This window comes from Gorilla gorilla, chromosome 16, assembly GCF_029281585.2.
Source record: "Gorilla gorilla gorilla isolate KB3781 chromosome 16, NHGRI_mGorGor1-v2.1_pri, whole genome shotgun sequence".
Classification (NCBI taxonomy): domain Eukaryota; kingdom Metazoa; phylum Chordata; class Mammalia; order Primates; family Hominidae; genus Gorilla; species Gorilla gorilla.
Genome location: NC_073240.2, coordinates 47779109 through 48927918, shown reverse-complemented (window position 1 = coordinate 48927918; position 1148810 = coordinate 47779109). Strand labels below are relative to the sequence as shown.

General features: G+C 38.7%; 1 protein-coding gene and 1 pseudogene across 17 annotated transcripts; one reads left to right on the top strand and one right to left on the bottom strand.

Moving 5' to 3' along the window:
* Positions 1–333388: 333388 nt before the first annotated feature.
* On the bottom strand, positions 333389–923658 carry SEMA6D (semaphorin 6D). 17 transcript variants are annotated; one of them, XM_055362500.2, is made up of 22 exons: positions 923328–923652; positions 695794–695873; positions 637651–637722; positions 506699–506730; positions 347715–347877; positions 347202–347313; positions 346580–346640; positions 346397–346459; positions 346186–346287; positions 345866–345956; positions 345298–345417; positions 344511–344599; positions 343549–343766; positions 343311–343442; positions 342812–342967; positions 342554–342727; positions 341602–341742; positions 341429–341506; positions 340928–341028; positions 340512–340568; positions 338853–339020; positions 333389–337098 (listed from the first exon to the last, which is right to left on the bottom strand). In XM_055362500.2, the coding sequence occupies exons 5-22, from the start codon at positions 347821–347823 to the stop codon at positions 335810–335812; spliced, it is 3261 nt and encodes a 1086-aa protein (XP_055218475.2). In that variant the 5' UTR covers positions 347824–347877; positions 506699–506730; positions 637651–637722; positions 695794–695873; positions 923328–923652; the 3' UTR covers positions 333389–335809. The 17 variants fall into 17 exon arrangements, with proteins under 17 accessions (XP_055218475.2, XP_055218480.2, XP_055218476.2 ...); XM_055362505.2 differs by lacking the exon at positions 338853–339020; XM_055362501.2 differs by lacking the exon at positions 695794–695873 and having other exon boundaries at positions 923328–923650.
* On the top strand, positions 376678–377510 carry LOC101149364 (large ribosomal subunit protein eL8-like; annotated as a pseudogene).
* Positions 923659–1148810: the final 225152 nt, after the last annotated feature.

Genomic DNA, 1148810 nt, shown 5'->3' with positions numbered 1-1148810 from the left:
TATGTGAAGGCTGCCATCCCTGTGTGGGGAGATTAATGCCTCCTTTACTATAAATAATCGGGATGAAGGAATTCATCAGGGATGCTTCAAAATTTGCTGGGCTTAGAAGTTCTCCTACAGGTTTGGAACTCAAAAGCCAAAGAACTGAACATACAAGACTCTGGTCCTGAAGAGAAAAAGCCAACGAATGCTTTATTATAATTCTCTCTGTCCTGGGATAAGAAATGCAAATTACTCAATGTGCTTTGAAGTCGTTCCTTAGCAATCAGAGAGGGAGGCTGTCATATCTCTGTTGTTGTTGCAGTTGTTGTTGCAGAGGAGGCTGGTGTGGGGCTAGAGAACAAGAAGCAGAATTGACCATAAAGACTGACCATTGCAATCTGAGCAGCTTAGTACATCATGCCCATGCAGTCCAAGACTGTTCCTGGGACTGGAACTATGGCCATTCCTAGTAAGTCTGTCTGCTGAGTGCATGACCTGCAGAAGTCTTTGTGAAAAGGGTCCTTGTGTTCTGGCCTGCTGGGCTGCTGTTTTAGATATGTCCAAGGAATTAGAACTATATTACTTTTTTCTAGAACATGAGGACACACAAATCTCCCCTTTTGCCTTTCTCTCCCTCGTTTTCCAGTTCTTTCTGAAACTATTAGATCACTGTGGTCTACATGGACATGGGCCTCCCAGATCCCCCTTAAGGAAGGAATGTCACCCCAGCTGCTATGAGTGCCAGCTCACAGCCCCTTCATGCACTCCTCAGCAGCAGGGAGCCACCTCACCTGAGGGCAAGAGGTTCACAGGGCAGCCCATGTCCAGGTAAGGCAGGGACATAAAAGCCCAGCCATTTCAGCCCGACACACAGCTCTAGTGGCTAATATTCATTTCGGAGCTGCCCTCTGGTTTAGCTGAGGCTTTGTTGGACTTAACTTTGAAGTTTGACTTCTCCCACTTCCCGATCCTGCTCCCTCTCACAGTTCCTGAGCCCAATAAATATCTTGTACTCCCAACTTCATCTCAGTGACAGCCTCTGAAGAACTCTACCTTCAGTGACTTCATCTCCCTGATAGACTCAGCCTGCCCGGTAGCCTGGTAGAGTTCTATGCTCAGACTTCCAAACTTTACTCTTGATATGTAAACAGTGAGTTTTAGATTTTAGAAAATGCTTTTTTTTTTCCTTCAACAAATCTTGGCTTTCAAAACTGTTGCCCTCTGTGGATAGAAGGAAAAAAATTGCATTTGACACTTGAAGTTGGGGAATGACTCCTTTGTTCCAGGCTGTGTTTGGCCTTTACTTGAAGCAATGAATGCCATTGATTCAATGCGTGGGTAGCCATAAGGCAAAAGGAAATGAAAAAAAAAAAAGTTGGAAGGCATTTTGAAAACATTATCTCCATTATATCTATATGAAAGAGTTTTGTAAACCCCAGAGCACCAGGCAAATGCTGGTTGTTACTGATGGCAGAGCACTGCGGCAGTGCACTGAGCCCTGGGCTGGCCGCCTCTTAGTCTCCCTCAGCAGACCCTGTTATTCCGCCAAGTTTGGGGGTCTGGAAAGTGTGGAAGGGATGAGGCAGCAGCTATGATGGTGGGATTGGCTGTTTTCTAGCCGTAATCTTTTTATCTCAGCGCCCCCCCGCCTCGTGTCCTGGGCTTTCTGCCCTCCTTTTGACGCATGTGCTTATTTTTGTGGCTCTGGAGGATCTTTCTAATGAGATTTTCCTCCTGGATACAAAGGGAAAAAGAGGTTTCATTTCAAGGGCAGGCTGTCCTTCTGCGCCTTCTGTGCTTACCTTTTGAGCATGACTGCACAGCCGTTAAATTGTCCTGCATGTGGACTCACACTCATATCATTGGTGTGGCCACTGGAGAACCTCAAATGAGCAGCCATCTTAGGTTTCCTTCTTAAGGGATGTGGTTTAACTGCAACATTGAGTGTCTGCACGGCACCACCCCGTTAGCAGACTTGGCTTCCCCTGCAGAGGATAGGTCAGCAAGAGAAACATGAACGGGGGCTGCCATGATGGTAGCATCTCACAGACACTGAGCTTCATAGAGACCAGGTCTTTACGCCTAGGAGACTGAAGCAGAGCTCAGAAGTTTCAGCAAAGTCCAGGTCTTACTCTCCTGAAGATCCACAGTTTTCCGTTAAAAAAAAATCATGAAAGTCATTTGGCCCTTCTACATGGCAGAGTAGAAGTTTCCTAAAATATATTATTATTAATTATATATATTATTAATCAAAATAGCTCTTTTGAGCATGCACTGCTCTAAGCATTTACATTTATTATGATATTTAATTCCCACAATAACTTTAGGAGAAATTTGTCACTAATATTCTCATCTTATATATGAGGAAGGAGAGGCACAGAGAAGTTAAGAAGCACCCATTCTTCTGCAGTCCCTAACTGTTCATAAGGGTTTGCTAACTAGGTTTTCAGTTACTGAGTAACTATTCATAGAGCACCTGCTGTATACCAGGTGCAGTGCTAGCACTGGAGACAGAGTGCTGAGCAAATAAACATGGTCCATGTAACGTTGGAAGACAAGGATGGTCAGAGTGTGTGGATCTCGATGGACAGTATCTACATATCAGTTTTTTTGTTTTGTTTTGTTTGCAGGGGAATAAAACCTCTTAAAAGCTCAGTTGGGAGAAACCAGGTTTCTGGAACATTTCTAAAGGATGTATTATATGTGGCCCATCTTTCTTCCCCATTTCCAATCTCAGTGAATGATGCCGCCCAGGTTGTCATCCTTGACTCCTACTTCTCCCTTCCCTCACAGCATCCATCAATCACTGAGTCCTGATAACTCTGCTTCCTAAACTTCTCTTGAGTTAACTCACTCCTCTCCATATCCATCACCACCATCATCTGTTGCCCAGAGTTCTGCAATAGCCTCCTGACTTGTCCCTTGTCATCTCTCTTGCCACCCTACAGCCCACTGTCCTTCCAACACCTGTGTGTCAAGTGGGCAGTTGAATATAGGGGTCTAGAGATCAGAGGTGCAGCCAGGCAGGCAAGGAGAAGCTGGCAAATGAATTTCAGAAACAGGGTCACTGAGGTAGTAGGAAAACCAGAGGAATGTGGTATTTCCAGAGTAGAAGGCGGGTGGCTTTAAAGGAGGGAGCAGTTACGGGTTAAGATGAAATATGAAACATCCCCTAACATTTGCCAGCACGGAGAACATGGGTGTCTTTCAGAGACGTTTCACTGGAGTCCTTTGGGTAGATGTAAAATTGGAGTAAACTCTTAGAAGTGGAAATTAATTTTTTTTAACTGTATGTGAAAGAAAAAATTGAATAGCAGCTGGAGGGGGGATATTGAGTGAGGGAGTTGGTTTTTTGTTTGTTTGTGTTTGTTTTTACCATGCTAAAACATGTTTATGCATTGATGTGAATGACCCATAACTAGAAAGAGATTGAAAATGCAGCAAAGAGAGAGGAAATCTTTGAGGTGCTGGGGCTCAGGGTTCCAGAGGCTCAAGGGGAAATGGCATTTGTTGGATGAACTCTGCTTTTCCCACTGAAACGGGGAGGAAGAGAGATATAGATAAAGGAGACTTAAGGATTTGGTGGGGAGGAAGATGCATACATTCTTATCTGATGGTTTCTATTTTTCTAATCATAAAAACATTTAAAAATGTTTAATTTACATTTGAAGGAGGTTTGAGGAGAGAGACTACAGAAGATATAAGGGAATCATTTTGAAGCTGGAGAGGCTAATTAACTAGGGAAACGTAAAGGGAGTGTTGAGTGTTTTGTTCAGGTTTTCACTGTGGGTTTAAAGTGCATCTGGTCAGCAGGATTATGTTTGTGTTTTCCCCCAGTAATATTCAGTTTTGCAAATGAAGGTTTGGATAAACTGGACTCAGCCAGGCTTGGTTTTATTCCGGGAAATTGTGACAGAAGAGAGAGGAGTCAAGGAGGAGAGGACATTTTCAAGGAGGTGATTGGGATGATAAGCCCTGTGATCTAAATGAGTAAGAAGGAAAATAAAAACAGGAGCTGTCGGCTAGATAATGAGCAAGTGGTTGATGGTTTGGGGATACTGATGAGGCTGACGACTATGTCAGGGAGCTGGAGCTAGGAGAGAAGGTATGGGTCAGAGATGGGGTTTTCTGAAACGGATTACAGAGGTGGTGCTGATTGCAGTAGCAACAAGGTAGTTTGTGATAACAAGAACAGATTGGCTACAATGAAGTGAAGGGAAAAGCAACTGGGCATGAGACATTCAAGGAGCTGCAAGCCTGGGGTTTAGAGGTCCTCTCATTGTGCACACATCTCAATATTTTGTGGTTGTTGGCTCATCTTTCCAACAAGTCTGTAATTCTCTGCAGGAAGAAACTACATTTATCTTGTCACTGCTCCCTCCCTAATGCCCAGCACAGTACCTGACCCACACAAATACTCAATAAATATTTACTGAATGAACAAGGAACTCCATTCTTTTTAAAATTTTACAAGTTACTCCTGAATTGAGAGCTGCACTCTGGGACTCCATTGTCTTGACTCCGTATGGACCACTTTTTGTGAGCTGCCTTGTGGGTAATGACATTTACTGCTGCTGTGGATGCTGTAAGAAGCATCCTGTTTAAGTCTCCTTGGTATTTAATATAGGAGGTTGCTGAGGAAGTAGTTCACTCCCTTACACAATATTCCCTTCATTAGGACCCACAAAGGAAAATTTTCTAGGGTTTCATTGCTAGGGAGACCTGTGACTTTCCTAAGTGAACTGATACTTTTTTGTAACTCTCATAAGTAAATATGTTTTCCTCTTTGCTTTGCCTGGAAGAGCCAGATTTATGGCCCCAGCTCAACCTCAGCAAATATGTAGAAAAATAGGATATCTGTTTCTTAGGAATAATTCTACCCTTTGCTTTATCTGATTGTCCTGGCTTCCTCATCTTGGTAATTTCTTCTCATGTTTCCTTTTTCATTCTAGGATCTTTCCCCAGAATTTAATGCTAAAGTATGTTTCTCTGAAGTTCAGCTGGGTGAGATTTTCTCTTGATCACATCAGCTGGTGCAAGCCTCTAGTGCAAGCTTCTGGTGATCATGTGAAATGAAAGCTTATTGTTTTATAAATCATAACAGTAAAATTCATATTAAGATCATTTATAAGTAGTACATGTTTCTGAGGATTTATTAAGCTAATCTTTTTCAGCTAAGTTTAGAATTTCTATAACATATAATATTAAACATGTCATATATTTTAGACTAAATATGAGACACAAAATTGCTTACAAGAAGTAAGCTATTTCTGAGCATTTATCAGTTAAAGGCAACCTATCTGAGCCTTTATTAATTTAATCAAGAGACTTCATGAATTTTTTTGAACACGTATTTGCTTAGCCAAATAGTTTCAGAAATGTAAAAATAACTAAATTATGAGTTAAAGACTTAGGAAACTTTCTAAAAATGCAAATGCAGTAACAAAGCAGGGATCAAGATGCAAATATGGACAGAAGCCACTGCAGACAGAGACTAATTAATGGAAATGGGAAGACAAGTGAAATTCCACAGGACTAACCACACAGGAATACTGGACACAAAATCTACATGGTGGAAAGGAAATAAAAGGAAAAAACAGAAGAAACATATTACAGCTGTGAGCTCTACCATCCATGATATTTGAGAGTCATTAAATACATTGAATAAGCCCATTAAATACATTGAATAAGCCCATTAAATACTGCATGATAGGAACAGTTATTCCAGAACCCTGGTTGAGAGCACCTACTATATTTTACAAGAGTTGTTTTCAGCAAATACAAATGCAAAGCCTGCAAGGACAGAGAAAGATACATGGGTACAGCTCAGCAATGGCCCTCCCACCAGTAGAGTGGAGACCGCATAGTTGCTAGTAATTTGGTCAGGGACAATGGCACACTTCTTTCTCCAAGCTTTGATCACTAAACTCATTTAGTATTGTATATGAGGAGAAAAAGATTGTTAATTGTGTTTGCCATGAGATGTATAAATAAGTAAACAAAATGCATTAAAATTTTATCAACGATCATGAAAATCTTCTAGAATGGTTTAAGTTATGTTGGTACAGGTCACTTTATGTATTTTCAGAAGCTGCCTCAAATTCCTTCTTGTGAGAAGCCGGGTTATTTATTAAAGACTATACAAAATAAGACCACATCAAGTCATATTTTCACTATTAGAATTTTACAAAATAACTCTGGTAATGGATGAAGTCATATTTTCACAATTAGATTTTTTAAAAATAATTCTGGTAATGGAATATTTATAAGTATTATTAGAACTACTAGCTATCTGATATTGTGGGCTTCTAATATGCTAAGAAAAGTGCTAAACATTTTTCGTGCATTATTTATTCAATCCTCATAGTAATCAAATAATAGATGCAATAACTATTCCCATTCACTCATTCAAGAAATATTGAATTTCTATTATGTGTTGGCCACTCTTCTAGAATGGGTGAGACAAATTGCTTGCTTTCTTGATGCTTTCCTACCAATGGAGGACAATAAACAAACAAACAATCTTACAGAATATTGGTAGTAATAAATATCCAGAGGAATGTTAAGCAAGACAGGAGATGATGGATAGTGACGGGAAGCACCGTTTTAGACAGGGTGGTCTGGAAGTGCCTCTCTGAGGAGGTGACATTTGAGAAGAGACTTGTACACAGTAAGAGAGAGTGAGACATCTTATAAAAGAGGTAACATGAACTCAAAAAAGGCTAAGTAACTTGCCAAGAGTTACACAAACAGAAAATGGTGAAGCTATAATTCAAGCCTACGGATGACAAACTTTGGAACTTTCACTTTCAGCTACTGTACTTCACAGCCTCAGTGTTCTGGGCTAATTCCACCACAAGCCTAGAGGGCAGATCTGAATGCATTACCCCAACTCCTGGAATTTCAACTACCAAGGTCAGGGCTTGCTGCCCACGAATGTTCAGTGGTGTTCTTGCTATGGCCGCTGCAGTGTGGCTGGGTTGTGATTTCACAGCAAATAGATAAACACGTCTTTGCTTAGATCAAATGTGAAAAACAGCTGAGGCTCTGTTTTGCTGGGTAAAAATAGTGGGAGGGGAGTGTCTTTTGGAACTGTGTGGTGCAATGTTAAGAACTTCTAAATACTCACATTGTTTAAGGGTAATTCACATTGTGCCCTCAGCCTGAGTCCTACATGATAAGGTTAACAGAAGTGGAAACACACTTCTCCCTTTAATCTCCTCTCTTTCCATGTGTAGTTGCTCCTAGAAAGGAGTGCAAAGACTCTGTCTCCTTTACATTTTCCAGCCCACCTTTGTTTGACTAGAATTTCTGTAACCTTCCCCTCTCTTCATGGATATCCAAAATATGGATGGTAGATAGTACCAGGTTCCATGGCACTGTGTGTATGAACTAGGTTTAATCACCTTCTTCCCCAGTCCAGGGATGAGAACTGGTAGTAGGTGTTTGTTCATAAAAAGGAAAGAAGAGCATTCTATTGAGAGGAGCCTGGATCTGGGATAAGACCCAGAAGAAACCCTGGCCCTTAAATGTACAAAATGACAGTCTTCAAGTTGATGTAGGTTTGAGTAAATCTCTTAACTTTTGAAGACATCACAGATGGAGTCACCTGTTCATTCACTTGCTCATTTGCACATTTATCAAGTACTTATGAAGCATCTTTAATATGCATCACGTAATTCTTAACCCAGGAGATACAGAGAACACATGGTCTCATGGGAGACACGGAAATGAACAAGATGATTGCATTCAGTGTTATAAGCATTTCAAAAGAAACATAAATGGGGTGAGGTGGAAGAAACAGAGTGAATGCTGGGGAATCTACAAAGGTGTCCCAGAGAAGGTGCTATTGGGGTGGACCTTCAAAGATAAGCAGAAATTGATAGGGGAGGAAGGAAATAAAGTTAATGGTTTAAGATTGTGGGGATAGTGTGTCCAAAGACTCAGAATTCAGGAATGGCCTAACTAATTCAGAAAACAGCACAGCAGCATGAAGATGTCCTAAAGGGAAATGGAGAAGGGATGACTGGAGAAGAGGCTGGCCCAGATGAGGTCTGTGAAATGAAACCATAGATTTTTCTAAAAGAAGGGACCTTAGAGAACATCTAGCCAACAAAAAACCTAAGACTCAGACGCTGATTTGGTTAAACTAGATTTTAAAAAACAATGTGGTTTTGGGGTTTTTGCCAAATGAGAATCTCCTGAGGATTTTTGTTTTGGTTGAACAAGTATATATTGCTTATCAACGTAAACATTTTGTTTCAAAGATGTGCTTGTGTGCAGAATGATAGAAATGCAGGGGCCTCAGATTCTTACAGTCATAAACAGTTGGGTCTGCCAGTGAGAGTTCGTGGCACAGTATAAAGAGGAATGCCATGGATGCTCACACCGCACAGGTGGGAGTCCAAGTTGGAACAGCTCTTCTGAAGGGCGATTTGGAAATTCACATCAAAACAACCTATGAAATCTGAACAGCTTTGACCTCAAATTCCTTTTGAAAGAATTTGTCCTGAGAGAATGGCCAGAAATACTTCTAGAGTATATTCATTCATTGTAGCATTGTTAATAACATAAAAACTAGAGATGGCCTACATTTTCTAATAAAATAATTGTGGCACAGTGGAGTGCTCTGTAGATATAAAAATGATTAAATAGAAGTTTATTTGTTTATATAGAAATATTTTTCTAAGTTAAAAAGTAGGCTAGAAAATACTATGTACAATGACCCTGTTCTTATAAAAATTAGGTATATATATGTTATTTAGGTGTCTGCATGAAAAAAGTCTGGACAAATATATACCAAGATATTAATAGTGGTTATTAACAGGTGATAGTGGGCAATTCTTAATTTCTACTATTGGCTTATCTAGATAATTTTTAGCATTTTTTTGGTTTAATAATAAACATGTTTTACTAGATTACTTGTGCAAAATAAAGCTAGGTACCATTTCTCCACGTGTGTACAGACTGGCTGGCTGCCTCTCACCACACCTATTTACAATTCTTCTATTGTTCCATTCAAGGCCAACAACTAGGGGGGAAGAAAATATAAAGTTTTGGGCCCATATTTTATGGTTGGGAAACTTCTTCCTTGTGTAGGCCATTTCTGTGATGGGAAAGATAAGCTCGGCTTATCTCTATTACTTTTTGGAAACCACACATCTTTAGATTAAACATGATTGGCCAACTTCCAGAATTTCCATTTCCTTAGTAACTGAGTGGTATAATAAATTGGATAAAAGCCTCTGCTACTTTTTAAATCATCTATGCTGTGCAAAAGTTTCACCCGGACACCTGGATTCCCTTTCAAAAGCTGTGCGATTTTCACATTCTGCACACACAGATGGAAATAATCTGAGGGTAAGCCAGTCCTCTCCGCAGGAGTTGCTTTTCTGGTCGTGCCTGCTATTTTGACTCTAATGTTCAAGTGGATGTCACCCAAACCTTGTGTCTGTTTCTAACACATTTAGGAAGGGTTCTGTAACTTGGTTTTTTGAAGATCGTAACTGTTTCATGGAGAAGGAATGGAAACTTCATTCACTGTTCTGATGTATAAACTTCAAGTTGGAAAGGAAAGATACGTGGCAGATCCAGCCTTTTTCTCTTTTTGCCTCCTCACTAAGAACTTCGGGATCACCTTTTATCGAACTAGCTCTGGTCCATACTGGTTTCTTGACTCCGTGTCTCACATTGCTTTTTATCTGAAGAGGTCTGATCTGCCCTGGGATATCTATATCCTGCTGTATTTTTATTACAGAGTCTGTTTATGGAAGAAAAAAGGATTGAGATATTTATTGGTGTATGTATGTCTCTGTTTTCCCTCTTTCTTCCTTGTTGCAGATGGGAAACAAATTTGTTTATATTTCTTTTTTCTGGAAATTTTTGTAGGGCGGAGAGGAGAGGTTGCCTGAGGGCCAAAGTCCACCAGTGCTTTATAAAGTATTGAGCTAACAGAGAGGTGGTGTTGGGCGGAAAGAGTGGTAAAGGGTACACCCTGGAAAACAGGGGACGCTCGGTAGGGTCTGAAGGCCAACCCATGCCCTGCTCCCCAGCAGTGCCCTGGGAGGGCACCTCTGGGGGCAAAGACTGATGGGCAACTGGGCAAGTGGGGTTAGGCTTTCTGCTTTGGGGTAGTCTGACTTCAAGGAATCACATTAAACCTTGAGATGCTAAGCCTTAAAGACGCCAGAAAAAGCCATTATAGAAATGAGGATCTGTTCCTATTCTCCAGGTTCTTTATAAAACTTCTGGGTATTAGAGGAGAAAGAGGGTGGAGTAAAGTCTGAGAGACCATGTGTCCCCAGGCCGGAATAACATGAGAGGTTAGACAGATTTAAGCTGTTAAAAAGAAAACAATGTTTCTGGCTCTGATGTCAATGGCCCTGAGTCCATCAGTCGCATTCTTTAGAAGACCTGGTTTCCCTTCAGTATCCCTCCATCATGCTGCCTATGGTCATGTAGATCGCTGAGTTTTGTGGCTCTAAGAAGAGAGTGATTGGAGAGCTGCCTTTCCTCTGTGAGGATTAGTAATTTGAGGGCCAGAAGCTGATATTTTAAGGGCTCTGATTATTGATGGAGTTTATTACCCCTTTATGTGGGAAAAGTCAGATGCAGGTTGAAGCTAAGAATAGATAATCAATTTCTGTAGCATCATGAGATTTCCTATATCACATCATTAAACATCATCCCTCCCCTCTGCAGCAGCTCCAGCTATAACTGTTTCCCTATACTTAGCAGCAGACAATCCATTTCTAGTTGCACTATTAAAAACTATGGCATTGATTATTCCTTGGTTTATGTCGTGGTTTCTGAGGTTGTGATATAATGTCACTGTGTCTCAGTCACTACAAGTATGGGTCTCTAATGGTTGTTGCTCATGCAGCAAAGGGGGCTATTAATGCAGGCTGGAGCCACAAGGATGACACAACATGAAAATGAACATGGATTCCAAATTAAGCATGGGAAATAAAGGCAGGAGACCTGACCTCAGGTTTCTGCTGGCCCAGTGCAAAAGTTGCAACATAGTCAACAACAACTATAACACGTGAATAAACTTAAAATAAGGCAGGAATTAACAGGGGCTAGACTCAAGTTACAAGGCATTATGGGCACTTAAAGAAGGAGGAGTTTATTCCCAGATAGAATATTTGTAGAATAGTTTTAAATAATGGGTAGGCAGAAGGAGAAGGGGTTATCCAGATGTCTATTTTTGATGAAGTATTGAAATGAAAGCCTCTGAAGTTGATTCTTAAGATATCCCACAGGCAACACAATCTGCCATATTTTTCCATCACATCTTAAGCGCGAGTTTGAGGTAGTTCAGAACAAGGTAAAATTGTGTTCCATTTCTTTTTTGGAGAGTTTTAATTTCATTTCCTTTCTCCTTTTCATTCCTTTAAACTGAAGATTTAACTGAGCCAACGATGTAAGTCTAGGCATTTCGCAGGTATCAGGAATGACTGGGGACAAGGGGAGGTTTGAGACCTCCTTTATCCCTTGAAATCAAGCTGCACTGGTCTACACTATTCTGCCTGTGCTTAAAAGCAGTATCAGTGAGCAGGGCAGAAAAGGGTGGAGAAAAAGAGGTAATGTCTCCATGCTATTCTGCTATTGCTAGATACCTGCTATGGTTTGAATGTTTGTGTCCCTCTAAAATCCATACGTTGGAACCTAAAACCCAATGTGATAATAAGAGGAGGGGTCTTCAGGAGGGGTTAAGTCTTAAAGGCCCCACACCCTCCATGAGATTAATGCCTTGTAAAAGGGCTTCCGGGAACTAGCTAGGGCCACCTTCGGCCATGTGAGGAAGCGCAAGAAGATACCGCCTTGGGAGCAAAGGTTGGTCAATTCTGTTGGTGCCTTGATTTTGGACTTCCCAGCTTCCAGACCATAAGAAATAAATTTCTGTTTTAAAAACTATTCAGTCTCAGGTATTTTGTTTTAGCAGCACAGACAGACAAAGACAACACTAGACATGGGGAAACTACAAGGCAGAATGAGGCAGTGAAATGTGGGGGACATGGTGATCAATAGAAACTTGCCTTCCATGAACTGATCATCCGTGAGGCAATGGTGAAATAGAGAAGGTCCCAGATAGATTAGCAATGAGTCAGGCTACTGTATTACTATCTAAACACAATAGTTGATATTTATTGAGTGCTCATTTGCGGCCAAGATCTTTACAATGCATTATCTTGTTTATTCCACATAACTACCCTATGAGAGAGATACAACCATTAGCCCTATTTTACAGATGTGGAAACAGGCAGAAAAGTTAAGAAAATTGACCAAGGTTATTATCTAGCAGTTAGTGTAGCATTGAAGTCAGATTCCAGAGCCCCCAAAGCTAAATTCTTATGCCAGACTGACTGATTTCAGGAGAAAAGAGCAGAAATAAATGTATAGGGAATTTGTGTATAGGGAATTTCTGTTAGCTTCTTGGTGTTCTGGTGGGTAATGGAGATTTTGCTTAGTTTACTTGCATCAGAAGATAATTTAATAAATCAGATTAAAATGAAAGCAGTGGCTGTGCTTACAGAATTCATGTCTTGCATTTCCCCAGATATTTTCTCTTTTATTCTTTGCCATCAATAAGGTGTTGGCTAGATAGTGGCATTAAAAAAAATCAATAATAAATTAAAATTGCTTTCTTATGGAAAAACTATTGATAGCTTAAAAAACAGTAATGTTCTTATAACTTGCCTGGAGTTGACTGAAGAGAGTAAATGAAACAAATTTGCAGCATGTTGTATTTTGCTGGTTTATTTTCTGAAAAATAAATAAGCCAAGAAACTCCACTATTACAAGATTGTTGGCTGTGTGTTGAGTTATAGGACTGCAACATTTATTCACCAATCAGAAAACATAAGCTTGCATTCCTAAATATGCCTTTGCTTCTCAGACATGTATTTTGATAACTTCAGGAGTGATATTGAACCTATATCGGTTATTTACAAGTTTACAGCCAATTCTAGACTCCATCTCCAGTACTTAGAAGGAGAGAACACTTTTAAGGTAGCCTTCAAATTTAAATCTCTAAAAAACTGTGGTCCAAATACACTGGAATTAATGAGGATTTTAATCTTGCACCCTCTTGGGGTAGGTGTGCACTATTCTCTGGGACCCCAGTGCAATGGTTCTGCTAAGGGCATACATGACCTTAAAGAAAACTCATTTATGTTTTGGTTAAAAGATAATTATGACACAATACACAATGCAAAAGGTATTAATCAGATATACAAAAACTAATAGTCTCTCTGACCTCTATCCCCTAACCACAGCAATTACTTTCCTTTTCTTGTGTCACGTGATGTCTTGATTCTAGCGAAACCAAAAAACAAACTGTTAAACTTTCACCTTAAAAAAGTTACCATATAATTCCCATGAACAGTGCAACACTGTACTCCTCCTCCTCCCAAGTACCAGTTCTTTCTTTACCAACACTTTGATCCTTACCCCATTAAGGATAAGATAAAGAGGAAGGTGGAAATAGGGATGCTGAGAGGCTCAGGGAGGGGCAAGGATGTTGGGGAGTCGAAGATGGATGAGGATGAGAGAAGAGATAAGAATCAGGGTTGTGTGTTGTGCCGAGCTGATTAATTTTTAAAATCCAATTTTTAAAACTCAAATTGGCTGCTTCATAAAGTTCTGTTTTATGTTAGCAAAGTTTTGGTGACAGGCCTCAGATGAGCTTGGAATCCGATTGGGACATTTGGTTGCCTATAGTAATATATCAGGAGTTCGTGACTAAGCCCTGATGATGAGTAATCACTGAAGGCATCATGTGTGGTTCAGCCTCCGTCACCAGTGGGATAGAGCTGCAACCTTGCTTTTAGCAGCATGAAGAAGGGGAAGAGAGGAGGCTGTTGTAGGATGAGCTCCCAGACTTCATTGAAGCTTTTCCATGCCCACAGGCTATGAATATTTTTGAAACATTTTTCTCATGGCTTGTTTCTATCTGCCTCCCCCAAAGTCTACAATAGCTTTTAGTTCTGATTCATTGCAATGTGATGTATTCATTGCAATGTGAATATATATATATGTACTCACTACATTTTCCAGTGGAACAAGAGAAGATGGCAGTATAGGAAGAGGAATAGCATGAGTGAAGGACTGGAAGAGGGACAGATCCCTGCATGTTTGCACAATGGACAGTGTAAGGGTATGGTGAAAGTGCAGGTGAGCAGCATTGAGTGACTCATTTCTCTAGAAGAAACCTGGGCCTTGCATGAAAGGGGCCTTGTATGAAACGTGGCAGGGCTGTGAAGAGGAGAATAATGTGTGGTATGCAAACCAGGAGGCCAAAGAAGTGGGGCAAGGAGGGCCATTGGTGTGGACCGCATCTCACATCATTTGAATCAGTAAAGGGATGTGGTCAGAGTTGAGAATGACATCCATGCTCACCATGTGGAGCACGGTTTGAAGACAGAAGTCAGGGTTGTCTCTTTCTACTACGCTTACTGGTTAGGAGCCCTAAATATTGCTGCACCAAGAATCCAGGAATATAATTAAGATAAATTCTTTATCATCTGTCATCAAAGACATAAAGAATTTTAATGTCAGTTGTCTTCCTATATGTTGGACTTGAGAAATATATGTAGACATTCTGCTAATGCTACCTGGGAGCATGACCATCTGTTTGGGGATTGGAATTCAGGCACTTTGGGATTCTCTGCTATGTCTTAGCTGTTTCTGTGTGTTTAGATCCTTGAGTTAAGAATTTAGTTGATCTCTGTGATTAGGCAGGTGAAGATTGTCATTTACAGGTAGATTTTCCTAAGTAGGCTGGAAACGTGTTTGTACAATAATGTAGGCACAAGGGCAATGTCATGGGCCAAGATGAGATGTTCCATGTTGGAGCTCTGCAGGGTAGCTGACTTGCCCCTTCTGACCTGTACTGGTGTGACTCAGCCCCACCCAGCAGGGCATGTGACGAAGGTGGCAATGGCAAGGTGTTTGGCTCCTTCCTGGTGAGTGCAGGTGGGGATACAGCTGTATGAGAAGAAATGTTCAGAGAAGGTGCTCCAGAAAATTTTAGGAAGTGCACGCAACACAAATTTTTAAAAGATGAGTGAGAAGCTCAGAGCAGACATCAAGCTGGCATGCAGCAACCAGAGCTTGTGTGGCCCTTTCAATTGACCACAAACCTTTACTGATCACCTACTGCATGCCTAGCACACGACAGAGAGGTGGGGGCAGATCAAACACGAGTTCTGCCCTCAAGCAACTTCCTGTCTTAGGGGAAACAGACACAAAACCGAGCAATTGTAAGATGATATAAAATAAAGTAAGTGCTAAATAAGTATTAAAAAAAGACGTTGACTTGAGGATAAAAAGAAATTAAAATTGTTGGAAGAAATAGGAATACATTAAAACGGTGGTAAAATTGAGCTAAGCATGAAATGAATAAATGAATAACTGTAGGAGGAAGAAGAAACTTCTATGCAAAGTGAAGAGAATGAACAAAAGCCTAGTGTCCTAACACACACTCTGTGATTTGGAATGGTGGGTATTGCAGCTTGCAGGGTGTGTAAAGGGCAGATGTGTAAAGGTTCTTACTATGGCAGAAGAGTTTGGAAAGGTAGTCTGTGGAGACTAGATAGGCCAGAAACTTCATTGCCAAACTGAGCAGGCTAGATCTTATTCTGGAGGCGATGAGTGGCCGTGGCAGGGTTGTGAAGAGGAGAGGAATATGTGATATGCAAACCAGGAGGCCAAAGAAGTGGGTCAAGGAGGGCCATTGGTGTGGACCACATCTCACCTATTTTCTGGATAATAGCTACCTTTAGCTAGAGTTTATTGTCAGGCACCATTCTATGACTTTTTGCTGCTTAATATTTATAACCATCTTTTATGGTAGGGAGAGTTCAAATAACAAGTCCAAGGTCACACAACTAAATAGACTAGAACCAGAACTCATACCTAGACCACCTGGGCCCAGAAACCACACTCATGTCCTCAGGAATTCAGTGCTCAATCCATTAAATGTTTGATGAATTATTAAACGCTTGAATAAATGGAACCATCCTGGGTTTAGGCAGCGTAGTCAGGGAGGGTCTAACTCAAAGGTAACAATTATTCCTGAGACTCAAATGTTCAACCTGAAATGGTTGAAAAAGGAGGACCAGGCTGGTGCTGGAAGTCTGAGAAGTGAGCAGCCTCTACTGCTTGAGGCCATGACAGCTCCAGGATCAGTAAGAAGAGGGAAATAGGGCTAGGATGCACTAAGATTCTGGGACTGTGTCTACAATTCAGTAACTCCAAGCAATGTAGATTGTACGGGTTGAATAGAGCCCCATCACCTCATTCATGTCCGTCCAGAAGCTCAGAATATGACCTTATTCGGAAATGGGTCTTTGCAGATGTAATTAGTTAAGATAAGGTCATACTAGATTGGTATCCACCCCAAATCTGATGACTGGTGTCTTTATAAGAAGAAGTGTGGGTACACAGAGATTATACCAGTCAGGGTTCTCCAGAGAAACAGAGCTAACAGGAAGTATGTATAAATAAAGATATATTTTAAGAAATTGGCTTGTGCAATTATGGAGGCTGGCAAGTCTGCAATATGCAGGATGGGCCAGCCGGCAGGACACCTACAGAAGAGAAGAGCAAATGTTGCTGTTCAAGTGGAAAGACCACTTGCTGGAAGAATTTCTTCTTTGAGGGAGGTCAGTCTTTTGTTCCATTAAGGCCTCCATCTGATTGGATGAGACCCACTCACCCTCATGGAGGGCAATCTGCTTTACTCAAGGTCTGCTACTAAAAATGCTACTCTTATCCGAAAACACCCTTACAGGAACATCCAGATCATGTCTGACCAAATATCTGAGCAATGCGGACTAACCAAGTTGGCAAACAAAATTAATCATCACACAGATGAAGGTACGCAGAGATGAAGGTGTTGTGAAGATGGAGGCAGAGATTGGAGAGATGCGTCTATAGCCTAGGAAGGGCAGTAATTGCTGGGAACCACCAGAAGCTAGGAGAGAGGCATGGGACAGTTTCTTTCTTAGAGCCTCCAGAAGAAGGCAACTGGGTTGTCTCTCAATGTCTCAGTTTTGAACTTCTGGCCTCCTGAACTTGAATAATTACACTTCTGTTGTTTTAAGCCATGCAGTTATGGCAATTTGTTAAAGTGGCCCCAGGAAAGAAGATAGAGATAAACCCAGCAGTGGCACAGTCACATTTACCAGCAGACATCAGGGTCTGATGTGCTGCTGAGATTTGAGATGTTCATGATGCCAGGTACAAAACAGACCTTTGTATGGGCACTGAGGAAGATGAGGGAAGAGGGAGGAAGGCCTGGATGTAGGGTTTCCTGAAAATAATTACAACATATAGGACAGGAAAAAGAGAAGTTAACTTTCTTATGTATGAAAAGCTACAATTTTAAAGTCAGTAAGAAAAGGATAAAAAGCCTATTGGAAAAGTGAACAAAGAAACAATCAATATACAAAGGAAGAATGACAAATGGCCACTAAATAGCCACCTTGTTGATCTGGGCTCATTGTGCAGGCTGTGTCCATTCCATTTGTACTCAGGGTTTGCTCTTTCAAGTGCATCACGAGGATGCCTGTTTTGGAGAAGAGCTCTGTAGGGCCAGATGCAGTAAAAGTGGGTGCTGAACAGCCTACTCCAGCAGTGGGAGAGATGCTGCTGCCCAGGAACAGGCTCCCCAGACCCAGAACAAAGGCTGATGTGAAATATGAAAGCATGATCAATGCATTCATCAAGAAACAGGTGTTGGTTGAAGACCTCCTTTATTTTCAGCACTGTACCACACACTGGGGAGCACAAGAACCCCAGGAAAGACAAAGGCTGAGGGATATGAAATTACAGGACAACAATCCAAGTTGGAATGAACTATTTCACCTACATTAATATTAGTGACTTCCAGTTCTGGCTGTACATTAGCATCCCTGGAGAGCTTTTTAAAAATATGGATGCCTACTAGAGTGTTCATACTAGTGGCACTATTTGTAAGAGTCCCAAACTGGAAACTCTCCAAATGCACATCAACAGTAGAAAGGATAAATAATTATGGATTATTCACATAATAGAGCACCATTCAGCAATGATGATGAAAGATTGACAACTACACACAATAATGTAGATAAATTAGATAAATAAGCATAGATAAATCTCTTAAGTATAATGTTGAGTTAAAGAAACTAGATAGAAACAGGTCAGTCTTTAATGTACCATAGTAATGTAAGATGTTAACAATAGGGGAATGTGGGACAGGGTATGCTGTACTCCCTATACTCTCTGCACTTCTGTAATTCTAAAACTATTCTAAAATTTTAAAACTTGCTTAAGTATAAAAAAGTCATGCTGTATGATTCCATTCATATCAAATACAAAGACAGACAAAATTTATGTATGCTATTAGAAGTCAGGATATTTCCCCTGGGAGGAACGTTGCCTGGAAGGGTACATGAGGGAGACTCTGGGGTGGTGGTGGCCTTCTGTGTCTCAATCTATGTGCCAGTTACATGGACGTGTATCATTTTGAAAGTGTATTGAACACTTATGTGCCCTTTTTTTGTACATATATTTTATTTCATTAAAAAATTAAAGGCAGCCGGGTGTGGTGGCTCACACCTGTAATCTCAGCACTTTGGGAGGCTGAGGAGGGTGGATTACCTGAGGTCAGGAGTTTGAGACCAGCCTGGCCAACATGATGAAACCCCGTCTCTACTAAGAATACAAAAATTACCAGATATGGTGGTGTGTGCCTGTAATCCCAGCTACTCGGAAGGCTGAGGCAGGAGAATTACTTGAACCTGGGAAAGAGAGGTTGCAGTGAGCTGAGATTGTGCCATTGCACTCCAGCCAGGGCAACAGAATGAGACTCAGTCTCAAAAAAAAAAAAAAAAAATGAAAGCTATTCTGACATCCAGTTCTACCCAGACTAAGCAAGTAAGAATTTTGGGTGGAGTCCCTGGGTTTTTTGTTAAAGCACCCTAGATTATTCCAGTGTGCATCAGTGACTGAGAGCCACCGCTATTTGTTCTGCAGGCAATGAGAAGAGCCAGAAATCAGTACAGGCTGGAGCTGTGAGTTCACGCTTCCTTCTTACAGGAGGCAAGGCGTGTACGGATCCTCAAAGGCTGGGAGGGATTGATGAGACCAGCAGGACTCCACAATAAATGAGCATTTTCAGCCCAGGAAGCATTGAATTTCCGGTTCTCATTTTTCTGTTTTTTTTTGGCGCTGGCTGCATTTTGCTGGGAAATACTCTTGTCATATGTTGGCCCCTTAGGGTCAAGAGCTGTGAAGAGAGTCTCACCAGGCTTCATGCAAATAGAGAAAATTAAAAAGCAATTAGTCTTATGTACCCTGAGCACTGTATTTTATCTAATTTGTACACTTTCTTGTGTTTCTACTCGAGCCTCAATAAGCCTTTACGAAAGCATGAGTGAAATAAATGACTGGAAAAACAAGCTGCAGCGTCCAGATTTTGACCACAGAAGCACCCTCTGTAGCATTAGTGATCAACTCCTAACACACAATACATTTAGGGTGTGAAGCTGGGGACGGGAGACCCTTAGGGGCAAGGATTGGTGGATTCCAGGTGTATAGAGGGGACATATTCTGTGCTGAGTGTGTGTTGCTGTTTACAATTCATTACTAGTCCAGACAGTTTGGTTGACTCACTGATACGTTTCTTATTATAAGGGAGAGGGGACCTATAGACTATGCACTAAGAGCATTTACAAATTTATAGTTGGCATTTGCATTCTGAGAGCCATTACTTTCGTGGGCTCATTATAGTTTACAATAATACAACAACAACAATAACAACAGCTGACCTTTATGAGTGGTCAGATCATTCCAGGCACTTTGCCAAGCCCTTTCCATGAATTACCTCATTTAATCCTCACTTCAATCTTATGACTCCCCACTTGACAGGTGAGAAGACTGGTGCCCGAGATTAATAAGTTATCTAAGATCTCACCACCTGTTAGAAGCAGAGCTAGTTTTAACAAAGCAGTTGATTCCCCAGACGGGGTTTTTAACTGTGATGTGATACTGGTTAAAGATGGGATGACATGGCCTTGTAACAAATTGTCCTTAAAGTCCTCCCTCCTTCCCATCCTAGATTCATCCACCCTACCCTAAGTCACCCTGCCCCTTCTTCTCTCCCTCTGCCTTTCTTTTCCTATCTTTTGATATTTGTGTTTACTCTGAAGAGCTATTTCTCCTTCTTTCTCCACTTCTCATCTCTAGAAGAGCAAATGATGAATTAAATCATACTAAGATGTTTGGGATTTGCTGTGTAATTTCTCTCAAGAGTGACTGCACTTGAAGAGAAACTGCACAAGGACAATGCTTACCACCCATGAGTGCTTATGAAGGCAATGTAAGCTAACCCAGGGGTCAGCAGACTATGGCTTGCTGGCCAAATCCTGTTTTGGTAAATAAAGTTTTATGAGGACACAGCCACGCCCACTGGTGTATTTATTAGCTAGGGCTTCTTTGGCGCTAGCAGGGCAGAGTGGAGCAATTAGGACACAGTTGCTAGAGACCACAAAGCATAAAACATTTGCTGCCTGGGTCTTGCAGAAAAACTGCTGATTTCTCAGTTAATCCAGAGAGAGCTTCTAGTGCAGAACTTGGTGTATAGGCGCTCAATTAATGCCAATTTCTTTTTCTGCAGGTTTCAGGTGCCTTCCTGTGGGTGGACTCTGGGCAGGAGGCACATTCTGAAATCACATCACATGGGTCATTACTGGCCCTGTCCGTTCACAGTGGCCAGCGGGGGTGACAATCCTCACTGAATATTCATTTACACTTTGGCAAGTGAAAGAGTGACAAGTATCCTCACAGAAACAAAGTGATGTATTATTCATTTTGCAGAGAGTGCTTCCTGATGTGAAAGCAGTGGGGCAGCCCCAGCTGGGGTGGAGGTGTCATTTCTCTGCCGGCAGAAGTGAGCAGTCAGGCAGGGACCATGCCTCCATGCCACAGGCACGGGACAATTAATGTTTCCTGAGAATTGTTTCTTTCACCAGATATGGATTTTGCATCAAAGAAGGCACTTAAAGTCCCCTTCAAAATATGTTCAAAATAATAAAAACTGAAATTGGTCTAGCAACACTTGAAGTTAACTGCAATATTGTCTTCTTTATTATATTTTTGCGAAAGACCACTGACCATCATGCAATTTTTGTTCTTCCCTGGTTAGGGCAGGGGTGATGTGGGATTATTATGGACAAGATCAAATGTCTAGGCTGAGAGATGCTGCCTTCAGCACCATTCCAGGAAGCCACTCAATACAAACCCTGGGCTCCTCCTTGAGTTTTACTTTCTCTGATTTGGGGGAAGCAGGGGTCTTGCATTTGTGGACCCTTCTCTCTAGGAGCTGTATTTCCCTTAAGGGTACCCAAGTTCTGGGATCTCTTATTATCTCCTGGATGACTTAGGATATCTTATTATTATTATTATTATTTTTTGAGACGGAGTCTCACTCTGTCACCCAGGCTGGAGTGCCGTGGTGCGATCTCGACTTACTGCAAGCTCCGCCTTCTGGGTTCATGCCATTCTCCTGCCTCAGCCTCCCGAGTAGCTGGGACTACAGGCATCCGCCACTACACCCGGCTAATTTTTTGTATTTTTAATAGAGACAGGGTTTCACCGTGTTAGCCAGGATGGTCTCGATCTCCTGACCTTGTGATCCACCTGCCTTGGCCTCCCAAAGTGCTGGGATTACAGGTGTGAGCCACTGCGCCTGGCCGAGATCTTATCTTCTTAAAGGTGCCTATATGACTTGGTAGTTCACATTGTGCCTCTCACCACCCTAAGAAGATCCAGTTTCTATGAAGTTGGTAGAGTGATGGAAATTTGGGATTACAGTAGTTCCCCCTTAGCTGCAGGGGATATGTTCCAAGACCCCCAGTGGATGCCTGAAACTGAGGAGAGTACTGAACCATGTATATACAATGTTTTTTCACCTGAAAACTGAGATGGCTACTAAGTGACTAACGGATGGAAGCCTATGCCGCACGGATACCTGGACAAAGGGATGATTCATATCCCAGGTGGGACAGAGCAGGATGGTGGGAGATTTCATCATAATACTAGAATGATGCACAATTCAAAACTTATGAATTGTTTAGTTCTGGAAATTTTCATTTAATATTTTTGGTCCACGGTTGCTGGTAGGTAACTGAAACCATGGGAAGTGAAACCGTGGGTAAGAGCGGAGTACTGTAATAAGAAATTAACTATAAGAAATTAACTATGTTGTCTTAGCCAGCAAAGCTGGAGGCCATGGCTTATTGGTACAACTAATTCCAGGGAGCAGGCATGAGGACTGAGGGGAATGAGAAATGGAGGAAGAGAGGAGAGATTAAGATGGGTTGGAGAGCTAGCCTTCTCTAAGTAAGATGGATTGTGTCATCTCATGAGATCATTCTCCATGAAGATGTTTAAACTGGTCCCCAGGACAGTCCACCCTAAGGACAGAAAGGGAGAATTTATCCACCAGCTCCTGTTTTTTTCCCACCAGCCTCTGAAAGTTCTGAGCCACAAGTTCTTACTTCCCTTGGGTTTCCTAGCTGCATACACAGACCCTGAGTGGGCTTCTTCAAAGTCCCAGGACTCATTGGCACAGGTGCAGCCACTTTGTGCTCTTTTCGGGTCCTCAGCACTCCCTATTTCTGCACATGCCTTGGCTCTCTAGGGCAGCACCTGCAGCTCTCTGCTTGAGGCTTTCCCTGGTTGCAGGTTCATGACAGGCCCACATGCCATGGAGTTAACTGTCCTGGGAGTTGAGAGTGGGTGCGTAAATATGCCAATGCCTTTGTCCCTTGGGTGAGCCAACCTTGAAGCATGTGCTGTGTAGTCTCACAGAGATGTCAAAAGGGATCGAGTCCCAGTTATTCACTGCAACAACTGGCTCATAAACACACCCTTTGTTGTCTTTCTTCTCACCCTTGTCTCCCTTCCCTAGACCCTTATCAATGTTCCTAGGATTACCTCCAAATTCTTATCTTGCCATCTGCTCCTGGGAGAACTCAACCAAAGGCAATAGAGAGGCCTTTGCAGAGGTGAGAGGCACACAGCACAGGCATGCAGTGAGTGCTGCCATATTGCACCTGTGTAAAGCTGCTCAGAGACCATGAAGAGCTGGTCACTGCAGTGACCACTGGGGCAGAAGTCAGGCGAGGCTGAGAGGATCTGAAGTGGCACATACAGATGTCATGTGGGTGTTTGATTCACCTGAGAAAAAACGGTAAAGGTCATAGATTTTGTGGAGGCCCTGAGGAAGTACTCACATCATGCAGTGACTGTGCTCAGTACTACCTGTAAGTCGATGCATCTAAGCCTTGACATTTGTGAAATGGGTACTGTGATCATTATCTACATTTTACAAATGAGAAAACTGAAGCCCAGATGGATTAAGTAACTTGCCTAAGGTAATACAGTAAGAAAAAGGCAGGGGCAGGACTTGAACCCAAGGCAATTTACTTCCAGAAGCTGCACCTTTAAGTTCATGGTTAAGGATGATGTGCCTCGACCATTACTATGATAATAGCAGGGTTACCATGGCCAACAGAGACATTTAGGCATCCTGTCCCATTGACCTCCAACATGACTCAGTTCCTTAGCTGAGTGGGTGTGTGTGAGTGTGAGTGTGAGTTTGTGTGCTTATGTATTGAGTGATGGGAGCAAGGGGAAAAGGTTAAAATGTAGAGACCACATTCCCTGAAGTGTTATCCAAGGAAATAACCTCCCACTCTTTGCAATCAAAGCAGAAGCTGGGTCTGAGTCTCGGGTCTTGGTTTGGGTCTTTTTCCAGGACCTGAGGCTGTTTCTGAATTAGACTTTAACTTACTGACCATCAAATAAGCACAAAGCAAAACAACTTTTTGATGAGTTAAGTGTAAATGAGTCAGAGGCAGACAGATTAAATTTTCCCTCAAATGCACATGGGTTAAAAAAATTATAGTCTCCAGAGAGGCTGGCTCCTTGAGGACTGAGTTTTTGCCAAGTCAGCACATTGGAGGAAGAGTCTGTGACTCTCTGCCAAACCCCAAGCGCCACTGGCCTCCTCGCCTTGGCTTCTTGCTGAACCCAGGAGGAATCCATCTTCCTAAATCCTTGCTGTCTGTCAGAACTGAGGGCCCATTTCTGCGCAAATGATTCATTGTTATAATTTGTGCCACTCCTCACAGACTTATGGACTTTTTATTTTTTACACCAACTCCTATGTAGTATTTCAAAAGTCTCCTTTCTGTCCCTGTATCCGTCCTGCCCTTCTGCCATCTCTTTGCCAACAAATTCAAAACAGGAGTCAGCGACAGGCGTTCTTTGAGTCTAGCCCAGAATCTCACTCTGCCTCTGGCAGTATATTTCTGACAGGTGCAGAACAGGCAGGAGAAATGACAGCATCATGCAGAATGCAAGCAAATATGGCACTGTGAATCATCATTTCTCCTGTTCGGATCTGTCTGGGTTATAGTGAAATCATCTTTTGGGACAGTTTTTGTTCTTTTACCCGAACAAAGAAATCACTTGTGGATATTATTCATCCTCCAATTCCTTTTTAAGAACACAACAATTAGAAAAGGATTAGAATAATTTTGAGTAGCTGGATACTTCTCATTCCAAGTTTTTGTGGTAAAAATGTGTTCTCCATTGCAGTGTGGCTATAAAAACAAAACTGCAGCAAGACCATTGATGTGTCTCTGAATATTGGCTGCAGAGGGCAGTGGGATGACATTTACAGGGAGCATACAGGCTGACTGACGGTTGAAAACTGAGTGCAAACTGGACTACCTAGCCTTGATTTGTTAAATTGCAGGCAATTCTAGTTCCAAGGTGGGTGAAATGAACAATCTAGAGCCAGGAAAATAAACCTCTTCCCTTTGCAAAATGGATACAGTTTCTAAAACGGAGCCTCTTGCACCTGCCAATTCCTTTGCATTTGGCTTGGATTTTAATGAGTGCCCGGGGTGTAGTTGTCTCTCACAAGCTTTTTGCTGAGCATCCGGCTAATGCCTCAGAACTCCACTTGTAGAACTTCTGGCATCCCCACCTGCAATATTCCAGAGGCCTTGTCCTTTCAGGCACTTTTTGTTCTATGGATCCTGGAAGGCGCTTCGATCTGAGAGTGGAACAGATTTCAGAGAACATGCGCATCAACCCGTCGAACATTCTGCACGGTTGGTGACATACAATGGCTTAGAATAGTGCCCATTTAATGGCTTGCATACAGCTCATGAGAGGATTCTGAAGTGCAGCCTCCTTTGATACTGAGCTGTATGTGTGGAAGCCACAGTGAAGTTGAACAGCAGATGGAAAACTCCACCAAACCTTTTATTGGCCATATGTCACTTTTGAGTGTTGGCCAACAAACTAAATTTGCAGCTAATATATAATGATTTAAACAGCAAAAAAGAGCAGCTGCACTTCGATTTCTGATGTCTTTTCTCCAGGCTCCCCTAGCTTGCTGGAGTTTCTTGAGCTTTTTTACTTTAACCCTGTGCTGTCTCCCTGAATCTTCACCAGGTGGCACCATCTTCAGCACTACAGTGTAAGCTGCCTCCAACTTTGCTGGCTTAGCTCCCTGTTGCTTCTTTCTCATGGGCCAAGACTTCTAACTTTTTGCTATTATTATCATTATTATTCAATTTGATAAGAAATACCACAAAGCACAAGACTTTGGTATTTTTGTACTTTCACCAATTTGGCTATCTTCTTTTTCTCAAATCCCTCATAGGCACAGGGCCCCCTGTAGTCTCTTTTGGGGTGTCTGGACTGGCCTTCTGTTCAGCCTATAGGGTTTGTCCTTGGGGTGGACTGTGGAAGGGGAGCTCATTCTGCTTTATGAGGATATGACCTGGGATGGAGCTCCCCTGGGAAACTCAACTCTCTTACTGTCAGAATCATCTAGAAGGAAATGATTGATGTCAGAAATAAGGAGAACAGGCCACCTCCTGACTCTTAATTTTTTCTATCTCTTCCACGCAATGCAATTGAAGTGGCAAGTCTTCACTCCTAGTGGCCGTGAACATACTGGCTGGCCTAGTGCTTTCAGTCTCCTGGAAGAAGAGGCTCCTTGTTACAAAGTGAGGGTTATCCAGTTGCTTTTGGGGTCAGAGTGCTGGAAACAGCCAGGAAAGGAGTGGGGAACCATATGAATCTAAGCTTGCATGTCTGCCAACCACTAACTCAATAATTCAATTTCAAAATATATGATTGCTGAGGTCGTGTGATCATAAAATGGCCCTAAAGTTGTCATTGTAACCGTCTCCAACTCAGGTTTCTGTGTATTAATTTTCCTGAAAAACTCAGCCACCTCCCTGAGGTTGTTCAAAAGACTTTGAATAGCATTGTGAATAAAAATTGTAACAGAGTACATCAAACTCAATGATTTCTATAACATCTGGAGCAAAGCACATTAAATGAAGAGTATAATCCACATTCATCATGGGTGTTTGGGTTTGTTTTCTGTTTTTATAAAGAGACGAAGTAAGAAATATCTTTCCTGTAGGGATTTTTAGTTATCTGTTCCTATGCTACACTGGACACCTCACAGAAGAATTATAGCCTTGGTTTTTGTATTTGTAGGAGTTGGTTCTCTTTTTAGGTTGGATAGGTTGGATTAAGATTTTGTCCTGCAGCAACTTCACCTTGGGGAATTTATCCTACAGACAGAACTGCTGCATGAAATAACATGTGTACGTAGTTAATCATTTCATCCTTATTTATAAAAGCAGGAGATTGGAAACAACCCAAATGTTTATCAATAGAGGACAAACTTACAATGCAACCATACATTGGAAAGAGCTCCAAGACATTTGCTAGTGCAAGTCAGGTGCAGAACAGATCGGATAGTGTACTATCTTTTAAATCTGTGTAATATTTGTTTGTATACACAAAGAAACTTTGGAAGGATACATACAGAAGTAAGCTGAGGGGACAGCAAGGACAGAGTCTGTAGGAAAGAATAAGCCACTTGATTCTCAGCCTCTCGGAATCTGGCTTTTGTGTCCATTGTTCCAAAGAAAAAATTCCCTACTGGCTCACCTTTCATGTCCTAACTGCCAATCGTGAGCTTCCTTGATACTCCTGACCATTGCTGACCACTTGCTCCTTCACAGCGAGGCAACTCCAGTGTAGAATAATCAGAAATGCTGCCATTTGAAATTCTGCTGCTCTGCTGGTGAGCGAGCTGGTATTTCTGAGCACGCACTGTCTTTGCAGAGGTTATCTCTTTTAATCATTACAACGGCCCTTTGAGAGAGGTACTATGGTTATCTCCATTTTCCAGATGAAGAAACTAAGGCTCAGAGAGCTTAATTAACATGTCCTGAGTTGCATTAACGCCTGGATGATGGGGTCAAGATTGAGCCCCAGATGGCTAGTCTCCAATGCAAGTGTCTGAGCATTTTGTGAATGGGCAATGCAGCAACGCTCCATTTACTGCTTCTGTCTTCTCTTCTGACTCTGCTCTGGCCTATTTCTTCTTTTTCTCTTCTCTTCTTCTTCTTTTTTTTTTTTTTGAGACAGAATTTCACTGTTGTTGCCCAGGCTGGAGTGCAATGGCGCAATCTCAGATCGCTGAAACCTCTGCCTCCCAGGTTCAAGCAATTCTCCTGGCTCAGCCTCCCGAGTAGCTGGCACAGGCATGTGCCACAACACCTGGCTAATTTTGTATTTTTAGTAGATATGGGGTTTCTCCATGTTGGTCAGGCTGGTCTCGAACTCCCAACCTCAGGTGATCCACCTGCCTTGGCCTCCCAAAGTGCTGGGATTACAGGCGTGAGCCACCATGCTGGTCCTGCTATGGCCTATTTCTTCCACTACTCTTGTTGTTCATGTACTAACTCCTTTACCAACTCTTCTTTTTTCTTCTTCTCAAACAAATGTGTCTCCAAGGTCCCACCTTTGTTCTCCTCTCTGTAGCTACCCTCTCACTACCTTTGAAAATTTTTGACTCTCACCCAATAGGTTTGCCTTCTGAGTCCATGTCTGTATTTTCAGACACTCATTTCCACCTGCTTGATGGACATTGCCACTTGGACCTGCTGTAACTGGAGGGCCAATATTTCCCAAACCCAATACCTCATCTTCCTGCTCACAATTTGGTTCTTCTCCTTGTTTCCCTTTCCTGATAATACTACCCCCGAAACTTCCCATCCCTTAAGCTCAAAACCTTAGAGAAGGTTTTGATTCCTTTTTTCTCCCTTGCTTCCAATTTCCAATAATTGAAATATTATGCTGTTTTGGGTTCTGCTGCCTTCACGTGGCTCTGTTGCTCATGACATCTTGCCTCTCCTAACTAACCATCCCCCCTGTATGGGATGTTCTTCTCCTGTTATCTAACCAATAATCCTGATATAGTATGCCACCTGTGAGATCAGCGTGAGGGAAACCTTCAGATGTGGAACACACAAAGAGACTTTGTGAATGGAAAGGCCAGGAGCATGAGTTATTATAAAGCTGCCAATCCTCCTTATATTATAATTTTAGTGAGTCCCCAATAAAAATAGCAGCAGGTTTTAAAAACTATTTTTCTGTAACCAGACAAGCTGATTTGAGAGTTCTGATGGAAAAATAAGTATACTAGAATATCCAGGAAATTTCTGAAAAAGAGGACTAAAAAGAGAGAACTAGCCCAAATAGATATTAAAATTATTATAAAATGTTGTCCATTAATATAGCTTAATAGCTGTACATGAATAAACAAGTAGAATAGACATAATAGAATCAAACTGACCCCAATGCTTACAAGAATTTAGTATTTCTTAGATTTTGTGAATCTTTATCAGTGGGGACAATTTTTGCAATTCAATAAATAGTGCTGGAACAATTGGGGAGCCATCTGGAAAACAATAAAGTTGTATATCTCCTAACCCTCTATACCAAAGTGAGTGCCAGATGGACTGTCAACATGAAAATTAAGCTATCAAAGTTCTAGGAAAATAATTGAAAATTTAAAAATGATCATGGCGTAGAGAAGGCCTTTCTAAGCATGATTAAAACCAAACATATCTGCGTAATAGAAAACACTATAAATAAAGTCAAATTCTGAACAGGGAAAAATATTTGTAACAAACATGTCAGACAGAGGGCTTAATTTGTTAAAATATAAAGAACTTCTACAAATCAATAGAAAAAAGATCAAAACTCTAATAGAAAAATTGGCAAAGTACATGAGCCAATAGCTCACAAAAGGAAATACAAGTGGTATTTAGATATTTGAAAGCATGCCTAGGCTCCACACAATAAGCAATTGTAAATTAAAACTGTATTTTTCACCTTGCAGCCAAAGATGATTAAAATGTATTTTCAGTCACCTATTTTCGACAAGATTATGAGGAAATAGGCATACATACTTTTTTTTTTTGAGACAGGATCTCACTCTGTCATGCAGGCTGGAGTACAGTGGCACGATTTCAGCTCTCTTCAACCTCCACCTTCCGGGTTCAAGTGATTCTCCCACCTCAGCTTCCTGAGTAGCTGGGATTATACGCATGCACCACCATGCCCAGATAATTTTTGTATTTTTTGGTAGAGTCTGGGTTTCACCGCGTTGGCCAGGCTGGTCTTGAGCTTCTGACCTCAGGTGATCCACCCACCTCGGCCTTCCAAAGTGCTGGGATTACAGGTGTGAGTCACCGTGCCTGGCCCATACTTATATTTTAGTTATGTAAACAGAACAACCTCTAAAGAGGGAAATTTTTGAATATCATCAAAATTTGTAATGTGCATACCCTTTGATGTATCAATTGCATGTTTGAGAATTTCTCCTACATTTTTATTTATACTTATGTCTGAAGAAATCTAAAGATATTTGTTACAGCACTAAGTGTAATAGTATGTTTCATCAACTCAAAAAAGAAATGAAAACAATCACAAGCGTGGAGCCTGCCATGCTTACCCTCTGCTTAAAGCCTCCCCGTTGATTTCTGCCAGCGATGAAAGTTTTTGTAATCCGGCCCCAGCCCTCCCTTTTTCTCTCGTGTCTTGCTTCCCTCTGTACTCCCTACACTCAGGCCAAATGACCACGCTGTTTGCCCTGCACCTTCCCACCTCCATATCTCTCTTTGTGCTGATTCTGCTGCCTGGCTGGTCCTCTCTCCAGCCTTTCCCCTCTTATTCGTCTATGTGAATACTAACCTGCCTTACAGGCCACCTCTTTCTGAAGACATCTTTGAACTCCACGCAATTCCCCATCCCCAGTTGAAAATAGCCACCTCCTCTAACTTGACATGATCCTTTTTGCCAAACAATTAACTTATATTTTCTACCAAGAATGAAAATATATTCATGTATTTTCTGATATTAAAGTATGTAATATGCACATACTTTAAAAAGTGGAAAATCTCAGGGCTCATCCCCATACATGTACATGTGTGTGATGTGCAGGTGTGGGTGCATAGAAGAATAAAGAAAAAATAAATTTCCTGAAGTAGATTTCTGGGTCAAAGAATATGCATATTTAAAATGTTGGTATATGTTGCCAAACTGATCTCTGGGAAGATTCAGAATTCACTAAACAATATTTATTGAGAACATAACATGTGCCAGGAACTATATGCTAGATATTTAGGCTGCAATGGAGAGCAACACCAGATGTGCTCTCTGCCCCTGTGCCAAATCAAATAAAAGGGATTTGATCTAGTTGTGAATTCAAGGATGACTTCCTGGAGGAAGTGACATCTCAGGTAAAGCCCAAAGGTTAAATAGGAGATAACTAGACTAATGGGAGTTAAAAGGTCTTCATTCAATGCCTGTATAAATGTGGCGGGACAGGGAGTTGAAGAAGGTTGGGATGGCTGGAGTAGAAATGAGGCGGAGCGTGGTGCAAGATGAGGCTAGAGATATGTGTAGGGAGCATACCATAGACAGATTTGTAGGTCTTATTAAAGAGGTTACTGTTTTTCTAACAGTAAGGAGAGGTATAAGCAAGGTTGAGGGATCATATTTGTATTTTGAAAGGATAAATTCGGCTGAGTAGAGAGAACCGATGAACAGAGGCAAGAATGAAGACAGGTTGACAAGGTAGGAGGGTATTGCAAAGTCCAAGTGACAGATGATAATAGCTTAAACTAGTCTGAATTGCAGACCGTGATACATAGCTTGGACCAGGATAGTCAAAGCAGACATACAGAAGAGCAGATCATTTTATGATTTTACCAATTTATACCACTATCAGAAATGGATATCATTGGTTAATTTTGCCATTGCCAATCCAAGGTGATTGTATATGTGTGTGTTTAATATATATTATGTTGTACATAGTATATATAATTTAAAGTATGTATTATATATATAAATTTTTTCCTTTCTTTGATAATTGCTAAGGTTGAATATCTTTTCATATTTCATTGACCACTTTCATTTGTATTTATCTCTCCTTTTGAATTATCTCTACATATCCTTTGTCTATTTTCTTATTGGGACTTATGTTTTTTTTTCTGTTTGGGATGCAGTCCAGGATCTCACATTGCATTTAATGATCATGTCTTTGCTCTTGCCACTGATTGATGATAGTTTCTCAGGAGTGTATCTTTTTATTAATGATTTGAATAAAGTATTGTTATATTGATGCAGGGTAGCGCTTGGTAAGAATCCAAGTATAAAATCAAGGCAATCTTAAAGCAATTTTTAAAAATGATGATCTGTGACATATGTTGCAAATTTTTTTCCAGTTTGTCTTTCTGTTTGTTTGTGTAAGTCGTTTTGAGTGTGGGTTTGTGTGTGTATGTGTGATATCGTTGTCAAATGAATTGATCTTTTCCTTTAGTATTTCTAGCTTTGGTATAATGCTTAAAAGTCCTCCCCATCCCAAGGTTATGGTGAGTTATCCTCTACTGCTTTTACAACCATACATTTTCCAGGTTATATCCAATACGATGCAAAACAGACATCTTTACCCTATTCCTCTATTCTTCCCCCCTCCCACCCCACGCCTCCAACTTTACCAGATGGGGCAATAAAATGTGGTGCTGAGGTGGCACTTATGGTATAAATTCAGCAATGTCGGATTCTTGCTCTATAGCTCTCCTCTGAACTGCTTTGACTGCAAAAGACCTACCTTGGGTCCTGACAAAGGTCTTTCTTGCACCAGTGCTACTTTTCAATTGCTTAACCAATTCTACCTAATCGTAAGTTCCCTGAAGTCAGGAACCAGATCTATTTTATTTTGTGCAATACTCATGTGGCTGGGCCTTAATTTAATTTTAATTTAATTTAATTTAATTTAATTTAATTTAATTTAATTTAATTTAATTTAATTTAATGTTGATGGAGTTTTGCTCTTGTTGCGCAGGCTGGAGTGCAGTGGCACAACCTTGGCTCACTGCAACCTCCTCCTCCTGAGTTCAAGTGATTCTCCTGACCCAGCCTCCTGAGTAGCTGGGATTACAGGCGTGCATCACCATGCCCGGCTAATTTTTTATTTTTATTAGAGACAGGGTTTCTCCATGTTGGCCAGGCTTGTCTCGAACTCCCAACCTCAGATGATCTGCTCACCTTAGCCTCCCAAAGTGCTGGGATTACAGGCGTGAGCCACCGTGCCTGGCCGGCTGGGCCCTTTTTAACAGCCTCTGCCAACGTAACATTTCAATGCATTATTCCCATGAGAAAAACACAAACCCTTACCACATTGATAAAAACATAGATATTGTCAAAGTTTTGTGAGGTAGTCATTGGAAGTGAAGGTCTGTCATAAATTATATAGCAAGACAGTCAAATTTCTACATGGGGAAGTATTTTTGCCCACTTTCTCCTCTCCTCTCCTCTCCTCTCCTCTCCTCTCCTCTCCTCTCCTATCTCTCTCCAGCAAGAGTAAAAAGCCTACTCAGCAAAATTAACACCCCCAGAAAATCCTAGTAAGGATGAGATATTTTTCTTCAAACTTCCCCTAAGGGTGTCAGTTCATCATGACTGTAATCTCCTGATGTTTTTATTAGAAAACTTTGTGCATGCCAGAGAGTCAATAAATACTCCTGGGATCAGTGAATTGGTTGGTAATCCTGTCCTGATACTTGACTTATGTAGTGTCTTTGTTGGAATCTAGGAGATAAACAAGACTATTTCCTTTTCTATCTGCTTCTTGTTTTCCTTTTACAGAAAGAATTAGGGCTCTGTTGAAATCTTACCACCATTTTATGGGCTATCAGGTCAAGTTAATTATAATAAATATCCATCTTAAATTCTCATCAAAGGGCTTCGTTACTGAAGCAGCATTTTCTTAAGTGATCCCTTAGCACAGACCCAGAGGACAATATTACTGCAAAGTGAGTGGATGGTCTGGGTGAGCTAAAAATAAGGAGTTCACCTTTCTGTCCTGGGTGGCCAGACAGATCTAAATCTATTTGGAATAAAGCCTCAGGCTAAAAGCTAAAAGCCAACAGTTCCCAAATGAGAAATGATCTCTTCCCTGAAGAGCGGGAAGGAGAAACGAGCTGAAATGCTAGTGCAACACTGGACACAGCAGATGTGAACAATTTTGGTTCTAAGGAGCAAGCCTTGTGCACAGCGGCAGCTGTTTCACTTCAGTTGACCTGATGCCACACCAGAGTTTGATTTCAAAAAGAGCCACAGGACATTTGAATCTCAACTGGGCACCAGGGAACAAAATGGAAGTCAAGTTCAAGTTATAAAAAGACTGATGTCTCAGCACCTAATTCTAACCTAATGGTGAGTGGGATCATTTTCCCTCTTTTCCTCTTTTCTTTCATTTCCTAATGACCCACCCTGTTTTCTAGGTCCTTTTAAGCCTTAATTCACCTCTAACAAGTTCACCTTAGGTGAAGCTATCTCTTGTTGGTGATGTGACTGGAGGCAAATCACTTTTTCTCTCTTAGCCTCATCTTAAGACAATAAGGAAAATAATGAGCAATAATGTGGGTAGAGCAGCCAGCATGGTACTGGGTACCCAGCAGGTGCTCGTGTGATTTGTTTTAAGAGAATCCTGTTTTCCAGCTGTCAAGATACCTCAGCCTTCCTCTTTTTCTTGGGCCATTGGAAGGGAGATTCCTCTAGCAACACGGACAAGAGGCATACTCCTTTTTGATTCCTGGCCACGGCAAAGTTTTCGGCATTTAAATTTCTTGCCCATTCTGAAAGCCTGGATGATGGCTCCCTAGTATCTCTTCAGATGCCACAGCCCATGAGTTATGGCTTCCGCTGACCTCTCTGCAGGGTAGGACGATGAGCTGGCAACAGCTGTGGGAGCTGCAGTAAAGAGCCCGCAGAATCAAAGCTGCAGCTGGGTTAATGACACTGTGGCATTGGGGTGGCTGTCTTGAGGACTATAAAAAAAGAAAGGAAAAAGAAAAACAAGAAAAAAAATCCCAAATCTCAAAACAAAGACAGATGTTTTGACTTAGGAAAAGAACATAAAGAGATATCAGTTTAGATATTTGTTTTCCTAACAGCAAATTGAGACCTAATTGGGTTAAAATAAATGGGAGGTTGTTTTGTATTTATAACAAAATTAACTCAAAAAGGAAATGAAAATTCATTCCTCTCTATTCTTCCATTTCCCCCTTTCTTTCTTCATTTTCCTCTGTCTTCCTCCAATACAAAAACAAAACAAAATGAAAACTCCCCTCCTCAGAATTATTCCATGGGGATTAGGTGGGCTGGCCCAGAGATGTGGTGGATATAATCTATATATGGGCATCTTGGAAATTCCACCCTTCAACTTTTTCTGCTAAGTATACTTGAATCTGACAGTGGCAGAGACCTCAGTTAATTAATTTATTTTATTTTTTGAGACAAGGTCTGGCTCTGTTGCCCAGGCTGGAGTGCAATGGCATGATCTCGGCTCACTACAAGCTCCGCCTCCCAGGCTCAAGCAATTCTCATGCCTCAGCTTCCTGAGTAGCTGGGATTACATGCATGCACCACCATGCCCAGCTAATTTTTGTATTTTTAGTAGAGATGGGGTTTCACCGCGTTGCCCAGGCTGGTCTTGAACTCCTGAGCTCAAGTGATCCACCCACCTCGGCCTCCGAAAGTGCTAGGATTACAGGTGTGAGCCACCACACCCAGCCAACCTCAGTTAATTTAAATGCTAGTTTAGCATGCTAAATGATGGCCAGCAATGTAGGGAGAGAAGGATTATCACCTGTGTTTGCAGAGACTCAAGCCCTAGAGTGGGATTCATGAGACTTAGGTTTTAGTTCTGTGTCGACCCCTTAACTGACATATTACTTTGGGAAAATAACTCAACTTCTTGAGGACTCCACTTTCTACTGTCTCTTCCTCATCTAAAATTCAAAGTTTATGTCTTAGGCAGGGCTTCTGTGTGTAGTTACGTAGATTAGATGCCTATACTTGGGGAAGGTATGGCTTGAAATCCAGCCTTTGTTCCTCTTGCCAAGACTCTGCCTTCCCAGAGGGGCCACTTTTTGAAATAGGCTCAAAGTGCCTATGTGCCAGCTCTGACCTCGATTCTGGGCCTGAGAAAAAGTCCTCCCTAAAGTGCGGCAAAGATGAAGAATAGGAGAGGCATTTTTGAGAGGCTGGGAGCTGAAAGCCAGTTGATGTAACTATGCCTGCGGGATGATCAAGAGTGATCACAAGACAAGGGATGTCTGCAGGAGACAAGATGAAGTTTGGAGGGTGGAGAGGAGGCTGAACATCTGGAGTCTGGAGGAACCCAGAAAGGAATCTGAAGAGAACAAGGTAAGTATCTCTCCTCCCAATAGCAGGGTGACTTAGAGTGCAGGATAGCCTCAATTCAATAAGACACAGAGAAACCAGACGGGGAGGACTGCACACCCCACTGACATACAGAGTTATGACTGATGCTATGCTGTGGCTGAGGATAGAGAGGTGGTTATAGGGGAATGGAGTGGGGGACAGGCTGGGAGAAGGTGGAAATAAGAGTAGAACATGAAGATGAAACAGACTCAAAGCCGATGCTTTCAGGTAATGAAGAGCTGTGATTTATGTACTGTCACGTACATAGAGTTTGTCCCCTCTAGAATCTGCTCCCTGAAGTAAAGTGGTTTGCATTGTGCTTGACTACATCTGATTGACAGGCCTCCCATTGTGTCTCAAGGCATCCTAAGATGAAAAGATGCTGAAGATAAGTGATGGGGAAGTGAAAGGTCCAAGGTGGTGTTATAAATAAAAAAGGCTTTAAAATCAGGTGTTAAAAATATGAGATTCTACCCGGAATTCCCTTGACCTGGTTTGTTTGAGATGGTGAGATAATTATAATCTGGAAGACAAGAGCAGGAAATGTGAATAAGTTAAAAAAAAAAAAGACTGTAGAGAATGGGGCTGGGAAGAGGTGAGTAAATCCTCGACCTACTCAGATTTCTTCAGGAGGAGGAAAAAAAAAAAAAAAAAAGGTTCCTGATGTCCAAAGAGAAGGTTGGGGGCAAACTGAAAAAAAAAGAAATAAAATAAAGAAACCTCTTTCCAAAATATATTCAGACTTGTCACAACTGGGAAAAATGGAAGAGATTCTATTTGAAGAATTCCCAGGGGTGAATTGGTGGCTGGGGGTGAAGGCACTGTGGAAAGGGTACTTTGGCTTGGGGCTGGGATGGGGAGGAGCATCCCAGAACCAGCAGCAGGGCCCTGGCGTAGTTAGGTGGGGGCTAAGAAGCAGCCAGCAGCAGTAGGTTGAACTCAAACTGACTTTCATGCCAAGCGGGGCCAAGTGCAATGTGAGGGCTGGTGAAAATCCCTGTTACAGCTGTCTGTATAGACCGTGCTCCCTGGATTTTCCCAAAATGTGCTGAGAAGTTTCCGTGGGAGTTGTGTAAGCTGACAGCCCACATGAGGTGCTTAAAACATCAGAGGCAAATGTAGACCTGGGAGGCAGTTCTGCCTTCTCACCTGGTTCGGAGGCTGAGGAAGAGAAGGGAGCAGGCACACAGAGTGGAAACAGCTCTGGGTCACATGGGCACAATGTCAGGTTCCAGCCCTTCTGCAGACAGTTGACCTTACTTACCTAGTGGGCTTTGATGTAGTTTGAATGTTTCTTCCCTCCAAATCTCATGTGGAAATATGATCCCCAGTGTTGGAGGCGGGGTGTGGTGGAAGTTGTTTGGGCCATGGGGGCAGATCCCTTGTGAATGGCTTGGTGCTCTCCCTGCAGTAATAAGTTCACGTGAGGTCTGATGGTCTCATAAAAAAGACTCTGAGACCTCCTCAACCTTCTTTCTCCCTCTCTTGCCATGTGCTACACCTGCTCTCCCTTCACCTTCTGCTTTGATTGTAAGTTTCCTGAGACCTCACCAGAAGCTGATCAAATACTGGTGCCATGCTTGTATAGCCTGCAGAACCGTGAGCCAAATAAACCTGTTTTCTTTAGAAATTATCTAGTTTCAGGTATTCCTTTATAGCAACACAAAACAGACTAATACAAGCCTCTTGGTCTTTAAGATTCTTATGAGTTCTCTGAAACTGAGATAAACCTCATGGTCCTCTACATAACATCCTCGCCTCAGTCTTCATGAAATGCCGGAGGCCTGTTCACATTAGGATGACCACAGCTGGGGGTACCAATAACCCCACGAAGAAAGCCTTTCCATGGACATCAGGGCCTGGTACACCATCCATGCAGCTTGTTCCTACATGCCACACAGTTCCCTGCTGTGAGAGCCACTGCTAACAAGACATCCAGTGCTTGCATACAATACTGAGAATCCTATCCTGAAACATCCCTGTTAGGCTGTGATATGGATTGGCTATGTCCCCATCCAAATCTCATCTTGAATTTCAGCGTGTTGTGACAGGGACCCAGTGGGAGGTAATTGAATCACGGGGGCAAATCTTTCCCGAGCTGTTCTGATGATAGTGAATTAAGTCTCACGAGATTGATGGTTTTAAAAAGAGGAGTTCCCCTACACAAGCTCTCTCTCTTTGTCTGCTGCCATCCATGTAAGACGTGACTTGCTCTTCCTTGCCTTCTGCCATGATTGTGAGGCTTCCCCAGCCACATGGAACTGTAAGTCAAATTAAACCTCTTTATTTTGTAAATAGCCCAGTCTCAGGTATGTCTTTATTATCAGCATGAAAATGGACTAATACAGGCTGGCATTATTTTCTTACTAAGCAAATGAGAAATACATTCAGCAGAGGTATATGACCTACCCAAGGTCACAAAGCTGGGAGTCAAACCAAACTGTGTTTTTCCTACTATGCCTTAATCCTCCTCATGTCATCCATGTCCATACTCACTCCTGGAACTGCCCTCATTTTCTCAAACTCCCAACTTACTATTTCAGAACAGAATTCTGTTCTTCATAGCTATCTCTCATAACTTCAAGGAAATACAAGTTATTGGAACAGATATACTCAAAGAAGCTCACCTTTGGCAAACACTGTCAAGTTAAGATTTGTAAGCTACAAAAGAAAATCAAGTAAAATGATATTATTTTGTTTCTTTAAATCCATAAAACCAAAAATCTCCAGTGAACTAGAAAATCTGTCTACAAAAATCATTAAGTTAAAAATAAACTTTAAAAATTGACTGGCAATCAACAAGAAAAATAGAAATTTTAAGACCTTCAGACTAGAGCAGTAACTATATTATTGATCCAAAGGATTAAGGCAAAAGGAGGAACTTGGGGATAGAGTATGACTAATGATTGCTGCCATTTCCCTGGGAACTTTGAGGTATGATGGGTGATTAAGTTTTGGAACCCCAGGAGGAAGCCACTCTCTCTCTACCTCCAATCCCATCTTAAAGAACTTTGTTCAACAGACTATACCCCAAAGCAGTTTTGCTAGCAACTTTGAATGTGGCCATATGATAGAATAAAGTACTTTGTAAGCTGTGATGGGCTTTACAAAAACAAGGGCTGTCTTCGTCCTGGAGGTTAGAACTTAGGTTTTTATCATGTTTGTATCCTTAGAATACTTGGACTCAGTAAGTATTCACTGAATGAATAAATCAAATATCCTACCAACAACCTCCTTCTGATATTACTCCTAAATGAAAGGATTTGGTGGGGCAGGGAGGGAGTAGGGGAGGCAGTCATTTACTATGTATTTGCAGCCTTAACACTGCCTGGAGGACTTTGTTGCATCCTATTCTGCTGTGAGGAATCCTATAGAAACAGAGTCTTGCTATTGAGAGACAGTGTGGAGGAGATGACCTTGACATTCCCTTCTAGATCCTAGATTCTTGGATTGTGGATGCATAAGGGTTCCCCTGGTGACCCCATGTGGCTTTCCCTTTACTTGCTCACTGCCACCCTTGGCTGGTGGCCCAGCTGGGCTGTCTCAGGTTGTTCATTTCAGCTCCTAGAAACTCAGGCCTTACTTGATTTCTATCATCTGGCCCTTGGAATTTCCCTTCCAAAATCATAAATGAATCCACAGAAGGTACACTGGAGTAGTTATTTTTTTAGGTTACTCTTGATAGTAGATTCCAGTCACTCATTTACTCAGCAGATTTAGTGCTCACTTATTAGGTGCCAGAAAGCCTACTATTATTCAAGGTCTAGTTCTGAACAACACAGACAAGTCCCTCTTGTCATGGAAGCCGTATGCTAGTGCCTGGGAGAAGGACCCCCGGAGAGTGAGCTCCTCTGTGACTGGCCTCCACCTCCCTACCCTGCCACTAGACAGACTTTGCAATAGAAAATAACACAATAGTATGTCTGAAAGGTCCAGGGAGGCAACAGAGGTGGCATCAAGAACCTCACTCTCAACAATTTTAAGTTATTAACTTTGGTTTATATGGTTTTTACATTCTGACTAGCCAGGGGACTGGGCTACTTGTGAAGATGGTCAAGCTGAGTAGCAGAAACTGCTCCCAGCCATGTCTGTCTCCCAGCCTATTACTGAATTACCTTTGAACCTTCTCTCTGCTTCTCAGTAGAAAGTGTGCAGCATAAACAAATTGACTCTGATACTCACTGAAACTATTAGGATTGGAACTTAGGGAAAAAATTCTGCTACTTTGACTTCAAAGTGTGCCCTGGTGTGAACCTGTCTGCCAGGGCATTTTCTTCTCTCTGTAGAACTGTATAGTATGGCTAGCTAGAAGCATCAGATCTCGGTTGTGTACTTGGGGCTCCTATGGACTCCTTTGAGGGCTGGGGATTGAGCAAGGCTTTTCTCTGCTCCAGGAGCACAGTGAGGATGTTCTGCCTCCTGAAGCAGAGAGCTCTTGCCCCCTCTGCCCTGGCTTTTCACAAATAGCTTTCAGGGAGGGCACAGCTTCCACTAAAACTCTTGCCTTTGTGGGCTTGCAGGAATGTGCTTAGTGAGAGACTACCCAACCCTCCAAAGAGTTCTGGTGAAAAGAACTGACAAATATATCTGTATTAGTCTGTTCTCATGCTGCTAATAAAGATATACCCGAAACTGGGTAATTTATAAAGGAAAGAGATTCCATTGACTCACTGTTCCACATGGCTGGGGAGGCCTCACAATCATGGTGGAAGGTGAATGAGGAGCAAAGTCACGTCTAACATGGTGGCAGGCAAGAGAGCGTGTGCAGGGGAACTGCCCTTTATAAAACCATCAGATCTTGCAAGACTCATTCACTATCACAAGAACGGCACAGGAAGACCTGCCCCCATGATTCAGTTACCTCCCACTGGGTCCCTCCCACGACATGTGGGAATTATGGGAGCTACAGTTCAAGATGAGATTTGGGTGGGGACACAGCCAAACCATATCAACATGATTAGGTTTCCCTTAAAGATTCTGGGTGATGGAGTATTGTATCTGAACGCTGGGACAACTCCAGCCAAATTGCAAGTTTTGTTTTTAGGAGCTCTTGAACAAGTCTGACCTGGGTTACCAAAACTGATTTGAGAAGAGACTTCACAGCCTACCCAGCTCCCAAGGAGCTTGAGGCATTTGGCCGAAGATTTGGGAACTTCGAAAGATCGTTTCATCAACTACCAAAATAAACTAATCAAAATAACTCTTTGAAGCTACCTAAAGTTCATTCTGGAACAAGACAAGTTTATAAATACGGAAAATAATTAAGAAAAGGAATTGTTTTTTAGTAGTGGGGGGGCCATGGGGAGAATAAAAATTTTCTACAAGATTCACCTTTGCCATAACAAGAATTTATCTTGTAGGGCTTTGTCCATTTCATTCTGTCCTGTTGGCTGATTATGTCTACATTGTCTTCTCAATAGGGAGAATTCTGACTGCCTTTTTCCCTTTTCCTTTTCCTCCTTTGAAGCGGGGAGGCAAACAACCAAGACATGAAGGAACAAAGCCAAACACTAATAGAATATTCACTCCAAATGAGATTTTTAAAGAGGCACTTTAAATGCAGCAAAGACCTAAGCACCAATATCAATGTTCCTGTAAGCAGAAAATAAAATCTACAAATAAAGTTTCAGTGGAAGGTGTATCATTTTATTTCATTAATATTCATATTCTGAACTCATATGTGCAATTGCAGAGAACTTCATGAGACAATTTTGCTCTTAGGAAGCAAAAAACAGCCCTAGACCAGCCTAATAAACCTTCAAAAACATCACCCATACTGGGCACAGGTGTTTTCCAATTGTCGCCTGTGCTGATGTTTAGTGGGCTGGAGCTCCAAGCACTGTCATAATTTGTGCTCTGGCTTTGCATCCCACAGGCCATAGGAATGAAATGGGACAATTTGTCCTATCTCTGTGTTGGAGGGGATAGGGTTAAGATTCTCCTAGCAATATATGTCTTCTAGTTTATCATATTTGTGGTCAGAATGATACTCCTCCCAGCCTCCCCTAACTATTCAAGGACAGGTTAACTATGAGAAAGGTGCTTGAAAGTCTCCTCCTGGTCTACTCCACTGTTTGAGCTGGTTTCTGACCCTCAGCCTGAGCACCTAGTGAGACCCTTTAACTTAGACTCCAGTGACCTTCTCTTGGTGGGTGGTCAGACAACATATATATCCCACCCAGAAGCAGGAGCGTTTTATTTTTTGATAAACTAGCCTGGCCCTGTAGAGGATCACTGGACTATAGGAAATGATAGCTTGTGTTTGCATGGTGCTTTACTACTTATAGAGAATGTATATAACTCATCGTTTTATTCAACCCTTATGTTGGCATTTCCATTTTGCCTGAGGCATTGAGATAAGACTTTTTCACTTTACAGGCTCCCAACACCGGCCTTTTGGTCCCACGTCCTGGGTTGCTCCCTTCATTCCATAGCTGCTCTGAAGATAACCTGAGGATCATTTTGAATTTCCGAGGGAATTACCTCTCCGTTTAAAATTCCTTATAGTTATGTGGGGGTGAGGCCAGCAGATGAGAACATCCAGCTTAGAGAGAAGGTGAAAGAACCCAAGGGAAAACCAAGGATTTCAGCAGAACATATTTGAATGGGAAGAAATCCTCAAGAAGCCCTAGAGGGGGAAACCATACAAATGATAGCTGAGAAACTGGAGAAGTGTCTGACCTAGATAAGTAAGGTTTGGTTTAATCTCTTAATTCTGGTTGCTTAATTCTGGGACTGTTCGCTGTCAGGCCTGCACAATCAATTGGTCTAAGGAAATAAGGGACCTGTTTAGATTAACATCAGAAAGAAAAAATAGTACATTCTCCGGCAGAAGCGTTAGCTTTCCTCAGCGAATAGACAGGGAAGGTAGAGCAGAGGGGAGGAAGCTGTCCGGCTCTGCCACCTCCCACCTATGTGACTGGACCAACCACTGAGCCTGGATCTCCTCATCTCCCCTGCCATGCTGGGTGGGAGAGGATGAAGTGAGCTGATGTGGAGAGCACTGCAAGGGGAGGACATAAGCCTGGCTTCATCATGCCAGAGGCCTCCAGCCCCAAGGAGCAGAATAACTCCCAGAACAGAAAGGAGTTCAAAGCATGGGCTTTGGTGACAGATTTGCTAGGTCACATCTGATGCTGCTAGTCTTCCTTGGGCAAGGGCCTTACCCACTCTGTGCCTCCATTTTCTCCTCTGTAAAATGGGAATGATAGGGCTAATGCGTGGATGAAATGCATAACACTAACCTGTTTACAACGGTGCTTGCCACATAGTCTGCATTCAGTAGACGGTGTTAGTAGTTATTATTGTTAGGAATGCCACTACTAGTGCTGTATTTTCTGTGATGGCTTTCTGACCTGGCCTCATATATCCAGACTCTTTCCTATCAAAACTTCTAGGTGTTTATAGGTCGTAGACCCAACCCCAGATCTATTGAATCAAGATCTCTGTGGTAGGAGCCTGGGAGTCTGTATTTTACTAAATGCCCTGAGCAGGTCTGAAACCTGGTCTATGGAGCAAGTTCCTCAGGCACCCAATTTAGGATGAATCTTCCATCACTTAGGCCCACTGTGCCTCTTCTCAGCTACTCTACCCACTGCCCACATCTTACTCTGCCACGAGAAAGGCCTCTATTTTCTCACCTTTGTGTGAGGAATTGCTGTTTCCTCCGAGTACACATGGAGTTCCCTGTGTCCTGGCTGTGCCCAACTATCCTCGCTGCCCGAAAACTGTCTTCCCCTCCCATGGGTGAGCCCTCCCTAGACTGGCCATATACTAATGTTACACATTTTATCTTCTGCCAAGCCTCCTCCACCTGTGCCCCCTCACCCAGCAGCTTTTCTCATGTGGCAGAGCTAGTGATGGGGACTTCTCCATAGGCCTGTCTCCTAGCCAACCTGAAATCCCTTTTCAGCTGGAAATTGGATTCCAGTTGTGAGAAACTAGGGAATTTCGATTCATGTGACCGGCTGGTGCTTCCTCATCTAGGGATGACTGGGCTGTGAGTGAGGAGATGATCTTATTCCCTTGGTCGTCAGATACTGTGCTTACCCTCACAACCTCTGATACCTACTGGGCCTGCATCACGTGGCAGACCCTTCTCCCCCCACATCTTGTTCAAGCTCTTTCCCTGTGTTTGGCCCAGCTCCCCCGAATGGCTCTGTTGCCACTTTGCTCTCTCCACCATCACTGCCCACACAGGATGTGGGTCCCCTCCCCGCTGCCTTTGTTCAGGGATTGAAACAGTCCCACATAACCACCCTCTTTAGTCTGGCTGTCCCAACCAGGCCTCCTGGCCACAGGCCTCCACTTGAGGCACCGCTGCCCTCACCACTGGTGGGAGAGAGTTCTGTGAGTCTGGACTCACAGATGCCCTGTGGTGACACAGAGATCAGAGACAAAGCTTGGGGCCAGAGCCTAGCCCCAAATGGCAGACCTCCCTGGAGACAGAGGAACTGGCCAAGTGGCAGACATTCCTGGTGTTTCTCATTGCTGTGTTTGCCACCCCCTGGGGATCACCACATGCACTGTTAGCAGATCCTGTCTTCCTCCCTGACGCCCTTACCTTGCTCTGTCCTCTGTTACAACAAAGGGTGAGGGTGAAAGGCTGGCAGTGGTTGCAGGGGAGGATGCATTGTGACTTTTGGAGTGTGATATTCAGCACCCTGTCGTGGTGCAGGGAAGCCCCCAAGGCCTGAAGTCATGACTGGGGAAGGTCCACTGGACTCCCGCATGGTCCTTTCTGCCAGGGCAGGAAGAGGGCAGGGGGAAGGCACAGGTGATGGTGCTATCCTTTAGGACTAGTCATTAACTTTTTGATATAGAGTCTATTCCTTCTCTGCTCATCAAAGCTGTTTTGTGCAGGAACAGATGTATGACTTACACTTTATTCTTTCATTCAGTAAGTATTCACTGAGAACATACCTTGCCTGGGGCCTTAGAGTGGAAGTGTTGGAAACAAGGTCAAGTGAAGTGGAGGAGACAGGCCATGGCTTACGCAGTGCCTGGGCTTGGGCGGGCCTCAGAGAATGGCTCTTAAATAGGATCAGTCAACCCTCATATAAGAAAATTAAAGGCTGTGTAGATGCTATCCATAAAGTATGAAAGGATCAGAAAATCTTCCTTGGCTGAAGCATCTGGGGAGGTCTCAAGGTAGAGACAGCGCTGTGGTTGACCTTGAAGGACACGTGGGCCCTGTGACCAGACAGGGGAGGTAAGGACTGAGCAGTGAGACAGTCAGAGCAGAGGTAGGGAGATGGGAAGCTTCTGGCATGTTCAGGAAGTGAACAATGTTCTGTTTGGCTAAAGCCTGGGGTTTCTGAAAGGGAACAGTGAGTAAAAAGTCTGGAAAAATTGGCCAAGGCAAGTCTATGGAAGGCCTTAGCCACCAGGCAAGGGGCTTTGAGTTGACTTGGTCAGGTAGGAACCACTGGAGTCTAGCTTTAGTAGACAGATGAGTAAATGTGACAACAAATTATGCTTTAGGAAGCTGAATCACACCTTCTAGACCAGGAAAACCATCAACATAACAGCTTGGGAGGAAAAGGATGGTGGCAGCGTGAATAGAAATGAAAAGATGAGAGATCAAGCATGTCCTGAGGGAGACTGCAGGATTTGACAACTTGGCGGGGACTTTTTTGGGGGGAGTGGATATCAAAGACAGCTGAGAGGTATCAAAAAGTCATTTTGTGCTTCTACATAGGGATTCCTGTGGCCTCGGAAGGTTAGTTCAGTATTCCCACACGTTTATTAGTGCTTACTGTGTATCTCATGTAAGAATAAGAAATAGAGGAACAAGGGTGAACAAAACACAATGCTTGCTCCAAATGGAAAAGGGCTTTAGAGGAGACCCCAGGCTGGCCCACACTATTCTCTTTGCAAAGAAAATCAGAGATGGTCAAATATTTTATTCAATATCCCCCCTGAAGTGTGGATGAGGGAAAAGGGGTCCAGGTTCACGTGCTCCCTGTGTGGATAGCTTGGTGGCTTTGTTTGTCTTTGATTTACTCCACAGCTATTTCCCTTGCCCCTAACATGGGGTGTGAGTAAGAGACTGCCCCTGCTCCATTCTCCAGCCTTAAGCCCCTAAGGAATCCCCGTGTTTGAGGATGATCAGAGGAGCCAAAAAGAACCACAGGGGCCAAATAAGGAAGGGGACATTAAACAAGAGCTAAGGGATGGAAACGAGGTCTCAGCGGGGAAAGGAGCTGAGGGGCAGATGTAGGGGAAGTAGGGGGAGCGTTCCTGATGACAGAAACTGGGAGAGTAAAGGTGAGGAGGCCAAGAACATGGGGCATGCTTGGGGAATGTTACATAGTCTTGTCCAAAGAGTGTAGGCTGAGCAGAGCCTTGTTTATAGCTAATGTTTTGTTTTGTTTTGTTAATGAAGTCAAGAATAACAGTTGGAAATCTAATTAGGTGGTTTAGAAGTTGTGGTTTAGTTGCTTTCAGTTATATAGTGCTCTGGGTTTCTTTCTGGGCCTAGAAGCCACCCCAGCTTATTAGTCAATTGTCAAGAGGTCATTGATGAGGCAATTTCTCCATTCCAGCCCAGAAACATGACTGCTGGGCTTTGATTTTTGGCAATAACATATCCTTGAGAAGAGGACTTTATTTACTCTGTGTCCAAGAGATGGAAATCTCACTTCTTTCCTTACGAAGTCTGTTTAGAAACAATGAAATGTGTGGGTGACAAGACATATGTGGAAATATACAGAAATCACCAAGTTTCAAAAATATATTCATGGAAACTCAAATAGTTAAGGCCAGGACCAGGCCAAAGTTAGTCTTTTGTTCTCTTTCATTTCATCATTCTGGATCTTCCTTCTCTTTCAAGGAGCAACTGGAAATATTATGACAACTGGATCTTTTTCATTCTAAATAAGAAGACAAGAAGGACCACCCAAGAGAAAGAGGAACAATTAATCAATTTAATTATCAGCAGTAAATTACCAGTAATTCTCTTGGTAACATTATGTGTTAGTATGATTAAAGTAAATATAAGAATAGATTTTTTTTTCCTTTTTGGCAGGGCATGGTAGGGTGATGATGGTTGGAGTCGGAGAGTTGATTTTCAAAACAAAAAAGATTTCAATAAACCCAGGAGAGTCAAATCTCAGACATGCCTCCAAGCATGAGGTGTTGAACTTGGTACCTGATGGCTTTCGTTCCCTAGAGCTGCTGTAACAAATCTGTGGCTTAAAAACAACAGAAATTTCTTTTCTCACAGTTTTGGAGACCAAAGTGTGAACTCAAGGTGTTTCTGCACCACATTCTTCTCCCTGAAGTCCTTCAAGGGAGAATCCTTCCTTGTCTCTTTCAGTTCCCAGTAGTTCCAGACATTCCTTGGCTGAAGGCTGCATAATCCTAATCTCTGCCTCCATGTCTACATGGCTGTCTGACCTGTGTGTCTCAGTGTCTGAACTCTCCCTCTGCCTTTTTCTTATAAGGACACCTGCCACTGGATTTAGAGCCCACGTTAAGTCCAGGATGATTTCTGAGCTCCTTAGCTTAATTCAATCTCCTTAGCTTAATTCAATTTGGGCCTTATTTGTCCAAATAAGGTCACAGTCACAGGTTCAAGGGATTAAGACACAGGAGTATCATTTGAGGGGCCACTATTCAACCCACAACGCTGAAGACGCATTCTTTGCTGGCATGAGAATGTGCCCCTGGATGTTCAATAAATCTTTGTTGATGGACTAGCGGCCTTTTAAACAGTAGAGGAGGGTTTGACTGGATTCAGTACGAGGAGACTGGAGGGTGTAGCAAGTCTCTGTAAGTAAACTGCACTTGGAACAAAAGAGGTTATGTAATTTACTGGATGGATAGATTAAATTCATTTTACTAAGCACAGTATATTCTGAAACCCTGTCAAAAGCTTTCCTGATAGACTCTGAGGCTGGGAATCCAAGATCCCTGTGAAAGTCATCCATGTGATATTTTGTTGTTCATAACAAGCTTTGTTGTTTCTTCTTGTCGTCGTTGTTGTTTTTTCCCTTAAAAATAGAAAACTTCGAATTGATCCCATTGGACATTTGAGACGCTGAGAGCTCCAAAACACTGAAGTGCTGTGGAATAAAAAAGTACATTTTAAAGCAAGTGTCCCTAAAATAAATGGAAGACAGCCTAGTAAATAATACACATCTAAGAATTTTTAAAGAATACTTAAAGGCACCCACAGGGTCAGAGTTCTTTTTTTTTTTTTTAAAGGGAGATATTAAGACATAGGGTAGCCAGGGCCATAAATGTGAAGTCAGCTCCCTAAACAATAACTGCAGAGAGTCCCTTTTCTCTTTCTGTCACTGAGAAACACAGCCGCCCATGTATTCCTGCCACTCTCCCCCCATGCTTGCGATGGTGGTAGGCTGCCTGGAGAGCAGTGACTCACCGGAAATGTTCTCCTTTCTAGAGTAAACAGCTAGAATGAAATCATGTCAGCACCATTTACCAATTTTATTTTTAATTGCCTAATATGCCTTTGATCACTGAAGGGGAAATAAGTGAATGAGGCCCGGCTCAGGCTTAAGGACCTGCATTATTATCTTGTACATTCGTTTAGATCATTTTCCACCATCCACCCAAAATGCAGTTATTTATTAGCATAATACAGTTACAAATCTATCTCCAGGGCTTAAAGATGGAAATTGAAACTCTGCGATGATTTAGCTGAAAGTTACTGGAGCATTCACAAAGCTGTCAGAATTACAAGAGAAAACACATTAAGAAAACGCCAGCACTAGTTGCTATTAAATGGATATTCAAACATCGTCAGCACTGTTATCCACAGCAGGCTGGTCTAATTTATAAGCTCCTGTACGAGAGGATAATGGTAGCTGCAGGTTCAAAGGAAAGTGGATCATAGGCATGACATTAGGGAGAGTGATCACATGTTTTCAAAAGTAAATCAGGAAATTGGAAAAAAATATTTTCCCCCTGATTTGTTAATTTACTTACATCTTTAAAAAGTACTCTCAATAAATCACATTTATAGAAAACAATAAAATAAACTGGAAAAGCACAAACTTGACTTTAATTCATTCACCAAATTCTTATTGAGTACCATTGTTATGCCAGGCATGGTTTTAGTGGTGGATACAATACAAATTAAACAGACAAAATACCAGCCCATAGATGGAATTCAATGACTCTGCCAACAAATGTTGATGGAGTAGCTACTGTATCACTAGGCGTGTGCTATGGTTGATATTCTGATAGTTCACAATCATATACATTGGTGATCATATATACTTGGGAAACGAAGTGTTACTGAGACTCTGACCCTGAGTATTCCTGGGAATGTTTACGTGTCTCCCATGAGTTTGCTGATGAACTTTGGTCATTGCCTGTTGCTCTGCCCGCCAAGCTAGAGCTCTGTAGACTTGGGCCTCAATGTGGAGAGTAGCTGTTATGAGCTGAAATTTTGCTCCCATTTCCCTGTCTGTCTGCATGTCAAAAGCATCAATGCTGGTGAGGCTGAAAATCTGTCAGGATGTGATCTTGGTGCCCCTGGAATGGTACCATGTTCCCTGGGGCTACTGATCTGTATCATTCCTGTGAATGTGCTCCTTTTCCAGCACAGAGGGTACAGGCTGCTTGAGCACCAAGTATCACAATGTATAGATAGTCAGTTCTTACAATTCTCCTTCTCAAGCTCCATTGCCTCTCCCTGCAATCACGTCTTTACCTGACCTGTCTGTATCTGGTCTTCTCACCCCATATAAGTTTAAGGACATCAGTTCATGTAAGGAGAGTGGCGGCACCTCCCTCCGCTCATGGTGGACCCCTAAGACCTGGAACTCCCAGGCTAAAATATCCAATTACACACACACATGCATCTTTGAAAACAAGATTATCTGAGAACATCTGCACAAGTGGCCTTAAGAATACAACCACTAGGTCAAACCTGAATGACACTAAGTTAAAGTAGAGCAGCAAGTATTCCCTGCAAATAAACAGGAAGACGAACCAGGAGCCAATTACAAACACAAGAAACAAATGTTGGTATAAGCCGTATACCAAAAATGAGGTGGAAGTTAGGGTGCAATAATTAGAAACATGGGAATTAAAAAAAAAAAACTAAATTGGCAAAGAACTAAGTGATCTACACCTAGGTCTTCCCAAAGGAGAATTATAACTTACTTTATTCTGCTATTTAAGACATGAATATTGAGCTCCTGCTCTGACACAGACACTACATTTGGCACTGAAGATGCCAGGATGAATAAGACCCTTTTCCAGCCTGTCAACAGCTTAGAGTCTAAGGCAAGGGTCAGCAGGCAGCAGGGTATGGCCCATGGGACGAGCCCCATATCCCTCCTGTTTTTGTATAGCTATGAGCTAAGAAGGGCTTTTACATTTTTAAATGGTTGAGCAAAAACACAAAAGAATAATATTTCCTAACATGTGAAAATTACATGAAATTCGAATTTCAATGTTTATAAATAAAGTATTACAGGAACGCAGTCAAGCTCATTCTTTTATGTATTGTCTGTGGCTGCTTTTGAGTCACAACAGCTGAGTTGAATACTTGGGGCAGAGATGACATGAACCACAAAGCCCAAAATATTTACCCACCCCTGACCTAAGAGGGGGACTGACACAAGAGACAAGCAGGTGACATATGAAATTACAGAGGTAAAGATGCACTCCAGCATATTCTTGGAGCATTGAGGAGAGGATGATAAAAGAAGCACAATTTCCACCTTCCTTAAGGTCATAGAACAAATGTATAACCAACATAAGAGAATTTAAAAACATTTCTTTCTGCCATCACCTAAACAAGAAGCCAAAAGATAAAAAAAAAAAAAAGAAATATGTTATTACATTTCCAGGTTAACTATTCTGTGTTTTACTTATTTTATTAGTAGTAGTAATAATATTTCAGCTTTTCTTAGTATCAGGTATAAATTTTGCTTTATGATCAATTCTCTTATATGTATTATTATAGCATTATTTATTCAAGATATCTTGCATGGGATGGAGTTTAAAAAGTAAAGATTGTTTAATTCTTAAGTATTGCAATCTGAAAGCCATTGGTCTGAAGAGCTTGGCAAGCCTGGGTCTCTGGACAGAGTTCAAATGGCAGGTCTCCCAGCGAGGCCTGAGAAAAGGGTGCACTCTAAGAGATTTCTTTTCACTGGAGTCCCAGGACGGGGAGGGGCGGACTTTAGATGCCAGTGGGACAGGGGTGTCCTGTGGCAGCCAGCCATGCATGGCTGACCTCAGAGGCATTTTTAAAATGGGACTTCACACGTATCTCACTCAGAATTGCTGAGCAGAAAAAACAGATCCACGGCTTTTGCCTCCCGTTTTACCCTTTCACTTTTGGCTTTCTCTGGTGAAAATGTAAGCTCACACTCTGATGTGCAGGTGATCAGGGACGACACAGGCCAGTGGTCCACACTGACGCGCCGAGAGGCAACATAGCATCAGTTGTGGGGTTAGAAAGCATGTATTTGAATCCTAGTGTTGCCGTTTAGCAGCTCCGTGATTTCGAGAAATTTTCTTAGCCTTTATGCTTCAGTGATTTTTAAATGAGGAAAATAATTGCAGCTATCTCATAGGGTTATTGTGAGGATTAAATAAATTAATTCATGAAACCCATTTAGAACAATGCCTAGAACATACATGAATATTTAACATTTGCAGTGATGATGATCACGGTGGTGGCGGTGATGATGATGATGGTGATGATAAAACTATTACTTTTTTCTCAACCCTAAACACTATTTTAAGGATCTTGATGTTTTTCCTTGCACTACATCTTCATAGGAAAAATCTTTCTGTCTCTACTTTTTTCTGAGGTCTTCTGAATTCTGGCTTCCCCCATTGTCTATCCTCTTTTTGTCCTACTTCTATCTTTTTAATCCTGACTATAATAATAAAGTATATGTGCCCAGGTGATAACTTTTATTATCAATGTGAGGGGCAGTTCAGTGGAGTGATTAAATGCTCTTTAGCAATACCACTCATGCTCCAATTTCTGTCTTAGAGCATCAGGCACTTCCTCTGCAGCAGAAACGGTGACCACTAAATATCTGTTGGATTGAATTGAATTCCGTTTTCACCCTGACAGTGATGAAGATCCCATTCTCAAAAATTTATTGCTGTTTTCAATTAGCCTAGAGCTTGAGAACTGGAGAGGTATCTGTTTATTTACATTTAACTTACCTGCTACCTTCTACCTGACTCTTTAGCTCTGGAAAACAGTTTGGAATCTCTGGCTCCTAATTTATAACAAGGTTTGTGTTATGATTCTTCAGACAGATTGATCCTTATCCACGATTTCCTGAAAGTCTTGCTTTAAGTGTATCCTTGCTAACCTCCTTACCTGTTCCCAGCTAATTTGTTATTGACTCAGCTTCCTCTTTTTCCTTGCACTTAGTTGCTCTCCTTAGTCTCAGAGTTGCTTGCAAAGGGCTGAGTTTAGATTGCAATAGAGAGTGAGTGTTTTAATTATGTATTTGTGTAACAAATGACCCCAAATGTAGCAGCCTGAAACAACAAACATTTATTATCTTGCAGTTTCAATGAGCCAGGAAACAGGAAGTGGGTTGTTTGGGTTATCATGACTTAGGAACTCATATTGCTGCAATTAAGATGACATCCAGGGATGCAGTCACCTGAGACTCGATTGGGTTGGAGGGTCTACTTCCAAAATCATGAACATGGCTGTTGGTGGAGGCTTTAGCTCCTTGTCATGCTAGCCTCTCCAGTGGCTGCTCACATGGAACAGCACTGGCTTCCTCCAGAGTGAGCAAAAGAGTGCCCAAGATAGAAGTTATATCTTCTATCTTGGAGGTAGCATACTGTATATATCAACACTGGTACAATATGAAGAGGACTACAGAAGAGTATGAATAACAAAATGTGGGTTCCTTGGGGTCATGATGGATGTGGACTATATAGTCTTGTCTCTGGCCTCTAATGATTCACATCATTCCCACTAGCAAAATACATTCATTCCTGATCACGACTCCTCCAAAGTTTCATCCCATTAAAGTGTGACCTTGAAATTCAGAACCTTGTTATCTAATCAGATATAGGAGAAAATGAGGCTTCTCAGCTGTCATTCCTTAAATACAGCCCCTCAACGACAGTCTTCTTCACCTATGAAACTACGGAAACAAATTACTGCTTGCTCTCCACACCAAACATACAATGGCAGGACAAACATAGGATAACTGCTATAGTCATTCTTATTCAAAAGGAGGGAAAATGGGAGACATAAAGAAGTTACTGGTATTTCAGAAATAGCAATTCTGAAATCCAGCTGGGCAAATGTCAACTATTCCTTGAGTAAGGATTGAGATCTGGGAATAATTCCATGGCTCTCAGCTGTAGGCTGTTGGTTCGTTTCTCTGACTCACACTTTTATTTTTAAATAAACTTTTTATTTTAGAACAGTTTCAGATGTACAGAATCTTGAGCAAGCTGCTCAGCTTCTCCAAGCCTCAGTTTCCTTATCTTTCATTTTTATTTGGAACACCTTCTAATACGTTTCACTTGCTTGCTTCTCCAAACTAGAAAACTACTACTCAATTTTCCAGTCACTTTCTCTAGGGTGCACTCTCTGCCCAAACCATGCTCAAGGTAGAGTTAGGTTCTCCTGCCACATATTTTTACAGCTTCTTGCCATGCAGACAAACACAGTTTATTGGGATTATTTATTTTTTTGTCTCTTGTCTGTTGTTTTTCAGCACTTCGAGGGCTGGAATCCAAATTAATGTCTCAAAGAGAGAAGGTACTTAAGTATTTCTTGAATAAATTGAATACATTAAAAATTAATTTTATTTTTTTTAACTATACACACAGTAAATATATAGATCATGTAATGACCATCACAATCAGGACACAGAGCAGTTTCATCACCCCATAAAGCTTCCACTTTCAATCACTTCCTCCATCTCTAGACATTGGCAACCACCACAGTATTCTCCATCGCTACAGTTTTGCCTTTTCCTGAATGTCACAGAAATGGAACAATAGAGTATATAACCTTTTGAGACTGGTTTCTTTTACTCAGCATACTGCCTTTGAGAGTCATCTAAGTTAGCTCATGCCTTTTTACTGCTGAGTAGATTTACCACAGTTTGTTTATCCATTCACCCATTGAAAGGAAGTTGGGTTGATTCCACAAATGGAGCTGCTATAAACATTCGTGTGAACAGGTTTTTGTGTGAACATAACTTTCCATTTCTCTAGGCTAAATACTTTGGAGCGTTATTTCCAAGTCATGTGAGAAATACGTTCAACTTTGTAAGAAACAGCAAACTGTTTTCCAGAGTAGGTATATCATTTCGCATTTCCACTATTAATGTATCAGAGTTCCATTCCAGTTGCTGTGAATCTTTTCCAGCACTTGGCATTGTTAGGAATTTTGGAATCATTTTAATAGATGTATTATAGTAGTATAATAGTATTTCATATGGTTTAAATATACAATTCCTTAATGATGTTGAACATATTTTCATGTGCTTATTTGTCATCCATGTATTTCTTTTGTTGAAGTGTCTATTTAGTTCTTTTGCCTATATTTAAATTTTGTTGTTTATATTCTTTTTATTTTTGTTGTTGAGACAGGTCTTGCATTATTGCCCAGGCTGGAGTGCAGTGGTGCCATTATGGCTCACTGCAGCCTCAACCTCCCCTTCCTGGGGTCAAGTGATCTTCCTACCTCAGCCTCCCGTGTAGGTGGAAGTACAGGTGTGTGTCACCATGCCTGGCTAATTTTTTTAATTATACTTTAAGTTCTGGGGTACATGTGCAAAATGTGCAATTTTCTTACATAGGTATACACGTGCCATGGTGGTTTGCCGCACCCATCAACCTGTCATCTACATTAGGTATTTCTCCTAATGCTATCCCTCCCCTAGCTCCCCACCCCCTGACAGGCTCCAGGGTGTGATGTTCCCCTCCCTGTGTCCATGTGTCTGCATTGTTCACCTCCCACTTATGACTGAGAATGTGTGGTGTTTGGTTTTCTGTTCTTGTGTTAGTTTTCTGAGAATGATGATTTCCAGCTTCATGCATGTCCCTGCAAAGGACATGAACTCATCCTTTTTAATGGCTGCATAGTATTCCATGGTGTATATGTGCCACATTTTCTTTATCCAGTCTATCATTGATGGGCATTTGGGTTGGTTCCAGGTCTTTGCTATTGTGAACAGTGCCATAATAAACATACATGTGCATGTGTCTTTATAGTAGAATGATTTATAATCCTGTAGGTATATACCCAGTAATTGGATTGCTGGGTCAAATGGTATTTCCAGTTCTAGATCCTTGAGAAATCACCACATTGTCTTCTACAATGGTTGAACTAATTTACCCTCCAACCAACAGTGTAAAAGCATTCCTATTTCTCCACATTGTCTCCAGCATCTGTTGTTTCCTGACTTTTTAATGATCACCATTCTAACTGGCATGAGATGGTATCTCTCCGTGGTTTTGATTTGCATTTCTCTAATGACCAGTGATGATGAGTCTTTTTTCGTATGTTTGTTGGCTGCATAAATGTCTTCTTTTGAGAAGTGTCTGTTCATATCCTTCTTCCACTTTGTGATGGGGTTGTTTGTTTTTTTCTTGTAACTTTGTTTAAGTTCTTTGTAGATTCTGGGTATTAGCCCTTTGTGAGATGGATAGATTGCAAACATTTTCTCCCATTCTGTAGGTTGCCTGTTCACTCTGATGGTAGTTTCTTTTGCTGTGCAGAAGCTCTTTAGTTTAATTAGATCCCATTGGTCAATTTTGGCTTTTGTTGCCATTGCTTTTGGTGTTTTAGTCATGAAGTCTTTGCTCATGCCTATGTCCTGAATGGTATTGCTTAGGTTTTCTTCTAAGGTTCTTATGATTTTAGGTCTTACATTTAAGTCTTTAATCCATCTTGAGTTAATTTTTGTATAAGGTATGAGGAAGGGATCCAGTTTCAGCTTTCTGCATATGGCTAGCCAGTTTTCCCAACACCATTTATTAAATAGGGAATCCTTTCCCCATTGCTTGTTTTTGTCAGGTTTGTCAAAGATCAGATGGTTGTAGATGTGTGGTGTTATTTCTGAGGTCTCTGTTCTCTTCCATTGGTCTATATATCTGTTTTGGTACCAGTATCATGCTGTTTTAGTTACTGTAGCCTTGTAGTATAGTTTGAAGTCAGATAGCATGATGCCTCCAGCTTTGTTCTTTTTGCTTAGGATTGTCTCAACTATGTGAGCTCTTTTTCAGTTCCATATGAAATTTAAAGTAGTTTTCTCCAATTCTGTGAAGAAAGTCAATGATATCTTGATGGGGATAGCAATGAATCTATAAATTACTTTGGGCAGTATGGCCATTTTCACGATATTGATTCTTCCTAACCATATGCATGGAATGTTTTTCCATTTGTTTGTGTCCTCTCTTATTTCCTTGAGCAGTGGTTTGTAGTTCTCCTTGAAGACGTCTTTCACATCCCTTGTAAGTTGTATTCCTAGGTATTTTATTCTCTTTGTAGCAATTGTGAATGAGTTCACTCATGATTTGGCTCTCTGTTTGTCTGTTATTGGTGTATAGGAATGCTTGTGATTTTTGCACGTTGATTTTGTATACTGAGACTACAGACAGAGTCTCTCTATGTTGCCCAAGCTGGTCTCAAACTCCTAGACTCAAGAGATCCTCCTGCCTTTGCCTCCCAAAGTGCTTGAATTACAGGTGTGAGCTGCTGAGCCCATTCTGCTGTTTGTACTCTTAACTGTTGAGTTTTGAGGGTCCTGTATACATTCTGGATACAAGTCCTTTGTAGCTTATGTATTTTAAAACACTTTCTCCTGTCTGTAGCTTGTGTTCTTCATTATCTTAGTGTCTTTTGCAGAACAAATTTCTAAAAATTTGATGAAGTCTAATTTATCTATTTTTGTAATGAATCATGCCTCATGCCTTTTGGAGTCATATCCATGAACTTTTTGCCTACAGATTTTCTCCTATGTCTTTTTTTCTATATGCCTCATGGTTTTACATTTATATCTGTATCAATTTTGAGTAATTTTTGTATATGGTGTGAGGGATAGGTCAAAGGTTTTTTTGCATATGAATGTCCAATTGTTTCAGTACAATTGTTGGAAAGACCAACTTTTAACCATTGAATTACCTTTGCACGTGTCTCAAAAATCAGTTAGCCACATTTCTGAATTCTCTACCTGTTCAGTTTATTTGTATGTTTATTTCTCCATCATTGCAAATTGTCCTGATGACTGTAGATTTAAGTAAATCTTATAATTGGGTAGGATGATTTATCCAGATCTTCCCTTTTCTTCAAAATTATTTTGAAGAAATAGCTCCTTTGTCTTTCCATATTCCAGTTCCTTTGCCTTTCCATATAAATTTTAGAATCAGTTTGTCTGTAACAAAAATCTTACTGGGATTTTATTGCAATTGCATTAAATCAGTAGGACAACTTGAATCTTCTAATTTATATACATGAAATATCTCCCCATTCTTTTTAAATTTATTTCATTAGCATTTTATAGATTTTAACTTACATAGCCTGCATGTTTTATGATATTTATACCTAAGCATTTTGTTTTAAAAGAAATTATTGCAAATGGTATTGTTAAATTTCAGTTTTCAATGATTGTTCATTGCCTATATAGAGAAATAAAACAAATTTTGCATGTGACCTTGTATACTGAGACTTTATTCGTTTATTAGTTACAGGAGGTTTTTGTTTTTAAAAAATCACTACTATGGGACTTTCTGTATAGCAATCATGTTATCTGTTAATAGAAACAGTTTGTTTCTTTTTTTTCCATCTGCATTCCTTTTGTTTTTTCTTGTCTTATTGTACTGGCTACAACTTCCAGCACACTGTTGGATAGGGGTGGTGAGAATGGCCATCCTTGGCTTGTTCCCAGTCTCCTGGGGTGTGATGATTAATTTTATGTGTCCACTTGATTGAGTCATGGGATGCCCGGAGAGCTGATTAAACATAATTTCTGGGTGTGTCTGTGTGGGTGTTTCTGTAAGAGATTAGCATTTGAATTGGTGGACTGAGTATAACAGGTGGCCTTCCAGAGTATGTGTGGGCTTCATCTGACCTATTGAGGACCTAAAGAACAAAAAAGCAGAGGAAAATTGGATTTTCTTAGCCTCTGCCTAACTTGAGCAGCTTGAGCTGGGACATTGATCTTCTGCCCTCTGTGCTCCTGGTTCTCAGGCCTTCATAAGTCTACTGGAATCTGCACAATTAACCCTTTACCCCTCAGGTTTCTGACTACACCACTGGCTTTCCTGGATCTCCAGCATGGATTTATAAACATTCCATTGTTTTTTTGTTTCTCCAGAGAACCCTGACTAACACAGGGAAAAGCATCAAATCTTTCTCAGTTCATTATTTCTCCAAAATTCAATATATGTTGATGATAAAATCTCTCAGCAAACTAGGAATAAAATTGAACTCCCTTAACCTAACATACCTTTCATTAGGTTAAAGAAGTTCCATTTTATTCCTAGTTTGCTGAGATATTTTATCATCAACGTATATTGAATTTTTTCCAAAGTTTTTCTGCATCAAATTAATGTGATTATGAGGTTTTACTTCTTTGTCTGTTAATATGGTGAATTACATTGACTAACTTTCAAATACTGAACCAGCCTTATATTCCTAGAATAAATTCAATGTGGTCATTATTATTACATCTTCATGTATGGCTGGGTTTATATTTAATTAGTTTTTTTGAGAATTTTTACATCTATATTTTTGAGGGAGATTGGTCTATAATTTTCTTTTGCTATCTTCAGTATTTGGTATCTTTGGCTTTGGTTTTGGCTGGAGCCATAAAATGGATTGGAAATAGTTTTCTCCTTTTCTATTAGAGATTGTGAAGAATTTGCATTATTTCTTCTTTAAATGTTTGGTAGAGTTCCTCAGTAAAATTATCTGGACCTGGAGATTTCCTTTTCTGAGGATTTTAAACATTAATTTCATTTTAAAAATAGTTATGGAGTGTTTGGGGTTATCTTCTTCATCTTTGGTACATTTTGGTAGTTGGTGTCTTTTTAGGAATTGGTCCATTTAACGTAAGTTGTCAAATTTGTGTGCTTAGAGTTGTTTGTAGTACTTTCTTATTATTCTTTTGATAGCTTTGTGAATATGATGAATATAATCATTCATTCTTGTATTGGTAATTAGTACCCTCTTGCTTTTTTCTTTGTCTGTCTGGAGATTTATCAGTTTTATTTGTTTAGCTTCTTTGATTTTCCTTTCTATTTTCTCTTTTGAATTTTATTTTTTCTCATATATTTATTATTTTCTTCTTTCTGCCTGCTTTGCATTTATTTTGCTTTTCTATTTTTACTTTTTGAAAGCAGAAGTTTAGATCTTTCATTTGAAATTGTTTTTCTTTTCTAACATAAGCATTTAATGCTATGAGTGTCTCTCTAAGCACTGCATTAACTATCTCCCACACATTTTTATATGTTGTATTTTAATTTTTGTTCAGTTCAAAATATTTTCTAATTTTTCATTAGACTTCTTATTTGACCCATGGATTAATTAGAAGTATACTTTTTAATATCCAAGTATTTGGAGTTTATGGGTCTGTGGAGACACAGGGTAGCCATATTTGTCAGTGAACTGCACTGACCACTGTACCTGGGGGTGGCCTTATGTGCCTGCCAGTGTGCTTCCCACATTGCCTAGATGCCCACATGACTAGGAGGCACTATGTTCCCAGTTTTTGTGAGTGTGGCGGGCCCCTTGGTAGCTCTACCCCTTAGCTTTGACTATCCCTTGAGTAGGTGTCATTACTGTAGAAATGCACAGGGCACACAGCTTAGGCCCTGAATTACACCCAAGTCACCCTCCTCCTGTTAACCAATTAGGCTGATCAAACTAGAAAGGTGGTGCTGCAAAACCGGATGGACTTAGATATAGTAACGGCTGCCCAAGGTGGCACCTGAGCCCTTATAGGGACACAGCGTTGTACATTTATTCCTGACAATCAACAAAACATAACAGCAGCCTTGCAAGGGATGTCACAGGAGATTAAAGCAGTTGAGAACCTTACTGATGGACCCACTACAGAGATGGTGGGCATCCCTGGGCTCTGGTCTACATTGGGCCCTGATAATCACGGGCAGCATAGCAGGAATATTAGTAGTAGGTTGCTGTTCCCTGTATTGTTGCTGTGGGCATGTTTCCCCACTAAGAAGACCCCCTCGGCCTAGGGGGTGGAATGTAAGGAAGATGGCTGCATGGCAGTCAAGAGCAGGCCAAGGTAGACATCCAGTGCAACATGACACAGCAGGATTGGAGTGCAGGTGCACAGTCCTGTGCATTATATAATCAGTTATGTAATCATGTCATGGGTGGGCTCATCACCTGGTTCTGAGCCACTATTGTCTGTGAGGTGCATAAATGTATCACTGACACTGTGAGAGGAGGTGCATAAAAAAGCCATGTCCCACTTGCCTATGGCCTCCCGAGTGTTCTTTCAACTACCCGCCACCAATCCACATTCTCTCCTCAGACCCTAGCTTGGGTTGGAACCTCACACAAATGCTGTCATATTTAAGCAGTCAAAAACACTATGGTTATCACCAGTTCCACCAAGTTAATAGAGGAGATAATTGGGGCTTGAAAATGACATGTTTATTGCTTAAGGTCATACAATGACAAAATAATAGAATCAAAATTCAAAGCTTAGTCTGACTCTAAAGTTCATGTCTTAACCACCGGATTATTTAGGTTACTTTGCTTCCAAGCAATGAGTTGGCAACATTTTACAGGACATATGGCATCTCTCACAACTATTCCACTCTGCCTGTAACACAAAAGCAGCTGTAGATAACATGTAAATGAATGAGTGTAACTGTGTTCCAATAAAACTTTATTTAAAAAACAGGTGGTGAAATGGATTGGGTCTTTGGGCTGCCATCTGCCAATTCCTGCTTTAAATTATGAGTATATTCTTCAGTTCCTGTTTTCTGTAGACTATATTTCTCTGGTTTTTGTTTTATGAGTTCACTCCAGGTCCTCATAGCTAGTGATGAAGCTTAATTCACATTTCAAGTAGTCACAGATTTCTTGAATCAATCCTACTTCTCTACTTAGATATGTTTCTGTGATAAGATAACTCTTAAACATATTCTTCTTGCTTTAGCAAGACCTCAGATAAAGACATGATTCAGAGCCAGAAGAACAGGAAGGGTGGTTTGTAAGGCTCTGTCCAGTAGAACAGAGAGGGAGAAATGTGGATGATGTAAAGTCAGCCTTCCTCAAGCAGCCTGGTTGCTGAATCTTGGATTCAGATTATCTAGTCCAAGTATACACATGAGTCTAGTCTATCACATCTCTGAAATAATTATTTGGTTCCTTCTTCTGTGCTTCCATGGTCATGGGACTCTCAATCCCTGAAGGTAGTCTTTTTCATGTCTTCCTCGGAGATGGAGTAAGTGGACCACCCTAGTTCTTGGAAATGTTGTGCAAATAGTTAACTAAAAGATGTCTTTGTGTAATTTGTTTCCATCATCCCACTTCTGGACTTTGAAGCCACACAAAATAATGTAATTTCTTCTACAAGATAGTCTTGGATTGTAAATTTATTTTGCACCATAGGGAGGAAAAAGTACTAGATCTCACTAATAATATCAATGGCAAATGAAAAATACTTGGGAATAGACTTAAAAAGAAACTCCAGATCCTATGTGAAGAATACTTCAAACTGTTTTTGAGATTATAAGAAAAAATGAAACAGATAGAAAAATATACAGTGGGAAGACAATATATTATAGTAAAAATGTTGATTCCTGCCAAATTAATAATCAGATGTGATGGATCTCATCCAAAACCCAACAATTTTACTTTTTTATAAGTAAATGTTGCAGGTTGGGCTTTCCAGAAAGCTAACTGGACTGAGGTTAGTTGGTAGATCATTTATTTGGGAGAGCTCCTGGACCATGGAGGGGTTGGGGGAGAAGCAGAGCTGGGCAGATGGGGAATGTGATCTGCAAACTAGTCCCAAAGAAGCCTTCCCCTGTCCCCATGGGGAGCACTGCACTAGCTTTAATCTTGAGAGTCGTATCAAATACGGACTGAGAACTGGCCTTTATAGTGTTCCCCTCAGCCCAATCAGTTTGTCATCAAAGGCAGGCTACTTCTGGAAGGAGGCCTGATCAAGGTGAGACAACTGTCTTCAGCTGAGGGCTCACAGCTGAGAGCCATCCTCCAGTAGCACTCTTAGCAGCTGGAGGAATAAGTCTTCCTTCCTGAAGGAGGATCTCGGTGGCTCATCACAGCATCTGCCACATGGAAGAAATTGGACAGAATTTCCAACTGTAGAGTTTATCTGAAATAATAAATTGATAGAATGATTATACAATTTTAACCAAGAAGAGTAATATAAGAAGTCTTGCCTCATTAGATATTGTAATATACTGTGAAGCTATCTACAATCATTAAAAGAGTAAATTATTGGCCTAGGAATAGACAGGCTGATCAATGATCAGAAATGCAAACCCAGAACTGAACACTTGCATGTGTAAGAGCTTGATTCATAATGCATGTTGTCTCTCGATCTAGTAGGGAATGAATGGTTATTCAGTATATGATATTGTGACAACAATGAAGTTATTATAGGTTCCCTAACTCAAAACTTACACCACAGGTGATTTCAGATGGATTAAAAATTTATATGTAAAGAAGAAAATTTAATAATAGAAAAAAGTGTAATAATGGGGGTGGAAAAGGACTTTCTAAGCATGACCTCAAAGGTCAGAATTCATAAAAGAAAAAAAAAACTTTAAATGAAGTTAACATGTCAGAGTGGCAACAAACCTACTAAAATTCATAAACCTAGTATTGACTGAAGCTTATTATGTACCAGAGACTGTTATCAGGACATGATATGACTTGATATCTAACCCGATGATCAAGGTACTATTATGATTTCTATTTTATAGATGAGGAAACTGAGGACTAGAAAGACCAAATAATCTACCTAAGGTTACAAAACAAGGACATAGAAAAGATTCAAGTCCATCTGTTCAAAACTGCTATGCTATAAACAAATGTAAAAACAGTGACAACCCAGGAAAAGTACCTGTATTATCAATGGCAAAGGGTTACTAGCCCTAGTCTTAAAAGGTTTGTTACAAATCAATATTGAATATGTGAATACCCCAGTAGAAAATTCAGGAACCCAAGGTAAAGAAGAATAATAATGACCAAGAAATACGTAAGAAGAGTTTCAACTTTACAATCCTACCGGTGAGGGGAAAAAAAAAGAGAATTTGAATAATGAGAAACATTTTTCTTCTGGCCTTTAGGCAGAGCAAGAAAGGATTCTATCCTGGAATGGCAAAAGTGAGGAAAAGGCTACTTCCACAAAGCTAGCAAGAGTGCTGAGTAGTACATATTTTCCAAAGAGTTATTTGACAATATTTGTCAAAAGATTGGACCCTGTAATGCTACTGATAGAAATCTATCCTAAGAAAATGTGTGTGTGTGTGGTGTGTGTGTTTCCTCTGGTATTGTAAAAAAAAAAAATTTTTTTTTTTTAACTAACCCTTCTCTTATTTTTCTACCATAAACATGCACGACTCATATAATAAAATGCAAATTGTGATACTTGATATCAAAGTTTTGAGTAGATTTTTTAATTCTGAAGGCTTTTTAGAAGCCATTCTGGCCTTGGCATTTTAAATGTCTGTAAAATATGTTTGAGTTTGCTTCATTTTTTGGTTTCAACCTGGTTTATTTTTGTGCATGGCTCCTCTGTGTATGTTTGTTCCCTCTACCTAGAGAACTTGCTGTGTCATTTAGTAAGTAAAGCAGCCAGAGAACAAAGCCACCAATGTAATTTGAGTAGGTGTGGATCAGAATGAATTAGGCTGCAGGAAATGGTTTGGGACTGTTTTTCAAGATCTTTACTTTTTTTCAGTCTTTTGTATTCAGGAAAGATTGAGAGCCCAAGTGGGAGAGGAGGCCTTTCAGGTTTTTAGGTTTTTAAAATGCAGGTCTCGAAGGCCTTAGACTGAGATTCCTTGGCATGACAGGAACAGAATTTGGTGCAAAAAGGAAGCAAATCGCCTTGGCTGAGATATTATCCCAATGGTCCCGTCCATCTCCCCAGGTGTCCGGCTGTCCTTCCTCCTTTGTCAAATATCCCTTGCCTTTTCTCTATTCCTTCCTTCCTCTACGCTCCCTGAAGTGACAGTGTCCTTGAATTTGAGTATCTTTCCCCCCAAAGTAGAATCATCTAGGTAAGTAAGGAGAGAAAATGAGAGTTTATTTTCTAGTTTCCAGGGGCTGATTTTAGTGAGGCAAATAGTTCAAAGACTTTGCCAAGTTTTCGTTTGTGTGGTGTTGCTTTCTTTTGTTTATTTTTGCGTACCTGCATTGTCCTAATGCTGTATCTCTTTACAGCTCTCACCTATCGCCTTCCTAACACTGTGTCCATATTCTTCTCACCTTCACAGAAATCCTTATTGGGTAGCAACAAGAGGAAGAAAGAATGAGGCACACGTGATAGCGCTGTCTTGGACACCATGGGTGCAAAAGTGGGTGAGAGATTATCTGAAACAGAACAGGCTATGGGACAAATATCCCTGTTCTTTCCCAATTTATTCATTTACTTATTTATCCATTCCTTAGGCATGAATTTTGTTCTCGTATATGCCAGACACTGTAACAGGCCAAGAAATAGATGGGTAAACCTACTTCTAGCCCTCAAATAATTCATAGTTAAGAGCCCAAATTATCAAATATGCATGCTCGTTTGAATTGCTTGCAGGCTTTTGTAAGAATACAGATTTCTGGGCCTCATTTGGGACCTACTGTGTCCAGATTACCAAAGGGAGGGTTCAGAAATCTGTATTTTAGTTAAATTTCTCAGATAATTCTTGGCAGTCAGCATTGGTCTGAGGATCGATGTTAGAAAACTACTGGTAATGGCTTCATGGTGCATTAAAGAAAAAATACAACTAAGAACCCATTTGCAGTGTGGTTCAAGGCCAGGCAGCCTTTTCTCCTTCCTTTCTTCCCCAGCATTCCTCCTGTGAGCATTCAAGTCAAGAATGTATTTCAGTTTTCTATTGCTGAGTAGCCAGCTTTCCGAAAACTTTGTGCTTTACAACAGTGATTTGTTATTTTTCATAATTCTGTGGATTGACTAGGATTAGCTGTATGGTTCTTCTGTTCCACATAGTGTAGCTGAGGTCACCCAGGTGCTGCATTCAGCTGGGAGGTCAGCTGAGGCTGGAACATCCAAGATGGTCTCTCATACTCTCTGCATGGTGTCTCATGATTTGGGAATTTAGCCTGAGCCTTTTTTTTTTTGAGACAGAGTCTTGCTCTGTCACCCAGGCTGGAGTACAGTGGTGTGGTCTTGGCTCACTGCAACCTCTGGCTCCTGGGTTCAAGTGATTCTTGTGCTTCAGCCTCCCGAATAGATGGGATTACAGGCGTGCACAGTCACACCAGACTAATTTTTGTAGTTTTAGCAAAGACAGGGTTTCGCCATGCTGGCCGTGCTGGTCTTGAACTCCTGGCCTCAAATGATCCACTTGCCTTGGTCTCCCAAAGTGCTGGAATTACAGGCATGAGCCACCACACCCAACATAGCCTGAGCCTCTTTACCACTTGGCAGTTGACTTTCAAGGAAGAAAAAGCTGATGCTAACAGTTCCTTTGAGACCTGAACTCAGAAGTCCCAGATCATCAGTTCTAAGCATTCTATTGGTCAAAGCAAGGCACAGGGACAACCCAGATTCAAGAGAAGGAGAAACAGATCCACCTTGTGTTGAGAGGAGCAGTAAAAAAAATTGTTACTATCTTTTAGTCCACTATAGATTAAAAAAAAAAAAAAAACAACCCACAGGAACTTTGTGCTGATTTATAAGGTCTCTACACTCATTAACTTCACAGATGACTTCAGGCTAGGGGTCTCAGAGAGGGTTCTAGAAGTCGGTCAGTTTAGACCAAGACCTTGGCTGTTTGTATAAGTGTCCATAAATGAACAATAAAATTTAATAGGAACAAGCTGTAAATACAAGATGGGTCATTCTATCAAGACTGCATAAAGAAGGGCTGAAAATAAATAATGGACAAACAGTCATGAGAATGTAATCTAGCCTGTGTGCCAAAGAAGCAAGCATGATATTGGATATATCTAGAAATTCTGTAGAACAGTAAAACCATGACTAGAATATTATATTCAGTTTTGGCTGTTGTAATTTAGAGTCAGGATTGTTCAAGATAGAAATGGAAATGCAATTGCATTGGATCTTCTTTGCATATATTTGTCTCTCTTCCCCCACTAGCATCTTAGCTCCATGAGAGTATTAGGTTGGTGTAAAAGTAATTGTGGTTTTTGCCATTGAAAGTAATGGCAAAAACACAATTACTTTTGCACCAACCTGATAGCAGAACTTTTTTGTTTTCTGTTGTATTTTTAATGCCCCTAGCAGTGCCAGGTACCTTGTAGGTACTCAGTAAAAGTTTCTTAAATAAATGCATGAGTCTCCTTATAAGCTTTAGAGAACTGAACACAAGACTTGGATCACAGTAGCCTTTCCACAAGTGCTTACTAAATTGACTTGTTAACCAGTGTGTTGTATAGTACATGGGTGAAGAGACCTGGGTTTAAGATCCTGCTCTACCTCTAACTTCTTTTATTTATTTATTTATTTATTTATTTATTTATATTTTACTTTAAGTTCTGGGATACATGTGCAGAACATGCAGGTTTGTTAGATAGGTATACATATGCTATGGTGGTTTGCTGCACTTATCAACCCATTATCTAGGTTTTAAGCCCTGCATGAATTAGGTATTTGTCCTAATGCTCTCCCTCCTCTTCCCCCTGACCCCTACACAGGCCCGGGTGTGTGTTGTTCCCCTCGCTGTGTCCATGTATTCTCATTGTTCAACTCCCACTTATGAGTGAGAACACGCGGTGTTTGGTTTTCTGTTCATGTGTTAATTTGCTGAGAATGGTGGCTTCCAGCTACATCCTTGTCCCTGCAAAGGACATGATCTCATTCTTTTTTATGGCTGCATAGTATTCCATGGTGCATATGTATCACATTTTCTTTATCCAGTCTATCATTGATGGGCATTTGAGTTGGTTCCATGCCTTTGCTATAGTAAATAGTGCTGCAGTAAACATACATGTGCACATGTCTTTATAGGAGAATGATTTATATTCCTTTGGGTATATAGCCAGTAATGGGATGGCTGGGTTGAATGGTATTTCTGGTTCTGGATCCTTGCGGAATCGCCGCACTGTCTTCCACAATGGTTGAACTAATTTACGTTCCCACCAACAGTGTAAAAGCATTTGTATTTCTCCACAGCCTCGCCAGCATCTATTGCTTCTTGACTTTTTAATAACTGACATTCTGACTGGTGTGTGATGGTATCTCATTTTGGTTTTGATTTGCATTTCTCTAGTGATCAGTGATGATGAGCTTTTTTCCATATGTTTGTTTCTGCCTCTAACTTCTTTGTGATGTTAGGCAAGTATTTAGTTTTTTCACGTGTCATCAGGCACCTCCTCTATAAAACTCAAAATTTAAAGGAATCATAGATAAGAAAGTGGTTTGGAAAGAAAATTACCAATGGCCTCTGTATTATTCTTTGAGGGTCCTCCCTTCCGCTCAAGGCAAGGTTGTTGTAGACCATACTCCCAGTTCATTTCTTGGTGTCCTGTGGGTGGGGAGGGACATGGATCAACCTATACCATAATTAATGCATAAGGAAGTAAGGATAACGCTGGAATTCTCAGAGGTGAAGGGGAACAAGGAGGATAGAGACAGCAATGTCTCCCACATTGGGAGATGTGGGTTTTATTACTGTCCAAGTGGATTAGAATATCAGCTATACTTAATATGGACTTATTAGGGTTTTGAATCCCTCTTTTGGTAGAAATTGTGGTTGTTTTCTAAAATGTTAGTGAATATAGAAGGAGCAGGGGCTTAGGTGTCAAATTACCTAAGTTTGAATTCAGTTTCACCACATTAGCTGGGAGACCACAGGCAAATTACTTAACTTTTCTAAATTCCACTTTCATCTTCTGTAAAATGGGGATTTTTGGAAACTACCTACCTTGCTGAGCTATTATGAAAATTGGATGAAATATTCCATACGAAATGGCTGGAACACATACATGTTTTTTATCATTATCATCATGATTACTATTTTTAGGAGGAGGAGTGGTGGAGTAATAGTGGTCCCAGGCCTACCTGGGTTTAGTAACTTAAATCCTCTGAATCTCATTTTCCATGTGATTAAATGGGACAATGATCTACATTACAAAGCTGTTATCCCAACCTTGCTTTGGAAGCTGCATGTGGTATATGTCAAAAAACTTTGCAAATTAAGAATTATCCAGATGTTCGTTGTTATCAAATGTTAAAATTCAGCTATGGTTGCCTGCTCTAGGGAGCCCGGTCTATCTCACCCCACCAAAATACAATGTCCCCTTAGCCCTGGTTTGGTCCCCACAATCTTCACTCCCTCTGGATGCAGAGTCAGACCATCTTCCAGACCCAAGAGGACCAAAACCTCAGTCCCAGATGCAGGATAAACACAGAGTGTGCCCTTGTCAAGCTTCCACAAGAGACCGTAAGGGCCATGGCATAGGGACATACTTTAAGAGCTACTGCTGCAGACCCTTCTGAGGGTTGTCAAAACTGTCAACAAAGAAGGTTGTGAAGTTTCTCTCCCCAAGGTCTTTAAAAATGAGGGTCTTGCCTGAAGATGGAGTCTGAATTACATGACATCTCAAGATCCATCTCATTAAGATTCCATGTCACTTCCTGAGTTTGTCTAGTCTCTCTCTTGGAAAGTAAGGCCCTTCAGTAATTAAACATCTGAAGGAACTGGGCATTCATTATCCTGAGCATTAATTCTGAAGGCAGATCAGGAGATTCTGCAATTTCAAATCATTTTGGTAAATGGCCATTTGATTATTAGCCAGCTGATGGAATTAGAGAGAGATCTTTGAACTCCATCTTTGTTCACATCCCTGTTCTTAGGGTTTCTAATCATATAAGTCTTTGATTACCTTGCTGTATGAATGCTCTGCTGAATTTTCTTTGTAGACATATCTGTCCTCTTTGCGATAGGGGCAGTTCCTTGGGGACTGGGCAACTAACTTGTCTTGTGTGCCACTCACTTTCTGTCATTACATAGGGTTTAAAGAGTACACAGTAAGTGCTGTTGGTTTTCTTTAAACAAATGAATAAATTTTCTGAGGAATTAGTCAGTTGATTGTGGCCAAATATGGGATTGCTACTAAAAGATGTCAGCATACATTTTGGATTTGATTTGTGGTTGTCTGCCATCTGGAAGTAAAATAATTGACAAACATTTTCAAGTAGACTTTTCTGGTAATTTAGGACTAATTTTAATGTAATTAAGAACGTTTCTGGAGTTTGCAGAAGTCATTTCATCAAGTGAGGTTTATTCACAGAGGACAGAATAAGATTCTTTTCCAAGACCAGTCAGTAAATGGAACAGTAAAAGACCTCTAATCCCATTAGCAATGAAAGCAGGGCCAAAATTTATGTTCCAGTCCTGTGTCCTGTGCTTTGTCATTCAGTGAAGACATAAACATCCAGTAAAAATGGACTGGATTAATATAGTTCCATTTTTCCGGGCCAAGAATTTCTTGAAAGAGGGTGGTAGACTGTAGTCATGCGATTTTTGAATACTGATTCTGACTTTAGTTAGCACTGTGTACCTCAGTTTCATTGTCGATATAATGGGGGTGACACAGAGATGGGGAGCTCTAATATCCTATGATTTAATGCCAGGTGTCTGGCAAGCCATCCACCAGAGAGTGGAAGTAGCAAGCAACTTTATGGCTCTCATGAAATTCCTTGGGACCAGAATTTCTCATATCGCTAAATACACCAGAGTGCCAATGAATTGTTTATTGCCTTATATGGGTGTCATCGTGGTTCTGGGCACCAGCTCTGAGGACAGGCTAAGCAGGATCTTTCTTGAAATTTCCGTTCAGTTTTACCATTTTATGTAGGTTAGCCTTCCTAAGTCTCGTTGTAAAATGATCATATTAACATTTCATTGAAAGTGGAAATGGAAATAGTGCCCACAGCATTTTAGTCCTTGTTGAAAGGACTAAAATGATGAGGGATGTATGATGATGTAAGGAGCACCTGATATAGTAAGTGTTAAAAAAATAATAATTGCTAATGCAGTGGTGAAGGATGGAGATAAGGATAGCCGTGACGAGTCACTGAAAGAGACAAGGTCGTCAGTTTTCTTGTCCATCTCTCAGGTTGCCATGAAGATTAAATGATTTCATTTTTGTAGAGTTTAGCAGAGTACCTGGCACATAGTAAGCACTATTAAAAAGTGTTCATTTTCAAACTAATAATATTTGAATAAGTTTCCCACACTCTGCAATATAGATCAGGCCTCTGTTGCATGAGGGCAACAGAAAAGGAAGGTGTTTGCTCCCACGGACACACTTTCTAGACAGTCATTTAGTTTTATGATCAAGAAAGAACAATGCATTTCCTCCTGGATATGCTGTTGTCTCTAAAGACAACAGGTGCTCTGTCACAGTGCTGACTACCAAATAATTTGTCCTTTTCACCTTTCCTCATGCTCACGCTTCTTTTGTACTCTTTTCTGTATATGTTCTTTTTTTGGTATTCAAACTACTTTCCCTCTGCTGTGATCTTCCCCTCACATCTGCTCTTATCCCTTGCTTTGCCGCTAAGCCGCATGAGTCATGAGGGCTGTTCTGACAGAGGTGCAACTGTTCTTTGGCAATCAAAGAGCTGCTCATGCCCTGCTCGAAGTCATACGGTAATGCTGCAAATGCCAGCTCAAATGCCAGCAAAAACCAGACCCCCTTTCATCTCTCTCTTTTGAAGAAATTCTTTGTAGAGGGCTCCTTATGAATACTATCTTGAGATAGAGTGCATTTTTATCCATTTGTCTTGCTTTTCTCTCCCATTTTCCACTTACAGAGGGAATAGAAAGTTGGGATCCATGAGAAAACTCAGCAGAGGGAGCCTCCCAAGAATCCCTACCACTGACTTAGGTACAGAAATGCGATTTCCATCACACCTAGTGGATTTTTCAGGAGGCCTCATCTGCTCAGATTTCATTTGTACCTTTCTGTCATGGAGTTACCCCCAAAAATCATGGACTTGTCTTTACAATCTTTTTTTTTTTTTTTGAGATTTGTGACTCTAAGTTAGGTTTATCACACCAGATTTTTGTGTTTTAAATGTTTTAATCTGGTATGCTGTGAGCCACTATGCTATCCCAGGCTCAAAACTTACTTGGAGAGCATACTAGCTTTAGGGAATAACCCAACCAGCCTGTTTTGCTGTCAGGGCTTTTTATAAAGCACTTTTCTACACACTTAAGTAAACACCCAAAAATGAGATCAAAATTCCTTCTAAATCCTAGTGTTTAACTCATTATTTTTAGTTACTTATTGTTTACATCCAACCTAAACGGCCTAAAAAAGATGCACTAATGTAGGAGAAACTAACTGAACTGATGCCTCCCTAAGACAGGGTCCTGGTGAGAAGTCCCAAAGGGAGTTAGGAAGGGCCTGCAGGATGAGTGCTTTGGCCTTTAACTTTATTCTTGTTCAAACAATTGTGTTTCTTGTCCAGGTACAGGTGTGTCACTGAGAAATTCAGCAACCATTGCAAGAGCAATAGGTGATTTCTGCTTACCCAGGCCTGACCCCCAATCTGGGCTGAGACTTTCTATTGAGCACCTACTCTGTGCAAGGGTGCTCTGTGCATGACATACATTATCTCTAACCTTTGTACAAACGCCATAAAGTTTTATTATCCTAGTTCTTCAGGCAAAGAAACTGAGGCTTAGAAGCCTCAGTAATTCAACCAAGTATGGCAGATGGTAGCTTCAAAATATGACCACAGCAGTGTTCCCAGCAGCATAGGCACATCCTGAACTTGGATACTCTCCCGCCCAGAGGTGAAGTACATTTTTTTCTCTCCTTGAAAGTTGGTTGGTCTTTATGATTGTCTCAATAAGTAGAATGTTGTGGAAGTGATGGTGCATGACTTCTCAGGTTATATCAATAAAAGGTAACATTTTGTCTAGCCCTTTCTCTCTCTTTAGGAATATTCACTATTAAGACCCAGCTGCCATGTTGTGAGGAAGCTCATGCCACATGGAGAGGCCACGTGTGGATCTGGGCAACAGCTGTGGCTGAGGTCCCAGCTAACTAACACCCAGTACTGATGGCCAAACCTTCCAAAGATGCAGCTTCCAGTCTCATGCCTAGGGGGGCACAGATAAGTTGACCCTGCCAATTCTGGCCCCAGTTGCAGAGCCATGAGCAAAATCAATGTTGTTGTACTAAGATACTAAGTTTTAGGGTGGTGTGTTATGTAGCAATATAAGCAAAATACCAAGTTTATACAGTTGGTTAGTAAATGATTCAGGATTTGAACTTAAGATCTGTATAACTGTCCACTTCTCTTGGCTGGTTCCAAGAGAACCTTATTCCAAGAGAATCCTTATTCTCCCAAGCCTTACTCCTTTCCTTCAGCCTGGAATTCAGAGACATTCTGCCTCTCCTTGCTGTAGGTGTGCTTATTGCTATTCAGCCCCTAATTCACATATGTAGTCATTAATATACAGAAACCTTGACATGAGCATACACACTCCTAATAGAGATCTGCCTTATGCACTTACGGGAAGCTTTCCAGCTTTCCACATTAGGTTTGTAGCTCTTGTCAGTGTTTCCTAAGGGTGTAATAAGTCTCCACAATAGCCAGTATACTGTCATGAGTGTACACGTTCTAAAACCTGCATGTCTAGGTTCCAGTCCCACCTCCTCCACTTACTACCTGTCTACTAGTGTGTTTAACTTCTCTGTGTTCTAATTTTTCCATCTATAAAGTAGAATAGCAACAGTCCCTTCCTCATTCATTATTCCTTGCTACAATGAATTGAGGAAGCAGGTCCTTAGAACAGTGCTTGGCATATTAGCTGTCAGTAAATATGACTTATTTATGGGTCACCTATAAATTAGAACCATATTTCACCACACATCTTTTTCTACTCAGGTCATTGGACAAGAAAAATGTTTACTTATTCTACTGGCTGTTTTTTCTGCAGTTTTGTGTAGCCCACTTATTCTTTATGTGGAAGGTGAGGCAAATTCTGCTGGGCATGCATCTTCCAGTAGGGAGGATGCCCTTCTGGGCTGGCCAGAGACTTTGGCATTTTCACGGTTCGGCTCGACCCTTATCTTAGCCACATCAGCTGTTCTACTAAACAAGAGCTTTTGGTTTCACTGTTAATTGTTTGTAGTGTGTGTAACTAGAAGTATGAACTGAAATGTATTTTAGAAGACACTTGAAAACATTGGGTATCTCACCATAGGGTCTCAGGGGATCCAATGGAGAAGCAGCATAAGAGATCAGAGAGCTCCTTCTGCTTTAATACAGACAATAGAGAAACACAAACAATTGGGTGGGACAAGATGCTGGCTCACAGGGTATTAATTACCACACGGGACACAATCACAGAGAATCTTTAGTTCAACCTCCTTATTTACAGGGTGAGAGCCCAGAGGTGAAGCAACTGCCCTGAGATGGTACAACTCGTCTGGACTTTACAAACCTGTGGCTTGATCATCTTGTCTTCCCGATCTTATTGGACTTTTGGAGGCGGGGGGCAGGGGGAGTCAATTAATTTAGATTGTTCTGATACAATGACTTGGATTTTTCATCTTTGCAATTAACTTTTTGTTCAATTTCTTTTGCTTGATGAAAAACTGATGTAGAGAGGTAGCTGCAACAAAGAGATGTATATTTAGAAGTGCCATTTGCTGAAACTAGTCAAGTGTCAGAAATTATAGGAAACATGTAATTATCCAGTCTGTCTCATGGCTGGGGAGTCCTATTGGTGTGATGGCTAAATTAGTTTTATGATATTATTTCTGGCTTCAGTTCAGGTGAATCTAGAGATGCCAGGAAGCATACAAACTCTCTGACATCTCTGTATTTCAGGACCTATCTTTGCTAGGCAGGAAGAAATGTGATATCAACACAAAAAATATAAATTGAAAAGCTTCCTTTGGCTCTTCATGTACTGCCTGGCTTTTTCATATCAGTTACTTGACTTTTATCCCTTGTCTGCCATGCTCTTGGAGTCTTTGCTGTCTCAGTGTGTGGTTTAGATGCTTAATGCCTCCTCCCTTGAAGCCCGTTCCCTCTGAACATATGTTAATAAGGTCCCAAGAAGTGGTGCTACATTTTGCAGCACAATTTCAGTTGCCCAGAGAGATGGATGGCTTGAAACAGGCAAAGGGACCCCCTCAAGTAGGCTTGGAGAACAGGACCACCAGGAGCTCTGAATGGAATTCAATCAGATGGTACTACTGAAAAGGGGGATAGAAGGAGTGATCCCTTTGACAGGAAAACAAATTGAAAGGGAAAGAAAATCGGAAAGCAAATGCCAGTTTTCAAGATGGGGACTGGGAGCAGAGGGGCGCTGCATTTGATCAAATCGAGGCTTCACACTGCAATAGTTTCCTAATATTCTGATATTTCTATCTGACATCAGACAGTGTCTTGATTAAAGTGTCTCCTGAGGAAAGAAACTTTCCTTTGTAGGTTTTGGGTACCAGGATTAATCTCAGCTTAGATGATGGCCCCATTTGGCTGGTAAAAAAAAAAAAAAAGCATAGATAGCAGGTGATGATGCCTTCTTCCCTCTCCTGTCAGCTTGCATTTAACGGAAGCTCCTTGCAGATAAAAAGTTGGGAGTAGTATTTCACTGTGTATGCATACACATACACACACCCATTGAAATCTGACCACTGAAGGAAGTTATAGATGAAAGTGGCCTTGCTATTTTCTTAAAAGTAAAAATTGCACTGTCTAAAAGTACATAGCACATCTGAGGTCTCTTTGAAGCAGTCTCTGCCTCAATGTTCTATGCATTTCTAAGCAGGGAGAGTTTAGGCAACTTCAGGGAAAAGAAAAACCTACCAGATGCTTTTAGGTTTTAACCAGTGAAATGAAGTTCTTCTCATTCATGGACAGTTTTAAAGTGAGTGACTTCCCATTTGACTGACGTATAGCATCGTGACTAGGAGAGTTAGTCAACCTGGGTATAAATCCTGGATGCTCCATTTACTTAGTGTGAGACCTTAGGAATTTTCATTAACATTTTGGAGATGTAGTTTCCTTAACTGTAAAATAGGGATACTTAACATTGTTGTGATGATGGGATGATGTTGTGAGATAGCACTTAACAACTGTGTAGCATAGTGCATAGTACTTGTCAAGTAACAAATGCTATGTAATTATTTATAGTTTATACAACAACAACAACAACAATAACAGCCTGAGGTATTAGCTATGGTGGCATGTATGAGAAAGACATTTTGGAGATAAAACCTGCAATTATGCACTATTAGCAGGAAATAAGTTATGAAAGAATGAGTGTCACCAAAGGCAACCCGATTTGAAATGGAGGGCTTCGTTCTTCATCTCCTGGGTGGGTTTCCATTAACATGTTTACTTTTGCAATACAAGATATGGTCAATGTATTAGATAATTTACCTTTTCAAAATGGCTATCAAGGAAGAAGGGCAGCAGGTGGGTGGAGTGATGGGCATTACTATTTCCATATCAGAAACGAGAAAGCGAGAAAGCCGGCACATCCTGCACATCCTCTGACCTGAAGTGGAAGCATGTATGCTGCGGGGTTTATGGCCGCCACCCACAGTAGAAGATGAGGCTGGAGCTTTTGTCAGTAGGGAGCAGGGAGTTGTTGAGCTCTAAGATAATGATGTCCAGCCCTTGGAGTCTATTGATTCTGCAAATTGGGTTGTTCTTGCTATATGGACATGACACACTATAGATGAAAAGTGTATTTCACCAAGATATTGCTCTTTGATACTTCATCAATTCATCCATTGAGCAACTATATATGTAAAGACTGGCATCTTTCATCTTCTTGCAAAGTCCACACCCTTCTGCCCCCATGCTCAATATTTTAGTTAACAATACAGCCATGTGGTTAGCCACCTGAGCCAGACATTTTGGTGCATTCTCGACTCCTTGTTTTCCCTTACTTTCCATTCCCCAAGAAAACATCTTATTGATTCTCACTTTCTCCATATTTCTCAACTCACTCCTCTCCTCTCAACCAGCAGTGCTGCCCCATCCTTGTCTGGCCTTCTGAGATGGCCTCCTTACAGGCCTTCCTCTAGTGGCTTTCCTATTCAGGATTTCTTTCCTCCAACCACCAGCACAACCATCCAGAAAGCACCATTTTCATTTTCTGCTAAAATCCTCCAAAGGCTTCTTGCAGAGTGATGGCCAAATCCCTTAGTGTGGCCTAAAAGATCTTTCCAAATCTAGCCTCTTGCTCCCCAGCCTTATCCCTGCCATGCCTCCTTTGCACCTGCCTCAGGAGCACCGCATGTCTTGTCTTGCAACACTGCAGTACCTTCCTGCTTTTGAATCTTTGCTGTCTCCTCAGCTGGATTGTCATTTCTTTCTAGATTTCTCTGAAATGCCCCATCCTCTGGAAAGTCTTTCTTTTCTTTCTCATTGCTTTGCAATTCAGATTATGTTCTTTATAATCATCCTTCTCTGAATAGTCCTCCAATGTTGAACTAAGCACATTGGACTTTAATTATTTGAGGACAAGTTTATATTCCATGTCAGAAAGACAACTCTCCTGTCCCCAAGGTCAGCAACCATGTCCTCAGTACCTCGATAAGAGTTTATGGAATTAATTGGGGGAAAGATTTGAAGACAAGCACACTGTAGGTATTCTTTTTGAAAATTGCTATTTTTTTAAGAATGCAGTCTGATGATTTGTGAGTATGTAAAAAGTGTTTCTTGGATATAAGTAGTGAGGATGATAGCTTCACTATTATTCCACCCTTTCAGGAGGTGCTTGCTTTAGAGTCAGAAAAAAGACCAAGACTCTTACTTATAGTGTGGTCAAAAGGTTCAGAGTCCAGAAACCAGATCCTGAAGGGCAGCCAACTAGAAAGGTTGTGGGGATTTGGAACCCAGATGTGTCCCTGCAGCATGAGACAAGTACAAATAGGAAGATGAAGTAAAGGGAGGACAAGAAAGAACAGAAAGTGAGAGCAAAAGAAAAGGAGAGATGGTGACATGGAAACTAGAGCCAACCAAAGAAGAGACAAGGGGTTAGTGCCATGAGGACTTCATTGCAGCATCGCGAGAGCAGTAAGTTGAGCTTTTAAATCTGATTGGTACATCTTCTACTTCCTTTCCCATCTTCCTTTCTCCCTCCCATAGGAAAGAACTTCATCATATTGCCACTCCATCTTATCTTTGTTTTTCTTTTATATGCCCTTTATTTTTTAGAGCTGTTTTAGGTTCACAGCAAAATTGAGTGAAAGATATAGAGACTGTCCATATACTCCCCACCCCTACACATGCACAGCCTCCCCCATTGTCAACATCTCCCACCAAAGTGGTCCATTTGTTACAACTAATGAACCTACACTGACTCAATATTATCACCCAGAGTCTGTAGTTTCCATTAGGGTTCACTCTTGGTGTTGTACATTCTATGTGTTTGGACAAATGTATAATAACATGTGTCTACCATTATAGTATCATAGAGAGTAGTTTCATTGCCCTACAACTCCTCTGTGCTCCGTCTATTTTTCCTTCCTTACCCCAGCCTGTAGCAACTACTGATCATTTTACTGTCTCCATAGTTTTGCCCTTTCCAGAAGGTCATAAAGTTGGAATCATAGAGTATGCAGCCATTTCAGACTGACTTCTTTCACTTAGTAATATGCATTTAAGTTTCCTCATAGCTTAATAGCTCATTTCTCTTTTAGAGATGAACAATATTCCATTGTATGCATGTACCAGAGTTTATTTATCCACTCATCTACTGATGGACATTTTGGTTGCTTCCAAGTTTGGGCAATTGTGAATAAAGCTGCTATATACATCCCTGTGTGGGTTTTGTTTAGACATGTTTCAATTTACTTGGGTAAATGCCAAGGAAGGCCATTGCTAGATCATACAGTAAGGGTAGGTTTAGTTTTGCAAGAAATTGCCAAACTGTCTTCCAAAGTGGCTGTACCATTTTGTAGTCTCACCAGCAATTAATGAGCGTTTTTGTTATTCCACATCCTTGCCAGCATGGTGTTGTCAGTGTTCTAGACTTTGGCCATTCTAGTAGTTATGTAGTGGTATCTCATTTAATCTGCATTTTCCTAATAACATGATGTGGAACATCTTTTCATGTGCTTATTTGCTATCTTATACCTTCGTTGGTGAAATATCTATTTTTAATAGAGTTGTTTGTTTTCTTTTTGTTGAGTTTTAAGAGTTCTTTGTATATTTTGATTGACAATCCTTTATCATACGTGTCTTTTGCAAACATTTTCTCCCAGGTTATGGCTTGTCTTCTCATTCTCTTGACAGTATCTTTTGTAGAGAAGAAGTTTTTAGTTTTAATGAAGTTCAGCCTTTCAGTTATTTCTTCCATGGATTGTGTCTTTGGTGTTGTATCTAAAGAGTTATCACTGAACAGAGGTCATCTATTATATTCTCTCCTACATTATTTTCTAGGAGTTTATCATTTTGTGTTTTACACTTAGGTCTACGGTCCATTCATAGATAATTTTTATGAAAGGTGTAAGGTCTGTTACTAGATCATTTTGGTTTTTGCCTGTGAATCCCCACATCTGTCTTTTGGTATGAATATTTTATCATTGAAAATAATAAATTTAGAGGTCTATAAAGGCTCTTTATTGTTTTATTTTACAATGCGGACTGTTACTGCTTATCAGGTCCAACTGATAACCACAGTACTTTCAAACAAGGTTGACTATAAAAATCTGAGTGGGGATAGAGTTTCTCTGCTTTTTCTCCCCACCTACCACTTTTGACATACTAGATTAAATTTCAGCCCTAGGCCAATCTGTCAAAGAAACAGGAAATGTCTCTTGCTATGACATATTTGCCAGCAGCTGAGGTTTGAAACCAGGTGGGTATTAGTTCTTACACAGAAGCAATTTCTCCCAATCAGAGAAGCTGATCAGCTCAGCCAAAACCTTTACTGTATGGATGTGTCTTGATATGAAAAACATATTCTGATAAATGTTTAACAATTTGCACAATTTTCGAGAAACTTAAAGAAATAAGAAAGATGAGAGTTTGGGGAGGGTGAGGACTAGGGAAGAAAAATCAAATCTAAATATAGTTGTGCTTTCATCAATATTCAAACTGTACGTGGATGATTTTAATATGGTTATCAACACCCTAAAAAGGCTGTATGTGACTGGAGACAGAGTGATAAGGAAGGGGGTTAGCGTATTTCTCACAGTCATAGCACACTGTGCTTCTAACAGCTGTCTGACTACTGGAGAGTCCTGGCTCAATTTCTCATCTCCTGTAGAAGATAAGGAGTTGCTTACAGGTGCTCTGAGACATCACCCTGAGCCAGCGATGGGGGAAGGGAACCCACCTCTCTCTCCCTCCTTCATGCTCTCTTGCCTTTGCTATTCCACTGAAAGAAAAATCAATATCTAACCCAGAGAACAAATCAAACAGCTCCAGATAGGCAGCATTTCCCTGGTGCCCATCTAAAGAAGATATCTTCTGCAGGCCCTGGCAAAGAACTGTAATGACTGCAGCCAGCCTGTGGATTTCTATGCAGAAGGGAATATTTTTGCAATAGGGTCTACACTATGTAGCTCCCCCTCCCACTTCCCCTCACTCCTTCTTTCTTGAACCAGAATCCCTTCCCTGTGCATCCCCTTAGAACTCATTGCAAATGAGCCTGGAGATCTGGTCCAGAGCAGAGGAGGTGTCCATGTTTTTTAAAGCGAACTTTCCTTCCTTCCTCTTTACCATGTTCCTTCGTGGATGAATGGTGAATCTGGCCACAGGTACCTGGGATGGGCTGCTCAGGTTCATCGGGAGGTGATGTATTTTGCCTTGAGGCTTAAAGCACTCACTTATTTCTAACAGAAGCTAAAAAGCTGTCTGAGCGAGAAAGTAGTGTGGAATTTAGCAGGAACTACCGCTTGCAATACCACCAAGAAGGCTGCCAGATGCCCAGGACAAGTGTTGTTCTCTTTTCTGCATTAATCAATGATTTCCTTTCCATTTTCCAAGTATTTGAAGAAATTACTTTGTGTTCTATATATTGATTTATATCTATTCCCACATGTATACATACAATTCAAACTTAACTGGGAAAAGAAGCTTCATGGCTTTTCCCAGCAGTCAATGAAATAATCACCTTACAAGATTTGGAATGAACGTTTAAGCACTTTTCCCCTTAGGACTAATACTCGTAATCATAATCATAGTAGTTATAGTAATAATCACCACCACTACATGTTAAATGTGTTCTATATCTAGGCACAGTGCTCAGTGTTCTATATCCTTTTTCTTCTTTCATTCTTACATAAATTCTTATTAGGAGATCATATTCCTGCTGGTATCAGAAACTACAAACAAAACACAAAGTATTTAAATTCACTATTTGCCTTTTTTTGAGTTTTGTCTTATTTTTTAGGCTTTTGCTTTTATAGAACATGTTATTTGAGACCTTTGGAACATGATGTAAGGTCTATAATAATGAAATCCAACTGAAGATTAGTTGCCTATTTTAAAAGGGCACATGTATGTTATATTGTAAAGGTTAATATTAACAAGAAGAAGAAAAAGAAAAGGCACTTAACATTCACATGGCACTGGACACTGTTTCAACCATATGGCATTTGTTACCTCAACTCAACCCTTTTGATGGGTATTACTATGTCCCTTTGTAGATGAGGAAACTGAGGTTCAGAGAGAGTAGATAACTTGCCTAAGACCCTCAGCTGGTAAGTGGTGGAACTGAAGTCAGAACAGACTGGCCTAACCCTAAAGCGTGGAGCAGGTGTAAACCCATTATGGAATAGCTGCGCTCAGGCATAGGGAAGGGCTATTAGAATTAGGGAGGGAGGGAGGGTGAGAATGCATCAGGAGCAACATTGACTGGACTTTTTGGGGCTGAGGGCTCTTCTGTCCTTAGGTAGTAATTACCTCCATGATATTGCATTTATAATGCAGGGGACGCTCTCTGCTGCAGTCAGGAAGAGTTGAAACACTAAGCCTGGTTGGAGGCCAACATTTGAGGATCTGTTGTACACATTTATAGAGTTGCTTGCTTAGTTTCTGCTTTTTCTGGAAATTGTCTCTCCACTGTGGTGACTCCCATGGCAACTGTATTATATGATGTGGCCTTGATCCACTGACCACAGCTGATTATTCCTGGGCTAGCCCCCAAGCCAAGCTGGGCCAGTCTGGTTTTCTTTCCAGAAAATTTGGAATTGAAATTCAGCAGGAACTCTGGGTGGCCTGAGAAGCTGAGAAAGCTGATCTGCAGCAGGAGACAGCAGTGCTGAAAGCATAGAGATGAAAGACTCAGAGGAACAAGTTCTGGTCTATGCCAGAGGCCCCACTGCATCCCTGCCCTGGGGTGCTGTGATACCATATATTAAAAATTACATGTAAGCCAGGCATGGTGACTCACGCCTGTAATCCCAGCACTTTGGGAGGTCAAGGCGGGTGGATCATCTGAGGTCGGGAGTTCGAGACCAGCATGACCGATATGGAGAAACCCCTTCTCTACTAAAAATACAAAATTAGCTGGGCGTGGTGGCACATGCCTGTAATCCCAGCTACTAGGGAGACTGAGGCAGGAGAATCGGTTGAACTCGGGAGGTGGAGGTTGTGGTTGGCTGAGATCATGCCATTGCACTCCAGTCTGGGCAACAAAAGCGAAATTCCGTCTCAAAAAAAAAAAATTACATGTAATATGGTAAACTTCAATTTTTGTTTAAATTGATTCAATGGGTTTTTGTTATTGGCAGACAAAGGGGCCCCTAATTCTAGAGTATGTACAGCCCAGTCCTAGGTTAGAGGACAGCCCTGAAGAGGTTGGCGATGACAGCATGGTGTCATATTGATGGCTGTGGTAAAGAGGAGACCAAAGAGAACTGCTGCATTCCCAGAGTCTCCTAAAATCCTGAAAATCTGAGGATGCAGTGCAGAGTTATTTACAGTCTAGTGATGGGATCCCCAGTGGATGAGGGAAGAAAGCTCACCCATTGCTCCTTCCCCAGTGACAGCTGGAGCAGAATGGAAAGGGGTGCCAATGGGCAGGAGGCCAAGAAGAGCAGGGCGGCAGCTGATCCTCCCAGGAGCCCACAGTGGAAGCAGCCGGGGAGATTTTGGGCACCAGGAGCGGGAAAGCATGGCTACTGTGGCCTTGTGCAAATCTTGGGAAACCTGCAGGAGGGCATTTGGTGGGATTTGAGGTTCTGTGATTCATGGGAGAGTATGTGGGGGTGTACTGTGTTGTCACTATTGTTAGGATGCTACAGACACCCCAGGGCTGATGTGGCATGAAGCAATGCACCTTACACAAGCTGAGAAGGGCAGAAAATGAATCTGGATTCAAATGGAGGATAATTAGTAAAGCCCATTTATCAAACTCAAATTGAAAAAGACTGTGTTTGAATGTAAAACATCTTCTTTCTGCTCGTAGCTTTTCTCTACCTAGGACCGAGACAGGAGACCACAGAAACAGACACACCCCTGTCTTCTCCAAATGTCCCTCCACACTTTTTCCAGGCCTGCTCACCCTGGACAGTCTGTGACTCAGGCCGTGGCTACCTGCTTCCTCATTGGAGCTGACACAAAGCCTGCTGGTTTGCCTTATTGAAAATTCTCTCTGCTCTTTCACTTTTTCTGGCAAATAATAGGAGGTCATCTGGTTCGTGACCATCATCTCTTCCCAGCTTCATGAATGCTTCTTGATACTTTGAAACCAACAAAGATTCAGAGTGACTGTGTCTCTATGGATGATAAGGCACCATAGTTAAAGTATGAATTCTAACTCTATAACGCAAATAAAGGAAAAATCCAGGAACTGAATCAGACGGAACTCTTCTTATCAGATCTCACTGCATTTTACTATGTTAGCTTTTCTTTCCTTTTAAAAAGTATTATCTTTGCAAGAAGTGACTGAGGAATGTTATGCTACACTGAAAGGGAAAAATCTAGAGTCTTAGATATTTTTCTAAATAAATATTTACGTCCCTTCTTATTCTTTTTCCTTGGAAGCTCCTTGGTCTTTCTCATGAAAAGTACCATGATGCATGGGCAGAGTATCTTCTACTTCTGTGGTTTGAGTTCATCTTGGTGATGATATGCTTTTGGTTGTGTTCATGAGAAATTTGTTTATAAGTCATTGCACATGTTTTATACCTGAATAAAAAAGAAATATGCATAGATGTCATTGTGCTTGATTGAATCCTTATGCATGACGATCTGAGAATGCTTATGCAGGGCGTTATGAACAATTAATGATTTACTCATCTCTGAGTTCGAGCAATGTGGCATATATTAGCTGAGGCTGATGAAAGGCATCACATAAGTGCAAAACGTTATTAGTTTTTAGGGAAGGGATGATAAGATTTGAAGCATAACCCAGCCCTGGTGAAATACTCAATTCTCTAGTAAGCTGCTTGCAGTTCGAATTGAGGTAGCAAAGAGGTTTTGGTCTCCATTCACGTTAATCTTTTAAGCAGAAATGAAGCCTAAAAACTCATAGATCTCTGATTGGAGGGGTGCCTGAGACATATAACTTAGACATCATAAGAATCACACTGGGGACCAAATCTGAGATGTGTCTGCCAGCCTCTCGGGTGACCTTCCACTCAGGGGCTGAGGCAAGGCTGTGGAAGCTGGGCTGTGTTTGGCTCCCGGAAGCACCTCATCAGGAAGAGACGAGACAGGCATCTCTGAATGATGGGCTGTTAGAGGTTTAAAATATTTGCCTTGGGTGACCTTCGGGAAAAACACCATCCTCTCTGGCTTAATGTGAATTAAATTTTTCAATTACTCCAGAGGAAGGCAGGCAGTGGCTCCAAGCATGCTTATTTGTGGAAAGTAAAATGAAATTAAACACTTCAGCAGAAGAAATCTTAGCAGCTCACTGATTCCAGGGCATCGCCCCTTGCTGCTCAACGGCAGTGAAAATTTGATTTGAGGGTAACGGATATTTTAAATGGAGTGTCCTGAATCCATCTAAACATGTTTTTATTCTGAGAGAATAACTATACTAATTTGTATATCCTGTGAAAGAAATGAAGCATTTTAATATTTTCTTCCCCTTAAAGAAGAGTGCTGCAGATCTCTTGAGTAATGGAAGGAGAATTCATTGTAGGAATGTGAGGTGCTCCTGTTGGGTGTCACATACTCGTATGTAGAGGATCCCGTCTGTTCATGGGATGCTCAGATTAAAAATGGGGATCCTGGGAATGGAAGAAACGCTCATTAGTTTCATAACCTGCGTGGTCCTGTTCTTCTTTTTGCAAGAAGACAAGAGAAAAAGTGTGTGTGTATGTTTCATCGGGTTGTAGATATTGATCATGTATCAGAAAGACCATGATACTATGGTGTATTTAAAGTCTGGAACCAAGGGTTGTAGAATGATCATATCATCTTCCTTGGGGATATCTAGGAATATGCCAAATCTCTATGAGCTTGGGGTGGTTTGGACTTCATTGTTCCTGGTTGGAATGGAGGAATGTTCAGTGTGTGTGGAGAAGGCATGGCTTTGGTACTTCTGAGTATTCCTCTTTGTAGCCTTTGTTTAGAGGTTTAATGAAGAAGCAGAATAAAAAAGGATGCGAGAAGGCAGGCAAAAAGAAAAGATATTCTATGATACTTTGATTTTTAAAGTGTTCTGTGATTGAGACTATAAACAACAGTTTCCATTTCTGATATATTCAGGTGTGTAAGCTTGATCCGTTACCACATAAGATCGCAAATGGGAACAGTCTCACCGGCTGCTTGAGGACATGCAAGAGTGGAAGTGGGAAGAGAAAGGAAAGTCCTCCATGTCAGGAAGTCTTGGAAACAGTCCTTTATGCCACTTAGGTTGTTGAATAACTTTGTGAAATTCCTTATCTTAAAATTGTTTTTGAACTAGAAATCAGAATGAAGGAAGTTTTCTTTGTATTATAATAGTAAATGCATGTTTTAGGCTGGAGCAGTAATGCTAATGAAATTTACCATTTCTTGATTCCCTGCTATGGCCCAAACACTCACCTGAGATTTTGATTCTCACAATAATCCTCTGAGATGGGTTTCTAAGTATTTCTATCTTACAATTAAAAAATTTAAGCTCAGAGAAGTAAAGTGCTTAATTTTTTAGAGTTATGCACACATCTTGGTCAGCTGTCAGCCTAGCTCTTTATTAGTCCACTAATAAAGGGTATAGTTATTCCAAAATAATAAGACTTAGAATGTAATCATGTTACTTCTGATGTGTTTTAAGATTAGAACTAGGTTACAAGGAAGCAGAAAGGATGAAGGAAAGAAAAGGAGGAGGAGGAGAAGGAAAGGAAGGAGAGAAAAGGACAAAAAATGAGGGGAAGAAGTAAAAATGGCAATAATGTCATATTTGCGGCATACTTAACAAATTGTTTATTGTTCATTTGAAGTTCAAATTTAACTGGGTGTCCTATATTTTATCTGGCAATCCCAAGTATATTCCAGGCAAAAGGCTAAACATTTTCCATATATAATCTTATGTAAGATTTACAAAATAGCAAGCAGCAACTATTGTCCCGTGTTTTTTAGATGAGGATACTGAGACTCAAAGTGGTGAAGAGACTTATCCAAGGTCATAAGCTGGGAGCTAGGGTATGACCCAAGCAGAACCTGTACACTGGAGCCCAGGATCACTGACAAAGAACACACCTTCTCTAGCCCCTCCTGGTGGAGTAAGTTAAAAATTTTGTATATATAAATATTCTGAATATAGAAATGAAACCTTTGTGGTAAGTCTCATAAAAATTGGTCCTGAAGATAAAAAATTGCATTCAAACCTCAGTCATCTCCATCTCCATCTCCAAGAAAAAGTGTGAAAAGGGAAAAGCATGACTCGAACTGTGACATATTGCTAGGTGTTGCATGTTAAGGGAGACACTAAATAAAACAGAATGTATCTGGAGTTGTCTGATCAGGCTACTGGTAGTGGTGGGAAGAGGGTAAACTGGAAGTGTTTAACTTGGAAATAGACAACTGAGAAGAAGAAACACAATAGCTACCTGAATTATGGGAAGAGCTATCAGTTCTAATTTCTAGCGGCTAGCCGTCTATTACTCCAAAAAATAAAACTAGACCAATAAGTGAAAGTTTGGTAGAGGTACATTTCTACTTAACAACACAAAGGACCATTTTCTAGAAACCAAAATCGTCTAATGGTAGAACCCTGGAAATAATTGGACCTTATACTACAGGCCTTCAAGTTGAACCTGGATGACAGACCATCTGAGATGCTGTAGGGAAGATTTCTGAATTGAGTGAACAGCTCAGCCAGACAGCTGTATGGGTGTGCACACACACATACACAACTGTATATGTATTTAACCCTTTCCCATTTAGAAAAAAAGAGTGCAGCTTGCTGCCAGTGCTCATGTAATTTTACACAAACTTGCTCTTTGAGGCTGAAGCAAATCTGATTTTCAATGCGAAAATAACATGTAAAAACTGTTCTTGGAGTTATTTCTAAACAAAACTAGCACCAGAATTGTCTGAATCATCAGAATCATCTATTTTGGAAAAATCAGACTCATCAAATGAATCTTTGGCCAATAACTGTTCGAGAACGATATTAACATGCTTAGGAATGGTACGTTTTCTAGGATTTGACATTTTCAGCACTCGAGAATTACTATATTTTGTAAATGGAAGTACCACTACTAAAACCAGAATGCTATAAAAGGAATGATGTCATTTGTTTCCAAAGTCAATGAACGATGTGAAAATGACATTAAAAGTGAGATATTTCATGGCAAAATTATCTCAGGGTAAACGCTGCAGCCGCAAGCGCCAGCGAGTATTCTTGGGGCAAACGGGAGAAGGGTTAAGACCTTATATTTGACAACAAATGAAACTTGGAAAGCTAAAGTGTCTCTCAACTTTAGTCATTTGGAGTCCATCCTTGGTGCCATTTTATGTCTTGGCGTCCTGTCCTCTCTTTCCTGGATTATTATCTAAACCTTCTAATGAATCTTCCTGTTTCCAAACTCCCTTCTCCGTAATCATTTGTTCAGAGAACCTCCAGCATATTATTTTCTAAATTCAAGCATATTAATTGTATTCTCTTTCTAAAACGCCCTCAGAGCTTCAATTATCTCTGAGAAATGCATTTCAAGTGCCTGAGCATGGCCGACCACGCCTGCCTCCAGCTATGGCTCCTGCTATCGCCCTCTCGACTCCCCGTGTGTCTGCGGCTTCAGTTCCCCGAGGAGTCTTGCTGCTCTCTCTCTCTTCCCTCACCCACGTTGTCTCTCCTTGTGAACTCCTTTCTATCCCTCAAAACCTAGTTCACATTTCGTCTTCTTTGAAACACCTTTTCTGATGTTCCTGGATAGAATTCACCCCTCCTTTTTGTAGGTGTCTACATTGCATACACTCTTCTTACTGTATAGTTACTTCTATTAACTTTGCTGTGTAGTTACTTCTATGTCACCTGACAGGCTCTAGGCCTCAAAAAGGCAGGAACTGGGTTTTAGGCATCTGTTCATCCACATCAAGAGCACAGTGCCTTACGCAAAGGAGGCACTCATAAATACAGAAGCTATTACCAAAGAGAAACCTCTGGGGGACTACAAAAATCCATGTCCATCCTAACATTTATGAGGCCTGGGACTAGAGTACAAATGGAGGCTCATATAACATATGCCTACATATTTAAAAATTATAAATCAAGCTAACAAATTGCTTTATAAAATAGGTTCTATCTTCCTACCAGACCAAACATATCCTCATTGTGGCAATACCAAATATATGTAAAGCTTTGTGGGTTTTAAAACTTCTTTTTAAGGTCTGAAAGTCTGCGAAATACCAAAGATGACTGAATTTAATTATTAATGTCCATGTCTGAGGATTATTTTGGTGAATTGGTGACATATGCATGAGAATAAAATGAAGACATACATAATACATAAATTACCATATATTTATTCCATAAAATTTATTCTCAACTTTAGCAAAAATCATTAATTATGTGATTTTCACATAATTTGGGTCCTATTTATAGTGATCATCTAAAGGATTAATAATCTAATTGCATTCCAAATAGACAAAATCTGAATGTATTTTCATATAAAGGATAAATAAACATCAAGGTGAAAATTGTAAATGAGAATTCTTTTCATGTAAGTGTTATTGTAAGAGTCAAAAAGTTGTAAAAAAATTAAAAGTTGACAAATTCATAATAGCAAAGACTTGGAACCAACACAAATGCCCATCAGTGTTAGACTGGATAAAGAAAATGTGGCACATATGCACCATGGAATACTATGCAGCCATAAAAAAGAATGAGTTCATGTCTTGCAGAGACATGGGTGAAGCTGGAAACCATCATTCTCAGCAAACTAGCACAGGAACAGAAAACCAAACACTGCATGTTCTCACTCATAAGTGGGAGTTGAACAATGAGAACATATGGGCACAGAGAGGGGAACATCACACACCAGGGCCTGTCAGGGGGTGGGAGGCTAGGGGAGGGATAGCATTAGGAGAAATACCTAATGTAGATGACGGGTTGATGGGTGCAGCAAACCACCATGGCATATGTATACCTATGTAACAAACCTGCACGTTCTGCACATGTATCAGAGAACTTAAGGTATAATAATAAAAAAAAGAATAGATGAAGAATAAAGAGATAGTAAGTCATTTGCAGGAAAAAAAAGTTACAGTAAATTAAGGTTAACTTATCGTTGAAGAAAGAAAAGGTTTTTAAAAAACAACTTTAGTGTAGCCTATGTGTACAGTATTTGTAGAGTCTACAGTGGTGCACGGTAATGTCCTAGGACTTCACATTCACTCACCACTAGAGCAACTGCTAGTTCTGCAAACTGTGTTCATCATAAGTGCCTATTCAGGCATACCACTTTTATATTTTATACCATATTGTTACTGTACCATTTCCATGTTTAGCCATGTTTAGATACACAAATACCATTGTGTTAAAATTGCCTACAGTATTCAATACAGTAACATTCAGTTCAGGTTTGTAGCCTAGGAGCAATAGGCTTTACCATATATCCTAGGTGTATAGTAGGCTATACCATCTAGGTTTGTGTAAGTACACTCTACAATGTTTGTACAATGACCGAATTGCCTAAGGATGCTTTTCTCAGAACATATTCCTGTCATTAAGTGATGCATGACTGCATGTGCTTAGTATTTTCTTTATTGACCTCATTCTTTTGCTTATGAGGATATCATTTGAATCACTATCACGGTTATTTTTAACAGTGACTAAATTTTATTCATGAGTTTGATGAACCAATCAATTTAATAAGACATCTCAAAGTAAAATTTAATAAGAATATGTCTTTTGTCAAAAAATTTTATCACCTACATTTTATGGTTTGCTCCATTAAAGGCTCCTGAAGCGCTGCAGAGATGAGGCCTGGGTTTGCACCTGGCCAGTGTGAATACACAGCATTTACTCTGAGCAGGCACTTTGGTATGCTGGAACAATCATGTGCCTTGTGATGGATGATACATCCTCACTCCACTCTGCTGCCTTGCTGTGAAAGCTCTGTTTCTGCAGCCCTAGGAAATGTCATTATTCCACAGATCCAGGTTCTCAAATTATGGGGCAGTACCTACTTATAGTCATCTGCCAGATATACTGTGGGCTTTAAATTGGGTTTAATATTTGATCAAATGAAGACACCAACTTAAAATAAATTATTATAGAACTCTTGAGTCTTCTGATGATATCATCCACAGATCCCAAACTGAGAATTGAGAGTTCTAGAGGCAGCTTTAAAAGGATTTGTTGTAAAACATTATTTATCCCTAAAACTCAATATATGCTAACAATTTTATTGAGATATAATTTATATACCATACAATTCACCTACTTAAAGTATGCAATTCAATTGTGGTTGTTATATTAACAGAATTGTGCAACTATCTCTATAATCTAATTTTGGAACATTTTTATCGCCCCAAGAAGAAACACTGTACCCATTAGCTGTCATTCCCTATTTCCCTGCCCTTGCAGCCCGTTTAGTCCAAAAAACCCATCTACTTTCTGTCTTTATAGATTTGCCTATTTTGGATATTTCATATAATAGAATCATATAATATATGAACTTTTGTGTCTGACTTCTTTCACTTACATAATATTTTCAAGATTCATCCACATAGTAGCATATGTCTACTTCTCTTTATGACTGAATAATATCCAATTGTATGGATATCCCACATTTTGTTTATCCATTTACTTGTTGATGAATGTTTAAGTTGTTTCCACTTTGGGCTATTATGAATAATACTGCTATGAACATTCATGTACATTTTTTTTGTAGATGTATGTTTTCATTTCTCCTGGGTACTGTATTAGTCCATTTTCAAGCTGCTATAAAGATACTACCCGAGACTGGGCAATTTATAAACAAAAGAGGTTTAATTGACTCACAGTTCCGCATGGCTGGGGAGGCCTCAGGAAACTTACAATCATGGCAGAAGGCAAAGAGGAAGCAAGCACCTTCTTCACAAGGCAGCGGGAGTGAGAGAAAGAGCGCAGGGGAAATCGCCACTTATCAAACAACCAGATCTCATGAGAACTCCCTCACCATCACTAGAAGAGCATGGGGGAAATGGCTTCCATGATCTGATCACCTCCCACCAGGTCCCTCCCTTGACATATGGGGATTACAATTTGAGAGGAGATCAGTGTGGGAACAGAAAGCCAAACTATATCATGTACATACGTTGGTGTGGAACTGCTTGGTCATATGGAAACCTTGTTTAACATTTTGAGGGATTGACAAGCTATTTTCTACAGCAGCTGCATCATTTTATTTTCCCAGCAGAAATGTATGAGGGTTTCAGTTTTTCCACATCCTAATCAACACTTCTTATGGTGTGCTTTTTTTTTCCCCCTAGAGACAGGACCTTACTATGTTGCCCAGGCTAGGCTGGAGTGCAGTGGTGCAATTGTAGCTCACTGCAGCCTCAAATTCCTGGGCTCAAGCAATCTTCCTGCCTCAGCCTTCTGAGTAGCTGGAACTACAGGTGCATGCCACAGCACCTGGCTAATTTTTAACTTTTATGTAGACATGAGGTCTCCCTTTGTTGCCCAGGCTTGTCTTGAAACCCTGGCTTCAAGTAATCCTCCTGCCTCAACCTCCCAAAGTGTTGGTATTATAGGCATGAGCTACTACGCCCAGCCAGGTATGTTTTTCTTGACTACAGCCATCCTAGTGGGTATAAAGTAATATCTCATTGTGGTTTTGATTTGCATTTCCCTAATGACTAATGATATTAAGCATCTTTTTATCTGCTTATTGGCGATTTATATATATTGTCTTTGGAGAAGTGTTTATTCAGATCCTTTGTCCATTTTAAAATTTGGTTGTTAATCCTCAATGTATTTTTAAATGGGCATTCTATGAACATGAGAAAATGAGACAGCAATGTGCTGTGGTTTCTAAGAGCTCATGTTCTGTGATCTACTAGCTATGCATAGATAATGTATTAACATGTCTGAATTTTAGCTTCCTCAGCTACGAAGTGCTATTATCATCTCCTAGAGCTGTGGTGAGAATTAACTAAAATAACATGGATGAAGCTCTTGTGCGGCACTTGGCACATGGTAAGCACTCCACACACAGTAATTGTCATGACCTCTACAGCTCTTTCTGGCCGTGAATCCCAAATGACTTTGTCCTTTTTATTAGTTTATTGTCTCCACAAATAGACTGTACATATTCTAAGGGTAGGGATGATACTCTTATACTCTTCTTAAAATTCCCATATTACTTTTGACAGTCTGAGCAGGGAGTGAATTGGGGAAAGTTTCATGGAGCCAGTTGCAGGAGAACAGGGTAGTAAAGATCAGGAAGATGAGAAGACCATTTGGGGTAGAGAGTAAAGACACAGAAATAGAAAGCAGTGAGTTCAACTCCAGAGAAACATGAAAGGAAATGGAGTAGATAAGGCTAGAAAAGGTGGAACTGGGGGTGGTCAGCCTTTGCTAGAATCACACTCCTGCACTGGAGTCATAACCTCAGTCCAGTGCACAAGGTCAAAGATATGGTGGTGCTCTCGACTCAGGTATATGGGCTGGGATGCCAGGCAGTAAGGAAGGAAGGTGGGCATGTTGCAGTCTGTAGCCCTACAGAGCCTATTCCGCTTCTTGATGAGCCTGCTGCCTAATTGAATGCCAGAACCAAGCATTGGCGGGAGATTGGTGAAAGGTCTTCACGGACTGTCCTGTATGAGTTACAAGCAGGAAAAGTACAAGTTGAAAGAAGATGTTTGGGACTGATCTCCCACAGTCCTCAAAGAAGTCCGGGGATGCAGCTTCCTCTTCGTGGTCTCCAGACACAGTCGTCACTCATTCAGGTTTCGTAGACCCATGAAAAAGAACAAAGACAAATTTCCGTTGTTGTTGTCTTTGTTGCTTTAAGTATCAGAGTATTGTTGCTTTTCTGCCTGTTTAGTTAGGCCACAGCTTCCATGCCCCATGACTAGGTGAGTTTACTTGCATGGCTTCATTTTCTCTTTGTCAGAGGATGCTGTGACCATTGTCCTTCCAAGCCAAAATTCGGAGCAGTTGCCTTGCCCATCGAGGTTATTCAGAAAGTCAGCGGGGACACTGGGAACAGATTCATATGTTCTGTAAGCCTGTGCTTTTTTCAAAAGACAAACTGACCTCTCTTATATTATCAAGAATTAGTAGGCACTAATTTATAGTCACTTTACTTCCTATCAAATGACTATTGGAAGTAATAAAAGGCCTGGACAAAGGCCATCCAGAAACTCCTACATTGGAAATATCTGTGGCCTATTGTCTTTGGACTTTTAAATCCCACTTAGCAGCTGATGACTGCTCCCTTGCCTGGTGTCGGATGTAACCAAATCTTTCTATGCTTCCTGAGCATTGAGGGAAAATGTGGTTTTCTAAAAGGTAACTGAGACTGTTGCTGTGTTCAGTAAGCTGCCAGGGCTTGTATGAACATGCCAGGCCAAGCTGGGAGAGATTTTCTGAGCCTTCCAACCTCTACTCTTTCCCCTTCCCATGGAGGTTCATTTCTCAGGGCACAGTGTGTCCTCTGAAAAGTTTACATAGCTGATGGCAGCAAGCGGTGTTCTCCCAGCAGTAAGGGCTCCTCCCTCACTCCTACAGGCTGGCTCACCTTGCTCAGAGAGTCCTTGGGCCTTGGGGACAAGGGCAAGAAAGCATGTATGAGGAAGAACATGCTGGAGGAAAATTATAATCAGCCTAGAGGCAATGACTTCAGCTGATGCCATCGCTAGCAACACCTTAGGTACAACTCTCAAAACACACAAAGGGCTTGAGAAAGATTGATAACATATGCACCTTTTACTCACTATTTCTGTTTTCACATGTTTCCCATGCTTTCAGGTGCTCATGTTCAGGCAAACATCTTGCTTCTTTTGAATCAGAGAGGCCGATCAGGAGAAGGAGTTAGGGTTTGGAAAATTTTCTTAAGGAGGTGAGGAGGGATGTATGAAGCGCATACAAGGTGCAAGTAGCTTAGATTGAGGACCAGTGGAATTGAAAGAAAATTAAAGAAAAGCAGTGTGCACAGTGAAAAAAGGAAATGAAAGAGAGTGGTTCAAGAGATGTAAGATCAATCTAATCAGTGACAGCTGGAAAGTGAGGGGTGTTCAACTCATGGACAACTTCAGTGCTTACTTCTCAGGGTCTGATAACTGCTTTGAAAAATTTCCTTGTGTAAACATGGGCATATCACCTAGTGTCCTCAAACCTCAATCACCTCAAGTATACACATTCGCCAACAGTAACATCCCACCATAATATTGTTGCGGGATCAGATGAGATAGTGTATATGAAAGCATTTTGTGAACTGCAAGCATTGTCTAATGTGAGATATTATTGCATGCCAGGAGACTCATTATTTACATTAACCAGGCCAGAAGCCAGTCAGAAGTCACACAGTGTCTCTCAAAGGAGTGCACTTTTATTACTTCCTAGCTCATAATAACTTGGACTGTCAACAAGTTAGTTAGTTTAGGAGAAGACCTTGGAGTCTTCTGTTGTGGTGTGGTACCAAATGAGGAGGGCTTAGTTAAAAAAGTGCAAATCTTCATGCTTTACAATTTCTTATGATGCCTTCTATGCTGTCCTGTGGTGTGCACTTGGTAGAGACATGAATATTCCAGCAACAGTTCAGAAAGAAGTTCCATTCTACTTCTCCACCAATTTACTCTATCTGGAAAATAGTTTCACTTGTAGTCATCCTACTTAGAGGTTGGAGTCATCTGGGCGGAAATGCACTTCTGTATTCTGTGTTTTCTGAGAGCATAAATGAGATAGTGCAACATGAAGGGTTTGTGAATTATAATTTGCTAAGGCAAGTGGTACAGGTACTTGCTATTGTGGGTCACAGAGGCAACTTGTACTGGAAACGTAATCTCAAGTAAGAAGAGTTGAGTTCAAGTCCTGATTCCATCACCTGACCTCAGGTGTGCTAAGCCAGCACTCTTGTTAGAATGTAAAGCATGTGAGACATGTATTTTCTCTTTCTATTATCTATACTCTGTCCCTTGGTGGAAGTATGAATGGTCTTTCTGCACAAGGTCTGCACTTGCATGTGTCTGAACCCCACCCAGTTCTGGTTTGCTGATTCCATAGTCATAACTTTTAAAATTCACAATGGCTGTTTAGACCAAGTGGCTGTGAAGAGACAAAATGTGTAATATCCAGGATGGAGTCCAGGGTCTGTGCTGTACTTCTAATGAAAGTGATCTCTGGTAATCTTTGGTTTTGAATACCTCCATTGTACACTTTCCATCATTTTTATGATAAGAAATATGTCATCTATGTAGCATCTGCAGAGTCCTGGTTGAGAAGTGAGTTGGTTTAAAGCATTTCATTTCAAATTACCCATAAAGATTTCGGTGGCATTGTTCCTTCATTCTACCTGGTAGTCAATTCTCTTTAAGACCACAGTTGCATGACTGCCATCTTCTGAACCTAACTACTGCAGTTTAAAAGTCCCTCAAACCCAAACAAAAACATTTGTTTTCTTTAATGTGTGAGCTTCTCTATGGCCTGGTCTAAAATTCCTTTTACGTCTGTTTTGAAATGGAGTGTATGTGAGCCATAAGCTTCCCTCCCTCTGCTTCTTCCTGAGGACCCTGAAGTGGTCCATCAGTTCAAGTACAGAGGCAGTTGCAGGCTTAATTTGACTGACACCTTGTAGGAACTTCTGGCCCAGCATTTTAAGTGAGATGAAGTTGGCATTTAGTATGATGTCTCACTATCTGGAGAAAATTCATCCTTGTATGGCCAGAATTTTTCACTCACCTGAGGAAAGCTGACAGCTTTCAATACTTATGATGCATTACCGACACGTTTTCTCCTCTTTTTGGCTAGTGCCAACGGGCAAGCATTTTTCAACTGATAGGACATGACTTTTTTTTTTTCTTTGCAGGAGAGCAGCTACTACCTTTGAGATAACCGGATATTTCCTTAGTACTAAAATTTTGGGGTGTTTATTTCAAAGCTGTATGTATGAGGACTTAATTTAATAATATTAATGAGATGAGTGTGATTTTCTCCTGCTGGGAAGCAGAGCATCCTGGAAAGAGTCCTAGTTCTGAAATCAGAAGATCTGGGCTTGAATTCTGGCTATTCTACTAATTAGGTAGGCTTAAATTCTGGCTTGAATTCTGGTCTTGAATTCTGGCTATTCTACTAATCTTGAGCAATACATTTAATCTTTGTAAGTCTTAATTTCTTACTTTGTGAAGTGAGGGATAATAATGATTCTGCTGGGATTTCAAATGAGCTCATGAATATGATTGTGGAGTGATATGTAAGTGAAAATTGTTATCATGGAATCATTATCCTTATAGCTACTGGAGTTGGAAGGTACATTTTTAATTTCTTTGGTTTGGTCAACAGTTTTCACGATTCTTGCTCTTGTAATTTCAGAGGATAGTGCAAATTCTCAGTGCTTCACACCAACCTGTCTAAGGGTGTCATTGTTGGAGGAGGATGAGGAGGAGGATTCCTTGAGGAAAAAAAATGTACACTAAGTTGAATGATGCCTTTCTAAAATCCCTCCAATTCCAAAATCCTGTTGTGATTATTGCTATAGTCTTAATGTTTGTGTCCCCTCAAAATTCATATATTGACATTGTAACCCCTAAGGTGATGATATTAGGAGGTAGGGTTCTTGGAGAGGTGATTAGGTCATGAGGTAGAGGCCCAGGGCCCAAGTGGGATTATTACTCTTGTACAATAGGCCCAAGAAACTCTTCCTCCATTATACCATGTGAGGACACAGCTAAAGGGCACCATCTATGAACTGGAAAGCGGGCCCTCACCAGATACCAAATCTGCTGGTGACTTAATCTTGGACTTTGCAGCCTCCAGAATGGTCAGTAATAAATTTTTGTCATTTATAAGCCACCCAGTTTATGGTATTTTGTTACAGCAGGAAGAACAGACTAAGACAATAATATTCTAGCACTAACAATTGCAATAAAGAACTCATGGAGCTTAGATATTGTCTCATTCATTCACATCAGAGAGAGAGAAAGATTGAGAGAGAACAGTAGTTAGGGAACAGGTGACACCATGTGCCCAGGGCTTGACAAATAACAGTTATTTGGTTGCTTTGGTTGATGGGATATCATTCTAGCATCTCCATAGGTCTTTTGTGTCAGTTTAGTTTGACCGATACTAAGATAAGTAGGTAGGATCCTAAGTGCCATGCAGTGTATAGAATTCATCCATTTCTGTCCTCAGGAGTTTACAAGCTTGTAAATCCCCTCTTCTTTGGTGCCTCATCTTTGTTATCCATAGCCATATCTATATATGCTCTGCATCTTTATCTCTCTCTCTCTCTCTCTATATATATATATACATATATATATATACACATATATATATATACATACATATATATATACACATATATATATATATATACATACATATATATATATATATATATATATATATCTTGTTTAAACTTACACTGGAAGGGGATTTTGTTTGTGAGCTCCATAAAGAAAATGTCTCACTGCTTCTAGCATCTGCATTCACCAGGAAGCAGGACTGGCTGCCCAAAGGCTGGACCTGGAGTGGTTCAAGATCTGCAGTTAGTATATCCAGGACAAACAATCAAGTTTGAGAGGTACATTTGGCCAAGGTATGGATTGGTGGAAAGCAGGACAGTGTTTGGGATCAGGAGCCACTCTTGTGTGATTATGTGAGTGCACTGACAAACAAGATGATGCAGTCTGCAGAGTCATCCAGCTCCAGCCTCAGCAGATGCTGACAGGGGCCACCTCTCCTTGTTCATCACGTGGCCCCTGACACTACCTCATAAGGAGAGGTCAGATTCAGCTCTGATGAGACTATGGAAACAGCTGCTATTGCCATGGCTCCATGGATGCTTCCAGGTTACTCATTTAAACATCCACGCTTTCATTTGTTCATTCAACAAATGTTTATTGAATGTCTATTGTGGGCCACAGATTGTTCAAAATATTGATGACAAAATGGTGAGCAGGAACACATAATTGTTGCTTTCATGGAGTTTACAATTCACTGTGAAAGAAATACATGAATGGAAATTATCCCAGCAATGGACATATACACCAGCAACAAGCGCTATGAAGGAGAGAACCAGGTCAGGGAAGATCTGAAGCAGAAGTGGAGGATATAACATGCAAAAGGGGGCAGGGAGAGCTTTCCAGGCAGAGGAAATACTGCATGCCAAGGCCCCCCTACTCTGGTGATCTGAAAGAAGATAGTATCTAGAGTACCGAGAGTCAGGAGAAACAAGATCAGATGAGATTGGAGACGAAGGGAAGAACCTTTGTAGATTAGAGTAAGGGTTTTAGACTTTACCCCTATTCAAAAATGACAGGATGAAGGGGTTTTAAGCAAAGGCCTGAAGTTTGTCTCTTGAAACTTACTCTGGTTACGGATTGGGGAAGAATCAGAGGGGGAACCTGATCTCTTTCAGGGACTCCAGAAAGGCTATTGTCTGCAGCTCAGAGAGAGAAGATGGCAGTCTTGGACTAGAATGACAGCTGTGGAGGGAGGGAGGTTGGACATACTGAGCAACACTGAAGAGGCAAGCCTTGGAGGTTTGCTTATGAGGGTAGAGAGATAGAAGGGAAGTAGTGAGGGACCCTCAGGAGGCCAGGAAGGACAGAAATGAAGCAGAAGCTGGGATTGGGGGAGGCAGAGTTGGCAGGTAACAGGGAGAGAATGGCAGGAAGGCTGCAGTTCATTTTTTACTCCATCTACCTATGAATACTGTGCTAAGCCTGATTTGGCCAATTTGTTTTCAACTTTTAGCAATTTTGTTTTGGAGGTTAACTGTGTGAAGCATTTTAACTCCTGGGTTCAGTTTTCTATTTGATTTGGGGGTCTGCATGTATATGAGCATGAGTGAGGGCGGCTGAGGGGGCATGGATATTTGGCCCTTCAGCTCTGGGTTTCCACTCCCTCTTCTGGTATGTGGATTGCTGGCCATAGGCAGCATTTCCCCATCCCCCTTTATCTCTTTTTCCTCACTAACTTTCACCAATGACCGAGCAAGTGTAGTTAGCCTGAGGTTACGTAGAACCTTTCTGTTAGTTGTTTTCCATTCACTGACCATTCTGCCCTCAGGCAGTTGGTTAGGCTTATTCCTGACAGAATAGTCTCACCTGCCCACAGAGGTGTCTTCAGGAAGTTTGAGGGCGGGGAGGGTCTGCAGGCAGTTTTCACTTTTTTTTTTTAAATGACACTAGACAATTAATTAAACTTTTACTGAAGCTTCAACAGAAATACATTTCAAGACCAGTGAAGGGAGATATTATGGCACCAGAACTTCCCCTCCTCTATCATACTAGGATACATTTCGATTACTATTCAACCTACAGTTTTCCTTCTTTTAGATTTTGTTTCACACAAATCTGTGCAGGTTTTCAACTAGGGCTAAACAGTGACTTAGCCCAGCCCAGCCCATTAAAGTTTCAAGATGTTGGTGCCAATTGCCCTGCGATGACAGTACATGTAACTTTCATTATATTAAATGGAGGATGCAATTTGAGGGATGAAGAGATCTTGACACTTTGGTGAAATTTGACATAAAGGAATGATTTTTCCCCCCAAATGAACACTGATGCTCCTAAGTTGTTCATCTATTTGTCTCACCCAATTAATCAATAAGTACAAATTTATTGAGCATTTACGATGTGCCAGGCATAGTGCTGATCATGAGGAATGGGGAACATCAGTGATGAATAAGTCTTGGCTCAGCAATGCTGCTCCCATGTTTCTGTGAAGTGCCCTGCCCATCAAAGAGATTGAAGGGGAATGGGAAACAGAGGTTTTGCTTGGGATGCTGCTGCTGGTGGTGACGGTGGCCATATAATTTGAATTGTCTTGCCATAACCTCCCTTGATATTTGTTCAAGGGCTTTTGTTTTAGTTAAAATTTCGTGTGCATTTTGCACTTGGCTTTATAATATATTCGTGTTTGTTTAAATATTTAAAATATCCACCAATCTTAGGAGAAAACTATTGCTGCAGTTAAATATGTCATGCATATCCTGTGACTTTGTGAGCCCCAGGCCTACATTTGAGAAACCCATGCCACCCACATGCTCCTATGTACATACCATCAGAAAGAGGAGGAAGAGAGTACAAAGTCTGGTGTGAGAGACAGTCATACAAACAAATGACAACAATACAATAGAGAAGAGATTTGGTTTACTTTGAGGCAATCATGGAAGCAGATGTTAAAACCAAGTCTTGAAGGAAAGATTAAGAATTTTGAGGGAATGGGAGAAGCATTCGAGGAAATGCATACATAAATGTATGAAAGTGTGAAATACAGTGACTTGCTTAGGGAATGGTAAGTAATCCCAAGTTACAGAAGCATAGAGTTTGTTGGAAAGAAAGGAGCTAGGAGAGTAGGTTGCAGCCAAATTTGAAGAAGGCATTGGATGTCATCCTGAGTCTGAACCAAATCCAGAGCCATTGATTCCACAGGCGAGGAGAAATATTTTAAGTTTTTCTTAGTGAAGAACCGTGAGTAGGTGTATGTCCTAGAAATATCACTGGGTAGGACTCAGTCATACATGATTAGTGTGGGGAAGCAGTGCAGAGGATGTGGATTCCAGGATTCCCTTTGCTCTTGGACCATCAGGAACATAGTGGTAAAGGCGGGGAAACCCACCCACTTCTGATTCCCATGAAGTTGGGGAGGGGGCCTGGCAATCTGCATGCTCAAATATTTCATTTAAAATCTGAATGCAATTTGCCAGGTTTGGAATTTGCTGATCTTTGGCAATCCTCTCATAGAGCACATGAGGAAAGGTGAAGCCATTTCCCAATGTCACCAGCTAATTATTGGCAGAAGCAGAACTCACGTACAGTTCTTTTGCTTCCAGTCACGAGTTTCCCCCACCAATGTAGGCCAAGAGTGTTAACCCAAGTCAGAATGTCTGGGTTCACATTCTCCATTGCATACTTCTCTATACCTGAAGGCGCGTGGGAGGACAGAGTTGTTTTGCAGGGCACTGGAAGTTTTGTGTCCCAGCCAAGGTCAGTTCAGCATTCTTATTAACATACTGTAGATAATGGATGTCTAAAAGTCTGAAGGCATAAATATTTTAATGTAGCCATACTGTGTCACTGTTTCAGACCTGCACTTCAATTTTTATTTACTTTTATATGTTGCTGGCATAGGGCCACAAGGTTTTCCATCGACAGAAATGGCTGCTGATTGAAGCAATTTGCTTTTTGCCTTCCTCTGCCAGCGCTGAAGAGAACCTCGTTGTCCAAAACAGGCATTTTTAGATCAAGATGGGCCGTTGGATGACACAGTGGGGAATACACTTAGTAGAGCAATGTCATAAATTGGGCTGGTGTCGGCTTCCTGATTTAATGCTTTTCTCTATTTGGTCATGAATTATATATTCTCTTTCAGATTGATCATTTCTCCCACTGATAAAGCGACAGTGTTCTACCAAGTGGATTTGGCCCCTGACCTAAGAAATACACTGATGCAACAAAATTTCTTGAGCTGACAATTTGGATGAACTCTGGAGACTGTAAATCCACAAAGCCAGAGAGGAACCAGGCAGGCCTTGCATGATAGAACTCTCCCCTCACTTAGTATGCATTGGCTACCATGATGGCTGAGCAATTCTTTGGCTGCTTTTTACCCAACGTAATTTGCAAATTGATTGTTCTTCCTTGGAAGTCTTTCTTAATTAAATAGTAACTGCAGTTATTACCCACAGACAAAGGAGATATTTTAGTGCACTGGCAGAGGATAGCCTTAGCTCAGTGGATTTTCATTTGCTAGAGTCCCACCACAGACTCTTGTGTGCAGAACTCGATCAGATGTTTCCTTCTAAAGGGATGCACTAGCACTCCTTGCCCATAAGGGGTTAGAATCAGGTGAGTCAATGATAACGTCTTGTAACAAAATATGCATAGAATGCTTCTGCATTTCAGTACACTTTTTCAAATATTATCCCATTCCATTTTCACACTAGGTGTGACAAACAACTGCATCTCTGTCCTTTACCCACTTTACCCGCTAGAAGCCTCATCTATTAGATGAGGAAACTGAGGCACAGAGAGTTTAGAGGTTTAAGCTCATACAGAAAAGTGAGGATCAGAACTAGAATACAGGTGACCTGCCTCCTTGTTTGTTCCTCATGTTGAGTTAGGCCCAAAGGTGCTCTTTTGACACCATTTGCTAAATACCAACTATGACTGGGCCCTGAGGGGAGAGACTGAACAGGTGTCTTCTATGGCCTTCCAACCAGGGCAGTTGTTCTGAATCATTGACAGGAATCAGAAACACTTGGAAAGTTCATTCAAAAGTGCAGTTACCCGGGCTACAGCCTGGGGTTTTAGTAAGTCTCAGATGTGTCTCAGCATATCCATTCTTTAAAATTCTTTAGGTAAATGGGATGGCCAGTCAAGGTAAAGAGTGCAGAACTAGGCTTTCATCTCACCTGGAATTGCACAAGGAAAGCTGAAGCGGAACCAGGGCACCTGACATGTGAACCCAGTCAGCCTGGATATTTGTGGAGAAATAAATGTCTGTACCAGGAGCACCTCAGAACCCATAGAGAGGTAGAGCACAGTTTCTGCCCCAAGAAGACATGCCAGTGCCTCTGGAGCCATGTGGCTCTTGCCTTGACAAAATTCTCCTGGCTTACGCCCTGTCAACCTAATGGCTGGAACAAGAAAACCTGCCTCCTTCATCCACACTGGATCTTTCTCTTCTACTTTCCTTCCTTTCCTTGCTTCCTCCCTTCCTCATACATGCTTAAAATTCCCTTCCTCCATCAAAATCCGTACTCATCCTCCAAGGCCCAGCTCACACGCTACCTTTTTCATGGTATCTTTCTTGATTTTCTTTCTCAGAATTCCTCTCCTTCCTCTGCGTTCTCAGGCACTTCGTACCTCTATGTATTTTTACTTAACCATCATACATGAGAATAGATGTCAGCTTTTGGGATAAATTTCTTTTTCGTCTTTTTTCCCTCCCAGTAGCTAATACAGAGTCTTATGCAGGGGAAGTGACTGGTACTTGTGGGTTGAGTTAAATTTATATTGACTTACTGAACTATTTCTGAGTGACCTCCTCAAAAGACTCTCTTCTGATTAAAAACAGTAATTATTGAATGTATCAGTTCAAACTACAATACATATCTCCACCAATACCTTCTATCCTTTGACACTTAAAAATAAACACATTTAACTCATAATAGAAGAGGGAATAATGGCTTGTCTCGAGGCTAAGTCCACATTGGCCATTGGTAAATTGGCTGTTTGTAGTAGATCAGAGATGTAATTAAATGTTAGACCTATCTGCATGAACAAAGATTGTCTCGCCCAGCCATCCTATGACTGCTAGGTCCTGAGAACTTTTCCCAGCCATCCCTACATATTACTCTCCCTGTACCCTGGGGTTGACGCTGGCCCAGCCTTCCCCACATAAGGAGAAGAAACTCATTCCTGATCCATCTACTCCTCTACTTTGCTCCCTTTCCCTCTCTACAGCCCAACCTGACTGCTGTGTTCTGCCCTGAGTCTGCAGAGGCTGTCCCTGGCCAGGAAAGTGGTTGGAAAAGCATTTTTGCAGAGGGGCAGCCTGAAGGTGGTGGCTCTATGTAAGTGTGCACCCTTGGTTGGAAAGGCTGAAGGTCAGGAATGGTATTAGGAGAAAGTTCCCCCTTTCTCCTTTGTCCCTCCTTCCTGCCCCTGGACACAGTCTTGAGGATCTGCATCTGGCTGGCTCACCCTTCCTGCACAACTTTTCTATTCAAGTTTTTCAGGGCAGGGCTTTAAGAAACACTTCAGGTTAATTATAGCCAGGGGTCATTTTCTATACAAGAGGGACAAACTTGATGTGACTACAGGGCTGTCTCCAGGGCTGATTCATTCGACCTAGAAAACTGCCCCTAGGGAAACAGCCTCAGAATCTTGCCTGCAGCTCTGGAAGTGGTAATGGGCCCACCTGTCTCCCTGCCCATCATCTCACATCTGGGGGAATGTCTTGGCTAGCAGCATGGCCCTGAGGTTTAGGTAAACAAGGTGTGACTGGGATTGGAAGAGTCACAAACCTGTTTGTTAGAGCAATGCTGAAGAGTTTCAGGAAAAGAATTTCATCAAGGCTGGCACATCTGTCCTCAGACACTTGAAGGATTCCCTGGAGGAAGGAGGACTGAACTTGCCCTACAAGATCCTGGTTGGTAGAACTGGGCCAAATCATACATCCAATTCCAAAATTGCCTTTCTTCTCTGGAGGCCTGCTGAATGGCCTCCGGTTCCAGATGCATGTAGTTCCCTTTGCTAAGACCCTTTTTCCTTCCCTTCCTGCTACCTGGATAATCTTGACTCATCCTTTGGGCAACAGTTGAAACTTCAGGCCGTCCTTGAAACTTGTAAACTAGGGTTTTTCTACAGTGGTACTACTGACCTTTGGGGCCAGATAATTCTTTCTGGTAGAGGGGGTTGTCCTGTGTATTGTAGGATGTTTAGCAGCATCTCTGTCCTTTACCCACTAGATGCCACGAGCATCTCTTCAGTTGTGACAATAAAAAATGTCTCCAGATACTGCTAAGTGCCCTTTGGTGGCTAAATTTGTCTCCCTCCTCACCCCCTTTCCCACCAGTTGAGAACCATTACTTTAGACTAATGCTCCCCTAACACTCTGCATTTTCCTTTCTGTAACACTATCATATTCTTCATACTTCTAGACTTCTTAATGTGTTTAATGTCCATTTCCTTCCCTTACTGTCAGGTCCCCGATGGCTGAGATGGATTCTAATATTCTTTGCTGCTCCTAACTTTTCATTTAAAAGTCAGTGAAAGAATGAACTGATTTAAATAAGAACTTTGTGGCTTTTAGAGCTGTCCACAGACAGCATAGACTTTTCCAAAATTTCTTCTCACTGGGGGGCTCAAATAAGGCAAACAGCTACTTGTTGAGAATGTTGTAGAGGAGAGTTAAGCACTGAATGGTTGATCTTGAATGTTCCTTCCAGTTATGAGATTGTGTGGAATTTGGGCTCTCAGCCAACCACCCCATGGGGAACTAATTAAATCAGAAAGAAGAGGCCAGCCGCTCCCTCTATAGTCAGGTGCTAAGTGTTCCCAAGAAGCGGCTGATGTAACTCAGGGAGTGACCTTTAAGTAGGTCAAGAGTCACATGAATATGGAATGCCTTTCCCTTCCCTTTCTCCCATCCCAAGAGGTCATTTGACCCATATCCTAAGGGGTAGGATCATGCTTGAAAGCTTAGAAAACATCGTTTCTCAGTTCCCACCCTTCACTCTCGCACAGCCTTCTGTGGGCAATGGGGGTGAACAGGGAGGCCTAGCACACTTTCCCGGGTGGTGCGGGAGTTGCCTGGGGCAGCATTCTTCAGACTCTGAAGGTTACAGCCTGTGTGATTTATTGTTTTATTTTTCTTTCTTTCTAACTCCTTTTCCAGCGGGGCAAAGAACTGTAAGCAGAGACAAAATGAAAGCCCTCTAGGCCCACAATTGATTCTAACGGCTGTGAGGGAATGAGCTTCAACTACTGTTGATGGGAGGGACTGTGTGCCAGGCACTGTGCTAGGGACTCTCATGCATGATCTCATTCATCTTCTGCATAACCCAATGAGGTAGGTGCAATTACATCTATTTTCCAAAGACACAACTGGAGAGGCCAGCAACTTGCCCATCATCACACAGCCAGGAAGGAGCCTGGGTCTGGGGAACAATGCATCCATAGCCTCTGTGCCCCTTTCATGCCCTGCCACAAGCAGAACGGGAAATGCTTCCAACCAAACTTCTGTTTCAAAGAGTCCCTGTGAACGGGCATAGTCATGATGAAAACTGCCATTCGCACTCAAATTACTGCTGCTTTTGTGACTGCTTCTTATGACCTTGCCATGACTTGACTTGATTATGCTTTTGCAAATCTCTCTTTACATATCTGCAGCTGAGCCTTCTTAAATCATTATACTTCTGAATTAAGATGGTGAATTGAAGTCCATGTTCTCTAGAAACAAAATAAAGCAGAAGAGTAGAGAATTATAAATCTACAAGGACAAAAAAAAGAGGAGTGAGGATCTCAACTAAAATATGGATGATGGAAACTGGATGGACCATGATCAGGCATACCAGAGAAACATGAAGCCCAGTGTCTGGGGGTGGGGAGGTGTGGGTGTAGATGCTGGTGAAGCAATGGCAGTGGGAGGTCAACAAAATACAGGACAGTTTTCATTGCAAAACCTCAGAAAGAAGAATGGCTTCAGCCTTTTCCATCTTCCAGTTCAGCTACAGGACCCCTTTGTGGACCTCAGCAGGCCACCTGAGTTAAGTGTACTGTGCAGAATGTGGATCAGAAAGTTTCTGGATTGAGATATGCTAGATACAGCCAAAGCCTGGGGAGACACAATGATAGAAATAAGGGCTTGAATTAAAGTTTGCACGCTGAACAGTAGGATTCCATCATTTTTTTTTTCTAATTGGTTCCTAGATTTCTGGAACCCAGGTTTCTACCCAGTACCCCAGGTAGGAGATTGGAAGATTCCTCTCAAGGGAAACTTACCTAAAAGAAAAGACCTAAAGATCTGGACATCTGAGGTATCCTCCAACGGAAGATGAAATCTTCATTATCCTATAGCATCATCCAAGTGTCTTCAAATGAAAGATTAGATCTTCATCATCTTAGGCCCTGCTTATCTTCATAGGCCCTGCTCATGCACACAGGACATTCATTCTGTGGTTAAGTGCTTCACTCTAGAAAGCCTTAAACTATACTACTGCTGAAACTGGATCTTTCTTTGTCACCAAACAAGCAACTTGATTGCTATTGGGACATCTTTGCAAGCTTAACATTTGAATTTGATGACATTCTAATTGCAAAAGCCTTAGTCCTTATTCCTTTAGGCCAAAACTTGGCCTCCTCCCTTATAAAGCTGGCCCTCTTCTGCATTTATTCTCCAGCACATCCAGCACCTAGTCTCCCAACCAGGTTTATGTGTTTCTTTTTATTCTGACATAAATGAAAACTTGGATTCACTTTATTGTGGCTGACAGACCTAATTCTCACTGTATGTTGCTTGACTCTAGCTATTTCATTAGTATTTTTATTGTGTTGGTGTTTTTTATGTTTGGGTTTTATGCCATTTTCCCCCACCTTACTCTTTGAATGCTCTGAGCATGATCCTGGTTTCCTAGGAATACATAACAAGTGTTTTAAAGCTTTTTGTACTCTCGCCAGATACCATTATCTAGAAATATGTTGGCATTTTATATAAACATATGTTTAGATTTCTATAACTAAATGCATCTTTATGTATGACTTATTATTACAACTGAATACATCTATAAATATATAACTTTAATTACAAGTATGATCTACTATCAAGTGTCTACATTTGTATTGGATTGGTACGTGTGCCCAACAAAGAAAGTGTCATTTTTCCTTGGGAATGAAATCACATCATTTGTGAAGACTTAGTAGAGGCTAAATGAGTACAAGCAGCTTTTACCTTATTAAACAGATATTTTCAACATTTAAAACAGTCTGACCATCAATGATGATGTTCGAAAACATCTCAAGATGTTTTAGAGCTAAAGCAAATGAGAAAATATAGTAAAGGGCTGATTCCTGTGGATATTCTGCAAAGGAAAGTAACATGGTGGAGTGGAAGTGGGATAAGGTTTGAAGCCAAAAGACCTGGTGGGCTTAAGGTCTCCATTTATTGGTTGTGTGACCTTGGATAAGCCACTTCACCTCCTGGTGAGACTTGGGCAAAATGGAGATCATATTAATCACCTCACAGTTTGTTACGCATTGAGTAAATGCACATGTAAGCATTATTGACTGTAAATGATTATGCATATTTTAATTATGGTATATCCAAGCCTGATTTTTCATCCAGTGCTTACAGTGCCCTGGGCATAATACTCATTCAATAAACATTTGTTTGATGATAGAGTAATAAATGAATATGTGATGCAGAAGTTTTAAAAATATTTTTGCAGCTGTCTGACTCATTTATAGACATTTATAAAATTGAGGATTTGTAAGTTGTCCCCGGACAATCAGATCTCTTGATTCAAAGGTGAAAGATAATCGTTCAGGTTTTCAAGTTTTTCCTGATATGAGACATTAACTGGCAGGGCTGATTATGAGAAATTGTCATTATCCTGCTCAAATATAAGATCATAGATTTGGGAAACCTTAGAAATAATTACCTTCTTTTCAAATATGAGGAAACTGAAGCCCAGAGGCTCTAAGAAATCAGGGACTTTATATAATTTTTTCATTTCTATAGCTCTAGGGTAATTGTAGATAGATATACAACAAATATGTTTTTAAAAATATATTTTTCAAGAATTATGCTAAGCACTGGGGAAATAAACATTAACAAGACAAAACCCTCCCCTTTGAGGAACTGATAATCTAGACAGACATGAAAAACAGGAAGTGTGTTATCAGTTATATTAATGTACAGAGTTCTAGTGGCAAGAGGGAACTGCTAAGGGAAATCTGAGAGGAGGTGTTTACCCTGCGTAAACACCTTGCTGTTTAGCTTGGCCTCCCTAGAAGCAGATCCTGAGGACAGTGGGCAAATGGATTATTAAGGAAGTGCTCCTGAGAGAAACCAGAAAGGGGGTGTAGGGAGCAAGGGAGGATAAGGAGAAGACTCCAGTAAGGATGAGATTACTTAAGTCCCATGGAAGACAGGTTAGCCTGATCCTGCAGGGGAGCCCTGGAGGGTAAGTTATACCTCACAGTCTGCCCCTGGTTTCCAAGCAAAGCAACTGGCTTCTTCTTGTCTTACACTCGTTGACCTTTGACTGAGGGTCTTAGTGGGCAGGGTTGGGAAGCTATGTTGACCCAGACACTTCTGATCTTTGAAATGATATACAAACTGGTTCCGGTTGCCAGAAGGTGGGCTTCTGAAGAGAGTTGCCATGTGGTCCACTGGAAGCAAAAGCACCCAGAAGCCAGACACCAGGTGTACAGAAATAATTATAGAGCTCCGAGAGAATCTGGAAGAAGCACCAGCAGTGCCCACTCCATCTGCAATCTGTAAGGGGAATTTGAGATGGGTGGGAAGGGAATTGCAGGCATCAGTTATATAATAGTGTGAGAACACATCCTGAAGCATGACTATTGAGGGTATGTTTAGGGATGGGAGACTGGATGGTGTGGCTACACTGCCTTATGTCTGGTAGAAAGTACAAACCTGAGAGAGGAGCTTGCAAAGGCAGGCTGAAGCATCAGATTGTGTGCTTTTATTTTGTTGTTTGTTTTGTAATTTGGTTCTTTTGATTGCAAGGAAACGAGATGCACTAGAAGGATCTCAAATAACAGATGGCTTATTTTAAAAATATATGTGCTTGGGAACCTAAGAAAGGCCTGGTCCCAGGAAGAGCAGGAAAAATAAGAAATAACAGATCTTGAGGAACTGGAACTTCACAACAAGCAGGACTTATAGATCTTCACCCTAGTGAAGCCACTGCTATGGCTTCCTGTGTCTGCTCTAATCTGCTCTAACTCCACCTGGAGGGGTTTACTGTTTCCCCTTCTCCTCTGTGTGCTTTTGTCTATCTTGCTTTCTGCTGACTCATGCTTCTGCCTCCTTGTAACTCTTATTGCTGAAGCCCTCTTGGCCTCTTCTATAACCCAAGCCTTTTACTATCTTTAGTTTCACCTTCAGTTCCCCTTTCTACCCACCTCCTTCTTTCTGCATGTCTGACTTCAGATTTCCAGGATGAGGTGATTGGATCAGAAAGCATTTTCTGATGGGCCACACACTCTGAGGTATAACTTACCCTCCAGGGTTACCCTGCAGGATGAGGCTAATCTGTACCCCCTGGAACTTGAATAGCGTAAGTTGCTGTCCAATGTATGAATCAAATTGTATTCAGATACACAATGGTGGCCCAATTGGCTGTGCCTGGCAGAAGAAGCAGAGTCCTATAATATAACAGTCAACAGTCGCTAAGATTTGTTTAGCATTGTTCTAGGCATTTCACATATATTATTTCATGTAATTATTACCTCCATTTAGTCAACATTCATTTCTTCACCTCCATATTTATTTAATCATCCCATAAGGTTGTTCTATGAATACCTTCACTTAACAGATGAGGAAACTAAGTCTTAGCGGTTCACAAAACTAGTATGTGGTGAATTTCCTTCTACCAAGGGGTGTGAGTTGGTCAGCTTGGAAGGAGCTGTGGATGTGGCTGTACCCAGTATTGGCATGTCCAGTCAACAGCCTTGCTTCCACATGAAGAAGTTTGGAATATATCCTCATTAAGCCATATGTCTATAAAGGTGGAATGAAATTTAAGGTTTGATCTGGTATCAGGCTTTGGGTAAAGAGTTGATTAAAAACTGTAGTGCTAAAAAAATACCCAACAATATATTTCTCCCCTTTCCTGCATAGTTTCTTCTACCAGCATCAGTTTTAACGTTGTTTTGGATGAGAATCAAGGGTCTTCAACAGCTGATGAAAAAACTCAGGAAGTCCACAAGCAGTGGCAATGGTCTTCATGAACAAAGGCTCTGTTTTTAGAGAAGTCTCTCTGTGTTTCCAGGCTGATGTGCAGGTCTGCCCTGGCCATGGAGGGGAGGTCAGGCTGGATGGATGAAGCTGAAGGAACTGTCGGCTACTCTTTAGGTGAAACAAAAGGTTTAAGGGACTCTGCAGGAAGAGTGAGCCTGATTTATCTTGACAACCTGGAAACAAGGAACTGGATGGTTATATTTATTTAGGCTTTTTTTTTTTTTGGAATAAGATTCAGTACTATTACTTCCTGCTAAGAGGAAGAACCACAGGGAGAGGAGACTGTTTTGGCTTAATCTTCCTCATATACAAAGGCTTAAGTTGGCCAATGTAGCCTGAAGAAGTGCGCAGGAAGCCTGCTGGGGAGGAGGAGAGAAGGTAAACATGGACCCTACACCTGGCCTCTTATTGTGCTTCCCTGTCAGTGACTCAATGCACCATTTTCTTGCCAGAAACAATAGAGATTCCGTGAGCACCTAGAGTCTAGGACCTGAGCGTGAGATGTGACAAATGTAGTTACATACCATTAGCCTTATTTATTGCTGCATCACAGAGAAAAGGATAAGATACTCTCACTAAAGCGAAGAAGACTTAGACAAACCCATCCCGAGAATAAGAGGAAGAGATTTCCACAGTTCCACACTGGGCTGCAGTCCTCCTGAGATTGTGTGGCAGTGGGCTGTTAGAAAAGTGTCCTGGGCTGAAAGACCCAGTTTCTTTCCATCTAGTCTCAGCCTCTCACCACATCTCTGTGCCTGTTTCCTGTATGTAAAATGAGGCTTCTAGACTCAGTCCCTAAGCTCTCTTTCAGTACTCTGTGGAAGTACAGACAGACTTATCTGAAATGGAGGGTCTGGGTAACCCAAACCCCCAGAAGAAAAATTAGAGATGTATTAGGGGAGGAGGAGAGCACTGTTAAGTCCTAGCTTCAGTTTTATTTCAATTTAGATTTTGGATGGCTATTGCAGAAAGCTTTTAAAATGTGTGTGTATGTATGTGTGTGCGATTGTGTGTATGCATATTGTGTGTGTGTGTGTATATATATACACATATATATACATATATACATATATACATATATATACATATATACATATATATACATATATACACATATATATACATATATATACACATATATATATACATATATATGTATATAATATTCAGCTTATAATTTCCTACTGGAGCTGCCAATGAGCCTGTCTCAGCATTACACTGAGGCTCCCTTTACAGACCACACTGGTTCCTGGCATTCTTATAGTGCATTCTAGTACATACATACATAGTACATCTAAGTCTGGCTGAAGCACGTGAAGCCACCTCCAAGCTGAGGAGAATTAAAATGACAAACTTATAGAACTTGCAAAGGTCCTTTCAAGGTTCTCATCGTCCCTGTTCTAGAGTCTCTGGCTTCCTCTGGAGATGTAATTGGAAACACAGTAGGCCTCCGTCTTCTGTTCACTGACCTTCTCCATCCAGCCTCCACTGAACCAATGGGCATGTGGTCCCTTCCTCCAGGAGAGAGAAGACAATTCGGACATAAACATAACTTCTTATGTGACCTCCACTTTACTGGGCCCTTTCCTAAGGAATGAATTTTCTTTCCCTTCCTCTCCTCATTATTATGTTGAGCAGAAACATAGCCAGCAAACAAAAGAGCTTATGTGCTGTCTTCAGGCAGGTGAGAGAAAAGAAACTGCATAGATTTGCCTGTTCCGTGGTAAAACAAGGAGTAAGAAACTCAGGGGAAATAAGGAGAAAGAGCAAAGGAAATAAATAGGTAGTTGAAAACCTGAGACCTACCGGAGAAATATACTTAAGTCCTCTGCAGGGACTGGAAGTGGTTCCAGTTAAGTGTGCAGCATCATGAGGCTTCCTTTGGATTTTCATAGAAATATTAGCATCCTTATTGTCAACATTACATGAAATTTCTACATCTAGTTAGTTTTCTTGGTATAGAAACACAAAGAAAGGAAAATAGTGAGGAATATGACTACTGCCTTTTGCTCTGCTCTCCTCTCTGGAGGTCTGCAGTGCTCTTGGAAGATGCAAATATTGATTTACACACCCTTCTCCTCTGCTGCTGTAAGATTTCACTCAACTAGAGAGCAAACTTAAGGTTTCTTGGAAGGGTGAAGTATGCTCATGGAGACTCAAACGCAGCTTACCTAACATACACTTTACTGATGATCACTAGTATTTCTCAATTTCTTTTTTCTTAAGACTAGGAACATAGAATATGTTGCACAGCACCCTCTGTAGACAAGTACCCTTCTTCTGACACAGTGAACATTCAAGCCTCAGGTTGGAATGCAGGGCACAGGATCAGGACAGCCTGGATTGCTGAGTCACCACATGGAGGACACCTCCCTGGGAGTTACTGATATCCACAGAAGACTTGGTGTGAGTGAGATATTGATGTTTCATGCATGAAGTCACTGAGGAGATGTTGGTATTGCTTGTTACTGCAGCATACCTAGCCCATCCTGACTGATTTGAGGACTCAATCTAAGACAGTTTCTCAAATTTATAAGCACATCAAGATCACCTTAGGTGTATTTTAAAACCTCATTTACAAAGCTCCTGGTCAGGTAGATCTGGGGTGAGGCTTGGGAATCTGCATTTTGATTGTACATTAAATGACTCACAGAAACTCTGGTCTACCATATCTGTGAATCTACTATTTTCTGAGGACCGCGCATGGGGGAAGCACTCTTCAAGTGTTGAAAGTTGAAGAGGTTAACCTAGATGGCTTGCTGTTGAAGTTAAGTTGCATTCTTCCTTCACTTGAAAGGCCTCAGTTACTTTCTTGATCACCTGAAGTGTAACAATATAGGACATGGGTTTACCAATGAAAGAATGCTCATGTTAACCAAGATCACAAGGACAATGAGTGAGACCTACCCCATAAGTCTGTTCTGAGGATTCAGGGAAACAATTCCACAGAATATATACATCATTTATCCCACTGTCTGGAACAAGAAAGGTAGTTTCTTTAAAAAGAAAAAAGAAAAGCTAAGTTTCATGTTTCATTTTAGTAAAAACAAACAGTTATGGATTACCTTCTCAGTGCCAGGCACAGTTAGAGACAGGAGAGCCTACACCTGTCTCAGCTGTCACAGAGTGGAGTCCAGCAGGGAGCTGAGCTGTGCATGTGCAGAAATAACCACAGTACAAAGCTCTGCATGATAAGGACTGTGAGAATTGTAAACCCAAAGTACTATGGGAGTTCAGAGAAGGGAGAGATTTCAATTTTCTTTGAATATTGACGTGCTACTGCATAGTAACTATAATATCTTCTAAGAATGACAGTCAGGCGTTTCTCACAGGGCTAATGAATCACTCCATTTAGCTGTGACAACAGCAAGGCAAAGAAATATCTTCAAGGGCCCAGACGTTATTTTTCCAGCCTTGTCCTGGGGATATAATGTGCTTAGAAGTTATGACAAATTAGCTGCTTGTGGCAAATCTACATGAGCCCTTTTATAAAAATGGAAGTTTGGGCCTGAGTTAATGGGTTTTTATTGACAAGGGAAATAAAGCTGGATAGGGAGGGTCGAGCCTGGCTAGGAGGACTTTGAAAACCAGCAGAAGAGTTTAGATTTGACTACGGAAGCCCAGGGATCAGCAACTGTTCAAAAGGCATGGGCCAAACCTTGTTTAGTCACATGCCATTGCTAAACTTCAGTGTCTAACCATGATTTTATGTGCAAAGGCAGAGGGCAAAGTCACTAAAGTATTGCACAGAACAAAGAGAAGGAAGTAAAACTGAACTAATTTTAAAACACAGTGAAACAATAGATGTGAGACGCAATGCTATGCTATTTTTTAACAGTGCTAATTGTTATCTCCCCAGTATTGTTTTCTTAGAAGGGAGCATCCCTTAATCTGCCATGCTTATGCTTCTCCATATGCGAGTCACATTTGGAATGGCTGGCCTATGGGTTCTTTCTGTGCCTTTGGGAGGAAGAAGCCATCCCTAAATTCTGGGTGCTTGGGAAGCAGAGCCCTATTTTGGCAGATGCATGTGTCCATATGTCCAGATATTCTCTTCTGGTCAAAAAAACATGGCTGCCCTCAAATGATCTCAAATCCTGGGCGTTCTGTGGTCAGGATGCCTGTGCCCAGAGACCTAAGGAAACCAAATGACTGGAAGAGAAGTGGCAGGACTTTGGGTCTTCCAGACCCAGAGTGACTATTGTCCTTGTAGTTCCTGGGTCTTTACGCTTATCTCCCCCATTAATGAGACTCAGCCACCTTCCCAGCACCGGCTTTCTTCTCGCTCTACAAGGAGTCTCCCTCACATTTCATCTGCCTTTCCTCTACTCTTTCAGGTTTACTGCCTCTTCATAACTTGGCTTTTCATGGTCCACAATGGCCCCTCACGTCTTGTCTTTTTTTTTTTTTTTTTTGAGATGGAGTCTCACTCTGTTGCCCAGGCTGGAGTGCAGTGGTGCGATCTCGGCTCACTGCAACCTCCACCTCTCAGGTTCAAGCGATTCTCCTGCCTCAGCCTCCTGAGTAGCTGGGACAACAGGCACATGCCACCACACTTGGCTAATTTTTTATATTTTTTAGTAGAGACAGGGTTTCACCATATTGGCCAGGCTGGTCTTGAACTCCTGACCTCATGATCTGTCCACCTCAGCCTCCCAAAGTGCTGGGATTACAAGGGTGAGCTGCTGCGCCCAGCCACGTCTTGTCTTATAGCATGGCTTTTTCTGCCAGCTTATATCTGTTTTATTTATTTGTATTTATTTTCAATTTCAGTGCCCCAAAGAGAAAATCTGATTGAACCAGCCTGTTGCATTTTGTGCCAAGTCATTTTTTCTTGGTAGCTGTGGGTCACTGGGGAGTTCATGGATTGACTCCCATGGGTCATGTGCCACAGATGCCAGCTGTGGGCCCTGTGAGAGGGGAGACTAGGCTCAGTCCCATGTGGTTACCACAAGGTGTGCTCCAGCAGGGCTGTGGGCAGGGCAGACACCTGCCCCCAAAATGTGAGTGCACTGAAGATGAGAGGCACATTTTGAGGGGTTCTCTCACTAATATGTTGCCCCAGCCTCTCTTCCAGGCAGTAGGGTTGAGATCAAGGCTCCAAGTCCTAGGGGTGGTGGCTCCAGGAGGCTCTGGCCTGTTTTCTGCCCATCCTGTAGGTCAGTAGTCACAGCAGATGCTTGTGCCAGATTTGCAACGACCCCTCCTTACTGGAGCAGGGCACGGTGGGTCAATTTAAATAAATTTGTCATGAAAATGACATAACAAAAGAGAAGAGAGGTCAAGGGTTTTCTCTCACAGGGGTCCCTCTGTTGCTCCACCTCTAAGGTGCAAGTGCTGTAGGTGACGGTTGGGCCGAAGTGGCTGCTCCTCATGCTTGACGAGGCAAGGACTTTGTAGCAGGCAGCGTACTTGGCAGCAAGGCCCTAACCCCAATTCTGAGTGATTTAATTTTGGCTGTTTGAAAAGATATGATCAAACACTAGCAGGAAGCACTGAGACTTTCTGGGAAGCTTCAGAAGCTGTGTCTCCAGTTGTAATCGAATTGGTCAGAGAAGACTCTTCTCTCACTGCAAGCGGGCATCAGGGCATGGCTTGCTCCAGGGCACCACAGTCCTCAACTCTGATGCTAAAACTGCAGCATAGACATAGCTGTTGCCACTCTTCATTAAAACCGCCTTGCCAAGGCCCAGGCTTTTTCCAATTTAAAATTTAGGGTGGTATTGTCAGATGGTGGGTCCTAGATTACATGCCCAGGCTGTGGTTGCAAGCAAGACTAGCAATTCAGCCCTCTGGCACTTTCAGCAATGGACTCTGCTTCTTAAGATGGAGGATTCCTCAACTTTGGAAATGGGGTTCAGATACTGGACAGTAAAGTATACGAGAAGGGTTATCTCCTGAAACCTGTTTGTTCTTGAAGCTGGGGAGCAATGTGAGGAAAGCAATGTTTCAGGCAAGGTGATTTGGCCAGAGTTTGCGGATTAATTTTTTAAGAGAGACTCAAACGAGAGGGGCTGCCTAAGGATGGTAGGAATGTTTTTCTGAGCTTACCAACTTACAGTAGGAGATCTGATTACCTTATTGTTATGTCTCACTAAAAGAAGAAAACTGTAGGTCTGACACAGATAAAATTTCTAAGTAGTTTCCTTTTTTTTTCTTTTTTGGAGTAAGCAGAGATAGACCAATAAGCACATGGACAGATTCACACCCAGACAGATGCATCTAAAGTGCAGGAGGTGGTTTTGTTCAGTAGTGAAAGAGAACTTTGGCTCTGGAGCTTGAGTTTGAAACCCGTTGTACTATATTACATGCTAATTACGAAAACTTAGGTAAGTGAATTAACCTCTAAGCCTCAAATTTGTTACCTATAAAATGGGAGTCATAACACCTATTGCATAGCATTACAGTGGGCGTTAAATGCATAAAAAACTCTTAGGTAGAGTGGCTGGTCCAAAGCAGATTGCCAGTATATGCCAGGTATTAATAGCAATGCTCTATATGAGATCGTAAGGCTGGACTATTTGGTGGCCAACGAAGTGAGGGAGGGAGAGTGAACGTGAGAGCCGTGGGAAAGACAGAACAGCAAGGACTCTGTGACAGATGGGGCAAAGGAGACAGGGGAGAATGAAGGGTCAAAGAAAGCCCCATGATTTATTGATAAACCACCTTTTTCATTTGGTTCTTGGCATTAGGTTACTTTTATTTGAGCTGGGCATTTTTTAGATAAAAGGAAGAGAATAACTGAGATTTTTGATCTGATGCAATGAAATTTCTGAGAAGTAAAAGAATGACTGGGTGTATCCACATAGGGAAGCTGGAGAAAAGAGCAGCTCGTCCTCCTCCTCCTCCTCCTCTTCCCCGTCTTCCTCCTTCTCCTTCTTTTTCTCCCTGCCATCTTCCTCCCTGTTCTCTTCTTTATAAAAAGACATAGTTGCAAACATAAAGGAAAATTTTACACTGGACTTTACTAGTTAGATAGCCTGATCCTAAATCAGATCTCACTGCTTTAAACCCATTTTAGAAGGAGATAGGATATAAATTGCCAATTAATAAATAATTGAGTCAATTCATCCTGCCTTAGGGATTGCTTCCTTCACCAGCAAAAGGAGATCAATAAGAACTGGCCCTAACTCTAAAATTTTACCTGAGTGGCCAGTCCCTGGATTGAAAGTCTCTACTGTGTCATTCTCAAGGAGCTTCAGAATCCTACACATTTTAGCATACTATTGCCAGGAGAGGCAATGGTTGCTAAACTCACATACTAACAGCAGTAGATATGATTTGCCATTAGCATTTGGTCACACCTAGCAGAAGGGTAGCCAGAGAATAAAAGATAGAATTTATAGATAATCTTAAGAAGCCTCAAATTATGTAATGCCTTGCTACTCACAGTGTAGTACAGGAACCAGAAGTATCGGCAAGCCCTGGGAACTTGATAGAAATGCAGAGGCTCAGGCCCCACTACATCAGACCTATTAAATCAGAATCTGCATTTCAGCAAGATCCCCCAGCAATTTGGGGTATCATTACATTTGAGAAGCATTGGCTAAAGGCAGGCGACGAAGAGCGAGATGAGTTTTATGGAAGCAGGGAGATAAGACCCTGAGAAGGTAGAAGAATAACAAATAATAATTTTCCTTAGAGCTGGTTTGGGAATGGTGTTTAGAATACTCATGACAAACTCCCTTGCAGAGTAAAGGCAGTAATAATCTTCACAAAGTTCTCTGAAGCCCGTAAGCATCATGCCAGCTCAGTTCCAGGTGCAGAGCCGCCTGTGGATGACAGGCTTACTGAGCTGAGCGTTGCGGAGCACTCGCCCTCTTTAAATTGGAAACAGATTGCACTGCTGTAGGCACTGTCATTCAGAAGGTGGTAACTGCCTGCTTCATCCCCAAAGTCATCCAGGGTCAAACTGGACTCTAACAACCTCAGTCACTCTGGCTGGGATTTCAGGTCCTGATGTGGAGTAACCTTCTAACCAAGACCCTTTCTCCATTAAAAAAAAAAAATCTCCATGTCAGTGACTCTCAAAACATGATCCCCAGACCAGTGGCCTAGAGATCACCTGGGAACTTGTCAGAACTATAAAAATCTCAGGTCCTACCCCAGACCTATTGAATCAGAAATTCTGAGGCCAAGCCCAGCAATCTGTATTTAAGCAAGCCTTCCAGGAGGTTCTGATACCAGCTAAAATTTCAGAATCAGCATGTCTTATATTCATTTAAAAAAATGTAAATGGAAATGAAACAAATAGTTTTTGGCTTACCTTTCTAGGTAACAGTAATGTAGAGTTTTCTTCTTTGACAGCCATTGTATTTCTGTCCTATCACTAATAAGGAAAAAACAGTCAGTTCTCTATATTTTACATTTATTTATTTATTTATTTATTTATTTATTTATTTATTTATTTACCAGAGATGGGGTCATCCAGGCTGGGGTGCAGTGGCACCTCAGCTCACTGCAACCTCTGCCTCCTGGGCTTAAGCGATTCTCTCACCTCAACCTTCCAAGTAGCTGGGACTACAGGTGCACACCACCGTGCCCGTCTGATTTTTGTATTTATTTGTAAAGATGGGGTTTCGCCATGTTGCCCAGGCTGGTCTTGAACTCCTGGACTCAAATCATCCACCCGCCTTGACCTCTCAAAGTGCTGGGATTACAGGCATGAGCCACTGCACCTGGCCATTTCTCTATTTTAGAGCAATTTTGCACGTAGCGTTCTCTTTTCCTATGGCACATACAACTGCCTTTGTGAAGAACACAGAGCAGGCGCTCAATCCCTAGTCTCCATCATGGCGGTCAAGGAAACTGTCCCCATCCACTCAGCTGTTGGATCCAAAAGAGTCAGGGCGATGGGGGTTTTGCATTTTTCAGGTTATATCCAATGCAGAAATTCTGTAAGATCACACCAAAAAGGCCCATTTCCCCAACAAGGGAACTATTTTCTGTCGTGCCCTCTAAAGTACTGGAGTACTATTGGAGGCCTGTTGGAGTGACTGGAGATGTGGGAGATCTTGGCCTACTTTGTGCTTATTTGTAAAGTTCCTTTTTATTATGGCTCAGTGGAGCTAGAGTGTCTCCAGCCCCTTCCAAAGAAGAGACTGAGTACCTGAGCCTGCCTTCTGGTTTGCCTTTGCTTCACATTTGAGAGGCTCCACAAGGCCCTTGGGGTTGGGGTTGGAGCCTGGGCTCTACTTTAAGAGGCAGTACTGTCGATCCTTTGAAGACATTAGTGTGCCTTTGCTGCTGCCATTATAGTCACCTTAATGTCCTGCCTTATCACCAGTCCCCCCCAAAACTTGCTGTCGAGAGTCTACTGTCATAAGTGCATATTTGACCTGGTGTGGAAAGCAGGAAGGAGTCAAGTGGGTAGGAAGCAGGGCAGGTTGGTAAGCAGCCCTCCCCATGCTGTGGGGCCGTGTGGCTTTTCATTCTAGCACATGCCTGAAAGGCAGTCTTGGAGCAGCTGCCTCATGTTGGAGGAAAAACACTGAAGTGGGATGAGAAGATGTGAGTTCCGGTCCCAGATCTGATTTGTTTGGCACATAAGTTTGGGTGAGTCACTGAAGCTCTTGAATCTCATTTTTCTCCTCGACTAAATGGAAATACTAATCCCTGCCCTCCCTGTTTCACAGAGGTGTTGCAGGCCTTCTGTGAGGTCTGCTGCTGAAAGTAACCAGCATCTGGGAAGGGCTGGAAGTGGTGAGGGGCATCATGCTTCCTCCATTTGTGTGGTCCCCACCCTCTACCCCTAGGAGAGAACTCGGCACCCCCTCTTGGGTGGGAACACAGAAAATATTTCTTGTTTCAGGGGGACCTCACAAGATTCTTGCAACAGGGCAGTGATTCTTTAGCAATGTCTTTTTATGCCTGGACTCAGAGCCACCCAGAGGAGCCACAGGAGGGTCCCTCACCCTCTGCGCCCACGAGACTCTGCTACCAGTGCCCTCTTCCACCCAAAGCACTAAGTCAATGAAGACAGTCTCTGTTCTCAGGCACATATCTGCCCTCCATGAGGCTGAATAGAGCCCATTCTCCCTCTTCCATACCTTTCATCTCAAAGGATTCCTGAGCACACAATCCACTTTATAGCCTGGTCCTCTGCCATTAGATAATAAAGGGTCTTTCACTGATCTGCGCTGTTGAAATGCCACCACCTCCACTATGCAGCTGCCAGACAGCTGCTCTGGGCTGTACAGAAAGCATCTCTCAATCCTAGGTCATTTAGAATGTCATAGCCTGAGGAGAATTCAGAAGGACATCGAGGTCTACAAGTTATAGAAAAAGTGTGGACTTTTGCAAAATGCACACACAAACCAAAACCAACTTTCCAACCAATCCTCAGAAAACCAGACTGAATCCATTAAAATGATGTTGGTTTGTTTCGCAACGAAGAACCAGCTTTGACCCTGTCCATTTTTTGTCCTACTCAAAGTGGTCTCTTTACCATAAACAAATAGGCCTCTTAAAGTGACAGTTGTATAAATAAAACTTGAGAGTGGTAGGATAAACTTTACGTGGTCCTGTTGCCAAATAACTATGGATATTAGTATGTTTTGCCTAATTCAGATCAATGAAGGCCTCGCTATGTGCGAGCTGGCTAGCAGCTGGGAGGCAAACATGAGTTGTAGTTTCTGACCTCAGTGTCTGGTGGCACTACTGGGAGTGGAGACGCTGTACAAACACATTTGTATGTTCACATTTCCTATGTAAAAGAAAAGGGCTTGGGGTAGTGTCAGACCCCTGACTCTTCTTCTTCATGACGGACAAGGCTCTCTACAGAGCACCCTTCTAGAGCAGCTTTAGCAACCAAGGGACAGACACCTCAGTCTGTTTTAAGTTTTCTCCTTCCTATTGAAAGGAAGTCCAGAACAAATTCAGGGAGGTTTTCAATAATTACTCATCAACAATCTCATAGTCACAACACTAAAAATGACTGCTGACATTTAGGTTTATTTTCTAGTACTAGCTACATCTGCACATAACTTTTATTTAGTTTTCTCTAAAAGGATGATTCAAATTTTTGGTCGGTGTGGTTTAGATTTTATTTTTTTTAACTGCTCAAATACATGACCCATAACAGAGGAAATTTGAAGAGTGACTGTTCCACTGATCTACCTAGGTGGGTCTAATATTCTTAGAATTCCTCACCACTTCACCTTTTTCAAGTTCGCTGTTTTTTTGTGGGTTTTAGCCCTTTTTAAGTCAATATGACTGTTTTACAGAATCCCTTAGGATCATAATGGGGAAAAGAGGAGAAAAATTGTAGTGGCTTAAAATGTATTCACATTTGTAGTTTCAGATAACTATATAAAAGTCAATCATCAATAATTTGTTAAACACCAATTTGTGCCGGAGTCGCTCTGGAAACTTGCCAGAAACATGGGGGTGAGTATATGAGCCACATAAGCAAAAATCCTCAGTGAGCTCTGGTGAGTGAGATGAGATAATCGTGGGAACAATTTGAAAATACTCCAATATGATATGTCATTAAGTACTCAATTTTCTGCTATGGACGTTGGGGAGAAGGGGATTCAGATAGAAAGAGAAAAATATGGGCCAGGCATAGTGGCTCATGCCTGTAATCCCAGCACTTTGGGAGGGTGAGGCGGGAGGATTGCTTGAGCTCAGGAGTTTGAGACAAGCCTGGGCAACATGGTGAAACCTCGTATCTGCAAAACAAAACAAAACAAAACAAAACAAAAAACCAATAAATTAGCCAGGCATGGTGGTGTATCCCTGTAGTCCTAACTACTTAGGTGGCTGAGGTGGGAAGATTGCTTGAGCCTGGGTGGTGGCGACTGCAGTGAGCCGAGATTGTGTCACTGCACACCAGCCTGGGCAACAGAGCTAGACCCTGTCTCAGGAAAAAAGAAAAGAAAGAAAGAAAGGAAGGAAGGAAGAAAGAGAGAGAGAAAGAAAAAAAGAAAGAAAGAGAAAGGAAGGAAGGAAGGAAAAATATGGACTCATTGCCATTCACAAAAGTCTTTGTGGAAGAAGAGGGGAAACCTAAGCCTTGTTATTTGGTAGTTGGGGTGCAGCCAGGGGAAATGCATTCGTTCAGACAGTGGATGGCAAAGCAGAGTGAGAGTCCATTGCTCTTATATGTTGGTGAAATAGGGGGAGAAATCTCTTGGACCAACGGTCTTCAGACATTCAGTTGACCATCAGGACGGTCCATCAGAGGCTGAATTTTCATTCAGTAGACTGGTGAACCTCGGCTTCTCAGCTCTAACTTTTCCTCAGTTGCTCTCCCCTGCACCACCACCCCCAGGTCAATCTTCCTGGGCAGACAGCTCCTCCACAGACAGATGGTTAAACTGCAGGTAACACCTGCAGTGGTGTGGAATTGCACTTGGGATATTTCTAAATCTTCTAACACAGGTATTCTCACACTTTTATGTATAGCACAGTCACCTGGAGAACTTGTGACATCACATTGCTGGGGCCCACCTACAGAGTTTCCAATTCAATAGGTCTGGGGCCCAGGGCAAGGCCAGGTAAATCATCAGCAGGACCAGTCCTAGATGCTGCTGCTGATGTTGGTCTAGGGACCACACTTTGAGAACCACAGATCTAGGCCATTACGTCAGTTTACAAAAGAGTAACTGAGGCCCAGAGAGATCTCAGAGTTTAAAGACTGCATTAGAAGGCAATTGCCCACCACCCCTTCACCGCTTACCTTGTGCAAAGCCTAGCTTAATCCTCAATTCCTGCAGGGCAAGTCTGACTTTGGTTAGATTTTAATTGTCTGAGAGGTGAACTTCTCTCATCTCAACGAAAGTTCTTGCATATTTAGAAACAGGTCTGCCCAAAGGTAGGAGGATAGACCAACTATCTTTGAGGCTTTTAAGGCTATGACAACATTACATTAGTAAAATAATTTCTTTTACAAATTAAATGTGAATGTGTTAGGTCCATAATCTTACAACCTGTAGGTGGCAGTGCCTTCCTTCTCTATACACAGCTATGTGCCTGGTTTCATTTCCTGAGTAGCTGAGAAGGCTGCAATGCATACAGTGTTAGATGCTGGGCCATCTACTCCTTGCCCAAGAAAGCCCCTCCAGGGACAGCTGAATCAGATAACCGGAGTTTGCATTCTGAGAACTATTGTTCTGAATTAACATGTGAGGTTTTAAAATTTTTTCTTATTTTCTTGTTTAACTTATTACATTTTTATCCTCTGCATGGGGTTTTAGACTTAACATCTCTGGAAAGCCAGAAATCAGAGATACAGAGAAGTATTGAAATGCTGAAATGCTATGAATTTACTATAAGAGAACATTCTTCACTGAAGAGATCTCTAGCTGCCAAAACACCCTTTCATGGGTGAAATACCGGGGCAAGGAGGAAGGAAAAGAGAAGAGTATGACTCTAGGAACCATGTTGCAGAAATGCCAAAGGGTGGGACAAACAAGTAAGTGATTGTTCATCAGCTACTGTCAATTATTAAACATGAATTCCTCATTTCCATATGACCCACGACTTGCAGACGACCTGCTGGTACATGAGTTCCATTTTGTCAGTAGTAATTGACATAAAGATACAAAATTAACTCCATTTTTAATCCTAAAATGAAATCATATTGTATGAGTATGAGACATGCACTTGCAAACATCCAGCACTGTCTCCCCTATTCCTAAAGACCCCAGGGCCAGTTCCTTTCCCTAACTTCACTTTTCCTTTAATTGCCACCCCTCCTTTTCAGCTGCTGCCTTAGCAGAGAACACTCTGATCTAATGACTTTTGACCTCCTTTCTGTCTCCACAGAGGCAACCATGATTTCCTGATGTTGTATTCTCTCTTTTAAGCCATGCAAAGATCAATTAATTGCATCTCAGTTAATCTTCCTTCATTGTTCTAACATTCAAATTGAATTGGTTGTCTCCGAGTTTCCAATAGAATTGAGTTTAAACTCTCCTTGGGCATTAAAGTCTGCAGGATGCATTTTCCTCTTATTTATTCAGCCTCATCTGCCATGTCTTACCCTCCTTCCCTGAATTTACTCTGAACCTCACATCATTTCCAAAATGATTGTATGCTTATGCCTTTGTACATTTTGTTCCTTCTGAAAAATTTCTATTCATTTTTGAGAATTAAATGTCATTTTAGGGGAGCATTTCCAGATTTCCACAAACAGCACCTTCCTCATCCTTTAAGACAGCTTTCAGCACATTATAGTGTAATTTGCAGGTGTGCTTGTCTGTTCTGACTCCCAGCCCCTGCCTCACTTTGTTTCACCACCTACTGCAATAGGTCGGTGTTATGATGGTAGCAACTGTTCGATTCTTCTTTATATCCGTAAGACCCAGCATAGAACTGGACAGATAGTGCATGCTTAACATGGATTTTAAATCAATTAATGCTATGCAACGTACTTTGTTTTGCTTACTTAGGAAAGCCCCTCTTTTCTCAATTTCAACCTTCCCCTTCTCTCTATTATTTCATTTTGTGAGCCCAACACATGGCTTGAGTTCTACAAGTGATGGGTTTGTACCAAGGAAAAGAAAGACAGAAATGTTGAAGCAAAACTGTGAATAGTGATGATTCTTCTTCTACTACTGCTTCTAAAATGTCATTCTCATCAGCTTCTAGAAATCCTTGAAAGTTACCTCAACTTCCCTTTAAGGTATTCACAAATTTTCATCTACATTTTTGTCTCTCCTAGACGAACTTACCTTTCCTCAAGCATCAGAATACAAGAAAATTAAAAATAGTTTATTTTCTTACTTTTCTTATTTCTTTCTTACTGTTGTGTGTCATATTTTATTACCAGTATTGTAACAAAGCAGAGTAAAAAATGTTGTGTTCCATGTATTTTCACTGCAATCATATGCTATTTCTGATACCTTGTGGGTTAGATGGGGTATTGGGGTCAAGCCTGTGGTCAGCGTCAGCATTACAAACACTGTTTTTAGAGAAAAATGAGTTTCAAATATCATCAATTGACCTAAAAATGAACTTTTTGAACATGTCTGATTTTTTAATGTGAGAAATTTGTTTCTGCATATATTTGGTGTCAATTAGTAAGAGTGGTCAACTCTTTCATTATGTCATATGTACAGGGCAGACAATGGGACTGAAGACATGTATATCTTGGAATGTGCTGGAAAATCTCTTATGATCCCCGGGAACATATATCCTTGATAATCCCCAGTAACATGTCTTTGTGTTTCCTGTGATACGAGGGGTGAAGCGAGAGAAAACCGGGGTTGACAGGATGTGGTCTTTTAGAGAAGGGCTGTTCAGCTCCATGCCAAAGGTGTTGGAAAGGTTTCATAATGTGGGTAAGGCTTGATCATCCAACTTAGGGAATTACTAACAATGACTGACAGAGCCTGATAAGCCCTCTCACTGTGGTCAATGCATTTATAGGTGTGAAAAGAATTGATGTAATAGTATTGAAAAAAATATTTAAAAGAAAAGCCCATTGCTGCCTTATTTTGCATGCAAGCAGAGATGTTGATGATATGCCTGATTGCTTGGGAACCAAGGAGATTAATTTTCCCTAAAAATTCCAGGTAGAGACTATAAGGAAGCAGTGAACAGCATGAGGCAGCCCACAGAACTTGGTAGATAGGCATTCAGACTAGACAGAGACGGAGAGCAGATCCCAACAGTAACTCAGGGAGAGACCCAAGACCCGTGGACATGACTCCACCTAGTTAGATCCTAGTTAATTTGAGGTGGGAATTAAATTAAACAGCACAAACCCCTTGAGAATGCAGGTGGACAGGTTTTATCCACAGCTGCTGCAGCCAGGTGCTATGCTTGATAGTATGACCCAAGAAATCAGCATAAAGAACTTCAGAATGTGCAGGAAGAGCTTTCCAGATAGCACTCATATTAGAAATTTTTTTTTATCTAAAAGCTAAGATAATTTATATCAGCTTCCCAACATAGCAATGCAGAAGAGAAGGCATTTTATGGCAATTATTTTACAGAGATATTTTTATGTTGGAATAAAACAAACTTGGAGAATTTCAGCTTTCCATGATTTATAAAGTAACAAATAGTTACCAAAATACCTAGAGCAAGAGAAACACTTAAAAATATGGAATTGGCCCAAATGACCATCAATCAATGAGAGGATAAAGAAAATGTGGTATATACATATATGCCATGGAATACTACTCAGCCATAAAAAGGAACAGAATAATGGCATTCACAGCAACCTGGATGGAACTGGAGACTATTATTCTAAGTGAAGTAACTAAGGAATGAAAAATCAAGCATCGTATGTTCTCATTCATATGTGGGAGAACATGTATGAGAACTCATATAAAGATGCAAAGGCATAAGAATGATACATTGGACTTTGGGGACTCAGGGGAAAAGATGGGGGATGGCGAGGGATAAAAGATACACATTGGATACAATGTATACTGCTCGGGTGATGGGTGTACCAAAATCTCAGAAATCACCACTGAAGAACTTTTTCATATAGCCAAACACTACTTGTTCCCCAAAAACCTATTGAAATAAAAAAAAAAAAACAAATAAAACACACACACACACACACACACACACACACACACACAAACCCCACATTCTTTGTAGGCTGATCTCTAAGCATTGGTAACTATATTGGTAACAAATATTTGTGATTTGTATATATAATCAGTATATATATAATTATATGTATGATATATATACACATCATTATATATAAATATGTAATATTAATAAAAGCATATCCATATTTATATATTTTACTATAACGCATATAAAATAGAATATATATATAATTTATATGAACAGTTTAAAGAACAACACTGAAATAAACAGCAGTGTAGCCACCAACAAGCTTAAGAAATACGCCTGATGCCCCTGTGTGCTCGTACTGCTCTAATCTCTCTCCCTGTTCCGTAGAGCTAACCACTGTCTTGAATTTTGTGTTTATTATTATTCTCTGGCTTTTCTTTACATTTATATCCCAAATAGTTTAGCTTTGTGCTTTTAACAAATGGAATTTGTTATGAATTATGTTATGTATGTTATGTTATGTATATGTATATGTATATGTATATGTATATGTATATTGTTAAAGCAAACTAAAGGACTCCATACTTCTATATTTGAGTCCTTGTGGATGAACTGTAACCTAGCTTAACAGTCAGGCAAAATTGAAAACCTAATTTAGGAGCATTTGCCGGTAACAATAACTGAGTCTTAGCTAATCCCAGCGGCCATACTTCAACCACTCATAGACTGCTAACTGTTCGAACTGTGTTCAAAGAAGGCAAACGCCAACCTGTAACCAATCCAGCTGTTTCTGTACCTCGCTGCCGATTTCTGTACATCATTTTCCTTTTTTTGTATATAAATCTTCCACCACGTGGCTGCGCTGGAACCTCTGTGAATCTGCTGTGATTCTGGGGGCTGCCCAACTGGCGAATTCTTAATTGCTCAATTAAACTCCTTTAAATATAATTTGGTTGAAGTTTTTCTTTTATCAATATACATATATACCTATAACAATATACATATTCATATATATGTTGTTTATCTGTGTATATATATAATTACATATGATATATATACATTTATGCTATATATATACATATTCATATATATATGTGTGTGTTCCTGGAACATTCCCTTTTCATCTTTGTGCTTTGAGAACTCTTTTTTACAGCTACATGGTATTTCATTATAACAATATACCACAATTTATTTATACAGACTCTTGTCGATGGACATTTAGCCTCTTCCCCCATACAACCATTCCAGAAATGCTGGTATGAACATTCAGGTCCATGTTTCTTGGAGCATACGAGCAAGTGTCTCCCAAGATCAGAATGGTCATGTAGTAGGAAATGGACATCTTCAGTTTGACTAGATAATGACAAAGTGTTTCCCAGAGTGGTTGTACCAATTTACACTTCCACCAGAGTGTGTAGGATTTCTGATTGCTTCACACTATCTTCAACACTGGCTGTTGTCAGACTTCTACATTTTTGCCAATCGAGTGGAAGCAAGATAGTTGTGGTTTTAATTTGTACTCTCCCTTTTGATGAGGTTAAACATATTTTCATACATTTCTTGGCCCTAAGTATTTCTTCTTCCATAAAATGCCTGTTCATATGCCCAAGTTTTATGGGATATCTTATTAATTTTAGAGATTATTTAAATATCTTCTATATTAATGCTTTGTCAATTATAATATGTAGCAAATGTCTTCTACTAGTTGTGAGTTAAATTTTAATTTTTAATAGAATTTAAAATCACATGCATATACAGAGATAGCTTTGCCTGCATAGAAAAAGTAAATTCCCATGGCCGCACGACAAAGCTATTTGTCGTGTCTGGCTAGTGCTATGCTAGTGTCTGGCTTGTAGTAACAGTGTTTATTTCAGTTGGTCACAACAGAATCTGAACTAAGACTTTTTCCTCATCATGTTCATCCCACATAAAGGAAATACTTGATTGGTACTGTGTGGTTATTCAGGAAGAGGAGAAAATTGAGGCAAGCCATGACCATTCTTATTTTGCTAAATAGTAGTTATATCTCAACTCTCAAATCGTTTTTTGTTTGTTTCCACTTCAAACATCCTTACAACAAACAAACAAACAAACGAAGTAGAAGATAAAGACCTAATAGTTACAAGGTTGATACTAACTGGAATGATTAGTATGTTCATATTTACTCACGCCACACTTGCTTAACAGCTGTGTAACTCTTCCTGGTATCACTTACCTAGGTACATCACTTACCATTGCACCAATGTATAAATTGTCTGTTTAATGTCGTTTCCCCAATTCCACTCCTGACTATACATCTCCACAAGAGCAGGGGCTTGCCTTTCGTTTGTCTCAGTGTCGTCAGCATCTAGCACAATACCTGGCACCAGTGGTTCTCAAAAAACACTAGTTGCATAAATGAAATAGCACTTCCGTTTTACTTGTCCTGTTTCTTTCTGTTCTCTGGTTATCTCATTCTGCCATTTGAAAGATATTTCTCTACCATTATTATCTCAGATGGTCATCTCTACTTTTTCAATTTAAAGAAAGACATATTGTCTTAATGGTTGAGATACATTGGTTGAGATACATATGGTTGAGATACTTTGATTTTTCTGTCCTGTTCAACTTTTTTTTTAATTAATGGTTTGGACAATGACATTGATAATGTCCTATTCCAATACGTGTATGCATGAAGCCGGGAGGTATAAGAATATGATAGGCTGAATCTGTCAATATCAGATCTAATACACACAGATGTAACACTCTTTGGTTGGGTACAATAAAAACCCCACTGTTCAAATTGTAGAGAAAAATTTGTGCTTCGGTGGTAACCTGCATTGTTTAGAGCACCCACTTCTGGATTAACTGATTCTGATTCTATGGGCATTCTGCACCTTTCATTACCTTTGAGCTATTTTTCAATTATGTAAATTATAGATAACCCACAGCAGTCCAAAATAATTCTCATATATAGACTTGCAAATAAATTCTGTCCTGTGTAAGTTCAAGTGACACTGTGGATCAGCCAGTTTTGTATCCATTTGCAATTTTATTTTAACACTCCTTCTAATCTAAAATGTATCTGTTCTTTGGATTCACCTTAGAACAGGTAGCAGCATCTGCTTGGTTCTGTTATAAAATAACGAGTTAAATACAATCTTTGATGCATGTTCACTTTTTATTTATATGAGAGTCAAGATTTTACCTCATTTTGAAAGTTATTCCTTAACAAAATAGAGAATAGGAAAGACTTGGGTAAATAATAATATGAAAACGATTTGAGTTCGCAGTTGACAGTAAATTTAATGTAAATCACCAGTGTAATGTGACTGTTGCTTTAGTTATTTAGATATTAAGTATTTAATTTATAAACACTAATTTAAAATACTGGTCAACTTCTCTTATTTTTAATCCAATAACTGATTGTTTTGATAATTGTTGCTATAAATCATGTTTTAAAATCACGTATGCCAAGCCATTATAATTATCTTTTTAAAAGGAATGCTTCAATATTCCTGATAGGTTATTCTCCTAGATGAATTACTCTGTGAGTTTGTCTGAGTCTATAATGTATTCATTTGAGATCTTGGTTTTGCATAAAATCTATAAATATTTGCTTAGGAATTATTGTCATTACTAGGGTATTTGGTCTTTCCAATAAGAAACAATGTATATCTTTCCAATTATTCCTCTCATCTTTTATTTCTCCCATTAGGAGTTTTAAATTTTATTTGAATAATTAAATCATTTATGTTGTGAATTAAATAGATATGCATTTAATGGTTTCGATTGTAATAGAATCTTTTTAATTTTGGCTCTAGCTATTTGTCATGGGTGTAAAAGAAAGAAATTGATCATTATATTTATTTTTTCCTAAAAATTATTATCAACTTTTGGGAAAATTTATTGTATTTTTCTCAAATAAATACCATCAGTATTTCTATCTAGTGCTATGCTTTTTTCAAAAGTAGGTAAAAATGTACTAGGCATCCTCGTTTTGAAAATAGTCTCCATTCATCCTGGAGAAAACCAAGATGAGAAAAATTATAGATCCTCCTTTCCTTCCTAAAAGATAGCTTAAGTAAAGGATGTTTTGCTTTTTAGGCAAGGTTGTTTTGGGACAAGGCAGTTAGAAACACAACACAGATGATAAATCTTTCTATTCCATATTTGACCAAAGATAATTTAGGATATTCTGTGGGTTCAATCAGGCTTTGTATATGTGCTCCAGGGCCCAGGAGTATATCTATTCAAACGAAATTCCACACAGTCTCTTCATCATTCTTTTGGGTATGTGCAGCATGCAAAGGAGATCAGAAGTTTGAAATTAAGGCTGGGCGCAGTCGCTCATGCCTGTAATCCCAATAAATTGGAAGGCTGAGGTGGGCGGATCACTTGTGGTCGGGAATTGGAGACCAACCTGGCCAACATGGCAAAGACCCACTCTACAAAGGATACAAAAATTAGCTGGGCATGGCGGCGCATGCCTGTAATCCCAGCTACTTGGGAGGCTGAGGCAGGAGAATCTCTTGAACCTGGGAGATGGAGGTTGCAGTGAGCTGAGATCGTGCCATTGCACTCTAGGCTGAGTGACAGAATGAAACTCTGCCTCAAATAAAAAAAAAAAGTTTGAAATAAAGATTGTAAGATAAACCAGAGTAAATTTTTTCTTAAATGTAAATATGCTTTCTAATCATTTATAGATTTTCCTTTCTTTCCCTTTGGTAGTCATTTGTCTGTAATAATCATTTAAAAAATATTTTGATACATAATAGTTGTACATATTTTGGGGGCATGTGTGACATTTTGATACATGCATACAATGTATAATGATCAAATCATGGTAACTATGACATCCATCATCTCAAACATTTATCTTTGTTTTGGGAACATTACAATTCTTCTAGTTATATTGAAATATACAATAAGTTATTGTAAACTATAATTTTCTTACTGTACTATCAAGTACTAGCACTTATTCCTTCTATCTGACTGTATTTTCGTACCCCTAAACCAACTCCTCTTCAACCCCCCTTCCTATTTTTCTTTCCAGACTCTGGTAACCACCACTACTCTCCACTTCCATGAGATCCACTTTTCTAGCTCCCACTTATGAATGAGAATGTGTGATATTTGTCTTTCTGTGCCTTGGCTTATTCCACTTAACACAATGACCTCCAGTTCCATCCATGTTGTTGCAAAAAACAAGATCTCATTCTTTTTCACGGATGAATAATATTCCGTTGTATTATACACCACATTTTCCTTATCCATCAATATCCCTTGATAGACACAGGTTAATTCCACATCTTGGCTATTATGAATAGTGAGCCAATAAACATGGAAGTGTAGATATGTCTTTGATATACTGATTTTCTTCCTTTTGGGTGTATACCAGCAGTGGCATTGCTGGATCATATAGTAGTTCTATTTTTAGTTGGCTGAAGAACCTCCATACTGTTTTCCATAATGGCTGTACTACATTACATTCTGACCAACAGTGTATGAGCATTCCCATTTCTCCTCATCCTTGTTAGTATTGGTTATTTTTTGTGTGTTTTTTGACAATAGTCATTCTAACTGGGGTGATATGATATCTCATTGTGGTTTTGATGTGCATTTCTCTGATGATTAGTGATGTTGAGCATTTTTACATATACCTATTGGCCATTTGTACGTCTTCTTTTGAGAAATGTCTATTTAGGTGTTTTGCTTATTTTAAATTGGATTATTTGTTTTTTCGTTATTGAGTTGTTGGAGTTTCTTATAATTTCTGGCAATTAATCTCTTGTTGGATGGATAGTTTGCAAATACTTTCTCCTATTCTGTAGGTTGTTTCTTCACTTTGTTGATTATTTCCTTTGCTGTGCAGAAGCTTTTTAGCTTGATGTAATTCCATTTGTCTATTTTTGCTCTTCTTGACTATGCTTTTAATATCTTACCCCCTCAAAATCTGCCCAGACCAATGTCTGTAGTGATTCCCCAATGTTTTCTTCTAGTAGTTTCATTGTAGCTCTTACATTTAAGTCTTTAGTCCATTTTGAATTAATTTTTGTATGTGGTGAGAGGTGGGGTCTGGTTTCATTCTTCTCTATATGGATATCCAGTTTTCACAGAAGCGTTTACTAAAGAGACAGTTCTTTACCCAGTGTATGTTCTTGACAACTTTGCCAAAAAGGGGTTGGCTGTGTTCAATTGGTCTATGTATCTGTTTTATGCCAGTACCATGCTGTTTGGGTTACTATAGCTTAGTAATATCATTTGAAATCAGGTAGTCTGATGCCCTCAGTTTCAGGGTCTTTTGTGCTTCCATATTAATTCTAGGATTTTTTTTTCTATTTCAGGGAAGAATGTCATTGGTATTTGATATGGATAAAATTCAACATCCCTTCATAATCAAAAGTCCTCAACACAATAAAGAACATATATGATAAGCCCACAGCTAATATACTGAACAGGGAAAAGTTGAAAGTGTTTGCACTAAGATCTGGAACAAGACAAGGATGCCCACTTTCATGACTTTTATTCATCCTAGTGCTGGAGGTCCTAAGCATAGCAATTAAGCAAGAGGAAGAAATAAAGGGCATCCAAATTGGATAGGAAGAAGTCAAATTGTCCTTGTTTGCAGACAGCATGATCTTATATTTAGAAAAACCCAAAGACTGCCAAAAAACTCTTAGAACTGACAAATTTAGTAAAGTTGTGACATACAAAATCAACATACAAAAATCAGTAGCATTTCTATACACTAATATGATCAGTCTGCAAGAGAAATCAAGAAAGTAATTCCATTTGTAATAGTTACAAAAATAAAATATCTAGGAATAAATTTAACCAAAAAGTGGAAGATCTCTGCAAGGAAAACTGTAAAACACTGATGACAGAAATTAAAGAGGACAACAACAACAAAAAAAATGAAAAAAAAGAAAAGATATTTCATGCTCATGGGTTGAAAAAATTAATATTGTTAAGTTCCAGTTGTTTGACCTTGGGAAACTATTAAACCCTTCTGAGTTTCCATTTTTTTACTTGTAAAATGGGGATAAAACAGTGTGTTTTGCCTGTCTCCCTGGGTGGTTGTTTGAATCAGATAAAATGATGACAACATTATCTCTTTGTTAGAGTGGTTGGCCATTGAGGATTGTTTTAATTGAATTCACTAAGAATGGGTTCGATTTACTTCATGGCTGCCATGGTTCCATGAGATTACAGAGGGATGTGAATATGGGTAAAATGCAAAATGCGCTCTCTGTCTCCTAGAGAAATGTCTCTCAAACACTAAATATGCACACAGATCTCTCAGGATCTTGTTAAATTGCAGATGCTATTCAGTTAGTCTAGGGTAGAGCCTGAAATTCTGCATTTCTAACTTCTCAAGTGATACCCATACTGTGGGTATCCTCACTGTCAAGAGATCCCATACTCTTGATAGGGCAACAAGTCATATATATTAAATCAGAAAAACTAAGTACCATTATATATCTAATCTATGGAAAATTGGAAAGATTGGTGTTGGCAGGAGCATGAAAAAAGGTTTCATGACCATGAAAGATGGGACAGAATTTCACTTGAAATACTGGGCTCTCAAGATTCAACTTGAGATTCCCTCCACTGTTGGTAAGGAGACAAAGCAGGCTTGGGCATACCACAGAATCTTGCTGGAGAAAAAGTGATTTGTCTTTTGTGAGATTCTGGGGTCAAGATGTTGAAATTGCTTCTGAAACAATATATGAGGATATTTAACCAAGAAACAATAATAAGTTGATGTTTGGAGCTCAATAGCATGTTTGCACATACATATTGAAGTTCTGATAGCTCCTGCATTCTTGTGAACACATATGTGCACATACCTTTTTACACGTGATTTCTCCAAACAGGATACTTTCTACAGTTTTCTGTAGACAAATCACATGCTTTGTATTTATAAAATTATTAAAGGCAGCATTTAGCCTTCATTATGCATGAGTTAGGTTCCCAAGACAGTCAGAAGCAATTCCTTTCTATATGCTGATGAGCTTGCTCTGGAATGAATGTGTTACTGGCTTCTCATCCCCAGGAATGGTCTACAGCAAAGCTACAAAATTGAATAAATTTATCTTCATGACTTACTGATTTCTTTGGTGCTCTCATCCCTTGGAGACCTGGAGCTCCTCCCTGATGGTCTTGATGATCCTCATTCTAAATCCCAGGCTCACACCCCATCCTGCTATCAAATATGCCCAATTTCATGTTGATTCCCACAGTTTGGAGCTACTGTAATAAACTCATCTCCCTCATAGGTCCCACCTGAAGCCCCTACTTCAGTCAGAGTGTTTACCCTTTCTTCTTGGGCACACATTCTGCTCTCTGCCCTATGCTTTCACTTCTTCCTGGACTGCCCCTCCTCTTCCACTCTTCTGAGCCAGGGAGACAGATCCTACCCATCCTGCACCCAGCTCAAATGCTGCCCACTTTGTAAAGCCTTCCAAGACTCCCCAGTATGAATCCTTCAATAAAATAGTTTATATTATTCATTGACAATTAACCATTTGCTGCACTGTTACTATTTTTCTATTGCTATCTTCCATTGTCATTCAGTGCTTATATTCAGCTCTTTAAGACTTTAATACCTTGGTTTCCTTGCTATAAAAGCCTCCTGAAGTTACAGTTTGGATCTTATGTATTTTTGTATGTTATACAGAGAGTGTCACACATGTAAATGCTTGTAAAAAGCTATTTTGATTTGATGAACTAATTCTTAAAGGTTTTCAGGATAATCTTGATGAATATGAAAGGCCATTAGGTAAAATGCTAGCTGGGGCTTCCACTGACTATAACTGGAGAGAAACATAACTTTAGAAATCTGTATAAGATCAGTGCAAGTGTTTCTGATTCACCTCTAAACATATCCCAAAGCTGACCCCTCCCTGGAGCCTACCCTTTCTATGGGGCCAGCCCTGTCACCATGGTTACTGTGCCCTCAGCTGCAGTGCAGCCTTCAAGCTGCCAAATGCAAAAGAATGGAGGGGAGATCACTTCTTAGGACTCCTTGCCTGGCCTTGTTCTACTCCTATTATTCTCTCAAGTAGGAGTGGGGTACTTCATAGAGATATCAAGCTCAAGCTGAGAAATAAAGGGCACAGGCACAAGCCCAAACCCTGAGTGGATGCTGGAAAATGTGCCCCTCCTTTGGGAATCTGATGCCTGATGAATTCACTATGCACACCTGCCCCCATCCACAGAGCCCTTTGGCCTGCTGAGGAACATGGTGTCTGGCCCTGCCTCTCAAACTTCTTTAGGGACCCAGGAGTGCAGGTCTCGAGGGCAACTCTGGGCAGCCCTACCTGGTTTCCTGTTCTGTCTGAAAAAGTAAGTCCCTATCACTCTGTGTGGGTGAAGTAGGGCAGGGCACGCCCCCAGCCAAGGGAAGTAGCCGAGCCTCCACACATCAGAACTCCTTCCTAAGCAGCAATTAAGGTGCTTGCTTCACAGGTCCAGCACTGGCTTCAGACCAGTCCTTTTCCCTTGCATCCACCCCCAAACCCTCCTATCATGCCCCAAACCTAGTTACATCAATAAGAAAAGCAGGACTTTAAATAGCTACCTCTGATCATTGATGTCTAGCATACTTCAGCTCTGAGCAATCCTCACTGTCACCCAGGAAAGTGACTGGGGAGAAGCCAGCTCTCTCCGCTTTGCTCTCTGCTGGCAGCCACAGACTAGCAACAGCCATCTTGCCCTGATGAGCTCAGAGCTGGGCTCACGTCCTAGCAGTCCTACCTGGCTACTTGACCATAGGCTTGGCCATTCTTTCCTCTGCCTGTTCCCTTTTCTGAGCTTCAGAGGCTATTCCTGGAAAGATAAATGCTCACAAATGCACCTCCTTCTTCCAGATGGAGGGAGAGCATGGAGGAGGAGAATTAAGGGAACAAAAAATAAAGCATATGAGGTTGAGACAGGGTGGGTCTGGAGCCAGGGAGCAGTTTTCAGGATTGGTCACCAGTACCCTGAACTCTCAATAAGTCAGGAGGGCAAGTTTGGGGGTTACAGAGGACTATGTAAGAGGAGCTGGAGGGTGGAAATACGAGAGGAGTATTGGTCTTTGTGGAGCTTACTCTCCTGCAGACACAGCCCATCCTATTTTGAGGATGCATGTATGCTTTCCTGAACCAAATGGACGTCATGTTAGACTTGAGTCCCTGTTGAGGCTCTACTTTCAGATATTGCAACTCACATGTCTCACTCTCCTTTATATTTGATCTTAAATGCAAGAACAGTGGTGAAGTGAGTGTCAACCCTCAGGAAACTGATGTAAAGCTTGCTTGGGATCATCTGAGAGATGTTGAAAAATCCCTTCCCACCTCCTCCTACACCCTTTCAAAAGATGAAATCTAACTCACCACTAATCACAGAACCTGAAATTGCATGTTAGTTTCTTTTGAGGGGGAGATATCTTGTCTCCTGACGTCTTTAGTTAAGAAGCAGTGCCTTTCATAGACAGGGCAAAAAAAATTGTTCAAAATTATGTGAATATTTGGAAAATAATAAAAACACAATCCTCCCTTCATAGCTTCATAAACCAAAATAACTTCCAGGCTTGTGCAATACTTAAAAGGTAAAAGGAAAAATGTTAAACCCTTAACATACAAGAAGACATATAGGTAAATGTTTACTTGATTTCGAGACAGAAAAATCTCTGTAAATCAATAGAAGAAAATATGGAAGAAAAAGGTAGATTTAACCACATATTAGGTTAAGAATTCAGTGTGTCAAGATAGATTATAAACACCGTTAAAAGGTAAATGTCAAACTGGGGGAACTTGCATTAAATATGCCAAGGGACTGATATCATAAAGGAATAAAAAGCTTTTCCAAATCAATATGAAAACTCTAAGACTTTCATTGGAAAATCAGTAAAAAAAATAGGTAGTTCACATATGAATAAATGTTCAATGTCGCAAGCAATCAAAGAAATGCAAAATAAAATGATGTAAGAAATTGGCATTTAAAAACCAGTCAAATGGAACTCAGGTGATAGTAAGATAAAATATACACTCCCAAACTCTGGATGGGTGTACAACTTGATACTTTTTAGAAACTCATTTTAGAATTGAGAATAAAAAATTAAAAATGTCCCCATGAGCTGTTCTGGTAATTTCACATCTGGAAATCAGTTCTAAGAAAATAAGAAGCATTGTGGACTGAAACAGCACATATGAGGATGCTCATTATAAAAGCAAAAAATTAGAAGCAGCCTAAACAAACAACGATGGGAATGGTGAAATAAATCACAATAAACCTGTGTGATGGACTGCTATAAAGCAATGTAAAAACACAAAACACACGAAATGAGAAAACAGTTCTCATATAATTTGATGTCAAAAATAGCAAGAAAAAAATTTATAAAGTATACTTCAAAACAAATATATTAGTTTTCTGCTGCTGCTGTGACAAATTACCACAAATATAATGGCTTAAAACAACACAATTTACTATTTTACAGTTCGGACACAGGTCTCACCAGGCTAAAGTCAAAGTATCAGCAGAGCTGTGTTTCATTCTGGAGGCTCTAGGGGTGAATCCATTTCCTTGCTCGTTTAGGTTGTTGGCAGAATTCAGTTCCCTGTGGATGCAGGATTGAGATCCTAGTTTTCTTGCTGTCAACTGACAGCAGTTCCCGGCTCTAGAGGCCACCCACATTCTTTGGTTCATGGCCTCTTCCTACATCTCCAAAGTCAGCAAAGTCTGGTCAAGTTCCTTAAATACCGTGAATTTTTTCTTCTTTTTTATCCTATCTCTCTGACTCAGCAGGGAAATGTACCCCTTTTGTAAGGACACATAGGATTAAATTGGCCCCACCTGGATAATCCAGCATGAAGTCTTCCCATATCAATGCCCATAACCTTAGTCATATCTACAAAAGTCCCTTTTGCCATGTAAGGGTAACATTTTCACAAGTGCTGGGGATTGAAATGTGGACATTTTAAGGAAACTATTATTCTGCTTACCATACTATGTAAAAATATGTTGCAAATATGTATGTTGGGATCTAGCAGGAGGACTGAAATAAGTATGTCACCAAAATGTTGCTGTAGTTATTTCAGAATTATAAAAATGAGAGTGATTTTTATTTTTATTTAAACATTTTTCCTCGATATATTTTGCATTTTCCTAAAATGAGGAAAAAGGTTAATCCAGCGACTCAGGTGGGTTAATAGCCTAATATATGGTGAACCATTAACACATTGGTATGAATTAGTCCATGAACTTCCTTTTCAAATGGGACTCCTAATGGAGAAGAAAACCCTGGGAAAATGATAAGAATCCCTTGAATCTGAATGGGTTTTTGTACTTTTTGATGGATTCTCACATGCATTATTCCTTTATCTTTCTGGTTACCTTTGATCTTTTCTGGGAGGTACTGGTTCAGGTGTTGTCTGGAGGACACAATAGTCAGTCAACAAATATTTAGTGGGGATTTATTGAGTTTTGGAGATGTGTGATGAGTGAGGTCAGAGGCTAGGGATCTTTGAGACAAGAGACAGAGGAGGAAGAAGGGTAAATTTTGCTGAGGGAAATGCATTAAACAATCTTAGGGAAATTAAGATTCCCTGCTCGACTTTGTGAAATACTGTTTAGTAGCGAACATGTTGTCTATTTTCTGCTCCTTTGTCTCCAGTCCACATCTGTCTCACTGAGTGAGTCACCTTGTTCTTTCCTCCTCTAGTTCACTGTTTGTTAATATAATCTGCCCCAGATCACAAGAGGTGTCTTTTTTTTCCACTTAGATCCCAATGACACCGGTGCCTACTCTGCCTAGCCCCTCCTCCCATCCTTCATGCTAGCCATCATGTTGCTGGCTTGTCTACCAATACTGACTCACTGTTCCCTGCCCTGCCCTACTTCGGTGACCTGGCAAGATCTTGCACTTCATGTCCCCTCTCTCCCAACAGAGCCTTCCTGACTAGGTTTTTCTCTACTGTATCAGGGATGGAACTTGTCCCTCAGCATCAGCAGTTCTTCCATTCCTCTGAATAATGGTCTTGTCTTGCTTTGAGGCTTTGTCTGTGTATCCAGTGTGAGGATGAGAAGGAGAGACAAAGCATGGATGGGAAGGAAGTCTAGAATAATTATACCATCTATCTCCAGAGCCACCCCTTTGCTCAGAAGAATATCTCACACCTATTCCTCGCCAAATAACTTTTTGGTTCTCACTGCCAACTTTAATAGACACTTCCAGTAGAGACTGCCTATACTACATCATAAAATCCATTAACTTTATCCTTAATAAATGGATAAGAATCACTCCATGGGCCCATAATCAGTCCATTAGTCCACACTTAGCTTCATTTGACTCCTTGCCTGGCTGGAACTTCACATTTGCTATTTAATGTCCTCATCACTACTCTAGAATCCTGTCTTCTAATTTTGCATTCTGTCTACACTGCTTTGTCCCAATCCCCCCAGGAAGAAATTCCTACTTTTTCTGCTCTCTGCCTCTGTTCCCTGCTTGCTGAAGATAAACACAGGATCACACTGGCCATGTCCACTGTATATTCATGTGTTTTCCAGTAACGATTTCCTATTGATTTCCCAGGGCACTTTTCATAATGGCTAGTCCAATCATGTCCTAATATCTGTAAGGCTCCTTTGATAATAACAACAACAATAGCAAATACTACTATAGTACTTAATGTATTCCAGGCTATTCCATGTGTGCTCAACAATTATTAAGTCATTAAATCATCCCAGTGACCCTAAAAGATAAATAGTATTATGATCTTTCCCATTTACAGATGAGGAAACGAAGTCATGAGGTGTTAAAGGAACTTTCCTGGGGCCACCCAGCGGGTCAGTGATGGTGCTGGGATTCGACACTGGGGGGTAGGGTATGTGTTCTTGACCAGTCTACTGGATCACTTCTTTATATTCCCATCCCCACTAGCTCAGAAGACAATTTTGCTTCCTATGTCACTAAGAAGATCAAGTCCATCTAACACATGAGCTTTCTTACCCACCTTCTCCTTCTATGTTATGTATTTTTGGCCTCTAAAGCCATTCTTTCTTCCACACTTTAGTCTGAGAAAGTGGTGCTTTCCTGTCCCACTGGTCAGGCTTCCCACTGTGTCCTCAACCCTGACTGTCTCTGAGGACTCAGGCTGCACTCTCATCCTTTCACGGCTCATCACCAGGATCTTCAGATCCCCCTCCCCAGTGGATCTTTTCTTCCAAAGCCTTCAACTATGCATCGGCCTCCCTCATCCTGAAACAGCTCTGGGCCTTCATGTATAATGAGCTTAGAATGCTTTACCTGATTCTTTCTACTAAATTATGTCCTCAATTCTGTCCTTTCTACAGGTGCTCATTTGGACCTCCACCAGGTGCCTTCTTTGAGCTCCATGGCCTGTCTTGCATTTCATGGCTCTGAACTCTTGTTGACCTTCAGAGTCCATTGTCCCAGTGTGTTTATTACCTTATTCTTGCCTTGTTTCCTAGAGATTATGCCCCCTTAGAAACATAACCCATTCATCTCTCCGTCAATTAAATTAGCTAATTAATGGTTATATTGAAGCTGTTTATTGAGTGCCTACTGTGTGTCAAACACTATGCTAAGAATTAAGAATATAAACAAATATGGCAGTACTTCAAATTGAGACTTGCACAAAGAGTGGAAAACCACTAATTACGATGTAATAACCAAAGATTTGGTTGAATGTTCATATGTAATAGACACAGTGCAAAACCTATTCTTACATCACTTAAACTTCACGTGAAGGGGGAATTATTCACAATTTAAAGATGAGGCAGTTAATGTATAGAAAAAGGTTAGGCGACTCACCTGATATTATACAGCCAAGTGTGAGAGCAGGAGCCCAACCTCATTTACTTTTTAAATTCTACTATGCTTTCTACCATAGATATATTTATAACATAAATGAGAACCAAGAAGACAAACAAACCAACTCTCTGGGGAACAGAAGCCACTCTACAAAGTCTTCACAATGGAGCTAATATTTGATTTGCATTTTGGAGGAGAAATAGAAATTTGCTCAATGGACTGAAGTGTGGGCAGGAGAAAAAGGGAATCCTTGGCAGAAACACCATAACATGGAATGGTGAAAAACAAAACAAAATACAATGAGATTAAGGAACTGCAGAAATACTTCTAAACCTGGAACATAGGGTATAAAAAAGGAAGACTCAAGATATGGTTCCAAGTTCCTTAGACCGTGGCTATATCATGAAGAGCCTTAGATGGCAAAGTAAAAAGTTTGAATTTTGTATTTTATGATCCTTAAAGTGCCTAGGAAAATATTAACACATATGAGTTATCCATATAATCGTTCTTGAACTGAAATTACAAGTATATGGAGTATGTGTCAGGAGGCTCTGAACTGGTGCCTGTAACTTTATGATGAGCTTACTGTTTTAGCTGCCGGAACATTTTAGCACCTTTCTTGACCTATTATTACATAGTTTTTGTTGCCTTTCAACTTTTCGGAGAACAATTCTGCCATTTCTTTTTGAGTTTGAGCATTTTCCTACCTGCACAAAGGGAAGATGAGGTAATCCACATAACTGTTTTTTCTGTTTGAACGTAATGCCAGAGACACCAACATCTGACATAACTCTTTTTCCTGATTTCTGGTGCATCCAAACAGGTATGGGCTGTAATGACTTTGGAAGATCCAAATAGCTATCATCTTGGCTGGAGAGAGGGTGGCTTCCAAGCAAGGGCCTGTGCTCTGGCCTCACTCTCTGCGGCTCTGCAACATGAGCCTCAGCATCCCCTGTGCTACTCACTAGAAAGTGGACCTGACAGCTTTGGCAGGTAGAGCCTTGGGCTACAAAACCCTTCAGGCTGAGGTTGAAAATAAGGGCTCCTTGTTTCAGGGGTTATTGCTTGTTGCCCCCTCGGAAGTGGTGACTCACACAATCTGCATCTCTGTTTTCAATACACACCACAGAAAACTTCTTTCCTTTCTTCACCTTGAGTTGGTCATCAGCATGAAAATCAGACAGATCTTTCTAATGTGTGTTCCTTATAACATCAGTTCCAAGGGATGTTAATCCAATCAAGTTCCTGCAGTCAAATAGGGCAGGACCAAGTTTAGACTTCTCAGAGTCCTTAACATTATAAGATACTTTCTAAATCTCCAAGAAGAATGGTGTTTTAAAAATTGCTTTGATTACAGAAGACTTTTCTTCCTGAGTCAAACTTGAGAGTACTGAGTGTTCCATGCAACACATTTGGAACTTGATGCTCAGTGCTCTTATAGGCATAGAGTAACATGCATATGTTTTCTGGATAACTGAACACAAACTCTGTTGAATACTAGACTGTGCATTAGTGTTACGTATGTGGTGGGATAACATTTTGATAACATTTGAAATAACTCCTTTTTTGATTTTTTGTGCATCCATTTTTCCTTTCCCAATGTTTTTTCTTCGCTGCATTTCTCTTTCTTCCTTTCCCCATTCCAAGCAGGGTCAGCCTTCTTTGGTTCATTGTCTCAGAGTAAGAAGGTGTCAGGGTGGAAGGCCGAAGTAGCCTATACGTCTGTCTGGCTTTTGTGTTCCTCAAACCGAGGCCTTTAGAACAACACAGAGAACTCACAGAGTAGGCAAACAAAAGAGGATTTGGGGATACAGAGCCATGAAAAAAGAAGGGTAATCCCCCAGATTACAAATAGTGGCACTGCTGGGCAGAGAGAGGAGATAGGAGGGAGTGAAGAGGAGGTAGGGAGCGAAAGCAGGGGAGCCGAGGACAGAGGTAGAGGATGAGGACAAAAAGACATCATGAGGCTGGAAAGGAAACAGGCATTGAGTGTGCACCCAGCCTGATTGTAAAGAAAGATCTTTACCCTCTAAGACCAGGTCAGAGCAGCAGCGAGCCACAGCTGGTGTTGGGGAGCTGGCCAGCCACAGAGAGCTCACTACTAACCTGGGTGTGCACATGGCCCAGGACCTGGTGACCTGCTCTCCACTTACCCCAGTGTTTTGCCATTATTGACCCTTTCTTGGAATCTCTGATGGAACCTTAGAATGGGTGGGAGGATACTTGAGATCTGAATTCCTAATCAACTCGATGAGATAGGAGCCCCCAATAGAAATGATTGGGAATGAAAGAAAGTTAAATTTCTTGAAAATCTTGCTTTTATAAAGCGTCATGCAATCTTTTTCATGGTTGGGGCTGTCTCGCAGTCAGGTGCTGAGGGTCTGTTGAGGAGTGAGCACCTTTGCAGCCGTGCCAATGTTGCAGGCCCCGGTGATTTTGCAGTTTTTATGTCTGCTTTTTATGTAGCTTTCCTGTCGTAAGCCCGAATTTCATTTCTTGATACTTATCATAGGTATACATAGGTCTAATTCTCTCCCTTTCCTCTCCAAATTTGCTCCTTTCAATGTGCTTTGGCCAGGAAACCAGATAACAAAGCTTCTGAGAATGATGTATAAAGGGAGAGGAAATCAGTTCTGAGGGCTGGCTCATTTTCCTCATCTACAAAATGACGGAGCTGTAATAGATCATCACCAAGGTCCAGTCCAGCTTGCACATTTTATGATTCCTCTGAATAAAGTATGTGAGCTTTTATGTGCCATTTTCGGAACATCTATTTGTCCCATTTCCTTATTCCCAGCCATGTTCTCAAGAAATGAGTTTGCTCCATTTGTGACCTCTTAAAAAGTGACATTATTTAACTTGGCATTTGTTACTCAATTCACAATTCATTCATTCATTCTCAAAAAATTTTGAGCACCTTCTGCATATTCTGTGGTTGAATTACGAAGATTCGTGCATGATCTCTCCGTCAAGGAGTTCACAGACTAGGGCACTGACTTTCAATCTTTCCTGCAGCTGTGAATGAAGCCTGTTGGGACTCTATGACAGCCTGTTATATTAGAGGCCAGTGTTTACTAAGCACATACTAGATGCCAGGTTCTGTTCCAAGTGCTTCAAAAGTAGCTTATTTTATCCTCAAATATCTATGAAGTAGTTGTCATTATTATCTGCATATACATGAAGAAAGTGAGACTCAGGCATGGGAACACACGGTTAATAAACATTTGGAACCAGAATTCACTCTTCAAGCAATACAAATCCAGAGCCCACATTCTGCTTCCTGAGGCTATGGTGCTTCTGAAATCAATAGCGACAAGAACAAGCACAGTAACCACACAGTAACAAGAGCAGCAGTTTTGGCTATTCTATGCCACTTGCCATGCACTGTGCTAAGCTTTCAGTATTAATTATCTAATTTAAGACTAATAACAACTTCATGAGTGGGCACTTTCATTAGCTACATATTGCAGAGGAGAAACTCTTGACTTAAAAAGGTTAAACAACTTGCCTCAGGTTACACATCTAATAATGAGGGAAAATGGGGTACAAAGTGCTTTTTTTTTGAGACAGAGTCTCACTCTGTTGCCCAGGCTGGAGTGTACAGTGGCTTGATCTCGGCTCACTGCAACCTCTGCCTCCTTGGTTTAAGTGATTCTCCTGTCTCACCCTCCTGAGTAGCTGGGACTACAGGCGTGCACCACCATGCCTGGCTAATTTTTGCATTTTTAGTAGAGATGGGGTTTCACCATGTTGGCCAGACTGGTCTCAAACTCCTGACTTCAAATGATCTGCCTGCCTCGGCCTCCCAAAGTGCTGGAATTACAGGCCTGAGCAACCACGCCCAGCCCAAAGTGCATTTGTGGGGACAGTTTTTGGTGGCTCATGATCTTCTTGTCCTCTAACCAAGTGGGAAGAGACAGATAAGGTATCCACTGATTTGCAGTAAGTATAGCGTGAAGTTCTTTGGGAGCAGAATAAATCAGTCTGCAGGTGAAGGGAAAGCTTCCCAGAAGAAGTCACCCTTGAGCTGAGTTTTGAAGGATAAGGAGGAATATAGGTTGAAAGCAATGAGGAGAAGGGAACCCAGGGTGGAGAGAACAGCACCTGCAAGGGCTGAAACAGGAGACAACAATGTGAGGCTAGGGAGACAGGCAGGAGTTCCGTTACACGGGGCCCTGAGTGCAGAAGCAAAGGCATCTGCATGGCATCTGCTCTATGGGGAGCCGCCAGAGGCTTTAAATGTGAGAGTCGCTTGTCAGGTGTGACTGTAGAAAGTACTTCTGGTGTCTGCTTAGGGCACGCTGAGTTTAAGGTGACTCACGGAAGTCTATTTGGGATATGAATCTTCAAAGGGAGAAAAGCTGGGAGTTGCTGCTGAGGTCCTAGGGTGCAGGGAGACTAGAGATGATGGAAGTGGGGGCGGGGGTGACTAGAAGGAAGGAGAAAAATTAGACTATTGTTCTCATCAAAGTCAGATGTGATGAGAGCCTGAGTTAAGGCACTGGTAGCAGAGACTAATTTGAGGACTATTTAGGAGAGAAAATCAAAGAATGGTAGGAGTGAGTGGGAGAAAGTCTAGGAGACTCCCAGGTGAAGCGTGATAAAGTAGATTTGCCATTTGTCTGGGAACCAATCTGGAAAGGTCAGTGAAACATCATGGAAAATAAAATGAGATGGTGAGAGTTGTATGAGCAGAGCTTCATTGATGGACATTCTTGACTACAGTCAGAGTTGTTGTGTGATCCACATGTGCTACATGAGCTGGCTGATGCGGGGCTGGGGGTTGGAGATTCCCAAGTAACCAAGACCAAGTGTTATGGGTTAAATTGCCTCCCTCCCCCACCCAAATCTATATGTTAAAGTCTTAACCCCTAGTACCTCAGAGTGTACCCTTATTTGGAAATAGTGTGTGATTAGCTGTTAGGATGAAATCATACTGAATTAGGGTAGGCCCCTTACCTGATAGGACTGATGTTCTCATAAAAGGGGAAAGTTTGACACAGACACACACACCAGAGTTTAAGGTAACATGTGGAAGTATATGGGATATGAATCTTCAAAGGGAGAGGAGCTGGGAGATGCTGCTGAGGTTCTAGGAGAAGAGTGCACAGGATATATGGCCCAGAATCACTCCAAGACATGGATGATAAAGAAACTGTGGTGAGAAGGAAAGTCGGGGCAGGGAGTGGAGGAATGTCTGGGCAGGCAGGAGGCAAGCAAGTGGGAGTCTGCCTTATTCAATAAGGTGAAAGTGCTGTGCATACGGAGTGCCTGTGTCTATTCAGACAAACACATGGATGCTATTATGTTGTCCTGCTGTGAATGACACTCATTCTCACTGTCTCCTTCAGCCCATGAAATAATAGCTCCCTTGATCATATTAAATTGTACCTGGCTCCCCCTGAGCTTCAGGAAATGGGAGTTGCCATGTGATACTAGCATTAGGTTTGCAGATCCATCCCAATATTTTTCTCTTACCTCAATTTCCTGGCTCAGGAGCGAATCTTGGTTTACTGACTTATAATTCAAGGATGAATGAATGAAAAAGAATCCCTTTTCATACGGAGTGGGTTTGAGGTGTAGACAAAAGCTGTCTATCATTTTTTGGTGATCTTGTGTTTGTTCACTTCTGCTAGAAACATACGCCCTAAGTAATAATAACAACAGGATAATACCTTACATTTACAGAGGGCTTTGTACTTTACCAAGTGCTTTCACATGCATTATCTCATATGATCCTTGTATACCACTGATGTGAATTCTGGCGTGAATTTATACAATCCCATCACTACCATTGGTAAGAAGTTAATTATCGACTCATAATAATTGTAGAGTCCTTCCTGTGTGATCTTCACAGACACTCTTCGGAAGCCCAGTGGAAGTTGCATTCTTACACAACAGGAAAATAAAACTTTCTGGGAATGAAGACATGTTTCTTTAGCCTATAATTTGAACACAACACTGACTGGGTTGGGCTTTGTGGGAAGATGCAATGAGAGATTAGACAGAGTCTCTGCTCTCAAGGAACTTAAGATTTGGCTAGAGAGACAAAGCATGCAAACAAAAAAGATGACTTGGTTAGAGGAACTTACAGGGCAAATGTTTGTGGGAGGTACAAGTTGGAAGGCAGGTGGATGCGGTGGAGTGTTCGCTGAACACTTCATTAAGAAGGTGGGGCTGAAAGGCCCTCATTTTGTGGGAGGGGAAGTGGGAAGCTGCCCACAGGGGGCACACTGCTCACCTTTCCACAGTGGAATTTGTTAAGCTTTGGTTTGCTTGTTGGAAAAAGTCAATGGCTTGCTGCCAGCAGGCACAGGTGTGCCTGAGCATGCACAAATGGCATTTCTTTGCAGAGCTTTGGAAGATCATCTTTTTGCAGAGCCTAGATATGTCCTAGAGAAGGTGGAATATTAGTTGTAGGCAGTGACTTGTTGCACTGGAAACAGCAACAATTTTCAGACAGATAAGTAGAACTTGCTTAGGGGTCAGCAATATTAAAAAAAGAAATAGGGTACTCCAGCCTAATTAGCAACTTTTGATTTAGAGTGAGTCTCTATTTGTGAATTGGATGTGGCCCAAATTGTGGTCCATGGACTGGCAGCATCAGCATTAGCTGGGAGCTTACAGAATTGAAGAATCTCTGACCTCACTGTAGATCTACTGAATTTAAATCTACATTTTAATGATATCATCAGTAGGCACATTAAAGATAATCAGTTATTGGGAACTCAGAGCATGTCTTTGAGTTCCTACAGGGTCAAAAAATGTTATTTAACCCATGATGGTTCTATTCATTGCATGGTAAACATAAACATCAATTTATAAAATTATTCCTATGCACAAATATATTCTTAGGTACAACTTGCAGCCCTAAGAATAGCCACTCTCCCTCTCACCACCCTCAACATGGCTACAGGGCATGGCAACCCAGTCTTTTGCCCTTTGGGTTAGTTTATGGGGAAGGTCTCATGAATCCTGCTGAGCTGGGAATGAACATCAGGTACAGTGAGGAAAAAGCATGGGCTTTGTAGACAGATGTGGCTCCAGATTGAACTCACTTCTCAGACAATATATCCTTCTTTGTAAAACAAAGCTATAAAAATAGAGATGTTACCTACCCTATAGGTTTTTGAAGTTTCAAAAATATATATTATGAATTACATCTAGAAAAGTGACTGACATATTGAGAGTATTCTCCAAAAGCAAAAGCAATATTAATTTCTACCCCTATTCCCCACAAGTAGCTTGTTGTCTAGCTTAAGTCGACCATTCACCTCTTTGAGACTCAGCTTTCACTTCTGTCTAATGAGAATCAGGGACTGGATGATCCCTAAGATCCTTCCTGGGGTGTACAAGGAGAGCACACATGGGGATGGCTGCTGCCTCACTCTGCTCATCCTTGTCTCACCCTTGTGCTTCTTGGGCCACCCTTCACAGCCTCTGCCACCTGTCTCTGAAACGGAGGCTGGCAGCCTAGAGGAGTTCTAGTATTTTCCTTGAAGGACCTATTTCTGCCAGGCAAGTTGATAGCCTGGGTGAATTGCATAGTGGTTAGAAGTACTAACACAGCCAGGATGCCTAATCTGAGAAGATGGCTCCACTGGGCATCCTTGGCTGCCAATGTGGAAACCCAGATGAGCTCCACCCCTCTCCTGAGACATTTGAATCCTACTGAGAGACGCTGTAGGGATCCCAGGGCTTATGCTGCACAAATGGTGCCCAGCAACAAGTTTCTCTTCATACCGCAACTGAAACGAAACCTCTTAGTCATGGGGGCCCAGTTTTACGGAGGAAGTCATGGTAACTTGCAAATTATCGAATTATGAGGTTTTTGAAAAACTGTTAACCCCAGTTCCCCTTGGCAAAGTTGGTTAGGCAATTTTGTTTTTGGCTGGGGCTTCTGTAAACAAGACAGGATGCTCGCTTTGTGGTTGGGAGCTGCTGGAGGGCGCACTGCCAAGGTGGTTTCTCTGAGTCTTGTTTTTCCTGCTGACATAAAGGTTTCACCTGAGCCCCTGTATTTTTCTGGTCCTTTCTGAGACACAAAAGTAAAACAAAAACAAAGCCCAAAGAAATCAAAAACCAACTGTTAGTTTCTAGGAGGTTTGGGTTTGGAGGGAAAACAAGACTTGCCCGGTTCTTTGCTTGAACATGTTTGCTTCTCTGAGACTGGTCTCTTTCAGCTCTGCTCTGCTCTGTTCTTGCTCTTTTCTGTCATAGGTGCCTTGCCATTCGGCCAGTTCTATCCTTCTACAATTTCTTCTTTTCTTCACTTGAACCATGTTCTTGTTCTTATCACCATTTCACTGAGGGAGCCATTACTGTCTTCCTACCTACAGTGACAAAGTAGAACACATCTCTAGTAGGATGGTAGGATGTTTCTCCAGTGCCAGAAAGGCCACTATTGATTGACGTTTCCACCTACACCTAAAAGAAGATTTGATTTCAACTTCCTTTTGCTGCTCTGAATTTTGAAGGAACAATGAATCAATATGTCAATATTTATCAAGCGCTTACTCTCCTCTGCCTTACTGTAGGAGTGGAAGAGCAGTGCTTCTTAAGTGTGAACACAGGGTAACTAAGAGTAGGAAAGCCTGGACCTGCACTCCAGGAAGAGCTTGGCGTGGGCTTGGGGAGGAGGGGGTTGTGGAAGGGTGGGGGTTGTTGGTGCAGCCTGAAAGTCCCACTCCAAGATTCAAGAAACTTCAAGAAATTTCATTCAAGTTTTATCTTAGAAAATAACATGAGGCTTCCATTTTGCTCTTGAAAATATGTTTTCATGTGTAAATAATGTGTAGATTATTTACCATGGAATAAAACCAATGCTCCTGGAAGATATTTGCTAGATGCTTTTCATCTTCCCAACAGGCAGTGGAGACTCCAGCAGTGTGCTGGCTCCAGTGTGGGAGTATGACCCCAGGAAACAGAGTGTGGTGATCACGTGGATGTTCAGAGGCAGATCCAATGTAGAATATTCTGCCCCACTATTCTCTTGCATGGACCTGTGCTTGCAGACCCACGTGAGCCAAATTTTAATTCAGAAAATAAGATTCCTGTTGGTTTAAAATAATTATGTTTGTTCTGCCTTTACAGAGTTACTAATGTGGAGAAAGAAGTTTATCATGTGTGGAACGAAGGACAATATGAACATTAAATAATGCCCTGACTTATTCCAAAAAGAATCTGAGATGACCAATAAAGCCATTTTTAATTGTTTATTAGTGAACAATAGATTATGAGTGCTAAAGGGATTCAGGAAGAAGAAAGATCAGTGCAGAGTAGAGAAGTCTGATGGATGCGTTGAAAAGACTATGCTTGAGCTGAACTGACAAGAGAGCTGATTTTCACTTTCAGAATTATTATGTGGCAATGGTAATTGACAACGGAGAAGCTGAAGGTATGAGGACCAGGATGTCTTATCTTTTCCCAGAAGTCTTGCTTGGCCCATGGGAGAATACAGGCCTGCACCTTGGACTTGGAGTCAATAGATTCCTTCCTGTGATTTTTTACAAGCTTGAACATCCCCTGACTGAGTCATTCACCAGAGAAAGAGGCTTTTCAAATGATTTGTGCAGTAGCTATAGTCTGCCTTATTCAACCCCATTTGAGTGTCACAAAAGCTGCTTCTTCCTACATTGTTAGAACCTTTTTGACTTTTCTGAAATGACATCTGCTCACCTCTTGGGTAACACCCTGCAGGGCTCAGTCGAGCTCAGTCACCCTTCACTTTTTTTTTTTTTGAGCCAATTTTGTAAGGTGCTGAGGGAGGTTTGTATTAGTCCTTGTTGCCCCTAGAAGAAATAACAGCTATATGGGAGCAGAGTCACTCTCAAGTAATAGCTGGCCATACAGATTGCTCTGGACCAAGGGTGAATGTGAAGAAGAAAAGACTGGCCAGCAACACAATGGAATATCTAGAGTCATATTGAGGAAAATACTTAGATTGCTGATTTCTTAGTGGATTTCACAAGCAGAGCTGCTTGTGAGCAGAATGGTGAAGTAGGGGCATGTGTTTCTGGGGTCTTATTCCATGGCTTCCTTCCACCTACAAGAGTCATCCTCACAGAGTACTTGCATTTCAGTAGAAGAAAAAAATCTTATAGACGGAAGGGAAAGATGGGGTTCCTGCTTTAGGAAGATTGGCGTGGTCACAAGTCTGAGCAAGGAAGGGCCCAGGGCAGCTCAGAGCTCTGAGCAGGAAGCTCTAACTAGTTACTGAATATGGTGCAAGCACAAAGAGAGCGTAGTGTTTTCCCTTTCCATCTGTGGAGGTCTTGGCCATGCTTACTTGGGCATTCCTTCCAGGAAACATTTATTTTTCCTCTTTAATGCCCTCCTCATATCTATGCTCTCAGTAGAGGGTGCCACTGCTTCTGGCACCTGGATAATAGAATGAAGCTGATTGGGATGGAAACAGAAAAGTCATCTCTCAGAACAATGAGCAGAGACTGAAACTCCCTTGTACCCAGTCCCTGTGCACTGCTGTTCATAGCCAAATGGGCAAGGCCTTGCCAAATGTCATGTTGAGGTGAGGCCCTAAGTGATAGAAAAATAAAAAATGACTATGGCTACTTGCATGTTCAGAGAATTCAGTTTAGAAAATGCTATGCTGGGAGGATCTCTCTTAATATCTTGTTTGCATCAGAATGTTCAAGTTGCAATATAAGTTTTTGTTTTGTGTAGTTATTTATTTTCCTCTATTCTGTTAAGTCTTTTAGGGCAAAGGTAGGGTTGTCTATACTCCCTGCGTTATCCATAATGCCTAGCACTGTGTCTTGTACATAAAAGGTCATAATAAATATCTGTTGGCTAGATAGATGAATGGATAGAGTGCCTCATTTAGAAGCATTATACTTCTATGGAAAAAAATTTAAAAATGTATTTTTTTCTACGAGATAACACAGTTCCTGAATAGGTTATGGACAGGTACTATTCAAGTTTACGAAAGAAAGGTTTTCCTAGAGTTAGGGTAATTTTTTCCTGAAATAAGAAAAACCTACAGTAAATAATTACTCTCCATATTATCTTTAGGTTTCTTGCCAGTATTAACATCTTTTTTATTGTAAGTGATGATATTGTCTGTGAGAACATTACAGTCGGTTAGTATCCTAGGTTAAGCTAAGTGTTGTTGGAAATAATCCTGGACATCCAAACAGGAAGAGAGGAAGTCAAACTATTCCTGTTTGCAAATAACATGATTCTATATCTAGAAAACCCTGTAATGTCAGCCCCAAGGCTCTGTGATCTGATAAATAACCTCAGCAAAGTCAACATACAAACATCAGTAGCATTCCTTGTACAAAAAACATCCAAGCTGATGGCCAAATCAGGATGCAATCCCATTCACAATTGCCCCCCCCCAAAATATAAAATACTTAGGAATACAGCTAACTAGGGATGTGAAAGATCTCTATAATGAGAATTACAAAACACTGCTCAAAAAATCATAGATGACACCAAAAATTGGAAAAATAATCCATGTTCATGGATTGGATGAATCAATATCATTAAAATGGCCATACTGCCCAAAGCAATTTACAGATTTCACAGATTCAGTGCTATTCCTATCAAAATATCAATGACATTTTTCATGGAATTAGAAAAAACTATTTTAAAATTGATATGGAACCCAAAAGGGACTCCGAATAGTCAAGGCAATCCTAAACAAAAAGAACAAAGCTGGAGGCATTATATTACCCAATGTCAACATATACTACAGGGCTATAGTAACCGAAAGAGCATGGTACTGACACATAGACCAATAGAACGTAATAAAGAGCCCAGAAATAATGTCACACCACTTACAACCATCTGATCTTCAATAAAGCTTACAAAAACAAACAATAGGGAAAAGATTCCTCATTCAATAAATGGTGCTGGGATAACTGGCTAGTCATATGCAGAAGATTGAAACTGGACCCCCCACCTTACACTACATAAAAAATCAATGTAAGATGAATTAAAGGCTTAAATGTAAAACCTAAAACTATAAAAACCCTGAAAGATAACCTAGGAAATACCATTCTGGACATAGAACTTGGCAAAGATTTCATGATGAAGACAACAAAAGCAATTGCAACAGAAACAAAAATTGACAAATGGGATCTAATTAAACTGAAGAGCGTCTGAACAAAAAAAAGAAACTATCAACAGAGTAAACAGACAACCTACAGAATGGGAGAAGATATCTGCAAACTATGCATCCAACAAAGGTCTAATATCCAGATGCTGTAAGGAACTTAAATTTATAAGCATAAACAAACAACCCCATTAAAAAGTGGGCAAAGGACGTGAAGAGATACTTTTCAAAAGAAGACATATATGTGGCCAACAAGCATATAAAAAATGCTCAACATCACTAATCATTAGAGAAATGCAAATTAAAACCACAGTGAAATACCATCCCACACCAGTCAGAATGGCTATTACTAAAAGTTGAAAAATAATAGGTGCTAGCAAGGTTGTGGAGAAAAGGGAACACTTATACACCACTGATGGGAATGTAAATTAGTTCAGCCACTGTAGAAAGCAGTTGGGTGATTCCTCAAAGAACTTAAAAAAAACAGAGTTACCATCCAACCTAGCAACCCCGTTATTGGGTATAATCCAAAGGAATATAAATTGTTCTATCATAAAGACACATGCACATGTGTATTCATTGCAGCACTATTCACAATAAGAAAGATACGGCATCAACCTAAATGCCCATCAGTGGTAGACTGGATAAAGAAAATGTGGTGCATATACACCATGGAATACTATGCAGCCATAAAAAACAATAAGATCATGTCCTGTGCAGCAACATGGATGGATCTGGAAGCCATTATCTTAAGCAAACTAACACAAGAACAGAAAACCAAATATGGCATGTTCTTACAAGTGGAAGCTAAACAACAGGAACACATGGATATTAGAAGGGTAACAGAAGATACTGGGGCCTACTTGAGGGTGGAAAGGGGAAGGAAGGAGAGGATCGGAAAAATACCTATTGGGTACTATGTTTATTACCTGGATGATAAAATTATCTGTTCACCAAACCCCTGTGACATGCAGTTTACCTATATAACAAACCTGCACATGTACCCCTGAGCCTAAAATAAAAGGTAAAAAAAAAAAAAAGAAAATACACCTGGACCCTATTTTGAAAGACATACTGTAGACTTGAGGGAGGAAGAGCAGAGGGATGGAAAGGGCCCCGAATGACCCACAAGCCATGTGAATGCTTAAGCAGTCATGGACCACAATTCTCACCACACACACACACACACACACACACACACACACACACGGGTCTGAACCCTTACCCCTGTCTACTACTTATTGGAGCTTGATAGAAAAAAAGTTGTGCAGTGACAGAAAAGTGAGAAAAAGAGAAGAAGAAGAAAAATTGGAAAGTGTGGAAGAAAAAGTGGCAAATGCAAGCAGTCCTTAATGCAACTGTGCTGAATTGAGAGACAGCAGAAGGTAACAGCTGGCTGGGACTTGGCCATGAAAGGTGGAATGTGAGGAGACAAATGAAATGGAAATGCAGGAAAGAATGGAGTGGCAAAGGAGGCTGGAGATGGGTCAGAGGATAGCAAGGGAAAAGAAGGAAGCACAGAAAGGGTGTGGGGGACAGGCCAGAGAGTAGAATAGAAGGCTAGATGGAACTGACTGATGCCACCAGTCAGAGATGGAGACCATTAACAATGTGTAGGGAAACCCCTGCCTTCCCAATAATGAAAATGCAGGTTTAATCAGTACCAAGGAACACTGTGAAGTAAGGGCATTGACTTGGGAAGTGAAAGCCGAAGATGGAGCAAACCCCATACTGCATATCCTAGCTAGCCATTTTAACAGCAGAAAGACTCGAAAATACAAAGCAAGGGATTATCCAAAGGGCTTTTTAAAATAATGCTTAAAATTTTAATCTTGTAAATATATTTGCCTTCCCAGTATGAAAATAATTCTGAGTATAATCTTTATTTACTTTCCCCTTTTTATTTTAGAAGAGTAAACATAGCTTTAAGAATTAAAAAAATCAGTTAATAATCTGACTTTTAAGTCAGCTGTAAAAATGTAAGTTTCTAGCTCTGCCACTTTTTAGTGGTGTGACTTTGGGCAAATTGCTCAAAAGCTCCAAATTTTTGTTTCTTTACCTATAAAAAAGGGACAATAATACATACCTCCTATGATAGTAGAAAATTACGTGAAAATATACTCCAAGTATCTCAGAGGGCTTGATTTCCAGAAAGTGCCCAAGCTCAATCAATAGTGACGTTTACTAACCACGCAGCCAGTTCTACTGCTGGGAGTTGGTTGGTGCTGATAAAGCTTTTTGTCAGACTTCTCACAATCTCCATTGTGAGAAGATGTAGCTTCCAATTAACTCTGTCACTGATTGTTGGGTAACTTTGGGCCAAATGCTGTTCCTTAATGAATGTGGGTGTGAAACTTATTAAGATTAATGACTGTCACAGCTGGTAGCCAGATGTTTACATAATTCCCTCTGTTTTACAGCAATCATATCAGAGGAAAGGGGTTGAATGATAGAATTAGAAAAATAAGTACGATATTGTGGGAATGAATAAATGTTGTTTTGGAGGGTAGGAGATTAAAATCCTAAATGTATTTTGATTAGGCTAATATTAAAAATCAGCATCTGTAAATCAGTAATCTAAGTGAAGGAGTTTTTTAACACAAGTGACTGGTGGAGGGGACACAGCATGGGAGGGCATGCTTACAGCAAGAGCTCCATTGATTAAATAGTCCCCTGCAGAACACAGAGAGTTAAATGTGTCTTTAATAGCCTCCAGCATGAAAGGGCAAATCATTTGTTTTAATTGAGGAAGGATAAAATATTTTTGCTCTACACATACATGTTCTATTTTAGCATCATAGTTATTTTTATAGCTGTTATAACTTCACAAAACCTAATAGGAAAATAAATCTGAATCCAGAAGAGTTCAATACTTTCCAGAGGAGTCTAGTAAATAAAAACTCTACACTGACTGACTGATCTTATTCATGCACTGCTCCTAAACCCAAACTCTCAAGTGAAGGGAAAAGAGGTTAATTCGTTGGAATAAATTCATGGGATTTTTTTTTAAAGACACATCCTGACTCAAAGTGATTAAAACAACAAATGGATAAAGGGTAGAGCTGTGAGAGGACAAGGTTTGCATTACTGAGCATCTTGATTATGTGGGGAAGATGGGAAACAGATCTTGCCCATTCTGGTCTCAAACTACTAAATCCTGAGAAGGCCAAGAGGCGAGTCACTGAAGTCAGAAGTTGGAAACATGGCTAAGCTGTCCAGAGTGTGGAACACATGGTCTCTGAAGGTTTTTATTAGTGTGTGGGTGAGAGTTCAGAAGCTCTACTAATTACTTTTGTTTTCAGGATTTATAAAGTTAAGACAGAAAGCTGAATATTAACACTTCACTTTCTCGTGCAGTCATTAATTTACTCACTTAGCATACATTTATTCATAGAAGCTTATTGGTACCAAGTATACCCTCAATGAGCAACCAACCCAAAATTGCAAAAGGGAGATCAAACAGGGAAGCTGTGGTAGGAAGTATCATGGCCTCTTCAAAGATGTCTATATACTAATCACAGAATTTATGTATATGTGATGCTGTATGTCAAGGGAAGATTAAGGTGTGCAGATGGAATTAAGGTTGCTAATCAGCTGACCTTAAAATAGGAGTACTATCTTGGAATATCTGGGTGGACTCAATGTAATCACAAATGTTCTTAACAGATAGAAGAAGGAGGCAGAGGAGTCAGTGTTGGAGTGATGCCATGTGAGAAAGACTCGACTGGCCATTGCTGGCTTTGAAAATGGAAGGAGGCATAAGCCAAGGAATGAATGCAGGTACCTCTAGAACCTGGAAAAAGCAAGGAAACAAATTCTCCTCCAGAACCTCCAGAAGGAATGCATTCCTGCCAACACCTTGATTTTTAGCTCAGTGAGACCCATGCTGGACTTCTGACCTCCAGGATTGCAAGATAACATATTTGACTTATTTTAAGACGCTAAGTTCGCAGTAATTTGTTATGGTAGCCATCAGAAACTAACACCGATGCCAAAGCAGTAAAGCAGGAAAGCACTCCAAAATCACAGGAGTGAGAGGAGCAGAAATGTCCTAGGAGAAGACAATGTTTCCTTTTGAAAAGGAAAGTTTACTGGCAACTTCCATTTGAATTTCTTACGAACATTTTCCTCAGTGGCAGTCACTACTTCCAAGGTGGCAGGTTCCAGAGCTGATTCATTATATAATCTTTTCTCAGGAGTATTCTAGCCACTTTTAAAGAAGCTAGGGCCATTTTCCTGACACTGCATCAAGGGGTAGTGTTAGTGGTAAAGAAACCATGCAGTAGGAAAGGCCAACTTTCTCCCTACATAATCCAATCGCATTATCTCCAGACTTGCTCATCCTCTGCTCTTTGCAAACTGCAGCTCCAGAGCTTTCATACCTACAGACTTCCTGGAGTTAAGACTAAAACAAGAGTTGTGCTACAGACTACCGTTCCTATTATCATTTTTTGTGTCCTGCTGAGTCCTCCCCTCTTGGTAAATTCAGGACCACCCACTGGGAAGATACTATACAACCCATCAGGAAACTCCCAGTGCCCATCGTGGAGGCCAAGTGCTGCCAACTCTGATTGCTTCTGGAATGCCATTTCTTCCCTGCCCTTTCAATATTCTTGTTATGCGACTCCTATGATCACTGCCAATCTGTAGAAAATTACAGGATGAATTTTTGTGAAGGACTGAATTTGCATACTCGTCTTTTGTTGTTTATTGTTGGGGGGATTTTGCTTTTTGCACACAATTTCTGCACATTTTATTGGAAGTTATTGGGTTAGATTCATCCCATTCATTCACTAGCCTGGCATTGCTATGCATGTGCTGTAGGGGCTTAGCATTAAACGATTTTCTTTGTTCAGATTTGGATTGCTGTCTCTGCTTGCAAATTATTTTTCACAATGACTCCTTCTTTTCCTTCTCTCTCTCTCTCTCTCTCTCACACACACACACACACACACAGACACACACACACACACACAGATGAGGTTAGATATTTTTCCATTGCCAAGTTCAGGACCCATGAATACCTTTTCCAAGTTCAGGACTGTGGTAAGTCTTTACACTGGTTCCTGATTACCACACAGCCATTGTGTTCTGCTAAACAAAATAAATTATTAGGGGAAGACCCAGAACCCATATCTGCGTTTTAATAGAGCATAGTTTCTCAACCTTGGTTCCATTGACATTTTGGGCCAAGTAATTATTTGTTGTAGGAGGCTGTCATGAGCATCCTGGGATGTTGAGCAGCATCCCCGGCGTCTACCCTCTGGATGCCAGTGTCAATATCTCCCCTAGCTGTGAAAATAAAAACTGTCTTCAGGCACTGCCAAATGTTTTTTGAGGGGCAAAATCACCCCTGGTTGAGAACCACTGGAGTGGAGAGATCATAAACACCCAATTTCAAGCAACTTGTTAAGACAGCCTCAAAAATAGTGAACAGGCTCAGCTGTTTGCTCAGCTTTATGGACCACCTGTGGCCAATTAGCTTGACAAGGTTATTGAGTTACAAGACTTGGACATATGGCCTCAACTAAGGCAACTGTACGCGCTCTGTGGGTCAGCTTCACTGGAGGGATTGGGTTACATACATTCCACTTTTCTCTGCCCTTCACCTCCTTAAAGGCAGCTCAGTTACTCACTAACTGATAGTGATGACAGTTTGAGCCAACAATATGGATCCTTTCAATGTATTAGGTTAGTGTAAAAGTAATTGTGGTTTTTGCCATTGAAAGTAATGGCAAAAACCCCAATTATTTTTGCACCAACCTATAGTTGCTTGTGCTAAGTAAAAATAGCCACAGATTATTGCTGAAATTATTATTGCTATTGTTGTTATTATTTAACAAGGAAAAAGTTTCCAAAGTTAAGGAATGACATAACAGTATTTTATTGACTTACACTTTAACAACTATAGATTATTAGCCTTTTCACTGGCCACTATATGTCCTGATGGCATCTTAAATAGATCCCATTGAAGTTCCAACTCTTCATCATTCACCCCCAAAACAGCATTTAAAAAATGTTTCCAATTTCTATTTGTTCTTTCTGTTACCTAGGCTCAAAACAGCACATACATGAAATGCCTAATTTAGCTACCTTCCTTCAAATGTTCTAACATACAATTACCAGGTTATCTTTCCTAAATCAAAGGTTAGGTTAAAACTTATTTGAAAAATGTTAAATGACTCCCCTGGCTATTTTCTAGCCTAACTTTTAGGACTTTACAGTATCAATCTTCAGGCTGTATTTTTTCCTCTTCTTTCATTCCTTCTCTCCCTCCTTCCTTCCTTCTATTTATTTTCCCAGTATTACCTCCTAATCAAGTATTTCTCAAAATGTGCTCTGTGGTTCACCTGAGGAAGAATCAACAAAGCTGATTGTTAAAATGCAGGTTCCTTATCCTAACCCCAGAATTTCTAAAGATAAGGCCTGATTATCTCAACAAATGGAAATACATCTATTCTTAAGACTCAGCTTGAACTAAATTCTTTCTTTAAAATGCTTAGTGCTTTTCTTGTGATACTTATCATATTCTAACTTGGAGGAGAAAGAGGAAGAGGAAAAGAATGGAGATGATGGGAAGTGGGGATGGGGCTATAATTTATGTGCCAGGAACTGTGCTAGGCACTTTATATTGATTGATTTAATTTTTGCAACATCATTATTCACTTCATAGATGTGGAAACTGAGGCTAAGAAAATTTTGTTTACTTGCTCATACTTTATACTTATTAAGTACGAGAGCTTCTCACTTCAAAGTCCACAAAGTCAATACTGAGCAATGATCTAGTATTTCACTCTGATGTCTCTTTGTACACTTGTCTTATGTCATTTATTGAGTAAACTATTTGTGTAGAAAGTCTTGATAAAACAGCACAGTGGAAGGAGCATTGGACAGAGAGTCAAACAATTCTCTACTTGAATTCTGGCTTTGGCATTTCTTGGTTCCTTCCAGCTGGCCCTAGGGTGTGGCCATCTACCTGTGGTTCAGAATATGGCCAGGCGACGGAAAGGAGGAGGGATGAGCATGAGAGGTGCAAAGGGCAAGGACCTGCAGTGTTTTAAGGACGGTACCTGGAGGGAAATTAGAGCTTCCAGGGAAGGTGTGTAATATATAATCTGTAATTCTATGTGGCCTTGAGTCCAACTAAAAATCAGAGGAGAATGAATTTAGGGATCTGCTTTCTCTGCTATGTAACCATAATGGACATCTATTGTTTTATCGTGCATTTCCCCTTTTCCAGTTACAGTAATTTGCTTTTCCTCTGGGCACCATCCTTCCCCATCTTGCAGTCCATGAGCTTCAGGTGAGTCTTATTGCAGACTCCAGGGGAGGACAGATGTTCCAGGTCCAGCCAGTCAGAGAGGGATATATCATTCTAGCCAGGCCAAACGCACCAAAGTGGAGCAAGTCCTGAGACTTCACTGGAGAAACTGGCCAAGAGAAGTGCCCTCCCTGACACAGACTGGAAGCTCTGAATAGATAAACAGGTCTGCAGAGACTAAAGCGATCCCAGGGGGAAGCACAGCTGTGAGGCACAGAGGTGGGTCCTGATGACACCACTTGAGGCCCCAGATCAAGCCCTGCTGGAGGCTAGGATCTACCCCCTGCATGTTTTATTTATGAGCTTTAGTAAATTTCTTATTTTGCTTAAGCTACTTTGAATAGGGTTTCCTGTTCCTCATGGGGTGCTAAATAAGCAGATTAAAGAAATGATCACTATTAAGATACTCATCTATGAATTTTCCACACCAGCATAACTTTGTACGTAATAGATTTTCCAGCATTGACGACTGGGAGAATGAAAGAAAAAGATGTTTAAGTAACTGAATGAGACTCAGAACAACTCTGTTAAATTACAAGAATTTCATTAGCCTTTTTTTTGTTCCCGATATTCTCTCGGACCGTGTTTACATTTAGGAGTCACAATTATGAAAAACTAGGCCAGATGGCCTGAGATATTTGTTAGAGCTCATCTCAAGACCTTGAAAAGACACCAAAAAGGGAAGATCTCCCCAGTTCCAGCCAGGCTGTGTCCATATGTGAACATAAAGCCATTCCCAAATAGTTTCCAACTAAACATTTTATTTTCACTCATCATCTATTGCTTGTCTTCCTGGTGATGGCATACAGTGAGGGCAACATTTCAGTGTTGCCAGATGGTGTCCTCATGTAGATAGACAGCTCCGGCTCAGGTCCAGGGGCAAGGGGAAGGAGAAGCACTTCTGCATCAGGCCCTTCAATGGAGGAAAATCAGAAATTCATTCAAGCATTTGTTACTTATACCCATTTTACTTCCAAAACAGATCTGAGTGGGCTTTCAATAAAAGGCATGTGTACCATAGATTTGTTAAATAAGGATAAGGAAACAAGTGCCATACAAGAAAAGGCAGTTATATCTATCAATTACAAACACTGGAAATGACAGCTACATGTATGGAGGTTTATCATGAGCACAGTTAAGTGCACTGTTCTGAGCACTTAACTTGTACATTCCATTTAATTCTCACAATAACTCTATGATGGCAGTTCCTATCATTATTTGCATTTTATGATAAGGGAACTGAGTACAGAGAGGCTTAGTGATCAGCTCACAGTCATACATCAGTTATATATATATATATATATATATATATAACATAGCTGAGCCAGAATTTGAATCCATATAGTCTAATTCAGGACATGGGCTAGGCAGAGATAAGGGTCATCTTTTGAGAGCCCATCAGCGGGGTTTGAATCCCTGCTATTCTGCTTACTAGCCGATGACTCTAGCAAGTCACTTCCCTTCTTTAAGCTTCAGGTTGTACATCTATAAAATGAAGGTAATGATACTTGTCTCCTGGTTTTGCATTGAAGACTAACGGAGATAAACAATGACTGGTACAAAGTAAGTATGAGATACATAGAACTATGTATTGCAACCCTTTGTTATCTTGTTTAAATAATAATCTAATACTATTCCAATAATCTAACCATAAATAATCTAATGTTAAATAAATGCTAGATTATTAGCATTAGCCATAGAACCAGGAATGCCTTTTCTTCTTTCCAATGTCATTTGTAAAGAATATCATTTATCTTTGACCACTTCATTTTGGTGGCATTGCCAATATTTTACCTCCATGACAAATGACAAAACTTTAAAAAATAAGAGAATATTCCAGGGCTTCAAACTGGACAAAAGAGAAGCAGTGATGGGATGTGAAATAATAACACAGTGCAGAGCACATGTCTGTCAGTTTTCCTTACTGAGTATGCAAATCCCCAATAAAGCTCATCAAATACAAAAGTAGGATTTAGCTGGTACGGCCCAGCTCCCCTTTGCTGTGTGCTTGGGAAATTAGCTTTTCTTTTTGTTCAGCGAATAAATAACAGACTCCCTAACTGAGTGTCCTCAGAACCATAAGAAAGAGTGACATTGTCATTCAGGGCTACTGACACGAGAAAAAGATGGGGCTCTGAAGTCAACTAGCAAGTGAGGATGCAGCGGGATGGTCCTGTGATAGAGATCATGAAGGGGATGTCACCAGTGGCCTGAATACACTCTTATGTTAATTGTGTGTGGAAAGACACAATGATGTACAAGCAGCCTGTGCTTAATTACTTGAAAAGCCTTAAGTTCAAGTACTCGTATGTGTGTGTGTGTGCGTACGCGCGCGCCTGTATGCAGGTATGCATTCCTTTAAGTCAAATAACCAAAAGTCAGTGAGGGGGAATCATATACTTTTGATATTAATTCTGTTTCTGCAAACTTCGGGCGTGAGCAGTCCACTTTGTGTCATTCTGAACATTGCTGACCAGGTCAAAGGGTCAAGCAGGAGCATGTGGGTTCAGGATAGAATGTCCTGCGCCTTGCTTTTTGGGATCTTGATCTTAATCAGACTAGGACAGTCAGGCCCCTGCTCGAATCACTCATTAATCTAATAGAGCTCTTTCTTCTAGGGGGAAAAAAGCAAAAATAACTTCCAGTGAAACCCTTGACTTGAGGCTTCTACTGAAGGGAGGAGGCAGTGTCCCTGGGAGCCTCCTTGAGGCTTGCAGAAACTTGCTCAATTCAGGGACTAAGCTGATTTTTTTTTTTTATTTGAGACAGAGTCTGTCGCCCAGGCTGGAGTGCAGTGGCGCGATCTCGGCTCACTGTAAGCTCCGCCTCCCGGGTTCACTCCATTCTCCTGCCTCAAGCCTCCCGCATAGCTGGGACTACAGGCGCCCGCCAGCACGCCCGGCTAATTTTCTGTATTTTTAGTAGAGACGGGGTTTCACCATATTAGCCAGGATTGTCTCGATATCCTGACCTCGTGATCCACCCGCCTCAGCCTCCCAAAGTGCTGGGATTACAGGCGTGAGCCACCACACCCAGCCTAAGCTGATGTTTTATCTCTGTTCCCTCCTCCCCTACTAGTCTCACATCTGTTTTTTCCCCTTTTTCTTACTTTCTTCATTTCATCTTTGTCTTCTCTTTCTTCATTCTCTCGTTCATTTTTCCTTTCTCCTTTTCCTTATTTTTAAAACATTCCCTAATATGTTTGTGTTATACAACCAGTGGAAGCAATAAAGAGGTTGGGGAAGTAACCCATGCCAACTTGAGATCTGGGCCATGCTAACCATTTCTCAGGTTTGCATTAAATCCAGACTCAACTCAAGCTAATTCCATTACTCAGGCATGTCATGGCACACTCCTCAAGGTTAGCATTTACTGTAGCAAAATAAAACACTATGTGGTATGATTTTATTATATCCGGTGATACACACGAATGATTAAGAGAAAACCCAAAGAGCTCTTCTTTCTTTAAACGCTTGCCAGTTTCTAGAATTAATATAAATGTATTGCAGCTGATGGGCAGGACTCCTGGGTTTTCCAGTTTCTTCAATTCAAGACATCTAAAGTTAAATGTTCTTGTTAACGGAGGTAAACTTAACTCTGAGCCAAAGGCAGACAAATCACCTCAAAAATTGCCTTTTAGTAAAAGGCCTAAATGTAGCTTGTTCTGTTGCCATGTGGTCTCAATTCACAAGAAAAAAAAATTGTAGAAAGAATACGGTGACTTCACCAGCTGTAATCACTCTGAAAAGACATTCAGTTCTGGATTTCACCAGACTCTGCTTGGGGAATGACATGGTCCTGTTAGTAACAGGTAGTCCCCAGGGGCTCTGCCTACAGCTGAGTGAGTGATGTGTTTTTACCTCCAGCATGGCAAGCTACTGGAAAGCCCTTCATAGCCTCTGCAAGGGCTTGGAGAGGTGTCTGGGGAGAAAGCAAAGTTTTTAAAGGGTCTGCTGGTCTTCTGGGGTTTCACTGGCTTGCCAGAATGCTATTCCACTTCATCTTAAAAATAATATTTCGATCCCAGGCCATACCATGTTTCTGGCTAAATGTTACACTTGACAAGCTTTACGCAAATTACCATACACAGTCACATACTGTTTGCAGATGATTCCATTTTTAGCAATGTCAAAGGGAAGAAGGAATCTCAGAAGGGTGAGTGCATTTGATACGCCTGATACTGCTCTCTGAAGGTCAACTCCACACATGCCTTCCCCGCAGGCCAGCATTCCCAGCCTCTTCAGACAGCTCCCTCCTGCATGACAACCTTCTGGGCTCTGCAAAGTCTCCCCTCCCAGACCTGATCCATTTCCTTCTCCTTCAGGCCAAGGAGGAAATCTAGATGGTTCGTTTCAAGGCTAATCTTTGATACCCATGGTCCTCCACTTCCATTCATGAGAGTGGCCTGCTAAATTGCTAGTCTAATTTGTGTCTCTGGAAAAGAGGAAGGAAAGGTGACAATTATGGCTGCAATCTGTGTGTGTGCTTGCATGCATGGGTGTCTTTGTGGATCTGCATCAACATTCGTGTCCCCAGCCGCAGCCTTTTTGGAATTATCTTTGTGTAAAAGCACAAATTAGGGTGAATTCAGGCTTGGAGAAGAAATCAGCACCACCTCTCATAGCTTACACTGGAGACCATTTATATGCTGACTAGAAGATTACCTCTCTGTTTTTTTTCCTTTGTTTTCAGTTTTACTATGAAATACTACAAACATACAAAAGAAGGAATATAATGTGTATAATATGAATGAACATATACATATTTATATACACATTCTCATTTTTGTGTATATGTATCTGTTTATAATATTTAACATAAAGTGAACACTTCATATGTAGCATACTGCTTCAGACAAAAAGGAACACAGTAGGTTACCTACATCTTTGATGCAACCCCAGTTGAATTCTGTTCCTCTCCTCCTAATGTTTATAATTCCCTCCTGTTTTATTGCATTTTGTTACATGTGTAAGTTTCCCTAAAATAGCTTTGTTACATCTATGTGTTTTTAAAATTACATAAATAGAATACTTTATGTGATTGCTATTTGCTTTTTCCACTCGATATGACTTTGGGATTTATCTGTGGTAATAGTCATGACTGTAGTACTCATTTCTACCACTGTATAGTATTTTATGCTATAGCTGCACCCCAGCTTATTACCCATTCTACTGTGTATGGGCATTGTGCTCCTCCTGGTTTCATACCAATATGACCAGTGCTTCTGTGATCATTCTCCTGTCTGATTCCTTGTGCACATATGCAGAATTTTCTCTAGGGCACAAAATATGTGTGAAAGAGCAGGGCCGTGGGGTAGGTCTGTCAGTTTTCCTTACTGAGTATGCAAATCCCCAATAAAGCTCATCAAATACAAAAGTAGGATTTAGCTCGTTCGGCCCAGCTCCCCTTTGCTATGTGCTTGGGAAATTAGCTTTTCTTTTTTTTTTTTTTTTTTTTTTTTGAGACGGAGTCTCGCTCTGTCGCCCAGGCTGGAGTGCAGTGGTGCAATCTCGGCTCACTGCAAGCTCCGCCTCCCGGGTTCACGCCATTCTCCTGCCTCAGCCTCCCGAGTAGCTGGGACTACAGGCGCCCACCACTGCGCCCGGCTAATTTTTTGTATTTTTAGTAGAGATGGGGTTTCACCGTGGTCTCGATCTCCTGACCTCGTGATCCGCCCACCTCGGCCTCCCAAAGTGCTGGGATTACAGGCGTGAGCCACCGCGTCCGGCCGGGAAATTAGCTTTTCTTTTTGTTCAGCGAATAAATAACAGACTCTTGTCACCCAGGCTAGAGTGCAATGGTGCGATCTTGGCTCACTGCAACCTCCGCCTCCCAGGTTCAAGTTATTCTCCTGCCTCAGCCTCCCGAGTAGCTGGGATTACAGGCACCAGCCACCATACCTGGCTAATTTTTGTATTTTTAGTAGAGACAGGGTTTCATCACTTTGGCCAGGCTGGTCTCGAACTCCTGACCTCAGGTGATCCACCCGCCTTGGTCTCCCAAAGTGCTGGTATTACAGGCATGAGCCACCATGCCTAGCCTGTCCTTTCTTTGGAATAATCTCTCGCATCCTCAGTCTCTCCTTTGAACACTCATTCCTTTATTTTATGATTTATCTAAAACCTAATTGTCTCCTAAAAGGAGGACACTACTTTCCTTGAAGCCCTCTTAGGGGTATCTGCTTTTCCCTACACAATGCCCACATCATAAACTAAAGAGATGGTGATTGGAGCCCTTCTTATTCATCATTGTTTTTCTAGGTCTTTTCTTTTTTATTTCAAAAATCTTTTGAGGCATATGTCATTAGACTAAACTACCTTCTACTGTTCCATCTTGCAATCATTTTCTGGCCTTTCAGTCATACAACTTATTGAAGATTTTAGCACTCAGTTAATGGTATATCTCTGTCAGTATTCCTTAATCTCTCTCTTTCTTTCCTTTCTTTCCTCTCTTTCCTCTCCTTCCTTTTTCTTTCTCTTTCTTTTTCTTTCTTTCTTTCTTTTCTTTTCTTTCTTTCTTTCTTTCTTTTCTCTTTCTTCTCCTTCCTTCCTTCCTTCCTGCCTTCCTTCCTCCCTTCCTTCCTTCCTTTCTTCCTTCCCTCTCTCTGTCTCTTTTCTCTTTCCTTTTCTTTTGACATAGGGTCTCTCTCTGTCATGGTACAATCATAGCTCACTCCAACTTCCAACTTTTGGCCTCAAGCTATCCTCCCACCTCAGCCTGCAGACTATCCAGTAATCATTCTTGATTACTTCAACAATTATCTAGATCTTCCATTCAACAACTTTCCTCTCAGATCTTTTTACTTTGATGTTTTCAACCAATCGACCTCAGCCATTCACTCCACTCACTCTCATAATTAAACTCTGGACCTCATTATTACCTTTAACTTTTCCAAATATCAATTTCAGGCATTCCAATCTTTGACAATCACTCTTAATTTTCTAACATATTTATTCCAGTACTCAAACCACAAAAGCCTTTGACCCACAGAGACCATCAGTTTGTTGCCCATTCATCTTTTTCCTTTACATCAAGCCTCTCTTCTCATTTCCATCTTTTCAAACTAGACTAAATTCTATGGTCCATCACTCCCTCGCATACAACCTAAACAACCTTTCCCCTTTTCTTTCCATAGGACTCATTTTGCAAGAGCACAAACTTGATTAATTAAAACTCTCCACATCCCCTCTCCTTGCATCTGAGCAGAGCATGGCCAGAAAAAAAAAATCTACTATTATGCTGCATGGACTCACTTGAAATTTTAAACCACAAAACTCAAACAAACCCTCAGCACTGCCCAACCAATTTTCTTTGTCTCTCTAGGCAATTTGCTTTTCCACTCTTTGGGAAGATTATTTCACACCTTCTGTCTCTTCAAACCTGTTCTCCCCTTCTCACTCAGAGCAGATGGTCTCACTTCCTATTTCTCTGAAAAATAAGAACAATCAGAAGAGAAAATGTATCTTTCAACACAAAATTTGTCAGTCTAAATATATCTGTACCCCTATCTTCTGCCTTCATTCCTGGTAAGTGGGATAATCTTTCCTAGTTCCTATCAAATGCTTGGGTACTGGATCTCATCTCCTGTAAACTACTCAAGGACTCTGGTCTTGAAATTCTCCCCTTCACTCCTGCATCATCAGTTTCTCCCTTTCTATTTGGTCATTTCCATCAGTGAGAAGACATGGTAGAATATCCTTTGTTAGGGAAGAATTCCTCATTCATTCTCCCAGGGCAGGAAAGTAAATGTTGTGATTGGTAAATGGAGGAGTTGAGCTCAGATCTTTCTTCCTTTCACTTTCCTCCTTGGGCTCCCCCTGCCTGGAGAAAGCCCCCATTCTATTTCTTTCCTTAAAATTATGTTTTAAAAGGGTAGACCCCCATGAGGAAGGCCCACAATTGTTCAGAGCTGCCAGGAACTGGGCAGATAAGTCTGCTTAATTCTCGGTACAATATTATTAATTGTATTTTAGCTAATAGACTTAAATCCACCTACCAACACTTTTGTCAGTAATGAAAGTAATATTTTGATCTTTGACTGTCTGTTTCCTATCTCTCGGTAGATTCAGAATTTGGTCATATATAAAGATAATGTTTTTTACTGGATTCTCTCAAATCCCAGAATCTCCTATCTTAAAAATGTTGCCTAGATCTTGTCTTTCTCCATCTCTCACCCTATTATTAGAAATGCCCTCTTTTAAAGCAAAGCTCCCCAGTAAATTTGGTCTAACTCACTGTCAACTCGTTCTTACCTCCTCTTACCTCTTCAGACTTTCAATCCCAACACAATGCTAAATTGATTCTGTCAAGACCACTGGCAACTTACATCTTGCTAAATCCAATGGTCAATTTCCAGCACGCGAATTACACAATTTCTCAATCTCGTTTGCCACAGTTGATTACTCTATGTTTCTTAAAGTGTTTTTTCTCCTTCCTGGCTTCCTGAATTCGACTTTTCTTCTTGGATACCACTGAGGTAGGTTTTCATCCTGCTTCACAGATGAGCTCGGTGGCCACTTCCTTTTCATTCTTCATTCCCTTCCCCACCCCACCTAATAACTTTCATATTATCATTCCGTTATTGTTCTTAACCCACCTCCATCCCATTTTCCCCACCATTAGTATACTAGCTAACTTAGGCACTCTGTGACTTTGGCTCTTTTCTTTTCTCTTTCCTTCCTTCCTTTCTTTCTTTCTTTTCCTTCTTCCTTTCTTTTTTCTCTTTCTCTCTTTCTTTCCTTTCTTTTTTCTCTTTCTCTCTTTCTTTCCTTTCTTTCCCTACTTTTCTTCCTTTTCCTTCTTCCTTTCTTTTTTCTCTTTCTTTCTTTCCTTTCTTTCTTACTTTTCTTTCTTTCCTTCTTTCCTTCCTCCCTCCCTTCCTCTGTTCCTTCCTTCCTTCTTCCCTCCTTCTTTCCTCCCTTCTTCTTTCCCTCCTTTCTTCCTTCCCTCCCTCCTTCACTTCTTCCCTCTCTCACTTCTTTCCTTCTTTCCTTCCTTCCTTTTTTCTTTTCTTCCTTCCTTCCTCCCTCTTTCCCTCCTTTTTTCCTCCCCTCCCTCCCTCAATTCTTTCCTTCCTCCTTTCTTTCTTCCTTCCTTGCTTCCTTCCTTGCTCCCCCCTTCCCTCCCTCCCTTCCTCCATCTCGTCCTTTCTTCCTTCCTTCCTTTCTTCTCTCTCATTCCCAATGTTCTCACAGAAGATTCCTTTCACTTCCAGCCCCAACTGAAACCTGGCTGTCCTCTAATAATGCCACTTTATTTGGTGATATGTATTTAAAAATCAAAAAAAAATTGACTCCAAAATTCTATTTATAGAAATATGTATTTATAGAAGTATATCCTAAGGGAAGAATATGAGAAAAAATATGTAAGCAAATATGTCCATCTCAACCATAGTCATAATGGTGAAAAAACCTCAAAAACAAATATAAATATTTGTTAATTGGAAGGTACAAAAATTAGCAAACAGAACTAGATATGTATTTATTAACATGGGAAAATGTTGTTATTTTAAGAAAGATAAAAGTCCCAGGTTATAAGATAGCAAGAAAATTATGATCCAATGTTTACCTATGAAACAATATATGTGCTATTTGCACATACATGTAAGTTAGTTTACATAAAGATAGGGTTTTAAAAAATTGTATCTTTTCTCTTCCTGTTCCTCTGTTGGACCCAGGTTAGTGGAAGGAGAGGATGAAGAGGTGCTGGGTGAGACTTTCTAAGTTTGGAAGTGAGAACACAGATCAGAAAGGAAAAGATTGATAAACTGATTACATAATAACTTGTGTACATTCATATAGACAGATGTTTCACATAAATATATAAGGCTGGAAAACATTATCAGTAAATGTGGCATGATTATGTAAATATATCATTCAAACTGATAAGAAAATCGCTAAGCCTAAAGTAAGAAGCAGATATGAACAGCAAATGTTTCTAGAAGTAGAACTGACAGAAATAATGAAAGAATGCCCAGGCTCACTAGAAATCAAATGTCAGCTGAAGCTGCAATGATGCAATCTCCCCATTAAACTAGTAAGTTAGTAAACTATAGATGTAAATGTGTATGTTTACATATGTGTATGTGCCCATATATGAGTATCTCCCCATACATATGTGTGTACACACACACACACTCACACACACACACACACACACACTCTTACACACACTCACTCTACCCTACCAGGTTATAAAAGTTCCATGGGGGAGAAACTATTTTGTGTGATTGAATGCTTTATCCTGGGCACCAAGATCAGTGATAGAAACTTAGTAAGTGCTTAATAAATATCTGTTGAATGAACAAATGCCAGTGAAGTTATGGTGAAACTGATACACATTTTTAAATAACTTATTCTATTACTATAGCTTCCCAATTTGCAAAATCATTTCAAAATTATGAGTATTTTATATCTGTTTAACTTTTTTCAGTTTCCAAACATAATAAAATATATATATTTTTAAAAAGTCTTTTAAAAAAGTTTAATTATTTGATTCTAGTTTTTTAATGTTTTTCCTGTCCTTTATTTAGCAATGTAATCTACTTATTTATATCGTGTTTTAGTGCAACTTACAAGAAAAATAACGTGTCAGAGAAAATTGCATTGTAAATGTAAAAATGCAAATCAAATAAAAATTCCATTACAAATCACTGGTGAGGCGATCTCTAACATCGATTTCAGGACAAAATATCACTGAAACAGCCACTGCCTTATTATGCAGACTATAAAATAAGCTTTAAGAAAATGGCAAAAGGTCAAGGTCTTTCTCTTTCTCTTTTTCCAGTCAGGTCAGGTAAATAATAGGGCATTAGAATGAAAAACTATTATATTTCTTACTCTGGGGCTGAAAACCATGGAATATTTACAACATGCATAACTCTAAAAGTGCTAGCCTTTCATTTTAACTTTGTAGTTTGAGTGATTTTGGTTGGAAATATGCATAGATATATCACAATTCAATTGAGAATTAAAAGACAGGGCAAATCTTTGAGGGAGTGGGCACCTTGGTGTTGTGACCTGAGAAGCCCCACAGTTGTCACGGCCCAGCCGTCGAGATGCAGACCTTTGGGCAAACAAGCATTCATTCATCTTTGAAATCCTACAACAAAGCAAATCTGGAGATTTACTACCAAAATATTGCTTCGTGGCATTTTTGCCATCATAAACCTTCCACTGACCTTCCTCTTCCCCCTCCACAGTAAGGAAGGAAGACACTTTTTAACTCCCAACAGTGTTCAGTAATACTCACCTTTCCACTTATTGTTTGTGAAAGCAGACTAGTGTAAGGGAAACTAGTTAAACCCATTGGATTGGGATTTAAGAAACCGGTTCAATTCTAACTCTGTCGTATGTAAATTCAGAGAAGTCATTAAATTAATCTAAGCCTTAGATTGCTCATCTATGTAATAAAACTAATAATATCAGTTCCACCTGCCTCCCAAGAGTGTTATAAAATTATATGGTGGTAGTGTTCAAGTAGTATGTACATTGTATTATTCTTTTTGCAGCTTTTTCACTCTCATCCTTGAGATTTTGGACTTTACTTCAAAAGCAAATACACCTCAGGAAACCAATCCACCAACCTAGCAATCAGTCATTTTTCCTTTAGTTAGCTCCAACATAGCATCTGCTTTCTTCTTAAGAGTGTGGCAGGGCAGGATTGAGTTTTAATTCATAGAAGAGATGGAGAGAAGTAATTTTAAAATATAAGACACTGCCTAACGTAAGGCTGAAAGGCCCTCCTAGCTCATCTTTTCTATTCGCTTCATGTATCTCTCAGCAATGTACTCATAAGTCTCCAACTGGTATCTACACTCTTAGCCCTCTCTTCCAGTTTGAACCCCAATTCATCTGCCCATCTCCTAGACACCTGCAATCAACTGATCTCCATTGAACTCATCAGTTCCCATGTGCGTTTTCACCAAACCCGTCTCAGTCCATGGACATGCCACTCTAATCACTGCCCAAGCCAGAAACCTCACAGTTATCTTACATTCCAACTTCTCTCAACACTCATATTTTATGATCAACCAATCCTGAGAATTCTGTCTGAACTATCTTTCCGAATAGTCCCTCTCTCTTGTATCTTTACTGCCACTTTCCTATTTCAAATTCCCATCTATTCTATGTCCAGTCTATAGAATATAATCTTCAAAGACTCAAACCTCCCAGTTAGACTCCCCTCTTGGCGACTCTCTGCCCCTCGTCCCAACCCCATATTCCTCAAGCTTTAGCCTCCGTGGCTGGCCCTGTCTTCCCAGAGTGCCTTGCAGACTGTCCTAAGCCTGGTCCCTAGATTCACTCCTTTCTTGACTGAAATGTCTTCTTTTCAAATGACACACTTAGACTCTTCACTCCCCAACTCTAGACTCTAGCTTTCTGACAGGCAGACTCTGTGGTCCCATAACATGTCTATACCATTATTCTAAGACTTATAGCCTAGCACCCTTCCAAATTGTGAGCTTCCAAAGAGCATGCGTTGTTTCACATTCAGTTTCATATCTCTAGTGACTGGCCAAAATGCATGGATTATATTAGGTGCTTGCTATGATCTGAATGTGTCCTCCAAAATTCATATGTTGGAACTTAATCACCAATATAATAGTATCAAGAAGTGGGGTCTTTAGGAGGTGATCAAGTTGTGGGGGCAGAGCCCTTATGAGTAGCACTAATGACCTTATAAAATGGCTGGAGGGAGCTGGCATTGATCCCTTCTGCCCTTCTGCCTCCCGCCATGTGAGGACACAGTGTTAGTCCCCTCCCAAAGATGCACCAAGAAGGCACCATCTTGGAAGCAGAAGACAGGGCCTTCACCAGACACTGAACCTGCCAGCGCCTTATCTTAAAATTCCCAACCTCCAGAACAGTGAGGAAATAAGTTTTAGTTCTTTATAAATGACCCAGTCTCAGGTATTTTGTTATATCAGCACAAATTTAGACAGTGCTCAATACACCCTTAAATGAGGGACCAACACATAAGGAGTTTCAGGACAGACAAGCCAGTATGAGAGTCCTGGGTGACGTGGGTGACATGGGATAGATAGGAAAATGGGAGAAAGAGGAAGATACCTATGGCAATCTTGGTTTGCTTCACCCATCTTTCCTTAACATTTGTGGAAGAAGCCAAGCCTAGATTCAGAGAAATGTCAGCACAACCCTCTCCCTTTCCTGACTTCCCATGCGAAGTTAATCCCAGAGCGTGCGGTCTTTGCAAGACATCCGCTTCCCCTTTGCCTCCTTGATAGATAATGATCCCGGGGAGCCACAGACTGAACTTCTTGGAGAACTCCTAGGCATTTCCCTACTGGATAACAGATAACATGTCCCAAGGCAAACAACCTGACTGCCAGGTAAAAATAGAAGAATCTCAACATCTGTGTTTTCTCACTCTATTCACATGTCTCTTAGGGCCTGTATCTTTTTACCCCCTCCATTTGTCACACCATGGCTATGCATTAGTATATAACTCGATGGAAGTCACACCTTAGCTGCAAAGGCTTGAATGAATCCCTGCCAACATCCGGGCCCTTGGGCAAATGTGCTTAATTCCCCTTTGACTTACGTAGATTGCTGGGATTATTGAGAAACCTGATCAAGGAGATACAGGACCAGCTGTATGTTCTCATCTAAATAATGCTGACAGCAAACCAGGTTAGAGCTGAAAGCGGGTTTATCTCTGCTCAGGGCTCTAAATCATTTCCTTCCTTCTGGAGTGTAGAACTCTGTGGGAAGAGAGTGAGTAAGGCACTCTCAAACAGGAATTACTCAAGGGCTTAGGTAGTTTTCTTCTTTTCTCATTATGAGCTGGAGAACAAAGTCTTGGCTTCATGTTCCCTTCAGGAATAAATCGTTTCCAGCTTATAGACAAGTCCCCTTGAGTGGCCTGGGAAAGGCAGCCGATTAAACATGATCACAAACTCAGTTTGCTCAAGGCCCCTTCCTGCCTGCTAACACACCACAGGCTGAAAGCGATAATTTATACAAGTTCTGGGCACCTTACCAGGGTGCTGCTTGAGAAAGCGCTTCACTCTCTGTGTGATGTTGTGCTTCAGAGTTCCAGAAAACTTAACAACCACTTCTATTTTTCATTGTGCATCACCTATTATTCAGAGATGCCTCAAACCAAAGGGGGTCAAAGAAATATTGGCCACCAAAGGCAAACCTCATGGACCCAGACTGCTGGCTGACTGATTTAGATGAGAACCATATAATGTAGAGCTGACCACATAAAGAATTCCTCTTTCTCTCTCTCTGTCTCCCCCACCCCCATCCCCCACCCCCATAGGGTTAGACATTAGTATTGTCCTTTATTGGGATTATTTGTTCTTTTCTATGGGGTTCCAAGCCCAACCCTCAGTTCCAGGCCAAATCCTTGCTCTTAGCAGCCACTGGGGCCTTGTTAACCTAATGTCTAGTCCCTTGGATTTCTTCCCAGGATCTTTTGAACACACTTCTCTTCCTAGACCCCCTCAGTCTCTCAAGTCCCTCTTCAGTACTTTGTATCCTCTTCTCTCTTGGCTGTGCTTAAACGCCAGCTGCTGACTTCCCGGCCACCCACTACAGCTCCTTCTCCTGGGCTCGCCTCTTCCTTTGCCCTGATCCTGCCTTTCCAGCATCCTCCTCCCACAGGGACCCACTGCCCAGGTGCAGCTCACAGCCATTTCCTCGCTTATTGTCCTCTTGCCTCCCAGTTCTTGATGACACATTACATCTAGTTTCATGTGTCCAAAGCTTTTAAAGTGAATGGTTTTCATCCACCAAGAGAATCAGTGCCTATTTCCAATGAATATTGAATTGGAAGGAATGGCAATTTTCATTGAGATCTTTTTAAAAAAGGAATTTATTTTACCATTTTATTCTTTTCTGAGAATGGAGCCAGGAGACTTACTTAGATTAGAAGTCTGGGAATTATACCACTGAAAAGCCTGTTTTGCATTATACACAGAGACAATTTAATTAATGATTAATAATTGTTAAACAGGAACAAACCACACAATTTCTTACAATGTTTATACTCCATAAGAAAATTTGATAGACCTCATAATGGAAATAGGACTTCAATTTTCATTTTACATAGATTATTTTTTCCATAATTATTGTTTTAATACTTTTTTCCCTCAAACTTTGCATTTTCTGGTTGTCTTGGCCTCTGTTGTCTCTTTCTTGGCAGATAAGAAGATTGCGAAACCCTTATCACTGTATTGCATGGCTTACATAATAACTCCTATAGTTTTTGTGACAGGACAGGCACTAGGAATGGAGGCATACTTTTTAAAATTCCACAGACTTTCTTTGTATATAAATGTATAATTAAGGAAGAGCAAAAGTAAGACTTACATACAAAAAGAGCTTCGTACCCAGAGTTGCATCACAATATTTCTTTAGAGTGGAATATAGAGTATCACCTGCCTTTCAATTAATTCTTTACAAGAAAGTTTCTTCTTAAAGTAGATGCTAAAAGTGTTATTACGGGATTAAAAAAATAGGAAACCAAGCAAAGTTCAATAACGTGTATACTGGAGACACTCAGAAGGTGAAAGCTTGTGATGATTTAAAGCATGTTTTTGTCATGTATATATATGTATTTCAATATTTACCAAAAGGTATGCTTTTAAAAAAATCGATACCTAATAGTTGTACATATTTTGGGGGGTACATGTGGTGTTTTAATACATGCATGCAATGTGTAATGATCAAATCAGGGCAACTGGGGTGTCCATCGCTTCAAACATTTATCTTTATGTTGGGAACATTCGGATTCTTCTCTAGCTATTTTGAAATAGACCACAAACTATTGTTAACTATAGTCACTCTACTGAACTATTGAACACTAGATCTTGTTTCTTCTGTAATTTGAGTTCATTAATCAATCTCTTCATTCCCCTCACCCTCCTACCCTTTCCAGGCTCTGGTAACCACTTATCTACTCTCTAACTCCATGAGATCCATGTTTTTAGCTTCCACATATGACAACAAAAAATATGGTTTTTAAATTAGAAAACTAATACATACCTATTGTGAAAGTGTTGACACTATAGAAAGGAAAAAAAGAGGGAAGGAAAGAAGGAAGTTATCCAAAATCTGCGTTCTCGCAAAAGCAGACAGATATAAATACTAGCGTGTCGACTAGTTTTGATGGTTGTATTCTGTTATATAGAAGAAGGTCCTTGTACAATGGATACAGGAAAGTCTTCAGGAGTGATAGGGCATCGTGTTAACAGGTTACTCTTCAATGGCTTACGCGAAACATCCTTGCACTGTTCTTGCAATTTTTCTGTGCATTTGAGATGGTTTCATTTGGGATTTCGCTAAATTTCCTTCCTATCATTTTATCTAAGGCTAAATTTTTGTGTAGTGGAATTACTGTTTCTAGGCGGTATGTGCAACTTATTAAACTGCTTTGTTTTCTAAAAAATACTTTATGATATCATTAAACACCCCTCATATCTTTTAACAGCCACATAAAATCCTTTCATCATGTAACTATTCCTTTATCTATTCAATTATTGCACTCTGAGTATTTGCTTACTTCCAATGCTGAATGATAAACACCTTTATGCATAACTCTTTATCCAAAATTCAAATTATTTTCCTTAGGATAGATTCCTGAAAGTGTATGAACTGAGCCAAAGGGCTGGAACACTTGTAAGACTCTTGACATATTTTGACAAATTGCCTTTCCAGAGGGTGGTACCAATTTACACTCCCAACACCAGCGAATGAGTGTATCACACCTCACCCTTGCCAGGACTGAATGAGATAATTTTCAAAATATTTGCTAATTGGAAGCAAAAAATAGTATTAAATTTTGGCTTTGTATTATTTTATTTCTAGAGAGCATGAAGATTTTTTCATTTTTTCAGTTAGAAAACAGATTTTTTAAAGAAAATCATGTGCAAATTTAGAAACTTATTAGACCCTCATATTGTTTTACAAATGTTGACACTCATTTCAATTATGATAAAGGGGTCTTCCAACCAGAAATGATAACTATTAAATAGTTACTATTACAGATAAGCCTGTACTGATAGAAGTAGAAGCATTAACACATGGATTTGTGCTACAAAATGTCCTGTTTTGAAGGGAACTAAGAGAATAGACTCAATCTCTCCACGAGTCTTAGGCTGGGTTTCCCAGAATCAGCCCCAGAGGATACATTTGAAAGTGAAAAGTTAGGAGAAGAGTGGAAAAGGGGGAGTGGGAGAGGAAAGAAACGAAGCAAGTGTGTGGTATCAAGTGAAGCAGAATGGATGGGAACCATGGCTTAGCCTGGCAGGATTGCTCTGGAGACAGGCAGTGTAAGCCACATCTCAGAGTTTAACAGGGGCCTACGGAGCTAGAGTATTTATACCTCCTCCTTAGTCACTATTTAAGGCCTTGAAGGAGAGAATGTGGACATTCCCAGGCACTGGTGTCTCTCACTCTTGGCTGGCAAAGTGGGTTCCAGCAGCCGGAGGGCAGCTGTCTGACAAAGAGATGCAGGTGCTGCCTACCCGGAGTGCAAACACACCAGAAGACAGGTGTGCACACAATGGTCAAAGGATGTGAAGGCATCAGCGTGGAGCACTGAGTGCATCTCCCAACCCAGGCATCCTGTGACTACCAGGCCACCCTGCACAGCTGTGAGTGACAACTCCATCGACAACCGCCCTAGGCAAAGTCAATCCCATGAGTGTTAAATGTAAATGGGGCTATGTTTTCAAGCCAAAAGTGAATCATAAAGGGTAAAACTTCTAGTCCATATCTGTATAGGGGTGGGGATAACTTGAAAATGCAAAAGAAAGCCAAAGGGGAAGAGTCAAAGTGGGTGGAGGGAAAACTGAAACAAAAAGGAAACTGATGGTACAAACATCCATTTTTCCTTCCAGAGACACTGGTTGGGAGATGCATTAGGAGACTGGGTGGCTAAGAGAATTTCAGGTCTGGGAGCAGAAAAGAGAATCACACAGGCCCACATTAGCTGTGGCCAGGATTTGGAGTTTCTTGTAGGTCTTATTTCTGTTTCACTTTATAAGACAATATAAGCATTGGCTGAAGAAATTAAATAATGTATATGTTTGGAAAATCCATGAAAAGATCTGAATATTTTGTGTATTCGATGCAAATATTTCTTTGAGTGCCCTGTAAAATACAGATTTTCTAACAGGGTAAATCACTGGATATCATAATGGTGAGGGATGGCATGAGAGAGAGGAGGTCCTGGGATCAACCCCTTCACCTCCATTTTACTCTTTCTCCTTGAGTAAATTGGGAATCAACAAATAAACAAACTCTAAGGAACAAACCAAACAAACATCTACAAGCACCTCAGAACACCTACCAGCACCCTTTGAAGCTAGAGTCCTGCATGAATTAGTTTCCTCTAATGAGATGCACTTGTGGGTGGGGTTTTTAGAATACGACAGTGAGAAAAATGGAATCTGTCTGCAGCTTCAGGTTTTTACTGCTGGTTGGAGAGGTGGTAGTTTTTTGGCAGCAATTTCCGGAATTGCTTCTTGGATGTCAAGAAACAACGGTGGTAGCAATAGGTCTCTTGCTTTGACTTCCCAATACATGAGTAACATTTTAGGGGCCCGTTTTTTGGTTTTCAGGTGTCCAAAGGCCACTGTGGAAGGGGCAGGGGCTGCTAGGGAGGGGGCTGCTGCTCTGACTCCCGCTGACCAAGCCTCAAGTGGTCCTCCTGCCTCAGCCTCCCAAAGTGCTAGGATCACAGGTGTGAGCCACCGCACCCACCTCATAAGTTGAGAGTTTGATGAGGAATAGAATATCTATCAAGTCTCAAATTACCTCCCTATAAAATACTTTTAGATGCAAAGGAAAAAAAAAGATTAACTTCACAGTGGAGAAACTGGCAGACTCCGCCTTAATCAACTGATCAAAGTTAACATCACCAGTGATGGAAGAAATTGAAATCATGTGCCACCTTGCAGGATGCAGTGAAAAGAACAGTGTCGCTTCAGTGGCATTTGTGCCAAAGATGCGTAATCGGAATCTAATCATAACCAGTTATCAGACAACCCTAAATTGAGGGACAGTCTGCAAAATAACTGATCTGTAATTTTAAAATGTCTAGATTATGAAAGACTGAAAAACTCTTTAAAATGAAAGGACACTAAATATACATAGTAACTACATGCAACTTGTTTTTTCAGACTGGATTATTTTGCCCTAAACAGCATTATTGTGACAATAGGTGAGACTTGAATGGGCCTGAGAATTAAATAGTCATAGTCTATCAATGTTACTTTCCAAGTTTTGATGGTTGTATTGGCTTATATAGGAGAAGGTCCTTGTAAGAATGATACAGGAGGTCTTCAGGAGTAATAGGGCATCATGTTAAGAAGTTACTCTTCAATGGTTTACACAAAACATCTTTGTACTGTTCTTGCAATTCTTCTGTGCATTTGAGATTGTTTCTCTCCTCTCTCTCTCACACACACATATACACACACAAACACAGGTACACACACACACACACACACACACACACACACACCAGTTGTTTAGAGTACTATGCTTGAGGACCATAAAGAAGGAAAAGTGTTGCTGTGGAAGGCTCAGGGGCAGGGAACCCAAGAAGAAAATTTCTTCATCTCTAAGGATGTGGCAGAGAGAATGGCTACAAGCCAACATGGAGTCTCCCATTCAGGGCAGCTCCTTTAGGGGGTCTTTGAAAAAAATAAGACAGCACAGAACCAGACAATGGGAGAGCAGTGTTTACAGCTGGTGAGGCCCACTGAGACTGACTTCGGTGGGGCTGCCAGGGTGCGTTTTGATCACACCAATGTCTGATCATCATCACTCATCACGTCTTTATGCACCCGAAAACAGCCTCCCCCATCCTGTCACCTTGGGCTGTTCCAGGAGCAGCGCAGACCCAGGGAGCCTACTTACGGTCTTGGCACATGTCAGGCCATGCTGTGTCTAACACTTGATAAGAACGAGCACCTGTTGTTCTTACTGTAACCCATTCTTTCTATGCTGGTGACCTACCCTGTGAGTTTTCGACCCTGTTCTAGCTCAGTCTTCCCGTCCCCATGGCTCTCCACCTCTTGCCTCCTTTCCTGTCTATAGCTCTGGTCTCTGCTCTTGGTGTGCTTCTATTCCTCCTTTCTCCAGTGGCAATCCTGGTTACCAGTCAGGTCCTGAGTGAAAAGATTGGCCGTTGGCTGGGAACACCTCTTCCTGCTGAGAGAAGCTGGAGCAAGTGGCCTGCTGGAAGGGGTCCATGGGATTACACAGCTTAATTCCATCATTTCACAGTGAGGAGGCTGAGGCCTGGAGAGACTGTGTGACATGCCAGCGTAATATGACAGAGCCAGGAGCAAAGCCCAGGTGTTCTATGTCTTGGCTCCATGTATCTACCACAGAATATGTTGGAGTCAAAATGGTGGTAGCAAAAAAAAAAAAAAAAAAAAAAAAAAAAAAAGAATTGGAAAAATAGAAAAGAACATCTTACAGAAGCCATAGAATTCAAGTTAAAAGATTATCAATTTTATCTGGAAAGGAATAAGTTATTAAAGCGGGGTGATGTATTTAAGATGGATTATTTGGGTACTAGCTTAAGATGGGATTTCTCAACAGCAGTACTGTTGCTACTTAGGACCAGATAATTCTTTGTTGCAGGGGCTGCCCTGTGCATTGTTGGATGTTTAACAGCATCCCTGGCCTCTACTCACTAGATGCAGGGGCACTTCCCTCATTGTGACTATCAAAAATGTCTTCAACATTGCCAGATGTTCCTTGGGGTCCAAAATTGCTCGTGGTTGAGAACCACTGGTTTAATGGTTGGACTGGAACCAAGATGCACTGGGACAAGAGACATGGGTAGGAGTTTATAAGGGTTTACAGTCACCGAGGTAGTGCAGCCCTTGGCTAAGATCTCAGGCTCTGGAGACGATTGCCTGTCTTGAATCATGACCAAACCATTTACCAGCTGGTGGCTTCCTGTGAGTTCTTTAAAATAAGAGTGGTATTAACCTCTATCTTTTAGGATTGTTGTAAAATAATATCTACAAAACACTGCTAGCAGGGCATAGCAAATAGGAAGAGGTTTCATATGTGAAGAGAAATGGAGGGAAAATGAGCAAGCCTTGATGACTGAGAGTGTGGCATATGACGTAAGCTCCAGGTGAAGTCAAGGTGACATGCTTCCCAGGTACATGATACCAGGTGTGGTGGGCAAAACAGCCTACCTAGACCATTCTAGGCAGCCTATTGACTAGTATATTTTGTCAATAACAATTTGATGACTGATGGATAAATTAGATGAGCGGGCACTTAAAGAGTTTCCACTGAAAAACAGACAGGTCAGCTTTTACTAAACATCGTACAGAAGTGTGAATCCAAGAAAAGTAATCAAGTTAGTTGCCTCATCTTTGATTCAAATACAAAGATAGGTATGGATGTGCATATTTATTTAGAGTGAGAAAATAAACCATGACAAATGCCTGAAGCTCAGCACCTTTCCTTTCCTGGTGTCTTTAGGCAACTTACCAGAAATGCTTACACCGAAATGATTCCTGAGTGCAACCTGCCTTCTCCTTGGCACCCAGAACATTCTAAAACTGCCAGCAGGCACAGGGGCCCATGCAAGTGCAGGGGCTTGAAGTTTTAGCTTTATTAACCCCATGCTAAGGCCACCACTAACCACAGTATGCAAATCCCAGGGGACTGTGCAATAGTGTTACTATAGCACTATGTGCATTGTTCATGGACATTCAGGAAATATTTCACGGAAATGAAAAGTTTCCTCATGATAACCCCAGCATATCTGAGCTCCTGTTTTCTGTAACATCCAAATTGTGTGCAGGAAGACACTCCAGCCATGGGTATGTGAATGGGTTCACTTGGCTTCTGTTTGGTTTTTACATTTGTATTGTTTGCTCTGCCAGAGGTATGCATTTATTTTATTTTCCCCGCTGAAAATTTATGATTCTCCCACTATGAGACCTCATTCCCTTTCACAAAATTTCTTTTTTTTTTTTTTTTTTTTTTGTGAGATGGAGTCTCGCTCTGTCGCCCAGGCTGGAGTACAGCAGCACGATCTCGACTCACTGAAAGCTCTGCCTCCCGGGTTCACGCCATTCTCCTGCCTCACCTATTTGTATAACTTTTTATGCTTTTCAATGCAGTTTCATACACATTAACCCACGTGTACTACTATTTTTGCATCAGAAATGGCTGTTGGCCCAAGATAGAATTTCCAATTTTATTCTTAAACTTTTGTGGTCCTTCCATAGTTTGCTTTTTAAAGAATATTATATGTTGTTCAGTCCACAAGGTTCATTCCTAATTAAAGCAAGTTTGGGATATAAACGGAAACGACCAGCAGTGGGGGCAGATTACTAACACTCTATGGCACATTTATTCTAAACTTAGACAATACCGTCAGAGTCTTCCAAATTGAATCACAACCTCATAATTACTACTTCCTGTCCTTTCTCTCTGTGTGAAATTGTCTGTCCCAGGGGCACTGCACAGTATTGTCAGATGTTTGTTCTTTATAGATTGTGCGCCACCATACATGAACTGAGACTAGCAAGATGGCACTTTTCATTTTTCATGAAGAGACAATTAAAAAATAAAATCTAGATAACTGCATACTTTTGGTAAACATATTGATCTCTCCCCTAAAAGTCACTGTTTTTAAAAATCTTACTTTTAAAGCTAAAATTTTTGAAGTTTGTGAATCCAATCAAATTCCATAGAAGAATTTGAAGAATTTCATTCTATACACATGTGTGTGCTCACATGCTCATATATTGCTGTATTGTGCTGTTTTATAGATGATTAATATATATTAAAATAATACATACTATTAATATATATTTATATATAATATATAAACTGCATCATGCAGTTTTATAGGTGATTAATATGAGAGGCAATTTTCATTTACTTGGCAGCAATATATATATGCATAAGGAAATAATACTAGTTTAAAATTTATTAACAATTGGAAGCTTTTCCAAATTTTCTCCAACCAGATTTAAAGACAGAGAAGAAAAAAACTCAGTTTCAAAATAATTGAGGTTCAATGTCATGTACCAGGAATTCCATATTCTGTTGGGTGACAAATGTCTAATGGATATGGGGGCAGAGTGAGGTAAGGGGAGGTGAAGGAGAGAAGAGGAAAAACACTGTCTAAAAATAGGCAATGTTACTTAAGGCTGGTGTACCCTTCCTCATGTGTGATCATAAAAAAGTGCAATTCATAGCTGACTTTACTAGGAGAATTAAGTACTCAGATGCATCCATCCAAAATTGCAAATTGAAGGTAAGTTTGATAATTAGCTTTAATAATAATGTTGCATAATAGTAACCAAGGGAAGAATTTGGATAGCTGTGAATTTTTTCCTGTGAAAACCACATTTTGGATGAATGAACAACAGCTAAAACTGTGATGAATCTAGGGCTCTAGCAGAAGCCAAAAGCTGACTCAATTCATTTGTACTTAACTGATCTAATTCCTGGTCAATAGCAGGCGACATGAAGCTGTAGTTAAACGAACCACATATCTGCATCTCATACCTGGAGAGGTTTATGGTCACTTGGGATGAGTTAGCCATCTCTTTGCCTGGTATGTCTCCAACTATCTATGCATCAAAGACTATGCTTATCTCTCCTGGCATTTGGTTTCAGAGAGTGTGACTATGCCTATAGAATTATGAACATCTCTATCCTTCTCCCTATTAGGTTGGTACATATCACCTGCTGATTAATGGCTTGATTCTTAGGTCTTGACATCCCTGTAGACTGCCAGCATTTATCATCATTGGGAAACTTGTTGGCAATGCAGCCTTGAGTCCAACCCCAGACATCCTGAATCAGAATGGGTATTTTAACAATTCCCAGGTGATTCAAAGGTACCTTAGTACTGGAGAACCACTGCTTTGCACGACATATCACAATTTTTAAAAAAATCAGTATTGTCATAAAAGCCTCCAAACCCGTCCTCCAATCACCATTCTCACCCCATTTCATTAACATCTTCATGCAGCCCCCAAGTGCATTTCTAAGGCACAGTTTGGATGGTAAAGGAAGTGCACTTACAGTCTCCCAAAGGCTTCCTGCAGCCTTCAGGATTAAGTTCCAACCTAGCCCTTTCTGATCTCTTCCTGCCTACCATGCCAGATGTACTTCTTAACAGGTGCAGGGCTGCTAACTCTAAATTAGATGGTCTGAGAAGTCTTCTGGAGGAGGTGATAGTTGAACAGAGCCCAAGCGACAGGAGCCTGCTATGCTAGGGACATGCCTCCTTGCCTTTATACAATCTGTTTCTTTTACCTGGGGGAATGTGGTCACTTTGCTCTGCTCCCTGCATCAATTTTGTATTCATTTTCCCAGATTCAACTGAAATGTCATCCCTTCTTAAAGAGTCTTTTCATAGCAACTCTGGTTCTGCTCTGAATTAGTTCCCTTGCTCTGGACTCACATGGCCCTATGTGTCAGCTACAAGTGATCCAGATGTGTACGACCTCCAGCCCTATGTGTCAGGCTAAAATGGCAATGTGTGGGTTTGATTCTCCAGAAGCAGACACAGATATAGAGTGGAGGGTAAAAGATTTTCATTCAGGATCAACAATTATGGATAGAAGACAGACAAATCAGTACTGGTTGAAGACATCAAGCCATGATACAGATCTGATAAAACCTTGGCCAAGCCAGTGGGGAGCTCTAGAGAGAATATTTTCCATTACAGTGTCCAGGATGGGGCCAAAATGGTGGGACTTTGTAACCCCACCTGACTTAAGAGCAGAATGCAGATGGCCCAGGAAGGGTGTCCTCTTCCTGGGCCACCTGCAGGAAGAGGCAATGCAGTCCTCTGCAGCTGAGACAGACCATGAAGGGACTGACAGCTAGAAGCTGTCTGGGGCCCCATTACCTGCCACTGGCCACCAAGTCTTTTCTTGAAGAGAAATCTATGTTGTACATCTCTATGTCTACCTCAGTACTCATAAAAATGCATATATTATTCACTGGAGATATACATATGGGTAAATATTATAGAGAATCACTGTTACACTTGTAACTTTTAGTTGTTCCATAATCACAGCTAAAGAAAAGTTATGGTTTTGGTATTGATTATCCACAGTGCATACCTGTTTTAAATTTAAATACCATGTGTATAAATATTTAAAGTTTTTAATGTATAAAATGAGTTTGCTTCTAGTTTGTTAACTAATATAGTCTAGGTTGGATGATACTACTACTCACAGGGAATAACATGTATCTAAACTACTTTTGTGTTTTATCTTCATAGCAGTCATAGAGAGACCAATATTATGGAAATAGGCTGATGGAAATGGAAGGTGTTTTTAAAGCAATTTACATCAGCCTAGGATATTAACTTTTATCCAAAGTGAAGTGATAATGTATTTTCAAAATTCATCTTCCATACGATTCAGTAGCCACTTCTAAAAATTTAACCTGTAAATTTACAATTAAAATTAAATTTTTTTTGGTGAGTGAAATAAATTCTGAATTTTATCTTTTTAAAGGTCGCAGTGAAAAATTAATCCTAAACTATCACATGTTGTAACATAGCCTTGCTGCACATGTTGTGCGCCCCGCACAACTCCCCAGCTGAGATTAGCAATGCCCACACTGGTCCTTATCCTGTTCAACAAGGCAGGTCCACTCATCATGGACTTGGATGGTGGGGCAAGATCAAATTGCTATTTGATTGAACGTTTATTCTCAATTTCTGTACTTTTCTTATCACAGAGTGGCAAAAATTTTTTCACAGACTGGTCTGAGGACACAATTTGAGGAGCCCCGAATTATATAATGAAATAAATATGAAGTGAAAGTGATATAGATTTGGGGCCAAGAAAAATCTTATGCAAACTGAAAGTTTGGGGAAACAGAAGAGTCTCAGTCTGCAAAGAGACGAGTAGAGAAAAAGTCAAAGCCTATGGAGTTCATTCAGATACAGGGAAGCAGCCTCATTTCTTGACCTTTGCCAGTTGGACCCTAGAAGATGTTGCCATCAATGAAATTGTCTTCTTGGCCTGACCGGTTTTGAGTGTAGTTCTGTTTTGTGCAACAAAAGGATCCCTGGCTAGGATGTTATATGTCATTAATACACCACCACCGAAAAAGCGATTTTAGAGTGAATATGTAAGCCTTTTCAATCCAAAGCTGGCTGCCCAGGTTCAGCTACAAGTGATCCAGATGTGTATGACCTCCAGAAAACAAGGTTGAAAACACTATTAGCTTGGAAAGGTATTCTGGTCTGTTTCTTTTTTCTTTTTTTTTTTTTTTTGAGACGGAGTCTCGCTCTGTCGCCCAGGCTGGAGTGCAGTGGCGCAATCTCGGCTCACTGCAAGCTCCGCCTCCCGGATTCACGCCATTCTCCTGCTTCAGCCTCCCGAGTGGCTGGGACTACAGGCGCCCGCCACTATGCCCGGCTAAATTTTTGTATTTTTAGTAGAGACGGGGTTTCACTGTGTTAGCCAGGATGGTCTCAATCTCCTGACTTCGTGATCCACCCGCGTCGGCCTCCCAAAGTGCTGGGATTACAGGCTTGAGCCACCGCGCCCGGCCTCTGGTCTGTTTCTTTTTGCTAACACTACCAGGGTATTGTGATATTCTAAGCCTTAGTGCATATGGGAACATCCTGATTTATTCTGAAAGTTTTGGAGAAAGGAGCAAGAAGTTGTAAGGTGGACAAGAGAGTGGAAGGTCAATGGCCATCTTCAAATCATGTTCCAAGGTTGTGACTGCTGGCTGTGAATTGTATAGGAAGGGGATTTCCATGCCAGTAGCTCTGGTCAAGGCTGATGTCATTGACTAACAAGCATGACCAATGGCTGCTGCTGCAAAAAAGATGATGAAAATGTGACTACTGCTACTAGCTGGACTTTTCTCAGGGAAAGATGAGATGGATCCACCTGGAATTGCCTGGATCAGGAAATTGGGCTATTATATCTATCTATCTATCTATCTATCTATCTATCTATCTATCTATCTATCTATCTATCTATCCTGCTATATATATCCTGCTATATATATATATATATATATATATATATGTATCTCCTACAAACAAACAATTTAATAGACTTTTTGTTGTCATCATTTTGTTCACTGATATAATTCTACCTTGCCTTCACATATGTGGGTGTTTGTTATTTGCTGATGAGCATTCAAGATGATGTTTATATATTCTGGTTTTGCACAGATGTGCCTAGGGATTCAAAACATTGAGACTTCATTATGCCTCTCTTAATGACTAGATATTTATTGACTAAATTAATTAACACATTTATATATTCTTAGTCACAAATATATCCATTGTCAATGATTTAGTTCTTCCATGGGAGACATTGGAGTCATTCATTAGGGTATATCATTAGACTCCTGGAAAACAAAAATAATTCTAAACTATTATTATCCCTGGAAAACCACATTAAATGAGAGCACATACATTAAAAGAGTTCCTGGGGAATCACGAGCAGCTCACTTCTGTTGTAGCTCCTAAAATCTGAGCAGCATGCATGGAGGATGATGATATTGGCTAACTCAAAGCTTTCACCTCTGACAGTAAGGAAACATGCCAATCAATTCATACTTTTAGGAGGTGATAAGAAAACAGAAACCATTAGGACCAAAATTATGGGCATCAGCAAAAGAGAATCATTCTGGATTTAACAGATGCCAACTCATACTCTGGTTTTATTCCCACATGAATTCATTATATATCAAATAGAAACTCCATATCTCTTAAAACTCTCAACTCTTTCACTTGGGGAGTAGGAGCCAGTAACATTTCTGACCTATTGACTGACAAATATGCACCCTAAACTGGCCGTAGTTCATTAAAAATAATATGTGTGCGTGTGTTTTATGTCATCATTTTATTGAACCCCAAACGTTCATTGCTCATTCTGAGGCTAGGAGGTTAAATTGATGATATTGCAGAATTTATCTAACTTTTCTGAAAGTTATTCTCCATAACCTCAGGTTTGACTATTTGAGGGAAACCTCAGGCACAGGGATTTTTTAGCACGTTCTGCTTTTGAGAAACAGACTGCTAAAACTGTAGATGCAATAAACATCACACACTCAGTTTGCTTACCACCATCCCTCACCCCCCACCCCACAACTTCGGTTGTTGCCAATAGGCAGGTTTTAATACGTCAGTTCACAAAGCTCTCAGGCCAACGTCACGTTTCATTTTTGTCACTGTGAAGTCAGTGGATGTGCTCAGCATTGTCTGCCCTTTGTGGTGTGGGGCATGAGCTTTACATAAGCTGGCATGATACATGTGGACAAACTGTCTAAGCAACTTGGGGAATTTAAAATACACGGTTATATGCCTCAGATGTACCTTACCCAAAGGCTTCCATTTCCTAACTCTGTCCTAGATCGAAGCCTTGACTCTTTCTCCCTCTGCCTCTCTCTTTAGGCTTAAGTTGGAGCATGGGGACGATAACACAGCATTCAAGAAAAAGGTGATTTCTGCTCAAAGATGTACTAAGCATTTTTTAAGCCTCATTATGTAAATTATTACCCTAATACACAGATTCTTCTCTTGTTCAACAGAGCCCTTAGACATTAGACAGCCCACTATAAACTCAGAATATTAAAAAGGATTTTTATCCAGTTACTCATTAACAAGCATTTTGGAGTTCCTACTATGCTCCTGATGTACAAAGGTCTAGCTAAGGCCGTTTCAGAGATTCAGGTCCAAGGCTAATTATATTGTGTTTTCTTCCAATTGTATCCTCCTCTCTCTAATATTTTTATATAGGCAAGAGTAGGCTAAAATTAACTTCTAGCTTGAAATGTAGAAAGAGTAGCATAAAGACAACCTACAGACTGCAGAGCCAATGTGAAGATGGGGGAGGACTGACCTGTATTTCTCAACATGTGGCTTTGGGGTTTAGGGGTAAAAAAGGAAGGGAGGTTCTAGAATAACCCATGAAACTCAAGAGTGTTTAGCATCAGCTCTTGAGTCACCGTCTTTGCCCTCACATGTGTCCTTTCTTAGTCACTGCCAGGTCCTTGGCAGGGCTCTTCCCAAGAAGAAGAGGAGCAGGGCAAGGTCAGCACAGAATATACCATCTCAGGTTAGTCTTGAAGGTAAGCACAGTACTTCTTAGTGAAGACCACAGGAGTCATTCTTCCAAAAAAGCCTACGACACACTGGTCTCACAAGGCTCACTAGGGTCAGACCGGAGACCAGGGGTCGGGGTGGCATGGGTGACAAGCGCAGCTCCGCTGGTAGTGCTGGCAGTCTTGTTTCCTCTGCCTCTGGCTTCCCGTTTTCTCACAGCTGGACCACTGATTCCCCTCCACACGTATTCTCCATCTTGGTCGTGCTCTTTGCCAATCTTGATGCTAACTGAAGATTATGTCCGTAGTCTTTTCTCCACCAGGATTACACACCCAGATTTACATCACCATTAGGCACCTGGGGTCAAATGGCCCATACACACCTGCAGGACTCCCAGCATTGCTCTCTATTCACTGATCGTACCCAGACCAATGAGTCCCCCTGGAGTGATGCCTAGATTGAGATTTATGCAAGTTACAATTGCCTTCTGCCCAGCTCCTGCCCTTCTAGGACTAGAATTTTTCTATTGCCTGGTCCCTGGACTCAGGGATTTATGATTCTGCCTTAACTTTGATGATATTTCCTCCTCTCTGGGGTGGGAATTTTCATCCTTGACTCCAGTCTAGTTGCTGGGATCCTACTCCCCACAGAGAGAGTTTGCAGGATGATTATCTGTCTTCCAGCACTCTGATCTCTGGATTTGGGTCCATGTCCCTTGCTGGCCCAATTGGAAGCCCCACTTGGAAGCCAAATGTTATTTGAATCAAGACTGACATTGGTATTGGCTTAAATACTATTTAAAAGAGTTTGGCACTATTCTTTTCTGTTCTTCTTGGTCCAGGAGTCAGCATCTACATCCCACTTTCCCACCACAAATTCTGCCCCTATATGTGGCTGGAGAACCAACATGCATTGTACTCAAATACAATTTAATCAAATATAAAGACATGCTATGTACGTGAGAACCATAGACCAGGCTGATGGACAATCTCAACTGATTACTGTGATGTTAAAATTCTGGTTTTCTAATAATAAACATAAGCAGCAGCATTAACACTGGTGTAATGCAATACTTTGTATGTATACTTATTTGGTCCATACAACAAGCCTATGTGAGTGCTGTTGTAACCTCCATTTTACAAAGAGGAAAATCAGGTCACAGAGAGGAAAATTGACTTGCTCATGGCAACATGGCTGGTGAGCAAGATGGCTGGGATTCAAACCCAGGCATGCTGCCTTCCAAGCCCACATTCTCACCATCACGCTCCACTGCCTCTCTGAAACAGGGGGCCACTTTAGGCTCACAATGTAATTCGTGGTAAACTCGAGAGTACTTTTGGAACTATTTACATAAAATATTTCTGTTTCAATAGAATAACTACTAACTAAAGCTAATTTTAGGTTTGTACCCTGCCAACAACACTCACACACACACACACAGGCACAAACACACAGACTGACAGAGACACATATTTACCTCTCATTGTATACATGATCGATTTGGGTAAGAGTTTTGGAATGAAAATCAAATACCATAAAATATATAAAGGGATTAACACTGTGCCTTGTGTGTCATAAACATTTGATAATATGTTTTTTACTTACGTTTATCATCCTTAATACCTGACATGTCAGTATTATGAATTAATATGCAGTCTTCCCATACTACTATCCTAGACACAGTCACTCACTATAAAAATATATGAGAGAAACATAACATGTTGCCTTTTTCACTGTGGTCCTCTGCCTTTGGACATCTCCCTAGAATGCCTTGCATGACTATTTCCCCATATGTAAAATGGATGCTAAAATTTTGTCTTTTGACATCACAATGATGTTGGGAGGTAAAATAAAATAATTTGCAAATTAAAACCCTGTGAAATGGACAGTTTTAATGAAATACTAGGAAAGCTCCTTAAAATTAGAAATATACCATTTTGAAGCAGTTTTTATTAACAAGAAATAGCATGTCCAATAAAGATCATAAAATTCTTTTCAAGTACATAAAATGGGGACTTCTCTCTCTCTCTTCTCTCTCTCTCTCTCCACACACACACACACACACACACACACACACACACACACACACACACCCCTATGTATCTCTCCAGGGCTAGCTTCATGGGTGTGAGCTGTGCAGTCCCACAGGGTCTCACGCTTACAGGGTCCCTCTGCTTGCTCTGCTGCACTGCTTTGAATGTTTAAATAATTTATGAACTGGGGCCCCACATTTTCATTTTGTACAGAAACCCACCAAGAATGTAGCTTGTCCTATATCTACCATCTATCCTACCTATCTCAGATCTGTAATGGGACCTATCTTGCATTGTAGAATTGATTCACTTGGAGAGCGTTTTCTCCACAGGGTACGGTAACTCCTAACAAGGGGCTTAAGCTAAATGTGTAACAGAGGAGAATTAACACATTTCCAATAATAATTATTCTTTTTACTATGACTAAATTTAGACACTTATGTCCTGGCAAAGTGACTTCATCAAAAACTAAGTAAGGTTCATTTGGGAGGAGAAAAGAAAAGTGTCAGCAATACCTGTGTAAGTCAGGGAGGAAGATGTTACTTTGAGAATGCTCCCACTTTTGGACCTGGTTGTTAAGCAGCTCCCATGTTCAGCTGTCCATGCTGGGGCCTGGATGATGAAAACAGATGGCCATGAGGGCTGCACTTCTCCTTGTCCCTTGTCCTGGGCAAGGGCTACACACCACCCTCCAGCAGGCTTCCATCTCATACTTAGAGCGGCTCTTGTTTCCTTGCCAGTCATTTTTGAAAACAGTTTCATTGCTATATAATTCACATATCATAAAATCCACCCTTTAAAAATGTAAAATTCTGTGTGTGTGTGTGTGTGTGTGTTTTTTAGTATATTCACAGAGTTGTGCAACTATCACCACAGTCAATTTTAGAACATTTTTCAATATCCCCCAAAGAAATCTCCTTCTGGTTAGCAGTTTCTTTCCTGTCCTCTTTCTCTGCCCTTCCCTTAGCCTCTGGAAACCAGAAATCTACTTCTGTCTCTATGGATTTGCCTATTGTAGACATTTCATGTAAATTGAATCACACAATATTTGTCCTACAGTGTCTGCTTATTTTGCTTAGCATAATGTTTTCAAGGTTCATCCTTATTGAAGCATGTATCAGTACTTCATTCCATGATATGGCCAAGTAACATTTCATTATACAGATATACTATGCTATGGTTTGAATGTGTCCCCAGAAAGCATGTGTTGGCAACTTAATCTTGGATGTAACACTATTGGGAACTGGGGCCTACTGAGAGGTGATTAGGCCATGGGGGCTCTGACCTCACAAATGGATTAATGCCATTATGCAGGAGTGGGTTACAGAACAAGCTTGGCCCCCTTTTCTCTGACACATGCACCCTCTACCTTCTACCATGGATGACATAGTAAGAAGGTCCTCACCAGATGCCAGCCCTTGATCTCAGACTTCCCAGCTTTCAGAACCATGAGAAAATACATTTCTGTTCATGATAAATTACCCAGTCTTAAGTATTCTGTCACAGCCCTGCAAAATGGACTAAGACATACCACATTCAATTATTCATTCATCAGTGGGTGGACATTTGGGTTGTTTCCACTTTGGGACTATTATGAATAATGCTGCAAATAATATTCACATACAAGATTTTGTGCAGATATATGCTTTCATTTTTGGGGGTACATACATATGAGTGGAATTACTGAGTCAGGCAGTAAGCCAGTCATTTTTCTACATAGCTATGCAAAGAAGGTTCTTCTATCAGTATCACTGAAACCAAATTAGACATTGAATATGAAAATCCCTAAGGCTCCAAATTAGATAGTAGTGAAATCTTTCATATTTAGATTCAAAACTGGGAGCCAGACTTACTAGAACAGCCACGGCATAACTGGTTTTATAATTAAGTAAACAAAACCCAGAAAAGGTAATATTTTTGCCCTCTAGCCCAGTTAGAGTAGATAATCCAAGATTTTTTTCTTGACTTCTGCCAAAAATTGCATTTGGCATCTGCTCAGGATCATACTGTCTCCTGAGGCACTTTGGGAGGTCTGGCCTGGGAGATATTTGTAGAGAAATATACCAAAAATTAACCAAGTCCCTGTGTGTGTGCCTAGGACACAGGCTTAGGAGGGAGCAGCTTCAGGAAGGGAAATTAATTTGAGGTAAGAGGTTTTCAAAAAATACTGTGGCTATTGCTAAGGCAATGTTTTCAGACTTTAAAGTACACGCAAGTAGCCCAGGCATGTTGGTAAGTGCATAAAGTGATTTAGCAGGTTTGAAGAGGAGGATTAGAGCCTGCATTTCTTTTCTTTCTTTCTTTCTTTCTTTCTTTCTTTCTTTCTTTCTTTCTTTCTTTCTTTCTTTCCTTTCTTTTCTTTTCTTTTTTTTTTTTTGAGAGAGAGAGAGAGTCTTGCTCCATTACCCAGGCTGGAGTGCAGTGGTGTGATCTCAGCTCACTGCAACCTCCACCTCCTGGTTTCAAGCAATTCTCTTGCTTCAGCCTCCTGAGTATCTGGGACTACAGGTGCCTGCCATTATGGCCAGCTAGTTTTTGTATTTTTAGTGAGACGGGGTTTCACCTTGTTGGTCAGGCTGGTCTCGAACTCCTGAACTCAAGTGATCCACCTGCCTTGGCCTCCCAAAGTGCTAGGATTACAAGCGCGAGCCACCGTGCCCGGCCCAGAGCCTGCATTTCTAACAAGTTCCCAGGTAATGTCAATGCTGCTTGTCCCTTCATTCACAGATTGAGTAGCAAGGCCCAATGGGACCTCATGGTGGCCATAGGTTGGGCTAAGTGGTACATCTTCCCGAGCTCTGAGCAGTTCATAGACCCCAACTTGCTGCCCAGAATTTGACTTCTGTGTGGTCTAGGCCAGGGATGTCCAATCTTTTTGCTTCCCTGGGCCACATTGGAAGAAGAAAAATTGTCTTTGGCCACACATAAAATACACTAACACTAGTGATAGCTGATGAGCTAAAAAAAATGCAAAAAAACTCATAATGTTTTAAGAAAGTTTATAAACATGTGGTTGGGCTGCATTCAAAACCGTCTTGGGCCACATGCCGTTTGGACAATGTAGGTCTAAGCAAAATAAAGATTGTTAGCACCCAATATTCCACTCCCCACTAGTACACCAGGGGAAGAGAGAAGACATGAGCTCCACAAGCCCATGCTTCTTTTGCAGAATCAACGACTCTCATCTGGTCTTTCAATTCAATTAAGCTCAGAAGCTTAATTAGGTGGCGCCTATTTGAAAGTTGGGCAGCATCATGGCACAGCGAAAGGCCAGTGTCAGACCAGAAATCAAGAATAATTGAAAACAAAATTTAAAACGGTACTGGACTCTCCTAAAAGACATTAAAAGGGATCTAATTTAAAAGCCGCAGGAGAACGTTATCACAATGCTACTTTCCCAGCCTCCCTCTCAGTCTCCCAACTCAATGCAATGGCCTGCAAGCTCTCCTTCGTTCTTCTGTGTCTCTCAACTCCATCTCTCTGTCTTGCCCATACAGACTGTCTTCTTCCTGTCCCTTTCCTTTCCTCTGGGAGAAGTTTTAATTGTATAGACACTGCTTCTCAGACTTTAAAGTGCACATGAATCACCTGGTATTTTGTTTAATTTTGTTGGAACATAGATTCAAGCATGGTAGTTCCAGGAGCACCCGAGAATCAGCATTTCCAGCAAGTGTCTAGGTGATGCCATGTGTGCCATACTCTGAGGAGCAATGGAGGAGATGATCTCAGCCTCACTGCTTCTCTAATTTCTCCTCTTCCTCCTTCAGATAAGTAATAACTGAAGAGTAAATAGAATAAAGCATGCTTTCTCATTCTCAGGTTTAGCATCTGTAATAGTGATAACAATGAAGGCTACCTTTCTGAAGTTGGATTGAAATTAAATTTAGTAAGAATATATGGAAGGCCTGGCACAGTAGATGCTAAATAAATATTATCTTATTCCACCTTCATGAGTTCCTTCTGGAGCTCTAGGCAGGTGTTTTATGAGTGCAATGGGTACACAAGCATTAATAATTGATCTTAGCAGATATCCACAAGCTAGACTTTTCCCTATTAAAAAATTACTACTTATTAACACGGAAGCATGAACTATATAACAAATCACTGAAAAGTGTAATCATACTGACTTAGAAACTGCATGAATTGGGGGTGACTTTCCTTTTGTGCCTAGGTTATCTAAAATGAGGTAGAAATTTCAGAGAAATTAATTAACTAAACTATCAAAGATTAAGTTTAAAATGTCAGACATTACCCACATGGCTTCTAGCCCTCCTTCTGAAGGTGGGCTCTTAAATTATCTGAATGATTCTGAGCCCTGGCTGACTTTGCTGTCTCAGTAGAGGGCAGATGACAAATGGGGTGTCCTGCCCTGTAGCGGGGTGTCTTTAGTCCTGAAGAAATTCCTTTCCAAGGGAGGAGATATTCATTCTGACTTCTGTAATATGCTTCCTCAAGGCAGGAAACTGAGACCTTGAGGACACCCCATCATGATTCTCTAATTTCATCAGGGACATTGAGGGGCAAGATTTTTATAATATCTAATAGAACACAGAAAATCAAGCTAGTGTGACTTCTGAACAAAGAGGGACTTTTAATAGGAAAACCTCAGACATTACACATTCTCATTTCTCGTTGCATTTTGTCTTCCATCTTCTGGGAAAGAGGCAAACAGATCATAGTGTAACTCGTTTAGAACAATAGACAATTGTCACAGTCTATTAATTCCATCTGCTTCTGACGGGAAGGAAAAATGGTTACACAGTGAAGTCAGAGGGTCTTAGGCACAGAAGGGGATTTTCCTGAGGGTCTCCCACAACAAGTACTGATATATAATTAGAAGTATGATGTAAATAAGAGAACCAGTGCCAGTCTTGGTCCTCCGTGTTATCAAGGTTTCAGTTTTCCCCTCACTGTTTCTGTGATCTGAGCCCACTCTTTTAGGTCAAAAAAATTATTTCATTGGAGAGCTGGGCTTGGAGCTGCAGTATGAATATGGATAATGAGAGAGTAGAGGGGAGGAGGGAGATTTGCTTCAAATCAAAGTGAGATGACATTATTTGCTATACAGTGTAGTTTTCTACCCAATTTCTCCTACCCATTATCAAGCTATTTCTAAACCAGAAGGAAGACAATGCCTAAATATTCTTAGGTTTCTTGGTTTCTTGGATTTCTTGATGATTCCTAAATCACTGGATTTTGTTGTTGTTGTTTTACTATTTTAAAAAAAGTTCATACAAATTGGGGGCATTATTTGGGCAATCTCTTCCTTTATTAGATCATCCCAGGAAGGATCCCTGAATTGGGAGCCAGTCTCCTCATTCTTCAACTTAGTACTCATGTGATCTTGGGTAAGTACTTTAAACTCTTTAGGCCTTTTCCATAAGGGGATAGATCAGTCCCTACTGGTGTTTTCCAATATGCAATGTTTGGAATAAGTGTTAGGCAAAAATAAGATTCACAAATTAAATAAATACAGACAAGGCTGAGTTAGGGTTTTCTTTGCTGCAGGACTTCTCAGAGTCCTTAATGTGCTAATATATATTAGAAATTTCCAAAACGAGGCCAGAGTGTGCTCCTTCCTGAAAAAAAAATTCCAGCTTCACTTGCGTGATCTTGAACACATTTTGGAAAAAGATGACCTAAATAATATTTGAATTTTAACTAACTAGTTTAGTAATAGTTATCTTAAAGGGATATCAGATCCTACTTTTCAAGTTGTTAATCTAGAGAACATTTTCAGAAACTTCTCATGTACATGAGAAAATGTCATTCCTTTCAGCATTTTTATTGACATAACATGAATTTGGTGTCAATTATAAAAGCACAAATGAATTCAATACTTTTATATATTGCAGGTAAAAGTTGTTTGCATCTGAAACTAATTATTCAGGCTCTTGGGACTGCTGCACTAATTAGTTGATCTGGGGAATGTTTATGTGATTCAAACATTAGCTCCAAATATACTTGATCAAATGTTTTAGGCTGTTTTAGAAACCCATCCGATTAATTTTACGACCAAGCTGATGATTTGAAAACTTCTTTTGAAAGTAGTCCAGGAAAAAAGAATAGACTTCATTCTGGTTGATTCAAGGGATATATACAGGGAACGCTAAAGCTCCTTATAAACCATTATCTTGGTGGATTACAGAGGCACAGAAGGGTCCACCAATTGTAATTTCCAGTGAAAGAAATTATGAGTTATTAATTATCTGTAGAACTTGGGATTCATCCTCTGAGGGGATATCATTGTCTTTGCAGGAAGAAGACCTAGTCACAAACAGGCTATTACGGTAATCCAAGCAGTGATGACTAACCATCTATTCATTTTAATTTCTTGGGTAATTGGTTCCATCTATTAGCAGTCAGCCACATATTTAAAAGACTTTTCTCCATAAAAATCTTTCCTCCTGGGTGTGATGGTCAGCTAAGTCAGTAAGCATAGTGGATTTTGCCAGCATCTTATATCAGTGATTTCAGACACTCCAGGGATTGGCCATAAATACTTCCTCAAACAAGATCTACCCAGCCATTCCTATTATTTTCTGACAAAAGTAATCCCAGGATGGTACATATTTTGCAATTAGTTTTCTTTTATTATACAACATAGATTTATATCATTTACTTAGCTGAATTCACGATATCCTCAGATCATTGCAGATACCAGTTTAATATGCCATTTCAGAAGGACTAGAGTAGCTCAACCTATTTTACAGTTGGCAATAAAAGCGGTCCTTCCTGAGATAAGAGCACAATAATGATTTTTATGTGGCTTTCACATTTCAAACTTGGATTTAGTTGAACTACAAAATATTTACGTTTTTCACAACCAACAAGTTGTTGTCTTTACGGATTGAATGTAAACTCCATTTCAGTTTTCAAAAACGTCCGAAATGCATGTTTTCCTCTTACCACCACCATTGCCATCCAATAACCTACATTTTGGAAAAGCAAACCAATGTGACCCATTTACAAGCTGAAACTAAAATGTGCTACCATGTTATTATGGGGAAGAATTATTTAATTTATATCATTCTTAAAGGGATAAAAATATCTGTTCTAAACAGACAAAAAGCATCATTTTGTGGTTCCCTGCTGCTGGAATTATACTGCTTTCCTTTGAAAGGCGTGTGATTCATGCAAAACTCACTTTGTGAACTCAAACACATATCTCCTGAGATCACCCTCTACAACTGTAAAACATAGCCCAAGAAAGAAAAAGAGGATGGATTTATTGTCTATAAGATCAGAGCAAGGAAATGAAATATTTTATTTCATCCTTGAAGGTTAAAGTTGCATTTTAATTAATTTAAAAGGCTTACAAGAATATTTTGGTTTTAAATTTAAAAAGTTATGAAGAATTTCCAACCCAGAAAATTATACAATAGTATCTATGTATGAATTATTAAGAGTAAACTTATGTTAACATTGTGCTATATTTCTTGTAATATGCATTTTAAAAGAAGCACTGTGCCCTCCCATTTATTCCCCAGCTTCCCTCTGCAAAGGCAACTTCCACCCTGAATCTCATGGGTATCACTGCAATGCATATTTTGAAGTTTTACTATGTGTATGTGTATTCCCAAACAATATCTACTTTTCTTTACTTACTTACCTAAATATTTTACTAGTCTACACGTTTTTTGTAACAACTTTAATGGTATGTAATTCACATAACACACAATTCATCCATTTAAAATACAAAACAATTTTGCTGGGTTTTATTATATTCACAGATAATTGAAATCATCACCACAGTCAATTTTGTAATATTTCAACCACCTTAAAAAGAAACTCGATACCCTTTCGCTATCACTTCTCATTACCTGCCCCTCTGCAATGAAAAGCAACTGTTAATCTACTTTCTGTTTTTATAGATTTGCCTATTCTGGAAATTTTACATAAGTGGAATCTAATAATATGTATTTTTATGTGACTGGCTTCTTTCATTAAGCATATGCTTTTAAGGTCTGTCTATGTTGTAATATTCCATCATATAGATATACCACAATTTGTTTATCCATTGATCAGTTGATGACCATATGGGTTATTCCATTTTTTGGTTATTAGGAAAAATGCTGCTGTAAACATTTATGTACATGTTATTGTGTGGACAGATGTTTTCATTTCTTTTTGTTATATACGTAGGACATGCATTAGTTTTTGAAGCATTTAGCTCTAACTCACTCTAACTGCTATATGGTGCTCCATTGTATGAATAAGCCTACTTTTATTTATCTCTTCTCTTGGACAAGCTGGTGGCTTATTCTTTTAGTCTTTGGTTTGTAGTGCTGTAGTAGTGTCTTTATATGTGCTCCTTGTGCATACACAGGGAGTTTCCAAAGGAAGACTTCTACGGGTGGAGGGTAAGCACATCTTGAACCCTTCTAATAACTGCCAAACTGTTTGCCAACATTGCTGTAAACATATTTCATATCTAGCAGCACAATATACACATTCTCATTTCCTCATATTTTTCTAAAACTCAGTGTTATCTGACGATTTTGCCAATGTGAAGCGTGTGAAGTGGTGTTTCATTTGTCTGTTTAATATGCATTTCTCTGGATATTAGTTTAGTTGAGCACATTCTTATGTGTTTTTTGGTCATTCGCATTTCCTCTGCAGCAAATCGCAGAATTTCAAAGTTATCGTCTGTTTTCTACTGGGTTAGTTTTTCTCATTAAAAGTAACGGCAAAAATTGCGATTACTTTTGCACCAACCTTTAATAATTTGTAACATCCCTTATAGATATTACTTTCACGTTGATTAAAAATAGATTGCAAATACCTTCTCCTGGACTAAAACATTTTTTCCCAACTTTTAATAAGGCTTTTTAAAAATCATACATTAGTTTTAATTTTTAATGTAAAATTTATCAGTGTTTCTTTTGCAACTTACATATTTTGTATCTTATTTAAAAATTCTTTCTTATGACAGTCTTATAGTGTGAGTCTTCTGTATTTTTTTTCTAAAATGGTAAGTTTTGCTTTTTTCACATTTGAGTTTTAATTCTTTTAAAATTGTGTATGTTTGTGTTTTTATAGAATTAAATAAAAATCTAATTTCACCTTTTTCTATAAAGTTATCTATTTAGGTACCTAATTGTCCTAGCATCATATATTAAATAGACTATTATTTCATCATTGTCTTGAAATGCCACTTTGGTCATACACTAATTGTGTGTGTGTGTGTGTGTGTGTGTAAGCAAGAAAGTAAGAAGGAAGGAAGGAAGGAAAATAGAAAAGAGAGAGAAAGAAAGAAAGAAAGAAAAGGAAAGAAAGAAAGAAAAGAAAGAAGGAAGCAAGAAAGAAAAAGAAGGAGGAGAGATCATTTCTGGGCTCTCTATTCTGCTGTTTGTTGCTTTGCCAATACCACATTATTTACTTGAGCTTTATAGCAAATCTTGTTTCTGAGAGGATAAATCACTTCTTTCCTTTATCTTTCTTCTTCATCTTCAAGAATTTTTAGGCAATTTTTTTTTTTTTTTTTTTTTTTTTGAGACGGAGTCTCACTGCGACTTCCAGGCTGGAGTGCAGTGGCGCAATCTCGGCTCACTGCAACCACTGCCTCCCAGGTTCAAGCGATTCTCCTGCCCCAGCTTCCTGAGTAGCTGGGACTACAAGTGCGCACTACCACACCCAACTGAGTTTTGTATTTTTAGTAGAGATGGGGTTTCACCATATTGACCAGGCTGGTCTTAAACTCCTGACCTCAAGTGATCTGCCCACCTTGGCCTCCCAAAGTGCTGGGATTACAGACATGAGCCAGCATGCCCAGCATAGACTATTTATTTTTTTTGCTATTCCATATATACAGTATTTTAGAATCACATCACAAGTGTTAAAGTACATTTGTTAAGTTCTGTGAAAAAATCTGCCAGTTTTATGTATTGTATTTAAGGTAATTGTATTACATTTCTAGATTAATTTGGAAAAAAATGATCAATTTTGAACTTTGCTGAGATAAGTAGACATTCTAAAATTCAAAGGGCAACTATTTTAAACAATAGAAATGGAATATATAACTTCAAAATGAGTACAAAGTAAAAAGGAGATAACAAAAATATAGTTTATTAAGTTGGCATCTTTGTAATCATATACTGTCTTTTTTTTTTTTTGAGATGGAGTCCACTCTGTTGCCCAGGTTGGAGTGCAGTGGCATGATCTTGGCTCACTGCAACCTCCGTCTCCCAGGTTCAAGAGATTCTTGTGTCTCGGCTTTCCAAGTAGCTGGGATTACAGGAGTGTGCCACCTTACCTGGCTAATTTTTGTGTTTTTAGTATAGACGGGGTTTCGCCATGTTGGCCAGGCTGGTCTCAACCTCCTGACCTCAGGTGATCCACTCGCCTCTGCCTCCCAAATTGCTGGGATTACTGGCGTGAGCCACCACACTTGGCCTATAATCATATAATGTCTTTTTACATGTTAATATGTTTACTATTTTACTACCAAATCCATTTTACAAACTCTACAAATAATCATTAGGATGTAGTTAAGGAGAAAAAGAGGCAAAGAAAAGTATATGGTAAATGAGAAGAACAAATATTATAAAAGAAACAGTCAAATATATCAGTAATCATAATTATTGTAAATGAACTAAATTCACCAGTTAAAAGTTAGAGATCCTCAGACTGGAAATTTAAAACTTCAGCTATAAATTATTTACAAATGATGCCCTCCACGGGTAATAAAAAATTAAAAGTAAAGGAAAATTTAAAAAAATACTAGTCGATTGCCAACTGTGACCGTCATGAGTACATGTCTCTTGGATCTTCAAGTGGAGGTAGCGTAGTAAACCAAGGGCCCCAGCTGCTGTGCTCTGAATTCATACTTCCCATAGGCTGCTTTCAACCAATGATTCCACATGGCAGGGCTCCTTCAGCAGGCCAGTTCCTGGGAGACATGAGACTCCTCTGACATATTCCTCTAGCTCCAGTACTCTCTAATGGCCTGGTCAAGCATCTTTTAGGCTGTACCTCAGTCTAAGATGCTTCTACCCAAACTTCTTCCTCCCTCCCTTCTTCTCTCCTTCCCTCAGGGTCAGATTTGCATAGAGATCTGATGACTCTTCCAGTCTCTCCCAGTTTTCTCAAACTTTTCTCTCAAAAACCACAATTATTTTTGATTTTCAAAGTCATCTTGGAGGGCTAGAGGGTCCAGACTTACACACTGACTGATATGGTTTGGCTGTGTCCCCACCCATATCTTATCTTGAATTGTAGCTCCTATAATTCCCATGTGTTGTGGGAGGGACCCAGTGAGAGATAATTGAATCATGGGGGTAGTTTCTCCCATACTCTTCTAATGGTAGTGAATAAGTCTCATGAGATCTGATGGTTTTATAAGGGGAAACCTCTTTTGCTTGTTTTTCATTCTCTCTTGCTTGTTACCATGTAAGATGTGCCTTTTGCCTTCTGCCATGATTGTGAGGCCTCCCCAGCCACATGGAACTGTAAGTCTGTTAAACCTCTTTTTTTTTTTTTTAAATAAATTACCCAGTCTCGAGTATGTCTTTATCAGCAGTGTGAGAATGGACTAATACAGTAAATTGGTACTGGGAGTGGGGCACTTCTGTAAAGATACCTGAAAACGTGGAAGTGACTTTGGAACTTCGTAACAGTCAGAGGTTGCAACAGTTTGGAGGGCTCAGAAGAAGACAGGAAAATGTGGAGAAAGTTTGGAACTTCCTAGAAAATTGCTGAATGGCTTTGACCACAATGCTGATAATGATATGGACAATGAAATCCAGGCTGAGGTGGTCTCATATGGAGATGAGGAACTTGTTGGGAACTGGAGTAAAGGTGACTCTTGCTATGTTTTAGCAGAGACTGGTGGCATTTTGCCCCTACCCTAGATATTTGTGGAACTTTGAATGTGAGGGAGATGATTTAGGGTATCTGGTGGAAGAAATTGCTAAGCAGCAAAGCATTCAAAATGTGACTTGGACGCTGTTAAAAACATTCAGTTATCAAAGGGAAACAGCATAAAAGTTCAGAAAATTTGCAGCCTGACAATGTAATAGAAAAGAAAATCCCATTTTCTAAGGAGAAATTCAAGCTGGCTACAGAAATTTTCATAAATAACAAAGAACCAAATGTTCATCACCAAGACAATGGGGAAAATGTCTCCAGAGCATGTTAGAGACTTTTTTCCTCCTATCACAGGCCTAGAGGCCTAGGAGGAATAAATGGTATATTGGGCCTGGCCCAGGGCCCCCTTGCTGTGTGCGACCTAGGGACTTGCCCTGTGTCCCAACTGCTCTAGTCAAGGCTAAAAGGGGCCAAGGTATAGCTCAAGCCATGACTTCAGAGAGTGCAAGCCCCAAGCCTTGGCAGCTTCCACAGGTGTTGAGTCCCTGGGTGCACAGAAGTCAAGAATTAAGGTTTGGGAACCTCCTCCTAGGTTTCAGACAATTATAGAAATGCCTGGATGCCCAGGCAGAAGTTTACTGCAGGAGTGGAGCCCTTATGGAAAACCTCTGCTAGGGCAGTACAGAGGGAAATGTGGGGTTGAAGCCACCACACAGAGTCCCCACTGGGACACCGCCTAGTGGAGCTATGAGAAAATGGTCACCATCCTGCAGACCCCAGAATGGTAGATCCACTGGCAGCTTGCACTGTGAGCCTGGAAAAGCCACACTCAATGCTAGCCTATGAAAGCAGCCAGGAGTGGGGCTTTACCCTGCAAAGCCACAGGGGTGGAGCTGCCCAAGACCGTGGGAGTCCACCTCTTGCATCAGCGTGACCTGGATGTAAGACATGGAGCCAAAGGAGATCATTTTGGAGCTTTAAGATTTGACTGCCCCCCACCCTGGATTTAGGACTTGCATGGGGTCTGTAGCCCCTTTGTTTTGGCCAATTTCTCCCATATGGAATGGCTGTATTTACCCAATGTCTGTATCCCATTATATCTAGGAAGTAACTAACTTGCTTTTGATTTTACAGGCTCATAGGTGGAAGAGACTTGCCTTGTCTCAGATGAGACTTTGGACTGTGGACTTTTGAGCTAATGCTGAAATGAGTTAAGACTCTGGGGGACTGTTGGGAAGTCATGATTGGTTTTGAAATGTGAGGACGTGAGATTTGGGAGAGGCAATATGATATGGTTTTGCTGTGTCCCCACCCAAATCTCATCTTAAATTGTAGCTCCTATAATTCCCATGTATTATGACATGGAACCAGTGGGAGATAATTGAATCATTGAGATGGTTTCCCCCATACTTTTCTCATGGTAGTGAATAATTCTCATGAGATCTGATGGTTTTATAAGGGGAAACCCCTTTTGCTTTGTTGTCATTCTCTCTTGCCTGCCACCATGTAAGATGTGCCTTTCACCTTCTGCCATGATTGTGAGGCCTCCCCAGTCATGTGGACCTACGAGTCCATTAAACCTCTTTTTTAAAAATAAATTACCCAGTCTTGGGTATATCTTTATCAGCAATGTGAGAATGGAAAAATACACTGACCTCCCAAAAGGCAATAAAACTAACAAAAAGAACTGTTATAGCTATATTAATACTAGCAAAATACTATGAGGCATAATGCATTATTAGTAATAAAGAAGATCATAATTTAATGTTAAAAGGGAATATTACCAGTGATAAATATAACAGTTACTAATTTGTAATTTCAACTTAGCATCAAAATACACAAAAAAATTGACAGACTTACAAGGAAAAAATAACAAATATATAACCTTATTGATTTCTTTTCAAACCTGCCTGTGCTTTCACTTTGTGCCTAGTGCTTTTCTCAGCGTGCACACATGCACACACATACATCTTTAGTAATTTTTAATATTTTCACTGTATACTCTCTTCTACATTCTTGCCCTGTCATTCCAGGTTGTTGTGATGTGGTGGATTATTGCCTTGTGTACTTATTATTTTCATTCTTGGCTCATCTTTAATAGACACTCTATTCCCATGCTCCACCTCATGCCAAGAATCCCTATGGCTTGGCCTGTGAGACCTGAGAGGATCTGCATTTTCTTCTACCAAGTACCACAGAGGTATCACCAGCTTCTTGGTGTGGGGAGTTCCTGGAAATGGTAGTGTGCATTTGGACTCCAGATAACACAAGCAACAGGAAGAGTGACCAACTCTACTGCTTTGCCTAGAACTGAGGGAGTTTCCAGGATCCAAGACTTCCAGACTTAAAACTTGGACAGTCCTGGGCAAACCAAGATGATCGACCACCTTAGCACTATCCTGTTTTTTATTTTTTTTCCCTCTGGGAAAAATTGCATTCCTACTCAAATCTCAGGCAGAGACAGACAAGTTTCTATATCACACCCCTTACCACAGTAGCGTCTTCAAGTCTAATGTACAGCATAACTTTAGAAATAATTTATAGAAATGGTGACTCACAGTGTCTGTTATTTGGCAAATCCATGTGTTCGTCTCAAGTCATTTAGGACTTCTCAAGTCTTCCTTTCCACTGAGGCTACGACCCTTGCAGACACCCAGCTTTAATCCAGAGGCTTGGTTCCCACTGTCCTTACCCTCGATTTAAAGACTCTATCTCCTATCCTGGCACAGTATGAAAATGGTCCCCACCTCACCACACTCTGGCCTTCCTGACCCATTCGCTTAGGTGTTTCTGATTCTTGTTTTAGTTCTTCCTTTATTTCAGACAGCTTGGGTGTTCCTCTTCTTGCTTGTGAGTTCATTCTGCATTTAAAAATTTCATTTTATTACATTTTGAAGCATTTTCTAAGTCTTTGTAGACAGAGAAGTGTCACATTATCTTCATCTACCATCTTTCCCAAACCTGAACTCCTCCCACAACAAGTTTTGACCAGCCTGCCTGGCCCTGCAGCAACACAGCCTATAAAGTCTGTAAAATACAGCAAGTTCTGAATGATTTGAGATGATGGAACACATGGGTTTGCCAAATAACAGACACTGTGATTTACGATTTCTATAAATTATTTCTGTAGTTATCCTTTACATTAGAAAATATAATTATTGTTTAATGAAACAGATACAATAAATTCTTCCTTATGGCCTCAGTAGTTGAGAAAAATCATTGAATTTGGCATAGGATATATAAGGTATGGGATTTGTTTATTACAAACAGTGATATTGATCAGCCCTCCAGCTCCAGGTTTATTTTTTCTTCTATCTCTATAAGAATGGGCTGTGGCTCATTCTGGCTGCGTCAACACATGTGCCCCATCCAGAAATGTTATAGGTTCAGGAAAAGGTGATCACCTAGAGAAGAAGGTGAATTCCAGTCTTCGGTCCTTAATACTGAAAAAAAATCTCTGTGCTGGGCAAGGTCCACATGTGCTGGTTTAGAATAACTTGGAGGCTCCCATCCATACAGGGTAATTGGAGTTATTTAGTAGGGAAAAAAGGAACATACTGCTTTTCTAAGAATTTCAAAGAAAATAATTATTGAAAGAAAGACAATCTCACCAGAATAATGTCTTTGAAACCCCAAAGATTTCAGAGTGAAAAAATAAACCTAGAGAAATAAATATATATGTATTTTTAGTTCTACTCTTGATTATTCTATGTATTCTTATGTACATCTTTAACTTGTGAGCACTGGAACCAGAAAATATTTATAAGTAAGCATTTCTTATTTTTATTTCTACATTTTGCAGAGAGAATTTAATGAAATACTAAGTAAAAAGTATTTAGGAGCCAATTTGGCTATTGAAGCTGGGACCAGAATATTGGTTACATGCCCAATAGCCATTCACTCTGATTTAATTCAGGTTTCTACCTTTTCCCAACATAGTCTGGTGAAAATCCTGATTCATCTCAGTCAGTCACTGTTGTTCCATTGCCCTAGCAAGTAACTGGGCTTGGGAGCAGGCATGTGACACAGCCAATGAGAAGTAAGGGGGGATCTGGTGGGAGTTTTTTAGCAAAGAAATCTTCTTTTTTAAAAAGAGACAAGGCCAGGCTCGGTGACTCACATCTGTAATCCCAGCACTTTGGGAGGCCGAGGCAGGTGGATCATGAGGTCAGGAGATCGAGACCATCCTGGCCAACATGGTGAAACCTCGTCTGTACTAAAAATATAAAAATTAGCTGGGCCTGGTGGCTTGTGCCCGTAATCCCAGTCTACTCAGGAGGCTAAGGCAGGAGAACTGCTTGAACCAGGGAGTTGGAGACTGCAGTGAGCCAAGATCGTGACACTGCACTCCAGCCTGGAGACAGAGTGAAACTCTGTCTCAAAAAAAAAAAAAAAAAAAAAAGACAGAGAGAGACACATGATAATAAACATCCCTTTCGTTCGACTGGATGCTGTTGCTTGCCAAAGATGCTTCTAGTTGTAGATGTCATCTTGCAAGTTTGAGGAGCTTGTCAAGGACAAGGCCAATATATTGAGGTTGGTATAGTGGCAAAAAGAATGAACAAAGATCCCGACTTCCTTGAGTTGTTTTATTGAGCCATCCTAGTGCCACCTGATGCTAGGAGTCTTGTTATATAAGATCACAAATGCCCTTACTGTTTAAGCCAGTTAAGGTAAGATTTTTCTTTTTTGCCTTTTACAGCCCAAGTCATCCTAATTGATACAATACAATCATTGAGGGTCTTGGCTTTACCACTGCTTAACTGGACCTTGTAAGATTTGAAGGCCAATGGCAGAAAGGGTTTAAGATATCTTCACTCTTCCCAGACAGGCTAGGTAGGGGAAAAAGTGGTAAAGAGGAGATAAGAAGGCTGCTGCTATTTCTAGGATTTTATTTGAGGTGCAAAATTCTATTACCCATTTCAACGGAATCTTCTAGCTCTGTTGGAGGTACCAAGTTCCCACTAGTTGGTGATCCCATGCTCAAAAAAAAGAAGCTGCTGTGGTTTAATTAGTAATAGGGCTCCCGCCTGCCTCAAAAGTACAAAATTCCCTGATTTTTTTTTCCTTTTCTCTCCAGGTACAAACACAGTCCAAGACACTTGGTGCTACAGGGAGGAGGGTGGGATGTGGAAAATGTGTTTATTTGGCACCTTTACCCCACGGCAATATTGGAGTCTAAGAGGTTGAGCTGTTTGCTTTATAATTGTAAAAGGGAGGGAGATTTTTCTACAACTTTTCCTGAGTGAATACAACAAGTCTAAGCAGCTGATAACTGCCAAATAAGGAACCTGATCTTTCTTTCTGTTGTGTTTGCTTGTTTGTTATTTTCTCTTTAAAGCTGGAAACAGTTGGTGGCTGTAGATCTCAGGCTTCCAACTGCGAAGCTGTCATGGACACACTGAGGCTGGTTTTTGGGGGCTGGTCTGAATTCCAATGAATTCCAATGCAGCAGGGGAGATGCCTGTTTGAGATTGAAGGGCTTGCTCCAGAATATCTTTTCTAGGAGTACCTTGCTCTGAAAGTGGTTACCAACATGGAAAAAATACCCCAAGGTCAATAGATACCTACCCTTCCTTCCTACTACTTTCTCCAAGCAATCCAGTAACAGCCAGAGAAGGCTGTTTGCTAGTTGGATCCTTTATCTCAAGTTTACTGCATTTAGTTTTACAAAGAGACAAAGACATGTCTTGATATGGGGCATGAGGGATGGAGAAGGAATATACTAGAGCCTAAAAATGTGTTTCAGACTGTGCCCAGGAATTATTTCCAGCGATTCAGGAAACACAATGCTACCTAACCGCCGCTGTTGTTACCTAACTTCCACTGGTCACATCTACAGCTGGGCTTCTGAGTATGAAAGACTCCCTGGATCCCTGGAAAGAGCAATGGGGACGGGGGGAAGGCTAGTTTCTCACCGGGTATAATTTTCCTCTATCAATAACTGGATGGACTCTGATGGCAAAGAAAGTATAAAATGGGCTTCAGACTCTCTGTTTTCAGTGTTCTTTTGTGTTGGCATTAATCATCTGCCCTGTGCTTTAGTCACGACTAGATGGAGTCCAAAAAAAATACTTGGGATTTAGAAATCAAACAAAGAGATAATCACTCCGAAATCAGATTTAAATCTGCAGTGACTGAAGTTGCTTTGTTAGAGAAATAAACGTGTTAAGAAGCTTTCCTTTCTTCTGAGGCTACTAAACAGTTGTAGTTGGCACAAACAAGTTTGGGACTGTTTGCATTGAGTCATGTCAAACCCATTTAGCATGTAGACACAGGCTATATTTACTATTATTTCAAAGCTCTTGCAATTGCTCAGGAAAGGGGGACAAGTCTTTGCTCCAATTTGGAAGAATCAATGCTTTCCTTTTTAATGTGAAAACTCAAAATAATACAGACCTGCTTTTGGTTGGATCCCAAATGCCATCCCCACACCAGGAAAATGAGAGACAAATATTAATACAACATGGAAGGCCAGTGCAAGCAAAAATTACAAAGCATGTCACATGGTCATTTTACAAAGTGACTTTTTAAAATAAAAAATAAATAAATAAAACCAGAAAAACCCCACAGAGACGTATTAATGCCTCAACCTGGAACAATAAAGCTCTGTTAAAAACACTTGCCATTAGCCACCATCTGCTCTTAGCAATTGGGGGTAATCTTTATGTCCTCATGACAGCTTTGCCTCATTCCTTGGCCCCTTAATGAAACAAAGACTCCACCATGGACAAAACATTTGGGGGCAAGGATCCCTCAGGTAGTTTTATATCTTTTCAGAGCTTTGAGTTTGATGACCAACATTCAATACTCTGTTCAGGGTTGTCAAGACTGCATATTGAATCAAAGAAAATTTGCTAACTATATTTCTTTCCTCTCTCATAATGCTCTATCTGCACAAATCAGAGGTAAGGTGGACTCACCATATACATAACAAAACTACTTTCTTACTCCACTCTTTCTTTCTTGTTGTATATCTCAAGAAAGTCTCTTGATTAGAATTCCAGCAGTGTAACTGCATTTTTCTCCCATTCAAACTCGTACTGTTAGACTATTTAGTTAATATAATTTAGAAAATTATAAATATAATTCTCATTCACACCAAAAGTGAACTTGTTTTCTCTTTGTAGTGCTGTGGGTCAAGAAATCTTAAAACACATAAGCAAGACAAATGGCAAAGGCATGTCATCCCCAATTTGGCAAATAACTCAACAGATAGAGGTGCAGAGCAAAGAAAATATGTTATTAATATTCTGAGTGCATTGAGCCCACTGTTTTCCATCCTTCAGATGTAGTCTTACTGCAACTGAGGAATATGACTAGAGAAGGGAAATGCCACGTAGGTAGAATGTCTCAATGACACGCATTTTTATTCCCTATGGTCTTTATTCCCTACTGGTATTTTCCCTACCTGGCTGTCTGTGATGGCTCAGAACCATAAAACACACCTTGATTTTTCTACAATAGTGTTCTCCAGTTTGGGGGCTACATGGACTTATTTGCGATTAAGTTCCTGCTTCATCTGTTGTGAAGATGCTTGTCACAGCAGAGGAAGTGGGCCAAGGTCATAGAGGCATTGTCGTGGGAGCAGGCGTTTGCTTCAATTGTCTCCAATCCCAAGGGTAATGCCCTCTGACCCACTCCAATCACGGTTAGTCATTTCCTGCTACTTCACTTTAGGCTTCTGTCTCCCGGTGGTGCACTGGGAGGAAAATAAAATGGGAGGGATGGGGAGAGGGGGAAATAGAGAAAAGACGAAAATTCAGAGTGGGCCTAGGTTAGCCCAGCAGATGTACTTTTATTCATCCATACTTTTGTATTCCCTGTTCTCCTAACCTGTGGACAATATTTCTTACCTTAATCTCAAAGGATCTTACAGTCCTTTGTAAGGCATACTTTCCATTTAAAACAGTAAAAATAGTTAAGACTTCGCTTTGAATCCATCCAAAGAACTCACTCTTTGCTGGGAAGAATTACTCTAGACATACAAGATACAAAACTTCTTTCTTCCCCCATCCCCAACTTCTTACTTCTTCTTTTTTAAATCTTAGACTGGCCATGGACTTCATATAGGCCAAAAATGCCACACTTGGTCGGTCAGCAGGTAGTCTGGGGGGACCCTGAGACCAGTAGACCTCATTTGAAAGGGCAACAACCACTGCCCTAGGGATTTATGTTCTCTTGAAAGATTCCTATAATAAGCATTTTGCATATAGATATGTGAGTTGGTGATCAGAACTGTCCTTCTAGTTGTATTATTTATGCTCTTTCAGGCAGCACAAAGGAGAAAAACCCAGACTGCTTTTGATGACGGGAGTTTATTATTATACCCTGTGGTATATGCACCACGCCTCATGGATAATAGGAATGGTAGCTCACCAGTGTTTGAATTATTGCTCAGACTGAAATAATGAGTCATCTCAGTGCAAATCAATAATCATAATCCCCAAAAGAGATGATATGACCAGGTTAGTTTTCACCTTTCAGTATCAAACACTCCACATCATCAGAGATTTGCCTCATGGACACGTGACCATGCTCATGTCTAGATCAGTCATCATTTTCATCATCATCATCCTCCTCATCATCATCCCCAACACTTATCTAGGCGCTGTTCTAAGAATTTTATATACATATACTCAATTTAATTGTATCAACAACCCCTTGGAGTAGATACTATTATTCTTATAGATATTACACATAAGGAAACACTATCGACTGTATGGAGTTATTGATATTTTACAGATAAGGAAACAGAGGCACAGAAAGTTTAAGTTACTTGCCCAAGGTTGTCTAGCTAATAATTGGAGGAACAACAATGTTGGTTCCAGGCTATTAATTGATAGCACATCCATACATCCACGCTGGCCATGGCTTATTGGAGATCTCTGATTTAATCAAGTAGCCTGATTAAGGCGATAGTAGATAGTGCACCAGCTGTGTACTGGAGGCTCCTTGCTGCGCCAGTTAAATCCCTTTAATTTCTGGATGTGGGGAAGTTCTGGGATCCTCAGGGAAGAGCTGAGGCAGCTGCTTTAGGGCTGAGGGGAGAGGCTTTTTTTCAGTGTTAAGAAGGAAGTACAGATGGTCCCTGAGTTATGATGATTGACAGGATTTTTTTTTCATTTTTTAAAATAAACTTTACTTTGGAACAATTTTAGATTTACAGAAAAATCACAAAGATACCCCAGAAAATTTCTGCATACCCTTTACCCAGTTTCCCCAAATGCTATCATCTCATATACCACAGTACATTTGTCAAAACCAAGAAATTAACATCAATACATTTCTATTATCTAAACTACAGATTTTACCACTCTTTCTCTACTAGTATCCTTTATCTGTTCCAAGATCTGATCCAAGACACTTCATTGCATTTAGCATGACCATATTATTTTTATTATTATACTTTAAGTTCTGGGATACATGTGCAGAACATGTAGGTTTGTTACATAGGTATACACGTGCCATGGTGGTTTGCTGCACCCATCAACCCATCATCTACATTAGGTATTTCTTCTAATGCTATCCCTCCCTAGCCCCCCACTCCCCAACAGGCCCTGGTGTGTGATGTTCCCCTCCCTGTGCCCATGGGTTCTCATTGTTCAACTCCCACTTATGAGTGAGAACATGTGGTGTTTGGTTTCTGTTCCTGTGTTAGTTTTCTGAAAATGATGGTTTCTAGCTTCATCCATGTGCCTGCAAAGGACTCATCCTTTTTTACGGCTGCATAGTATTCCATGTTGTACATGTGCCACATTTTCTTTATCCAGTCTATCATTTGCTTAGGATTGTCTTGGCTATGCAGACTCTTTTTTGGTTCCATATGAAATTTAAAGTAGTTTTTTCCAATTCTCTGAAGAAAGTCAATGGTATCTCGATGGGGATAGCATTGAATCTATAAATTACTTTGGGCAGTATGGCCATTTTCATGATATTGATTCTTCCTATTCATGAGCATGGAATGTGTTTCCATTTGTTTGTGTCCTCTCTTATTTCGTTGAGCAGTGGTTTGTAGTTCTCCTTGAAGGGGTCCTTCACATCCCTTGTAAGTTGCATTCCTAGGTATTTTATTCTCTTTGTAGCAATTGTGAATGGGAGTTCACTCATTATTTGGCTCTCTGTTTGTCTATTATTGGTGTATCCGAATGTTTGTAATTTTTGCACATTGATTTTGTATCCTGAGACTTTGCTAAATTTGCTTATCAGTTTAAGGAGATTTTGGGCTGAGATGATGGGGTTTTCTAAATATACAATCATGTCATCTGCAAACAGAGACAATTCGACTTCCTTTCTTCCTATTTGAATACCCTTTATTGCTTTCTCTTGCCTGATTGCCCCGGCCAGAATTTCCAATACTATGTTGAATAGGAGTGATGAGAGAGGGCATCCTTGTCTTGTGCCGGTTTTCAAACGAAATGCTTCCAGCTTTTGCCCATTCAGTATGACATTGGCTGTGGGTTTGTCAAAAATAGCTCTTATTATTTTGAGATACTTTCCATTAATACTTAGTTTATTGAGAGTTTTTAGCATGAAGGGGTGTTGAATTTTATCAAAGGCCTTTTCTGCAGCTATTGAGATAATCATGTGGTTTTTGTCATTGGTTCTGTTTATGTAATGGATTACATTTATTGATTTGCATATGTTGAATCAGCCTTGCATCCCAGGGATGAAGCCGACTTGATTGTGGTGGATAAGCTTTTTTATGTTCTGCTGGATTTGGTTTGCCAGTATTTTGTTGAGGATTTTGCATCAATGTTCATCAGGGATATTGGCCTGAGAGCAAATACACAATATACCAGAATCTCTGGGACACAGCTAAAGCAAAAGCAGTGTTTAGAGGGAAATGTATAGCACTAAATGGAGAAAGCAGGAAAGATCTAAATCTATACCCTAACATCACAATTAAAGGAACTAAAGAAGCAAGAGCAGACAAATTCGAAAGCTAGCAGAAGACAAGAAATAACTGGCCTGGTGTGGTGGCTCATGCCTGTAATCCCAGAACTTTGGGAGACCGAGGCAGGCAGATCACGAGGTCAGGAGATCAACACCATCCTGGCTAACATGATGAAACCCCATCTCTACTAAAAATACAAAAAAAATTAGCCGGGCTTGGTGGTGGGTGCCTGTAGCTACTCGGGAGGCTGAGGCAGGAGAATGGCGTAAACCCAGGAGGTAGAGGTTGCAGTGAGCTGAGATTGCGCCACTGTGCTCCAGCCTGGGCAACAGAGTGAGACTCCATCTCAAAAAAAAAAAAAAAAGAAAAAGAAATAACTAAGATCAGAGCAGAACTGAAGGAGATAGAGACATGAAATACCCTTCAAAAAATCAGTGAATCCAGGAGCTGGTTTTTTGAGAAGATTAATAAAATAGGTAGACCGCTAGCCATACTAATAAAGAAGAAAAGACAGAAGAATCAAATAGACACAATAAAAAATGATAAAGGGGATATCACCACTGATCCCACTGAAATACAAACTACCATCAGAGAATATTATAAACACCTCTACACAAATAAACTAGAAAATCTAGAAGAAATGGAAAAATTCCTGGACACATACATCCTCCCAAGACTAAACCAGGAAGAAGTCAAATTCCTGAATAGACCAATAACAAGTTCTGAAATTGAGGCAGTAATTAATACCCTACCAACCAAAAAAAGTCCAGAACCAGATGGATTCACAGCCGAATTCTACCGGAGGTACAAAGAGGAGCTGGTACCATTCCTTCTGAAACTATTCCAAACAATAGAAAAAGAGGGACTCCTACCTAACTCATTTTATGAGGCCAGCATCATCCTGATACCAAAACCTGGAAGAGATTGACATGATGTTTTAACTTTAAGATTGTGTGAAAGGGAAACCCATTCAATAAAAACCATACTTTGAATACCCATACAACCATTCTGTTTTTCACTTTCAGTGCAGTGTCCAATAAATTCCATGAGGTATTCAACACTTTGTTATAAAACAGGCTTTGTGTTAGATGATCTTGCCCAACTGTAGGCTTATGTAAGTGCTCTAAGCATGTTTAAGTTAGGCTAGGCTAAGCTATGCTGTTCCATAGGTTAGATGCATTAAATACATTTTCAGCTTATAATATTTTCAACTTCTGATGGGTTTATTGGGAAGTTACCCTATCATAAGTCAAGGTTCATCTGCATGTCAATATTTTAGTAATAGATAATCCCCAATGGTACTTAGCACTGCCCTTTGAATATTTATGCATACTTACATGACTCAAATTCTATTCAGTTTTCCTTAGTCTTTTTTCCTTTAAACAGGAATAAAGGCATCAGTTATACCATCTCTTCTCCAACACAGACACAATCTACCCTTTTAGTAATGTACCATTTGTACTATCAACTTTAGAATTGAACAATAACAATACGGGATATCTTCGGACCCTGTATCTGAAATTAGTTTGAGTGAGATTAGCTCAGGTAGCAATGTTCAAATGTATAACTCATTTCTGAATGAACTAGTAAGAGAAGGATATGTTTTGAGGGCCAGACAGCATCTCCTTTTGCATTTACAAGTTCCCAGCTACCCAGGCTGTGGGTAGTTCTCTAAACCTATTCTGCAGTGGAGTTCTCTAAACCTATTTCCGATTGAGCGATGCTCCATTCATGAATTTTTGTTTGCTCAAATAAACCCTGTTAAGTTTATTTTGTCTAAAGTTTTTCTTTTGACGGGAATAATTGACTTAATTCACCTAGGTATAAGCCAGTAAAAGTCTTTCTGCCCCTGTCCAAAAAACCCTCTGAATGAGCTGTTGTAACTTGGATAAGGTAAATCATCTTCTCCTATTAGGCTTTGTAAGTTTCATTAGTGGGCCATGCAAGGTTCTAATCTGTCAATTTTTTTTTTAAAGCAACTATAACAACCCAGGGCAGTCCAAGCCATCTATTCAGTTGCTTTCCCTTCAGCAATCAGAAAAGATGCCTTAAGGAGATTCTGTGAGGTCATGCGCCAGAAGAGGATTCTGGGTCGATTCCAGTGATTTCACAGGCAATTCTTCTGGAGAGTATTTCTAACTCAGAAAAGACAGCTTTAAGGAAGTCAAGAGACAAATCTCATAGACATGCTATCAAAGAGCTGGTTACCCTCAGCTTTTTTTTTTTTACTGTAATAAACAGCCTAAATGGGATACCTTAAAATTGCCTTCAGAGGCTCGAACTCCAAACAGGGTGATTAAAATAGCCTTTTCCTTTTAAAATGACCTGAAGCTTGAGGCATTTAGTTCAGAAAGACTGTTTTTTGTTTCTTTGCTTGTTTGTTTTTCAGTTCTCCATGAATCTATGACAAACAGCAGCCAATTGTCAACAGTTGCCAGGTAGAAAAGAATTGAACTAATCTGACTTGGCAGCTCTTCTCCCATCCCAAACTTGACATTTTTCACGTTATGCTGGAATTATGTGCCCAGAAGGACTTAAATCCTCTCTTCTGATAACCTTACACCTTAACACCAGCTCTAAGTTGTAGAAGAAATAAGGAAATTTTACAGTGCTGAAAACGGCCCCTTTGTGACATAGTATTGCTTAGTTTGGTATCTACTCTGGTTGAGAGCATTCTCTGAACCCCAAACATGCCAGAACGTCACAACCACTCCTCCTCTGGGGGATGGGAATATGGCTTCTCCTGATACTAGAATCCCAGTTACAAGCTAATGGGAAAGATTCACTATAATTACACAGTTCCTGAGCTTCAGTTAAGATTTACTTCCTTGGCTTTGAATGACAAGTGTCACTCTGGTTTGACATATTCCATTCTGGGGGGTTATTTTCTTTTCTGTTTATTAGAACTCCATGTTTTAAGTAAGGACAACAAAAAGCAATACCCAAGGATAAAGGTAGAATTGATGTCTGAGAAAAACCTAGTCATAACTTCTGAACTTTCCACTACCATTCCAATGCCATTTGAAATAATTTTTATTCTGGGATAAGTGAGGAAACTCTTTGCCATAACCCAGTAAACCTTCAGGGCCTTTCTGACCCTCTACCCATACCCCTTATCCCCCTTAAAATCACCCAGTAGAAACCCTTCCGGTGGGATTTTTAAAATTATTTTTATTTTTTATGGGTAAGTAGTAGGTATATATATATATTTATGGGGTATATAAGATCTTTTGATACAGGCATGCAGTGTATAATAATCACATCAGGATAAATGGGGTATTCATCACCTCAAGCATTTATCCTTTGTGTTATAAGCAACTCAATTATACTCCTTTAGTTATTTTTAAATATACCATTAAATTATTATTGACTATAATCACCCTGTTGTGCTATTAAGTACTGGACTTTATTCATAATTTCTAATTATTTTTTGTACCCAATAACCATCCCCACTTCCCCCACCCCCCCAACCTCCCACTACCCTTCCCAGACTCTAGAAACCATCCTTCTACTCTCTATCTCCACAGGTTCAGTTGTTTTAATTTTTAGCTCTGGGGGGTATTTTTACAATAGTGTATAAACTTTGTCAAAACTTTGTCTATTTATTTGTGTTAATCCATGAATCTTTAAGAGGTTATTCAGATCAAATGGCTCATTCTACCAGTGAAGAAACTGAGGACTCCAAGAGAGGAAATGATTTGCCTAAGATCCCAGTAAGAGAGTGGAAGAGCTGGGATTTGACATCAACACTGCCAACATGCGTCTAAGTTCATTACCACCGCGTGCTTTGTGATACAACTCACTACTTAATAAAAGTCAAGTTATAGCAGCAACTTACAATCTACAGAGTGGGAAAAAGATCTGGTAGATCAATATGTATGCAAGAGAAAGTAAAAGAATCTAGGGAAAAAGAGGGTTCAATTTAACTTTGTCCCCAAAGCTCACGTACATACTTTAAAAACATAATTTATTTTTTTACACCAGGCAGGATTTTACATTCAACATGAGACAGCAGTAGAATGCATTTCCAGTTTAAGGTTAACCCAAAATAGGTCATGGTTAGAATTTGATTGGGGAGGGAATTGAAAACATATGTTTGAAGTTAACCCATAAGACACTCATTGCTTAATTCAGATGCCTCATGTCTCAAGTCTGTTCATAATCCAAGACTCTCTAAACCACGAACAAAGCCATCACACATAAAGAACAAGACCTAAAGTCTAATTTATCCTTTTACTGAAGTTCAGCAGATAAGTATCCCAAATTTCAAAAAAAAAATAAATAAATAAAACATGATTTTGTTTATCAGAAATCTGGTGTGATAAGAATATTTAATACTTTGACTTTAAATGAAGGTACATCAAGGAAAGTGCATACAAATGGTTTGATGAATCATCACAAACTGGATGCATTCATGTAAGCAACCCTACATCAAGAAACCATACATTATTAGCACCTTCTCTGGCCCCTCAGTCACTGGACTATCCTCTCCAATCCCCAGAGTAATAACTATTTCCTGCCTTCCAACCACATACACTAGTATCTCCTCTTGTGTACTTCTTATAAATGGAATGATGTAGTATGCCCTTTTTGGGGTCTGACTTCTTTTGCTCATTCTTGTGCTTGTGAGAATCATCCATATTTCTGCATATATTCATAATTGTTCATTCATTGTGCGATTCTATTACTATTTAGCCATTTTATTGTTGTTGGGTGATATGGTTTGGCTGTGCCCCACTCAGATCTCATCTCAAATTGTAATCCAAATTGTAACCTCCACATGTCAAAGGAGGGACCTGGTGGGAGGTGATTGGATCATGGGGGTAGTTTCCCCTATGCTTTTCTCCTGATAGTGGGGGAGTTCTCATGAGATCTGATTTTTTGATAAGTGTCTGGCACTTCCCCCTTCTCTTTCTCTCTTCTGCTGCCTTGTGGAGAAGGTACTTGCTTCTCCTTTGCCATCTGCCATGATTGTTAAGTTTCCTGAGGCCTCCGCTGCCATGCAGAACTGTGAGTCAATTACATTTCTTTCCTTTATAAATTACCCAGTCTCAGGTAGTATCTTTATAGCAGTGTGAAAATGGACTAATACATTGGGTGTTTGAGTAGTTATTCTAAAGATATTTTATAGTGTCAAATTGTTTGCAGAAAACCTTAACTCAAAGGGAATAAACTCATATTTTAGAGATCCGGTATAGTCCACTAAGGGAAAATACTAGCTTACATGATGGAATTATTTTCCAAAATTTCCGATCCTGAGGACAGTATTGTATGTTTCGGTGTGGGGCTGTGTGTGTGTGTGTGTGTGTGTGTGTGTGTGTGTGTGTGTGCATGTGTCTATCTCAGTGTCCTCCCAGCCAACAATTTCCATTGAGCCTTTAGTGACTAGAACATGAGGCTGGTAGTGAGGAGAGTTAATGCTGCATGCTCCACTCAAGATGAATGGCTGAATTATTGTGACATTAGCAAACAAGTAATTTGTTTCCCGTGTCATTGTTCCTCATCTCAAGCTGGTTAGCCAAGCCTTTTCAAAACCCTGACTTGTTCAACCTGATACCAGTTACAGTCCATTTCAAGCTCTTCTGTATAAAATGCAATCTTGTCAAAGGGAAGACACCTGCTCCCAGCAGGAGGGTTGCTCACCAACTGCCAAAGCCTTTGTTACAGTGTCTAGAAACAAAATGATCTTTCCATCTGGAATGTGTCTGCCACCATAACTGTCTGCCTTGAGTTGACTGCCAACCTGTGATACCAAAACGAGACAGAGAAACATGGGCAGAGAATGTTGGGAAATGGATTTCTATGAACTCTTGACATTGTGATTTTAAAGCTAATTTTCTCTGAATGAAGAGCATGGGTGACCTCAGCAAAATACACTTACGTCTAGATCTGATTTCTCCTTTCGTGATCCCAGTTCTACCTTATTTACCTCTTATCGCTTATTTTGAATTTTTACGAAACCTCATATACTTAGCAGTGGCAGAGATTCGAGTTACCCCGAGTTACCCGCAGCGTATATATATGGGTCCATAGCAACTTCAGTCCTTGCCTCCTCAGAAGAAAGAATTCGACTGATGGGCATAAGACAGAAAAAGAGACAGAGGCAAGTTTCAGAGCAGGAGTGGAAGTTTATTAAAAGGCTTTACAACAGGAAAGAAAGGAAAGAACCCTTGGAAGAGAGCCTAGTGGGCACCTGAAGGTCAAAGAGAGAAAAGAAGTGGCTTTAGCCTTGATTCTGGGATTGTATAGGCTCGCTTTTTCCCCATGATTCTCTCCTTAGGGCTTTCCACATGCGCGGTGCCCTCTTTACCCTTGGGAATTGAGCACACACAGTGTGTTTAGGGAATTTTACGCATGCCCATCTGAGGCTTCCTTCCTTTTTCTGGTGGAGTGTACCGGGAAGATCATACTTCACCATTTTTATCTCTTAATGTGCACCCCCAGGAAGTTGCTTCTCCCTGGGATCTGCCTTTAATTAACATGTTAACAGGTGTAGACCTTCAGGAAATGGCCTCTCCCTGGCATTGGCTTCCAATTTATCACTTTTAGAGCGGCAATGCAGTAATTGCCGAACCATCACCCAACATTTCTAGTGGGTCAGGGGAGAGCTCTCTCCTGCCCCACTCATGGCTAACTACCTATAACAATATTAATTTTCATTTTTCTTCACAGAAAACACACTCCTATTTGGGGTCCCAAAAACCAGTGGGCTGCTGCTTTTCTTCACCTCTCCACCCCACTCCCCACCCCCTGCCACTCTGGGCTACCAGGCTCCTCTGACCCCCTCAGTCCTGGAAAGCAACTGCATCACACAGAATGTACACAAAGGGATCCATCCCTTTGCATTGAGGCTCTGTCACAGGAGGCTCCTTTTTCTAGCATCCAATTGCCCAGCGTCCCATTAACTATGCAGCTCTGCTAAGAACTTACCATGGGTGTCCCTCTGTGGAATTTGCGTTACTTAACACTGTGAGTCACGTCCATTTCATGGTTAATAGATGCATGTTCCAATGCCAATTCCCTTCCCCAGATTGGAAATTACCAGTGTGCTCATAATTTCCACTACCTGTCCCTCAGAGTTACAAGGAAGCAGAGGGCTTCTGAAAAGTTTGGCTTTATTTCTGTTTTCACTGGTTTGGGCTCAAAATGTAGCCAGATATAGTTTTTGAGTGGCAGATTTTTAAAATTTGCACAATGGAAAATGTACACCAATATAAAGAAAGTATTTTAATTAAAATTAACAAATATTTTTAAGATACTGTTTTCTATAGAAACTCATTTAAAAGAACTGTAAGATTTCATCTAGGGACATCTGTTTTACGTAATTGCCGTTAATGGGATAAAGGCCACCCACTTTGATGCTTGAAGGTAGGATACTGAGAAAGAAAAACTTGAAACCTAACTACCTTAAGACATTCTGTAAATTGTAAAGCATAACACAAATGCAAAGGATTGTTATTTTAATTGACCCCAGGAATTAAATTTTTAAAAATTGTCTAAATACCCTTGGTCTCCAAAATTGGGTATAATCCTAAAAAACAGCTCTTACCGAACCGCAATACAAAAATCTCTGCCCTTTGTACTAATCTCTTCCTCTAAATTTATTTCCTTTGCAGGTAAATAACCTCCCATGGGTTTCATCTTTGCATCCTATTTGATTAAAACAACACTAATCACCAGCTAATCTAGCTCACTCTTAACAAACTATTGTGTTGTAACAAGTGTGGTTTCGTTTATTTGCTTTTCCCCCTCTAGGGAGAAAAAAAATGATGAGAAAAGAAAGGTAGATATCAGTTTGAGGTCAGCAAGGAGATTTATACCTAAACTACCAGGGGAATCGACACCATTTAGCCATAAAGCATTTTCCCCTGCAAGCTCAGGAAGTATTTCCAATTATTTACAAACAGATAACATTGTGTAGCTCCCTCAGTATTACAGATAAGTCAACCAAAAACAACTAGTTTGACAAAAATTGCCCAGCATCCCACTACCTATGCAGCTCTGCTAAATACCCATCATGGGTGTCCCCCTGTGGAATTTGCTAAGAAAACATAGTGGAATGAGTTGCCCTCTAGAATTCTGGAAGTCATGGGATCAGCAGCAGGAAATGGCTCATATCATTGATGCACCAGCTATATCAGTTGAAAGATTAGTTGTTGTGTCTGTGTGTGTGTGTGTTTGTGTGTGTGTGTTTCTGTGTGTGTGTGTGTGTGAGAGAGAGAGACAGAGAGAGAGAAGGGAAGAGAAAAGAGAGGGAGAGAGCATAAATAGATGGTAAACATGCAGCAAGTGTAAGTAAATGTTCTAGAGCTTCCAGCTGAATGAATGTTTTATTACAATCTGTCCAGAGACAGCTCAGCTTAGTGATCACTAGAGAAAGGCCTTTCTTCTGGCTCAGCTTTTGAGAGTGAAAAGTTATGTTCCTCATCTTAAGGTAGATAAATTCCTATTGTACTGTGGTACAATCGGGAAGCAATTCAGCCATGCTAAGCCTGAGACTCTAAGACAAAATAAATGACTCTAGTTTAGTGGTGCATATTTAAAATTCTACAAAGCAACAGTTTTGAAAGTTTACCTTTTATTTTCCACTTTTCTAAAATGCTTCCTCTAAGATGCTGAGAGAGGTCCAGGTCACTTCTGTGTTTGGGGGCTCTTGGTATATTATAAAATACAATTCACATTGAATGGGAGCCCCTGGGCACAAGAGACTCTACACCTGTCACTCTTCTGATAGGTTTACTTCATTTCTACCGGTTCATGGTGCTGAATAAATCTTAGCAGTGGGAAGTGATTGTAAAAATAGGTGGTTCTCACCAGTGGTTCTCAAAGTCAAGTGTCACCTGATTCAGAATGATCTGAAATTCCCATTAGAAATTCAGATTTTAGAGGCTCATGTTAGACCATGTGAGTCAGTCTCTTTGGACTGGGTCTCAGGAGTTTGCATTTATTACAATGCTTAGGTGGCTGTTTTGGGCACAGAAATGTTTGAATATTTGAGAACCATTGAGGTAAGGGGTGGGGACTGAGGGCAAGGAGGCTTGATTTCAGATGTTATTAAAGTTGCTGCTAAGAATCACCATTCTGCTTACATTCTGTGTGAAAAGACCACCTTTCAATGTCCATATTTTTATTGTTTGTTTTTAGAAACAGGGTTTTACTTCTTCACCCAGGCTGGAGTCCAGTATCAGGATCATAGTTCATTGCAGCCTTGAACTCCTAGGCTCAGTTGATCCTCTCCATTTAGTCTCCTCAGTAGCTGAGACTACAGATGTGCACCACTGTGCACAGCTAATTTTTTTATTTTTGTAGGGATAAGGTCTTGCTATGTTGCCCAGGCTGGTATCAGACTTTTGACCTCAAGCAGTTCTCCTGCCTTGACCTCCCAAACTGCTGTGATTATAGTCATGAGCCACTGGTACTGGTCCCAATTTTGTTTTTTTAAACCAACCTGTTTCTGCTGTCATGATGAAACACAAGAAGCAGGTACTTTGAACCCAAGGTGCTCCTGCTGTTTCCTTCCTGGTAGGTTCTTGTAGCCACTAGAATGAAGAAATAAGCATTTTTCCTCCAGAAAAGGCTTCTTGCAATATTCTTCAGAAAACCCTGAGAAGGGCCTGAATATAGCTATGCCTGTCAGGAACTGACCCTGTGGGACAGAAGCTACCACAGAGGTGAAGAAGGCAGGATAGCAGGAAAAGAACTATGTCATCCCTGAGTTGTCCCACTCAACACTGCCCTCTGCATGACTCAGGGAATTCACAGGCTAACATTCTGTCACAGGAGTGAGATGGAGGCTTAGAGATTCAGGGCCAATGAGAATATGTTGTTCCTGTGAACCTGAACTAGGGTGGGTTCCTCCCCTCCCCCACCACACACTATATTTTACTTGAATATGGAAAGAATATCTTCAATGAGTGCAAAAATGCCTGGCCTCTTCCATGGAAAGGATCTAGACAGTGTCCAAAGACAACAGAACTAGACTAGCCCTGGGACTGTTTACAAGGAGTCCCTGCATGGCATTGAAAATGACACCAGATCGCCATCCAGACTTGGGAGCGTCTTGGCTAAATTGCACCCTTGAATGAGATGGGGTAAAAGCTGTAGGTAAACTATAAAGCAATGCATGTGTTGGTTGCTACTCTTACCATTAAGAGCAACAAGCAAATTACCAGATGATGTCATTTGCTAAGTAATCACCTCTTTAATAGAGTGATTCTATCTGCACTGGGGCTGTTAGCATGTCAAAACAAAGCTTTTTGAACCTAGAAAAGTTGTGCCTCGTGCTGGCATTTGTTTTGATTCTGAAGGTTACACTACATACTGTAACAGAAGATTTGGTGTACTGCTGAGAAATTATTTATTCCTCTGATTCCCTTCCTCTCCATTGAAATTCTTCAAAGCCCAGTACAAGTGTCACCTTCATAAAGTCTTGTGATGGCCCTCTCTCCAGCCAAAATTAACTGCTCATTCCATTTTAAAGGTTTTACAAGCACTTGCTATCTGCAAATGGCTATACAGGCTCATGGAGAAGTAGAGATGCCTCTCTGCTTGGTAATGACCTCTCGGAGATCTGGGCCATGACATCTCTACTTCTCCATGAGCCTGTATAGGCATTTGCAGTTAGCAAGCGCTTGTAAAACATCCACTAAATTTAAGTTTGTAATTCTACAACATAAGTCACAAACTAGCAGGCCATAGGCTAGAAATACCTTTCAAATGTTGACATGATATTATGTCTATTAGCAGATTTCACATAGAACTCTGGATATCTGGCATCTCCCATGAATATAATCAGCTCAAACAGAGTAGCAGCTGCCCCAACTGGAGGGGCCACACTACCTCTAATTTTCCACAGTTGCTTGCTTTTTAATCATTTGTTTTACTTGCCAGCCACTGTGGGCACCCTTCTCACAAAGACACCTCTTTTTTTTTTACCTTCTTATATGTTAGCCAGGATTAAATGCCTCCGTGTATGGATGGATGTCTGTGCTTATGAGGGAGGCAACTCAGAGCCAAAACTATATGTTTGCCTGGATCAATTATTTATAGGCCAAGTGCCAAGTAATCAATTAGTTTGCTGTGCTCTATGACTTAATTTTGTTTTTAAGATAACAAAATGTGATCTGATCGTATTTTGGTTAATTGTTTAAGGCAGCAGTCCCCAGCCTTTTGGGGACCAGGGACTGGTTTTGTGGAAGGTAATTTTTCCCTGGAAGTGGGGGTGGGGGGTGGCTTCAGGATGAAATTGTTCCACCTCAGATCATCAGGCGTTAGGTTCTCATAAGGAGCATTCAACCTAGGGCCCTTGCTTGTGCAGTTCACAATAGGGTTCATGTTCCTATGAGAATCTAATGCCACCGCTGATCTGACAGGAGGTGGAGCTCAGGCAGTAAGGCTTGCTTGCCTGCTGCTCACCTCCTGGTGTGCGGCCTCGTTCCTAACAGGCCACAGACTAATACCCGTCCTTGGCCCAGGGGTTAGGGGCCCCTCGTTTAAGGCTTATTGGCTTTTGTGGAATATTAATCAAACTTCAACAAGAAGTCAGTACAGATACAATTAATATCATCATTCACACCTAGTTCTCACCAGTCTAAGTTTTCACTAGCTTTTGACACTTTTACAGTCTCCTTCCTTAATTATTCCTAGGAATCCCCACAAGGGTTTACTAGTTGACAAGGTTTTCTCTACCTGAGGTTTCTGTTTCCCTACTTCCTGTCGCTTTCCTTCACGTGTCCCAGTCTGGTTTCTGACCCCTTTGGCTTAGAGAGCTGTTCTGATAATGGCCTCGAGGTCACCAAGTACAATGGATATTTTTTCAATGCCCTTTGTGTTTCATCTATTGGCAACCCTTCCACTGTCGTCCATACTCCTTTTTCTTGAAGCTCTCTTATTCTTTGGTCCTTGTGATAGCACACCCTTCTTATATTCCTTCTAGCTATTCAGTTTCTTTGTCTAAAGCCTTTTCTTGAATATTTCACTCTGCTGACCATTAATATTTGAGTTCTTCAAGATTGAACCTTAGCCCTCTTTTCTTTTAATTCTCTATATTCTTCCTACGAAACTTATTCATGTCCTCTACTTTAATTACTAGTCATGTGCCAGTCATATCAAAATATGTATCTATAGTCTGTATCTTGTCTTTGGTTCTAAACCATTAATTACTAGTCATGTGCGAGTCATATCAAAATATGTATCTATAGTCTGTATCTTGTCTTTGGTTCTAAACCATTAATTACTAGTCATGTGCCAGTCATATCAAAATACATATCTATAGTCCATATCTTGTCTTTCGGTTCTAAACCATATAGGCCATTACCTACATGGCATCTTCTCTTGGATGCCTCATGAACATCTCAAGTTTAACTTATCCCAGAACAAATTCATACTCCCTCCAAAATTAATCCTCTTTCAGGGTTCTGTAGCCCATTAAATATCACAGCCATCCAGTTATGCAAGTGAGAAAGCTGGGAATGATCTGCCTCACCTACCTTCCTACCATATGATGTCCCTCACCAAGCCTGTATATTCTGTCTTCCAGATATCTTGAGCCTGCCCATGAGTCACCATCTTTGTCATCCTCTCCTAGTCCTGGAGAGCACAGTAGACTTCTCCACATTTTTAAATGCTATATACTCACTTCCTACTATAAGGTCTTTGCTAACATAATTTCTTTCTTCTGCTCACATACCTCTATCCTCAAACTGTACCTCTTCAACCAATTATTCCTATATCTTCTTTAGCTGTTAATTAAACATCATTTATCCAGAAAGTCTTTCTTGACCCTCTGTAGTTCACTCGGTAATGGCACTAATTATAGTTTTTAATTATAAACTCATTTTTGTGACTGATTAATATCTCTTTCCCACAGTGTGTTTTTGCTCATAATGCCCCTAGGAGTCTCTTGAGCTCTTATGTAATCAGGGGGTACATATATATAGTATAAAAGGTATTCCTTACTAATTCTATTGATCAGAAATATCTGAGTCCTAGGTCTAGCCTAGCCAAACACACTGTGATCCCTCATAGAGCTACTTTCCATTTCAAAGTAATATCACATCTACAGAAACAAATCTAATAGAATTTAGATCTATTAGATCAAATCTACAGAAATCATCTACAGAACAAAGCTAATAGAAATGCCTTATTGAAAACAAGAATGGATTCTTATATGTGTGACTCCATACACCTCTACCCAAACCCTAAATTTAAAACTCTTTTGTAGCTTCAAAAGGGAAAGTGTCGGTTGGATGGCTAATGGCAGAGTATGTAAAGTTGTTTCAGTAAAACCATTAAAGGAAACCTGGGAACAATATTTTGATTGATTTAGCACAATAAACAAATTGCACTGAGGTGCTTCTGAATTGCTACTATCATGATCTTTAGCAGTTGCATAGTGTAAATCATTAGTCAATCAAGCACTCAATCTACCATGTGAACACTAACAAAAATAGGCTAGATACGATAATTAGGTGAAAGTCTGATCATTCATGAAAATGAAAACAGGACTTCTCTCAATTGTGTGGTTGTATATGGCCATCTTGGTCCTCAGATACTGCACCAGCTGTTATTCCATTACTGTAAGTTTCCCCTAAAGCATTGATACATTCTTCAACTCATAATAAGTTTCTACATCTAAGACATGGAAAGTATTATGACTGGGTTTAGATATTTTCAAAAGAATTCCATAGACTTGCAGACTTCAATTTCCAATCACTGTTTTCCTAATTGAAAATTTCCCAGTGTGATTGCTTGGGGATTGGAGAAACTATCTTTACAGGATACTTCTCAGGGTATTGGTAGGGAGACTTCAGGAAAAGACATGCATAACTAAGAAGCAGGAGATCATAGCAAATATTAAAAGTCAAAGGGTCATATTCTAGAGTTGTATCCTATAGGTGGTAAAAATTTTTAAGGCAAACAAATGAACAATAAAAGACAAGTATCTTTCAAGCAGTCTAGTTGCAAGTTTCTCCAGGTTTTTATGTGCGTTTGTGGTCTCTGAAATATTGATTTTCAGTGACACCAATTCATCCCTAGGTAAAGTTTAAAATTGTCATATGTTTTGCACACTTGGCACACCTCATCTGGATATTTCCCAAATCAGAATAGACCTTCAGTGAACAAAAAGTAAGAGATAGTTTTTGAGTCAAGAAGGATGAGCTTCGAGTCACCTTTTTCACAGATATTCTTATCAGAGTTTGTTACTGTTTGAAAGCTGATCGTTTGCTGATCTGCCATGAGATGTTGAATGGAGTTAGTGCTGTGCTACACTTCTGAGCATTGGGAATCATTTGGAAATCGAATCTTCTAGCACAATCAGTGACTGTCATTTATCTTCCAAAGGTACCTTTGACGAATCAGATTTTCTCATTTTCCTCTATTGTGACTTTCAAGCATGCTTCCTGTTAGAGAAGAAACACAGAACTCTCCTTTCAGCTGCTTTCCATACAATTAACATCAAAGAGAAACAAATGACTCGCAGTCACAGATAAAAAATTAGCCAATTACATACTGAAACTGGGACAAACAATAATGTCAATAAAATCGACTTGCACAAGCAGCCAGACCCATGAAGCCAGGACGCTTGGCAGAACGTAAGACTTTTAGTCTCTGCAGAATCTCACTCCCCTTCCATTCTGTCACCCACTAGCAAAACTGGACAAATAGACAATAGATAATGGAGACTGGAATAAAAAGCCATGGCTCTGGCAAAGGTCATTTAGGGCCGATTTATCCAGGACAGCTGTGTAAGTCTGTGGAATGGACAAAAGCACTTCCCTCTTCCCCTTACGCAAACCTTCACATAAAGGCGTTAACTTCATAGCACGTGGGAGAGATGAACTTTATTTCTAAGACATAATTCTTTTTTCTCTGGCATATAATTTGGAGGGGAAGAGAGCCATTGGTTAAAGATTCAAATACTTAAAAATTTGAACACTGTTTGCCAGACATTAAGAATAAATGGCTTGATTCAAGGTCAGGCGTCTTTGCAATGAAACGACCAGCCTGAGACATCACTGAGCTGGCCACCACACCATCTTCACAGCGCATCACTCTCCGAGTGGTCAGGGACTTGAGGCACATCCATCTGGATTGAGTAGACAGGCCATGGTGATCCAAAGTGACAGATTCTATTGCTCAATGGTCTTGTCATTCCAGTTGATTAGACACAGCTTCAATTTTGACTAGGAGTTTAGAGATGGTGATGCTCAATGCATTCCAATTGGCAGTGATAATATAAAGGGGTTAGATATTGAGCTCCCATTGGTTATCTGGAGTCTGTGTGGTACAGATAATAAGCTATAGGTCCCATTATCCCCTGTGTCTGAATCCCTCCCCAGAAGAAAGTTAGGTGCTTAGAGAGGTTTATTAACTATTTAACGCCACTTAGAATACCATTTCATGCATTATTGCTACAGTAATGCACTCTTACACTTGCAAGGGAGCAGAATAACCATTTCCATGAGAGGTAGAGAAATGCCACTTTGGCTTGGCCTCTGACATCCTCCTAACCATCTCCAATCATGCCATTTTCAGGGGGGAGTGGCCTTCATATATTATGGTCTATTGTGGGACAGGGAAGGGGGTTTGGCCTTACTTAAAATATAAGTTTGGACTCTTATGATTACAATATTTTATAAAGGCCAAAATACCTAGAGTAACTTTATAATAACCAAAAGCCAGTTTGGACATAGTATCTTTTTGCTTGTCAGTGGGTTTATTTCTCTCCCCTTAAGGCTAGAATGGCATTGGTTATCGAATGCTTTTTTCCTGTCTAGGAAAGAGAGAAGTGGAAGAGGGACAGTGCTCCTTGTCCTGTATCCTTTCTGACTGCATTAAATGTTTTCTCACACAGTATCCCGAGGGCTGGCTGTGGGGTCTGGGGAATGGGGTGATGAGCCGAGGTCAGCCCAGCACCCACAGCTGCCATCCGGACGTGGAGAAATGAGCCATGCCTTATGATACCCACGTGAAGGTCTGATGACCACGTGGAGTGGCAGGTACTGGAATCTAATAGAAAAGTCTTTGAAAATTTAATTGTCATATTATGTAACAGATTCCTGGTCCCATTCATAAAGCATCAAAGTTGAGACTCAGATTTTTCTGTTCTAAAGGACAATGGACCTCTATTACACAACTTAAAGAAGAAAATCCCAAGATTGGCTAACTTGAAACCCTCAGCAATTTTCTCTTCAGTTTTCTTTTTTTCCTGCTACTTCTGACCTGCAAGCAAAACTCCACTGTGACTTGACAGAACTCTCCTGTCTCTAAGTGATTTACAGAACAAAGGCAGCTTTAAGGAGGTGGGGGTCATCTTTTTCACAAGGTGTTTTCTGGGCTGACTTACCGCACCAGGAGCTATCCTGGAGTCATTTTATCAGTCCAGTTCTGAACTGTGATAGCAATAAATGTTGCTAAGGGGCTGCATTTCCCTTCAGAATAATGTCTGAGAAGTGTTACCACAGCAAGCATGCCAAGTCAAAGTCCAGCCAGGGTGAATGGGAAAGGAGTATTCCCAAGGAACAGCCTGAGACAGGGTTCCAGGTATTGAAATATTCAGATTTGAAGCTTCTGGAAGCCCTTTCAGTGACCGCAGATGAGTGTGTATGTGTAGATGGAGGAGAGGAAGGGCGGAGAGAACAATGTTTTCTACCCTTCAATTTTTTGCCTTTAAAAAATAAATTAATAGACTTTATCTTTTAGAGCAGTTTTTAAGTTTACAGAAAAATGAGCAGAAACTAGAGAGTTCCCTTACACCCACTCACCACCTCCTCCCATTTTCCCTATTATTAACATTTTGCATCAGTGTGGAGTATTTGTTGTAATCGATAAACTGATAATGATATGTTGTTATGAATTAAAGTCTAAGGTATACATTAGGGCTCACTCTTTGTTTTGTACCTTCTATTGGTTTTGACAAATGTACATTAAGAAGTATCCACCACTAGGGTTCACACAGAATAGTTTCACTGCCCTAAAAGTTCCCTGTGCCCCACCCATTTCTCTCTCTCTCTGCCAACCCCTGGAAACCACTGATTCTTTTACTATTTCCGTAGTTTTTGCCTTTTCCAGAAAATCATATACTGTATGATTCCAACTTTTCAGATTTATTTTTTCATTTAGGAATGTGCATTTACATTTACTTCAGGTCTTTTTGTGGTTTGATAGCTCATTCCTTTTCATCACTGAATAATATTCCGTTGTGTAGAAGTAACAGTTTGTTTATCCACTCACCTGCTGAAGGACATCATGGCCGCTTCCAAGTTTCGGCAGTTTATGAATAAAGGTGGTGCAAACATTCAAGTGCAGGTTTTAGTGTAGAAATAAGTTTTCTGCCTTTCAGTTTTTTAGTACACAACTTTGATAATTTATATTAGAAATCTCAGCCCAGATTCATATAACCCATGGTCAGGGAAGAATGACAAGTATAACAAACACACATCCCAGACATAGCACAGGGCCTTGCAATTATTGTTGCTTGATAAATGCTAAATGAACAATTGAATGAGCAAATAAATAGGCTCATGTAGAGTGTTATGAACTGAATATTGCCCTCCCCACTGCCAATTCGTATGTTGAAGTCCTAACTCCCACAATGACTTGGAGATAGGACCTTTAAGGATGTAATTAAGAATAAATAAAGTTATAAGGGCGGGGTCCTAATCCAATAGAACTGATGTCCTTATAACAAGAGGAAGAGACATAAGAGATGTGTGTGTGTGTGTGTGTGTGTGTGTGTGTAAAGAGTAGGAAGACAACTGTCTACAAATTAGGAAGAGAGGCCTCACCAGAAACCAGAAATCTTGGACTTTGACCCTCCAGAACTGCGGGAAACTTCACGTCTTTTGTTTAAGCCACTCAGTCTGTGGTATTTTGTTATGGCAGACTGAATAAACCAATATGCAGGTCACTCATGGTGTTATTGGTAAGCTTAGGGTAAAGAGTAGAGACGTAGCCTTGTCTATTTTGGGCAGCCCTGTGGATTTGCATAGACAAGAGCCCATTTACCCTAGGCTCAGGGGGAACTTCACTCTACAGAAGCTGCTGAAAGGGGATCTAATAAGGCATCCCTGACTATTTTCTTGGATTGTTTCCTATATATGGAATTCCTAGAGGTGGGATTTCCAGGTTAGAGGGTGTTCTCAGTTGTAAAGAGCGTTACATGTGTTGCCATGTTACCAACAATACCCATTTACACTTCTACCAGGAGATTTTTTACCACATTTACCAAAGTGAGCTGTTGTCACTATAAAAAATGAAAGTAATATAAACTTGTCAACTTCATAAGCGAAACATATCTGACAATTTTTTTAAGTTGGTATTTATTTGTATTTATTGAGGTGGAGTATTTTTATTTCTTCAGTGACTTGCCAATTTATATCTTTTGTTCTTTTTACCATGTGTTCATATTCTTCATATTAAGTTGTAAGAAAACTTCATATATTAAGAAGACTAACTATCTGTTCCATGAAATGCACATTTTTTGTGACTTTCTTTTGACATATAATGTTGTGTAGGTATTTTGAGTGTACAATTCTTCTTAATTTTTATGTGACTGTAATATATTGGTCTACTCATTTTTTCTACCTTAAGCATCATATTCTCACCCATAACAAGGTTCTATGTGTGTGTGTGTGTGTGTGTGTGTGTGTGTGTGTGTGTGTGTGTATTTGCATCTAGTACTAAGTTGTTTTGATTTTTGCAATTAAATCTCTAATCGTCCTGGAAATTCTTTGTGTATAAAGTCCACAATTGGAATCTCCTTCTGACTCTTTTCAAAGAAGTATGAATTAGCTTCCTTCTCTTCCTAATCCTTTTCTCTATTTCTCACTGCCTTGAAAGAAAAAATTGGAACTAAATTTGAAGATCTTCCATCAATAGTCTAAAAGAAGGGTCAAGAAAAGAGAGCTAGGAAAAGAGGATAGAAAGAAAAAAGATCAAGAGAAAGTTTTTGGTTTAAAAAACCAAGTAGAAAAGTCACTTTAGTTTTTCCATCTTCAAAATAAGCAGGTTGGACAGGATGATCTGTGGAGCTCCATTCCAGCTCAACTTTATAGGATTTGAGGATTCTGAGGGCAAAACACATCTCTTATCCCCTGTCTTTCTAAAATGAGACTAGTGTGCCCTAAACAGCTATAAGCCACAATGACTTCTAAGCTCAGGAAATACTGGAACGAGAAAGGATCTTAGAGGACTTTTAACCTCAATCAAATCATTTTGCTCATAAGGGCACTGGGTCCCAGAGAGGTAAATGGACCTACCCAAGGTCCCAGAACTTGTCAGCAGCAAAGTTCCAAAGTTGGCCTAGGGCTCAGGCCCCCAGACCTACACGCAGGTTCCCTTCCTCCCAGATCTTTAGCCACTCCTTTATTTATGCTTGGCTTTCTTTTCTTGAACTTCTTTTTCTTCAAAATTCATTTCACTCCAATTATGACTTTGCCCGTCCACTAGATGTGACAGTGTTTGACAGTGAAAGCTGAGAAAGAAGGTGACTTGCAACAGGAGATATGTAATGATAGCTTCTTTCTCTTAGGAGATTTGCTGTGTGAGGCCACCATGTGCTTTAGCCCCTCAGGCACTTTAAAATATCTTCCCCTGGGAGCCCAGAGATCTTTTCACTTCTTCTGAGAATCTGATTGCAGCCAGAGCAACAAATCTTCCATTTTTGCCTAAAAGCAATGAAATGATTACCTATATCCTTAATTTAAATTCCCACTGACAGCTCAGACACTGTTGCAGCTGGAGGGGGCGAGCTGACCTTCACATCTATTGTCAGTGCAGAGACAGAGGGGAATTTTATTGACCAGAGAAGATAATGTGCATTAGGGAAGCCAAGCAAGGATGCTCTGACCTATTGGAATATAGTACAGGGTCAAAGGGCAGAGGATTAGAGCTCCGTTGCATCGTTAGTGTAAATGCCAATTGTGTCCCTTTGTGTGCTTTGCTAGGACTCTCAGCTGACAGCCTGTACCTCGGGGACTGGCAAGAGAGCCTCTTTCAGCTGCTCTTTGCTTATCTATGGTACTGAGAAAAGCTTGCTGCCAGTCCCCTTGGGACTACCGCTTGACGAAAGGGAAAACAACCCATTGCAAGATCATGAATCCCAGAAATTCCATCTGCATATTTCCAGAGCCTCTGGTACACTGGGTCACTCCTTAGTGGGGCAGTTTACTGTATTTGCCTTTAGAAATGAACCCTCAGAAATCACTCCGGGGAATGCCCAGTGAACAACTCTGCTTTTCCCCGCTCTCTCTTCTGCTAAGTGTCTCTGAAAAGTGCCTCTCTAGAGACACTTGTTCCTGGTAATATCCAGCCCCGGTAATGCATGAGTCCTGAATATTTTTGTTGTTTACTTCATTTCTCACATTCAGTATACAGTAGAAACAGAGCAGGCTTTGGGGCCTAGTGTGAGTTCATCAGATGTCCTGGGAACTGACTCTCTTAGGGGCTGCCTTTCTCTACTTCAGGGACACAGCACTGTTCTTTCTACATGGCAAGCACTCTCCTATGTGCTTTACACACATTTTCTCATTAGGTAGGTATTGTATCCCCCCTTGACAAATAAAGAAACTGTGGTGCAAAAACTAAGTAACTTCCCCAGAATGATACAGGGAGCAAGTGTAGGAAATGTGATGTGAACCCAAAGCTTTTGAGCTTTTGACTCCAAAGCTCAGGTCCTTAGTCCCTGAATTTTTCACCAGGACTTTCTCTTTCCCTGTAGTAGACACTCTTGGCATTCCACCAGATCCACAGGAGCCAGCAGTGCATACTCCCTCAGTACTGTCAGTGTTGACCCTTGACAGCTCATGGCCTCCTCTTCTACCTTGGAAGTTATTTCTCACCCCACTGCCCCATTACCTCTTTATTTCTGGAGTAGCTCACAGTCACTAATTGATCAACTTGAGGTACAAAAGGCTGGTTCCCTTACCACAAGCATGACCAACTCTGAGGAGCAATGCTTGCTCCAGAGTTCTCTGTGAGATCAGGTGAAAGCTGGACCCCAGGGGAGACCACATCCTTACTTAGCTTAATTTCTTGTCCTAGCCTACTTTCCTCACCTGCCCCCACAATGCACACTCACACTTTTTTTTTTGAAACTAATTTCTTAATAAATAGCTTGAATGAAAATCCCCATCTCAGGCTCTTCTTCTATGGAAGCAAAACTCAAATACTTCCCATCACTCTTCCCACCCCTCTGTATTGGCTTCATCCGCAGACCAATTCTTCTCATATGCCATCAACATGGCACTAGTAGTTCCAGACCTAGATGGTGTCCTTGCACACAGAGCTCCTTTCTCACCTAATATTTTGGCAATCTTTTAAGATAAGGTCTCAGTGGTCAGTCTGGGCCCCATGCCAGTGTGCTGGGGTGAAATGAACCTATGTGATTGACAGCTGCACATGGAGAGAGACAATGTCAACAGAGATGAAGGGTGCTGAGATGCCGGTGGGAAGTAGTTCATGGGGCCAAGAAGATTGACAGAACGATCTGAGGTTTCTTTTAAGCTTTGCTGGCATGTCACTGTCATCACAGGATAGAGAAAACTTGCATTCACACGTCCTATCAGACTGGAGCTAGGAAAACTGTCACCATGGTTAGATGGCGTGGCTCCTGGTAAACATGGGGCCAGGGTTCTCTGGGTGAGGGGCAGAGGGAAATAAAAGGGAAAAGAGTGGAGATCCAGGAGATAACAGATACCCATCCAGGTCCAGGTCTGTATGGGCAAATGGGCAACTGGATGGGAGATAATAAAACCTGTTTTGCATAATTCTCTGGATTCCATGTATGTTTGTAATTGGCTGTTGAAAATAAGCTTTCCTTCTGATAATCAATAGTAGCTGTAACTTTCCAGATATTGTAGAGATTAACAGCACATTAAGTCTCCCAACAACCCTGGAAGGTAGATGGTATTAGCCCCAGTACAGACAAGAGAAGAGTGGCTTCTCAAAATTACACAGCAAATCTGAACCCAAGCCAAGATGCCAGCTTCCTGTCTTTGGTACTTCATGAGCTAGCAGATGGTGGCTTTGTATTTGCTAGGCAGAGGCTGGGGAGCTTTATAAGCTAGAGGAGAGTCTGAGTCATAAACAAAGGAATGAAGGTCAAAGTTTTCCCTTCCCCATTTCTGATGAGCCAGTCTGGGATACATCTACAACTACTGGCCGCTAATGACTACTGAAGTAAAACATAGGTTATGGGCACTATAGTTACAATTTTATCTATTAGGGGCTCAGCATGGAGCCAGAACCAGGGCTTGGCTGGTTTCGGACAGTCCAGATTGTGAGGCCAAGACCCTGAGCATACACCCACTGGGGAGGCTCAGACAACTTGGGCAGATTTTCAGGGTAGTATGGAGGAAGGTCTAGACTGACAGGTTGTGCCCAGCAGGAGGAGGGTACAGTCACACAGGTGTTATGTGGAATTTGACTGAGATAGGTGGTGATTGTTATCACAGAGGTCCAGCAAGGATCTTCAGTGATGATAGGAGTATTAGGGAAAACCATGAACAGGTAGCAATCAGAGCAAATAAGGGTCTGGGGCCAGAATTTTAATTCACTGAAGGCCTAAACAAGGGGAAGCAGAACTTTACTTGCTGGAATGAAGCTCCAGTTCTTAAGTTTATTGCGGCTGGCCATGGGCCACTGTGAATGCCCAGGGGACAAGATTGGTCATCAACAGAGGTTTGAAAGGAAGCCAGAGAAAATGTCCTGGGATTCCCTTGGAGAACCCAAGATTTTGCAGGGATTGGATGGTGTCTTCATTTATTCAGGTTGTTATAACAAAATAATATCAACAAGACTTATAAACAATAGAATGGGTAACTTACAAACAACAGAAATTTATTGTTCACAGTCCTGGAGGCTGGAAAGTTTAAGATCAAGGTGTCAACAGGTTCAGTTTCTAGTGAGGACTTGCTCTTTGCTTTGCAGATGGCACTATCACACTGCAATCCTTATATGGTGAAAGGAGCAAACAAGCTCCTTGGGGCCTCTTGTATAAGGGCACTAATCCTATTCACGAGGGCTCTGCCCTCATCACCTAATCACCTCCCAAAAGTCCCACCTGTTAATACTGTTGGGGATTAGATTTCGGCATGTGAGTTTTTGGAGGAGACAAACATGTAGACTGTAGCAGAAGGCCTGTGTGAATAAGTGGGTGTAAAAGCAGGATGTTTAGTGTATTAAAGTTATTAACACTTCGTTTTAATCTATAGCTGAAGAGGTCTAGGGAAACAACAGTTACTATGGCTGAGTAACACATCATCCTAAGACTTAGTAGTAGAAAACAAACACTTTATTTTGCTTACACTTCCCATGGGTCAAGAATTCAAAGAGGATACAGAAAAGACAGCTTTCTTCTGCACTATGATGTCTGGGGCCTCAGCTAGCAAGACTCAAAGGCTAATGGTGACCTGGTGGCTGGGACTGAAATCATCTGGAGGTGTCTTCACTCACATGTTTGGTTGTCCATGTTGGCTGTCATAAAGGACAAGAAAGACCCAGGAAAATCTACTATCTGCAGAACACATAGAGGGTTGCAGAGTGTGCCAATACAGAGCTACAGTCCTCACTTGTAGAGGACACGAAGTTGGGGGTAGATTAGTAGTATGCATTTTTCAGACTCAAAATCACCTTTTGAGTCTGCTGCAGCCACATGCCAAAACCTGACAGATAAACTTATATATTATCTTTCCGGGTCTCCCACCTTTTCTCAAGTCCACTTGGTGGCAGTCTCCAATTCAAGCAGAACATGGTCTGAATAGTTTGGGAAATAGTTATGAAAACGGGTGTGAAAATTATAATGACTAGGTCAAAGAATGTTGTTGCTGGAAGGGATTTTGGCAGCTATCTAAATCAGTAATGTTTAACAATTAATAAATGATCTTAACCTCTTTTATTCAAACAAAACATAAGGTCAATGACAGATATTTAGACAGAGAAAAACACAGCTGATCTGATGAGAGCAGAGATGGAGGTCCACAGCATTCACCTACTCAGCTGCTCCTTGGACACCTGTGTGGAACCCTAATGGCTCTATCCCATAATGAGGACATTAAATCTCAGAGAGATGAAATGCATCACCCAAGGTCACCCAGCAGATTTTTGATGAAGATAAGACATTCCATGCTCATGGACAGGAAGAATCAATATCATGAAAGTGGCCATACTTCCTAAAGTAATTTATAGATTCAATGCTATCCCCATCAAGCTACCACTGACTTTCTTCAAAGAATTAGAAAAAAACACGTTAAATTTCATATGGAACCAAAAAAGAGCCCATATAGAAAAGACAATTCTAAGCAAAAAGAACAAAGCTGGAGGCATCATGCTACCTGACTTCAAACTATACTACAAGGCTACAGTAACCAAAACAGCATGGTACCGGTACCAAAACAGATATATAGGCCAATGGAACAGAAGAGAGGCCTCAGAAATAACGCCACACATCTACAACCATCTGATCTTTGACAAACCTGACAAAAACAAGCAATGGGGAAAAGATTCCCTATTTAATAAATGGTTTTGGGAAACCTGGCTAACCATACGCAGAAAACCGAAACTGGACCCTTTCCTTACACCTTATACAAAAGTTAACTCAAGATGGATTAAGACCTAAAACCATAAAAACCCTAGAAGAAAACCTAGGCAATATAATTCAGGACATAGGCATGGGCAAAGACTTCATGTCTAAAACACCAAAAGCAATGGCTACAAAAGCCAAAATTGGCAAATGGGATCTAAGTAAACCAAAGAGCTTTTGCACAGCAAAAGAAACTATCATCAGAGTGAACAGGGAACCTACAGAATGGGAGAAAATTTTTGCAATCTATCCATCTGACAAACGGCTAATATTCAGAATCTACAAATATTAAACATATTTACAAGCGAAAAACAATTACCCCATCAAAAAGTGGGGAAATGATATGAACAAACACTTCTCAAAAGAAGACATTTATGCCACCAACAAACATATGAAAAAAAAACTCATCATCACTGGTCATTAGAGAAATGCAAATCAAAACAACAATCAGGTATCATCTCACACCAGTTAGAATGGCGATCATTAAAAAGTCAGGAAACAACAGATGCTGGAGAGGATGTGGAGAAATAGGAACACTTTGACACTGTTGGTGGGAGTGTAAATTAGTTCAACCGTTGTGGAAGACAGTGTGGCAATTCCTCAAGAATCTAGCACCAGAAATACCATTTGACCCAGCAATCCCATTACTAGGTATATACTTAAAGGATTATAAATCAATCTACTATAAAGACACATGCACACGTGTGTTTATTGCAGGACTGTTCACAATAGCAAAGACTTGGAACCAACCCAAATGCCCATCAGTGATAGACTGGATAAAGAAAATGTGGCACATATATACCATGGAATACTATGTGGCCATAAAAAAGGATAAGTTCATGTCTTTTGCAGGGACATGGATGAAGCTGGAAACCATCATTCTCAGAAAACTAACACAAGAACAGAAAACCAAACACCACGTGTTCTCACTCATAAGTGGGAGTTGAAAAATGAGAACACATGGACACAGGGAGGGGAACACCACACACCAGGGCCTGTTTGGAGGTGGGGGGTTAGGGGAGGGATAGCATTAGGAGAAACACCTAATGTAGATGACGGCTTGATGGGTGCAGCAAACCATCATGGCACATGTATACCAATGATACAAACCTGCATATTCTGCACAAGTATTCCAGAACTTAAAGTATTAAAAAAAAAGTTTAGGGTGAAAAGAGCCTGCTATAGAAGAGCCAGGTATTAGATAAGAAATTATATGTATCTTAGGCTTTATATTTTTTCCTTAACATTGATGATATGCTATTAATTATTAAGAGATACAAGTTAAACAAAAAGAATGAAACTCAGGATTCTAACTCTCAGACTAGGGCTATTTCTAATTTTTAAATGAATACTTTTAATATATATTACATAAGTAGCATTTTTATTTTAGAAGATTTTAAAGATACAGACATGTACAAGAAAATAGAAATCATTCTTAATCCCATCATGAAGGAATAGCCATTTTTAACATTTTAGCATATGCCTTTCCAGCCTTTTTATCTTTGTATATACACATAGGAACCAAACACAAACATTGTTCTACAACCTGATTTTTTCTCTTCATAATTTCATGTGAGTATTTCCCATGTCATTAATTTTTTATAACATCATTTTAATGGTTTCATAGCAGTCAATCCTAAGGCAGTACCATGATTTATTTATCAGTTCTCCTGTTATAAGATATTCTATCTATTTCTTCTATTTCTTGCTTTTTGCAACTATAAAGTAAATTGTGACCAACACCTTTGCAGATACATCATGCACATCTGGGTTAATTTGATTATGACACATTCCTGGGAGTGGATTTCTGGCTGAAAATGTATAAACATTTTTTAAAGTTTTTTGAAACCTTCTGCCAAATTGGCTGGGCTTCCTTATCTATAGCACCAGGGTGCTTCTTCCTAAAAGGCCACTCTGCGTTGCATGGTACAGATGTTCACCCTTGGGAAGAATGATATTCATTGTTTTTAGTTCTCTTTACAAGATAGAACCATAGCAACATAGAATTGGAAGGAACTTCAGAAGCTAGAAGCTAGATGGACCATCTCTCTCTCTATTCTAACTAGCAGAATTTAACTTGAGAGTGGGGAAAATGGGGAGAAAATTAGCAACAGGAAAATTTTTAAATGATACCATTCCGGGGTCATTTACAAAGGTAACATGATTTACCATTGCTCTAGTTTGAATATCTGACCCTCCAAACCTCACATTGAAATTTGATCTTCAATACTGGAGGTGGGGCCTAATGGTAGGGGTTTAGGTCATGAAGGAGAATCCCTCATTAATGGCTTGATTCTGTCCTCACAGTAATGAGTGAGTTCTCACTCTATTAGCTCCTAAGTGAGTTCCCTTGAGAACTGGTTGTCAAAAAGAACCTGGCACCCTTCCCCTCTCTCTTGCTTCCTCTCTTGCCATGTAATTTGCACACATTTGTTCCCCCTTGCCTTCTGCCATGAGCGGAAGTTTCCCGAGGCCCTCACCAGAAGCAGAAGATGGTGCCATGCCTCTTGTACAATCTGCAGAATTTGGAACCAAATCAACTTCTTTTCCTTATAAATTATACAGCTTCAGGCATTTCCTTAAAGCAACACAAATGGAATAACATATTTATAATGAGATAAGAATCAGGATTTCTTGCTTTAGCCTTAGTTGGTATTTAGGTGTATCTGGCTGTTTTCAAAGGACTGGTGGGGTGTGCCTGGCAGGAGTGTCTTCAATAGAGCATCTTAAGGAAACATAGTTGATTAAGGGAACTTGGAAGGAATGGAGGATTCTGAACACAAGGATTATCTCCAGGCCTGTATGAGTTTCTTATTCAAATCATCACAAATATTTTATTTGTTATTTTAGGGGCTTAAAATAACAGAAATGTATTCTTACATTTCTGGAGGCCATAGGTCCAAAGTGAGTTTTATGGAGGTAAAATGAAGATGTAGACAGGGTTGGTTCATTGTGGAAGCTTCAGGGGATAATGAATGCTTTGGCTCTTCCAGGTTTTGGTGGCTGCCAGCATTCTTTGGCTTATGGTCACATCATTACAATTTTTGCTTCTATTGTCACAACACTTCTTCCTGTTCTGTATTCAAACCTCTCTCCCTCCCACTCATAAGGACACTTCTGATTACATTTGGGGCCCATTCAAATAATTCATGGTAATCTACCTGTGTCAAAAATACTCATTTTAATTATATCTAATCACTAGTCACTTTTGTCATATAAGGTAACATTCAAAAAGTTTGGCGATTAGTGGCCAGGCGTGGTGGCCCACGCTTATAATCCCAGCACATTGGGAGGTCGAGGGGGGCAGATCACCTGAGGTTGGGAGTTTGTGACCAGCCTGACCAACACAGAGAAACCCCGTCTCTACTAAAAATACAAAAAAATTAGCCCGGTGCGGTGGCACATGTCTGTAATCCCAGCTACTCAGGAGGCTGAGGCAGGAGAATTGCTTGAACCCAGGAGGCAGAGGTTGTGGTGAGCCGAGTCCATGCCATCACACTCCAGCCTGGGCAACAAGAGCAAAATTCTGTCTAAAAAAAAAAAAAAAGTTTGGCAATTAGGGCCTGGGTATCATTTTTTGGGTACCGCAAGGACCAAATGCAAAACTTTGCTAAATTTGGGGTCAAGGAAGTTGTGATAAGAATGTCAAGGGAAAAAAGCCATGTCTTTAAAGTCTAGATACCGGTAGACTGGGCTAAGCAACCAGGAGAAAAAACAGGGCAGCAGCAGTATGGGGAAACTTAATATCAGTCAATAAGTCATTATTCACAATGTAAGCACCTTTGTCTCAAATATCAGTGCTCTTGGCCTTGGACTCAGCACTTAGCTTGGAAGACAGTAGTATAATAATGTGCTTAGCTTCCACCATTGTTACTACTGTAGCAATCTGGAATAGAAAAGAAAGAAATTTTTTAAAATTTTGCCAAAAAGACTGAGAGCCTGCAGAGATTATAGCTATGCAAGCCATTTGAGGATTTGAAGACAGACTATATTGGTTCCTTTTCACTGCTACAAAGAACTACCTGAGACTGGGTAATTTACAAAGAAAAGAGGTTTAATTGATTCACAGTTTCACATGAGGCTGGGGAGGCCTCAGGAAACTTAAAATCATGGGTGAAGGGAAGGAGAAGCAAGGCACATCTTACATAGTGGTAGGCGAGAGAGGGGGAAGGGAACTGCCCGGCATTTTAAAACCATCAGTTCTCATAAGATCTCACCATCACTATCACAAGATCAGGATGGGGGAAACTGCTCCCATGATCCAACCACCTCCCACCAGCTCCCTCCCTTGACACATGGGGAGTACAATTCGAGATGAGATTTGGGTAGGGACACAGAGACAAACCATATCAGGGACAAATTTCCCACAGAATAAATGTGGTGAGGTGGTCAAGCCAGAGAAATCCTGTGTTGAGTTTCTAGCTGTTAGCCATTTGTATCTGCAGGCTGGTGGACCTGGAAAATATGGGTTCTACAAACATGCCAAAGCTCATGTGGCTACAGAGAAGCCTCAAGGTAGCTATCTGAAGGACTGCACTTATGCAGAGGCAGTCACTGCTTACAAGTATAGTCACTCCTTTGCTGGAGCTCCTTCAAGATCTTTGGCTCATTTTTTGTAGTGTCCCTATCAAACATAAATGTTCACCATTCCTTGAGTTTTTGGAAACAAGTTTACTGAATAAGGCATTTGATTAGATTATTATTTCTTTTTTTTCCTTCTACTTTTTGGTAAATAAAGTTTTACTGATACACTGCCATGCACATTCATTTACATATCTTCTATGGCTGCTTTCAATTACAACAGCAGGTTGAGTAGTTGGGGTGGTTCTCATATGACCTACAAAGCCTAAGATATTAACTGTCTGGTTCTTTGCAGAAAAAGCTAGCTGATCCCTGCTTTAGGGCCATATGCTGTCTATGTCGCACCTTCTCCCCCTTCTTCTCCTCTTCTTCCTCTCCTTCCTCCCCCTTTTCCTCCCCTCCTCTTCCTTCTCCTCTTTCTTCTTCTTTTCCTTCTCCTTCTCCTCCTGCTTCTTCTTCTTCTTCCCAGCTTCTTTCTCTTCTTCTCCCAATCCCTCCTTCTCCTCTTCTTTTTCATCTTCATCTCCATCTTTCTCTCCCTCTCCTTCTTCTTCACCTTTCTCTCTCCGTTCCTTCCTTGCTGACATCCTTTCTCTCTCTCTTTCTCTTTCTCTTTTTTACAATCCTTTAAAAAGGTAAGAAGAAGTCTTAGCTCTAGGGCCGTACAGAGGCTTCTGACTATAGTCTGCAGCTCCTGCTGTAATCTACAGCATTGATTCTAATTGTGTTATTTAAGACTGTTTTCATGCAATTAATATAAAGCCCAGCCCAAAATTGCTTAAGCAAAGGGGAAAGGGGAGCTTATTGGCTCATGTCAATAAAGAATCTGGAAGAATCTTTAATTTCAGGTGGAGCTCACCCCAGAGGTTTACAACTTTATCCCCAGGGTCTTCACATCTCTATGCTTCTCTCAGCTCTGCCCTCTTCAGTGAGTGGGCTTTGTCCTCACCTGGCTCCCTTCATTGCTGCAGAAATGGCTAGCATAGTTCCAACCACCACATCCTTTTACATATCATCCAAAGAAAACTCTCCCAACAGCTCTCTTGGAAAGTGAAAAGCCTTCTTTCTTAATGGCTTCCAGCAAACATCTCCCATTTTATTGGCTCATATTGAGTGAACTGCCCATCTCTGAACCAATAACTGTAGCCCAGAAATGGACTTCTCCTACTATCTTAAGATAATTTCACCTAAATATTTTGGGCTATGGAAAAAGACTGGTTGGACTGGTTGTCCCAGTGTAAATATAGACTCCTATTATACAAAGAGTGCTCCAGGGAGCAGTAACATCAGCATCACCAGAGAGAAATGCAGAGTCTCAGTTCCCACTCCATGCCTACTGAACCAGAACATGTGTTTTCACAAGACCCCCAGATGACTCATCTGCACATTCATGTTTGAGAAACACTGGTTACTCTTACTAAGAAAGGGAAACGGATGCTGAGCAGAAGCAACAGGTTACTACAGAATTTTCCCTGTGATGGTGTTAAATTGATTTTGACAGCATTTTCCATAGAGAAGATTACAAAACGATTTGAGCAGTTATCATTTATCAGTTTGAATGTTTTCAGTGACAAATAGGAAACCTCCAACTCAACAGTCTTAAAGAATAAGGAAAAAAAAATCTTACAAACAAAATGTTACACAGTAGAGTAGCTCTCAGGCTTGCTAATTCTTTTTAAAACCTTTCCTTGAAGACTCCCAGTGGGCCTCTTCTCACATTTCATTGGCCAGGACTGGCATCCCTGCCCACTTCTAAGCCTGTTTCTACCAAAGGAAGTCTGCATCACTTGCTTGGGCAATTCAGAATGTACCTGTGACTTGTGAGAAGAAGGAGAGGACATCCAACCAAATCTGGTCCCCATCAGAGAGGAAGAAGGGCCATTGATACCCAGGGACCAGCCAAAGTGTCTTGGTATATTCGTGAAATTTCCTAAGATTGCTACTATTTATGCTAATAATTATTCTAGGATGCTTAATTTCTTTTTCATTGCCTGTTATTTTATAGCCCTATCTTAAAATAAATAACTTCATTTGTTTATGTATTTTTTAACATGAAGCAAGAAAAATTTTTAGTGAGAAAAGGAAACAGCAGGAAAGAGTTTTCATATTCTGACTTCTGATTGAGTGTGACAAAAGGCAACATAAATAAAAAAGACACTTGACAGAATCCTTTACAAAAGAGATCTTATTTGTTTTGTGTTTGGGCAGCACAGCCTCCTTTTCTGAGGTCTGCAGCTGGGGGTCAGACTGTCTGTATCTACCACGATCACTAAAAGTTTTGGCATTGTGCTACTTAAGCCCCGGGGTACGCATTTAAATTGTCATATTTGGTCTGCCTCACGATGACATTCTTCCGCAAGCAAAGAAAAATAGAGTATGTGGTTGTTGTGAACGAATAAAACGAGATACACTTGCCCGTCACACAAGGAAGTTGGGGGCTTCTTAACACTTAGACTTGTTTTCCTTCATTAAGGCTAAATACCAAATTCATTCTCAGTTTCCTGAGAACAAGGCCCAGTGCTGGGGTGAATTAGAAGGCAGTTAATTATGCCCAATGCTGTGTCAATCCCCTATTGAAGATGTAAGTGCTTGCAAGGAAAGGGTGGACAATCCGGAGCCCCCCAGGGGCTGCAGCCTGTGAATGGATGGCCTCTCTTCAGGGCTCTGTTTAATAAGGGGGCTCTGCAGCAACCCTGGGCCCCCTGCCTTGTGACCCGTCAGTCTGTTGTGGTAGGAGGCAGTGGGTGGTTTTGCGCTGGCTTTATTTGGTTGTTGAATGGATGGTTTCCTCATGATTTCCTTTGTTCCCATTTTATTAGCAATCTTCCTGTGCAGACGAGTTTTGGACAAGTGTGGATGCTGGAAAGATTTCTATTACGGATTTCACAGGCTTCAAAATGGTCATGCTGGCACTTCACCAGTCTCCAGTAGGTTTTACCCTTAAGGCCTGGTTGTTTTTGCACATTCTTCTTGGATTTTACAACAGTAAGAGCATTTACCATAAATGAGGTTCACATAGCTGCCAAGCCCTGTGTCAGACCCTTTAAGTGCAGCTCATTCAGTGCTTTCAACCACCCTTTGCCATGGGTAGTATTATTTCCATTTACTGATGAACCACTGAAGTTCAGAGAGGCTGTGACTTGCTCATGGTCACATAGCAAGTAGATGATAGAGCTACAGGTAAAACACAACTTTAATTTATACTGAAGACTGTGCTGTTTAAGGTCCAAGGGTGAGAGGACCCTTGGCTTCACCCTGTTATTTGGTTTTATTTATAACACATTTGCAGCCTTCTAAGAAAGAAAGGCATTGGAGGCAGAGCAGAGCCCGGGATCAGAGGCTAAATATTTGGAAACCACAGGCTCACAGACTGTCATTTGTGTGGTTGTACTAGTGAAAAACTAGGAAACATGAACTTCACTTTGGTGCTCCAGGCCCTCAAATTATCATTTGGGATGGGTCCCTGCTTCTCCAGGATGGATGCTTTTCTTTGTTTATTGCCATATTCCCAGAACCTAAAAGTGCCTAGCAAATATACAAAAAGCACTGTATTAGTAAGGGTTCTCCAGAATTAACAGGATCTCTCTCTCTCTCTCTCTCTCTCTCTCTCTGTGTGTGTGTGTGTGTGTGTGTGTGTGTGTGTGTGATTGTCTGTCTACATGCACACACACACACACACACCACATATATATGAAGATATTTATTATAAGATATTGGCTCTTGAGACTATGGAGGCTGAGAAGTCTCATGATCTACAATCTACCTTTGGCAAGTTGGAGACTCATGAGAACCAGCAGTATAGTTCAGAGGCCTGAGGTTCAGAGAGCTGATGGGATAGATTCCAGTCTAGATCTGAAGGCCTGAGAAGCAGAAACACCGAGGGCAGGAGATGATGTCCCAACTCAAGCAGCTAGGCAGGGTTAATTTAATCTCCCCCCACCCTCCGCTCCTTTTGTTATTCTATTCAGGCCCTCAGCTGATTGGATGAAGCCCACTCACATTAGGGACGGCCATCTGTTGTACTCAGTCCACCATGTCAAATGCTCATCTCTTTCAAAAACACGCTCACACTGAAGGTGAGACACACCCAGAAACAGTATTTAACCAGTTATCTGGGCATCCCATGAGCCAGTCAAGTTGACACATAAAATTAAACATCCCAAGCACCAAATGCATCTGAATGGATGGAGAGGAGTGGTGGCGGGTACAGTAACGGAGCAGGTTCCACTTATTTCTTTATTTTTTTTTTTTAAATAACCAGAGCATATTATTTTTAATTTGAAGTTCAAATTTTAAATTATTGCTGTATGACATTGGACTAGTTAGTAATCATCTCGGAGTTTTAAAGATAATAACATCTGTCGTGGTTTTATTGGGAGGATTGAATAAAATGAGACAAGGAATATAGAGTTTAGCACAATTTCTGAATGAGGCAGGATTTTGATAAATGATGCCTGTTGTCATCATCATCACAGTATTTTTGCTAATATTGGGAATACTAATGTCAGGTCTCTTTCTAACAGAATGAGGGGCTTGGCTGCTAGATACTTGTGTTTTATAACTCTCAGAAAAGGAGTTTCTTGTCACTTGCTCACATTACTCTGCAGGAAATGGGCCTGGAATCCTGGCCATGGTGGGCAGGATATCTGTGGATTTCTATTTTCCACACCAATTGCATATTTCACAAGTCTGTTTCCTGGTGGTTGACTGCCCTCCCATTCCTGACCTACCGGAATCATCATCATTTCAAGAAACAAACATAGGAATATTCCCCTTCCAGGTAAGATACAGCCTAACCAGCATTTTCCCCAAATGAGTATTTTAAAACTAGAGATTTGTATGGCTCATTTAGAACCATTTTACCAGAAAAGGCAGCCGCAGGGAAAATGACTTAAAAGGACATGTGAAAGATGGACTCAGCTTGTCTTCGTGGTAACAGAAATATTGCTATTATTAATATCATGCACTTAAAGAGTGCTGCTTTCCCAAGGAGCTCAAAGCATTGCACATATATTATCTTATTTCTCCTTGCCATATGCAAGGGAGGTAAAAGACAGAAATAGGCAATCTTCAGAAAAAAAAAAAAACAACACTGTTTACTGAAGTAGCTTTGGGTTGGACTGGAACCAGATCAAATCATCCCTGTCTGGTAGGGAGAGAGATAACGAATCATATTCCTGGGAGCGCCTGACCTCCTGTTGCACTTTGCTGAACGCTGGGGGAGGTACCCCAGCGGGAGGTGAGAATGTCCCAAGTGAGAAACCTGCACCCACACCTTGGGGAGAGACAGTATGCTGTGACTCTCCCGGCTTCTCAGCTGCCTTCAGAATTCACAGCTGGTTTGGGGGTCCCACTTCCACTTGGAATTGCACACCCTTCTGAATGAGAGATTGAGGTGAGTGCCTGCCCCATGGCATTTTGTTGATCTGACATCTTGGCTTCTGATCTTGGGTGTTCATGCAATTCTCCAGGTAGAGTCAGAGTGTTCCGCATTGCACAGAACCTTGCCCTCTAAAGGATATTGAACACATTTAGCATTAGGTAGTAGAAGAGGCACTGGATTGGGCTCTCCTGTTGCACCAGCAAGGAAAGGTTCAATGCAGTGTCACACACCTAAGAAGCAGTCTGTGAGTTCAGGCATTTATTTCACAGTCTACACCCTTGGCCAGAATCTACTGCACACATGTCACACTCATGTTCACTTTGAAATTTGACTCAACAGAGAGCTAGCAGTGAAGGGCTTCAAGCCCACATTAGATAAATGCTATACTATGTCTGAATTGGAGCCTGATGGGGTCACCTTTCTCCTTTACAGGTGATGGGAACTTTGGAGAAAGTGAGAGTCTTTGAGGACAAGAAGAACCACTCCAAAGGCTCCCTTGGGACTGTGTGGGGGAGAAAGCTTTACATGTCAGAATCTGACAGACTTGGACTTCCAATCCCAGATCCACGTGTACTTATCTGTAGGTTCTTGGAAAGCTCTTTAAACAGTCTGAGTCTCCGCTTCCTCATCTGTAAAATTAGCATCATAACCTATATGAGGTTGTGGTTTTGAGGCTTTAAGGCACATGACAGGTTATTCCTCATCAAGGGGAGCTCAGATAAGACCGTGGGAAACATATACTGGCTCAAGAAAATTTACCTTTCTGTTTTGCTTCCAGTTTTAGGTAGCTTAGAGCCCTCAATGTTGCCAGGAATGGTAAAATTGAATACATCCCTCTGGGAAAACTCCAGGAAAATGCTGGCATTTCATTACTATTTACTGTGAGAACATTTGTTCATTTGTTTAGTTGGTCAGTGAGAGAACAAATATTTAGTAAACTTGTTAGGCACTGGGCTAAATAATACAGGTAACATGATGGAAAAAGACCCAATCCCTGCCCTCAAGGAGTGGCAGCTGTTGTATTTGGTTGATTTCCCCCCAGTTGATGATATTAAAACCCCACGTGGCCTGAGTAGAGTTGCTGAAAGAGCAGTGAAAGAAAACAGCAAATGCTTGTCTGAGTTCACGTAGCCCTGGGAGTTGGCAATTCCAATCACAATTACAGTCTTTTCTGTCAGGGTTGACCTTTAAGGAGATTGCCTCAATTATAAAAGGTCAACATCTCCTGGTTCTGGCACAAGCAAATCCTGAGCTCGGTAATAAAATATAGCCAAATAACCCCATGGAGTCTCTTACCTCCGCCACCCAGCAATGGCCTGTGGCTGTTAGACTTCTTTGGAACATAGTGGTCATGTAGCTGTCAGATGCAAGGTGTGTACTGGGAAATTTGTATTTACATCTTAATGTCAGTCAGCCTGTGGACTTTTAAGTTAGCAGTTCAAACTTTGCTTTTATAGCTAGTTAGTCATTACGCCCAAACAAGTCAATTTCAAGGATTATGCACTTCTCCATACAAAAGTTAAGGTATGTGAGTTAAGGCTATAGTATGTAACTTTTAGAGGACTCATTCCTCCAGGTATGAGGGCAAGTGGGCAAGAACATGCTGTATAAATTCCTGCTTTTCATCTTGCTGCCTTGACACTTCTGGATTCAAACTCCAAAAAGATAAATTACATCTTTTGATGTAATCTGTAAGGATAATAGTGACTCTTGACCTCATTGTATTGCCCTGCTGTGAAACTCTCCATTTGTGTGGACTGCAAGACCCCATCTCTCCAGACCCAAAGAGTAGAAGACAGACCAGGTTGAATATTTTCTTCACAGGGACAAGACGAAGAAGAGTTCATAGAGAACAGTCAGCTGGGTCAGACTCATGGCGAGTCTGCGGAACTGACTTCCCACCTGCACAGTTTCTTCTGTGAACCAAACCCAGCTCTATCTTCACATCAATTCCAGAGAGTTGTCCTGTGTGTCACCAGACAGGAAAACTGGTTTATTCTTGGGCCTGTGGCACAAAATCAAGCTGGGGACTAATTTTTCTTGATTTTTAAAATTTTATTTTAATTAATTATTGATTTATTGATTGATACAGGGTCTGGCTCTGTAGCCCAGGCTGGAAGTGCAGTGGCATGATCTCAGCTCACTGCAACCTCTGTCTTCTGAGCTCAAGTGATCCTCTCACCTCAGCCTCCCAAGTAGCTGGGACTACAGGCACATGCCACCACACCCAGCTAACTTTTTTAATTTTTTGCAGAGACAGGGTTTTGCCATGTTGCTCAGGCTGGTCTCAAACTCCTGATCTCAAGTAATCTGCCAGCCTCGGCCTCCCAAATTCCTGGGATTACAGGCGTGAACAAGCGTGCCCAGCCCAATCTGGGAACTAATTTTAAAGCATCTTTTCACGTAGCATAGATTTCCTCATCAGGGGACTGGAATTTCCAGCTCTTGTGCGCTTGATATTTGAGTTGCTTTTTAAGCTCTAGTTTTCAGTCACTGGAAGATCTTTTGATAAAATACTATTATCGCACTTCTTTGCTTACTCCTAGAATAATCTTGATAGCAGGACACTTTCTGATACGGTGGTTAGACATTTGCATTGGTTTTTGGATAGTATGTCAGTTGTTAAAATTTGGACTTTCCATAACATAGAAAAGAGCTTCTCACCTCTGGGCCACAAGGTTTATGGATGAATTGAAATTTTTATAATTATATCCAAACAATTTTAAGTATATACATTTTTCCGGGGGAAAAGAGCTGATGTTCTTGTCAGACACTCAAAGCAGTCAGTGACCTAGAAGAAATGAAAAACCACCAATCTAAACAAGGTTTCCTTAACTTCAGTAGCTGGTAGGTCACTCGGAGAGATTAAAGGTCAATTATAACTGGAGACAGGAGTAGTAGGGAAGGTCCGTCTGCAGTAAAGGAAGGTGATTCTCAGACCCCTAGAAAGTGTGAGTATTGTCATCATGGGCCTGGAGCCTGGTTCAGATGGAATGTATTTTGGTTTTTGTGCCTGTATTCTGGCTTCACAATATACATCATCCCGTTGCTCTGTGATGAGTTTTTTATGGAAACACCTTGTCCAGAGAAGCACCTTACTTACTTCGATTACACATTAATTATAATTTCATGGGCTTCTTATTGCCAAAAAATAGGAAAGCCTTGCCAATATGAATTGTATTTTATTCTGGCCAGGGGTAGTTTTACTTTTATGGTATCAGAGGAACACCATTTTTGTACCTAGTTTTCTGCGTAAATAGTAATGGAAAGTAAAAAGCACAAAGCCAATGAGGAGAACTATTAGAACCCAAATCATACAGCAAAAGGCTATGGGGAAAAGAAATGATTCATAAAATGAAAGAGAAGCATTTAAACCCTTCCTCAGTAATAAGCTCAGAGAGATTAGAAAATATATTCACGAAACAAGATTCGAATGCCATAAAAAGGCACTGAGAGAACAAGAAAAAAGAAAAAGCCTCTGCTGATTAACATACAATTGCCAAAAGCAACCAAAAAATCAATAAAAGAATTAAAGTCTATAATATTTCTCAGAAAATAGAAGAAAAAGACAGAAATGGGAAAAAATGCAAGAAAAGATAAGAGACATAGGGAAAGGAAACATCCAGGGAGTGCATATTGGATTAATAAGCTTCTTAGAAAGAAAGAATTAAGAAAACAAAAGGAAGTAAATAATCAATAAAAAAAGGAATTTTCTCAGAGCTGCAATACTGGCACCATCCAATGGAAAGGACTTACAAAGTGCTGATTCCAAATAATAGAAATAAACCTTTTCTAGACATAGCCTTGTGAATTCAGAACACCAGGGATAAAGAGAAGACCTGCAAATCTTTCAGAAATTATTTTCCCAAATCCCTACAAAGGAAAAAGAATGCAACTGTCATCAGTCTTATCAAAAAGCAAGGTTGGAAGGTAGAAGACAATGAAGCAATAAACTTCAAATTTGATGGAAAATTATACTCAAGCTCAAAGTTTATGTTCACTGAAGTGGGAGTTCGGAATAGAAAGCCTTTTAGACAGTAAGTATTTAGAAAATGTACACCTCGTTACTGATAAGTTTGAAACATCAGGTTGAGAAAAGTGGAGGAAAAGGGGCAGCTGAGCAGCTGCCAGAGAGAGTTGCCAAAATTAGGCCATGGCTTTAGACCCGTGGGACACCACTCCCACCTCCATTGAAGGCTGAACATGCAGTTTGTCTCATGGTTGCTCCTGGGCCTGGGCACTAGGCACCCTAATACCACTGTCTTGGGGTCTACAGAAATTCAGCACTCCAGCCACTGCCGCCAACCCTACCATCCAGACTTAACACTTCATGGTGCCCACTTCTTTGAGTCATTAGTTTTTAATTTAAAGTCTTCAGTAGTAAAATTTGATAGGCAAATTCTAGGTAACTTGTTCATGGCCTAGATGCAAAGGATATCAGGGAAGTAGACTGCAGCATTTTCAGCTTTCAATAGAGGAACTTGGGCTTTGACTCCAAAAGACACACCCTGTGGAAAATTCCCCAACACAGAAAGAGAGTTTAGGTTCTGAGTATAAAAATATTTACAAATGTCTTTGCAAGATAGCTTGGACATGTTTGGTGATATGTTCAAGGCAAAAGCACAAACTGAAATGAAAAAAAAAATTAGAAACTCCAAGGAAAACAAAAGAAGGAGAGTAGTGGTCCAACCGTGAAGCAAAGTCAAATGTAAATTGATTTTATAGAATTAATTGAGTATAATGGGAAAACACGCTTTTAGCTCTGATGCTAGAAAATTTCCTACCAATGACTTAAGGATCCCAAGGTGAGACCTACAAAGAAGAGGTAATCCTGGCATGCTGTTCAATACGGGAATGAACAGCATTTGCATGATCATGATAATGTAAACAGGTTTTTGTTATTTTTTCCAATGTTTTCTATCAGTTTACACAAAGTACATTTGCTTGTGATTGCAGGACAGAATGTAAACAACTTTGACAATGCTAATGGGTGGGTGACAGGAAAGCATGTAGAGGGTGGAAGGAGAAAAGGTAGAGGAAAAGGTAGGATACAAATATATTCATCCTACATTTAAGCCTACATTTGCATGGAGTTGATTTTTTGTTTCGATTTGTTTTCTATTTTGGTGTTGGTACTGCCTGAATTTCAGTTTTAGAAGATATCAGCAAAGATCTGCAACAGAAAACTATATTTTCAAACTAAGCTCCTTACTTTGACAGAAGTTGTTGAGTTCGAAATTAATTCTTGTCTGTAGATCAATGGATTGCATAAATGGCAGATCAACCTTGACAAGATGGAACAAATACAATCATTAGTGAAGTCCTAACAATGCAGAACAATTGACTGTGAATTTAGGTCAGTTTGTCTGCCTTGAAACACTTTTACTCTATACTATTTCATACTTGACTAGTCCTTACTGTGTGCTTGACGTATTTTGTAATTGTTTTGTAGGCAATTTGGAATCGCCAATATAAAAAAAAATGTATTTATTTAAGACGTGAATGTGTAGAATATGGACAGCATAGTTAACTGAAGTTTTAACATAGCACAGGAAAGAAGGGCATAAGTATAGTAAGATTTTGGAATGGTACCAATGGTTAGAATATGGGGGTTGAATATGCAGGGAGGAGAAGAATTCTGCTAAAGTATGGGAGTGGAGCAGCGCTGTATTTCCAGAAGACAAGAAAATCTGGATCTGGAGTCAGTGTTTCACAGTTCCTTCATAGTAGGGACTTCAGATTTGGCAGGCAATGTAACGGGCCCAAGAAGGGGACCTCCTTATGCATACAGGGTGGTACCTGCCTTTTCTTTTTTTTCTTTTTTTTTTTTTTTTTGAGATGGAGTCTCGCTCTGTCGTCCAGGCTGGAGTGCAGTGGCACGATCTCGGTTCACTGCAAGCTCCGCCTCCTGGGTTCAAGCCATTCTCCTGCCTCAGCCTCCCAAATAGCTGGGACTACAGGTGCCCACCACCACACCCGGCCAATTTTTCATATTTTTAGTAGAGACCGGTTTTCACCGTGTTAGCCAGGATGGTCTCAATCTCCTGACCTCATGATCCACCCGCCTCGGCCTCCCAAAGTGCTGGGATTACAGACGTGAGCCACCGTGCCCGGCTGTACCTGCCTTTTTAATCATCAAAAACTCGACTTCCAACAGACTGGGTTTTGGGGTTGCTTCCTTATTTCCATGGATCATTCCTTGTGGCTGTAAGAAAGATACAGCAGCATAGGCATATTTTATTTCCTTGGAAGTTAGTGGACTTGTCCTCTTTTGTGGGGTTTCCTGTATATTCAACAGGTGAGAGACTTAGGGAGAACTCTAAGTTTGCCTGGTAAGGAATTTACTCTTCTTGCCAACTAGAAAGCACAAAAGAATCCAGTTTCTATAAGCTTCCCGGGAGACACATGCTATGAGTAAGATGCTTTCTAGTACTCCCACTTTTTCCTAATGCTTCCTCTTTACTTCAATGTTAGATTCATAATTCTTTTTTTAAATTATTATTATTATTATTTGAGACAGAGTCTTGCTGTGTTGTCCAGGCTGGAGTGCAGTGGCACAATCCCAGTTCACTGCAACCTCTGCCTCCTGGGTTCAAGTGATTGTCGTGCCTCAGCCTCCAAGTAGTTGGGATTACAGGCGTGTGCCACCATGCCTGGCTAATTTTTGTATTTTTAGTAGAGACGGGGTTTCTTCATGCTGTCCAGGCTGGTCTTGAACTCCTGGCCTCAAGTGATCTGCCTGCCTTGGCCTCCCAAAGTGCTGGGATTACAGGAGTGAGCCACTGTGCAGGTTCAGGATTCTTAACCATTTTTGTAAATATTTGAGAAGAAGCTCCGAAGGCAAATACTAAGCTTGATGGATAGTTCCAGTGCCTCCAGCTTTAATCCTGTTGCATTCAGGTGAACACACATTCCCTTGGTCATGAGTTAGGCAGCCATACCCAAAAACAGTCAGGCTAATTTCACACACTCACTCCTGTTCATAATTTTAGTCATCAAAAGACTGTCCTTTATGTTTTTCAAGATTCTTTCTGAAACCTTTGAATAATCATGCCTCTTAGTTTCTGTTGTTAATGAGGGATAGGTCAAAACATTTGCCCATTCTTATTTGTGAGAAAGGTCATGACTATTACTACTTCTCACCGTACCCTTGACCTCCACCCTATCTGGCTCTTTTTAATCATAGTGTTCATGACTTACCAAGAACAGAGTTCTTGGGCTGTCTAAACTGAACTCTTGATCTTTCTTTTCACTGTTCCTTCATCTGTCTTCTGCTCGTGAAGACATCTTCATCTTTCCAAATGCTGATGCTGGGAACTTGGAGCAATCCTTGATCTCTATTTTTTCATCACTCACTCTATACAATCTCTTCCAAATTCTATAGATTTTATTTTGAGGCCATCCACTATCTAAGTTTATATTCCCTCGAGACTAAGCCACCTACATCTCTTTCCTAAACACCAAAAATAGCCTCACTAGTTTCTTGCTTTCTTTCTTGGACCCTTGTAGTCTATTCTGCACATGATTGTTAGAGTAATCTTTTTTAGAAACAAACAAACAAAGAAAACCCCACACATTTGTCATCCTGTCACTGTTGAGCTTAAAATCTTTCAGTTGGCAGTCAGTATACTTAAAGTACAAATTTCCTGACATGGTTTGCAGCAGTTTTTGATATGGGCCTTGCCTCCATCTCCAACCTCATCTTGGCCCGTTCTCCTCCTGACCCCAAGCCCTTTGTTTATATCAGCCTGCTTCCATTTAGTTGAATGTGGCCAAGCTCTTTCTCACTTTGAGGCCATCACACACCTAAAAAGTTCTTTCTCTTGGTCTTCACCCGGATTACTCCTTCTTGCCTTTCAAATCTTCCTTTCATTACCGCTTCCTTAAAAATGCTCCCTGTGATTTCCAAGGTATACAAGATCCTCTGGTCATACTATTTGCACCATAGAATTTATCACAATTTGAACTGACAAGTTATTGTATGTGCATGTACGTATATTTGTCTAACATCTATCTTCCCAGTCAAGCATGTGTTCCATACAAGAGGGGACGATCTCATTCATTTTTCTATTCCCAACAGAATACCTAGCATGAGGTAACTGCAAAAAAAATTGTTGAGTGTTTGAGTGAATGGAGCTTAGCCTATTGAGGGCCAATTACTGTATCATTAGAGTCCTCAAACATGTGGTCCTGAGTTTTGAGTACTCAATTGAGGAGCCACATACAAATTTGAGGTTTGACTTGACATTAGTGAGGATGAGGGTGAACCCTGCTACAAACATGCAGAAAAGAAGGGACATGGGCCAATGGGATTGGGGAAAGGCAGAAGTAAGAAAGGATAAAGCAGAGGCCAGGCTAGACTTGGATTTGTCACATCTGTGAACAGCTGCTTGCCTTTAGAGCTGTGTTCTTCTATAAAACTATAGCATGAGTCATGTATATGACTTTATATTTTCTAAGTCACATTATACAACAAAAAAAACTAATGAAATTGATTTTAGTAAATTATTTTAATTTATTCAATATTACAAACGATTACTATTTCAACATGTAATCAGTGTAGAAAATTAAACAGATATTTTACATTCTTTTTTCATATAAGTCTTTGAGATCTGCTCTGTACTTTACACCCACAGCCCATCTCAATTTAGATCAGCCATATGTCAAGCACTCAATAATCACAATTGGCAGGCTGATGACTACCATATTGGACAGAGCAGGCTTATAGGTTCTTTCTTATATTAGTCTACTTGGTTGCTATGACAAAATACCATAGACTGGGTGGCTTAAGCAACAGACAATTGTTCTCACAGTTATGGAGGCTGGATAGCACATGATGAGGGTATCAGTATGGCTCAATTCTTGGTAGGGGCCCGCCTCCTGGCGTGCAGACTGCCACGTCTAGTTGTGACCTGGCATGGCAGAAAGAGAGAGAGAATTCTGGTGCCTTCCTCTTCTTAAAAGGACATTAATCCCATCATGGGGGCCCCATCCTTGTGACCTCATCTAAACCTAATTACTTCCAACTACCTTCACATTCAGGATTAGGGCTTCAACGTAGGAATTTGGACATTTGGTCCATAACTTCTGAAAGGTTTATTGGCACTGACCATGAGCTTGCCCTGATTTTCTCCTAGTGGGATATTATCATTCAGGTAGGATACGATTCCTTGAGTGGCAAATTCCAAGCAACTTTAATTATCCTCCAGGCTGAGGGTGGTGTGTAAAGCTGACATGTAAAAGAGGAAGCTTTTGTGCGGCTCCAGATCAAAGAACTACAATGGAATGTTCAGGAGGCAGATTATACTTAGAAGTTCAAACAATCAGAACTTTCAGGAAACAAATGAGATACTCTCTCTTGCACTTCTTGTCATTAGAAGATCCAAGTAGCAGCTGATGTCCACTTGGGCCAGGATTTGATGATTCATGAAGTTCCTTTGAATCATGATGTTCTATAATTTAATTAAACTTGAAACTTTCCTCCAACAAAACATACTATTTTTCTTTCTTTTCTTGACCTTCATTTAGAAAGCATTAGCAAATGCTTTAGAAAGCATTTTATTTCCAGAGCAAACAAGTTTTCATCTATAGCTACACATACATAGAGAACTGGAGAACTTAGGCAACTACTCTCATAATTTTAGAGAAAAAATAGTGAAAACATTTGAGGCAAGGGATATCCCTTTAACCACTTGTTTTCAGACTGCAGTTTTGTTAGTATGAACCAGGCCTACATGAGTTTTTTCCCTCCATAGCATGTTAGACTCATTTATAATCTGTATAATGTATGTTAGAGATGGCAGTTTATTTTAATTTTTATTATTACTTTTTTTTTTTTTTTTTTTTTAGAGACATGGTCTCAGTCTGTTGCCCAAGCTGCAGTGCAGTGGCACAAACATAGCTCACTGCAGCCTCAAACTCCCGGGCCCAAGCAATCTTCCCACCTCAGCCTCCTGAGTAGTTAGGACTACAGGCCCTCGCCACCACACCCAGCTAAGCAGCTTGTTTCTAAAATGAAATTATAATTAAACAATTGTATATGAAATTACACAATATTCACAAATAGACCAATTTTCTATACTACATAACGCAGTCAACCTGGTAAATACTGACTTACTCTACCAACGTCTCATATTGTTAAATCTGTGCATTTTACTTCCTGTTTGTTGCTAGGAATGGCTTTGTGAGGTCTAAGCCTGTTTGATGCTAAGCTCTTGCCGTCCTAATTCTGAGAAGACAGAACTTAGTCCAGCTAGACAAATAGGAATTCTCCTGCTTTTAACCTGGGAGACAAAATATTAACTTTTTTTGAAAATAGAAGAATACAAAGAAGTTGATAATATGAAGAAGAGTGAATTTTGCAGTCATAAGCAGTCCATATTTTTACTTGCTTTTTTAAAGGACTAAAGGTCAAAGTTGTTTCTAGAAATCTGCAAATTTTCTTTTATCTTTTTTTTTTTTTTTGAGACAGAGTCTTGCTCTGTCGCCCAGGCTGGAGTGCAGTGGCGCAATCTCAGCTCACTGCAAGCTTCACCTCCTGTGTTCACGCCATTCTCCTGCCTCAGACTCCCGAGTGGCTGGGACTATAGGCACCCGCCACCACGCCCGGCTAATTTTTTGTATTTTTTAGTAGAGACGGGGTTTCGCTGTGTTAGCCAGGATGGTCTCGATCTCCTGACCTCGTGATCCACCTGCCTTGGCCTCCCAAAGTGCTGGGATTACAAGCGTGAGCCACCGCGCCCAGCCAAATTTTCTATATTTTTTGTGATTATTTTCAGTGTGCAAGTGTTTCCTGTAATTGTGTAGAGGCTGTTATTAACTCTATCAACTCAGATACATTCTCCATGTGTTCCTCAATCTTTATGCCCTGACTCCTGCCCCATATACACACACTGCCCCCCCCACTCACACAGGTGTGTCCTCCCGTGTGCACACACTCTCACATATACAAAAATATGCAGCAATAGGAGTCTACTCTGTTAAGTCAGAATATTTGCTCTCTCTGTTCTCAGGTGAGGTAACAGAATGCCTTTGGTTCTTTTTATATCTTCCTAGGTTCTTTGTATCATATCAGTTACCAGAGTCTTCTAAGAGTAAGTTCAAAACCTTACTAAGAGTCTTCTAAGAGTAAGTTCTATGCCCACAGAGTAGTTTACAGCCACGGAAGAATCTATCCTTGTCTTATTTAGAAAGGATTTCTCTCAGATGAAAATGGAGGGCTCTTTCTTTAATTTTATTGTTTAATACACTCACTCATGCATGCAAGCATTGATTCATCCAGTAAATGTTATTTCTGCCTACCTACTTTATGCCAGCCTATGAGCGTAAACTCCATTCTATGTCCTTACTTAGCTCACAAAGAAGCAAGGGACACATTCATCGAACACTAACTTCATGACAACATGACAAATTAGGTAGTGGACAACAGTGCTCAGTGTCAGGGGTGGGCGTGCTGAGGAGGGAGTGACGAGCTCTGCCTGCCTCCCAGAAGAGATGGTATTTGAGCCAGGCCTTCAGGAATGCTGTGCACTTCTAGAACTTGGCAGAGGGTGAGGGGCTGCAGCCTAGGAGAGGGAACAAAGCAGGAAAGCACAGAGCATGTGTGGGGAGCGACAGGTGGTATGAAGTGACGGTAGTTGAACTCAAGGTTGCAAAAGCCAAGAGTAGGCAGGTTGTGAGGAGCATAAGGGCTGGGTCTGTCCTGGGGATTTGCCTACTTCTTTCTTGACCTTCAGAATATTTTTTAAATTCTAAGTATAAATACGGAGATTAGAAAGTCTTCTGCAATGTTGGATTGGAAAATACGAGAAACAATCAGGATACATTTTGGTGGTGGTGGCCAGAATAATGACGACGTCCTCCTCCTCCTCCTCCTTCTCCTCTTCCTCCTCCTCCTCCTCCTCTTCTTCCTCCTCTTCCTCCTCCTCCTCCTTCTCTTTCCTCCTCTTCTTCCCCTACTCCTTCTTCTTCTCCTCAATTACCTTCCTCCTCCTTGTCCTCCTTCTCCTGTTATAAAATAGTAGGAATGCATGATTTTGCTATAATTTTGCAAACAATAGTGCATAGAATGCCTGGACATGGGGAAATTTGGGTGCCACTCTGTACTAGTTTTCTATTCAGAAACAAGATGCAGTTATCTCATACACATAAAATGTTAATGAGCTGAGGCTCTGTGCCCACTGTGAACTACCCATGGCCTGGATCTGCTGTGGAGAACTCTGGAGATTGCTGGGTAGAATGTCAGAATTCAAGTGACCTCAAAGCCCTATTGTGACCAAATGGCTCTTGGTATGAATAGGGATGTTCACACTCAGGCCTGTGACCACAGACAAAGTAGCCAGCCCACCATCCCTAGATGATTTTGCAGTCTTTGCACACCAGTGTGGCCATAGGCTTGTTTTCTCCTGGACTGAGCCTGCAGATCCTATGAGCAAGTAGGAAAATCTAATGTGAAAATATATGCCTTGCATAGGTTGTAATATCCAAAAAGTTACCACAAAGGAAAATGACTAATTAACCTTGTTGATTCTGGAGAGCCAGTACTTCGATCCTATGAGCCAAGACCATGTTAGTTTGCCAGGCAGGTTAGGCTAATCAGAGTTGGCCAGGATATTTTGTGCATACAGACACAGCCTGGATCCCCACAATAAATAGTTTCTTGGCCTGATTTTCGATAAGCACTCCTTGTACATACGGTTACTTCTGAACTTCCATTGTTGACCTAAGCAGCCTACTACTCCTTTAGAGAAAGGACCAGTGCAGCAGGCATCCAGCCTTGCAAGCTCGCAGTCATAAACATTTTTCTGAGCTCACATAAGCCCATCCCAGAAACACCTTCATGCATTTCATAAAAGGACATAAAGGATCAATGAGTTGAATTTTGGCAAACCTAAGCTTCTTATACTTTAACTATTTTCTCTAAACTCTGTCTCAGCTTTCTGCGTTCATCTATGACAATTCTTCATCTGTCATCAGATTTCTCATTATTGATCCCTACTCCACCCCTGCCACTCAAACAAGTTGGTTACTTTCTCTGTATTTGCTCAGTCAACTTCTTTTTTCTTACCTAAATTTGTCTCCCTCTAGCTCTTGTGGCTCTGGCTTATTTTTTATATTCTCCATAACTCTTTCCCCAGTAACCTCTAGAAAACACAAATATCTTCCCTTTTTTAATTTGCATCTTAGTAAATATTTATTGAATGTATATTTTATGTCATTATTATGTGCTGTGAAGAATATAAGGGCAAGTTAGGATATTTATCCTCAAAGAGCTTACGGTTTAAAGAAAAAACTAGTTAGATAGACAAGAATACCCTGAGGAAACGGTGACTAACAGTGACTAGAGGGATGAGACCACAAAAGAAATTGCATTTGAACAGAGCTTTAGTGAATGTGAATTATCTTTGATTTCTGATTGTGTTTAGCACTTGCTGTATCTTGTACTATGGCATGTAATTACACCTAATGTGGCCATCCTTTAAAACATACAATTTATTTCATGCCCAATTTTGTCAACTGTGGGTGGGATTGGTCTCCCTGGAAGAGAGTAAACTCCTTTAGTGCAAGCCATGTCATCTTTTTTTCTTGTATTCCTCAGGCATATGTCCTGTGCTCCACTAGTCCTAGCTGGATCGTGGACATATTACCATCATTACAAATATCAATAGTTTGTGATTACTTCAAACAATCTGAAGTTGAAGGACCCCAGATATCCTTCAAAACAGGGTATGTTGTTCAGAATTATAATAGTCAATGTGATGCATTTCAAAATACTGCTGTCCTTCTTAAAGCTACTGTACCACTAGAGTCTGCCTAATGCCTCCAAAGGATCCTTTATAGAGGCCTCATTAGAAACATTGAGATCTTGGAACCTAAATTTAGAACTAAAGTAATCTGATGTTGGTGGCCACATATCAACCTCTTCTAGAGCACAGTTAACTCTGCCATATGGTCTAGCGTAATCAAAGGGGAGGAGCCTTCACACCAAGCTGATAGAGCCCACATGGGAAACGTTGGCCTTTCATTTCTCTTGTTCCCCATGAACTTGGTATTTCAATAATACTTGTACTGTTACCTGGTAGAGGTTCATGGCCTCAGGAAACTTTGGCTCTTGATTGATGATTTTCCCCAGGAGTTTTTACAGCCAATCTTCTTCCTTGTTGGAATTGCTGGGAAGTAGGGATTACCATTTGTGAGCAACCCAAAACATGAGGCAGTGACTTCACATTTGGGGTGTCAGAGTTACCCATTAGTTTCCTGCTGGAAGCAGTATTCTTCTCAGGTGATTCCATTCCTCTGTCACCTCCCTCAAACTTTAGAAGTCAGCAAAGCCAGAATATTGGTTTATCAGACAACAACATATGCTTATTCCTCCTGCCTCTCCCCCTTACCCAAGAAGACAGAATCAAGGGCTAGCCACTTGAATGTCTCTATGTGTCATTGCTTTCAAGATTTCAGCTATCACTGTCATGCAGCAATACCTTTTGGATCAGGAAAGCCTCACTGTCTAAGGACCTGATTTTCTGGACTGCTAGCTTGTGTTCAAGTATGTTAGTTTCCCAAGCATGGCACTTAGCAGTTTTAGGAAACGCTGATACCACTGTAGCAATTTTCCCCAATTTGTTCCTGACAAAGAAGTCTCTTCAAAATTGAGTTGGCTTCTTTTCTTTTATTCGAAAATGCTGGTAAACACAATTAGCCTCATTAACCTCAGTTTCTGTTTCATAACCGAAAATTAGCCTACAATCACTGGTTTGCTGGAAAGCACAGTGGTAATTAGTCTTTCACTGACTGATATGAAAAATCTGTCTCTTCTTTAATTTCTCTGACATCTCAGTGAATATGAAAACATGTCTGAACTCTCCCACATTGGCACTGGGGACACGAGTAAAAATAAATCAGGGATTTAAATCAAGGATCTCAAGCTGAGACATGAAAACTGATATTCTTGTATGTAGAAATTGGAGACAAGGGGGCATTTGTTGGGGAGGTGATAGGCAGAAGGTAGAAACTATGAAGTCTGTTCTCAACACCATTTATAACATGTCCAAAGGAAGTTACTGGGACCCTGACATCTACAGGCAAAGTTAAATGATTGTCTGTAAAAAAAACACTGGGAAAAAAGTACTTGCTCTCTTGGCACAGGTGAAAAATCACTATCTCAGCCCTTGAAATCAATTTTGTTGACCCGCTTTAACAACAATGCCTTTTTTGTGAGCAAGATAAGAAAGTCACATTTCCTGAGCAATCTTGACACTTGCGTTGTTCTCAGGCTAGCACTTAAAGTTGGGACTTTTAGTTCTTGTGACCAGAAAAGCTGAGATCATGAGTTCAATCAAGAAACTCTATGGTCATCATTCCTCCAGTGGCTGGTACCCTGAGAGAAAATGTCCAGTGCAGGAAAGATGAGGATGTTCATTTCCTTTAGCTCAACTGATAATCTGCTAAGACAAAGGGAAAGTAATGTGAAGTAATTCAACTAGGTGTTTGGGTCTGAGTTTAACAGAGTGTGGCCTGGGGAGCCAGGCTGTGACTGGCATCCGTATGGTGAAGTTCATAAATCTGGGTTAGTCACTGAATAGTCTTAGTCCATTCAGGCTGCCGTAATAGAATATCATAGACTGGGGAGCTTATAAACAGCATACGTTCATTTCTCACAGTAATGGAGGCTGGGAAGTCTAAGATCAAGGCAGATTTGGTGTCTAGGGAGGGCCTGCTTCTTAGTTCCTAGATGGCAGTCTTCTTGCTCAGTCCTTGCTCAAACGTGGTGGAAGGGGTGAGGGAGCTCTCTGGGATCCCTTTTATAAGAGCACTAACCCCAATCATGAGGGCCCTGCCTTCTTGCTCCAACCACCTTTACAAAGGCCCCACCTCCTACTACTGTCACCTTGGGCTTAGGATTTCAACCCGTGAATTTTGGGGAGATGCAAGCATTCAACCTATAGCACTGAGGTGGCTAATTAAGCATATACACTGAAGTGTGCCCTTTCATACCGTTTGCTCTTAGAATGGCATAATAGATGAATATCTCAAGTATTAGAGTCCTTAACACAGACATAATTCCTTTCTTTGCCACTTCACCCCCCCCCCACACTGCTTTGTTCTAACTCTCACTAAAAGATTTTAATTTCCAAGTTGTTTCTCTATAGACTTGGACGGTGCCCCCTGGCATGCACCCCCTCAAGGCCTCTGAACTGCCTCCCTGTCAGTGTGGACTCTGGTTCGAGGGCTGTGAAATTGAGTCAAGTTGTTCCATCTCGGTGCCCAAACTGCAAATGAGAAATCTTATAATTCAAATTGAAGTTCTCCTGTGTCACTCCCTGCTCCTCTTATCAAGCCTCATAATAGTGAAATAAAATAGTCACTAAATCAGAAAATAATCCACGGCAGTAAAGTAGCTTTTATTAAGCACCGAAGGCATTGGGTACAAATGAAATAATGAGAGAAGAAATTAATATTACTTCTTCTGTGCTTGTTGGAGAGAGTGGTGTGTGACACTTGACTGAGTGTCACATCTTTCTTATTCTCTTCAGCATTGTTTATATCAGAGGCTCTGTCTATGCAATAGCTAGGTTGGGAATAGCCATGCAGTTGGGCAAGATAACTGGATCTAATTATTCAGAGTCCCCTGATAGAAGTGTCTGATTTCTATTTTAAGAGAATTCTGTTTTAGGAATTCCCAGGAATATGCCATTTAGGAACCACTGTATTCCAAAAAATGACACTGAGCCTCTTACTTGGAGAAACATGTTTGTGCTTAGTTGTCCCCACTGTACTCCGCTTTCTCTGGCCTTACAGCCATATGCTTTCTCCATTTTATTTTCTGTTCATTTCAAACAAGCATTGCCTATCCTACACAGAGAAGAAAGAGCTTGGGGGTGGTTATTCTGACAAGACATTCAGGGATAGAGAAGCTCTTTTCCCCTGGCATTCATTTCTTGTGTGTTTCTTTTGAGTAATTAAACACAGAAAGGTCACCTAGCATCCTGGCAATAACAGGAAATGGGAGGGGGGAACATAAAGTAAAAGCAAACAATCAATATGAGGAAGTCAACACTATGTTTTTGTTTTTCTTCCAGTTTCTTTAAAAAGGGATTAGCTATGTATTGATTATTCATATGCCACCTACTTCCCCAAAGATTTTTGAGGCAGTCCAACTTGATAGCACCTCAGTAACACCTGCAAGTTCCTAGATTTAATTTCTTGGTAGAACAACAACAAGCCGATACAAAAATCTGATTTGAGTGCTTCTAAATTTCAGTGAAATAAAAAATTTGTCTCAGCTAAAACACTCGTCCCAGTTCTCTGTTCCTCCATCCAATCATGTTATTTTCATTTCAAGAAAGTATTTCCTTTCTTGCCCTGCTCAGATGCATGTGTTAAAACAGCAGCAATTACAAGATTTGACTCTTTCCATTTCTTGCACCTTATTGGCCCAGCCCAGTGAGGAGTGCAATCTGTATCTCCATAGCTCCGGCATTTAGGGGGCCCAATGTCAGAACGAACCCTCTTTCAATAGAGCAGCTTATCTAGAGAATGACCACTCTCTGGATCAGTTCTTCTACTTGATATCACGATAGGAGTCATTTTGAAATTCTGAACTCTTTTCATTAAACTGGGTTGTTGCCATTCTGTGAAAATACTTTCAGCTTTCTCACTCCATGGTATTATTGATGTTATTTTTTTGGCCTGGACCTCTATTTAAACTCCCTGATACAATCCTCCTCATTCTTCATGGCTTTGCTGAAAGACGCTTGTCTCATCAAGCCTTGGGTATCGGTTATCAATTGTCACAATAAAGCTGCATAACAAATAACCAAGTTTTAGTAACATACAGCAATGAACATTTTTTTTTTTTTTTTTTTTTTTTGCCTACAAGGTAACTGCATGGTTCTTATGGTCTCAGTTGGTTTCACCCATGGATCTGAAGACAGCTGTGTGATGGTAGGAAGGTCTCCTGATCTTGGCTTGGCTGTCTCACATGCAAGGGGTTGGTTGGCTGTGAGGTGGCCTAGGATGGCCTTAGCTGGGACAACTGTGCTTTCTTTTACATGACCTCTCATCCTCTAGCAGGTTAATTTAGGATTGGTCTCATGGTGGAGACAGGTTTGTGAAAGAAAGAGGAAATGGCAAGGCCATTTCCTTGAGGCTTAGGCTGACAGCTGGCACACCATCACTTCTGCTGCATTCTGTGGCCCAAAGCAAGTCACAAGGCCAACTCAAGGCTTAGGGAACTTGACTCTATCCCTCTGTGGGAGAAACTGCAAAGTTACATCACAAAGGGTGTGGAGAAAAGAATAAAAACTTGGAAAAATTCTTGCAATCATTCTACCACAACTTGTATGATTACCTGTCTGGAGTAGTTTTCCATTGTGTTTTATTTTTACTTTTTTGAAAGAAATTTAAAAATAGGATATCATTTGGGCACTTGTTTTATCTCCATCCATGACTCTTTTAAAATCAGAGGCTGTGATTCATTTATTGTTTGGTCCTCAAGTTGCTTAATGCAGTAAAACAGGCATATGTCAGATTAGAAACATTCTAAAAATAAGGCAAAATAGAAAACATAAGCACATAGAATTTTAAATCTGGAGTAACTTCAAAAGTTTATGTAGCGCATTACCCTGTGTTGAAGTAAGTAAGCCACCCAAAATGAAAGGCCAACAAAAAAATAATTACCTCAAAATGCAAAGAAGGTCCTTCCCTAATCAATGCTGATTGCAAAGCAAACACTATTCATGCACCCTAACACTCGAACTTTAATTTTTAAATTTCTTAGCAGACAGAGAAAAGCCATTTTCCTCCCTTCATCTTAGCCTTCACTGTCTGCCTTCCTCTTCTCACTGTGATTCAGCTACACATTTCATCGGTGACAATGACATCTGCTCAGCGTTCAAAGATTGGAACAGTGCCTGAGCACCAAGAATAGTGCTTTGCTCAGTAACTGCTTGTTGAGAACAGAGATACAGGAGGAAATTCCTTCTACCTTAGTGTCTCGTGATCCTGTCTAATAAAGGGTTTTCCTGGAGGGCCACCATGTGATCCTGGAGAGGATTTTGGCTTCTCTGACATCTTTTCTCATCTCCTTTCCATCCATGGCTCCCCAAGGAGTCAGTCCACCTCAGAACTTCAGAGCAGGCTGAGGCTCCATCTGCTCAGCAGCTTCCATCCAGCCTTTTGGCTGGAGCTATATTTTAGGACAACAAAGCCAGTCCAGTCTAAGGAGCGAATTCTGCTCTGAAAGAGGAAGGGAAGATTGGGTTTTGTATTGATTCATTCATGTTGAGAGCTCTCCACTTTACTGAATGAAATTCAATTAATATTTTAGGTTTTTTAATGAAACTTGTTCTCACAGTGGTTTTTCTTGTCACCATTTATTTGAGTCCTGTGTTTCTAGGACTTTTGCAATCAGTATATGCCCGCATGGTTCTCCAGATTTGGTTTAATTCCCCTGTGAAATCACTGAGAAAGAAGAGGCTGATTTTTTTTTTTCACTCGGAAAACAGTTTTTAAGGAAAGACATATTTAGCCTATAATCCTGTGCCTTTTATTGTTAGTTATAGTCTAGTATGTTCTTAACCTCAGATTATAATACAACGTATCTTTCAGATTCATCCTGATTCATTTTCTGTGAACCATTCGTTTATCATGCTACGACGATGGCTTTGTGACTTTAGGACAATCTGATCTCTAGTTCCTTATAGTCATTTAACCTCAATTTCCAGTGTTTCCCCATCAACAGAGGTAGTCTAACTGATAGCTCTGCCAGCCTTCTTGCTTCTCAGGATGGTCAACTCTCCTCTATGACTGTCAAGATTCTGTCTTTCCTGAATTTGAACCTTCCTTGAAAGTCTTTTTTATCAGAAGGACATAGCTTTCTATTTTGCCTTTACAAAAAGGAAAAAAAATCTTTCTCTACAAAATCATTTATTTTCTTCTCTGTAGTCAGAGTCTATTTGAAAATTCATAAGGTACTCTCTTAAGAGTGGCTAGAAATGGGTACGAGACCTACAGATTTATAGCCTGCTTCAGCAAGACAGATTGGGTTTCACATAATCCTTTTGAATAAAAGAGATCAAACCCCAACTCTACTTCAGGCAAAACGGAGAGGGACAGTTGGATGCAGGGACCTGATCATCATCAGGTATCTCCCCCTCCCAGATAAATGTAAATACATAGAATAGGCTGAACTCAGTACAGATGAAGCAGGAAGAAGCTTTATTCTTCTTCATCACTCTCTTGCAAACCCACTCTGTTGACAGTTATCCCCTCTGGTCAAATCTTCTGCAGGATCCAGAGCTTTTGCAATTCCTTTCAGGTAATAAAATGTCCAGCTCAGCCTAATAATAAAACTCTAAACTTTCATCCAAATTAAAATGTTTCCCCATCTCCAGCTGAAATGTGTAGAAGGGCAGGGAGGGCATGCAGTTCTTTTTTGTCTTCCTCTTCCCCCTCCTCCCCCTTGATAGGACTGAGCCCAAGGAGTAAAGAGTGTAACAGGAAAAAGTGCACCATGCCCTTGGTACCTGGGGTTTGTATTTTCTGAATGTGGTCAATGCGAATGTACTGGTTCTTTTGCTTGTAGGACATGTCTGTGGTTTCCTCAGGTACTTTGCCCATCAGGCCTCTGACTGTAACTCCCTGAAGTGCTGTCTCCCACTGGACATTGACAGCACCCCATCAACACAAGGCTTTCAGGAGTCCAGGCCGCACAGTCCACTCCTGAGCAGAGACAGGAAGTGGGACAAGGAGTTGGTGGAGCCAGGGGCACATGGCACATGGTCTAACCCTTTCCTCACTTTCAGACCATGCTCCTGGAACCCAACCTCCTGCCCAGTGTCCCTGAACCTGCTTCTAAGGCTTGAGCAAGCCTCTCCCTGTGTCCCTCCTCCTGAAGGCAGATTGCTTCTGGTGTCCATTCTCCTGATCCAGCGGCTGGCTGTTTGTGGGCATGGAATGGAGCTTGGACATGTGGTGGGGGTAGCTACAAGTATGCCTACAAGGCTGTCACAATGAGGGATGGAATCGGGTCGGGGAGGAGAGGAGAAGAACTACATGACCCTTCATCATGGCCAAGAGACCAAAAATGAAGAGCTTGGGCTCTCTGCACATCCCTTTCTAGTATAGGATTCAGTGATGACTGAAGATTCTAAATGCAAACCTAGACTTCAAGATACTGATGAAGGCATGTTTGTCAAGATAAGGGGATGGAACTCATTTTACTTATGTTCATTAGCTTGATGTATAAATGTTATTTTTTTATTTTTTATTTTTATAGAGATGAGATCTCACCGTATTGCCCAGGCTGGTCTTGAACTCCTGGGCTCAGGCAATCTTCCTGCCTTGGCCTCCCAAAATGCTGGGATTACAGGCATGAGCCACTGTGTCAGGCCCGATTTTTAATGCTTAGAGTTATATACTGTGGGCCTCAAGGCCTCAAAATTGTTAGGGGCAGGTAGCATACAGAGCCTGTATGTTGGGTTATGTCGCCCTACAGTATTTATCTGTATAGTTTCTGCAAGATGCCCTAGTCTGGCTCCTTTCTCTAGAGTCCTTATCTGGCCCACAAGAAACACTCATTTGCCCACCTTTGGTGGAGACACATCCATCTCCTATGCAGGCCTCTTCTCTCTTTCTTCTGCCCCCTTAGGCTGATGGAGCCACAGTTTCTTGCATTCAGATTTTTTTAGGTGTAGATTAGGTGCCATCCTCTTCATCTCTCAAATTCCAGAGGACATATATCCAACTTTCTGAGTGGGTCCTTTCAAGTCCTTCTCACTTGGCTGAAAAAGAGGGGGATGCACCTCTGTCCTCAGAGGGGAGGTTATGAGGGAATATATGGCACATAAACTGTCTCTCAAAATATATGCAGTAGCACTTTTATAGCTTCATTGAAGCATAATTGATGTACGAAGCAACTGCACATACTTAAGATGTATAATTTGATGGAGTTATCATACACAAACACGCATGACTAAAACTACAATCATAATAGTGACATATCCATTACCCCAAAGGTCTTCTCATGCCACTCTGTGCTCCATGCCTCCCTGACCCCTCTCCTCAGGCAACCACTGATCTGCTTCCTCACTTTGTGTTTCCTAGATTTTTGTGTAAATGGAATCAGTCTGGTTTGGTTTTCTGTTTTGGGAGGGGTGGGAGGGTTGGCTTCTCTTCTTTCATTTAGAATAATTATTTTGAGATTCATCCAGGTTATTGTGTGTTTGGAAAGTTTGTCCCTTTCTACTGCTGAGTAGTATTCCATTGTATGGGTGTACCATACTTACATTTAGCTTGCTTCCACGTTGGGGTTATTACATAAAAAGCTGCTATGAGAATTCACATACAAGTCTTTGTGTGAACATATGCTTTCATTTCTTCTGGATCAATACCTAGAGATGGAATGGTTGGGTTGTATGATGCCTATATAGTTAACATCTTAAGAAATTGCTGAACTGTTTTCCAAAGTGGTCGTGCTGTTTCACATCCCTTCCAGCAGTGTTTAGGAGTCCGAGATGCTGCACATCCTCACCAGCACTTTAACTTGAGTTGCTCTAGTGAGTGTGTAGTGGTGGCACATTGAGGCACTACAACTTTTGGAACCCTCAATGCATTATTTGCCTTCTTCCCTATACAACTTATATTTGTCAAAGCATTTTTTAAATCTCCTGAGCTGAGGAGCTCAATAAAATGGGGTTGGAGGAGGGTCTTTGACATCTGTTTTATTAAAATTGAGCCTTGGGGTCTCTAGTGAAACTTAGAGAAATAGAGGAAGTAACCCCTCACATCCTACTGACCTTGCTGAGAATGTACAATGTAATACACCTGCATGGGCATATGGATTCATTCACCCATACCAGCTGATAAGGTTTGGCTCTGTGTCCCCACCCAAACCTCATCTCGAATTGTAATCCCCATAATTCCCATGTGTCGAGGGAGGGACCTGATGGGAGGTAATTGGATTATGGGGGTGGTTTCCCTCATGCTGTTCTTGTGATAGTGAGTTCTCACGAGATCTGATGGTTTTATGTGTTTGACAGTTCCTCCTTTACATGTTCTCTTTCTCTTGCTTGCTGCCACGTAAGACATGCCTGCTTCCCCTTCTGCCATGATTGTAAGCCTCCTGGGGCCTCCCTAGCCATATGGAACTCTGAGTCAATTAAACCTCTTTCCTTTGTAAATTACCCAGTCTCAGGTAGTTCCTTATAGCAGTGTGAAAATGAACTAATACACCAGCTTTCTCTGCCAAACTGGAACCCTGATTATCACCAGCAACTATTCTCATCTTCCCAGATTCTCCAACAAGAAGAGGCTTTATTCCCTTAGCTCTAATCTGAAAACATTCAAGGCAGGACTGTGATTGCCCTTGTTTAGGTCACATTCCCATCCTTGATGTCTTAGTTTGGTTCTCCCCCAAAGCAGATTATGATATAAGGGTTTGAATGCAGGTCGTTAATTTGGGAGCGTTGTCCCAGGGAGCACTGTGAAGCAGTGGAGCAGTGAGGCAGGAAGATCAGTACAGAATTTGGTAACGACAGTGGCATCCACAGCTCAACCATGCTGAGGACCCTCTGAGTTTGTGAGAAGTACATCTCAGAATTGCCGCCAGCGGAGGGTGTGGATGCTAGGCTATTAAGCCATCATCTTCCGTTCTCGCTGGTTGGAAGTTCCTTCCAGGGACACTACCTCTCAAGCATTCTGCTGCCTGAGCACTCTGGCTGGACTTGTTCTCCAGCCAGACTCTTGCTTAGGCAGCGGCTACAGTGGGCAGTCAGCGTGAAGGGCAACTGTCTGCAGGAGTCTTTGGGGTAGACTGAGCAGTTGCGGGTGGGCAACCACTAGTGCTGCTACATCTGGATATCCTGGTAATATGACTTCCAACCTAAGCTAGGACCGGGAGGGGGAAAGAGACCAGGGAAATGCATTTCACAGAAGAATGTGTAGGAGTTGTTCTGGGTACGTTCATTGGCATCTGCTAGGAGTTTTACAGAACAATTTATGGTGGTAAATTGCTGACTAAAATCTTTGCAAGTTTGTTTCAAAATGTTTTGAAATGAAATCCTAAAAGGTAGCCTTAATGTAACTTTTTACTCCATAATTATTTATTCCTGGTACTCTCCCAGAGATCTCACCTAATAATAGAGACTCTTCCCTTTTTTCATTGTTTGCCTTTATCCTTTGGGGAAAACTTTCACCCTTCAGATAGTGAAAAAACTTATTGAGCAACTGCTGTGTGACTGGCTCTTGTATCAGGTACTAACGATGCTAAGATGAATGCCCTCAGGCGGTGGAGGTAAATTCTGTGTGTCTTCCCACCAGCTGGATCAGAAGACCGAGGTTCCCGACTAAGAATGTCACGTGAGGCTTTCCCTCTTTCTTCTTGCTTCCTCTGATTCCAGAATGATGTTTTGAGCGCAGCATGTTCATCTCTTTACAGAGTAAGAACAGCTTCTTGTCTTTAGGGTGCAATTTTAAAGAGAAATGTCGCTACTTTTTCCCTGCCAATTTTGAACACTAGACTATGGTTTCTCCAAATTTGATGCTTTATCACATTCCAGGTAGTATAATCTTTATATTATCAACGTGTGCACTCCCTTGCTTTTTCTAGCTGTGCCTTTTTTTTCTTCCTGGAATTTATATTTCTGTCTCCCATCTGCCAGCCTTTCCCATAAACTCTCAGGCACAGAATTTATTTCAATTTTCTGTAATCTCACTTTCTAACACCAATAAATAATCCACCTATCTCTGTGAGGCCCTGCTGACCTTTTGCTTCTTATCAACTTGATATATTTTTACTTTTTGTCTTTCGTTTTTACATATTTTCACTTTGGTTCTCTGATCTGGCCTCCTTTCCCCCAGTTTTGCACCCTGGCTATCTGGTGGTGGCTTCTCAGCCCCTACCTTGTACTTCTTTTCCTTTGCAGGGATCCCCAGCTGCAAGCTCTTTCACTACCGTCTGACGTGTCCTCTGTGCTCCTGCTTTTCTCATCAGGGCTGCTGTCTGCTTAGCGGCTTGGGTTGAAGCTTCTCTTGGACCCTGGTTCGTTCGCCTACTGTGCCCTTCTCTTGCTTCCCTGGCCTGTACTCACCGAATTCCCTTCTTTTATCTGACTCTTCCAAATGGGGAATTTGCAGAAATTGGAAAGCATCTTTACCCAGCCAGCACCACCATTAGTGCCCATCACCCACTTATTGCAATGGAACAGTGGAAGTTCACAAGAGGGTTGATTTTGTTGGGTGATACTGTGAGAAATGCTGATAATGCCTTAAGGCCTCTCTTCTGGCACAGTGTCCTCCTCAGCTCCACTGGACCCTCCCTCCTCTAGTGCCTGCTGTGAACCTATTGTGCTGTGCTAATAGATTTGTTTAATATTTTATTTTGACTGTTCCAAATTACAGAGAAGTTGCAAGAAGAGTACAAAAACCTCCCATATGCTCTTCCTCCTTAGTCTTCCCTGACCTCCATGACCCTGACATTTTTGAAGATTGTAGACTAGTCATTTTGTTGAATGTTCTTCAATTTAAGTTTTCCAAAGTTTCCTCATGATTAGACATCAATGATATATTTTATGGAGGGAATACCACGAATGCTGTGTTCTTTGCAATGCATTCTCTCAAGTGGCACACAATGTCTGTCATGTTACTGACGGTGTTAACATTGATCACTTGATTGAAATGGTGTCTGCCAGATTTCTTCACTGTAAAATTATTCTTTCTTTGTTATTAATAAATATAATATGGGTTGTACTTTGACACAATGTAAAATCCCATTCCTCATTTAGCTTTTACCCACGATTCTTTGTTTTTTTTTTTTCTATTTCCCAGCCAAGGTTTTTTTTATTTTTTTTAATTTCTGGGGTATGTGTGCAGGATGTGCAGGTTTGTTACATGGGTAAACGTTTGCCATGGTGGTTTCTTGCACCTGTCAACCCATCACCTAAGTATTAAGCCCAGCATGCATTAGCTATTTTTCCTGATGTTCTCCCTTTCTCCGCCCCTTCCCAACAGGCCCCAGTATGTGTTGTTCCTCTCCTTATGTCCATGTGTTCTCATTGTTCAGGCCCCACTTATGAGTGAGAACATGAAGTATTTGGTTTCCTTTCCTGTATTAGTTTCCTGAGGATAATAGCTTCCAGCTCCATCCATGTCCCTGAAAAGGACATGATAATTGTTTCTTTTTATGGCTGCATAATATCCCATGGTGTGTATGCACCACATTTTCTTTATCCAGTCTACCATTGATGGGCATTTGGGTGAATTCCATGTCTTTGCTATTGTGACGAGTGCTGCAATGAACATACATGCTCATGAATCTTTATAATAGAATGATTTATATTCCTTTGGGCATATGCCTAGTAATGTGATTGCTGGGTCAAATGGTATTTCTGCTCCTAGGTCTTTGAGGAATCACCAGACTGTCTTCCACATGGTTGAACAAATTTACATTCCCACCAATAGTGTAAAGGCATTTCTATCTCTCCACAGCCTCGCCAGCATTTGTGATTTCTTGACTTTTTAATAATCACCATTCTGACTGGTGTGACATGGTATCTCACTGTGGTTTCGATTTGCGTTTCTCTGATGATCAGTGATGTTGAGCTTCTTTCATATGTTTGTTGGCTGTACAAGTGTCTTCCTTGGAGAAGTGTCTGCTGATGTCCTTTGCCCACTTTTTAATGGGGTTGTTTTTTTTCTTGTAAATTTGCTTAAGTTCTTTGTAAACTCTAAATATTAGACCTTTGTCAGATGGATAAGTTGCAAAAATTTTCTCCCATTCTGTAGGTTGTCTGTTTGTTCTGATGATAGTTTCTTTTGCTCTGCAGAAGCTGTTTAGTTTAATTAGACCCCATTTGTCAATTTTTGCTTTTGTTGCCATTGTTTTTGATGTTGTTTTCATGGAATCTTTGCCTGTGCCTATGTCCTGAATGGTACTGCCTAGATTTTCTTCTAAGGTTTTTATAGTTCTGAGTTTTACATTTAAGTCTTTAATCCATCTTGAGTTAATGTTTGTATAAGGTATAAGGAATCGGTCCAGTTTCAATTTTCTGCACATTGTTAGACAGTTCTCTCAGCACCATTTACTAAATAGGGAATGTTTTCCCCATTGCTTGTTTTTGTCAGGTTTGTCAAAGATCAGATGGTTATAGATGTGAGGGCTTATTTCTGAGTTGTCTGTTCTGTTCCATTTGTCTATATGTCTGTTTCTGTACCAATACCATGGTGTTTTGGTGACTGTAGCCTTGTAGTGTAGTTTGAAGTCATTAACCACATGTTTTTGCACCCATCAATATGTTTCTTGTCCAAATCAATGATTATTGTGATGGTTGCTAAATGGTTGTTTTCCAATACTGTCATTCCTTCTACATTTATTAGTTGGCTTCCCATCATAAGGAAGAATTTTCCCTTTCCACTGATGAATTTATTCTTTCCTTTATTTATATCAGTCTAGACTCTTGGCTTTCTAGTTAATTCAATGGGTTATAAACAATTCTTATTATTTATTTTGATGCTCAAGTTGCCCAAGTTTGGCCAATAAAAGACCCTATGTATGTGAACTCTGGGCATTTCCTCATCATTCTTTGACCATTTCCTTATTTCTGCCCCAAAAAGGTGTTCCAGACTCACTTTCAGACACATCCTGTTCTTCCCCTGACACCGGAGGATCAGTCATGTGTGTGTGTGTGTGTGTGTGTGTGTGTGTGTGTGTCTATGTAGATAATATTCATTCTATATTTTTCAACTACATTGAAAATCATGAATTCTCACTGCTACTTCCAATTCCAATCCAATACCACAGGGTCTATTTTAGCTTTTCTCGTTTTCATATTTGTGCTTCTCTTCCTTGACAGTGAGAAAGCTGTAACCCAGTGCTCCCAATACCTCAGTCTCCTGGTATGTAATCAATCTCTTGACCCCACCCGGCTGCCCCCCTCCTTGCTTGCAAGCTCAACCCCTACTTGAGCCTGCTTACTTCAGATCACCTACATATTTGGGTCTGCCTTAATGGCTTTTTGGTACAGGAAGGAAGGAAACCAATTTACATTTTTTAAAGAAGAGAAGAGGAAGAGAAAGCAAAAAAGTAGTGCTTAGGAGATTTTTTCCAAACCACATTTGCTATTTCCATCTCTTTTTAAGTTTACACAATTACTTCTGTATCACTTATAAAGTTATTCTAGACAATTAAAACATATATCTTTGACTATTCTGCTCTGATATTTTTATTTTTTGTACAGTATATGGACTGTTTATACAAGTAGTCACTACTCAATTATCTTTGGATGTGAATAGAAATATCAGATACACATTTTAGTGCTTTGAAGAAAATAAATTCTGTTTTGATCAAAATGGGTTAGGTTAGACTTTACAAACATCCCTGAAATCTCAGTGTCTTAACCCAATGGAGCTTATTTTTTGTTCATGCTATATTATTGCCCAAAGCAGGTGAATAGATGGGGTTCTCAGAGGCCTGGGCTTATGGAGGCTTCATTCTAGATGTGCTCCCACGATGACCATAGTTGTAGAAAGAGACTGTCACTAATTGTACGCCAGCTTTTAAAGTTTTTACTGGGAAGTAAAAGACATTGTTTGTGCTGATATTTCATTGGCCAAGGCAAGTCACATGACCACACTTCCCAGGAAGTGGAAAAGTGTATTCCTACCATGTGTCTTGAAGAGGAAGCTCTGAAGTAGTTGGAGAAGAGTACTGACTCCCAGAGTGCTTTGGCAAGGGACACCAAGGCTCTGAATTTGGCTCTCACTTATAGTACTAGTCTTATCTTGTAACATTTCTATTTCTTTCTCTGCAAGACAGGAAAAGCTAGCTCATGAGATTATAAAGAAAAAACAGTACAAGTGTTTCATAAAATGCAAAATACTATAGGAAGATGAGAGCATCATGACTATCATTTCTAATAGTCATGTCACCAAATGGCAGATAAACTTCCTGGGAGCTGTGTTCATTTCCCCAGTGGATTCCATATTCCAAGTGGCGATAAAGATAATCTTTTCCAGTTATAATAGTAATGGATGCTCAATGTTGATAATTTTCCCAATACAAAAAATATATATAAAAATAAGAAAATACAAAGATCCATTATCCTAAAATAGAACAATATTTACCTTTTGATATACATACTTGGCAGTTGTTTTCTATGTATAATTTAAGTAGCTGAAATTATATGTAATATTTTTCTAAATTTTTACTTAACCTTCAACTTTTAATGTTTTCTCATGTAATTGCAAATTCTTTTTAATATTATTTTTAAAGGCCACATAATATTTTATAACCAATTAACCATTTACCTATCATTGGCCACTTACGTTGTTTCCATATACGTGATATTCATGATTGTTTTACTCTGCTTACAAAGAGAGAAGAATGCCTTGCGTCTACACTGTACCAGTCCTGGACCTCAGAATCATTTCTTTCCTGCCTCTGCTCTTCTCCACATTATAGTAATCAGGGTCAGTTGGCTTCTGGCTGAATTCACCTAGTGGAAGACACTAACAGGAAAATTGCAGAATGGGGAAAGGAGGAAGTCCAGAAGTCCATTTCTCCCCTCCCACTCTGCTGTGGATGGTTTCTTTGGCAGTAGCTATGCCTCCCTCTTGGTTACATCCCTCACCAGACAGGCCCTTCATGGTTCCAGAACCCCACTTCCCAGTAAAACCCAAACCTTTGGTTCCAGTAACACCCCCTGCTCTTTTTGTCCCTCTAGCTTAGGCATGATAGTGGCTTCCTGCTGTTGCTAATCTCTGGGTTTCTCATCATCTTCTGGTTGGTGCTCAGCTCCTTTATCACTTGGGTTACCACCTCCCTGCATTAAATTCTGTCTGTTGGAAATGCTTGAAGGAGTTGATGTTTTCCTGGCTAGACTCTCATTTATTCTCACATTGGGCCACTGTAGCTTCTGTCAGCATTTTCTTTCTCCTCAAGTCAACATGAGCTTGCATTTATCAGAGAAACTTAGTTCAAGAAACAGAACCCCATTAAAACTTTTGAAACAAAAATGTAACAAAGATACAGTCATTAAAAATATAAAAGAGCAGCATGTATTACCAATAGGCAAGAAGTACAAATAGGAATCATGAGAGAGTTAGACTAGAAAGTTCCTCCCCTTCATCTTTTCTTTCTGCAGAAGACAGTAAATATGACAGAAAGCAGTACCCTCAGCCCCAGTCCTACATAACTTCCCAAACCCAGTGGCCAAGATGAGCTACCTAGATCTCCATTTTCCTGTTATCAAGCTCTGCTTGTTTCAGGTGTCTAAGCTTCATGTAATCAGCTGTAAACAGGAGTGGGGTGTGGATGAGGTCCAGGCTCTGCAGCTGGCTGAGCTGGAGAGGGTGGGGCAGCTTCTCTGAGAAAGAGCACATGGGTGGGGGCACCTTGATGAGCAGGTCCCCTACAAGCCTATTATTTAGGGATCCTAAAAATATATGGACTCCCTGTTTCTAAAAATTTGACACACTAGTGTGAAAGAAATGTCTTAATATAGGACACATAAAACTGTGGGATAAATTATAAAACAACAACAACATCCTTTTAGTTCATGGCTGAGCAGATAGCAGAGTTAGGAAAACCACTGGGGCCTGAAATGAAGAAAAGTTTCCTCTATGAACGGAGGGAAGTGGGGAAACGGGATCAAGGGATGAATATCAAGTATTGGCACTGGGTAAGTTTTATTATACAGTTGTTCCTTGGTATTCCCTGAAGGATTCATTCCTTGTGGATACCAAAATGCCCCATACTCAAGTCCCTTATATAAAATGGCACAGCATTTGCATAACCTATGCACATCCTCCCATATACTTTAAATCATCTCTAGATTACCTATAATACCTAATACAATGTAAATGCTATGAAAATAGTTCTTGTACTATTTTTAAATTTGCATTATTTTAAATTTTGTATCGTTATTTTTAATTGTTTTTTAAAATATTTGTAATCTGTGGATTGCAGAATCTGCAGGCAGATGCTGAACCCATGAATACAGAGGGACAACTATGTAAGCTCGTTAGTGAGTATAAGTGGATTCATTTTATTATGATGATTTAAACTAAGTTAAATATAAATATATGTATATATACGCACATATAGTATATTTCATGAAATAACTTTAATATATTTAAACTGGAAATGCTTCTAAGTCTGTCTATAATTGGTCAAAGCTTAGTTTTGAAAGAATACACGTTTTTCAAAATGTGTTCCCTGCTCCCTATTTCTGTTATTGCTGCTACAGAGAACCATATGCAGCTGTAAATCTCCAGGCTTTCCCCACTCTAACATGAAAATTCGTTGCAGAATGATGCTATGAAATGCCTCTTTTTCTTTACTACCATGGTAGAAGATTCCTATAAATTTTCTTATCTTTTTGATGAAAAGAAAGTAATGTATGAGACTCTTCCTTATTACTCAAAGGTGTTTTGAGCCCATGGTCCTTTCTTGTGGCTTAACATCAGCATGTACCTCACCACAGCAGGGGTGGATGATACATATCCACTTACCTTCTCACTGGCGTTTGTGGTTTAATGTTGAATTCCTACTCCAGGGGAACTTACTAGTAGAAGATACATCCATGGGTCCCAAGGCTTCCCGTGTCATTCTCTTTCGGTCCCTACTCCGCTCTCTTTGTCTATAGTGTCAGTGTCTATCCTCTTGAGGTCCTCCAGTTTCCCACAGTTTCCTTTTAGCATTTTCAGGTGATAGTTGCCTCTTCATCTTATCAATAATTGGAATATCAGCAGACCCTCTACTCTTAAACTAATTTACCAGGACAGTGGGTTCATCATTTTCAGCGTTGAATTTTTTGGCTTTCACATCACTCTGATCTGCACTTCTGTGTATATGAACCATAGTTGGAAGTCAGATCTGGCTCTGAGGTCAGTCATAGTCACTGTTGCTCCAATTTGGGTGGCCAAGTGTCTCTCATAACATGGCATCTTTCTAGTGTTCCTGGGAACAACCTTTCCCTAAGGGTTTATCTTTGGCCACATGTGTTCATGTAGCATTTGCAGTGGTGTTCTGGAGGGGCTCATAATAGCTAATGAGAGCCCATTGTCAAATATTCAGGAATTTTGTGACCCAGTTTTTAAATCACAGTTTAAAATCAGTCATGGTGGGAGTATGCACACCATGGAAATTGACAAATACTATAAATCAGGGCTTCCCCTGCCCAATCTGAAATCAGTTTACCAGCACACCGCTGCATTCGGGTAACTAAAATAAAAATAATACAAATAAAGGGATATTTTTAAAAACATAGGTAATCTGGCAATGTTTATTATTGAGAACACTTAAAAAAAATTTTTTTTTTAAGATTCAGCCGAAAACCCACTCAAACAGGTAAGTAAAGATTGCCTAGAGGAAATGAAAAAATGCTACATATAAAATAAAAAGGTTGATAAAATAGCCTTTGTCAAAACTAAAAACTTCTCATTAAAAAGTACTGTTAAGAAAATAAATAGGTAAGCTACAGACTGGAGAACATAGTAGTACTTTATCTAGAATGTGTAAAAATATCTATAAATAACCAAAGCATAAAAAGATAACAGCTCAATAATGAAATGGAAAAAATATTTGCATAGAGATTTCTCGAAACAAAATATGCAAATGGCCAATAATCACATGGAAATAGGATCAACATCATCATAAGGGAAATAAAATTAAGGCTGTAATTGTATTAGTCCATTTTGTGTTGCTGTAAAAGAATATCTGAGGCTAGCCAGGTAATTTATAAAGAAAAGGGGTTTATTTTGGCTCACAGTTCTGCAGACTGTACAAGAAGCATGGTGCTGGCCTCTGCTTCTAGTGAGGTCTCAGGAAGCTTACAATCATAGTGGTTGGCGAAGGCGGGGCAGGCGTGTCACATGGTGAGAGAGAGCAAGAGAGAGAGGGAGGAGGAGATGCCAAACTCTTTTAACCAGCCAGCTCTCATGTTAGCTAATAGAGTTAGAACTCATTCTTTACTGCAAGTAGGGCACCAAGCCATTCATGAGGGATCTGCCCCCGTGACCAAGACACCTCCACTAAGCCTCACTTGCAACACCAGGGATCATATTTCAACATGATATTTGGAGGGGACAAACATACAAACTACATCAACAACAAAATGTCATTTCACATCTGCTAGAATGGCTAACAAAGAAGGCATCAAGGATGTGGAACAACCAGAGCTCTCATATTGTGCTGGTAGAAATGAAAAACGTTGTGAGTACTTTGGAAAAACTGTTTGGCAGTTCCTTTTAATGTTAAACATACGTCTACTCTTTGATCTTGCAATTCTACTCCTACCCAAGGCAAATGAAAACATACCTACAAAAAGACTTGCATAAGAATATTTATAGCAGCTTTTAATCACAATAGTTCCAAACTGGAGACTCCCCAAATGTCCATCAACAGTAGGATGAATATACACATTGTGTTACATGTATATAATGGAATAGGACTCAGCAATAAAAATGAATAAATCATTGAGCATACACCAACATGAATGAATATTAAAAACCTGTTAGGCAAAGGAATCAGACACCAAAGACTACATACAGCATGCTCCTGTTTATATGAAGTTCGGCAACAGACAGAACTAATTTTTGAAATGAGAACAGTGGTGACCTTGCAGGGGATGGATTTGGTTAGGAGTAACTGGAAAGGAACATAAGGCCACTTTCTGGGATGTTGGAGATATTCTGTGTCTTGATTATGGTAGTGGTTTCACGGGTGAATACATTTTTCTAAGCTCATTATCTATATGTAAATTTAATTCAGTAATAATAAATTTTAAAAATAGAAATAAGCACCGCCCCCCACTCCCCGCAAAAAAACAGCAACTTAAAGAACCAAAATGAAGTATTTAATCAAGTCTCAGGACAATGAGGAAGTAACATCTTATGTGGTTTAATGATAATATCATACAGAGTGTTAGACTGTAAGACAAAAAGAACAGATAGCAGAAAGCAATTTAACCTTGTACTATTATACATTTAGCATGATATGTTCAAGCTCTCCACCAATCATTTTGTTTTATATTAATGATTCCCCAGGAGAAGTAGTTTCACTTCTGGCTTTTTAAAAGTAGTTTGGCCTGTTTACTCATATTAGTAGAAACAATACATTCAATAAATTATCACAGCCTCCCACGCTCCTTGGCTGGCATAAAGCTGCTGACTGACGGTGTAGCCGCCAGGCTCTGTAGGACCTGCACCACCAGGCTTGCTAATTGCTACACAGCCAGGCAGATTTGAAGAGAAGATTATAGGAGAGGAGGCAGGGAGATGAGGAAGTGTGCCAGGAATTATGGAAGATGGTAGGGGCAGCCGAATCAGCATTTCTGAAACTAGGTGTGGTTTGTCTACCTTGGTGTGCACATGGGCACCACTGTACTCACAGAACAACATGGTTTCTGTGTTTTTCATCAATATGAGCAGTGTCCGTGGCCATTTGACACAGTTTTCCCAAGTCCCAGACTTCTGGGTTAGCTTTGGCTTAACTATTAAGATAGCTTCAGCTCATTCCTCATTTTGATGACCACACTTTAACTGTTTTGGGGACATTTCTGAGAATTCCTAGATGGTCCCCATGTGTCCTGGTGTCACCTGACAGCATTCTCCCAACCTGGCTCACTTTCTCAGTCCTCTCTGGCCTCTGGGTCCCTGTGACCTGCAGTGTGAGCACAGTGTACCCAAAGCAGCCTTGTCACCAGGTGGATCCTAAACTTAATGGCTCTTCAAGCTCTTTTAAAGGTGTGAGGAAACCTGGAGAGTGATTGTAGCATTTGTTGTCTTAGTCTGTTCTGGCTGCTATAACAAAAATACCATAAACTGAGGGGCTTATAAGCAACAGATGTTTACCTTTCACAATCCTGGAGGCCGGAACATTCAAGATCAAGACAGATTTGGTGTCTGGGGAGGACCCACTTCCTAGTTCATAGAGGGCCATCTTCTTGCTGAGACCTCACATGGTGGAAGGGGTAAGGGAGCTTTCTGGGGTCTGTTTTATAAGGGCACTAACTCTATTCATCAGGGCTCTGCTCCATGATTTAATCACCTCGCCAAAGGTACCACCTCCCAATACCATCCCAGCAGGGTTGGGATGTCAACACATGAGTTTGGGGGAACACACATTGAAACCACAGCAGCTGTGCAACGTCACAGTTGCTGAGCTCTCAGTATTGGCAGATCCCCATCATCCTGTCCTGAGAGCTCCTTCCTTGGGCCCTGGCTTCCTCATCTTATTGCTGGCACCTGTGCTTTCCTTATTGAATCTCCTTTCCACTCTTCTCTTCCCCAACCTGTTACTGAGACCGGAACAGAGGAAAGGAAAAACTCATTTCACATGACAGCAAGCTCTTGTCATTATTATTGCCTTACCGTGCACAGTAATTTAGGTTCTTTTGTCTTGAGAACCCCATTCCTGGCCATGCCCTTGCCTCTCTAACCAGGAATCCTTTAAATAAAAGTGTCCTGCTCTCTCTCTTAATCTTTGCACACCTAGACACCCTACTCATTATACTCAAAAAGCTGCCTTCAGTTTCATAAAATAGTATTTTTGGCTTCCTTTTAATTCATTTTTTATGAACTTTGACTTTGTTTTCCTGATACAGGGGATAGTTAGGTTAGATGTTTGTGGAAGTTCAGCATTCTATAGAACATAGTTTAACCTACAATAAGAAAAAAAGGAGAGTACACAGCTCAGAGCCATCCTGTCTTCATTTCCTTCTTGCCTGGCTGTGTAGCCACTTTTATTTTTATTTTTTTATTTTTCAGGTATTACTTTAATTTTTCTCTATTATGGGCACTGAGGTTGGATAAGCATGGGTCTGCCTCTGTCACTGCTTCCTCCAGGCCAGCAAGGCCCATGCAATGGAACTGAGCTAACAGACAGCAGTTCTGGCCACAAAGATGACCCCACTCAGCAGCCAGCCCATGATGAGCCCGCACATTCGTGTTCAACACTTTACTGCTGGCTGCTTGCTTTTACACCAGCTCTCCTATCTGATCCCACATGAGAAGGCTGGTGGAGGAATCACAGTTCTCTGTACCACTAAGTTTAGCCTTATCCAGTGTTTTCTGACCACTGTTTTTTGAACCCTGATCTCCCCCAAAAATAGGCTTTGCCAATTTTTTCATATCAAATAAGAAAACTCCAAGGCCACTTGCTCTTAGCTCTGGCCTCCACTGCCTTGGTTTTATAATGTAGCAAACCCTTCTTCCACAAGACGCCTGACCCCTGGGTGAAGCTGTTTTCAAGGAACAGGGTCACACATGGCTGCCCGGCCTGGCAGGCCTGCAGGCTTGCTGGCTAAGGCCAACTATAAACAAACCTGGATTAGCATTTTAAAACAGGTTTCACCAAAAGGATAACTGTTTGTCATAGAAGAAAATACTACTGATTGGAGCACACTCAGACTGTCTTTAGACATTCTCCCATGCCTGTGTCCTACTTTCCTGGGGCAGTATTACAATATTTACCATAAAGCTGAGCATGAGCGTGGGGTCTGTGAAGTTCTGAGTTTACTGGCATACTGTCTTTCTTCCACTGCAAGGGATTAAGAAACTGGAGCTGAAAATGAAAATGTTCACTCACATTTTCTACACCAGCACACCAGAGGAGACAGCAATAGCTTCTTCCTTTTTCTTTTTTTTAAATAAATAGCACAAAGAATTGCAGCCAGCCAGCTCAGCTTGGGCCAACTTTAAAAGCCCACCACCAGATCCCCACCAAGATAAGCAGCCCCCACACGGAGGTGATCCACCATCATCTCTGAGAGATAACTAGGAAAAAAAGGAGAGATGCTTTTACAAAAATATCATAATTTGGCTCCTGGAGAAAAGGAAGGGCAAAATGCAAGTGGTGTTCCTTCTTCTCACCTTGGTGGCTTCCCCAGGTAGAAGAATTAATAGGCTTAGGGCTTATTAAGGTGAAATCAAAAGGAGAGAAAGACAGAGAAACTGTATTAACAATGGTGCTAGAGACTCTGAGGGTTTCCAGCAGGCTCATTTGTTTCAAGGAAGAACATTTAGGGAGAGGTGGATCCCCCTCTGTCTTCATTCAGCTTCAAATGGAAGCAGAAAAGCAGGAAGTATACAGCTAATATAGAAGGTATGATCCAAAATGATGAAAACAATTCCACCTTTTCTTGCATAAACATTTATTGAATGTGTATTACGTGGCCAGCACTGTGATTGATATGGGTGATATTAATGAGATTCAATCATTGAGCTTATCTTTGTGAAAGAAGCCCTTCCACTTGCTGAACTGCTGAGACAGCCTCTTGACGATTCGAATGAATCAGATGCTAGCCACAGTTCAAATGTCCTTTTGTGGACTGTTTCTGAGCCTCTGTAATGGAGTTGCTGCAGTGATTTCAGAATCAAGCTAACCTACTCTAATTTTGGAATCATTTATCTTAGCCTTTCCCCGCCCCCCCGCCCCACTTTCTACATCTGAATTGTTTGCACCACACTGATATCACTTATGTGAAACGCTAACCAAATTTCTTTCCCACATTCGACCTCAGTTTCTCCATATGTGTTGTTATAAAATCATCTGGTTCTGAGTCATTCAGTCTCTTGGCAGATGCTCAGTGCACTTGAAGCTAGTACGTGCTTGTTTGAAGTCCTTATGGTTCAGTCCTCCCTGTCTGTCAGTCAAGTGTATCTGCTTAGTATCTCTATATGTTATGTCTATAAACACGCCTGTTGAAAAAATAATCTCCTGAAATACCAAGCTGATAGTATCTTTTCCAGCTATTGGGCATTGTTTTCTGTTTAATGAATAAAAAGTTTTCAGAAATGTGCATTTTAATTTACGTCCAGGACAGACTGCAGTCAGAAAGATCTGCTGGAATGCTTTCCTTTGAAAAAGAAGCTGGCAATGTAATACAACAAGCAGCTGTAGGCGGCCACATTATCTGCCTTGTCTTTTTCAAGCCTAGCCATGGGGTGTGTGTGTGTGTGTGTGTGTGTGTTTTGGTTGAAAAGTTGGAATGGAAATGAAACGAGGTATTTTTGCAGAAATTAAGCAATTACTATTTGCTGATGTAATGTCAATTCATCAGTGACCTCTGAACAACAACAAAGCACATCATTTGAAAATTAAAAAAGAATCACTTCACTGAGCAAGCAGATGTATTTGTTTAGGTGAAGCATCCAAGAGTTACCTGACCCCTCCAGCTCACCCGTACTGCAAAAGATGGGGCCCCGTGTACCCATCAGCCCGAAGAAGGACTCTGAAACCTCTATCGCCTACAGCCCGTGGGTTCTGACAGCAAAGTGAATCACTTCTGGGGAAGACAATGACTTGTTTACTTTTCACTGAATTGAAAATTGAAGATATTTCATAATAGGATCTGGGAAAATTTACCAGATGTTTCATTGCACTATGTTCTTCTGTCAGGTCCACAAGATATAATGCTGAGAAAGGCTAATACATCAAGGTGGGTATGAAAAGCTTAGGGATAAAATTCATAAAAACTTGAACTGCGGGAGGACACCTTTTCTCTAGCTGCTAAAATATGAAATTTCTTGACTTTTTTGGTGCTTCACTGACAAACTAATATAAACTAGAGTTCTCATTTTTACTCATTTCTCCCTGCTTTCCTTCTCTTCCTTTCTGCTCCAATTTAGCCAATCTAACGTCTAAATACAGGATAGAAAAATGTGTCTTCTAATTTACTTTAAAATGATGACTGGATGCATACGTAACCACTGCTTTGAATGGAAGACTTCGACTGGAAGACTTTTTTACATGACCCAGGGAAAGGCACAAAGAAACAAACCTTGTGATGCTCTAAAATAATCAATTCATTTGGCCAACACCATGCACAGAATGGAAAGCTTTTGCCTCATTTTTCTTCCCCCCACCTTCAGATTTTCAAAGTGTTTTATAAAAGCAAGTGCTAATAAACTGTGGCATTAACTAGAGAACACTGGTGCAGACTTTATTCTGGTCATCTGTTACTTACTTCGGGCCACTGTCTGTGCCATAGGAACTACAATCCCAGTTGTCTTAGTTATCTATTGTTGCATAACAAATCATCCCAAAACAAGAAATACATGTTATCTCACACTAACTTTCTGTGGGTCAGGAATTTGGAAGCAGCATAACTGGGAGGTCTGGCTCAGGATCTCTTGTGAGGCTGCAGTCAGATGCTGACAAGGGCCGCAGCAAATGACGCTTGACTGGGGCTGGAGGATCTGACTCCAAGATGGTGCACTCACATGGCTGTTGGCAGGAGGCCTCAATTCCTTACAGAGTGGATCTGTCCATAGGCTGCCCAAGAGTCCTCATTCCATGGCAGCTGGCTTCTCCCAAAATGAGTGCTCCAAGCGAGAGAGTGAAAGAGAACTAGCAGGGGAATCCACAATAAGCTTTATTACCTAGTCTTTAAAGTCACACACTGTCATGTCTGCTTTATTCTATTTGTTAGAAACAAGTCGTGAAGTCAGCCCACATTCAAGCAGAGGAGAATTAGTCTCCAACTCTTAAAGGGAAGAATATCAAAGAATTTGTGGACATATCTTAAAATTATTCCACGGGTTGAAGAGAATTTTTAATTGGTGCAGTTGACAGTGAGATCTCAATCAATACCATACATTGAAGAAAAAGAAGAAGAAGAAAAGAAAGAAAAATAAAAATAAAAGCACAGCTTTGTTCAGGCCACTCCTTATCCTGCCTCATGAACTTCCATCTCAAGTCCCATCCGCAGACCTTATTTCATTCTGACACTGCTCATGGCTTTCACTAACTTCTCCCTAACTCCAGCTGTTGATCTGTCATTAGTAAATCTCAACAACATTCCAACCTGTTAGAAAAAAAAACAATAAAGCAGAGGCTCAGGTACCCCTGAAGTCTGGAGTCATAAGAAAATTAAAAATCTGTGAGTTCAGAGGACAGGGGTAAAGTGTATATGGAAAGAGGAGGGAAATTCTCCACAGATGGGACTGTTTTATCTGATGCATCCTGGAGTTCTCAGAGGTGTTGCTAAGGCCTCCCAGAGGTTGCTCTTGGCTCCTCCTAATGCCAGGGTAGGCAGCTCAGCTCTCCTATGTGTGTCCAGCCTAGCGGATTTCTCTCTGGTCACTCCTCCGCAGCTCCACTGGGCTTCCTGGGCACAATGCTTGCAGCCTCTATTCAGAAGTAATCATGGTACTAAATCACTCTCTGCCCATTATCATCCAGAGCCTGTCCATAGACAGCTTTATCTCCCACCAGGAAGTCTGTTCTGATCAGCCTTTCACCGACTTCCTTTCATGCTTGCAAAGGGCAAGAAAAGTGGCTTCAGGGACTACCAGCTCACAGGGCGCATTCAGTGGTAATGGTCTTATCACTCAGCTACCTGCTCCTTCTTCCCAAAGGGAGCACCAGTTAGTGTATCTGAGCCAGAGAGTCTGGCTGAACCATCCTATTACTGTTTTGTATAAAGCACTTACAGAATTCCTCGAGGGGAGAGGAGTCTCCAAGGGGAACTTGTCTCATTAAACTGCTGCCTGCTTTCCAAGCAGCCAGAGAGGCTCTGAGCAGGGAGATGCGACATTTGGGGGCTTGGTCATGCTAATGCAGTAACCTCTGGGCACAGGGACAGCATAATGGGGGAATCACTTCAGAGGAGAAAATGGGAAATGCCTTCTTCTCCTTTGCCCCATTTAATGGGGTTAAAGAAGAAACAATGACATTTTTATAGTTGTAAAAATGTGTCCAGTATAGATGCTTCTAGGTTCCTGTACCTAAAAACTCTTTATGATTTGTTCTATTCTTTCTTTTTTTTCTGGAAAATTCTCCACTATCTCTGCTCTATATTATTCTTTACTTAGCCCTAGATAGATTTTTAAATAATGGCTTCTGAAGATGTGGTCTTTTAAAAGCTTGGTGAAGAAAGACCAAAAATTTCTTTAAAAGGCCTCTGGCCACAATGTCTTTCATCTTTGATTTATAGGAACCATTCAAAGGAACTCTCTGGAAAATAGCTTTTGGTGTTTGCTAAGAAAGCACCACAGAAAACAAGCTAACTCCCAGGTTGACAGGATGCTCTCTGCAGAGGACTTGGGGATTGCATTTGCAAAGGCTTCCAGAGCAGGCTGATGAATCTGGAGATGATGTATTCTGGATGCCAAATCATTAGGGAGTTCACTCTACTGGCAGGGTTCAGTTTCAGAAACAGGAGATGTAAACCTTCAGCACAGTGGATGGTATGTCAGGGTATGACTTCTGAATACCATCCTGCCCCACAATGGGGCTGGCAAGTTTCTACTTCTCCCCTATCCAAGCTGCTTAGCCCAGAGAGGAAGAGCTCAGTTTGCCTCCTTCTTAGATGGGGATTTTAAACAAGTGTTTACACATTTACACTAGGTGGCCTGAGTCAGGGGCAGAGCGAGCTGGTAATGGTAGTGTGTCACGCACCTGTGGCACGCCATCTTCCAATATTAGAGAACATCTGGATATCTACAGTTACCTCAGAGAAGACAAGCTGCACTTGGCAAAACTGCTCTACTGACCGTCCTTTCCCAGGATAGATTCTTCCTTTGGTGACAGTGCATAGAGCCCTGGTCATTAGAGCTGTAAGCAAATATTCTGATCCTCCTTCTTTAGGACTTTTGGTAGAACTATTTTTTCCCCACCTTCTTTGAAATAAGGTGTGGCCATCTGACTATCTGACTTGCTTTGCTCAGTAAAATGTGGGAAGAAATGATTATGTCACTTCTGTGTTGAAGCTTTAAGACTTATTACATAATTCACACTTCTTTTACCTGCCAAGGTGACTGGTGATGGTTTCAGTGATTGCTGCTGCCAAAGGGAGGATGACTTGGATTAGATGCCCTGCCAACCTTTGATGGACATGTAGGGAGAGTGAGAAATAAGCTCCTACTGTTATAAGCCACTAAAATAATTGGCTTGTTTGTTACTGCAGCACAGCTTGTTCTGTTTTTTCTGATTCCCACAATCCCCTCTGGGAAGATAGGGACTTTTAGTTGCCAGTGGAAGTGCATTTCATGGAGATAATCTATGTTTGTAGGGACATCTCTCCAGATGAGGGTTTGAAAAGGTCTCATCTCCAGTCCAGCGAACTGTGGATTATCTAGGCCACAGGAAAGAACCAAGTTTTATACAAATTTAGCTTTATATTGATTGTGCCAGGGAGGGATAGGGAATTAACCACTTTTTTCAATTGCTTTATTAAAATATATGCTTAAATGAACCGGTCTTTCTTCCTAGGTTTGTATGCAATCTGTAACCTCTACAATATAGTATATATGCTATTCCCCCTCTTTATCTGAATACATTTTATCCCTTGAATAGGATTGGGGTAGAAAATCATGAGCTAGTCATACTTAAACAGTAAGAAATCTGGAAGCATTCTTGTCTAGAGCATAACTATTTTCTTAATGAACACTTAACATCTATCATCTGCAGAAAAGACTTTGAAATAGATCTACTTTAGGACCAATAAGAATAAACAATGTGTTATAGACAGTGGCTTATCACAATTTTGTTTTTGTGGGCTGTGGGAAGTATTGTATGTGAACAGCCTGTATAGTAAGGTTTGGTATACATGAGCTATGATTATGATAACTTTACAAACAGAGAAAACTCTTGGCTATGTATGGAATTGTTAGCCTGAGTTCCCCAGAACAGAGCTTAAGGAAGAGTTTGAATGCTAATGCTTCCTTGGGAGATACAAGTCCAGGGCATAAAGAGTTAGTCAAGGGAAGCTGACACAGTAAGTCAAAGGTGGTAGTTTCTGAGCCAGCCATAGCTACACATACACACACACACACACACACACACACACACACATACACACACACACACAGCCACTTTTTTGGAGGGCTCTGGAGGTAGCATGAGGAACCACTGCACCTCAGAACTACCTGTCAGCAGGAGGATAGGAGCAGAGTTTTCCTGTTGGCTTCTTTCTGCCTCCTATCTCTTACTGGTCAGGAGTCTCACTGAGGTAATTCCACCCTCCTCCCCTCTATTGGCAGCCTGTGTTACTCAGCCTGTCTGGGAGAAGGCTAATCCCCAGCTCCATGGCTGGTTTCATTCACTTCCCCAAAATAAAGAGGTCCCAGGCTTTCATGGATCGAGTAAGTTCTGTATAGGATGCCTGAGCTGCTGCCAGTGGTGATAGGAAATGGGAAGACAACAGCCAGGGATCTCCACTGAGCAAAATCCAAGACCTAGGGACAAGTAGGGCAGAGTGATCTGGGGAATTATTAATACATAATCTGAATCCAACAAAGGTACTTGGTTTTGAATTGTGAGAGGTATATGTCTATGTGGAGAAGATAATTGCAGTCTTTGAAATTTTATTATATATGGGCAATTAAGTGCTTGTAATTATAGATGGATGTCAATCTGTTTTGGAGAGCTATAGAGCTTTTCAGAAAAAAAGAGCTTGAATAAATCTTAAGTTTAAGACCAAGAGATTACAGGCTGTGTCAAAACTGCTACACCTTGAATATCTAAGTTGTTGGAAGTCATGAGGCCCTGTTAGCCTGCTGAAAACTTTGAGAGGGTTTGAGATTTGAATTAATTCTACAAGAGAGTGATCAGTAAGTTCTTTATGGCAACCTTTTCAAAGCCAAAGGGCTAGAGATGACACTCCTCACATTGCAACAAGTAGGGTTGTCAGCATTCATGCATACACAAACACGCAAACAAAACCAAGCTATTAGGTTACTGATCACTGAAATAGCTGCAGTAGTAGACTATGCCTACTTGGTCCCAGAAATCATCCAAATATCCAAACTGTGGGTATCATATACACCAATGAGTCTGACTTACTGGAATGCTTTCCAAGATGCGAGATGATATGGGAATAAAGGGAGGTGTGGTCCAGTATGTTTGGAAATCCTACATGCAATGCCTAATCTTGGAACACCTCAGCAACATCCAAGGCTCCAAGATGTCTCACTATAAAGAAGCCTGCTTACTGCAGCATTTCCCAAACTTAGGTCACGGGAAACCATTCCTTTTTCTATAACAATTATCCCCCTTCCTTGAAAACTTCCTGTGCACTATTCTTAAGAAACACTGAGGCAAACTCTAGACTGTGTTGAAAGGCAGTGTGATGTGGTAGGAATTCAGGCAGCTGAGAGCCTAAACAGGGTGCTCTGGGCCTGCTTTGACGTTAACTCTTGGTCACTTAAAAATCAAGTCATACAACCACACTCTGCCTCAGTTTCCTTCCAAATACAAATAGATAGTATGTTATGACGCTGCCAGAAGGACCAGATGAAGGAGTAAATGTGAAAGCATTTCGAAAATTTAAAAGAGAAGGAAGAGCAAGTGAAGTCTCCACTCTTCAAATGAACAATGTGGTCTATGATTGATTCAGTGAGCACTTTCGTTTTTACAAATGAGTCCTGCACTGATCTGAGTAGGTTTTGTCTTTTTCAACAGACGCTGACATAGTTTTATGAATGCAAACAGCCAAGGAGAGCAGATGTTGAGTGGTTGCCAGAGTGAAATGAGGAAGCCCTGCTGCCAGCTTCCCACCAAAAAGCAGGTGCTTAGACCATTTTATTTAAAACCAGCTCTTTGAATGCACTATGTGCTGAATAAATATCACTAAAATATGTGTGTGGCTTTTCTGCTTTGGAGATAGGAAATGGATAATTGAGCTTAGGGTCCACTCTGTCCACATGTATCCTTCCTGCATATGTGCATCTCTTTCTGCATGTTCCTTCTGGGTAAAAATGGAGAGAAGAATATGAATCTTACAGTCCTAGAACACCCAACAGAACATAAAGAGACTTTAGGGTTCATCTCTGCCCTCTCTCCACTTGACAGAAAAGTCAACTGTGACCCAAAAGCTACATCAACTGACCCCTGGTCAAAATGACCCTTGAGAGTAGAGCTGGACTCAGTTCCCTTCAATGCCAAGGCACACTCTTTCTACTAGTCTATGCTGCCTCAGGTTCCTCCTCCCCAGTGATCTACATATGTTACTACTAGAAACCCACTAGCCCTTAAAATATAAATTAACCACAGACAAATATTAATAGGATTACACAAAACCTCCAAAGGGCAGCTGTGGAGCAAAGCAATCTGCTTGCCAGTTAAAATAGCTTTTCTTCAAAGGGGTTCTATGGAATCACAGACTTGAACAGACACGAGCTAAATTAGATTGGGTTCCTTAGAGGCAGAGCCTGACACAGCAGAGGGCAGTGGGAGAAGCATAGCAAGGATCTGGTCTTAGGTGAGGCCTAGTCTTAATCTGGTCCATGGGAGGAAAGTTCTGGAGCCCACACCACACAGAACAGCTATCCCCTTATAGGAGGTTGGCCTTTATAGCCCATGTCCCTTAGGCATTGGCTGTGGGCCTTGAGGGAATGATGCTGGCAAGATGGCTCCTGTCCTCCGAGGGCAGTTATCTGGAGAAGGGGGAAGCTGTGAGCCATTAGCACATACCCCTCATAGCAGGTAAAGTCAAGTCACCAGCTAGTTAAAGGGATTTGGGTCTGGCATCTACAGACCCCAAGCACCCAAATGTCTACCCCAGGCACAGAGTATGGGTGCAAAAGAAGAAAAAGGTTTAGCAGTAGAGACAGCAAATGTCAGGCCTCTTATTCTCTTAAAAATGGGTGTTTGCTCAGACCCATCAGGGCTGGACAGAATAGGCAACGACGTGAAACCATCAGAGGAACATGTTTGCACTTACCACTTCCTGTGGTCATGGTCAGAGCTGTGTCCTTCTCAGCTTCACATTTCTTTTAGGGTTTCTCTTGCATTTCAACTGTAATGATAAGAAAAGACATCCAGGAGAAAGGCAGGTGTGATGACATCTGATGACTTGGCAGTCATCCTTGACCCCATGCTGTTCAGAGAAGTCATTCAGAACTCTCCCATTCTGCAGAGGGGGAGGCTGACCTTGCATAAGACTCATGGAGTGAAAATAGGAGTGGTGCTCCTACCTAGATAAATTGGAGAGTTATTTCCCCCATCCCCCTTCTCAGTTCTCTTTGGTATGTGAACTTGCGTTCCAGGCCATGTGAGTCAGTAGAGATGGGAATGTTGATTGATTTGTACAAACATGTGTAAACAGTACTCTTAAAAACAAACTCACTCTTCTTATACTGTGAAGAAAATATGAATTCTTCACATTGGAGAGACTGGGACATGAAGCCCAACCTCTCGCATTGAGTTTTATCATTTGGAAAGCGCTAGGAATATCCTTGTCCAATTTCCTCATATTAAAATGGAGGACCCTGAGGCCCAGAGAAATGGGAATGATTTGACTAAATGCACAGAGCTAATTAATGGCAGAAACTATAAGTATTGATTTTAAAAAAATAAAAACAAACCAAAAACACCTATGAGGCTTCTATTAGGCGCCTAGATGGAGTGCAATTTCTGAAGCAAAGTCATAAAAGACAGTGTGGTTTCTAGCTTGTGTGCTTGGATCACTGGCACTGGGGACAGTGTTAAAGCTCATACTGGGAGCCAAGTATACCAAGGTGAGCAGGAGCAACAGTGCATGGTGACCTCCCCCTCCTGGAAGCATGTGGTCCATTGAAGTCTTCAGAGGGTATGGTGTGGGGGCAGGGGGTATTAGGAGGAGATACTGGAAGGCAGATGTCATGAGATCGGCCTGGGAGAATTTGGGGAAGTCTTTATAGACGAGGATGTTTATGTTGGAAGTCAGAAGATGGATCAAATTTTGAAATTCAGGGAAGGGAGGAAGAAAGATGAGGAAAGCACTGCTGGAATGAAGGTAGAGAGATAGGAAAGAGAGGCATTTCTCAGGGCAAGGCACAAATGGATGTGAGTAGCTGTCCAGGAGAGCTGGAACAGACTCTGGAGGAGAAATGGTTTGTGAGCCCTGGGTTTGGAAACCAAGCTGTGAATGACGACATAGGAGAAAAAGGGATGAAGATTAAGCTCCCAAAGCAAATTATACCAGTGGCCAGTGACTGGAAAAGCAATGATTATAGCCTTTTAACTACAAAATCTCTCTCTGGTCCTATCTAGTACCCTTTTCAGTCCTGATGCTTAAAATTCGCTGTTTAGGATGTATTCCTTTGGGTATTGAAGATGACTTTGCCTTAAATATGCCCTATTAAAATGTAATGCCTCTGAGTGAGTTAAGTATGTATAACCCATTAGGTAATGCCTCCAGGAAATTTGTTGACAGCTAAATGACAGCTAGCTAAAAACAAGATCTGTGAAAAAAGAAAACAGAAAAGGCACCTGGGAGGGCAGGGAGTTGGGTGCTGAGAAGGGGAAGGTGCTGAGAGGGGAGGCTTCCACAGACTGCTTGTGGCTGGCCCTGCCTGTGGATGGTATGTGCAGGCCAGATATGGGGTCAAAAGGAAATTTATCTGGAAGGTGATGGGTGGTGTTCAAGCCCCCAGTTTCAAAGGGAAACACAACATGTGTTTAGACAGGAAATTGTCCCTTCAGCCAGCAGCCTCCAGCAGCTAGGATCACACATTTGAATTTGGTTTGAAAGGGAGAAAGAGGGAGTGCTGGCTCAAGTGAGACTCTAGCTTCTCTTTTGCTTATGGGGAAATACAATGGATGTGACTCCAAGCTGGGATACTCTTAGTCTCTGCTAGGGACCTGCTTAGGCATGTGGCATGCCTACAGACTGGTGCAGGTTTAACATGAAACTTGTTTTAGTCATCTCCAGGATATGCACTGCATTTATCTCCAAATTTTGATATATTGTCTGCCCATTCTATAATAACAAAAAGAGCTACTAAGTGACAGAGAAAAGCCTTGAAGCTGTTTCTGTTATTAAACCATGAGGACTATCTGCCTGTGGTGGGCAGCCTCCGAGCTGACCCAGGATTCATACCCTTGTTAGCATCCTCTCCCACATGGAATAGGGCTGACATCTGTAACCAAAAGGATACTGCAGAAAGGATGGAGTGCAATTTCTGAAGCAAAGTCATAAAAGACAGTGTGGTTTCTAGCTTGTGTGCTTGCATCACTGGCGCTGGGGACAACCAATTGCCATGGCATGAGGACTGAGGCAGCCTATTGGTAAGCCAGTGTGGTGAAGGCCTAAGATCTGTGGCAACAGCCTTATGAGTGAATCGTATTGGAAGTGGATGCTTCAGCTCCGTCAGGCCTTCAAATGACAGCCCTCCCAGCAGGTATCTTGACACGAGATAAAGACGCTTTGCCACTTCCAAACTTCTAACTCCCCAAAACCATGCATAATAAATATTTATTGTTTTTTGCCTCTAAGTTTTGGGGCAATTTTTTACATGGGACAGACACCTAGTACGCTATACAATGAAGTTTGGGATAAAATGTGAGACAGCACTAAAAACCAATATATGGTACTCTAACCTATAGGAAGGATATGCATTTCTGTTTGTTTTTTTGAGACAGAGTCTCACTTGATTGTCCAGGCTGGAGTGCAGTGGTGCAGTCTCATCTCACTGCAACCTCTGCCTCCTGGGTTCAAGCAATTCTCATGCCTCAGCCTCCTGAGTAGCTGGGATTACAGGTGTGCACCACCACACCCAGCTAATTTTTGTGTTGTTTTGTAGAGACAGGGTTTCATCATGTTGGCCAGGCTGGTCTTGAATTCCTGGCCTCAAGTGATCTGCCCGCCTCAGCCTCCCAAAACGCTGGGATTACAGGTGTAAGCCATCACGCCTGGCTGGACAAGCATTTCTCTAAACATGTCATGATCCTAAAAGGTTTGTTCAATAATCTAGGGGCCTGGATGGGCCATTAGAATAGTGAGGAAATGTACCAATATGGATTAATTCCTCATCAACATGATAGGTAGATAAAAAGGAAAAAGCGTTCAGGCCTACGCAAGGGTCTATTATGAAAGGGAGACTACAAGAAATATGCTCAGATGACAGAGAAAGGGAAGCAATAATCACACAGAGGGTCTTTGAGATTTGGGTGGCATTACTGTGAACTTCACTGACTTCTTGCATTCTCAGAAGGTGGAATTACTGAAAACAGGAGGATGACTTACTCCTGCGGAAGTGTAGCAAATTCAGTGAGAAAACCATCAACATAGCACATTTCGACTAAAACCATGAACTTGGCCAATTCAGTCATCCTCCCTTTCTAGGTGATATTCCAGCTGGCTTCAGTGGAGAAAGCTTCATTCAAAGATTGTCATTAAACAGAAAAGAACCCATGTAGAACGTACGCATTGATTCTTGCAGTGGAAATCCAGGGAAGGAACATATGCAAAGGCACATAGTCAACATGTTCCTTCTCCTTAATTTACTGATAGTACCCACTTTTTGAGCTGGGAACTAACCCCTCTCATTTCATGTGGCTCCAGTGTGATTACCAATCTCTTTCTCCTACTTTTCCAGCCAGAAGTATGTAACCCAAATCTGACCAATCAAAACAACCATTTGCCTAGTCAGACGATACCTTCAGGAATGGGCATGTGACAAAATCTGGGCCAAGCAGAGTCTTCCCTGGCATTTCTCTATCAGCGCTCTGAGAAAAGAAGCTTTTTTCTTAACTGCATTGCTAAGCAGTAGAATATGAGTCTTGGGTTAAGAGCAGCCATCATGGCTATCACTTGTAAAGAGCTTAAGAAACAGTGGAGATCTCAGATGTTTCTAAAGCTACATTGCCTTAGGACTTTTCAGTGCTATGAGCAAATGCATGCCCCTTTACACTTAGTTAGTTTGAGTAGAGTATCTAACATAAGTACAAATCAATTTATTATCATAGAAAGCAGAAGAGTTCTCAAAATAGTGCCCTAGAGCCTTAGAAAAATGAAAGATGGCATGGACTTTCTGAAGCTAAAAAAGCTCAAAAAGAAAAGAAATAGGAATATCAAAGAAAAGATGGGGTAAGACCACTTAAAAAGTTGAAAACTGAGCTGGAAGAGCATAGAAAAGAAATGGAAGAGAGAATAGAACTATTGCAAAGAGGAAAGCCACATAAACAAAAACTAGAAAAAAATTGGATATAAGCATTGTCAGAGACATTGCTTACACACTTGATGAAATTATCTTAACAATAAAAATTTAATTTTAATTTTGAATTAAAAAATAAAGTAATAGCAACAAAATGATAAATATGGAAGGTAGACACATATATGTGACATATATGACTTATCTTATATATGCTACTCCTTATAAAAACCCTATGAAAGTAGGTCTCCATCTCATAGGTGAGGAAAACAAGGCACAAGGAGGTTCAGTAACTTATCCAAGCTCACATTGAGGTAAACGGCAGAGCTGAGATTTGAAACCAATGGCCTGGCTTCAGGGTCCATATTCTAAACTTCTATGTTATACTGCCTCTCCTATGTGACACAAAACAAATGGAGTCTTAAAATATTCAAATATAGAGCCGGGCGCGGTGGCTCACGCCTGTAATTCCAGCGCTTTGGGAGGCCGAGGTGGGCGGATCACAAGGTCAGGAGATTGAGACCATCCTGGCCAACATGGTGAAACCCCGTCTCTACTAAAAATACAAAAATTAGCTGGGTGTGGTGGTGGGCATCTGTAATTCCAGTTACTCCAGAGGCTGAGGCAGGAGAATTGCTTGAACCTGGGAGGCAAAGGTTGCAGTGAGCCGAGACTGTGCCACTGCACTCCAGCCTGGGCGACAGAGAGAGACTCTGTCTCAAAAATAAATAAATAAATAAATAAATTCAAATATTTAATCAAAGAAATGCTTATGGAGATATTAGTAGTAATAAGATATTATGTGGCACTTATTGTCAGGCAATGCAAAACACTGTGTCAGCAAAAAATGGATATGACATTTTCTATATCCAAGTAACTTACACTATAAGGCAAGACTCTTATGACATTTAAGCAAATCATAACTACAAGAAAAAAAATCTAAGTGACAGCATTCAATGATAAACTACAACTGACAACTCAGGGGAAAATCCATATGAAAAATAATTTTGATTTTTAATTTCTATGTCTACTTTAATTGACACTTTGGCTTTAAACATATTCATGTATTATATGAAAATTACATTTTATTTTGAATGCTTTGGTTCATTACTGCCAGTAGAAAACAAATTATGTTAAATTCTCAATTATAAAAACATAATATGGGATTTTTCTAAAGTACAAAAAATAAATACATAATACTTGGTAAATTATGTATGTCTTCATTTTATTACTTAAACATTGAAATACATCAGTAGGATTAAAAATAATTATATTCGCTTCTCTACAATATTTCCTAACTTTTAACCATATTAAAAAAAACTATCATTTTACACATACACGTGTTTTTCAATTTTGTAATTATAAAGGTATATTTGTCAAGGTAGGAGGATAAAGTGTATTTCATTTAACAGTTAGCATTTATAACATTTAAATGTTTAGGCATAGGGAAAGTGAGTTTTCATTTTACCTTTGCTACAACCTCACAAATGTTAAAGCCAGACCACATAGCATAGAACCAGTAATAATCACCAGATGGAGAGAGAGCTGTGTGTTAATTTCCTTATAATTTATTGCAAGGATCAATAATCACTGTCTAAAGTCAAAATAGGGATTTATATTATTTTGTTTATTTATTTTTTTGCAAGACGTAGTCTTTCCGTGTCACCTGAGATCAAGTGATTCTCCTGCCTCAGCCCTGCAGGTAGCTGTAATTACAGGCGTGTGCCACCATGCATGGCTAATTTTTGTATTTTTAGTAGAGACAGGCTTCATCATGTTGTTCAGGCTGGTCTCGAACTCCTGACCTCAAGTAATCCACCCACCTCTGCCTCCCAAAGTGCTGGGATTACAGGCATGAGCCACAGCACCCAGCCAGAATAGAGAACTTAAAAAAAAATTATTCTCAGTCGCTTAATGCTGTCCATAATCTTCTCTTTCAAACTGTAGGCATCTTTTAGAAACTTAAAACTCTTTTATGTGAAGACCAATGTACTTTATCTTACTTTATTTGCTTATAAATTATGAACATTTAGATAAATGAAGCTTAATATATTTTAATAAAAATAGTTTGCACAGTAACTTCATTTTTTGTGAAATTTGCTTTCAGATCTCCTTCCTTCTGTGTATAGATAGCCAGAATCATGGTCCCTAAAGTTTCCTAAAACCTCTGTGAGAGGCTCCTTAGCTGGGGTGCCTCCCCATGATTTCCTTACTTTGCTCTTTGTACTCTTTATTGCGTGAATTTTTTTTTCCATCAGCAGCTATCATTTTTACAAATATATAAAAGTGAATGTGTCTATCTGAGAAAACAAAGAAAATCATATTAGTTTCACTTACCAGGGGCTAGTGATTATTTGGCAGTTTGTTTAATTGAGGTTTCCTGGCTTGATGGTATCAGCCAATGTCATCCCGTTTAGGTTCCACTTGAGGTGATTTGCAGCGTCCTTACTCATTTGCATAGCACCATATGCTGCCCTGACAGAATCTTTGCACAGTATGAAATAATTCCTCTTGACAGGATAACCACTATTACAGCAGGTAGGCCAAACTGGGGGAAGATAATAATCAAATTAAGGAAACAGTAAGTAGGAAATTACGTGTACCCACCACCAAATGCTGGCACTAATCTGTTCAGGATGTCTGTAGAGCATTTGGCTGGGAACGGCTTGAGGGCCACTGAGAATGTTACCGCAGTGTGAATGTGGGACCTCCTGAATGAACTGATTCATAAACTGTTTAGGACTTACTGATGGCGTTAAGTCCTGGGTTTTGCCATATTTTGAAAAGTGCACATTTCAGTCCATGCCTCAAAACCCAAAGGTATAGCCCCAGGATCAAGAATGCAACTACAAATAGGCTTTCCTATTTAGCCTGATGGCCTCGTGCATTAGTTTAATAGCCATATTTTTAAATTTTAGTGTCAAAAGTTAATGTTTAATTATCTGACAGAAAATACAGCTGCAGAGTCTGGAATGTAGTGCTCAGATGATCCTCCCTACCCTCTGACCTGCCATCTCCTCTGTCTCCCTTCTTTGCTGTCAATGAGCAACCCATTTCAATAAGTTGCAAAGCAAGGATGTGATTTTACAAAGTATCTCATAGAGAGATCTGCTAAAGTGAACTGGCCACCAGGCACCAAGAATCTCTTCACATTCTGAAACCTCACCCTTTCCTTGATCAGCATGAAGCAGTTGACTTCTAGATGCCCTAGAAAATTGCTGCTTCTTTTCTCCTCCCTAATATGTGATCTTGAACAGAGCAAAGATACCCCGCTCTTACCCTCCGCAAGTCAAGCTGAAATGTCTGAGATAAAAAAGTCACTCTGGAAATGACGGGATGTGAGAGGGCAGAGTTCTATTGGACAGCTCCTCTGGGAATGAGCACAGCTTTGTTCTTAAGGAGGTCAAAGGATTCCAAAGGATGCCACTGAGGCAGGAATGCTTTTTAACTTCTCCTGAAGTCCAAAGAAAAAACACTCAAAGTGTAATGGTGGAGTCTGATGGCTTTTTTATAACCTGGGTCTTTAGGAACAGTCAATTAAAGTTTACCTGCTGGAGCATTTTGCAAAACAAATCAATATCTCATTTATTAAAAATTAAGAACCCATAAGCTTCTAACACATGACTGAAAAAGCAGGTAAACAGTGTGGCAGGGAAGGCTTGCAAGATTGGGGGAAAAAAACACAACATACATTTCTGATTTTACATCTACCACAAAGTTTGGGTGTTGTCACGCTGTTCTGCATGGCATTAGCATAATCAAGTTTGCTTACTTTTAGTTTATGAGCCGAAGACTGCAATTAAGCTTGATTTGCACTCTGTTTCTTCTAAACCACAGGCTCCGGCCCTGAACGCAGGAGAGTTGCTAAAGAAGTTGCTCACAGAGGCGGGAGAGAGCAGGCTACTGGTTTCCTTCAAAATGGAATAGGAAACAGAAAACGTGGTGAAGTAGAGCTTTTTCTTACTGAACTTTGCATTCATAGATTCTGAGTGGGTTTCTCCACCCAAGAAGCCTCCCCAGAAAAAACAGTCTTGCTCCTCCTCCCTATACTATAACTTTAAGAACAACAATCTATCAATATTTCACAGATGTTCAGCTAAATCCACTGATTGGATCATCATGTCCATATATCACTCACAGGTTTTCAAACTTGTCTGTGCATTTGAATCACCTGAGGAGTTTTTTTGTTTCTTTTTAGAGATAGAGTCTCACTCTGTCACCCACACTGAAGTGTAGCGGTGCAGTCACAGCTCACTGTAACCTTGAACTCCTAGACTTAAGCAATTCTCCTGCCTCATCCTCCCAAGTAGCTAGGACTGCAGGCATGCACCATCATGCTTGATTTTTTTTTTTTTTTTTTGTAGATAAGTGGTATCACTATGATGCCCAAACTGGTTTTCAATTCGTGGCCTCAAGTGGTCCTCCTACCTGGGTCGCCCAAAGTACTGGGATTATTTTCACAGGCATGAGCCACCACTCCTGGCTCACCTGAGGAGTTTTAGAAATCACTGATGTCTTGGTCCTACCCCAAAAAATTCTGATATAATTGATATGGGGTGCATCCTAGACATTGACATTTTTAAATTCCCAAAGTGATTCTCATGTGCAGCCAAGTTTGAAACCACTTCTATAAGCCACTGGTTCTTAAAGTGTGGTCCTCGGACTACAGCATCAGCATCAACTGGGAGCTTGTTAGAAAGGCAGACTTTCTGGCCCCACCCCAAGCAAACTGATTCAGAAACCCTGGGGATGAGCCCAGTAATCTGTGTTGTAACAAGCCCTCCGGGTGATTCTGATACATGCTAATATTTGAGAGCAATTGCCTTACATAAAGCTTTGAGAACCCACAGTGTATGGACACCATTTGTGTAGCTGCTGTTCATGTCTCACATTGGTGTCTTTCTCAGGAAGCAGCAAGATATGATGGAAAGACTATGGGCTTTGGAGTCAGGCCAGACCTGAGTTTGAATCCCAGCCCCATCATTTACGAGCTGTGTTAGCTTAGACAAACATGTAATTTAACCTGTGTGAGCTTCAGTGTCCTCAATTCTGAAACCGTGGAAATTTTATCTAACCCATAATGTTGTTGTGAAAATTAAATGGGATAATTGCATCTAAAATGGACTCGTAGAGTACTGTAAATCAGATCTTACTTCCCTGTCCTTCCTCCCTTCTATTCCAAATTTTAACAAGCAATAGAAAGAAGTAATGAGATATTGACATGAGTTGGGCATATTCACTTTCTTGTCAGTTCCTAAATATTCTTTTCTATCCTCTTCTGATAGCATCATTTCTTCGCACTTGAATCAGCAACATGACACAGGACTTTGGCATCAGGTGAGTCCCATGAGCCAGGCACAGGACCAGGCTCTGACCACTGGGCCACTGAAAGAGAGTCCAGTTGTGGTCTCATCACTTGACAAGGACAAAAAGTAAGGTCAGTATACTCAAACCTGGCAAATTCTTCTCCAGAGTCCACTGAGTGAATGTATTCTCAGAGGCATGTCAAACTTTAGAAGTAGTTACCTACTTAATTCAGACAAATTGCTTACTTTATTCTAATAATTCCCCTACTCTGACCTGTTCATAGACTTTGTATTTTAACATCAAGGATTCAATTTCTCTCTACTGCTTAAGGAAAAGGCATCTCACAAGTCCTCTCCGGGACAAGTGTGTCAGTGTAGTATAATACCTAACAGCAGTACCAACAATTAACATCTGACTAGATCATTACGGCTTAAACCCATAGTCTGTTTAACTCCATTTCAGTCTCACAGCAACTGAAGGAGGGAGGCATAACTATTATCCCCATTTTACAGATGAGAAGGCTGGAGCTCAGAGAGGTTAAGCGACTTGCCCAAGGTCACACAACTAGTAACTAGGGGAGCTGTCTCCCTGACCCCTCCCCAAGTCTTATATCCTAACTGCCATAATAATGATAGTGAACAATAGTAACAATACAAAAACACAGAGCACCTGAGAGATGGAAAGAATTGACTACTAGAAGACATGCACAAGTCTGATTCATGCATAAACAGCTGGATTCAGAACAACTATTATTATTAACAATTCTCGCCTCTCAACCTACTGCTCCCTCTACTATTACTCCCCTGCCCTCATGGACTTCAGCCTTGTTTGTCCCTAGAATAATGAGATGGATTTCCCGAGAATACCGAACCATGTTTTCCAATTTTAAAAACATTTCCTTAAAAATGGAGAGAGTAACCTGCAGTGAAATGATCAGGTGTTCATGCTTGCTGTAGAATGAGCAGCAGCAGAGTCATCAGGGAGAGATGCAGACTCTCAGGACTTGCCCCAGACCTCCTGAATCAGAGTCCAACATTGAACAAGTCCCCTAGGTGACTGGTCCACACAGTCTGCAGTTCCTAACCAGCTCCCAGGTGAGCCCAACACTGTTGGTCTGTGGATTCTGCTTCAGCAGCAGGGTTCTAGAATGGGTATATCTTCCACTCCTCTGCCAACACACTAGGCTTCAGGTCTCAGTGCTGTGGCAGAGCCCATTAAGTTGATCATATCCTATAGTCTATGCTGACTCCTCCTGCCAGCACCTTCCACCTGAGGGAAGGTGGGAGAGCAGGAGAGGCTCTTTGAATCCCTCTAGGCACCCGCCCTGCAGAGGTACCTGGGATTTATGGCTTCAAAAGGGGTCCACTAAGCTTCACAGTGGAAGTCTCTCAGCCTGCCTGCATGTGGCAGTGGGAAAAGATATCTATGAAGCTGGTTCTAGGTGTCTCTCTGTAAAAATGTCAGGGCAGGGAATAACTGGGATAAGCTATGTCTCCAGTAGATCTTATGTCCTTCCAGAGAGTGGCCCTAGAGCTGCATCAGGTATATATGGCATATTTTATAGGAGGTTGTATAGGACATCCGTCTGGGCATAACTGGCCTCTCCATGTTGATTCTGACATGCCCATTTCCTCTTTGTACACATAAGCCATGCTGCAATTCCCTGTCAACCTGGCCTGTGTCCCAGGGATCTGCCCGCGCTTGTCTGTTCTGTGTCAGCTTCCCCCTGCAGCTCTGTTGTGTCTCCTGGTTCCTGGGCTCCCGGCATGGGATCCAATGCCCTGTGTCTGAGTTTTGCTCTCCTGATATTTTATCACCTAGATATCAATCTAGGTGGCAAGCATCCTTTTTCTTGTTGCTTCCTTGACCCTGGAACCAAAAAGGCAATGCGGTTAGAGGCACTTGAAGGTCTTGTGTCCCAAGAAGGATTTAATTCATTCAAACCAGAACTGTTATCATTCCACCGGGACAGAATCTTTTTCTCCCTCATGGAGCTTTCCCAATTCAGGATAAAGCATCATCACCCATGTAGTTGCTCATGTTGAAATACCAGGTAGAATTCATTCCCGAATGCCGCCTTCCATTACGCCCACATCCAGTCCATCAGCAAGGCCTGACAGCTCTTTTTCCAGAATATGTCTTACGTGTGCACACTGCACTTCCTGTTTATCAACACTGCTCTGATCCACCATCTCTAGGTTATAGCTGTCCCCAACTGGCCTCCCTACTACCAGTCTTGCCCTTCACAAAGAAGCCAGAGTGATCTTCTCAAAATCACTTCTCAGATTATCACTGTAATCTCTCCCCTTCCCCATTTAAAAACACTCAAAATCCAAACAGAACATCATGAACTTTGACCTTTGTCTCCTTCTCTACCTCTATGTGTTCCTATTCATTCATTAAATGAATGAAAACTTCTCAAATCACTCACTCTACTCCAGCCCCATGGGCTCCTCCCATCGATGGGCCTCATTGTGGCCTCTTCTCTCCATCTGAAACTCTTTTTCCAGGATCACGTGGCTAACTTTCTCTGCTGAAGCATAATCTTTGAACAGACCTCAAAGATTTTGTCCAAAGACAGGACCTCCTCTGGCCACATTATCTGAAGTAAGTTGTCATACCAACCTCATATTATAATGTTCTCTAGGCCTATTGCTACTGGAATCATCTTGTTAATGTTTCTTTTTCTTTGCTCCTGTATATATCACCACTGGAGTATGAGCTTTAGAGAGCTCATACTTAGAGAGCTCATAATTTAGAGAGCAATTACCTCATCTATTTTGTTCATACATTATAGATCCTCCACAAATTGAAGAAAATGATGGCAGAAGATATGACAAGTGTCATCTTCATTTCTGTGTTAATTCCTTTATTTTTATTTTTACTTATTTATTTATTTTGAGATGAAGTCTTGCTCTGTCGTCTAGGCTGGAGTGCATTGGCGCGATCTCCACACACTGCAACCTCCACTTCCTGGGTTCAAGCAATTCTCCTGCCCCAGCCTCCCGAGTAGCTGGGCCTACAGGCATGCGCCACCACGCCTGGCTAATTTTTGTATTTTTAGTAGAGATGGGGTTTCACCACGTTGGTCAGGCTGGTTTCAAACTCCTGACCTCAGATGATCCACCTACTTTAGCCTCCCAAAGTGCTGGGATTACAGGCATGAGCCACCATGCCCAGCCAATTCCTTTATTTTTATAATATTTATAATGCCAAAGAGAATGTTAAAAACTATGCAGCTGGGCGCAGTGGCTCATGCCTGTAATCCTAGCACTTTGGGAGGCTGAGGCGGGTGGATTACCTGAGGTCAGGAGTTTGAGACCAGCCTGGCCAACATGGCGAAACCCCGTCTCTACTTAAAAAAATACAAAAATTAGCTGGGCATGGTGGCACATGCCTGTAATACCAGCTACTTGGGAGGCTGAGGCTGGAGAATCACTTGAACCTGGGAGGCGGAGGTTGCAGTGAGCTGAGATTGTGCCACGGCACTGCAGCGTGGGTGACAGAGCGAGACTCCATCTCAAAAAAACAAAACAAAACAAAAACCTAACTATGCTAGTTGGAAAATGCCATATAAATGGACTCATGCTTAGACTGTGCTTGGGTCAACCATAACTCCAGCATGCTGAGGCAGCAGGTGATGCTGTGGGGAGGAATCAGGGCTATCTGCTTCTACTCTTGCCATCGTAGTTCAAGGTGGAGAACCCAAACTGCCCACCTTACAGGTAAATGAATGAGTCTGTGGTGTCATGTGAAAAAGAAATGAGGTTTAATCAATAAAATCACTGATTTGCCCAAGAAAAGGAAAAATTCTTCTCCTGGTTTCATTTTTTATTTAGGGATAATTCACTCAAGATCAGAGCCAGTGTCCCATGTAGACAGAGTGACCCATCTGGGAAGTCTACGTTCCTAACTTGAGAGCAAAAGCGTTGGAGAATAGATTTCAAAACTATGCTATGGGTTGTCCAACTAAGAAAGGATGACAAAAACAAGACCACAACCTAAGAAATAAAGAGATGTTTCTTGCAGTGCCTTCCCTGCGTTCATTGTGAGTCCTCTTGCTCTGCCAGTCCCCTGTCGGCGTTCCCATAGGATTCTGTTTTCCTTTCCCTCATCTACACTCATCTACATCCAAAGTTTTTAAGGACTATTCACGTATCGATTGCTGTCTTCAATTAAGATTGTTTTCCTGTGCTGCAAACTTTTATCTCCACTTGCCAGGTAGTTTTTTTGTTTTGTTTTGTTTTGTTTTTTTAATTAGTAGCCTTATTGAGGCAACACTGACCTACAATAAACATCATATATTTGAGGGGTGCTATTGGATACATGTGATACGTGTTTACACTTGGAAAAGAATGACCATAATTGAGATAATGAACACAATCATTACCTCCAAGTTTCCTTGTGCTTCTTTGTCATTCCTTCTACTCCTCCTTCACATCCCCAGGGAAACACTGATCTGCTTTCACTATAGATTATTTTACATATTCTCAAATTATATAAAGGAAATGATTCAGTGTGTACTCTTTGTTGTCTGGCTTCTTCCATTCAGCTTAATTATTTTGAGATTCATTCATGTTGTGGGTATCAATAACTCATTTTGTTTAATTTCTTAGTAGCATTCCACTTTGTGGATATACCACAGTTTGTTTATTCAATCACCTGATGATAGACATTTAAGTCGTTTCCAGTTTATGGCTTTTACAAGCAAAGCTGCTATGAAGATTTGTGTATACATATTTGTATGATCTTATCCCTCTTAGATAAATATCTAGGTGTGAAATATTTAACTTTTAAATAAACTCTAAAATTGCCTTTCAAAATGGTTGCACCTAAATTACATTTCCACCAGTAGCATCTAAGAGTTCCAGTTGCTTCCACATCCTTTCCAAAACTTGGTTAGGCCAGTCTTCTTATTTTTAGCAATTTTAGTAGGTGTACTTCCTTAATTCAGAGCATCATGACATCTTCCCTGAATCATTACAGCCTCTTGCCCTCTGCCCTCTTCCATACCTTGTCTGTATGCTATACTTTAAGATACTACTCAGGTCTGTGATATCTTTCCACATTTCTTGCCACCTAAAAAACTATCACCTTCCGCAGAATTTGCCACTCTCTCTTCAGCACCACGTCCGTATTCCATAACAGACATACCTCGGAGGTGCTCCTATTCCTGTGCTTATCAGTTTAACTATGTCACTGCACAGTAATGGTTTTCTGCCTGTTTCCTACCACAGATTGTTAGCTTGAGGTCAAGGGCTAGGTTTTATTCATCTTTTCATGCCCAATTCGTTTAACACTCAGCACAGAGCCTGACATATAAAAAGTACTTATTGTTTCTGAAGGATGGAGTGAAAGAAACCCCTGAGTTTCCACTTAAGGTGAACTTGATATTTCTAATTATTACAAGACTCTTCAAAAAAATTTTAATGAGTTGAGGATATGCTCTATGTCCAATTTTATCTATACAATGAATAACGATATTTTCCTGTTTTCATTTTCTTTTCAAAAGATGAATTAACTATTCATCATGTTATCTGAGAAATTTACTTTCATAAAAGGGGTGGCTAAATTGGTTATTAATATTTTCTTTTATATATATGTATATATGTGTGTATACATGCATACACACAAATACACACACACATACCCCACACACATTTACGGTTTTTCAATGTGTCCTCCTGTACATTGGAACATTTAGTCAATAAGACAGTCAATAAGATCTTTTATTTCTTTTACTAAAGAGACAGGGTCTCACTCTGTCACTGAGACTCGAGTGCAGTGGCATGATCAGAGCTCACTGCAGTCTTGACCACCTGGGCTCAAGCAATCCTCCCATCTCAATCCTCCCACCTCAATATCTTCCCACCCACCTCAAGTAGCTAGGACTACAGACACACACCACTACACCTATCTAATTTAATAAGATCATTTTGACTTCATTTATTCTTTTCTCAGTGCTACAGTTGCTGTCATTAAATAATACCTCTAACTATTATAGATTTTTTTGTCTGAAAAATTCATCTTAAAAATGAGAAAGAAAAGAAAAAATTAAACACAGCATTGCCTTAAGTGCATTTTAATTCACAACAACTGTTATTAAAAGTTTTCACTTTATTAAGGGACAGTGAGTTATACCACAATTCAAAGTGAAGTTTAAAATAAGATGATCAAATAGCTTCTCTTTCTTTAATAATTTCTCCCCTTCATGAAAGTACCATTTATAGTGAAATACGGTGTTCATATTTCTGAGAAATAAACCAGAAAAGGCCACTAGCAAAAGATGATTACACATGATGTTTCCATTAAGAATTTCCATTCCTTTCAAGTTTCAGATCTACAATTTAAGCACTTACAACCCAAGGGAAAAAAGAATTCTAGGGTTGCTCAGCCCCAGTTTACAGCATGAAGCAGAACTCTTGTGTGGATGCCCCAGGGACCTCTACAAAAACCTCGTAACTGGAGCTCACGAATACTTACTACCACTCCCTACTGGGACTGAAACACAAACTGTTTAAGTGAAGTAAGGTAGATGGAACAGAATAAAAGGGATTATTTTGCATCACTCTCTCATAATGTTCATCTTTCCTTTTGCTAAGTCAAGTATCGATAGCTAGCTGATGTTTTACTTTAATGATTTTTTCACTGTGTGTGTGTGTGTGTAGATACATACATACATACATATATATATATATATATATACATACATATATATAATGCCCATCTCAGGCTTTACCAGCCAGTAAGCACAAATTTTTAACACCTAAATCCATTAGCTTATATTTAACTGCATGCCCCATCCCACTCCAGGGTAATTGGACTTGTTATGCCTTATCTTTTTTTTTTTTTTTAAAAATAGACAGGCTCTTGCTTTGTTGCCCAGACATGAGTGCAGTGGTACAATAATAGCTCACTGCAGCCTCAGCTCCTGGGCTCAAGTGATCTTCCCACTTTGGCCTTCCAAAGCTCTGGGATAACAGACAAGAGCCACTGTGACTGGCCTGCTTTTCAATTTTGTACTCAGTATTTCCTGGAGACTCTGAAGCCTTGCCCTGATGTTTCTAGAGAGAGACTGTTAGGATTCTAGAATATGGCTCCAGTCTCTACTACTGTTCCCCGAATCCTGCAGTAATTGAACATTAGCTGTTCTCCATGTCAATGAAACTGGAAGCCTACCTCAAGCCCTGATGCCAGAGATCCTAATCACCACTCTTGCAAAGTCAGAAGAAGAGGGAGGAAGGCAGGATTTCCTGCAGAAACTCAGCTTGAGCCTTAAAATATCACAGCAATTAGTGATCCAGCTCTTCTTTCTCTCTAGGTGGTAGATCTAAGCCTGTATTAGTAGCCCATAGACAAGCAGTTTCTCAGAGTTCTGAGGGCGGAAATCTGCTTGCATCACTATAACAGTGACTATCTCTTCACTACCTGAGGTTTAAAGCGGTGTACCAGACATGCCTAGGGCAATACTTTTGAAGTAAAAGGGGGAAAATGGCTTCAGTTTTAGTTTGGAAAGGAAGGTAGGCTCCCAGAGCAAGGTTGCATGAATAGCTCTCAAGTATTTAGAGATATGTAATCCTTTCAAGGTACACAAACATGTATGCACACATGCATACACACTGCCACTGTAGCTGGATGCAGCAGATTAGAGATGGTGGCAAGTTCTTTCACAGGCTTCTTATGGAGAGGTGGTGGCTATTTGCCCTCCCCGTGAATCTGGGCTGGACTGTGAGTGTTTCACCAATAGAGTATAGTGCAAGTGAATCTATGTTAGATGTAAGCCTAGCCTTTAAGAGGACTGGTAGCCACTGCCTTGGCTTCTTTGAGCACTGTGCCTGACTAGTACCCTGTTTGAGAAAGTTTGTGGAGAGGCTCTGAGCCTACATGGAGAGGAAGAGGACTGAGGCATGTGGAGTGAAGCCCGTAGACCCTCCAGCCCAGCCCAGTCACCACTTGAATACCAGCGACCCCAGTCAACTCCACATGATGCAAAGAAATCAGCCAATTCTTGACCCACATAAAATGATCCTTATTTTAACTTATCAAGTTTTGGAATACCCTATTATGCAACGTAGATTCCTGGAGCCCTAGTTAGGGACAAATATTATAGGGTCCTCCAGGCTGTGTTCAGAGCTCCCATCCCCTTTTAAGAGCAGTTCCGCTTCTCATCCTCCTCTCTAGACTCTTTCCACTGGGTGCAGATCTGTGGGGACCTTGAGACCAACCAGCCTCATTAGATGAGTTTCAAGTTTTCCCTCACTAGATTCAATTACTACATTCCAAGGGGTACACTCAAAATAATGGAGCTCCATTCTCTGCCCAGGCAGGACACCCTGTTTCATGTACTTTATTGGTTGCCATGATCGCTATTTTAAAGTTTTATAAAAGATTAGGAGATGAGGTTTGATCAGGAGAAAAAAGTACATCTTTTCAAAGCTCTTAGAATTTGAGAGGAAGGAATTATTCAAGGATGGGAAATGCATGAGTAATTACATTACTTTAGTCTTCCTTATTTTTTCTTTGTAATCATTAAGTTTTCTCTTCCCCAAAGCTCACATCCTAAACCCTGTGCTGCATTTCAGAATAAATCCCAAAGTTCTCAATTATTAGTCTCTGTTAGAACTATTTTCTCCTCATTTTCTCTTTCTGTTTCCCTGCTAAAATTAGCATTTCTACCAGGGCTCTGTAGTTAACTTAGTACACCGTTCCAGCTCTGAGTCAGATGCCAAGAACACCTTTTCTGTCTGGCTCCCAGGGTGCCTGCATTGATGTACTATGCTGAGGACATCAATATGATGTTCAGTGATGCATAGTTGTTTCTATTCTAAGGGATATATTTGACTGTTTATAGAGCAGCAAGAAACAGCCTAATGCTCACCTGCTGACAAACTGAACATGGATAAGATGCTTCTAGATTTCTGGTATAGATGCTTGTGAGCAGTGATGAGCTAAGTTTAGGTGTGGCTTATAGCAGGCAGGAACTCACTGAATCTCAGATTCTCAGATGACCTTTTCATCTGGGCAGGAAGACAACTTTTCTTAGCTGGGCAAAAGTAAGAAGGGTTCAGGAATTTGATGTGTCAAATTCACCATGACTCATTTATCAGAGTGGGGGGGTGGCGGTTAATTTTTTTTATCTTTTTATATCAAGTTGCAGGATATTAGCCAAAAGCCCAAAAAAGAAATCAAACTGGATGAAGGAGAATTGAATGCATTCATTAGGACTTGTTCCTAGTTACACAAAAACTAGGGTGGCTGTAGGATTTATTATACAGACGAGGACACTTTGACACTACTAACAATTACACCACGACAGCAGGTGTGTAGGCTTGGACGGCCCTAGGCAAACAGGGATGCATTTCCACCCTTGAAATAGCCCAACTCAAGTTGTCTTAAGGCAATAAAGGGCTGCATTAGAAGAAATGCAAAGGTTAGGTGGGCTTTGAAACAACTCGACCAGTTTCTCTTAATGTCTCTATTCTGCCTTCTGGATGGTAGCCTTTTATATATATAAATAAATATTTCCCTAGCAATCAGACTGAGAATATAGCAGTTTTATTTCAAGACTGGTTCTTCTTGTGGTCATAGATAGATGCCAGTAGCAGTTGGCATGTTTCCTTTTTCACATTCAGCAACAGAAAGAACACCTCAATCCCAGCATTCTAAGCAAGAATTGCAAGGCTCAGACACGTCAATGCCCACTGCTATAACTGACAAGGAAGTGGAATGTCGTGTTTGGCTTCAACCAACGAGGGCTGGTTGGAGCTTTGAGTAAGTTCCGTTTCTTAACAAGCACTCAGGACAGTTTGGGGATGAGTGATTTTTTTTTTTCCATGAAAATTCTGGGTAAAGTTTTTTTAAAAAAGAGTGGGAATGAATACTGCATAGGTAAGCAGCAAATATCTGCTCTATTGGAAACAAACCTGAAATTTAATAAAGTAGATTTCTTGGTGCCCTGAAAGTTAAAAGAGAGGGACTCTGATGTCAGACTTTCTACGTGTAAACCCAGGTTTTACCCTTAATAACCACGTAAACTTGTACCAGTTGTTTAACCTAAGTCTCATTTCCTCAAACTGGAAAATGGGGATAATGCTAATAACTGCCTTACATGGTTGCTGTGAGATTAAACTAGACAATGTATGCCAAATGCTTATGACACTTATGACAGAGCCTGTCATATTGTGAGAGCTTAATACATGTTAGCCTCTATTACAATAGTCATTGAAGTGATTGTTTAGTAGGATGTTCATGAGAATGTGTAAGGAAATTCTAAGGTATCAGCAGTAAAGAAATTCATGTACTTAGTAGAGGGAGAAATAATGAAGGCAGGAATAAGAACTGAAGGAACTAGGGTGTGAGGGCGGCATCTGGGAGAGAAGAATGATCCCAAGTAAGTAGATGAGTAGAGTCGGGGTTCAGAAAATTTAAAATGATTCCCGTCCAAGGTGAGTCTCTCATTTTTAAACATCACAGCAGACTCTCTCAGGAGCATTTTCTAATGTTTCGTGGTCAAGAAATTATCCCTTATATTCAAGATAAATCCCAGTTTGTCACATAAGCCCGTTTTATGTCTTCACAGGGGATAAAACATAGGTAAAGATTTTAGAGACATAGAGAGATGAGATGGAGCTTTAGAGATGTTGCAGGGGAAAAGTGACAAGGCTTAGTGACATCCATTTCTTAGTGACAGGGAGAAAAGGGTAGAGTCAGATGCAGGCCCATGATAGTGGGCATGAAAGACGAGGGAGACAATGGTATCTGTGACAAAGAGGGAGAGGGGAGAGGCTGGTCTGCTAGATAAGGAGTTGGATTTATAAATATAAGGTGGTGGTATTACCAGGGCTCTGATAATAAAATCAAAATGGTGTCAGAATAGTAAAGAAGACATTTTTTCTTTTTCTCTGTCCTCTCCTAGATAAGTACGAAGCTAAAAAAAAAAGTGGGGTGGTGGGGACAGAAAAAGATGTTGCAATGACAACTTTTAGCAACATGTACATATTCTGGCAAGGTTCACTCATTAGAAGTACATCAAAAATGGATCTAATCCAGTCCCACTTTCTGGTGTGAGTGTAGCAGCAGGCGTGGTAGTAACGATTGGCTTTTCTTTGCCTTACAGGGGCTTTTATAACAAAAGTGGCACTTTGCCCCAGTCGTCTATTGAGTGAGTCTTCTGTCTTACAAATGCAGAGTCTGAATCATTTACAACAACCACAGATGTGCAGCAATTTTTGCTTTCCTGTGTTTTCCTATAAATTTTCTGTGGGATTGGATTTGGGTAGACTCTTATATTTAAAATGAAATTACATTGTCTCATGGTTGGTTTCAATAAAAGATAAACTAGATTATCTATATTTTGGTTGTTTATTAATATAACTGAATTAAAGATAAGTTCTCCAACAACTAAATACATTTTAATTACAAAAAGTTATATGAGGTTTTATAAGTACTTAATTTAACTTGCTATATACACTTAGCACCAGGTAATCTTTTTGCATTGAAAATAATGAGGAATAAGGATCCATTGTTGAAGTTTGTACTTTGATTTGGGAGGTGCAAATACCTAGTTGTATCACTGATGGGAAATTGAAATTCTAGAGAGAATAGTGTCCCACTTAAAAGAGATAATATGAAAATAATTTGTTTGTTTCTTGTGATTTTGCTCTCCAAGCACACTTTGCTTGTGAGACCAATTATAGATTTTTCATATAGAACAATTACCTCCATCATCAAATTGATGGCAAGTAACATGCTTTTTTTTTTAAATAGTGGTTTCTCAAAGGATAATTACAACTGAATGAATGAATGAGTAAATAAGTAAATGTACCTATTATACTTGAGAAAATCAATTCAGAGTCGTGAATTTTTTCATGAGAAGCATCAAAATAGTATGTGTATTGATGCAAAGTTATGGACGTAATAAAGTTGCATTTTGTATTTTAAGCTATATCTGACCCTGATTTATTAATATGTTTAAGAATTTAATTCTTGCTTAACTACTTGACCTACTACTGTCCACTAGTCTCAATTATTTAACAGCTTAAACTGACAATAAGTATGTAAATGGAAGGCACCCTAGCATAATACAGGTATCTTCCTAAGTGCCAATTATATGCCTCAACATTCCCTTCAATTTGAATGTGTTAGTAAGAATCTAATTACACTGGTTTATAGCTGATGGAATTACAGAAGGAGAAGATTTCTCTCCTACATACTTATTAGGCCTCAATAAGTGTTCCTTTGCAATCTGTTGCTATTCAATTACCAAGTAATAACTGTCTTAATGAATCTAATTGAAATGCTTATTTCAGACTACTATCACACCAAAAAAAGAGGCTTCACTTGGAGTGCTGCCACTGGATGGGGCCTGACTTGTTTATCCGGAAAGAAGTGACTTCCCTTGGAAGAAGGTTGCATTTGTGAAAGCTTGTGCAGCATTTCAAGGCTGCATTCAGGTATCAGAAAACTGAAGCCCCTACTCAAAAACCTTACTAGTCAAGCCCATGCCTATGTGTGCACTTATACAATCATTCTGCCTGAATTTTTCCCTCACCATGAGAAGCTTTTGTTCAGCTTTCCTCAATGAAGACAAAATAATAATAATTAAAATATCAGTAGCTAATATCTGTAGGGTACTTACTAGTGCCAATGCTGCCTAAACACTAGTTTAATCTTCACAAGTCCCCTAAAAGAGATACATATGGTTATTGACTCCATTTAACAGATTTGGAAACTGAGTATAGTTTAGTCTTTGGCAGAGGGCAAATTCATACTGCGTATAGGTTAATAAGTGGCAGAGATCATGATACAACTGCAGGCCCACTGGCTTTGGAGCCTCCCACCCACCTGCAAAAACTATCGCAAAAGCAAAGACATGAAATAAATTTATTTTAGTTGATGCAACCTCTTGTTTCTTGGGAAACTGAAACTTTAAACTCACACGGCAAATATGAAACTAACTCCAAGTCTCCTGAGCCCCAGTCCTGTGCACATCAACCTACACCATGCTGCTATGCTGCATTAAGAAAAAAAAAACAAAAACAAAAACAAACACTCATTGAGCTCGATATCCTATGTAATACTCTCTGCATCCCCATTCTTTGGTAACTTTTTTTGGATCCACAACTGGGACATAAAATGGATTCATCTGAAGGTCATGATTAGAATTTGTTTGGAAGATATGCAAGAGGACAGTTCAAAACATACTACTGTGTTTATTTCGTTTAAAGAAAAAATTTTAAGTTGTATTGGCCCAAACACAAAAGTGATCTTAATTCAAGATATGGCAAATCACTTTGACAGGCACAATTTTTATGCAGATTCTGTGAAGCTCCCCCTTTTAAAACCACCCCTGGAGATCTGGGCATAGCCATGAACCTGCTCACACAGAAGGGGTCAGCACAGAGACTCCCTGAAAAGTCAAGTTATCCTCAGCAGTATGTGACCCTTCTTGAGTTGCATCCTCATTGTCAGGGTGAGGGATAGATGCCATGGTCCATCGTTGGGATATCTGCAGCGTGGAGTTTCTTCCTCTCCAAAAATGATGATAATGTGGTCACTTCAGGGGTTTTGAGGATTTCTGGTGAACAATATCTCTATGGAATATACAACGATTTTAGGTGCAGTACAAATAAAGGATTTGACAAGAATAAAAACAACACTTTATATAAATTACCTAGGTTTGCTAAAGAGTCACCTTATCACTTACACAGGTGTGGTGTTCATCTTTAACCATTGGTCCTTTTTCAGTAGCGATTGGTTTCATTGCCCTATGTATGAATAGACAGAGTTGCTCAGGTCTGTTCCTGTTCCATTTTTCTCATTTGAAACTATGAGGTTTCCCTCCAAACACCTGTTGTGGTCAGTGCTAATTCCAGGGGCTTAATTCCCCCTTTGCAATCATCCAGAAACAGTTTGTTGTTGTTTCCCCAGACAGGGTCTTACTCTGTCACCAGGCTAGAGTGCAGTAACACGATGATAGCTCACTGATAATCTCGAACTCCTGGGTTCAAGTGATTCTCTTGCCTCAGCCTCCCAACAAAGTAGCTGAGACTACAGGTGTGAGCCACTACACCACCTAATTTTAAAAAAAATTTTTTTTTTTTTTTTGAGACGGAGACTCGCTCTGTTGCCCAGGCTGGAGTGCAGTGGTGCAATCTCGGCTCACTGCAAGCTGCACCTCCCGGGTTCACACCATTCTCCTGCCTCAGCCTCCCACGTAGCTGGGACTACAGGCGCCCACCACCATGCCTAGCTCATTTTTTTGTATTTTTAGTAGAGACGGGGTTTCACCATGTTAGCAAGGATGGTCTCGTTCTCCTGACCTTGTGATCCGCCCGTCTCGGCCTCCCAAAGTTCTGGGATTACAGGCATGAGCCACGGCACCCAGCATTTTTTAAAATTTTTTCATAGAAACAGGGTCTTGCCGTGCTGCCCAGGCTGGTCATGAACTCCTGGCCTCAAGTGATCCTCCTGCCTTAGCCTCCCAAAGTGTTGGGATTACAGGCATAAGTCACCGTGCCAGTCTTCTAAGAAGCAGTTTTTAAAGAGCAACAGGTCCTTGTAGTTATCCAGTTAACACAGTATCAAAATTATGAGCCTGCCAACAGGCCATAACTTCTTTTATATGGAAAGAAAACAATATGATAGAAGGGAGTTATTTAGCCTCTTGAGGAAGCCCTGAGTTCACCCAGCCAGACGACCTGATAGTTTTGAGTGCCATTAATTTGCTCAGTGCTGGGCAAGGTTCCTTCCCTCCCCTTAGGACTTGCAGCCTGGAGAACTACAGCTTATTATTGTTGGAAAACTCCCGGGAATGCCCTTACAATGATGTACATGGGAAATTTGAAGTGGGGAACAGAGAATACACAATGGTGAAATGACGGTTTAACTTAATCCTGTCTTTTCTAAATAGAGAAAGCTCAGAACAAGGGTTTATACAAACATCCAGCAGGCAGGGACCAGCTCTATGCAGAAAGAGTAGTTTATGGAACAAAAAATGGACAATAATTTTTATGTCCAAAATTGATTGTTTTGAAAATGACTAAGGATTATAAGAACTTGAAATCTTTTATATTGAAATTTTAAAATATTTTAAATGTGAAATTATGAAATGTGATATTTTAAAGGTGAAATCGTATACTTTCAAGCAGTAAATTTAATAGAGAATGTGAAACTTCTTCTGAAACAGAATAGATTGTAAAGTGTTTACGGAATATACACTACATATGGTATTCCTATTTAATTTTTTTCAAAATAGTGAGTTGTTTGGTTTTAAATTTTTGCAGGGTTATTTATTAAATGTATTTATTGTTTATGTATTTATTATTAAATTATGACTAGTTTTACTTTGTTGTTTCTTTAAGGTACAGGTCTTTGAAGAGTTTGCATTGCTCTGTGAGTTACCAGAGGACTGCAATCTTTAATCCAATTCAGACAGCGATTCACCAGGCTTTGCATGTGCTCAGGCCTGTTGCTCCTTATCAGAGGCCCACATGGAGCTCTCAGTACAGCTGCAGCCCTGGAGAATTTCCCTGTCTCCTCCTGTTCTCTCTCTCTCCTCCTCCTCCCGCTTCTCTTCTCTGCCTCTCCCCCACCCCTATACAAACACACACATACACACACAGACACACAGACACACACACACACACACACAGACACACTACTCCTTGGCTCTTTAATTTTCCTTTTAAGGCATCAAAATCAATTTTGGGACTCTATTTGGTACAAAGAGTTGATATGGATTTGATATGGATAGAGTTGACTGATCTCTACTCTGGGTTTGACGATGTTGCTGCAAATGGAAAGGAAATAATCCCGGGCTATTGTGACAGATGACATGGTGTAGAGGGAAGAGCGCAAGACTGAAGGTGGAGAATCACTTGTTTATGCAACACATATTTCCTTAACATCAAATACAAGGATAAAGCCATGAAGGAAACAGAGCCCTGTTTCTGCAGAACACACGTTCTGGTTGGAGAAGACAAGTAGCGAATACACCAACAAATAAGAGAATATTTGCTGATGTTGAGTGTTTTATGAAGGGGATAAAGAGTGACTGCAGGGCTCAGAAGGAAGCGATTATTTTAAGTAGGGAAGGTCTTTTGTAAGAAGGTGCTATTTAAATTGAGACTTTAAAGGTGTGCAACTTTGGATAAATTGGAAACAAGAAGGGAAATGCATTCTGTGGGATCTAGTAAGAGCAGAGAGTGATGACCAACTCCAGACCCCAAAGAGAAAGGAGAGTGAGGCTATTGGCACTTGGAGGCAGAGAAAGCCATGTGTAGAGGGTGGCCCGACTGAGCTAAAACCTTCAGTCTGTTGGTCTTGAGCTATTTGAAGGTCTATCATGTGCAGGATTAGGCTCGGCACTATCGAGGATCACAAAAGCCTGTTAGTTATGGAGTCTTCCAGCAATAGGCTTACAGTCAAGAATGGGAAACAACACATATGCACATAATTTGATTGAAATGTAGGAAGTCTTAAGGATGATAGGAGGAGTTCAGATAAAGACTAGAAAGTTCTCAGGTGCCAGATTGCTTCCAGCCAACAGATCAGAGGAACTGCCATAGAGGAGGTGGCTGTGTGTGCCCTGGACCTCAAAGGAGAGAGATGATATTCAGACGTGTAGCAGTGATGGGCAGAAGCACATTTTAAGTGGAGGGAATGAAACAGGATAAGCAAAAGACTGGTGATTGAAAAACTCTGGTTGCCTGTGCAGAAAAGAGAAATCTTAGTTTGACTGGAGCCTCTGGCACATGAAAGGGATTTAGAGTTTGCCGTTTCTGTGAATCTGTCCATCTTCACCCTCATGCTGTTCTCCTTTCCTCTTTTAACCTGTATCTTCTCTCTCTTTGTTTTGTTGACTTTCTCTTTTTTGTTTTCCGTTGTCCTTTTTTATGAGTGGAGCATTTCAGTGCAAGAGCAAATGGGAGTGGAGTGGGGTTCTGTGGAATGTCAGAAATGCATGCTCAACCTAGATTTCCCAAGCTCTCACTCAGTCTTATCCCAGGGATCACTTGACATGATGGGAAATGATGGGAAAAAAATAAACAATGTGATCCCAGAGCAAAGCTTATTTACTTTATCCGTTTAACCCAGTTCTACTGCTTCTCTCGCCATTTCCCAAGAACGAGGAGCAGAAAACATGAGAAAGCAGAAGGGAGACAGATTTTAGAGAACGTGAGTTTGTCGTTTGTCCTTCTAGGACGAGAGACCATGTCTGCCACCACCAGTTTCAGGGAACAACTGATTCATTTCACAGCCCCACCAATGTATACAACCTGGTTTGTTCTTGAGCCAGGTGCTTTCTCATTGGTGACAGAGCAGCAGTACTTTCCAGCATGCTGTACAATTATCCAGACTAGAGGCCCTTCCTCTGCATGGATTGGCCCTACTTAAGAAAAGATACATAAACTCTCCTGGCCTATTCCGTGTTTTTCATTTTTGTTTCTTTATTCATCATCAAAGCCCGGTTAAATTGGAAAACTTAAGCTCAATGCATTTCCACTGATTTCTCTAGGTGCTCTCATGAGGCTCAACAGTACACACTCAATAAATGCACATTGAATAAATGAATAGTTGCAAAAGGGTATCTGGGTTAAAGAATCATCATAATTATCATACAAAATGTACTTGAGTTGCCATTCATATTTTATCTTTGTCTTTCCAATAAGCCTTGACCCAATTGTGGAGAGAAAAAAATACTTTGATTATTTTTTAAATTTCCAGCTACTAGAAGGCTATATATGGTCCATAATAGGCCCTCAATGCATACTTGTTTGAAGGAATAAATAACTAAATCACTGAATAAACAATCCTGTCTTCTAAGCTGATTTAGGGAAATGATGGGAAATAGTAAGCCCCTTCTCAACATGAAAGCCATGTTGGGAAGGGCCTTGTATATAAGACTAAGGATGTTGCGTTTTATTATTTATTCTTTTTGCTATAGGGGATGACTGAAGCATTTTGAGTAATCAGTGAATGATTTAGTGGTCAAGACTGTTTTAGAAAGATTATTCTGATGGTTATGTAGAAGATGGGTTGCTGTGGTGATAAATCTGATGTGTGTCTAAGCTTTTGTTGTTTTCAAAAAGTAACAATGAAAACTTCAATGACCAAGGGGCTTTAAGTTCAAACATAGGTATGGTTGCCTTAATTCTATTGTTTACTGATGGGAACAAATGTACTTTACTCAGCTTACATGGTCTAAAGGTATTGTACAGTTTTAGAAGACAACATGTCCTCGTGAGACTAGTATAAGCTAAATGTGCTCAATTATTTGTCATTTCTGTAAAGCACAAAGTCTCAAAGATCTTCCATATTCTTAATCGCGAAAAACAAGACCATCTTCAAACTAGGAAAGAGAAATGTTCCCATTCTCATTTATTACACATCCCCCTGAGAAAGAAACAATGCTCTTTAAAGTGCTGGACCTAAAATTGTAAGCTTTTTGTAGCCACTCTAAGGTTTGAAAAGTTAAATTTGTAGAAGCAGATTGTTTTGCTTGTTTTTGGCCATCTGAATAGCTGGCATCTAATGGTCACACCTTAACATGCTATTTTAGTTAACCACTTGGGATTTTCTTAGTCAGAGCCAACTGAAATATGTTGGGCTGTAGCAGAGAATAACTCAAATCCATCTACCCATGATTTTTTGCACCTGTAAAACCATTCAAACACTTCTTTGTTAATATATCATCATAAATATTGATTACCCACTGTGATATATACAGCTATACATTTTTTACAGCTCCTCTATCAAGCAGTGGAGTCTATTTCCCCTACTTTCTGATCTGGACTGGCTCTGTGACTTGCTTTGACCAAAAAGAGGTGGCAGATGTGATTTTGTGCGATTTCCAAGCCTCTTGTTAATGAGGCCTAGGAGCATCCTCTCTCATTCTCTTAGAACACTGCATTTTGAAAGAAGTCTAGGCAGCCTCTTTGAGGTTAAGAGATCACAGGGAGACAGTGAAAGAGACCATTTGACCATAGAGATCCGTCTGTCCCAGATGTCCTAGCCAAGACCCAAGGTATATGAGGCTGTTGGGGACAACCAACCTCACAGACAAATCTACTAACTGATTGACTGCAAATGCATAAGTAAGCCTAGTCAACACTCTGTGGAGAGGTAAGCTCTCCCAAATGAGCCCTGCCAAACTGTCAACTTGCAGAACTGTAAGGAAATAAATGGTTATTGTTGTCAGCCATCAAACGTGAGGGTATTGTGGTAGACAGAATCCTAAAGATGGCCCTTCTAAGATTCCCATTGCCTGGTTACTCAATCAAATACTAATCTAGGTACTGCTGTGAAGGGATTTTTCAAATATAATTAAAGCCCCAAGTCCATTGACCTTCCAATATGATCCTTATGTGATCTTATCAGATATTTAAATGAGCACTTAAGAGCAGCAAGTTTTCTCTGGCTGGTAGCAGAATAAAAACTCATAGGGATATGAAGAATAAGAAGGATTTGAGGCTGGGCATGGTGGTTCATGCCTGTAATCCTAGCACTTTGGGAGGCCAAGATGGGCGGATCACTTGAGGTCAGGAGTTCAAGACCAGCCTGGCCAACATGGTGAAACCCAGTCTCTACTAAAAATACAAAAAATTAGCTGGGTGAGATAGCATGTGCCTGTAATCCCAGCTACTCAGAAGGCTAGAGCATGAGAATTGCTTGAACCTGGGGGACGGAGGTTGCAGTGAGCAGAGGTTACAGAGATCGCGCCTCTGCACTCCAGCCTGGGCGACAGAGCGAGACTCCTTCTCAAAAAACAAAAAAGAAGGATTTGATATGGCCTTACTGTCTTAAAGATGTAGAAGACCACATAACAAGAAGTAAAACAACCTCTAGATGATAAGAGTAGCCCCTGCTGACTGCCAGCAAGAAAACTGGGACCTCAGTCGTACAGCCATAGGAAACCGAATTCTACCAACAGTCTGAGACAGTTGTGAGCAGATTCTTCTCCAGAGCCTCCAGATAAGAGCACAGTTCAGTTAATACCTTGATTATAGATTCGTGCAACCCTGAGTGGGGAACCCTGTCCAGCTGGCCCCCATTTCTGACCTACAGAACTGTGAACTAATAAATGTTATAAGTCTCCAAGTTTGTTCTAATGCATTATGTAGCAATATGAAACAAAAACAAGAGTTTATTTCATAACAATAGATGACAAATATATACATGAAGATTTTTACAATACATAGAAAAGACATAACACGGAGCAGGGGATTTCAACTCTCTAAATCAAAATCTTTTGGAGACCACTTTTAAAATACCAATGCCTGGGCCCACCCTAGAGATGCTAATTTAATTGTTTAATTATTCTGGGATGTAGTCCAGGCCTTGGTGGTTTTAAAAGCCTCCCAGATGATTCTAATGTACAACCAGACTTGAAAAGCACCAAGATAAACAAATTATATAGGACAGATAAATAGATAAGAGAGAGGGGGAGATTTTCACCCCATCTTCCCTCCTAATCCATCCACTGTGAGATGACCATCTTGAACGTGTTGGTTACTCTATCTGTTAGGGTGCTTTTGACCAGAAGAAGGAATACCTGACCAACAATGGGACAAGAAGAACATTTGCCAGGCGCAGTGGCTCATGCCTGTAATCCCAGTACTTTGGGAGGCTGAGGAGTGTGGATCACCTGAGGCCAGGAATTCGAGACCAGCCTGGCCAACATGGTGAAATCCCATCTCTACTAAAAATACAAAAATTAGCCGGGCATGGTGGTGGGAGCCTGTAATCCCAGCTACTTGGGAGGCTGAGGCAGGAGAATCGCTTGAACCTGGGGGATGGAGGTTGTAGTGAGTCGAGACTGTGCCACTTCACTGCAGCCTGGGCAAAAGAGCGAGACTCTGTCTCAAAACAAAACAAAACAAAACAAAACAAAAACATTCATATCTCCTGTAACAGGAAACCCAAACCTGAGAGTCTTCAAAGTTGCTGAGTTTAGCAGCTCTACATAGCCATTAAGAACTTGAGGGCTCTGAATCTCTTTACTATGCCATCTTCAGCATATGAACCTTTCCCCCAGCCTGCTTTCACGGTACCAAGATGGCAGCTGCTGATCCATGCACCATCTGTTGTTTCCACTACCGGAAAGAAGACTTTTCTTCATGTATTACCTTTTTCTTAGAAAAGACAACCTTCCTCAAAGCCCTCCCACACTTTTGCTCAGATTCTACTGGCCAGAATTGAGTCACGTGTCTATGCTCTCACTGTAGGAGAGACTGGAAAAGGAAGTATTTTGCATTTTCAGGCTCTGTAGGTGGAGGTGACCACTCCCAGCAATTTAGAAGTAGGGGTAGATGGGTGGATGGTTAGTAGGTAGACAGCCAAATATGCTGATCCTCCACACCTCTTTATCCTTATATAAAGACACAGTATTTGTGTGTCTATATAGATATAGATATGGATATGTACTCAGAAATGGGATGATATCATACATGCTCTTTACTATGGTCATCCTCCCTGTCACATTCTGTTATTGTTGTTATTACCATTTTGACTTCCCGCACTTTACTCAGTAACATACGTTAACACTTGGTGTTTATCCTTTAATAATTTCCTCAATGCTTACATAAATCATAGAATATACATATACTTATAGAATGGAAGTGTGTCATTATTTATTTACCACAATAATATTATGCGGTATATTAGGACAATCCTTTTAAGTACGTAGAAACACTTAGGTACCTAGCTTACTAGTCTTTAAATGTTATCACTGCTCCCCAGCTCCTCCCGCTTTTCCTTCCTATTCAACTTTCCTTTCTACCTCCTTCAACTTTTATCAAAGAGTCCAGCTAAGCATGAGTACAGAGCTTCCTAGCCTCCCTCATACTTTGTTGTTTGGGATGTCAGGGTAACGTAGTTATGAAGCAGAATGTTCTCTACATGCCCTTCTGTCTTTCAACTAGTTGCTTGCTCTTAGAGAAGTTTTCAGGGTATTCTGACACTCCCGTTTGGTTTCTAAGATCCTTCATTCTCTTTCTGCTTTCCCAATGAAAGCCTGTAATTAATCTGTCCCTCCTAAGCTTCTGGAAGCTACCTTCTCTCCTGAGGGAAATATAAGACCCAGAGTGATATTTTACATTTCCAAACATGCCACATTCCCCATGCCTTTTGCCACTCACATGGTGGAAGGATCCTAATTACAGGGCTGAAGGGGAATTCATTCTTTCTAGACTCCCTGCCTTCCTTTTCAGTGTTTATTCTGACACTGAAGGGAGTTTTTTCACAAAGCTCTAAAACAACCATTCTGCCAAGAATTTTTGTTGTGTTGTTTTTTATGAACTGTGACTTTTCCTGTTATGTTTTAATCAGATGTGAACAAAACCAAATAGTTGTTAGACACGTTTATACAGGGATTATCTTATAGATTTCTGTCAAGCATAGCCAACCTGAATCTTTCTTGTATGTCTTCTAAATAACTGCATAAATATAGTGGTGTTCAAATAAACACGAGAGGAAAAGAAGCAAAAGATAAGATCACTGGCAAAGACATAAGAGATTCAAAGGGGAAAACTGCAAAATATTGTAGTTCTTGGCCACCATCAATTCTGGCATAGGGCAATAACTTTGTTAGGCTAGAGCCTGACATGTTTCTCACCAAATGTGTATAAGGCCCAGTGCAGCAGGGGTCTCAAAATGTAATCAATGTGTTTTCAGTGTTCCCAGGGTACACATTTTAGATACTGGAGATATAGAAATTGTTCAACTCGGGAGATTTCATATGTACAGTAAAAGCATTCTAACTCCAGAGCTATCTCCTAATTCCCTGGCAGTGGGTGACTAATCTAAAACCAAGAGATACACGTCTGTTACAGGAAAAGGGTCCTGATCCAGACCCCAAGACAGGGTTCCTGGATCTCTTGCAAGAAAGAATTCAGGGCGAATCCACAGTGCAAAGCAAAAGCAAGTTTATTAAGAAGGTAAAGTTGTGAAAGAACAGCTACTCCATAGACAGAGTAGGGTGCTTCCAAAAGTAGGAGAAACACATCCACCCTAGGTACAATGCCTGTGTGTGTGTGTGTATATATACATATATATATATATGATGAAAAAAGATTATGGGGAGATGTGCTCTGCTACAAAGTTTTGTGATAACGGATTAATTTTCTTAAAAATTGATATTATTATCTTTCAAGCAAAATTAGGGATGCTTTTGTTCTCAAGATAACAGGATTTTAGAATAATCCCAAGTCTGGGTCTGTTTAGTAAACATTATCAATCTGTTCCCTTAACTGTAAACATCTAGAGGCTAGGAATGCCTAACTTTCTGGGAATGCAGCTCAGCAAGTCCCAGCCTCATTTTCCTAGCCCTCACTCAAAATGGGGTCGCTCTGGTTCGAACGCCTCTGACATGTCCAGTTATGCAATGACTTAATTTTTTTCAAAAATGGGTGTAATTTTCTCTATGGTGGCTTTATGCCTTTTGATTCCTAGGCTCATTTTCAGGAAATAAGATCTCCCTATTGAATGGTCTTGGTATTGACATTCTTGATGTAAGTTGGAACTGTGGAAACCCTAATGAAATAGTATGACATACAACCAGGCCATTAAATGCCAATTCCATTTTGGCTGGCAAGCCTGGTTGAGATTACCCCAAAACATCTCCTTAAGGTAGTCCATAGCTACAACAGGAGGAGCAGAATTACTTCTCCTAAAAGAGAACTTGTTAAACTGAGAAAATTTACTTTTTAAAAAGTAGGGGGAGGGGAGGAATGGCAGGGAACTTTGCAAAAGGGGTGTGGTTTTCCTGACATCCTTAACTGGCATGCTGTCACAGATGAGAGGATTTTGCTCTACTAATTATTTCATATTTTCCCAAGTTGTCATTACCATAATAATCTCATTGTCCTCAAAGCTACCTGCTCTCTATTCATCTGCTTCCTTGCTTTCTGCTATTCTTGAATCTAGGAAAGAAAAGACAAAGGAGAAAATGGGGGTTTCCATCTTTTTGTGTGGTTGCCCTTTGAGACACAGAGAAAGCCCAGGCTGCCACGGCATCTCCATTCTGAGTTCCTGCTCTGGACGCTAGCTATGTACTCACACCATGCTCTGCCATTGCCTGGCTATTCTGCCTGGGTCCTAGTTCTGTCCCGAGTTCTGTCTTTTGTTTTTTTTTTATAATTTCCACATTTCATCAGTTTATTCCCAGTATCTCCAGCAAAAAAAAAAAAAAAAAAAAGAAACATTTTATTTAGACACTCTAGGAACCAAAGAATATCAAGGTCGATCATAATCATAGATACCTTCCTTGTAGCGAAATCAAACCTTTTGGGAGTTTGTTTTCAGTGGTAAATAAAGATTTCATCTTTTCTTGAGACTAGATAACTAAACAAAGTCAGGGGCTGTTTCCAGGATTTTTTTTTTCCTTTTTAAAACAAACTTAGAATAAAAATGTACAGAGAATTTTCAAAAATGTATGTTTGAATGAAGCATGTTTCAAAACATGTCAGTTTTAATGATTCTAAGCAGTTTTTAATATTTTTGATGTTTTTTCTAGACTCATATATATGTATATATATTTAAAATAATTTGAACTCTATTGCTTTCTTCCATTTTAGTGTTTTGCTCTTTTCTCTCATTTATATTCATGTAAATTAAGCAAACCGTATGACGTCAATCATTTCTACCTCTATGAAGTGTGGGTTCCATAGGTAGTTGGAAATAATAGTTTAGTAAGTTCTGAAAAGCTGATGGAATTTTTCAGGGTGAAGCCTTAATTGGGCAGCCAGAAGAGGCTATCATCAGATCAGATTGAATCTTAAGAATTGATCTCAATTTTATGAGTCACTCCAGTAACATAGAGACCAACAAAACTCCAAATTGCCTGACTCTGTCTCTGAACCTGAGATGTCATTGAACTTTGGAGCCTAATTCATATCCCAAATGCTCTCTTAAACTCTCTAAACTTTCACATTTGCAAATGTACTCCAAGGGTTCCATTTCTTTCTTATACTTTCCAAAGCTGTCTCCCAAACCCACGGAATGCTCCTTTGAGAATGGTTAGAGAATGCTATAATCCTCTTATCTGAAAACCTGATTTGCAAATGCTAAGAAGGTATATATGCTTTTACTATGCTTATTAGCATCAACAGTTGCAAATGTCTGGCAAGGCCCTGCCACCTGACTTACGATAAGATGCTGGGGCAATCACCAAATTTGTTTCTTCAACAGATTTTTTTTGTGTGCTTACTCTAATGCCTCACAGAAGGCTAGGCAGCTCAAATGATCAGAAAACTTTAAGATAGTCTATCTTTAAGATAGTCCGACTCCTAAAGATCTCCCAACCACAGTGAGCAGTGGAAAAATCGTAACTGTGTTTAACTCCCAATATACAACCACAGCTCAATATGAAGAAATTCCAAAGTAAGAAATAAACAAATTCTTCCCAGAGACTCTCTGCCAGTCCACAGGTTTAGATCTGGCAAGATGCCCGGAAACCTAGATGGGTACAATTTGGACACATCAGGTTAGTTCCTTGTAATATCTCTGAATGCATCCTTTTGGTTGCTTTCAGCCTACACCTTGTCAATTCAGCCCATGGATTCTTTTTTCAAATAATTGATTTGGCATGTTCATTATGATGGCTCAGCATGTGACTGATGTCACTGAACGTTCCGTTTTTTCATTGGAAGTTTGGCACGTATTCCTGGATACTGTAATTATTCTACCTTTTTTGTTTCTCTTCATTATACATGAAGTGCTGGAGAGAGGCCATCCTTACTGATTGAACACTGATATTCCCTTTTCAACCCTCTCACAGAGAGTGTTAGCTTGTGCGTCGGGCATGAGTGTGAGAACATGTGAATTAGCCCTGATTTTTGAATTGACCGTCATTTATATGTCCATAGTTGTCACACTCACACTAATCTTAATTTCTGTACCTTGAAAATGGGAATGACAATCTTATCCCTTTCAAAAAGATAAAAAAAAAGGCACGTTGGGGATTAACTGAACAGGGCTCAAAAGCACCAGGAAAATGTAAGAGAAGTCTGTCCACATAAGCCAAGCGCTGATGCTTTCTTAGCGGTCAATGGATGTGCTTATTACAGTTGCTAAATCAGAAAACAGACCTCAAACTAGATCTATGATTGATCGGGTGATCAATTGTGAGTTCAACTCTCTGTGAAGCCCCAGAGTAGATACACAAAATGTACAAGGCATGTTTTATCTTTTAATCAGAGATAAATACCTCATGAAATTGCTGTATTCGGAGCCATAGCCTACCCTCTTACAGTAGTGCCAGAGGAGGGGTGGCCTTGTAGATGGCTTTGCCCAGTGTAGTTAAGTCCTCACAAATACTGGCCACATTTCAAGTACTCAGTAACCACATATGCTAACCCACTAGGTTGGACAGCACAGATTTAGAACCTGCATCAGCATGGAACATTCCACTGCACAGGGCTGCTTGAAACTGACAAATCTTCCTTCTTACCACTGCTCTAACTGGTCTGAAGTCAGTCTTTACAGTAGCATTGGGTAGGTCCATCTCACACTAATGAAGAACTCTCACAAGTAACAGCGTATATATAATGCTGTATTTTCATACTTTCCTTTACCTAAACCCTGCATATGAGGCTAAGTGTACTCAAGTGCATCTTAAAATGAGATTTATCAACCAGTAACCAATACCTAATTTTTAAAAAGAATTATATCATGAGACAGGGGCTAAAAATATGCTATTTTTCTTTATATATGAATTCTAGTTGATTCACCATTTGAATGACCAAGACATTACCTCCCACTCCAGCCTTGCACCCTCCATCCCCCCAAGAATTAAAGATTGATTTTATTATAGGTCCATTCCTCTTTGTTTATGTTACCACATCTATTTGATTTAAAAAATGCAACACTGGCAGAGATTTAAGTGTTTCACATGTTATATATGCAAACAGTGTAAGCATCAAATATATTAATAGATCTAAGGTAAATGACTTAAAGTGCACTGTTTATCATAACTTACTTGTTAATCTCACACATACCTTATATCTAACAGGGAGCAGTCCTCATGAATCCATAAACATACTACCAACCAAGCTATTGAACTTGTAATAGTTAAGCATAGCATTCATAAAATAATAGAATTGCAGAGTTGACACAGGCCGTAGAACTGTCAGAGACATGGATGTCAAATCATCTCTTTACCAAAGTCAGGAGAGGTGGAGTGCCCCTTAATCACTAGATGAGTGATGGAGTGAGGATTAGAACTCAGCTCCCTGGACCTGGACCTAGGGCTGCTTTGGACACTTTGTTCTTTGCCGTCCTCTGACAAGGAGATGAGAGAGACCAGCTGGGAGAAGATGAGAAAGTTGAAATCTCTCTGATGGCAGGAAGGTGAGTCCTGGTTCCAGACCAGCACCTGGGCCATCATACCACTACCTGGCAGAAGAAGAGATGCCCTTTCTTCTTAGCCTGTATCAGCATTTCAAGTGTTCCATCTGGCTTCAAAGTTGCCCCTTCCCAGGGTAACCAAGTGCTTAGTCAATGGAATTTCTGGAACCAGAGCACAGTGCCTTGTCCTGGTTATTGTATTTGTCCCATTACTCTCTGGTTTTATGTGCTCCCTTTGAAAAAAGTCCCAAGTTCCCTTACCCTACTTCTCTCAAATGGGATCTGAGCATTTATCTTGAGGATTCATAGATGTGATTTTAGGGGACTGTAAATGTCCTGGAGAGGAAAGGGAAATGTGCCTTTCAGTCCATAGCATTCATTAAATTATCAAAAATGTCTATGATGGAATAAGGCTAAGAACTTCTATAAGGGAGAAAAGAAAGGTGCATTTTTTAGAAGAGAAAAAAATCGTTGAACTCGGAAAAACTAGTAAACAGGCAGTAGGTATAATAAACACCAATTTAATGGAAACAGGCAATGCAAATGAATGATAAGGCAATGCTAAAGAAGCCTAGGAAGAGGCTGTGTGTGGTGGCTCATGCCTGTAATCCCAGCACTTTGGAAGGCTGAGGTAGGTGGACCACCTGAGGTTAGGAGTTCGAGACCAACCTGGCCAACATGGTGAAACCCCTTCTCTACTAAAAATACAAAAATTAGCTGGGCATGGTGGTGAGTGCCTGTGCCTGTAATCCCCGCTACTCAGGAGGCTGAGGCAGGAGAATCGCTTGCACCTGGGATACAGAGGTTGCAGGGAGCCGAGATCGTGCCACTGCACTTCAGCCTGGGCGACAGAGTGAGACAAGGTTGAAGATGCATTTCCCTTGTGTCTTCTTTCATCCATTTGTTCAAAATCTGAGTTACAAATTGACTTCTGCAAGTCAGTAAGATGGGAGACACCTTCCACCCTCTTCTCCAGCACTATAATGGTGTGCACTTACAGAGACTTCCTTCCAATGATAGGGTAGTTTGGAAGGCCAAGGTCAGGTTCTGTGGCTGGTGGCACCACCTGTGGTGCCAGGAGCTGTGAAATGGGGCAAATAGGCCATCCACTGGTCTTCTTCTCTCACAAAAAGATTCCTTCAAATTTTTCCTCATGTCTCTGGAGTATTGCATGCCATGATAGGAACAAACAAGGACTTCTGATACCACTAAATTGACACTAAAATGCAGCACCCCTAATTAGATGACACTATCAAGGAGAATAAGGCTCGAGACAGGAATATGGCCATTCTGCTGTTCAGCAAAGATGCTGCTGAGGCTCCTTGAGAAAACATGACCACATGGGAGCTGCAGATGGGCTTTGGCCAGGAGTAGCAGCTAGAAACAAGAGGGCAGGGATTGCTACAACCACCCCTGTTGTCTCTCTCAGAAGTGTCTTGCCACTGTCAACATCCACGAGAAGCAATGACAGCAGCCACCAACTCATTACGTGCTAAGAGCGAGCCATGGAATCATATTGTTACCTTTCATTTCAATATTTAGGGAAGAGAGCTCCTAATTTATTCTATTTGTTTAAAACAAGGGAACTGAGAAACTCCTTATACCAAATAGCAAGAAATGTTCACGGGAACCCTGTTTGCCAGTTATAATTTTCAACTATTACGTGAAAAATTTCATGCAGGAAAACAAATCATGAATTTTAAAAATATCTGTTGAACTAGATAGATCTATGGACAATGTGAACCACTACTGTTTGCCTAAAGCATTTGACTGTTGACGTAGTACAGTTCAACTGGTTTTCTGAACAGCTTCTCATTTTTTTCAGGGGCTCTGACCTTCAGTGTCAGCCTTCCAAGGAGAGAATGGTAGTGTAACCATGACTGGAGAGCAACTGTTCCAGATAAGAATATTTTGGCAGATTTTAAAAGCAACTCTTACTGGTGTTGATTGACTTAAAAATATTTTTAAAATATAACATGTTATAAACCTCTTCAATATCAAGAGGCAGGATATAATGATTTGTATATTTTATTTTGACTTTACATGCGGTGTTAAAAACCCAAAGTACATATTATTTACACATCCACAATACAAGTTTACAAGGTATCTATACATGTTAAAGTACTCTATAAAACAGTATAGAGACACTTCACTTGAGGGTTACTTTTTATGCCGTACCATTAAAAAAGATACAATCTGCGTTTACCTTTGCACAAATGGATAAAGCATTTAAAAATTAAATTAACAGGATAGAGACTAGATTTAATGTTAGAAATTTCAACATAAATACTGATTGAACTCACATTACAAACTACAAGGAAGCACAATGTTACAAAATGTTATCTGGGGTCACATAGAGTTACTGCTCTGTTTTACACACGCTGGGATTAATATTGGTAAGGTGAATTCAAACACGTTTGTTGTTGGTGGACTGAGTAGTGTTTATCATTGGTTGGTTTAATTTATTATTAATCTGTAATATTTTAGTTGCAAAGCTGAAGTGTTTCAAGAACAGAAATTTTAGCTTTAGCGCTTCCAGAGATCACTGGAAATCACGTTCTTTATAAAACAATGTTCTTTAAAAAAAAGAATAACTGTATCAGTATTTCACATTCTGTATAAAAATGATCTGGTCTTCTGCAACATGTCCTCCCCCAAGTAACAGGTACCAACAGTATTGTCAAAAGAAATCCAGTTGAACTCATTTGCCTGACTACAGCAGGAGCATACCTCTGCCTTTGTACTTTCTAAATTTGGTTCACTAAACAAGTGTGTGGTGTGCAGCATATTAACTGAAACAGTCAGCAGGGTTGCGCATCATCAGCCGTAAGTAGTTTCTGCCAAACTACGTATAAATGACGCTCCATAGTTTCTGCAGGTGTCACATTACCCAGGAAACCTCATTTGAGTTCACATTATCACTGTTTCATCCTTAGGAAAGCAGGAGTGGAATGTTTATCATGGCAAAGAATGTAATGCTGCTATGAGGTCAGATTATGTAACAAATAATTATTCTAGGTTGTTTCTGTGATTTTTTGAAAAGAGTCTTTTCAGGTGCTGGTTGAAAAACATTTACAACTGGCACTCAGTAAATAATGTGCTATACTGAAAACACTTGACAGATTTTAGTACTTCTATCATTCTCATGAATAAGGCACAAAATGCACAGATTCAGGTAAACTCACATGTGGTATTTACAGTATATTGTCATTACCTGCATGACTTAGGAGAAAATTCTCACATAACACAACACAGACAACATGATTGCACCACTGTTAGGTTTTTACAGACTGTTTCTGTTAAGCCAATTACAATTCCTTTCATATGTCTTTCTTTTGTCTTCTATTTTTGTTTGTTTGTTTGTTTTTTGTTTCTTACCTTGGGGGGTAGGAGGAGTTAAAGGAGGAGAAATTTTACTATGCGTGGGAAAAAACGAACACAATCAAAATAAAACCTTATTAGTGTGTCCAAGGTTAAATAGAGTGACTCAGGCTTTGATTCACAGTGGACAGGAAAATTTTACTACTGAATACTGGAAAATAAATCAAGGATAACTCTTAATATCTTGATCTCCTTAAGCTGGCAAGACTGGAATACAAGTTTTAATGAATAGCAGCACAAAATCACTTGCAACTCTTACATTCTGCCATTGGGTACCACATAAGTAAAGTTCATCATTTTGATGGTCAAAGGAGCCTCGATTCTATTCCTCTTTCAAAGCTGAACCCAATGGACTCCTGTGGGAAATAGCATTGTCTCTCGTTCGGTCATGGTTAATGTAAACAACTCCATAGCACAAAAAGATGCAATGGGCACCTAAACAAATCCTAGTGGGTACAGAACACACACACACACACACACACACGCACGCACGCACGCAACAAGTTTGTTGGTGGCATGAAAAAGATGCCACACATGAAAAAAAATGCTACAGCTTGGGTCAAAGATTGAATTTTTAGCAAACTGCTTGGTAATCTACAAGTTCATTTCTTTGAGACATTACCATCTTTTTTTGACATTTGTGCAAGAGGCAAGGTGAATGCATACATATTAAAATGTTCACATTTAATGGGAAGACCACACATAATGGCAGTCTACACTGAACCCATTTTCAAGTATTTGTTCAGATTCTTCTGAGTACTGTTATCAGCTCTTTATACTGGTAAGGTAGCCCCTGTGAGCTACACATCTCTTTAGCTTCCAACAAAAGAAATGGAATGACCAGCACCTTCCTTTGTTTTCAGGCAAGTACACAGAAGCCTTGCTGCAGTAGCTACATGTGGCAAGTTCTGATGTTGCCAAAGTTAGAGTTTCTTTGGCCACTTGGTTCTCTTAAAATACAAGCGAGTCTCTTGTTTTAAGGTACCCTTACAACATCATCCTCTCAACAACAGGGACAGGATAAAGCCACATGGGAATAGCACACTTGAGGCCTAGTATGTGTATTTGTTCAGTGGTCTGACAGATGGGGTTTGAGGAACAAAGGAAGGCTTTGGTGGCACGTCAGGTTTTAAGGACGGCGTCCTCTTTAGTCCCGTCCTAGGAAGAGTGCCATTACTGGTGTAGCTGCTCTGTCTGGAGAGGGAAGGCTGCAGATGAACACTCACTGGTGTTCCCTGAATATAGTCCACCTTCGCCCCAGTGGGGGTGGGCATATATCCTCCACGGTTCATACTAGGCTGTCTGGATAACAAAACACCATTTGGTGAGTTTAAGTTTTTAGGCATAGCAGATATAGAGTGCCTCTGGGAGGAATTTTTGTGATAACCTCTTTGTCTTTCCAGAGAAGTCATTGGGACTCCAGGAGTGGTGGGGACATCCACTCGCTTGGTTGGGCTATTTCTGGGGAGAGTTGAAGGAGGGGAGTATAGCGATGCCTCCCGGTTAGGGACTTTAGGTGGGACCTCAGACATCGATCCCATGGGATCCAGCATTAAGTTCTGGTGTGCCATCTGGATGTCTCCCATGATGGCTTTGGTGTTACTATTTGGGTCATTCAGATGCTTCAGGAGATCATTGAGGGTATTTCTGGAATCAACAGAACGCCGGTGATCTCTCTTACTGGATGACTTTGTGAGAGGGTGATCAATGTTTTGAAGCTTCTTTTCAGCTTTGTGAGCATTGGAGTTTGAGAAAGACGTGTTGTAGTCATGGGTAGCATTTGGAAGAACAATGGCACTGGGGATATGCCCATGACTTAATGGGGAATGAGGTGGCGGACTAGACGGAAAAAACTGAGGGGTTTCTTTCCTTGAAGCTCCATGGCCATGGGCCTTTTCTGAGTGGCTCTTCATGGCCTGCAGGGTCTTCTGGTGAAGCACAGGTGTAGACTCAGGAGTGGGAAGAGCAGCCAACTCTGGAGGTTGCCCTCGATGGTCCATTACCATGGATTTAGTATCTCCATTGGGTGGTAGCTCTTTCCGACTAGTTAGCAGGTTACTATACAGTTTAGGAGAATCAATATTCTGTTGGTATTCCTTGACAGGGCTGTCAAAGAGACCATTCAGTTTGGCAAAACTTCCACTGGAGTCTGTGCATGACTGGGCGGACTCTGCATCTTTATGGATCTTTCTGTTTTTCCGAACAAACATGTCTCGATAGCAGTACACTGCCACACCTGCAATGAATGCCCCCAAAACAAAAGCAGCAAAGACACAGGTGATGAGGACATTCATGTGGACCATCTGGTTGGACTCTCCAGACTGGACTTCCCATCGTACACCTGAAATAGACACATGGGACAGTGTGAATGAGGTGCTTTTTAAAAATAATAATAAATAGCAAATGGCTTTCAGTGAGCCAACACGACCTTCATATGGTTCATATGCTTAGCTCGGAGGGTCAAGTAGACTCTAAAATTCCTTGTATATTTTGTCTTTAATCAAACTAGGATCCCCAGAGACATACAGGATTGCTGCAAATGCCAGGATAACTCTAATCTCCCACTGATCTGTATTCTTCTGTTCTTTTCCTCCAATCCCTCATACATAGTTGTTATATGTTAGAAATGTAAGAGTTTCTATCTAAAAAATAGTTAGAAGTGCATATTTTCTAAATAGCTAACTTTAAACTCATATGTTTTGTCTCATAATTTTCTCTTAATTCAGGATTAAAAGGTAGCTGCTAGGATATAGGAAAATGTAATAATTAGCATAAACATATATTATGCTAAAATAACTACTCCAATACAATTATACTAACTTTAATATGAACATATAATTTGTTCACAAACCAAAAATATCTGCTTGATCACTGTTAGCTATAAATAGAGACTTTCATGTTTGCTTGGATTTTTTTTTTCATTCCATCTTGGGGTGAAGCACTCTTGAATGACCGACTATGTAAGAAATCCAGACAGTCTAAGGAAACATACTATGTATTTGTTAAGTAAACTGTCAAATTATCTGAAGATATTTGAAAATATTTAAATTAGACCTAGAAAAAGAAGAGCAAATTAGTTTATAATTACTGAAATTAAACTTAACCTTTTAATGCAACCACAGACATCTAACAATTAATTAAAAAAAGTTAGTTTAAGAGGTATTCAAGTCTGTTACATGCTATAAACACAGCTATCCCAGAGTAAGGTAAGTCAGAGTGATTTTGAAGATTCTGTTGCTTTAAGTTAGTACTAAGGCCTTTGAACATTAGTTGTTTTTAATTAATGTTTAATTAATGTTATGGAATTCAGTGGCACTGTGAAAGACGGAGAAAGAAAAGTAGAAAAAAAATGGTGTTACTAAAGAAAGCAAAGCAGAAAGAAGAATGATTATAAAATTGTTTACAACGAAAACATATAAAACGAAAATCAACCGATATAAATCATAAATGACAATGTGCTGCCATAAAAACTGATTGGAAACCTGATACCATAGTTTGGTAAGTACTAAAGAATAGATTTTTTTTTCCTAGAGTAATATATTTAATAAGCTAACTCAACAGGCAGCTATTTTATAACTGCTCCTATTACGGGCTGAAAATGATAGTTATGGACGAGCACTCTGTTATGTTTTATTGCTTACGGCATTCAAGCAACTTAGCATCTCACATATCCTTTTCAGATTGCATTTTGAATTGAAGCTAAACAAGAGTCTGGGAAAGGCTCCTAGACAAAACATCTGATATCAGGATATTTGCAATTAATGAGTTTTGTTTTTTGATGTTGCTGCGGTGACCCTCGAAATTCCCTGAAATCCAGCAGGCTCTCTGCTTCTTCAGACAGAAATCAACACAGATTAGATTGTCTGAGTGGCTGCTTCACCAGCCTTTTCTCCAACAGCTTTCCACCTCTTTTATCTTTTAAGGAATGCACTCAGATATAACCACAGAAAGCCAGAGAGACTGTGGCAAGGGGCGGTGGAGGTACAACCGCAGAAGCTCCTGTGAGGCTCACCTCTGGAGAACCACATACTCCTCAGTGACATTAAGGATCAGGTTTCCATGCAGTTAGAGATGAGGTCCCTGCTGAGGCCTTACCCTTTGGGATACCCGATAAAGGATCAGTAAAATCAGAAGTGTTTGGATCATCTTGAACTACAAATTTCCGAGAGCTTGTCAGTTTAGGTCTCCAGGTATCAATCACTTTAGGTGTGATTTCTGGGATACTTGCCATTGTGGTAACAGAAGATGAAGATACCTCCATGTCTGTGGTGGCAAACAGATTTTTATTAATATGGATAATGTCAAGATTTTTTTTGATTGGTCTGTTGCATTTTTAAATAAAGTTTGAGTAAATTTTATGAGACAGTTTGCTCTAGGATTTTGTAAAAACACGCCTGAGGAAGCTACATCAAATTCCTTCCTTTCAAGGGAAGAATGAAAACTAAAAATTAACAGTAAAGACATATTCGGCAGATTTCAAAATTAAAGATACTCGAAAGGCTCTTAGGAAAGCCCCTGTGGTTACTAATGACACTCATGAAAAAGGTAATGTAATTCCCAGGGCAGATTAGTTGCTGTTTCTTCCTTCTCTTGTGAGACATCATTTCATTTCTTTTTACGCATTTTTAAAAGCACTTTCACGGATGGTTAGAAAATCTATAGGCTTTACTGGGGAAGAAGCTATGATGGAACTTTGTTGGAAAATATCTGGTTAAGTCTATGAAAATACTTGATTTTGGATGTGACAAACCAGTTCTGCCTAAGAGGTTGTTACCAGGGGCTCCTGTCCATTTGTAGATTATTCACTATACTAAGGCTCTGCCACCCACAGTAAAACAACGAAGGAGGGGACAGACTTTGCTTGTACTCTCTCCAAAACTGCTGGGGAGTTTCTTCCAAAGAGTTAGCAGAACCTAATGCAAAGGCAATGGCATTTACAAACTGAATGAGGATATTCTGATACATAAGATCTACCATCTTTTTCTCCCCCTGAGGAAAGGAATTGCTGGTGAGTTTTAGAAGCAGCAATAGGACCGGGAGTTAACTTAACCTTTTAGCATGTCTAGTACTGATTTCCTCCAAATAGATTTTCCCTCAAAATGTAAGCCTACGCTTTGAAGCTAAAACCTCAGAGACCACAATTCTGACTGGTGCAACAGTTAACAGAAGGAGGCTCCAAACAGGTACAGAGAGGCTTGGAGAGCCCATTGAACATCTTAATACATCAAAAATCAGCTTCACTCCACTGAAGCCTTTTTCACACCACTGAGACCACAACATTCAAAGATTCCCAGGATTAGCGCAAACCATTCAAAGATCTCTAAAACTTATAAATACACATTTATGGGAAATGTGTATTTGTTTACTAGGTCATAGGAAAGGTGAGGAGAGATGGGGAAAATAATGAAATTCCGCCATCCATTAAATACAGATGACCAGAAGAAACATTCACAACGCAAAGAGGTGAGAAAGAAGAAAGCTTGGGTGGGCGTGCGTGCAGCTGGAATGCAGTCTATGTTAGCCCATTTAAATTTTCTTAAAGGATGTGGCTTGGTCAATGATGAAGTGTTAACATGCTATACAAGGGTGAAGTGCTCAATAAGAAAAGTCTTTTGGTACCATCAGTGGGAATATGAGTCAAAGCGGAAAAATGAAGGGCTGCCAAACTGCGCAAAAGGAGGGGAGAAGGGGCTGAAAATGCTGAACTGAAGGAAAGAAAAGGTTGTTAATTCAAAAAAATTAAAAAAAACTAACCAGATGTTGGACCGCCAAATATTTTGTAATCTGGTGTAGTTGAAGTAGGCAAAATTTCTAAAAGAATTAAAGGAACAAGTAATCAGTGAAAAGTAACCAAAAGAAAGCAAAAATTTATGAATTCCAATTAACTAAAAAAGTAAAAAAAAAAAAGACTATAAATTAAAAAGATTAACCTACTGGTTAGACTACCTCTCTCTAGATTTCCTACAAAATTGTAAATGGTGAAGGAAAAAAAAAGTAAGCCTCTTTTCTAATTTATCCCCATGACCAAACAGCTCAGCTTTTGCGAAGTTTAAGTTAAATGCTAGGTGGTATGTGTCCTGAGTCATTAAAAAGACTGATTGTAAAATAATGTCCACGTGCAAATGTGGTCAAAAAGAAGCTCCAGGTGGGAATGGAAGATTCTGTCTTACCATGGCAGTCCCCTAGATGAGCTGTGTTGCCGAATTCTGTGTCTTGTTCATATCCTTCAGCACTGTGGTTATGGAAAGCAAAGAAGTCTTCGGTTAACAGCCTTCATAGGAACACAAGTGACAACCAGAGCAGAACCAAGAACACAGACTGATTAGTAAGAATGGGCAGAGAGAAAAAAAAAAGCAACATTTTAACATAACTTGCTAAAATGACTATTTCTGTTAAAAACTGGTGAACTAGAATGCTTAAGAGAACAGAAGAGAATTGGTTTTTTCTCTCCATCCATTTCCCTTAAGTATTATTAGGTCTACCATTTCCCTTAAGTATTATTATTCCCTTCCTTCTCACGTCTCCTGGTTTTCGTTTTCCTGTTTCTCCCATAACAAAAAAAAAAAAAAAAAAAAAGAAAAGTAGTATAATTGGAAGTTTTCTGCAATTTCTAGCTTTAGAGACCCTGGAGAGGATAGTTCATCCTAGCTCATGTGACAAAGTATACTTACAGCATCCCTGGGGTCACTCTACCACAGGATCCCTGGCTTAACCAGCCACAATACGGGTCACGAGATGCAATACAAGACCTGTGTAAAACCAAACAGAATGTAACTTGGATTTTCTCATCATCAAAGGTTTCGATACTGCAAGACCCAGGGTAAGTAAAGAAACACGAGCTTACTTTTTACATGATCCATAACGCTCACAGCGACTGAGGGGGATGCGGATAATGCAGCTAGAGAACGCCACATATAAAGCGTGGTGATCTTTATCCAACTGTAATGAGATGACCTTTTTGTCTTCCTCATTCTCAGCATTGCACCTATTTTGTGGGATACATTTTGAAGCCATATGTTTAGTCAGTCAAGTGTGGTTTGCTTTAGCAATTACTGAGACCTGGGAAATCATAAGGAATATTCTTGGTAACAAACCAGGCAAGTACATAGTTTGGGAAATAATAATTATGTGATTCATCTTCTACTTCTCTGCATGGTTGGTTAAATTTCAGGCTGGACAAAGGGTTTTTAAACATTGCTTTCCTGTTATGATGATAGAAGTGAATTGCATTTGCGAAGGCCACATTTGACTACAGAAATAAAAAGGATCGTGCTTTAATGCATATAAATTTTCCTGTGTTAGATGGTTCTGGTTCTCTCCTTAGTCCCCTTGGCTCCATTTCTCTCTTCTATTTTTTATTTGTTTTTTTTTAAATGGTCTAAATATTCTCTTACATATTAAAGATAGGAAGGAAATACTTAACTAGTACTATATTCTGTGTATGTATGTCCATGTATATTTGTGTGTGTGTGTATGCAAGCTCACAACTGTCTGCTGCATGTAGCATCTTGGAATATATCTGCAAGATAAGACAGGTGCTGTTAAAATGTTCTCATATTCTACAGGTGAAAAACAAGGGCTGCATTATTTTTAAACTCACCAACTGTTCACCCCCCTTGCCCTAGCAGGCTCGGGAAAAAAACAAACCCAAGATTTATTTCAATGAGAAAAAAAACACAAAACACTATTATGCCAAACCACTGCTAATTTAGAGGACCAAAAGGACATGACTAGATGAAATACATGCCGAAAATTTCTGAGCAGTGCTGAAGGGCGTTCTCGTAACATATACCTACTTTGCATGGTTGTAGGCTTCAATCTCTTCCAGTAATACGCTGTCGTTCAAAGAGAAAGGACTGGTCTTTGCCAGAACTTTAAGTACCACGCCAGCTTCAGAGCCAACAAAGATGACTGTGTAGTTCTGATAGGGTCCGGCTGAATGGTCCACTGCGATGGCCGTCAGTCTGTACCTACGAGAGGAGGCGGCACAGATCAGAAGGCCAATGGGCAGAGAAAACATTGAATAGGAAGCAGTGTTTCACACACAATCTCACCTGACCCGAGTCTTTGTGAACCAGGGCTCATCGGCAATGGGTGGAACGGCAGAGTCCATCAGGGGATGAGATTTGATGAATGACAGAGTTTCATCCGGGAAATCGATGGAGGTTTTATACGCTTCGGCAAGGCCGTGTTTTGCACAACAGCCAGGCCTGAAAGGAAAACAGCGTTATTTTATGCTCTCGGCTGCCCCTGCCACACCATGTACTGTATCTAAGGAATAAGTGTATATTCTCAGAGAAGAGGTCAAGGGAGGAAGGAGAATGAGTGAAACTAAAGGAGCGATGCTATGCCCCTGAATTCAATGGGTTCTCCATTCACACTCATGGGCTTGCAGGTCATAAGGCTATGTCTGCTGGCTCTGTCTGAGACGCTGCAGAGAGAGGGACCCCTTCCTGGTGTGTGATGTTGGCCAAGCTGCTCCCTGAGGAGGGATGCTTCCAATGACCGGAGGGTTTTGTTCAAGACAAAACCCTTTTCTACTTTTTTATTTACCTTGGCTTTGGGACTTTGTCTTCGGGAACTGCTGTCCAAACAGAATCTGGAGTTTTCTGTTCCTTAAACCGTCCTTTGAATACTTTTTCAATGTCATCCATGCTGAATGCACAGACAGCAGAACCAGGGATGCTGAAAAGGAAGAAAATCATCAGGAAGAGGCTGGCAACATGGAGCCTGTCTTGGTTCTGACAGGCATGTAGAGAATATCTTTGCAGTGCCGGGGTTCTGCTCTCACCTATTGAGCTGTGTGGTAAACACCCCGACCACAGTGGGGATGCCATTGATTTGTATTATGTCTGTAATAGACTGCAGAACATCAAAGTAGAAAAACGAATCTCCAGGGACAGAACAGTTCAGCCGAGCCTTCAGAAATGAAGTCCAGTGTTTCTCCAGGACCCGCTGGGAGCCACCCATGTCGTTTTTACATATGCGGGCCACGCGGGAATACACAGCCTGCCCAACGGACAGAAGCAAAGCAATGGGGTTATGAGCACGGAAAGGAATGGAAACAAAATGATACTGTTTAAGGGAGGGACAAAAAATACTAAAGATACATCTGGTTCAAAAGAATCTAGCAGTCTTCTCTCTAGGGGTCTGTTCAGTAAGAAGGTAAACTAGATTCACCTGTGGGGGAAAAAAGAGCCACTTTCCTGTTTTGTTAAGCATGCTTCCCAAGAAGTGAGCTGTCTATCTGCCTTGCTGAATGAAAACCATCCCTGCACTTGGTCTCCAACTTTGCTTCCTGTATTGTTAATGAAACATGTCATCTTTCAACTTGGCATAGAAGGGGTTGCAATACTTTAAAATCACACGGGCTTTCACTGAAACACTAAAAATTGAATGGGGTCGCTACTTTCTATCCTGTCTTTTGACGCTGAGAAAGAATAGACTATCAGTGGTTTTCTAAAGAGTAAAAAAAGCATCCGTAGCTCAAGGGTACCTGTAGAACACTCTCTGTGGCTGCAGGAAAAAACGAAACCTTCTCAAAACTCAAGGCTGCTGTTCCCACTCAGGTTATTGTTCAGATGTTTTCCAGCAATTATTCTCATGATAAGCAACCCACCTCTCTGCAGTTGGCCCTATGTATACTGAATTGAGAGCTGGAAAACATGCCAAGTGAGCATCCTTAACTCTATCACAGTGGTCTCAATTTCATGCAGTACAAGTCCACAATTCAAGCCAAATGCATATACTTGCCTTGCCTAAATTATTATGTTCAACAGCGATTTCTCGAAAGAAGAAATAGACATAGTTTCCATATTCTATGGCATGAAGAAAGTGTGGCTCTGAAAGAAAAATTAAAAACAAACTGGTTCCTAAAGGATAATTCAATTAGCATAAGACCCCGACTGCAAAGCATGACTGACAGATGTTGCACAGTTACATTCAAGCCAACAAGAACTCCAATCTGCCAATGACTTTGAGGAGTCCCAGTATGGGTGTGTTCAAGCTTCAGGGAACCCGTCATCTCTAAAGTCAGCTAATGGACTGTAAAAAGACCTACAGGGAACTGAACTACAGCAAAGGTCTTTGTTTCAACAGATTTATTCATTAACCTATTTAACTAGGGAAGAAAACCTCTTATATTGAAAATAAAAAATCTTGATTTCTAGACTCTGAAGAACAAAATGGCTCTCATACGGACTAATCGATTCTCACTGGTAAGTTTCCAAGATGGGTAGATGGCAAGTAGTAGTATGTGCATTTAGAAAGTTAGACAAATTGGCACACACAGAGATGAAATCTCCCCCCCCTTTTTTTTGAGGTCACCTAGGATAAACACCTGGATGAACTTACTCTCCTGACATGGCTACCAGCCTCCTCATTCCCTGTCAATGCTCCTGTTCACAATCAAAGCAGTGTGTACTTGTTCTAAATAAACAATATAAAGTCATGCGCAGAACCTCTTGATGGCCGTGGCTGCTGTCCCCACTTGGGCCATCCACTATCCTGGTGACCCCACGACACTGCTCTTCAAAGGTACCTTTTATCCATTTGGAATCATATTTTATTGTGCGAAGGGCAGATCCATCACCCATGCTTCGATAAATAACGGCATCGCTGGCCAAGAAGTCAGCCACTGTGGCAGAATACAGCTTCCCATCTGAAACCAAAGTTATAATTTTGGTAAGATAACCATAATTATCCTACAGTGTGTTAGCTGTGGCAGCGTGTTATGCCCTTTGGAGCGCTCTCACCGGTATTACCATTATCTATACAAATAGGGCTACACCTGATTCTCACCATCAACATGTGACAGGTCAGCCATGATATTATCTAATTTTACAGGGATCTAGGCATCAAAAAGTTAAGCAACTTATTTGGGGCCACTGGCCTAGTTAACAACATGGTGTCATAATACTTACAGTGTGCACTGAAATATCCTTGCCCTTAATTTCTTCTTTTTTTGGAAATTTGTGCATAGATTTTAGCCTTTCGAACACTTAGATCAAGGTGGGTATCCAAGTTATTAACTTTTACTCTTCCATTAAATTCCTTTTTCACCTTCAATGTCATTAATCATTTATATTCATTACGCTAAAGGATCTTACCAGCAAAGAGGGCAACATTGGTTTGTCTGGCATCAAATGGGCATCTTGCCAGGCCACTAATTTCTTCCCCATCATATTCTAAGGTACTCAACTACAAAAGAAAAGTAAATAGCCAGTGTCATATCTATTCAACGTGCCCGTTTGAAGGCAATACTATTTTATTTGTATTAAAATTCCATTTGAAGAATTCTGTCTTTATTCTTTCATAGCACTAGAGATAAAACAAATTACTGGAAAGCAGAAAGATTTCAACTCTAACAGCATACCAGTGAAGGGAGAAAAGTTGATCAAAAGAAGCATATCACATAAAATATACTTACCCTGTAGTATCTACACATGGGATTGAATGCATTGGTACCACAAACAAAAACCATCTCATCGTTTCTTGGAACAAATACTTTGATAAAGTTGTGGCATTCATCCTAAAGAAAGTAGTAGTTACATTAATATTAGACATTTGAACATGCTGGCACTGTGGTATCAAGCCCACAGAAAGACTAAATCTAGCAGACATTTGTCTGTTTAACTCACTTTATGCTTGCCTTTCATAGCACAGTTTTCTCGATCCTGTTGTCTTGATCGCCATGTCAGTTTCTGTATTAATCAAGCAAAACCAAAGCAGTTTTTAACTGCGAACATTTTTGGGGGAGGCAGTGGGAAAATTAATCAGGTTCAGAGGGAATGTAAATAAATTTGCCAACTACAGTTGCTCACCTTGTTTGGTATTACTTCTGTTTTGGGCATTTCATTTAAGTTTACTGTATAAACTTGATCCCTGTTGGAAATAAGGCAATAAAACATATCACGTGAATACATAAAAATGTTAAGCTGCTTCCTTTTTTATTTTTACAGATCTGCCTTTATTGTGTTTTAGAGATCATCTGGATTTTCTCTGTCTCAAACAAAGTCAACAAAGAGTACTTTTTCATTAGTGAGATGCTTTTATATATCACTGTAGTCAGAGAGCAAAGAAAGCTCTTCTCTCCAGGCATGGGTCAAACTGCTACTTGGTATTAGCATAGACATATTTCTAATATTTGCTTGAATAATTCTAAGTTAAAAATGCATAAAGAAAGGTTTTTTTTTCCCCCTGCTGCTTTAGGAAAAAAGAATGGTGTATGATTTCTTGATGGCAGTAATAAAATAGCACCGCTGAAAGCTTGAGCTCTGTGTTTTGTTCCTGGTACACAACACTGACTCTTCTCAGTGAATATTTCTGGCTACTTGCAATTTTTGATCACAATCACATATTAGTTTTTCATGAACTAGACACATTAATGCAAGCACCACAAGAGAAAAGAATTTTAATCTAATAAACCAATGAGAGGAAAATTACCTGCCAGCAATATAAAGTGTGTCTCGAATTTTCAACATCAGCTGAAAGTCCAGCCTGTGCTGCGATTCATTGCCTGAAGGGCGTCCTCTAAAAACCGGATATTGCCTTGAATCTGCAAGTAAAAATGGGCTAAACCATCATTCAGGATTATGGAGCTGAGGGATCAATAAACAGCATTGATTAGCTGTATATACTTGTTGTAGACGGGTTTTAACTAAATTCCTCTCTTAAGGTCTTGAATATAAATGAATAAAAGGCAGTGAATGTCAGCAAATGGTCTTTTTCTTTTAACTCAAAATATATAACCTATATACAGGTTGCTGTAGAAAAGCACCCAACAAAACTGCCCCGTTTTCTCCAAACGCTAGGAAATGATTACTGATAAACTCAGATGCAAATTCAAGGTTAAGACATAAAAAATCTCTGCCTCTTTCTGAAAATGAACATGCTTACAGAATGAAAAACAGAAAAGCTTCCTTCTCAGAATAGAAGACTGTTCTTGAGACGACTTACAGTGATAGTCGACAGTATTAAGGGGTTCATCATCTTCAGGAAAGCTGACTGCCCTCAACTGGGAAACTATCAGCAGCAGTATGTAGGCACAAAGCAGGAAGACCCTCATGGTGGGCCAAGGTGAAGTCAGGGTGGCCCCTGCTCAGAAATGCCACTGAGCTACCTGGAAAACAGAAGCAGTTTGGAAAGATCTCTATGCTGCAATGAAGCGGTTTTCTTGTTTGTTAATCAGCTCAGTTTTCACCATCAGCTCCCTCCAAAGCCCCTCTCCCACCAGGAATGCTGGCAGTGGTAGATCAGGTATCGCCAAAAACACAGGCAAAAGATGGCAACATGCCAGGCCTGATTAAAGCATCTGGTTGAGCATTATTGAAGTTTTCAGCAAATTCACAAGAATTTTGGAGGTAATTGTATGTCATCACAGCAGAGCCACCAGAACCATGAGCAGAAATGCTAGCTGCTGACTTGGCGAGAAGATGGGCAAAGTTGGGATAAGAATTTTAATTAAATTCCAATCCTCTTCCCTTCCCCCAGTCCTGAAATATATCTAATACAGCTTGTCTCTGCCCCGCATAAAATGCTCAAGCTGCCTCAAAAATAGCCAGAGGGCTGATGATCCTGTCATAATCTCTCCTTAGCTCTTTGCTTATGGTGTTGCCAAATTCCCAGCATTACCCAAGTATTAGCCCCAAATTCTTAAGTCGAGTATTTCCCTATGCTTACTACGACCAACGTGGAGACAATGACACGAATGACCCTGAATCAGGGTGAAAGGGAATTAAAAGAAATACAATGATTTCATGATAACCAATCAAGCAAAGCAAGGCAGGGATGAAGTGGCACAGCTGACACCAGGCCACCAGGGAAGTCTACGTTTTTACATAAAACCATTTGGACACAAACCAATACCCTAAGTACACCGGTCCTTTTAGCTTTATTGAACTTCAGAGCTGTGGGGGTCCTTAGGGACCATCTAGTCCAACCCCCTCATTTTTCAGATGAAAATCCAAGGGCCAAAAAAATTAAAGGACTCACTGAATTGTGTGGAGCTAGTTAAGGCAAGATTGGAGTCCAGACTCACATAATCTGGGTCCCTGTCCAGGCTCTTTTCACCAAATGGAAAGGAGAACATAAATGACTGGATTTTTGTCCTTCAAATATAGAGCATTACAAAAAACTTTTTGGGGAAATGGATATATTCATCATTTTTATTGAAGTGATGTTTCATAGGTGTTAAATTTAATCAAATTGTACATTAAATACATGCAGTTTATTACATATCAATACCTCAATAAAGCTATCAAAACACAGCATTAATTGCATTATAGTAACAGTAAAAAATTTAAAAGATCTTTAAATGTTATTAGCTTATTAAAAAGATGAATTAGGGCCCTGTTGGGTCAATGAGATGGATATTTTTGTGAAGTTGTAAGTGTTCTACTTCGCAACAATAACACCCTTCCCTCAACCAAAACTGTCACTTCCAGCTACTGTTCTGAACAACAAAACATTTAGCTTTATCCTCAGTCTTACATATCTAAGAACTTTAGGAGAGATCATGAGAGTCACTGCAAATTCCAGGGGAGTCCAACCACTAAACCACGTGTTTACTGTACCTTTTTTATGGACTTCAGGTGAAGTACACAGATATGCATGCTATTCAATGCTCTAAATATGTGTCTAACTAAAGTACAAGTCAAGTATATGTGAGTTTTAGAGTCCCAGTTTTTCAAAAAGAGAATAATATATTGCAGCAGTTTTTTTCGTGGATGATCAATCCAGCAGTAAGTTCACATGTTTAAACTGTCTTACAAAAAGCAGGTGGAATGGAAACTGTGCTGGCATCATTTTGTACTAAAGTTAAAAGAGTATGGACTTTGGAGTCAGTATGACTTGTGCATGGATGAAATTATACCACATATTAGCGAGTTGGCCTGGGAACGTTCCTTCAATCTCTTTGAGCATTAGTTTCTTTATCTGTAAAATATGGATAATAGCACCTTCTCAGAATGAAAAGGAAGCAAATGCCTGGTACATAGGAAATTCTGAGAAAAGTTAGACCTCTCTACCCATTTCCTACTGGAGAATCCTGGGTATGACCAGATTGACTTTAAGAGTCTCATAAGGGCCTGGGGAAAAGATATCCTAAAATATTAAGGTTATTTGGCCAGTTATTTTTCACAACTAGTTACTTTAAAGCACTAAAGGACTACTTATAGAATAAATTTTACAACTTGTGCCTATGTATTGGACCTGGAAAATAAAGTAACATAACAAAACAAAACAAAAAAGCAATCACCAACAATCCTACTATCCTACCTCAACAACCACAATGATTTGGTTCTAGTTTTTTACTACATCTACATGGTTTCCATTGTGCTGACAAGATGGTTTCGCGTTTACCTCTTCTTCTGAAGCAGTGTCTTCTTATCTTGCTTTTCCATACTATTCTGATCACTTATAAAGACCTTCTAAAGTTGTAGTATAAAAGTATAAAATGTTGCCTTAAGAACTAGATCCTGCTTTGACACCAGTCCCAAATATCATCCTCTAGATAGAAAATCACCAAATCTTTCTGCTGGATATCAGGAAAAATAATTAGAAATACCAATTAATCCCAAAGAAGTGTAGAAACATCTGCATTAAAACAAAAAGATCGTTCTGTGTCTCTTTCTCCTCCATGACAGGTAACTGAATGGTTCACATCAGGTAAGCAGAACATCCATGTCCCAGACAGCAGGGCGGGGAGGAGCCCTCACCAGGAAGAGTGTCTCTCAGCTGTGATCCCAGCACTGGGGCTGAGGATGGAATCACTGCTGACTCACTAGCAAGCATCAAGCTGCTGGCTGAGCTATCATTTCCTATAACTCATTCATCTGACACTGCAGAAAGCAATTTCTCCCCATGCCCCACCCCCTACCACTCTAATCCTCCCAAAATAAAGCTCTACCACTAACTGCTTCCTGTCTCTGCATAAAGCTGTATTTTTGAAAAAAAAAAAATACATTCAGACTTGCCATAGTAGTTATAAATGGAGGCATTTAATGTGATACATATTGCAAAGGCTGGGTGGGGGAGGGAAGAATCTGGAAATACCTGAAAGCAATGTACCAGGAAGGGGATGTCTTTGCATGTAAACCCCTCAGACTACTTAGCTCTGACTTTACATAAGAAGATATATCAGGAGTCCAGGGGTCAGTGAAATCATACTAGTTATGCTGAAAAAGGGCAGGCCAAGTAGCAGGATGAAATGTTGGAAAAAAACATGGATCTTGAGATTAGAAAAATCTGAGTTCAAACTTGCTTGTGCCATTTACTTCCTGGCTCTTGGGCCCTGTTTAAATTGACTTTATCTCTTTAAGCCTCAGTTTCATCAAATGTAAAATGGGAATAATTATCTTTATTACTTCATAAGCTCTGTTTAGGATTAAATGAGATAATCAGTATGAGGCATCTAACACAGAGCCTGCTCCGCAGTAAATCTTTAGTAAATTTTAACGAATATCATCATGTCTATTCTGGTTACATCTTGTCTGGCAAAAAGGTGGAAAAAAAAAGCAATGTTCATTCCTTCATCTTGTACAACTATTTGCTAAACTGTTTATGTATACCGTCCAAACAATGACAGGGGCATTCTTAGAGGATAAGGCACACCTTCACAGATGTACAGGCCTCCAAAAAAGAGGAAACCATCTTCCTTACATGCAAGCTTAGGGTAAAGAACATTCCTACATGAAGTCATTCCTGTTTGTGACACAGTCAGACAGCCAGGATGCCTGACTAGCTATGTTTATTCAGTTTTTGGTATTTTATATGAACTTCTCCCATACATTCCTAATGTTAAATACTAAATATGATGAGGAAAGCTCTTAATGGGAGTTCAGAGCTGCCAGAACAACCAGGGCGTGAGTGACAGGATACTTGGGAGAAGGGAGGTACATGAAGCTTAGCACCATACTCAGCATTTGATTTTACCTTATGGAGACTTGATGATTTTACATAATATTTATACTTATATTATTATACATAATATATTGTTATATTTATATTATATATTGTTATATTTTTATAATTTTATATTTGCTAATTTCATATAGCTTAAGGCTCTATAAAAATGAGAGTATAGCTATAAAGAAAAGTCAAATTTCTGGCAGTCACAAGTTTAGGTCCCACCAAGAAGGAAGAGTTCCAGTAAATAACCAAAGGCTATCATTTGGGCCTCTGACAAGCTACACTCTAGAAGAGGAGAAAAATGTGAGGTAAACCATGTTTTACAAAAGTTCCAATCCAATCCAATAAGCTAAGTCCCAGACTGAATGGATATAATCTCCCACTCTAGCTGCTTGCCAGAAAAGATAAGATTATACTTCTTTAGAAAAAGATAACATCATCCAGAGACTACAATTATTTACATACATTGCCCAACATTCAAGTAGAAATTATCAGAAATTCCAAAAACTGCAGCTAAGAGAGAGAGAAAAAAACACAATAGAAATAGGCCCACAAGTAACCCAGATATTAGAGTTACCAAACATACGTTTTGAAAATAACTGTGCTTTTTTTGTGCAAGAAAAAAAGATGACAAGATGGAGAATTTCACCAGAAAACTGGAAATCTATAAAAAAGAATTTAATAAAAATTCAACAACAAGGCTGGGCATGGTGGCTCACGCCTGTAATACTTTGGGAGGCCGAGGCGGGGGGATCATGAGGTCAGGAGTTTGAGATCAGCCTGACCAACATGGTGAAACCCTGTCTCTACTAAAAATACAACAATTAGCCAGGCATGGTGGTGCACACCTGTAATCCCAGCTACTCAGGAGGCTGAGGCAGGAGAATTACTTGAACCTGGGAGGCAGAGGTTGCAGTGAGCCAAGACTGCACCACTGAACTCCAGCCTAGGCGACAAAGCGAGACTCCATCTCAAAAGAAAAAAAAAAACAACAATAAAAAAGCACAATAAATAACACATCTTCTTAATAGATGTGTTTAGCAACATATTTGTCAGAGGTAAAGAGAAGATTAGTGAGTAAGAAGACAAACAAATAGAAATTATCAGACCGACATATGGAGAGCAAAAAGTTTGAAAGAAACAGACAAGAGAGTAAGAGACACAGAATTTTGTGAAAGAATTAACATACTGGAGTCCCTGAGACTGCAGAGAGAGAAATGGAGTAAAGCAATATTTGACAAGATAATGGCTGCACACATTTTCAAAACTGATATGATTATAAGCCACACATTCAAGAAATTCTAAGAAGTTCTAAATACAAGGAAATAAAGCTAGACACATCATAGTAAAAATGCTGAAACAAGGAAAATTTTAAAAAATATTACACACTAAGATACATTACCTTCCAAAAAGCAAGAAAAATATGGACAGCGGACTTATCAGTAGAAACAATGGAAGCCAGCAGACCATAGAATGACATTTTTAATTTGCTGAAAGAAAATAAATTTCCAGCCTAGAATTCTACAACCTGTAAAAATATTCTTCAAAAACGAAGGCAAAATAAGGATGTTTTAGACAAATAAAAACTCAGATTTGTTGTTCCAGATGCAAACTAAAAGAAATATTGAAGGAGAGTTCTTTAGGCAGGGGAATTTATAGGGAAGGTTAATGCAAATTTTTAAACTTTAAAAGAAAATTTATTTTGTATTTTTAGTAGAGGTGAGGTCTCACTATGTCGCCTAGGCTGGTCTCAAATTTCTGGCTTCAAGTGATTCTCTCACCTGGGCCTCCCAACGTGTTAGGATTACAGGCATGAGCCATCATATCTGGCCACAAGTTCTTGTTATGGTTATAGCATAGTAGCCAAATTTGAAATTAATGAATCCCAGATAGAGAAAGTGGTATATAGTCTTCGTCTCCCTGAAAACTAGATAGTTCAAAGGAAATTAGAATGTAGAAATGGGGCAGACCTACTTTATCGCTAGCCCAAAGAACCCAGAGAGATACCACGTTGATTTGAAAGCTATCCTCTAGCTCTCATCCCAAGATGCCACTATACAAAGAGTATCTGCTTAGACTCTCCTACTCCACCTGCCTCAGGATCTGAATGTGGAGTTGGTTCCTTTTAGTTTCCCGATGACTCTTCCAGACCTTGGGCCTCCACGATCTTACAAAAAGTCTTTGGTCGAAGTCCTACCCTTCCTCCTCTCTTTTACCTGATTGTCCCAGTCATTTCCTCTAGCTTTACGAAGACTTTACTAGCCTCAGCCCATGGTTCCACATGGAGACTTCAGCCTCAAAATCATAAAGCAATGCATTGTGTGCTCTGATGCTAACCTCTTGTTCTTCCAGCTTGCTCATACTGCTCTACTTTCTCATCAGGACCTTCAGCCCACTAACTGTTCTTTTCTGCTAGTCAGTCTTCTCTGATCTTGACATAACTCTTTATCCATCTTAAGTTGTCAATGGTCAATCATGTCCATTATTCTGCCTGTGCTCCTGACTGCCCCATCCTCTGTGTCCTTGTCAGCTTTTCTTGCAAAGTCTTAACCTTGGATGAACTCTGCCACTCACCTTCTGCACCTTCTCCAGAGCAGCTGAGCACTAGTTGAGACAAGCACACTCTAGGACAACTCGCTAGTAATGTAACAGAATTCTTTGTCATCAACTACAAATAGCATCAAAAACTCCATGGAGATCCTATGTTTCTCAATTAAATTAGACCACTCCCCAAATCCATAAATGTAAATTTCCCACTTTCCTCAAGGCCCTGATCTGCTATGTCTCCACACTCTGCTACTTACATTCCTCCCTCCTGCCCCACAGCTACTTCACATAGAATATGAAAGCTGTAACATGGGAGCTTCCTCAGTTTTCTCCTTTCCCATTGCCAAATACATCAAGTCTTTCCCATGTGCTTTTTTTTTTTTTTTTTTTTTTTTTGACAGTGTCTTGCTCTGTTTCCCAGGGTGGAGTGCAGTGGTGCAACCTTGGCTCACTGCAACCTCCACCTCCCAGGTTCAAGCAATTCTCCTGCCTCAGCCTCCAAAGTAGCTGGTATTACAGACGTGCACCACCACGTCCAGCTAATTTTTATACTTTTAGTAGAGGTGGGGTTTCATCATGTTGGCCAGGCTGGTCTCAAACTCCTGACCTCAAGTGATCTGTCCACCTCAGCCTCCCTAAATGCTGGGATTACAGGCGTGAGCCACTGTGCCCAGCCCCAATTTAAAGCAATTGGATTGCTTTAAATCCAATCCCTTCACTCTTTTCTGGAATAAAAAGACGTTGATTATATTTCTCTCTTTCTGGTATTTTCTGTAACTCTTAACCATTTAAGTACTGTCCATCAGTGCTGAAATTTGTCCATGTCTCCCTCATCACACACACAAAAGGAAAATACCTCCTGTAGCCCTGATCCCACTCAAGCTATCACCTGGGTCACTGCTCTTCACTGGCACTGAAAGAAACTTTGCTCTACTGCTATAATTTCCTCACCTCCTGCTCATTCTTCTACTTTCTGTGTTCTAGTTCCTCTGTCAGTAGAGACTGACGACCTACAAGTACCTAAAGGCAACGGACATTTTCCAGTCCTATTTCATTTGACTGCTCAGTAGCTTTAGAAGCAGTTGACAGTTCACAGCTTTTCCAAACACTGCCTTTCCTTGCTTTTCCTCATACCATATTCTTCTGATGGTTTACCCACCTCTCTGTCTGCCTGTTTGTTTCCCATTAGTTTTCTAGATACAACAAGAATGATCTTTTCAGAATATAAACCTAATCATGGCATCTCATAATCCTCCAGTAACCTTCTATCACTCCTGGGATGGAGCCCAAATCTTTTAAATGTGGCCTTCAAGGTTTTTCAGGTTCTGAGTCCTGCCCCATCTCACAAGGAGTCCTGTCTCACCTTGGGCCTCTATCCCTCTTGTGCTTCTACCACTCTGCCTCTGTTTTCAGCCCTGGAATATGTCATGTCATGCCACCTACCAAGCCTCGCTCCTCCTTTCCCTCTATGATGGCCCTTTCTGCCTCCCATCCTTGGGCTAGTTAAGTCCCCCTAATTTTTTAGAAAATAGGGAAGATTTTTTTTTCAGTCCCATGGGTCAAGTATATCTCACAGTTGTCAATTCCTAAGACAACTGTAAATCAACTGTGAATAAAGGAATAAGCAGAAGAATGAACCATGTGTCCTGAATCACCACATCCCCGCTGAATCTCTTAGCGCAAGGTTAGCATTTTGGACTCCAGTTTAATTTAGATTGATTTAGTACCACTAAACAAACAAGAGAGGGCAGCAGACCCAGGGGGGATGGGCCCCTGGGGCTTCCACTTCCTAAGAGCATGGACTTTTTCTGCTGAGAATGCTGTAACTAAAAGAAGAAGAGGGGGTGGAACTAGACCTGTGGCACAAAGAGCACCATTCACTCTGTAGTCTATGACATTTCAGGGGCACTGCTCTTACTGTAGTCAATGAGAATGATGGTACCTGGCGTCACAGGAATTATCCATTTACCAACTATGGGTCATGAGAGCCCCAAGAGACTAAACAAAAAAGGAGCAGTGGGTTTAGGTAAGTTGAGAGAGAGCAAAGAGAAGCAACTTGATTGCTATACCTTGGAGCCTATCAAGACAAGGAGGGTTGTAATTGAAGATCAATTATAAAAGGGAGGTTTAGGTTTATATAGCATTCATGTGCCTAGATTCTAAGCAGTGTGTTCTGGGCAGGGCTTTAGATCTTAATGACCACCGTCAGTATTTAATCAGAATGGTATGACAGCTTGGCTGACACCACAAGCTTTGGAATATAAGAAGGTCATATCCACTGAACTGCAGGCCTTCTTTCACCTTCCATGTGTGGTAAGAAGACTAGATTATTAATCATCACTATATATACAGATTCCAGGAGACCCCAAAGTAGAGCTGGGGCAGGCTACTCTGGGCCCTTCTGAAAAGCATGGGTGCTCCTTGCCTCCAGGCTCACCAAGTAACTCTTGGCTGATGTGGTGTTTTCAAGGAGCAGAGGCTTTTTCATTTAAGGAATCGCTACTGCTACCCCACCCTCCACCTCATGCATGCAGGTTCTGTGTGCAGGTGCCACATCTGAACAAATAAATACATCCTCTCTTGCCGTTGGCCATGAGGAGATTGCTGAAAGGCCCCGACTCTAAGACCCTTCCTCCTTCTAGGAATGTGGGTTCCCAGGTTAGAGGAAGAGGCTTCTAGCACTGTTATGTTACTGACACTTTATAATTAACCGTCTAAAACTCTGCCCCATGGCATGTGGAGGAAATGAAGCAGCTCTGTGACTCACCTTCCACACAGCTGAAGCCCTGCTGACACATCAGAATCTGTGAAATGTGCATTCTGAAGGAGCAAGGAAGGGCCTGACAGGAGCAGTGGAGACTCACACCATGAGGAACAATTCAGGGATGATTCTTCTCCCACCGACACTGGCAGCAAGAGAGGAAAGAGGCCAGGAACCAGGAGATCTGGGGTCACACACTGGCTAGCCAGGTGGCCAGAGACAAGTCACTTCACCAATCTGGACTGATTTTATGCAATACAAGTGGGCTGCTAAATTAAAACTGTAGAAACCTGTTTTTTCTCTAAGAATCCATGTTCTCCTCCTGATGGCTAGAGGGATTCCTACTTCCCTGTCTAGTGGGATAAACATCCTGGTGTAATTCCCACTGCTCCAGGCTCTTTCTCCTCAACATCCAAGCATTTCAAGTCACTATCATTATAAACAAACAGCCATTCCCCTGACCTTGAGGCTGCCTCTGCTCTCTCTCTCCCACTTCCTTTCTCAGCCAGGCTTCTTTGAAAAGAAGCCTGAGTCCATATTCTCCATTTTCTCACTTTTCATTATATTTGTAGCCCACTCTAGCCTAACTTTAATGACTATGCATCAACCACCTAATTGCCAAATCCAAGGCAATCCTCATTTTAAATCTTCCTTCATCTCGTTGAGGCATTTAATCTCAGTGGTCATTCCATCAGATCTTCAAACTCCACCTGTGACTCCCCTAGTTCTCCCCACCTCCCTAGCTGCTCCTTTTCATCGTCTTCCCAAATTTGTCTTAACATGCTTGCCCGTTGGATGTGGTTCTTCCCAGTTCCATCCCGGGCTCTCTAGGGATGTGCTCACGTGACACTTACCTTCTTCACTACCACCAATTCACTAATCCCAGATCACACGTCCACCACACACCAGTTCCAATCCAGCTGTCCAACTCCCTGCTAGATATTTTGACCTTAGTAAAATATAGGCATTTTAAATTCAGTAGTCTAAAATTGAACTTAAAATACTTTGCCTTGACTTCTCCTGCTGAATTTCCTGCAGAGCATAGGTTTAGAGCTTGGAGTACCTGGCTTCCAATGTAAGCACTACCATTTACAAGCCATGTGACTTTGGGCATGTTACTTAACTTTCAAATTTTCTTGTTTTCCTGCCTGCAGTGAGGATAATAATATTACTAATATTATTACGATTACTGAATGAGATAACCTATATAAAGCATGTAGCCAAACCCCTTGTGCCTGACAAGAATCCAGTAATTAGGCCGGGCGCAGTGGCTCACGTCTGTAATCCCAGCAATCTGGGAGGCCAAGGTGGTCAGATCACTTGAGGTCAGGAGTTCAAGACGAGCCCGGCCAACAGGTGAAACCATTCCTCTAGTAAAAATACAAAAATTATCTGGGCATGGTGCTGTGTGCCTGTAATCCCAGCTACTCGGAAGGCTGAGGCAGGAGAATTGCTTGAACCTAGGAGGCGGAGGTTGCAGTGAGCTGAGATCACGCCATTGCACTCCAGCCTGGGTGACAAGAATGAAACTCTATCTCCAAAAAAAAAAAAAAAAGAAAAGAAAAAAAAGATTTACAACTATTATTATTGTTATTGCTATTTTTCATGTTCTTCTCAGGCACTTGTGTTTTAAGCCTGGGAGTCTTCCTAGACGGCCCCGTCTCCATCATCCTCTCCTTTGAACCTGTCAGTACATCCCATTGCTTCTATCTTTTCATTTGTCTAGAATTGACTCTTCATTGGTTTCTGTTCTCCTAGACTTCTAGTGCATTCTCCACAATGCCACCAGAATGATCTTTCTAAAACACAAATGCTATCTGTTACATCCCTGTCCAAAAGCACTTTAATGGTTCCCGAAGGCCTATGTGTAAAGTCTAAATTCATTTCCAAGATTTACAAGATCCTTCACAATTCTATTCTTGCTAGCTTCTCCATCTCACCTAATGATACACCTGGATCCCAAAGCAGTATCTTCTGCACACGCTATTCTTTCTAAAACGTCCTTCCTGAAAACTGTCTATTCACCAGCTCAAAACTTACCTGGCCCTCTCCCCTTTCTCATTCTTCCCTCTTCAGCCACACTGCTCTGCTCAGGACAGCTAGTCATACTATGATATTGTATAAATACTTCTATTGCAGAACTTATCACTCCACAGCAATGTTACTGATTTTCACATTTTCTCTATTGGGCTGTGCTACTCAAAGGATCATTTTCCTCTTTACTGCCAGGATCAGGCACAGGGCCTGGCACCTGGCAGGTCCTCAGTAAATACTTGACGAATGGAGGAAGAAATAAAGAAAGAAGGTAGAACACTGACAGGACTTTGCTGTGGCACACAGGCCACATCAAAATGAACAGCTCTCCACCATCAACCCAACAGTGCATCTTGAGTCTACCATCATTCTCCTGCAGCGTTGGCACAACATCCTCATTAGCCTCCAGTTCATGAGCTTCAGGTGCTGCAAAACCAAGAGGTTCTCTATAAAAGGCAACAGATGCCTCTTTTCACACCTACCCATCATTAACAAACTGCCCACCAGAAATGGGCAACACAGGCCAAATAACTAAATGATTTCTGTCAACCTCCCCATCTCCACCCCTGAAATTCCTGCTTACTTTGCAGCTTTCCCAGAACAAAGGGAAGGAAAGCAGGGCTATTCCTGAGATTAGAGAGTGGATATATGGGACTGGCAGAGAAGAATCCTGTGTGACTCTTCACTACCTAACTAACAAATATAAAATGAAAATCAGCTTGCCTAATGGCTGGGTTATGCCTGAAATTCTGCAATGGGAAATTCTTTTCTTCGGCCAATGGCCTATTTTCCAGTTATAAATTAAGTAATGATAGAACATACCATAAGCCAGAAACCAGTATGAAGACATTTGTAAGATGTGATCTTACCCAGCATATCAGAACATGCTGGATTCTGACAGAAGAGAAAAAAGCGCAGGTGGTAGTAGATACTATGGAAGAGAAGAAAGGGGAGGCTGGGGCTATGGAAGTCTGGGTGATCCTTATTAATGCCTTGCTCTTAAAATCAGTGTTTTCCTCAAAGTTGGGTCAATTTTATTTGAGTTATATTTTATGTACATGATAAAGCTGTCGACTTAAGTTTTCTGAAAATTAAAAACCTCTTATGCAAGGTTTTCACTTTAAGTCTGGATTTTCTTAAAGCAAAGCACACCAATATCTGAATCAGTAATACTTTGGTTACATATTAATAATTCAGAAAGGAACTGAAATTAAAAAGAGTTGGGCAGGAAGGGACAGAAAACAGGATCTAACCTGTCTTTGCCAATTCTAAGCAAACCTGGACAAGAATCCCAGCATCTGACCTGTGATCAGAACCACTGCTCTGGGGACCATAATTCTAGCAACAATTTGCCTACAAGTTTTTGCCTTTCTGCCCTAACTCAAATTGAATAACATTCATTTTAAAGCAAAATTGTCCTAGAAACAATCCTCATTAACAGTGAAAATAATACAAGAAACTAATGAGACTATGAGCCTGATATGTAAGCAGAAAATCTGCTATCCGGGAAGATGACAAAATATATCAGCCTCTTAAGACATCAATATAATAACTTGCTTTGTGAAAGTATAATGCACAAGGAACCTTCTACAATCGAAATATATATATATATATATATATATATATATACACACACACAGCAGGAGACTGTTGTGGCAGAAATGAACAATGGTGTCTCCTTTTTTCAGGGGAACTGAAGGGTTTTCAAGGCTAACTAATGACAAGAGAAATTGAAAGCCTTCTTTTTTGGTTATCTCCTCCACAGGCATATCCCAGCCAGACTGGGCTCCTCCCCTTCAGCCTCCAGGAAAAGGAGCCATTCTAGACAAAGGAAGGGCTCAAGGTTCCAAGGGATGACCCAGATGCCAAAGGACTCAGCCTGTCTGTGGAACACTGGCTTATTCTACCAGATGACCTGCTGAGGCTGCCATATGGCCTGCATGTGACAGTCTGTTCAGGATATTAGGGCCTGGGTCTGTGCCTGGTTCTGCCCTTTGGGCTCGGATGACAGAAGTAGAGTATGTTTGTTCTGATGCTACTGACTTGTCTGATGCAACCACCGTGTAGCCATAGCTTTCAATGTACTCCATGGAGCCTTTTCAGGCTTTCAAAGAAATGAACAATACCCTGGCAAAGAAGGACTGAGGATGGGCTGCTGCTCCTATTCCTGTCTGACAAAGGTCAAGCAGATAAATTAAGGGACTTATGATCCAGGAGTAGTGAAGCCAGTGCAGAACCCAGATGTCACAACAGAGTTCAATGATCTATGTTAGCATCACTGCCAACAACAATGGGATTTCACTCTATTTTAAAAGGCTCACATCTTCAGGTTTGATATTCTGCAAAGTGCCTCATCAGAGGTTCTCAGGTGATGTCATGCTTTAAAACAGTTGGTGATGAGTTTACAGAAGGGTTAAAACTCTAATAACCCAGAGGAAGAGAAGTGAAATTTTAAAAGCCAAGAATTTTTAGTCCCAAGTCCTTTGGTTTTCGGTCACCAAAAATAAGGCCTTTGTATTAATATTTGCCTTCTGTACTTGAAAATACAGTAACAGTTGCCTGTCTCTAACAAACGTAGAGAAAGATTACTGATTGCTCAGAAGGATTTAGAGCATTAACCTCATCAGGATTCTGTAAGTCAATCCTAACTTGTTTTTTAAAATGTACTTCCCGGGTGAAGGGGACATGGAACTCTCTGTATTATTATTACAACTTCCTGTGAGTTCATAATTATTTCAAAATAATTATTTTTTAAATGTATTTTTTCCTACTGATGGAAGTGTGGCCCATGGTAAGTTAGGTTCCATTTGATAGATCTGGACTAAAAATGGAGCTGTAACTAAGAATGAGAATAATAAACAGCCCAGGTGAATTTTAAGTCCTGCAAAGCTCAGGGAGGGCCCAGGCTAAGCCTGAGTCAGTGCACCTGTGCATTACCTGCAGCCTTTTGTCTAGGCTCTGTATCTGATGGACTATGAACTTCTGAAACCTCTGGGTCCACAGAGGCAAAATGGGAGTTTAGGTCAATCCATGCAAGTTCTTAAAATCTCAGTTCCTAATTTTCACTAAATTGATGCAAGACCAAGAGGGTATTAAGCAAACTCAGCCCTTGCTGCCGTCAGGGATGGAGGCTGACAAGCGTTGAGCAGTGGAGTATGGGGTAGAGAACATGGCTCTGGAGCCAGGCTGCCCAGGTAGGTGCCCCAGCTTTGCTGCGCAACCAGTGATCTGACCTCGGGTGAGCTAGTTCACCACTTGGTCCCTCCATTACCCTGTATGTTGGGGATAGGATCACACTAGCAGCTACCTCATAGAGTTGCTGAGGACGGAAGGAGTTCTTGAACCAGAGATCCTGGCACATGGTAAGCACCATAAAAATTACTATTAGACCAGGTGAGTACCAGGAAGCCTGTTCAAGGCTAAAGGTACAACTGTGAGGAAGGGTGTGTGGTTCTAATGCCAGAGATAATTACGCTTCAAACCCTTATCTACATTTGTTCTCACTTTCCTTATGAATCACCTTGGGGGATGTTAATCTTATCCCAAACATTAAACACACCTGGAGATAATAGGGAGGTAAAAAATCTGGATTCCACTCTTAACTCAGCCTCTAAGGATCTGACAGACCATGAGAAAGCCAACTTGCCTCTTCCAGCCTCGGTTTCCCAATCTATACAATGAGAACGCAGGTGATCTCCAATGCCCCTTCCAAGTTGTGACATTTTATGATTTTGAGTTTGGTGCCTGCATTGAAAAAGGTTCTTCACTCAAAGTAAAATTCTTCCCAATTCACACTTCTAAGTTTTTTGTTGTAGCATTGCCGTTGCCTAGGATACAAAGTGCATGTGCTCCCTCTGTACCCTGAGACAGGAGAGCGCTGCGATCGCTGCCTCTGATCTGTGACACTGAACCACAAATGGGCTTTGTACTACAAACTGACTGATGCCTTGAACAGGGACCGAGCCTCCACTGGCACTTACGAATGTGGACTTGGCATTCTGATGGTGTCCCAGATGAAATGGCAGAGGGTGCATTTTCCCCCCCACAACCATGTGTCCTTGGGAAATACGGCCTTTAAGTGTCTCTTCGAGCTTTCTTGGACCCAGGGGTGAGGTGGTCCCACAGGCTAGCAGATCATGTCCAATATCTTTTTTAAATTGTAGGATGTGCTGTGGGAAGCTCAGTTCACATACACTCAGGACCTCTGTCTAGGTTTCTTAGCCTCTCTCTGCATTCCCAACGTACTTTGCAGCTGATATTTAATAAACTTCTGTGTGTGGGTGGGGATTGGGGTGCCTAGCTCTCATCGATATTCAGCCTAGACCAGGGTTTGGGGAAAGAGCTTTTCACTTATAGTGTTTTATGCTCTTCAAAGCAAATATGTCTATCTACTCTAGTCCTTAAAGCTGCCCTTAAAGGCTTAGGGCAGAAGTTATTTTCTCCACTGAATTTCGTGTCAGCTTCAGGAGAACAGAAGTCATGTCTGTCTGTTCTCTACTTTATCTTTATTACCCACCATAGCATCTGGAACTCACTATCTACTTGGTAAATATGTGCTGAATTAGTAAATAGATGCTTTTCAGACAAGGAGTTAAAGAACTGCTGGAGGTCATACTGCTGATAAGAGGCTTCTGGGTCACCTGTCTCCAGGTCCATTGCTCTATGACCTCCAAGGCTAATCTCAGAGAGGCTCAAAATGGATTTGCATTGACAAAAATCAAAACTAGGTTCCACAGTGACATTCAGCATTGGTCTTACAGCTATGGGGCCAAGAGGGACCAGAGGACAGCATTTGGATGCCACTTCTCTGAACCCCCTATATTTCGGGAATGGTAAAGCACCCCCTCATTCCAGTGCAAACTCAGCTTTCTCCACCTTTCTGCCTTTGGATGTGCTGTCCCCATCACTACCTGGAATGCTCTTCTTGTCCCTTCCTCTTCATGACTGATTCCTCATGAGAAATCACTTCCCACCAGGATTTTCCTTCTTTTCCTTCTCCGGCCATGAAAATCTGGGCTCACTTTCATCAGAGCACATATCACGTGATAGTCTGTTTCCTTCTTTTCATAACTTACTCCCCCGCACTGTAGGTTTCTTTGAGTTCAGGAACTGCCTTTTATGTCCGCAAATAAACTCCCAAAAAAGTGGTTAGTCCACAGGGTTTTAATAGTTCTTGTTGAATGAATTTCTGTGTGCGACCCTGTGCCTTCTCAAGAAAAAAAAAAAAGTTGAAAAATCTCCACAGAGCCCTTTACCCACTGATGGTGAACTGCTAATGACAGGTCATCCACGATCACCAGTAATGAACACATACACGCATCAACATATTAAATTATGCATTAAATTATTAAATTAAGCATTAAATTATGCAGCAGTATTTCCGGTAGGCAATTGCCCTTACAGCTGCAGATGTGACCATAGTGAGATCTGGACTTCCCTTGATTTTGAAATTGTTGGGAAGGACATATAGGACTTAGCAGTGTGCCAGTGATATTGTCCGGCCCATTTCCTAAGTTGACCAATGCCTTGGACCTAGGGCCTCAAATTCTATTCTAATCACAGGAGGCATCCTGGGGAGGTATAGAGAAAAAAGAATGTTGCTTTCTTTAGACATGCAAACAGGATAAACATTGGTGAAAAGATTGAGAGAAATTAGCCTAATTATCTTTGGAGGAAAAAGTGTGACTGGTTTTCCTTTTCCCCACCTACTCTCACTATAGAGACCTGCAGCTCTTTGACAAGAAAGAAAGGATTGCAAAACCAGGAAACACAGAGGGTGTGGGGTCCTTTGTATGAAGGATACAGGGACAAGGCATGATTACAACCAGAGTAAGAAAGGTGTTCTAGCAGGACTGGGGGAAAGAACTGGAGGGACCTGTGGGTTTCTTCCTTAGGGGCTGCATCTATTCCAAGCTGGGTAGAGAGGCAGAGCCACCTCTTTCATGTCATATGCGCTGAAAGTCCCAGATACCCTTCAGATCAGTGGACATTCAACAAGTAGAAGCAGCCATTAGTACAAACACAACCCCAGCCCAACAGGCCTGGCCTGGTTTATGAGGTGCTGTAATCACCAGTCCCCAGGCCCTAGGCTCTATCTCAAGTGGGTCGGTTATACCTTCTGCTTACTGTCTTTCAGCAGCATCCAAGCTGCCCAAGGGAGAAGAGGGAATGGAGGCCAGTGTGAAGGACAGGAGGGATCCCTCCCATGCAGCAAGGCACTGCTGGCTGCTCCCACCTCCCTCCTTACCTCACCTCTTCTGAGATGAGGGAAGGATGCATCTCTGTTGACTCCCTCTTTCACCACGGTTTTTTTTAAAGGGACAAGTGAGAAAATGTGAGTAAAAATACTTTAAAAATTGTAAAGGTGCTATACAAGTGTGAAGAAGTAGTATTATTATCACTGCTTTATTTAGTTGCAGTTTGCATCACCCTGGTGTACTGACATCGCTTACACTTTTGCTCAAATCAGTATTCACATGCTTATTTCCACGGCTGCAGTTCCTCTGCGAGTGGCCAGCTCAGCTGAGGCCTCCTGCCCTTGGCTCCTGTTGTTCTCTGAACCTGGAACACCTTCTGCAGCTCCTCTGACTGGCAAATTCCTAGTCATCCTTAGGACCCAGCGCCAGTCTCAGACCCTCTCCATCCCTCTCTCTGCTCTCCTCGCAGGACACTCTATCCATTTCTACTGTGGATTTGCCACAGTGGGTAGAATTGCTCATCTACCTCCTGTCTTCTTCTTTAGACTGTGAGCTCCTCGAAGGCAGGATCTATGGCTTATTAGTAGAAATAACTTCCCAGGCCCAAATAGAAAATATTTCACATGTCTGCTCTACTAACAGAAGAGACTTTGCTTGCTAACCTTCTTATTTTGTTTTCTTTTTTCTTTTTTTTTTAGACGGAGTTTTGCTCTTGTTGCCCAGGCTGGAGCGCAATGGCACAATCTCGGCTCACTGCAACCTTCACTTCCTGGGTTCAAGCAATTCTCCTGCCTCAGCCTTGAGTAGGTGGGATTACAGGCATGTGCCACCACGCCCGGCTAATTTTGTATTTTTAGTAGAGACGAGGTTTCTCCACGTTGGTCAGGCTGGTCTTGAACTGCTGACCTCAGGTGATCTGCCCGCCTCGGCCTCCCAAAGTGTTGGGATTACAGGTGTGAGCCACCGTGCCCGGCCTTCTTATTTTGTTTTCATGGGACACACCTGGAATTAGGTTTAATACGTAGATGTCACAGACTGGAAAATTAGAGCTGATTATAACAAGCCAGGGTTGCATGCTAACAAAGCACCAGGCATTATGCTAAGCACCCCCTAGGAGGTTGGTGCTATTTTGCAGATGAGGAAATAAAGAAGTAATCTGCCTTTGGTCACAAAACTAAATAATGGGGCTTAAGTCAGTTTGACTCCAATGTCTGTAGTCTTAATCCCTGCAGCAGAGAAAGATAACACAGAAGAAAAGGAACAGAGAGGAGAAAGAGGAACTTAAGAATTTATTAAGATAAGAATACTGTCAGAGTTTTTTAGCTTATTTTATGATTGTTATTTTAAGACATGAGCATCATTATTTCCCCTTTCTAGTCTAATAGTCTAGCAGGTAACTGTGTCAGAAAAATAAATAAGTAAAAGTTTCTATGAAAAAGTCAAGTAATTGAGAAGATTCATGCAGGGAGCTAGCAAGGATCCTGCCTCCCTAAATCTTAAGTATTGGTTTCCACCTCTTCCTCCTACCTATCTTTGAAGCTAAGGGTCACCAGTGGTCAGAGGCCTCTTCCCTGTCATCCTAGACCTAACATCAAGCCTTTGTTTCCAGGCACGACAGGGCAGTGGTACAGCAGGGACCTACCCCAAGGTCAGGGAAAAGAGTATATTGGGTACCTCCCTGCTCAGGTGCTGTTGCTTGGAAATAAACTGAGGGCTCACGGCTCGCTCCTTTGGCTCCTGGGCCCTTCAAAGTTAAAGAGAGGCTCCCTTTGAAACCCTTCTTTTAAGTATCTTGCTGACCAGGCAGAGTGGATATGAGAGAAAAGTACATCAGAAGGCAAGTCTCTATCTCTGGAAGGCTTGTCTATGTTTTTTTGTTTGTTTGTTTTGTTTTTTGAGACGGAGTCTTGCTGTGTCACCAGGCTGGAGTGCAGTGGCGCAATCTTGGCTCACGGCAGCCTCCACCTCCTGGGTTCAAGTGATCCTCCTGCCTCAGCCTCCCGAGTAGCTGGGACTACAGGCACGCACCACCATGCCCAGTTAATTTTTTGTATTTTTAGTAGAGATGGAGTTTCACCATGTTAGTCAGGATGGTCTTGATCTCTTGACCTGCTGATCTGCCCACCTCAGCCTCCCAAAGTGCTGGGATTACAGGCATGAGCCACCATGCCCGGCCATGTTTTTTACTTTCTATTTTCAACTATCAACAAAAATACTATAACCCAACCCGACAAAATGGCTGAAAAATGAGTCGCAATGCATGAAACCCTCAGGAGTTCCTGGATGATGGCCATCCTCTCACCACACCGGAGGATAAGTACCCTCATATAAACCAATGGGAAAGCAGGCTCTACTTTATGAATATTTTGGCTTCACCACCCACTAGCTGTGTGATCTTGGAAAAGCTACTTCACTTCACATCTATTAAAAGTAGAAAATAATTGGACCTATCTAAAATGGTTGTTTCCAGGGTTGTAGACTTAATATACGGAAAACTTAAGCTTATGCAAATAAGTACAATTAGTATTAGCTATTATTATGTTGTTAGCTATTATTAGCTATTATTATTGTGTTGATATTATTATTAGCATCATTATGCTTCCTCACTGCTGTGTCCCCTGCCCTGTCATATTCTAACCTTTTCTGAAGACCACTCTGATGATTTCAATATCTTCTTCTATGTTCCAAATTCTCTCTTGGAATAGTCTTTGGAAGACTGGACCAAGAAACTGCAGTTCAAATAATTTCCCTTTTCCTAGTAGTAGAGACACCTAAATCAACCACTCAGCAATCAGGCGGGATTCTCATACATATGGCTGTCAACACATTAGAAGTTAAGCATCTTGCCAGTGTACATGGACCAAATATGCCTAATGTCATTATTCTTCTTGAGATGTATCACACGCTCAGACCCACCACCAAAACCTATCTTAACAGGAAAGAGCAACTACACAGATGATTAAAAGCCCTGAGACCTGACTGCTTGTGTGGGCGGGGGGTGGTGGAATACTGCAGATTCCCCACAGTGCAAAAGTCAGTCCAAGAGGCACCTGGCCGAATTCTTTGTTGTGGAAAAGGTAGACTAGGTTAACGGAGAACCCATCCCTGGACTATTCTGGAAAGCAAAGGTGGAGGTTGGTGCTATAATATCTACTAGTCCACTGTGCTCCAACGATTTAGTTTGTCAGCCTCCCAAAGGGCTGAAAATTCTGTATGGCAGTTTATAAACACAATCTCTCAGTGTTTTTTATATTGTTTCCATTCAGAAGTGGGTGTATATATCTTCCCTGTGAATCTGGGCTATGAGTGTTCGAATAATAGAATGTGGTGATGTGATGCTGTGCCAGTTTGGGGCCCAGGACTTAATACATAGGCAGCTTCCACTTCCTATTTCTTGGACACTTGTTGGAACCCAGCTACTGAAGTATGAAACAGCCTAAGCTGCTTGTGAAGACATCCTCATGAAGTGGCCCATAGGGAGAGGAACTAAGGCTATGGCTGTCAGCCCTAGCTGAGCCCTGAGCTGACAGGCAGCACCCACTGGCCTTCCATGAGAATGAGCACCTTAGACCTGGAGCCCCCCTCACCTACTAGAGCCACCCCAGTTGATACTACATAGAGTAGTGATGAGTCTTTGCTGAGCTCTGCCCACATTGTAGATTCAGGGGCTAAACAAATGATCGTGGTAGTTTTAAACACTAAGTTGTGGGATGGTGGCTGGGTAAATGAACCCTTCCCTGGATCCCCTCAGCACTCGCTTTATCCTGAAATCCTGCTTCCTCTGCTCTTTCCTGTCAGTCCAGCTGAAGATTGAAATTAGCTGTCAGAGCTGGAAATATTCCAGAGAAACAGAGAGTCTTTGGTCAGAATACAGATGTTATGACAATTCCCTAGTAATAGTCTTCAGATTGCTTTTCTATGTGTCAAACAGTAGAAACTTGTCCCTAAAATGTCTTGTTCCAGTCTCTTTAAAAAGTCAGGCTTCTTAGTACTATTTGCAATAGCAAAGACATGGAACAAACCCAAATGCCCATCAATGGTACACTGGATAAAGAAAATGTGGTACATATACACCACAGAATACTATGCAGCCATACAAAGGAATGAGATCATGTCCTTTGCAGGGACATGGATGAAGCTGGAAACCGTCATCCTCAGCAAACTAACACAGGAACAGAAAACCAAACACCGCATGTTCTCACTCATTAGTGGGAGTTGAACATTGAGAACACGTGGACACAGAGAGGGGAACAACACACACCAGGGCCTAATTGGGGTAGGGGTTGAGGGGAGGGAACTTAGAGGATGGGCCAAGAGGTGCAGCAAACCACCATGGCACATGTATACCTATTGGAACAAACCTGCACGTTCTGCATATGTAACCCTTTTTTTTTTTTTTTAAGTTTATCAGGCTTCTTGATAGCAATACTAGAAATGCAAATTGTTACAAAGGAGACACAACTTTACACTGGTGAAATTAGCTTCTGTTTTTTTAAAGATAATACTAGTAAAGTTGGGATGAAATCAATATATTGCACATGGCAGGGTAAATTAGTACAACCATTTTAGAAAATAATTTGGCAATGTGTATCACACATGCTCCTATATACACAGCACACACTTAGAAAACTAACCTTTGACTTAGTAATTTTACTTCTGGTGATTTACCCTTAGCAAATAGTCTAAAGTAGGAAGGAAAAAAATGAAACTTATTTTATAATGGTGAACAAACTGGAAACAGCTTAAAATTGTAAACACAGAGAAGCAGTTAAAAGTATATTACACTAGCCTCATGAAATATGATGCAATCATTCAGATAATAATAATGAAAACCAGTAATCCTCAGCTTATGATGCAATACTAGGAAGCAAAAAAAATCAGAATATAAGGTTGTATGTTCACTGATCACAACTTTATAAAACCGGAGATGCATATAGACAAATACTAGAAGGAAATAGATTTTTAAAAATTTAAGTTATTTTAGATTTTTCCCCTTTAAAATTAATACTTTATAATTGTTTTAACGTTTAAAAAAGGGAGGATGGGAAGATGCTTCACTAAAAAACATTAAGTTACCTTCCATCCAAATAAACAGCTCATTTTCTTGGTGAAGACAGTTATTGTCTGTCTGTTCAATAAAACCAAGAACTAGTACTGGGGTCCTATGGGATATGATTTTTGAAATATGTAATTTATTCTAGAGGATAACTTCCTAGAGAACAAGTCCTTGATTATGTTTTGTTTTATTTGTACTGTGGGTGTACCCTAAGAAATCACGAAGGTAATTAAGAGATTTCAGCTAAATTAGCATATTATAATTTTTGCTCCCTTTTTCCTTCTTACCTCCTACTTTTTCCTTTCTACTTCCTACTTTTTCCTTCCTAAGCTTCTGAAATATAAAGTGCTAAAATAAAATTAGCAACAGCAATTCCTATTTTTAGAGTGAACTTTAATCTGATTTTCACAAAGATCCATGCCAATTCAAAATCACTGCTGTTCTCTTGGTGCTGGTATTACAGGGATTGTCTTTTGTATTAAAAGTTAAGAATTACAATCACACAGGAGTAACAAAACCTGGCTTAAACTTCTCAGTGGTCAAATCTACACCAGTAAAAGCAAACGAAAAACTGATTGCAATTGTGTACTTGAATATTTAAAGCCAAAAACATTTGTACCTCAGTTGTTCAAATACTGGCATTTAGGATCTTCCTCAACTCTAAAACATGCACAGGGAAATGGAGAAGGAAGTTCTGGCTTATTTAAATTCCAAAATCCCGCTTAAAGTCCTGTGTGTATGACACCAGGAAGTAAGGACATTTTCTGTACCAGCCTTCTTGCTTTTTGCTGGAGTAATCACCCTACATCACCACGATCCAAATAAGCGACAAACTAAGCCTTAAGTAAATTCCTATCTGGATATGTAGCAAAACAGTAAATCTGTGTTTTCATAAACAAATTTCTACAGATGACTTGTTTATATTTTACTTTGAAGATACATAGCTGCTTGGAACACTGAATCTATTTCAAAATTTGGTCACATTGAGCATTTTTCTCAGTCGTAAGATAATCATAGCAGATAAGGGTGATTCTGCAATTCTGCCTCTGTCAGGGTGACAAGGAGTCAGACTTCTCTTATCTCTGTGGCTCTTTTCAAATCAGCCCACTCAATGCTAATATAAATGTAAACACAGTTAGCCAACCATTAGGGGCTTGGGAGCTAAAATGTAAACTCCCTTATTTCTTAGTAGGCTTCTAAGCTAAACAGCCTACTGCTACACAATAAAACAGACCAACAGACTCAAGTCAGAATGTTCTCCAACAAAATAAAATAAAAATAAATTGAATACAATTAAATTAAGCTAAGTCAATAAATAAACAAACCCCACAAACTGGATAACAAATTTTAAGAGGCCCAAACATAGCTCTGGAAAGTAGAAAAGACTATCATTCCCTTTCTCTCCTTCTGTCTCTTACACACACCCTAAATCACTTGAGTTGTTTAAAAGAATCTGCATTAACACCTCTTGATTAGTGTCAAAGTAAAAATTGTTTAATAGTTAAGTGATGAAATGTGTAGAACTAAGCATCATAGGTTTGATCTTAATTGGCTTGATACTGTGACTTACACTGGAGTTGTTTGTGGGCTTTCACCATTACAGAAAAGCTCCCCATCTCTTCAGGCCGACGGCAGGCTTGTGAAGTGGAGAGACCAACTTAATGATGCAAACGTTTAGGCGGGTGATTAGAGACACTCTGAGCATCACATTCTCTTGTGATCTTAAATTTGCTCAAGTAAATGACGGCTTCAAGCAGAACTGAAGATGTATCTAAAAATGATGATTGTGGAATCTCAGTTAATTTGGAGTTGTTTGTTTTCTCTGAAATGTCTTTTATCATTTCCATTTGTCAGTGACCTTAAGTGGATGAAAAACAAGTGTATCTGAAGTCTGTGTCTGCCATTAAACAGCTATAACTTTTAATACAGACTGTGTAGCAATGCTTGCAGAGGTGCAAGCTGACTGAACTAGGAGAGATCTTGGTTCCCACACTGAATAAATACAGACTCACTGTGTTTAGTGGTACCTCTTTCTTGCATCTTGGAGAGTCTGGGTCACTGGAGAACAGATATTTGGGCCATGATGACTATACCGTAGTGCCTTCTCTAAAAGTTATTGTTGTCATGTAAGACTGTAGGGCTGCCAATCACTTGGTACCACATTGTGGGGTCTGTTTTGATTGGTTAGTGCCCATGCCAGAGGGCTGGCAACATATTTTTATTATAATCTCCCAACACACAAAACTTCTTGGGCTGAAAATCAGAAAATCCTCAGGGATGTCAGTATTTGTATATTAGAGTTTTAAGGTCTTGGCTATAGATTTTTTTTTTAAGTGTGGCAAAAGTAAAGGAGTGAGTTAAGTCTCTTCTGGGAAATTAGCACAAAATCTACAGAAACAAAAGGACAGATCCAAATGAAATGAGCAGAATAATACCAGTGCTCAATCAATTTGATTTTATATTTTAAAAACCACCAAACTGCATGTAGGCCTTGGCTAGAAGTCAAAGATTTCAACTACACAGCTCAACTTTCTCAAGAAGAGTGCTAATTTCAATTTTTATTTTGGTCCCATAATTCCCATAATCCCCATAATTTCTGGTTTTGAAAGTAGAGTCACCACACTTAAAACTCAAACCTGGGCTTGGCATTATTTTACCTATGTCTTATTCCCTGAGGTATCAAGATTACCAGCCATGTTCTTGGAGACCATGTGTAGTCTGCCTTAGTTTACAGCTGAGAAAACCAAGGACCAGAAATTAGGTAGCTTCCTGAGTATGTGACACAGTGGAAACTCAAGACCCAAAGTCTGTGGCTCTTTTCAACTCTTGTCTGCTTACTCAGGTCAATACAGAGTAAATTTCATTGGTGAAAAGGAGAAGTCAGGATCAGCTACGTGATTTGCAGGGACCTGTGTAAATAAAAGTGTGGTTCTCCTTGTTCGAAAAAGATTAAGGATTTGAAGATGGCAACAGCAGAACATTCCAAGCATGGGACCAAGTGCAGCTCCAGGTCACATACCCAGGAAACTGATGCTACCTGCAGTTGTTCCATGATTTACTGGACTTTGATGCTTTGAAGGCAAAGGGGAAGAAAAGGTCTGTGAACACTGAAGGTGCTCTAAAATTATCTGTTGCATGAATAAATAAATGAATGAATGAATAAGTGAGTGAGTAAGATGCTTCTATACCTAGAGGCATCTTAAAAATTACTACTACGACTGAGGGTCAGGTTGAGCTAATCCAGAAAGTTACTATGAGTACTTTGTCCATCATTTACGTTCCAAAATTCATCATCTGAAAATACTTCACAACATGATAAACCTTCCCACCCCATCACAAACAAGTCTCCAGAATCAGGTTCAACAGTGAGTGGCCGTGTGTACATGTGGTGCTGCTTCTGTGCTCTGATGGGCTCAAGAAACGCCACATGCAGACTTGTTCTTATATTTTCTCTGTCTCTTTATGCTTTTAGAAGTAGCCATCCAAATACTTTTTTGGGGGGAGGAACCAATCCATGTATAAAATCCATAAGCCTTTCCTATATGAATATTTCATATATTGCCAAACATCCTTGATTTGAAAATAGTAAATATAAAAACCAAAACTACTATAACTTAGTGAGTTTATGTCAGATACCATGCTAAGTGCCTTGCATGTATGTCCTCCTGAAGACCTAGTAACATCCTTATTTGGTAGAAATATTATCCTAACTTTCCAGTGAGGAAAACCAGGCTCTGAGGGGTTAAGTGGCAGACTCAGAATTTGAACTCCGGACTCTCTGGACTCACAAGGATGCACAGTTGGGAAGGAAAATTGCAGGCTGAATATAGAGAGAGTAGCGAAGCAAGGGTTATTGTTTTCCCTTAAGGAACAAGACTCGTATTCAATAAAGCCTGAGTGAAGTTTTACCTTGGTGAACAAAAATGCAACTAGAAAACACTGACAGTAGAAATTTCAAATATTGAAAATCTAGGTGGTTAATTTTTACAGCTTCTTGCAAAGAAACATCAGCTGTACAAAGAGAGGTAAAGAAGGAGCCTCCTTACCTGTATTTTATGATGTCTTAGGACTGATTTATTGTATTATTGTACCGGGAAAAGAGGTTAAACAGGACAGGGTGAAGGAGGACTCGGAGCCAGGCCAAGAGTTCCACTTAGGTAGTCTGCAGTGTATTTCATTAAGTGATAAGAAAGATTAAAAAAAAGTGAGTGGGTACCTGTCCTCAGTAGATACAGAATTTATCACATGTAACAGAAACACTACGAAACTTTAGCTTTAGAGCTTTAAGGGTTAATGAGCTTTTTGAAGTAGGAACCATGAGAAAATGTGAATTTATAATCATGAAATGTCTTACAGAGTTGAAGAGAATCGACTTAGCATCTGTGTCTCCACCTCTCAAGAGATAAAAGTGCCTTCATAATTACGGCTCGTGTTTACTATGATGTTTCAAAGTGTTAATCTGGCAGGGGTATCTTATTTCTCATTTAAAAGAAGCTACAGGAAAAAAATATGGAAGTATAGTGAAAGAAAAGTCGTTTTATGAATCCTGCCTACATTTTTGTAGCATTTTCTTGCAGTGTCATATCTTTCATTTTTTTTAATTGCCTAATCAAATGCAAATTCTGTTCCAAGTATGCAAAATTTTCAAATCATGCAGAAAAATATTGCTGGCCAAACACCAAACTTTGAATAGTTTGAGCACATTCACAAATGTGTTTAATGTACACTATGTGTAGGTAATATGTATAAATAACAATGTATAATTCTCTATAACAAAATGGTGATTTTGTTTGTGTATCCACTGGTAAGCCAATCTCTCCCATTTGGGTCAATTGAGGTGGTCCCATTCCCCTGCCCAAGACTGCTTTAGGCTTCATACATAAGCAGGTGACATGATGTTATCCAATGAGAGCCCGGGAAAATCTGTTACTAGGAAAGGTTTCCTGGGAGAGTTTGTCTCTTGATCTGTTGGATTCTCACCTCGAATGTACCAGTCCTACTAGGAACATGGAAGGAGCTAGCAAAGCAGGTTAACAGGTTGAGAATGGCAGAGAAGAAACATGGAAAACACCTGAGTCTTTGATGACTTTGTTTAGCCAAAGAATTAACCAACCTTGGAGCAACCACATTTCAGGACTTCTTACTATGTGACTTAATAAGATCCTAATTGTTTAAGCAATTTTAAATTAGGTTTCCTCTTACCTGTAGTCCAAAGCATACTAACAATGGAAAACCCAACATGACCGAGCACCTTATCGTGTTCTAGGAACTGTGACGGTCAATTTCCATGCATTATATTTAACCGATTTCACATCTCTTTAAGAATATTTTCTCCATTTTACAAAAAAGGAAACTAGACTCAGAGGTCTAGTGATATACCCAATTTCTCAAATCTGTTAAGGAAACAGGATGGGTTTCCAACCTACGTCTGTCTGACGTTGAAGGCTATCATTTAAAATCTCTATAGGAGCACATGTCTATGTGTGGTGTGTTATATTTTTATATATGTCTACATTTACATACACCTATGTATAGCGTGGACATATGTACATACATATACATATATGTGTAGTGAAGGCGATATCTATGGTAGCATAATCATTTATCATATATTTTGAATCTTTGATGGAGTGTTAAAGACAGCAGGAATAATTGTGGAAAAAGGCAACAAAATAAATCAAATGGCAAGAACTGGGTAAAGTAATAATTACCAAGTTTTTTTATGCATTGGAAGTTACTTATCTGCCTTCCCACGGATCAGATAATTCAAGCTCTGTTCTTGCAGCTAGCTGGGACATCACTTCAGATGACATCTGCATTAGACACTTATCAACCTGTACAAAGACCATGCTCAATGAGGGCTACCATACACTCTCCCTTTTTCATAGAACACTTTGCCAATCTATGAAGGCATTCTCTTTCTCTTTGTCCTTGGATGCAGGCCTGCAAATTTCTGAAGCACAAGCTGCAACAACCACTACCAGTAAGTCAGGTTTGGCTCTCTACTTTGAAACTCATTTGCCCTCTCAGTTCTATGTGTTCAACCGGGGGCGGGGGGGCAGTGGCTCTTTGTGGATATAACTGAAAATTACTGGGAAATTGTGCAAAGGTAAGGCATTGACCCCTGATTGCTGAATGAGGTGCAATTACTGCTAACTGAAAATATTATCTATGTATTTCTGAAAATTGAGTCTCAAAACTATATTAGTAGCAATGAAGTTTAAGTGATCCCAAAAGAAAAGGGCAAAGTGTTGTAAAATGTAAACGGCAATAATAAATTTGAGAAGTTGGACTATCTGTGTGTCTGTCTCTTTTCACAGGTAGCTACACGCACGTTCATGAAGTAGATTCATATTTTCTAAAATCAGCATGGTATTTGATTGTACTGCTTAGGTAATTAAAATAGGAAGATTGCTCTCTCCTGCCGCCGCCCAAGATGCCGAAAGGAAAGAAGGCCAAGGGAAAGAAGGTGGCTCCGGCCCCTGCAGTCGTGAAGAAGCAGGAGGCTAAGAAAGTGGTGAATCCCGTTTAAGAAAAGGCCTAAGAATTCTGGCATTGGACATGACATCCAGCCCAAAAGAGACCTCACCCGCTTTGTGAAATGGCCCCACTATATCAGGTTGCAGCGGCAGAGAGCTATCCTCTATAAGCGGCTGAAAGTGCCTCGTGCGATTAACCAGTTCACCCAGGCCCTGGACCGCCAAACAGCGACTCAGCTGCTTAAGCTGGCCCACAAGTACAGACCAGAGACAAAGCAAGAGAAGAAGCAGAGACTGTTGGCCTGGGCCCAGAAGAAAGCTGCTGGCAAAGGGGATGTCCCCACGAAGAGACCACCTGTCCTTCGAGCAGGAGTTAACACCGTCACCACCTTGGTGGAGAACAAGAAAGCTCAGCTGGTGCTGATTGCACACGACGTGGATCCCATCGAGCTGGTTGTCTTCTTGCCTGCCCTGTGTCGTAAAATGGGGGTCCCTTACTGCATTATCAAGGGGAAGGCAAGACTGGGACGTCTAGTCCACAGGAAGACCTGCACCACTGTCGCCTTCACACAGGTGAACTCGGAAGACAAAGGCTCTTTGGCTAAGCTGGTGGAAGCTATCAGGACCAATTACAACGAAAGATACGATGAGATCCGCCGTCACTGGGGCGGCAACGTCCTGGGTCCTAAGTCTGTGGCTCCTATCGCCAAGCTCGAAAAGGCAAAGGCTAAAGAACTTGCCACTAAATTGGGTTAAATGTATACTGTTGAGTTTTCTGTACATAAAAATAATTAAAATAATACAAATTTTCCTTCAAAACTAAACTAAACTAAACTAAAATAAAATGGGAAGATAAACATAGCATTAAGGGAGCTCACTACTAGAAAGAACTCTGGAGGTCATATAGACTCTCTCCCGCCCATCAGCACCTCTCTTTGTTCTAAGGAGAAAACTAAGGCTAGCAAGGCCAGTCCTTGTCCACAGATAATCTGGTTGTCTAACAGTTCAGCTAGGCTGTGTTCTTCCAAACTCTCAGCTCCTTTTTCAAATTGCTCTGACAACCTTTTCAGTAATGAGCACACATTTTGAACTTTAAAGTTACATTAAACCAGAGATTAGCTAAGTGTGTGGTGAAGAGGAGAGCGGGAGAGATGGATAAGAGAGTGAGGGAGGGATCTCTGATAGCTTTCTACAGATCTTTGGAAACCTAGCAGAATATAGGCTCTGGATTTTCTGACTGGCCTCTGTGGGTATCAGTCCTCACAGGCTGGAAATGGACTTGGCTATCAGCAGATGGAGTGGGGTGATCTTACCTGACAAACCCCATCCAATCTGCCAAGGGGCAGTGCCAGAGCCAGAAAATGATGGCCCAACTGCCCCTGCTATCCTTCTTCAACTACCCTTTGCTGAAGTAGTAGTTCCATTAAAATACATTCCTATAGACCTCCAAAGTGGTCCCTTGGTCCCCAAAATGCTCCTTGTTCCTTCAGTTATCCAGTGAAAGACAAATGGATTCAGGGATCCCTGTAAATCTGGTTAATTGGATAAATAATATACACCCTGAGAAGAAATAAATGAACGACTCCATGTACAAAGCAGGACTTGAAGATCAGGAGGTCAATGTTTGTGTTGTTACTACTATGATGATTATATTTAAAAGTCCCCAATGGATTATTCTAAAAGCAACAGGGCTTTTCTCACCACTCACATTCTATGATTTTATTGTTTCCTTCACTGATTAAATCGAAGGGTTTATAGTGAGTAATTGAGATGCTGGACTTTGAAGTGACAGCCTTGGGTGTGAATTCTGACTCTGGCCGCATGCTCCTAGCAAGGTACTTCACTGTGGGAGGAAGAACAATGTCCACACCCCTCAAAGATGTCCATGCCGTAATCCCTGGAATGGGTAAATATGCTGCCTTACATGGCGAGAGGGACTCTGCATTATAATTAAGTAATGGATATTAAAATAGGGAGATTATTCTGGATTATCTGAGTGGTCCCAAGCTAACCACAAGGGTCCTTTGAAGATGGAAGAGAGAGGCAGAAGAGTCGGAGAGGGAGAAGTGACTATGGAAGAAGTCTCAGTCATAGGATTGCTGGCTTTGAAGATGGAGGAAAAGGGTCACGTGTGAGAAAAAATGAAGACAGCTTGAGAAGCTGGAAAAGGCAAGGACACATTCTCTCCTGGAGCTGCTATCTGGATTTTAGCTCAGGGAAACCCGTTTCAGACTTCTGACCTCCAGAACTAAAATAATACATCTGTGTGGCTTTAGGCCAATGCGTTTGTGGAAATTCGTTACAACAGCGATCGGAAACTAAGTGATGCTCCTTGAGCATCTGTGTCCTCATCTATAAAATGAGAGGTAAAACTAAGTGCCCCAAAAGGCTGATATGAGCATTAGATGAGAGAATGTAAACAAAACTTCAGTGCTTGGCACAGATTAAGAACTCAATAAATGTTTGCTGTCATTATGTTTATGATGTCACCACACAGAGTATGAATTTATATATGGCTGATTATAATAAAGTGATTCCCCAAAGTATATTTCATTGTATCGTAATAATACTTTTCACTAGAGCAGCACCTATCTGGTTTCTATGAAGCACTTTTGTCCATACTGTCTTATTTAATGCTCATTCTAATTGTGCAGGGTAAGGGATCCACAGGTGAGGAAACTGAGTCTCCAAGTGGGGAGTGCTTTCCTTAGGTAACTCAGAAGCTCATTCTGTTGGCCAGGGCTGGAGTACAGGGCATCTGCTTCCAAATGCAGTATGCTCCCAGCTTCATTGTGTGGCTTATAGAAATACACACATACGGTACACAGAATCTTAATATGAAACAAAAATGATAAAGCCAATTGATGATGCGGGTTGTTCATTGCAACCCAAACCATTTCCCATATGATCTCAGCCAGCGGAGCTTTCTGCTGGGCCTCCAGCTCTTCCAAGCATGGCTTCAGCACTCTCTCTAATGCATCTAGTCAATTGTGCAAAGCACAAGGGAAAAAATTCCATCCTGACCGCAGCAGGCAATCACCTTATGCCCTGAAGCATGAAGTTTGATTACCCTTATCTCAGTTTATCATTAAATCAAAAACTGTTGCTATGAATACTGGCCCAGGACTTCATTTATGAAATGATACAGGCCAGTCAGCAGAAATAAGTGAGTACCCTTTTTTTTTCATAATTTCTGCTCACTATAAAGATCCTTTGCAAACTGTGGGGGTTGGGGGGGAAGCCACTTTAGCTCTGAGCAGATTTTATTACTTTCTTTAGTCTTTCATGAGCTAGCTGGGATGTCTTCGGCTCATAATCACTCTCTTCGTGCCGTAGGCAAGAGGTCTTAGATCTACTACTGAGTGGCCTGCCAACAGTAGCCCTGAGGTCTAGCACCTTGCTTGGATAGGAATCTGCATTTTAGCAAGATGCCAGGCAATCTGTAGGCACACTGATGTTTGAGGAGCTCTGGCTACACTAGAGCACCATTTCTCAAAATGTGGTGAAGGGACAACGGGCACAAGTTACCTGAAGTGTTCCTTAAAAACACAGACTACTGGGCTTCATTCCAGACGCAGCGAAACAGACCCATTGATGTTGGAGCTCTGGGAATCTGCATTTTAACCCTATATGATTGTGATGAAATTTAAAGTTTGAAGACCACTGGTGGAGATCAAAGATGTGCGTGATGACAGAGATGGCCTGGAGTGTGCTTAAATTTTTATGACATTATTCAGATTTTTAATAGCCCCAGGGCCACCAGCACAGAACATGTGCTCATTATCGATGTTTAGTCCTTCAACAGTACCGACAGCGGAAGCCAGATTTTTGACACCACAATTCTGAAACAGCTGACATCGGGGTTAGGAATCTTCAAAAGGGTGCCAAGGTCTGGGGTAAATCTCCAGCCCACTGAACCTCTCCTTCTAAATTCCCCTTTCCAGTTTGGCTGAATGTGTGGCAAGTATACTGAGTGGGAGTGCAGGGTAGCTGTTGTGGAACTGGCCTCAAGGTACATATATCAGTTAAAGAAATAGGATAAAATCACATGTGAAAAGACAGCACAGTACAAGGGCTAAAAGCATAGGCTCTGGAGCCAGCCTGCATTTATTTTTATTTAACAGACACTGATATATTTATAGCACTCACTACATGCCAAGCACTATTATAAATGCTGTTCAAATATTAATTCATCTGTGTCTCACAACACCCCTAGGAGGTGAGTATTACCATCATCATCCACCTTTTATAAGGTGAAAATGAGTCTCAGAGAGGTGAAGTAATTTGTTAAAGATTACACAGCTTATCAGTCACACTCCAAGACTCACAGCCCCCACGAAGTTGACTCCAAGAGTTCATGTTCTTACTCACACTGCCTATCATGGGTCCAAGTACCCTGGTTCCACTAGTCACTAGCTGTTTGACCCTAGGAAAATGACTTCATCACCCATGACTCAGTTTCCTCCTGTACAAAATGAGAATATCCTTAATAATGTTACTCACGTCAAAGAATGCTGATCAAATGATTTAATACATGTTCTTAAAAATGTATCAGGCACATAGTAAGCACTCAATATATGTTGGCTCTTAGTTAGCTGTTAGTCCTATACTCCCAGAGGTAGAGCGAGGATTAAATTAGATAACATATTTGAAGTGCTAGGCACCGTGCCACGGCACATGGTAAGCACACAGTAAGTGCTAGCTGTTATTATTAGTCTAGTTGAACCAGGCCAGTTTATTTTAGATCCCGTCTGTAGGCAAGTGTGCTCTGCGCAGGGGGAGGCAGCTTGCCCTTCACTTCGACAAGCAACTGGGTGGGAGCCAGACCGATTACTAAACTGAACAGGTTCTCTGCTTTATGTCACTCGAATATTCCTGAAAAGTTCCCAACATTGAATTTGTATATGCTTAATCCTTTTTCCCTATTGACCTATTTTATAATTTCTGATTGATCTTTAATTGGCAGTGATTCTTCAGACTTAAGATTCGTCTCTAAGACTATCTGTCACTTAACTATTAACTTGTAACAGACTTAAATATACCATGGAAAATTGAACCACTGGAGCAATTCTTGGCAAAGCAATTGACTTGATCATTCCCTAATGTAACTGTTTTCATTTTATTTTTCCTTTATTATGTGTTTTAATAAGCATACTTATACTACACAGAACTTCTGGTCTTTCCTGTCATGAAGCTTATTACCTCCACTATTAAACTTAACCATGGATTGATTATACTTTATGTTAATCAAAGGGTTAATGATGGCTTGGAAACTCTAATGTCTAAACAGGTTATCTTGGGTGAGGGGGTTGAGTATGGCAGGACCAAGGGGGAAGGTGAGGGAGGTGGGAAAGTGGGGGATTGGGGACCGTTAGTGGCAGATGAGTTTATCTGGAAGACTCAGGCCCTGAAAGGGGTGCTGATTCCCCCTAGGAACCTTAAAATGAGATTTTCCAAAAGGAAGTATTAAAAACGTTCCAAGTCATTTCCCTTTTCTCTATTAGGAAAAGGTTGTCATAGCTCCAACCTCATTCCTTTCAGTTTACCAGCCATGATAAGCTGTATCTGCAATGTAATAAAAGTTAAACTCAATTAGCGCATTTGTTAAAACACTTGCTGCGTATCTACTATGTGTCACTCCCTCTGCTAACTTACAGTGATGAGCATGCAATATAGCCTCAAAAAACCTGCAGTCTAAGCAGCACCTAGAGTCCAACTCATATGAGCATGGTTTCAATATGTGTCTATCCTCTCTTCCACTTCCTATCTTCACATTCCCTTCTCTCCCCTCCAAAAATCCTCATATACATATGCGACGTATTCTTTATTTTAGAATCTATGTCTAAAGCCTTTTCAAGTTTAAGAAAAAAGATGAAGCCAGTGAAGCCACAGACTTCCAGTTTGGTTCTGCTAAACAACTCTATGAGAGGAACTTGGTGCTGGGTAATTTGAGGCAAATCATCTTACTCCTTGCAATGTTCATGTGTATCACTGAACCAGTTGGCAGCTGATGTGCGGGTTTTAGTCCTGATCACGGAGCAATCTAGTGAATTGCCACAAGATTGATCCTATTCATTCTGATGGCTTAAGCTGTAGGGCCATCTGCTGAATGGCTAAGTATAGTAGACCAGAGACGCTCAATAAATATTTGTGGATTGCATGGCAAACTGCCTCTTCACACCTGAATTACAAGTCTGTTGTAGGTAAGGGCATAAATATGGACAACTGATCTAGACCCTCACCCCCACCCCACCCCTGGGCTTTTGCCTAAGCTGTTCTCTATGCCTGGAATTCCCTCCCTCTCAACACCTCCCCCACCACCCCTCACTGTCCACCTGTCCAAATCCTACCTAGTTCAAGAACCAGCTCAAATATCAGTGACTCCACAGAGCCTTCCCTGACCACCCTAGCCAGAAATAACCTCTCACTCTTCTCAATTTCCCTAAGTCTGTGTATATCTTTTCTGGCACTTAAAACACACAGCGTTTCAGCTATTTGTACACCTTGTTCTTCCTACAGCACTCAGTAAGATCCCTGACCTCTGGAATTGTGTGATGCTCCTCTTTGGGCCCTCTCCTGCCCTGTACCCACTTGTACAGAGTAGACCCAGGGTAAAAGTTAGCTGAATGAACAAATGTTAGTGCCAGCAATGGCAAGAACAACTGCAACATTCTTTATTCCTTCTTCTGCCTCTTCTTCTCCCTCTGTAGCTTTTAAAAATATCTTTATTTGATCCACCAATTACCCAGAGGAGGCCTGAAGACTTACTGATAAATAAAGACAACTCTGTAGACCAAAAAAAGCTTGCAAAGACCCTTATACTAACAAGTGAGGCGTAGGCCAATGGAGAGGGGAATCTCAGTCCCTGCTTTGCTGACAGCCTGCTCCTGGGGAGTAGAAGTGTTATTTTCTCAAAGAGCTTCGTCTGCTCTGGTTCTTATGTGCCAGTTCCTCAGCTGAGTAGAAACTCCTGACGTTATTTTTAAGTACAGACTCCAATAATAGGCTAAGTAATTGCAGATCTTCCTGAGGCCTTATTATATATGTACCAACATATTGGGCTTTAAAAACCCATATTCCTTCCTGTAAATATATGTTGAGAACCTTACATTTCAGTATTATGTGTAGTGGTCATGCGTATTTCCCTTTTTGTTTCTTCTCATAGAGATCCTGAATAAAAAAAGAACAAAAAAAAAATGCTGATGCATGAGAGAGAATTTCTCAACAATGTATCTGATTGAAAGATTTTCCCTCCATCATAACTAAGAAAAATGTATAGTACAATCTAATAGAGACTTTAATTTCAGTAATACACCTTCCATACTGGTGCCACTAATGCTTGAACAGCTGCAGCTCTCACTGTCTTTGCTGATGGGGCCCATAAATACTCCCGGGAAATGGGACAAAGATACGTAATGGATCTTCACCTGCCAAGATCAGGGAAATGAATGTCAATCACACCCGGACGCAGAAGCACTTTTTGGTGGAGAGTGATGAATATTGCCATTTGTCCTATGCCACTGTAATCTTGGACAGGAAAGCCTAACATGGAGAAAAATGGTGGGAGAAGATACCGTTCTAGGATGCTTGAAAAGAAGGGCGTGTAATAATTATACGGCCAATGGAAATAAAAAATGAAAGTAAAGTATAACAATGTGATTTAGATTAGAAAAAAGATGGTAATTTAAGAGCATATCCACCGTGTACATATAATTTCACTCAGTACGCAATTTTCCCCCAAAACATGACTTTTTCATTGAAAAGCAAATGTCAGAAGTATTAGGAAGTCAGAAAACTGCAGGGTGGTCTGTGTTCTTGGAAGCAATCCGGTGCAGTGGTGAAAAAGTGGGCTGAGATGTTGGGAAGCCTAAGTTCAAATCCTGCCCCTACCACCTTTCCATTATGTAACCTCAGGAAAATGACAGCTTCTCAGCACCTCACTTTGTTTACCAATAAAGCAGTGATAATAACAGAATTCACCTTACAGAGCTGTCTGAGGGTTATATGATATAACCAATATAAAGATCTTAGGATGGTGCCTAGAATTTAGTAAGCTAACATTAAGTGTTAAGTATTGTGGTTGCTGCTGTTTTTTCCTCTTCTTCCTCTGCCTCCATCATCATCACCATCATCCTTCAGATGTTTTGTGGCTGATTTCACTAGTAAATGTTATGGAGAGAAGAAAGACTACATGCTAACTCACACCCAAACATGAGGCAGTCTCCCCTTGACACATCAGTTCCCAAAAACTGGATTCCTAATTACGAAAGTTTAAACATCCAAACAAAAAAGCCTGGCAACATAACCTACAGATATAGCCAGCTAATTCATGCTATTCTTGCTTTAACAAGCAATGGCTACTATAACAGATATCTTATTGAGTAAAAAGAAGAAAACAAAACAAAAAAAAAGCGACAGAAAGTTTCGCCACTAGTAGACACGGGCCCCATATTTAGGTACATCGCGTGTTCTTTGTGAAAAGGGATGTAGCAATAACTTGCTCAGTTCACCAAAGAAGGTCTTTTTCTATCTTCAGTCATTTGGGATCACAGGCTGAAGGCTACTTCATTCCTTTCTTCCCCTTTTCAAGTAGACTTAAGTTCTGAAGGTGTAAGATGAGTGGTGGCTGAATGGCTCCTTCTAATTCTGTGATTCTGGTGGTTTGATCTTACAGGCCTCAAGAATCTTTCCCGTGGTGGTATAAGGTTGGGGCAAGCCTCCTTTTAAATGGAACAGACCATTGCAAGGTGGCAAGGACTTTCAGTAGGTGTGACCCCAGAACTGGATGAGGGGCCTGGGACAGGTTGCCAAACAATGGAAACTTCCCGTTCTGAGTGTTAACTTTAGTTACCACAGGCAGACAATACTGCCAGTGGTGTGGAAGAAAAAATTGCTGTAGCCAGCTGTGCTGTTCACAGCCGGATGGATTCCATGTAGCTCCAAATGGTGATAGAGCCAGCAGCCTGTTGTAGCCAAGGACAGGATGATGGATGATCTACATACTGTGTCCAAGCAGAGAGAATGGCAGAAGTTCACTTCAGGGTTGTTAAAATGCTAATCTGGGTGAGTTAACAAAAGCTTAATAGAAAAGGAAAGTTTGAGAAATAAGTACACCTCATGTGGTATCTGTGTGGACCACTGATTTGATCACCCTTGGTTACATAAATGGTTGTTTTTCAAAGTAAGAACGTCTAGTAGTTTTCCTGTTGGGAGAAATGCAAGCAGCTTCAATTATCAGTGGCACTGCCAGTGTTGTCAGGGTGTGAGGAGGAAAACTCCACCTGACAATAGCCACCTCAACTAGAAAGTGTTATGGTATGTTTAAAATAGTTATGTGATTTTTATTCTCTCCGTGTGTCATGGGAATAAATCAGAACACTTTTTTTTTTTTCCCAACTGGAAGTTGGCAGCTGTTCACAAAATCAGCGGCAACCCAAGACACTAGCTTTGGTAGATATTAACACTAAGTCTCCATTCACATGAGCCACAGAAAGTGAGATCTCTCACTCTAAGGACAGATTCAATGCGTGAATGACGCTTAACAGTACATTGAATCATTCACTAGTGTTAAAGGCAGGTAGGCTGCACCACTGCAGGTATCTGGTATGGATAATCTTGCTTTAAAATCTCTAGAATAAAATAATACACTTCTAAAGAAAGAAGCATATCTACATTTCTTGTCAAAAGGTCTGTTTTCCCATCCTTTATTTCCTTCTATTTTTGCTCTACTGAAAATACAGAGAAACATATCTGGCTCACCTGGTGTTGGAACACTGGCTAGCACAGCTCCTTGCAAATGATAAATATTCAGTAAATACTGCCTAGTTGGCATACCTCAACTGCTTCTTGCTTCCTCTAGAAAGGCATCTAGAATACGCAGGCTTAAAGTCTATTAATTAAAATAAAAGATAATATTTTATCACGCAATATGCCAAGGAAAGAGTTCACCTCCTATGGTGAACTAATGGTTAGGCATTCAGCCAGGCTCTTAACTGCATAAAATGCATCAAAAGGGTGAAAAATGACCCTATTTCAGATGCATTTTTCACTCTTTGTATCTTAGTGAAACTCACATGCAAGAACAATGACTAAGCTAATTACCAAGGTTTATTATGATGGAGCAGCAAGAAGTGAAGAACTTCTCCAGTTTCACTAAGTCTTTAGCAATTATGGCCATCTTTGTGAATCAAGGCTCTGATTCCTGTTTACTTGCTTGTGGCCTTTCAAGCGATAGAAACCACGACATTGATGTAGGGGCCTGCTTACCCCAATCACAGTTACTGGACAGAGCCTTTCTGTGCATGCAGCAAGGAACTGAAGTCTTCTGGATTTCTAAGTTGCCCTGACTCTAAGGACTAACGGATTTACATCACAGCCATCTTTCAAAATCCATCAACCCATCAAACCAGGGGAGACATGACCAGATGGTGCTATTAGAGGGCACCAAAAGAAAAAAAGAGAGAAAGAAGAGGAAGATGGCAAAATGCCCACAAATTTAAATCAAACTCAAGTTAACCAGCTGTTGGTGATGAAGAAGTCACAACATTTCTGGCATACTCTACTGAGTCACAGAAATGTTCCAAAAAAAAAAAAAAAAAAAAGAAAGGTTATCGATATAGCATCCCTACTAGGAATAAGGCCAGGTAGGAATATTCTGTAGGATGCAGTAAGAAATAGTTGCTAGTTGTTAATCTAACAAAATGTGCCAACGAAAGAAAACAGTCTGCTCAACAACACATTTTGGAAGCCTTAGGGTTATCTATTTAACTGTCTTTCTGGAAGTACATTCTAAGAGACTTAAACCAAACAAAGCACAGACAGTAACTATAAAAAACAAAACTCAGCTATGGCTGAGCTATGGTTTATTTATCTCTAGATGTTTAGGTTCATGGTAATATAGACCCAAATCTCAGAGCTTATCTGGCATTTTCTATTTATCTAAGCCAGAGTAAATGTTTGTGTAATATCTGCCAGCTTGAAAGAATATGCCTGTCACTCACTACATTAAACATGACTACACACAACTTAATTTCCTGAGTTAGACACCTAAGAGAGTAAGGGGATTTATTTTTTAACAGCAAGAGTAAACCAGTATCAAAACCTATTGTTTTTAAGCCACCAAAGGAGAGTAAAATCCTTCCCTTGAGCGGTCTGAGATGAGATTTCTTTATACTACAAGGAAGAAACCTTGAAAATTTTCTTCAAACAAGTATTTTTCCTATTCTAAGGGACAGAGATCAAACCAGTTTAGAAAAATGTTAGACCTTTCCCAGGGACTTCAGCTTTGGAATAAACAAAAGAATCCACTTAATGGCCCCAAATATCAAGTAGGGGGAAGGGCAACCTTAAAAAGCACCCATAATTTTTACTACAGACTTAAAATTCTTACCGGCCAGAAGTTTTGGGGAAAAATCGTCCTACTCATTGCCCTTTCACCCCAAGTAACAGGAAACACTACAGTTATTTTTAAAGGAAAGCCCCCGCTGTAGTGGCAGACATAAGGTCCAATGACTGTTGACGAAGTCTATATATCTACAGTAACGATGTGCTGCGCCTTCCCTGTGAGATCATCCAGATGACGGCGCTGAGGGCTCGGGATGCTGGAACATCAGTTACCGAATGGTCACCCCAGAACAGGGAGTACTGCCCTAAGTTCCTCAAACGCTGCGATTCATACCGGGACTTCAATCCCCCTCCACACCCCCACCCCCGCCAGCTCCCTGACATTTCGCCTTTTAACAAGTTCAGGATTTAAACAATCACCTGACAGCAATGGTCCCAAGAATGGATGGAGCACAAATTTTTCAAACTCAATTCTCGTCCACACTTCCAAGTCCTTTATGACCTTTCATTTCAATCCAAGAATTACACATGACAGAAGAAGCTTCAAGCCCTCCTAAATTACCCAAGGAAGGCGGCTACTGTATCAGTTTCTGCAGACCAGGGACAAACACTGCCGCTGTCAAGACGGGAAATAAAAGTTTCCCTACCTTCCTCCTCACCATGCCCCTGCCAGCGGCTGCCGGCGCGAGTGGCGGCTCCCTCCCGGCTGCAGGACGCCTCTCGTTGCCGGAGAAGGGGCTCATGCAAAATTGACTCTTCCTTATTTGTTTCCATCCATAATTGATGGGGAGATGAGAACGTAACACATCTCAGCACCGAGCTCTTGCCGCCTGGCGGAGACCCTGTCCAAGACGCTTCCGTAAAGCATTTCCAGTCGGGGAACAAAGCACGGAAAGTTGCTGGGTAGAGCGGCAGGGAGGAGACACCGGGCGCCGGGTGGGCGGTGGGGTGGCCGGTGGGCTGCTCCGGGCCCGGGAGTCCGCCCGCAGCGCGCTCTGCCAGTAAGGGGAGAAGGACGGTGGGAAGTGGCCGCCCTCCGGGCCTGAGCCGGTGCCCGGGCCCGGGGGACCGGGGATGGGGATGGCCAAGTCACCCGAGCTCCCGCCCCTCGCCGGCAGGCACTACCCGGGGGCCGTGCAATCCGGGGGCTCACTGACAGGTATCCTACGCCCGCGAGGGGCTGCTCCGGCCTCAACTGCGGCGCTGCGCCCCTTCTCCGGGACGCAGGCGAATGCTCGCCCGCCCGCTCCTAGCCGGGCGCAGAGCTGCCAGACCTCAGGCGTCCCAGCGTCCGCTCTGGGGCCAACGGGCGGGAGGGGACGGCTAAGCCCGCAGGCGGCTCCTTCGGCCTTGGCTCAGCTCTCCCCGGCTGGCTCCTGGAGACGCTGTGCCCGGCACAGAAGCAACCCCTGCTAACCCCAGCTATGTGCGGGGGACGCCGAGCTGGCTCTGCCTGGCAAGAAACTTTTACTTGATGCCCCCTCCGCTTTTTTTCCAAGGGGGTGCACAGTGGAGGAGGGCCTCCAAGTCCACTTGCCCCTCCCCCTAAGCCGCCAGCTTTGCCAGTTTTGACGCGTCCGCCAAACCTCTCTAGCCCTTTGCGCGTCCCTTGCACGGCAGGCAGAGAGAGCAGCTTGGAAAATAAATCAACCGTCCAGTGGCAACACACACACACACACACACACACGCACACACACACACACACAGCGATACGGGATCTCAGGTTCCGACCCCCACCGGGCGCCACGAGCATTAGCAAATTGTTGAAAACGGTCTTACCTCATTGGGGGGAGGCTGGTAAGAAAAAAGAAAAAGAAAAAAAAAAAAGCTTGCCACGCGCAAGGAAGAAAGAAAATAAAGAAAAATATTGTAAAAATAGATATCCCTCTGTCTCCTTAGGTCTTGGCTTCCTTGATAGAATCCTGAAACTCGCCACTACCCCTTGCAGCAGCAGCAGCAGCAGCGGGACAGAGCAGGAGCAAAACAAACCGATGCACGGCAAATGGTGTAATTCGATCCATCTCCAAGTCAATCCATCAGGCGAGCCGGAGCCTGGCTCTCTCCACGCACTCGGCAGCTCCCGGTGCGGGTCCCACCCCCGGGCACGGACGGCAGGAGGCGCGGCCGGCCGGGCGCGCTCGCCCTCGCGGGTGAACCGTGGCCAGCGCCGCCTGGAGGCCCCCACCCTGGCGCCGCGGCCCTGCTGACCCCTCGGTGGCCTCCGCGTCCCTCCTCTCCGGCGCTCTGCTGCGCACCCTCCCTCTCCCCACCTCTGAGTAGCTGCTCCTTCTAGCAACTCCCAGTGCCTCAGTCATCCAGCTCGCGGTGGGTGCGCAGCCTGCGAAGCAACCTTTTCGATTCCCTCCCTCTTTCCCTCTTTTTCCCTCTCGCTCACTTCTTTCAGAGCTTTCCTCCAGACACCCAGAGGACAAATCACTGCAGCCCAGGAGAGCTACGGGCGCAGTTGTTCTGTGAAGTTCTGCCTTAGTTTTCCAGTGTAAGATTTATTTTTTAAGCACATCTTTACAAACCCGCCCCCACATTACCCCCCCCCCCGCCCCCCATTTCTCTTTATAACCACTAAGCAAAACAGCTGGGAAGAAAGCAATCAAACATTGCTTTATCTTTATAAAATACAGAAATTGCCTACTAAAAATCCCATTTCTACTTTGAATGAAAGCCATTCTGTACAGTATAATTTTGCAGGCTAATGAGCCGGTTTTACAGGCAAGTGTTTCGTGTAATATGTTGTGGGAGAAATGAAAATGTCCCTGAAGTGACATCATTTAAAATTGACTGTCACAAATGAAAGGAAAAAAAAGTCACATATTCCAAAACAAGAGGATTTTAATTCAAACTTCATTTCCAAGAACGGGCTGTGTTTTATTAATTTCCAGTTGAATTATGGATCACTGAGGGCTCTAAATGGCTAGAATGAACCATGATGCCCCTGTTTAAAGAAAAAGAAAGAAGAGAGCTTTTTCCGCCAAACTTTTAATTTTCATTTGAGTATGGTTAATTACCGTGAAAGAGAGAAGAGACGGGCGCAGAAAGGACTTCCTTTCCTCAATGGTTCCTGCTTTCTCCCAAACACAGTTACATGTTTACATTTAGGAAAAATACCCTGGCCCTCGTTGTTTCTGAAACTTCCAAGGACAGCCTTGAAAAGGAACTCAAAAAAGGCACCCCAAGCAACTGCTGCAGGACTCATCCGGAGAACTATTTCCTCCCTAGTTAACACTGTGTAACCCAAGGAAAGAAGGGGAGAGAAGGATGAGGAGTCTTTTAAAATATAGACTCTTTCCTGCTGTTCTTCCAATTAGAAGAAAAGAGTAGGGGGCGGAAAGAACAGCTTTGGCAACACAGCTCTGTGATTTTTTTCCTGTTGTTATTAGGTCTTTTGTTGGCTGGCTACTTGGTGTTTTCTGGTTGTGCTGGGCTCTGACATCATTGCAAGTTACTTGGCAGTCAGGGCCCTTCCCCAGCCAACTTCTGACCCAGAAAGCTGTGCCTGTTTCCTGGCATCCAGTTATTCTGTATTTTCTCCATCAAGGGAGCAAGCCCCCGTTGCAGGCAGAGGATACTGTGCATTGCATAAAGATTGCAAGGGGGTGGCCATTGGCTTGATGAGGAGTCAAATCGCCACCCACCTGGAGACAGAAAGCTCTTGAGTTGTCCTGCATCTGCAGTAGCAGCAAAGAGGAAAAAAAAAAATTCAATTCTGGAGATTCCTAAATTCCTTGCTAAAATTCCACAATCGTCAGCTTTCCAGAGTGCCACCTGAAGAGTGCAATTTGCCCTAGACTGAGTTCCTAAATCCAGGAAAAAAGAAACTTTTAGATTGCAGAAGGATATGCTGGTAGGTCATTTCAAGCCATGGATTAGACATGTTTTCAGTCTACATTATCAGTGAAGACCTCAGAGTCGATCCCTATATTTGCCTTGCTGGGGATGAGAGGTAGGAAGTAGGCTCTTCACTGTGGCATGGTAAGAATGGTATCCTCTACCTTTTGGTCAAGACCAAAATATTACTTTTAAGCATTTATCATTTCCCTGGTACCAAGAATCTTGATAGGAAAACAACGCTCCCTTTATTTGGATTTTAGTGGAAAGAAGTCTAAGGAAAACTGCTAACTCTTTATGCAGCTACCATTGTTGTGGTTTATTAGCATTTGGTCTCATCAGTTGATTTTGCACACTTTTAACCTTTTAACTTTGCTACTTCTCCAGCCTAACTCCCCCCTCTCCCTACCTTATGCTGTAGATGCTAGCATTACCCAGAAACTTGCGGTTCACCACTGTGCCACACTGTTTCATGGTGTCTCTGCTTTCTGGGTACTCCATCCCCATATTGGTATGTAGTTTAATTTCTGCTTTTCCTGACTTCTAGCCAACAATTTGTTTAAATGTCAAAACTTGCCTCATCCCACTAGCCCCTACAATGGACATAAGTGCTTCTCTTCTGTGCTCCCCTAACCAGTTCACTTATGTAATTAAGTAAATTGAAGGCAAATTACCGATTTAGCATGTCTTCCCCACTCGACACTCCTTAACAGCAGAAATCTCTATTTACCTAGACAGTCCCAGTGCCCACCACAGTGCCTGGCATTTAATGGACGCCCAATAAATACTTGTTAAACAGATCTAACAATGGAACCCACGACTTTCTCACACTCCCTTATGTGCTAAACCAGAGAATACAGTCAGCTGTAGATTGGATGCTTCTCCATTTATTCATCCTGCGTCCCCAGGACTCAGCAAAGTACTGGCATGAGAATGTTGGTTAAATGAGTAAAAGAAGGAAGGTATGGATGAATGGAGATAATTGAGTGTTTTCACCAGAAGAAATTGTAAAGGGCTCAATGCTTTACATGGTTAGTGATTATGCTTAAACATTATCTACACACATTTCCCATCAGTGGAAAGTAGTCATTTTGTTTACAGTCCAGTTTGAAGCATAACGGTCATCTGAAAATTACAGAAAATCTGTGTGTGTAATTGTTAATAAAAGTTTCATCAGTCATCAGAAAGTACAACTTCTTAACTGTTATTAAACAAAACATCAGTACTTAATATGCACCCAAACTCTGTTCTGAGCATTTTACAAATATTAACTTGCAACAATGCTACAAGGTAAGTACTATTATTATTATTATCATTTTTATAGATGAGAAAACTGAAGCTTAGAGAGTTTAAGTGAATTGCCTAATGTCACAGAGTAGTAAGCAAGTAGGAGTTGAATTCTACCCCTTACTTAGTTGTAATAGTAGTTAATAATAGTGAGGTCATAGTTAATAGCAATAGATGATAATGAAGTCTTTGGAATATTAGTCTGGATTGAAACCCAGGCTCCTCCTCTCACTAGACTTGTGACTTGGGATAATTTATTTAGCCACACATGCTTCAGTCTTCTCATCTGGAAAACAGGGATGATGATAATAATATTCAAATTGATTTTATAAAAACGGAATGTGGTAATGCATGTAAAGTGTTTAGCATCTGACCTGGAACAAAGCAAGCACTGAATAAATATTAAACAATGCTTTTATAGATTCTCTGAAGGCAGCAGAATCTGGAAATCCTGCAGAATTGAATTTGAAACTTAATCCAACCTCACATTAAATGTGAGATTAAGGGCAAAAGGCCGTGCTACACAATAGGTTTGCAATAAATGTTTGTTCCATTCCATCTCCTTCATTTTCTTATCTATGTGTATATGTCTCTTAATTCTGATACACACACCACTCACTATCCAGTTGATATGAAATAACATTTTGTATGAATTTTAATGAATAATAAAATTTAGGATGTAGAATTTCATATTTCAAAATAAAAAGAGGTATTGAAATTTCAAAGGTTGCTGCAGCTTCTGTGATTACTTTAATTTGGAATGCACATATAGTATTCCTTGCGTTCGCATATTATAGAAAGTGCTTTTGTGGCAAGGGATTGCTTTCAAAACTAATCTAAGCTCTCCATGACATGATAAATCATTAATAATATAGACCCAAATCTCGGCATCTGCATGGGCACAGCTGGCCTCCTTGTGTCAACAGTCTGCATATGAAAGTGACTCTGCCAAGATATTTCACTTTAATGAAAAATATTTATCACAGTAAATCTTAAGCCTCAAGATTTTACTGACATAATTCATTTCTATTATTATGTACTATGATAGTATATCACCACAGCAGTGCTTATGTTTAGAATGATAAAAATGTGCTTTTTAAAGTCATTTTGATTATTCTACCTCAGCATGAATAATTTTTGCTCTACACTCTGAGGAAAGGGAATACACCATGCATTTATGGAACTAATAAATCAGTTACTTATCTAATTTTGCTAATGACTCTGTAGGTGTCACTGTGTGGAAGGACACTGAGTGCCCAAGCGAAATAACAATCAGGCTTTAAAAAAATATTGTTTTTCCATAAGAAAGATGAACAGCAACAGCCTTTAATAACACTAGCTCTTTTGCAAACAGACAAGAGATATGAAGACTATCATTTTATCAAAGATATTTGAACAAACAGAAGCAAAACAAACTTTTTGAAGGGTGGGTCATACAAAAAGCTGGCAACTCAGTCAGTCACTAAATTGTGCTTATCTGTACTTTGAAAAGGAATACTTAGGATACTGGAATGCCAGCTTATATCCCAACAGAAAGGAAGCTGAGACTCCAAATTCCTGACAGACTTCTCTCTACAAATTTACAGTAACCAAGCCTCTGACCTTGAAGAATTGGAGCTGAATAATACCTATTAAATGTTAGACTGTCTTAACCAAGGAGAAAGATAATGAAACTAATTAAAAGTGGTAGAAATTAAAAGTTTATTTACTTCTAAAAATATATACTTTAAACTTGGTTTTTAAAAACAAACCTCCCCACCTAATATTATTATTATTTGCTTCTGCCAACCTTAAAATTCAAACCGACAAAGGGAGAAGGAACTGACTGGATACCTGTTTCATCCCAGATCCTGGTCAGATACAATAGTATTAATTCTCACCACAGCTCTTTGAGACAGACATCATTTTATGAACAAAGAAACCTAGGCTTGGTTAAAACAACTGTCTTATTAGAGTTTTCTGCCCTAGTAGGTGGTAGCCTAGATTCTAATCCAGCTTTGTTTGCCCATCAATCCTTATTTTTTTTCTAGTATACCATTCTATGAAAAATGATATAAGCACAAGTTTTAAAAACTATGTCTTGGATAACACAGGAAATAAATGTAAAAACCCACAATTAGATATTCAAAGCTAGACCACAAGTAAATATGTGCTTCAATGTCAAAATTTTTAATAATTTTTGCTTGTCACATAAAATCCAGTGTAAGGACATCTGCGATAGGATTCATAGCATAGTTTAAACCTCTGTATATTATATACATTCTATTATTCATATAACTGCTCTGAATCACTTGTAAAGAATAATAAGACCTATTTCACACCATGCAGATTTATATTAAAATAAACCTCTTTGGTTAAGCTATAAATGTTTCAATTACTGTTTAGGCCATATGTTCACATCCTCCTCATCTTCCCCCAAATCTTAATCATTGAATGTTTTACACACAAAAACCCCTACATTATAGGTACAGGGAGCTGATTCATTGCCAGAAACCACTAGTGCCACCTACTGGTTAAGGAAAAGAGAATAGAATTCTGGGTAATTTCCATCTTTCCAAATAAGAGGCACTAAATGAAAACAATCTTTTCTTTCGTGTTTGCCTTCTCAGATAGGATGTTTACTATTATGGACATTTTATTAACGTTGAATATATTGAAGTTATTAAAATTACACTGCTAATATGCAAGGGAGTGAAGGGTGGTGTATGTTTGGGGGACAGGAAGCAGCTGATGTTCTGGGATAAAAATCAAAAGCCAACACTGTTAGAGTTTGGCTTTAATAACAGGGGTTGTCTAAAGTCCAAAATGCCCTCTTAAGCTGTGAGGAAGTGGCAAGAAGTGCTCCCTCCACCAGTCCCATTACGGGGGGTTCATTTATGTCCTAGAAGGAGGCTCAAGAGAAACTTAATTTAACTTTTGTTTGGTTCCACAAAGTGTACTGCTCAAGTTCTGGTTCCCAAACCCCTCTGGCCTTCGAACCTAATCAACTGCCAGTCAGCGAGTAAAAATAATTCACGCCTATACATTTTTACAACAAACTTTCTTATCAGTAGGTTGGCCCCAGCAACCAAGTTAGATTTAAACATTATCTGATTCATTTGACAATTGCTAGGGTATGTTCCTTGGTGGCTGTCTTCTAGAAGCTTGAATTGTGATATATGCTGAAAAAATCACTTCAAATTGATATTTTTAAGGAAAGCTTAAAACAGGAGCCTCACAGAATTTGCTGTCGTCTGCCTTTGTGTTTCACTTACACAGCTAAAATGAAAACCTCTTTGGCTGAGAGCTTTTCTGGAAAATCCAAAAAGGTCCAGAAGGACTGGTTAGAGGTTTTTAACAATATCACGCACCCATTAAATTTGAATATTTTGGTTATAGTTGTATTCGATGGCTGGCTTTTCAAATCTTATTGCCACTATATCATTGCACACATTGTGTGTGTGTTTGTGTGTGTGCGTGTGTGTGTATTTTTCCTCCAAGAGTTTCTGTTTAAGGCTTTATGAATTCTTTTGCTATAATAAAATCTTTGGAATTATGTTCATAAACTACCACAATATGTTCTGAATTTCTGGGTCATAATTATAAAATAAACAGATTCATTTCTTGTCACAAATTTTAATTAAGAATTCCAGTTATGCAATTATTTGCTAATGAATAATGCCCACTCAGTTTCAAGGCATACTATTAAATATGTTTACTCAAACATTTGTTTTCTGAAGACAGTTTCCAGGGGTCGGTTTCTCATTTGTAAGCCATCAACCTCAGTAACTGTCATATTATAAGAAGAAATGCTTGTCTCTTATATCATTGAGATAGGTGAGCATTCAGGAGACAAGGATAATTTATAATTGATGGAAATAAATTAATTTAATATAAAAAGCTAATCCATCAGCCTCTATTTCAGTTCCTCATAAATATCAAGCTACTGGATTCTGTGATTTATTTTGTTTAGATCTTTTGGTTAGGCTATCCAATTGCCCAGTCATTGGCTAGGCTTTTGCTTGTAAAAGGGGGCAGTAGAGGAACTTATTTGCCTCATGTTTATTTATTGTGCTTTGAGAAAACTACCCCAGTCTGGGCTGCTGACTCCTTAAATATGATCTTGGTTCCCATGTAATAAAGGAACAATCAATTTGCTTGCTTTTGACTTTTTTTTTTTGCCAATTTTTATGTTGAAGAAGAAAAAATATGAATAAACAAATAAGTAACCTATTTTTGATATCAAGTAAATGTGCAGCCTAGAGAAGGGGGATATTTCTAGAAATTGGAAACAAAGTTGGCCCTTTCAAGTTAAACCACTAGAAATATACAAGGGCTGACATTTCTGCAGATACTCTAAGAGACAGTGAGTTCCAAGGGAAAAGGGGACCTCCCAAATCAAATCAGGGCATTACAAAATCTAATCAAGGTGACAAGGATATATCCCCAGCATAAGACTGTAACTAAAGTGGAAGGGGGCAGGATCATTCACTCATTCATTCTTGCATATATTCATTTCACCATTTATTATTAATAGCAGCAATCTGCTTTGTGTAAAGTGCTACACAGAGATAAACGAGAAATACCTTGCATTTAGACAGCAACTTAAAATTTCAAAAGCAGTTTTATCATTTAGAGTCGTGGCAGGGAACAGATGGCACACCTGACTTTGGTAATTTAAGGAGCCTTTAATAAAGGGACTGTTTATTAAGGTGTGGGTAGAGTACAGGGAGACCACAGGGGCCAGTTACTCTGGGGCCTTTACTACCTCTAGGTCCTAAGGAGCCAGATGAGGGAGGTAATTGCTCCAGCAGAACCTGGAGATATGAAGACTGTAGAGAGGACCCACTTGCAGCAGCTGTGTCCTTCAGTCAAGGGACTCTCTCATCCTAGGGTGACATGTAGGAAGGGGATGGGGAAATACACATCACCACCCACTCTCTTCCCTCTTTCTGATCCCCTGCAGGTGCTCTTCATTGGTTCAACCTCACTTGAAGACAAAGGGCAAGAAGGTCCACTGATGCAGCCCTTAATGGTCAACCTCTAGGGAGTAGGGAAAAAAGGATTAAGAGTAGATCTGGCGGCACAAATGGAAATTTACTATTTAATTTTATTTTGGTCCTCATAGAGCACTATGTGGTAGGGGTGCTCCTTTTGCAAATGAGAAAGCTGCAACTGGGAAATTTGCTTATTATAAAGATAACCCAGTTACATAGCAGAGCCAGACCTTGAACTTGGGTCTTCTGAATCTAAGTCTGGTGCTTATCACACTGTCTCCCTATTCTCTGCCCTTTGGACTTCCTTATTACAGTTATCTCACCATGTAACTTTATTAACATGTTTTATTACTTACTAGACAGAGCTCCCTGAGAGAGGGAACTAGGTCTTTGTATCCTTACTGTCTAGAATTAGAGGCTGAGATAGGAACCTAGGAGACTTTTGATGGATGGAATAATAAGTAAGAGAGCACGCAACCTGACTGAAGAGACAGATGTGCAAAGAGTTAACATCACATGTAGCAGAATACTGTAAATACTAAACCCAGAGGTAGAGAAAATGTACTTTGGATGTATAGGACAAGGGGAAATGCATAATACTGCAGGTTGTAAAAGCTTCATGATGTGGGGCCTATAAGCTGAGTCACACTGGAAGATAAATGTCTACAGGTAGAAACTCTAACAGAGGTACTTTGGGCAGAGAGGGCAGCAGAATCAGGGGAGGGTGATAGGGCATGGTATACTGGGGCCACGATTAGTGTTCTTGGAGGCAAGTAACAGGAAATGTGATGGAAGAGACAGGATGAGATCATTGTACCGAGTTCCTTAATTGGCATGTGCTAGAGTTTGAATGTTTTCCTCATGTGTTTAGAAGACAGATTTTTTAGGAAAAGATGATTGTAATGCTTTTGAGTGAGAGACAGCTCTCAAGCTGTCTCAAGCCGGAGGATATACAGCTTGGAGAAGCAAGAGGTTTCAGACATAAGAATGCTAGTGTAGGGGTCAGGACAGAAGATGACTTTAATGGAGGTAGAATCAATAGAAAAGTGGAAACATACACCAGAAGACACAGCAGAGTTGGTAGATGTTTGAGTGTCAGGGAAGGGGATGTGGGAGATTTTTCCAAGTTTCTCAGTCTGGCCAAATTTAAGAAAAGTTGAATTTCGATAAAAGAAACGAGGTGGAAAAGGTTAACGGGGGGATAATTGAGTATGGTTTTGGGTAAATGGAGTTTAAAGGGTTGGCATGGTGTCCATGAGGTGATGCCCAGCAGAAAATTGGAAATTATTACACAGTTACTTCAGTAGACAGCGGGAACATATTTTCCAGAAAAATACCAAAATCTACATGAGCCACATACACATGAAAAAGTAAGAGGAAATCCAGTTTTTATCCAGTGATGCAGGTTAGCCTATCTACCTTCTGAAGGCGTACGTGCTCAAGAGAACGTGCACAAGAAACCCTTCATCCTTCACATTCCTAGACTCTGTCCTCCAACTTGGAAATCATGCAGTCTTACTGGTGGCTTGCAAACATAGGAAATGCAGACGTGGCAATTCATCATATTTTATCTACTATCTTTTTTGAGCTGACTGTTTAGTGGTATCTTTTCAGCCTGACACTTTTACAGAAAATGCTGATACTTTTAAAACTTTTAATGAAACTATATAAAAATCATTATTTCAGAAATTTTTAGAGAACTTTGGTTCTCTCTCTAAATTCAGTGTGGTGTAGATGAGGTTGAAAAATTACCCAAATCAATTTACTTAACCATTACCACTCCATGTAAACTTAGGCATCCTTAGGCTCTGATCATCAAGATTTGCTGCTAAAGTGTAAATGAACTTAGGGAAACACAGTTCAGTAGCTTCTCTCAATTTTCTTGGACAACATGAACATGTCATTTTACTTGATTTGAAATGCTAACATGAAACATAAAAGAGAGTGGATCATTTCAGAGGAAAAAGAATCACCTCTTGACAGCCAGATGATAAAATGCTATAACAATAAAATATTAGATCACTTCCAATTCTCTTTACAAAAAAACCCCTGAAATATATAGGACATAATTTTAATTCTTTAAGCAGAGTTTTCCATTTTATTTCGAAAAGGAAAGCTTATGAAAAGTGAGTATGGATATCGTGAGCATCACGGTATTATTTAATGGTCAGGGTGCTTTGAGGTAGCAGTACGTTCAGGACAATTTATCATGTAATAGTTATAGGATTACAAAATGGGCACCTTTTTTTCTTATGGTGATTTGTTTCTTCATTCATATTATGTGGGTCATTTTAAAACAACTTATATAGTGTTCTCCTAATATCTAGAGGAGAGAGAGAGAGACAAAAATAGAGAGAAAGAGAGAGAGAGAGGTCCAGAGACAGAGTGAAAAGGAAAGCAAATGAGAAATCTAATTAAATTTAATGGAACATTTCCAAGAAAAAGATACAGTCTTTAGCAGCATCTGCAGTTTCAATTTGCGAACTGTAGGTACTTACATTGCCAGGAACTTACTTTTCTTTTCTTTTTGTTTTATGATTTGTCATTAATGCAGAGAGAAATAAAACAGATATAAGTATTTGTCAATTTCATGCAAACCATTTCAACTTACAGAGAATGTCATAGAATGTATGCTTAATTACATAAGCAACCTTTGTATTAAAAATATCACTTTATTACCCTCCATAAACATTTATGAATCTCTTTAGTTTATGATTAAATTAAGAGAAAATGAAAGGCAGGAATAAACTACAAAGGATTTTTTCCTCATCTTTTAAACTGACTTCATTAAAACTGTAATTTAGTGCTATGTATAACTGAGCAATCCAAGAGTAGAGATGGGACAAATTTATACTTTTATTCAGTCAAATGTTGAAAAAATAGTGTTTGGCTTTTGATGAATATTTAATATGCCAGAGAGCTCTCAAGATCCCACTTTAGCAGTGAGATCTGGGGCAGTTTTCAGCAGAGACTGAATTTCTGATCTGGCCTCCTGAGTTCCCTCTACCACTTTTCTTCCTCTCATATTCCTTAAGTTGCAAAGAGGCAGAAAAATACAACATCCTTTGCCCAAACAGTCTCTCACGTGTGCCCTGTAACTGAGGTAGATTAGGACAAGGGCTCTGGGACTGAAGCAGTCTTCATTCTGGAGAAGCAGCAGGCTGCCCTTGATTGGAAGCCATAGGAATGTGGCTATCCACTGAAGGTGTTGGTTCCCTGGTAATGGCCTTAAGCCTTGAGGGCTTGATAGAAAGCCAAAATGCTTCATAGTGCAGCACAGACTTTGGCCCTGCACTTCCTCTCTTACCTCTTGATAGCGTAAGTCAATGTGCGTCAAGAACCCAGGAATTTCCTGGGGAACTGGTCTTAGGTATTCCTGTACTTCAGAAGAATTGTGAAAAACACTGCTTGGAAAGGCCTGTTGTGATTAAGAGGTGATTCTCTGCTTGAAGGAGGAAATGAGAGAGATTGGGTAAAAAATCAGGGAAGAATGAATTCTAGATCACACTGCCAAAAATTATGAAAATTATTAAGTCATGTATTACATTTATTCAATTATTTTACAAGGGTAAGTACAAAGAGCACAAGTTTTGATTTTCGGCTTAGCTTTGACCTCTAAACAATTCCAACTTTCAGTTTCCTCTTCAGTAATGTTGAGATAATGTTTAACGTGAAGTTTATTGTTAGGGGTAAAGTAAATGATGTTGGTAAAAACATCGTGTAAGTTTTATAAAGTAAAACCGTAAAACCCTAAATTAAAGTTAGATATTACCAAAGTCCAGTGCCCAATTGGGTGGCCATATCAGAATCACTTGGGGGTGCTTTGATCTGCCTCCCTTCCTTCTCCATTACAATAAGCCCCTCTAGTTAGTGTCCCCCTCTCTCCATTTAGTACAATTGCTCTCCTGCCCCACTGTTGGGCTGTGTCCCATAGGTGCTTCAGAGTAAAAGTAATTGCCTTCAACTGTGCTAGAAAGCGTGGGCCTTATATTTATCCCGAGTGCTTAGGACAATGTTTAGCTAAATATATATTTATTGAATGGATGGCTTGAGTGGTAACACAAAGATGCTTACCAGAAAAGTGAATGTATTTTTACTATTATAGAACCTTTTTAAAAAAAACTTTAAGTACATCTTGATTATAGCTCTTATACAAAACTAGAATAGGATAATTTTTTGCCATGTTCAAAATGTAAACCTCTAATTTCAAAATCCAACAGTTCTTACTGGTAAAATACAAGAATCCTTTTTTTTAAAGAAAATAAGAGGCATGGATATCAATCATCAATTGCTACTGTTATTTACCGTTATTTTGAAGGTGTTAACCAATGCAGTAAGACAAGATTTTTTTTTTTTTTTGAGACAGGGTCTGGCTCTGCTGCCCAGGCTGGAGTGCAGTGGCATGATCATGGCTCCATGGCTCACTGCAGCGTTGAGCTCCTGGGCTCAATCAGTCCTCCCACATGAGCCTCCTGGGTAGCTGGGACTACAGGCACATGCCACCACATCCAGCTAATTTTTTGTAGAGATGGGGTTTGGCCATATTGCCCAGGCTGGTCTTGAACTCCTGGGCTCAAGTGATCTGCCCATTTTGGCCTCCCAAAGTGCTGGGATTACAGGCGTGAGCTGCTGTTCCTGGCCTCAAAATATGAATTATCATGTATATTCTGAGATTGGCAGCAAAAACTCACTATTTAAAGTGATGGTATACATTAAAACTATACAAAATATTTTAAAAATATAAAGTGATGGTATATATTAACACTTAATGCATAGAAAGACATCCACTGTAGGCTGGGCATGGTGGCTCATGACTGTAATTCCAGTACTTTGGGAGGCTGAGGAGGGAGCAATGCTTGAGTTCAAGAGTTTGAGGCCAGCCTGGGCAACTTACTAAGACCTTGTCTCTACAAAAAATTTAAAAAAGAAAGAAAGATATCCACTATATGCTGACAGATAAAAACATGCCATAGAAGAGCTTATTTCATGTGCTTCCATTTTTGAAAAACAAAAGCAAAATGAGGACTGCATATATGAGCGCATATGTATGTGTGTCTGTGTAAAGCTATATATCAAAATATTAAAAATCCCTGGGTTTTTGCAACAGATAATTTTCTTTCTTTTACACACCCCCATGTACTGTGAAAAGGTTTTGCCTTCATTAAGAGTAATTAATTTTATTAGCAGACAACTTAATCTTTATTAAGAAAATCTGAAGCCTTGTAAAACTTTTCAAAATATTACAATATCAGATGGTAAATACACACAGAGTTAAACCTCCCTATCTCCCCTTGCCCTGAAAAAGAGAGAACTAGGCCATTGTTTAGTATTGGACCTAACCATACTTTTTATCTCCATTATTGATTTGGATATTGCAGGGTTTTTTTGTGGTTTCTTTTGCCAGAATTATCTATATAATAATATTAATTTTCTACTTTCCTTTATGTAAATGCAAATTCAAAGAACAGGAACTGTTTTTCATAGTCATCATTTTTCTCTGCAGGAGTTTCTGGAAATTGTCACAAATTGGGTTGCTGCGTAGTGGGTTCCTTTCATTTTTTTTCCCACAGGAATAGTGATGCACGTGAAAGTTTGCATATTGCACAACAATATGTTATTATTGATACTGTGGCATAAATCACAGTTAGAGCCTATGTCATAAATTTAACTATGCAAATGTGCACCTTTATATTTAAATAGCAAACTTGTATTTCATGTCTTAGAAAAAAGCATGAAAATGTTTTTATTGATTTTACAAAAGGTCCCAAAGTACAATAAAATGAATGTATAGCCTATAAAAATATAATTTCACCCATGCCATATATTGCAGTGATCTAAAATTAATGGGCTAGCTAGAGTAACATTAAGCACTTGATTAACAACATGTACACCTGCTATAGATTATAGAAATTCTTTTGGAGGGTTATTTCAATGGATCGTGTCTTTTTGAAAAAGTCGTACGTGGAAATTTGAAATAAGCATATTTTTGCTCTTAATAAATAAATTCATTTTCACATAGAGCTATGTACAAAATCTTTCCATCTATTTTTTGTATAAACACTTACACACTGCATTTACATTACAGTTCACTATTTGTGCTGTACATTCTAGGAGTTTGGATGAATGCATAATGACATGTATCCACTATTACGGTATTATACAGAGCAGTTCCACTGCCCTAAAAAAATCTTCTATGTTCTGATTACTGATCCCTCCTTTTTTCCCCTCTCAACCCCTGATCTTTTCACTGTGTCCCTGGTTTTGCCTTTTCCAGAATGTCATATTTGGAATCATACAGTACATAGCCTGTTTATATTGGCTTCTTTCACTTAATAATATATATTTAATTTCCTCACATGTCTTTTCATAGATTGATAGCTCATTTCATTCTAATATTGAATAATATTCCATGGTCCGAATGTATTATAGTTTATCCATTCACCTACTGAAGGACATTCTGGTTGCTTCCAGGTTTTGGCCATTATAAGCAAAGCTGTATAAATACCCATATACAAGTTTTTGCGTGGACATAAGTTTTCAGCTCCTCTGGGTAAATACTAAAATGTGCGATTGTTGGATTGTATGGTAAGCATATGTTTAGTTTTGTAAGAAAACAACAAACTGTTTTCCAAAGTGGCTGTACCATTTTGCATTCCCATCAGCAATGCATGAAAGTTCCTGTTGCTTCACGTCCTTTCCAGCATTTCTTGTTGTCAGTGTTCTGAATTTTGGTCATTCTAATAGGTGTGTGGCAGTATCCTGCTGCTTAATTTGCATTTCTTTGATGACATATGATGTAGAGCATCTTTTCATATGTTTATTTGCTATCTGTATATCTTCTTTGGTGAGGTGTTTCTGAAGGTTTTGGCCCGTGAGGGGCAAGGAATGGGGAAGAGACATTAATGCTGTGTCACAGGCATCCATCAGCCAAGTATGACCATCATTGTCTGGCTGTAGGTAAAAATCATTGGGAAAATGTGTTTCTATAAGCAAGAAAAATTAAAGCTAACAAATTTCTGAATAAAAATTTGGCCAAAAAGAAGAAGAAAAATGTCGAGTATAGGAAACACTTTCGACTAGTTTTGACCGCAGTGGACCACTTTTTCTGTCTACTATAGAACCAGCAAACTAGCAGTTCAGAGAATGTGCTCACAATAAGGATGGGTGAGAGGGTACAGCTTCCCTAGGTTTCCCTTGTTCTTCAGAGAGGTGTGTCTGAACTTCATTGTTAAAAGCAGTACTGTGCCTGAAGAACCAGGTGGGGGATGCCAGAGCAAGGCTTCCTGCATTTCATACCATTAGCCATGGAAGGGGATATATCATCACTAAAGCAGCTTCTCTAATACCATATGAGGAAATTTTCGCTATGCTACATTGCATATTTCTACTTTCACGTTCTTTCTGGAACAAAAGTCTTTTTAATTTTAACTTTATTTATAAGTGGATGAATACAAATTGTGAATATTTATTCTGTACAACATGTTTTAAAGTCTGTATACATTGCAGATGGTTAAATTGAGCTTACTAATATATGGGTTATCTCATGTAATTACCATTTTTTGGTGGTGAGAAAACTTAAAATCCACTTTTTTAGCAATTTGCAAGAATAGAATTCATTGTTATTAACTATAGTCACCATGTTGTACAATAAATATCGTGAACATATTCCTCCTATCTAACTGAAATTTTGTATCCTTTGGCCAACATCTCCCCAATCCCCCTCCCCTCAGCTCCTGGTAACCACCATTCTACTCTCTACTTCTATGAGTTCAACATTTTTAGATTTCACATACAGATGAAATATTTGGCCTATTTTTTAATTGGGTTGTTTGTTTTCTTATTATTGAGTTTTAAGTGTTCTTTATATATTTTGGACAACAGTCCTTTATCAGATATGTCATTTGGGAATATATTTTCCCAATCCTTGGTTTATCTTTTCATTCCCTTGACTGTGCTGTTCACAGAGCAAAAAATTTTGATTTTAATGAATTCCAGCTTACCACTTCCTTCTTTCACAGACTGTGCCTTTGGTGCTGTATCTAAAATGTCACTGCCAAACCCAAGGTCATCTAGAATTGTTCCTATATTATCTAATAGAAATTTTATAGTTTTACATTTAGGTCTGTGACTTTTTGTGAAAGGTATAAGGTCTCTGTCTAGATTAATGTTTTTTCCATGTGGGTATCCAGTTGTTACAGTAAAATTTGTTGAAATAGCTGTCTCTTCTCCATTGTATTACATTTGCTTCTTTGTCAAATATCTGGGCTCTCCATTCCATTACATTGACCTATTTGTCTGTTCTTTTGCCAATACTATACTTTAAAAAATGATATATGAGCTTGCTATGTTGCCCAGGCTGGCCTCGAACCCCTGGGCTCAAGCGATTCTCCTGTCTCAGCCTCCCAAATACCAAGGACTACAGGTGCATGCCACTGCACCTAGTCTATACTTTCTCCTTCAATAGGCTATTCTGAGTCTTTTGCCTTTCAATATAAACTTTGAAATCAATTTTTAAAAATTATTTATTTACTTATTATTTATTTATTCACTAGAGAAAGGATCTTGCTTTGTCACCCAGGCTGGAGTGCAGTGGTTTCATCATAGGTCACTGTAACCTTGAACTTCTAGGCTCAAGCAGTCCTCCCACCTCAACCTTCTGAGTAACTAGGACTACAGGTGTGTGCCATCATGCGTGGCAAATTTTTGTTTTTTAAAAAATATTTTGTAGAGACAAGGTCTCCCTACATTGCCTAGGCTGGTCTCAAACTCCTGGCCTCAAGTGATTCTCCCACCTTGGCCTCCCAAGAATCAGTTTGTTGATGTTTACAAAATAGCTTGGTAGGATTTTGATTGGGATTGCATTGAAACTGTAGATCAATTTGGCAAGAACTGACATCTTAACAATATTGTCTTCCTATCCATGAACATTGAATATCCTTTCATTTATTTAGTTCCTTTTTGATTTATTTCAATAAAGTTGTATAGTTTTCCTCAAATAAATCTTGTACCTATGTTGTACATATTTATATCTACGTATTTCATTTTGTGGGATGCTAATGCAAATTGTACTGTGTTTTAAATTTCAAATTCCACTTTCTTATTGCTGATATATAGGAAGGCAATTGACTTTTGCATATTAACCTTGCATCCTGCAACCTTGTTATAATTGCTTATTAGTTCTAGGAAGTGTTTTTTCATCAATTCTTTCAGATTTTCTGCATAAATGATCATGTCATCTGCAAAGGCAGTTTTATTTCATATTATTGTTTTTATTGCATTAGCTAATATTTCCAGTATGTGTCAAAAAGCAGTAGCGAGAAGTGACATCCTTGTCTTGGTCTTCATGGGGAAAGTGAAATGTCTTGAATTTGCTTGCTTTTCTTTTGTTTTCTTTTCTCCCACAAATATTCCCCTTCCTTTGCAATGGAATTGATGTGAAATGCAGGAGGGCAGTTTAGGTACATGCCTAGGCACAACATGGAGGGACAGCCACTATCCTCTGTCTGTTGCTGGTAGCTTATGTTTTCAGTATTTGCTTTGCCGATCTGTTAATTAAACAGAACGACAAACGTCTAAGGTCTTTTTCAGAGGTGATTTGATGTGGTGAAAATGCACTGCATAGAGACAAGTAAAGCCAAACTTCACTCCTTAACAGCTGTTTGACCTCAGAAAAGTCACTTTAATTTGATGAGTTTTAATTTCCTCATGTATAAAACAGGGATAATATCAATCTTCACAGGATTGTAAAAGACAAACAAAATAGCAAGGGCAAAGTACTTTGCACAGTGCTTGGCACACAGTAGGCTTATAATAAATTAGTTGTCTTGCTCTTTGACCTAAATCCTATGATTGTGTGAAGGTTAATTTGAGGTAAAATATAGGTTCCCACTGAATAGTATTGAATAAAAGGAGAAGTAAAATAAAGGCCTTTAAAAAGCTGGCATAGGCTCACCCTTCTTGTCCTTACTAGACTGGGTATAGAGTAGGTGCTCAATAAAGAGTATAGATAATTAATATAAAAAAGCAACTTAGGGATTATTCTTCTTTCATATTCTCCTTCTTTTAAAATCAGTCACTTCTCTTTGCCTGCCTCTGCTCTCACAGCCATTTTAAATTTAAGTTTATTGAATCATACAATGGAGAACGTTATAGCTACGCCTTGGAGTGGTGGTGGTAGGTTATGACAGTGGCTGGAAAATCATACTGTCTAGGGATCTAGTTTGTCTCTAGTTCATGGGAGGCAAGTAAGTAGTAAGTATAGTATATTGTGGCAACTCTGATAGTGACTGCATGGAATGCTGCATTGACAAAGATGCTGTGGCTGCAGCAGAACTCATAGGAAAAGAGGATTATCATTAATTAGTTATGCCTGCCCTGGGTTTAGCAAGACAGACTAGATACCTGTGTGCCATGTATTTCTACTTTATATATGTGAATTAGCTACATCAGAGGAAAAGATGGAAGAAGGGAAAAAGTAACAGGTGATTTCTAGGCAGGAAGGGAATAATCAAGTTTATAAATGTTTCTCATTTATTAGATTCACATTTTTAGGTCCCACCTATATCAACACATTTTTCATTTCCCTCTTGAGAAGATTTCCCTGGTAGGAAGATTTTAGTAGCCTGGAAGCCATGCCTTGAAGAATTCTTAAGAGAGTTTTATTTTTATTGCCAGAGGTTTTGCAGTAGCAGCAAAAAGCATTTATAAAATTTTGCTCTTGCCATTGGAAAATTTGATCATTTTGTCTGTTAAATAATACCTAAGCTGATACTGGCCCTTTTTTTCTCATCTCTTTTATTGGTTACTTACTTCCATAGAGTGGCAGAACATCTACAACAGCTTGCATTTCATTGTTTATTGACCATTCCTCACTTCACCATGAGAAATATTTAAGTGTTATTTTCGGATAATGAAAAAATATGTAATCTCAAAGGGATCTCCCTAAACTCGTATTTTAATAATGGGAAATAACCATTTTGAGGAGAAATGAAAAAGTGAATTATCCTAGAAGCATATGTTAAACATTAGGTGACTTCTGATAGAATAAAAAAATTGAATGGATTCTAAAAGATCACCTATGGCCAAGTCTTCTGTTTTACTAATGGGAAAACTGCGACCCAGAGCAGTTGGCAATCTTTTGGCTTTAGCAAGTTAGGGAAGCATTGGGTTGGAATGGAATCTAAGTTTCATGGCTCTCAGTATTTTCCAACAAATGTTACTGATCTTCAAAAGAACTGTGTCAGACATGAGATGGTGGTGTACGTGCTGAGGATGCTATAAGCCCTTTGCCTAAGGCGGGGGGAGGTGGGGGCGCAGGTTGAGATGGAAACATCAGAAAGCTTTAATCAGTGATGGAATTAGATTAATTAGAATTAATTTCAAATTCATCAGACCTTCCCTATACAGAAAGAGAGATTTTGAAAGAGATTAAAGGACAATTAAAAATATCAAACAATGGGCTAAAAGGGTTTTGGAGTTTGATTTCTAACAAATCCAGTTTATTAAATTATTACCTAAAAATAATTAGAATTTAGAAGTAAAAATAGGATGAATCTTGGAATTCAATAAGTATTAGTCAATATTCAACCAGTAGGCAAAACTGCTACAGCCTTTCTTAGTGAGAAAGGAGATGAGGCAAGAGGTAAATTAGGGCAACAAACCATTATTGTGGATACTTCCAGTGTCCTGAGAAGTTCTTGTGGGAGTTCAGAGAGGAAATCAAGGCAGGGCTTGCTGTTTGGGAGAGCAGGATAACTATTAAACGCCAGAATTCCTATCAAGATATGAACACCTGTGAACAGACATGTCCTTCCTGCAGTTCTCTGCTCTGGCAGTGAGGAGAGACACTCAGGGCCCTCCATCCTGCTCCCTTGTTTCCTGCAAGTTGACAGATGTGCCTTGCCCTTGCCCTTCCTACTGAAGGGAAATGCAGCTGACTTGTTCTACTAAGTTCTTTAAAATCTGGTGCCAAGAAGGAAGTTGAGAAGAGCAGTAAATACATTTTTTCCCTTATTCGACAATTTCGTAAAAATTTATTGGACCCCTATGAAGTGCCAACCATCTGATCCCATTGCAGTAGAGGCCTAGGTAGGACTTAAAAGATGATGATGATTATAATGAAGATGACAACAACCGCAAGAATGATGACAATAATAGCAGTTCCCATGTATTAAGTCCTTATTGTGTCAAATATTCAGTTAGATATTTATAAATGTTAATCTTCATAACTATGAGACATAACTTCAAATCTATGAGACAGATATTACTATCACCAGTATTATACCTACATCTATGAACTGTGCAGCCAGTCCCTAATGCAGAATTCCAAATGCTCAGCTGTGTCACTGTCTGTGTGATTTAGGGGAAAGGACTGAATTCTTGGAGCCTCAGTTTCTCACCTACAAAATTGAAGTAACAATCCCCACGCCCCTGTCCCCATGGCAGGATTTGGGTGAAGGGCCTGTCACAGTACTTGGCTGCCAGGAAGCTGCACAGCAGATGTCAGGTCCTTACCACTCCCTGCATCCTTTCTTTTCATCTTTGGCAGCAAGACAAGTCACTAGGGGCTTTTGCCAAGTGGAGATACCACCATGGAGAGGCCCTCTCTCTCCTTCCCCACAGCCCCTATTTCTAAAAATAACTGCTGAGACTTGCAGTCCCTGAAGACAATGTCTAAAGTGTGTTGTTCAGACTGAAAGACACTCCTGGATGTCCCTTGTTCTGCGTGAACTTAGCAAGAAACCCCATTGCTCAGGAGACTTACAGAATTGCAATGTGAGACAACTTTGGCTTGTGGGGAGAGGTAGAGAATGCTGAATGTCCAACTACACTTGGAGTAGATACTATAAATCGGTGGATTTGAAGACTGAGTCATCTAATGAAATTTTGAATTGAAAATGAGTTTTTCAGTCCCTAACAAAATCTTGGAAAAGTGGAGTTCAGATCACCCTGGTAATGCATCATCAACTTAGGTCAAGGAAGCGCGTTAAGGGTGAGTGAAGAGAAGACTTTTGTTTGTGCTAAGGAAAAAATAGATTTCCTAGTAGATAAAGGAGAGAATTAAACGGCATAAACATACATGCACATCTGTAAATATGTTTATGTTCCTTCTTGCAAAAACTGTTTTAAATGCGTACGAAAACTATCAATGACCAGGTTATAACAATACATTAGTGAAACCCATGCTTACTGGATATACTGATGCTTTACTGGTTACAAAAATGTCAGCTTGGTTTATCACAAATCAATAACTCATTACATGCTCCAGAATATATAAAATCCAATATAAATCAACTTGCTGTCACATCCAGGCATTCAAATGTCACACCAATTGTACTTTCAGTCATGTGACTCATTTTCCCTTCCTATACTAGTTTTGGGGACTAAAATACATTTTGTATTTTGTTAGATAACAAATAACAAATATTATGCTTCTATTTCTTTGGAAATTTTGATAGTCAAAGGGCAGACATCAGATGATAATATGAATTAAGAACTTCATTTAACAAGACCTAGCCCATAAATTTGTGTGTGTGTGTGTGTGCATGTGTTCGTGTGTGTGTCTGTGCGTGTGTGTGTGTAACATCTCCCTCTTTCCTATGTAGAAGTTATCAGGGCTTCCATAATTCAGATTAACAAAGCTAAGCCAGGAGCACCAAATCTCTTCCAGCTGGTGTTGGTTGAGATGATTACTGGCACCTTGCAAAGGAAGGAAGATGTTCAAACTGTCCCTATAACCTATTAGGAAACAATACACAGCTTCATTGAAAAGAATATTAATTTGCACGGCTATTCTAGCAAGATTCTTAAAGGTGAACAGGGACACATTATCTTTTTTCTTTTCTGCCTTTGAAAAATGAGAATTCAGTTTTGGCATTAATATTATAAATCAGCTTGAGTCCACAGAAGCTTGATTTACATTTGGGCACAGATGAGGAACTTCATTAAGTGTGCCCACCAACAAGCATGGACCACCTAGTGGCTAGGCAATCTGCCTGTCTATGTAACTTAGGTCTTAAGCCCTGGGGACATATGCCAGGCACAGTGTTGCCGTTCAATAAATAAATATTCTCCATCCATATTGACTTTAATTTTTGCCTAACGCAATGCCCTGCTCACAAGCCTATGGTGTTCAGGGCTTCGGATCCTCTCCCTGGTACCAGCATATATCACTACCATCTCAATAATTGTAACACATACTCTAATTGGACACAGATGTATTTTAATTACCAACCTTCCCTGCCATGACTTTTCATCTTTGTCCCTATCATAGAAAAATGATCTGATTTGAGAAAAGCTGCCGTATTCTTTCCGTGCCCTGCTGCAAAAAATAACTTGCAGTTGACTGGTCACAACAGACACATGCCTTGATCTTTTCACAGCTGGGTTGTTTGTATTCATGTGAGCCTAGGAAAAATATTGCTATTTGTATCAGGTGAATGAATACACAGCTAAGCCACAGGCCTGTAAACCTCAGCATGCAGATTGATGGCCACAAGCAGGAGGCATATGTTTCACCCAAGCCGGCCCTGAATTAGTTGAAGAGGGGCACAGGAAGAAAGACTTTTCCTTTGGAGGTTTATTTTGTAATAAGAAAGAAGCTTTTTTTCTAAATGTATGGTTTGGTGGGTTGGAGGTGAAGGCGAGGAGTCTTAAGTTCTCAAATTGGGGTCCTTAAAGACATTGAGGTGTCATGGACCTGACAGGTAGACCAATGAATTTCTATATTAAATATAGACTTTTTGCACATATACTTTGTGTATGTGTGTGGGAAGTTCCCATAATTTTTCAGATTCTCTTGACCTTCTAACATGTAAAGTATTGATGCATTAGATTAATGTTTTTCAAATGTGAGCATTTCTCAGCATTGTTTTGAGGGCTTGTTAAAACATTGATTCTCAGCCTCTGCCCCAAGAGTTTCTGTTTCAGTAGCTCTGTTTGTGGGGCCGAAGATTTTGCATTTCTAACAAGTTCCCAGTTGACCCTAATGCAACTAGTTTGGGAGCCACTCTTTGAGGACCACTCCTTTAAACTAATGCAAGGGTTTCCAAATCTATCTGTACATTAGAATCTCTTGAAGAGCTCTGAAAAAATCAAGTGCTAGTCTCTGCTCTCAGATTTTTTTGTTTTTTCTAGAGTAAGGATCTTGCTCTGTTGCCAGGCTGGAGTGTCGTGGTGCGATCACGGCTCACTGAATATCTAACTCTTGGGCTCAAGTGATCGATCCTCCTAACTCAGCCTCCCAAGTAGCTGGGACAACAGGTATGAATGAGCCACCATACCCAGCTAAATTTTTAATGTTTTTGTAGAGATGCAGTCTCACTATGTTGCCCAGGTTGGTCTCCAACTCCTGACCTCAAGCAATTCTCCCTCCTTGCCCTCCCAAAGTGTTGGGATTACAAATGTGAACCATGGCATCTGGCCCACAGAAATTTGAGTTTAATTGATCTGGGGTCCCCAAGCATTTGAAATTTTTCAAAACTTTCCAGGTGATTCTAATAATATGCAGGCAGGACTGAGAATCACTGTCTTAGGGCTTGGGGACTGTCACAATGATAGTATGATAGGGGAATGGAGGGGGATAGGTGATCCCTTTCACTTTCATATATTTAGCCATCTAATTGTTCCTTCCACCTAAGGTTATAAACGAGTATATTAGTTTGCTAGGGCTGGTGTAACAAAGTGCCACCGACTGGGTAGTTTAAACTACAGAAGCTTATTTTCTCACAGTTCTAGGGGCCAGAAGTCCAAAATCACGGTGTTGGCAAGCTTGGTTCCCTCTGAGAGCTTTGAGGGAAGAGTCTGTTCCAGGGCTCTCCCTTGGACTTGTAGATGGTGGTCTCCTCCCTATGTCTCTTCACATTGCCTTTCCCTGTGTGTGTCTCTGTGTATACATTTCCTTCTTTTATATGGACAACAGTCATACTGGATTAGGGACCATTGTAACAACCTCATTTTAACTTGATTACCTCTGTAGGGACCTTATCTCCAAATAAGGTCACACTCTGAAGTACCGAGAGTTAGAACTACAGCCTATAAGTTTTGGAGGAATAGTGGTACAATTCAATTCATAACACTAATTCTGCTCTAAAGCTGAAAATATTTGAGGGTGGGAGAGGGATACTCTCTACTCCTTTTTGTAAGATTTCCCATTAAAACCAGAGCCTTTCCTAATCATATTAATAGAAAGTCAGTCTTTTGTAAACATTGTCTTTTCAGCCTATCATTACAGATTCTGAACTTTTCATATGATGCTTTTGAAGCAGAGCTGCTAGATACTAGAATGAGGCCCCAGGGTCATTGCTACACAACTAGAAAAGAGAAGGTCACTGGCACCTGTTGTGATAAGCTCATCCAGGAGACACCACCAGCCATGTCTGCAAACAGACCCCAAGAAAACTTCAGCCAGTTTAGCCAGCCAAGAATTCTCCAGCAGGTTTACATGCGTCTGCTTTGCTTTGAGCATTGGAGAATCAGGTATAATATGTTTTTAACGTAACGTGACAATATTTAAGGTACTAGACAACCTTGTTTTTACAGCTTCACTCTGGGCTGAAGGGATTCTATGTTTGCAGCATGCTTAGGGATTTTTTAAGCAGAGCAAATTGTGCAATCAGCAAGTGGACCTTAGCAAGATTGTTACCAGGTCGGCAGAACAGAGCTGGTATGGGAGATGCAGGAAAGCAAAGAAAATAAGTGGGTGCACATTTAATATTCTGATATGTTCACAGTAGAGGAAGGAAACCTCTGTGGAATAAATAACACTTTCAACTACAAGCGGAATTAAGGTATGGGCTGGAGTCGGGAGGAAAGTACATTTCTACCACCAATGACTTACAGAAATGTCTAAAACTGGGCGGAAGTCTAGATGTCATTAGCTAAGGAACAAATATGCATATAAGCCTCCTAAACAGTTTTGGCTATTAAACACCCGTAGCTCTTAAATTATTCATTGTGCTCTGGCCACTCTGGCTCTCTTCCATTTTCTCAAACATCCTGGGCTCTTTTCCCATGTCAGGGTCTTTGTCTTCACTATTCTTCTTGCTAGAAATGCTTTTCCTCTTGCTCTTTGCATAGAGCAGTTTTTGCCATCCTTTGTGTTTCATTGTAAATGTTGCCTCTTGAATGAAGTTTTCTTCTACGGCTCCATGTAAATATGGTCCCTCTCCTATTTTTCTTTTATAAAGCATTTCACATTTTATGTATTTTCCTTTTTTTTTTTTACTGTCTTTTCTTCCATGAAGGTATACTTTCCATGAGGGCTGGGACTATAAAACCAGCACCTGGCATATGGTGGGCACTCAATATAGGGTTTTTTTGAATAAATGAATGAACTAGGCTAGCAAATAGTTCATGAATATGACCTGTGTTACACCAGGACAGAGACGTCTATCCCATCTCCCAAAAGACACGGCTAATACTTTTAATTAAGTACCTACTATTGGTCTGGCCTTACATGGAAACCTTATATTTATAATCTCTAATATTCAAATCAATCATGCAAGATAGAATCATGCAATCATGCAAGATAGAAACTATTATCACTATTTTGTTAAAGAGAAGGTTAAAGACTTGTCCAACACTGCAGACCTATGATTCAAACCTTGGACAATCTAACCCATATTATTCTCATTTCATCATGAGACTAACAATTGTCCCTTGAGTCTCTGTACTCCTCTTTGACTACAGTGACAAAGATGGAGAAAGTATTTATACTGCCTACCACCTCTAGTAAATGTAGATCCAAAGGAGAAACAACATGATTTGACTTCCTGCCCTCCCTTCAAGCCCAGAGGGACAAAGTGATTACTATCATGGGTTACACAGGTCTTCAGGTATCATCCTGAAACTCTAGCTTTGAAAAATCATGGTTTCAAAGGGAAAAACAGTAACTTTACAGAGGAGCAACGTGGAAGACTCTGCTTTAACCAAGTGATCAAAGTTAACATCATCAATATTAAAACATTGATATCAAGTACTTCTTGATGGGATGCTTTGAGATGGGCTGAATATTGCTTCTTTGGTATCCTTTGCAAAAATGCATAAACACATTTTAATCACGAGACAACACAGACAACCTCAAACAGGCATATTCTAAAAAATAGCTAGCCAGTACTCAAAAGTATGATGGTCATGAGGAACAGTTCCAGATGACAGGAGACTAAGGCGACATGAAACTAAATTATCCTATGGTTATATACAATCTTAACATGAGGGTGAGTTAGGCAAAGGGTATCATGGGACTCTCTATATATTTTTATACCTTTTTAAGGTTTAAAATTGCTACAAAATGAAGTGTTAAAAATAGCATGGTTTCTACAAAAAGATGATTCCAATTTCTAAAACCTAAAAACTAAAACAATAGCTTACCAAAGGGAGTTTAACACAAGCTTGCATGTAAGTTGGGGACTCTGCATAAATTTTTGACACTGGGAACTACCTTGTAGTGCCAGAAGTTGTTTAGCAGATTCTGAAGACACAAGGTGGTAATGCTTTGTTATTATTTGGTCTCTTAGAGTAGGAATCAAGAAAAAAATGATTTTGAAATCATTTTTCAAATGAGAACATCTGTCCACATTTGAAGGGAAACAGACAATTTTTGGACCCCTCATTTGTAAACACATTACTGGGAAAATGAGTTCTTTGTGGAGAATAGTGGATGCTAATTGTCTACTTTACAACTATAATATCTCTTAATATTTGTGGTTTTTTTCCATCTATCATTAAAGACTAAGTCAAATGCTCTTCCTTTCCCGTCTTTATTCCTTTACCTGAAATAGACCAGGAAAAATCTCAGAATAATTTAATTAGGAGCTAGCCTCTGAGTACAATGACCTAAGGCCCTAAGAGGGAATCACTTATGTTTTGAGGCTTTTGACTTTTTCAGTAGATGCAACTTGTTTCCTACTGCCTATAACTTCATCAATGGGCTAAACACCATGTCTGCAGATGGGCAGTGCAAGGTGTAATTGCTGGAGCAGCCAGAGCCTCTGTCCCTGTGACGGGAACACTCCCCTGTATAGAGAAAGGGAGGCGGATGGCCATGGAGGGGGTTTTTAACAGCAGAACTGGCCTGCCCAGGAAACATTTTGCTCTAAATCCCTGCTTTCCCCACCTGTAGCAAATCTCTTGCTGTCCAGGAAGCCCCTGAGGAGCTGTGAATAGGAAAGAGATCATGATGAGCACATTTATGCATACCAAAAAGCTGTGTGCCCCGGCAAGCTCATTTCATCAGACTGTCATGGAAGTCAGTCCTCTGCGGAGAGACATGCCCAGAAGAAGGGGAGGGAATGGAATAAGAACTTTGCTCTGAAACAGGAAGTCCTCATCTCTCAGTGTGTTGGCAGGGCATCTGAAGGTGGTGGCAGGGCCGGAGAAAATTAGGATTCCTAAAGACCAGTCTCTCTCCTTGTTAGAGCCTTTAGGTTGTCTGGGGCTCTTTGTTAAAGGCTCTGAAGGAAGTAGAGGCCCTTCCTCATTTTACCCAGTGTCCAAGGCAAGACCTGAAGAAAGCAATGCAGAGGTCTGCTTATTTTCTTTTTTCCTATCATCTCACTGAGCTAGAAGCTGATTTATAAGCCCAGGATTCCTATTCTAAGATATAGCCAATTGGCTAAGCATGACAAAGTTATCTGGATATTGCCATCTCATTGGTATAATTTTATATGTGTTTATTTATGAAAGAGCCAATCAGCTTTTACTACTGAATTCAGTTACATGCTGTCCAAGACTGCCTTCTTATAGCATCTTCTAGGATTTCAGCATTTTCTGAACAGGTTATCAAACCTAGAGATATTCCAGTTATCCATATAAAAATGAAATTCAAAGGGGCGACTGAAACAAGAAGGATATATTTTAAGAATCTGAATATGAGTGTATTGTTGAGCATGGTGAATGTGAACAGATATTACTGATAAATTATGCCATGTAAAGTCTAAGCTCATATCTGTTTCCAGGTATGGGAAGGGCATTACTGTATGATCCATATTTCTGCCACTGCCTCCCAGACCCTCTTTTTCCTGGGTGGATCTTTGAGGAATATTAAATCCATTATATTTGTAATGATTCAAAATTGTTTATCCATGATTCAAAATTGGTTTACACTGTCTTTGCCAACTTGCACGATGGCCCATGAGTCATTTCCTTTGCCTCCCTGGAAGCCCTCATTTTTTAAACAGTCCTTTCATCCAACCAAAATATGCTTGTGAAAAATTTACATAACTGAGATATATTGGTAATGTGTGTAGAAACTCTCATTAGGGACCTTACCAAAGATTTCGTCAGTCCCTCATCTTTCAGTGAAGAAACTGAAGTACAGTTTGGTGAAGTTGCCAGGTTACATTATGAAACGGTAGACTCAAAACTTGAAAATAAGTCCTCTTCCAAGTAGTCTGCTGAAATTATGTTGCCTCATCAATGTCCCTCCCATCTCTAGTCAATGCGAATCAGAGTCTCAAGGTTGGAAAGTACCTTAAAGGTTTGTTAACCTACTCATTTATCTGATCTTTTCATACTCTATAAAACCCTTAACAGCTCTTCCCCAGCCTATGCTTAAATACTCCCATGACAATGCCTTCAATAATAATTGTTGAATGAATGAAGACATAATAATTTTATTCCAGCTTCCATTATGATTGTCCTTTTAATATTTGAAGAATTTTCTTGTATTTGGACTGAACATTCATGCTTGATTCAATAGTTTTTAGGTTTTATCTCAGTTTTCAGCCTTCTCATCACCAGGACTCTCTTCTGAAGCTGCTTCTAGTATGGTACCCAATAGTCAGTATGATGCTCAGCATGACCTGATCAGCTTCAAGGAGAATACAACTATCCCTACCTTATTTTAGAGCCAAATACATTCTAGGTTAACACATACTATCATCACACTGTCACATTGTGCACTCTATGAACTTAGTGTAAATTCAAACTCATTTCTAATATTCTATATCTAATTCTCTTGTCTCATTTATTCCCATGGTTTTAGTTACTACATATATGTTGATTCTCAAATATGTACCTCATTCAGTTAGTTTGGACCTCATTTGTGAGCTCCAGGTTCTTATGTTCAACTATATCTTGGTCATCTGTAGTTGGATAGCGCACAGGAACATGAGCTATCAAAATTCTACATGTCCTAAATTTTAGCCCTTATTTTCTCTTTTTAAACTGCTGTTCCTCCAATATTTTCATCTCCCTAAACAGTACCATCCTATAATGAGATACTCAAGTCAGAAATCTCAATATAAGTATCATCGATGTCTTCCCCATCCTTCACATCTGAAATCCAAAAACTTACCATATCTGGTTGCTTCTACTCCACAAATCTCTCTCTGTTACTTTTCTCTCTGCTACTGGCTGTCAGCCTCTGTTGCCGGGATCCCTCCTGAACATGCTTATTCTCCACATGCTTCCAGATTGATACTTGTAGAGCTCATATTTGATCATGTTACTTTCCCGCTTGAACTGCTCAGTGGGCTTCCGTTGCTTTTATAATAAGATCTAATCGTTTAATATGGCTTAAGGGGGCCTTTCATGATCTTGATTTTGCTACGTTTTCCACCTCCTTGAATATCTATCTCTCTGCTTCACTTAGCTAATTCCAAATCTTATCTCTTTCTTTTTTTTAGATTCCAGCCTAAACGTTGCTTCTTGGGGCATGGAAGACATCACCCAGATAAGTTAGGGACCCCAACACTATTTCTACTAGCATAACACTTGGCCACATATTTTAATTTTGCTGGCTTAAAGATCTGCCTTCCCTGTTGCATTCTAAGTGCTTCAAGGGCACGGAAGCATCTGTCTTGCCCACCACTGTATCCATAGTGCCTGGTACAGTGGCAGGCATATCACAGAGGCTCAAAATTATTCATGGCAAGAAGAAAGTCCAGGAGCTTTCATTTTATCTCTACAAGACCTTCATATTTCCAGATCTAGTCGAAGTTTTCCATGTTCTTTTTGGGGATTCTGTATGTCATAATTAATAGTACTTTTTTTTTTTTTTTTTTGGATACAGGGTCTTGCTCTGTCACCCAGGCTGAAATTCAGTGGTACAATCATAGCTCCCTACAGCCTCAAAATCCTGGGCTCAAGCGATCTTCCTGCCTCAGCCTCCTGAGTAGCTAGGACTACAGGTACAAGCCACCCCTCTTAGCTGATTTTTTCATTTTTTATAGAGATGGGGTCTTTCTATGTTGCAAGACCTTCATATTTCCAGATCTAGTCGAAGTTTTCCATGTTCTTTTTGGGGATTCTGTATGTCATAATTAATAGTACCTTTTTTTTTTTTTTTTTGGATACAGGGTCTTGCTCTGTCACCCAGGCTGAAATTCAGTGGTACAATCATAGCTCCCTACAGCCTCAAAATCCTGGGCTCAAGCGATCTTCCTGCCTCAGCCTCCTGAGTAGCTAGGACTACAGGTACAAGCCACCCCTCTTAGCTGATTTTTTCATTTTTTATAGAGATGGGGTCTTTCTATGTTGCCCAGACTGGTCTTGAACTCCCATCCTCAAGTGATCCTTCCTCCTCATTCCCCCAAAGTGCTGGGACTACAGGTGTGAGCCACCATGCCTGGCTTAAGTTATCTACAATTTTAACTCATCTACAATTTTGATAATTCTATCTTTTGCGTGTTCATTCAAGGAATTTGACACACATGTTGAAGTGCTGATGAGATCATGTGCTAAGAAATATGCATGATTGGAGTGTTGGAGGGCCTGAGAGGGTGGGTGACCAGGAAGAAGGAGAAAATGATACTGGAACTATCCTGAGGGTCTCACCAGGTTTGGTTAAGAGTAAATTTGTGTGCTATCTTTTGTTTATCCATAATGTTAGCAACTTAGGTACTGTGCATTTGCACGATGATGGAGAATTTTCTAAATCTCTTTGAGATGGCTTTTCTTGCAGAAGGTCATACCATGTAATCATATGTATTTTTCCTTTGAACATTTTTTGAAGTTCGTCAAAATTGAAGTTGGTTAGATAGGTAAGTCTTCACGTGTAGGACTGAAACTGTCATGGCAGCACTTAAAGAAAGTTTCAGAGGGTTAGAACTTAGTTAAGTAATTCTTCTGAGACATCTAAATATTTAAAGTTTTTTTTCTTTTTGCCTTAATTCATGACTTAGTTCTTATTTTACTTGTGAACCATTGCAAATGATTCTATAATATGACATCTTACTGGGAACAGGTAGAGTATAAGTAAATAAATGACTTGAAGTCCTCTTAATATATGTTGCCACTGCACAGGAATGCATCATCCATTTTTTTCCACCTGGATAGTAGCTGAGAGTACTACTCATTTTTTCCCCACCTGATAGTAGCTGAATGTCTGCAATGTTTTAATTTCTATTCCTCTCTGCAAATCCACACCCACCTGCTCTCCAGCGGGCTCTCTGTGTCAGAAATCACATCCATCCCCTATTTTAAATCTCAGATATGCATCTTTTAATCAGGCAATGTTTCCCTCTGGTTTTGAGTTCTCCCAGGGGTATTGAGTCTAGAGGCGATACAAAGCCATAACAAGAACATGGCACAAGTTTCTGGGGTCAATCTCGCTCACAGGTTGTATTAGATTCCTCATATGGTTAGCTCTAGATACCCGGGATTCAACCTGTGCCCAGGATCCTTGTTCACATGTTCTACCATAGCTGTGTTGGTTTGAGACTCCCACTAGGGGTCTCAGGATGCTCCTACCATTCTAGACTCAAAGAAGTCCCTGCCCTATGGGTGATGTGGCTTGCTCTGTGGTGTCTTGAAGGGGGTCATGTGGCCCTAACCCAGAATGCAGAAGTGTTAACTCCTCACTGGGCAAAGTTTGATAAATATGAAATGGACCCAGGGCACAAATTCCCTCCCATCTCCTTCCTCACCCCTTCAATGACAGTCTCCACATGGCCTTTGAAAAGACATCCAGCAGACCATGCCATCAATTCTGTTTGCTACAAAGGGAAGGCTAACTTGGTGATGTCCCTCATATCTGCATTCCACCTAATCTGCCTCATCCCCCTTCTCTCTCCCTCCTGCCTCTCTGGGATTGTGCTACTCGGCAAAGTGTCAGTGTGAAAGCATTTGCCTCAGGCACTGTTTTCTAGGGATTCCGGGAAAACCTATTGGATGGTATTGCACAAAAGTGTAATGAATTTTAGGATAAAATATGACTCTTCAAAGATACTTAATGCTCACAATGGGCTCTTCAAGAGAAACAGACCGCTTGGAAAGACAGGTTTGATCTCATCTGCTCTTAGGGATTCTTCGGTGGAAACATTTGAAGAGGACTAGAGTATGTTCTGAGTTTTTCAATACTATATTTAATGTTGAAACTTAGTCCACTCTTTCCTCCTCTTCCTTCTCTTCCTTCCTCTTTTGTGATATAATCATTACTTCACTTTATCATTTATGTTCCCTGCCTTGGTTTCCATGGTAAGTTTCCCCAGGTCTCTGGTATTTGGCATTGAGCCTGGCGTATAGAATACAGCCAGTGAATATTTCCAAATCAATTCATGAATGAATGAATGGAGTACCTTTCATTTTTTTCTATCAAAATTAATAAAGATTGAATAATTGAAACTCATGCTAATTGTGATAAATCTTCCAATTCACACACATTTTTAAGAAAGGGAATTACCATTTTAAAAGTTCTTACAATTTTCTAAGTATTTAACTTGAAATTATTATAGGGCAACTGCTAGCATAGTAACCTTAGAGTAACCTATGTTCATTCATTCATTTATTCAGCAAATGTCATTGAGCTCCTGGTATGTACTGGGCATTATTATAAACTCCAGGAAACACAACAGTGAACTAAATACTCATACCTTCCTGCTATTATGGAGCTTACATTCTATATCATGTCTCTGTGCTTTAATATGAATTGTAAAACGAGTATAGTTCCTATCTCAACCTTTTTAAAAGATAAAATAAGGATATCTGATACAGCGATAACTAAATATAATCTTGAAGAATATATATATATCTTGATTATATATAATTAATATATAGGTATAATTTTCCAGTTTTAAAGACAGTATCAAGCATGTAGTAAGTACTTAATGAATGTTAGTAGGTGTTATTATTGTTGTTATTTTTTTTATAATTGTCGTTAATTTTTTTTATTATTGTCATCATTAAGCAGACTGGGGCATATTCCATAAAACTGCCTAATCCACATGAAGATAATGCAAACACGAACACCCATTTTAGTGTAGGCAGTGTTTGATGTAGCCTTAGGAAGCCATCAGCATCTTTCAGGGAGAGGCAAATGGGGCTTATAATGCTTTTCTTTCTGCCAAATCTGCTTAGACTTGAAGACCTTTGAGTCTGCCATCTTGAAGTTGACTCCATATCAATTGATACAAAACATAATCCATCCCTTTAAAGAATCCTGCCTCTTTATTATCTATCTTCAGCAGCTGTTGGATTTTGCTATCACTAGGTATTAAACTTGAGGAGGGTCACTAAAAGCATGTTGATAGAAAAAAGGTAACACTAGTTATACATTATAAGGCCTGAACTCAGTGAAGACACAATGTCTTCCCATTGTGCAGTCAATATTTCACTCAGCCATGGCCTCAATGCCTGGACTCCCAGGGAAAAGGAATCATTCATGTGCTGGTAAAGCCACACCAATACTAGTAATACTTAAATAACTCTTTTGTGTGTGTTATATATGATGTCTGCTTGTGAAAACAGGGTAAATATCAATACAAATTAAGTAAAATGTGCAAGGCTGATTTTTTTCTAAAAAAATGCAGACAAGATATATAACCAAATATATCACATTCAGTTAAAACAGTAGATACAAAACATAAAAGCACTGAGTTTTCCATGTACAGAGTTTATAATATGATGCAAATTTAAGGATGTGGAGATTTTTCATAAACTACTAGCTTTTCTATCTCCAGAACTTGGACATTAGCGCTTTTCGGTGGAAATCTTGACATAAAAATATGTGCAGACATAAAAAAGAATGAAATCCTGTCCTTTGCAGCAACACTGATGGAGCTGGAGGCCATTATTCTAAGTGAAATAACTCAGAAACAGAAAATCAAATACTGCATGCTCTCAAATGGAAGTGGGAGCTAAGCAATGGGTACACACGGACATACCGAGGGAAATAATGGACACTGCTGGTTCCAAGAGGGGAAGGGTAGGTGAGAGGTGAGGACTGAAAAATTACCATTTGGGTATAATGTTCGCTCTTCAAGTGATGGGTACACTCTAAGCCCAAACCTCACAATTATGCAATTTATCTATGTAGCAAACCTTCATATGTACCCCCAAATCTATAAAAAATATAAAAAATATGTGCACAGACTAATCATTTCTACTCATGGTCTGCTCTTTAGAGTCTCAATGCAGCCATGAGAATTAAACCTGAACGTGCTCACTGTATTCAGGCAACCAATCAACAGCACTTATGTGCTTAGCATCAGTGATGAGCATGCACTTTTGCTGGGGAAATCTGTCCCTCTTCTCTCAAATGGTGTTTGTGTGGTATCCAGGGTTTCCATCTTCATCTCTACCAGTGGACATTTGTGAGGAGGGTTTTACGTACTGTGGGCAAATGAACTCATTTCAAAAAAATGAGTAGTCAGTTTAACTAGAATATTATTACTTGGCAGAGCTGTGCTATTCTTAGAGCAATGGTACCGAATGATTTGCAGTAGTTTAATTGGTCTTTTACTCATTTGGGATAAGATGGCAAAGCCATCCTGGAAAAGAAGCATCCAAGCTAAGTATGCAGGGTGGGTAAACCAAGCCCTGTAAATGGGCTAATAAAGAGGGAAGCTGGTCACTGAGGTTACCAATTCTTTACATATTTTCAGTTGTGATTTGAAGATATACGTCAGAATGATAGGAGCATTGCAAAGATAACTGACACAAAAGTGGCACTGTTGGCTGGGTGCGGTGGCTCACGCCTGTAATCCCAGCACTTTGGGAGGCCTAGGGGGGCGGATCATGAGGTCAGGAGATCGAGACCATCCTGGCTAACACGGTGAAACCCCGTCTCTACTAAAAATACAAAAAATTAGCAGGGCGCGGTGGCGGGCGCCTGTAGTCCCAGCTACTTGGGAGGCTGAGGCAGCAGAATGGCATGAACCCGGGAGGCGGAGCTTGCAGTGAGCCGAGATAGTGCCACTGCAGTCCAGCATGGGCGAAAGAGTGACACTCCGTCTCAAAAAAAAAAAAAAAAAGTGGCACTGTTTGGATCAGGCTGTGCACCATTGTCTCCTCACATAGTAACTGGTTGAGAAAAGATCTCGGGCTAAATATACCCTTTAGGGGTTTACATACATCCCCTAAATCATGCCTTACTCAGTGACATTTTGGAAGATTAATGTTATGGAGCTAAAACTTGGCTTTTATAAAAATTGAATATTATTTGAAACAACTAGACCATTGAACCTAAAAGCTTTTTCTTAGAGAGTAATTTTTATGATCAAATATTTTTATTACTGATTATACTTGAGAAATTTTGCCAACATCAACTATATCCCCATGATGATCTCTTCTTCAGATGGAGAAGCAGTTATACAATTTATGATAACAACAGTACATCTACTTTTTATTTCACAATGTTTTACAATTAATCATCATTTCAATTCAACCTCATATCACCACTGTAAAGAAGATATTGCTATGTGAGGACTGGAGAGGTTAATTATTATGTCCAATGTCATATAGTGATTGACTAATAAAGGTTGGTCTGAAACAGACATTCGTTTATCCATTTATTCATTGATTCTATTTTTTTATTTTGCTAAATAACACATGAGATCTATCCTCTTAACACGTTAAAGTGTATAGTACAGTATTGCTATCTCTAAGTACAATGTTGCACAGTACAGCTCTAGACATTTTTCATCTTGCATCACTGAGACTCTTTACTCATTAAACAGCAACTCTCCATTTTCTCCTCCTCCCAGTCCCTGGAAACCACCATTCTACTTTCTGCTTCTATGCGTTTGGCTACTTTAGATACCTCAGATAAATGGAATCATACAGTATTTGTCCTTCTGTGACTGGCTTATTTCATGTAGCTTAATCTTCTCAAGGTTCATCCATATGGCAGGATATGACAGGATCTCCTTCCTTGTAGGCTGAATAATATCTCAATGTATGTACATACTATTTTCTCTGCCCATTCATAAATCCATCTACTCATATTTTCATGTGCATTTACAGTGTTTCTACGTCTTGGCTATTGTGACTAATGCTGCAGTGGACATTGGAGTGCAAATATCTCTTTGACATACCGATTTCAATTCCTTTGCATAAATACCCAGAAGTGGGATTGTTGGATCATATAGTAGTTCTAGTTTTACTTTGTTGAGGAATCTCTATACTGTTTTCCATAGCGGCAACAACATTTTACATTCCCAACAGTTCAGATGAGTTTCAATTTCCCTAAATCCTCTAAATACTTGTTATTTTCTGTTGTTTTGATAATGGCTGTCCTAACATGTGAGGTGATACCTCATTGTGATTTTGGTTAGCATTTCCCCAATTATTAGTGATGTTGAGAATCTTTCTACAGACCTGTTGGTCATTTGTATGTCTTCTTTGGTGAAATGTCTATTCAAGTCCTTTGCCCATTTTAAAAACAGGTTATTTATTTTTTGCTATTGAGTTGTATAAGTTCCTTATATATTTTGGATACTAACCCCTTTCCAGATATATGGTTTACACATATATTTTTTGTATTACACCATCTAGTAATTGTTCAGATTGAGTCATCTGAGCAACATGCAAAGCTCTATGTTGTCAATAATGACCTGATTTTCTGATCTGTCCATGTCTCCACATTTGTGTCATCAACCTCATTTTTTGAGGGGTAAGGGTAAAAAGTCTTTTCAATGCATGTATATCACCAGGAAAGGGCAATATGCTAACCAGTTAGTACCTATGTTCTTGTGTAATAATAAATTCATTAATCAAGTTTCCATCCTGTTATTTGGCTCAGAGCAGGATTCATAAACGAAGTGACCCCAAAGATGAGAAATCTGGTGAGTGAAGTGTATCAAGCCAGTTAAGTATAAAGTATATCTAGGAAGACAGGCTGTGGGATATGGGGATGGATTTCAGTGAGGGCCTCTGAATTATAAAAAACAGTAGGAAGAATAATATGAAGATTATGAACATGTGATATGCTAGGAGCTGCTACAGGCAGGCGATGAAAAGGGCAACAAAGGAAAATTTTTGTCATTTTGTCCTGATAAGAGTAAACTGGTTTCCCTAATCTTACCCTGGACAGCACAGGGGCCTATTTACCCTCTAATCAGATTTATGTGGGAGCCACTTTGTAATGGGGCTTCTTGGGGTCCTCATGCAGGTAAGTAGGGCAATTCTATGAAAGGGAATATCTGGTGATTCTCAGACCCTTAACCCTTAGCATGGAAATCCAAATTCTGTGGTGCTTTGAGGCCCACTTTTGTCATTTAATAGCTTGGAGGCATGAGACAATCTGGGTGGCCACTCAGGCAAATCACCTAAAGCAACTGGATCTCCAGTTTTCCCTTCTATGAAAACCAGGATTGGCATGGGGACCAAACAGCCAAAGATTGCAAAAATGCTTTCATATCTGCAGAACATTACAGCCACATTACTGATGGGCATTGTGCTTATTTTTCCTTCAGATGTCTCAACATTGCAAAATTTCCCATGGAGAAATTTATTTCAATTTTTATCAAGTTAAAAAATAAAATACACACTGTGAAGCACTTTGGGGAACAGTGAAATTGTAAAGCAAAAAACAAAACAAAACAAAAACAAACAAACAAAAAAAGGGTATTGCCTCTCTGCAAGGCTAAAAATCAGCAGGACAAGGGATCCAGGGCTGCCGAGAGGCCAGAGTGAAGCTCCTGGGAAACCAGGCATTTTCTTTTCTCCTGGTGAAAATGGAAGAGACCCACTTGGAAGAATAAAAGAACCAAGGCCAAAGAAGTACTTTTTTTTTATTTCTCAGCCAGAAAATATGTATAGAAAACTATATCATGTTGTTGGATTTCAGAGTAATTATCACTACTTAGTCCAATCCTTTTATTTTATACATAACGCAATTGCCTAATTGACCAAAGAGGGCAATTAACTCCCTCACAGTCAAACAGCCCTAAGCGGCAGAGCTCCGTCCCAGGTCTGGGTCTTCTGATTCTCAATCCAATGTTTTAATCTCATGTCAACTGAATTTATAGTAAAACAAAATACATATCTGTAGTATAAAAGTTAGTCTAGGCACTTATTTGCAGCAGCAGCAAATATTAATCAATTCTATGTGCATGAATACACAGTGTATAACATCGGACATATTTTAATATCAAATTTTGAAGAGTCTAAATGTAAGTATGAAATGTCACCTTCTCAGAGGACCAGCATTCGTAAGGACAGAAAATATCTTATGAATAGCTGACATTTGGAGTCAGACATCCTGGCTTTCATTCCCATTTTAACATCTTAATTTAGCCTCTCTCTACCTCAGTTTATCCATCTGGAAATGGGGCCAAAATAGCAAACACCGCACAATAACACTATGTGAAGATCAAATAAAATATGATACAAATACAATATATAAATATTAAATAACACAAATACATACATATAAAATATTATAAATAAAGTACCTCACAAAGCGCCCAACACATGGAAAGGACTAAATAAATCTTAGCCATTAGAACAAATATTATGGCTAAAGGGAAATAGAAAATGTGCTTAAAAAAAAAAGGTTAGGATAAGAAATCAGTACTTTGCCATTCCCATCCATGGCACTTTGCTGCTTACTAGCTATGTGCCCTTTGGGAAGTCTCTCAACTCGAATGGGCTCCATTTTCCTCAGCTGTGAAATGCAAAGAATAGTATTTAGAAGTATCATAGTGTTGATGTAAGGATCAAACAAAATAACCTGGACAGCATTTTCTGATATATAATATATCCATAACAAAATATTGTGAAAGAAAGGAAGGATGGGAGGGAGGGAAGCTATGAAAACACTTGGAAACCATAAAGCATTTTTTGACTGTCAGTGAGTGGGGACTTCTGCTTGTCTGTGGCTGAAAAGTCGAGAACTTTACCTTTTTGCCACAGCTCAGCTGCTGACTCATTGTTTGATGCTGGGGAAATAATTTAATCTCTAGATGACTATCTCAGTGGGTGTATATAATTTGTACTCTTCTGCCCAGAGTCACTGCATTGGATGAGATGACCTTGAGGTCCCCTTCAACTCTAATTTTCTATGATAAAATTATGTTCTCTCTGCCAGTGGTGCCTCTCCAATAAAAAGAAAATAGTAAAACCTTAGGCTAGTGAATGTGTCAAATGCTCTGAGATTTGCAGGAGAAAATTAATGTTCACAGGGTGGTTCTTGTTGAGAAAGGATACTTCCCATTTTCACACTCCCTTTTTTTCTATTGAGGTTTTTAATTTAGTTGAATTATAATGCTTTTTTGCTGCTCTACCACTTTCAAACATGGGTGTGCTTTTGTGAAAAGTCTTTAATCATCTAATTTCTTACATTCTCTGTCTAAAAGCGACATCATGAGAATTGCTAGCAATTTAAGCTTTTCCTTTCATATGACTTTTTGGTTTTCAAGACCTATGGCTAGGTAGATACAGATACTCGTGTTCACAATGAGCCAAACACTGAATTTTTAAATGTGAATGACTGTAAAAAGTATCTCATTCAATTCCATCATTTAACAATAGGAGATCCTGGCGCTCAGAGAGGGAAAGCATCTAAACCAAGGTCAAACAGGAATGGACTTTAGATCTCTTGATAAGCAGTAACTATGGAAAACTGCCTTTTTCAAAGATATTTGTAACACTGTCTCCCATTCCACATGCTTCTCTGTAATGTGCTTTTTGCCACTCTTCCATTAAGAGATGGAGGCTAATTCTTCTCTCATTGAATCTGCTTGACTAATAGAATGTGGCAAAAGTGACACTGGAAAATTGAAAGGCTAGGTCATGAGGGATCTTAGCAGCTTCTCCCTGGGTCTCTTGGGATGCCTCTTGGAACCCAGCCCCAGTGCTATGGGAAACTCTAGCCACATGGAGAGGCCATATACAGGCAATACAATCAACAGCCCCAGCTGAGCTCCCAGCCTATAACCAGCACCTACTCTTAGTCAAGAAGTGAAGCTTTCTTGGACATCCATCTCAGCTCAACCTTTACAACAGGGGTCCCCAACCCCCAGGTCGCAGACTGGTACCAGTCTGTAGCCTGTTAGGAACCTGGCCACACAGGAGGAGGTGAGTGGTGGGTGAGCGAGCATTATCACCTGAGCTCTGCCTCCTGTCAGAACAGCAGCATTAGATTCTCAGAGGAGTGCAAACCCTATTGTGAACTGTGCCTCCAAGGGATCTAGGTTGTACTCTCCTTATGAGAATCTAATGCCTGATGATCTGAGGTGGAACAGTTTCATCCCGGAACCACCCACCCACCCCACATGAAAAAATTGTCTTCCTCAAAACTGGTTCCTGGTGCCAAAAAGGTTGGCGACTGCTGCTTTCGTAGACTGAAGCCCCAACCACCATCTATGACCCCATGAAACATTCAGGAGAGAACTCTCTGAGTCCAGCCTACCCACAGAACCATGAGAGATAATGAATATCTGTTTCAAGATCTATGTGTTGGGGTGGTTTGTTTTGCAGCAATAGGTAACTTGAACAGTACCCTAACCTGCATTGGCTCTCGGGTTCACACTATTTCTTGCTGAGTAAACTATTTGGGATTAGCAGGGTATCTCAATTGCTGCAAGTGAGAGCCATTAATCTGAGTTTGACTGGAGGAACAATTTAATGTCAGAATTCGTAAAATTGCAGAAATTGTAACTTCCCATCTTTTGCTTATATGGAAAACTTGCCTCCTTTGCTTCTAGGGGTAGTCATGGCACTAATTGTTGACCAATGAGGTATAAGCAGAAATGTGTGCAATTTTTCCAAAAGATTGCTTAAAGGAGCTGAGTTAGCCAAGAAGCAAGGCCTTTTCATTCTACTTTACTTTCTCTCTCCTTCTGTCCTATGTCCTAGAACTAGACATGATGGGTGCAGTTTTAGCAGCTAGCTTGGATAATGAGGTGATCTCCAGTATAGAAGTTGCATCAGGCAGGGTCTAACCAGGAAAGCAAAATCATACTTCACATTTAATGTTGATTGAATTTAAAGGGGGGAAGTGGTTACACAGATCCTGGAAGAGCTGAGAAGCCAAACAAAATGGTGAGAAAACCTAGAGATTAGCAAGAGATTAACCACTACCAATGCCAGGGGGTAGGCAAAGGAGAGAGACAGTCTTGCTGGAGCTGATTGCAGAGTCACCCAACAGAAGCTGAAACACAGTGGGCCTAGCCTGTAGGAGCCAGAGCCCCAAATAAACACAGCCACTGCCAGGGGCAGCCCAAGGCAGAAAGGCTTCTCCCTTCCCCCTGTCCACCAAACTCTGGCCAATGCCTCCCACTGGCAAAACTCAGCAGGAACCCAATAATCTCAAGAACCAGGGCAATACAAGCTACAGGGGCCAGCTTCCCTGCAGTACAGGGCACATTAGGGAAAGGGGTAGGGATGCCTCTGAGGGCAAATAAGCCCAGAACCACCACAGAAGCCAGTGCCAGGATGGTGAAACAGAAAGACAGAAGGAAGTTGAGCTCTGACGATCATGGAATTGCCATACAAAATAAATGCTGGTTTTCTACAAGCTGTCATTTATTCTGATTTTTTTCTTATATAAAGAAAAACACAATACTAATTGATATCAATGCCTCTTAGGGAGGGGAGTACATTAGTGTGCCAAGTCTACCATAGCAAAATACCACAGATTGGGCGGTTTAAACAACAGAAATGTATTTTCTCACAGTTCCGGAGGCTGGAAGTCCCACATCAAGGTGTCAGCAGGTAGTTTTCCCTGAGGTCCCTCTCCTTGTCTTGCAGATGACTACTTTCCTGCCGTGCCCCTCACAGGGCCTTTCCTTGGTGTGTGCCCTTCTGGTCTCTCTGTGTGTCCAAGTTTCCTCTTCTTGCGAGGACTCCAGTCTGACTGAATGAGGGCCCACCCTAATTGCCTCATTTTAACTTAATTATCTCTTTAAAGGCTCTCTCTCCAAATATGGTCACATTCTGAGGTCCTAGGGATTAGGGCTTCAACATACAAATTCAAGGGAGACACAATTTCACCCATCACAAGGGCCAAGGAAAAGAATCAGAAAGTTGGAGAGTTAAATCATCCTAAATTATGTATGCCAACTAGAAAATAATAGTGTTGATAATGCCAAACAGCCAATAACCTCAGAAACATTTTTGTGTGGCTTTATGACACCAAGGTCACTCCTGGATCGAACACCTCTGTGTCTTACATTGCCGATATGCTGTTATGTAACTTAGCCTGTTTTATTTGCTCAAGCAGAGGCTCACCATTCGTTTTCACTTAGATCACTGAGCCAGGAGCTCTTCTAAGAGACCTAGAATTTGGCAGGTGCTAATTATTGGCTAACCCCTCAACTAACAGGAATTCCCACTTCTGCTGGGGAAGGGATTCGGATGCGCAGTGAATCCTCAATAAAGGGGCAGCTGCAAAATGGTGTCAGTTCCATAGTCTGCTCCTATAATTAGCTGCACCTTAATCCTCATGTACACAATTCTTTCTGAGACTACAAAAGCACCATCCTCCTCCAGCTGCCAGCCCTTTCCCCTAAGCTTGCTTTTGGCTACACAGCATTGCTTCTGAAGATGTAATTTAGCCTTTCGGTTTAAAAGGCAAGGTCTAATGAGTGATCCTGAGTGGTGATACGCAGAACCCTCACCCTTCCAAGCACAATGGCTGCACACAGAATAAGAGAAAGCAGAGGCAGTCAGAATGTCACTAAAGGAGGCAAATGTGACCCTGTGGGTGGAAATTTCAAGTTATCCTCTTCATCAAAGAATAGTTTATTGACAATGTTTTCGACATGGATCAAGCTTTCTCAAAGACCATGCTTTAGTCAGGTTGAATTACAAGGGTTTAAAATGGCCCCAGTGACTTCTGATGACAATAATGGTGTCTGAGGAATCAGTCGCTTTTCCCACAAGCTACGTCTTTCCTTCCAACCTTCCTTGACACTCACCTTTCTGTGAAAGAAAGCCAGGCTTGACATTTCAGATGTGAAAATTACCCTAAAACTGATTTCTGAAATAGACACTCAGTTCTTATTTGGAAATATTCTGTTGCCAGCAGCATATTCTCCCTATTTCATCTTAATTGGGCTCAGACCCAAGGGGGTCTGGGGCACTTGATCTGAGATGGGGTCCCAGGAGCCAGTGCTGGTTTTGTGTTGAGACACGGCTGTCCCTTGGGCTGCAGTGTGAAGAGAGATAGAAAGAGAGTGCCCGGGGACAACATGAGACAAACCCGTCAAAAGGAATGGATGCAAAGATTGAATCAGATAGGAGATAATGACATAAGAAGCAGAGGTGTCAAGACATAGAAATACTAGCTTGAGAAAGCACTGCACAGAGGGCAGAGCCTGAGGACATAGCCTAAGGAATGGAAGCGTAGCATTACTCCTCCTGCAGAGGCCTTTCTACAGTGATATGCCTGTAAGCTATCCTGGGGGTAGGAGGGCACTTCTGCAGGCATCAGGCTAGTTTGCAAACTTAATTCCCTGGTCTCTCTCCGTAATCTTTCTTTCAGTTATTCTGGGGCTAATTCTCCCCCCACGTGACAGCTCCCTCCTTTTCCTTCCTGCAGCAAGTTCCTGAGCAGGGCTGGTCTTGCCCCATAGACTGGGTTGTTTTTCAGCTGATTATGAAGCTTACAGTGTTCCCACTGCATCAAAACAAGGTTCCCCTGCAAACCTTATCCCTGGATGGAACGTGACATCTTCCACTGAATGTTTTCTGGACCTGCCTGGTCATTCTGTGATAGGCAGCATGTAGGCAGCATTCCCAGACGTGGATTCTGGGAGACAGCCATTTGAAGGCAGGGGTTAAGTTGGAGAGGGGAAGAAGGAGGGGGAGGAGTGTTTCAGCTCATGTTGATTCTGTCAGATTTCAGCTGAGGTTTGTGAAGAGATAATTTTGTTATATTTTCTCATCCTTCACAGCCTGGTGGTTCCTGTATAATTATATATGCCTGAGCTTAATATTATTTCAGAAAGAAGAAAAGTATACAACAGATTTTTAGCCTCAGGCTTCTTATGATTGGGTACAGATTTTACTCTTGCAAATAATTTAGTTCTTTTTTCCCTTTGCAAGGAGTAATTGTAGGGACGTGGCTCAAGTGGATAGCTGGCCTTTGGGGGATTTTCTCGGGGTGAGAAAAGAGTCACCAAGCTAGGGGCATATGTCATTCATGACCTGATGAAACCCACGAAAGTGGTCCTCCTGTGTTTTAGACAGCAACTAGGGAAATGAAGGATCTTTCTGCCGTAGGCACCAGAAGCTACAGGGGTTGGCTCGCAATAAAAATCCCATTTGAAAAAACTCCTTGCCTTTTGTGTAATCCAACCAATTTGTAAAAATTTTAGGAACATTTCCAAATATCATTTAAGTTTTGCCACTTACATTATTAATATGATTAAATATTATTAGGTTATATTTATTATGTTACACTGAATTACTATGCTAATTATTAATACATTGCCTGGACTAGAAAAATAAAAAAGAGCACCTCAAGTTGAGTGAAATTTTCATATTGATGCTATATAATTACCATTATTGAACCAGAAAGAGAAGCCGAATGCAATTAGGAAAAGAAAGCCTAGTCCAAATGTTTTTATTGATATCATTAATACACATACTCAAGAGTGCTGATAAAAATTTTAATACAACCTGGTGACAGAATAAATTACACCAGTAATATAATTATTTCAAGTTAATTAAAATACTATTGGCATATATAATATTTTTCTTAAAATTGAGGATGTAACCCTACCTTCCTATTTACACTATTTAGAGTGTAAGTTACCATGTGATTGACTTTTATGTATAACTTCGGCTTTTTCTTCTCTTATAAGCTTTTGTGGTCTGTAGTCAACAGAATATTGGATATTCTGGCAAATACCTCACTTTCTATGAATCCGTTTCCGATATGGAAAATGGGGATGATCAGGAAGGCCATTTCTCACTGTGGTTGGGTTTTGCAGTGGTATGACAACGTCAGACACAAAATGCTTAGCAGGAAAGCACAGTGGTATGAGTTCAGGCTCTGATGCCAGGCTTCCTGGTTTTGAATACTGGCTCTGCGTGAGACCTCTGGCAAGTCGCTTAACATCTCTGTGTCTTGGATCCCCCATGTGTAAAATGGAGATAAATATATCACAAAGGGATATTGTAAGAATTATATGTGACAATAATATCATAGAGGGATGTTAGCAGTCTTCCATGAATTCATAGAGGTAATGGTTTTAGAACAATGTTTGGTACACAATGCTCACAATATAAAATGTTTGTAATATTATTAGCAGACTATTTGGCATGCTGTAAATGCTCAATAAATAGTATTTGTTATTTTTACGAACATCCTCATCCACACACATCCACAAAGCAGAATGTCCTTGATTCCTATTCTACTCCCTGCCATTCACATTATTTCTCTCTTGCTGGCCCTTATATTGATCTTGTTTCCAAGCCTTATCGCTGCTTCTTTCACATCTCTTCGATTCCGTTTTATTGCTACCACCACCAGGTTTTCAAACTTAAAATATCATGATAGCCTTCAAACTGCTATTCCTGCCTTCAAACTTTTCCCATTTCAATCCATCCTTTGTGGTATTAAAAAACATGATTTTTTTTCCTGCTCACTGACTACTTGAATCCATTGTCCAGATTCCTTATCAACTGAAGCTTTCCATTTGTAGTCCCCGAATATGTTCCATTATCCAGTGCTCCAGCCAGGCTGATTTATTCCCAGTGGTCATCATCACTTTTCCTTTGTCTGATGTTTGTCTAACAATTTGAATCCTACCTGTTTTCCTACTTAAGTTTCTCCTCCTAGCCCTTAGGCTTTCTCATTATGTTGATTCTTGTAGGTCTTTCCTACACCTTTTATATACTTGCCAATAGGAACAAATACTAGACTGCATCACTTTATATTTTACAATATGTCCACATTTTGTATATACCTTTAAGGATCTGGATCACTTTTGACAGCTCTCTTGGAAACCCTATGTTGCCCAGCATAGTGACAAACAAAATGGTAGGTATTTTAAAAAATCTTAGAACAACTATCATATCTAGCTGAAACTACTCAGTTTCCTTTTCTAACTCAATTCAGCATCATTTTCTGGTTCTTATGTGTTATGTGTAATGAGATTTGCTTTGAGTTATCAACACTGCAGGGAAATGTTTAAATTAGAAGGAAAAAACCCACTACTGATTTCTTTGAAAATGGAATAAAAACACAATTTTTTTCTGTATTCTATTACCAAAATATCTAAATCCAAAGCAATCATCTCAACAATATCACTTTTTTTCCTTAAGAATATAAACTTGGTTTAGGAAATATACTTATAGAAAGTAATTAAATGGAAACCAAAATCCCTACAAAACATTACTACATAATATTTCTTGCAACAAAAAGTTTGCCTAATGCTTAGAAATTGACAGAGTAGTAGAAAAGACCAGATATCCACTAGTAAAATTCCCACTGGACTTGGGAATTTAATAGCAGCCCTTTAAAAATGAGGAGTCAGGAAAGAGGGAGGTGAGAGGATTTATAAGTGTGAAAGTGTTTGTATGGGGAAAAGGCAATGGAAATTCCTTTTGTTCCTCAAACTCAATCCCTTAACTACTTTAATCGCTTGAAGATTTTTCTTGTGCTCATCACAGGAACAGAAAACCTACTAAGCTTCATTGAGAGTCTACACTGCTGGGAAGAAATCATTAAGGCAATGCCTTCCCCATGTGCATTCTCCCCCATGTCTTGCTTGCTTCCCGCTATGCATTAGCCAAGACTCCTGACCTTGGTTCTGTGATCAGGCACAGCACTAAGCAGGCAAGGACAGACACAATGAAATCATGAAATCATGCCCTCTTCCTTAAGAAATTTCTTAAGGGCTAATTACTTCTCAGATAAGGTACCATGTTCTCTGTGGTGAAGTTAGCATCTGTGTGTGTAAGACAGTCATGAAGAACACATTACTATTCATAATGTGGTGTGTGGGACAGACCCTCAACCGGTGTTCACAATGGAACACAAAGAATATTTCCTAACAGTATTTATGGGAAGTTAAGGGAGCATAGAGAAGGGACTGACTAATTCTATTTTGCGCCAGGGTGGCCAAGAGGAGGGAGTGATGCTCTAGAAATGCTTCACAGCCAGTATGCCATTTGAACAAGGTCTTGAAGGATGCGCAGAATTTCTCCAGTTGGAGAAGAACAAAGGCAGAGGACAGTGTGTCCACAGGCAAGGAATGACAGAAAGAACTTGATGTGCTCTGGGGAACTGAACAAGGACAGGGAATGGATGTCAGGAGTTGTTTGACAAAAGTTATCAAAACCTCACAATTTCCTAGAACAACACAATTCCCTTCGTCTGGAAGAAGATGGGTTGGTAACAGCTGCTAAGCGTTAGACTTCAGCTTCAAGTCCAGGTCAGACTTCAAGGCGGTTTGTTGTAGACCACATGAGAAGGGATGTGATCGAGCACAGATGGAAGTATGGCTCAGCTGAGGAAGAAGAACATTTCTTTCTCTGAAAGTGTTGAGAAGGAAAGGGCAGATACAGGTATGAAGGAGAAGGAGATTGACAGAGGAATTTATATTTATGCATAAGGAGATCGGTGGGGTCATCTTTTGAAAGTGAAATGGAAAAGGCTGGGGTAAGAGAAGGATAAGAGTTTTGAATAGTAGTCATGGAGAATAATAAAGGAAGTCTCTATGGATCGTCAAGGCAGCCATAGCAGATGGCCAAGGGGAGCAGGGGCTTTGGAGTTTTGGGATGGGAAAGCAAGGGAGGGCTATCATCATTCAGCCATTCATTTAGCTAACAGTTAAACACACACCATATGCCAGGCATTATGCCAAACACTAATGATCCAGAGAAAAATAAAAGAAGCCCTGCCCATAGGAGTTTACAGCTGATGAAGAAGTTACAGACTTATAAACAACTCCGTGCAAGGGTTACAAGTGCTGAGATAAAGATGTATATGCGAAAAATGTGGAGAGGGAATTTTAAAATAAGTGGTAAGGAATTCATTTATGTGGAGGAAAAGGATGCCAGGAAGGCCTTCAAGAAGTGGTACTATAAAAATGTCCTTGTTCTGAGGACCTACTTGCCCATATAGGGATGAAATGGCCTGATGGCTCTGCCCAACTTCCCTTCAAATCATTAGCAAAGGGGGGAAAAAAAAGAGAGATAGAAAAATAGAGATAAAGCCAAACGTAGCAAGATAACCATTAGTGAATCTATATGGATGTTCATTATAATATTTTTCAACTTTTCTATAAGTTTGAATTTTTTTAAAACTAAAAAAGGAGAGACAACAAAAAGATGTACCTTAACGTGAGAATTGCACTGTGGTAATTTATTTCCTGCCAGTACACAAGGGCTGAGGGTGGAGGTGGGTGGAAGATGGGTACTGCCGCAAGAGCAGTGATGATGGCCAAGAGGCAACACTCAACCTGGGTGGGAACTGCAGGCACCCACATTCAGAATGGTTAGAACCCCAGGTACAAGGGGGAGGATGGGGAGATATGAGGCTAAAGAGGCAGAGAGGGTCCAGACACGGGTAGGAAGAGGACCATTCGCTAGGTCAGGGAACTACGATATCAAGGTGTTGGAAGAGACTCTTCCTTTCCAATCTTCAAAGGGTCTCACTCTGTAGGTTCAGGCATGCCTTTGGCTTCTTGAAGTGAAACATGCAGCAGAGAAGGGGGAATGGAAGCTAGGGTGGCATTTATCTCATTGATTTTGTAATTTCTGAGATGTATGAAACCAGGGTAAGCAGCTAGGAGCAGAATAGAGCTCATATATTACGCAGCTCTTTATACCCAAGATGTTGGAATAGTGTATACATTATAAACAGTGGAGTGGAAATTAGATGGCCATGACCAGGCTGGAATAGGTCAGACTGTTTTTTGTCTTAATGTTTTCCAGTGTTAGATCTACTGGCTGTTTATAGTAAAAGAAAGAACAAGCTGACCCAAGTTATTTGAAAGCCATTGACAGTGCGCATTATTTTAGATTATTATTTTAACAGAGTTAATTCCAGGCCACCAGGTGCATGAAAGGGGAAATAAAGTCAGTGAAGTTCAGTCTAAGTGATACTTTTAAGTAATCTTAGAGATAAAGAGATACCCCACAGTTGTACTCTAAGGCATTCATTTTTCCAAAGCAATTTTCAAGAAAATTTTAACTAATTGTATTTGTTTCAGAAAACGTTAAAGAATTCAAATATTTTCATGTAATAATAGTATATGTTCATTCAGAGAATAAACAGAGAATAAATATATAGGAATAAATAGAGAAGGAAAAACTTTCTTGTTCTTGGCTCCTGCCCAAGTGCAGCTCTAGGACTCTGGGAACCTGCATCAGTGCTCCAGTTTATGAAGCTATCTGGGTTCTCACAGGTTCACCCTAAATGTTATAGACTGAATGTTTACATCCCCCCAAATTCATATGTTGAAATCTGATCCTTAATGGGCTGGTATTTGGAGGTGGGGCCTTTGGGAGGTGAGTGCTGTTATAAAAGAGACACTGGTGAGCTCCCTCAGCCCTCCTGCCATGTGAGGACATCAAGAAGATGGTCGTCTATCAGCCAGGAAGTGCACTCTCACCGGACATCAAGTCTTCCTTGGTCCTGGACTTCCCAGCCTCCGCAACTGTGAGAAATAAATTTCTATTGTTTATAAGCTACTCAGTTCATGGTATTTTGTTAGAACAGCCCGATCAGACTAAAACACTGTCTGAAGAATTATTTGATGGGAATACCGCAGAGGGGATAGTGTGTTCTCAGTACCTCTTATCAGAATGTATTTTCTCCAGCCCAAGTTGGCTGCCCTCTTCAGGCAGCCCTCTAGGAAGCCTGAGACCTGACGTGCTTGAGAATATGTGTAGCTCTACACAAATCTACGTGATTTTGTGTTTGAATGGTGTTTGTACTTACTCCTAGTGTTATGTACAATTACTTAGTGTTTCAGAAAATCAAAACTTGTTGATGATGGTGATGGTTCCAGTTATTCTTGCTTTATAACAAACCATTCCAGAATTTAATGGTGTAAAATAACTGTTTTCTTATGCCCACGGATTCTGTAGGTCAGGAATTTGGAAAGGCCATGGCAGAAGGGGCTTGGTTGTGCTCTGTGGTTTCTGGTGCTTCAGTAGGGAAGACGTGGAGGCTGAGGGGATGGGATGGCTCGCTGCTGGAATCTTCTGGAGGCTTCTGGACTCTTATGCTGGATGGGTGGACTCGTGTGACTCCAATGCTGAGTCCAGTCAGGACTACTGATTGGATTACCTACGAGTGGCCTCTCCATGTGGCTTGGGCACTCTCCCAGCCTGGTGGCCTCAGGGTAGTTGGACATCCTACATGGTAATTTATTTAGGGTCGTGTAAGAGCCATGTGAAGGCCATGGGATGATAATTTGGAAAGCACTTTTCTTTCAAATACTTAAAATACATTTACATTGAGTAGCTTCATTTGCTGTTCATGTGAGGAACATACATTCCCTAGATGTAAAAAATAGGGAGAAAGAACAAAACAAGGAGGGAATTCTCAGGCGTGGATCATAGTGAGAGCAATTTAGCTGTATTTTGATAACTCTAAGAAAAAAATTCTGTAAGAATACAGAAATTCAGCACTGTAGTGTACCGACTTAGTGGTATATATACTCATGGTTATTGTCTGTCTTGCTCCCCCTACACAGCTCTGGTTTCAGAAAGATGCCATCAAACCAGTAAGGCTTGCTTTGTTTGAAAGCATTCTCTTAGTTGCAGTCTCCCCAATTCTCCTAAATAAAAATCAAGGAGTTGGTGACTAAGCAGGAGATAGATTATCCCTTCAATGTCACAATTTTGCCCTCAGCCAGGCTGGTCCTAAATATAATTCCTAGCACAATTACTCAACAGGGGCAAAATAGGGGTTTTCTTAGGGCAAGGCTCTTGCCATTACATATAGAGACGTGTCTGGGCCCAGCTTCCTGAAACAGGAAGGCAGTTTAATTTCTTGTTTCTTTTCACCGCCTCTTACGGCACAGTGAAGATGTAAACACTAGCTGAGCAGGAAATCTGAATAGAAGTTTGTACGCAAAACATTTTTGTAGGTTGAGATGTCATACAAAATTTCCTTTAACAGCTGGCTAAAAATTTCACCAGAAATGTTCGGGATATCTGAACTCTCATGCTGCTGGGGATATCCACATTATTATTGGCAAGCATCTAACTTTAGGATAGCAATGTTTTGCAGTCGAAGAATTGGGACACATGTCTAACAACAGAAAAAACCTGGAACTCCAAGTTTATTCTCAATACTCTTGTCTGTATTATTGCCAAATGCAGCCTCCTGAGGTTGTTTCTTCATCTGCAAAAATGGGAGTGTTATTGGTGATCTAATGCTGACTAGTTATTTTAGGCCAGTCACTATGAGTAAACTATTATTTATTTATTTTTTTTGGAAACAGGGTCTTGCTCTGTCGCCCAGGCTGGAGTGCAGTGGCACGATCTCGGCTCACTGCAACCTCCACCTCCTGGGTTCAAGCGATTCTCCTGCCTCAGCCTCCTGAGTAGCTAGGATTACAGGAGCATGTCACCATGCCCAGCTAATATTTGTATTTTTAGTAGAGACGGGATTTCACCATGTTGGCCAGGATGGTCTCACACTCCTGACCTCAGGTGATCTGCCCACTTCAGCCTCCCAAAGTGCTGGGATTACAGATGTGAGCCACCATGCCTGGACAAATATTTCTTAAATAGGGACTGAATGCATTTTGTCCAGCCCAAGTCTGCCCATGCCCTTTCTCTAACCATGAGCTTATTATTTGATTAGTTGCTGTTCTGGCTTCATGAAAAGCTTACAGGATAAAGAAAGACTGGAAGGGAAATGCAGAAAACAAAAGACAAAAGCATAAATAAAGATAGGAAAGGGAAGAAAAGGCAAGAAGAATGAAAAGGAAGATGGAAAGCAATAGTTTGGAACAATTAAACGTAGAGGAAATGATCTAAAGCTGCAAAGAAAAAAAAAGAGAATAGATTTTCTTTGTCCCTGCTTTCTTCCTACTCAAGGGCTGATAATATCAAGCAAGAATCATTCCTACTATGACTTGAAGAAAGAAGTCAAATAACAAACCCCACCAACTCAACAGGTACATGCTACCACTATAGGTATGTTTGACAGAGGAAGACATTAAAATAGGAAGAATAACGAGCTTCTGAAATATAAAAGAGGATCTTCTCGGTAATACTCAGCCTTGGAATTATTAACCACGCCCCCCCACCTCCATTAAAGCAGGGCAGGTAAATACAGTCCTCCCACGAAAATTGCAGTGGGAGGTTTGTAGCAGCCATGCTTGCTGAGGTTATTCGCTGGGGCTGCCCAGCATTTGCCTACCTGCCTCATTAATGCAGAGACTATGAACTGCATGCAGAGTTGATTGGGGGAACTCAATTCTCAAGATGAGCTTTGAACAACTGCAAAGAGAAAGCTTGAAAACTTTGCAATCAGATGCTCAGTCCTAATCTTGGGAAGTGGCTAATCACCGCAGATTGGCATGTTTCAAGTGAAGAGGACAGGAGAGGTACACACGGGGCAGGAAGGAAAAGGGAGGCAGAAAGTAGGACCAAGGGAGGGACTCATTCCTTCTGGAGAGGTTCCCCTCACAGGGATGCTCAATGATCCACCTATGTCACACCCCAGTGAGGAGGGATGGTCATTTCTGTGATACACATTATAGTGACATTTGCATGCTTTTTGAATACTGTATAGCTGTGATACATGACAAGTGGTTCAGTTCACAGTGCAGTGTGGTTTCCGGTCTAAATAATTATTTTATTGTCTTTTTAAGTTAAGAAGATTTCTTAAGTGGAATCATCATTACCTAGAATGTTTCCTGGCACATGTGGTAAGAGCTCATTAAATATTCTATAAACAGAGCTCAGTTATTATATAGGTGAGGAATCTTCCAAAGTAATCCAATCAGAGCAAATTCCTCTGTTGTGCCTGTATTTGTAAAGCATAAGATAGGCACCTTAAAAAAGTAAGACAAGTGTCATCATTTGATGTGTATGTGTATATATAAATGTATGATAGTTGAGCAGAAATAGCTATAAATAAATAATGGTATCTGCAGTAGATATAATACCATGGGATGAAAATTGTTTTGCTTTGAGGCTCTGTTAATATATTCAATGCCGTTTATCTTCAGATTTGTTCTAACACTGATTTCTGGATTTTTTATTCATAAGAAGAATATCTGCTTCATCAAAATGAAAAAGTTCGATGAAGTCTGGTAGTAAAACAAGAATAGATCCAAAAGTCAGAAGACTCAGGTTCTGATCCCACAAGCGCTCCTAGTAGTCTGAGTGTCCACGGGCGACCACTTTACATTTCTAGGGCTGAACTTCTGCATCTCCAAACAAAAGAGCTGGGTTAGATGAATTTAATTACCACATCCATGTGCCTGGATTTTCTGCAAGAGAGTGATATTTTCTAGCTTTCTTTCTCTTCTCCTATCCAAACTCTTAGAATATCTTGGAATTTCTAGCAACTCCGTTTTCAAATTACATTCACAGGCGCCTCGAATTCACAAAACATCGGGATCTTTTGAGGGGTGTCGTTTCCAGAATTCTGGTGAAGAACTATGATCACTGCATTCCCTATACTCCCCTCTAGTTCTAATATTCTATGATGCTAAGTTGTATATTTTTTTCATTTCTGGGCACCATTAGGACTAGCAATAGTTTACAAGTAAATGCCTCTTTTCAAAGCTCCCAACCCTATTACTATTGCAGAAACAAAACAAAGCAAAATCCTAATTTTGTTACTTCAGAGATCAATCCAAGATTAATTCAGGATCAGGAAATAAGGTAATTTGGTTCTAGTGACACTGAATTGAGTCAGGATAAACAGTTTACTGGCCAAAAGGAATTACACATTTCAAGCATCTTACTAGCTGGAGCAAAGTAATTTTCCATTACTGAACACATTTAGCCTTTTTTGCAGTGAGCAATGTTCTTGGAACATTCCTCCTGGAATTTGTTAGCATCTGTGTAATCTTTAAGGACTCCCACTGCCCACTGAATTAAGGGAGTTGATGTTTATTGGGTACCTGCACTGTAACATACACTGTTAGATGCCTTATAAACGTTTTTAAATATATTATCTCACGTTGATCATTAAAATTGCTTTGAAATTTAATTACGAGTACTTTACTCTGATCTTCAATGCCTTCTGGCATATGGTTTCAACTTACCTTTTCAGCCTACTTCTTGCCAACATGTAGTATAGCCTATTTCATCCTGGCTAAACTATTTGTTATGCCCAAAATACACATCCTTGATTTGCCGTTTCTATAACTTTTATTATTCCATATGATTCATGGTGTGTGTGTGTGTGTGTGTGTGTGTGTGTGCTCATACACGCATGAATAATGACTGCTTACTTCTATCTCCTTTTTCTCTCCCACGACCTACCCCCTCAATCTAGGTGAAATGCCATCTGCTTAAAACAGTCTTTTGTGCTCTACTCAACTCAAAGTTTGCAAAGAGTGGTATCCAAAATATATGCATTGAGTTGAACTGAAGTCGTGTATTCTTTAAAGTATAAGTTTAGAAGAAATAAACTCCTAACAAATGATGTAAATATGTATATGTGGAGAATGCCTATAGGGGCAGGTTATTGCTGGAATGTGTTTGGACACATTTAGGTCTCCCTTCAGAGACAGAGGAATATAAATTCTAAGAAAGATGCACAAAAATTTGTGAACTAATAACAGAATTTTCTGGCCTTTCTGATTGTAAAACACTGTCACTAGAAGATAAAACTGAGATGAATGCTTATGGAATAGCATACAGACTTGGTTATTTTGAAGTTTCAGTGGTGCACTCAAAGAAGATGGCAAAAATCACAGAGATGGATTTGCCATTGTCATTCTGCCACTTCTAGTCCTGCTCTTGGAGATGCCACTCAAAGACTATGAGGAAACAACACAGCCACACGCACAGTATTCTGACTGCCAATGTGTGTGTTTGTTGGGGTGGGGGGTGAGGGGATGGGGCAGTGATGGTGGCAGTAACCCCGCTCCAACATTGCATCTCTGTATGCAGAGCCTATTGGAACTACTGCAACCTATGCCCTCCATGTTTGCTTTCCCAGACACCGCAGACACCCACTGATACACTCTAACATACAGCTCCACTCACTCCATTTTTGCTTCCAGTGAGGCAAGTCAGATGCATAGCTGGGATCTGCAGACCACGTCTGAAGACTGTAACAACTGGCTGGGAAGGAGCCTCCATTAATTGCTGCTGTTAGGAATGCCAGAAACGAAATGAAGAAGCAACTGAGCAGTTTCAACAGTAATCTGTGCAAGACATCTAGGCTGATTCTCCAATTGGGACAATAAGAGTGTTTGAATAACTGAAATACCTGTGTTAGCATTGCTTTTTAAAACATTTGCTTCCTTTTAGAGACATGGGTTCTAATTCTACTCCTGCCTGCACTTTTGACATTCAGAGCAAAAATCTCTCTGTAACTAGGCAACGCGGTTTTGCTTTGCACAAAAGGACTCTAGCATCACCTTCTCAGGACACAAGCTGGTCATTATTCTTCTTGGACGCACAAACGGTCTTACCTTCAAAGTCTCCATTTTCCCACAGAGCCAAAGCTTCAGTTCCTCTGTTCGCTTCATGGAATGAGCTTTTCACTAATACTGTTTTTCTCTCTGAGTTCCTCCCTTCAGGAGAGAATGGGAGAAGCCAGCTCTTCATGCAGTTTCCATAGCTTCACCCCTCACCCAGAAAATCTTAAGGATTGTAGATTTAGCAGGGCAGTGCCAAGGTATCAAAGCCAAAATGTATTTTAGAAATCTTAATTCTAAAATATATTTCAGAAATCTTAACTCTGACATAGGCAGAGATTACATCATCAGTTATTTGCATCATCACCAACTTTTATTTTGTTTTTGTTCAAGTAGTAAAAAAGAAGGATGTGAAAGTATGTAAAAGGAGGCATTTACAACAGCCTGCCTCAAAACCAAATAGAGTCAAGCCAATCTTTGTATACATTTCTTAGGAAACAGTTTCCCCAGGGAATTGCATATTGGAGATGTCACTGAGCAGGAAGGGAAGAAGACACCTGTCAGGTAAATCTTCCTTAAACAAATGTGCAAGAAACAAGGTGGTATCTAAAGTTGACCAAGAAAGAAGGTCCACTTTTCCTTTAGTTGCTTTTCTTAGAAAATTAAGTGAATATGGAAATGAACTGATAACTGTGGCTGGGGGTTCAAAACCGACCTGCTCCATTTTGCTCAAAGAAGACATTAGGCAAATGCTACTGTGTTTCTTTATCCAAAACCTAACTTTATTAAGAAATGAAAGCAGCAGACTTTGCTTGCTTTTCAAATTATTTTCATTTCATTTCAAATTTTCATTTGAAAACGTGCTCCCTTATGCTGTCCAAACAAGTGTAAAGAAATAAAATGAAAAATCAACTTTTCAAGATCTTCAGCAAATTTATGAATCACTCTATATTCAGAAAAAATCACTTCTAATATCAAAAATAGTTTTAAAATAAACTAGATGTTTTAATTGATAAAGTAATGCATGCATATAGTAAAAAATCAAATATTATAAAATACTGTCCATCAGAAAGTAAGATTTCCCAAGACCCCAGTCACTTCCTGGAGCAAATTCTGTTAATAGTTACTTGTTTATCTATCCAGAAATAGGCAAATAGATCCCATACAAGCCTTTGCATCCGCCTGGGTCTACGTGTTTGTCCACATCCCATACATGCTTTCCTGTACCTTGCTACTCTTATTTTTTAACCTTAGATACATACCATAGGTTTTTGTATATAGTTATATATAGATCTGCCATGTTTAAAAAAGTAACTGCAAGTTATCACATTGTGTCGAGGTCTGTAATTTATTCAATTAGGCCTCCTCTATTCATGCACATTTAGATTATTCCCAGGCATTTACTATAACTTTTCAAGAAATATCTTAACGGTCCCTTCCAAGAAGTATGACCACATACAAAGTGACTTTACCTATTTCTCAGGTTTTTCTTTTTTTTAATATGTTGATTGGGGATAACAGTAGTACATATCTAAGGCAGACACTTTTGATTGCCTATTCAGCAACTATTTCCTCCTTTTTAAGTGTTAATATTCTTACTTTGTCTTGGTGGCCACACAACATGCTCAGGTAAGTGGAGTCTATAATACAAAAAAAAAAAAAAAAAATGGAGTCCTATGAGATTAAACAATGATTGGTTATAGCAAGATTGACAAAGACAATCCCTTTTGGTAATGATCAAACTTAATATGTATCACTTAAGTTACTCTTCAAGAAGGGACATCAAATTAAAATGAGGTTATCTGTTTTCAAATACTCTTACCAATATGTATAATCAAACTTTTCTAATTTGTGGGAATAAAAATTTATTTTAACTTGCACATTTTAAATTGTGAGGTTAAACATCTTTCATTTATTTAGAAGCCATTCATATTTTTTCAGTAACCTGTGTATTCATGACCTTAGTCCTTTCCTTTTGTGAATTTTAAGAACTTTGTATATGTAAAGGAAAATCAGACCTTTGTCATGGGCTGCAAATATAAATCTGTCATTTGTTCTTTTAGAAATATTTTTGACACATGAAAACTTTTGATTTTTATAAACAAATTTATTAGTCGTCATTTTCTTGTTTACAAAGAACTTCTCCACTCCAAGTTTGTAAATGACAAAAATAAAAACATTGTAAAAATTATGATCCTATTTATTCTTATAATACTTTAATTTTTTAACATTTGATTCATATATCTATCTGTATTTAGTCACAGACATAGGTATTTCATTTTTATTTTTTACTTTTTTTGCAGATGACTGGCTAGTTTTCCTAATACAATTGCATTGATCAATTCCTGTTTCTTCATTGATTTTAATATAATATTTATCATATACTAAATATTCTCAATAGACTTGGATCTATTACCAGACTCTATCCTATTTTATTGACCCATTTGTATATAATGTGCTAAAATCAAATTGTTTAATGTAGAAATACATTTTTATACTAACTGAGTGATATATCACATTATTTGTATATTTTGGAAATGCTCTGACTATTCATATGTGTTAATTTTTTCATAACAACTTTAGATTCTGTTTCTCTAATTTAAAATATTACATTGGTATTTTAATTTGGATTCCATAAGTTCATTAATTTGAAAACCGACCTATTTACAATACTGATAAAGTATGCCCTTTTTAGTCCTCAATAGAATATTAAAGTTTTCTTTGTAAAAATCATGAAGCTTTCTTGTTAAGCATATTCTTTACCATTTTTGTTGTTATTTAAAAGGATATCTTTTCTTCTTTTATATTTTCTAAACTGTTGTGTGTGTGGGTATATGTGTGTTTGTGTGCACACATGTGTGTGTGTTTGTGGATCTAGGGAAGTTAAATGACAGTCTCCTATGCCTTGTTAAATATAATTTGCTTAATATAATTTAAGCTCTTCTTTTAATACAAATTGCTACTCTTATGTGGATTATTGTGACTAATGTGATGAACAATTGCTATGTAAGATATCATAACAGACACTAGAAAATGACAGACTGAATGTTTAGATGTTAGTTGAGGGGGGGAGGATTGCACAGTCCAACACCAAAATTGGACACAAGTACCTTTGTCCAGTATTGTTTATGAATATTGTTGCTGAAATTCAAAATAAATGCTTGAAACTTAAATTCAGGGGTCTTATATCACTTCTTTAAGTCTAAGCTACATATTTTTTTCACATTTTAATATTTTTGAAATTGAGAAGCATCTTATAGTCCATCTATATATCTTTTGTAGTAATGTTTCTTTTTCCTGCTGAAAAATCCCTTACCATAATACTTGATGGCGTGTAAGAGTTGAGAAAAATATTATATTATAGCCACATAGGTTTCTACCTCTAATCCCAGGAAAGCAAGAATAGTTTAGCCTATTTATTAATATGATCAGTTACTTCTGTTGTTCAAAGGATAAAATGTAAGAAATTATTAAGAGGTATTGAAAATTTTGGATAAAATTTAACATCTTACTATTTTTATAAGTCAATAACATGATATATAAAGAATAAAACTTCATTTGCATCATAAAAATATCTCAAACCAACTGCCACTATCATTCTTATAATAAGACATTACAAATATCATATTAAAGTAAGGGTAAAGAAATGAAGCCCTGCAGGGCGCGGTGGCTCATGCTTGTAATCCCAGCACTTTGGGAGGCCGAGGTGGGCGGATCATGAGGTCAGGAGATTGAGACCATCCTGGCTAACAAGGTGAAACCCCGTCTCTACTACAAATACAAAAAATTAGCCGGGCGTGGTGGCGGGTGCCTGAGTCCCAGCTACTCGGGAGGCTGAGGCAGGAGAATGGCATGAACCCGGGACATCGAGCTTGCAGTGAGCCGAGATCTGCCACTGCACTCCAGCCTGGGTGACAGAGCAAGACTCTGTCTCAAAAAAAAAAAAAAAAAAAAAAAAAAGAAATGAAGCCCTCTGTCACTAAATGGATTAAATTTTTGTATGAATCCTAGCCTACATTTAGACAAAAAAGTTTTGATCCTATGATTAAAAAAGGTATACATGTTGAGAAAAAGGAGAACATACATTATAATTTTTAGATATATTCTCTTTCTTTCTGAATTAAATTGTAAAATACATGTAATAAGAATATTAGGAAATGCAAAAATTAGTAACTTCCTTATATACCTGTAATCCCTAGTTCAAAGTTAAAATGGAAGAAAATTCTGTTCATGACAAAATTAATACTATTAAAAACATAGGAAAAAGCTAAAAATGAGTAGAAACGAGTTGAAGAAAATCATGAAATTCTGCTCAAATACATAAAGCATATACACATGGAGAATCATATTGTTTCTTTATACAGAACTCTTAAGTATTAAGGCACTCAGAACCTACAAATATTTAACAGCTTTCTCTTCTTATTTTAACAGTAGGACTTAAAAACTTACTACTCAGTTCACTCATTATCATCTGTCTGTGCTTAATCACTTTTTTCTATAAATGTTAGCATAACTTTTTAATTTCTGCTTTTTGCTTTTCACTAAAGGAAAATGAATCAAACTGTACAATTTCTTCAATGCTCTGATCCACTACAGAGATTACATACATCCCATTATACAGAGTAGCATATTTCAGGTGAATCTGGCATTCGATACAATTTCAACAACACAGCCTGATGCTTTCTGGGGTTATAGACATTACACAGGGTATTCTCTGCCTCTTAATAGCATGTAGCTGTTCTCTTTCTGTCACTTTTGTCAGTCATTATTTTCCACTATCCGAGTGTATACTGGTTTCCACTCCTGTCTCTGCTTCTAACTGATGCCACCATGCTGATCACCATCCTCTCTTGTGCATGTTTTGTAGCTGTTTGCAAAAGGCAAGCTTAGTATTGCTCATCAAGGGGCTCTTCCCTTCCACAGGGCAAAGGGGTCTCATGTGCATGCAGCTTATATCAACTGCATTTGATGCCGAGATAATGCTTTATCACTAAAAAGTTGCTAGCTTTAAAAACAAGCAAACAAGTTTGAAGGCTTCCTAGAAGCCTGGCCATTCCAGAGGCTCAATTCTGGACAGCAAAAGCTCAATCATGGAGTTATCCTTACAGACAAAGAAACAATACATTGTTAAATGCAAGTAGAGTAAGTGTGTTCATTGCTATTTGAACTTATTTTTAAAATAATTTTAAGGCGAAAATCCTAATATTGTATTAGAAGGGCACAGAAACCAAATTTTCTAGCTAAGAATTATATGCCAGGTACCACGCCGGACACTTTACACAGTAAATATTCATTATTCATGGTAGCTATGTTCTATAAAGTCACCACAAACACAGCATTAGCAAATACTGAACCCTTGTTCTTAGGGGAGCTACAGGGTTAGATTCCTGTGAGCCTCTGGTCACATTCTTGTCAACAGATCAATACATAACCTTGTTTGATATGTGTTTATATTTAAAGGCACCTTATTTCGTATATACTGTTGGTTCATTAGTGTTAAACACACAGCCAACAGCACTATAACTCAAATGTGAACAAAGCTTATCTAACACACATATTTTCTCCATAATGCACATCACAGCCTTCTTGTGTTTAGGAACATTAGACAGTATGTCAGCACTATGGTTGGAAGCCATTTAAAACAGCAAAATGTGAAAAGGCGGCATTAAATAAACTGTGAAAAGGACATGTGTTTACAGTATTAGAGCTGAAATAAAAAGGCAGAGCATCACCTTGCTCAACCTCAGCTGGTAATGAATGCGTGAGGCAACTCACATTTTTCACCACTTTGTGCATATCCAGAAATGACTGCACAAGTGCTACAAACATTGATTTTGAAATTATAAATACATTTTGGCAAGTAGGTGAATTCCCAACTACTGAATCCGTGAATAATGAGGATTAACCGTATTTGAGTTTTCATTTTAGCATCCCCAGCTTACAGATGAAAAAGCTAAGGTGTAGAGATGCTTTTTAATAGAGAGCTTCAAGAACACATTAATAATTTGTAAGGTTTTGTTTGTGTAATTCTAAGACCTTTGCTCTTCCCACATGTTTTCTAAATATTAATAATGAACTTATAATTCATCTTCTTTGAAGGAAGCGAATGTAATTGCAATATTTAAAATAAGGTGCAATGCTCACTTAAAACAAGATATTGATTTTCTTGAACTTCTTGTGGTCTTATTTAAGACATTTGTAAGTGTTTATAGCAAGAATGCACATATACATATTATTTTCTTGTTGTTATTGACTTTCTATTCAGAGAGATTTAAGAATATAATTATGGAGAGAGAAATTATGACAACAGCCCTCAACCCTGGTTTCACATCAAAATCCCTGGGAAGTTAAAAATATACACATAAATGTCCAAAGCTGGCCCAGGCCACTTAATCAGAATCCCTATGGGGAAGGCCAAGACAACTGTAATGTATTTAAAAGCTTCCCAGTTTATTTGGATGTGCAGCTAGGTTCGGATCCATTGAATTGCAGGATGTAGATACCATTCAAGAAAATTCACTTCATCTTCTTCAGTAAGAGATCAAGAAAGGTATGGAGGGAAAGAGTAAAGATGTATCATATACGGTTGGCCTTTGAACAACATGGGTTTGAACTGAATGGGTCCACTTATTGTTCTGCTCCTGCCACCATGAGACAGTTAGACAAACCTCTCGTCTTCTTCCTCCTCCTCCTCAGCCTACCCAGTGAGAAGATGATGAGGATGAAGATTTTTATGATTGTATTAGGCCATTCTTGCATTGCTATAAAGGAATATGTGAGACTGAGTAACTGATAAAGAAAACAGGTATAATTGGCATATGGTTCTGCAGGTTTTATGGGAAGCATGGTGCCAACACCTGCTCAGCTTCTGGAGAAACCTCAATAAGCTTAACCACTATGACAGAAGATGAAGCAGAAGCAGGCATGTTAATGTGACAAAAGCAGGAGCAAGAGACAAAGGCAGTGGGGGGAGGAGCCGCACAGTTTTAAATGACTAGGTCTCCTGGGAATTCAGAGTGAGAGCTCACTTATCACCAATGAGATGGCCCAGGCCATTCCTGAGAAATCCAGCCTCATGATCCAATCACCTCCCACCAGGCCCAACCGCCAACATTGGGAATTACAATTCAACATGAGATGTGGGTGGGGACAAATATCCAAACTATATCAATGATGATCCACTTCCACTTACTGAATGGTATATATATAGTCTCTCCCCTATAATTTTTTAAATAACATTTTCTTTTCTCCAGCTTCCTTTATTATAAGAATACACTATAGAATACAGATAACATACAAAATATGTGCTAATCAACTATTTATGTTATCACTAAGGCTTCTGGTCACAATAGGATATTGGTAATTAAGTTTTGGGAAAGTCAAGTTATACATGGATTTTTGACTGCACCAGGGAGTTGGCAGACCTAAGCTCCGCATTGATTGTTCAAGGGTCAACTGTAATTACAAAACTGGTTAAAAAGTGGTATAAATGGTGATCTAGCACCACTGAATTAAACTAAAAGAGGAAGAGCCCTGCAGTTCGGGGTGGAAAAATGATCATCATCCCTTCTTTTTTCTTCATTTTAGGTGAAGACAACACTAATTTTGTGGGACCCTTGTAGAAGATTCATAATCACACCAACATGGAAGATAAGATTTTATATCACTATAAATCCCCAAGGCTAGGGATTATCGCCATTTTGCTCACCACTGAATTCCCAGAGCCCAGCACAGTGCCAGGAACAATGTAAGTCTCATTAGATTTGTGCTGAATATACTAATGAGGCATTGCATTGATTCTGAAATGAATGACGGCAAGGGCCTTTAATCCTTGAATAATTTTCCATTCGTTTATTCGTGGATATGACAAGCATGCCTTCTGTGTACATATATGCCCTCTGGGTGGCTGTTTACTATGCGGCATACAAGAGAAATACAAGATATGTTTTTACTACTAAGAAGTACATTATTGTTGCATGGGCAAGGCATATGAAATATTAGTAATCCATGTTAAATAATTATTTTAAAAGCACCTCACTGAATCACAAAGATAGTAAGTATTGGGCAATTGTTTAGGCAAAGCTTTGCAATGGTTCTGGGTCTCTAAGTGGCTCCTAGAGAACCACTAAGCTCTGCTTAGGCAGAAAGGAGCAAGTCAATCAAAAGAACATTCAACAAATGAAGGAAACACTAGAGGCATCAGCTCTGTTCTCTACAGGTCTTGCTATGAAAGAGTTGGCATTTTCTCTGGGTTTGAGAAGAATGCATGAGTATTAGGGAATGAGCACCAGCAGTCGATTTTCTCTGCTTTTTGTGATTTTTATTTTCATTGCATATTTGAAGAGTCTCTATTATTTCCTGCAGAGTCAAGTTTCTTTTTATGTGCAGATTCCCTCACACATTAAGCATGCTTACATGCGAATAGCTTCAGGTTAAAGTTCTATTTGAAGTTTTTCTATGTAAAGAGTGATTCAGCCTTGATTTAAGAAAATTTCTCATTATCTTGCATTTTCCTTGCAAACTGATCTTCTCTCAATTATACCTTGCCAGGTGTATGGGCATGTTTATCTGCTAAGAAGACAGAACTATTTTTATCATACCCTTTCCTAGCCAAGGAGAACTGGGAGTGATAAGTACGCATGGAGAGTAAGTCCATCAACATTCTTAAGTTCTTGGCACCATAAGCTCAGGTACGAGGAGTGCTAGGCTCTTGTATGTTTCAAAATTTATATCATCTTGGTTGCTGTCACTGAAAAATGATTTGATTTAACCCTAGCTTTATTGTAGCTGGATTGAGAGCTCCTCAAAAATACTTCCACTCACTGATGGGGAACAGCTTTATGAGTGTCTATCTAACTCTGAAGCAAAGCAGAGACAAAAAGGATCATTTCCTTAAATAAGAGAAACACCAATGAGCCAATTACAGCACGAAGCCAGTCCTTGAAACTTCCTTTGGACCTTGCTTTCTTTAGAGACAGGCTGGGCACAAGCCACATGTAAAATCTGTACGTCTCACTGGGCAATGGCGAGCACCAAGGGAAAGCAGTCTACACGTGAAGTGGACTAAATAATGCCCCCAAGGCTTTTCTGTTTATATATGATGCAAAAACACTCAACATTATCTAGCTACACCATTCCACAGTTACATTTTTAACACTCTCGGGAAATTGGAGACGGGTGGGTTTTTGAAGAAGGGGAGCGGAGCGGGCAGGCGGGGTGAGGAGGGGGTCTGGGGAATTCCAGAGAATAGCACAGACTTCAAAGTCCTATTCCTGCTAATCTCATAATGTCCTTGAGCTCCTCCAGGAACAGCTGCTGTTGTTGGTAAAACTGATCTTAACCCTTAAGGTACTAGCTCCCTATAAACAGAAAACCACACAAAGACCAGGCGGGAATACCCCCTGAAAATAATAGATTTTGGGTTTTTTTCTCCTCTTTGTCTCTCATATTTCTATATATCAGAAGCACTCATTCACTCCACATTACTTGAATGAAGCTTCTACATGCAAAGTACTTTTTAAAGACAGCAGGGAATTCAAAGTGTAAGAAATATTTCCTGACCACCAGGAGTTATAATTTCCCAGTAAAGGTAGAACAGTATATTATGTATGGCAAAAAATGATTCAGAAAATAAGCTTATGAATACTAAGAGTAGGATGAGATCACCACTGACTTGGGAAATTAGAGAAACATTCCTTTCTTAAGCAGGCCATTTTTGAAGGACACATAGATTTCTGATCATCCAAGATATATCCAGGCAGGGGAAAGATGTGGTTGTTGTAAAGCATAAGGGAGTGACTGGTACATCTGGTCTGAAGGAAGGATCACACAGGTGTCCTGGAGACCAGATCCCAAAGCAAAGAGTCTTAAATGGAAACAATTGGAAATGTTACTGTCAACAGTATATCAGAAAATGTGCAGGGCACAAAAGGTGCAAAATTGCTGAGATGAACACCACAAAGGTTGTCAAATCTAGAGTGGGACATGAATCGAGTATCAGATGTAGCTGAATCAGGTCTGACCTAGAACATGCCCTAATAATAAACCAGGATTGAAAACAGGGTCAGGGTATGTGAAGAACCTGGTGGTTGCCTCATTCTAGAACACTCTTTATGCATTAAGATTCACAAGCAAGGATGGGTTAACTCTGGTTTTAAGGTCCCAATAAGATCAGCTATGAATGGATTAGGAATCAGGCTATTTTCCACTGATAGGAGCTCTTTGAGGACAGGATTTATGTTGCCTGTACTAACAGAAGTTTACTAGTTTTTTTTTTAGAGGCAGGGTGTTGCTCTGTTGCCCAGGCTGGGGGTGCAGCGGTATGATCATAGCTCACTGCAGCCTCCAATTCCTGGGCTCAAGTGATCCTCCCACTTCAGCCTCCTAAGTAGCAGGGATGACAGACACATGTCACTATACCCGGCTAATTTATTTTTTAAAGATGGGATCTTGCTCTGTTGCTCAGGCTGGTCTCAAATTCCTGGCCTCAAGCGACCCCCATGCCTCAGTCTCCCAAAGTGCTGGGATTACAGGTATGAGCCATCATGCCCAGGACAAATTTAGGAATTTTTTGGTAGCTCATAGGATTCAGTAAGAGAAAAGGAAAATAGAACTTTGCCACTCATGTCATTAAGGTAAAGCTCTGTCTGAAAATTATGAATGTGCCCAGAAACAAAGAAATAGCACATAGACAATCACAAGCACCCTCAGTAGCAATCAGTAAAGGGAGAACAGGTGCAAACACTGACTGGTCTAATGAATCAATGATGCAGTGTGATCAGCACTGACTTCCAGATAATTTTTAAGTTTCTTCTTATACCATGTCAGGAAATTTGAGCGTAATTTCCTATTTCTCAGTGGGGTAGTATGAATTGAGCAGACTTGAGATGCAGCAGAGAAAGCAATAACACCCTGGACTTTTGCCCCAGGTCAGTGTGGTACTTAGCATTGTTGTTTTCGTGAATTGCTTCATCTCTTTAATCTGCATTTTCCTATTCTCTATAGGGGAACTAAAATAACTGTTTCTCCTATGTCACAATGTTCTTGTGAAGAAAAAAGTGAGTTAATAAATGTGAGATTTGAAATGAAAGCTTCCTGTGCTGCCAATCACTATATAAATTCATTGTACCTCAATCTATTGACAGGGAAATCAGCAACTCATCACTGAGCTTGGTGTCAGCTATGCCTAGAATTTTTTTGCTATATACATATGTAATGTTAGTATTTATATAGAGCATCTTTAATGTGCCAGGTGGCATATCTTTAAATGTGAATTCAGCAAAAGTCATTTGGCTGTGAGTTCCCACATAGTTATAGCGGTTTCTTGGACAGAGAGGTTGCCATGCTTTTTGCATAACAGGCCCCTCCCCAGGCGATGTTGACATCTTCATCTACAGCCTGGTGTATGGACTGTTAGATGAGGTAGTGTCCAGTCCAGCTTTTATGGACTAGGTTTTTAGAGAACTACAAACATGGGTCTACTGAATCCTGCACTGAACTAGCAATGTAACTTTGCACAAGTCAGTTAACCCAATACTAGGACCTTCTTCTCAGGATTGCTGGGAGGATAAGATCTGATGATGCCTGTGAGCACTCAGCACATCACTGGCACATCCAGGTGCTCAGTATATGTTATCTACGCTGAGGTGGTGGTAGCTGAGAAGAGGGCATGTGGGGCCAATAACCCAGCTTCCAAATTCTGTTTTATTCCCTCGAGATAGTAAGCAGCTATGTTCACAAGAAATACTTCCAGTGTAACCCATATTTCTTCATACAACATTTCTTCAGTGAAGACTCTAAGCTAGTTGAGAAGTTTTAAGAGTACACTATTAGCCCTCACTTTTCATTTTGGAAACTGCCTCCAGGAGCTATTGTATAGCAATATCTTTGAAAAGTTGTAGGCATTTGGCTTCCATTATGAAAGTGAACCGCCATCTGTTGGTCCTGCAACCATTTGCACAAAACTTGTATTCTTTTCTTTCTTTCTCTTTCTCTCTCCCTCTCTGTCTCTCTCTCCTCCCCTCTCTGTCTAGACAGGGTCTTGCTCTGTAGTCCAGGCTGGAGTACAGTGACTAGTCACAGGTGTGATCATAGTGCACTTCAGCCTTGAACTCCTGGGCTCAAGCGATCCTCTGGCTTCAGCCTGCTAAGTAGCTGTGACTACAGGCACATGCCACAACACCTGGCTATGTAGCACTGTCTTTTGATGACTTGTGGCTTGTACTTTTTTTTCTTCTTTTATTTTTGTGAAGGTCTCCGAGGGAAGCCCCTTCCTGTGCAGGACACTTTGATTGGTGTTAGATGTCTGTTATGTTAGCTGATAATGTCCCAGTGGCTTGTGTAGTTCAGTTTTGAATGACTCGGTGACATTTGTGTCAGACATTTATTTTTAGTACATTTTTCCCACAGATATGGATCTGAGATGCGTCTCTTCCATCTGTCTATCTGGCTCAATGCTTCTATTTAAGCGACACGTAAAGCCCTGTACACAATGCTTTATACCTAAACTCTCCCATAGCTGTTCTCTTCCTTATGCCATTATAAACAGACACAGAGCTGCAGGAAGGACCTTAAATGGGTTCTTTATGGTCATGACTTCAATATTACATATTAAAATAGGCCCATTGAAAGTGGCCTAATATGTAAATCCAGTCCTATGCACATAGACATACATATGTATTCACATATAAATACAAATATAGATGTACTACATATTCAGTTGGTCCTCACTTGCTGTTGTCAATATTTTCTTGGAAACTGCAACTTTAAGTAAAACCACATATTAAAAAAGTAGTTTTACCATAAGCTAATTGATATAAACAAGATTTAAGTTCCTGTGGGATATTTCTGATCACAAAAACATCACCGAACTTCTAATTAAAGACTCAAAACCTTCTAATATTAAATACTGAAATAAATGTGAGCTATACACACATTTAAGAATGATTAATAAAACAAGTCATAAAAACATCGGGTTAAAAATTATTTACTCAATTTTTGGTAAATCAGTGAGTGCCGGCTGCTGTAGAGGTGCTGGGTTGCATCAAGGAATAACTGTTAGTGAAGCGAAAGTTGTCAGGAGCACCTCCTACGATCATACATTCAAAACCAAGCAATTACAAATAGGGCGGGCTCCCTAAGTGCATTTGTGTGATTACCGTCTACTTTACAAATTTCCATTCATTCATTCATTCATTCATTCTCCAACCCAGTTATTCCAGTTCAGGGTTGCAGGTGGCCAGAGTCTACCCTGGCAGGTCAGGGTGCAAGATGGGAACCAGCCCTGGAGAGGATGCCATCCCATCTCAGGGCACACTCACACACACCCATGCTCACTCAGACTGGGACACTTCAAACATGCCATTTCACCTAACATGCACATCTTTAGGATGTGAGAGGAAATCGGAGCACCAGGAGGAAGCCCATGCAGACATGGAGAGAATGTGCCAACTCCACACAGACAGTGGCCCTGGCTGGCATAGATGTTTTTTTCTCAACATCATAGCAACATGATGTTATCTGAGGACCTGCTGTATATATTTTGTATCATCAATATTATACTGACATATGAAAACAGGCCCATAAAAAGACATACAGTATCTACTTACACATAAATACACAGGTGGGTGTATATTACATATAAATATTGTGTTTTGTATCCTCAAGTAAGTTTACATTTTTCTTTGTCATTTCTGTTGGGTTTCATATGCTCCAAATCATCCAGAATATGTGAGTGTGCGGAAAGGATGATTCAGCACCCCACTATCACTCTGTCCCTGCTTAGGGATGGAAAGTTAAGTCTCTCCTTCACAGTTAGGGAGTGTTCCACAGCTTTGTTTCTGAGCAAATATGTATAGGAAGCTAGCCCTATCTTACAATCTGTAGAATATTTCAGGCTATTTGGATTCATTGAATAATTTGCCTCCAAGAAGGCTGTCAGTGCTTTTTTTTTTTTTTTTTTTTTTTTTTTGCCCACAGTTGAATTGGGCATGCCTGTTGTAAATTCTGATTTAGCAAAACTCCATTCAATAGAACGTTAAAGAGTCAAAATATGCGAATTTAGTTTCATCTGCAATTAACCAGGCTGATTTAAGAGAGAACATGTTTCTATTTTCTCCTCTTTTTAAAATGTATGTGCTTTGCCACTAAAATATCAATACGTCTGTTAAGTATGGAAATGTATGTGAACCTACACATTTTGCACATGCACAAAAATACTCAATACTTCTTTAGTGTAACCCCCATAACTTATCATGCGTTTCATCTGTCAGCACTAAGAATAAAGACCTTCCATGAATACAATTCCAATCATGTAATCCTGTTAGTTCAAAGTGAGCTTCAATAGCACTTGACAGACCCCGGCTAAACTAGCTCACTGCATGAAAACAAACTACACAATTCTGTTTGTACTTGTTGACATGCTATTAAATTGTTTTAATAGGACTTACTTAGAAAGGTGTATATCTTGGTAGTTAAAGCCTATTACATTGTAAAGTACACTTTATATCCAAAATGTTGCTCTCATAGGAAAATTGTGATTACAACGTTTAGACGACATAGCCAAACTATGTTGCTTTGTCTTGTCTTTGGAAAACTCGTACTAAGCTAAAATTGTACCTGTCTTTGAATCAGCAGTGATGAGAAAGAAAGAAAAAAGAAAACCTCAAAACGATCACCTAGGGATTTAGCAGAGTATGGAGGGTGTAGGTTGCTGCACAATTAACCACAGTTATGCTTGATTATTTTTGGTCACAGCTGCAGTTTGGATGAAACTTAAATGCCAACCTTTTTTAGTCTCTGAAAATCTTGTTCTTTCACGAAATTTGTTTACCACAGCTTTCTCTCAGAGAAGATGGTGGCCAGTGATACATTTTTCAGCTCATGGCATATTTTGCCAAAGGGGACACATTTACCTAGTGAATACATAAATCCAGTCCTATGCACACAAGCAGTCATTTCCTTCCACTTTTTTCCTAAAGTTGAACTCCCTGCCTGCTTTTGACATCATATTCCGAGAAAGTGAAGGCCTGGTCTCAAGTATGAATATGGCTCCGTTTATAATCAGCCCTTGGGGCTTAGGGAGAAGTACAGTGATTCAGAATCACACTGTCCCCAGAACATTTCCAGCTTAGCTGCAGCAATTTGATTTTCTTCTTTCCACTCTAAAAATCCTGAAAATGCCATCAGGAGATTTTCTCTGTCACCCAAATGATTCCACTAATGTTTCCTTCTTCTTAAGTGTCTTTTTCTTATTTAAAAATGGAGATATTTCTAAATGTGTTCAGTCCGTTCTCATGTCTAGGTAGGCACTATGATCTCAAACATCCTTCAGGCTGCCTGGCACACACTTGTGATATAGTGAAATCTATATATTTATTTGGTAAGTTTCCTGGCATACGGCTTCTAAAACCGTTGAAATCAGCAGAGTAATAAGAATATCTTTTGTATGCTAATGAAAGACTGGTGGCTGAGAGTCCCTAGATAGCTTCAGGATGGGGGCTGGTCACCAGAAAGACTGAGGCAAGGTTAGAGGGTTGGGACTATTGGCCCCACCCCCCAACCTCTGGGGAGGATAGAAGACTGAAGTTTGCCTTGATCCTCAATGGCCAATGATGTAATCAATCCTGCTTACATAATGAAGCCATCATAAAAACCCAGAAAGAGGGGGTAGGAGAGCTTCTGGATAGCTGAGCATGCGGAGGTTCCTGGAGTGGGGCTCCCTGAGAGGACACGGAAGCTCGGTGCCTCACCCCACATACCTCAGCCTATGCAACTCTTCATCTGGCTGTTCGCCTGTGTCCTCTCTAGTCTCCTTTATAATACATGGGTAAACAGTAGAATGTTTCCCCGGGTTTCTGTGAACTGCTCTAGCAAATTAATGGAACCTGAGGAGGGAGTTGTGGGAATCCCAATGTATAGCTGGTTGGTCAGAAGCACAGGCCAACCACCCAGGGCTTATGATTGGCATGTGAAGTGGGACAGTCTTGTGGGACTGAGCCCTCAACCTGTGTGACCTGATGCTATCTCCAGGTAGACAGTGCCAGGGCTGAATGAATTATAGTACATCCAGCTGGTGTCCGCTGAGGTACTGCTTGGTGTGTGGGGAAAAACCCCCACACATTTGGTGTCAGAAGTGTTGTGTTGAGTTGTGTAAGTGAGAAGAAGAAGAAGAAGAAAAAAAAAAAACTCCAACTTTGTTTTTGGGCTTATTTTTTCCTATCTAAAAGAACATCCCACACCCATTCTGCCAGCACCTTGGTGCCAATCTCCAAGTAAGTTAGTCTATATAAAGAGAAGGCTAGGAGAGAAGGCCAGGGAGTGGGCTGGACAAGGAGAAATTGTGGAAGGTTTTATTGTTTCCTAAACGTTTTATAAAATACCCATGGTGGCCTGTGCTCACCCTGGTGCCTTCAGAGAGGGAGAAGAAGTGACGCTCATTTTCCACAACTTGACTGTTTCCTTAAAGATGTTTCCAATAAGGGACTAAAGCATCACATAATTAGACCAAACTTCCTTTATCCCTCTTTGGATCATCAAGGTTGCCAGCAACGAAACAGATTTGGAGCCCAACCAACTCTCAGATGACGCCCCGGCACCCACATGCTCTCTTTCCTGGACAGGCTGATGTCAATATCTTCACCAGAGTGGATGTTCTTTTGTTGTCTTGGAAACAGATGTGTGTGCCCTTTTAGAGATACACAGATCAGCATGCTGTGTCCCTGAAAAATCTCCAATATGCTAATTTTAGGCCTTGTCCTAATGTTATGAAGCTTCACTTAGTCCTCAGAGACTAAATCAGGCCCCCAAAAGAAACACTGATAGTTGGTGGGAACAGGAACAAACCACTTCAGTTATCTCTAAGACCCGCCAGTATAAGCTATTTGATGTGGGAAAGCCCCTGTCTTAGTTTGTTTGGTGCTGCTGTAATGGAAGATCTGAGACTGGGTAATTTATAAAGAATAGACATGTATGTTTCATAGTTCTGGAGGGGAAGTCTGAGATCAAGGTGCTGGCATTTGGTGTCTGGCGAGGGCTTCTCGCTACACTCTCAAAGGGCAGAAGGCAGAAGGGCAAGAGAGCAAGCTACTCCCTCCATCAAGCCCCTTTGTAAGGGCACCTACCCCCAATCACCAGGGAGGAGCCCTCATGGCCTAATCACCTCTTTGAAGGCCCTGCATCTTAATACTATCACATTGGCAGCACCTACATTTTGAGGGGACACATTCAAACCATAGTAACCACCTTATTGTAAGCGAGCAGAAAGCTAGAATTAATTGCTTCAAAATGCATAGTTGAGGCAATTCGATTTTATCATAAGTAAACTATTTTACTTAAATGAATATGGCATTATACATGACACAATGACTTTGAATGCCAACTGTGCAATTGTGTATGCACTTAACATCTGTATACCATTTTCGCTCATTTTTCAACTGTGCATTGCAAGTCCACAATATGCAGGACACTGATGATTTTTTTAAATTACATGATATTTGAAGGAGTAAATATCAAGTGGGAGAATAAAGAACGGCGCATACACTTTGATCTTTGATTTTTTTTTAACCATTTCACAGTAAATAAGACAAAGACTAAGATGAGAACTGGCATAGATGTTTTTTTAAAAGCTCCCCAGGTATGTAGCCAGGGATGCAGCTTACTAGTCTAGACAACGGGGAATTAATTGGCTGTTCTCACTCATATGTGGGAGCTAAAAACATTGAACCCATAGAAGTAGAGAGTAGAATTGTGGTTGCTAGGGCCTGAGAAGGGTGGGAGAGGAGAATAAGAAGAGGTCGGTTAATGGATACAAAATTACAGCTAGATAGAAAGAATACATTCTAGTGTTCTATAGCACTGTATAGTGACTATAACTGACAAAATTTATTGTATATCTGTAAATAGCTAGAGGATTTTGAATGTTCCCAACACACAGAAATGATAAATGTTTGAGGTGACAGATATACTAATTACGCTGATTTGATCATTACAAATTGTATACTTGTATCAAAATATTACTTTGTACTCCATGATATGTACGACTATTGCCTATCAATAAAAAGACATGCTTTAGGATCTTGCTTTTATGTCTAGGGTCAACATTCCTTGGAAGTTTGTAATGAATGCAGAACCTCAGGCCCCATGCTAGACCAAATGAATCAGAATCTGCATTTTACTAAAATCCCCAAGTGATTAGCAAGTACATAAAAATTTGAGGAGACCTGCTCTCATGTTGCATGCTACAGCTAGGTTACATATTTGAAGCTTGTAGCTAAGCCTCACCCCTTCCTCTTTCAAACCTGCCATGAGAAGCTATGCTGCAGACACTGAGAGTCTACACTGTGCAACAAGATATATTTTCTTCTGTTCATCAGATCTTCCAAAGCAATGGAAATGCAGGCCCTGGACACTTTACGTAGTGGAGAAAGGAAAGTTCATTCATAGTAATTAGTCTTAAAGAGTCCTCTGCACTTACTGCATGTGGTATATTCTACAGGAGGTCTTCTTGTCAGTACAAGTGCAGCTACTGCTGAAAAAGACATCTCACATATAAGACATAGTAGAAACTTACACCTCCTTTCCTCATGTGCTTGAAGAATCCTTGCTGTAGCTGAATTGTGAAATAATCCCCAACCTTGTTCCTATTTCTCTCTCTCTTATTCCTATTTCTGTCTCTCTCTCTCTCCCTATTTCCATCTCTGTCTGTATATCTATCTCCATCTCCATCTTCATCTCTATCTTACTCTCCATTACAATCCCTATCCCTTCCCGCATTTCCTTCTCTATTTTCATCTTTGCCTCTATCTCTCTCAATATATCTAGCTGCTCCACCACTTTCCAAAACACTATTTGAAGTGGTTCACAGTAAAATCACAGGATAAAACCATGCATCATCCCAACTCCTGCTGCCTTCCTGCCCTTTCTGAGATGGCCTTCTTTTCTCAGCCATCATATACTCAGTCCTGTCCCCCCAGAAGTGATGGTTCCCTCTCTTGCTGCTCCACAACATCATTCCCTTTGTGCTGTCTCTCACAGACTCCCGGCTGGGCCACTCCAGGTCTTCTGACCCCTTGTGTCTCCTCTCAGATTCCTACATTGCTCCTATGTAGATGTGTGCAAGCCTTGCCTCTCCAACTAGACAGTGAAGCCTTTGAGGGCAAGGAATGTGACTTTGAGTGTCCAAAAAGGCATACCCTCTGCCGTACTCACAGTGTATGCTCAGCAGCTAGTGTGTGTGTGTGCATCTGTTTCTGTCACATGGTACAGAAGAGTGGAAAAAGCACTGGGTTTCGAGTAAAAAAAATCACAGGAGAGTCTGAATGATCTTCACCAAGATGTTTAATATCTGCACCCCAGTTTACTCATCTGTAAAAGCAAAGGGCTGAACTAACGATCTTTATGTTTCTTTCCAGCCCAGACTTGCTCTATTTCTGTTATTGTCCATAGTTAATGCCTCTACCAGCACTGGCTGATTCAGAGTCCACTTTAACAGGCATATGACATATCTGTACCAAAAATTAATGGCCATCAATTTGTCTCTAAACTACAGAAAGATTTGATGCTGTCATTATCATTGAGTTAGGTGGGCTTCCTCCATTAAGAAGGCTGGGGAAACAGATCATAATTCATTTAGCAAACATTTACTGAGTGGCTACCTTGTGGCAGATACTGTGCTGAGCCCTGGAGATACAACCCTCAAGGCTAGCAGGGGAGGCCGACAAGGCAACAAAGTGAAGCACAGTACACACACTGTGCTACAACAGGGCACATCCAGAGAGCTCTCCACATAGGAGTGCCCAATGCCAGACTGGGGATTATCAAAAAGTGACATTTTGGGTGAGTGTTTTAGAGTGAGGAATACCAGTGGGCAGTGTGGGGAGCATGACGTTTTATGGCAGAGGGAGTGGTGGATTCAAGACCTATGATTTGGAGGAACTAAAAACAGTTCAGTGAGGCGGAAGGGCAAGAGGTGTAAAGGCAAATATGGCTGTAGAGGAGGAAGAAGCAATGTGGAAGGGCCTGTGATGTCTTGCAACACACAATAGGAATTAAGCTGGTACAAGCCAGGGCAATTCCCTCTTCATAAAAGGAGCCACATTTCCCCAAACTTCTGGATCCTTTGAAAGAGCCCAGTTAGCCTGGATCCAAGCCTCACCAAAATGCAGACTCCTCTAACCTTCACTCCAGGTACTTCCCTAAGCACAAAGCAGGAATTAGAAATCAGGGATTTTAGAAACTGTAGGAAGAGAGAGAGAGAGAGTGAGAGTGAGAGAGAGAGAGGGAGACTGAAATTCCTAAGGCCATGCAGACAAGAACAGCAAATAACAGGCCCCGAGTCACAGTCAGATCCTTTGCCAACACACTCAGTTCTCGCACTTTCTCAGCCCTGCATCTTGAACAGTAGCTGGTTTTTTAAAATCTGCTTAAAGCCATGATATTTCTAGACGTGGTTCTTGTTTCCTGCTGTCCTGCTGCTGGCCATAGCCATTCATTAGTTCACCCTGATCCCCAAGCTGCACATGCAGGTGGGAAGGGGATGCGAGAGGAATGGATACTGCGGCAGCCCTCGGGCAGAAGCAGCAGTGGGGAAATGGAGCAACCCCTCCCCCTCCCACTCCGCTCCATTTAACTTGGCTTTGAAAAGGACGACCACTGGGGACCAGGTTTTTATCACTAGTGACTTCCTTTCCCAAGAAATGTGAGCCCTGTGGATACAAAGAATAATTGGTGAAGGACTTTGAGGTTTCTTGAATGTAATAGGCTGTGTAGGTGTGTAATATTATTATTACCACTTTCTGTTCAAGAAGCAATTTAAAAAAAAAAAGGTATGTAATTTTCAGCTTTCCTTCCAGACTGGCCTGTGGTCATATTTAACGTTAATATCATATTCCTTTGGGTGCACATGATTAGGATGTTTTTTGTGACTAGTTAACGCTGACTTAAGAAACGCGTTATATAACAACACTTTTGCTTCAACACTAGGGAGGAGTCAGCCACCCTGACGACCCTCAGTTCGTAAGAGAGAAAGCAATACCTCCAATACATCACCTAAGGCTCATAGACGTACAAAATTCATTCTTATCAATTAATAAGCACCTTTCTTTTTGATGATCCCTTAAGTGCACTGGAAGCTCTTTCAAGAGTACTGACCTCCTACTTGCAAGAGAATCACCAATTTCCCTAGCACATGGGGCATTTCTTTGAGCTCCGTTCAGGCTCAGATAATTTCACAAGTTCACTCTAAGGTGAAGATAAGCAGGATCTCAAGAGCTGCTCTAGAAAACACAGCAAGCAAGATTTTGAAGATTACAGACCGATATATTTGTGTCTTAAGACAAGCCAATTCTTTATATATTCTCTTCCTGAGACACCTTGGTTAGTCCCATCTGCAGGGCTTTCCCTGCAGATGGTGCGAGGACTCGTGCATGGGAATCTTTCCTCTGCTCAAGCCTGTTGGTTCCCCACACTGTGAATTATCCCTGGTGTCCAATATTTCTTCAAAAAATTATATGTGCTTTTTAAAAATATAGACTTTATTTTATAGAGCAATTTTAGATATGCAAAAAAGCTTAGAAGATCATTACAGAGACTTCCCAAATACCCCTGCATTCAGTGTCTCCTATTATTAACATCCTACATTACTATGATACATTTGTTACTATTAATGAACTGATATTGATACCTTATTGTTAACTAACATCATAGTTTATTTCGATATCCAGAGTTTTTACCCAATGTCTTTTTGCAGTTCCAGGATCCCATCCAGAAAATCATATTAAATGTATAAATCATGCCTCTTTTGGCTCCTGTTGGCTGTGACAGTTTCTCAGACTTTCTTTGTTTTTGGTGACCTTGACAGTTTTTGAGGAGTGCTCATTAGGTATTTTTAAGAGTGTTTCACCAGTGGAATTTGTATGATGTTTTTCTCATGATAAGACTAGGGTTATGGGTTATTGAGAGGAAGACTGGAGAAGTACAGTGCCATTTTCATCACATCATATCAAAGTTACGTGCCATCAACATGACTTCTGACTGTTGATATTGGCCTAGATCACGTGCTTGAGGTAATGTTTGTCAGGTTTTTCCACTGTAACATTTCTCTTTTTTCTCCTTTCCATACTGCAGTCCTTGGAAGGAAGTCACTATGTATGTGCAGCCCACACTTGAGGACTGAGGAGTTATTCTTTCCCTCCTTGAGGGTGGAGAACCTCCATTAATTATTTGGAATTCATCTGCATGGGAGACTTGAGTCTTATTTCCAGTTTATTAATGTATTCAATCATTTTATGTATAAGTGCATGGATTCATGGATATTTATTTTATATTTTGGGTTTTAACTCAATACTACTTTATTTTGTTCCTTAAATTGTTCCAGCTTGGTCCACTGAGAGCTTTTTCAGTTACACGCTGTGCTCCTTTGGCATATCCCACCATTGTATTTCTTTAGAGCATTTCCTTACTTTCTGACACTACAAGATGCACCAGGCTCATGCTGTACATGTGCTTTTCATTTGTAGAAAACATCCAGTCACTGGTGGTCATCCCTTTAAAGAGATCTGCCCTCAACCTTTGAGCCTTAGAGGGCATGTAGTTTAAAACCCCAGGCAGAAGGGTACCTCACATGAGCAGAATCTGTGTCCTCCCTGCTAGTGGCCTAGGCTCCAGGAGACAGACATAGTGCATGGATGTGAGAGGAAGCCACAGACAAGCAGGCAACTGGACAGAAGAATATCAGAAGTGGTTGCAGCTGGAGACCAGCCTTTTTCCTGAGACCAAGTGCCACATTTTAAGAATCAATGAACTGATCATTCACAGCTGAAAGCAAACAGCCAGCCAACCTGATCCATCTGCTGGCAGAACATTTGAGTTGAGGCAGCCGGTTTTTAAAAGACATTTGGGGTAATCTTTGGTTTAGACAAAAGCGAGAAATGCGGAGGGAGAGCAGAGAGGAAGCGTCTCCTTGGTGTCATGTGCCAATCCAAATTAACAACTAATGAAAGCAGATTGTATTTAGCAGATTTTAATATAAATTAGGTTAATGCTGACACATTTGAAATAGTACATTGAAAAATCAGTCTGTAATAACAAGCTAACAGATGTTGGCATTTTTGTTATTAATTATACATTTCATTATCATCTGATTATTGTCAAACATTGTTGAAGAGAAAAAAATCATATAAATGATTCATACACATTTGTTACGTTGTTAAGGGATGCTAGTATCTGTTTTATTAATGCAGTGACTTGAGTAGTCTGATATCATTCTAAAAATCTCAAGTTTAACGAAGACTATTGAGTCATACACAAAATGCTACAATATTCCTGAGTTTTACTGTGCTTGTCATTGGAAGGTCTCAATGAGTTTCACATCCTGCCTCATCTTACTCACCCCTCCCATCTTCTTTACCAAGGTCCACAGAGAGGTTGATCAGTTTCTCAGGGAATATTGTAGAACAAATTGGACAGCATCATCACACATCATACGGCCATTTTTCAAGAAGATCCCAGAGAGAAACTGTTATGAAATTGCTATTGTAGAATCCAGGGAATTAAGAAATTGGGGTTTTTTGTCTAAGATACACAAAATAAAATTATAAAACAAGCAGCAAAGATAGCTACTTACTGCACCAAATTTTAAATAAGTTTTTTCCCTTCATGTTTTTGGTCAAATCTGCTTATACAATATATATGCTCCAGGTAATCTGTGCCAGCAACATAACCTTTCTACCCAGGTATTATTCTAGTTATGGTTTGCTATTTCAGACAGTAAAAAAGTCTTGTGATTTATGTGTTGTCTGGGGATTTCATTAGTCAAGTGGCTCCTTAACTTTGTTGGAACGTGTGGCACCAATAAGGACTGCCAAGGGTGGCATGGAAGCACTGGATATTCCCCATGAAGACCTGGTAATGGAGTGGGAGACCCTTAGCAGAGAGGCCACTTTTATTAGGCCACTACTTGTACTTGTATTGGGCCACTACTTTATTTACATGATTTGAAAGAGTCTAAAAGCCTTCCTGAAAATAACTACTTCCAAAAGCTTATTATAGCATCACACCTATTTACTACCTGGTCTGTGATTCCCAGCATGAAAATCATTCTCATTGAAAAACTGACAAGATGCTGAGCACAGAAGGTTAGTGTGAAATGTTCCCCAATTTCCTGAGCATTGAGGAAAGCCCATGGGCTCTCTGCTATTGATTGATATGCTAGAAAAAAAGTGTATCCTCTATCAGCCAAGTGACTTACCTTGGAGCCCTAATCTTGCTCTAAGGACATAGTCAGATTAGTGGATGGACCAGCCAAGCAGTTGCCCTGACTTCTAACTCAGAAGGGGTGATGAACGAAACATGGGTAGAAAAGTAATACAATTCAAAACCCACATTTACCAGAAGCTGTCTCAAGGAAATCACTGTTCGGGGTGGAAAGAAATATTTTATTAGCTTCTTGGAGTACAAGTTGAGGTCTCCTGGAGCGTGTTCCAGTAACAATAAGTGATAGCTACACTGGCTTTGAAGAGAATGTGTTCAGATCAAAGCAGACATTTTATTTTGCTGAGAAGATGTACAAAAATTCTGTCCAGAGCTGAGTTGCTCAGAGCCAAATATGTGGTCTAAGTCTGGCACTCCTGGGCCCCTTCTCTGCCTTTTTTTCACCAGCATCACACTTATGTCCACATAAGTGCTTCAGCACTATTTCAAAAACACCAATTTCATCAGGTATCAAATTACTAACCTACTAAGTGTGTTCACATAGCCCAGCCTAGGGCAGCCATGAGCACACTTTGGCCTGGTGAAAAAATCTTTAGTGATCCTCTAACAAGGAGAGAACAGCAAGAAACACTGATATGAGATTAATATTTACATGCATCGGGTAGGGTTCTAGGGCCCTTCTGTATTGCAGGCCCTGGTTCTACAGTAGTGTTGCCACAGGACAGAAGCCAATATACTGCCTTCTTCCCTTGGACGCTAGGACAGTGCTGACTGAGAGGACAGTATAGCTGCCCTGGGGTAAAGGAGAATATCTTGCCTTCGCTGTGATGTTAGGAGATGTGGAATCTTAAGAGGAAATGATAGAAGAGGATTGGCTAGAAGATAATGTCTAGGGTGTGCGTAATCGCAGGGGTGGGGCATCTTGAGAGTGGATTGTAGCCAAAGAGAACAGGTCCACCCTGATGAGAAGCTTGGGGTAGGAAATTCAGGAGATAGCCATCATCCATGTTGGAAAGTGGAGCCCTGCAAACAGCCTGAACCTCTACCACAATTCAGCTCATGTCTGGTTTTAACAAGAGTTTCACTAGGGACAAAGGGTTGCATTATTGTCCTCTTTGCATTGTACACTGGTTCAGCCATGATCAATATTGTTTTTCAAGACCATAATTCAAGTTTGAAAACCTGCTCTCAATTCAGAAATGAGCAGATTCTATTTGTGGTACTTTTAAATTTCATTTTATTACCCTTATTTTGTATTTTCGTAGTTCAATTATTTTTAGTAAATGTATAAAGTCATGCAACCATCACCACAATTCAGTGTGAGAACATTTCTATCATCCCTAAAATATTTTTTGTTACTGGTTTAGTCAATCCTGCTCCCCATCTCTGTCAATTTTGAGAGCAAAAGCAATCTATGTATGTTGAACATTCAAGATGGCTTCTGTGAAAAAAGTTGTGTGCTTGAGGCCCTTAAATGGAAAGATTCTCTTTGGTAAATTTTTTTTTTTTTTTTTTTTTTTTAGCATTTAAGTTTCATGAATTTTTATTTTTTGGTCAGGTGCAGTCTTCATTGATACTAAACACCAGAAGAGAATTTCTGACTCTCACCTTGTATTTAGTTAAAACATGCATGGCATTTGTCCTGTGCACCTGGTGACATGACTGCCTGCCTGCCAAAGCTCAGGTACCCAACTGTGATCACACATTTGGGTGCCTTGGTATGGGCTGGGGAAGGGTTCCTAATACTGGCAGTCAACTGATTCTCCAGATACCAACTGTGTGTTCAACAATTCTATTCAATTCTGATACTTACTAAACACCTGGACTTATTGCAGACAACACAGGTTAAAGTCTCAATCCCATAAGACTGCTCTCATCTTTCGATGCCAGTCGCAAGTCCAGGGCCTCCCATACTTCTGACTGACCATGTGTTGTAAATATTTTTAAATTTCCTATGTATTACAATGTTTTGGCATCTTAAGACATCTGTCTGGCTGGGGAAAAACATCTCTTCTTGGCCTAGCCCATTCTTAGAGATAACAAAGGACCCCATTGGGAGCTGTTTTAATATGAAACTAACCAATCTAGGGTCATGCCTCCCTTATCTGCCAGTACACCCTAAGAGACAACATTCTTCTGTGTTGATCACCCCAAGGCCAGGTACTAGGCAACAGGAGACCACCCCTACAGCCAATCCCAAACTGTCTATTTGTCCTGTCTTGCCTTTTTCTCAGAAACCCCAATAAAGTCAGTGGCATAAACATTCCCCTAGTTCCTGTCTTCTGCCTTCTGATCATCATAGTGTCTTTCCCATGTATCCCTGAAATGTGGAAGGAGAAGGCAGACTTTACAGGGAGGTCAGGACTTGAGGAGTGACAAGGTGGGGAGTTCTCTGGTTTCCTGATTATTTCCTGCATATTCTTCACAGGGAGCTGAAGAAGGCTCCATCTTGGATGCACTATCTGTTATTGACTGAAAAGCTCCAAAAAAGGTCTGTTCACCTAGCCAAAACACCAGGAAAGTGCTGGTGTAAAAGCAGAAAACCTTTCTTGGCAGTACCTTCCACATTCCAGTCAGACATGCAGGAAAAACCTGCACCATCATCCCCTAGGAGGTTTCAGTGGGGCAAGCGGGAAGTTGAACTTCCACCCCGCCCCCACCCCTGAAGAAGCAGGCAGTGCTCTTCCTCACTATGGTGCTGTCCATGGACACGGAAACTGATCTTCTATTCCCTGCCTGACAGACAGAGGCAGTGCTACAATTGCCCCAACCAGGGTAGTGTCAGCAAGGTCTAGTGGTGGGTTGAGCCTCCTTAATGACCCTGAAACAATGACACTGAATAAGCCTAGCTGATATTTCTGTTCCCCTGTCTACGTACCTCTGCTGCATCAACAGGGTGCAGTGGGAAGCTAAGCCTCCACTCCCACTTAATATCAATGAGGTGGAATGAGGCGCTCTGAAGACATGCTGGTGATACTCAGCTTCTTCTTTTCCACTGTCATGGTGTCACTGGGGCCCAGAAGGGAGCTGAACTTCTATCACCATCGTGCAGTAACAAAGTTGTGTGACTCAGCCCTCCTCCTCCTTCTCCCAGGTGGCAGTGAAGACCATCGGGAAGGTGATCTTCTACCTCAACTCAAGACAATCAAGACAATGAAAGCAAGTTGGTGCCCTGCTTTTGCTAGGAAGGGTCAGCGGCACCAAGGGGGGAGCTGAATGTTCACCCCACTTATTTGCAATGAGGCACTATGAGTAAGTGACCTATTTTTATTGGTGTTTTATTGGTGGTGCCCAACAGAAAGTTAAACATACACACCGATCTGGCCTTCATAAAAACTGACACTCAAAAGATACCACACTCAAGAGAAATCATATGTCGGGATTATTTGACATTGATGTTAAAGCAGTCATGAAAATGCTTCAACAAGTAATTACAAATTCTCTTCATATAGATAAAAAAAGGAAAAAATCTCAGCAAAGGAATAGAAATTATTTTAAAAAGACCGAATGGAAATGACATAACTGAAAAATGTAATGAGCAAAAGAAAAACTTCCTGGATTGGCTCAGTAGTAGAGTGGAGATGACAGAGGACAGAACAAATGAACTTGAGGACAACCCAATAGAGTTTACCTAATTTGAACAATAGAGAGAAAATGCACTGAAAAAATTAATGGGGACCTTTGGAACCTGAGGTACAATACCAAAAGAGTTATCGTTTGTATCTTCAGATGTCAGAAGAAAAAGAAATAGAGCATTGTACTGAAAACTGCTCACTTAAATGAAGTAGAACATTTCCCAAAGTTTACAGATAACATGAACTTACAGATTTAAGAAGGTGAGTGTACCCCAGATAGAATAAACCTAATGAAATTCATGACAAGATACATTACAATTCAACTTCTGAAAACTGAAGACAAAGAAACAAAAACTGTGAAAGCAACCACAGATAAATGATACATAACTCATGGGGAATACTAATTTGTATGACAGAGGATTTCTTATCTGAAACCATGGAAGCCAGGAGAAATTGCACATTATTTAAAAATACTAAAAGAATTGTCAACTCTGATTTCTATATCCAGTGAAACAATCCTTTATCAATGAAGAGAAAATAAAGACATTCTCAGACAAAGGAAAACTAAGATAATTTGCTGCTAGAAAATCTACCCTTAAAAATGGCAATGACTAAATAGGAAATAATGACTAAAGAAAGGAAATAATAACAGAAGAAAGTTTGGAAACTCAAAAATGATAGAATACTGGAATGGGAGTAAATATAACATAAAAATAAATATAATCAAATATCTACTTCTCATGAACTTCTTAAAACTTACAGGCTGGCTGAAGCAAAACTTATAACATCATCTGATGTGGTGCTCCATATATGTAGAGAATATACTTAAGGTAATTATGTTTTAAAAGTGGAGAAGGTAAAGGAACCTAAGTGAAAATAAGATTTCTACCTATCACTTGAAGTGGTAAAACATTGATACCAGTAGACTATGATAAGTTATATATGTGTAGTATAATACTTAAGGCAACCTTTAAGAAAACTATACACAGTGATATACTCACACATCATAAATAAATCAAGGTGGAATTCTAAAAAGATTCAAGTAACAAATAACAGCAAAATAAGATTAAAAAAATAGAGGACTAAGAAACAAACGAAGCAGAAAACAAATAATAAAATGAAACACTTAAGCATTAACATATGAATAATTACCTTAAACGTAAATGGCCTAACTATGCCAATCAGAAGATAAAGACTGGCAGTGGATAAAGGAAAAAAATGACTTAACTATATTCTGCTTATAAGAAACTCACTTCAAACTCAATAATATAGGAAGGTTGAAAATAAAAATATAAACAAGATATTCTATGAAAATTAGTAACCAAAAAATAAAAAATCAGGTGTAGCTATATTAATATTAGGTAAAGTAGAATTCACAACAAAAGTTACTAGAGACAAAGAGAGATTAATTCTTCAGGAAGACACAATGATTATAAATGTGTACATATAAAACACCACATGAGCCAACCACTGAAAGCTGAAAGGAGAAATAAACAAATGCACAATTATAGCTGGAGACTTCAACACTCCCTTCTCAGCAACGGACAGGACTAATAGACAGAAAATCAACAAGGCTATAGAAGATCTGAACAATACAATTAACCAAGTAGGACCTAATCAACACAGAGAGAACACTCTATCCCAAAACAGCAGAATAGACTTTATAAAAAAAAGTAACCATGAAACATTCTTCAACATAGACTATAACTTGCGCCATAAAATAAACCTCAACAATTTTAAAATAAATTAAATCATACAAAGTGTGTTCTCTGACCAAAATGGAATCAAACTAGGAAGAAAACAAAAAGCTAAAAAACAAAAAACAGAAAGACAACAGGGAAATCTCCAAATACTTGAAAATTAAACAACACACTTCTAAATAACCCATGGTCAAAGTGAAAGTCTCAAAGGAAATTAAAAAAAAAATAGAGCGCTCAATAAAAATGAAAATACAACATATCAAATTATGTGGGATGCAGCTAAAGCCAGTGGTGAGAGGAAATTATATAGCACTAAATGCTTACATTAGAAATGCTTACCATTAAAAGAAATCCATGCCAAGACACATTATAATAAAGAAGAATATATTGGTTTCCCACGGGTGCTGTAACAAATTACCACAAACTTGGTGGTTTCAAACAACACACATTCATTCTCTTATAGTTCTGGAGATCTGAAGTCTGAAATGAGTTTCACTGGGCCTCTCTCTGGTTCTACAGAATAGGTTCTAGGGAAAGACCTATTTCCTTGATATTCCAGCTTCTAGAACATCAGCAGTTTAGTGTCTTGCTTCAGTTTCACATTGCCTTTTTTTCCTTATTTGGCCAAATCTTCCCCCTCCTTCCTATTATGAAGACACTTGTGTTTGCATTTATGGTCCACCTCTATAGTCCAGGATAATCTCCCTATTTCAAGATATTTAACTTACTTGCACAGGCAGAGCCTTTTTTTCCTTTTTCTTTCATTTTTTTTTTTTTGTGTGTATAAGGTAACATTTATAGATTTCCAGGGATATCTTTGGGGGCCATTATTCAGCTTACCACAGAGTACAGCAGATAACTTTATACTCATAAATTCTACAATTTAGAATAAATGGATTTCAAAAACCACAAACTGCTAAAACTCAAACCAAAATAACACAGACAACCTAAATAGTCTTATAACCATTACAGAAATGGAATAATTTAAAAGCTCCCTAAAGAAATTTTCAGGCCCCAGAGTTATCACTGTAGAATTATACCAAAAATTTACAGAAGAATTAACACTAATTTTATACAACCTGTTTTATACACAGATGATGAAGGAACACATCACCACTTGTTTATGAGACTAATAATGCCCTGCTACCAAAACCAGATAAAGACACCACAAACAAGGCAAACTACAGACAAGTATCTCTCATGGACTCTGATGTAAAATCTATAAAAAATTTTAACAAATCAAATCCAGCAATGTATAAAAAGAATTATGCACCATGAGCAAGTGGTATTTATTCCAGGTATGCAAGACTGGTTAAACATTCAGAAATAAATCAATGTAATACTCTAAACCAACAGACTAAAAAAGAAAAAAAATCACACGATCATATCAATTGATAGAGAAGAAACATTTAATAAGTCTAATACCAATGTATGATTTTTAAAATCTCAGCAAAATAGGAATAGAGGAAAATTTCCTTAGCTCAATAATATGCATCCACAAAAACCCAACAGCTACTATCATATGTAATAATGAAAGATTGAATGCTATTCTTCTAGGGGTCAGAACAAAGCAAGAATATCTGCCCTTACTACTCTTATTCAACACAGTATTGGGAGTCTTAGTCACTTCAATAAGGCAAGAAGAAGAAATAAAAGGCATACCAACTGGAAAGGAAGAAATAACACTGTCCCTATTTACAGATGATGTGATTGTCTTCATAGAAAATCTCAAAAAAAATCTATAAAAAGTCCTAGAACTAATAAGTGTGTTCAGCAAGGTCACAGGACACAAAAATCATCTCATTTCTACATAACAATGAACAATGTGGATACTAAAAATAAAAACACAGTATTATAATCACTCCTAAGAAAATAAAATACTTAGGTGCATTCAACAAAATATGTATAGAATATGTATGCCAAAAATTAGAAAGAAAAAATTGAAGGAAACAAATCACAACAATGAGATATCATTTCACCACAGTTAGAACAACTATTGCTAAAAAGGCAAAAAGATAACAGATGCTGGCAAGGATACAGAGAAAAAGGAACTCTTACATACCACTGTTGGTGGGAATGTAAGTTAGTACAACCACTAGGGAAAACAGTATGGAGTTTTCTCAGAAACCTAAAAATAGAATTGCCATATGGTCCCACAATCCCACTGCTGAATATCTATCTAAAGGAAAAGAAATCAGTATATCAAAATGATAGGTGTACTCACACGCTTATCACAGCACTATTTCCAATAACAAAGATACGGAATTAACCTAAATGTCCATCAATTAATGAATGGATAAAGAAAATGTGGTATACATCCACAAAGGAATACTATTCATCCATAAAAAAGAATAAAATCATGTCATTCGCAGAAACATGAATAGCACTGGTGGTCACTATATTAAGTAAAATAAGCCAGGCACAGAAAGACAAATATTACACGTTCTCACTCATAAATGGGAGCCAAAAACTTGATCTCATGGACATAAAGAACAGAATAATAGATACCAGAGATTGGAAAGGGTGGGTTATGGGTACAAACACACAGTTAGATAAAAGAAGCGAGTTGTAATGTTTGACAGCAGACTACAGTGACTATACTTAGCAACAATATTATATATATTTCAAAGTAACCTGAGGAGAGGACTTGAAATTATATTGACATGTAAAAATGATAAACACTCAGGATGCTGGATACTCCAAATGCCTTGAGTTGATCATTACTCATTCTATGCATGTAACAAACACTCACATGTACTGATAAATATGTAAATTATTATATATCAATAAAAGGAGAAAAAAAACCTTAAATCTAGAGACATACCATGTTCACGAATTGGAAGACTCAGCATAGTAAGAATATCAATTCTTTCTAAATTGACCTATTGGTTTCATGCAATTCCCATTTAGCTTCTAGCAATAGTTTTCTAGAGTCATAGATAAGCTTACTCTAAAATTTGCATGAAATTGCACAAGCCTTAGCCTAGCTAAAATAATATTGAAAAAGCATAATAAGGTGGAAAGAGTCACTATCTCCAACATTAGGATCTACCATATATTGGGAGGAATCGATTTATTCAATTTTATGACTTATTATATAGCTGCAGCAATCAAGAGTGTGTGGTATTAGAGGAGGGACAGACATATAGATCAATGACACTGAATAGAGAACTTAAAAATAGACCCACATGAATATGCTCAATGGATTCTTGGCAAAGGTGCTTCCTCAATGGAGGAAGGACCGGCTTTTCATCAAATGTGCTGGAGCAAGTAGGCATCCATAGGCTAAGTAAGTAAATAGAATCTTGATCTAAAACTCGCGGCTTCTATAAAAATCATCTCAAAATGAATTTCAGACTTACATGTGAAACTATAACCCTTATAAAAAATAAGACAAAGTTTTCCAAACCTTGAATTAATTCTGCAAAGAATTCATGGCCTTGACACTAAATGTTCAAGCCATGAAAGAAGAAAAGACCTCTTCAAAATTAAAAGGCTTTGCTCTGCAAAAGAACTTGTACAGAGGACGAAAAGACTAGTTATAGACTGGGAGAAAATATTTGCAATACATATAGCTGACAAAAGACTAGCATCTAGAACATATTAAAAATGTCAAAACAATTAAAAACTGTCAAAAGCAAACAATCCCACTAGAGAATGGGAAAATTTACTGAAGAGGATATATAGTTAGAAAAAAAGCCCATGAAAAGATGTTTAACATCATTAACCATTAGGGAAATACAAATAAACATTACGCTGAGCTATCATTTCACACCCATCAGAATAACAAAAATAAAAAATAGTGACAGCACCAAATGCTAGTGAGGATGCAGAGAAACTGGATCACATACCTTGCTGGTCAGAATAGAAAATGGTATAGCTATTCTTTTGTAAAACAACTTGGCAGTTTCTATAAAGAAAACTAAACATACAACTCACATATAACCCTGCAAGTGCCTTAATCTCAGAGAAATGAAAAAAATGTTCACATAAAATCCATGTATGAATGCCCATAATAGTTTTATCTTATAATAATAGTATTATAATAGTTTTATTTATAATAGCCCCAAATTGGAAACAACCCAGATGTCTTTCAGTGGGTGAATGGTTAAACAATCCATGGTATATCATATCCATAGTATGTAATCTAGTGTGTGGGATTAGCAGAGGGGTAGGCTAATAGCATGTAATAGTACCTAGCAGTGAAACAGAAACAAATTATTGATACAAGCAATGATAAAGAGGAATCTTCAGGCAATATTCATGGGTGAAAAATGCTAGTTTCAAAAAGTTACTTACTATATGATTTTATTTATACAACATTCTTGAAATGACAAAAATAACAGGTGAGTGTGTTTGCTCAGAGTCAGGGGTCAGTGGTCAGGGAGGGAGGGTTGGATATGTCTATAGAAGGGTAATAGGAGGAGTCCCTGGAGTGATGGAGCTATACTCTTATCTTGACAGCACCAATGCTGACATTGATTTAGATATTGCATTATACTTTTGTAAGATATTATTAAAGGAAACTGGGTAAAGTGTACAGGAGATATCTCTACACTATTTCTTACAAGAGTGTGTGAATCTACAATTGTCTTGAAATGAAAAGTTTAATTAAAAATAATCAAATGCAAGTGAGAGCATTTATTGAGTACTTATTATACATTTAGCACTTAGCTAAATGCTTTTCATGTACTATAGCATAAATTCTCACCATATCTCTGTGATTATTATCCCATTTTACAGATAAGAAACAGTGATGGATCAGCGATGAGAACTAAATTGATTTAGGAAACTTGATTGATAGAGGCAGGGTTAGAATTTTAACCTTGGCCAAACTAAAAAAATCAATCAATTGATTTGTTTACTTACTTCCACATCACCATAATTCTTGCTTATTGGGCACATTTAAATACTCCCTCTGGTGTTCCTTTAAGATCTAGACTGATTTCAAAGCAGCATTTGAGATGGAGATCTGGGAATGGATCTGGGAATAATCATGTTAAAGGCAAAGATGAACTGGCTTTTGTTTCCTTATCCTTCCTCCCACTCCTCCTACTTCAATCATATTACCAGGTTGGGAGAAGATGGGTAGTAAATGCTTAGCAAGTCAGGGCCGCCATCTGAGAAGGCTGTCCCACTAATTACCATTCTTGTACCAAACAAGGAAGGCTTGGCTCTGGTGATGGGTCACATTCTCTCTTGCTCACCAACTTGCTTTTGTAAATTAAACTTCTTTGGTACGATACTCTCTTTCTTGTTTCATATGACATCCCTATTGTTAGTGTTCCTTTGTGCCTCCTGTTCTCGGTCAAATGACTGTAACTATTAGGAAATTAAATTAAATTCAGAACATTCCTTATACACAAAACTGCATGCATTTTGGAACATCCCCATTAGCCAAAGCATTGAACTTTTTTTTCTTTTTTGGTAGATAATTCAAGGCTGACTTCATTTTACTTGCTTAACACTCTATCAAACAAGGGGACTTGTTATTCAATTTCAAAATTAAAAGAGTACAGAACGGACAAGGAAAAGCTCAGAAACAAAGGTGTTGTGTAGAAGGGCAACAGAAAAACATAAAAATAAGAACAGCAGCAGCAACAATAACAACCCCACTGTTTTTCAGAGCCCTTCTTTAATCTACTTTTCTTGTTTTCTTGGTCAAATAAAGACATTGAAAACTCTTTTTGTTTTTATAGGATGACAAACTTAGGGCTTCATGGAATGTCCTCAGTTTCTCCAAGTCTTTGGGAAGCCAATGACAACAGGGATTCAGAAAGTCCACACTCAGATAAGCATGTAGGTTACTGGCCACTTTGATTAAGAAGAGCACTTCTGAGTGGAAGTAGCAGTGACATGCCCATGGAAGGGCAGCCACACACTCAGGGAACTCACATTCTCATAAAAGAATAAACCATGAACCATAGTGTCTTAGTAAGCACATCCAGGGAACTTTGTGTCTGCTCTTCTGTCCTTGGACATTTGGGGAAGTTTCCTTAGACAGACCCCTGATTTCATGTAGACCCCACACGGTTGTGATGCACATCTCACAACTCTTAGGTGAGCAATGCTTATGCCTTCCTAGGACCTTAAGTCTTATCAGTCATTCCTGACCAAAGAAGTCTTCCAACTCTAGCTGCCTAGAAAGCCTATAAATTGGGCACAAGTTATATATTTTAAAAGTCTACTAAGGCTCAATCTCATTCACCTGCCCCAGGCCCCCTTCCTGGCTTTTCATAATCCCTGGTCTCTTCAAGCCCTGAGAAATCTTCAGCTAGAAAATGTTTTAAGTAATGGTCTTCAAAATAAGATATGGTTACTTTAGGACTATGAAAGTGATTGTATTGGAATACAGGAAGAAAACAGTGAAGTCATATTTATCTATATTTTATCACACCCTTTTAAATTAAGTTTCTGTAAATGTTGCATAAAGTTTAACAGTATGTAATCATGCATGTAATTCATAAATAAATAAACATTCCTATTTGTTGTACATATTTTCTTTTTTCAAAATTTATTATTATTATTATTATTAATATTTTTGAGACAGGGTCAGGCTCTGTCACCCAGGCTGGGGTATAGCGATCCTCTCACCTCAGCCTCCCAAGTAGCTGGGACTACAGGTACACGCCACCATGCCTGGCTAATTTTTTTTTGTAATTTTTATTTTTGTAGAGACGGGGTTTCACCATGTTGCCCAGCTCCTGAGCTCAAGCAGTTTGCCTGCCTCAGCCTTACAAAGTGCTAGGATTACAGGCATGCGCCATTGCACCCAGTCCTGTTGTGCATATTTTCAATAGGCATTTTACTGATAAAGATGGAACATAAAAAATGTGAAGCCCACCCGTCTAAACCACACGTGGCAGATGATTGCCTATTTTCTTCTTAAGTTATTTTTCAACATTGAGCAATAACTCGTCTAAATATTTTATCACTCCTGTATTTATGAATTCATTCATTTCAACCACTTAACAATTATCATAGCACATAACAATTAGGCCATAAGCTAGGTACTGGGTTTTGGCTCAGAATTTTTATTCCTCTCCATGAGCAAGGTTTTCTCCCCCCAGAAAATCTTTGGGAGAAAAGTGATTTGTCAACCAGAATCTTAACTTCATTTGGTCTTTTCTGAACATAAAAAGGAATCAGCTTTCTTATTTAAAAATCTCTAAAATGGTGATAATCATGTTTAACCTGTAACGTATTGTAAAAACTGAAGGAGAGGATGTTCATTAATGCAGCATGTTGTTAATTGGAAAACAGTTTAAAAGTGTGATGTAGCCGCATTGTTTGAGTCTCAGAAACAATAATTCCCTTCTCCAGTCTATGTGAAATTATCTCATTTTCTTCACTATTTTGCCAAAATATATTTCATTAGTTTATCACTTGGTGACTGAAAGTAGATGCCTTACTCTGCTAAAGCCATGGTGGAGGTAAAATTCCCTTCCCAGCCAAATATATCAAGCCTCATTTAATGCATCTGGGAAATATGAATTTGTCCTGCATTTTCTTCCTGTAATGGCACTTCATTGCTGACTCACATTTATCTCACATGTGTCCTAAGTGTTTTTCCACTATATTTCTGCTTAGCCATCCTATATTTGTGTTACAAGATTTGTGTTCTTTGGAGGATGACCTGGCATTTGCCATATTACATTTCAGCTTTGTTGATGAAATCATTTTCTAATCTTTCAAGAACACTTTCTATTTTTCCCTATATCTAGAATTCCGGTAACACCATCTAATTTCACATTATATACAAATTGGATGACTATATTTGTAAGTTTTTCACAGAGGTAATAAAAAATGACACAGTCCTACCACAGAAAGTGTTTGATAGAGCTTCTCAGGTCAACATCATTAATAACTCTTTTTATGTTATTCCCCTAGGCTAAAAGAAATGTGCAAGGCAGTAGAATAAGTGTGAGCATATGGGCAAATACCTGAAGCTAGGGAAGCATGCAAGTACGGCTCCTAACACAGCCTTGGGGGATAAGGAAGTCTTCCAAGAAGACGCAGTGTCTATGCTGAGTGAGATATGAAGGACAAGTACAAGTGAACCAGGCCAAAAAGGGCATGAAGAACATTCTAGACAATAGGTGCAAAGGTCTGAAGGTGAGGACAGATCATATTTCTCCTGGGTACTGACAGCAGTTCTGAATGACAGAGGGGGATCAGGAGAACTGGTGGGACAGGAGATTGGAGAGACTGGCAGGGCCAGCTCACGAGGAGTTTTGTCAGCCAGGGTCAGGAGCCTAGACTTTGATTCCAGTGGGGACACATCAAAGGATTTTTAAAGCAGGATTCTGACATTCTCAGTTTGTTTCATGGGAAAATTAAAAAGTATTTTCCCTTCAGTGTGAAGAATGGATTATAGAGAGGGCAAGATTTGAAGCACAGGTATATCACAATGATCTATACGGATGTCTTATTTTTCCTTCTGGGCTACAAAATACTCTGAAACAGGACATAGGTCTGTTTCTTGTTTCCTTCCATTACCTCACAGAAGCCCTTGAAAATATTTTATTGAGTACATGAAAGAAGATACATCACATCCGTACCTTTTCCCATGTTTGTCATGGCTACCATTCTATTATGGGAGAAAATGAAACTGATCTGACTTACCTGCTCTTCACAAACTACTGCTGGTAGCATCAACACCACTCTCATTTTCCAAGCAGTTGCTAATTATTTGCTTGATGATGCATCCTAGTATTTTTCTAAAACTAATTATTCCATTGGCTTACAAATCAAGATAAATTTTACTCCTGACAACAAACATTATTTTGTATCAGTTGCCTTACCTGTAAAATAAGGATGATAATTTTACCAATATAAAAGAGGTTATTGGGAGGAATAAATGAGTTAATTTAGGTAAAGTCCATAAACTAGCACAGAAATAAGCACTCAATGAATGTTCACTATTGTGTGGTGATCAGTATCATTACTTTAGCTACAAATAACAGAACACCCAGCTAACACATGAGGCTGAGACTGGGCAGGGCAATAGTTGGGCCTTGGAAGGCAGGACCAGCATGGTGAGGGGCTCATGGACCATGATACGAAGCTTGGACAAAACTCTACAAATAAAGCTACTTATGCCTTTCACACAGATAGAAACTTGACATCACGATTTTGACTTGAAGACAGGGCTGTAGGAGAGGGAGGGGGGAAGAGAAGGTCAGTTTTGGAGAAAGAGGTTTGTCACTACAGTGGGTAGTGGACTGGTTGAGCTCTCTCTAGATCCCCTGGGATCCTTCCTACTGATTCCATGCACTTTTTCCCCAGCTTGTGTTTTTTTAACTTCTAAGGGCCATGCCCGCAACTCTCTTGAGAGGACTTTCCAAGGACTTCTGGAACTGCTCTTGCAGAATGCCAGAAGTTTCTGAGAGTTTACAAACTCCCCAGGTGGCCTTATCAATACCAACCCCTGTACGCCTTTGAAAGCTGAGCTCCCAAGCCTTCAGTGGAACAAATGCTAAAATGTAATTTATGCTCCAGAGCTCCTCTTGGGGATCATGCTTGAGCTAGGACTTTGGCCAAAATCATACACTTGATTGACTTCTCCTTTCCTGTCCTGCAACCCCCTCTCCCTTACTGGTGTGCCCTAGGAGTATTTTCTTAGTAACTTGCTCATACCCAAATGGTGGTTTCGGGGTCGGCTTCTGCAGAATTCCTAAGAGGATATCAGGAGCAATGAGAAGCAAAGTTGAAGAGATGCATTAAAAGGTCAAGGATGCTAAAGACAAACTGAACTCCTGCAGATTTGGCTGATTCTACAGTGGCTTCTGTGCTGCTTCCTCTGGATAGGCTGAATTTCCTGGCTTTAGCATACTCCGGTTCCATGCTGAGGAGAGAGGTAACATTAGAGGAAACCTCATGGAAATCAGACAGAATTTCAGCTTTATTTGCAATTGAGGAAGCTGATCTTTGGTTACTCTTATTCCCACATTTTGAGACTCTCTGTGAATGAAGTCTCTGAGTCAGCAATCCCTCCCATATTTTCATTTCTTTTTTTTTTTTTTGGCTGGGTTTGACCTGCATATGCATAGATTCAAAAGGCTCACTGATTTAAAGCTACCTCAAAAAGTTTTGGTCAGGAAGTTATTTATAATCTCAACCACCAGCAATCTACCCTGATGAGTCCTAGGTGAGTTTTTGGTCCTGTTCAATCACCCCTCTCAGTAGTGCCACCAGGGACTTCCTCCTCATGAACGGAACCCTCCAGGTTACTATCCCACACTTTTAGGAGACAGCAACCACTAGCTTTCATAGCCTCTGAAAATTAGGGATGGGGTTAAAGTGTTGTGCTTGAAGGCTAATAATATCTTAGCTTTCATAAGACACTTCATGCTTACAAAGTGCTTCTATATGTCTTCTATATGTACTGCCTTGGTAGCTCTTTATAACAACATTGCGAAGAAGGTGGAGTTGATTGAATTATGTCTATTTGACAGGTGAGAAAGCTGAGGCAAAAAGATTAAGTGAAGTCCTTAGAGCCACATAAAAGGGAAGATGTAGAGCTGACAGCCAAATCAGGATCTCCTGTGCAGAGAGGGTGGGGCTGTGGGTGTGGAGGAAGACCTTTACCACTTTTCATGCTCTAGGGCACAGAGGGATTCAGGAGCTTGCAACAGCTGCAGGTGAAAGTGACGTAAAGTGTGGCTATGAACTCAGGCACTCTGGGGACCCCGGAAATTGCCCATAGCCCCAAACTGGCTCTATCAGACACAGCCGCTCTCTTTGCACAGGTTTAGACTTCCTTGCCAAGGAAGATCTAAAGTGAGTCATCACTGTTGATTCACTGGCCTTATGTATTTAGCTAATTCAACTAAAATTAAAAAAAAAAAAAAATCTGTCCTGGGGGAAGAGTTTGGACATACAGTGCTTATAACTCCTACATTTCTATTTCTGATCGTGACTGCAGTTTATGACATTTGGCGATCCTTTTGTTCTACTTAGCAAAAAGTCAGAGACAAGCATCTATGATGCAAGTGAGCACTGCATGTTTTAGTTGGTGGGGTTCTCACCTGCTGTTGTAGTGCGTGCTTGAGCATGCATGCACATGTGTTCACCTAGGGGAAGTTTGAGAAAATGCTACCATCTAGAACTTTAACAGGGTAGGTTAGTTCTAGGCTATTTTCTCACCACTGACTGCGAACTAACAAGGATGTAAGAGCCCATCTCTATGAGTCTATATGCCCATTGTGTACGCAACACAGGGTTTTTATTTCATATCACCCTGTGTGTTCTTCCTTCTTCTATTAGGGATCTCCTATTTTACAAAGGCAGGATTCCGTGCTGTCAAGAGCTGGGTCACAGGTGGAATGCACCAGGGCATTTAACCTGGGTCACTAGACCCCAGCCTGGGGACAGATTGGAGTCTTACCTGCCTCAGCTTCCCTCTGCCACATTGGAGAGATGAGTAGCTAAGACATATTCCTCTGAACCCCACTAATCCAAAGGTTAAAAAAAACCCACACTCACAATAAAATATTTGCACAAAGAATATATATATATGTGTGTATATATATATATATTTTAAAGGCAAGTGAAACCCCTCAGCCACATCCACCACTTCCTAATTTACTGCCTTTAGTACCCACTAGATCATGACACACTGACAGGATGATGAAGTAAGGAAGATGAATATACGGAGTGTCAGCACAGCTGGCTGATTTGCTTTTTAAAAAATATCCCAAGACCAGATCAATAAGTCACCAGAGGCTGCATGTTCATCTTAATTTTTAAACTTTAAATATTAGTTATTATTTCCCCTGTGCCCTGAAATTACAAGTCCCCATTGTCTTGATATTGAGAATAAAGTGAACCAAGTGCTGACATGCTGAAGCAGATACTCTCATTCCCCTGCCTCCAGAGGGTGTGAGGAGCCTGGGCACATGCCCTCCACTCAGGGACTCTCCCTGCTTGGCACTCCCAGGTGTGAGATCACTTGCAAATGGACATATCCATTTAAAAAATTCAAAAACATTCACTGCATGTGCACAGGGTGGGCATGCAGAAGGCGCTGATCTTGTGAGACTGCCCTTTAGGAAGGGAGTGCAGTCTTAGATGACATTAACAGAAGCTTGCTGTCTGGGCAAAAGATGAGAGGATCACTGTGCTATGACCTGCTAGAACCATGTCTCAAGTGGTGAGTTCAGGCTGGGGTGTCATATTGTAACCCCTGGTTCCACTGTCACCGCCACCCCTTTTCTAAGACACATCCTTTCAGTCACATCCTGTATTGAACAGCAGATGTAATGTGAATAGGGAGACAAAAATCAATTAAAATAATAAAATCTAAGCTTTGGAAGGTCTTTGAAGGAAATTTTTCTTTTGACCTTTGGATTTCCGAGGGCAATAAACATGACATAGGGTTGCTAGTCTTATAGTTTTCCAAGTAAGGATGTTATAACATGGACAAAAATTCCATTCATTTTCATCATCATTTCATTTTTAAAAGTAATTTCATTTCATTTTGGTGCCTCAAATTCACACTAAAGAGCACTCCATTAAGTCAGTGATTCTCAGACTTTAGCAAGCAAACCAAATCACCGGGATGGCTTGTTAAAAACAGACTTCTGGGCCTCTCCCCAAGATGCTGATTCATATGGTCTAGTGGGCCTGAATTTCATCTTTCTAACAAGTTCCTTAGTGATACTGATGCTGCTGGTCTGTAGGCCACACTTTAAGGAACACTGCTAAAAAGAAAAGAAAATTAGCTTGGCTAAAGCTCACTACTTTGTACTTATTCCACTTATTTTATCTAGGACCAAGGAACACGTCCTCATACCTGGGCTCTGGCCTGCAGGCCCACTGGCCAAGTGCGACTTGTCATCTAATGCCACCATCCATTCCACTGCTTGTCAAGGCAGATGTCAGCTATGGGTGTGGAGAACCCCACCCTCTTGCGTTGCTTTAACTAAAGGTTTGAAGATGAATATAATGCTCTCCTCCACCACTCAACCAACACACACACAAGTGAGGAGCCTAATTCCCTCCAAAGGAGAGGAAAGGAAACAAGAAGGCAAGCAAGTCGTTTTTGCCTAGCCTAAATGATGACTAGCACAGGTCTTCCCTTAGTGGTTTGGCTCTTTCTGCCAGGGTGCTACTGCCTTGGAAACTACCTGGCCTGCACAACTGCCTGTGCTTGAGTCCTGCAATGTCGGCTGAGTTCCCCCTCAATTATCCTTTACTCAAAAGTGCACCAGTTCACAGCCCTTCTGGCCCATAGGTTCAACTCCAGAAATGCCAGCTTTACCTCCCTCTGGAAAGTGACCCAGATGGATAGAGAGCGGCTCCTTTTATAATATCTGACTACTACATATTTTGCAAAGCCTAATCACACATATCATCTCTCTGAATCTTCAAAACCTCCCTAAGAAGTTACTATTATAGCCCTACTGTATAGATGAAGAATCTGATATTTACACTCAGTTAACATGTTCAATGTTACCTATGAAGTTATTCTGTATTAGAGCAGTCATTCAACTCTGGCTGCACCATACACTTATTTCTGAGATTATTGTTATTCCATTATGTTCCTCTTTTTGCCCTTTCCAACACAGAGAGGTGGCAAAGGTCAAACGTGAAGCTAAATACAGACTGGAGATTAACTCTACTATTTCTATAATGGGAAAAACACACAAAAATCCCTAAAGCTACATCACAGAAAAGTGACCCAATTAATTCAGTGACGAGATCAGCCACATTGATCGGCTGAAGTGTCCAGTGGACAATGCAACTCATTGATTGAATGCTTTACTTTTCAGAGGCTTGTGTAGGCAGAGCCACAGGCAAGTCTCTTCTGAAAGTGTTGCCATGGCACCAGCCAATTGCTTTGCTGGTCCAGCCTCCTTTGCTTTCCAGGGCAGTCCTTTTAGAGCCTCGGTCAGAGGGTGGCTTGCCTAGGTCAGGCAAAAACCTCCTCGGATTGTATGGTTTTTCAAATAAATGAGCTGCTCTTTTAGGACAGTCTGATTTCAGTTATGAAGTACCTATTAACTCTTTATATTTACAAATTACTTGGCTTTTTATTGTTGTTGTTAGCCATCTAAGCACTGAAAGAGTGCCAATAAGTATTATCCCCATCTTACAGACAGGGGATTAAAGCCCAGCAAGGGTTAGGTCACCCAGCAGGCTACACTGGGGCCAAAATTGTTTCTCCTAGTTTGAATATTCTCTGAACTGTCTTCTGTGTTCCCAAGAATAAATCGATAAAAATGCATTAACCTTGAGAATCAACTCAATTAAGGGAGAAGAGACAAGGAATTAGACGAGACATCTTATCAGGACCATACCAAATGGATGCCCAGTGAAATATCAGTTGGAGGAAATGAACTCAAATGAGAGGGAGATGTTAAGAGTAACTAATAGTTACACAGCATCTAGCTCTTGCTTTTTGCCAGGCAATGTTCTAAGTGTTTATATAGATTAACTCAATTAATCTCTAGCTCAGCCCTAAGAGGTAGGTACCATCCCATTTTACAGGTGAAAAAACTGAATCTGTCGAAGTCTTGCCTTAGGTCAACAGATCTCAGTCTAAACCAAACACAGGAATTTAACTCTGCAAGGTATATTTAGGAACCTTGCTAAATGTTTCTCAAAGAAAGAGAGAATGTTCTACAATATTCCTGTATGTTCTAAAGTGGGGAAAAAATACAAAGAAACAGAACCAAACCAAAAATACAAAACTGGCCATTTTCCTCTTTCCTGAAAGCCTGCTTCTGTTATGGTGTCACATTCAAAGCAAATCAAACTTTGTTTGTGGCAACTTTTAAAAATAGTAGAAGTTTTTACTGACCCCTTCCTAAAGAGGCCATGAAGAGGTTGAATTTCATCACGGAATACATAGTAAAACTTTGTCCCATTAGCAACTACTTTTTGTAGTCCCCTTAGTCTCGCTAATTTTCATTGGCCCGTTATCAACTACTAACTATGATTTTCTCAGCCAGTTTCCTCCAAGCCTCCAAGCAACAGACTGCAGTCTGAAAGATGATGAATTCCTTATCCTCTGCCAGAGAAGGTAGGTAACCTTGGAAGAGACTGGAGAAACAGTAACGAGCTCCAGCTTCTGAGGGAAATCTTGACTGAACTCGACTAACCAGGAGATCAAGGTGGAGTGATGACTTTGGCAAGCAACTCACTGTTGAGCTCATAGAAGGCAACAGCTCACTCCTGCTAACGATCATGCCTGGGAGCTAAGTTTGCTGCTGCAAGTCTTGGCCCTGGGCTAATATGTGACTAGAAATTCAGGTGTAAAAAAGCATGTATGCCCAAACCAGATGTTTCTTAGCAGTTCAGGTGAAGCTGCTAAGGAGATCTAAAATACTTCTCAACATATGTGCAATGCTGTCTAAAAGTCATAGAGCTGTTGGGAGAAGGTAAGAGGGCTGGGGTTTGAATTCCATAAAGGAGAAAGGGAGTGAGGTGTTAAGAAAGAAATGTGTACAGCCTATACAACACTGGGTGTACAGTCTTTTATTTCCAACATCTACTTTTCCATCATAGACAACTCGGAGTCCCAGTAGGCAGAAAGTACACACAAATTCTGTCGTAGCCAAACCTTTCACAGATGCGTCATTTACCTACATAAATACCTACAAACTTAAACAATACCTTGTCTAGGATCATCTTTTATTTTTTTTTCATCTTTGGAGAGCAATCACATACAGTCAATAATTCTTATACTCGCTCTCTCTTTTTAAACACCTACCATTGTGTCATAGCCAAGTAGAGCACTGAAAATAGAGATTTTTAGGCTGGGTATGATGGCTTACACCTGTAATTCCAGCACTTTGGGAGGCTGAGGCAAGTGGACCACAAGGTCAGGAGATCGAGACCATCCTGGCTAACATGGTGAAACCCTGTCTCTACTAAAAATACAAAAAAATTAGCCGGGCGTGGTGGCACGCACCTGTAGTCCCAGCTACTCGGGAGGCTGAGGCAGGAGAATCACTTGATCCTGGGAGGTGGAGGCTGCAGTTAGCTGAGATTGCACCACTGCACTCCAGCCTGGCGACAGAGCAAGAGAGACTCTATCTCAAAAAAAGAAAAAAAAAAAAGATTTTAAGTCAAGGTCTAGACACTTGAGTATATAACAAATGAAAGAGGGTGAGAGATTGGTAAATATTAATTCAAATAAGACGTAATCATACTTGAATATGCACAAAGGATTAAAGGTGACCCAAAGTGGATGCAGCTAATTTACAGGAAGACTTCAGGGAGGAGGTATTATTTAAGTATTTGAATTGGGCCTCAACATGTGTTAGGAGTTTCCCAGACATTTAGAGGAAAAATGTGCTCTTCAGTAACTGGATAATTCATGGCACTGTATACTTTTGATTTAAAATGCAAAGCTCATGTCCCTTTCAGATTTTTAACAATCCATCTGAAATGGTTTTCATATTTTTGCTTTATTAATGCAAATGCTTTCACAAAGAGACAATTTCTGTACAGGGCTTGCATGAGTGTCAAATAAAATAGAATTTCCTTCTTATGTGTGGCACACTTTTCTCTCCTTTTATTATACTCATTTGGACTGATGTGGTAATAAAAGGTCCCGAAGCCAACTATTCAAATACATTAGAATTCGTGACCCTTGGGTATTCCTTATTTGTTTTCTTTGATAAGGATTTTTTTTGCAGTAGGTGAAAAACAAAACCCTAAAACTTCCTCATCTTTGCAAAATAAACACAAGAAGACAGTTTCTTAAAAAAATACTTGTTTTTGTGTGTATAAATGAAGCCTTAATTTTTACAGTTACAAAAAGAGAAAATAACTGTGAGAAAACTAGACTCATGGAAGTTGTCATGTATAGTCATCCTTGGTATCTGTGTCGTTGGTTAAAGGACCCCTGTGGATACCAAAATCCACAGATGCGCAAGTTGCTTATATAATATGGCAGAGTATTTGCATACAACTTATATACATCCTGCCATATACTTTAAATCACTGTCGATTACTTCTAATGCCTAATACAATGTAAATGCTATGTAAATAGTGATACTGCATTGTTTTTATTTGCATTTTTTATTATTGTATTATTTTTTATTGCTATTTTCCAAATATTTTTGACTGTGGTTGGTCGAATCATACATAATTTGTGTATATGGAAGGTCAACTTTATTAGGTTGAAGAAAACATTTTTAGAATGCCCCTGGGATTCACCCCGAGTTCCAATCATTTCAGGCTTATTCCCTAAAAGGTTGTGGTTGGCACATACTAGGGCCTTGAGAAATGTATCTGTTGAATGTATGGAGGAAACAATAATAAAAATAATTGACGAAAATTGGCCAGACATTAAGAGAAATGTTATCTCATTTAATCACCAGATTAAACCTGTAGGATGGATATTGTTATTAACCCCATTTTCCAGATGAGGGCACTGAGGCTCCAAGGAATAAGTAAATTGTCACTGTCACACATGCTAAGTGGCAGAGTCTAAATTCAAGCCCAGAAGGGTCTGACTCCTAAGCCTTGTATTTCAATGATTGTAGATCCTAAACCATGCTAGGTCCTGGATCTACAGAGACTGGAGGGTGGGAACTCTTAGGGAACACAAATTATACTGGGGAGTTGATACGTGCACCAAAGTACTTAGTGAGATCAGAAGGACTATGAAGATAGATGTGTAAAAGACACTGGAGCTGGGAGGAGGGACTGACTGGCTGACTGCATAAGGTCTCATGTCTCCAGCTGGGATACAAATGACTAGACAGGAAGCTCAGCTCTTTCAGAGGGGAACAAGAAGCTGGAGAGAAAGAGGGATTTGAACTGTAAAGAATTAAATGAGGGTTGTCAATTTAAAGAAGGAGTTTGGCACTTGATACAACAAACAGCAGCAATGTTGACCCATTTGAACCATCTGAATGGTTATGTATTGCCTGCCATGACTGGAGGGAGCTGACAAAACTCCTAAGTGTGCTGCATGAGGTGTTTGCAATGGACACTGCGAATCTTGATCATCCAGAGAGATGCCAGGGAAGTGGTTTGGGCACGCACTTTGTAACTATGTTTTGAGGCAGGTTGTTTGTGTGTGTGTTTCTTTTTTTCACCTGATTCATTCGTCATTTGTTTTTTGCTTTGTTTTATTTTATTTAGATTTCTGTAATGGGATCTTTGGGGCCTCTCTACTGATAGGGTAGCTGACATTTTGTAATGAATTAGAACTGGATATAAAAAGGCTTAACTGTCACTTAGTATTAATGGCATTAAGTTGTACAAATGGTACTAAATTTAAATATTCCTTGAAAGAATAAGATTCATTTAAAAATAAAGTGGCTGGGCGCGGTGGCTCACGCTTGTAATCCCAGCACTTTGGGAGGCCGAGGCGGGCGGATCACGAGGTCAGGAGATCGAGACCACGGTGAAACCCCATCTCTACTAAAAATATATATAAAAAAATTAGCCGGGCGTGGTGGCGGGCGCCTGTAATCCCAGCTACTTGGAGAGGCTGAGGCAGGAGAATGGCGTGAACCTGGGAGGCGGAACTTGCAGTGAGCTGAGATCGCGCCACTGCACTCCAGCACTCCAGCCTGGGTGACAGAGTGAGACTCCGTCTCAAAAAAAAATAAAAAAATAAAAAAATAAAAAAATAAAGTTTTGGGGGTCTCTGAATGGTCCAGATATACTGTACTTCTATATATTTTCTTTACTTACAATTTGTCCTGTAAGCACCATGCTGACAAAGGAAAAATGTTAAATGTTACTCATCTTAGTATCTCACCCTAAAACTGAGCACTACCTGGTATTTTTTTTTGTATTATGAGTGCATTTGTTTGCTATCTTCCTCCTAGAGAATTTTAAGCTTTCTGACTGAGGAGGCTTTGTCTGTCTTATTCACTACTGTATCCTCAAAACCTGGAAGGAGATTGATGCATACAGGGGCTCAATAAATATTTGATGAGGAATGCACGAAATATTCATTAAAACAGTGCTGAAAATGCAGTGGAAACTTAAAATGTAACCTAATGAATGAATAAATGAGGCTCAAACCTACCCTTCCACCAATTGAAGGTGTAGGATAGAGTGAGTTGAGGTGAAATATGATTACTGAGTGACGGTGTATGTGTGGGGGTAGAGGCTTTCTCAGTGCTGTGATTGCAAACAGTTATTTAGCTCCAAATTATGTAGAGGTACATATTTGAAGTTCCTTAGATTTTAGAATAATCAGATGTATTCTTTATCTCAAAAATAATGGAAAAATAAAGTCTAATGGTAGGCTCCACAGAGTTTTAAATTCACCAACATTATGTTTTTCATAAAAACATTTACAACATTCTGAAATGTGTTCTATGCTTTAAATTCTACATTAGCATTGTTAAGGCATTTGTAACTACAAGATCTAGAAAAGAAGTTGTAAAAGTTGCAGATTTATAGCAAGTTGCCAAGAGAACAATGGTTTGATATCATTTCATTTATAATAACTCACCTATTTGTCAATCTCAACATTCCAGACACCAAAAAAAAAAAAAAATAAATAAACAAGGCCTTTGAGTTGTCAAAACCATCTTCATAAAAGTCTGAGTGCTAAAGCCCATGCCCTTCATTCACAAGAAAGTTCATTGAGCCCTTTCTCTCTGACACAAACATTTTCTAAGCCCAGATACAACGCAAGGGACAAATGAGAAGGGTTTGGGGACCACTAGAGACAGTGAGAAACCACAGTAGAAATCCAGGAAATTAGAGAAAAGAAGTAATAACTATGAAAAGGAGCATGAGGTATCTACAACCTTAGCCCTCATGGCATCAATTTGGGTAAGAGCTTCTTACACCTCACCGATTTTTAACAGCATTACTCTCTAATGTAATAATTTACTGTGTTAACTTTGCCCCAAAGGAAGAAATACATTGAATTGCTTCTGTTTAGGTAGGCAAGGGACTGATGATTGCATTGTATTTGTATTTTGTTCTCAAAATTGCTTATTTTCTCAGTAGAAAGTTCTGTCTTAGTCACCATGAGCCCTTAGGTTGGTCACCAAACTGCAGGCTCAATTCTTTTAAGGGGCCAATTACAAATCCAAACATGCAAAGGGACAATGGTATGGCCTCAGGGGCAGCATAAAGGGCATTGCTTTTGCTATGAAATTTATACTCTGGAGAGTATATCATTCTCTCCAGAATAACCATTCCTATTGCCTACCAATCAGCTTCAACTCCTAACCAACTAATTCCACTTCATAGACATGATTATGTAAACTCAGGATAAAGCCAAAGAGCAGAAACTCACATCTCTCCTTTCTGTCCTCATTCATTTCCCCTTCATTCCCTCACACTCTATTTTCACCTGGCATCTTTATTTCTGCACCTTTTTCTCAATGCCACTGTTAAGCAGTTCTTACATGTATTTTCCATCATGCACTGGCTCCACTTCAATGTGGCCACTTTGTTTCAGCTTAATCAAAACCACAGTCTCTCCAAACACATAACTTTTGACACTGATTTATCAACTTTCACTTTAGTGGCTCTTATGGGATAAGCTTTCCTTCCTTGAAAACTATTTAATGCTTTTTCTAGTGCTCCAGGACTGTGACATTTGCACTAATCCTTTATGTCTTAACTATCTGTAAACATTGTTCTAAGATTTACGTTTCTACACAAGGCCCCATTTTTTCTTTATCAAATTAATATATGTTCATTACAGAAAATATGGACCCTATAGAAAAATCTATCAAAAACATTCCCTGTAATTACGTCAGCCTAATGATAAGTATATTTTATGTACTTTCTGCATATAAACACACACACACGTTTGTTATATTGTATACAAAGTGCTATAATCTGGTTTTTCACTTAATGTTTTGGCTTGAGTATTTTCCCAAATCTTAAAAATTGTGACTATTTTCCCATTTTTAAAAAATGTACTGCAAAATCTTTTAATACATATGATAGTATGTTGTCATCACTAAATCACTTATTATTAGACATGTAGGGTATAAAAAAGGCAAGGTATCTTGCAGCTGAAATGTAGACAAATGTAAAGACTGGTATCTGTAGCACAGATTCTGCAACTAAGTCCTAGACTCCTACATGTTTGTGTGTGCTTGTGTGCATGCGTGTGTGTGTGTGTGTGTGTGTGTGTGTGTGTGTAGGACGGTGGCGGTGGGTAGGCTAATCAATTATGTGCAACCTTGACTCAGGTGCCTTTGCTGTTGCCTCCTTAGGCTGGGATTTCATATGTTCTCACCACTAGGTGCTGCCTACATTAGGAATGACGATAAAGCCTCAGCCATTTGTGTGCCATTTGCCATATAAAGACATATGCTCTGAGCATATTTAGCTGTTTTAAAATCTTTTTAACTGCCATATAACATATAGTCATTCCTTAAATAACTTAATCCACTTCGAAATGAGCTACAGGAGTATCTGTTTCCTTTCCTGTCCTGCTTTCTTTCATTCTGCTCTCTACTTTGGAAACAATCATGTTGGGCATTTCTGCAGTTTATTAACTATATTTTCAGCCGTGGAAAAACACGTAAGTGCTGGGAAAATTTCTTTTTTCAGTATTTTAGCATAGAGTATTGCTACTTATATTAAGAGTTTGGAAAAGAAAAATGGTACCAAGACTAAATTATTATACTCCGAATGAGTGAGATATATCTAGGAAGGAAGCAGATGATGAAAGTGATTTCTTCAAAAGAGTGAAAAATGATAAATGTACACATGGTGGCGGGGGCGTTTGCCTGAGCTTCAGCCTGTTACTCTTCATCATTAAGGTTTAGACATGTCTGCAACTTTTCATCACACAGGTATTAAGGGCATAAAAAAACATGTGTTCAAATAGAGCCCAGAGTTTTTCTTGAGGATGAGGAGATGTGGTTAAAGGTGAATCCACTGCTGGAATTCAAATAAAGCTGGGCATGTGTGTCGAACTTATGTGGTGGTCCAGTAGAAGTCTAGAAGGGTTAGGCTGTGGCACTAATTAATTATCTTCCTGGGAAGAACCCACCCTAATGGAAGAGAGAGCCAGTGGGGATAATCTTGCTTATATACATTTCCTAGGCATTGGTGAAGAGTAGGAAGTCAGCCTACGGCCTGTATCCTGAAACGTGGCTAGGTCCTGGAGGAAGAAAGGGCTAGAAGCAAAAATAGAACCTTTGTGTTAAACTGTCTAACTCACTGAGAGTCAAGAAATACTTCCTTAGTAAGATCCCTCTTTAACCACAGAAGAAATCAATTCTCCTTACTCTATTGCAGGCTGCTGGACAGTCTGGATATCCTCAAAGCAGCCACCAGGAGATAATGACCAGGCTGGATCGAGCAGGAAGAAAGACAGGGTCATTAGGCAGAACACAGCACACATGCAGCACCTAATGGATGCTGCAAAAGGCAGCAGGGCTGCTGAAGCCACAGGGGCAGTGGCAGGCAGTGGGAGAGGGTGTCCTTCCTGGTGGAGCCTCAAGTAAAGTAAATGCAGGTGCTGAGAAAATTGCTTCTGAGTACACATGCGGTATCACCTGGGAGTGCCTGGGAGGACTTGGAGAGGGGCACATTTACAGTTATGGACTTGCTGCATGAGCAAGTAGGGGATAAATCCAGGTTAATTGGGTTATGGGGATAAAGATTTAGTAAGCCTTTTGATTTACACGTCACATATATATGCTATTTTAGTGCAGAAAGACTTAAATTTTAAATACGTTTTAGAAGCAGTGAAGTTCAAAGCCCTCCTTTGGGGTCAATTAAGACCTGTGTATATGTACCTTCAAATGTTTAAGGGAGTTGTTCCTCAATTTAGGGGCAGCTTAAGCGAATACGTACCTAAATAGGCAGAAAAAACTGGCCTCTGAAAAGTCTTCTGTTTTCTGTTTTTAAACTTGTAGACTCATATTTGTACATTACATCAAGCTCCAAACACGTAGGAACATGCTGGTCACAATAAACTGTGAATTCTGCCCCAAATATATATCTCAACATGGTTTTTCCACTGCAGCATGGTATACATTCATATCCTTCCCTCTATATCTTCTTGTTTCATTTACAAGTGTTTTATTTATTAAGATCTATGTAATGGGCTGTAAAGGTAACATAGACGCAAAAGTTACAGACAGAAACCCTATGGTTACTCCATTCTTCTATTTGTTACACAATCCGTGTTATGGCACAACTAATATGGTCACTTAAATGTCCCAAGTCTGACAGTCAGTGAAAATTCATGATACAACTTTAAGCTATTGTATCGAGTGTTTATGTAAGTTCAATGAATACAGGAAGAACACATCGAATTCTCACCTATAATGTTTTCTATAAATGTATGAACCAGAATCAAATATATCAACATAGGCTAGAAAAAAGCAGAGTGTTCCATAATAATTCCAGGAGTAAAATGTGTTAATGCTTATTTTTGTATAATTTATAGCTTGGTCCTGTAGGCAATTACTGGAGATTACAATGACATTCAAAGGTAAAAGGATTCAACATTACAAATGTTCCATTTAATTGTACCAGAAACAAGGTGCTGAAAGTATGATTTAAATACATATACTTCAGATTTTGGGCAGAAGAAGATTGAATTATTGTTGAATTTGGATCCAGAGAAAATATTACATAAGGATTATATATACATATATGATTTACACATAATACACATTAATAGGTAATGGCATATATATGTTCATACCCAAATATAGGAGGTGATTTGATGCTTATGAGTTCTTGAAACACTGCTATTTAACTGGGAAGAGAAATTATGAAGGGAATAATAAGGAAAAGCAAAAAAAGTAGCTTTCCTCCACCAGTTAACAGTTGGTAACTTTGCAATTTTAATGAAAATCTAGCAAATCAGGTATTGTACAACTGTTTTCTCCTCACCAAAACAGGTAAGGAGGAAGCTCATTTTCTATTGTTGAAGTCTACAGATGAAAATTCCTCTAAAAGTAAAACCATCCCCAGTAGATGTAATTAGTCCAGTTTTTGGTCATTAATAGTTCATTTAGGTTAATCTAGAAAATATAATTGCCAGTGACAGAGGAGGAGGTAGAGAAGTTTATGAATCAGTAATCTGTGGATTAAATATTTTTATGTCTTTTAAATCATCTAAGTAAGTAAATTACCATCATGTTCCTTTAAGGAAACGGCAGAAAATTCAAGTCTACTCCCACTCGGCACCCAAATGAACCATTCCATAATAATATTATCTTGACTGCAAAAAGAACAGTCTTTGTTTACGTGTAAGCTGGAAAACTTTTAAATAATAATCTTCAGGGTGGAGAATATACAGCACTCTCTTAGGTCAAATTATGACCACAGTTATAACAGACAGTGCAAAAAGCTTTGAAAGGGATAAGATAAGACAAAGAGAAATGACAGGAAAACAAAGTGGCCAGAGAAATGTTTGGCAGAAGCCCAGCATACTCCTGGCATCCTCTCCCTAGGCCTTTTGCCTGTCTGCAGAATTATCACTTATCTTCCACCAGCTTCTCTCTCTTTAAAGAAAGGCCAGTGTACCCCTTCCAATGCTTCATCAATACCTCACATGTCACAGAGTACAATGTAAATGGGCTACAAGCCCATATTTCATGGTTCTCCAAAACAGCTTCTTCTCATAAGAACAAGGTTATGCATTTGCAAGATTTATAAAACAGAGGACTGCATCTTAATTAGGCCTGCACTGCTAAATGAAAATATTTTCTTAGACACATTGGCACTTTTCCCTTCAAGCCAATAATGCTCTCTTTCTCAAACTGTGTGCTTGCTTGTTTTAAATAAAAGATAAGCAGATATTTACTTAGAGTGATAGAGGAAATACACACCAACTACTTGGTATAGTAGGTAGGTGGAAAGGGACAAGGATCCAGACGTTCTGAGTTACATGCTGCTGCTGCCACTAGCTTGCTTTGTCACCTGGAGACAGTCATTAATCTTGATGAACCTCCATTTGTCTGTCTATAAATTGAGAAAGTAGGAAATTTCTAAGGCTGCTTGTTAGTTATATGATCTGTGATCTAACCATATTGGTCAATTATAAAGCGTCATGCCAGAGATAACATTTTATGGGTCAATTAGAGTATGTGGTGACTGACTGGGGAAGTCATATATGATTTTAATAAACTCCTTTTTAAAAAGAAATGTAAGTTCTACAAATCAACTAAACATATTCCTAGATCCTTGATCTCACCTTCACCAAAAGATATCTGATCAGGTCCTTATCATAATTTTCAAACAATTTTATTTAAGCCTTCTTAGGCTAGTTTCTAATTTGGCACAAGAAGGTTCAATGTAGATCATCTCCCTTGATTCTTGGATCTTAAGGATGGGAAATCGGAGGTCATGGCACAATTCAGCAGCAAGAGTATTAGTGCAGCCCAGGTCCTGTGGTTTGGGCCAGGCATCTCTCCATTGCCAGAGGTTGCCTTCAGAAGTCTGAATGGGACACATAGCCCATTTTCAGGCCTTGAGAATTCCTGTGAGAATTTCAAGCAAGTTTTTGTTTCAACAGCTCACATGTGCAAGGGCCACCAAGAATTTAGTAATGTAAATAGATAACATGTCATCATTTAGCCAAGGAATCACATTATGAGCATATTCAAACCACATTCAAGAGGACACCAGATTTCCTTGAAACATCTGTAAATAAAGGAAGAAAAATTATGGTGGATGTGTAGCCAGCCTCCAACATGGGCTCCAATGATTCCTGCCTCTTCGTATTCAAGTCCTTGTGCAGTTTCCTCCTACAATGTATCATAATTGGTCTTTGTGACCAAGAGAATACAGCAGAAGTGATGGCATGTCACTTCTGAAGCTAGGTCATAAAAGGTACTGTGGCTTTGTGGTATAATAAGAAAGACATTCTGTCTTTGTCCATAGTGCCTGGCACAGAACTCCTGTTGAGGAACCCCTGTTCCCTCAAACCCCTGGAACACCACACAGAGAACTATCTCCAGGCCTGGACTTCCCCTGACTTGGACACAGCCTTATTCTCAGATCTCTCTCTCTTTTCAAATGGACTATCCTCTGTACAACCCAGAGAGCCCCATCCAAATGTAAGGACTGGTCTCCAAGGGGGAAGGGGAGGAGGGATGCCATTTAGGGTTATAGATTCCCCAACTCTGCCAGCTCTAACTGGCCCCTGAGTTGCTACTATGTAAACTAAATCTACCCTGCACCACCCCTCTCTCTCTATATATATAAAAAAAGTAGTAATGTGATAGGAGCATATGTGTTCTAATGAGGCAACTCTTAGCAAGCCTCTAGATAGCTTCAGGATGGAGGCAGGTCATCAGAAAGACCAAGCCTTGATTAGAAGCTTGGAGCTTTCAGCCCCAACCCTCAACCTCCAGGTAGGGAAAAGGGGTTAGAGATTGAGTTAATCTTGAATGGTCAGTGATGTAATTAATTGTGCTTACTTAATAAAACCTCCATAAAAGCCCCTAAACAATGGGGGTTTAAAAGAGCTTCTGGGTTGGTGAACACATGGAGGAGCTGGGTGAGTGGTGCACATGGAGAGTGCATGGAAGCCTCCAACCCCCATACCTTCTATGAATCTCTTCCATTTGGCTGTTCCTGAATTGCATCCTTTATAATAAACCTGTAATAGCAAGTAAAGTGCTTTCCTGAGTTCTGTGAGTAATTCTAGCAAATTATTGATCCTGGGCTGCCTGGTGGGGATCGGGGATGTGGTCGGGGAAATGTCCGAGTTGGGGAGGTGCTGTTCTCTGAAAGGTAGCCTAGACACTCCATCTGCAGTTGGCATCTGAAGTAGGGGCAGTCTTGTGGGATTAAGCCCTTGACCCAGGGGTGTCTGCACTAACTCTGGGAATTGGTATCAGAATTGAATAGAATTGTTGGACACCCAGTTGGTGTCTGAGTTGGTTGATGTGAGTAAAAGCCTCTTAGATTTATTGCTTGTTCTCTTTTCCTATCTGATCCTTTCTCTCTGTCTCAGATCACTCATTGTGGAAGAAATCTGATGCCATGTCTTGAGGACACTCAAGTGGCCTATGGAGAGGCGAACATGTAAGGAATTGAGCCTCCTAGTAACAGCTAATGAGAAGCAGAGGGCTCTGCTAACAGCCATGTTAATGAGCCCTTGGGGAAGTGGACCCTCCACTCCCAGCCTAGCATTCAGATGGCTGAGGTACCAGCATCTTAGATTTGCCTCCTGAGAGACCTTGCACAAAACCGCTCTCAGATTCCTGACTCTCAGAAACTATGTGAGACAGCATGTGTTTGTTTTAAGCTGTGAAATTTCAGGGATATTGGTTACACAGCAGTAGATAACTATTACAGTGAGGCTGGGTGCAGTGGCTCACGCCTGTAATCCCAGCACTCTGGGAGGCTGAGGCAGGCAGATTGCGAGGTCAGGAGATGGAGACCATCCTGGCTAACACGGTGAAACCTTGTTTCTACTAAAAATACAAAAAAAAAAAAAAAAAAAATTAGCCAGGCATGGTAGTGGTGGGCGCCTACAGTCCCAGCTACTCGGGAGACTGAGGCAGAAGAATGGCATAAACCCAGGAGGCAGAGCTTGCAGTGAGCCAAGATCATGCCACTGCACTCCAGCAAACTATTACAGTGAATAATTCCTTATAGCTACTCCATTTTACAGGCCTTGTCATAAAATCCACCAAGGATGGATCCTAGAGTTTTAAAAGAGAAAGAATCTAACAAATTACTCTCTGAATTTCAAACACAACAAATATTGTAAGTGTAACATATATTGTATGTTAATGAAAATTCTGAGTATTTAAAATAGTTAATTCAATTTGACAAAGTTTCAAGTTTCAAGACGTCTCCTGGACTACTTCTTCCATAATTTTAATTGAAGCTATTAGCATATCCCTGTTTAGTTGTCTTTAAATAAGTAGTAGAAGGATACCCACTTCTACCCCTAAGAAATGAAATAGCTTAAGACTTTCTAGGCTTTATTTTTCTCTTAAGTTTATCTGACCGGATGGATCATAGAATCTTTTTAGGTATTGCATACTGTAATAACAATTATGTGTTAAGCACTTTCTTTATGTAAAGCTTTAGTCCACAAACTTGGATGTGAAAGAAATGTCTCTCTTCTTTATTTTTTGAAGTCAGATTAATTTGGTTTTTGATCTTTATCCTTTCAGAAAGATAAGAAACCCAATCTCAAGCACTATGAGACTCCCTCCTCTCCATCTCCAAGGGTCAGGCCATGGTCTTAGTCATTGCCAAGAGCATCACAGAAGGCCTCTGCCTCCGGTTCCTACCTGGGCCCTTTCTATGCTCGTTAACTGATGCTGCAGCCTGACTTCTTCAAGACTAAGCTGGGCTATATGCTTGCAGTCATGGGAGGAAAACAAAAGAGGGTATAAACACAACACAATGCCTCGACAAATCACTCCATCTCAGGGGGTCAGAAAATAAATTAAATGTTAGGAAAAACAGAAAAGAAGTAAGCAACATAGTGCCAGCCTTTGGGTTCTTAGACACTCAAAAGGAAACAGAAAGTACAGAAACAATACACCAGGAAATAAAAGAGGGCATTTTTAGAAGTACCATTTAAATTGCAAGGGCTACAGGAATCAACAGAAGGAAATAATCAGGGCGAGGGGGAGGGGACTTAATAAGAATAACAATTATATATATTCCCTCAAATTTGTATGGAATTTATAAATTATGAGGGACTTTTCGCACATTTATAACTTCATTTTAGACACTCACAATGAAATTAAGTAAAATGGGGTTGGCGGGACAGATGGTAACATCTTTATTTTACAGATGAGGAACTTGGACTCGGCTAGTTTTGGCGACTTGTTGAGAAAGTCAGAACCAGTTAGTTGTGGAATATAAAATTGAGCTCGGCTCTTTTCCTACCTAGTCTTTTCTCTGCTCCGCTCCCACACTTCAGTGAGAGTTGCTTTCCTGAAGGAGTAAGTTCTAAAGCAGGATTGGAAGTTCCTATAGGGACAAAGAGAAGAGGCATCCACGAGTGGCAAGGAGTGTGAAAGGGATGAAAAACACATAAGAAGAAATGGAGACAGGCAGAAGGTCCCAGCTACAGGACAGAAAAGCCAGGGTGTGGGCTTCTGAGAGATGATGCTGAGTGGTGAGTCACGGGTGACTAAGGGAGCCATTGACATCAGATTGCAAATTCTCCCCTCCTACCCCGTGACAAAGAAGTTTATCTCCTATATCTCTTCATATATGAAAAACCATAAAGAAAACACCAGTATCTTCACATAATGTACCATCCAATGAAAGCATACGCCATGTCACTTGGACCCTTTATCAATCTCAGTCACAGTGCCCAATATCGTTTCCATTTCTCATTCTCTGAGTTCTGTTATCCAAAGCTTATCCTCTTGCCTGGACTATAGAGACAGAGGTGAAATCTTTGAGAAGTGGATCCTATCCACTTGTCATTACACCTCTGTAATTCTTAGTGATGTTCCACGTTGCCTCCCACACTGACCCTGTACAAACCAGTGCAAGAGTTTCGGGGGTGGGGAACTGTTACTTGAGCCAACTTCTTCCATCCTGCAAAGGCAGGGATGGAGCTCAGGAGATGGTGTTTTGCATCATTACAACTGGAACAAGATGAAAGGTCTCTGAAGCAATAATGAGATCCAGGCTTGATTCAGGACAAGAGGCCAGATGGGAACAGTAGAGCATTAGGATGTTGTGACGCTGGGGTAACCTTTCCATAATGATGTTGTGTGGCCTGAAGTTTGATGCTGAGAATCTACAGTGATTTCTGGCTTAGAAATAAGAAATTGATCAGTAAATGAAAAAAAAAAAAAGTCTACCTGTATCCAATCTCTCCCCACAAGCCCCCTCTCCCAGCATTGTTATCTATTTGTATACGCAACAGTATTTTAGCAAATGAAAATTCTCAGAATTCTAATCACATCCTTATCCCAAAGCCTGGATTTAGTCGGAAAGCTTTATGGTGCTTCTGACTCAGTAGAGTTAGTTATCCTGTTTAATTGGATTGACGGTGACAATTGTAATTACCTTAGATGAGATTGCCTGTAATGTAATTATACGTCCTTCATCAGCATGAGCTGGACTTGTGGAATACATACAGAAGATGCCTCCAATTACTGAGAGGTTAAGAAGAACATTATATTGCCTCACAAATCCTGTTTGTTACTGTATAGAATTGTAAGAATTATGGAAGAAACTGAAGGAATTACTCCTCTAAAACAGGTTTGTGATCCAAATATGTTTCTGTTTCATAGAGTAAGATGACTACATTCCAGAGCTATATTTTTGTTTAAATAAAAAGTATATTTTAAGAACTCAATATGGGGGTAGCAATAGTAAATCTGGTATTTTATTATTATTTTGTTTCTGCTCATTATGTACAAACAGCGACTGCATCTAAAAGACATTTTTAAAAAGCATACAATACATAGTGAAGTTTAACTTGACTTTTTCTATGATCTGAAACTTACAGTCTCTAGAATTAACATAGTAAGTAACAGGAGATAACTTTAAAATACTAGTCTTTATGAGTAGATGGACCCATAGTTAATACCTAGAAAGCCAGATGCTCTACTACAGTGATAGCTTTCTCTATTTTCCAATTAACACATGGAGAACTTTAAAATTTTCAATTGGAAGCCTAGCCTCTCAACAGGACATTTCTGCCAAACGTATTGCAAACACATGTAGTTTAGGAGAAATGGCACACACCAGAAATCCACCCCAATCTTATTAGATTTAGCATTGCTCTCATTAAAAATAGAGCTACTTACAGGTTTTTCCTTCTGAAGCATATGAAACATAGAACTTGGAAATGTGCCCTTTTGAAAACTTATTCCTGTATTCACAAACCAGATGGTGCACATCAAATGCATTCTGATTTTCTAATGAAATAAAAAAGGATCCCTATTACGTTATTTAATATGATTAACACATCCTCAATTGCTAATTTTTACAAATACTCCTGGAAAGTTAAACAACTTGGCTAATACTCTCCTGCTGGAGTTGGACAGGAAGACCTCACCAAAGCTGAAAGGTTAGGGCTGTGCTGGGGGCACTTTGCTTTCTAATTCTTCCAAAATAGGCTTTGGAGAGGTGCAAGGCCCTGCCACAGCTGCTCACAAAGAAACCTTCTTCTGTTTTTGAACATCAGAGACAAAGAGTCTGCTGTATCATAAAAGGGCTGATTGGGCAAGAAAAAGATACACACACACTGTCTCTCTCTCTTTCTCTCTCTCTCTCTCTCTCTCATTCTATTTCTCTTAAGACCAGTACTTAGTCAAGCAATATTCATAGCATGCTCGAATCACTAACTTCACCAGTAAACTCTAATTCTGAGCACCATTTGAATGTCTCACTCATGACATACAGCAAAAACTTATCTAAAACCAGTAACAATTTGCTGGATTTTGCCAACAAATTGGAGAACAGTATGTTGTTTACCTTGAAAAAGGTTGGCTTGTCTGGTCAAAAACCTGAAAAAAGAAAAGAAAAGAGAAATGGATTGATTTTCCATTACTTCTGAGCTTTAAAACCACAATACTGAGTTAAACATAGTTGTGGTGTGCTTATTAATTTAGTAAATCAGATTGTCATTCTCTAATTTTATGTATCTCTTGCTTAAAGTAATAACGGCTTAAGCTAAGTTGGTTTCTAACCTGAATCCAATTTCTCTACTGAATTCCATTATTAGTTAGGAATATGTTCAGCTGAGGAAAAGCATCCACCAGTAGACCAGAGTAAAACACCATGATAGGCTAGACACTGTGCATGTGAAACATCTGTTTTTTTTTTTGTTGTTGTTGTTGTCGTTGTTGTTAAACTTTTAAAACTTGAAGATCTCTGGTCAGCTATGTCTTATTTTATCTTCTTCTACAGATAAGAGAAACATTTGTTTGGGCTGAGGCAGCTGTTTCATGAAATGCAACATCATATCTCATTTTTCTTCATGAACTTCTCTCATTTAACAATTAGGCTGGAAGAACACACATTACCAATAGGTTCAGTCGTATAACACTCAGAAACTGGAAATAATGAGTTGGAAGTTTCAGAACCTACAAAATAAATCAGTTACTCCATCAGTTCTATAATATAAGGCAAAGAATCTGAAAATTGAAGGAAGATATTTTGAACAACACTGTGCAAAAGCTATTGCTGAGTTAGGTATTCAGTTAAGCCAAACACCACGCCTGGTTCTCAGTTTGTTTTGCAAAAGCATTTATTCTACATTTTAAATATGCACATGTTTCAACTTGGGCTAGAAAGACTTAACTAAAAATAACACCACTATCACCAAGTGATGCTATGGTTGACCAATACTCCAGGATTTGAAAAAAAAATTCCCCAAATGGTACAAATTCCCCAAATGCTACAAATTCCCTAGGAACTGGAAGCTTTTCCTCTCCTTAAGGTGAAACACTGCTTCTCCTCTTGGTGTTTTGCCATTAAAAAAAGAAAGTATTTAGCAAACAACTAGCAGATCCATCAAAAGGTTAGGATTCTTTTTATTTTAGTGCTCTTTCTTAATGGGCAAAAATTGATTGATTAGTTCACCTGGAATGTTCTTAGCCTTAGGGCAGAAACAGAGCTTTGTATGCATTAGTGGACTGGGTTTATAAAAGAAAAAAGTCCACATTCAAGAATACAGAGAATTTCAAAAATACAAGAAAATAGAAAAAAGAAAAACAAGGTCTGGAAGCATATTAAAATTCTTGTATTCATTAAAAATCAAATGGCTGTGTTTTCAGTTGTATTGAGTTATCATATGTGTACTGGTTCTTTGCCTTAGTTCCAAATGTACTCATATTATCATCTCTAAATCCATCTGGATAGTTTATACAGTGAACCCTGGAATCACCTTAGCTTCTCCAAACTCCATCTACTTTTCGAGAAAAAAAAAAAAAAAGCGTAAGGCAGATCTTTCCCCATTAGATCTCCAGCCTCTGTTGCGCCCTTCCCCCACTTGTTGGTAAAACTACTTTCTGGAAAGTTTGTTTACCTTTCAGACAAGACAAGGGGTGAAACAGAGGAGCAACAACCTCCTTGCCACTGGCTAGAATGAAGTGAGGGGAGTTACCAGGATGCAGTGGTATTAATCCCCTGTTACTCTGATGTTACCTCAGACCCTCTTCTATTTATTTGGCCATACTCCCAGCACAGTGATTTACATCTTGGAGGAAGTAGTATTTAAATGTGCGTGCATAAGATTCTGTTGGGGAGTTTATTAACAATGCAGATTCCTGAGCGCTAGCCTGCTCTATGAAATCTGCATCCCTAGCAGATTAGCACCCAGGAATGCTCATCGATAAGCTTTTCCAGCGAGTATGATTAGGTAGGTGGTCTCATGACCACATTTTGGGAAACACAGACTTAGGATGATATGAAAAGTGACGTCAGGCTGTGCTAAGTGCCAAGCCTTGAGTGGAAAGGTGTTTTAAGTCGCTATCTCATCTCAGAGTACATAATAAATATTTAAATTTGAGAAAACTAGTATTTAATATATAAGTAAAACCTGTTATTATTTGCTATTGTTTTTCTTTATGGTTTCTAAACAATATCTGATCTGCCTTAAGCATTATTTGCCTTGGTGATCTGTAAATTCCTGAAAAAGGGCGAAAGCTTAGGTGATATACACTCTAATTAATGTGGCCCTCATATACTGTTTAAGTAACAGAACCCTTACCACTTACAGCTGGAAAGACTTTTAAAAAATGTAGCCCAAGCTTTTTAATTTTTTCAGGTGAAGACGCTTTTATGCAGAGAGATGAACTAATGTAGGAATTATTTTGTACAGGGGAGTGGTCTGAAATATTAATGGGCTATTTTAACCATCAGCTTGAATAATTCAAAGGTGTCTGCTTAATTCTTGTGCTTTCTCAGTTCAGATGAAAATATCCACAAAGAGAACTATGTAAGTAAATACAATTAATCATAATCAATGATGTACTGTCTTGGATTTCCCTAAAACCAAAACACTGAAATGGACACATGACATCCTTCTGGTCCTAATTTTCCACAAATTCATGAAACATTTCATGCTTTGCTTGGGACAGCACAAACCTTTCAACCTCCAATTATATTAATATTATGAGGGCACTGAAGTGCCCAAATATGTGACATGAAGTCCTTGAGTGTGGAATGGCCTTTTCCAATAGACATACAGTTTGCATAAATGGAAATGAACACAATATTATCACCCCTTGAGATTTCCTGGTTTTGGAACAAAGAGGTGGTGGTCCTGGATGCTTTACAGTATAATCTCCTTTTAGAGATTCTTAGTGCACAATACTATAAATTCAGAGTTCTTCTGAAATAAAGAAAAATGTTATCTTTATTTCATCCATCATTTAAAAAAGTTATTTACCCTAGGAAACACTGAACAGAGTGATCTTTTTTAAATTTAGTTTTTTAAATTTAATTTTATTTTTGACACATTATAATTACATACAATTATGGGGGTACACAGTGATGTTATTTTATATGTTATATATATATAATATATATATATATATATATATATATATATATGTATGAATGATGTGGAATGATTGAAACAAGCTAATTTCATATCCATCAACTTAAATAGTTATCATTTGTTCCTGCTGTCTAACTGCAACTTTCTGCCCTTTGACCAACATCTTCCTCATTCCCCACACTCCCCACCCCCAGCCTCTGGTAATCACTAATCTACTCTCTGCTTCTATGAGTTTTATTATTTTAGACTCCATATATAAGTGAGAACATGTAATTGTTCTCCTTATGTGCTTGGTCTATTTCACTTAACATAATGTCCTCTAGGTTCACTCATGTTGCCTCAAAAAACAGATTTTCTTCATTATTAAGGCTGTATAGTATTCCATTGTGTATATGTATCACATTTTCTTTATCCATTCATCCCTGGATTGATACTTAAGTTATTTCCACATCTTGGACACTGTAAATAATGCTGTAATGAAGACGAGAGTTTAGCTATCTCTTCATAATACTAATTTTAAGTCCTAGACTACCTACCTGGTAGTGGAATTGCCGGACCATATTGTCGTTCTGTTTTTAGTTTTTTGAGGAATATCCACAGTTTTCAATAATGGCTGTACTCATTTACATTCCCACCAGCAATGTACAAAGATTTTCTTTTCCCTCATCCTCGCCAATATTTGTTATCTTCAATCGTTTTTTTAGTAATAGCCATTCTGACAGGTGGGAAGTAATATCTCATCATTTCCCTAATGATTACAGATGTTGAGCATTTTTTCATATATCTGTTGCCCTTTTTTAAATTGAGTTATTTATTTTTCTGCTATTGAGTTTTTGAGTTATTACATATTTTGGATATTAACCCCTTATCAGAGGTATTGCTTGCAAATATTTTCTCTCAATCTGTAGGTTTTCTCTTCACTCTGTTGTTTGCTTGCTATGGAGAAGATTTTTAGTCAGATGTAATGCCTTTTGTCTATTTTTGGTTTTGTTTCTTGAGTTTTTTGGGTCAAATTAAAAAAATAATTGCCCAAACCAATGTTGCGTAGTTTTTTTCTCCTGTTTTCTTCTAGTTAGTTTTACAGTTCCAGAACTTACATTTGAGCCCTTAACCCATTTTGATTTTATTTTTGTATGTGGAGAGAGATATGGGTCTAATTTCATTCTTCTGCATATGGATATCCAGTTTTCTCAACACTCTTTGTTAAAGCCACTGTCCTTTACTGATTGTGTTCTTGGCACTTTTGTTAAAAATTAATAGACCATTGATGTGTGAGTTCATTTCTGGGTTCCCAATTCTGTTCTATTGGTTGATGTATCTATTTTTATGCCAATATGATGTTGTTCTATGTACTATAGCTTTGTAATATAGTTTAAAGTCAAATAGTGTGATGCCTCCAGCTTTGTTTTTCCTTCTCAAGATTGCTTTGGTTATTTGCTGTCTTTTGCAGTACTATATAAATTTTAAGATTTTATTCTATTTCTGTGAAAAAGTGGCATTGAAATTTTTATAGGAATTTCTTCAAATCTATATATTGCTTTGAGTAGTATGCACATTTTGGCAATATTAATTTTTCCAAGGCATGAAGACAGAATATATTTCCATGTATTTCTGTCTTCAGTTTCTTTTATCGATGTTCTACATTTTCATTGTAGAGATCTTTCACCTCTTTGGTTAAATGTATTCCTAGGTATTTTAGTTTTTATAGCTATTGTGAATAAAATTTTTAAATTTCTTTTTTGGATAATTTGTTGTTAGTGTATAGAAATACTACTGCTTTTTGTTTGTTGATTTTGTATCCTGCAACTTTACTGTATTTGTTTTTCAGTTCTAATAGTTTTTTTGATAGGGTGTTTAGGGTTTTCTATACATAGGATCATGTTGTCAGCAAACAGCAACAATTTCACTACTTTCTTTCTTACTTAGATGCCTTTTATTTCTTTCTCTTGCTTAATTACTCTGGCAAGGACCTCTAATACTATATTACATTGAATAGAAGTGGTTAAAGTGGGCATCTTCATGTTGTTCCTGATCCTAAGAATAATATGCCAATAAATTGGATAACTAGAAGAAATGGGCAAACCATAGACACATATAACTTACCAACACTGAATCAAGAAAAAAAATTAAAATCTAAAAAGATGAATAATAAGTAAGGAGACTGAATCAACAATAAAATTTTCTCCCATCAAAGAAAAGCCCAGGACTTGATGACTTCATGGGTCATTTAAAGAAGAACTAATACCAATTTTTCTCAAGTGCTCCCTAAAATTTAAAGAAAAAGGAGTACTTTGGAACTCTTTTCATGAGGCCAGCATTACTCTGATACCAAAGCCAGACAAAGACATTACAATAAAAGAAAATTATTACAGACCAATATCCCTGATGAACATCGATGCAAAAATCCTCAACAACAACAAGAGTACTAGTAAACTGAATTCAACAGCATATTAAAAGTATAATTCACCATGATCAAGTAGAATTTATCCCAGGGATGCAAGGATGGTTCAACATATGTGAATCTATAGATGTGAAATATCATATTAGCAAAATGAAGGACAAAAACCATATGCTCATCTCATTAGATGCAGAAAAAGCATTTGATGAAAAATTCAACTTGTTTTCATAATAAAAATTCTCAACAAACTAGGTATGGAAGGAATGTACCTCAATACAATAAAGGCCATATATAACAACCCTACAGCTGACATTAACCTCAATGGTGAAAAGTTGATTTTTAAAATAAATGTGATTTTTGTCTCTTTTTTACTAGACCAACATTTGATTCCTATTGGCAAACCCCAAAACTCTGCAATGAAGGTCACAGAGACTTTCAACCTCTGGCACCTATCTTTCTTCTCAATTAGCCCCTCACCTGGATATCTCCCAGATTCCAGCAAAAGTGAACACTGTTTCCAGGATATACTACACCACTTCAGCCTCCATGCCTTAACATGTGCCATTACCCTTGCTTGGAATGCCTGTGTTCACACTCCTCTACACACAGATACACACATGCCCTCAGACACCATTCTTCCAACCTTTTCACCTGACAAACATCTGCTCCTCCTCCAAAATCTACCCCAAACACTATTTCTGTGGGGCCTTTCTCAATCTTCCTAAACTTGGTTACTTCCTTCCCTGTGCTCCCATTGTGGCTATTTCTAACTATTCTAGAATACTCATCAAACTATATACTTTTCTGTGTAAAGGTCCACCTCCCTCATTAGACTGGGAGCTTCTTGGAAGCAGGTACTGCCACTTACTTAATAAACATTCAATGCCTACTCTGTTCTGAGAAGTTCATATTCCAAAGTATAGGTCCTGGAACGGTGAGTGTCAGTATGTGATGGGTACCCAATAATGGCTGATTTAAAGCATAAATAATTGAATGTCTCCTGCAAATTCTCTCAATGATATAATGATTGTCATGAACTACCTACTTACAATTTATCTGCAGGTGTCCCTGAGAAACACACATGGAGGTGTCTTAGTTGTTAGTAAGGTGATGGGTATGCTAACTTCAGAAATAGGAAATCATTTTCAGAATAAGTACTGGCATTTAAAGAGCAAAAAGAAAGGGAAACAGAGGAAAAGGAGGAGGAAAAGAAAACCAACCAAACCTGGGACCAGGGCAAAAGAAATGAACGTTCTCTTCTTAAAGGAGGAAGTTTGTTTGTACCTAGGGAAAATGAGAATAATGAGTTCTATAATAGTGATTTCAGTTCTGTAGAGAAACAAATATTATCTTTCATAGTGTTTAAGCCTTGATAGCATCTGTCCCTCTTGCTGCACAGGAGATGTGAATTATGTTGTCTATGCACTGATGAATTAAAATTGCCTCAGGCATTGTCAACTGTGATGACATTTGATACGGTTTGGATCTGTGTCCCCACCCAAATTTCATGTGGAATTGTAATCCCCAATGTTGGAGATGGGGGTCTGGCAGGAAGTGACTAGCTCATTAGGGTGGATCCTTCATGAATGGTTTAGCACCATCCCCTTGGTGGTGTTCTTGTGACAGAGTTCTCATGCGATCTGGTTGTTTAAGTGTGTAGCACTGCACTGCCCTCTTTCTTGCTTCCACTCCAGCCACGTGATGCACCTACTCCCCCTTCCGCCATGATTGCAAGTTTCCTGAGACCTCCTCTGAAGTGGAACAGATGTCAGCATGATGCTTCCTGTACACCCTGTGGAATAATGAGCCAATTAAATCTCTTTTCTTTATAAATTACCCAGTCTCAGGTATTTCTTTATAGCAATGAAAAAACAGACTAACATACCACTTCACCCTGGAATCTTTTCCTTCAAATTTTTAAAGAAGGGAGAATGTCTTGGTGTTTGAAGCTTTTTTTTTTTCTGATTATTTAAGTCTTTCCAGGCAATTGTCCAAACCCAGGGACTTTAAAGTCTTCATTTTTAGAAATATTCATGTAATTCTCTGTTTGGATTGACGATATAGAATTTTTTTTTTTTTTTTTTTGAGACGGAGTTTCGCTCTGTCGCCCAGGCCGGAGTGCAGTGGTGCGATCTCAGCTCCACTGCAAGCTCTGCCTCCCGGCTCCATGCCATTCTCCTGCCTCAGCCTCCTGAACAGCTGGGACTACAGGCGCCAGCCACCACAGCTGGCTGATTTTTTTGTATTTTTAGTAGAGACAGGGTTTCACCGTGTTAGCCAGGATGGTCTCGATCTCCTGACCTTGTGATCCGCCCGCCTCGGCTTCCCAAAGTGCTGTGATTATAGGTGTGAGCCACTGCGCCCAGCCAGATCTTTTTTTGACTAATCATGAGACAAAAAGTAATGAACGCTTCTGAAATTCCAGACCAAGTTAGAGTCAAGGACACTTCACAGAGAGGTACTGCTGTGGCTCTCAGGAAGAGATGAAAAGGCAAATCTATCTTTGTATGATCTGTACTGTGCCAAGACCTAGCTTTGTTTATTCCATTAGTGAATACGTTCTCGAAGGTTATGTTCATTATGGCACTTTATCACCAATCTGATAAGAAAAACAATTAAGGTGATTGCCAACATTGTTACTTTTCATAATGAGCAAAGCAATATATATGCAGTTATGATGAATAATCATTGGATGCAATGTATTATGGACTACAGTTAGAATTCATTTGTCAATTACAGAACTACTATACAATGCAAATAAAAATTCTACAATCTTTTCATAATTTTCATGAAGGGCCCTTCTAGATGCAAATTTTTATTTATGCAATTTTCATAGGATGCAATTTGACATGGTCTCTGTCTCTAAACCAAGGGGTTTGTTGTAAACACTCTATTTAGCTTGCAATTACCATACAGTTAAATGACTAATCACAGAAACTCACGCCATGATCATTGACAAAAATGGCCACACTCAACACAACTGAAATTAACATTGAGGAAAATGGGTCTGCCTCTCACCCACACCCAGCCAATCAATCACAGCAAAATGAACTAAATATGGCTGCTTTCTAGGATGAGATACAATTAATCTGTGCAGTCTGAGTCTGAAAAATTCAGGTTAGGTACTGTTTTCCCACTTTAAATACAGTAGTATGCCATGAAGGGAAACATGGAAGGACTGGTTCACAAAGTCAGAGTAAGGCATTCTCTAAGTATGTTTAGATGAGATGTTTGAACTATTTTTCACATTTTTCTTCCCTTCTCTTGTGGCCTACGAAGCATGACGATATTGATTTTTAATGAAATGTACTTATGAAACAGTGATCATATTTTCCCAGCTTCCATTACCTTGATTTTAGAAATAACATCTAGTTCGCTGACTGCTGGAGACCTAGATTAGGGCTGGAAAACTCAGGAAATGTCAATAAGAATGCCACTGACAGCAGGAAACAACTGCTCCCCCAGGATTTCACTCTCATTCCCCTTTCCAAAATTTATCATTTAACAATGACAGATGCTGGGGTCTTGTGGTGTATGTGACTGTAGTTATCTCTCTTTCCCATTCTTCACTGTGGCTGTTTCCAAATGTCATTCTCCCCAAGCTCTCTCTCCTACCACACTTCTTTCTTACCAGTGTCAGCACATAACTTTGCTTCTTCAGACACAGAGACACTAGATGCAAGTATATGAAAATTCTCTCAACATCCTGAAGCTGCTGTACTCACTCCCATATGTCATTCTCCATCCACACATTTGCTGTGTCTCTATCCATCCTCATCTGCTTCTCTCCTGATACAATGAAACAGGTGTTTTTCCTACAGTCTCAGGCTTAACCTGCTAATTAAATTCTGGAGCCTATCCTCTCATAGCCCCTCTCTCACTGTGTAACTTTTGAGCTTAGGTCAATAGAAGTCTTGTTCCTTCCACCTGGGTCTCCTGGAACACTTGCTCTGGGGGAAGCTAGCTGCCATGTAAACAAGTCCAACGCACCTGGCTATGTGGAAAGGCTGCAAAGAGCAAGAGAACAATGTACAGCCAGGCCCCAGCAGTTCTTATCATCCTAGATGAAGCACCTGTCATGTGGAGAAGCCTCTGGACATACAGCCCCATAGAGCCTTCAGTTGTCCTACTGGGTTGCATGTTTGTGTTCCTCCAAATTTAATGTTGGAACTGAATCCCCAATCCAACAATATTAAGAGGCGGGGCCTTCAGGAGGTGTGTAGGTTATGAGAGCTCCATGTCATGAATGGGGTTAGTGCCCTGATATAATAAAAGAACAAGAGGGAGTCTGTTAGTTGCTTTTGCCCTTGCTTTCCTCCCACCTCATGAGGATGCAGCAACAAAGTGCCATTTATGAAGCAGGGAGAAAGTCCTCACCTGCACCTGTTGGTACCTTGACCTTGAACTTCCCTACATCTACAACTGTGAGAAATAAATTTCTATTGCTTATGGATTACCTGGCCTAAGGGATTTTGTTATAGCACCAGGAATGGACTAAGACAAGTTAATTCCAGCCCAAGTCAAGATCTGATTGCAATTGTATGAGAGATTCTGTACTAGTCCCCTAGGGCTTCCATATCAAGTACCACAAACTGGGTGGCTCACAAAGAAAAAAATTATTTCCTCACAGTTTTTGAGGTGAGGAGTCTGAAATCAAGGTGTTGGCAGGGCCATGCTCCCTCTGAACTCTGGGTAGAATCCTTCCTTTGCCTTTTCCTAGTTTCTGGTGATGACCATCGATCCTTGGTAGTCGTTCGACTGGAGCTGCATTGGTCCAAGCTCTGCCTCTGTCATCACAGGGCATTCTCTCTGTGTGTCTCCTTCCTCTTCTTTCAAGGATGCCAGTCATATGGTATTTACAGCCCATCATACTCCATTATGACTTCATATTAGATAATTATATCTACAGAGACCCTGTTTCTTTTTTGTGTATTAATTTGCTTATTTTTATTTATTTATTTATTTATTTATTATACTTTAAGTTCTAGGGTACATGTACACAAAGTGCAGGTTTGACACATAGGTATACATGTGCCATGTTGGTTTGCTGCACTCATCAACTCATCATTTACGTTAGGTATTTCTCCTAATGCTATCCTTCCCCCAGCCCCCCACCCCCTGACAGGCCCCGGTGTGTGATGTTCCCCGCCCTGTGTCCAAGTGTTCTCATTGCTCAGTTCCCACCTACGAGTGAAAACATGCGGTGTTTGGTTTTCTGCCCTTGTGATAGTTTTCTGAGAATGACGGTTTCCAGCTTCATCCATGTCCCTGCAAAGGACATGAACTCATTCTTTTTTATGGCTGCATAGTATTCCATGGTGTATCTGTGCCACATTTTCTTAATCCAGTTGATCATTGATGGACATTTGGGTTGGCTCCAAGTCTTTGCTATTGTGAATAGTGCCGCAATAAACATACGTGTGCATGTGTACAGAGACCCTATTTCTAAATAAGGCCAAATTCTGAGGCAATGGGGGTTAGGACTTCAACATATCTTTTGGAGGAAAACAATTCAGCCCAATACAGACCCCAATCTAGAACCATCTAACTGAACCCAATCAACCCAAAAACTCTGAAAGATAATAATAAATGGAGGTTTTAAGCCACTAAGTTTTATGTTGGATTGTCCCATAGCTATAGATAACCAAAATGCCTTTCTTTACTCAAATCTACTCAACCTACTACAATTTGGCTTCTGCCAACACACTCTACTGATGCTGCTCTTGTAAGGCCACCAGTGACTGTCCTGGTGTTCAATCCAGTGGATGAGTTGCTGTTCTCGAGGGATTCCTTAGCCAATACCTCTACTTCTGTGCCTCCCTAAAGTCCATTGAAATGACCAAGGAAATATGTATGCAAGAATAAATTCACTAAATCCCTATAAAGCAAAGAAGGTGGACATGAGCAGACTAGAAACTTGGAGTGTTTTTTAAAGACGGAAAGTGGGTAGGATTGGATTGAAAGAGAAAGAGAAACATGGCCAAGGAGCCCATGGCTCAGCAGGCCAAGGAGGGGACCACTGGGAGGGCAAACACTTGCTTTGTCAGCAGGATCCAGGGAAGCACTCACACTCAGAGTCAGCAGGGGCTGGAGCAGGATCAGGAAGGCCTGCCAGAGTTGGAGCCAGACTGTTTCTGCCCCATCTCCCTTACCATGCAAAGCATGGTGGAGACATGCCCCCTTACCTACATTTGTTAGAAAAAATAGCACCTCATAGGGGAAGAAACATGAAAGTATTTCCCATCCATGTACCCTTTCTTGCCACCAGAATGGAGGTGGTGTGGTGGGAATGGTGCCCTCTGCTGTCTAGCCATGCACACACCCTGAAGGAAGCCTGCTGGGAGGGGACCCTCATGTGACTCAGCCGGCATATTCACTCATGGTTTAACTACTCACAGCGGAGGGCTGCTCAGAACATGAAACACCTTTCATTCAGTGTTTCTCAACCTCAGTACTATTGACATTTGGTGCCGGATAATCCTTTGTTGGGGGTCTGTTCTGTGCACGGTAGGATGTTTAGCAACATCCTTAGCTTCTACCCATTAGATGCCATTAGTATGCGCCCTCCCCATTGTGACAGTTGTGGCAACCAAAAACGTCTCCAGATTGCCAAGCATCCCCTTGGCAGACAAACTGCCCCGATCGAGAACCACTGCTTTTCATTTGTGACTGACAAACCTTCTCTTCGGCTCTTTGCTTATTACTAAGGGACTATAAAACTCAGTCCTCTAGGAAATACTAGTCATGTCTAAGTGTAACTGCCTTCTAAACCCCTACTCCCACTCTCTAAATTCTTCCAGGGACTTTACTTTTTCCTTCACAGACGGAGCCACAATGGAGACTCACACTTTAAGACAACATCCAGATGGCTGGTCTTCAAACTGCAATTGCAAATGCCTGCAAGGGAGGCTCTCTGTAGTCTCAAATTCGTGATTTGCGGTTTCAGATGTGTGCAGTTCTTATGCTAACTCAAAACTTTTCTCCAAGTAATGACTCTTTTTTTACGGAGTCTGAGGAGCATGGCTTACAAAAGAGGAAAGGCAGGAGTGGGCAGCTCCTGTGGCTCTGTCTGTGAAGGAAGGGGCAGCTGAAAGGCTAATACCAGGGATCTGACTCTGCTGAAGTCAGTTTAATCTACTCTCTAAAAGATAGGGGCAGAACAGGTTACAATTCTGTCCCCTAGACAAATGGCCTTGCTGGAGTTTCACTGAAGTTAATTACCCCTCTGAAAAGAAAATGTCTGCAGAGGAAGGATAGCGGGGCAGGAAATCTTGGAGAGTGAGAGGACAGACATGACTGGGGTCATGGCTGGAATCCTTTGTGGGATCCTTTGGGCTGGCCAACTCTCATTAGAGGGACTAGGAGTGTGTATGGGATAGGGCGTGGGAGGCAGCCAGTGAGAAGAGGCCCTTTCTGCTCAGTCTTTCTATGAGTGTCAGGGGGATTTCTTCATTAGTTAGGCATCCAGTTATCTTTCCTCTGTGTTTTCCTGTAGAAGTAGCTGCACTCATGCAACTTCCCAGCCACTCTTTTCAGAGAGATGGCAACTGTCTGAGTAAATCAATGTTGCCATCTCAACTCTCATTAGCTACAACAGTGAGCTCACCTGACAATGCAAATGGAGAAAGGGGAGGAGATTCAGGCTTTCTAGTATTTACTGAAATCCGAAATGTCAAAGTGACATCTCAATTAAAAAAAAAAAGAAAGAAAAAGTAAAAAATGTTTTTATTGCTCCAGCAATCAGCAGTCTCTGGCCCCACCACCTGTTTTTATAAATAAAATTTTACTGGAACACCGCTATATTCATATGGTCTATGGCTGCTTACAAACACAGGGTAGATTAGCTGTGATAAAGAATGTATGGCCCTCAAAGCCTAAGATACTGACTAGCTTGTCCTTTAGAGAAAACACGTGCCAGCCCTGGCTTCGGATCACTGAAGGCAGAATTTATTTTGCACCATATATAGTGGACTTATTTTTCTTATTTGTGCTATAGCTAACCCTAAACAACTGTAAGGGTTTCAACATAAGACTCACAGTTGTAGAAGATATGTATAGATTTAGGGCTTCTTTATTTTCCAATGAATCATGCTCTTCAGAGAGGTCTGAAATGCTGTAGGACCAGAGACTAGTTTGGACCCTCCAGTCAGCAGAAATGTAAGATGGAGCCGGGGCACACAAGACAAGGGACTGTCTGAATGGAAGAAGTGTAGAGGAGGTGATGGGACCACTTTGAAACCCAGGACAGAGCCGTGACGGGTGGGGTGAGGTAGGGCAGAGGGGGCCTTGCAGGGCCCTCCTGCACTCCCACCCAGCCTGCCTCCTTCAGCTTTGCTCCTCCCATGTGCTGGGAAAGCTCCTCCAGCCCCAGAAAGAGGCTTCCTCCAGCGGGTTGGGCCCATCAACGAATGCTGAAGCTCCTTCTTCCCGTCTGCTGCTCCTATACTACAATAACTCTTCTCTCTCTTTCCTCAAACCCAGACTCCCTGGAGACTTCGGCCTCTAGCCTACCCTTTGGCAGCCTTCCCAGCCCACTGGAAACACCCTGGGGAGAAGAGAGCTGAAGACAAACACAGACAGGTCTTGTAAAAAAACAAAAAACAACAAAAAAAAAAAACCTGTCAAATTTCGTTTTGAAAATCTTACCCTACATTTAAATACAGTTCTAGCAAAAAATAAGTAGGGAAACAATTTTCTTTAAAGACTGATGGCTGCAGGGTGGGGTGGGGGGTGGAACTTGTGAATACGTTCTACAGGATTTTTCTTCGAAGAAAATTCATTTAATTCCACAAATCACTGTTACTATGAGCCAGCTGTTGGGGTATGGGGGGCGCTTTACTCATAGAACTCCATTGTGAAATGCTGTTGGTTTCCGAAAGTAAAATCTTCTGTATACAATGATAGGATATGAGACCATTTGGATAATATAACCACCTTTTATTTATTTGTATTTGTGTAACAAAGCACTATGAAAGAGAGGACCATATTTGGTCTTCCTAGCCAATCTGAGAAGTAGATAAAAAGTTATAGCTTTGTAAAAATAAGTTAATTAAGGCTCACTGAAGTTAGCTGCCTTGCCCAACCAAGACTGCCCTACAGTACAAAAAAGACATGAAGCAAGACGATGATTTCTGAGTTCCTGGCATTTTCCCTGGCATCCTTGATGTATCTTCTAAATTAGAGTGCTGGCTCTCATCTTCTAATAGGCCCCTATCACTTCTTGTAAGAAGTCCCTGAATTCCGTTGCCTGCTAAGCACTGTTTGTACACTAAATAAGGGATACATCATGAAAATACATCTAAGAGGCCATAATAAACAGCATATAATGGAACTCATTTAAAAGGCACCTTTTTGTCATTTTTATGTGTAATAAATATTAAAAGTAAGTATCTATTATTACTTAATTGTAGAAAGACTTGCTCATTTTAAAAGGCTGAGAAACAGCAAATTAACAGGTTTATTGAAGTGAGTATCACAGAATTTGAAGGAACCACAGTGGTCTCGGGTAGGAATGTAATCGTGAACAAATGGTCCCCCATGGTCTCATCCCTCCTTTAAAAAGCCAGTTAATCATAACAACTCTTTGGAGACAGGCTGTATGTCTGTGCCTGGTGGTTAGGGCTGCAGGCTGGTGCCAGACAAATCTGAGCAAGTTTCTAAACTTTTCTCAACTCGAGCTTTGGCATATATAAAATAGTACTTGCTTATGGGGTTGCTGTAGGAATTGAATAGGATAATACATTTTAAAAAATTACTTAGCCCAGTGCATAGCACATAGTAAATGATGGATCAATTTTTGTTATTGTTATCAATAGTATTATTGACACAAATAATATGTGTTTGGCCTCGCACCTAGATCAGTTAGTACTCTCCTAAATTTCTGTGAAAAGATGCTGCTTGGTTGAGCTATTGGAGGCTTGCAGAAACTTGTTATAGAAAAGGTGGCCTGTCTTTCTCTTATTTCTTGCTACACAGTGTCCTTGTCTCTATTAAGCTAGCAACAAGCCCCAGGCAATATTACCTTTTCAAGAAGAGGATAGGCTCCCACATTGGGGCTGTCAGAGAGAATTTGGGACATGAGAGCCGTTTAAATAAATCAGACCTGACAAATCCGATTTACAGATTAAAATAATGTTGTGGTATTTACCAACAGTATATATAACAAGTTAAGACACCACCGACAGGCAGACACTGATTGCCTATTTTAATCAACTGGTATAATTTAGGTACCACTAGAAGCAAAATGCTTAGGAAAGGTAAATCTGATCATATATAATTTCCATTTTGATGCACTTAAACGTCAAGTAAGACCTTTGTGCAGGGTTTGTTACAAGGTGACACATCTGCTGTATTATGTGAGGTCACATCAGGTTTCATTTGGATGTTGGGAGAAGATCTGACTTGACATAAACAGATGCCAAACAAAGCATTAAAGCAATTTCACCAGTGCTTTTGTATTAAGATAGGCAGAAAGACGATGGACACCTGCTGCCTCCATACATTCTCTAAATCTCCGATGCCTGTGGGGCCTTATTAATATCACTTCCTCAATATCCCCACCATTTCTGAGTAGAATCAAGAATCACAGCCTTGAAAGAAACTTCAAGAAGTCACTTGGTCTAGAAACCCTGGAGCAAGGTGATTGCTTAAGAGAAGCATGGTCTGGTTTTCAAAACTTATTTGTTGAATGAATACATGCATGAATGAAAAAATTCTCTTCACCTTCCATCCCCAAAAGGCTGCTTTGCCCTGGGGGTATGAGAGGAAATGGAAAGTCTAGAGAGGCCCCAGAGGTTTAAAGCCTCATCCAATCATTCATTTATTATTTGTACCCTGCCTACTTCTAAAACAGATTTAAGGCAGTTTCCAACAAAAGATACCAAAAATAAAGAGCCTTATCCTCAATCATCCCTTGCAGGGTTTTATTATCACTTTCATGATCATCAAACACAAGTATTAAATGGCTATTTGCATGAGATGCTATGCCAGGGGCTGAATAAATCAGGCAGAGCCAGGCTCTGACCTCCGCAAATTTCCATCCATTCAATTTGCATTCATTCACTCTCCTTTTTTTTTTTTTTTTTTTTTTTTTCCCCTGAGACAGAGTTTTGCTCTTGTTGCTCAGGCTGGAGTACAATGGCACGATCTCGGCTCACTGCAACCTCTGCCTCCTGGGTTCAGGCGATTATCCTGCCTCAGCCTCCCAAGTAGCTGGGATTACAGGCGTGTGCCACCACGCCTGGCTAATTTTTGCATTTTTAGTAGAGACAGGGTTTCACCATGTTGGTCAGGCTGGTCTCAAACTCCTTAACTCAGGTGATCCATCTGCCCTGGCCTCCCAAAGTGCTGGGGTTACTTTGGCAAATATTTATTCAGCACATTACACATGAAAGTTCTGTTAGGGAGTGTGGGGGGCAAACATGCATCACATGTGGATCTTGCCCTGCCCTCAAGAAGTTTACAGACTAGTGCAGAGGGCTGGGGCAAGGGCAGGTGATAATGAAGTGTGTGTGGATAAGCCATAGATGGGATCCGTGCTGTGAGCTGGTTGCAGTGGGAGAAGGACAGGGAGACTGCACTTGCTCATTGTGTCCTAAAGACATCCAGTCTAAAGTAGATCAGGATGCAGACAAAGCTGTGAAGAAGAACCCGACTCTCCCAGTAACCTCTTTGACCTCTGGCTACTCTCTGCCTTCTTTCTCTCCTGCTCTCCTCCCAAGCCCTAATGTCACAGCTGTCACGTTTCCCCTTTCCCAGAAGACTTGTAGGCCATCTTGGCCACATGTCCTGGAATACACATTCCCATTCCTATCCATGTCTGCTCTCTGTGGGCCATCACTGACAGCTGGGGTATGGAGCCCTGGTTTACACTCAGGTAGAAATAACTGGCCATTGTTTATTGCCAAGCCATGCCTAGGAGTGACTACTTTTAAAAGAGGGCCATGTCTAGGCACAAAGGAAGCAATCCTGATAAAATACGTGGCTCCTGGAGACCGCGTGTTGGGGTGAGGGCTTTGTGGTTGCCTTCAAATCCAAGACCGAAACAACTTCCAGCCCTGACTACCTATAAGGCACAGAATCCCCAGAGAACATCCTTGAATGGTCTCACGAGCAGAAGATGCCCCTTGCTCTGAGGCCAGACTCTAAGGAGCAGAAAGAACCTCTCCAGCTACAGTCCTTCATTCCTTGGAGCAGCAGTTCTTGAACTTTAATTTTTATAAAAATCACTGGGGAAGCTTTGAAAAAGTGCAGATTCCAAGGCACCATCCTAGAAACTTAGTTTCTCCAAAAGGTCTAGAGTGGGCCATGGAACTCACGTGTTTAGCAAGTGTCACAGCTACCTCTGCTGAAGTGGACTTAGGGCCATCCTTGAGATATATGGCCAAAGGGATGTACATCCTAGGAGGAGGTCCAGAGGGCAGACCTTGGGTCTTTCTTATTCATAGATTAATTCCTAGCACTGAGAATAGTGCATAGCTCTCATTAGCTATTCAGTAAATATGTGCTGATTTGATGAATGAGTGAATGTGGGCTTGCCCTGCTTCCTGGAATCCTGTGGGAGTGGAGGGCTTGGCAATATTTTGTGGCAAATGATATAGCTTTGTAAAAGGCATAAAGGTATAGCAGTGTCTACGTGAAAGATTCTGGATTATGCAGATGTGGAATGAGGCAGTGGAGAACAAGTATGTAGCTGAGGGTAGGAATCACTTATGGATCTTGCGCTGCCCTTGAGAGGCTGGCAGGCTGACGGTGGGGGTGGGACTGGGAAGACACGCTTTGAAGCTCAGCCTGAGAATCACAGACCTGTTTAGTACCTCACCACCCACCGTCTCCTCCCCAGTCTTCTAGAGACAAGAGACATGGAGGGCTGCAGGCAGGACTGCAGGACTGAGGAGCAAGGGATATGTGAGCTCAGGGCTGTGGGCAGTGCACACAGGGCCACCTGCTCCAGACCCTCACAAGACACCCAGCAGCCTCTTCACACCACACCCTACAGGCAGCTGCCTCTTTTGCTTAGTGTAGAGCAGAACCCCAAATAGCCTGCTTTTTGCTGAGGCATTTACCCTGTGGTATTTAGCCTATTGTCAAGTTAAATTTATTCTTTTGTCTTCCGACTGGCTTTGATAAAGAACAAGTGTCAATCCATCTAAGAAAAGAAATTCTACAACTTCTTTCAGTTGTGGGACTCATGGTGTGGCCTCGTAATCCACTGTCAAGAGATTCTCATGCCTCGTGTCTCATGTCAGTTAGTGGGAAAGCAAGGAGCACTCTGGACATCCGCTGACTGCATCATTGCACTCCTCAAAAGCACCCCTCAGGGTGGTCTGGGCACCGGCAGTTGCTTAAGCAAGACTGGCTGTCTTACAAATCTTGCTAGCACCTATGATGGCTTAGTGGCATTTATCTGGCCTATTTTTCTCTCACCAGTGGAATGAAACAGGACATTGGACATAGCCTGATTAAACTGGACTTCTGTCCAATATCATCATGCTTTTAATAGATCCAGAATCTGTTTTGGGACAATCTGGGAAAATTTCCCAATCGATATCCTCTTTCCCAGAGTTCAAATGAAGGATTCATCTAGGAATGGCTGCATGTGTATATCTATTCCCATGAGAAAAGATATGAGACCTAGATTCTGGCTGGAGACGTGACCTTGGGCATGAAGTATAAACTCTCTAGACCTCAGATACTCATCTGTAAATAGAGCAGGTGCTTCAGTCAGTAGTGGAAAAAGTCCTCCAGTGGCTTCTCATCACACTTAATCTAAAATTCCTATGACCTACAATGTTCTTCTATGTCTACATGAGTTGAAACCAGCTACTGTTCCCAACCCCCTGTTCTTTGCTCTGGTCCTCTTTGTTCCTCTAACATTTGAAGATTATTCCTGTTTTAAGACCTTTGCGTCCCTTACCCCCACAAATCCCACCACTACTCCTCCTAGAATGCTCTTAGCTAGATTTTTGCATGACTAGCTCCTTCTTGTTATTCAGGTGTCAGTTCAAATGTGACCTCAGAGAGGCCTCCTTGGCTACCCCATCTAAAGGAGTGCCTTCCCACTCCATCCAGGTACTTTCAACTATGTTCCCTGATTTACTTTTCTCAAACTACTTCCCATTACATGGAATTATCTTGCTTATTTGGCAGTTTGCTTGTTTATATGTAGTTCTGCCATAAGGTGACATATGTGTTCCTAAAAATCACTATGTCACATGAAATTGCACAATGTAAACCACAGGACTTATGGAGAAAATAGGGTTGGGGGCCCAACACGCAAAAACTTCATCAGGGACACGTTACGGGAAAAGATGGCAACAATAAAAATAATAGCACAGTTTTATATATGTTAAGTGGCCAATATACACATAAATACTACTGTACCCTGAAAAAGATCTGAAGTTTGCTTGTGGAGGCAGGGGTGGGTTGCAGCCTGTGAGTGATTGTAATGTGATAGAACAAGGATTATGTGAAAATGGATCAACGGTTGTAATACCAGATGCAGATGGATGTGTTTCATAACAACATGGAAAACTGAGGAAGCTGGTAGATCCCTAAGTATGTCCACTCTGTATATTCCTATGTGACTCAGTTCAGCTGGGTGCAGTTTTCTACCTTGCAGTGTTTCTCATGGACAACTCATGCATAAGCGAACACAAAATTCACATTACACCCAAATTGTTCCCCAATAAATTGCACTGGAACAAATTCATGTTTTCAAAGTGAGCATTATAGGGGATCTGATAGCATTTGTTTGCTCCACTCACTTGAATTTAATCTCCATAAGATCAGGGAAATTCTGTTTTACTCATTCCCATATTCCCAGCACCTAAGCAGCCTGGTGCATAGTGGGCTTTTAATCAATAATTGTTGAATAAACGAATGAATGGGGTTTTTTTCCGACATACTTCTCTTTGCACATGGTAGTGATACATTTCAATGGCTATAGTAATCTTTATCGATGTGGTAGTTGCTGTTGGTGAGTGAGAGGTAATAGAATAAGAAGGGTTTCAACATTACTGTGCTTGTGAAGACAACCACAAACATGAAAAAACAAAACAAATCTATTGCAGGTGATTCAGATATCTACCTAGGTCCTTCCACCTTGCTAGTCATGGGAGAAGGTCTCTAACTGTATTCATTACAAAAACATGATTTTAACTATCGATTGCTTTGCAGAGTTCGTGAAAAACCATGGATGCCAGTAGAACCTGGAAACCCTACATGGAGCATAGTGTTATGTGGAAAGGCTTTTGGAGCTCATCCCATTAGGAAGAAAGGAACCTCAAGTCTAAATGTAAGCAGGCAAGATTGTCTGGGGAATGCTAGCTCCTGTCCCTCCGCTCCATATAAGTGTGTCTCAGACGTAAAATTTAATCATTCTCTACTAACTCAGAGAACAGAATTAGAAGTAGCTTTGAAAGGTCATCCCAGACAGGTGGGTTATGTCATATTTTTAAAGAGTTTGAAAATTGTTTAAATTTCAGAGAAATTTTCTAGCACTACTACGTAAAAGGTCAAATCAGAAAGTCCCCAAAGAGCTCAGGAATGCTCTTTCCTTTAAATTTTCTGATTTAAATTCTGAACCTACGAAAATGTGTCTGAAAATGCAAATGTTGTGGTTGAGTCGCTTTAGTTTATCAGGCAAAATAGGGAATATTTTGTGATGATTCTTTACTTCCTCAGTAACAGCTCAATCTTATGGAGAGTTGAGTGGAGTGGCAAAGTAATTACATGGTGAGTACCATATATTTACGATTATTTATGTTTTCTAGATTGGAGTACAGGATAATTATTTTTGGTCTTATTAAGTGCAAATTACCAAGTAGTCTTCAGGAACATGTAATTACTATGTACTGTAGTCACATGCCACTTACCAAGCAAAATGAATGCAGTGAAAATTTTATTTAATACAAGCAAAATGATGCATATGGTTTTATGAAGCAAAGCACAGAGGCCTACTTTCCTGCCTTGGGAGAGGAAACAGAAGCAGTCCTTCTTAACATAGGGCATTTCCTCAATTAACTACATCAACTCTTTGCAAAGCTTGGTTCTCATTAAGAATACAGATTTCTGGCTGGGCGTGGTGGCTCACACCTGTAATCCCAGCACTTTGGGAGGCCTAGGTGGGTGGATCACCTGAGGTCAGGAGTTCGAGACTAGCCTGACTAACATGGAGAAACCCCGTCTCTACTAAAAATACAAAAATTAGCTCGGCTTGGTGGTAGGTGCCTGTAATCCCAGCTCCTTGGGAGGCTGAGGCAGGAGAATCGTTTGAACCCAGGAGGTGGAGGTTGCAGTGAGCTGAAATGGCACCACTGCACTCCAGCCTGGGTAACAGGGTGAGATTCTGTCTCAAAAAAAAAAAAAAATACAGATTTCTGGACACTCAACTCACGCCTACAGAGTGTAACTTTCAGAGGTGAGGCCCAAGTACCCAGGGGCTTCATATGTTCTCACCACAGTGAGAACACCTGCCCTACATTCAGAAAATGCTCTGACCAGTAGTTTCCTCAAAACACAACAGGGAGAATATTGTGGAATTTTAAAAATGGGGTCCACATATGCAAGATAGGTGGTGTGTATTTTTCTGTTTTTGATTATTTCACAAGTTTGTGTTACTCCTTTTAGATTGTACTTTGACAAGTATCCTTAATCCCAACCGTTGTAAAGACATAAAAGTGTTATTATATGTTGTTTTCTATTACACATAGACCATTTAGTTATATCAAACGGCTGAAAATGTATGCCACATAGGTACACATCCATAAAATGCTCGAACAGGTAGAATTTCCTCAAAACACAACAGGTAGAATACATTGGAATTTTAAAAATGGAGTCCACATGTGCCGTATAGGTGGCATATATTTTTCTGTTTTTGATTATTTCGCAAATTTGTGTTACTCCTTTTAGATTGTACTTTGAGAAGCATCCTTAATCCCAACTTTTATAAAGGCATGGAAGTGTTATTATACGTTTTCTATTATACATAGATCATTTGGTTAGATCAATTAGTTCAAGTTAGCTGAGATCTTTCAGAGTTCCATTTAGTTGAGATTTTAGAGTTTAGTCAAAGTGTGCTCTTGTACGTCCATGTGAACGCGCATAAACAAACACAAAATCTGAAGGAACAGTAGTCCTCAAAAGACCAGACACTAAATAGGGATTTGACTCATGATCAGAACAAGGGTAAACTTTCTTCCACAGATATTTAATAAGTACCTATTTTATGCAGTGTAATTTTATTTTCCTATATTCACTCATTCAATAAGTCTCATTGATGTAAGACTCATTAGCTGAATTGAGATAGTTCAATGAGATGGTTAAGATCACAAGATTTGGAATCAGAGAATCCCTGTTCCACTATATACTAATGAGGAAACCATGGGCAAGTGACCTCTGTAGCTAGCTCACTTTCTCCATCTGTAAATTTGGGATAACAACAATGCATATCTCAGAAGGTTACCTGGAGGAAAAAATAACGTCATGCATCCAAAGTGCTTAAAACACTGTTACTATCTATAAAGGCCTCCACAAATTAAGCTATTATTGATGTAATAAACATGAGAATACTATATTTTAATGTTTGGCACTTACATTTTCTTTCACATGCATATTTTGAAAAGAAAAATCAGTAAGACATTTTTTTACACATATCTTCCCTTTCACTTTTGAAAACTCCAACCACACTGACAGGCAAGAATAGAACACGCTTTGTCCTTGCTGAGGCAGAGAACAGGTTAACTTTCTGACTTCAAGAGAAGCCAGCTGGAGCAGCAGACTGTCTGCTAATGGTAAGGGGGGGAAAGCAAAAACTAATTTTAGCCATCATTCCTCAATCACTGTCCAGTTCCCCCTCATACTTCTCCTTGCCTACTCCCACCATCCTCCCTGGACTGTGAGGCATAAGGCTCTTTCCCAGGGCACCTTCAATCCCTCGAGGGAGGGAATAATTTTGCAGCAAGCCACTGGCCTCTTCTCTTGAATTAGAGATGCTCATGTCCCAGCTTAAAACACATCTTGAACACCATAAATTCCAGCCTCCCATCACTTGCAAATTATCTCTTTTTATCAGAGGCCCTCCTGCAGCCATGTGCCTTTTCTGCCATCTTTTGCTGAAAGTGACTTTTTCAGAAATGTGAAACACTGCTGTGGAAAAATTTGAGAAAGTCCAGATACAATTTAGCTTGGTCTTATAGTAAACAAGGATGAGGGAAGCAAAGATTAATGATGATTGCTAGGGTGACCCCATATGCTTGCAGAACTTTCTTCACCCTTGCTGTTAAAGTCAAAATATCAGGGGAAAAGGAGAGAAAATTATGCAAGTAAATATTATATTTCATGAGGCTGACTTTCTGCTATGAAGATTGTGAAACAGAAAATATATTTGTGAAATGCAAACATTTTTCACTTACTAATGTTTATAATTAAGGCACAAATTCCTACTCAAACAAAAATACTAGCTTGGGGAATAGAAACATAAACAGAAACACAACTAATGCTTTTGCTGACAGCAGGTTTCTTCTGTAGGTAATAGCAAGCATTCCATGTGTGCATAAGTACCAAGATGTATTTCTGTAGGTACACAAACATAAATGCATATATAATATGGGCAGAAGCAACAAAAGCTCAAAGAACAAAAGGAAACATCTAACTGCTCAGATCCGAGAGCCACATAAGGCTCATTTTATTCTGGATAGATAAGCAATGAAGAAAAGGCTTGGAAGACATAGTCTGGACAGAGAATTAAAGAGGATTAGTTTACCAAGCCAGAGAAAACCCGGCCTGGAAGGATTCTGCTAGTGCCTAGCCCGGGTCCAAGGAGTAAATATTGAATAAAAGAAATCTTAGAATTACAGGACTGTAAGAGGCCTTAATAGTCCTCTAATTCAATCCTAGATTTGCCAGCAGAATGAATGCCTCAGTGACCGCTGGTCTGGGAATAGAGTGATTTAGTGCAGTTGAGCTGCCTCTAATGGGTTAGGCTCAGACAAGGGCATTCCTTACCTGGGGCCATGCAGGATGTCAGCAAAGCCAAGTTCTGAGATAAATTCATCACAGGAAGGGTGCTGACCAGACCACCCCACCTGTCTTTCCACCACACTCAATCATCAACAACTTCACTTGGGGTATGGGCTTGCCTTAGCACCAGATCCTGCTCTAGCCCCCACTCCCAAGTACTGGGAGCTTCCTTGGCCTCCTTTGCCTGTGATGGGAAGATGTGCTGGGGTCAGCTGCATTTGGACTGTGGTCTTTCTTAACAAATCATTTTGGTTTCTCTTTATTTCAGTTCTGTAGCTCCATCACTCTGCATTTTAAAGATAAATTCCAATACAGTTTCTGAACATTATACAAGGTAGCTTTCAGTTAAAATTAAGTGCAGGCAATACATTGATTCCTGAAACTTAAAAGAAAAATCATGGTCAATTAGTAATGCTGTCAGGAACTTTCAATTTAAAGGAATATCATTGTGAGTCGTTTTGTCATATAAAAATATTTTGTAATGCAAATGTCTCATTTGGGTAAATCTAGAATTTTCTCTATCGTGGCTCCTTTTCCAGCCAAACCAGTAAAACTGGGGAGCAGAAAGGATGGTCTGTATTTTTAAATAATATGTACAGAGCACCTACTACATGTGTATTTGTGTTAATTTTTAAAGTTGCATGCCCTCATCCAACTTCCATACCTAAAAAGGAGAGATACCACAATGTTTTATCGATTTTTTAAAGAGATCACCTGGATGCCACTCAAAGCCCTTACTGTGAAATCACCAACTTCTTCTCTCTCTTTTTTTTTTTTTTTTTTTTTGAGATGGAGTCTTGCTCTGTTACCCAGGCTGGAGTGCAGTGGCGCAATCTCAGCTCACTGCAACCTCTGCCTTCCAGGTTGAAGCGATTCTCCTGCCTCAGCCTCCCGGGTAGATGGGACTGCAGGCGTATGCCACCATGCCCAGCTAATTTTTTGTAGTTTCAATAGAGACGGGGTTTCACTGTGTTAGCCAGGATGGTCTCGATCTCCTGACCTCGTGATCTGCCCACCTCGCCCTCCCAAAGTGCTGGGATTACAGGCATGACAGACTTCTTATACTAGCCAGCCCCCATTCAAGCTGCTCCTTCCTGCACCTTCCAACCATTGTGCCCTCACCCTACCCCATATCTGGGCTTTATGGTGGCTTCAGCTATGACTCACCCTTGAGTCTCTTATTGACTTTGTTTCTACCCCCTCCCTGCCTAACCACTTTAGAATATTTTCCTCTGTTTCAGAAAGGTTACGTGTTGGGAGAAAGCCATGTATCCTCTGATCCTGTTTCAGCAACCTCAAAAGAATTAAGAGACAGAGTGGAATAGATTGCTACATAATTGATACGATTAATTTGTTTCAATGAGTGAAATGACAATTGTGTCCCTGATGCCCTTGTTTCCATCAGCTCAGTGATCTGATCCCAGATCTGGTTTCACTTTATAGGTCTAACTTAACAAACACCATTTGAAAGTCCTCTCATTTTGTAAACACTGTGGCATTGCATTTTTGTGTCAAAAAGCTGACAATCCTTTGATTTTTACAATTTGAGCCAGGATTTGGCCCAAACTAAAATTGATCAGTCATTTCCCAGGTAAATTAGTGTATTTAGACCCAAATAAGACCAAACAAAAACTACTTTAGGAGTACTGATTATTCTTAATAGTGTGGGAAAATGAGGAGATAGCAGAGACCTGAGAATGAAATCAGGCTCTATCCAAAAGAACTGAGATCTTAGTCAATAATTGTTTTATTTAAATGTGCCACATGTAAGAACATCATATAGCAATACTGGAAAGTATTATATATTATGGCACAAATAAGTAGAGGTTAAATTGGTAATATTATTTTATGTCTCTGCATAGGAATGTTTTGGTCTCAAAAGATAACTGTTCTTTAGAAATGCCTTGTTTTGTCATGAATGGGATTTCTCAGCATTTTACTTGTGCATACAAGATTCCGCTAAATTCTTGCTGAGGGTTCTCTAGCCTTGAAAGGGAAAATTTGCTTCCCTTTTGGGGTGAAAAAGTAATAGAGTTGTTTCAATTGATGTGTATATAGAATTTTATATCAATGCTCCACATTGGTTTCAACCAAATGGGAGAAACAATTCAGGACCTGGGGTATTGATGGGGTAGATGCATCAGACCAGCCAGTTGAGGTCTCCCTTTCAATTCCAGAAGAGCCAAGTCATAACTGGATGAGGACAATCAACCTGAAGTCTCAGACCAGCCTGCAAAATCCAACAAGTTCTCGCTAATAACAAAGATAATTAACAACTACAGAGCTTACTGATGCACAGCAGACCAACTTTACAGGTCTTAATATTCTTTTCATCTTTACAGATGACAAAAGTCAAGTGAATTTTCTAGAGGTACACAATAAGCACTGGCAAAACCAGAATTGAAACCCAGTTGGCTTCACACCAGAGAAGAAGTTCTTGCCTGGATCCTGTGAAATAACAACAATCTTATGAAAATGGCATACTCTGTGGGAAATCAAAGTCTTGTGGAAAGAACAGCCCAGGGTAGACTGGCTTTGTCATAGAAGATTTGATGGGCTTGCACTGAAGAGACATATTGACTTACAGATGGCATCAGAAATGAGGGATATGTTGAAATCAGATGTATGGAGTAGGATAAAGTGACTTCCATGTCATTTAGATGTCAACATCATAAGATTGAGTGTTGATAGCTGGGACAGATGAAAAATAAAGTTGAAGAGGCAGGGCTGATTCCTGTGGAAATTTCAAGCCAGGCTAAGTTTAGACTTGGCTTATTAGGTATAAGGAGTCCAGCTGATTGATGTTCAGCATGGGACATGTTTTAATAGTGGCAATTTAGGAAGATTAATGCCATGTTAACTATGAGAGATGAAAGAAAGAAAGACCAGCAATGATGCACCACAGTTGACTCCATGAGACTCAAGATGAGCATCTGGACTAGCAGGGTGGCAGAGGGAATGAACAAAATGGGATGATTTCTTAAGATATTCCCAAGGGAGAAATGATAGAGCTTAACTGATTGACGTAAAGGCCACTTTAGAGTGAATATAAGATCAGTATTTAATTCAACAGAAGTTTGTCATGTAAAAATAATTCTATGTTCTGGAACTTTTGAATAACTTCTTTAGCATGCATTTTGTGACTAAATCTTGCCTGTTTTATAAGGTTTAATTCTGTTTTAGCTTATTTTCTGATTTTTTTTTTGGAGAATAAACACTTTGTGAGTTGTTTAAAACAGATCTTGAGTATTATTTTGTTTTTAATGAAGTATTTTGTTCAGTTCAGCTGTTGATTTTTTTGTTAAATCAAAACTTTGAATTTTTTTTTTCTAATTTAACTTACAAATTCACTTTTGCCTTCACTATTTTGTGCTGGTTGTTTCTTCCTGAGTTTAAGGTACCTTAGTCTTACACTTTTATTTCTTTGTAACACACACAATGCTTACCAAACTGCCGGGCACAGAGAACATTTATTGTTACAGTGATTAATTTGCTTTTAAAAATAAAACTTTTTTTTCAAGTGTCAAGCATTGAAAAATATTAATATTTAATATTGTTTTCAAATGCTCTGGTTTGATTTACCTTTAGGATGTAATTCCATGAGGACAGAGCCTGCATATGTGATGTTGTTTCACCTTTAAAACCTAACATAGTATCTGGCAAAAGTTCAAAATACATTAATTGAACAAATTAATGATTTATTTGCTTGAATAAATATTTTATTTTTAAAAATAATAATTCCAGAGCTCTGAATAGGTTAAGATTTTCTGGAAAAGCAGTAGTACACATTCTGTGTTTGTATTTTTCTTGTATTGGAAGAAAGTGTTGTATATATGTGTTTGTGTGTTTGCGTGTATATGTGTGAGAATGCATGTGATTTGATTCTTAATATGTCAGTAGAGAAATGCCTGTTTCTGAAGGCTGACCCCAGCTATCAAGGAAAGCAGAAGAGAGGGTGGCAGGTAATTTCTGAACAGATGGTAGCAGAGGCAGACCCATAAAGGAAGGGCCAGGGTCTATCACAGTTTCTGTGCTGAATACAGAAGCTGCCATCTAAAATAAAACACTTTGTTTCAGAACACCAACAATAGGAGGAAAATGATTATAAAAGAATTTAAGGCACTGTTCTGTGTGTGTGTTATATTACAATAGCCAATTCAAAAAAATCACAAAGACTAATACACAAATAATTTATTATATAAAAATAGCTGATATAAAAAGTCTTTCAAAAATTGAAAATAACCTATAAACCTCATTTGATATACATTTGATCAGAGGAAACTAGCCACTATTACAGACACATTTTAAGAAAGATTTTAGAACTACTTATTCCCTAGGGATGACATCTAATGCAGAGATGATTGTACTGACCCAATGGCTTTTACTTTCAGAAACCTGTACTGCCTCGTGATCAAGGAGGTGTTTCCTAGGCTGAAATTTTCAACCTCATCTAGAGTCAGAAGTGATGTTGATCTGAACCTATGACAATGTGTGATTTGGCTTCTGTTTCTATAATACTTTAAACTAAGTACTGGATAGGAAACTCAATTCCAACCAGAAAATAATAGGTTTTGTTTTTCAAGGACTTTTTGCCAGAAGAAAAAATCATCTCTTTGTTTGTTTCAGGTAATGATGAACTAAAGGATGTACATGTACACACACACATCACACACACACAGACACACACATGTATAGCCAAATTTTAAGACCCGCGTTTTCATAATTTAACCAAAATTTGGGCAATTTCCTATTTTGTACCAAAAATGATCTTGCAAAACCTTAATATTTGTGGTTCCCATAATCATTATCCAATGAGGCCTACATAACTCTAAATATGCCTAAACCACAGCTGTTAAATAAAAGTTTTAGCAGAATGTTTTCTACAGTGCTTTTTCAGGAAACCATCCCAGCCACAAAATAGTTCTCGGCATCAGATATTTTGCTTTCTTAAACCTGGATTGAAGATTGATGATGATTCTGGGATGTTTTAAAATCACTCTATAATTGTAAATGGTTAATCGAATTCATTGCAGAATTCAAAGACTTACCCTTCGACTTAATGTACTGCTCTGGACTCAAGAATGCTCTAATCAGACAGCAGAGCATCTGTAATTGGCATTCTTGAGGCCAATGGCCATGGCAGCCACTTGAATAAATTCCAGGAGCATTAGCCTCTGAAAATATTCCTTGTTTTATTTTCAAATGCTTTCTTCCAAATTGGGCTCCAGGATTTTTTTTTTTCTTTTCCAGTTACAGAGTTAGTACAGCTATGCTCTTAATATTGGCCTCAAATATATTTTAAGCAAGTGGGCCGAAGAGTAATTCTCCATCAGAAGTGAACTTATGACCCTGTCAATTAAAAAAAAAGTCACAGTGAACGTGTAAGATAAAGACTGAGCCACAGCTTGCAGGCAGGCAGGAGAAGAGTGGGGAGGGGAGGGAATTCAGATCAAGTTTGCTGTTTCGTAGCATTTTGTATTACACGGTCTGAAATATATGTCAGCTTTTGGATCTATTCATAGAGTCTAAAACTCCCCAGCCCTAGATGCATATTTTGGAGAGCCCAAAAATGTCTGCACCTCTTTTCAGATTATCTGAAACATATGGAGCATTTCTCACAGCATCAGGCCACTCCATCACCGAGACACCCCTGGCCTCTTCCAGCCCACTAATGCATTAGGTTGGACCTTGCTGTGTCTTTGGCCACAAGTTAATCATTTGGGATGGCATAGTCTGGGAAGAGCTGTAAAGTACCCTGATTTGTCTTGCATTGAGGAACAGCTTCCTGGACTCAGGACTGAACTGTGTGTGCCTTGGATAGTGGAGGGAAGATCTCACTGACCAGACGAGGCTGCGCCGGGCCTGCTGGGGTGCAGCACTGGGGCTGACCAGCCCAGGCTGAGAACAAAAGCAATAATCCAATTAGAGTTCCAATCCCTTTGGATGAAGACATACTTAGGGAAATCTCAGGTGTCAAGTGGTAAACACTTTACTTCTTTTTCAGTCAAAGATATATTAAAAAATAAAACATCAAAAAGAAGTTTCACCAATTGTGACATATTTAAATATCAACCTTTAAACTAAACTAAAACATTGAACACACACAAAAACCCCATATAATTGTACCACTCACAAGATGATTATAAGATTTACAACAAAAAGCTTGTTCCAGGTGAGTAATGGCCGTGGGCCACCTACATGCAGTGCAGGGCATCCAGCCTGGAACCAGCCTTTATGAGTCCACAGGTCTCCGCATTTCCTCAATCACAGGGCACAAAAGATTGCTGGGGCAGTCAGAGCAGGGATTGAGGATGTCAGAATTGGGTGGGGCAGAGTCCGATTTTGAAATTTTTTGATTTTAATAAAAAGACTTCACAGTGAAAAAAAAACCAAATGATACTCAGGGAGATATAGCTCTAGGTCAGAGATTTCAAATCTTTTTTTTTTGAGATGGAGTCTCCCACAGTTGCCCAGGCTGGGAGTGCAGTGGTGTGATCTCGGGTCACTGCAATCTCTGCCTCCCAGGTTCAAGCAATTCTCCCGCCTCAGCCTCCTGGGTAGCTGGGATTACAGGCACCCGCCACCACGCCCAGCTAATTTTTGTATTTTTAGTAGAGATGGGTTGTCACCATGTTGGCCAGGCTGGTCTTGAACTCCTGACCTCAGGTGATCCACCCGCCTTGGTCTCCCAAAGTACTGGGATTACAGGTGTGAGCCACTGCGCCTGGCCTCAAATCCTTATAAAATGATCCATAGCAAGATAATTTACTAAATTATTAATTTATGTATATTTCCCTCACTGCATTTCCCTCCTCCATTCCAATAAAGTGTCCAGCTTTTGTATTCCTTTAAAGGTGGAAGTAGTCAGTCCTGGGTAAGTGAAGTTCCAACACTAGAATGGGAATGTGTTGGGGACCTACAGGGTGCCCTAGAATGCTTTTGGGTCCTCTGAGGGGAATTGCTGTGTGGTCTCCTTGGTTGGCTGGACCCAAGTAGCTGTTCTCTCACTGCTGAAAGTGTCCTGTGCCCCACGTAGTTCAGGATCCACGGAATGACCTAAGGGCTCACATCACCTTGTATGAAAAGCATATCAGTAATGACCATGGGCACTGTAGGCCACAGTCTTCTCTTGAAAGGTTTTGCTTTATAAGACCCCTAGAAACTTGCATGATTCTAGAGGACAGAGGGCAGGGCAGAAAGGGAGAGCCAGTAGTAACAGATACTGAATTACCCAGCAGCCAGGTGGAATGCAGATGTAGAATCAGAATCACATTTAATTTAATTTTGAAAAAAAATGAAGTCATGTGACATTTCTTACAGCTTCATGTAACAGGTGAAAAGGTATAGTTACCATAAAGCTATATATATATTTTCTTTAATGGAAACCTTATTTCCAGGTCCAACATGAAAACAGATCAAAATTAAAGCTTTTCAAACTGAAATGGGTTCTAAAGCCTGAAGCCCTGTCTCCTCGTTGTCCCAAACAGCACCCAAGAAGCTTCACAGAGACCTTGGAGGTCCATAAAGGTCTGTGGAATTCCATAGAGCACAGTTTGAAAACTGCTGTTCTACTTAGCATCCATTAGTGGAGAATTAGTGATGGCCATAATAATAATATTAATAATATTATTCATAATAATAACATACTGCTCTATAGTTTAAAAAGCACTGTTATGTGTGTTAGCTCACTTAGTATCTGTAGTAACCTAAAACAGAGGAAGTAGATATCCTAATTCTTAAGATGAAGCAACTTGCCCTAGGCACAGTACGAGTAAGTTTGGTGCCTATTTTTGTTGATTTTTAATATGGGAAAATAAAACAAAATATGAAACTCACTGAGGACACATAATAAATACTTATATGCTCATCACCAGAAATAAATGATTATTAAAATTTTATCATATTACCTAAGATGTAATTATTAAAGAAGTAAAAAATTACAGATAAATAATGTTATGCTTTCCTCTCTCTTTTCCTTTTCTGCAGAGGAACCTATAAAATTAATGTAATGTAATGTAATATAATATGATGTAATGTAATGTAATGCAGTGGGCCCAGGTACTTGTTTTATTTTAAAATGATATATAGAATTGCTTGTAAACTCACCTTGTCACTCAACATTAAATCATTTTTACTAATATTTAATAGTACTGCATCACTTGATCACATTATAATTAATTGATCCTTTCTCTTGTCAATGGACACTTGGGTGGTTTATGACTGTATACTATTATAGACATTGCTACAAAGATGATCATAGCCATAACTGAAATAGTTTCTATAGAGGAAACAATGTTATTAGATTGGTGCAAAAGTAATTGCGGTTTTTGTCTTTTTTTTTTTTTTTTAAATGGCAAAATCAGTTTTTTTTTTGATGAGCATAATCAGTTTTATTAGATATTGCCACTTTGGTCTCCAAGTTACATCTCTACCAGCAGTGTATACAAGCTTTGATACAACTACATTACCTCTGAAATTTGAATTGGCTAGTTTTAAATTGTTTTAAAAATTTCACTGGGGTTAAATAATAGCACATTGTGGTAAATAAGAATTCTCTATTACTAATGACATAGACCCTTATTTCATGTTTATTGGCCATGTGGGTTTCTCGTTCTCGGCATCACCTATTTAAATTTTTTGTAGATTTCTCAGTTGGTTGTCTTTTCCCTAGTGATTTCATTCATTCATTCTTTCACTAATTCATTTGTTCATTTATCTGTTCAATAATCTCTTGTTGAGGGCCTACCATATCCCAGGCCTACTTTTAGGAGTCTGTTGAGTCCCATACCTGGTAAACTTCAGTGCGGGAAGACAAACACGAGAAAGTAAGCAATAAGCATATATTGTAATATTAGACAGTTATAAGAACTAGAAGGAAATACAAATTGAAGGAAAACAGAGAATAGTGAGAATGTGTGTGTTCACATACGAAAGAAGTGTCCAGAAATGGGTTTTCAAAGAGGTCACATTCTGATGGAAACCTAAATGAAGAGAGGGAAAGAACTTTGGGAAGATTTAGAGGAAAAGTATTTCATGGTTAGGAAATGAGAGCAAAGATCATGAGGAAGAAAGAACAATTTTGAGATGTGAGGAACATTAACTAGTATAATCATTTTTTCATCCATGTACTATGTCCTTTAACATTATTTGCTAATTTGTTTGAAGTTTATTTATTTGAATACGCATACATATTTTTCCTCACTATTAAATTTTTCTTAAATTTTCTAATTCGTTACTCCTAACATAAAAGCCAGGGTTTGAAGTGAGGGTTTCCAATGTAAAATTTCACATCCTTTTTGTTTTATCATGTTACCTCTCTCAAATAACAATGGAGAATGCAGACCAAATATGCAGAAAATTATAAATAAAAGCAGAAGTTTACACAAAAACTCTTCAATGGGAAATTCTCTGATGAATTTTTGAGCCTACTTTAAGACCTGTCTATTCTTTCATGCCATTCCACAGCCACTATAAATACTGGTGGCAGAATAATTCCAAACAACAAATTTCAGCTTCCAACAATGACCTGTTTTTGAAGAGTAAAGAGAGGCTGATATTTTCATGCCTTGTCCAAAGGAGCAAAAGGCTAGGCTCATTCATTTTCTTTTCTCTGTAACACCCTCTTGTTTTATTCTTAAATAAACAAAGCAAAAACATCTTCCGTCTTCCTTCAGAACTCCTCATATTTTTGTCAGGACTACACAGCTAGCCTGTGTTAAACACCATCACGTGACAGGCACTGGAAGCAATACTTTCCATCCGTTAGCTCATTGAATTCTCATAACAATTTCAAGAGCGAGGTATTCATTGCCCTTTCCATATGTGGAACTCCGGTTGGGGAAGGTTAAATGACTTGCTCACAGTCACGCAATCTGTAAGTGGTACAGTCCAGATTTTCTAATCTCTAAGGTGTTTCTAATTTCAAAGGAGTTCCCACTTAGCATAAAGCAAAATAATCTAAGAAGCTCTTGAAAATGACTCTATGTTCTTCGTCACTGTGGGAAGCCCCAGGGACACACTTCTTGTCTCTACAGATGTGGGAACTCTCCTTGGGCTCTGAATACCTGATGCATGCACATTTTGCAGTTTGATAAACATACAGTTGGTCCAAAGTTCACTCAGTTCAAGTGAACACACTCCAGCCTTACTTTGTCATTGTCTCTTCCTCTTCCCCATTGTCTGCCTCCTACTCTCTCCACTCATTACTACTGGTAGAAGGAATCTCCCTCTTACTCAACAAGGCCAAAGTGGGCCTAGCATGAATCTGTCAAAGCAGGTGGTGACCCAAACACTGGGATCCAAAGGCTTTGGGAATATCCTCTGACTCTTGTGAATCCCAAAATCACACATTTCAGAGCTGACAGTGACCTCAAGGAATGACCTCATCCAGACATCTGCCGCTGTCAGTTGTCAGACATTATCTCAATTTTGCTGATGAGGTAACTGGTACTCTGTGAGATTATGTGACCAACTCAAGGTTATATGCTAGGAAAGTAACTGTGAAGGCCTATATCCCTGTATAATAAGTGCTTCTTTTATTACACGATTAGAGTCTTTCCTTGGGGTTTTGCGATGTTTAAAAAATATTTAAACTTCTATATCTCAATTGTAAACTAAGGAAAAAAATTAACTAGTGACAGGATGAAGACAGAAACACCAAAAGTGAAGGGAGAGAGGGTCTCAAACTCACGTGCAGTGATGAAGAAGAAAAATTTTGCTGACTTCCTGCTTTGCACTGAGTAAAACATATTTTGCATTTCCAATTCTACTTTTCTGAAATTTTACAATGATAGAGTTGGAGAAAAGGGAAGGGGAGAGGACAATACGTTATGTACTACACATTTGTATCTCATTTAATTCCTCCCCACCCCAGAAACCTAAGAAGTAAAAATTGGCTCCCAATCCCTTATCTACAACCCTTGTGGTTCGATGCCTCCCAGATTCAGAATTGTACAGATTTTAGAAAGTCAACAGAGTGCATGTATCATACATTTCAAAACATTCTCAATAGTACTGAAGAAGGATACTTCCCCGACCCCTTTGCAGGACTCGTGACATGGGTGCCCCATTTACTCAGCCCGTTGCTCTCAACTCCTCACGGGAGGGAGTGTGCGAGCAAATGAGGTGGGAACTGGAGTACACGAGTGCTGGAACCAGCTGGCCCCTTCAGCACTGGCAGGGATGATCTCCACTCACTCAGACCCGCTGTGCTCCGCCCCTCATGGGAGGGAGTGTGCAGGTGAGTGGGTGCAGGAGCTGGGGTGAGCGCTTTGGGGCACCAGCAGGAGCAAACTCTGTGCCGGCCCTGCAGCAGTCTCTAATGGGGTGCCTGTGACTCCTGCAGCCCCAGTGGGCATGTTACGGTGCTCTTTTAGCTCTGCCATCTTCAGAAAGGTTAACTGTTAGCAGCTCAGTGGGCCCTTCTGTATCTGTACTTTATCCTAAACTTTTGTCCGGCATCCAGGAAAAATGAGGTCACATGAAAGAATTAAAGGATGGTAAATGTGGGGAATTTTATTGCCAGTGAAAGTCGCTGTCAGTGGGAAGGGGAACTGAAAAGGGAATGGGGGATATAGGTAATCTTCTCCTGAAGTTCGGGATTCTTTTCTGAAGTTACACTGTCAAGCTGTCCCTCTGAAGTCAAGCTGCTTCTCTCCAACATCCAGCCATAGTTGTCCCGATGTCTAGATTCTTCTTCCTCTCTGCTGGCTGAGTCTGGGGTCTTTACAGGCACAGGATGGGGTAGGGCGGGGTCATGGGTGGTTTAGGAAAAGGCAACATTCTAGTGAGAAAACAGGGATATAAGTTCTCACTTTGGGCCACAGTCTCAGGCTTTTCAGCTTGAGGGTTTCACCAGGGATCCTGCCCTTTTCTCCCTAAAATTCCTCTGCCTCCTGTCCCTATCAGTATCTAGGCTAGCATCCTGTAATCAAACATATTTGTGTTTCTTCAGCCAAAAGTATGCATATTCTCATTAAGTGGGATTAGATGAAGACTATAAATAGTCTCATATCAGTTCAAGTAAGTTCAGATCAGGTCAGGTTTTAACATCAAACAAGTTATAAAAAAAATTCTGTTTTGAGAGATTTCTGGAATTTGCAATTGCAGATAAGGGACTACATTAATATTACATTATTCTACATTAATATTCTGTATTCTTATCACATCACAAATGAAGAAACAGAGGCTTAGAGTTTAAGTAATTGCCTAAGTTCCCACAGTATCATGCCAGAAATGGGGCTGGAAACTACAGCCTTGAATACCACCACTTTCCTCATTACTGCCTCCAGGGAGGGGATTTCTTCTCTCAAGAAGATGGTGGGTAAGCTTGTATAGGCAGGCTGACTCTTGTCTTTTGTATTTTTAATATCTTTCAGAGGAGCTTGCATGGGCATTATGTACATTGTACACAGTCTCAAGACCTATGAGTAAACACACTCCATGATTTATAAATGAGCATGAAGATTGTTTGGAAATTTCATCGACGTAGGGTCAGGTTTCTTTGAACTCATAATTAAACGGTGGTCAGAAATCTTTCCAAGGAAGTATGACAAAGGAGATGCTGATCACAGATTTACACTTGCAGAAAGTAAAGCCTTCCATCTGCTAGCACTTGCCTTTGTCTGGGAGTAGGAAGGAAGATGTGAGGGCAGTTACTTATTTTTTGCCACAGGACATTGGCCGAAGAGTTATCTTTGGGAAAGGTACCAGCTGTGTGGCTCTTTATGATGATACATAACCTATGTAAATGTGATGCTTTTATTAATTTTGTAAGTATTGGTTAAACATTTTCTACATGTCAGTTATGGTCCTAGAACACACTGGGTATTTAAAAATAAGTAAGACTTATTTCCTGTCCTCATAATGCTCTCAAAAAGAAAGAGACAATACAAGGGATAAGGCTCACAAAGACTTAATTATAATACAGAGAAGAGAATGAGTAATGTAAGAAGAAAACTACAAATAAAGTGCTATTGGGAACTAATGGTATGATCATCTAATCAGAGAGTTCAGGAAGGGCTGTGGAGATGATTACTGAAGAAAGCATAGGATTGGAGATGGGGGGAGGTAGGAAGAAAGGTGTTCCTTGTAGAGGAGACATAACATATCAAGAACAGTTGGCATTCAGCCTTTTAAAAAATTATTATTCCTGATGAGAAGAGTGGCCTATACAGTGGCATATATTTATACCCCTAACTCTTCAAATTGTTTTCTTGAATTTTAATGAAATTTTAGACTTTTAAAAGTTTACACTTCAGTGATTTTTAAAACATTAAAAAGTTGTACAACAGTCATTACAATCCAGATTTTGGACATTCCCATCACACAATAAAATTTCCTTGAGCCCATCTGTAATCAATCCCAGCTTCGATTTCTTAGCCCCAGGTAATCACTAATCTATTGACTGTATATTTGCCTTTTCAGAAAAGATGAAATAAATGAAATACATGAAATTACACATTATGTAGTCTTTTACACCTAGCATCTTTCACTTAGAATATATTTTTCAGGTTCACTCGGTTTGTAGCATGTATCAGAAGTTCATTGTTTTTGCTGTTGAATGTAATCCATTGACTGGATATACCATCTTGTGTTTATGCATTTGTCAATTGATGGACATCTGGGTAGTTTCCAGTCTTTGGCTATTGTGAATAAAACTATGGATATTCTCAAACAAGTTGTTGTCTGGATATATGTTTTAATATTTCTCTTAGGTAGATTACTGAATTTACAAAAATTTCTGGGTTTTATGGAAACTTTATATTTAAGTTTTTAAGAAACTAAAAAATTGTTTCTAAAGTAGCTATACCATTTTACATTTCCACCAGCAAGGTATGAAGTTTCTAGTTTCCAACTCTTGGTATCATCTGTCTTTTTTACTATAGTCATTCTAGCGTGTATCTCTTTGTGATTTTAATTCGCATCTCCCTAATGACTAATGATATTGAGCATATTGTCATGTGCTTATGGCCATATAGATGTCTTTTTAGGTATGATGTCTATTCAACTCTTACCAGATATATGATTTGCAAATATATTTTTCTCAGTTTCTGTCCTGTCTTTCTTAAAGCTATTGTTTGAAATGCAAAAGTTATTAATTTTAATAAATCCTATTTGTCAAGCTTTTTATGGCTTTTAATGTTGAATATAAAACTCATTGATTAACCAAGCTTATGCAGATTTTCTCATAAGTTTTCTCCTAGAATTTTTATAATCTAAGTTCCTACATTTTAGGTCTATAATGCATTTGAAATAATTTTTTAGCATAGTTAATGTAAGCATCTACAATTTATTTTATTTTTTTTTGCAAGTGGATATCTAATTGATCAAGCACTACTTGTTGAAAAGACTATGCCTTCTCTGTTAAATTACTTTTGTGCTGCTGTTGAAAATCAGTTGCCCATGTATGTGTGGGTATATTCCTTGACTATCTACTTTGGTTCACTGATTGAATTATCTGTTTTTATGACTATATCAACTCTCTTGATTACTGTAGCTTTATATTAATAATATACCTTCAAATCAGGTATTTTGTTCTTTTGTTTAATGTTGTATTGGCTATTGTACATCCTTTGAATTATATAATAAGTTATTCAATTTCTATTTATAAAGTCTGTTGGGATAATGATAGATATATGCACCTTAACTTAGCACCATATAGTTTAGAAAAATACTAACTTAGATTTGCTAAAACATGGCAACTTTGCTCCGATATATCTTCCTCTCTCATGCAATTTTGTCATTATATATTGAATCTTAAAACCCAACACAGTGTTTTAATTATTGTTTAATAAAATCTTACATAATTTTTTAAAATTAGTAAGAAATTGAAAAACACATTTATAGAATTGTTTATAATTACCTATATTTAAAATATCCTATATTTAAAATACCCTTAAAAAACTGAAAAACACATTTATAGAATTGTTTATATTTACCTATATTTAAAATATCCTATATATTTTAAATATATTTACCTATATTTAAAATATCCTGTATTCTTCAGTTTTTTTCTTAGGATTTGGTGTTACTCTTTGGTGTCATTTCCTTTCAGCTTGAATGACTTCCTTTAATATTTGTTAGAAGACATATCTGATAGCAACAAATTCTTTCAGTCTTTGTTTATCTAGAAATGTCTTTATTTCACCTTCATTTTTGAAGGATGGTTTTGCTGGATATAGAAGATTTGGTTGACAAGATTTTTTTTCCTCTCAGTTGAAGTTGTCATTCCACTGATTTCTAAACTCCATTGTTTATGACAATAAATCAGCTGTTAATCATTCCCCTGTATGTGATGGATCATTTTTCTTTTGCTGCTTTCAAGATTTTCTCCTTTTCTTTGGCCATAAACAGCCTGTAATGTGTCCAGATATGAATCTCCTTGAGTATTTCTGTATGAGATTCACTGATCTTGGATCTGTAGGTTAATAACTTTTAAATTAAATTTGGGAAGTTTTATACCATTATTTCCTCAAAACTTGTTTTTTTTTCTGTTTTGTATTAGTTTCCTGAGCCCCCTTAATAACATACTAGGAACTGGGTGATTTAAGCAGAAATTTATTGTCTTACAGTTCTGGAAGATAGAAATCTGAAAGCAGGTGTTGGCAAGCTTGGTTCATTATGAGGGATGTGGGAAGAATCTGCTCCATGCCCCTTCCCTGGCTTCTGTTAGACCGAAGCAATTTTGCCTTCTCTGCATCATCACATAATCTTTCTTCTACACAGGTTCTTCTGTGTCCAAAGTTCCCCCTTTTATAAGGACACAATAATACTGGACTAGGGCCCACAGAGATAATGACTTCATCTTGATCATTTGCAAAGACTCAATGTTCATATTAGGTCACATTTACAGGTTCTGGGAATTAAGACTTTAATGTCTTTTTGGAGAACAGAATTCACCTCATAATATTCCCCCTTTACTCTTTTTTCCCCTCTAAAAATTCCAGTTGCATGTGATGATATGCTTAATGTTGTTCCACAGGTTTTTGAAGTTCTGTTCATTTTTCTTTAAACATTTCTTTCTCTGTTCTTCAGACTGGATAATCTCTATTCTCAACTTCATACTTTATTTTTCTTTTCTATCTCAAATCTGCTCTTGAGACCTTTATTAATTTTTTTTTACTTCAGATATTGTACTTTTCAACTCTAGAATTCTCTTTTGTTTTTTAAAAATAATTTCTCTCCCTTCATTGAAATTCTCTATTTGTTGAGTCATTGTTATTATACTTTCTTTTTGTTCTTTAAACAGATTTCTTTAGTTTATGGAACTTATTAATAAAAGCTGCTTTGAAGTCTTTTCTGCTAAATCCAGTTTTTATTTACTGCATTTTTTTTTGTCTCTGAATACTGGTCTTTCTTGTTTCTTTGCATGCTTTGGAACTTTTGGTTGAATACACTTTAGATAATATATTTTAGCAACTCTGGGTTCTGATTTCTCCTCCTCTGAAGATTATTATTTTTGTTTTTATTTTGTTTGTTTAGTAATTTACATAGCCTATATCTGTGAAGTCTGCCTCCATGGTAAACTATAGCTGCTGATGTTCCTACTCAGTATTATCATTTATTTTGTTTTATTTTTAGTCTAACTTCCTAGGGATCATCTCTGTGTCTGCATAACTTTGACTTCAGCCCAAGATTGGTCAAAAGTTGTGTTCAAACACCTTCAGCCAGTAAGGCTTCCATTTTCTGGGTGTTAGCTGGGAATGACATTCAAATTTTAGGCCATTCTCATTTGTCCTATCTTTTGCTTCCTTCCAGGCTGTCTTCTATTGCCTCTGAGAATGTGTGCATGCTCCACTGACCTGGTATTTTTGGGTGGCTTGAGCCTTCCCAGTCTTTCCTGCACATCCACACAGCCTCCAGTCAATTCAGAATATGTGGACTGCTTATCAGTCCCCTTAATCCTATCTCATCTCCCAGAACTCTCTGTTAAATCTCTGGCTCCACTCCATTGACTGCCTCAAACAGAACTGCAACATCAGTGGAGACCCTAGACCTCCCTATTAGCTTCTACTACGCTTTAACTGTCAACGCTCCAATATGTATAATTCTCCAGCATGGGTAGCAGGGCTGTTTGTCTTCATGAGCTAAGAAAGCTGAGAGGGAGATGGGAGCAGCCACTGGCATGAAAACCACAAACTTATATTCTTCTGACCTGAAGCTCAGTATTTTTCATGAATAAATGCTTCTTAATTTGTTGTCTGTCTTTGGTTAATTTTGAGAGTATTAAATGATTGTTTCTCATGATTTTGTCCAGTTTTATAGTTGCTTTTTTGGGAGAGAATTTGTTTGCCTCCCCATTCCGTCATGCTTGAAGAGAAACATTTGAAGACTTTTTTTCAATAGTTGTGTCCTTGATTTCCTCAGCATTGGGCATTGACTCTTTGCTGTGTCTTTACAATGGTATCTTTCCAGATGCCTTTGGTTCTAGCAGCTTGGGAGATACACTAGACAAACAAAATGGATCGAATCTTCATTTCTAATCTCTTAATCTATCCATTCAAAATCATAAGCTTACTCACGCTTCCATGAGTTTTCTCATCTATTAGCACTTTCTAGAATGTTGTATCTTTTCCCTTTCAAACCCATCGCTGCTCCAAGACTCTGCTCAAAATCAGCCTCCTTTATAAAGTTGTTCCTAATTACTTCAACTCACTCCACTTCCCTTCTCTGTGACATTTTGGCTTTAATTTTTGCCATTATTTTTGGAAATTACACTGATTCTATCTTATATTCTTCTTCTAACTATTCTGTTTATGCACTATTACTTTTAATATCCCCAGGGAAACCACATTTATTGAAGGCAGAAGCAAAGCTGTTATTATTTTCCATGTCTCATAGATTTTACTGAAATCCTAGATATACCTAGTGCACAATTTAGAGTTAATAGATTGAACTGAATATGATAGAGTAAATGATTCCGACTGATAATCATGCCCTATACTTTTAGGACAGTTAGCATCATAAAAAGATGTTTTACATTCCTCTTCACCCTGTGCAAGTCTCTGCTTGCCTAATTCACCCTATTTTTCAAATTCTGGATAAAATACCTCCTTCATGAAGCCCTTCATGATTCTCTCCTTCCTGAACTTGCAGTGTATCCTACACTTTGCCTATGGTTATTTGGCACTTTCTGTCCTGAATCATTGCTCTTTATGTACATGACTTTTGCTGTTAAATATGAGCATCAGCTTCAGACAAGGATTTATCTCTGTAATTTATCTCATTGGCAGAATATCTTGGTATACAACTGACATAGTTATTATATAGTAAATAAATGAATTAATGAATAAAGCTCAACCTTGGTTCTACCAATTTCACTCAGTTTGTAGAATATAATGATAGAATATAGACAGTATGTCCTACGAAGTCAGAGGAGGTTAGTGCTGTAAAAGAAATTACAGATGATCTAGCACGGTTGTACCTTTTCATATGGGATCACTGAGGTCCAGTGAAGTGAAATGATGTGTCCAGTAATGAGTATCAGAGGTCTACGGACGGCCGGTGAGATTGCTTTACATGGTTTTGATCATTCTTCCAAACTCAAGGATGCAGAGTAAAGCTGGCATTGCACATTCCAAGAGACTATAGGCTTCATCAGAATTGTAGGCTTCATTTAGTGCTTCTCTTCATGGCAAGGAATTTATATTCAAATCCTTTTGCCACCAACAGTACAGCTAACCTTGCATTCACTGTAGGGTAACAAATTAACAGGCCCGTTCTAACAGCAGAGTTACCAGACCCAACAACCAACGCTTTCCCTTTGATGAAGAGATGTTAATATACTTCAGTGTATTGATTGGCCTTTAACAAGGAAGTAGATTCAAAACTAACATGAAAATGTAAACCTGATGTGATTTCCCTAACCAAAACCCAGCAAATACACTCTCTGTGAAGTGTACAGCTACTAAACTTTAATGACAATATCAGTTCTGCTTGATGAGGGGAGTAGTAAGTCCTTGGTTCATCTATTATAAAGATTGGAATTCAGGCTGATTTCCCTGCACTTGGCAGGTGGCCAAGCACTAGGGAGCTAATGCAGGCCATTCTAGCTGTATTTAATGAAGGTGGCACCCAAGACATCAACTTCAAGAAAAAAAGCTTATCTATGCATTTGGTTCATACTGAGCATTATGTTTGTGAAAGTGTTGATGTTTAAGAGCATGTTAACCTCAAATTAAATAAACAGTAAAATCACAACCGTAGGTTCTCCAAGTGTAGGTAGCTAACTGTCAAGTCTATGTTTTCATTTTAACCAGGTGAGATAACTTTGCAAAAGTGCAGTGATAGAGTGCCTGCTATGTGACAGGCACCCCCACAGACATGTACTTTACTCCTGTCATTTTACATGAAGTGACTGTTGAGTCTCCCCTAGGCCTTCTTTCCCTTTCCCCATTCTGCTCCTCTGCACCACACTGGCCCCTCCTGTAGTCTCCGAGGGTACTATAGGTAATGATAACTGCTTTTACTTCTTGACACTGTATGACAAGTCAGATTCTCTATCAGATGCTCTACATTGTCTCTTTTAATCATGACAAGTCGTTTAAGGTAGGCATTGTTATGTACATTTTAGTGATGAGGTACTCAAGACTGAGAAAGATGAACTGGCATGCTCAGAGTCACACAGCAATAAGAGAGAAAGACAAGTTTTGGACACATGATACCTTTGCACTGACATCTTGCTTTAACACTTTCAAACTTGATTTTGACTTTAGCACACAAAAACACCATCCCCAGTTACTGTTCTCCATCATCTTTGTCCAATTCTGTGAGAAAAGGAGCACACAGCCCCAGCCATGTTATGGTTCCCTAGGGCTCATTCTGTTGGGAAGGGAGGCTCCACAGCAGGAAAAAGCAGTGAGGGAAAAGGGACTTTGCATAATTTTTCTCATTTAGTTCTGTGTGTCCAAAATATCTTTAGGGATGGCGCACACTTCTGTAGCATGACCCATAGACAATAACAAAAATAACAGGACAATAAAAAAATAGAAAAAAATACTAGGAAGGCCAAGAAACATTTTTTCTTACAGTCTTACATGCACAATGCCCAGCATAGTACCTTATACATAACAGGTAATCAACTTAAACAAATTCGACATTTTGATAAGCAAGTGTTCTCAGAAAAATTTATTTCTTGGTCTATTTCATATGATAATCCTTATGTATTCATCAAACACAGTTATAATGTTAAGTGGAAAAAGCAGAGAACAAAATTTTATCCATGCTATGATTACAACTAGAAAAATTATGGGTGCATACGGGGAATCGGAAAGGAGTACAAAAATGGAAGCAATAATTTGTTGGTGTGGTGGGATTGTGGGATAATTTTCTTCTTCCATTTTGATTCCTGTTAAAGCTATTATGGTGTTGTTTGTGCAATAAATAATCTTTTTAAGTATAACAGTATATATCAATTAAAAAGAAAACATGTAAAGGTATGTGCCAAAACCATCAGGAAACATAAATGTAGCATTTCTATTTCTGCTGGAATTCTGGCTTCTAATGAGGCCTTTATTCTCACTGCCACAAAGTGCAATCAATCTCCAAGCAACTGCGTTAAAGGAGAGAAACACTGATGAGGGTCATCTTAACACAGGGATGATGAGTACCCCCAGCTATTCCATGGGATGATTTTCTGTTTTATGCGTGCCTGATAGATACGGTTCTGTGGGTCATTTCTAAATAATTTATTCTGACTATCAGGAAAGTATCTATATTTTGGCTTTCCTAAGAGAATTTGACCCAATTTATGCTCATCACCTATTACATCATGCCACTTGAAAGCCATTAGTTTAGAGTAGACCTTGCAGTGCTATTAATCATTATCAAAATATGGTCTACTAAGTAGAAACTTTGGGGGGCTTATTAGAAATGCAAATACTCTGGCTCCTTAGACTTTCTGAATCAGAAACTATGTTGCTGGCCTCAGCAATCTATGTTGTAGGAGACTCCCCACCACCACATGATTTTGATGTTCAGTAAATTTAGTAACTTGGACTACACATACCCACATAATGTTCCCACCCTACTTTTTCAGGAATGATCACTTAGTTCATATTACTTGCTTACTATTTCAGGTTAAAACAAGAAGTTATTAAAATGAAACGTGTTGTATACAAGGGGTAGTGTTTTAAGATATTATGTGCCATTAATATATTAGACTGAATTAATTTGTCAGTTTTCATGGCATGAATGAGTTCTCTTTAGGGCCTGGGAACTGAGAATTTAACAACAGATAACCGTTATGAGAAGAAGAACCATGACTGTGGGGAGGCAGAGGCCATCACAGAGGTTTCTGGGGTTGGGAGAGAGCAGCATTACGACATTCCTGAAAGGGGTACATCTGGGCTCTGCAAAATATCTTACCTCCCTTAGACTACCTGAGCCAGCATTCTGTTCATTAGAACCGGTTCAACATCCTCCTGGGGAAGTGGCTCAAGTCTACCTTTACCTGCTGTATGCATACGATTGGTATATCCATTCTCTGAACATATTAGGGATTTATATTTAAAGCGGGCCTGCTTGGAAGGCTCAATTGTTGTCCAGAAAAAGCACTGCCTACTTACGGCATGCAAAGATATTTTCAATCAGAGCGAAAATCATGTGTAGCTCAAGTCTTATCTTCCTGTATAATTATAAATCATTTATCCTGGATTGAGCCCTGCTGAGCATAGTTTCATCCTGAGATCACCATAATCCCCCTGAGAACACAGACCGCCTTGCTTTAGCACTTCCTGACAGAGGGCTTATTAGAGAAAATACACAGAAGCTACACGACCAAAACAGAACCTTACCTGAGATGTATCACAGATGTTACCTACAGCAGTGACACATGACAGAGAACTAAAGGGTCTGTGTGCCCTCCATGTAACATCATTGTTCATTATCTGCGTGTCACTGTAGACCTGGCTTCACAGCTCCATGTCTTGCTTAAAAATGAGCAGCAGGATGACAAAATGGAGAAAAACATAAAGGTGCTCTCTTGGGAAAGGAAAACTGAATGCTGAAGTGACTTACTAACACATTTTCCCATCTATGGAAGGCCAGGATCATCTGTGCTGTGACAAAGTTTGTTTTCTTCCATGGCTACATCATTGATCCCTGCAAAGAGAGTCTCCTCTTTCAAAGTGCCCACCGTTGGGTCTGTAGCACTGTACTTGTGAACTGCACTCATTCACTTAGAACTTGAGTTCATGCCTTGTTCCCTGTCTTCTCCAGGCTAAGCAGCTACAGTCTTCTGACTCTTGTCTTGTGACTGTGAAGGGCAGCTGGAGAACATAATGGCTATGTACTGGACTCCAGAATGTACAGAGGCTACGAATAGAGGACTCTACACTAGAGTGTCTGAGTTCAGATCCTGCCCATACTACACAAAAGCTGTGTGACCTTGAGCAAGTAATCCAATCTTCCTGTTGCTCAACTTTCTTATCAGAGAGTGTGGTGACATTTATAGCTTTTTCACCATGGAGTGCTCAGAGAGGGTGAAATGAGATAATGCCTAGATCCCCTGGTGCAAAGTGCTTCAACAAAGTTGGTTTCCTTTCCCATGCCTTTCTATACCTTGTCTCATCCTCACCTTTTTTCTGTAGTCACACTCTGGCTGTCATCCTTCTAAAATGAGTTGCTAAGAGCAGAGTGCACCTGCAATGCATTGCTCTTGGGATAGTTTTTCCCCTCATTCTTGAAATCCTATATTTCTCTAAAAACATACAAATCTTTAAATGGGACCCACTTTTTATAGCAGAGCTTGGGAAAGTCCCTCATATGTAATGCATTAATTCACAGACATTTAATTTTTTTTTTTTTTTGCCTTCTTATCAAACAACACTGAAATGCCCTGCTTAAGACAGGACAAGTGCAGGAGAAAGAAAGCTTTGTACTGACACACAGCTGAATACAGCCTGGTTTGCAACTTCAAACAAAACCTCAACTTCATTTCCAATCATGATTTTAAAGTCTTTTTAGCCCCTTGGTGTGCTCTCTTTCAAGTCTAATATTCACTGGTACAATACATCAGTAGCCTTTAAACATGCTCTTTCAGGCAGGAAATGTGAACTATTAGCAGGACTAAAATATGCCAGCCAAAAGGAAAAGGGTGATAGGCTGATAGGCGTGGGTGTGGGCAAAAGGTGTTTTATGCAATCCTGCTGGGACACCGTCACTTTAGAAAACAATTTTACAGCCATATAGTTAAATTAACTGGTAGTTAGAGGCAATTATGTGATAAAGTAAAAACATTTATGTTCTTTAGAGCTCCAAAACTGTCATTTAAAGTGTGACAATTTTTTAAGGAATTTCACCTGTAACTTTTGAAAGATTTTATGACTAAGGGAATAAAATTGAAATAGGTTGGCTGGGCGCAGTGGCTCATGCCTGTAATCCCAGCACTTTTGGAGGTCAAGATGGGCGGATTGCCTGAAGTTGGGAGTTTGAGACCAGCCTGGCCAACATAGTGAAACCCTGTCTCTACTAAAAATACAAAAATTAGCCGAGTGTGGAGGTGGGCTGGGTAATCCCATCTTCTCGGGAGGCTGAGGCAGGAGAATCGCTTGAACCCATGAGGCGGAGGTTGCAGTTAGCCAAGATCGAGGTTACTACACTCCAGCCTGGGTGACAGAGCGAGACTCCATCTCAAATATATATATATAAACAGGTTGTCACTGTGAAACAATATCAAACCTATCTTCTACTTGTAATTTTGTGCTGATGAAATGTCTCAGTCATAATTCTCATGCTCAAAATCTTTACTTTCTAAACAACTGCATTTTGAAATTTAAGATTTAAAAATGTCACTGCTCCCCGAGAAACCTAAAATATGTACATGTGCACAGGCAGACACACATACATACACTTCTTGGTGCCTTGCCATATGTGTGTGTGTGTGTGTCTGTGTGTGTGTATATATATATATATACACACATATATATATACACACATATATATACACATATATATATACACACATATATATATACACACATATATATACACATATATATATACACACAGACACACACACACACATACAATGCCATTTTCTTGATAAGAATAAGCTCATACTTTCTTTCCTTTTTATTGCTAAAAAGTACATTGAGAACCATAAACCATAGAAAAGGAAATATATCACCTACTACCATATCTTCTACATCGCTATTTTATTGTTACTCATTGTCATTTTTTGTCTCTGCCCATGTACACATACATTTCACACAATTGCAACCATGGTGCATATATAATTTTGTGGTTTTTCTCAGTATTTTATATTGCACATTTTTAGTATTGCTACCTAGACTTCAGAACCACCAGTTTAACAAGCTGCAAAATATTCTTTGGAATGTCTGTGCCATAGTTCATCGCACTATTCTTCTACTATTGGGCACTTAGATGGTTTCTAGTATTTCACTATTGTACATAGCACTGTGATGAACATATGCGTATGACTGTCTTTTTTTTTTATTTTTTTACTTTTTTAGTCTGTTTCCTGGGGCTGGAGTCCCACAAGCCCACAAGTGGGATTACCAGGTCAAAATGCATGTACTTTTAATTTGGTAGCTCTTGATACCTAAGGTCAAATTCCTTTTCAAAGTGTTTTATCAATTTGTATGACCTCTAGCAATATATAAGTTCATCCATACCTCTGTGTTTTTCAATTTCATAGCAACATGTTTATTTGTATGGTTTCAGTGAAATTATACATAATTCTAAAGCATTTACTATGGCTCTGAATCTCTGGCCCTGGTTGAAGTCCTTTTGGTCATGTGGCTTTAATGGATGTTAGTACCACAGCATTCAAATGCAGGTGCATAAGGGGACACACACACACATAGTCCCAGATGTTAGACTTCGATGGAGGTGAGGGCTAGGCATATCAGTCAAGTATTTGCCCTTGTGTATTGGAAGCACAGAGGTATGAAGGAAAATGAAATGTAGTATGTGAGGTTCAGCCTCCTCTTCCTCACTTCATTCTCCCCTCTTCTTTTAACTAGCTCACTGCCTCCATCCTAGACCCCAGGTCCTGCAGAGGTTGTATTCTCTTTTATTCATGGCATAACACCAGTCTGTGTGTATTACCATTTGTCTGCCTGGCCTTTTGTCATAGTCTAATTGCCTCTAAGGTCACAGTGAAAAGGTGTACATTCAGTCCATCCCTTCCCCCAACTCTGCAACCTGCCCCCAACCAAATGGAGTAGGCCTCTGAACTGAGGAATAACTCAGGAGATAAGTGTGCTCCCAGCTGGCCAAGCAATGCACAAACTCTCTGAGTACCCACCAATACAGATCATGAGTTGTGGTCATCTAATCATGAGAGAATGGATCAGAGCCAGCAACTCATCTCATATAGGTCACTCAGGAGCCCAAGACAGAAATAAGTTTGAATCAATGCAATCAAAAGGTGAAAACCTTCATATAACTGGAGGTGTCAGGTGCAAAGCTTATTGATATCCTGAGTTGTCCTAGCTCTCATTAAAAATCATAGCTTTAACCTTTCATATATGATAGGTCTAGTCTAATTTTTATTATGCTGTTATGGGGAATTTATGGCTATTTTATGGCAAATGTGCACTTTTGAAAATGATAATGCCATATTTACTTTTACATTTTCTCCCACATCGAATTTTGCCCCAAGTTGGGGATGTTTCTGCTTGGGACAGTAATCGCAAGTTGTGAGCTCCTTGAGGTTTACAGGACATTGGTTTCTCAGCCACGGGAGAATGAATGAGACAATAATACAGGCAGCATGTATCTCTTGAAAAATTCTTGCAAATGAGCTCTGAGGATTACTTGAGCTTGGAAAAAGGAACTGCTATGACAGTTGGTGAGTATGATGCTCACTTGCCCATCACTGCATAGAACTGAGTCCACATGGATGGATGGGTAGGTGGGGAAAAGAAGCTTAGACAACATGGCGGGATCAGCCATGGAGATGAATAAAATCATGGAGGTTTCCTTGACAACACACTCAGATTCCTTGGCTGTAGTCTAGTTCTCACATTAGGGAATGCATACTGTATCCTACAAAAAGGTGTTGTTCTATCCATATCTATACATAAAATTAACTGAGAGCAGAAGCAAATAACATAGTGCCATTTGTCATTTAATAGAAAGAAGTAAATGAGGGCAAGATAAAGCACCTCTTTCTCCCCTCTTCCTTGTTATTTCTGTCTCTACACCTCTCCTGTGGTATTACAGAAATATTTGAGTTTTGTTTTATTTTATACCATTAACATTAAAAAATGGACCCAGAGAAGATGCTTGGTCTTTCTTGCCCTGCATCAAACCAAATAAACTTCAAAACTTGGAAGTAAAGGAGACCCTAACTCTAAAATTCATTTTTTCAATCACTTTTGCTCACTCTTTCAATTTTAGCTTTCCATGATATAATAAAAGTAAAACCTCCTGAAAGGTTATAAAGCACCATACCATAGCAACATGTTCTCTAGTGTCTCAAAAGGCCAATACTTGGGCAAAGATACCTTTCTACTCTCTCTTTAATGAGAATTTAGATCTTCCATGGAGCACTTTTAGGGTGAAGAAAGGGAAAACTGGGTGGGGTATCCAACTTCCAATGACCTTTGTCACTATTGCCTGTGCAACTTTAGGCAAGTATTGGGACTTTAATCCAAGGAATGAAGGATACTTACTTAGGGCTGTAGTGAAAAAAGATCCATTTTTCACACTTCCAAAATCCCTTTAATTTTCTTAAAGGAACTCAGAAAGAGGAAGGTTTGTACAAATCAATACCTTAAGTGTTTATAATCATCTTCATTTCAACAACTTTAAAGCCAGTTTTCTAGTTATTAGTGGTTAGTAGACCTAGATGTTTATGATATTTGGTAGCACACAAATGAATTTATTTCCTAGTCCAAAAAAAAAAAACCCATGGTGAAAATGTGTTTGTATTCTAGATCTTTAAAAATCCTATTTAAAACATTTCTTCCATTTAATGTAAGATGGTATTAAGTGATTTCTCCCAATAATACCGCCAAGATATGGAATAGCACTGTAGTCACCACAGGCTCACTATACAGTGGCTTCGTGCCCTGAGAGCAGTTTCACAGGAAATAAGCAGACTGTGCTGGGGAAAGAAAAGGTCCCTCAAGGCTACCGTGAGGAACTTCAGCCCTCCCACAGCCACTCTGTAAAGCAGATGGGCTTCTGGGACCCTCAGGGTCACATCTTCACTTCTGACTTTGTTGCAAGAAGGTGAAGAAGCTTCCCTTCATGCACCCAGCTGGTACAGAATTTCCTGTTTCCTCTAAGCAGGGAAGGCTGGGGTCGGGGCCTCCATCCCCATTCCCAGAGCTGACTGCAGGCTTTCTCACTATCTGTTTTCTTTGTCAGGTGCTATAGGAGAAAAGCACTTGGTTGACTCCATCGGGACTGGAGAATCCCCTGTAATACACATAGCAAAGTGATAAAGGTCATTTTCAGCTCCTAGGTCTGTATGAACTGATTCAGGTAAAAGTGTAATGGTCTTCAGCAATGTGTCCTTGTAACTCATGAGGTGGCTTAAGAAGCCTGGATGCCTTGCTTCATGATCTACACTTGTTGCTATTAATAATATTGATGATAATACTGATATTATATTTAGTAATAATACTAATAGGAAGATCTTCCAGGAAAGTCCATTAGAATTATATGGTATCATAACTTCCTGCATTTTTCTAAATGTTTACAACAAAGACATTATCATAGATTCAGAACATTATACACATATGTGCACAAATACATACTTTGTGCATTTGTATATATACATACATGTGTATGTGTGTATATATGTGTATGTGCACATGTGTGTGTATTTTTCTAAAGTTGACATCCTATAAACCAAATCCCTAGTTTCTCAGGGCATACCGGAGGGGATTCTCTCATTCTGCAACCTTTTTTTATGGAGCACAATGTTCTGTCCTAAGAGTGTTCATGCTTGCTTTGAAGAAGGTCCAAATGGCAACCAGGACGACTCAGTCTCCTGAGTTCTGTGAAAGCTACATTAGAAGAGTAATGGCTTGTTCCATATTTTTGAACGTGCAACTTCCCTTGCCTACACTTTGTATACTTCCCCATTTCTGTGTTTGCTTCCAGAAGGGAGAGGGCCAAGAAAGAGCTGAACTTGTTCCAGGGGGAGGTGTTTCTGGCAGGTGTAAGGATTTTAAGATAATAAAAACATGTAACAACCAGCAGTCCCCTCAGCTGAGCCACAGCTGCCTCTCCATGCTGCCTACTAAAGCCTACTTTGGAAGTGTTCTTGGCATCAAAAACTAAGCAGACCCACTTCTGTGTTTCCATCCATTTGATCTTCTTACCACTTAGCCCATCGCTGGGGATTCCCAACCACCAAATTAGGAAAGTTTGAAAAGCCCTTCATTTCCACATCAGTTGCCATCAACTGTGGTAGGCAGAGCACACCATCTTATCTTAAGCACCTCATTTTTCTCAAAGAGCTGGTGGCAAATGAAAAGACACAGGGATACCATTGGATCAAGGGGGATAATGTGTCAGCAGTTTTGCATTTGAGAGAAAAAAACATGTTTTCATTTTAGAGGTGGGAAATTCTAGAATATTCTCTTCCTGGACTAAACTTAGGATGAATGTTGGTGAGAAAATGGAGTTGTCTTTTCTTCTGTATCTGCTTAGCGTGGGTGAAAGCCACAGTGAGCTGAAACTTGACTTCATTTTGATTACTTTCATGTAGGTAGGAGACGAATGTTAATAATGCTTTAGACATACATTTTTATAAGGTTTTAAGAGGCTTTAGGCCAACGTGGCTGGTTTTCTAAGATTTCCTTTATGCTGTATGCACATTTTTGAGCTTCAAACTAAGATTCTATGAGCCTGCTATTTTCAAGTGCAGATAACAACATGATTGAAACAAATCTCTATTAAAGAAGAACAAAGATGGATGAACACATTTTCTTTCATTTTATTGGGACTTACCAAATGCTGAAAGGTAAAAAAAAGTTAAAAACTAATATAGCATAGAAACAGGAGCTCTGTGAGAATATTTGATGTTTAAAACAAAAACGAAAGCAAAACCAAAGTTGAGATATTTCACAAAAATTACTAGTAAAGTTGAAAAGCAAGACATTTTATTCTGCAGTAGGGTCTTTCCCAAGCTTTAGGCTATATAAAGCTAATCAGTGAGTATTAATTAAGCCTCACAACAATTTTCCTGTGATTAGTGGTGATGGTGGTGTTGCTAACGTTTCCGGGAAAATATCATGTGCTTATGTGGTATGAAGATTTATAAACTGGTGGGTTTTAATTTGGGGAAATTTTAATTTAATTTTCAACATTTTTTCCCTACATGTTAAGACTGGCTTGATTCTCCAGCCACATAGCTCAAGATGTATAAGAAATAATAATCTTCCCAAGAAGTATTTATGTATGTATACATTGATTTAATGTAAAAAAAATTGTATCATTTCACAGGTTCACATAAACATCAGAAGTATCTGTGTGTTTGTGTGTATTTTTGTAAGCTGTGATCCACCACTGACTCTTCCTCATGCAGGCCAAGCTGGAAACAGACTATTTCTGTCAGCTAGGATGTCTAGCTCTTGATGCACAAGCACTAGACAGAATTGGGTTGGAATATGGTGTGACAGGGCCAAGGTTGCAAGCTGGATTCCAATTAGCTTTGCAATGGGGATACAACTGTGTTTTAGGGGCACAGATGCCCCTGGTCATCTGACTGGAAGGTAGCTATGGTTGATCTCCAGGGAAACCTGAATGTGAATGGTCCAGTAGGATCAGTCGTGTCCACTGAGATACACATCAAATGTACATGCCCCACCATGGTGGGTTTCTCCTTCATGGCCACAAGGTGCTGATCATGGGTCCTAAATGCAAAAGGTTAGGGGGCTGGGGGAGGAAACTTCTCTGTGTTCCATGGCATTATTTTCTAGGTCATCTACATTGAGACTTTTAAGTTAAGATTTGATTTTTAGTCTGCAATCATTTTTTTTTGCACTGAGAGAGAATTCTATTTCAAAATACTTGGAGATACAATGCACTTACAGATACATATATACCTACATATATCCAGTGTGGGTTAATTGGCTAGATTTTATTAATTAGGCAGACAAGATAAAGCAGTGAAAAGAAACTCAATTTTCGAATCAGGCAAATTTAAATTAGAGTCCCAGTGCTATATTACTTTCTACTTGTATAATCTTGGGAAACATTGATAATTTATTGAGTCTTGGATTCCCAAAGGATAAAATGGGGTATGTCTGATATACGTGTTTTTCTCATTTGGTTTTGGTGACACTCTGAACTCTTCCTTGTCTTGCCTCACACTACTTTGCACCTCTTTTTACTTCCATGGTTTTGGAGTTTTAAGTTTCCTTAAAAGAAAACTTTCTATGCCAGCAAATAACAATGCTGAAAGTTTCCCTACCCCTTCCAGTAGGGCTAGGTCCATCCTTCCCTATTGCTCACTTATGCATAAATGCACTCTAGCGAGTGTGTGTCCATGTGAGTAGCTATTGGGGTGAGAGCTTCAGGCAGTACTTAATCTCATGTCCCTAAGCTTTTCCACCTTGAGTTTTGTGCATCTTTCTGCTTCCTATCTAGAAAGGGCCTTTCATGTAGCCTAGACTGTTGCCACACTGGGGGAGGAAAAATGATAAGGAGGGCAGATGGATTAGGAAGAGATGATGTCACAAGCTAAAGACAGAAGACAAAATCTAAACTGGAACAAAATAGAATGTCCTCAGATGTTCATTCCAGGGCTTCTTTCCTTCATTCTGTCCTCCGAGTAACAGAAGACATTATTTTCCACCTAGCTCTTTCATGAAATACATCAGGGAAACACATATATTTGAGTTTAATTTGAGTCTATATTAAAAACCGATTATATTTACTTAAATCTTAGAAGTTAGATTTAGATTAATCCAATAATGGACATGCAAAGTAAAAGAAGACTACAGAATTCAATTCAGAAACTGACAGTCTGGGAATACATGTTGCTATTCTGAGCTATTAATTATTAATGTCAAGAAAATGTGATGTCTTACTCTGGCCCTGTGGTAAGGTTGTTGTATCATGACACAAATTACAATGTGGTTTGGTATTACAGCCTAAAGGATGTATCTTTCAGGACAGACAACCAACAACCTTAGTAATTGGTCATCTGATCCAGAATAGGTTTTGGTAGTTACAGTGGAAATTGATGAGTGCCCATTGTATTCACCCAGTGATGGATAATTTAGCAGCCTACTTTAATTTACCTTAATTTTCAATTCAATTGGTTATACTTTTTTCCCCCAAAGTGTTAATTTTCAACCAAAGCAGATTGATGTGTCACCCTGGGTCCTTTCAGAATCCTAAAGTATTATTTATCTTGAAAATAAAAACTCATCTCTTTGGTATATGTCTACATTTTCTAGGCAAGTTCTAAGGTGTAGATTTGTTGGTTGACTACCTCTTCTTCCCTCATCCCACGCCATCTTGCAAAGAAACCATTTCATATATAGCAATTCCCATTATAGTAGTTTTAGATAAGTCTGTAATTTTAATGACAACTTGCCCTTCTCCAGGTTTGGAAATTTTCATATAGTTATCTCTAAAAGTTATTTCCACTTATTGATCAACACAGCCATTCATATCGTTTAACAGATTGCTGATCTAAGCTCTCAAGATTAAAAAATACTTGCTTTAGGCTATAATTGTATTGAAGGCTACCCCCCAAAAATACGAGTACCCCCACCCCTACGTTTCCCTCTCTGTTTAATCTTTCTGATTCCCCTAAAGTTGTTATCTGTGTTCCCAGAGCCACACATGGGAGCATCCCATTCTTCTCTTTCTCTCTATTTCCAAAGTCCTTCATATTCCAGAAGGTTTCCTGATTCCTTTCTCCATCATAGTTTATCTATCCTGAGTTCCATTTTCCCAGGACTTCTTGGATGACATGTACTAATCTGAATTGTTTGACCTTAGAGGTTAATGGGTTACAGTGGCCTGATGCACTAATACTTCCATATTTTAAAATACAATTCCATATTTTAAAATATAATTGACCATAGTATTTTTAACTTACTTTTGAGTCCTAAATTTCCAGCACAGTGCTTGACAAATAGTAGATATTCAATTTCGAGCCAATAAACATGTATTCAATAGCTATTTGTTGAATAGATGATAACGACAGTTATTCACATTCTAACAAGAGTATTAGTGTTAACCCAAAGGTTTCCATGCTGATGTTGTCATCGAAATTCAGAGCACACTTTATTTTGGATATTTTGGGATTGGGAAACTCCAGAAAGTATGCTGAATATTGCAAGTTATTGACTGTTTGATCCACCATAGGAAAGTCTAATAAAATTAATTTTACAAAAACAGAGTTTTATATAATACCTGGTTGCATCCACTTAGTAAGAATCAAAACATTCTAATAAAATTTAAAATATTTAGCCTTAAGCCTACTTTTTTAGTTTATTTTCGTGGTCAAAATTAACCAAACTTCTTTAATTATTTTATTGGAGATGAATAGGAAAGCTTCTGATGAATGGCAGAGACTTTCAAATACTCCAAGGCAAGTCTACCAACATGGTTTCACTCTGGAAGTTCACTCTGGTCTAGCAAATTATTCATTTTCTGATCTCTTCTATCCATCTTTTTTTTTTTTTTTTTTTTTTTTTGAGACGGAGTCTCGCTCTGTCGCCCAGGCTGGAGTGCAGTGGCGCGATCTCGGCTCACTGCAAGCTCCGCCTCCCGGGTTCACGCCATTCTCCTGCCTCAGCCTCCCGCATAGCTGGGACTACAGGCGCCCGCCACCTCGCCCGGCTAATTTTTTGTATTTTTTAGTAGAGACGGGGTTTCACTGTGTTAGCCAGGATGGTCTCGATCTCCTGACCTCGTGATCCGCCTGCCTCGGCCTCCCAAAGTGCTGGGATTACAGGCGTGAGCCACCGCGCCCGGCCTATCCATCTTTATAAACTTTACTCTTACTTGTTTAGAATAAAAGGTTTTTTTTCTCCAGCTGGGCACAGTGAAAGTACCCAGAATCAATTTAGCAGGTTACCATCTTCTTGTCATAAAATCATGGGAATGAAATAACACTCCAACAGTTATAGTATTCCAGAGCTTGAAGGAAACACTGCAGATCACCTAGTTCAAACCCTTCAGTGAAAAAAAATAATTTAAAAAGGTGGAAAAACACTTGTCTTAAAATCACTAGCCCATAGGTGACATAGTAGGTGTAGACCAAAATTTAGGCCCTTTAACTCCTTGTATTAGTTTGTTGTCATGCTGCTAATAAAGACATACCTGAGACTGGGAATTTATAAAGGAAAGCGGTTTCATAGACTCACAGTTCCACATGGCTGGGGAGGCCTCACAATCATGGCTGAAGGCAAATGAGGAGCAAAGTCACATCTTACATGGTGGCAGGCAAGAGAGTGTATGCAGGGGAACTGCCCTTTATAAAACCATCAGATCTTTTGATACTTATTCCCTATCATGAGAACAGTATGGGGGAAACCACCCCCATGATTCAATTATCTTCACCTGGCCCCACCCTTGACACATAGGGATTATTACAATTCAAGGTGAGCTTTGGGTGAGCACACAGCCAAACCACATCACTCCTATTCCAGGATTCCTCTGTAGCACTATGCTTCATCATAGCCATGAAGTCTTTACTTTATTTGAAAACCATTTTTGTTGAACATCTATACTGTGTCAACATTGTTAAAGCATTGCTGATATAGTGATATAAAACTGATGACATCCCAGTGTCCTACCCCTGCCCTCAGGATACTTACAGTCTAATGAGCATGATAAAGGTCTAAACAGACACCTATCAACAGTAAATGTGCAGGACATTGTGGGAACATTCAGCAGGGCACCTAACTTGACCTGAGGTCAAGGAGGACACTTGAGCTGGCTTCTGTCCTGAGCCTCATATCTAATTTGAACAGATGCACAGTCATTGCTAGGAAGAGCATCTGGACACCTGAGCTGGCTTCTGTCCTGAGCCTCATAGCTAACTTGAACAGACACACAGTCATTGCTAGGAAGAGCATCTGACTTACTTGGCATGTTTCCCCCAAAGCCACACGAGTGCTTTTATGACATTCCACTGGCATATTCTATATAGTATTGGCTATAACTAGCAGAAACAAGTTATTGACTAAAAAGAAAATGCACATCTCAGAAAAAAAAGAGTACTGCTTGAAGCAAAATAGTACTGTAAACATTAGGAATGGATAGGGAAGCAAAGTAGGAATACTGAAACCTCTAGCTTGGTAAGTTGTTAAGCCAAAACAGGTCTCTTGCTCAATAGTGTATCACTTGTGAGTTGTACATAAGCTTGGCCAGCCATTGTAAATCACCAGGCCAAACAAGTAGCTTCATAGGGCCAGAGTCCAGAACTGCATGTGTAGAATTGAGAATAAAACACATTTCTATGGTCTGCTCAAAGAAGTAGCACCTATAGCATAATGGAGATCCTAAGGATGGTGACTTGTTGCCAATTTAGACAGGCATATAAGTTCTCCAAGGTTTATATATTCCAGAATACCTCAGGCTTAGCTTTTAGTCTAATTAGTTTCTCATCAAAAAATATTCTTGTCAGACTGTCGGGTTATTTTGCTTTGGAGAAAAATATTTCTTGAACATTATAGTGGAAGTCAGAGGAAAATAGGATCTAATATTAGAGAAATTTGTTATTGGCTGATTATTATAACATATCCAGAATCTTGGGTGCACCTGCAGTTCAGTTCTGTGATTGGTCTTCAGGATTTCACTGTCAATGTCTTCATGTTTCTTGTTATAACAGCAATCTTGCTCTGTATATATGCATATATAACAGTTTTTTTAAGGAAATGTGAAAATGTTTCAAAGCGTCTTTTTAAAAATCAAATAAGCAGCTGCAAATGGGGAAATAACCATTCCGACTCTGTTTGGGAAACAGCTCTGATCACTCAGAGCATTCAGCAACAGCACAGAGAACTGATTTAGAACAGCTCTGAATCTACCAAGAACACAGCCCTAAGTTAATTCATCTGATTGTAATCTTGGCAGCTCTTTTTGGATTGCTAACACTTTGCAGCTGTAAAAATAAAACAGCAACACCCTTGAAATAAGTTAGGTGCATATATGAAAAGCACAGCTGGGCTATTCCCCCGATCATCTGTAGATACAGGATTCTGTTTTTGAATGGTATTTTGCAAAGGGGAAAGACCATGGACATCTCTGAAGAAATGCCAGAATTTCAGAGAGGATTCATTCACAGTTCTTTTTTTCCCCTCTATCATTTCTCTCCTGTGTCTCTGGCACCATCTTACTACATAGAAAATGCTGTTAGAAACATCAGTTTTGGCTAAGTCCACACAAAACCAAGTAGAGATCAAGCAATTTTTTGGAGGCTCACAATAACAGAGAATCTGGATGATTCTGGGCATGTAAGTTTTTTATTTACTATAGGGATTCTTTCATCTTGAATTTTTTGGGGGATTATTGTTTATGCTGATATCGTCTTTGTAGAAACACTTAGATACTGTAAAAGTCAAATTACAGTGTTGATTTTTTAGTGTAGTGGAGCTAAAATATCTTTCTGGAAAACTTTCAACCCAACTCTAGCCTTCCTAATAGCATTTTCAACCAAACACTTGAGTATTTCTTATTTGCAATGTTCTTTACTATGTTGCACATGAATATTTTGTCAGATCCAAGAATGTCAGAAAGCTCCCTGAAGGCAGGGTCTACATCTTTTCTCAAACACAGCCTCTCTGTATTGTGCCCATCATAAATTTGATCATGTCATTAAAATTCTTCCATGGTTCCCCTTTATCTTGTAATTTATACCTAATTCTTACGTCTGGTTCAGTCTTCTGTCCTATACTCTATTCCATCAGCTTTCTTTTCCATTACTAATGAGTTTCTTGCTCTTGGGACACTCCAAATTTGCTTACAGTTCTCAGCTTTTAGAAAAATTATACTCTCTGTCTGAAATGTGCTCCCCACTCTGACTCTTGGCCGCCTGGGACACTCTATTTTTCCTTTCAGTTCACTTTGACCTTCCTTTTGAAGAATTCCTCAACTTCCCTAGGGCAGCTCTACCTGTCCCTTCCCCAGTTTTCCCCAAGGATGGTATGAATTACTTCATTTTAAGATTCATCATATTGCTTTTCAATGAGATGGTGCACTCCCTGAGGCCAGTCTTATCTCTTCATTCTTGTATTCGGTATATAGCTGCTGACCAATTAGGACATCAGCCACACACACATCCAGTTCCTCCGTCTGGTGCACACTGGCTAAGCGCAGCCTGCCTGTGTTGCCAGGAACTACAATATATTCATTCACTGTTTACTGAACAAATGGAGAGACTCAATTTATGACTGAATAAATGAGTAAATGCATGCTTTTTTTTCAGTACAAGTTCATGAAGTAACTTTATTTGTTTCTTAGTGGCAAAGGATGCCTTGCTAATTTTGAAATGCTATCTCACATTCAGAGGTCGCCCACCATAGAAACCTGGAAATAAAGTTTCTTGACATTTTATTTGGATCCTGTTTAAAGTAGGTCTTTCTAAGCTACAGGCAAATCTCGCTTATATGTGGGTGGATTCCCTGAATTACGGCTTACTCACAATAAACCACGTTTTAAAGTTCTTATTAAGAATTAGCACCTACTCTAAATTAATTAAGTGTTCACAGTGTGGCTTCATTACATAGTTTGAAGTGTTTTGAAATCCCAGAGCACTAGACACATCCATATTCAAATGTAAGTGCAACACACACACAAACACACACACACACACAGCTAAATATAAAAGTCTTTCAAATCATGCTCCTGATCATCTCTTGCATGAGTAGTTTTCCAGACTCTTCAAAGTGCATTCTAATGCATTTTGTGAGACCAGAGAGGCTTGTATCATCCCCTTACACAGATGAGAAAACAGATACCAACAGGATCAATGATTTCCCCAGTGAAATGCAACTCCATCATGATAGAAAAGGGCCCAGATCCACCAGCTCCTGGATCGAACTTGTATTTTTGGCTATATTTCTTTGCAGTTGTATCTGTGCTTCCCACAGTGCTAAGCACAAATAATCAAGAGCTGTAGTTCCTTTCTTTGCTCCTGTTTGTGTATTTATTTCCTTGGTATAAGACTGAGCCAGTTGGGAGGCCGAGGCGGGTGGATCACGAGGTCAAGAGATCGAGACCATCCTGGCCAACACGGTGAAACCTCGTCTCTCCTAAAAATACAAAAATTAGCCAGGTGTGGTGGTGCTTGCCTGTAGTCCCAGCTACTCAGGAGACTGAGGCAGGAGAATCGCTTTAACCCAGGAGGCAGAGGTTGCAGTGAGCTGAGATCACGCCACTGCACTCCAGCCTGGAGACAGAGCAAGACTGTCTCAAAAACAAAACAAAACAAACAAACAAACAAAAAACTGAGCCAGGGACTATATGGCAAATGATCTTTGTCTCAGAGGCATTTAAAATTGCATTATTATAACATTATAAATCTTTTGATTATGTGAGCCTATTTCTTTTGGGAATAAATTTACAGTGTTTTAATTGTCACCAGGATATGTTAGCTAGCAACACAGTTGTAAACACGTTAGTAGAAATTTCAGTGGCAGTACCAGGTGATGACAAGTACATCACAATATAGGAAAGACTTTGAAATAAAATTGTTATGTTTTACATTATTTGGCTAGATAATAAAATTCAGCAAAGCAGAATGTTTCTTGCAATATGCTTTCTAACACCTTGTCTGGGAAAGGCATGGGTATCAATTTCCCTGAAGCTTAAGTCACAGTGTGAACATTCTCAATAAGAAGAGGGTTTTTCAGGATTCTTAGCTTAATGTGCCTTTTCCTAATCTTATCCCATGAGCTCTAAGTAGATCTTCTTCATACCAGGCAAATTATTTCCTTTTTTCCTTTGGGTTTACATCCTCTGCATGGTTGTTAAAGGTGTGTCTGTTCTTTGTATCCTCTTTAAATAACCAAATTTTCTAAAGTTAATTTTTCCCCTATACATACATCAAAGTTCTGACATGAAATTATAATTTTATGTAGATTTTTTGGCAGTTGGAAAATTCTGGAAAGGTTACTTGTTACTAAACTCAATAAAAAAGACTTATTTTTTTAAGAACATTAAAGTTTGCCTGAAATAAACCTATTTATTGCTGTTTCAAACAACCACACTCTGTCATGTACTATAATATGTATCAATAGCCACTGTGGTTATCCCACACACCAATCAACAGACCAGTGGATTCTGGTACAGATAATTCGTTTGATTCTATAAGATATCTTTGCTAAGATGCTGGCTTCTCTGAAGTTGATATATTCTAATATTAGTACTGGGACTTGGTTTGAATTTTTAACTCAAAGAGATACAAGACATATGGGGCTCTTCCAGACCTCAACTTGTCTGACATGCTGCTGGGTCCTGTGGGAACTGAAGTGGAGGGCAGGACGTACTGCAAAAGCCTTTAACCCCATTGTATCAACACCCAACTTCTTCAAACTTTCTTGAGTAAATATCTATTGATACCTATCCTGGACCAGACACTACTAGATGTGAAGAATATAATATGAGGAAGTGGAAATTTGAACAACTGACTGTAATTAGGAATGTCCTGGATCCTGAGCAATCAGAAAATGTGTAGCTTCTATCAAATTCCTATAGTTTTTGAGAAAATATCTCATCGCACTGTCCTTTTCTTCTCTGATCACATCTTAGTCTCTCTACCCCATCCCTAATTCTGTGTAATGCTCTCAAGCTTTGATCTTCTTCCTTGCTTCTTTCTGAATCATCTCCTTGAAGAGCACATCCAGTCTCATGTTCTGTGCCCATAGCCATGTTACTTACTTCCACGTCTACTCCTCCAATGCTAACTGTTCTCCTGCATCGCTGCCTATGATTGATATTTGGATAATCTCTTGTCAACTCTCCACACATTCGAAACCAAACTACACATTCTCCCTTCTCTCCAGAATCTCTAGCCCAGCATTCCCATTCCCACTGACAGCCATGTATTATCCCAGACACAAAGGCAGCAACTCTTGAGACACACTTCATTTATCCTTGATTACTTCCTTCCTTGCACCTCCATAGCCAGTCTATCATCAAGCTTCATGATTGGTCCTTTGAGGCAACTCTTAAATTTGTTCCATCTCCTAATTCCAACTGCCAACATCCTTGCCCAGACCCATGTAGCTCAAGCCTAACTCAAGGCAGAGCATTTGAACCAGTATTATTTCTTCTAATTCATTCTGTATACATAAACAAAATTTTAAAGTCTTTCTCCTTTTTAAGACTTACAGTGCCTTCCCAATGCCTTATATTACCTAATCTAAACTCTGCTTAACTTTCCAATGTCTCATAATGCTTCAACCTAAGTGCCACCTCAGCTAAGCAGAGGGAGGCACTGCTTCCCACTTAGCCTGGGCTAACCTGTACCTTCTACCTTGAACATTTATTTACCATGTTTCCTGACCAAACAGCATCTTGCCTTATCCTCTTAATCCACACAAGTTGTATTTGTTCTTTAAGGAGGGTCTGCTTTGTTGTTTTATAATCTGTTCAAACCCATCCCTCCTAGCCATGATATATTTATCAAGCTTTACTCTCTATTATTTGTAGTGTGAAAAGAGGAATGTTTGTTTTTCTCACTTTCTGACTATAAAATTAATTCTTATTTATTGTGATTTTTCCAAATTATGCTGGAAGAGATTGTCATAACCAGTATTTCCTGGTTTTACTCTTCTAAGAGAATCACTGGCTCTACTCTTCTAAGATGCTTCTTATACCACCTTGGTGTTATCTGACTTCTGTATCTAACTGCTTATAGATGCATCACACTGATGTTTTCTTAATTAAATGTTTTCATGCATTGTTATCTAAGTGTATAATAAAGACTCATTAAGGCAAAGAGCATGAAGTATTTTTACATGGAGAAATTACTCCCTAAATATTCAGTGATGGCTTGTGTGAGTTGGGTAACTTTTAAAGTTATTTTTTTCCATCTTCTTAGGTTTCTCTATGACTTCTGCCTTGTACAATAATACCATCTTTGGGAATTATGGATTTTAGTGACCTAAATACATTATGATTGGCTTAGTTGTAATGGATATGGAATAGCTGATTGTATGTTTTATTCTTAACTACATTTTATTTTCTCAATATTCATAATCAATATTTACCCTGGAAAAGACAACATGAGACCAATAATAAGATATATTTTTCAGGTGAAGACATGGATATCATTACTGATTTGTACACACCTAGACCCTCAGTGATGAACACCTAAGACTCACTCGGTCTGAGTCTAGAAGCCAATGGTACAATCTGACGACTGAGACTGAACTTGCATTAGCTAAGAGAGCCAAGGGGCTCCTCCCAAGCCTTCATTGTGTCCCTGATAAGAATAGATACCTTTTCCTCTTGGCCTTCAAAGAACTTTGCACCTCTTAATAGCACTTGGAATCCCTATGTGAAGCTCTTTGAAGTTGAAGACAATACCTTATTTATTTCTATACTCCTCAAACCCACGACAAAATCAAAGTAACCACCATTTATGGTGGAACTCCTCCTTTGTAGAGGTAATGTAATGGTACATTGGTGTAGAGAGTTTATGGTTATGTAGAAGAGTTCTACATAAATGGTTGTTACATTGAATTGAACAAAAATGAAAGCTTTATCTACCTGGAACATTAGCATTTCAAGGAATCACACCATTCTAAATCACAGATCAATCTTTCCAAAGCAGTTCAAAAACTGTTCATAGTTCCCAACCAAATAAAATCCAAATCCTACAGCACAGCATTTGAGGCTCTTGATGGCCTGAATTTAACTCACGTTTCCTGCCTTCTTGCCCACTCCTCCCCATGAAGCCAAGACAAACTAACAAGCTACTTTCTGTATCTGCCCCAATTATCTTAACATCTTCCAGTGTGCTGCTTTCACTTACCTGAAGATTCATTCAATCTTCACATTTACAAATTCAGCATACCTTTGAAATATGCATGACATGAGGCTTTCCCTCATATCCTCTCTCTTTCCCTGCCCACATCTCTCATCCTGTGCTACCTGGAAATGAAATACTATCTTTTGAAAACTCCCATACCATTCATCTGTGTCTTATTTTTTTTGTATTTTTGTCACTTTCTATCTAGTATTATAGTGGTTTTGTATCTGTCTTAACTCCCTCTAGGGTATCAACTTACCTGATTTGTTGTTTACTCCCCTAAGGTAACTAGCTCTTATGTACGGTAGGTGCTTAAAAAGTACTTGTTGAATTGCTAATAGAATGGTTTTTCAGAATCAAGAAATATCTAGATCCACTGCCCCATTTTAGGGACAAGGCCTAGGGGCTGTTTTGTGTGGTGGTTAACATCAGGTACTTTGAAGCAAACTGAGTGCATACCCCATATCCCATATCTCTTTGCCTCTTCCTACTCAGTGACCTTGGGCAAGTTACTTGACTTCTGTCTACCTTTATGTTGTTATCTGTGGGATAGGTGAACACCTGTATCTACCTCACAGGGTTTGGAATTTAACAAGTAACACATGTAAACACTTAGAGCACCACCGGGTACACATAAGTAAGCATCACATAAGCATTAGCTCAATCCCTCAGAGCAGCTTTCTCAGACTCTATTGCTAATGTTCTGAAAGGTCTTTTCCTGTCATCTCATTGTTTTTTTTTGTGTGTGTGTGTGTGTGTTTGTGTGTTTTTTTTGTGGTTTTTTTTTTTTGTCACATTCTTGATCCTCTCATCCCTCCTGCTTGACTGATCCTGAAATTCTCTGGTATTGAATAATTTTGCCCCCAAAGCTGTTCTACATTATGTCTATTTCTAGTTTTCCTGAGCTTAATATTACAAATACCTACATTTACATTTGGTATGCATAGACTAGTGTTTATATATAGAACAAAGTGGCAGATATGTAATATGTAAATGATGAATGGGTTTTTCATCAGTGTGGCAGGGAGAGGCAGTGCTGTGTTAGAAACAGTATTATACAAGGAATTTGGGTGTGTGCATGCAGGTAAGGGAGCATGAGATAGAGCAAAAATTTATGTGGGGTGAAAAAGTAATTCTTCCATGTAGGAAACTTCTTCAAGAATCTCAAATCCCCAAAAGCATTACGTAGTCTTTCCAACAGTGGGATACTGCCAGACCAAGCTACTTATTTACATGAGCATTTGTTTATAAAAGTCAAGAATGGCATATACTTAACATAAATGTATTAATGTTAGTAACTATTCTATTTATTTTAAATGAAAATTATTTTATTAGGCTGCATTAGCGTTTACCTTTAGGGAATAAATAGTAATTGTCGGCCAGGTGTGGTGGCTCTGGCCTGTCATCCCAGCACTCTGGGAGGCTGCGGTGGGTGGATCACTTGAGGCCAGGAGTTGGAGACCAGCCTGGCCAATATGGTGAAACCTCATCTCTACTAAACATATAAAAAATTAGCTGGGCACGCCTGTAATCCCAGCTACTAGGGAGGCTGAGGCACGAGAATCACTTGAACCCAGGAAGCAGAGGTTGCGGTGAGCCGAGATCGAGCCACTGTACTCCAGCCTGGGTGACAAGGTGATAACTTGTCTCCATTTAAAAAAAAAAAAGGCATTTTTGGCTTAGATACCTTCTTGCTAGTAGTGTTCCACAGACAGACACACATAGTACACTTGCACATTCTCAGTGTCCTTGCTTCCTTCCAGGTGATAGGCACCTGGCAATCTGTGCCACAAAGCATTATATAACTCTGGGTTGATTTCATATGTGATGACTTCATATTAGATACATGTCTCTGTCTTTGCACCTCGGTTAAAGTTAATGTATCAGTAACATTTTACAATGAAACTTTTAAAAAGCACTTACATTACTCATAAATCTGACACAATTCTGCCATTTTGAATTTTGATTCTTTCATCCAATCAGAGGAACCATAGCACATTCAGTGTGAGTCGCACAAGCCTATGTGGTATCCCAGTTTTGGCTTCTATGTTAAACTCAGTAAACAAGTTCCATCCATCCTCCATCCATCTAAGAAGCCAAAATCCTTGTCTCTGCACATTCTTTTTCCAATGGCCCCCTGTCCTCTCACAAGTAGAATATAATGGTCTGGTGGGGGCACAGTCAAGGGGTGCAGCTTTGGCAACACTAATAGCCATCATTCACCCCCTCAGTCACACATCCACCCTGACAACTCATCTCGGCTCAGTGAACTGTCACTCCACTGTCTTCACTTCCCGCGCTTCCCACACACCCTAGAGAAAGTGAATCTACAGACTTCATTTTGAACTTTAAAGAAAATGACCGAATGAAAACACTTTCTGCTGACTATTGTACTCTCTACAATATTCCAAAAGATAAAATAGCCATAAACAGCTATTGAATAATCTCCATGATATGTTTTACAGATAAATGCTCTGCTAAATTCATTATCACCATGTCTATGCTCAAAGTTTTCACCTCTTTATTAATGATTTCCAGAAGAGAGTAGAGGCTGCAATGTTATTTTTTGTTGGGTTTATTGGTTTACACCTATACTGCCTGAACTAGATTCATGCTTTCTTTTTGAAAATTTTCACCCAAGTAATCATTATAATTTCTTACCATCTACAGATGCATTAGGCAGGTAGGAAAAATAAACACATTATCTCAGGGATAAAAACTTTAGGCACCAAAGACTTCTCTATTTTATTACAGCCATCCTACGGGTTATCAGTGGTGGCACTTAAAGTATTAATAACATCTGAGGACTTTTTTTTTCTGTTTTACTTGTGAATGTGCCATGGAAGATGGGCTGTTTCTTCCTCAGACTTGGTAGCCTCATCATGATCATCATCATCAATATCATCAAACAATTTTTATTTAAAGCTTAAATTGAAACTTCGCTGTGCTGGGTGGTATACACCTCTCTCTATACACATGCCAACAAAAGTGGGCAATGAGGTCACCCTGAAATTTATATATAGTGAATTTCCTGGTATCCAGCTGTACTGAGATATGGAATATTCAGCTAAATGAAAGATTTCAATGAAACTGAGGTACTTAGTCAATATCTGCCATCAATAGCAGCCTTGAAGGATGTATCTCCACAGGATCTTTACCAGCCACTGTGGATTGGCCAAGGAGTGCACAAGAGGCCCCATGAGAATCAATCCTCTCACCAACCAGCAACCAACTGAATACTCCATCCTAAGAACTTGTACTGAGAGACCCAGAATGAAAAGGTTGGGATTGACTTTGACATCTAATAAAGGTTTGGGGCCAGAGTCAGTGCCATAGCAACTCAAAGCTTAATGTAAGCCAAAGCGATAGGGAGCTGGAACCAAGAACCCTGAGGAAAAGTCAATGCGCAGTGAGAGGAATATGTCAAATGTACAGCAGAGATGAATAACGGTGCAAACCCAGAGGAGGAGGGAGAGAGACTGTTAGAGGTTCCAGGAAAGTCAGATGCACTTCATGCAATTAGATTTTAGGAGATTTTACTGTATTCTTTCAATAAATGTCTTTATTCATTGAGAGTTTTTTGGTTTTGTTTTTGTTTTGATGGTGATGGAAGGAAGTTCTTTACAAATAAATTATCCCTGAAAAAGACATCAGTCAACCAAGACAGGCTAATTTTCAGAGAATTCAAATATATTTATGACCATTACAGGAAAACTTCCTGGACTGTAATTTGATTTTACATTGAGGCTTGAGAATGTTCTCCAGGATCTTGCCATGGTCAAGGTCTTTGGATACCAAAAAGAGAGGCAGAGGAATTAACTGCCGGGAGTGGGGCTGGAGTGTATAGTGTGAAGAGAAGAGTAGAGGTGCCATTGTATTAGACTGGTGGAAAAGTAATTGTGGTTTTGCCATTACTTTTGCACCAACCTAATACCACAAGGAACATTCTGTTAGTCCACTGGGTGCTTTAGAACAAGAATCCCCTCCCCTCCAACACATGCAAAGAACAGTCCATAACAACATGACCTCTAATTGGTAGTTCATTAGGAAAGTGAATAAATAATTATAGGCATGGGGGAGACTGCAGGAAGAGAAGGCAGGCTGGAATCAGCCAGAGCTTTCTCTCCCACTGATTCCCAATAAAGCATTGTGTCCTGACATTGACCCCTTGGAGGGGATGAGTCTGGGGGGAGACTAGTAATGTCCCCACAACTCTCAACCAATCCCTGTTCTAATGAACAACCACAGAGTAAGTGCCAACTAAATCAATGAATTCATTTGTCAAAAAGGAGATCATCACAAATGCATATCCACATATATATAGTGACTTTACCTGAAAATATGTTCAATGATATAAAGTGCTTTTTTAAAATAGCATCTGCCAAATGGGCAGCTACTTTCTAATATCTGATAATTTTGGTACAAACTATGTTACAGAATCCAGTATGTGTGGCCATGTAATGAAAGACCAAATATAATTTGTTTATGCATATGGAGGCAAAAGGGCAGAGTGAGGTTATGATGAGGATTTCCTGTTTGAATCCTAGTTTCTTTGCACTTTAAACCACAATCTTAATGCCAAGCTGATATTCTGCACATATAATTTTAAAGTGTCTATTTGCTATATGTGTATTTATAGCAAATTGACAATACATGGTTTCTTCCCTGGAGTCTAACTTGGTAGGAAACTTTTCATATACATATAAAGATATATGTCTTTGACCTATTTTCATTTTCACTTAGATTTTGTTTTGGTTACATTAAAGGCAAATTGGATAGACTGTCATGATTCATCGATCCTTATTTTTAATTTCTTGTATAAATATGTCATTATTCATAAATACATATATAGTGAAGTAATTATGCCAATAATAATGAACAATTATTGAATACTTATTCTGGCCAGATAGTGTGCTGAGTTACTAACTTGAATTATTTCATTTAATTATATCCATGACCCTATGGGACAGGCACCATTCTTAGCCCCATTTTATAGACAAGGAAACTGAGGCTATGAGAGGTTTTAATAACTCCTCCAAGATCATCTAGTTAATGAGTAGCAGCAGCAGGACTCAACCCACATTTGTCTGTCTCCACCCTTCATCATGGCTTCGGACCCACACTCTTTCTCTATACATCTCCTACAAACTCAGGTGATTTAAGCTAGGATTTGTATTTGGGAAAGCTTTGATCTTAAAATCATCTCTTCAGACTTCTGACTTCTGGAAATGCCCTTTATTCCTCACAGTATATTCAAAATCTGTCTGAGGTCTCTTTAAAAATCTTGTGATCTTAATTAGGGAAACTAGCAAAAAAACTACGTCAAAGAAATAATCATAGAGGATTTGTTAAAAGAGAAGGAAGGTTTGAGTTTACGTATATATTTTATATGACAATGGTCTTTTATATAAATGCCCCAATTTAGGGAACTATTGTCTAATTATGAAGTTCTTAATTTTGTTGTTTTAAATTCCAGTATGTGGTATTCAGAATGAAATCTATTAATGCATTTGCTCAAATTATTTTGGATTACTCACAAGTTAGATGTTCTGTCTGAATGTGTTTGTCATGACAAAGAGAAATACAGGGAAGATTTTAAAAACATGAAGTCCACCATTTCTAAAGGAGATTCAACTAAATTGGGTCCTCTACACCTGTGGTATGTATCTGTCAAAGCAAATAGCTTCTCCTGTTCTGCCATGTGAGTCGGGGCCTGAGAGGATCATCAAAAGTGCATCTTCTCAGCCCAAAAGCATGACAGGAAACAAGAGATGTGATACCTTTGCTTCCATCCTGACTGCTGAGTGGAGCTATGGTGACTGCTTCCTCCTCCCTATGGCAGTGAGAACTTGGTAAGCTCAGGCTGAATCATGACTTTTGGTAGGAGCTGCATTTCAGACTGCGACTATTACCCAAAGAATGAACGTGAACATGAACATGAAACATGGAAAGTTTTAAATATCTTCCTGGAACATGCTCTTTCCAACTGGCAGCAAATGGCTGGAACGATCACCCCTTCATATAAAATTACTTACAAAATAAGAAAAATGTAGGTTTTGAAAAATAAATATGATAGCCTTCCCCAAATCCCTAACATCTCCACAAGGTTTACATCAATGACTCTCATTTGTGGAACAAAGCTCTTTCCAAATAGGGCTAGTGGAGCCATCACTAATTAAATATTGAGAAAATAAATTAAGAAAAGTAAAAAAGTGTGCCTCAAATGGAAGATGACTTGTTTTTTTTTTTTTTAGTGCTACAGATACTTAGAGCTAAAATGGAGAAACACCCAGAAGAATTTGAATCTCTTTCGCGAGTGTGACTAGGTTAGGCTTAGGAAAGTAGATGACAGCCTGTGTGGAAGCCTCTCTTTTCTTATCATCCCTACTTTGAGCCTCCCCTTCCAGCTAAAGCCTTGTTGCCCAATACAGTTGACCCTTGAACAACACGGGTTTGAACTGTGCCAGTCCACTTATATGCTTATATGCAGATTTTTGTCAATAAAAGTTATACCAGTGTACCTGCCTCACCTGCCTCTCCTCCCACTTTCTCAACTTTCTTACACCTTTGCCACCCATGAGACAGCAAGACCAACCTCTCCTCTTACTTCTCCTCCTCAGCCTACTCAACATGAAGACGAGGAAGATGAAGACCTTTATGATGATACACCTCCACTTAATGAATAGTAAACATATTTTATTTTTAATGCTTTTCTTAATAACATTTTCTTCACTCTAGCTTACTTGATTGTAAGAATAAGGTATATAATATATATAACATAAACATGTGTGTTAATCAACTATTTATGTTATTGATAAGACTATATTTTTTCATCCTTATTATTTTTTAATAACATTTTTCCCCAGCTTACTTGATTGTAAGAATATGGTATATAGTATATATAACATGAACATATGTGTTAAGCAACTATTTATGTTATCGATAAGACTTCAGACAACAGTAGGCTATTATTCATTAAGTTTTTGGAGAGTCAGTTATATGTGAACTTTCAACTGTGTTAGGGGTTGGTGCCCCTTACCCCTGAATTGATCAAGGGTCAACGGTCAACTGTATGTATTTTCAAAGGGCCAGCCAGGATAAAGACTACATTTTCCAGCCTCCCTGGCAGCTGGATGTGGCCTAGTTCTGGCTAATGCAATATGAGAGGAAATAATATGTCAAACTTCCCTGTAGCGACCTTAAAGGAGGGCCTTTCCTTTTATCTATCCTGCTACATGGTGGTGGGCCTTATTGAACCATACATATCAGGGCTACATGCTAAAGAGAAAAATATCCCTTCATTCCACAATTACGTATGAGGCTGAAAATCCAGTCTTCTAAATGTTGGCCAACTGAGAAGGATGGAGAGGAATGAAATGATAAAAGTAAGATACAAGTTAAATGGCCCCGCAGACCAACTTGCCTGTTTTCCAACTCTACTTCAAATTGCACGCCTTTGACTAAAGTTTGAGGACTGTACTCTTGGTTACCTTAAAAAAAAATTGGACAATCAGCCCCTAGGAGCCATGAAGTGATGAGCAAGATCTAGATGTGGGGCTTTCTTCTTGGGAATTCTCATCTTAGTTACAGCTTAAGTAAAGACAAAACTAAAAATGCATAAGAATTTGGTTATTCCTCTGAACACTGATATGGTGAATAAGTGTGGAGGAGCTGAAGCATTGTCCTTATTCAGCTAAAAATGAATGCAGTGTCCACATTAAAGTTTAAAACAGAGACTCAGGATTACATCAACCAGGTGCCTTACACTTTCCTTGGTTTTGTTCTGGGTGTAGTCAAGCATGAAGAGCTGAAGTGGCCATCCTCCCACCCCATGTCTGGATGGAAATAAAATGATACTACCTTTTGCCAGTTAGAAAACATTTACTTACATAGCACAGGAGCTTTTTATGTTGAAGTAATACGGGAAACCTGGCCTTAAAATAATAGTAACAAAGAACTGTGCTTTACTCTACTGACATACAATATCTTGAAATCTGCAGGGGATTTTCAGACCTGCTGGGGGTTATAGAGTGTGAAAAAACAGCTGTTAGCAGTTTCAACAGTGGATTATTTTACAGAAATTTTCATGAAAAAAAATTCACAAGCATTTTCCAGTATTTATTTATTTTTCCTTTTCTTCAGGAAGCGTCTAAGGAGGAATATAAATTTAGTTTCCTTTTTCCCCACTGCTCAAAATGCCCTAAAGAAAACAGACATGGTGAGGAAATAAAGTAAGAGGCTATGAGTTTTATAAGATTGGCATACAAAATTACCTTCCTTATTTTATGCTGTGAACTCAGTAAAACACTTTATTTTCTGTAAGAAAAGAATCTCAAACACAGAAACACACATATATACATGAACACCTTTCATCAATTAATTTCACAGAAAATCTTTGAGAGGCTGGTTTTCTTTTGGAACTAGATCTCCAGCAAGTTCCAGAACAATCTATATGTGCTATCATAGAAATTTTTTTGGCATTTCCATATAACTTTTGGTCAAAACACTCTTTTGTAAAAATATGCACCCAAGATACTCATACATTTTTAAAACACTTGTATAAGTTAAACATTGATTTTTTTTCAAAATTTCTTCTTAATAAATGTATATATTTAGTGTGTCACTGCCACTTTCAAAATTAGAGCTGCTTCTTTCTCTTTTGAGTGGATCATTTTGTCTGTTTTTGTCTTTTTATTAGAAAAGTGCAGTTAACCCACAGGACTTTAAAGTGTTTGGCAAACACTCCTCATGGAGGTAATTCCTATTGTTGAGCAAAGTCCCAAGACAATGAGTAAACAAAGGACCACCCACTTAAGAATTACTGGTTCAGGCCAGGTGCAGTGGCTCACGCCTGTAACCCCAGCACTTTGGGAGGCTTAGGCGGGCGGATCACGAGCACAGGAGTTCGAGATCAGCCTGACCAACATAGTGAAACCCCATCTCTACTAAAAATACAAAAAAATTAGCCAGGCACGGTGGCAGGTGCCTGTAATCTCAGCTACTCGGAAGGCTGAGGCAGGAGAATCGCTTGAACCCAGGAGGCGGAGGTTGCAGTTAGCGGAGATCACGCCACTACACTTCAGCCTAGGTGACAGTGCAAGACTCCGTCTCAGAAAAAAAAAAAAAAAATAATTATTGGTTCCATATTGGTGCCAACCACCATCACCACCACCAACAAAAGCTAAAACCAAAGCAAGCAAACATAAACCATTTCTGGCAGGGGAGAAAAGCTGGCTGCCCACCCCCATAATGATGGTACTTATCTACTGATTACAGATTCCAAATTAAATATGCACGTTCTAGCAGGCATTGCTGAATATTGGCCATGGCCAATACTGGCTAGCTGCTTTGGTCTGAATAAGTCTGGTCTTTTGGGAGGATTATTAATAATATTCATGTTCCCAGTAGTGCCCCTCAAGTCATGGCCTACCTTAAAACTAGTCTTTTACCAATACATATTTGCTCATGGGAAATATTTTTAGAGATGCTGTTTGGTATTCAGCCCCCAAAAAGGACCCCCCTTTCCAGCTTTCCTTCTCTCAATTATAGTACATGAGAGCTTTGAAAGATTCACATTCCTTAATAAAAGGCAAACAGCCCTAAGAAAAATGGTCAATAGGCCTTAGCCATTCAGAATGAAGAAAAGATACGGGACAGCTGGTTGAGAGCAAAGTCCTGCAGGAATGGGGTACCAGCTGGTAGCAGGGAACAAAGCAACAAGAATGAAAATGAAGAATTAAAATACACATATTGAAGTTAGACACAAAGGCTTACCTTGGTGAAGAAACTAGTTTAAAAGCCAGGATTTCTCTTTTTCACACTTCCTAAAATCCCACCACTTACCAAAGAGGAGGTGGGAGAGGCTCCCCCTGTTCTCCAATAGGTGCTGGGAGCTTCTAGAGTGGGTGGCCTTCCCCCTTCCTTCTGCTGCCCTACTGGACTGGTTTCGCCTTTATTTTTTTGTTTTGTTTTGTTTTTGTTTTTTGTCGCTCTTTTAAATTGCCATCTAAGTAAATGACATAAAAAACTGCCTATCTGATTTCAGAGACCCCTGCAAGGCTCCCTTGCCTCTTCTACCCTCACTGGAGGCTGAAATTGCACAATTAGAACTACAGGACTTTACAGTGGGGTCAGACCTCTGAGAGCATTTTGAATCAGGGTCCAGCCAATTCAGGGGCCTTTTTTAACCCTCTCTAGCAGATGAGTAGTTGATAGCAATTATATTACAAGTGAGGCTCCCTAGGAAAATGATTATACTTATTTTCAACTTCCCATTCCTATTTGTGGATGAGTTTTTAAAACCTACCCTGAAAAGCAGGATTTAGTAAAAGAGAAATAGAAAGCATAAAGACAATGAGAAAGAGAAGGAAAAGGAGGACTTCTTACCCAGGTGGTAGAAGAATTTGAAGAGTCCAAGAGGAAGCCCTGAAGATGTCCTCCATGTGACCAACTATGCAGCAGAGATTTCACTGTGGCTTGACCTGAAAGCTTTGGGGCACCTTCTAAGGTGTCTCATGATGAAGCAGTTGTTTGCAAAAAGGTGAGAAGCATAGCTATGTTTCCATAAAAGGCCCATGGTGATTTTAGGCCATCTTCAGACAATTATAAATCTCTTATTCTTGCTACCCTTGAGGTGATCATTTTTCATCTTCTCTATCTCTTCGAATATCTAGTCTCATTGATCCAGATCACCTGTGATACAAGAGGAGAAGGACAGAGAGAGAGACTACTGGTAGGCAGGGGGCAAAGTCACATGGAAGTATGACAGATGAAGACCCTGAAGTGGGCAGAGAAACAGACACTCTGTGAATACGAAAAGAGAGGAACAAAGGCAGAAACAAAGCCCATTTCCTACCCAGCCAGTCCCTCTTTAGGAAGAGAGCAGTCTGTAGAGATGCTCAGGTGCCCGTGAGCACTTTCATGAAGGAACCCTTTTTTTGTCTCATTAATATGCTCATGCCCTACCTGGTTCACTGAGTAGCAAGACATAAATACCTCCTACGATTGCTGGTCTCAGGAAGGGCCCTAACATTCAGTGTCCTGGCCTAGTCCAAAAAGCAATTATTAAGCAATGTACTTCAGTAGCCTGAACCCAACTCATCTATGTGGGAAGGTAAATTTCCTTATTTGCCCCAAGGATAATGCTAAACATGAGCAGTGAAGAAGAGACTTCCTTGCATTAATGAAAATCTTGATACTGTAGTTCTGTCTCCCTCTAACGAGATCACACCTCCGAATCTTTTGGGTCTGACTTGGTATTAAGTCATTTATAATTAGGCATAAACTACAGCAAGCTTTCTATTTGTCTATGATTTATCCATGGTATCAGGCATCTTTAGGAAAGTAAGCCCTTTATACTTCTTTATAGGCAGAAATCTCATTAATGTGTTGTGTTTTTTCTTTTCCCTGATAAGGCTCAAATTATTAGCAAGGTAATCTTAGAATAAGTTTCAATCAGCAGCCTCACAAGGGGGAACGGTATGCAGGCAAGTGGAAACACAGGCCCCAGCCACCTGCATGGAAAGGCTTCTGCTCATTCTCCCGCACAATTCCCAGTCTCCCGGGGAGATGAGGATTAGGTTGAGCATGTTAATTCAGGATGGAATAAAATGGCTTAAATCTTTAGGCAGTTCCATCCATACCTAGATATGGCAACATTCGCCATGCAGCAATCTTGTCGGCGAGGAGACATAATGCACAAAACTGTCACTAAATTTTACACTGAAGCCAGTTTGTATCGGTGGCAATAGATTTTATGATAGATATCTCACTGAAGCAGGGCACATAATTTATATCTATCCCACGTCCCTCGCCTCTCCTTGATAAAAGTCAGGAGGCAGGCATATTTGTATTCTGCTGTCCTCTGCCGAGGGTGTTTAACATGCTTATAGGCCAAATGAAACCGCTTTGTTTGTTATCTCCTGGCTTCCAGAAATAGTCAGTTCTGATAATGTGCCACTGGAGTTCTGAGTTACCACATAATGATGTAATGGCCCGGGAGTACAGTGAAACCACAAATGTCCACATGAATTGACACAATTTCCTGTAGAGGAAGCAATCTGAAAATAATAGGCAGAAATTCTGGCTCCTTTTACACTTAGAGGAGATGACGGTCATCACAGAAGGGGTGTCTAGGAGAGTTCTGGTCGATCCACAGAAGGGAATGCTCACAAATACCAGGCTTTCAAAAACAGATGGTGGACCCATCAAGTCTTCTTTATCTACCTTCTAGGAGAAAATTGGGAGCAGGCTTTGTTGAGTCAATAACCAACCCTGAGAATCACCAAACCTTCCTGTTTAAGTCTGGGCATCGTTTCAAGAGTTCCATGAGAGGACGATGAGCTCTTTCACTTCCTGTCCTTGCACCTGCCCTTTTCCTCTGCTTGGAACATTGGTGTTTCTTCCCATCTGTTCTTCCTGTCTTCCCCTGCCCCACCCTGTCTCCTTCCCAGCCTTTGATTCACAGCTGAAACTTGGCTTCCATTGGGAAGCCCCCTGGTGAAGAAGCCAGAATTTGGGGAAATCCTCTCCTTGTGCTTTCTCAGCAGGTTCCTCACCTGTTTCCTCTTAGAGCACAGCCCTCTCCACTTGACTGGGAGCTCTCTGAAAGTAAGCACTGTGCTTTATTCATTCACTCTTCCATCTCTAGGAGCCTTCCCAATGCCTGGCAGAGAGGAGAGGCTCAATCAATATTTACTGAATGCATATTGAAAGGAGAAATCCAAATTATGGTGATTTACTTTGTTGTTGAAATGTGTTATTTGGGGATTTCTTTTTTAAGACCACAGAGATGTCTACAAGCACTCTCCAGCAGACGTAAGCTTTTGGGTATGGCTATCTTTGCTGGATGTTCTATTTGCCTTTTGGGATATCCTCTTGTACTCATTGGTACCCTGTTCTGTGCCCTGGGAGGCTGACCTCCCAAGTGGGATCCCAAGCACTTTGTTCTCTGGCTTTCAGTTAGATTCAGCCAATGAAGGGCACTGTTAGCAGATGGAAGATGGGAGGAGAATAGGATGCGGATATTTACCACCAGCCCCATCCCCACTGCCTCCCTGGTGGGTTGGCTCTGTATTTCTATTGAAAAGCTGTGGTCCTTTTGACAATATTCTATAGCTTTGTGCTAACACAGAGGCTCTGCTTCCATGGAAGCCTAAAGGTAGTAATGACTCCCTTCCATGATTGGGTACAGGCCGCTTCATCATCCCTTATAGATTTCCCTTAACCTGTAAATATCTTGGTAAAGCTCCACTCATTAAATTCTCCCTAATTACTCGGTTTGAGAGTTGTCATCTGTTTTCTGCTGGGACACCAACTGACGTGCTTTCCTTCCCTGATTCTACCATCTGCCATCATGAAGAAGGGACCGTGGTGAACAAAAGAGACCACACAAAGGCCACAAAGGCAGTGTCGCTAACACCATATCCTCTCAGTATAGTGGGCGGACTCCATCAACACTTGTTGGCACCACCACTCATGCCTTCTAAAGACCCCCTTTGGCTTCCTCTTTTAGAGGAAATAAAACATTAAAAACTCTTGAAAGGATGCTGACTTACCTGCCTTTTAATTTATTTCTCATTCAGTGAATGTGTATTGAGACCCTGTGTTTGCCCTTCCAGATAGAGTGTAAATGAGACAGGCCAGGTACATTACCTCATGGAGTTTACAGACTGATAGGGAAATCAGACCACAAATAAGACATATGATTTATAATTATGGGAAATAGCACAAGGGAGAAATGCATGGTGCCAGGATATTTCCGAGAATATCCTGTAGTTCATACATAAAAATATTTCTTGTATAGATTTATGTTCTTAAAGCATTGAATAGACATGAGTTTGAAATGTGATTACAAATGCTTTGCATTGTTATTGAAAAGCATAGGACATTCTGAGACTCCGTCTAAACTCCAAGTGCATGGAATGTCCTGGTTTTGTGTCAGCTCCGCAGGACATGTGTATAGTTGATCTGATGCCCACAGAGCTGGGCTATTTACCTGTGGTTTGGAGCTGGGTTGGTCAAGTACAATCAGATTGCTGGTAGATAAAGTGATATAGTTCCCTTAAAGGGCATTACTGCTAATGAATCTTTTTTTTTTTTTTTTTTTTTTTTTTTTTTTTTTTTTTGAGACGGAGTCTCGCTCTGTCCCCCAGGCTGGAGTGCAGTGGCGCCACCTCGGCTCCCTGCAAGCTCCACCTCCCAGGTTCACGCCATTCTCCCGCCTCAGCCTCCTGAGTAGCTGGGACTACAGGCGCCCATCACCATGCCCGGCTAAGTTTTTGTATTTTTAGTAGAGATGGGGTTTCACCGTGTTAGCCAGGATGGTCTCAATCTCCTGACCTTGTGATCCACCCGCCTCGGCCTCCCAAAGTGCTGGGATTACAGGCGAGAGCCACCGCGCCCAGCCGTGAATCTTTATGATATGTTTGTTTCCTAGTTTAAAGGAAGGATTTTAGAAATCCACAACAATGTATTATTGCCCACTGTTCTAAGGAGATTGTAATCGCAAATGGTGGTGTAGTCGAAAAGAAGGAAATTCATTCTAAAACGGCATGATGCAATGACCATGGTAGGAGTCATCCATTTACTCAAGGAACATTTGTTCAATACCTGCCATGTGCCAGCTCTGGCACAGGCACACAGCAAGTAGAAGTGGACACCAGGTAGGCAGGTCCGAGAGGAGTTTACATTTTAGTTGAAGAGATTGTCCAGAATTTGGGGAAGGGGAAGAAGCAACCCTCAGAAATGCAAGTGTCCTGAACCTTGAGCAATATTAGGTGGGAAAAATGCCTTCTCTACAAGGTTCCGTGGAGCCTGATGCTTCCATAGAATGCAGGTCCCTGCTTCCACCGCTGCCCCTCCAGCAACTCACTTATGACACCTCTTCCCTTCCAGGTGCCATCAGAGAGCACTGCAACCTGTGTTCAGCCAGGTCATGTGAATGAATGCATAACTGAATGAGTCCATGTTGACCCACGTCTCCTCAAGATGGAGCTGTGAAGGGCACAACTGCCATCTTGTCAGCGAGGCCCTCCAAGCCAACACCTATGAGAGCAGGCAGTTCTACTTTGGTTCCAACAACACAAAAAAGGCAACTTTCTACTCACCCAACCCATCTTCAGACACATCTAGCCTGTCTGAAGCTGGGTAACTGAAGCTCAAGAAATACAAAATCCAAGATTTCTCTTCAATTCTTGGAGACTCTCTTCTGCCCCAAAAACATGGCCAGCACCAGGACATCACAAACAGGCACATCCGCTTTTGCCAGACTCTAGCCTCCTTCTGGCACCCTCCCTTCCTCTTTGCTGGGGTTCCCCAACATACGTGCCTGGTACTTGATGTTAGATTCTCCATTGTAATCCCCCATTATTTGATCTTTGAACCTCTCAACCTCCATTCTTCTGTCTCACACCATTCGCTCATGGCTCTGACATTTGTGGCTGAGAATACAGGTGTTCACAGAATACTTCTCAGAAACAACCAGCTTCCAGAAGTTTCTGAAGGCCAATGCACAGTGCAATATCTCTAATCCTATTCTTTTGCAATTTATTCTGACAGGTGGCATTGGAGGTTAAAATTTAAGTTCAAACTTTTGGTAGCTCAATGACATTACTGTAGGTCTTGTCCAAGATGTGAGTAAAAAGGCGTTAAAGCATCTCTGTCCATCTTATGTTCTCTCATGTTGAGAAACTGCGATGTGGTGAAGAAAAAAAAAGACCACTACTTTGTGTCACAGGGGACCTGATTCCTATTCTTCACTCTGCCCCTGGCCCAGGGCCTAGGGACTCAGCAGTTTTGGATCTCAATTTCCCCATAGCACTCCTTTACAATTACGATTTGATACATGTGAAATAAATTCCCAGGACATAATTCTTTAGAATAAGTCTTAAAGTATTTTAAAACCAAAGGAAAATTGATTTTGTATCAGCCAGTGGTTTCTTCCTTATCTGGACTTGTGAGAATATCCCAGGTATCAAGGAGACATAGAACTGCATATGCGCAGACATACAGAGACCTGAGGATTCTGTCGATCATTTTTCTCAAGGTCTTGCTTCATGAGGACTCTTTCATCTCTCTTTCCTAATCCCCTTTAGGAAAGAACTTGGATGATTGGCTGCATGAGGAAAGATTAGCATAGGCTGAGAATCCAATGCGAAAAGAGGGTCTATCCTAGCACCAAGCAAGGCATGAAAACATTTTCAAGCATTTTGTGATGATGACGATAATGACAACACCATGTATTTCTCCCAGGAAGCTCAAAGAACTTCACAGGCCTCACATCAATCATCCTTGCCACTTCCCCAAGAGGAAGGAAAGGGCAGGTACTAATATGATATAAATGGCAGCAGCAGAGTGAACCATCATATGGAATGAGAGCCTTATACATTGTTCATTGTCACTTGTAACCAAACAGCAACTACAGTGAAAGTTAGGGAGGGGATGTGACCCGGTCTCAGGCCAGAAGCTACATCCCTGGGCAAGTAGGTGCGCCTGAGTTTTGTAAATGGCACTTTGGACAATGATTTATTGCTGATTATGGCTTGTCTAGTCTCATATTTTCAAGTCATATTTTGCTGTCCTGATGTTGTTTATGGAATAAAACCTGGTTTCCACAAACTAGTGATTACTAGATTTCCCCTTAAGCTTCTGATTGTCATCTGTATAAACAATTACAGTAATGCTCTTCATAATATTTTGGTCAATGATGGACTGCATATATGTCAGTGGTTGCATGAGATTATAATGGAGCTGAAGAATTTCTGTTACCTAGTGATGCCCTGGCTATCAAAATGTCATATCGCAACGCATTACTCGTGTTTGTGGTGATGCCAGTGTAAACAATTCTACTGTGCTGCCTTTGTACAAAGTCTAATGCATACAATTACGTGTAGTACATAATATTTGATAATGGTAATAAATAACTACATTCTGGTTTATGTATTTATTACACTATACATTTTATTTTTATTTAATTTTTAACGTTTATTTATTTATTTATTGTTTTGTTTTTGACCACCATGCCTGGCTAATTTTTTTGTATTTTTAGTAGAGACAGGGTTTCACCATGTTAGCCAGGCTGGTTTCAAATTCCTGTCCTCAAGTGATCCACCTGCCTCGGCCTCCCAAAGTGCTAGGATTACAGCCGTGAGCCACTGTGCCCGGCCTTTCTCATTATATTATAGAGTGTACTCCTTCTACCTATAAAAAAAATTAACTGCAAAATAGCCTCAGGCAGGTCCTTCAGGTGGTATGCCAGAAGACAGCATTGTTATCCTAGGAGAAGGCAGCTTCATGTCTGTTATTGCCCCTGAAGGCTTTCCAGTGGGACAAGATGTGGAGGTGGAAGACAATGATATTGATAGTCATTCACCACTCACTCACTGACTAACCCAGAGCAATGTTCAGTCCAGCTACCTTCATTCATGGTAAATGTCCTATATAGGTATATCATTTTTTATCCATTAGATCTCATTTTTGCTATACCTTTTCCATGTTTAGGTATATTTAGATATATAAATACTTACCATTGTTCTAAAACTACCTGCAATATTCGGTACAGTAACTTGCTATACATATTTGTAGCTGAGGAGCAATGGGCTATACCATTTAGATTGGTATAAGTACATTCTATGATGTTTGCACAAAGACAAAATCACCTCATACCACATTTCTTACAATGTATCCCTGTTCTTAAATGATGCATCACTGTTCAATTTTTTGTCTAAAAGAAAGTGAACCAAAGAGCTTCCCACCCTCATGATCCTTTAGCAAATAGATAAGACAAAGCCTTATCCTGTATTTCACCACTTAGATTTCTTCCAGTGTTTCTCTAGCTTAAATATCTCCTTCTCTGCTCTGTCTCTCACTCCCTTCTGTCCTTGTATTTCCTGCTTTTTCCTCATTATTAAAAATTAAATTCCTATTCTGTGCTCTAAATCATAGCCCCACAAATGCACATGTAATTCCAGTTTAAAATGTAAATAAATAGCCTTATCCCTAGAAGCTGCAGTTGTCCTAATCTCTCTATCATTATCAACATTTAATGAGTTCTAAGAAGTTCAAGACACAGTACTTGTCAAAGAAAGCTGAAGCAAGCCATGCACTCAGGTCAATCTGCCTTTTGAAATAAGTTGGTGTGGCCCAGCTTGGAAAAAAGGAACAAAACAGTGGGTCAGGGTGGGCCAAATGACTCATTGTGGGGAGAAAAGCATGAAGCCAACAGAGGAGACATTTCCAGAAGATTGAGAAAAGACAGCTCCCTAATTTGTTAATGCTGGTTAAAGCAGTTTCATTACTTGTTAAGGGTAGAAGTCAGTCTATGAGGGTTATAAAAAGTTCAGAGTGAGGACCCAGAAACATTGGGTGGAGGCCACTTTGCTTAAACAAACAAACAAACAAAAAGTGGCATGAAGGAAATACAGCAGCTAAGAATATGCCAAGGTCAGAAGAAAAGTTCCCTCCCAGGTAAAGATTTCCTGAGCGGGAAGGAAGAAAGACGAAACAAATAAGCAACAACACGACCAACAAAAACAAAAATGACATCTTTGTTTTTTCAGGTTATATTTTGTTCCCAGTCTGTTTCCTGAGATATATCTAAAAATGAAAAAGGAAGCTTGAAATAGAATTCACTACACTTTTTAGACTACAATATAGATGTGTAATGAACGCATAGAGAGGAGCAAATAGGTTTTCCCCATATAAACACATACACACGCACACACTCACACACACTCAGCTCTCATGCCAGAGTCCTTCAAGTAGGAGGATTTCAGAGAGACCTCAAAGACATCTGCCTTCTAGTCTGAGAATATATGATCTAATTTCTAACATACCCATCTTGAAAACTCCTGGTTTTCAAAGCAGTAACTGATCACAATGGAAAAATCAGGCAGCCAGGGATTCAGGGGCAGCCATACAACTGCCTCCCAGGGAAGTATTTCCCCTGAAGTCCTAAGAGTAATAGATGACAGTTCATTTCTCATTCATTGTACAGCTAAAGAACTAAAAACCCTACTGTCTGAGGTATTACTTTTCCTAGAAGTGCAGCTAGAAGCTACAAAATGAGAGAGTAGCACTGACTCCTGAAAATCATGTTTCTCTAGAAAGCAGCTCTCTGCACTCAAGGAAATTGTTTCAGTTCAGCACATCTGTCAATAAGTGTTAACTCTTATTGGGCATTTAAAGTTTACATTTTTAAATTAATTCTTCTTTTTACAAAAAAATGAATTATTCAAAACAGCTACTTTTGAGTGTGGACTCCTCAACACCCTGGGGACACCAGGCTTTGGATTAGCTCTAGGAGAATATTTTGGCACTTGGTAATTATGAGCAAATCTTATGACTCATCAATACGCATCACTTTGATGATGTCCTCTTCCAAGTAATTTCTTCTAAGAAGTGAGGCACCTCACTCAGCTGCAGCTGAGGGCACACTACTATGATACATATTAATTCAGTGTCCCCATCAAGGACACTGAAGGGGCTTTTCTGTCCCTTAGTTGCCTGTCCATAGGGCAACAATGGGGAGGAGCTCTGGAGCTCTGAGCAATTACTATTCAAGGCTTCATCCTATATCCTGGAAAGGTACAACAAATTGATCAGATAGTAAATCAGGCTTTTGTTAAATCCACTCAGTTTGACAGTAATGGTTAAATTCAAAACTAGATCATCAATAGCACTGAAAAGTAAGTTGACTAGTCACTTTGATGTGCCATGGGCTGCCATGATCTTTTGGGAGCAAATAGACAGAATTTACCATTTCATTCCAAAAGATTCTTTTGTAATTGCATTTAAGTTACTTTAAGGCCTGGCTACTTATTTGGTGAAACTGTACAAAAGTATCTGGCGGTTCAGCATACTAATGAGATAAGTTTACATTGAGGTAACTAGGTGCCAAAATAAGTCACCATGGCTATAAAATTAATCTGGCACTCCAGAAACCAGGATGTGCAGAGTCATTATAAACAACAATGTTGCTTCCATAACAAAAGCCATCCATTCCACATGGCTCAACGGGGATGACTGTGCAAGTAGAATCCTATAAGAGATTATAAGTCTAAGGCTTAGTTCTGCAGCCAACCATAATTTGAAGTGTGGCTCTCTGGTTTCCAAAAGTAACTACCTCTGTCATCTTTTTCAGATCCACCCAAATTATAGCTTTGGCTGTGAAAAAGCATTGGGAGAATGACTGCATAGTGAGAAAAGGGTATTTTTTGAAAGGTAATTGCCCTATTTGTTGGTTCTGCTCCACATCTGGCCCACAGAGTCAAAATATATTAAAATGTCGTAAGGCAGCCTCATTGAAAAGTTGAACCATGCAGAGCTCATGCCTTTTACTAGCTGGAGACATATGCTCCAAATGCCAGATCATATTTTAAGAAGATGCTAACACTGTTCCTCAAATATTCTCCAAGGGGAAAGGAAATGCTCTCCACAAACTCTGCCTTTGCTGAAGGCTGCCTCCAGGAGAGTGTCTTTCCTACTTCTTTCAGACCTCTGTACTTCCTCTGGGAGGGAAAAAAAATCCTACTGTTTCGGAAGGCTTGCTACAAAAGTTTATATCCACTCTTCTCAAAGCATCAGGTGAAAGAATATCTCTATTGCATTCATCAATTTATTCAAGTATTTGTTGAGAGCCTACTATGTGTCAAAGGTGATTTTAGGCACTTCACATATATCACTGAATGTCCTGATGGAGTTGACTTTCATGGAAGGGGGCAGTGGGAAACAGATGATAAAAACAGGCATAATAACTAAAATATATAATACATCAGTAGGTGATAAAAGCTAAGGAAAAAAGTAACAGAAGACAGACATGGAGATTAGGTACGTGGAGCAAGAGGTAGTTAACAAGCGGAATCGGGTACTCTGGCTTATTAATAGGCCTCTTTGAGAAGGTGATATTTGAACAAAGGCTTGAAGGAGGTGAGGGAGTTAGTGATATTGATGGTTGGAGGATGGTCATTTAGGCAGAAGGAACAGCCAATGAAAAAGCCGTAAGTCAAGAGCATGCCAATCATATTTGAGAAAGTTTGGGAGGCCAATGTGAACGCTGCCAGGCGAATGCAAGGGAAAGAATGGGGGTAGGAAATGAGATCAAATAATAATAGGTACACAGATCATGTGGGGCTTACAGAACAGTGACCTTCAACTTTCAAGTATATATAAATTAACTGAGATCATGTGAAAAGGAAGAGTCATATCCACTTGGTCTGAGGCTGAGCTTCTGTATCTCTAATCTAGTGCCTCTGGTGCTGCTGCTCTATGGAACATATTTTGAGCAGGAGGATTTCTGACCATTGTAAAGGACTTTTACTCTGAACGCAGTGAGGATCCACTGAAAGCTTTTTCAAGTGTTGAGAATAGACTGTGGCCAGGGAAGAGAAATTGGTAGACCAGTGAGAAGACTACTGTAATAAAGGCAAGAAAGCAGGAGGACTTGGGTCAAGAAAGTATTAGTAGAAGCAGTTAGACTATGGACATGTTTTGAAGATATAGCTTTCATAGTTTTCTGATGAGTCAGAAGTTGTGTGTCATAGAAGGAGAAGAATCAAAATTATGCTAAAGTATTTGACTAAAGCCACTGAAAAAAGGAGTGGTAATCAACTGAAATGGGGAATGCTGCAAGTGAGACATGGTTTGGGAGGTAGGTTAGGAGTTTTCATTTGTCCATAATACCTCTGGTGATGTTAAGGAGGCAAAATTTGGAACTTGGAAGAGAGAGCTGAACTGGAGATATGAATGTGGGAGTGGTTGACATAAGATATCTGAAACCATGAAACTGGATGAGATCACCCAGGGAGTGAATGCACATAGAAAAGAATAGACCAATCGTGGCCCTGTGGCACTCCAACTTGTTCATTTCCTGGTGTTCTAAGAGAGTCTCTTGCCCCCAGGAAAAAACATAGAGGAAGACTTGAAAGGGAATTCTTTCTCAAATTTTGCTGGAAGCAGTTCCTCTGGACTGAGTGTTTGGATTCTCCTCCAAGTCTCCCATACCACATCTCACTCATGCAAGTAATGAGACCACACTGTCCGTTTAGCAATGACTTGTGAACAAATGCAGAGTGGGTGTAAAGGTACAGTTTTCCACCCTCTAGAATCTCAGTTTCTATGGCGGAGCTGCATCCCTCTTCAAGGATTATCCTGCGAATGGTCAACGACTTGGAGTCCCTATATGATTTGTTGAAACAGGCCCAGCGCAAACATCCATTTGAGGTGGCAGAACAAACATTTATTAATGCATTCAACAATCTGCATTACAATGTGTAAGTACTTGCCTAAACAATTTAGAAGTTACAGAGAAGAATCACCTATGAATCTTACCCATATGACTGGTTCGGTATTCTGAACTGCTGAGCTTCGCTTGATATGCTTCAAGAAAAACCACAGACACACGCACATTATCGTCATCATCTATTGCCCTTGGGAATCTATCTTGGATCAACTTCTCAAACCTGCTCATTCCATCTGGCCAAGCTTCTGTTGCAGATTTACCCCTTTGGTACCCTTCTTTTCTGTAACTGCTACCCTGTTAATAGGAGTTTAGATTGCTTTCGACTGGTCTGTTTTCCTGGAATACATGGCTCCATTCTACCCATGCCTAAGGCCAGCTGCAGCTCCCAAGACCAAGGAAGGGCAAAGCTGTTGGCTCCCTGCTTATTTAGGACTAGAGATGGTTAGGTACTCTCCTCAAAGAAAATGTAGTGGAATAGAGATTAGTACTGTAAGATTGCATGACAAATCAGCCAGAGTATATATATGTGAATATACATTTTGATGTATACATAGAAGTGGGCTACTAGTAGCATAAATATTAATATTATAATGTAATTTATAGATACATGATACACATGTATCACAGATACAAATCCGTCTGCCTGTGTTCCCTCTCAGATGATGGGGGCCACTTTTTTTTCAAGGGAGAAGACTGTTATTCCCCAATATCCACCCAAAGGTTAAATGTGTACCCCATAATTTCCCCATTTCCATTAATAGTTCACTCTGGGTCTTTCATCCATGAATTTACCTATACCTTTTCAGAAGCTATTGAAATTTGAGAACGTGCCACCTCCTGGGGGTAATGACAGTGTTTTATGCATCACTGGGAAGTGACAGTGCAAAAGGTATCTGTTGAGGCCTGCCTTGGTTTGTGCTCTCATGGCCACCTCTCCCCACTGCATGGAACACATTTCTCCCATCTATAGACTAATCCCTGCCCCAGGGCCTAGGACCAATCCTGTCTTTAATCACAAGGACTTAAAGAGATGTGCTTCAACACTTAGTTGACTCAGAGGCAAATCACCATAGTCACCAATTCTGTCAGACTGTATGATCCAGTTCTACAAGTGAGCTTCTGTCTTGTTTCTGAGATCAGCTTCCCACTTTGTGCCCCAGTGGTGGCTTCAAAGTCTTTGTCTTGGTCCTTTGTATCAAGGTCCCCAATTTGGTAACCTGTCCAGGATTCTAGGCCTTTTAAGAATAGTCTCGGCCATTCTTCCTCATACCTAAAGCATCTGCCTGCAAAATGGGAATCCTTTCCCCAAACCCTGAATTGCCATTGTCTCCTGATGCTGCCTGTCTACATGTCTGTCTGCATGGTGATGCTACATTTCTGTGCTCTGCCCACCTGTCAGGACTACACAGATATTGGGCATCTGACCCTTTACACTCATTGCCTCCTGGATCCTCCTGTTGTTGATGGTTTAACTGTGTGGATATTGCGCATGATGCATGGTCATTTTCTCTATCATGAGCACGCATGCAGGAGAAATAAAGAATATTAATCTGAGCCACTGCTTACTGCTCTGCAGATCACAACTGCTCAGTTGAAGAGGGTGCCATATGCAATGTGGGAAAGGTGCAGCAAATCACAACATAAATAGCACCCTCTAGAGTTGTGCTGTGCAAAACCTGATGCTAACCACTGCTTGATAACCTAACAGCACATCTAAAGCACTGCGCTTGTAGCTAGTGAAGTGGTTGTCAGCTTATGTATTGGTATCAGCATTTACGTGTACGGATGTTGACTAAAAGTTCAATAAACTTTAATTACAACCTAAAGTCACAGTCAGATTCAAAGGAAAAAAGTGAGGCAATATGCCTAACCTCAAACACTTGGTATTTAAATAATGTAACAGTCATTAAGACTAAAACTTTTTCTCACCGAGGTCAGGCAAGCTGCTTTCCCAGGAGAGGTGGCAAAATCCTAAACGATGCAGTGCACATTTCAGACTGCAATGGCTCACACAGCACATGTGTGGCCTGAGGGGTGCCAAAAGCCCTTCTTGCTTTCAATGATCTCCGCCTCCCATCTGCCAGAGATCCTAGACTCCTCACCATTAAAGTCAAATTTTAGGATTAATTGGAATCCTACTCAGCTCCCTTGATTTCCTCTCTACCCCTCCAAAAAAGCTGTTATCTTGGAAACCTATTAGGTATTCATTTTAACACAAATCACCATTATTGTCTTAATGAGTCACATGTAAGTTTCTGAAGGGATATATTACAGGCCAACTCTGTGGAGGAGGGAAGGGAGAGACAATAGTGTCAAGATATAGGAGCAACCTAACACATGTGGCAGGAGGGGGGTAGTGAAAACTGATCTGAGAAGCAGGAGATGTGGGATCCAATAGAGGTTATACTGCTGGCCAACTGTCCAATCCTGGTCAAGTCATGCTACATCTCTAGGTGTCTGCCCTTTCAACTGTAAAGATGAAGGAATTAGGTTAGATGATTTGTGAGCACTTGCCACTGTTAAAATTGCAAACTATAAATCTGGGAAGTTGAAGCTTTTTCTGCATGAAGTGCCAAGGTGGTGATCTTCAAACAGAACAAGGACACAGATTAAACTGATGCTGAAGGAATTCCCAACAAGTATGAGGAATTGCCCCAAACCAACTCCACCTCCTTCACAATTCTCCCCAAGGCTGCTCTGAAAGAAGATGAACACTTAATTGCAAAGCAGGAGCTCCAACAACAGCATGTGTAATTGAAAAGGTGGTTTCATGGGCACCACTGAAAACTGAAGGAAATTTGAAGCTTTACATGTTGGCATTCATTCAGAAGGTGGCACTTGTGAATACTATTATACACCCAGATTTTCATCTCATAAATTAGGTTATAATGTACTTGGTTAATTCTAGCAAGGTATTAATATCACATTAATCTAAGTCATAAAAATAAAGTATTTATGGAACTTATTCATCCCTTTAAGAACCAAGTGCCATATGGAAGGTGGTGTTGAAGGAGATGTGAGGTCCATAGATGAGTCTCCCTGCTCCCGTTCAAGGAAAAGCATCATCATTCTTCCAGGCCCACTGACACTCCCTGCCCTCCATGCTTAGCTCAAGCCCCATTTCTCCACAAGGAGCCCCAGGAAGCTCACCCACAGTCTCTGCTCTTCCTGATTTCCTGTGGCACTTACTGCTGCACCTCACACTGCACCTGTGCATTCTGGCCGTCTTATGTTGTTTGGTAATTATCTTATATATGCAAGTCTTGACATTCCAACTGAATTGAAAACTCCTTCAGACCAAGATCCCATGATACATTTCTCCTTTATCTCTGCAAGGACTGGGGGCTGGCACATATTTGGTGATCCACAAATATATATTGAACAAGATTAATTTCACAGACTTTTGAGAGTCTACTATGGGCCAGGTTGGGAGAGACAACAATAGATTACAGCAGTGGTCCCCAGTGTTTTTGGCACCAGGTACTAGTTTCATAGAAGACAATTTTTCCATAAACTGGGGGGCAGGGGCAGATGGTTTCAGGATGAAACTATTCCACCTCAGATCATCAGGCATTAGATTCTCATAAGGAGGGTGCAACCTATCTCCCTTGCATGCAGAGTTCACAATAGGATTCTTGCTCCTATGAGAATCTAATGACACAGCTGATTGACAGAAGCCGGAGCTCAGGTGGTAATGCCTGCTTGCCTGCCACTCACCTCCTGCTGTGTGGCCTGGTTCCTAATAGGCCACGGACTGGTATGGGTCCATGGCCCAGGGGTTGGAGACTCTTGGACTACAGAATCTCAGTCTTAAAAGCATTTATGAAGGAGAAGGAAAGAGACAGATGTTTATAATAATCACTAAGGTGGAAGGGCCATGACAAATAAAAGAATGAAATATTTTGTATCCAAAGAGGAGAGCAATACATTTTAAATGATGGGCTAAGGCAGTGGTTGTCAAATGTTGGCATGCATTGGAATCACCTGGAGAGTACATATGGCAGAGCTCCACCTCCAAAGTGTTACTCAGTTTGGATATGGCCTGAACATTTGCATTCCTCACTAGTTCCTAGGTGATGTTGATGTTCCTAGTTCAGGGGCAATACTTTGAGAACCATTGGACTAGCGACAGATATGCCTGAAATAACAAACAGCATTTCAGCAGCTATTTTCATCTTTTTATTTTAAATGACTGGAAGAGGACACTGCCAAGTAAACAGGATGAGTGAAGGTGTAGAGATATGAAAGCAGCCACAATGTTTTGGGATAGAAAGTAGCTGTATGGAGATAAAAGGATACCATAATTCGGGGGCAATATTTTGGAAGCCTTCAATGTCATGGCAGGGAGCCTGGATTATTTATTAGGTTATAGAGAATATGGGGAGTGGTGAACATAGATTCCAAGAAGGGGCTGACAACAGGAGGCAATGGCAGAATGGACTAGAGGGTTTGATAATTAAGCCACTAGACCAAGCTGTCTTTATTAAGGGGAAACCAAAATAGAATTGAGACATGTGTTCTTCCAAAAGCCACTCCATATGCTTCTGGAGTTTATCTGAGTAAGCAGGACAAAGGTCCCAGTTTGGGCACAGTGTAGGGTTTTGAAATTCTGCTTTTATTATCACACACACACACACAAACACCCAGGTACACCAGAATTTAGCAAATGCTTCTTCACTCATCTGTTTGAAGGAGACTGTAGCCCTGAAGTTAAGATTTAGCCTGGTGCTAGATGTATGGGTGTGGAAGCATTACCAGATTCCCATGATGAGGTGATTCTCTCAGCTCAAGAGGTGTCCAGAATAAAACTGGACATACCAAATGGAGCTGAAGAGGAGGAAAATGGTATCAAACCTGCTAATGGGGCTTTGTCTGAAAAAAAAAATACTGAGTTTCAGTTCTGTCTCCCAAAAAAAAACAAAAACAAAAAACAGCAGAAATATAGTGCCAGGCACTGTTCTATGCATTATAAATATATTATTTAATTCCCACAACAGGAATGTTTATCTCTGTTTTATAGATGAGAAATCCATGACATAGATAAGTCAAGAAACATGACAAGATCACAAAGCTCGTAAGAAATGGAGCCAGTATTTGAACTCAGAAAGGCCAAGAATCAGCATTTATGCAGTTAGCCACTACACTAGGTGTGTACTCCCTGAGGGATAACAATCCTGAGGTTACACTTGCATTTGAAAAATAAAGTCCTGATTTGTCTTATGCCTTCTTCTCGTCTGTTCTTTCTTCCTTCCTTACTTCTTTCCTGTCAAATTATTGAGTATCTATGATGTGTCAAGCACTGTGCACAGATTGAAATTGCTTTTAAAAAGTTGAGCCAATAAGCTATTCTAAGCAGGGAAATAATTCTAGTAGTGAATTACATATGTGGGCAGGACACAGGGTTTTCAAAAAAATCCGCCACTCCATGGGGCCATCCTCTTGGAGTGCGGCTCTGGCTACACTTGCAACTTAATATAATTCCAGGACCTTATCCCCAGCCTCATTTAGTTTCTTATCACAAACCATACTGAACATTTTGCAATGCCAAACAGGATCCAAAACCCCCTGGAAGAAGATAGCGTACAGAGGGCTTTTATATCGTTTTTTGGGGAAAAATATCTTAAAAACACATTCATCTGAATTCTTCTTTCAATTCTCCCATGGAATGCTAACCTTTATTTGCAGTTTGTGAGATTCCTGTCAAAAGCTTGCCGTAGCCTGAGGTTTAAACCAGAGAGAATCTGACTTGGTCCTGAGGCGGGTACCTTTGTAGCTTTCTAATCTCTCTCTGAAGTTCACGGGCTTTTAAGAGAGGTTGGTGATGTTCCCTGCAGAGGATTTTCTGTCATTTCATAGGCAGTATTGCATGGTTATGAATATTAAGAACTGAAGTTTAAATCTCTTTACATTTTCCTTAATTGCCATTATTGGCCTAATTGCAGGTACAGGGCTCAAAGAGAAAGCATGTCACTTGCCATCTGTAGCCCGAAGGTACTTGAACCAAACCGAATCTGTTCAGGATGCAAAAGACACTTTAGCATATGCAGGGGCCCGAAATGGCTTTATAGACCCAAATCCTTTTAATAAGCTTAAGATAGGCCTGAATTTATTTAAATGTCTAATTCTAAATGTACGTATGCCTGGTAGTAATGTTTACCATCTGTCTGACACTGCCTGTTGAGGTAATTGTCAAGCTACAGTATGACATATGGTGCACATATTTGGACCTTAAATATAACAGCCTTAGCATGAAACAATTGGAAACCAAGATTTAATCTTTGGTATCATTCAAGTTGGAGTTGAACAAACAGACAGTTCTGGGCTATTACTGTTTTCTTCCTTTATGATAAATACTCCTCTGTAGGCATGCCTGAGAACAACACTGGAGTGGCAGGCCTGGTTTCAATGCACTGCCTTTTTCTTGCTCTGGCTCTGGCACTTAGAAACCCAGTTGGAATGGCAATTCTACAGTAGGGGCCAGAAGCCAGTCTCCGACTCAGGCAGCATCTGGTCTCAGCCAAGGAATATAAGGCCCGGGGGGGTGGGGAGGTGTCCCACTTGAGAGCCCAGAAGAGCTGTTGCCTTGGAAGGAAAAGGCATATCAAGGCAGTAACAACAGCTGGAACTCTTCTTTCTCCTCTGTATTCTATTTTTCTATCTTCTCATTTAGTCTCCATTCTGTTTTATTTCCCTATTTAGTTTTCTCATCATTGGGCCAAATATGGGGGACTCAGTGGAAAGCAGGAAGACAGGGTAGAGGCTGACAGCTCCATAATCCCTGTAATGCCCTGGGGAAATGCACATGGCTCCAAGAGATGAAAACAACACCCTTTTCAAGTTATTTTGGTTAAATGATAGAGACCCTAGAGTGACAAATAGCTCAGGCAGCGCTTCCTTTTTTCTTTAAATACTAGCAGCACTGTAGCATTAGATACAGCTGTGTAGATGCCTAAAGCCTGACTTGAAAGACTTACTTTATGCTTGGATTAGAGGATGAGTGTAGCTATTGTTGTTGCAGTCGCTGTCTGGATCTAAAGTGATGTAAATATGGCAACAGGAATAATGTAACTCTTGCAGTAATGTTACTAAGAATGTGGTCAATATCTCTTCTCAATGGGTATGGCACTCCATACAATAATAGCTTCCAATGTAAAGTCAACATAGACACTCTCTTAAACCCTGCTTCTATCCCTCCACTGCACTGCCTTTTATTTATAAAATGAGGCACTGGGGGATGAGCAAGGCAGTCGATAACGCTGTGTGTGTGTGTGTGTGTTTGTGTGTGTGTGTGTGTTTGTGTGTGTGTTTGTGTGTGTGTAAATGCCCATGTAGTTAGGAGGCCTTGAAGACTAAAATAACAATATACTGGGTGAGTCGCCAAGGTAATTCAGGCTTGGATTTTCTCCCAGCCTGAAATGACGACTTGATTCCATATTTTGGTATCCTGCCAAGTTCTGTATTTAAGCCTCAAGCTTAACATGTCCTCTGTTACTAATTAGCAACAAGGCTAAATTTAGCAAAGGTTTCTCCGATGCCACCACAGACACAAAACGATACTAAAGTCTAACATGAAGACACGTTACTTGATGGATTTAGGAAAAGGCAAAACAAACCTAAAGGTGCCCTCTAAGATCAGATGGCCTGGGATGCTAAGCATTTTTGAAGCACAGGGATAAAATTGGCCTTGTGTAATGTTTAAATTTTGACACAGGAAATTTTCTCCCTGGAGGCCAGAGTACACATTGTAGCAGTGAAGGGTTATACTCTCTGAGAGGCCTGGCCCTGGGGAAACAATGAGAATAGGGGTGAGATACATTTCTCATGCTCTCCCACTCCCCTTTAGATTCCCACTGCTCTCCTGCCCCGACTTTGTTCCTCGGGTAGAGTTTCTAGCAGATCAAAATCCTCCAATGCATTACCACCTCCACCCCCTGACTTCTCCACACCTTCAGACTGGAGTTTCTCTGCAATCACGTCCCACACATCAGCCTTTCCTCCTGATTGGCCCCTCAACCTCTCTAGTGCTTCTCCCTGGCTCTCCACAGCATGTTATTTTTAAGAATTTCAAATCTACAGAAGAGCTCCAAGAATAATATGATAAAGGATGATCCAGTTATAACCTTTGCCTTGAGTCACCAGTTATTAGCATCTTGCCATATTAACTTTATTTTTCCTTTTCTCTTTTTGTATATGTGTGTATAAATGTACACACGTGGTATATGTAATATTTTCATTATTCTTGCTGAACCGTTTTAGAGTCAATTAGACATTCTGACTCTCTCCTCCTAAGTATCTTTGCATGTATGTCCTAAGAACAAGGATGTCAGCTAGATAACCTCAATGACAATCATAATAACACTTAGGAAATGTTACATTAATACTGTACTCATAGCCACTCTGTAGCCCATGTTCATATTGTCCCCAAATGTCCTTTATCAGTCTTTTATGTAGGAGATTGGTGTTTACGGAAAGTCTAAGCCAGTTGTTTTGCAGAATGTGCCTATTGCTTTAAACTTTAAGTGCTGTCACTTTTGATCCTTCATTAATGGTCCCAAACATCCCTGTATGTGGTTAAGGCTTAAGTTCTCAGTCCTGCTTAACAATGAAGAACAAAAGTGCTGGGAGACCTGATGAAGGCCATACAGCTTACTGCTGGCAGAGCTGCAAGGAGAGAGCCCATTTCTCCTGACATCCTGCCTGGGACCAACTAGAAGAGGTGGGACAGAAGAGCATATTTATGGTCCTTTCTCTTCCCTTCATCTTAGGGGCCCCACAACCACAGATCTAACTTCTGGAAGGCCTGATCTCCTCTCTTACTCCTGGCCTTGCTCCCCTCCACTTCCGCAAACAGCCACACTGAGCCACTGTAATTCTGTTTTCTGTGAGTTCGTTGGGTGGCCCGAGTCTCTCCAGGCTCAGATGACAGGAATGAGGCAAATTTTCCTGATAGGGACAAGCCTTTACTCTCCATGCCTCTTTTTTCCCACAGAAGGAAGGAAGGGAATTTCCACTCTCCTCCACAAAGAGAAACACTACGGAGATGATTCCCGCAGACACTCCCCGGGGAAGCGACTGGTAAAACCAGACGAAGAATCTGAGTGTCCAAATTAGCCTCTTCCTCTTTTGTTCCAGGCTGCCTGTCTGAGAAGACACACTTGCATGCTCACATGATTGCCTGTGCGTGTTTGTGTGTGTGGTGGGTGCAGTTAGAAGGGATGAGTTCCACTTAGAGGGCATATTAAGGCACCCGTTTTGTGGCACATCAAAGACATATGACATTCTCTAATTAGCTTTATCAAAAGTAAAGCTGCTATTTTGATGTTTATCTGTCTGACGACTGTAATTCCCTGTTGTTTCCTAGCTCAGGAGGGCAAAGGGGTCTTATTTATTGGCTCCCTGGATCTCCTGCTTTTCTATCAGAGCATTAACCATAATAGAGCAATGCAGGCTTCCTACGTCCCTTGCTGTCCCTCGCCACGGGGTTGGATGAGCACTATGCTTGCACTGAACTCCTCTCTCCTGAAGAAGAGAGAGGGTTGCCTAGGCTGTGGGACAACAGGGACAACTCAGGGCTGCTCAGTCAGGGTGGGGGTGGTGAGGACAGAGGCAGCCAGCCAGCCTCAGATGAGTCCTGGCCGGCTGGTCTGCCCAGAGAAGAATTCAGAAGTTGGGAGTAGAGGCCTGGTTCTGCTAAGCAGTTGCAGAGAGGATAAAAATGGAGAGGGAAGCCCCTATTTCAAACCCTTTGGTGAAAAGGCAAACCCGGCTGATGCTGCCTGGCAATGTACCATCTCTGGACTTCCAAGAAGAGGCCACCAGCCTGCAGAGGGAGGAGCAGAGGGATTCATGTCCAGCTGCCAATGCTAATGTGTTTGCTATGGAAACTGAGCCTTGGGGTTCCTACCAGGTTCTCTGGCTCCTTTACCAGGAGGTGACTGGAGCTGTCCTTTCTAGAAAAATGGCCTGTTCTTAGTCAGGGGAGTGGGATGTGACAAAGGTTAAGTGGCAGTAAACACAAGGATTAGAGTCTCTCTCTCGGCCTTTTGGTTACATCACTAAGACTTTAAATTATCCCAAATGATGTTTGGTTCACTTCCGAGTGTGGGAAGAAATGGAAGGAAAAGAAGACTTATCCAAAAGCAGAGGTGGCGCAGCCTAGGCCTTGAGCTGTCACATACAGGGATTTGTGTGAATATGTGTGTGTGTGTGTGTGTGTGTGTGTGTGTGACAGAGAGAGAGAGAGCACCCCTGCATGTGCACAGACACAAGCAAAGATACTGATGTTTCCCCCAAAAGTGACATTAATGTTTATGCCATATCTGCATGGTGGAACCATGAAAGCTACATTACTAATGTAAATGGAAATGAAAGAACTCACAAAATTTCTTCACACTCTGTATTACTTACCAGTCCCATTTTACAGCTATGGGAACTGCGACCTGCCCATAGTCATCTAGCTGGTTAAGGACAAATCAGTCGGAATACATCAGCTTTTCTTTTGACTTCACCACACAGATAACCTCACAGTTTCTATGAACAAGAGGTTTACCAGGATTTGGTATGTCCTCACTTTGTTTTTCTTTCTGACAAAAGAAGAGTTTACACTTGGAATGAAGATTCAATATGATGAATGGTGACTCAGGTGTATATTACTTCAAAGAGAATACAGAAAGCTATTTTTTTTCTTAAATAGATATATCAGCAGAAAAATATTGGATATTGGAATTTTATCTCAGAATTCATCACAATATATCACTAAAGGTCAAGTTTCCCTAGGACATCTAACATACAATTTGAGTTTCAAATATTTGGTTGACAGATTTTTGTATTGTATTACTTGAAAAAAGCAAGTATAAGATAGTGTATAGTCAATAAAGTGGACACCACTCAAGGCAAAAAATATTGTCACTTATATTTACTGATATTTCATATCAAGTGTCAAAATGAAAACACAAAATGAGATCAGGCTTTAAACAAAAATGAGATTGGTTGTAGGAGAGGGAAGATCACAGTTTACCCTGTTTTTCATTCTTATTTGGCTTGTCTTTTAAGGAGACATCACAGTGAGAACATGTTTGATGAGAATATCAAATGCTTTTTCTTCAACCTAATAGTTTGGGTCACAGGACTCAGGAATGTTTGAAGGCAGGAAGAGTATTAATACATGGAGGTAGAGTCAAGAGACATTTCATGTCCCAGTGGACATTTTTATGATCTAAATGAGTTTGAAAATTTGCTACAAAAGACATTCCATTCATTGGAATAGAACGGAGCCATCTTTCAAAGATGATATGACATGCCCTTTTCATTTTCACATGGCTTGGGTCGCAGATTTTACCAATTACTGTATAGCCTTTAGTGTTTTCAAGCCATATCAATGTTTTTTCCATTTGCACTTCAGGCCGGAGGTGGGAGCGTAACATCTTTCTTTCTTTCCATGTGGTGGCCTGATCCCAGGAAGCCCTTTCATTTAGGGGGCAGGACCAAAACAAAACAACAGAGACCATGCAGCTGAATGTGCCAGATTCCCAGAGGAGCCCACTTTCTGTAGTGTACTTTTAAGTCAAAGAATTTATTTATGTTCTCTCTCTCGTTTCTTGGTCAATGACACGGGTCAAAGGCATTTAATCAAACCCTTGTAGAGAGATGGGTCCCATCACCATGCAGTGCGACGATCTAATTTGTCTTCTGTCAAAAAATGTATTTTGGGAACAGAGCCGAATATGATTAAGTGTGATTTTTTTTATGGTCACTGCTGAAATATGTGTACGGCACAGATTTGCTAGGCTCATAATTTCATCTGTCTCTGGATAAATACCGAAATTGTTGTTAGCGTGGATGCTAAATACTGAGGAAACATTGGGAGATATTTTCCTTATACTACTCTTGAGTTCAGCTAGTTGAAGCCAAAATTACCTTCTGGTCTCTGAACCTGAATAATTGATAACCAAGGAGGCAATGCAATGATGGAAAGATCTACAGGCCAGAGGTTTGATTGTTGCTGGAGAAATAATGATGTAAATGAAGCTTATAGTAAAAGAAAACAAAACAAAACCAAAAATCTCCTCCAGCCAGTAGGTGGTACCAAAATTTATAATGTTTGGCTATTTTGGGCTTTATGGACAGCTTGCTAATTGCTTTGTCAATTAATTTAACTGATGTAATTTAATTTCTTTTGCTGCATCAAATAATGGTTTATTAAAGAACTCATATTCAGCTCCTTGGCCATGGATGACAAGCTCACTTGTTACTGTTGCTAACAGTTTCCAGAAACCCTCTGCTGACATCCTCATCTTCCTAAATGAGAGGAAGTGGAGAATTTGATCCCACATATTAAGCAAGTGCAGATATAGACCTAGTTTCTGAACTAGACCTTAAGTCTAAAATTTAAATCTTAACTTGTAAAGTAAGAAGACAGAACGATGTCCCATTTACAAGGTACTGGAGAAAATCTATTTTGGTCCCATGGAGGATCTTTCCCCCAAGTCCATTGCAGGTTTTTGCTATATGGCAAACCCCTGATGTGTCCTTATGTATTTTCCTATGTATAATTTGTTTCATTTTCTTTGCTAAAGAAGCAGAGAAAGAAATAACTCATTAGATGAGGAAGGGAAGTGAGAAGCTAGCAATAAACTTGATGGGAAGGGAAAATTCCACCTCTGAAAATAACTCCAGACAGTGATATGTCTCTCTAGCACTTAGAAAGGTCCCTGTTTAATCTCAGGAGTGGAACCATGAAAGCTACATTTCTAATGCAAATGAAAGGACTCAAAAAATTGTTTGAACCGATGAGAAGAAAATATTTTTTTCTGGGATTCCCCATTTGCCCAGGGGTCAGAATTACCTTCACTTCTTTCTGTTGCCTTTTCTAGAAATACCCAGAACAATACTTCCCTCTACTGCTTGGAAGCAATTATACAACTGAGATAACCAGAATTATTTATACAAAATAGCATACCTGTTTCACAGGTGAAGAAACCGAGGCATATGTGTTGGCTTTTGCAAAGTAAAGTTAAAAGGAAAGTTTAACAACACTCTAAGACACTCTCTCCTCTATAGAATATCTATATGTAAGCATAGGCAAATGTACCTTTCTGAATGTAAATCTGAACCAATTGACTCTGTTAAACAAAGAGATCAGGCAAACTATTTTTTTATCTATTAGTTGTTAAAGGGAAGCCTCTGAAATAGATTTAGAAGAGCAGAAGTGACAAATTATCAAAGTATGGATCTACAACTACCTGGGTCCCACATCACACTGCTGATGTCAGAACCTCTGTAAGAGGGACCTGGGCTGGCCTCTAACAAAATTTTTCAAGCAATTCTAATAACTGCTAAATGAGTAAAATATAATCCTGGCTAGTAGGGTATTTTAAAGACAGTGGAGAAGAAAATTTGTATGATGTCTGTTTTTATTAAGTTTATATAAAATGATTTCAATCTTATCATTTGATAAAAGTATGGAATAAATTCATATGCATTGATTATACTATGGTCTTAATTATTTTAAATTATATAAATATATGTAATAAAGTCACAATTATTGGCCACAGAAATATACAATTTAGAAATTGTCAGCAGATGTTGGTATCTTTATATTTTTTTCCCATTTATAATTTAGCTCCATTTACATTTGGTGGCATTTGTTGAATAGCTACAGAAAGATTGAAAGTGCACCATCAGAGTGTAATTAGGTCTGTGTGACCCAGGAAGTGTCTGTTAAACAGAGATTTCTCAAGGGCAAAGTGGCTTCTAACCAGTAAAAGTCTTACATTTCATCAGGAGGGTCATTCTACTAGCATCCCAGCTGACTGGCTAAGAAACTGGCTATGAAAATGACTTCTCAAGAAACTAGAAAGTCTAGTAGTATTGCAGTGTCAAAAAGAGATTTTTGCTGCAGAGGTGGGAGTGTTTGAGCTTATCATTGAGGGATTAAGAGCCAGAGTGTTAGCAACTATCCTTCAAGTAGCCATGATAATGTCAAGAACCTCCATGGGTAGGAGTACTGGTATTGCCTTTAAGCACTGAAGATCAAAACAAAAAAAAAGCTTGACCCACTGAGACAATCAGTCACACCACCATCTGTGAGCCTGGTGTTCTATGGGGGAGAAATAACAGGCTGTCAACCCAAGATTTACCTGCAAAAGCTTTAGAACTGCAATTTCAAGCCCTCCAGATATAGCTTTATCTTTCATTTAAAGAACCTTTTGTTTCCATCTAAGAAACTATAAGCAATAGGTAAAGTTGAACCCCAAGTTTCATAAGGAATATAACTCTGAGAAAGAACATGTGACTTAAAATCACACAACTGAAAGTATTAGAATTACCTTAAGTCGGTTCTGAAAGCATGACCTAGTCATCATACTTTATGAAGCAAGATATTTAAATACAAAATATCATGACATTAGTAATCCTATTCAAACGTTTGCCATGAGTTATAATTTTATGAACTTATGAATTAATAGATCCATAATTAAGTTTTGATACAAATAACATAAATGTTTAACATAAATCTTGGGGCTGGTCTCATCTGGCTTTGCAGGTAAGCCATGGAAGTTATGCAGAGAATGAGGGAGAGGGCAAATGGGAAGTTGGTTAAATGAGCCTGGGAAGGGCGTAGAAGCCAGGAGAGAAAGACTATTTCTGAGGACGGATTAGAGGACTAGAGAGGAGAAAAGATCTTTGGTCTTAGACCTCAGTCTTGTTCTCCATCCCACCATTCACTAGATGTGCAACCTTTAACAAGTTTCGTAGAATTCATGACCTTCAGTCTCCTCGTCTGAAAGTACCAATACATAAAATCTCATGAAATCATTTAAGGGCTAAATTAAAATGATGCATAGAGAGTGATCAGCAAGGTGCACAGCAAGTGCACAAAAAGTGGCAACAACAATACTTTATACAGTTATTAATTGCTGGTCTCCACTGAGTTACTTAAGAGAATAACCATCATTCAATAAATAAAGTTTGCTGTTACATACTACAGAACATGGTATAAATAGTTGACAATGTCAGAAGCAGGGCTACTAGAAATCTACCTGGAATATCTACCCTGAGACTGTTAATTTGTAGCTCATATTTGAGGCCACTGTCATTTCTGTCTTTCTCACGATTCTCCTGATCTGCAGTCATGCGGGCCTCTTGTGCCTCAGGTAGCTTTTTAGGAGAAAAACATCAATCCCTTTGAGATGTTCTCCAGCGCCCCTGCAAGGTAAATCTTTTACAAAATTTATAACATATATTTTGAATCAGTCCTTGATAAACATATCCTTCAAATTTGGTGAAAATATATGCATTTACATAATTTATGAAAACAGAGGCAGGCACTTTTCTTGGCATTAATTCACAATATTGTCTCCTAAATAATACACATATCTATAAACCAGAAGGATGTGGACTCCTGAAATTCCTCATTCTAAACAAGATTTGAGAAAGCACCTCTCTTTCCCATTCAAATATATCTCCCCTAGTAGCCTTGAGACAAGAATTTGATAATTTGATGTATTTATCAAGATTGGTGAGAGATGCAAGAAAGGGGATAAGAGGTACCAAAACCAAATTTCCCTATTTTGCAGTTTTGCTTCAGGCTGGTTCATAACTCTCAATCCTTAGAATAGGAAGGAGGAATAAGGTATAAGTTCTACTGTCCCCATTGCTAAGTGAAAACCTAAAATGATAACCACATTGTGGAAATCCAGGTTATAATCAGGTCACTCATTTTATTGTTATAGAAATGCATGATCTTAAAGTGGTGTTGTAGGCAGCAGCTTTGTTAAAACAGAATGGATCAAAGTCTGAAAACAATGATTGTCACATTTTAGAGTGTGAACTTAGTTTTAAAAGCAGCAGGGAATCAATGTGTTTTCGTGGTATTGGAACCATGCTTTAAGAGAATAGTCTGACCACAGTATACAAAGAGATAGAAAATAAGGGAAGAAGTTTATTGTGTAATGGTTCCTATGGGAAATGCTGAGGTCCTGATGTAGTGTTTGCATTAGACAGATGAAGGTAACTCTGCAGAAGTAGAACCTACTGGAAACTGACTAGAAGCCAAAGAAGGCCAAAGAGGGAAGCAAGAGAAAGGGAGATGAAACAGTAGAAAGATTCCAAGCCTTCAGTGGTGGCTGAATGATAGTATGGTACTGCAGTTTACAGAATTAGAAGATACTAGTTATAGCAGAAGGTGGATTTGGGGATTTTACACATGTTGGTCAAGATGCCAGGAAGGCTGTTACAGAATTGGCCAAGGTGCATCGGGAAGGAAATCTGGAGCTGTGTAAGGAGACTGAGGCATACAAATATTTTTAAGAATCTACTAGGGAGATGTTTGCCATCAACAGAATTGATTAATCTACTGAGGGAGAGAGTACTTATCTATGGGAGGAGAGGCAGTCAAAGAAGAGAACTAGGAAAGTAGGAATTTCAAAAGAAACTAAATAGCAGCGTTAATGTGATGAAGTCAAAGCAAATGATTACTTAATAGAAAAGATGACTGAAGGGGAGCCAAGGGTATAGATTTTGTTTCTCACTGAAGGGAAGGAACGAAGAAATAAGGCATCAGCTTGGGGAAGAGAAAAACTTGAGGAAAAAAAAAAACTTGTTGTTTTTCCTTTTTGTTTGGTGTTGAGGACAACAGTCTAAAAATTATATGGAAAATGCCAAAGTAAAAGTGGTTTATGGAGGAAGAGGCTGGCAGAAGCAGCAAGAAATAGAATCAAACACAGAGAAAAAAGAATAAACTCTGGCAACAAAGAGGAATGTTTCTTTCTCACAGGCAGAAAGGAAGAGATGACAAAAGAATGATACCTCACAAGACAGAACACAGAAAATTATAGGATTGTGGCAGACATGAGCACAACTATTGAGAGAGTGAAGAAAGGTCTCAGACTGGTATTGTGAGACAATGGAGTATTTAAAATCATAGTTGAGATTTTGGCTGGCACTAACTAGTGGTGCATTGAAGGACTGCAGTGCAACTGCGCTGGTCCAAGAGAGGAGAGGCAGCAAAAAGTAGTGTTCATTTTTGAAGGCTTTCTCAAGTGGTTTTTGGTGGCTCAGACGTCAATGCATCCAAAAATTGTTGGAACTGGAGATCAGCTAGATGAGAGGAGTGAAGGTCAAGTAGGTGAGACATCCTTGAATCACCACCACTAGAATGTTGCAAATTCTTAAAAGAGAATCCAGGCAAACAAGAAATCAGAAAAAAACATGGGAAAAGATAACAAACCGGGAAAATGAGCAGTCAAGTACTGGAGAAAATGTTGAGATTTTCTCAACATTTCTCAACATCAGATTTAGGTGACGTTATTATCAGAGGTGAATTAGGGCCATTTTAATGATGATGAGATCAAAGGTGACTGAGTCACTGGTGTCGGAGGTAGAATGAAAACATAAGCTTGTGGAGCTGAAAACAGGAGTATGTACTCAGGAGTATGTATTAAATGTAGGGAGGAGGGTGAGCTTACAGTAGAGAGGGTAACTAAGCATTAGGTTCTGAAGTCACTGAGGACACGGGAAAGTGTTGGTGGATCTTGAATGAGGTAATGCAGAAGATGTTATGAACACACCAAGGGTAAATACTTTCAGAAAATACGTCCTCCATTCTGTGAGTCAGTGGTTGAATGGCCCCTGCTTAAGTAGCACCAGCACTTTCAGAGACAACAAAATATGGTTCAGGTCTAACAATGGAAGTCATGGAAAATCACTGCACTACTTAGTCTTTGACCAGCTAGAGAAAATATTGGATCTGAAAGTATATAAATTAGCTCCAGTGTTCCATTAGTATATATTAGCATCAGTAATCATAAACCTAAAAAAGAAGTTTAATGGAAAAAATGAAGGTGAGTCCCTAGTGTTTTGTTATACTCTATTTCTAGTGAATATTGTTTCTGTCTCCCTTAGAGAATTTCCTTTCAGAGACCAGGTGAAAAGTGTGGCTATAAAAGAAATATTGATTAGTTTAACAACCTCATTAAATGTGATTAACCTTTTAAGAGTATTAGGAAGATCTTTAAACTCTACAAAGCTGAAAAATACTTGTATGTTCAATGAAGGGCACCTTTTAAATACTCTGGAAATTTATGAGAATTGGGTACTTATAAGACTAAATTTAGAATTCAAATTTTAAAATGTGTCATTATTTCTGTACTTCTGTACTTTTGTTTCAGTTACTCAGAATTAAAAATAACTTAATATTTGTTTTATTTGTGAAAATATTTATGAAGAGAATGATATGCCAAACCAGGCTAGAAGACAGTTCCACAGAATAAAGGAAAGTTGAAAGTACCACCCCACACATAAACACACCTTCGGACTAGAAGTTTTAGAATGTTCCTTCTCTTTTTTTAATGTTTCCCAAATTCTACAACATTTGCGATTCATGGACTCATAAACAAGACCTAATAACAAGAATTTTAACATAAATAGTAATGGAACTATTAGGGGAAAGGAAGGAAATTTACCTCTGAACTACATGCAGTAGCTAACCCCTGCTACTCCACAACCTCAGTTTAAAAAGTAAGTTCTTTGGCATCAGTACAAAGTTGAATCAGCTCCATGAGTCTCGATTTACAATAAGGCATAACATAAGCTTTAAGGGAGAATAGAACTTATTAACAAATGGAAAATCAGAAAAGTTTTCTTTCTTTTCTAAAAACAAATATAGTAAAGGAAAGCTACATTCTTTCTCTGAATATACAGTTGCACAAATTATTATTTATAGAGTTTCTTTAATCATGCACAACCATAAGAACGACTTCCAGTTTTTTCTTTTCCTATTCAAATCAGATTTTTAACAAGAAAATGGTGAGGCATCAGAAACTTAGTCCCTCATGGAGTTGACCTTTTAAATATTCAGTATTTTTATTGACTGTCCATTGTATTTTCTTCCCTTGAGATACTGGTATGGTAATCAAAGCGTGGGAATAGTTAAACATTATTACAAAACCCCAAAGCCAAATGCATCCTCCACAAAAAACTGCATTTCTCTTCCAACAACTAACTGTGTTTGTGATTAAATGCAAATATAAATGCTAGCAATCAAAACAATGGCTTGCAATCATGTGCAGAATGATTCATGAATTAGCGTGTGTGTGTGTATCTGGAGATACACATATATATATATATATCCCACTCTCCAGATTTTTAAATGTACTTTAGAGGTTAGAAGAAAAATAAGAGAAAAGAATTCAAGTATTTTGAATTATAATAAAATATGCTGCCAAATCCTTCAGCAACTGTTCATCATGCTAAATACATTATAATAACTATTCACTGGTCATATATATTCAAAATTCCCAAAATTATATATTAACAAATTATGTTCAAGATGCATAAAACTTAATGGGAAAACTTTTAAAGCCTGAATTTCAGTACAGAAAAACCTTTGGAATGTTCTCTACTTGAGATTTTAATGCTGCTTAGAAATTTCTTTAGGACATCTAGAACTCCTTTTGTGATTCTTCATCAGCTGTTTTACAGACAGCAGTGATCTGTATAACACACATTTTCACTTTCTGCATGATTGAAAGAGTTCATATGGTATATCCAATTTTAGGGTAGTGCATAAGATTACATTTCTAGAATATAGAAAGCGATAGCCATCAAAACTGCACCGTTGCTGTTTATAGTAATTCCCAGTATTTACTGTTTGATGGACATTTGTGAATAATAGAGAAGGTGACACCAAGATGATGTTTAGGCCACAGTAATAACTGGTAGTACACACTGTTGACTGTAGACAGGCGTGAACCAGCAAGCACTTGGATACTCAATACACTTCCAAGTGGGAAGCTTCTTTGCTTTTTGGAATGGAACCGACTTTGAAGAAAATGTGACACATATGCATAATATCATTCTGGCTGACTTTCTTTGCCTTGTTGAAGTTTTCATGTTGCATACATTTAGGACTTGAATTGTCCACTGCAGATTTTATTCAAGTTGTTTTGCAAATTACCTTCCATTTCCAACAGTTTGGCCATGAATTTTACAAAGAACTCCAATGCACTTTCCAAAAGAAAGCCTAGGATAGGCAGAATAGCAAAATGATCAGCAGTATGAATTATGGAGTGAGGCTGACCTGGAATCAGTCTTGGATAAATTACTTTGTTTCTCTTAGCTTCAGTTTCCTCACCTCTATACGAGAGATTGTAGTAATTTTACCTCCCAAAAATATAACGAATAAGTGAAATAATACACATGAAACAGGTAACAGAGTTCTTGACAAATAGAAAACACTCAAAACTGTTAGGTGGTGTAATTGTGAGCTCACATATGTATGTATGACTTTTATGTAAATTACTGTTCAGTGTAATGACTGATTCTCCGTCAAGGGTGTCTGTGAATGCTGGGTTGTGACTAATCTTCTTCCAATGCCCAGCATTGGTAACTGCTTCAGATATATTGTAAAGTGCCTTTCTAGCTAAGATATTGTGATAGAGCAAGTTTTCAATTCTAAAGAGAAGCCTCCACATTGACCCTGATGATGCTTTTACTTGCCAACAAAAAGACCACAAAATGAAAAGACTGAGAGGTGAGAGTTGCTAACAAAATTTCACATAGTGTGTTCCTCCACAGAAGGTGTTTCCAAGGGCCACAGTTTTCCCTATGTGAATATCAAACTCCAAGAATGGGCTGTTGTTCACCTGTGCCTTATGCTGATGTGCCCACCATTCCTGTTACAGTATCTCAAGCATGAGGGATGAGAACCTCCTATGGGGACCTTTAGCGGACATTTGGAGAATCTAATTGTTGTGGTCAATTCTTACTCTAATGGCTCAATTCCTGTTCTGCTGACAAACTTTTTGATTTGAAATCTGTGTCTTTCATTCCAGCTTAGCACGTAGGGTTGGATGCAGGAGTAAGCTCTTAGTTTTTTTTCTTGTTTCTCCTGCTGTCCTGCTCAGAGGACCTTGGTAACGGATATGGAAGAATTTAATACCCCAAAGACACTTCAAAAGAGTCTTACTTGACAATATTTAAGTCATAGTTGGGACTGAGACAACTATCAAAAATATATGCAAAATGTTGACTCTTTCTCCTAACATTCATTGTAAGGTTATTGTAATACTGTGCTGCTTCCATTTAAGGGGCAGCGGTTATAGTTATGCCAATGCTTCCACCATAAAACCCCTAGTACCCAGACATTGTTAGCTACCTATAAAAACATATGTAGATACAGAATATGGCATTCCAAATATCATCCTAAGTACAATTTTAAGAATTCACTTAAGGTATTTCCAGAGTGTTCTAAATGCTTAAAAGAAACAAAGCCATATTCAGGTTCTCAAGCAGTTTTTCAAAACACCTTTATATATTGCTTGGAAAGGTATAAAAATATAGGCAGTGCTGTGTAATAAATATACACATTTTAAGGTCCTGGCTAAAGATCAAATGTTCAAAGAGCTGGGACAAGCAATTTGTACATTTGCCTCAGAAATGTGTACTTCCTTCCCTTGTGGACAGGGAGTGAGAGAGAACTTTTAAAGTATTAATAGCATTTTCAGTTTTGCTCCCTTTGCCAGGAATTGTAGAGACAATTCTATATTTCCATAATATGACTCTGCAGTATGGAAAACATCTGTGTTCTTTTTCTCTATCTTACTTTCAGTCTAATTTAGATTTATCTGCTTTTCAGTCTAATTTGGACTTTTATCTTTCACTTTGTTTAACTTCATGTCATAGCATTTGAATTGAACATTTGTAATTAGGGAACTCTTACACTTTATGGCCAAGATTTCTCCTGTGTTTTCTTACATTAAGATAATCTGCCTTTATTTCTATCATAACCACTAATTGGGAAGTTACCATCTTCTTGAATTTCTACATCTTGAATTTCACAGCAGGATCTAAAACTCTGAAGCCTCATACCCAGCATTCATGATTAAGACCCACCATTTTACAAAGCTAATAACTAGCTATAATAGAAAGGAGTAGAAGCCAAATTTGTGAGTTTATTAATTAATTCAACCACTGGGGTTTACTTTTTTTATCTGCCTTCTGCTCTAGGCAGGCACAAACCATGAGGAACAATTAGAGCACTGACCAAAGAGAAGATGAATTACACAGAATGAGATTTCTTTGGCAAAACTACTAACCAAGCTCATTTTGAAATATTTATATTCTCAAGTTAATTGACTTAATTAGATCAGTCTTAGTCTTCATTTGTATGATATTTTTGGTATATGCATAGCTCTCTTTTACCTTATTTCCATTTAAAAATATAATACAAACCCACCACCAGTCCAAGAACTAAAACACTACCATTCACTTACATTAATGAGCACCTTGCCATTCCTTACCATCCCCTAAGAAGTAAGCAATATCTCTACTTTTGCATTTATAGTTCCCTTATTTTTTAAAGAATATTGTTTTGAAGCCACATATATTTGCATAAAAATGTATTGCTTATTTTTGCCTATTTTTGAACTTTTTGATGACAGTATCAAACTATGTAGTCCTCTGACACTTGTTTTTCTCATTGCACATTATGTTACTAAGAGTCATCTGCATTGTCTGTAATACTAGTTTATGTGTTATCATTGCTGTATAATATTCCACTGTGATAATATATCACAAGTTATTATACAGTCTCTTGTCAAAGTGTCTTATCATCTTGGTTGTTTCTAGTTGTAGGGTTATTTGAGGTGGGTGGGCAAAGAGCAGGAAAATTAGAAAACTTTTTTTATTTTACTGCTGAAGAATTAAAGTATAGATGTCTGCATGGTATATCAGTGCAAGTGTTTCTACTTATATGTACGTACGTGTATATGTGTAATTTTTAGATCATAGGGTATGTGAATGTTCAACTTTATGAGATAATCCCAAATTCTTTCCAAAGTGATTGCATCAGTTTACATTCCCACTAGCAATGTGAATGAAAACTCACTGAAACACACCTTCTCCAGCACTTACCCTGTTGAGTTTCTCACATTTTTCTCCCAGCTGAGAGGAAGTAAAATTGTATTGCAGATTTGAATTTCTCTGATTATTAATTAGATGGAGCATATTTTCATATATGTATCAATCAAATATATTTACTGTTTTCTAAAATGCCTATGGAGTTTTTTCATTCATTTTTTATTTGTAGCATTTGTGTGTTCCTTATTTGCTTGGTGGAATATTTTATAAATTCTGAATACTAATCTTTTGTCAGCTGTATGTTTACAAATATTGCTGCACTAGTTTGTAGCTTTTATTTGTATTATTATTATTATTTGAGACAGAGCCTTACTCTGTTGCCCAGGCTGGAGTGCAGTGGCGCAATCTAGGCTCACTGCAACCTCCACCTCCTGGGTTCCAGTGATTCTCCTGCCTCAGTCTCCCGAGTAGCTGGAACTACAGGCGCATGCCACCATGCTGGGCTAATTTTTATATTTTTTAGTAGAGACAGGGTCTCACCATATTGGCCAGGCTGGTCTTGAACTCCTGGCCTTGTGATCTGCCTGCCTCGGCCTCCCAAAGTGCTGGGATTACAGGTGTGAGCCACCATGCCTGGATGTAATTTCTTCAAAGTGTCTTTTAGGAAATAAAAGTTTTTAACTTAATAAAGTCCAGCTTATCAAAAATGTCTTTTATGTTATAATTTTATAAATCAAATAAGTTAAATACATACTGAGCACTCACTATGTGTATGGGTTACTCCAGGTCCTGGAGATGCAAAAATGAAAACAAAATAGTCCTTTCTCCCAAGGAACTGAAAGTCTAAGGAAAATAACAAACAAGTAAGTGATTACAAAATAGTATGATATCTACTGTGATACAGACAGCAAAAAATGTACTGAGCACAACTGGAAAACCTTCACAGAAGCAGATGCAATATCTAAGCTACACTTAACAACTGCAAGAAAGAAATGTTATTAACATATGCCAAGGCTAAGTGATAAGAGAAACCATAATGAAAAACTGTGCGGCCGAGAGTGGTGGCTCACATCTGTAATCCCAGCACTTTGGGAGGCTGAGGCAGGAAGATCACTTGAGGTCAGGAGTTTGAGACCAGCCTGGCCAACATGATGAAACCCTATCTCTACTAAAAATACAAAAATCAGCTGGGAGTGGTGGCAGGCACCTGTAATCCCAGCTACTCGGGAGGCTGAGGCAGGAGAATCACTTGAACCTGGGAGGCGGAGGTTGCAGCGAGCCAAGATCGTGCCACTGTACTCCAGCCTGGGCAAGAGAGCAAGACTCCGTCTCAAAAAAAAAAAAAAATGTGCAAGTAAAATCAAACTTGACATGCAATTGGTATGAGGAAAGGAAAGTGAGGTACTGTGGGAATGCAACCCCCAAGGTGTCACCTGAGAGGAGATGCATTGTGGAGGGACACAGCTGACAAACGCATAGGGATTTTTCATGTGTGCCTGAGTCACTGCTGTATCCACCCCAAGATTTTGAATAGTTTTGACACATAGTGAGTACTTCCATAGACATTCACCAAATATCTGAGTGAGTGAATAAGAAAGAAAAGGATAAAATATCTATTAGTTTATTTGGGCTGCTGTAACTGAACACCACAAACTTGGTGGCCTAAAACAACAGAAATTTATTCTCTCAGAGTTGTGGAAACCAGAAATCTGACATCAAGGTGTTGGCAGGGCGGTGCCCCCTCCAAAGACTCCAGAGAGGATTTGTCCTTGTCCCTTCCAGCTTCTGGCGACTCCAAGTGTTCCTTGGCTGTGGCAGCGTCACTCCAGTCTCTGCCTGTGTCTCTGAACGGCCTTCTTCTCTGGGTGTCTCCTCTATTTATAAGGACACTTCTCATTGGATTTAGGGCCCACCTGGGTAATTCTGGATTATCTCATCTTGGGATTCTTCACTTGATTTTTCCTGTGAAGACCTTGTTTTTCCCCCCAAATAAGCTCATATTCCCTTGCAGAAGGGATTAGGATGTGGACATATCTTCTTGGGACCCACAGTTCAACCCACTACAGAATATCACTTCCATGCTTAAATCTTCAATTACTCTCTACTCTTTACCGTTTTAGGGTAAAATATGAATTCCTTTAAATAATCGACAGGACCCTAAGAATGTGACCCTTGTCTATTTCTCAGTCCTTATCTCACTGTCTCCCTCTCTTCCTTCACTACACTCTAGTCACAAAGGCATCTTTGAGAATTTCTTCCAGGCCCTGCTCATTCACACTCAGTGTCTTTGCACATTGGTTCCTCTGCCACAGATGCTCTTCCTCCCACTCCTCCTCTAGCTAACTCCCTCCCTTCCTCAAGTCTCGGGCTTTCTCTTGTGATTCTCAAATCAAAAGTCATCCTACTATTGCCCTACATGTTTGAAGATTATAAAGCTCCATGAATTAAAACAGTATTTTTCAGAAAAAGGGGAGTAAATATCTCATAGTACATACTATGTACTATGGAATCTCACGCAGTTTTTTTTTTCAAAAATGAGATCTAACTGTATGCTTTGATATGAAAAGATCTCCAAGAGTGTTAAGTGACAAAAAGCAAGTTGAAAATCACATGTATAGCATAACTCTACATATATTAATAAAAAGACTAAAACCAGACATGTCTATAAAGCTTCATGTACATATGGAAACAGATAAAAAGGACACCAGAATAATATCTCCCAACTGTTGACAGCTGGGAGAAGGGCAGGCAAGTAATGAGAGAAAGAAAGGGTTTTTCATGTTTCCTCTGGTATTTCTGCACCCTTTCAACCATGTGCAAAGAAGATACTACCAGTATAATCAGAACAAAAATACCGATGACAGAAACAAAAACGTAAAACACAGTATGACTGATTCAGGAATGTACTAACAGATGAACAGAACAGAATAGAAAGGCTAGAAACAGGTGCATGTATATCAGAGATTTAGTGTGTGAGGGAGGTGGGCCTCAATTCAGCCAGGAAAAGACAGTTCTTCAGTAAATGGTGTTGACTGGCAATTTGGTGGTACAGATAATAGATTCTTGCCTCTAACCACTCACCAAAACCCAGATGAAGGAAAGAGCTGCATATATAAAAGAAAAATAAATAAGGTAATATATTTTATAATATTGAAGTTGAAAGAACCTTCATAAGCAACACAGACTAGACAATGTGTGGATAACAACACCAGGGAAATACTTGCATATGTGCATACAGAAGCATCTGTAAGGATGGTCAGTGAAGCACTGTAACCTAAAATTAGAGACAAGCTAAATATCTATAAATAGGGAGAGAATTCGGTAGAGTGTCATACATCTTTACTATGACAAATGATTCAGCCATCACAAGAATGAAATAGATCCATATCTACTGACATAGAAAAGTGACATATAGTGTTGTTAAGTAAAGGAAACTAGCAATACATATAGTGTAATCCAACTTATGATTTTTAAAAAGGAAGCCATACACATACATGTATAGATATGCATATGCATACACAGTCTCATACATGTAGACACACATATCTGAATACATATGTACAGATGCAACTATACATGTATACATGTACATGTATTATAAATGTGTGGACAAAGGCTTGGAAAGACACGAATTTTTATGCTGGTGAGTTTCTTAGAAGAAGTGGGGTTGGAGGGAGGGGCATCAATAGAACTACTTGATTAGCAATTAGCATTTCCTGCAGTTTCCTTGAGGGGATCATTCTTCCCTCATTCTCTAAGGTTCTTATGGGGATGCCGATTACAGTACACATCTCTTGCACAATGTCACTTGCAACTGAAAGTCTTGGTCAATCTAGGCTGTTTCCCTTTCACTCTATGTATCTGTATATTGTTTGATTGTCTTTACAAAGAGAATGTATTAATGTGTTCCTTGTGTAAAAAGTCACACTTTGATTTAAATATTCATTTGCATATTTGTTTATTTAATATTGCCTTGCCTCACTAGACTTGAGGGCAAAGACGACAGTATAAACAGAGACTATGCCTGTTACATAGTAGTTGCCCAAGAAATAATTATGTAAAAACAACAGTGTGTTCTGGGAAAGTTAAACAGTACATATGCCTTGACTGTAGGATGCTCAGGGAATGGCAGGGCTAATAAAGGTGGTAAGCATGTATGGGGGAAAGTTATGAAGAAATTTTTAAACCATGCATTACATCTGTAGTCAATGGTAGTACAGATTTAGCACCTGTGTAATCAATTAAATCCTTAGTTTAAATTCTTCTCTCCTATAAAAATGTACATACTCAGTTACAAAGACTTTCCTAAGGTCAACAATTCATTAACGTATGAGTATGTTCTCCCATGTCTTTGGCCAGGTGGAAAAGCTGGTTTCAGCAGGGTGCATATGAGGCCAAGATAACAGATGTAGTTCTTTGGTAGGTCTGTTTTCTTCATTGTAGTGCACGTCCAGCTGTCTGGCAACCTTGCACTTGAGCTCATAATGAAAATGGGTGAGAGGGTGTTTCAGAGTTGGCACAGATCTACTAGAAAGAGCTCAAAGCATTCTGTTGGGGAGTATTGACATCTTCATCTTCCTCAATAGGAGATAACTTTATAAATACAAGACCTTTGCCTACAGTGCTCTCTTACCAGTGGAATCAACATCAAAAGTTCAATCTTAACAAAAATCTATGTAAGTTCTTTCACTGTTGTTCCGCTTGTGGTGCACATCTGTTTATTTTCTTGACATGAGTTGCATATTACAAACTCACTCAGTACATGGATGGAAAATATTAGTGGGAACATTGACTGCAGCTGTCCTTTTCATAGGCTGAGATTGTTTGCAACTCTGCCTTGTATACTTTTTTAAAATGCTTTAACTAAAAATGAGTTCTTATGTCTGGTCACAAAATATCCACAATCCCACTCTCCCAGTAGCCATGACTATGGACTTTAGCAGACTTTGGCTTTATTAGACACTTGAGATACTTCTCCTAACCACACTCTCATACCTGGCCCTGTTGCCCTAGCTTAGTTTACTACGAAGTGGTTTTTTGAACATCTTGTCCTTTCATTGTCTACACAAACACAGTCTAATATTGTGGACTTAAAATAAGCAATGTTATTAGCTCTGCGGACTGAATCTTTCTGGCTCCTTTTGAAAAATAATAATATTTTTCTCATATTAACAGTGGCTAATGAAAGTGCTCACAAAGTTGGATGCACTGTGGAGAGTGGTGCCACATCTCTTGGCTACATGAAATATGGCACAGACAGCCATAGCACTGTGGCTCAGTGCTATGCCTATCTGCCACTCTTGTGAGAGTTACAGGCTAGCTTTCTTGGGCTTTCTGCTATTTTTCTTGCAATGTGTCATCAGAGTCATCAGTTCTGGACAGTGGTCAAGCTAACTCAATTTAATGACATCATTCTAAAAAGCTGGATATATAATATAATGGAGCCTGCCATAACTGTCTTTGGCCTAAGTATTGTATGACTCTCTTTGGTATATATTTATTTGCGATTAAACCAGACTATTTCACTCTCTCTGCAAAATATTTTATTATGTGCCTGTTCCTGGTGATCTTCATTTTTTTGGAATGGGGGTGGGTGTCAGTTATGTTTCTATCTAATTGTGGTCATTTTGTGTTTATTCTGTCTTCCGAAATATTAACTACTTCTCAAAAAATAAACCATGTTTAGATATCCTGAGAAACATAGATGTGACCAAAACTATATTAGTTGGTTTCATTCAATGTGACCATTACTTTAATATGGACCTACAAATATTTATCTCTTTTGTGCCTGCCTTGCAGGTCATAATGACTCAGATTTTGACCACATGTATAATAATTCGTTTAGTCATAGTGACACAAATATGGCATTTATATCATTAAGAAATTGGTGAATCTCCTGTAGCATAAAAGCCACATACACATAAATGCCAATTTGAAGTGTTCTCTAAAGATTCGTAAGTATTCATAAATCATTACATTATTTTAAGATGTATTTGTCCAGTGTGCTGTGCTATAGACATCCTTATGTAACCCTTGACAAATAAATGGAAAAGGCTTAAAAAACAACCTTTCAAATCAATCAACTAGAATTGGGATTTATCCCACAGGACATCACATGGCATTCATTTTCTTCCCCAATCCCCACAACTATACAATTTGAAACTTCTCTTTAAAATGACTATTCTCATGAGAGTGATAAAATTTAGGCTGTATTTTTATTTATTGTTAAGGAATGAGAAACAGAATTGAAAACAGGATATACATAGTGTAGGCCTTGCCTCCTTCTTGAATGTTATAAATTCAGAGGTTACTTGGGGCCTTAAATCTGATGGGATTCCATTTACCTGCCTGGATCTGCATGGCTTGAGTGACTCTGATTAGGGGATAAAATATTAAATTCATGAACTAACTGGTAATAATATCTTATGTACTTGTGAAGAACTCCAACAATATTGGAAATAAAATAAACAATAGGATTCTAAGTTGCTGTGTGGCCTCTGAAACAAAATGTTTAATCAAAACCATAACCTGCACTAATCCTCTTTGTGATGTTACATAGGAGGTGTTTCGAAAGTACCACAGAAATAGCCTTGCCTTGCTACTGCTGGCACAGGAATTTTAATAATGCTACACAGGAAGTGTCCCTAAATGGCTGTTGGTGAGGCAGGGATATTTAATGGTGCAACACAGGAAGTACCTCCACACTGTTCCTGCTGAGATAATGTCAAAGTACTGCACGATGGAGAATGTTTTCAGCTTGGTGCCAGGCAGAAGATAACTCCTACTGCCAAAAAGAGACTGAAAATACCCTTCCTGCTGCCACAGTATGCTTAGAATGCTACAAAATGCAGAGAAAATGTTGATTGTGCCAAAAGGAACAGAGAGAAGGGAGCCCTCCTGTGTGGGAAGAGTTGCAGGGCCAAGACACTTCTGAGGCTAACAAGTAAAGCAGGCAACCTGCAGTTTGGTGAGATAAGCAAACATCTCTGCAAAGGTTCAACATGAAGTGCTCTTTAAGATTTTTGCACACAGGAAGACCAAGAATGTATCAACAAGGGCCCTGAAATCAGAAACCCACAACTGGTATGAAAGAAACGAAGCAGGGCATTTTCAGCAAACCAAAGAAGCTCCAAGAAACAGAAACAATACGAGAGGGGAAGAGTTGAGACTGAGATAGCATAGCCAATATTCCTTGGCCATGAAAATGAAGAGATTTTTAACACATCCTTACTTAGATAGGCATGAAGATGGAAAATTGAACTCTGCTGACTGATATTTATGGTTGTTCTATAGTAAATATAGTCCCCATGGTAACTGAATACTAAAATTCGTATAGTTCTCTCATTCCAGAGAGTAGGTTTAAACCTTCAACAAATCCTTCTATGATTTTTAAAACATCCTGAGTTAAAAATCACATCCTGGTACTGTAATTGATAGAAATTTGAATGGACTATAAACTTGACTATTACAGTTAAGACTCTGGTGTCCTGAGTAGGCAAAACCAGGCAAGATGCTCTCTTCATCTTTTGGATGAATAAAGAAAATGAGCAGCCACAAATTTCATAAATTTATCCATGAAAGAGACATGGAGACTCCAATGAGCCAAATGTTCTGTCCTCATCAACCACTACCTAAATTTTCCTTTCCTGGAAGGTGACAAGGTCAGTATGTGAATCAAGTTGATCAGTCTCTGGTCTCCTAAAAAACCGTAGCACATACCTTTGCAGTCTGAAGGGTCTATGGCTAGTGAGTCTTTATGATTAGAGAGGAGAAAATTAGTTATAAATATTTTCAAGTTGTATGAGGTTTTCCAGCAAATATTCTGACAGTAGGTCAAATGGTGAAGATTTATAAATGAATGACACCAAATTCCCTCCATGCCCCCAAATTCCTAATAATCCTTATTCTATTATACATTTTCTAACTTTTACTGTACTTATCAACTTCTAATAAACTATTGATTATTTGTTATATCATTTGTTCATTGTTTGTCTTTCCCATTGTTAGAATTCACGCACCAACAAGAGCAAGTATCTATATCTACTTTTTTCACTGATATATTCCAAGCTGCCAAACATATGCCGAATACAGAGTAATTTCTCAATATACACTTACTGAAAGTGTTGAAATAATAGTTATCAACCTTAATATTTTATCCTCTCTCTAAGCCATTTCTATCTAGTTAATATGTTCCTATTAACATAGATCTAATGGATTAATAAATAACTTCTCACTTGTTTTTTATCAAAACAAGAAATCCTCCCACATTTTTCTATTACATTCTTGGAACAACTCTTTGTAGTCGCTTAGCTTTCTACGTTTCACTCATTTCCTATTCATCATTTTTCCTCATACCCTATATCCATATCATCCTATTCATGCTAATTAATATTAACACTAATATTAATGGTATCCTATGAACGCCATTTTATTAATGTTAATACATATCCTGCACGTGACTGGTACATAATGGCCCTTGTTGTATCATTTCTCTAAACCACGGACAGCATTTAGGTATCATGAGGCTTGCCTGCTGAAATTGATCAGTAAAGGGTACCCAGAGGACTGTGTTGAGAAAGATTCCGGTGCCACTCCAAAAGCATTCTGCATTTGAATAGGGATGTATGTCATGGGACAGGTAATGATGGCATGTCATCCTCAGATTAATGCCTCATCAGCTCATACATTTAATGTAGCAAACCCCTTCATGATGTCCAAGTTTTAGTTCATTCCTCTTTACTATCTTTAATATAAAAGATTTTTAAAAATCTTCCTCAAAAATATTTTAATCATGCTTCTCTCCCACACATAATTTATAATGTTTCCCTGTTGTCATTATGTCAAAATATATATTTAACCTAAATTCTAGAGAGATCAATTACTGAACCTTCCTTCCCCATCCTTAGAGACTTAATCATTTGTTTTCCCCACTCAGAATCCTTGCTCTAGCCAAAGAATCTGACTGTTTTCCTTGCATGCCTTGCTCAACTCTGTCCAACTCTCGTTACATGAGGTTGCATGCTGTACCTGAAATGGCTATCCTTTTCCTGGCCAAATACTTCTCTCATCTCTCGGAAAATAACTTCCAGGAGGCTTTCTATAATTAACCAGACCTGGTGAGACACAGTTCCACTCTATCCAGCCTCAGGAATCCTATGTTCAGTCTTAACATAACTTTGTACACAAATATAGAGCTGTATCTTAAACAGGTAAGGCTGAATTATACATGACATGCATTTATGCTCCTCCCCAGCAGTAGGGTCAGGATTTAGCACATAAAAGGAAATAGTCCATGCTGATTACAATCTAAGGCAGAACAATCTTCCCCTCCTGTTCAGAGCACTGCAGTTATACTCAGTAATAGAGCTCAATGGACTTGTGAGTTGGAGGTGATGGGACTGTCAGTGGCCTCACTTCAAGGCCAGATGTCTGGAAATTGCAGTGGTTGTGACCTAAAACAGTCTTGTATCCATCAATCTTGAATTCTTAGGAACACTCAGTCAAGGTCGGTTTGAGGAGAACCATGAGCAATATCCCACTGCACATAACTGGGGTTCAGGTGTCTAAAAAAGCATAAGAGTTTTAAAAGTTTGCTACTTTCTCAAATCCATCCTAACTCTTTTTAAATCTACCAAAGATACTTTTCTCTTCATGCACTTACATACAGAGCTACTCTGCAGCTATAAATGGGGGCAGCTGTGGAGTTCAAGATGACACAGCCAAAGGTGAGTATAGTTTTAGAACCCTGCAACTGGAAGAGTTTGTGGCTGCTCACCTCAAAAAGGTCTCTCTAAATCTTATCTAAGCTGTCCTCATCTATTGGAGACACTCTCTCCAACACTACCAAGAAAGCTGTCATGGATCTGAACCCTTACAGAGCCATTCAGAATGTACTGAGCACCTACAAAATTGCAGCCATCATTCAAGACTCGGGGAATTTAATGCTATATAATTCCTTGGGGGATGCTTTTAATCTAATAGTGGAGGCAGCCCTACAATTATATAATTTGACTATAATGGTATAGATCTAAGATGAAAGTATGATCAAAGGGCAATGAAAACACAAAGGTGCACATAACCCAGCCTGAGGTCTTAAGAAGGGCTTTCTGGAAGAGGCGATATCCACAATAGGTTTTCAGATTTAAATACGAGTTCACCAGGTGAAGAAAGACAACAGGGTTGGAGGAACTATGTTTATGTTATTATGGTTTTGTTACAAGGATACAAAGAGAATTAAGATGGCTCTGTCTTCTCAAAAATGTTGTAGTATTACTGATGAGATGGGTCTAAGAATAAATAAACACAAGCTAAAATGGTTCAGATAAGAACCTTAGCAGTTCAGTGGCAGAAGCAGGGTGTGGAGGGGAGTGGATGAGGTAAGGGTGTGTCATTAATGTGACATGTGAGGTAGATCTTGAAATAAAGGCAGAATTTTGGTGTGAAAACAAATATTTGGGATAACATAAGCCAAGGAATAAAGGTGGGGAAGCTAATGAATGCACAGGCCTCATGAAGAGTATTATTGAAATTGAAATGTAGAGGGTCTGAAGGAGAATAATGGGGAATCAGTTTCAACAGACAAGTTGGGCCTTGCTTGTGGGTAATCTTGACTGTCAGGGTGAGGTTATTCGACTTTGTCATGTCGACCATGGAGAACCATTGAAGGTTTCTGGATGGGACAGTATTATGATTAGAGTTACCCATTAGATAGGAGATACCCTTTAGCTAAAGTCCCTAAAATAATCTGGAGATAGAAGAGATAAAATTGGGGAAGTTGTTCTGGAAGTTATTACTTTCATGCAGGTGAGAAATAAAAAGAACACAGGAAGTGCAATAAGAATGATAAGAAAATAGGGCCAGGAGCGGTGGCTAGTGCCTGTAATCCTAGCACTTTGGGAAGCTAGGGTGGGTGGATCACTTGAGCACAGGGGTTCAAGACTAGGCTAGGCAACAAAATGGGACCCCATATCTACCAAAAAAAAAAAAAATTAATCAGGTGCTGTGCTGTGGTTCCAGCTACTCAGAAGGCTGAGGTGGGAGGACTGCTCGAGTCCAGGTCAAGGCTGCGGTGAGCTATGATTACGTCACTGCACTCCAGCCTGGGTGACAGAGTGAGACTCTGTCTCAGAAAAAAAAAAAAAAAAAAAAAAAGAATGATAAGAAAATAGTGAATTTAAGAAATGGTGCAGTATGTAATTAATGAAATTGCAAACCACTTACATTTGTTTGTAGATGTGTGCTTTCATTTGGGCAGAGGTTAGGGAAGTGGCATCTCTTTCTATAACCTCATTCCTTTGATAGCAAATGGCCCCTAGTCCTAGAATATTATAATCACTCCATTATCAAGAAAAGATATTCCAATTAAGTCTTCCCAAAGGGTTGGTTTCCAAGTCACTACTCTAAAACTCCAACTTACTTTACATAGACATAATACAAATGAGATTGCCTCCACCCTCTTGAAGACAACCTCATAGAGTTGTCCTGATGAGATAATAAAGTAGGTAGTATATGAAAGATAATTGGTGCTTATACATTTATTAGTATTACTAGCAGTGTTCTTATGTATCAGTGACTGGGTCTAGCCTTCAGAAAAAGTCAACCTCAAAACTGAAATAAGGTTCTTAGTATTTAGCATCAAGCCTGCCTCTTACTGAACTTAGCATAGAGAAACAGGTTGAGGATGGAGATCCTGGATGGACAATTAGGGAGGCTCCTACCCAACAACTGATGCTGTGCTCCAAACCGAGCAAGGCAGAAGACATGGAAGATTTCAAAAATGGACATTTTTGTCCCCCAGGAGCATATAACACACCTGGTAATAAAAAAATTATATATGTATGAAGTAACTGTTGACCAAGACCAAGCAAGGATGAAGAATGTGGTTTACACTTTGAATACATAGAATGATGGCTGATATGGGTTGGCTGTATCCTCACCCAAATCTCACCTTGAATTGTAGCTCCCATAATCCCTATGTGTCATTGGAGGGACCAGGTTGGAGGCAATTGAATCATGGGGTGGTGGGAGATTTCACATGCTGTTCTCGGGAGAATGAATAAATAAGTCTCATGAGATCCAATGGTTTTATAAAGGGTAGTTCCTCTGCACACTCTCTCTTGCCTGCCTCCATGTAAGATGTGCTTTTGCCCCTCCTTCGTCTTCTGTCATGACTATAAGGACTCCCCAGCCATGTGGAACTGTGAGTCCATTAAACCTTTTTTTCATTATAAAATTTCCCAATGTTGGGTATGTCTTTATTAGTAGCTTGAGAACAGACTAATACAATGGCAAAGAAGGCTTCTGTGTTCATTATTCTCTTGCCATCTGCTGCAGTCAATCCTTGCTAAAGCTCTGACTAAGCCACCATTATTTCTGAAGGCTGTTTTTGGTTTCAGCTCCCTTCCTTCTACCCCATGCTATACCACAACACCCTGCCCTTGGCTCTTTGCTTTTACTGTACAGACTTCAGGGTTGCTTCATAAAGGTCTAATATTAGCCTGACCGTTCTGGTTAGCATTATTCTTTCTCTATAATATTTGTGGGACTTAAAGATGAACCACGCAGACAAGAACTTTAAACTCTGTTATTGCCCTTTGTTGACACTTTCAACAAGTTAATTGTCTGCTTGCCTTCCTGTAATTACTTTAATTACATGCCATTAGTGACCGCTAATAAATGCAAGTGTGTTTGATTTTCATAAACCTTACATTCTTTGCCCATCTACAGAACTCTTCCAAGGCCTTCACATGCAGTCAAAATAGAAAGAGGCAAACCAAGCACATTCACATTTAACCTTTGGGGCTAAAGTGAAAAATAAAGGATAATTCATGAATAGGCTAACTGTTTTCTACTGCTTCTGACACTGACCAGCATTCCCTCTATAGTGGTTACATATATACACTGTGTGCTCGTTTATAAGACAGCAAAAGTTAAAAGGGGTTGAGAAATAAAAGCTGCCTAATTGCTGCTATTATCTCAACTCAAGGAGAGAATTGCTGGGTGATATTATGAGGATCGAAAAAACATTGAAGAGTTTATTGATGGAACACTTTTGCTGTAACTTCAAGCTACAGAAAATGAAGGTCATAATTTTAGTTTTTATGAACAACTGATTGGGCATTTACATAGAAAGAGCTGAACTATGAGGAGACTAAGCCAATATTCTCTTTAGTACAGTTTTCTAGATTACATCACAATATCTGGTACAAAAAACAATTTATCCAGTTATTGTCTTTATCCAGCTTTACCAATGAAGTACACTGCAAGCCTCAGAAAATGAATTGTATAGAGAATGGTTAGTTAAATACTTCTCACTGTGTCACCCAACCAAAAAGAAAAGGAAAAAAAAATTGGCAAAAAATCAAATTCTGTGGCTGTTGGCTGGTTTAGATAGTTGCATCACAATTCTCTTGCTTATTAAAACATTAAATACACCAAATTTATTTATGATGATAGCAATATGCCTTCCTCCAAATATAAAATGATGATTTCAATCCTTAATTACTGGAATTTGTGATTCACATTTTTTTCTTGTTGTAAAAGTGGGTTATTCCAGGTCATTCTTGATCTTTCCCTGCTACAGATTAATGGCAACACTTGAGTGGCAGCTGGCCAGGGTTGGGCATGTAAGCTCTTTATAGTTATGGAAAGGCATTTTTAATGTGTCTAAAATGAATGGCCCCAACCAGATAATCCCAAGAAGGTAATGTGTATGAGCACCAGGTGTTCCTCATTGCATACTCTATCCAGGTTATTAGGATGGGACTGATAACATAATTTACATGCAGCCTCCAGCAAGAGTTCATGTGGTATTTAAAAACACTCATCTTGTCAGAGGAAACAAAAACAAAAACAAGTGCTACGCAATTAATTTCAGGGAAAGGGTATATTTTCCTGATATTTAAAAAAAATATCTAGTTTGTGAATCTAGTCAATACATTTTGGTTAAATGAATTAACACGCTGGGAAACATAAAATATATTCCACATTATGAAATGTCAGTTTTCTGATTCATCAACATTGATCCCACACCACGGACTTTTCATAAGTATACAATATGATCCTTTTACATGACTACTAAGTATTACGGTCTCCTGTTTCTTCAAGTACTGACACATTTTTGGATGAAAGATAGATTTGTATTTAAAGATACGACCTGACCAAGGACTCTCAGAAAAGGAGGGAAGTACAGGGGTGCTAAGAAAATGAACTGACCAGAGTCAGGCAAAAAGTCTAGGAATTGGACAAAAAGGAGTCTTAGGCCAGAGTAAATGGCATGAGTTCATGGGAGAAACAAACAACGGACTGAATTAAATCAGACAGTATGCCTGGGGTGTGTCAGCACTGCTTTATATTAATGCTCCCCCCACCCCCATTCCCAGTGTTTGTCTCTAAACAATTTTAGGCTTTTATTGAAGGAGATAGAGCATGAGGAAGGCTTTAAAGTGGATCATGGATAAGTGAAAGAAATACTACATAATTTTAAGCCATTTCTAAGCTCTACCATTAGTGGAAGAAATAGTACATAATTCTAAGCTGTTTCTAAGCTCCACCATTGGTTTCTGTTTAATTAAACCTGGAGATAACATATATGAAATTTTCAGATGCTTCACACACATAAAATGAGTACAATAATTAGGTCCATCTCCTTTTATTAAATAAAAGCTTATATTTTAAGATTATAAAGTTCACTTAGGATTCTTAAATGAACTCTTTAAATTAGCAAGATAAACATATCCTTTCCCAGCCTGATCCTAAATAACTTTTGCAGTTCATTTCTCTACTCATCTTTCCATGAAATCTATGCTTCAACTAATTCCCAGCATTCTCAGTAAAGTTAAATGAATAAATGAAGTGCCAGCACCTCAAATACAGAGTTCTTTCCTGTCTACCTGCCTGTGCTGAGAATGCCCAACCTACTTCCTCTGCCTGGAATATGTTCCTGTCTCCCTCAGGATCCATGATAAATGTCCCTCCCCTGTGGCACAGGTTTCACCAACAATTCTCTTTGTTTTCACCACACTTTGCCCAAACTTCCCACTATAGGCCCTCCATTCAGCAGCACTGTCATAGATGAGACAACTCAAGGAAATTGCTCATGTATTCTTTCTGATCTTTAGCCAGGGCTGTTTAATGAATAAGCAATAAATAAAATAATACAGAGGCATTATTAGACTGTTAGAAAGGGGGGAAATTGAAGCAAGGGTAATCCAGTCCAATACATCATCCAAACTTTGGAAAAAGTAATTTTTTTTAATTTATAAATAAAACTGATTTAATACCATGTTTTCAGACCTAATTTCAAACAAAATAATTAAGTTATCTAATAAGATCTGACTTACTATGAACTGGGATGCTGGCAACTTTCCTCTCTTTCAGCTTCTATTCCTCAACTGAACTCTGCGCCATGCAACTCTGTCCTTATCCGGAACTGCAAGCTCTCTTACAATGATTTAAAACATGAAGACTTGTTGAATTTAGGAATAAGGATTGAGTGTATGGGGGCTTTCCAGCTAGCATTCAGGTTGCCTACACAAACATTTAATCTGCCAACAAAGGAAGCGATATATGATACAGAAAAATGAAAATCAGATACGCTGCAAAGGATTCTACAGTTAGAATTCTTGAGTTTGAATAGAACCTTCAAGACATTCTGTGACAAGATTTAGCTATTCTAGGCCTTATTTTCCTCATTGAAAAATGGGGATGATACTTTATAGAGTTGTTATGCAACATAAATAAAATTATAAATGTAAATGACTTAGCACAATGCCTGGCACACAAACAGGGCTCAAATATATTGCTATTGGTATGATTATGATTTAGGCTTTTATTTAGGTAAATGAGAGCGCTTTCTTATTTTCAGCAAAAATTAATTGAATGTACACTAATTGCTTGGCACTTGTCAGGTCAGGCTCTATTATGCAAGCCACAAATTGACACCTAAATATCAGTGACTTAATGTCACAAAGGCTTATTTCTTGCTCATATTTTATAGCCAATGAAGTGTCAGCAGGGACTCTGCTCCACACAGTCACTCAAGGATCCAAGTTGAAGGAGACTCTATCACCCTGTAGCTATATCACCCAGAACACATGCCTGCTAGATGGCCATGAAATCATGCCGCAACATCGTACCATAGAATCATGAAGCATTGCATGAGAGCTTTCATTCTCTCAGTCTGCAAGTGACATTTGTATTACCTCCAATCACACGTCATTGTCTAGAGTTGGTCACAGTGTCCTGTCTGATTGCAAAAGGGCCAAGGAATACAGGGAAAATGACAAAGGGACCATTTGCTGAGCATCACTGTTTTTGCCTCAATATTAAGCACTGAAGAAACAAATATAATGAAGACTTAGTGCCTCTTTGCATGTAGCAACTTGCGTAGGTGTTAAATGGCTTTAATAAGTCAGTACCTACTAGAGGGATGCTGCACATATGAGTATTTCATTGAAGTCACACAAGACGCTTTGAGAAGAATCATATTTTAAGATGGTTTTTAAAGTCATGTGACATTTGCTGTAAAAGATATACTTGTAAGTTTAAGACTTAACGCCACGTACCCTTTGTGCAATAAGGTTTTCATTGCCTAGAAATAAAAGTGTAGTTTTTGTTTATGGTAATTTCATGGTATAATAGAAAAAAAACAAATATTGAGCAAACATTCTACAATTAATTAGGCCATTTACTCTTCAATCTACTTCTCTAAATTGAAAGGAGAGAGGCCTCTGGCAAAGATATTCTGACTCCAATTGTGACAGGGAGGGTCTGTCTTCCTCATGGCTCAGTGGTAAGCCTGCCTCAGGCAGCCCTCAGCTTCTTCTCAACTCAGTTCACTCCATGAGTCCAAAAGCAAGGCGACAAGCTGACAGGAACTCAGCTAGAATTCTTGGCCTTCTATTCAGCTTCATGAGCCAAAGGGAAAAGAGGCCACCTTCCAAGGTCCAGCCAGCTAGGAATTAAGCCTCCTTCTCCTTTTTTCTTCCTATACCATTGCCAGAAAGCCTGTGGACAGCCTTCCCAGGCTTCCGGCTCCCCTGGCCAGCTGGGAAAGGCACAACCTTTCCAGAACCCGATGAGCTTGCCAACAATTTTTTTTTTCTTGCCCCATGTTAAGAGCCAGAATTGCGAGATTACAAAGCCACCATCACAATATAGTCACTAATAGATGTTTTAAGAGACCAAGGGGAAAGAAGGAGTTTCTGGGTCAAAGAAAAAGAAAGAAAATGATGAGTTTCGAGCAGTGTAGTCATGGTTTTTCAGAGTTTGCTGATAATCAGAGCAAACCTTTTCCTTCCAGGGGACCCCAGGCAGTCTGGAAGACGTGTCTCTGAAATCCGTTCAGAGCCATGTTTCATTAGTTTTATTTTATGAGAAGCTTTCTTTTTAAGCATTAACCCCAATTCTCTAATGCATGAAAAATTTAAGTTCATACTTTATGAAGAGGCATAATGCTGGTACCAAATCTCTATTTTACATATAGACTTCCTGAGGACTTGATGGAGAGCCAGCTAGTGACTCTCTTTCTTTCAGAGTGTGCAATGTGAGTCAGGGGACTTGAGCATAATTACTGGCTTTGACAGGTGATGTAGATGACTTCCAAAGTTGGCCTTGGTGTCTCCTGGCTCAGGAACTCCCCTGGCCCAGCCACAGACCCTCTCTCAAGAGGTACCGACTCTCTGATTTGGCCTGGTATTATCAAGGGTCCACTGGCTCCACAAATCCTAAATCTTCTCTAGCCCCGGTTTTGGACTGGAATCAAAGCTGCCTCTGCAGTGGCTGAGGGGAAGGGCCCAGAGTGCAGTGGGTACTGCCAGCTGTGAAGTGAGGGTGAGGCTGCCACTCCTTTCCAGGGAGGCCTGTCTGCCTCCTCCTCTCATCTACGTCCCCAGTCTCACGGCTGTCCAAAGGATTAGCAAAGCATTTTCTTTTCCTCAGACTGACCCTAGAGAAGAGGTAGAGTCTGAATGTCTCTTTTCCAGGAAGTTCCCATGACTCTTTGGAGAGCAGAGTGCTGTCTAACTTATCACAGTTACAGTTTCAAATGGAAGGTACTACCCAAAACATTGGAGCTGTCTTTCTCCAGAAAAATGGGTGTCATTTGCTCTACTATCTGCATAACTATAAGCAACCAGGCAAGTAGTCCTTGACAGAACAAAAGCATCTTCAACCTAAAAAAAGTGATTCTACCTCCTACCTTAGACTTCAGAATCCAGTTCCAAAAATCAAATCAATATTTTCCACATTGAACAATTTCAGGATTCAGTCTTCACCTCTCTCTCCCTTATATATGTGTATCTCATTTAATCCTCAATTCTACTTTTTATATCAATGTTATTGGTATTTTTATTGATATTTTTGATATTTTTAATATGTTATTGATTTCTTCTAAAGCTCAGAAGAAATGAAGATACACAAACCACAAGATTAATGCCACATAGATTATAAGAGATGGAGGCAAGATTTGATACCAGTTCTCTTTGGCCACAAAGCCCCGTGTTCCTTCTACTACATGGAGGCATCCACATTCCTCCAATAGAGTTCTAGGGTCATTTTGAACTCCCTTTTAATATCTTTTCTGTTTGAGAGAAAAATAAATTGCTCCTGCTCTTGTGATTTGGAAAGCATGGCCTACCGATAATTAGGGCATGTGGACTTGGTTCTAATTCTAATACTGCCAGTAGTGCAATAAGTGACTTAAGCAAGACATGGCACATTCTGGGCAGCCGTTTTAAAAATGCCATCCATCTTTAACTTTTTCTTATTTCTCTATACAATAGGGGCTATTAAAATACACAGGATTTAGAGCCCACGCTAGTGTCTAATCCGGCAGCACTTTGGCCCCTTTGAGAATCGAAATGGCAAAGCCAAGGTAATATGGTCTCAAACTTCAGCTGTCCTGAGTGGCTTCTATCATCACAATTGCCTTCTTGCTTTTTGCTGATCTCACTTAACCTTGCTTTCCAAGGATAAAGTATTTGTGTCCTCTATCTATTCTCTTTTCTCTCCCTCCATCCCCTTCCCCCTTCCCTCTCTCTCTCTCTTTTGTGTGTGTGTGTGTGTGTGTGTGTGTGTGTGTGTGTGTGTGTGTGTGTGTGTGAGAGAGAGAGAGAGAGAGAAAGAGCACAGCCAGGTAGAACTCTGATCACCGGAGGTTGGTATATTTCAGGAATTGTCTTCCATTCTCCTGACACACATTTGTTAACCTCAGATGTTACTACCGGCATTTTCTTTCATAGACATGCCTCGCTCTCTTTCCAGGAAGATACTTAAAAATCAAAAGCAGCCTACCTTGTAATCTAGCTCCTCCCACTAGGCCCAGCCCCTAGTCTGGCTCAAATACCAAGGAATATGGGCCTATCTGCCAGGCTGCTCTCTACTGCCATCTCATGGTAATTCAGCCTCTCTCAGAGAATCAATCTTTCAGTAGGTGCAGACCCTCACAGGAGTAGGAAATCATAAAGGCTCATGTCTGCCAGAGCAGCAGTCTTTATGACAGATTGTGTAGGACATAAAGGCTGGAAATATCAAGAAAATTACTGAAGGAGTTGAATGTTTAAGCAAGGTGTATATCATAACTTGATTTCAAAAAGTAACAATTAAGAAAGTATGACTTATGACAGAAGGTGAATCCTGAATCAGAAAGACCCATTTCTGGGGGTGAAAGTGGGAGTCTGAAACATACCAGAATCTTGAAGATACATTTATGGAGATGAACAAACTGAAAACATCACTAAGAGTCAGCAATGATTTCAACACAATGACTAGGACAGTGCGTCAGTGTCTCAGAGTCTATAAAAGCAAAGTCACAATGAAGTCCACTCAGTCACCCAATGCCGTGTCACTGTGTGCATAGAACTGTCGACTGCCCTGGCCCTGCTCCCACCAACATTCATGAGGAACAGCAGTCACATGTCCACTCACAGACTCTCTCTGGCACTTGGCTGCTGCTTCTCCCATCACTTGATCATAATTTGGAGTATTTCCATCTATAGGCATCATGCAACTTGCCTTCCTGTGTGGCTGCTTAACAGACAAGGCCATTATAGTGTACACATTTGGTTATGAAAAGAACACATTTTACATTGAATAAAATTTGGAAACACCCCACAAAGGACTGTCAGTGTATGGCATGCAACTCACTGACCTAGGTTATGATTCAAACGGTGTGCTTGGGCAGTGCTTTTATTATTTATCTTTATTCTCCTCCTATTATTTTTTTTCTAAATTGGCAAAGACGGTTTAGATAATAATAATAATACTTGTAGTTTGAGCTGTATTAAATCAAGAATCCAATCTGTAAAGCTAACCCAACCTGACCACTTAGTCAAGCTCGTCTAATGCCAATTTGAGGCAAAAATCAAGATTAGGTTAAATATTTCCCTAAAGGAATGAATCTTCCAAGTTCAAACTTAAATCAAACAGCAGTATCATTCCATGCAGAAGAGACATAATTGCAAAAAAGTTCATGCCTTACCTCCAGGAGTCTTGGGCTTCCGGAGGGCTTCAGGCTGTCGATTTGCGAACAAGAGATCCAGGATTACGCATTCTACAGTGAATAGAAAAAAAAGAACAAAAATATATTGGGATAGCTACAAATGCTGTGAAAATGTGTCACCTACAGACTACTAAAAAAAGAGAAAATAAATTGGAATTAGGTTCATAATTCCAGTTGATATAAGCAATTCTAGGCCTTCAATCAAAAAGATTTCTCCATGCAAAACTTAATAAGTAATCCAACAGTGTTGACCAGGGCCTGACAAAACATATGGCATGGTTATTGTAGCTAAGCAAGACCATTAGGTGGAACAAGGACATGGAATAAAGTAACACCAAGGCACACCGTAGCAAAGTTATTTCCTTTCCAATAATTACAGTTAGTTCACGGGAAAAGTCTTATTTTGGTTAAGGTATGTCTCTAAACTGTACTAATCTCTCTTTTAACTAATTTGGGTATTGGCAGACAAGATTCAACTAGAATTTATTAATAGGGTTTTTTTTTCATTACATTTGTATTTATATGTCTTACTATTTACCATCTGCAGGACACTGTGAGGAGCAAGTTGTGAGAAGTATACAAAGTCTCGTGGAGTTTATAATCATGTGCACACTTTTCTGAGAGGAGAAATAAAGTATTTCCTTATAAAATCATTTTTAACAAGTGGGAGTAAAGTAAATCTTAAGTAAATAATAACACTTTTAATATATCAACATACAAAAGATCTTAAAAGTAGTAATAAGTGACTGAGTTTGGGAAATAGAATTTTCATGAAGAAGGGAGGTAAGCATACCTGGGAGATTGGAAGCTAAATGAAGACAGAGTCAAGGATGTCTTTGTTAATTTTATCTCCAATATCTAGCAAAGTACATGGCATATGATAGGTATTTGATAAATACTTTTTCAATAGATGAGCAAATAAACACTTTCTGGAGAATCTGGAGGATGTTTAAATGTCTGAGCTACTGATGGGCATGAAACAGGGCTTGCCTATTATTGTAATTCTAATATCTGGAATTGTTAATCTAACAGTACTCTGGGAATACTTACTGCATATATATTATAACTGAACAGGTTGAAGTGTCCTGATTTCTTAACATTTCTCAAAAAGAAAAGGAAAATGAAAAAAACTGAAGACAATGTTGAAGTCCTCCCCCCACTAAACACACACACACACACACACGCACATGCACGCGCACGTGCACACACACACACACACACACACACACCTTAAAGCAATTGTCCTCAGGCATTCCAAGGCAGGAAATCCGCCCCTGGTTGAGGCAATAAGGGGGTGCACTGCCTGTTAAGAGTTTTAAAATCATAATAAAGTTCAATTAAAAGTTGATTTGCTTTTTATCACCACCTTGCACTGATAATTCTCAATCATGTCAGTGATAAAATACTCCTTCCTCTGGGCAGATAGCTCCCACTACTCACTATGCCATTGGGTTCAGAAAAGATGGGTTATTTACTTAAAACAGGTAAGAAATTATGCTGACGGGAAATTTGGCAGTGACAGACTTTCCGTACTCAGAGACCTCAAGAGTTCAGGGGCCAATGAAAAGGAAAATCCAGGACTTTCTACACAAAATATTCCAAGAAAGTCTAGACAGGGTGGAATAGAAGGAATTGGTCTTGGAAATCATTCTGAATGGTTTCCTAGTGTGTTGATGAGGGTAAGCGAATGCAGCCCAGGGGAAGGGCTACTCCCTTTAGCCTGAGTGTCTAACAGTTGTAGGCAATTTTATCTGTACTATTCAAACCTGGATATTGGATATGAACAATTCAATCTGTGCTTTATTGATCTTTTCTGTAGAAGATAAGTAAGGAAAAGTGCCGCTTTAATAATTGCACAGCCTGTCAACAGCAAAATATGTAAAATAAAGGGTTTTGATAAGCAGGTGATCTTTCGGAAGGTATTGGGTCAGCTGCTCTTGATAACTCCCCCTTTGCTGTGAACTCACTCCACATAACACAGCTCACTTCATACCTACAGCTGCCTCTTCTGAGGTTAGCCACCATGGCTGACCATGGCCCTTGGTGACTTGTGTCCTTTCTCAGAGCCGAGCTTTCACCCACTTATACTGAGTACCATGAGTAGGACAATTCTTGCTCCTCATTGCCTGTTTCCCTGCAGAGCTAGTGCTCAGACACTTGTTTCCACACCATTTTACCACTTCTTCGATTGCAGTGGTTGAAACAGTTTCCATTTCTACTAATGCTGTTAATTCAGGATAAATTCTGCTATCATGAGAAAACACCAATAATGGAAATCACTTTCAGCTGTAACTGCATTTTTAATGATGAAGAAACATAGGTATGAACACACACACACACACACACCCACACACAGTAACATATATTTAAATTAGAAACAAGGTTGAAGTTGCTAATTTTCTTGATTGTACTGTATTTCCAACAAGAAGGCAGTCAAATCTAGTGCAATAAGTGACAATCAGTGGCATAAGACCATTATTTACATAACATATGTATTGGCCTATGCTTCACCAAGCACTGTGACATTAACTGCCTCAAAACAATCCTGTCGGTATTATAATATTATTATAATATAATTTTTATACTACAGATCAGGGGAAACACTAAGGCCATAAAATTAAAGATAATTTTTCCAGATCACATCACTAGTAGGGGAAGGAGTTCAAACTGGTCTTCTTTCTGCTTCCTACTGGAGCAGGCACATTTACTAAATGGCACCGATGCTGCCGGTGTAGGTCTTATAGAAATAATTACGACAGTGATAAAGAACTATATCAATGATCTCTTAGCATCCTGGCAGGGAAAGAAAAGAGACAATGAGTTAATCCCTAGCAAAATGCCACGATGTGTAAAAAAGAGAAAAACAGCTCCACTTCCATTTCGCAAGCACCTAAGTCAGCGCTTGCAAAGTTATCCCTAATTCAACAGCTTTTTTTTCCATCCCTTCCTCTACTTCTAAATCTACCATTTAGCTAACATTTTCCAGTAGTTAGTTTCCAGAAATTTGCCAACATTCTTGCATATTCAGCCTTTAAACATTAAATGAGAATACACAGGGTATATGGCCTTATGTCAATCTACCTTCTCTACATTGCCTCTTCTAGCAAGCATTAGCATTAATACCAACATGTTTACATCATAATTACTTTAATTTCCTTGGCCCCAACCAGACCCGGAGTGTGTCAATCCACAGTGATTTCCAGGGTGGGGAATGATAACTGGTCTATGAAACATAAATTACAATAAATGCTTGGAAACTTGGCATATCACTTCTAAAATGATCTCGGCCTTGCAGCAGGGCGGGCACAAGCCTTTTACATTGATATGGGTAACTCACAGTTTTCCAGGTCTTCATGTTCTCATTTCTAAACAAGAACAAAAATTATTATCCTTGTGAAGAAAAGGGAACCCTTGTATACTGTTAGTGGAATTTTAAATTGGTACAACCATTATGAAAAAGGTGTCAAGGTACCTCAAAAAAACTAAAAATAGGCTGGGTGCAGTAGCTCATGCCTGTAATCCCAGCACTTTGGCAGGCCAAGGTGGGTAGATCATTTGAGGTCAGGAGTTTGAGATCAGCCTGGCCAACATGGTGAAACCCCACTTCTACTACAAAAAAAAAAAAAAAAAAAAAAAAAAAAAAGCCAGGCGTGGTGCCACACTCCTATAATCCCAGCTACTAGGGAGGCTGAGGCAGGAGAATCACTTGAACCTGGGAGGTGGAGGTTGCAGTGAGCCGAGATCACTCCTCTAAGCTGGAGAGCCTGGAAGACAGAGCAAGACTCCATCTCCAAAAAAAAAACACACACCTAAAAATAGAACTGCCATACAGTCTAGCAATTCCACTTCTCAGTATATATTCAAAGGAAATGAAATTATTAATGATACATTAAAGAGATATGTGCACTCCCACATTCTTGTAGCATTATTCACAATAGCCAAGATATGAAAACAACGTAAGTGTTCACCAGCAGATGATTGGATAAAGAAAATTTGATAAATATTTACAATGGAATATATTATTCAGCCCTTAACAAAAGGAAAATTTGCCATTTGTGTCAACATGAATGAACTTTGAGGACACTATGCTAAGTGAAACAAGCCAAACACAGAAAGACAAATACTGCACGATCTCACTTATAGGTAGAAACTAAAGAAGTCTAACCTATGGAAACAGAGTAGAAAAGTGGGTGCTACAGGCTAGAGGGTAGGAGTAATGGAGGGATTTTTGTCAAAGGGTACAAAATTTCAGTTATAAAATGAACCAAGTTCTGAACATCCAATATACCACATGGAAACTACAGTTAATAATAATGTATTGCATCCTTGTCATTTGCATATAGAGTACATCTGAAGTGTGCTTACCACACACAGAAAAAAATGGTAACTATGTGAGGTGATGAACATCTTAATTAGCTTGATTGTAATTATTTCACAATATATATGTACATCAAATCATGTTGCATACCTTGAATACATACAATTTTTATTTGTCAATTATACCACCTATAAAGCTGGGAGAAAATAAAAATACATTCTTTTCTTAATCTTTTCTATGAAAACTTACAAATATGAACATTTTGATATCAGAAAAGCATGTCAAGTTCCCTGGAGAAAACCAATAGGTAATATTATTGCAGAATTGGCAAGACCCTTTACTGGTGAATTAGTCCATTCTCGCATTGCTATAAAGAACTACATGAGACTGGGTAATTTAGAATGAAAAGAGGTTTAATTGACTCAGGTCTGCAGTCTATATAGGAAGTATGGCTGGGGAGGCCTTAGGAAGCTGACAATCATGGTAGAAGGCAAAGAGAAAGGAGGCACATCTTACATGGCAGGAGAAGGAGGAAGAGAGAGAAGGAGGAGGTGCTATGCACTTGCAAACAACCAGATCTCATGAAAACTCACTATCATGAGACCAGCAAGGAAAAAGTCCGCCCCGACAATCCAATCCCTTCCCACCAGGCCCCTCCTCCAACATTGGGGATTACAATTGGACTTGAGATTTGGGTGGGGACACAAATCCAAACCATATCAACTGGGTTTAGAACATAAAGTCAGAAACCTTTCCCCTTTATAAGTTATACAATAATTTAGCCACCTAGCAATGTTGCAAAGCTAAGTCTAGGCAGTAAGAATTTTAACTGGGATGTGGACATCTATTTGCCCACTTCTTCTTGTACAAACATCTATATTTAGGGGCTTATTATTAAGAACCAATTAATAGTAAAAGAGGTTAGAGTTAGAGGCCAAATAGAAATGATTGAAATTTTATGAGGAATGTTTCAATATTTCTTACACATTACAAACCCAGATACACATTGGTCAAAATGCATCTACTGACTGCCTGTGCTGTGTTCAAAGCACTGTGAGTACAAGACAGAAGACGATCTTGTGTTTATCGAGTACCTACTATGTTCTAGGTGCTGTGCAAGGCACATTTAGTTGTTGTGTATCTGTGAGTGGTGAGGGGAGTCAGGGAGGGCCAGGAGGTGTAATAGGAGAGAAACAGAGTATTCTAGCTTGAGGCTCACTTTAATTTATCACTGGGATTCATACATATCTGGCAAACTTGTGAAATTACCTGATTATTTGCAGAAGAAACTTAAGAGTCTCTTAATAGAGTAAATTCAGGCAAACCCCCACTTGGTCCATGACAGTGCCTTTTATCAGTGGGGTGGAGCAATCCATGGGACTGTCACTTTGATTTGTGTTCTGACCTAACTTTGTATGGACTCATATATTAACATATGGTACTCATCCATTAAGAGGTATTTAAATTAAAAGGTTAGAGAGAGAGAGTCTTTCCATTTTGACAAGGGTGCAGGGTGGTTTGTGCACATGGAGGACTATAAATAATTCGATAAAATTTTAGCTCCTTGAGGGCTTGACTAAATCAGTCACACCACAGTGGTGGCAGGGAATTAGCTACCATGCCTGCATACTGGCACCTCCTCAAACCAACCATCTTATAAGAGCAAAAAGCCAGGCCCAGATGTGGAATACACTGTTGGCTGATCTGGGAGCATCAGGAGTCCTTGGCATGGACTGGACACTGGTGGCAGTGGTTGGGCATGAGGCAGAGACAATGGGCATCACCAAAGGCACCTGAAGCAGGATGGGTGCCTTTTCTTAATGAGCACATATGAGACACCTCTATGGAGGGGGTGCTGCAGGGGCTGAATTTATTACAATAGCATCCAGAGAAAGACTTTTTACCCTACGTGATCCTGCAACACATATTTAACATGGAAAATATATTTTACTTTATTCCTCCTAACTGCCTGACAATAAAAGTTTATTAACCTTATCTTACTGATGAGGGATTGTAGCTAAAAAAAGGTTAAAATCTCTTCTTAAGGTCACTACATGGGTTGAATGGCAGCCCCCCAAAAGATATGTCCAGATCATAACCCCTGAAACCTGTGAATATTACCTTATATAGCAAAATATGTGAATGAGTAAATTTAAAAAGGGGATGAGCCCATTCTGCATTATCCAGGTGGGCCTAAAGGCAATCATGTGTATGTATCCTTATGAGAGAGAGGCAGAGGGAGTCTGGGGGACAGATAAACAGAAGAGAAGACATACAGGAGAGGAGGTGGCAAGGTGACCACAGAGGTGAAGATTGGAGTAATGCAGCCACAAGCCAAAGTATGACTGGAGACACCAGAAGCTGGAAGACGCAAGGAATGGGTTCTCCCTAAAGCCTTTAGAAGGAGTGCAGCTCTGTGGACACCTTGATTTCAGACTTCTGGCCTCCAGAACTGGGAGAGAATAAAGTTATGTTTTAAACCACCAACTATCTGACAACTGGTCACAGCAGCCACAGGAAACTAATACAGTCGCACAGTAAACTACAAAAGACATGTTTCAGATCTAAGTGTGTCCAACTTTAAGGTATGTTCCCTTTGGGCCCCACGGGGATTCCCCCGACATACTATCAACACACTCTACAACTCTTAGGCCTACCATGACGCACACATGTGCTTCAGCTGCCACCACCTTTTCTTTGGAAATACATTGCGAAGGGTTGAGAAACTTTGGCGTTTGAGCCTATTTTCCTTTGTAAATGCAAATGTACTGCATGTGTTAAGATTTAAAGGAGACATATATGCAGTCAGGGCTATACGAATTGAGTCAAGAGAACTTGTCATGGGCAGAGATGATCAGCAAAGGATTTATGGAGAAGAAAGTTTTGAATTGTGAAGAAAAGGGTGCATGTATGTGTATAATTGTGAAGGACAAGCTTGAACATTCTAGGGCCACTGAAGGCTTGAAAAATATTTCTAGGGGAAAATTACAAGCTTCATGCAGAGTTCACTGTGGAACCCAGCTTGCAATTGAAAATATTGCACCAAAATGAAAAACTAGGTGGATTTAGATCCTGGTTGTTTTTGTTACTGTTATCATGGATTGCTGCTATTCCTTCAGGAAACTGAGGTAGTCTTATTTACTTACTGAAGATCCTTTTCTTCATTTTTTTTAAAAAGTCCTTTCCATATCCAAGTTCATTATTGAATTGGTCTTGTAGCTACGTCTCTTTATGGTCAGGCATTTTCTCTCTGTCCATGTGCTTCTTTCAATGACATCTGTTTTGCTAAGAGATCTAATGAATTATAAGCCAGACTAGGACAAACAGAGCCATAAAGGCTGGGTTCTTGCAGAACAGGTTTTAGCTTTATTTCAGCCCTTCTCCCCTCACCCAAGGTGAATTAAGTAATCTTTATGAGATAAAATTACCTGCACTCTTGCCTAACCTTAATAATGAAAAAGAGAAGGCCTTTTATCTATTCATTGTGAACAGAGTAATCACAATTCGCTATGGCTCACAGAAACAGGAAAAAAACAATAACAACAAACCACCACAACTAATGTGTTTTTCTTTCTATCTGAAAATCCGAAGAACCTGGTAGTTTTAACTCTAGTTCATTACAGTCAACGATTTAATCTCTGATGGCAGGGAAACAAGAAATACGTTTATGTCCAGGGTAGCAACAGCATCACTCCAGATCAATATTCAAAAGGGCTGTAGGAAGGAGGTTCAGTTTCCTAAAAAAAAACCTATATATTTCCCGTCTGAGAAGAGAGAGGCCGAGATGAGTCATTTGGGGTACATGAAGCATTTGCCTTCCAGAATTGCTGGTGAGGCAACATATGTAGTGCTTGCCTGCTATGTAAGGCACTGTGCTGGGACCTGTGGAAAGCACAAAAGGTTAAAAGCATCATCCCTGCATTAAAAATCTTGTTGGTGAAACGAGTCATAATGACTTAAATTTTAAATAATAGCCCCAAACAATCAAAACAAAAAGAACCCTAAGTAAGAGTTCAAGACAACAAAAATAGCAAAAGGCAGGCCACATTTAATTACCAATAATTGCTACAGGATGTCAGAAAAATGGGAAGAGTATATCACACTGGCGTGGTCTGGAAAAACTCCATGGTAGTACCAAGATTTGAAATGAATCACGCTAACAGGATGTAAAAGGAGAAAAACATCAGTATCTAGAATCACCAAATAGTAACTTTATGAAATATTCAGTATTTTCTGGTAATACACCAGGCCCGTCTTACTTATGTGGCAGGATCAAACCTTCGTATGCATTGACTTGGACCTGGGCACATTGGGAGGTAACATTGTTCTTTCATCCCAGTATAAATATGAATATACAAGCAGAAACATATACATTCTTCACATATTTTACAAATTTGCCCTTCAAGTTCTAATCTTATGAATTTATCCCTTTGGGACTATCTGTCGGTTTGTATTGCTCTTAGCTCATCCCTCTTAAATAAATTAACATATGAGGACTAGATTTTCCATTCCAAATAGAATGACTCATTGAAGAGCAGAAAGCAATTAAATTTCCAAGATGAAGCTTTTTCCGAACATCCTATACACCTCACTTTACCAATTTAAAAAATTGCTATGGGCATTATTATTATTAATATTATTTTTAATGACGGAAATACTGTTCTATGCTATGTGTAATAACCATGAAATTTAACTCTGATGGACAAACCTCAGATTCTTGGTCTACTAGATTCAACTTAATCATTTGTCCAACAAATATTACAGATGACTCCTTTATGCTAGGTGATGTTTCCAGTGCTTCAGATATAATAGTGGGGGAGAAAGCACAAGGTCTGTGTATTTATGCAGCATACATTCAAGAGTGTGTGTGTGGCAGTAGCTGTGGGGAGACAATGAAGAAGTAGTCTAATGAATAAAGGCAATTTCAGAGTGCAAGGTTTCTGCATGTGGAATTTTAGGCAATGTGGTCACCAAAGGCTTCTCTGAGAAAGTCATGTTTGAAGTAAGAATCAAATAGAGGCAGTGATGCGAAGACCAAGCAGAGAGTGGTCTGGGCTGAGACAAGAGCAAGTACAAACGCATTGGCATAGAAATGAGCTTGCTCAAGGAGCAAAAAGAAGGTCAGGAGGGCTGGGCAGAGTGAGAGAGAGGAAGTGGCTGGAGGAAGCAGGAAGAGGAAGTAGGCAGGAGTCACACCATCTGGGGACTTGTGGGCCACAGACAGGACCCAGCATGCCTGTTTAGGGCAAATACCAACAGTAATTTCACAAGATCAAGGCATAGTTCGTTGAGTTAATTTCCGGGTCATTAAATCTGCTGTTTTATGTTAAGGTGCTTATTGGTAAGAAACATCTCAGTTACTTATAAGCAACGTTTACCAAATCTATAACATTTACCAAAACTGGGATTTGTTTGTTCACCCAGTTTGAATTTATAGTTTAAATAAAAATTAGGAAATTTTTGCAATATGTTTAAATACTCCTCATTCCCCTTTCACAATATTATCTGCACAAAAGGTTGGAAAACAAAGAAAAACATTCACAATTATATTAACACCTAACACTAATGAATCACTGATTTGCAGCTGTCTTTCTTCCTTCTTATACACTGTCCTCAAGCACACAGCATCATGATGTAGTTTTTAATCATAGCAGATATATGATTTCCCTTCAGTGCTTTCAAAGCACATTGAGAGTCGGGTACTCATCATTTTGTAAGATTTGGTCATCAGCAAGATGATTTCTCGGACTACTCTAAATAAGCCTGGCTAACCCAACTTCACTGATCACTGCTTGCAATGATTTGCCCCTTCTTGTTGGCTTAAATCTTCACTTCTTATCAAAATTGGCTTTTCAGGGTAAAGAAGACTTGAGACAAAAAGTAATTTCTGATAAGCAGTAATGAGACTGACTCCTTCTTACTGAGCTCCCTGGGCATAAAAATTAGATTCTAAGTAATTTCTAAATAATTTCTGAGAATTCACAGGAGGAGAATTCCTCGCCATAGCTGAGTGTCATTCAGTTGCAAATGAAGAGACACAGTGGTGGGATGGCTAATTAGATGACTTTAACCTCACCTAGCCATGCCTTAACAAAACCTAGAAAATAGGCATTTTTTTTTTAAGTTTGTATGTAAGATTTTGAAACTCCCTGACTTGGGGATTTGAATACGGGGATCTAAAGAGCTTAAAAGGTCAATGGAGGAGTTAGTGGAATTGATTTTCAAGAATGGATTTTATTTAATAAATTCATGTGTTATTTAGGAAATTGAAGTAGAAGAACCAAATACAGTATATTTTAAACACTCTGCACTACTCCACATTTTTCCCCAGATAGTTATCTTTGTTATCACCCAGAGATGAAATCTTTTTAAGTAGAATTTAATAGACTCTCCACCAGAAATTCTTAAGAATTTAATATTGGTTTAAGTGCAAAGCTGCAGGGGAAAGAGGGGAGAAAACCTATTGTTTGTTTTGAGGTTATTATAAAAGTTTTTAATTTTAAATATTTCTACTTATGGATATTGTAAACACCTCAAATTTAGTGTAGTCAATACAGAATTTTTGATTTCCACTGTTACTTCCCTCCATCTGTTTCTCCGTGGTCTGTCTTGTTTAGTAAGTCACCACCACCCAGTGCAAAACCAAGCTAGGTTTTTCTTGATTCTCCTCTTTCTCTCAGATGATCCTGCATTCAATAATCAAGCCATCTGCAAGGCAGTCTACAAAATATGTCACATGGCTGTAATCAACGTATTGGTGGGCTGTGTTTTCATCTGCAGGTTCAACTGGGAAGAATCTGATGCCCAGATCATTCAGGCAGTTGACAGGATTCATTTCCTGACAGCAATTTGAATGAGGGGCCTGGCTTTTTACAGGCTGTTGGCTGAAGGCTGCTCTGAGGTCTTAGAGGCCACCAGAAGTGGCTAGAAGCTGTCTACACACCTTGCCACATGGATTTCTCCAACATGGTCACTCAATTCATCAAGCCTACAAGAAGAATCTCTGGCTTCAGTCTGCTGAGATGGAGTTTCACATAATGCAACATAATGATGGGGGCTGTATCCTATCACCTTTGCTATATAACAAAACCTAATCACAGGAATGACATCTCATTACCTTTACCATAGGTAATGGGTTAGAAGCAAGTCACAGGTCCCATTCACGCTCAAGGGTAGAAGATTACACAAAGCCATGAATACTAGGAGGTGGGAATCATTGGGGCTTATCTTAGTGTCTGTCTGCAACATTTATACTGATATTCTTTATTAATAGTTTATTTATTTATTTATTTTTGGTTTTGAGCTCATAGCTTTATTTCTTTTGCTTACTTTGATTTCAGATTTTTTTTTGTCCCTTTAGGTTTTTTAGATGGAAGCATATGCCATTGATTTGAGACCATTCTTCTTTCCTAAAAAAAGGTGTTTAGTACTATCAGTCACTTTCCAATCACTGTGATAACAGCATCCTACACATTTTTATTTTTCATGCTTTTACTTTAATTCATTTCAAAATACATTCTGATTTCCCTTTTGATTTCTTCTTTGACATACAGGTTAATTAGAAGTGTGTTATTTCATTTCCTAATACATGGGTATTTTGCAGATATATTTCTACTATTAATTCCTAATTTAATTCCATTGTGGCTAGGGAATATATTTTGCATGTTTTGAATTCTTTTTAAATTAATAAGACTTCTTTTATGGTCAGAATATTGCCTATCTTGGTAAATGTTCCATGGGCCTTTGAAAATAATGTGTATTTTTGTTATTGGAGAAAGTCTTCCATAATGTCAATTAGGTTAAATTAGTTGATAACATTGATTAAGTCTTTTATATTCTTATTTAGTGTAAAATTCCTGTTATTTATTGAAATAAATTGTTAAAATATTCAACTATGATTCTCATACTACCGCATATATGGTGAAAACCTCCAATACATCAGTATAATTTCTACTTTAAATAACCAATTGTATTTTAAAGAGATTTTTAAGAGTATTTTTATGTATGCTCACACTTTTAACATTCTCAGTGTTATTTATTACTTTGTATAGATCTAGATTTCAGCTCTTGCTTGTCTGAAACATTTTGTATTTTTATTTTGGTTTTGAGAGATATTTTGCTGAGTATAAATTCTTGGTTGAAAATTTTATTCCTTCAGTACTTTAAGAGGTTTCTTCTCTGTCTTCTGGCTTGCACTGTTTTCAATGTCTGCAGCCATTTTTATATTCTCTTTTTGTCTGTATTCATTGCGACTTTTTTTTTTCTTTTGGCTACTTTTAAGGTTTTCTGTTTATCACTGGTTTTCAGCAATTTGATGACAATATACTTTGGTGCAATTTTCTTCCTGTGCTTGTGCTTGGCATTTATTGAGTTTCTTGGATCTTTGGGTCTATATTTTTCATCAGATTTGTAAATTTTCACCCATTATTTCCTCAAATATTTTTTCCATGTCTCTTACCTTTTGAGTACTCTAATTACAAATATATTAGCCTGCTTGAAAGTATCCTGTGTGAGAAATTTGGTTAGTTTCTAAAGGAATATCTTCAAATTGACTAACCTTTTCTTATGTAGTGTCTAATCTTTGGATAGTCTCTTCCTACATATTTTTAAATCTTGGGCAGTTATATTTTATCTCTACAAGTTTGAACTAGGTCTTTTTAATTATCCTCCATATCTTTGCTTAGCATGCTCATGCTTTCTTTTACTTTCTTGAACATATAGAATATACTTATAATACTGCTTAATATCCTTGTGTGCTGATACTTTCATCTGTGTTTTTTTTCTGAATCTTCTTGTATTGATTGATGTTATTTCTCCTAATAAAACGTGTATTTTTTCTTCTTCTTTGTGTGTATAAGTAAGTCTGTACTGGGTGCTTGACATTTGAATTTTATATTTTTGAATGCTGGATATTTTTGTATTCTTTAAAGTATGTTTGAGATTTGTTCTGAAACCCAAATAAATTATTTGGTAAGCTTTTCAAGCCTTGCTTATAATCTTTGTTATAGAAGACCAGAGCAGTCTTTAGGAATAATTTTTTATTGCTACTAAGGCAATACAGTTCCAAGTACATTGCCAGTGCCCTGTATAATACAAAGTTTTTCCACTCTGACTGGAAGGATGAAAATTATTACCAGTCTTATGTGCTCTATTGAGACTGTTTCACCCGCTTCTTTATTGGTTCTTTCTCAAGATGTGGGTGGTTTCCTCACACCCTCATACTGATGAGAATGCAGTAGAAGACTTGGGAACACTCATTATGGAGACCTCAAAAGCATTCTCTCTGTGCAGCTCTTTCTTTTCAGTACTCTGTCTTACAAAGTCTAGAGGCTGTGGCCTCCCTGAATTCTCAAATCCATCTGCTAAGTACAGGGGGACTACTGCCATCTGTTTCAGATCCTCCTTCCTGGAAACTCTTGAGCAGTAAACTGAGACAATCTCAGTGATTACCTCATTTGTTTCCCTTCTATCAGATATTACTATTTGCACTGCCTATTGCGTATCCTAAAACTGTTGTTTTGGAAATATTATTATTTTTTTCTTTACTTGTTTAAGGTGAGTGCACAAATGTAGTCTCTGGTCCTTCACTGCTAAAAGTAGAAGTGAATCTTTTCATTTTGTACCCTATTATATGTACTTCTTTTTTATAACGTTGAAAGAAATTCTAGTGGCAGCTCTAATAATTTGAAGCAGTGTTGAGCATAAATAATATTTCCAGATATCTCTAAGGACTGTATGTGATATTAAAATATTTTTTTGGTGATAAAATCACAGCAACTGCTAATACTACTTAGATTTGAATCTTGCATTAATAATTGGAGGACTGTTACATTTCAATTAGAGGTAAGTGAAAATAAAGATTCATTTTTCTTATACAAGTTCATGGACTCCTGAATTTTCCATGAATACCATGGAGGTGTATGGACTCCATGATAAGAATTATTGTGTAGAGAAAGCTACCTGGTTCTTCAATTTTGGGGGTAAGTCATAGATCACAGAATCTGTTGCCTCCAACACCTTGTTTGGTCAAGCTTCCTGCTGGTTCTGTATCCTAATTGTCAGTGAGCTCCTAAAGAACAATAAGATTAAGTGGGATAATAGGTAAAGCAGTTACCATTGTGCTTGGCATCCAATAAGCCCACAATAATCACAATAACATTAGCTATTAATCATCATCGCCATCATCATCACGGCAGAGTGGAACCATTTTGGAGGGGGGCTGAAGCTATAGAATTTGAGAGTCCCCTCTTTAAAAAATCCAATAAAGTATTTTCCTTTTGCAAATCCTATGAAAACTCATGACTACATGAACCTATTACTATATCAGGATCTCTTCCAGGGTCTTGAAGCCACATGGGCAAGTAAGCATTCCTGAAACTTAATCTTCATTAAATTCACGATAAATCTGCTTCTGATTGCCATTCTCTTCTTTCTCATCTTCATAATTCATCAGTTATTCATGATGCCAGAGCTGTTAAAGTGGAGTTAATGGTGGTGAGAAATGTGGAAGGGCAATGAAGATAGGTGAGGACCACTACCAGGCCTGACCTCAACCTTTGGAGGCTTAGGATGAGTATTTAAGTCCTGGAGAGATTCTTTTTCCCTATATTCCCAACAGCAAGTGTATCAGAGTTGACTAGTGACAGAGAAGGTATCAATGGAAGGCAGGGGTCCCACTTAGTTACTCCTTACTCTATTCCTATCACCTAGTGTGGATGCTCCACACAGTGTGTCAAAACAATGCATGAATGTAGTTTCATTTTCCAAGAATTTTGTGAAAATAAAAATTAAAAAAGAAGAATGAAAGAAAATAATGAACCTGGATATTGCTACAAGTTGTTTGAATTTTAACTATTGAATCTTGTATTTTCTAATGCTGGGATTGTGGAAAGAGGGACATATAGGGGTGAACAGGGAAGGAAATCTGCTAAATTTTTCTTCAGTGCCTTTCCAATTGTCCTGCCAACTCCTGTTATTCTTCCTCCAATTATGGTCTCCTAATCCTCCCTCCTTCTAATGCCTGACTCCTATTCCTCTGGTTCCAACTAGAGTGTCTGTGGATAACTAATAATGATAATAATAATAATAATAATAATAATAATAATAGCTAACATTTATTGAGTGCTTACTGTGTGCTAGGTTCTGGGCTGTTTTTTAAGGAGATCATCTCAAATTCCTACCACTCCCTTGATGTAGGTATTATTAACCCTTCTATCATAGAGTGGAAAATCAACGCCTACAGGATCCAGTTAGCATGCCCAGTTCACACAGTTAATAAATCATAAAGCCAAGATTCAAATTTAGACACTGACTGCAGAGCTTGGGCTCAAAACCACTGAGTCCCCATACTACCTGGCTGTAGTGGGAATACAATTCAGGCATGATTCATTCACAAAGCATCTGCGTTTTAAAAGGGGTAACTCTGTAATGAAAAGTCTTCAGGACTCAAAAAAATGTACATGAAAAGTTGGCATATTAGGTTGCTGAGGTGAATAAGAATCCTATCATATAATGTCAGTATGTCCTGTGAGATAAATAATGGAGTAAAAAGCTCTGTGTGTGTGTGTGTGTGTATGTGCACATGTGCAAGGATGGTAAACCCTCTCTGTGAAGGCATCCTTAGCTGTCTCACAGTGAATTAGGTTATTTCACCTCCAGTGCCCATCTCAAGATAGCTCATTGCATTCTTGCTGGGTAGTCTTCACAAGATGCCATGCAGTCCTCATGGGCAGCAATCTATATATTGCCCCAGAAATTTGCTTAACAAAGGTGTTCAATACACATTTGTGGCATGAAATTGTATTCTGGTACCAGAAGAATAAAACTGGGGAACATCAAAATGACAAGTTGTAAAATTGCCTTGGAAATTAAGCGACATTCAGAGAAAAAGCTGCTTCACTCTAAGGAGCACTAATGGGTAGAAATGCAGTTATTAAAACTAAACCATAAATTTTTAGGTGTATTATAAACTTGAAGAAGGCAAGAATTCACAGCCTTTGATTCTTATCTGTATCTTATGAGCACAGAGCCTTGTATATATCCACCAGGCTCTCCAGAAATGCCCACTGAGTGCACGGAAAAACTGTACTGTTTTAAATATGTTCTCCACCAACCACACCACAGGTCTTGCATTACTCACAACACTAGCTGGATAGCAGTAGGCTTTTGCTTGATCATTCTTTAGTTTCATGAAGCAGTGGCAGCCACAATCATTGGGGCGTTAGATTCACATGGCCAAAAAGAGCATCAATAGAAAATAAGCTTTTATAAAGAGCATGGGCTGTCTGGGCCTCAGATGAGGAGGGCTCCTTTTTCGAGGTGTTTGGGACCACTCTATCTTGTAGCTTCATTTGCAATGCTTTTCAAGCCTGTGTAAGGCATGCCAGAAATTCTGGCCAAAGATGGTATCCACATGGGCTCTTGATCTCTCTTCTACGCCATCTTTTTGAAAAGAGCTATTAGAAGTGGCTCCTGTTTTGAAGTAGATCAAATCAGTGACATTTGATTCTGCCTCTTTGTGGAGTGGGGCTATTGGTTTTAGTTCATGGAAGCAAACTGAAAACTTGCAGACGTGCTGTTACTACATAAATTTGGACTCTTCCCTGACCTCGAAATACAGATAGACCCTAAGTAACATTCCCAGCACTTTCGTCTCAGTGGGATGTAAAGCTTTTGTGCACATAATGAACTCAGATATTTTAATAGCTGATTTGTAAAATGTAATAGCTATCATTTTAATAGCTGTTGTCATAACCTCTACAGATTCACTGTGGATGGATTTCTATGTGAGGTTTAGCATTGTTGATTTACTTTTTTCATATCTGTTCTTTAAGCGATAGAAATTGTCACTTTTGTTTAAAACACATTTGTTGAAAGGGTGTTTTTTTTTTTTTCCTAAAGGGCACTTAAGTCATTTTTATTTAAAATAAATTAATTAAATTTATCTTTCTCATTTGCCTCTCCATGACCTTTTGGGAACTTGGAAATTAAATTTTATCTTAATATTTTACTTTCTAGCTTGGCAAACATTGACACTATTTTAGATTCTGAACAAAGTTGAGAAAGCACAGATTTGTTTTTAAAAATCATTTCAATTTTGAAACAGGAAGTGATAATGATTCTGGAGATTTATCTGCTGTGGTATGAGCTTTACTTTTTCTTTTTAAATGAACTACAAATGAGAAGGTAATGCAATCATAAAACAATCAACTAAAACAAACAAGCAAATAAAAAACTCATGGGGGTAATTTCAACTCTAAATACATTCATTTAAAAATAAAAAATGTTCATGCTGTTACTCAATAAATACTATTATTTGACATGATACCATAATAAATTACTGAACAGAAATTGAAATATCTGTTATTAAGAAGACCAAATTGAAATTCCTATTAATGAGAATGAAACAAAGTAAAGATCTCCAAAATGTGCCAAAGAGAAGAAGTAGGTCAAACAATTTGCTATGGTAATTTAAAATGGTTTTTCATACTCAATCACATAATCATGTAATAAAAATATTCCAAAAGTTTCAGAAAATATTATTTAAAAAATAAAACAAACCCAAAAACATCCCGTTAAAATTCAAGATTTTTTTCCTTAAAAATGTCAGTTTTTTAATGATAAAAGAAAGGTTTTATTATGCTATGTACACACTACAAAAACCACTAATTGCATGTGGTCTTATAATTTTTGAAGACATCACCATAGGTAGATAAAACAAATATTTCTTATTCTTCTATGTAAAGATATAAACTGGAGCTTAGAAACATAAAGTAACTTGCCCAGATTACACAGATGCTAAGTGTCAAAGCTGCAACTTGAACACAAGTCGTGTGACTTTGAGTCCAATTTTTTATTTTTTTTTGGTTGACAAAGAAACATACCCTTAACTCAATTCCTGCAAAAGTAGTGAGGATAGGTTTCTATAAGACTGAATGGACACTGAAGAGCTCCTTGAACAAAATTATTGATTTGCCTCATCGTTATTATCATTAGTGAGTTTTGTTTTGTTTTAATTTAGTGCTTGCTGCTACGAAGAACTCAAAGAAGAGTGATGAAAATTAAGTTCTGGTCCAGGCTTTAAGGGACTAAGAGGTTAGTAGGGGAGTTATCCAGGAAAAGAAGTAGTAACTGAGGTCTACGTATGAACAACACAAGATACCAACACTAAGTACCAATGGCCTTCACAAAAAGACGCGATCAGGTGGGAACTGGAGTGAACAGCAATTCAATGTTTGGTTTTTGTCTTAAATCAACTATATTGAGGTATAATTTACATACAATAGAATGTATCCATTTTTAATGTACCATTCAATGTCCACTAAAATCAAGACCAACAGCCTGTCCATTGCCTGCAAATATTCCCCCCAGCTTTTCCTCAGTCAATCTCTTCTCCCACTCTTCGCCTCACATGACCACTGATCCAGCAGGGTTTATTTAATAATTGAGAAAGTGCAAAGAGGGTAAAGGAAACAGTGAGAACAAAGGGAGGACTTAAATCAGATGAATTCTCCAACTGTTAGAATTCCAGGTTATAAACCTAAATAAAATTTTCAGACCAGGAGGGAAAAATGATTTGGGTTTGTGGGGAAAGGGACAGCCACCTGCTCTCCTGTGTAACCTTTCTATTCCTTCCCCAAAGTCATTTTCTGGTTTCTCACTCCTCATCCAGTCACCAACCTTAGGCCCATCCAGCACTTATATTTATCTATAGGATAAAAATGGTACCAGTAGGGCTCTGTAGTATTGGGAAGCTGTGATTGACCTGGATCACACTGGTAGCTCCAACCACCATCCTCCATGTCCATGCATCCTCACCAAGATTCTACTCAAGTAGTTCTCAGACTTCTGGGGGTCACAGGCCTCTTTGAGGAAGCTTTTGATCGCCCAGTAGTATGCACATCAACCATTTTGCATTCTATTTCAGGTTCATAGGGCCCCTGAAACCCACTCCCAGAATCCCAAGGGTGTACTTGGTGTTCAGGTAAAATCCTTGCCATAACCTGTATGTTTTCTGCACCTTCTTTCACTGGACAAACCAGGAAGATATAACCCTGCAAAAGGAATCAGGAAAGCCTCTGCATCACTGCTTTTAAGCCTCACATTAGCTGCAAAGCAGGGTTGTTGATTTTTTGTTTTTTGAGTTTTTTGTTTGTTTGTTTTTTGCCTTTTATAACACTTTGTTCTTCCCTGGATTGGAAGTGGAGAATTCCACTACTTTACACAGGGAAATACTGTTCTGAGGCAAAGCTTGTGGGGAAGGCAGTGATGTGTGGCCTGTTGAGAATCAATGCATCAAAAGATGGAGAGAACACAGGATATTGTAGGGTTCCCCTTGGTCCTGTTTTTCCCCAGTAACAATGGCTGAATGCCAAGAAAGTCACAGACCTCTCTAGGTATCCCCAGTATGTTCATATTTCAAATGAGAAGGTACCGGATTGTACCTTTATGCTCAATATTCTAGGATCCCTTGTCCTATTCCCACCTTCCCTTAAGTCAAACTACCCTTCCACTTTTATAATTGAAACAAAATATGCGGGACACTTGAGGTCACCTTATGAGATATCCAGCACACACATTTGAAAAATCCAGACATTTGAAAAGCCCATAAAACTGAGAAATGCCCTGACATGTAAACAGTTTGAAGAAGCCAGTTTCTGAGGAGAAAGCCCACCTCCTTTTAAGTCAGGCCTTCACAGACACCCCTGCCATAGGGACGCACAACTCTGCTTTAGTGACCAGTTGACTGGAAACACACTAACAAGGTGAGGTGAGTTTGTTAAGGCCCCAGGGACAGTAAGAGGCATGGCAATGTCCTGATGAGTATACTGGAGGTGGGAGCATTGCATTCCAGTATCGTCTAGCACATCATAGGCAATGAGTAAATGAGTATGTCTGGAATGAATGCACGAAAAGAAGGAAATTCTGTGACATTATCTGGTCAGAAAAGGGAGAACGGGAATGAAAAAGTTAGATATTTTGGTTTATTTTAATAGAGATTATCTTATCTATTTAACATGCATTTAATGTGAGCCCACGTTGGGAGGGTCTTTGTGCAATGGGCTCTGAACTCATTCTGTTTACTTCACTTCCAATCTTATTTTTTAAAAGGCAATTAGAATGGTGCCCAACTATCCCCTATGTAGGAAAGGTCAGCCGCTTATTAAAATAACTCTCACTAGGATCACAGTTGTGGAAGTCGAGATGTGTCTCTGAGAGTTTCCCTAATTCTCTGTAACATTTTAAAATAAGTACTCAGGGATGGCTAAACACATAACTTGTCATCTAAATATGCATTTTGAGACTTCTAATACTTACTATAAATATGTATTTAGGGATTTTCTTGCAAGAAATAAAGAGCTTTATAATAACTCTTTTGGAAGGATTGTGCTCTATTGCATTATATGTCTCTTAAAAAATTAATATTTTACTGATAGACCAGGATGTCTGATAAGAGATGGTAATGAGACACTGTCAGTAAGGCATGGAGAATCTCAAATTCCACATACGATGTGAAGCCCCATTCTTCATAAAGACAAGGTCTGTGGTGAGAAGCTCGGGATACTTTTTTTTTTCATAAATAATTCAATACAATTGCTCATATGTCAGCCCCATAAATGGAGAAACACAATTGATATGAACTGGGTCATCCAGGTTCAAGGCAGTCTGTGAGAGGAAGCCTTTCCACAACTCTACAAGGGAGAAAGAATCTGTCTTCAGATGCAGATAGCCAAATGCAGCAAGTTCCTATCTAGGTTCCTGTAACCTCTTCTCCAGTCAGACCCTCTTGTTTCAGAGCACACACACCCTAACATTGTCTAGACCAATGGACACCAGCATTATTTTTATTATGGACTCCATCAGTGAAATATTTTTATAAACATATCTTCAGTACTGTATATTTATTTTCAACTCTTAAGCTACATATATTGAACATTGGTAAAGCTTAATCCATGTCTTATATTTCAATAAAACATGAGAATATGTGCTAATATTTTCCTTTATGCCTCAATAAATCACCAGGTTCCTGGGTTTTGGGAAGTCACCAAGACAGGAAGCAAGCTCATTTACCGTGTCCTATATAGGACATTTCTTGCTTCATCAAAGTCTCTTCAGAACATGCGCAGGAGGGTGTCAAAGTCTGTAAGCCATGGTGACACATGTTAGCAATTCTCTTTGATGATCACAAGAGTAGCTATGAATGGGGGAGATGATGATTTTTCACATTTGTTTGCTAGAACAAGATTCTGGATGAACACAGCGCCATGACTTCCAGAAAGTTCTGAACAGGGTGGAAGGATGAAGAGGATTTTCCACAGCCCCCTGCTTGAGGCACAGGCAGGGGCTGTTCCAGAACAAAGATGAAGACCGAGTCCTCTCATTGGAAGAAGATGTTCACCTCAGTGGCTTCTACAAGCAGAACAGGTCCCTTTCACAATGAGGATGCTCTTGTAGGCAACACTTTAAAGTAGGACCCTTACTTCAACCCCATTTGATTCTCTTTCTGCAGCCTTTTCCCCTCTCTAAGTAGACTGAGTCGCCATGGACCTCATTTCTTTCTTCTCACAACAAGGAGGCCCTGCTTAGGAAAATATTGTGATAAATAGATTCATCCATCCATTTATTGGACAAATATTACTGAGCTCCAACAAGGTGCCAGGTTGAGAAATAAGTGATGGATCAGGCATTATTCCTCCAAGGTCTAACTGGTTAAAGTGTGTGCCCCATCACTAATGGATCAGGTGTCAATAACCAGGCCTCCCAAGCATGGACTGAGGCCATGCCACAAATCACTGAAGCCTCACAAGACAATTTCTATTCATGTCTTGGACCAGATCAGCTGTGCCCAGGTCATACTGAGATTATTTTTCTGGAAAATAGTCAGCTCTTCTCCATTTCATTGTCACACAGGCATGAACAAAGATCCCAGCCCAGGCGTCGTGGTACAATTGCATTAATATTTGGGTTGGGGGTAAGTACAAAGGAGTGGAGAACCATAGAAGGTGACAAGTGAGTGCAGAAACAACACAATGAACAGCAGCAAGCCAGCCTGTGCAAAGCCAATGGCAGGACACCCATCAGCAAATGTGGCCTCTGTGACCTTCCAAAGTATGTTGTAATTGGGTGGATTTCTGGGTGAGTATATTGGAAAAACCAAACTGCTTTTCCTCTGATGTTGTACCACAACCATCAATAAAGAAAACTTCTGTGACCAAATGTGTAAGGGTTTTCCCACAGACACCAAGTAAGCAATCATTTCTTTAGCAGATACCAGCTGGGCATCCTCCAGTACAATTCAATTCTGGCAATGTCCACCTGGAGGTAGCTTCAAATCACACAGGTTGAGGACTTAGTCTCACAAGACTGAGCACCACGTCTATGCAGATCACAAGCCCTAGGCTATTTTGCCTGTGCTCCTAACCAATCAGCAATAAATTGGGGTTCCCACTGCCCCCTCCTTGGGTTTGATTAATTTGCTAAAATGGCTCACAGAACTCAGGGAAACTCTTACATTTACCAGTTTATCGCATAGGATATTTTAGAGGATACAAATAAACAGCCAGATGAAGAAATATATAGGGCCATGTCTGAAAGGGTCCTGAGCACAAGAGCTTCTGCCCCTGTGGAGTTGGGGTGTGCCACCCCCCCAGGAGGATGGATGTGTTCTTGTTCAACTTCCTGGAAGACCCCTTTAGCTATAGGCAAGCTCCCCAATCCCAGTCCTTTTGGGTTTTTAGGGAGGGCTTCATTGCATAGGCATGATTGATTAAATCATTGGCCATTGGTGACAGACTCAACCTTCAGCCCCTCTTCCTTCCCCAGAGGTTGGGGGTGGGATGAAAGTTACGACCCTCTAATCCTGGCCAGTCCTCACCTTGAAGCTGCCTAGGGACTACCAGCCACCAGTCAACTCATTAGACTACAAAACAACACCTACCACTTTGAAGATTCCAAACAATATCATACTCAGTTTCTCTGAGAAAGGAGATGCTGACAAAACTGAGAGGATCTTGAAGGCTGGGCACAGTGCCAGGACGTCAAAGCAGGAAGATATCCCACTGGAGGAGAGCACGTGCCCAAGAATGAGGCAAATGCCCTTCAGCATGGATATGGCAGGGGTGTGCCCAGGGATGAGGCTCCAGAAAGAGGCCAGGCATGAGGCAAGGAAAAGACCTAGGAAGCCCCTATGTGTCATGTCGTGATTTCCGGATGTTGTCCTGCATGCAAACAGAAATCACTGAAGGTTTTTAAGAGGAGAAATACATTTTATAATGCATTGGACCTGCTCAACACCTTATCTCTTTGCTGGCCATTTTAAAAGTGTTCTCAAATTTGCTACAACAGACATGACATATGATATTCTCATTTACAGCTTTCATGAAACACTATTAAAATTAAGGTAGGTGATGCTCTGTTTAATTTCCAGCACACCAGCTGTACCTCTATTGTTTCTTTCCCTTTCGGAAGGATGCAGGACAGATTTCAAACAAACATGGTAGATTTATTATTAAAATAACATTGAAAAGAAAAATAAACAATTTGTGAAGTTTACTACTGAATTACTATTAGTAACTAAACACCCGCTTTACACCAGATTGAGGCCTGCCACTGGATTATGATAGTGAGTGATCACCAGTGTTTAAACATATATTTGCTTTAGTAGATCCTATTTTAAGAAGTCTAAACTTCTATCTTGTTAGTTGAAGAACTGGATTGTATGCATAATTTCTCTATATAGTGTATGCATACAATTTAGCAATGCAATTACAGAACATAACAATATGTGCACTAACACAAATATAATCATATTCATCCTTGGGACCCGCAAAGAACAGAGCATCCCATCCAGCCCCCCACTGGTACGGGCTGGCTTCCCCCAAGGCTTGTGGCCCTTTCTCCCAGGTCACCCTTACAGTGGCTAAGAAGACATCATCTCTTCTTTTAGAAGTGATCATTGCCTCCCTGTTCCACCTATCAGGGTGGGAGTGGGGGTGGGGGTCAGGCTGTCTGGAGGAAGTAGATGAGCAAGCCTGCCCTTCCAGGGCAGATGGGCAGCATGAACAGAGGTGGGTGAAGAATGAAGGAAATGTGCATGCAGGGATGAAAACTGTCATGCGTAACTATTTATTTTATTTTGCACAAGGATTACACATTTTCCTTGAGGGGGAAGGGAAGAGAAAGGTGATCACTGTGCATTTATCATGAGTCCAAAGTGCTTTTAGGTTTAAGCCCCATCCCCCAATCTGTGTTGTGTTGCCAGCACGTGGCTGATGTAACTGCGTCCGAGGTGAGCTGTCTCACATTTTGAACACAACCTTTTGAAAGTGGCGATATTTGTCACAGATATGGAGCGTGAATGGGGTACATGAACATATGCTGAGGGGGAGGACATGCCTTGACTTCTAAAATACCATATGTTTTTTAAGTTGAAAATTTAAACTAGAATAGTAAAAAATAAAAAGTGAAAAAAAAGCCTCTTACTAAACTGAAAACAATCTAAACGTTTGATAAAGGAGGAACGGTTCAGCAATAGGTAACACATAGAAAGAAGGAATATTATGCAGGGGCTAAAATTAGTGCTAAGAAAAATTATATGTTAAATCAAAAGTATAGAGTTCAAACTGGTATACACCATAATTATCAGTATGTGAAACAGATGTGGGTATGGTTAAGCCCCAAGCAGGGATAGGTTAAAATGAAGAGTTGCTGTATTACTGTGGTGGGATGATGGGTATGTATTGTTTATTTTCTCTCTTCCCTATTTTCCACAAGTTTTCTTTAAGGACAGTATCATAATATAATGATAATATCATGACCAAATTGATACACACAGGAGACAGGGAAATACTGGGTAGAAGAGGGTGGTTCCCCAGCAGAGGCCCCCCTGCAAGCTGGAAACTCATGGCCCTCAATGAGAACATGCATTCCTCTTTTCTCACCCAAAAGTTGTCTTTTTACCCACCACATCCCCCTCTTCTGTACCTATATAAGCCACAAACTGTAGGCTCCACGGAGAGAGACAAACAGAAGAGCAGAAGAATGGTAGAATGGAATAGCAGAGAGAAGACAAGGAGTGTCTGAATCCCAAGAGGAGTTTGGCTGGGGATGATTGGAGAGAAGATTGTTTGCTGGATGGCCAAACTCCAGGGGAAAATCATCTTTCCACTCCATCCCCCTTCCAGCTCCCCATTCATCCAGCTGAGAGCTGCCTCCACCACTCAGTAAAACCCCCACATTCATCCTTCAAGTCCGTGTGTGACCTGATTTTTCCTGGACGCTGGACAACGACCTGGGTACCAAGAGGACACTGAGCTGGTTAACTTTAAGCTGTCTGTGGATGGCAAAGCTAAAAGAGTGCACTGTAACACATGCCCACGTGGGCTTCAGGAGTTACAGACACCCACTCCCAGACACTACCACGGGGCAGGAGCCCATAGTGCTTGCTCTGGCCCTTTCACTTGCCTGTCTGCGTGCTCCCATTCCTGTAAGGGGTTTGAGCACATGGTGGCCAAAAAGATGAAAATCTTTATACTTTTTAATATTATTTGAACAGGAATTTTGTCTGACTTAGAATAATTTTATTCCTTTCGCAATAAACTAGTCTAGCTCATTCTGGATGCAACTGAGTATTTTCCCCATTATCTGTGTAATGACATATCCTTCTGATACTTACTCAAAGGACTGAGGGAGCAAAGCAGCCTTCATCCTTGAAATCTTATCCGGGTATCATGGGCCTGATCTTAACTTAGTTAAAGAAAACCTGCTGATCCCAAACTCTCAGCTATTCTTTACTCCCTAGCACTTTATTTCAGGCTTAAAATATCCCATCTCCACTGAAAGTCATCCTTGCCCGTTTTAGCTATTATGAACTTTCTCCTTTGTGAATATCCACAGCCTGTCAGTCCTACTTATTTGGGGGACACAATCTCCTCTGCATTGTTAGTAACTGCGTGTGTGGGTGTGTATGTGCATGTGCACATGATTATAAACTCCATGAGACTTTGTATACTTCTCATGACTTGCTCCTCACAGTGTCCTGCAGATGGTAAATAGACACAGTCCAAGATATAGTTGTTGAAAGAGACAATGGCCTACTCAGTCACATTTTAGCCAGGTGGCTTACTCTAAAGGTAGGTGATTCACTGGTTAGGATTCTGACCACATCCCCAAGATACCATGACTGTCTTCTAAATCATCAATTTGTTTATCATTATTATTAGCAACCTTTGCACTTATTTTGGTCTAGCAATGATGGTGAGCTATTAGAAAAATATACTGTTCTTAGATATGCCAAGAAGACAGTTTTCCACGGTAGGTGGCCATAATTCATTAATTTCCCAAAACAGCCTGATGTCTTTTTCCTAAAAAAGCCAAGGGGCTTCTGAAGTTGCTGAAGTTTGGTAACTGTATATTGATGAAAATTTCTCTTTAAAAGTTATTTTTGCACTTACTTTGATATTTTCTAGTGCATTCCAGTTGTTGATTACTGCACTAAAATCACCCCCTAAATTAAGAGGCTTTAAACAATAATCATTTTGTTATCTCCCATGGTTTGTAAGAATTAGAGATTTAAGAAGCTCTTAGCTGGGTGGTTCTGGCTGGAGTCTCTCATGAGGCTGCAGTCAGATGGTGAGTGGAGCTGGGACATCAGGTGTGAGAACATCTGCGAGATGCCTGGGCATGGCTCTGTGTTGTTGTAGTCTTGGGACCTCTATATGGTCATGCCATGTGGGTTAATTTGGACTTCCTTGCAGCATGATGGGATCAGAGCAGTCAGACTATTTAAATAGTAGCCCAAGGTTTTGCTACTCCCAGGTAGCAAAGTGGAAACTGCATTGCATCTTACAACCTAGCCTCAAAAGTCATTTCAACTATTTGTTATTGGCCAACACAGTTGTAACAGCTTGCCAAGTTTCAAAGAGAGGGTACACAGACTCTACCTCTCAATGAGAGGTGTGTAGGGATAGGAGATATTGTTGTAGCTATAAAGTTCTTTTGGAAACTACCATCTGCCACAAGGTGACATATCTATCATTACATTCCGTGTGATAGAAATCATTTTAATTTGCTAAATTGGAATGCATTTTCCTGCCCTCACTGGCAGAAGGCTAATTTTCTAGTTGGTGCTCTCTGTTGTAATAATCTGAAACTACTCCTGGTTAGAGAAGTATTTGCCTGTCTGTTTGGGTTCTGGAGAATACTATTTGGTATACACACTTAAGGCTTAGAGGGAAGGGGACAATAAGTAATACTTCTAGTTGATTTGAAATTCATAGACATCTATAGATTTTAGGATACTATGAGTAGCAGCAAGCTTTTCTCTATTTTACAACAAAGCTTTTTTCTATACAAAGAATCAACACCCACAAAAGGCGACTCTGTCATGGTGCACTGAAAAGGAGGCCATGCCAGAAAGACCATGGCAAATGCACTTCCAACCCAGGCATTCCAGATCTGAGCAAATAACAGTAATATGGACTTGTATAGCACTTTCCAGTCTGGAAGATGGCTAGTAACCCAAACAATGTCAACATAATATTTACAACTTTAAACTGTGAGAAGCACATCCACAGATGTTGCTGTTTATACTATAGCTATCTAAGGCAGACATTACCCTCAGTCATCATGAGGAAAGAGAGAGACCCATGGAATCAAATGGTATAGGTCATATGACTAGCTGGTGGCAGTGAGCATGAATAAGGACTCAGGATCCCCAAATGCAGGCTAAAGTTCCTTCCTACTTAGCATTATAGAACAGATATAAAATTGTCCATGCCAAAAAAGAAAGAAGAGGCAGCCAAGTCTCCCCTTTCTGTACATCATGGAAGGTATCTTTCTCAAGGGTGGTTATAGCCCACTGCCCCACATAGGAAAAGGAGGGTGAAGGATCTAAGTGTCTCAAGGATTGGCAAGTAGGTCACACATCTTGGAAATAGTGGGGACTCACAAAATTTGATGTGCACCATATAAGGAATATTATTAATGGATTTTAAACACTTGAGTGGAAATATTGTCAATGTATTGTGAACACAAACAAGGTTTGATAGGCATTCAAAATCCTTCCCCAAGCTATTTACTCTAATTCTAATATACTGAATGAAATTAGAATGAATTTAGCTGCCTTTATAACATTAGAAATTGTATATGATTAGGGAGGTGTGGTAAACTTGCTAGAAAGTGCTCATGATTCATGGATTAAAAACCTGGTTAATTATGTCATTGAGTTATAATAATATCAATAATGAACTAAGGAATTTGAGGTTACAGGAGATCTCTGAGTGTAGAGATGTGGCAGTCACCCACTCACACTCCATCCATCCTGACCCAAATAACCACGTGGAAATCAGCCATCTACAGGCTACAAATGCTTTCTCTGCTCCACTTCTTGGATGAATGGCTTCATATTAACAGATATTCATACAATATTATGGTTGGAAACACATTCAAATCAACCTCATTAAAAAAATAAAATGTATTGATTATGATTCCATAAAACATTTCAGTATACTGGAATCTTCTAAGGCCAGTTCTTCTCAGAAAACTGGGATCTGCTGTTGCCAAAACTTATGCAGCATCTATGGCTGAAAAGACAACTGTGTATTTTGAAACTCCTGCCTGTAAACATTTAGAAGACAAATGGTACATCAAGCTATTGTATAAATGAAATTGTGTCTACATTCTTTCGCAGTCATAAACATATCATTTGTCTTGCTTGTTGTTAGCAGGAACACTCCATTTTGTCATTTCTCAATACACCTTGTTCCTACCCTCCCAACTTACATTACAAATTTATTTTTACTTTTGACTTCTGTCCACTTTGGTTTCTCCCCAGCATTATTTACTTCTCTGTTTAACTTGTCTTTCACCTTCCAGATGATTATTTTTTCATTAAATGTCAATGACAAGATGAAGAATATGTTTTTGGAATTAGAAATGTTTGGTCAGGAACTGGAAACACTTGTCTGGAAGGACGGGTGATCTATTTAGGTGACACAGTTCAAATAAACATAAGAAAGACCAAAAGAGACTCATAAAGAGATACAAAATAGTATGCAAAGTGAGTGTTTAAGGACACGATTTAAGATTAACCTCACAAGGCTGCCATGGTAAGGTTAAGTGTCAAGCGCAATGTCAGGGGAATGGTAACATTTCAAAGGCAAAAGGAAGAAGGAGCAAGTTACACACAAGGTGAGGACAAACAGATGAACCTGATTGTAGTGTTTGGTCTCCTAAAGGTCAAAGAAAGAATTATAAATATAAATCCTAGGAACAGATTCTCCAGCAGATTCCATAAAAATGTGTCACAATTCTCATTTTCTTGTTTCCTTTCTATGTGCTAAACTATTCGAATGCATATATTCTAAATTGCCTTCATGTCCTTACTACTAATGTTTTTCATCCAGGCAACCTGGCTGCATTTCTTATTGACCAACACAAAATCCTCTATTCTGTTCCTGAATTCAGTCGCTTCTATGTTAAGTCATCATTCAACACCCGTCTTTTTTTTTTTTTTAACTTTATCTTCAGCACCACTGAATATTTGTTTTTCTTTCTAATTTGATCCTAAAAAGTGGTCCTTCCATCTCCCTCATGCATGAATGGCAGTTCTCTTCTGAAGTTTAGCTGGGGGTCTTGTGTTCTTTCCCCAGTGCTCTGTTCCTTTCCAGCTAACAACCACCACTAAAAACACGCTTGCATCTGACTCTACTAACGCAACCCTCAGCCCAGTATTTCTTACTGACTATAGCTTTTTGTCATACAGATTTCTTGCCAATAACTAGTTAAATATAACCACAGCCAAGCTCATCCTAAAATCCCTATCCCCGATTTACTGCAATGCCCACTGTCACGTCATTTTGTTTGGCTTTACTGATGGTGAGGATAATCTCTTGCCTCCTGTGTCCTAACTCATGGGAGGCCATCTTTTAAGTTCTCTCTTTCATTTCTTCATTCTGCCAAGTCCCTGTATTTCTCTCTTGCTCATATGTCTTAGACACGTTCCTCCCTCTATTTCTAAAACCACTGCTTTCATCCAGTCTCTAACACGTGCACAACTGTCTTAGCATATTCACAGTCTCCCTGGTTTCCATCCTTCTTTTTGCTCTCCCAAGTTCAACTCTCCTGGCATGTGAGCCACTTGCTTTTATGTAACCTTCCGAACTCAACCTAAAATATGTGCTCCATAAATGTTGGAGGCTGACATTTCCTGTCACTTGAGACTATGTCTCAGATGCATTGTATTTTTTTCCTGTTTTTCCTTTAGTGCCTGAAATGCTTTTTCAAATGAAACTACCATGTATTCAAATTCCTCTTGGCAGTTGTGATCTTCTGGAAAAATTTTTTGCAGTATCCCAGTGAAGGATTTTTATAAATTTAAGTGAGTCTGGCTTTCTTGAGACCTCAAGTTACTTTTCATCTGATTGTTACTGTCTGCTTAACTTGGCCTCTAAACCCACAGGGTAGAAATTAGGTATAAAGTGTTCAGCTGTGAGAATAGCATCAGCACTTAGTCAATAATACACTGTCTGCTTTCAGCTCTGCCTTTGCAAAGTGAATGAGAAATCCCACACAGAAAAGCCTGTAATGAAAAGATACACCATGGCCCAGAGGATATTGTGCAGATCATATCAACACTTAGGTCACATGATAAATTCTCTCTGTAAAGGAGAGTTCACACAACCAGAGAAGAAAGTACATTCAAAATTATAGTGTTGGCACAGCTCAGGCCAAATTGTATCAGTTGTTTCTAGTAACTATATAAACAGAAGTACAGAATCTTGAGTATCTTATAATTAAAGACTTCTAAGGGCCTGATCTGTATAAATACGGAGACTGTAAGTATTGAGTTTATATACGCTTTTAAAAATAGAATTGAGCTGACTCACAAACATTGTTAAATATGTACACAAACTACTCACTTATTGGCACATAGCTATTGTTTGGTTACAAAAATAAAACATTGCTAATGAAATAAATTTCTGGGTATATGCTCACATTAATTGGCAACATGCTCTAATTATAATATGTGAAGAATACAAGGGGATTCCCTTCTTACTTCATTGCACAAAAATCAGAAATTAAAAATTCACAAAAGCTACAGTTCCCAGATGACTTTTCAGGTTATCTCTTTTAGTTGGTGAACTCAAATGTCTTCATTCTTTCTCCTTCTGCTCTTCCCTCAAATGTCATCCCACCATACCAACTGTTTACCAGCTGCAAGGTATTTGCTGGGAGATTGCGCCATATAAAATTCATTTGTTCACTAAATATTGATTGTGCATCTGTTGTGCGACAGATTCTGTTCCAGACATTTGGGATACAATCGTGAGCCAAATCAAAAACCTCTCTCCTGCATGGAGTTTAAATTCTAGAAGGAAAAACAAATAATAAATAAAATGAAGGAGAAAATTACCTGAACAAGCAGAAATAAGTATACCCAGGGAAGGGGCAGGTGCAAAAGATCATGGCAGGCCCATTAGGGTGATATCTGAGCAAACCTGTAGGAGATGGGGGAGCTAGCCATCTGCGGAAAGAACATAACCAGAAGGACAGCAACTGCCAAGATCCTGGGGCAGAAGCCATGTAAGGTGGGTTTCAGGAACAAGAAGGAAACTAATGATCTGTAGCATAGTGAATAGGGGGTGGGAGATTTTAGGGGAGGAGAAGAGATGGGTAACAAAGAGTCAAATCTCATAGGACATAGTTGGCTGTTACACGGATGTTGGCTTTTACTGTGTGCAAGGTGAAACTCTATCATGGGGATTTTCAGTAGAGAAGTTGTAATATCTGATCTATAGTTTAAAAGATCACTGTGGCTGCTGTGTTGAGATGGGTTCTGGGAGATCATGAGACAAAGAAGAGCGATGCCTTAGGAGGCTATTACAGTCAAGAGATGATGGTAGCCCGTACCAGAGTGGTGCAATGGAAGCCATGAGAAGTGGGAGGATTCAGTATATACTCTGAATATGGAGTCAATAGGATTTTCTGATAGCTTAGATGTGAGATGTGAAAGAAGAGAGGTGTCAAGGATAACTCCAAGAAGTTTGGGTGTGAGCAGTTAAGATGATGAATACTACAAGCTGAATAACCTTTGTGGGAAATATCGGAAATTCACTTTAGAACATGTGAAGTCAAACAATTCAGTCACACAACCAAATCTGGTAGCAGTTATAAATTGGAAGTCCCAAGAATGACACTACCTTTATAACTCCCTCCACCACACACATCAATTCATCCCAGATTTTGCCAGAAACGTAAGTCGCAGCAAGGTACCAAATAAGAAAGAAAATTTCTATAACAGGCTCATGAATAAAATAATTTTTAAGGGGTTATTTTTGGTGCTTTCAAGACAAATATGAGAGAGAGAGCCCAAGGTTTTTATTGAGTGTTACCTCTAGGAAAAGAAAATTTGTAATTATAGCAAATTAGCTGAATCACCTGCACCAGGCTATGACTCAGACAAATCAATGCTGCACAGGTCTCCTGAAGGAGGTTCTCCTTTAGTCAGAGAAAATGACAGTGATTAAGGGCCAGTCCAGGAGGTTGGTATCCAAGCTGAGAGACACTTCTTTTCACAGTTTAACTAACCAGATACTGCTTAATTCCTTTGCTAATTTCAGACTGTTGTGGGTGGGGAATGATTTGGGATGAAGGAAAAGGATTAATATTATGTAGGCAAGTGTTCTGAGGGAAATTTACACAATTTATTTTCAGTCCAGCAGGAACTGAGTATTCAAAAACTTTTCTGACATGCTTGTAGATGACTAATAATTTTGATACATTCATTCATTGAACAGTAAACTTTATTACTGCCTACTGCAAATCACAGGTTTTCTTAGTGATGGGAGTAAAAACATCATAAGACATGACCCTTGCCCTAAAGATCACTGTGAACTTTCCAAGCCTATAAGAAGGCTAGATGTTCCTTTTGATAACCTGAATGGGCACATAATACAATTTGGATTAGGCACAAGACAGCAATTGGCTAAGCAGATATTTGACTAAAGGAACCATTGGAAACTTCTTTTTCATGGTGAGGAATGGAAACTTCTTTTTAGTGTCAGTGAGAGACAGACAACCAAACCATCCTCTCTTCTCCTATCTCCCCTCCCCTCCCCTTCCCCTCCCCTCCCCTCCCCCCTCCCTTCTCTCTTTCTTTCTTTTCTTTCCCTCCCCTCCCCTTCCCTTCCCTTCTCTTCCTTTCCCTGCCTCCTTCCTTTCTTCTTTTATTTTTATTTTTTTCTGAAACAGAATCTTGCTTTGTCACCCAGGCTGGAGTGCAGTGGCACAATTGCAGCTCACTGCAACCTCAACCTTCTGGGCTTAAGTGATCCCCCCACCTCAGCCTCTTGAGTAGCTAGGACTATAGGCATGCACCACCACTTCCAGCTATATATATATATTTTTTTAATAGAGATAGGACTGCCCAGGCTGGTTTCAAACTCCTGGCCTCAAGGGATCCTTTTGGCCTTGACCTCCCAAAGTACTTGGATTACAGGCATGAGTCACTATGCCCAGCCTAAAATATCCATCTTTAATGTTGGCACCAAGTAATTATTTTTACATAGCATTTTTTCTGCATCATAAAATTAAGAACATTAAACTTCTACTTGAGATAAATATATAAAATACATATATACATGTATTAGTAATTTAGTGTCATTAGAGCATCATAAATACTATTTGTATTAGTCAGGTCAGGCTAACAATGACATGGTAACAACCCCAAATCTCAGCACATTAATACAGCCAAAGTCTTTTTTTTTTTTTTTTTTTTTTTTTGTGAGACAGACTTTCACTTTTGTTGCCTAGGCTGGGGTGCAATGGCATAATCTCAGCTCACTGCAACCTCTGCTTCCTGGGTTGAAGCGATGGTCCTGCCTTAGCCTCCCAAATAGCTGGGATTACAGGCGCCTGCCACCACACCCAGCTAATTTTTGTATTTTTAGTAGAGACGGAGTTTCACCACGTTGGCCAGTCTGGTCTGGAACTCCTGACCTCAGGTGATCCACCTGCCTCAGCCTCCCAAAGTTTTGGAATTACAGGCATGAGCCACCGCAATGGGCCCAAAGTCAAATTTTTAATTTGTGCTACATATCTAATATGGTGGAGGGCTTTCCTCCATAGAGTCATTCAAAAGACCAAAGTGCTGAAACACTCAACCCCCTCAGAAGATGAGAGACTGGTTCATTAAGTGTGGATTTCTTACTGCCTTAGCCTGAAAGTGACACTTCCCTTCACAGCCCATAGTCCAAAGCAAACCATATCGCCCCTACTAAACCACAAAGTATGGGGAAATACAAGGAATATTTGACAAGCACTTGTCCTTTCTATGCTATCTTTTTGTTTATTTTTAAGGAAACTGAAACACAATAATATGACTATAGGGTCTTAGTGGCCCAAAACATGATTTTTCTTTAAAGTATATAAAGATATCAATGAAAAAAAAGTTTTTAAAAAATGTCTAAGTTCTCAATGAAAGGGAAAAGGGTAAACTTAACTCAGTCAGTAGTGCCTCTACCCAGAAAGAACACAGTATGAATCTTGCATCTCTCAAGAGCCAGAGCAGAATAGGCCACACTGAGCTGGAGCATTTCAAGGAGCCAGCACACAGCAGCCACAGACTTCCCTTAGCCCAGAAAATGGTGAATGTGGCTCAACTGGGTAGGGAGCCACATGTCATTAGACTTGCCATGTGCAAGTCAGTGTTTCTTATCAGGGCCTTTGAGAGTGTATATTACAGGGCATAAGGAGGAAAAACAGAGTTTCCACCGTTCTAGGAAGCCAAATTTTGCTATGGAAGATGGTGACAGAGTACAGCGAGAACCTACTCTATCTTACTAACAATTTGGAAAATTACAGAATCAAAGATAGGGAGTGATGATTCACAAACCAGGCCGCTTTTACAATAGCAACCTCACAGGAATTCTAGACTGTTGTTTAGAATATTTCCTTCTCCATTCAAAAAAATGGTGTTTTCAAGTAAGTTCTTTCAAGAAAAGCCCAGCTTCCCCACCACCTACTGTTAACTGCAAAATCTATGAAGAATAAGTTAAAATATAGTATAAAAAGAAACCGAAACTTGAATCCAATGTGATGTTTCCAACACGGTTAAGTTTAAAATCTGGCCATTTTTTAAGAATTTACAATTCAGTGATTTATTTTTAACATTTATTATCTTCCTTTGGGATCAAGATAAAGCTGTCAAAGAACTGTGGTCTATGTGTGTGTATGTGAGTGTGTGTTGTTTCTGATGACCAGCTGTGTTTAGTCCCTCTTCAAGGTCAAAGGACGGCCCCATTTTCTTCCCATCTGGCATATTTCTTACAAAGAACGCACTGATATAAACACACATATTCCTCTTCTGCACTAAGTCTCATTCCTGGATTGATTCTGGGTTAGTCAATGGGTCCTCACATATGATTCAGAAGGAGCTATGCCATGTGGGACCACACATTATCCATTTGTAGAATGAATTCTATGTACTAGACATTATTTATGTGCTGTGTAGGATACAAAATTGGATCAAATACAGACTTGACTCACAAAGTAGCTTCCATCAAATAGTGTATCACTTGCCTATAGTCTATGTTTCTGAAGGCAGAGAAGGAAAAAAAAGTTATGTTTATATATCACTGATCATGGAAGCTTCCAAAATAAGGAAAACAGCAGAAAACTGTCAGGACAGCATGTAGCAAGAAAAGAGAGAATGGAGGGTGGAAGAAGAAAAAAAATATCTGCTTTGACTCAGATAGCTCACTTCTTTAGAGCCAGGATCCTCCTCCCTCCGCTTCAATTCTGTATCACCATCAACCTATTGAATATTCCAATCTGCATGACCCAGAATGCACCCATTTCAACAGGATTAAACCCCTCTTTCCAAACTGCTTCCTTCCTGCTCATTTCTGTCCATTTTTTCAGTATTTATCACCAGGCTTGAACCACACAGTTACCTTGTTCTTCCCTTTCTCCCTCAGCCTCCAAATCGATTCACTCTGTCCAATGCTACTGCACACTGTTTCTCACTTTCTAATAACACTGACTCTCTTTCAGTGGAGGCCTCAACATCTCTTACTTAGATGGTTGTCATTGTGGCCTTCTCATTTTTTCTCTGCCACCTCAACACCACCACTTAGGATTTTAGCCAACTTTTGGAATGTATTGAGATGATGAAAACTTACTTCTTGCTGAAAACCTTAACATTCAGTATGTAGATGTAGTTACTGAAAGTCCATCTCATAGTTTATATTTTCAAATGCATAAGGAATCTCTGGTTAGAAGATGATGCTTCTATTACTGATTATTTCTTTATCTTAATCTCTTCCACATCTTATAATTGAACCGAATGTGACATTTAAGACATATTTTCTGTTTACCCCATTGTGCTTTGGAAAGAGACTAAGAGTTATCCAGGAATTCCAAAGTTTTGGTGATGTTTTTCTATATCTATAAATCAGGTATCTCCCATACTCTGCAACTTCAGTGAGTTTATTTTTCAAATTAATCACTAACCTCAACCAAAACTCGGTCTCAGAATGTGTGATCTATAAAACATTGAATTGCAATGTTTGGCAGAAAAAGATTCTGATAAAATAAAGCAAAAAATAAATTAAATGTAATAGTCACATAAACATCTCTACAAGGGGTCAATTTTTATTGAAATCTAAAGCCTGCTATTCTTTTGAAGCAAAATCATAGTTTAGCTGGAGAGGTTGACTGGTTAATGAAAAGTCATTGAAGTCTCTACTGTGGTTTTTATTGCTGTTATTCTGCATGACAATCTGTTGTTTAGAAGACACATTTTACAATGGCATACTTGGATATATGTCTAATATATAAATACTTGGTGATAATGCCTCTAGATCAATAAATGTACAACCTTTTATTAGTATTCCAGTAACAAATAATTGAAGAGCCCAATTCAAGTTTATGTTTGCGTTGTCTATGGAAAGAGCTCAGCAACAGAAATTAACAACATAATTAAGAAGAAAGTGACAATGTCTAGAAAGAACCAATAGCATTTATCAAAATTGGTAAATATAGCTTATAGTCTATAGACAGCTTATAAGGAGGAATATACCACTATTTATCAGCACTTAGCACACTGTCTGCCACAAAGGCTCAGGAAATTTTTGTGGAATTAGTCAGAATTTTTGAGTAACCTATAAATATGGGAAGGATTCCTTCACAAGTAATAAAATCATTTTACCCAATCTTTAAGAAGAAAAAAGCTCATTAAGTTTTTGACGAATTACTGACAGTGTAGTTTATTTTAGTTTGAAAAATAATTTTTACATCTTAAAAATGCACACTTCTCACCAAAGCAAAAATGACTTACATTTAATCATTTGCACTTTTAGTTTTTCCACACAGTGTTCTCCTAAGTGATGCTCGGATCATAATTAGGAGTGGTTAATTATAGAGTTGCTTTTTCATCTCAAGTGTGGTCACATGGTCTTTTCAGCTCAGTTGCCTGTTCTGTTTCCTCTCAGACCAAGTCAAGTCACTTTGCCATTTTTTTTCTTTTTTGGGCTGAGTACTTACTAATTGTGTGTGTATATGTATATACATATGCATATAGGTGTATATGTATATACATATGCATATAGGTGTATATGTATATACATATGCGTATATGTATATACACATAACACATATGTGTATGTATATATGCATATGTATGTTTGTGTGTGTGTATATATATATATACAAATAAATGTGTGTGTTTATGGAAAGAAAAAGAGAAACAGGGGGAAGAGAAGGAGAGAAAGAATAAGAGAACAATTAGGTTTTAATAAGAAAATTGTTTCCCCTTCTAAAATTTCACCAGTCTCAACAAGATTTACTTTTCATGTGTTTCTATTGACCCATATTTATAAATCATGTTTATTCAGGAAAGCACTTTTTGCTCCTACTCTCTCTTCTTATCTCTATGTTATAAAGACAGAAGATGTAAGAATCATATCTACATAGTTTTATGGCATGGACATTGTCTGACCTGCCATTTATTTTCAGTGTGAGTATTAACAGGTCTGAAGTTGCTCTTGGCTCTTTTAGGGTTCACTAATGATTTTGTGAACACATAGCTCTCCTCTTAAAAAAGAAAATATCTTTTTAGGTCTCAGTGCCTCACACATTGCTTGATGCCCTGGAACATCACCCCAGCCCAGCCATGTAACATTGCGGGTGGTTGGGGGTGGATATTTAGAAGAATAAAAAGAAACCATTGATACATCTATCACATTTCCAGGTTGTCTCAATGAATGCAAAGGCTTGTGCATACACAGAAGACACTTACGAAATAAATAAGAGGCTTATTTATAATTATTATCTTTGTTTCAACAGAAACACTAAGATATCTTTTAGTCACATAAGGCATGATGTCACAAGCATTTTCAACTGTACTGTATCTGAAGTCTAAACTGTGCATTTCTTTCGTGCATGTGAATCAAGAGAAGGCATTCAAAACAGATCACACAGGAAGCATTTTTGTGGGTGGCCTTGGAATTGGGACCAGCCTGATTCACTCATATCCACATGCTAGACCTCAAGGGCCAATGACCAAACAGTGTTCCTGCTGTCCGTAGCCGCAGTTCTGCCAGTCAACCCTATCTCCAGCCCACAACTCCATCTATGTCTACCAAGAAGGTATGGTTAGTGAAAAATCTGGAATCACTGAGGGAGGATGTAGGTTTGTTGAATAGTGGGAAGAGTTACAGAGAGAAAATTATGTTCATAATGAGGATACAGAAAAAGGGGTAAAGATTTGGGTTTGAAGCTATTTACGCTCCAGGTAATGTCTGAAATGGGAAGGGAACTGTTTAAACTACAGTGTTATGCTCAAATTGTGGTTTGAGGTGTTAATTTGAAGGGCATGTTTCTAAACATATTTTATTTGGTTTATTATTTAATTTAATAAACAAAATAAAAATGATATTCAATTGTATGATAAAAGTCCCTTAAATCAAATATTATAAAGAGAAATCTTAAGACTCACATTATTATATACCTTGCATACAAATAGCCATCCATCCTCAAAAATGAGACCATGAGCCCAATAGTTTTCATCTGTGTTCTTTGAAAAACAAAAGTAAAAATTTAGTTCAATCTAAATGAGAAAAAAATCTCACTTGAATCAACAAGGGAGTGTAATTTATCTAGAGTTTGTGGGTTTTATTGATAGCTATAGAAATGGCCACCATCTATGATCCAGGGGACTGGCTGCTATGACTTGCCTCACAAAAGAACTCCGTGGCTAGGGCTCATGACCATCTCAGCTTTGCTGGGCTTACCTGGGCTTCCCAGATGAGAAGCCTTGCTCCTGCAATTCATCACCTCCACCCCACCCCATCTAAGAGACTACACCGCTGAAATGGTAGAGGGATGGTGGAGAGTGAGGAGGGGTGGTAGCATTTGACTTGGTCTTGGTAGTTTCTCCATGAGATGACGCCTGGACTTTGAGACATTACCTTGGGCCTGTGGGGGAATGGAGTAGAAATGGGGGCAGGGTGGCAAGTTATAACATTGAGAGGAAACGTATGCTCTTTCATTTTGGACACTTCTCAAGTTTTCTTCCTGTCTGTCTGCTCTGTCTTAGTATTTCCAGGTGCAGACACTGAACAATGTGACCTGCCACCCAGGAGACCCAGCCCACATTAGCCTGTCTCTGTGCCTATGTTTCTGCCCTTTCATCTACCTGAGTAAAAAAAATATTTTATTTTTGAGGAAGCACAATTATTTTTCCCAGACCTGCCCCCAGTCTGATAAGATGCCAAAGAAAGAAAAAAACTCCCTGGATGATCACAGACAAAAGGCAAACCCACATCAAGAAAGGGACAGAGTTTGCAGCAATCATGCAAATAAAAATGGTCCCCAAGGAAAAACAGGAGTGTTTCCCTCCTCCTTTGTGGTAGATTCCTATGCTAACAAAAAGGAATTCTCTTTTTTTCTCTACAGCAGGGAAAATGGTTTTCCCTACTAAGGAGGAGATTTTTGGGGGAATGATGTGAAGTGGGAAAAAAAGAAGGATGTGTAAGGAATTAATGCTAAAGTCCAAGAGTGGCTGGCATACTGCATTTTTATTATTTTCCCTCACTCTGAGAAAGTTCTGGCACCTCAGAGTACTCAAGGGAATCACTGCTGAATCAGGTTGGAAAGCACATAGGAAGAGCCTCTTACTTTCAGATGTAGTTGTATTGGTGCCTTATAGTGGATGAACTCCAAACCAACATATAAGAATGCTTGGTCTGTGTTACATCATTTAAAGATGCAAGAAAGTAAGAGAAACTTTTCACAGGTGGCCACTCAGTTGCTACTGAGGTCCCCAAACTGTAATTTTCTAGTCATTGAAGGTCAACTAAGTTGATCACAAAAACTCTGAAAACTTCAAAACTCCCACAGACAAGAATAGACATTTAAAAAAAAAAAAAAAATATATATATATATATATATATATATACATTATCTTTAAACACTCTTGAACCGTTTTAATCATCAGTGGACTTTGACAGGACAGAGCACAGTGGCCTTAACCACACTATATAATAATAGTTGATTCAGAAAAATACCATCTGCCCCACTGCATTCCTTCCCAGGCAGTTGTTGGCTGGAGAGCCAAGTGCTTATGGTCAATGCATAATTGTGTTGGTGTTCTGTTGCCTTACCACCAAATATGCAATAGGGTGATAACACAATACGCTCAGAGATATTGCAAACCTAAGTCAGATAAAATCCCTCTTAGCAATTTACTCCAGATTTTTGAAAGAATGGCTAGATTCCTTACTTCATGACCTCTTGGAGCTTCATCTCATTTCCGTATGTAATAACAATGTTATCTCACAGCTGCCTAACATTTTACTAACTTCACAAACCTTTTTTAATTCTTACAAGAATGCTAAAAAGAAAGCACTCATCGTATAAGAGGACTCGGAAAATTTAAGCAACTTATCTGAGGTCACACAGGTAGTAAGCAGCAGAGCCAGGAGTTGGCCAGCCTATAACTTCTAATGATAACCCTGGTGCTCTCTGCATGGTATCCTTATTCCCTCTAGGTAACTGCATCTGGGTGTTGGGCAGGCAACTCACACACCTCTCTTCTCAGGAAGCCTTACACTCACTAGTACTTGCTGTGGTCTTAGTGGGATGCCCTATTTTACTGGAATTTCCTTTCCTCCTGTCCTTTTCCTTCCTTCCTTCCTTCCTTCCTTCCTTCCTTCCTTCCTTCCTCCCTTCCTTCCTTCCTTCCTCCCTCCCTTTCTTCTTTCCTCCCTTCCTTCTTTCGGCCCTTCCTTGCTTCTTTCCTCCCTCCCTCCCTTCCTCCTCTTCCCTTCCCTTCCTTCTTTCCACTTCTTTTCCTTTTTATTTATCCAATTACATAACACATTTGTATTGAGTACCTGAGTATTGACAATACACAAGGTACGTAAATACCAATTGCCGGGGAGACAAAAATCATAAGAAACCCATCTTACCCACTTTTTTTTTTTTCCTTGACAGAGTCTTACCCAGGCTGGAGTGCAGTGGTGCAATCTCAGCTCACTGCAACCTCCACCTCCCAGGTTCAAGTGACTCTTGTGCCTCAGCCACCTGAGTAGCTGGGATTCCAGACCGGCGCCATCATGGCCAGGTATCTTTTTTATTTTCAGTAAAGACAGGGCTTCCTCATGTTGGCCATGTTGGTCTTGAACTCCTGACCTCAAGCAATCCACCTACCTTGGCCTCCTAAATCCTAAAGTGCTGGGATTACAGGTGTGACCCACTGCACCTTGCCCCATTTTACCCACTTTTAAGGGTAGATCTGCGCCTAAATACTTTTTTACCTCTCCATCCTTAGAACTTCTTTTGTTCTTGCAACTGCAGTACACGGTTATAATTAAAAATACTCTGGTCTTCTGCAAAGCTGGAGTTGATTGATGTATATTTACACTACGTGTTCATATTAGCCCTACAATGGGCTTGTAAAACCTTTGATCAACATAAACTCATTATTCTTTTCTCTTTATATGCTGTGGTGCTGGGCATATAATATGTGCTAAATAAATTCTCAGTGGTTGATTTATTTATCTTTGCCTCTATTGCAATATGAGCAGGTAGATGGCCCATTTTACACCTAAATTTATCTATATATTGTTGTTATTAATAATGTTCAGCTTCTTCTCTCTTTTTTTACATTTTTTAAGCATAGATCTCTTGCATAACATGATGAAACACCTAAATCTTGCACATTTTCTGGTGAGCTATTTCAAAGTAATTTGTCTGAAAGAAATTTATTAGATTATCTTGTTTCGTATACCCCATTCTATTTCTCTTTTCCCTAAGAAGAATATACAATTTCTCAGGCTCCTCAGAGAAAGAGAGAGTAAGAGAACTTTGGTAAGGGAGTTTAGGAAATCAAGAAGGGTTCCAATAGGATAAATAAGAATTTCTTCACTACTTCTGGGGCAGAATTCTTAAAGTTAACAACAATAATTATAAGGATAAATACCACAAATGAGAGTGCTTCATGGATTACAAAAGGCTTATAAAAGCACTATCTCTTTTAGACTTTGGATTCAATGACCCACTGTGAGTTAGAGAAGATAACATTATTCCCACTTCACAGCAAGTGTAAATGGTATCCCCAAGGTCACATATTTAGCAAATATTTGTAATGTCACACCCAGTGACCTTTCCCAAGTGTACATTTCTCTTCTTTTTTGAAATAAGTTCATTTAAGATATAAAAGATAGTATTTCTGAGATCAAGATTTTCCAAAGAATTTTCCACTGAATCATAATTCCACGGGCTATTATAAAATGTGACAGAATGAAAAGGAGTGTAATAAGCTTGGAAAATGCTAAGCTAAAACATGTTAAAATGTAATATTTCTCAGCACATTTAACCTGCCACTGTGCATGGTTGCATGCTGTGACTGTACATGAGTGCATAGCATCTCCCAGACCTAGTGGCTGTGGAGTATGCAGTATACAGCAGGTTTGTGTGCAGTGTTTCTCAAACTTATGTGACCAAGGGATCACTCTATTGATCAACACTTTCTGCAGTTTGTGTCCTAGAACACACATGATGGGCAATGCTGATCTCCATCAGTGCCTCCTTTCTCCCCATTAAAGTTGTTCATATTATGGATACTTGCAATGTCATGTCTTTAAATGAAATTAAATGATGCTATCACTGTAAATGAACCTTACTTCAATACAATCACAAAAGAAAATGCAAATACGTCTTATAACACCCTACTGGTATTTGAAATTGCATTTGGTACCTGACTTATTCATTCCTTTTTACAATAGTTTAACCCATATAAAGAAGCATGTGATTTCTACCATTTAAACTCTATCAGTAAATGATCATTATGTCTTTTTAACAGAAAATATTCTCTTCAGATTTATGACTTGCATCTGGCAGACAAAACTGTGTAATTTATACAGTTCATTACCACAATTGTAATAAGAATAAAAATTCACAGCAGCCATCAGAATATTATAAAACATATTCAAAACTATTCCTTTCTAGCATTGGGCTTTACTTGAGGGAAAAATATTTGGTATTATATATGTATGTGTGTGAGAGAAAGAGTTTGAGTTTCTATACCCTGTAGGGAGTACGCATCAGGGATGTGCTATTATATGATAATGAAAATGTAAATAAAAGACCAAAATCCATCTTCAAATCTTTCCTTCTGTATTCCTGTGCTTTTAAACTAGCAGCTCTTGGGACAAAAGATTTTACTAGCAATGGTTCTAAGGCCCTATCCTTTCCTATATAAAGACCGCATCCTCACGTACCCCACAATGTCGGACTAGAAGACAGGTGATTCAATTAATCCTAATACTTGCCTGCAGGGTACTGATGATCAAAACTATTCTGTTTTGCTCTGCATCAGAAGTTCTGCAGGTTCTTGTGATAAAACGGGGACCCATTAGACAACAATATCAAATAAAACAGAACAAAATAACAAAACTCTAGCACCAAAGCCATGCATGGTGGTACATGCCTGTAGTACCAGCCACATGAAGCTAAGGCAAGAGCATCGCTTGAACCTAGGAATTCAAAGATAGCCTGGGCAACATAGTGAGATCTCATCTCTAAAAACATAAATTAAAAAAACTCTTGCACTAAGATCCTAAGTAATACAAAATCCATGTGTATATTTTTGTAGAATTTGGAAACCTATCAAAAATGCACACAAAAGGCTTTCAAGACATGAGACAAATAGACAAAGTAGCATTTATTAGTATATAGAGCATAACTAAGGAGTGTCTTACAGGCTATTTCCCCTAATTATTACAAAACACCTGCCTATAGCCAATACACAAAATCTCCAGCAGAAAATGATTAAAGGTAATTAGAACAGGTGTTTATTAGGCTGGAAAATTAGAAGGGAGACTTTAGATCATAAATGGAAGAGAATAAATTTGTTCCCAGTCCTAAAAGTGTCCCCGGATTCTACGAAAATTTGAAAATGGAGGAAAAGGTACCTTCACCTCGCTTTACCTCGCTTGAACCTGGGAGGCGGAGGTTGCAGTGAGCTGATATCGTGCCACCGCACTCCAGCCCGGGTAACAGAGTGAAACTCTGTCTCAAAAAAAAAAAAAAAAAAAAAAAAAAAAGTATCTTCACCATTTAGGTACAGTGAAACAAATTTCAGTTGCATTTAAGAAGAAGGTGTGGCATATAAAACCACAGCAGTATTATTCCAAGGGGTAAAAAAGCTAAAGCACAGTACAAGGAATTAATGTTCCTTTTGAGGGTGTCCTTGATTAGCCCATTAGCCTTGTAGGCCAACATGGATCAAACATAGGATTCTGTTGGGGGTCAGAAAGCAATACCCCAAAGTATGGTGCTTTGGCTTGCTGAGCACTTAGAACTAAAAATAAATAAAAATAAATAATTAATTAAAAGGTCTTAGAGGCAGCCTCAGAATCAGGGACTTTCTGTCTCAGGTTTCTCTTCTCACTCACCAACTGCAGATAGGGGATCACTCGAAAAGCTCCCCTATCTTGCTGAGGAAACTTTTTCCTCCCCCAAAATAATGCAATTGTCTTGAAACTTCCTCATTAAGAATTTCACTAAATAACCAGGGAAGGATTACCCACCAGAGAAGAGAAAAGACTAAAAGTCATCGCCACAATCAGACAGACTTTTCAATGATTCCTCTGAGGGAAGCTCCAGGAGATTGCCTGGAAAACTTTATCTGCATAATAAGACAAGTTCACAGTGCAGTTTCACCCCTCACCTTTCCACAACTGGTTGCCATCACCTCCAGAGCTCAAAGGAACCTTGTCCCAGACCATTTTCTGCTTTTGGGGCTCATTTGACTTCCCTAAAAATCATTTACTACCCTTCAAAATTGCCTGCATCTCCCACCTCCCTCTCCCAGATTAAGAGGCTATGTAAACCTCAACCATCTGGCCCTTTTGAGTCTCATATTTTGTATGACTCCCATGCACACGTTCACATTAATCAATTTGTATGCTTTTGCTCCTGTTAATCTATTGTTAGTTTATCTCAGAAGACTTGAACCTTCAGAGGTGGAAGGGAAAAATTCCCTTTGCCCCTACAATTCATACATCTTATTCAAACTTATTCTACCTACATCAGTAGGACCTAGCTCTGATTATCATTTTCAGATTTCTGATGCTCTACCACTTGCTTTGCACCAAGGATATTCATTATATTGCCGGGGGATGAATGGATGAATAAATACATTAAAAAATAACTCTAGGATAGAGATTATGTCTCAGATATTTATTCTGAACTTACTTTCCAAGTTATTACAAACCGATAGGCTCTAATTTGACTGACACTTATGGTAGACAAAATGTTTATTTCATTAAAATCTGTTTTATTTCATCATAACTGATCTATAGAAGCAATTGAAAGCACAATTAATTTTTTCTTTTCAAAACTAATTTTCTTTTTTTTTCTTATTTCATGAAATGTATGCAATATCTTACGGCTCTGTATATATTCTCAATCCTTCTCTTTAAATTTCCATGTTAGACATCTATTTTCGATTACCAGCAGGAATTAGAGGTATTGGCAAATAGTCACTAGGTAGTCTTCTAATCAGAGGATGTTTCGAGTGCACTTTCCTAGTTAGCATAGCTACTCTCTAAACAAATACACTGAGTAGCATGACAATTTATTAATTCTATACATGCCATTTGCTGCTTCAGATATTTTTCATCTCTAGGCCTTCACTGATTTCCTATTTAAAATTTAATAAAGTTGCAAAATTCCATGACTCACAGAATCATTCTCTGAGCTTTTGTTAGATATAAGCAGAAAATGTGAGTTCTTTGTCTGTCAATTATGGACAAACAAATTATGCCTGGTTGCAATGGTAACTGTCATCTTTAAATGATTTTAGTATTATTTAGTACTTTGAGCAAGAAAAGCACTTGGAAACAGTAAATGCTAAACTCTAGTGGGTTTCAGACAAACCCCACCACCAATGCACACACACATACCTGTCCCTGCAAAACAAGACTGTAAAAGAATAAAATTAGAGCTTGCTTACTGGGTCCCTTAAGTCTGAGGAAAAATCCATACTCTAACTTGTTTACTGTAGTGGTGAATATTTCATGTACATCAAGACACATTATTGTATATCCAAAACATGAAGTACAATTTTTCACTTGAGGAAAAAAAATGATTTCTTTATCCTATGTATTTGTAGTTGCTGTTTTTCTTTAGTATGTCATCTAAAGGTTGAATTGTAATCTACGTTTCTTTGATGAGAACTAGGAGTTTCATTAGACAAGGTCCCAGGAGGGCTATCAAGTATGTTATTAAATAAGCTTTGACTTAAGAAAGCAAGAAGGCAGATTCAGAACAACTGTAAGCATTCAAATAATTCTAAGAACAAGAAAGGCTATTTACTAGCAATCTTTTATGTGGCTAAGAATGCCTGATAGGGGCTGATGGTGAAGATCATTTATCAATGGAGTAAGTCTGAATTCTAGGCTCCAAGGCAGCTATAGTTTCTCAAATACACTTGTGTGAGTCTCTATTTTTGGTGTGCACAGCAGGTAGTGCTTGGGTTGTTCTGATTGATCTGAATGTTCTATCACCAAAAGCCAGAGTTAAATGTTCCCTAAGCATAAGAGGTGTGGCCCATCACTTTATAATATATGCATTACAGCACACAGAGAAGTGACTCAGAGTCAATCGGAAGAAACAGGAACTCCGCTTATAACTCTTATTTTAGCAAAAGGCCAAGCCTTGCCTTTCAGTTATATATCTTTGTTAAAGGTTGTTTTAGCCCAAAGGTCTTTTTTTCTCACCCTTACCAATTTCCTTTAGGGTTGGGTTTCTGTTGCAACTGAGTTGTTTTGATGATAATGTTTCCTTTAAGATGATTATTTGTTTAAAGTTCAGGCTAATAAAAATAACATCTCATTAAAAATATTCTGGAGAGCATAAGAACATTTTAGGATGTTAATTGCTCATGTTAACCAGTCATCCGTGAAACATATGCCAAAAATGCTCTGAAAGGTTCCAAAATGCCTCTTGCAGTGATAAATCTTTTACAGGTATGATTATGTGGAAGCAGAAATAAGAAAAAGTACATCCAACATCTGGAGTCAAATGGTTTACTGAAGTAAGATTACAAAATTAAATTTAAATGAACTTAATTGAAAGGGGAGGGGAATCTAATTTAATATGGACATTCATCATGTCCTCATTGAAGTTTCTCCTAGCACCAGAAAAATACAATGAAGTCTGAATACAAAAGTTGGATAAAGCCTCTAATGGAGTGTGAAAAGATGACCAAAGAGACACAGTCAGGCAGAATATATTCTCTTTTTCTTTTTGCTATTTAAATGACATGGAATACCCAACTGTTTTGAAAAGGTAGTATCAATCAAGAAACTGAGCTTGGAAACTTATCTGTTTTAACTGTCTCTACTGTTTGGAGTTTCATTGTACATACTTCATCACTTAAAGATGGTGATTACTAGGTTTGGTTTTTAATTCAGTGATACCTGACTGAAGACTCCAACAATATGCAGTTATAAGAAAATGGAAGGAAGGAGGGAAGGAAGGAAGGAAGGCAGGCAGGCGGGCAAAAATAAGAGTGTTAATTTTAAATTAAATCACCTGCCCTTTGGTTTTCATCCTCTAAAGAAAAAAAATAAACAATGGACCCCCTTAACATTGTGGTTCTTAGTTCTTGCTGAACGGTTTCGGTCTTCCTAGTTCTTAAACATTCTGTGCTCTGTGTGCTAAGGAAGATGTGTGAAGAAATCAAAATTACACACTATGAAGTTACATATCTATAATTATGTGGAGACAATAGAATTTTATTTTATTAAATTGATTATTTATAGATTCTAGAAAAGACAGTCAAAGGTTATTTTACCCTTTGTAGTCCTACACACTATGGACATTGCTAGAGGTTAACTTTATGATAACGTCTTACCATCAACTGACACTCAGGTTCCCATCATCTCATCTTTCCCTTCAACCTCATAAATATTTAGTTTTTGTCATACATGTCATTGGCACCTTTATTTCTGATCCCCCCTTATCTAAAAGAGAGGCTCCTAATACCTCCCCATCCCAACCACAAATCTAATCTAATATGGTACACACTCATCAGTCAAGTGGAAAGTAAAGGCAAAAAAATCCTTAAGCAGAAAACTGGAATGAACAGTTGCAGATGCCAGAGAAACAGGAAGCATCAAAAACAAAGCATTAAAATTAATCTATCACCTGAAGCCAAAACCAAGGAGTAGATGATAAACATAAATTATTAGTGCATATTTATTTAGGAACTACTCTTCATAAGTGCTGAGCACTTTCAAATACATGAGGGTAGTTAAACATAGCAACCCTGTGATAAGAAAATAGAGGATAATAGCACTTCACTGATGTCTTCAGCATTGTATAGCTGGTAAGTAGCAAAGCCAGACTTTAAACACCAGTCCCAGTCCTTTCTTGTCATATCCAGTGTTCTTACTCTATATGGCACTGCCTCAGAAACTGCAGGTGGTGAGAACCTGAGATTGAAAACCTAAGGGAGAATGAGGAGTATAACAAGGGGACTGAATCTTGTCTTAGAATGTCAATAAAGAAATAACCAATGGTACAGGTGAGGATGAAAAGTGAATAATTTTAACTGTTAAGAAAAGTTCATTTACCTAAATCATGTGTTCTTCACTGACTCGTATCATTTACTCTCAATAAAAAGTCCAAACATATTAGACTTTAAAATCCTTGCAATATCTCTACATTGTAAGATAAGAAGAGAAATAGCAATTTTATGCTTCATGATAACCCCAATGGTACTGATGGTCTATGTCACTAATTGTGATCGTAATTCTATTCATATCTACTTCATATGTACATTTTTTTGTTCTAGAGAACTGAATAGCTGCCCCTAAGGTCACAAACAGAAAATTACTTTTCGGAGACAGTGGGCCTGAGGCCTTAGATTTCATTACAACTTGCATTTGATTATAGTCCCATAGAATGACTGATCATAGGTAGTGCCTCCAAAAACTACATGAATATTATCATCCTTCCCAAAAAGATGTTGGTTTTAGAATTGTTTTAGATAAAAAGAGGAGAAGTTAACAGTCACTTATTACTCAACAACAGTTCTCACATCAGTTCAGCAAAGGCAGAATATCAGGACAAACAATGGAGAAGGCCACTAGGACTTGCAATGCACATACCCTCACACAGCTCAGAATGCACAAAATAGAAGATGGGCAAAACTATGGGGCAACTAGCATGCACAGAGGGGGAGAAGGCAGTACTTCCAGAGACATTGGAGGCAATGGACATACAGTTATTCATTCATTCACAGCATCAAGGAATAGAACAGGTTAGGAGAGAAAATTAGGGGAGGGGGAAGAAAGGTTTATAAATAGGTTGAGGGGAGAAACAGCAAAGATCACAAAAGAATGCTTTAAATGACGAAAATCAGTTTCACAGTTAGTCTGTATATGACAAGCCCAATAATACAATGTTCTACTGTTGAAGGAAGGCAAAGGTATCCTCTGATTAAAATTGAGCTATTGGGCTCTGTAGTCATGAACTCAGAGGGAACCAGCCCATTCAGTGTAAGACCACCAAGCTGAAGGCCACTGTTTGGCTCAACTTAAGAGGGTATCTGTGTGTTCTGAGCACATCACCCTTCTGAAGGATAACAGTCTCCTCAGCAACAGTCAATCACCACCTGACAGCTCTTCATGTTCTTGGAAAGGTCTGTCTCACCCCCGAAACTTGCATATAACTCTCTTCCCTCTCAACACTCATAGCCTCACCACCACCACCTGCCCTGGACCAGCAGACCAGCTATTATCGCACCATGGCAGATCAGTCACCACATCAGCCCAGCACTTCCAGGTCATCTTTTATCTCCTCTTCTCTAATCCTCATGTGGCTTTGTTCACTACTTGTTCTGATCTTGGCCTCGTACTTCCTGAAAGTCTTTCACTGAATCCTCTGGGACTTGAGGTCAATCATCAGTAAATCTGTTTATTCTCTACTTCCTATGGAAACTTCTCTTTCACCTTTTTGCACTAGTTGAAATCTGACTTTCCAGATAATGCCCATTCCACTAAAGCCCTTTCAAGAGATAGCTTTTACTCTCCTAGATCCCTCTTACCAAGGAGCATAAAAGTATAGTAGGTGTCCTCCATGTTCTTCATTACTGTGTCCAGGCCTTTTGTCCTTCTTCCTCAATAAAACTCCAGCTTTCTCTTTCATGGCATCAGGCTGTACTCCCCTTCTCTTGTTGGTGCTTCCTCCACCATCCTCCAGTTCATTCCCCCTCCATTCATTGGAGATTTTAGCACATGGATCATTATCAATTTCTCTAATACTATCCCTATTTAATTTTTGGCCATTTTCATGTCCAATGGCATGATCCTTCCAATATCCTGTTTCTCAGTTTCTGGACTACTTTGCTTTTAGAGATTTCATCAGCCATCCTTCTTGAGCCACTCACTTCCACAGTCAAACACTTGACTTTGTGGTGATCAATAACTGCACTCCTTGCAAAAATCTCAATTTTAAATATTCTCTTCTATGATCATGATCTCTTATTTTTCCTGATCACTCCTTCTAACACCCTAACTCCTACAATTCTAAAATCCCACAAGGACCTGAAGTTCACTCTCTGTGTCTCTGAGACATAGCTCTCTCATGAAATCCTCTCTTCCCTCTTCTCTCCTTTCCAGCTTAAATTCCATAGAGGATCATTATAATATTTTCCAAGCTCCTTTTTATCTTGGTGAACTTTCCTGGTGGAATCATAACCCTCCTTAAATTCAATCAGATGATCACTGTATGCTTGCACTTACGCAGTCTAATGTGACTGACATTTGGTAAACAATCAAAACAGAACTTTCATATCCTGTGACTACCATCTCTTCCCACCTATCCGCACCTTTCCTGTTCTTACAGACAAGTTCTTTGTGCTCTTAGTCAAGGTCACCTTCTCCACCTAGGCACAGGACCCTATCCTCTCTTCCTGAAGTTACTGAAGCAGTCTCCTAAGTGGTCTACCTACTTATGCCTTCCCTACCCACCCTGAGTTTCTTCCTACTCTGCTATGAATGTTCATGTTCCGCCAAAATCCTTATGTTGAAATCCTAACCCTTTAGGTGATGGTATCAAGAGGTGGGGTGTTTGGGAGGTAATTAGGTTATGAGGGTATAGCCCTCAAAAATGAGATTATTGCAATTTAAAAAATCCCAGAGAGCTTTATCGCCTCTCCCACCGTGTAAGGACAAACAGAAGGCTCGGCCTATGAACAAGAAAATGGGCCCTCACCAGACACTGAATTTGCTGATGCCTTGATCTTGGACTTCTTAGCCTCCAGAACTGTGAGAAATAAATTTCTGTTGTTTATAAGCCACCCAGTATAGCAGCATGAACAGACTAAAACACTCTCGGCATGGCAGCCAGAGTGATCCTTGTAATGATTCAGACTGAATAGCCTCCCTGCTAATTTTCAAGTATACTACCCATTCTCTTGTCTCAGAGCTTTTGCACTTACTGTTCTCTCTGCCTAGAACAATCTTCCTCAGATTTCTGCCTGGCTTGCTGTCTCATTTCCTTCAAGTCTTTTTCTCAGAAGGTATCTACATAGAAAGGCTTTACCAGGCCACTCCATGTAAAGTTCAGCCCCATATACCATTTCATATCTCCTCTTTTTTCTTTTTGCACACATCTATATATAAAATATATATGGGCATATAAAATATATAAATGCTATATTTTAGATATATTTATCCGTGCATCGTTTATCTCCTCCACTGAAAATTAACTTCCTTGAATGCAGACATTTTTATCTGTTGGGTTTACTTCAGTATCCCCAATACACAAAACAATGTCTAGCAATACCTACATGGTGATCGATAATTTGTTCAATGAATGAATTGCAAAAAAAAAAAAAAAAAAAAAAAAGGATGCATGAGTGACTAGGAAAAGAAAAAACAAAAAGTGATTAATGTCTTTCACATGGAAAATTAATATTTAGAGACGTCTATTTTTACCACGATATCCTCCATTTATGAAATCAAGATTTCAGGGGATCCAAGGATACAACCGTTGTCATGGTAGTGCCATGACAATATGGCACTACAGCTCATTGAAAAACACACCAAAACAACACTAAGAATTAATACAAATCCTGAACAATTCTAAAATTACTATTTTTAATCTTAGCAGTAATTGTCACTCCTTAAACAATAGATATTTGGTAAATCTTGCCCCTTCAGGCAACCTCTGAAAGTTTTACTTTTGATAACTCTACTTTCTCAGACATTGATATTCTCTCTCTCTCTCTCTCTCTCTGACACACACGCACACACACACACATACACACACAGTATAAGCAGATAGAGTCTAAAAGGTAAAGCACATAACCATGGGATGGTATGTCAGAGCATATCTTCTTGCCTGATATGAGGATGAAATCATAATATGATTACACAATTTATGTTTCTCATCTCCCCTTTCCCTCTATCTCTAAAACAAATAACTATTAAATATTCAAGCTTTTAAAATGTTTCTGGAATCATTTTTGTGCCTTTTACAACAATATCTTATAATGTATCTTTAGATATTTAATTAAAAATTTTTGCAGGTGGTTGATAAAACACATTATTAAGAACTATAACTCCCCTTTCCCCTCAATTTAGCAGAATCCTTTAGTGATAAAAAAGATTGCCTTTATCAGAGGCTCTCAATCTGTCCCAATTTTTCATAAGTCACTGAGCTCTAACGACATTTTGTCAGATGCAAAACTCGAAAATAAAAGAAGAAAATTTGCTTTTGACTTTATTACACCAAAAATGTCTGAGTGATAGATGGGACCATTGCAGTTATGGCGGTTCTCGGGTTCCTATTGTTAGTCATGGGCTATTTTGATCAGCTGCAAAGTAATAGGGGGTGACTAGAATAGAAAATACTTGCAGTTTTCTGAAGCTTCACAAAATGCTAATAAAAATAGCTCAGATTTTAGAGACCCTACTAGAATCTCTGTCAATTTCCATAATTTTCTGATCTTCTTCCTGGGAAGGGTCCTAAGGAGCTCTCTTTGCTGATTATATCTTACCTCCACACTGGCTTTGGGGAGAAACAGAGGTCAGTGATTGAACAGAGAAATTACCTTTTGAGTTGGAAATGCTAGAAATAATAGACGTAGCCAGACCCGCCAGATTGTGAGTACACTGTTTGACTGAGTTATTAGTAGTATGATCTGCTATGATGATTTCAAACTAATTTTCAAGCTAATTGAGTCAGTTATAAACACATGGAAATTTGGGTGGAGTATTTTAGGACAACATTTCCCATACTTAACCTTATTCTCATCTTAATTCTCTTTGGTTACTTTCCCAGATTAGTTTCAGAATTTTGTGACCAAGGAAGGTTTAAATTAAGTTCTAACATGAGGACAAAACAGACCATACCCAGGCTTGAAGGAACTATTAGTTACTTTTGTTCTCTTGGGAGAACAAATTGGTAGAAATGAGGGTGGATTTTAATTGTCACAGAAGGTACAAATGATGCTGCCATGTGATTGGAGGTCTTGGGACTGGGGAAGAATATCGTTATCATTAGGGAGGACCATAGTGCACACAAGTAAGTATCTCCACAATGGTGACCTTGGCATGGTGTGCAAACTTTACTCCTAAATAAAAAATAAATGGATGATACTCTTGGTTGGTATTTCATATGTCAGGCAATTTCTTTGACCCACATCCATTATGTTAACGCTCTTCTCTAGCACTCTGGATGAAAATTTGGGCCACTATGTTTAACTTCATCCATTATTCATAGTCCTTGATTGCTTCTAACATTAGTACATGAACTGGGAGCTCTGAAAGATTTTTATGTCACGTGTAATTGTTGGAATTTCCTGTGTATTATTTAAGTTACATTTTCCAACAACTTGGCTTTATTCTTAAAGGACGTGTGATCAACAGTTCTTTGCAAGGGCAAAGATTATGGTATGTTCCAGCAAATTGTGTTTGTTGACCTAAGACATTTCCCCCTACCCCCAACTCATATTGATTGTCTACAACATTTGTAATGAAACAGAGTCAGAGAGTAAACTCAGGGCTATGGGGGTATATTTGTCTTACAGATCAAACACTTAAAGCAGGATTTATGGAAGCAGAGGGCTGTGGGTCAATAGCTAAAAAAAACCTGGATTGTAAACAATCAAAGGACTTTCTGAGGTGTGAAGGAGAGGAGAAAGGAGACGGGAGGGGGTAGAGAGGAGGGGAGGGGGTAGAGAGGAGGAGAAGGGGCAGGAAGATACACAGGGTTTGCTGTGGTAGAAAGTCTGCATCTGAAAAGAATTAGAGAAAAGGAGGTCTGAGGAAGACGGCTTTACCACAAGGATCAGTCCCAGAGACCCTTTCTACTCCCCTTACTGACAGGGATTGTATTGTAAACATTTCCTCTATAACCTCCCATACTCTCATTTGGAGTAATTTTAGAGCACTGAAATTTTGGATCAGTGCATTAAGGACACTAAAAATAGATACACACACAATTCAGGGAAAGTTATAATGATTGCATTTTGTTGTTATCATAATTTAATAAGAGCAGTCAAGTGTATTAGAGCTCAGAGCAACTGTAAGCCTTCATTCAATGTAAAAACACAGACCAGATCGATGAAGATGCTTTTTTGACCTAATGTTCAAATCAGACAAGTGCTATTAATAAGGAATCAACTTTCTAGCAATACTAAATTCTGTGTAGTGATTTGAAGTCCCAAAAAGTATTTTTTACTTATTATTTTATCTCCAGCTAAGTCTACAGAGAATAGAGTAAATATTAAACCCCTTTTACAAATTAAAAACTAAGGCCTGACATTTAAGAGACTATTTAAAATCTTACAGACAAAAGAAGAAAAATCCTATCCAGCAAAATCAGGTATGGTTTTAGGATTAAGATTGAGGTACACTGGTGTCTACATTAGTGCTTTTCTACTCTGTCACTCTACATGATTATATTATTTCTCAAACAAGTCTATCTGTTCAACAGTGTCCTCATATGCAGAAGTGGAACAGGATTCTATATGGTCCTTAGTTCTCTACAGAGACAAGAGGCTCCAAGGCTAGTTCTAAGAAAATCTCCCCACTTTCTAAATGATGCAACTCAATTTAGCATGGTCTATTGGATTTCTTTTGTAGACTTTCACTTTTGATAACAAAAAGCATAATTTGATATATACAGTTCAGATGAAATGATGACTTCTGTGGTCCAGATGTGAGTTGTAGGCCACTTCCTTGGAGGCTTATAATTTCATTAAGGCCAATCACATGCGTGTTTCTCTTTTTTTTCCTCCTCACATTGCTCAACCTTGGGGATTTTTAAAAGCCCTGTTCAGTTTAACTCAACCCCTTCTGACATCTAAGATTTAATGACTCTAATTAGGATGTTATCTTAAATTCCATGTATGTATGAGGAAACCATGACTTATGTATAGAAGTTAGGCTTTGGTGGTAGTTCCTAGAAAGCACTTCTAAATCATGAAATAAAACATGAAACTCAAGTGCAAAGTTATTTAATTTTCAAGGGGAATGTAATATTCGGATAAAAGAAACCATAATGATACATTCATTTACTTTTATATGCATAAAAGTGTGAAGTTATATCATCACTTCCAGGTATCGGTTTAGGTAATGCATCTTCCAAGCTATTTTACCATCATTCTTCCATTGTTCCATAAATAGATTTTGAGAATACAAGCTGTTAAACTAAAAGTTACTGCAATAATATGACTGAATAGAGCAGCAAGGCAATTTGAGAAGAATATACTAAAAGGACTAAATATGAATGCTGAATTTCCAAAATACATCCTTCAGAAGTTCACAGATGTAAGGCCATGGTCAGTATACAAGAATGAGCAAATCAGGCTGTTCAAAGTCACATTTTGCTCAGTGCACCATGGATCTGCTGTAAGACCACATGAAAATGGGGACCAAGAAATATATAGAAACTATATTAGTGGCCGAATGCAGTGGCTCACCCCTGTAATCCCAGCACTTTGGGAGACCAAGGCAAGAGGATCACTTGAGGCCAGGAGTTCAAGACCAGCATGGACAACACAGTGATACCCTATCTCTATAATTTTTTTTTTAATTAGGAAGGCATAGTGGTGTTTGCCTGTAGTCCTAGCTACTCAGGAGGCTGAGGTGGGGGGATCCTTTGAGCCTAGGAGTTCAAGGCTGCAGTGAGCTGTTATTGTGCCTCTGCACTCCAGCCTGGCTGACAGAGCAAACCTCTGTCTCAAAAAAAAGAAAGAAGGAAAGAAAGAAAATATATTAAAATGGTAGCTCTCAGAGAATTGAATGTACCAAATATAGCCTCACTCCATGAAGATCTGGCTTAAAGGAAGATGGTAACGGAATGGGTATTATTTTTTTTAATTTAACCTATTAAATTAAACAAAACGGGGTCCAAAGAATCCACCAAGGCCTAGATGATCTTGTTTGACTGTTTAACCCTATCACGGTGCAATTTCTACTTTATATTGAAAATGTTTCCAGAGATGGTGCTCTCTTTTATTAAGAATGTAAATTTTAATTATTACTTTTTTCAATATTATATTTCGGCCTCAGATTTAAGGGAGGGAGTATATGTGTGTTTGTCCACACATATATGTAAATACACATACACACAGAGGAGTGGGAGACTTCCCTTTTAAAAATGATCTTCCAGTAACACAATTTGCCATCCGTCTGTCAACAGTCACCATTATCACTCTCTTTTTAAGTAATGGCATACAGATGTCTCTGACAGCAGCAAGTGTCCAGTGTGTGGAGGTGCACTGTCATCGGCCTGAAAGAGTCTTCATTTTTACATAATCTCCTAACTAACTACAAATGTGGTTGTTTTAGAAACCAAATATCTGGACCCATGTTAAGGGTATGACTGCCCCATGCAGAATTGAAAACAGAGTCATTTTCCCTTTCTTTCTCCCCATTGATCTTAAACTCTGTGTCTCTTTGTGCTGTATAATCATATCTCTTCTGAATACACGTAGTTTCATTGTTCAAAATGGAAACCATTTCCTCCACTTAGTCCAATGATGCAGACACTTAAAAAATCGAATTATTAGTTTCCCTATTTTCACTCGTACCAACAAACACTATGTTCAGTATTTACGGATTACGGATTTCTCTTGTGTTTGCTATGGTTTTGCAAGCAGAGATCTTTACTGATCAAAAAAGATATACCTAAACAACTTCAGTTTCACCTCTAATGGAAAAAGCCAGAACCCAATAATATTTACTGTCCTTCGTTGTTGTATATTTAAATCTTACCACTGCAAGCAAATGTGAAATCCTTAAATTGCTGGCCTCAGTGTTCCCATGTCAACTGGCATATGCTCAGGTTGGAGATCCTGCCAAAAGTCAAAGGAAAACATTCATGAAACAGAGCCTGATGGATGATTATTCTAATCCTGTCTGCCCAGCACTGCCGGCAAGCTTGGTTTATAAATGCCTGCTGCTGCTTTAATGATAAGACCTCTTAAACACAGCTGAATGCAGTGCACCAGTGGATTTTCTCTTTTTTTTCCTCTCTCTGCCCTAACTATGAGACTGATTATTGATCTCTACCTGGATGTTCCTATTGCAAACAGGCCATTCATGAATACAAGCAGGACAAATAATGGTACACTGCCTAGGTAGTTTTAATAAACTGCAATCAGGACATGGTCTCTGTGGGGGAAAAAAGTAACCAACCCAATTTTAATGAAGTTATGTGCTTACATGACTGCAAAGTCTGTGCACACAGACTTTGGCTGTGGGCCACACATTGGGTAGTGGAGGGCAACTCCTTTTTCACTGAGTCCCTTGTCACAGTGGACAAGGATAACCTATACTCTTACTCAAGAGGAGCTTCCAAATTCCCTCTATTGACCTTGAGATGAGGCTCTGAGGGCTGGAGTGAATTTATCTTGTTCTGACCACACTACTGGAATAGAGGGATCTGAACCCGGAAGTGGCTACACAGACACACAAGGAATGCGAGCCCATGGAAGCACTCAAGAAACCCAAACCTGAAGACAGACGGGGTGAAAAGCAGCTGAATTAATATCCCTAGGAGTTCTATGAAGCCTCTTTGAAAACCAGAGAAACCTTAGTTTCAGAAGTAGGGCAAGGTGTTTTAAAGTTAGAAAATGTCAGACTTTGTCATTCTTAGATAAGTTTTTGTTCTACCGGTATATGAGTGTGTATGTTAGCTTGTTTGATGCTAAGAGGAGATATAAGTTTTATATTTACCATCTGCTAAAGTATTTTTTTGGAATAACACACTTGATATTTCTGTATTTCAATAAAATGAAGCAGAACTATAGGGGTAGTTCTTCGATGGCAGGCATGCATGCAACTGTGAATATTAAAACAAGAACTCAATCCCAGCACTTTGGGAGGCTGAGGCAGGCGGATCACGAAGTCAGGAGATTGAGACCATCCTGGCTAACACAGAGAAACCCCGTCTCTACTAAAAATACAAAAAATTAGCCGGGCGTGGTGGCAAGCGCCTGTAGTCCCAGCTACTTCAGAGGCTGAGGCAAGAGAATCGCTTGAACCCAGGAAACGGAGGTTGCAGTGAGCCGAGACTGTGCCACTGCACTCCAGCCTGGGCAACAGAGTGAGACTCTGTCAAAACAAAACAAAACAAAACAAAAAACTCAGCTAAGGAATCATCTGGAAAATGAGGGCCACCAAGAAGAAAAGTTGATACCCTACACCGTGTCCACCATGGCATGAGTCAGGCCACAGCCACTCATCTCCTTGTATTTAAGTGGAGAGAAAAAATATTTTCTCTGAAAAAATTAAATGGTATGTTTTCCATACCTGTATTATGGTCTGAATCTTGCATTATTTCACCATTTCAAAGACCAAAGAATCATTTAGGGTAGTATTATCATTAGGTCAGTTTTGTTAAAGACTGAAAATATTTGGGCAAGTATTGAGAATGGGTGTTTTCAAATGTGAGTGTGCATAAGAGGTTTTGGAGAGTTTGTAACAACACAGATTCTTTGGCCTTACTTCCTAAAGATTCTGAATCAATAGGTCTGGGCTGGGGTCCAGGACTATATGCTATATATTTTCAAGAAGAACAGGTCATTTTAATGCACCTACCCCAAAGATCCAATTCAATAACTAATTAGTAGAGGCCTCCTTCAGATTCACTTAATGAGAAAACCTTTTCTGTTTAGCCAGCCCCTTGTTGTATTATCTGACTATGGTTGACAAATGAGGAGCACCGAATTTAGCAGAAGTATTTGTAAGAGGAACAACAGCTATAACATTTAAAAGGGGAACTGGCTTCTTACAAATCAGAAACTGCCATCAATAAAACATGTGAGTAACACTTATTTGGAGGGCAGATATAAACCTAGATTTGTTCCAGTGTGTTTTGATGCTTCTTGCACAAATGAAGCTATTAAGCCAAAGAAGCCAGAGGCACACTTCCCATCACATATAAAAACGTTCTAGCCAGGTGCAGTGGCTCCTGCCTGTAATCCTAGCAATTGGAAGTCCAAGGCAAGCGGATCCCTTGAGCCCAGGAATTCAAGACCAGCTTGGGCAACATGGAGAAACCCCTTCTTTACCAAAAAAAATACAAAACCAATTAGCTGGGCATGGCGGCACATGCCTGTGGTCCCAGCTACTCAGGAGGCTGAGGTCAGAGGATCACCTGAGCCCAGGAGGTTGAGGCTGCAGTGAGCCAAGCACTCTAGCCTGGGCGACAGAGTCAGACCCTGTTTAAAAAAAAAATTTCTTAAATATTTGGTTCTAACACCGACTTTCAGAAATAAAGTGCTGCATAGAGCTTTTAGCCTGAAATCTAAGACCTGCCTCCCCACCCCCCCCCGACAACCCCGAAAATAGTTTGCAAATTTTATGAATTCACTTGTGATGCATTTGCTCCTCCCATCCCTTCCCCACTCCCAGCATGTCCAGGGCTTGCATCAGATTTTTAAGGTAGACTATGACTCAACAGATTAAGAGCCTTTGGACTGGTGGTCTGAGGATACTGGGCCTAACCTTAGCTTGGCTTCTACTTGGTTTGGTGGCTTTTGACAAGTAACTTCACCTCTCTACAACTCAGTTTTCTCATCTATGAAATAAAAAAGCTGAATTAGAAAAATCTTAATATTTTTCCAGCTTCACAATTCTAGGAAGTGCCAATAAAATTGGGAGCAACAGGCTGGAAGGTATCTTGACATTAACATGTCTTTGGACTAATCTCCTTATTTATGGGGGAGGAACTGAAGTCCAGAGAGTTTACCATATTCTGTAGTATGTGGGAGATATCATTATGGTGGAAGATCAAAAATGGAACCCAGAATTTCCAACTCATCCACCAACTCACTCTTCATTCTAATACACAGTTAAGTTTCTAAAGCTCTGTTTCCAGCTCATACTTTCTCATTGGCCGAGGGTGCATTTCAGGCAGGATTTTCTTTTCTTGGCAGAGAGAGGGGTACAATGTGTTCCTTGGGGCTCTCTCCCACATTTTCTCCAGGAGAGAACATATGCCCAGGTCCTCAGAGAATTGTGCTCCCACACTCACAGCTGTACGATAGGCAAGAAAAAGCTGTCTACAAGCTTAAATAAACTATCAGCATTTGCAAAAGTGCTCTGAGGTGTCTTCAGGAAGTGTTCCAGGAGAATTGCTATTCTAAAAAGATCACTAGGTTCTCTTGTCCTGGATTTTACCCCACACTCAGACAATAATACTTGAAGTGCATCAGTGATACTAATTTATTTATCCAAAGTTCAACATTCAGTAAGTACAACTGGCAACAAAACAGACAGAGTCCTTGCACTCATGCAGATGAGTGTCCAGTGGGGAACTATAGCCTCCTGCAAGCTCTGCTGCACTCCTGCCTGTGTGCTTTGGAAGGGAGGGAGAAGCACCTACTCCCCAAGAGAGAGGCTCATGCTTCCTTCGAGCTGCCCTCTTCTAAATTACAAACATAGTTCTGGGAGAATCTCTATTATCTTAGCATAAATCAGTTTATCCAAATTGCTTTTGTTAAACCTAACAGCATCAGGCTCTGTGTGTCTTTCCTCATTGTGTCAATGCCTATTTGCTTATTAACACTTTACTTGTCCAATAATACCTAGATCAGATTCCCCCTTTTTAATCTCTCTGTGCAATTTTATCTCGACATACCTTAGAATATACGTAGCAACCTCATTTATTTCTTGGTTATAGCACTGGAAGTGGAAGAATTTTCAGCCTTTACTAGTGTGCAGGCATTATAAGTTATTTAGTTTACCCTTTTTTATAGATAAGGATAGTGTGATATAGAAGGAAGTCAGAGTCATTGTTAATAAATTGTTATAAATCAAAAAGAAGGTAGTGGAAAGTATATTTTTGTTAGTTTTTGTTCTGTGTATGTTTCCATAAGATATTTTAAATATATTACTTAATCTAAGTCTTGAAAATACTACTCAGTAGATACATTATTATGCCCCATTTACAGATGCAGTAAGTCTCAGTGGGGATAAATAACTTAAACCAGGTCAAACAGCTACAAGTGGTAGCTGGCAGAGACAGGGCTCAATCCCAGGCCTGTCTGAGGATGCCAGAACATGCCAAGGTAGTTGTCTTACCCACCACCTCTCTCCACTTCCACACCAGGTCACAAGGATGGGAGGAGAAAACGCTGAAATTTACTGAGAAAGGGGATTTCGACAGCGCAAATGAAAAACCGCAGGTCCTTGACAACTTGGTTAAGAGTCCTATCTACTGCCCTCCTTCTGAGGCCCAACCTCAGACTGCCAGTCTTCACCACGTCCTTTCACATGGAGATTCCCAACACCCCCACCCCACCACCACCACCAAGGTGCAGAGAGGAGGGAGAAGGGGTGAGGGCGCCATCTCCCTGCGAAAGAATGATGCAAACTGACAGCAGCATCTGCAAGTATCTGAGCTTCTGGCTGGTTATCCATCCAATGTGCCTTGACAATCATGCTAAATCTTTAAGTCTCAGAAAAGATAAGAACTCACAGTTGTGGAATGTAAAAACTGCAGGTCTGCACTTTGTGTATACCACTTTTAAAGGGCACCTCCCAATCCTCCTTTCCAAACACTACCCACCTTATACATATATGAGGTATTTGGCAGCTTTTTGCACCAAGAAGGTGGATAGGAACTGGGCTTGACAGATAAATGCATCAACTTCTCTGCTCCTCAGTAACAATACTACATCTACTTCAAGTCAACATTTCCAAATATTTTTGTAACAATGACAGCCTAAGTACCTCCAAAATAATGATGAAAATCACACATTCTGGTTGTTTGGAATTGTTTACTTTATTATTTTTGTTTGTTTGTGTTTTGTTTTGTTTTCTTTTTTTTTGTTTTTTGGGGTTTTTTTTTTTAGATAGAGTCTTGCTCTGTCAGCCAGGCTGGAGTGCGGTGGCACGATCTCAGCTCACTGCAACCTCCTTCTCGTGGGCTCAAGTGATTTTCCTGCCTCAGCCTCCCAAGTAGCTGGGATTACAGGCATCTGCCACCATGCACCATGCCCGGCTAACTTTTGTATTTTCAGTAGAGACATGGTTTCACCATTGGCCAGGCTGGTCTCAAACTCCTGACCTCAGGTAATTTGCCTGCCTCACCTCCCAAAGTCCTGGGATTACAGGCATGAGCCACCCCCCGGCCTGGCCTACAACATTCACTATTTTCACTTAATTTCCACCACAAAAACTACATAAAGTGAATAGGACAGTTTTTTGTTTTTAAATTTACAGTTTTCTTTTTTCTGTTTTTTTTTTTTGTTGTTGTTGTTTTTATTTTTGTTTTTGTTTTTTGAGGTATGACTGACAAATAAAAGTAGCACACATATCTAGGGTACATGATGTGATGTTTCGGCATAGACATACATTGTGAAATTATTACCACAATCAAGCTAATTAACATATCCATTATCCATCACCTCACAAGTCACTTCATTTTTTTTTTTTTTTTTTTTTGGTGGTGAGAACACTTGAGATCTACTCCCTTAGGAAACTTCGGGTATACAATACATTATTAATAACGATAGTCACCATACTGTACATTAGGTCTCCAGAACTTACTCATCTTATAACTGATGGTTTGTACCCTTTGACCAACATCTCCCCTTTTCCCCTACTCTCCAGACCCTGGCAGCCACCCTTTTACTCTCTGTCACTATGAGATTGACTTATTTTTAGAAGTCAGAGTAATTATTAATAAATTATTATAAATCAAAAGGAAGGAAATGGAAAGTATATTTTTGTTAGCTTTTGTTCTTTGGTATGTTTTTATAAGCTATTTTAAATCTGTTATCTAATTCTCAGAAAACACTACTCAGTAGAGCTATTATTATGCCCCATTTACAGGTGCAGGAAGTCTCAGTGGGGATAAGTATCTTAAGCCAGGTCAGCTACCAGCAGTCGAACCTTTTCCTCCATTCCAAATTCTTCAGGCAACATTATCCATGTCAGAGTCATCTAGGTCCCTGATTTTGTTGCCCTTGCTATGTTCATATAGACTGAGCTTTGTTGCTTTTTCACTTTCTCCAGTAGCTGCTGATGGTAAAGTTAGCCATCAGCAAAGTTGTATATGACAAAGTTGTATATGACAGATAATTTGCACACTCAGTCAAACCTTTTCCTCACTCCTTTCATGGGTTCAGGAAAAGAAAGTTGAAGCCTTGTGCAGAGAATAGAGAACAGAAAGGATATGCTAAAGCAGCTTCCTTTCAAAGAGCAGTTCTCAGGTCTCCTTGCATATGGCCCTCATGAGTGAAAGTGTGGCAAGTACTTCTGAATCGCTGTAGGGCATGTGGCTCTGCATACATATGCATAATGTCCTTTTCACACTTTGGAGCTACCAGATGCCTGGTTCTGCTGGGAAGAGGTTTGGTAACCCACTTGAAATTATGAGGACTTGTAACTCATTTATGCAAGCTGCAGACCCCTCTAGATGACATCTCCTGCTCTAAAGAATGATTGAGAGAAGTATGTAATAGAGCTGAAAATGACATTGAAATATTAGCAGTGCAGCAGAGTTTATATGCAGCAGAGTTTATATGAGGCCCCCAGCTAGATGAGGGAATTATACAAGTCAAAAGAAGAGGCACCCCTTCAGGCAACAAGAGAAGCAGAAAACAAAGGAAGCAAGAACTGTCTAGGTGTCAAGGACTAATTTTATTGCTATGGGAAAGGCCCTGAGGCACTGATTCATTTTATAGGCTGGTATACAGCCCTGATCCTGGACTCCTCAGGCTAGTAAGTTAGGTGAAGCTCCTCCTCCATTCCCACTTGACCCTTAAAATGACTTAGCCCTCTGAGGTAGTGGAATGAGTTTGGGGGGTAGTGGAGGAGGGTGATGTTTAGGATGGACTCAGACTAGGTCCTGAGCCTGTCTGAGATGAGACTTTGTAACAGGCTGGAATCTGCCTCTCCTGGAACCACTCTGTCTCCAGCCAAATCCTTCCCCACCAGCTCTCCAAATTTTGTTCAGAAACACTAAGCTCATGCCACCCCCTCCAATCCCTTACAGTCTCCATCCCTCCTCCCTGCTACTAACACACTCCACTCAGGAGACTAGATGTCTGCTCCTCAGAAGAGAACACAGAGCCCTGAACAGCCCTGTCCTTCTCTTCAGCTCTTGCTACATGGCGCATCTCCTGAAACACTTCCAATATGCCCTGCCTTTGCACTGCTGCTTGCTCCTCCCTCCTGGAGTGCCTTTCTCACTTCTCCCCCTAGGGACATTTCCTACTCATTCTTTAAGAAGCAGCTGCCACTTGACCAGCGGTGAGGTGAAGACTTTCTCATGACACCTTGCACACATCTCTACTTGACCACTTAGCACTCTCCACTAGAATTCTATGCTACATATTTTAGCATGTATGAAACTATAGATTTCTGGAGTGCAGGAGCAATGCTTGCAAATGTACCTTTTTATCCTTTACACTGAGCAAAATACCTGGCATATATGAGCCTGATAAATACATGTTGATTGAAAGAAAATGAATGAATTACTCACTAATTTCTCTCCCACACGCTTTTAGCAAAATAGCATGTGAGCCGTTATCATTCTCTGAGACACACTATAGTGATGATACTGGAGAAAAAGAGACAAAAGATCAGAGTACTAGCTGGGCATCTTTCTCTTAAAGCCCATCCCTGAGGGTAACTTCATTTTCCCTATTAATGGCACCCCTCTGATACAATGTTAGGGTCCAATCAGGTCACAGCATTAAAGGTCTTAGAGAGAGGTGGTGGTCTGTGCTACAAAGAGCTCAGGCTTTTCAATCAGATGGTCCTGTGATCAAATCCAGGCATTTCTACCAGTAGCAACTGGAGCTGGAAAAATGTTCAGAATCTAGCTGAATTTCAGGTCTCTCCTTGATAAAATGAGGAGAATACCTACCCTACAGTAATAAAAACAAAATAAAATTATAACTGCCACGATGATGGCTCATTTTAGGTTCTCAATAAATGGTAACATATTTTTTTTTTCTTCAGCCTTAACCCCTTCCACTTCTTGGTTCCCACAGAGTTTTGTTCTTCCTCTAGAATAGAGGTTCTCCTTGCTAGGGTATTAGAGGGTGATCTCGACACCAGAATAATTTAAGGTGATTTTCCAAATGATATCCCCATATCCCTTTTGAGATACACTTCTGTAGCTTACCATCACTCTTACTGATAGACGCACGTTTTCTTTCTCAGGAGTTATCAGACACAAAGGGGGCTGACAATTACTTCTCTAGAACACACTTTTTAAAGTCTTGCTTTTTATTTTCACAGTCATAATTCTAGCCGGGACCATAAACTTCTCATCCCGAAACTGTTATCAGCTTCCTAGTTGACCTCCCTATTTAAAGGTTATCCTTGTCAGTCCATCCTGTATATAATAGCAAGAATCATCTTGCAAACTCCAGAAAGACAGAGTGAACTTCTGATACAATGGGCACCTCAGTAGTCACCAAGGGTAGAGCCAGCCCCATCTCCCACACCGGCCGCTCTGCACTGCTTCACCCACTTGTGCCTTTGACTATGTTATTGCTTCTAACTGGAAGGGCCCTTCTTTCCCTAACCTCTCCCCGTCCCCATGCAGTTAAAGAATTTCTACACATCATTCAAGACAAACTCTAGTGCAGTTAACTGTCTGCTCCTCTGTGCCACCAATGTACCTAACTCACCTTTGTTTGTGCATTCATCACACTCTGTTCCAAGTTATTAGCTCATGAGTCTTACTTCTGTGTTAGATTGTGAATTCTTTAAAGGAAGAGACTGTGTCTTAATCATTCATGTTTCTTCCCATAAAGTAGATGCTCACTAAATTTTTATTGACCTGCACTAAACTGAACTGAGATGATACCCTATTCATGCTCCATTAAATCATTTACCTTGCTCTACTACCTACTAGGATGTGTGCACTGTTTGCATGTGTGTTTGCATGGCAGTCATTGCTGGGGTCTTCTCCTCACTTTTGCACTTTTTCTGTGGGCCCTTTCTTTTCTAACAGAGATTATGCAAAAAAGAAGAGTTGTGCATTTACTGGTCCATTTTATTTCAAAACCTAGGGAGGCTGGGTAAGCCCTCCAGCCAACACAGGGAGTCTGGAAAAAAAAGGCTTTTGTTAAAAGCATCTTGTCACTTCCTACTCATTAAATCCAAACTTCCTCAGGTGGACTGCAAGATAGTACGCCAACTTGACTGAACCTCTACCCAATCTAGCTGTCTGGACTAGCCCAGAATGCATAATTGCTTTTCTTTGTTATTCTGCTGTGAACAGGACAGGATTCTGTTCCTGCATGTTTCCCTCCCTAGTGAGAACAGTGCTGCAGGCTCAGATCCCTCTGGAATATCCATTACTCTATGATGGAGGCTTTGCCTCTTGAGGTCCCAGGAATTGTTGGCTTGTCCTTGATTCAATGTTCATCTATCTATTCATCAAACATTTACTGACGCTTTTCCTTATGTCAAATGCTATGGTAAGTCCTAGGGAAATAAAGATGCATAACCAAAAAAAAAAAAAAAAAGTCTGGCTCACAAAGAAGTTACTTAGGATGGGGAGAAGACAGAACATAAACAAATGACAGTATAATAATGCAAATGGAAAACAGATCTACACGTACAATGCTGGAGGGGCCCAGTGGAAACAGATAAAGAGAAGCTGATGTTGTTTTCCACTTATTAGCTGTGCAGAGAACCTGAAAGTGCCCCAACACAGATATCCTCCTCTGGCTGCAAATATCCTTTATGAATTTGAAAATGCTCTTTGAGAAGACTGCTAGCCCTATTACATAAATCACTGTTGTGGTTACGTGAGTGACACTACAAGCTTAAATTTCCCCTCTGAAGAGCCATTGTCCTAACAGAAGATCATTGCTGTCTCATTACAGCATCTTGAACTCTACTCTCCAGCATATGCAACTCTCTGACTTCAAACAACTACAAGATACACTATATAACAGAGAAGGAAATATGGATGAGAAATACTCAAGAAGAACCTTCAATCAAAGGCTGCTCCAGCTTTGACTCTAGAACTGTGCTGCCCAGCATATTAAACAGTAGCTATTTAAATTTAAATTTCTTAAAATTAAATAAAATTAAAACTCCAGTTCTGCAGTGGCATCAACTACATTTCAAGAGCTCATTAACACACATGGCTAGTGGCTACCATGCAGTACAGATACTGAACATTTTCATCACCCTAGAACATTCTATTGGACAGTGCTCCTTCAGGAAGTAATCTGAACTATTTATTTACCAGTTTATCTTCAGATTTTGTGAACTGTTTACTTTTTAAAAACTCAATTCTGGCTTGGGAGGCAACAATCAAAAGTAAGAGTTAACTATTTTTGAAGGGCTCACAGTCTAGTGGGGAAGACAATATTTTAGAAAGGAAAAAACATTGGACAAATGTGCTGCGGGTGGTATGAATGCACAGACACAAAACAGTCTAGCTTTGACTTAAAAAGTAAGAGAAGACCTCAAAGCAGAGGGGACAGTTGATGCAATTTTTATAGGACGTGTAGCGACTTTCCTAATTTACAAAGTGGAAAGGGCACTAGAAATGGTGAGAACAGCATATGCAGAGTCACTGGGCAGGGAAGAGCTTACTGCACATGGGGAACTGCAAGTCCCTCAGCATTCTCGGGAAACAGTGTAAACTTTTGGGAAGTTGGGTGAGAGCAGGCTGACAAAGTAGCAGACATGGGTATTGGGTGAGCAGGTGGAAGGAAGAAGAGGGGTTACGCATTGTAACACAGTAGTTAGAGAACTGAAGTTTTACAAAACAGGTTTTATACTTCAAATTATCCACTGCTAGCTTTATTATTGTAGACAATTTTAAAGAGCTCTTTAAATCCCATTTTTTCTCATCTATAAAATGGTATTAATAGTACTGCCAACATTTTATGATTGTTTTGTGGATTAAAGGACACAACGTGCTTGTCATAGGGCATGGCACACGTCAAACATTCAAAAATAAAAGTTGGGACCATTTATTCTATAAGAAATGTGGGATTATAAAAAGGTTTGAGGAGTAAAATAAAATGACTGTATTGTACACAGAAGTAAGACACAAAGGAATTACTAATGTTAATAATAATAATTAAAATAACAGCTAACATTTACTGAGTATTTACTACCTATTGGGCATGATTTCAAGTATTTTAAATAAGCTACTTCATTTAATCTGCTCAGCAACCCTATCAGGTAGGCTACCATTACTAGCTTTCCTTTACAGATGGGAAAACGAAGGTATAAAGAAATTAAATAATTTGTTACACTACTAATAATTGACAGCAGTGGGATTCAAACCCAGACATCTGGCTCTTGAATCTATACCGTTAATTCTCAGGCTGTTCTGTCTCTGTTAGAAGTTCTTTGACAAAAGCCTGCCTGATATTGTATGAATTATTTCACCCCACAGCATGATGTCAGACTCATTTATTTAAGTACAGGTCTTCAGAACAACTTTCTCATGCCATGAAAGCCAGTAAGCCAGTATGTGTGCTTTAGAAATAGGCCACAGGCCATCTAAATAGAAACAGCTAGTTGTTTGATAAACTGAGTATCCTTCGAAGAGTAGGTTCAAAAGACTCCTTGGACAACCAAGACCTGACTACAATTCCAGAGCATTCTCAACCACAGTCAGCCTGTAATAATCTCTCACTTTGTATTAGGTCCTTATAAATGTCAGCTTCCTCTTAAGAAAATGGGGATAATGCCTGCCTCATAGCATTGCAAGGAATGTTAAATAAAAGTGTATAGGAAGGATTTTTTTTTTTTTTTTTTTGAGACAGTCTCTCTCTCCGTCTCCCAGGCTGGAGAGCAGTGGCATGATCTCGGCTCACTGCAACCTCTGCCTCCTGGGTTCAAACAATTCTCCTGCCTCAGCCTCCAGAGTAGCTGGGACTACAGGTGCACACCACCACACCGGCTAATTTTTGTATTTTTAGTAGACAAGGGAGTTTGTCCTGTTGGCCAAGCTGGTCTTGAACTCCTGGCCTCAGGTCATCCACCTACCCTGGCCTCCCAAAGTGCTGGGATTACAGGCATAAGCCACCACGCTCAGCCTACAGGAAGGATTTCTACAGTGTGTTCGCTGGGAAGTAGCTTTTGCTGCTCTGATTTTGGTTCTTTTACTTAAAGCACCATCTTCCAATATGAAGTCTCTAGAATTCTGGAAAACATTTCATAGGGCTAACCTGAACTCTTAAATAGCTTAAGGATGGCAAGGAGGGTATCATAAAAATAAAATTATTCAAAACAAACACAACTCAGTGTATGACCTAAACTCTAACTATTCTTATTTAAAGCTTTCTCTGATTTAGGATCCAACAACACTTTGCAGTGTGTTCCTGTGTTTACTCAAATCTGGGACCAGGTGAGCCTGACACATCGATGCTTTCACTGACCTCACTAACCATTTCTTCTCTCAGGGATGTTCTTTCACATGTCTTTTCTTCCGACATTCTGTCCTTTTGTTTGATGTTCATCCTCACACAAGTCCACTTTAATGAGTGAGATAATATAATTATCATCCGAATTTGTTTCTGTCCTTTAGTTCCCAGCTTCTCCTTGCAGAGCCATGGCTAGGACAACCACATGTTCCCCAGCATAAGACACTGGTTGGGGTCAGCCTTGCTGAGGGGCATAAGTTCCTCTCGGATGACAATGGCAAATAATAATTGTGGAAGGTCATATTCTTAAGCCACCAAAAGCAAATCCTCTTTTATTGGTCCTCCACATTATTTGGTAGGATCAGAAATTCAGATCCAAGGCATCAGCCAGGAAGTCAAAGGAATTCAAGTCTAGGAAGTCAGAATTTTGGAAGAGATGGGTTCAGACGGTGGATGTACACTTATCAAGCCCTGAGTGGAGTAAGATTCTGGAGAGATTCAGCAGGATGGTGGCTGGTAAGAGAACTGGAAAGTTTAATGTTGCTTTGGCACTTGACTACAAGCAGATTGTTGGGAGCTGAGCTGTCATGGGAATCTCAGTGGACTAGAAAGCTCACTGTGGGTTTGAGGCCTGCAATTATCAGCTATGTGACCTTGAGCAAATCACTTACCCTCTTTTATTTTCTGTTGTTGTTTTTTTCATCTCCAAAATGCAGATAATAATGGGAAATAATAAAAACTGAAAGGAGATTTTCTTTTTTAACTGAGGAAATATATAGAAGTTTATATTTTTAGACTGCCTTTGAATTTGTAAACTATTCTCATGTAAAGAATTTATGTGAAAGTGCTTGGCAAGGTGGTGGCTCATAAACGTTGATTAAAACATCTTCAAATCAGTATTTCAGTAATGTATTCTGACAGCCTTTTTTAAGGGACAAAGAGGTTAAGTGTCTTGACCAAGGTTATGCTGCTGGAAGTTCACCCAGGAAGTGTGGCTCCTGAGCTAGTGTTCCTTCCCATTATGGTGCACATCCTCCATGGATGAGGGTCCTTACAGTCACAGTGGCTTATCTGAGTTTGAAAGGCAAACGCATCAGGCTGGTTTCTGAGAGGTTGATGACAGCTACTCAGAGTTCTCACCTGACACCAGGACAAAGGAGTGATTGTGGCACTTTCTGATATCACTTCCTTTCTCCTACTTTTGAGCCTTCACACATGCCTTTTTCCTATGCTTAAATTTACGATATCTTCCCTCTTCCGTGCCAAACCGAATCTCTCCCTTCCTTTAAAATTCTCAGCTGAATCCTCAGGGGCACAGGGAGTGGGAACTGAATTTCATCAGCATTTCCAGGACGTTAAAAAAAAATGCCCACAAAACCATCCCCCTCCCAAAACCCTGTTTATTTTATTGGCATAGACACAGACCCTACGACTTGCGGTCCTACCCTGAAGGCTCACCAAAGAAAAGCAGAAGTCCAGAGATGCATAGTATCAAGAGTGAGGCATCTGTGACTTTAGATGGTTTAAAAGGGTATCTTATTTGATAGCAGCCAATAAAGCAAGAGACAGCGCCAGATCAGATAAGAAGAAAGAACATCTCCGGCCAGAATTAAACAGGCTATTTTGGGATATGTCAAAAGGAGTAAAGCTAGATTGGAAATGACTGCGAAGGTGATTAAATAGGTGAGAACAAAGAGAACACTTCCTGAGTTCTGGCTAAGAAGGGAAAAATTCTTAATCATTTTTTAATTGTATTTCATAATTAGCCAAGTCACAAATGCTATGGCTTGTATTAAATGATCTTTCTTAAGGCAGAAACTGCTATGGATTTTTGCTAGGGAAAGTGTTGGGGGTTGGGGAATGGAGGGAGTGCTGACACCCTTTCAATTTGTATAGCAGTTTAAGAACCCAGGGTTTATAAGCATATTCGTTTATAAAGCACATTTTGAAAGATACTGTTATTCTATTTTTGCTTTTATTTCCCTTTCTAAAGGAAATGAAAAAACAGCGATGGAAATTTTTCCAGAGGAAAAAAAATCTCAACAAACAGTGAAGCAAACAGCCACTGGAAATTGCTTATGAAGCTCCTGGAGATAATGGATATATGACATCATAGTTATGTTACGACATCTTCAATGGCAAGTGGTACAAAGCAAGGAAATGCTGAAGTTTCATCTGAATGAGTTATTCCACACTAAATATTCTTAATTAGTATCACAGAAAGCATGGAAAACAGGTTAATTACTTACAGAAATAAAACAATAAAATCACCTCTAACAAGCATGCATATAGTATATCAATGTACAATTTCTGCTGGAAAAGCAAATCCTCTCCAAATTAGAAGGAGTTCAGAAAGACTCTGAGAGAAAAATAAGACTCTTGAATAACTAGTTGCTTACACCTTTATTCCTTTCTTGAACACTTATTTTGCACCTGTTATATGTAAGATTCTTTGTTCATTGATAGGACTGCAAAAAAAAGAGTCAAAGGACACTATCTGCCCTCATAAGGCCTGCAATCTAGGGAGAAAAACTCTCTCTTGTCTACATATCTCTATGTGACTTCATTTGGTTTATGACTTTAAATAAGCTCTACATGCAGACTAATTTCTGATTGGTATTTCTAGCCTGACCTCTACTATGAGCACAGAACCCACATACTACCTAGGCCTAAGAAGGTCCACAGGTTGTCTACACAGATGTCTAAGAGGGCTTGGCTTTCTAAATAACTGTATCCAAATCAGAGCCGGCCATTTCCCCCATTCCTTCCTCAGTCCTTCAACCTCCACTATGGTTCAAGTCCATCAGCAGAAATACTTGATGGGGAAGAGAAGGGACTTATAAATAGGCCCAAGAGGACCCCACACCTGTTGTAATGTTCTGTGGTCTTGAAATATCCTCAATAATTTTTTTTCTTTGAACTTGTGTTTTGTAAGGGAGGTTTGATGGTACAATGGAGCACGTGTTAGAAAAGGAGACACACAGATCAAAGGCCAATCTTGATATTTTAGTACCTTTAATATGCCGGCATTTCCCTCTGCTTTTTAAACAAAAGGCTTTGTATTCTAATTTTGCACTGGGCCCCTGTGAGGATTAATACTAAGTATCAACTTGATTGGAATGAAGGATGCAAAGTATTGATCCTGTGTGTGTCTGTGAGGGTGTTGCCAAAGGAAATTAACATTTGAGTCAGTGGACTGGGAGCTGCAGATCCACCCTCAATCTGGGTGAGCACCGGCTAATCAGCTGCCAGTGCAGCTAGGATAAAGGCAGGCAGAGGAATGCGGAAGGACTAGACTGGCTAAGTCTTCTGGCCTCCATCTTTCTCCCATGCTGGATGCTTCCTGCCCTTGAACATCAGACTCCAAATTCTTCAGCTTTTGGACTGTTTGACTTACACCAGTGATTTGCCAGGGGCTCTTGGGCCTTCAGCCACAGACTGAAGGCTGTACTGTCAGCTTCCCTACTTTTGAGATTTTGGGACACGTACTGGCTTCCTGGCTCCTCAGCTTGCAGACAGCCTATCATGGTACTTCACCTTGTGATCGTGTGAGTCAATTCTCCTAATAAACTCCCCTTCATATATATATATATATATTCTGTTAAATCTGTCCCTTTAGAGAGCCCTGACTAATACAGCCCCTAACTTAGTCAGCTTGAGCAGCCGTAACAAAATACCATAGACTGGGTGGCTTATGTAACAGACATTTATTTCCTATAGTCCTGGAGACCGGAAGTCCAATATCAGGTGCCAGCATGGTCGGGTTTTGGTGAGGGCTCTCCTCCTGGCTTGCAGAGGAATGCCTTCTTGCTCTGTCCTCACATGGGAGACAAAAAAAGCTCTGGTGTTTGCTGATGTCTCTTCCTCTTCTTACAAAACCATGAATTTCATCATGAAGCTCCACCCTCAAGACCTCATCTGATTCTTATTACCTCTCAAAGGCCCCACCTCCTACTAATATCACATTGGGAGTTAATTTGACATATGAATTCTGGAGGGATGCAAACATGCAATCTATAACAGCTCCATATATTGAGAAGCTGATCCTGTATATGAATATTGTACAAATGAGATGTAGGTGAAGTGACCCTTACACTGTGCCTGCCCTCTATGCTAGGTATACGAACCTACTGCATTTCTATGCTCCTTGCTTTCTCCTGTGTGTTTTAAGTTGATTTGAGTATCAGCATTTGGTCTTTGTCTTCCAGGACCGCTGGTATAGCTTGCCTGGTGGTGGACTTGGAGGATACCATTGCATCAGGGCATTTCTCCACATGATAGCTCCTGCCTGCTGGACAGGTCCTCTCTTGACTATGTGTATTCTCCAGAGAAGCAGGTGATGACACCCAAATGTTTTCTTTTCCTTTCAAAATAATGCGTTATATTTACACCACTCAATAATTAACGAAGGGTCTTTCCAACAATCCACGAAATGATTGAAAAAGAAAAATGATGTACAGTAAATGTCTTATGCACAGCCTTCTGGTTTGAAAACCAGGGCTTGCTCTGTTCCATAGGATTCGACTATTTCATTTGATTTCTCTATTGACAAAGCCACTGAAGATTTTGCATGTTAAATTTCACAACTTTCCAATGACATTTTAAAACTCTCACTCCCTAAAAGCAGAAGTGTTTTTGAAATCCCAAGAGTACTCTTTGAAGAAAATCTCTTCCCCCTCACTGTGCTTGTTAGAACAATGTAGTATAATGTATTTTCCAAAGTACAACTAATTGAAGCACTTTGTCTTTTTTAGTTTTCTGCATTTCAAAATACCTATTGTGTACGCAATCTTATAGATCAGATATAACTTTATGTATTTGGGAATTTCCTCATTTCTCAATTTTTAAAACTGTCCAGGAAAGCTGCATATATTTGGGGACATGGCATCTCAGAAAAATGTATCTCTGAGACCACAGAGATCACAATGAGGTTTGCTTTGGTATAAAATGACAACAGGGAAGTGAAGAATTACCCTATTCTTCACTTAAAAAAAAAGGCATCATAGGTTGCCACTTCACATAATGTCTTAATATTCTCCCATTTAATTATGTAAATCGTCAAAGAGGACTGCTGTTTATGGTAATTTGCACATGTGGCGGTCTGCTTCCCAAGGTAAGCTAATTTAAATCAAATTATAACTAAAGGAGATTTACCACTTGTTGATTTAGACAGACAATCATTTATAACTCCACCAAATGGCTAGTGAAGACTGCAGAATTTCAAAAGTGAGGTGAAACAGTAGTGATCCTGCTGTGAAAGGAATCGGCTGAAATGCTCTGGAGGGATTTAGGATTCCCATTGATGTCAGCAAGAACTGAAAGCAGCCTTTTTTGTGAGGGAAGTGATTAGTGAATACCGTTGACCCTCACTACCTCCACATTCAAGTCTTCCTTTGCACATGAAGTTAAAGGCTGTTCTCCCCAACTAATTTACCACTCTCTTTTGATACGAATCCAGCACTCTTCAGAATCTGTCTGCATTCTGGTTGCAAAGTTGTACTAAGTATTAAATGTAATTGAGAAAAGACCATTGTAAACTGCTCAAGTGTTTGAATGTCCCCAGCTCTTTTCTTTTTCTTTTCTTTTTTTGTAAACCAGTAAAGATAGCCCATTTCAGTTTGAGAAACTAAGCATGTGCAAATTCATTCTTTGTTTTATGGGCACATTTATTACAGAGCAAATGCCCTCTTTAGCTAATGAAACTGGCTATGTGGACTATGATAGACCAAGAAAGCTACCCAAGTCCTGAGGGAGCCTCGTCCTCCTAAATGCAGACTATGTACCCATGACAAGGGCTACAGCTTGGCTTTAGCAACCAGGAGGATGAAGAGAGCAAACTGATTAAGAAAGTAGGTATAAGAACCAGGGAGAGTGGGGTCCAAATATCTATCCTGCCTCTCACTTGCTAAAAGACTTTAAGAAATTTGCTCAACCTCTCTGAATCTCAGTGTCCTTATGAAAAGATAGCATTAATTATACCTTCTCCATAAGATTTATATAACATGCCAGTGCAGATAAAGCACAAAGCTTTACATAAATGTTCATCTTCAAAAACAGAAGCTATGAATAACAATGACAACATTGTTAATAATGCAGTGTTATGCATGGAAATGGACAACTTCTAACATATTTATGAGTAAAGAGTTAAGATAGCCTTTTCCCTTCTGCATGAGAATTTGACCTTCATTTAAATTTCACGCTGGGTTTCCCTGTTAAGGTTGGCTATGCTGCTAACCAGTGTTGTTTATGGTAACACAAATCCCATGATTAACACTGGAAGGCCTATACATAAGCTGTATATATTTGATAGGAAGTCACACTTGGGGTCTTCCTGAGTGTGGTGAATTTGTAACTGTCATGGCCTTTGTGAAGACCCTGGAAATTATGCCTACGTTGCTGTCACCCCAACAGATAATGGCTCTTGTGGGAATGAGGCTTTTAGGCACTTGGCCGATGTGGATCTCATCTCCTTGCACCTGGGCTGTGCTGCACAGAATTCCCACAAAGACTTTCACAGAAAAGAAATACCTCAGGTTGTACTGCTGGCATATTTGGTTTCCCATCAAGGTCCTTAAGTAAGTATGATGTCGAGTATCTCCTAGGGTAATATCGTGAGTCTGCATCTTTAGCTGAGCCCAAGAAAACTCTCTGTAGACATTGCAGAATATTTCAATTTAATTTTTTGATGATCAATGCATATGCTTGAAGGATAAGATTGTGATTATGTTAGAATAATGTAGGTTCTAGATTCCACTGTGAATGCTTATGAAATACCAGAATTTTCCAATGCCCATATATGTTTTCCTACTACCCTGAGAGAGACATTTCTGCCATTGACAATTCTTTGGGACTGGCGAAGCCATTTGTAGAGGCCAACTGAAGACTTCTTGATTAGCAGCAATTCAGAAATGCAGTGTTCTCAATATGCCACATGCAGGTGCCCGAACAGGACTAAATAACATCCTTGCAGGACAGGAGTCTCTCTCTAGAGACATAAGTCGTGGCTATCTGAACGGCCAATGGCAACTGGGGATGTCCCTTGTTTTCATTGGAAGTCTTTGTTTTCCTGGTGACAACCTTCCTTAACTGGAGTTTCTGCAGAGAATTAAGCCTGAACTCTCTAAAGCATCTGTATTACATTCCTGCTGTTGCCATAAAAAATTATCACAAAGTTAGTGGCCAAAACCAACAAGATTTATTATCTTCGACTTCTGGAAGTCAGAAGTCAGAATTTTAGCCCAGAAATTTCACAGGGCTAACTCAAGATGTCAGCAGGGCTGTGTTCTCTTTGGAGGTTCTGGGGGATAGAGGGAATTCATTTCCTCACTCTGCAGTTCCTAGAGGCTGCTTGCATTCCCCAGCTTCTGGTAATCTTTCACCTTCCTCCATCTTCAAAGCCAGCAGCATAGCATATTCACATCTGTCCCTGCCTCTGACCCTGACCCTCCTGTCTCCTTCTTTGATTTATAAAAACACATGTGATTAGACTGAGTTCACCCAGGTAATCCAGGATCATCTCCCTACCTCAGGATCCTCAATTTAATCACATCTTCAAAGTCCCTTTTGCCATATACAGTAACAGATTCATAGTTCCAGAGATTAGGAAGTGAATATCTTTGGCGGGGGGAGGCCATTATTCTGGCATCCTTTGTTTGCAGTAAATTTTTCTTCTGTGCAACTAGAATGGTACTAGTTGTGTGTCATCCTCAGAAGAATTGAGAAAACTGTCATTCAGATCGTTTTCTGTGCCCTATGTTTCAGATGAGGAACTTCAGTTGTGAACGAGTGGTTGGTGGAAATGGTGACAACAGCACCTTTAATAAACAGGCAATGGGATTCTTCAGGGACAGTAGTTTTACAGTTTTTTAAAAAACTGCATAGAGAAGGATGGCAAAGGAGATGGGTGTTGGGAATTAACTGTGAGCCCAGGGAAGCATATGGTGGTGTTTTTAAGATGCATTTTAGGGAGTAAATATATCTATGAAGAGAGAGATATTGAGGGAACAGAGGTGGGGGAAAGTGTAAATATGAATAGCTGGTGGTTCCAATTCCAATTTTTCTAAAAATGTACCAACTATCAAAGTTGTCTTTCTTTCTTTTCAAAAAATCTAGCCTTTATTCTAATGACCCTTGCATACTTCAGTAGAGACTCCCACAAGAAACATTCAGCAAAAAATGCATTTGTGTAGAAATCATACAATAGCTAGTTTCACTCCTCTTACAAAAAAAAAAAAAAAAAATCAATAGTTGTTTCTGTCCCTAAATTTCATCTTGGGCCGCTTTGTGAAATGTGCAGTTCAATTTAGTGTTGATAGGTCATTCCAGTCAGTGTGAGTTTATTGTAATTCAGTATTAATTTCCAGCTAACTGGAAACCGAAGTACTCCAGTTAGACAGAGTCACCTCTCCCCAGTCTGCTTGACATTGTCTTTTAAGCAGTAATAGGAACCATTGTCTGATGGATTGATCCTTGGAACCATCACATAAGCTCCAGCAGGAAGGCTGGAAGACTCATTACTATCAGGACTTATTTAGAGCTGAGTGAAGCCTTGGTATAAACTGACCTAGCATTTAGGATGTTTTCCATCCCAAGAAAGAGTTCCACAGTGGTAGACAAGACGCCTGGCTTTGGCCATAGCTCTGCCAGTATCCAGTGTGTATGGACCAAAGAGCAGCTCAGAGAGCAGAGGAAAGGAGGCTGATTGTGTGGGTTACTGGTGACTTACTGGGGGAAGCTTTTATGAACTGCTCTCTGGTAGAGGACTTGGAATATCTCACAACTTAAGAGGAAATATCCTCAGAAGAGAAGGCAGGGCAAAGGGGTTAACTTATTAGACCCTAGTAAAATGAAGAAGCAAGGGCCAAATTTAGGAAGGAAAGCTCATACTGGAGGCAAGAATCTTCTTGGAAATAATGAGAACTGGGCGACTGTAGAATTTGAGCTGCATGTGCACCTTTGCAAACTCTTGACTCTGCTTCTGAGTTGCATCCTCCCGCTTCTCGGTTATTAATTGCAAATGGGAGCTAAAATTGCAAATGATACGAAAAATGCAAGAAAAACTCAGTCTAGTAGGGAAGACAGATTCCAAAGCTAGTAAAAAAATATAACAAACTGATATAAATGCTATGAAGAAACAAGATGCTGAGAGAATCACAGGAGGTTATCACCTACTAATGTCTTCACAAAAGACCTGAGGAATCGATATTTAAGTTAAAATTAGGAAGAACAGCTCTGCAAAGACTTAGAGCTTGATGGAATTACATTTTCAAATGTCTTGAGGTATGAAAGAGCTTCTCCTGTTTGAAGAACTGAAACAAACAAACAAACAAACAAAAAAACCGGTGAGGCTGGCTCAAGGTGAGCAATTCAAATGGGGGTGGAAAGGCATATGTGGTGGATTACTTTTAGGCAAATATTCACTCCCTCTTTCCTACCCAATTTCATGAAATGAATATACTTGGCCACTTCACTGATGTTGGACCTGGCCATGTGACTTGTTTTGGTTTCATGGTGGCTGAGTACACTTTGCTAACCCTTTAGTTTGGGCTCAGCTATGTCTTTAGTTGAGGGAACTTAAGCAAATATAATAGAAGAAGAGGTTTAAAATGTGCTCACACAGTTGGGCTCACTCTATTGCTCTTGTGTTACTGTGGTGAAAGACCATATACTAGATTGTCCACTGGTAACAGGACAATGAGGGATGTGTAGCAGACATGGATCCAACATGCAGCTTGGAGTCAAGTCCAGCTAAGCCCCACTGAGATCAGCCCCCTCCAACTGATTTCCAGATTCTTAAATAAGATTAAATAATTATCACTTTAAGCCACTGAGTTTTGGGGTAGTTTGTCAGTCAGTATTACTATGGGAATAACTAACAGAGACAGTATATAAAGATCATCTAAAAGAGCTTGCGAAAAAACAATTGAAGTGTTTTAAGTAGGGAGTGAAGGAAAATGAATTATGTTTATTGAAGCTCACTCTGGCTGCTGGGATAGGCCATTAGGAGAAAATAGTTGGAATAGTCCTTTTGGATAGAAAGGTGGCAAGGAGTAAAATGGAAGTGAATATATTTGAAATAAATCTTGGAGGCAGAACTAATAATACTCACTAATGAGTTACATACACAGAGAGAGGAAAGTGAAGAACTAAAGGGTGACTCCCAAATTTCCAGCCTAAACAACTGGGTGGAGAGTTAATACACTTCGGGTTTTCTATGTTGCTATTTTTTTCTACAATAACTTAAATGGTTATGCAGTCAGTTGACATAGGGTAAGTTACTTAATCATTACTTTATGTTGAAGGCTTGCATTGAAAGTTGATTTGCATCCAGCTTTATCTTTTACCGTAACTTCAATAGTTAACCTTTAAGTACATTAAAGTTTTGTGTATTTTAGATTCTTTTTTAGGGGGTGAGTGAGTGGATTCCTAGAAATGGAATAAGTGGGTCAAAGCATTTCAGTGATGTCTTTTTTTTTCTCTGGAGTTCATTTCTCCTCTAGGCAGAAAGTAGAATGTGAAATGTGGAAGAAACACCTTCACAAAGAACAACGTATTTTGCTTTGGTGAAATGTCAAAGTCTCCTTAAGGAGGCTCCTAATAATAGCAATAGTCAACCTTTATATGATGCTTAATATGTGCCAGACACTATTCTAGGCACTTTATATATGCATTAACTAATCTAGTCTCACAACAGTTCTATAAAGTAGAGACGAATACTATTCCCATTTTACATATGAGAAAACTGAGGGAGAGAAGCTAAGTTGCTTCTAAGAACATGAACAGCTTTATAGAATTCACTGTGTCTGTGGTACAGATGGTGCTAAGACATTTGTTTCATGCATTTGTTCACCATAGGTACCTTATTTGGACCCGCAGAAAAAAAAATTACTTAATTTTGCACCAAATAATCCTTATGCTTACTGAAATGGCGGATTTGTATCTGATGAGTTTTGTACCAAATAATCATTGTGTTGCTCCTAAGCAAATGGCAGATTTTTATTGGTAAGATTTTATAACTGATTAAGTTCTACCTCCTAGAAAATCTGGAGCCAAATGTCTAACCCATTTGTGGCAAGTGTCTAAATCTTTATGCCATTCATGTTTATCTTCATTCCTGCATCTCCATTATGCCTCCTCCTATCTCCTTTTCTCTTTTACATTTAATTTTAATTTATACAGTGGTGGATTTTATATATCCTTGAAAGCTTCCTGACCGTAAGAGATATAAATAAGTACAGGAGTCTCCCCCTTATTCACAAGAGATATGTTCCAAAACCCCCAGTGGATGCTTGACACCAAAGCCTATATATACTAAGTATACTACGTTTTTTTGATCTGATGGCCAGACAGCTACTAAGTGACTAACAGGTGGGTAGTGCCTGCAGCGTGAATACACTGAACAAAGGGAGGATTCAAGTCCTGGGCAGGACGGAGCTGGGCAGGATGGAGCTGGAAAGCACAGGATTTCATGACACTATCCAGAAGGGCACAAGATTTAAATCTTAGTAATTGTTCATTTCTGAGATTTTCCATTTCATATTTTTGGACTGTGGCCGACTGTAGGTAACTGAAACTGTGGAAAGTGAAACAACAGGTAAAGGAGGGACGACTGCAAACAGACTCAGGGAAGCCAAAAAAAAAAAAAAAAAAGAATATCAATATAAAAACAAGTAAGGCTGTGCATACAACTTCCCCAGGATGAATTTTATGGGTATATATTCATTGATTGTTTGTTTGCTCTTAACAACCTTCTCTACCACTTTCAATGTTTTAAGGTGGTGCATATTCTATGGATTTGATCAGGAAATGGTGCCTGAAAGAGCTCCCCAGCCCCACTCCTTTCCTACCTATCCCCAGGGAGCCCTAGGACAACTACTAAATAATAATAATAATAATCCTTAAAATACTAATATAGTTTTTAGATAATAATGGCACTTATTAAGTGCTTACCACTAGTCTGAGTATTAGAGCTTAGGCACTATTCTTAGTACTTTATAAAAAATTACTTTATTTAATTCTTACAAAACAACACTATGAGGGGGCTACTGTCATTATGCACAGGTTACAGATGAAGAAACAGGTTTCAGGGAGTTAAGCGACTTCTCCAATGATGCAGAGCTAGTAAGTGGCAGACCTGAATTTTGAACTAGGTTTGTTGAGTGCACAAATCTTTATTGTTAACCACACAATAGTTTCTCATATTTCTGGAATAATGAGATCCCAACTTTATCTAAAATTATTTCTGATTTTTCTTTTTACCTTTGCCTGTCCTGATGTAACTGTTACCTGAACTAATCAGTCAGTCATATAATTAGAAGAAAGAAATGAGCATTTACTGAATTTCTCCTTTAGACTAGGTGTGGAACTAGGCACTTTCAACATTATTCATTTAAACCTGACAACAATTTCATGAAGTTGGTATTATTGTTCATACTTTAAACTTGAACATGTTGGGACTCAAAAAGTTTATGGTACTAATACAAGGTTACAAAACTAGTAATGGGCAAATCCAGGATTGAATCTGAGTTCCTCCAAGTTCATGTTCTGTTTTCTTTCCATTTGTTTCACTAGTAGAGTATAAGCATGACCTTGGGAAAATTACAACTTTAATGCACCTCAACCTTAATATTAGTAAAATGGAATAACAAGGCTTCCCTTAAATTTCCTTGACTGAGTGCTGGAGATGAGCACATATAATTATCAGACAGGGATATGCTTTGGAATTTACTGCCCACTGCCCTTTCTGGGTTACTCTTCACAAAGGATTTTTGGTGTCCTAGAAGGCGACTTACCTCTGGGGATGTGGTCACATCTATAAGCTGACTTTGAGTTATTCTGATAAGGGGAAGCCACTGGGAGCATGATGGAGCCACACAGGCAGCAGGGCCCGTGCAGTGAAGCACAAGGATGGGCTGCCTCAGTGTGGGCCAACACCCACAATGACAGTGTTTGCAGGGGCAGTTTCGTTGCCACTGCATCCTTCATTGCCATCCCTTACCCCTATTGCATTTGCAAATAAACAAAACACAGATAAATGTTCTTGGCTCTGTGTCTAAGCCCAACTGGCCTGTAGGATGTTTAATTCTGGCTAAAACAACCCATTCTAGCCCCTGTGCTTATTAAATGGCTATAAGAACGTGCCTGGAAGAACTTCTACTAGTGAAAGGGGAAATGACCAAGGCCTCCAGCTATTGCCCTCTGAAACCTGGCACCAGGTGTTCCCAGAGGTCACACTTCCCATAGGTAACTGCCAGCCAATGCCTGAGCAGGTAAGAATACTAAGACAGGTCCATGCCTAGGAGATATGGATTCTGCTAACAGCCAACCTTGGCTCCAGGACTCCCCGACGGCCTTGCGGAACTTTCATTAGACTGCACGCCTATCAAGGACTTTTCCCCTCTCCTTCCCTGAAGCCAGTCTTGGATTAAGGTCTGACATTTCTCCCAGCACCCCCCTCTAACTCCACATTTTTGCTCACAGGCATTCCACTAACTGAATGCTCATACATTTAATGTCATATTGGTGTCTGCTTTGTGAAGACCCTGGGCAAATGCAGCTTATGATGTCTCCTTCTGCTTAGCTTTCTTTTAATTCCACCCTTCAGACCTTCCCCATGGTGCAATAATTGATTCCCCCAAGTCCCTACCCCCAGTTGGAAGCTTTTCCTGTTACCTCTTATCTTCACCACTTTGAGGATATATAAGTTATTTTACCTTAAATTATGGTTATCTGTGTAGATATTTTATCTCTTCTACCAGATGTTGAGCCCCTTGAACCTAATGGCATCAAAACTAATTGATATATTATATCACACTATCCCAGGCATTGTCCTATGGTTTTACATATGTTACACATATATTTAATTCTTGTAAACACTCTGTGAGGTATGCATTATCAAATCTATTTTACAGAGAAGAAAATTAAAGCCCAGAGAAATTAAATGACTTGCCCAATGCTGCACAACTAGTTAGTGTTAAAACTTATTTTGAATTTAGGCTTTTAGACTAAATCCTGTGCTCAAATTATTATTCAACCTCTGTCAAAATTCCTTGCTGACATAATAAGTGCTAGGTAGCTCATCCTATTTCTTATCTTAACTCCTTGGAAGCAGAAGGCTAAATTTTATGCCTGGTTGGAGCAGATGTCCTTGACTTGGGATTCAGTTACAGTTATCATTTCCCAGTTCCAAATTTATTGTATAATTCTTGATAATTCTTTTTTTTTAAAAAAAATTCTTTATTGCTGTAGTTCTAATGTACATGAGTCTTTTTCTTGGGGGAGTAAGCAGATATAAAAAGCAAGGAAGAACCTCTGGACCTGTATGCTTTGAGTTCAGACGCATATGAACACACAGATATATTTCTCTGTCAAAGTCAAAGCAGGCTATGAAAAATAATCTCAGGGAAAGCAGAGGCCAGGTGGTGCTTTTCTCTGTTAAAACAAAAAGAAATGAATTTTTACAAATTCACATAGCAATTTGGTTATGGAAATTAAAATGGAATTCGGTACTCCCAGTTCCCAGAGCAAAGACCATGTTGCCTTCACAGTAGAATGAAAGAGCATAATGTCTACTATGACTATACCAACATGTATATTCATGTGTCTTGAGACAAGGTATTGTAAATGGAAACCAGGTCTATGAAGCCCCTTACTTGACTTAATGGCACTTATCTGCTCTTGAATTCTTTATTACAATGTTCTGTTTGTAGTGTAAATTGTGTTATTAAGTGTTGATGAAAATTCCTAAAACTACCCCTCTATCCAAAAGTTGGATGCAATATTTGCATGAGTTATGAAAACTGTTGTATATAATGAGTCAGAACGCTGCCTTATGAGTTCTATGGTAAAAAAAAAAAAAATTACAGTCCAGCTCCATGAATGTAATTATTCAGGCACCTAGTCTGATTTATCAACTTCATGAGAAACTAAGCCATGAAATATCCTCTGCTAGAAATCAGCCTTCGTTCATTTTGCAAATACACTTGAGAGAAGCAGGAGGAGTGAGAAAAAACAACAAATGATCTGCCAGGACTAGAGGAAACATATTTCTTTTTCTTACAAAAAAAAAAAAAAAAAAAACTTTAGTAATCAAATGTTAATTCTGAAATAGATAAATGGGAAAATAACTACACACTCCTCTATATGGTTTTGGCAGTGTGAGCCTGACTCCGGGCTAGAGATGTTTGCTTTCATGCCTCTTATTCAAGAGCAAAAAATAAGGGTGGGGGACACAGAGGGAGGAGCTTCTGGGCATGAGGCGTGTAGGCGTTTGGAGCTCTCCACTCAGACATCCTCAGATGCCACAGTTGGTAGCTGATTAGTCCTTTGCAGGCTGCAGGGCCTCTGTTGGCCCCTGCTCACTGCTCATTGCACAAATTAGTGAAAATGAGTCACAGCATGTGCAAGCATGCAGGGCTGATGAAATCCACAGAGGTCAGCTTGCCGAGAAATCCTTTCAAAGGCAAACAGGAACTTCTGACAGATGGAAGAGTGGGAAGCAGATAAAGATGTTTCAGGGAAAAGAGAAAGGTGAAGTGGGGAAAGAACCAAGCTTCTGAGCTCAAAACAACAAGAGACTGCCTAGTGAATAGGCGCTAGTAAGGCAGCAAATATTTTGAATTTGCCCTTTTTTTCCAAATCTGTTTTAAAGTAGCTCTTATGCACTACTAAACATGCATACAATGTTTGGGCTTTTCTATTCCTTTAATACAACTGTTGTCACTGGGTTGGGAGGACCTCGTGTGAAAGCTGGCAGTTGCCTATTCTGATTTGTGGGAAAACTTAAACCCTGCTACTTTGGTCTTTGTGAAGGTCCCTGGAATTCTTAACATTTAAAAAGTATTTAAAGGCCCAGGCAAAAATGAAACTGGGTATAAGCAATAACGGAGCCTATTGTAAATGAGATCGTGGAAAAACACTCTATGTGTGTGAATCTGTATATATGTGCATGTGCTTTGTGGAAGCAGGAGCTTGAATTTGGGTCATGAGATATACAGAGATGCTTTTGAGAACAATGAACAATTGTTATGAGAAATTGAATGTGTGCTAAAATTTCTCAGCATGCTAGAGACCTGCCTCTGGAATCAGACATAGCAGAGTCTGAGTGCCAGTCTTATTCCTTGATATGTCAATCTGGGCCACTAGCTGACCTCTCTAGCTTCAATCTGGGCATTAGCTAACCTCAAAGCTTCAATTTTTATTATCTTACAAAATGGGGTGATTTTAATATTTAACTCAGGGTCCTTATGAGTTAAAACTGGTAAAGCTTATAGCTCATTGCCTGACCCATAGAAAGCAATCAATAAATTATTATTATTACTACTACTACTGTGTTGTACCAGGCCCCTGGCAGTGCCACATGTGGAAATACCAGAAGCCTGATCTCAAAGTGAAAGAGTATGACCCCTTGAGGAAGGCCAGCACTGGCCGGTTTCAAAATCAACTATGAGCCAGGGCATAGGAGTTAGAGACCAATCATAGTGCTGGTGCCCATCTTCCCTCGGCATGGGAGGCACTATCGTCTCACATCCTCCTGTAGTTTCCATATGTGCCATCTGAGTTAATGAATTATCAAGATGAATCAGAAGCTCTGCTAGAAACTTTTGCCCACAACTCTTCCCAGACGAGCTGAGGCATGAAGAAACCAGGATCATACCTCCTCAACCATAGGGAATCACAGTCTTCTATGTCCTTGGAAATAGAGGATCAGCTTAGAACCACTTAGTTGCATCAAAGCTGTAAGTGCCAGATGGCTGAGATACTGTCCTCATCAGGACAGGCACAAAGGGAAGTTCCCTGGATCATTTTGAGGGACAAAAATTAGGACCAGGTGGTGGCTCATGCCTGTAATCCCAGCACTTTGGGAGGCCAAGGGGGGCGGATTACCTCAGATTAGGGGTTTGAGACCAGCCTGGCCAACATGGTGAAACCTGTCTCTATTAAAAATACAAAAATTAGCCTGGTGTGGTGGCAAACACCTGTAATCTCAGCTACTCAGGAGGCTGACACAGGAGAGTCGCTTGAGCCCGGGAGCCAGAGGTTACAGTGAGCCAAGATCATGCCACTGCACTCCAGCCTGGGCAACAGAACAAGACTCTGTCACTTGTCTTCACCAAATGGTACTACAGGACTAACAAGCAAGAGTTAAGTACAAGCAGAGGGTTGTCCCTCTGATTCCATGCTTTTCTCTTGTTTCAACTAGAAGGCTTCACATTCTGTGAGGACAGAAACCTTGTCTTAGCCATGTCTATATTCTACCTATATTGAGCAGCATTTGTGCGATCTTATACAGTTCTATATATGTTTGCGGACTTGGTTTTTACTTTTAAAGAAACCTCTTTTTGTATAAACACGGCTTGGTGATCCCCTTCTTTTTTTCTTTCTTTTTGAGACGGAGTCTCGCTCTGTCACCCAGGCTGGAGTGCAGTGGTGCAGTCTCGGCTCACTGCAACCTCCACCTCCTGAGTTCACGCCATTCTGCTGCCTCAGCAGCAGTAGCTGGGACTACAGGCACCCGCCACCATGCCTGGCTAATTTTTTTTGTATTTTTAGTAGAGACAGGGTTTCACCATGTTAGCCAGGATGGTCTTGATCTCCTGACCTCGTGATCCGCCCACCTCAGCCTCCCAAAGTGCTGGGATTACAGGTGTGAGCCACCGCGCCCAGCAGTGATCCCCTTCTTAAAAGGCTTGACTCATCATGTAATTGTTTATTTGCAAGATAGATAGTTTATATAATAATACTATTACTGTATTTCTTCTGCCATGTTAATATGGCGATACTTTACAAAAAACAAGAAATAGTGATTCTTTACCTCTTTGTATCTTTATTTATTTCATCAAATGGTTCCTTGCCAAGAAGAAAAGCAAAATGCAAAATACCCTCAGAACATTTACAGGGTCTTATCCACCTGTGCCCTCCCTAGACCCAATACAGACTCTGACCCAGACTAAATATTCAACATATCTTCACTGAATGAAGAGCAGAGAGCGGCCAAGTAGGACAAAGACCATTTCTAACTATGCACAAGAGGAGTTAGCCCACATGTTCCCAATGACTCCTTAGTCACCCCTCAGAAGGTTTGTTCATGGTGGCTAAAAGTTCAATATAAAATGTTAAAGTTTACAACTCATACTTCCTATAACTTTATATTAATATCACGTTACCTTGAATTTACATACAGTTGTATGTTTTCTTCTTTTAGAGTTGGGTCACAACTGTTATTTTACTTATCTTTCCTCTGCTAAAAAATATTTTCATTGATAATAAACTCCAGGATGCCCCTTTGATAGACCATCTTGAAATTTTAAAGAAAGCCCTTCAAGTCACTCCTGTTACAGAAGGACCCTCTTCCCACTGATCTTTATTGGAATATCCCCAGGGCCACAGGTGTAGCTAGTGTGTCCCTGGGTCTGAAGCATGAATGAGGTTGGTTTCAGGAACTATGCTATAGGTGTCACTCCCGAGACTGACGTGGGTAAGAAAGATCCCATAGATTGAGGTCATTCGTGGTAACTGTGCAATGGTTATCTGTGATGAGCTCTTGTTCAAAAATAAAAATAGCACCTGTTGGCTGTTTCCAGTAATGAGCCAAAGCCACGAATATGATGCCTCTAATTGGATTGTTCAAATTTCTGGTTGAACCTGTGAATTTGCTTTGAAATGGTTTATTCTGGAGATTGTAAATCTACCACAATCCATTGTAATTTTTGCCATGTAGACATAGTCCAAGTTTTCTGCTGCAGTAATGTTGAATCAGATGTTCAAAGTGTAAAATCTACCAAAGAATTCTGGCCTTCAGCCCTGCAGGCTGGTAGCTTCAGCCTGGCTGAATTCACATTTTTGCATTTCTCTTATGTTTCTGGCCACAAAGATGTTTTTCTTGTTTTTTAATTGCAGCTGTTTTAATTTTCTCTTTTTAGCATTTTATTTATCATCACTAGGGACTGGAGTCATGGGTGAGGTATGATCACCTCCAACTATTTTGACTGGAAGCTCTACAGTTGCTTTCAACTGACTTTTAAGTCTAGGGTCATCTTTGAGCCTGCCTTCATCATTTTATTACAATAGTTATTTCAATAGATATCTTTATATCAACTGATCTTTACTTAACTGACTTAATATATCACTGAAATCTGAAATACATGTAATGAGACATTCCACATGTTAAGTTCTCTCCTTCAGCAGATTCTCATTAGTAAGCCTGTATACTTCCATGCCCATAAAATCAGTTGTCTACGTTCTAGCAGTCACTTGTGTATGTTCCTAAATCTGCTTATGTGGCTATTTTATTTATAGCATTTATAAAATTGGATTAAAATAAACTAACGAATTAAATATGAATATGAAAATAAACAGCTATTATCATGGAAATTGCATTGATGTGGATTCTTCAGAAGGCATGTCCCTAAAGAACCTGCCAACAAATTCTGTAAAGGTAATGTAACTGCAAACGTTTTGGGGGAAAAATAAAAGCCAGAGTAGAAAACTGTGTCCACATTGCTTAGCAAGTGCCTTAGAGTTCTGATTCTGCTTCCAAGGGACTGAACCTGGAAACTGAGGATAATACATGTGGGTGTGGTTAATGCAAAAGAGTCATTAGAAAGAAGAGAGACTCGAACTCAAAGAAAACGTTCTGGCATTATGTTGAAAATTTGTCATCGGGTGTATGTTTATAGGTTTGAAGTTAAAAGAAAATGCTTAACGTATATGTGCTTTATATTTTGTAATTCCTTTTTTCAGCTCTAGTTTTAATTAACCAATCAAACTATGGCAGATATAAGAGCTTGTTCTATATTTCTAAATGTGAAACTTACGCAGGCTACAGAATAAAATCTTGGCCGGGCATGGTGGCTCACGCCTGTAATCCCAGCACTTTGGGAGGCCGAGGCAGGCCATTACCTGAGGTCCGGAGTTCAAGACCAGCCTGACCAACATGGAGAAACCCCGTCTCTACTAAAAGTACAAAATTAGCCAGGAGTGGTGGGGCATGCCTGTAGTCCCAGCTACTTGGGAGGCAGAGGCAGGAGAATTGTTTGAATCCAGGAAGTGGAGGTTGCTGTGAGCCGAGATTGCGCCATTGCACTCCAGCCTGGGCAACAAGAGCAAAACTCCATCTCAAAACAAAATTAAATGAAATTAAAATTTAAAAAATAAAATCTTATTTTCTGCTCAGCACTTTACATTTCATGTCTCATGTGAAGACTATTTCTCTCATTAAAAATTCCTCTCCACTGTTCGTTTTTCAAAATCCTATTTAAAGTTCACCTCTTCCAGGAAGACTTCTCTGATTCATCTCATCTGTGTTTTTGTTGCCTCTGCCTTATATCCCTTTAGCATACATGGGCTCAATTTGCCTCATCTCAGTTGCTTATTCTTTTTATGTTCTTCTAAGTATTATATGCTTTTCTTATCTGTGAGGTTGGTTGGTCTCCCTAAATAGACTACACATTTTTCTAAGGCAAATACTGCTTCTTCTCTACTTTGAAATTTCCCTTAGTGTTTTGATAGTACCCTTTATAAAGTGAGGTTACTCGACGTATCTTTACTGACCTATTATTTTAGAGATTTAATTGAATGGATTAAATAAATGACTTAATATACACAGATATCTTCCTTCCTTTCAAATCCCAGTTTTGAGGAAGGCATAAGCAGCTCCCTCAAGCACATTATTTCTATCCCAAAAGCTATAAAAATTTGGTCAGAGAAATGTAAATGATTTGAATTAATTTATTAGTGAGATAATATAAAAGAGGTCTTAACCAGTTAACCGTGTCAATAAAGGCTTTATAAGTTCAAAAGTTCACAGCTGGTTCGGAAATTATGCTCCAGGTTACGGCAGTTATAGAGGCAGAAAAAATCTTCCAACATAATTCTACCCTTTCTGTCTCTGTTTTAAAACAAAATTTCTGGTTGGAGGAGAAGAGAATTATCTGGGAAAATGAAGTGTATGTCTTCTGAGATCCCTTGCCAACTGACGACAAACTGCTTACCTTGACTGTCAGAGTCAATGTGGTTTCCGTAATGTCCAGCTTATGTCTGAAAGCAAGATATAAACTTAGGAACTGACCCAGAGAGCAGTTTATTTATTAAATTGTGTGATATCAGAACAGAGTTTAATTCTAATAGAGCTCTCTGTCATTTCAAGTAATCCCATTTCACAGATTGCAGAACTGATTAAGTCAAATCTGGATTCATTTAGCAGAATTTTATCTTTCCAAACCATAGCACATTAGGGTTTGGAGGCAGCACTTGGTGGAAAATAACGTATTTAGTCATCTTTATGCAATACTTTGTCCTAGCTGAAATAAGCAAGCTAGTAAGAAGTTTGTCTTGGAAGTGGTCATCAAGTTTGAGGCGCAGAGAATACCCAGGGGAATTTTATTCTATTTTATTTTTGAGACAGGGTCTGGTTTCATCACCCAGGCTGTAGTGCAGTGGCGCAATCTCAGCTCACTGCAACCTCTGCCTTCCAGGTTCAAGCAATTCTGCTACCTCAGCCTCCTTAGTAGGTGGGATTACAGGCTCATGCCACCACACCTGGCTAATTTTTGTAGTTTCAGTAGAGATGGGGTTTCTCCATGTTAGCTAGGCTGGCCTTGAACTCCTGACCTCAGGTGATCGCCCGCCTTGGCCTTCCAAAGTGCCGGGATTACAAGCGTGAGCCACCGTGCCTGGCCTTTCAATCTTCAACATTCAGAATGTGGGTTTGATTTTTAAATGGAAGCAGAGGGAAAACAACATTTACTTTAAACACACTTCTTTTGGAAGCCACCCTTGCTAAGGACACTGCTTCTATAAAGGAGAGAATCGTGTTTCTATTTCTGTTCCCAATCAAGCTGCTTCAAAACTACTTTCACGGTTCAAGTATGGGCTTTTAGGTTTCCTTCCCATGAACAACATTTCCAGGTAATATATTCAATGGAAAGGGACCAGGTGGTATAAACTTTCACCTAAAAACTTTAATATAAACATGGAGGAGTCTCAGAAAACAAATAGGTATCCCAAACACCAGTCTGGACAAATACCACCTTCTGACTAAAAGGAAATGCAGAAGTAGTTTTATGACATGTTCCTACCCTTCTCACCAGCCATAAAAACCTTAATATTCCTCTTAGATTCTTAGGGAAGGGACTAGAGGCCACCTATAAGATTACACTTACTTCCTAGACTCCAGACAAATTTTCCATTTCTATGCCCAGACACTTTCCTGCTTCTGACTCAGCCACTCCTTGCCTCCCTTACTTCAAAATTGACTCCACAGGATGGTAGAACATCTACTGACAACGTCTAATCCTCCCACTTACTGAGTCATGATTTTTTGTTTTTGTTTTGTTTTTCATTTTATGAGGACTTATTTCCCACATATCCTTCACTGCTTCCCTGAAAGGACTCATGGGCTCTGATACGTGTCTCCAGGAAAAAGCTTAACCCCATCCACCCTGATCCCAAGCGTTACCCTCTATTTCTCATCCCTGTAGCTCAGGAGGTACTTAGAAGCAGCTACAAAAGGTTACTATTTCCATCTCATTGAATTGCTAGGAATTACTGAATTTCCCCATGTGGCCACTTGTACCTATTTTCTGATGTTTCCAAAGATGACAGCCAATCCCTGAAATCATTTCATTCGTTAAGACACAAATTTATTATCACCATGTAAATTATATATTTGATTCAAAATCCATGCTAAATGGAAAAATTAGATTATTACTATCATCCTGCATAGATTTTATTATTAATTTGCTCATTTAAAATTTAATAATTCAAGGTGGGTCAAATAAATTATTTATAATTGTATTCTGCCTTGAGACACAAATCCAGCGTATCTTCAGGTATGCAATTACTCATCGTATACAGCTTCTTTAGAAGTCAAGGGGCTGCCTGGCAAGTAATTATAGGTGAATACGGGGCCACTGTTCATTAATTATCAGGCATCAGTTTGGGATTAATTTAAGTCAAATAGGTTGTTTAAACTACAGTTACAGTAGAAGAACACTAGATGCCTTAATATCCAAATTGTACTTCTGATGTGATCATGGGAAAAATAAGGGGCTGAACAATTTCTCAGTAACAAATTTACAAAGGGTCAACTGAGGGGTTTGAGGAGATTGGGGGTACTTAACATATTTTACCCCACAAGAAGGCAAATGCCTTTTAAGCACACATTTCTGGCCATCCCTACAGTAACGTGTAACCTAATAAGGAGCCAGTGCTCCCCAGCTTCCCATTGTCTGGGTAGAGTTGTTTATCTTTCTTTAGCAAGCTCTGCAGAAAGAAGAGCAGTTTTCCAAAACTTAGATGAACAGTCTGGGTTTACAAAATAGCATTTTGGTTTTCTCACAGTAGCAATTTTAGGCGACACTAGTGCTCGGCTAGAAAGCTGAACACAAGTTATAAACAACCATTCACATAACCACCGGGTGGACATTATGATGGAGCCAACTTTTATGTTCAACATCTCCATTGTGAAACCAGTTTGGTATCTGGTTTTGTAAAAGCAGAAGTCAGTTTGTGCAGGGGGTGCTGAGGTGGATTTCTTGCTGTGCTCAGCATCAAGCAGCAAGCTGAATTAGTTATATCCAAATGCAGGTTGAGATGAAGAAAGGAAGTTAAAGCAGTACTCCAAAGACAGCTTGGTCAAAGGAAGGGCAGATGGAGACTGGAATGAGAGAACTGCCACAAAGGGGTGCAGATCTGCCAGGGAAGCACTGCCCAACCCTTCGGTGGGCTACCAGAAGTGCTTGTCCCTGGAAATAACTGATCAGGTGTTATAGAGCTGTTTTCTTCTAAAAGAGACTAATACGACTTCAAAGTTTATTTTAATGGTGCATCCTGTTTGAAGACAGTGCTAGCTCCATTTTAAATAATTTGCCTTCTTTACATAGGATATTCCTGTAGCTAATAATAGAAACAATTTACAACCACAGGGTGGGAACAGGCAATGTGAGCGGATTCAAACCCATTCTGGGAATGCACTCAGTTTTTCTTTTTCTTTTTTCCATATATATGTATCACCAGCATTTAACCTTCTTCATCCTTCTCCAATTAATACAATAGAACATAAATGTATATGTAATGTCTATTGTCCTTTAAATTATTTTCAATGCATAAAAATTCCACCCTACACAATTTATTAGTGGAATAAAACTATATTTGCTATGCACCCATAGTAATTTAATTTTTAAAAGACTTCTATAAGTAAATCCACTTCTTTTTCTTTGTCTTATAAGAATTAGAATCGTAACTGGGTCAATAGATGAATTTTTTGCTAAAATCCTGGAAAACTGAATTTGGCTTTTTAAAAAATCTCCTCCAGCTGGGTAGGAAGTGATACCCTCTGTTCAGCAGCCAGTTAACATAACAAGATACATATCAATATTATAATTCAGCAGGCATATTGAAGGAAAAAAAGTAAAACAAGCAGTTTTCTTTGATGTAAATAAGCATACCAGAGGTACATGGGAAAGGAGGAGGAGACTTTGAAAAGAAAATAGAAAAATGCAGGTGGAGTGGGAGAGCAAAAGAAGGAAGAGGAATGGGAAAGGGAAAGGGGACATTAGTATGAGGCTCCATAGTTGACAAACAGGCAGCTGAAACACTTTCTTCCCAAGATCGTAGTTGTTCAACACCAACACCATCCCATAATTTCCTAGACCCTCAGAGTTATACTCATGCTGTGCCAGTTTCAACTTGACTGATCTTTTCAGAGCCAGGTAAATTTTGTTTTCACAGCATCTATACCACCTGGAGACGTCTAATCTCTTAAATGTTAGACTCCCTAGCATGGCTAGTCAGCTTTTCAGACATGTCACAAGGAGCAATACGAACAAAATATAGTTAAGAAATAAGAATGACACAGATTGCAAACACTACATAAGATCAGAGGTGAAAAGTTATGAAGTGCCCTGTGGGAAACAAGAAAAAGAGTAGTAAGTAGCTGGGGCTAACTACTCGTGCCTGCCTCTGCAACAGGTCTACAACAGAGCTGCAGAAACTAGCCTTTCATTTGATCAGGAGGAGTAAAGACATTTTAGCCATCATTTTCTTACCTTTCCCACTCAGCCTCAGTGCCCAGATCTAATAGATGTTTCTATATCTGGTTCCTGGAGATTTAGATGGCAGGAGTAATAAGGCATCTAGCCCTAAAATGGAGACATTTGTATTTTGTCCTTGCTGCTCCTCCTCTTCATTTCTGCACAATAACCCTGGGTCTGAGGAAAGATGCTAAAAGGTCTCAGCAATCATATAGAAAACCCTTATCTTAATGCAGTGGGCCTCATATGTAGTGGACACAGCCAAATCAAGCCTTAACATCTACTGACAACTGGCCTTCACAGGGGCTTTCTAGACAGGAGGAAATAGAGAGCTCTGCTTCCAGGGAAGCCAAGGAGGGAGGAAGAGACCTGAGTCCAACAGAATCAAGGAGGCAATGAATTTCACCAGCTGTATGTAGCTTGCGCTTACCCACTGCCATTCCTGCTGACTAAACAGCTCCCCCTAAAGAATGGAGAAGATTCAGCCCTCACCTTGACAATGAGCTTGGCCACAATTTTCTGCTTGATTCTTATCCCTTTAACAGATGCAAGGAAGGGTAACCAGAGATTTGAGGACTTCTCTTTACCACCCCCTGCAACTCCAATGGGATTTCTTCCATGAGCCAATTTGTGGATTCTCATCCCATTGTTTTCTCTTCCAAATAAATGTTTCAGTTCCTTAGCTTAATACTCTTTCCATTTATTATGGATAATACAGAGAAGTCGTTATTAACATATGTACTTAATATTGATGGTGAATAAGTTGGGAGCTCCAGTGAATGTTATCCTTTTTATTTGCTAGTATTCAGCATTCTTTGCCCTAGTGCATGTCCAAAATAAAGTTGCTTTCTGCCAGCTAATCTGGACATCTGCTGTGCTTCAGTGTTAAGCCATTATATGGACAACAAGTTATTTACTGCTGAACAGAGTTTCACCATGACCCCTGCTCATGGTCATGCCTAAAGGCCCAGTGAAATGAGAGAAACCAATTACTTGCCTTTATCCAACGAAAAGGTTAGCTTTTCCATTTAGATTGTTTGTTCAAAAGCTAGGGAAACTTTTATACTAGAGAAAACACAGGCTTTGGTAACAATTAGAAAACAACAACAACCCTGTATGAAACAGAGGAATTTGCCAGGAAACATCACCAATAACAATAGTTCAGTAGCTATGTGATAAATTAAATAACAATATTCAGTTACAAGGTTGATAAACACCCAACTTACTCATCACATATGGACGTCTCATAATGTACTATAAAGGTAAATTCAATGTGTATGTGGATGGGTTTATTAGAAAAGTGGGATAGGGGAACACTGTTTTTTCCCTTTCTCACTTTCTCATCCTCTACAAAGGCCCTTTTTGCTCACTCCAGGTCTCCAGCATCCAATGACATTGGGTTCTCCTCCCTCTTAAACAAGAAACTCTCTGAAAAGATGCTGATCATAGTCATGCATAAGAGTTAATATATGTCATTATGTATGTCAAATATGGGGTATATTGCATTTTTAGTTATCTATGGCTTCTGTCCAAGTTTCTTTTAAAAATACAAGCATTGAGAAACACGCAAAGGCAGGGTGGAGAGGAGCTCTCCTGTCTACTAAAATCCCACTGCCCATGTGGCAACTATGACAAGCACAAGAGGGGGCCATATCAACAGCACCTGAGATGGCACCTTAGGACCACCCTGGATATTATGGGCTCCAAAGTCACATATCCCTGGTTATTCACCTCTTGATTACTGTCATTGTGCCAGACAATGCAGTGCACCAAGCAGGTGCTTCACAATAAGATTAGAGGTGGCAATGAAGCTCTCTGAAAGCCAGGCAGAGGAAGTAAAAGCTGAGATAGATTTCATGCCTGTGTGTTCTTGGTAGAATTACTGTTCCGTGATCTAAGTTTGGCATTTGGTGACCTTGTCATCAAAGAGCTGGAAGTTAGGAATTAAAGTTATGTTTCTTGTGACACACAATCTGGATTCTATTTCTTTCCTTAAGCCTGAAAATGACCCTGGGCAGTCCTATGATTATCGACTAGAATTAGCAGTGGAAGATGGTCTAGTGAAAACATAGCTTGGGTGGCAGTAGGATAACATTTATAAGTGTCCTGGAGGGAGTTGCTGGAGTTTTAGGGGCAAAGTTTAATGTGGCTGTTTCTTTCCCTTTTGGAACCTGAGGTTACAAAATAAACAACATTGTGGTTTTATTAAAACACTAAATACATGGTGATTTTCCACTGACATTTACCTAATCATGGGAAAGAGTGTACCAAAGGGGCTCAGACAGCCCCTGCAGATGTGTGCTTTGTAAGCTGTAGCATCAGCAAACATTTGCAGCAGAGGCAGGAAGGTGAGCTAAATAGGGAGCTCTCAGGTTGTGCATATTTTGAGGCTAACTAAATATGGAGACAGCTTCTGCTTTCCAACTATTTCATCAGGTCCAGTTCTACCTTTGCAAGTAAAAAGAACAAAGAATGTCCATGTTATTTCATCCATCAGTTTGTGAAATTTTAAGATTTCCTGTCAGAGAGTGTCCCAGGCCAGGTATGTCTGATCTCTTCCTTGCCTGAAGATAAGGAGAGGCTTGGGAGTGGTGCCAACCAAATGACCTGGGGTTCCAGGTCTGAATTTGATTCTAGCAGTATATGGCTACTAAGAAGAACTATAAACAGATGAAGCTAGAGGCTGGGTGCCATCTGAAGCAAGAGTTCTAAGGTCAAAACCATTGCAGCCAAAGCTTTCACCAAGTCCAAGCAATCAGTGAAGAGCTGAGGACTGGGGATGAAACTGAAAAAGGTAGAATTGCTACAGGCAAATACACTACATTGTAGTGGTTGGCAGTGCCTGCATGGGGACTGGCAATGTGGGCTTCAACATTGACTTCAACGACTAACACGTTGTGTGACCTTAAACACGTTACTGGACCTGGCTAAGCTTCTATTTCCTCATCTATAAATGGGGAAAGTATAACTGCTATGTCATTGCACTGTGGTCATCAACGAGAAAATATCTGTAAAGCATTCAGCACAGGCCTGACAAGCAACTAAGCACTCAATAAATATTTTCTATGATGATCACCATCATCAAATGCAAAATAGAGCAAGCAGAAAAAGTGACCTAAAGCATTATCTCTAGATGCTTAAGATGACCAGATTTTTTTTAATGGCTCACAAGTTGTACGGTGATATTCTCATCTTGGAAACATGGCACACGAGAGTCAACAAGTTGCTCAGTACCACACATGCAGGGACAGAAATAGTGCATATGTGATAGCACTGAAGGGTACCTGAGGCTCCTACACATGAATAGTGTCTTCCTTCTACCCTTCCTGGAGTTTCTGGCATTTGCACCACTTTTAAAAGAGTTTTCTTAAGAAGGTGTATCATTTCATTAATTTGGAGTGGGATCTTAATTGGGAGAAGAGAGTGATTAACACATGTAATATTTCATAAGCATGATGGTTAGCAGACACATTAGTTTGATTCATTTGTTTGATTAATCTATCACATAATAGTTCATTTATTTTGTTCAACAGAATTTTCTGCCTATGTGTAAGACATGAAGATAGGAGTTAAACGTGTGTCATCCTTACCTGGCAGAAAGCTGGACTGTGAGGGCACGTTTGTAATGAATGAGCATTACAATGGACAGCAAAATGTCTCCAAAATGCCATCCTAAGCTAAGAACTTGGTTTAATGAAATACCTGGATACTGGCTTTTCATAAACTGTGGCCCTAAAGGAAAAGTACATGAGAGTCCATATTGATTTGGGGAACTCTAAGCTAATATGATGTTTGGCATTCCTTGTTTCATCTGGCACTGGACTCATTAAAAAGGTCATGCCCAGCATCTAGGAACTGACTGGTGGGACGTCTTACCTTCTGTATCAGAGTCCTTTATAAAGCAACCCTGAACTACATCATTCCCTTTGTTCCTTTCCACATTATCCTCCAGTCTTTCCTCACCATCAAATAAACATAATACATTATTTATTTATTCATTTTGAGATGGAGTCTCGCTCTGTCACCCAGGCTGGAGTGCAGTGGCACGATCTCAGCTCACTGCAACCTCCGCCTTAGGGAGTCAAACGATTCTCCTGCTCCTGCCTCAGCTTCACGAGTATCTGGGACTACTGGCGCGTGCTGCCACACCCATCAAATTTTTTTTTTTTTTTTTTTTTTTTTTTTTTTAAGTAGAGATGGCGCTTTACCATGTTGGACAGATTGGTCTCAAACTCCTGACCTCAAGTGATCCACCCACCTTGGCCTCCCAAAATGCTAGGATTACAGGCGTGAGCCACCGCACCCAGCCCATAATATCTTCTTTATATCATTATCACTACCTTTCTTTTTTGTTTTTGAGACACAGTCTGTCTCTGTCACCCAGGCTGCAGTGCAGTGGCTCAATGTCGGCTCACTGCAACCTCTGCCTCCCACGCTCAAGCCATCCTTTCACCTCAGCCTTCTGAGTAGCTGGGACTATATGCATGAACCATCAAGCCTGGCTAATTTTCATATTTTTAGTAGAGACAAGTTCTTACTTTGTTGCCCAGGCTGGTCTTGAACTCCTGAGCTCAACTGCTCCACTAACCTCGGCCTCTGAAAGTGCTGAAATTACAGGTGTGAACCACAGATCACTACCCTTTAATTTATGAAATTTTCTCCCTACTTTTCTCATCATAAACCTGCCAAGCCCTCACTGTTTTTCAAGTTATTCTTGAAATCCCAAAAGACTTTAAGTATTGAAGAGTGAAGGATTGAAACCTTGAGAATGACCAGGTTGCCCTTTGCCAGAAGAAACAAGCCAAACTCAGTTGGTTTATGTGTGAGTTCTACCTCTTACTGGCTGCATAATCAGGCTGATTACATAACATATGTGGACCTCCGTTTTTTCATCTGCAAAATGGGGATAATAAGAGCATCTCTCTCACAGAGCTGAGTCAATCCAATGCAATGTGCTTAAAACAGTTGCTGGTATTCAAGCATTTCTGGTTTTCAAGCATTCAATTAGTACAAGCTATTTTCATATTTATTTTGCAGTAGATGCCTCATGAAAAAATGTGACTGCTTACTGCTCATTGTATGTAGATTATCTAGTCAGGATCATGGTATCTCACTATCTGAAGATTTTCTCTATGGCTAGGAACTTCCTTTATTCTTATGGCAATAACGTATACTTTAGCAGGTGCTGGTAATCCAACACAATTCTAATGTACTAACCTTTTATGCATATTGTAACATACATCAGTGATTACTACAATGATCAGTAAAGTTCAAAAATGAATCACATTTCATCCTAATCGGTATCTTATAGTAAAAGGAAAAAAAGAAGAATCATTACTTTTGAATTTTAATGGGAGAATTTAAAGTCTTGATAACAGATTGGGATTCAAATTTTCACTCTAAGCCCAACATAGTAGCTGAAACATCAGCAATAATGGAAAGATGTGGGACAACAATTTTCTAAGATTTTTAAAAATATATAAACTATTGTCTTTTTCCCCTTGAAAATTTCAGTAGATTGTGAAAGTGTCAAACAATTCAAAGAAGTTGCTTCAAAACCCTCTGAGCTCTAAGCCAGATGCAACTTTCGACAATGTTTTTACTGAACTATAACACACATACAGAAAAGTGCAGAAATCATAGGCACATCTTTCAATTTATATTCACAAACAGAACAGTCCCATGTCACCAGTTCTAGATTATGACCAGCACTCCAGAAGCCACTTAAATGCCCTTTCATTTCCTACCCTCTGACAATAACCACTATCTTGATATCTAACACCAGCAACTGTTTTGCCTGTTTTAACTTTTATACATGGAACCATAGGTAGTTATCTGGCTTATTTTGCTCCACGTTATGACACTGGCCCACAATGTGTTTCCTTCAAGTTACTTGTAGATTAAAGTAACAGTGTAGCTCTCCAGCCAAGAACCCACAGATTATTTGGGATGTTTGGTGTGATCCTTGAGGTTCTAAAGGGATCAAGAAGCATCTCTAAGGACGACTGCATCTCTCTCCAGGGGAAATTTGAGGAAATGTTCAACGCTGGGAAGTAGAAGAAAGTCAGACACTTTTGATCAGATGACTCTCCAATTCTTGCTGTTACTCTGGTACAGACTTTGAGCTTTCAGTTATGTATTTGTAAAAATGGAAATTGTAGGGTCTGGGAATATAATACAAGGATTAGTATTATTGAACTCCTACTATGTGCCCAAAATGTAGTTCAATAAAGGCTGATTTTCTTGCCCTCTGTTAAAAGGCAAAAGATATCCAAAAGAGTGGCCTGGATTGTGTGGAGTGGGTATGCGAGGGAAGTGAAAAAAGGAGCCAGGAAAACCTACTTTGTTGCCTAATGATGGTGTTGGAGAATGAGATTTATGGGATGCTTTTACGGCTATGAGACTCAAGGCTTTCTGACCACCGGCTGATGGAGCTGCCTTCATCTCATCCAGCTGCCTCCCTGAATCACTGCATGGGCAGAGGCTTGGGGCTTGCCAAAGCTGGGGAGCCTGGCACAGCGCTGCTGGTATTTCATGTCTTAGAGATGACTATTGCAATGGCTTCAGTGTTGCACACTGGTAGCTAAATACAAAGATGAAATGCTGAGTGCACCTTTGGAAAGAGATCAGAAAGGCTAATAAAAGGCTTGTTCTTCTACTATTTTATGTTGGACTCAAACATTATGTTCAAGTCACACACCAAATGTTCTTCTGAAAAAAAAAAGGAGCATTAAGCCACAGGGGGCCCTTGGTCTCCCAGAAGTGTCCTCATCTTGTCAAAGCTAAACTGGAATTTTTGACTATGAGCCAAGACTTGTCATCAAAAAAGCAGAAAGCATCGCTCCAACATTCTTTAATTAAGATGTTAAAGAGATGCCTATGTTGTCAACTTAAATACAGATTGCAGTATTATTTAATAATGAAGCCAATTGTATTAAACTCTCTCTCTCTCTCTCTCTTTCTCTGTGTGTGTGTGTGTGTGTGTGTGTGTGTGTGTGTGTCTGTGCGTGCGCGCGCGTGTTTAGGGGAAGGGGAGAATACTCATAATGGCAAAATCACAGACTAACAGTTTTCCTTTCCACCATTTCCCTTCAAAATAGCTTAAGGCGACTTTAAGCTATAGTTTAGGAAGAAATAAAATTATAATAAAGCAATGAACAGAAACCAGAAATTAAATGCCCCATAGTTGAGTATACAAGAAGGCAGTAGAACTTTAAAAAATGTGGTTAATTGATGTGAGAAGACAAAATACTTAGGATTTGCTGATTATCTTCTGATTTCAGTGTTGCCAGTACCAAGTAGGTCTCTAAATGACCTGAGGTTTGCTGTCTAGCAAATGCAGACTAGTTATTAATAATCTATTCAGAGTAGGATTATGGAGAAATCTGGACTGTAGGCTTTGTGAAATCTGCAATAATAATAGTAATTTGAAGAAGAGGGGGAAGGAGGACAGTCAGGGAAAGGGAAGAAGCAGAAGCATAGGAAGATCCACCAACAGTTATTGTGCAATTACTAAGTAGCAGACACTCTGGCAGGTGAATTATAGCAAACACTGTCTCATGTCAAACTCACCCCAACTCTATGAGGCAGATGCTATTATTAATTCCGTTAAAGAGCTGATGAAACAGATGTAAACAGAGGCTAAATAACCTTAAGAGATGAGTCATGCATGCCCATTCTAGAGTCCATGCTCTGAAACACTGTTTTGCTGCCACCACAAGCAAGACAGAGCCTTATTGGCTGTCATTTTTCTGACTAGAGCCCACCTGGCTAAGCAGTCAGTACCGAATCCATTTCTTGATAAATTTTCCCTTAGCCTCCAAAGAGTTTAACAAGGATTCTATGTGATCTGGCCCTACCCTACCTTTCTAACTCTATCTTTCCTTACACCCTTTCTTGCCTATACTCACTGTCCCCACTGTTTTTAGCGCTGAGGAATCTCTGCCCTCCATAAGCTGTGCTCTTTATAAACTTACGTCTTTTTACACAAACATTCCTTTTCCTGAAATTCTTCATTCACTCCATGTAATATCAACCCATCCCTCAAGACCAAGGTCTAATGTCATCTCCTCTATGAAGTCTCCCTTGATTCTTTCAAGCAAGTTAATAGTTCTCTTCTCTGTTTCCCAACTGTACTCTGTGCATACCTCAAATATAGTCTTAGGGCCTGCAGTGTAATTTTCCTGTCTTTATTTATTTCCCTTTGACACAGAGTACTTTTTAACAGGCAGGGACTATATCCTCATCTCGGAACTCTTACTATGTGTTACTAAACAGATTACCACCTTTGTCCCTGAAGAACAGACATACCCAGAGCTGCCACACGTGGCTTTGCAGGTTCACACTGTACAACTCCAGAAGGTGCCACCCTTAATAATACAATATGAATGGCTCCCCTGGAGTCACAGTGCACTCTCTGTACATCCAAACACAACAGCCTGGTATCAACAATAAGATATTTACAAATAGGGACGCATATGATACAAATAGACTAAGAGCTGTGGCACAGGGCATGTACTATGTATAAATAACAGATCAGAGTGACATAATTTTGAATTTGAGTCCGAATCTTTATCATTTGTGATCAGTTTTGTCCCAGTTTGAATAAAACATTGACCCTGTAAAAAAGGAGGTCAGTTCATAACTGACCCAGGTCATCGTCAAACATCTCCTAAATGTAATATGCTCTGGGAAAAAACATGGTAGGTTCTGTTTCTTCTTTCTTTCTTTCTTTTCTTTCTTTCTTTTTCTTTCTTTCTTTCTTTCTTTCTTCTCTCTCTCTCTCTCTCTCTCTCCTCTCTCTCTCTCTCTTTCTTTCTTTGAGATGGAGTCTTGCTCTGTTGCCTAGGCTGGAGTGCAGTGGTGCGATCTCGGCTCACTACAACCTCTGCCTCCCGGGTTCACACAATTCTTCTACCTCAGCCTCCCGAGTAGCTGGGATTACAGGCACCTGCCACCATGCCTGGCTAATTTTTCTATTTTTAGTAGAGACAGGGTTTCACCATGTTGGCCAGGCTGGTCTTGAACTCCTGACCTCAGGTGATCTGCCCACCTCGGCCTCTCAAAGTGCTGGGATTACAGACGTAAGCCACCATGCCCGGCCCGGATTCTGTTTTTAATACTGTATCTAACATGGCTCAGGCATCAGCAGACTAGTTTCATCATAAATATATGGAAAATTGACCCAGTCAAGAGATTAGACGCTGATTTAGAAACAAATTGCTATCTGGGAAAGAGATATTCACAGCCCTTCTAATCACCACAGAGAAGCTCTTTGGGCTGCAGTGGGGGTGATCCACCTGCGGGAGTCCCTGGGCACTTGCAGGGCAGGGACATGAATATTATTCACACTTCATCAAGCAAAACTTCAAACCCCAGGAAGAGGCAAAAGTGCATATGCTAAGCAAGGGAGAAAACAATCCAAACTGTGTGCAAAGCATAAATAAAATTGGCTTTCCGGTTTTAACCTTGCCTCGCCAGGCTGTCATCTTAAGGCCTGATGATCAGCAGGTCGTCTTTTTTGCTCAGGTCCATTCCTAATGAAGGTTCTGTCTGTGGGATATCCTCTCGGAGCCTTTTAGGCCCTTCCAGGCCAGCTGAAGGGCTAATGATTGGAAGCTGCTTTTAATTTCCTCCCAACTTCCCTTTTGTTATCTTGCTGCCTGCCATCTCTCAGATGCTTGTACTTGACGGATGCTGTGGAGATAAAGATAAGGGTAATTTCTTGCCTACCATGCTTTTCTTTTGATCTTTTGTGGTTTTATTTTTGCACTTTGGAGTGCAATACTCCTACTGTGCAGCCAGATGTGCCCAGATCCTATTGAGATACAGCTCAGAGCACACAGACCACAGCAAGAGTGTTCTGAGATGGCCGGAATCATTTGTGTCCTGAATCTGGGTTGGGGGATGGGGAGGAGGGTGGCAGTAGGGGGACGAGGGGAGGGGATAGGAAGTACGTGTGAGGCTTAAGATGAGAAAGCATTGGGGGAGGGGCACTGGAAAGAGGCCGTGGAGTGATGGGATGGTTGGCTGCCTCCTCTACTCACAGTGTTAAGCGATGTATTTTAGGGAACTGGATTCTATGTTGCATTCTATGTTGGTTACATAGAAAACAAATCACAGCTACTATACGAAATTCCACATTTGCAGCGCACAGCTATAAATAATGGTAATTATGCTGCTGCTTCTCCAGCATCTTGCATGTTGACCCTGAGCAGGTCCCTGGAGCTAGCCTATTTGAACTAAAAATTCCCTTTAGACCTTTTCTTCTACGGTCTCTGGCATCTTTCGAGTGACTGATTATGAGACAGTCATGTAGGCCTTGGTCATTTTGAAGCTGCGATAATATAATCCAGCTGAGCTCCTGCTGCTCATGCATTCAGTCACAGGTGGTTCTGACCTGCAGCTTCAAAGGTATGAAAATAGTTCCACAACCTCCTACCAGGACTTCTTAAAGAAGTTTTGTTTCGGAGCAAGTCTAACTGAGTGATGCTAGGATTAACACGATGAACATGCACTGTCTTGCCTGGCTCAGCTGAACCTGACTCCTAACCCAAAAGTCAATGTCTTAATTTAGTCAGCTTCTGATATGGTTTGGCTCTGTGTCCCCACCCAAATCTCATCTCAAATTGTAATCTTCATGTGTCGAGGGAGGGAGGAGACTGGGTTATGGGAGTGGTTTTCCCCACACTGTTCTCCTGATAGTGAGGGAGTTCTCAGGAGAGCTGATGGTTTTATAAGTGCCTGGCATTTCCCCTGCTTGCATTTCTCTCTCTCTTGCCTCCTTGTAAAGAAGGTGCCTGCTTCCCCTTCACCTTCCGCCATGATTATAAGTAAGTTTCCTGAGGCCTCCCAAGCCATGCAGAACTGGAAGTCAATTAAACCTCTTTCCTGTATAAATTACCCAGTCTTGGGTATTTCTTTATAGCAGTATGAAACTAAACGAATACAACTTCCTTCCTGTGGTGGCCATGACCTTCACTTTCCTGACTGTGTGCCGTCTGTATCACAGATTTTACCTTGCCCTTGTCACTGGCACAGTGATGAAATCACCCCCTGGTCAGCACTTTCATTCCACTTTCTTTTTACAAATATTCTACTTGCTTTGTATTCTAGGTCATGTTTTTTGTTTTGTTTTTCTGGGAGTTGAGAACAGGGACAGCTTCACTGGCCTGTCACCTGTGCTGAGAAGGGTCCCATGCCCGGTTTAACTCTCTAAAGATTAATATTACCATCTTGAAATTCTTCAAAAGTTCGGAAAAAGCCACCCCACATGTAATTTACCTTAGGAGCTGAACTCAAATTCATAGACCCCGCCACACCTAAGGTCTGCTTTGTGTTAGGCTCAGAATAAGTGTTTCATGGTTATTCAATTTTAGGATTGTGTTCTTAACATAGGGGCTTGGAGTCCAGTCTCTGAAGCCAAATAACTTGGTTCTGAATTTCAGAATCCACCACTGACTAACTCTGTGACCCTGGATAGGTTACCTCTTTATGCCTCAGATCTTCATTTGTAAAAGAGAATAATATTATCTATCTTCTAAAGTGTTCATAAGGATAAGCTGAGTTACAGTACAACTTCATAGAACAGTTTCTGGAATATAGTAAGTGAATACTATTAAAATTATTATTATATTATTATTATTATTTGGAGACTTTTTCTTTCTAATTAAACTTGACCAGCTATAAAGGGCAGCAGTGTTGGGAAGGTTTGCTAAAAAAGTCAGACTAGTTTGGAGGCTTCACAGTATAGTCATTAGCATGGAAGAGTTTATACTTTTCCCCAACAGCAAATGAGCAGCATGACACTGTTGCCTTTGGAAGCTCACACTCTCTATAATTCAACAAACTCAGCCTCTCAATCTGCCAGTCCTTCAGTAACAAGAAAATGATGGAGTACCGGCAGTGAAGCTCAGAGGCTTGCAGCTGCCTCCTCCCCCTCTTCCTCAGGCCAGCCACTGTGGGGGCTTCATTATGGCTGGCCACAGCCACTGCTCTCCTCTCCAAACCGGTGGTTAGGAGGCTCCAGAGAGGGCACTCTGCTCTCTTCCCACTGATTACTATGATCTCCAAGAAGCTCAGAGACTAGAGTAGATTTCTTTGGGGCTGGCAAGCTCACATAAGAGGTCTGGGGGGGTGTAGTCAGCAGGCATCAGTGCCCGTGTGAGATGGGGACACGGAGAGGCCAGAGTTTAAAGTCATCCTGGTCAGGAGCAGAACGGAGAACCCGGGGCAGCTCTGCTGGTTAATCTGTGTTAGGCCAGGTTCCAGTATCATGAAAAAAGATTTTCCTGCCTAGGAAACAAGCATCTCCATTCTTGCTATGGAATCAGGAGGCTCTATATTTATACTGCACGCCATTAGCATACTATTTATCCACTCCTTTCCCAGACTAGTATTGCTATTCTCACAGAGCTTCACCAAGGCAGGCGTGAGTGGCGTGAGTTGTTTCCCCATAATGATTTCCACTTGACTATGTAGCCAGCTGGGCCGTTTCCTTCCTTCTCCTTTCTTTGTGTCTCCATCCCATGCATGCCCCCAACCCCCAACTTCTATGAGAGTTGGCTGGTGACATTTCTCCTTGCCAATTAAGGCAGTCTACTCAACTTTCAATAATTTAGAGAAGGTGACCACAGAAATCAATGTTTTGTAATAAACGGAGAACACATTTATGAAGTCTAATTTACTCTAACAAGCTCATTTTTGTTTTAATGTTTTTAAATCTTGGTAATTCTATTAAATTGGAATTCTTCGAAGAGAGTGTTGCAAGGATAATTACACAGTATAGTTTGTTTCTCAGCCCCAGCTTTACAGAGAAATCAGAAATGGTAGAGTAACACAGTGGAGCTGCTGCAACTTTTTACAAATAAAGAGAACAGCAGCCATAATGCTGGAGAGAGTGGAGGGGTGGGGAGAGGCTGAGTGGAGTGAAGGTAGTCTGCAATAGAGGCACAGGGCTCCCACCAGAGCATGTGCGAGGGAGGCAGATTGGGCTCCTCTCATTATCTGTTCCTCAAATGCGCACTGAGCATTGAATAAATGACGGACACTGAGCTAGCACATTGGGACTGCAACAGGGACAGACAGCCCAAGTCCCTGCCCTCACAGAGCTGCTAGTCTAGCTGGGAGGCAGTGAGTAGTTCTTACTTAGATTTGAGCTGAAAGAGGCAGTAAGAGACTTTCTACTCCAACCTTTCCATTTTATGGATGACGAATAGAAGCCCATGAAGTATAGGACTTGTAGAAATCATTGTCAGCGCTGAAACATATCCAGAACTCCTAATTTCTAGTTTGATGCTATTTTCCCCCTTTTGATGTGACTCAGAGAATAATAAAACTTGTCTAAAATATCTCCATCAGTGGCCTGATGGGTAGTATCCCTTATCAAGGGGATATGTCCATTTTCACTGAATGAAACCATGGTGTTATCAGAGGAGATGACTGTTCAGGGGGCTGTCACAGAAAAAGAGAGGGATTTCTCTCTCCACATAGCTGGACCCCTAAAATGCAGAGTGGTGAGTGTGGAACTGACAGGCTCTGGGCTCCTAGGATGCAAGAAAGGAAGAAGGAAGAGAAGACCCAAAGGAGAAGGTGAGGAAGAAAACAGGAAGAAGGGAAGTCCTAGTAGTTACAAACTACCTACTATGTGCTGCTATGCACATATGCTTCCACAGCAAATCCTCATGACAAACCTGCAGAGTTCTGCCTGCTTCTCTTCATGGGGCCATTAGCCAAGAGGCAAAGATGGACCCAAATCCAGGTTGGCCGGTTTCAAAGACAGATGAAAACATATGTTTCAAATATCCACTATACCCCTCTGACAAAATTTCCCAGTATATGGTTTCCTGTGATTTAGTGTTTGATAATAGCCTTACATTTTAGTTTAATTTCTTTCATATTCATTTTATTTTTCTGACTGCTCTCTAAATATCAATGAGGGATCCATAAACACTTAATCAGTGGAGGTAGTTGGATAAAAATGTTTTTTGAATTGCCATATGAGGAGAATGGACACCTCCTAAATTTTCCTTTATGTAAATCTGCATGTTCACAAGTTGAGTTTTCCTGAAACAGGACACTCTTGCTCTCTATTAGCCCCTGATCAATTTTCTCACCTTATGCCTGTAGTCTCATGAAGCACTGTCCTTCTACAATAGTGGTATGTTCCACATCTGTGCTATCCAGTATGATAGCAATTAATCACATGTGGTGACTGAGCATTTGAAATGTTGCCAGTGTGACTCAGAGGCTGAATTTTAAATTTTACCTACCTTGTATTAATTTAAGTGTAAAAAGTCACACTGTGGCTAACAGTTAATGCATTGGAGAGCATGGGTCTAAGGGGTTCTGTCAGCATGTTGCTCCCATAGACTTACGCTTATCTGCTATGCAGGCTCAACATTCACTGGGGGGAAACTGAAGAATGATACAAACTTACTCTGATATGAACACACAAATGTCAGAAGCAATCTGGAATAATAGCCTCAGGAACATCCAACATCATTAGTGGACTTAAGGATTCATTAAGTTTTAGAATCCCTTCACTGATGGGTAGGATGCACTTGTCTGATATGGCTAACTGTGTCACATTATTTTACAGGCAGAATGAACATTCTGGAAAATTTATGTCCTTGTGTAGAAGGCTAGAAAAAAAAAAAGAAGAAAAAAGAAATTCTCAGCCTGAAGGCCTACGTAAAACACAAAGCACTTCCGAAATCTTTTTGGGGGGCCAAAATCACACCAAGCAATGCCTGTGGAAGTGAATGTAATCGAGTATTGCCCTACCATCTTTCAGCACAACCACATTAGAATCTCCTTTAAAGCTTTTCCCACCTTCCCCAGCTCTAATTGATCCCCTCAAAACTATGCTAAATTTTTAGTATTCCTAGTCACCTTGCCGTTAAGATTGGAGCTAATTCCGAAAAAGAATCTCTGAATGAAAAGCCATTCTACCAGAAATACCACATTTCTGGTAGAAATGTTGGGAGCATTTTTTTTCTTTTGCTTTCTCTTTTTTCTACTTTCATTCTTTCAGTGAACTTAGTAGATATTAATCCCTGGAGAGATTATTTTAGTAGGTATCTGAATTTTAAGGTAACTTTCAGTGCTTGAAATCTATCATAACTATGTCTTCTAATTTCGTAGAATCTTGGTCTCAGAACCTTAAGTCTTTACACGCATTCTGCTTCATTGCTAGAGAGCAGGAGAAAGAGGAATCCCTACTCTGTCGCCCCACACTTTCTATGTCCCAGGCAAATAGCAACAGCTCAGTATATCCTAAGCACTTTTCTAAGAGTTTTACACTTATTAAGTCATTAATCCTCACAACAACCTCTATGAAATTATTATTATGGTTAAGGAAACAAGCACAGAAAGAGTAAAAATTAATTATTTAAGACCAATTATTTAATTAAGACTAACCAATTCAATAAGTACTAACTGGGTGTCATATGTACACATACACATATGTATAAATATGTACACATGTACATATACAGTCAAATATGTGATATGTATCACTATACACAGAAATATATACACACACAGTGACATATATAAATCACTGTGCTGGGTACTATAAGGCATAGTTCTCACCCTTAAAACATGTCCAGTCCAGTGCAGGAATACCTGCATCTAGATACCTAAGGGCATGACATGATCAACTTCATAAAAGATACTACAGCAGATCAAGTATGGTCAGGAAGAACTAAAGCTATTCTCAGTATGAGTGTGAAAAGCCTTCTCTTCTGTTCTGTGACTCCCTGGAAGGCCCACAGTTCACAGCAAAGTGGGGACCAAAGGATTGAGGCTCCATTCCCTAGAGATGGACACCCAGAATTCATGTTTAAAAATTGAAAATAATCTCATAAAATAGTTGAATCTTCCTGTGCATGAAACAGCTGTAGCCATGATGCCCAACTCAGGGCCCTGCCTCATTGAGTCCCCCCAGAGCTTTCCGCTGGCACTGATAATGTCCAGATCTCCACGCACACTGGTGCTGACACAGCCCCATTAGCACATTACTACTTCTGTCCCACGAAATAAATCACAGCAAGGTGGTCGCCTATGCATTTCAGAAACCAGGAAAGTGGAACGCATCAAGATGATCCTTTCACCAGATGACTAAGGATGATTTTGGAGGGTAAAGGAGTAGGAATCATTTCCTACCGTTACAGTTCATTCCTTTACCTCTTCCCCAAAAGACCATGATAAGCTCCCATGCTTAAGAGGATCTTCATTAGGAAGCAATTACAGTCTAAGGCTAAAACTATAGGCAGTCATTTTATTACTTTAGAAAAATGTTTTGTAAATAAACTTGGGAAGGAGGCACCAAAGTTGCTGTGAAAAGAAGAACAAATTATGAACAAAAAAGGCCAATAAATAAACGGTAGTTATCATGACATCCATAGCGGGTCTTCCATAAGTCATAGTAATCATTCCCTGCAGGAAAGCAGCCACTATCCATCCAGGGACATTAACATCATTTTATTCAAAGACTTGAGGGGGCCACCATTCACATATGGTAGCCACACAATCTTTGGACAAGAAAATGAAGAGTTTGGGGAACAGCATCATCTGCCTTAAGGAAAAACTCAGAGCCCTGGTCTAGAATAAACTCTAGGGCTCTGAGAAAATGATTCTCTAAAACTATCAGAAGTCTACGGAAATATGGAGATTTTTTTCAAAGCTATGTTTAAATACATTCAGTAAATCTGAAATATATTAATAAACATTGTTATGTCTTTCTATTAAGAATAATTGTGATAAGAATTCCCCACCAAAATCACCTCCGTGTTGGCTGGACAACCTGATGTCATTGCTAAAAGAGTGAAAGTGTTTCAGTCTCTGATATTACCAAGTAAACATAATAAATGGCTGTGATGGTTAACACTCAGTGTCAACTTGGTTAGATTGAAGGATGCAAGTATTGATCCTTTGTGTGTCTGTGAGGGTGTTGCCAAAGGAGATTAACATTTGAGTCAGTGGGCTGGGAAAGGCAGACCCACCCTTAATGTGGGTGGGCACAATCTAATCAGCTGCCAGCGCGGCTATAATGTAAGGAGGCAGAAGAACGTGAAAAGAGAGACTGGCTTAGCCCCCCAGCCTACACCTTTCTCCCGTGTTGGATGTTTCCTGCCCTTGAACATCAGACTCCAAATTCTTCAGTTTTGGAACTCAGACTGGCTCTCCTTGATCCTCAGCCTGCAGACAACCTATTGTGGGACCATATACATTTAAGCATATTTTAGGCTCCTCCAGACACTGCTTTTACTGGGTGGCTCTCTTTTGTTTTGTTTTGTTTTGTTTTGGAGTATTTTGCCAAAATATAATGCACAGCCCCATTTTATTTATTTATTTTATTTATTTATTTTTTGAGACGGAGTGTTCCTGTCGCCCAGGATGGAATGCAGTGGCCTGATCTTGGCTCACTGCAGGCTCCCCCTCCCCGGGTTCACGCCATTCTCCTGCCTCAGCCTCCTGAGTAGCTGGGACTACAGGTGCCCACCAGCTTGCCCGGCTAATTTTTTGTATTTTTAGTAGAGACAGGGTTTCACCATGTTAGCCAGGATGGTCTCGATCTCCTGACCTCGTGATCCGCCCGCCTCGGCCTCCCAAAGTTCTGGGATTACAGACGAGAGCCACCGCGCCCAACCGCACAGCCCCATTTTATGTAAGCATTAATGCATGTTCACAATCCAAATAGAGAGGAATTGAAGATTATCTGCTCATTTGGGGTAGTCAATATCTCTATTCCCCTATATGACCACAAACAATTGAGATTTGGTTCTATTCTCATTTATGCATAAAATAAAATTAAATGGTTTGGGTCTGTTTTATACATGTGTATTGGGCAGACAGTTCAAGGAGTTGGCTCCTCTAACACATTCTGAGGCCTTTAGAAGAGATGGATGAAATGGTGGATGGACAGGCAGATGGAAGGATAAATGCAGGTGTGGACAGCCTTGACAGAAGAATTTCCTGAAAAACTGATCTCTTACTTATACAGCTGCATTTGAATTGCAATAGGAAACTTTGTTCAGTTGTTCTTTATCCTTCTGTGAAATGAGAGGGATGAAGGCATGGTCCAGCCCTCACATCCTATGACACACACCTTTGTAAGGATTTTTTTTTTTTCGCTCTCTCTTCTCTATTTATATAGGTCTGTTTTAAATTCCTCCTCCTCCTCTTCCTCCTCATCTTCCCACAGCACAATCCCTGGTGAACAGATCCGTCAACTCTAGACTCAAAATCTTCTGATTTTTCCCAGCTTTAACTGTGCTCTCATTTGTGCCTCCATGTGTACTGTGGGGCACTTCTCATGTTTTAAAGTGTTCGTGGAATATTTCACATAGTCTCTAGATTGTTGAATTCTGTTCTTTTCTGGAGACAGGAGAGCTCTTGTCTTACTCATTCAGAACTGGGGTAGAAACCTAGTAGTTATTACCATTTGTTGTTCCTTCTGTTTTAAGGATTATCCTCCCTGAGGGATTTAGGCTTATTTTGTCTCTTGCCATCTCTTTTCTTTTCTCTGACTCTCTCAAATGAATATTTCAAAAAGGGTAAGAAGAGGAGAAAAGGAAAATAATATTAAGACAGAAAAAACAAAAGGGGGAGACTGAGTAAAATGGGAATAACCAAATACCCAAGGGGGCTGCCAATTCCCGTGATTCCTCTGAATTTCCCTCTGGGTTAGACTGTCCCTCTTTGGAGCTCTGAAATTCTCAGAGCTCACTATGCCTACCATGGTATGCAGTATAGAATGTCATGTTTAGAAATACTGTAAACAGAGACTTGGAAGAGCAATTTAAAACAACAAAATGTTGCCCTGAAATTGTTTTTGTAATTATAATCTTTGCACTGGGAAAACATGGTCTTCTAATTTACATGCCCTTCTAGCACAAAGGTCTGACACACTCTGAGTTATAATATAAATCATTAGAAAAGGCTGCTAGATTTAAGAGAGCAGTTCTCTAACTCTGCAGTCAAGTGTATTGGGTTCTTTATTTTTTCCTTCCCAAAGTGGCTTAAAAGCTATTTAAGCAGGTTAAGTGTGGTCCTAAGAGAAAAAGCACATGGATAGGAAGGTTACAGGACACAGAAAAAGGAGTTAGAGCAAACCAGATGTTTGTCTCTAGAAAGACTACAATGGTAAAACACATCTGACATGTGTGAAAGTCTCTCTCTTTCTCTTTCTCACACATACACACACACAGTCTTTACTCTGCCAATCCTCAAATCTAAATTATTTTTCCCACTTCTGATCTTTGATTTCTGAATGTCTTTCTTAGGCAACATCATTATAAACAAAACATGAAGCTTTTCATTTGTATCTAGAAACAAAAGAAAAATAATAGCTACAATAAGAAATTTTAGAGGAGGTAAAGTTATCATCTGCATGTACTATTTTCTTTTTAATTTAATTTTTGTTTCAACATTTTAGTTTCTTAGTCCTCTTATCTGTATTTAACTGATAGAGAATTCCGTTTTTGGAATCATTCATTCATTACCCCTTTCCTTCTGCCCCAACTTCTGTCTCCAGCTCCCTTAGCCTCTCCCTCTTTTCTCTACCACTTGAACATCAAGTTAGACCTCTGACGCAAATAATTTCAGAACACAGAACTAGGGTACACAATTTAGAGTTTTGTGCCCCAGATGGAAAAACTAAAGCATTGCCATCTTTAATTCAGTGTTTGAGTACTCCTTTCTGGCCTCTTAGATCTTGTCCTAAGTTGATTTCAAATACTATGTAACACATCTGATGAATTCATGGGAACAATTTCACAAATTTTTGAGTGATTTTGTCCCGTAGGGCTGAAGACACACATTTAAGGCAGCTTAAGGCTGTTAAGTAAACTCGTTTTGTCACCTTTTCTTCCTGCCCGTGAGCTGCCAGCAATGGAGAGACAGTGTGGATTGCAAGGCCTGTTGTAGACCACGCAAGTCGGCTTGGTGCAGACTGGCAGGAAGCCACATTTGCCAGAACTACCATGAGCCTGTATCACTGTGGGCACCATTCAGCTGATGCACACTAACCCCTCCTCACTGAAGGGAGATACTTTTGGAAAACTTTCAGAAATATGTGTGTATATATGTACATATGTGTATATATACATATATGTGTGTGTATATACATATATGTACACATACACACACGCCTTACATATATATGTGTATATATATATAAATAATATCCATATATATATTAGTTAGTTCTTTTTCTGTGGAATTCTTAAGTCACCTCTACTTAAAAACTCTCTCTTGTTCCATATATATAGGTATATGTATATGCTCTCTCATTCCATATATACATATTCCATATATATATAAGCTTTCACATTCCATATATAAGCTCTTTCATTCCATATATATGCATGTGTGTATATATATATATAAGCTCTCTCTCATTCCATATATATATATATAATTCTTGTCATCTCCACTCATAAGCTCTAATTCCATGTATATGTATGTATATATATATATAGAGAGAGAGAGAGAGAGAGAGAGAGAGGCCTTCTCATTCCATATATATAAGCTCTTCCATTCCATATATATATACACACTCTCTCATTCCATATATATATCTATACATATACACTCTCTCATTATATATATATATATATATATATGTAGAGACAGAGACACAGAATGAGAGAGCTTATAAGTGGGGATGACTTAAGAATTCCACAGAAAAGAACTAAATAATATTTTGAGTTCTGTTTTTTTAGGAAACATATCTTTCACAATCTTGAAACTCAAGATATATTCTTCATAATTGCCTGCATATCTCGTCTCTAAGTCAATGCTTTCAATAAAAAAGGAAAAGATTCTGCATGTAACAGTCTTTAAAACCTTACCAAGTGTTTTATACAAATGATACAAATTCAGCTTCACTGTTGCCTTCAGGAAAAGGACAGTGCATTCATTCTTCCTGGATAAAAGTTTACTCACTACCATTTTTAGGCATTGCCCCAGGAGCTGTGGTGGACTCAAAGATGAGATTAATATATTCCCCAGGCTCCAGCAGTTTATCTTCAAGCTGGGAAGATCAGATATTAAAATTTAAAATATTATGATAAGGGTTACAAGGAGATGTAACATGGTATTAAAGTTTAGAGGAGGAGGAGGTCAATTCTTCTGGATGAAATCATAGAATTCTTCAGGAAGAAGGTAACGTATGACCTCAGTTGACACATTCCCAATGGAACGGCATGTGGAAAGGTATCCAGGTAGAAATCAAGGAATGTGCAACTCTTTGTTAGAAGCATACGGTATAGGGAAAAGTGGAAGAAAAATCATGTTCTACCATGAATGCCAGGAAAAATAATTTGATTTTTATTTCATTGGCTCTAGGCAGCCCTTGAATTTGCTCTCATTATGAACTGGGGAGGGCACGAGGGGGTGGACTTCTAAATAGAATGCAGTTCTAAAGAAATCTAAGGCCTCCATTACAAAGACAAAACACGTAGCTCTTTAGGAAATGTCAGTGTAATTCACCATCATAAAACTCAGGATCTTCTGTGAGGCCCTTGGGGTAGCCTAAAAAGGTTAATCCTTAAGATTTCTTTATGAACAGAATTTGAATGAGATTCAAATTTACATACATACATACATACACACACACATACACATACAGACACACAAAATAAACTGCCATTTGAAAATGAAAACAAATCAAGACCCTAATAGTACCTCTTACGACATCTGTGTACAGTTAAATAAACATTTGTATAGAGGATCACATGTTAGATATTAAGGTCCCAGTATCCAAACTGTGCATATTCAACAACCGTTTCATGAAATTCTATCAGCCTTGTTGTATCTACATGATGCTAACTGCATAGGCAGGAAGCAAGCAGATAAACCCTCTTGGGTGACTGGGTCTATTAGCATAATATATCCAATACTGGGAGTATACTTAATGTTCAAAAAGTCTTGCAGTATATACTATTCAATTCGACCCTCAAAACTACCATTAAAAACTGTCAATCAACTAAAGCCTTCACCCCTATCTCTTTTTATCTCATGAACTGGAGGTGGGTAAAATAATTCTAACTAGCTCTCTTTAGCATCCAATGTACAATTGAGGATGGAGTTAGAATAATTACGATAATTGATCCAGAATAGAAAGTTCTTCATCCATTCGAGGTCAGCTCCTCATGGGTCTACCTGCTGCCTCATTAGCCCGAACTACATCCATCCTTCTGATGGGGCATTTCCTCTCTGAATCAGTCTCAGGCCATGAAGGAGGAAATAACAGTGTGTATTCAAGGCTGCTACACTCTTGAGTTTCCAAGGCAGGGTAGTAAAGATAAGACAGCTTGTTAAAGATAAAAAAGGTTATTCGTCTCTAGATAAGACATCTTATCTTCAACACCTTCTCCTACTTTAATATTGAGTCTTTGTCAATTCAATGACAAACATCTTGATGGAAATCAGTCAATTATTCAACTGTTTGGTACACTATAAATGTAAAGAAATATAATAAAAATAAAAAGATAAAAAGATAATGTTATTCACTTTGTGTTCATTACTAAAATATCATTTTTAGTTGTCATTGTTTCACTAATATTAATTTTTCTTTTATTCAAGCACAATTTCTTTACTTTCAGTGGGAAACAGATTTCCAGTTTCCACATTTATGTGTAATATATGATGACTGTGAAAGTTTAAAGGCATTTACTCCTTCAGTAAGAGGACAGTTCTTATTTATTTTCAGATCTACCGGATAACAGATTTTAAAATCCTGTTTTAATTTTATTCTCTTAGAACACATCATTTCTTTTGGTCAAAGCTATATTTTCCATTTTATTTGGATGACAGTTAAACATAGTACTTTCCTCTCAAGAAATCTTCCATATCAGAGCTATAAAAGAATATATGAAAGGTTCTAAATTTTCAGTTGTTCACCAGATAGTTCTGAAACACCCTTACTTTTGTGTGAGGCACTGATTTGAGTCATGGTTAGAACACCAGGAAGACTCAAACATAAATTTAGCCCTCAAGGAACAAGTACAGTAATTCAGGTCATAGGTAATTACAAAACCAAGTGGGAAGTGGCAAGTGATATGGTAAAGGAGGTGCAGGTTTGAGGGACAGTCTAGCCTATTGGTTAGGAAGAAGGTCTAAAACTAGCCACCTGACCTTGGATAATTGTTATGCCCTCTCTAAGGATTACCTCTTAGCTGAATCAGGAATAATAATAGCACCTACCTTATGGGGTTGTTCTGCAGATTAAATGAGATAATGTACATGAGGGAATTTTCATATTAAAGAACACAGATTTAATATTTATCATCATTACTGTTAGAATAGAAACAAAAGCATTACAAAATGAGATGATGCACTAAACTGCTTATTATAGTGCTAGATTAACCTTTAGAACTCAATTAATAGTTTACAATGAGTAGTGGTAAAAACAGTAATACACACCTTTATCTATCCAGAGAAAGGGAAGATGATCATGTCATACTTATGGAATTCTTCAAAGAATTTTGACATTTGAATTGACCCTTTAAAGATAGATATGATATAAACACATAGAAATGAGGAGAAAGAACATTTTCTTTAGGAAGAAGGTGATACGCAGAGAAAAAGAGACAAGAAAACATTGGGTATTCATGAGAGATAAGAGGCTGCTTAGCTTGACAGCTGGGCAGGGTATTTAATGAAGAGTCAGGCTGAACTGCTAATATCAATCCAACAAAAATGTCTGACCTTGATTCTGACCCTGACTGTAGCCAATATAGAACACTTCAGGAGTTTGGCAATGAAAGTTATCATACAAGCAAACCAGCATGTCATACATATGATATAGTTCCACCTCTGAACAGGCACAGAAAACCTTACAAACAGACTGGCCTCATGAGTTAAGATAAAGAAGCCACTCATAATACTGTTTTCCTTAACATTCGTATTTTCACTAACGTTCAAACAATTTGAACCCACAACATCTGTCTTAAGCTCAATAGCTAAAGACAAAACAGCTACAGTTCTTTTAAAAATACTACTTATCCAATCATTTTAATAAAATACAAATGAAGCTTTACCATTTTTAATAATAAAGATGAGAACAAGCTTTTGCATTGGAAACATCTGGATTTTTGTCTCCTCCGCACAAAAATAAACATCAAAATCGTGTTTAAGTGGAAAGCCAAGGTATATGGAGACGGCTGGTGGAAAGGGACAGAGAAATGACTGAAGGGTCTGTGGTTTGCTGCTGTCATTTGAAACAATGCATGTGAAACAATGCATGTGAAAATAAGCCCCTGCTAACAGAATACCTTGAGTATCCAATTTCAAAGATATTCAAATATTTGACCCCATGTTCAAGTTACTGTTTGAAATTAAACTTTCTAACATTTATTTTTATAGGTGTATGCAGGGTATGAGGTTGATGTATGCAAGCCCCTGTTATTTGCTTAGTTTCTGGCCTAGTGACTGCCCTGGTTAAGGAGTTCAGAGCAGGTTTGACAACATTAAAGGACTATTTTGATAGTGTACTATTCTAAGAGCAGTTAAATTATTAGAAACCTGATTTGTTTTAGAAATTATTAGAAACTTGATTTGAAATTAGTAGAAACTTGATTTGTGATTAACGGACATGACCGGGTTATAATGAAAACACTTACGGGACCACATACATATATGTGCACACACAAAAATTTTCCCAGTGATGTTTAACAAATGAAATACTCTTGTATTATGCTGATTTCTGAAATGAGTCAACTGTTCTGAAGCTGACAGAAGGTCATTCTCCAACAAGAGACCCCATTTACTTAATTTCCTGTTGTTGTGTTGTTGCTGTTGTTGTTGTACACTACACAGTAATGGCATGAGATCTTCCAAGGTTATTTCATCTTCCATGGATGAGGAGTTTATCTCCATGTAGTAATAACCAAGATTAAGTCAGTATTTTATTCTTGAATATATTCTACCACATTAGCATTGAGACCAAATTTCAATTTACTCCAGGCAGTTACCAAAATCTGTTTGTCTATTAGGCTTTATCTCTAGATCCATATTTTTTTTATAATGATCTCAATTCCACTTTCTTTTCCGCATCTTTTGGTAATAGCAATCTCTGCTTAAATGCAGTTAAAATTCATTGTAGCACCTTATTTATACTACAGCCCCATACAATACTGGCTATGAAAATAGCATTCACATTTTAAAACAATCAGACAAAGGCCCTTCAAGCAGCAGAACTACTGGGAACCACTGGGTAATATTTCTCTGTCTTTATATCTAACACAATATTGGCATACTGAATTGGTGGTGGGGCCCACGTCTGCGAATGTCTCTTCTCTGGGCTTAACCAGATGCACCAACACGCCCTGTAGAGTCATGAAGGATGAACAAATAAACAAAAGTGCCTCTGCCTCACAGAGATGTTATCCTGCACCTGCAAAATCTCAAGGAGCATTCTCTGATGATGAAATAAAATCAAATCCACAAAAAGTGCCTTCAGCTTTACAGAACAAAGCTGTTATCAATATTCCTGGCAGTATTGCTCCTAATGAACATGATTCCCTTCTGTATGGGAGAAACAGGCTTAGATAAATGACTATGGCTGAACCACTCTGTGTTTATACTGTGTAGAAAAAAAAAAGGTAAGCTTCATCTAGGTCTGCTCTGGAAGAGACGGGGAGAATGAAGCTTGGTAGATGATGCCCATGGATGCCCTGGTCCCTTGCTCCAGCCCTCCTATCCCGTATCCTTGAAGAGCAGATCAACAGGGTAGCTGCAGCAACTGCTTGGCTAAGAACAAGGGCAGCCACAGAAGGGATCTAATTTCTGTAATCATGTTGTTTCCTCTACCACAAATGCCTCTTCCATCCTCTACAGGACAACTCTCATCAGGATGCTACCTAAATATTCACTCCTCTTAAAAGCTCTCCGTGAGTCCTCCCATAGAATTCATCACTGTTGATCTGGTCTGGTATAGCAGGAAAAAATCTCTCTCTCTCTCTCTCTCTCTCTCTCTCTCTCTCTCTCTGTGTGTGTGTGTGTGTGTGTGTGTGTGTGTGTGTGTGTGATGTACTCGAGTCAAGGTGGCCTGGTTTCATGAAATCACGTATGTACTGGCTTCACAGTTGAAGTTCTCTTGTACACCTTCGAATTCCTGTTGCCTGGCTCACAGTAATACAGATTAAGGAGAATTTTCCACTTGTGGTATCATGTGGGTGCTCAAGAAATTTTGAACTTTGGAGTATTCTGGATTTAAAATTTTTGGATTAGGCATGCTCAACCTATAGTAGCAACAGTAATAAAAATAGCCGACATATGCAGTACTTATGTGTGTATGGTTCTGTTCTGAGAGTTTTATATATTAAGTCATTAAATCCTTATACCATCCCTATGATGAAGTACTAATGTCTCCATTTTACAGATGAGGAAGGAGAGGAAGAGAGATGTTAGGTAACTTTTCCAGGGTCATACTGCTAGTAACTGACATTAGCTCTATTTAAACCCAAGCATTCTGGTTGGCTCTAGAGCTCATGAAGCACAATCAGTATTTGTTAAATGAAGTAAAGGAAAAGCAAATTAACAAATTCTCTGTAAGGAATGAGGCAAATATTTCAGCCTTATACCTAAATATATGTGTTAGGTGTATCACTTAGGATGCAGTTTGAAATTATTCTGACTGGAAAAATTATTACTAAGCTACATCAAATGAACAAGATTTTAATGGAAGAAAAACAGGGCAAAGAGTGGAGACTTTCAGGAAACAGTATGGAAGCATTTATGCAACAAGATGGAAGGGACTCAGAAACTCGCCTGTCCCAAACAACGACCCCATAGAACCACAGATTTTACTGTGTATTATAGAAATGCCACTGAATTTCTTAATACCACACCAAGTTAATTCACACTAAATTATTATTAATCATAATTTTCTGGGTGTAGTAGCTCCCATTTCTTTCAGAGAAATCCAGTGAATCTGGGACCACTTGTTTTCCAATGAGAGATTTGGTAAAAGGGAAAAGGCATTATAAAGGAAATGACAGGACATAGAAAAGATTCCATATCTCATATCTAGCTTCTAAGATATACCATGCATTCATCCTTTCAAGAGAGGAGCAGATTTTTACTAGGAAAAAACAAAAAACAAAAAACAAAACAAAAAAAAAACAGAGAATAAAGCACTATTACTTTGAACACTTTTATTACCTGTGGGTTTTTATATATCTCTAGTTAGTTCCAGCTTTCTAGTGCCTGCACTGTCATTATGGATGCCCAGCAGGTCATTAAAACAAGTGCTGTAGTCTGAAATGACTAGAAATTTTGATCAATAGTCTCAATTGTTATGTGGAGGGACATGGCTATGTTCTTTCAGAAGAGCCTACTCTAATTTTCAACACTGGCTGCAAATAGGTGTCCATTTGTTGGAAGTATCAAGTATGTGAGGTTTGGATTTTAATTTAGATTTTAATTTTTACCATCACTCTAAAGCTGTCCCTGATATTCTAAGGTAATTTGGTTTACCTTAGACTATGTTAAGAAAAACTTTTGGTGTGGTAGCTCATGCTGTAATCCCAGCACTTTGGGAGTCTGAGGCGGGCGGATCTCCTGAGGTCAGGAATTCAAGACCAGCCTGGCCAACATGGTGAAACCCCATTTCTACAAAAATACAAAAATTATCTAGATATGATGGCGGGTGCCTGTAATCGCAGCTACTTGGGAGGTTGAGGTGCGAGAATCGCTTGAACCCGGGAGGGGGAAGTTGCAGTGAACTGAGATGGCATCATTGCACTCCAGCCTGGGTGACAGAGAGACTCCATCTCAAAAAAAAAGAAGAAAAAGAAAAAATAAAAAGAAATATACTTCAGTGGAATCACAAAACCCATAGTAGGATTGCAAGTTGTCATCAATTATACAGTCATCAGTTCTCTGCCAGAGTTAGGGAGAGCTCTGACAGTATTAACTTTTTTTTTTAATGCTGTAAGAAAAAAATATATAAAAATTTACTTAAGATAGAAACCTGGGACCATTCTTAGATGAAAAGATGTGCTTTTAAAACTCTTTTTATAAAAATAGAGAAACAGATAAGCAATTCTTTTCTTCGGCTCTTACTATGTCACCATAGAATTTCACTATAATCATTCTGTTTCTAAATTTGAATTGGCTTTATGTGAATTTTATTTAAAGTCATGTAACTCTTCTCCCATTACCTTGTGCTATCATCTGGTAATTGAACTTCCAGTCATCTCAGCCCTCTACAACACAGCTACAGCCCGGAGACAAAAGGACAGTCATGGAAAAAGTTTTAGGGATTAAATTTAAGCTTCTTGTTTTCCACATGTGGCCCAGAGATGATATTAAGTGACCTTCTTAGACACATGGAACAAATGGAGACAAAACTCCGGTACTGCCAAGCCAAAAACCCTTGGTCTCCTGACACTATTCCATGGCCTTCCAAGCCTCCATTTTCCCTTTGAAAGGAAAAACCTTGAGCTACATGAAAAACTGGTCGCATGGAGTCCTAACACTTACTAGGAGACATAAACGTAACCCAGGAGTTTGTCAATCCAAACTCACCTATGTAATAAGGTTAGCAAAACCAGAATTTTTAAACTAAGTCTTTGTGTTACTCTTCCTTTGGGAAACTCTAAATCTGACATAGGTAGCAACAGGGTTCCTGATGGTAATGCACAAGATGACTTTTAGTGATATGGGTACAAACATTTCATAACAGTTATATATTTAATATTTTAATAGCTGTTTTAGGTATAATTGACATAATAAAATGGCCATATTTAAAAGGTATAGCCTAATAAATTTAGGCATATGTGTATACACCTATGAAACCATCACCATAATCGAGATGAGAACATACATATTGATCACTCCCAAATGTTTCCTTGTGCCACCCCCACACTTGTCCATCCTCAGGTAACCACTGATTTGTTTTCTATCACAACAGATAAATTTCCTTAGACATGTTTGCAAAATATAATCATGCAATACAGATTCTTTTTGCTGTGGCTTCTTTAACTCAGCTTTATTATTTTATCAATTAGTTCCTTTATGGGTCATGCTTTTGGTATCATATCTGAGAAATCTTTGCCTAACTCAAGGAGACAAACGTTTTCTCTTACATTTTCTTCTTGAAGTTTTATAGTTTTAGGTTTTACATTTAGGTCTCTGATCCAATATTGAGTTAATTTGTTGTGTATGCTATGAGGTATAAATCAAAATTTTTTTTTGCATGTGGCTAGGCATTTATTCCAGCACCATTTGTTGAAAAAAACTGTACTTTCTCTGTTAAATTGTATTTACTCTTGTGTTGGAAATCAAGTGTCCATACATGAGCAGATCTACTTCTGCACGTTCTATTCTGTTCCATTGATCTTTTTACTCCAATACCACAGTTTTGATTACTGCAGCTTTATAATAAGCCTTACAATCTGTTAGTGTTGGTCCCTTATGTTTATCTTTTTCAAAACCATTTTATCATTTTAGATCATTTTTTATTTCCATATGGATTTTAGAATCAGTTTGTCAATTTCTACAAAAAAGTCTACTGAAATTTGACTTGGAATTGTGTTGACTGTACAGATTAATATGGATAAAATTGATATCTTAATAAATAGTCTTCCAACCCATAAATACAGTATATTTACCTATTTATTTAGGTCTTCTTTAATTTCCTTTAGCAATATTTTGTAGTTTTTATCAGCCAACTGAAACCTAGTTTTCAGGGTTTAAATTATGCATACTTGTTTCAGCTTTATTCCGAAGTCCACATTTTTGATGTTATTTTAAATGGCTTTAACTTTTTATATCAATTTCCAAATAGTCATTGCTAGTATACAAAAATGTAATTGGATTTTTGTATATTGATATTTTATTATATAACTTTGCTAAACTCACTTCTTCATTCAAGGAGCTTTTTCCACTAGATTTTCTACATAGATATTTATGTTGTCTGCTAACAAAAGTGTTTTACTTCTTCTTTTCCTTCCAAGATGACCTTTTCTTCTTGCCATATTTTGCTAGTTAAAGAGATCCGCTGCAGATCTCTAGTGTTCTCTTCCATGTGGCTTTCTCTTTTCAAGACTTCTGTCCTGAGAACTTCAGCCACCTTGGTCTTCTCAGACTCTCAGTTTCATATCCTCAACACAGGGAGCATACCATGATCTTCCTTGGTCTCCCTCCCTGCATAGTGGCCTGGAAACTCTCCAAAGAGTAAGCCGGAGGACCCATAGGCCCTACCTTGTTTTTCCCCACCCCTCAGGAATCACTGTCCTTCACTACTTGACATACAGTATCTTGAGAACCATTATTACATATATTTTATCCATTGTTATTTGATTGTTTCACACAGGAGTGTAAATCCATTCCTTTTTACTTTATCTTGGCCAGAAGCAGCAGTCCTCAGTTATTTATTTAAATGTGCACTAAAATATAAATGGCAGCTATACTGATAATACAGTAGTGATAAGATTTCCTTTTAAAATAATTTTAAGTAAAAAAAATCCAAGTGAGGAATCGCCACACCGACTTCCACAATGGTTGAACTAGTTTACAGTCCCACCAACAGTGTAAAAGTGTTCCTATTTCTCCACATCCTCTCCAGCACCTGTTGTTTCCTGACTTTTTAATGATCGCCATTCTAACTGGTGTGAGATGGTATCTCATTGTGGTTTTGATTTGCATTTCTCTGATGGCCAGTGATGATGAGCATTTTTTCATGTGTTTTTCGGCTGCATAAATTTCTTTTGAGAAGTGTCTGTTCATATCCTTTGCCCACTTTTTGATGGGGTTGTTTTTTTCTTGTAAATTTGTTTGAGTTCATTGTAGATTCTGGATATTAGCCCTTTGTCAGACGAATAGGTTGCAAAAATTTTCTCCCATATAACTAGAAATACCATTTGACCCAGCCATCCCATTACTGGGTATATACCCAAAGGATTATAAATCATGCTGCTATAAAGACACATGCACATGTATGTTTATTGTGGCACTATTCACAACAGCAAAGACTTGGAACCAACCCATATATCCCACAATGATAGACTGGATTAAGAAAATGTGGCACATATACACCATGGAATACTAGGCAGCCATAAAAAATGATGAGTTCATGTCCTTTGTAGGGACATGGATGAAGCTGGAAACCATCATTCTCAGCAAACTATCGCAACGACAAAAAACCAAACACTGCATGTTCTCACTCATAGGTGGGAATTGAACAATGAGAACACATGGACACAGGTAGGGGAACATCACACACTGGGGACTGTTGTGGGGTTGGGGGAGTGGGGAGGGATAGCATTAGGAGATATACATAATGCTAAATGACGAGTTAATGGGTGCAGCACACCAACATGGCACATGTATACATATGTAACAAACCTGCACATGGTGCATATGTACCCTAAAACTTAAAGTATATTATTAATAATAATAAAAATCCAACTAATCCATCATTTTTTAAAAAAAGAATTGTGTATAATAACGGAGATTAAATGGATGTGGCAAAAAAACTGAAGACTTTTCAGTGAAATCTCTAAATTTGGGGAGCCCTATAATAGGGATTAAAGTATAGATAGATGAGGGCTTACATTAAAAGGAAATCAACAGGGAAGATACAGGTAACTCTAAGCAAAGAAGCAAACATATTAGATGTCTTAAAAGTAATTTGAGGGCTGGGTGCAGTGGCTCATGCCTGTAATCCCAGCACTTTGGGAAGTCGAGGCGGGCAAATCACGTGAGGTGAGGAGTCGGAGATCAGCTTGGCCAACATGGTGAAACCCTGCCTTTACTAAAAATACAAAAAAATTAGCTGGGTGTGGTGGCATGTGCCTGTAATCCCAGCTACCCAGGAGGCTGAGGCAGGAGAATCACTTGAACCTGGGAGGCAGATGTTGCAATGAGCTGAGATTGTGCCACTGCACTCCAGCCTGGGTGACAGAGGGAGACACTGTCTTAAAAAAATAAAAAAATAGTAATTTGATCGATTTAGTGTAGGGTCAATGATGCAAGCACCCAGCAAAAGTTATTTTAGTAATCACTGCACTAAGATAACTGTTGCTCATAATGATAATTTTAGATTTTAAAAAAGGTTAAACTATGTTCAGAATACTATGCTAAAGTGAGTAATGGTAGTACATTTTTAAAACAATAACCATTTGAAACACTTTAACAATAAACACTTGTTAAAATTTCCTGCTTAAGGAGGTAAGACAGATTTGCAGAACTTATTCACTCAGAACATCTTAATAGTGTTTCTTGAAAACTACAGAACAAGATGTTATTGCCCATTACTTCTTAGTTGATTAGCAGTTGTTACAAAGAATAACTTCAGACAAAATAAATTTAATAGAGCTTATTTGAGCAAAGAACAACTCATGAATCTAGTGGCACTCACAATCAGAGGAATTCAGACTGCCCTGCTGCAGTGCAGGCAACGAACTTTTAGGCGGAAAGAAGACAAAGGAGATGGATGTGATTGGTTTAGAGTGAAAAGACTTAGTTAGAGATTAGTTGTTGGTTTCCACTAGTTGGGTCTCTAGTTTCCTTGTACCGTTTATATTAGTCTCCAGTCTCCTAACACAGGAACCTAAAGCACTGGGCTGTATCAGGCTAATGGCCTTCCTTTTGGATTTGATTGAAAACAAACAAACAAACAAACAAAAAAGAAAAAAAGGAAAAAAAAAAAAAAAACACAGGGTAAAGGATGTGCTAGGGAAGACATGGAATGATTTCACTGAATTTAAAGGCCCAGAGTTGGAGTAGCTCAAAAGTGTCTGGCACTGCGGTGATCTCTCAGATCTGCAGGTGAAAGGAGGGAAAGGGGTGGGAGGCAAACTAAAAATGAGCTCACTACTGGGGAAACTGACCTTCCCAGAAGGCACAAGGAATATCATGAGTCTGAAAGCAGTGCCCTCTGAAGCCCTATAGCTATAGAGTTTACTCTGAGTAATGTTTTCTGGAATAACAAGTGCCTCATTGAAACTGTGTATGAGAATCACAACAGACAGATTCTTTCAATCCTACAGAGCTATATTTATTTATAATTTTATAGTTAAAAAAAGTACTCAGTCACATCTCAACTTTAATACTCAGAAAAATTTAGAGACAGAGAATTATAATTATCCCTATATTATAGATGGGAAGGTTCTGGGAGAATACAATCTGTCCACAATCATACAATTGCTCAGTGGCAAGACAGAAGTGAAAACAGACCTTTGTCTTCTAAGCAAGTGTTACTTCCAACATACAGAAATTAGATGGGGTCTCATTTTTAACTCTATTTTTGTTTTGTTTTGTCTGTTTGTTTTTTGAGACAGAGTCTTGCTCTGTCACCCAGGCTGGAGTGCAGTGGCGCAATCTCAGCTCACTGCAACCTCTACCTCCCGGGTTCAAGCAATTCTCCTGCCTCAGCCTCCTGAGTAGCTGGGATTACAGGCACCCATCACCACACCTGCTTAATTTTTGTATTTTTAGTAGAGACGGGGTTTTACCATGTTGGCCAGGCTGGTCTCAAACTCCTGACCTTAAGTGATCTGCCACCTTGGCCTCCCAAAGTGCTGGGATTACAGGCCACCACACCCAGGCCCTAACTCTATTTTTGATCCTTTGGTATTGTTAAAAAACATAACCTGAATCTACTGACTGACATGAGAGGTCTCTAAATCTAAAATAATTTCATATATATGAACCTTCTTTTCTGTTTGAAGGGTTCAAGGCATTAAGATTCAGAGTGGGTTAAAAATTCTACTTATTCTAGATAGTTTTGGAATGATCACTTAAGCTGCAGTTATAAATATCTCAGCACTTAACACTCCCAACAGTTCCTCCCATTCTAATGGCACCAGGAGATATTGAGAATTTCATCAGGAAACACCAGGACCTCAGAAAGGACAGAGTGAGGGTGGTGTTTCTCTATCTATTCGAATCAGTACTTTCCTACTCCTTACTTTTCTTTTGCTTAGGACAGTTTATTTTAAGCCTGGGGCTGTGATGCCACATCATCATTTCACTCCCCAATCTCATGTAGGCATAATGTGTTCATCAGCCAGCTGAAATCCACTCCTGAGATTCAGCTGATGGCTTCTAGATCAGACCCTTGGAAAAAGTAAATATTTTCTAGAAAGAATGATTTTTTTTAACTATGAATGTAAAATCATAGATATATATTCTTTTCTCCTGACAGCAGGAGCTGACTACTTTGATGAAAAGGGAAACACACTGTAGATAACGATCCATGATTAACTGGAAAGACTGGAGGGTTCCCTGTTCTCCTCAGAGATGGTTGCAGCAGTTAGCATTCCAACTGCACATTCTTCCAAGCACATTTCTCTTTGACACTTTTTTTTTTTAAGTTAGTACTTGAGTAAATTATTTTGCCTGGTTCACAGGTAATGCTTGTTCTGAAGAATGGTTTACATGGCTCACTCTCCGTTCTCCTTAATTTCCAGACAACATCTCCAATAAAGGCCTATCACTCATCAGCTGGCTCCCACTCAGCTCTGAGACTGCATTATCTTCTCTGCCTACTCTGCTCCATCCACGTAGCCCTGCTCTTCTTCAAAACTGCCAAGCATGCCTCCACCTCATGGCCTTTGCTCCTAATGTCCCCTCTGCTTAGAATGTTTTCCCTGCCGATAACCACTTGGTTAGCTTCTTCATTTATTTAGGTTTTTCTCAAAGGTCACGTGATTAAACACTACTCTCTAAAAATCAGTGACCTTCCAGTTCCCCACACTCTCTGTCTCCCTTATCCCACTGAATTTTTCTTTTTTTGTTGTTTTCTTCCTTCTCTCTTTCTCTTTTTCTTTCTTTCTCTCTCTCTTTCCTTCTTTCTTTCTTTTTTTGGAGACAGGGTCTCACTCCGTCGCCCAAGTTGGAGTTCATTGGCATGATAGCTCACTACAACCTCCACCTCCTAGGTTCAAATGATTCTCCCACCTCAGCCTCTCCAGCAGCTGGGACTACAGGCATGTGACACCACACCCGGCTAATTTTTGTATTTTTAATGAAGACGGGGTTTCACCATGTTGCCCATTCTGGTCTCTAATTCCTGGGCTGGTCTGCCTTGCCTCCCAAAGTGCTGGGATTACAGGCTTGAGCCACTGCACCCGGCCCAATTTTTCTTTATAGCATTTTCAACATCTGGCATAGTATATGTGACAGGAAAGACTCTTTCAAACCATGTTTCTTCTCTGCTCTCACACCACAACAACGATCATCAACACAGAAGAATACTGCTGTGACCAGATGTGCAGAGGCTTCCCCTCTACACCAAGTGGGGTATCTTCGAATTCAATTCCAACACTACCTGGAGATGGTGTCACATCCCATGGGTTGAAGGCCAAGAGGTCCCCAAGACCCCTCCCCACCAGATACCAGTCACAAGTCTGGGCCCCTGGAACTTCTGAGTAACTGGCTTCAAGCTGGGCTTCCCATGACCCCATTAGCTGGAGCAGCTCAAAGAACTTAAGGAAACACTTACATTTAGTGGATTATTATAAAGGATACAGATGAAGAGATGCGTAGGGTGAGGTATGGGGGAAGCAGCACGGAGCTACCATGCTCTCTCTGGGTGTGCCGCCTTCCAGGAACCTCCACTCGTTCAGCTATCCAGCAGCTCTCCAAACCCAGTCCTCTTGAGTTTTTATGAAGGCTGCATTACATAGGCATGATTGAAAACCATGTAGCAATGTGATTGGACAAAAAGTACATGATCTAAACCCAGCAAGGTCTGTCTGTTCAGATTTTTCTTGTCCTTTCTATGTAGCATTCCTTCCTCTATGGTATGGTGCAGGAATGTCTCTGAGATAAGGGTATTTTAGCCCACAATCAGATTAGAATCCTGCCTTGGACAGATGAAAGGATGACAGGAGAAGGTCACAGAGAGAGATTCTATTCCTAAGGCCTAAAGTGCCCCAGAAACAGTGGATTAAACACCAATATATCTATCATAACATCACAGGCTGCCCCTTGGTTTTTGAACACGGATCCCCTACATCAAAAGAATATACAACTCAAAAGATGCTGCCACATTACTAGAACCTCATTCAGTCATTAATAACTAGTCCAGTCCATTATATTGTATTAATGTCTCCCAGGGTGAGGCTACTCAGGTTTGCAGGCCTACCTTCAATCTTTCTTTTTTAACTTTCCCATAATTTTTTTCTAATTTAATTTTTAAAATTTTTGTGGGTACATAGTAGGTGTATACATTTATGAGGTACATGATGTTTTGATACAGGCATGTAATGTGAAATAAGCACATCCTGGAGAATGGAGTATCCATCCCCTAAAGCATTTATCCCCTTCAATCTTGGCAGCATCCAAAAACAGAAGTGGTCTCAGCAAACATATAACTTCACTCTTTCAGGTATTTGGAATACTTAAGAGACAAGTATACCAAACAGTGGTCTGAACCTCTTTCAAGGTGTTAATATTGGGTTTCCTAAATTAATAACCCATTTATTCATCTCTTTACTCTCAGCTACTAGTTCTCCTTCTCTCCATTAACACCCAAACTTTTTCCCCTTTGGAAGGGACATTTGAATTGCTACTGTGTCAGTCTAGATTGTAGGCAGCACCGCTACTCTAGCAAGTGCCTTCTCCTCAGTCCATTTCCATTCAGATAGCGTAAGGTTACACAAGTGCAGAACTAGTGAGCTATTTTTGCCTGCAGGCAATATAGCTGCATTCACTCTTAGTCTCAGTTTTTCTAGATGGGGTAAAGGCAAAACCGACCTCCATCAGGTCCTTAGGAGTTCTGGGGGAAGGAAAAAATTGTTGAGGCGATTTGGGGAATAAAGAAAAATATATATAGTCATTATATCATTATACTCCTCCCTTGGCAAGCACTGCATAGTCTTAGCAGCATCCTCCCCAGTCTCTTTCCCCAGATCAACCATAAAGACAGAGAAAAATCTAGTGGGGCACTCCTTGAGTCCTCCCCACGCTGAGTGTGAGCACACTCATGAAGGCATGTAAGCCAGCCTTCATGCTTTCATCTCTCCCTGTTTCAGACAACTGACGCTTCCATTGCTTGTTTACTTCTCTATCAAACTATTACTCTAAGGAGCATATCTCTCTGCCCATTGTTGGAAATTATGGGTGGTATGGTGTTTTCTTTGATCTGAAGAAACGATGGTCGGCCATCCAAATCCATGCAATATATTCTGTTTTTTTTAAATAGCCCTCTGAGCATTTTCATCTTCCATTGGGTAAGCAAAGCCCACTTCAGAGAAAGTGTCTATTCCTGTCAAGACCCATTTGTAGCCCTCAGGGTTATCAGCATCAGTTTCCCCTTGCCAGCTATAATCAGGGCCTTTCCACCAGGGAATCTGCCCCACGGCCATCAATGTTCTCTGTCTTTTTTGCTGATAAACAAAACCGTTTTTATTGGCATTTTGTGCCTGAGGGTGCAAGAGTAACGTATCTAGATTCAACCCATCTCTGCACTGCTGCAATACTCCCATATCCCATATCCACTGATTTCATGGACCCAGGTGATTGCCTTAAGAGAGCACATGGGGATATCTGCTTGCTGATTCCAGTCACTTTCCAAAACTGGACTAGGGTTCTTCTTATGGGCATTTACTTGCTCTACCTTGATGCACCCCTCAAACTTCCTTTAAATAGGCCAGATTTCCATCACCCTGTTGCCTGAGTGTATGGCCAGGCCATTGGTCACTGCCCTTGAGTCAGTAAAAACCCAAACACAGGGACTTCCACCACTGTTAAACTCTTCCATTACTGTTAGGAAAACAGGATGCAGTCCAACCCACTGAGCTGATCTGTTTTTACCTACTTTGGACAAAGTAGCAGCCTTCCAAGCAGGATGTTGTCCATTCACTTTGAAACTGCTGTCAGTAAACCAAGCAGCTCCAGTGGAGAGATGGTCATGGTGCACTGTCCAAATGTCTATAGAATTCAACAGCACCCCACACCGTTTCAGAGTCAGTTCTAGGGGTAAAGAGGCTCCTTGCCTGTAAATATCTCCTCCTTCCATCCTCCAGGTAGCACACTCCTGTATAAACCATTTCCATTGTATTACAAAACACTTCTGGACACTGCCGTCCCTATTAGAGCATTTCTTTGCTATCACCCAAAGCATCGTGGGTATTTCAAGTTTCAGTGTCCTTCGATCATAGGGGTAGCTTCAGTTAATGTCCAATAACAAGGTAGTAAATGCACCTCTAGTGAAAATTCTCCAGTCCAAAGTCCCAGTAGTTGTTGCTGGGAGGTGCTCACAGGCTTTTGCCATGAGCCCCAGTAACAGCTCCACAGATAATTATCAAGTGGAGAATTTGTCCCTACCAGCACTCCAGCTTCTACTCTGCACTATGTGGACTTGGGCAATCTTCCCGAGATTCCCAGTTAGCATATCCAATTGCCTGAAGGACAGGTTTACAGGCCTTCTGTTTTACAGTGTTAGGTAGGGGAAACATTCCCCAATCAGTTACCATGTCCATTCCCACGACACAATCAGGTAAAAGAGACACAACCACTTCACACAAACCATGCTGAAATATACCAACTTCATAATCACATAAACCTTTACATTTTTCTGTTCCAGTTCCAGGAACTTCTCTTTCTTGTGCAAAAAGCTTTAGGTGCCCAGCCAGTGGTTGAGCCGAAGGACACTAGCCCTTTTGCCAATCTGTATTTTGATTAATATGCCTCAGGAAATGTCAGATCAGATTTCTCTTTGTAATCTCTGCCTTCTGACTTTTTAAGTTTCTCCATACTGGAGGGAATATGGCAAACTGGTTTAAGGCCCTTTTATGCTGGGGGAACATTACAGGCTCCATCCTGTCCCCTTGACCTTCCACAGTGTTGTAGTAAGAGCTCCGTCTTAACCCCATCAATTTCTATTTTATTCATACCATTTCTTACTAACCAGTTAAAATATTTCTATCCTGCTTGGATGAGTCCTATGACTCTCCCCTTTTTCTCTTCCCATTTTATTTTTAATCCCTTTAATGTCCTTAGTATCAGTGAGACCCATATGTGGAAGCTGAGACCACAAATCAGATAAGGCTTCTTGAACTGTTGTTCATTTCTGCAGTAATAACATCGTGTGGGGCACCCATGTAGAAGGCACTTCCTTAATCACAGAATTCACCATAATCTGGGTAACAGACATATTCAGGGGGCAAATATCCCAGTCATCATAAGGCCAGTCCAACATGGCTTGCATAGGAAGCATATCAGCTGCTTCATCTGAGGTGCTCCACTTGGCATTTATAGGGAGAGTTGGGCAGTCCCTCCTCTCACTGTAAACTGACTTTACAGTGGCTTTTATTCAGTTCACTACACTGGCTGCTTCCTTGGGAACAAACTCTTGTATATCTGGATCATATATATCCATCTGTGATTGTTCACAGATGTGGATTCTGCATCAACCCAAACATGTTCTTCTCTGCAGCATTTAAAACCAAAGACGTTGCTCTTAAATTAGTTACTCTCACAGTCTATATTAAAACAGGTTCCTCAGGGAGTTTATGATACCCATCCACAAAATGAGATAATTCCTTTACACTATACCCTCTAGTTTCAATAGTTTCTTGGTTTTGCCCTTCCCCCATACTGACTAACTTCTTGGTGACCAAAAAAAAGGTCTTTGAGGTACTTTCTGTTGCCTTGACATAATTTTCGCCTTTGTAGGTAGATTTCAGGCTAGAGGCCTGAGCTCAGAGAGACACACATCTGACCTTAGTACAGCCTCAAGGCCTGACTCGGAAGTCTCTTTTACTTTCATTTTACCTATTACAGATAGCAATAACCAAGGGATAGTGTATTTAGCATGGTTCTTATTATTTTGAATTCTCTTGAATATCCAATAAGGCAATTCCTCAAGAATTGAGACTACCATCACCCCTTAATTCCACTGGTAACTTTTACCTTTAGTAATGGAATGGAGTGTAACTACAGTTTTGTACCATGGGTGACTAGGTAGCCACCCAGCAATTAAATTCCTCATCCTCCATCCTTTCATCCTTTTTCTTTCCAAACCACATGTTTCTGTGGGCCAGGGCCCTTCTAGCAAATCCCACTTTTGACACCAATTGTGTAGGAAAAACTCAAACCATGTTTCTCCTGTGTTCTCACAACAAAATAACAGTAATCAACACAGAAGACTTCTGTGACCAAATGTGTGGAGGATTTTCCCAAATACTAAGCAGTAGACAACAGCCAGGTGTCCTTGAATTCAATCTGACACTATCTACCTGGAGACAGTGTCAGATCCCATGGGTTGAGGGCTCAGTCCTTAAGACTGTTCTCCCTGCTCCCAGACACTAGTCATAAGTCTGGGCCCCAGAAATTCTGACTGACAGGCTTTAAATGGGGGTTCCCATAAACCCCACTTTGGGTTTGATTAATTTGCTGGAGTGGCTCACAGAACTATTTAGTGGTTTAATATAAAGGATTTTACAAAGGATACAGATGAAGAGATGTGTAGGGCAATCTATGTGGGAAGGGGCGTGGAGATTCCATGCCCTCCCTGGGTGCACCCCATGTGGAGACATGTTCAGCTATCTGGAAGCTCTGCAAATCCAGTACTCTCGTCATTTTATGGAGAATTTATTACATAGGCAAATTGACAACCACGTAGAAATGTGATAAAATAAAAAGTGCATGATTTAACCCAACAAGACCTAACTGTTCAGATCTTTCTTGGCCTCTCTGGTTAGCATTCCTTCCTCTAGAGTATGCAGCAGAAATATCTCTGGAATGAGGGTTTTTTGACCCACAATCAGATTAGATTGCCTTCAGCAGGTGAAAGGAGGACAGGAAAAGGTCAGAGAGAGATTATGTTTCCCGCGTACCCCAACATTATAACAAGGACTACAGGAGTTTAAGCCAGGAACTGTGGATGAAAATCAACATACCTATCATAACACCTCAGCACACATGGATATGTTTACTTATTTATTGTTTGCCTTCCCCCAGTTAAAATGTAATGTCCATGATATTAAGGGTTTTGTCTGTTTTGTTTCCTGATGGTCTCCAGCAACTAGAATAGTGCCTGGCAAGAGGAGGTACTAAATCAATCTTTGCTGACTGACTGAGTGAATGATGTATGCCATCAAATTCACTTCCCAATATCCCATTACATGTTGATACCTGCCATCAAATTCTAGGTGGTACTTCTGGGTCTGGGACTAATGACATTATTGTCATCTAGATACTCAAATAAGCCCTTACAAAATGGACAGTGGGGTGTTTTGTATGGCCTTTTGATCTGAACTACAAAGCTATGTTCACTAAAGGGGAACTATGTTAGCATGCCTCAACTTACATCATTTATGGTCCATAAAATTTTTCTTCAAGTTTTTAACCCATTTTTCTTTAGGTTTTGATCTATTATTCTATTTTACATTATGATATACACTTCACAACAATGTGGACTATTACAAACAACAAATATTCACTCATTAAATCGTAATCTGTTAATCATGGCTTATCTAGCCAGAATAAGCACTGTAGATTTGAACAGAGGTCATTTTAAATCATGAAATTTAAGAGTCATAAAGAATAATCAAAGGTGGCCAAACTCACTCTTTCACCTCGCTCACAAATTCCTCCCAGTAAAAACAATACACAACGATGAAAGTGGCAGCTTCCATGTAACAAGTTCTTATCTTACTATTATCTAATTATCTTAGGTTACAATAAGTTCTTGTTTGACTCTGTTGAGCTGTGACTTTCACTGTTTTTTGTCTTTCCAGCTCGATAGATGGGCACTAGTTGTTGGGGGTGGTAACACTAGATAAATGACTGTCTACTTGTGCCTGTGGCTGAATGGTGCCTATGTTTAGGGCACTATATTGTGCACATATGCAGATCTGTTCTGTGATTCAGGACCCTCCCACTTAGGGTCTTAATCTGCCATCACAATCCTTTATTTGAAAAGCATGATTATCTTGTGAACAGCCCTAAAGCCTAATCTGGCAGATAAGGCTCTTAAGATCACAGCCAGGCATGCCTCTCTCACCCATATCACTCCTTAAGAAAAAATGATCCCACAGCCACAGCTAGATTCCAGAATGAAGTGTTGTTTTTGATTTAAAGCTTAAGTGGACTTAGAAAATCATCTTGAGTTACATCCCAAAGTGGGGAAACACAGCTTGCATGGTAAAAGAAAAACTGTCATCTCCCCCGTTTTGTGCCACCTAGGGACATGTTCCCAAGTTCCTTCTGGTTATGTATAACCAGAGCAACAACACCAACAGATAATTAGGTGAAAACCTTGAACTTAAAGATAAGCTGTCAGGGACAGGAACCCTTTCTTTCACGGACTCACTGTTCAGACTCAACATTTCAGCAGCCTGCCTTGGCCGACATGTGCAAGGCTAGAGTGGAAACCTGAGTATTTCTTCAATTGTGCAAGCATTTTCTGATCTCCACTCAAGGTCACATAAATATGCACAAACCAATTCAAGCTCAGTTATTATGTAAACAAGCGGGCAGTGTTTGTTGGCACTGCCGCATGCTGTAGTGCTATTAGTTAAGGAAAAGTAGAATTACCAAAGATGTTTTGTTAGGTGCATTAATGCCATTTACGCTCATTCTTCAGATAAGTAAACTAATTAGAAACAGACTCAGCACTTCTCATTCCAAACCCTAACACATTGGAAGAATAATAATAAAGAGACAAAGAGAGGTGAGTTTTGTGCCAAACTTGTACACGGTTTTAGGAAACAGGCAGGACTGTTTTACTGAGCTCTTCATTCCAAGACCATGTAAATGACTCAGCCATCACTCCATTAGGTTTCTGCTGATGCAATACGAGAACTGTAAACACACTAAGTAACTACAAACATAGGTTATTGGCTGTTTGCATGTTTTTCTATGCTGTCTCTTCTCATAATGGCAAGGGACAGAAATGTTTACCACAGATCTATTTTTGGCTTCTGTTTATATTTACCCCTCAGTCTTTTTATTTGCAAACTGTATTTGCATTAAAGAAATTTTTGACAATGTAGAAAAGTATAAAGAGGATAATAAAAACCACTTGTAATTACACCATCCAAAGATACTGTTATTTTGTTTTGTTGCATTTCTTTAAATAATTCTGTCTCCACACCCACATGTTTATGCATATGTCTATGCTTTATTTTGTTGGAAAAAATGATATAACACTGTATATATTTTATAGGCACATAACACTATACATGTTTTCCCAAGGTATACTGTTAACATTTCCCTATATAATTAAGACTAAAAATATATTTATTGCATCCCATTCTATCATATGAATATACAATATTTACTTAAGTAAGCTGTTCATAATTTATTAGTTTCTGATTTTTCACTATTCTAAATAATGCTGAATATACTTCCATATATATCTTTGCATATATATCTATTATTTCCTTAAAGCCTGACCTTTTGAGGCACACACACACAAATATATGATCGTTGATCAGCGCAATGTTCATAGGTGTTAACTCAAGAAAATTTAACCAAATAATATGGGCTGCCCAAGGTTTGGACATTTATCCAGATTTTCCTATGGTGACCCTTTTTCACTGTGGACTGAGATGTGGTAGAGTATACTGTGAAATTAAATGCAAGTAGAATTTGCCAGTGAGATCTGTGACAGAAACAGAAATTAAACTCAGGTCCTGTACTACTGTGACCTTGATGCTTTTGTCACAGCTAAAGACTGAAATAGGGCAACACAAACAAGACTGTGTCAAATGGAGGAGGAGACTCATTTCCAGCATAGTGTCTCATCCTTTCATATCCATAAGCAGGTATGCATTCTTGATGAACATTACCTCTGTAGGTGTCCATACCTCATGTCCTATAAGCAGCGACTCTCACACTCTTGTCTACCTGGAACTTTACAACATACTCATCAAAGCCCACTTGAAAGTCATTTCCTCTGAGAAGCCATCCCTGATCTTTCCAAAAAATCATGGCTACCTCTGAGATCCCACAACATTCTTTCTTGAGAATTCATTGCTTGCGTGTGGAGTTCACTCTCAAACAATACTTCTGGAAAACAGGGACTATGTCTTACTTACCTTTGTGAGTCCACGGATTCTGATATATAGTAGGGACTCAATAAATGTTGGCTGAATTAATGAGTGGTGATTGGGATATTAATACCATGAACTATGGCTCCCTCACCTCTGCACACCCTGACAAGCTCCTCAGCCAAGTTTAGAACATGGAAAATATGGAAGCAGAGATGCCATTTTAGTGCCTGCCTCCTCAGCCATGATAGCCTCACCCATCCATCAGTGACTCATCACTATCACCACTGTTCACCAACTCCATAGAAGGTCTGACCTATTTAATGATCCCTTCTAGGAGATAGTGCATGTCTGTGAATGCCTTACCCAAGGCAGAAAGAAAACAGAGGGCTTGGTTACCTATGGGTCACCTCCATCATGTCTACACACTTAGAAATACATACATACAGAGATGACACCCATTTCTGTATTCACATGCAAACATATACATGCTCAGTCCTAGGCAAGACCATGAGAGAAAAAAAGAAGAGCAAAATGGGAAAAGCAGAATATAAAATGAAAAGCCTAACAAGAGACTGTGCACGTTTTATGTGAGAGATGGATCCCCAGGTGGGAGAGAGAGGAGGTAAATATACGATCAGTAAAGGTGCCATTATAAATATAGATGCTCATTATAAATAGAGGCAGTACAGCATGAGCAGTTTAGCACGGTTTTAATCTGTCACCTTACCGAGTGTGCAGCCTGGAGGCAGGAAGCTGATCACAAAGGCGGTGTGCAGTTCTTAGACAGCATCTTTACCAGCCAGTTGAGGAGATGATGACTATGTTAATGAGGCAACAGTAGAAAGATATGACTATCAAGTTCTGTTTCTCAAACTTTAGTGTGCAGGAAAGATCTTGTTAAAAAACACAGATAGTTCCAACCCTAAATATATTTGGTAAGTCTGTGGTAGAGGCTAAGAAACAACATTTTTAGCATCCACCCAACTGGAATCTGAGGCAGGTCTGAAGACCATTCCTAAAAGAAACACTGCTGCAAAGGGAGGGAAAAGAGATACAGAGGCAGGGAAGGAAAACGCAAGAACTAAATTATCTAAAGGCACCCAACAATGCATACTTTGTTATATTGCAATTATTAAAGTAAATCCCAATGATTTACTCTACTTAAGCTAAAATATTCTGACATTAGTATTACTTTGTTGGCTTGAGGTAATGAGGCCAGAACCTTATATGCCTGTTTAGTTTATCATCTATTTCTACCTCTAAATATCTGTCTATTATAGTCAGTACATACAGGATCACCACAAGAACCATGCTGCCTTTGTTACAGGTTCATGCTATGAGCTGTGCAGCTTATTAGTGAACAGGTTAAGAAAATGAGAAGAAGGTGGTTTCTCCATTTGTTTAAACACTCCTTCCACAGAGCTTTCCCTGACCCCTCAGCTCTTTCTGCTGCACAAGCATCCTGCAGTTCCTTTCCTTGGTGTTTGTAGTACTTGAAATAAATTACTCTCACTCTGCCTTGCTCGCCACTGGGCAAGCTCCATAAGTACAGAATATCATCTGTCTTGTTCAGCTGTGTATGGCCAGCACCAAGAACCATGTCAGGCCCATTTTAAGTTCTCAAACATTTTTGCCCAAAGAATGAATAAGCTTTATCTTCATTGATTAAAATCTACACCAAGGTAATCTGGCTAAAACGAGACTCATAAGAAGCTTAAAGTTTATTATAGTGATGAATGAACTATGTCTTGATTGATGAAAGTCTACTCCAATGATATGACTCAATGGAGAATAATTAACTGAGAAGATACTGAAGATTAAAATGAAAAGAAAGATATAAGACTGTTTTCCCCAACAGTGGACTCCATCACCATCTCTCTTTGGTGGGCCATTTCTTTCCTTCCTCCTTTTTGTGAGTCACAGAAGCAAGCTGGTGAGAGGATGAAGAGGCTACTGGGCTCAGGGGTGCACTAGAGCTTATTGTGGTAGGAGACAGAAGTTGGCCAGCTGCATCAGGTGGACCACCTCTATGGGCAGGACCTGAGCTGGAAGCCTGGTCAGAGGAACTGCAGGCTGAGCTTTGGTCACCTACCTGAAAGAATACCAGGAAATGCTGTGATGAGGATCTAGAGCAAATGCTGCCCCTTCATCTACAGCAGTTGAGGTATTTGGAATTGCACCTTTATGCCTTCAAGCTCCATCAGGACCTTGATCTGTACTAAAGAAAGCTTTGTCTTTTCCGTAATGTCTAGTTAACTGCCCAACAGCATAATTATTTCTCCTGGGTGGGAAAATCAGGATTTTCAGGAACAGGGTCCAAGCTTAAGTGTTTTGAAAAAGCTTCCCTAAATATCCTGATAGATTCCCTTGGTAAAGAGTTTAGAATTCACGTCAACTTGGCATCAAAGAAGAGCCCACATACCCTTGCTAGCTACATGATTATCCTAAGAAATATTATGTTTCCTGCCTTCTTTACTTCATCTAAGGTATTTTGAATAGAAATTTAAAATTGGTTTTTGTCTTTGTGCCTGAATTACCAGATTTTAACAATTTGTTCTGCAGCTTTCTTTCCATCTGTGAGCCAAGATCAACACTCTGGAGGAGAATATATTTCAAAGCTAGCACATCTGGATTCAAATTTGTATTCTCTTATTCACTTGCAGTAGATCCATGAACAAAAATGTTAGCCTCATTTTCCATATTTATAAAATGGAGATAATGATAACAAACATAATAGGTATAACGCTGAGATAGTTAAATGAACAAAACTATTAATAGTACCTTGATCCTGGCATTTAGTAGGCATTCAATAAATATTACTTCCCCTGACCACCACCACCCTTTCTCTTGGAAAAGGTCTTAGCTTGCCTGCAAAGCACTCCTGAGTGTCTAAACGTGGACAATTTTGCAGTCCTTCCCCCATAGGGAGAAGCACCACTACCAATGGTATTTCCCAGTCCAACACAGCATGCCATGTTTTCCTTAATGAGGAAAGGAGTTCTCAGCTAAGTGAAATGTTCTTTGTTGCGGCTTGCATACCATCTAATATTTACCTTGTTTTTATATTTTCTACTTATAGGTCCCAAGTTGAAAGACAAAAAGCACTATCTGAAGAAGGCTTGTATGGTAAATACAAAGATAAGCTTCCTACTAACATACCTTTAAAATATTTGAACATAGAAATATAAAGTAATTTTACCACAACCTTCAATTCAAACATATAGGGGCCTACTCACATTGAAATGTGACTAAGGGAACAGGTTGTCCCACAACTGTGGATTTTAATAAAAAAGTTAGAAAATATGAGGGTATGGCAATTAATGAAATGAAAAGAACTATTATTTATATTATGCTTATCAATTGCTTGGCACTAAGCCACTGACTGGTTTACATTTATTATCTGATTTAATTCTTATAATAAATCTATGAGTTAGAAGTGGTTATCAGTATTTTACAAGTGAAGAAACTTCAGAAAAAAACAGGCTAAATAACTTAAACCAAGGTCACCTAGCTAGTAAGCGAGAAGCCAGGATGCTGGCCCAGTTCCAGGGGATGCCAAGGCCTGAGCAGGGTATCCACACAGTAGTATCTGCCTTCCAAAGGCATCATTCATATAATCAATACCTGATCATCCAAGATGCACAGTCTCACCTGTCTCTGGGCTGACTTCTACTGTCCGGGAATGAATTGGCATAAAACTCTGGCTAATGAGGACAGTCTCCTAGAAATGGCACTTCCAGATGTCCAGAGTATAGGTCCAGAATCTGAGCTATGTATTTAGAATTTTCCAGGGAGGCACCAGTGACCTACTAACTGTAGTCATGTGAGTAACCAGGCTTGTGTGGCTTTGGTGGGGAGGGGAGCAAACAGAATCTGGCATGGGAGAAGATTTCTTTCTCCGCTGACAAATGACAAATCCCACTTACTTCAACATACACATACTTCTAAGGAAGTAACTGACTTGCCTTCAACAAGTGGTGCTTAACAGCCAAGATGTTACAAACTTGATTTCCACATTCTGAGCTTTAGCTTGGCACTTTCAAAATTCTCCATCAGATCTATTTTCAAGGTTCGCACAGCAACATTGCTTGTAAACAACTCAGCACTTACTAACAAAAATGTAAATGTAAACCAGGCTACAACCTAATAAAGACAATAAGCAAATTTTGAGAATGGAGGAAGAGAAAGATGTGCTTCACATTTGACCTGTTTGCAATTCTGATCTTCACACACCAAGTGAATGCCTTAGAAAAGCAACACCTTTTGAACAAGAATGTGCATATCAAATGCTTTCAACAGGGCAAGCCAAATGGAATAAAATGATCTCTTTTTCTTTCTGGTTGAGGGTAGTGTGACTGCTGCACTTGTTAAAAGCACAGTCATTATTGCCATAAGTAAAATAAAATAGCATTTATTATAACATTTCTGTAACTCCTTACATCTGTTCTGATTTGAGATTTTAAGCATGATTGTGAAAGAATTGAGTTCCAGTTATTTTCATGGCCAGCAGCAAAGAAATTAGTGAAAATTGCGTTAGAGAATCCGTCTCGGTAATGGTTTAACATGCGGTTTTTCCTCTCCAATGCAGTACAGCTTAGGGAGGTTTTCACTGGGAAGAGTGGACAGCAGCTTTGATTCGGACCCCTAATGTTCAAAGTAATTTAGTAGCAGGCACTTTTCTGAAATTTCCTACAAATCCAAATCCAATTAACTATGCAGGCTCTAATAACTAGTTACATGAGTTTTCTTTTGTTTGTTTTTGTTTTTTTCCTGGTACCTGGGCAACCGCTTGAGGTAACAAATTTATATCTCTTATGAGCATTTAAATTTTATTTTTTAACTCCAGAAGTTGCCCTGAAAATAACAATCAGAAAGGCAAATGAAATATCAAGATGTAAATTGGTCTCTTCACTAATGACTTAGCAACTGGAGGTAAAGAGGATATGCAAGGAGGAAAACAGTATGGTAAATGCAGAGACTGAGCATTTAGACCCAACCACCACGGAAGAGAGCAGGGACAATAAGGAATGTATTGGTGGCCAAGGGAACAACATAAAGGAGATTTAAATGGGAAAGAGGGTTTAAGGTTATTTTTACTTTTAGAGATGAGGCCTTGGAAGGTAATGCACTTTAAACGGCATTTCTGTCACAGTTCATTACAATATGTGAAAGGAAATAATACTGACAGAGCTTGGATCTAAAACGTTTCACCCTCTCGGGCGCAGTGGCTCACGCCTGTAATCCCAGCACTTTGGGAGGCCAAGGTGGGTGATCACCTGAGGTCAGGAGTTTGAGACCAGCCTGGCCAACATGACCAAACCTCGTCTCTACTAAAAATACAAAATTAGCCGGGCCTGGTGGTGGGCGCCTCTAGTCCAGTTTACTCAGAAGGCTGAGGCAGCAGAATCACTCGAACCTGGGAGGTGGAGGTTGCAGTGAGCCGAGATTGCGCCACTGCACTCCAGCCTGGGCAACAAGAGCGAGACTCTGTCTAAAAAAAAAAAAAAAAAAAAAAAAAAAACCCTTCACCCTGTGCTCTTATTTTGAAAGGATCACGCAATAGTTAAGGTCAATGGATAATTAAATATTGCCTACTGTATACAAAAACAACTGATTGAATAAGTTGGGGGAAGTGCCACAAGATACTTTCATCAAAGGATTGTCTGCAATAGCAAATACAAGAGCCAAAATCAAATACCAATATATACATGGTTTTAAATAAATTAATGAACCTCATTACAATGAGATAACAGCATTTAAAAAATGTGGTTAAACTATATTTACTGGCATGGAAGGATGTTCACAATATAGTCCTAAGTGAAATAAGCAGAATACAGAACAGTGTATCTTACACTCATTATATCTATATATACCTAGATATATATAAACACATACACATGTATAATAGCCTACATTACTATATATATACACACATATGTGCACACATTCATATGCATATATATATAAAGTATATATGTAGATAGTATAAATAGCATATATTTAAATATAATAGTTTATATATATACATATATATGTACAGACACATATATATGTGTATATCTTTTTCTCATATACCAGTTGGCTTCCCTGTATTTGCGTAAGAGAATAAATAATCATTGTTAAATAAATTGTTGCTCCTACCGATCTTAGAACTTACCAATAACATTTTCCCTATGGAGTGCAGTTAATTATGAAGTGTTGAAGCCCACAGTTTTTAAGATCTGATTCTAAGTCTTTTTTATTTAGTGTTTACATTTGAAACCGATATGCTTTTCTGACATGGCATCTTAAAAGGTATATACCTCAAAATTAGGTAAATACAGGTCAAGCCATTTTTGCTGGAAGAATGAAAAATGAAGACACTGAACTACAATTTTTATATATTTGTAGGTCCATAGTTATAAAAAAGAAATATATAGGTAAATAGGTATAACAAAATATTAATATGGCTATATCTGGATTGTGAAAATTTGTGTGAACTTGTGTTATATATTGATGTATTGATTGCATTTGTTTGGTCTTTAGATTTGTTTCTTTTGGTCCTCTAGTCTATGTACTCAACAAAAAGAAGAAAACCAAACTACAGTAAACCAAGCAAAACACCTGTAACATTAGATGTGAGCTTTCTTCTTAGGTGCCATGGTATCAGAAATATCTGGAAAACTCCAGTTTTATCATTGGATTTTTTTTTTGCCACTTGTATATGTCAATTGTGTCCCAAACAAATTTATTGTCTTTCTTTTCTTTCCTCATGCTTATTCCTTTTGACAATGACATTAGTTAACTCAGAAAGCAGTTTGACTCTTCAGATAATAAAATGGAAAGGTGATAATTTTAGTCGATATAAAATAGAAACAGGTTAATTATTTTCATTTCTTCTTTTTCTTTTTGTATTAACTTCTAAGACTCCAGTCAGTCTTTAAAGCATAAATATGTGCCACGTCTCCTTATCACAGTGACAGGACACAGACAAATTCCTAGGTAGACAAGGACAGATCCCTGGTGAAACCCCACCTTCAAGCCAAGGATAGTTTAAAGCCTGAAAATCAAGCTGCCAGTTTCAGATAGAATCCATGACCAGAGCGAGAACTTCCATTCCCATCTTATCCACTCTCTCTCTCGATTGGTTCCTTCTGAATGATGCCTTTTAACCAGTCGAATGGTGCTTTTTTCCAAGGCCACCCATGGACCAAACAGCATGCACTCCCCATTCTAAGCCCATAAAAAACCCCGGACTCAGCCTTACAGATGGCTTCCTATCTTTGAGTCTTTTCTTGATGCTGAGAGCTTTCTTTCTGTCACTCAATAAAATTCTACTCTGCCTTACTCATTCTCTGGTGTTCACGTACCCTAGTCCTCTTGATAGCAGGATAAGAACCTGGAACATGCTAAAATGCAGGAGCGAAAGAGCTGTAGCTCTCCTGCTCGCCGAGCTGTGGGTGGTGGGAGTCAAAGGGCTGTAACACTCCTTCCCACTACCTGGACAACAGGAGAGAAGAAGCCGCTGGGCACCACTCCCTCCTACTCCCCAAACTACGGGAGCTAAAAAGCCACAACACTTACACAGACAATATGGAAAGATGAGAGATATACATTTATCAGCTGTAATAGTCTAGTAAATGATATGAGTTGATAAATATGAATTTCTAAACAAGACAGGTAGATGGATAGGTAGGTGGGTAGGTAGATACATAGATGGACAAAGACTAAGAGACTAAAACGAGCAGGTTTAAAAAATTTATGCGGTAACAAATTTTGCAAATACATCAACTTTTAATTAGACTTTTCCCTTGGAATCTAGGTATACATAGAAATATGTTCTCTTAGGGAAGGAAAACACAAAAATAATTGCCATCTGAGGGAAATACAAAATCACCATTTGGGAAATATCACAGTTGCTGGCAACATCCACCAATTAACACTAAAATCACTGTTCAAATTTTTGAGGAGAAATAGGATGTTAACATTAACTGAAAGTATCTCCCCCAAGATATTTATCAATTAGAAATAGAAAAATAGGCCCTTCACAGTGGAGAAACCCAGAAGACATTATCTTAACCAAGTGATCGAGGTTAATGTCACCAGTAACAATACATACGTATAGCCATCATGTTCCCGATATGATTCGCTGAGAAGGCTGCAACATTACTTCTGTGGTATCCCTCGCCAAAAGTGTATAACATCAATCTAATGATGAGAAAGTACCTGAAAAACCTAAATTGATAGATATTGTACAAAATATCTGGCAAGAACTCATTAAAGGTATCAAGATCATAAAAGACATGGAAGAAATGAGGAACTGTCACAAATTATTGGGACAGACTAAAGAAACAACAGTATAAGATCCTGGATCAGATTCTAGAATTGAAAAATGACATCAGGCAAAGAAAAAAAAATAACTAGTGAACGCTAATAAGATATGAAGTTTCGTTAATAGTATTTTTCCAAAGTTAATTTCCCAGTATTAGGGGAAAATGAGTGAAGAGTATATTTAGTGAAATCTCTGTACTATTTTTGCAACTTTTCAATAAGCATAACATTATTTTAAAATAAAGCTTTTAAAATGGGGGAAAATTGCCATCAGCCTGCCTTCTGGGTTGGAGTCTTATTCCATAGATGTCAAAGGAGCTTTCAAGTCTTCAAATACAGTTTTCTATTTTATCTAAGCATAGACTTACCCTAAATCTCAACAAAATGGCTAAAAGAGACTTTTCACAATCAGTAGTGCTAAATTGATAAATTGATAGTGCCCCCCACTGTTTTTAATGATGTCCTCCAATCAGGAAGGGGCTCTCCAGCTCTCTGGGGAGTAGCAGAGTGGGAGAAAGATTGTTTTATTAAGCATTTAAAAAATAGCCCAATAGAACAGGACTGAAATGGTAGGTAGCCACTCTCTGTAACTATCATCATAATAGAAATAACCAGTAGCTAAAGAAGTTTTAGACATGTAAATATGTGGTGATTAATATAAGTAACATGAAACAACTATACATGCTTATATCTCCTTATACTGAAAGGTAAAAATAAGTTTTTCCTCATAAAGAACTAACACTTCTTCAAATGTATATTATCTGTACTATGGGATCATTTCTTATGTGGAATATAAAAAATGTACATATTCTTCTAATTAAAATGATGACAAAAAACATAACTTACATAATCATTTCTTCATGGAAATTAAAAAAATTATAACAGACATTGACCTCTTATTTTTGACTCTGAGATTGTGGTTAATGTCCACATTTTTTCACTCTGTAGACACACAATAAATATTGATAAAGGATGGCCAATGAAATACATGTATTCATTATCTATATCTAAAGTGTCCAAATAAAATATTTCATATTAGTCACTGTGTTCCTTTCTGGGGAAGATCCAAAGTCTGCAACTTGGATAATACTCAGTTCTGTCGCACATGATTTAGTGAAAGGCAGAGACCACACAGATGGGAAACCCTTGACTGTACCAGATACTCTTTACCAGGAAGATGGGCTTCCCTTGGTTGAACCAAGTGGATGAAACCAGGGATGTACATATATATATTTCAAATTAATTTTTATCTGGTTAATACTGTATGAGTAATAAAGAGATAGAGCCCTGTTATGAAGTAGCTTACATAGAGGGAAAAAATATTTCTAAAGTAATCACAGTGTATATAAGTATCAAGCTACATAGTGAGGTCAATAAGCCAATCAGCAGCACAGTGAACACCCAGGTATTGAATCACTGCTATCCAGGTAACAGGCAGTGCTTGATGATAGAAATACAAAGGTGAACACTTACTCTCTCTACTCTCAAGGAATACATAAATCTAAGGTGGGGGGCGGGCTGGAGAGTTAGGAAAGGAATACAAGCAATACAGGTGGTAAAGTGCTGTAACAAAATAGGAGACACTTGATTTCTTCCTGCATGGAAGAGGGAGACTCTGGAGAGGAGGTAATGTTTAAGCCTAATGGATAAAGTGAAATTATTTTCAAAAGGACAGCAGAAAGGGCATTGCAGGCCTAAAGAATGGCATGCATTAAGTTAGTAAAGCATGAAAGAGGTAAGGTATGAGGAGTTACAAAGCATGTGGACATCTGTAGTATATGGTGCATAGGGAGAAAAGGGCAGAAGTTACAGCTGGAAAAGCTAACAGGACCAGGGCAAGATGATCTTTATAACATGTTGGGGAGCTAAAGCTTTAAAAACAGGTAATGTGGAATCATTGCATATAAAGTGAAATTGGGTGATACAAATTTTGTTGCTGCACTGATAAAATAAGGAACAGGGACAATAGGCAGAACAAAATCAGAACACTATTATATCTTAATGACAGACTCCTTATAATAAAGAGAGAGAATCTGAACACTGATTCTAAGGTCTCTAGCCAGGGGTACCAAGAGGATGGTGCTGTAGTGAGGAATGCAGAGAAGAAGCTCATGAGGTCTCTTTGGATATGATAAGCTGAAGAAGACTGTTGAGCATCCCTACAGAGATATCCACTGAGCAGTCAGAGACAGGCAACAGAAAGGCAGAGGGAATAAAAAGTTTGAGGGCTTTGGTTTCTGGTGTAAGGAGCTTGAAAGATACCACTCTGTCCTAACAACAAATAAAGAGGTGAACATATTTTTTTAAAGATCCTCAAGACAGAGAAGGGCACAGGACAAAGCACTGACTTCAAGACAGGAGACACAAATAGGTGAATACAGGGAGTTGTGACTTAGAGACTCACAGGTGGAAAGTGCCCTGGGAACCACTGACAGGTAGGAAACCCAAACTGTAATTGATGAATTGCCAAAAGCTCAGTGTGGACAATTTTGAAAGTTAAAAACTCCAGGGAACTTATCATAGGCACAGGTGGGGAACAATATTGTGAGATTTACCTGCATGAGCTCAACCAGGTTTCTATAGTAAATATTAAAAAATAATCCCCTCATGCTTCAAGCAGGAAGACAAGAAAGGGAACCATTTTGAAATACACCAGAGCACTCTGTTCTTCTTAACAAGGTGTGCCTACAGGAGAAACGAATTAACCCGAAGCTAACCTGCTGGGGTTTTATCAGAGCCTACCTGAAATGGGGGGAGGGAAATATCCAACACCGGCACACTCTGGCTATTCTACCCTGTCCTGTTTTTTTCTCCCCGGGGTGGGGGGAGAAAAACAAAACCTGAGAAATACTTGTGTAGTTCGCAGTCTAGAGACCAATGTATTCATTAAAGATTGAGACCTAGTTATAGGACTATAGAGTCCTCCACCCACATCTTACCACCAATAAAAGCCTACTTACAGCTGTCCATTTACCAAGTCCAAAATGTCCAGCTATCAAGAAAATATTACAAGGAATACAAAATGGCAAAAAACACAACATGAAGAGGCAGAGCAAACACAAGAACGGGATATAGCAGAAATGTTTGAATTATAAGACTGGGAATTTAAAACAACTATGATTAATATGCTAAGGGCTTCAATGAATAAAGTAGACAACATTCAAGAACTTACAATCAATGTAAGCAGAGAGATGGAAATCTTAAGAAAGAACCAAAATGAAAGTCCTTCTAGGGGCTTACTAGTAGGCTGGACATGGATGACAAAACAATCTTTGAGCTTGAGGATATGTTGACAGAAACTTCAAAAACTGAAAAGCAAAGAGAAATAAAACTGAAAAAAAAGAAAAGAAAAGAAAACTATATCAAAGAACTGTGGGACACAATGAGATACCATCTCACACCAGTTAGAATGGCAATCATTAAAATGTCAGGAAACAACAGGTGCTGGAGAGGATGTGGAGAAATAAGAACACTTTTACACTGTTGGTGGGACTGTAAACTAGTTCAACCATTGTGGAAGTCAGTGTGGCGATTCCTCAGGGATCTAGAACTAGAAATACCACTTGACCCAGCCATCCCATTACTGGGTATATACCCAAAGGACTATAAATCATGCTGCTATAAAGACACATGCACACGTATGTTTATTGCGGCATTATTCACAATAGCAAAGACTTGGAACCAACCCAAATGCCCAACAATGATAGACTGGATTAAGAAAATGTGGCACATATACACCATGGAATACTAGGCAGCCATAAAAAATGATGAGTTCATGTCCTTTGTAGGGACATGGATGAAATTGGAAATCATCATTCTCAGTAAACTATCGCAAGAACAAAAAACCAAACACCGCATATTCTCACTCATAGGTGGGAACTGAACAATGAGAACACATGGACACATGAAGGGGAACATCACACTCTGGGGACTGTTGTGGGGTGAGGGGAGAGGGGAGGGATAGCATTGGGAGATATACCTAATGCTAGATGACGAGTTAGTGGGTGCAGCGCACCAGCATGGCACATGTATACATATGTAACTAACCTGCACATTGTGCACATGTACCCTAAAACTTAAAGTATAATAATAATAAATTTTAAAAAAAAGAAAAGAAAAATTAAAAAAAAAGTTTAAAGTGGGAAAAAATATTCGCAACTTCTATAAAAAGTAAAAATTCGGTATCCAAAATTTATGCCTACCTCATATAAATTAATTCAAAAAATAAAATATAAGCCTAGTATGTGGGTCAGGGGAAGGGGCCAACTGTCAAGATGTTTTGAAGGCCAATCTGGAAGTACATATTAAAATAAAGATGTGCATAATTTCTAAAAAAAAAAAAAGAACTGTGGGACAAATGTAATAAGAGTAACATAAGCATAAAGTGGGAATGCCAAAGGGGAAGAAAAAAACAAAAGAACAGAAGAAATATGTGACAAAAATAAGGATGAGAATTTCTCCAATTAACGACAAACTCAAAATTATAGATCCCAAAAGCTCGGAGAAAAGCAAACAACATAAGTGCCTAAAACACTACACCTGGGCAGACACATTTCAAACTACAGAAAAACAAAGATAAAGAAAAAATTTTGAAAGTAGCCAGAGAGAAAAAACACCTTACCCTTAAAGTAACAAAGATAAGAATCACATCTGACTTCTCAGAAACCATGCGAGCAATATAAGAATGGAAGGAAATATTTACAGTATTGAGTTGGGAGTGGGGGACCAACCACCTTAGAATTCTGTACCCTGCAAAATTATTCTTCAGAAGTGTAAGAGAAATAAAAACTTACTCAAACAAAAATGGATGGAACTTTTTCCTGGTAGACCTGCCTTGTAAGAAATGCTAAAAGTTCTTCAGAGTAAAACAAAATGATATAGATCGAAAATGTGAATCTACATAAAGAAAGGAAGACCACTAGAGAAGGATAAGTGAAAGTAGAATTAAAAACATTATTTTTCTTATTCTTAATTGATCTAACAGGCAACAGAGAACAAAACAAAATGCTAGTTCTTTGAAAAGATCAGTAAAAAAGACAAGCTTCCAGCCAGACAAACTGGAAAAGAAAATAGAGGGAGAGAGACATCATAAATTACTATATCAAAAATGAAAGAGGGGCCATAACTCCAGTCCCAAAGACATTAAAAGAATAATAAAGGAATACTATGAACAACTTCATGCCCACAAATTTGGTAACTTAGATAAAATGGGCCAGTTCTTTGAAAGACACAATTTGCCAAAACTTGCACAAGAAAAAACAGACAATCATACAGGCCTATATCTATAAAGAAATTGATTAACTAATAACCTTGCAAAACAGAAAGCACCAAGCCCAGACAGATTCACTGGTGAATTCTACCAAGTGTTTAAGAAAGAATTCATACCAATTCTCTGCAATCTCTTTCAAAACTTAGAGCAGAGGGTCTACTTCCTAAACATGTTATATGAGGCCAGCATTATCCTTTGTCCCCAAAGTGAAGATGTTACAAGAAAAGAAAAATACAGACTAATATCTCTTATAAACATGAATGCAAAAACTTCAACAAAATATTAACAAATAGAATCCAACAATGTATAAAAACCAACCACAACCAAGTGAGATTTATCCTAACTATGCAAGGTTGGTCCAATTTCAACATCTGAAAATCAATCAATGTGATCTACACATCACCAAGCTAAAAAAGAAATCAATGACCATATCAGCAGTTACAGAAAAAAAAACTGGCAACATCCAATAACCATTTATGATAAAAAAAAAAACCTCTCAATAAACCAGGAATAGAGAACTTCCTCAACTTGATAATGAAAATCTACAAAACCCCCCCCAAAAAAATCCTACAGCTAACATCATACTTAATTGTGAGAAACTTAAAGCCTTCCCACTAAGATGAGGAACAAGGCAAGATGTCCCCTCTCACTACTGCTTTTAAACACTATACTGGAAGTAGTAGCTCATGCAATAAGATAAGAAAAGGAGGCCAGTTGCGGTGGCTCAAGCATGTAATCCCAGCACTTTGGGAGGCCGAGGCAGGTGGATCACCTGAGGTCAGGAGTTCGAGACCAGCCTGGCCAACATGGTGAAACCCTGTCTCCACTAAAAAAATACAACAATTAGCTAGGCATGGTGGCGGGTGCCTGTAATCCCAGCTACTCAGGAGGCTGAGGCAGGAGAATTGCTTGAACCCAGGAGGTGGAGGTTGCAGTGAGCAGAGATCACACTACTGCACTCCAGCCTGGGTGACAGAACAAGACTCTGTCTCAAAAAAAAAAAAAAAAAAAAAGAGGAAATAAATGGCATACTGATTGAGAAGGAAGAAATAAAACTGTCCTTGTTTACAGATGCCATGATCATATATGTAGAAAATCCAAAAGAGTAGACACACACACAAAAAAAAAACCCTCCCAAAACTAATAAGCTATCATACTAAGGATACAGGAAGGTTTCAGGACACAGGTTAATATACAAAAGTGATTATTCTCCTATATACCAGCAACGAACAAGTGAAATTTAAAATTAAAAATGCAATACTATTTAAACGAGCACTCTCCAAAATGAAATACCTAGGTAAAAATCTAACAAAATATATACAAGATCTATAAGAGTAAAACTAAAAACTCTCATACTAAGTCAAAAAAGAACTAAATGAATAGAGAAATATTTCATGTTCAAGGACAGAAAGACTCAGTATTATCAAGATGTCAGTTATTCCCAACTTGATCTACAGATTCAACACAAACCCAATAAAAATCCCTTCAAGTTATTTTGTAGATGTTGACAAACTAATTATAAAGTTTATATGGACAGGCAAAAGACCCAGGATAAACAACATAATATTGAAGGAAAAGAACAAAATTGGAGGACTTACACCAACCAACTTCTAGACTTACTGTAAAAAGATACAATCATGAAGACAGTGTGGTATTGGTGAAAGAACAGACAAATAGATTAATGGAAGAGGATAGAGAGCCCAGAAATAGACCCCCATAAATGTAGTCAGCTGGTCTTTGACAAAAGAGCAAAGGCAATACAGTGGAGCAAAGATAGTCTGTTCAACAAATGGTGCTGAAACAACTGGACATCCACATGCAAAATAAATGAATCTAGACACAAATCTTACACCTTTTACAAGAATTAACTCAAAATGCAAAATTTAAAAAATGCAAACGTAATCTGCATATAAAATGTAAAATTATAAAACTCCTAGAAAATAACACTTAAGAAAGCCGAGATGATTTGGGTTTGATGATGACTGTTTAGATACAACACCAAAGGCAGGATCCATGAGATAATAATTGATAATTGGCACTTCATTAAAATTAAAAATGTCTGCTCTATGAAAGTCCGTGTCAAGAGACTGCAAAGACAAGCCACAGGCTGGAAGAAAATATTTGCAAAAGACGTATCTGATTAAAAACTGTTACCCAAAATATACAAAGAATTCTTAACACTAATAGGAAAACATGCAACTCAATTAAAAAATGGCCCAAAGATCTTAGCAGACAACTCACCAAAGAAGACATATAGCTAGCAAATAATCATATGAAAAGAAGTTCCACATCATATGTCATCAGATAAAGGAAAATTAAGATGATATACCACTACACACCTATTAGAATGACCAAAATCTGGAACACTGAAAACACCAAACGCTGAAAAGCATATGGAGCAGCAGAAACTGTCATTCATTGCTAGTGGAAATAAAAAATGTACAGCCACTTTGAAAGACAGTTTGACAGTTTCTTACCAAACCAAATATATTCTTACTATACAAACCAGCAATCACATTTCTTGGTATTCACCCAAAAGAGCTGAAAACTTAAGTCTACACATAAACCTGAACAAGGATGTTTATAGTATCTTTATTCATAAACGCCAGAATTTGGGCCTGGCATGGTGGCTTGCACCTATAATCCCAGCATTTTGAGAGGCCAAGGCAGGAAGATTGCTTGAAGCCAAGAGTTTGAGAGCAGCCTGCACAACACAGCAGCACTCTCTCACTATACTCAGCTAGTTTTTAGCTGAGTATGGTGGTGTTCACCTCTAGTATCAGCTACACGGAAGGCTGAGGTGGGAGGACTGCTTGAGCCCAGGAATTTGATGTTACAGTGAGCTATGATGGTGTCACTGCACTCCAGCCTAGGCAACAGACAGAGACACTGGCTTTAAATAAACAAATAAATAAACAAACATAATTGCTAAAACTTGGAAGCAACCAAGATATCCTTCAATAGGTAAATGGATACATAAACTATAGTATATCCAAATAATAGAATAATATTCAGCACTAAAAAATAGCTATCAAGCTATGAAAATACATGGAGGAATCTTAAATGCATATTACTAAATGAAAGAAGCCAATGTGAAAAGGTTACATACCGTATGATTCTTACTATATGACATTTGGAAAAGGCAAAACTATGGAGACAGTAAAAAGATCAGTGGTCACCATCAGGTAAAGGTGGAGAGAAGGATAAAAAGGCAAAGCACAGAAGATTTTTAGGGCAATGAAAATACCCTGTATGACACTATAAATAAATGCCCGTATACATTTCTCCAAACCCACAGAATGTACGGTAGCACAGAGAAACCTAACATAAACTATGGACTTTGGGCAATTATGATGTGTCAATGCAGACTCATCAGCTGAAACAAACATACCATTCTTGTGGAGATGTTGACAATGGGGGAGGCTATGCATGTGTGGGGCTGGGGGTACATGGGAAATCTCTGTATTTTCCTACCAATTTTGCTGTGAACCTAAAACTGCTCTAAAAAATAAAGTCTATAAAAAGGGGAAAGTATTTGGCCTAAAATGGTCTAAAGTTCTGCTGTCCAATCCCATGTGGCAACTGAGTACTTGAAATGTGACTAATCTGAATTGAGATGTGCTGTAAGTATATAAATATACCTTATAAAAAAAGTCTTTGGATTTATAAACAAAAGTAAAATATCACACTAATAATTTTTATACTGAGTACACATTTAAATAATACACTAGATATACTGGGTTATATAAAAATATTGTTTAAATTATGTTCTCCTGTTTTAAGTTATCTTTTTAATATAGATATTAGAGAAGTTAAAATTGCGTATGTAATGACCTATGCAGCTTGTGTTGTGTTTCTGTTGGATAGCGCTGATCTAAAGACTCCACCCTTAACACTGTGGCAAGGTTAAGAATGTAAAGAGGGGAAGCAAGCACAGTCCAGGCACATGTCTGGAGGTTCTTCAGGGATTAACACAAGAAACTGAGAAGGCAGAATCCATAAAGACATGACTAATTATCATTTTGACAGGTCATGGCGAGGAAAACAGCCTGACTGGAGCAGATGTGCATAAAGATAAACATGTAAAAAGAAAGGAATTCAATTATAGAGAATAAGGAAAGATTATGCTCAATCATATATGCAGTGGAATACACAGAGCAACTAGGAAGGACAATATCAGAGTGAGAACACTGTTTCAGGAAGAACCGTAAGTTCACATGATGGAGACAGGGAGAGACTAAACACAAGAAGACAGAAGGAGCTATGGCTGTCATCCAGCAGCAAAATGAAGTGTTTTAGGTGAGGACAATGGTAATGGGGGAAAAAAAAAAAAGAAACACCTTAGAAAGACGCCTAAGCAAAAATGAATACTGTCAACTGCAACTGCAATTTAAACCTTAGCCCATCACTGGGGTGGTCAGGCCAACATCACAGTCAGAGTTGAGGCACCAGAGAAGTGAAGCCATACCTTGCCTCTGCCCCAGCTAATACCAGTAAGGTGCTTTACTGGATAAAAACTGCTGAAGATGGCAAACTGGAAAGTCTCCTTACACAGAGCTTCAGGAAATGGCAAGGTCACTGAAGATAGCTCCATAATTAAGACCAATTGCCAGGAACTGCCTCCCGTGGCTTTTAGCTGCTACAGACATTTGGTTTGCCTCATGTAGATACAGGATAAAACTCACCGAAAGAGATTTCCCATAGGCAAGGACGAAATATGAACAGCCTAGGGTACTCCTTGACTTTTGTTGTTAACTGCTGTGTGGAAGAAAAAGCTATATATAGATTTTTTTTCATTCCTCTTTCTGTAATTTTAATGAGACCCAAAGTTAAAGTAAAAAGATTTTCAAATCTAAAATTTTCAAATGCAAAAGATAACTTTTAATTTGTGAAAGAAATGGAAATACACCCTTTACTTCAGGGTAAATATCACTCTGCTAATCTACAAAATGACCTGATTCTGGAACTGAATATATCAAAATAAATGTAAAAAAAAATCCACATAACCCCTCTGGCGGGCATTACATTCAATGTCCTCCCATGATCCCCTGTTGGCTCCAAAGTAGATTATATTCAAGAATCAAGAGGTGAAAACACTTGACAAATAAGGGTATTAAAATGACTGCTGTGTCTCTGAGATAGCAATTACATTAATAACTCCTGAATCCTTAAAAGAAAACCTGATGTGAGCTCTCACAAAGGGTCTCAGTTTGAGTGTATGGGCAACCGAATCCTACTCTGCCTATGTAAACTTTTATGGAAGAGAGCATATAACGCATCCTTCTTGCAGCCTAAACAAACAGATCAAGTAACTGCATGTGTAGAAAGATGCAACAAAAGTCAGTCTCCTTGGGTTGATCTGTCTCACGTTCTGTTGATAAAATATCTTGAACAGGCAGTAGGAGGACAATGAGGCTTTAATAATCGAGCTTTGATTGAAATTCCAAATTGAAGTAATATCAGGCTTAGTTTGGAATTTTACCTACCAAGTATGAATTGTGTTGTACTTTTGTTCAGTTTTGGCCAAGAAATTAGGCAGTATATAATTGATCCTAATCAAACAAGAAATCCTGTGTTAAACTATGACCATAAATCTTGCATGAATTTGTTAAGAAACGGCACAACGAAGGAACTAGAACTTACATGTCTACTTTTTGCAGATAATACTCAGATATTTCTTTCCTTCTGTTTTGACCTGAGTACTCCCATAGACTATGACATAGTGTAACATTTGGAAAGAGCTGTGTATGGCTCTAGTTTTCTCATAGATAATATATAGAAAATACTCCTTCCTTCATATGACTGTTGTGAGAATTAAGCGAGACAAAAATTTCTAGTACCCAGATATCCATAACAATAACACTATCACTATATAAAAGGTACTTAAGTTTAAGTTAAAAAAAATCATGAACTATATTTGAATATATTGACAGCATTAATTTTGTCCCCATGAAATTCCTTCAGGACTTTATAAACTCCTCCAAAGTAGCCTACAAGTTGAATAAACCATGGGAACAAATGTGAAAAGAGCAATTGGCTCATTGCAAATAAGTAACGACTATTTAAAATAAGTCATAGCTACTCTACAAACACAAACAATAGCTTAAAACAACCTGGACTAGAAATCTAACATCTTTCCCATTATTAGCACCACAGCTCCTGCCCCATCCCACAGCCTCTGAAATTGGCTGCTTTTATCTTTCAGTTCATTACATGATGGGGCATATGGTTTCTAAACCCAAGCTGAGCTTACAGCCCTTTCATTGCTAAGTGTTGGGCATGTAGTTTTGTTGGTGCTGAGTAAACACTTACAACATGAAAAAGATGCACTTCATCTATCTTTTCCACCTGTCACAAACCTGAAAAGACTTGTTCACAAGAATCTTTCTCACACCACACAGAACCAGAAATTTAAAATTTATAGTGAGAGAGCTGAAAATGAGTGAGAAGATGAACCATGTTCCCTTTTCTTGTACAGCCAGTCAAGGCTATCTTCTGAGAAGTATGGCCCTACTTTCTCCTCAAGAATGATATCCAGACAGTCCCCAACTTAAAAATGGTTCAACTTAGGGTTTCTTTACTTTACCATAGTGTGAAAGCAGTACACATTCTGTAGAAAGTATACTTTGAGTACTCATCCAACCATTGTTTTCCCATTCAGTACAGTAGTCAATAAATTACATGAGATATTCAACGCTTTATTATAAAATAGACTTTGTGTTAGATGAGTTTGCCCGCTGTAGGCTAATATAAGTGTTCTGAGCATGCTTAAGGTAGGCTAGGTTAAGCTAAGATGTACAGTATGTCAGGTGTACAGTAGTTCCCCTTACACAAGGGCAATATGTTCATATGTTCCAAGACGCCTAGTAGATAGACAAAACCATGGATAGTAAAACATCCTAAATACACTGTGTCTTTTCCATGTTAAATTGAGAGCTTTCACCTTTTCCCATAAAGGAAGCACTTTATGGCTTCTCTTTGGCATTTCCAAATTTCCAGTATCACTACTCTTGTGCACTGGGACCATTATTAAGTAAAATGAGGGTTACTTGAACACAATCACTGTGATACCCCAACAGTTGATCAGATATTCCAGATGACGGCTAAGTGACTAAGGCAATGTCCGCAGCAGGGATACAATGGACAAAAGGAAGATTCACATCCCAGGTGGGACAGAACAGGATGGAGGACAGCATGAGATTTCATCACGCTACTCAGAATGGTGTGAAATTTTAAACATTAATTGTTTATTTCTGGAATTTCCATTTAATATTTCCAAATGGTGATTGACATGGGGAAACTGAAACTGTGAAAAGCAAAACCACTGATGGGGGGACTACTGTATTAAATGTATTTTCAACTTATTTTAAAGGTACAGTGGGTTCATTGGGATATACTCCTATTGTAAGCCAAGGAATATCTGCACTTTATAATTATAAGCACATCTCTAAAAATAAATGTCAATCCTACAGTAATGGAGGTGCAACTTAAGTGTTCACCTTGGAAGATGTTAAGAGACTTGGCAGCTGTGTGTTTTAACTTTGTTTACTCCATATGATGCCAAATCAATAACTGACAGAAAAGAAAATAAAAATGTTCAAATGGGTTAGTTGTAGAACTTTTAAGTAACTAGAGTAGCTTCACTTATTTGATTTTAGCTACTGTCCAAAATAGTTCCAACCTAAGAGAGATGAGTTAGCACTCACGTAATTTCTCCCATGAACCCTCCTTCTAAAGTTACAGGTGAAATGGGCAACATTTTTATTTCAACTTTCTGTCAGTGATCATTATAGTTCTTTTACAGAGATGCATGAAGAGCCCAACACAACTCTTCACGGCATTGTCAACCTTGTTCTGTAAGAGCATTGGGCCATTTTTCCAAAGGTTTCTCTGAGAAACTCTTCTGCCAAAGAGCCTTTGGACCTATCTGTGTCTTACGGGATTCGTTCTGAAGATTTCAAGGGGATTTTCTTGGCTTACTTAAGAAGGTTCTACTCAAATCTTCACTTATTTTAGAGGTTATAGGTAAAGTATAATACTTTAATACTCCAAAGATAAGGAAGAGTAATGCCTTAATGTTTATTGAATGTTTACTATATACCTGAAGTTATGCCAGATGCAGTATATATTATTCTCATTTAACTTCTAGATGGCCCATTCCCATTTGGCATATAAGGAAACTGAGGCCTGGAAAGAAGGGTAATTTATCCAACACCATACAATGGCCATGTGGCAACTATGTGGCAGAGCTGGAATTTGAACAGAGGGTCTTTTCACCTATGTAGAATATGTACACCAGAGAAAAAAGGCTACAGTTGGGTCAGCACTTAAATATTGGAAGATTGTTCTTTTAAATACTGGAAGAGGCTTCGTTTTTTATAAAATATACCCTGAAATGTACAGACTTAGTGTCAAGTGACTTACCTCTCAACTATCTGTAAAAAAAAAAAAAAAAAAAAAAAAAAAAAAATAGCCAGGCCAAATTCTGAAATTTTTGCAGGCAACAAACATGTAAAAAATCACCAGAATTTCTCTGTGCATCATAAGATTCTTGATTAAATTGGTAAACAAAATACACTCTGATCAAACAAGTATGTCATGGCATACAGATCTCTTTTATGTAATTCTCGTAAATATCTTTGAGACTACGGTTTTAAGTAATGAAGCATAATTACTATAATTGCTATTCTGCAAGTAACAGTCAGTCATTGTATTTCACTTGCAAGGAAACTAAAAGACATTTAGAAAATGAAGGGAAGATATAGACGAAAACCATTAAAATTGCTTTCTTTTCCTCATTGTATCCCCCTTTAACCAACTTCAGCTGATATCAGACAGTAGCCTAGAATGAACACTGCTCCTAGTGATGGTCACTGAATTCCCCACTTTATGTTCTGAAGTCTGGCCATTACCAAAGGTAATGAGATGTACTAAGCTCAAAGATTAGTACATCTGTGAGCTTCCTGCAGAAATTAGGTAAAAATCATCTGTTAATTGGGCTGAGAAAATTCATATTTTTCCTTAGGCCTGAAAAAAGAAGGACCTGTCAAGACAAAGAAAAATCTGAGAATTACCACCAATTTCGTCACCACTCATCCTTCAAGTGTGTTTCCATTTTTAATCTTTTTCCAGGTTCCCTGTCATTTGATGGTTTTTCAGCTCCTAGCAAAAAAGTGATGAGATTAATTCTAAGAGGTTCGGTTTGCCCAAATGATATCATAAATTTGCAGTTAATAAACTCTTTAATATGAATGTGCAGTAACAACAAGGAATTTGTTAATAGTAACAGATAACATTTTATTGACTGTTCTCTATGTGTAAAGCATTATTCTAAGTGATTAACAGAAAATTGATTATCTCATTAATCCTCACAACAGCCCAATAAGATAAATGCTATTATTATCCCCATTAAACAGATGAGGAAATGAAGCACAGAGAATTTAAATTACTACCTTAGGTGAAACCAGGATTCAAACACAGGCATTTGGGTTGTGTATGTAAAAACTATAATGTTATGCTTGTGTACTTAAATACTAAAATACATTGCCACTAGCAAAGTGGCATATGCACATATACAAGCTGCTTTGTCTAAAAACATCATTTTTCAAAATGAAGATATGCATACCTATATTGAGTTGAAGAGTTGCATATCTTCTAAAAATTATATTAAGAAGGATATGTATATAATTTGTTAGAAATGAAAATGTTAGTGATACCTCTACTTGGTGAGATTATGATTGACCTCATTGTTTATTTGTATCAATATATGGTTTTATTTTACTTTATTTTGAGACAGAGTCTCACTATGTGGCCCAAGATGGAGTGCAGTGGCACGATCTTGGCTCACTGCAAACTCCACCACCCAGGTTCAAGTGATTCTCCTGCCTCAGCCTCCTGAGTAGCTGGGATTACAGGCATGTGCCACCACACCCGTTTGTACTTTTAGTAGAGACAGGGTTTTGCCATGTTGGCCAGGCTGGTCTTGAACTGCTGACCTCAGGTGATCTGCCCGCCTCAGCCTCTCAAAGTGCTGGGATTACAGGCATAAGCCACCATGCCTGGCCATCAACTTATGTTTACTTGCTTTTAACTGTATTTTCTATTTATTCTCACAATGAATACATATTAATTCTGTAATTAAAACATTATAAAAGAGGAAAGAAAAAAAATTCCTTGCAAAGCCCCTTAATACCAGAGCCAGCTAGAAGATGAGTTACCACTGGGACAGGCGCGGTGGCTCATGCCTGTAATCCCAGCAATTTGGGAGGCCAAGGTGGGCAGATCACAAGGTCAAGACATCGAGACCATCCTGGCCAACATGGTGAAACTCCATCTCTACTAAAAAATACAAAAAAATTAGTTGGGCATGGTGGTGTGTGCCTGTAGTCCCAGCTACTGGGGAGGCTGAGACAGGAGAATCACTTGAACCCAGGAGGCAGAGATTGCAGTGAGCCAAAATCGTGCCACTGCACTCTAGCCTGGCAATGGAGCAAGACTCCATCTCAAAAAAAAAAAAAAAGAAAGAAAAAAAAAGAGATGAGTTACCAGTAAACTTCTTATTATTTATTGTGATACAAAGTAGGAAAGAAGGCCAATAGCAGGTGCTAGCATTGAGAATGTAAAATCTGTGAAGGCCTGGATCAAAGGAGGCTCTGGCCAATATGAGAAGATCTACTTCGTGGGTGAAGAACTTATCTTGGCTGCCTTGCTGGCATCTCAACCTTCACAGAAGTATCCTGGCCTGTGGTCCAAAAGCCAGAACTGCCATGTGGTCAGAAAAGGTCAGAACATGCAATGTTTTTTCACTGTATGACAGCACAATTGGCAAGATAGGGACATTCTTCATTAACATGTGCTTCAGAAGAAAAAAATACTACCTTAAACTAATTCTACTTAATTGACTGTAGTATAAAAATGCAAAAATTTAGATGAGACAAAACAAGCAGCTCTGAGTTATAGCATTCTACAACAGAAAACAGCCTTATTTTTAGTGAACACAGTCTGGTAACCAAGGAAAGGAATGCTCTTCTTGCTCTCTTTTTCCAGATGGTGCTAATTCTAGGGCAATGGCCATGAGGGATCATGGCTTTTTTCACAAAGGAGCTTTGGTTCAGCTCAGGAGATGGAGCTAAGTAAGTAGTCAATGCCACATTGCTCTATAGATATTCCTAATCATTTCGTGATCACCAGGTCATCCCATGGGCCACACTCAGTAACATGACAATGCCACACCACTCCATCTACTCACCAGTCACCAACCCAAGGAGAGTAATTATAGTGGAAGAGAGTCACACTATATTCTAAGTCAGTTGGCCAAATTTTAAAAGACATAATAATCACCTGGAAAACTTGTTTAAAAGTGCAGATTCTCTGCGCCCTACTCTTAGATAATTTGATTTAGTTGATCTGGAGAGAGGCCCGTGAACTTACGTTTTTAATAAGAAACCCAGATGATTATTTCTAATCTTTATAGAAGACATAAATGAAAAACAGGTGCTAATATAACAACACTCAGCATATATTTTTGTTTCCCTAATAAATTCTCATCTAAGCATGAATAGAGATGGTCAGGGTGAGTCTTTCAGCTTTGCTTCATTAATAATTCAGGAGGACTGAATATTGTTGTTGAATATATTTGAGTGATTGCAAACTTGGCAGGTCTTGTAGGCAAATTTCCTCCCATTTCACATAATCAGTCCAATGTTAGTCACCACAGCAGCCTATGTGAGGTGGTAGCTCAGATAAGAATCCTGTTCATAATTTCAACTCAATGCAATTTAGGAAAAAAATATACATCAATCCTCAGAACAACAGACTTTCTAGCAATTTGAGTTTTACAAGTAATGGGTATATAAGAAATATTAACTTGTGTAGCAACAGTTTAAATGAAATTTGGAATATTTTGGATCATCTTGGGACATTCCTAATACGGACAAGACCTGGAGTAGTTTTACCAATATTAAAGTGCTTGTAGTCATTTTTATTTCTTTGTGTCTGTTTTCTGACTCCTTTTTATGAAAGAATAGGTGCCTTTACACTAAGAGAATTTTTTTTTTTTTTTTTTTAGTTAGAAGGCTCAGGCTGGAGTGCAGTGGCATGATCTCAGCTCACTGCATCCTCCGCCTCCCAGGTTTAAGCAATTCTTCTGCCTCAGACTCTTGAGTAGCTTGGGTTACAGGCACCCGCCACCATGCCAGGCTAATTTTTTTGTATTTTCAGTAGAGATGGGGTTTCACTATGTTGGCCAGGCTGGTCTTGAACTCCCACCTTGGCCTCCCAAAGTGCTGGGATTACAGGTGTGAGCCACTGTGCCCGGCTGAGAAACTTTTATACACAGAATTACCAGAGGTGTTACTTATAGTATAACTAAGATAACATGACAACCCCTTTCTGGAGAAAAAATGTATGCATAATGGTATAAAACTCATGCTAAAACACTCTAACTAATCTGAATCCCTAATATAGTGTATTTAAATGTAACACCCTCCACATTTGATCAGCCTTGTAACCTATGTAGTTATCCATGTGTTCTGACTAGACAGTGATGAAGGGGTGAGAGGCAGATCTGGGAGAGGGTGGGAAACTTATTTTGTCATCAGGAGAGGCAGCAAAATCTAATCTGAGCTCTCAGGCATAAGCACAGTTCAGAGCCTCATTATTTGGCCTTTCCTAGAACTGACTGGCCTTTCCTGGAACTGAAGAAATAGTGCCATCATCAACACTCAGTATAAACTTATATACTGGTGCCATCATTCGCGGAAGGTTTACACTTCACCAACACTCCCTCCAAGTCTAACAATTCTTTATTCACTCAATAAATATAGAATGAATTTCCACTAAATGCCAGACACTGCTGGAAATACCTCAGCAAACCAAACAGATGAAAATCCTGCCCATATAAAACATATATTTTAATGGGAGGACAGAAGTAGCCAAGAAAATTAATGTCAGACATTTACTACATCCAATGGTGATCCACAGAGGAAGGCAAAACAAGAAAGGGTGCATGATTTTAAACAGGTTGATGAGGAGGAGCCCCACTACGAAGGTGATGTTTAGGCAAAGACTTGAAGAAGTGAGGAAGTAAACCATGTAAAAGTCATGGGAAAGAACATTCCAGAAACTGGAACAGTAAATGCAGAGATCATGAGAAACCTTTAGAAATTTAGCATCCAAGTCGTTGCCATACAGGCACCAACACCTACCTCGAAATTGAAACCTATGCATAATATCAGATTGTTTTGTCAAGAAATGTGCTTTCAATATTTCCACAAGTTCACCAGTTGTCTTAGATTTTTGGGGAACAAGGCGGTGATGAAGGTCTGTTTCTACGTATCTTTAGACATCTTGTTAGGCATACTTTTGTTCCTGTTCTCCCTTATTCTAAAAGAAAAGGCTATTTCTCACATGTATCCGGAGAAGTAAGACAAATTAAATCAGAATCTTCAGTCTGCCCTGAAACAACCAGCATAGGCCCAAGTCCAGCTCAGTTGGCAGAGTGGTGTGTCCTTGCCATGACTTCTTCTGGTAAATTACACTGCCTATTCTTGGTTAGTGTACTACCTTTCTGTGGCTGCTATAATAAATTACCATGTATCAGTGGCTTAAAACACCAATGTAGTCTCTTACAGCTCTGTAGTTCGGAAGTATAACATGGGTCTCTCCAAGCTAAAATCAAGCTCCATTGACAGGGCCACATTATTTTCTGTAGGATCCATTTTCTTGCTTTTTCCTGCTTCCAGAGGCTACCCCCATCTCTTTGTTCATTGCCTTCTTCCTTCATCTTCAAATCTATTGAAGACAAGTTGAATCCTTCTCCTACTGTATCTCTCTGGCGTTGCTTCTGTAATCACATCCCCTTCTCTCACTGGTGACTCTCTTCCCTTTCCCTTCTCTGCTGGTAAAAATCCTTAAAATTACATGGACCCACCCACTCATCCAGAATATCCTCCAAATCCCTACTTAATCACATCTGCAAAGTCCCTCATTCCATGTACGGCAACATATTTATAGGTTCTGTGGATTAAGATGTGAACATATTTTGGGAACATTATTCTGCTTCCCACAGTTAGTATGCTTTTCTCTTGTTTTTTGCTTTTCTTTTTTCATTTTTCAGGATCTGATCTAAATTGTATAAGAAAAGTTTGCATTAGTCACTGCAAAACTTGCAAGAGACAGAAAAGGGCTTACATATGGACAATTATTAGAATAAAAACTATTTTCTAGGATAATATAACCCTAAAAGGGCAGCAAACGACTATAGGATCTTAAAAAGAACGAAATAGTGTAAGAATAAAGTCAATCACAGCACCTAGGACACATTCTCATAATGTGTAAATTGGAGCAAATTAACTAACCACTCTGAGCCTCAGTTTCTTTAACCTTTCAGGGATTTTATAAGAATTAAGGGGATAAACTGTATGCAGTAGGGGCTAACATGGGGCTGGTGCATATTCAGCATTTACTTGGTTGTTACTGTTGTTGCTGTTTTTGTGATTGTCAACTTTTTTCTTTCACTTGCTTTCTACTTCCTCTAGTCTCTGAATAAAAGCCTAGATTTTAAAATATTTTCTATACAGGTTAGCCTTATATATTGCATTTGACCCAAATAAATATTGCTGCTTTTCTCTTCTTCAGAGTTTGGGGGACTCTTGAACTCGCCATGCAAATTAAATCCACCCAAAGGCCAAATCAGTATGCTGTGGCAGAAACCCTGGAGCTATTTTTAAGAGAATTGCCCTATGGTCACTGCCCGTCTCTTTTCCTCCCTCTCACAGCTGTTGCTAAGAGGGAAAATCACCTGGCAGAGAGTGGCAGCAGCAGCTGTCAGTGCAGAGAAAGGCTGTGGCCCAGCAGCCAGAGCTCCTGCTTCCTGCTAAAGGCAGCAATGAGCTTAGATCAGGTGAGCAGCAACACTCAAAATCAGGCTTCCCCCAGGGCAGCTGGACAACTGCCTAGTGACCTTCAGGGCCACCTGCCTGTTCACAAACAGCCAAGGTGGAGGGAAGAGCAGTAGCTACCTGTTGTCGCTTCTGCTCCATTTCTGATGAGCCTCAAGTCCATCTCTTATCCTGGTGTTAAGCCCCAGATGCCCCAACACTAGAGATTCTGTATGTCTAGTTTCCGACAGTAGATAGTCTGGATGGCATAGACTGAGGAGCCTCTGCTCCTTCTAGCATTTCCTGATGCATGTTCACTCTTGAGGGGAATGGATGTCTAGCTGTCACTATTTGCCTTTCTGACCTTTGCTGACTTGAATCATGGAGCCACTGAATGTTCAATCTGTGTCTTAGAAATCGCTGACTCCAACCACCTAAAAAAAGGAAATGAAGGCCTAGAAAGAGACAGCAATTTTCCCAAAGACAAGAACTCGAACTCCATTTTGTCTAGCTCCCAATAACTTTTCTTTTCATGCAGCCCCAGCCACATTCTATACCCACAGTCTATGCTGCCTGTCCTTGTATCTCAAGATATAATTTTTCCATGGAGGAAGCAAGTGAGTAGCATGTTATTTCCAGAATTTAGTATTAAAATTATTTTCTTGCAAGCAATAAGATGCAGCAGTCCTCTGCAGGTGGTTTAGGGCAATGGCAAGGATGGTCAGAGACAATGCCATATTTAAGATGCAGCATCATGGACTGAGCTTGGTGGCTACATGACATACAACAGCTGTGTTGGCCTAAGCCTAGCCTTTGGGGACTGCACAGAAGGCAGATGGGTGGCAGAAGGAAAAGTTGCTGAGTGACCAGGGGAAATGCAAGTCCACATGTTCCCTGAACCTCTTTAAAAATGGATCCACAATTTCCACGTTCCCAAACAATCAATCACCTATTACTGATTAATAAATTAAAACCTATGAGTACCAGAATGTGAGCCTCAAAGGAAATTCTTTAAAATGTCAAATCTGTCTGTTCTGTTAAAAAAGCACCTAGCTATATAAGTAGAAAAAGGATTGTAGGACATAAGCTTGTGTATAGCTTAATGGCAGGGACACGTTTTATTCACGTTTTTATTTTTTCTACTATTTATGATCGTGCCTCCCCCAACACGGCCCACTCCCCCAGGACTCAACACTATGCAGTACACATAACAGGCACTCAATACGTGTTTTAACTTGACTGCATTCTTTTATACTGACCTAAAATGGGTAAAACTCTCCATTTCCCTTTTTCATAAGTTTTCAAGTGGCCCAGGTTCACTTGGCAATACAGACAATACAAGAGCAATCAGCCAAGAATGAAATGCCCTGAAGACTGGAAAAGCAGACATTAAAACCACTTGCTGCAGAAAGCCCTCAGCGTGAGGAGGAGGAAAGCACAGCAGCTGAGCTGCGGAGGGCACCCACCAGGCGGGACAAAGCTGCTCCCAGTGATCTGACGATCCTATTATTCTCCAAGTTTGCTCAGATTAATCAGACTCTCCAAATATTCTGAGGCTCCCTAACACCCACTAATAGCTACATCAAGGTTAAATTTATGCTAATCTGTTAATGTATACGCCCCACAGTCATTAGCTGAGGAGACTGGCTCCTCTGTACAATTGCTAGGGTTTCTTAAGAAGAAAACTAATGGACATGTTTTTAATAATTCTCCACACTAATTCTGTATTGTTTTTAGTGCTCACACATATGTGCCTGCAATTTTTCATCAAGTACCTACAGGATCTTATTAAGTACTTACAAGTACTTCATCAAGTACCTACAGGATCTATAGTTGCAAGATGGCTTCTGGTAGACAGTAGCTTCTAAGGGAAAAACAGCTTTTTGATGGATGTAGGTTACTCAAGTGTATTTAATAGATTCCACCCAGGGTTGTTTGTCATCAAGAATAACAATACACATATTCTGATTTATGTCAGCCTCATTAATTATTTCCTTACCAGTCCATATTTTGAAGTAGCTCCATGTATGCTGAATTTACTTTTAAAATGTTCATCTTCATTTAACTGAAAGCCCTCCTGCAGTCCCTGCTGAAACAACTGTTGTTTATTGGCCGAGCAGATCAGCTTTACTTTCCCTGCCAAAGGTAAATATCCAAAAGGAATCCAAAATTACACTGAATGAAAATTTGGATGAGCACCATTTTTGTTTTAATTTGGATAAAAACAGTCTTCGAAGGTTATGTGCTGTGAGGCAAATTTGGCTTATAAAGTAGGTCGGAGGTTCCTAAATGACTGAAATTCTTCCAAGCAAACTGAGTTTTGTCCCAAACTGGTTAGTTTGTGTGGACCGACACAGGAAATTGAAAGGATTAGTTGGAAAGCAATAGTGTGTCTGGTCAGTTTGGTCTCTAAGGACCAATTGATTCATTTATGATTCATTTGCATGTCACTGTGGCTAGACTAACCCATATGTTCACCTGATGCCCACCCACCCAGCAGTCACCTTGACATCTGCCATCCCAGCCTTCCCACTGCACCTTCTGCTTACAACCTTGTCTCTTCTCTGGACTTCTTTGCTTCCTTACCTATTCCATGGCCTTGGACAAGCTACAGTCTTACTGATACTCAGTTTTACTATTAAAATGGGGATAATGGAGAATACCTTTAGGGATGCCCTAAAGAATAAATGAGACAATTTAGGTAAAGCAGCACAATGTCTAAAGCAAGGTAAAGACTCAATTAATATAAGTTAATATTATTATCTTCATTATCCTCTTCACAAATTGGCAAAAAGTAAGGAGAAAAGTAGTAGCAACATGCTGGAGAAGCTGGGCCCAGAGCTGGGTCAGAAGAGTTGGTTATTGCAGAAGGAGCTAAGGAAGCCCTTGCAATAGGAGGAGAGACAAGAGACCGAGGCTTAATACACAACCATAAACTGGCACTCTCACCACCCCTGCAGCCTGCTGGAAGGCAGACGTGAAAACAGAGTTGATGGAGCATTGCACAGACATAATGAGTCATTTTACCACTGGGCGAATAAGAATACAATGACTTCTATGAAAGGCTTGGGGTGAATGTTCCATCCAGTGGACACAATTCAGTCATTAAGTCACACTGCTGGGAACTCTATATGCCATTTTATTCCATATCAAACAGTTGTTTCCTGTAGGTAGACTCATGCTACAAGCTGTCCTAAATGTTTTTGGTATTTTTGACTTCCCCCTTATTGATGTTTAGAATATAGGTGTGTATGCTCAATGAGAAAAGAAAAAAAAAAAACAACAAACCTGTTTTGTCTATATTGAGCTGAGCTTAGAAGTTACAAGTCAGTCACTGACAACCACACCTGGGGGCTCCACAGGGCTAGGAGATGGCAGTGCAGGTACAGTCCTATTCCCAGTGCGAGCTCCGCCCTAACCCTGGTGGGCTTCTGGTCACATCTCCATGAGTTTCTTCTCACCACATCATTCCCATTACTTACCAATACTGCCTTAGTCATTAACTGTTCCCTTTTAAAGTGATCCTGTTAGAGTATAAATCAGATCATGTCATTTTACTTACACAGAACCGTTACACTTTAGAGTAAAATCCAAAACTCTTACTGCAGGCTATAAGGATCAGAATGTTCTGGTCCTTCTTCACATCTCCAAACTCATCCACAACTCCTCTATCCCTCATTTCAGCCCCACAATGATTTACCTTCTGTCCTTGCAACATGCCAACCTCCTTCCTTTCTCATTTGTGTTGGCTTTCCTCTCTGCATGAAACTATCACCCCATTGCCCCGTCCCCGGCTCCTTGTATTCACCTTAAATGACCCCTTCATAGAGCAGCTCCCTTCATCACGCTACACAAAGGAACCCTTAGCTAACACTCTTAGTAACTCTACCTCATCAGTATTTTAGTCAGCCTTAGAGTGTTTATCACAATGGACACTCATTTTGTGTATTTATTTCCTTATTTTGTAATAACTGTACTTATTTGCGGAGAGAAACCTATAAGTCCCTGCTGTGGCCACAGCACCTGGGCCAGTGTCTGGAATTGAGTAAACGTGAATTAAGTACTCAACGAATGAGTAAATAAATGCTTCCTTCAAGGTTTTCCATTTTAGGCAAAACAGCATGTCGTTTGATAATTATGCTCATGATCTCTTTATGAACATTTTTGTGGGGGGAGAAATAGTATCACAGAGATCACAGTGAGAGGAAAAAAAGTATGGGTTATATGAAAAGGCTAGACAAACTGACGAGTGCTAAATCACCTGATTACAGTGGCTTAAATGACAGTTTCTGAAATCCTGTGCAAGAAACTAAACCGAGGACTAACAGACATTTGTAGTTGAAACGTCTGTTTTATAAAGCAATTGAGAAATCATAAAAATGTTTTATGCCTTTAGGGCCTAAATATTCCAAGACAAATATATATTTTTAAATATATTATTTATTCCTTTTCAAAGAATCTGACTCGGCATTCCACTGTACATCAACTGATGGTAATCTATTCACCAAACTGGCTTGCAATGGGGAATTCTGGCTGAGGTTTGTGTGCCCTTGAATAAGAAAAAATATCCTCTCTCTGATGATTCATTTTGCAAGTGGAAAGAAATTCTCAAAATGGGCTTGAGAACTGTTTTGCGGGGGGAAGAAAGGGCTGTGTTATAATTACAGCCATTTTATTTCCCTTTTTACAGACCGAAATGTAAAGATGATGTTTAGAATTCCATTTGCTTCTCTCCTTTTCCACCCAGCCACGTGCCTACCAACTCCCCTTACTGAACAGTGAGCTTTAAAGAGATGCAGGTGTTGAAACATATTCATATGGAAAATGTTCCTCAAACATGGCCCTAAATTATATTTGGTAACCAATTGTGTGAATATTTATGGCAGAGTTTGCTCATCCACTAAAGGAAAGAGTATTTTTCTATTACAAGCCTCATATCTTGATAAAACGCTCACCAGATTATATTCCATCTTTCTGAAGGAATCCCCAGTTAAAACAGTGTATCTGGTTCTTCACTTTTATGTTGTTATAAAATATGTTCAGGCATATAAACTGTTTTTCAGTTAACATTCCCCCTTGCTTTATTTTCTGTTTCACCTACACAGGCTTCAATGAATAATAAAATGTATAAATGTCAGCTGGTTATCTGGACAGGCTCAGTTGCACACACAGCCACGGGTTTTTGTGACTGTTTAATTTTCAGCATGCCACACTTATGTTGTATTGATTTTTCATAATGTCATAAAGCAAATATCTATTGCAAAGGGGGCAAGATGGTGGCAACTGCTATTTCTAAAAGCAGGCATGCTGTAATGAAGTTAGGCCAATTACTATATCCACACATTCACCATTCTCCATTCATCTCTCCAAAACCCATCATCAGATTATTCCTGTCTGTAGCTGTTGTGACCTCCTACATTGGATAGCAAGTATTCCTACACATAAACAACCAGGTAAAGGAAATGGGGTTGGGTTGGAAGGTAGAGGAAAGGAGCTCAATTTGAAATGCAAGTCTTTAATTAAACTAGAAACTTGATACATGACTTATATTCTGATTACATCAGAAAACTGACACTTGGGCCCTTTGAGGCCAAGGGAGATTCTGTGAATGTACCCAAGAAAAAGCACCACCAAATTTCTGGCTCTGGGAGCTGGCAGAAGAGCAACAGGCTAGTCATGGAGGCAGCACTGGGCACCTGAATCACAGAATGTTTCAGAGATGGAGCTAAAAATGGAACCTACTTGTGACAGGTGAGTTTGAAAGGCTAAGAAAAATCTCTTAGCTAAATTCAGGAGAAACAAGCTCTTCTGGCATTTGGTTTGGCTCCCAACTAAATGGCTTTTAACTGTGGGGCCAACTATATGTCAAAGCAAATTTTAAATGTAACTCTGATTATGTTTGTATCTCATTTTAACTCTGTGCTTAATTCTAACATTGAAGTTTTCACATTACCATAAGAGAACATTCTGTATCTTTTTTTTAAATACAATTCCCAAATCATTGCTTTAAAGATCTCCACTTCCCTGCCATAGGGGCTTTCTTTCCTCCTTCACACCACAGTGGTTATTTCTCTGGATAGGTCTTGCTATCTCTTTAGGAGAGTAATCTCCTAAAGATCTACTCACAGTTCTTTCAGAAGTTTGGTCCTATAAACTCACAGTAAAATTAGGCCTTGAAAAGGACCAAACTTCTCATGCTAACCCACTGTTAATTTAGAGAGAGGAAAAGAAGAATTGAAGGAGAGTGTCTCCATTTATCAAACTGTGGAATCCTGGTTCCCGCTGAAGTTGGAAAAATAAGATTAATAACTTACGTTTATCTAATCTGTAATTTTCAAAAATAACTTCTCATACATGAGATCACTTGATGCTCTTAAACCTGCAAAGATACAACAAAGACTAAAAAATATAAACAAATATCTTCCATATAAGATACATAAGTATGTGTATTTACCTTTGTTTTATAGCTGACAAATGTGCTGCAGATAACAAACACAGGCCTTTCAGCTAGTGAGAAGTGAGCAACGGGGACTTCAAAACTGATGCCCCCTCTTGCCGACGTATTGTCTTTCTGCTTCTCTTGGCTCTCCCTACTCTGTTAAAGCCTAGGGCTAAGCTAAGGCTAAAAGGGTATTAATGATTCCTTTCAGAGGCAGCTAGGACAAAGGAAATATTGCACAAGAGAACTAAATGCTTCAGATTTTGTTCCAGACTGGGCAGAGAAAAAGAGAATGAACACTTTCAAATATTAAGATTGTTGCTTCTCATCTCCATCTTCGTCAATTGTTGGCCAATAGCTGAAAAGAATAAACATTTAAACAACGTATATATTTCACCTTATAGGTAGCCTTTCAATTATAGGTAGGGAAAAAATGAAGGTCTCTGCAAAGCACAGAAGGAGAATCCTGCAGGAAGGGACCCAGAGGCATGCTATCAAGAGTGCACTGGAATGTTTTGTTTTGTGTTCTGTGCAAGACAGAATCATTTCATTATTTACAAGAGTTATTCTTTTCCTACCTCAGGAGGAAGTCAGAAAATGAGAACACAGAAACACTTTTTGTAACATTTTAAATTTTATTTCTTAGGTTTGAGAAAGAGATTAAAGGCTAGGCACCGTGGCTCACACCTGTAATCCCAACACTTTGGGAGGCCAAGGTGGGCAAAGCACAAGGTCAGGAATTTGAGATCAGCCTGGCCAACATGTTGAAATCCTGACTCTGCTAAAAATACAAAAATTAGCCAGGCATGGTGGCACGCACCTGTAATCCCAGCTACCTGGGAAACTGAGGCAGGAGAATCGCTTGAACCTGGGAGGTAGAGGTTGCAGTGAGCTGAGATCACACCACTGCACTGGGCGACAGAGAAAGACTCCAAGAAAAAAAAAAAAAGAGAGAGAGAGAGATTTAAATAAACTAGCATTGTCACAAAGTAGGAATAAAAGAGATTCCCACAGTCTTTTTTTTTTTTTTTCCTTCGTAACTGTAAGGTTCTTAACTTCTCCAATAGTGCACGGCTCTGAAAAGTACTTTTAGAAAGCAGTTCCAACATTTCTTTTCAGGCAGTTCTTAAGAATGTTGGAATGTGAACAACAACAAAAAAAAGTTGCTTCAACCACAGCCTGCACTCTGCATTTGGCCTGCAAGCACTGCTGACGTTGCAGAATAAATACCAATGACACCACAAGCAACTTGAAAAAATTTTTTGGACTGACAAAGCTCACATTTGATGCAAGACTTAATTGAGTACATTTCTTCACATAGAGAGAAACAGCACAGTGGTCACAGGGTAAAATCCAGTGAATTGAATATACTGGGCATTTTAATTGCAGAAAATTGTGCATTCCTGCCATCATTGTTTATAATAACTACATACACGTGCTGCATTAAACCAGTTCTGAGTTTAAGACCTAAATGAACCAGACTCAGACACACAGACTGCTTTCCTACTCCCTACCGCCATCATAGACTAAACAAGTATCGGTCATGAATAAAACATCAAGGTGAAATATAAATATACACATCGCCCTTCTCAAAAGTATCATGGCAAAGGCCCTTACACATAATAAAACTGCTTGGTGCATCTCTTATGGGAAGACACAGAATGCAGACAGCTGTGCTAGTCCTGGACTCAAGAGTCCAGCCTTTATTAACCCAAAGCTTAGGCCACTAAGCCACCTCTCGACACCAAGGAAGAGTGGTGAATTTAGGCTAATCTCACCAAAAACGCAACAACGCACAATTGTAAAGGCAGACAGCCCAGTAAGCAACTGCCAGGATGCTTAAGGAATTAAAGAATAAGACCAAGAAACCTCAGTCAAGATTTAGAACTAGGGAAACAGTGAAAAGCTACACTGGAGCAGGATGCTCTCTCCAGTGGAAGCAAGATACACCCAGAGCCCAGTGTGATGAGGCACACTGCTGGAAGAGGATGAGAGCTTCATGCAAGGAAGAACCAGGTGGGCCACAAGGCATCTCCTCTGCCTCTCCCACCAACATGCTCAAATTCGGCTTTGACCCTCTGGAAAATAAAATCAACACCAGAGTCCCAAATTAGACATTTTTCCAAGAATTGAGTCATTCTACTCCAATATTGGATTCAGTAATCTCAGAAAAAGATGCAAGAAATCAATTTCCTGATAAAGACAAAATATCTCATCAAGAGCACTCTTGGGAAACAGACTGCACAGCCAGGCGAACAAGTCAGAGAGCAAAGGATGCAAAGACTGCCAAGCAGCATGAAATGAAGAGCAAATATTTGAACTGGTATACCCATTCCCTTAGGAAATGTGGTTGCAATGAAAAAGTGATCAAAACAAATGATAAATATTTTCTCCATCTAAGTCATTGCTCACCCTGTACACAGTACCCAGGCCCTGGGATGGATGACACCAGTCTTCATGGACTACACAATATACGCTGTGATTTGCTACTCAAAGGGTGCAAGGCTAACGTTTGCCCTTATCATGTTTATTTGTCTGTGTATCCCTTACATGGAAATCCAAGACCTCCTTGGCCCTGCCATGTGTGCACCAAGCTAGCTCCCAGTTCAGATCTCAGGACCCGGCTCATCAAATCCACGGTTAACAAGCTTTCTTGAAGGTTCTAAATGCAATCATTGTTTTAAAAACTCATCTGTTTGAAATAAAAAAAAAGAAAGCATTGCCAGGAACTGCTTAAAGGAAAACAAAAAACTCATTTGATTTTTTTTAAAACTTTGCCCATCAGCTGCCAAGTAAACTTATTAAGTCTTCGTTTTATAAGGAATCATGAAACACATCCAAAAGCAATTTTATATAGCCAGTAGGTACTAACCAAATACACTGCCATTCACATTTACAGGTTTCTTTTTTTCTGCATCCCACTGTAAACCTCTCAAAAATGAAAGTATCACATCTTTTTATACTCTTTTAGTTTCTATCACAGTTCTCTGAACACAGTGGTCTTTCAAAGTTCATGGTGGCCTTTCAATCAATATTCAATGTTCAATGTTTCAAGCACAGAAACAGTGCATACTCTATTCACACATTTATTTGCTTTTCAGTTTTCTAAAAATAACATGACTTATTCATTTTAATGTGTTCTTCCTACATTGGAGAAAAGAGATTTCCTGAGAAGCAAAGAGCAGAAATTCTGCATATGTGCATATACATGAGATTTCTCTTACAAACATATCAACAGGTGGAGCATGTTAACTTGATTTCACGAGAGAACAGAGGCCAAACTTTGCTTACTGTTGTACACTCTGACTTGAGAGAGAGAGACAGAGACAGAGAAATAAAGAACAGCTAAAGACAGATATAGATTAGATAGACATAACCAAACACAACAAAAGGCCTATCACAGAGTTACGGTATTATCAAAACATTATAATGATAAAAATAACTTTCTGTAATAATGTTGAAGATATGAGTGCTAGAAGGAGGTTCAGAGAGAAAAATCAAAGCATTATAGATAATAGTGGGACAACACAGTGGCATATGTAGGGCAGAGTAGAGAAATATCTGGGAGTGAAGTTGGTACCAGTTTAAAAGGACATGGTCCCATTCCCTAGAATTCCCATAGAAAACTGAGACAAATGCTTCAAATCAAGGCAGCTGGTTAGGAAGGGAAGAGAGGGAAAGACAGACAACAACATGGGCTTAATAAAGGCTCCAGTAATCATTTTCAGTCAGATCCTAGATGCCATCTGCAGGTGAGAGTCCAGGGCTGGAGTTCTAGGGCTGCATCCTCAGGTCCCCATTTTCCTGAGACAGTTTTCTGAACGTGAGGGAGGGAGGTAGAGAAATTCAGATAACAGACTTACAACCTCAGGCATCAGCCAAGTTTCTTCTCCAGTTACAACATGTGAACACAAAGGCAATTCATGTTTAGTAATCTTATATTGAAAAGGAGACCTTTTTGCCCTTATAGCACTGAGGAACTCCAAATAGGATCATTCAAATTTTCATAGCCCTTCCAACAGTTTCCATCCTAGACTTCGGGCTTTTTTTCTCCATTAATTTGCCTGCCATTAAGTATCCAAGTTGGATATGAGGAATATTATGCTGTGGATATTTCTTCTATTACTCTGAATGAAGACCTGAAACGTAATGGAATAGCCTAGCTATACATCACTGAAAGACTGTATTTGCCAAAACAGAAATTCATTACAAGATACTGTATCACATAAATGGTTCTGTATAAGAGGGCTATTTCCATGTCTTTGTAGAGGAACCTGAATTATACAACTGTTATCTGGCTACAAATTTCTTAAATAACCTCATGCAATAAATGTTTTACTTACTCTATGCACCCATGCGAATGGTTAAGTTTTTGTTTTTCCGGTCCCACATATTGGCTGTATGTATTGGAGAGAAGACTAACAAAGTGTTCATTCACGAGACTGCAGTCATTTTTATTGCCTCATCTTGATGTCTCAGTTACTGTTCAAATAAGTGATATGACACTAGTGTAGCAGAAAGGATGTCACTCTAAATTTGAATATATGTGTGTGTGTATATATATATATAAAATTAAATTGATGTTATGTTATATATTTGTAGTAATTAATATAAATCATTTCCAGTGATATACATATATATAAATGATTTATATGTATTTAGAGTTTGGATTTTAAAATGATTCAATGATTATTATTTTATTAAAAAACGTGTCTGTTTCTTTCAGCTCTGTCATTCTTCTACTTACACAGAACTGAACAATTCTTCATCTCCCAGTTTCTCAATCTCTCTCTTCCTCTCTCATTTCAGTTTAATTCCCATGGAAGTGTTGGAAGTAATTGCCCTATGAGAATGTGAGACTGGATGCTAAATGAAACATTCTTACTTTAGTTTCAGGAAAAAAAAATGTTGCATTGTTTTCAAATCTGGGTTTAGTAACTGATTTGCCAAAGGTGGCATAATGACTCCAGTGGGATTTGGAATTTTAGCTTTCGTTGAAACCTTCACAGCGATCCCTTCAATTTCTGTTATGTATAGGCCTTAAACCAGAGATGTGAATGTATCCTTGTATTTCTTAGATGAAAAATAATTCTGTCCCATAGGCAGTATGCTGCAGAAGTATTGCAGAGGCTTTAAAGACATTTTTTTCCTCAAGATCACCTGGAAGTTTTTCTTTACTTTTAGATTACTGAACCACTCTTCTTTTTTACATTCACCCAGTGCATCTGAAAGGAGCCCAGCAATTATTTCAGTCCTCCCAGGATGAAGTTACAGTGGTGCACTCCCCACCCCTCAAGCATCAGCCTGCCGCCAGCAACACTCCCAGGACTGTCATGGTTGCAGATGGTGATCTGGAATGCATAAGGCTGGGGCTGAGTGCTCACATTCCATTTCCTCTCTGATCTTTAGTGTCTGCTCATAATGCCCTAAGATTTTCCCACCTCTGTGATTTTTTCTTTCTGCCTCTCTACAATATTAGTATTTTCTGTAATATCCGGCCCCCTGCTTTGTGCTAGGGAAGTTTCTGCAGGATTGAACACACTCCATTGTTTAATCCACTTCTATAGAAACAACACAGCCATCCCAGAGGAAAGCTGCCATTTCACAACCACTCTTGCTTTCCCTGAAGCCTCACTTTTTGCCTTTCACTCAAAATCAAATCCCCTGGGCTCTTTGTTGCTACACTGTTTCAGAAGAAAAATTAGATTACCTTAAGATTATAAATACTGAAAAACAAATGTGCTGAACTGAATTTAGCTCACCTTTTCTTTTTTCTTTTTTTTTTTGAGATGGAGTTTTGCTCTGTCACCCAGGCTGGAGTGCAGTGGCACGATCTTGGCCCACTACAACCTCTGCCTCCTAGGTTCGAGCGATTCTCCTGCCTTGGCCTCCTGAGTAGCTGGGATTACAGGTGCATGCCACCACACCCGGCTAATTTTTGTATATTTAGTATACAAAATTTGTATACTATTTGTATACTGTTGGTTAGGCTGGTCTCGAATTCCTGACCTTGTGATTCACCTGCCTCGGCCTTCCAAAGTGCTGGGATTACAGGCATGTTAGCTCACCTTTTCAATGTTCATTTTGCAATAATTGGTTGGTGCCTTAAAATAAATCCTCTCTGACATTTGAGTCTCATTTAGTCTTCACCTTAGTTGAAGCTTCTGGGCCTCAATCTCTCTCCATCCTCCCGCCCTTCAACTCTGGGTTGCCCAGCAACCTCAAACAGCTGGTTGCCCAAACAGGAAAAGTAAATGGGATTAACTCTGGAGGAAACTAATTGAAGGAAGCATTAGTATGCTCCCAATCAGAATTATTTCAATACTAGTTGATTAAGTTGTGCTCGGCTATCCTAAGTAAGAGTGTGGGCTGTGGAGCGTACAGGTGGAAGGACGGTCACAGACATGAAGATGGAATATTCATAGCAGTGGTGACAGCAGCTACTACAGCCATAAAAGTAACTGTCCTCTGCTTGCAAAAGTGCACAAAATCATATTACAAGTCTTTTGCCCACTACTCCTCTCATTCATGTATTCATGCATGAATTCATGCATTCATTCACTAACTCACTCACTTAACCATTCAGTATTTATTGAATGGCAAAAGGCCATTATAGAAATTCTGTGGAGGGATAACCAGACTTTGGTTTCAATTCTAGCTCCACTATTTACTAGCACTGTGATACTGAGATAAGTTTCTTAAACTTTCCAAGTCTTAATTTCAACATTGGTAAAATCAAATTACCAATATCTACCTTAAAGAGATATTGTGAGGATTAAGGAAAACAGAGCAAGCAAAACAACTACTATAGTCACTGCCCAGGTTAGATCTTCAGTTAGTCCCCTTTCCCCTCCACCACAGGGCACTGGAATGTGAGAGAAATGCTGACGGTGCATTAACTAGTTTGGGACATGGGGCCATATTTCAAGCAGCAAGCCAAGATAGAAATGGAATCTCAGCAGTAGAAATTGAGAGGAATGGACAGACATGAGACTTGCTAATATAGTCTGAATTGATGTCCCCACCCAAATCTCCTGTTGAAATGTAAAAGTGTTTGGATCATGGGGGCAGACCCCTCATAAATGGCTTGGGCCATACCCTTGGTGATAACTGAACTCTCCCTCTGACTTCACAAAAGATCTGATCATTTTAAAGTGTGTGCCCCCACCCCGCTGCACTCTCTCTCTCTGTCTCTCTCTTTTGCTCCTGCTTTTGTCATGTGAAAAACCATCTCCCCCTTTGTCTTCCACCATTATGATAAGCTTCCTGAGGCCTCCTTGGAAGCCAAGGAGATGCCGGCACCATGCTTCCTGTAAAGCATGCAGAGCCATGAGCCAATTAAACCTCTTTTCTTTATATTACCCAGTCTCAGGCACTTCTTCATAGCAATGCAAGAATGGCCTAACCAATGGTTTTCCAGAAAAAATGAACAGAATGAGGTGAATGTGAATAAGTGGAAATTGTCAAAGTTCCTCTGATTTTTTAAGCTTAGATGATCTCAGAGAATGGTGGTGTCATTGAAAAATTAGCAACCAAGGAAGGGACGTTACTTTGTGGATGTGGAACAATTTAGGTGTAAGTATAGGGACCAGAGCTGATTCTGGGGTATAACAATGAAGACCATCACTTGGACTTCCATTTGCCTTTTTCTACTCTGCTATGGAACCTAGCTACCTAGAACAATGGAGACAGCAGGGGCAGGTGAAGAAACAGGTGGAGTCAGCTGGAGTTATTAGAATCTAGGCTGCTCAAATGAGCTACGACTCTGACATTCAAAGATTTAGCATTGGTTTTATAAATGCTTTTTAAGGATTCTTTTCCTTCAAAGACTATATGTATTTTTAAGTATGAGCTAGGTTATGCTGCAGTAACTAATCAGCCACTACATACCATTGCCTTAGCCTAACAAAGGCTTATTTCTTGCTCTTACTACATGTCCAGTGCAGGTTGGGGAGCTCTTCTGTATACAGGAACTCAATGATGCAACTGATAGGGACTCTACCATCTATTAAATGCACCATCTGGGACACAGATCTTTTATTCTTCCCACATCAGGGGAGACAGACACATGAGCTTTCATTGCCTAAGTCCTAAAATTACACGTTTCCCTAGAGCTTGTTTATCAGAACTAACTCACATGGCCCTGCTCATTACACAGAGTCTGAGAGCTACATTCTTCCATGTGCTTGGAAAAGGGGGAGAAATGTATGTCAGAGAACACTAGAAATGTCTTCCACTAGACACCTTGATGGGTTGAATAGCTCCATTTTTGAAACAGGTGGCTTAAACTCCTTAATGTCGCATTGGTTCATGCAGAAGATAGGGTATCAGCCACTTTAATGGTTAGGACAGTGAATATAAGGGAGGGGGTTTAGACGACGAAAAAGATAGCTAGCCCATTGAGAGCTAGAGGATATTCCCTAAGAGACCAGAAGTTTTCAAAGTGACAGATTAGAACCTCTAGAGACCTCCAAGACCATTTCAGGTCACTCATGAAGTCTTCCCTTTTCCAAATGCCTATCTGTGGGAGGCCAAATTTTATGTACTTCACGTAACACAACATATTGCAGTAGATTAAACTGAAGAGGAAGATATTAGAATCTAGCTGTCTTCTATTAAATCAAATATTAATATGAAAGAAATTTGCAAAAAAAAATTGTAAAACAATGCCACTCTTCACATGGAATATTTTTGTTTCAGAAAATAGCTATTTTTCACAATAATAAATTACATATGTTTATATTAATGTGTTTATTATTGTTTTAAATGAATCAATACATATTTTATAATCTGAAATTTGACATCTAATATAGTATTGATAGAAGTCCTGTAAACATAATTTTTAAGAGTGTAAAGGTGTACTGAGACCAAAAGTTTGAGAACTTTCCAGACCAATTCAAGTCAGCCATATAGCCGTAAGACCCTCTGCACACTGGGCAAGTTCATTCTGCGAAATGGGGCTTCAGAATCTCTGTAGACTGGAAGAATCTACTCAGAGTTTAGGTTCCCATTTCTCTGTAGGTCAGACAAGTGGTTTCAGAGACCGAGGAGATAAGGCACCATGAAGGCTAGACAGGTCCAACCCAGAGTCCTAAAGTTCAGACACGTCCTCTTAAGAACCTGCATTCTGAATAAGGCATAGAGTCAACACATGGCATGGAATGATTAAGCTGGCGAATAAGCCTAGCTTAGTTGTTCTTAGTTAATTATCACTCATAAAAGTTATCAGAGAACCTTTGCTTTTAAAAAAAATCATCCAATATCCAGTAAAATGTTAGTAATAAGTTAGTAAGTTAGTAAAAGTAATGTTTGTTAAAGTAAAAGTTAACAAGAAGAGTATAACCTGAAGTATGAAGTTAGGATAGAAATGAGACTAGAGAAAAGGGTGGGAACCTGTGCAATGATTTTCTCATTTGCAAACTTAGGGATGCTTGAAGGACTTCTACAAGTGTGTCAAGGCATTTCTGGAGTGGCCACCTGGCAATTTCATTCCTCACAGTAAGTGATGTTTTTTGCAGTTCTTCTTGTTGTCTACCCTTCAGGAATGTCCTCGTTCAGTTCATCCACTTTTCATCTGAATTATACAAAAAAATTCAATACCAGACTGGATGTAGATGATAAACAACAGGGGTTTCAGGAGACCTGCACAGTTTCAGGGTCTGTCCCTGTAGTAGGATCACTTATTACTTTCTCCTTCCCTTTTTTTTTTTTCAAACATCTATATTCTTCAAATTGTTTTCTTGTAGAAAGAAAAAAACAAACAAACTGTGAACTCCTCTCCAATAAAGTAAGAAACAAGGTTTGTTACCCATTTTCTTTTTCTTTTCAACCAAAGACAGAGGCCATCTTTGTGATCTATCCTTGCTGGAGATTATATATTTCCTGCACTCTGAATCAGCCACTAGAAAGGTTAAAAAAAGAGAAAGACAGAGAGACAGAGAGAGAGAGAGAGACAGAGTGGGGGAAAGGCAGAAAATAGGAATGTTTAAACTACACAGAATAAATAAATAATTCAGCAATATTAACCTCTCAACTACCTGCAAAGCATTCTCTGTAGCTCAAATGGTGAGCCAGCCTTGTGAGAGAAATGGTGTTTATCATTTATTTAATACACATGGCTGCAGCCTTGGGAAGAAAAGTTTAAAAGTAATGTCAACAGGCAAAGGATCACACTAGGAGTCATGGAGCTCACCTTGCGTTTCTCCCTGAGGCAGAGCTGACGTGAATTCATTCAGGGCCATTCTATTATTCATGCAAGGAACTGTCTATCACAAATGCAATATGAAAAGGAGATGCGCCCCATGTGAGGCATGAAATATCATCTCTAATAACTGGCAGTTTAATTTCAAGATTTCGGGTCTGCTCATTTAAAAGTACCTGAAGCAAAGTTCTAAAGCACAGAATGATAAAGGAAATCACGGTTGTTATACTTTAAGAAACCTTGTCCCATTTCTGCTAGAAAATATAAGAAATTGAGTTAAAAAGAAGATATGGAAAACAATGCAAAACCGACAATAGAATGTCATGGCAGACAGTGCCTCAGAACTTTTCATAACTCTGTAGCACATTCACTAGGACATAGTTTTTGTAATTATCTTAGAAAACTGGTCTTATTCTTTTCCAATTCTAGGGCAACTGAGAAGAGAATTCAGAAAATTTACAGTGGAATCTCAAATTTACAGTACAACCTAGATCATGCAGCACAATCATTTACTAATAGACTCATAGTACAACTGACTTAAAAACCTATAAAGGACCTTGGGAATCAACCATCAAAATAAACTTAGGTTAGTGGTTAAGAAACAGGGGTCCAGTGACATATGACCACAACTGCAGACTCAGTGTAACCCAGTGTTCTTTCTATTACACTTTGTCACTTTTTAAAGTTCTCTTTTAAAAATTATATGATGTGAGTGATAACAAGTGTTTAACTGTCACCATATAAACAATAGGTTCAAGCACATCTTCTGGCAGATGTTCAAACGTCTTCACATCTATGATACTATGTGATCTATTTGAGATATGCCTCTTGCTTATGGAGTTTTTTTAAAAAAGGATTCCTGTCTGAACCTTCCTGAATTGAATGTGTTGTGCATAAGGGAGACACTTTTGGTGGCAATGGCTAGTTTTGTGGGATTCCTAGGATCTCGGCTCTTCAAGTGAACCAAAAGCAGTGGGTAGAGGTGATGATAGAAAAAGGAAGCCAAAGCCCACTAAACCAAGAAAGGGAGTTAAAGTAGAAGGTCAAACAGAAATGGAGGTTATAGACCCAGGACTTCCTATCCGAGTAAGGTATGGGCAACAGCGGCAGCAGATGTGATCAGGACCCTGTCTGTGCAACAGCCTGGAGCTCCTGCTGTCTGTGAATGGTTTGCCTGTGCCAGCTGTGGCAAGGGTGAGTAGGTGGGCTATGATTAAACACAGGGTTGAGACAGGCTCACACATATAAGAAGTGTTAAGCTGGTGTGCTTGCTGTGTTTCTGGTGTAGCCTCAAATTGTCTCCAGCTGGACATTTCTCTTAGCATGGTGGGAAAGTAGAGGCAACAACCCGAGCCTCAGCCCACCCACTACTGATGAGGCCTGGCTCTCTTTCTGAAGTGGAAAAGGCTCAAGTGTTCCTCAGGCCACTTCGGGTAGAATGTGAAAGCTGCCAGTGTAAGAGATTTGTAGGAAAAGAAAATGAGAGTTTGGAAAGAAAAGTGGCAGGAATTGAGTGAGAGGAGACAGATGTAAGCTGTAAGTAAACACCAAAACCTCCAACGGAAAGTCAAAGTACAATTCAACCAATTAATCAGTATGTGCCTAGAGTTCGCAATGCCAAACAGCTTGTGGTGTCACAGCCTCCATGAGTGTTTAAATTTAATGATTCAGGATAGGGCATGTGCTCGAGTGAAAAAACATATACACACACATGTACACATATACTTTTCCTTCTGCTGATTGTGCCTGGTGTGTCTGCCAAACAACCACATTCTAGGTCCTGCCACTTTGGGGTTTAGAGGGCTTAGGAATTTAAAAAAGAGGAAGATGAGGGTGGGGTGGAATATGGGACACCACTGTGTCTCAAATGACAGAAAAGAAACCACTGTGAAGGGCTTTCCAACAGTCTGGCCTTTGAGAAACCAGGACTAAAAGTTTCTCTGGACTCTAGAAATGCTAGCCCCTGTTAAGCTCAACATCAGGAAATCATAGTGAAAAAACAGGGAGGATAGGAGAGTGAGGACATGAAGGAGCTTGGCTGGCAGGGGAGAGGGGGCATAGCAGTCAGAGAAGTGGCATGAGAATGTTGGGAAATAGGTCACATAAAAAGCATACTTTGCTGCCCAACAGTGCTGGTAAGCGTCTACCTAGAAAAGGGAAAAGATGGTTTGAACCTTGGGGCTGATGTCAGGAACAATGACAAAGGAAAGACACAGACAAGGAATCATAGCATCATCTACATTAAAAGTAGCCAGAAAAGCCTTCAGTAGAGTGCCCCACACTAACTGACCCTCAAATGTGCTATCACCTTCTGTTCTGTACAATTTCCTTGAGTGACTTTGAAATACAATAGTCTACACTGTTCACAGACATTTTAAAAATACTAAAAAACTGAATATATGCATACTCTCGCAGGCATATATCCAACAGAAATGTGTCCACTCATTTACCAAAATACAATTATAAGAGTGTTTCTAGCAGCAGTACTCACGATAGTAGGCACCTGAAAATTACCAAAATGTTCATCAACAGTAGAATAAATAACTTGTGTTAAAATATAATAGGATACTGTGAGTATTTATTCTCCCTGCTGTATAGTATTCTATTGTGAAAATGAGGATTAATATCACAAGCCTAATGTTGAGCAAAAGAAGCCAGACACAAAGAGCACATACTGCATAAATCCGTTTACACAAAATTCAAAAACAGATGAAAAGCATCTATGCTACTAGAAGTCATTAAACTGGTTATTGTTGGTGGGGATACGGTAGGGATCATGACAAAGTGGAGTTGATAATAATCCTAACAATAATTTTTATGTCAAAATTAGCAAATGTCCTGTTTTCAGTGAGTACCTATACATGTATATGCACACATGAATTCTTTGTGTTTAGAGAGTAGGATACTAAGCACATTATTATCACATAATTTACAGTAATGAGGACAATTATTACTCTTCCATGCCAGGCAGTATAGTATTGTAATGGAGGAAGGATAGGGTATAGCGTAAAACTAAGCTGAATTAATTGATTCAGCTACTTGCTAGTTCTATAATTAGGGTAAACCTATATATGCTTTAATATCCTTATTTGTAAAATTGGGATAAAAATATCTATATTTAGATGTATCGTGGAAATATAAAGAAATGAAAAATAATAAGAATGGGCATATCTCAAAAATGCTGTGGGTTTGGTTCCAGAATGTTACAACAAAGCAAAGATTGCAGTAAATTCACATGAATATTTTGGGTTTCCATTGAAAATAAAATTTATGTTAACATTATACTGTGCTCTATTAGATGCACAGACATTATATCAAAAAAATAGTACCAGCTGCTGCAAAATCATGCCAAAATGTAAAGACCATCGAGACTAGGAAGAAACTGCATCAACTAACGAGCAAAATAACCAGCTAACATCATAATGACAGGATCAAATTCACACATAACAATATTAACTTTAAATGTAAATGGACTAAATGCTCCAATTAAAACACACAGACTGGCAAATTGGATAAAGAGTCAAGACCCATCAGTGTGCTGTATTCAGGAAACCCATTTCATGTACAGAGACACACATAGGCTCAAAATAAGAGGATGGAGGAAGATCTACCAAGCAAATGGAAAACAAAAAAAGGCAGGGGTTGCAATCCTAGTCTCTGATAAAACAGACTTTAAACCAACAAAGATCAAAAGAGACAAAGAAGGCCATTACATAATGGTAAAGGGATCAATTCAACAAGAAGAGCTAACTATCCTAAATATATATGCACCCAATACAGGAGCACCCAGATTCATAAAGCAAGTCCTGAGTGACCTACAAAGAGACTTAGACTCCCACACATTAGTAATGGGAGACTTTAACACCCCACTGTCAACATTAGACAGATCAATGAGACAGAAAGTCAACAAGGATACCCAGGAATTGAACTCAGCTCTGCACCAAGTGGACCTAATAGACATCTACAGAACTCTCCACCCCAAATCAACAGAATATACATTTTTTTCAGCACCACACCACACCCATTCCAAAATTGACCACATACTTGGAAGTAAAGCTCTCCTCAGCAAATGTAAAAGAACAGAAATTATAACAAACTATCTCTCAGACCACAGTGCAATCAAACTAGAACTCAGGATTAAGAATCTCACTCAAAACCACTCAACTACATGGAAACTGAACAACCTGCTCCTGAATGACTACTGGGTACATAATGAAATGAAGGCAGAAATAAAGATGTTCTTTGAAACCAACGAGAACAAAGACACAACATAGCAGAATCTCTGGGACGCATTCAAAGCAGTGTGTAGAGGGAAATTTATAGCACTAAATGCCCACAAGAGAAAGCAGGAAAGATCCAAAATTGACACCCTAACATCACAATTAAAAGAACTAGAAAAGCAAGAGCAAACACATTCAAAAGCTAGCAGAAGGTAAGAAATAACTAAAATCAGAGCAGAACTGAAGGAAATAGAGACACAAAAAACCCTTCAAAAAATTAATGAATCCAGGAGCTGGTTTTTTTGAAAGGATCAACAAAATTGATAAACCGCTAGCAAGACTAATAAAGAAAAAAAGAGAGAAGAATCAAATAGATGCAACAAAAAATGATAAAGGGGATATCACCACCGATCCCACAGAAATACAAACTACCATCAGAGAATACTACAAACACCTATACGCAAATAAACTAGAAAATCTAGAAGAAATGGATAAATTCCTCGACACATACACTCTCCCAAGACTAAGCCAGGAAGAAGTTGAATCTCTGAATAGACCAATAACAGGCTCTGAAATTGTGGCAATAATCAATAGCTTACCAACCAAGAAGAGTCCAGGACCAGATGCATTTACAGCCGAATTCTACCAGAGGTACAAGGAGGAACTGGAACCATTCCTTCTGAAACTATTCCAATCAATAGAAAAAGAGGGAATCCTCCCTAACTCATTTTATAAGGCCAGCATCATCCTGATACCAAAGCTAGGCAGAGAAACAACCAAAAAAGAGAATTTTAGACCAATATCCTTGATGAACACTGATGCAAAAATCCTCAATAAAATACTGGCAAACTGAATCCAGCAGCACATCAAAAAGCTTATCCACCATGAGCAAGTGGGCTTCATCCCTGGGATGCAAGGCTGGTTCAATATATGCAAATCAATAAATGTAATCCAGCATATAAACAGAACCAAAGACAAAAACCACATGATTATCTCAATAGATGCAGAAAAGGCCTTCGACAAAATTCAACAACCCTTCATGCTAAAAATTCTCAATAAATTAGGTATTGATGGGACGTATTTCAAAATAATAAGAGCTATCTATGACAAACCCACGGCCAATATCATACTAAATGGACAAAAACTGGAAGCATTCCCTTTGAAAACTGGCACAAGACAGGGATGCCCTCTCTCACCACTCCTATTCAACATAGTTTTGGAAGTTCTGGCCAGGGCAATTAGGCAGGAGAAGGAAATAAAGGGTATTCAATTAGGAAAAGAGGAAGTCAAATTGTCCCTGTTTGCAGATGACATGATTGTATATCTAGAAAACCCCATTGTCTCAGCCCAAAATCTCCTTAAGCGGATAAGCAACTTCAGCAAAGTCTCAGGATACAAAATCAATGTACAAAAATCACAAGCATTCTTATACACCAACAACAGACAAACAGAGAGCCAAATCATGAGTGAACTCCCATTCACAATTGCTTCAAAGAGAATAAAATACCTAGGAATCCAACTTACAAGGGATGTGAAGGACCTCTTCAAGGAGAACTAAAAACCACTGCTCATGAAATAAAAGAGGACACAAACAAATGGAAGAACATTCCATGCTCATGGGTAGGAAGAATCAATATCGTGAAAATGGCCATACTGCCCAAGGTAATTTATAGATTCAATGCCATCCCCATCAAGCTACCAATGACTTTCTTCACAGAATTGGAAAAAACTACTTTAAAGTTCATATGGAACCAAAAAAGAGCGCGCATCACCAAGTCAATCCTGAGCCAAAAGAACAAAGCTGGAGGCATCACACTACCTGACTTCAAACTATACTACAAGGCTACAGTGACCAAAACAGCATGGTACTGGTACCAAAACAGAGATATAGATCAATGGAACAGAACAGAGCCCTCAGAAATAACGCTGCATATCTACAACTATCTGATCTTTGACAAACCTGAGAAAAACAAGCAATGGGGAAAGGATTCCCTATTTAATAAATGGTGCTGGGAAAACTGGCTAGCCATATGTAGAAAGCTGAAACTGGATCCCTTCCTTACACCTTATACAAAAATTAATTCAAGATGGATTAAAGACTTACACGTTAGACCTAAAACCATAAAAACCCTAGAAGAAAACCTAGGCTTTACCATTCAGGACATAGGCATGGGCAAGGACTTCATGTCTAAAACACCAAAAGCAATGGCAACAAAAGACAAAATTGACAAATGGGATCTAATTAAACTAAAGAGCTTCTGCACAGCAAAAGAAACTACCATCAGATTGAAGAGGCAACCTACAAAATGGGAGAAAATTTTCACAACCTACTCATCTGACAAAGGGCTAATATCCAGAATCTACAATGAACTCAAACAAATTTACAAGAAAAAAACAAACAACCCCATCAAAAAGTGGGCGAAGGAAATGAACAGACACTTCTCAAAAGAAGACATTTATGCAGCCAAAAAACACATGAAAAAATGCTCACCATCACTGGCCATCAGAGAAATGCAAATCAAAACCACAATGAGATACCATCTCACACCAGTTAGAATGGCAATCATTAAAAAGTCAGGGAACAACAGGTGCTGGAGAGGATGTGGAGAAATAAGAACACTTCCACACTGTTGGTGGGACTGTAAACTAGTTCAACCATTGTGGAAGTCAGTGTGGCAATTCCTCAGGGATCTGGAACTAGAAATACCATTGGATCCAGCCATCCCATTACTGGGTATATACCCAAAGGACTATAAATCATGCTGCTATAAAGACACATGCACACGTATGTTTATTGCGGCACTATTCACAATAGCAAAGACTTGGAACCAACCCAAATGCCCAACAATGATAGACTGGATTAAGAAAATGCGGCACATATACACCATGGAATACTAGGCAGCCATAAAAAATGATGAGTTCATGTCCTTTGTAGGGACATGGATGAAATTGGAAATCATCATTCTCAGTAAACTATCGCAAGAACAAAAAACCAAACACCGCATATTCTCACTCATAGGTGGGAACTGAACAATGAGAACACATGGACACAGGAAGGGGAACATCACACTCTGGGGACTGTTGTGGGGTGTGGGGAAGGGGGAGGAGTAGCATTGGGAGATATACCTAATGCTAGATGACGAGTTAGTGGGTGCAGCGCACCAGCATGGCACATGTATACATATGTAACTAACCTGCACATTGTGTACATGTACCCTAAAACTTAAAGTATAATAATAATAATAAATAAAGAAATAAAAATAATAATAATAATATACATACCTTAATTTAAAAATGCTTTATTTCTAAAAATGCTAATGGCCATCTGAGTCTGCACTGAGTCACAATCTTTCTGCTGGCAGATGGTCTTCCCTCTCTGTTGATGGCTTGCCTCTCTGTTGATGATCAGGGTGATGATTTGCTAAAGGCCAGGGTGGCTGTGCCAATTTCTTGAAATAAGACAACAATGAAGTTTGCTGCATGGATTGACTCTCACTTTCATGAAAGATTTCTATGTAGCATGTGATGTAATTTGATAGCATTCTACCCACAGTATGACTTCTTTCAAAATTGGAGTCAATCTTCTCAAATCTGCCACTGCTTTGTTAACTGCATTTGCATAATAGTCTAGATCTTTTGTTGTCATTTCAACAGTGTTCACGACATCTTCACCAGGAGTAGAGTCCATCTCAAGAAATCACTTTCTTTGCTCACCCATAAGAAGCAACTCCTCATCCATTAACGTTATATCATGAAATTGCAGCAATTCAGTCTCAGCTTCAGGCTTCATGTCTATTAATAATTCTAGTTCTATTGCTATATCCACCACATCTACAGTTATTTCCTCCACTCAAGTATTAACCCCTCAAGGTCATCCATGAGAGTTGGAATCAATTTCATTGAAACATCTGTTAATGTCGGTAACTTGACCTCCTCCCATGAATCATGAATGCTCTTTATGCCATTTATAATGGTGAATCCTTACCCGAAGGTTTTCATTTTACTTTGCCCAGATCCTTCATAGGAATAACTGTCTAAGGCAGCTATAGCCTTACAAAATTATTTACTAAAGAATAATGCTTATAAGTTGAAATTACTCCTTGATCCATGGGCCACAGAATGAATGTTTTGTTAGCAGGCATGAAAACATTAACCTCCTTGTACATTTCCATCTGAGCTCTTGGGTGACTAGGAGCATTGTCAATGAACAGTAATATTTTGAAGTGAATCTTTTTTTCTAAGCAGTAGGTCTTAACAATAGTCTTAAAATATTCGCTAAAACCATGCAGTAAACAGATGTAGTGTCATCCACGCTTTATTTTTCCATTTATAGAGCACAAACAGAGTAGAGTTAGCATAATTCTTAGACTCCTAGGATTTTTTGGAATGGCAAATGAGCATTGGCTTCAACTTAAAGTCAGCAGCTGCATCAGTCCCTAATAAGAGAGTTGGGCTGTCCTTCGAAGCTTTGAATCCAGATTTGAACTTCTCCTCTCTAGCTATGAAAATCCAACATGACATCTTCTTCCAGTACAAAGCCATTTCAGCTGCATTGAAAATCTGTTGTTTAGAGTAGCCACCCTCTTCCATGATCTTAGCTAGATCTTCTGGATAACCTGCTGATGTTTCTCCATGGGCATTTGCTGCTTCACTTTGACATTTTATGTTATGGAGACCTTTTATGTTATGTTATAGAGGTTCTTTAATGCTCATGAGCCAACCTGTGCTAGCTTCAAACTTTTCTTCTTAGCTTCTTCACCTCTCTCAGCCTTCATAGAATCAAAGAGATTCATGGTCTTGCTCTGGATTTGATTCTGGTTCAGGGGAATGCTGTGGCTGGTTTGAACTTCTATCTAGACCACTGAAACTTTCTGAATATCAGCAGTAAAAATGTTTCACTTTCATATCATTCATGTGTTCAATGGAGTAGAACTTTTAATTTCCTTCAAGAACTTTTCCTTTGCTTTCGACACTTGATTAACTGGTACAAGAGGCCTTGCTTTCGGCCTGTCTTGGCTTCTGATAGGACTTACTTACTCAGCTTAATCACTTCTAACTTTCGATGTAAAGTGAGAGATACATGACTTTTCCTATCACTTGAATACTTACAGGCCAATGTAGGGTTACTAATTGGCCTAAATTCAAAATTGTTTTGTCTCAGGGAATAGGGAGGCCCAAGGAGAGAGAGAAGGGAGAATAGCAGGTTGGTGAAGCAGTCAGACCACATACAAATTTTATCAATTAGTTTGCCACCTAATATGGGCACACGTTATGATGCCCCAAAGCAATTACAATAGTAACATCAAAGATCACTGATCACAGATCGCCAAAACAAATATAATAATAATGAAAAAGACTAAAACATTGTGAGAATTACCAAAAATGTGACACACAGATATGAAGTGAGCACATGTTGGAAAAATTGCACTGATAAACTTGTTCAACACAGGGTTGCCCTCAATTTGTAAAAAATGCAACATCTGCAAAGTGCAATAAAGTGAGTGCAGTAAGATAGGGTATCCTTATACTAACAGTGACTGCTAATAATGTTAATTTTATTCTTTTTCCTTTCTCAGCACCTATGTATTCTATATTTGTGTTGTGATTATAACTGTATTTTTCAAGGTGACTGCATCTCTTGCTCACAGAAAATGCAGGCAATCATGAAGCTAAATATGACACCCTATTTCCAAATACAAAATCTGTTAGTGTTGTTTCTTCCCACTGGACCACCACTGCCATCATTTCTAGGGTTGGATATCAATGACTCTGTTAACAGTTCCTTTGTCTATTTTCCTACTCTCAGTCAACTGCATCCAGCATATGTAATCTTCATTTTCATCCATTCTCACCTTCCCCAATAAATCTAAACTGCAGCTTCAGTGCAGGTGGGTAGAACACATCCATAGGCTCGTTTGTAGAACCTGCCCTCTAGCAGAAATTAGGTGGAGTTCGGGTAATGATTCCTTATCTTCATAGACAAATTTACCTGCTGAAAGAGTGGACCATCAAACTTCCTGATTGATATGAATGGTCCAGGAGGCTGAGATGAACAGCCCCTGGAGAGGGAGGTGTGATAGAACATCAGGGAACTCAGTTACACAAAGCTGGAGAGGCAGAGGCAGAAGAGGTGAGGCAGAGAGTGAAGGCAACATCTAAGATACTTTCCCTTACTGCAACACTTTACATACAACTTCTGAAAACCTCATAGAAGTTTCATTCCCTAATTTCTCCTCTGTTTTCTTTTCACACAGTCTACCTCCTTTCCCTAATTCTCGGATTCCTTTTCAACTTTTCTTAGCTTTTATTTCGATTTCTCTATCATTCCAGATTTTTACTATGTATTTATTGAGCTCACAAACAGAGCTTGTGCCCTGGAGGAACAGCATGAGAAATTAAATACATTGTATTCAATTTATTTTTAAGTTAATATTACAGCAAGTGAACCAAAATTTCATTTCTTTATATACTGGTTAATGAACCTACATTTTGGCAGACATGAAAGCTTCTTTCAGGGCTTTTCCCTCCTCTTCTTTTCAAGGCTTTTTAAAAAGTAGCTTTACAGGCAAGTTTTAGTAGAGGGGTGAGGATGGAAGTTTGATACTACAAACCTTCCCTTTTCTCTCAAATCTCAAGCTTCCCTTCTTTTGCTGAGCATCTTAAACAAGCAGGCGGATGTTTTTCCTCTTTTATTTTTTAATTGCGCATGTTGATGTGCAAGACAACATTTTCAATGAGATGCAAAAGGAGTTGCCCACACAGCAATAATGGGGGCTTTGTGGGCTGCTCAGCATGTGCTGTGTTTCTCTGAAGCCTTTAGGTCCATACCCCCAAGCTCTACAAAGAGGTCGGTACATTTCAGTTTCTGTCTCTCCCATACCAAAGAGATGTTCTGACTGTGAGAAAAAACAGAAGGTAGAATAGTCACTGGCAGAAGTTTCTCTTACTCCCCACTATGCCTATCACTTATTTTCCACTGACAGTCAATTATTACATTTTAAATAAAGTTGTACTTTATGAAGATTTAATGAAATACTGCCATGATATGGTAAGCCAGTGCCAACTGAAAGAGCTGCTTCACTCAAAGAATTCTGCTATTCAATTAGCTTTCCCTGTTAATACATCATGATAGCAACTCTGATTAGGAAACATAACATTCACTAATTTACACCCGAATGACACAGAAAAGGTTGCTAAGTGGTTTGGAATTATAGCAGGCTTATTATTTGATGTGGAGACTAACATATTTTCCGGCTAAGGATAGAATTCTGGCTAAAGACTGCAAAAAATGAACAAATAGAAATTACCTATGTTGATTTAGTGTTATTTTCAAGGCCAACTGATCATTTAAGTGAGGATTTTTGCCTTTCATATAGCTATTAGCACTATCAAAAGCTTTTATTCAACAGGGACAGCAGAGACTATTGATTTCTATCCTTTCTCAGGTCCTCTTAACACAAGTTTTAAGTACCCAAACCCAGGTAGTCTCTATTAAAATTAATGTTGTTGGGAAAGAGTACAGATGTTGTTGTCTGGGCAACTGGCTTGGGCACTGTAAGTACAAAAGACTTCTGTGGTCCTTTTTTTTTTAAGGCAAGACAAAAGAAGGCTCCCACTTCAGAAGGGATATCTCAGTCTTGGGGCATCAACATTAGAAATAAAAGGCAAAACTAAGAGCACATCTTGCCTTAGAATTCCCTAAAAGATCCACAACAAATGGTGTCGCCACAGAGTAGTGAAACAAACAATAGCACAAATAGAATAAACTTACAGGGTTCCCAAGCTTACAGGCGAGTAAAGAAGGTCATGTCCTAGGAGGCTCTGGAAACTTAGGAAATTGAGGGGATCTTGGGAAGAAATTCCTGCAAACTTACAGGTATTACAGGTGAAATTAGATGGCAAATCTTTGGCTTGTCCTCCTATCCTTAAGAGGCTTTTAAAAGTCCAATCTGAAATTCCTCACAAAAATTTCCAGCAAAGCAAATTTAAGGTCTACCTGGTAAATCACCATTCTTGAGAGCTTGTCTGGAGGTTCCAGCAGGGGAGCACAGCTACTTGTATACTCTCTATTGGTCTTCCTCTATTGGGGATGTTCGTCCTCCTCCACCAAATGCACAGCTTCGGGAGGGATGCACATGGAGCAATGAGGGAAGAAGGGGACAGCAGCCTAGCCAGCCAGATCAGCCGAATCAACCCTGGCAATCAATGAGGTGACAGATGTCGCAGCCAGATCACCCTCACATCTGTAAATTACCATTCTTGTTGCATCTATGTAAATAATCAAGCCAAATGTAATGTGATAAGCCTTATTCTGTGATCAAGAATGATTTTTCTTTGAGATTACTTTTGATCAAAAGCAGGGTGACTGCAGAGAAGTCTTGTACTACAATGCAAAACTATGAACCATCTATAGCACGCTCTTCTGAGTGATCAGAATCTGCCTTGTTCAATGTCTTTGTGCTATTTTGCAACCCTTTAAATTGCAGGTAAGAGATACATAGGCAAACTCCATCTTTTTGAGTAGAGATTTAATTGACTTCTCCCCTACTACGGGAAAAATATAATTTTAGTACTTAGTAGTAAGTTGCCTTGGATTCTGTTACTTGTAAAACTTAAAAGTCCTTACAAAACTTTCATTTATTCCAGTTTTCTTCAGTATCTGGCAACATGTCTCCAAACTAACTTTTCCATTTTTCTCTCTCCTTTCTAGCTCATCATCAGACACCTAAAATCCAACTGCCCAGATCTCTAACTTGGCTCCAAGCAGCTTTGTGTTTGGCCCTTTTACTTGGGATCTGAAGAAGGCTTGTGAGCTGAATTCTGGAAACTTGATATAAGCCTTGAAAAGACTCACCACAACAGAAGATGATGGATGATCCAAAATACATCCTGGAAAGAAAGTCTAGTGAAATGCTTGGGTCATACAAACCCCTACATAAGAATGTGAACTTTACCAAATGCATCAATATTCCAGCTCGAAAGCAAGAGCAGTGCTGTGTAATGAAAATATTTTCCTCCACTGACCTCTTGGAATCCACTGGACTGATAACCACCAGTCTCACTCCTGGTTCTTTAATACAACCTTTCATATTAATATTTTCTCTTTTTCAGTTCTGTCATACCTTTTTAAAACATGCCTGATTTGGGGGGGCTCTAAAACAACTGACCTTTGCCACCAATTCTCAAAAGATGACTTTAACTGATTATACAGGAACAGCACCAACAAGAGTTGTTTCTGAGACTATTTCTCAGACCCTTCTTTGCCACACTCAGGATGTTTATTATCTTCTCTGAGCTGTACAGCAACAAATAACATTCTTCTTAAACAAAAGCGTGGACTGATAATGTTGAACTTTACCTGAGCCCTATGTTCCCAAAACACAGAGATGGTTAAGAATCCCCCAACACACACACAGACTTTTATTTACCTAGACACAGCTAACTGCCAGTGACCACCCTTCCCTTGCATATTCCCAGGTTAAGACCCAGCCCCGTCCTTCCGCATGGCTCTCGTAAGACTTGTGGATGACCTCCTTGTTTACCTACCTCTGTAAAACCCTAGACCCACTTCCTTTTCTTTGAAATGTTTCTCATTAATTAATGTTTTCCCTATTGTAACAGCCTAAATAAAATCATCTCCTTAATCTTCCACTGCATTTTTGTCTTTCACGATAGAGTTTGGATTACATGGAGGTGTATGGAGTTGTCAAAAAATCATGAAATAATACAATTCCGGTTTGTGTATTTCATTAAATATAGATTTTACCACAAAAGACAAAATGAGGACTGTAAATAAGCAATGAACCATATATAGTTAATGCTTTGTACACTTAGCTGTTTGGAGTGAGGTATTAGATGTCTGTAACTTACTTTGTTATATCTATATATTTTTTTTGAGATGAAGTCTTGCTCTGTTGCCCAGGTTCAAGCAATTCTCCTGCCTCAGCCTCCTGAGTAGCTGGGATTACAGGCACCCGCCACCACATCCAGCTTTTTTTTTGTAGTTTTAGTAGAGGTGGGGTTTCACCATGTTGGCCGGCCTGGTCTTGAACTCCTGACCTCAGGCAATCTGCCTGCCTTGGCCTCCCAAAGTGCTAGGATTACGGTCGTGAACCACCGCGCTCGGCCTGTAATATATATTTTTTAAAACGATGGGTTGATCCATTCATAGATGAATTGCTAAATAGTTTGTGATAAAGCAAATATAGTAAAAGACTAATTACAGAGTCTACATGGTTAGTTTCTTAGTGTTCACATCAAAGTTAATGGCAAAATATTAAATTTTTTTCCGCTAAGATTGAGAAGAAGGCAAGGATATCTTCTGCCACATCATCATTCTATTCAAATTTTTACTAGAGGCCAGTGCCATAAGAAAAAAAAAGAAGGAAAAGGCATAAAGATTGAGATTTAAAGAAAACTATTTTAATTGTCAGATGGTATGATTATCTATGTAGAAAATCCTGAAGAATTTATAAAGCAATTACTGGCAGTAGTGTACTTGGCCAGGTTATAGGATAGAAGGTCAATATATGAATATTAAATATAATTTTATATACTATCATAAATAATTAGAAAATGAAATTCTTAAAATAGCATTTACATGGCATTGACAAAATCAAATACATATATACATATACATACAAATATAAATATAACATATATAATAAAATATAATAACTATAATATATTTATAACATTTTATTATATACAAATATATATTATTTAATAAGCAAACACGTTAAATAAAATGTAACAAATATAAAACTACAATAAATACAATGAAAGATGTTTGAACTCTGTAATCTAGAAACTATGAAACGTATCTGAGAGAACTAAAGATCTAAATAAATTTATCTGACTCAGTATTATTATGATGTTAATTCTCCTCAAACTGACTTGTAGTTGCAACTAAATTTCAAGTGACCTCAGACTTATGATGGCAAAAATAAAATAAAGATACATTAAAATGTATATATGAGCTAATTCACATTGTGAAAAACTTTGGAGATGTTTAAAGACAACAAAGATAGCTTTTACTTGGAAGGATTCATCTAATCTGCTGATATTATAAAATGCAATTAAAGCAATTAATTACCTTATTAGAAAGAACATGGAATGAATGAAGTATCTCATGTCATCTATTTCCATATGTCTTGTCAGTGACCTCAGATACATTACTAAACATTTACTCATAGAAATGCAGCTGATAAACCCTGCTAACCCCAGAAAAACTTTACCAAAAGCTAAAAACAATTTAATTTATAAAATATCAAACAGATATAATTAAAAATAGAAGTGGGATTAAAGATAAAGTAAAAATAGCCTCTTGAATTAATGTACAGTAAAACAGTGTAACTTATTGTATATTGATATATTAATTTTATGTGTAATAAAATTTGTTTGCTTTTAAAAAATCAGTATGTTTAGCTTCTTTACCTTACATTGAGCTATATTTTTTAACTATAATTCTTTTTTTTTTAATGAGCTACATTGTTAATTAAATTCTAAATAAGACTTGTTGGTGCTTGGATAGAGCTCATCTGGTGCACTGAAAATAGGATTAATATAAACACTCCTAAATATATAAGTAGCCCTTTCTGAAAGACAGATTATTTTTACATATTTGCTACAGAGCATACACAGGCATACATTATTTATAAATTGGAAAACAGGCCTACATTTCTTCAGTAAACTAACATTTAAAAAAATAAAGCATACATAAAAACATAATATAGAAAACTTCTCAGAATCATATATAAAATGGCTGGTATTTAAAGCAATTCTGACTAGAGTCTAGAGCTTACTACTCAATGTATGCCCCAAATGTCAACTGTTTTTCAGCAAATGTTTTTGCTGAAAATACTAACACAAATTTAGTTTGTGTGAATAGCCATGTAACATCTAGATTAATAGCAAAATTAAGCAAGGCCTCTCTAACCAAGCCCCTATTAAAGTAAAGGGGAAAAAAGCAAAAATTCATCAGCAATAAAAGGGTAGGGTGGTAGGCAATCTTGAGACATAATTACTCAAAGCGGAAAATTCAGTTATGAAATGGCTTAAAATTACTCCTGGCCCCAACATCAACCCACAAAATTAGTATTAAGAAAAGAAAGTCCACAAATCCTAAGAATTGTTCACTAAAGGAGAAGCAGGTCCAAGTTGCATGGGCAGTCATGGGATAAGGAAAGGAACAATATTAAGAGAGAAAGCTAGTAGCATTCCAAGGAGATGGGCATAAGTGCTGGCCATTTCCAAGGACAACATACACAGAGGTGGGATGCATCCTTGGCTGGTGAGGTCAGACATTTAATGGAATCTCAAAAGAAAGATCTGAACCTACTACTACCATTTACAGCTAACTTTCCCTCCTTGCTTACCACCTCTGCCCTCCTAACACTCACTTGCAGACTACAGAATAAATAGAAGGCAATATCCCTTGTTGGGTGTGCACAAAGGAGGGTAGAATGGAAGGGACAGATGACAAAACTGAAGAAATTAAGAAAATGAATGAAATAATAAAAAGGACAAAAAGAAGTGATTTACATAATATTAGCAGTAAATGGAAGGTCTAGGTCAGTAGTTCTCACACTTTGCTGCATTTTAGAATAATTCTCGTGCCTAGGCCATATCTCAGCGCAATTAGGTGAGAATCTCAGGCATTAGTATTCTTTAAACTCCCCTATGTTATTTCCATGTGCAATAAAGTTTCAGCAGTACCTTTCAAACATTAATGTGCATAAAGATCACCTGGGGACCTCGTTAAACTGCCGTTTCTGTTTCAGTAGGTCTTGGGTGGGGTCTTTGATTCTGTATTCCTAATAAGCTTCCAGATAACACCAGTATATCTGGTTTGAAGACTGCACTATGGGTAGCAAGGGCCTAGACAGAACTGATGATGAAAACTTGAGAAAAATACAAAGAGAAAAGCATAGAAATTATGCAGTTATGTTTCTTTAACAGAAAAAAAGCAAACAAAAAAAGATAAGTAACGTAAAATCAAAAGCAGTCAAATAATCCACCTGTAAAGAAAATCCAATCTAAGAACAGCAGAATCTGGAAAAGTGATATGTGCTCTAGAACTTAATAAGAATTTGAATGGAGTAAAACATCAGTTCAAAAAGAAGATGATAAAACAACAGATAAAAAGATGAAAAGGGAGAATGCCAAGCTAAGGAAAAAAGATGGAGAACCAAAATACAGTCAGATATCTAAAATTCTTTTAACAACAAAAACCAGATTAGAATTGTGAAATATCAGTGCAAAGAAAAAAAAGTTAAGTCAAAAAATAGATACAAAGAATACAGATAATTCAATCTGGATAACTGGTATCTAAAAATTAAAGAATCCCATAAGTAGACCAGAAAATACATTCAGAGACATATGGGAAATATACTCTTAAGTGAAGAAAAAATAAATACATATGTAGCTTGAAAAGACATAACATAGACCAGGATGCAAAACAGTCAAAGTTAATATATATCCTTAATAATTTACTTAATTTTGAGGATAAAGAAAAAAAGGTACAGGAAAAAAAAACATAAAGTTACTTCCAAGTAGAAAGAGAAAAAAAAAAGAGACTTCCCCAAAACAGCCTTTAATGACAAGGACAATGGAAACAGATCTACAAAGTTTTAAATAAAACAAAAGTATGTATCAAGAATATTTTAAGTGTCTAATGTCATTCAAGTGCAAAAGTACTATGTAGATATTCTTGATCACTAAGAAACTCAGAGAATGTTCAAGAATTCTTCTTGAAAGAAACAAATGATTCAGTGACGATATGCCAGCAACCAAGGCGTAAAGCAAAATGAGGAACTCAGAAATAAAGAAAGCCCCGGTAGAATTACTGGAGATGTTTCTGCTTTTGGCATGACACAGAGAGGAGCTCCATAAACCAGCTTCCCAGTGAAACAGATGAAAATTGTTTTAAAACAACATTTAAAGTCTCTAGAAATAGTCCTAAGTGCATAGAGAAAATGAGAAAACATTTATTCAAAAATCTACTAAAATTGACAGGACAACAAAAATCTACGGTATTTGAACAAGAATCTGCTCCTTCCATTTCCCTTTCCAGCTCAGCATGGTAGAAATTCCAATCCAGACAGTGCATGTCTAAGAACATAGGCTCCCACATCCCTCAGCTCCTAGATGGTTATCTTCCTGGGAGGGGCAGAATATCAGTATTTCTCATCCTGGACCATCTACTTGTTGCTCAGGCTAAGCCCTGGGCAAATGTGGATGAGAAATAGGGGTTCCCTTCTTCTGCCCAGCCTCTATTTGTGGGATGGAAGGTCTGTCTTAAGCATGGTGTTGCTGAGAATACTGGGGCCCCAACTGCCCTCATTAAGGCTTATAAGGCAGTGGTTCCATGTTGGAAAAGGCAAACCAAAAAAGACTTAAGGCTTTTGCCCACTCCATCCCACCAAGTATTCAGTTCCAAAAACAAAGTTGTCACTTAGAGAAAAGAACTTCAGGAAAGCACTGTCTCCACCAACAGTTCTAGAGCCTTGGCAAAATCTAGAGATTTTGCCCAAGAGGAAGAGCAGTCCTAAAACAGACAGTTACTAATTTCTTTTCCAAGGAGCAGACTTCGTTTGCAACAGGGTGTGCAGAAGTTCAAGTCTAAGGGGCTCTGGAAAAAAAAAGTGTAGTCAAAAAGACAACTGGCAAAAAAAGACAATTGGCAGTAAATTAGGAGATTCATTGGAGAGATAGGCAAAACTGTGGAGCAGATTGTCAGAATGGGGAAAAGTGACAACAGGGAAGAGCCCTGCTGGGATCAGATCCAGTCTCAAAAACTGACCTCAAGAATTATTCCCCCAAAAGAGACTACATTTGATTACATCAGTTTGCTGAGAACCTTATGCCTTAGGACATTTCCAGACAATAGAAGAATCAGCCAGCAAGTAGTGGAGCTTCAAGACTAAGTGTGTTTAAGGAAAGAAACAGCGACAGAGAGACCTGATAAAACCACTGTCATCCCAACGTGACTATGGTTACAACAAAGGTTGCACCCTCTGAGGAGCAAGAGCAGAGGATTAACACTGTGGGATATAGATGTCACTAAAATAATCCAGCCAGTCTCTAAATAAGTAAACAAGCACCTAAAAAATAGCAATCCCCACAGTGGGGGGAATTGGTACCCCAAATGGCTATAATTTATTATCTAAAATGTCTAGTTTCCAACAAAAAAAATTGAGAGGTATGCAAAGAAACTGGAAACTATAATTTATACATTGAAAAGAAAAAAAAAAACAAAGAAAAATAAGTTAACAAAAACTTCCCATGAGAGTAAACAGATGTTAGATTTAACAGAGAAGATTTTAAAGTAGCCATTATAAGTATGTCGAAAGAACTAAAGGAAACCATAATTAAAGTAAAACAAAAAAGGTATGAGGACAATTTCATACCAAATGGAGAATATTAATAAAGAAATATAAATTATTTTTAAAAATCACATTGGCCTTCTATAATTGCAAAGTACAATAACTGAAAGATAAATTAGATAACTTAAATAAAATGGATACAATCATAGACACAAACTCCCAAAACTGACTCAAGAGAAATAATATGAATAAACTATAATGAATGAAGAGATTTATTATCAATAAAAAAACCACCCAGAAATAAAAGTCGAGGCCTAGATGGCTTCCCCATTTTATTGTAGTAATACACAATATTTAAAGAAGAATTAATACCAGTTATTTACAAAATCTTCCAAAAAATAGGAGAGAAGAGAACACATCCCAGCTAACTCCTTTAGGCCTGTGTCACTCTGATACCAAATTCAGACAAAGACATCACAAGAAAAGGAAACTACAGACCAGTATCTCTTATGCACATGGATATAATATCCTCAAGAAGATTCTAGCAAACTGAATCCAGGAACATATTAAAGAATTGTGTATCATGATCAAATGAGATTTATCCCATGAATTCAAAGCTGTGTTAACTCACAAAAATCAGTTAAAGCAATACATCATGCTAAATCCATAGAGAAAAATTTTTTAAAGATTATCTCAAAAATCACAGAAAAAGTGTTTAACAAAATCCAATACTTTTTCATGACATACTTTTTCAAAAATATATAACAAACTAGGAATAGAAGAGAACTTCTTCAACTTGATAAAGAACATTAATGAAAAACCCACAGGTAGCATCATATTTAATGGTGAAAGACTAGATGCTTTCACTCTAAAAAAAGAAAGAAACCAAAGGTATCCACTCTTGCTATTTCTATTTAATAGTGTACTGGAAGTTCTAGCCAGGGAAACACAACAAGAATGGTTATGATAAAACATGCACACATACACATATACACAATGACAATTGTTGAAGAGGATATAAAGAGAGAATTCTCGTACCTTGCTGATGGGAATGTAAGATGGTACAACTATTTTGAAAATTATTCTGTCACTTCTGCAATGATTAAACATGAAGTTAGCATATAACCCAGCAATTCAATTACTAAGGTATATGCTCAAGAGAAATTAAAATACAAGTCCCCCAAAAACCTTGCACAAGATTTAAAAAAAAAAAACCTTTTAAATTCAGGGGTAAATGAGCAGGTTTATTACATAAGTAAACTTGTGTCATGGGGTTTGTTGTACAGAGTATTTCATCACCCAGATATTAAGCCTAGGATCCATTAATTATTTTCCCTGATCTTCTCCCTCCTGCCACCCTTTCAATAGGACCCAGTGTGTGTTGTTGCCCTCTATGTGTCCATGTGTCCTCATCATTTAGCTCCCACTTTAAGTGAGAACACGCAGTATTTGCTTTTTTGTTTCTGTGTTAGGTTGTTAAGGATAATGGTCTCCAGCTTCATCCATGTTGCTGCAAAGGACATGACCTTGTTCTTTTTTATGGCCACATAGTATTCTATATTGTGGTTGTATGACATATTCTTTATCCAATTTGTCATTGATGGGCATTAAGGTTGATTCCATGTCTTTGCTATTGTGAATAGTGTTGCAATGAATAGATGCATTCATGTATCTTTGTAACAGAATGATTTATATTCCTTTGGGTATATACCTAGTAATGGATCCCATCAACCTTAATGCCCATCAATGACAAATTGGATAAAGAATATGTCATGCATCTACAATATAGAATACTATGTGACCATAAAAATGAACAAGGTCATGTCCTTTGCAGCAACATGGATGGAGCTGGAGACCACTGTGGAAGATAGTCAACCATTAAGTCTTTGGGGAATCGCCACACTATCTTCCTCAATGGTTGACTATCTTCCGCAATGGCTGAACTAATTTACACTCTCACCAGCAGTGTATAAGTGCTCCTTTTTCTCCACAACCTTGCCAGAATCTATTATTTTTTTACTTTTTAATAATAGTCATTCTGACTGGTATAAGATAGTGTCTCATTGTGGTTTTGATTTGCATTTCTCTGATGAATCAGTAATGAGCCTTTTTTCCAGACGATTGTTGGCCTCATGTATACCTTCTTTCGAAAAGTGTCTTTTCATGTCCGTTGCCCACTTATTTATGGGATTGTGTTTTTTATTCTTGTAAATTTGTTTAAATTCCTTATAGAAGCAGGATATTAGACCTTTGTCAGATGCATAGTTTGCAAACATTTCCTCCCATTCTGTAGGTTGTCCGGTTACACTGTTGATAGTTTCTTTTGCTGTGCAGAGGCTGTTTAATTAGAATCCATTTGTTAATTTTTGTTTTTGTTGCAACTGCTTTTGGCATCTTCATCATAAAATCTTTGCCAATCCCTATGTCCTGAATGGTATTGCCTAGGTTATCTTCCAGGGTTTTTATAGTTTTGGGTTTTACATTTATCTTTAATCCACCTGGAGTTGATTTTTGTATATGATGTAAAAAAGGGGTCCAGTTTTAATCTTCTGCATACAGCTAGCTAGATATCCCAGCACCATTTACTGAATAGGGAATCCTTTCCCTATTGCTTGTTTTTCTCAGGTTATTCAAAGATCAGATAGTTGTAGGTGTATGACCTTATTTCTGAGTTCTCTATTTTCTTCCATTTGTCTATGTGTCTGTTTTTGTACCCATACCATGCTGTTTTGATTACTGTAGCTCTGTAGCATAGTTTGAAGTCAGGTAGCGTGGTGCCTCCAGCTTCGTTCTTTTTGCTTAGGATTGTCTTGGCTCTTAGGGCTCTTCTGTGGTTCCATATGAATTTTAAAATAGTTTTCTCCAGTTCTGTGAAGAATGCCAATTGTAGTTTGATATGGTTTGGCCCTGTGTCTGCATACAAATCTCATCTTAAGTTGTAGTAATCCCCATGTGCCAAGAGTGGGACTAGGTGGAGATAACTGAATCATGAGGGCCATTTCCCCCATGCTATTCTTGTGATTATGAGTGAGTTCTCATGTGATCTGATGGTTTTATAAGAGGCTTCCCCCTTTGCTCAGCCCTCATGCTCTCTCCTGCCTCCCTGTGAAGATATGCCTTCAACCATGATTGCAAATTTCCTGAGGCCTCCCCAGCCATATGGAACTGTGAGCCAATTAAACCTCTTTTCTTTATAAATTGCTCAATCTCGAGTATTTCTTCATAGCAGTGTGAGAACAGACTAATAGATAGTTTAATAGGCATAACATTGAACCTATAAATTGCTTTGGGCAGTACGGCCATTTTAACAATATTGATTCTTCCTGTGCATGAGCATGAAATATTTTTCCATTTGTTTGTGTCATCTCTGATTTCTTTGAGCAGTGGTTTGTCGTTCTCCTTGTAGAGATTTTTTTTACCTCCCCAGTTAGCTGTATTCCTAGATATTTCATTCTTTTTGTGTGAATGGGAGTTCATATCTGATTTGGTTCTCAGCTTGACTGTTTTTTGTGTATAGGAATGTTAGTGATTTTTGTACACTGATGCTGTATAAGATTGTTTATAGTATCATTATTCATAGTCACAAGAGGGTGAAAACAACTCAAATGTACACCACCTGATAAACAGAAAAACAATAGGCAAAATATGGTATATTCATATAATGAAAAATTATTCAGCCATAAAAAGGAATGAAGTACTGATGCATACAACAACATGAATTAACCTCAAAAACTTTATGCTAAGTGAAAGAAGATAGTCAGAAAACACACTATTATATTATTCTATTTACATCAAATGTAAAAAATAGGCACATCCATAGAAACAGAAAGGAATTCATTAGTTTCTTAGAACTGGGGAGGAGGAAATAAGGAGGTCAATAGGTGATAGCTAAAGGGTATAGGTTTCCTTTAGGAGGTGACGAAAATGTTTTAAAATCGACTGTGGTTGTGGTTGGACATATTTGTCAATACACTTAAAATTATTAAATTATACACTTTAAATGGGTGATGTATATATCAACGAAGCCATTAAAAAGCAAAATCAAATAAAACAGAGCTGAGACCAAATGCATTTAAATACTAAAACTTCTACATACCTCAGAAAATTATAGCTTCTAAAGAAAAGGAAAATAATGCACTTTTTAAAAGAAAGCCTGGCTTTTAAAAAGGAAATCAGAAGCACAAACCAAGAGGAAAGCAAATGAAATAATTTTTAGTAATATTCACCTAACCCGTCAGGTCGGGTTACAGGTGCTACCAATACAATAGAGAGCAAAACAGATGTGGTTCCTTCTATCTCAGGTTTTTAATAAAATGGGGAGCACTAGACAATAAATAATCAAACACATGAGTGAACAAACAAGGCAAAACTCGGTTGGTAAAATAAGCCACACAGCCAATTAAAAATAGCACTAGCTGGACTTCTGGCATAGACTTATTTCTCCCTGTTCCTCATTGCTGTGTACAATTATAAACCCTGGAAATAATATCCAGAGGCCACCAAAGGATAACTCTAAAAAATGATAAGAAGGTAAATTGTTTGGGACAGCAGAAATAAAGGAACGGCAAAGCAATACGGTACCTTAGGTCCCTCCTCCCAACAGAAAAAGCCTACCCACCCTCAGTATTTTCTGATGCGAAACTGCAACAAAAGGTAGCCAGTTAGGCTTACTGTCCCTCTGATAACACCAGATGAGACTGGCACCACTATCAAGAGGGATCAATCAGGAGTCCTGCTACTGATAAGTGTCCAAGGAAAGCACTATTTTTCCCTCCCAGGTTTTAAATTCCCCCATTCCATCCCTCCCCTCCAAGAAATACCAGGACAATCACCAACACAAGCAAGACAGACGTTTCCACAAGTGGCTCAGCATGGTAGCCTCTTTTGCCCCATGGGCCTGAGATCCCTCCAACCTGTATGGAGACATCACAATGACTGAATGAATGCCACAGGCAGAAAAATCCTATCACAACACAGAAATCTCTTCGAGACTTCTTTTCCCCTCCAGAAGACACTGGGATTGCTGGTGGAGAAAGAACTTCTACCACCTCAGGCAGTACTAGCATGGATCAGTGGGATCCACAGTACACCAACTAAGCCAAGAGGGCCTAAATAATATCACAAAGACCATGAAAATTAAGGTATGACTGGAACCAAAACCCACAAAATAGGCCAGAACCTGCATGTTAAACCTATACAAGATGACTACTTGCTAAAATAAAAATTTAAATAAGATGCAGAGCTTTCTAACGTAATAGACAAAATGTCCATGATGCAACAGAAAATTACCCCATACCAAGAATCAGAAAATTCCAACTTGAATGAGAAAAGACAAGCACTGACACAGCACCAAGATGAGATGAATCAGAAGTTGAAATTATCTGAGATGGATTTTGAAGGTATAATATTTTTTAAAAATCAATTATAAACTCTCTTGAAACAAATATAAAATAGAAAATATCAGCAAAGAAATATAAATTTTATAAAAAGAACCAAATAGAAATTATAGAACTGGAAATACAACAACCAAAATGGAAAAAAAAAACCATGCTAAATGGGCTCAATACAATAGAGATGACAGGAGAGAATCAATGAACTTGAGGACAGATCAATATAATTTACTCAGTTTACCCCATCTGAACAACAAAGAGAAAATAATCTATTTAAAAACAAAAAAGAAAAAAAAATCACAGCCTTTGGGACCTATGGGACAATGACAAAAGATCCAACATTCATATCATCAATATCTACGAAAAGGAGAATCAGAATGGAGTTGAAAGAATATTTGCATATATTGCAGCTGAAAACTTCCCAAATTTGGGTAAAAAACCCAATGTAGAGATTCAAGACTCTGGTAATGCCAAATAAGATAAATCCAGAGAAATGCATACCAAGAAATATCATCATTAAACTTCTGAAAACTCTAAGACAAAGAACAAATTTTGAAAGCAGCCACAGAGAAATGACACACTACGTATTGGGGGAAAACCATTTGAATGACAGTTGGATTTCTCATCAGAAACCAGAGAGGCCAGAAGAAAGTGGCACCACATTTTTCAAGTGCTGGAAAAAAAAAAGAACTCTCAACTATAAATTTTATATCTGGTAAAATTATCCTTCAGAAATGTAAAGGAAACAATGACCTCCTCAGACATTAAAGAAGTGTAAAAAATCTGTCAATTTGTCATGAGCAGACATATCCTTAAAGACTCGCTAAAATAACTTCTTTAAACAAAAAGGTAATCATAAATAAAGGTATCTTGTAGCACTGGGAAGGAAGAATGAACAATGGGAAGAGCAGAAGTATGGGTACATCCAATAGACTATCCTTCTTTCATTATTTTTTGTAAATCAGATTTGATGACTGAAATAAAGGTTATAACTTCATCTGACACGCAACAAAATGATATTTAAAACTGAGAAAGATATAAGGACGTAAACCAAAGAAAGCTTCCCACATTTCACTTTAAGTGGTAAAATGTTCATATGCATAGAGTAAATCACATATGTATACTATAATACCCAGGGGGCTACCCCTACAAAAACTCTACAAAAATATACACTCAAAAACATTAAATAAATAAAGATGAGATTCTTAAAAAGTGTTAAGTAATACACAGAAGGCAAGAAAGAAAAACAGGAAGAATGAAAGGAAACAAGCAGAAAACAAATAATAAAATGATGTCAAAAATATAAAAATATATATTAGTCAGGAGTCCCCAGAGAAACAGAGCCAAGTGTTATGTATATGATAATAAATATGTATGATATTTATTATGGAAATTGGGTCACACAATTACGGAGCAGAGAAGCCCCACCATCTGCTGTCTGCAAGCTGGAAGGCAAGGAAAACTTGGTGGCACAGTTTAGTCAGAGTCCAAAGGCCTGAGAACTGGAGAGGGGGTCAGACAGGGTAGGGCATGTGATAATACTACTTACTATAAGTCTTAGAGACCAAAGTACTGAGATCCAGGAGATCTGATAACTGAGGGCATGAAAAGATGGCTGTCCCAGCTCAAGGAGGTAGACATAATTCACTCTTCCTCCACCTTTTTGTTCTATTTGGGTCCTGAGCAGATTGGATGATGCCTGTACACATGACAAGTATTATCTTTATCTTCTTTACTCAGTCTGCTGATTCAAATGCTAGCCTTTTCTGGAAACATCCTCACAAACACACCCAGAAATAATGTTTTAACCACCTGTCTGGGCATCTCTTAATTCAGTCAAATTGACACATAAAAACTAATCATCAAAATACATTCGGTTCTAACATATTAATAATTATCTTAAATGTGTGGTCTAAGCACACCCATCAAAAAAAGATTGGCACTGCAGATTTAAATAAATTGCATAACTATATGCTGCTAACAAAGAAAGCTCTGATATTTAAAATTTCCCACCCTAAGTGAAGCATGGAAAGCTTACTTCAAATCAAAAATAAAAAGATGGCATAAGATATATAAACATTAATCAAAAATGCTCAAGTGGCTGTATTAATATCCAATAAAGTAGGCTACAGAGGAAAGAAATTTATTAGAGATAAATATAATGATAAAATGATTAATCAATAAAAATATAATGATTCTAAATGTGTATACACTAAAAAACATAACCTCAAAATACATTAAGCATAAACTGATCAGCTGAAAACAGAAACAGACAAATCTACAATTATAGTTGGGAAAATTAACACTCTTCTTCAGCAGAAAAATCAGATGATCTGAAGAACACAATCAACCAACAGAATCTAGTTGACATATATAGAACAATCCACTTCCAAACTGCAGAGTACCCAGGATTTTTTTTTCAAGTTCTCATGTAACATTTACCAAGATAGACCCATATCCTATCCTAAAAAAACACATTTCACAAATTTAACAGAATTGAAATCATACAAATTGTGTTCCCCAGCCTTAATGGAATCAAACTAGAAACCAATGACAGAAAGACAACAGGAAAACCTCTAAACAACACACTTCTAAATAATCTATAGTTCAAATAAAAAGTTTATTGAATACACATATTACTGAATTCAAATGAAAATAGAACATATCAAAATATGTGATATGTATCTTAAGCAGTGCTGAGAGGGAAACTGGTAACACAAAAGGCTTATATTAGAAATGAGGAAAGTTTCAAATCAATAATTGAAGTACCTACCTGAAGAAAAAGAAAAGAATTGGCCGGGCACAGTGGCTCACGCCTGTAATCCCAGAACTTTGGGGGGCCAAGGCGGGTGGATCACGAAGTCAGGAGATGGAGACCATACTGGCTAACATGGTGAAACCCTGTCTCTACTTAAAATACCAAAAATTAGCTGGGCGTGGTGGCAGGCACCTGTAGTCCCAGCTACTTGGGAGGCTGAGGCAGGAGAATGGCATGAACCCGGGAAGCAGAGCTTGCAGTGAGCTGAGATTGCACCACTGCACTCCAGCCTGGGCAACAGAGCGAGACTCTGTCTCAAAAAAAAAAAAAAAGAATTCTGTTCTCCTCACTGTTATTCTACCTAATACTGAAAGGTCAAGACAGTATAACAACGTAAGAAATATAAATAAAATCATATTGATTGGAAAGACAATTACGTTGTTCTGATTTGCAAATGACATGATGGAATACATAGAAACTTCAAATAAATATATACACAATATTTTAGAATTTTTTATTTTATTTTTATTTTTTGGGACAGAATCTCACTTTGTCACCCAGGCTGGAGTGCAATGGCACAATCTCAGCTCACTGCAACCTTCACCTCCCGGGTTCAAGTGATTCTCCTGCCTCAGCCTCCTGAGTAGCTGGGATTATAGGTGTGCACCACCAAGCCTGGCTAATTTTTGTATTTTTAGTACAGACAGGGTTTCACCATGTTGGTCAGGCTGGTCTCGAACTCCTGACTTCATGATCTGCCCGCCTCGGCCTCCCAAAGTGCTGAGATTACAGGTGTGAGCCACCGCACCTGGCCTAGAATTATTAAGTGCTTTCAGTAAGGTCACAAAATACAAGATCAGCACATCAATCAACAGAATTTCTATATACTAAAAATGTGCACATGGAAACTGTAATTTTTGAAAAATTGTAACTGCTCCAAAGAATATGTAGTACATAAGTATACACTTAACAAAACTGTTATGAGACCTGTATGCAGAAAATTACAAAACGATAATGAAAGAAAGAGAACATGAATAAACTGAAAGGCATACCATATTCATGGATTGGAAAGCTCAACATAGTATGTCCATACTCCCTAAGTTGATCTACAGGTTTAACGCAACTTCTATCAAAATCTCAGTACATTTTTGAAATTTTTTTTCTTTTATTAAGAGACAAGGTTATTTTAAAATTTATATGGTAAGACTCCAGCCCTAAAATAGCTAAAACAATTTTGACAGAGAGGAATAATGTGAAAAGAATAACTCTACCCAATATTAAGGCTTGTTATATAGCTACAGTAATCAAGATATTATGGTGTTAGTAGAGAAACAGACACATAGATTAATGGAACAGACGAAGAAACTCAGAAATAGACCTACATAAAAAATGCTCCACTCATATTTTAGAGTGGTGAAAAAGCAATTCAAGAGAGCAAAGATAGCATTTTCAATAAATGGCTGCTGGAGCAACTGGATATCCATTGGTAACAGGTTCATTCTGAACCTCAATCAAAACCTCAAACTTTACAGAAAAATTAACTTGAAATAGATTACAGACATGTATGTAAAACAAAATTATAACACTTTTAGAGATAAGCACAATATAAACTTTGAGATTTAGGGCTATTCAAAGAATTTTTATACTTTACACTTAACGAATGGCATAAAGAGAAAAAGTGATACAATTAAAAACTATTTTGATAAATTTTTAATAATCTTTTTCTCTGTGAAAAATCACATTGAGAGGATAAAAAGACAAACTGCAGACTGGAAGAAAATAATTACAACACACATATATGATGACTAATATCAAAATATATAAAGAAATCTCCTATATCAAAAAAGTAGAAAGGTCTCTAATAACCTAATGTTATGTCTCAAGGAACTGGAAAAACAAGAACAAGCTAAATCCAAAACTAGTACAAAGAGAAAAACAGCAAAGATCAAAGCAAAAATAAAATAGAGATTAAAAAAATAAAGATCAATGAAACAGAGTTTTTCTTTTACAAAAATAAGTAAAATTGACACATTTTTTAGCTACACTAAGAAAAAAAGAGAGAAGACTCAAATTTACAAAATTAAAGGTGAAAAAGGAAACATTAAAACTGACACCACAGTAATACAACGATCACAAGAGACTATTATGAACAACTGTATACCAACAAATTGGAAAATCTAGAAAAAACTGGTAAGTTCCTTGGCACATACAACCTACCAAGATTGAATCATAAAGAAATTAAAAACTCGAATAGAGCAATAACAAGTGACAAGATTGAAGCAGTTATCAAGATTCTCCCATCAAATAGAAGCCAAGAACCTGATGGTACATATCTACTGAGTTCTACCAAACATTTAAAGAAGAACTAATACAAATTCTTCTTAAGCTTTTCCAAAGAGATCAAGAAGAGGGAATACTTCAAAACTCATTCTACAAGGCTAGCATTACACTAGTACCAAAACTAGACAAGGACACACACACACACACACACACACACACACACACACACACACAAGACCACAGGTCAATATCCCTGATGAACACAGACATAAAAACCCTCAACAAAATACTAGCAAATGAAATCCAACAGCATATTAAAAAGATTATTCACCATAGCCAAGTGGGATTCATCCCAGAGATGCAAAGATGATTCAAAATGGGCAAATCAGTAAACATGATACATCACATTCACAGAATCAAAGCAAAAACCATACAATCACTTCAACAGATGCAGAAAAAGCATTCAATGAAATTCAACATCTTTCACTATAAAAACACTCAACAAATTAGGTACAGAAGGAACATAAACCTCAACACAATAAAGTTCACATATGACAAACACACAACTAATATCAAAAGCTTTTAGCTTTTCCCTTTAGATCTAGAACAAGATGAGGATGTCCATTCTTACCACTTTCATTCAACACAGTACTGGAAGTACCAGCCGGAGCAATTAGGTAAGAGGAAGAAATAAAGGGCATCCAAATGGGAAAGGAGAAAGTAAAACTGTTCCTGTTTTAAGACAACACAATCATATATATATATATATATATATATATATATATATATATATACACACACACACACACATATATACATATAATACACATCTATATATACACACTCATATATATGTGTGTATATATATATATAATCTCAAAGACTTCATCAAAAACTATTATAACTAATAAATGAATTCAAGAAAGTGGCAGAATACAAAATCAACACACACAAATCAGTAGCATTTCTAAACACCAATAATGAAATAGCCTAAAAAGAAATAAAAGTAATTCCAATAGCTACAAAAAAAAAAACACCTAGCAATAAATTTAACCATGGAGGTGAAAGATCTCTACAATGAAGACTATTAAACACTGAAGGAAGAAATTGAAGAGGACATAAGGAAATAGAAAGATTCTCAATGCTCAATGATTGAAAGAATTAATATCATTAAAATGTCCATACTACCCAAAGTGATGTACAGATCCAGTGCAATTGCTGTCAAAGTATCAACGACGTTCTTTACAGATATGGGAAAAACACTCCTAAAATTTGTATGGAAGCACAAAAGACTTCGGATAGCCAAAGCAATCTTGAACAAAAGAAAAAAGCTGTAGGAATCACATTACTTGACTTCAGAATATGCTAGAAAGCAACAGTAACCCAAACAGCATAGTACTGGCACAAAAAATCAGACACATAGACCAACGGGATAGAATAGAGAACTCAGAAACAGATCCACAGCCAAATTATTTTTCACAATGGTGCCAAGAACATATGTTGGGGAAAAGACAGTCTTTTCAATAAATGGTGCTGGGAAAACTGGATATCCACATACAGAAGAAGGAAACTAGACCCTTATTTCTTACCTTATACAAAAATCAACTCAAAATCATTACATATTTAAATGTAAGACTTGAAACTATAAAACTACTGAAAGAAAACACTTGGGAAACGCTTCATGGCATTTCCTTGGGTGAGTATTGTTTTGAATAGAACCACAAAAGCACAGGCAACAAAAGCAAAAATAGACAAATGGGATTACATCAAAGCAAAAAGCTTCTGCATAGCAAAGGAAACAATAAAGCAAAGAGACAACCTACAGAATGGGAGAAAATATTTGCAAACTATGCACCTGACAGAGTTTAACATGCAGCATGTATAAGGACCTCAAAAAGCTCAATAGCAAAATCACTGATCGCTAGGTAAATAATCATTAGGTAAATCACTAATCATTAGGTAAATAAAAATACAAATCACTAATCATTAGGTAAATACAAATCAAAACAGTGAAATATCACCTCACCCCAGTTAGAATGGGTATTATCATAAAGTCAGGGAATAATGGATGCTGGTGAGGATGTGGAGAAAGAGGAATCCTTGACTGTTGGTGTGCGAATGTAGATTAATACAGCCATTATGGAAAACAGTATGGAGATTCCTAAAAAAAAAAATTAAAAATAGAACTACTATATGACCTAGTAATTCTGCTACTGCATATATATCCAAAGGATCTGAAATCGGTGTGTCAGAAAGATACCTGCATTCCCATATTTATTGCAGCACTTTTTACAACAGCCAAGAGATGAAATCAACAAGTGTCCATGAATGAATGAATGGATAAAGAAAATGTGGCATATATATACAATGGAATACTATTCAGCTATAAAAGGGTGTGAAATCCTGTCATTTGTGATAACATGGATAAACCCGGAGGACATAATGTTAAGTGAAATAAGTCAGACACAGAAAGACCAAAATTGTACGATCTCACATACATATGGAATCTAGGAAAGTTGATCTTATGTAACTACAGAGTAGAGTGGTGGTTACTAAAGGCTGTGGAGGGGTGGAGAGAGGGGAGTAAAGGAGGTAAGTCAATGGGTACAAAGTAACAGTTAGATAGGAAGAGTAAGTTCTAATGTTTTATTACATAGTAGGGGGAGTACAGCTCATAACAGTGTGTTGTGTATTTTAGGATAGTTAGAAAAGTAAATCATGAAAGTTATCACCACAAAGAGATGATAAAGGTCTGAGGTGATGGACACGCTAACTGCCCTGATTTGCTTACTTTACAATGTCCACATGTATTGAAACATCATATTATATAGCATAAACATATACAATTATTATGTGAATTATAAACAAAATTAAAATTAAAATGAAGAAATCCCAACACTCAATAACAATTTTTTTAAATCCAATTAGAAAGTGAATAAAACATATGAACAGATACTTACTGAAGAGGACATACAAATGGCAAATATTAATAAACACATGAACAGAGGTTCAATATCTTTAATAATCAGGGAAATGCAAATTTAAACCAAAATAAAATATAACTACCTACCTATCAGAATAGCTATAATAACAAATATAGAAGAAAATAAGTAGACATTGCTGAGATATATTTTATAGGTACAGTTGTTGCTATTTTCTTTGTATTTATTTGGATGACTTGAACTTTTATAATGTGTTATTCAAAAGATCATAGTCATTAATTTGAAAATAAAAATAAATAACAAAATAAGCAATAATTCTACTATACTAACCGAGTCAGAGATCTTGAGTCCCTTATACATGATTTAGGATGACAACTGGAAATGGTAGCACATCCAGAAGAGAACAGTCAATATGACATGTTTGAGGAAACCTAAATTAAAGTATTTGGGAACAAGGATCACAGTCATCTTTAAATTATTTAAGGGCTTTCATATAGAAGTTAGAGTAGATATTATACGCCATGCTCTAGAAACAAGACTCATGAGTAGAACTTACACGGCGACAGATACAGATTTCCTGATGACGAATCTGCCTCACAAAGGATGAGTTCAAGCAGAGGCAAGAAAACCTTTATGTTAGGAATATCGTAGAAAGGATGCCTACAATTCAGAAGGAGGCTAGAATTGTGAATTGCTACAGTCTATCTTACAGAAATCTGTTTTTCATAAAGGAAAGGCTTCTGACTACTTTTATTTGCAATTTTTCTTGTATTGGGGGTTTCTGGCAACTTTTGACCTATCCTTTTCTATCTGCTACCTCTGGGAGCTGCTCTCTCAAAGACAGATCTTAGGTAGCTTTGATCTGATACTTCAAGATGGAAAATAAAAAGCAAATGTGAAGCAAGGTGCCAAAACCTTTTAATGAATTAATTATTTAAAATCGTATCTTTCTACATTATAAACCAGATAAAGGATTCGCTGCATGTCATCCTTCCACCTTTTTGAAAATGTAACTGGAAAATTTCTAAGGTGAAAACATGGCAACTATTCATGCTAGAGTTTCCACAACTGTGTCAAATAGCACTTGGCATGTGACAGAAGAGAGCCATACGCAGTGACCTTTGTCCTCTCTGGTCCTCAGCTCTCAATCTGGGGTGGCTCATTCCACTTTCTACGGCACATCTTTCAGTCACAGCAGAAACTGTTTACTCCTTTCACTTCTTAAAGATAACATTCAGTTAAACTGAGGGCTAGTGATAGCAATTGCTATTTAAAGGAGCTGTCACTCATTTTATACAATTTCCAAATGTTTGAAAAATTACGTAAAGAAAGTTTTTAAACAAATATACATAATAGAGCCATTGCTCCACAATAGCAATCAAAGGTGTTTTCTTTCAGGATTTGCTAAAGGTTCTTTCCTTCTTTCTCTATTTCTTTCTTTCTTTCTTTCTCTTTCTCTTTTTCTCTTTCTCTCTCTCTCCCTCCCTCTCTCCCTCTCCCTCTGTTTCTCTCTCTCTCTCTCTCTTTTAATGCTCTAAGTTTAGACATCCCAGATAGTTAGGTTGCTCCATGGCACAGTATGTCGTGTCTTGTTCTGTGCTACTTCTGTGACTTGTATCCATTTCCGTTAATAGATATATCATAGTGGACGTTCCTTTAGTTACAAAATACAGACAATCATTCCTGTGTTTCAGGATTTTTGCGAAGGTTAGAAAACCTGCCAGTAAAAATCTGACAGAGTGATTAGTTTTATTTTGTAGAAATGATCCTTGTAGACCACAAGCTCCTCTAGAACAGGATCCATGACCTGGTCACTTGTAATGAATATAAATCTGTTTCATAACTCTGAGGTAGATGAAATACCACCTTATTTTGTGTTTTAAATTCAAATTAAATCTTCTTCCAAATCCTTACTAGGTGCCTGCCGAGACTGTCACTGACCCAGAATTGTTTGATAGTCCCAAGATGTTAGACTGTCTGGAGATGTGGGAAGTGGTCTCTGTTTTCACTCCTTTGAGCTTGTAGCTGAGAGGCTTATTAACCAAATTCAAACAGTCCTAGAAAAGGCAAGAACCCTTCTGCTCACAGAATATTTTTCCCCATGCTTCCTTTTGCTAAGGACCTTTATTCATCATGTTTCTCAAGATTAGCCACCACCTATTCTATGCTGCCTCTTCCCACATCCTTTCTCTGGTTCCTTCACCTTCTGGGAAATAGATTCAGCACACTTAGGCTCCTAGTCCACAGCCTACCCCTGTGCTTCCTTGAATCACAAGTATTTGAACCTTTTCTTAGAACATAAGAAACCCTAGAACCCAGGACATTCCCATCTCCCTTAACTTCTTGGAACATGGGGGGTGGGTAGAGAGTAGGGGGGTGGTTGATGAGGAACCCACAGAAAAAAAAAAAAACCATGATTTTGTTTTCAGGTTATCCCACGATTCATTTTTGCATCCCCAGGGCCTAACACGGAGCCCTGCAGAGACTAGGCACTCATGAATATTTAATAAGAGTGCAAATGAACTATAAGTAATACAGGTGAACTGTCATGATGCATGCCAACTATAAGGTCCTAGAGCACAGCTAGTCCACTGGTTTTGTTTGTTTGTTTGTTGGTTTGTTTGTTTGTTTTTGAGACGGAGTCTCACTCCCTCGCCCAGGCTGGAGTGCAGTTGCATGATCTTGGCTCACTGCAATCTCTGTCTCCTGGGCTCAGGCGATTCTCCTGCCTCAGCCACCCGAGTAGCTGGGATTACAGGCATGCACCCTCATGCCCGGCTAATGTTTGTATTTTTAGTAGAGATGGGGTTTCATCATGTTGGCCAGGTTGGTCTTGAACCCCTGACCTCAGGTGATCCACCCGCCTCAGCCTCCCAAAGTGCTAGGATTACAGGCGCGGGCCACCATGCCTGGCCTAGTCCACTGTTAACTGAAGCTTCAGAACTTGGTAATTGTTATTAAGCGTCCATGTGATAAAGCTGCTCAACTTTGGTAATGCCACTGAGGTTCCCCAGTTCTAAAGCCAAAGCCAGCCAAAATGCTCCAAGAGAAGTGATAGGATGCCCAGAATTTAGAGGCCACTGTTATCTCTTACTCAACTCTAATTATTAGGGAGTCAGGCACATGAATGGCTGTCATGTCTGACATTCTACATTGTAAATCAGTGGAATAATATAATAAAACTCTAAGTATCTGAGAGCTAAGTTTCCCAAAAAACTGCAGAAGACTCCCAATGTCATTAAAATTTTAATCATTTAGAATTAATATCTCTCTAGAATATATTAGGTATATCTCTGTTGTCTTAGGCAAATCATAGCAAACATAATTTAACCGTTCTGTGTAATTTAATGTAATCATTACAAATATTCATTATTCCAGTCCATATAAACAGTGGTGCCTTCTGGGTACTTTGGGGTAAATTGGGCTTTCTGTAGGACAGGGAATGACCATGAATGCTGGGTTTTCCCTAATCCCGCAGGCATCTGTCTTTCATTACTTTTGAGTGTTTTCTTCACGTTAATGTTTTTCTCATTTGTTTCCTGATAATGAGATACAATGCTTTGTTGGATAATAGCTGTTGTCTTTCCTGAATAGTTTTTCATTTTTTTGCTTCTAAGTTGATAAAGCTTAGAATATGGGGAACCTAGCTTCTTTTTTGATTTAAGAATAAATAAGAATGAATTGTCTCTGATTTTCATTGGGCTGATATTTTGACAACTATTTTTGGGTTCCACTGGGTTCATGGCTATGTTTAGGTAATGATGCTTCCTTCAGTTGGCTGACTACCATGTATTTATAAGGTACTTTGAATTTTTTGGAGTAATGTCATTACTGTGAACCACTTCCTTTTCATATTAATTCTGTCATTATTTTATATGTTTTATAGATTTGAACCTGAGGTTAGGAGGTCCACATCCCCATAGTCAATGGAGGGGATTAAAAATCCTTCCCTTGCCTTTTGACCCTCAAGTCTGACACAGTTCCCAGCTCACTACCCTTTGCAAACATTCTGGGTTATTAAAAACTAGTTGACCCCACACGGTCTGATAATCTCACAAATGGTAAAGTGACTGATGGAATTTTTAGAGTTAGACTATTTCTTCTCACATATTTAGAATCAAATATGACACACACACATGCACAAAGACTAGAAGTTTGGGAACTAGAAGAAATTAAGCACTGTCAAATGAGACAAAGAAAAAAAGCCAGTATTTATGGATTTATAGAAGACAGATAGATAAGAAAACAAATAGGAGTATGTTTATCAGTGATGACTATTATAGTTCCACTGTCAGCTGAAGTGAATATTCAATACAATTCCTAAGTAATTCATGTAAAATCATATTTTCTTAAACTTAATGACACTCTGTAGGCTCCTACACATTTTTAAGAGCATGATTGCCATTTAATGGATGACAGTTTTTTTTTCACTTTTGCTATATAGGAGGAACAATATATGCAAATTTCATATGTTCATTCCAGCATTTTTTGCTTTCTTTTTCTAGATTGTCAGAATGTTTTCTCCCTTCTGACAACCCAAACCCTAATCATGCTTCAGGATTCAGATGAATTTAAATAACCTGCATGAAATACCTTCCATGATTCCCACAGAACTTTCTCGTCTCCCTTTTCTCCTCATTCCTCCAATACCTCAGGCCTCAATCTCTTATTAGTCGTTTCAGGTCTAACAGCCCTTGACCTAGTTAGATGATACACACTTCTCAGACTAAAGACTGGATCTTGTCTTTCTAGTGTAGTTTTTCTACTTGCAGTTAGCAAAGGTCTAGTTATATAATAGGTGGTCAAGTAACAACTGAATAAATATGAAAGTCAATAGATTGATAACATTAAAATTAACCAAGTTCAACCTATTTGTACATTTTAGAGATGAGAAATAGATGTCAAATTGCCTTTGTGCTGGCTATTCGTCATTTGGCCGCCACACACCCAGACCCGTTTTCTCCCTCTCTGTCCTGCTATGTGCCTCGTGAGGAAATCCCCTCACGAGGAGACTGCAATAGTAGGCAGAATAATGGCCCACAAAAGATGTCCATGCCCTGATTCTCGGAATGGCAAAAGCAACTTTGCAGATGTGATTAGAGTTAAGGACATTGAGTTAGGGAGATTATTCTAGATTATCTGGGTGGACCCAAGGTACTTACATGCAATCTTAAAAGTAGAGAACGTCTCCCAGCTGTGGTCGGAGAAAGAGATGCAATGATGGGAGAAGGGTCAGAGGACTCAACTCTACTGCATTGCTGGCTACGAAGATGGAGGAAAGGGCCATGTGTCAAGGAATGTAAGTAGTTTCCGGAAGCTGGAAAAGCAAGGAAATGGATTCTCTCCTGGAATCATCAGAAAGGAATGCAACCCTGTTGGACACCTTGGCTATGACTATGTTGAACTTCTAGTCTACAAAGATATAATATAATGGGCGGATTTCTTCCCTGATCCCTCCCTCCTTCAGCCCTGTACCGTAGGCTGTACTTGTGTCCCTCATGCTTTAGCTCCCACTGGCTGAATCTTCCTCCTTCATGCACCCAGCTCCAACTAGGCTCTAATAATCCTATGTTTTCTCTCTTTACCCCTTCACTCTCAGAGACACCCATGGCTCCCCACTAATTGCTTTTTTCTGGAAGCATCTCTATCCCTTGATTGTCCACTTAATGCAGCCAACACCTCTGCTAGTAGTCACTCACTATACATTTTTTATTTTAACAGTCTGGGGTAAATTTGTTCCCTGCTAGGACCCAGACTAGGGCAGCCTTGTTTCTTTAAAGCATTATGAAAGGTTGCTAAAAGTTCATGTATACTTGAGAGAGGAGCATATATCCGAAAGACAGGGGAAAGGTCGTGAGAAACCATCTCACCCCTGAAAGAAGCTTCAGAGTCTTATGACTTTTCCATTCCCACGAAGCATGTTTATGATTTTTTTAATTCTGTGATGTCCCTGTGTCCTTATCCTCTCCACTCACACCATTCCACTACTGCTATCTATACACAAATTTTTTTCTTGATGGATATTTACTCTCTGTGTTTGCAATTTCTTATGCTTAGAATCCTCTCTCACCTTTTTGTATTTAATGTTCAGGATACAAAAAGATCTCTGAAAACAAGAGGATCAAAATTTCAGAATAAGCATCACAAAGATCACCAATTTGTCCACACCAAACTATACTCCATGTTTAGCATGCAGAAAATTGGCAGGTTCATGAAAGAGATTGTGAATAATAAAATGGATACATAACAGTAGAACATCTTCCTTACTAGCACAGATATCCAGATGCTCTAGATCATTCTGTGCTGTAGCCAGAAGCTGACATTCACAAACAGCTATATTCTGGCCCCATCTGAGAGTTCTGACTTGCTTCTCAGACAACACCTATTTTTTCTTCACTGTGCCCATAGATCAGAGAACACAAGAATGGATGGTGTTGAGGGACCATCCCTTCCAGTGCCTTCACTTCATAACTGAGAACAGTAAAGTCCATCAGGATGGCTACTATTAAAAAGGCTATGGAGAAAAGGGAACACTTATACACTGCTGGAGGGATTGTAAATTAGCTCAGCCACTGTAGAAAGCAGTTTGCAGATTTCTCAAAGAACTTAAGACATAACTACCATTTGACCCAGAAACCCGATTATTGAGTATATACCAAAAGAAAAATAAATTACTCCACAAAAAAGACACATGCACTTGTATATTCATTGCAGTACTATACACATTCACAAAAACATGAAATCAACCTAGGTGCCCATCAGTGTTGGATTGGATAAAGAAAATGTGGTAAGTATATACCATGGAATACCACACAGCCATGAAAAAAAAAACAAAATCATGTCCTTTGCAGCAGCATGGATAGGGCTGGAGGCTATTATCCTAAGTGAATTATTGCAGAAACAGAAAACCAAATATTGCATGTTCTCTTTTATAAGTGGGAGCTAAACATTGGGTACTCATGGACATAAAGATGGCAACAACAGATACCGGAACTACTGCGAGGGGGATGACGGGAGCAGGCAGAGGGTTGAAAAATTAACTGTTGAGTACTATTCTCACTATCTGGTGATAGAATCATTTGCATCCTCAATCTCAGCATCATGCAATATACCCATGTATCAAACATGCACATATACCCCCTGAATCTAAAATAAAAGTTGAAGTTATTAAAAATAAAATGCTGTGGCAGGTAGGCAGGTTCAGTGCCTAAAGGCTTGGATGACAGGGTCAGGTTCCTTGGGCATTTAAACATGACGCCATCACTTAACTGTACAAACCTGGACAAGTAACTTAACTTCTCTGTGCCTAAGTTTTCACACATCTGTATAATGAGAGTAATAATACTATTTATCACAAGATTGTTCTGAGGATTAAATGAGATCATATCTGTAAGGTGCTTTATAACACATGCTTATAATCAAGAAATGGGCTGAGGATATTAGAATGAAAACTAAGCTTATCCATTTTGATGCATGACTAATCCTTAGTAACCCTGAAGAAAAGATATTCTTCTTCGCAGATGATGAAACAGAGACTCACAGAGTTTAACTAATTTGGCCTAAGTCACAAAGTTCTTGCTCAATGGAAAAGATTCAAATCCAGATCTACCTGATTCTAAAGTCCATGCCACTCATACTCCCCCATGCTGTGACCTTTTTATTCTGAGCACAAAGTTCCTCAGCTCTTCTTATGGCCCTTCCCAATGTTCCGTAAGTGCCTCCAAGGTTCATTTTCCTTTGGTTACTGTTGACTCTCCCCTCTCCCTCATTCAAACATGCTATCTAAACTAGCACAACCACATACTCTCCAACCTTTTCTCTGCCTTATTTTTATTTATACCACTTATCACTACCTGATATCATATTATATATTTAGTTTATTTTCCACCTTCTCCACTGAGATTGTAAACTCCATGCAAGGACTGTTGTCAAATTTTGTCCATTGCTATATCCATAGCATGTAGAATGCAGCCTAGAACATGGTAGGTGCTCAACAATCATTTTCATGAAAAATAAATGAATGAGCGGATTAATGAAATTCTGTCCTTCTACAAGTACTGGACAAGTGCACTCAACAAGAACACTCAACATATCTATTGCTTTCTTTTCCCAAGAAAGCACCAGTTGCTAGAGCTTAAAACTCACACACCAGAGATCTCCACTTCATTATGCTCTGCCATTTAAAATCATTTTCCATATCAAGGCATTGTACACAGAGCAGTAAAAACACTTTCTGCCACTTTTTCTTATTTCCTGGTGTGTCTTAAATCCTAATTATTATTGTCTGTTTTATATTGAACAAAACAATACTGACTTGAATTTGCCTAATGAAAACTTCCATTATCTTCCTACCATGTAACTATTCAAGTTAAAATCAATACTCCCCAAAGGGCTGGGTTCCAATAAAATCATTACAAGCCATTTTATTTTTCAATTTCTGCATGGTATTATGAAAAACATAGTCAAATTGCCCCAATTCTTGCCTCCTGGGCTCTTAAAATCTGACACAGATAATGATGATGTAAGAAGTTATATTGGGACACAAATAACCAGTTCATGGGTTGATGCTATGAGATGCAAGGAGATTTTGAGAGTGAAGTCTGGGTATGCGCAACAGTGAACTTTCCTAGTCTAGGTTTTACTGTTTGCTATTTCTTCTACTTCGAATCCTCTTCCACCTTTTGTACTAAAATTGTGTTTCTCACTGGTTGGCTTCTCAAATTCCAAACCCACTCAGGTTTGGAGATTCCAATTTCTCAGGCAGCCCACAAAGCAACAGTGCTCAGTATAGCTTTGTGAATATATATAAGTGATTGTGTGTGTTTCCAGGATGCTGAACATATACACGGTGAAGTTTCAAGAATGTAATATAGAGCTAGTACATCCTCAAACAAGCTATGATCAACAGCTTTAGTAATAGACCACAGCTGTTTAATAATAGGGGTTAACCTCAGTTCTCTAAGAAATGTTTACATAGTAGGTATACATCTATACTATGCATAGTACATTCACCTAGTTATGTACTAAAATGTAATGTATTCTCCTGTTAATGAGAGTCACCTCTACTTGTTAAAAATTTCCAGATTTTGTATAATGATCAGGGGTTGCTTTTATAATCGGAAATAATATTATTTAAAAAGAGATATATTTCCAATCCTGCACATAGTTGACCGTAAGGATACCAATAACATTTTCTCCTTCAACCCCCTGAGCAAACTGTCATTAGTTTGTAGTTTAATGCAATATCTGTTTTTTTGCAGATTTAACAAAACTTCAAGCCTGACCCCCAAGTTTTCATACATATGCATGTGCCCTATGGCTCCTTCTTCATCACATACCAACCCTAAGTCATTAGCATGAAGTTTTACTTGATTGAGTCTGACCCAGGTCTACAAAGTATTATGCAGAACACAAAGGAACAACTGGGAGGAAAATTCAGAATAAGCAGCTCAGCTTTGAGGATCCTGTGGCTGTTCTGCATTTAAAACCTTGGTAAAGCAACTACTGACAGTAATTTCAGATAATCAGGCAAAAATGGGTTGATACCTCAAAATAGCCAAGTGCATGTTTTTTAAAAAATATTACAAGTAATAGTGATTTTTGCCATTACTTTTAACAGCAAAAACCGCAATTACTTTTGTACCAACTAATAGTAATCCCTTGTAAATATGAAGTACCTAATCTGGGATAGCCCCTGATTCAGGGCATTATATAGATTATCTGTTATAGTCAGAACACTGTAAAAAGGAAATTATCTTTATTCCATGTTAAAGGTGGGTTTCAAATTCCAGAGTGATCGAGTGACTTGTCCAAGGCCACACAAGTCCTAAATAGCAAAACTGGAATTCATACCCATGACTGCCTTACTCCAGACTCAAGTTCCTTCCTTTACACAAAGCTTGTACAGATTAGGTAATCCTGACTCTGCCGGGAAACTCAAAGGACAAGGGCCAGAAATACAGGGAGGGAAATTCATGTGTTACACAGAATTTTCTATGCAACCTGCCCCTACATTCAGCTAGGTAAGTTCTTTTAGATTCAGGAACCTACTGGGGAAATGTGTAATCAGGCAGAACTAGAAAGTCCACAGGAGCCAGACACATATTTGGCAAGCAGTGTTTTGTTTCACAGGTTGATTTTTAAGAGGTTTTTTTTTTTTTTCCATCGTTTTCTTCTTCCCTCCTTCCCTGACTTCCTATCTCTCTTTCTCCTCTCCCTGTTGGTTTGACAATCTAAGTTAAGCTCCACTCTGGGTCATGTATGCATTATTTCTCTTCAATGTACTTGGCCTCAGAATGTATTTGGAACCAGAATGCATGGAAATCAGCTAGGGGAGAGAAAGGGGAGGAGGAGATGAAGAGAACAAACCCTACTGTGGCTCCAGGCAAACAAAATCAAGCTTCCAGAATTAAAAAACAAAACCAAAAATGAAACAACAACAAAAACATGTCGCATTCTGTACCACATAGGTGGTGACCACTTACATACAGGTCTGCAAATGCGAACAGCTGTATCTTGCCTTCTTTTGATTTCGGTCGTTTCTTTTGTGAAATTCAAGGATGGACTCTGATTCCCAAGCCCCAGGTTTAACACTCTGTGGTTCTTACAGTGTCTCCTAGAGTTAAATGCGAATGGAATATTGAATAGTAAGTGGGAAAATACACTCCAATAGAGTCATTTAACTCTAGAAATATTTTATAAATACACATTTTCGGTTACACATTGTTTCATTTAAGTCTAGATAATAGTGCCATTTGCATTCTAATCTCAGCTCAGTCCCTTCCTTGCTAGGAGATAGATGAAGCTCTCATTCTTTTTGGTGCTTTAATTTCCTCAGTGGTTAAGCAAGGATGACACATCTAACCTGCGTTTCAGAATGTATGGATAGACACTATAGCAAAACCTTTTAGAATGTTTTGGCTTAAAAGACTTCTCTCTGAACCATATTTATGTTTTAATATACTATTTTCCCCAAACAGTCATCAGTAGGATTTACAAAGAAAACATATTCATATAATGGGATTAATTTCTCTAGATCCTTGGATGATCTCAAAATGTTTGGCCTTGACTAATCAATGAATTTGAATTTTTGGCAAATACCAATCATTATGTACATGATTCAAATATTTGCCCTTTTCTGCATAGTCAAGGCAATCTAATTTTAACTAATTGTAAGAAAATAAATGTTAATATTCAACAGCATTAAAGTACTGTTTTGTTGCACTAAAATTCCTCTAATGACATAAGATATCAAGATGCAAAAATTCCATGGAGATCCCAACGCACGATGTATAAAATCATAGTGAGACTAAATGCTGAAGTTGGAAATGATCTTAAAAAGGAAATCTAGTGAAAAGGCTTGACTTTATAGATGAAGAAAGGAGGAGAATAAAATTTCCTAAGCAACCAGAGGTATTGTATTAAGTGCTTTACTGCACCAGTGTATTCAATCTTCATCATAGCTCCATTATAGTTCCTTCATTTTATCTAAAAATAATCTGAAAGCCAGAGAAGTAAAATAATTTACCCTTTCTCAGTGATATGATTATGATCAAACTGCAGATTCTGTATCAGAGGTCCTCATTCAGAGATCAAGCCAAAAACCTATAAGTCTACTTGAGCCTAAATTCTATATTCAGTAGTAAAATGCCAACAAGCTGACCAACAAATTTTTCTTTCTGAGAGAAACAATTCATGGTAGAAAGCTGGTACACGGACAACTGGGGAATGGTAAGACCACTTGTGTGCCTCTCTTTTAGGATGACCAATTACCATATGTATAGAACAGGCTTTTACCAACTACTGAGATCCAAATAGATAATAATCATGTTATACAAATAAAAGCTCAAATTTATTGAATATTTATGATATATCAAGGACTTCTAAAATGTCATTTTATACCTTCACATAACTTTTAAAGATAAATATTACCACCCCATTTACAGATGATGTAACTGAAGCTTAGTTGGGTAGATAACAACAACAATAATACAAATTACTTGTATAGAATTTACAATGAGACAGGAACTAAGTCCTTGATCACATACTACTCATGTGTTACACATACAACTTCTGTAATCATCACAGCAACCCTATAAGGCAAGTATTAGTATTACACCCATCTACCATACGGGAAACTGATATACAGAGAGCTCTACAATCACACAATGCAATGGTAACAGAGCCAGCCAGGCTCTTACACACTGCTCTATACTCAGTATGATGGAGACAGCCAGTGGACACAGAAGGATCTGAACCTAAGACGTGGACTCCGAAGCCCATATTCTTTCCAGATCTTCATGTTTCTCAATCCTGTCTGCTCTTTAGAATAATATGGGAAGCATTTGGGAAGTAGGATTTCTATTAAAGCAGTTGTCCCCAACATTTTTGACACCAGGGACTGGTTTCGTAGAAGACAATTTTTCCACAGACCATGAAAAAATTGTGGGATTGGGGGATGGTTTTGGAATTATTCAAGTGCATTACATTTACTGTGCACTTTATTTCTGTTTTTATAACATTGTAATACATAATGAAATAATTATAAACTTACCATAACGTAGAATAAGTGGGAGCTCTGAGCTTGTTTTCCTGCAACTACACGGTCCCATCTGGGGGTGACAGGAGACAGTGACAGATCATCAGGCATTAGATTCTCATAAGGAGCCCACAACCTTGATTCCTTGCATGCGCAGTTCACAATAGGGTTCATGCTCCTACGAGACTCCAATGCCACATCTGATCTGACAGGAGGCAGAGCTCAGGCAGTAATGTGAGCAATGGGGAGTGGCTATAAATACAGATGAACCTTCACTAGCTCCTGGACCTCTGCTCACCTCCTGCTATGTGGCCAGGTACCTGGTCTGTGGCCCAGTAACAGCCCATGGCCTGTGGCTTGCAGATCGCTGTATTGAAGAATGTGATCATTTTCTCAAGTATGCAAACGGAAGGAGGTTTCAGTTGAGTTGCATATTTATTCCTAAGTGTCAATGAATCCTAAAAGAGGAGAGGAGCACCTTCCCTGTTGCTTGAAATGTAAGTTCTCATCTTGATTCTTCAGATGACTTGTCGGCCACTCTGAGGCAGGCTCTAGACCCATTTCCACTGGTCCCAGCCTAAGCATGGCTGCCAGCAAACTCAGGCCAGAAAATCTACATGGGTTCTGCAAAAATGCCTTTGTGACCTAGATTTTTTTTTTGTCTAAACGTCCTTTAACTTTTCACTTTGACAATCACGTATCGAATTTCAACTATGGGCGAAATACTGTGCTAGGCACTCTTGGGAACACAGATTCCTTGGCCCCAAGGAAAGCACAATCTAATGGAGAAAATACAAATATTGGCAGCTAAATATAATTCGTATTATAGTACCAAGGAGCCCTTTTGGCTCTGTATTTAAGTTTAAGTTTCTGCTACATGTGAGAAAATTAGAATGGGTTCAGGTATACTCTGGGGGGTGGGGGGTCAAATCAAAGCACATAAAGGTGAAATATGGGGCCTTACAATGTGTTTCACTTTCATAAATGAGTTTAGGCAACTCTGTGTGCTTTTAGTGTGCCCTGGAGAATTAGGTAGATCATTATTGTTGTTGTTGCTATTTTATTCTCCAATGACGAGTTTACAGCATATTCTCTTCAGCGGTTTGTGTCCCTGAAAGCAAAATAAACTCAACATTTTCTTCCTGCAACCTCTCATGAATATTAATGATGTCTTTATTTACTGTTTGGCAAAATATGACAAAAATAAAAATGCACTACAGCGAAAAAGAACATGTATATACCAAAAATATCTAGCTACTGTCAGAATACTTGTGTCATCATCATCAATAAATGCACACTTGACAAGGATGCTCCATACACTGTACCATCCCACAATTCCCTGTAACTGCTGACCTTTCTTAAAGAGTGCTGCTAGTTCTTTGGTTGCTACTTGTTGAACTCCCATTAATTTTAAAGTTGTACAGTTTTGTTGTGCTTAAGTCAGAAACATGGAGTTCAGTGACAATGGGCCAAAGAGATTTGTAAGAGCAGTCTTCCAGAAACAGACCTCCAGGGCCTCAGAATCTTCCCTCAAAGATTTTTGTGCTCAGAGGCTCAAATATATAAAACAAACAATTAAAACGGTCATAGTTAAAAGGGGGTGTAGAGTCCTACCTATACAGACCTACTCTCAAACCCTAGAGCAGCCCAAAGCAACTTCACAGAGCCCTTTGAATTCTATACATCACACTTGCAAAGCCACTGATCCAATCCATTTAATAGAGGAGGACCCAGACTACCAAGCCAATTCAAGCAGCTAAGGCCACCGAGTTAGAGGCAGAGTTGAAAATAACACTCATATCCCTTCGGTCATAGTGCATTGCTCATTGTACACTACTTCTTGCCTCTCTACATAGTGCAATTTGAGAGAAGAATAAGTGAAAAAAATTACTAGAAACGTTTATCATGACAGTCTCATTTCCAATGTGGCAAAATAGAACTCCTCTAGGGTTTGCCAGACAATCCTAAAATCACAGTGTGATCATTTAAGTGGAATAACTATTGCATATTGAACCAATAAAGTAAAATGGTGAGCCTCAAGATGTCTTACCCATGTTCTTAGACCTGTAATAGAACTTATAAAATTCCTTGTATGGAATTCCATTAGCTCTGGCAGTCCAAAATAAGTACGACCACAGTGAGAACTTGACCAGGGTTTTGTATAGCACAGCTAGACTTATTTCTAGTTCAACCTTATTCCTATTGGTGGTGCTAATTCTACCCAATGCCATTGAATAACTCTGATAAAACTTGTTCAAGAACACAAAAATTCTAAAAGGCGGTGATAATCTTGTTGTGTATGTGTCCATTTGATTCAACAGAACACAAGCACTATCCAGCAGGAGGATGTAATGTCATTGTCTCTTGCTTGCAACCTAGGCCTAAACAAATCCCTTCAGAAATCATATAAAAATTAAGCTTCAGAGAGCCTTAGAGGCTATACATAGAATTAGTGATTTGAACTATATCTTGAATCCCAGTCCAGTGCTATTTGCCCAAGTTGCTTCATAATCTATGTCCTTCCCCTTCCTAAAGGAAATGTTAGCTGATATCCAAGACAGGCAAATAATTCCTCAGCTTTTTCTTATTCCCTTTTATAGAAAGTGATTGACCCTTAGCCTAACTACATCTATAGTGGATGCACTCAATCAATTATTCTTTCTGATAACCTCTAGCAACAGCAGGATTCGTCTGAAGACAGGCAGAATTATTTACTCATAATTTTGTTCATCCTTTATGTTAGAAGGTTAATAAAAACCCCTCTTACACAGTATGGTAGGGAGAAAAATAAACTGATAATATACATCCCCATTGTTACCATTTTAAAACTGCTGTATAAATTTAGCATTTGTTTTTTAATTGCATTATTACTGATATTGGTTACATCAAATGCTATGAGTCATAATATTAAATACTTAGAATTCTATTATATTGACTCTGGAAAAATATGGCAACATGGGGGTAGAGAGAACCCCACATGAATCCTCTTTCTTCTGGCCAGACTAAACATGCCCAGTGGGTGTGATCCATTTATCAAGCTATCCAGGAAAGGGGAGATCTTGTTCTTCGATAATCAGTTCCCAGATGTTACAGAAAATGGCAGATTAAAAGACTCTAAGAACATGATTCTCCCTGAAAATAATTTAAAAATCTGGCCAAAACTATTGGAATCAACCTTTTCAGAACTCTGGAATCTAACCAAAAGATTGATGCAATCCAGATAACATTTTTAACACAAGCATGCAAACTAAAAACTGGCTAACTCTCTGTAAGAAGCATGAATTTGTGTTTTGATTTACCCTAGTCCTATCCCTTGCTATCCAGCTCAACAGCAGTCTTGAAAATAACAGTCATCATTCCAAGTACCAATATCTGAGGGAGCAGAATGTAGCAAAGTAACAAAGAATTCTTATGTAGTAATGATTCCCTGGAAGATCCACTCAAAAGGCCAGTATTTATCCAACCTGACTGGGAAATTGCCTAGTGCTAAAGCTGTTACCCCACAGAACATTGTCAAAAGCAATTTACAAGCATAAATCCTAAGCAAAAAAAACAAATCTGGAGGTATCACATTACCTGACTTCAAATTATACTATAAAGTTATAGTAACCAAAACAGCATGGTACTGACATAAAGGTGGATACATAGATCAATGGAACAGAATAGAGAGCTCAGAAATAAAAACAAATACTTACAACCAACTGATCTTCAACAAAGCACAGGAAAACATAAATCGAAGAAAGAACACCCAATACAATAAACAATGCTGGGAAAATTGAATAGCCACATGTAGAAGAATGAAACTGATCTCTCACTACCTATAAAAATCAACTGAAAATGGATCAAAGACTTTAAGACCCAAAAGCATAAACATTTTAGAATAAAACCTAGGGAAAACACTTCTGGACACTGGCCTAGGCAAAGAGTTTATTACTAAGACCCCAAAAGCAAATGCAACATAATAAAATTAATGGGACCTAATTAAACTAAAAAGCTACATTTTTACAGCCAACTCACAAAATGGAAGAAAATATTTGCAAATTATGTATCTGACAAAGGACTGATATCCAGAATCCACAAGAAACTCAAACAAGTCAGCAAGAAAAAAACAAATAATCCCATAAAAAGTGGGCAAATTACATGAATAGACATTTCTCAAAAGATATATAAATGGCTAACAAACATGAGAAAAATGTATAACATCACTAATCAGGGAAATGCAATTTAAACCACAATGAGATACCATCTTATCCCAATCAGAATGGCCATTATTAAAAAGTCAAAAAACAGTAGATGTTGGGTGGATGTGGTGAAAAGGGAACACTTATACACTGCTGGTGGGAATGTAAATTAATCTGATCTCTATGGGAAACAGTTTGGAGTTTTCTCAAAGAACTAAAAGTAGATCTGTCATTCAATTCAGCAATCCCACTACTGGGTATCTACCCAAAGGAAAATAAATCATTATATCAAAAATGCACCTGCACATGAATGTTTATGGCAGCACAATTCACAATTGCAAAGATATGGAGCCAACCTAAGTGCCTATCAACTGATGAGTGGATAAAGAAAATGTGATAATATATACACCATGGAATACTAATCAGCCACAAAAAGAAGGAACTAATGTCTTTTGCAGCAACTTGGATGGAGCTGGAGGCCATTATTCCAAGTGAAGTAATTCAGGAATGAACAATCAAATACCATATGTTCTCACTTATAAGTGGGAGCTAAGCTATGGGTATGCAAAGTCATACAGAGTGGTATAACAGACATTGGAGACTCAGGAAGGGGAAGGGTGAAAGAGGATGAGGAATAAAAAGATTACACACTGAGTACAATGTACACTGCTCAAGCAGCAAGTATGCTAAAATCTCAAGCTTCAACACTATACAGTTCATCCATGTAACCAAAAACCATTTGTATCCCAAAAGCTACTGAAATAATATGTTAAAATAATATATATTTTTATATATGTATGTATAATATTTACAAGCATAAATGCATTAGTCTCTGCCTTAGACTTTACATCCTGGTTTCACAGAGCCTAGAGGTCTGCCAGAGGTGATTGCTTTGGGTCTTCTTAGGTCTTTCCTGAGCTTGTGAACAGCCCTGGGACTGCATTTGACTGCTGAGATCCCAGAAATATGTCAGACATTTTCAAAACCCTTATTCCCAAAACATCTCATTCCCAGCCCTTCCTCCCAAGAGTTTTGGTTGGTATATTGTTTGTCCCAACTGTTATCCATTTTCTCAGGCAGCAGACACTAGAATAGGCCTGGAAACTTTCCCTGCAAGATCAGGGACACAGCAAGAATGTCCTCTCTCACCATGTGTATTCAACATTGTACTGGAGTTCCTAGCTAATGCAATAAGACAAGAAAAGGAAATAAAAGACATGCAGATTGAAAAAGAGGAGGTAAAACTATCTGTCTGTGAATGACTTGATCTTATATATATAGACAATCCCAAAAATGCCATAAAGTTGTTAGAGCTAATAAATAAATAAATTCAATAAAGTTGTAGGATACAAAATCGACATACAAAATTAGCTACTTTTCTATAAGCTAACAACAAACTATGTGAAAAGAAAATTAAGAAAACGATCCGATTTACAATAGTATCAAAAAGAATAAAATACCCAGGAACAAACTTAAGTAATGAAGTAAAAGATTTAAATACTGAAAATTACAAAAAAAAAGTTGTAGAAATAAATTAATGGAAAGACATCCCATATTCATACATTGGAAGACTCAATATCATTAAGATGGCCTCACTCTCCAAATTGACAGATACAATGCAGTCGTTACTGAAATGCTAATTGCTGTTTTGCATAAATTGGCAAGCTAATTCTAAAATTCATATGAAAATTCAAAAATCCCAAATAGCCAAAATGATCTTGAAAAGAAAGAATAAGTTTAAAGGACTTACATTTCTTGATTTCAAAACTTATTGCGAAAGTGCAGTGATCAAAATACTGTGATATAGGCATAAAAGCAGACATAGAGATCAGTGGAATAGAGCCCAGAAGTAAACCCCTGCCTATGATCAACTGATTCTCAATGAAATATGTCAAGACCATTTAATTGAGAAAGAATAGTCTTTTCAACAAATGGTGCTGGAACAACTGGATATTCACATGCAAAACTTTGAATTTGGACCCCAGACTCAAGCATATACAAAAATTAACTCAAAATTGATTAATTACCTAAATGCAAAAGCTGAGAGCACAATAAAATTCTTAGAAGGAAATTCAGGTATAAATATTTATGACATTAGATCAAGCAATGGTTTCTTAAATATGACACCAAACATACAATCAGCAAACAAAAACATTACCAAGTTTAACTTCATAGTAATTAATTTGTGTGTGTGTGTGTGTGTGTGTATCCAAGAACACTATGAAAGTAAATAGACAACCCACATAAGGGAAGAAAATATCTGCACTTCATATATCTGATGATGGTCTAGTACCCAAAATATATAAATAGCCCTTACAGCTCAACAATAATCATACTAAAAACCTTATTTAAAAACGTGCAGAGTTTGAACAGTCATTTTTTCAAACAAAGTATATGAATGGAAAATAAGCACATGAAAAGATGTTCAATCTTCAAGCCAGCAATAGTGTGAAAAAAATAAATTTTAAAAAATGCTCAACATTACTATTCATTAGAGAAATGCCAATTAAAGCCATAATGAAATACCATTTTATACCCACTAGCTTGGCTGTAATAAAATACACACACACACACACACACACACACACACACACACCCTCCCCCCATAGAATAACAAGAGCTAGAAAGGATATGGAGAAATTCCAGGCCTCACACCTTGCTGATGGGAATGTTAACTGCTACGGCTACAGTAGAAAACACTTTTGACAGTTCCTCAAAAATTTCAACATGGAGTTACCATATGACCCAGCAATTCCACTCCCAGGTATATAAAAACCAAGATAACCATTCACACAAAAAATTCACCACAAATGTTTATTACAGCACTATTCATTGTTGCCAAAAGGTGGAAACAACCTAAAAGTTTATTGACTGATGAATGAACAATATGTAGTACATCCTTACAGTGGAATATGATGCAGTCATACGAGAGACTGAAGTACTGATCATACTGCAACATGGAAAAACCTTCAAAACACTATGTTAATTGAAAGTAGCCAGACACAAAGGCCGCATATTCTATGATTCAATTTAAATAAAATCTCCAAAAAAGGAAACTCTGGAGAGACACTAAGTAGATTAGTGGTTTACAGGGGCTGAAAGTAGAAGGAAATTGGGATTGATTACTCACAGGTATGGGAGTTATTTGGGGGTGATGGAAATGTTCTGGAATTAGACAGTGGTGATGTTTGCACAATATTTTGAATGTACTAAAACCCACTGAATTATTCATACTTTAAAATTCTTAAAATGATAAATTTTATGTTATGTGAATTTTATGTTAAAAAAAGAATCAGTTTTCAAAGGGAGTTTATAATTTCTGTTTAGCCTATGGATTACCCTCAGACAGATTTTTTAGAAACAATGAAAGCAGGGTAAGAATTAGAAAATATTTCTTCTCCTAATTGCCATCTCCTGAAAGGATAAACTGCTGGGGCACAGTTTTATGTAATAAGAAATAGAAGAATTGTCCTATGCAAGAAACAAAAGTAATTATCAATTACATATACAGAATCTTAGTAAATGGCCAATTATGGAAAGTATAAGCAACAAATTTCATTTCCTCAAATATGTGTGTGTATGTAAAAGCATCCCTGCCTGGAAAGAGTGGGAGTAATGGTGACGAAAAGTGGATTTTAGTGAAGGTAATGCATACATCAAATGGGGCGTGCTCTTTGGATAACAACCTGCAAGAATAGCAAGTAATAGCAGAGATCTGAAAGATTAAGAAAGAGGAATGGATGGAGACAACTGTTTAGAAGCTAAAGAATCAAGAAGGCAGATATGAAAAGCTGGTCATGAAAAGCTGGTTTTGGTGTGTTGAAAATAAAATTTTAGGATCAGTCAAGACAATGCTAGTCCAGGCTCATTTATGTGAGTGACAGACAGGATGAGAGAACTGCCTGTTGAAGGATTTCAACCGCTAAGCTCGACATTCAAGCCAAATAAAATAGAGAGAAAAAGAGAAGGGAGAAAAGAGGAAAGCAGAGGAGGAAGGGAACAAGGAAGGCAAAGAGGAGGAGGAAGAGGGAAGGAGGAGACAAATGGCCAGGCCTTTTCTTTTCAACATACTACTTGGTAAAAGTGAAGAAACAAGGCCTTAGATTGTGAGGACAAAGACAAAGGGGAGGAAAGGGGGTAAAAAGTAAAACAGAGGAAAGGCCTGTTCAAGTCTCACTAGTGACTAAGATTTATTTGTATCAAGTTCATTTCAGCAGTGTGATCATTACCTACACATCCGTTATCTGTATTTTATATATAAAAACACAGGGAACCATTGGTTCTCCCAGTGGCTCTTTAAGGGTGCATCAGAACCACCTGCAGTGCTTGTTAAAATCTAGATTGTTGGCCTCACCCCTAGTCTTTCTCAGGCAGTTTCTCATCCCTTTCTCAGGAATGGGGCCTAAGAATGTGCATTTATTACAAGTTCTCAGGTGTGGCCGACAGTTGCTGGCCAAGGGACTGATGACACTTTAAGAATCACTGACTTAGAAAGCAGAGTATAAAGGAAGAAATCCTGGTGACCTGTGACTCCAATGTCTATAGAAGGATGGATGAGATAGAGAAGGCAGAGTAAGAGCCAGCTACTTATAGGGCACCTACCACTTGTGTTAGGTACTGGAGATGGGAGACAGAAGGAAACACAGGCAAATCGTTACTCTCACACAACTGACACGATAGTGATGTTTATGCATTTATATGTCAGTTATTGGTGGTGCTTTCTTGTTTGAATTCTACATGCTAATTATTCTTATATGTAACCATGGAAATCTAGCATTCATGAAAAGTATTTGTATATTCAAGATATACAACTTTACACAGATTATATTCTGAATAAGAAAAATAAAACTTATGTTACAATAAATTTTATTAAATGAGAGTGTGAGGATTACACAGGCAAAAACTGGAGCAGATTAATCAAAACATCCTGGCAGACCTATGCTTTATAGGTTAAGATAAAAGTTTTGTAGATTGCTTAATCCTCAAATATTCTTTGCCACAAAGAAGAATTTTTCTAAGAGAGGCCTGAAGTAAAAACACTTCCAAGAGTTGCCAAAATTAGCAAATAAAAATAAAACTTCAGTTAAATTTGAATTTCCGATAATAAACAATGAATATTAATACAGTAAAGTTTCATGCACTATTTGGAACAGTTTTATACTAAAAAGCTTTTCATTCTTTATCTGAAATTAAAATTTAACTAAGTGTTCTATATTTTATCTGGCAATGCTAACCAAAGCAGACTTTGACCAAACATTCATTCAATGAACATTTAATATGTTATCAGTCTTCTAGAGAAGATATAAGCATAGAACATATTCTGTCCCACACATAATAAAGAATAAAGGATGGTCAAACTTCAAAGGTTTTAAGAATGCAGTGGAGAAGGAGACCAATATGACTGTAATTGTCAAGGAACGGGAGCTTCATCATCCAGCAAATATGACTTCAGCTAGTCCTGCAGACATCTTAGAATTTGATTAGCCAAATGCTAGTACCAAAGGTATGCAGAAGTGAACAGTATGCATATAAAGTGTAGAGTATGGACAAATGACAGCAGACAAATGGGAAATAAAGGAGATCAGCTGTGACAAACTGAGCCAATATCTGCACACCAGCACACCCTCACAACCTGTATAGCACAAGGCATCTTGGGGCACAATTACTGACCCTTGTCAAATTTCAATATGTATCCATGACCGTAAACTGCATCCCCCATTTTTTAAGACCACATGGAGAGACCTAACAGCACAGCACACCACAGGGCACCCAGATATTCTGAGCCACTAAGACAAAGAAATAGCATCTGATGCTTGGGGTGTTTTTAATTAGAAAATAAATAGATCTTTAGTCCTAGAGCCATGAAAAAGATACCTGGGAATTTTTATCTGTGGAGAAAGAAAAAGGCAGCAGCTGGAAGAAGTCAACTCTTTATCTGATTCTAGTTCGAAATGAAGGTTCTGTACATCCTGTATCCCCAAAGCAGTAGCATAGAGCCTCATGTTGGAGTCAGTAGACCAAAGTCTAGTCTCTAGTATACGCTTAATAAGACAATAAGCTTCAGTTTCCTAGGTGTAAAGTAACAGTTTGGGATTATATGATCTCTCAGGGCCCGTCCATTTAAAATTCAGTGATTAATTGAATAAATCATTCACTCATTAAACACTGAGAGCTGCCATATGCAAGGCAATTTTCTAGGAGCAGTGATGGATACAGAGAGAATAATTTATTAATGGTCATTTATTTGTCACTAGGTGAAACCTCATCCTTACATACAGGGACCCACTTTGGCACTCCATAGAGGGCTAGTCTCTGGCCGAGTGAACTCAGACTGCCAAGATTTGTTATAGCCAGTCTCCTGCCTCTCTTCTATATTTATTTTACTCTCTTTTCTAAGTCCCCTTAAAGAAACTCCACTTGTCTGCAATTCAGTAGGGCATCCTGGTCTCAGCCTTCCAGGGTGACAATTAATTCATCTGATAAACTCAAATATGTCAAAGCCCTAAACTAAAAAGGAGGAAGCTACATCTGAGTTACCTGCAGTGTAACAGTGAACATCAGCTATTTTTTCTCTACATATGAGTGACTTCAACTAGGAACTGACTGAGATTTAACAAATAAAAGAGATAAACAAACAAACATTTACCAAGGCTTATTGGTTCTGGGACAGAGCTATCATTTAACATCTTATTTGATCTGTGCAACCATTTTCCGACAATAGTTTATTAAGTCCTCATAGATTAACCCAAGGAAAGAAATAAGCAGTAAACTTGCCCCAGGTCAAAAGTACCACTGCCAGGAGTAATCTAGATTTGTCTTCATACAAAACCAATGTTCTTCCTGGTAAAGTGGCTGATCTACAGGCATGGTTCCAGTCTGCTGGCGCGACTCAATCACTTGTATGACATATCCATCAATAAGTTAAAGTAACAAAAGGTTATATATATATATGTGTGTGTGTGTGTGTGTGTGTACACACACATATATATGAATTCTTATATATATAAAATATATAACATATGGATTCAATTTCTTGAATTCTTATATATATAAAATATATATAAGAATCTTATATATAAAAACATATATAAGAATCTTATATATATAAAATATACAAGAATCTTTTAATATATATAAGAATCTCATATATATAAAATATATATAAGAATCTCATATATATAAAATATATATGAGAATCTCATATATATAAAATATATATGAGAATCTCATATATATAAAATATATATGAGAATCTCATATATATAAAATATATATGAGAATCTCATATATATAAAATATATATGAGAATCTCATATATATAAAATATATATGAGAATCTCATATATATAAAATATATATGAGAATCTTATATATATAAAATATATATGAGAATCTTATATATATAAAATATATATGAGAATCATATATAAAATATATGTAAGATTCTTATATATATAAAATATATGTAAGATTCTTATATATATAAAATATATGTAAGAATCTTATATATATAAAATATATGTAAGAATCTTATATATATAAAATATATGTAAGAATCTTATATATATAAAATATATGTAAGAATCTTATATATATAAAATATATGTAAGAATCTTATATATATAAAATATATGTAAGAATCTTATATATATAAAATATATGTAAGAATCTTATATATATAAAATATATGTAAGAGTCTTATATATATAAAATATATGTAAGAGTCTTATATATATAAAATATATAATGTATGGACTCAATTCAATGTCACTTTCAGTGACTTCATTCCAAAATGCTTTCTTATTCACACAACGTCATATGTCATTAGAATTATAGTAGAAAAGAAGGTTGCAAAGTACTGAAGGGCTACAAGGTGGATGTGGGGATTCTTTTGTCAGGTGGGCCTATTTCAGTCCTGAAATTGCACCTTGAGTGCAGATATCTACCTTTTACACACGCACTGCTGGCCTCACATTTTTAGAAGAAGATGTATGCATGCGTGTGTTTGTGTGTGTATGTGTGTGTGTGTGTGTGAGAGAGAGAGAGAGAAAGAGGAGAGAGAGGAAGAAAGAGAAGAGAAAGAAAGAGAAAGAAAGAAAAGAAAGAAAGAAAGAAGAAAGAAAGAAAGAGAGAAAGAAAAAGAGAGAGAGAGAAAGAAAGACGTAAGGTAGAACAGAAAGAGGAAAGGAAGGAAAAAGGAAGAGCCATCACAAATCAGAGCAAACTAGAAACAGCTCTACAATAATCATAAAGAGTTAATCTGGACAATCATGACTTTAAAGCAACTAATTTTTTAACAACTTGTACAACAGAAGTAGGAGCTTTTCTAAGCTGTATTATTTTATATGTAGCTGTTTCCTTGATATTTTTATGGCTCACAGTCAATGAAATAATCATATTGTACTTTCATAATACAATGATGCCCTGATGATAATCATGTGTTCAAGCATGTATGCCTCTACCCTAATGAGCTCCTGATCACTTTGCTTTTTGTGGTCTTTGGCGTTTTAACAAATTCATCCTATTACACCTTTGCCTGGCAGGAGGAGCTTGGAGGAAAAGCTTGTTTGGGAATATGACACATATTGAACCAATAGGTTTACCAAGTTGAAAATTCAGAATGAATAACATGATTGAGCCATGAAAGACAATTAGAAAAATAAAGTGATGAAAGAAGCTGGCGTAATATCTGATGTGAACCAAAGCAGAGATGTGGAATGAGATGAAGGATTGGGTTCTGGGGATGCAGAGACAGGGAGACTACAGGGCAAAGTCTACAGCTGAAGAGCCAGACCATGCTTATCTTGTTCTTCTTGTGGCTTCTTCGCAAGCAGGCATATGTGTTGATTGTTTCTGACACTATTTACTATTCACAGGTTCTTTGATCCTCTCCTGCTATCTTATCAGTGATTGGTACCTTCCAATCAGTGTCTATACAGAAACTCTTCTTGGTCCTTGACTCATCCACTGCAGCTATGGATTTGAAAAGCAGAAAGATAGTTGATAGAATTGGAAATTTAAAAGGAATGAAAAGGCTCTGCATGCATGCCTATTGATAACAAAGTACTGGACTTTGCGTCTGTGACCTCTCTGGCATCTATTGTCACTACTCAGATACCTTCTTGGTTGATGTCTGTGTTTATGTTTTAGACGGGGAGATGGCTAAATCTGCATAGATAATTGCATTAGTTTTCTAGGTCTTCCATAACAAAGTACCACAAACTGGATGGCTTACACAACAGAAATTTATTGTCTCACAGTTATAGAGGCTAGAAATCTGAGATCAAGATGTTGGCAAGGCAGTTCCTTCTCAGGTCTGTGAAGGGAAAATCTGTTCCATGGTGTTTTCCTAGTTTCTGGTGGTTTGCTGGAAATTTTTGACATTCCTCAAATTGAAGATGCATTACCTTAATAGCTACCTTTATTTTCATACGTGTGTTTCTGTATCCAAATTGTCTTCTTTTATAAAGATGTGGTTCTACTGGATTAGGCTCCATCCCAATGACCTCATCTTAACTTGGTCATCTGTAAAGTCCCTGTAACTAAACAAGATCACAGTCACAAGTACTGGGGATTAGGACTTCAATATCTTTTAGAGAGACACATTTCAATTCATATAGCAACATTACTGTGTTACTATATGTGTGTATGTCTGTGTGTATATTCTGAAAAGTACGTACCCAATAAAGTACTGTTACACCAAACAGTCAAAGAATTCTTAAAACTCAACAAGAAGGCTGGGCACGGTGGCTCACGCCTGTAATCCCAGCACTTTGGGAGGCCATGGTGGGCGGATTACCTGAGGTCAGGAGTTCGAGACCAGCCTGACCCACACGGAGAAACCCCATCTCTACTAAAAAAAATACAAAATTAGCCGGGCTTGGTGGCGCAGGCCTATAATCCCAGACACTTGGGAAGGCTGACGCAGGAGAATCGTTTGAACCTGGGAGGTGGAGGTTGCAGTGAGCCGAGATCGCGCCACTGCACTCTAGCCTGGGCAACCAGAGCAAAACCCCGTCTAAAAAAAAAAAAACCCTCAACAAGAAAAAAACACCCGATTAAAAAACAGGCCAAAGACCCCAACAGATACCTCACCAAGAATGACATATGGATGGCAAATAAGCATATGAATAGATGCTCCACATCATGTATCATCAGGGAACATAAATTAAAACAGCAATGGGATCCCACAACACTCTTACTAGAATGACTAAAATCTGGAACACTGACAACACCAAATGCTGGTGAGAATGTAGAGCAACAGGAACTCTCATTCACTGGTGCAAACACAAAATGATACAGCCACCTTGAAGACAGTTTGACAGTTTCTGACAAAACTAAACATACTCTTACCATCTGCTAAGAAGCACATGGAGGGGGCAGGGTGTATATGAAATAGCTTTGTACCTTCTTCCTCAAGTCTCCAGAGTTGGTGACATTCCCAGTGATAAAGGGCAGATCTACCAAATCTGAGAAGACCGTAAGACTAAGGGTTGATGTTCTACTCTGCTCAAGATTGGGAAATGCCAGGGGCTCTCCAGGGTGCAACAGGGAGGAAAAAAGTGGGTATTCATGACCTCAGATATCAGAACAAGGATCTGCTGCTATTACACAAACCAAGCAGGGTTCCCTCTGCCATTCTCATGTCTTCACTGAGCAGCAAGAAAGGAGAGGGAACAAACAAGTAGAAGTTAGGGAAGGTAAAATGATTGGTTTAGAGTGACAGGAAGTAGGAGATCAAGATGGGAGTAACGGAGAATAAAAGAGCAAATTTTTGATGAGTTGTGGATCTTAACAGGTTCCAGACTTCTACTTATAGTTCAACTGAATAACTGTCATTGATGTGAAGAATTTTCTTTCATAGTCATTTATTCAACAAATATTTATTGAGCATCTACTGTGTGACAAGAAGTTTGGTGACTTGGAATGAAATGAGGTATAAGGTATAGTTTTCTTTTAAGGCAACAGTGCTGAGTGGTTGCTAGGGTTTGGAAGTTAAAGAGATCTGAGATAAAACGTCATTTTCACAGTCTGCACTTCAGTTTCCCTATATGTAAAATGGAGACAACAGTATAATACTTATCTCACAGGGTTATTGTTAAAATTAAGTTAGCTATTATATGAAAAGTACTTAGCATAGTGCCTGGCAAACATTAAGTGCCCAATGGGTGCAATTATCATTATTATGATTACGTCCATAGCACAGAGGATAGAAAAAGAATCAATTCCAATGGTAAAAAGTATAAGAATGGATTCACCAAAGACATAACATTCAACTTGGTCTTTGAAGTCAGAGTCAGGGAAAGAGTGAAAACAATGTAAATTTAATAGCAAATAGTATTTCTGTTTTTTTAATTTAATTTAATTTTATTTTTTTTCTTTTATTATCATACTTTAAGTTTTAGGGTACATGTGCACATTGTGCAGGTTAGTTACATATGTATACATGTGCCATGCTGGTGCGCTGCACCCACTAACTCATCATCTAGCATTCGGTATATCTCCCAATGCTATCCCTCCCAAATAGTATTTCATCTTTTCTTCTGTTAACACAGAAGTTATCCTGAATTAAAATGCTTTGGCATTTTAATAACAACCATATAGCAAACATTAAAAAACAATCTGTACTTATTGCTAAGATTCACAAATTATAATAGACATTATCTCAAAAGATAAAGCAGAAGCACAGAGTAAGAGAATGTAACCAAAGAAATAAAAAGAGGAATTCAAATAAATATACGTACCATAAATTCAAGAATTAACATTTTACAGGACAATATCTCTTCCCAAGTTCTCTACAGTTTTACTTACCAGACCGAATTTGAGCTTTAAGATAAAGTTAGTGATGACCAAAGCTGGCAAGACAGGGGTACATGATCAACTTATCAACCACTAAAGTTCATGCACAGGAAGCTGATTTTAAGCCTCTTCTTCAAAGCTGAAGGCTAACTTGGAGCCAGCTGACATAAGATGACAACACGCAAGCTTGATGTCAGAAAACTGGCCATATGAAGCACAGTTCAAAATGCTGACTTCAATAAAAAAAAGAAAAAAATCCTTAAAAAGTACTGTCACAGGCGACAAAAAATAAAAATCAAAGGGAGAAAACGTGAAGAGAACTCAAACTTCAGGAAGACCCTTAAAAACCTTTCGGAAAAACAAGACACTACAAATCTCTTCAACAGAAAAGTTACAGGTTTAAAACAGAGAAAACCAACGAAAAGTAGAAAATACTCCTCAAAGAGTAATTGTTTTAGTAAGACTTTTGAAAACATATACCTAAAATTGCATATATTATTAACATAGATTGATAAGTTTTGGCACTGATGGGACCAAAAAAATCAAAGATGATTGTCACAATCCTTGTGAAGATTTTGTAAATATCTGCAGAGAACCAAAATCTTCAGGGAGAATGGTCAGCACTACGGTGTGTCTTTCTAAAGGCTAAATGTGTTAACTCTGGCTCTGCCTCTCAGGAGTATCAGATGGAACCTGGGATCATGGCCCAGTCAGTAAGCAGCCAATACTATGCCCATGGTCCTTAGTGGGTCTAATGATGAATAAAATATGAATACTGTCCTTAAGTTTCCTTCAGTGTGGTTTTTTAGTCACTAAATCTGTTGACAAAGCAAACCCTTCTTGCCCCAGCTTACATTTGCACCTCATTTATTCATCCAATAAGCATAATTGAGCTCCTGGTATTAGGACCTGAGAATACTAAAATAAATAAAAGGAAAATGTCACTCTCGAAGAGCACAGTTAATGGAAGAGACTGGGCATCTGTTAATAGCAGAATTGCGGCCATCTCCAGTTCTGCATGGTTAATTAGTAGGGAACCAGAGATAAATAATAAAAAGATGTGTTTGACTACCCTGACAGGACTAAATCATATTTCCAGTGACAAATGCAGAGAAGCTGAGAGATTTTTCCCAGGTGGAAAATGGATACTGTACCTTCTTGATGGTACAGAATCACTGTTTTGTTTTCGTGTGATTGCCTGTAGTCAAATATTATACCCCATAAGTCTTTTCTCACCATGGGAATAAACACAGACGATTTATGAAATAGGATTCAGGACATTGGGAGACAATTTCAACCAGGGGCTATGAAGGGAAAAGTAGTGGATGGCAAGAGTAGTGAACCTAAGAAAAAGATTTGTGGTATCTGGAAAGAAAACAGGTTGGGAGAAAAAATAAGGGGCAAAGAAGGTCTGAGAAGCACAAGTCCTGTACCCAGTGGGACTCAGGAAGCAACAGTCCCTTTCTGACCAGATAGCTCCATGACTGCTTGCTCCATTTCTGGACATCTCATATGATGGGTCATTTCTGTAGGATGTCTATTCCTAAGTGTATTTTGTGAAAGACTAGTCCCATAAAATCCTAATCCACAAACATAAAAAATGGATTCCCTGGTCAAATAGACTGGGAACTTGTGTTTTATCAGTCATGGCCTTGCAGAATTATAATCCACTCAGTTGGTTCAGGAGTTCTTAAACACTTGTGTGCGTGTGAGTGTGCATGTGCATGCGTGTGTCTGTGCGTGTGTGTGTGTGTGTGCTTGCTTGTGCATCTGTGATGAAGCTTTTGGGAGTTTGGTGAAGCCTATGGACCCCACTCCAGAAAATATATAAAATAAAATGCATAAAGATTGCAAAAGGATACAAATTAAATTGAAACTCAGTTAACAAAATATTTTAAAGACAAATTTCTAGTATAGGAATAAATGTGCTTTCTTTATCAATCCATTTAAATAATGTGATCTAACATTGGGCCTCATTACTAACACAGTTTCAAAATAGTGATAATGATTAAACAGTATTTCAAGATATCTACAAATCTGTAATATGACATGAAAATATCTGCGATACCTGTTGATGACAAAATCAGAGATACTGCCACTGTCTTTTGTTTACATTCATAACTGAAGGAAGTGCTAAATTTCTTTTAGAAGTTAGCGAAAATAAAGGAGTAAATTTTTTTTAACTACACAAGTTCACAATTTATTTCTTTTCCTACCCAAGTTCACTAGCCCTTTTCCACTTATACAGATGTCACTGGGGTCCTTGGACCCCAGGATAAAACTCCTAGGAACAGACTTTGATGAAGGAACTGCTTAAAGAAGTGCCCGCAGGGTTAATGAAATAATCAAGGGTTGGAGAAACACCGAGGGAGTTGCAATAACAGGGAAGCCTTTAACATCCCTGATGCTGAAGCGGGTGAAGAAGAAATATTGTTTCTTACAGCCCAGGGGGAGATGGAGTCATGGGGAGGGCCTGCCCTGCAAGAGCTATATTCATAGAGGAGCCCAGCTACTGTAGGTGAATTGGCACCAAAGCAGCAAAAATGCAGGGAAGGAAAATCTGTTTTCCTCCTGTTCTTTTATCTTCTACAGGTTATCTTCTATTGGCCAAACCCAATAAAAAGTCAGGGGGCACAGAGCTTGGATGTGTTCCACAGGGGTTAGATTCCAGGGGACCTACAGAAGTGCACAGAGGGTGGAAAGCAGATCTCAGGATCAGTGTGGGAAGGAATAGCAGAAAAATTAGCCCATTAAGTAGCTATGGCTTTTTAGGGCACGTTTTCCCAGACATTTTAATATATTAACATTGTGGTTATTGAATGCAAGTATTCATGATTAATTTAATAAGGAGGGTTTATCAAATCTATCATCTCAAAATCAATTTTTCAAGGAACAACAAAGAGGATTAATCTTCTGTAAAACAAAAGTTGCAAATGCTTCTTTAGAATTTTCTAGAGATGTGTATTTTACCTGCATCAAGTGATTTAGCTGTCTAGCCAGGATAGCACGTTAGTTTGCAAATACCTGTGAGAGACCAGAAAGACCTAATTTCTGGAGCAGCTATAATTATTAGGCAGCAGTGAGAGTTGAGAATAAACACGTAGAAGGAAAATGTCTATACGACCTTGGTAATTTACTGTTTTTTAATAAGACAATTTGAGAAAGAGTCTATTTCATTATAGCAGTTTGGTGAGCCCATTCCCCCTCATGCTTAGCTCAGGAACTCCAAACTCCTCAGACCAGCAGTTCAGAAACAACAAATGATTAGCTGGGCTCCTGTGCAGATAAGCATGTTCTACAGCCTTTCCACTGTAGAAAGGCTTGTGGTAGCCACTCTAACCACAAATTCTTTCAAAATATATCTTTTAAATATTACAAATAAACCATTGTATATCTGTTACTACAATCACCTAGCTCACCACAACAGCACCTTGGCACAGATTAATGAAGAACTAAAAGTCACTTTGGCAAGAGATAGAGAACAGCAATAAAGAGGAAGTTTTGGTTTATCGCTTGCAGAAAGGGCTCCAATTCTCCACTTCTTCCTGTGTCTATACCATTTGCAATGTGGCTTTGCAGCTCCTCTCTGTAAGGTGCAGAGTGTATTTCTCCACTTCCTCTGGCTAGAATGGCCCTGCAACTTGTTTTGGCCAACAGAATATAGTGGAGGTGACAGTGTGCTCATCCTGAGCCTAGGTATCAAGAGACCTTGCCTGCAACTGTTCACTCTCTTAGAACACTGCCCAGCTGCCACGAACAAACCTGTGTGAACCTGCTGCAGGATGAGACACTACGTGGATTAGAGCCAAGCCACACCATTTATCCCACCCAGGGCCCTAGACATGTGAGAGCTCAACTAAGATCGCTAAAGCTGGTCTACAACTGACCAACTGACCTATAGCTGACCATGAATTCATAAAGAAGTCTAGCCAAGACCAGAAAAAGTAGTCAGCTGACCGGAGCTTATATTGCTGATTCACATAATTATGAGCTAAATACATGGATGATATTTTCAAACACCGCTTTTGAGGGTGGTTTGTTATGTAGCAATAGCTAATTGATAAAGTACAGAATATAATTCTATCTAGCCCCAGTTTAGCAAATAATACAGTAAGGAAGGTGGGTAGCATAAAAACACCATGTTTCTTATGTTTGAAAAATGAAGGGATTTTGACAGGAAGTAGAGAATGAACATGGCATAAAAAACTCAACTCTGAACACTTCACATTTGTGTTTGGGAGTGCTAATGAATTAAACAGAGACCCAGGCAGAACATACCAGGAGGACAGTAATCACAGTCTTTAAGAGAAAAAGGCAGTAAGAAACCCATTCTTAAGGATCCTGTATTTCCTAAAATCTTGTATTTAGCCATGTTAGAGAAATAGTACTTATGACCTGGTAGCTGTAACCGCCTAAAAGAATTTTATTGAATGTGCTTCTGTGAATGGCATCTCAGGATCCATGGTCCTCTCGCAGTTATGGAGAAGAGTGGTGAGCATGTTGAGACAGTGAAAGTCCACTCCCAACTCCATCCAGCTTCTTTACAAGTGCATGGCAGCCATCCAAACAATAATGAATCTTGACAACGAAAAAGGTATTCTTTTATAAGATGGTCATTGAAAAATTACTCTACCAGGGTCAAAAAGATTTACTTCTTCAAGTAGCAAGTTTAAAGCTATATAGGAGGACCATAAATAGATTAAATGTTGCAATGCCAATGACAACAGTCAGAAAAATATAAAGAACAGCTTTGGAAATAAGATATAGAAGTCATTGGAGTAGAAAACCTCAATTAGCAATCGACAGAAGAAACATGGGTTTGGCATCATATGGATAACTTGGATTTAACTTTGATTCTGCCACTTAACAAGCTACATGACCTTGTCTACGTTACTTAACCTCCCTGAGCCTATTACCTGTTTTCCAAGATGGAGAGAAGAATATTTGCCTCCTAGAGTTACTGTGACCGTTAGATGAGATAACATGTATCAGACAATTGACACAGTGTCTGGCACAGAGCAAGGATTAATAAATTTACATCTCCAGTTCCCTATGTTGAAGGCAAAGCATAATCTCCATGAATACTTTGCTTTGGCTATCATAGCATTTGAATTGAAAGGGTTTTATCAAGAGCTCAATCACACCCTTTGAAGGCAGTGAAAAGCATGACTGAGTTGTAGATAATAAGCAAAATGGAGAAATAATGCATCTCTGTTTGATGCTGCTAGTCACAGTCCAGGTACCTTCCAATTTCCAACAGATTGTGTTCCAAAACTTAATGTGTGAGTCACTTTCTGGAAACAATTTTATAGATGGTGGTTAGATTCTCAAGCCACCTCGGAAGAGTATATTCAACCCATAATAGGGTTGACTGAAGCATTTTAACTCTGGGTTCCAGAAGCAGAGCCTCATGTGGTGGAAGAGACAGGCAAATGAAGACCAGGAGAAGAGGTGTTGTGGAAAAAAGACAAAAACAGAACTGGATGAGTGCAACAATCCAACAGCTATGGTGCATTCTTTAGGGTCCAGGCATTGAACTATGTGCATAATTGTTTTATTATACAATTCTTACAGCATCTCTGAAACAGGCATTTCCTTCATTTTCCCAATAAAAACAATAACAATAACAACCTAGAAGCTCTAAAAGGTTAATTAATTGGTCCAAAGTCACATAACAAGCAATACCAAAAGTAGAAGAGGATTTTGAATTAAATAAGTCAGTGACCCAATCAAGAAGTGCTCAGAAAACAAAATTTCCGCTAATATAGACTTCAAAGTGATACCTTCCTTATAGTGGAGAGGAGCCCTTCAGATTATTTAGCTAAGGGATACTTTATAAAAGTGTGTGTGTGTGTGTGTGTGTGCGCGCACATGCAAGCAGGAAGCAGGGGTGTGTGTGTATATGCATGTATTTGTGTGTGTGTGTATATACAAACATATACACATATGCACGACATATTTAAATATACATTTTTTAATATATTTAACTTTAATTAAGTGAAATCCAGGAAAATGGCATAACATTTTTCAAATAGTATAGGAAGGTGTAAAATGAAAGCTAAATATCTCACACTGCCCATAATTTTGTCTGTATTTTTTAGTAAAATACATATGACTATTACATATACTCCCAGAGGATTACACATACACACACACACACACACACACACACACACACACACACACACATGCACACGTGGTTTATATTTCACTTAATACATCTTAGAACTCTTTCTACATCAGCACCAACAGCTAACCCATTCTTTTCACAGATGCAGAGTATTTTGTTCAATACATTAAAACTTAATTTCCCTACAGTTTCCTGTTGAAAGGAACTGTTTTGTTTTCCAGTTGTTTGCTATTACAAGATATACCTGGTTCAAATATCTTAGAAAACTTTTGCCAAGTGTGTTACTGGGGTAAATCCTGAGCTGTGAGGTTGTTGGGTTAATGGTACTACAAATTTAAAATATTGATTAATCATGCCAATTTCCTTCAGAAACATTGTGCCAATTTATAGCTCCATTCATAATGTCTGACATGGCTTCTGTCTTAGTCTATTTGGGCTGCTATAACAAAATACCATACATGGGATGACTTATAAACAACAGGAATGATTTCTCACATCTTCAGAGGCTGAGAAGTCCAAATCAAGGTCCAGGCAGATTCAGGCCTGGTGAGGGCCTGCTGCCTCTTAGACTGTAGAGGGTGCCTTATTGCTGTGTTTTTATATGGAAGAGGTATCTTCTGGGTCTCATGACCTAATCACTTCCCAAAGTTCCCACTTTCTAATACCATTATCTGCGGGTCAGGATTTCAAGAAATGAATTTAGGGGGACACAAATATTCAGATCATTGCAGCGTCTTTCTTCACATCCTAACCAATGAGAAGTATTAGCAAATTTCTAATTTTTTTTGCCCAACTCACAGATTAAAAATTGCACCTTATTCTGATTTTCATCTCTTTAATTATATTTGATGTTTAATATTTTTTATATATCTACTGGTCATTTGAACTTATGTGAATTGTTATTTTTCAAGTATTTATCTTTTTTGTCCATTTTTCCATTGATGTATTAGGTTTTTTCTTATTGATTTCTACAAGCTCTTTGAAAATTAAGGAACTGACTCTTTGTTTTTCTTGTGTATTGCATATTATTTTCTTAAGAAACATTTTTCAGAAAGCAGCAATTTCTTTGACTTCAATTTCACCTTTTAAAGCAAATTTCTGATTACAATTTGGCTTCCTCTTAAATTGGCTTGGAAAAGAATATGTTCTGGTTATGCTATTATGCATATTCTGGGATGTGTAACATGTATAACGTTATATTTTCTTTTGTGAAGGGATACATTGGCAAACGGCTTTAAATATACTACCAAGTATTATCTATCCTTGTGCGTATGTTTGTTTTTGAATCTTTAATTTGAGTTAACATAGATTACACATTTTGCTGCTTCAAAACCACAGTCTGTCAAACAAATAATTAGTAAATAAATACTTTAATAATGTGAAGAACTTGAAGTGTTACTTAAAGCTACATGCTCATGAAAAATGTTTTTATAATTTTATGCAGATTTAACATGAAAATCTTCTCAAATAACAAGGTATATCATCCTAGCAGTATTTTTAAAAGAAAAAAAGAACCATTCAATAGTATCAGTTGCCTCTTCAAAGTTGTAAGTTACATATCAGGACTAATTTAGACCGAGTATCATCCCATAAGAACTGCCTGTCATTTTACAAATTTAGCCTAAATACTTGTGAGGAAAATGTCAGTTGTCTGATTCTATAATTTTAAAAATTAACACTTATAAATATTATATGTCTTTGACCACAGCTTTGTAATGATCCTTGGGCACTGCTCCTCGACCTCTCTGTCACGGTACTTCACATGCTTCTCAGGTGAAAACCACAAACATTCTTCAAGCATTTGGCAACACGTGAGTACTTAGTCCCCATGTAATCTATAATATTATCAAGTGTTCTATAGGTGAGCAAGATTTGTTTAGAATAAAGAATAACATCCAAAAGTAAAAGCCGTAGCTAACTATTTCCCACCAGTTTTGAAATTTTGTGAAACTGATTTATTATATACATATATATGCATCTCCATCTCTCCATAAATATTACCATGTATGAATATGTGTCTCATATATATCAGATGTAGCTATGAATTCCTGTATTAACAGAATTAATACATCTATGAATTTAAATGTTCTTGTAAATATATATGAGCTAAATTCATATATAAAACAGTATCTGAACAAAAATATATTAATAGCATATTTGTGTTAGTCATTTAAAACACATATATTATTTGAAAAATGCCCAACAGTTTTAACAGATCCCTGTGTAGCAAAATGTGTTTGTGGTAACTGTGCACAAGCCCCTTTAATATATCTGTGGACAAAGAAAAGCATCCTTGATGTTCAAGGGCAACTATAACCTGGTTCCAATAATGAGAGTTTAGAGAATGCTCTTTTTTCCGTTAAAGTCTTCAGAGAACAAAGATTCTCTAGCCACAGATCTTTAATAGCTTCTGTTTAGATTCAGGTAGATTGCACGATATAAAGTATAAACAGCAGATGTTTGTTTGAATTTAAATGCAATTGAATTGTCCATCAAAAAGAATACCATTCCAATTTATAATTAGCCTCAAAATAAGTGAAAATCTATTTCTGTCTAGAATGAAGCTTAGGTCTGTTTATAAAACAGTCATCAGATCATGTGCTTGCACTGCTTATAGACAGATCATGCTCATTCTTAATAGGCTTTTAAATCCATGTAACTGTCAGCAAAGAAAGAACAAACGAAATGTGCAGATGATACTATATTAGCCAAACTCACTCTTCTCCAACAGTTAGAAGTTCTGATGTGGTCTTTGTGCCCATCTGCCATTTTCTAGAATAAACTCAGACTCTATCCTAAGAAAACTGGTAAGTACAGGTATACATCTTCTGATTTATAACTTAACAACAATTTTTAAGTTTACTTAATAACAAGGTGAATTAGAAGCGATCACAATTTCCCTCAGGATAAAACATTTTTTTGTAGATGGTTATTTATTTGTATCAGGGCAGAAAGATTAGAGAGTCCAAAGAGAATTTCTAACGTGGCATAACAATTTTCTTCTGCCCATAAGTAAAGTAAAGGAAGCAGACAAGAACAGATGCCAAATTCCCTCATTATGTGTATTCTAAACACAAGTGTCTTCAGAATCTACAAACAAAAACCCGAACACATTCACGGAACTCAGTTAAATAATCATTCTGCATGCTGTTAGCATTATTATATTACTTCCTGACCTTCAGACATGTCTTTGTGTGACCTTTTCCTCCTTTTCCATTAAATGTTTAAATCTCTCTTTGCTTGTGAAGCCTTCCAGACTGTGCTTTTCCACTTTGTCCTAATCCCCGCTAATACCCCTTCCACTGCATCACCTTTCCCTTCTCTCTGTCAACAAGACGAATCCTTGACCCTGTATCACCTTGAAAACACGTTTAAATCGTACTTTTTACACTTAAACAGTCTAATTACTAAATCACTGCCATCTAATTTTTTAAACAAGATTCAGGCAGTGAGAGAGATATGGTTAGTCTCCATGACCAGGCATCAGTATAATGTATTGCTTGACATCTTATTGCTCATGGTGCTTTTAACAGTTTTCTCCATGCTGACACACATGGATGACATTCTGATCAATGACCCAATCTCATAAATGAGCCCAGGTCTGCGAGCCACCACCAGCATGCCAGACGCAACTCCACATCACCTTTCTCATTCAAGTGAGCATACCAAAATGTAAACGAATAATGGACCATTATTATCTCAGTGGTCAACACTTTTAATTTCTTAAAATAAAAAGAGGGAATAATTTGCAAATGTTGACACTTTATCAATAGCAACAAATTACTCGCCACACACCTCAGAAATGATCACAGCACCTCAATGTGTTGAGTCTCTGTGGTTAAGACCTTCTGCTACAGGCTGTCATTTTCCCATTTACTTCCTCCAAACCTTGTCATTCACCAAACAATGTCAGGCACACCACAAAACATCTTTTATTGATTTTGTAGTAAAATAAAATAAGTAAGGCTAGTAAAATCCAATGGGATATATAAGAGTTTTCAAATCAAAAACCTGGGGATAGCTAAGCATGTAAGACCATCAGATTTGGGTTGATTTAGCCTAGTCATAGTGGAGGAGAGGGAACCAAAATGCATTACAAATACTCGGAGTTGCGGAATCATCCACCCACTCCTCAGAATCACTGGCTTCAGATAAAACTGTAAAATGCCAATTAAAACCTCCAAGGCAGTTGTGGCACACTCTAGAACTGTGCTGTCCAATGTGGTAGCGCTGGCCATCTGTGGTTATTTCAATTTAGGTTATGATTAATTAAAATGAATAAAATGTAAAAATTCACCTCTGTAGCCACACTAAACCTCATTTGTAACCTATTGTTTAAGAGCAATGCTGTCCAACAGAACTTTATGCAGTGATGGAAGTATTCTGCATTTGTGCGGTCCAAAATACACAGCCACTAGCCACATGGCTATTGAGCACTAGAAATGTAACTGAGAAACTGAAATTTCAATGTAATGTAATTCTGATTAAGTTGAATTTAAATTTAAATAGCCATACATGGCTAATGGCTACATAGGTAAGAGCACTGCCAACACTTCAGAAAGTTCTCTTGGATAGCGCTTCTCTAGAACTAACGGATCCCTTATGCGGGGTCCAAAAAGGAGGGAAAGGAAGAATATACGAGACAGGGATAGTGCTAGAGTGGAAAAATACGATTTCCTGACTATGTGTTATCTGCCAGGCACTCTGTTACCTGCTTTACATGTGTAACGTCACTTAACCTTCACAGCCTCAGGAACTGCTATTCATCTAACAGCAGAGGCAGGAAAAGACCTGAATCCACATCTTCCTGACACCTCATGCCACACTCTTTCCACGCCTCTATATCATGATAGTCATACAGTCACCTTCCTCTCATCGGAAAAGAGATAACAAAGACGTATCATGTCATTAAGACATGCAAAAAGAAAGGAAATGCTACTTTATGTTTTAGACAGCAAACAGAAAATGTGTTGCTTTGAGAAACAGTATAGACTTAAAAGGAAATAGAATTACAGAAAGTGGATAATTGATAGTTTTATTATTAAGAGAAGCTGGAAATGCCTGAATTGCCATAACTAAAATTGTAGTAACAGTGATCATCCTAACAATAGCAATCATTTATTGAATTCTTCCTGTGCTCAATACGTCATGCTCATAATCACCCGCTCGCCAAATTTCAGGTGAGAACGTCACCGTCAGAGATAAAATAGCAGTTGGGAAAAGCAGAAAGGTCTGACTCATTAACCTCTTTCTTATTGTCTGAAGTGAAATTTCTCAAAGGTTTCTCACAGGTATACACAGCAAAGTGATGAGGGAATACACACCACCCAACAGCAGTCAGTGAAGAGATGCACTGCCATTGTCATAAGTCATCATTTCAATTTTAATTTGCCTATTTCTTAATTATCCTTGCATATGTCCTAAATTTTTCCTAAGCTTTGTAGCTGGTGACCACAATTATTCTCAAGGCTATCACTGAAATTTGCTGGGGATTGGGTGAATTACTTAATTGTAATGTACCTTTTACATTTTTGTGGGTGACCTGTCAGTTTATTGTTAATATTAGAAAGAATCTCAGTCCATCCTGGCCTCCTTAACATTATCTCCTTAGCAGTTTTCATTATCATTCATAAGGGCAGAATTGTTACAGTAGGAGGACATTTAAGGGAGTAATAAAGACTTGACTGTCTGCAGTATTTATCTCACGGTGGCTGGAAATAACTTCAGAGGAGCTAATTATTAAATAATCAATAATGATAATCCTTTAATTAAAGGTAATGTATGTTACCATCTAACCCAATCCTTGGCACATAAAACCCACTTAATAATTATCTGTTTCTTTTCTTTCCTTTCCCAGTCTAACCTTCTTGACAGTAAGATTACAATATTAAGTTGTGATTATAAGTAAATTTGGCCAAATGTTTTCCTCTTTGATAAAAGGTCATGACAGAATTTTAAACTTTTGATTCCAAATCTTATATAAATATGGCCTTGGAGAATAACTGACACTTCTGACTTTCAGATAGTGTCTAATTATTATTTATGCCACAGGATACTCAGGCTACAGACATTTCAAAAAACTGTCAGCTTAGGATCATGCATCTAAAGGATATATTTGTACTTTAATAAAAGGAAATACATTATTGGAAATACACTGCTTCGTATTAGCAATGGACTAAAACGAGACCAGGAAAATATATCCTTATTTTGTGTATAAAGTAGCTTTATAAACTGTCCCCATTGATTAATTTATGATAGATCTTATAGCAGAACATTATGTAGCCATTAAAGAGAATGAAGTAAATCCATAATTATTAGTATGGAAAGAGATGCAAGCTATATAGTTATGTGAAAATGGCCAGGTATACAAGTGTATGCATGCTATATAATTTTTTTCAGAAAACTGTAAATTTGAACGACTTTCAAACTGAAAGATAAAAAATATAGACAGAGTATAGATAGATGATGGCAATCATTATTATATTATTACTGGCATCATTAGGCATCACACACACAAAACTGTTAGTAGCAGTTACCTCTACAGAGGGTACAGTAGCAAGATATTTATAATTCATTTTGTACTTATGTACAATTTAAAATTTCTAATTATATACATGTGTTACTTTAAAAAAATTATCAGCCAATATATGAGCATTGACATTATACCCACTACTGTTTTCCTACATCTCTGGAAACAAAAAAAAACACTGTATTAAAAACAAAAACCATAGTATGTGTCATGTTTAAACAACTTTTAGTATTACCGATGAAAGGTTTAACTGGACCTTCATTTTCGCAGCCAAATTCACATTGCCAATGGCTGGATTTTTTGTTTTTGTTTTTTTTTTTTGAGACAGAGTCTCACTCTGTCGCCCAGGCTGGACTGCAGTGGCGCTATCTCGGCTCACTGCAACATCCACCTCCCAGGTTCAAGAGATTCTGCTGTCTCAGCCTTCCCAGTAGCTGGGACTATAGGCATGTGCCACCACACCCCACGGATTTTTGTTTTTTAGTAGAGACGGGGTTTCACTATGTTGGCCAGGATGGTCTTGATCTCGTGATCCGCCCACCTCAGCCTCCCAAAGTGCTGGGATTACAGGCGTGAGCCACTGCGCCCGGCCCGGCCTAGATTTCTAAATAGATGTCTTAAAAAAAAAATAGAGCAATTCTGGTTTGGGCACATAACTTGATCAAAGAAATATCACATGGCCAAGTATACCTATCCTAAAAAATATCACAGCTTGTATCTTCTAAGAAAGGGAGGTCATATAACAACCTCTATTTATTTATGATGACTTCCAGAAACCCCACCTTCTTTTGTGTGTTTCCCTGGCCTCAAAATAGAAATAGAAATGTGCAGAAAAAGAAATCTTGGCTTGGATGAATTATTATTTGAACCCATTCAGGGTTCCACTAAAGTCCACATACAGTAAAAGCTAGTGAAAAGTCCCTTTATTTTAAGAAAATGATATGGGATTTAATCAGTTAAACATATTTTTAAAAACTGAAGTTTGAAACTTAAAGGGTAGGTCATTGGGTAAAAGGCCTAACATCTTTCCAGAAATAGGACATCTATTGGAAGTAAAGACTTCTTATATCATTTTCTTTATCCCACTCCCTTTTTAAGAAGAGAATGTAGTAGTTTTCTTTTATTTAGGACAAAAACCTAACATTCACACTGGTACAAGAACTGCTGGTCATTCCACTTTAAGGGCTTGATAGGCCCTTGGCAGTTGCTCCTTTGGCCCAATGAATCAAAAGCATTCATAAGAATTTCAATATTTTCCTTTTTATACATAAAGACTAAGTTAGGATTGGCAACATTTGAGAAACTTCCTTAGAAACAAGGAAGTTAAGCCTTGTTTGGCATACGAGCATTGCTGAGGATCAACACAGCAGACCTGGAGAGGCGACGGGGACCAGGGAATGATTTCAGCTTAAGATTTCTTCCTCACATCTGACATTTGTATACATTCTTAAATGAAATATTCAGAAAATTTACATTACTCTTGAGATCTCTGAACTGAAACAGTGGAATATGTTACAGCGTAGCAGTGAATAAATTAATATAAAGTTTTTCAATCTGCCATTTTTGATAAATGATTCTTTGGGCATTACTTTTCACTGAACTTCAGGTAGAAAACTGGATTATTGGATGGTTGATACTGGTTTAGAAAGTCAAAAATGGTCAAAACTCCTCTAGCATTTGCAAAACTGTACTCTTTGAAATGCTGATCCCATGGAATACTTCCTGAAAGTTAGGGTTCCATGACCAAAATATTTTGGAAGCATTTTATACTATATTCTCCTATTGGTAATTCAGTGTACATTCACGTGTTGCAGATTCTAAGTAGATAAAAAAAGAACTAGTTTAAATTTAACATGGCATGTCTCAATCTTTTATTATCATGGAAATATTTCCCCATGTACTAATATTTTATTGAATATTTTATTCCCCATGTATTATTTTATTGAACTATACTATATATAGATGATACTTTTGAAACATGAGATTATCCTACCTATTAGAAATAATGGAATGGCCTTGGGTCTAGCTATTGCAGAAAACAAAGAATATCTCAAAGAGTAAAAAGGAGAGATCTACAAGCTATGCATGTGGTCCAATCGACATCCTGAAACTGGACTCCTTCTTATTAGTGAAGATTCTTCCTTTATTGTTACTCATATTTGGACAAACAGCAGAGTGAAAGAAACCACAGGCAGTATGAGGGACTCTAGTTATCCCAAGAGGTCAACCCAATCTTATTTATCAGTGAAAATACTAAGCCCAAAGATGTTACAGGACATGCCCAAGACCAATCTGGTAGTCAGAAACAGTCCTGGAATGAGAATACCAACTTCTGCCCAATTATAAGCAGAAATATTAATATTTTTGATTGACTCAAATATAATTGAACATTATTACTTTGGGGCTTACTTAAGACCATGATGAGAAATGGACAATTAATGGGATTTAAAAACTGTTTAATGTTCTTCTATGCTTTATAATTTTCATTGTTCCTGAGATCTTTATATTGAAGAAATGGAAAGCAATAGAATGTATAGCAGTATAGTGTAATGATGAGGGTAGCAGCTAGTTACCACCATCTGCTGAACACAGAAAACACAAAACAGCCTACAAGCCTCTTCTGAAACACGATTCAAAAATCACCTAGTATTTAGAAGGTCTCTTGTATCAGCAGGTTTTTAATGCTTTATTTAATACAGAGGACTAAATAGAGAAGATATATCTCACCTGTATTTTCCTAAGACTCTAAGCATAAACTTCCTTATTATAGTGATAATAAAGATAGGTAACACTTATTCGGTATCTTCTATATCTCTAGCACCATTCTAAATGGTTTTAATACATTAACTAATTTAATCAGTATAATAATCCCATGAGGTGGGTCATATTATTTTTCTCATTTAAAAAAAATGTGGAAACTAAAGACCAGTTGGTTTTAAAACATGCCCCAAATCTCACAGCTCTAAGTGGCAGAGACAGGATTTAAACCTGGGTAATCTGACTCCACAGCTGAAAGTCTTTAACCGTTACAGTACTGTGTGTGTGTGTGTGTGTGTGTGTGTGTGTGTGTGTGTGTGTGTGTGTGTGTGTGTGTGTGTCTGCCAGTGGCTACTGTGTGTGTGTGTGTGTGTGTGTGTGTGTGTGTGTGTCTGCCAGTGGCTACTGTGTGTGTGTGTGTGTGTGTGTCTGCCAGTGGCTACTGTACCTGTTTCCACAGTCACTCCCTCCTGTCCATTATTGGTACCTCTGATGTTGATTTCCCAACCTGGTGAAGTACCAGAATTCCCTAGAAGGCATCTGTAAAATGGACATCTTAGTCCTCTCCCCAGGGTACTCCGATCTTGTACTAGATTAAGTAGTTTCAGAAAGCACAGTGGTTATTCTGGAGGTACTGCTCCAAGGACCCATGTTTGGGAGCCACAATTTAGAGCCCTTTTCTCTTAGAGGACTGCCTTTTTCATCAAAAATATGGCCTAGGTGCAAGGAGCCAGAAGAGGAGGAAAGACAAATAGGGTAGCCAGGCAGATTTGCTAAATTGGAACCTTACCAGCAAATCTTCACATCCTCTTCTCAAACCATGAAATTCTTGAGCACAAGGACAAAGCACTACTTAGACTTGGACCTCCCATGATGGCTAGACTTGTGCCTGATTCATAAATAGGTTCTCAGGTAATATTTACTGTCTAGGTTTCTAGGTCAGTATTATTGGAAAAGGGTGATAAAATAATGGTTTTCCAAAGAGACTCAGAAGAGTTTTCTGACTGACAATTGCCTAATGCCCTCATGATTTTTTAAAACCCAGAAATTCTCTCACCGCATTGTAAATGGGAGATATAGCAGGAGGGCTTCTTTACCATACCGGCACAGAGGAGGAAATAAGAAGGTCAAGCACAAATGGAGCAAAGGAGCAAGCACAATGGAGCAGTTATCCCATGTATAAATGATGGGAAAACTGCAAGTCAATGGAGAGATTAAATATAATCAATGTTCATTTCATCATATTAATTAAATCAAGTGACTGTATTCTTTTTAAAATTCTTTCAAGGCTGGCTCCCTAGGACCCTCAAGTGAATTGAGCCACTCCTTCTCTCTTCCACTGCTGCCTAATTGCCCACCACAGGCTAATGGGCAAACAGTCCTCAGCAACCATTTATCTTTTTTGAAGTTTTCTCCTGGAGCCTCCTTCATGAGTAGTGGTAGGTTTTCCCTTGAAGTTATTTTTTCTCTCTCTTATTTGTTTTTTAAGGCATTTTTGGAGAGGCTTTTTTGCTGTTTGTTTCTGAAGCAAATCAGGAACACTAATTTGCTTTTGTTGGTTTTTGGAAGCTACCCCAGTGGGAGCAGCTTGCTGTGACCACGATTTCTGCCTGTGGATGGTGGGGAGAGGGCTGCAGGAATGCTGTTGTGACAGATAGGAATGCCGTTGGCTAAGTGAACACATTCATACTGTAGAGCTGAGGAGCAGAATTCCTGATTTTGAGAAGATGCAGCCAATGAGAACATGCACACATGACCACCCGAGAACCATGCATTTATTATGTCTGTGTAATTGTGCACAACATAGTAATTGCTGGCTAGGATGGAAGCTCCTGTTTTCCTTAGACATGGAAATGTAGTGCAAATGCGACGCTGCAGGTAGAGAAAAATCTTCACGGGCTCTGAGGCTGGAAGGAAGCTGACAGTTCATTTCAGGGTGATGGGAAAAGCATTCTGCCTAAGGGGTGAATAAAAAAGTTTTGAACTTACTCAGAACCTGTAAATGCTAATCCTGGTTCTGCCTTCAACTGGTATTGTAACCCTGTCCAAACCACTTCATTTCTCTGTCTCCCAGGGTTCTCTCATCTGTAAAATCAACACGACCAACCTGTTGGCCATGAGTTTTTTTTCATTATATTGTGCTGCCAACAGATTCCGTATGCGTGCCAAAAAAGACACATATACATGTTGGCCTTTGACTTTTTACCTTATATTGATTTTCAGTAAGTAAAAGGAACTATATATGAACATTAATACATATTGGATATTTATTTGTTAAAACAACCTTCAAGGCATGTGGCTTGAGGTTAATAATATCATACCCACTTAACCCAGTCATCCATGTATTCCAAAATTTTAGTATAAGGATGTTGAAATGAAGGAAACTAATGAAGAGCCTTTACAGATACTGAATTATCAGAAGAAAAGGTACAGTTGTGTCTACATTATCTATTGATGACATTAAAATGGGATAATTTTAGAAGTGTATTGAAAGGCAAAATAAGATAAATGTTGTTCAAATGCAAAAGTCACTTATCCAACTACTGTTTTTATTTATGCATATGAGCTATGCATGCATGCTATATTTATATTGTTGCAGTATATTTGTTGATAAACTATAACATAAAATAATTACTTTGCTGGACTTGTATCTCTAACTTTTTGCTATTAATATTGATTAAAATAAAATATTTTTAATTTTTAGCTTATTATGGTCTATTCGAATGTTTTCATAAAAGAATATATAATGCCATGCGTATAAATATATCTGTGGTTTTCTAAAGGGCTTCTCAATTTATAATGCCATCAGCAAATAATGTACACAGCATTTTTTACCAGAACCTCCCTATATTTGATAGTAATCATTTTTATAATATAATATTTTATGCATTTCAGAACTTGGCAGAGTGACATTGATGTGTCTGGCAAATACGCTTTTGACCCTGCTCACTAAACCACTGATCTTAACCTGAAGGTTTACTTATTTGTTAACTGACTCTCACTCACTCATTGATTAATTCCAAATTTGTCACCATGCACAACTATGTAATGACAATATGTTAGACCCTCGCTATACGAAGTATACCTTCCTTTGAGTGTTCACTTTCTCAAAGAGAGAAATATATAGAAGGACACATGTGGAAACTGTTAATCACATCAAATTCCAAAATTAATAAGAGCAAAAAGGAGAAGACAATAAATAGTTCATTATTTTTCCTTAGTAGCATACTTTCAACAAAATATACTAGGTATCTACAATGATTGGAACTGGTTTTGTAATCCAAGCCACGAATTAGCAAACAACTTTTAAACTGCAACTCAGATTCTTTTCAGAGGCAGAAAGTTTTGCAAAGGAATTGGGAAGAACTATAATCAGGTAAATATTAATTTTGATGTTCTTATGTCCTCTTATACAGCTTTCTCTTCAACCACATGCCTACTACAGTGTCCAAAGCATAGTAGGTGCTAAATAAATCTGACATTTTTATAGCTTCTTTCTCTTTTCCCCCCAAGGTTTTCTACTAACTTTTTTGGGTTCAAATCCCTTTACCTGAAAAATTCTACATAGGCCCATACTTTAACAAGTTTAACCTTTCTCCAATTATAATCCTCCCTAAAAACAACCATAAACATCATTGATTGAGCACTTAAAATATGCTGTACATGATAGATGATTTACATATATTATTTCATTTAATTCATATATGATCTGCTTGATCTCCGTCTATTATAGAAGTTCTATAGTTTATCAGAGATGTTATATAACCAAGGTCACAGAGCTGACAGGTGAGAGTTGAGATTTCTATCTAGCTAATCTCTAAACTCCCCCTTTGATTCTATATTGCATTATCCTAGTGTCCCAACTCCAGAGAAAGGTCCAAAACCTACAAATAAGTAGTCAAATCTGTCAATTCAATCCAGACCTCAACTGACCAGGTGATTAAACATGGTCATTATTAAACAGTCACCCTTTCCACAGTGATTAACTTAATGAAGTATTATGAAGATATAACCTCAATTTTATTGTAAACAGTAACCTCTGGCCACAGATTTTACATTGTCTCATTAACGATCTTCCACACCAACTGAATAGTCCATAGTGAGAGAATTTACCTTTTTATTTATTTTTTGAGACAGAAGACATTTATATACCTCACAGTGGAAAAGTACCAAGTCTCCGTTGATACTGTATTTGGAAGACAAGAGCACCACAGGAGGTTAAATTTTTCATTGAATTTGGCTTCAATGCTTTTGAATAGCTTAGGATGATCATTGATGAACTGTAGCCAGAGTGATAGTTCCTCACAAATCACCTTGAATGGCCACCTATAATAGAAACTGAATTGTTGTAATAATTCGACTCTTCCTTCTCTACAGTTGCTCTGAGTTCCAGCAGTCCAGTGTCCACCACTCTCTTCTCAAGTCAAAGGTTTGTAATTAATAGCTTATGGTTACTGCTAGATATTTTATTGTCAAATTATTTTGTATTATCTACGCCATGAATATTTTCTGTTTAAAATAATTAACTTCTATGTAAACATACTGGTACACAGCACTGATTTATAATATTTTCAGTCTCTTAAATTAAATAAACAAATAGGAATGTGTGGATTTTCATGTCCACAAAACAATTAGATTCATTCAATAACTCTTAAGATGCCCAAAGTATTTTCCTTTTGCAGGGGCAGAAAGAAGGTGATGATCCTTTTCCTCCCTATCATAAAGGGTCAAGGTTGACACTCTTATTACAAAAACAGGTTACCTAGAGAAAAGCATAACAAATGTTTTACATACACACATGAGCATGGGAGTCCTATAAAGTATGAGCTCAAAGATGGGCCAGATGGTTGAAGCTTAAATGACCTCTTCATAGGGAAGAGGAAAATGGGGGAATGGATTAGCCTGTAAGGGTGGAAAGGCACAGGAACAAAGGTTAAAGGTTGTTTTGTTCTTAGACATATAAAGTCTCCTAGACAATCTCTCAGAGCTGCCCTCAGAAGAACAGATGAAAAATCTGCCTGGGTGTGGTGATGGACTTCCAGTCTCTTCTCTTTTCCAGTGATTGATCTTTCCTAGCTATTTGATGAGATTCCTAGGGAGAGGATCTTAAGACAATTGCCTTTCTTTTGGAAAGAAGCTTTCTTAGTCAGATAAGAAATTCCAGAAAGAGTCCCTCCATGCAATTGGGGGTGGGGGAATAGAACAAGGTTAGAGGGAACTTGATTCTGAGGCAGCTTCTAAGGCCTCTCAACATGTCAAAGTGCCAGTTTGGGGGTATTGCCTTCTGAGCCCCAAAACTTTTAATAGTGAAAGGTGGTATCAACTGAGTCAGTTCAAACAGGCAGGTCCAGAAAAGGAAGCTGAAGAAACAACAGTTCAGACTCCTTTTGAAAATAACTTTTTAAAAAACAATTAAGGATCTAATTATATAAATATTTTGCCTTCTTTGTTTTCACTAAAAGAAAGAGATGTTGTTGGAGAGAGATATCTCTCAGACATATTTTATACACCATGGTGGATAGAGTCTACATCTCAGAAATTCCTTCATTACAGAATTTCCTACACTTTGTCCACATTTTTTTGCTCTTAGAAGTGTAATTGTTACCAGCTGAAAATCTGTAAGGGTCTGAAGCAACCTCAATTCTTGCCTTCTCAGAAGAAACAAATTCAACTGAGGGGCGTTAAGGCAGAAAGAGAAACTCCGGCAAGTTTTAGAGCAGGAGTGAGTTTACTAAAAAGCTTTAGAACAGGAATGAAAGGAAGTAAAGTATACGTGGAAGAGATCAAGTGCATGGTCTGACCGTTTGACTTGGGGTTTTATATGTTGACATACTTCCAGGGTCTTGCATCTCTTCTCCCCTGATTCTTTCCTTGGGAGGAGGCACGCTGTCCATATGTGCAGTGGCCTGCTAGTGCTTGGGAGGTGAGCACGTACAGTGTGTCTACTGAGTTGTACACATGCTCACTTGAGGCATTCTTCCCTTACCAATCGAATGTCCCTGGAAGGCCATACACCAGTTAAACTCTGCCATTTTGCCTCTTAATGTGTCTGCTTGAGGCCACCTGCCCAACTCCTGAGATCTTATCAGGAAGCTGTTGATCACCCATTTCAGCTGTATCTACTTATTGGGAGACCGCCTTTCTCAGGGACTGGCTGTGACCAATTATTATTTTAGAGACGCAGTGTAACAACTTCCCGACAATCACCTGATGGTCGCCTAACATTCCTGGTGGGGTCAGGGAGGCCCTCTCCTGACCTGCTCATTCCTGACTAGCTACCTACTGTAACATAATGATATCGGAAGTTCTCCCATCCTCTGAATCTGTTACAGACCACAGGCTTGTGGCTCCCCATGTAATGAACATTAACATGAGGCCAAGCAATTTCCCAAACAAAGCTTTTATTTTGGGGCTTGTGCTTAAGCATAAGGAAGGCAGCATAAGCTCAAGGATCCTCCAGCTGACCCCCCAAAAAAGCCAGCAGAGGTTTTTTATTAGGCAAAGTGTGGGAACTGACATCAGGAATAAGGCATGCCGTCTGGGCTGGGCAAAGTATGTGAGGAGTAGGGTATAGAAATTATCTTGAGTAAGAGACCAACTGGTGGTCTGACCAACGGCAACAGGCTGTAAATCAATTGTTCAGCATTCCTTCCTGAGGTGGGACACTCCACAATCTTGGTTTAATATTTGGATCTCTTAAGGCCAGTTTCTGGAATTAAGTAAAAGGTATGGTTAAACATTACGGCTTCAGTGAGGTAGTGGTATAGGTTTTGTGATCAGTGGGACTGCATAAAAGAATCCTCTAGTGGGGGTGAAGCCAAGCCCTGTCCCTACTCTGTCTCAAAACCACCTACTCTAGGAAGTAATGTTGCCAAACTTCTACTGATATTGAATAATGTCTGTATTATTAAAACTATCCTTCTGATATGACTCTGAATAATTTAAAAGACAGAAATCAGGGTCATAGGAAAAATTATTAATGTGTCTTTTATATTTACGACATTTCTATTTCTTTCCTTGTCTTGAAAGCATTATCGCTCTATTTCTTAGATAAATTAGTGCCTATGAATTTTGTAAATGAGCTCAGTACAACAGACCCATTAAGACATATGGTAGAGATGTCTGTAATGTATGCCATTCATCCGTAATGGTTTTTATTTTGAAATTCCCTTTGTAGAGTGTAGTGTTGGTTCATTTTACTTCATAAAACACTTGTGTAAGTATTGTTCTCTACAAACAAAGCAGCATAATGTAGAAACAAATTATTTGGAAGTAAATTTAAAAGACTGAATATTCCAAGATACAAAACACACAGAAGCTTTCTACTAAATCGATGAATAAGACAAGGCAAAAGACAGTTTCCCTTAGCTCTAAAAAGACAGAGACCACCTTGAATACAGCTTACATACTGGCTCTTCATGCCCACCCTGGCTTCTCCCTGTCTCTTAAAGCACACTCAAAGAAACCACGCAGCTCTGGTGAAACAAGAAATCATTAAGTCATCATATTGTTTTGGTAACTTTTTCTAAATCAATGATGAATGATTTTGTCAAGCATAGAAACCAGCAAATGCTGGGGCAGCATTCTAGGTTAACTTTTGGAAATATCTTTCTTTTTCTATCTATAAATGTGTAAAATGTATTCATATGATGTTTGTAGGGCAATTTTTTGAAAACTGCCCTGCAGTTGTAACTCAACCTCAAAATGTCAGCCTTAGTAAAATAGTGAAATTCTATGTGTACTTTTATGCTGGTACCAGATAGAAACTTTTAATGACTTTACTACATAAATTTAAAGCTGGTTAGAATAGCGCATAATTAATATTTCTTTATTTTAGTAATTCACTAGAATAAAATAGTAATAATTAACATTGACTAAAATCCTAAGAATTATAATTAAAAGTGGCACTGTGAATTTATTCCAGGCTTATTTTATGCTTTTGAGTACATATTTTGTTCCCAACAGATATGTGAATTTTATAAAATATAATTTTCCGACCCCAGAGAAGCGTTGCCAACTCTCCCTCAAACAGGTATCACTTAAATTTGTTTATCTGATTAGTTGTACCTTGTTTCCTAGTCCTTTATAGTCTTATAACACTTTTCACAAATGTAGTTGGTCTTCTTCCCAACAAGCTAATAAGATCAGCACATCAGATACTCACAGAGTGAGGAAGCAGGGGGAGCTAAATCAAAACTGGAGTCTTGTGATTTCCACAGCCCTTTCGCCCTTTCCCTTATTTCAGGGCAAGTTAAGTACACAGATAATCTTCAGTGTTCCTTCGTTGAGTAATCTTGCTTTTGGTTTGAGCAGAACGTAGTGATACGGAGTATATAGACAAAGACACATAGATATACATCATAAAAGTGTGTTCTCTGAGGATGACCTCAGTTCTACCGCAACTGGCTGAAATCTAGGCATGCTACTTGGCCTCTCAAAGATTCTGTTTTTTTAAATCTGTCAAACAGTATTAATAATAGTAACTTTCATAATGAGAACTAAATGAAATAATGTATGTAACTAGCTAACCTAGCTCACTGCAAAATGCACAGTATGAATTTGGTAAATGCCATTTATTTGTATTATTAGACATCTCAGTTCACACACACACACATATACACAAAATACTCTAGAATAAATCCTATACTTTGGTGCTGAGAAGGCAGGAGAGAGGAGAGATATATTTTAGTTTAGTAAGTTGTTCTTGCAAAGGAAGGTTTGAGGAGTGTTTTATCACGGAAAAGTTGAGCACAGGTCAAGATGGAATAAATAAATTTCCAGCTCTTCTGTAGTTACGTTTTCACAATGGGACTACATCATTTTTTTTGGAAGGAATTGCAGAAATATCACACACATACACAAGGACCCATGTACATATCCACTTAGATATTTAAATATTTGTTCTAAAACATATTCCAAGTAAAACAGGAATGTTTTTATTTTCTGCTTTTGTAGGGGAGACACACACTCTTCCTAGAGTACAGAGCTCTAAGTGGCTTGCTTATACCTTTGCCTTACTCAACCACAAAACCTACTCCACCCAGCAAGACTACTTAGCAAAACACTTTGCTGGAAATGTATTGTGAATTCACAGGAATTGCAGAGTTCTCCAGGTGGTGTAATTCATGGCTGGTAATGAGAGCAGCTGAAACCATCTGTTTTCATAACTTTCTTCTCCACCTTAATATAAACCTCTTCATTAGCCAATAGGTCTATTTAACTCTCCTAACAGATTTGCTTCCTGAAATATTTTGTGGAAAGACTAGAAATAATGAGATAAAAACAGATAAACAAACAAACAAGTGGACTTACATACAGAAACTTTTAATGATCTTAAAGCCCAATTACTTACTGCTGATGCTGAGGCACAAAGGCAAAACCAATAGGGGAAAAGTGTAAAGTAGTTGTCAATGTTTTTCTCTTCCACATCTTCCTTTTTCCTGTTTAGTCCTCAGACTGATGTTTTTTAGGGGAAGTTCCTTCCCAGGAAAGGACTCCAAACTGTACCCATTGAAATCTCTTCCCTTAGGTGTTTCAGAGAAGCACAAAAACATATTGACGTATACGTGTCCTCTCTCCTGTCACTGTATAATTTTGTGATCCTTTGCTACAAACAGTTTGTCAAAAATATTGGTGTCAAGGAAGCAGAATGAAAATTTTGGGCTTTGGGTTTAGAAAAAGTTAAATTTGAATCCTGGTTCTCTTGCTTACTAATTAACCGTTATCCTCCCCAAAGAAAAGAGAAAAAAAAATCTCATCCAATTGCAAGTGTGAATCCAGGTCCCTGCTTGGACCACCCTTGGTGTGAAAGATTCACTTGGGAGTTACACAACACAGGAGCCCTTCTAAGCAGAGGAGGAGGCCAAGCTGTTATTGTTTTCACCTAATCCACTTCCTTAGAGCTCTGTCTTTAGGAAACAACATGATCCTAGACACAATGGGATCCATATCTTATTTTATTTTCTTAATTGACAGATAAAATTGTATATATTTATACTGCACAATATCAAATCCTGAAAAATACATACTTTGAATGGTATAATCAAGCCAATAAACATATGCATTACCTCACAGAGTTATCATATTTTGTAGTGAGAACACAAAATCCGCCCACAGCAATTTTCAAGAATTCAGTATATTAACTATCGTCACCATTCGTACAATGGATTTCTTGAACCTATTCCTCCTGTCTAACTGAAATTTTATATCCTTTGACCAAGATCTTCCCACCCTCTGCACCAACCCCTAGTAACCACCATCCTACTCTCCACATCTATGAGATCAATTTTTTACATTCCACATGTGAGTGAGATCATGAGGTATATACACAATGGAGTACCATTCAGCCACAAAAAAATAAGGAAAATCTGTAATTTGCAACAACTCAGATGAAGTTGGAGGGCATTATGTTACATGTGTCAGGTAATACCAACTCTGTCCTTTTCTAGGACAGTAAGCCTTTTGACTCCCCAAGGAAATGATTTAAATATATCCAAAAATTATTATTAGTTTACAAATATGACACAGAAAGAAATTTGTAATGTATTTTGAAAAATTAGTGAAAAAATAAGAAATATAAACAATAATACTTAGAGTACTCCATAGTGTGTATATATTAAACAGTGCAATAATTAATGACGGCATGGGAATACAGATCTCCATATCAAGAGGTCATTTCAAGACATTTCTGATAAATTATCCAAAACAGCCAAAGAAACTGGTAGGCTGAGAAAAGCCCTTCAGTGAGTCATGAATCATCAAACAAGACTTAATGCTAGGATTTTTTTTCCCACTAATTTTGTTGTGGTAGTTAAATTAGAGGCTATGAATGAACTATTGTGGATTTATTTCAATTAATTCCCCCTCTCCACTCCTTTCTTTCAATCTTTAGCCTAGGTCTTCATTACAAAAAAAAAAAAAAAAAAGACACTTGCAAGTTCAATCTTTGAGATAAATTTAACAAAGCAAGGCAAGATAGAAGAGCAGTCTATGCACATCTGTAATCTAATTTAAAAACAGAATTTGAGAGGCCATCCTAATTGTTCTTCTGATTTTCTACTCTATTCCAATGATTTAAAGACCTTAAACTCACTGCCTGTGAAAACTTAAAAGTGTTGGCACACAGAGAACAGTTAAGTTTGGCTCTCTAAACATCTGGAAGATAACCTCGTATACAGGGTAAAGCATCAAATCATCACAGGCTAGGAGGAGAGACTCTTCTATAATGGAGAGTAAAATCTCACAGGTTAGGGAAGAACAACTGTTCTTAAAAGTACCAAAGTGATATTAAAGAATCCACAGAAGCAGCTAAAAAACCACCACCACAGGTACTCAAATCCAAACTACAGAAAGGGGGAGGGTTAGATTCCCCATTTGGCCACATAGATGAGCAAAGGTTTTCTGAATTTATATGTGATTTTTTTTCTTAACAGTGCTAAGATCTCCTAGTATATCCTGTTCAAGAAACCATTAAGAATCTGGCATTTTTCCCAGTTACTCAAAATTCTAATGAACAGAAGCAGCCACACAAACCCAACCCGACAAGCTTAAGATCTTTTGTTGGTTGTCTTCTATAATTGATATTATGTGTATATTGAGAATAAATGGATGCTGTAGCCTCGTGCCAGTAGCTCTTTCTAACATGTTTCGCATTCTCTTGAATCGTGTGCAACTTTAGAAATTTCCAATCATCTTACTTTTAAATACCTCAGCTTACAATATGAAAGGGCTTAGGGCTGATTTAAATTAAGACATTTTACATAGCTCTGCCTGCATGCTTTCAAAATACTCAGTCAATTAACATAAGCTACCTTCCAAAGGATTTGCTTTAAGTCAGATGGAAAGGAATATTATTTCAGAACCAAAGAAGGAAAAAAGAATATGGAACGTATAGCAAACCAAATTTCTGAAAAAAACATTAAAACTGCTCAATTTCCCCATATTTTAGGGGGGCTGTCTTTTTTCCTCTTTAAAGAGTTCTACCAAAGATCTCTTTTGGCACACAAATGTCCTCCAGGAGGTCTTCCAAGGGATATAATGTCCAAAATGTTGCAGCCCCTTCTATCAGACAGTGGCTCAGAAAGCCTCTCTGCAGCCTCCAAAATATTGCAGGCTCAATTACCCTCTGGGTGCAGTGAACAGGCAGAGCCATTAATCATTCCTAGGGCACTAAACGCCTTGAGAACAGTTCTGAGTCTGGCAGCATTAGGGATGTCCAAGAACTGAGCTTGTCTCCAACAGCTGGGCCATGCTGCCACCTGGAGGACAGCAGAACACATAGCTCCTCAGATGCCAGTTACTTCCCTCCAGTCCTAGTGGACCTACAACGTGTGGGCTATGCTGGATGAATATCACCTGCTTCTTGGGTGGTTAACCCTGTTCTCACGTCTCCAAAAAAAAAAAAAATCTGAAACTTTCCCCTTCATTGATAACTTGCTGTGGAGCACCTGAGGCCAGTGGTGGTGGGTGAAGGCAGGTGGCCTGGGGGGTCCTTGCTTTCTCTGCTGTCCTTCATCCACACCCTCACCCACGTTGAATCCCCATCTGTAGGTGAGCCTTTCCTCTTACTCACCCATCCAGTTAATGGGGGTCTCACATTCTGTTCTTTCAACAAGACATCATGTCCACCCTCAAAGTGCTCAGACTCTGGATGAAGAGGTAGAAAATAGAAGGCTGTGCTCATTCATGATGAGTGTTCACACACGGCGAGCACCAGATGCAGTGGAACCCCGAGAAGAGATACCTAAATTGGTCAGGGTCAGGGGTTAAAGCACATTAGGAAAGTCTCCCGTGAGAGTGATCCTTTAGAGGCATCATGAAAAGAACAAGAGTGTGGTTTTGACATCTGGTAAGTCCATGGTAAAATACACAATTATAACCACAAATCATGCAAACTTTCTGATTTTCATTTTCTTCCCCTGGAAAATTTTTGTATTAATACCTATCTTATAATGTTATCAGGGGAGATAGAAAATTATATATGTCAAAGAGCTGTGATAGTATATTAGCTCAACACCAGATAATAATTTTTGTTCTAATTATCCCAGCTCTGGCAGAGAAAGTTAGACTTATCTGGGCAGAGATAAAGGGCAGGGAACGGATGATGCAGCCCAAGTAAGACAGGTGAGAAAGCAATGTGCTCTGGGGTATTCACACAGCACATTGTCACTGGAAACACTTCTGTTTCACCCTTCTTTTCATGTTTCTCTGTGTCCATCTTTCCTCTTTTTATTCTGCTCTTTTTTTCTCCACTGTCCCCACTGAACACTCAAAGGAAAGTAAAAATGCCATTTGTTTCTAGAATATTAAACAAGTTTTTAAGTTTCAGGTAATTAATGATAAGAATATTTGTATGGAGGAGAAACAGGCATCTGGAAATGATTCTTTTTTTCATCAAATTTCCTTTACGTAACTTGGTGGAAAACTTGGTAGGCAGGTAATGCTATTCTGTTAAGTGTTGACACCGGTTGGTCCCTATAGAATGCACTAGTTAAGTTTGAGTGAGCTGTAGTGACACCTCCTGGTAAGACAAAGAGAACATCATTCAACACAAAACTTTCCACGCCTTTATACTTTTATGATAAAAAGCAGTACATGAAAACATCTTCCATATGAAGTATCTTCCTAGGTGGAACAAAAAGTTTGTCTGTAAAGATAGATACACTCACATATATACATACTCCAGTTGACTGACTACCATTTTAAAAACTGGCTGAGTCAAAGAAAGAAAACAGTTTTGTTTTTATGTCATGACATCAGGTAACTGTAATTTCCTAGACAAATCTTTCATTCACATATTTTGGTACTATGTATGCAAGGCCCTACTGAACATTCTCTAAAGCTAAGAAGAAGTTACTTTATGTAGTATTTTTGACCTGGTTCTTTGTGAAATGCTGATCTGATACTTGCTCTTGAATGCCTGGACTATCAACACCTTAATACTTCTACCTCAACCCTGCCCACTCCCTAGCCCCCACACGCAGTTTCCCATAGGTCTGTCCTGGCCTGAAGTATCTTCAAGTCTAGAGTCCCCCAGTCCACTTACCTCCCCACTCTCCCTCTCAAACTCTCTAACTCTTTCAAAATGCACCGGTGTTTTGACAAGCATTTTTAAGACATTAGGTACCAGAAGTAAATGATAAGGAGTGTTAATAACTTAACCTTCTGTATCTCCTTAGTGACACATATATGACATATATATTTGACCTTGTAAATATTAAGTTAGCTTCTCTCAGAAATACAATTCCATGATCTTAATAGTAAGAATCTCAGCCAGCCAACCAAACCTATCATCCATCCACCCATCCACCCATCCACCCATCCATCCATCCACCTACCCACTCACCCAATATTTATTTAGTTGTCTACCATACGCTGTACTCTCTGTTAAGTATTAAGGGAAACAAATGTAATCGCAACAGACATTATCCTTGTTTCACAGAATTTAAAATCTAGTCATGAAATAGAGGGGAAAAGAGTTAACCAAACAAAAGAAAAGCTCAAATTGAGATAAGGTCTATTAAAGAGACAATAAGGAATAAAGAGTGAATAAAAAGAGTAAGAGATATTCTGTAGATTAATAGAAGTCACAGACAGGCTTTTCAAGGAGAAGGCAGAGCTAGAGACATGAAGGGCAGGAAGAAGCTATGAAGAGTCAATAAAAGTGTCCCAGATGAAGGGAACAGCATGCACAAAGGCCCTGTGACAGAACAAGAGTTTTTTTGTTTTGTTTTTGTTTTTGTTTTTCATAGAAATACCAAGGAAGCAGACAGTGGTGAGAATTGAAGTTGATGTATGTGACTACAAGGATTCCATTCAAAGTGTAATGAGAAGCCTTTGGATGGTTTTAAGCAGAGAAGAGTATAATCCAATTTTGGCCTTGACAAACAGCTAAAACATAAGGTTCAGTATTCCTTATTCTTGAGATTACAAGTGTTTCAGATTTTAGATCCTTTTGTGGTGATTTGGGAATATTTGCAGTAGACTTACAAGTTCAGCATCCCTAATCTGAAAATCTGAAATCCAAAATGCTCCAATGAGCATTTCCTGTGAGTGTCATGTTTGTGCTCAAAAAGTTGCAGATTTTGGAGCATTTCGTATTTTGTATTTTCATATTAGGGATACTCATTTAATCCTCATAACAACCTTACAAGATATGTATTAATATCGTCAATTTTATTGATGAGAAAATGGAAGAGAAGTAACCTGCCCCAAGTCTCACAGCTATTAAGGGAAAGCTCTGGGACTTGTACTCAGGCAGCCCATCCATGGGGTCCATGCTTCAAACACCATGCAATATGGCCTCTCAGATCTTTGTTTCTGCAAGGGCAAGCGTGAGAGGAAACTGCTGGGAGATAAGGCAATGACCCAGGCCCAAAATGATGGTTTCTTAGACCAGAAGGATAGCAGTGGAGATGGCAAGAATTAAGTTAATTTGTCATGTCTTTTAGCAGTTAATTCTATGAAATTTGGTGGATTGTATATACTAGGTAAGAGAAATGCCTGCTGGAAACAGGACAACGTTTTTCTCTATTGTGATTTTTCTATTGTCTCTATTCAGTAGACATTTTCTGTGTGGCCAGAATCTTCCCATCAAGTTGTCTCTTCCAAGATGAGTGTATCTTCAATAGACTTGCTACACAGAACAATTTCCATTTCAATATGTGATAGGGCAGCCTTTTAACATGTTCATTTTTCTGGTCATTTCTATGTACAATCATAACATTGTAAGATATACTCTGTACAGTATTGTTTTATTTTTCTTTTTACACTATATCATTCATTTTTACCTTATCAATAGTTATTCTTTGAAAAAATGCTTTTTAATGATGATAAACATGCTTTTTTCCCATCTTTGGGCAGATGTATTGTTTCTAATTTTACATTATTCTAAGAAACTTCCTTTATATAAATTTTTGACTGAAACCCAGATTATTTCCTAAGGTTAAATAAATAAAAATAGAAGTTCTAGGTCTAAGGGAATAGCCTTTTTCATTGGCAAATTGCATTTACCCATTTCTACATTGCATTCTACTAAGATACAACTGTTGAAATTCCACCAGGGCTCTGTGAGAAAACTTGAAAGGAGGTAGATTATGTGGGAGCAGGTGCTGGTAGATGGATAGATGTGGCAGTGAGTGTCCATGGAAGTTCCTTTCTGATGTTCTCCATTTTTTTCAGTGAATAGGAAGCATGGCCTTCGTCTGAGAGTGAGGGTGTAGACAGAGGCACTGAGTGTTTAAGGAGAGAGGAGAAAGTATCATATAGACTCAGGAAGCACATTAAGATCACCTGATAACCTTAAGAACATACTTAAGATTAATGAGTATGAAATGACACCATGGTTGTGTATTTCCCTTAGATATGTTCAGCTTCATGGATGTAGGCAAAGTATAAGAACGTTGGATTCAGGATTACACTTCTAAATCTTCATCTCTGGTCCAGAGTGCTATGATAACCTTGGTCTAATGTATGATACTTCCTGCTGGACTTTCTTGATTCTCCATCTGTGCCTCACTTTTCTGCCTTCTCTCCAGCAACTCTGTAACAGAGACTACTATCTACTGCTTCGTCACCTGAAAAATTTATACCTGACTTTTAGCTTCAATTCTCCCATTAAGCTTTTCTATACCATCTCCTAAATTGAGACATACACCCTTCATTATAGCTCCCCCAACATCCTGTAATATGTATGATTTCATCTACACATTTATTTGATACATTTAATTTTTCATTGTATTCTAAATACCTTCAGAGCAGGGACCTTTTCATTTCTTTTTAATACTCATTTCTTATTTCAATACCTGGGACACGGTAAGTCCTCATTCAATGTTTCTTAATGAAATTAAGTGAGGTTTCCTAATCAAAAGATAAATTTCCTTATAAACCTTTATCAGGAAGAAGTCAAGTTGCCTTGATCATACCCACGCCATGGCCTCATTACTAGTGAAGGCACCTTTCCACAAAAGGTAACAGGCCTAAGAACAAATTATTCAAAAGTGTTAAAAATAACGCAAGTATTCACTTCCATGTGTTGCTTGTATCCAATATTTAGTTTATCTCCTCAGCTTTAGGATGATAGTAATACTTATAATAAATACTGTATTTGTATATATTTTTTAGATTGTCTAAATATTTTCATGATTTCAATATAAACTATAAAACACACCACAAACACAAGCTCTTACAAAAAGAATATCAAGTGTATATATATATATGTTTTGAGACAGGGTATCACTCTGTTGCCCAGGCTAGAGTGCAGTGGCACAATCACGGCTCTCTGCAGCCTCAAGCTCCCAGGCCTGGAGAGTTCCTCCCACTTCAGCCTCTCCATTTGTGGGGAGTACAGGCGTGTATGACTGCACCCGGCTATTATTACTATTATCATTTATAGAGACAGGGTCTCCGTATGTTGCCACAGCTGGTTTGGAACTCCTGGGCTCAAACAGTCCTCTCATCTCAGCCTCCCAAAGTTCTGCGATTACAGGTGTGAGCCACCTCACCCAATCAAGGATGTCAAGTTTAAACCCAGCTATGGAGATTCCTTCAAAAAGAGAGTTTAACAACTCTTTAAGAAAAGACAGACATTTAACCAACTTGGCAGGCTAAGTTGTACATTCCAGGATGGATATAGTATGAAGAAAATATCGAAAAGGTTAATACATTATAAAGTTATTTAATAAGTTAGATCTTTGTAAGCAGGAATTTACACTAATGTATCTTTGCCTCATGAGGTCATGTATAAAACACATAATAAATGAAAATGTTCAGAATAAATGGACTTACTTCTTCATTTTTTATTTGGTCATTCTACCTTTAGGGAGACACGGACAAGGAATAAAGAAAGGCCAAACTTGGAGCTAATAACATAGTATGGGAATTGCAGATACATTGTAATTCTCTCACTGCATTCTTCATACACAAATTGTAATGGAAAGTAAAGATAAAAGAAGCCTCAATTGCCATTAGAGAATAAAATAGGATTTCCACTTAGATCCTTAGAAGCAGCTATTCTTAAAAATTAATTCACTTGGTAAATTTTCAAGTTCCCTCCTCACTTTTCCTGTGTGAACATTTCTCTTACGTGCTTTGTATGGAAATGGATGTTACCAAATCTTGGAGTTCAAACTCAACAGCCTCAAGAGTTATTCATACCTGAACAAGCTAGTGAGGGATATTAACTGGTCTCCAAATCTCTTAGGGGTCATTTGAAGACAAATTCTCTGCCCAAATGTTATTAATTAGATATTTAGCACCATAGCTAGCTTATTTCTGAGAGCCTTTGGAGATCAAAAGGGGTGTGAAAAAGTGAAGAGAATCAAAGCTCAAACACCAATTTGAATTGAGCTGCACAATGCGAATTTACTCCAGCACTTTGTTGCAATGTAATCTATAAATAATCCTCTGAGGTTCACTTGCCAATTAGAAATCATCACATGGCATACACCATAGATGTCAGTAGTTAATTTGCATGTCAGTGATACATTAATTTGATGAAAATTTTAAAGCTTTATGCACTATTTATATCATAATTGGAAGCACATTTAGTGTACTAATACACTGATTTTTATTGTATCCAATGTGCTTTTTAAAAGGCCAAGTTTAAATGATCATTATTTATCATTGTCTGTTTGATAGTTCGTTTCAGTTCAAGACAACACATCTGCATTTTAGACTTGAAGCTATTTTAACATTAACTGTAATCAAGATGTCTGAAAAAAAAAGTCATGTCTACGTGGGTGATAGAGAAGATGAAAATCAGGTTTACATCTAGAGGTAGCTGGTTAGATTTGGAAGTTTAATTCAGAGTTTTTGGCCTTAGCCTAACCATGCCTCCTTGGGTCAATAATTTAGCGATAATTTAGTTTTGTGGTTTTGGGGGTTTTTTTTCTCTCAACTTTTTGCTTCATTTTATTTTATTTTGTTTTTTTTCTCCCTGAGTTTTTCTACAGTCAAAAAGTACAGTTTTGTGGGTGGTCCCTTCTAAGAGCTGAAAATGGTTGTTGATTCAAATACAAAGAGAAACAACCTGTGGGTGCTTAAACGTTAACTACTGTATTTAAGTGTGGTACTTAGAACAAATACTGTATTTACATAGACAGAAATTTCAAAAGCTGCCAGCCTGGTGGGATTAGCTTGCCATGGGAATTGTCACACCTGTCAATCAGGTCTGCCAGGGTAGCAAGGGGAAAGCCAATGATAGAGAGACAGAGGAATCAAGAAAGAGAAGAGAGGAAAAGAGAAAGAGAAAGGGAAAGAGAAGTGTATGGGAGTTTCCACTACCATGGAATCACAATAACTTTTTCCACATTTATTTCCACCCTGATATCTTCAGACTACTTAAGTTTTAGTGTGCCCAGAAAATTAAAAGATTTGGTTACTTGGCTTTTCTGATTGGTGCTATAATAGTGTTTTTCTAGAAACTGAATGTCATTAAAGTCAGGGTTGGGCTTTCATTTTGGTGCAACAGATGTATGCACATGTTGACTTACTTTGAGCTAATTCCTTAGGAGTTTATGGCTTCTCCACCCAGCCAGAATACAAGTATCTTTAGATCAGAAATCTTGCCTCCTTTGTCTCATGTCACCTCAGCATTTGCAATATTAGACCTTAATAACTACTTGCAGGCTTGATTGTACTTCTAAACACTTATTCATAACTACTTTGATGATCTGCCTTCTTCCACAATTGAAAAAGAAAAACAAAATAAGACATTATGACAGAGAAATTGTATACATAAGTAGAATAAAGTAAGGTCATTTGGAAAGATAACACATATATTCATTCCAAGGAGTCTTATATGACTAATAAATTAAATCTCCCATGGGCTCTGAGCTTTCTTGTGCCTAAAGCAAAAAGAAAATGTGATCAGTTAAGAAATCTACATTACCCCTGAGATTAAAAATACCAATTTATCAGAAAAAAAGCTAGGTATCAAGAGTACACACAATCATTAATTTGCATTGTCTTATATCTCCTACTTTCACAAATGTTTCATTTTTATTACCCATTAATGTTAATCTTCACGTTACAGGAAATATAAATGAATATTGGTTATTAAAATAAAAATCTAATTCAAAGCATTTTCTTCACAATAGCTTGTGAAAGAGAAGACTAAATTTAGTATTTAAATGGACTTATTTGAATCACTTAATGTGTTTCTAGTTGCATTTAGTTATGAAAACTGAATAAAACATCATCTTTCTTAGTAAACATTTAATAAGAGCTAAACTCATAGAAGAAACTAAGCTTTTCAAATAAAATGTTCCCAAAATAAACATTGACGATATCCATTTTTACATAAATAGAACAGCATCCCCCAAAAATAAAAAAGTGAGTGGAATTAAAGCCACCATTCAAATGTAGCAAAGCAAAGGCACCATGAAACTCTCTTATTTTGCCTTATGCTTTACGAAGTTAGTGCCTGATTTACCCAAATGTATATTATGTACTACACAGCTCGGACTTTTAAAGGTCAAAGACAAATTCCTCAGTGAATTTTATTAAATGAAACTTGCCCTTCTTTTCCTGTCTTAAGTCCTGACTCCAGATTTAATAAAAGTTGTTCTTCTCTCTTCACCCCTCCCCCCACTAATTCCCACGTTTTCAACAGTAAGTTCTCTAACCAGACAATGCTGAAGATATTTGCACATAAATTTATGACATAGGAGAAAAATAACGAAAGAGTCAGACCCAACATAGTATTAATTTAAAAGGCAATTAATTTTGAAGAAGAAAAGGGTATCAACATAAACTCAGCAAGGGCATGAATGATAGTATATAGTACAAATAAATCTCTATTTGGGGGTCCTGAGAAATTTCAGCAAGTGGTTGTTGAGTAATGAATGTTTGTAATTCATTAGCTACTATTTTAAAATGCAAAGCACACCATGACATCAATGATGTTCTTTTTAATCTCAACAAACAGGCTATTACAATTAAAGCACTTGCAAAAAGACAGTTCGTTTAAATATAAGTTTTGATGAGATTTCAATGTTTTAATAACAATAATTGAATAACACTTCATAATTCCATAGAAAGACATAAAAATCTTGAGATTGGTTCAGAAATATATGTGTTTGTAAACACCAACCTTTTATGAATATTTAGAAGCAGCTAGCATTTCTATTTTGAAAATTCTTTTTTTCTCAGATCTCTTAATAAGGTTTTAGTGTATCTTTAAGAAGATAATCGTTATTTACTTAAAAATATTTATTTTCCAAATACAGAAAATAATAACATTTACAAGTGCTTCATTTTCTATGCCCCCTTTCCATCTTCCTTCAGTTCCTAGACAACAAAACAATGGTTCATTCTTCATGTGGAAGAGTAAACTCAATAAACGCGAATGGCCAGGAGGCCTACAGCAGTGAAATTACGGCTTCACAAGGACTTTTTTTTTTCTTTATGAACAAGTTTAGAAAGACCTTTTTCAACATATTTTAAAGTCATGCATACTTCAATGATATAATTATCTTGGCAACACTAAATACTGCTGACTGATAAATGAGACCAAAATAATTAAGTTCTGTTCTTTGCACAATCAAGATTTAGTGCAGTAATCAATCTGGGTAAGAATTTGGAGTCTGGAGACTTCAGAAGATGAACAAGCTACTAGCTAAAATTGGTCATGTGGGAAGATGGTTAAATGAGTATACAGTTTATACATAGCTGTGAATACTCTTCATGTCTTAATCTTCATTAGAACCTGGTTGATTCATTGTTCATGTGGTCCTGTACTAAGTTGGACATGGTATACAAGTAGACAAAAGAACAGTTGAAAAGATAATCCAATGCATTCAGTGGGCACGAACGGCATTGAAAATGTAAAATAATAGAGTTGAAAATATAATAGTTTTTAAGCAAAAAAAAAAAAGAGGTACAAATGCTGCTAGGAAAGCATTAAGGTTATAAGCATTATGATAAAAGAGAGCGAGAGAACACAATAAATACACTTTTCCACATACATATATGTCGAACCGTGAGTATGGTCTGGATGCCTACCCAGTTTCCATTTTTATTTTCTTCTACCTAACTCTCTTTTCTCTCCTTGGAATAAATTATACAGCTTTCCATACCCTCAACAACACTCCCACTGCATGGTTTTTCCCTGGGAACCAGACTGCCGTCATAGAGAGGTGTTCATGTTAAGTACTTCTCCTGAGGGCTGGAACTCCAGGCTTCATCAGATTGATACACTTAGCAGGTCCATCAGGGATGTCAAAGTGAAATATAACCAGGTCAGTTGGGTGCATTAGTAACTACTGGGATTTACAACCAGCTACAAATACTATATATGTGTGTATATATATCTATATATATGCGCACATATATATATACATGCACACATACATACATATATACGCACATATATATACAAATATTGTATATTTGTAGACAATATTGTAAACTTGTAATATATATTTATATATACACATATATATAAGAAATCATAATAATTTAATAATTTCTCTTGTCAACAGCTTATTCTGAATACTACCCACGGACCTCAGAAAAAGAAAGAGCATTTTTTTCCCAGCAAAATGCATCCTCCTTTGTAGTGGGCTAAGGAATAGGCACCATGAACAGGTGATACCATTGTAATTTAAAGAATGGAAGAAAGTCAAATAAGAGTATCTACCATCCAACGAAAGGAACTGTATGCAGAAGTCTTTTGGGATCTCCAACTGAGGATAACCGGCTCCCTCTGATTCTGGGTACACATGTCTGCCTCCATGAATGTTAGCATGCGGCCAGGGTGGGGGAGCAATGGACGTCTACACCAGTGCTTGGCCATTTGTAGAGTGGAAATTGCACTTTGCTTTCAAAAATGGATTCTCCTCCCAGCACCATGCAACTCGACTAGCTGAAGGCACAAATGGAATAAATGCGCATTCTAAAAAAAGGAGGGAGGGGGCGAAAAAATAAACCCCACCCAGGAATCTTTAAGGGAAACAGGTGCTAGCAAGAGAAAGCGGCCAGCTGTCAATAACACTTAAAACTCCATCTTCGTTACTCTGAAAACAATTTCAATGGGGGATATACCGTGCCCTGTTCCTGAGGGTTTAATTTACTAGGCTGTCTCTGTGAATTAGAGTCAGATCTAAGTTTCGCACTCAGGAGCGGTTTTCTCTGTCGACTACGTTTGCTCTTCCGAGCTCGAAGTCTGTTTCTAAAATGGGCAAGCCTTTTCCTCCCGGCAGCCTTGACCCCCACTCCTCCAAGTCGTCACTTTTATTTACAGCCCGGTGAGCGGTGTCTGTGTCGCTCAGCCTGGCCCCAAGAACAGTCACCGCGAACAATGAGCCAGACAAGGGACCCACCCAGAGAACGCCTGCTCGCCGGCCGCGCGCAAGCCCTTTAGCGCGGGACGCTCCGGGCTTCGGGGCTCTGGGTGCCCCCACCCCTTCCCCTCTAAACCCCAAGGAAAGCAAGAAGGTAGGTCGTTCCCTACACCCAGGTACTCGTGCTCACCCAGCCAGCCCTGCCTCCCAGCACCCACCAATTAGATGCCGTATCTAAAAAGAAAATCAAAAAAGCGGGGCAGCGTGGCGGTTCAGCCGGCTGCCCACCCGGATCCAACTCGCCCAGCTTGCGGGTTTGGCGCTCACTTGCGCCCGAGTCCGCGGCATTTTGAAATCCCGGAGGATTTGGGGTGGGGGCAAGAGGTGGGGCCAGGAGCCATAAAGTGGCTTCCGCTCCCTCCCCCCCGCCTGGCACAGCTCTGGGATCGGGCAAGACACAAAAGACGGGTCTTATCAGTGCCAACAACTCTGCCGCCGCCTCGGGCCATGCTGCGCACGGTAACCGGGCGGCGGGCCTCGCGGTCGGGTCTCTGCGCCGGCCGCGGCGCGCCCGGAGGCTGGAGCATCCTGGACGCCGCCAGAGCTCCCCGGTGCGCTTTTCGCGCAGAACCTCCGTCAGCAGCTCCTCGCTTCGCAGATAAAGAAGTAGAGGCGACGGAGGAGAAATGAAGAGAAAAGGGAAGACTTACTTGGGGGCCGAAGGCTCAGCCTGACTCCTGCTTCGGACTCGGCAGGTGTCTGGCACCGCGGGCCCAGGCGGAAGGCGCTGGCGCAGCGCAGAGCAGGGACTCCACTTATCGAGGACTGGAAACTCCCCTTGCCGCCCGGCCCCCGCGCTGCGCTCCTTGCTGTCACCGCTCCGAGCGACGCAGGCACGCTCCCCGCTGCCTCCTAGTCCTGGTGGGTCTCTCTGCTCTCTTCTCCGGGTTCGTCCGCTCCCTCACAGACCACACCCTGTCACCTCAGCAGCCCTCCACTCCTTCCTCTTTGACACTTCCACCGGTTACTCCGCCGTCTGCGTCCTCCCACCCCCACTCAGCCCACGTGCTCCTGCCGCTCCCTCGGCTCTAACTTCCCCTGCCGGGAGCCCCCACCTCCGCTCTGAAAACCCTTTGGTCTCTGAGCGGGGGGAAAGGTCCTGGGGTCTTCGCCCACATCTCCCCAGGCCCTTCGGTGCAAAGGACCTTGCTTTGATTTTGTCGTTGCGATGGTTTAGATATATTGTGTACTACATATTAAGATGTATTTCTTTAAATGAGCTACATATCACTTTTAATATTGTAGAAATGTATTCCCAGGTGTTAATCATCTAACCGCTGTTCATTGGCCTTTGGAGTTAGACTGTCAGCCCAGCTTTTCTCCATATGCAAAAAGGCCCACAAAGTTCCAGAACACCCTCTTTAGCCCAATCCAAGCCACACGTGCCATTTTCTAATGAGCCCTCTTCCTCGCTGTTATTGTTGTGGAAATATTTTTATATTTACTTTTCCCTGTTTCTGCAGACAATGAGAAGTTCCTTTCTAAGGGCTTCCCTCAGCATTCTGTTCTTAGTTTTATGATAATACCTATCCCTCATGTGACATTTTCCTGTTTGGATTACTTCCTCTACTACTGGTCTTTAAGTTTCTCTAGGCAGAACTTTTGGTCTGTAAGTTTCTTCAGGCAGAAATAATTCATACTCATATTCATAACTTTGTCAACAGCTCCTAGTGTGGTCCTCAGCATACAGTACGTATTCGAACAATGTTCAAGGAGTGAGTGTCCCTTAAATATGAGGCAAGCTTTGGTGGTTTCATGTGGTATTTAAAGGAAGGAAGACTTCAATTTGTATGCTTGGCTTGTATCCCATATAATTGGTGCTGTGGAAAACAAAGCATTTTGGAGTTAGCTGGATGATTGCTCATACGTTCCTTTAATTCTTGAAACAAGTCTTCCTTGTAAATATTACCCACTTTTTCTAAGATGATACTCAGGTTGGTAACTTGGTGATCACTAAATGTGAAGACCCCTAAACCTTAGAGATCCCATGATTCTTCACACCAGCCCAAGCTGCATCAGGCTGGCGTTAATGCAATACCTGACTGCCCAGCTACCCAGCCACATGCAAAACCTGCCTACCAGTACCACAGAGAGCTTACCCAACCATCTTTCCTCCAAAAATAGCATTTATTTTTCCCTCCCTCTTTCTCGACTCACTTAAGTCAGAGTTCTAAAAAACAATAAACACCTCTCAATGCTCAGACCTCTTGTTAAACTTATTGTCTTAACTCCTAAACTTAAAATTACTTTCATGCACATATCTTGCCTTAGCTATCCCTGTGTCTCACACAGGGCTCCATATCTCTTTGGTTTCCCCATTCAAATAAATAGTAATTAACATTTGTTAAGTTAGAGAGACCAAAGATCAGGTAGCAGCCAGCCATTGGTCCAAGCATTAACACATAATAGCTCATTTAATCCTCAACATCCTTGTGAGATAGAGCCTATTTTACAGTCGGGGAACATAGGCATAGAGGTATATCACATAGCCAGTAATTAGTGGAGCAGAAATTAGATCCCTGGCAATCTGCTTCAGAGGTTGCTTTCTCGACCACCATGCTTTAAATGGCCTGCCATAATCCCTGGCACCTAATACATGTTAATGAGCATTTTAAAAATAATGAATGTTTACCCATCCACACTTAGCATCATAGCAGCAAAAAGAGACAGTAATGAAATGGGTAGAACTTCAGGTGTTTGAGGACATATAATTGACCTCAATACCACAAGAACTGCTTTCTGTGGTGGGACTATGGACCCTGCCTGTGGCCTGTATTTGAAACATGAGAGGGACATGGTCCATGCTCATGACATCAGGTGTGCGTGACAGATCACTGAGCCTTCACGTTTGGGTTCTAGGACCTCCTTCACAGTCAGTGAAAGGCATCTCCAGCTAAACCAATTCCTGGCCAAGCCCACCAACAAGCCAATTTGTGTTCTTCAGGGACCCAGCAGTGAGCAATGTCAGTTCCTGTGGCAGGTTAAATAATGGCCCCCACAGATATCCATGTTCTAATCCCCTAGAAACTCTGTTACTTTATATGGAAGAAAATGGATTTTGCAGATATGATGAAATTAAGAATCCTGAGAAGGGGAGATTATCCTGGATTATCAGGGTGGGCCTTAAGTGCAATCGTAGGTCCTTTTAAGTAGGAACAGAAGGAAATTTGAGACACAGAAGAGGAAAAGGGAATGTGACCACAGAGACAAAGATTGGAATGATGCAGTCACAAGCCAATGAATGGCAGCAGCCACCAGAAGCTGGAAGAGGCAAGGAAGGAATTCTCTCCAAGAGCTTCTCAAGGAAGCACAGTCCTGCTTTCATATCGATTTCTGTCCAGTGAAAGTGATTTTGGACTTCTGGCCTCCAGAACTGTACAGAAATAAGTGTATATTGTTTTAAATCACCAAGTTTGTGGTAATTTGTTACAACAGCCAAAGGAAATGAAAATACAGTTCCCAAATCTGGAAGATGACTTTCAATACCTGGGGATGAAATAAAAAGATATTTCAAGCAATTGATCAATTTTCTCTTCTGTGGCCAATGAAGCCAATCATTTGTGGGGAGTGAAGGAGTGGAGAGAGGAACATTTAGCTCTCAGCATATTATATAAAAGCCTTCCGATCTAGACTTTGCCATTATCTCCAAATAATAAATACATACAATAACTGGGATATACTTATATGATTTAAAGTAGACTTGAAAATTTAAATTTGTTGCTCACTACCCAACCATATTGCCTAAAGTACATGATAGTTTACAATTTTCTAAATTTACTAATATTTTATTTAGGATTTTAGCATCCTTGTATAATAGTGCCAGAACTACCCTACTGCTAGTAAGTAAGAAGGAGGCATTACTAATCAACAGACATAAAGTTTCAGTCAAGTGAGATGGGCAAGCACAAGAGATCTGCTGTACAGCATTGTACCTATAGGCAACAATAATGTATTATACACTTAAAAATTTAAGAGGGTAAGATCTCCTTTAAGTGTTCTTACCACAATAAAATAAACATAAAAAATCAATATCTGGTTTAATTTTAAATATGTATGCTATAATTATCTAGTGAACATATGCATTATTCATTATAGTTAAAAGTGTTAATTTGTAAAATGAAAAAATACATAAATTCTTCTAGAATGTAATTCAGGCTCTCTTGACCTCTGAGATGCTCTAGTACGTTAAATTAAGAACCTTGATGAAGGTATTATATTTCTTTTTAACTGGGACCACCAGATAAAATATCCAGTTAATACAAATTACATCCAGTTAAATACAAATTACAGATAAACAGTTTCAGAATGAGTCCATGTGCCATGCAATATTCAGACAATAAATTGCCTCTATTTTGCAACCTGTTGTTAACCATGCAATCGATGGGATTTGGGAACATAGCTATACTAAGGAGTTATTCATTATTTATCTGAAATTCAAGTTTAAGTAGGTACTTTGTATTTTTATTTGATATACTGACAACCCTATTTTTGATTTTTCAAATGCTCATGCATTTCCCATTTTATCCCTTCTCCCCAAGCCTTCAGTGGGACTAATGTATGTTCATTTAAAGCAGGGCTGAAACGAGATTTAACCCCTCACTACTGGCCTAGGGCTGGTGGTGCCTTTCTTACATAGCAGAAAAGAGGGTACGATGTGACTTCTCTAAGATGTGTTCACAGAGTCTAAGTCTATTCTGCCCGTGAGGGATTTCCCATTAGGTTATACCAAATGTTCATCATGCCACTATTTAACATACAAACAGTAGATCAGATTAGGATGGAAACGTATTTTTTCCTTTTGAACTACTTTAACCCTATTCACAGTTTTTTGGATTTAGTACAATAGTTCTGGCCAGCAGTAAGTAAATAGTTCTGCCCCTTTGTACCCTTTCCCCCATAACTGCTGGCAGCAAGATGTATAGTAAGTGTACAAAAGGGCAAAGGCAGAGATGATAATAATTTATGTGGCCTGTATTGGAAATACGAGAGGGACAAAGTCAAGGAAATCACGAAGTTATTTGAGACTTAGTTTCCTCCTCTGTAGAAATAGACCATAAACCTTGTAAAATGTTCAGCATAGGGTACTCAATCACTATATGGCAACAATTTTGGGGACCTTACCTGCTATGATTCCATGCAGTGCTTTATCCCCCAGGCATGCCTACTATGAGGATTTACACATAAGTGCTCAAAACATCTTAGTTAAATGAATGAATGGATATGAGGTAATTTACATGAAAGTGCTGTAAAATTGACAAAGTATAGAATTTTAAGAGGTTAGTACTAATAGTAATAATTAATAAGTAATAATGGGTGACACCACTGAGTCTTTGATTCTGGCTCAGCTTTGGAGAGCTGCTCTGCAAGAAATGTTTGAGTCTTTGTCTTTTTTATCCAAAAATTCAATTGAGAGAGACACTGTCTACAGAACAACAACATCTATTGATCAGTGGAAAATGTTTCATTCATCCAGTTTTGCTCAGTAAAAATTCCCATTCATCCTTCAAATACTTTTTACTATATCGCTTTCATGATACCTATGTCAATTAAATTACACATTTAATAGAGACCCCCACTCTTCTCAGCACAAGTGGCTCTTCTTTGTCTCCTGTATCAGCAGTGCAGAGTTCAGCTGGCCACAGCTAATGTGGTGTCACCACAGTCATTAATGCAAGGTGATACAAGCTTCAGCACCCTGCACTGGTTTTAGCCCGTGGTGGCTGTTAAGACTCCAGGAATCATGACTTTAGGAACTGGAAATAGAAAGTAACGGATAAAAAGTGAGCTTCTCCAGCTGAATCAGTCTCCTTTAAAGAGCCTTGTCCTATTCAATGAGTTTCACCTACTCTATGTGCAAGGAGAGGCTAGGAATTGTCTTTTAGCAGATACATTGCTGAATAAATACAACTGGGGTCCATTACTAAGGCGAACAATTAGAAAGGATATTAGCCAAATAGCCAGCGGTGTTTGCCATTGACCTCTTCACTTTTCCTTTCATCTTCATCTTGTAAGTCATGGTTTGTTATCCATTGGCAACTCCTTGAAGGTTCTGTAACCTGCATAATTTTCTCCTCTTTTCCTTTGCGTATGTTTAGCTATTTCACAAATCCACTACCTACTCTCTGTTGTCATTCCATCTTTCTCATGTTTGGCTTACTTAATCATCTTGTAGCTCTTTACATATTTTATTTTTATTCAGTTCTAAACTGCTTATACTATCTACTGTTTTCTCTAAATCTATGCAAATCTTGCTCTTTGACCCTACAGTGATTGACTTTATACATTTTCCCACATTTAATCCAGAGGCTTTCAGGGTCTTTGACCCTTTGTGATCTAAGAAAGATTAGCTTGTGATATGTCTGCTATTTGCTTCAAAATAATCCAGTGTTGGAGACAGAGAAAAGTCAGTGGTGTACAAATGAAACAATATTAACTCTGTGTTGAAATTTCTGAAACTGAGTGATGGCTAGGTGGGGCTTCATTATATCATTAATTCTGATCTTGTGTGTGCTTTACATTTTAAATAATAAAAAGTAAAGAAAGACATGATTGGCTTGAATCTTTGTTTTGCAATCTGCTGAAGTATAAAGTCCTCCCTAAAATTTGTTCAAAAAACTCCAAGAGGGTTACCTTGTCTTTGTCACTTCTACTTCGGGGATCTTTCACATTAATGCCACTCTTCCAGACATTTTTCCATACATGACTCTCAGCTGTTCAGCAAATTACTTACATACACACACACACATACACAATCCTTTCACACAAAGTAATTTAAATAAAGTAGTCTTTATTAAGACCTATTGACCATATTTAGTGCTCACATCACATGTTACCTAGCAATATAGAAGACTTCTTCATTCTTTTAGCTATGTGTGGCCTTTTGATTTAATTCTCTCCATGAGATGTAAGCAGAAATTTGGTACAGTCTTTTTCTCCCTCTGCACCTTCCGTTTATTCCTGCTGATTAGAATACAGACCTGAATTCCAGAGCTTGACGAGCCATCACAGACCATGGAGCAATACCATTTGATGGTAGAGCATCAACATAGAAGGGACCTGGGTCCCAGAAAATCACAGGAAGACCTTAGCAGCCCTGGACTGTCTGTCTTTGATTTTCCTTATAAACACAAGGAAAATAAACATCTATATCATTTAAGCTACCGACATTATTATGTTGTTGTTTTTTTCTATTACATGCAGCCAGACTTAATCCGACTTGATATACTTACTAACGATTTTTCTTTTTTCTAAACAAATGCAATTCTGAAACCAGGAGAAATTCTACTGCCAGATATTAATAATTTATTTTTGTCATTAACTCATTTCACCTCATTCCTGTATCCATTCTCAGATCCAGTCATAGACCTCTCTTTTCTCCTTGATTTGCTATCATCCAAATGAGTATAATAAAAATCTGTTGCGGAAGTGAAATCTAAGTGGCTTAAATATTTCATTAAAATGATATGTTGACTGTTTCAGTTATCAATTGTAGCTAAAAATCACTCCAAAACTTAGTAGCTGCAAACAACAATGATTTATTTTTTCTCACAATTCCATGGGTTTTCTAGGAGCAGCTCAGTAGGTCTTTTGTTCCCCATAATGTAGCTGAGATCACTCTGGTAACTACATCCAGCTGGGAGATCTATTGTGGCTGGAATGTCCAAGATGTCCAAGATGGTCTCATTGTGTAGACCTCCCTCTGTCTGGCCTCTCATTATCCTGTTGTCCAGCCTGAGCTTCTGTGCAACATGGTGGCTCGCTTCCAAAAGAAACAAGCTGTAACGTGCAAACACTTATTAAGTATCTCAATGCATTATTCTGGCTAACTTTCAATTAGCGAAAGAAAGTAGCATGGCTAAGCCCAGTGTTAATATAGGATATAAATTCACAAGACTGTGACTATCAATAAGTGTGGCTCACTTGGGCACATCATTGTCTTAATCGCTGACTTGCTAAGTCAAAAATACAGCACATGATTTGTGATGGCTGAATGTTTGTTTCTCCCTGCCACCCCAAAGTCACAATGTTGAAGCTCTAACTCCCAGAGTGACGGTATTTAGAGGTGGAGCTATTGGAAGATAATTAGGTTTAGATGAGGTTATCAGAGGGTGGTGCCCTCATGATGGGTTTAGTGCTATTATAAGAGGAAAAGACAAGAGAGTTCTTTTTTCTCTCTGTCTTTCCATTTGCATCCACTGAGAAAAGGCCATGTGAGCACACAGCAATATGGTGGCTGTCTGCAAGCCAGGAAGAGTGCCCTCTCCCAAAGCCTAATTTGCCAGTACCTTGATCTTGGACTTCCCAGCCTCTAGAACCATGAGAAATAAATATCTGTTGTTTAAGCCACCTGGTCTATGGTATTCTATTATAGCAGCCTGAGCAGATTAAGGCACTATCTGAACTGCATTTTTGCTCCATCTCCTCCTGATGTTCCCCAGCAGTCAATGCATAAAGAAGCAATTTTATTTAGCTGAGGAGTATTCTTTCAAATAAAGAATGTCATTTAAAGATAGAATTTCATTTTTTTCACATTTTTGTCATATTCACTTTTCTATTTCAGGTTTCATTTTTGTTACTAGCTAGCATATTCCCATAGTTGAGTTAAAAGCAGATAGTGGTCTAAAAATAAGAAAAATATTCATCAGTTTTATTACAGATAAAACAAATAGAGTTTCTCTGAGGTAAACCTGCCCACTTCCTGTTACTCACAGAAATAGAAAATGGCTGATATAGAATAATAATATTCGTTGTAATATTTATTGATGTAGACACTGGGGTGCATGCTTTACTAGGATTATCTAATTTAATCCTCATACGAATGAAAAGGTGTTTTTAATATCCTAATGTTACAGATAGGGAAATTGAGGCACAAGAAGTTTTAGTAATTTATCCAGAGTCATGGATTTAGTAAGTGGTATGTTGAATCAGTATTTGAATTAGTATTTGAAACTAGTTCTAACTAGCTAGTTAGAATCAGTATTTGAAACGAGTTAGTAAGCCTTCACACTGGGAGAATGAGATTATGGCTGGGGCTGCATAGTTTGGAACCTGATTATTCTCTATTTTACATATTTAAGCTTTGCCTCTTCAATTATTTCCAATTAGAAAAAAATTAAAGCAACGTTTTCTGCAGCTTTCTTACATGTAACCATGAGTGTGATTTGAAATTTTTAAAACACTCTACATGTTCAGTCTGTAAGAACTGCCTTACCTTTGTGTATCCTCCACAGCACAAGGAAGCATCCTTGTGGCATACAGTGGTTGCACATGTTGTGACTGGATGCTTTGTCCACTGAAGCTAGGCTGGAACAGGACTGTCACTGGAGGGTGGTGGGAAGGAGGCTGTGTCCACCTCATGTCAGTTAAATCTTCAGGTATGACTCTGCCTCCCTGAGAGTTGAAATCCATTCTTCTTGCAATGAATGCAGGAGATGTATAAAGATACTTTGGTTGCTAGCTGAGTTTTTGTGGAATCATCACCTCATTTCAACACCACTAGAGAAGCCTGAAGGGTACACATGAGGCACCTTTAGCATTTATAATAACATCTATTTCAGTTTATATCACCATGCTAAGGATGCAATAGACTCAAATCAATTGTTTTATGTAGTTAATGGAGTCCAAAATGCATTGTAATGTAATTTATTTTGCAGAAATATCACAAAATAGTTTACAGGTAATTATGTTTGATGTGGAAAAACACAAACTCTGAATGTGAAAATGTGTTCTGTAGGTTGCATTTAGAAAAGTGGTGGGCAGGGCTCAGATGGTTTGTAAAGACTAGGGAAATCAAAATTTTATAAATAGGGATCTATTGTTTTATTAAATGAGCCCTGGGGAACATTTTTAAAGGGTTCAAAAGTGAGAGGGGATTCCTGTAGGTAATTAGATTCCTGCTGTCTTTGGCCTAAAACCTAACTAAATATACTTAATTAAATCACATATATGAATTACATTAACATTTAGTATTTAACTGTTGTATAAAATTTTGGTTGCCTGTGCGAAGTGACATGCACTAAATTATATGCCCTTCCCCTTCTCTGTCGTCTCCTGTTGGTATTCTTTCTTGTGCTCCCTGCCCAAGCCACAGTGGCATCCTTGCTGTCCCTCAAATACATGAGGACCATTCCTAATTTAAGAGTTTTTTTCTGGCCGGGCATGGTGGCTCACGCCTGTAATCCCAGCAATTTGGGAGGCTGAAGCCGGTGGATCACAAGGTCAGGAGATTGAGACCATCCTGGCCAACATGGTGAAACCCCATCTCTACTAAAATACAAAAAATTAGCTGGGCATGGTGGCACACACCTGTAGTCCCAGCTACTCGGGAGGCTGAGGCAGGGGAATCATTTGAACCCAGGAGGCGGAGGTTGCAGTGAGCCAAGATTGTGCCACTGCACTCCAGCCTGGTGACAGAGCAAGACTCCATCTAAAAAAAGAGTTTTTTCCTTGCTGATCCCAGTTCCTGGAACATCCTTCCCCAGCTATATGCATGGCTAACTCTCTCACCTCTCTCAAATATTTGCTCTAATGTCACCTTCTCTATAGGGCACTATTTAAAATTGCACCCCATCATCATTCTCAGGGTTCCCTATATTTCTCATCTGCTTTTCCATTTGTATAACAAAATCACCTTCTAATATGCAACATAAATTACTGTCACCTTAATTGTTATCTCCATCTCTGCCCTCTTCAACTAGAAACTCTTATAAGGGCCTGAAATCTTTTTTTCTGTTTTGTTAACTGATGTATCTCAAAAGCCTATTACATTGCCTAGTACTTAGAAGACACTCAATACATATTTGTTGAATAAATTAATACAGCTGTCAATTGTGCAACATCTTAAATAATTCTTCAACGACTACATTGATGTTCAGCTTTTGCATTGTTATGTAGTTACAAGAGAGCGTCATGTCTAATGAGAAATGAATAGTGAGTTGTATTAAAAAAAGTAGAGGAAGAGTCTGCACCAAAAGAAAATATTATTCTGAGCTAATATACGTAGGAAACGTATGCTTAATGCCACAGGTCTAGTTCAAGATCTCCGAATAGTCCTAAAACTTGTCAGAGTTGGGAAAGGAATTGGGCTAGGAATGAGCAGTATGACAGAATAAATTTTTATTTTCTTCCCTTTAAATTTAACTCCTATTTCAAAATCCCAACTTATTATTATTCAGAGGAATTTTTAAAAATATGGATCTACTAAGAATTGTATGTTTTAAAGTTTTAGTTGGCAATAATTTTCCTCATTCTGAGACATAAATTTTTTCCAACAGACCTCTCATATTAAAAAACTTCAGGTGATTACTGCAAACCAAAATGCTGCCATGAGAATGAGAATGATTTCTGGAGCTATTTCCAGCTTTAAAATAAATAGCTATTGAGATTGATTGACAATGTCTGCAGTGCGCACAGGAGGTGGGAATATGACATTGATGCTTGTATTTACCACCCTGGGGCTAAATAAGCTCTAAGGTCCCTTTAAGTTGTCTCATTCTTTGTAAAATACAAAGTATTAAAGTATTAGCAGAAATTCTAGGTCAGGGAAATTTGAAGTGAATATATTAAGAATCTTAACTGGTTGGAAGTTAAGCATTGTAAATTAAGCATCACTGAAGACAAAATTTATATCAGAACTTCCATGTTAATATATGGGCTTACTTGCTGTGGCTATATCTCCTCCTGCCTCATTAAAATACATCCGAAAAGTGATCAAAAGTCAGGAGGGATGTGGGTGCATGCATGTGTGCATTCCTTATCTACTTGTTTATTATCTATTTCTCCAACTTGGCTGTATGTTCCATGATGACAGGAACCATGTCTGATTTTTTTCATGGCTGCCTAACATGTAATAAGAAATCATAAAATATATTTTGAATGTGTGAGTTGAAATAAAGCTGGTGCCTTTGCAGCATGATCCTAAAGAGAATATATAACATTTTGTTGGGAAATTATGGCAAGAAAATTATAATTTTGATTATTTGTTCCTTCTAAGAATACTAATAAAGTGACAGTGATAACAAATATTTTATTTACAAACCAAATACCTATTTTCATAATAATTTGTTGCATTTTCCAGTTTTTTTTTTACTGAAATGTGTCATCCATACATTGTACTTTGCCCTATCTCAACTATGTACAGCAGAATTTTTGTTTCAGATTAAATAACTTCATTTTAATTAAATGCACATTTCTAAGCAATTACCTTAAAAAATAAGATATATGTTTAAATATTTGACAAATTTAAGGACAACTTACAGTAAAACAAAAAATAAAATTTCTAGTTGACAAGGATAGAATAAAAACAAATAAAATAAAACAAAGCCTACAAGGCAAAATACAGAAATCCAAAGTAGCTGGGAAACAAAAAAATAAAATGTTAACAAAAATATAGAATTAAGGTTAAATATATTGACTGTGACATTTATGTGTGAGTTAAAATTCCTATTAGCAAAAAAGAAAGAAAGAAAGACGTGTAAACAGAGGTCACAATAATATCAAAAAGGAACTCAAGGGGGGAAAACATTAAATGGCTGAGTGGGCAATTCTATTGATAAAATCTATAATGGAAAGATAACAGTAATACATTTTCACACACACAAAACATAGCAACACAATGTTAGAAATAATTTGACATAAAAACAATTAACAAGGAAGGGGAAAGGGTGAATAGGTAGAATACAGAGGATTCTTAGGCCAGTTAAAATATTCTGTATAATACTATAATGATGGATACATTTGTCTACACCTATAGAATGTACAATGTCAAGAGTGAAACCTAAGATAAACTATGGATTTTAGAGGATTACGATGTGTCAGTGTTCATCAACTATATGAATATACCCTCTGGGGAGGGATGTTAATAATGGGAAAGGCATGCATTTGTGGGGGAACGGGACATAGAGGATATCACTGGACTTTCCTCTCAATTCTGCTGTGAACTTAAAACTGTCCTTTTTAAAAGAAGTCAAAGATATTTAAAGAAGGCAACCCAAGCAGGAAAAAGGAGTGAATTGTGTGCAAACTGAAAAAAAAAAAATAGAGTGAATAGATAGAGATTTGTAAGAATTTTTTTCATGGACACCTCTGGGAAACAATTATTTTAAAAAATCAATTTATAAAAATAAAGTAAATATAAAAACCTGTATGGAAGATATTTTACTTTACATAAAAAAAATGTGTGCATAGCTGAATAAAAATATATAAGGTAATCCTAATTTTGTGCAAAAATATAAATCAGAGTAGAACAAATTGAAATGTTTATTATATATGTAGCTATAAAATATCTGGTCAAGAAAGTTTTACAAGTAAGCTTTTTCTGAGTTTGCAAAAAACAGATAATCATAGTGTTATATATGAAATATTTCAGAGCTTAAAAAATACCTGAAAAACAAACCAAACTATTTTGTTAAGCTACCTTCAGAGTGAAACACAAAAAGTCCAAGAGAACACAAATATACAGCAATCCTAGTGATAATAAAGATTCAAAGCTTAAAAATAACATATGAAGAACCCATATTTAGTAGCACACCTAACCCAAATTACACAGGACTCCTCCCCAGGAATGCAAGGATGGCTTAAAATTTGGAACGATATAATGGCTTTCAATACAATCATGTTTAGATTACATGGTTGCATGTAATGCAACCCAAACCACATTCTTCCATATTGTAAAGATGTTTCGGCCATTTCAAATTAATTTATACTTTAAAACTATTTCAATAAACCCAAATGGATTTTTTGGCAATAGAAAAAATAATAATTCTGTAAGTCTTTGACAAAAGTGAACAGATAAGTGTAGCTATGAACATTAACAATAAAGAATTTACTCTAGTACATATTTTAGGGTCTTATAGAATCACAATCATTAAAGTATTATTTTCTGTGTATCAGAACTGGAAATTAGATAAATGGAGTAGAACAGATAGCATCAAAATAGATGCTAATACATGTAAATCTTAACATATGTTATGGAGTATCAAAATGCTATGTAAAAGAGATTTAGTGAGATTTTAAAATGTTTAATTGTATAACAAATTCGGAGGACATATAAGTGAATATCAACAAAGGGCTGGATATGTAAGGGCTTTCTAAACGTGAAAGCAACAGATGAAATTACAGAGCAGAAGACCTACTGAATTGTCTAATCATTTAAAGCATTTTAAAACCTATAAATAAAGACAGGGCATATTAAAAGGCAAAGTGGGAAAAAAATTTACACCTAATATGACAAAGGTTAACATCCTTAATTTCTAAGTAAATGTTATAAATTATTAAGAAAAGTCGTAAAACCCCACTGGAAAATACCAAAAAACATTTGAAAATATGACTAACCTCACTGAAAACACAAAAATGGAAATATCACACAGCAGCCATGTATCACCAATAAAATTGATAGGGGCTTTAAACATTATAATGCCCAGTCCTGGTAAGGGATGTGATAAAATATGTATTTTCTTACACTATAGTTACAAAATTAAATTAGTTCAGGGTGTAAAACTTCATACATACATGAAATAGCTATAAAAAGCACAGAAAAAATAGATAGAAATACAACAATGTACAATAAAACTCATCTTTTGGCTATGGGAATATATAGATTTTTATTTTTGTCTTTATAATTTTCTGTATTGTTTAAAAAGTTTCACAAAGATAATTCTAAAATTAGAATAAAATAGGTATTAAAATATATTACTTATATATTGGCAAATAGAAAAGGTAGCATAAATAAATTTATCTACCACATGATCTCAAATGTATCACCAAAAAGTTACTGAAAAAAATGATGGAAAGTAGCATTGAAAATTTAAAAAATGATTTCTTTTGAATAATTTAATTAAGTGAAAATTTTTCTCTTTTATACTTTGTATACCCTTTTTTATGAGCACATATTACTTTCATAATCAGAAAAAGTAAGTTTAAGCTTGAAACATCAATAGAAATACAGTTGATTCACTTGTAATGATGTGGTTTATAAATTTGAGGGTGGTTTTTGGCATAATTTGAAATGTGTCTATTTATAGCATTTTTTTTCTGTTAAGACTAGCAAGAACTTAGTATTATGCAAGCATGAATGGCATTTAAGAGGCTTGATTTAATAGACATCACTTAACTGTATAATAAAATAGTTATCCAATAATTATGTTCTAATTAAATTTAATGTTCAAATAAAGTAATATAATAATTATATGCATAGTTTTCTTTATCCAATAAAGAGATTGCATTTTTTTGTCAGTCTATTTGGGTAAGTCCATGTAAATTTCCCAACCCAGTTCTGTTGGGTATGGTATGGAATCAGTCTGCTCTTCAATGGATAGCACTGGGAAATTTTCAGGATTGAACAAAAACCATGAATCACTGCAGTAAGCATTTATATGATTGTGATGCCATAAAACTAAATGATAACACTGTAATGGGGTGGGTATGTACAGCAGCAGAATGAACATTAAAACTTTATTACCTTTATTTGTGGGGCTTCTCTGCCTCCACTCCACTGGATTCTGCTGATGTCTTATCACTGAATTGTTACCACCAAATATAATTATGATGAAAAACCAAGGGCTCAGATTATGATGATGTGAAAGTACTAACAACACAAAACAATCTAGCTAGATGTTTTACAAAAACACTTGCCTCTTTCAAAAACTCTCTCATGAACCCAATCCAAAACTAAAAATTCCTAACCATAACTCCAAGATTATAAATCCTGCTTCACAACTACTAACATTCATCTACAGAACTCACCAACTTTAAGACACTGCCAGCACCAATAAGCTTTCTTTCTAAACAATTGTTCAACCTTCTTTTTCCCCAATAAATCTTAACCTTTCGTTTGTTTTTAAGTGTTCTGTTAATTGTCACAGACTTCAGTTTATACCTACCAAGTGCTAAGTCTTGTGCTTAAGATACAGAAAGGAACAAGATATAGCCCCTGACTCCAAGGAGCTCCCAATGGGATGGAGGGCCATGATAAGCCATCAGAAGACTGTGTGTGGCAGGAGCTCTAGCACAGGTGTTTTCACAGAGAATAACTTACCAGCACTTGTCTTGAGTCTACCATTAAATGCTGGCACAATGTCTGGCCCATGGTAAGCTCTCTACCCTAGACCATGAGTTTGTTTTACAAAGATTAGCCCTTCCAGGAAGTCTTCCTTGCTTAATTCAATGTCTACTCTAATTGCTTTTTTTAAAAAAAAAAGTACTTTTCATTGCTTTTTCCAAGTAAGTAGATTTTTTACCCCAACTTTTATTTCAGGTTCAGGGAGGACCTGTGCAGGTTTATTACATGGGCAGATTGCACGTTGCTGGGGTTTTGTATAAAAATGATTTCCTCTCCCAGGTAATGAGCCTAGTACCCAATAGGTAGTTTGTCCATGCTCAACCTCCTTCTAACTTCCCTTATCAAATAATCTCTGGTGTCTATTGTTCTCATCTGTATTAGTTCATTATCATGCTACTAATAAAGACATATCCAAGACTGGGCAATTTATAAAGGAAAGAGGTTTAATTGATTCACAGTTCAGCATGGCTGGGAAGGCCTCAGGAAACTTACAATCATGGCAGAAGGAGAAGTAAACACATCCTTCTTCATATGGTGGCAGCAAGGAGAAGTGCCAAGCAAAAGAGGGGAGAGCCCCTTATAAAACCATCAGCTCTTGTGAGAACTCACTCACTATCACAGGAACAGCATAAGGGTAACTGCCCCTATGATTAAATTACCTCCCATCGGGTCCTTCCCATGACATTTGAAGATTAAAGGAACTACAATTCAAGATGGCCTGCCGCCATGTAAGACATGCCTCTTCCCCTTTCACCGTGATTGTAAGTTTCCTGACGCCTCCCCAGCCATGTGGAACTGTGAGTCAATTAAACGTCTTTTCTTTATGAATTATCCAATCTCAGGTATATCTTTATAGCACCGTGAAAATGGACTAATACAGAAGATAAGTAGGTATTAACTTTGGAGAAAATTGTTATCCCTTTTTCATCAATAGATGGTTTTTTTTTTTACATCTTATCTAATAAATATTTGGCTAATCTGGAGTCATGAAGTTTTTCTCTTTTCTCTTTCTGCTAAAAGTCTAGTGTTTTAGCTGTTCTATTTTGGTTTATGGTTCACTTTCAGTTAAATTTTGTGTGCAAAGTGATGTTGGGTTGATGTTCATTTATTTCAATAAAGATATCCAATTGTTTTAGCACATTTGTTGAAAAGCCTTTTTCCGTCATTGAATTGAGTTGATTCTTTTGTCAAAAATTATTTGACCATATTTACGGGTCTACTTATAGAATCCCTACACTCTTGCATTGATCTGTTGGTTTACCTTTATTTCAATATAATGCTATCATGATTATTGTAGTTTTATAGTAAGTCTTGAAATCAGGTAGTGTCCATCTTCCAGCTTTCTTCTATTTCAAAATGGTTTTGACTATTCTAGATCCTTTACAAATTGTACAAATGGAGTCAAAGGAGATCATTTTGAAACTTTAACATTTAATAACTACCCTGTTGGATTTTGAACTTGGATGGGGCCTCTGCCCCTTTTGTTTTGGCCAATTTCTCCCATTTGGAATGGGAGCATTTATCCAATGCCTGTACCCCCATTGTATCTTGGAAGTAACTAACTTGCTTTTGATTTTCCTGTATACATTTTAGAATGATCTCATTAATTTTGATGAAAAATGCTTGCTGGAATTTTGATTAAAATTTCATTGAATATATTGATCGATTTGGGGAGAATGAACATTTTAACAGTTTTGAGTCTTACAATTCTTGAAAATGGCTTATCTTTCTGTATATTTATATATTCTTTTAATGTCTTCCAACAATACTCTTTAGTTTTAAATATAGAGGCCTTGTTCTTGCTATATTAAATTTATTCCTAAATATTTAAATTTGTGATGCTATTACAAATGCATTTTTTATTTTTTGAGATGGAGTCTCACACTGTCGCCTGGGGTTGGAGTGCAGTGGTGCAGTCTTGGCTTACTGCAACCTCTGCCTCCCGGGCTCAAGAGATTCTCCTGCCTCAACCACCCTAGTAGCTGGGATTACAGGTGCCCACCACCACACCCAGCTAAGTTTTTGTATTTTTAGTAGAGACAGAGTTTCACCATGTTGGCCAGGCTGGTCTCGAACTCCTGACCTCGTGATTCGCCTGCCTCGACCTCCCAACATGCTGGGATTACAGGTGTGAGAATGTCTTTTTAAAGTTTTAGTTTCCAATTGTTTGTTGCTAATATGTATAAATATAAGAATGCAACTGACTTTAAATATCAACTTTGTATTCTGCAGTCTTGCTGAATTTACTTACTTTGCTAGAAGGATTTTTAAAAACACCACTTAGGATTTTCTATGTAGACATTCATATAATTTATGGATAAAGAACATCTTACTTTGATCTTTTGTCCTTTTTTTCTTGCTTTACTGCACTGGCTAAGAACTGTGGTACAATATCATTAAAAGTTTTAAGAGTAGACATCTTTGTCTCCTTTCCCAGCATTAAGGGGCAAACATTCAGTCTTTTGCCATTAAGTATGTTAGCTTTAGATATTGAAAATACACACACACTCAAATATGTGCATTTTAATGTTATGGAAAACATAGAGTTTTGGCCAGTAAGGTAAATGATTTGTGTTTTTGAACACTTATTAATATATTGGAATATTAATTTTAAGATAATATCTTTAAACTCAAACACTAAACTTTGACAAACTCAGTCATTAAGCCTAGTGTTGTGAGAGGTGTGGTAGTAAGAGTATCTGGAAAAGGTCATTTCCCACATTTTTTTGTGTTATTTTTATAGAAAATAAAAACACTGGTTCACTAAAAGTTTAAATAGGAAAGAGTAACAGTTGATAAAGACATGGACTTACAATGCTATCATCCCAGGAAATACTACTATTCTAATGTCCTTGGTAAGCTTATCTTCAAAATACTTGTGCCATTTATGAGATTTGGGGGCATCATATGCCCCTTAGGAGATTTTCACTATCCCATTTCCTCCAAACAGGAAGATCAAGATTCTGACATTCCTATCCTCATGTTGCCTGTGCCCCAATCCCCATGTGTTACCTGGAATCTTTGGTGTCAGTTGTCACACACAGTGCCAGTGACCCCATTCCTGCCCCCTGTGGATTCAGGGGCACACATCTCCTTTGTGAGTTTCATGTGTCACCTCTCCACCAGTCCCAGATCTGGGTTGTTCTGATTTGGCCCCATGAGAGTTATATAAGTGATTCCTTTTTCTTTCTGCCTTTCCATTTGTTTATAAGGAAGGGGAGGTGTGCTGGGTGGAAGTTAACCTCACAGTATTTACCAAAACCACAGTAGAAATACAAATTCATGTCTCATAAATAATTGGTTTTAAGTTCTGAGTATACAGAACTTTAAAGACAAAGCAGGAGAAAAATTAGTCCTACTGAAGAGTCAGAAGTGTGTCAGGAATAGCTCCATTATGGGAGAATCCTGACACATCCAGGGAGTTGGCAAGCTCAGGCACTAGTTTTGATTTGAGAACAAAGAACATAAATCTTTGTATAGAGTTAAGAATCCCTTTGTTCACAAAATAATCACATTCTATTTTATCTGTTTTGTAAATTTGGATTTTTGCAGTCTGGGTCTAGTTGAAGTCAAGCACACCCGTAGTAAAAACAAAAGTATACTGCTTTGTCCCACAGCACTTTTAAGCCCGCTGTTTCGTAGGATCAAAATGCAGGGCAGCATAAAAATGTACTCAGTGTATGTAGAAACTGTTAATGTGTGCTGGAGAGATTGGCTTCTTTCCAGGTTCATCTCCTGCAAAGCTACTTTCTCACCCCCACCAGTCCCCAACACACATCCCTAGTTTGCCTTTTGTTGTAATTATAGTTTAGCTACAACAAACTTTTCACCTCGCCTTGAATTGCTATCCTCTTTCATAACGGCATACTATTGCGTTAGCTGTTTCTGCCACCTGAAATGTCCTTTCTCTCCTCTTCACTGATTAAATCATAACAAGTTCTTAAGATCCAATGCAAATGTTTTCTGTTCTCTAAAGCCTCCCCTGAATTGCTAGCCATTATTGGAAGTCCCCAAAGCACCCATTTTTTATTACAGCATTTACAAAACAAGAGCTTGCCTCTTTCTATTGTTCATGTATGTCGACTACACTAAGCAGGGCCATGTCTAATCTGTCTTTAGATTCCAAGTGTTGAAGACAGAGATGCTTAGGAATTGCTGGCTGAGTGGCTAAATCAATGAATTAATTAATGAATGGGTTTTTCACTTTTTTTTCTGCTGTCTTGAACTCGTTTTCCTCACTCTAAATACTTTTTACAGCATTTACTATCTTCTAACATATTATAAAATTTCTTGTTTACTTATATTTATTATCAGTATCCTCCTATTAAGTCAGAGTGTCTGCCCTTAGTATGCATTAATATGTATTTAAGGAATTGATAAATTAGTTCTGCTGCATATTTTTCTTTCTAATCTCATGTCCTTGATTTTCATTGTTTAGGAAGTGGGTTGAATTTCTGTATTATCCCATTTCCTGGTTGTTTCCCTGCAGATTTTGTACCTTTGTCTGCAATTCCACACGATCTAAATAGGATTCTTTGTAATAAGGCTTTGCAAGTTTCTGTTCAATGTTTAACTATTAGTTAAACATTATCACCTTTTATCAGCCTTAACAAGTTACCTCAAATATGTTTATCAGATAGGCCCTAGTAGAAAACGTGGGAAGAGACAGCATTCATTCATTCATTCAACAGAAAACTATCTAGCGCTGCCTGTGTGCCTTCGTTTAATATGTTGGACATGGTCACCACCCTAACAGAATTTACTTCTACTCCTGAGGTCCTCAATCATCTGCTACTTGCAATAAACTTGCAAATGCTAGAATTTTTGGTAGCCTAAAAAAATTTTAAATGTTCACAATGCAATCACTGCCACAATGTAAAACTGACTCTCTGTAAAAGTGCTTACGATTATCACAAAAATTCATTAGCACCATGCCTCTGTTTTCTGAAAACTGTTTAATCTCTGGACTAAGCTCTATTTTATCATCAAGAGACAATGTTTTCATGTGATCCAATGAACATTCTATGTTTCCCTGGTCTCAGCTTGACTTCATTGTGCCGTGCTTACTTCTTTCTCCTTGCTCTCTCTACCTTTCACAAACTATGCAACACAATGTTGCATCTCTCTGAAGTCAGTGTGAGAGGAGTTTGTCTATGAGAATAAATTCTACACTTTGATCAAAATTGGGGGTACACAGACGGAAAATTTCTAGTTTTGGATGATGGGCAAGTTTGCTATGAAAATTGAAAAATGAAAGCATCTGCTCAATGGAAGGATGTGTAGTTGGTTGGCTGAGACATAAGGGTTCTGTACAGCCAGCAGGCAGCATGAAGGCCCTGAGAATGGGCAGTCACAAAGGAAGAAGAATGGTGATGCTGGCAAAGAAAGACACTTCTACTTCACAAATTTTTCTAGGCCAGTCCATGTTCACAACCTCCTAGAATCTTCGGAGGTGTTATTGACTCACGATTATGGCAATTTTCACTTAATCTTAGGATCCAATACATTATTAGGCCAGTGTACAGTTGTATGTCCATTGTCACATTCTGTTACCCTGGATGCATTCCTATGCAGTCTTCCAGGAAAAGTGCATTCTTCCCTATCAAGCCTTCTCCAGAAAAGTATGGGCCCTATTTACGGCACCTCCTTTCCTTCTTCCTCCAGATAAGGCTCTGATTCCTCCCAGCAACCACTGCGTTTTAAATCAATGCTACCACTTCCACACAAACTATTCCTGCTTATACTCTGCTTCTTCCTAGTGACCCTTGCTTGTTTCTGAGTATAAATCTCATGTTAATGAAGTTCAATTGTTTTCCCTAAATGTTGCATCACCTTTCATTTCTTCTCATAGCATCAACTCTCCAATTCTAGTTGACAGCAGTTTTTTTCTTCCAGGAGTTAATAAACTTGTCAGTTAATAGACAATATAAAATATATATTTATATAAGTTTGTGGATACATGGACTGAGAAGCATTGTATATGTAGAGTTAATAAGATATATCCTTGAAATAGAAGGACTCCCAAATCTTTGAAAGTCAAATGATAAAAAAAGAAATAATTGGAATTCAAGCAAAAAACAGCTGATTAGGATTTTTATGTACCATATGCATTAGAAGACATGCCCCAAAATGTTTAAAGCAGGGATATTCCTAGTAGGCCAGGAAATAGGAGAATGAATAAACAAATCAGGATATGTTCATAATGAATACTCCTCATCAGAGTCACAGAATGAACACAGCTGTATACATCAACATGGATGAATCTCAGGAATATATTGTTTGGCAAAAAATATAAATATCCATGAGTACACAAGTAGGCTTTAATTTATATGCAAAATGATCATGATTGATTAAGGATATATATGCAGTTAAACTGGAGATTAAAGATAAGAAGACAACTAACTCCAAATAAACAGATTTGTAAGTCACCTGAGAGTGAGGTGGGTGCAGGGAAGATGGGATGGGATAAGTGGGGAGCGCCCAGGGGTTTCAAAGTGTTAGTCATGTTCCATTTCTAGAGCTGAATAGGGGATTATATGGCTGCTCATTTTATTATTATTGCTTATGCCTTCAATATATTATAAATATAATTTTGCATATATTTAATAATTAATAAAACAATTAAAAATCAACACACTAATAACATTGTAATGAAAAGAAATGGGAAAATATTAAGCTGTAGTCCTACTTCGTATAATGGCTGGACTAAAATTTCATATATGAACAACTTCTCAAGAAATTAATAGACCTTGGCAACTTTCTTGTGGGGTATAAAATTTGTAAAAATTACGGATTTTCTGAAAATTGCCGTGACACTTTCTTGCTTCATGTTCTATTAAGAATAGAATAATAAAATATTAATAACACATTCGTAAATGGTTAAACACACTTGATGTAATTTGCTTAGGAATTCTTAGTGCAATGTATACACTCAGTGTATTTTAAGAGTCATGTAATTTACGTATGCGTCGAATTTCCCTATAAGACTCACACAAAGAAGTAGAAACCCAGAAATCAAACAGGACTTGCCGTCTCTCATTTTTCTTCCTTCTGCTTCCTAGGTAACATTTGCATTTATTCTTTCTTCTCCCTCATTCTCATCTTGTTTACCTTGGCTCAAACTCTCATCTTTTCTCTACTGTGTTAGCTTTACAAGGGGTTTTCCTGTCCTGTCTCTTTCTGTGCCAATTCAACCTCCACAGAATTTGTAGCCAGGCTGATCTTTCAAAACACAAATCCCACCTCAATATGTTTAAAAGTTACCTAATTTTCTTTTCTTTTTGTTTTTTTGTTTTTTTTTTTTTTTTGGTTTTTTTGAGACTGAGTCTCGCTCTGTTGCCCAGGCTGGAGTGCAGTGGCGCGATCTCGGCTCACTGCAAGCTCCGCCTCCCGGGTTCCCACCATTCTCCTGCCTCAGCCTCCCAAGTAGTTGGGACTACAGTCGCCCGCCACCAAGCCCTGCAAGTTTTTTGTATTTTTAGTAGAGACGGGGTTTCACCATGTTAGCCAGGATGGTCTTGATCTCCTGACCTCGCGATCCTCCCACCTCGGCCTCCCAAAGTGCTGGGATTACAGGCGTGAGCCACTGCACCCCGCCAAAGTTACCTAATTTTCCAAAGAATAAAAACTAAACTCAGCATGACATAAAAATCTTAAAAATCCAGACACAGTCTATTTTTCTAGTCCCATGCACACCTCAGGCTTCAGCTTTACCAAGCTCTTTCTACTTCCTCTGATGCACTTTCTTGCTAGGAGATTTCTGCATATTCTTCCGTCTTGGCAATTAATGGCCATTTGTACTCTCTTAATAAGACTTTATCTACTCCCTAAAACTTGGCTTCACTGTTATTTTCTTTTTGTCCTGATCCATTCTGACCTTATTCTATTCCCTGGTACGTTGAAGCACTTTTTGTCCTGTACTTCCTTAAGATGCAGGATGTGTCTCTATGACAGAATTATTCATAATATAGTGAAATCATTACTCTTTTGTTAATCTCTTCTACTAAGCTTTGTGCAACTTGAGAGAAGAGACTCTAGCTAATTTCTTTTTATATTTTTGGGTCTAAAACACTATGTAGAAAATAGTTTTATTGAATAGATAAGAGAATCAAGACGATGAAACCTATGAAAAGGGCAGATATGGATGCAGAACTTGGGCCTGAGCATTGGAGGAAGGAGACAGGACATGAGTTTCAAGCAAGAAAGTAAGAAAATAAACCAGAGGTCATAATTAAAAGTGTGTTTTATATACTCAGGGTGAAATACTTCTCATCATGTACCACTGGCCTTAATCAAATAAATACTAAAAACATTATTAAGCAATGATGGCGAGTCTGGATAATTCATGGTTAAAAAAAGACAAAAAATAAAAGAAAAAGTTTTTTTGTTTAGATTTTGGGTGTTATTTTTTGGGGGCAGGGGTGGGGATGCTCTCATTCTTTGTCCAGAAAATGGCAAGCAAATATTTTAGGAAGAAGAAAACCAGTGCACATGGGTGCAGAAGGGTTTTTGTGGGCAAACAGGATCTATGTGATGAAATGTTTGATCAAAATGTTTATTTGAAATGTTGGTGCTCTGCTCCACTGAGGAAAGTTTTCTATCCTAAACATTTGCTTTTCGTCATTGTGAAAGCCAGTTCAGTGAATCCAATTAACTGAGCAGTAAAGACTCCCTAAAGCCAGGTATACTCTGCTATTCCTTCCCAGAGAGTTGCTGTATTGTTTAAACTTGCTTGGTCATTCCAGCATTTGTCTGGGCTTCTGGCAAATCAGCTGAGCATGTGCACTTTTCTGGAGGATGAAAAATATAGGAAGCAGCTACTGACTGCTGTGGTCTATATAAATTACTTAGAAGGCTGACAATGGGGCCTGCTGTCTGACGGCACCATCAGCTACCATTTAGCATAAGTTCACTCTGTGCCAGGCACTTACATACATTGATAGTCCCATCTAACTGTCACAACAATCATGTAAGGGACATTTTTAATCCTCATTTTACATAGGAGAAAACAGTCTCAAGAAAGTTAAATAACTTGTTCAAGGTCACCTCACACTGAAGCTGAAGGTCAAACCCAACTACAGAGGTAAATTTCTATGAAGTTGATAAAGCTGAAGCTTCTGGGATCCTCAATTGCATAAGCCTGTCATCAAAATTTTATATTCTTTTTCTTAAAGAAGCCCCCAGAAGTTATATACACTTCAGGCTCCACAAACTTGGATCTGCCCCATAAAACTCGTTTATGTCGGAACCAGAATTCAAATTCAAAATTTGCCAAACTCAAAATTCTTGCCTTTCTAAAATTATTCCTCAAAACTGTCAATAGTACCTCACACCTGAAAAGTGCTCTATGCATGTTTAGTAAATGAATGAATGAACAAATGAATGAATGGATAACAGATTTGAGAAAATCAATTAGAAAAGTTATACTCTTACACACACTTTTAAGAATTTGATTGTCTACGTTGTTATACAAGTCATGAGCACCTGAGCTAGTATTCATATTGTGAGGTTGTTCTGTGTTCTGTCTGGAGATTAGTGCACTTGTTTAACAGTGTAACATCTGTTACCAGGGGCAGAGATTAGAGACAGGACCTTCTCAAATATCCCAGGCCTAGCAGGATTTAAAGCTGGCCCCAGAGTTTGACTTGCTAAAATTATCATCTAAACTTGAGTATCCCAGGATGACTTTATCATAATTGTATTTGTTCCTATTGTGTTATAAGGGGGTTGTTCTGGCTGTTTTTACCTTATTAGACTGTCTAGAGGCTTACTTATCTCCTTCCTCGTTACTCTCAACTAATTGAATTCTTGGGATAAATCTTCATCTAAAATGGACTCTGGGCATATTTCTTTTCCAGTTAATTACTTTCCTGCTCATTGGTATAATTGCATATTTTGCATGTTCTAGAGAAAGGACACCCAAATCAATAGCAAGGAGACTGGAGAGACAGGGGGACAGGTTGGGCATGAAATGCTTTATCTTATATGTAACCCATAAGCATGCAGCCCATTGCAGAACTGAAACTCCATACAGAAGATCCTGAAGGGGCACACAGCCACTTCTCCTACAATGCATCTTCCCAATATTGCAAAAGGACATTGTAATAAAGCAACATCCTATGAAACATATAGCCACAAATGGTAGAGTTGGAACTTAAACTACAGTCAATTCCATGCCTTTGACTTCTACAAAAAATTGTCAGTTAAAATCTTGTCATTATTTAAAAGTATTTATCTATTTTTATTCTTTGATGTTAAATGACAATTATGTATACATAGCACATTTGTAAAATACAGAAAAGCACAAAGAAAAAATAAAAATTTACTGTATTATTACCCACTAATATTTTATATCAGTGTGGTCTTCCAATATTTTCACATACATGCATGTACACAGGCACTTTTTTAGAGCAGAGTTGAGATCATATGGTCTATATAGGCTACGACACTTTTTGAGGCATTTTTGTGCACAGTATGTCTAATAGGACTAAAGAAATAAGCAGGACATTAGTCTGGGAGTAGGCTGTAAGCCAACTCACTAATTAACACCACATTTATTCTCGTATTGTAAATTGTAATCCTCTATTTGAACTCAGATCTCTAATGGTTTAAAACCCAGAGTTACGTATCAATTAAAAAATTATTTTTCACAAGTTATGTCCAAATTCAAGGTCTTTAATTTTCTTATTAACCTAAATTAAAAATATTTTCCCCTACAAAGTTGCACTTAGTGAGTAGGTTTACACCCAATCTGTAACCAACCATCTTTCTTGTTAGATACACAACTAGAACCATAATAAATGTGGTAATAGTTGTTTTCCAATTAGTACTATTAGTACCCATTCAGAAATCTGTTAATACACTAGAAAAATACATAATTAGTTACTGAATTTAGACTGGTTCAAAGCCTGTTACCTAAAACACACTATGAATGGATATTTAATCTGACATATCTAGCTATTTTTTAAATGGGCCATAATGTAGAACCTGGAATTTGAGAACCCATTGATGAGATCTGAATGACAGACTCAAGGCTCTACCTTGGGCTTTTGAGTCTTCAAATTCACATTTTTAAAAAGCAATAAATTATGATATATCCTTAATAAAGGATAATGCCAAAGATGATCACTTCACACCTTGACAACCATGTGAATTAGACAAAGGTAGCAGACTTTTTCTTTCAATATTGGTGGGAAATAGTTGCAGGGCAATGTGACCTCTCTATCGTTGTTTCCAGCTGTGTTTAGTCTTGTTGCTCTGAGTCCTGTTAGCAGTTCTGGTAACTGCTCCAATCAGAGACCAGTAGATGTTTATAACTAGGGTTAGATAAGTTATAAGCTTACAGAAAAGCATCAACTCTATAGATGAAGTACAGTCAATTCTTTGTATCAGCCAGTTACACATCCATGTATTCAAACAACTGAGAATGGAAAATAACACCAGTCCTGGTATGCAGAGCTGGATGGATATGGAGGGCTGGCCATATATGGAAAAGCAGTCTCCTGCTTATCTAACAAGCACATGAAAGCTATACACAATAATTTGACAAACAAGATAAACTACAAATTTCATAACAGAAAGTAACTGTCATGAGAACAAATTTTAGCCTCTCCAGCTGATACAGTTTGAATATATGTCCCCGCCAAATCTCATGTTGAATTTAATCCCCAGTGTTGTAGGTGGAGCCTGGAGCCTGGTGGGAGGTATCTGGGTCATGGGGGACAATCCCTCATGGCTTGGTGCTGACCTCCAATAATGAGTGAATTCTCATGATATCTAGTTGTGTAAAAGTGAGTGGCACCTCCCCTTCACCCCTCCTGCTTCTGCTTTCACCATGTGATGTGTAAGCTCCAGCTTCAATTTCTGCCATGATTTTAAGCTTCCAGAAGCCTCCTCAGAAGCCAGTGCTATGCTTCCTTGTACACTCTGCAGAACTCTGAGCCAATTAAACCTCTTTTCTTGTAAATTACCCAGTCTCAGGTATTTCTTTGTAGCAATGCAAGAACAACTAACACCCCAGCTAAATAGCTAGACTGTGGATATTTTAATTATTTATATTTTAAGTAATTCATCCTTCTACCTATACTCTAAATCTTGAAAGAAAAGACTTAGATGATTTAAATAAACTGCATATAGGTAATAAGATTGCTGAAACAGTTATAAAACCATAAAATAAGGTAAGTGTATTTTATAGTTAAGGAATATAGACAGTGACTTAACATCAAATTGGACTCTGAGTATACTAACAGTCAAGGAAAAAGTAGAATCACAAAATATCATATAGTCCTTTTTACATAACAAAATAAAATATATTTGTTATTGAATATTGGCAAAGTTTTCCTAGTACAAATGACTAAAGAATTTAATGTAAGAGGCTTTAATAAAAGAAGCATAAGTGAATTTTTCCAGTAACAACTTTACAGCAAATGCTCAAGATACCGTTGGTTTTTAAAATTAATAAACTACTTTTTAGAGTAGATGTAGATTCACAGAAAAATTGAGTGGAAATGCAGAGAGTTTCCACATACCCACTGACCCCAATTATGCATACCCTTCCCAACCAGCAACCACAGTCAGGATACATTTGTTACAATGATGAATCTACATTGACACATCCTTATCACACAAAGTCCACTGTTTACATTAAGGTTCTCGCTTGGTGCACATTTTGCAGGTTTTGAAAAAGATATAATGACATGTATCCACCACTGTAGTATCATACGTAATAGTTTCACTACCCTACAAACACTCTGGGCTCTCCCTCTTCATCTCTCTTTCCCCTGTAACTACAGCAACCACTGATCTTCTTACTATATCCATAGTTTTGTCTTTTTCAGAATGTCACCTATTTGGAATCATATAGTGTTACCTTTTCATATGGACTTCTTTCACTTAGTAATCTGAATTTATTTTTTTTCCCACATCTTTTCATGGTTTGATTGCTCATTTTTGTTAACACTGAGTAATATTCCATTGTCTGGAAGTACCCTAATTTATTTATTCATTCACCTACTGAAGGACATCTTGCTTTGGTTGCCTGGAAGCTCTAATAATTAAGAATAAAACTGCTAGATACATCCCTGTGCAGGTTTTTGTGTGGACATTCAACTCGTTGTGTAAATACCAAGGAGCAGGGTCCAGGGATTGCTGAATACTATGGTAAGACTACGCTTAGTTTTATAAGAAACTGTGAAACTGTTTTTCAGAGTGGTTGGACCATTTTGCATTGTCAGTGGCAATAAATGAGAATTCTTGCTGCTGCACATCCTCACCAGCATTTGGTATTGTTAGTATTCTGTATTTTGGCCATTCTAATAGGTGTGTAGTGGTACCTCATTGTTTTAATTGCCATATCTCCGATGACTCATAAAATATCTTTCCACATGTTTATTTGCTATCTGTATATCTTTGGTAAGGTATCTGTTAAGGTCGTTGGCCCATTTTGTTTTCTTATATTTGAGTTTTAAGTGTTCTTGGTAAATTTTGCCTCACAGTCCTTTATCAGATATGTCTTTCGCAAATATTTTTTCCCAGTATGTTGTTTGTTTTCTCATTCTCTTGAGGCTCTGTATAGGTTTTGCTGGATTACAGGCATTCTACAAGCACGAAGGTGATTCCAGTGGAAATAGAAGTTTATACCAGTGATGAAAACGTTTGTCAACAGTGACTCCTGTGGTGCTAAAATCGTTGGTGTCTCAAGGTTCAACTTAGCCTCATAGTGTACTACAAACTCCTAAGGTATTAAGTAGGATATAAAAGGTGAGAGCTGCTCCTGTGACCAGGGTTTCAAGATGCATTGAGGCATAATTTCAGCTTTGTTCCACTGCAATGTTCCCCTTCACCCATGGCTGCCCTCAAGATTTTCTGTTTATCTTTAGATCTTAGCATTTTCACTATTATATCTCTAAGAGTGTTTTTCTTAATATTTATTATGTTGGGGTTCATTGTACTTCTTGGATCTATGGATTACCGTCATCTTAATTTTGGAAAAATTCTTGGCCATTATCTCTTCAAATATTTCCTCTTTCCTCATCACTCCCTCCTTCTTTTCTCCTCCGAAGAGTTTTGTTTTTGCAAATATTTTCTCCCAGTCAATGGCTTGTCCTCTCATTATCTTGACATTGTCTTTTGCAGAGCAGAAGTTTTTAATTTTAATGAAATCCAAATTATCAATTATTTATTTAATGGATCATGCCTTTGGTATTGTATCACAAAAGTCATTGACATATCCAATGTCACCTAGATTTTTTTTCTGTGTTGTCTTCTAAAAATTTTATAGTTTTATGTTTTACCTTTAGCTCTATTATTCATTTTGAGTTAATATTGATGAAGGATTTAATATCTGTGTCTAGATTCTTTTTTATTTTTGCACGTGAATGTTCAGTTGTTTCAGCATCATTTGTTGAAAAGACTATTTTTGTCCCATTTTATTAACTTTGTTCACTTGTCAAAGACTAGTTGACTATATTTCTGTGGGTCTAATTGTGGGCTCCCCATTTTGTGCTACTGTTCTACTTGTCTACTGTTTCACCAACACTGCAATGTCATGATTACTGTAACTTTATAGTAGGTCTTGAAGTTGGGTAGTTTCAGTCCTCTGACTTTGTTTTTCTCCTTCAATATTGAGTTAACTATTCTGGGTCTTTTGACTCTCCACATAAAATTTAGAATTGGTTTGTTGATATAAACACAAGTTACTGGGATTTCAATTGGAATTAAATTGAATCTATTTGAATCTATAAACCAAGTTGGAAAGAACTGATATCTTAACAATATTGGATCTTCCTTTCTAAGAACATGAAGCATATATTTATTTAGTTATTCTTTGATTAGAGTTCTGTAGCTTTCCTCATGTACCTCTTGCACATATTGTGTTAGACTTATAATTATTTAATTTTTGAAGATGCTAATATAAAGAATAATAGGTTTTTAATTTCAAATTCCATTTATTTATTGCTGGTATATAGGAGAACGACTGACCTTTGTGTATTAACCTTGTATCCTGCCTGCAAACTTGCTGTAATCACTTTTTAGTTCCCAAAGCTTTTTTGTCAATTTTTTTCAGATTTTTTAATGTAGATCATGTCATCAATGAACAAAATCAGTTTCATTTTTTCCTTCCCAATCTATATGTTTTGTTTCCTTTTCATCTGATTGTATTAGCTAGGACCCTCAGTATGATATTGTAAGAGGGGACATCACTGCTTTGTTCCTGACCTTAGCAGAAAAGCTTTGAGTTTATCGCCATTAAGTATGTTGTTTGCTGTAGGTTTTCTGCAGATATTCTTTATCAAGTTGACAAAGTTCCTATATTCCTTTTTTTTTATAAAACTGGAAGTTGAATATATATCAAATGCTGTCTTTTTTTGTTTCTATGGATGTGACCATGTGATTTTTCTTCCCAGTAGCTTGTTCATATGAGGAATTACATTAATTGACTTTCAAATGTTAAACTAGCTTTACATACCTGAGATAAAATCTACATGGTCATGGTCTATAATTCTTTTTATACATTGTTGGATTCAATTTGGTAATATTGTCATGAGGATTTTTGTACCTATGTTAACCAGAGATATTGATTTTTAGTTTTTGTGTAACATCTTTGGTTTCGGTATTAGGATAATGCTGAACTCATAAGTAAGTTGTTTTCTTTACCTCTGGCTTCTTTTAAGATTAAAAAAATCTTTGATATATTAAAAAATTCTCAATATCACTAATCATGAGGAAAATGCAAGTTGAAACCACAATGAAATAATGAAATATCATCTGACATCTTTGAGAACTGTTGGTACTTGTCTTTCCATGCCTGGCTTATGTTGCTTAGCATAATATTCTCCAATTTTATCTTTATGGTTTCCTTTGTTGTACAGAAGACTTCTGGGTGCTGTAATCCCATTTGTCTATTTTTCTTTTTGTTGCCTGTACTTTTGGGGTGAAATCTAAAAAATCATTACCCAGAACAATGTCATGTCTTTTTTTGCTGTTTTCTTCTAATAGTTTTAGTGTTTCATGTCTTATATTTCAGTCTTTAATTCAATTGGAATTGATTTTGTATATGGTGTGAGATAAGGGTCCAATTTCATTCTTTTGCATATAGATATCTAGTTTTTCCAAAATCATTTATTGAAGACAATGTCCTTTTCCCATTGTGCATTCTTGGCACCTTAGTCAGAAATCAATTGATCATACATGTGTGGATTAATTTCCGAGCTCTCTATTCTTTTCCATTGGTTGATATATCTATTTTTATGCCAGTATTACATTGTGCTGGCATAATTGCTTATTGCTTTGTAGAAAAGTTTGAAATTAGGTAATGTGATGTCTCTAGCTTTGTTCTTTTTTGTTCTTTTTGCTCGTGATTACCTTGGACATTCTGTGTTTCTTTATTCTATATGATTTTTTTTTATTTTTTTCCTTTTAGTTCTTTTTTTTTTTTGCCCTTTTATTTCTGTTTGCCTAATTTCTCTGGCAGACTTTCAATACTATGTAAAATAGAATTTGCATGCATGGATGTTTTTATGATAAAAGGATGTTTAATTTTGTCAAATGCTTTTTCTGCATCTAATGAGAGAATCAGATGGTTAATGTGATGTTTCACATTTAGAGTTTGCATATATTGAACCATCCTTGCATCCTAGGGATAAAACTCACTTGAGCATGACAAATTATCATTTTAGTGTGTTGTTGAATTCAGTTTGCTATTATTTTTGAGGATTTTTGCATTTGTCTTCATCAAGGTTATTGGTGTGTAATTTTGTTTTCTTGTGATATTTTTGTCTGCCTTTGGTACCAGGGTAATGGTGGCCTCGTGGAAGGAGTATGGATGTATTCTCTCCACTTTGCTTCTTTCGGAACAGTTTGTGAAGTGTTGGTATTAGTTCTTCGTTAGATGTTTGTTAGAATTCAATGGTGAATGCATTGGGTCCTAAGCTTTTCTTGGATGGAAGACATTTTATTTCTGATTTAATCTCCTTAGTTATTATTGGTATATTCAGATTTTCTGTTTCTTTATGATTCAGTCTTGGTAGCTTGTATTTATCTAGAAATTTACCCATTTTTTCCAGGTTATCCAATTTATTGGCATATAGTTATTCATAATAGTCTGCTATGATCTTTTCTATTATAAGAGGAGTTATCATGTCTTCTGTTTCATTTCTGATTTTATTTATTTGAGTCTTCCTTCCTTTTTCAATTTTATCTTTTCAAAAAACAACTCTTAGTTCTCTTTATCATGTATATTATTTTTCTAGTCCTTGTTTCATTCATTTCTGTTCTTGTCTTTATTTTATTTATTTCCTCTGCTAAGTTTGGGCCTAGTGTGTTCTTTCTTTGTTTCCTTGGGGCTTAACATTAAGTTGTTTTATATCTTTTTTTTATGTAGGTATGTATTGCTGTAAACTTTCTCTTAAAACAGTTTTGCTGCATTCTATAAGTTTTAAAATATTGTGTTTTCATTTTCATTTGTCTCAATATATGTTGAAATTTTTCTTTTCATTTCTTTGTTGTCCCATTGGTTGATTAGGAGCATGTTCCTTAATTTTCATGTATTTATGAGTTTTCCTAAATCTCATGTGTTATTAATATCTAGTTTCATAAAATTGTGGTCAAAAAGCTACTTTATATGATTTCAATCTTCTTCTATTTGCTAAGATTTCTACTGTGGCCTAACATATAATCTATTCTGAAGAATGTGCCATGTGTGCTTAAGAAGAACAGATATCCTGTTACTATTGGAGGGAATGTTCTGCATATGTCTATTAGGTCCATTTGGTCTAAAGTGTTTCCCAAGTCTCAAGAAAATAATAATGTTTCTTTATTAATTTTCTGCCTGAATTATCTCTCTGTTGTTGAAAGTGGGATACTGAAGTCCCCCTACTATTATTGTATTGTAATCTATATTTTGGTGCTCCAATGTTGGGTGTGCATAGATTTATAATTGTTGTATCCTCTTGATAAACTGACCCCTTTATTATTATATAATATCCCTCTTCATCTCTACTTATAGATTTTGATGTAATGTCAATTTTGTCTGATATAAGCATAGCTACCCCCGCTGTCTTTTGGTTTTCATTTGTGTGAAATATATCCCTTTTCTTTCTATCTATTTTTGTCCTTAAAAGTGAGCTAAGGTTCTTATAGGCAGCATATAGTTGGGTCTTGATTTCTTTATCCATGCAATCACTCTATCATTTTATTAGATAATTTAATCTATTTGTAGTCAAGGTAATTATCTGATAGGTAAAGTCTGTCTACTGCCATTTTGTTAACCGTCTTCTGTTTTATTTGTAAATACTTTATTTCTTTCTTCCTCTTTTGCTGTCTTCCTTTGTGGTTTGATGGTTTTCTGTCATGGTGTGCTTTGAACTCTTTCTAATTTTGTTTTGTGCTTCTAGCATAGATTTTTGCTTTGTGATTATCATGAGGCTTACATTAAAACATCTCATACTTATAATAGTATTTTTCAAGCTGATAACAGCTTAACTTTACATATCACTGTATGATTTTTTCCTCCCATGCACATTTTGATGTCAGAATTGACATGATTTTATTATATGTATCCCTTGACACTTTATTTTAGCAACAGTTGTTGGTAATAGTTTTGCATTTTAACCTTCACACTATAGATAAAATTGCTTTACACGGCACTGTTATAGACCTAGAGTAATCTTAATATAGCTCTGTCTTATGCCATTAAGTTTTGTCTTTCATAAGTTTTGTTATTAGTCTTATTTTCTTCTGCTAAAAGCACTTTCTTTAACAATTTCTATAAGGCAAGCCTGGTGGTAATAAATTCCCTTAGTCTTTTTGTGTCTGGGAAAGGTTTTATTTCTCCTTCATTTATGATTAACAGATTTGCTGTGTAAAATATTCTTGGCTGTTAATTATGTTTCCTTCAGCGCTTTGATATATACTCCAACTGTCTCCTGGCCTGAAGGGTTTCTGTTGAGCAAACCATGGATAGTTGTATTGGGACTTTTGGTATGTGATGTGTTTCTTACCTATTGCTATTCTCAGAATTTTGTCTTTGCCTTTGATTTTTGATAGTTTGATTATTATATGTCTTGGTAAAATTTCTTACAGCTGAAATTTGTTTGAGGGCCTCTGTACTTTCTGTACTGGGATGTTGACATCTTTCCCCAGATTAGGGAAGTCATTAATTTCTTCAAATATTTTATCTGATCCTTTTTCTCTTTCTTTTCCTTCTAGAATTTCTATTATGTGAAGTTAGGTCTCCTTATGATGTCCCATAATTCCTGTAGGCTTTCTTCATTCTTTCTTATTATTTTTTCTTTGTGCTCCTCTGACTATACTTTCATATGTTGTGTCTTCAAGCTCACTTATTTTTTTCAGATTATTAAGCCTTCCATTAAATATTTCTATTGCATTTTTTTCAGTTTAGCCTTGTGTTATTCATGCCTAGATTTTTCATTTTTTATTATTAATATGTCTTGGTCAAACTTTTAATTTTCTTTGTGTACTGTTTTCCAAAAGTTTATTTTTAAAATCTGTATATTCTTATAGTTAATTGGATTTCTTTACAAGGATTATTCAAATTATTTGCTTGTAATTTCACAGATTTCTGTTTCTTTAGGGCCCAGTCTTGGAGTTTTCTTAGTTTCTCATTGTAATCCTTGTGTCCTTGTTTTGGTGTCTGTGCATTTCTTCAGGGGCTATTGAAGCCTGGGACCTCCTATTCTGCTATCTTGCTGAGGTCTGACATTACTCCCTCTCAAATTTTTAACTTTCAGAATTGTCCACTCTGAGCCTCCAAAAATTCGTCAATTAAAGTTCAGGTTTTCTTACTCAGGTAATGTTCCTTGAGAAGATTTCTGCCCCAGTTAAATTGTGATTCTATGTATCCGTTTGCCCATCTCTTTAATTTTGGGAGCTTTTCCTTGTGATCTCACTTCTCTTATAGATCTAACTTCTTTTTTCAGTTTTTTTCTCAACTTTTTACTTGTTATTATGAGGGAGCAGCAACTTCTAAGGTCCTTATGTGTCAGGCCAGAAACTGGAAGCCCTAAAGTTATCTTGAAATAATTTTTTTCTATTGGCCCACAAGTGCAGTCTTGAGTTAATCTTATTTCTAGCTAATGGCATATGTTTTTTTCACTCTTTCAGCCTTCAAAAATATCAAGACTACCTTATATCTCAGTAGGAATGTTTCTCACTGAGGATGCATGTAGTTTTCTGATGATGTAACTTAGTAGAGGCCTAAAGAGCAACATAAGAAAAATTTCATAGGTAAAATTAGTCTTAGGTTTCTTACTTCAGTGTTCTTTATACTGGAATATGCCTTCCCCTGAGGATCCATTTACACTTTCCACTAGGCACCCTGGCAGGAATAGTTTTAAGAAAATCCATTTCCAAATCTTAAACTCCCAAATGTGTAGTTTCCTAGAATTGATTTGCATGGCAATTTTCCAGTGGTCAACTATGCTAGAGGCTTCCCATTTATTCTCTTTAACTAATTTCCCTCTCATAGTTTTTTTCTCACTTTACAAAAGAAAGCCATAGATTTCACACAAAGGAAATCATACATAATACCTTACCTGTGGGTGAAGGTCCAATCAAGAGGATAATTTAAATGATAGGCAATGACTGGGAAATAAGTTATTTGGACAATCATCTGGGTTCTAATTCTTTCTTCTCAATAAAATTGAATGAAGAACTACTCTAGCAATTGGATTATTATAGATAAATTTCAGTGAAAATCAATTTTTGTCTTACAATTTGAAAGGAGTTCAATGAATTGAGTTTCACTGCTGTAACAAAACTCTGAATTCCAATCTACTTACTTATGACAATTTATCTTGATGCATGTCTATAATTGATCTGAATCCTGTTTCATTTTAAAAATTAATTAGTTTTAAAATTTTTTCAATTGACATATAGTTTTTTTATATTTATGGGATATAGAGTGATATTTTAATACATGTGTACAATGTGTAATGATCAAAACTAGGTTATTAGCATACCCAACACCTCAAACATTTATTTCTTTGTGTTGGGAACATTCAAAAGCCTCTCTTTTAGCTTTTTGAAAACATGCAATAAATTATTTTTAACTATTGTCACCCTACAGTGCTATAGAACCCTGGAACTTATTTATTCTATCTAGCTGAAATTTTGTATCCATTAACAAACCTCTATTTTCCTACCGACTTTCACAGCCTCTAGTAACCAATATACTACTATTTTATATGAGATCAACTATTTTAGCTTCCATACAGGAGTGAGAACATATGTGAACCCTGTTTCATTTTCAAGGAGGGTACACAAACTGAAATGAAACAAGAGCTTAATTTATTTCATAAAAAAATACATTTTAATTCCATTTTACTTATTGTCCTTAATGATTGCTTATCGAAATTTGTAATAAATGGATTTTCTGTTGGTCAACATAAATGCCTATAGAAAATGATTTAAAAATTGATGTTTATTTATATGTGTGTGTATTTGCTGCCATTAAGTAGTATAGTGTAATCTAGAAAATATTTTCATAACATAAAATATATTTTACAAGAATAAGATTATATGTTGAGGGGGAATAAAAAAATCAAGATCAAAATGGAATGACATTAAATTTGTGAAAAATACCTTGTTCATATTTTCCTTTAATGAATAATGGTGGGTATGAAATCATGGTAACAATCACATTTTATTGAAAATGTTTCAAATAGTGATCTACCAGTATTATTTTAAAGTATTAATTTAAAAAACAGCTTTTATGTATTCTTTGATACTAAAGTTAAAATGATGGAAAATTTTAGATGTCAACTTCAAATGTACAAGATGATTCATAGTTTTCAAAATTGTTTTAGAGTATCTAATGATAAAATGTTAGAAAGCCACTATTTTTATCTACTGTATGTAGGTATTATTTCTCTTACCCAGGCATTTGATAAGAGAAAGATGGCAGGATGTGTGAGGCCCTTTTATCTCAAAAGAACCAGAATTGCTGAAATTCTGTGATTCTGAATGACAAACTCTATAATGCTTAAAAAGCCCAATCAGAGCTAGGATACAAGGCCGTCATAACTTGGTGTAAAATAAGCTAAAGTCTCCAACAAAAAATCATCAGATCCTCCCAAGAAAAACAGAGTTTGATATATTTTTTTTTAAATGTCCATATGATTTTTATTTTGTGTCCATGTTGGGTGAATTCCTTCTTGTTTCTGTAATACAATCTTCTTATTCTGTCACACACCCACCTCACTCCCAAATTTTATAGTTTATTTGTTTAATGTGCATATTATTTTCCCTTTTCTACATTGTACTTTGGATACACTATTGAAATTCCTGAATTCCAATGATAAAGAAAATTTTGTGAATGCGTCTTGACTAAAAGAGTGAATAATCTTTCACGCACTCAAATTTGGAAGCAGGCAGCATTTTATTGGTCACCCATGCATTGCCCACATGTTGCTCTATTTCTTTGGAAATCTGTCTCTCATTCCTATCCTTCTGTGAAATCTCTACTCTGCATAGTAGCCTGTTCTATCACACCCAGAAAACTTTTGACCACAAAAGAGCCAGTGTGATGAAGCAGCAGAGAACTGAGTCCAGAGGAAAGAAACAAAATATTTAATGAACTTTGATACTGCTGAGATAAGTGAGTATGAACAATTTTCTGCACCTCAAAAAAACCTTAGTTTTCTTACATATAAAACAAAAATTAGACTAGATGCCACTAAATTTTATTCAGGTCTTAAAAGTCTATGACTTTGATAACATTTTAGGATGATGGATATGTTCAATTTCATGACTGTGGCTGTGGTTAGGCTACTGTATATATGATAAAAATTCATGGGTGAATTTTATTGTAATAAAGCTGACAAAAAATTATGACTTTCAAAAATAATGGTAACAGTAACATTTATTGAACATTGGATCAGCTGTTAATTTCTTTACATGTACTGTTTCACCAAATTATCTTATGTACACTAAGAGTTTGATACTATTTTTATCCCATTTTACTTATTCCAAAATAAATTCCAAAATGGAATTTATTCCATTTTACTTATTGTCCTTAATGATTACTTATCGAAATTTGTAATAAATGGATTTTCTGTTGGTCAACATAAATGCCTATAGAAAATGATTTAAAAATTGATGTTTATTTATATGTGTGTGTATTTGCTGCCATTAAGTAGTATAGTGTAATCTAGAAAATATTTTCATAACATAAAATATATTTTACAAGAATAAGATTATATGTTGAGGGGGAATAAAAAAACATCAAGATCAAAATGGAATGACATTAGATTTGTGAAAAATAACCTTGTTCATATTTTCCTTTAATGAATAATGGTGGGTATGAAATCATGGTACCCCCTACATTGTAGTTGATTTGACTTAAATGGGAATTCTGTAGCTATTTAGTAATTAGGAATGATAGTTCTCTGCAATTCATAATTAGACCCAAAACAGGTGTTTTCTTTCTTTTTTTTTTTCAATAGAAGTATTTTTTTGTGGGGGATATCACGGAGATGTAAAGATGTTAGTGACTTGCCCAAAGTCACACACTTAGTGAGTGAAAATGCCAGAACTCAAATATAGTTCTCCCAATTCCAAAGTCTGTGTTTGAATAATTTCTTTACTATTAGAGAAAGAGTTGGAAACAGAGCATGTAACTGAGCTCCTTCCTTCCCAGAGCTGTATGTGAGAAAAATACAGAGGTGGTATTGTTTTATCTCTACCAAGGATTAGTGAGGTTTCTAGAATTATCCTGATTCCCAAAGCAGGCTTACAGATTCCATTATCTTTCTTTGTGGGCTTAAAACCAACATTACCTCACATGAAAACTCCAAAAGAAGAAAAACAAAGGATGTGTAAAGTGAAAAAAAATCACAACACAGCAATTTATGTTTTTTTTGTTGATGCACATATATTTTAAGATGCACTCAACTGATTGTAAATCATCATTTGCACATGGAATCCTAAGAGAATGCTAAATCTTGCGATCGACCTAACCTGGACTGTTGTCATATTCCTCTGTAAATCAATACTGCAATGTGTGCTTTTGTCAGAATATGTGCTATATCATGTGAGTTTTAGAGAAAGAGAATCAGCAAGGTTATTTGTGACCATATTTGAAGTAGCCATAAACAAACATGTCTAAAATAACCTACAGAAGAAGGCTTGGCTAACAAAACAGAGCTAAGAAAAGTGGCTATTGGTTTCTTCCCTTAGAATTTCTTCTAGCAGCTATATTGTTCTCATATTTAAATGCCTTTTTAAAGAAATATGTAATTATAATATATGCATTATGATATATGGCATGAATTAATGCCTAAAATGACTTAAAATCAACATAAATGCTCCCTACATTGGGGGTACTGATTGGTAGTATCCAGGAGGAAACTTAACTATGTCTACAAATTAAAGATTGATGCTGGGAGAATTTGGTCTTTCCTAAGAGAATTATAACTGCATTTGAGGTCTAACAGTCATACTCTCAGTAATTTTGCCTGAGAAATTAGCATTGGATTTCTTTGGGTCATTGATTCTACTAATGTATGAGTAGTAGATGTTATCTGTTTCAGTCTTTGAGATCTAATTATACTTATTCTCTTGAATTAAAAGTAGTTATTTTATGTGCAAAAATTTCTTAAATATGGCTTCATATTGGTGTTTTTAGAAGATTTAAATGGTAATATAAAAATATTTTTAGAATTATTGCAGGTTGTCTTTTCTTGGGTGTGAGGTGAAGAAACTATCAAGAATAAGTTAAGATTAATTTGCAAAATGTGCTTTAAGAAAAAGAAAAGCTGCTTCTCATTAAATTCTTCAAAATTTGGTGTCATCTGTGTTAAAACCACCAAGCACGATTTATAAAGCACACATCTATCCAAGGCTTTCTTTTGAATTGAGCCTTCTTTTTCTGTGCAGAAGTAGAATAAATTATAAATGATGATAACATTTAAATTCTAGGTTTATTTTCAAGTGTAGTTGATTTGACTTAAATGGGAATTCTGTAGCTATTTAGTAATTAGGAATGATAGTTCTCTGCAATTCATAATTAGACCCAAAACAGGTGTTTTCTTTCTTTTTTTTTTCAATAGAAGTATTTTCAGCTTTGGCAGAAGAATAGAAATGCAAATGGCTATAAGCTAATGAAAAATTTACCAAAATGTAAAAGACAGGAAGTTTGTATTTTTGTTACATTTTTAAAAGTATTTTTAATGAACAAATCAAAGGAATCTTCACTCCTAATTGAAGTATGCATCATTTGAGATTTTAATACCAACTGACTAGCCAGAAATGATAGCTTAAATGGGCATTAAAGTATAATAGTAAGAGAATAAAGATAGTTAAAACAAAATAAATGGATGTAATTATGTTACCCATTATTCCACAACACACAAATACACACACACACACACACACAGACACACACACGCAATCTGTGTGTGCAAAATCAAACTATTCCTATTATGAACTTAACTTTAAAATGGAACAAAAGTTACGTCTGATTTCACCATCATAATCGAACTAAGGATGGATCATGATTTATTTGGTACCATTAATGACCACATAAGTCTAAGAACTGTATGATCCTAATAAGATTTATTAATAAATGACCCATAGCAATTTTCTAATATAAAATGCCGAACTGAAAATGGTTTGGAGAGAGTAAAATTCCCAAAGTAGCATATGTTCAAAATAGTTTCCAGACCACAAAACAGAATTAAGACGAAGGTTATCACAGGCTAAACCTATAAAGAGGATTCTGCCATCTCATTAGTGTGCACTATCTCATACTAATACCAGCTGGCTCATGAGACTGTACCCAAGAATGACCAGAAAACAAAACAGTCTGCAGCAAAAACTGTTACAAACTGAAATCTAGGTTTCCTCCTTCTTTCAAAGGAATATGAAGTAAAAGATTTGATTTACATAAAATAATAAATTAGGAAACAATGACCTAAACTGGAGTTATTTTTGGAAGACTGTAGCAATTAGTCAGACGGTAGGTCATTCCTCTTCCTATTTTGCGTCAGGATGCACACAAATAGTCTTAGAAAAGACGTATGACGTCTGTTTAGAAATTTCCCTTTGATGAGCGACTTTACTTGTTTTATGTCTTTATTAATCTAAAAGGAGTTTACTCTGATTTGGGATGCACCCTATTTTAAAGTTTCCTTTAACTTTTCCTCTTTTAGAATAAATGCAGCTCATTTGAAATACTCTGAAAATGCAGTAAACCAGAAAAAAAAAAGAATGACATAGGATCTTTTCCCTCAAGTGATGAACATTTTGATATGCTAAGTGGCTTGAATGCCTCTGAGAAATATCTTCATATGATTACTCTGTTGGTTAAATACAGACAAGTGTGATTAAGTGTAAATCTACACATATACCATAAGTGACCACCGGATTGGTGAAGGGCACAGGGGGTGCCAGCACTTTGTTACCGCAAATTGAGGGGAGCACTTGTGAGCCACCCTATGTACTGCCAGCATTCTTAATTGAGTGGAAGGCACAGGGACAAGAAGGCATAACTTGGACCATTATTAGACCTTGTTAAAACCCAGCTACATTGCTTTTCTAGGCAGGAATGCTTTCTTGGCACACTCCTTTCCAATTTCATTATATTTTCATTTTCATGTGTTGGGCATTTAGATTCTAGCTCTTTAAGTGAGGATCCTTGAGCTCCTCATAGGATTTTGGCTTCATTTTGGTTAGTAATGCGAAACGCAGAGGATGTCTGAATAAAATGTCAAGTAGGTGGGAGGATGACTCAATAACTACTCAGATTGGATCACAGTCCTGCCATAAATGCATTAAAATCCTATCATGTTAACCCATTAGGCAGAACTTTTCTTCTTCTTTCAGTTGCCATCTTATAAAATGTCAATTATTTTGTAAGCATAAGAAAAGTAGTTGCCTAACAATTCCACTAACACTGAATATAACCCCGAAGATAAGATTCATTTCAGAACTTCAAAAAGCTGATGACTTTCAGACTGAGACTAGTTGTGTGTGCTTTTGTATTAGACAGAAGTCCTTCTGATAACCTCCTCATTACTAAAAACTGAAGAGCACGGTGCACTAATCTGTTTATATTGGGTCTTTATCCAAGTACACACCTCAGTCAATGTCAGAATATAGAAAGAAAAAGCTAATATTGATTTTGAAGCACGGAGATACTAAAAGTTTAAACAACTTTTTAGTGGCATTTTTTCCACGTTAAGATTTAAGAGAGAAGACACCAGAGATCACTTTGATGATGTACTTGATTGGATTACTTGACTGAGCCCATAGTGTATGAATATGTTGATGAGTATTCTTTTATTATAGACAAAAAAGTATTATCCCCAAGACTATTCTGGAAAAGAGAATCTCCATTTTATTTTGGCTTCTAACCAAAGAATCAGCCTACTTTTAAGGAAGTTTTTCTCTTGACATTTCTGTCTTCAATGCATTAAGCTTCTATTCATATATATTTGTGTCTGTTCTTTTAACAGCCATGTCATCTAGCAATCAAGTATCTTATTTGATTTTCTTCAAATGATCTGATCTCAGATACCTTTATCCTCACAGCAGGCAATTTTTATGTAAAATACTGGTATCAACTCTAATGGATATGATGACAGTTTTAAAACCTTTCTACATTAATGGCCTTTCCATTGTATTTAAGCATCATGTCTCCTATATGCCATGATAAATGTGACATTCCCATTATAATGTCCTAAGTAACCACTCTGAATGGGGCACTATCCGTTCTTCAAATCTGTAATTGCCTAATGCAATATATCATTATGACTTCCAGGGGAAAAATACCCCTTTGACTTACATGAGTGTTTAGTTGTAAATGTGTGATTATGTGGTTACTTTGCTATGGGAATATATTTAGAAAAGATAGACCTTAGAATAAGATAGAGTTACTAGAGTTTCATATATTGATATCTATACCAAATCTGATAGCATTACTAGAGTTTTATATACTGATATCTATACCAAGTTTTCAAATTTACTTTTTAGGGGAAAACATGGAGCAGATCATATAATGGCTATTAATATATTATTAAATATCTAGAACCAAATTAAAGTTTAAAAAACTTACTGTGCCCTGTTAGAAAATGTATATATACAGTGCCTCATGCAGCCTACTTTGGGACATAGTCTCAGTCTATACTGAATCTGTGTTCCTGGGCTTAAGTCCTCAAACTTGGCTAAGAATAAATCTAACTGTGACTTTTCTAAGTGCTAGTGCCTGTTTGTTTTCCACTTTTGGTGAATATTCACATTCCTATTCTCTCAGTCTTTACTTCATGTATTTTGAATCCCTGATATTAGGTGCATAAATGCTCGAACTATAATTTTCTGTTGATGAATTGACCTCTGTATCATTATTAAGTGGCATTTTTACCCCTGCTAGAATTTTTTTGCTCTTAAATATACTTTCTCTGATATAATATAGCCTTTCCAAATTTCTATAGGTAAGTGTTAACATAGTAGGACTCTTTCCATCCTTTTACTTTAGCCTTAGTGGTCTTCACATATAAGTGAGTTTACATTGTAGCCAGCACATAATTAAGTCTTATCTTACTATCCAGTCTGCTAATTTATGCCTTTTAATTAGGGTATGCAGACCACTCACATGCAACACAATGATTGGTATCGTCAGGTTAGATTTATCGTCTTGCTATTTCTTTTCCATTTCTCCCATCTCTCCTTTGTTGCCTCCTTTATTTAGAATAACTGAGTACCTTATAGTCCTATTTCATCTTTTTTTGTCTTATTAGTAGTAATAACTCTTCATTTTGTTCTCTTAATGGTTTCTGTAGGCTTCAGAATATAAATTTTTAATCTACTGTAGTCTATCTCAAGTTATATTATACCACTTCACCTATAGTATTAGAAACATCCTATAATCTACTTTCATTTCTTCCTACCCAACATTTATTCTAGCATTGTAACATATTTTTCTTATACATATGCTATAAACATCTCTACAGTACTTTTACAATTTTCTCATTTCATGCTCAATTATCATTAAAAAATTTAAATATTAAGAAAAATATATTTATGATGTAGTTACATTGTTTGGTGCTGTGTGTTGCAAAAACCCATATTTGCATGTGATATCATTTTCTTTCTGCCTCAAATACTTTATTTTTATCCCTTTTTTTGTACTGCAGGTCTGCTGGTATTTAATTCTTTCACCTGTTGTGTATTTTAAATAGTCTTTATTTCCTCTTCATTTTTGAAAGATATTTTCATTCAGTGTGTGGGTTGACAATTTTTTCCACTATCTTCTTACCTGCATTGTTTCTGATAAGAAATTTGTTGTCATCCTGATCTTTGTTACTGTGTACATTACGTGTGTTTTTTTCTTTGGTTGCTTTTAAGATTTAAAAATCTAAAGTTGCTGATTTTAAACAATTTGATTGCCGTGTACATTGATTTTTTTTAATGTCCCTTTTGAGTTTGTTGAGCTTCTTTGATTTGACTTTTCATCACACGTGGACAATTTTTGGTTATTTTGTTAAATATTTTCTCCTTTACTTCTCTCTTTTCCATGGGGAACTTCGGTTATACACATTTTAGGCTGCTTCAGGTTGTTCCAGTGATCTTTGATTTTTCATTCATTATTGGGAAGAGGTGCTTTCTTCTTTTCTCTGTTTCCTTTTGGGTAGATTCTATTGCTTTTTAACATTTTCTCTCACCATATCCAATCAATGTTCTGTGAATCTACAAGTTTTCTGGTTTGGCTTGTGGGAACAGACCTATTTCTTGCTCTTTGTTAGTGTGGGCACTGTTTTAATCCTTTTGGGTGGTTCTTTCCCCAGTGTTGGCTGGTTTTCTTACACACATGCACTAATCAGTGTTGTGCTAAATACTTGAGGGGACTCTCTGCCAATTTCTTGAGTTCTCTCTCTGAGCTATTGTCTCCTCTTTTGTACATTTTCTTGTGAACTCCTATAATAGGCCTGTTTTCCCTGGACTCTAAACTCCAGTTCCTCAATTCAGGGAGTCTGCTGAGAACTCCTGGTGTTGATTATGGGAGAGTTTGTGCAAGCAGGATAGTGGAATAGAAAATTCCACTGATTCTCACCACCCACCCCCAGCAAGGACACCAAATTAACAAGTATCTAACAGGGAAAAAAAGGGCCAGATGCGGTGGCACATGCCTGTAATCCCAGCACTTGGAGAGGCCAAAGGGGGCAGATCACGAGGTCAGTTTGAGACTGGCCTGGCCAACACAGTGAAACCCCGTCTCTACTAAAAATACAAAAATTAGCTGAATGTGGTGGCATGCGCCTATAGTCCCAGCTACTCAGGAGGCTGAGGTGGGAGGATCGCTGGAATCTTCCCTACCCCCAGGCTGGACAGCTCTCGGCTCCAAAAGAGACCCCTTCCTTCCACTTGAGGAGAGCAGAGGGAAAAGTGCGAAGACTCTGTCTTTCATCTAGGATACCAACACAGCCACAGCAGGATAGGGCACCAGTCAGAGTCATGAGGCCCCCATTCCAGGCCGTAGCTCCATGATGACATGTCTAGATACATTCTGGGCCCTAAAGGAACCTGCTGCCTTGAAGGAAAGGAACCAGTCCTGGCTGCATGAATCACCTGCTATCTGAAGAGCCCTTGGGCCTAGAATAACCAGCAGCAATACCCAGGTACTACATCAAGGGTCTTAGTGAGCCTCTGAGACTTGTGACTTCAGGTGGGACTCGGCACATAACCAGTTGTGGTGGCTATAGGGAAAAACTTCTTCTGCTTGAGAAAAGAAGAGGAAAAAGGGACTTTGTCTTGCACATTAGGTACCAGCATGGCCACAGGGATAGAGCACCAGATAGGCTCTTGGGGTCCACAATTCTAGGAGTTGACTCTTGGATGGCATTTGTGGGCCTGCCCTGGGCCAGAGGGGAACCCACTGCCCTGAAGGGTGAGTCCCAGGCCAGGTAGCATTCATAACAAACTGACTTAAGAGACCTTGGGCTTTAAGGGAACATTGTTGATGGCTTGGGATGGTGATGGTTATGGGGTGAGGCTCCTATGCTTTTGGAAAGGGGAGAGAAGAGTGGGAAGGACTGTGTCTTGTGGTTTGAGTGCTAGCTCAGCTGCAACACAGTAGAACACGGGGTAAACTTCTAAGGTTTTTCACTTCAGTTTCTGACTCCTGTACAGCATTTCTGGACCTATCTGAGACCTGGAGGACCTCACTGCTCTGAAGAGAAGAACACAGGCCTGGCTGGCTTTGCCATCTGCTGATTGTAAAGCCCCAAGGCCTTGAGCAAACATAGGCAGTAACGAGGGAGTGGTTACAGCGGGCTTTGAATGAGACTCAGTGCTGTGCTGACTTTAGATCTGACCCAGTGAAGTCATAGTGGTAGAGTCCACAAGGGTACTTGTGTCACTCCACTTCCAGCTTTAGGTGGCTCAGAACAGAGACAGACACTCTGTGTGTTTGGGAGAAAGTAAAGGAAGAGAACAAGTGTCTCTGCCTGGTGATCCAGAGAGTTTCCTGGATCTTGTTCAGTACAACAAAGGTGGTACCTCTATGAGTCTGCAAGAACCACAGCACTACTGAGCTTCAGTTGCGCCCTAAGGCAGATACAGTTTAGATCACAACACCCAAGTCCTTTCACAAATCTGAAAAGTTCTTCCCAAGAAAGACAGTACAAATAAGCCCAGTGAAGACTACAATAAATACCTAACTCTTCAATGCCCATATATGAAAGAATGCCTACTAGCATTAACACCATCCAAGAAAACATTATCTCTCCAAATTAACTAAAAAAGGCATCAGGGACCAGTTCTGGAGAAGCAGAGATATGTGACCTTTCAGGCAGAATTCAAAGTAGCTGTGTTGAGGAAACTCAAAGAAATTCAAGTTAACACAGAGAAGGAATTCAGAATTCTATCAGATAAACTTAACAAAGAGATTGAAATAATTAAAAAAAATTCTGGAGCTGAAAAATGCAATTGGCATACTGAAGAATGCATCAGAGTCTTTTAATAGCAGAACTGATCAAGCAGAAAAAAGAATTAGTGAGCTTGAAGACAGGCTATTTCAAAATATACGGTCAAAGGAGACAAAAGAAAAAAGAATAAAAAACAATGAAGCACACCTACAGGTTCTAGAGAATAACCTCAAAAAGGCAAATCTAAGAGCTATTGGCCTTAAAGAGGAGGTGGAGAAAGAGATGGGAGAAGAAAGTTTATTTAAAGGGATATAACAGAGAACTTCCCAAGACTAGAGAAAGATATCAGTATCCAAGTACAAGAAGGTTATAGAACACCAAGCAGACTTAACCCAAAGAAGACTACCTCAAGGCATTTAATAACCCAACTCCCAAAATTCAAGGATAAAGAAAGGATTCTAAAAGCCACTAAGAAAAGAAACAAGTAACATACAATGGAGCTCCAATTCATCTGGCAGCAAACTTTTCAGTGTAATCCTTACAGGCCACAGGAGAGTGGCATGAAGTATTTAAGTTACTGAAGATAAATCGTTTTACCCTAGAATAGCATATCTGGTGAAAATACTCTTCAAACATGTAGGAGAAATAAAGACTTTCCCAGGCAAACAAAGGCTGAGGGATTTCATATACCAGACCTATTCTACAAGTAAACGCAAAAGGTACTACTTCAATCAGAAATAAAAGGATTTTAGTGAGCAAAAATAATCACCTGAAAGTACAAAACACACTGATAATAGTAAGTACACAGCAAAACACAAAATATTATAACACTGTAACTGTGGTGTGTAAACTGCTGTTATCCTAAGTGGAAAGATTAAACGATGAACCAATCAACAATAATAACTACAACAACTTTTCAAGACATAGTTAGTACAATAAGATATAATAGAAATAACAAGTTTAAAAAGTTACAAAATGAGGAACAAAGTTAAGATGTAGAGTTTTTATTTATTTTTGTTTGTTTATTCTAATAGTGTTAACTTGTTATCAGGTTAAAATAATGTGTTATAGTATTTACAAGCCTCAAGGTAACCTAAAACTAAAAACTGTACAATGAATACAGAAAAAAATAAAAATCAAGAACCTAATGCTTATCACTAGAGAAAATCACCTTCACTAGACGAAGATAGGAAGGAAAGAAGGAGGAAGAGGAGACCACAAAACAACCAGGAAACAAGTCCATACTTATCAATAATAACATTAAATGTAAATAGACTAAATTCTGCAATTGAAAGACATAAAGTGGCTGGAGAGATGAAAAACAAGATACACTAATCTGTTGCCTACAAGAAACACACTTCATCTATAAAGACACACATAGACTGAAACTAAAGGAATGGAAACAAGATATTCCATGCCAATGGAAACCAAAAGAGAGTAGGAGTCATTATACTTATATCAGAAAAAATACATTTCAAGAAAAAAACTACAAGAAGAGACAAAGAAGGTCACTATATAATGATAAAGGGGTCAATTCAGCAAGAGGATATTAGAATCGTACAAATATATGCACCCAACCCTGGAGCACTGAGATAGATATATATATAGGAAATATTATCAGAGTTAAAATGAGAGATAGGCCCCAATACTATAATAGCTGGAGACTTCAACACCCCACTTTCAGCATTGAACAGATCTTCCAAACAGAAAATCAACAAAGAAACATCAGACTTCATCTACTCTATAGATCAAATGGATTGAATATATATTTACAGAACATTTCATCCAAGAGCTACAGAATATACATTCTTTTGCTCAGTCCATGGATTATTCTCAAGGATAGATCAGAGGTTAGGTCATAAAATAAGTCTTAAAACATTCAAAAAATTGAAATGAAATTAAGAAACTTCTCTGACCACAATGAAATAAAACTAGAAATTAATAACAAGCAGAATTTTGGAAAATATACAAATACATAAAAGTTAAACAATATTCTCCTGAATGATCACTGGGTCAAAAAATTTAAGAAGAAAATGGAAAAATTTCTTAAAACCAAGGATAATAAAAACACAACATACCAAAATTCATGAGATACAGCAAAAGCAGTAATAAGAAGAAAGTTTATAAGTGCCTACATCAAAAAAAGAGGAAAAATTCCAAATGAAAACCTAACAATGAATCTTAAATAACTAGAAAAGCAAGAGCAAACCCAAAATTAATAGAAGAAAAGAAACAATAAAATTCAAGCAGAAATAAATGAAATTGAAATTAAAAAATACAAAAGATGAATGAAACCAAAAGTTGTGTTTTTGACAAGTTAAACAAAATTGACAAACCTTTAGCCAGAATAAGAAAAAAAAGAGAAAATCCAAATAAACAAAATCAGAAATGAAAAAGGAAACATCCTGGGACTCAATGGCTTCACTGCTGAATTGTATCACACATTTAAAGAACTAATACCAATCATATCCGAACTATTCTGAAAAATAGAGGAGGAGGAAATACCTCTGAACTCATTCTTCAAGGCCAGTATTACCCTGATATCAAAGCAAAGACACATCAAAAAGAGAAAATTATGAGTCAGTGTCTTTGATCAATATTAATCCAAAACTCCTCAATGAAATACTAGGAAATTGAATGCAACAATACATTAGGAAGCTTATTCATCATGAACAAGTGGGATTTCTCCCTGGGATGCAAGGATAGTTCAAAATGTGATATTGATTCAATCAACGTGATACATCATATCTACAGAATGAAGGATGAAAACCCTATGATAATTTCAACTGATGCTGAAAAAAATTGGATAAAATTCAACATCCCTTCATGATAAAAAAAAAAAACCTCAAAAACTGAGGATAGGAGGAATATACCTCAAGATGATAAAAGCCACATATGACAGACCCACAGCTAGTATTACACTGAATGGGGAAAAGCTTAAAGCCTTTTCTCTAAGATCTGGAACCCAACAAGGATGCCAACTGTAATCACTATTATTGAAAGACCTAGCTAGAGTAATCAGACAAGAGAAAAATAAAAAAGACATCCAAATTGGAAAGGAAGATGTTAAGTTATCCTTGTTTGCAGATGATAAGATTGTATATTTGGAAAAACCTAAAGACTCCAAAAGAAAACTACTAGAACTGATAAACAGACTCAGGAAAGTTGCAGGATACAAAGTCAACAAACAAAATCAATAACATTTCTATATGCCAACAGGTAACAATCTGAAAAATTAATAAAAAGTAACCTCACTTAAAATAGCCACACACAAAATTAAATATCTAGGAATTAATCAAAGAAGTTAAAGATCTCTATGATGAAAAAAGTAAGACACTGATGAAAGAAACAGAAGAGGACACACACAAAAAAAGGAAAAATATTACATGTCCATGGATTGGAAGAATAAAGTGGAAAAATATTTTATGTTCATGGATTGGAAGAATCAATATTGTTAAAATATCCATACTACCCAAAGCAACCTACAGATTCAATGCAATCTCTATCAAAATACCAATGTCATTTTTCAGAGAAATATAAAAAACAATCCCAGAATTTATATGGAACCATGAAAGACCCAAAATAGACAAAGCTATCCTAAGTAAAAAGAACTGGTGGGATCACATTGCCTGACTTCAAATTATACTGTAGAGCTATAGTACCCCAAAACAGCATAGTACTGGCATAAAAACAGACACATAGACTAACAATACAGAATAGAGAACTGAGAAGCAAATCCACACACTTACAGTGAACTCATTTTTGACAAAGGTGCCAAGCACATACACTGAGGAAAAGACAGTCTCTTCAATAAATGATGTTGAGAAAACTGGATATCCATATGCAGAAGAATGAAACTAGACCCCTATCTCTCACCATATACAAAAGCCAAATCAAAATAGATTACAGACTTAAATCTAAGACTTCAAACTATGAAAACTCAAACTACTATAAGAAAACATTGGGGAAATCAGGACATTGGTCTGAGCAAACATGTCTTGAGCAATATCCGATAAGCACAGGCAACCAAAGCAAACATGGACAAGTGGGATCACATTAAGTTAAAAAGCTTACGCACAGCAAAGGAAACAAGCAACAAAGTGAAAATACAACATGGGATATTCCATATTTTATTATAAAAATATGCTTTTTATAAATAATGTTGCCTAACTGTAGGCTAACATTAAGTGTTATAAGTACATTTAAGGTATGTTAGGCTAAGCTATGATGTTGGGTAGGTTAGGTGTATTAAATGCATTTTCTACTTACAGGATTTTCAACTTAAAATGGGTTTACTGGGATGTATCACCATTATAAGTCATGGATCATTTGTATTACAATGAATACATATGAAAGTATAACATTCACTGGTAGAGGTAAATACATAGTCAAATGCTGAATACTCCAATATTGTAATGACGGTATGTAAATCCTACATATCTCTAACATGAGGCTTTTTGTTAAGCTCATTGTAAGCACAAAACAAACACACAAAAAAAACCCGACAGCAGATACACAAATTATTAAGGAAGGGAATTAAAGCTAACGACTACAAAAAATTATCAAATCACAAATGAAGATGATAAGAGAGGAAGAAAGGAACAAAGGAGATGCAAAACAATCAGAAATAAACAAAAAAGGCTGTGGTGAGTTGTTACCTATCAAAAATAACCTTGAATATAAATGAATGAAATTCTCCAAGCAAAAGACAAAGTGACTAAATGGATTAAAAAACAATGTTTAACTACATGCTGCCTACAAGAGATCCATTTAAGCTTTAAGGACACACATATGTCAAAAGGAAAAGAAGCAGGAAGATATTCCATGTAAATAATAATCAAAAGAGATCAGAGGTGGCAATACTTATATATCTGATAAAACAGACTTCAAGTCAAAAGCTGTTGCAAGAGACAAAGAAGATAATTATTTATTGATAAATGGATCAATTTATCAAGAGGATATAACAGTGGTAAATACATATGCACTCAACATTGAAGCACCTAAATATATAAAGTAAATATTAATAGACATGAAGGAAGAAATAGGTACCAATACAATAATAGCAGGAGAATACAATACACGTTCAAAAACAGATAGATCAACCAGACAGAAAATCAACATGGAAATATTAGATTTGAACCACACTTTAACCTAAATGCAACTAACAGGCATGTATAAAACTCTTCATTGTACAGCAGCAGAGTATACATTCTTCTCTAGTGCACATGGAACATTCTCCAGGACAGACCATATGTTAGGCTACAAAACAAGTCTTAACAAATTTAAGATTGAAATCATACCTAGTATTGTTTCCAACCACAATGATATGAAACTAGAAATTGATAATAGGAGGAATCTTGAAAAATGTATAAGTATATGGAAATTAAACAACATGCTTCAGAACTACCGATGGGTCAAATAAGATTTCATAAGAAAAAATTTAAAATATCTTGAGCCAATGATGGAAACACAATATATCAAAACCTATGGAATGCAGTCAAAGTAGTTCTAAAGGAAAAATTTTATAAAAATAAATGCTTCATTAAAAAAAGACTAACGCTAAATAAATAGCCTAACATTATGTCCCAAAAAGCTAGAATAAGAAAAATAAGATGAGACCAAATTTAGCAGATTAAAGAATAGAAATAATCAGAGAATAGAAAAAAAACACAGAAAAAAATGAATAAAACTAGGAAATTTTTTTGACAAAATAAACAAATTGACATATGTCTAGCTAGACTGAGAGAAAAAGACAGATGACTCGAAAAAATACAATAAGAAGTGAAAAGTGGACACACTACAACAGATGCCTCTGAAATTTAAAAAAACCATAAGGGACTATTATGAACATTAATATGCCAACAAATTGGATAACCTGGAGAAAATGAATAAATTTTTAGAAAAATTTAGCCTACCAAGATTGAATCAAGAAGAAATAGAAATCTTGAACAGATTGATAAGAAATAAAAGAAATTAGAAGTAATTAAAAATGTTCCAACAAATAAAATATCAGGACCAGATGGCTTAGATGAATTCAGGCTGAATTCTACCAAACATTCAAATAATTATTACCAGTACTTCTTGAATGCTTTCAAAATATAGAGGTAAAGAAAACATGTCCAAACACATTTTATAGGGCCAGCATCACTTTGATACTAAAGCTGGACAAAGAAATCACAAGGAAAGAAACCAAATAAACATTGATGCAAATTTTCTCAATAAAATATTAGCAAACCAAATTCAACAACACTTCAAAAGATTATATGCTATGGGCAAGTGTATATATCCCTGGCATGCAAGTCTTGATTAAAATACACATATCAGCCATGTGATATCTCATAATGGCATACTGGAAGATGAAAACATCATCTCAATTGATGCAGAAAAAGTATGTAACAAGGTGCAGCATTTTTTCTTGATAGAGATCTCTTAACAATTTAGGTATAGAATGAAATTTCCTCAACATAAGAAGGGCCATTTATAAATAACCCACAGCTAATATGATGATCAATGGAGAAAAACTAAAGACCTCCCTGCTAAGATCCAGTACAAGGCAAGGACATGCACTGTCACCACTTCTGTTCAACGTAATATTGGAAGTATTATTATTATTACTATTATTTTATTTTTTTTGAGACTGAGTGTTGCTTTATCTCCCAGGCTGGAGTGCAGTGGTGCCATCTCGGCTCACTGCAACCTCTACCTCCTGGGTTCAAGTGATTCTCGTACCTCAGCCTCCCGAGTAGCTGGGATTACAGGCACCCACTGCCATGCCCAGCTAATTTTTGTATTTTTAGTAGAAACAGGGTTTCACTATGTTGGCCAAGCTGGTCTCAAACTCCTGACCTCAAGTGATCTGCCTGCCTCAGCCTCCCAAAGTGCCAGGATTACAGGCGTGAGCCACTGCACCCAGGAGCTTGGTCACTGTTGGTTTATAACAGAGCTACTGATTTGTGTATATTAATTTTGTATCCTGAAACTTTGCTGAATTCGTTTATCAGTTCTAGGAGCTTTTTGGATGAGTCTGTAGGGTATTCTATGAATACAACTATGTCATCAGCAAACAGTTACTGTATGACTTCCTCTTTACTGATTTGGATGGTCCTTTATTTTTCTTGCCTAATTGCTTTGTTAGAACTTCCAGTACTATGCTGAACAGAAGTGATGAAATGGGCATCTTTGTCTTGTTCCGGTTCTTAGGGGAAACGCTTTCAACTTTTTCCCATTCAGTATAATGTTGGCTGTGGGTTTGTCATAGACGGTTTTTATTACCTTAAGGTATGTCCCTTCTATGCCAATTTTGTTGAGGGTTTTAATCAAAGGGATGCTGTATTTTGTCAAATGCTTTATCTGTATCTATTAAGATGATTATGTGATTTTTGTTATTAATTCTGTTTATATGGTGTATCATGTTTATTGACTTGCATATGTTAAACCACCCCTGAATCCCGGGTATGAAACCCACGATTATCTTTTTGATATGCCGTTGGATTCAATTCACTAGTATTTTGTTGAGGATTTTTGCATCCATGTTCACCAGGGATATTTGTTTGTAGTTTTCTTTTTGTGTTTATCCTTTCCTGGTTTTGGTATTAGGGTGATGCTGGCTTTAGAGAATGATTTAGGGAGGATTCCTTCTTTCTCTATCTTTTGGAATAGTGTCAAGAATATTGGTACCAATTTTTCTTTGAATGTCTGATAGAATTCAGCTGTGAATCAGTTTGGTCCTGGACTTTTTTTTGTTGCTAACTTTTTCATTATCCTTTCAATCTTGGTGCTTGTTATTGGTCTGATTACAGTTTCTATTTCTTCCTGGTTTAATCTAGGAGGATTGTATCCTTTCAATCTTGGTGCTTGTTATTGGTCTGATTACAGTTTCTGTTTCTTCCTGGTTTACTCTAGGAGGATTGTATATTTTCAGGAATTTATCCATCTCCTCTAGATTTTCTACTTTATGTGCTAAATTTATTGAGACTCCCTTATATGTGATGAGTTGTTTCTTTCCGTGTTCAAAAGTCTCTGCTGCTGGTTTTAGACAGTTTGGTTATTATGTGTCTTGGAATGGGTCACTTTGATTTAGCATATTTGGATTTTGTTGAGCTTTCTGGATGTTTATATTCATGTCTTTCATCAAATTTGGGAAATTGTCAGCCATTATTTCTACAAATGTTCTCTTAGTTCCTTTCTCTTTCTCTTCTCTTTTTTACATAACTACAATGCCTATGTTGGTCCACTTGATGGTTTCCTATGGGTCCCTTAGGGTTTGTTCATTTTTCTTTACGTTTTTTTCTATTCATCAGTCTCAATAATTTCTATTGTTTTACCTTCAATTTCACTAGATTTTTACACTATGTGTTCATATCTGCCTTCAGAATCCTCTGAATTTTTCATTTTAGTTGTTGTACTTTTCAGCTCCAGAATTTCTTTTTGGTTTCTTTTTAGGTTTTCTATCTCTTTACTTGTATCTCCATTTTGATCATACATCATGCTACTGGTTTTCTCCATGACTTCCTTTAATTCTTTGAGCATCTTTAAGCCAGTAATTTTAATGACTTTGTTTAATATATCTGTCCTTAGATTTTTTTCAGGGACAGTTTTAGGTGTTTTTCTTTAAATGAACAATAATTTTTTATTTCTTTGTGTGCCTTATGATTATTTTTCCTTGAAAACTATACATTTAATACATTTAAACTATACTATACATCTAATAATGTGTTTTCTCTGGATATCAGATTCTCCCCCTTACCTGGAGTTTGCTGTTCTCTTTTTATTTTTTAAAAATTTGCTTTACGTTTTTTCTGTGCCGAGGACCCATCTGAGGTGTTAAAACCTTCTCAGGTCTTTTCTTAGCCTGTACCTTCCCCTGGCACAAGTGGTAACTTTATAATTCCTCCTGTACATGAAGCTGATTTTGAATGTCCTAGTCTTAAATGTCTGGCTTACAAAAGCAGAAAAAGAGAAAAATGATGGGGGAGTAAAAAGGTGCCAGCCCTTTAAATCCCCTGAAATCAAGTCAGCCTTATGGAGCAGGGCTTACAACAAAGAAGGAAGGCGTTTTATAGTCCCATTACTGGGTATATACCCAAAGGACTATAAAACACCTTCCTTCTTTGTTGTAAGCCCTGCTCCATAAGGCTGACTTGATTTCAGGGGATTTAAAGGGCTGGCACCTTTTTGCTCCCCCATCATTTTTCTCTTTTTTCTCCTTTTGTAAGCCAGACATTTAAGACTAGGACATTCAATATAAAGACACATGCACACGTATGTTTATTGCGGCACTATTCGCAATAGCAAAGACTTGGAACCAACCCAAATGTCCAACAATGATAGACTGGATTAAGAAAATGTGGCACATATACACCATGGAATACTATGCAGACATAAAAAATGATGAGTTCATGTCCTTTATAGGGACATGGATGAAATTGGAAATCATCATTCTCAGTAATCTATCACAAGGACAAAAAACCAAACACCGCATGTTCTCACTCATAGATGGGAATTGAACAATGAGAACACATGGACACAGGAAGGGGAACATCACACTCTGGGGACTGTTGTGGGGTGGGGGGAGGGGGGAGGGATAGCGTTAGGAGATATACCTAATGCTAAATGATGAGTTAATGGGTGCAGCACACCAGCATGGCACATGTATACATATGTAACTAACCTGCACATTGTGCACATGTACCCTAAAACTTAAAGTATAATAAAAAAAATGCTAATAAAAAAAAAAAAAAGAAGGAAGGTGTTACAACAATGGCTGCTGCCTTTTTGCTCTGCATCTCTGTGACCAGAAGTAGCAATCAGCAATTAGAGCACAGATACCTGATATTTGGAGAATAGGGTACTTTTCGCCTACCCTAGCTCCTGCAAGCTGTAGGCCAGGTGTTCCAAGAACATTTGCACAGATGCTTACCATAGGAGTGAAGAGTGGAGGATGGGTAGCTGCTACTATACTAAAAACTGAAATCGACTGACATTAACTACAATGTATTATTTAAGCCTTCCCCGGAAGTTACAAGCCTTCAATAGATTCCAGAGTTCCAAAATAGTTACATCAGAAATATTCTACCAGTGTAATTGTTTTCCAGGTAGGGAGACAGATTTCTGGTACTTCCTAGTGCAGTCTTCCCAGAATCCTCTACAATCCATTTTAATACGTACAGAACATACGTCTGTGATAATCACTCTGAGATCAGGTTCATCACAGGAATGGCATAGACAGGTCTGATCAGAGGGAAAAAAGAAGACTTTTGGAAGAAGAAAATGATACAATTTTTTCTTTTGGTTTATTCCACGCTGATAAATCAGGGAAATGGCTGGGCGCGGTGGCTCACGCCTGTAATCCCAGCACTTTGGGAGGCCGAGGCAGGCGGATCACGAGTTTAGGAGATTGAGACCATCCTGGCTAACACAGTGAAACCTCGTCTCTACTAAAAAAAAAAAAAAAAAAAAAAATACAAAAAATTAGCCAGGCGTGGTGGCGGGCACCTGTAGTCCCAGCTAATCAGGAGGCTGAGGCAGGAGAATGGCATGAACCCGGGAGGCAGAGCATGCAGTGAGCTGAGATCGCGCCACTGCACTCCAACCTGGGCGATAGAGCTAGACACTGTCTCAAATAAATAAATAAATAAATAAATAAAATATTGATATATACTACAGAGGCATAGTAACCAAAACAGCATGGTATTGTCATACAAACAGACACATAGAACAGTGGAACAGAATAGAGAACCTAGAAAGAAATCCACACACCTACAGTGAACTCATTTTTGCCAAAGGTGCCAGGAACATACACTGGGGAAATGACAGTCTCTTCAATAAACGGTTCTGGAAAAACAGAATATCCATATGCAGAAGAATGAAAACTAGACATCTATCTCTCATGATACACAAAAAATCTAATCAAAATGGATTGCAGACTTAAATGTAGGACCCCAAACTATGAAACTACTATAAGAAAACTTTAAGGAAACTCTCTAGGACATTGGTCTGGGCAAAAATTTCCTGAGTAATAGCCCCACAAACAAAGGCAACCAAAGCAAAAAAGACAAGGACAAATGGCATCAGATCAAGTTAAAAAGCTTCTGCCCAGCAAAGGAAACAATCAACAAAGTGAAGAGGCAACAAACAGAATGGGAAACAATGGGGCCGGGCGCGGTGGCTCACGCCTGTAATCCCAGCACTTTGGGAGGCCGAGGCGGGCGGATCACGAGGTCAAGAGATCGAGACCATCCTGGCTAACACGGTGAAACCCCGTCTCTACTAAATATACAAAAAATTAGCCAGGCGTGGTGGCGGGCGCCTATAGTCCCAGCTACTCGGGAGGCTGAGGCAGGAGAATGGCGTGAACCTGGGAGGCGGAGCTTGCAGTGAGCCGAGATTGCGCCACTGCACTCCAGCCTGGGTGACAGAGCGAGACTCCGTCTCAAAAAAAAAAAAAAAAAACAAAAAACAAAAAACCAAAAAACAGAATGGGTAACAATGTTTGCAAACTACCCATCTGATAACGGATTAATAACTCAAATATATAAGGAGCTCAAACAACTCTATAGGAAAAAAAATTCTGATAACCCAACTAAAAAAATAAGCAAAATATTTGAATAGATATTTCTCAAAAGAAGACGTACAAATGGCAAATAGGCATATGAAAAGGTGCTTAACATCACTGATCATCAGAGAAATGCAAATCAAAACTACAGTGAGATATCATCTCACCCCAGTTAAAATGGCTTATATTCAAAAGACACAGCAACAAATGCTGGTGAGGATGTGGAGAAAAGGGAACCCTCATACACTGTTGGTGGGAATGTAAATTAGTAGAACCACTATGGAGAACAGTTTGGAAGTTCCTCAAAAAACTAAAAATTGAGCTACCATATGATCCAGCAAACCCACTGCTGGGTATATACTCTAAAGAAAAGAAATCAGTATATTGAAGCAATCTGTATACTATCATGTCTGTTGCAGTACTGTTTACAACCACTAAGATTTGGAAGAAACGTAAGTGTTCATCAACAAATAAATGGAGAAAGAAAATGTACTTTACATGCAATGGAGTATTATTCAGCCACAAGAAAGCATCAGTTCCTATCAGTTGCAACAACATGGATGAAGCTAGATGTGATTACGTTAAGTGAAGTAAGCCAGGCACAGAAAGACAAACATCACATATTCTCACTATTTGTGAAATCTAAAAATCAAAATAATTGAACTCTTGGACATAGGGGGCAGAAGGATGCTCACCAGAGTCTATGAAGGGTAGTGGGAGTGTGAGAGGGGAGGTGGGATGGTTAATGGGTACAAACAAAATAGTTGGAAAGAATGAATAAGAACTAGTATTTGATAACATTACAGATAACGATAGTCAACAACAATTTAATTGTATATTCTAAAATAACTAAAATAATATAATTGGTTTGTTTATAACACAAAGGATAAATGTTTGAGGGGATAGGTACTCCATTTTCCATGATGCAATTATTATGCATGGCATGCCTGTATCAAAACAACTCATTCACTCCATAAATACATATGCCTATTATGTACCCACAGAAATTTAAAATACAAAAATAAAAAAGAAAAAAAATAATTTTTAAAATTGCAGTAAAAATGCTAATTATTAATGCTATTATTAAAAGCCATATTTTCATGATTTGATTAAATTAGATAATTTCTTTATAAAAATTTTAGTGTCTTAAATTCTATATAAAGCTTTCTTGTTTCATGCATGCATAGTATTTAGTAATAATTATTTTGGTAACTATTCTCAAACACTTAACAAATTACCATGAAATTGCTTTTTTGTTTAAAATACATATAAAAAGCATTTTTATCATTTTAAATACATTAAAATCTTAAAAAATAAATGAAAAACATTATGTCATTATAATGGTTATCTTTTCAGCCTTTCCTTTAAAATTTGTTAGCCTCCAGATAACAGAAGTTTCTGTTGCAAAAAGAAAATAATAATTCCATTTATATGTGTGTATATGTGCACACACATACATATATAATCATCAATATTCCAAAGTTTCATCATCTTCTCATGACCCTTGACAACTCAGCCAATTCCTCTAGCAGCTTGAAAACAAGCAATGCAGCATCTCTGGTGTAAGCCATCAAAATTAGAATTCAACTCTAGAAGCAGTCCATGTGAGAACCCACAACTAAGGACATATGTCAGTGAGACAGTAGACAGGAATGATTATTCCATCTAAATTACCCCCAGGAGACTAGAGGTAGCAGCAGAAGGATCCACCTAATTTTAATGCAGAAATGAAGGGAGAGAACTTAGTATAACCTCCTGAAGCTGAACAGAAATCTCCAATATGCTTCAGGAATGTCCCAGACCAGCTCTATCTAAAACTAAAGCACTATTCACTTTATTAGCAAACTTCAAAGAGTGATCCAAGGATTATCTGGTTTGAAATGAAATTTTAGATTCTGGGACTCAATCCCTTAAATCTCTTAACTCAGAATCTCTGAAGTTGTCTTTCAGGAATTTGTATTTCTAACAGGGTATCCAGTGGATTATTTTAAAAAATAATATTTCATGGAAACATAATTACATGTAGAAGATAATGTGTGATGGATACCCAGACCAAGATATAAAGCATTTCCATCATTCTAGAAAGTTCCTCTGCCCCTTTCTAGTCAGCTCCCCTCGATATACCAACTATGCTAAGTGAATTTTTAACTTTTCTCAGCATACATTGGTTATTTCTGTTCCTGAGCCTCGTAAAAATGGAACCTACAGTAAGCAAACTTTTGTTTCCTGTTTCTGTCCCTTAGCATATTATTTTTGAAGCCAGGTAATTTTTAGGCACGGTGGACTTTGAAAACCAAAGCTTTCTAAGGCAGAAATTGTCATAAGAAAGTCTAATATTGGAATTCTTCTGAGGTGATGGAGTTGTCTCAAGTTATCTCATTTTAAGGGTGTTTTGCCTTTGAGGCAGGTCCGTTACGTGGTTGCCAGATAGGCTGTTAAGTTGAACTCCTCTGCACCAAGGATTTCACTCTTGGAGTCGAAACCAGCTTAAGAAATCAACTACTGCGTTTTCATTGTCATATTTTCACCGTTTCTAAAGTTACGTTTGTCTTCAATTTGAAATTCTGTGAGAGGAATTTTTAAAACACCACAATGACAACCAGTCAAAATTTCAGTTAATATCTGGCTTTAAATAAAATAATCACAAGTGGCTGAATATCTCAGCATTCACCATTTCCTTCCACAGTCCTTTCGGCTTGATTACTACAGGCTTTCACTTAAGAATTCTAAGTAGTTTCTCAGAATGAAGATAATAACACAGCAAGAAATCAAAGTTGTAATTATCAGAGAAACATGAAAATTATGATGCAAAACTCATAGTAGACCACCTAGGCTTCAGCCCTGCCAGAGAGATGTTGGCCACTGTGGTACGTTGTTGAGTGTTTTGCTGAGTTCAGTGCTTCAAGCAATTTGACTTCCGTTTTTCTTTTGACTGAGTCTTCCACAATCAAATAGCTATTGTAGGATCAAAGATCTGCTGGAGATGTAAATTAACTTTTCTTTCCCTTATGTTTCCCTCTACAGACTCCAGTCATATAAGCCAGCTTTTCATTAAATTGTCTTCTCTTGGTCTCTGATGTCAGAAGAAGTGATAAAAGTTAGAAGTGAGCTGTCATGCTTTCCCACTGCCATTATACCAAAAGGCCTGCTTGGAGCTGGCAGGGGATGCATGTGAGATAAAATGAGAGGAGGAACAATCTAGACAGTGAGGAATGTCTGCATGGCTGATGGGCAGCATGGGGATGTTCAGTACAGGAAATAGTGAAAGAAAGCTTCTAAAGACATCTTTAGCTAAAGCTGATCCCAGAGGGGAATATTCTGGGGAAACTGGGAACCTCGAATAGTTCCTTTATCAGTTGCATTATTACCAAATGGGATATTGGCTAGTTTTCTTTTAAAGCTTACCATCAATTTGGGTTTTATACTGTTTGGTTTAATTTTTTCTTGCATTAACTATCGTTGCTCAGGAAAAAAATTATTAACTATATTTCAACTTATATGTTTGTAAATTATTCTTTCTTGAAGTAAATATTTACTCATATCAGATCTTTAACTCTTATCATGTAGAAAACATTAACTTCTCACCAAGAGGTGAGTCCACTTGTAACTGTGGGACTTATAAATGGTCAAGAAGAGGTTCACAGTTTATTGTCAAGATTCTTTGGGAAGCTATAGCTTCTACTTTCATTTATTGTAGATGTAAAGAAAAGAAAGCTACTATAATTCTGGGTCATTCAAGTAGCCTAGTAGCTCCATTACTTTCTGCTTCAAAGAAGAATATACTTTGAAAATGTTACTAATTCTGAACTAAGGTCTTTTTCATTTCTTTGACCTTTGATGCTTCCCCATTGATTCAGCACAAGTTTTATTTCATAGTGATGGAGGTAAAATGCATATTTCCACTCTATGCTCCATTCTGTACATCTCTATTGGAGAAGTAAAAATTTTATAACTTTGAAGTGACATGCTTAGAGATTAGGGACAAAAAAAGAGAAATATTTGATTATCAGGAATCATAAAATTGGCAAACTCTACAAAGTCATCTGGAAAAACAGGACATTTGGATTGAGAATCAAAAAATACTGGTCAGAATTGAAACTCTGCTACTTAATAATTGCAAATCACATAATCTGAATCCTATTTTCTTGATCTATGAATTGAGGATACTATTATCGGGTCTTTCTGGAGGTTTTTTCTGGGCTTGAGGGTGAAAATCAAATAAGGTAATCAATGTGAATTGTACCTTGTGTTCTAAAAAGTACTATGAATGTGTGAGTGGTTGCTGTTGCTTTTGCTGCTCCTTGTGCTCATAGTGATGACAAGCCTCATGGCATCCTGGAAGACAGACACACTGGAATACAAACCCAAGTTACTGTTCTGCTAAATGTGTGTCACTATTTAGTGTGTGTCACATTTTTATATCAAGTTTCCTTATCTGTAAAATGAGGTTTAATATTACTGTTTAAAATGAATACACAAAAATAAAACTATGTAAATAATATATAAAGTATATAGTTGTTAGTAAATTCCAAACACATAATAGATGATCAATAAATATTAATTTTCTTTGTAACTCCCTCCTCCCCATGCACATGTGCACATGTACACACACATACACACACACACACACACACACACACACACACACACACACACACTCCGAAGCACACATTTGGGACCAGGGCAAGAGTTGGAATTAGGGCAAGAATTGGCAATTTACAGCCTGTGAAATAAATCTGGCCCACGCTCTGTTTTTGTAAATAAAGTTTTATTTGAACACAGCCACACTCATTTGCTTACATATTACCTATAGTTGCTTTCGCACTATAATGATAGAATTGACTAGTTGCAACAGAGACTGTATGGCCCATGAAACCTAAATACTTACAGACCCATACGGCCCTTTACAAAAAGTTTGCTGATCCCTGGTCTAAAGAAAGGATCTAATATTACAAAAATAAGAAATGAATAGTCTTGTTAATTGGTGTTTAATTATATGAACAACAGATACAACCTTGGAGGTGTAGATGGAATCTCAAACATTTTGATGTCAGGACCTCTTTACAATGAAAAAACTTTAATATATGTTGGTTATATCTGTCTATATTTATCATATTCAAAATTTAAAACAAAATTCTTAAAAATACTAATTCATAAAATTAACTTATTACCTATTAAAATAAATGACACTTTCATTAAAAATATATTTTCCAAAGCAAAATTTAGTTAAAAGATTAGTGCTTTATATTTTTGCAAATGCCTTTAATGTTTGGCTTAAATAAAGACAATGGGAATCTCATATCTGTGTCTGCATTCAGTCTGTTCTGATAATACACATATATAGCCTTTGCAAAATTCTGCTCTATACTTGTGCAGTCCTAGCTTTATTATAAAAATAGTTTTGAGTTTGTGGACACTCAGTTGTCCCATATTACCATTTGAAAACCACTTCTAAAAGGTGGTGTGTAAATGTACAAAATCCAAACCAGGGTAAGAACCTCAAAATATAAAATTTAACTTACAATATTAAGACCCTGATAAATTTCACTCTCTGCTTCATAGCAAATAATTTGTTTTGAATGCAGATGGATTTTGTTATGTAGAAGACTGTGCACTAAAACATAGTCCTTAAACCAAAATCTCATGTATAAAACCACATATTTTCTATTGATTTGCATTTTTTAAACGTAAAAACGGATTCACATTTCTATGTGTAAAATGCCAGGCTCAAAATACTTTTACTGCTATGATTCCGAGTCTTATTTACTGAGGAGGCAAACCATACTAATCCAGAATCAGGGTATTGTGACCATCCATTTTAAATATAATTGCCTCTACTATTTCTAAGTCCCTGTTCTGCAACCCTGTGGCTCTTTTAAATTTGAGAAACAGTTTTGACGGCCCCGTATTGAGTATTATTATTTCCCAGAGGTACTATTAATAGTTTATGGCCAGACTATCCATCCCTGAGTTTCCATTAAAAGAAAGAGGGTCTATGGCACTGCAACTTTTTCCCACCAGACTTTTTTGACCATCTGCCCTTGCTCCTCAGGAGCTCCCCGTGCCTCCGTGTGTATGTCTATCCCTGCAAATGCCAAGGATACGGAATAAGTGAGCCTACCCTCCCTGTGACACTGCAGGGGGACTCCTTGGCAAAGTGTTTATATCTATCTGATGTCTCCTCACTTCTTCAATCTGTTCACTAGAATTAGGTCAGGCACAAGCTATCACAAAAAAAGAAACATAGAGTGTTTGATGTAAATAAAGTGATCTTTTAAAATTACACCACAAACATATTCACTGTAGATAACGTATAAATAGATATGCACAAAATCCAAACCAAATATACACCCTAAATATCACCACTAGAAACAACTATTTTGGAATACTTATAGTACTCTCATTATTATTTTAATTAGTCACTTGTGATCTCATTTACTTAAAACTTAAAAACTGAGTATTAAATGATTTTTTAAGATACCCAACTAGTAGAAAAACCTAATCTACTATTTTCACAAAACTTCAACACAATAAACACTTATTGCAAAAGCTGGAAGCATTCCCTTTGAAAACTGGCACAAGAAAGGATGCCCTCTCTCACCACTCCTATTCAACATAGGATTGGAAGTTCTGGCCAGGGCAATCAGGCAAGGGAAAGAAATAAAAGGTATCCAATAGGAAGAGAGGAAGTCAAATTGTCTCTGTTTGCAGATGACATGACCGTATATGTAGAAAACCCCATTGTCTCAGCCCCAAAACTCTTTAAGCTGCAACTTCAGCAAAGTATCAGGATGCAAAATCAATGTGAAAAAATCAAAGTATTCATATACACCAATAATAGACAAGCAGAGAGCCAAATAATGAGTCAATTCCCATTCACAATTGCTACAAAGAATAAACTACCAAGGAATAGAACTTACAAGGGACGCGAAGGACCTCTTCAAGGAGAACTACAGACCACTGCTCAAGAAAATAAGAGAGGACACAAACAAATGGAAAAAAAAATCCATACTCATGGATAGGAAGAATCAATATAATGAAAATGGCCATGCTGCTCAACGTAATTTACAGATTCAATGCTATTCCTATCAAGCTACCATTGACTTTCTTCACAGAATTAGAAAAAAAAAACACTTTAAATTCCATATGGAACCAAAAAAGAGCCCATATAGCCAAGACAATCCTAAGCAAAAAAAAACAAAGTTGGAGGCATCACCCTACCTGACTTCAAACAATACTACAAGGCTACGGTAACCAAAACAGCATGGTTTTGGTAACTAACAAATATATAGACCAATGGAACTGAACAGAGACCTCAAAAATAATACCACACATCTACAACCATCTGGTCTTCAACAAACCTGACAAAAACAAGCAATGAGGAAAGGATTCCCTAATTCATAAATGGTGCTGGAAAAACTGGCTAGCTGTATGCAGAAAACAGAAACTGGGCCCCTTCCTTACACCTTATACAAAAATTAACTCGAGACAGATTAAAGACTTAAAACCACAAAAACCCTAGAAGAAAGCCTAGCCAATACCATTCAGGACGTAGACATGAGCAGACTTCATGACTAAAACACCAAAAGCAATTGCAACAAAAGCCAAAATTGACAAATGGAATCTAATTAAACTAAAAAGCTTCTGCACAGCAAAAGAAACTATCCTCAGTGTGAACTGGCAACCTAAAGAATGGGAGAACATTTTTGCAATCTACCCATTGGACAAAGGTCTAATATCCAGAATCTACAAGGAACTTAAACAAATTTACAAGAAAAAAACAACCCCATCAAAAAGTGGGCGAAGGATATAAGCAGACACTTCTCAAAAGAAGATATTTAGGGCTGGGCATGGTGACTCATGCCTGTAATCCCAGCACTTTGGGAGGCCAGGGTGGGTGGATCGCCTGAGGTCAGGAGTTCAAGACAAGCCTGGCTAACATGGTGAAATCCCGTTTCAACTAAAAATACAAAAAATTAGCTGGGCATGGTGATGCATGCCTGTAATCCCAGCTACTTGGGAGGCTGAGGCAGGAGAATCACTTGAACCCAGGAGGCGGAGGTTGCAGTGAGCCGAGATCGTGCCGTTACTACTCCAGCTTGGGCAACAAGAGTGAAAATCTGACTCAAAAAAAAAAAAAAAAAAAAGGGCATTTATGCGGCCAATAAACATATGAAAAAACACTCATCATCACTGGTCATCAGAGAAATACAAATCAAAACCACAGTGAGATACCATCTCACGCCAGTTAGAATGATGATGATTAAAATGTCAGGAAACAACAGATGCTGGAGAGGCTGTGGAGAAATAGGAATGCTTTTACACTGTTGGTGGGAGCGTAAATTAGTTCAACCATTATGGAAGACAGTGTGGCAATTCCTCAAGGATCTAGAGCTAGAAATACCATTTGACTCAGCCATCTCATTATGGGGTATATACCCAATAGATTATAAGTCATTCTACTATAAAGACACATGCACACATATGTTTATTGCAGCACTATTTACAATAGCAAAGACTTGGAACCAGTCCAAATGCCCATCAATGATAGACTGGATAAAGAAAATGTGGCACATATACACCAAGCAATACTATGCAGCCATAAAAAAGAATGAGTTCATGTCCTTTGCAGGGACGTGGATGAAGCTGGAAGCCACCATTCTCGGCAAACTAACACAGGAACAGAAAACCAAATACTACATTTTCTCATTCATAAATGGGGGTTGAACAATGAGAACACATGGACACAGGGAGGGGAACATCACACACCGGGGCCTGTCAGGGGGTGTGGAGCAAGGGGAGGGAGAGCATTAGAATAAATACCTAATGTATGCGGGGCTTAAAACCTAGATGATGGGTTGATAGGTGCAGCAAACCACCATGGCACATGGGTACCTGTGTAACAAACCTGCATGTTCTGCACGTGTTCTGTCCCAGAACTTAAAGAAAAAAAAAATAAAAGAGAGAAAATCTCTTGAAACTTCATAGAATCTCTAACTTTATTAATATAGTCAGCATACAACGAGGTAATCATAAAGAAATAAAACAATATAATATAGTCAGCATACAACAAGGTAATCATAAAGAAATAAAATCATGAGAAATAAAATTTCATGAAAGCATATGTTTATAGAAATAGCATGTTTCAGGAAAAACAGTCTTATTTTTAAAAAATTGTCTCATAATATTTTATGGCATAAAATATCTTCTTTTCTGCCAGCCATGTATATCTTTACAAAATACACATAGTAATGAACTAATAGCCAATCCTCATCACGATCTATGAAAATCAATTGTTAAAGTAATAGAAATTAATATATACTTATTAGGGAAATTCCATGAATTATCTTTTGGACCAAAAAACTATCTAGTCTGTAAATGGATCAGGTTTAGTGTGTTTAGAGGGTAGATACTGAGGCCAGAAACATTCAAGAGAGAGATTCGGACTTCAAAAAGAGGAACTTGAGAGAGTTAGCTGCAGAGCAAAAGCACTAATTCAGGGCTGGTGGAATAGGATAGCATACAAAAGACATGGGGATGTTGAAGAGAATATTTCTTTCTATGCATGGATGTATTGATACAAGCAAGCTTCCGTCAAAAAATGACTTCCTTCTAAAGGTTCATATGGCATAAACATTAACACTTTTCCTTTATTGCCTCACAGATCAGCTTTTCCTCCAAAGATTCTCCTTCTGGAAAAGTAAAGTCCAGAAAGAGAAATATTTAATTGTTACAGTCAAAAAATTATACTTATTCACTAATGCTGCAGCCAGGGCAGAAGAGAGAGAAGTTCCAACTTTAGCCATACTTTTACCAACTTTTCTTTCTATTTTTAAAGACAAGCATATAGGAATGAAAGTGAGCGTTGTTATACTGGAGGAATTCTCTTAAATTTATGAAAGAACAAATTACTCATAATTATGAGATTTTGTAATCAGTAATACATTTCTTATTATAGTTTTTATCAGTGTGCCTCAACTGTGAAGGTTGAGACTTTCTGCTCAACATGATACCATATTACAGTCATGAACCACGTAATAATGTTTGCTCAACGACAGACTTGTATATACAACGGTAGACCCATAAGACTATCTTACTGTATTTTACTGTACCTTTTCTATGTTGATGTTTGTTTAGAAACACAAATATCTATCATTGTGTTATAATTGCCTACAGTATTCACTAAAGTAACATGCTACAAAGTTTTGTAGCCTAGGAGCAATAGGCTATACCATATTGCCTAGTTGTGTAGTAGTGGGCTACAATTTAGGTTTGTGTAAGTACACTCTATGATGTGTGCAGGAAAATGAAATTGCCTAACAATGCATTTTTCAGAAAGTATCTCTGTTATTAAGCAATGCATGATTTTATTCCCCCTCCCTTCTTACTCACCTGACTTCTCATTTTTTCATACCTTGCTTAATTCATCATTTGTCAATTCTTGCCAGTTCTCACTCCTCTGCAATGTATTTAACATTCATCCTTTCATTATCATTTCCATTGTCACATCTCATATTTCTATTCTCTGTCATCTGGAAAACTGCAAAGTTTCCATGATATGGCACATCGGGGCCTGAGGATATTTATATGTACATTTTCCATTTCTATTGCACTCTGTCATGAAATTCAGTGACCACAGTAGTTCCTTGTTCAAAAGCCATCAATGGCTTTAAAGCACTTATCTATCTAAAAGTGTTCAAGTAGCCTGGTCAAATATCAACATAGCTTACAGTGATTTCACTCTTATTCTACATAAAGGTTATGATTTAATCTGGACATACCTTGTTCTTTCCTGATTCTTATCGACCATTTCTTCTGTCCTCTAGAATATAGATTTCATGTGGCCAGAAAATTTTTCTATTTTGTTCTGCTATACTCACAGTCCCTAATGATGTGCAGGCCAAATATTAATAGTGAGAATTTTTTAATGAATCAATTCATAAGTACATGAATATTTCACATAGTTTTGTCCACAATTTTACCTCTGGAAATACCCCACTTTTTATTTTTGAATGCCGTTGACCACAGTGAGTGGTTTGGTCTCATCATAAGGGAAGATGGATCAGAATGAGTAACAATTCTTTGGTAAGTTTTAGGAAAGTGGAAAGATGTCCTGTTATTGTTTATTCAGCAAATGCTTACTGATTAACTCCTGTGTTCAAGGAACTGGCTCCATTGTTTCTATCTTCAAAGGCCTCAAAATCTAGAACTTGAGATAGAAACAAAAACTACTTAGGATATATTGTTTATTTCAACATTTTGAGATTTAATCATAAAATAAAATGGAAAAACATAGAAGTCAGTTATTTTATTTCCTTGGATACATTGGAGAATCTCTGAAAAGGTCACTCAGAAGCCAGATTTGAAGAATGAGTTGAAATTTACTGGAGACATAAATAGAGGAAGGGAACGGTTAGAAGATAGCCCATGAGTAGATTTAAGAATTTTCAGGCCAGTCGTGGTGGCTCATGTCTGTAATTTCAGTACTTTGGGAGGCCAAAGCGGGAAGATCACTTGAGGCCAGGAGGTCAAGACCAGCATGGTCAACAGAGTGAGACTTCATCTCTACAAAAATAAAAAGCAAAAAATTAGCTGGGTGTGGCGGCACACCCTTGCAGTCGGAGCTATTCTAGAGGCTGAGGTGGGAGGATTGTTTGAATCCAGGAGTTCAAGGCTGCAGGGAACCATGATTACACCATGGCACTCCCCCAGGCTAGGTGATAGAGCACAACCCTGTCTCTAAAAAAATATGACTTTGCAACATTATGATAAAGTCTTGAAAGTGCTCTTAGTTGCCCATCCATTTGCACAATGGAATAGCATGTGCTGTGATAACAGAAGTGTAGGGTGCCATGAGAGCCAATTGGAAGATCATTGTACCTGGATTGTAGGAAGAAATAAGGGAAGGCAGCAAGGAAGATCAGGGAATGTAGAAGCTGACACATTGCAGGTGACTCAAACGTAAGTGGGTGACGAAAGAATAGGTAAATGTCTACTTAAAAAAAAGCAAACAGCATCAAATTTAAGAAGTTATAAAAATTTATTTAAAAAAACAAGATATATGAGGGTAACAATAACAATAAAATCATAAATCAGAAAAAATATAATTGCGAAATCCTGACTGGCTTGTTTAAAAAAGAAACAATAATAAAATAGATAAGTTTCAATAAAATTTAATCAAGATAAACTACACATTTAAAAATTAGGAATAAAGCATATAACAACAGATGTGAAGATATTTAAGTTATAAGTTAATACTATGATATATTAATATTTTGTCTTAATAAAGTAGATAATTTAACTTTAATAGATGAATATAGCAGTAACAAAGTAGTATATACTAAAAAAGAGTAACTTTCCTCCAAAAAAACCTTTACAAGCAATGGACTTATAGATTTCCTTCAATAATCAAGAAATGTGAAATGTCAACAAAATGTTCAATGACATAGAAAAATGGGGGGGGAAACCAAATTTTTAACAAAATTTTGTAAATCTGATATATAATCTGATAATGGCAACAGTGAAGAAAATTACAGAACTTCTTTCAGATAAACATATGGAAAATCTTAGAAAACCTTACCAATATATTAATAGAAAGTAATATAAAAATCAGAATAAATATCATAAAATTATTGAACAAAATTCAAGATTGATTTCTGATTAAAAAGAAAAATACAGTTATAGGGAAAAGTGGAATTACTGATATCTAACTAATATATTAAGGATGCCAATCTAAAAATTGCTAATAGCATCATATTTACAAAATAATAACTATTAACATGAGAAGGAATGTAAGATTTAATAATTAGCATTATGTTACAATTCTGGGAATTCTGATCAATGCAGTAAAATATCAAGCAGAAATAACTAGAGAGAGGTGATAACTTATATTATTTACAAATATTACAAGTATAAGGAACCTTAAAATAATCATTTTCTATAATTTATTATAGTAAATTTTTAAAGTCTACCTTAGGAAAATAACACTAAGAAAAAATGTTAACAAAATTATTTTTGGAGTTATTTATGTTAACAAAATTTGGAAAAGCCTAAATATTTAGCTAGAAGGAAACGGTACATTGATATAGACTGGCATTAAACTTAGTTTCTTGATTTGATTAAACTTAGTTTCTATGAGACATTTGTATCATTCAAAGTCTGTATGTATAGACACTGACTGAAACACAAAGTGGGTTATAATATTGAATATGTGATATAATGGCACCCATGAAGAAAATATCAGAGAATCAAATGGAAGGAAAAGAGCAGAACCTGAATAATGATTACCTTTGGACAGTGGGATCTTAGTTCCTTTTACTCTTCCTACTAATTTAAAATTTGCAAATTTATTACCTTGAGAATATGAGAATACATTATATTTATAATTAGAAAACATAAAATGAGTGCTAAATAAACAAATATATCAAATTCTGTTTAGAATTCACTTCCCCAAGAAACTTGCCTTGATTAATCCCACTGGCATTGATCATTACTTTATATGGCACCCCCATACTTACATATTCAGTTTCTACCATATTAATTTGCATGTTTTAAAAAGTCAATTTGTAAGTATAATTATGGCATTTCTACATTTATATAGTGTAGTCTCCAAACTGAATTATAAGCTTTAGGATATGAGGAACCACAGTGTATTTCCAACTATATTTATACAATAAATCATGTGGTAATTTTCACAGAGTGAATGTTGTTAACTTACTGAACACCTGATGAAACATGGGAAAGATGGCAATGTCAGACAAGAGGAACAGACATGAAATAAAATCCAACATTCTGTATAATTCTTATTGTCTCTTAACCCTACTTGTTGAATTATGAAAACTACATATACAAAAATTTGAGCATTATACTCTTTTAGCTGTACATTATCATTTCAAAACAAACTTATACATGGCTCCCATTATCACAATAATCTTCCCATTGTAAAAACTTCTAAGCTCTAACTTTCTGCCATTACTACATTACCTTTATATTAGTTAGTTTATGCCATATTTCTTTCTGAGTTTCTGTCAATATTCATCTGAAGTATTTTTGTGTAAAAATTAGATAGTAACAGGAAAATAGATAACTGCTTCTAATAGGTAGAAGTCATTACTACAGCTTTGCCTATTAACACATACGCACTATTTCTTCATGTCCCAGACGTTCAGGCATATGGGAATGAAAAAAATTAATGAGTTGGAACCTCTTAATTCAGTTATTCTGTAACAAACAATCTGTATAGCTCATTGATGATTGTTTTACCCTTGACAAAGTGGCTGCAATTGTTACTTGCAGATGTAGCCACACTTAATTCTTTTCTCCACTCCCCACTGCATTGTATTTGTTATTCTTGATACGAGAAATGTGTTAAGAAACATGCCACTAACTGCATGTGCTCCCTATACAATTAGCTACAGAAAGAGGTGATAACTCATATTATTTACAAATATTACAAGTATAAGGAACCTAAAAATGATCATTTTCTATAATTTATGATAATAAATTGTTAACTTTATCTTAACAATTATCGATCAGCTACAGAATACAATTGGTGTTTCTTACCTTAGCCAGATGTAAACATGTGATGCAGTAATTTAGTGAAGAATATTACTCACTTCAGAGGATAGGGCTTTGGTCAAGAATTTTGAGAAACTCTTGAAAAAGGAAAAGAACCCCCCCCCCCATGACAGTAATACAATTCCAAAAGCAAAAGGAGAAAAAATGTAAATGTATTAAATCAAAAAAATATTTTAAGGTAAGGCAAAAGTAGGTATAGAATGGTGAGTCACATACAAATTGTGAAAGTGAGTAATGGCCCAGAAATCAAAGGAGAGGGAAAAATATGGTAGGTGAATATGGTTGCAATGCTAATTAAAAAATGTTATTAGCAGCTAGCTCAATTCAAGCTTTGAATAAATAGAAATAGAGTGTTTATAACAGTACGCTTAATCTACTGATGACAATATTAAGATAATTGTTGAAATATACTTAAAAGAAGTTAGCGAAAGAGAATGAAAGACTGTTGAACTTTTCTGGTTTGTTTTGTAAAAATTTGCCTATGTCCAACATACAGGCACACAAATAAAATATTGGAAATAGAGAACAAATCTTGGCCATTCAAATGAGAGTCAGCTATTAATTCTTTGGCCATAGGCTGTATTCCTACAAGCAAACTTTGGCTAAAATATGTGATTCAATACAGATACTCATTTTTTTCAAGTGTTTACAACCTGTTTGAGTCCATTTGGACTGCTGTAACAAATTATCTTAGACTGGGTAATTTATAAACAGAATTTATTGTTCTCAGTTCTGAAGGTTGGGAAGTCCAAGATCAAGGTGCCAGCAGAGTTGTTATCTGGTGAGGTTTGTTTCTCAAACTTACTGCTGCATCTTCACGTGGCATAAGGGCAAAAGTGGCAAAGTAGCTCCCGAAGGGTTCTTTTATAAGGGGACTAATCCATTCATGTGTGCTTCCCACTCCCCATAACCCACTCATATCCCAAAGACCTCCCCTATTTATTTATTTATTTATTTATTTATTTATTTATTTATTTATTTATTTGAGATGGAGTCTTGCTCTGTTGCCCAGGCTGGAGTGCAGTGGCACAATCTCAGCTCACTACAACCTCTGCTTCCCAGGCTCAAGCAATTCTCCTGCCTCAGTCTCCCGAATAGCTGGGATTACAGGCGTGTGCCACCACGCCTGGCTAATTTTTGTATTTTTAGTAGAGATGGGGTTTCACCATGTTGGCCAGGCTGGTCTTGAACTCCTGACCTTGTGATCTGTCCACTTCGGCCTCCCAAAGTGCTGGGATTACAGGTGTGAGCCACTGTGTCCAGACTGGCCTCACATCTTAACACCAACATATTGGGAATTAGATTTCAATATATGAATTTTGGAGAGATATAAACTTTCAGCCCATAGCACAAACCAAGGATGAATGTTTGAGGCACCTGTCAAAATACACATTTGAAAAGAGCAGAACGTCTGGAATGCCAAATGAATTATATTAGTAGAGGCAAATTCTAACAATGAAATGAAAAGAACTGCAAACAGAAAGAATCACAGAGAGAACCATTTAATTTTAACATTGAGGAAAAACTTTGAATGTGGGTTCCATTCAATTGTACAATAACTCAATGTATACAGCATCAACACTTTTAAAACATTGAGATAAAATATTTTTGGATTTTATCAAATTTGGATGTAATGCTAGAAGAAGAATTCATACTTTGAAGGGACTGTGATAAATTAAAGGATTTATTTCCTTCTGTTTGCATTTGCTACATGCTGTTTCCAGTATGAATATTTTCACAAGATTTACATGTCTAATACATGAGTTGGCTCCTGACCTTGAAGCAATTGCTAGCAATAGATACACTGGTAAAAAAAATTATCTTCTGCTGTCCTGCATGACCATGGACATGGACATCTTAGTATTTATGCATAATGAAAACTTTCAGTTCAGCTTAATAAATATTTATTGACAATGTGCTAATCATGAGGAGAACTGTGGATAAAGGTGGATGATAAAGATAGATTTAAGTTGGTAAAACTACAGCCACTACATCTACAAGGGCTGAAAGTATATACAAGTCAGAAGCACACAGAAATCACTGAACCACAAAGTAAATGGCCATAAGTGCTGTGATATACCCAAACCATGTCCTACTTATATAGTCCTTTAAATGGATAAATAGTACATTCATTCTGACTGGGAAGGGAGAAAGTTTCTAGGAATAGTTCTTTAAAAAGTTGCATCAGTTTTGATTCATACATAGAAACAGACTGTTACAGAAGAGCTAGCTAACGGAAGACCTAGCATAATTTTATTCTTGCACAATATCAGGGAACCCAACAGTTTTGTCAGCAGAAGCTACTTTTAACTTCTTTGGATACTTGAGATCATCTGGGAAGATTGTGGTAAGTAAGGCTGCTGATGAAGACTTTGATTAAGAAAGGATTTATCAGGAGCTGGGCACAGTCGCTCATGCTTGTAATCCCAGCCATTTAGGAGGATGAAGCAGGAAGATTGCTTAAGGCCAGGAATTAGAGATGAACCTGGGCAATATAGCCAGACCACCCTCTCTACAAAAAATAAAAAACAATTAGATGGGCATTGTGGCACATGCGTATGGCCCCAGCTATTGGGGAGACTGAGGTAAAAAGATCACTTGGGCTCAGGAATTTGAGGCTACAATAAGCTATGGTTGTGATGGCAGCAGCTGCTGCCATCGTGTCAGCTGCAGGGGGGAGTTGTGGCCGGGGTTGTATGCTCCCTGGAGTTGGCAGGACAGGGACAAGTGGGAGCCCTGCCCCTTCCGAGTTGGAATGGGAGCTCCCTGGGTGCTGCTGCAGCTGCCCAGACTGCAGCTGTAGCTGTAGACCTGGACCTCCCACTCCATGGAGCAGACTGGAGTTTATCCAACTCCCCTACACTGCCCCTGCCCCAGCCCACCACCCAGCCACCCAAACCAATGCTGCAGACTCAGGCATCCCTGCGCTCTTGGGGAGGCTGGGAACGCCCCCCACTTGCCCCTCGCAGGCTTGGAGGTGCCTCCTCCTGCTGCCTGATCTCTCCCAGCTCCTGGCTCTGTGCTCTGATCTCAGAGTGGGGTTGGGACCCAGCAGGGCGCTGTCACAGTCCAGCCAGGTGTGCACACATTGGGACCAGTGATGACATGCCAGCCCCCGCCACCTCAGCCCCCTCTGAACTTTGAACACTGAGGAGCAGGAGCATGGGAGGGGAAGCTGAGGGGATCTGAGGGTGGCTGGGCACTGGCCTGCAAGTGCCCCTTGATGCCAGAATCCTGGGTGCCATGGATGGCTGTGGGAGGCAGACAGGTTCCTGGGTGGAAGGGGGTGGGTCCCTAGTGAAGCCCCACCTGCAGGCTAGGCTGCCAGTCCTGCAGACTAAAGGGGAAACTCATGGTGCTTTTTCCTGGGCCCGCCCATGGCTGCCCATGGACCAGTGGGCATACACTTCCTCCCCTCTGACATCCATAAAAGCCCAGGACTCAGCCAGAACAGGGCAGAAGACAGAGGAGGGAAGACTAGATGCAGAAAGGAGCTATCCTTTCTTATAATAGCTGGAGACAATGAGAGGGCCAGCTACTTTCTCTGCTGAATGCTTCAGAGACCTGCAGAGATGTCTGGGAACTACCAGGTACAGACAGGAGCAACCCTCTCCAGGGCTTCCCTTTCTGCTGAGAGCTGAACACTCGACAGAACAACCTACGGAGAGGAGCTACCCACTATGGGTCTCCTCGGAGCTGTTCTAACACTTAATAAAGCTCCTCTCCTTTCACCCTTCACTTGTCTACCTACACCATTCTTCCTGGATGCAGGACAAGAACTCGGGCAAAGATGCCACCAACCACAGAGGTTTCCAACCAGAAAATCGACACCCCAAAGATTCTGTAACAATTGCACCACTGCACTCCAGTCTAGGTGACAGAGTGAGACCCTGACTCTTAAAAAAAGAAAAAGAGGGAATTATCCACAAGTTATTAGATAAAGACTGCTAACAGCTTATAATTGTGATAACTTCCCATTTGAAATGAAAGGGATGGAAGTTAACACCAGGTCAGTTTTCCCAAAGTTATAACCCTGCTTTTGACCTCTTTCAGCTTCAGTCAGACATTAGCAATGCTCAGTTACCTTCGATATTAAGCCATTCCTGACATGAAACTGGCAGCATTTGAGAACACTGACTCAGACTTGAAGGTAGATCTGGAATTAGGATTGCTGCTTTAAGCCCAGTATCAAGGTATACAATCAATCATGAATTTCTCATAAACCAAATTTAGTGGATTTTTTTTCTATAATTCTGATGATAACTTTGCCTTGATTATATATTAAAACAATTCATTTGCTGTATCTTCATTACTGTCCCAAATGTTTTGGGTTGACATACTGATGTTAGCTAGTGGTTTTGGTCTCAAGTTTCAGTAGCTGCTCCAATGTAAAATGATCACACATAAATCTTAGGTTTTTACTCTTATGATACCTTGTCTGATACTATCTTCATCTATCAAATAAAGGGTTTAGTATTTTCTTAGTCAATGTGGGCTGCTATAACAGAAAACCTAGACTGAGTGGCTAAAACAACAAACATTTGGTTTTCACAGATCTGTAGGCTGTAAATCTGAAATCAGGGAGTCAAATGGTTGGGTTCTTGGTGAAGTCTGTCTTCCTGGTTTACAGATGGCTGTCTTATTTTATCCTCACATGGAGGAGAGAAAAATCTCTCTTGTATCTCTTCTTAGAAGGGCACTACTTTCCTTTGATGGGGGCTTCATCTTCATGACCTAATTACCTCCCCAAGGATTACCTCCTAATACCAACACATTGAGAGTTAGGATTTCAACATACGAATTTGAGGGATTTGCGGTTCATAATAACTATCAATGTCAGCTCAGTGCAAGCTTGAATTTGTTTTGCTTTGGGTGACAAATCTCTAACTAATTTGAATTCATCTTTCCCCAGTCTGGCTCAATGTTGTCTTCTTTCTCCTTCACCACCAACAGTTATCAAGATGTCAGTTTTACTTGAGGCTAAGTCTGTTTTAGTTATCACAATAGAGAACCCTGTAAGCTGTATCTTAGTTGCCCCTTTCATAATATTTTTCATTATGGAAAAAATGCATTCTAAACATTGTCCTATTCTAAGGAACTTGGCTGCATCTTTGCAACAAAAATGATGTGGAAATTTGCCAAATACAGCTGTAGAGAAAGGTAAAATCATTGCTCTGAATTATTCATAAAATCACAGAAATTAGGGACAAACACTAAATGAGGATGCATTATTCAGTGACCTGTAACAGATATTTTCTTTAGTTTCTCATGTAATTTGAAATGTACTGCAATTTACATCCTCACTGTTATAAACATATGATGTTTCTCTTTTAGTGAAAAGCACCCAACAGAACTTGTTAAACAAATGAGTTTTTTTTCTCTTCCCAGCTCTAAAAGCAATTTTTATACCGATACATCTACAAATATGTTTTAATAGACCTAACCTCTCTATGATGTCATTTCCCCCCTGAATACCAGAATATATATTTAGTCCTGTAGAATTATTTAGCTCTCAGGTGCTGAGTTGCTATTTCCCAGGAGTTGCATTGCACAAAGTAATGTGGACATTTTTCTCATTTTAAATTTCACCTCACATGGTCCTTTGGTTTTGTAACATTTTGTACCTGTTTTGATTGTTTTTTTCCTTTCTATGGAAATTATTTGCCAAGTAAGGAGAAAAAGTGTTGATATTTTTCCTTATTCAAAAATTATGGTAGATGAAAAAAATCTGATTAAATAACTCTATTACAGTCTTTATGGAAATCATTTGCCAAGTAAGAGAAAAAGTGTTGACGTTTTTCCTTATTCAAAAATTATGGTAGATGAAAAAAATCTGATTAAATAACTCTGTTATAGTCTTTCTCAACTTTTTACTAAGATAAACATGAAGGCTCTGAAAAGGTGAAATTTTCAGCTATTGAAAAATTTGGAATGTAGGACATCATGCCGAGATTTGAGGAAACATATCAATAATTTAGCAAGGGATGGTAGTAGATACACAGGAAGCAATTAGAAACAAAAAAGCCTTGGATTCTTTTCATGATAAAGAAAATATATTCTGAAAGTAAGTACAAAGATGCTTTGTATTTCCTTTATAACCTGTTCCCTAACAGAATACCAGGGCCTATGCCAATGGAAAAACTCTGTAGATGTGTTTTTCTCTTCTGGTGCTGATATGGTCATAGGATGGGGACGCTCTCTCTTTGCTATTTCTCTAACCAATCTTATTACTATATCAATTAATATCAAAACATTTCAAGTCTAGTTACTGACAAGAGGGTAAACTAGAGTGCACTCCTGACTCATAACAAGGATTCAGATCTAGAGTTCTGATAGAGTGAAGAGATTATGTTTGCAACTGAGAAACAAATGTAAAAACTGTAAGGAATCCCTGGAGAGTCTGAAAGTCCCTGAGCCCTGACACAGAGAGCAAATGGCAGTTTAAGGCTGACCACCTCTCATTCCCTCCACTATTTCTCGCATAATATTACAGTACACTCTTCACTGCTCTCTCTGTTTCAAGCTTTGCCCTTCCACCTTTCTATTCCATAGAGCAGGTAGAACGTTCCTCTTAAAATACAAGGTGGATTATTTTACTCATCTGCTTAAAAACTTTTCAATGGCTTCTCATCTCATTCTGAATAAAATTCAAAGTGATTTCCAGGCTTACAAGTCCCTGTACGATCCTGAGCCTTGACTATATCTCTGACAAAATCTCCAACCTCCGATTGGTCACTCCTGCTCTGTCACACTAGTGTCCTTGCTGTTGTTTTGAAATATAGCAAGCATAATTTCACTTCAGTGTCTTTATCCTTGTTACGTTCTCTGCCTGCCTTGTTCTGTGTCTTGGGCATTCCATATGACTCATCTCATTCCCCTTAGTCCTTTTTCCATGTGGCATTTTAATATAGAAATCTTCACTATCTAAAATTATACTCCCATATCCATAACTTCTTTTATTGCTCTACATATCCTTACAGCATTTATCATTACCATTTATCAGCTTATTTGTCTTTCCTTACTAAAATGTAAACTAAATACAGACAGAAATTTTTGTAATTAAAAAACACATAACAAAAAATCTACCATCTTAACAAAATTTTAAGTTTGCAGAACATTTTGTTAATGATATACATATTGTTGTACAGCAGAAATCTAGAATGTTTTTATCTTGCTTGACTGAAACTCCATACCTGGTGAACAGCAACTCCAGATTTCCTGTTTCCTCCAGGCCCTGACAACTACCATTTTATCTTCTGTTTCCATGTGTTTGGCTACTTTCAATACCTCATATAAATGGAATCACGAGATATTTGTCTTTGTGTCTGGCTTATTTCACTTAGCACAATATCCTTAAGATTGATATATATGTTGAAATATGACAGAATTTCCCTTTTGAAGGCTGAATAATATTCCATTGTGTATATACATATATACCATATTTTCTTTATCTGTTCATTTGATGATGGACATTTAGATTGTTTCTACTTTTTGGCTATTGTGAATAATTCTGCAATGAACATGGGAATGCAAATATCACTTCAAGATCTTGTTTTCAATTATTTTGGAAAAATGCCCACAAGTGGGATTGCTGCATCATATGGTAGGTCTGTTTTTTAATGTTTTGAGGATCCTCCATACTGTTTTCCATAATGGCTCTATCATTTTACATTCCTACTGACAGTACATAGGGTTCCAATTCAATTTCTCCACAACTTCATCAGTACTTGCTATTTTCTTTTTTTAAAAATGGTCATACAGTTATGAGGTGATAAATCCTATTGTGATTTTAATTAGCATTTCCCTGATGATTAATGATGTTGAGTATCTTTTCATATCCCTGTTGGTCATTTGCATGTCTTCCTGAAAAATATCTATTTAAGAACTTGGCCATTTTAAAATTGGGTTGTTTATTTGCTTTTGAGTTATAGGTGTTTCTTATATATTTTGGATATTAAGCTCTTAGCACATGTATGGTTTTCAAACATTTTCTCCAATTCTGTAGGCTGCCTCTTCACTCTGTTGTTTCCTTTTTTGCACAGAAGCATTTTATCTTGATGTAATCACTCTAACCTACTTTTGCTTTGGTTGCCTGTGCTTTTGGTGTCAAATCCAAGGAATTATTGCCACGACCAATGTGATAAAGCCTTTCTTTATGTTTTCTTGTAGGAGTTTCACAGCTTTAGGTCTTACATTTAAGTCTTCAATCCATCTGGAGTTAACACTTGTGAACAGTGTAAGATAAGGGTTCACTTTCATTCTTTTGCATATGGATATCCAGTTTTCCCAACAATATTTGTTGAAGAAATTATCCTTTCTCCATTGTATAGTTTTGGCACCATCATCAAAGATCATTTGACTATATGCATGTGGGTTTATTTCTGGGCTTTCTTTTTTTTTTTTTTTTTTTGAGATGCAGTCTTGTTCTTCACCCAGGTGGGAGTGCAGTGGTGTGATCTTGGCTCACTGCAACCTCTTCCTTCTGGGTTCAAGTGATTCTCCTACCTCAGCCCCCCGAGTAGCTGGGATTACAGGTGTCCACAACCACGCCCAGCTAATTTTTGTATTTTTTCACAGAGACAGGGTTTCACCATGTTAGCCAGGCTGGTCTTGAACTCCTGACCTTAGGTGATCCACCCACCTTGGCCTCCCAATGGACTTTCTATTCTGTTCCACTAATCTATTCTGTTCCATTCATCTATATGACCAATTTTATGTTAATATGACACTATTGGGATTACTGTAGCTTTGTAGTACATTGCGAAGTCAGAAAATGTGAGGCCTCTAACTTTGTTTTTCTTTCTTAGGATTGTTTTGGATATTCAGGGTCCGTTGTGTTTCCATATGGATTTTAGAATTGTCCTTTCTATTTCTCTAAAATTATCATTGGAATTTTTATGGGATTACATCAAATCTGTAAATTGCTTTGGCTAGTATTAGAATTCAAAAATATTCTTTCAATTCATTAAAATGAGATGTGTTTCCATTTACTTGTGTCTTCCTTAATTTCTTTCAGCAATGTTTTGCAGTATTCAGTGTACAAGTCTCCCGTGCTCCCCGCCCCCCACTGGCTAAGTATATTCCTAATTATTTTATTCATTTTGATGCCATTACAAGCAAATGGATTGCTTTCTTAATTTCCTTTTCAGAATGTTCGCTGTTTGTGTTTTTCTGAATCTTTGCTTTGAATCCTGCAACTTTGTTGAATTCATTTTATTAGTTCTAAGAAATTTTTGTTGAATCTTTAGGGTCTTTTTATATATAAGATGATGTTTTCTGTGAATAGAAAAAATTTTACTTCTTCCTTTCCAATTTAGATGCCTTTTATATCTTTTTCTTGCTTAATTATTTTATCTAGGACTTTATGTACTTCATAAAGGCATCCTTGCCTTGTTCCTGATCCTGATATTAGAAAAAGAGATTTCAGTTTTTCTTCATTAATGTGATGTGAGCTGTGGGTTTTTACATGTGGCCTTTATTCTGTAGGAATGATTTCCTTCTATTCCTATTTTTTCAAGTGTTTTTCTAAGGAAAGAATGTTGAATTTCATCTAATGCTCTTTCTCCATCTACGGAGATGAACATGTGATTTTAATTGTTTTGTTAATGTGGCATATTATATTGATTTTCACATGTTAAACCCTTCTTGCATTCCAGGAATAAATCCATCATAATTATGGTGGATGATACTTTAAAGTGCTGTTGAATTCAATTTGCTGATATTTGTTGAGGATTTTGCATCTACATTCATTAGGAATATTTAATTTTTTTTCTTGTAGTGCCGTTGTCTGGTTTTGCTATTAGGGTTATGCTAGCTTCACAAAAACAGTTTAGAATTGTTCTTTCTTCTTTAATTTTTTATGAAGGTTTGAGAAATATTGGCATTAATTCTTCCTTAAATGTTGGCAGAATTCTCTAGTAAAGTCATCTGCACCTGAGATTTTCTTTGCTGAAAGATTTTTGATTACTGATTTAAAAACCTTACTAGCTATAGATTTGTTCATATTTTGTATTTCTTCTTGATTCAGTGTTGTAAGTTGTATATTTCCAGTAATTTGATGTTTTTCTAGGTTATCCAATTACTACCATAATCATTCGCAGCAGTCTCTTATAATTTTTTTTATTTCTGTGGCATCAATTGCAATGTCTACTTTTTCATTTTTAATTTTATTTGGTTGAGTCTTTTCTCTTTTTAATTGCCATATTCCATTATATAGTAATACCACAGTTTTTTTTTTTATATATTCACTTGCATTGGTTCCACTTTCTGGTTATAATGAAAATATGTGTGTGAAAATATCCTTTATTTTCATTAATCTTTATTATTTCCTTCCTTTTGCTGGGTTTGGGCTTAGTTCTACTTTTTTTAGTTCCTTGAGTTGTAAAGTTAGGTTGTTTATTTGAGATCTTTCTTCTTTTTTAAGGTAAGCATTTATTGCTATAAATTTCCCTCTTTAGTACTGCCTTTGCTGCATTTCTAAGTTTTGCTATGTTGTGTGTGTGTGTTTTTTTTTTGTCAGCTTGTTTTGTAACATTCTTTTTGATTTCGTCTTTGATTCATTGGTTGTTCAATAGTATGTTGTTTAATTTCCATATGTTTGTAAATGTTTCAGTTTTACTTCTACTATTGAATTTTTGCTTCATCCTATTTTTGGTCAAAACTGATTCTTGATTTCCTTTGTCTTAAATTTGTTAAGACTTGTTTTATGACCTAAAATGTGATCTATCCTGGAGAATGTGTCAGGGTATGTCACTTTGCCAGATAATTTATATACCTCCATTTTTGAAGGGTTGATATTTGGAAACTTATTTTGTTCCTTTTATTGGGCCATGTTTCCCTGTTTCCTTGTGTGCCTTTTAATTTTGTGTTGCGATTCTAGGATTTGAAAAAAAATAACCTCTTCTCCCCGTCTTTACAGACTGGTTTTGCACTGGGAAATTCTTTCACCTGTCAGCCCAGTTAGAGATTCTGAGGTGTGTCAAATCTATTCTGTGAATGTATTGTCTCTGGAATTGTGTGTAAATTCTTAGAAAAATTTGCAGGTCTTTCTTCAGGAGCTTGTAATCTCTTGCCCTCTTTGTTATCTATCTGTAGTACTGTAGGTTCTCTGGAGTTGCTGTAACCCCCTAGCTCTCTTTTGTTCTCAGCAGTTCTCAGACATCAAGAGTATCAGGTCAGACAGAAAACAGTCCCTCAGGCTGACTGGGAAAAGTTGGAATTCTGAATGCACACTCCAGCTTTTTCCTTCTCCAAGGAGAAGCCAGGAGTTGAGGGTTTTCTCCCACTCATTGCATATTGATACAGGGAAGGAGAGTATGATAAGTGAATGTATGCTAATCCAAACTGCCTCAACTCATTTGTTCTTAATATCCCCAACCTGGAAAGCTTTCCTGTTAGCACTTAAATTCAGGCAAGACAGAAAACAATCACTTGGCAACTCCCCTGAAGTCTGAACATTGAATGTGTGTTTCAGTATTCTCTTTCACTCCTTTGGGGGAATCAGGAACTGTAGAGTATTCTCCCAATCTTGTTATACTGAGTCACAGGAGGAATGATGGTGATTGAGTGACAGTCCAAACTGTGGCTTTATCAGCAGCCATGCAATCTGGCATCCTTTCCTGTTAGCACTTAGATTCAGGGTAGATAGGTGCTAGTTCCTTGGGCAGCCCTGCCATCCCAAAAAGTCAAAATGTTCGACATATGGTCTAGACTTTTCTTTCTCTCCCTAGAGATAAGCTGGGAGTTTGGAGCTTTCTCTCTATTGCGTTGTACTGTTGAGGGAGGATGAGTGAGTGCCACAAATTTACCTGCTGGTTTAGATGTGCCTGGCTTGAAGCCTACCAGGGAATCCAGAGTCTTTAAATTCGTTTCTGTACTTTTCACAAAGGGGATTTATCTGTGTATTATTGTCGAGCTAGTGTCTCCTTGGAGAGGAGGGTAGAGGGGCTTTGAGGCTTTCTATTTCATCATCTTGCTGGTGTCCTGACAGGAATTTTAAGCTGGGCTCCTTTCCCCACATTGTTGGAGAATGGATCCTGGCTGATTATAGGTACTCATAAAATACTGGGTAAATTATTATTTATTATTTACTTACAAATATTTAAAATTTGTATTATGGGAAATAAGTTTTTAATCACTATTAAAGTTTGTTGAAGCACTAATTCATTACTGTGAAAAGTAGGGAGGGGAATAAAAATCAAGCATTTGTCTATTTGTCTTGCTTTTCCCATCCAAACTGTGTTTTGGTGTAATCAATACACATTTAGGAGGAAATGTTCTTTTAAAAATTATTCCAGCTAATAAATGAAGAAAAAAATGAAAGAATGTAGTACTCTGTTATAACACCTAGTAATATAATGGTTGAAGCAAGATTTATAATGAATGCTAAAACTATTAGGTGAAAAATTGATGCAGACCTTTACTGTGGAGGAATGTAGCTGACATTAATTTCTTATCTAAATTACATTTTTGAAACTTTATGACTCTTTGAATTTAAAAGGGATTTTGGTGTCATTATTTTTTCTTTTATACTCTCTTTTTTTCACATAAAAATCAACTATTAACTGATTGGCTTTGTGGTCTTTTGGAAAGAGACTATATAAATTCTGCTTTTTGTGTGAAGATCTCTTTTACACTGTCAGAGGAAATTTTATCTCAGATAAGCTCTGATTTCATCTTTCAATTTTATTTTGAATTTCTCTCTTTGTCTTTTGTTTTATCAGCACCTTGTTTAATTTAAAATAGATTTGATGTCAACAGTCAAGGAGTTAACTCAGGAAACTAATTTAACCAGAAATACAAATATTTTTGCATATATTTTATCCTTTGTTTTAGATCTTTAATACGTAATTTCTAAAAATGAAATATGGACAGTTTGCCTGATTTCTGAGCATAGTCAATGAATAATTTTACCAAAATAAGCAAACATTTTTCAAGCTTTTTTTTTTTCCTCGAGACTGAGTCTTGCTCTATCACCCAGGCCAGGCCGGAGAGGGGTGGCATGATCTTGGCACACTGCAACCTCTGCCTTCCAAGTTCAAGCAATTCTCCTGCCTCAGCCTCCTGATTAGCTGAGATTACAGTTGCCCACCACCACACCCAGCTAATTTTTTGTATTTTTATTAGAGACGGGGTCTCACCATGTTGGCCAGGCTGGTCTCGAACTCCTGACCACAAGTGATCTGTGCGCCTCGGCCTCCCAAAGTGCTGGAATTACAGGCATAAGCCACCACACCTGGCCTGGACCATTTTGATATAATGAATTACTGGGGAAACCTTTTAATATAATGTTAGACAGTCCATTTAAAAAGAATCCCGTAGAATTATTATATTCTTTATATGACTACATTTCACACTGAAGTCACTTACTTAGCACTCTTTATTTATAATGTTTTGAAAAATACATATTAGTTGCTGATTTTATATTCCAAACAGAAATTATAGGACACCATATTATATAAACACAATAATTCAATATTAATTTTCACACTTTAAAACAATAATCTTGGCCGGGCACGGTGGCTCGCGCCTGTAATCCCAGCACTTTGGGAGGCCGAGGCAGGCGGATCACGAGGTCAGAAGATTGAGACCATCCTGGCTAGCACAGTGAAACCCCGTCTCTAATAAAAATACAAAAAAAAAAAATTAGCCGGGCATGGTGGCGGGCACCTGTAGTCCCGCTACTCGGGAGGCTGAGGCAGGAGAATGGCATGAACCCGGGAGGTGGCTTGCAGTGAGCCGAGATGGTGCCACTGCACTCTAGCCTGGGCAACAGAGCAAGACTCCATCTCAAAAAAAAAAAAACTTTTCAGTTGTTAAAATTTTTCTCAAACTACCCATCGGAGAAGTTAAAACATCTCCATTTACATTTCTATGATGTTATACAAAAATATTTTCTTTCTTTTCCCAGAATAATACGGGCAAAATCTCTTCCTCTGACTATACACACCTGGTATTGTTAATTTAATTGTTTAAGAGTTTCTATCTCTTCCTATTCTGAATGATTATTCTCTTTTTGAGCTTTCTTGCAGTAACCATTTTAAATAGTCTCTAGACAACTTTCTAGACTCTAGGACCCACATTAATCTTCTTGCCATTGCAGTTTCTGTCTTCTCCAAGAGTCTAGCTTCTATGAGAACATAATAGTCACATCTTCTTCAAAGAAGAGTCTCCAGTGTAAAGACTAAAAGTTTAAGTTAATTGTAAATGAAAGATTCCAGTTAAAGGAGAAAATATTTCATTTTAAGATGAATGTTTCAGAACAAAATTACTATATTGAAGATGAATCTCACTATAGCCACATTAATTACATCTATTTCAATTTAAGGTGACACAGTAACAAATCTTACCTCTCTGAAAAGAAATCAAACCTGAAACATGGTGAAGCGTGAGCCCTGACCAAGAGATTTTCTTGGAAGACATAGATTGACTTATAACAAATGTTATCTGAAGTAGTAAAATCTTACACTTTATTTTTATAGAAAACATGCAATAAAAATCTTTCTAAATTAATGCATAGGTACTTTTGTAAAAACAACATAAAAATATCTGATTAACTTAGATACACAAGTTCTTTAAGTTCCAAAATAAAGAATGAGAGAAGTTTATCGTTTGTCTGACTTTTATTCTTTTCAATCCATAATTCCATAGATAGAATGATTTATAATGTAACTTTAATCATTACATCCTTTGATGAAAAATATACAGATATTCTTTTCTTCTCATTATATTTACTTAAATTATTTTTCATCACTTTAATATTTCTTTATTCACTGGTACCACAATAGTTCACTAAGTTTGGTATTTCTTGGTTTTGTAAAAAATTTCCCAATTCAGCTCCTGAGCACAAGGAGTAACTCTTCTCTCCTCTTCCTTTGTATTCTTCTTTGGTCTAACCCCATGGCTTTCCTTTTGTACTCTCTAGGACAAGAATGTTCTTTCTTCTTCCTGCTATTTAACCATTATTCATTTTTCATGGCTGTATTAGTCTGTTTTCACACTACCATAAAAGACTTTCCTGAGACTGGGTAATTTATAAAGGAAAAAGGTTTAATTGACTCACAGTTCTGCATGCTGGAGAGGCCTCAGGAAACTTACAACGATGGTGGGAGGGGAAGCAGACATGTCTTATATGGCGACGGCAAGGGAGAAAGTAAGCACATGAAGGAGGAAGAACTTACTCATTATTATGAGAACAGCATGGGGGAAGCTGCTCCCATGATCCAATCACCTCCCACCAGGTTCCTTCCTTTACATGTGGGGATTACAATTCGAGATGAGATTTGGGTGGGCACGCAGAGCCAAACCATATCAATGGCCAAAATAATATATATTTTTCTTTTCTTATCTATTCCTGACTATGTCCTTTCTGAATTTCTTCAGTACTTTCAACCTGTCCCACAAAAGGCAGAGCTTATTCATATTTCTTATCCTGTTATTTAAAAATTAATTTTGTTTTAGTTTGAGAATAACAGTCAATAGGCAGGGGATGAGCAGGCCATCAACAGCATCCTTTATTTTGGCAGAAATTATTCTGAATCAAACTTACCTTGTATCATGGGTATAATTACATGATCTCAAAAAGAATTAAAAATCTCTGTCACTTGAACCACAGTTTCCCTTAGCATATTTAATATACTTCATTTTTGTCAGCTAACAAATGTTAGCTAATATTTTTACCATCAAGAAGAATATTCTTTGACAAAAGTATCTCTGTTTCATTAGTACATATAGAGAGAGTTGGACCCTATGGCTTCCCAGCTTGCTCAGGAATGGGGAAGCTAGGGTACCCAGATAGGAAATCTTCTGTTTTGATACTTACATCCTGACTGTACACAGTGTCAAATCTGGGTCTTGACCTAGTAGGCACCCATTAACACAACATGAAGGAAGGAAAAAGTCATTTATGAAACTACGATGGCTGCAGTAGTTATTTGGTAGTCCTCTTTTTAAAATTTTCCTCTTAATTGAAATGAAAGTTTATAAGTGATCATACTGTAAATGATATAACATTTTATAATGTTTTATTACAAAAACTCAAACACTCCAGGAGTGAATTAAATGTAAATTAAAATCTCCCTCTCTCTACAATCCCACTTGCCTCACCATTTCCTCTATTCCTTAGAAATCCAGCAACAAAAATTTAATTAGAACTCAAATACTTTCACTCATAAAAGGCATATGTGTACCTTTTTAAAAAATTGGATTATGCTAATTATGATTTGTAGTTACCTGATATTTCATACAAAAATACATTGGACATGTTGCCATCATTTAAAATGACGGTAAAATGTTAATTTTTACCATTATTTTTATAAAACATGTCTATTGAAAATTTAAGACATTACCATCTTTGCATTTTTTTATAAACTTGTATAATGAACAGCTTTACAAATATTAGCACACTTGTTCAATTATTTAATAGAGATCTAATCTGAGGAGTTGAGAACTTTCAACTCTTTCTCAGGACCATTCCTCTGGAGTAATTTTGGAAATGTAGGTTATTTTTGGTTGTATGGTTGTATCAATGATGGGGACATGACAAGCATTTACCAACTAGAGGGTAGAGATCACATGCAGCAGGCATTGGGTCAAACAGTGCATTGAGACAAACAGTCCTATATAAGGAAGAATTGCTTAGTATGAAGGCCCAACAGTACCTCTTGGAGAAACATGGCAACGTCAAGTATTTCACTGTGTACTTTAAGAAAGGTTGCACTATTTGTGCATTTTACAATAAATATCTATTGATCTTATAATCTGCAAAACAATGTACTATTATTTAAAGATTTTTTTTTTTTTGAGACAGAGTCTTGCTCTGTCACCCAGGCTGGAGTGCAGTGGCACAATCTTGTCTCACTACAACCTCTGCCTCCCGGGTTTGAGTGATTTCTTGTGCCTCAGTTTCCCAAGTAGCTGAGACTACAGGCACGTACCACCATGCCTGGCTAATTATTGTATTTTTGTATTTTTAGTAGAGAAGGGGTTTCACCATATCGGCCAGGCTGGCCTTGAACCCCTGGCCTCAAGTGATCCGCCCACCTCAGCCTCCCAAAGTGCTGGGGTTACAGGTGTGAGCCACCATGCCTGGCCTATTATTTAAAGGATTTAATCTTCTCCCATCCCAACAGCAATGGAATTTTTCAATAAATCCAAAAAATTGTTTCTTTGAAAAGACAAATAAATTAGATGACAAAAAAGCGAGAGCATATTAAAATACAACAAGAAAAATGGAAAACTGGATAATTGAAAAGTTTCTAAAGAATGCAGTATGTACCTTTTGGTCATTATATTTGAAAATATATACGAAGAGGTTAATTTTTTACGGAAAATTAAACTATAAAAATAAATCTAGGGAAATGCGAACATTTGAAGATACCAACAATAGAAAAAAATGAAACAGGTATAAAGTTATAGGACCTTTAAAAGCTCAAGGCCCAGCTGTGTCTCAAGCAGGTCCTCTTAAACTTAATGGAAAAGTTAATTCCTGCGTTGTTCAAACTATTCTTTTGGTTAATGGGAGCAAAGGAAGCATATCTCTCCCTCCGTTTATTTCTTAAAACAACTGAAAACCAAAAGAAAAATCAATGTACAAAGAAAAAAACTCCACTAATTTTGTTAAAAGTAAACACCATTAAAAATTCTAAACCAAATTTTGAAGACTAGTTGTTAGTGCCATAACAATTTAACCTCTCTTCAAAATGCGGTGAGAGTAGATGCAGACACCTGAGCAAATATGGCATGTGAAACACATACAGAGACTTATTTTCCCACCTGAAACTATAACATGATGGCAAATGGCTTATTGAAGTGATATAAAAGGAAAACAGCAACAATTTTGAAAATAGGAAGTCCATAAATGGCTGGTAACTGACTTAGCTTACCAAAAAGTACAAAATTGTAAGCAGCGGGGAAATCTGATTCTGCAAAATGTTCATAAATTGGTTGCACGGGATACCTCTGAAAGTAGAAGTAAAGGTAGGGCTAAAACCCATGAAGACTGGTTGGAAGACTGTTCCCAATGCCCACTCCATCAAGCCTCGTGAATGCCTCTAGGTTCTGCTGGTGGAAAAGTAGACATTTGCCGTCTAGAGAGGTACCAGGGAATCTTAGTACTGGCAATATCATCTTCATTGGTCATACATAAATTAGGGGACCAAAATGAACAGTAACTACTGAAAGCTAGATCTCCCCAATTTTCACCTCTATCTAGATTCAAAACATAACAGTCTATTAGTCTTATATCCTCAGAGAAGACTGGAAGACTCTAGTTGGAAGATCATGATCAGCCCAAAGGAATAGACCAATGGATATGCCATGAGGGGCTTTTCTGGGAAAACTTCTCGACCTGATTGCCCTGTCTGGAAGCCACAGTTGAGAATTATTACCTAAGAACCTGAAGCTTACCGTAAACATTTATCGTATTGCTCTTGAACACAAACAGGTAACCAACAATCACGAGATTCTAGGTACATCCAATAACACACAGAAACAAAAAATAAACCAAACAACTGGAAGTAAACAGAGTCTATACAGTGTGGGAAAAATGTAATTATTAATTTCCTCAGAGAGGGAAGATAAGATAATACAACAAGAACAAGGTGTGATAAAAAATGGATATTCTAAAAATAGAATTCTTAAAGATTAAGAAATTTATTGCAGAAATGTATAACTTAGTGGGAGATTTGGAAGGTAAAGCTGACGGCATACCCTGGAAAAGTTAGTGTAAACGAGTTGGGAATGAGGAAGGGGCAGTTTAATGAATTAAATAATTGGTCCTATAGGGCCAGCAACAAAATACAGGCATTTGGGAAAAGAAAAAAATACAATGAAGTATGATATATGTAAATAACTTTTTGAAATGGGTAAGAGTTAAAGTGTATGAATTTCAGATTGAATGTGTCCATCAGAATTCAAGCCAGTGGTGAAAATAGACCTAGACCAACACACACACACACACACACACACACACACACACACACACACACACACACACACACACACACACACACACCAGCACACCCTGGAAAAAAAAAAAAAGGAAGAAACTTCAAATTTCCAGAGAAGAGAAATAAAAATGGTTACTAGAAGACAAGCAAAGCCTTATAAATTGCAAAACAAATTATTTCTAATGCAGAATAGTATGCCCAACCAAACTATAAATCAGATAGGAGGAAACAATAATAAGCATTTACAGCACGGCAAGATTCTAAAACTCTACATCCAGTACATCCTATCTCAGGAATTTACTGGAGAAGAGTTTCACTAAAATGAGGAAGGAAATGAGGAAAGAGTAGGTATAAAGTACAGGGAATCTCCAGGTTGTTAGATGTACGGTATGTGTACACAGCAACCTGTGTAAATTAGAGGTATCTAGAAAAAAAATTCAAAAAGATAAATCTGATAAAATGTCTAATGCTTCTGAATGCATTATGAGACTCATTAGAAAACTGGGGTAGAGTTTGGAGCTGGTATTTTGATACGTGCATAGAAAACCAAACAAAACAAAAATTTTTAAAAATTGTCAGTTTAAGGGAAAAAAATGTTGTGTAGAAATGAAATTCAATCATTTAAGCTCCATGTTTCAGGTATGAGTAACATTTACCTAATTATAACAGTACTAGTGTTACTGGAAAAAGGGGTCCCGATCCAGACTTCAAGAGAGGGTTCTTTGGCCTCACACAGGAAAGAATTCAAGGTGAGTCACAGAGTACAATGAGAAGAAGAGATAGTTTATTGAAAGCTACTGCCTTTTAGAGTAGGGCGTCCTCAGAAAGCAAGCGAAGGAACGCACCCTCTTTGTTTTAAGTTTTTCTGTTATAGGAGTTTTGTCTATGTAAAGACAAAATTGAATTGTCTACGTAAAGACTAAATTGGAAACAAAATAACAAGAAGAAGGAATTAATGCATAATCTTCAAATCATGAGGAGTAAAATTCATACAGGACCTATCGCTTAAAGAGTTTCATAGTGGTTACCAGTGGGCATCAATGTGATTCTCGAATGTAAAAAGAACGATTTACAAGATTTCATATTTTGAATTAATGTGCAACATCTTGTGTTAAATTTTTAACCAATTTTTAAAATTTTTGAGTTTAAATTAGAAATCATTGTTCTATTTATAAATCTAGTACATTAAAAATTATTTTTAAGGGGGACTATGATTAATGTTTGCTTCCATTTACAACTTAGTTAATTAAACTCCCTTAAAGATTTTAAACTACATTTATAAACTTAATAGGTTCAATTATCTTTGTGAACATTTTAATTATAGGACTAACAAATAAAACCTTCCAGAGTACTTAAACAACCCTTATAGAGCTAATAAATTAAACTCACAAAATCCTGAATCTTAAATTATCTTAAATGTTAAACCACTACTGGCAATGCGGTAAAACCGTTTATAATTTCAACTAAAAAAAAACAATATCTAAATTATTCTGTTACACATTTAAAATTGGAATGTAAAATGCTAATTTATATTTAAATACTAATACAATTATGAACAAATATCACATCTCTAAAGTATAAATATTATAGTTTTCATATATTTCATCATCTCTAAATTTTTTTCAATGTTTCCCTGGGATTAAAAAAATCATAAAAACAATTACATTCTCTTAAGCAAATGGGGTTATCACCTCAGTGAGTTGTGGCTACTTTTTCAGGTTGTTTACCTATCAGAGATTTTGACTGGAAAATGAGATCTGGAGCTTCAGATACTCAGGGTAATTGTTTGTTTTTCCCTCATTAATATGAGAACAAATTCTAAAGTTGTAAAAGTTATGTTAATAGAGATTCCAAGCCCATGAACTCTAAGCGAGATGGCCATGCAATCCATGTTTTCTAGATTCACGTTGCCTATATCTTTAGCCTGATTTTAATATCTAACCTCCCTACTCTGATTGTTTAGGTACTAGATTAAATTCAAAAATCTATTTACTGTATGATTCTTGACAGAGTTCTTTTTATATTCTTCATATCTGGTGAAGTCATAACTTTTCTAGATATTTAAATGACATACAAATTTATTATTTAATCTCATGTGTATATCTGATTCTGTGGTCACATTTCCCAAGGCCAGATAAATGACTGTAGCCAGACAGAGGTAGGGCTAGGTGTAAAAAGAGATGTTCCCACAGATTATATAGTTGCTGTGCAGAGAAAACTCTCCGTGTTTTTCTTCTAGTCTCACACCACAAAGATCAATCAGCAACACAGAAGACTTCTGTGACCAAATGTGCGGGTTTTTTCTGCCATACATACACCAAGGAGCAGACACCAGCTAAGTATCCTCTAATTCAGTTCTGACACTACACTGTCTACCTGGAGATAGTGTCACATCTCATAGGTGAGTCCCCAAGACTGCCCACCCTCAACCTACCAGCCACAGGTCCAGGCCTCTGAACTTCTGACCTACTGGCTTCAAGTTGGGGTTCTCATGACCCCCTCTTTGGGTTTGATTAATTTGTTGGAGAGGCTCACAGAACTCAGGGAAACACTTACATTTATTGGTGTATTATAAAGGATATTGCAAAGGATATAGACGAAGAGACACTTAGAGCAATGCGTGGAGGGAGGGAGCAGAGCTTCTATGCCATCCCTGGAAGGGCCACCCTCCAGGAACATCCATGTGTTCAGCTATCCAGAAGTTCACTGAACCCTGTTCTGCTGGATTTTCATGGAAGTTTCATGATATCCACATTCCTCCCTCCAGGGTATAGGGTGGGACTCTCTTCTGAGATGGTCTTAAGACCCGCAACCAGAAAGGCAGGAACACAAAAATGAAAAAAGGCCATGAGAAGGTGAGAGGCCTGCTCCTGAGGCCTAACACACCCAATATTAAAACAAAAGACTGTAACACGGGCTAGGGGAGTTATAAGCCAGGAACTGTGGATGAAAACCAATATATATCATAACACCACAGTTGCTGAGAAAATATTCATGGAAAATAGACCTAAATTGATACTGCCTATTGACATAATTTACTGATATTTTCCTTCACCATTTTAATAAATAGCTCAGACAATAATGAGTTCCATTCAAAGATCATAATAGAAAAGATACCAGCACCGTGCCTGTGTAACATATATTTGATGTTAGAGAAAAGCAACAAAGACAATATAACATTAAAAGACAGAAAAAAATTACATGCCACATTGACTATCATTGAGTCACAAAGTGAATACAAATTTTTAATGCATTGTTTCATTAAATCAAACTCCCCTACCTGCACCAATACAACTCCTCTGATGTAAGTTACCTAAAAAGACATAAATAGGTTTTAAAGCAGATATAAGATAAATGCAATATATGTAGTGTGAGCTTAGGAAAAGATAAAATAGAAAATAAATATATTTTACCTGAGAAATATATACCACACTAGAAACAGCAAAAATGAAGAACAGATATTTTCAAAACTTACTCAAATAAATGGTGTATAAGAAAAAAATTGAGCAAAACAAAATGAAAAAGAATAAATAAATAACAAAGGTAGAACAATATTTATAGTTGTTTGAAGACAGACAAAGCTGACCTAACATATGTTACCATGTATATTTTATCCAGTTTTCCAATTTTGTTTTTATTGCTGGAAGGTTAGTTTGGTCAGAGTTACTTCACCATATCAGCAAGTATAATTTTCTAAACTGACACCCCTTACCTTTTATATATTATTTTTTATCCTATTATTATTACATATTTTATAATATTATATATTCCATACTGAATTATACAGTAAATAAAAAAATAAAATATGAACAAAACAATTTCATAGAAATGGTGAGGTTTTTTAATTGAAGCAGAAGTTCATGACTTGAAAATAGAATGATGCAGTAAAGAAATAAACTCAAGAACTCACTTTATGGAAAAAGTGAAAACAATTTGCAACATTAAAATAATTAATCAGAACCTCAATCCAGATAAAGAAGGAATAGAGAACAAATACTAAAATTGGAAGGCAATGAAAATATAATCACAGATATTGATCAAGTAATAAGATCATTTTCTTAATTTTACACAAATATATTGGAAACCCTGGATTATATGATTTTTTCCATATGAAAATATAAGTGACCAAAATGACTACAAGAGTTATAAAATCTCAGTATCTTATTAATGCAGAAAAAGATGTTGAAGATATAAAATTCTGAACATTCTCCTCTCAATAAACACACAAATCAGCAGGCATGAACATTTTCAAGAAGAAATGTATCAAGACGTGAAAGTACTGATAACTCAATGCTATTTAAAGTTTTCCACTTCTAATTCTAGCTATGACAAGTTAATTTGTATCAAGCCATCCCACCTGGCAAGAACAATTATGAAAGCTGGATAAAATTAATTAAAAATAAGTAGCTATTTAAGGGCTTCCGATAGCAATCAAAGCATCCAGAACTTGAGTGTCTAAGCTCCCAGAAAGAAGAGAAACACATTGAAGTGATTTCAACATTCTCCACAACCTTTCATTTGGATACATTTGCTGAGCAGATAGCTAAGAAGAAAATGGTAGCTCAGAGATTTTAGAAATCTGATAGGCCTGCATAGACAAAAATTAGAATTCATGACTATCATGGTGGCCAGGGCTTGATAAAGGGCCAGTAGAAACAAAACAATTTTGTTTTGTTTTTCCTTCACAGCATTTTCTGATTCTTTAGTTGCAGAAGGTGAGCAACTAAGAAGCTTAGCATAAAATGGAGCTACCCGACTAAAAGGAAGTTAAGCAGACCTCTCAGCAAAAGGATAGACAAAATTGGAGTTCAACAAGGAACAGAGGACCTAGAAATCTCCCTAGGCATTGAGACCCCTAAAAAGCTAATCCCTAGCTGAAAAGGCAAACTAGAAATGCACCAGCTGCCACAAGAACTGAAATCTAGCCTCAAGGCATTTCAGCCTGATTGGACCAACAGGATCTACCTCTAAGCCAGAAGAAAACTACAATTTCTTTGGAGGGAGATCCCATCTAAAGACTTTTTCTCTTAGGTCAATGTCTGGCTTTTGATCATAAATAACCAGGCATATCAGTCAGCAGGGCTAAATGATGCATGCAGTGCACACACATGCGCGTGCACACACACACAAAAAGAGCGAGAGTGACAGTGAGAGGGAGAGGAGAAATCTATAGCTTTAAATGTTTCCATGTACAGAAAATAAAAATACTTCCAAATATATTTATGAATAAATATTGTATTTATACTAAACTTGACCAAAGCTGAACACATGTGTTCCCTTCCCATTACTTTCCCTTCATCTCCCTCATGTACATTACACACAATAAAATACAGGCCTATTCCACTAATAAATATTAATGCAAATATTCTAAAACCGTACTTTACAATTAAAAGTTGCAATCACATTAAAATCATACTTCATAATCAAGTAGTGTTCACGTTAGTAAGCAAGAATGGATGACCATTAGGAAATAGTTTACTATAATTTATCATGTTAATAGAAAAACAATAATCTCCAGAAACTTCAACATGTATTACCAATTAAATAATATTAATAGAATAGTATTATAATGAGATAGATGTAATTTAACCCAAAATTCAGAATTTATGTGATGATGTTTGGGTACAGGGCCTTTGGGAAGTAACAAGGTTTAGATGATGTCATGAGGGCAGGGTTCTCATGATGGAATTAGTTCCCTTATAACATAGACACCAGAGAGCTTGCTCTCTTTCCCTGCAACGTGAGGACAGAGTGAGAGAACTTGACTGTCTGCAAGAGAACGCTCACCAGATAGCAAACCTTCACAGATCCTGATCTTGGACTTTGCAGCCTCCAGATGTGTAAGAAAATACATTTGTGTTTAAACCACTCAGCCTGTGGTATTTTGTGATGGCAGTTCAAGCTGACTAAGACAAATAATGACACCATTCATGATTGTTCCCGTCTACCAGTCACCAAAACAAGTTCTAACAAGATTAAAGAATAAATTCCCCCAAAAGGTAAACTTCAAGCCTAAAAATTAGAATAAATTGTAAATAAAGATTAAAAATATAACTGGAGGCAATCAAAAAATATATATCTTGAGATTGTTAAAGCTATATGAAAAATGTATGCTAAAAATCTCATTGGAGCACTATTCATAAATCTAAATAATTATAATTAATAACTGGGCTATGGTTATGTTGATTAAGGTAAATCCATATATGTTAACATAATGTGGTAATTTGTAAATGTTTATAAAGCATTCTTAGTATATTAGCAAAACAATTTGAAGTGTCAAATTAAAAATCCTGAATACAAAATTACATGTTAAGTTATAATTCCAAGTATGTTTGAAAAATTACATATTAAAATAATGGAAGCAAATGCAACAAACTATTTGTAGTAGAATTTTATTTTACAGCAACTCAAAATAATGAAACAAATCCTTTGGCTTACAACTTTCAACTAGGCATTGTGATTCTCTTACTATTCCATTCAGTAGGATATAGGTAGCATGGTTGTATTCTCAGTTTGTCAGTGTTCTCCTGGCATCATTATTAATAGTGTCCCTATCACTTTCACAAGTTTCCTAGTTTGCAAAATAAATTATATGGTTATCTGAGATATGGGAAACCTAATTTTCTTCCTTCTTCCCCAGTAATAATCTATACAATTCTGGACAACTCACCTATCCATAAAACAATTTGATCTCTACCTTAAAATAGATATATCTCTGCTAGTTAACTTCATAGAAATATTGTAAGGATTAATGAGGAGATGCTTGGAAAATACTTAGAGCTCATCAGAGAAAAGTGCTATGATATTGCCACTAATAAATTTATTTACTAGCTTGCTGAGTAGAAAGTCAAGGGAAATCAAGATTTTGTGGGTATCAGCAACAAAACCAAATCAATCATGCATGTTCTGGCAGCCCATTTTATATAAGTTCTGCAGAGTACAGTACCGAGTGAACATAGAACTTCTCCAAATATATATATATATGAACATATAACTTCTCCATATATATATAATATACATATAATATACATATATATATATAGTTAGAGACACATAGGCTAAATTTTGACTCTATATAGGCTATTCAGTTAGCAGTTATGAGTAAATGTATTGAACTTCTCATTCTTGGTGAAAATATTGTGTTCCATCAAGCACTAACCATATGGAATGTTTGGAAGTTGAACAAAGACTGTTCATTAAGCTTGAAAGGGACAGATCTGAGCCAGCCAGCACTTTGTAAACTGCCAGTCAGGCCTCAAAATCAAGCCTATTATTTTAGTAGGCCAATTAAGTTCTTTAGAAACTCATTGGAAAGGTGGCATCTTCACACATTTTCAGCACCTTATAAATTAGGTACTTTTGCCTGGAACTAAAATATCCTTCTTGAACTTAAAAATCAAAATCGATAAATCAATCTACTTCTCAGGCGACAAAGAAGCAGATGAAAGGCAACAACAGGGCAGATTAAACTTCTAGCAATGAATCCCAAATATACAGGAGCCTTAGTTTGATTAAGATGACAAAAAAACACCTGGCAGAAGGGCACTCAAGTCTGGCTCACGGTCTTTTTGTTCTTCCTAAAACCTACATCCCTTGCATCAACTACAGTACTATACTTGATACTTTGAAGTTGAAGCATAATATCTTATTTTTTCTGACATTGCAAGTATATAACAGATCACAAAGTTGATTCTCTTTTCGCTTGTCAAGTTCTTACCCTGTCTATCTAAAATTCATATCTTGACCTTTCATGTCTGTCTTCAAGAACAAATCATCTCTCTTCCCACTCTCTGTCAATCTGATCTCTTTCTCTTTGCTTTGTTCTGGAGGAGTGAAAGGTGTATCTGTATTATTTTCTTATTTGTCAGAATTAAACAGCTGTTCTTGGAGAGTGGTGAGCAGTTCTTTATGCAAAGGAGAACTAGTTACTTAGTTTTGTACCATTTACAAAAAAGTAAGAAAATGCTGAAAACCAGTATCTTAAAATATTCATTTTATTCAATTTTATTTTAATTGGGGAACAGATATAAGGGAATATTTTTAGTTGACTCAGGAATAAAAATATTTGGTTATAAATCCTCAAGAATATTTATATCTTAAAATTGTTTTTATATTTCTGTTTCTATGACATTCAAATGGGCAAATTTTTTTCTAGAATTTAGACAGATTTACAAATAATTGCATAAATATGTCTAGAAGTTGAACAATTAAAAGAAAAATACAACAATGAGAATGTGAATTGAACTTGAAAAATACCCTAATTGTGAAAACCAAACTTTCATAATATTATTTTAATGTTTTCTGATTTGCATTTTGGGAATTCTTGCCTTCACTGTGTTTTCTTCCTTAGATTTTCTCTACATACTGTTCACAAAATTCAGTTGAAAGCTATTTTAGAGATTGTCTAGGGAAAGGGCTTCATGCTCAGTCATTGACTGTTACTTACATTGGTACAATTAGGGGTATTAAATTTGAGTTCATTGGATTTATGCTTCTCCCCACACAGGCTGACTATTGTAGCTGTTGCTGCTTGGAATACATATTGGCTTAATCAGTACTATTTGGAATTTTGTGAAAATGCAAACTAATTATGAACTTTCCCTGATAAGAGACAATTTTGGCTCCTGATTATTTGCTTTTCCCTACATTTATATAACAGCAATCTCATGAAATCGAGCATTAGACCAGCATGTTATTGATTTGCACATTAGGCATGTGATTACCTCTGAATTGCTTTCCTTTCTGATATCCTCAGATGCAAAATCTTGAAAGAGAGCATGCAGTCAGACATTTATTTGATTCTGTTTGATAATTGTTTTTCCTCTCTGTTTCTGTTAGCATTATTTGTGGAAGACCATAGCAGTGGGAGTTCTTGTCACAGAAATCTTGTGACCTCTGCGTTTGGTAGCTATAGACTGCAATGAGTTTTTCTCTTCATAGGAGAAGTTGAGAAGAGATTACTGCTACCCACTATCCAAGCTCTGGTTTTCTTTACAAAGCTTCTGCATAAATGACAACTACATAGCTTCAGTGAGGGACCTAACTCTTGCTTGGAAGTGTGGCAGCAGAGTTGATGGTCATGGATTTAAGCTGCAGTCTCTCATCACTAATTTATTTATAGTAAACATTCTGGGAGTGACTTTTAGTGCTAGATTCTGTGTTAGACTCTGGTGTTGAAATATGTGCCAGCTATGGCCTCAGCAATCAAGGCATTAGTTGTGTTTGTGTGTATTGTGTGTTTTCAGGGAGGTGTTAGGTGTTGGTTGAAAGAATGAGGAAGGAGAGCAAGATTTGAGGAGAAAACAAACATGTACATGTACATGGTTTCATTGAATAATCTGCACTTCTGAAATGTCAGTACATCCATCTGATTCAGTCATAATTGAATTAGGATCATCCTGAGTGGCAGTGGAAAACATTGAATATTTCTTTTCACACTGAAGCCAGAACTCTTGGGTACCATAACGAAGCAATATGGTTTGCTGGCTGTCACTTAAACTCACAAAGCACCTCTGTTTTATCATCTATAATAAATACAGATACAATATTCTGTTTTATATATATATGTATATATCTTGAAAAATTATTGTGATGATGAAAAATGAAATGTAATATACACTGAATAATGCATAGTAGATGGTAAGCACTAAATAAATGGCTATGTAAGCAGTGATTCCTCTGTTATCTTCATTATTACAATTTCTGCATAGGCTTTATTTCAGTGATTTTTATAGTAATGACTTTGCTTATTTTGTAAAAATACTTCATGCCAAAGAGTACAAAGAAAACAAAATAAATCACCCCAAATTTTCAGAAACACCAATGTTAACAGTTGGTGGAATTCATTTGGGTGATTTTTTTGTTTGTTTCTTCTTTGCACTTTTTGGTACTATTCAAGTTTAAAAGGAATAGGCATATACAATTATTATAATAGCTGTAAAATAGTTATATGTGTTTTAAATTTCATACTCCAAAAAGTTTGGATATAGATAGAAGATACATAACTATATGTATATTGAGAGAGAGAGCTAGCAGAATGGATAAAACATAATTTTATAATAAAAGAATACTATATCTGTTTTTTAACTGGAAGTATTAAATTTATTTATGTGACTTCATTATTTCCTAAAAGGTCACATTTAAAAAATTTTTTTAAAATATTAGAAGATTGAGTCGTTATAATTTCTTTCTTAAATTTTAATATATGTGTATCTATGAATAATTTATGCATAAACATATATATGTAAGGTCAAGTCCTAAGAAAATTTATACACCTTAAGTAATTATCGCAAAACAAATACCTCCACAACTACCACTCAGAATAATATACTTTTTTTTTTTACAAAATAGATTACTATTCCTTCATTTGTCTTCAAAGATACCCACTATTTGGAGTTTACTTTTCTTAATGTTTTGATATTTATATACCCACTCTGTGGTAGGCCAATAATGCCTTCTAAAGGCATGTCCGTGTCTTAATCCATGGAGCCTGACCTTCTTTGAAGTAGGGCATTGCTGATGTATTTAAGAAATTTGAGGCCAGGCGCAGTGGCTCACGTCTGTAATCGCAGCACTTTGAGAGACCGAGGCAGGTGAATTCACCTGAGGTCAGGAGTTCGAGACCAGCCTGGCCAACATGATGAAAACCCCGTCTCTACCAAAAATACAAGTTAGCCGGGCATGGTGGTGGTGCCTGTAATCCCAGCTACTCGAGAGGCTGAGGCAGGGAGAATCACTTGAACACAGGAGGGGGAGGTTGCGGTGAGCCGAGATCGCACCATTGCACTCCAGCCTGGGTGACAGAGCAAGACTCTGTCTCAAAAAAAAAAAAAAAAAAAAAAAGAAGAAGAAAGAAAGAAATTTGAGAGGAGATCATCCTGCGTTATCTGAGTGAGCCCTAAATGCCGTCACAAGTGTCGTTGTAAAAAGGAGACAGAGGGAGCAGAAGGCAATGGGACGATGGAAATGGAGAAGTTTGAAGATGCTGTGATGCAGGCTTTGAAAATGGAGGAAGGCCCACAGGATGGAAGAGGCCATGAACGGATTATCTTTTGGAGTCTCCAGTGAGAATACAGCCCTTCTGCCACCTTGACTTTAGGTCAGTGAAACGAATGTTGTAGTTCTGGTCTCTTTAACTGAGAGAGAATAAATTTCTCTTGTTTTAAATCGCTAAGTCTGTGGTAAGTTGTTACAACAGCTCCAGGAAACAAATACACACTCTTTTATTTTCTTTTATTGCTTAACATTATGCATGTGAGATTGACACATGTTGTAACATGTAGTTCTAATTTGTTAATTTTCATTGCTGAATAGTATTTATAGGCAATTTTTAAAATTCATCCTTTTTTTAAAAACAAATAATGCTGCTATGAATATCCTTGCTTGTATCTTGTGGTATAAGTATGTAAGTGGGTAGCTGCATCCATTTACTTTTTCTCCAGCAGTCTATGAGAATTTCCCTTGTTCTGTATCTTCGTTTGTAATTGTTATTGTTAGTCTTTTAATGTTAGACAAACTAGTATGTGTAGAATGGTATGTCATTACAGTTTTAATTTAAATTTCTCTAACAAATAATGAGCTGTTTTCATCAGGACTGAGACTAGCGTGAAGCAAGAGAGGCATCTAGGGTTCACAGTTTAAGGATGTATTTATTCCCTTTCCTTTCTGTCCTTGATTGTGATGAATTATTTCTACTTTATCAAACAAAAAGTGTAATAGGTATACAATTGATTTTTGCTTTTTGTGCATTTGTTATAAATCCAGTCACTTTACTAAACTGGCTTTTATTTCTAATTTTTTGTAGATAATTTTTGATATTTGTACATAGCCATGCCATCTGCAAAATAGCATTTACTTTCCTTTGCAATATTTACAAATTTAACTTCTTTTAATTGCCTTATCACACTAGCTGGGGCCACTAGAAATCTTTTATACTTCTTTTGATGTCTATAGAAACTGTAGTGATGTCCTCTCCTTTGCTAATTTCTCACACTGGTCACTTCTGGTCTCTCTTTCTGTCTCACTGTTTACCTTTCTGTCACTCTCTTCCCCTCTTTCTCCATGTGTATGTATGTGTGTGTGTGTCTGTATAAAAGAATTTAAATATACAGATAGTCCTTGACTTAATGATGGTTTGATTTACAATTTTTCAACTTTACAATGCTGCAAAACAATCACAATTTCAAAATAATGTACCATATTCAATACATTACATGAGAGATTCAACACTTTCTTATAAAAATAGGCTTTCTGTTAGATAATTTTGCCCAACTGTAGGCTAATGTTAGTGCTCTGAACATGTTTAAGGTAGACTGGGCTAAGCTATGATGTTTGGCAGGTTAAGCGTATTAAATACATGTTCTACTTATGATATCTTCAATTTATATTGGGCTTACCAGGATGTAACACTATCATAAGTTGAGGAACATCTGTACTATAATTAGGCAATTATAAAGAGATTCATTATTTTTTTCCAGGAAAAACTTTTTTTGTTGTTGATTTTTCTCTTATATGTCTGCTGTATTAGTCAGTTTTCAAATTACTATAAAGATAGTAACTGAGACTGGGTAATTTATAAATATAAATGATTTACTTGATTCACAGTTCTGCATGGCTGGGGAGGCCCCAGGAAACATACAATCATGACAGAAGGTAAAGGAGAAGCAAGGCACATCTTACATGGTGGCAGGAGACAGAGCAGGAAAAACTGCCACTTTTTTTTTTTTTTTGAGACAGAGTCTTGCTGTGTAGCCCAGACTGGGTGCAGTGGTGTGATATTGGCTCACTGCAACCCCTACCTCCCAGGTTCAAGTGATTCCCCTGTCACAGCCTCCCGAGTAGCTGAGATTACAGGTGTGTGCCACTATACCCAGCTAATTTTTTGCATTTTTAGTAGAGATGGGGTTTTGCCATGTTGGCCAACTGGTTTTGAACTCCTGATCTGAAGTGATCCACCCACCTCAGCCTCCCTAAGTGCTGGGATTACAGGTGTGAGCCACTGCACTGGACAAAACTGCCACTTTTAAAACCATCAGATCTCATGACAACTCCCTCACTATCACGGGAATAGCATGGAGGAAACCACCCCCATGATCCAATTACCTCCCACCAAGTCCCTCCTTCAACACGTGGAGATTACAATTAGAGATGAGATTTGGGCAGGGACACAGTGCCAAACCATATCATCCTCCTTTTTTTTTTCAGTAATTTCTTCATCATATCTCGTCATATATTTATTTACATGTATTTTTAAATTGAGTACTAGGCATTATATATGAAAAACTGAAAGTAATCTGAGGCCCTGGAAATGTTAACATTCTCTAGAGAGGAATTACATTTGCTCTTTGCAGTAAGCTAAGGGCACTAGCAGGTTACTTAGTGCACCCATAAGTGTACAGATAATGAGACACTAGTTTTATGTCCCTAAGTGGGCTGGTCTTTATCGAGTGTAGTCCTTGTCCCCAACTCAAAGCCTGGAGGGTACTGTACTCCAATTCTCCCCACCACAATCCCTTGCACACTCACACAGTTACATGCATTTGGCTGCCAAAAGTATTCCTTAGTTTTGCAGTCTATTTTTTAACTTCTTAGAATCAGTAAAAATCTTGAGCTGAAAAGTGATGCTCAATGCCAAGCTCATCTATTGTATCTGGGCTTTGCAATTTTCCACGGCTTTGTTAACACTTAGTGTCTTGAAGAAAATTTTGTTGTTGTGTTCCATGGGAGAGTTGATATCCATTACAAATCTGCAGTTACTGGTAGAAGTTCCTGTGGTTTCTATTTTACTTTCAGATTTTACTTTTAAACTGCTCCAGTCTACATCTTTTTATAAAAGATCATGTTGTCAGGACAGTTTTTTTTTTAATTCTCTTCTGCAACCTCTGGAGTTTTGTAACTTGCATTATTCTTATTTTACCAAAATTTATGCCTTTTATTCTATAGTCTGCAAGAAGCTTTCTTTAGTTGCTTAATCTTTGTGCTGTACTTATAGGACTTATCTGTCATTTCATAAAATGTCTCTATTTACTTTATCCTTATTTTGGCCCATTCTTTGGCTAGATTTTTGGGGTGATGTTACCTGAGGCCTTTTATGTCTATTTGTTGCTTGAATGATCATTCGGGTTTTACATAATTTTTTTCAGCCATCCTTTTATTTTCTTAAGAATGTCCTGGTAACATGTTTCCCCTATAAATCTATATCCAAATCCTTCCTTATTTTAAGGAATCACTACATGATAGTGAACTTTTAATTCTGTTTTATTCCAATTTGAGTTATCAATGTCAGTGCCAATTATTCTTATTCAAGATATTGCCTGCTCTCTTCACGTATTGTCTTGTTTATAATGACTTGAATCTTTTTGTTTATTAACATACATAGCTACACTCTCCCTAGAGGAATAGGGAACTCACACATGCAAAAGAAAATCCATGGGAACACCCACAACACAATTTATCCATCATCCGGAATTACTGAGTAAAGGCTCTTGGAATAAGAGTTTTCAACACAAATAGAATATGAAAAACTATAATATGCATATAAAATGTGAGAGGACTTGGACATTTAAAAAAGGACTTCTGGTTGAAAACTAGTGTGTAGACTAACTGGCAGAAAAGATATAGGTGGAATTGATGAGCATAAAATTATTAAATAAAAAACAAAAAATAGGAGTACATGATAAATATTTTCAAAGTATGATATTTGAAAAGGCCAATACAATACACTTTTGACAATTTCCAAAAAAAAGTAGAAAGAAGGAAGAAAATTTTTAAAATAGAAAAAGATAGTACACCTACAGATATGAAGAGATTTTAAAACCTCAAGCTGTAGTCATTAAATATGATTATTATATGAATTTTAAATACATGCACTCTTTGACTCACCCTTTGACTCTTTTTGTTATCATCTCTAGCAGATGCTCAGCAGTCCCATAGGATCAGTAACAGCACAGCACCATTGCCAAGCCACATGGAAGCATGAAGCAAAAGAAAACATCAGTAATACTGATTTTGTCTTAATTTACAATGTTAATATGTTGTTCATCATGGATTTCCTGCATTAATTTTTATTTAATAAAATATTACATTATCATTTACCTTGATTACTGAGTTTATTTGACATCCATTTAAGTTTCTCACCTGAGGCAGCAAGGTCTTCACGTTCTTCACTCTGAGTCTGGACCTGCACAAGACCTAAAGATTTTACATTTATGTCCACTTAAGCAGTCGAGGTCTTGCCTTCTAAGTTTCTCTATAGCTCACTACAAAGACACAGTGTTAATGTAGGGAGAGAGCTACATTCTCATAGTGCTAGTTCCAGGAAGATGCCTATGTGCCCCTGATAGCACTACAGAGTTTAGCAATTTCTGCCTTCACTGCTTATTTTACTTTTTCTCTTCCTCAGTTTGTTTCCCTTCCAGCCAGCCAGGTCATGGGCACTGGAACTAGACAAATAAGGATTGAAAGCCCACTTATGTAACCTTGAATGAGTTATTTTACTTGTCTGAGTCTCAATTTTCTTATATATTAAGTGAGGATAATTTTCAATTTATAAGATTCTTGTATAAATAAATATGTACAGAACGTCCATCATATACCTAGTCCACAGCATGGACTTAATAAATGTCATTTATCTTTTGTACTCTATTTCTGCTTCACATTCTTCAACTTAATACTACAAAGCTAATCCGTTAGCTAGTATATAGTAGAAATTTGAAAAAAAAATTGAAATGCATTTCTTTTATTGATATAATCACAAATATGTTACATAGACCTACCTCAATGCTAGAGTTCATCCACTGAGTTGGTTCAGTTATGTTTAATATTAGTTTAATATTTCAAACATAGCAAAAAAAAGTTTATTAGTTACTTACAATAGGTGGAGGAAAGTAATCAATGGACTTCTTAGAAACACTCTGATTCCTGATCTAAACCCCAATCTTCAGTGAAATTGTTTTGATAATGTATACAATTTCAGAAATTTATATTTTTGCTTCTAAAATCTCAATGTATTTAGTTAAGAGAAATAAAAATAACTTTAGCTGACTTTATAATATATAAAGTTTATTTTAAACCTTTCCTTTAAATGAAAAAAATAATGTTATTAGAGGTTTTATCCTTTTCTGTATATAACATCAGGCTAATTTTCACTAGACTATAAATATTCTTATGTGGACAGGCAAATCAGTACTGAATATACAATAGATTTTCTTTTCTATGGATTGTGCTTAAATTACATCAGTTTAGAACAAACACATTTAATTAAAGCCAATAAATTCAGGTGTTCTACGATTGTTATACTTGTTTGTTTTCAATGAAAAATAGCCAGACCTGTTCACTGGGGCTTGTTGTAATTATGGATTTTAATGTGAATAAGCTATCATTTGATGTTCCACCAAGAAAATATTTTTCCATTTTAAACAGCTTTAAGATTTGTTATTTGAGCTACTGTCTTTTGAATAATGGCCGAGAGAACAGATTTTTTTTTTCAATTACACATGTATTTCTTCATCTATTTAGAGGTTCTGAGATCAGACTAGATTAAAAACACACATACACATTTGTCTCAAGTAATGGTGGAAAGTTACCTCCTTGGTGACTGCAGTATGCAAGGTTGTGTGTGGTTTGGTTTCTAATCTTTCATTTCTTTCCAACATGAAAAAAAATAACCTTCCCAGGCAAGAAAAAAACATTGTACTTGGGGAGTTGCTTTTGATCAAAGAAAGGGGTAATAGTTCTTTCCTGAAAATGGTGACAAGAATGAAAAATGGAAAGAAAGATCTATTTTAACTAGAAGTAATGATTTTGGGGGAGGAATAGGGAGAGTATATGTGAGGAAACAAGGAAGGAAACTGAGAGTAACAGTCACTGATGCCAGTTTGTGAAAGGGACGAGGTTGACCAACATGCCTTGAGGCCATATCAGAAGATTTTAGTTTTCATATAAAATATTTATATTTCCATCATTCTTTTACCTATATTACTAGGGCAATCAAAAGAAGAATTTTGGCTTTGTACAGAATGTTCCTATGTGTTGATGAAGTAAAAATACCAAGTATATTCACATTCTCAAGGTTTTACAGAGAATAAAGTTTATACCTAGAAATGATTTCAATACAAGCAATGGGATATTCTAGGAAAACAAAACAGAGAGAGATGGTCTAACAGGAATGACGTAGCAGAATTAACATAAAGGCTGATGTGCTTTGGTTCTGTGTCCCCACCCATTCCCACGTGTTGAGGGCAGGAAGTGATGGGATTATGGGGAGGTGGTTTCTCCCATGCTGTTCTCATGATAGTGAGTGAGTCTCATGAAATCTTTTGGTTTTAAAAGAGGCAATTTTTTCCTGTGCTCCTGCTTCTCTCTCTCCTGCCACCTTGTGAAGAAGGTGCCTGCTTCTCCTTTGCCTTCTGCCGTGATTGTCAGCTTCCTGAGGCCTCCCCAGCCATGCGGAACTGTGAGTCATTAAACCTCTTTCCGTTATAAACTACCCAGTCTCAGGCAGTTCTTGATAGCAGTGCAAAAACGGACTAATACAAATGGAAAAGATATTATCAATTTCATCCTCCCCAGAACTTTCATGTTTTCACTAGATTTATGAGATATATTTTTCAATCTCCTTGAAAATCAACACAAGCCCTTCCAGATCCAGTCTCATTCTAAAATAATGTATTTATTTTATATTCGCACCATGACAATTTCAACAAAATTAATGGCTTCAGCAACATAAATTATTACCTCACACTTCTGTAGGTCCGAAGTCTGAGTGGGCTCAACCAGCTCCCCTCGTTCAACGTCCAGCAAGGTCCAAACGAAGGTGACAATCAACAGGGATCTTATTGGGAAGTTCTGGTAGGAGTACATTTCCAGGTTTATTAAGGTTGTTGGCAGAATTTAGTTGTTTGCAGTTGTATCACCATTCCCAGTACCTTGTACAGTTGTAGGTCATTGTTTTCTTGCCTGTGTCAACTGGTGGTTGCTGGTGTCAGCTCCTAGTAACCTGTCTACGGACTTCCTATGTGAGCCTCTACATCGCAAAACCAGCAATGACGCCTCCGAACTTTCTCAGGTGGAATCTTTCTAATTTCTCCCTCTGCCAAGCCTCTTTTTCTCCAGCTGAAGAATGTTCTCTGCTCTTAAAGGTTCATTTGATTAGATTGGGTTCACCTGGATACTTAAAGCTGCTCGCCCTATTTTAAGGTTTGTAACCTTAATTAAAGCTACAAAGTCCATTTTGCTATACTCACAGATTCCAGGAATGAGGATGTGGACATCTTTGGGAGGCTACTGTGCATACCACAAATACTAATCTCGCAATAATCTGTTTATGGCCTATTTTTTGGCCATTACTTCACTGAAATTCATACTCTGCATTTTGTTAAATATTCACTCTCTGAGCTGAAGCAGAATAATACAGAAAAACCTAGATGATTCAAAATGAAAAACGTGTTGATAGAGTAAAAAGAATATCAGAAATCATTGGTTTTTGAGACTAATGTGCAAAAGTTTACTTTTCCATATTTTTTGATAGTATTTTTTCCTTGCTTTTAGTTGTGGTATACTTTAGATACGGTGAAATGCACAGATTTTAAGTTATTATTCAGTGACTTTTGATAAAAATAAATGATTGAGCAACCCACAGCCCACAGAACATCGACATTACCCCAGAAATTTCTCATGCCACATACCATCAATTCCTGTCACCCTCCAGCCATTATTCTTGTTTCTGTCACTACAGATTGATCTTGCCCATTCTGAAACTTTATATGGATGTGATCATACAATACATATTTTGGTGTCTTTTCTTGTAGTACTTTTGAGTAGTTTTCAATTATTTGACTATATCACAGCTTTTTACAATCCATTCTCCAATTTTAGGGGCCTTTGAGTTCTCTTCAGTTTGGGGTTATCAAGAATAATTATACTTTTATCTTTATTACTGCTAGGCTTGACAATATTTCATAACATGTATTCTTAGAATAACGTACAATTTATTTATTTAAGCAGTCATATTGATTTTTAGGTAAATATTTTTTAAGATTACCTGCCCACAAACATAAACTACCTATTGAGCCCTGCTTGTATTTTGATGGGCATATGCACATATACACTCAGAGTTGAATGTGGCCACTTTAAATGACTTCTGCCATTCTCATAAAATAATTAGCCGATTATCCAGTTTATAAACTTGATGACATTGCTATGTAAGATACTGGAAAACAAATTCCATTATATAATATTTACAGAGATAAGTTTTTGAAATTGATAAGCCACTTTTCCAGGATTTTTTATGCTAAATACAGTTGTTTGGATAAGGACATTCTTGTAGATACATGGCTTCATAACTAATACAAGCAATTATCATAACATACCCACAGTTAATTTTTTTCTTCACTTTTGCCCTACAATGGGTGCTCTTAAATTCCTTTGTAATACCTTTAAAGGCACAGAAGTAGGAAATGGAGAGCTATCTATGACAAACCCACAGCCAATATCATACTGAATGGACAAAAACTGGAAGCATTCCCTTTGAAAACTGGCACAAGACAGAGTTTACATTTTTTATCACTACTCTTCTGCTTGAAGAGCATGCTTTAACATTTCTTGTAGTGCTTTTCTGGTGGTAACGAATTCTTTCACCTATTATTTTAACCTTATTAAAGTGTTAATTTTGCCTTTTGAAGATTATTTTCACTGGATATATAGTTCTGAAATGACTTATTATTTCTTCTCTATACTTTAAATAATTTTTAGATTTTCATTTAGCTTACATTTGTTCTGATGAGAAGTCAGAAGTATTTTTTACCATTATTCCCTTTTCTATTATGTGCCTTTTCTCCTGCCTACAATTAAGAATTTTGAATTGTATTACTTTGTTGATATTCTACATCTCTCCACTGTCTTCCATCTTTTCTTCTAAATCCTTGGACATATTTTAATACCAGCTTAATAATGCTTGTTTTTATTCTTAACAACATCCTGGCTATCTTAGGTATGTTTCTATTGCTTATTTTTCTCCTAATTTTCTCATAGTTTTCCACTATTTGTGCAGGTTTAATAATTGTTTTTATTTTATATTTGACATTTTTCATATTATATTATTTAGATTCTAGACTTCTGTCTTTGGTAGAAGTGTGTTGAATTTTATTTTGAGCAGACACTTAATTTACTGGCACATTAGTTTGATCCAGTTGGTGCTTATTTTTAGGTTTTTAAGGCTGATTTTAGAGTATTTCTTCTGATAGGAGTAGATGAGCCCTACTTTGGAAGCTGACTTTCCTGAGTTCTTATTTAAACACTGGGAGATGCTTAGTGAGTCTTTTCACTTTGGCTAGTTGAAACTCTAATGGCTCTCAACATTGTTGAACCAGTGAAATCCTCATTCAGCTCATTGCCTCTCAGAAACTGTTCTCTGTGTGGCCTTCTGAAATCTTACTCTGTACATGCGTAATATGTTGTTCACTCAAAAAATTTGAGAAGACTTCATTTGTAGATTTTTAGATCTCTTTCTCAGGTTGACTCTTTCTTCTCTGGAATCTTCTTCATAAATTCCAGCCACCTCAGCTGCATCCTACAATCTGTTTCTCCATTCAGAAAACATGCTGCTATCTATTTAGGCTCCTCTTTCCTTTTCTGCAGTTTTGGAAGTAGCCTTATATAAAAGGCCAGCTTTAAATGTGGAGTTCACTTCAAGGATCACGACTCTATGCTGTGTGTTGTACAATGCTTTAAAACGGGAACATCGTACATTTTGTCTAGTTTTATAGTTGTTTACAGCAGAAGAATCAGTCTGAAATCCATTATTTTATTATGGCCAGAACCAGAAGTCAAGCACTCTGTTTTTTAAAAAAGCACGTATTGTGTACCTGCTATCTTCCACATACCATACCAGGTGTGTTCAAATACATACTCAAGTCAGCTTTTACTATTTGTTGTTCCCCATGAAGGGCTTACATTTTATATATTTTTTGGAGACAGGGCTTAGGCAGATTTTTATTCAATATCTATGCATTTGCTCATGCTGACTATTTCTGGTATATTTTTACATACTTCCTAAATACTGTTTGTCTTGCAAGATTTATGGCACTTCTTTTTTGCAAGTTTTTCTAATTCATCTCCAAAATCAACCTTTCCCAACTTCATTTGTTCATAAGATACTTTTAAATTCACCTCTGTTATAGCATTTACCCTGTCGAATTATAGCTATCTCTGTATGTGTTATAAAAACCTAGCAACATTTTACGCTGCAACTGCCACTTTCTCATCTTTGTGACTCAGCTTGTCACAGTTGCAAGTGCACGTATTAGGCCATTTCTAAGGGTTTGTTGTACTGACTACATGCTACCTAATTTAAGTCACATAATAATCTTGTGAGGTATATAGTATAATTATCACTATGTTTAATAAACGAATTGAGTCTCAGATAAGTTAATTATTTATTCTAATTTACTAGTGTCAGTGATAGAACTGAATTCTGAATTCAAGCTCCATGTTTCCAACTCCAAATTTAGTAATCATCACTATACCACATTTATCATGCATTGCCTTCACTCTTGTTAGCCCGACAAATAGGAAAATAATACAATAATCCTTAAATATCAGTACTGTCTCATACAATTTCATATAACTCATACAATTTTAATCAAATTGAAAAGGTCTATACAGCTTAATTAGTCTAACTCCCCATTCAATGGCCATATTTTCTCTACAGTATTTCTAACCATAAGACTCTGTTTTGATCCTTCTGTTTGTGTCCCCCATCCCTTAAAGCAATCCATGTATGATAGTAATTATTAATTCCTTATAGTAGTTTACATATGCCATCCTAAAACTTGTATCCACCATTTCTTTCTCCACCCTTAATGGCTGCATAAAATTTGTCTCCTTGGTCATTCATTGGCAAGCCTTCAAATATTTGAAAACAACTCTAATGTTGCTTTAAGTCCTCCTTCTTTCAAGCTAAGCATGTTTAGTTGTTTTCTTTGCCCTTCTTCTTAGATTGGTTTCTACTCCTTACATGAAATATTTTCTGTTTGTGGCCCAGATTTTAAGAAATCTAAAACTGTAAAACATACTGTCCTGTATGATCACAGTAATCTGTGAGGCCATTATTATCTTAGGTGTTATTACAAAGCTCTTACTTTCCCTTTCCAAGATGAACAACATAACAACATGAATAAAGAAAATGTTCCTTCTGGTAACTAGAAGAGTTAGAGTAAGTATGATTTACAGATGAAAACCTAGGGCCAGAGGCTTCCTGTAGAATATTAGACTTCCTTTTCAAGAGGTGGCCCCCTACATAATATTTTTAAATTATCTGCCCTCTTCCTTCAATTCTGTCACTCTGTTATGCTCTGTTGAAAAGAGACAGTGAAGGAGTTATATTTGGAAATATGCCCCATATTTTTTCTGATCACTGGAATGCAGAGGTGAATATGGATTTTATGAGTCTGTAGATTTAGGGAGTACATATTTTCAGTAATTAATTCTACAATCTTAAAAATAGCTCTCACTGTAAGTAACAGCTGAATGGTGGGAGTTGGACATAATGGAGAAAATATGGACTAAAGAGATTATGAATAGGTATTATAGAGAATCCATATTTTAATTGGGTGAATTAAGTAAACTCTTGGATGGATTAGAAGGTTAGGCTCTGGTTGGATGTGGTTTTCCCTTAAGTTCCAGAAATACGTCAACTCCCGATTTACAACAAAGGCCCACATTCACAAAAAGAGAAAGGTACCTCCTTCCCTACCTAGTAGAAGAACCTAATATTGCCATCAGACCATCCATATGCCATTATTTTGTTATATTACTCAGGCTGTAATAGGCAGTGAACTTTCAATAATATATCACCTGATCTTTTGGTGTTTATATTAGAAACCTGTAATCTTTCTCTGATAAAGAGAATGAGCCCATGAGCCAATAATATACCTGACAAATGTGTAAAGGCAGGGGCAGTGCCCAGGTGTCCCTGTGAAGTCTATCTCTGCCACTACTTTCTCAGGGCCCCGGAGGGTACATATCTCATGCAAGCACACACTTGCACTCACGTGTGTGCATGTCTACCCTCTGGATTAGCCCAATTCTCCATTCACCTTTAGTTTTGCCTCATATTTTGGGAGTTCAGATTAGAAAACTGATCTAATCCATCCACATTTCTGGCATCCCTAAGCTTATATGGGATCAATGATGTCATGATCCTTTAGATTTGTTATTAATATCTGAGAATTTACTTTCAAGTGTTAATTAACCAAAGTGAAATCTTAAAATCTTCAGCTAAAGATATACTACATGACAGGCATACAATTTTGGAACTGCTTTGTTATGAACCTATACAAGATAAATTGGTAGTGGTCACATATTATAAAGTGGCTGCTTGAACAAACCTTGACGGCACAGCTTCCATCTCAGGACTTTTTAAGATCCAGTGGTTGCCTAAAGAGAAATTAGTCTGTTTGCTATAATCTGTTGAGGAAATCACCAATACAATATGCCATTAGAATGCACATATTTCTTATAAGGTACCTGTGGTAAAGCTCTTCCTGTCATCCTAAACTGGAGGACGTATGAAATTAGCTTGCATCATGGAAGTTTAGATGCAGCTGAAAATTCAGAGACAATTGTTTTATCTTAAAAGCTATTTTCACCTTTCCATTGCCACATTTAAAAGTTAAAGTTTATAGAGAAATATTCTCAAGTGATTATGGAACAAGTGCAGGAAAATATAAGAATAAAGATATGTATTTCAAGGCATCAATTCTAATTCCACTTCTAAAAATAGTCAGTGTGCAAAGCTGCGGTTGCTGGGGGATTGCTTCAATGAAGCTGCATCGTCACCATCAACTACATTTTCAGGATCCACAGTCTTGATAGATATACTTTATTTTTTTAATATTATAGAGGAAGAAAGTGTAATAATTTGGTGGGAATTTCCTCCTATGTATGATGTAGGAAGGTAGACAAATTAGCATCTGCCTGTGCTATGATGATCACAGGAACAATCTTACAGCTGACAATGCCAAGAAATTACTGTCCTCGAATAACGTCAAGCTTTACATTTTTGATTACCGGAATTTCAGTGGCAAATATTGCAATGAAAATTGAATTTCATAACACTTTGGATTCATTCTACAATAGTAATATTCAGCTTCAAGTGAATAATGATGTTGATACTCAGCTTTTCAGTGTTTGGCCAAATATTTATTTGGTGCATCTCTACTTTATATATATTTGCAGATTTAAAAATATTTTTTTCTGCTGTGTATCATCATAACTGATACACGTACACATACATACACACAAAATCTTATGGAAGGAAAATGCAAACATATACACAAAGAACATATTATAGAAAAATGTGAAAAAAGAAAACATTCAAAGCAGAAATCATTACCTAAGATGACAAAACTCAAACTAAACATATCTTCACTGTTATATGTAATGAAATAAAATTAATAATTAAAGCAAAAGACTTATATTGGACAAGAAAAAATGTGTTGATAATTCTGTTAGCTCCACCCAAATCCTTTATCTGACTTTCAGTACTCTGTTCTGTGCTCCAGGAGGTGAACTCCTAAGATTTTATCATTCAGGTTCCTCTGCCAGCTAGCTCCTAGTTGAACTGGATTAATGTAAGGCACTGGCAGTGGGTCAGATGGCAGAAGGAGAGAGAGAGAAATCCTGATATCTATTCCCTACCTTCTTCCTAATTCTGCATGAATATAGTTTCTATCAGATAACTCTTCTCCACAGCACCAGCTCTTCCTAGGCTTCAGTAATACAAATTATACACCTTGCCCCTTCAGATCTAGGGATGGTAACAGTGTTTCACTGTTCCTGGTGTCTGAGTATTACAGAATCCCTTGCTGGGGTTTTAATTCCTGCTCTAACTGAGGTAAGTAGTCCATTCACCAAAGTGTCTATTGTGGACCATTGAAGCAGATTTCTTTTTCTTTTCTTTCTTTCTTTTTTTAATAATAGTGATGGGGTCACTATATTGCCCAGGATGGTCTTGAACTCCTAGGCTCAAGTGACCTCCCGCCTTGGCCTCCCAAAATGCTGGGATTACAGGTGTGAGCCACCATACCAAGCTTGAAGCAGATTTCTGTTTTATACAAGGGTCCCAATTAATGTAGAAGCTATTACAAAATGGGGTATGTAAGAATATCTCTTTCTTAGGGAATAACAGGTAGCTATACCTTGTACTGCCTACCACACAGAAAGAGCAGAGTGACTGAGAGGCTACTCTGGATTTTGGAAGTAACATTACTACATTTGTGTGTATTCAAACCTATTTACAGGCTAACTCACAAGTCTACCCATTTAGAACAAAGAGCTCTTTGCAGCAGGTTCAGTCTGTGCTGTACACTCTTCTGCTGCATGGGTATTTTGACTCAGTAGATCTAAGTATCTGGCTTAGAGTAATGCTGTTTGAAGATTCTCAGTAACCCCAAGAAGACAATCACAGTTCACCTAACTAATGATTTTGGAAAAAAAACTATGTCCCCTTCTGCCAAATATTTTTATCTATTTAAGAAGTCTGGCTTGTCACCACGTAACTGTGTGATTTGAAGTGTTCATCATCAACTGGGTGCTATCCAAGTTATCAAATCTTAAAATGGTGCTTGAAAATTAGCAGGTTATTATATAATGGAATTGATATGGGTGACATTAAGGTTGAACAGGAAGGGGAGTCACAAGTATATTGAATGAGAGCAGGTGGTTCAGACCTTTATTAGCTATTCCTGCTTAGTTATCAAATTTTCCTCAACTCTCATTCGTATTCAACAGGAGAATCCCCTAAAGAGAAGGTGCTCAACAATCAGGTAGATTAGGTGTCTGATCTTTCCTGTGGATGTCTATCAAGCTTTCTCCCAGTGATACTGGTGCTTACTTAGTGGAACCATGCAAAAAGTAATCATAGTTGCGTGGATGGTAAATATGCATGAACTCAACACAATGGACTACCCTTTAGCAACCCTGATCTGTCTACTATCACTGAGTGTCCAACTTGTTAATACCAAGGGCCAATGTGTTCCTGATATGGCACAATTTCATAGGGACACCGACCAGTCACCTGGTGCTAGGGTGATTACACTGAATCCTTTATATTGTGGAGTAAGCAATCATTTGTCCACATAAAACCAAATACATATTCTGGAAATGGGTTTCTCTTCTCTGCCCTCAATGCTTCTACCAGTGTCACCATATGTCACCTTATAGAATGCTTTATTCATTGCCATAACATGCCATACTACATTGCCTTTGACAAGGAAACTCATTTTACAGCAAAACAATTGTCACAAAAGATCCATGCACATGTTTCCCCACATGTCCCATCACCAGTAAGCAGCTGGCCTGATAGAATGATGGAATGGCTTCCTAAACGCTCAGTTTTAATGCCAGCTGTGACACAATATTGTTTGAAATTGTGGTGTTGGCCTAACAGATTAAACTATTAGCCGATATATAAGCCATATTTCCAAAAGCCAGAATATGTAGGATCAGGAACTAAGAAGTAGAATTATTTTACCTAATATTCTGTTTATGGAATTTTGTTTCCCTTCCTGGAAACTTGTATTTGGTAGCTTTGGAGGTTCTCTTTTCCAAGGAAGGAACATTTCTTTCAAGAAATATAGCTGTGTTTCCATTAAATTTGGACCTGAAATTGCACCCTTGCTATTTTTAGCTCCTAATACCATTGACCTAACTGGCAATACAGAGTTTAATTATACTAAGTGGATTGATTAATTCTGATTAACAAAGGAAAACTAGGCAAGTAGGCCTAGTTGGAATCCAGGAGATCTGCTGTGGAGCCTTTTAGCACTTATATGTCCCATAAAGAGCCACCAAATAAAGACAGGATCACTAGGGATTTTGATCCTATGAAATGAGGATTTGGGTCATCCCATGAGACAGTAATTCCTGTACCACAGAAGTACTAAAGGGTTGCTTGAAAATGGAATGGATGATAGAAAAAGGAAATTATGATGATACAATTTAGCCTCATGACCAAAAGTGAAACAGTAGTAGCTAATTGACATATTTATGTTAACTGAATATTTCTTTCCCCTCACTCTCCTTGCTATCTCATATAAAGAGTACTGATAGTGGGTGACATTAACATTTATAATCCAGTTGGGAATAAGACTGAATTGCTGACACCCTGCCACAATTTAAATTATGCTAGGACTGTGGTCTCCCTGTACTGGAGATCCAATTTTCTTAATCTAAGCAAGAGGCAAGAATGAATGCAAAGTCGGAGTAATGTTCTGGTAAGTTTCTCTTGACTTCATGGATTTATTTTCTTCCCTTGTCTAACATGCTCTGTGCTCATGGATGCAGAGCCATACAGTCAACATCATCCAGATTCCTTCGTAGCCTGAATTTCAGCAGAAGGCACTCAGTGGGAGGCTCCTGTAGGGTTCAAGTTAGGTGGAGAGGAGAGTGGGTTATTTCTTCCCCGATTCCCTCTGCTTTGGTTCTGTGCTTCTGCCAGGGGCTGCATCTCTCCATAACTAGAACTCCTGCTATGTGACCTTTCCTTGCAGCTCCAGAACTCACTTAGCTCTGGTAATACTATCTTTTCTCTTGTCCCTTTATGGCTTCCTGTGGTTGGTGTCTTTGTTCCTCTGCATCTCTCTCTCTCTCTCTTATTTTTTTAACCCTAGCTACATCTCTGTAAACAGACTCTTTAGGTTCCTCTGTAAACAGACTCTTTAGGTTCTTGACAGTGGAAACTCTGAGAGGAATCATAATTCCTTCCAGGATTACATTCAGTAACAAAGCCAATGATTTATTGCATACAAGCAGCAACTCTAATAAAAATTAACTCAAAAGCTTGAAAGTGAAGCTTTGGGCAAAAGAATTACAGGCAAATGGAAATTAAAAAAAAAAAAGCAAAGACCACAATATTTAGAACAAACAGATTTTATTCATGATTGGTAAAAAAAATACGAAGTAAGACAAAGGCACTTTGTATCAATAAAGAGGTCAATATAAATAAGTAACTGTCATAAATATTTATTAAATACGTATGCAAAATTCAGAAAGCACAAACTTCAGAAGCATTTTTTAAAAGACAATTTATAATGCTATTTTTCAGCTGATGGAAGATCAAGTGAAAAAACATAAGTGAGATTTAGGAGGACATAAGCAATTAATGGAGGATAACTAATATGTGCATATTTATTCAAATACTCATGGAATAATAGCCAAAGTGGACAAAGTATTGGGCCTCAATGAAAACCTTTGCATACACCAACAAGTAAAAATAGTGTATAATTTAGTCCATGATGACAATGTAATAAAACTGGAAATTATTTCTGGGAAGTGATATTGCCTGCAATTGTTAATTTCTACATTTTAAAAAATAATTATTCTATTATTTTGTTCAGTAAACATTGTATTTTTTATAGTTAAAATATCAAAATACCCAAATATATATAAAAAGTTCATAATATATAATTTTAAAAATACCATACAAATATCAAACTTAGGAGAAGCATAAACAATTGTAGCTGTGCTAATAGCCCTCAGTGAATTCAGAATTTTATAACTAGATCTTAAAAGGAGGGTAAGAAGTACATGTATAGTAACTGGACAGTGCACAGCCACAAGTTGGGTGTAGCCCTATAAATTGTCTATTTTAAAGTATACACATATAGTAATTTGCTATTCAGAAATGTTGAATCATTTAAAAATAATTTTATGATTACACAAACAGCATATGTGCATCAGAGAAAAGTTTTTAAATGTGGAGGAGCAAAATGTGTTGAAATAGTCCTATAAACAAGAAACCACCATTGTTAGTACCTTTGCCTCTAGCCTTACATGTTATTTTTCATCAAATATACACTTTGTAACCTCTTTTTCAGTCAATAATTTTCACATTTTTCTTTTCATTATATATAATATCCATGCTGTATTTAGATGTCTTTAATTAATTAAACATTTTTCTTTAGGGCTGATTTCTTTAAATCAGTCTCAGTGCAGTCCTGCACATTATATCTAATGGTCCATCCGTTAGTTTTTTTAAAATCTAGAATTACCCCCCTTTTTAAATGGTACTGACTTGTTAAAGGAATGAGGCCAATTTACCTACAAAATGGCATACCTTAGGGCTTTGCTTGATTGCTTTCCGTGTCTAAATTTACACCTAATGCCTTAATGGCTGCCAGTTAAACATGCTTGACTAGATAAATCACAGGTGAAATTTTGTACCTCATGTTGTACTACATCAGAAAATTTGTAATGTCAGGTTGACCTACAGTTGAGACATTAAGAGTGATCACTGGTTTGTGTGATATCTGATATCTGATGCTGATATCATCCTTCAGTTAGATTGCCCCTTTTGCAAGTATGGGATGCTATGAAGGTCTACTTCCCCATAAGCCTTCACTTAGTGAATTTTAGCAGCAATGTTTCTCTTTCTTAAGCTTCCACTGAAATATAATATAATTGAATTGTGCAAATCATAATTGTATAGCTCAAGGAATTAGTTCAGAGTGAACACACCCATGAAACTACCAACCTGGGTCAAGAAACACTCAAAGGACATAGGAGGCTCCTCATGCCCCAACCACATTACTTCCCTCTCCCTTTTCCCAAAATGTAACCACTGTCCTGATGTCAAATGGCAAAGAATAATTTACCCCCTATAAATAGACTAATACAGAAAGTGTTTGTATTTGTTCCTCTTGTTCAAAATTATGATCAAGACTCACAGATGTTATTGTGTGTATCTTTATAATATTCATTTTGATAGATGTAAAGTAGTACAATCTGTTCATATACCACTATTCTTTCCTGTCTCGCTGGACATTGCTTTCCTTCTGTGGCTAAATAATCAATTTGTGAACATTGTTATAGTGTCTATGGCTACATATGTGCATACATTTCTGTTGAATGCATACCCAGAAATGAAATTCTTAGATCACACAGGACTCATGTGTTCAAATGTTGTAGATAATATGAAACCTGTTTCCAAAGTGGTTGTTCGAAATTCATCTGATAGCATTGTAAGAGATTTCCAGTTGCCTCAAAACCAAATCAACACTTTAAATTGTTTCCTATCTTTTAACTTTTCTGGTGAATGTATGGTATGTTTCCCGATGGACTTAATTATTATTTAAGGACAAGTGAGGTTGAACATCTTTTAAAACGTTTATTAGATATTTGTATAATCTCTTTTGTAAACTGCTTTTTCAAAATACTTTCCCATTTTCCTATTGGGTTGCCTGTCTTTTTAATGTTGGAATTTTTATGTATTCTGCATATAAGCCATTTGTCAATTATATAAACCACAAATAATCTAGTTTCACTTGCTTTTGCTCTCTTACTGGTGCCTTTTTAGAGAAGAAAACACTTAATTTTAATACAGTTCAAATCATTAATGTTTTTCATATCCTGCTTAGGAAATCTTTGCCTTCCAAGGCCCTGAAGATATTCTTTATTATCTTATAAAATTATTGCTTTTCCATTCCCATTTAGATCTACATGAATGAAATGGTTTTGTGAATGAAGTGAGGTAAAAATCTAGATTTCTTTTCCCATACTGATACAGGATTCTATACTGTTATATTGGTCTATATATGCTTGTGATATTTACCTTTCTTCATTACTATGGTTTATGTTATAGCCTTGATATCTGGGACTGTAAGTACTTTGTTCTTTTTTGAGATGTTAGCTGTTCTTAGCATTTTGCATTGTCATCTAAATTCTAGAATCTACATGTCAATTTTTGAAGATAAAGAAGCCTCTTGGAACTGTGATTGATATTGTAATCAACAGATGAATTTAGGAAAATGGACATATTTATAAATTTAAGTTTTCAATTTATGAACACATTCTATCTCTTTATTTATTTAAGTTTCATTCAATATTACCTAATAAAGTTATATAGTTCTGTAGAAATTTTGCATATATTTGATTAAACTTATCTAAAGTATTTGATGTTTTGGTGCTATTCAAAGGGGTATCGTTTTTTTATATTTTAATCTTCTATTTATTGTATAAAGAAATACAATTTTAAAATATTGGCCTTATATCAGAAATCAAACAAAACTGTTATATTAATTCTAATAATTAAGTAGAAAATTATCTTGGACATTTCATAAACAGAAATGTATAGTGTGAAAATGGGAGTGGCATTTTACCTTTCTGGTCTTTAGTCTTTACTCCTTGCCCTCTTGCACTGGCTATGAATGGATTAAAATAAAGTAGGATGGACTAATGAGAGTAAGTAATCTAGCCTCATATTTTATCTTGCAGACAAAATGTTTAACATTTCACATTAAGAAGGATTTTGCTGCAGATTTTTTTCTTTTTTTTGAAGATTATGTTTATCAAATTAAAATGCTACAGTTTGCTGAGGTTTTCAATTCTAAAAAATACTATTATCAGAGATTTTAGACAAACATCTGATTTTTCTTTTTATTCAGAAGTAAATTGCACTAGTAGACTTTTAAATGTTTTTGGCAAATTTGAGCAGAAGGAGGATAACCTTTCAAACACAAAAGTTGCAAGAAAAGTATAAGAAACCACAAAATATTTTTACTGAGATTTTCAGATTCACCAGTTGTTTATGTTTTGCTCCATTTATTTATGATTTTTCCTCCTCTCTCATTCTTCTCTTTTTTTTTGAATTATTTGAGACTAATATGTCAAATTTGCCCTTCTACCCTGTTAGGGTTTGGCTGTGTCCCCACCCAAATCTCATCTTGAATTCCCACATGTGTGGGAGGGACCCAGTAGGAGGTAATTGAATCATGGGGGCACGTTTTTCCTATGCTGTTCTCATGATAGCGAATAAGTCTCAAAAGATCTGATGATTTTATACAGGGGAATTTCCCTGCACAAGCTCTCTTCTCTTGTCTGCCACCATGTGAGACGTGGCTTTCACCTTCTACCGTGATTGTGAGGCTTCCCTAGCCATGTGGAACTGTGAGTCTATTAAACCTCTTTTCTTTTGCAAATTGGCCAGTCTTGGGTATATCTTTATCAGCAGCATGAAAACTGACTGATACATACCTCCAAATGAATCAATTTGACTTTCTAAAAAAAGGACATCTCCCTATAACCAAAGTATAATTATCAAAATCAAAAAAGTTTACTCATTGATTTTTTAATGTTAAAACATACTTGCATTTCTGGAATTAAAGGAAGTTTGTTAGTCTACATTAAACTTTTAAAATATGCTACTGAATTTGTTTAAAAATTTGCATACGATTTTTACATCAATTTGTATATGAAGCCTGGATTTTGTTTTTATTTCGTGTACTGCCCTGTAAGATTTCCTATCAAGATAATGTGGCCATCATAAAATGTGTTGGAAAGGGTTTCCGCAATTATAGAAACTAAGTGTTATAGAACTCTAAGTGTTATAAAAGAATTACTATTCCGTTATTAAATCTTTAGAAGAATTTGCAGGCAAATCCTGGCATGGACTATTCCAAAATGGAATATGTTAAATATTTAATTTCATTAATATAAATCAGATTACTCACATTTTCTTTTTTTCCAGTGTCTGCTTTAGTAAGTAGTATTTTTCTTAGAATTTTTCCATTTTTTCCTAAATTTTCAAATTGTTGCCAAAATTTGTTCATATCCTTAGATTTTTAAAAATTACATGTATTGATGTATAATTTACATTCATTAGAATTTACTCTTCTTAGATATCCAGTTTGATGATTATTGATAAATTACATTCATTAGAATTTACCCTTCTTAGATATACAGTTTGATGATTATTGATTAATGTCTAAAATCATATAACTACCACCGCAATCAAGATACAGAATACTCCCATCACCCCCATAGATTCCCTCAATTTCCTTTGTACTAAGTCTCCAACCCCTACTTATATATCCTGCAACCACTGATCTGCCTCTATAGTTTTGCTGTTACCAGAATATCATATAAATGGAATGAAACAGTGTATTGCCTTTCATGTCTTTTGCAAAATTATGTTCTTTCGTGGATTTTAAGTTTCTTCTCTTTAAATTGCTAATATTAACCTACTATCTGTATATAGAAAACTTTGTTTATCACTAGCTGATTGATGTACATTTGAGTTGTTTCCAGGTTTAAGGTATTGTGAATAATGCTGCTATAAATATTTGCATATAGGGATTTACATGAACTTCCCCTGCTCCCTTTTTCGGGGGTAAATTCTTAAGAGAGGAATTTCTAGGTTGTATGTAAGAGAATATTTAAAACGATAAGAAACTGCCAAACTGTTTTCCAAAGTATCATTTTGCATCCCGCTAGCAAACTGAGAGTTTTGTGGTCCACATCCTCACTATCACTTGATACTTTCAGTTGTCTATAATTTTTAAATTTTAGCCAATTTAATTATATGTGTAGGGGCATCTCATTGTGGATTTAGTTTACATTTTTCTAGTGAATAATAATGTTGATCATTTCATATGCTTACTGGCCATTTGTATATCTTCTTTGGTTAAGTGTTTGCTTAAATCTTTTCCTACTTTAAAATTTTAAAAATTTAAAGTTATTTTATGTTCTGCTAATATTTTACAACTGAAGCTCACAAAACACTGAAAGGGTTGATTCAGACAAACTGGCAGAAATTGCAGTATCTGATAATCTATATATATTACTTACCAATAATTGGTACAGAGTTGTGATTACTGATTACTAGGACAAAGCACTTCTGAGCCTTTAGAGAACTTATTTTCTTGGACTGGATTTGCCAAAACAAAATTGATCTTTGGCTATATGTTTTTGGTCATATCTCAAAGAATAATATCTTTAGGAAATAATTCAAAATATCCAGAAAAGTGCTTATCTCAAAGTCTACTTCTGAACCTTTAAACTTGACCCAACCTCCCACATATGTTTTCCTGGCAATTACTTTGGCTTTCTCTAATTCATTCTCTAGTCAGGATCTTAACTTTTTTTTTCCCCAGCTTTCTTGAACTAATAGTGTCTGTGAAACATATTCTTGGAAAGCAAACAAAGAAACACACAGTTAACCAAAAGTTAACAATTTGATGAACAGTATCATGCCAAATGTTAGAATACCATACTAGTAGTATGCTTCTGTTTTTGCTTGAGGATCTAATGAAATCATAACATACGACTCTCAGAAAACGGCAAGGTAAAGATGACTTCTTAAAGATGTCCTAGACTTAAGAGTGATCAGGTTCTAGGTAGGAGACTGGGTCCAAGTGCTTTTTAGCTTTCACTCCAGTGAGATTTTATCTTTATCAGAAGGAATGATATTTTTTAAATGGTAGTTAAAAATAGGTAAGAAATGAGCGATTATTACACAACAGTGCACTGTATAGTATGTGATAAATGTCTCTCTTTTGACTTAACAGTCTGAATTAAAATACTACTATTTCATTAATCAATATGATATTTAAATCACCAAATTAAAAATGATCACTGTGTGTTAAAATTTTCTCTGATGACACTTCACTATGCAGAACATGGTAATTACTTTATGGAATCAGCTATTCCAAGGTAACTGGGCAGTTACAATATTTTATCAGGTAAATTACCAGTCACCATCAACATTCATCGTGGACTCATTTGGATTTTATTACAGATTGACATTTACTTATTTGCCCAATTTTTAAAATTACAACTGTTGCACGATTGCCCCAGGGTGCAACTGTAGAAAATTAGCACACTAATTACATTAATTATCATAAATAAAAGTTTATCAAAGAGTAGCATGTAATAACATAGCATTTTTTAAAAGCAACTTAGGGCATCCCTATAATAGCTTAAATTTAGATATTACATTGAAATTTTCAAGACTGCTTTACCTCTATAGTTTTAATCTTTAACACCTCGGCCATAGGAATGTTACTATTAATGCCATTTCAGAAATGAAGAAGCCGCAGCCAAAACAGCTGTGTGATTGCCCCAAGATCATATACAGCTGGAACATTTTAAGGTCAAGTCAAAAACCATATTTCCTAAACTTCCAACATTCTATTTTTTGCCTCTATATTTTTCTGCCTTTTAGGGATGAAAAGTAAAATATTTATCTTTTATGCTCTAATGTATCAACACTTTAAGTGAACTGAAGACCAAAAAGTTATTCTGATCTGCTTGCTTTTTCCCACCTCTATTGCTACCGATGTAGTCAAGCAAATATCATCTTTCCTCTCCAGTACCTGTAACAACTCCCTTCCTTCTTGCCCCATAAAAATCCGTATTATACAGAGAAACCCAACTGACTTTTAAAATATGAATGATATCATGCCCTTTTTTTTGCTTAAAATGATCTGTGGATTCTCAGCATATTAGAATAAAATCTAAACCACCAAGTCCTATAAAATTCATGTAATCTGACCCCCTCTCCAATTTCATCTCCTATCACTCTGTATCCCCTCATTATTCTGCTTTTTTTTTTTTTTTTCTGATTGTTGAGCCTATTGCCAAGATTGAGCCTGCCTCTGAGTCTTTGTTCTTCTATTTTGCTCTGTTTGGAATGTTCTACCCCCAGATTTCTGCAGAACTGGTTTCAAATTCCTACTCCTCAAAGAGACTTTCTTAAATAACTGAACCTAAACTGACCTTTCCTCTTTCTCCTTCTTTCCTACAGCCTATCCTCTAGTCATTCCTTATCACCTTCTGTTTTATTTTTATGCCATTTTTCTTTGCTCTCAGAAATTATCAACTCCCACACCTTAGAAGTCCACAGAAGAGCTTGTGTATCTTGATTACTACCTGTAACAGAAGCTGTGCATTCTTCACTCCTATCTCTAAAGGCTGCACTGGAAATCACCTGCAACTTCAGTTGATGTTTCTCACATATTCCAAAGAGCTTTCTATCTCAACATCTCTCAGCCTGAGGCCATTCTCTGAGTATTCTTCCTAGCAGACAAGAAATGCCAGGAAGTTAATGGCTCAAGGTATTAGGTTGGTGCAAAATTAATTGTGGGTTTTGCTATTAATACAACCTTCAGTCCATAGATAAAACCAGGAAATTACTATGTACACAGCTCCTTCATTCCTCAGGTGGCCAATTATAAAGGTGTGTTCGACATCTTTCACAGTCTCCAGCATGACTGAACCCTAGTTGCACACAGTAGAAACCAGCTTATTCATGTGCACTTCATTGCCTTTCATTTCTCCATCTATTTTGTTGTTAAATAAAATAAAATCACACCCGCTTCCCTGTCCCCAGTGCCTGATTGGACTCATCGTACATACTATTGTCCTTTTCCCTGCTCTTTGTTTTCACCATTTTTCTTCCCCACTGGCTTGTCTTGTCTCCACTAATAATCTTCTTTCTATAACTTTCCTCTCTGAGCCATATGCTTTTATCTCTCACCAATGTCCTGGATCACTGTCTTGAAGGTGGTTATCTCCACATGGCCTTTTTGTCTCCAAGTTTCGATAACTAATACTTACTGCCCTTCATCCCTTCAGGCCTAGAGAAGGTAACAGTTGCAGGGTACATACAAAATTATCCCTTTTGGTTTATCCATACTCTATCCACAGCTTTTAAATTGCTCTTTTATTATATACTATTCAAATTAAACAACTTAAGTGTATTGTGTATTTTCCCTAGTACACTCATAGGTACCATTTGTACGTTCGGGTTTTAGTGTATACTCAAAGAGAGATTTTCCTTTCTTTCTTCCTATGAGATTTTTCACTTATTTCTTGAAATTGGTTTAGAGAATACAGCATATCCAGGTTTTAGGGGAAAAGAGATTTGGCACTAAAAACGATAATACTTTGCTATGCACTGAATTCACAAGAACAATTTTTTTAATCTATTTCTGCTTTTTTAATTCCTAGAGAAACCACTTTCTGTCTGATATATCTTCTTTCTTCAGAAACCTTATTTTTGTTATAGCTCAAAGCAAACCTCTCATGCTTCTCTTTTGGAGGCAAACTTTCTCTTTGGAGTAGCATAAAGACATTGTACTCTTAGTTACTTCTCTTCAGTTTTTTTTTATTTTATTTTATGAGGAATTAAATGTATAGAATGAAATATACACATATTAAAGTTATACACCCATGTGACACACATCTTAATCCGAACACAAAACATTTATTTCACCTCATAAACTTCTCTCATGCCCCTTTCCAGTCAACATTGCGGCAGCATAAGGCAACTGGTGATTTGGTTTCTATCACCATAGGTTAGTTCTGCCAGTTCTAGAACTTCATATAAATGAAACCGTAGCACATGTAATCTTCGGGTCTAGCTTCTTTCACTCAGTGGAAAGTTTTTGAAATTTGTCTGTTGCTGTATGTCTTGATAGTTTGTTCTCTTTTGTTTCTGAACGGTGTTGACTAGAAGAGTCAAACTCTTCAAAAATAAATTTGACTTAAGAGCGATCAGGTTCTAGGTAGGAATGGGAGGTGGATATATCCCTCTGAAAATCTAAGGCTAAATATACTTTTAGTGGTGGCTAATGGCAGTTATGGGAGGATTATGGGACTCTGTATGTTTGAATCAGAGAAACATGCTGTTAGCCACCTTCAAGGTATGGCAACATCCCTACCCCCAAAGAAAAATAAGACTCCCATGGGGGATGGGCTATGTGCAAAAACAGGCTAATTGGTTTTGGGTAGCTATGCAATAAAATGCGTGGTAAAAGCATTGCACTGTCTTCTCCTATAACATTTCCCTCTTTGGGGGGATCTAAGATCTGATATAAAAATGAGACCCTTAATTTTAGGGATCTGTTTTTGTCTTCCAGCTGTGCCTGCTTATTAGTCCCTATAAACTGCATGTTTTCCTAGCTTTGTTTCTTGAAGGGCTCCACCCTGAGGCCAGTAAGCCAATTAAGAAACCGGCAAATGAAAAATTCTACAACTACTGTTCTTCTTCTGTCTGTGTAGTTATATATGTGTTGTGTGTGTAATGTTTATATAAAAGAGCTCTAATTAATTGGCTTAAAGAAAACTAAGCACTTAAATATTTTGAAAGAAAAATGAAAACTCTAATGTCTTTTAATTCACATAACTAGTAATCTTTGGGAAATAAAAATGGCTTTAAGAATTATTGATAAAATAAAGATATCTGGTCTAAATTAGTTCAGATATTAGGTTTGCTAAATGCTTTAAGGATTATGGGGACCCTGGGTAAAAAGCATACTCCAAACTCTTGGTTTTATCCTCCCTATAGTTACAATAACAGTCTCTTTCGTGTGCTATATTCCATCAAAGGTTTTAAATGTTTGCATATAGCCAAGGTGTCTCTTCAACTGGAATGACAAGAGCTGAAAGAAATGTACAACCATGAGGACACAGTAACCTATGATTGACATAATGAGACTGGAAAACCAAAATGATGGTAACTGAGAGTGGCACTAAGGCCCGAAGTTTTGGTCACACTCTCACCTAAGTGAGAAACTGACCAAAAAGGGGGACTTTGTTTTTAAACAAAATTGTGAGATGGCATTGTTTTAGACTGAGCTCATACATTATACCCCAAATGACCAAACCAAATCAAAATGGAGTCATTCGTGCTAAATATGCCATAATCAAACTAATTCTTTAAGAAAACACATGGATCCTAGAACAGACCAGGTTTTGTTTTTCTCCTGTAAACAGGACATTCCAGCATAAGGGAGTTACCCTTTACTCAGTCCTTGTTGCTACCTTAACAAAACTCACTGTTCTACTCTTTCCCAGTGGGTTTGAAGACCAAATAAGTACATTTGCAATGGTAATAGTTAACATCAATGGCTAAAGTTTTGGTCAATCTCTAAAAATTGAGAAAGTGACCAAAAGGAGGGAATTGTTAAAGTGAACTAAATATGGCCTGAGCACTCCATACTCCTATATTTGAATCCTTCTCGATGAACTGCAACCTGATTTATAGGTAGACAAGATTGAAAACCTAACTTGGAAGTAGGCACCTGTAACAGTAGCTGAGTCTTGGCCAATCCCAGTAGCCATACTTCAACCACTCTTACACTGCCAAGTGTTTGAACTGTGTTCAAATAAGACAAACACTGAGCTGTAACCAATCTACTTGTTTCTATACCTCACTTTCCTTTTTTTGTGCCTCATTTCCCTTTTTTTGTCTATAAATCTTCTTCCACCATGTGGCTGCACTGGAGTGTATCTGAGTCTGCTGTGATTCTGGGGACTGCCGTATTTGTGAATCATTGATTGCTTAATTGAACTCCTTTAACTTGGCTAAAGTTTTTCTTTTAATAAAGGAGATGTGAGGCATCAATCAAATACATTTAAGAACTACATTGGTTTGGTCCAGAAGGTGGGACAACTCAAAGGAAGAGGGGGCTTCCAGGTTATAGGGAGACTTAAAAATTTTCTGATTGGCAATTGGTTGAAAAGAGTTATTATCAATAGAAAGAAATGTCTGGGTTGCGATAAGAGGTTGTAGAGATTAAAGGTTTATCATGCAGATGAAGCCTCCAGGTAGCAGGCTTCAGAGAAAATAGATCATAAATATTTCTTATCAGACTTAAGGCCTCTGTTGATGTTAATGCTGCTGGGGTATGATAATGAGGCATGTTTGACCCCCACTTTCCATCATGGCTCCAACCAATCTTTCAGGTTAAATTATAGAGCACCCTGGCTGAGGAGGGAATCCATTCAGATGGTTGGGGGACCTTAGAATTTTATTTTTGGTTTACAATAGTATTTTATTGTATGAATAAACAACAATTTGTTTATTCTTCTGTTAAAGAAAATTTGATTGTTTTCAGTTATGCTTCTTTTTTTTTTTTTTTGAGACAGAGTTTTGCTCTTGTTGTCCAGGCTGGAGTGCGATGGCACAATCTCAGCTCACCACCACCTCCACCTCCCGGGTTCAAGCAATTCTCCAGTCTCAGCCTCCTGAGGAGCTGGGATTACAGGCATACACCACCATGCCTGGCTAATTTTGTATTTTTAGTAGAGATGGGGTTTCTCCATGTTGGTCAGGCTGGTCTCGAACTCCTGACCTCAGGTGATACACCCAGCTTGGCCTCCCAAAGTGCTGGGATTACAGGCATGAGCCACCGCACCCGCCCCCCCATGCTTCTCTTGCTCTCTACATTTTTTGTAGTGATGAAAGTCTCTGGCAATTAGTAGATAAATTTGATTTTCCTTCCTATTAGTCCCCTCTCACCATCTGCTTCTAGCCTTGAACTGTGGGTTAATGTCCAATTCAGAATTTGAATTTGAAAGAAGCCAATTATTTTGATTAAAAAGTAATTTAATATGGTTATACTACTTACACAAAATTCTAAATTAACATAATAAATATACTTTATTATAAGTAGGAACCTAAAAGTGTAATCTCTAGCTTTGGAGAAATAAGAAGTTTTAGAGATCCCCAATAACATACATGATGCCACAATTATACCTGCTGTCCTGATGCAAAGCCACTGCATAAGGTTTTACAGGTTGCATCTTCTATGAGGATGCCCATCAATGGGGAAAGTGGAGCACAATCACAATAATTCTGTGCTCTCCAACTCCGGACACTGGACTGGGACTGCTTTCCCCAGTTTGCAGCAGATAAAGAACCTCATTTTCTAATTTTGTAAAGAATACTTAGGTGAGGTAAGCTATGAGCTTGAGGAGGGTATATACCTGGAGAATCTGTCTTTCTCCAAGTCCATAAAGAAAGCTATTTGGGATAGCTGCATGTCATTTCAAAGGGTCTACCCTTACAGACATGAGTGTTTGTAATGAATAGCATATTTTTATAAAGACTCTTAAATACATTTACATATGGTGCTGTGCTCTTTTTTAATTTCTGAAACTTAAATGGAAAGATAGTAAATTCAAAATTTTGGGCAAATTTCTGTTCCAAGGAGGTTGTCACATGAGTTTGCCTTTGATGTTTTCCCTTTTTTTCTGAAAAAGAGCAAAAAAAGTCATTTAATTATGCATATATAAAATAAGTATTCACCCATTATTCCAGGGAAAAGCATGTGCTACATTAAAAAGAATCTTTTTAAGAAGACATAGAAATGGCTAATAGGTATGTGAAAAAAATGCTCAACATCACTAATATCAAGGAAATGCAAATCAAAACCACAAGATATCACCTTACACCTTTTAGGATGGCTATTGCCAAAATGATAAAAGATAACAAGTATCGATGAGGATGTGGAGAAAAGGGAACTCTCATACACTGTTAGTGGGAACGTAAATTGGTACAGCCATTATGAAAAACAGAATGGAGTTTCCTCAAAAATTGAAAATAGAATTAGCATATTACCCAGCAATCCCATGTCTGGGTATGTATCAAAAGGAATTAAAATCAGTATGTCAAAGAAATATCTGCACACTCAAGTTTATTGTAGCAATATTCACAATAGCCAAGATATGCAATCAACCTAAGTGTCCATTGATGGATGAATGAATAAAGAAAATGTTGTATATATAGACAATATTATTCAGCCTTAAAAAGAAAGAAGTTGGCTGGGTACGGTGGCTCACACCTGTAATCCCAGCACTTTGGGAGGCTGAGGCAGGCAGATCACAAGGTCAGGAGTTTGAGACAAGCCTGGCCAACATAGTGAAATCCCATCTCTACTAAAAATACAAAAAATTAGCTGGGCATGGTGGCAGGTGCCTGTAATCCCAGCTACTTGGGAGGCTGAGGCAGGAGAATCGCTTGAACCCAGAAGGCGGAGGTTGCAGTGAGCCAAGATCACTCCACTGCACTCCAGCCTGAGCAACCGTGTGAGACTCTGTCTCAAAAAAAAAAAAAAAAAAAAAAAAGAAAAAAGAAAGAAGTTGTGTCATTTGCTAACAACACAAGTGAATCTGGAAGAAATGCTGAGTGAAAGAAATCAGGCACAGGATGACAAATGCTGCAGTATCCCACTCATATAAAGAATCTTAAGTAGTTGAACTCATAGAAGCAGAAAATAGAATGAAGGTTGCTGGAGGGGGATGGGGAGGAGGAAATGGGGAAATGTTTGCCGAAGGATTTAAACTTTTAATTATTCAGAATCAGTAAGTTATAGAGTTCTAAAGTACATCATGGTGATTATAGTTAATCATATCATATTGTTTACTATAATTTGCTAAGAGAACACTAATAGATCTTAAGTGTTCTCAACAGACACAGACACACACACACACGTAACTATGAGGTGATGATACATTAATTAGCTCAATTGTGGTAATCCTTTGACTGCATATATATATATGGTTGGTAAATGTGAATGGGTGTCCATATATGCTGATATTCTGTTTTGAGGTCAGCTAATGGTTTATTTTTTTCATGTAAGAATTTAGACTTTACCATCTCTGAAAATCATCCCTTAATCTCGGAGGGAATGCCTGTGTTTAATCTTTTTCAACTAGTTATTTTATTAGGTAGGCAAGTAGTCTCACAGAGATTACAGAAAAAAAATGTTCAGGCCTAATTTTCATCCCAAGGCAATGGATAAGATAGTAAAAAGGACTGGCCTGGACCTCTGAGGCTTAACTTGGAGCAGTCTGATGGTGCCTCAGGCATGACTGAATACCCAGGCTTAGGGAAGATGCTTCTATCATGCAATTATGTGCTGCTGGATTACTCCATGGATGCTCATCAATCAAGATTGTCTGAGGATGTGAGGATAAGTGGGTGTTCTGAAAGTTTTGGAAATACCCACCATAAATCATTCTTGGAAGAGAGGACAAAAAACATGGGCTAAAAAGGAAAATCTTGCACTCTGGTGATGAGGGTTTTTTCCCCCTCTCTGAATTTGTGGTTATCACCTTGGATTCCAAGTAGAGAATACATCGTTCTGCAGAAGTAATTCACCCCCAGCTTCAGAGCAGTTGTCAGGGACCTGGACAAGGACAGCCTATTTGATATATGAATGAGTCTGGATTTAAATCTACATGCTTGTGGGCTGATCACATCTAGCAGCACTTTACTACCTGTGCTGTACTTACATTTCTTCCATTATTCTTGAACTTTTGCAAAAATTGTTTAAATATGGAAAACTGTTCCAGCTATCATTGTTGAAAATTGGGGAAAGTGTTTGTCCCCTCATATGGAACAAAAGTAATCTTAGATTTTTAGTCTGTACATAAGTACTTCAGAAACTGTTGAAGTGGTCAGCAGTGGAGCCAGCCAAATGGATGGTTGAGCCACAAGAGACATCATTACAGATGTGTGAAATATGTAAGCCTGTTCTGGGGAATCCAAAAAGTATTTGAGGAAGTAAGATGAATGAACAAATCAATAAAACTAAAAAGGAAAGGAAAGGAAAGTAGGAAAGAAAGAAAAAGAAAGAAAGAAAGAAAGAAAGAAAGAAAGAAAGAAAAAAGAAAGAAAAAAGAAAGAAAAAAGAAAGAAAGAAAAAGAAGGAAAGAGGGAAGGAAAGAAAGAAGGAAAGAGAAAGAAAGAAAGAAAGAAGAAATGTACTTACTATAGAGTAGAGAGATGGGAACTTGAGTCATTGTCACTTAAGGACTGACAAATAAGATGACCTTGTTTTGTGGTTATAAGATGGAAAATACTTTGTCATATCTAAATATGTTCACTTTATTCTATTCTTTTGTAGGAGAGAACCATCAAGGTTTGGTTTCTCTGTTCTTGGATGGCATCTTACTGAAAGTGGAAATGTACTAGGCAGATTCCTACTCTTTTTATAGTACCAACCTGGGTAGAGGCTGAGGGATAAGAGTAAAAATATGAGGTTCTAGAAATTCAGATTACATTCTTTTCTCCTTCCATTTATTTATATGTAAGTGAAATCTGCTTAAAACAAACATCAAGGGCACCTTCCTAGGTGAAAAGAATTATAAGGGTTCTCAAATATGGGCAATTTGTAGGCAAGCAAGGGGTAATCATCATCATCATTATCATCATCAATTTATAGTAATAACTATCATTTACTTAACACTTACTATTTGGCTTGCATATATATTCTTTAATCCTTTTTACAATCTAAATAAAGTGTTATTATTCCTACTTATTGTTATTGATGACCGAGCTGATGCTCAGATAAGTTAAGTGAGTTGGTAAATATAGCTTAGCTAATAAGTGACTGTATCAGGATTGAAACCAAGTTTGGACTGGTTCCAATGCCAGGGAGTATTTCTGCAAACCAGAATGCAGCCCAACACAGTTTTCTCTAGATTGTATATCTGTGAATTCTTAAGTGCTTTTTTTAAAACAACTTTTATTTCATAAGCTAGCAAAGTTCTTTTCTTCCCATAGACCTGCCTATGACTCATTCATTTAAGTGGTAAGTCTAATTTGTCATTACCTATGGAGATGTCTCTGGAATCCCACCAAAGTTAGTCCATGATTTCCAATATGTACCCAATTTATTTCTTTTCAATGAACAGAAGACTAGAGGCTCCTTGACTGACATGACATCAGTTGCTACATCAGTTCCTAAACTACTTGAATTGTTTGTCTTGTGCATCTATACTTGTAGCTAATCGGAAATTGACTAGAGTTAGAATAAATGAAATTCATATTAAATCAAATTATACCTTTATTTAAATCATTAGTCAAAAGTATTTGATTTATGCCTTTCCTTCCTGTACTCCACCAGAAACATTTACTACATGACATAACTTAAACCATAATACATAATTTTCACAACTCAGACAAGAATGTCAATTTAATTTTTAGAACCTACACAGTGCACGTTTGCGATGATTTATAGTGTTATTTTACTAGATTAATTCTGCAGTTGCATCAGAAAACTGCACATCTAGATTTGCACATGTAGACAGCTTTACATTTATCATCTTCAAAGCGGTTTCTTCCAGAAAGGAGCATTTTTCACAAGGGTTAATTTGAGCTATTTCTTACGTGAGTTGTTTGAATTTTACATAAATACTTGTCTCTTAAATATGGAGAGAAACTTCACTAAAATATTCTGAAACAGAAAGGTCACTTTTTGCTTATACCGCCAGGGTAGGTTTTGCTTGTTTCATAATATCTTTTCATGAAATATCAAATTAATGAAGGCCGGTACAAATGAATACAAATAGCTTACTATTTAACATTCCCATTATTTGCTAAATACTGTGATGATCACATTCCTTCATTATTTTGTTTACTTCTTATGTCAACATTCAGAAGCAGGTTTTGCTATTCCTATTATATCTATGGAAAAAAAGGCACAAAGAATTAAGAGTTAATGTGTCAAAAGCTGCACTGTAAATGTGATTCAAATCTGTATTATAACTATGATTTTTAAAACCCATGCCATAACCAGGATGTTGAATGCACTTCTGGGTCATCCTGAGAATTCAGCTCCTTATTGTTTCTGGGCTGTTAACTCAAATGGTTGCACTACCCTTTTACAGCATCTCCGCTCCTTGATTTGGCCTATACCATTCCTGAAAGTTGCTTTACTCTTTTGAAATTTGGTAAGTTTAAAGACTTTGCTTCAACTGGACAACAAAGAAGAAAAATAGATCAACCTAAGTGAAAAAGTAAAACAGAAAGAATCTGTCCATTTTGTTTCTGAGACAAGTTCATATGCAGGAATATTAAACCACTTATATAGGTATCATCAATGACAACTAGGGCCGGAAAAGAGGCCCAGTCTCTCCTTTGCTTTATAATCCTTTCAAAATATGTTTTCTTGACCTTGTGAAAAGAAACACTAAATTGCATGATCTCAAAGATACTCTATTTAACAACAGCAAATCTCACTTAAAACACTGTAGAAAAAGATAAAATTCAGAGATCCTCATCTCTAAAAAGAAAGCATAAACAGGCCCGGCGCAGTGGCTCATGCCTGTAATCCCAGCACTTTGGGAGGCCGAGGTGGGCAGATCACCTAATGTCAGGAGTTTGAGACTAACCTGGCCAACATGGTGAACTCCTGTCTCTAATAAAAATACAAAAATTAGCTGGGCATGATGGCGGGTGCCTGTAATCCCAGCTACTTGGGAGGCTGAGGCAGGAGAATTGCTTGAACCTGGGAGGCAGAGGTTGCAGTGAGCCGAGACCTTGCCACTGCCCTCTAGCCTGGGCAACAGAGCAAGACTCTGCATCAAAAAAAAAAAAAAAAAAAAAAAGCATAAACTTTGATTTCCTAAGATTAGGATCCAAAACAAACACAATGTGGCTCATGATCTAAAAAACTAGGGCAATCATGAAAAGGAAAGAAAATTGAAGTAATTCTTACTTTTATTTGTAATTAGAAGTTACCCGTACCAGAATTTATAATTATTAATGGAACAAATATTAGATACAATGGATAAATATAGGAAAACCTTCCAAGATAAAATTAACACAATATGATAAATTCAAAGAATTCAACAAATCATTAAATCTACAACTATTTAGTAATTCCACTAAAAAATCTGTAATGTACCCATAAGAGTCCATAGTAATTGAAGCACTGAATGAAAATTCAAGCTGTAATTTGAAGACCTTGAGACAGTTAGGTAATACATGAAAACACATGTGCAATTAGCATTGACTCAGAAAAACAACAACAAAAAAGTTTAGTTGGTATAGTCAAGAAACTCTGCACTCATCTAAACAAAAAACTAGATGTCATCCAAATTAAAGAAGAATTATAAAGATAAATTTAAAGAATATAACTAAACACACAAGTTTCTAGAAGTCTCAAATCACTACTAATGATACAGCACTCATTAAAGGGTTTTGGCAGTGATCTAACATTTTGAAAAGTGAGGAGCAAAATTTAATTAGACTACAATAAATCTCAGTTATTTTAAAATGTGAAGAACACATTTTTATTTTCTATTATTTTGATGTCTTCTGACACCACGAATAAGTTACATAGGAGATATGGCAACACTCAAACATGTTACATTATTATTTTCTTACTCATTGTCTCACAGGCAGTATATCAGGCACAGCTAACTTGTCACTAGTCACTTTCACCTCCCTCGATTTATATTCAGCTTCAGAATTCACATTTGCCCCATCTGATGCTGACCTTAACTACTTTCTCTTTCTGTCTGCTTCATTTGGTCAGTTCAGGCATCATAACTAACTAAAAATTTGCTGTATTGATACATCAAATATATAGAAAGATGACAAACTAAATATCTCTAACTAGGCTGATTCTATATAAAAATACAAAAACCCCAAATACCCTGTTTAGGTGCAAATTGTAGTATAATTTTGCAAAGATGAGTGACCAGTTTCAAGTTTTATATGCTACTATAAGAATCTGACTTTGTTTCATTTATATGCTACTATGAGAATCTGACTTTATTTCATCCATTCTTTGTGGTTATTGCTCTTTTCATTCAAAATGATAAATACATAAAAATATTAAAACAATATTTTGTATATTTATAAACATATATTTATATAAGACATATTTACATAATATATATATTTAAATTCACATGCCCTCAACTGTCTTTTGAATAAGTTCAATCCAAATATAAACTGCAGAATTTTTTAAAATGTAGAAATACAAGGCTTCTGGATTAGAGAACCATTTTCACAGACATAAATATTATCTCAGTTACATGTCTAAAATATATTTTATAATCATTTTAGCTCAATGACCTGTTATAGTTTCATCTGATTCAATGAATCTTGCAGTGCTGAATTGGGTAAGAAACTTTGGGACTCATATTAGAAACACCAACTGAAGAGCTAAGTGTGTCTACAGATAAACATTTTTCAAAATAGTAATTGGTCTTGGGTAACAAAGCTTTTTTGTGATAAAAAGCTTGCTAATTGAAACTTTTAATCTGAATGTTGTCTGAATCTTATTAAATGTTACTTTCCTGCCTCAATTCATATTTTCTTGATCTTCATTTTCATGTTGAACATTGTTATACTGTCTGCCTCATTATGCTAAAGAAAGATGAAGTAAGCCATTAAAATTCTGAACAGCCTATGAGATGTTATGATATAGAATGTCATTCATTTTTATGAGTTAGCTGTCAGTTCAGGCTTCAACAAAGTTATAATTCTTTCCTGGCAGGATGTGATGTCTAGTGCTGTTGCAAAATCCTTATGAAAATTTCAATAATTGTAAATTAAAGGAAAAGTAAATAGGACTTTTATGAAATGGTTGCTTCTGAAAGTCAAGTGGTACAGAACAGGACTCTACAAGATGGACATTATTTGCTTTGTAGTTCTGAATCATCATAACGTCAATGTTATTTTCTTTACCAAAAAAAAAAAAAAGTTGTCACTCAAGAGTCATTCAGTCCTTTCAGCTGCAGAACCTGACTTGCCAGTGCTGAGGGAAAGGTGAGATGACAAAACAGCATTATTGCTAACACCAAGTCTACCCTTAAATTGCTGCATGATGTCATTTGCCTGAAAACCTGAAAGTTGGAATTTGAAAAGGAAATTTTTCCATTTAAACATTTGAAAGAGAAGGGGCAGACAGTGCTTTACACATTATCTCATGACCTTATTAAATGAATATGTTAATGTGGCATTCAGTTTGCAAATTTTCTCACACAATATAGGAAATAGCTACAGGGAAAATTCTCCTAGGATAGATAATGCTGTGTTATTTAAGTATGTGTTACTAAAAAGATGCAAACTGTCATTCAAAACAAAGAAATTTATACTCAGAGCTCTCTTGTGTATTCATTGTTTAGCAGGCTGAAAAGTATGCAGCTACAAAGATAGAAAATATTTAAAATTAAGTGGATGACAAATTTCATTATAATGAATATGATTGGGAAAGAGGATATAAAAGACTGTAGCGGGCACAGTGGCTCACGACTGTAATCCTAGTACTTTGGGAGGCTGAGGTGGGCGGATTTCCTGAGCTCAGAAGCTCGAAACCAGCCTGGGCAACACGGTGAAACCTCATCTCTACTAAAATACAAAAATTTAGCGGAGCATGGCAGCGTGCTCCTGTAATCCCAGCTACTTGGGAGGCTGAGGCAGGAGAATTGCTTGAACCCGAGGGCGGAGGTTGCAGTGAGCTGAGATTGTGCCACTGCACTCCAGCCTGGGAGACGGAGCGAGACTCTGTCTCATAAGAAAATAAAATAATAAAATAAAATAAGATAAGATAAAATAAAATAAAATACTAGTAATTTAATGCCATGTATCTCATTGCATTTACTCTCATCTCTATCATCTTCTTAGATTGCAGTAGCTTGCTGATAGAAATTTGGTGGTTTTTAAGCTCTGTTTAACTTTGTTTAGTTCCAGTATGATACAGTAATCAAGATCAAGTTGACAAATATGTAGATCCCCATGAAATACAACTTGCCTAACAGTATAAAGACAGCCTGCCTAAAAATAGCTTTACCCACTGAGCTTTCAGGGCACCTTAGATTCTACCACTACCACTTAATAAAAAACCTTTATTACGAGTTTTTAGCTGTGAGTCTTTGGTTAGTATACACTAGTATTGTAGTAGTAGATATTTGTTGTTTAACCCTCAATTTAGAGGTGGGGTTGGTGAGATTTTTCCACTATATTCCAGAAGAGTCATGTCTTCTAGACCACAGTTGCCATTTTCATGACTTCTACCAACTCAACCTGGTGGTACTTGGTTTTGGTATAAATAACTGAGAAAGTACAAACTATCACTGAATCAGCAAAATATGCCTACTCTATGAAAATTCATTAGCGTTGCAGCTTAGTTGCTCCTGTAAGTGAAATCCATAGATCACATGCATCAGAGTCATATGGAATGCCTGTTAAAATGTTGATCTCAGGATGCCACCTCAGAGCTACTGAGGTAGAATCTGTGTGACTTTTTTTTATCAGTAGACTATTTTTTAGAGCAGTTTTAGTTTCACAGCAAAATTGAATGGAAGGTACAAAGATTTCCCATATATACCCTGCCCCTACAGTTGCATCATCTCCTCCATGATCAATATTCCCATTACAGTGGTAGATTTGTTACAGCTGATGAACCTACATTGACACATCATTCTCATGCAAAGTCTATATTAGGGTTCACTCTTGGTGTTGTATGGATTTGGCCAAATGTGTAATGACATGTATCTATCATTGTATTATCATACAGAGTGATTTTGCTGCCCCAAAAGTCTTCTGTGCTCGGCCAGTTCATACCTCTCTCCTGCTATAAAAATCTTAGTGCAGGGTTTTGTGTGATCATTTTTAACTCCTTTGCGTAAACGCCAAAGAGTGCAATTGCTAAATTGTATGGTGAAAGTATGTTTAGTTTTATAAGAAACTGCCAGTGTCCTGCTAAAGGACTACATCATTTTGCATTCCCACTAGTGATGGATGAGAGTACCTGTTGCTCCACATCTTTGCATTTGTTGTTGTCAGTGTTCTGAATGTTAGCTATGCAAACAAGGCTGTACTTATATCTCATTTAAATTTACATTTCCCTAATGACATATGATGTGAAATGCCTTTTCATATACTTATTTGTCCTCTATTATGCTCTTTGGTGAGATGTCTCTTAAGGTCTTTGGCTTATTTTTAAGGCACGTTGTTGGTTTTCTTATATTTGAGTTGTTAAGTGTTTTTTTGCATATTTTTGGTATAAAAACAGACACATAGACAAATAGAATAGTATAGAGAGCCCAGAAATAAATCCATGCATTTATGATCAATTTGTTTTCAATAAAGATGCCAAAAACATAAAATGGGGAAAAGGACAGTCTCTTTAATAAATAGTACTGGAAAGCCAGATATCTACATGAAGAAAAATGAAATCAGACCTTAATCTCACACCATCTATAAAAACCAACTCAAAATGGATTAAAGATTTAAGTATAAGACCTGAAACTAAAAAATACTAGAGGAAAACGTAGGAGGAAAAGCTCCATGATATCGGTCAAGGTAAAGATATTTTTGGACATACAAACAAAAACAGACAAATGAGATTGTGTCAAACTGAAAAGCTCCTGCACAGAAAAAGAAAAAAATCAACAGAGTACAGACAACCTACAACCTACAGAATGTAAGAATATGTTTACAAACCATACATCTGATAAAGAATGAATATGCAAAATATGTAAGGCCTTCAAACAACTCAATAGCAAATAAACAAAGACCCCAGGTAGAAAGTGGGCAAAGGCCTTGAATATATATTTTAAAAAAGAATACATATACATACCAAAAGATATGTGAAAAATACTCAGTATCACTAATCATGAGGGAAAGGCAAATCATAACTACAATGAGATATCGCCTTACATCTGTTAGAATGGCTATTATCAAAAAGACAAAAGATAACAAGTACCAGTGAGAATGTAGAGAAAAGGGAAACTTTGTACCCTGTTGAAGGGAAAGTAAGTTGGTACCATCATTATGAAATAGTATGGAAGTTTCTTAAAAAGTTAAAGAATATAATTAACATATTACCTGGCAATTCCACTTTGCCATTCTATCCAAAATAGTTCAAATCAAAATCGTTACACTGAAGAAATATCTGCAATCCCTGTTCACTGCAACATTATTCAAAATAGAAAGTCATAAAATCAACCTAAGTACCATCAATAAATGAATAGATAAAGCAAATGTGGGGTATATATATGGAATAGAATACTATTTGGCTTTAAAAAGGAAGCAAATCTTGTTATTTGTGACAATATGAATTAACATGGAGGGCATTATGTTAAGTGAAATAAACCAGGAACAATAAAACAAATACCACATGATCTCATATATTAAGTATGAAAATATTCAAAATGGTGATTACCAGACCTTTGTTGCATGCATAGTTTGTGAATATTTTCTCCCATTCTGTAATGGGTGTGTTTACTCTGTTGATATTTTCTTTTGCTGTGCAGAGCTCTTTAGTTTGATTAGGTCCCACTTGTCCATGTTTTTTTTGTTGTTGTTGTTGCTATTGCTTTTGGGGATGTAGCCATGAATTCTTTGCCAAGGCTGATGTCGATAAGGGTATTTCCTAGGTTTTCTTCTAGGATTTTTTCTTCTTTTAGCTCTTACATTTACATCTTTTAATCCATCTTGAGTTAAGTTTTGTATATGGTGAAAAGTAGGGGTCTAGTTTTATTCTTTTGCATATGGCTAGCCAGTTTTCTTAACACTATTCATTGAATAGGGAGTCCTTTCCTGATTGCTTATTTGTGTCAACTTTGTCAAAGATCAGATAGTTGTAGCTGTGTAGCTTTATTTCTGGGTGCTCTATTGCATTCCATTAGTCTCTGTGTCTGCTTTTGTCCCAGTACCATGCTGTTTTGATTACTGTAGCCTTATAGCATAGTTTGAAGTTGAGTAATGTGATGCCTCTGGTTTTGTTCTTTTTGTTTAGAATTGCTTTGTCTATTTGGGCTCTTTTTTTTTTTTTTTTTTTTTTTTTAGTTCTGTGTGCATTTCGGAGTAGTTTTTTCTACTTCTGTCTAAAATGATCTTGGTATTTTGATAGACATAGCATGGAATCTGTAAATTGTTTTTGGAAGTATGACCATTTTAACTATATTAACTTCCTATCCATCAGCATGGAATGTTTTTCTATTTATTTTTGTTATATATGATTTATTTCAGTAGTGTTTTATAGTTCTCCTTGTACAGATATTTTACCTCCTTGCTTAGATGTATTCTTAGGTATTTCATTTTTGTGTGTGTCTATTGTAAATGGGATTGTGGCTTAATTTGGCTCTCAGCTAGAATATTATTGGTGTATGAAAATGCTACTGATTTTCTGCATTTTTTCTTTAACCTGAAACTTTACTGAAGTCATTTCTCAGTTCCAGCAGCCTTTTGGAGGGGTCTTTAGGGCTTTCTATGCATTGAATCATATCATTAGCAAAGAAAGATAGTTTGACTTCCTCTTTTTCTATTTGAATTTTTTTTTCCTTTACCTGATTGCTCTGGCTAGCTCTTCCAGTACTATGTTGAATAGGAGTGGTAAGAGTGGGCATTCTTGTCTTGTTCCAGTTCTCATGTTTCCAGCTTTTTCCCATTCAGTTTGATGTTGGCTGTGGTTTTGTCATAGATAACTCATTATTTTGAGGTAAGTTCCTTTGATGCCTAGCCTGTTGAGGGTTTTTATCAAGAGGGATATTGAATGTTATCAAAGGCTTTTTTCTGTATCTATTGAAATGATCGTGTCATTTTTGTTTTTAATTGTGTTCATATCATGAATCACATTTATTGATTTGTGTGTTTTGAACCAAACTTGTAACCCAGAAAGAACGCCTACTTGATTGTGGTGAATTAACTTTTTGATGTGCTACTGGATTCAGTTTGCTAGTATTTTCTTGAGGATTTTTACATCTAAGTTCCCCAGAGATATTGGCCTGAAGTTTTCTTTGTTCAGTGTGTCTCTGCCAGAATTTGGTATCAGGATGATGATGGCTTCACACAATGAATTAGGGAGGAGCTCTTCCTTCTTGATTTTTTTGTGAATAGTTTCAATAGGATTGGTACCAGGTTTTTGTTGTATGTCTGGTAGAATTTAGCATGAATTCATCTGGTGCAGGGCTTTCTTTGTTTGGTAGTTTAATTTTTACTGATTCAATTTCAGAATTTGTTATTGGCTTGTTCAGGTTTTCACATTCTTCCTGGTTCAATGTTAAGATGTTGTGTTTTCTTGAAATGTATCTATTTCCTTTAGATTTCAAATTTTTATGCATAGAGGTGTTCATAATAGTCTCTGAGGATCTTTTGTATTTCTGTGGCATTGGTTTTAATGTCATCTTTATCATTTCTGATTGTGCTAATCTGGATCTTTTCTTTTTCTCCTTGTTATGTAGCTGATGGTCAACCAATCTTGTTTATTATTTTGGAGAATCAACTCTTGGTTTCATTGACCCCTCGTATGGACTTTTGTTTCTCAATTTTATTCAGTTCTTCTCTGATTATAGTTATTTCTTATCTTCTGATAGCTTGTGGTTTGTTTTTAATTTTTTTCTAGTGTCTCTAGGTGCAATGTGAAATTGTTAATTTGAGATCTTTCTAACTTTTTGATAAAGGCATTTAGTGCTACAAACTTTCCTTTAACAGTGCTTTAGCCAAATCCCAAAGATTTTGGTAAGCTGTTTCTATAATTTCATTGATTTCAAAGAATTTAATTTTTATTTCTGCCTTAATTTCATTGTTCAACAAGAGTTATTTAGGAGCAAATTTTAAAATTTTCCATGTTTTTGTGTAGTTTTGAGAGAACTTCTGGGTGTTGATTTCCGCCTTTATTGTACTGTGGTCTGAGAGTATGCTTGGTATGATTTTATTTTATTTTTGAATTTATTGGGACTTCCTTTATGACTGAGCATGTGGTTAATCTAAGAATATGTTCCATGTGTGGATGAGAAGAATGTATATCCTGTGTTTGTTGGATGGAATATCCTATAGATGTCTATTAGACCCAGTTGGTCAAGTGTAGAGCTTAAGTCCAAAATTTCTTTGTTAGTTTTCTGCCTTGATGATCTGTCTAATGCTGTCAGTGGACTGTTGCAGTCTCCCACTACTATTGCATGACTAAGTCTTTTGGTAGGTCAAGAAGAACTTGCTTTATGAATCTTGGTGCTCCAATTTTGGGTGCATATATATTTAGGATAGTTGTATTATTGTTGTATTGAAACCCTTACCTTTATATAATGCCCCTCTTTCTTTGTCCTTCCTGATCGTTGTTGGTTTAAAGTCTGTTTTATCTGATATAAGAAAGGCAACTACATGTCTTTTTTATTTTCTATTTATATGGTGAATCTTTCTCTATCTCTTTACTTTGAGCCTGTGGGTGTCATTATATGTTAATTCAGTCTCTTGAAGCCAGCAGTGAGTTGAGTCTTGTCTTTTTATCCAGCTTGCCACTCTACACCTTTTATGTGGACATTTAGGCCATTTACATTCAGTGTTAGTATTGATATGTGATGTTTTAGTCCTGTGTTGTACCATACCATCATCATACCATACCTGTCATCATACCAGCTGGCTGTTTGGTAGACTTGTTTGTGTAATTGTTTTATATTGTCTGCAGGCTATATGCTTGAGTGTGTTTTTGTGGTAGCAGGTTTATTACTCCATTAAGGAACCCTTGAAAGGCTGGTCTGGTGTTAGTGAATTCCCTTAGTGTTTGCTTCTCTGAAAAGGATTTTATTTCACCTTTATTTATGAAGCTTAGTTTGTCAGGATATGAATTCTTGGCTGGAATTTCCATTTTGAGGATGCTGAACATAGGCCCCCAATTTCTTCTGGCTTGGAAAGTTTCTCTTGAGGGGTCTGCTGATGCTTTGATGGGATTTTCTTTGTAAGTGACCTGACCTTTTTCTAGCTGCCTTTAAGATCTTATTTTTTGCATTGCCCTTGGTGAATATGTTGGCTATGTGCTTTGGGGATAGTTGTCTTATATAGTATCACACAGGGGTTCTCTGTATTTCTCAAATTTGCATCTCCACCTCTCTAGTAAGATTGGGGAAATTTTCATGGACTATATCTTCAAATATGTTTTCTGAGTTTCTTACTCTCATTGTCTCTGGAATGCTGATGAGTCATAGATTTAGTGTCTTTACATAATCCCATATTTGTTGGGGGTCTTGTTGATTTTTTAAAATTCTTTTTTCTTTATTTTTCTCTGACTGAATTGACTTGAAGAACCAGTTTTTGAGCTCTGAGATTTTTTCCTCAGCTTGGGCTATTCTGTTGTTAATGCTTCTGACTATATCAGAAATTCTTATAGTGAATTATTCAATTCTAGAAATTCAGTTTGGTTCTTTTTATTTTATTTTATTTTATTTTTTGAGATGGAGTTTTGCTCTTGTCACCCAGGCCAGAGTGCAATACTGCAATCTCAGCTCACTGCAACCTCTGCCTCCCAGGTTCAAGCGATTCTCCTGCCTCAGCCTCCAGAGTAGCTGGGATTACAGGCACCTGCCACACCAGGACTGGCTAATTTTTTTTTTTTTTTTTTTTTTTTTTTTTTTTAGCAGAGACAGGATTTCACCATGTTGGCCAGGCTGGTCTCGAACTCCTGACCTGAAGTGATCCACCCACCTCAGCCTCCCAAAGTGCTGGGATTACAGGTGTGAGCCACCATACCCAGCCCAGTTTGATTCTTTCTTAAAATGGCTATTTTTGTCTTTTAGCTCTTGGATTATTTTACTGGATACCTTGGATTGTTTTTCACCTTTCTCTTGGCTCTCAATGAGCTTCCATGCCATCCAGATTCTGAATTCTATAGCTATCATTTCAGTCTGGTTAAGAACAGTTGCTGCAGGGCTAGTGTATTCATTTGAAGTAAGGGGACATTGTGGCTTTTTAAATTGCTAAAATTCTTGTTCTGATTCTTTCTCATCTGAGAGGGCTGTTGTTTCTTTGACTGTGATGTAAGATGAGTATGATCAGTTGACTTCATTTCTGGGTACTTTAAGGGGGACAGGTCTCATGTAGGATCTTCATTTGTGGTTGAATTTTTGCCTTAGATTTCACAGATGCTGTTTACCGGCAAATTTTTGGTGTCGTTGTTTGGGCTGTAATCCAGTAGATGGCACTTAAGAGTGATGGCTGGCAGATGGGCTCTTATGGTAGCATTCTTTTGTATTTCAGCAAATTCACAGTAGTGCTCTGTGGAGGAGGACAGTGATGATCCCCTTACCAGGTTTACTCCTGCGCCTTGGAGAAGTCCCTTCTGATCACTGGTGCCATGCCTGTGTTTCCTTTGTTAGGTATTTCAAGGTATGGGGCTCCCTCAGGCAGAAGCTGTGATTGGCAGGCAGGTCACATCGTTCCTGAACTGGCCCTGTGGAGTGAGGCATGCCTCACTCCCCTGTGGGCCCATGATTACAGGTATCTCACTCCTCTCAGTGTTCTGAGAGTGGAGACTCCTGCCCTGATTGGGCATTGCCCAACCCGGTGAGGTTTGCTTGGCTAGACGAAGTGTGGGTGGGGAGAGTCATCTGGTTCACTGTATAGGTTTTTCTTGGAGAAACACAGAAATTGGTGGGGCCACTGTGCTGGCAGGCCAAGCCAGTGAGTCCGGCCTGGCTAGGAGCAGCAGGGGTGCCTGGAGTCACCTGGTCAGGCATCTAGGGGTTTCTTGGAGGAATGCATCTCTGTGCATGCCGCCAGACTTCAGACAAGAGCAGTGTCACTGGGCTGTAAGCAAGACTCAGGTCTTTCCTGGAAATAAGTGGAGTGATCTTATGGCACCCTGTCACCATGATTGCAGCCTCTATTGGTATTATGGCAGCTGGTGCCAGGCTCCTCAGGGATCCAAGTCCTGTGGAGCTCCCCGTGGTCTTGAGCAGTGCCTCTGCAAAAACTCTATGTGGCTCTTTGTATCCGTGTAGATACCCAGGCAAGTCAGGAGGGTTTTCTTTTTCCCAGGATTGCACAGATCCCCATGGGAAGTATGGATCCCATTTGGCTCTTACTCTCTCACCCTTTCTTTGTGTCAGGTAGCTTCCCCTGGCTCCATGCTGGTCCCAGGTACGTGGCTGCCCAGCTCTGCTCTTCTTTGTTCTCTGTGTGTCCCCTCACTCCCTTGATACATGCTCACATGGTGTCTTAGGTGATCCACCTGAAGAGTCAGTATTTACTCACCACTTTGTTTCCTATCCATGAAAGCAGTGCACACCAGCCACTTCTAGTCAGCCATCTTGAAATTGTGTGTCCTTCTTTCTTTTGCTGATGGCACTTAGATTTAATCCACAACTTGGTAATTGTGAATAATGCTGCTATGAACATAGAAGTGGAAATATCTCTTCAGCATACTGATTCCACTTTTTTTTTTTTTTTGGATATACACCCAGCCATGAGATTGCTGAATTATATGGTAATTTTATTATGTTTTCTAAGGAACCTGCATACTACTTCCACAATGGCTGTATTAATTTATATTCTCATCTGCGGTACATAAGGTTTTCTTTTTCTTCACATCCTCAACAACATTTGTAAATTTTTGTGTGTGTGGTTTGTTTTTGTTTGTTTGTTTGTTTGTTTGAGACGGAGTCTTGCTCTGTCGCCCAGGCTGGAGTGCAATGGCACAATTTCAGCTCACTGCAACGTCCGCTTCCCAGGCTGAAATGATTCTCCTGCCTCATCCTCCAGAATAGCTGGGATTACAGGCACGTGCCACCGTGCCAAGCTAATTTTTGTATTTTTAGTACAGACAGGGTTTCACCATATTGCCCAGGCTGGTCTTGAACTCCTGACCTCAGGTGATCCACCCACCTCGGCCTGCTAAAGTGCTGGAACTACAAGCGTGAGGCACCACACCTGGCCATGTTTTTTTTTGTTTTGTTTTGTTTTGTTTTTTAAATAATAGCCATTCTAATAGGTGTTAGGTGATATATCATTGTACTTTGAATTTTTATTTCCCTAATGATGAGTGATGTTGAGTATTTTAAAATATATATTTGTTGGTCATTTGTATGTCTTATTTTGAGAAATATCTATTTGGATCTTTTGCCCATTTTGCAATTTTTTTTTCTTCTTGCTATTAAGTTCAAATTCTTTATGTATTTTGGATATTCACTACTTATCAAATCTACAATGTGAAAATTATTTTTTCCTATCTGAGGGTTGTCTCTTCACTCTATAAATTGCTTACTTTGCTGTGCAAAAGCTTTTTAGTTTGCTGCAGTCTCATTTGTTTATTTTTGTTTTTGCTGCTTATGCTTTTTGTATCATACCAAAGAAATTTCTGCCTCAACCAGTGTTGTGGAGGATTTTCACTATGATTTATTCTAGTATAGTATTACTTTTTTTTTTTTTTTTTTTGAGATGGAGTCTTACTCTGTCACCCAGGCTGGAGTGCAGTAGTGCAATCTCGGCTCACTGCAACCTCTGCCTCCTGAGTTCAAGCGATTCTCCTGCCTCAGCCTCCCAAGTAGCTGGGATTACAGGCACATGCCACCACTCCTGGCCAATTTTTGTATTTTTGGTAGAGATGGGGTTTCATCATGTTGGCCAGGGTGGTCTCAAACTCCTGGCCTCAAGTGATCCACCCACCACTGCCTCCCAAGTTGCTCGGATGACAGGTGTGAACCACCATGCCTGTCCTTAATATTACATTTAAGTCTTTGATCCATTTTAAGTTGATTTTGGTATACAGTGTAAAATGAGAATTGAATTTCATTCTTCTGCCTGTGGATATCTAGGTTTCCCAACACCATTTATTACAAACACTTTCCTTTCTCCATTACATGTTCTTGGCATTTTTGTTGAAAATCAATTGACCATAAATGCCTGGGTTCATTTCTGGGCTCATTATCCTGTTTGATTGGCCAATGTGTCTGTCTTTATGCCAGTACCATTTCTGTTTTGATAACTAAATGATTGACATAGAGCTTGAAGGCAGCAAGTATAATGCCTCCAAATTTGTTCTTTTTGCTTAAGATGTTTTGGCTATTTGCACTCTTCATGGTGCCAGATGAATTTTAGAATTGTTTTCGAATTTTTGATAGGGACTACATTAAATCTGTGGTTCTTTTTGAGTGGTATGGGCTTTTTAGCAATATTAATTCTTCCAATCCATAAATGTGAGATGTTTTTCCATTTATTTGTGTCTACTATTTTTTTCATAAATATTTTATAGCTTTTCATATACAGATTTTTCATTTCTTTGTTTTGGTTTACTCCAAAGTATTTCATGTTTAAATGCTATTGTGAATTGTATTGATTTCTTTTTTTAAAGATGGTTTGTTGTTAGTGTAAATAAATCTTTTTTTTTCTTTTTTTTATTATATGGCCATCAGAGAAATGCAAATCAAAACCACAATGAGATACCATCTCACACCAGTTAGAATGGTGATCATTAAAAAGTCAAGAAACAACAGGTGCTGGAGAGGATGTGGATAAATAGAAACACTTTTACACTGTTGGTGGGACTGTAAACTGGTTCAACCATTGTGGAAGACAGTGTGGGGATTCCTCAGGGATCTAGAACTAGAAATACCATTTGACCCAGCCATCCCATTACTGGGTATATACCCAAAGGATTATAAATCATGCTGCTATAAAGACACATGCACACATATGTTTATTGTGGCACTATTCACAATAGCAAAGACCTGGAACCAACCCAAATGTCCAACAATGATAGACTGGATTAAGAAAATGTAAATAAATCTTCTAATTTGTGTGTGTTTATATTGTATTTTTCAAATTTACTGAATTAATTTGTCAGTTCTAATAGTTTTTTGGTGGAATCATTAGAATTTTCTATATAGAAGATCATGTCATTAACAAACAGAGTATTTTATTTCTTTCATTCCTATTTGAATGTTTTTATTTCTTTTTCTTGTTTATTGCTCTGGCTAGAACTTCCATTAATATGTTGAATAGTTGAGTAGGCATCCTTGTTTTTTTTCTGATCTTAAAAGAAAAGCTTTTAATTATCTGTTACTGAGTGGTAGGTTAGCTATGGACTTTTCATTTATAGCCCTTATTGTATATAGATTCCTTCTATGTCTAATTTCTTTAGAGTTTTTAATATAAAAGCATTTTGAATTTTGTCAAATGCTTTTTTCTTTTTATTTTGATGACTGTAATGTTTTTGTCCTTCATTCCATTAACGTGGGTATCAAATTTATTTATTTGCAGACATTGAACCATCCTTGTATCCCAGGGATAAACCACCCTTGATCACAGTGAATGATCCTTTTAAAGTGTTGTTGAATTTGTTTTGCTGTTACTTTGTTCAGGATTTTTGCATCTATGTTCATCAGTGATATTGGCCTATAATTTTTATTTTCTTGTAGTATCTTTCTCTGGCTTTGGTATTAGGACAATGTTGGCCTCAAAATAAGAGTCTGGAAGTATTTCATAGTCTTTGAATTTTTGGAAGAGGTTTGAGAAACATTTGTATTAGTTATTCTTTAAACATTTGTGGAATTCTGCTGTGAAGCCATCTGATCCAGGACTTTTGTCTTTGATGGGAGATTGTTATACTATTGAGTCACCCTCCTTACTCTTTGACTGTTCAGATCCTCTATTTCTTCTTTAATCAGACTTTGAGGTTTATGTGTCTACAAATTTATCCATTTCTTCTAGGTTATCCAATTTGTAGGCATAGAATTGTTCATAGTGGTTTCTTATACTCCTTTGTGTATCTGTCTTATCAATTATAATGTCTCCTCTTTCTTTTCTAATTTTATTTGTCTTAGTCTCTTTTTTCTTTGACTAAAAGTTTATTGATTTCATTTTTCTATTTAAAAATGAGCTCTTCATTTTGTTGATCTTTTATATTATCTTTTTAGTGTTTATTTCAGTTATTTATGTTCTGATTTTTATTACTTTCTTTTTCTCACTTTGGTCTTAGTTTGCTCTTTATTGTTTAATTCCTTGAGGTGGAATGTTTAGTTGTTTGTTTGAAATCTTTCTTCTTTTTTGATGTAGGCAATTATTTCTACAAACTTCTGCCTTCGTCTGTTATTGTTGTTATATAGGAATACCTGAGGCTGGGTAATTTATTATAAAGAAAGGAGCTTTATTTATCTTATGGTTCTGCAGGCTGTAAAAGAAACATGGTACCAGTATCTGCATGGCTTCTGGTAGGGGCTTTTGTGCTGCATCAAAACATGGTGAAGAAAGTCAACGGGGAAGTGGACATGTGTGAGGAGGGACAAAATCCAGAGGTTTCCTTCTTTATAACAACCCACTTTCTTGGGAACTAATCTGTTTCCTCGAGAACCAATGCAGCCTCAAAAGAATGAGAACTCATTCACTATAATGAAACTGCCCCCAAGTCATTCATAAAGAATCTTCTACCATGACCAAAATATCTACCACTAGATCCTACCTTGTAACACAGCCATACTGGGGATCAAATTTCAAAATGATATTTGGTGGGAACAAACAAACCACAGCGACTACCACCTGGGAATCGCTATTGTTGCATATCATGTTTTGGAATTTTGTGTTTTAGTTTTAATTTGTCTCAATTTTTTTTAATTTTTCTTTAAAATTTTTCTTGACCCATTGGTTGTTCAGGATCATGTTGATTAATTTCCCATGTATTTGTTAATTTTCCAAAATAACTCCCATTATTGTTTCCTAGTTTCATTCTAGTATGCTGAAAAGACATGTGATATAATTTCAATCTTTTTAAATTTGTTAAGAGTTGTTTTTTGTCTTAATATATCATCTATCCTAGAGAAAGGACTATGTGTGCTTGAGAAGAATGTGTATTCTGCTGCTGTTGGATGGAATGTTTTGTATATGTCAGTTAGGTCTTTTAGTTCTAAAATGTTATTAAAGTCCACTGTTTCCCTATTGATTTTCCGTTTGGTTGATCCATCCATTATCAAAAGTCCTCTACTATTATGTATTGCAGTCTATCTCACCCCCTGGATCTATTAATATTTGTTTTGCATATTTAGATGTTCCAATGTTAGGTACATATATGTTAAAAATGTTTTATCTTTTTGATGAATTGACCCCTTTATTATTATAAAATAACCTTTTAAAACATTTTAAAAACCATTTTTGACTTAAAGTCTATTTTATTTGTTAAAAGTATAGTCACCTGGGTCTCTTCTGGTTTCTATGTGTGTGGAATATATTTTACCATCTCTTCACTCAGTGTTTGTGAGTTCTTAAGGCTAAAGTGAGTGTCTTTAGGCAGTATATTGCTGGATCTTGTTTGTTTTTATATCCATTTAACTACTCAGGTATTTTGATTGGATAATTAATTTACATTTAAAGGAATAATTAATAGGTAAGGACTTACTACTGGCATTTTGATGATTTTTTACTGATTGTTTTGTAGTTATTTTGTTCCTTATAATCCTAGTGTCTTTCTTTATGATATGTTGTACTTTTTAGTGGTATGCTTTCTTTTTCTCTATCTTTTGTATGACTACTAGAGGTTTTTTTTCTTTGTGGTTACCAAGAGGCTTATACAAAATAGCTTTTATAGCTTAAATTTCCTAATTTCAGTTTAAAGTACCTTATCTTCAATCATATACAGAGATTCTAAACTTATACTTCAATCCCACATTTTATGCTTTTGATGTCACACTACATCTATTTACATTTTGTATCTGTTCATTGTTTACAATTATAGTTGTTTTTAATATATTTGTCTAACTCTGATACTAAAAGTGAATTACACAGTGCTTCTACAGTACAACAGTATTCTGGTTTTGACTATATATTTCCCTTACCAGTGAGTTTTACACTTTTGTGTTTTTATATTGTTACTTATCTTTCTTTTTTTTCTTTTTTATTTTTTTGAGATGGAGTCTCACTCTGTCGCCCAGGCCGGAGTGCAGTGGCGTGATCGCAGCTCACTGTAAGCTCCGCCTCCCGGGTTCACGCCATTCTCCTGCCTCAACCACCTGAATAGCTGGGACTACAGGCGCCCGCCACCACACCCAGCTAATTTTATTTATTTTATTTATTTTTTGTATTTTTAGTAGAGATGGGGTTTCACCATGTTAGCCAGGATGGTCTCGATATCCTGACCTCCTGATTTGCCCACCTCGGCTTCCCAAAGTGCTGGGATTACAGGCGTGAGCCACCACGCCGGCCCTTTCTTTCATTTCAACTTGAAGAACTCTCTTTAGCATGTCTTATAAGGTTAGTCTCGTGGTGATGAACTTCCTCAGCTTTTGTTTGTCTTGGAACATCTTTATCTCTTTTTATGTTTTTGAAGCGCAAATTTGCTAGGTATAGTATTTTTGCTTGGCATTTTTGTTTTTCTTTTAGCATTTTGAGTATGTCATTCCATTCCCATCTTGTTTGCATTTTCTGTTGAGAAGTCTGCTGATAGCCTATGGGAGTTATTTTATGTAAGTTTTTCTCTCTTGCTGCTGTTAAAATTACTTCTTTGTCTTCAGTTTTTGAAAACTCGATTGTAACATGTCTCAGAGTATTCTTTTTTGAGTTGATCTTGCTGGAGATTCTTTGAGTTTTCTGAATTTCTTTGTCCTTATTTCTCCTAAGATTTGGGAAGTTTTCAGATATTTCTATAAATAAGCTTTCTGCCCTTTTCTTTTTTTCTCCATCTGACTTCTCATAATTCATATGTTTACATATTTGATAGTGTTTCATAGGTCTCTTATGCTTTATTCATTTTTTTTTTTTGAGATGGAGTTCCACTCTTGTCGCCCAGGCTGGAGTGCAATGGCACAATCTTGGCTCACTGCAGCCACCGCCTCCTGGATTCAAGTGATTCTCCTGCCCCAGTCTGCCGAGTGGCTGGGATTACAGGTGCCCACAACCACGCCCAGCTAATTTTCTATATTTTTAGTAGGGATAGGGTTTCACCATGTTGGCCAGGCTGGTCTCATACTCCAGACCTCAGGTGATCCACCAGCCTCAGCCTCCCAAAGTGCTGGGATTACAGGCATGAGCCACCGCAGCTGGCAGCTTTATTTACTCTTTCTCTCTCTCTTTTTTTTTTGTTTGTTTCTTTAATTGGTTGGCTTCAAATGGCCTGTGTTTAAATTTGCTGATTCTTTCTTTTACATGATTAAGTCTGCTGTTGAAACCATTGAGTTTTTCAGTTCTGTCATTGTATTCTTCAGATCTAGGATTCTTCTTTAGTTTTTTATGGTTTTAATTTTCTCCGGTACTTCACATTTTGTTTATGCATTTTGTTCAGCATTTTGTTCATGTCTTTCTAATTTTATTTAGTTGTTTACCTGTATTTTCTTACATCTCATTAGCTCCTTGTAGATGATTATTTTGAATTCTTTTTCAGGCAATTTACATATCTCCACTAACTTAGGGTCAGTTATTGGAGTTTACTAATTTGCTTTGGTGGTGTCATGTTTGTCTGATTTATTGTAGTTTGTATAACCTTACATTGGATCCCTGCATTTTAAGGGGAAAACCCGTCTTTCAGTCTTCACAGATGAGTTTTTTGGCATGTTAAATTCTTCTCCTGTTAGGTATCTGGGCTGATGAAGTTGCCTGTGGGATCACGATAAATTAGAGCTGGATAAGGGTCTTGTGGTTGATGCTAGGTCCATACTGGAGAGAAAGTTTTGCAGGGCTGGTACCAGAGATTCTAGTGGGTGTGCGTACTATTTGGTCCCTAGGTGTACTGGACTGTCTACAGGACCTTGGTCTGTGGTGCTGGCACTGGGATGAGGATCTTTTTCAGGGCTTACATATGACAGGCCTGTTACCAGGTGTTCTGATGGGTGTGGCTTCCTCTAGGTCTCTGGGAGAGATCCCATTGGATCACTGGATGGGTCCCTGGGCTGGCACTGTACTGCCCCAGTCTGTTGCTGAGACAGACTGGAGCTGAAACACGAGGTCATTTCAGCATCCACAGCTGACACCAAGGTCTTCAGGACTGTCTTTAGTGTCACAGATAGGTGTGTTTTCCAGGAGTTTCCTAGGTGAGCAGTTATGCTTTCAGACTGCAGCTGAGAAAGGCTATGAGGTTATTTTAAAATGCATAATGTGACTGAGGTCAGGGCATCAGCCTTCAGGGGCACTCCTGGGTATACCTCCCTCCAGGTCTCCAGGTGGGTATAACCACTCCCAGTCTACTTCTTGGAGGAGCTGAAACTGAGTTTCATGGTTATTTAAAAGTCTTCTACGAGACTTGTGTTGGCAAGCTCAACCCAATGGTACCAAGGGTGAGACTCCAAGCAGATCTCTATGCAGGAAGCATAGTTCCCAGACTACTAAGTCATAGACTAACTTTCAGGTCCACTGCTGAAATTGATGTTGGCAGGTAGATGAGCCTGTCTGCCAAGGTACTAGAATGTGTTATTCCTCCCAGACTCCATGAAGGATGATATTGGTAGCAGGCTCAAGGCCAAACAGGCTGTAGCCATGTCTTTTGGGGAGCAGGGTTGTTTCTAGGTCTGAAGCTGAGACCACAATCAGTGAGTCAGCCACCTGGGTGTGGGTCTCAAAATAACCCTTCTAGGTCTTGGGCTCACTGAGATATCCCAATCTCCTACTTGAATCTAAAGGGTTCCCACAAAGAGATTTTTGTCTGTGGATGGGTATAGAATTCTTGTTGATGTGGGAGGATATGAGTGGGTGACTACGACCTCGAGGAAGGTTCTATCAGTCCTCCTGCCTTGACATCAATTCTTTATGAGCTTCTGATGGGAAGGCTCTTGGAAAACAATCTGATGAATTTTTGTGAACTATATATCTGAGGCTTTCAGTGATTTTAAATTTTCATGCTAGGCCATAACGGACTCAAGAATTTGTCAAAAATTCAGGTATTATGCTTTTACCTTATTTTTGACAGCTACTTCTTTTTATGCTATGTCAAATGGAAAAGAGTTGAGTGATCTACCTCTCACTAGAATAGTTTCTCACTCTAGAATCTCAATCATCTCAATACTCTGATGCAATGAATAAATTATTTTGTCTATTATTTGGAACATTCTCACTGTTAGTATGATGTTTTCTTCAAGAATTTGCATTCTATGTGGAAGCAGAACTTCGCTTGTTACTTCATCGCCTCCAGTTACTTTTAACTCGTGTTTGTACATATAACCTGGCAAATCAGAGGAATAAACAAATACAAAATATAACTCAAAATAACAATGTACTTCTCTTAGTATAATTTTAATATTCTTCTTTTGATTATACTTTAATATGTATTCAATCATTTATTAATTCATTTAACAAATATTTAACCAACATATTTTTGGTTAACAAATATTTGGTTAACAAATATTTAACCAACAAAAATGTGTATTACACATTTTTCAGCAATATTTCCTAAGTACTTACTACCATACTAGTTTCTAGACATATAAAAATAATATCATTTGCAGATTATGTAACTATTTCTAGGAACTTGAAGGGAAAAAGTTGTATAAATACTAGAACTAAAAAGAGATTTCAGTTATACGGTCAGTTACCATATAAATACATACAATTATTATTTTATAATAATGTTTTATAAGTTACATCGATTACAAATGCTAAGATAATGTAAGAAAAAATCTCATTCACAATAGCAGCACAAATTATAAACTACTTAGATTTAAATGTAATAACTGTGAACAAACTACATGAAAGGAAAGATAAATATTTATTAAATGAGACCTCAGTGGATAGACAGTCATATCCCATTTCCCCAAATGGAAAGAGTCAAGATTTTAAAGATTATGATTCTTTCAACAAAGCACATGAATAAATTCATAGTATTTTCAATTAAAACTACATAATTTTTAGGGGAACTTGATTAAATAACCTCTCATGAAGGCAAAAAAAAAAACCTAATCAAATAGTAAAGCATAGTGAATGAAAATAGTTACTGAGTATCTTTTTATTACAGTTCTTATGTGAGGTACTAGGGACAGTGAATAACAAGATAGACAAGACCCTGCCCACAGAGAAATTACAATCTAAAGGAAGAGTCTCACACTGAATAAGAAATTACATGAGGATCAGTTTTATCAAATTGTCTGGAAATTCTTCCTAAAAAAATGATAATGAAGGTGAGCATTTGCATAAGAACCAACTTTTTTGTTTTAGATGTTAACTTTATTTCTTAACTTGAATACTTTCATAGAGAATGGAGACATGAAAAGTTTTGATAAAGCATGAGTATATTTTAGTACTGTCACTGGTCTTTATAAAATGGTGGGTGAAGGAGGAGGAAGATATCTAGTCATTGATGGAAGTTAATGGTTAGGGTGTTCCATCACTTTAAACACATCTAATAGAGGAGACAAAGGGAAGGAAGAGGGATAGAACTGTTTCAACTGTCATCAGGTACCCAAGTGAAATGAATTCTTGCTGGCATAGTTGGGGTAAAGAGTAGCATCTCTATCAGCTGGTCCCAAAGGTTGTAAAAAACTAAATTATCTGGACATCACTCATTATAAAGCTATAATAATTAAAATAGACATATAAGCTTAAATGACAGGAATTAAATATATGATTAAATTGAAATTTTAAATTAATGACAAATGGGTGGATTATTTAAAATGTGACAGCTAGATGGCTTAAATTTAGGATTATCTTGTTATCTTACATCTTATGATGAAATAAATTCAAAATGTATGAAAGGTTTAAGCATGGAAAACACAGAGAAATGAGCATAAGGATAACGATTTGTGTCATTTGAGTATGAAGAGGAATCCTAAAAGAAAGAGATCAGGTAGAGAAGTCATGCAAAATAAAGATTATTTGACTACATAAGAAAAAAATTAAAATTATAAATAAATAATAAGTTAATTAGGAAAATAAAAATCAACCTAATAGAAAATCTACATATGATATAAGTAAGAAATTCATCAAGGAAAAATGTAATTGGCCAGAAAACATATTTTAAAACCATATTGTTTCTGAGAATGAAAATACCAGCTAAAATGTATATTTATATCTTTCATGGTCAAATTGCTAAAACTTATTTAAAAACAATTCCCTTCTTACCATTTGTAAAAAATATACTTTTATGTACTGATAAAAATTGGTATTGTACTGGCATAATAGCATATAATATTAATATAAAATTAATATAATAAAGAAGATAATTTGGTACCAATAATTAAAAATATTATATATACAGTTGCCTATTGGTTTGCCTTATGTCTTCACATATTTCAACATAATACATTTCTGGAACAGAAGTGAAATTTTACCAAGTATTTGGCTATAAAGATGTTCATCAGAGTGTTATTTACAGTAGAAAAATGGAGAATCAGTAAAATGAAGCAAGATAATTCTATATAGATATTTAAAGTGGTGCTTTAAAATGCATTTGCTGGTATGATATACTTGTCTTGCCTTAAAATATTAAGTGAAGAAATATATTTTAAAAACCTACTTACAGTATATATTTTATTAAAAACAAAAACAAAGATAAATAGGTTGGACTTAATTAAACTAAAGAGCTTTTGCACAGCAAATATAACAGTCAGCAGAGTAAGTAGACAACACACAGAGTGGGAGAAAGTCTTCACAGTCTATACATCTTACAAAGGACTGATATCCAAAATCTACAAGGAACTCAGATAAATTAGCAAGAAAAAAAAACAAACAATCCCATCAAAAAGTGGGTTTAGGACATGAAGACAATTATCAAAAGCAGATATACAAATAATCAACAAGCATGAAAAAATGCTCAACATCACTAATAATCAGGGAAATGCAAATCAAAACCACAATGCGATACCAACTTACTTTTGCAACAAGGGCCAAAATAAAAACAATTAAAAAAATAGATGTCGATGTGGATGCGATGAAAAGGGAACACTTTTACACCGCTGGTGGGAATGTAAACTTGTACAACCACTATGGAAAACAGTGTGGAGATTGCTTTAAAAATGAAAAGTAGAATTACCATGCGATCTAGCAATCCCACTACTGGGTATCTACTCAGAGGAAAAGAAGTCATTACACGAAAAAAATACTTGCACATACATGTTTATAGCAGCACAATTCTCAATTGCAAAAATATGGAACCAGCCCAAATGTCCATCAATCAATGAGTGAATAAAGAAATTGTGGTGTATATATACACGATAGAATACTACTTAGCCATAAAAAAGAATGAATTAGTGGCATTCACAGCAACCTGGATGGAAGTGGAGACTACTATGCTAACTGAAGTAACTCAGAAATAGAAAATCAAGCATCAAGTGTTCTCATTCGTATGTGGAGCTAAGCTATGAGGATGCAAAGACATAAGAATGATACAACGAACTTTCAGGACTTGGGGAAAAGGGTGGCAGGAGGGTGAGGGATAAATGACTACAAATCGGGTGATGGATGCACCAAAATCTCACAAATCACCCCTAAAGAACTGACTCATGTAACGAAATACCACCTATTCCCCAAAAATCTATGGAAATAAAAATAGAATATATATATATATAAATTGAAAAATTGAATATTCAATTTTTATTTCCATATATACATATATATATATATAGAGAGAGAGAGATGTAGTGAAACAGAAACTATACGTGAAGATGTTTAAATGGTTATTTTACTTGGGAGTGATTATTTTCTTCTATTTACTTATTTTTAAATTTTTCCATAGTAAATAACTTCTTGTGCACTTTTGAGGTTTTCTGAAACAATAAACTTAGTTTGATTCATTTTATGCCATTTATTATTCATTTATGCCATTATGTGTTTTGGATAGTGTCTTACTTTTCAACTTCACTTTCCACATCTTTAAAACAGAATAGAAATTCTCATTGTATGTTGTTTTGAGTATCATATACTATTAGAAATATCAACAGGTATGGTCATACATCACTTAACAATGGGGATACATTCTGAGAAATGAGTTATTAGGAAATTTTGCCTTTGCTTGAGCATCATAGAGTGTACATACGTAAACCTACATACTAATAGCCTACTGCACATCTAGGCTATATGGGTAAAGCCTATTACTCCTAGGCTACAAACCTTGACAGCATATTACTGCACTGAATACTGTAGACAGTTGCAATACAATGGCATTTTTATATCTACATATAGCTAAACATATAAATGGTACAGTAAAAATGCAGTATTATAATTCTGTGGAACACTTTCATATATGTGGTCCCTCATTGACCAAAACATTGCTATGTAACACATGGCTATATTACTTTCATTCTTCCCTTTCCAAGATATTTTCTTTGGTTATCATTTCTATCGTACATTTTTTCAGAACGTTATTTTAGAGATATATGTTTTTGCCAAATTTGCATTTTTGCAAATTTGATGGAAGACATAAATTTCAAAATTTGACCAACAGTCACAAGTCAGAGTAGCAGCAACATCAAAAGTTGTTCCTGATGATCACTTATTTTCCAACTTTTTCACATGTAAACACTCTTTCCTCAAGTGAAAATCTAATTTGCAGGTGTGGGAGGATGTGATAGCTTCAATTGCCATGTTTTGGCTTCAATTACCATGTTTTGGAGGCCCAGCGATAGGATATGTCATTACCGGGGAGAAAGCCTGAAGAAATATGATCAGCCCTGGAAATTCCTATTCTTGCCAGATGTATTTTGCATCTAGGTACAGTTGTCCCTAAGATACCTCAGGGAATTGGTTCCAAGACCTTCCCTAGTACCAAAATCTGAGGATGCTCATGTTCCTTGTGTAAATGGCATAGTATTTGCATATAACCTACCCACATCCTCCGTTATAGCTTAAATCATCTCTAGGTTACTTATGGTACCTAATACAATGTGAAGGCTGTGTAAATAGTTGTTATACTGTATTGGTTTTCACCTGTATTACATTTTTATTGTTGTAGGTTATTTTTTATTGTTTTTTTCTCAAATATTTTTGATCCATGGTTGGTTGAATCTGTGGATGAAGAACCCAAGTAGACAAAGGGCTGACTATATTGCCAGCAGCATTGCAACCCTGTTTTTACAGAAGCTTTGGCCATTGCTCATAGCACTGACTGCAGTATATGAAGAGACAAAGGAAGCAGGGATGCACTCAACAGAATCACATTGCTGTCCAGGTCACAGATTTATAGTCTTCAACAACCTGTTCTTGATCAATAATAAATATTTACTGAGTGCTCACTGCATACCACATTACGATATTTTAACATCTCATTCAGTTCTTAGGATAGTCAATTTTGCAGATGAGAAGGCAGACTCAGAAAAGTTAAGCAATTTTCCCATAGTCACATAGCTAGTAAATTGTCTTGAACAAAGATTCGTTGGCCCTGACTTTGGAGGCCCTCTGAAGCAATGTCTCTTTCCTTTTTCCTTCTGAGATTTTATCTTTCCTTTTTCAACCTTTTGGGATGCATAGCAATGTTTATATTTTTTATTGGCCTGAGCTTTGCGTAATTCCATAAACAGCCTTCTGTACCCCTTCTGCCTATCGCCTTGAGCTGTCTCCCATGGCCTTTTGTTCTATGCAGCAGCTTGGGTGATACCCAACCACACTAGAAAGGGCACTCTGCTTTAGAGAGTAAACTGATTCAAATGCTTGTCTCATCTAGAAACACCCTCACAGACGCAACCAGAAATAATGTTTAGTCAAATATTGAGACCCCATGATCCATTCAAGCTGAAACATAAAATTAAACATCACAGGTCCCAAATGGCGTATATGTATATTAAAAAGAAGGAATAATCATGAGCTTTTCAGGCAAGGCTCTTTTACTAGCTGTGCAATATTGAACCAGTTTGTTTACTTCCTTCTTCTTCAACTTACCTTTAAAATGTAAATAATAAAAAAGTGAGTAAGTGATTAATTTCTAACACAGTGCCTAGAAGTCAGGAAATATAAATGCCAGTTCCCTCCTTTAGCCTCCCCCAACCTCACATACTTTCCATTCACTAACATTTATCTTCTTTAAATTTATAAATTCAAACAAAATCTCATTTTGTTAGATAGCCAAACAGATGATCATATGATTATTTCTTAGCAGATATCTTGGTAAGATGAGATCATGGGCACTATTTCTGTCCCTCCTCTTATTAGCTAAGATTATTAAAACTGAATGGAAGAAAGTGAAGATTTCTTTACAAATCTTTAGGAATTCAACATGTCCAAATGGCCTAATAAATAAGATTTGTGAATATTTGCTTTGCACAGTTATATCCCCATCACACTAAAAAGAATTCTTCTAATGACTTCCCTAAAAAAAAAAATCGTATCTATGTGCAGCTACTGTCTCTCATCTTCCCATGATAAAAACAGAAGAGAAACAGCAGGTGTACACAGAAATACACGTACAGATACACAAAAAACCTCACAAAATATATGGATAAATAAGTCATAAAAAATGTACTCACTAATAATAGGGAAAGTTGTCCCAATGAAATCCTGTAAAGTTGCATATATATATATATACACACACACATATATACATGCATATATATATATACACATATATATATACATGCATATATATATACATATGCAAATATACATATGTATGTTTCTGTGTGTGTGTGTGTGTGTATATATATATATTTGAGCAGCTTTCTTTCTTTCTTTTTTGATAAGTTTTTTAGTAGTGATTTCTGAGATTTTGGTGCACTTGTCAGCCAAGCAGTGTACACAGTACCCAATGTGTTGTCTCTTATCCCCCACCCCTCTCCCACCCTCTTCCCCAAGTCTCCAAAGTCCATTGTATAATTCTTATGTCTTTGAGTCCTTGTAGCTTAGCTTCCACTTATAAGTGAGCACATATGATGTTTGATTTTCCATTCCTGTGTTACTTTTAGAATAATGGTCTCCAACTCCATCCAGGTTGCTGTGAATGCCATTATTTCATTCTTTTTTATGGCGGAGTAGATTTCATGGTATATGTATACTATGTTTTCTTTTCTTGTTGGTGGGAATTTAGGCTATTCCATATTTTTGCAGTTGTGACTTGTACTTTTATAAATATGTATATGCAAGTATCTTTTTCTTATAGTAACTGCTTTTCTCCTGGATAGATACCCAGTAGTGGGATTACTGGATCAAATGGTAGTTCTACTTTTAGTTCTTTAAGGAAACTCCATACTGTTTTCCATAGTGGTTGTACTAATTTACATTTTCACCGGCAGTGTAAAAGTGTTCCCTTTTCACCAAATCTATGCCAACATCAATTGTTTTTTGATTTCTTAATTATGGCAACTGCAACAAAAACAAAGAAAAATATAGGGGATCTAATTAAACTACAAACATCTGCACAGCAAAAGAAATAATCAGCAGAGTAAACAAGCAACCCACATAGTGGGAGAAAATCTTTTGCAAACTCTCCATCTGACAAAAAACTAATATCCAGACACTCCAAGGAACTCAAACAAATCAGCAAGAAAAAAAAATAAATCCATCAAAAAATGGGCTAAAGACATGAATAGACAATTATCAAAAGAAGATAATATACATACAAAAAGGATATTTTCTCACTGAGATATTTTCTTATTTTATTTTTATATTATTGATTATAAAAGCAAAGCAAGAAATATGTAAACCATATTACCAATCTATATTTTCTTTTGCAACTTCTCATCTTTCATAATTCATGCTACTAGTTGTGGGAGTTCATGGGCTAAAACCTCCCTTCCGTATTTTAGGATTTATTTATTATGATAAGCTTTCACATTTTACGGGTGAATTTGAGGAGTCTGCAAAATAGAGAAATATATATTTTTATGTTATGTATGAAACCCAAGGACAAAAGATTGTGTAGTATGTATCATCACTATAGTCAGTAGGCCCATAAAAGGTAAGTAAATTGTCTAAAAGTATTAAGAAACAAAAGGGAAATTGTAGTATTTTCCAATTCTGTTGTGAGCTCACTTTGTCTGCAACAATATTGACAGTGGACGTATGGCATGGAGAGATAATCTAGTGCATGTGTGGGAGGGAGAGCACAGTGATTGTAGAATTTTGCATTGGAACACAGTGCTGCCCTGTCACAGTATAACGTAACACAAGGCAGACTTCAGCTGGCGACCAATGAGGAACACTTAGACCACCCCTAGCCAGAGGTGAATCCTACATCCCAGTAGTTAGAATCTTGAGTTCTGGCAAGCTCCACCACCATAGACTAAAGAGCTCTGGGATCCTAAATAATCCTAAAAGGCAATCTAAGCCACCAAGACTGCAACACTTGGGAAAGTCCTGATGCTGTGCTGGGCTTGGAACCAGTGGACTTGGGGTACATGTAACCTACTAAGATACCAGCCAGCTGGAGCAGCCAATGGAGTGCTTGCATCACTCCTCTTCCAACCCCAGGACATGCAGCTTGCAGCTCCAGGAAAGACTTCTTCCTTCTGCTTGAGAAGAGGAGATGGGGAGATTAAAAGGACTTTGTTCCTGTAACTTGGATACCAGCTAAGCCACAGTAGAATAGGGCATCAGGCAAAGTTCTGAGGCCCCCATTCCAGGCCCTAGCTCCAAGACGATATGTCTAGACACACTCTAGGCCAGAAGGAAACCCATTACCTTGAAGGCAAGGACCCAGTCCTGTAAGGATTTATTGTCTGTTTACTAAAGAGCCCTTGGACCCTAAAAAAATCAGCAGTGGTAGTCATGCAGTCCTTGTCACAGACCTTGGGTTAGACTCAGAGCCATGTTGGCTTCAAGTGTGATCCAGCACATTCCCAGCTATAGTGGCTGTGGGGAGAGTCTCCTTCTTGAGAAAAGTGGAGGAAAGAGTAAAGGTGACTTTGTCTTCAAGTTTAGGTACCAGCTTGGTCACTGTGGGGTAGAGAAGTTTCCTGGGGTCCCTGATTTCAGGATTTGGCTCCTGGACAGCACTTCTGGACCTGCCCTTGACCAGATAGTATTCTACTGCCCTGAAGGGAGAGACTTGAGACTAGCAGCATTCACCACTAGCTGACTACAGAGCCCTTGGGACTTGAATGAACATTGGTGGCAGCCAGGCAGTACTTGCTATGAAACTGGGGTGGTGGTGGCCATGGGGAGAAACTTCTCTTCTTGAGAAAAGGGGAATGAAGAGTGGGAATAACTTTGTCTTGTGACTTGGGTGCCAGCTCAGGTGCAATAGAATAGACCACTAGGTAGATTCCTAAGGTTTCTGATTCCAGACTATGACTTCTGGAAAGCATCTTTGGAACTGCCTGATGCCAGGGAGAACTTGCTTCCCTGAATGGAAGGACACAGGCCTAGCTGGATTCACTGTCTGCTGACTATGTAGCCCTTGGGCCTTGAGTGAACATAGGTGGTAGCCAGGCAGTAGTCACTGTGGGCCTTGGGTGAGACCCAGTGCTGTGCTTGCACTGGGTCTGACCCAGTGCAGTCCTAGAAGTGGTGGCCAAAGGGGTGCTTGCGTCACCCTTCCCCCAGCTCCAGGAAGCTCAGTAGAGTGAGACTCTGTTTGGGGGAAAGTAGGGAAGAGAACAAGAGTCTCTGCCTGGTCATCCGCGGGAATTCTGGATCTTACCCCTAAACGCCAAGGCAATAGCTTTATGAGACTGCAAAAGTCACAGTTACTAGGCTTCGGGTACCCCCTAATGCAGATATTGCTGCAGAGACAAAAGACTTAGGTCACAATACTCAAGTCCCTTTGAATACCTGGAAAGCCTTCCAGGCACAAAACAAGATCTATAGAACTCTCAGCCCCAAATCAAGAGAATATACATTCTTCTCAGCAACACATAGCACTTATTCTAAAATCAACCACATAATCGGAAGCAAAACACTCCTCAGCAAATGGAAAAGAACAGAAACCGTAACAGTCTCTCAGACCACGGTGCAATCAAATTAGAACTCAGGATTAAGACACTCACTCAAAACTGCACAACTACATGAAAACTGAAGAACCTGCTCCTAAATGACTACTGGGTTAAAAATCAAAATTAAGACAGAAATAACGAAGTACTTTGAAACCAATGAGAACAAAGAGACAATGTACCAGAATCTCTGGAACACAACTAAAGCAGTGTTAAGAGGGAAATTTATAGCACTAAATGCCCACATTAGAAAGTGGGAAAGATCTCAAATCAATACACTAACATCACAATTAAAAGAACTACTAGCGAATCAAGAGCAAACAAATTCAAAAGTTAGCAGAAGACAAGAAATAACTAATATCAGAACAGAACTGAAGGGTGGAAAAAGATACTCCACTCAAATAGGAATAACAAAAATCAAGAGTAGCTTGACTTACATCACAGAAAACAGATTTCAAGAAAACCCCATTGTCTCAACCCCATTGTCTCAACCCGAAAACTCCTCAAACTGATAAACAACTTCAAAAAAGTCTCAGGATACAAAATTGATGTGCAAAAATCACAAGCATTCCTATACACCAATAACAGACAAGCAGCAGAGAGCCAAATCATGAGTCAACTCCCATTCACAATTGCTACATTGAGAATAAACTACAGAGGAATACAACTTACAAGGGATGTGAAGGACCTCTTCAAGGAGAACTACAAACCACTGCTCAAGGAAATAAGAGAGGACACAAACAAATGGAAAAACATTCCATCCTCATGGATAGGAAGAATCAAGATCATGAAAATGGCCATATTGCCCAAAGTAATTTATAGATTCAATGCTATTCCATCAAACTACCATTGACATTTTTCACAGAACTAGAAAAAACTTTAAACTTCATATGGACCCAAAAAAGAGCCCATATAGCCAAGACAATCCTAAACAAAAAGAACAATGCTGGAGGCATCATGCTACCTGACTTCAAACTATACTACAAGGCTACAGTAATGAAACAGCATGGTACTGGTACCAAAACAGATATATAGGTCAATGGAACAGAACAGAGGCCTCAGAAATAACACCTCACATCTACAACCATCTGATCTTTGACAAACCCGACAAAAACAAGCAATGGAGAAAGGATTACCTATTTAATAAATGGTGCTGGAAAAACTGGCTAGCCATATGCAGAAAACAGAAACTGGACCCCTTCCTTACACCTTATACAAAAATTAACTGAGGATGGATTAAAAACTTAAACGTAAAACCTAAAACCATAAAAACCCTAGAAGAAAACCTAGGCAATACCATGGAGAACATAAGCATGAGCAAAGACTTCATGACTAAAATACCAAAAGCAATTGGAACAAAAACCAAAATTGACAAATGGGATCTGATTAAATGAAAGAGCTTCTGCTCAGCAAAAGAAACTATCATCAGAGTGAACAGGCAACCTACAGAATGGGAGACAATTTTTGCAATCTATCCATCTGACAAAGGTCTAACATCCAGCACTTACAGGGAACTTAAACCAATTTACAAGAAAAAAACAACCCCATCAAAAAGTGGGCGAAGGATATGAACAGATATTTCTCAAAAGAAGACATTTATGCGGCCAACAAACATATGAAAAAAAAAAGCTCGTCATCACTGGTCACTAGAGAAATGCAAATCAAAATCACAATGAGATACCATCTCGCACCAGTTAGAATGGTGATCATTAAAAAGTCAGGAAACAACAGATGCTGGCGAGTATATGGAAAAATAGGAATGCTTTTACACTGTTGGTGGGAGTGTAAATTAGTTCAACCATTGTGGAAGGCAGTGTGGCGATTCCTCAAGGATCTAGAACCAGAAATACCATTTGACCCAGCAATCCCATTATGCAAAGGATTATAAGTCATTTACTGTAAAGACACATGTGCATGTATATTTACTGCAGCACTATTTACAATAGCAAAGACTTGGAACCAACCCAAATGCCCATCAATGATAGACTGCATAAAGAAAATGTAGCACATATACACCATGGAATACTATGCAGCTATAAAAAAGAATGAGTTCATATCCTTTGCAGGGACATGAATGAAGCCAGAAATCATCATCCTCAGCAAACTAACATAGGAAGAGAAAACCAAACACTGCATGTTTTTACTCATAAGTGAGACTTGAATAATGAGAACACATGGACACAAGGAAGGGAACATCACGCACCAGAGCCTGTCAGGGGGCAGAGGCAAGGGAAGGAAAGACATCAGGACAAATATCTAATGCAGGGCTTAAAACCTAGATGATGTGTTGATAGATGCAGCAAACCACCATGGCACATGCATACCTGTGTAACAAACCTGTACATTCAGCACAATGTATCACAGAACTTAAAGTAAACAAAACAAAACAAAAAACAAAACTGAAGGCCAATATCCCTGATGAACATTGATGTAAAAATCCTCAACAAAATACAAGCAAACCAAATTCCACAACACATTAATATGATCATTTATTATGACCAAGTAGGATTTTCCCAGTGATGCAAGGATGGTTCAACGTATGCAAATTAATCAATGTGATTTATATCAACAGAATGAATGACAAAAACATATGATAATTTCAATTGATACTGAAAAAGCATTTGTTAAATTTCAACATCCCTTCATGATAAAAACTTCTAAAAACAAGAAACATACCTGAACACAATAAAAGCCATATGTGACAAACCCAAAGCTAGTATCATAATGAATGGGGAAAAAACTGAAAGCCTTTTCTCTAAGACATGGAAAATTATGATGCCCACTTCCACCACTGTTATTTGACACAGTACTACAAGTCATAGCTAGAGGAACCAGATAAGAGAAATAAATAGACATCTAAATTGGAATAAAATAAGTCAAATTATCCTTGTTTTCAGATGATATGATCTTAATATTTAGAAAATCTTAAGAGTCCACCCAAAACTGTTAGAACTGATAAACAAATTCAGTAAAGTTAAAGGGTACAAATTCAACATGCAGGAATCAGTAACATTTTTATATGCCAAGAGTAAACAATCTGAAAAAAGAAATTTTAAATGTAACCCCGTTTACAATAGTTACAGATAAATAATATAACTAGGAATAAACTTAACCAAAGATGTGAAAGATCTCTATAATGATAACTATAAAACATTGATGCAAGAAATTGATGAGGACACAAAAAATGGAAAGATATTCCATCTTCATGAATTGGAAGAATTGACATTGTTAAAATATTTATACTACTGAAAGCAATCTACATATTCTATGCAATCTTATTAAAATACCATTTTAATCTTCATAAAAATAGAAGAAATAATTCTACAATTTATATCAAACCACTATAAAGACCACAATTGCCAAATCAATACTGAGCCAAAATAACAAAACTGGAGGAACCACATTGCTAGACTTCAAATTATACTACAAAGGCATAGTAACCAAAACAGCACGGTATTGGCATAAAAACACACATAGACCAATGGAACAGAATACAGAACCCAGTAAGAAATCCACACATCTACAATGAAGTCACTTTTGAAAAAGAAGTCAAGAACATGCAATGGAATAACAACCTCTTTAATAAATTGTGCTGGGAAAACTGTATATCCGCATGCAGAAGAATGAAACTAGACCCCTATCTCTCATCATATACAAAATTTAAATCAAAATAGATTGAAGATTTAAATCTAAGACCTCAATCCATGAAACTACTAAAATAATACATTGGGGAAACTCTCCAGGACATTGGTCTGGGCAAAGGTATCTTGAGTAATACTCCATAAGCACAGACAACCAAAACAAACATGGACAAACCAAATCCAAAGCTAACATAAGGAAATTAATAATAATAATAATTAATGGAAATAAGAAAATACCATAAAACAATGTTATTGAAAAGAAATAAATAGAGAAGGGCAATGAAACAGAGAACTAGTTCTTCAAAAACAATAATAAAATTGACAAACCTCTAACAAGAATTACACAGAAAACAAGAAAGCACCATTGCCAATATCAGGAATGGAAGGAAATATCACTAGAGTCTGTAAACAGCAAAAGAATAATAAGGGAATACTACAAATGACTCTCCACATATAAAATTTTACAACTTAGATACTAAAAATCCTTTAAAAATACAAACTACAAAACTCATTATTTTGAAATAGATAATTTTATTTGCCTTATCACTATTAAAAAATTTATAATTTAAAAAATACCAATGGAAAGAACAATCTACAAGCTCAGTTGTGGCAGGCCAATTCTCCCTAATAATCACACAAACAGGCCTGCATGACAATCACACAGACAGACCTGCATAGCACTTCAGTTACACAGACAAATTTCCACAGAGCAGCACAGACTAACAGTATAAGGAAGCTAGAAGTGGACATGGGGGTGGGGGTACTGGGGGGCTGGAATGCCTGCAGCTGCAAGAAGATGTCTGGGAACAGATACAGAAACTCTCTCTCCTAGATAAGCAAAACACAGCAGCACAAAGGCAACTGTTTGAATAAATTCACTGGAGAGTCTAAGGCAGCTCTCCAGACCAAGCTGTAAAAGAGATAAGATAGAAATAGTCACCCCAGTAACACAATAGACAGGCCTTAAAGGTACTGGGGTTATCACAGCTTAATCAAACTTAGCAAGCCTCTAACCTTCTAGTTGAAACAAATTAGTTGCCAATAGACTTAGGCAAATACTATACTGTACATACGCATATAACCCTAACCAATATAAACACTAAGAAAATTGTACAACTTTGAGTTGGTCTGGTGGAATTATCTCCAGCCTTCTTCCTGTATCCAGTTACAGCAATGAATTCCCTTCTTTCCTAGTTTTTCTGCTTCTTGTTATTGGGCCTCAAGAAAACACAGCCAGACCCAGCTTGGTTCTGGGACCACAGTGAGTTTCACTGTTTTTACCAAAGATATATACCAAATGTTAAAAATAAGTAAAACAAATTTTACATTGTGTCTTTCAAAAAATAGTAAAGAAGATTTCTCAACTCACTTTTAGAAGCTAGTATTACCTTGATTTCAAAACCAGACAGAACCAATGCCAAAAAGAAAATTACAGACTAATATCCCTCATAAATATAGAAACAAAACTCCTTAAAATTTTAGCAAATGAAATCTAATAATATATAAAAAAGATTGTACACTGTGAACATGTTAGGTTTATTCCAGGGATGAAAAGCTGATTTCATTCTGGAAAATCATTTGGCAATCTGTAATAGCATGGTACTGGTACCAAAACAGAGATATAGATTAATGGAACAGAACAGAGCCCTCAGAAATAATACCACACATCTACAACCATCTGATCTTTGACAAACCTGACAAAAACAAGAAATGGGGAAACGATTTCCTATTTAATAAATGATGCTGGGAAAACTGGCTAGCCATATGTAGAGAGCTGAAACTGGATCCCTTCCTTACACCTTATACAAAAATTAATTCAAGATGGATTAAAGACTTACATGTTAGACCTAAAACCTTAAAAACCCTAGAAGAAAACCTAGGCAATACCATTCAGGATATAGGCATGGGCAAGGACTTCATGTCTAAAACACCAAAAGCAATGGCAACAAAAGACAAAATTGACAAATGGGATCTAATTAAACTCACGAGCTTCTGCACAGCAAAAGAAACTACTATCAGAGTGAACAGGCAACCTACAGAATGGGAGAAAATTTTTGCAATCTATTCATCTGACAAAGGGCTAATATCCAGAATCCACAAATAACTCAAACAAATTTACAAGAAAAAAACAAACAACCCCATCAAAAAGTGGGCAAAGGACATGAACAGACACTTCTCAAAAGAAGACATTTATGCAGCCAAAAGACACATGAAAAAATGCTCACCATCACTGGCCATCAGAGAAATGCAAATCAAAACCACAATGAGATACCATCTCACACCAGTTAGAATGGCGATCATTAAAAGGTCAGGAAACAGCAGGTGCTGGAGAGGATGAGGAGAAATAGGAACACTTTTACACTGTTGGTGGGACTGTAAACTAGTTCAACCATTGTGGAAGTCAGTGTGGCGATTCCTCAGGGATCTAGAACTAGAAATACCATTTGACCCAGCAATCCCATTACTGGGTATATACCCAAAGGATTATAAATCATGCTGCCATAAAGACATATGCACATGTATGTTTATTGCAGCACTATTCACAATAACAAAGACTTGGAACCAACCCAAATGTCCAGCAATGATAGACTGGATTAAGAAAGTGTGGCACATATACACCATGGAATACTCTGCAGCCATAAAAAATGATGAGTTCATGTCCTTTGTAGGGACATGGATGAAGCTGGAAACCATCATTCTCAGCAAACTATCGCAAGGACAAAAAACCAAACACCTCATGTTCTCACTCATAGGTGGGAATTGAACAATGAGAACACATGGACACAGGAAGGGAAACATCACACACCGGGGCCTGTTGTGGGGTAGGGGGAGGGGGGAAGAATCCATTAGGAGATATAACTAATGTTAAATGACAAGTTAATGGGTGCAGCACACCAACATGGCAGATGTATACATATGTAACTAACCTGCACGTTGTGCACATGTACCATAAAACTTAAAGTATAATAAAAAATAATGAAATATGTGATTACCTTATTACCCAGCATTGTATTCCTAGGCATTTACCCCAGGGAAATAAAGACTTACATGTTTACACAAAAAGCTGTACAAGAATCTTTTTAACAGTTTCATTTATAATAGCTTAAACTGGAGAAAGAATGAGATGTTTTTCAGAATGTAAATGGTTAAACACAGTATGGTATATCCACACTATGAAATACCACTTTGCAGCAAAAAGGAACAAACTAGACACATGCAACAACCTGGATGCATTGCCAGAGAATTAAAAGGGGGAAAGAAAGCCAATCCTGAAGAGTTCCATATTGTGTAATTCTATTTATAATAACATTTTTTAAATGGCAACATTATAGAAATAAAGAACACATTAATGATTTTGCCTGGGGTTGAAGAAAAGGTGGATGTGGATGAAAGTGGGTGTGGTTACAAAATGCAAGAGGGTCATGCCTGTAATCCCAGCTACTTGGGAAGCTGAAGTGTGAAGATTGCTTGAGGCTGACAGCTCAAAACCAGCCTGAACAACATAGCTAGGCCTCGTCTCTAAAAAAATAAAATTAGCCAGGGTAGTGGTGCGCTCCTGTAGTCCCAGTTACTTGGGAAGCTGAGGTAGAGAATCACTTGAGCCCAGGAGTTTGAGGCTGCAGTGAGCTATGATTGTGCCACTGCATTCCAGCTTGGGCAACAGAAACCTCATCTCTTAAAAAAAAAAAAAATGCATGAGGAAAGATTGTGGTGATAGAGGTGTCCTGTATCTTGATTGTATCAATGTGAGGATCCGGGTTGTGATAGTGTAGTATTCTCTATCTTGAGTGTATCAATGCCAGGATCCGGGATGTGACAGTGTAGTATTCGCTATCTTGAATGTATCAATGCCAGGATCCGGGATGTGACAGTGTAGTATTCGCTATCTTGTTGAGTGTATCAATGCCAGGATCTGGGTTATGATAGTGTAGTATTCTCTATCTTGAGTGTATCAATGCCAGGATCTGGGTTGTGATAGTGTGGTATTCTCTATCTTGAGAGTATCAGTGCCAGGATCCGGGTTGTGAAAGTATACTATGGTTTTGCAAGATTCTTTTTTGGGGAAACGGTAAAGTGTACATGGGATTTCTCTGTATTATTTTTTACAATAGCATGTGCAGCTATGAGTATCTTAAAATAAAAAGTTTAATTTGAAAAAAAGCATGTCCTACTTACATCCGTTGGATTTTTTTAATTAAAAAAAACTTCAAAGTATCCCTAATTTCATCTTCTCAACAGAATAAAATACAGAGCCAAGAGATTACCAAGGATATACTGTGATTGGGTATTGATTATATGAATGAATGCCATAATTATTTACAACTACAAGAGATACATTTGGATATGCAGGATTTCCTGTGTTTAAAGATGTTAAAAACATTTATATACTTACAGATATTAAATGTTATAAAAGGTTGTTTTTGTTTCTGTAGACCCCTTAAGTATCTGGCATTGATATTAGCAGAAGTCTGTTTTTCTTTCAGTTGACATCTTATTAGGAAGCTCTATAGCAGGAACGTGTGGTGGTGCCCATATTTGTATAACAAAATAAGTGTAAAAATCTGCATAGGCTGGGCACAGTGGTTCACGCCTGTAATCCCAGCACTTTGGGAGGCCATGGCGGGTGGATCACCTGAGGTCAGGAGTTTGAGACCAGCCTGATCAATATGGTGAAACCCTGTCTCTACTAAAGATACAAAAATTAGCTGGGTGAGGTGGTGGGTTCCTGTAATCCCAGCTACTCAGGAGGCTGAGGCAGGAGGATTGCTTGAACCCAGGAGGTGGAGGTTGCAGTGAGCTGACGTCATGCTACTGCACTCCAGGTGCAGAGCAAGGTGACAGAGTAAGACTCTGTCAAAAAAAAATGCATAAAACAAGAGAATGTAGATAATCATGATTAAGACAATATTTACAAATAAGAATGTTTTTTATAAGTTGGGACAAAGAAAAAATAAGTAGCTTTTAAAAGAATATATTTATTTGATCCTTTTATAAGAATAGCCCTTTTTCTTTTCAACATCTGACTGTACTTTTAAATTAAAAATAGTGCCCATCTGTGTTTCAGCCTTGCAAAATGCTAAGGGACATTTTTTGTGAAAGCCTGGAATGGATTTACTACATCATTTGCTACTGGCAGCACTGAGAGGAAGAGGTAATAAAAATATATCTGTGCAGCAGTTCTGGTGGATATAATTCTGGGGATCTCCCAGCTGGAAAAAACTGGCACTTTGTATCTTGGACTACCTGTGAAAAGAAACATTGTGAAAATCATGCAATTAGACTGAAGGCTATGGCAGAGTCATAGATATGTGTGCATATGTGTGCGTGCTGAAAATGTAGCTTGTGTTGTTCCATACATTTCCAAAGAAAAGCAAAGATCTCAGTTCTTATATCTGTTCTCAGGCTCTTCATGCACTTTCTTGCAATCTCTGTGTATGCTTAGCACAAGAGAGGGATGGAGTCAAAATGTCACCAGAAGCAAAAGAACCATGTCAATGTTTTCATCATCCACTAGGGGAAAAGGGAAGTTTTGCATTCATTCTACTGAAGGAAAATACTCCACTCCCCAATCACACATATATTTCTATATGTCAATGCACTGAAATACTGCAAAAAGGGGGACAGGGCCAAGATGGCTGGCTAGAAGCAGTGGTAAACAGAGGCTTTCATTAAAAAGAACCATAATACCCTGTGAATCCTGCACCAGCTACCAAGGTATCCAGGTTCTCTCATCAGAACTGACTACTTGGCTGGCATGATCCACAGAGAGGAAGGAAGAGCAGTGTGGTGTGGCGGCCCACCTGAGAACCACATGGGGCAGGGGACCCCCAAACCCCCACCCAAGGGAGGTGGTGAGTGAGCATGCTACCCAGCACGGGAAACTGCTTTTTCCATGGAACTATGCAACCCACGGATCAGAAGATCCCACTTGCAAACCCACGCCACCAGGGCCTAGGGTCCCAACCCTGGAGCAGGGCAGATTCTCAACAGCCCCTCAGCTAGAATTACTTAAACCTGTGGAGCTCCTGGGAGGAGGGGAGACTAACACTACAGCTGTAGCTACCTGCCGTCTAAGCCTTTTGAGCTCTTGTGGGAGGGGCAGCAGCCAGCACTGGGACTCATAACTGCCTAACACACTAAGCTCCCTGGGCGAGGGAAGGGCAGCATCCATCTCTATATCGCCAGACTGTGCTTTTTCCCTGCTGGAGCCAGGGAGGCTGGACAGCTTGGTCTCAAGAGGTGTCTCCTACAGCCCAAAACTCTGGCTGTGGCAGACTGCAGCCAGAGCTCCTCTTCAGGCCTGACCCTGACTCATCCTTCCTCACTGGGTGGGGCCTCCCTGCAGGAAGTCCAACAACTCCAGTCAGAGCCTCAGGGACAGAAAGCTGATCTCTGTGGGCCTGAGACCCTAGGGGGAGGGGTGGCCACAGTCTCTGTGAACCAGCAGACTTAGCCTTTCCTCCTGGTAGTAATGAGGAACCCGGGCAGCCCAGACGAGTGGGCCTCCCCAACTGACGCACACCTTCTCTACCAAGGGACAAAGTGCTTCGTTAAATGGGTCCTGTTCTCCACGCACCCAACCTGGTGAGACCCTCCAACAGGGGTTTTTAGACACCTTATACAGGAGCAATCCTACCTGCATCAGATTGGTTCCCCTTGAGGTCAGAGATACTGGAAGAAGGAGCAGGCACCCATCTTTGCTGTCCTCCAGCCTCCTTGAATGACACCTCCAGGCACCCAGGCATGGGAGTGAACCAGATGAATAGGGCCTGAAGTGGACCCCCAGCAAACTGCAGCAGCCCTACAGAAGAGGGACCTGACTATTGAAAGAAAAACAAACAAAACAGAAAGCAACAACAACAGCATCAACAACAACAAAAAGCCCCCACCAAAACCCCATCCAAGGGTCAGCAGCCTCAAAGATTGCAACTAGACAAACTCATGAAGATGAGAAAGAATTGAAAAAAGCTGAAAACCCAAAAGGCCAGAGTGCCTCTTCTCCAAATGGTCACAATGCCTCCCCGGCAAGGGCACAGAACTAGATGGAGGATGAGATGGATGAATTGGTAGATGTAGACTTCAGAAGATGGGTAATAAAAAACTACTGAGCTAAAGAAGCATGTTGTAACCCAATGCAAAGAAGCTAAGAACCTTGATAAAATGTTAGAGAAGCAGCAAACTAGAATAAGCAGTTTAGAGAGGAACATAAATGACCTGATGGAGCTGAAAAACATGGCACGAGGACTTCATGAAGCATATACAATACCAATAGCAGAATCAACCCAGCAGAAGAAAGGATATCAGAGTTTGAAGGCCACCCTGTTGAAATAAGGCATGCAGACAAGATTAGAGAAAAATGAATAAAAAGAAATGAACAAAGCCTCCAAGAAATATGGGACTATGTAAAAAGATCAAACCTACGATTCATTGGAGTACCTGAAGGAGATGGGGAGAAGGTAAACAAGCTGGAAAACAGACTTCAGGATATTTTCCAGGAGGACTTACCCCAACCTAGCAAGACGGGCCAACATGCAAATTCAGAAAATACAGAGAAAACCACTAAGATACTCCACAAGATGATCAACCCCAAGACACATAATCATCAGATTCTCCAAAATTGAAATGAAGGAAAAAATGTTAAGGGCAGCCAGAGAGAAGGGCCAGGTAACCTACAAAGGGAAGCCCATCAGACTAACAGCAGACCTTTCAGCAGGAACCCTACAAGCCAGCAGAAATTGGGAACCAATATTCAACATTCTTAAAGAAAAGAATTTTCAACCCAGAATTTCATATCCAGCCAAACTAAGCTTCATAAGCAAGGAGAAATAAAACCCTCTCCAGACAAGTAAATGCTGAGATATTTTGTCACCACCGGGCTTGCCTTGCAAGAGTTCCTGAAGGAAGTGCTAAATATGGAAAGGAAAAAGCAGTACCAGCCATGGCAAAAATACACCAAAATATAAAGACCAATGATACTATGAAGAAACTGCATCAACTAGTGTGCAAACTAACTAGATAGCATCATGATTGCAGGATAAAATTTACACATAACAATACTAACCTTAGATGTAAATGGGCTAGCTCTATTTACATTTAAATGCCCCAATTAAAAGTCACAGAGTGGCAAATTGGATAGAGCCAAGACCCATCAGTGTGTTTTATTAAGGAGACCCATCTCACCTTCAAAGACACACATAGGCTCAAAATAAAGGGATGGAGGAAACTTTACCAAGCAAATGGAAAGCAAAAAAAAGCAGGGGTTGCAATCCTAGTCTCTGACAAAACAGACTTTAAACCAGCAAACATCAAAAAAGATAAAGAAGGGCATTACATAACGGTAAAGGGATCAATTCAACAAGGTGAACTAACTATCCTAAATATATATGTACCCAATACAGGAGCACGCAGATTCATAAAACAAGTTCTTAGAGACCTACGAAGAGACTTAGACTCCCACACAATAATAGTGGGAGACTTTAACACCCCACTGTCAATATTAGATCAATGAGACAGAAAATTAACAAGAATATTCAGGACTTGAACTCAGCTCTGGATCAAGTGGACCTAATAGACATCTACAGAACTCTCCACACCAAATCAAGAGAATATACATTCTTCTCAGTGCCACATGACACTTACTGTAAAATTGACCACATAATTGGATGTAAAACACTCCTCAGAATATGCAAAAGAACAGAAATCATAACAAACAATCTCTCACACCACAGTGCAATCAAATTAGAACTCAGGATTAAAACCAAACAACCACACTCACTCAAAACCAAACAACTGCATACAAGTTGAACAACCTGCTCCTGAATGACTGCTGGGTAAAAAACAAAATTAAGGCAGAAATAATGAAGTGCTTTGAAACCAATGAGAACAAAGAGACAATGTACCAGAATCTCTGGGACACAGCTAAAGCAGTGTTAAGAGGGAAATTTATAGCACTAAATGCTCATGTCAGAAAGCTAGAAAGATCTCAAATTGACACCCTAACATCGCAATTAAAAGGGCTAGAGAAGCAAGAGCAAACTGATCCAAAAGCTAACAGAAGACAAGAAATAACTAAGATCAGATCAGAATTGAAGAAGATAGAGACAAAAACACAAAAAAACCCACAAAATAAACCTCCAAAAAAACCAATGAATCCAGCAGCTGGCTTTTTGAAAAAATTAGCAAAATAGGTAGACCACTAGCTATACCAATAAAGAAGAAAAGAGAGAAGAATTAAATAGATGCAATTAAAAAACAAAAAGGGATATTACCATTGACTGCACAGAAATATAAACTACCATCAGAGAATACTATAAACACCTCTATGCAAATAAACTAGAACATCTAGAAGAAATGGATACATTCCTGACACATTAACCCTCCCAAGACTAAACCAGGAGGAAGTCAAATTTTTGAATAGAAACAGGTTTTGAAATTGAGGCAGTTATCAATAGCCTACCAACCAAAAAAAGCCCAGGACCAGAAAGATTCAAGCCAAATTCTAACAGAGGTACAAGGAGGAGGTGGTAACATTCCTTCTGAAACTATTCCAAACAACTGAAAAGGAGGGACTCCGCCTTCACTCATTTTATGAAGCCAGATACCAAAACCTGACAGAGACACAATAAAAAAAAATGTTTGGCCAATATCCCTGATGAACATTTATGTGACAATCATTAATAAAATACTGGCAAACCAAATCCAGCCGCACATCAAAAAACTTATGCATCATGAACAAGTTGGCTTCATCCCTGGGATGCAAGGTTAGTTCAACATACAAAAATCAATAAACAAAATCCATCACACAAACAGAATCAAAGATAAAAACCATATGATTATTTCAATAGATGCCAAAAAGGACTTCGATAAAATTCAACATTCCTTAATGTTAAAAACTCTCAATAAACTAGGTGTTGATGGAACATATCTCAAAATAATAAGAGCTATTTATGATAAACCCACAGCCAATATCATATTGAATGGGCAAAGGCTGGAAGAATTCCCTTTGAAAACAAGGATGTTCTCTCTCACCACCCCTATTCAACATAGTATTGGAAGTTCTGGCCAGGGCAATCAGACAAGAGAAAGAAATAGATGGTATTCAGATAGGAAGAGAGGAAGTCAAGTTGTCTCTGTTTGCAGATGACATAACTTTTTATTTATAAAACCCCACAACCTCAGCCCCAAAACTCCTTAAACTGATAACCAACTTCAGCAAGGTCTCAGGATACAAAATCAATGTGCAAAAATCACAAGCATTTCTTTACATCAGCAATAGACAAGCAGAGAGCCAAATCACAAATGAACTTCCATTCACAATTGCTACAAAGAAAATAAAATACCTAGGAATACAACTTATAAGGGACATGAAGGACCTCTTCAAGGAGAACTACTTCAAGTGAAAGAATAGATTACTACTTCAAGGAGAACCACTGCCCAAGGAAAGAAGGGAGGACATACACAAGTGGAAAAACATTCCATCCTCATGGATAGGAGCAATTAATATTATAAAAATGACCATACTGCCCAAAATAATTTATAGATTAAATACTATTACCATCAAGTTACCATTGACATTCTTCACAGAATTAGAAAAAAACTACTTTAAATTTCATAGGGAATCAAAGAAGACCCTGTATAGCCAAGACATTCCTCAGGAAAAAGAAAAAAGCTGGAGGCATCATGGTACCTGATTTCACACTATACTACGTGGCTACAGTAACCAAAACAGCATGGTACTCATACCAAAACAGACATATAGACCAATGGAACAGAACAGAGATCTCAGACATGATGCCACACATCTACAACCACCTGATATTTGACAAACCTGACAAAAACAAGCAACGGGGAAAGGATCTCCTATTCAATAAATGGTGCTGGGAAACTGGCTAGCCATATGCAGAAAACAGAAACTGGACCCCTTCCTTACACCTTATACAATAATTAACTCAAGATGGATTAAAGATCTAAATGTAAAACTCAAAACCACAGAAACCCTAGAATGAAACCTAGGCAATACCATGCAGGACACAGGCATGGGCAAAGATTTCATGAGGAAAACACCAAAAGCAATTGCAACAGAAGCCAAAATTGACAAATGAGATCTAATTAAACTAAAGAGCTTCTGCACAGCAAAAGAAACTATCATCAGAGTGAACAGGGAACCTACAGAAAGGGAGAAAATGTTTGTAATCTACCCATCTTACAAAGGTCTAATTTACAAGGAACTTGAACAAACCTACAAGAAAAAAACAACCCCATAAAAAAACGGGCAAAGGGTATGAACAGACACTTCTCAATAGAAGACATTTACAAAGCCAACAAAAAAATGAAAAAAACGTTCAACATCACTGATCATTAGAGAAATGCAAATCAAAATCACAATGATATACCATCTCATGCCAGTAAGAATGGCGTTTGTTAAAAAGTCAGGAAACAACAGATGCTGGCGAGGCTGTGGAGAAATAAGAATGCTTTTACACTGTTAGTGGTAATGTAAATTAGTTCAACCATTTTGAAAGACAGTATGGTGATTCCTCAAGGATCTGGAACCAGAAATATCTTTTGACCCAGCAATCCTATTACTGAACATATACTCAAAGGAATGTAAATCATTCTCCTCTAAACACACATGCACACATATGTTTATTGCAGCACTATTTACAATAGCAAATTCATGGAACCAACCCAAATGCCCATCAGTGATAGACTGGATAAAGAAAATGTGGTATATGTTCACCATGGAATACTACACAGCCATTAAAAGGAATGAGATCATGTCCTTTGCAGGGACATGGATGAAGCTGGAAGCCATCATCCTCAGCAAAGTAACACAGGAACAGAAAACCATACACCACATGTTCTCACTCATAAGTGGGAGGTGAACAATGAGAACACATGGACACAGTGAGAGGAACAACACACATCAGAGCGTGTTGGGGGCTGGGGGGCGAGGGGAAAGAATTTAGAGCGTCGGTCAATAGGTGCAGCAAACCACCATGACACATGTATGCCTCTGTAACAAACTTGCATGTTTTGCACATGTATCCAGAACTTAAAGTAAATGTTTTTTAAAAAAGAAAAAAAAATTGTGAAAAATTATAGAACAATGACATGCAATAGAAATTATATTAATTCATTTAAAATACTATAATTTTACATTAACTGTCCAGTATTATTTTATTCTCCTGTCTTTTTATGATTTCTAGCTCAATTTTTCAAAGGCCTTATGAGTTTACAGGTTTAAGTTAAGAATTACCCATTTGTCCATTAAATCTTTGAAAGCTGCATTGTTCGGGTTTCAGCTGAAATAATGTTACATAAAAATAATCCAAAACTTAATTGTTTTCCACAATGAGCATTAATTCCTTCTCATGGATGTGCAAGTAGGCTATAGTTCTTTTAGGCTTGGCTGGGATCAGCTGCAGTCATCTCCTGGATGACATTTGGGTTCAAAACTGCTTCACGTTCAAAACTGCTACCTATAATTTTTGTTACTTAACCTGCTGCACTTGCTGTTATCTCTTGTATAATATTAAATAGAAGTGGTGATAGCAAGTTATTCTTGCGTGGTTCACTGTCTCAGAGGGATTAAATTCAATTTTTTACCATTAAGTTTAACATATTTTGTGGGAACTGTTTATCAGTATAAGCAAGTTCCTTTCCTCCACAGTTTGCTAAGAGTTTGTATTACAGATGCTGAAATAGGTGAAGAGTTTTATGGTATATGTTGAAATGGTTTCATGATTTGTTTTCTGCTGATAATATAGTGAATTGTATTATGTAGTATTATTTCTTGATGTTGGACCAAACTAGCACTCATGGAATAACTCAAATGTCCATATTTTATATATATTATAAAATTCAATTTACTATTATTTGAAGTAGAATTTGTGTTAATAATGGGAGATTAGTCTGAAATTTTTGCTTCTTTTCACGTTATTGTCAGCTTTTGACATCAAATTCATGCTGGCCACATAAAATGGGTTGGAAAGTGTTGTCTTTTTTAATGTGTGTATAATATGTTTTTTTTAAATGTGTCTGTATATATATATTCTGAAGTTTTAGAAGGTTGACACTATTTAATTTTAAAAACTTCAAAAGAACTTAAAAGGCAGCCATCTGGGCCTTATGCTCTATTTGTAAAAATATTTTATGTGCGATTTTGATTTATTTAATAAAATAGGGTTAGATTTTCTTCTTAAGCCAGTTTTCTGTAGTAAAGTGAATTAGTCCAATTTATTGGCTACATTTCCTGCAAGATTACTTTTATTATTGTTTTCATGTCTTTAGAATCTGCAGGGATTTCCCTTGTGAAAAAATTCTTGATACTCATTATCTGTGATTTCTTCTTTTTATTAGCCTTGCTGTGGATTTATCAATTGTATTGGTCTTCTCAAAGACCAAGCATTTGTTACTATTTTCCCAATTGTACATTTATCTTTTTTATTAACAGCTTCAGTCATTTTCCTATTTCAATTTATGAATTTTCTTTGAAAATTCAAAAAATTTTGCTGTTATTGAGTAACTTTTTGAGATGGATACTTATATTAATTTCCACACTTTATGTCTTTTATGCATTTTAACTTCTATATTTCTAAGCACTGATTTAGCTGTGTGGCTCAAAGTTTTTCTATTTTTTATGTAACATTTCAATTATCATTCAGTTAATATATTTTCTAATGCTTTTTTGTTATCTTCTTAAGCTATTGTGTTATTTAAAAGTATATGGCTTAAGTTTAATTAGATCCTATTTGTCAATATTTGCTTTTGTTGCTGGATTAGTCAGCGTTCTCTAGAGGGACATAACTAATAGGATAGATGTATATATAAAGGGGAGTTTATTAAGGAGTATTAACTCAAGGGATCACAAGTTGAGGTCTCACAATAGGTCACCTGCAAGCTGAGGAGCAAGAAAGCCGGTCTGAGTCTCAAAACCTCAAAAGTAGGAAAGCCAACAGTGCAGCCATCAGTCTGTGGTTGAAGATCTAAGAGTCCAAAGCTGAAGAATTTGGAGTCCAGTGTTCAGGGCAGGGAGCATCCAGCACAGCAGAAAGAGGTGGGTGGAAGACTAAGCCAGTTTAGTCTTTTCATGTTCTTCTGTCTGCCTTTTATTCTGGCCGCACTGGCAGCTGATTAAATGGTGCCCATCCAGATTGAGGGTGGGTCTGCCTTTCTCAGTTCACTGACTCAAATGTTAATCTCCTTTGGCAACACCCTCACAGACACACCCAGGAACAATACTTTGCATCCTTCAATCCAATCAAGTTGACATTCAATATTAACCATCACAAGTCCACCCCTTGTTAACTTGAACCCATATACATCTCCTGAAATCATATATAAACTTCAAATAAAGACAATATTAAGGAGATAATTATACCTAACATAATACAGCTATCCTTTATACAACCAGAAATGCGCGAGTCCTCAACTCCAATGCTATTACATAAAATTAACAACACTTAAATGTTGATATGAAGTCAATAAATCTTATGTCACATGATAAAGGAAAAATAAAGGGAGTAAGATGAAGATATTTTCTTAGTACAAGTGTATACATGCACAAACATGTTCTTAACAAAATGAGGAGGAAATACACATGACAATTACAATCCTCAGTTCTTCAACTGGTCACGTGATAATAGCCACCCATTCTGTATTCCCTATGCCTTCAGCAAACACCTCAGCAAGTCATGGGTTTTTTACCTGGTAGAGTGACCCAAACCTTCATTCCTGAAGGGTCTAGGCCATTTGTGGATTGGGCTGTTGTAGTTTCCCATTGACCTTAGTCACAGGGCATGGTAATAATAAGATACGCCCTTAGGGAGCTCCTGTATTCCAAACATACTCTTCCTTACCTCCATTGTGGAGTAGTAGACTGATTTCATCTTGATATTCTGGGTCAGTTATCCAGTCAACACTGTAACTCCCTTCTTACCCTGTTGACTTAGAGGTAAGAGGAGCCCAAAATGGCCAGATGACAATTTTAACTTCCAGTTTATGGAACCATTGTGTCTCCTGGTGGCAGCGTTCTTCCTTCTGGAGCTAAGACCTCTAGGCAAGCAGAACATAATGTCACAGGAACAGGAAGCAAAAGTTTTGCTAGTGGGTCATTAGGGGTGATGGTGAGTGGTGCCACTTCCACTTCCACCCCTTGATTCCTGGACCATGAATCCTGGCTATGGGAGAAACAGTACCAATATTGGATGCAGATTCAGAACATACACAGACTTTTGGAGAACTTTTCCCCAGCCCTGCAAAGTATTGTCACCTAGTTGGCATTGTAATTGAGACTTCAAAAGGCCATTCCACCATTCTATCAATCCAGCTGCTTCAGGATGATGGGGAACATGGTAAGACCAGTGAATTCCATCAGCATGAGCCCACTGCTACACTTCTTTAGCCATAAAGTGAGTGCCTTGGTCAGAAGCAATGCTATGTGGAATACCATGACAATGGATAAGGCATTCCATGAGGCCATGGCTGGTAGTCTTGGCAGAAGCATTGCATGCAGGATAGGCAAACACATATCCAGAGTAAGTGTCTATGCCAGTGAGGACAAACCACTGCCCTTTCCATGATGGAAGAAGTCCAATATAATCAATCTGTCACCAGGTAGCTGGTTGATTACCCTGAGGAATGGTGCCATATTGAGGGCTCAGTGTTGGTCTCTGCTGCTGGCAAATTGGGCACTCAGCAGTGGCCTTAGCCAGGTAAGCCTTGGTGAGTGGAAGTTCATGTTGCTAAGCGCATGTGTGACCTCCATCCCTGCCACCATGACCACTTTGTTCATTGGCCCATTGGGCAATGACAGGGATGGCTGGGGAAAGAGGCTCAATGGTGTCCAAGAACAGATCATCCTATCCAATTATTAAAAGTCTCTGCTGAGTACTCACATGGGATACAAATATCTTCACAGTTTTTGACCACTCTGAGAGGTCCATCCACATATCTCTTCCCCAAATTTCTTTGTCACCAATTTTCCAATCATGCTTCTTTCAAGTCCCTGACCATTTGGCCAAACCATTGATTACAGCTCATGAATCAGCATATAATTGCACATCTGGCAATTTCTCCTTCCAAGAAAAGTGCACAACAAGGTGCACTGCTTGAAGTTCTACCCACTGGGAAGATTATTCTTCACCACTGTCCTTCAGGGATGTCCTAGAAAGGGGCTGTAGTTCTGCAGCTGTCCAGTTTTGGGTGGTGCCTTCATATCATGCAAAGACATCTGTAAACCAGGCCCTTGTCTTCTTTTCCTCTGTCAACTGATCATAGGGAACGCCTTATGAGGCCATTGGTGCAGGCTGGGGAAGAGAAGGCAGGATGGCAGGAGTGGGGACCATGGGCATTTGAGTCACTTACTCATGTAACTTACTTGTGCCCTCAGGACCTGCTGGAGCCCAATCATATATAAACCACTTCGATTTGATGATGAAATGCTGGTGTGCACATCACACTTTATGGCTAGATATGTCAGAAAGCACCCAGTTCACAATAGGCAGTTCAGGTCACATGGTGACTTGATGACCCATAGACAAATGTTCAGTTTCCACCAGAGCCCAATAACAGGCCAAGAGTTGTTTCTTAAAAGGAGAGTAGTAGTCTACAGAAGATGGCAGGGCCTTGATTCAAAATCCTAGAGACCTCCACTGTGATTCACCTATGGAGGCCTGTCAAAGGCTCCAAACAACATCCCTATCTGTCACTGACACCTCAAGCACCATTGGATCTGTTGGGTCATATGGCCCAAGTGGCAGAGCAGCTTGCACAGCTGGACCTGTTGCAGAGCCTTCTCCTGTTCTGGACCCCACTCAAAACTGGCAGCCTTTCAAGTCATTTGATAAATGGACCAGAGTAAAACAGTTACAGTGGCTTTTGGTGTCATCATCATGAAATTCTTGCCAGTTCCTATGTCCAGAATGGTGTTGCCTAGGTTGTCTCCCAGGGTTCTTATAGTTTTTGGGTTTTACATCTAAATCTTCAATCCACCTTGAGTTGATGTTTATATTAATATATGATTTGGGGAAAGGGGTCCAGTTTCAACTCCTGCATATGGTTAGCCAGTTGTCCCAGCACCATTTATTGAGTAGGGAGTCCTGTTTCCATTGCTTGTTTTTGTCAGCATCATCAAAGATCAGATGGTTGTAAGTGTGTCACCTTATTTCTGGGCTCTCTATTCTGTCCCATTGATCTATATGTCTTTGTACCAGTACTATACTGTTTTTGTTACTGTTGCCATGTAGTAGAGTTGAAGTCAGTTAACATGATACCTCCAGCTTTGTTCTTTTTGCTTAGGATTGCCTTGGTTACTTGGGCTCCTTTTTGGTTCCATATAAATTTAAAAATAGTCTTTTTCTAGTTCTGAGAAGAATGTCATTGGTAGTTTGATAGGAATAGCATTGAATTTGTCAATTGCTTTGGGCAGTATGGCTGTTTTAATGATAGTGATTTTTCCTATCCATAAGCATGGAATGTTTCTATTAAAACAATTAAAAGTAACGGTAAAATCACAATTACTTTTACACAAACCTAATATATTTCTTTGCATCATCTTTGATTTATTTGAGCAGTGGTTTGTAATTCTCATTGTAGAGATCTTTTACCTCCTTGGTTAGCTGTATTACTAGGTATTTTATTCTTTTTGTGGCAGTTGTGATTGGGATTGCATTTCTAATTTGGCTCTTGGGTTGGCTGTTTTTGGTATATAGAAATGCTAGTAATTTTATACCTCGATTTTGTATCCTAAAACTTTGTTGAAGTTGTTTATCACCTAAAGGAGCTGTTGGGCCAAGACTATGGGGTTTTCTAGATATAAAATCATGTCATCTGCAAACAAAAATAGTTTGACTTCCTCTCTTCCTATTTGGATGCCCTTTATTTATTTCTCTTGCCCGATTGCTCTGGCCAGGACTTCTGATAGTATGCTGAATAGGAGTAGTGAGAGATGACATCTTTGTCTTGTGCTGGATTTCAAGGCTAATTCTTCCAGCTTTTGCTGATTCAGTATGATGTTGGCTGTGGGTTTGTCATAAAAGACTCTTATTATTTTGAGGTATGTTCCTACAGTACCTAGTTTAGAGTTTTTAACATAAAGGGATGTTGAATTTTATCAAAAGCCTTTTCTGCATCTATTGAGATAATTATGTGGTTTTGGTCTTTAGTTCTGTTTATTTGATGAATTATGTTTATTGATTTTCATATGTTGAACTAACCCTGCTTAAACAATTTATAGAGTGGGAAAAAAATGCAAGCTATGCATCTGACAAAGGTCTAATATCCAGCATCTATATGAAACGTAAACAAATTTACAAGAAAAAAAAACAAACAACCAGATTAAAAAATGGGCAAGGGACATGAACAGACACTTTTCAAAAGAAGACATACGTGAGGCCAACAAGCATATTAAAGAAAAGCTCAACATCACTGATCATCAGAGAAATGTAAGTCAAAACCACAATGAGATACCATCTCATGCCAGTCAGAATGGCTACTATTAAACTGCCAAAAAATAACAGACATTCTTACACATTCTTGGTGGGAATGGAAATTAGTTCAACCATTATGGAAAGCAGTGTGGCAACTCCTCAAAGAGCTGAAAACGGAACTGCCATTTCACTCAGCAATCTCATTACTAGGTATATATCCAAAGGAATATAAGTCATCTTGCTATAAAGACACATGCACATGTTTATTGCAGTACTAATCACAATAGCACAGATATGGAATCGACCTAAGTAGCCATCAATGGAAGATTGGATAAAGAAAATGTGGTACATATACACCATGGAATACTATGCAGCCATAAAAAAGAATGAGAGCATGTCCTTTGCAGGAACATGGATAGAGCAGAAAGCCATTACCCTTAGCAAACTAATGCAGAAACAGAAAACCAAATACCACATGTTCTCATTTATAAGTGGGAGCTTAATGATGAAAATACATGGACACAAAGAGGGCAAGGACAGGCAACTGTGGCCTACTTGAGGGCAGAGGGTGGAAGGAGGGAGAACATCAGGAAAGACAAATATTGTGTATTAGGCTTAGTACCTGGGTGATGAAGCAATCTGTACAAAAAACCCTCATGACCTAAGTTTACTTATATAACAAACCTGCACATGTACCCTGGACATAAAATAAAAGTTTAGAAAAAGAATAATTATCTGGCTTCTATGATCACACCACTGTACTCAAGCCTGGAAAATAGATCAAGACTTTGTCTCTAAAAAAACAACCACATGAACAAACATCCATACATCTGAGGTTTTTCTGGTTATACACACACACACACACCTTGAGATTTTTCTGCAGATATATCTAGATATCTATATCTATATCTATATCTATCTATCTATCTATATACATATATATGTGTGTGTGTGTGTATATATATATGTGTATATATATATATATATATATATACATTTTTTTAAACAAATTTTTAGTTCAATTCTACTTTGGTCAGAAAGCAACATTGAGCATTTTCTTATGTTTAAGTACCTGGTTATATTTGGTAAATATTCTGTGTGCAAGTGAAAAGAATATGTACTCTGCCTTTGCTGGGTGCAATATTCCATATGTGTCAAGTGAATTGAGTTTCATCAACAAATTTTTTCTTTTTATTAAATACTAAAGAATACGTGTGAAAATCTTTCCCTATGATTTTGGATTTCCCTGTATCTCTTTTAACTACTGAAATTAGGTTATTAGGTACATAAAGATTATAATAGCTTTCTGGATAAAGCAACCTCTCATTATTCACTTTTATACTTAATAATGAATATTCTTGTCATACCTAATAAGGTTTTTATGTTAAAGTGTCCTGTGACTAATATTAGTACAGCAATGTCAGCTTTTATTTGGTTAGTTTTTTCATCCAATATGTTTTTCATTATATTATCTTCCACTTTTCTGTGTTCTTAAATTTATGCAATATAGTTTTAAAATCTAATTTGAGAATTTAATCTACTTACATATGATACAGATATATTTGAATTTAAATCTATCATCATACTATTTTTCATTGCATCATTTTTCCTTTGTTTTTTTTCCGTCTTGTTTTCTTTTAGGATTAATAAATTATTAATCCTATTTCTGTATTTCTACACTGTTGACTTTGTAGTTATAAATTTTTTAATTATTTTCACAATGGTTACCCAAGGTATTATAGCATGAATCCTTAACTAATTAAAGCTTAAAATAAATTGAACATTTACATCTTTATTGTCAAAGCAAGAAACTTAGAAAACTTAAGTCCATTTATCTGTCTACTGAAGTGCTTTGGGGCATATGTTCTAGTCATACACCAATGTTATAGTATATTATATTAAATTAAATAATATCATTGTGCAATACAGTCAATATTTATGTTTAACCACATATATACCATTTTCTTTGTTCAGCATTTATTTTTTAAACTTCCATTGGACATCATTACTCTTTTGCCAAAATAATTTACTTTGTTCCTTTAGTAAGTCTTCTAGTTAGGAGGGTTCTGCAGGGAATAAATTCTTCCAGTGTTCCTTTTTGCTGTCAATATCTTTGTTGTACATTAATTTTTGTAGAATATTATCACTCCATATAGAATTCTAGTTTGGTAGTGTTTTTCTTCTGGCACTTAGAAGAAATGGCTTTTTATTTTTCTGGCATCCATCATTTTTGTTGGAAAGTAAGCGATGAGTTGATTATTGTTCTTTGAAGTTCATATGTCTGTATTTTTTCTCTCCGGCTGCTTACAAAATTTTCTTCTCTATATTTAGTTTTCAGCAGGTTGGCTCTTTGCCTAGGTTTGGTTTTCTTTGTACTTTGTTGTTGTTGTTGTTGTTAGATTGGTGCAAATGTAATTGTGTTTTTGCCATTGAAAGTAATGGCAGAAGTTGCAATTACTTTTGCACCAACCTAATACAATTCATTGAGCTACCTAAAATTCTAAATGTCTGGTTTTTTCCATCAATTTTGGAAAATTCTTGGACAGTATATTTTCATCTATTGTTTTTAACCCATTAATTTTTTTCTATCTTTTTGAAACTTCTACAAGTCTTCTCAATTTTCTGACTGTAACCCACATGTCTTTTTCTGTCTTGTCTTTATTGGTCATACTTTGCTGTCTCTGTACTTCAGTCTGAATATATTCTATTGAATTATCATCAATTCACTAATGCTTTTATCTACTGAATTTCATCTGTTTTTAATCTGATATACTACATTGTCATTTTCATTTATAATAATTTTAGGTTTTAAAATTTATATTTGCTATTCTCTATCAGTATGAGTCCTTTGATACAATTTCCCACTTGTAATTTATTTTAATATATTAATCAGAATTAGTTTAAAGTGCCAATTTGAAACTCTAATATTTAGATGACCTGAAGTTTGTTTCTATGATGTCTCAACCTCTCCTCCCCCATGATATTTTGTCACATGTTTCTAACAACTGGTATGTGGGTGATATTTTATGAAGCGCCATCATTTGTTTATAGGCATTTTAGTGAGCTTTATATGTCATTTGATATATGTTTTTGATGGATACTGTCTTAGTCTGTTTTGTACTGCTACAACAGAATATCTGAAACTGGGCAATTTATAAAGAAAATAATTTTTTTCCCATACTTCTAGAGCCTGGGAAGTTCAATATCAAGGTATTGTCATCTGGAAAGGGCTATCATGCAGTGTCATACCATGGTAGAAAGTGGAGGAGCAAGAGAGCATAAAAGAGAAAGGGATTATGAAAAAGCAAGAGGGAAAGAGGGGGTCAAACTCACTTTTATAACAAATCCACTTTTGTGATAATTAACCTGCTCCAATAGCAATGACATTAGCCCATTGTATTAGAGTTCTCTAGAGGGACAGAAATAATAGGATATATATATATATATATATATCCTATTATTAATAAACATCTATATATACATGTAAAGGAGAGTTTATTAATAATAGGATATATATATATATCCTATTTTATATATATGTAAAGGGGAGTTTATTAAGTATTAACTCACATTATCATAAGGTCCCACAATAAGCCATCTGCAAGCTGGGAAGCAAGGAGACCAAGTCTGAGTCCCAAAACTGAAGAAATTTGGAGTCTGATGTTCGATGGCAGGATGCATCCAGCATGGGAGAAAGATGTAGGCTGGGAGGCTAGGCCAGTCTAGCCTTTTCACGTTTTTCTGCCTGCTTTATATTCTAGCTCTGCTGGCAGCTGATTAGATGATGCCCACCCAGATTAAGAGTGGGTCTGTCCTTCCCAGCCCACTGAATCAAATGTTAATCTCCTTTGGCAACACCCTCACAGACACATCCAAGATCAATACTTTGCATCCTTCAATCCAATCAAGTTGACACTCAGTATTAACCATCATACCCATTTATAAGGGTAGAGCCTTCATGACCTAATCACCTTTTATTAGGTATCACTTTCCAACACAAGACCTTTGGGGGACACATTCAAACTACAACATTCTTTCCCTGGTCACCCAAATTTATGTTCTTTGTATTTATTTAAATGCAAATGACATTTAATCCATCTCAATAATTCCAAAAGTCTTATGTCATTCCAGAATCAACTCAAAAGTTCAAAGTTTAGATTTATCCAATGGGATACATGTTAGATTGGAGGCATGATTCATCCTGAGGCAAATTCCTCTTCTGCTGTGAGCCTGTGAAATTAACAAGTTAATACTTCTCAAATACAATGGTGTGACAAGCATAGAATAGACATTCCCATTCCAAAGGGAGAAATAGGCAAAACAAAAGGAGTCACAGGTCCCAAGTAAGTCCAAATCCCAATAAGATGCACAACACTAAAGCCTGAAAGCTGGAAAGTCATCTTTGTTGATTCCCTATCATGCATCCTGGTCACATTTTAATGAGTTTGAAAGTCCCAAGGCCTCAGGAAGTTCTACCGCCATGGCTATGCTGGGCTCAGTCCACACAGTAGCTCTCATGAGTTGAAATCCCAGGCCTGCAGCTCTCCCAGGATGATGCTGCAAGGTAGTAGCTCTACAGTTTTGGGGTCTTGAGAGTGGCCCCACTCCCACAGCTCCATGAGGCATTGCCCTAATTGGGCCTCTATGTGGTGGCTCCAGGCCCCACAATTTTGCTTGTCATTGCCCTAGTCAGGGCTTTCTGCAGTGGCTCTGCCCCTGTAACAAGTCTTTACCTGGTTTCTCAAGCTGTTTGTGACATCCTTTGAAATACAGGTGGAAAAAGCCATGCCCCTGCAGCTCTTGCATTCTGCATTCCTACAGAATTAGCACCACATGGAGACCTCTAATGTTTATAGCTTGTGCCTTCTGAAACAGTGGATTGAGCCGCACCTAGGCACTTTTGAGCCATGGCTGTGGTGGCTGAGAAGTGATGTGCTGGAATGCAGGGAACAGAGACCCAGGTTCTTCTGGGAAATGAGCCTGTGGAAGTTTCTCTTGGTGTGGTCCCCTGAATCCACTCTGCTGTTTTAGTGCTCTGGACCTATGATGGGGGAGCCAGTCTTGAAGATCTCTAAAATACCTTTAAGTTTTTCTTCCACTGTGTTGATGAATAACACCTAGCACTCTTTTATGCATGGTAATCTCTTCAGCAAATAGTCATTTGGCTCCACACGTTGTTTGCTCTCCTGAACACATTATTTTTAATTCTTTACATGGCCAGGGTTCAAAATTTCCAAATCTTTACACTCTGCTTCCCTCTTAATTATAAATTCCATCTTTAATTCATTCTTTGGCTCTCACATGTCACTTATGTGGTTAGAAGTAGCCACTCAGTAGCCTGAATGCCTTGCTGTTTAGATATTTCTTCCAGAGATATTCTAGTTCATTACTCTTAATTTCTGCATTCCATAAAACCATGGGACATGGACATAATTTCACCAAGTTCTTTGCTACTTCATAACAAACATAGCTTTTACTCCAGTTTCCAATACCTTGTTTCTCATTCCTGCTTGAGACCTCACAGAATGGCCTTTACTGTCCTTATTTCTACCAGCATTTTGGTCATGACCACTTAAGTAATCGCTAAGAAGATTCAGACTTTCCATAGTTCTGAGGTAATTTTCTGAGCTCTCAAAAGAATTGCCCTTAATAATCTGTTCACAGCAATCTAGGCTTTTTCTAGCTTGGTACTCTAAATTATTTCAACCTCTACCAATTACCAAGTTCCAAAACCACTTTCACATATTCACATATTTGTTAGTAACAGCCCTACTTCTCAGTACCAATTTTCTATCTTTGTGTGTTTTCTGCTGCCATTATAGAATATCTCAGACAGATAATTTATTTATTTATTTATTTATTATTTATGTATTATTTCAATAGATTTTTAGGGAACAGGTGGTGTTTGCTTACATGGTTTAGTTGTTTGGTGGTGATTTCTAAGGTTTTGGTGCACCCATCACCAAAACAGTGTACACTGTACACAATGCACAATGTGTGCTCTTTTGTTCTTCCCCTCCACCCTTCCCCTTGAGTCCCCAAAGTTCATTGTATCATTCTTATGCCTTTGCATCCTCATATCGTAGCTCCCACTTAAAAGTGTGTATATACAATGTTTGGTTTTCCACTCCAGTTACTTCACTTAGAATAATAGTTTCCAATCCATCCAGATTTCTGTAAATGCCATGTTTTCATTTCTTTTTATGGTCAAGTAGTATTTCTTTATATGTATATATATTGAAGTATATACATTATGTATATGTATACATATATACATATATATGATAATATATATCGTATACATTATGTATATGTATATGCTATATGTATATATATATATAAAATGAAATACTACTTGGCCATAAAAAGGAATGAAAAAATTGCATTATATATATGGTGTGTGTAGCCCATATATATAATGGCTTTTCAGCCCAAACGCCTATCAGTTAATCAGTGGATAAAGAAATATGGTGTGTGTGTGTGTGTGTGTGTGTGTGTGTATATATACACACCATATTTTCTTTATATGGTGTGTATATATATATATATGGTGTGTGTATATACACACACACACACACACACCATATTTCTTTATCCATTCATTAATTGATAGGCGTTTGGGCTGAAAAAAATCCATATTTTTGCAATTGTGAATTGTGCTGCTATAAATATGCATGTGCAAGTGTATTTTTTTGTGTAATGACTTCCTTTCTTCTGCGTAGATACCCAGGAGTGGGATTGACAGATCCATTGGTACATCTACTTTCAGTTCTTTAAGGAATCTCCACACTGTTTTCCATGGTGGTTGTACTAGTTTACATTCCCACCAACAGTGTAAAAGTGTTCCCTTTTCACCACATCCATGCCAACATCTATTTTTTGTTTTATTTTTAAATTATGACCATTCTTGCTGGAGTAAGGTGGTATCACATTGTGATTTGGATTTGCATTTTCCTGATAATTAGTGATGTTGTGTATTTTTTTCATATGTTTGTTGCCATTTGTGTATCTTCTTTTGAGAATTATCTATTAGTGTCCTTAGCCCACTTTTTGATGGGATTGCTTTTTCTTACTTGCTTGAGTTCCTTGTAGATTATGTATATTAGTCCTTTGTTGGATGCATAGTTTGGGAAGATTTTCCCCCACTCCGTTTGTTGTCTGGTTGCTCTGCTGATTATTTCTTTTGCTGTGCAGAAGCTTTTTAGTTTAAGAATCATCTGTTTATCTTTGTTTTTGTTGTGTTTGCTTTTGGGTTCTTGGTGATACAGTTTTTGTCAAAGCCAATATCTAGAAGGGGTTTTTATAATGTTATCTGATAGAGTTTTAATGGTTACAGGTCTTGGATTTAAGTCTTTGATCCATCTTGAGTTAATTTTTGTATAATGCGAGAGATGAGGATCCAGTTTCATTTTTCTACATGTGGCTTGTCAATTATCCCAGCACCATTTGCTGAATAGGATATTCTTTGCCCATTTGTTTTTGATTGCTTTGCTGAAGATTGGTTGGCTGCATTTAGCTTCATTTCTGGGTTCTCCATTCTGTTCCATTGATTTATGTGCCATTTTTATGCCAGTACCATGCTGTTTTGTGACTACAGCCTTATTATAAAGTTGGGTAGTGTGATGCCTCCAGATTTGTTCTTTTTGCTTAGTTTTGCTTTAGCTATGTGGGCTCTTTTTGGTTTCATATGAATTTTAGGATTGCTTTTTCTAGTTCCGTGAAGAATGATGATGGTATTTTGATGGGAATTGCATTGAATTTATAGATTGCTTTTGGTAGTATGGTCATTTTCACAATATTGATTCTGCCCATCCATGATCATGGGATGTGTTTCCATTTGTTTTTGTCACCTATGAATTCTTTCAGCAGCGTTTTGTAGTTTTCCTTCGTGTAGAGGTCTTTCACGTCCTTGATTAGGTATATTCTTAAGTATCTTATTGTTTTTGCAGCTATTGTAAAAGGGATTAAGTTCTTGATTTGATTCTCAGCTTGGTCACTGTTGGTGTATAGTAGTGCTACTGATTTGGGTACGTTGATTTTGTATCCTGAAACGTTACTAAATTCATTTATCAGTTCTAGGAACTTTTTGGATGAGTTTTATTTTATTTTATTTTATTTTATTTTATTTTGAGACAGAGTTTCACTCTTGTTTTCCAGGCTGGAGTGCAATGGCATGACCTTGGCTCAATGCAACCTCTGCCTCTTGGGTTCAAGTGATTTATCCTGGCTCAGCCTCCCCAGTAGCTGGGATTACAGGTGACTGCCACCACGCCTGGCTAATTTTTTTGTATCTTTAGTAGAGATGGGGTTTCACCATGTTGGCCTGGCTGGTCTCAAACTTCAGACCTCAGGTGATCCACCCACCTTGGCCTCCCAAAGTGCTGGGACTACAAGTGTGAGCCACCGTGCCTGGCCTGGTGAGATTTTTAGGGTTTTCTAGGTATATGATTAAATCATTGGTGAACAGCGACAGTTTGACTTTCTGTTTACCAATCTGGATGCCCTTTATTTCTCTCTCTTGTCTGATTGCTCTGGTTGGACTTCCAATACTATGTTGAACAGAAGTGGTGAAAGTGGGCATCCTTTTCTTCTTCCAGTTCTCAGGGGAAATGCTTTCAACTTTTCCCCATTCAGTATAATGTTGGCTGTGGGTTTGTCATAGATGTCTTTTATGACCTTAAAGTATATTTCTTCTATGCTGATTTTGCTGAGGGTTTTAATCATAAAAGGATTCTGGATTTTGTCAAATGCTCTTTCTTCATCTATTGAGATGATCATGTGATTTTTATTTTAATTCTTTTTATGAAGTGGATCACACTTATTGACTTGTGTATGTTAATCATCCCTGGTATGAAACCCACTTGATCATGTTGGATTATCTTTTTGATATGCTGCTAGATTTGATTAGCTAGTATTTTGTTGAGGATTTTTGCATCTCTGTTATTCAGGGATGTTGGTCTATAGTTTCTTTTTTGTTATGTCCTTTCCTGATTTTGGTATTATAGTAGGTGTGAAGTGCCATCACATTTTAGTGTGATTTTTGTGATGACCAGTGATGTTAAAAAGCCTATTCATGTGTTTATTTGCCATTAAAAATAAACCTTCTTTGGAGAAATGTCTAAATCCTTTGAAAAAATTTTAAATTATTTGTAGTTTATTGTTGAGTTGTAAAAGCCCTCTACATATTCTTGATATAACTTTCTTATCAGATATATAATTTGCAAATACTTTCTCTTATTCTGTGGTTTATTTTTGTAATTTACTGATAGTATCTTTCAAGTACAACTGTTTTAATTTTGAGAAAAGCCAGTTTATCATTTTTTCTCTTTCATTGCTTCTGATTTGTTGCTGTATCTAAGAAACAACTGCTTAATTCAAGGCCACAAATATTTAACATTATTTTTTATTTTTAAATTTTTATAATTGTAACTATTAGATTTAGGACTTTTGTCCAAATTGAGTTAATTTTATATAAGATGTGAGGTAGGGGTCCAAATTAATTTTTTTGCATGTGTCTATTTTGTTGTCCTCAACATTTGTTCAAAAGACTATTCTTGGCACCATAGCCAACAACCAAGTTACCATAATGTCTGGGATATTTTCTGAACTCCCAATTCTATTTCATTGAGCTTCATGTTAATCTTTAGACTAGCACCAAACAGTCTAATAATAGTAGCTCTAATAATTTTTCAGTAATTTTTAAATAAATTTCCATTTACAAGATTATGTCATCTGCAAATAGAAACAGTTTCAATTCATTATTTCCAATTGGAATGCATGCCTTTTAATTATTTTTCTTTTCCTTTTTGTTTTTTTTGAGATGGAGTCTCACTCTGTCACCAGGCTAGAGTGCAGTGGTGGGATCTTGGCTCACTGCAACCTCTGCCTCCTGGGTTCAAGCGATTCTACTGCCTCAGCCTCCTGAGTAGCTAGGATTACAGGCACCTGCCACCATGCCCAGCTAATTTTTGTATTTTTAGTAGAGACAGTGTTTCACCATGTTGGCCAGGATGGTCTCGATCTCTTGACCTCATGATCTGCCCGCCTCAGCTTCCCAACACGCTGGGATTACAGGCATGAGCCACTGCGCCTGGCCTTTTCTTTTCTAATTGTCTTCCCTAGGGCCTCTAGCACAAAGTTGAATAGAAGTCGTGAGAGTGAAGATTCTTGTCTCCTCCTGATCATGAGGAGAGATACTTCAGTATTTCACTGCTAAGCATGCTGTTATGGGTTTTTTATTTACTTCCATTTTCTAATTAAGAAAGTTCCCTTTATCTCTAGTTACTTTTTTCCTAATAATGAGTGTTTTATTTTTGTCAAATATTTTTGCTATAGTTTTTGAAATATGTTTTCTTTTGTCTATTATCTATTGAGATGAACATGTGATTTTAGTCTTTTATTCCATTAATGTAGTGTATTACATTGATTGATCTTTGTATGTTGAAATAAATTTGCTTTCCAGGGATAAATTCCATTTGGTCATGGTATGTTATCCTTTTTACATATTGCTGAATTTGAAATGCTGATATTTGTTTGAAGGTTTTGCATCTATATTCATAAGAGATATTGTTCTATCGTTTTCTTTTGGTTTGTAGATGCCTTTGTCTGAATTTATTATTAGGCTATTAATAATTTGATAGAATGAATTGGAAAACCTTCCTTTCTCTTTTGCTTTTTATAAGTTTGGGGGGAATGGTGTTTGTTCCTCTTTAAATACTTGATAGAATTCACCAGTGACCACTGGTCTTGGGATTTTGTTTGTGAGAATTCTTTTAATTACTATTTCAATCTTTATACTTGTTATAGGTCTATATTGATTTTCAGTTTCTTTTTATGTTAGTTTCAATAGTTTGTGTTGTCTTTTTAGGAACATATGAATTTCATTTAAATTATCTAATTTTTCAGCATGTAATTGTTAATAATGTTGTTTCTAAAAGTCAGTATTAATGCCCACTCTTTCATTTCTGATTTTAGTAATGAAACAATTTCTTATTTTTCTGTTGGTCAATCTAGCTTTGGCTTCAACATTTTTGTTCACCTTTCAGTGAACCACCTTTTAGCTTTGCATACTTTCTCTAATGCTTTTATATTCTCGATATGACTTATTTGCATTGAAACTCTTATTATTTTCTTTCTTTTGCTTACTTGGGGCTTAGTTCGCTTTCTTACTTCTAACTTCCTAAGATGAATGATTATTTAAGATTTTTCTTTTTTTCAGATCTGGGTGTTTGCTGCCATAAATTTTCCTCTAAGTTGTGGTTTAGCTGCATGCTATACATATTGGTGTGTTGTATTTTTGTTTAATTCATCTCACTATATTTTCTAATTTCCATTGTGACTTACTCTTTGGCCTATTGTTTAGCAGTGTGTTGCTTAACGTCCATATTGAATTGCAAATGTACTTCTATTATTGATTTATATTATTTTTACTGATTGAAGCCATGCTTTCAAAATTTCAATTCTTTTAACTTGATTTAGAGTTGTTTTTGTAGACCAATATATCATTTATCCTACAGAATGTTTCATGTGCACTTAATACGGCTTTATATTATGCTCTTGTTAGTTTTCCACGTTCTATATGGGTCTGTTTGGTCTATTTGGTTTATAGTATTGGTTATGTGATCTATTCTCTTTTGATCTTCTGTCTAGTTGTTCTATACATTATTGAAAGTGAAGCATTAAATTCTGGAACTATTAATTTTTTTGGTCTATTTCTCCCTTCAATTCTTTTTTTTAAACTTATTTTCCAGGTACATGTGCAAATTTGTTATATGGGTAAATTGCTTGTTGCTGAGGCTTGGTGTATGAATGATCCCACCACCAAATTAGTAAGCATAGTACCCACTATGTAGTTATCCAACCCACTCTCACTGCTACCCTCTCCCTTCAAGCAGTCCCCAGTATCTCTTGTTCCATCTTTGTGTCCATGTGTATTCAATGTTTTGCTCCCACTTACAAGTGAGATTTGGTATTTGGTTTTCTGTTCCTGCATTAGTTCACTTAGCATAATGGCCTTCAGCTGCACCCATGTTGCTGAAAAGTATGTAATTTCATTTATTTTTATGGCTATGTAGTATTCCTTGATGTATATGTACTATATTTTCTACCTCCAGTCCACCATTGATGGGCACCTTGGTTGATTCCATGTCTTTGCTATTGTGTATACTGCATAAGTCTTTTTGGTAGAATAATTTATTTTACTTTATATATATACCCAATAATGGGATTACTGGATCAAATAGCAGTTCTATTTTAAGTTCTTTAAAAGTCTCCACCCCACTTTCCACAGTGGGTGAATAATTTACATTCCCACCAGCAGTGTATGTGTTCTCTTATCTCTTCAACCTTGCCAGCATCTGTTGTTATTTGACTTTTTAATAACCACCATTCTGACAGATGTGAGATGGTATCTCATTGTGGTTTCAATTTGCATTTATCTAATGATTAGTTTAGATGGCATTTAAAAATATATTTTTTAGCTGCATGTATGTCTTTTTTTAAGAAGTATCTGTTCATGTCCCTTGCTCAAGTGTCCTTTGCTCATTTTTTAAATGGAGTTATTTATTTTTTGCTTGCTGATTTGTTTAAGTTCATTATAGATTCTGGATATTAGGCCTTTGTCAGATGCATAGTTTGTGAATATTTTCTCCCATTCTGTGGGTTGTCTGTTAACTTTGTTTATAGTTTCTTTTGCTGTGCAGAAACTCTTAAATTTTATTAGATCTCACTTGTCAATGTAATTTTTATAACAACTGCTTTTAGGGACTTAGTCATCGCTTCTTTGCCAAGGCTGATATCCAGAATGGTATTTTCTAGGTTTTTAAAAAAGATTTTTATTGTTTTATGTCTACATTTAAGTCTTTAATCCATCTTGAGTTAATTTTTGTATACTGTAAAAGATGGAGTCAAGTTTCAATTGTCTGCATATGGCTAGCCATTCTTCCCAGTACCGTTTATTGAATAGGAAAGTCTTTCCCCATTGTTTGTTATTGTCAACTTTGTTGAAGATCAGGAAGTTGTAGGTGTGTGGCTTTATTTCTGGGTTCTCTATTCCGTTCCTTTGGTTGATGTGTGTTTTTGAACCAGTATCACACTGCTTTGGTTACTCTAGCCTTGTAGTATCATTTGAGGTCAGATAGTGGGATGCCTCCAGGTTGTTCTTTTTACTATGGATTGTTTTGGAGATTCAAGCACTTTTTTGGTTTCATATAAATTTTTAGAATAGTTTTTACTAATTCCGTAAAAATTGATGTTGATAACTTGATAGGAATAGCATTGAATCTCTAGATTGCTTTGGGCAGCATGGCCATTTTAACTATATTTATTCTTCCTATCCATGAGCATGGACTGTTTCTCCATTTGTTTGTGTCATCTCTGATTTCTTTCAGCAGTGTTTTGTAATCTTATGAGATCTTTCACCTCCTTGGTAAGCTCTATTCCTAGATACTTTATTCTGTTAGTGCCTACTGTATTTCAATAAATGGAATTGTATTTTTGATTTGGCTCTGAGCTTGGACATTTTGGTGTATAGAAATGGTAATTTTTGTACATTGTACAAAATTTGTACATTTTGTACATTGATTTTGTGTGCTGAAGTCACTTATTAGTTCTAGAAGTCTTCTTGTGGATTGTATGGAAATTTCTAAGTATGGAATTATATAGTCTGTGAAGAGAGATAGTTTGACTTCCTCTTTCCTGATTTCAATGCTTTTATTTCTTTCTGTTGCTTGACTGCTCTGGTTATCACTTCTAGTACTACGTTGAGTAAGTATGGTAAGAATAAGAATTCTTGTCTTGTTCCAGTTCTCAAGAAGAATGCATCTAGTTTTTACTTATTCAGTATGACATTGGCTATGGGTTTTTCATAGATGGCTCTTATTATTTTGATTCCTAATTTTTTGAGGGTTCTTAATATGAAGCAATGTTGAATTTTATCAAAGGATTTTTTCAGCATCTATTCAGATGATGATGTGGTTTCTGTTTATATGGGAATCACATTTATTGATTTGCACATGTTAACCCACTTTGTATCTCAGCAATAAAGCCTACTTAATCACAGTGAATTAGCTTTTCAATGTGTTCCTGGATTAGGCTTGCTAATATTTTGTTGAGAATTTTTGTGTCTATGTTTATCAGAGATGTTGGCCTGAAGTTTTCTTTTTTTTGTTGTGTCTCTTCTAGGTGTTGGTATCAGCATGATGCTGGCTTTATAGAATGGGTTAGGGAGGAGATATTTCTCCTTGATTTTTTGAAATAATTTTAGAAGGATTGGGACTTGCTATTCATTATGCATCTGGTAGAATTTGGATGTAAATTCATCTTGTGCAGAGTTTTTTTTAAGTTTGTGTGTGTGTGTGTGTGTGTGTGTGTGTGTGTGTGTGTTGGGGGAGGGAGGGGTTGGTAAGCTTTTTATTAGTAATTTAATGTTGGAACTTATTATTGGTTTATTCAGAATTTTAATTTCTTCCTGGTTCAATCATGGGAGGATCTGTGTTTATAGGAACTTATCCATTTCTTCTGGGTTTTCTAGTTTGCATTCATAGTTGTGTTCTTAGTAGTAGTCTCTAAGAGTTGTTTGTATTTCTATGGGATTAGTTGTAATGTCCCCCTTGTTATTTCCGATTGTGTTAATTTAGATCTTCTCTTTTTTAAATTAATGTAGCTAGTGGTTTGTCATTGATATTTAATCTTTCAAATAAACAAGATTTTATTTTGTTGATCTCTTGTATGGATTTTCACATCTCAGTTTCATTCAGTTTAATATGATTTTGGTTATTTGTTCTCCTCTTCTGTCTTTGGTGTTTGTTTGCTCTTGTTTTTCTAGTTACTCTAGGTGTGATGTTAGGTTGTTAATTTGAGATGTTTCTAACTTCTTAATATAGGTGTTTAATTCTATAAAGTTTTCTCTTAAAACTGCTTTAGCTGTGTCCCAAAGATTTTGGTATGTTGTGTCTTTATTTTCACTAGTTTCAAATAATGTTTGATTTCTGCCTTAATTTCTTTCTTTACCCAAAAGTCATTCAGAAGCAGGTTGTTTAGCATCCGTGTAATTGTATGGTTTTCATCGATCTTCTTTGTATTTACTTCTATTTTTATTGCTCTGAGGTCTTTGATTGCACCAGTTGTTATAATTTTAATTTTGTTATTTTGAATTTATTGAGACTGGCTTTATGGCTACAGTATGTGCCATGTGTATATGTTGTATATTCTATTGTTGTTGGGTGGAGTATTCTGTAGATGTTTATTATGTCCAATTGGTCAAGTGTCAAGTTTAAGTCCATAATATCTTTCTTAGTTTTCTGCCTCAGTGATCTATCTCATGCTGTTACTGGGGTGTTGAAGTTTCCCAGTATGATTGTGTGGTTGCTCAGATGTCTTCATAGATCTCTAAGAACTTGTTTGATGAATCTTGGTGCTCCAATGTTGAATGAGTATATGTTTAGGATCAAGTCTTTTTGTTTAATTGAGACTTTTATCATTATTTAATGCTCCTCTTTGTCCCTTTTGATTATTGTTGGTTTAAAGTCTGTTCTATCTTATATAAGAATCGTTATGCACACTCTTTTTTGTTTTCTGTTTGCATGATAGACCTTTCTCCATCCCATTATTTTGAACCTATAGGTGTTCTTAATTGTGAGATGGGAAGATAGCAGACGTTGCATCTTGCTTTGATGTCCAGCTTGCCACTCTATGCCTAAATGGGGCATTTAGTTCATTTACACTCAGGGTCAGTTTTGATATGTGAACATTTGATCCTGCCATTGTGCTGTTGGCTGGTTGTTATGTAGACCTGACTGTATGGTTATTTTTTCATGTCAATGGTGTGTATAATTAATTGTGTTTTCATAGTGGCATCTCCCTTCAATTCTGTCAGTTTTTGCTTCATGTATTTTGGGACTCTATTGTTAGGTGCATATTAGTTTAGAGTTGTTATATATTCTTGATGGATTTACTGCTTTATCTTTAGTCTTTATTTCCAGTAACAATTTTTACCCTGAAGTCTATTTTGTCTGATAATAGTTTAGCCGTTTTAGCTCTCTGTTGGTAACTTTTTGCATGGAATATCTTTTCCCATCCTTTTACTTTCAGCTTATTTGTACTTTGAATCTAAAAAGCCTATCCTGATAGACAATACATATTTGAATCTTGGTGTTTTTTAATCCAGTCCGTCATTTTCTGCCTTTGATTTGAATTATTTAATCCATTTATATTTTATGTAATTACTGATAAGGTAGAATTTACACATAACATTTTGCTATTTGTTTTTTATATGTATTATACTTTTTTCTACTCTTCTTACCGAGTTCTTTTGTGTTAAGTAGACATTTTCTAGTTTAGCAATTTTATCCCCTCATCATTTCTTTTACTACTTCCTTTGAGTTTTTTTAGTGGTTTTCTTGGAATTTAAAAATAACACTTTAACATATAACAATCTGGTTCAGATAGTATCAACTTAAATTCAATAATATATAAAATTGTTGCTCCTATGAACTTCATTCTCTGCCACCTACTTCCTTTGGCTGTTATTTTCCATAAATTAAATATTTATCCATTGTATGCTTAACAACATAGATTTATAATTATTGCTTTATCCAGTTATTTTTAAAAAATCAGATACGACAAAAAAGTTAGAAACAAAAAGTACACTTACACTCCCTTTTCCGTTTACCTATATAGTTACCTTTATCAGAGTTCTTTACTTCCTGCATTTCTTTAAAAATTTATTTTTATTGATACAAAATAATTTTACATATTTATGGGGTAAATGAGATTTTTGATACATGCATGCATTGTGTAATGATCAAATAAGGATAATTATTCATCTTAAACATTTATTATTTCTTTGTATTAGGAATATTTCAAATTTTCTCTTCTCACTATATTGAAATACATAATAAATTATTGTTAACTATAGTCACTCTACTGTTCCATCAAACACTAGAACTTACACTTGCTATCTAACTATATGTTTTTACCTATTAACCAACCTCTGTTTGCAGCCCCCCCAACTCTTCCCAACCTCTAGCAACTATCATTATACCCGCTACCTCCATGAATTTATCTTTTTTGGCTCCCACATATGAGTGAGAACATGTGATATTTGTCTTTCTGTGTTTGGTTTTGCTTAACATAATGATCTCCATTTCCATCCATGTTAACAGGATTTCTTTCTTTTAATGGCTGAATAGTATTTTTTTGTGCGTATATATATATATATATGTGTGTGTGTATATATATATATGTGTATATATATATATATATATATGTGTATATATATATATATATATATATACCACATTTTCTTTATTTATTCATTCACTGATAGACACGGGTTGATTTTATCACTTAGTTGTTGTGATTAGTACTGCAATTAACATGAGGGTATTAACTGCATCCTTTGATGCAATCAAAATCAGTAGATTTCCTTCCCTTTGAATAAATACACAGTAGTGGGATTCCTGGATCATATGGTAGTTGTATATTTAGTTTTCTTGAGAAACCTCTATAGTGTTTTCTATAATGGATTTACTAATTTACGTTTCCACCAACAGTGCACAAGAATTCTCTTTTCTTTGCATCTTGGCCAACATTTATTTTGTCTTTTTTATAATAGGTATTCTAACTGGGGTGATATATCTCATTGTGGTTTTGAATTGCTTTTCCCTGATAATTAGTGATGTTGAGAATTTTTAAATATACTTTTTGGCTATTTAAATATCTTCTTTTGATTGATACAGGTCTATTCAGATTCTTTGCTTCCTTTTTAACATGATTATTGCCTAATTACCTTTGTTTCAGTCTGAAGGCTCCATTTATCATTTCTTGTAGGGTGAATATGGTAGCAATAAACTCAGGTTTTTTTTCTTGGAATGTCTTATCTTAATTCCTCCTTTACTTGTTTTTTTAAGACAAGGTCTTGCTCTGACACCCAGGTGGAAGTGCAGTGGCATGATCCTGGCTCACTGCACCCTTGACCTCCTGGGCTCAAGCGATCCTCCCACCTCATTTAATTTTTTTTTTTTTTTTTTTTTTTTAGAGACAAGATCTTACTTGTTGGCCAGGCTGGTCTTGAACTGCTGGGCTCAAGTAATCCTCCTGCCTTGGCCTCCCAAAGTACTGGGATTACAGGAGTGAGCCACTGCGCCTGGCCCCTCTCCTTTACTTTTAAAGAAAATTTTACCTGATATAGGATTCTTGATGACAGTCTTTTCCTTTCAGCACTTTGAATATATCATCCTATTGCTTCCTGACCCCCAGGGGCTCTGATTAAACATCAGCTTGTTAAGTTTATTTAGAATCACTTGTACATGATGAGTGCCTTCTCTCTTGCTGGCTTTAAAAACTTTGGTAATGAGGTGTTTAGGTTTCAGTTTCTTTGAATTTATTTTCCCTTTGCAGTTATTGACCTTTTCCAATGTATTGATTAACATTTTTCATCAGATTTTGGACATTTTCAGTCATTATTTTTCCATATTCATTTGTTCTTCTTCTGTTTTATTCTTTTGGATCTTCCATTGGGTGAATATCAGTATATTTGATGATGCCTTATGATACTCTGAGGTTCTGTTCATTTGTCTTTACTCTTTTCTTCTTTTACTTCCTTTGACTGTGTAATGAATTAAACTATCTTCTAGGAAATATATTCTTTATTCTAGCTGGTCAAATCTATGTTTCACTTCTATGGTAAATTTTCAATTTTTGTGATTGCATTTTTCAACCCTAGAATTTCCATTTGGTTCTGTTTTATAATCTTAATATCTTTATTACAGCCTTCTTCTAGTTGGTGAGACATTATTTTTATATGTTCCTTTCATTATTTAAATATGTCTCTGTATTAGTCCATTCTCATATTGCTATAAAGAACTACCTGAGACTGGGTAATTTATGAAGAAAAGAGGTTTAATTAACTCAAAGTTACATAGGCTGTATAGGAAGCATGGGTACAGAGGCCTTAGGAAACTTACAATCATGGAGGAAGGTGAAGGGGAAGCAGGCACATCTTAACATTGCAGAGCAGGAGATAGAGAGTGAAGGGGGAAGTGCTACACACTTTTAAACAACCAGATCTCATGAGTATTCACTCACTATCATGAGAGAACAGCAAGGTGGAAATCTACGCCCATGATCCTGTCACCTCCTACCAGGCCCCTCCTGCAACATTAGAGATTACAATTAGATATGAGATTTGGGTGGGGACACAAATTCAAACCATATCAGTTTCCTTTCAGTTTTTCAAACACAACTAAACAAGTTTATTTAAAATATTTGTCAAATAAGTAAAACTTCTGGGCCTTCTCAGTGACAATTTAATTGATTTGGTTATTGTTGTTGTTGTTTACAGGCCATACTTTTGAAGCAGTGTCATAGTCTGGGGTAAATACCTGAGGTTCGTTGCCTCATGCCAAGGAAATCAAGGACACAGATACATGTGGAGTGAAGTTAAGAGCAGAGGGTTTAATAGGCAAAAGAAAAAGAGAATAGCTCTCTCTCCTGCAGAGATAGATAGGAGCTCTTGAATGGGTCTTCCACCCTGCAGTGGAATGCCCAGGATTTTACAGACAGGCTTGAGGAGGCAATGTCTGATTTACATAGGGCCCACAGATTGGTTGGACCAGGTGTGATGCTTACATAGCATGAGGAAGCTGGCCACCCCATCCTAATCTTCTTATTATGCAAATGGGCTTTCCACTTGGCTGACGCCATGTTGTCTGCTCCCTACTGCACAAATGGTTGGCAAGAAAAAGGGAAGATAGAACCACCATGTTGAACATGCCTAGTCTCCAGGTAGCCTTTTCCTATTGGCACAGCTGCCAGCATTCACCCGTGCAAGCTTCCAACTTGCTTGTCTATGTCTGCAGCTTGATTTTACAGACTGCTTTTTGTTAGAAAAGAAATGATTTGGGGGCTGCTTTTCATCAAAAGGAAAACATTACTGAGGACTTCCTTACCCTCAGTATCTGCCTAAATAATTTCTGTCTTTGTCATGTGAAATCTCTGCTTGATTAGCATAGCAGTCTGCTGATGATGGAACAGAGATTTCTTAGATGCCTGGAATCAATCATTCTTCAAATCTTTGTCAAGTGGCTATGTGTGCATCTAAGTGCATCTCTTGAACTCTCACAGAGTTTACAACACTGCCTTAGCCTTCACTTCCTGCTTGTGAAGAGCATTGGCCAGAGATGAGAATGTAAAGCCTTTTCACATCTTTCTTAAACATTTACATAGCTTTGGGAATGCAAAAATCTTGATATCCAGGGCATTTTAGACTCCCAGAAAATTTTCAGAGCATTTTCAAGTCCTCTATTGACATCTCATTTCCCAGGATTTTAATATTTTGATGACCTTATTGTGTGTTTCAACTATTATCAATGATATCAGGCAGCTGTGATGTTCAACATTTGTCTATAATTGTTTTTTAGGCAAATGCTTTTCCTAGCCCCAGGAAAAGGCTGCTCATATTCTGCAACTTACAGGTCAGTTTAAATAAATATAGCCTTGCAAAAGAAATCTTCCAAAGAACCACCAGATATGTCAAATAATAAAAAGCTCTGAAAGTGAGACTTTGAAGATCAAACCCTTTTCTGCCCCGTCTAGTGACTACTATATTGCTCACTTTCACTGCATTCACAGGTTGTTCATATTCAATGATATCAAAAGCTTTGGAGGTGGGGGATATGGGAATAGGGAAGGTTAAATTGCCACAAGCTGGCCTACAGACATTCAGCTATTTTTCTTGAATAAATGCTCTCTAGTTTTCTGTAAGCCTTTGGTTAATTTCCAGAGTTCTGAAAAAGTTTATTCTGATGATATTTTTAAGAATATTCTCATTACTTTTGTGAAGGAGAATATTTTCTGAGGTCCTTACTCCACCATTTTTATTGATGTCACTTCTAATAAACTTCTAATATTATACCATTGCTGAGTTGCTGGACACAGCTCAATGTGTGGTATACATGCATTGTTGCATATTCTTAAATATTTCATTTAAGATTTTTAGATCACATTCTCATGGTTTTCCCATTTTAATTGGAGGTGGAAACTAAATCATAGCTTAAAATAGACATTGTCCTGGTGTCAATATATATCCAGTCTAATTATCTAGAATTGTGGGCAATTAAAATGAATGTTCTGAACAATGGCCATTAGTTCTGTAACAACCACACCTTTAAAAATACAGTCATGAATTGCTTAATGACCGGAATACATTCTGAGAAACGTAGTGTGAAGTGATTTTGCCATTGAGTGAAAATAATAGAGTATATTTACATGAACCTAGATGGTATAGCCCAGTATACACATAGATTATATTGTATAGCCTCTTGCTCCTAGGCTACAAACCTGTATAGCATGTTACCATATTGAATACTGTAGGGAATTGTAATGCAATGGTAAATATTTTTTATCTGAACATATCTAAACATGGAAAAGATACAATAAAAACTGTATCTTGTAATCTTATGAAACCCCCATTGTTTATATGTGGTTCATCATTGTTCAAAATGTCATTCTATAGTGTACTTTTATTAAGGTAACTATGAAGAATGGGTTTCTAGATTTTAGAGACATTTTATTAGATGCTGATATAAATCGTTGGTGATTTTATCACGGCTAATTTTATCACAGCACTCAACTCCTCAAGCCTTTTACTTAGTCAAGATTTTACTGAGCTCTATAAAGATTTTGTACGAGTCTACACAAAGCTCACAAGCACCTGTGACCTACCCACTGAGAATACTTAAAAGTACTGAGCAGTACTTCATGTTGGATACAGTTTCTAGATCTGTTTCAAATCTTAATTCTAACTTTTTGAATTATCACATCTTTTTGATACATATCTTTATAATGTGTATAAAATAAAATTAGCTTATTCTACAATTTTATATCACATCATTTGAAAATATACTATGGAATCACATTAGTAAGATTGATGTCCCTGGTATTTATCCATCCATCTACAAGTTGATCTATTCATTGCCTCCCTCTCTCAACAAAATATTGAATGTTGACTGTGTATCACACATTACATGAGACCCTGCTTACGTAAGAAAAAGTAACAAGCTTTCCTTCTCTGCAAGGAATCCACAGACTATTGAAAAAGAAGGTACATAAGCAAAATCTTGTAATGCTTTGGAATAAGTGCTGTACTCTGGGTGATAATGTAAGTTTGGTTGCACAATGATATGGAAGCAAAATGGAGGGGAAGAGGGGCTATTATTTTTGGAAAAGTATAATTTTTATTCTCTAATTTTTTATCTCAATTTCTCTGTGTATCTTCTAAATGTTGTCCTTTTGCAACATCTTCGAACTTGGCTGATTCAGTAATTTCTTATTAACCAACTGTCTTCTGGCTTTATTTTCTCTTCCCTGAAGGTCTGGGATTCATCAAAGTCAGGATTTAATCACATAGGCTCAGGCCAGACATACTGTGAGAACACATTCCATTTGCTACTTGGCTCTGCCAATACACATAAATCTATCCTGCCTTAAGACTGCTTTGTATCGGAGGCAAACATCCACAAAGGAGTCTCTGATCATTCTAATAGGGCCCCTGCTGAAATCACCAGATGCATCTGCTAGTGGTTACTTGGTTCTCATCCAGACCCAGGTTCCTGAAATAAAATTCTCAAAACACAAATCTCTATGCCCATGGAAATTTTAATGCAACCCATCAAATATATTTTCTTTGTGTCTTTATTTATTAACTGCAGTAACTTAGAGAGAATAAAAAAGAAAACCTTTGTCAACTTTTAAAAAATCATCAATAAAACCAGAAGATGCTGAATTTCCAGATGTCTTGAAGATTTGGAGGCTGGATAGAGCATTGTAAGCCAGGCCATTTCTTAGACTAAGTCTGCAGAGTGAGTAGGTAGGGACGTGACAAGAATTCTAGGGGTTGGAAATCTCCCTTCCTATAATATACTTGATATATTTATGATAATGCTTTAGTTTATTCCTGTGACTAAGAATTGCTTTTACTCACTTTGTGAATTTCTTTTTTAAAATGTTTAAATTGTGTGTATTTGATTTTTTGAATAGGTAATACATATACATGGTGTAAAATTCAAACATATAAAGTATTTAGAAAACACTCTTCAATCCACCTCTGACCTCAGCCATTCTGCATACTATAGGCAACCAGTATTTTCTGTCTCTTGCAGTGGCCATGGTGGTGCACATCTGTAATCCCAGCTACTCCAGAGGCTGAAGTGAGAGAATTCTCTGGGTTCATTGCTTGAGCTCAAAAGCTGGAGACAAGCCTGGGCAACATAATGAGACCCAGTTTCAAAAAAGAAATAAAGAAAAAAATGCTTTCTGTCTCTTAAATATTTTTCCAAAAATATTTTATTCATACAAATATATATATAAAGAGAGAGAGAGAGAGTTGCATGTGTTACTTTAATGGATGGAGCTTTGTTTCTCACTTAAAATTTGTCTTGGAGATAATTTTGTATCATTATGAGCTCTCTAATTCTCCTTTAAGGCCAAATAGTTTTTCAACATGAGGATATATTTTCTCCTACTTGCCTGCCCTCTATCGATGAAGGTTTAGGTTATTTCTAAATCTTATATGCAATACCTTATGTATAACAGAGAGCATATACAATTTCACACATGTGTGAGTAGATGTGAGGGTGTCTTCTAGTGAAATAGCTGGTTAAAAGAGAACTTTGCGCATTTGCATTTGCTAGATTCTGTGATAGATGATAGATTTTCAACAGCAATATGTGCGGGTGCTTCTTTCCTCGTGCCTTTGCCAGCACTGTGAGCCATCAAGCCTACTCTATCTTATACTAAATTCCTGTCTACATTTGGATCTATTACTACATTTTCCATTCCATCTCATTGATGTATCTTTATTTTACATGAGCAAATTCCTCATTAGTTTAATTACTTTATACTTATATTAAGTTTTAATATCTGTATAAGCTAATTATTTTTCAGTATTCTTCCCATTTCTTAAGTTCTCTGACTATCCTTGCTTTTTAAGTTTTCCATATTACCTTGACATAGCTTTGCTTATGTGGTTGTTATTAAAATTATTATCAGGTTACATTTAAAGATTATCATATGTAAAGTTTTTATGTTTGCAACGTGAAGCCTTCCTATTTAAAAAAACCTTATGTGAATTTCTGTTATATTACTTTCAATCAGAAAAATTTTTAGTTTTATTTGTACGTCTTGCATATTTCTTAATACACTTATTCCTATATACTTCAACATTTTTTGCTATCAGAAATGGAAAATTTTTTACCTTTAAACTGTCATTGCATTATATATGAATGCTATAGATTTCTATCTATAGCGTTGAATGTCATCAAGTTGATATTCACTTACCTTGTAAAATTCTCTTATTTGTTATTGATTTTCAGTTGTAGTTTTTTTCATTTTATGATATAAAATAATATTGTCTGAAATTAGTAGTGATTTTACATCCTCCTCTTTTCCCTGCTTTATAACTATACTGATAACACCTTCAGAACAATGTTAAATAATAGTAATGACAATGGACATCTTACCTTATATCATATCATCCTATTTTATATCATAATATAATGTCATTCTATTAAAATTTTTAAAAATCAAGATTGAAAAATAAATATTATGAATTTCTGTCTAATCTGTGGGAACAATTTTCCACTTCAAACTATTAATATGTTTAATTATATAAGTAGATTTCCATTTTATTTTTTATTATTTTTTAACATCTTTGCATTCCTAGAAAAATTTCACTTGGCCTTATTGTATTTTCCAATGTGTTGCTGGTTTCTGTTTGTTGATATTTCACCTAAGATTTATCATCAATTGTCATAGGGAGATTTGCTACATTATTTTTTATTGCAATATTTGTTGCTGATGCTAGTTTAAAATTTTGTTAACTTCAAATAAAATTTCAGAAGTTTTCCTTTTCTGTGCTTTAGAAAAATTTAAATAGTATTAATTTATCTGGTCTTGAGAGATGTTTTACTCTTCTTAAAATTATCTTAACTTGGTGCTTTTTTGGAAGTAGCTCTTTGATAATTTCTTCATCTTTATGACTCTCTTTTCTGATTTCCTATTTCTTTTAGAGTAAGTTTTGATAAACATAAATATTTCTCTGCGGGGGGCCAGATGTCTCTGCTCATAAATTTCATGAAAAATTTAAGGCTGAAAATTATCAGCAATGTTAATATGCAAACTCAGAAAATAGGAATGGCATGAACACTTCCCAAATCATTTTATAGAGAGAGATATATTTATTGATTATGTCATTTAGGTTACATGTGTACTTAGAGTTTTAAAAAATCACTCATTTGATCTATCATAGAATGAGATTCATGTATTAAAATCTTTTGGCCGGGCGCGGTGGCTTAGGCCTGTAATCCCAGCACGTTGGGAGGCCGAGGCGGGTGGATCACGAGGTCAGGAGATCGAGACTACAGTAAAACCCCGTCTCTACTAAAAATACAAAAAATTAGCCGGGCGCGGTGGCGGGCGCCTGTAGTCCCAGCTACTCCGGAGGCTGAGGCAGGAGAATGGCATGAACCCGGGAGGCGGAGCTTGCAGTGAGCTGAGATCGCGCCACTGCACTCCAGCCTGGGCGACAGAGCGAGAGACTGCTCTCAAAAAAAAAAAATCTTTTGTTAATTTATTTTTTATTATCACTTATTTCTCAGCTCCTATAATCTTAGCTTTGTAATTGCTGTTGCTACTTTCAAATCTTTGTCTGTTACTTCTTCATAGAATATTTCATCCATAAGGAGTTGAAAGTGCCTGTCTATGATTCATTTAATGCCTTTTACAAGAATTTATTTTATCTGATATAAAGGTCACATTCACTCTTTTTCATTTGTCTGTACTTTACTGGCATTTCTTTGCAGATCGTGTTATTTACAATACTCTTTGCTTTAGATTATGTCTTAAAAATAATGCACGGAACATTTTTCTTTGTAAGCTGATATGAATGGCTTCTTTTACTGAGTATAAGTCTTTTGCCTTTTTTGGTATAGCATATACGCTTGTTATCTCAAATTATCATATAATCTGCTTTCTATTTTATATTAGGATGGTGCAAAAGTAATTGCTTTTGCACCATCCTAATAGCTTGTAAAAATCTTTAATGTGGCTATGGTGTTGCTTTGTTTTTTGATGTCCATTTACTTTGATATGTTTATTTTTGCCATAGTGGTACTTTTATAACTATACCATTATATAATTCCCCAAGTGATCTACTTCTTCAGACAGTGTATGCTATCACACTATCACACCAAATATCTTGTTTTCCCCTTCAGATTCACTCTCCATCTTTCTATCTCTTCTCTTTGATTGAGAAGTCTGACCCTTAGGAACCATATAAATAAATTCCCATAACCTCTGGCTTCTGATTAGGCTCAGCCAATGATGAATTCTGGCAAGCCATAGGCTAGAGGGAGGAGGGAAAATCTGTGCCCTTGACTTACCACCACTGTTCTTTTTATTGGGACCAATTCTATATAACTCTGTACTCCTGAATTCTAGCAATGCTGCTTTCTTCCTTCTTTCTGAGATAGGTAAAATAACCTGGTTCCTGCTTCATTCCCTGCGATTTCCCTAAACCCTCATGTTGTAAAATATCCCTTTGAAAATAATCCTGTCTTAAGTTTTCTTCTTTTAAGAATGCTATCTCTTTTCTGTTGGGACCCTGACTGATATGCCTATTATAAACAATGATAAAATTAGCATATTTCCTTTTCTCTCCTCTCATTTCTCTACAATGTCATCTTCTACTTAATTATGATTTTTCATAATGTCTACCATCATGCCATCATGAATATAGACCTATTATTTAAGTAGTCAGCTCTATTAGGTTGGTGCAAAGGTAATTGCGGTTTTGCCATCACTTTTAATAGCAATAATCACAATTACTTTTGCGCCAATGGAATAACATAAATTCTAATTTCCTGGTAAAAATGAAGAACTCTGCATCTGTAGACTGCTGCTCACTTTTCACCCCCATCCTCACCTTCAAATGTTTGTTAGTTACAGGCTTTCTACATACTCAGAGCATATGTTTACACCTTATTTTAGTAAACTCATCCCCATATTTGTTTTAGCTTGCTATTAAATAAATTCAGTGCTTACTGCTAGATGTTTTACCCTCATTTTATAATTATTTTTTGTTTGGCTGGAATTCCACCTCTAGTAGATTTCTTAAATAGTGCTTAGAAGCATTGCCAGATAAAATAAGAGATGCCTGGTTAAAATTTGAACTTCAGAAAAACAATGAGTTGTTGTATTTATTTTATTTTATTTTTTTGGTGTAAGTATGTCCCAAGTATTGCATGGGGCATTTTTATTTGCTAAATCTGGCAACCTTATGTCTGGCATATGGTAAGTACTCAGTAAGTGTTAGCAATTTGTATAATTTGGAGTCTGTGAAAATGACAAGCCTATGGTTTGATGGTGATTATTTAGGTTCAGTTTTTCCTGGAACACGGGATGTATTTTCAGCATGTTATTCAAATTTTCTTTTATTTCTTATATTATTTTCTTGAGTTATATACTTATGTAGTAGAAGATGGGTGCAAATTCTTTGCCACTCCCCACCAAAATCAAGTGGTGGGAAATATTCTCACCTAGAATCTGGGCAGGTTCTCTGTTTTTGACCAATAGAATGGATGGAAGTGAGGCTGTACAATTTCTGAGGCCAGACCTCAAGAGATCTGCAACTTCTGCTTTTACCTCACTTGGAACACTCCCGCTTGGAAGCCAACCACTATGGGCTGGTCAGATGGTTAGACTACCCTGGAGTGAAGCCCAAATTAGCCGTGTAGAAAGATGGGCCATGTGTAAGAGCCAAATATATTTGGAACATGTAATTCAGCACAGCCACCAGCTGACTGCGGTTGACAGAACAGAGAGCAAAATAATTACCCAGCCGAACCCTTTCCTCCCCCACAAAAACTGAATACATGAAATGGTGCTTGTTTGGAGTCATTGAATTTTAGGGTATTTTGTTAGGCAGCAATGAAGTTATTATATCACATTTTTAGAAAATTTTGGGTACTCAGTTTTACAAATGTACACTATCCTTTTTCTCTTCTATAACCAGCATTTTCTATATAGGTATTTTAATCATTTATTCATTATAATGGTTTTATTTTGCTCACTTTATTTTTTCATTTCTATAATCATGATCATTATTCCATTTTTAATATTGTCTTTTGGTTTTTTCAAATTTAGCTTAATTTCTATAATGGTTAATATTACGTTTATCTTACACTTCTATTCTGAACATGCCTACTCACTGCTAAGTTCTTTTGCTATTGGCTTCCTGAATTTCTCTACTTTGTACACTTGTGGTTTGTTTCAAAGAAGCAATGGCTTCGTTGATTTAAAAAAAATAAATTATTGTGAAATTTGGCCACAATTTTCATCATCTTCTATGTTTTCTTCCTTTTCCATGTGGTAGAGTCATGCAAATTTTTCTGCTTTTTTCCTTTTTTGACTAATTATTTAAATAACAGGTGAGTATTGTTTTACCCCATAATAGCTATTTCCTAGGTGTTTGTTTAAAGAAAGTGTGGCTTGCTGAAATGTCTTTCATTTGAAATGTCTTTCATTTCTCAGAGTTTGGTGTGTGAGTTTATGTGGCCTTTTCTTTCTGCTGCCTAATGACAACAATAGGTAGTTCTGAGATATTGCTCAATACACCAGTTTCCGTCTTCCTTGAAGTCACTGAGACAGCCTACTTAATGAAAATATAGCTGGTCTGTCTGGCTTTTATTTAGCTCCATTTCCTGTGCTTTGCAAACACTAAACTCATCCCGGAATATTTTAAATCCCAGTATGAGTACATGCCAGTGGGTGTACCTTAAGATGTGTCTTTCACCTGTGAGAAGGTTTCTGGTCTGTCCGTTATCAGAAGCTTCAGTATTTGCTTTCCTCGTCCTCCTGAGAACAGTCCTGCTTTTTCTCTACTGTCTGTGGCACCACTTCCTGCTCAATTATGTTTTGAGGTTGTTATCTGTGTCCATTTTATATAGTTAATGGAGTGTTTCATTTAAAACAATTCCACTTGTTGCTTTTGAGTAATTCAAAGAAGAGAAGTAGATATTGCCAAATTACTATCATTATCTTCACATGGAATCTCTCTAAAAACTTTTGAGGTTGTCACATTTCAGTATTTATTTTTATTTAGTGATATATTAAATATATAAATGTGGGCACACAGTGTAATGTAAATGAAGAATTTAAAAATATAATAGCAAAATGAAAACCTATTTATCAATCATCAGTATAAGAAAGACAAAAAGGAAAGTGACTAGAACATAGGAACAAGAAGCTCTTCCCTCTCCATCCCCTCATTGTTTTTTCAGAGGCTTGCCGTGGACTTTATGTTCTAAGAAATTTTTTGAGATTTTGACTTTTTTCCCACTTGATATAAATTAATATTGCAGGACATATCTTGTGACTTGCATTTTTTGTGCCTTACTATACCTCTGTGAATCACCTGTGATAACATTGCATCTGTAGATCATTCTTTTTCATCATTGCACTGTATTTTATTGTATGTACATGCAACAATTTACCTATTCTATCATTCAAGGGCATTTGGGTTGTTTCCCATTTTAGCTATTATGAACAGCACTGATATAAATATTCTTTTATATGTTTCCTGTAATACATAAATATATTTTGCAAGGATTGTACATAGGTATGAAATTATTAAAGATTAGTTTTATCTTCGTATTTACAGTAGTTCTCTCTTATATGTGGAGGGTAGATTCCAAGACTTCCAATGGATGCCTAAAAACTTGAATAGTACTGAATCCTATAAACTATGTTTTTTTCCTATACATACATACATACATACATACATACCTATGATAAAGTTTAACTTATAACTTCGGCATGGTAAGAAAATTAAAAATAACTAACAATAAAATAAAATAATTATAACAATCTGACAGCATTACTATTCTTGTGCTTTGGGTCCATTATTAAGTAAAGTGAGAGTTACTTGAACACAAGCACTGTGATATGGGAAGAGCTGATCTGATACTTGAGATGGCTACTGAGTGACTAATGGGCAGGTAGAGTATGTGGCATGGATATGCTGGACAACGGGATGATGCATGTCATGCTGTGCAATTCAAAACTTATGAATTATTTATTACTGGAATTTCCCACTTGATATTTTCAAACAATGGTTGACCACAGATAACCATGGAAAGCGAAATTGCAGATAAGGGGAGACAACTGTACTAGGCAATTTCAAATTATTTCCTCGAGAGATAGTATTAGTATATATTACCTCAGTATGTGGTAGTATGTGAGGGTTCCTGCTGTCCTACAACTTGGACAGCCTGTGTTCTCATCCTAATTTATTTATTTTTCCAAATATATTGGGTATCATGATTTTAATCCACATTTAGCTGATGTCTAATGATGTTGAGCATTGTTTGTATATATTTTTGTCATTCACATTTCCACTTATCTAAAGTGCATTTTGTACATTTTCTTCTTTTTGATTGTTTAAATTCTGTGTAAAATTTCTGTATATATTTTGCTACTAATTCATTGTCAATTACGTGATTACTAAAAATTTTCTCCTAGTTTGTAGTTTACCTCTTTAGATTCACTATCATTTATTTCGGTGAAAAGATATTTTTAACTTTAGTATGATAACATTTAGCAGTATTTTTCATTTTGTGATATTTTTAAAGAAATATTTTCCTACCCCAAGTCTTATAGATATTTTATAATGATTTACAAAAGCTTTGTAGTTTCTACTTCCACTACTATTTCAACCATATGATATTGTTGGCTTGATACAGAAATTTCATTACATTTTTTCCTGCAATGAAAACCAATTTTCTTAGCAAAAATTATTGAAGAACCCATATTTCCCATGTAGTCATCAGTAATGTCCTGTTGTATATCAAATTTCCTTACATGTGCAAATCTATTTCTGAGATCTCCATCATGCTTCCTGGTCAATTTGTCTGTCAAGAATTAATATAACACTGGAGTAAAACCTGCTCCTGCAGCGTGACCCACACCTCTTCATCTTTAGGTGCATCTTGCTCATGCTCATAATTAGCTCCTGTTAATATACATTTTAAAATTATGTTGCAAAGGTAATTTTTTTTTTTTTTTTTTTTGAGACGGAGTCTCGCTCTGTCGCCCAGGCTGGAGTGCAGTGGCGCGATCTCTGCTCACTGCAAGCTCCGCCTCCCGGGTTCACGCCATTCTCCTGCCTCAGCCTCCCGAGTAGCTGGGACTACAGGCGCCCACCACCACTCCCGGCTAATTTTTTGTATTTTTAGTAGAGATGGAGTTTCACCGTGTTAGCCAGGATGGTCTCGATCTCCTGACCTCGTGATCCGCCCGCCTCGGCCTCCCAAAGTGCTGGGATTACAGGCGTGAGCCACCGCGCCCGGCTAAGTTAATTTTTGTAAAAGGCTATTGTAATTGCATCTACTTTATAGGCCAATTTAGGAAAACTGATAATTTTGTGATAATGAGTGAATTCAATCACTGAACATAGACTATAACTCCATTTATTTATCTTTGCTTTAATACCTGTCAACAAAGTTTTATGATTCTTCATAATGTATGTGCTTATCTCTTTTCTGAAATTCATTTTTAACGTTTAAATGTTTACAGGGTACACCTGTATACAAAGACCAAGATCAAGAAAGAAAAAAACTCCATCATTTCAACAGACCCATTAATATCTTCTTTCAATAACAAAAATATCTTAATTTTTTAATTTTTAATTTTTAATTTTTGTAGGTACATAGTAGTTGTACATATTTATGGAGTAAATGAAATGTTTTGATACAGTCATGCAGTGCATGATAATCGCATTATGGAGAATGGGGTATCCATCCCCTCAAGCATTTATTCTTTGTGTTACAAAAAATCCAATTATACTCTTGTAATTATTTTAACATGTATAATTAAGTTAATATTGACTATAGTCACCCTGTTGTGCTATCAAATACTAGGTATTATTCATTCTATTTTTTCCCATTTACCATCTCCACCTTCTCCTAACCCCTTCACTACCCTTCCCATCCTCTAGTAACCGTCCTTCTACCCTGTTGTGTTATCAAATACTAGGTATTATTCATTCTATTTTTTAACCATTTAACCATCTCCACATTCCCTTAACCTCTTCACTATCCTTCCCATTCTCTGATAACCATCCTTCTACTCTCTGTGTCAATGAGACCAATCGTTTTGATTTTTCGAACCCACAAATAAATGAGAACAGGTGATGTTTGTATTTCTGTGCCTAGCTTATTTCACTTAACATAATGATCTCCAGTTCCATTCATATTGTTACAAATGACAGGATCTCGCTCTCTTTTTATGGCTGAAGAGTACACCATTGTGCATATGTACCACATTTTCTTTATCAATTTCTGTGTTGATGGACACTTAGGTTGCTTCCAAATCTTGGCTATTGTGAACAGTGCTGTAAAGTGCAGATATCGTTTTGATATACTCACTTCCTTTCTTTTGACTATGTGCCCAGCAGTGGGATTGCTGGATCATAGAGTAGCTTGATTTTTAGTGTTTTGAGGAACCTCCAAACTCTTCTCTATAGGGGTTGTACTAACTTACATTACCACCAGCAGTGTATGAGGTCCTCTCCAGGATTTGTTATTGCCTATCTTTTGGATATAATCCATTTTAACTGGGTAAGATAATATCTCATTGTAGTTTTGACTTGCATTTCTCTTGCATCATAATCAATGATGAGCACCTTTTCATATAACTGGATATCCATATGTATCCATATGTTTGCCATTTGTATGCTTTCTTTTGAGAAATGTCTTTTTAAATCATTTGCCCATTTTTAATTGGATTATTAGATTTCTTCCTGATGAGTTGTTTGAACTTCTTATGTATTCTGGCTATTAATCGTTTGTCAGATAAGTGGTTTGCAAATATTTTCTCCCAATCTGTGGACTATCTTCTCACTTTGTTGATTGTTTCCTTTGCTCTGCAGAAGCTTTTAAACTTGATATACGTCCATTTGTCCCTTTTTACTTTGGCTGCCTGTGTTTGTGGGATATTACTCAAGAAATTTTTGCCCAGGTCAGTGTCCTGGAGATTTTCCCCAATGTATTCTTCTAGTAGTTTCATAGTCTGAGGTCTTAGATTTAAGTCTTTAGTCCATTTTGATTTGGTTTTTGTATCTGGCAAGAGAAAGCAGTCTAGTTTCATTCTTCTGCATATGGATATCCAGTTTTCCAGCACCACTTATTGAAGAGAGGGTCTCTTTTATCCAGTTTATGTTCTTGACACTTTTTTTGAAAATGAGTTTACTGGAGGTAAGTGGACTTGTTTCTGGGTTTTCTATTCAGTTCGATTGGTCTATGTGTCTGTTTTTATGTCAGTATCATGCTGTTTTGGTTACTATAGCTTTTAGTATAATTTGAAGTTAGGTGATGTGATTCCTTCAGTTTTTTTCTGTTTGCCTAGGATAGCTTTGGCTATTCTGGGTCTTCTGTTGTTTCATATAAATTTTAGGATAGTTTTTTTCTATTTCTATGAAGAATGTCATTGGTATTTTAATAGGTATTGCATTGCATCTGTAGATTGCTTTGGGTAGTATGAACATTTTAGCAGTATTGATTCTTCCAATTTATTAACATAGAATATCTTTCCATTTTTTGTTGTTCTCTTCAACTTTTTTCATTAGTTCTACATAGTTTTATTATAGAGATCTTTCACTTCTTTGGTTAAGTTAATTTCTTGGTATTTAATCTTATTGGTAGTTATTGCAAATGGGATCACTTTTAAAATTTCATTTTCAGGTTATTCACTGTGACATATAGAAATGCTACTGATTTGAGTATATTGATTTTGTATCCTGCAACTTTACTTAACTTGCTTATCAGTTCTAATAGATGTTTTTGTGGGGTCCTTAGGTCTTTCTAAATATATGATCACAATTATTAAAACATCTTGACTTCTAACAGGCATATTTACTTTTGCCTATTTCAGTACTTTATTTAATGCAGTAATTTATTAGACACACTTATGTGTCTGACTTCTTTTTCTTATTGTTATGTATGTGCCAATGATTTATATTCCTGCATGTGGCTAGAGATCATTTATTTTCAGTACTGTGTGGTATTTTATCATATACACATACCACAACTCATTTATTCATCTTATTTGGTAGACATTTGCATAGTTTAAAATTTGGGGCTATTACAAAAAATACTGCCATGAACATTCTAATCTATGGCTTTCAGTAAACAAAACTATACATTTATGTTTTGTGAATTATTGTTGTGATGTTGAGGCAATGTTACAGGGTCCTAAAGTATGTGTCTTTTCAGATTTACTATATATTCTAAACTATTACAAAAGTGATTGAAGTGTGTAGTTGGGATATCATTCTGAATCTTATAGAAATGGTAAAAGTTAAAAATACAAATTTTAAGTATCAACACATTGATATTGATTGTATTTAAATCCATAGAATTCAATGCAATATTAGTCTATGATTATAGACAGAGAAAAGAAAGAGAACAATGATTATCCTACTGCTACTATTAATGTGCATCATTCTGAGGCAATAAGGACTGAAAAAGATGAGACGATGAAGTAGGGGCAAAATCAGAATATTGAATTCTGGAAGCCAAATGTAGAAATTGTTTCAAGAAGGAAGGAGTGGCTAAATATTTCAGATGGCTCAGATAGAATAAATAAATTGAAGACTTACAATTGACCATTGCATTTGGTAAGGTAGAGTCATTGCGATTTTGACAAGAATTGTCTCAATGGGGTAGGGACAAAGAAAGTCTAAATGGAATGGAAATTAAATGGAGACAGTAGGAGAAAGTGGTCCATTTGAGAACCTTTTTAAATAAAGAAAAAAAGAGACCTTCTATAAGGAAGTTTATTTATAGATAGAGATATTTCAGCATGTTTAAATTAGATTTTGAAAAAATTTTTATATGGAAGAAATTTTGAAGATCCAGAAGATAGAGCATAACTGGAGGAGCAAAGAACTTAAGTAAGCAACAGAGAACAAAAATGGTCTCTAGTGCATAAAGGGAGAGGTGGACATTAGATAAAATCAGAAGTGGTTCATATATTTAAACAGGAAGGAAGAAAGTATATGGGCACAAGTACAGGTGTGGGGTGAAAATTTGGTGGGAAGTTGAGTTTATTTGGTTGTGGTTGGTTCTATGTTTTACATGACATAAGAAGTGAAACCATCAAT

Coding starts and splice junctions, on each gene's coding strand:
- SEMA6D (XM_055362500.2), bottom strand. CDS start 347,823: ATGAGGGTCTTCCTGCTTTGTGCCTACATACTGCTGCTGATAGTTTCC. Junction 342,968..343,310: donor GACAAAGTCCCAAAGCCAAG/GTAAATAAAAAA, acceptor TTTTCCTTTCAG/GCCTGGCTGTTGTGCAAAAC. Junction 341,029..341,428: donor AGAGTGACCCCAGGGATGCT/GTAAGTATACTT, acceptor GTTCCTATGAAG/GCTGTTAACCGAAGACTTCT.